The sequence below is a fragment of the Papio anubis genome, chromosome 1, assembly GCF_008728515.1.
Source record: "Papio anubis isolate 15944 chromosome 1, Panubis1.0, whole genome shotgun sequence".
NCBI classification, from domain to species: domain Eukaryota; kingdom Metazoa; phylum Chordata; class Mammalia; order Primates; family Cercopithecidae; genus Papio; species Papio anubis.
In genome coordinates, this window is record NC_044976.1 from 95,655,150 (window position 1) to 96,808,582 (window position 1,153,433).

General features: G+C 35.6%; 1 protein-coding gene, 3 long non-coding RNA genes and 3 pseudogenes across 9 annotated transcripts; 2 read left to right on the plus strand and 5 right to left on the minus strand.

The window, feature by feature from the left end:
- Positions 1 to 99,235: 99,235 nt before the first annotated feature.
- Positions 99,236 to 968,484, minus strand: DPYD (dihydropyrimidine dehydrogenase). Of its 5 annotated transcripts, XM_031654348.1 has the most exons (24): positions 968,309 to 968,483; positions 967,861 to 968,014; positions 924,502 to 924,612; positions 867,985 to 868,067; positions 770,770 to 770,857; positions 745,573 to 745,734; positions 724,524 to 724,720; positions 717,298 to 717,379; positions 704,945 to 705,032; positions 616,251 to 616,358; positions 614,363 to 614,532; positions 596,399 to 596,609; positions 572,082 to 572,266; positions 541,878 to 542,093; positions 475,877 to 476,041; positions 410,592 to 410,660; positions 401,823 to 401,906; positions 335,296 to 335,416; positions 334,377 to 334,496; positions 267,837 to 267,979; positions 226,105 to 226,284; positions 120,035 to 120,178; positions 103,853 to 103,993; positions 99,236 to 100,671 (listed from the first exon to the last, which is right to left on the minus strand). In XM_031654348.1, exons 4-24 carry the CDS (start codon positions 867,987 to 867,989, stop codon positions 100,501 to 100,503), a joined length of 2,850 nt encoding a protein of 949 aa, XP_031510208.1. In that variant the 5' UTR covers positions 867,990 to 868,067; positions 924,502 to 924,612; positions 967,861 to 968,014; positions 968,309 to 968,483; the 3' UTR covers positions 99,236 to 100,500. The 5 variants fall into 5 exon arrangements, with proteins under 5 accessions (XP_031510208.1, XP_031510241.1, XP_031510199.1 ...); XM_031654381.1 differs by lacking the exons at positions 867,985 to 868,067; positions 967,861 to 968,014 and adding an exon at positions 725,382 to 725,494 and having other exon boundaries at positions 968,309 to 968,484; XM_031654339.1 differs by lacking the exon at positions 967,861 to 968,014.
- LOC116271890 lies at positions 350,124 to 350,200 on the minus strand (annotated as a pseudogene).
- Positions 806,230 to 807,302, plus strand: LOC103887075 (annotated as a pseudogene).
- Positions 836,544 to 837,619, plus strand: LOC116270066. The gene is made up of 3 exons (XR_004177989.1): positions 836,544 to 836,630; positions 836,773 to 836,856; positions 837,044 to 837,619. It is a non-coding gene; the product is annotated as an uncharacterized LOC116270066 (long non-coding RNA).
- Positions 968,485 to 1,015,480: 46,996 nt separating the features above from the next.
- Positions 1,015,481 to 1,018,256, minus strand: LOC108580656. The gene is made up of 2 exons (XR_001892023.2): positions 1,018,214 to 1,018,256; positions 1,015,481 to 1,015,853 (listed from the first exon to the last, which is right to left on the minus strand). It is a non-coding gene; the product is annotated as an uncharacterized LOC108580656 (long non-coding RNA).
- A 63,127-nt stretch (positions 1,018,257 to 1,081,383) lies between these two features.
- Positions 1,081,384 to 1,094,781, minus strand: LOC100998656 (annotated as a pseudogene). The gene has a single exon (XR_159730.5). The product of XR_159730.5 is annotated as an uncharacterized LOC100998656 (transcript).
- Positions 1,094,782 to 1,094,826: 45 nt separating this feature from the next.
- Positions 1,094,827 to 1,097,966, minus strand: LOC103887074. The gene is made up of 3 exons (XR_002515159.2): positions 1,097,302 to 1,097,966; positions 1,095,438 to 1,095,546; positions 1,094,827 to 1,095,315 (listed from the first exon to the last, which is right to left on the minus strand). It is a non-coding gene; the product is annotated as an uncharacterized LOC103887074 (long non-coding RNA).
- Between the last annotated feature and the right edge of the window lie 55,467 nt (positions 1,097,967 to 1,153,433).

A 1,153,433-nucleotide genomic window follows, 5' to 3' on the forward strand; every position in this document is an offset into this window, starting at 1 on the left:
TGAACTAATTTACATTCCCACCAACAGTGTAAAAGCTTTCCTACTTCTCCACAGCCTCACCAGTACCCATTGTTTCTCCACTTTTTAATAACTGCCTTTCTGACTAGAGGGAGATGGTATCTCATTTTGGTTTGCATTTCTCTAATGATCAGTAAAAGTGATGCATTTTCACAAGGCCTAACTGTATTAGTCCATTTTGATGCTGCTGATAAAGACATACCTAAGACCAGGCAATTTACAAAAGAAAGAGGTTTAATGGACTTACATTTCCACATGGCTGGGGAGGTTTCACAATCATGGTGGAAGGCAAGGGGGAGCAAGTCACATCTTACAAGGATGGTAGCAGGGCAAAGAGAGAGCTTGTGCAGAGAAACTCCCATTTTTAAAACCATCAGATCTCATGAGACTCATTCAATATCATGACAACAGCACAGGAAAGACCCACCCCATAATTTAATCACCTCCCACCAGATTCATCCCATGACACATGGGAATTGTGGGAGTTACAATTCAAGATGAGATTTGGGTGGGGACACAGCCAAACCGTTACTAACAAAAGATGGGCAACCAACTCAAGCGAAAAGTTAAATTCAACTGTTCAAAGGCCCTTCTCCAGAAATCAAGCAGACATTTAAATGACAACCAGAATGACAGGTGAAATCAACAAAAGGTGATTTTAATTTTTTCCCTTTCTCTTTGCTTCTAGAATCATGCATTTTTTTCTAATGAACTGAGAGAGGTGAAGCTGCCTCTCTGATAGTAAGTTTTACAACACTCAGAAACACAAGATGGATTTGACTCCCATTTCTGATTTCATCCTGGCATTCCTTTTCTTTTACAGCCCTGTTTTTTTCTCATTGGTCTCTGAGAGTTAGGAAATGTTTCAAAGGCTATGGCATCTATTCCATATATCTTAGTTGTCCCCAAATGGGCTCTGCAGAATTATCTTCACTAATGTAGAGCCAGCAGTGAGCTCTGTGACAACTACTTATGCACCACATTTCTGGGTGCCTAACTACTCATATCACATGAAAGCCCTAGGTCGTCCACATGATGGCACATAAACAAGACTACTACCTGAACGTCACCAGCTCAGAGGCACCTCTTGCTCATTTGGGAATCCCGGTTCCCCTCCCCCTGCCAACTTGATTCTCTAATTATGTGTGCAGGCCCACCCTGGGATACAGACACATAGGATTTAGTCTTTCAAATTCTTTGCAAGGTGTTTCCCTAGCCTTGGCTGTGTCCTGAGGAGGAAGACTGCTCAGCTCAGCAGTAGTCTTGTAGTTTGGTAGCCTTTAGGGGGCTTGAGCTGCACAATAATGGGGGTGGAGTGGGGTTGGAGACTCACTAGTGGAGAAAGAAAAGGCCTTCTCCCCAAATCTCTGTTGTGCTTTGTCACCTGGGTTCCAGAGTAACTTAATTTCGGCCCCGTGATGGTTAATATTGAGTGTCAACTTGACTGGATTGAAGGATGCAAAGTGTTGTGCCTGGGTGTGTCTGTAAGGATGTTGCAAAGAAGATTAACATTTGAGTCGGTGGACTGGGAGAAGGAGACCCACCTTCAATCTGAGTGGGCATCATCTAATCAGCTGCTGGGAGGCTAGAATAAAGCAGGCAGGAGAAGATGGAAGAGCAGACTTGCTGAGTCTTCTGGCCTTCATCTTTCTCCTGTGCTGGATGCTTCCTGCCCTCGAACATCAGACTCCGATTTACTTGGCTTTTGGACTCTTAGACTTACACCAGTGATTTATCAGGGGCTCTCGGGCCTTTGGCCACAGAAGGCTGCACTGTCAGCTTCCCTATCTTTGAGGTTTTGGGACTCAGACTGATCCACCATTGGCTTCCTTGCTCCGCAGCTTGCAAGATGGCCTATTGTGGGACTTTACCTTATGATAGTGTGAGTCAGTTCTCCATAATAAACTCCCTTTCATATATACATCTAACCTACTAGTCAGGGTCCCTTTAGAGAACCCTGACTAATACAGGCCCAGAATTGCATAACATCATCTATGAATAAAGCTCTTTTTGTCCTAAAGTCTCCCTCTCTTTGTGTTCCAGACTGATGTCCACTAGACTAGTGGTGAGAGGAAAATGAGTGGGAGACCCAAAGACTACCATGCCACCACTTCTGCTTTCTCTTTTTCTATCCCAACACCCTTCAAATATACAATAACAACAGCCACACTGCCATCCCCCCAAATGCCTCTTTGAGTAAAAATTCAAGCCTCCTTGAATTAACTCATGGAAATGTATATACATGTGTTGGGGTAGGATGGAGAGGCAGATGGATGGCAACATTCTTACCTTGAAGTGCGTGAGCTGTGTAAGAGAAAGGAAGAAAATGAAATGTTGGAGACAGCTGGTTAGGCCCTTCCTATACGGGTGTTCAGCTCTCTCCATCCAATGGACCAGGCTGTTTCCCAGGTTGTCAGAGGGTAGATCCTTTTCCTCATCGGCCAGTCCACAGTGTGGCTGACTGCAATGTCTGCTTCATTGACTTCCAGAACAAATACACTGATGAACGTTTTCAGCAGCTCTTTGTTGAAGCATTCATGTAATTGCTCTCCAACCACAGAGTCAGGAGATGAGGGCAGTGAAATCGTGGCACTTCTGCACTGCACATAGGCCTTCAAGATATTCCAAGTGTACCTCTTATTGTTCACTAATTCGCCCCATTCTCTGTACCCATCCCTTTAAAGCCCTTCTCCATCTGTGTTCCCAGCATCATTCCTATCCCCTTCCATTTTCCTCCAATAGGCCTTGAAATTCAACACCCTGGCCAGAATAATGGAGCCATAGTATCCCTGATGTGTCCAGCAAATTCTGAAACGTTGGGTCTCAGGTCTCTCCTGCCTATCATGGCTTTCTCCTTCTCTCCAGTCTTTCCCAACCTACAGAATAAACTTTCATGTAGAGCCTGCTGGTTCTGCTGAAAGCACTTCCCCATCCCCTCACTGCCTGCCTTCCTTACCCTTCTCAGATGCTTTCCTTTGTAAGACACCGTGCCTAATCTTTGTGGCAGGTTTATATTTCTCTTTCTCAACATACTTTTTTTTTTTTTTTGAGACAGAGTCTTGCTCTGTTGCTCAGACTAGAGGGCAGTGGCGGGATGTTGGCTCACTACAGCCTCTCCAGGGTTTAAGCCATTCTACCGCCTCAGCCTAATGTAGCTGGGATTACAGGTGTGCACCACCATGCCCAGCTAATTTTTGTCTTTTTAGTAGAGATGGGGTTTTACCATGTTGGCAAGGCTAGTCTCAAACTCCTGACCTCAAGTGATCCTCCTGACTTGGCCTCCCAAAGTGCTGGGATTACAGGTGTGAGCCCAGCCTCAACATACCTTTGACCCTGGTATATTGTTTTGTTTTTGAGAATGTTCCTGGCCTTATTTGTTAAAGACATGCTTGATCCCTTCCTGCCTGGATTATATTCTGAAGTTCTAAATTTCCTTAGATTAATTCACATAAATAGCACCAACTCCAAATTTCTTTTTTCTAGTCCTCAAATTTCTTTCTGACACAGGACTGTGGGTGGAGGAGGGAGGAGGACTCACAGGTCAGTTTTCACCAGATAGCAGTAGAGGCCGTGCTACTGAAGGAGGGTGGGGTGGGATCTGTGACTTGAGAGTGCATGTGAAGTTTAACACATGTTCTTTCGTCTTACGAAAAAAATTACTGAAGACACTAAACCTTAGTATTAGGTTGAGTCCCTCAGAAGCAGCCCCTGAGACAAAGATCGGAGCATAACTCATTCACTTGGAAGGTGGTCTCAGGTAACACTAACAGGGGAATGAGGAAGTGAGTCTGGAAGAGGATGAAAGGAAGCCACGAAGTGTGCAGGGCTCCCTCTCCTCCCAAACCCTGGGAGACTGAGGAAATGACCACAGAGGTGTCACTCAAGTGCTGTCACCCAAGGGCTGGGAAAGGTGGCCATTTTTCTCCTCCTCTATTATTGAGTGCTGTTCCAGGAAAGATTAACTCCCCTAGCATTTCTGGCAGACCCTGCCCTCTGTTAGAAACCAGACCTTGGGGCAGAGCCCTACGTAGTTGAGGTTAGGCGCCAATAGCTTCTATTAGGACAGTCACAGCCTCAGCGGAGGGGAATGGGCAGGACACTCGCTTCCCCATCTGCTGTGCCCCTATTCAAAGACATGAATAGAAATGCACTTTTATACTTTACTGGTCAGTGACCCAGAAAGGTAGAGAACCCTCCTTCCCTTTGGTTAGAAACTACTCCACGCAGCTTGCTGGTGTGATTTTCAAAATGAAAGTGCTTCCCACACCCCCTCCACAGAGAAGGGTCCAGTGAGGAGGGAGGAAGGCTGCTGGAGTTTTGCATCACCTAGTCACTGGTCTTGATAACTCCTAAGAAAGTGGTTAGTGTCCGATTAATGAAAATAAATATTTATTAAATTGAAGAATAAATAAAGAAATTGGGATTGAAGCCAAGAACACCTGATCCCAAGAGCTATGTTCTTCTCATTTAATTCAGTCTTTACCTTGTTAGGGAGTCCCTGAGCTAGGGAGACTGGCAACAGTAGCTGCCACCAGTGGTGGCAACAAAGTGTCCCTCATTGGGAATTTGCAGCCTTGGCTGATAATGGCTTTTGTGTCTCTATGACTGGGACCTGTGAATTGACCTGCTAACCTCACCAGAATACAAAAAACTCTGCTCTATTAAGGGCTGTTGAAAAATCAACCAAAATGTCAACACACTTAATAACAGATCTATTAATAATTCAAATGTTTTAGTAACAATATAAGCATTTCCTCACATTATATCAGAAAATTTGACAATGTTTGCCCATATTTATAATTGTGATAGCTTTATTTTTCAGAAATAGTATGATTATTAAGCACAAATGCATTTGTTCCTGCACTGAATAGCCTGGCTTGATGAAAATCTTCCAAAGTCAATAGCTCTTATTTAAATAGATAAAATTTGTCTGGAAAACTTCTGAATTCATTCCAAGAAAAGGGAAGCTATGTTTAGCATAGGGCTAGTGGTGCTTATGTGTTTTTGTTTCTTGTAATTATTTTGTAATTGGTTATGGATGGTAACATTCTATTCGGGATGCATTCTATTCCACTGGCTGTAATAGGTAAGAGAGTTTCCATGGTGTAAATTTGCATACACGTTATGTAGTCCACATGCATGCACATTTACACACTTACTACATTTGTTTATTCAACAACTACTTATTTGCTTATTAATGCTTTTGTCATTAAATGTACAAACTTATTTGAGGGCCACAATAAGATTATTGCTCTGTTAAAAAGGAAAATACAGTCTTTGTCTCAAGAAAGACCTAATTCATGAGCTGCTTAACATTGAGTAAGTGACTTAAACCCTTCAACTCTCAGTTTCTACATCTGTCAGATTGTGATAGATAATCCTTACTGCATGATTGATGAAGGTTAAATTAGATAATACCTGTCAGTAAGTTAATACTTAATTCTATGAATGACTCTATAAGGTTGATATTACTATGCATATTTTTTATAGAGAAGGCAATCAAGATTCTGCCAAATATCAGTCCTCCAATGTGCACAGAATGGCACCTAGGTAGCTAACACACTGAGGGTACATTCTGATTTTGCCCTCAGTGTGTTATTTAGTGGGTTACTGAGTGAGATCTGACATCTCACTTTAAGGTTTTCAGGGTTATATAGAAGTAGCAAGAAGATTCCTCTTATCTCAGGTGACGCCATAATTGTTCTTATCAGGGAAGAGACATAGAATCTCTTTTTTATCAATTAGATACTCATTAAGGTTAGCAAACTTTTATTGATTAGTGAAGGAATGTGTGGCTGGTTAAAGGCATAGTAGCAGCTTAACTGTCAACTGCAAAGCAGGGGACACCTAACCACTTCTCTGAAAGTATTTTTATATATTTCTGCTGGGTTTTATTAAACATCCAGCAGCAAGGCCTAAGAAGGCTGTTTAAATATTTGAAAGAGGATTGATTGTATGTTTTGACATAGTTGTGCTTTTACAGGAGTAGCAATGATCGTATGGATTGGTTGTCGGTTTGATGTACTTCTTGCATGAGTGGTGTTGACAAAGTCAGAATATTCCTGAAAGTACATGTTTGGTTTCACCAGCATCATTTTGTAATATTGGGGTAAATATTTTTCTTTGTGTGTGGGAACACATTTCTAAAATCACAAAGGAAGGCAGTGAGCCGACATGATTTTTGTATACAAATATTTATCTTATAGACAACTTTTCAGGAACATTTAGTACATAAAGCCAAGTAGATCTATATATCGATCAGGCTGGCTGGTTTCCAGAGTAGGAGAACTTGATTCATCTCCCATAAATTCACTATTCTCTTTACGCTTTCAGGATTTTCACTGGCAGCATTTCTCCCAAGGCTACAAGGCCTTTGCCACCTACTTGGGCATGGGCGAAGAAGAAGAAAAAAATAATAAAGGAAGAAGGAGGCATGTATAGAATATTTACAAAGCAAAAAAAGTTTACCTTTGATATCTTTTTTATAAGAAACCTAGAAGAAATAATCTTCGTGTATTTTTCTTTGATTTTTGACCTGCTTTTGGCAAAAGAAAGAGGATAAGACAGTGATGAGGTGGGTTTGGAGCTTGTCCCACCTGCACTCTCCTCTACCCTTTACTTGTCATTGATGTGGCCTGAAGGAGTTCTTTCCAGTTCTGAGTGCAGGCTCATCCCCCCAGAACTGGGTACAATTATATGCCACGTGGGGTTGTTGTAAAGATTAAAGAAAAGTACTTCGCGAACAGTAAGTAATTAATAATTTTTGGCTATTTTTAACTTTTAACAAGAGTATGATCACCTCTGGGAAGGCAGAATATCTACTAGTTAGAATATAGTATTAGAAGTGGGCAAATTGCTACATTTTGTTTTTAACCTGACTATTGACTTACCGTATACTTGGCATTAATAATGCAGTTGTTTAAGTTACATAGAAAATTTGATGTTGCAATTTGGTGATGATAACAGGCCCTAAAGTGTTTTCAGAAAGGGATTTGGAGGTAATGAGGGAGGTAACAGATCACTCAGAGCCTTGTTGACCATTATAGGACGTTAGCTTTGATTTTTACCACTGTAAGAAGAGGTGTAAAATGATCTGAATTAATTTTTTAATGGACTGTTCTGGTTGCTGTGTTGATAGTAGCCTGTGACTGGTGGGAAGGGAAAAGTAAGGGAGAAGCAGAAAGACCTTTCAGGCAGAAAGTGTAGTAACACAGTTGAGAGTTGACGATGGCTTGCATCAGGATGGTTGCAGTGGAACGTTTGAGAAGTAATCACATTCTTGATATATATTCAAAGTAGAGATAATAGCATTGCAGATGGACTTGCTGTAGGGTGCAAGAGAAAAAAAGGAGTCAAAAGTCGCTTCAAAGTTTTTAGCCTATGCCACTGGAAGAATCCAGTTGCCCTCAGTAGGGATGGGAACTGAAGTAGAGTAGATTCAGGGCGGAAGATCAGGCATTCGTTTGGTACATACTATATTTTAAAATGTTTATTTAATTCGAGGTAGAGATGTCAAGTAGGCAGTCAGAGATGTGAAACTGCAGTTTGAAAACAAGGTCAGACTGGAGATATAAATGTGGAAATAGCTTGCATACAGATGGTATTTGAAGCTACAGACTGGATGAAATCACCAAGAAATATGTGTGGCAGGGAAGACAGCACCAAGGGCTGAGCCCTGGAAGAGTTTACTTTCATTAAATGATGTCTCCTGAAGATTAAAGGAAAAGCAGCATTATTCAAAAGAGCCCATATCTACATTTGATCACTTTCTTGCCTTGTAATTGCAAAAGGTATAAGTCCTCCTGCTTTTGCCAGGGTTCTGCTGAAAGAGAGTCTGTAATGGGACTCAGAACACAATACCCCAAAGTATGGCATTTTGATATGCTGAGTACTTTAAACTTAAGGACATTAGAAGGCCTTATGAGCAGGTCACTGTGACCTTCTCTTGCCCTTCTGTCTCCTGCCCCTCCTTCTCCCCAAAAAGGGAGACATAGAAACCAGAATTCCTTTTCCCCAATGCAGGTCATAGAAATTAGGATTCCTCTCCCTCAAAGCAAACCATAATGTCTACAAAGGTTACCCTCTCCCTCCTCCCTCGAAGATCTTTATTCCAGAGGCATCCTGCCCCACACCTGAGAGGAAGGAATGCTATGCAAGGAGGTCAAGGAGAATCTGAACAGACAGGTCTTGCTGGATTTTCCTCCTCAGTCTATTAGCACTAGATCATACCTTTTGTGCAATCACATCTCTACACAGCTGTTCATTCTTCATTGAATCTAAGCATAAGAATCGACAGCTTTCCCTTCAGAAATGAAGATCTAAAAGCCCTATCTTCATTTCTGAAACTCTAAAAGATCCTATGTCACATAACACTTTGATTAACTACATCTGTTATGTGTTTCTCTTGTTAACTTGCTTTTTGCTACAGGAGTTTTGGCTATGACCCTTACGATGGGTGAGGAAAAGTATTAAACCTTTTGGCCCTTACAACAGTAAACACCAGATATAATTTAATCTCTTTGAATGTCTCTTAACTGTCTTGGACTTGTATCTGGAATATATAAAGAACCATAACAATTTGATAATGATAAAACCAACTCTCAAGTAAAAGATGGGCCAAAGATTTGAACTGAAACTTTTCCAAAGATGATATGAAGATGGCAAATGAGCACATGAAAAGATGCACATCATTAGTCTTTATGGAAATGCAAATAAAAATCACAATGGGACATCATCAACTAAAATGGTTAAAAAGTAAACACGCCCCTCCTCTGCCAAGGAAAGCCAGCAAAAACTGATAGTACCCAATGCCATGGTGGATAAAGAACAACCAGGACTCATATATTGTTGGTTAGGAATGACAAAAGGTACAGCCATTTACACAGGCAGTTTTTTTTTTTTTTTTATAAAGTTAAACACATACCATATGTGTTTAGCTTTATAGAGTTAAACAGCAATCCATATTTAAACAGCAATCCATATTTACCCAAAGTGGGGGTAGAAACATGGTCATACAAAAACCTGTACACACATGTTAATAGTGGCTTTATTCATATTTACCAAAAACTGGAAACTACTCAATTATCCTTCAACTGGTGAATGGTTAAACTGTGATACATACTTGTGATGGAAGACTATTTAACAAGAAATAGAACAAATTACAAATACACACAGCAATGTAGATGAACTCAAATGCATTATGGTAAGTGAAAAAAATCAGACTTAAACAGCTATATAGGGTATAATTGCATAAGGATAATCTATAAAGACAGAGATGTGGCTGTTGAGGACTGAGGTTGTGGAGAGGGGTTGATTACAAAGGGCACAAGTGAATATTTGCAGGAAAGGGAACCGGTCTACACCTTGACTGCAGTAGTTATATTATTGCATACCTTTGTCAAAACTCATGCAATGATACACCAACAAGGGTGAATTTTACTATATATAAATTATATCTTGGCCAGGTATGGTGGCTCACACTTGTAATCCCAGCACTTTGGGAGGCCAAGGTGGGCAGATCACCTGAGTTCAGGAGTTTGAGACCAGCCTGGTCAACATGGTAAAACCTCGTCTCTACTAAAAATACAAAAAAATTAGCCCGGCGTGGTGGCCTGTGCCTGTAGTCCCGGCTACTTGGGAGGCTGAGGCAAGAGAATCTCTTGAACCCAGGAGGTGGAGGTTGCAGTGAGCCAAGATCACACCACTGCACTCCAGCCTGGGAGACAGAGCCAGACTCTGTCTCAAAAAAATAAAAAAAATTATATCTCCATAAAGCTGATTTTTAAAAAATCAATAGCTTTTTAAATAAAACAACAAACAGCTACAAAAATATAATAAAATATCAGAACAAACAAAAAGCCACATGGCTTTTAGTGCTGAACTTTTTGAGTTAACTACGTCAAAAAGTCAAGAGAAAGCGAGTTACCATGCTGAAGTCTTTCCCAAAGGATGGGCAAGAGGTGGAGAGTTATTGTCCTCTTTCATTTGCAGCATCCAGGAACACTTTGAACAAAGCCAGTGATACACTTGCTGTGGACCTGTTGGATAGCACATTCGCCTCAGTGAAAGATGACCCCGCCTAATGTACTATAAAGTGTCAGCATACAACAAGCTTGTTGTATTTTTAGATCCCAGACTCAGAGACTCCATGTATGGTATTTTCACACGGGGTGAGGTTGACCCAAAACACCACAGGCAGATTCTCTGGAGTAAAAGATTTTTAACTACATGTCAGCAATGATTAGTTACAAAGGGAAAGAGAACTTGCCCCACTTGACACCAAATGACAGAACAATTTGACAAAAGCTAAAAACAGGAAAAAAAAACAGTTCTTAAGACAAGAGGCTGATCCCCAGTAGTGTTAGGGACAAGTCTTTTGATTACATCTTTTGTCCCACGAATAATAAATCCCTACCCTCAAAAGGCTTTCTAGGCTGGTCTCCTAGATTTTGGCCCAGTGACCTCCAAAGTATAATTTGCAGAGTTAAAGGAATCTGACCTGCATTTAATATTTAGTTCCTATATATCTCCACAAAGTGTATTCTGGAGAGGGAGCCACAGAATTTCATTATCCCTCTACAAATCAGATACAGCACAGACAACACATTCTATAGTTTTTTAAAGACCTGGGTAACCAGTTAAAGCCACGATTGCTGAAGATGCTCTTTAAAACCTCTTGACGTAGTCTTCTAGCTTGGTTATTATTAATAATTGTGACGCTGACTTTCTGTGAAAGCTCAATCACAATATTTAGTGATAGTGTGCAGAGGACATCAGACAGGCCCCTGTCATCAGGGCTGGCATTGGGGTGGGAAGAAGAAGGACTTAAGAATAAAATGATAATCCTCATAATGATAGTAATTCAAAGTAGCATAAGCCAAATTACAAATGTGTGGTAGGAAGAGCAAACACAGCAGAGAAGCAGCACATCATAAACAGAGGTTTGAGAATCAAATGGCTCTGCCCTTGAGTCCAGGTTCCATTCCTTTTTAGCTGAAACACTGGACAACTCACATAACCTCTCTAAGCCATTGTCTCTTTATCTGTAAAAAACAGATACATAAATTTCACTGCTTAAACCTGTAAGAACTAAAGGGGATCATGCCTGTAAATGTTTAAGGACAGTGCCTGGCATGGAAAGCACTCAGGAAATGTTAACTCTTGGTGGTAGAAGAAGCAGTAATAGGATTAGAAATAAGCAGTGATTTCTGCAGTGGTACATGGTGTGCACTTCCGGGGAGGTCTTAGGTGGAGCTATACATTTGGGAGTACAAATAGTATTTAAAATGATGGGCTGGAGGGAGATTATTCAAGGAGAGAAAGTAGATGAAAAGGAGGATAAGGTCTCGTCTGCAGCCCTTCAGCATTCCAAAGTTCAGCATTTTGGAACTGGAATTTTTTCCTCCTTTTTCCTTTTCATTCATTTTAGAATATACTTCTACAACATTTTACGAATTCCCCACAAATATCACAGTCGTGGAATTAGAGCTCTCTACCTAAATCCTGACAGGCTTCTCCACTCACTTTCATTTCTGTCACTATTAGTGGAACGTGAAAAAATAAGTTACATAAACTTCCTTTGGTTTATGTCATTTTCGTCCAGGTCTCCATTGTCAGGTTAAAGGTTGAAGCAATTATCTGGATAATTCAGGCAGAACTTCCCAGGCCTTTGGGACCCCTTTCTCTTTCTGCTACTTTTGCCTGAGTAACCAGGGAATCACTTCAATCCTTTTTCTGCTCGTGTAACTCTGGTCTGACTATGTCTTTACCCACTGGACCTTGTCACTGAAATAAATATATCATATTGGAAACAAATACCAATGAGGGAAGGCACGCTCATTTCAAATGTGGGTGTATTTAATTTCCATATGGACTATGCTATGAGCCAGTGCAAAAGGCAGATCTAAAGCGTAAGGGATAAATGAAGGCAGACAATCAGGAACGGAGTCCTTGTCAGAATAAAAGGAAATCAAGCTCACAAAAGGTAAAGGAGATGAATTTTCTTGACAAGAGCCTGTATTATCATTTATTGTTATTTATGGCTCTTTGGGAGAATAGCTAGAATACTAAAATAAAGAACATTTTGACCCATGTCACAAAACAGCATGTGAATTTATAGCCTCCTCGTTAGAGATATTTTTCTAATCAAGAGGCAGCACATCACCCTCATGAAAAAGGATGTGGCGGGGAGGAGGGCAGAAAAGAGATTTTTGATGGAAAAGTCTGGAAAATGTTACTTGTTTAAATGCTTGGGTTGGGATAAATAACAGCAGAGTAAATGAAAATCGCACCAGCAAAGGATACCCTCCCGTTTGTGTGACTGAACATAAGTCCATGAAACTTACGGTGGTGCCCAAATAAAGAGAAGCCACCAGCTCTAACTCAGCATTGACCGAGCCTGTCAGATCTTATCTTAATGAGCTACAGATCCTAGGACAGGAGAGGAACAAAACGAAGCTGTGTGATAAGGTACACAGTGCCGTAATTGGATCAAGCTGAGGCAGCGGTGGTCCTCAACAGCAGCTGTGGGTACAAATGAAAGGGCTGTCACTCGCAAATAATTTGCTATGTTTCAGTTTTCACTTTTGTCCATAGAGTTGTGTGTCAGAAGAAAAGTCTAAGAGCATAGCTTTCCCTTCTCCATTTGCCTGCCAGAATATTTCTATCTACACTTCAGCAAATTTAACAACATGACAAATCTCGAGATGTTTGAAATCCTTTATTTACATGAATCCAATATACTTCCTCAGATCTTACAACCTCCCTCTGCATCCGGTAAATTCCCTGTGTTGCTAGTGCAGTGTTGCAATTTGCATTGCATTTTCCATGATTTGCCAGTGTTCCCAAGAAATACTCGGTAAATACTGATCCTGGGCGCTGTGAAATGAGCCCTTCAGAGTAAACTGAGGTTTTGTTACAAATGAACAAGCATTTAGCCTCCCATGATCCACAGCAATTTTATGACAATTCCATGGGCATTGTTTTAGTAATCTAATGTTGCGTAACAAACTACCCCCAAATACAGTGGCTTAAAACAACAATTGATTATTTCTCATCATTCTGTAATCTGGATTGGGCTTAGTGATACTGTTCTTCTGCACTCTGTGGTGTCTGCTGGGGCTGGAACCTGTAAGATGGCTTCTTTACTCACATGTCTGGCACTTCAGCTGTGCTGTTGGGAACAGGGGGTGGCTGGGCAGGCATTCTTCTCCACATGCCCTCTTCATGTGGAGAGCATGGTCTCAGAGAGTTCTGATGTGTTACATGGTGGTGGCTTACAGGAAGGAGGAGGCAGAAGCTTTCAGTACTCTTAAGGCCAGGGCTTGTCCCAGTATATCACTTCTGACATATTGTACTGATTCAAGCGAGTGATGGGGCCAGCCCCGATTCAAGGGAGGGGAGATAGGTAGCGGTAGGGATAGATCCCCACCGTTAAGGGGATGAATGAGCAGTGTGTGTGTACAGGGAAGGAAAGAACTGATGGTGGCCATTTTTAGAGGCCTCATAGATGCCTCTTGGACTGCTCGGTGGGGACTGAGGAGGACTGGAATTGGATTTGTTGCTTGTAACTGGTTTGTTTCTTGTTTTGAGCATATTATCTCAGAGGTATGAGGAACTCTAGACATTTAAACAGAGATTCTCAAACAATTTTGTGGTAATCCACATTGGAAGTTTTATGAAACAATGTTGACTCTTAATCTGTGTGTTGAATTCTGAAGTCCTTTATTCTGTTTCATTTTAAAGAAAGTTTGTCTTGACCCATGACATTGATTTCATTACCTACCAATGGCATAACACTGTGATTTGAAAAATACCAGTCTAATCCTATCTACTCATTTTACAGATGAGGTGGCTAAGGATTAATGAGGTTGGGTGACTTTTTAGAGGCAGAACTAGTATGCAGGTCTCCTGACTCAGAGGTGATTAAATGCCCTATCAGTTTTCCATACTGCATTTATAAATACAGAGTCAGCAGTCATCTAATGTGAGTTACTAATTTTGTTTAATCTATACTTACTTATTATGGTCTTCACAAAAGTATAAATGAGGGATTGTTGTTTTTTTAAAATGTATCTTTTTTCTTATTCTCCTACAACTTTACTGTGCTTAATATAATTTTTCAAGCATGAGCATTAACTCACAGCATTTCTGAGCACATGTATAATGTATAACCTATTCTCTGCCCTCAGACTGTTTTTTTTTGTTTTGTTTTGTTTTTTCCTTTTTGAGGTGGGGAGTGTAGTTTGCCTACTTCACAACCCCAGGAGATATAAAAGAAATAAAAACCTGTAAATATCATCATATTTAATATTACAGTCAAGAGGAAAAATTTTCTGACTTTCATATAATGAAAAATTGGAGTAGTTTTCTAAGGAAGATGGTGGAAAGGTCCACAGGAGATTTTGAGGAGCAGGACTGTCTTCCAGGAAAAGTTTTAGTGTATTTCTGCCTGGAATCATAGATTGACTGGAGGACCTACAAATCCAAATGTTACTCATTTTGGTTTAGTGGTGTTATGGGGCTTCATTAACTGATGGTTCCATTAGATTTCCAACAATAAAACTGCTTTGCAGGTAAACTAAACTACCTTTAAACTTGGGGCTGCAATTGATAGTGAAGAATTGGATGGATGTTACTTTGGTTCTTACTGCAGTTTGATGGTCTAGTATAGCACTATTCAATAGCAGTATAATATGAGCCACACACATGGCATTTCTAAACATTCTAGAAGACTCATTTTAAAAAGTAGAAAGAAATAAGTGGAAGTAATTTTTTTAACTTTGTATTTTGAAGTAAGTTTAGACATTAAAAAGTTGCAAAAATAGTATGGTGTTCTAGTATATCTTTCACCCAGCTTCTTTTAATGTTAGCATTTTGCATAATCACGGCAAAGTTAACAACACTAAGAAATCATCATAGATCCAATATTCTTAACTAAATTACAGACTTTATTTGGACTAGTGAAATAATTAACTCAAAAGATCCAAAATATTATCATTTCAACATGTGATCAATACAAAAAATTATTAAGATATTTTACATCCCCTGTCTTGCACCAAACATTTAAAATCTGGTGTGTGTTTTACTCTCACAGCACATCTCAGTTTAGCCAGCCACATTTCAAGCCCTCAATCACCACATGTGGTTGGTGGCTACTGTATAGGACAGTACAGTCCTACTGTCACAACTCAGAGAAGAGTAGTCATCAACAATCTACTTATTATGCATGTGAATTATCTGTAGGGAACCTGAGCACATGCAATGCGGGGCCTCTCAGATGGGGCCTGAGAGCCAGGCAGAGTGGAATTCCAGCTCTGCAATTTATCATTGGTTGTGTGACCTTGGCATGTAACTCAAATTTTCTGGACCTCCTTTTCTTCATCTGTCAAAAGAAAAAAAAAAAAAAAGGAAATAGAAAATAAAGAAGATAGCACCAACTCATGGGGTAATCAGATGGACTGAATGAGATAACACATGTTAAATGTGAATACAGCACCTTACCTGGAGTCGGTACACATCAAATGTTAGCCTTTAGTGGTCATCTATGTCACTACCAATAGATCAATTTATGTGCACTTTCTTTGGGTTAAGTGCTATGAACAGACCAATTAGGGCTCTGGTTAATATTTTAGAAAAGACTCAACAGATGCTTATTGCCAGACACTGGGCTGAGTGCTAGGAATATAAAGATGAATAAAAAGCACCTCAGGAGTTTACTATTTAGTAAAAGACAGATAGCATTTAAATAAGAATTCTGCATTTTCTGTGTATATGTGTTTGTGTTTGTGTATCTATGATGGGGTGGAGGATGGAAATTATTGTGGCAATTTAATTAATTTTTAAAATTATAAAATATACCTTTAAGAGTTATGAAAACAGTTTAAAAAATTAAATATCGGTGGGACACGGTAGGTCACACCTGTAATCCCAGCACTTTGGGAAGCCGAGGTTGTGGATCACAAGGTCAAGAGATCAAGATCATCCTGGCCAATGTGGTGAAATCCTGTCTTTACTAAAAATACAAAAATTAGCTGGACATGGTGGCACATGTGTGTAGTCCCAGCTACTTGGGGGGCTGAGGCAGGAGAATCGCTCGAACCCCAGAGGCGGAGGTTGCAAAGAGCTGAGATCACACCACTGCACTCCAGCCTGGTGACAGAGTGAGATTCTGTCTCAGTAAATAAATAAATAAATAAATAAATAAATAAATAAATAATATCAGTAATCCTGTCATCTTCACAATTGGCTTTTTCTGTCTTTTAAGATATTTATTTTAGAGTTTTTTCATTTGATTAACATTGTGTGTTTGTAATCATAGTGTAGGTATAGTCACTTAACTTCTATATTGCTAGATATTTCCTGCAGAATCTGAAAGACTATTTGTAAAGAGACAGTTACCTAAGGCATTTTTAAATAAATGATTTAAGTTGCATTCATTAGCAGGAATAACATTTATTTATTTCTTATTACAGAAGGAGGTAGTGAACTCATGGAGGTGGTTAGATGTGTTTAAGAAAGCTATCAGTGATAATGATAAGGAGAGCTAATTTTTCCTGAGCACAAGCATTGTGCAAACCCAGCAGTATGACTCCAGAGCCCTGTCTTGTCTAATAACCTATACTGTCTTCAAAAAAACTTGTGTGTTTGTTTTAATCTAAGTGTAACATATGTTGATTTCTTAAAGTCTGGATATATACAGAGAACTAGAAAATCACAATAATGACTACCAAATGTGTAATTGTCTTTGGGAAGTTACACAATGGACTATATGCACTTTCCTTCCTCCCTCCCTCCCGCCCTCCCTTCCTTCCTTCCTTTTCTATTTTCTATTCTGCATTTACTTTGTATTATGTGATCACTAATTTTAACTAAATTGTCTTTTTCTGTTATAGATACAATTTGAGGGATGAAATACCTTGAACTTTCAGAATGAGAACGAAAATCTCATTGATGTATTTTTTTTTTTTTTTTGAGACGGAGTCTCTCTCTGTCTTCCAGGCTAGAGTGCAGTGGCGGGATCTCAGCTCACTGCAAACTCTGCCTCCCAGATTCACACCATTCTCCTGCCTCAGCCGCCCAAGTAGCTGGGACTACAGGCGCTCACCACCACGCCTGGCTAAGTTTTTGTATTTTTCAGTAGAGACGGGGTTTCACTGCATTAGCCAGGATGGTCTTGATCTCCTGACCTCGTGATCCGCCTGCCTCAGCCTCCCAAAGTGCTGGGATTACAGGCGTGAGCCACCACACCCGGCCTCACCGATGTATTTTTAAATATTCTATTCATTGTGTACTGGTCACAAGACACACAGATCTAGGTCTGAATTCTGGCTCTTATATTTGCTAAATATATTCCTTTTGGGCAGCTTATCTTCTTTGAGACTCAGTTTCCTTGCTTGTGAAATGAGAACAAGAAAAATGCCTTTCTTCCAGGGTAGTTTTGAGGTTTAAAAAAGATAATGTATGTAAAGCTTGTACTATTACAAAATACACTTCACACACATTCACCACAGAAAGTGTTCAATAAATGGTTGCATAACAGTCAGTCCAAGACACCATAGTTAACTAAATGTGATCTTTATCTCACAGCAGTTATTTTGAAATCCAGGCTCTTTTTTTCTTTCTTTCTTTTTTTTCTTTTTTTTTTTTTTTTTTTTTAAGATAAAACTGCTTTGTTTTGCCTCCATTCTCTTATTTCTCATTTATCTTTTCAAGAATCAAATATAGAGGATTTTAAGCAGGATATTTCTTTTATTACTTAAAGAGGACTGCTCTTCTAACTCTAACAGTGAGGCCATGAGGCTTGCTGCCCTGGCATGGAAGGAGACCATGAGGAAATGGAAATGGAAAGCCAGAAGTTGGTCCCTTCTGTTCCAGGAGGATGTGGGGAAGAGGCAGACAGACAAAGAGTGGTGAGATCTATCTGCCCCTTGGTTTGGTCAGCATCTCATTGGCACATGGGAACTTTAGAATCATCCACATAATTTTGGGATTCTGAGAATGTGAGTGCTAGTGGTGTGGTATGTGGGGCACGGAGTGCAGGCTCTTACAATTCCGATCTTTGCTATAGCCCAAATTGGTTTAGGAGTGATAGTGCTGTGGCTCTGAGGAATAAGCTTGAGTGAGCACTCCTGGCTCTCCTTGGCCTGTGGAAGGCTTGGAGGAATTGGCCTGGTGAGGAACTACAGAGGCCACAGGATCCCAAGATGGGAATCAAGGAAATGAATTTAAATGGTTGGGATTATGAACTTTAGCAATAAACACCAGAATCTCACTTTCAGCAAAATGTGGGATAGAAACATTATACCTCTACAGCACAAGCTCACCACACCATTGTAGCAGAAAACACTGGGTGAATTTATAGACTCTGCTTCCCCAGTGCCAGCATTAGGTCACATTAGCTACGTTCTTCCACATGACAACATTTTAACAAGTAGCAGGGAAAGGATAAGATTGTTCAAAATCCTGAAAAGACACTGTTAGATCAGAAGAGGCTGTGCTATCTAAAGAGAATAAGTAAACTATTGGATCTGACTAAGTTTATCAGATTGGGTTAAAATTTATTTTTTCCCCTATCAACTGGAGGTGTGAGTGTATATGTTTGCATAGTTAAAAAGGATGGGAAGTTCCTTTTAATGAGATGGGTAAGATTCTGAGAGCCCTTTTGGTGACAGGGAGATCAAAGGTTCCATTTCGAACATACTAAATTTGAGATGCCTGTTAGATATCTAAATGGAGAGAATGGGTAGGATTTTAGGTATGTTAGCCTGATATTCAGAAAAGAAGGCTGTGGTGAAGATAAAGATGGAGTTACAGCAAATAGATGGTGCTTTTGTGCCAGGTCATAGCTGGCCCTTGGCAACTTAAGTGTTTGAAGAACGTATACCTCCCATTTGTTCCTTTTGGAAACCACTGCATGAATAGCTGGGGCTGGGAGGATCGAAGCTTAACTTATTGTCCCTTCATCTTCATCATAATCCTAAGGAAAATGGAAAAGTGGCCATGGACTGCACTGGCCTGGAGGGTGTGTAATGCTGCTGAGTATGAAATTCTTAGACATATGCAGGGTTGTCCGTACAGAGGGGACTAAGGCAGGCCTGCCGACACTCCCATGTACTTCATGAAAGGAGTAGCGAGGACACTATTTGCACATCATCCAGGTTGATATTTTTAAAGGAAAGTCCCATTCTTTCGTCACTTCATGGTTTAACATGAATGCATGAGAAGGGATGACATTACAGGTCCTTTGCCTGACTGAACACTAACAAAAGCCACTTACTTTCTACTGTTTCTTCCCAATAACTTATGATCCGGGCCTGAATATCCTTCCATCTGTCTATTGGAGTTTTCACCATCCTTGTGCCATGTTCATGCTTTATGATATGGCGACATTTAAGGCATGTAACTCTCATTTCCTTCCTTCCATTTGTACTATCCATGTTTACCTCTACTTCACATATCCATCTTCTCTAAGTGTGTTCAGATATGACAGTGTGAATACGTGCTCTATTTCACGTCACTGGAGAGGGATGCTGTCTTTCCAAGTAGATGGATTTGAACCAATCTTCTCGCCATCACTGGCATAATATACAAGTCCCACTCTGTTGAGGTGTCAACAGGTCCAGTGTCATACTTGACTTGTTTTGAATTGCTGATTCTGTAGAGTCTATCTTCTTCTTGAAACAAATGAAGTCTCCTTTTCTGAGTATCCCAAACAAAGTGTAAGACAAAGGCTAATAATTACCATGGTATTAATAACATTAATTATAATATTGATAGATAACACTTGTTAAATATTTTCTTACCTACTGGGTTACTGGGTTCATTTTTTCACAAGCGCTATCTTAGACACAGGTGAGGTAGGGTATGGGAGGCCATGTACAGAGTGGTTAGGACCCAGGATCTGAAGCCAAACTGTGTGGGTTGGGATTTTGGCAGTATCACTTACAAGTGTGTGATCTGGACCCCCTTTTGCCTTGATGTTTTAATATGGAATAATAATAGTGAGGAAAACAAGAATACCTACTGCACAGAGTTGTTTCATGGACTACATTTGGAAACACAGCCAAAAAAAATCAGAAAAAACACTTGGCACATAGGGATCCATAAATATCAGCTTTATAAGTATCAGAATGACATGTCCTCCTGTCAAAAATGAGAAAAATAAACATAAGCAATCGTAAACTGTACCATGATAGGTGGAATATTCAGACTTAAAGCCAGGTTTGTGTAAGGTGATACATCATCCAGTAATCTAGGGGCCAAGAGGCCCCCACTAAGATACTTCTGATACTTGTATATAACTAATGAACGTTGCATTCTAATGTGAGCTAGTGGTAAACCTGTCACATGCTGTATCACATGAGTACCTGTTATATCACCTTCAAGACAAGAACACGGTACTTCCATTTTACTGGACTTTCTCACCAGTTGGGATAACTCTGATCCATATGCAAACTACAAAAATAAAAATTACGAAAACAGCAGTTGTGTGGATATACCTGACTACTACCACATCCGTTCTTGGCCTATATATGTAAAAGCATTTTCTAAACTTTAAAGCTCTTATGATTATTATCCCAGGATGCCTATTGTGTGGGTACCAATACCTAGGAATATTTGTGCCATCTGGATAGAAATAAAAAGGCCCTGAAAGTTGATACTATAACTCTCAACGCATTTTTTTCCCTCTATTTTTTTTTTGTTGTTTCTAATGTTGACAGCCACCCACATGGTATTCACTGGTTCTCAGTGCAGCCCACAGAAATGCCAGCTGGCTGCATGCCAGTGTCAGGGGGATGAGATTGTTGAGCGCTTCCTCATAGCAAAACCCTGTCAACGACAAGCATTGTTTCTGAATCTGAAATATTTTTCTTTTTCTGTCCCTTTGGTTTCTCTTCCCACTGGGGAATGGGACTCAGAATGGGTAACTAATTATATCATGGTAGCTGTGATGCCTAACAACACCAGTTCTCATATTTATGCAGCATCACTCACTTGGCTGTACCAGCTAATGTGTGGAGATTGGGTGAAGCTGTCAGCATCCACGTGCAGCGTCGCCGGCAGCTCTGGTGTGCCTCCTTGTAGTTCCATGCTTGCTTTTAAAAATATGATTTGTTTTCTCCAGGCCTGTCCAATGCACCACATTTAGAGAAACACGATGAAAACACAATTATAACAATCTTTTTCTTACGTGAATAGAAATATCAAATTTTCCTGTTTGAGAACAAATGATCACCAAAATTCAATCTCAAGCATTTGTAAACCAAAGATCTTTCTTCCATCCTGATAACAACTTCTCAAGTAGCATCACAGGTTCACTCTAAGGAATATTCTTTATTTGGAATCTGGTCTTGTGCACACTGGATTGCTGATTAGAGCAATAAATGAAGGAAACTTGGAGAGCTTCACAGTACTTCCTAGACTGTATAAAAACACATTACCTTTTACTCAACAAGCATAATGCTTTAAAAATTGATCCTCACTGGCTTAAGGACTTTTGTTGGCCTCTGAAATCTCTCATGCAAAATTTAAAGGATTCAGACCGTATGTATTATGCACATAATGAAAATTGGCGAGCCTTCAACAAGTGTATGATTTGTGCATACCATTTTAATAACTTTATATGTTACCATGCTTATATTAGTCTGCCAGGAATGAGATCAGTTCACCAACTCAAGATTTCTTTAGATCATGATGAAGCTAGGATTCATAGGCTTATCATTCAAGATACTCCTGTTTTACATTAGGTACTGTGACAGTTCAGAATATTGTGTTATCTCTTATGGAAGACAATCTCCTACCAAGGCTCCTAGAGACTGCCAAACTGGATTTCAAGTAACTCTAGATTTGAGTATAACAATAGAAGAGAATGATTGATTGATGATCCTCTTCTGCCATAAACATGAGGTTTCCTTGTGTCTGCAACTTCTGACCAAGTGATGTCCAGTAATTATGTACAATGCAGCTATGGTTTGGAATATTTCAGTTGTCCTTCTACGTATGTGCATATTGTGCATTTCTTTGGTAGAACAATAGATGAATTAGGGTTTACTGAGCACTATGACTAAGCATGTTCTAAGGGCTTTACATGTGTTAGTCCATTTAATCATCACGCAGTCCTATGAAGTGACATTACTGTTTTTCTAATTTTTAGACAAGGACACTAAAACACAGCAAGGTTAAGTGATTTTCTTAGGGTCACACAGTTGGTAAGTGGTAGGAGGAAAACAGACCCAGGCACTCCTATTCCAGGCATAGTGCTTTTAACCTCTCTGTGCCCATAGACTTTGAGAGACTTTTTTTTTTTTTTTTCTTTTGTAGAAGTAGCAGGAAGGGAAATTTTCAATATTAGGTGAATCCAGAAGAGAAGCAAGGACCCTCTGATTTCAGATGCATAAACTTCCTGGCTTGTTAGGTTTCTTTGCCTGATTAGTAACAGCTTGCAGGATTCCTTAATTTGGGGAAAATTCTAAGTCTACTGTAGCTACACAATTTCCCCTTAGCAAAAATATTATTCTGAATGGGTAACATACTGAGAGCACGTGAAGGAACTGCGAATTGTAAATGGTATGAGCATAAAGATTTCCTCAACACGTGGCTGTGGTAGGATAGGCATTTCCAAAATGGGTACATCCACAGTTCCAAGATTTCCCTAAGAAAGAAATAGGGTTTCACCCAAAAGGAATGTAGTACTCCCAATAGTCAAAGTATCTGGTCACGTGCCCTCCTATCAGAGGAAGTGTGAGCATCACATTTTCAAGCTACATACAAAGTTATAAGACATTTTCTTTAAATGTGCTGCATGGTGCATTTGATTAAGGACTGTACTTTCAAGGGATTCCTTTGAGTAGAGTGTTTTGATTCACTCCTATCAGGCCTAGCCCTGCCTCATAAATAATGGAACAAGTCTTCCATGCCCCTGAATTCTGATCTGTGGCAAGCATTTGAGGAAATACTGAGTCATTGAGATTCTCAAGAGTCCTAATGAAATGAGGACCAGTTTAAATTCTACCCTTGGGGACCTTTGCACAGACTTTACTTTGGTCCGTGGCTAGGACACAAGAGGGAGGTGAGCCATTGGTTCATTTGTTTTCGATCCATACCATATTAGTCCATATAACACGAGCCACTTCACTCTGGTATAGTATCAACTGCATTCTCTCCTTCTTGGCCTTAACCAGACCATGAGTCCTTTAGTGTCCCCTCCTGATTATATTCTCTGTTGCTCCATACAAAATCATTAGCAGCACTTGTGCATGATTTGGTTGATTCTCTTGCCTGTTTGGCTGCACTTAGAATTCTAGAGCAGTTCTGCAAATGAAAAAGTGTCCAAGTAAAGGCTCTACATGTTAGGATAATTCAGTAACTAATGGTTGCACTGTTAATTTGATTTTGCTGTTGATCAGAGATAGGAAGAGAATTGTAATTGAAATGCATTGCAACCGATTTGTAAATGTTGGTACACATTATCTGTCATTGTTATGCTATTATGCTATTAACATAAATTATCACATAGAGGTAATTTGAAATTGTGAACTGACACAGGTATATCTCATTTCTGGCAATAATTACACATAAAGGAAGGAGGTCAGGCTAAATGTTGCATAGTATTATTGGGTGAACTACTGATGGACAGTAGTGATTAAGTGATGTTAGCATTGAAAAATTAATTTGTTCATAGCATTTCTATTTTTTGTCATACATAAATTTTATGTATCACATTCAAATGAGTAATAGATTTTGTTTAAGTACACACTTTTAGGGCTAACTTTACTTTTACTTTTTCTTTTTCTTTTTCTTTTGAGATGGAGTCTTGCTCTGTCACCCAGGCTGGAGTGCAGTGGCGCGATCTCAGCTCACTGCAACCTCCACCTCCCAGGTTTAAGCCATTCTCCTGCCTCAGCCTCCCGAGTAGCTGGGATTATAGGAGTGTGCCACCACACCCGGCTAATTTTCTTTGTATTTTCAGTAGAGACAGGGTTTCACCATGTTGGCCAGGCTGGTCTCCAATTCCTGACCTTGTGATCCACCCACCTCAGCCTCCCAAAGTGCTGGGATTCCACCCAGCCACCAAGCCTGGTCAGGAGTAACTTTTCTAAAGTCACTTCTGCTTCACACTGATACTGATTTTAGTGAGTTTTTGTTTCACATTTGTTTTTTAGTTTTATACATAGTGATAGGACATTTTCTTTAAAAAATTAGAGGACTCAAGAAGACACTGTTAAAAAGAGAAGTTCTTTAACAGTGAATTCTTGGTTGACTATATGAACCACCAATTCATTTGTGTATTGATCAAGTGCCTTCCCTATTCTTAAAGCAAGTTAGGACAAAAACAATAAGCATATGCTTCAGGAGACGAGTATTCATTTTGACTAAAGGAACTGTGTATGCAGGCAGGTTCCATGTTGACTCTATACTATGGAGAAATACTTTCTGTTTTCCAGTGTAGTCTATCAGATTACATACTATATTTGGTCTTTGGGATCAACTAATGAAAAGAAAACTAAGATCGATTATATGATGGGAGACAAAGCCAGATGAGAAACATTGGATTCCTCAGATTTAGGCTTTGAAAATCTTACATGCTCGAAGCCTCTCTGCCAGAGGTTAAGTTGTCAACGGATACCGCAATGAAAACAGTAGACAGGTGTCACTGTGAGATCTTGCCACAGCCAGATGTCAAGAAAAAAAAAGTAAAATGACAAATGGACCCTTCACAGAATAATGTGCTATCATCACATCCCCTCCCAAAGAGTCCCATCAGTTCTAGGACTGTTGAGTCAATGAGAGTCATACAATACAACTATTTATGAGATGGAGATGACACAACACCACCTGTGACATTCTGGAGCTGTGAAATGAGAGGACTAAACGGGTTCCTTGAGGCTCAGGTGTGGAAGTAGCTGCACATAAACTTATAGAGAACATGCCATAACAATTCTTGGTTATTCTCAAATGTGGCATGCTAAATGCAGAGTCAGGACACAGGAGGTTTTTTTCTAAGTGATAAGTTCTACAATAAACATGAAGGATGAAAGACATATGCCATCAAAATGACCCTTGAAAATCTCAAGAAGATGCCATATTGAAGACTGAGACAATCTCTCAGTGAATCCTACACTGCCAGTTTTATTCCCAGGTTTGATAAATCAGTACATATTTCTGTGCACCAGATGTAGTAGGTGCCTTTCCTTTAGGGCCATAAAGTATGAGAAATACATATTTTTAAACACTAGAATCTGAGTCAACATAACACAGATACTTAGGTGATGAGGGGCACGTGAGAACTGGGGCTGGCTTGAGGAACAAATTTTCATATTCTCACATTCCACCTTCAATTCTCTCTGGGGCATACATACCTTGAGTGAAATGGCCAAAATTGTGGTCTGTATTGCTTTTGTAAAATTTTTCCCTTTCACTCTCTTCCTGTCTTTGCACTGCCTCTTGTTCTTTTCCTCTCCCATCCCCTTCCTTCCTTCCCCTCCCCTGTGATTCACTCTCAGCAGTTAGCATTATTTATATTTCCCCCACTAACTCTTAATTTTCTGTTAGCAGGATTTCTTAACTTTTTATAGGCCAGGATTTTTGAGTAGTTGATGAAAGCAAAGGGCCCTTCCCCAGAAAAATGTAGTATTTGCATTCAAATTCAATTTTTCAAAAATCAAGGTAAACTCATGGTCCTATAATCCTTAACTAAGATTCTCTAGAGTTTCTCTTTCACCACAAGTTTCTTTTTGTAATAGCAAGTGTCCCATGTTCTTGTAATCTAATATTCTATGTTTTAGAGGGAGACTATAATGATAATAATGATGATTATACTAGGAATAAATAGGTAACATTCATTAAGAGCTTAAATCTGTATAGGCATTAGGCCAAGTTAACTCATTTACCCTTTATCAAAACCCAGTGATGAAGGTGTTGCTGTTCTCATTTACTGTTAAGAAAACTGAGGTACAGGGAAGCTAAGGAGTTTGCTCAAGATCACACAATTAGTGAGCAGCTGAGTTATAATTTGAGCCCATTTGCAGTCTGGTTTGAGAGGCCAGTCTATGAACCATTTGGCAATACTGCTTTGCTATATATTAAAAGACACTGGGTTTCTTTCCTACCTGGCTTGGTAAAAAAGAGAAGAGAAGATGAGCATGGCCATGTTGTACCATCAGATTGTGACTCTCTAACACTGGTCCTTTCTAATCAGGAGAGCATCCCTCCTTAAAGGAGAGGATGTGCCTTCCCTTAGTACTTGATGCTTGCTCTTGACCTACAACTACATCGATCCAGTCTTAACGATCAGTCCTCCTGGTAAGCACTGGAGTCATTTCAGCAGTTTGATAGCCTGATTTTGGATTCTTAAAAATATTATGCCTACTTTCCAGAATAACTTAATCTCATATTGTAATTTCAGAGAATGTTTAATTAAAAAAGATATTATTGAGGCTTCAAGGATATAATGACTTTTCATACATATCAGAAATCTAACCTGCAGTATCTTAAGGAAGAAAACAAATTTATTAGATTGTGGTGTCCAAAGAACTACTGAATAGTGAAGTCGTGGGAGGAGCAGGGAGGCCAGGAGGCCTCAGGAACAACTCAGACAAGGAAGCAAGCACTGATAGGTCCCTCTGGTTCTAATCTGCTGTTCTTTGCATTCATTTTCTCTTACTGCCAACTCACTTTCTTCAAATGGCAGGAAACATGAATGACCATAGCTTACAAGTTTTATATTCTACATCTTATCACAAGAGGGTGAGAGTTTTGTCATTGTCTTGATGTCAAGTTAAAAAATCCAAGGCAATTTATTTTATTGACCTAACTTGGGTTAATTTCCCACCCCTAGAATAAATCAAATGTGACTTGAGATGGAGAAATAGGATCATTTGTGAAAACATGTCAGTCTCATAGAAATATGTGAATGGAATAGAAATGGAGAAGTTCCCAGGAGAAGGGACAGGGTGATGAATAGACAACACTGGCTTGCAGAAAAGTAAAACTCAACTAAATTTATTTGTTTGAAGTTAACATTAAATTATAGAGGTAACTATTAGACAGGGGGCTTGAAAACATATTTCTTGCTTTATACAATTAGAATAATATACTGGGAAAATGGTGTGCAAATTGAATTTTGTTAATTTAATAAATAGGTAATTATATGGAAAAATTTCATTATGTCTTTCAGGAAAAGTAACATTATTGTGAAGTAAATAATATTATCGTTAATTTGGATTTTTAGATGAGTTCATTTAAAGTGAGATAAACTTGCAATGAGGAGCCAATGGGAATAAGAAGCACCTGTCTTAGAATAGCTAGGGCCTTCGACTGAATGACTTCTGGAAGAATCCAGGACTGTGATTAAGATAGCTTTAAGCAGAGAATGAAAGTGTACATGCAGAGTTCAGTGACTAAATTGTCAAAGTTTTTTGATGCTGTACCTGTCATCTGGTGCATTTTAACAAAAGGAGAAAAATAGAATTAGTATGCACAGGACATTGTGTAAAACAATTCTAAGATGTAGACCTGGGTCAGCTCTTAGAGGAATCTGAAATTTGCAACTGGGAAATATCACTGGTCTAGCTACAGTTGCCTTACATTGCTATAGTTGTGCTGAGTAAAAGATCGTTCTGGATAAGCATCTATTTAGGAATTATGTCATTGAAAAAGGCTTGCATTTTGTAGAGGTCACATTTTCAGCATTGAACTAGAACCAAGATGGGAAGGAGAAATTTCTTTCTCATTCTTTTTTATTTGCATTAAGTGAGAAAAATATGTTTACATTTGGGACTTCACATATTTGAAAATATGTGGAAGTCAGGTTGAAGATTTTCTTCCTGACCAGCTTCAGTGAGTGTGAGAAATAGTGTTGTGCTGGGGATGGGTACACGCGGCAACGAACCCCATTATTTGGAAAAATGAACATCAACAATTTTAGCTCAAATACTTCTTTTTAAAAGATGCTTTACATGTAGATTTATATTTGATATTAACAAATCTCTTTTCTCTAGCATGAACTCTGGGAACATGATGATAATACTAGGGCTAATTTGTAGTAATGTTTCTTGCACCTGGGAATAAATGTGCATTTGTACAGAAAGTTGAAAAAGCAATTTAATGTTGAATAAATATAATCTCTAATTTTTGGTGATAGTAGGCTGTCCTAGTAGCTTGAAAGGACAAGCTGGCATATATGGGGAAAACAAGGAGCAGAAGGATGAGACAGCGTGAGACAAATGCAAGAAGGGGGCAAAATTGACAAGACATGAAGTGTGCTTACATGGACTGTAATTGATCTAAATATATGCTCTAGCTGATAGACACCCTCCTGAAGTTTCCACCCTGAAAAAAAAAACTCTTGGTTAGTTTTATCCTTGTCCCACTTTCCTTCCAAGTCCTTCAGGAAGAACTTTCAGGCTCCTTTTCTTCTGTGCTCTAGCCACTAGGACAGGGGCAGGAAATCTAGAAGCAATGAATCATGTGTTATTTGGAACTGATTTGAACGTAGAGTCTGACCCTTTGCATCTTTTGGAAATATTTCAAGAAATACATAGCCAACTCCAAGGAAAACACATTTTTACCAAATCCCTCAGTAATAGGACAGAAAAGAACTTTAGGAAGAACTTAAGTACAGTTCTAATTTTTATTATGTCAAGAACATACGAGGTGAGGTGGAGCCTCCAGACTGTCTTTATAACGGAGATAAAAATTCCCAAAAACATACCTTTTTACCTCCTGCAAATAATGACTTAGGGTTCAGCTAGAAACTTATGTCCAAACTAAAGGTTTTCCATCCATTGTGGAATAGTTTATTTCTTTTGGAAAACTTGAAAACCATCTCTCCATATGCAAAAGAGTGGAACAATGGTAGACAGAAGGGAATAGAAAAACAAGGAACACTTTGTCTTCAAAAAACAAATGGTTATTAGAGTATTGGCAAAGGGATAAGAAGATGCAAAGGACAGGGTGTGTGAAGAGAAAGAAGAGAACCACAGAAGGGTCAGACTGCCAGCTGTCTACCCCCTACAAACCTATTAGGGCAGACAGAGATTGGGAGAGGACTCTCTTCTTCACCCTTGCCCAAACACTCCAGAGAAAAAGGCAGGTCTATTAGTCTTCTAGGGCTCCCATAACAAAATACCATAGATTGGGTAGCTTAAACACCAGAAATCAGTTTCTCACAGTTCTGGAGGCTAGAAGTCCAAAACCAAGGTGTTAGCAGGGTTGGTTTGATTCTGAGGTCTCTCTCTTTGGCTCGCAGATGGCCACCTTCCCATTGAGTCCTCAAATGGTCTTTCCTCTGTTGGCCCACACCCCTGGTATCTCTCTGGGTGTCCAAATTTCTCTTCTTATAAGGACACAACTCAGACTGGATTAGGGTCTAGTCCAATGGCCTCATTTTAACTTAATCCTCTCTTTAAATCCCCTATCTCCAAATGCGGTCACACTCTGAGGTACTGGAGGTTAAAGCTTCAATATATGAATTTAGTGTGGGTTAGGGGGACACATTTCTGCCCATAACAGCAAGATAGCTCATCAGCCTGTCAGTCTCATAAATAGGCATCATTACAGAGATGAACAGAAGATTTTTGTTGTTGTTGTTTAATTGGAGCAATATATCTGTAAGGTAGGGTAATGCAAACTGTGGTCACCATTTACTTTCAGCTATCAAGACTCTGGAGACATAAGGTAGACAGTGAGTAAACTGGCTCTTTGACCCAGGTGTGGCCTGACTTTTGCATCAGCTCTTTTCATAGGAGACTGAAGTATTTAGGGACAAAATATTATCTGTTTGCCTGAGAATGGATTTCCTAAAAGGCTACCAATCCTGCTACAAAGGCTTTGCTACCATATACCTCTCATTGCTGTGTTTACTCACCACGGTGGAGCGTTTCCAATCCTGTCAACTTGCCTTTGATTTTACATTTTTTATCGTAACTTTCTAGCCAAATATCACTGCTGCTGTCTATCTTTTATATGTTCAAAATAAAAAATTGCGCAGTGGTTATGTTTTTATTTTATTTAAAGATTATTTCTATTTTTGGCAATCTTTCACAGCTCTTTTCAGCACTGATGCTACAATAAACCTTTTGAAACTCTGGCTTTTATGAAGAACAAAACAAGCCAGAGAATTATTTCACCCCACAAAGTTGGGAGACAGATTTTATTTGCACCCTTTAGTGTTCATAAATCCTATATATCTCCATTATAGGTTTACCTTAAGAATGGAATTTTGTGTCTTGCTTGCATTTTATAAATTTTGTCTGGAGTCTTTCACATAAGGAAGTACTTTCATATCTTTTATTTAAAACCAAGACATCTTCTGGGCTAAAGAGGTGACTTTTAGAAATGGAGTTAGGACATGATAGTCTGCCCCAAATGAGAGACAAATCTAAAGTATGCTGAGCTAAGAAGCAAGACAGGTTTCAAAAACCTCTTACCATATTTATTTTTATACGTACATTTTATCTTGTGTTCATTCCCATATGATCTGCCATCAATTACCCAATAGTAATGAAAACCTCTATGTTTTTACAAGGTAGAGACACAATAAAACTAACTGGAGGCTGGCAAGGCTGCCACTTCAGCTTCTTTTCATATTACCTGTCCCTGCATACCTGTGACTCCTTTCCTGTGACCTTCTTTCAAGTTTCTCTATATATTTTTTTTTCCTTTTCATCTTTTAAAGTTTTTTTCTCTCATGTATTTTATTGGGAAAAGCATAGTGTTGTGTATCAAAGCACCCTGGACTCAGACTAACCAGAAATTGAAATCTCGGCTCTATACTTGCTGCATACACTTGGACAAGTTACTTACCCTTTCTCTGCCTTAGTTTCCTCATTTCTAAATTGGTGCAAATATGAAAAATAAATGAGACTGTACTTACAAAGCACTGAGTCTAGTGCTACATAGAATAGGTAGTCTTGGTTACATAGTGTGAATGAAAGTTATTTTAATCTTTTTTATTCCCTCTCCTTATTGTCCTCTTTAAGTCTTTTCCTTCCTTTCCTTCCCTCACCCTATCTCCTACTCTTCTTTATTTTCTTTTTGGTTCTTTATTGTCTCCAGTCTTTTCTTTCTTCCTCTAACAAAGACAGAGTATACACACTTACATATATATAGATATATATGTAATCAGATTATCATGTCCTAACTCCATTTCTAAACGTCACTTATTTGGCCCAGAAGATGTCCTGACTTTAAATAAAATGCATGAAATTATTTCCTTATTTTATGTGAAATACTCCAGAAAAATTTATAAAATGCAAGCAAGACACAAAATTCCATATATACATGTAATTTCCTGTGACCTAATCCAATGAGTTTCAAATAATTAACTATATTGGGAATCCTTATGGATTTTTAATTATTTCAAGAGCCTGAGGGAAGCCTTAAATTGATCTGCAATAGCACTTCATTGTTTCTTTTCTTTTGGTTCCAATTAGGTCAACTCAGTATAGAGAAACTGTCTGGTTCATGCTGATCAGAATCTCTGATGAGGAGTTATAAATGTCTTTGGTTTTAAAAAAGAGAGAAAGTGGGGGAAATGATCAACTTATACTTTTTCTGGTAATAACATCTTTCAACATGTGACGTTCATGGGTACCGGAGAAGCAAATGAACAAATTAAACTCCTTATAGCTCTCTTTTCTTATGTCTAAAATTAAAGAGGTGGACTAGATACTTTTATCTTTTCTGAATAATAGTGGTAGGACCATGTCAGAGTGATTCTTTAATTGAAACATGCTTTGGTGTTTCATGCCCTCGGCCCTTTCATTACGGTAAGACTATAAGAAAAGGTTTATAAATACTATCATCGTATTAGTTATTTAGGAATATTATTGAGGACATTTTCTAACCACATTATTGAATGTGGCTCTGGTGTGAAACCCATTTCACTATTTCACACTGGAATCCAGAAAGCTCAGAGTCAAATTCAAATCTTAACCACAGGCATTGAAGAGGTCTTTTTAGGCTAACTGTACTCTAATATCTCTGGTCCTGGAGTTTAAAAAACAATTCATTGATTTCCAGTTTCTGGTTTCATACATACAAAGCTTAGAGTTGCCACTCTATCCTAAAAACAAGTAAAAAACTGAACAGACTGAAAAATCAACTTTTCTTAGGTCCGTCAGAGAGGTGAGGACACAAGGCAAACTGCTAAACCCAAGACTAGAGAGACAGGAAAATGCAGGCCATCAAGGCCTGTCAGAAAAGAGACTCGGGAGAGGAAACAGACATGGGAACAAGATCTAGAGTAAGAAAACCTGAACTGTAATTTGTGAATTGCTAGAGGCTTAGTGTGGACAAATTTGAGTCAAAAACTCCAAGGCCTCCCCCCCCCGCCAACATTTTTGTGTTTTACCTCTAGGAGTTTAACTAGGTTTTCACAGTAAATATCAGAGAAAATGTCCTTGTGCTTCTCGAAGGGAAAGGGAAAAGCAGCCATTTTGAAATATGCCAGAGCACTCCATTCTTCTGAATAAGGCCCACATGGGAAACTAGTTAATCAGAGCCCAACCTGCTGGGCTATTATCAGAGCCTAACTCACCTGGGGGAAGGCACGTACTCAACTCCAGTCAGCTTTAACTTTTCACATTAGAAAGGAAAATACCCAAATTTAGCCCACTTTAGCCATCCTGTCCCACCTAAGGGAGATGGGAAATGAAGAATCACTAGTAAAGTGCCTAGACCAGAGATACAGGCTCATAAAATACTGAGACTTGATTATAAAACTATAGAATGCTTCCCCTTGCCCATACCTTATCACCACATTACTAAAGGCCTATGTACAATGGTTTCTGTTGCCTGGTTCATCATGCTTAGCTATCAATAAAAAATTACAAAAGAAGGGAAATAAAGCTTAGCACTACATACACACAAAAAAATCACCAAACCACAGATATAAATAATAACAGAGGATCTAAAGACAGATCCTTTAAAAACCAGAAAAGGATTGACAAAGTTATAACCTCAGTAATAACCTTTATTGCAAATGAATCAAGTTATTCAATTAAAAGTTAAACAGTGGCTGAATGGATTTATAAAGAAGACCCAACTATATGGTGCCTACAAAGGAATCATCTCACTGTTAAAGACAAACATAGACTGAAAGTGAAGAGATGGAAAAAGATACTGCGTGCAAATGGAAATCAGAAGCGAACAGGAGTATTCATACTTACATAAAATAGACTCTAAGGTAGAAACTATAAAAAAAAGACAAAGGAGACTATTATATAATGATAAAGGGCTCAACTCAACAAGAGAATATAATAATTATAAATATATATGCACAAATATTGGAGCACCCAGATACATAAAGTGAATATTATTAGATCTAAAAGGAAGAATAGAGTGAAATACCATAATATTAGGAAACTTCAACAATGGACAGATCATTTAATCGCCCCACTTTCAACAATGGACAGATCATTTAATCAGAAAATCAACAAAGAAACATCAGACATAATATTCAAAACAGACAAAATAGACTTAACAGACATTTATATAGCATTCTATCCAAAAGCTTCAGAATACACAATCTTCTCAACTGTATATGGAACATTCTTCAGGATAGATCACAGCAGAAATAAACAAAATAGAGACAAAAAATCATTCACAAAAATGGAAAAATCAATCCTAAAATTCAAATGGAACCACAAAAATACTGAATAGCCAAAGCAAACCTCAATAAAAAACAAAAAGTTTGAGACATCCTACAACCTGATTTCAAAATATGCTACAAAGATGTAGTAACCAAAACAACATGGTACTTGTGTAAAAACAAACATGTAACTTAATGGAATAGAATAAACGGCCCATAAATAAATGCATGCACCTACAGTCAACTGATTTTCAACACAGGTTCCAAGAACACAAATTGAGGGAAAGACAGTCCCTGAAACAAATCATGCTGAGAAAGTTAAATATCCACATGGCAGAAGAATGAGACTAGACCTCTACCTCTCGCCAAATACAAACATCAACTCAAAATAGATTGAAGACTTAAATGTAAACCCCAAATTATTAAACTACTAGATGAAAACATAGGGAAACACTTTACGACTTGGACTGGACAGGGATTTTTTTAATAAGATCTAAAGACCATCGGCAACAAAAACAAAAATAGACAAGTGGGATTAAATCAAACCGAAACATCCTTGTGCAGCAAAGGAAACGACACAGTGATGATACAGGCTACAGAATGGAAGAAAGTATTTGCAAACTATATACCTAACAAGGGGTTAATACCCAGAATTCCAAAGTATTTAGGGGACTTAACTGCAGAAAAATAAACAACCAAATTTTAAAAATGGCTAAAATATCCCAATAGATATTTATCAAAAGAAGACATTCAAATGGCCAACAGGTACATGAAAAAATGCTCACCATGACTATTCATCAGGAAAATGCAAATCCAAACCATAATGACATACAACTTCACTTCAGTGAGAATGGCTATAATAAAAATGACAATAGAAACAAGTGTTGGTGAGGATGTGAAAGACAAGGGAACACATACACATTGTTGGTGAAATTGTAAATTAGTACAGTCACTATGGAAGACTGTATGGAGATTCCTAAAAAATTAAAAACAGAAATACCATATGACCCAGCCATCCCACTACTGGGTATATATTCAAAGGAAAAGAAATTAGTATGTCAAAGAGGTATCTGCACTCCCATGTTTACTGCAGTGCTATTAACAATATCCAAGATATGGAATCAACACAAGTGTCCAGCAATCCAACAATGGATAAAGAAAATGTGGTGTATGTATACACAATGGAATACTATTCCATCATAACGTGATGGAAATTCTGTTATTTGCAACGACATGAATGAACACAGAGGATAACATGTTAATTAAAATAATCCAGACTTAGAAAGACAAATACTGCATGATCTTACTCATATGTGGAATGTAAAAAAACAAAACAAAACAAAAAACCCAAAACTAGATATCAGAGAGAGCAGAACAGTGGTTGCTGGAGAAATGATAAATACATGTGTTTAATAGATATGCTAATGCTCATGCTAATACATGAGCTTTCTGGATCTATGGGTAGATGTCTGACATTAATTTGTTAAAATCTTCAGTTATTTTTTCAATGAATGTCAGACACTTACCCATAGATCCAAGAAGCTCAAAGAATGCCAAAAGGATAAATACCAGAAAATCTATACCTAGGCATATATCTTTCAAACTACAGAACATAAAAAATAAGGAAAAATACTGAAAAAAGCCAGAGGAAGAAATATCTTACCTCTAGGGGAGGAGCAAACACAGGAATTACATTTGACTTCTCTTCAAAATCATGTGAAGAAGAAGATATAGAGCAAGCTATTTTAAATAATCTCAACCTAGAATTCTGTCTCCTGCAAAGTTGTCTTTCAAAAGTGAAGGAGAAATTAAAACTTTCTCAGACAACCAAAAATTGAGGAAAGTTGTTACCTAGTAGATCTGCCTTGAAGGAAATGTTAAAAGCTCTTTAGAGAGAAAGAAAAGTAACATAAGTCAGAAATAAGTCTACATAAAGAAAGAAATCATATCAAAGAAGGGATGAATGAGAGTAAAATGAAAACTTTCATTTTTCTTATTCTCAATTGATCTTACAGATGACTGTTCAAAATGATAATAGCAACAATGTATTTGAATATGTATGCTTACATATATATCTTGAGTGTGTATATATTAATATAATATACACACATATATATGTGCTCACATAGAAGTGAAATAAATGACAGCAATGATGCAAGGGATGGGAGGGAGGAATTAGGATTATTTTATTATTATAAAGTATTCACACTACCCTACCTGGGAAGTGGTATGTTATTTGAAGTTAGATTTAAATTAGTTGTAAATGTATAGTACAAACTTTAGGACAGCCAACAAAAAAAGTAAAATATGAAGAAGAAGAAGAAGAAGAAGAAGAAGAAGAAGAAGAAGAAGAAGAAGAGGAGGAGGAGGAGGAGGAGGAGGAGGAGGAGGAGGAGGAGGAGGAAGTAGAAGGAGGAGGAGAGAAGGAGGAGGAGAGAAGGAGGAGGAGAGAAGGAGGAGGAGAAACTAATATGCAAGAAAAAATAGAAAATGGAAAAAATGCTCAAATCACAAAAGGCAGAAAAAGAGTGGAAGATAAAACTAGGAACAAAGAATAAGATCAATAAAGAGAACATAGTAATAAATATGGTAGATATTAATCAAACTATATCAATAATAATTTATAGTGGCAATGATATAAATGCAGCAATTAAAAGACAAGGCTTGTCAGAATAGACTAAAAAACAAGACCCAGCTATATGTTGTCTATAAGAAACATACTTTCAATATAAACTCACATACTAATTAAAAAGTAAATGAATGGAGAAAAATATACCATGCTAACATGAATAAAAATGAAATAAGAGAAGACACATTAATTTCAGACAAAGCAGCTTTCAAAGCAAAAAAGTTATTAGGGATAAAGAAGGGCATTACATAATGAAAAATTGGCCAACTCTCTAAAAAACATAATTCTTAGTGTGCATGCACCTAACAACAGAGCATCAAACTAGATAAAGCAAAAATTGATAGAAATGCAAGGAGAAATAGCTGAATCCATTATCATAGTTGGATAGCTCAACACTCCTCTATCAGAAATGGACAGATCTAGCAAGCAGAAAATAGGTAAAAACTAAATTTAATTCAATAACATCATCAATCAGCTGGATATAATTTGATTTCCATAGACTATTTATTTCAACAAGTGTAGAATATATATTCTTCTCAAGCTCACATGGAAAATTCACCAAAGGAGAACATATTCTGGACTATGAAATCCACCTGAACAAATTTAAAAGCATAAAAATTAATGTCTGCTTCTGACGACAATGGAGTTAAATAATAATCAATAGCAAAAGTATAATTAAAAAATTTCAAAATATGTGGAGATTAAGCAATATGCTTCTAAATAACACATGAGTCAAAGAAGAAATCACTAGAAAAAAAAATGTTTTGAATTAAATAAAAATAAAATCACAATTTATCAAAATTTGGAATTCAATGAAAGTGCTTAGAGGGAAATGTATAGTCTTGTGTGCATATATCAGAAAAGAAAAAAGACCTAAAAATCAATTACCTAAGCTTCCACCTTAAGACACTAGGGAAAAAGGAGCATATTATGTTCAAATTAAGCAGAAGAAAGAAAGAATAAGAATTGAAGAAGAAATCAATGAAATTGAAAATGGGAAATCAATAGAGAAAATCAACAAAACCAAAACATGACACTTTCAAAAAGTCCATAAAATTTATAAGCCCATAACCAAGAAAACTAAGAAAAAAAGGAGGATACACATTAATAATATCAGAAATGAAAGAGTGGATATCACAACAGGCCCTATGACCATTAAATGGATAGTAAAGAAATGATAAGAGCAACTCTATGCCTACAAATGTGACAATTTAGATCCAACAGACCAATTTCTCAAAAGATACAATCTGCCAAAACTCACACTCACACACAAATGAACAATCTTAGTAGACTTATAGCTATTAAAGAAATTGAGTCAACAATTAATATGCTTCCAAAACAAGCAGTACCAGGACCACGTGACGCCACTGGTGCATTCTACCAAACATTCAATGAAAAAAACATGTCAATTACTACAACCTTTTTCAGAGAAGAGTGTTTTTTTCCTAATTCATTCTATGAAGCCAGCATTACCCCAATACCAAAATTAGGCGAAGACATTCCAAAAAAACAAAACTACAGAGAGAGGCAGATCAAGATGGTGAAATATAAGGTTCCACCAACTGTCTCCTCTGCAAGGACACCAATTTAACAACTTTCTGCACACAAAAATAAACACCTTCATAAGAACCAAAAAAATTGGGTGAGCACTCACAGTACCTGCTTTTAACTTCATATCACTGAAAGAGACACTGAAGAGGTTGGAAAAACAGTGTTGAATCGCCAATGCCACCCCTCCCCGCATCCTCTGGCAGTGGCAACGTGGTGCAGAGAGCATTTCTGGGAAGCAGGAGCGGGAGTGCAGAGCAATTGAGAAGCACTGAACTCAGTGCTGCCTCATTATAGCAGAAAGCAAAACCAGAACAACTCAGCTGATGCCCACTCACAAGAGGGAGAATTTAAAGCAGCTGTAATCAGAGGAATCACTGATACCAGCAGTTTTTGTTTTATGGAGCCTCACTATGTAGCCTAGGCTGGTGTACAGTGGCATGATCCTAGCTCACTGCAATCCCACCTTTGCCTTCCAGGTTCAAGCGATTTCCCATCCCACCTTTGCCTTCCAGGTTCAAGCGATTCTCCTGCATCAGCCTCCTGAGTAGCTGGAATTACAGGCACCTGCCACCATGCCCGGCTGATACTTTTATTTTTAGTAGAGATGGGGTTGCTCCATGTTGGCCAGGCTGGTCTTGAACTCCTGAACTCAGGTGATCTGCCCACCTTGGCCTCCCAAATTGCTGGGATTACAGGCATGAGCCACCATGCCCAGCCGATCCCAGTAGTCTTCACTTGAGTTCCCACAAACCTTGTCACCTTGGGCAAAAAAACTTGAAAGGCAGTCTAGGGGACAACGACTGCAACTCCTACGTGAATCCTAGTGCTGAACTGGGCCCAGAAGAAGTGAACTTGGGGGGACACATGACCTATTGAGATATCAGCTGGGGCAGCTAAGGGAGTGCAGGTATCACCCCTTCGCAACCCCCAGGCTGCACAGTTTGTGCCTCCAAAAGAGACCTCTTCCTTCTGCTTGAGGAGAGGAGAGGGGAGAACTTTGTTTTGCATCTTGGATATCAGCTCAGTCACAGCATGATAGGGCACTGGTCAGAGTCATGAGGCCCCCTTTCCAGACTCTAGCTCCCAGATGACATTTCTAGACGTGCCCTAGGCCAGAAATAAACACACTGTCTTGAATAGAAGGACTCTGTCATGGCAAGATTCATCACCTGCTAACTGAAGAGCCCTTGGGCCCTGAATAATTAGCAGTAATACTAACAGACTGCACTGAGGGCCTTGAATGAGACTCTGAGGATTGCTGGCTTCAAGTGAGATTCAGCACATTCCCAGCTGTGGTGGCTATGGGGCAAGATTCCTTCTGCTTGAGAAAAGGAGAGGGAAAAGTAAAGGGGACTTCATCTTGCACCTTAGATCCTAGCTCAGCCACTGGGGGTAGAGCACTAAGCAGGCCCTTGAGGTCCCCGATTCCAGAACTTGGCTCTTGGATGGCATTTCTGGACCTGCCCTGAGCCAGAGTGGAGCCCACTCCCCTGGGATTCCCTGAAGGGTGAATCCCAGGCCAGGCAGCACTCACTGGAAGCTGACTTAGCTCTTGGACCTTAAGGGAAGATCAGCAGTAGTCTAGCAGTGCTCCCCTGTGTTCTGGTGGTGGCAGTGGCCATGGGGTGAGGCTCCTCTGACTTTGGAAAGGGGAAGGAATAGTAGGAAGAACTGTGCCTTGTGATTTGAGTGCCAGCTCAGCCACAGTACAATAGAATCCCAGGTCAACTTCTAAGGTTTTTTACTTTAGTTCTTAGCTCCTGGATGGCACCTCTGAACATGCCTGGGCACTGAGGGAACTTGCTGCCCTGAAGGAAAAGGCACAGACATGGCTGGGTTTGCCACCTGCTACTTATAGAGCCCCAGGCCTTAAGGGAACATAGGTGGTAGCCAGGGAGTGGTTATAGTAGGCCTTGGGTGAGACCCAGTGCTGTGCTGGCTTCAAGTCTGATCCAGCACAGTCCTAGTGGTGGTGGCCCCAGAAGTACTTGTGTCACTTTATCCCCAGCTCCAGATGGCACAGAACAGAGTAAGAGATTTTGGTTCTTAAGGAGAAAATGAAAAGAGCAAAAGTCTCTGCCTAGTAATCCAGAGAATTCATCCATATCTTGTCCAAGACCACCAAGTTGGGACCTCTATTAGTCTACAAGAACCACAGTGTTACTGGCCTTGGGACACCCCCTAAAGCAGATACAGTTTAGATCACAACACCTAAGTCCTTTTGAATATCTGGAAAGTCTTCACAGGAAGGCTAGGTACAAACAAGCACAGACTGTGAAGACCAGACAGACACAGACAAACATCTACAAGTATCAAGTCCATCCAGGAAAAAATGACCTCACCAAACGAACTAAATAAGGCACCAAGGACCAATTTTGGAGAAACAGAAATATGTGTCCTTTCAGACAGAGAATTCAAAATAGCTGTTTTGAGGAAACTCAAATAAATTCAGGATAACACAGAGAAGGAATTCAGAAATCCATCAGATAAATTTAACAAAGAGACTGAAATAATTAAAAAGAATTACACAGAAATTCTGGAGCTGAAAAATACAACTGGCATAGCGAATGAATTAGAGTGTTTTAATGGCAGAATTGATCAAGCAGAAGAGAGAATTAGTGAGCTTGAGGACATGCTATTTGAAAATACACACTCAGAGAAGACAAAGGGAAAAAAAAGAAAAAACAATGAAGCATGCCTACACGATCTAGAAAATAGCATCAAAAGGGAAAATCTAAGAGTTATTAGCCTTAAAGGGGAGGTACAGAAACAGATATCAGTAGAAAGTTTAGTTGAAGGGATAATAACAGAGAACTTCTAAAACCTAGAGAAATATATTAATATCAAAGTATAAGAAAAATATAGAATACCAAGCAGATTTAACTCAAAGAAGACTACCTCAAAAGTTTCGATTCAACAAGAACAGCTCACTATCCTAAATATTTATGCACCCAATACAGGAGCACCCAGATTCATAAAGCAAACTCTTTGAGACCTACAAAGAGACTTAGACTCCCACACAATAAGAGTGGGAGGCTTTAACATTGCTCTGACAATATTAGACAGATCATCGAGACAAAAAAATTAACAGAGATATTCAGGACCTGAGCTCAGCTCTGGATCAAGGGGACCTGATAGATATTTACAGAACTCTCCACTCTAAAACAATGGAATATACATTCTTCTCATTGCCACACAACACTTTCTCTAAAATTGATCACATCATAGGAAGTAAAACACTGCTCAGCAAATGCAAAAGAGCTGAAATAATAACAAACAGTCTCTCAGACCACAGCGCAATCAAATTAGAACTCAAGATTAAGAAATCCACTCAAAACCACACAACTACATGGAAATTGAACAATTTGCTACTGAATGACTCTTGGGTAAATAATGAAATTTAGGCAGAAATCAAGAAGTTCTTTGAAACTGAAGAAAACAAAGAGACAACATACCAGGATTTCTAGGATGCAGCTAAAGCAGTGTTAAGAGGGAAATTTATAACACAAAATGCCCACATAAAAAATCTAGAAAGATCTCAAGTTAACAACCTAACATCTCAAATAAAAGAATTAGAGAATCAAAAGCAAACAAATCCCAAAGCTAGTAGAAGACAAGAAATAACAAAGATCAGAGCCAAACTGAAGGAGATAGAGACATGAAAACTCTTCAAAAATTCAACAAATCCAGGAGCTAGTATTTTGAAGAAATTAATAAAAAAGACCACTAGCTGAGCTAATAAAGAAGAAAAGAGAGAAAAATCAAATAAACAAAACACAATCAGAAATGAAAACAGAGATATCACCACTGACCCTACAGAAATACAAACAACCATCAAAGAATGTTATAAACACCTCTATGCACATAAGCTAGAAAATCTAGAAGAAATGAACAATGTCCTGGACAAATACACCCTACCAAGACTGAGGCAGGAAGAAATTGAATCCCTAAATAGACCAATAATGTGTTCTGAAATTGAGGCAATAATAGCCTACCAACCAAAAAAACCTCAGACCCAGACAAATTCACAGCTGAATTCTACCAAAGGTAGAATTCAAAGAGACGGTGGTACCATTTCTACTGAAACTATTCCAAAATACTGAAAGGGAAAGGAATAGAAGGAATCTTTTGGAACAACTCCAAAAATTTGAGGCAGAGGGACTCTTCCCTAACTCATTCTATGAGGCCAGCATCATTCTGATACCAAAACATGACGGAGATACAACAAAAAAGAAGAACCTCAGGCCAATATCCCTGATGAACATAATGCAAAAATTCTGAAGAAAATACTGGCAAACTGAATCCAGCAGCACATCAAAAAGCTTATCCACCATGATCAAGTTGGCTTGATCCCTGGGATGCAAGTTTGGTTTGACACACAAAAATCAGTAAATGTGTTTCATCTCAAAAACAGAAATAAAGACAAAAACCACATGATTATCTCAATAGATGCAGAAAAGGTCTTTGATAAAATTCAGTATCCCTTTATGTTAAAAACTCTCAATAAACTTGGTATTGAAGGAACATATCTCAAAATTATAAGAGACATATATGATAAACCCACAGCGAATGTCACACTGAATAGGCAAAAGCTGGCAGCATTCCTCTTGAAAACTGGCACAAGACAAGGATGCCCTGGCTCACCACTCCTATTCAACATAGTATTGGAAGTCTTGCCCAGGGCAATCAGGCAAGAGGAGGAAGTAAAATGTATTCAAATAGAAAAAGAAGTCAAATTGTATTTGTTTGTAGATTACATGATCCTATACCTAGAAAACCCCATAGTCTCAGCCCCAAAGCATCTTAAGCTGATAAACAACTTCAGCTGATAAACATCTTAAGCTGATAAACAACAAAATCAATGTGTAAAAATCTTTAGCATTCCTATACACCACCAACAAGCAAGCAGAGAGCCAAATCATAAATGAACTCCCATTCACAATTGCTACAGAAAGAATAAAATCCTAGGAATACATCTAACAAGGGAAGTGAAGGACCTCTTCAAGGGGAACTACAAACCACTACTCAGAGAAATCAGAGAGTATACAACAAATGGAGAAACATTCCATGCTCATGGACAGGAGGAAACAATATGATAAAAATAGCCATACTGCCCAAAGCAATGTATGGATTCAATGGTATTTCCATTAAGTTACCATTGACATTCTTCACAGAATTAGAAACAACTATTTTAAAATTCATTTGGAACTGAAGAAAAGCCAGAATAGACAAGTCAATCCTAAGCAAAAAGAACAAAGCTGGAGGCATCATGCTATCTGACTTCAAACATTACTACAAGGCTACAGTAAACAAACCAGCATGGTACAGGTACAAAAATGGACACATAGACCAATAGAACAGAATAGAAAACTAAAAAATAAGACCACATACCTACAACCATCTGATCTTCTACAAACCTGACAAAAACAAGCAATGGGGAAAGGGTTTCCTGTTTAATAAACGGTGCTAGGAGAATTGGCTAGCCATAGGCAGAAAATTGAAACTGATTTCATTTTTATATAGGGTGAGAGATGGAGGTCTAGTTTCATTCTCCTGCATACGGACACCCAGTTTTCACTGCACCATTTATTGAAGAGATTCTCTTTTCTCTAGTAATTGTTCAAGCTTTGTCAAAAAAATTAGTTGGTTGTAAATATGTAGATTAATTTCTGGGTTCTCTATTCTGTTCCACTAGTCTTTGCATCTGTTTTCATGCCAGTACCATGCTGTTTAGGTTATTACAGCTTTATAGTGTATTTTGAGGTCTGGTAGTGTGATGCCTCAAGCTTTGTTTTTTTCGCTCAGGATTGATTTGGCTCTTCAGGGTCTTTTGTGGTTCCATTTGAATTTTAGGATTTTTTTTTTCTATTACTGTGAAGAATGTCATTGGTATTTTGAAAAGGATTGCATCAAGTCTGTAGATTGCTTTGGATAGTATTGTCTTTTTAACAATATTAATTTTTCTGATCCATTAGCATGGGATGTCTTTACATTTGTTTGTATTCTCTTCAATTTCTTTCATCAGTGTTTTGTAGTTTTCCTTGTAGAGGTCTTTCACTTCTTTAGTTAAATTTGTTCCTAGGTATTGTATTTTATTTTATTTTATTTTATTTTTTGTAGCTGTTGTAAATGAGATTGCCTTTTTAATTTGTTTTTCAGCTAGTTTATTGTTAGTGAATAAAAATACTATTGATTTTTGTATATTAATTTTGTATCCTGCAACTTTACTGAATATCAGTTCTAAGAGGTTTTCTGCTACAGTCTTTTGGTTTTGCTATATATATATTTGACTTTCTTCTTTCCAGTTTGTATACTAGAAGAAAACATAGGGAAACACTTCAAGACATTGGTCTAGGAAAAGATTTTATGAATACAACCTCGAAAGCACAGGCTGAAATAAACAAATGGGATTATGTCAAACTAAAAAGCTTCCACAGAGCAAAGAAAACAATCATTAACCAAGTGAAAAGACAGCCTACTGAATGGGAGAAAAATATTTGCAAGCTACTCATTCAACAGGGGATTAATATTCAGAATATGCAAGGAACTCAAACATCTCTTTCTTTTTTCCTTGACAGAGTCTTGCTCTGTCGCCCAGGCTGGAGTGCAGCAGTGGCACAATCTCGGCTCACTGCAACCTCCGCCTTCTGTGTTCAAATGATTCCCATGCCTCAGCCTCCCAGATAGCTGGGATTACAGGCGTGCACCACCTGGCCCAGCTAATTTTGTATTTGTAGTAGAGATGGTGTTTCACCATGTTGGCCAGGCTGGTCTTGAGCTCTTGACTTCAGGTGATCCACTTGCTTCAGCCTCCCAAAGTGCTGGGTTTACAGGCTTGAGCTACTGTGTCTGGCCATGGAACTCAAACATCACAACAACAAAAAAACAAACAATCTGATTTTAAAATAGTCAAATGATCTGAAGAGACGTTTCTCAAAAGAAGACATACAAATGATCAAAATACATGAAAAAATTATCAACATTATTGATGTTTCAGGGAAATGCAAATCAAAACCATAATGAGATGTTATCTCACCACATGCAGGATGGCTATTATCAAAAAGACAAAAAAAAAAATGCTGCTGGGGATGCAGAGTAAAGGGAACTCTTATACACTGTTGATGGAAATGTAAACTAGTGTAGTTGCTATGGTGAATAATATGGAGGTGCCTCAAAGAACTACAAATATTATTACCATAGGATCCAACAATCCCACTATCGGCATTTATCTAAAGGAAATAAAAATATTGTATCAAAGAAATACCTGTGCCCACAAACTTTATTGCAGCACTACTCACAATATCCAAATAACGAATCAATCTAAGTGTCCAACAACAGACAAACGGATAACAAAAATGTGATATGTATACACAATGGAATACTATTCAACTGTAAAAAAGAATGAAATCCTATTATTCATGGCAACATGGGTGGAACTGGAGGACATTATGTTAGGTGAAACAAGCCAGGAATAGAAAGTAAACACTGCATATTCTCACTCATATGTGGAAGTGAAAAAATATTGATCTCAAAGAAATAAAAAGCAGAACAGGGGATACTAAAGGCTGGGAAGAGCAAGAAGAAGGGAGAGATAGAGATTAGTTAAAGGACATAAAATTGCAGCTAGATAGGAGGAATAAGTTCTAGTGCTCTATAACACTGCAGGATGATGATAACATACTATGTAGACTCAAATAGCTAGGAAGAGAATATCGAATGTTCCTAACACAAATAAATGATAAATGTTTGAGATGGAAGATATAATTACTTTGATCTTTTCATTATATATTATATGTGTTGAAACATCACTACATACCCCATGAATATGTACAATTGTTATTTTTCAATTAAAAATAAAAATAAAAATGACATGCAAAAAATAAATGAAAAAAGAATAGCTGAAATCCAGGACCACACCAAAAGTGGCAAATATATGGAACAAGATATATGGAACAAAATGAACTCTCATTCATTGCTTATAAGAATGCAACATTGTATAGACATTTGGAAGACACTTTGGCATTGTTTTACAAAACTAATCCTACCATACAATCCAGCAATAATACTCCTTTGTATTTTACCCAAAGGAGTTGAAAGCTTCTGTTTCACTCCTTTACACAAAAACCTGCACACAACATTTGTAGCAGGTTTATTCATAATTGCCAAAACTTGGAATCAAAAAGTGTCCTTCAATAGGTCAACAGATAGATAAACTGTGGTTAATCCAGACAATGGAATATTATTGAGCACAAAAAAGAAGTGAACAACCAAAACTTGAAATGATATAGAGGAAACTTAAAAGCACGTTATTCAGTGAAAGAAGCCAAACTGGAGAAGCTACATACAGCATGATTCTAACTATATATGAGATTCTGGAAAAGGCAACACTATGGAGACAGTAATAATATCAGTGGTTTCTAGGAGGGAGGGTAGGGCAAGGGATGAATAGATGGAGCACAGAGAATTTTTAAGGTGATAATCATTATGCCACTATAATGAAGGATACGTATCATTATACATTTGCCCAAACTCGTGGAATGTCCAATACCAACAGTGAACCCTAATGTAAACTATGGAACTTGGGCGATTATGATGTGTCAGTGTAGGTTCATCAGTTGTAACAAATATACCACCCTGTGGGGGATGTTGATCACAGGGGAGGCTATCTATGCATATGTGGGGGCAGAGGCATATGGGAAATCTCTATACCTTCCTTTCAATTTTGCTATGTACCTAAAATTGTTCTAAAAAAAATCCTATAAGGCAAAAAATAAACAAATAAAAATAGAACCAAAAAACTCCAAAACCAAATTTATTCAGTTTTCAATTTTATAATATTTACCTTAAATCCTCTGTAGAAAAACTAAGAATGTACATTAATAAATAATTCTCATCTCTTCCTCTGACTTCTCTAACTGCTTAGCACTCAGATATTTCCTTCAGATGTCATTTTATTCACATCCCTTCTTAGGCTCTGTTTATCTCTCATGGTAAAATTGTTGATTAATAATTTGTGTACATATATAGAAGGGAAGGGAGGTCTTTTCTTCTTCCTCCTATCATGACCTCTAATTTCTGCATGTAGATTTTGTTTGGCTTGTAGATGTTATTTAAGAAGAGCAAATCTACTATGATAACTCGTACCCCACATCATACATTATTTCTTTCTATTCATGGTCTTCACTTTGCTGGTGAGAACTCTATTTAATGTTTTCTGTATTTCTCTTTTCTTTTGTCTGGTTTACTCTGGAATGTGCCATATTTTACCTTGTGGACATGAGTTCCAAACAAAATTCTTCCTGGAGGACTGTGTGTGTGCCCTACCTAAAAGCAATTAGTTATTGCAACCCAAGTTACCAACACAATGTAACTGGATCATGCTAATTTTTGGTTTAGTAATTTACTGTAGGTTATTGAAATTGTTTGGCATTTTAATTTTTCAAAATGCTTCAGGAGGATTTTGATCACTTTATAATAATACTTTATTAAGCAAGATACACATATAGTATTATTTTATAGAAGAGCTGAGACACTGGCATGTGGTTTAGTATAACAGTGAAGGCCATGGACTCTGAAATCGGACTACTTGGGTTTGAGCTCTAGCTTTTTCACTTAACTACTATGTGAGTTTGAACAAATTACTTAATCCTTCTGTATTTCAGTTATTGATCTTGTTTTGTAATCTGTAAAATGGGCATTAAAATAGTATTTTTAGCTCATAGATTGATGCAGATGTATTATTGCTTTGGTGATTTTTAACTGTCAGAATAAAACAGTCAAAACTAGCCTGTAATAAACTTGTACATAATTACATGTAATTGCTGTATCTTCTTGCCTCATGGCTCTTTGTTGTTGAATTTCCATTATCCAGAGAGAGCTGTCCCTTGCTCCCCAGCTCTTTACTTGGACTTTAGAGAGCAACAACAAAAAGCTAGCATGTATAAAATGAAGCTAAAAAGAAGTTGATGATTTAAATAAATGAGCATGTTTCTTATAAAATTCAGGAAGGATAAAGAACTCCACTCAGTTCATTAACCAGTTACTAAATGGTGTTTGCATTATCCACATGAATACTAAATGAATTCATTATGATATGTGCTATTACAGTGAATAGCAAATGAACTCATAACTATGGGCTCCATAAAAATATTCCTAATGGAGAAGTTATGCATTGTCAAGCTGCTTTCTAGAGTAACTGGGGCTTATATTGAAATGGGTGAAATAAATAATACTAGGCACAACATTGGTTAGTTGGAGTTATTTTAATAGGTTCTTTAGAACTGAAAATACAGTTTATGTCTTGATAAAATGTCAGTGGCCTCAGATGACTCCATTATTTGTTCCTGTCCTTTATTACTGATGGCCGATGTCTAGCTTTGTCTTTGATTCAAAGAGAAAGATATAATTATATGCAGTTGGTCAACAGGAAAGCTTTGGTCTGTGATTAGATAGACTATGTGAAAAAGTCTTGAAGAGTCTGCAACCTTTTCTGCTCAGAGACTATCCAAAGAAATGGTTATCACACTTCATCAATCTCAGGTCAGTTGCTACACATAAAATTCAGTGAACCCCCTCATCTGCCAACTTTTTCTCAGTATAAGAATAAAATATATTTTAGAATTAACAGCATTATTGGTGTACCCTTGAAGTAATATTTGGATTTTATTGACCATCATAAATAGATTATGAAATCATGGCAGCAACAAAAGCACAGATGGTGTCTTATAAACCTGCAAACTACAAGTGATGAGCCTGAAGACCAGTCAGAGGGCACTCTTGGGCCATCAGTGGTCTAGAAACCACACTACACACTATGATAACCTCTCATTTAAATGCAGAATTAATTTCTTAGGGAAAAAAAATGACACAGCTTCTTGGTTTCATGGTAAAATTAAAATACTTCCTGTGCTGAATTTTCAAGAATCAACAGTTTTATAGGTAATACTAATCTATGGATTACATTTGAGCCTACGAGAGTAAAATTTAGCAAGAAGTATAAACAGTAGAAATAGAAAGTAAAACTTCACCAATGTAAGCAGTTTAACAATCCAGATAACATTACTTGCAGGCCTACAATGCCCAAGGCATTATGGGGAATGTACAAATAAGACACTGTATTAGTCTTCAAGAAATTTTTAATGTAGTCTATCATGTACCTATTTAACCATGATATAAATTAAACTGGAATAACACTTAGAACCAATATACACATATGCAGTGTGAATAATAGCAGCAAAATAATAGCAAACACGTACATAGCACTTTCTATGTGCTGGGAGCTGTTCTAAGTAAGCACTGTACATAAATTTACTCATTTATGATACACAATAAGCCTGTGCTGTGGGCACTATTATTATCCCCAATTTACATGAGAGGATACTGAGCCGCAGATGGTTAAGTAACTCAGAGGTAGGTAACTGACCACGGCATTGTCATGCTTTACTTCCGTGATGGAGGGTTGTTGCTGAAAAGTAGCTGCTGCATGTAAGAATGATGAGGTTGTAGAAGAGGGGAGAGCCACAAAACTCATGATACCATGAGAAAGAATTTTTGCAGATTAGAGAGATCATGGAGTCTAGAGAAGGATTTTCCAAAAAGGGTTTTTTGTTTTTGTTTTTGTTTTTTGATAATTAGAACATCATGGTGTTATTAAGTAAGTGGTAAATGGAAGTAGTAGGATATGGAAGTTATTTCCAGATTGTTTATAGTTAAGGAAATACTAGGGCATAAAAAATTAAAGATGGTCTTTGAAGCCTTTTTTTTTTTTTTTCAAAAAAAAAGAAGTTTGATCTTGAGGGCCAAGGGAGTAGGGATGAAATTAGTTTTTGGGTATTAAAAAAGTAGAATGAGAGCTTTACAAAATAAGCATGAAGTAGATTTAAGAGTGATCATCAGAGAAGAGTCAGTGGAGGGAGAGAGATTGAAGATAAAATCATCCTCTATGAAATCATATGCATACCTTCTAAGCTACTGGTAGCAGAGAAAATTGATCAAAAATACAGGTTTTTGGTTAATTACATTGGTTGGATATCACCATTTTGTGAAGGTCCATATGGTGTGTGGGTCATCTTCCCAGCTCAGAGTTGTCAGGTGGCCAAAGGATCAACTTTATTTTTTATAATGATCCACAGAGGAAAGGAAAAGAGATAATGACCAAGATAGAGAAAGAAGTGAACCCAGGGAAAATCTTCAGGGAATCTAAGAGAAGAGTTTTTTTAAGTTTTTCAATGTGTAGACCATTTTAATATCGTGTCAATGTTTCCTGAAGAAGTTGTTGGCAATCTTTAAGATTCCTGGACTTAAAAAAAAAAAAAAATTCCTGGACTTTCACCAAAGAGAGTCTTAAAATACACACACACACACACTCCTCCAATCAATATTATAAAACACAAGAGTTGTAGTTTCAAACAATTTCCTCTATTACTTAAATACATTATATGTATTATGGTTCAAATACCTTTGATTATTCTTAAGTTTGTGAAAACATGGCATTAGAGCCGTCTAACTTAATAATGACACATTTCAGGAATGAGAAAGCTTCTAACACAGCACCTAGTAAAGTGTTGAATGAATTAAACACAATTAACTAAGATTTGACATGCATTATCTCATTTAACATTCACAAGACTCCTGTGAAGCAGATGTTATTATCCTGTCTTATAGTTGAGGAAACATGTTAAGTGGCATGCCTAAAATAACAGAGGGGTAAGAGGAAAAGCATGGTCTTGAATAGATTCTACATATCCTACTAGTATTTTCTTATGCATTATATTTGTTTCATTTGTACTTAAAATTGAAAGTGTAAGGCAAGTATAAACCTCACAGTGCTATTAAAAATTATGTTTTTTAGTGTAATGACATCTAGAAATTGTTCACAAGTATTTTACTATGGCTTACACCTCAGCAGGAATAGCTCTCAGCACTTTCGAAGTGGGACTATTTTATACAGTCTAAAAATGCTCTCCAATAAGGCTTCTTAGTAGCACCTCCACTGACAACTTCCTGAATGTAATGTTAAGTAAGACAGAATCTAGTCCAGGCGCAGTGGCTCACATCTGAAATTCCAGCACTTTGGGAGGTCGAGGCGGGCAGATCATGAGGTCAGGATATCGAGACCATCCTGGCCAACATGGTGAAATCTTGTCTGTACTAAAATACATATATATACACACACACATACACACGTATATATATATATACACACACACACACACACACACACACTCACACAAAACTTAGCTAGGTGTGGTGGCAAGTGCCTGTAATCCCTGCTACTCAGGAGGCAGAGGCAGGAGAATCCTTTGAACCAGGGAGTTGGAGGTTACAGTGAGCAGAAATAGCACTACTGCACTCCAGCCTGGGGACAGAGCAAGACTCCATCCAAAAAAAAAAAAAAAAAAAAAGGACAGAATCTAAATGGAAAGAAATGTTTTCCTGGGAGAAAAATGCTATTATCATCCTTTTAGTCATCATGTACATGCCATGGTATCTGAAGAAAAAGCAATGATGTGGCTTTATTGATACTGGCCTCTACTTCCCCTCCTGGAGGTAATTGACAATCAATTGTTTAATTGTTCTCAGTATCTCTTCTATTTCTACCATAAATGTCAAAATAACAGCACAAATGTACTAATACAATCATTCATTCATTCAACAAACTCTTTTTGAGTAATTATTAGTTGCTAGGCATTGGGATTATCATTTTTGGATACAAAGAAAAATAGAGTAGAGGGGCGGAGCAAGATGGCCGAATAGGAACAGCTCCAGTCTCCAACTCCCAGCGCCAGCGACACAGAAGACCGGTGATTTCTGCATTTTCAACTGAGGTACTGGGTTCATCTCACTAGGGAGTGCCAGACAATCGGTGCTGGTCAGCTGCTGCAGCCCAACCAGTGAGAGCTGAAGCAGGGCGAGGCATCGCCTCACCTGGGAAGTGCAAGGGGGAAGGGAATCCCTTTTCCTAGCCAGGGGAACTGAGACACACAACACCTGGAAAATCGGGTAACTCCCACCCCAATACTGCGCTTTAAGCTAACGGGCACACCAGGAGATTATATCCCACACCTGGCCGGGAGGGTCCCAAGCCCATGGAGCCTCCCTCATTGCTAGCACAGCAGTCTGTGATCTACCGGCAAGGCAGCAGCGAGGCTGGGGGAGGGGTGCCCGCCATTGCTGAGGCTTAAGTAGGTAAACAAAGCCGCTGGGAATCTCGAACTGGGTGGAGCTCACAGCAGCTCAAGGAAACCTGCCTGTCTCTGTAGACTCCACCTCTGGGGACAGGGCACAGTAAACAATAACAAACGCAGCAGAAACCTCTGCAGATGCAAACGACTCTGTCTGACAGCTTTGAAGAGAGCAGTGGATCTCCCAACATGGAGGTTGAGAGCTGAGAAGGGACAGACTGCCTGCTCAAGTGGGTCCCTGACCCCTGAGTAGCCTAACTGGGAGACATCCCCCACTAGGGGCAGTCTGACACCCCACACCTCACAGGGTGGAGTACACCCCTGAGAGGAAGCTTCCAAAGCAAGAATCAGACAGGTACACTCGCTGTTCAGCAATATTCTATCTTCTGCAGCCTCTGCTGCTGATACCCAGGCAAACAGGGTCTGGAGTGGACCTCAAGGAATCTCCAACAGACCCACAGCTGAGGGTCCTGACTGTTAGAAGGAAAACTATCAAACAGGAAGGACACCTACACCAAATCCCCATCAGTACGTCACCATCATCAAAGACCAGAGGCAGATAAAACCACAAAGATGGGGAAAAAGCAGGGCAGAAAAGCTGGAAATTCAAAAAATAAGAGCACATCTCCCCCGGCAAAGGAGCGCAGCTCATTGCCAGCAACGGATCAAAGCTGGACGGAGAATGACTTTGACAAGATGAGAGAAGAAGGCTTCAGTCCATCAAATTTCTCAGAGCTAAAGGAGGAATTACGTACCCAGCGCAAAGAAACTAAAAATCTTGAAAAAAAAGTGGAAGAATTGATGGCTAGAGTAATTAATGCAGAGAAGGTCATAAACGAAATGAAAGAGATGAAAACCATGACACGAGAAATACGTGACAAATGCACAAGCTTCAGTAACCGACTCGATCAACTGGAAGAAAGAGTATCAGCGATTGAGGATCAAATGAATGAAATGAAGCGAGAAGAGAAACCAAAAGAAAAAAGAAGAAAAAGAAATGAACAAAGCCTGCAAGAAGTATGGGATTATGTAAAAAGACCAAATCTACGTCTGATTGGGGTGCCTGAAAGTGAGGGGGAAAATGGAACCAAGTTGGAAAACACTCTTCAGGATATCATCCAGGAGAACTTCCCCAACCTAGTAGGGCAGGCCAACATTCAAATCCAGGAAATACAGAGAACACCACAAAGATACTCCTCGAGAAGAGCAACTCCAAGACACAAAATTGCCAGATTCACCAAAGTTGAAATGAAGGAAAAAATCTTAAGGCAGCCAGAGAGAAAGGTCGGGTTACCCACAAAGGGAAGCCCATCAGACTAACAGCAGATCTCTCGGCAAAAACTCTACAAGCCAGAGAGTGGGGGCCAATATTCAACATTCTTAAAGAAAAGAATTTTAAACCCAGAATTTCATATCCAGCCAAACTAAGTTTCATAAGTGAAGGAGAAATAAAATCCTTTACAGATAAGCAAATGCTTAGAGATTTTGTCACCACTAGGCCTGCCTTACAAGAGACCCTGAAGGAAGCACTAAACATGGAAAGGAACAACCGGTACCAGCCTTTGCAAAAACATGCCAAAATGTAAAGACCATCGAGGCTAGGAAGAAACTGCATCAACTAACGAGCAAAATAACCAGTTAATATCATAATGGCAGGATCAAGTTCACACATAACAATCTTAACCTTAAATGTAAATGGACTAAATGCTCCAATTAAAAGGCACAGACTGGCAAACTGGATAAAGAGTCAAGACCCATCAGTCTGTTGTATTCAGGAGACCCATCTCACATGCAGAGACATACATAGGCTCAAAATAAAGGGATGGAGGAAGATTTACCAAGCAAATGGAGAACAAAAAAAAGCAGGGGTTGCAATACTACTCTCTGATAAAACAGACTTTAAACCATCAAAGATCAAAAGAGACAATGAAAGCCATTACATAATGGTAAAGGGATCAATTCAACAGGAAGAGCTAACTATCCTAAATATATATGCACCCAATACAGGAGCACCCAGATTCATAAAGCAAGTCCTTAGAGACTTACAAAGAGACTTAGACTCCCATACAATAATAATGGGAGACTTCAACACCCCACTGTCAACATTAGACAGATCAACGAGACAGAAAGTTAGCAAGGATATCCAGGAATTGAACTCATCTCTGCAGCAAGCAGACCTAATAGACATCTATAGAACTCTCCACCCCAAATCAACAGAATATACATTCTTCTCAGCACCACATCGTACTTACTCCAAAATTGACCATATAATTGGAAGTAAAGCACTCCTCAGCAAATGTACAAGAACAGAAATTATAACAAACTCTCTCTCAGACCACAGTGCAATCAAACTAGAACTCAGGACTAAGAAACTCAATCAAAACCGCTCAACTACATGGAAACTGAACAACCTGCTCCTGAATGACTACTGGGTACATAACGAAATGAAGGCAGAAATAAAGATGTTCTTTGAAACCAATGAGAACAAAGATACAACATACCAGAATCTCTGGGACACATTTAAAGCAGTGTGTAGAGGGAAATTTATAGCACTGAATGCCCACAAGAGAAAGCAGGAAAGATCTAAAATTGACACTCTAACATCACAATTAAAAGAACTAGAGAAGCAAGAGCAAACACATTCGAAAGCTAGCAGAAGGCAAGAAATAACTAAGATCAGAGCAGAACTGAAGGAGATAGAGACACAAAAAACCCTCCAAAAAATCAATGAATCCAGGAGTTGGTTTTTTGAAAAGATCAACAAAATTGACAGACCACTAGCAAGACTAATAAAGAAGAAAAGAGAGAAGAATCAAATCGACGCAATTAAAAATGATAAAGGGGATATCACCACCGACCCCACAGAAATACAAACTACCATCAGAGAATACTATAAACACCTCTATGCAAATAAACTGGAAAATCTAGAAGAAATGGATAATTTCCTGGACGCTTACACTCTTCCAAGACTAAACCAGGAAGAAGTTGAATCCCTGAATAGACCAATAGCAGGCTCTGAAATTGAGGCAATAATTAATAGCCTACCAACCAAAAAAAGTCCAGGACCAGATGGATTCACAGCTGAATTCTACCAGAGGTACAAGGAGGAGTTAGTACCATTCCTTCTGAAACTATTCCAATCAATAGAAAAAGAGGGAATCCTCCCTAACTCATTTATGAGGCCAACATCATCCTGATACCAAAGCCTGGCAGAGACACAACAAAAAAAGAGAATTTTAGACCAATATCCCTGATGAACATCGATGCAAAATCCTCAATAAAATACTGGCAAACCGGATTCAGCAACACATCAAAAAGCTTATCCACCATGATCAAGTGGGCTTCATCCCTGGGATGCAAGGCTGGTTCAACATTCGCAAATCAATAAACATAATCCAGCATATAAACAGAACCAAAGACAAGAACCACATGATTATCTCAATAGATGCAGAAAAGGCTTTTGACAAAATTCAACAGTCCTTCATGCTAAAAATGCTCAATAAATTCGATATTGATGGAACGTACCTCAAAATAATAAAAGCTATTTATGACAAACCCACAGCCAATATCATACTGAATGGGCAAAAACTGGAAAAATTCCCTTTGAAAACTGGCACAAGACAGGGATGCCCTCTCTCACCACTCCTATTCAACATAGTGTTGGAAGTTCTGGCCAGGGCAATCAGGCAAGAGAAAGAAATCAAGGGTATTCAGTTAGGAAAAGAAGAAGTCAAATTGTCCCTCTTTGCAGATGATATGATTGTATATTTAGAAAACCCCATCGTCTCAGCCCAAAATCTCCTTAAGCTGATAAGCAACTTCAGCAAAGTCTCAGGATACAAAATTAATGTGCAAAAATCACAAGCATTCTTATACACCAGTAACAGACAAACAGAGAGCCAAATCATGAATGAACTTCCATTCACAATTGCTTCAAAGAGAATAAAATACCTAGGAATCCAACTTACAAGGGATGTAAAGGACCTCTTCGAGGAGAACTACAAACCACTGCTCAGTGAAATAAAAGAGGACACAAACAAATGGAAGAACATACCATGCTCATGGATAGGAAGAATCAATATCGTGAAAATGGCCATACTGCCCAAGGTTATTTATAGATTCAATGCCATCCCCATCAAGCTACCAATGAGTTTCTTCACAGAATTAGAAAAAACTGCTTTAAAGTTCATATGGAACCAAAAAAGAGCCCGCATCTCCAAGACAATCCTAAGTCAAAAGAACAAAGCTGGAGGCATCATGCTACCTGACTTCAAACTATACTACAAGGCTACAGTAACCAAAACAGCATGGTACTGGTACCAAAACAGAGATATAGACCAATGGAACAGAACAGAGTCCTCAGAAATAATACCACACATCTACAGCCATCTGATCTTTGACAAACCTGAGAGAAACAAGAAATGGGGAAAGGATTCCCTATTTAATAAATGGTGCTGGGAAAATTGGCTAGCCATAAGTAGAAAGCTGAAACTGGATCCTTTCCTTATACCTTATATGAAAATTAATTCAAGATGGATTAGAGACTTAAATGTTAGACCTAATACCATAAAAATCCTAGAGGAAAACCTAGGTAGTACCATTCAGGACATAGGCATGGGCAAAGACTTCATGTCTAAAACACCAAAAGCAATGGCAGCAAAAGCCAAAATTGACAAATGGGATCTCATTAAACTAAAGAGCTTCTGCACAGCAAAAGAAACTACCATCAGAGTGAACAGGCAACCTACAGAATGGGAGAAAATTTTTGCAATCTACTCATCTGACAAAGGGCTAATATCCAGAACCTACAAAGAACTCAAACAAATTTACAAGAAAAAAACAAACAGCCCCATCAAAAAGTGGGCAAAGGATATGAACAGACATTTCTCAAAAGAAGACATTCATACAGCCAACAGACACATGAAAAAATGCTCATCATCACTGGCCATCAGAGAAATGCAAATCAAAACCACAATGAGATACCATCTCACACCAGTTAGAATGGCGATCATTAAAACAGTCAGGAAACAACAGGTGCTGGAGAGGATGTGGAGAAATAGAAACACTTTTACACTGTTGGTGGGATTGTAAACTAGTTCAACCATTATGGAAAACAGTATGGCGATTCCTCAAGGATCTAGAACTACATGTACCATATGACCCAGCCATCTCATTACTGGGTATATACCCAAAGGATTATAAATCATGCTGCTATAAAGACACATGCACACGTATGTTTATTGCGGCACTATTCACAATAGCAAAGACTTGGAATCAACCCAAATGTCCATCAGTGACAGACTGGATTAAGAAGATGTGGCACATATACACCATGGAATACTATGCAGCCATAAAAAAGGATGAGTTTGTGTCCTTTGTAGGGACATGGATGCAGCTGGAAACCATCATTCTTAGCAAACTATCACAAGAACAGAAAACCAAACACCGCATGTTCTCACTCATAGGTGGGAACTGAACAATGAGATCACTTGGACTCAGGAAGGGGAACATCACACACCGGGGCCTATCATGGGGAGGGGGGAGGGGGGAGGGATTGCATTGGGAGTTATACCTGATGTAAATGACGAGTTGATGGGTGCTGACGAGTTGATGGTTGCAGCACACCAACATGGCACAAGTATACATATGTAACAAACCTGCACGTTATGCACATGTACCCTAGAACTCAAAGTATAATAATAAAATTAAAAAAAAAAAAAAAGAAAAATAGAGTACAGAATTCATTACCTCAAGGCTCTTGTTCTCTAGCATGTGTGTCTTAGGTATTTAAACATATGTTCACAGGTACAAAATATTGCACATAGAACTTTAAAATGCATAACGAAAGAAATCATATTTGTGATGACTCAGTATTATGCTCCAAACTAACAGTTGCCCCAGATTATTCAAATTCTAAACCTTTCTGGGAAGAACTGCCGTATACAGCACTTCTCTTCCATCCTCACGTCTCCCTTCCCACCAATACAGTGCCTTGGGCTTAATGAGTGGCCCAAAATACTAGTTAAATTATTATCTGATTGGCCTTTTGGGAAATCTTCATTTTGTTAAGATTTATATTTGGCATTTTTCTCATGGCAATTACGAGTTTTTGATTATCAGTTAGATTGATTTATTCTTTCATCAAACTCTAATGAATGCTAGATATCTTAGGTAGTTGCCATTGAGTTCAATTTACATCTAAACAAGTCTTGATGTTCCAGGGTCACTAAAGATGATTTGACCTCATGTCAAAATTATTTCTTAAATTCAGTAAAGCAGGCAATGTGTATATGATGCTACCCACCATTAAGCAATCTAATATTTAAATTCACATGATTGCTTTATGTTTGCCAATCCAGGGGAAGAGAAAAAAATTGAGGAAACCAAAACTGTCTTGGTCATAGAAGGCAATTCATGCAGATAATGTCCTACCTCTCTAGGAAGCTGTGGCTTAAAATCAGATTGAGCGTAGCTAAGCTGATGATGTGGCTGATACTTCAAAATCGAAATGAAAGTCAGAACCTGATGAATCCCTTTATTTAAAAACAAAACCAACGAAAGTTAAGTGACTTTAAGGGAAAAACATTTGTTTAGCAACCAGGTATGTACCACATGGAGTCTTGTGGGAAATTGGGGGTGAGAACTTGCCTTGCATAATCAATCCCCGTGTTTTAATGGATGATTATGAAATCCAGGAAAATCATATTGTTGTCTCATTTTCATCAGGGTGTAAAGTAATAGAGTGGAACAAGTGTAAACAGCTCTAGGAAAACTGATGTCTACTTTTTAAAAATTATAACTAAGCTATTATCATACAGTTTAGATGATTTTTTTGTTTATTTTGATGAAAATTACTATATTTTTGTATCCATTAGGGTTTACTCATTCCTGAGAAGTCAGAATTATGTTGCCCCCAAAGTTTATGTATATTACAAAACAACAAAATTGGCCTGAAGAGTTTAAGGTCCTTTCATGATTAATTATATTTTTAATTAGCACTTCTTATGAAGGACACATTGTGATGAGTCTCACAAATAATCTTGAGTGAGTTAGAGAGACAGAGAGAGAGAAAGAGAGAGAGAGAGTCTGTGTTCTCACCTTTGCCCCATTTCTTTACTGTGACTCCTTAGGTTTCTGCCCCAGGCCCCATTTTTTATCCCTCCCCATATGTTCCCTGAGTAGGCTCCATGAAGATGTAAAAGAAAAATAGACTCACAGGACTCCAAAGTCACTATGCGAAAGGGAAAGTTAAGCTTGGGAACTAAATCATTCATAAATGCATAAACTGCCTTCCTTTTGTTTTCAAACAAATAGCTGTAATTTCACATGCTTACTTCATCTTATGTAAAGTGTAGATTTATTGAGTGCCAGACAAATGCAAAATTGACTTTTCCTCTGCTCCTTTCTTTTACATGTAAAATGTAGATTCACAAAGCTAATCAGACCCTCACAAGAATGTAAGCACTTGTCTCATTGCTTACCCACTCTCCTTTTTTTCTTCTCCTCCTGCTTGCTCTTTCCCCTTTAAATATCGAAGCTCCCAAAACCATCTTTTGAAAAAGCACTGGTCACACATCCTGCTATGACTTGCATTTCTTCTTCCCAGGAGTGTCTTCAACCTTGGCAAAATTAACTTCTAATTGATTGAAATTTGCCTCAGTCACTGTTCAGTTTCCAAAGTTACCCAGCTCTTCTGCTTAAATCTTTCTCTTAAGCTCCATTTAACTGCCTTTACTGGACTTTTCTACCTTGTTGTTTCTTAGGCATCTAAAGTTCAGCATATTAAAACCTAATGTCGTGGATTTTTTTTTTTTTTTTTTTACCTAATGATGTCCCTTTATTACTTCAAAAATAAAATACATATTTTATTAAGAAAATAAAACACAGCAAAGCAGAATTGAACATTTGAGTACTCTTTGCTTCTTCTTTTTCTCTAACCAGAAACCATCTAAAGAGATAAAGAATGGTAATAGTTTTCTAGATATGTTGAAAATATTTTTTTCTTTTCTTTCTAACTTTTATTTTAGTTTCACAGGGTACATGTGCAGGTTTGTTATGGGTATACTGCATGTCATGGGGGTTTGGTGTGCAAATGATGTTGTTATCCAGGTAATCAGCATAGTATCCAATAGGTAGGTTTTCAGTGCTCACCCTCCTCCCAACCTCCACCCTCAAGTAGACCCTGATGTCTACTGCTCCCTTCTTTGTTAAGAAACTCAAAGTTTAGCTCCCACTTGTTAGTGAGAACATGTGATATTTGATTTTCTGTTCCAGCACTAATTTGCTTAGGATAATGGCCTTCAGATCCATGCATGTTGCTGTGAAGGATATGATTTCACTATTTTTTTAAGGTTGCATAGTATTCCATGGTATATATGTATCATGCTTTCTTTATCCAGTCCACCATTGATGGACATTTAGGTTGATTCCATGTCTTTGCTATTGTGAATAATGCTGTGATGAACATATTCATCCATATGTTTTTATGGTGGAAAGATTTATATTCCTTTGGGTATATACCCAGTAATGGGATTGCTGGGTTGAATAGTAGCTTTATTTTAAGTTCTTTGAGAAATCTCTAGACTGTTTTCTACAGTCACTGAACTAATTTACATTCCCACTAGCACTATATAAGTGTTTCCTTTTCTCTGCAACCTCGCCAGCATCTGTTATTTTTTGACTTTTTAATAGTAGCCATTCTGACTGGTGCAAGATGGTATCTCATTGGGGTTTTCATTAGTGATATTGGTTTCAGTAGTGATGTTGTGGGTTTCATTAGTGAAATGTGGTTTCGTTAGTGATAGTAAACATTTTTTTCAAATGCTCAATGGCCACGTGTACGTGTTCTTTTGAAAATTATCTGTTCATGTCCTTTGCCCACTTTTTTAATGGGGTTGTTAGTTTTTTGTTTGTTAATTTCCCTATAGATTCTGGATATTAGACCTTTGTTGGATGCATAGTTTGCAAATGTTCTCTCCCTTTCTGTAGGTTTTCTGTTTAGTTTGTTGATAATTTCTTTTGGTGTGCAGAAGCTCTTCAATTTAATTAGATCCTACTTGTCAATTTTTGTTTTTGTTGCAGTTGCTTTTGGAATCTTCAGCATGAAGTCTCTGCCAGGGCCAATGTCCAGAATCCTAGGTTTTCTTCTAGAGTTTTTAGAGTTATAGGCTTTGCGTTTAAGTCTTTAATCCATTTTGAGTTGATTTTTGTGTATGATGAAAGGGAAGGGTCCAGTTTCAATCTTCTGCATATGGTTAGCCAGTTGTCCCAGCACGATTTTTGAATAATAAGTCCTTTCTCTATTGTTTGTTATTGTCTGCTTTGTTGAAAATCAGAGAGACATACTAAGTGCGTGTCTTTATTTCTGGGTTCTCTAAACTCTTCTATTGGCCTATATGTTTGTTTTTGTACCATATCATACTGTTTTTATTACTGTAGCTTTGTGATATAGTTTGGACTTGGGTGATGTGATGCCTCCTGCTCTGTTCTTTTTGCTTAGGGTTGCTTTGGCTATTTGGACTCTTTTTTTCTTCCCAAATGAATTTCAGATTTTTTTTTTCTAATTCTGAAAGAAATGCCATTCATAATTTGACAAGAATAGCACTGAATATATAAATTGCTTTAGACAAAATGGCCATTTTAACAACATTGATTCTTCCCATCCATGAACATGGGATATTTTTCCGTTTGTTTGTGTTGTCTCTGGTTTCTTTCTGCAGTGTTTTGTGATTCTTGTTGTAGACATCTTTCACCTCCCTGGTTAGCTGTATTCCTAGGTATTTTATTCTTTTTGTGGTTATTGTGAATGAGATTGCACTCTTGATTTGGCTCTCAGCTTGGGCATTGTTGGTGTATAGAAATGCTACTGATTTTTGTACATTGATTTTATATCCTAAAACTTTACTGAGGTTATTTATCAGATCTAGGAGTTTTTGGGCAGAGACTATGGGGTTTTCTACATATAGATTCATATTGTCTGCAAAGACAGATAGTTTGACTTCCTCTCTTCCTATATGGATACCTTTTATTTCTTTCTTTTGCCTGACTGCTCTGGCTAGGACTTCTAGTACTATGTTGAACAGGAGTGGTGAGAATGGGCATCCTTGTTTTGTTCTGGTTCTCAAGGTGAATACATCCAGCTTTTGCCCATTCAGTATGATGTTGTCTGTGGGTTGGCCATAGATGGCTCTTATTATTTTGAGGTATGTTTCTTTTGTGCCTAGTTTGTTGAGGGTTTTTAACATGAAAGGGTGTTGAATTATATTGAAAGCCTTCTCTGCATCTATTGAGATGACGAAGTGGTCTTTATTTTTAGTATTGTTTATGTGATGAATCGCATGTTTTGATTTGTGTATGTTGAACCAATCTTGCATATCAAGGATAAAGCCTACTTGATTGTGATGGATTAGCTTTTTGATGTGCTAGTGGATTCAGTTTACTTGTATTTTGTTGAAGATTTTTGCATCTATGTTCATCAGGGATATTGCCCTGAGGTTTTCTTTTTTGTTGTGTCTCTGCCAGGTTTTGATATCAGATGATGCTGGCCCATAGAATGAGTTTGGGAGGAGCTCCTCCTCTTTGAATTTTGGAATTGTTTCAGTAGGATTGGTACCAACTCTTCTTTATATATCTGGTAGAATTCAGCTGTGAATCTGCCTGGTCAATGGCTTTATCTTGTCAGTAGGGTTTTTAAAAATTATTCTTAATGTCCCATTTGTAATTTCTGATTGTGTTTATTTGGATCTTCTCACCTTTTTTCTTTATTAGTCTAGCTAGCAGTCTGTCAATATTATTTATTCTTTCAAAAAAAAACCCAACTTACGATTTTCTTGATTTTTTATATATTTTTTCTTACCTCCATTTCATTCACTTCAGTTCTGATATTGGTTATTCCTTTTCTTCTGCTAGCTTTGGAGTTGCTTTGTTTTCATTTTTCTAGTTCCTCTAGGTATGATATTAGGTTGTTAATTTGAGATCTTTCTAACTTTTTCATGTGGACAGTTAGCAATGTAAACCTTCCTCTTAACATTGCTTTAGTTGCGTCCCAGAGATTCTGGTATCCTGTATCTTCGTTTTTGTTAGTTTCAAAGAATTTCTTGATATGTGCCTTTGTTTCATTGTTTACCCAAAAGTTATTTGGAAGCAGATGTTTAATTTCCATATAATTGTGTAGTTTTGAGAGATCTTCTTTGAATTGATTTCTATTTTTATTGTGCTATGGTCTGAGAGTGTGGTTGGTGTGATTTCAGTTTTTCTGAATTTGTTGAGAATTGCTTTATGGCTGAAAGCATGGTCAACTTTAAAGTATGTGCCATGTTCAGATCAGAAGAATTTATGTTCTGTGTTTTTGTGGGGATGAAGAGCTCTCTAGATGTCTGTTGGGCATATTTGGTCAAAGGTTGAGTGTAAGTCCCAAATATCTTTGTTAATATTCTGCCTTGATGATCTGTTTATCACCATCAGTGGAGTGTTGAAGTCTCCCACTACTATTTGTGTGGTTATCTAAGCCTCTTTGTAAGTCTCTATGAACTTGTTTTATGAATCTGGGAGCTTCAGTGTTGGATCATATATATTTAGCATTGTTTAATCTTTTTATTGAATTGAACCCTTTATCATTATGTAATGCCCTTCTTTGTCCTTTTCAATCACTGTCGGTTTAAACTCTGTTTTGTCTGAAATAAAAACAGCAACCCCTGCTCTTTTTTTGTTTTCCATTTGCTTGAAAGATCTTTCTCCATCTCTTTACTTTGAGCCTATGGGTGTCCTTGCATGCAAGATGGGTCTCTTGAAGACAGCATAGAGTTGGGTCTTGCTTTTCTTTCCAACTTGCCACTATGCACCTTTTAGATGGGGAACTTAGCCCATTTATATTCAAGATTAATATTGATATGTGCAGATTGATCCTGTCATGTTCTTAGCTGGTCACTATGTATACTTGATTGTGTAGTTGCTTTACAGTCAATCGTCTATGTACTTAAGTGTGTTTTCGTGTGGGTGGATAATGGTCTTTTATTTCCAAGTTTAGCACTCCCTTAAGGACCTCTTCTAAGGCAGGTCTGGTGGTAACAAATTCCCTTAGTATTTGCTTGTCTGAAAATGATTTTATTTCTCCTTTGTTTGAAGCTTAGTTTGCTGGACATGAAATCCCTGATTGGAGTTTATTTTCTTTAAGGTTCCTGAGTATAGGCCCAATCTCTTTTGGCTTATAGGGCTTCTGCTGAAAGGTCCACTGTTCCATTTGCAGGTGACCTGCCTCTTTTCTGTAGCTGCTTTTAAATTTTTTTCTTTCAAGTTTACCTTGGAGAATCTGATGACTACGTGTCTTGGGGATGGTCATCTTATACAGTATCTTGCAGGGGTTCTCTAAATTTCTGAATTTGAATATCAATTTCTCTAAAGAGGTTGGGGAAATTTTCATGGATAGCCTTTTCAAATATGTTTTCCAAGTTCGCTCTCTCTCTCCTTCTCTTTTAGGAATGTCAATGAGTCATAAGTTTGGTCTCTTGACATAATTCCATATTTCTTGGAGGTTTTGTTCAATTTTAAAATTCTTTTTCCTTTACTTTAGTCTGAGTTACTTCCAAGAACCAGTATTCGAGTTCTGAGATTCTTTCCTCAGCTTGATCTATTCTGCTGTTAATACTTTCAATAATACTATGAAATTCTTGTGATGAATTTTTCAGCTCTATCAGGTCGGTTTGATTCTTTCTTAAAATGGCTATTTCATCTTTCATTTATTGAATCATCTTACTAATTCCTTACATTCCTTGTATTGGGTTTTAAATTTTTCCTGAATCTTGAGGATCTTTGTTGTCATCCAGATTCTGAGTAATTTCATTCAGGTCAAGAATCATTCTGAAGCCATTTCATTCTGGTCAAGAATCATTGCTGCAGAGCTAGTGTGATCATTTGGGATTAAGAAGACATTCTGGCTTTTAGAGTTGCCAGAGTTCTTGTACTGGTTACTTCTCATCAGAGTGGATTCATGTTCCATTAACTGTGGTGACATCTGAGCATAGTCAGTTGGTTTTGTTTCTGGATGTTTTCAGAGGGCCACAGCTTTGTGCAGGATCTTTGTGGCTGATTTCTTGTCCTTGGTTTCACAGATGCATATATTAGCAATGTATTTTTGGTGTTGAAGTTTGGACTGTGGTCCAGTGGATGGTGCTTCAGCATAAAGGCCAGTAGAAAGACTCTTACTCAGCCCCATGTCTCCTCTGTATTTTCTTGTGTTTGCATCCATGCTACCTCTAAATACTCTGAAACTGTGGGCTCCTCTCCCACTGAAGTGCTGGCCATAGATCTAGGGTTGGCACTCCCAGGCTTCCACTACATCCCTGGGGTGAGTTAAGGCTTTATGTTTCCTCCCCAACTTGGTGGCACCAGGGTCAGGGACCTTTGCAGTGGCAATAGCAGAGGACATTTCAGTTATCTCTTGGGACACCATTTCCACCCCAGAGAAATGCAAAGCCACTGCCAATTAGAATGATCAGCTGTGGGTGGGGCAGCTGTCCTATGAACCCAAGCTATGGGACCCTGCCTGGTGAAGAGCAGGATGGATGGGAGTCTCATGGGGAAGACAGTCTGGCCTCTTCTCCATATGGTGACTGCAATGTGCTGGAGGTATGAGTGAAGAACCGGCGGCTCTTTGTTCCTTCCCCAGCCCAAGGGCAGCAAGAGCCAGTACTGCTGCAGCAGCAGTGGCAGAGGAGTTATCCATTGCCTCTGGGAACTCCACTCCAGAGAGACACAGAAGGGCTGCCAATAGGAAGGTTCAGCCAGAGGTGGGCCTGCTGGAGCAGGGGGTCAGGGGCTCACAGGAAAGAGAAACTGGGCTCCTGTCTGTACGGTGGCTGCAATGTGCTGGAGTTGCAAGCAAAGCAAGCAGGTTCTTTGTTCCTCAACCCAAGGGCAGCAAGGATGGTACTACTGCAGCAACAATGGCAGAGAAAGTCTGTGGGTTTTCTCTGGGTATTCCACTCCAGAGAAATGCAGAGTTGCCACCAACTGAAGTTATCAGGTGAGGGCAGGGCAACTGGGCTGGAGGCTCAGGTGAGGAGGTCCTGCCCATTGAAGAGTAGCAGAGGCAGGAACCCTCATGGAAAACGGTCTGGCCACTTTTCCGTAAGGCAGCTGCAGTGTGCTGGAGGCCTAAAATAATAGTTTTTAGCCTTTCTGTTCCCTCCCCAGCCTGATGGTAGTAGGGGTGGGGCCTGCAGCAGCAACAGCAAAGGCTGCAGTCCTGTTGGTTACCTCTGGGAGCGCCAACCCACAGAAATGCTGAGCTGCAACTAGTTAGTGTGCTCTGAGGGGATAGAGTAGCTGTGCTGGGGTTCTAGGGCAGTGGCCTTTGCCTGGGGAGATGCAGTGGAGGCAAGGCCTGCAGTCTGTCCACTCCTCAGCACTGTGGATGTGGCCTCTGTCCTAAGGGTGTTCATGAGAGCCTGGCCTCCCTTGTTGGTAGGGCTATGGCCACGGGTGCCAGGGTGCTCAGGGATCCAAGTTCCTTGGGGCTGTACGTGGGCCTGTGCAGCAGCTCTGCCCAGACTCTATCCAACTCTTTGTTTCAGTCTGGAGATCCCAGGGAGAGTCAGTTAGGAGGTATCTCCTGTGCCCAGGGTTGCAAAGGTCCATGGCAGAAGTGTAGGTCTCTGGGTTCTCTCGCTCACTCACCCTTTCCCTACAGTGGGGAGCCTCCATTGCCTGCACACCAATCCCAGATGGGTGGCTGTACTGTCTTGTTCCTGTTTGCTCTACATGGGTCCCTTGGCTTCCCTGATGAATCCCAATGTGTCCCTAACGTTGTTATTTCCCTCCAAACTTTTCCCTTATCCTGTGCTCGTGATTATTATTGAATACTTGCTCCCCAAATATCACTAGCACAATGTGTTGATAATATAAAGTTCAGTTCATTATTTACCAAAGTAAGAGAGAACACCACCTTGATAGAACTTTGGCAGTGTCTGGGAAGTGGGAAAGCAAAATTTGAACATGTTGAGACTTTTGGTTTAAGATGGGTGTTTTAATGTGGAGACTTGATTAGGATTCGGTAAGGGTCACCATACAGCTGTTTAGGATTGGTGGAAACAGCAAGGTGAGGATTTTTGAGGGAAGGAATTTAAAGAATTCTAGGGTACAAACTGTTGATACTTTCCATTGAAGAGTTTAGTTGCTTCCAGAAAGTTTTCTCATGCAGAATCAAGTCATTTATCTGAACTAAATTCTCCTGGAATTGTAAAGTCTTAATAATGATGACAATAGAAAAGTCATGCTGATATTGAGCATAAGTTAGGTTTGGAGGTGGAAGTGGATAGTTGCCATCCACATTGATATGGCACTTCTAGTTTCCAGAACAGGCAGGCAATAAATTTCTGTTATTTTGAACAACCCAGTTTGTAATACTTTGTTACAGCAGCCATAGGAAACTACAACTAATGTTAATGAAACAGGTGTCTACACATTTTTTTAACAACAACAAAAAGATTACCTCTTATTAAGAATAACCACAAAATCATGAAACTGGATTCTTTCAACATGTATCTATTGAGCACACGCAATGTCCAGTCTGTGTGTGGAGGTACATGGTTTGTGTTCTCCTTATCTACAAACTTGCTTTAAACAACTGGGCAGCTGATGGCTATGTGAATGTACACTTGCTTCATATATTCACTGTTTAAGCCTTAATAACATTAGACCTCTCCTGCAATTTGTTAGAAGAATTCATTCACAAATAATCATTGCTAATAAAAATTCCTTTTAAGACATATTTAATTGGATGATACTTATCTTGAACACCTAACAGTGATTTATATACAACCCCATTTGTGATCTTCTCCATGCACAACTCTTTGATCCCCCATTTACTTCAGGTACCTAACTGTATAAAACTATCCATGACACTCTAGGGCACTGCTTTACCTGTATTTTACATGGGCATTTTCCGTGATTGGCTGAATAACTTTTGAAAGCAGTTTTTAGCTTACTAGCTGCAGAACAGACAATAGGAGCTTATTAAATACATGTTGAAAGAATCCAGTTTGATGACTTTGTGGTTATTCTTAATAGGAGGTAATTTTTTTTTGGTTAAAAAAATGTGTAGTGACCTCTTTCATTAACATCAATTGTAGTTTCCTATGGCTGCTGTAACAAAATATCACAAACTAGGTGGTACGAAAAAACAGAAATTTATTGTCTTCCTGTTCTGGAAGCTAGAAGTCCAAAATCAAGTTGTTCGCAGGACCATGCTACTTCTGAAACCTGTAGGTTTGCCTCCTCCTAGCTTTTGATAGATTGCTGGCAATCCTTGGCATTCATGAGCTTGCAGCTGCATAACTCCAATCTCTTCCTTTGCCACCACATGGCATTCTCCTTGTGTGTGTCTGTCTTCATGTGGCCATCTTCTATTGTCACCAATCATATTGGATTAGAGGCCCACTCTACTCCAGTTATGACCTTGTTTTAACTTGACTGATCACATCTGCAATCAGCCTAGCTCCAAATAAGGTCACGTTCTGAGGTACTAGTATTCTGAGGTACTTTCATGTATCTATTTTTGAGAACCAATTCGACCTATAACACTGACTTATAGGATTCACTTTTGAACTAGAATGACAAATTATTGGCACCTAGTGGGTGCCACAAAATGATATTCCTTTCCTTCCTTCTTCATGCTGGGTTATAATTACAGTGACTATTCATGACTGATTTCTGTCTATCCCGGTGCCTTTATGCTTGTCAGAAAGTGTGCACACAATGTGGTGAAAATTGGGTCACCCATTTACCTGTTGATCCTCATCAACTGGCAGGTGATTTCGGAGAACCTGGGCTTTTTAATGCTATTTGGTGATTTTGCTTAGAGAACCATCAGTCTGCCCCTCATGCAGTATGTAGCCACTGCTGGTTTCTTTCTTTGTCATTTTTTACAGTCTTGCTGCACTCCCTCCTACACCACACCACAATATACTTTTGTGCAAGGAGCCAGCTCACTTCAGGGAGAGGAGAGGCGTCCAGCTGCCCATGGACCCCACCAGCACCAGCTCTGACATAGGAGGGAAAACAACCCTGAGAGGTGCAAAGTATTCTAAGTTATGGATGTTCATAGAAGGGTAGTTTGTTTTATTTGTAATTCTTTACTTTTGGCTGTGCTTGCCTCCTGCCAGATTTCTAACTCCCTTAACATTTAAGATTGCCAAATCAGGCCATCTGTAAACATGAAAAGTTGTAAAACCGGGGTCTTTCACCAAAGTGATAGTTTTAATATTCTGAACAGAAGAAAAACTAGTATTTTAGGTCTGAAAGTCCCAAATAATAGAGTTTGGAGTGGGTATAGCCTCTCTGTTCTCCACCCTCTGCAATTCTCAGGGTTTTCTGAATGTGGGTGGATCTTAGTTTGATGGCCATCTTTTTCTTTCTCTCTGTCAAGAATGTGCCTTGGCAACCATTGGAGAAGCCCAGCACAGCTTTTGTGAGCCAGAAAGGTTAAAACTGAGCTGACAGGACAGCCCCAGCTCTCTGCTGTTGGTGAGTTATTCTGTTTATTCTACATATGTTTCCTTTTAATTAAAATGTCATTTTTAATTAAAAATGAAATGTCAAGAAGGAAAAAAATTGGCAAAGTCTGGATTATTGCAATGAATGCAAGCAGGAAAAGTCAGTAGAGAGAAATAACTTTAAAAGGATGAGACAGTATCTTATTCACCATTTTGGTTAAAAAGAAAAAAAACAAAACAAAACAAAAACAAGGAGAGCCTTGGAGGGTTTTGAATGCTCTCTGCTGTTCATGGCAGACACACACACACCCACACACACATCTGCTTTATAGCTTGTTCCCATAATTAAAAAATATATATTTGATGTGTGGGCACATGCTTTAAGTTAATGAAGGATGCTGATGGGTGCCACATTTTTCATGAGTGACAGAGCCACTAATGAGATGTAGCATTGACTGCAGAGGGCACCAATAAATTGTGTAAAACACCCCTGCTGGCCATTTATTTAATTTATTTTATGGAAGCATAATGCCTTATAGTTTAATATGGAGCTTTTATTTTGTTATAAAGACCAAAGTCTACAATGGAGTTTTCAAGAATTATGCGTCATTTATGCCTCCCATTTCAGCATGGCACCAATAGAGAATATTCTACATTATGATGAAATCCTCAAAGGGATGCTTCTATAGGCAAAAGCAACTGCACTAGAGTTCACATTATCTTTTCTGCAGAGTGGGAACTGACCCGTGGTTAGGAAAGTGGTGGGGTTTATAGAAATCAGTTGCAGAAGAACGACAAAAGGTCGTTTTGGGATTGAATAAAGGAAAGACCAACGGGAAGTGAGTCTCTCTCCAGCAGGTAGTGTCTTCATTGGGTCTTCCATCTTTATCTTCTTATACCTTTTTTGCTCTTTTGATCATGCTGAGAAACTTCCTCTCCGTCTCCACATTTGACAACTTTGCCTCATTTTCTTTCCTGTATGGTGCCATTCTTTTCCCTGACTTAGGTCTTTGCTTATGTTCTTTCCTCTGAAATGTCATCATCCCACTATACTCTCCATGAACTCCCCGCCTAACTTCTCCTACTAGCTCTCTGAAGCTCTGTTTATAACATCAATTCTGAATGTCAATGATTTCTATCCTGTAACGGCATTCTTTTCCCTCCCATCAGTAGGTCCTGTGAATATTCTTTCGTAACTCCCTGGACTTCTTCCTTGTATCACTTACAGCACCTCTAATGAAATGCTTATTTGGCAACTTAATTTGGTTACGTTTTCTAGAATGGAAGCTCCAGGAAGGCAGAAGCACTGCCTATCTTGTTTACAGCTACATCCCTAGCACCTGGCATGATGTCTTGTACCTAATAAATTTCAGATAAATGTTTGTTGTTGAATAAATGTTTACTCTCAGTAAAGACTGTAAGTATTTGGTTAGTATGGTTTGCTTAAAAGCAAGTGGAAAGTAGTACGGGTTCATGTCGATTGTGAAAAGGCTTTATAAACCATTATACGTATCTCCAGTTTAGCTCTCTCTCCAATCCTCCTTGCAGTCTATGAAAATGAAACTAAGACTTAGAGTTTGATTCTCATAATGGTACAGAAGAAAACTGTAATTTTATGGAAACATAATTCAATAAACCTAGACTGAAAGTCTACTATGTGCCAAACAGAGTACTTGGCACCTAATGTCCCTACAGTTAAGGAGCTTTCAGTTTAGTAAAATTTGTTGAGCATGTAAGAGTTGAAAAACATTTTTATCTACATTGGCTATCTTTTGTATTTCCCCACCAGTAAATGTTGTCTAAAGAAAGCCCAGTTCTTACAATATATATGACAAAATATACTTGTTTCTATCTACAAAACAAAAACCTGAAGGAAATTGAAATGCTATTCCTTGTTTACCCTATTAGCTTATTAGTATGAAAGTATTACTTTATTGAAAAATAAAATAAAATGGTTGAAATGATATTGTGTATGCATTATTTTCTGTCTAGTACTCGATTTTGCAAATATGAGTAATAAAAGTGAAGACATCTCTTATCCATTTCACTAGATTTTTTTACATTTATCTTTAAAAATTTATTGAAAAGATTCCCCCATTTTTCTTTATCTTCATGATAGTCAAGAAGTTCTGCTTTGTGTCCAATTGAAATCTCTCCTGCTTTATTAAACCAATTTCTGCTTGTTTGCACCTCTGTGTCCATGGAGAACAACTGATCAGCATCCTTTATATAAACCTTTTATATTCTTGGAGACAGTAATTTCCTGTGAAATGTTTTGTTGAAAGTTCTATAAACTTGAAGAGAAAAAAGGGTTGTGGTTACTTTATACTTCATGAAAATATTGTTCCAAAGCTTTGAATGTAAAGACAGTTACATTTATCTTTCTGTGTGACAAATTAACTTTAGCCCCCTTTTTAATCGCATTTTAGTTTCATCATAATACATTTAAATTATGTATTTCCTGTCAAATGTGGTTAATTGTTTTGAAAGTGTATGCATATAGGAACTCTCTTTGGCTTCTCTTAATTTCTTGGGAAATCTTTTTGACTGTATTTTACAATTTAAATTTATAATTGTACCAATATGAATTGATTTTGGCAATTTGATTCTAAAACCTTGAAATCTAATAATGGATAACCACTAAGAAAACATTCTCATGAGATACAGAAAAAAAATTTTATTTTAGGGTTGAGTGATTTAATTGCATAAATAGGTTTTTTTATTTAGAAAATGTACTATCCCCATCATTAATTTCAATAGTCCATAATTGTCCACAGTAGTTTAAGAAATTCAAACAATATTTATGTAACGTGAAAGGCAAAATATCACTGAAACTGCAAACATTTGTGTGGCGATATTGAGGTCAGACATTTTCTGGGATTGACAGCACACATGTACATGGTATTAACTATCTCATAATTTCTTCATTCTTTATGTCAAGGGAGCTCTTCGTGGAAGTTCTATGATTGGAGGGGTCTCTATATACATTAGCACATTCTGCCCAAGGTTTCCTTGGTTTTGGTGAAAGGCTGCCCTCTTGTGCAGAGATGAGAAGCAACTGTTAAAAAGCCTCATTTAGCCTATTAGCTGATGCAATTTCTGCTGGATTCTAAAATGGAAGTTAATGCTATGCTTGGAACCTACAAGTCATCATTAAGAAATATCAAGAATTTACTCTTAACCTTCCTCTGGACTCTTTGTACCTTAGCAGGGATTATGGTTCTCATGGTTCCTCTGTGTGATTTAGACAGAGATAAACTCTCACCTTCAATTCAAGGAAACAGCTCCCCATTAGGAACAGCCTATAGGGTTTTGCTCTCAACAAATAAATGATGTGTTTATTTCTAATTACAAAATATTCTGATCTATTACTGAATCATATAACTTAATGGAAAAGAAACCAGACCCACTCCTTTGCCGTCTATTGAAGTCTAGGTCTTGGCTTTGTCACCGTTGGAAGAGAAGAAACTTGAAGAATCCTTCACAATGTTAGCACTGAAAGGTCAAAAATAGAGTACCACTTGCTTCTATTGTTTTAGGTCTTATCTATCTAAGCATCTAGTTGAATTGAAGAAGTAGTATTTCAAAAATGTATATTTGATAGGTAGGTAAGATAGATTATTCTATCTGAGACTTTAATAATAAGTGTTATTTTATGTAAATGCTTTCTTGTACTTTTTAAATTTAGGGTTTTAAAGAGCTTCAATAATGAGTTGAATATCCTGTGAAAGTTGTAAGAGTGGCTAAGAACCCTGAGCAATGGTGTCTGAATTAATCACTCTGTCTCTAATGTATAACTCACAGAATATAAAAGTAAAGCTCTGATGTGATTATAGTTTAGAATTCCACAAGGTCTTTAGTCACCAGAGTATGTTTGAGCCCCACCCTTTTATTAGATAAGGATAACCTAAAACCAAACAGAGCCTCAAGGAAAATGAAAACATGTGTCCCCACAAAAGCTTGTACACAAAAGTTCATAGTGGGACTGTTCATAATAGCCATAATAGCAAAAACATGGAAAAAACCCAAATGTCTGTCAATGGACAAAATGTGATTTATACATACAATGGGTTCTTATTCAGCCATAAACAGAAATGAAGTACTGATACATGCCATGGCATGCATGAACCCTGAAAAATATTACACTAAGTGAAAAAAGCCAAACACAAATGGTGTATAATGTATGGTTCTATTTTTGTGAAATGTCCAAAATGAACAACTCTATAGAGATACGTAGATTAATGATTTCCTAGAGTTGGGGTGACGGAGGAGGGGAGGAGAGGGGAAGAGAAGAAAATGGTGACAATGAGCACGAAGGTTTTTTAGAGAGGAGGTGATAAAAAATGTTCTAAAATTGATTGTGGCAGTGGTTGTACAATTTTGTGAATATACTAAAAACCATTACCTTGTACTCTTTAGGTGAATTTTATGGTATTAGAATTATATCTCAGTTAAGCTGTTATTAAAAAAAACTAAAAAAAAGTAAATAAAGTAAAAAAAAAAACCTACCGTGTTCTGTAAAAAGTCTTTTCCTTATTTCAATGGTTGCTACAAAGTCTTTATTCAGTACTGAAAATTATTCATATGTGTGCAGTTAGCCTCACCAAACCATTCTTGGTTTAAAGATTTTATGTCTGATTCAAACCTGCATTCTTGTTTTATGAGTTTAATTATTATGAATAATCTTCTCTCAGACTTCCCCCGCTTCCCAGGACAAAATGCCTTGGAGGGAATGTAAATATTTTAAGTGTTGTTACAATATTTATATGAGCAGAAACAAAGAGTCGAGGGTGGTACTTTTCCCTAATGAATGTCAGCACTGGCTTTGGGATCAGATCTATTAAGATTCAAATCCCACTTACTCATTGTGAAATCTTGTACAAGTTCTCTTTGAATGTGAGTTTCCTTCGCTGTAAAATGAGGATAGCAGTACCTTCTTCGTAAAACTGTCGTTTTGTGTATTAAATGAAATAACATATTTTAAGTACTTTGCAAATTTGCTTAAACATGATAGGTGTTCAAAAAATATAGAAATTAATAATAATAATTTTGAAGAAAATAATTCAATTTATTTAAAGATAATCCTTTTTTAGCTAAAGTGCATGAACAGAAAACAGAGTTAACAGATTCCTCAAACCATTTCAATGTTAATTGGGGAATTTTTGCATTGGTCTTTAGAAGTATGAATATTTATAGAGTTCCTTATTAAGAATCATTTTTTTTTCCTTCAAAAGAAAAGCTAGATACAAACAAGTAGGGAACCATTGTAGCTTTTGGGGAATGGGCAAAATTATTATCTTGAGGCATTATTTTCAAAATAATGGATTTTACTTGTCGTAGGACACTTTTTTCTGCCTTTTCATCACAATTGCAATCAGCACACTACCTGCTTTCAGCAGCAACAGAAACAGCTGGATCACCCATTTTGATGAGGGATTACTCTTCAGTATTTATAGTAACACCCATTTCACCAAGTGAGGCCGAAAAGAAGGAAAAAACAAACAACTGACTTTTCTTATAACAGGTAACTGTTTTCTTTTGTACTAAATTTTCTTTCCTATTGCTTTCACTAGCTTCAGATTCTGAAGCTCATTTTGCCACTCAGGGGACACTTAAAAGCAGCCAAACCAATGCAGCCAACAGAAATTTAATTTTAAAAATATAAGGCTTTGCTTTGAAAATCCTGCAGAAACATTAAGTAAAAGATTAAGGAATAAAAACAAGTCCAAGAGCATGCCAAAGGTCTTGAAATCTGAACAGGGACTACATTCTAAGTCAGACACGAGTAAATACGTGTCTTTTCTCACTGATATTAATGAAATGGTTAATTCTGTTGTCATGGCAACAAAGAACAGCTGTGATAAAAAGCTAAAGGTCTACACATAATGCCCAATACAAGGTCTCTAATTCTAAAGCTGATTTTCTTAGCTACAATAGAAGTGATGTGTTTTCAATATCATTCTAAGCTTTCACATCAAATCCTTCTAGTTAATCCAATAAATAGACCAGTAGCATAAAAAGGAATATATGTTTGCACATTATAAACCTTATAAAAGAAGTTTACCTATGTCCAGTGTTAAGAGGGGATCTGAAAAGTAAATATATGCTCCTTCAAAAAGAAAACCTACTCTGAGTGAAACCCTAAAAAATAGAATATGTTTGAATAAGATATCAAGGTAATTATCAAATGCATTATTTTCTAGCTAGTAAGTAGAAATGTTTTATATTTGAGATAACAACATCACTGCTACTATCAACAGCAACACAACAGCAAAAATAATTCAATTTTAAAAACTCACTAGAACATAGTATTGTAAGTGGCAGAGTTTGTTCTACAGGCCTATTAATGTTGTTTATAGGTCCACTGCAATTTGCCAAATGTATTATACCAGTAATCCAACCCAGGTTGTAGATGAATTTCAGGTTCTGATACAGACTCATGTAATATTTCAGCTTCATTGATAAACCTCTTCCTTACCTTCTTTTTGGCCCTGCAAGGTGACCTAGATTTATTTGTCTTCCTCATCTCCCTTCTGCATAGGTCTCTATGAGAACTGTCCTTTTTACTCTATTCTATATTCTTAGCTCAGGTACTCACAGTTTCTCTCCCGGATTACTGTGATCAGACAGGCCTCCGATCCATTCTCCAGCCAAATGTCAAAGTAATCTTTCTAAAACATAAGTGAAATCATGTCCTTTCTCTTAAAATCTTTTAGATTTCCTCCCTTTCCTGTCTGTGAAAAATCCAAAGTTCTTAGTATGGCTTAGAAGAGGCTTCACGTGAACCTTAGCAACTTCACCCTCATCTCCTCTGATGCCCCACTTGCTCTCTAGTCAAAAAGACCTTCTGAAGTTTTCTGAACGGGCATTATGTTTACAATTTCTGTATCGTTTTATAGCTGTCTGTCCTTTACTTTGAATGTCTCTTTTTGCTTTTCCATGTAATGATTTCCAATTTGTAGTTGTAAATTTAACTCACATTTTCAAGGGTGAGCAATATATTGCTTTATATATAATAGTTTTTAAAAAGGTCAAAATTAAAATATTCCACAAAGAAATTGTAGCACAGTCATAATATCAAGTCATTATATACCACTCTAGAGATACACATGTAGTGATATAAAAAACTATTTGTTGCTCTCTTTTAAGGTTATTATTGGGTTAAAATCAGTATATTCAAGGTGATTCAATTTTTAAAAAATTAACTTTATTGACGTGTAGTTTACATACTATAAAATACTGACATTTAAAAAGTACAGTTTGATGGTTTTTTAAAAAGTGTATACTACCATGTAACCACAATCACAATCAATATATAGAATATTTTCATTACTCAAAGGTTCTGCTATTCCCTTCTGCTATTCCCTCATGTTCATCCTTGGCCCCAGGCAACCGCTGATTTGAATTCTGTCACTATAGGTTGGGTTTTTTTTTTCCTGGAGTTTCATATGAATGGAACCATAAAGCATGTTTTTTTTGTGTGTCTGAATTTTTTCTTTTAGCATAATGACTTTTAGATTCACCCATGTTGTCCTGTGTACCAGTAGTCCCTTTACTTTTATTGGTGAATAGCATTCGATTTGGACATTCAGTAATTTATTCACAGGTTGATGGATGCTTGGGTCACTTCCAGTTTTGGCCTATCATGAATAAAGCTTCTATAAACATTCAAGTACAAGTCTTTGCATAGACATTTGTTTTCATTTCTCCTGGATAAATATGTAAGAGTGGAATTGCTCAGTTGATTGGTGTCTTAGTCTATTTGGGCTGCTATAACAAAAATACTATAAACTGGATAGCTTAAAAAACGAACATTTATTTCTTACAGTCCTGGAAGCTGGGAAGTCGAGATCAAGACACCAATAGATTTGGTACCTGGTGAGAGCTCTCTTTTTAGTTTGTAGATGGCCATCTTCTTGCTGTGGCAAGGGACAAGGGGGTCTCTCTGGGGTCTCTTTTGTCAGAGCATAAATTGCATTCATGAAGGCTGATATGGTTTTGCTGTGTACCCATCCAAATTTCATCTTGAATTGTAGTTCCCATAATCCCCATGTGTTGTGGGAGGGACCTGATGTAAGGTAATTGAATCATGGGGTGTTACCTCCATGCTGTTCTCATGATAGTGAGTCACTTGTCATGAGATCTGATGGTTTTATAAGGGACTTTTCCCTTTTGCTCAGCACTTCTCCTTGTTGCTGCCTTGTGAAGAAGGGCACGTTTGCTCCCCCTTCTGCCATGATTGTAAGTTTCCTGAGGCCCCCCTAGCCCTTTGCAACTGTGGATCAATTAAACCTCTTTCCTTTTAAATTACCCTGTCTCGGGTGTTTTCTCATAGCAGCATGAGAATAAACTAATACAGTAAATTGGTACTGGGGTGTGGAGTGCTGCTGTAAACATACCCCAAAATCTGGAAACGACTTTGGAACTGGGTAATGGGCAGAGGTTGGAACAGTTTGGAGGGCTCAGAAGATGGGAAGATGTGGGAAAGTTTGGAACTTCCTAGACACTTGTTGAGTAGCTTTGACCAAAATTGTAATAGTGATATGGACAACAAAGTCCAGGCTGAGGTGCTCTCGGATGGAGATGAGGAACTTGTTGGGAATAGGAGTAAAGGTCACTCTTGCCAGGCAAAAAGACTGGCAGCATTTTGCCCCTGCCCTTCAGGTTTGTGGAACTTTGAACTTGAGAGAGATAATTTAGGGTATCTAGTGGAAGAAATTTCTAAGTGGCAAAGCATTCAAAAGCAGGCAGAATATAAAAATTTAGAAAACTTGCAGTCTGGTGATGCAGTAGGAAAGAAAAACCCATTTTCTGGAGAGAAATTCAAGCCAGCAGCAGAAATTTGCATAAGTATCAGGTAGCCAAATTGTAATCACCAAGACAACGGGGAAAATTCAGAGGCATGTCACAGGTCTTCATGGCAGCCCCTCCCATCACAGACCTGGAAGCCTAGGAGGAAAAAATGGTTTCATGGGCCAGGTCCAAGGCCCCCGTGCTGTGTGCAGCCTTAGGACTTGGTGCCCTGCATCCCAGCTGTTCCAGCCATGGCTAAGAGGGGCCAAAGTATGGCTCAGGCCATGGTTTCAGAGGATGCAAGCCCCAGACCTTGACAGCCTCCACGTGGTGTTGAACTTGCATGCACCAAAGTCAAGAATTGCGGTTTGGGAAGCTCTGCCTAGATTTCAGAGGATGCATGGAAACACCTGGATGTCCAGGCAGAAGATTTCTGTGATGGTGGAGCCCTCAAGGAGAACATTTGCTAGGGCAGGGTGGAAGGGAAATGTGGGATAGGAGCCCCTACACAGAATCCCCAATGGGGCACTGCCTAGTGGAGCTGTGAGATGAGGGTCACTTTCTTCCAGAGCCCAGAATGGTAGATCCACTGACAGCTTGCACTGTGCACTTAGAAAAGCTGCATATACTCAATGCCAGCCCATGAAGTCAGCAGGGAGGGGGATGTACCCTGCAAGGCCACAGGGGCAGAGCTGCCCAAGGCCATGGGAACCCACCTTTTGCATCAGTGTAAGCTGGATGTGAGACATGGAGTCAAAGGAGATCATTTCAGAGCTTTAAGATTTGACTGCCCCACTGGATTTTGGACTTACTTGAGTACTGCAGCCCCTTTGTTTTGGCCAATTTCTCCCATTTGTAATGGGTGTATTTACCCATTGTATCTAGGAAGTAACTAACTTGCTTTTGATTTTACAGGCTCATAGTTGGAAGGGACTTGCCTTGTCTCAGATAAGACTTAGACTTTTGGGTTAATTCTGGAAAGAGTTAAGCCTTTGGGGGACTGTTGGAAAGGCATACTCGTGTTTTGAAATATGACGACATGAGATTTGAGAGGTGCCAGGAAAGGAGTAATATGGTTTGGCTGTGTCCCCACCCAAATCTCATCTTGAATTGTAGTTCCCATAATCCCTATGTGTCATGGGAGGGACCTGATGGGAGGAAATTGAATCATGGGGGCAGCTACCTCCATGCTGTTCTCATGACAGTGAGTGAGTTTGCACAAGATCTGATGGTCTTATAAGGAGTTTTTCCCCTTTTGCTCAGCAATTCCCTTTGCTGCCACCGTGTGAAGAAGGATGTGTTTGCTTCCCCTTCCACCATAATTGTAAACTTCCTGAGGCTTCCCCAGCCATGCAGAACTGTGAGTCAATTAAATCTTTCCTTTATAAATTACTCAGTCTGAGGTATTTCTTCATAGCAGCATGAGAATGGACTAATATAAAGGCTCTACCCTCATCACCAAATCACCTCCCAAAAGCCTCATCTCCTAATACTATCTCATTGGGGGGTTATAATTTCAACATACGAATTTTGGGAAGACACAAACATTCAGCCTATAACAATTGGAAAGTATATGATTACTTTACAGGATACTGTCAAATTGTTTTTTAAAGTGATTGAGTGATTTTATATCTTCTTTTGGTGAATGTCTGTTTAAATCTTTGGCCACTGTTAATTTTCCTTTTTCTGGAGTTGTAAAGGTTTTAGAATTTTTTTTTTTTTCTGAAAATAAGTTCTCTGTTTTATGTTTGTATCACTCAATATTATGTAATATTTTCTCCCTGTCTTTGGCTTCCTCTTTACTTTCTTAATACTTTCTTTTAAAAATAAGAAGGTTTTATGTGATTGTATTTTTGTAAAAAGTAAAACATAGACATGCACACACCCCTTTGAAATACAGAAAAAACCTGGAAAGATGTACACATGGTAAATACCTCTGGGTAATGAAAGTGATTACCTTTAGGTGGTATAATTATAGTTCATTTAAAATTTTCTTTTTTTCCCCTAACTTTCCATAATATACATTAATTCATTTTATAATTGAAAAAATATTATATATGATACATGAATAACATTATAATAATTATATGTATATATATCATTAAGTGATACTCCTCCTCTTGTTGATATTCTCAATGTGTCTTTCTTTCATCTTCGTATTCCTGGTGACTCTCTCAGTATCTGATAGAGCTGGTGCACAATACAATTTGGTCAAATTCATTTAGCAAATATTAATTGAAAACCTACTATGTGCCAGGAATGTACTGGGTACTGGGAATGCAAATTATATATGAAACTCAGATCTCGCAAATAAGTAATTTATAGTTGGATAATCTCTCTATTGTCTATTCCTATTATAATGCCTTACTAGCTACTTGAAAAATGTGTCAATGAATGAAATGAAGAGATTATAATTGAGTCTTGTATTTCTTAGCATGATATTTTTTCCCAGTCATGTTATTGATTTATTTGACAATGATTTTTTGGCTTATTTATTAGGGTTCAGCATGAACAATTCAAATAAATTGTCTGTACACAGGATTTTGCCTGAAATGGCTGAATCAAGTGGGCTATTATTCTGAGGTCTCTGAAGAGCTGATGAATTTTAAAAGGAGAGGTATAGGGAGGAACCTGGAAGATGAAAAGTTTTTCATTATGTTTTTCTTGGTGAGCTCATCTTAAATAAAAGTAGAGTTTGAGTCATCTGCCTGGCATGGTAACGTTTTCCTTTTTATTAGAAGTGGTCAGATCAGATCTCAAGTCACTTAAGATTATCTTAATTATTAGCATGACTACAATCATTCTTTACATAGATGTTGCATATGTATTACTTGGTCATTAGAATCAGGACAACAATGTCATACACATAATCAAATTGAATGATTTCATTCTCTGGCTCCAATCTCATGATACCATTAAATAATTTCCTGTGAAACATAAACTCCAAAATATTGGATATATTTTTGTTGGTTTCTATGTTTGGTAACTGAGTGTGATATTTTCAGCTATGGTTACTGTGTTTGAACCTTTTTCTAATAAGGACCAATAGAAATGGTGATTGCAAGAAGTCTCAAGACCTGTGAATAAGGAAAATAATTGTTCTTTCAGCAGATACATTCTAGTTACCTAGCCATTTGTGTGTAAATAGAAGAAATGAGGGGCAGAGAAATACTCTTGGATAAATTGAACATTGTCTACCTTTTTAGTAGTGGAATGTCTTTTTTTATAAGCTAATATTTGAAGGGCAGGATTTTTGCATGTTAAGCATTTATGACTGGAGATTAAAGCACATTTACTTTAATTTTATGGTAGCATTCCACAGGGTGAGAATTTTTGCAAGTGTTAGTTTCATTCTGAATTTTACTTCTATCTTCCGTTTTGAGGATAAATCATTACCTGTAGGTGGAAATATGTATCTTAACACATTTGGTAATGACTTTGGAGCAGGAAAAAAAATTTTTTTGAGTACAAACATAAAAAGTTCTCATAATGTTTAGCTTTTCTAGACAGAAACATGTTTCTAGGAAACACAAGAGAGTTGTCTAACTATTGGTGAGTTCTGAACTGCTTGTTAACTTATGTTAAATTGAACTAGGGTAATCCTTTAATATGATCAATAAATTGCCCTATTACATTTACTAAACCTTTTTATTAGAGATTTAGAGCTAGCTTGCTGGCTAGCTCATGGTCACTGCTTTAGTCCTTTTATAGGGCAACTGATTATAAAGTTCCTTAAAGCAAGAGGACATTTCTTACACTTTCCAATTTCATCCAGTAGTTGATGGGAACAGTGATAGAAAGTCTGTGGAGCCACCAGTGAACTTTGTCTGTTTTAGATCTATATAAAAGAACTCTGAAAGGGAGACAAATGTTTTTCATATGGTTAGAAATTGCTGGAATAAGTCAATCAACCACTTGGGGAAAGGTGGCTTCTATTGTTCTGCTATAGTTTCCTCTAAAACTTAATGATTGAAGAGAGTTCTTGGAGGGAAGAAGGAGTGATGTAGATTTCTATCTTCAATAATTAAAAACCAATAAGCTGGGACCAAAGTCTAACCCAACTGTAACATTACCATCTCACCAATAAAGTCAGGATTTGTTTAAGTTTCTAAGCTTGTAAATTTGTAAATTAACCTATCACTACCTCAATATCCTTATTTATAAAATTGAGATAATCCTAGTATCTATGCCATTGACTTATTTTGCAATTCCATGAAATCATGTAAATAAAGCTGTCAGGACAATGGCTGACACATAATGACAGAATAAGTATTAATAATTATTATTACTATTAGTACCACAGTTACTGCTATTATTTCCCACTTTTATCATTATTACTATTACTGATATCTCACCAATTCACCTCCGGGTCCCCATAATGTTTGGCAGTAAAATTTGTAAAATCAACAATGCTCACTCTTCATTATTGAAGAAAATCAAAAGGTAGCATTTCCCTTCTGGGAGAAAGCATCCTCAAACATTAGACAATGTTGAATCTCACTAAATGAGTAGAGGAAAACAGTTTAAGCCTTCTGGGCCTGCGACTTGGAGGCAACAAGTGCCATGGGAACCTGTCTGTGCCTGAGCCAAGGTCCTGAGGCACAACAGTGTTTCCCACTGGGCTGAGATAGCACTAAAGATGAGCTAAAGTTGGTGATAATCAGTTTACATATTTATTTGGCAGTATAGGTCCATGATCTCTTTTCCACAATTCTGAAATCTAACGAACTCCAAAAATAAAGAGGGTTTTTGGGGGTAGGGGCAGACATTTGTCAGTAAAACTAATTTGACCAGCACTCATTTGGGGGCAAAATCTGAACTGATGTGAGTGTACTGTACAGTCTTCATTAACCTTAAAGTGAATATTATATGCAATGATTCAGAAGCATCAATGACATTGCATATGGAGTGCTCCCCTAGACCCCACCGGAGGTATATATAACATAAAGCATATGCATTTTTTTCCCTAAAGTGTGAAAAATTCTGAAGTTGGAAACCCATGTGGCCCCAAGCTTTGTGGGTAGGAATTAAGAACTATACCTATTCACAGATTTACTTTGTTTAGTAATGTGAGCAGACCCAGTGTCACCATCATTTCCTCCTCCAGCCTCCAACTCTGAATGCCTTGTCCTTGAGAGGTTGTCCCTGATAGAGGTAGAAGGCATCTGTCCCTGACAGATGCCTAGGCAGATAGGTAAGGGTCCTCGGCAAAACCCCACCTTCAAGCCTAAAACAGCCTGAAGGCTGAAAGACCAGATGAAACCTGTGACCCAGAGGAAGAACTGCCCCTGTTTGCTTGCTCTTTCCCGACTGATTCTTTCTGAATAGTCCCTTTCAACCAATTGAAAGTTACCTTTTTCTATACTACCTATGACTTCTCTGGGCGTGCCTGCATGCACACTGGGAGAATAGGGTAAAGCTACCAGGAATTCACACTTTATGCTGGGGAGGAACCTAGCCTCTTCAGCTCATATGTGAAAGTCCTAGCACTCCACTGTGAGATGGGAGGCTGCTGGCCAGACCCCTCTCTTTGTTGAGAGCTCCCCCTTTACTTAATAAATTCTACCCTCCTCACCCTTCAATGTGTCCATGTACCTAATTCTTCCTGGTCTTGAGACAAGATCCTGGATTTAACTGAGCTAAAAAGCAGAAAATCCTGCATCGTCTTTCACCTCTACACAGAGCCCTGATGGGCTCCCAGAGAAAAGGAAGGCCATTGAACCAAGGTCAACAGCCATGACAGACTGTGACTTTTTTTTTTTTCTGCACTAGAGAAAGCAGTCCCTTCCTACTTTTTCGAAGCCAGGGTCAAAATTTAGAGACTGTTTGGATGATTATAATTCAAACCGAAGGATAATCTCCCCAGTGAAATTAGACTATGAGCCCATGGACCTAGCACTTTTGGTTCCAGCAGGCCTTTGCATGTTGGAGATTTGGTTTCTTCTCTCTCTTTGGTTTTCAGTTTGGTGTTCAGTTTAGCTGTCCTAGTGTGCTGACTCTACCTTGTCCTACTTCAGTTATGCAGCTAGCTTTTGGGACAGCTCTGGGGTGACTCTCTGACATTTCTTCCTGCTCATCTTCAAAATTAAATACCTCTGAGATTTAGGTTGGAAGATCAGTATTTACTGATCAAACCAGAGATATAAGGCCATGGTAAAGAGACAGAAGTTTCCTAGGCCTAATTAAGGCATGGATGCTAACAATGACATGTTTTACAAAAGAAATATTACACTGGAAGGGCATTCATTTAGTAATGAAATCCCAGAAATAATTTCAAATGACAGAAATTGTTAAAATACCATGGAGGAAGGGAACCTTGGTCACGGGAGGTGACTTGCCAGCCTCGGTGTTCTGGACTTTTGAAACTGATGTCAGCAAACCATCTAACCAATTTCCCTTGCTTTATTGCTGTGTTTTTTCTGCCTAGAGGAAAAAAATACACTGGTCAGAAGATGTAAGAGTCCAAGCTCCTCGGTTGTTCTAGTTCTTGTTTCACGTTCTATTTATATAACCACGTTTGTGAATTCAGGTAGTCAGAGTTTGCCCCAAGGCAGGGAACTAGTCATGGTGTGTGTGTGCTAACAAGCCCTCACAACTGAGAGGCTGAGGCTGTCACCCAGAGAGGACTTTTTGCAGGCAGACATGGCTTCTCCTGAAGCAACCTGCCCTTGCTTCCAGAGGGTAGATAGGTGGTCAAGTGAAGCAGACAACAGGTGACTCCTCTTGTTGTGCATCTTCTACTAGAGTTTTTCTTTCTGAAGCAAAAACATCTATTTTAATACTCTATTTGTTTCTGAGGTTAGAGTACATCAGGTTGACAACAATAAGTCAAATAAAAAATATTTACTAAGTATCTACTATTTTATCCACATTGCACCAGCCTTAGGGGCATGCAAAAGAAGCAAAGAAATGTTCCTGCCCTGGAGAGACAAATCTAACAAATTTTGCACAGGAAGAAAACATTTCTGCAGCAAAACCAGGGCAGATAAATGTGGTTGTTTTGACTGACAGTGGGGAGAATCTGGGTCTAACTCCGTTAAAGGAGAGAGAAAGAAAAGCATGAGTTGACATGTTAAGAGATTCTAAAAACTGTAAACAGAGAGGAAACGTCCAGGTCTACAGGGGACAGGCAGGCAACTGGAGATTATGACTAAGGCTTTGTGTAGGTGGTGGGATGGTCTGTTGACCTGGAGAACTCACGTCCTACTTAAAGGGGCAGTTGCTTCAGGCCTAGCTCAGGGGTTGGCAAATATTTCCTTGTAATGTGACAGATAGCAAGTATTTATTCTTTTCAAGACTCTCCTGTCTCTGTTGCAACTCAGCTCTGCAACTCTGTTACCCACGGAAGCAGTCATTGACCACATGATTGCTGGATGGGTGTGACTGTGTTCCAGTAAAATTTTATTTACAAAAACTAGAGGCCATGGTGTGGTCACCATAGTTTTCCACCCTCTGCTCTAGAGCTGATGGCTGTTGGATCTGAGTTTTCAAAGGGATTTAGAAGTCAAGATTGTGATGTGAAATATCTTGATTTTAACATGTTGAATTAAAACATGTTTAATGTCATCTGATACAAGCAAAATCCTTTCTATGACCTCATTTGCAACTAATTTGCATACTTTGGGTAAGATTTGATAGGATTTTAAAGATAAGTAGAGTTTGATAACTGAAGAGGAGAAAGGAGGGTTTCTGAGAAGGATGAATAGCATGATATTTAAATTAGCTTAAATTCATACTGACATTGTTTGATTACCACAGCACCAATAGTTCAGCTTCTCTATCCATCTGAGCAGCCCTCACTAAAATCCAGCCCTTCTTGCAATAGCTTTAACTATGCTTTGTTATTCTTTGGATGAGGTTTTCTAAGAATCTATTGTATTAGGGAGCCCCAAATCTGTAATTTCCTTCTAATGAGGCCTGTTAATTTGATGATAGCATAATCAAATATAAACTGGTGTCCCTAACTAAGGAAGGACTTATTAATGATTTTAGTCCCAAAGGAAGAGACACACAGAAAATCTTCAGAAAAGAGAAATGGTGATGGTGAAATCAAAGCAACCCAGATGGCCTATAAACAGGCTAATTATGTGGAAGACCCAAAAGCAGCTCTGAAGTTTCTTTCCCAGCTGCCTATGGAGTCTGCCAGGTAGCCAGATGCTGGCAGGGAAAACGTCTTCCACAGGTCATCAGCAAAGTGGTGCTCCACATTAAAGCAAACGATAACCCCAGTACTTTCCTTTATGCAACAAAAGAGTATTTCAGATCTTTACGAAAAAAATTTTAGAGAACTTATAAACCTCCATATTATTCAATGAATAAGAATTATGCTGATTGTTTTTGTTGCTGGAAAAACACAATTGCAGAATACCACATATGTTTTTGTGCATGTACATATACATATTATCAGAGTAAAGAAAGAAAATGATTCTGGGGTATCTTGCTAATAAGTTGTAATTTAGAGATAAACGGCAAAATATTGACGAATAATGTCATTTCATGTCAGTATTTTCTTTATCATCTTAGAAGTACCAAGCTCAAAGCTTGGGTCAGATGCTGAAATAAGATGCTGTGATTGAAAAGCTCTGCTCGTCCTTAAGCCTTCCTTATAGCCTTTGGGACACCTTCTGCCAGACATCTGAAGTTTGGTAGTGTAGGCCTTTGTTGCTAATTGAGTATGGTGATTTCAGCAATATCTGCAGAGAAGCCAGGTACTCAGATTCAGAATGGAAAACAAGATAGAAGAGTAAAAAAGGGCAGCGTGGTGGCTTTTTATTTAAAGCTAAAAAAATTAATTTAACTATGACCAGGATAGTATCATAAAAGATAATGGGACTTGTGTTTCAAGAGAGACAGTTTCCTAGCTATTTTTTATTTTTAATAACACTTAAGATTTTCCTCTTTTTAACTGGAGGAATCTCCATCTTCCTCTGTGCTTTTATTCTTGATGTCTATTAATTATTGAGAATTGCATATGAGTGGAGACACTACAGGCAGTATGCAGGTGTCATTTTAATTATATATCATAGGAAGAGAGAATCACTGTTTGTAGTAACTCTATGTTCAATATCAGGGCTCTGTTTGGAAACTTGAAGAAGACATTCCTAGCCAGCTCTTGCACTCTTTCGGGCTCACACATTGTTATGTTGCATTGCCACTTTCTCATGTATCTGCCAGTCTCCATCACAGTACTATGCATTCCCTGAAGGCAGAGGCGGGGTAGTATGGAGTTTAATTCTAAATTTTCTTATGAGGAAAAGATTGGTCTTTTCATCAAATGGGCTGGTATATCTGGAAATCTACATGCAAATGAATGAAGTTGGATTCCTACTCACCATCTAAAAAAAATTAACTCAAACGGATCAAAAACCTAAATGTAAAGATAAAAATATAAACAGAGGAAAGCCTTGGTGTAAATTTTGTGAACTCTTATTAGCTAATAGTTATTTAGATAAATTATACCCAAAATAAAAGTAACACAATTTAAAAAAGTGGATACATTGGGCATCATCAAATTAAAAACTTTTGTGCTTCAAAGGACACTATCAAGAAAGTGAAAAGACAACCCACAGAATGTGAAACGTTTTTGCAAATCATATAGCTGATAAGGGACTCGTGTCTAGAATGTACAAAGAACTCCTGCAACTCAATAATAAGAAAATACAATTAAAAATAAGCAGTCAATATGAGTAGACATTTGTCTTAAGAATGGACAGAAAAGCCAATAAACACATGAAAAGATGTTCAGCATCATAAGCTGTCAGTAAAATGCAAAACAAAGCTACAATGAGATACCATCTCATGTCATTAGGATAGCTATGATCCAAAGTACAGATAATAATAAGTGTTGACAAGGATGTGGATAAATCAGAACACTCATTCCCTGTTGGTGGCAATGTAAGTTGGTGTAGCTGCTTTAGAAGACAGTCTGGCACTTCCATAAAAGGTTAAAAAGAGTTACCACATGACCCAGCAATTTCACTTTTAGGTATATATTCAACAGAAATGAAAACAAATGTCCATAACAAAATTTGTACATGAATGTTCACAGCAGCTTTATTCACAACAGTCAAAAAGTAAAAACGACCCAAATATCCATCAACTGATGAATGAGTAAATAAAATATGTCATATCCATCAAATGGAATATTATACAGCCACAGAAAAAATGAACTATTGATACATGCTAATATATGAATGAGCCTTGAAAATAGTATGCTACACAAAAGAAGCCAGTCACAAAGTACAGTGGTAATATACACACTATACTGCATGATTCCATTTTTGAAATGTCCAGAATAGGCAAATCCATAGAGATCAGAAGCAGATTAGTGTTTCCTTAGGGTTGGGCAGAAAGGAATGGGGAATGATTGCTAATTGACTTTCTTTTTTCGGTGTCATAAAAATGGATTCTGGTGATGGTTGCGTAACTCTAAATGCACTAAAACCTATTGAATTGTACACTTTAAATGGCTGTTACATGAATTACATCTCAATAAAGCTGTTATAAAGGATAATTTATTATGTACCTAGGCTACTACATGCCAGACTCTGCACCTGGCTCTGGGAATGCAAAGATGAATATGACAACTGCTTGTAACCTGATGCACTAATAGGCATATGCACAAGGAGTAGAGATATTACCAGGAGGAAATGATTAATTCTTGCAGTTGGGGATATCCTCAGAGAAGAGGTACCAGCTGCTTGAGGTAATATTTGAAAAAAAAAATTTCCTCCAAGTGTGGCATGATTAAGAGCAATGCATTATGAGGAAGTAGCACATGCTAAGACATGGAGGTATTTTATACATTTATTTTGATATAATTTAGTTTTGAAAAAATCTATGCTACAAAAAGGAAAAAAAAGAAGTTTTTAAAAGCACTTTGTTGGGCAATTGCTTTAGTATTGATGAAAGGTGGCAAGGACGCAAGTTGAGGTCACACATGTGGGATGGTGTGGAGAGTTGGGAATAAGCAAAGGGTGTATTTATAGAGCCCCTTCCTGTTCCTACAGGTCTTGCCTCTCTTTGTCTGCACACAACCCTATAAGATCTGCTTACTCTTCTTCATTTTATTGACAAGAGAAATGAGGCACAGAGAGGTAAGGTGACTTCCCCAAAGTCTCAAATGGCCAATTGGCAGAGTTAGTATTCAACCTGGAAAATCTGTCTCCAGAACCTGAACTCTCAGCCACTAATCTTATTTTGAAAGCATTATTCCAGTTTTATATTTCCCGTGAAGCCTGGCCCAAGGCCTGGCCCATTGCTGGACCTTGGAAAATGATTATTGTTTGAATAAATCCATGCTCTCCTGCCTGTTTATTTCAAAGATTCCATGCTAAGAAGCATGAAGCATAGGCATGAGCATAGGCAATCCCACTGCCTACAACTAGAGAAGCTGGAAATGGAGGTCCTGGCTTTCTGCTTCAGGACAGCTGCTTTTTTCCCCTCCTTCATACTCTTTATAATGTCTAACCAGCAGATCCTACCATTCAGTGACACTAATCTGAAGAGTCAATATTTATTAATATTTAATGTTACATTATGAGTGTAAAATTAAGCTAATACTTATGAAGCAAATTCTACATGCAGGCACTGTGCTAAGCACTTTACATGCATTATCTCCTTTAGATCTCATGATAATGCTGAGCAGTTGATCCTTGGGAAAGTGTCATATTGATCAACAGCATGGATTTGGGAGCTGAACTGCATGGGTTCAGATCTTAGCTCTGCCATTTACCAGCAGTGTGGTGTGTGAAATCTGTTTAATATATCAGTACCTCAGTTTCCTCATCTAATAATAGTACCTACTTCATAAGATTGTTGTGATGGCTAAATGAATTATTGGCTGTTGAGTATTTGGAATAGTACCTGACCTGGTGACTGCTAAGTGTTAGCTGTTATCAGTAATTTTCTTTCTACATCTGTTTACAACAGAGAAAAGTGAAGTTTAAATTATTAAGTACCTTCCACACAAAGACACAGCTAAGAGGCAGAGTCAGGATTCAAACACAGAGAATTTGATTCCAGAATCTGCATTCTGAACCACTTCCAGAAGATTCAGCTACCATGGTGTATAACCTCTGTGAAGCATCCTTTGTCTTCCCAGACGAATTTAAGTATGGCTTTATCTCTACCTTCATAGCAGCATGTTCAACATTTTATTAGAAGTGTAGAACACGGTATTTCTATATTTTCCCTTTACACAGTGGCTGGCATCTAGTAGGCTCTTAATAAATATACGTTGTTAGTCTAAACCCTATTGCTAAATATTTCTTCAATCCATTCCCTCCTCCCTAACCCTATTACTGCTGCCTTATTAGTCCAGGCACTCAAAATTTCTTGCTTGAGCAGATGTAACAGCATCCTAATTAGACTTTGTGCTGCCATACCCTGCACCATACCCTGTGATATGAAATAATCTTAGTGAGTCTTTTTTCTGTGCAACCAAAAGAATCTACAGTTTCCCAGCTGATAAAATTGATCCAAAAGCTAAATGTTGATACATATAGCCCAATAATTTCATGATAATTTGGGCAGCCTTGCCACCTGAAAGTCCTTAATAATTGCTATTTGTTGAGTGTAGAACTCTCTCTGCTATTTAAAGCATGGTGATGAAGAGTGTTGATTTGTAAACACCAACGTAAAAATAGCTGACCTATAGTCATATGCAAAATATGGTTTGTTTGTTTTTTACTGTTGCTGTACCAAATAAGTCATCTTAAAATTTTAACTATATGACAAGTTCCATGTGGGTCTGTTTATGATCGTGAACATCCTCCTTAAGGAAGCTGTCTTGGTCCATTCAGGCTACTATAACAAAGTGGCATAGACTGAATGGCTTATAAACAACAGAAAGGTATTTCTCACCATTCTGGAGGCCGAGAGGTCCAAGATCAAGTTGCCTGTAGATTCTGTGTCTGGTGAGGGCCTATTTCTTGGTTCGTAGATAGCAACTTCTTGCTGTGTTCTCACACCTTGTAAGGGGCGAATAAGCTCCCTAGGGCCTCTTTTATAAGGGCACTAATCCCATTCACGAGGGCTCTGCTCTTATGACCTAAGCATTTCTTAAAAGGCCCCACTTCCTAATACCATCACCTTGTTGGTTAGGATTTCACCATGCGAATTCCCCCTTGCCATGGTATTTAATATATTCACAGGTTTCAGGGATTAGGAGATAGGTAACTTTGGGGGCAGTGGGGCGGGGAGCATTATTCTGTCTACCATGCAGAACAATAAAGATAATATGAACCTTCAGCTACAGGGGTTATATGTGGCCTGAAAATAAAGCCGCATAAAGAAGAACAGAGAGATGAAGAGAAACAGTTCTGATGATGCCACTGTTTGAAATTCTGAATTCAGTTAAAACTTCAGTGAACTCTATTCCTGGGCTTTTAAGTTATGTGAGGCAATAAAATTCTTTTTTCTTTTCCTAAACCAGTTTGAGTTGGTTTTCTGTCACTTGAAATCAAACATCCTTACTGATATGGGGCAGGAAAGAAAAGGAAGAGGTAGGGGGGAAAGAGAAGAAAGAGTTCATTGCAAATTTAATGATCAATCCTAAGCAAATGCGAGAAGGCTGAAGCGGTTATACATGTAGAAGGCAGAGAAGATATGAACTTAGGAAGAGATAGAGTAAATTTTAGACATATTGAGTTTAGGGTTTGTATATGAATATACATTGTATTTGAATAAAATATGCATTTGTATTCAAATATATACATATAGGTTTGGGTTTCAGAGAAGTCAGGATGAAAGAAAGATTTGGGAACGTCTAATATTTTTCCCTTTATCTTTAATATGTATGTTTTTATCTATGGTGTTCTTGGTTTTCTGGATCCTTGGATTCCTATACTTCCATGTTCAGCAGAGGAGAACATAAAGATATCATATTCTTGTCTTTAAGAAACTTTCAAAGTTTTAAGGGTTAGCTCATATTTATACTGTGATGGAAAGCATTGTTATTGGCCATAATTGTTGGCAAGACTTTGTAGTGTGATAAAAATTACTCATGCTCGTAGTCTCAAAAGAGAAAGAGAAAATGAGGTTACTGTTTCCCCCCACTCCAACCACATATGCTGGTTGAAGTCTCATTGAAACATCCTAGCCAATAAAAAAGAAAAGCAAGATGTGGTCTCCCAAATGTTGCAAAACTGAAGTGGAGTGTAAAAATATTATGATTTGTTTTCTACAGTCCTATCCCAAATCCCTAACCCCTTTCTACCTATTTTCCTCAAAAGCTGCTCTTCTAAAATTGAGGAAATAAGCATCTTTGAGTTTCCTGCCTGAAGACATAAATCAAATTGAAAGGTTCTTATCTTCCACTCAGGTTCTTATGCTTCCAAGAAAAAATATGCAGACTTAACCTTTTCATTCATCTTAAATTTTAGCATACATGTATGTATGCACACTCATGGATGTGTATATGCATATATATTAATATATTTGGTTTTTTATTATTGACCAAATACCTAGGTTTCATAGGGATGGCTACCGTAGAAGGCAGGAAAGATGAATAAGCCAACACGATTAATAGGCAGGTAGATTTCATTTTCAGTAGAAACACATAAAGGAAAATTACTGGTGAGAGAGGAGGTCTTGACCCATATGTTGATTAATGCAAATCTTTGAAAACTGCCAGCAGTGTATAAAGTTGAATGCATCAATGGTAGTGGAATAAGGAAGGCAGGGCCACAGAAAGACAGAAACAGACAGAAACAAACACCAAGGCTCTTGGTGCTTGCAGAATACAGCATATGAAAAAGCACGATATAAATTCTGTAAACAAATAACTGCACAGATTCATAAATCAATATGACTCACTACTATAGACTATTTGCCAGTGACAAAATAACTTGGATTCTTTTATCATGTAGAAGTTTATAGTGCGTACTAGAAGAATAGTAAATGAAAGACAGTATCAAAGTTTATAAATGCTCTAGATCAGCTAATGAAAGGTTAACACACTCAACAAGACAGTCAGCCATGCTTGTTTCCAATGCAAATAGCACTATCCAATTAAAAGACGTCATCTGTAATTTTAAAAATTTAAGCAGAAAGTCCATATTAATTAATAAAAGATGTGTCATATTAATTAATGCTACCATATTAATTAATAAAGGGGAAAACTACAGACTACAGGAACTTCCCAGAACCATTAAGGGTCCAGTCCAAATTTTCACCCAGCAGGCAGTTTGCTGAATTGTGCGCATATGTGAGTAAGTGGAAAATGTTACAGCTTTGGGTAGATAATAGTGTGTCTAATGGCTTTCCTATTAATTGGATTAACTTCATAGGATAGAAGCAGACCAGATCCTGCCAGGTAACATACTCATTCCTAAGGGCAGTACCTTTCAGACAATATTATTACATGATTTTGCCAGCCCATTTGCTGGTAACCTAAGACCATGCAAAAGTGAAAAACGCATCTCCAAATATCCATGTTACAGCAAAGTATCTAATGCTCAGAAAGATTATCTGACAAAGGGCATTGCCTGAAAATCAAGTCAACTTAGCTTCATTTCCAAATACAGTTCCAATTAAACATGCCAATTTATGTAAGTCATTTATTTGCTTTGTCTTTTAATATCCTTTTCTAAAAATATAGAAAGAACCAGCTTATAGAATTATGGAGGTAAAATGAGATCATTTAATATTTATATATTTTCATATTTGTATACGAATATATAAATAAATATGTTCATTTTAATCACATTCACCTTTTCAATTATATGTATGTTATATTTTATTACTAAGCTCTTTTATTTTTGACAGAATTGGTTAACTTACTCGCTTTTTTTTTTTTTTTTGAAGCAGAGTCTCACTCTGTTGCCCAAGCTGGAGTGCAGTGGCTCAATCTTGGCTCGCTGCAATCTCCGCCTCCCAGGTTGAAGCAATTCTCTTGTCTCAGCCTCCCAGGTAGCTGGGATTACAGGCATGTGCCACCACGCCCAGCTAATTTTTGTATTTTTAGGGGTTTCACTATGTTGGGGTGAAACATAGTATGTTTCACTATGATGGGGTTTCACTATGTTGGCCAGGCTGGCCTCGAGTGCCTGACCTCGTGATCCACCCGCCTTGGCCTCCCAAAGTGCTAGGATTACAAGTGTGAGCCACCGCACCTGGCCAGTTAACTTACTCTTAGAAAAAGTCTTGATCTTTTCATTGCATGGAATGAAAATCTTTTTTTTCCAGATTGCCATTACAAATGTTACTCTAGGAAGTCATACTATCAGTTACTACTATGACCATCTGACTTTGAGTCTAGCAAATGTAGATTTTAGTTAGTGGCCTTTTATCTTTTAAAATTGTATTTGAAATTTCTATGCTCCTGAACAACAGTAATTATATCTAACTTATTAAGTGTATCGCTATTATCTTCTCCATTTTATAGATGAGGAAATTGAGCCTGAGCACTGTAGTTAATGCATCCAAGGTCAGCAAGTGACAGATATGGATTCTACTCTCCTGTGTGTAAGGTGAATAACTATTTTCATATTAGTAGGAAGTTTTAAGAGACTCCAGTGAAGACAGGGATCATGTACTGTGGACTGTATAGTGAGTGATTGGAGTAACAGGTTTAAGTATAAACTCTGCCCTTGGCAATGTGTGGTCTCGGGAAAATCACAGAAATTCCTAAGCCTTGTTTTTTCATCTGTGAAATGGGGCTAATAACCTCTACCTGACTACATTTCTGTGCAGTTAAATGAGCTGTTTCATTACATTTCAATTTCGGCATTTTTTTTTTGGTCAATGAAGTTTTAAAACAAAGCTAGAAGATTTTTTTTTCTGCATTATAAACATAGGATTTATATAAAAATTCCCAAGTATCTACAAGTAATTTATTTCTTGACATTATACAAAGTCAGCATAACATTTTAAGCCATTTCATTGTGTTGACAAAGCTCTACCATAAGTATTTTATAAGATAAACTTGTGATGGTGTCATAGGACAATATAACATCTTAGTTACTGTTTTCTTATTATTGAAACTATCTATTTGTTATAAAGTATAATTTGATTAGATGAGTTCTGATATAAACATTTTTTAACTGAATACACATTAAAAATTGTATTTAACTCATTATTAATGAAGGAACCATTAAGATTTACAAATAGTCACAGTATGAACATTTTAATCTTAAAAATACATGAGACAAAATATGAAATATATTCAAAACATTTTTTTAAAGTGTTTCACTATAGGATGTTTTTAAATAAGAAAAATAGTAACTGAATACTTATTCATTGAGAGTCACTATTTCATTTTATCTGCACAATAACCTTAACCTTAGGTGGTACAAACTATTTTAATACCAGCTTTACAGATTAGGAAGTTGAGGTTTGGATGTCTGAGGTGACAAGCAATTAAGTGGAAGCAGGGTATCAAACTCCAAGTAGATACTAATCCTCAAACTTTGGGGGTAAGAAAGGTCACATATAGTTGAAATAGTAGTGAGAGGCCTTCCTAGGAGGGTCTTGAATTCCATTTTAATTTGTTAAAACATGGAGAAATCTCGAGGGTTTTATAACATGGAGAAATATGATAGGATATGCATGTTGGCAAGAATCTAGGAGAGTGCTGGCATGAGTGGGAGTGAGATATTACTACAAGAGCTGGATAATGCATAATGGAAGAATGAATCATGGCAGTGTGTACAATGGAAAACTGGAGAAAGCCTTAGGAGATGTTTTAGAGGTAAAATTGTTAGACATGGTAACTAAATGGATGTGGGTATGGAACAGAAAAAGTAGGGAAATAACTATTTTGATATTGGAATTAAGCTAAAAATATTTAAATACAGCAAGTGCTCAGGTACTCAGAAGTCTAACTTAAAGGTATAGATGTTGGCATTAACTGTACAGAAAAGGTGATAACACCAGTCAGAGTGGGAGAGGGGGAAACATCTCAAGGAACATCTTGCAGATTGCTTCTGGTTCATGGTTCCTATAGATTTTAACTATTGTCTTTTACTATCCTACCTCAGTTTACCTTTGTAGTCATTTAAGTAACTCAGGCTCTCCAATCTCTTGACCTTTAAAATTGCTATTTCATCTCTGGAACACACTCTCTATTTTTCACGTGACTGGTTCCTTCCCATCCATCAGGACTTACCTGCCCATGCTAGGAGGAGTAAGTGCCTTCCTCAGCTCCATCTCAGGAGTTGTTGTTACTGTCAGAGCACTTACCATAGTTTGCAGTTAATTTATTTGCTTGATTTTTGTATCATCCACTAAGATGCACTCCCAGTAAGGCAGGAGACACGTTTGTCTTGTCCATAGTTGAATCACTATCAACTAGGAAGTGCTTGGCATAAGGAAGATACTTAATATTTTTGAATGAGTGAACAAAGTGCTGATTCTGATTTCCTGAGGGATTCTAGTGTGATCCAAACCTGTCTCTCTGTCTCCGCCTTACTTCCAACCACATGTTCCTTTTGTCCAAGCTAAGTCAAGCTTTTGTGGCTTTCCGAACATTCCAGACTTTTCAAATCTCTGTGCTCTCTCTTGTTTTCACTGCTTGAGGTGTCCTTCTCTTGTTACCTATTTAGGAAATTCCTTTATGATCTCAAAACTTGGCTTGTCACCTGGTTAAGAGAGTATGCCTTTGATGTCCCTGCTCTCGGGATTGCTTTCCTAGCATTCAACACATGTTACATACTATTTCCCCTGTACATTGTAAGCACCTTGAAGCTAGGGAGTGCCATGGTCTGAATGTCTGTGTCTCCTCAAAATTCATATGCTGAAATTTCAATATCCAAGGTGATAGTATTAAGAGGTGGAGCTTTTGAGAGGTGATTAAATCATGAGGGTGGAACCCTCCTTAATGAGATTAGTGCCCTCATAAATAGGCCCAAGGGAGCCTGTTCACCCCTCTACCATGTGAGGACACAGCCATAAGGTCCAATCTCTGTACCATAAAGCAGGCCCTCACCAGACCTCAAATCTACTGGCAACTTGATCTTGGAATTCCCAGCCTCTGGAACTGTGAGACATATTTGTTGTTGTTGTTGTTCGTTTGTTTTTTTGCTGTTTATAAGCTACATAATTTATGATAATTTGTTATAGCAGTCTTAACAGATTAAGACAAGGAGCATTCATCATTTGAGTTCACATCCTCAGTCCTTAGTCCAGTGCTTGGTTCATTGTATAACAGTTGCTTCATAAATATTTGTTGAATGAATAAATGGTTCGTTGAACAAAAGAATGAAGGCATGTAGCATATTAGACATAACCCAGGGCATCTACAAACATATCTAAACAGTTATATGACCTGGAACAAGTTAGACTCTTTAAGCCCCTATGTCTTCATTTTTAAATGGAAAAAAAAAATACCACTTACCTGTGATCCTTACAACATTCAAATATAATAGTATTAGTCATGTTGTATTAGTCATGATTGTCCAGAGAAACATGACTGATACATTTTATTTATTTAGTTAGTTTAAAAATTCATTTATTATTTTAAGGAATGAACACACATAAGTTTAGAAGCTTGATGAGTCCCAACTTTGATAGGGGAGGCCTGCAAGCTGGCCTCTTAGAAAAGAGCTATAGTTCAAGTCCAAAGGCAGTCTGATATACAACCAGAAAGAGCCAGTGTTGTAGATGAAGGCTGAAGGCAGTCTGCTGAAGAATTCCTTCCTGATGGAGGGAGGTCAGCCTTTGTTCTAGCCAGGCCTTCCAATGGTTGGATAAGGCCCACCCACATTATGGAGGGCAATTTACTTTACTCAGAGTTCACTAATTTACATGTAAATCTAACCCCAAAACACACACCCTCACAGAAACACGAAGAATAATGCTTGATCAAGTGTCTGGGTACTGCGGCCCAGCCAAGCTGACACATACAATTAATTATCATATATGTAGAACATTTAGTACAGCTTCTCAGACATTCGTTAGGAAGTGCTCACTAACCACACTCTCTGGTCTGGTCTTATGTCCCTAGTCATGTCTGCAGGTAAAGTGCCATGAGAATGTGTGTGCTAGGGTCAATGGCTCCTGGTGTCTTGCTGGATGGGAATAATATGGTTTTCATTCTTCCTTATTCTGAGTCTCTCTGTAAACAACACATGTAAAATTGAGTTATGTTTTCTACAAACAACATGGATAAGAAACACTTCTTGGTATGAAGTAGAAAGTGAATACAACAGAAAGAAATGTGTGTAAGGAAGAAACTTGTATAAAATCATGGATTGCCATGGCCTAACACTGGTCACTTGTAGTTCCCCAAAGTAGTTAAAGAAAACAGCTAAAGCATTTTGCCCTTTCTTTCTCAGAAAAAAATGCAAAGGTCACAATTATTTCTTTAATCTCAATCAAGAAAATTTCTGCCTGGCATTTGGCATTCAGTATCTTGAAGAGGATTCAGGTGTGTACATGCATGGGCTATCTTTCATAATATTCCCAGAAGGCTACTAAACTCCCAGAGTGAAAAACTCTCATCAGATTGAGGTAGGGGGTAAGACATTATGGCATCCACGTACCCCTGGTAAATCTCTTTTCTAGATTACTGGAACTGTTTTCTAAGTGTTGCCAACTCCAAAAGTTAAAATCCCCCACCATGACAAGAATGCAAAGAGAGTAAGTTTATATGAGTCAATAATATCACATAACTATCTAAGCAGTAATATTAAGTGAGATGTGTACTTCCTATAGTGAGACTGGCACTTTCAGGCAGGCAGACAGGCTTCCACTTTCCATTTGTCCCTGCCCATGGGCCATTGCAAGAATCCTGGCCTGTTCCCAGTAAAAGATGCCTTTTGGCAGAGTAAAATCTAATTCAGTAGGTAAAGCTGGGTAAGAAGGACAGGAAGTGAAACATTTGAGTAATTACACTGCCTTCACCCTCATTTTACTTAAACTATCATGGGTTTTATATTTGGATGGAATGCTCTACAGGACTAACCCAAAACTGCTCTATTTCAAAATCAAAATGGTTTATATGAAATTGCATTTGCAAAAGAGGCAGCAAAAGACCATGTTTAAAATGCTTTATGATATTTTATTTGATATTATTCAATCACACAGGTTTTGTGGCAAATATGCATCTCTAAAAGTGCATAATCAAACATTTATTTTTCCAGCTCTTGAATTTGTCATAGAAATAAGCCATAGATTGTTACTTTCTGATTTACTACTTATAGATTCATATTGAAGTATGCCATGAAGAGGAGATAAATGAATTTATATGACACTATTTACTGATTACGAAAATAGAGAAATACAAAAATGCTATCTAATAATAACAGAAAATATATTTCTTTTTTATTCCATTACTTTTGAAATTAAACATAAACACTGAAATAGAGAGTAGTCAAACTGATTTGGCACATTTAATATATATTACCAATATTATATTTTTCATTCTTGAATAATGAAGCACATGATTCAGCATTGCATACTTTGGGCTTTGTTCAAACATTAGTCGCTATAATCATGAAGGTGACTATTAAAACCAGTCAGGGCAGGTGTGCGCACAGCAAAAGAGTGGCTTTCACCAGGCTCTATCCTATAATCTCATTTTGTTAGGAACATAGTTTAAAGAAAAATGCCATTGAAAGAGGATGAGTTTGGACACCCATCTCACGCATGAGTAGTGAATGGTATTTAGTTAGTAAACATTCTCACCATCCTCTATCCAACACCAAAAAGAAGCAATTTCAGCAGAGATTTTACTTAATAAAGTTCTACAAACCCAATCTGAGGCTTTCTTTTCCTGTCATAGCAAATAATTTTTTGACTTTCTTCCTTTGTACTTTATGGAGCTAATAACATTTTCCTAGAAACAGCATTAAAATTAAAGGTAATTTTTAATGATAAAATGTTTCCTTGGATAGATTTTCTTGTATGCTAAAGTGTACTTTGTTTCAAAATGCTTAATTTCATTTACAATTAGAAGTCAAACATGGAGCACAGCATAGGGCAATTTGGAAATTGTCACACTAATTGCCACAAAAAAGTTAATTTTTCACATAAGACAACTGGCGGTGAACATCCAATTAACTGCCACAGTTATTTAAATACTAGCCCCAGAAAAGAATTATTCTATTTTATGACCATTAATTGAATGGTCATTGACATGAGACATTTTTTACACTTACAGATGTATTTTGAAATTACATATTTTTATTTAGAAAATATATATTTGTTTTAATTTGGAAAGAGCTGAACACAAGGATCATGATTTTAAAAGATCAGCGTATGTAGGTGACATGGAAGTTCATGGCAACTGTTTCACAAATCACCTTAACACACCGGATCCACAGATAAGGGTACGCCTCTCTTTGGTTCATAAGGTGTTGTCCTGGAAACCATTTTGATGCAGTCGACAATAGGGCAGACACTGAGACACAGAGTACAGCCTGTACAAGTGTCAGTAATGGTGGGCAGGTGGGTTTCTGGATCAAACCGTATAGCCTGCAAACAGAAGTAGAGGGTATTGATGTCACTGACCACAAAGGGCAAGAATGTCCCCATTTTAACATCAACATTTTTCTCTGCCGCAGTGGAGCTGCACTGAGACAACGACGTCCAGCTCTGTGGTGCAACTATAGCAACAGTTGAGCTGACAGAGGAGCAAAAAAAGAGCCAGAAAAGAAATCCTTTTAAATTAAAAACGCAATGTTTAAAATTCCTTAGGGGTATTTTTCTTCATTGTGTGAGGAAAATATGTCATAACATAGTCACTCTCTACTTTTCTTTGTTCTGTGCAAAGTTCGGGTCTTTCCAGTTCTACCAGGATGGGGCGTCTTCTACCTGTGGATTTTGGGGGACTTTCACACGTCCTCCTCTTCCTCTTCACACTCTTTGTTCTTGACAGCGGAAAAGTGTTACTGTCAGATTCTGAGGCAATGAATACATTTGTTTGGATTTCAAATAATGCCTGTAGTTCTTAGAAGAAAGCAGCAGAAAAAAATTAGCTTAACAGTCAGCTTTGAGTTTTGAAGATTTCCAAGCTGACTAGTCATTGTCCACCACGAAGGGGAAAAAGCACTGAATGGAGAGCCAGGAAAACTGGTGTCCAGTCCTGGCCCTGACACTGCTGAGCCCAGATTACCACAGCCAGGCCTCCAGCTCTGAAATGGCTTAGGATTTTGAGAAATTTTACAATATTCCTTCCCCCGTCTTCCTCTATCCCTCCCTCCCTTCCTCACTTCCTTCCTCTCTCTTTCTTTCTATGAAGCAATGTAGAATAAGCAATTAAAAATACCTAGTGTGAAATTCAGGATTGAGATTTTTTAAAAAAAAGATATGATGATTATTTTCCCATTAAAGAGACACATTTCAATAGTGAAAAACGACATGTAAGACCTCAGCGGAAGTTACAGAATTTCTATCTAGGACAGATTTCAGGGCAGCTATGTAAGGGTGGATCATGGTGTTGGAGGGGATTTAGGAAACTTGCCCGGCAGTCTCACTTCCAAAAAAAAAAAAAAAAACAACAAGAGTTTTACTCAGACTGTGTACTACTTTGAAGTGACTAAGTTGGGGCTGAGGAAATTATAAGGGACATTAAGTGTCTCTCCACCCCCAAGGTACCCCTTGAGGCCAGGTCTACAAATCTTACATTTTCAAGTAATTGCATTATTCTGATTTTTTTTCCTGTCTCATTCTCTAATGTTGTAATTCAATTATATATGTGTGTGTGTGTGTATATATATACAATATATATATAGTTGTTTAAAAAATTCCCTCCTCCAAATGAAGCTACATGCAACTATATTTTTTCCTCTTTTATGCACATATAAATGAAAACAATATTTTCACAGTAAATCATGATAGTTGCTTAATATTTTTTAAAAGTCTGATCTTTAAGGAAATAAACATATATTTCAATAAGAACTATAGCTATAGCAAGTCATAAGAATATTTGTCCACACAAATTGGTGTTATGTTTTGTAAAACAACATTTTAAGGTACTGTTTGGATGAGTAAAAACGATTTCTCTTTCTTATGTACTCTTTCATATAAATGGAAACTCAATGAAGTAACTGATAAAAATTAAGACTAATGCTTAGAAATACAGTTTGAAAATCTGCAAACATATAAAACTTTATGTTCAATTAAAAATTTTGGTTTTCTATTTTTATCTTCTGAGACAGAAGAATCAAAGAACTTTCTAAGTCTTTTAACATCCATAATTGTGATTTTCTTTCTTATTACTACGAAGGTTTTTACTAAAGTTGTACCAAGTCTAGAATTCCACGGTGGGAGCCATAAGTTCTAAGATTTAAGACATTAGAGAGCTGATGCTATGATAGTTATAGGACTTTCTGATTGATCTCTGATTGGTTAATTAGAAAGATGACATGAAAGTAAATGTGATATGGTTAGCACTTTCAAAACAACTGTTAAGACACCTTTTAGCTAGAAAAAAAGTGATGAATTGAGTAAAAATTTGGTGCAGAACTGGGAAACTAGGAAGAAAAATTAATAGTTTTTTAAAAATTAAAATATGTCTGTCATAAGAATATGCAAAATACCACCATGAGCAGTATGGGATCTGCCCCTCAGTTGAATAAGGTACATAAACTTCTCTTTTTTAAAATGGAGACATTTCATTATGAATTTAGAACATTCCATTGATCATTTCTTAAAAAGATCTGTTTTTACTTATAGCTTGAAAAATACAATGAAAATAATATTGTATAGTTTTTAGCAACTTTGAACAGTTTAGTAGTTTTCCAAAACTTTAAAATTGTCTTTCTCCAAAATCTTTATCGTAAGAAATTCTTTTACTTTCACAATAAGTCAGGGTTTTGAGAAGAAACTTATGTTTAAAAGCATTGTTGTGATCATTTTTTTCATCCATTTCTAAAATTCAACTAGTTAAAAGTCATAGTTGTGCCAAACTCTTTAAAAACCAGCAGGTTATAAATATATAGGAAGTAAATGAAGAAGCAAATTATAAGTCAAAGAGAAATTCACAGAATGTGTTTTCAAGAGAATAACCCACTAGAAGGAGTCAAATCCCCAATTTCTTTTCTTTTCTTGTTTTTTTCCCCTCCATGGGAGACGCTCTGCTGAGGACTGAGGAGCTGGAAAGTAGCTATGGCTCTCTTTATGAGGGAAGAATACATCTCCTTGGCTTTTCTAGCTTCACAGGAATTCCTGGGACCAACTTCTACAACTAGTTGGTGGGAACGTGCTTCTTTCTGACTGTAGTAAAAGCCTAATCAATACTGAATGGAAGAGAACTCTCTTTTGGCAAAAGGAATCATAGCCTTTCAGAGTAATGGCCATAAATGGTCGTTCTTTTCCCTTTCCTCTGTGTTAAAGCATAATGCTTTCCTAGTATTCATAATTTTGTGTGCATTTCTCTTTTCAGTTGGATTTTTCTCTCTAATGTTGTGGATGATGAAATGATATAAAAATAATTCTGTGCATTAAATGCTGGCATAGTTAGTAAAAATTACAACTTTCCTTTTAAAAAAAGACCATAGTACAAGGGTGACAGGACAGAAAGACGTACTGTTGCAGAAGAGCAATATTTGGCACCACCGGTTTAAATTTCACACTTAGCAACAGAAAATGCTTTCTGCCACAAAAACCAGAAGAAACATGTCTCATAGCATGCTAATTCCAGCAGGATTCTTACCTGGTAGCCCGAATCATTACAGGTCATGTAGCATTTACCACAGTTAATACACATTTCTTCATCGATCATAGCCACAACTTGCTCTACGTTGCTCAATTCACCAAATGTTCCAAGGTACTGCAGTGCTTTTCCTATTACATCCTAAAAATAGCCACTGAATTACTTAGCAAGCTCATTTTAAAACATTTTCATGTAATAATTAATATCACTCAGCATTTTCCTGTTTTTATACAATGTTGCATTATATTAACTTGGGAGACTTTGGATAGCATAATTCTCATAGATAAGCTTTTTACGATAATTATAGCTTAGATGTTTGTATTCTGAAAGATGGGCAATATGCATGCCTAGCTTAGAAATACGAGACCTAATTAACTGCATTCAATAGGTTTTTGACTGGATAATTGAAAACAGCATTTCTGTGGACAGAAAGAATAAATGACACCTGTTTGAGTTGCTATGGCTTACTTTTTTTCATTCTTGGACCTTGAAGGACTAAAAAGTAACGCAAAGTGACAAAGGGTAATACACTATGCTAGAAAATTAGACAGCTTATCATGAAGGGAATACGAGTGTGAATGTTATGCATTTATTTCACTGTATGTGGATTTTAGATTTTAATTTAAAAAGTGCTTTGATAGAATACTCACCTGTCATGTCTTGAAGAGTATATAACACTATTTAAAAATTCTAATTTATGTTAATTGATTAGGTTGATCCAATAGTTAAGTCAGATGCTCTTTTACTTTTAAAGAACTGGAATTTTCTTCATTCACCATTGAAGATCTTTCATGTGGTTACACATTGCTTTGTTCTTCATACTAATTGGGAGTGTGCTTAATATGTGAAGCACAGAATATGTTTCATCAACGATAAGAAACACTTTGCTTCATAAAACAAAACAAAAGAACGTAGCAATGTCAAATTAGCATGCTGTCAAGATTTTTGCTTTTGTTTTTAACTATTAACATGAGAATCTTCTTTGAATTCAAGGACCATGTTCAAGGAGGTTTGACTCTTCCTTAAAATCATCTTTCCATATTCTCTTTGGCATTGCATTTTCTGCTCTTCTTTTTATAATCTTGCTTACTCTTCTTTACTTTTTTTTTCTATTTGATCTCTAAATTACAATATACTCATTATAATGGAATTTCAAACTGAGACAAAGTTTACATTTTTATACAGTTCCTTTGTGTATCTCTCAAGTGATAAGATGCTCGAAAACTTCCAATATTGTCTTCCCTATTTTCTTCATAATGTGTTGAAGTCATAATTTCAACTACACTGCAGTCTGTTTGTAGGTGGGCACTTGATATCCAAATCAATATCTCCATTTTGAAATGCTCCCATAAACTCAAGATCTACATTTATCAGCTGCATAATGAGCATTGTCATTAGAGATTGGTACTTCAAATTCTCTACTCACTGAACTTATCATCAACAACACGAACTGGGTCTTCCTTTGTATTTCTTTAGTTTTGTGATTAGTGTTAGGATTTTTCCAATCATGGAGTCTTGGAATTTCACTACACAACTTGCTCCAGTATCTCCTATTTGTCATCAAGTCCGGGTTCTGGATGTGCAATATCTTTTGAATCCTTTCCATGTTTACTGCCATCATTAAACGTTATTAATGAATTTCTCATTATTTTTGATGCAATTGTAAGAGACTACTTGATAAGTTTCATCCTCACATTCTTCCTTTCCCATTCTACCCTGTGCAATGCCGCCACCTTAATCTAGAATGTGAGACACAGACTAAATTTCTCACTACCTTATTCAAAAATCTGTTGAATTAGGCACAGGCTTACCACACTGGCATTTAAGGCTTTCTGCAAACATGTCTTTTTCTGTATTATTTCTCAGTTTCAAACACCATGCACTTCAGCTACACTGGAGGACACACTTTTCAACTGACCCATCTGAGGTCGAACATTAGGTTAAGTCCCCTGTCTAAAATACCTTTCATTCCTAACTCCACTTTGCAAAATCCTAAGCATCCTCAAAGACATCTCAAATGCCACTACTTCATGAAGATTTCCTTAATCCTTCCTTCTTCTTTCCTAACCAAATGTGAGGATGTGATCTTTCTTCCTCTTTCTCTCTCTTCTTTCTCACCTTTTCCCCCTTTCCTCCCTTCCTTGCCCTCTCTCCTCCACATCCTCTTTCTTAAAAATTTTTTTTGATGGCCTATGGTATTATATCTATTATGTGGAACTAATGACAGCAGATAACTTTTGAGTCCTTAATATATTTCAGGCCAGTGCCATATTTTTTACACATTTTCTCACTTAAACCTCATGCATTTAATAGTTGATGATGTGACTGAGATTTAAAGTATATAATTAAGTAAATGATGAAGCAGGGATTCAGAACCAGTGTTGCCTGACTTTAAATACCATGATCATCAGCACTCTGCTATGCTGACTCATTTGTTAGTCTCTATTTAGCAAATTCTAGTGCATATTATTGATATTTTCTACATTTAGCTTCCTATGTTGTGGTCTCTTAGTAGGGTTTTATTCATCTTTGTATCTCATGTGGTGTATCGTGTTTCTGGAGATCACTGAAACACAATGGGTACTCAAATATTTGTAAAATAAATACAAATTTTATGTATCTATACATTGAACATATAATATGGTAGTAGGCACATAGTGGGATGAAGTAATAGCTACTTTACTGAACATTTTTATTGATATGAGTATTTTAAATACAAAATAATCATAGTCAAAGTATCTGGATATGTGTAATATTTCCCCGTACTATTTAAAAATAATAAATTCAAGAGGTCACTGACTGGCTGTAAAAGGCCATTTATATGTGATCGAAAATAATTTTTTAAATCTAGTAAATAAATCAACCTAAAGAATTCTTTCACTGAATCAGATCATGATGACTAAAATCATCAATAAATATTCAAAAGACGATTGTACAAGAAACTCCCTAGGCAGTCAACAAGTGTATAAGCCTTCTTCAAAAGAAACACTGTATACACTTTAGAAATTTTATGTGGAGCAAGCCCACATTCTGTGTACATTAAATATGCCTTTTCCTCTATATCGGAGATATGCTTTTGTCATTTATTAAAACATCATTGTTTAATGTCAAACCATTAAAGCCTCTAGAAGTTATTAGCACATGGTGTTAACAATTCATCCCTTATTAATTGCAATTTTTTAAGAAAATTATATTTATTTCTTCATCTGGAAGAGCACAAAATAGTGACAACTATTTTAAATCATTTTGGGAAAGAGTAGCAAAAAAAAATTATTCCATGTGGCTAAGAATGTGGACATTTGTTTTAATCCCAAAGCCTCCAGGTAGTACTACCAGCTTATGAATACCCTTGAGTAGACATCTTGGAATCTGGAGTTGGCTGAAACATGCATAAAATCAGTAAATCACATATGGCTAGTCTCCAGTCCCTCCTGGACACACATTTGTGGAGATCAGGGAACCCATATTTATCATTCCAATTCATGATTACATCCATTTGGATGTACAAAGGTTCAGCAGTATGTTGTAGCCATCCTGGATTAGTGGAAATGTTTATATGTAGATATGTATGTGGAGAAAGCAATGTTAAATCTTTTAAATTATAGATGATAACATTTAATTTTAATGTAGGTGTTCAAGGAACTGACGTTGCAAAGTACTACGGAATTCCAAGATCACATTATTATCAATTTATTACTTGTTTGAAATAATTAAAAGTTGTTGTTTTGTTTTTTTTGAGACAGAGTCTCGCTCTGTTGCCCAGACTGGAGTGCAGTGGTGTGATCTCGGCTCACTGCAAGCTCCACCTCCTGAGTTCAAGCGATTCTCCTCCCTCAGCCTCCCAAGTAGCTGGGGCTACAGGTGCAGGTCCGGCTAATTTTTATTTTTAGTAGAGCCGGGTTTCACCATATTGGCCAGGCTGGTCTCAAACTCCTGACCTTGTGTCCACCCGCCTTGGCCTCCCAAAGTGCTGGGATTACAGGCATGAGCCACAGACAGCACCCAGCCAAGTTTTCTTTTCTTTTTTTTTTTTTAATAGACTAGTCAATGTTTCTGTTTGATATAAAATTTAAGGCCAAAGAGTGAGGAAGTAGGCAGCCCTGATTCCATCCCTGATGTTTCATTCTGAATTTATTATGACTAATATTAATTTATTAGTTTTGGCCTATTTTTAAGAGCTGATGGAATTATTTTCAAATTGTGATTATCTGGCATGTCAGCTGTTCTTTCTAGCTTCAAGTCTTCATATTTGATTAGCATGTATCATATTACTTTCTATTGCACGCCTATGGCTCTCGCCCTATCTTAAAGTAAAAAAAAGTCATAAGATGAACCACCATTGTAAGTCACACTATCATAAAGTAAAAAAAAAAAAAATAAAAAAAATAGTAAGATGAACCATTGTAAGTTCATAAGATGAACCATTGTAAAGTCAAAAAAAATAAAAAGAAAAAGAAAAACCATTGTAAGTCAGGACCATCTGCACTTTGCACAATTTCTGCAAATAAGTGTCCTTCGAAAATCAGGATCCAGGACAGCATGCTGTGGGCAGTCATTATGACTTCTAAATATTGAAAACATTCAATATTTACATTATTTGGATGTAGCTATTTAATCATTTAACTATTTCCTTATCTGTACCATTACCAATGTCATATCTTTTTATGGTATATTCACTTCTTGCCTAATAAATCTTTCAAAATAGAAAAATGAGATAATTTAGTTTGCTCTTACTGAATTTATGCTGATTTTTAACTTCTTCCTTTACTAATGATCCCAAATCAAAAGCTGAATGACCTTTGTAGGATTCCTTTGCGGTTAAATCTCAATCTTTCTGGTTTGTTTCCATCTTCTCCCTACTACCCCTACCATATCCACCTTTTTCTTTGGTAAAGAACCTGGAGCAACATTTATTTTTCATCAGTGTAGTATAGTGATCTCTTACGAAAGCAATTAAAATATAGCAGGCACTTTATTCTGGATATTCTACATATGCCCTCTGAGCAGAAGGCAGAGACAGGTACTGTACAGTAAGAAAAAGACATCTTGAGTTTAAATTTGGTAGAACTCTAATAACTAAGGACTCAGCTTGAATATGCTAAGAACAGAGGGCAGAGACAAAGTATGATCCAGAAAATGAAGTAGTAGATTGGCCAGCAAGGGTGAGAGAAGCAAGTAAATCAAGAGATGGAATAGAAGCAAGTGAGACTCCTGGAACTAAAGTAGTGAGAGAGGGTTGGGTGAGAGGGAGATTATTCATGAGAGAGTCAGATGGGTAAGGATTGGCTGGGAGCAAAGTTGGTTCAGTACATATCTGTGGCCCTGATCACTGTATTTTTTCTATCTGGGATGAGCTCAGGCTTTAAAGTAGTAATGTCTTGCAAGACACTTTGGATTTAAATTCATTTAATGAAGGTAAGTGTGTTTTTACAATATCCTTAGGTATCTTAGGTTTTAACTCTCAAATATATTTACTCTTTTCAGTTCTGATAACATTGTTTACGGGATTCTAGAAAGATAATAGGAGTGAAACAGTTCTCTCTAATTATAATTTAACAGTGTACCACCTGCTCTAACTAGTATTAATAGACAAAATATATCTCTGTTTTTCCTAATATTTTCTCCAAACTCAGATCATTTGAGGCTTTAGCACTTCTGACCCATCTTTAAATTCTGATGCCACCCTTTTATTTTCATCATTGGTAATGTGATCTGTCTTTTCTCATATGAGCACCAAACACTGAGTTATCTAAATGCATAACCTTTTTTTCACTTCTTAGAAAACGTAGTGATCATGTCATCAAATCTGTACTTGTCAGCTTCTCATTTTTCCTGATCCATCTTCAGGTTACAGTTGCTGACTATAAGATAATATCTATTGTTTTCTCTGAACTTCCTGAAATTAGGTTTACTAAAGGTGGGATACTTGCATTTCTAAGCTCAGACTTCCTTTCATTGGCCTCATAAACTCTAAGTTAACGTGGAATGGTTACTTTCCTTGAAGATTACTTTAGCTGCCATTTTCCTCAAACAGACATTTTCAGCCAGAAATAAGCCAAAGCAGCAAGTCCCCTCATTGCTTCTCCCTCTTTTGTGAGATTAAATTTCCAACAAGGCAATTCAATAATTTTTCCGATGTTTTGCCTTTAGTGGAGTGGGATTTCCATCTGAAGTTTGCAAAGGCTTTCATCGCTCCTCTGTCTTGCCTGTCCCTATTAACCATCTGGTTACAAGGGCTCTGATGCAGTCCCAGGGTAACATTTCTGTTTTTCTTTCATTTCACTCTCCTGCAGCTGCTTCCTCCATACTCCACCCTCAGGTTTGTGAATTTCCATGCGTGTGTATACTTTTTTGATAGATACTGCTTCTCCCCCAACCCTTCCATCAGACCTATTTATTCCAAACAAGATACACCTTTCCATGCCATAATCTGGTCAGGAATCACATTTCTACAAATCCCCATAAGACTTAAGGGATTATTTTACCAAATTCTCTTCAGTTTTTAAAGTTCAGTTTGATAATTTTCATCTGCTATTTGTTGGTACAGGGGACAATTGAGAATATTAACGTTGTTCCCTGCCCATTTCTCTGGTACCTTTTGAAAATTGCTGGGCAAGTCCTCCACTATTTTTCTTTCTGTTCCCTCCTGTTTATGCTCCATAGTATCTAATACGGTCTTACAGTTTTATCTGAGTACTCTTCTCCTTCCTTTCACAATTCAATTGAAATAATAAAGCACTCGATCAGGCTGACTGGTGTCCTGCCAACACTGTCTTGCCAGTCTTATGAGATGCAGTCCATCTCTTACTAGAAGCAGCAGGAAGAAGACATGAAAACATCACTAGTGCCCCTAAACCATTCATTTTCCTACCCAGAAATTCAAAGATGTTAGAGATACATTCCTGGCTTCATAAAGAGAATGAGAATTCATTCTCATATATATCAACAGAAGTGGAAAGCATTCGGGGACTTTATAAGTCTTGGCAGACTCTCAAGTCTCTGTTATATGCTGCCTGGGAATAAAGCATGTTTCTCATTTAACTGGGCCAAACGTGCACACTGTCACTTCAGTTCTCTCGGTGAGGAATCGAAACTGCCTCCTGTAGGAGGCATTGTGTGTTTTCTTTTCTCTAGCACAGGTGAACCTGTAGAATATGTCAGGAGCTTCTTCAGAAGGTCCTTCTTCATCTTTTAGAAGGAAATCTTTATACTCATTGCAGGAGGCCAGGTTTCTTTTTCTTCTTTTATCTCATTCTTCCCTATCAGCCTTCCAGTACTTTTAATACCCTCTTCTTCCTCAGAATCTTTTTCTTTCTGCTTCCTTTATGGAATTGGTAGCTTCATAATATGGCAATATGCATGGTAAATGCTATGCTATCATGAATTGGAAATGAAGATATGGTGTTGATAAAAAGGAAATCATGCAGATGCCAGGCTGTCCCCGGGGTCCCAGATCATTCCCAGGGGTAGGACAGAGGGCCTCTGAGGCCATTTTTTTTTTCCTTTTTCCTTTCAAGGGGCTAGGAGAATCAGGATGTACATTGTCTAGCAAAGATTTCTGGTTCTCAAGGACCCTCTAGTCCCTGGATAACACTGGGCATAACCACGCTTGATGTTCAGATGAAATTCATAGCAGTTTAATCAGTTGACTCCATTGCTTTTTATATTATGTTATTAATACTGATTTATAAAACCCAGGTATTTTCCTCATTACTGCTTCTCAGTTCTGTGCTTTCTATGAATTCCAATTGAACAAAAGAATGAGTTTACTATTTTGATGTCACTATCTGCTTGATCCAAGGATTGTGTATTGGATTTAAGGTCCCATGGCTGTCAGTTATTACAAGTATGTTTGAATACTGTGCTTTGCAAACATACTGATTTGCTTGAAATGCCACCTTCCTTTTCTTTTTTATTTCTATTTTTCATGAGAGACAGCAGAGGACAGTGCTTAAGGGCCACGTTTTAGAGCTACCCTTTTGAATCAAATCTTGGCTTTGATATCTTCCTAGCTGTGTGACCTTAGGAAAGTTATTTAACCTCTCTGTTTATCAACTGCTTACTCCATAATAGCAGAGGGTTATTGTGAGGATTAAATGAGCTAATTCGCAAGCACGTAGCAATGCTTGAAACCTCATAAGTACTCAATAAATATTAGCTTTTATTATTAATTCTCTGCTTAATTAACACTAATTTATTAAACTCCACTTTAAATATCACCATCTCTGTGAAGCTTTCCACAATTACCCGAGGCAGAACTAATCCTTCACTCCTCTGTTTTCCCAGAGCATTTTGTACATATTTGATTGAACTGTAAATAATTTTTAACATGTGTCTTTCTCCCTTGCTAGACTATGAGCTCCATAAGGATAGACGTCTTTCTTTTTAAAATTCACGTTGTATTCCTAGTTTCTAGCACAATTTCTGGATTGCAGCAAGTGCATAATAAATATATGTTAGCACTACATCTCCATCGAAATTGCAAACATCCCTGAGCCTTGGACCATGCAGTGTCTGTTTTTTGAATCTCCTGCAGTCCTTAGCACATTGCTGGTCACATAGCAAATACTAAACACATACTTGCAATGGACTGATATTGAAACTGCCTACCTCTGAAGAAACAGAACGTTAAGTCAGAGCAGGCATTTGAAAAGAAAAAAGAACAAAAGATGAGATCTACTGAGAATAGCTTGCTTAGAAATATTATTGTTGCATTCCTAACCAGGGAAGATGGGGTAGATTAGAAACTTGAATGCACGACTGAAAACCTTGTTCAGACAAGAGGGGCTTAGCTAACTTTGTGGGACACTGGGGTTCTTTCTACAGCAGATGGGGAATAATGTACTGCAGAAGCTGAGAGGATAAACAAAGCAGTGTCATGGAGTTTAAACTATCGAACAGAGGAATCTATAAAGAGGCCAGCAGAGAGGAGGGAAGAAACAAGCTAAAATAAACAGATGGGTGGACAGAGAAAATATAAAGCATGAAAACAGATAACCCAGGTCCTCCAGGAAAAAGGGAAGTAGGAAAAATGGTATGTCAAGAAAGAAGAAACACTCTAGGGGAAACACTGAAGTAATTGTGTAGCAGCAATTACATGGCGTGCCTGGGTGTGTGCTAAAAAACACCAACAACAACCACAATAAAAGGACAAGAAGCAATGTCTGATGCATGTGCAGACAGAAAACGACTCTTAAAGGGAATGTGGCCGTTAATATCAACGTGAACTGAAAAACCACACAGCCACATCATCCAGATGGGGTCTGAAATAATGGGCAAAAGGGCAAGGACTTGTATAAAAATGACAATAACTGTGGCTCCTAGCATTTGAATAGAGCTGTGCTGTGTATAATACTTTCACACACATATTTTCATTTAAAACAATGGAGTTGAGGCCTTCTGACATTATCCAGTATATATTTTCCCTCCTGTCAGTCCCTTGCCTGGATTGTTACAATAGCTTCTAACTGGTCTGCTTGTTTCTGCCCTTGTCCCTCTAGCATACTGTATCAACACTGCAGCCAGAAAGATCCTTTGCAAAAATAAGCCAGATCATATCAGTCTTCCTTTCTAAAAGCCTTACTGGTTTCCTGCCAAGGACTTTGCTATTTCAGGGTCTTTGCACTTTCTGTTCATTCTGAATGGAATGTTTTCCCCCCGGATACCCACATCATTCATTCCCTCACTTTTTTAGGTGTTTGTCCATATGCCATTAAATAGGCAGGTGTTCCCTGGCCAGTCTCTCTAGTAATTTGTATTCTCCTAAGCTTGTTCTATTTTCTCCATTACACTTGTCACCATCTGACATATTATGTATTCATTTGTTTATTTGTCATTGTCTGTTCCTCCCTCCTAAATTGTGAGCTGCATGAGAGCTGGGATTTTCACTACTGGATTGTGCCAGTGACTGTTACAGTACTGGAACATAGTGGTTGCACATTAAAGATTATTGGATAAATAAAGAAACATACATGGATGAATTTGACAACTGTTGCCAACTAGAGGTGGAATTTCATTGATTGCATATGTGAGACAAAATGAAACAACACAAAGTATTGGTAAAACAATCGGTGCTTTCTGATCTTGTGGACCACTTTCCTATTCTTAAGACTTCCTTTTTGGATTTCTTCCACACTATCATTTTATTTTGGTTATCCTTCTCTTTCTTTGATCACTTCTTCAGATTTGTTCCTCCAGAACTCCCTACTCCTTCACAGAGTATTAGGTTAAGTAAGAAATAAGAAAATACATGTGTAGTTTCTATCTTGGGTCTGGAACACAGTGGGCGTTGGAAATGTCAGTTCTTTCTCCTTTATATCCTCCAGCATAGGCCCATCATTCCTTTGAGTTTATCAATTTCAATACACTCAAATCTAAGTTTTTCATGCTACACCCCAAAACCCCCTCAACCTAAAACACTAACATCAAACCCTAACTCATTATCTTTTATTTTTCTTATCTCAGCGGAACTATAAAAAAGCTGGACATCTTAGTCCTCTTATTATCAGCTGTTTACTATACCTATGCCTAATATAATGAGAATCGCTGACTCTTGGAGGAAGAATTAACAAGACTTTATTAATTTCATCTCTGTTTCCATTACCATGGCCAATTACCAAATCCAGGACCCCATTATGGCATATCTGAAATACTCTCAGTTCCCCATTTCCTTCTAATCTCTACCTAGTCTGTAGGGCTCCTTAAATGTCACTTCGTCAAGGAGGCTTTCATTGGCCCCTTCAATCTAAATTAGGTCTCACTATGAAAACAGATTCTATATATCTTACATCTTCTCTATGTAGCTCATATCAAAAAATAATTTTATCTTGTTAGTGTGATTCTTTAATATCTGTCTCTCTATATTCTGTATGTTTTATGAGGACAGAAGCTGTGTATGTTTTATTTATTGCCCTGCAGATGCTCAATTCCTGGTGCATTGCTTATCTCATGGCAGGTATGCAATAAAGATTTCCTAAAAAATACATAGGCTTCTTCAAAACTTCCGACTTTGTTGGCCTCCAGAGCTTTATGTATTGCTATTTTCATTCTTCAGTTCATTTTATTGGACAAAATGGAAATGAATAGTCATCTTAACGTGGATTTCTTTCAACCTATTCATTTCAAATATTATAGCTAATAGTAACATTTATTTAGGACATATTTGGTGCAGGCACCATGCTAAAAGCACTTCACACATCATCTAATTTATAACTCTATGAGGCAGATACTTTTATTATTTCCATTTCACAGATTAGTTAGCTGAGGCAAGTTCACACAGCTATGAAATGGCAATGCCATAGTTTGAACCTAGGCAGTGTGACAGAGTGGTCCCATGCCTAATTCAGGAAATTCTTTCACCATAAATATAATCTGCAAAAATTTTACAAACTTTGCTTTGTATTTCAACGAGGGCAATAGTTTCTGAAGACATTTTTATGGTCACTTTCTTTAAATATGTCTGCTTGCTAAAATGACACTGGGAAGTCCAAATTCAGCTTTATGACACGTCTCTCCTCTTCTGCAAGATATCTTAATATATTGTTTAGACTCCTTTCCCTCTCTGCTTGCCAAAGATGTAGTTTCCTTAATCATGCCCTTTCTGGCAGCTTCAGCTATTCTCTTCCAAACATATGAAAGCATATGCAAGCCTGGATCATTCTCATATAAACAAAACAGTCTTTTCCTCTATTCCATTCCTCTTCTTATCCCTTTCTTACTGACCTTTCTCAAGTTACCGAAAGTGTATTCTGCACACTTTGTTGTTACTTTCTCAGTCTTCATTCATTCCTCAAATTATCACCTCCTGGATTCTACTTTTCATCATTCCATTGAAGTTGCTTCTTGGGACAGGAAAAGCTAAAATGTGATTGGTCTGAAGGTTATGCTAAGGAGCTTACCTTAGGACTATGGTTACGATGGGAGAATTTTAAGCAAGGGCTAAAACAAACAGACCTGCATTTTTAAAAGAGTCCTTCATAATAGTTGGAGAATGGATTAGATAAGGAGGACAAAAGAAAGCAGGACAGTTAATAGAATGTTTTAGAGTTCCAGGAAAGAATACGTAAGCAACACACTGAGGCCTCAGCAGTATGTAAAGAATGTAAGAGGAGGGAGATGTAAGAGATAAGAACAATAGTCATTGCTGACTAGCTTGTGAATAGGATGAGTAATAAGATGACATCCAGGCTGAACTGCAGCTTTTTGAGTTTGGTAAGATGGGGTTCATTGAGACAGAGGACTCAGGAGGAAGAGCAGGCTTGGAAGGAATGGGAATCAGTTTAGTTCTAAATATGATGGCTACTGGGTTCTTTGTTCAGACGATGCAAGTGGAGGTGACCCTAAGATAGAGTGACACAAGTCTGAAGCACAGAAAATATGTCTGGGATGGAGAAGAGTTGAGTCATTGTGTAGGAAAAGTTTAGATTTATCATAGAGAAAGATTCTACAAAGAGAAGGAAGCAGAGAGGTGAATACAGACACTAACATCATGTTCTTTCAATCCTCTTCTACTTTCCCCAACCTGTTCCTCAGTTTCCATCATGAGGCTACACGCTGCTCTCTGAACTCAGTGATTTTCTCAAGGCCCACCTTCCCCTACCTTTTCCATGAGGTTAATATCAGAAGGAAAAAGGAATCATATTAAACATATTTCAAAGTAAAGGATCAACGCTGCAGGACAAGAAAGAATTTTGCTTTGTAGAAGTATAAAAGGGGTATCTTAGCTTTTGGTATTAATTAAATAAGGAGTTTAGAACCCAGAATTTTGAATTTAATTAGAAGTTTCCATTTATAAATATTTAAAAATTGTTTATTATTGGACAAATAATTACTTATGGCATAAAACATTTTTCTAGAGATTGACCATCTTTATTGGAACCTTATCTAATTCATTTTTGATTTGCCCTTGAAAAGTTTTAGAACATTTTGAGAGGCTGACAATTTGAATATAAAGTAAATGATGAAATTTATGGTACATTTTTATCACTGAATCATAATTTGAGAGATGAAAGGGATCCCTTTAAAATGCAGATATTGAGGTCTTGGAACAACTGTCTATTTGGAAAAAAAATAAAGTTATAACTGTACCTGATACTTTAGAGCAAAACAATTTTAGAGAAATTCAAGTAAAATACAAACATTAAAATCCTAAAACAACTAGATGGGGTAAACATTGATATAATCTTATCAAGGTAGAAAAGGCTAACCTAAGCAAATAAAGAAAGGGCAAAAATCACAAAATCAGCCTTTGCTAGAGATGATTACACAAATTAAAACTTCTGTATGTGTGTGTATATGTGTATATATATGTGTGTGCATATGTGTATATATATATACACACACATATACACAGTTTTATAATAGAATATAAATATAAATATATATACACAAAGTTTTATATTTATAATACAGTTATTTGTTATAACAAATTTAATATCTAATTTTCCAAAGAGATATCTGCATTTATAAAAACTGAAAATGCTCCCTTCCCCCAAAACCTCACCACTATCAGTCACTATTTGGTTTTTTGACAGGGCACAGCATCTACCTAGAAATGACAACAGGTGGAATGAGTGTGGACATTCTGGGGAGAAGGCCAAGGTAGTGGAAAATCCACCAGACATTGAGAAAATCTACCACAGCTGCCCATTAAGATGTTGACACTGATAAGGTCTAAGATGCTGGTAAGATGGTATCTACAATGTCTTGAGGCTTGTGTAACATGTAACACCAAGGACATTCCACTCTGGATAACCTCTAAAGTAAGGAACCTTAGGGGAGGAACATAAGCTTGCACTATTTTTAATAAGATGCCTTATCTCTCTTTGATACTTCTGAAATCTTTATCTACATCCAAGACTTCACATTTCTTTGGTTTATTTAATTCTGAGTTTGATTTTTTTTGATTAATGATCTACAAGCTTTCATTCAACCACAGTAGATTTTTTGTTTGTTCTGTTTTGTTTTTTGTCTAGGTTATCAGTATTTAAAATATAATCCCTGAAAGATTTGAGGGCTAGAAAAGGTCAAAATGCTTTCATAATCATCTTGCACTTCTTTTATTTCAAATATAAATAATATCTTCCTTCAGAAATTTTTACACCTAAGGAAAAGATGCCTAGAGATGGAGATCGTACATTTAATTCAAATTGATTAAGAAGAGAAAGCTGGGAAAATTCCTACTGAGAGGTGAAGTCAACTGGACTTCCTGGGTTGAGTGGGGACTTGGAGAACTTTTCTTACAATAGGATTGTAAAATGCACCAATCAGCACTCTGTAGCTAGGATTGTAAAATGCACCAATCAGCACTCTGTAAAAATGTACCAATCAGGGCTATGTAAAATGCACCAATCTGTGCTCTGTAAAACGCACCAATCAGCAGGATCCTAAAAGTAGCCAATCGCAGGGAGGATTGAAAAAACAGCACTCTGATAGGACAAAAACAGAACACGGGAGGGGACAATAAGGGAATAAAAGCTGGCCACTCCAGCCAGCTGTGGCAACCTGCTGGGGTCCCCTTCCATGCTGTGGAAGCTTTGTTCTTTTGCTCTTCAGAATAAATCTTGCTGTTGCTCACTCTTTGGGTCCGTGCCACCTTTAAGAGCTATAACATTCACCACGAAGGTCCGCAGCTTCATTCTCGAGGTCAGCGAGACCATGAACCCACGGGCAGGAACCAACTCCAGACACACTATATCTCCAAATCATATAGTAGTCATAGCCACAGATGGGGGAAAAAGGCTCATGAAGGGTTGTAGGTTCTGGCCTTCACATTCCATCAGTGTTCAGTTTGTTCAGTTCATACTTTCAGTAGCACAAAAATAATTTAACATGAACTCAAGAGATGATTTGGGGCTTTTGTGCTGTTAAAAGTCCCAAATGTTCATTTTATTTAGAATGATGGCATTGAAGTGTTGGTACGCTTTGTGGTCAGCCACTCCCTTTGCCCTTGCAGAACTCTGTATTGCTTGGAACACTGAGTCTAAACTCCACTGTTTTTAGCATGAGACACATTTTTTTTTTCTTCATAGGTAGAGGGAATTTTTAAGGGTTCCAATCTCCAGTTGACTGCTAAAGATGAGTATCAGTGAGGTCTACTTGCGAGCACATAAAAGCAAGCTTTTCAGCTGATGTTTCAAACAGAAAATGGCAATGTAGGAGTAGAGTGTCATCAAATACAGAAGAATGAATTTCAGTAACTGCAAAGTACATTTTAGTGATGATGATTTCAGAGAGAATGCCATCCAATAACACCTCCTTTTTTTCCTCATTATGACTGCCTGGAAACAATACTGTCTTGAAGAGGGGCAGAAAAAAAGAAGGTGTGGTTACAAAAGGGCTACCTGAGGCATCCTGGTGGTGATGGGACTGTTTTGTATCTTGACTGTGGTGGTGGATACATGAACCTACATACATGACAGAATTGTACAGAACTATATACAACACACACATAGAAGTAAAACTGGAAAAACTTGAATAGGATTAGTAAATTGTGTCTGTGTCAATATGCTGGTTGTGATATCATACTACAGTTTTGCAACATGTTGCCGTAGGTGAAACTGGATAAAGGGTACACAAGACCTCTCTGTATTATTTCTTACAACTACATGTGAATCTACATTTCTGTCAAAATGAAAAGTTTAAGGAAAAAAATCAAGAAAGGTAACATATACTCATAATCCCATCTTAATTATAATTTTTGTTATTACCAGAAAATAATCTCCTGAGAACCAAATAAATGTCCAGGCTTTCCAGAGGCCAAACCAGAGAATGTTTTCCCAAAACTTTCAAGGGATCACACTGATATTGATGTGCTTATTGATAACTGAGTTGTGCTACATACATGACTAACATAAGATTGTTGGAGTTAATTATAGATTAAAATAATTTTTAAATGACCATAAGAAAACAAAGAATTTCATCTTAATATCTCCTGACACATTTAATGTATATAAAAATTTCCAAGAAAGGCATGCTTGACAGTGTTCTAGAAAGTATAAAATATGCAAATAAAAAGGATTATTTTATAATTTAAATGCAGTTTTCACCATGGACAGATTTTAAAAAAAAACTTTCATTGTATTTCTAAAGCCAAATTAGTGATACATTTAAGCAGTAAATAAACATTTTAGCTATATTTGTATAGTAAAGTAGGCATACTTATATAGTCGGCATAATTTTTACCTTGATGGTAGGAACAGGCCATTTGGGGATAAAACAGTTTCTCTTAAGTGGTGAAAAAGCTGCATTTTGTTCTTTCAGTCTAATCTTGTTTTCTGCTATGATTTTCTTGCGCTGTTCAAGATAAGGTCCAAAACTTGGCAGCTTCTAAAAGGAAAACACACAAATAAGAAAGCATGTTAGCTCAGAGAAGAGAAAAATGAGAAGATATAAACATATAAATATTATCAACAAACAAATGTGTGTCTAGGGATTGTTTCATGTATACTGTAACTAGGTCTTCACTCATTGTTTTGGACCATTAGTCTTCTAGGTATCAGGTTCCATTAATTATTACAAAGAACACAACAGTACAATACTTTTACCAAATATGTGTGTATTACATATACAAATGTTAATTAAAATACATTTCTAAATGGAAAAAAGTTCACAATGGCAAACCAAACCCATTCACTTAAAACAATAGCTATTAGTTAAACCATTTGTTTGGTTTATATAGACAGAAGGTGAAATCTATTGATGCTTTTTTCCCCTTCATCAGGTTTTTAGCATGATACAGACACAGTTGTAGTCCCTGACAAATGCTTTTGTCAATAGCAAAGGTACTTTGCCAAAGTTCTCATCTGGATCTCTATTTTATTGTGTTCAAATTCTTACTACATCTCTTTAAAGATTGTAACTAATGTTGATTGCAATTTACTGGAATAGCTGAAAAACAAAATGGTAAAAATATTGATTTCTCTGTACAGAAAATAAATTTTATTTTGCATGGAGGCAAAAACAGAAATGAAAAGGAGAGGAAATATTACAGTGCTTAAACAAACTCCATCAGTATTCAAAATCACATCACGGAGCTTTAAATTTCAAGGTTATTCAATTGTACTTTACAAAGTTCATTTAGAAAGATACCTGGGCGTCATGGAAAAATGCTAAGTGGTTTCAAGTTAACACGAAAATGCCCTCATACCATTCATTATCCCACAATTATTTTCTCTTCACTTTGTCCTTCCCCTCTTCTAGAACCTTTGATCTTCACTTTTACTGACACATACTGCTGGTGATAGACATCACTGAATTCCAAATGTTTTGTGTCGGCCTGTAACCTGGAATTGCTAGGTCTTTTTCATAAGACTGCAAAAATACACTCTCTCTCCTACAGAATAAAGCCCATTTATCTAGCTGATGGAGGTTTGGAAAACTACAGCACTCCAAGGTCATCCTGATCTCTGACCTAGCAAGTATTTTGGTGAAAAATCACACTTGTTTCAAAACACTGGCCTCCACATTTCATCTTGCATAACGCCCGAGGAAAATGAGTTCTCTGGTCCTCTAGAGACCTCAGTAGAGTAGGTAAGCTAAACTTAAACCATGTTCCAATTAAGCTGAAGTGCAAACTGCAACTGTAATTTATATTAGTGAAGAACATATTTATGTGGAAATATCTAAGATTGTTACTTCCATTATCAATTCATTATAATGATGTCAACAAGTCAAGTAAATGGAAACAATGTTATGAATGCCAAATTAATTTATATACAATTAGACTAGAACTGAGTACTTCATCTCTATACCTTAATGCTTTCCTAAATTGTAATATTTAATGGTTGCAGTAATATGAAATGATATGGAGGGAGATAGTATTTTGTATCTATTTTGCTATAAAACAAGTGATACTGACTTGCTAAAAGCATAAAATAAATAAGAGTATAAAACAAGTCCTCCTTATCACATATATAAGCATCCTTAATACAGAAAAGACAATGCTTTTTTGAAATGTCCTTTTATGAAATGGCTTTTTCTTGGGGCATATGAGGTGTTAGGGATTACACTTGGTGCCAAAGACATGCCTTTGGGGTCTAGAAAACATCACATAAAGTGGTGAGCACATGTCCACATGATATAAATCTTCAGAATGTCATCCCCTGCGTGTTTCTCTTATACCTCAAGGCCATCCCAATCCTAATCTCATATACTCAAAGACCATCAAGAATGGTTACGTGTTGAAACATATGACCTCTGGTTCTAGCAGATGCCTCATGTTAGCAGGCTCCATGAAAATCAGAACCATTATTTTCCCTTTTGGGGTTTACATGATTCTCTGTTTGGGCTTTACCTTACTCAACATCGTCTAATGTCACCTAAGAGTTTTGTAAAGGCCATTCAAAATAAATCATTCTTGGAACTTACAAATCTATCTTCCTTTAAGTGTACATCAGAGGATAGCATTTTTTTTTTTCATTTAGATTATTCTTTATCCAAATGCAGACAATGAATGGAGTTAAATTTAAACCATAATGATTTCAAATTGTTTCAACAATGGTAATAACAACAATAAATATTTGAAAATCTTTTGATGCTGAATATAATACAGCCTGTGTAAATATCCAACAGCCTGACACTTTCTGTCATTTTTTGCAATGATTGACCACATTTGCCATACATAAATTATGTTACACAGCCTTCCCCTGGCTAACATGCTAAGTTTCTAATGTGCTAATTGGTTTTATAATTAGTCCTAAAGAGAGAATCTCAATTTAACATAAAGATTCCTACAGGATTTTCCTTGTGCATTGGTTAGAAGAATTAATGGACTAAAAGGAAAACTTGCCAATTTTTTTTAATTGAAAGCAAAAAAATACCAAATATCAGTGACTGCTCCTTCAACCTTCCACCAAGCATCTCCAAATCAAATTGGGTTCATTTTTGTTTAATTCCTCACTGCTACGTTGAGCTCTCAGAGACTATGGCACAGTACCAGCTTCCAAAACTTCAAGGCTGCCGTAGACGTTTTGCTTTCCTTATTAGTTTGAAAATTTAAGTGCTTTAAAAATACGTTGTATATATTAAAGTGGTCCTAAGGATATTTGAGTACTGAACATTTAAAAAATTAAGTTTTCTGAAAACAGAAAACATCAATTCCCTCCTGCACCAAAGGAACACCCGATCACCTTTACACATACCACATTTAGGCATATGTTTGTGTTCTGATCTTGCAAAAAAAAAAAAAGGAAAAAGCAAGCAAGCAAAACAAAGCTAAGAAAGAGTGAAGATGAATGCATAGTTGGTCACTGTGTGTGTGTGCAATCAGTGATGATTAATAAAGCATTTAGTTCAAATCTCTGCCTGAACATATAGTTAATTGATTTCCTATTGCAGGAGGAGAAGCAGCAGGACCTGACAGTGCCAGCAGCAGGAGCTTTTCCTCTTCATTCATTATTTTCTTACAGAAAAGTTGTAGCCTGCGGTAACTCAAAGTGAGAGGTTTTGAGCGTCATGCTATATTTCTTAAACAAAGGAAAAAGTTCTTTAGGACTATCAAAAGCTGCTTTGTAACTGATGAACTGAACAAAGCTCAGAAATGGTGTGATTTTTGTTTCAATAGTTTCTCCAGGGATTCATCATTGATGAATTTGTTCTCACCAGAAAGGCTAAATCCTACTCATTTAAAGATAACAGTATCTTACACTAAAACTGTCTCTATCCAGATATAAAAAGCATTACATTGCCGATAGAAAAGTGACAACATAATGAATCAACAATGATACCTTAAGCCAGCAAAGCTTTAAGGTAAAGAAGTCTATTTGGATTATAATTTATTCATGGATCAATCTAAAGGTAATTGAGCATATTATGAAGTAGAAAAGGGTTCTTGTTTGTAATAGAAGCAAGCACTTGCATCTTCCAGTTTAAATTGCATAATTTTTATGAGAATGGCAGCAAGTTGCCTAATAGCACTAGTCTGTAGTACTGTAATGGATCAACTCTATTTTCTTAATCACACTCTCTTATCTAATTGGAAACAATAACAGAAAGACAAGTAATTACTTGGATATCCAAATTGTAATATGTGAAAGATGAAAATATTTCAGGCTTATATCAGAATATATCACTCAGTATCAGATATATATGTATATATATGTATCTCATTCAGTATAAACCTGAAATCTATCTATCTATCTATCTATCTATCTATCTATCTATCTATCTATCTATCTCCTTTATACCTATTTCGTGTGTGTGTGTGTGTGTGTGTGTGTATACAACTGACAGACTAAAGGATAAGTTACATGTAAAGGATATCTAAAAGTTGACTTTTTTTCCCCAAAAGACATGTTTGCCTATGACATAGTTCTATTATTTATCAGTCTTTTGACATTTATTCAACAAATACAACATTTAATATCCACTCTGGGCCAGGAACTGTCTTGTGATACATTAAAGGCTAAACAATTTCCATACAGTGCAGTACAAAATATAATTGTTATTAATTTTATAAGTATCTTTTGCTATTCATGAAGGGCTAGTGTCAGATTGAATTATATGTTGAATATACCTGGTTATTTCAGTTATCTCAAGGAATAATATGCCAGACTCCTTGGAAAACTGTTTGAACTCAATAAAATAACCAATAATTGCAGAGAAAAATGAAGAAAAAAAATGTTCAAAGAGTTGATCTTTAAAAACTCAAAAAGCTAATTGAAGTAGTTCTTGGACACCTAAAATCAAAAATATGGGAACAGTGTGGTATAATGGTTGAGAGCATGGGTTCTCTGAGTCTGTTTCATTATCTATAAAATGGCCATTTTGAGGTTTAAATAAAGTAATCCATGTAAAGTTTCTAACTCACCCTAATTTCAGTCTCTGTGTGCTCAGCATGATTCAAGGTAGCACAGGAGATAGAGATGAGAAGTCTCTCTTTTGTTCTGTACTTTCTGAATTCAATTACTTTTCTTCTTTCCTCTTTTCAATTATGAAAGTAATCAGTTACTTACATTGGATGCTGTTTTTATTTCAAAATAAGTTTTAGCATGGTTTAGAATCAGAAGCTCAGATTTTCCCATGTGTAACTGGCATGTAATGCTTAATCACTGATATAACAGTACGCAATGTTTCATGATATTATCAAATTTGGACAGTGGAAAACAATAAAAAGACAGAGACAGAAAGTTCATCAACATATTACATGTTACCATAGTGCTATGTGGTGCCAATGATGCAAATCAGGACACTGGCATTGGACATGTAAAAGATATAAAATATGAGTGTTAGTTTAACCTGATAAATATAAGCATACAACTTTTGATCAAATGTATGATATCTAAATCGGTCAAAAGAGATAGTTCATGTTTCACAGTGAAAGTAGAAAGTCAACATTCACATAGTGATTAAGGAAATAATTTAGAAGTCAAATTTGCATTAAAATCAGTTTTGCACTCATTAGCTGTGTGACTATGAGCCAATTACTTAACTATTCTGCCACTAATTTTCCTTATCAATGAAATGAGAATGACAGTATCAAACTCACGATGTTGGTATAAGCATTAAATAGAATAATATTTGCAAAATGCATGCCTGCCAATTTATTCCCATAAGCCTTAACTGCTTCTATTGCATTGTGTACTGTGCTCCGTGTTTCCATGTTTGCTCATGCCTCCCCTCTGCCAGAATACCCCATCCTGTCTTTTTCACCTAGTACATGCCAATTAAGCTATTTAGTTTCAGCTCAGTCTTCACAACACCTAAGTAATCTCCTTTACCGATTACCCTCCCTGCCCAGTGGTTTAGAATATCCTGGGCATATTTTCATCTCTGCACCTACTACACTGCCTTATCATCATTAGCTTATGCGTCCATCTGCCCAGCTTGAGATCCTAGACAGGCAGCTTTGATCCAGCACATAATAGGTGCTGAATATAATGTTTCAGAGCTTAATGAATGAATGAATAAATGAATGAACGAATATCTTGAATATATTTACAAAACCTTTCTGGTTGTTTGAATTGTCAAACAATCCCAAACAATTACTTTCAGAAGCAAATTAAAGTATATAAATAGGTTTTTAAATATGACATGAAGTAAAAAAATCATACGTACAGAAAAGCTGTGTTTCATACATTCAGAAAACATTTATAAGGAGCCAGACACTTGAAATTTATACAGAAAGGATAGTGTGTGACCTTAAAGAGCCTATATTAATAACAATTGCAATACCCTGTGACAAGGGCTGTGGCAGAAGTGACACAAACTGTTATATGAGCAGTGACAATGTGTATCTAACCCAGGCTGAGGGGTCAGAGATTTTCTAGAAGAGGTGTCATCCAAGCTAAACTCTGAAGGATAAGGTGAAGGCAGGATGGCAAGTGGTGCAGGTGGAGGCGTGAGGTCAGGAAAGGGGAAGAGAATACTCCAGGTGGAAGAAACAGCGGAGGGAGAAGGGTGACAATTTGGAAAAGGCACCAGAGAGCCAATGGACTGCTAACCCTCTGCTCCATCGTTCATAAGCTACAAGAGGGTGAAGCACTTCCCCTGTGAAAAGCAGGCAGAGCTCATGATGTTGTGAAGTGATGAAGTCAGATCATGAATTAGGAATAATGTCAATCAAGAGAAGAAAATCTAACATTCATGGAATGCTAGCAAAGGATGATGGAAATAAGACTTGCTTCTGCTAAGTGCTGTGCAGGTGCTGGAGCCTAGGCCACAAAGAGGACCAGGAGGCTGTTCCTTCCGAAAGCAGTTCTTAGCCTTATGAAAATGATTGAGTCATATTCAAAGGAACTGAGATAAGAAAATTATTATTTTAATATTGAAACAATTTAAATAACTCACACCAGGTATCTCTTTACAAACTGTAAAGAGACTTTTTAAAGTGAGGATTTTTCAAGAAATACCTCTAGGTTGGGATTTAGGAAATGTGGTATTGATGGCATGTTTTAGGAGAAACCAGAACAAAGAGATGGTCCAACCATTATGCATGGAGAAATGTAGAATTCTGAAGGAGAGGGGGAATAGAAAAGAGAGGAGAGGGTAAAAGAAAGTGTGAAAAGAGAGGGCAAGAGAGAGGGAGCAAAGCCTATTGTTATGAGGCTGAAGGACTTTTATAAACAGGGAGAGTCACTATTGAATTTTAAGATGTTTGCATTGCTCCAATCTAAATCCTCCTCCATAGCCTCTATCTAAGAACATCTGCTACACACTTACATGCCTTGGTGAGAAATTTGGAAGAAAATCGGGGAAACAGGGTTGAGTTTCATGGTTGGGTTGGCATATAGCTGAAAAGAATAGAAACCAACAGGAGGGAGATTTGAGGGAGATTCAGAATTTAATGATAGCTGGAATTTATAGCCAGAAGTAATCTAGAGAACAGAATCTCTGGGGATTTTGTAGCAATCTCCAGAAGGACAGGACTGGATGAAGTCAGCTGACATCTGACTTACATACTTCATTGTAAGGAGAAATAAGATAAGTAGAGGACGACATGCACAATCTGATGTAACCCAGATCCAATGAGCAATTAATTCCAACTCAGAGGTTAATACAATCTTTACAGTGAAGGAGGAATTTAAACTATGCTGAAAAATTCTGAAAGGGGAAAACAGTGTCGAGTTGTAGGAGGAGAAGAGAAGTAAGGGAATGAAGTGAAGAAACTATAAGATGAGCTTACCCTTATACGGCTAAAATACACTAAGTGACAGGGAGATAGTGGGGGACTAAGCTGGAATATCTATAGATAGGGCTCTGAATTTTGGGCAAAGTGTTTGGATTTTATTCTTTAGGGTATATGGGAACACCAGATATTTGAAAATGTGTGACCAGATCCTCACAGTGGCAGAAGGAAGGGTGGACTGTGGGATGATGGTTGTAGCAGAAAGGGAGAATGATCCAGAATGTTGGAGGTGGGATTCTGGTAGTGGTAGGAAAGTGAACTAGATGAGTTCTAAGTTTATCATTATTTCCCTTTTTTTTTTTTTTTTTTTTTTTGAGACCGAGTCTCACTCTGTTACCCAGGCTGGAGTGCAGTGGCATGATCTCCGCTTACTGCAACCTCCGCCTCTCTGGGTCAAGTGATTCTCATGCCTCAGCCTCCCAAGTAGCTGGGATTACAGGTATGTGCCACCCCACCTAGCTAATTTTTGTATTTTTAGTAGAGGTGGGGTTTCACCATGTTGGCCAGGCTGGTCTCGAACTCCTGACCTCAGGTGATCCACCCACCTCAGCCTCCCAAAGTGCTGGGATTACAGGCATGAGCCACCACGCCCGGCCAGGTTATCATTATTTTCAAAGCTGTTATAGTAGAAAATTTAAAAAGGTTCTACGGTGTAATGGTTAATTTTATGACTCATCTTGACTGGGTTAAAAGATGATGCCCAGGGAGCTGGTAAAACATTATTTGTGGGTGTGTTTGTCAGGGCGTTTCCAGAAGCGATTAGCATTCAGATCAGTAGATCAAGTAAAGAAAATATGCCCCGAGTAAAGAAAATGTGGGTGGGCATCCTCCAACTGGTTGATGGCCTGCATAGAACAGAAAGGTGGAGGAAAGGCAAATTATTTCTTTCTTCTGGAGTGAGAGCTAGGACATCCATCTTCACACGCTCTTGGATATCAGAGCTCTAGGTTCTGGGGCCTTTGGACTCTAGGACTTATATCACTCGCCTAGCCATCTCCTCTACCACCTGCTGCCCCCCTCACCTCCCAGTCCTGAGGCCTGCAGATTCAGGCATAGAGTTAAGTACGCCATTGGCTCCCCCAGTTTTTAGGCCTTCAGAGTCAGACTGAATTACACTACAGGCTTTCCTTGTTCTCCAGCTTGCAGATGGCATGTCATGGGACTTCTTGGCCTCCATAACCATGTGAGCCAATTCCCATATTAAATTCCCTTTTATATACCTATATATAACCAATGGGTTACACACAGATATAACCTATAACCTGTTATATATGCTGTATTACATGCTATAATAACATAACCAATAGGCTGTATATAGATATATGAGGGAATTGAATATGGGTTATCTATATATAACCTATTGGTTATGGATATATAAGAGGGAATCTATTATGGGAATTGGCTCTGTTTCTCTGGAGAACTCTAATACATGTAGTATCCAGGAAACAGAGATCCAACACTGACTACCCGTGCCCACACCGTAGATCCAACATTGATCTTCACTCCCACACTGCCTGTTGACTGCCTCACTGTGACTCACAATGGCTTCTGCCCTGAAACTCCTGCATGCTGTCATTCTTCCTGACAGACTTCTATTTCTATCTCTTTGCAGGTCATCTTTCTGTAGATGACACCTCCTTTATCACCATCCCCTGCTCAGTCAGATTCTTAACTTTTAAAATTACATAGGAACTTTGTTAACTGGGGGCTGCATAGTCTATGGGCTGCCAAAGAGTTACTTCTTAGTCAAAAGGAACATAAAGCAGTGTTGCTGGATGACCTGAGAAGGGTAAAATGACTTAGTTTTACTTTCCTTGCACTCTAAAGAACCTTTGCTTGTATTTTGTAGAGATGACGAGGTAGGGGAGGAGACACGGGGAAAATCAAGTTCCTCAAAAATAGCTGAGAGGGGATTACAAATTTAGCAAGGGAGATGGAAGGAATTGCACCATCATCATCACCTTCATCAGCTTATTAACTGATCATGGCTCTATGCCAGACACTTTGCAAAGCACATGAGTACATTATCTCTTCCTTATTGCCAAGAAGATAAAGAATACCCATGAGGTGGGTATTCTAGCATCCATTTATACACAACAACACGGAGGGGCAGAAAGACTAAGAAACTTGCTACAATTCTGACCATTAATAAATGGCAGAGCCAGGATTCAAATCCAAATCTGCCTGATGTGAGATTCTGTGCTCTGCTGTCACTCATATTTCTTTGTAGTCCTTACAAAGTTTTGTATAAGGTAGGTGTTTAATATACTTTTTATTTACATAAAGAAGCATACTACTTACACACTCCATTCCCTGAAATCGATGCTTCCTGTTTTTCTTATTCCACAAATTGTGAAGGGAAAATGTTTCACACAGTAGAAACCATTAAAAAAATGCTGAACACATACCAAGCAACATATCTGAATTAGTTTGGTCCTGTTTATTACTGGCCTCAAGTTTAATGAGCTCAACTTAATACAGGTGAAAGGCCAGGGTGTTACATGCAGAAGTTAATGAAATACCATAGAGCTGCTGAGAAAATGATTAGCAGCCAAATGTGAATTTAATATACTTCATCTTCAAGAAGCAATGCCCCGTGGGAGGCATCTTGCTGGGGGAGGTAATGTGGCATATTGGAAACAGTCCTCACTTGGGAATGAGGAGATGGGGCTCTGATCTTAGCTTTGCTGTCAGCTGGTTTTGTGACCTGTGGCAGGCTGGCGACTCTCTCATGTGTCTCAGTTTTCTCACCGGTAACATGAGGGGGTTTGACTACATGATCTATGAGGTCCCTCCCAGTGATGCGATCTGTTTTGTTTTCAAATTCACAATTAGAAATCCTTAGGGTTTATGCCTAGGTGGCATCACATTGTCTGTGAATGAAACATCGGATTGAGTCATAAGTTATAACTCTTTCCATCCTACTTAACTATAGAACATTCTGAGTCTATTAGGCTATAACATAGGGATATCATGGATCATGTTTATCAAACTTCCAAGTTTGGAGGGGTTCCTAAACTTCATTAGTAAAAGGTAAAACTAAAGATATTATAGCTATTTTACCTCATTATTAAATAATGAAATCTGTACAGAAAATTAATAGAACTAAAAGTATTTTAATGAAAGCTATTATAAATCTGTATGAATTGGGAAATTCAAGTTCATAACTAATATTACACTGTAATTATCTTGACAAAGTTTGATGTCTAGTTACAAACTCATCTGAGACACACTCTATAGAAAATCAACCACAAATATTAGAAGTGAATATAAATGATAACAGGCATGAAATTACTAAAAAGGTAAGAATAAAATATAGATACTCATGTGGTTGCATTTGCTATATATTAGAGTTTTAGGATTTGGGAGAAAAATAGAGCCTTCTACTAAAACAATGTAATATGCAGAATGATCATGGATCTTAGGATGCAGAAACTAGCTGAATGACCTGGGGCAAGCCACTTGCCCTCTGTAAGCCTCAATTTTCATCTGTATAAAACAGAAATAACAATGATCACCAAGCCCATTTGTTCTTCACCACAACTATTTAAAATAGGAAAAGCATTAATAGATGATTAAAATACAGCTGTTACTATTTTGAAAACTCTAAAGCATTATAGAACCAAAGTATTATTATATTGTGCATAAATCTCATTTATGCACAATGTAATACATAATGTAAAGATGATGTGAGTACTCTGAATTATAAAAATGTCACAGAGTATTAACAACACATAAAGAAAGATTTTCTCAGCAACAGTCCTTCCAGTGCCTTAGGAGTACTTGGATGAAATAATTTGCTTTTGAAATCCACCTTCAAAATGCTACTGCTTTCATGGCTAAATGTTGCATAGAATGTCAAGGGCAAAAACCAATGAGGGAAAATGGAATAAAAATTGCCTTGCACAATGGAATGGAAGCAAAGGAAAACAGAAAAATGAGGTGATGAGGAAAATGGGGCTGCTATAAATACGGAGTAAAAAGTATACAGGATTCAGGCTATATTCGGAGCAAGAATAGGTTAATCAATTTTCTTCCACATTTATGCAATATGATACCTAATATCCTCCAACGCAGAAACACCTGGATGATTGTTTTAATCCCTTTTACAGCACAGGACATAAAGTATCACATTTTGATCCATCTAAAACCCTATTTAGAGTTACAGTTCAGGGCATACTGGAATAAAATGATCATTTTGAAAGTCAATTTTTAGTAGTTCTACGCTAAGCAGGAGATTTATATTGGAAAGAAAATAAAAGCAAGTGCAAATTTTTTAATGTAAAGAAAATATCTTTCTAATATAATTATCATACATGTATGAAATATTAAACTTGGGAAATGTATATTTTATACGTTTGGCAAAGTGCTCCACAAATAATACCTTCTCCATGCAACTACAGAATACAGTAACAAACATCCATAAATCAGAATTCATCTCAAATCTAGCTCTCCCAATTCCAAGCCTAGTGCCGCTCTCTCTACATTGGCCATGAACTTCCTGAAGTTTTTGGGCTACTGTTTTGCCCAACAATATCAAAGTTTTTGGTGTTTTAGGAAAATATACTGAGGGAAAGACCTAATAAACTACATTCTTGGGAAAGGCTCCTTCTTTCAGATGTATTTGTTGAGTATTTACAATTTGTGTAGCACATGCTATGGGCTGGCCATTGAAGACATAATGGAGAATAAAACAGATGTGATCTCTTTCCTCAGGGAATATGTAATAACGTTTAGTGCAACAGGATTAAACATAAATCATCCCACCCATTTGCACTTTCACCCTCTGTCTTCTCTTCCACTACTAAGAGAAGTATCCTATGCCCTTTTAAAGACTCCACTCATGGACTCCATCTCACATACCCTCTGATCATATGAAGGAATTTGTTTCTGTTCTTTTTATCTTTGACTATTCAACAATTTACCCTCATTTTTACATTATTTTCATTAGCACATAGATATACTTTAATCTCTCTCATCCTAAAAACAAATATACTAAGCATAACAAAACAATTCCTGTGACCCTACAGCCACTTTCAGGCATCATTAATTTACTTCCCTTCAAACTTCTTTTATCATTTTTAATAGTGTCTGTCCTCACACCTTCACCTCCTATTCACTCCTGAATATACCCTTTTCAGGAATTTGTCCTCCATTCCAAACAACTGAAATGCTTCCATAATGAAGTTAACAACAAGCTTTGTTGTGCAAATCCTGTGGCCACATTTTTGTTTGTGCTCATCTAACTTTATCTCTCAGCATCATTAAACTTAGTTGACCCTTCTTTCCTTCTTAAAACGCTATTCTATGGCTGGGCACAGTGACTTATTCCTGTAATCCCAGCACTTCGTAGGCCGAGGTGGGAGGATAACTTGAGCCTAAGGGTTTGAGACCAGCCTGGGCAACATAGAGATACCCCATCTCTATTTAAAAACAATAAACAAAACCCCCACTATTCAGTTTTTCATCCTACATCACTTCTAAGTGTCTCCTTTGCTGGGTAGTACATACACCTCAAATCTCTCTACTTTTCACCATTTCCACTGATATGGCTACAGTCCAAGGCTCAATTGCCTCATCTTTGGGCTGCTGCAATAGCCTCCTAACCAATCTACCTGCTTTCTCTTTTGATTTGGTATAATGCATCCTCCTTATAGTATCCTGAGAAGTTGTCTTAAATAGAAACTATGACAGATCATTCCTCTGCTTAAAATCCTTCAATGATTTCATTGCTTTTAGAATAAAATCAGAAAACATCACCATGACTGTAGGTTTATCTGGCCCCTGCTCACCTCTTCAATATATTTTAACCACTGTCCCCTTTACTCACTACACTCCAGCCATACTGTTCTTGCTATTCTTGAAAAGTCTTATAAGGTCATATGACCTTAGGGCCTTTACATTTACTGTTTTTTTTTTTTTTTTTTTTTTTTTGTCTGCATCTGGATCTTTGCATGGTTGGATCCCTCACGTGTTTTAGGACTCAGATAAAATGTCACCTCCTCACAGAGGCACTCTTTGACCACCCAATCCACAGTAGGCCTTTCAAATCACACTCTTCACATCTCCTTTTAAAAAATATTCACATCGTTTATTTGCTTATTTTAAAAAATCTCCAACCCCTCTAAAAGGTATGAGCTACGAGAATAAAATGTTCACTAATCTTATTTACTAATTTCCAGAACCGTGAGCAATGCCTGGCTCATTGTACACTCTTGAATGAATGAAGGTACTGGGTACATTTATACACAATACAGTCTTGAACTTAGCTTGGCTTCCAATTCTGGCTCCATTTTTACTAGGTTTTTGGCTTAGTCGTGTTTTGCTTAACTTTTGTAAGATCTCAGTTTCCTCACTCATAAAATGGGAAAAATATTTTATAAGGTTGTAAAGATTATATAATTTATATAAATTGTATAGAGTGAAGCCAGAGCTTAATACACAGTAGGCACTTAAGAGGCCTCTTTGCTATCATTATAGAAATTCTTATCAACATTATTTTTGTTATAGAAATTCTAGCAATGTCTCATAGCTTTCTATTATTAACTTTGTGAATTACTCATGTACACAATGACACTATTTTAATGTATTTATTTTTTAAAAAGTGCTTTTAAAATATTTTGCTGTGTGCTTAATATTATGATTTAGTAAACATTTCCCATTCCTTCAGAAAACCATTTCTCCAGCATTTATAAGGGAAGTCAATGGATTAAGCATGTTGTACGTGATGGAGAACTGCTTATTTCACATTTAGACTGCATACACTGTATAAAGTCAGGATTGCTCATACAGTTGTGTAATTTTGTGCTCCACATGTTTAAATAAGTAAAATTAAGAAAATGAAGATTTGATAGTTGACGAGTAAATGTAAACACTAGTGCTTAAAGAATGAAAGCAAGACCATTCTGTAGCCTAAACTAGATGCTGTCATCTGTGGGGGTTAGGGAAGATGCTAAGATCTGAGCCTGCTACCATGCTACTTCACGAACATCTGGCAGTCTGTCACTTCACAGGCAGCAACAACATCTTCTCTAAACAGCGGAGACTTGAATTCATCAGGGATTCCTGTAGTACAGTATATGCTTAACTTAAGTACCTGCTTTCCCGTGATTTCCATAGATTATCATATTCATGACATTGTGGAGTGAAAGCATTCTTCTCACTCTCTAACCAGAACATGAAAAAGAAATTAAAACATTGGCAGGCACTTTGTCTCCAGTTTGTTGGACAAGTAAGAAAAGGACTTTCCACCCATTAATGTAAATGAAATTCTGTCAACTTAGAGCATTTAAACAAAGATGACAGCAGCCTGTCTATTAATAAATTCCTGACAGGGTAACCATTACATTTGTAGTTGACTGTTTTTCTTTCAATAAATGTAGGTCAGTGGGTATTTTTAAAGAATCTGTTTAAAATAAATTTGCAAACCCCAATAACTTTTCTTCTCATCTCTATTAACCCAGAAAGTAACTTTAACATGCACATTCTTGCTTCTTAAGAGTGGGTTTTAGAACAGTGTGGTCAAAGCATTTTTAACACCTATAACTGTGTAATTAAATATGTGTGTGCCTACTGTGCATATACACATACATATACATATCATACATATATATAATACATATATGACATCTATATTCTACCTCAATATTTTGAATTGAATCCTATAGAAAGATTTAAAGCACAGTGGGCTCTCTGTTATCCAGGGATGGTTTTTCCATTTAGGGATAATCTGGGCCCTTCCGTTACTGCTTCTGATTATGCGCATTTCTTTCATTACTGACTATCAGAAAGGAAAGGTAAGAAAAGGTAACAAACTGATCCAGCTGGTTAGTCCTCTAGCCTTAGGAACTTAGGAATCTATTTTGTAGAGGAAGAAGTGAATTTAATGAATAAATTCAGTTTGGGGGGATTATGTGTGGAATTCACTAATCCACTGGCCCAATATCCCATTAGTTAGAGTTGAGAAAGTAGGTTTCTAAACAGAATCGGGATGAGATTTTCAATTTCCTTTTGTGGAAGGTCTTTCCAAGAGAATGTGTTTTGTCTGTCTAGGGGAGTTTTGGAGATGGTATATGTTGATACATTTGAATATCAGTTATAAGTACTATTACCTTCATTTATTACAAATTAAAAGCACAGCTCTATATTTCATCACATTTAAGATGCTATCATACATTGTTTATTCATACAATAAAGAAGAAAATATAAGGAAAATACATTGTTTAAAACATTACTAAAACTTTTTCACATTCAGCAGCTGGTAATTTGAAGATATAATCAACTGTAAGACAAAATGATTCAGAGGTATTAAAAATGAAAAAATGCATGTCTCAGATTTGGTAAAATGCATTGTGTTTTCTAAATACTTACTGGCTCAGTTCTAAGTCTCCTCATCACTGTTGGTAGCCATAATACAGTAATGGCACCTCATTACTCCTAGGGCGATGCTACATGCAAATTACATCATCATTCCTAAAACCCTATTTATAAGTGAAAGTCCAAATTTTGGATGAATAAAACTTCAAAATTTACCATCATAGAAAAGCAAAGAATAAGCCTTGTTCTATTTCCAGCATTATCCCAGAAAAACGATGTGTGACTATCGCAAAGAAAGAGAGGTGAGGGTGGACATTACTGTGTGTTATTGTTCATAATTTAACTGCGTTAAGTCCATACCTGAAAACTTCTGAGATAGGTGCCTTTATTGTTTCTTGACTCCATTTTCCTATCCATATCTCTTCTACTCTTCTAGAGGTATGTGGTGCTAAAGTTTTTTTTTAAAGTTAAAGACTATGTACATTATATATTTGTATTTGTAACTTCTAATGTGAATTCAAGGATAAAATAGCATAAGCAATATTTGTTCCTTCAAAGAAACTCAGAATGTCCTAACTATTTTATAAGAGAATGATTTCCCTCTTGTATTCCTCCATGAATGTCTTTGCATGAGTTAAATATTTGAAAGGTTGACAGACTTAGTTATTTCTAGAAGAAGTTTCTGTTGATCAGTGTGCAGGGGTTAATTCTGGCACTGCCCCTTAAAGATACTCTCTCTGTGGCAAAATGAGCCACAGAGAGAAAGATACATAGGACAGTGTCAATACAGCATCATTACATCATTTAATGGCTGACGGTGCTTATGGCAGCCAACAGTCTGAGGAAAGCAGGTTTTCCCTGAATGATGAAAAAAAACCACACACACACACATCATATTCAATAAAATCTTAAACAAATACCATATATTCCTGTTAGTCATCCAATGATGAAACTGTATGTGCGAATACACTAATGCATTCCTTAAATGCAAATTACTGCTAAATTCCTAAGTAAACTGTCTTCCACTTCAGAGCCATTGTAATCCATTTCTTATGTCAGATGAACTGTAAGACTTATCCTTCTGATCGCATAGGCTTTACTGCTTTTCGTCATTCATCTCTCACACTTGGTAATCCTTTTACCTCTCCCTTCCAAGTTTGTAATTTATTTTATTTTATTTTTTTTTTAAATTTATTTATTATTATTATACTTTAAGTTGTAGGGTACATGTGCATAACATGCAGGTTTGTTACATATGTATACTTGTGCCATGTTAGTCTGCTGCACCCATCAACTCGTCATTTACATCAGGTATAACTCCCAATGCAATCCCTCCCCCCTCCCCCCTCCCCATGATAGGCCCCGGTGTGTGATGTTCCCCTTCCTGAGTCCAAGTGATCTCGTTGTTCAGTTCCCACCTATGAGTGAGAACATGCGGTGTTTGGTTTTCTGTTCTTGTGATAGTTTGCTAAGAATGATGGTTTCCAGCTGCATCCATGTCCCTACAAAGGACGCAAACTCATCCTTTTTTATGGCTGCATAGTATTCCATGGTGTATATGTGCCACATTTTCTTAATCCAATCTGTCACTGATGGACATTTGGGTTGATTCCAAGTCTTTGCTATTGTGAATAGTGCTGCAATAAACATACGTGTGCATGTGTCTTTAGAGCAGCATAATTTATAATCCTTTGGGTATATACCCAGTAATGGGATGGCTGGGTCATATGGTACATCTAGTTCTAGATCCTTGAGGAATCGCCATACTGTTTTCCATAATGGTTGAACTAGTTTACAATCCCACCAACAGTGTAAAAGTGTTCCTATTTCTCCACATCCTCTCCAGCACCTGTTGTTTCCTGACTTTTTAATGATCGCCATTCTAACTGGTGTGAGATGGTATCTCATTGTGGTTTTGATTTGCATTTCTCTGATGGCCAGTGATGATGAGCATTTTTTCATATGTCTGTTGGCTGTATGAATGTCTTCTTTTGAGAAATGTCTGTTCATATCCTTTGCCCACTTTTTGATGGGGTTGTTTGTTTTTTTCTTGTAAATTTGTTTGAGTTCTTTGTAGGTTCTGGATATTAGCCCTTTGTCAGATGAGTAGATTGCAAAAATGTTCTCCCATTCTGTAGGTTGCCTGTTCACTCTGATGGTAGTTTCTTTTGCTGTGCAGAAGGTCTTTAGTTTAATTAGATCCCATTTGTCAATTTTAGCTTTTGCTGCCGTTGCTTTTGGTGTTTTAGACATGAAGTCTTTGCCCATGCCTATGTCCTGAATGGTACTACCTAGGCTTTCCTCTAGGATTTTTATGGTATTAGGTCTAATATTTAAGTCTCTAATCCATCTTGAATTAATTTTCGTATAAGGAGTAAGGAAAGGATCCAGTTTCAGCTTTCTACTTATGGCTAGCCAATTTTCCCAGCACCATTTATTAAATAGGGAATCCTTTCCCCATTTCTTGTTTCTCTCAGGTTTGTCAAAGATCAGATGGCTGTAGATGTGTGGTATTATTTCTGGGGACTCTGTTCTGTTCCATTGGTCTATATCTCTGTTTTGGTACCAGTACCATGCTGTTTTGGTTACTGTAGCCTTGTAGTATAGTTTGAAGTCAGGTAGGGTGATGCCTCCAGCTTTGTTCTTTTGACTTAGGATTGTCTTGGAGATGCGGGCTCTTTTTTGGTTCCATATGAACTTTAAAGCAGTTTTTTCCAATTCTGTGAAGAAACTCATTGGTAGCTTGATGGGGATGGCATTGAATCTATAAATAACCTTGGGCAGTATGGCCATTTTCACGATATTGATTCTTCCTATCCATGAGCATGGTATGTTCTTCCATTTGTTTGTGTCCTCTTTTATTTCACTGAGCAGTGGTTTGTAGTTCTCCTTGAAGAGGTCCTTTACATCCTTTGTAAGTTGGATTCCTAGGTATTTTATTCTCTTTGAAGCAATTGTGAATGGAAGTTCATTCATGATTTGGCTCTGTGTTTGTCTGTTATTGGTGTATAAGAATGCTTGTGATTTTTGCACATTAATTTTGTATCCTGAGATTTTGCTGAAGTTGCTTATCAGCTTAAGGAGATTTTGGGCTGAGACAATGGGGTTTTCTAAATATACAATCATGTCATCTGCAAACAGGGACAATTTGACTTCTTCTTTTCCTAACTGAATACCCCTGATTTCTTTCTCTTGCCTAATTGCCCTAGCCAGAACTTCCAACACTATGTTGAATAGGAGTGGTGAGAGAGGGCATCCCTGTCTTGTGCCAGTTTTCAAAGGGAATTTTTCCAGTTTTTGCCCATTCAGTATGATATTGGCTGTGGGTTTGTCATAAATAGCTCTTATTATTTTGAGGTACGTTCCATCAATACCGAATTTATTGAGCGTTTTTAGCATGAAGGGCTGTTGAATTTTGTCAAAAGCCTTTTCTGCATCTATTGAGATAATCATGTGGTTCTTGTCTTTGGTTCAGTTTATATGCTGGATTATGTTTATTGATTTGCGAATGCTGAACCAGCCTTGCATCCCAGGGATGAAGCCCACTTGAACATGGTGGATAAGCTTTTTGATGTGTTGTTGAATCCGGTTTGCCAGTATTTTATTGAGGATTTTTGCATTGATGTTCATCAGGGATATTGGTCTAAAATTCTCTTTTTTTGTTGTGTCTCTGCCAGGCTTTGGTATCAGGATGATGTTGGCCTCATAAAATGAGTTAGGGAGGATTCCCTCTTTTTCTATTGATTGGAATAGTTTCAGAAGGAATGGTACCAACTCCTCCTTATACCTCTGGTAGAATTCAGCTGTGAATCCATCTGGTCCTGGACTTTTTTTGGTTGGTAGGCTATTAATTATTGCCTCAATTTCAGAGCCTACTATTGGTCTATTCAGGGATTCAACTTCTTCCTGGTTTAGTCTTGGAAGAGTGTAAGTGTCCAGGAAATTATCCATTTCTTCTAGGTTTTCCAGTTTATTTGCGTAGAGGTGTTTATAGTATTCTCTGATGGTAGTTTGTATTTCTGTGGGGTCGGTGGTGATATCCCCTTTATCATTTTTAATTGCGTCGATTTGATTCTTCTCTCTTTTCTTCTTTATTAGTCTTGCTAGTGGTCTGTCAATTTTGTTGATCTTTTCAAAAAACCAACTCCTGGATTCATTGATTTTTTGGAGGGTTTTTTGTGTCTCTATCTTCTTCAGTTCTGCTCTGATCTTAGTTATTTCTTGCCTTCTGCTAGCTTTGGAATGTGTTTGCTCTTGCTTCTCTAGTTCTTTTAATTGCGATGTTAGAGTGTCAATTTTTGATCTTTCCTGCTTTCTCTTGTGGGCATTTAGTGCTATAAATTTCCCTCTGCACACTGCTTTAAATGTGTCCCAGAGATTCTGGTATGTTGTATCTTTGTTCTCATTGGTTTCAAAGAACATCTTTATTTCTGCCTTCATTTCGTTATGTACCCAGTAGTCATTCAGGAGCAGGTTGTTCAGTTTCCATGTAGTTGAGCGGTTTTGATTGAGTTTCTTAGTCCTGAGTTCTAGTTTGATTGCACTGTGGTCTGAGAGACAGTTTGTTATAATTTCTGTTCTTGTACATTTGCTGAGGAGTGCTTTACTTCCAATTATATGGTCAATTTTGGAGTAAGTACGATGTGGTGCTGAGAAGAATGTATATTCTGTTGATTTGGGGTGGAGAGTTCTATAGATGTCTATTAGGTCTGCTTGCTGCAGAGATGAGTTCAATTCCTGGATATCCTTGTTAACTTTCTGTCTTGTTGATCTGTCTAATGTTGACAGTGGAGTGTTGAAGTCTCCCATTATTATTGTATGGGAGTCTAAGTCTCTTTGTAAGTCTCTAAGGACTTGCTTTATGAATCTGGGTGCTCCTGTATTGGGTGCATATATATTTAGGATAGTTAGCTCTTCCTGTTGAATTGATCCCTTGACCATTATGTAATGGCCTTCTTTGTCTCTTTTGATCTTTGATGGTTTAAAGTCTGTTTTATCAGAGACTAGGATTGCAACCCCTGCTTTTTTTTGTTCTCCATTTGCTTGGTAAATCTTCCTCCATCCCTTTATTTTGAGCCTATGTATGTCTCTGCGTGTGAGATGGGTCTCCTGGATACAGCAGACTGATGGGTCTTGACTCTTTATCCAGTTTGCCAGTCTGTGTCTTTTCATTGGAGCATTTAGTCCATTTACATTTAAGGTTAAGATTGTTATGTGTGAACTTGATCCTGCCATTATGATATTAACTGGTTATTTTGCTCGTTAGTTGATGCAGTTTCTTCCTAGCCTCGATGGTCTTTACATTTTGGCATGTTTTTGCAATGGCTGGTACCGGTTGTTCCTTTCCATGTTGAGTGCTTCCTTCAGGGTCTCTTGTAAGGCAGGCCTGGTGGTGACAAAATCTCTAAGCATTTGCTTATCTGTAAAGGATTTTATTTCTCCTTCATTTATGAAACTTAGTTTGGCTGGATATGAAATTCTGGGTTTAAAATTCTTTTCTTTAAGAATGTTGAATATTGGCCCCCACTCTCTTCTGGCTTGTAGAGTTTCTGCCGAGAGATCTGCTGTGAGTCTGATGGGCTTCCCTTTGTGGGTAACCCGACCTTTCTCTTTGGCTGCCCTTAAGATTTTTTCCTTCATTTCAACTTTGGTGAATCTGGCAATTATGTGTCTTGGAGTTGCTCTTCTCGAGGAGTATCTTTGTGGCGTTCTCTGTATTTCCTGGATTTGAATGTTGGCCTGCCCTACTAGGTTGGGGAAGTTCTCCTGGATGATATCCTGAAGAGTGTTTTCCAACTTGGTTCCATTTTCCCCCTCACTTTCAGGCACCCCAATCAGACGTAGATTTGGTCTTTTTACATAATCCCATACTTCTTGCAGGCTTTGTTCATTTCTTTTTCTTCTTTTTTCTTTTGGTTTCTCTTCTCGCTTCATTTCATTCATTTGATCCTCAATCGCTGATACTCTTTCTTCCAGTTGATCGAGTCGGTTACTGAAGCTTGTGCATTTGTCACGTATTTCTCGTGTCATGGTTTTCATCTCTTTCATTTCGTTTATGACCTTCTCTGCATTAATTACTCTAGCCGTCAATTCTTCCACTTTTTTTTCGAGATTTTTAGTTTCTTTGCGCTGGGTATGTAATTCCTCCTTTAGCTCTGAGAAATTTGATGGACTGAAGCCTTCTTCTCTCATCTCGTCAAAGTCATTCTCTGTCCAGCTTTGATCCGTTGCTGGCGATGAGCTGCGCTCTTTTGCCGGGGGAGATGTGCTCTTATTTTTTGAATTTCCAGCTTTTCTGCCCTGCTTTTTCCCCATCTTTGTGGTTTTATCTGCCTCTGGTCTTTGATGATGGTGATGTACTGATGGGGTTTTGGTGTAGGTGTCCTTCCTGTTTGATAGTTTTCCTTCTAACAGTCAGGACCCTCAGCTGTAGGTCTGTTGGAGATTGCTTGAGGTCCACTCCAGACCCTGTTTGCCTGGGTATCAGCAGCAGAGGCTGCAGAAGATAGAATATTTCTGAACAGCGAGTGTACCTGTCTGATTCTTGCTTTGGAAGCTTCCTCTCAGGGGTGTACTCCACCCTGTGAGGTGTGGGGTGTCAGACTGCCCCTAGTGGGGGATGTCTCCCAGTTAGGCTACTCAGGGGTCAGGGACCCACTTGAGCAGGCAGTCTGTCCCTTCTCAGATCTCAACCTCCGTGTTGGGAGATCCACTGCTCTCTTCAAAGCTGTCAGACAGAGTTTCTTGCGTCTGCAGAGGTTTCTGCTGCTTTTTGTTGTTGTTGTTGTTGTTGTTGTTGTGGTGTAGCTGTGCCCTGTCGCCAGAGGTGGAGTCTACAGAGACAGGCAGGTTTCCTTGAGCTGCTGTGAGCCCCACCCAGTTCGAGCTTCCCAGCAGCTTTGTTTACCTACTTAAGCCTCAGCAATGGCGGGTGCCCCTCCCCCAGCCTGGCTGCTGCCTTGCCGGTAGATCACAGACTGCTGTGCTAGCAATGAGGGAGGCTCCGTGGGCGTGGGACCCTCCCGGCCAGGTGTGGGATATGATCTCCTGGTGTGCCTGTTTGCTTAAAGCGCAATATTGGGGTGGGAGTTACCCGATTTTCCAGGTGTTGTGTGTCTCAGTTCCCCTGGCTAGGAAATGGGATTCCCTTCCCCCTTGCGCTTCCCAGGTGAGGCGATGCCTGGCCCTGCTTCAGCTCTCGCTGGTCGGGCTGCAGCAGCTGACCAGCACCGATCGTCCGGCACTCCCCAGTGAGATGAACCCAGTACCTCAGTTGAAAATGCAGAAATCACCGGTCTTCTGTGTCGCTGGCGCTGGGAGTTGGAGACTGGAGCTGTTCCTATTCGGCCATCTTGCTCCGCCCCCAAGTTTGTAATTTAAATGCAATCTATTCACAACTGAAAAAAGGACCCTAGTGTAAATAGGATGTCTTTAAGTTACGACCAAAGAAACCATTACTGCTCATACAATGGTGTGGGTTCTATTACACAGAGGACAATATGGGGAGGCTCACTCTTCACTTGCTTTCATCAATATTTTGTGTCAACACACAGAATAAAGGGTGGGTGCTGAATTTGGGGTCTTCTCTTGCTTTGACTTGTTTCTTACGGTATTGCAGCATTTTGTGTTTGAGAGAAAAGTCTTTGAGTACCAGCATTGGCCCCCATGAGTTCTTCAGTTTGTCATCAACACGGATTCTGATTTGATTGTTTAAAAGTTCTAAAATAGCAAATTGACAAAACTGGTATTCACTCAAAATCCTACATGGCCATTTGAAAGAGAATCATGTTTAGAAGAATTAAAAGGTGCATGTAAAATGCTTCCATAATATATTTTTAAGTGAAAGAGAAAGCAGGATTAGAGCAGCACATACAGTATGATCCTAATACAGTTTTTATTATACTTACGTATTTTCCTAATTTTCTACAGTGAGCACATACTACTTTTATAATGAGGAAAATGTTCTTAAAAGTATTGTCTTAAACGGCACACTAGCAGAAATTGTTATAAAAACCTCTGCAGGAAGAAAATTACAATCATTATTATGGTCACAATTGTTACCTTATATGTTTTTAAAATATGAATCTCAAATCATAATTTAGAAGGGTAGATACCAAAGAAATGTATGCTGTGGGAGGATGCATATGTAATGACTACACAGACAGAAATGTGATAAGTAGACCTCAGGCCCACTTCTAAAATATGGTTAAATACATAATAAGTAAGAAATGTCCATTCAGTTCAGCAAAGCACTGCATATGTTTGAGGATATAGATTTTTTATTCCTGAGAATATGAAACTCCTACATTTTAGGTCTATATGGGGTGTTGGCAAATTAATATCCTCCAAGAATTAAACTGCAATGCTAACATCCCAAGAATTAAAACTATAATGCCAGCTTTTATTAGAGTGAGTTCTTTTCCATTTGTAGCTCTCAAATAAGAAATACATTTAGGTAGATATACATATGAAAATATTTATATACAAAAACACAGATTAAAAGTTTGTCTTTCCAAATAAATTAAGTCAAACATTTAACTTAAACCAATGTTTGCTGAGCACCTACAATTTTTTAGGTATTGATCCCTTTAGCTGGCTCCCTATTCAATGAGGACACCCAAACTGCCTGCACCACAGCTGCCTTTTAACGGGAGACTACAGTGCATCTTATCAAGACACAGACTTAGGAGGTCCAAATATAAACTATAGCTGATGTAAAATGACAAATTGGTCATGCACAGTGGCACACACCTATAGTCCCAGCACTTTGAGGAGCCAAGGAAGGCAGATTACTTGAGCCCAGGGGTTGAACACCAACCTGGGCAACATGTTGAAACCCATCTCTACAAAAAATACAAAACTTAGCTGGGTGTGGTGGCATGCACCTGTAGTTCCAGCTACTTGGAAGGCTGAGGTGGGAGGATTGCTTGAGCCCAGGAGGTCAAGGCTGCAGTGAGCCAGGATTGTGTCACTGCACCCTAGCCTGGGCAGCAGAGCAAGACCCTGTCTCAAAATAAATAAATAAAAAAAAATAAAAATATATAAATAAAATGACAAATCATGGATTTACTATGGAAATGGGTAGCTTTTCTTACAGGATTAACTTTTGTACACAATCTCCTTTATGCAGTGTTTTATAGTACAGACAGATTCGAGGTGTCTTCAGATATCTACCCCTGAAAATGCTTAAAAAGGCAATTCCAGGCTGGCGACTCACACCTGTAATTTTAGCACTTTGGGAGGCCAAGGTGCGTGGATCACCTGAGGTCAGGAGTTTGAGACCAGCCTAGCCAACATGGCGAAACCCCATCTTTACTAAAAATACAAAAAAAATTAGCCAGGCATAGTGGTGTGTATCTCTAATCCCAGCTACTCGGGAGGCTGAGGTAAGCGAATCGCTTGAATCCTGGAGGCAGAGGTTACAGTGAGCAGAGACCACACCACTGCATTCCAGCCTGAAAACAGAGCAGGACTCTGTAAAAAAAAAAAAAAAAAAAAAAAGCAACTCCACACCCCTGGAATAAAAGTATATGACAGGTTGAATGTGCTAACAGTACAAAGTTTCCAAAATAAAATCTTTATTGATTGATTGGCTGAATGCCTTGTAATTATCAAGTGTCACTCATTTATCTGCTGCTTTCAACTATATGTGAATGTATGGATGAAGAAAGACTTCCTGAACAATCTTCACTAGAGGATAATTTCAGAACCATACGCTAAAGCAAGGCTTTTTTATTGCTGTAAAACTGCAGAGGACATTCACAGGAAGCTGGGTCAAGCACTCTTCCCGTGTATCTCATATACTAATTCAAACTATTTCCTAAGGTTTACTCACATTCATTCTATGAAGTTAATACAGAGACCATTAGGAGACAGATAATCCATTGTATACATATTGCAAGAAATTTTTAGTGTCACTAGAATGTCGAAGATGCAATTTATCATACTTTGTTTAGAACTTTTACATCTTTATTCATAAGTGCAAACGGTCTATAATTTTGGTCTGCAATTTTCTGGGTTGTACTACTGTCAGGTTTTAGTATTAAAGTTGGTCAAGGTTCATAAATTTATTAGGGAGTTTTCTGTACCTTTCTATAAGCTGTAATTGTTGAAATAACATAGAAACCCTGATAAAACTACTAGCTATTCAGATGTGAAATCACTTGTGCCGACATCTTTTTAATAATAAATTTTAAAATTTGCTTCCAGTTCTATGGAGGATTGATTACATAATCAATTTGAGTAGTTTTTATTTGACAAGAAATTACTCCTCCCTCTAGATTTTCTGACCAAATAATTATATGTAACACTTTTTCACTCTTTGTCTCCTGTGTTTGAGGTAACAGTAGAGAATTAAAGAATTCTGTTTTCATTCTTATAGAATACATTTTTGCTTCCTTTTTGCTTGAGATTTTATGGTAATTGTATATATCTATTGCTCTTTTCTTTTCAAATGTCACCTTTTGTTTTATTTTACTGTTCTTTTGGTTCTTCCCAAGACTGACCTTGCCGATGCAAGGGGGAAGTGACGTCCCTTAGAGACCAGCACATCTCCTCCCAGTCCAGGCTGGTCTTCCACCTGGACTCTGGGTACCCTGAGCTCTCTTTATAATCTTTAGATTTTATTCTGATAACACCTTCTTTTTCCCGCTTTTGTTTCCCGCCCTGTTCTTAACCTTCTGCTTAAACGCTCTTTCCATTTCACTTTCTTTTTAACATATTTTTTTCTAAGCCAGAAACTTTTCCAATATACAGAGCCATTTACAAATACACAGGTAGAAAGCAAGAGATAACTGTAAAGTAGATTCCATGCTTCCTGGCTTCTGCATGGGGCAGGAACTGAGGAGGGCATCAAAAAAACAGGGTCCAACAATATAAGCTGCATTGCTGTTTAAGTGCCTGGAAACAGCAGTGTCCATTGAAGAGTACTGAACGTGGAATCAATACTTAATAAGGAGATTCGGGTTCTAGGGCTTTGTTTAAATTATTTTTTCTGCCAGATTCAAAAATTAACACTTATCTAAGGGATCAGTCACCAAATTTCCCCTTTACTGTCAACTCGGAAGTTTAGAGCACTACATAGAACCAAAAGGAAGAAAAATATTCTAAGTTTTATAATCACATTTATTTGCTTCAAAACTTTCAAAAAAACTTGTTTGTCTGTCTTTAATAACTCACATTTTGGTGGTTTGGAGCAGATCATCTGAGGATTGATGTTTAATGAGTAAATTACTGTTTCAGTTGCAAACAGGAAAGAAAAAATTAATGGAGGGGGATATGATAATATAATAATATTTAGTGATGAAGGGAGAAAATCCCTCATTTTTTTTTTTTCACAGGCTTTAGGGACAAAAGGTTCTTTCCTTCAGGTATTAGAAATTCTGAACAAAAAGTATTCATTAGAAAGCATACTAAGTGTGTGATTTATTGTGACTTCCAGTGACATTACAGAGCTTAAACAGAACAATATTTGAAAAAAAAGCCATGCGCCAGTGCGTTCTACAATCCTGGCTTATAAATGTTAAGAAGTGAATTTTTAGGCCATCTACAGTGGGTCTCAGCACTTCAGTATGTCCCCAGAAGTCAGGTAACAGCTCTCCGTGCTAGAACACCATTCTAAGCAATGACATGGAAATTAGCACATGAGTGTCCCGCTTTGCAGCCCAGTCCCTTGATTTCTGTGATTTGACAGGAAGATGATATCAAAGACTACAGGAAAGTGTTAAGGGACAGCTCAAATGCTGGTGTGTGTGTGTGTGTGGTGGAGCAGGTGAGCAGTTAGGATTGTGTGTCACGGGCTGACAGGAGCGGGAGTGTCAGGCTACCACGTGGGTGAACATGGGCCCTATCATAGGAAATATGCTTTTTGTTAGGACTCTCAATATCTAGAAGGAGGGGCAACCTTTCTGGCATGAATGTGCTACTGCTGTGAGGATCCAGTAAAAGGTCTTCTCAGGGTTTGTTTAAAAAGGTCAGCTCAGGAACTACTGACCCCTGTGACTTCATCCTGACAGTTTCAGCCCTCTCACAAAATCACTCTTGTCACTTCTAGCCTCCTGTGCTTTTCTGAAAACAAAACCCTCTACCACCTGCCGTCCATTATTCCACCAGCGAGCAACATGCGCTCTCTTCAGCTGATATTTCAATTTATTCGTGGTTAGATGTGCAGTAATCCTCCGACTGAAGCTGAGGGAGCAGTTTAAAGATTTAAAACAAAACAAAGCCAGTGCTTCAAACATCTCTTCATGCAAAGCTTACCAGATGCAGAAATGTGGCTAATTCTCATCTACACAAAAGCGAAACGAAGACCCGCAGATGGTCAGTGCCTGCCCTCTGCAGAGGGAGAGGCAGGGTTGGCTCCAAGTAACAAATAATTATCCAGGCCCTTTGTAAATCAAGTTGTACCACTTCTCCTGTGAGCATCCACAAAGACGGCTGCATATATTTGCTATTAGCTCCTTCTTTGTCTGGGGATTTCGTTAATGCCCTTTCTTCATATAAGTTTGTGTCGCCTTGTTCTCACATTTGACACCAACTGAAATAGCCTTGCAGAACCTTTGTTTCTATTTTCTTCAAAATGTGTATTCCTCAATGAGGTTTCATCTTAATCTCTTCTTTTCAAAAGGATATGAATTGAACATGCAGAGAATCAGCCTAACAGGACCGATTATCAATTTCCATTTCCTTTCAGCGCCTTTGCCACCCGTGGGCCACCTAGACAGCTTTCCTTGAAGACAAAGGGTGTCTGAAATGGACAACTTTATTTTATACATCGGTCTCTTAGTGGACGACAGAGACTCATCGCACATAATAAATCCTTCCCCTGACCCTTTTATATAATGCACAGCTGAGCTAAAAAGGAAATCAATGTTGCAATTTTAATTTAGCACTTTCATTCTGTTAATTTATCTAAAAAATCCTATGCCACGACTTTCCCTTGCCGAAACAGCCAATTTGTGTCAATAGGAAAATGTGAAAATGCTCTGAGTCTCTCCTCTGCATCCCCAACCATGTTTTTAGTAGTATGGCTGTAAAAACCATGGGTCACATACTAAGCCCTCCATGTTTTCCTGTAAGTGCAAAGCTTCTTCTGCAAACAGTGTGAGCTCAGCAAGTTGAAGAAATATGGAGGGTCTTTAGGGAGAAAAGAATCTGGGACCACATTGTTTGTTAGTTTTGCTAAAGATGTCTGTGAAACTACTAAAGTGGAATGCCAAGTGTCTACGTATGTATTAATGGTGATGCCTGAGCATATTAGTCAACTAGGGATATTAAATGGTGATTAATCTCTGGGGAGAGTTCTAAGTTATAAATAACACTGTGTTTTCTGTCAGGGCATCATAAAATAACTCTGGTTTTACTCTTTTCTCTCTGTATTTCACCACTCGAGAATAAGCCAGGGATAGAGACTTGCTTTACTCTGGGAATGATGCTGCCATACGGGAATGAGGTCAACTCCGCACCACACTGCACTAGTGCCATGGTGGAGATGCAGAGGGGTGGAGCCCCCGAGCAGGTGAGGACCTGCTACCTTTCCAGTAGGAATCTCCTGTCAAGAAATTGTTTCTTCAAGCCTTTATTCAAATATCACATCCTCAGTGGGACCTTTCCTAATCGCCCCATTGATGTTAACATTCTTCCCTGCCTCCTGCCACTCCTTGGCTCTCACCTTATCCCTTCCATGACTTTTTCCCCCCTTGGCACTTCTGACTTTCAATATCAATTTATAATTTACTTATTTTATTTATTATCTAATCTCTATTCCAATGATATGTAAGTATACTGCTGTTCACTAAATAATCCTCAGGGTATGGGACAGTTTTTAACATGCTTCAGGTGCTCAAAAACATGTTTCCCAAAGAATTATCATGAGGTCACGTCTGGCCAGTTTTTTATTGGGTGCAGGAATGGCTGCATTGTATAGGTTGATGCACGTAATGACTCTGTTGGAAAGAAAACCACCTCTTGCTCTCAGGGGTCCTTGTGAACTCTACAAGAGCTGAACTTGGTACAGGAGAACGAGCCAAACTCCAAATCCAGGGTAACGAATTAGCCCAAAGGTGGGCTTATAAACAGAGTCAGATCCTGGGTCTTGTGTGTGGATGAAATAAAAAATAAACCTAGTTGGTTTGGGCTTGAAATAAGGCTTCAGCTATTAGCCCAGCATGGTGTAAGCAAAGTAATACAATGAGGGCCATTATAGCATAGGTACCATGCTTGGCACTGTAAGAGAGACAGCATCCTGGCCTGGGTCTGCAAGCAGATTATGATCTAGGGAAGTTAACATACATGTTTCAAGTCTAGAGCAGGGCATGGAATATAATATCATGGGAAATCACAGAGGGTTTGTCCAAGATTCTTGAATCTTGAAGGATGGCAATGTTTTTGGTACCAGAGATGAGATAAATGGCATTCAAGGCAATGGGAATGCTGTTAAGGGAAGCAAAATGCATTTGAGGAGTAGCAGTTAGCCTCATGTAGCCCATTTCCTTTGTGGATGTTTGCTGGAGTACACATGAAAAGAGATAATCCTAGAACGATAGGTAACTATCATATTAGAGGCTGGGTTTTACATGTTGTATTATTTTATTGGGGAACCACGAATAGCTCTTAAAGAGGAGACAGACTTCATTCAGAATCCTGTGTTGTAGGAAGAATGCTTTATTTTGTTTTTTTGTGGCAGTGATGGGGCTAGGGATAAATATGCTTAGTAAAGTAAATAAGTATTTAGAAGTACTAGGCTATAAAGCTTAAGAACTATGAAATCTATCCAACTTATAACTGTAAAGCAGTAGATGTGGAATATTCTAGAATAAAGAGTCATACACTTATATTTCAAAGACTTACCATCAGATACTGCAATTTTGCTCCTTATTCTTTCTAGTATTCTTAATCTGAATGGTTAAGAATTCTTCAAATGAAACTGCTTTAACTTAATTATAACTAATTTTATCTTATTTCTTCATATATGTAGGCAGATAATTACCATATGGCATTGCCAAAAGTCAGCCTGTTACATGCCTGATGATACTAAGCAAGTCTACTGTTCTTTAAAGAAATGTTGCTTTAATCTTTCCTTATATCACTTACTTTATCCCTTCAGTTAAAAAAAAGACACTCCCCTCTTTACTCCTTGGTATCTTTATTTTTTTTTCCCGAATATTGACAATAAAACTGGATGTTGACCTGAGAAGAATGTGACCACTGGAGAGACTAGTGGATGATCATTCCATGACTCTTTTATGCAATTGACTTTTTAGTTCTCAATTGCACTGCTCTGATTAGTCAAATTAAATATAAGGTTGCCTATACTCTCAGATATTTTTCTTCTATACTTAGATCTCGTTAGATCAGACCATCCTCTATTATCTTTAAAGTAAAGGTTAACTGCCATGTGGCCAGGGAATAGTAAAACATGATGCTGACACATTTATTTCAATTTTAAAGGAAAAACCTCAGTTTTCAGCTGATGAAACATAGGCTAAAAATCCTAATGCTAACCATAACATTGTAGGTTTTCATTTGAATTCCAAAAATTGGGTATTTTTATATAGAAGAAACATATTTACTCTATATGTCCATCAGTACTAATATATACACACAAACAGTTTACCACACTTCCTCTAGATAAAACTTATTTTTTTCTAATAAATTCTGCTTCTAACATTAAGGTTGAATTTAACTAGTTCATTGAGACTTGGTTCTTTATTGTCCTCTGAAATTGGTATTATACTATCAAATAAATATGAGAAAAACAGTAAAAATTCATCTGAGTAGGGTTTGAAATATAGTACCTTCAATAGCCCAGAGGACTCGCTTACTTTTGAATCTGATAAACAAAGTAAATATATGAAGAAAAATATATATGCTCCCTGGCATCACATTTATATACTAGCTTATTTACAAAATTTTTCTTTATTGGTCCTTTGAATGTAAGAAAATCCACAATCGAGATTCTTAAAAAATGGATGAGAACATTTATTAAGTAAGAAAATATACATGGACACATATATATGAATGCATATCAACAGTTACTTTTGGTTTTAATTCTGTCATTTATCTTTCCCAAATTTATTTTATAGTCTATCTAATCTTTAACAGATTTTTTTTTGTTGTTGTTAGCTTCATTACAACAGCATTACATTACATCTGAAATATCCAATTTCCTCTATAGTGGCTGCTGTGTTTAGGCAGACACCTTTATTGAGTTATCAGAGGACTGTGCAGGTTCTGAGCCCTGCAGCATACAGAAGTAGCCTGGGTGATTCAGGTCAATGTGCAATAATGAATCTGGGTCCCTGCCAAATATGGTCTGCCATTGTGAAGTTCTGTCTCTCTGCATTTTAAATAGTGATGGTTTTTTGCATTTCACTTTTCCATGGATTTTGCTTCATTCAACAACTTTGGAAGGCGTATTTTGCATTCTCAATTTTTGTGTGAAAGTCACTGATTAACTGGCGAATTTATGGTTTGAAATGACGCAAGGCCTGATCTGTAGGAACCAGAGGAAAATTTCCTAATGGACTTCTTCCTGATCACTTTACCAAAGCAAATGCTCTCCACCCCTGCCCTGCTCTAAATAGCACAGATTTCTGGTATTTTAATGTGTCATTAGTTTGACCAGACAGATTTTAGTCCCTAACAAAATAATTCTCTGAACTCTTAGGTTATTTATTTCTTAATACTTTGCTATGAGATCAGGCAGAAAGACATGCTAACTGGGCTGCAATGCTTCAACATTATGACTTTAGGAACTTTTCTGAGTAATTTTAAAAAGATGGAGAGCTACAGTTACCCACAAAAACAGTTCAAGGAAACAAAAGGACTAGGTTTATTCCAAGCACAGGTTCAGTAGGTCAGTGTCCACATAACAATCTGTACTTTGTATTTTCCATTATTTGTTTTGACATGCTTTAGTGTCTACCAAGGATGAAAGAATATAGCCTCCATTGTCCACTTGGAATTTAACCTTCCTATTTGGCCAGCTATTAGGCACAAAATGTTTGGGTTCAGTGGATATAAGTCCACTAAGGAAAGTCAGATGCTACTAAAATTTTCCTGCATCTTTGCACACCCCGGATGATCTATCCCACCCCAAATATTTTTGCATCCACACAGTGAATAGTTTATCTGATCTCCTCATAGTGATTTTCTAGATTATCTTTGCTTTATGAATTTAAGAAAGTCATTGACTTCTTTTTATTTGCTAACCAAGGGTTCATAAATATTCTTTAAAAACCTGTGGGCTCTAACATGGCATGTTAGAGAGTACATACTTTTCCTAGTGGGTATGAAAGAAACACTCTAGGTTCACCCTGAATAGCATCTGCAGGGACTGAATTAAAAGACTAAAACTGCAACTTCAAAACTTTTTTTTAGAATGTTAATTTAATTTTGAAACCTTTTTAAAAGGCTTAAAGGATTCTTTTTTTAGTAAACTAACAAGTGGGGAAGAAATAAGCCACTTCTTTTGGGAAGTTATCAGTGGTTTCAGGACCTTGCAGTGGCAACTGGATTTTCAGAAAAGAGGAAATATTTTAACATAATCCCCCATTTTTGACTAAGATAAGGACTGTTTGCTTGTGAATGGAGACTCAACATGTACAACTATGTCTCCTATTTATGTGGATGAATCTTGTTTTCAAAAGACTATCTTGATCACATGAGATCATTTTTCTCAACAAGAAAAAAAAAGCATTACATCATAGATGTTCTGATGCATCTTTTGCCACTCATATCCAACACATCTCATTTGTTATAGAAAATTAAGTAGATTTTGGCCGGGTGCGGTGGCTCACACCTGTAATCCTAGCACTTTGGGAGGCAGAGGTGGGCAGATTATGAGGCCAGGAGATCGAGACCATTCTGGCTAACATGATGAAACCCCGTCTCTACTAAAACTACAAAAAATTAGCTAGGTATGGTGGCGGGCGCCTGTAGTCCCAGTTACTGGGGAGGCTGAGGCAGGAGAATGGCGTGAACCTGGGAGGCGGAGCTTGCAGTGAGCCTAAATTGCACCACTACACTCCAGCCTGGGTGAGACAGCAAGATTCTGTCTCAAAAAAAAAAAAAAAAAGAAAAGAAAATGAAGTAAGTAGATTTCAGTAAAAAGGTGTTAAAAAGAAATTCCAGTTTTATGACTTTCTAGTATGTACAGTTATTGTAACTATGCTGAATACTTGCAAAGTCCTGGAGAATGAGATTCAATTTACTGAACAGGCCAGAATAAGCCACAGAAGGAATTGCTATGGTCTGACTGTGTCTTCCCCCAATTTGTATATTGAAATCCCAACCTCCAAAGTGATGGTATTAGAAGGTGGGGCCTTTGGGAAGTGATTAGGTCATGAGGGTGAAGTCCTAAAAACAGAAATTAATGCCCTTATAAAAAAGATCTTAGAAAGACCCCTTCCTCTTTCTACCATGTGAAGTTATAGGGAAAACATGGCTGTTTAGGAACCAGATAATCAGCCCTCACCAGACACCAAACCTGCTAGCACCTATATTTTGGAATAAATTTCTGTGGTTTATAAGCCTGGTTTTTAATATTTTGACATAGCAGTCTAAACTACTAAGAAAGCAATAAATTATTTTTACATGAATAGGTACTTTTAAGGTAGTTAAAATGGTTAACTCTGTTTAGTTTAGAAATAATTTATATCATTCCTTTCTTTTGAGATGATTACTGACTAGGTACAAAAAGTAATTTCAAAAGTAAAACTTTTGAGATTAATAGTACAATGATAAACTTCAGCCATGCTCTTGTCTGATTTGTCAGAGATTCCAAATTTTTAAAAACGAATGAAATTTACTGTGCATGTGAGGCTCTTTCCGGAACTGTTCTTTTGGCCTTCATTCTTATTGATGTGGTATTAAGTGGTGAATCCAACCTCTACACATGAGTATTTGATAAATTTGCTCAAGTAGAACTTCTAGCTATATCTGACACTTGTTCCTGTCCTAATTGCTTTTTAATTACCTATAGATTATAAGGCATTTTTGTATACATGTCTTATGGAAAGCTCTGGATCTTAACAAAGCAAGCACTTGCTTGGATTTGCCTCCCTGATCCCTTTCTCCACTAGTTCACACTCAAGCTCCTACCAAATCAAATTCCTTGCAAGCCCCTAATGCTCCATTACATATCATGCCCCTCAGTCTATGCACGTGCATGCTGGGTCTCATATACCCTTCCTCCAACATAATATTGTGAATCCTTACTATGTAAGGTGAATCCTTACTATGTCCTAGGTCCCACCTTGATACGGCCTTCTCCAGGATGCACTCCCTGCTGACACTCACTTCTATCACACCTGAGATTAACCCATTCTTAGTATTTACTACACTATACTGAGTACCTGACTTTCCCTCAGGTCTAGGACAGAATCTTGTAATATTAATAGCATACTGTCTGTCAAAGAGAACTGTCCAATTACATTAGTTGAGTAAATGAATGGGTGAATGGTAGCTAAAACTTCATTTTCTCTTTAGTGTGTTTTTTGCACATGATTTCCACATTTCAGTTTTTCTTAAAATTCCCTGGGAACAGCATCTTGAAATTTTCTCAAATTTTATATTTTCTTTAGGACTTTTGAACCTTGCTCTGCCTGGACAGTCTTTTATTCATTCAACAAATATTTTTGAGTTGTGTTTATGTACAAAGTACTTTGCAAGGTTTTCCAAGGAACCCAAAGATAAATAGTACTTGGATGTTGCTCACAAAGGGCGTACAGTCTAATTGAAAAGGGAAGACAAGCATAAACGTAGAAAACGGCAAGTTTCATAGAAAGGAAGTGTCACATTCAATTGGAGGGATAAGGTAGGCCTTCTTGGACATGAACAAGGCCTGATAGCATGTGCAAAGTCTGGACGTCACAGCATAAAGAGAAAAGACATTCCAAGCCATGAGATGATGTGTGTGACAAAGAAAGAGGAAGACAGAACACGGAAACTACAGATCAAAGCCTGATTGGACCTCAGTGTTTATGAAAAAGAGTTACAATGCTGATGGTATGTTGAAAATGGAGCCTGGGTTGGTCCAGGTAGGGGAGGGTCTTGGAAGTTACATTTTTGTAGGCAAAGGGGACTAGTGAAAGCTTCTCTGCAGAGTTGTACATCTCTCATTGGCTGACTCTTGCTTCATCTTCCTACGCAGTATTTCTGTACTCAACTCTTTTTTCTATGAAGCTACAGAAACACCTTGTATCCCATTCCACCTTCTGTTCCCACTATTTTATGACATTCGAAATAATTTTAGAAATTCCAACTTGAAGGTTGCTAGAAAGGTAATCATCAACCCATTTTCCCCCATCCTCATTAAGCTCTATTACTCACATCAGGCTCAAAATCCCAACAATTAGTTTCTGCAGTAGTCCCCTACTGGCATCTTTCCAGTACTAATTTACCTGCTACAGATTAGATACTTTTTAGTTATTTTGAGACCTTTGACATCAACATTTCCATTTCTGGAGCCATTTCCATGTCTTACAACTCTGGCATTGTTTCTTTTTTGAAACACCAACTCATGGCCAAACTCCCTTGAGCATCTTCTTGGATTATGGGAAGAGTGTACTAAACAGAGGCCATTATCTTCCACACATGGTTCTATGTACTGCAATAATAAACCATGTATGTATTGCTAATCTTGCACAGACCAAGTACATAGCAGTCGACACTCAATAAATTTGTTGAGTGCTTAATAAATGTGTGAATGAGTAAGTGTTGGTTCATGCTGGAGTGCAGGCTCCTCAGTATCGAGGATGAGTATTTCTGTTCTGTATCCTTAAACACTCTCACTGAAACAGGCACTAAATAATTCTGATTAAATGAATGCATTAATCCCTTCAGAAAAAGGATGCCTGTAGAAAAATCCCAAGGAAATGCAAACAAGATGCAATGCAGTAAGTTTTCTCACCTCAAAATATATAGAGCATCATATATATTATTTAGGCTATTACAGAAACATACATATTCTTGAGTTCTCATTTACTGATGCCTGGCATATATGCTTTCAATAAAGTATAGCCATTGTTGATTTTTTTTAAAGCCTGACTCAAAGCCTTCATGTCTTTGAACTAAACAAGAGTTCTGGGTTTTTATGACTTGCACAAACAAACAGAAGCTGAGTGTGATTAGAGTTATCCGTGCCTAATATTTTAATTCCATTGTTCAATAATTCCCATTCCTTTGCATTAGTTTTGCTTTATTATACCCTTATAATACTCTCAAATATATCTATAAAACTTTACAGCCCTTTTCCAATGGCATATGGTGTGTGTTCTGAAGAGAAACATGTTTATGAGCTGAAAGATGGGAAGAAAATGTAAAGTGCTCTTATGGGACTCGGGGAGGGATTGCTGCCTGCCTGCATGGCAGGAACACTGCAGTATATCAGACTCTTGCAGACTGAACAGAAGCCCTTCCATTTCAACAATGAGCAGAAGTCTGGAATTGTGCTATGCTAACTTTGATGCTACTAGAGCATTTTTGTTTTTTGCTTTTTTCTCTCCTAAAGATTAAAGTCAACAGTTCCTGAAACAAGATTTGAATACTGTATGTTGTAGAATAACATCAACTGAGATGCAGGGAAGGACAGAAAAGTAGAGTGTGGATGGAGGAGTGACAGAAAATATCATTTTACTGTCCTCTCCCACTGAAGCCCACCCAAACCTTGTCCAAGCTGGAGTTTGCAACATTGTTCCTTACAGAGCTTATCTGTAGTTCTCAGAAACATGCAAATACTCATTCTAAAAGGTCTTGCTGTACTTTTAAAAAAAAAAATTTTTTTTTTTTTTTTATAGAGTCTTGCTCTGTTACCCAGGCTGGAGTGCAATGGCATGATTTTGGCTCACTGCAACCTCCATCTCCCGGGTTCAAGCGATTCTCCTCCCTCAGCCTTGTGAGTAGCTGGGACTACAGGCACGTGCCACCACACCCGGCTAAGTTTTTGTATTTTTTAGTAGAGATGGGGTTTCACCATGTCGGCCAGGCTGGTCTCAAACTCCTAACCTCAGTTGATCCTCCTGCCTTGGCCTCCCAAAGTGCTGGGATTACAGGTGTGAGCCACCACACCCGACCCTGCTGTATTCTTAAAATGGTCATTTGTTGAGTGCTAGATTCAAATTTTCAGTTGCCTCGTATATTCCGTCTTGGTCTTCCTTATCACGATCATTGATCTATAGTAACACAGCTGCAGAGACTAGAAATCTTCATGTGACCTCTGACTTCTTTGCTGTTGCCTCTTATTGGTCACCAAGCACAGTCATTTCCCTCCCGCATTTCTCTCACTCACTCTTCCTCTTCATTTCCATGGCTCTTCCCCAGGTTTCCGGCCTTGAACTTATCTCACTTGGCCTATTCCAATAGTTTCTTAGTCAGTATCTTTTAATGCTAGGCTTCCTCACTCAAATTACCCTCTAACATGCCACCACAAGATGGTTATTTCTTTTAGAAAGTCTACTGTCATTGCATCCTATTGCAGAATTTTTATTCTGCTTTTTATCATACTTTGCAGTTTTAACTCCTGTTTGCACCCAGTGACTGTAGACTGCATCTTCATGTCATCTTCAACATCTCCGTCACTCATTTCACAGTGTGTTTTAAATAGACTCATGAGTATCTTTACACAGAATGTTGGTTCTACTCATGAGGATTCTCCTGGCCCATATCCTGACATTTCTAAATGCCCAGCCTTTCCTATATTCTATTAAAAGGTAAAATAAAAAGGCACTGAACTATCTTTAAATAGCAATGTAGGAAAATTTCACTGCAGGTCAGGGAGGGTACTCTCATGCTGTCCGCCACCCAGTCTTGATCAAACGTACATGTGAAAATGAAATATTTAAGGAGAATACTTTGAAGGATCCACTTTTCTGAATTCTCTAAATTTTACTTTTAGGTGTTCTAAATTTAAGCTAGATCTTTAGAGATCTGGTTAGCTGGAGAGTCCTTTGCAAAATTCTTGCCAGGGTTAAGAGTGAAAAAAGAAAGTATAAAATGCTACATTATGAAACCTGTTGTTGTATGTGTATCAGAGATGTGGTTCTAGAACAAAATATCTTCCTTGTATGGACACATCAGACATTTCTTGAGGGATTCCTACCAGAAGGAGAGGCTCTTTACCTCTTCTATTGGTTTACACCTGTAGGTCCTGTGGTCTGCATGTGATCTATATGCGATTGCTCCACTTTTTGCATTAGTTGCTAGGCTGTTCAGTCTTATTTTTAACCTCCCTTTATTAGGGATATAATCTCTACTACTGATAATAGTTTATGACTTACATACACATAGATACTAACTCCATTCCATCCCCGTTTTATTTTTTTCACCCTAATTCCTACCATCTGATCTTTTTCTTTTCCTCTCCTTTCTCCTTTTCTTTTTTCTTTTCCTTCCTTCCTTCCTTCTCTCCCTCTTTCTCTTTTCTTTCTTTCTTTCTTTCTTTCTTTCTTTCTTTCTTTCTTTCTTTCTTTCTTTCTTTCTTTCTTTCTTTCTTTTTCTTTCTTTCTTTCTCTCTCTTTCTTTCTTTCTTTTTCTTTCTTTTTCTTTCCTTCCTTCCTTCTCTTTCTTCTTTCTTTCTCTTTCTTTCCTTTCTCTCTCCTTCCTTCCTTCCCTCCCTCCCTCCCTCCCTCCCTCCCTTCCTTCCTCCCTTCCTTCCTTCTTTCCTTCCTTCTTTCCTTCCTTCCCTCCCTCCCTCCCTCCCTCCTTCCCTCCCTCCCTGTTTCTCTCTCTCTGTCATCTATCTATCTAACTTCTACAGGCCCAGTTATTACTTAATTACTGAAAATCATTATGACAAGTTTTAAGTATGAACTGTATTTGGGAATAAATGAATACTCTAGTAAGTTCTATTTCCTGCAAAGTCCCTAAGGCAGCACTTTACACACAGAAGATACTCAAGAATTTCCTGATTGGATTCCCCAAATTTCAAAGCACTAAAATATACCAAAGGAAAAAAAAAAAAAGGAAGGCCACAGGTCAGATGTAATTAGTCATCTGAAATAACCTAAATTGGCTTTTGGTCAAAGTTGAGCACAATAATATGGTACTCATTCTTATTGGCGTTCATCTATTCTTAGTGAGTTATATTTCATAACTTGAGGTAAAAAGAGTGAGGTAACATGTGCGGTATGTTTCCCTGCTATGATCCTCATACAGAATATCTGAAAGAGAATGGTACTTTTCATGCATGTAATAATACCCAGGCACCACCATATCAGCTAACTTTGCTAGACAGCAGTCACAAAAAGGCCATTAATATCTCTCTTACCTCCATCTGAGAAAGGTTAGTGCTATGGGAAGTGCACAAGAAGAAGGTCAAAGAGCATGGATTGCTGGTCCCTGCTATATGTCAGAGCAAGACAACTAAAATACACTGAGAAGGTCAAGAGCAGTGGAAGCTGAAGAGACAACTATTTGTGTGTGTGTGAATGTTTATAGGATCTGAAGAAACCTGAGCACAAACGTCAGTCTTTATGACCTGATCACATATGACTCAATACAGAGGTGAAATCAAGGTGCTCCTACTGAGGAGTTCAAAGTAGAGACTCCTGAAGAATAAGACTGCAATACATCAGGCATCCAGGTCCTAACAGGAAGAAAATCCGTGAACAAAACCAGCAACGAAGAAAAGATCATTCAAAATGGAATAATTTTAGTTTCTAGGGTTACCTTTTTTTTTTTTTTTGGTATTTTTTACATAACAAAAACTTTTTGTCACTTATTTTCTTTTACTTAAATGATTTTAAAATGAAGATAAATGGTTGCCAGGGTGCCTACAATTTAAAATATGTCTGAAAAGATTTCTGTGGCAGTCCCAATTACTGAGCTATTAAAAGTAAATACAACTAAAAATGTGAAGAACATGGGGAAAGAAGCCTAAGAAAATGTTGATTTTGAAAAAACAAAAACAAACCACAGACAGATATTTTTAAAAACACACATACACAATGTAATTCCTTTATGATCCTCATCATATCTTCCTACATCTTAGCATTCTTTAGGTCAGTCAGTCAAATCATCGCTAAAGCTTTCATCAACAGGAACATCGTTCCTGGTGTTAATACTTCAGTGTAAGAACTGTTATTAACAATGAAATTTTATATACTAAAATTTTTTTCCCTTAAATGATATACAAATATCCCTATAGATAAATACAATGTTGTATCTTATCACTAATCTATTCTACCCCACATTTGTTAACATAGCCACAGTACAGTGTACAGGGTTAGGAAATGAATGAGATGGAGGAAATCTTCACAGCTCCATATTTCTAATATAAAATAAGGATTGTACATAAAAATTTTGTCTCTCTCTCTATATATATACACACACACACACATATATATATATTTTTAGTAGAGACGGGGTTTCACTGTGTTAGCCAGGATGGTCTTGATCCCCTGACCTCGTGATCTACCCGCCTCGGCCTCCCAAAGTGTTGGGATTACAGGCGTGAGCCATCGCGCCCGGCGTCTTTATATTTTTCAAATATAACAGTAATAACTATAGAACATTTGACAAATGGAGAAAAGTAAACAACAACTACTACCACATAAATTTAACACTCTAAAAATTCTGTCATAAATTATATCATTCTTATTGGTCCTTCTTCCATCTTTTTCATGTGCAAATCATCAAGATGACTTGCGTATGTTTGCTCATTTTGACTTGCGTATGTTTGCTCATTTTGCATTTTATCATTAAAACACCTGATTCAATAAATTTACTGTAATTTAATCAATTATTTTCCATATTGCTCCCAAGTTTTTATAATGACTACTATTTCATTAGTAAGCAATGATGAGGAGAACTTCTATATGCACATTAAAAATATATTTTGGATTATTTGCTTAGACTTAATTCAAATACTTTAGATTATAGAATTTCTTTTCCAAAGAGCTGAACCCTATTTCTAGTGTCATCAATATTTATGAGGTCAACAGTTTCAAACCAATACTTGATATTTCTTAATATAACATGAATATCATTTTTTTCTGCTCTGTTAGTATGTGATGAAAAACTGAGGCCTTAGTTTTCCTTTCAATTTTTTGAAAAACTAGTTAGGTTGAACATTTTCTATGTTCTTTATTAGATGCATTTCTTGTTTTGTAACTTGTCTGACTATAAAGTACTAGGATATTAAAAAAAAATTTAGCTTAGCCTTTTATGAAATAAAAGCATTAATTTTGCCACACTTATTATATTTTTCCCTAAATCTGTTGCTAGCCTTTTTGCATTTCGGTTATATATTACATACACAACTTTTAAAATTTATGCAGATAAATCTATTTGTTGGTCTTCTGTTTCTTTTTTAATTGCTTTTTGACAGTGATGACATACAATGGTATCATAGCTTTACTTTATTCTACATTTTTTTGTTTGCAAAATAACTTTTTCCTCTAACTTATGCCGGGAAATCTGCTTGTTAGTGTCTTTTTCCTTTTTGTTGCTTTTAAAAATTGATTACCTACAGAAGCTTGATAAATATTCAGTTTTATTTCTTCTACATGTACTTTGGTTTGTTTTTATATCTAACTATCTAATCCTTTGAAATTTGTTTTGGTATGTGGTATGAGACATTTTTGATCTTTTTCCTCTGTAATTGTTATACAATATCACAGAGCACATTGCAATTAAAAAAATCCTTTCCCACTGTTGTATGAAACCTTCTATGATAGACATTGATCTACTAGGTTACATTTTTTATTTAAAATTATATTCCAGGCCTGGTGTGGTGGGTCATGCTTGTAATCTCAGCACTTTGGGAAGCTGAGGCGGGCAGATCACATGAAGTCAGGAGTTCGAGACCAGCCTGGCCAACACGGTGAAATCCCATCTCTACGAAAAATACAAAAAAATTAGCCAGGCATGATGGCATGCACCTGTAGTCCCAGCTACTCTGGAGGCTGAGGTGGGGGAATCGCTGAAACCTGAGAGATGTAGGTTGCAGTGAGCTGAGATCACGCCACTGTACTACAGCCTGGGTGACAGAGCAAGACCGTCTCAAAAACAAGAACAAAACCAAAAAAACACATATATATATGTGTGTGTGTGCACGTGTATATATCTTTATATATATATGTGTAATGTTTATATATGTGTATATATGTTTATATATGTATGTACGTATATGTTTATATATATACATATTCTAACTACATTAGATAGAGACTGTTATGGTGTAAGTGTGGGCAGCAATAATAAGCTGATAATAATTTCTTTTTTCTTTTTTTTTTTTTTTAATTTATTTATTATTATTATACTTTAAGTTGTAGGGTACATGTGCATAACGTGCAGGTTTGTTACAGCATATGTATACCTGTGCCATGTTGGTCTGCTACACCCATCAACTCGTCGTTTACGCTCCGGGTATAACTCCCCAATGCAATCCCTCCCCCCCTCCCCTCCCATGATAGGCCCGGTGGTAGCTGATGTTCCCCTTCCCTGAGTCCAAGTGATCTCATTTGTTCCAGTTCCCACCTATGGTGAGAACATCGCGGTGTTTGGTTTTCTGTTCTTGTGATAGTTTGCCTTTAAGAATGATGGTTTCCAGCTGCATCCATGTCCCTACAAAGGGACACAAACTCATCCTTTTTATGGCTGCATAGTATTCCATGGTGTATATGTGCCACATCTTCTTAATCCAGTCTGTCACTGATGGACATTTGGGTTGATTCCAAAGTCTTTGCTATTGTGAATGGCGCGGCCAGGCATGGTGTCATTAACTTAACCCAGCATGATTTGCCATCCAGCACTGGGTACTTATCCCCAGTGGCCAATGGGATGGCTGGGTCCTTATGGTGCATCTAGTTCCTGATCATGGGAATCATAATACTGTTTTTTTATACGTGGTTGAACTAGTTTACAATCCACCAGCAGTGTAAAGTGTTCCTATTTCTCCCATCCCTCCAGCACCTGTTGTTTCCTGACTTTTTAATGATTGCCATTCTAACTGGTGTGAGATGGTATCTCATTGTGGTTTTGATTTGCATTTCTCTGATGGCCAGTGATGATGAGCATTTTTTCATATGTCTGTTGGCTGTATGAATGTCTTCTTTTGAAATGTCTGTTCATATCCTTTGCCCACTTTTGATGGGGTTGTTTGTTTTCTTGTAGAAATTTGTTGGAGTTCTTTGTAGGTTCTGGATATTGGCCCTTTGTCGGATGGTAATTTGAAATGTTCTCCCATTCAGTAGGTTTGCCTGTTCACTCTGATGGTAGTTTCTTTTGCTGTTGCAGAAGGGTGCTGGTTTAATTAGATCCCATTTGTCAATTTTAGCTTTTGCTGCCGTTTGCTTTTGGTGTTTTAGACATGAAGTCTTTGTACCTATGTCCTGAATGGGTACTACCTAGGCTTTCCTCTAGGATTTTATGGTGATAGGTCTAATATTTAAGTCTCTAATCCCATCTTGAATTAATTTTACATTATGGGAGTAAGGAAAGGATCAGTTTCAGCTTTTCTACTTGGCTAGCCAATTTTCCCAAGCACCATTTATTAAATAGAGAGATCCTTTCCCCATTTCTTGTTTCTCTCAGGTTTGTCAAAGATCAGATGGCTGTAGATGTGTGGTATTATTCCTGAGGACTCTGTTCTGTTCCATTGGTCCTATATCTCTGTTTTGGTACCAGTACCATGCTGTTTTGGTTACTGGCCTGGTTTGGGAATGGTGGCGTGATGCCTCCCAGCTTTGTTCTTCTTTTGACTTAGGATTGTCTTGGAGATCACGGGGCTCTTTTGGTTCCATATGAACTTTAAAGCAGTTTTTAATTCTGGCAGAAGAAATGTTGGTAGCTTGATGGGGATGGCATTGGTCTAGAATTACCTTGGGCAGTATGGCCATTTCACGATATTGATTCTTCCCTATCCATGAGCATGGTATGTTCTTCCATTTTGTTTGTGTCCTCTTTATTTCACTGAGCAGTGGTTTGTAGTTCTCCTTGAGGGTCACTTTACCATCCCTTATGAAGTTTAGTTCCTAGGTATTTTATTCTCTTTGAAGCAATTGTGAATGGAAGTTCATTCATGATTTGGCTCTGTGTTTTGTCTGTTATTGTGGTGTATAAGAATGCTTGTGATTTTTGCGCGGTAATTTTGTATCCTGAGACTTTGCTGAAGTTGCTTATCAGCTTAAAGAGATTTTGGGCCGAGAGACAATGGGGTTTTCTAAATATACAAATCGCTGTCATCTGCAAACAGGGACAATTTCAAACTGCCACCTAGCTGAATACCCCTGATTTCTTTCTCTTGCTGGTGTTGCCCTAGCCAGGAACTTCCAACACTATGTTGAATATTAGAATTGGTGAGAGGGCATCCCCTGTCTTGTACCATTTTCAAAGGAATTTTCCAGTTTTGCCCATTCAATTATGATATTGGCTGTGGGTTTGTCATAAATAGCTCTTATTATTTTGAGGGGTACGTTCCATCAATACCAAGATTTGTGGCGTTTTTGAGCATGAAGGGCTGTTGAATTTTTGTCAAAAGCCTTTTTCTGCATCTATTGAGATAATCATGTGGTTCTTGTCTTTGGTTCAGTTTATATGCTGGATTATGTTTTATTGATTTGCGAATGCTGAACCAGCCTTGCATCCCAGGGATGAAACCCACTTGAACATAGTGGATAGCTTTTGATGTGTTGTTGAATCCGGTTTGCCAGTATTTTATTGAGGATTTTGCATTAGTAAAGTTGTTGGTGCAAAATTCTCTTTTTTGTTTGTGTCTCTGCCAGGCTTTGGTATCAGGATGATGTTGGCCCTCATAATAAAATGAGTTGAGGAGGATTCCCTCTTTTTCTATTGATTGGAATAGTTTCAGAAGGAATGTACCAACTCCTCCTTATACCTCTGGTAGAATTCAGCTGTGAATCCATCTGGTCCTGGACTTTTTGGTGGTTGGTAGGCTATTAATTATTGCCTCAATTTCAGAATACCTACTGGCAGTTATTCAGGAGTTCTTTCTAGTTTAAGTCTTGGAAGGTGTATTCTCCAGGGAAGTATCCATTTCTTCTAGGTTTTCCAGTTTATTTCTAGCATTAGAGGTGTTTTATAGTATTCTCTGATGGTAGTTTTGGCCATTTCTGCTGTGGGGTCGTTGGTGATATCCCCTTTATCATTTTAATTCATGATGGATTTGATTCTTCTCTCTTTTCTTCTTTATTAGTCTTGCTTCGTGGTGTGGGGGTTTTTGTGATGCTGAAACCGCTCCCTGGATTCATTTGATTTTTGGGAGGGTTTTGTCTGTCTATCATATTCGCTCTATGATCTTAGTTATTTCTTACCTTCTGTTAGCTTTCAGAAGATGTGTTTGCTCTTTGCTTCTCCTAGTTCAACATTGCGATGTTAAGAGTGTCAATTTTTAAGATCTTTCCTGCTTTCTCTTGTGGGCATTTAGTTATATAAATTTCCCTCGCACTGCTTTTAAATGTGTCTAGAGATTCTGGTATGTTGTATCTTTGTTCTCATTGGTTTCAAAGAGCATCTTTATTTCTGCGCTCTGTTTGTTGTGGCACCCGGTAGTGGGTACAAGACAGGTTGTTCAGTTTTCCGGATTGAGCGGTTTTGATTAGGTTTCTTAGTCCCTGAGTTCCTGGTTTGATTGCACTGTGGTCTGAGGGCAGTTTGTTATAATTTCTGTTCTTGTACATTTTGCTGAGGAGTGCTTTACTTCCAATTCGTGGTCAATTTTGGAATAAGGTACGATGTGGTGCTGAAGAATGTATATTCTGTTGATTTAGGGTGGAGAGGTTATATAGATGTCTAATGGAGTCTGCTTGCTGCAGAGATGAGTTCAATTCCACCCGGATATCCTTGTTAACTTTCTGTCTTGTTGATCTGTCCAATGTTGACAGTGGGTGTTGAAGTCTCCCATTGTTGTCCTGTGATCCTAGAATCTCTTTGTAAAGTCTCTAAGGACTTGCTTTATGAATCTAGATTATATATGTTGGGGTGCATATATATTTAGGATAGTTAGCTCTTCCTGTTAGATTGATCCCTTTACCATTATCCATAATGGCCTTCTTTGTCTCTTTTGATCTTTGATGGTTTAAAGTCTGTTTTATCAGAGACTGATTGCAACCTGCTTTTTTGTTCTCCATTTTGCTTGGTAAATCTTCCTCCATCCCTTTATTTTGAGCCTATGCTTATGTACTCTGCGTGTGAGATGGGTCTCCTGGATACAGCAAGACTGATGGATCTTGACTCTTGTATCCAGTTTGCCAGTCTGTGTCTTTTCATTTGGAGCATTTAGTCCATTTACATTTAAGGTTAAAAGATTATTTTATGTGTGAACTTGATCCTGCCATTATAGTATTAACTGGTTATTTTGCTCGTTAGTTGATGCAGTTTCTTCCTAGCCTCGATGGTCTTTGCGGCTTTTGGCATGTTTTGCAATAGCTGGGTACCGGTTGTTTCCTTTCCATGTTGAGTGCTTCCTTCCAGGGTCTCTTGTAAAGGCAGGCCTGGTGGTGACAAATCTCACAAGCATTTGCTTATCTATACAAGGATTTATTTCTCCTTCATTTATGAAACTTAGTTTGGCTGGATATGAAATTCTGGGTTTAAAATTCTTTTCTTTAAGAATCTTGAATATTGGCCCCACTCTCTTTCTGGCTTGGAGTTTCTGCCGAAGTCTGCTGTGAGTCTAGAGTGGGCTTCCCTTTGGCAGGTGCCCGACCTTTCTCTCTGGCTGCCCTTAGTTTTCCTTCATTTTCAACTTTGTGGTGAATCTGGCAATTATGTGTCTTGGGTTGCTCTTCTCGGGGAGTATCTTTGTGAATTGTTCTCTGTATTTCCCTGGATTTGAATGTTGGCCTGCCCTACTAGGTTGGGGAAGTTCTCTCCTGGATGATATCCTGAAGGTGTTTTCCAACTGGTTCCATTTCCCCCCCCCCTCACTTTTAGGCACTAATCAGACGGATATTTGGTCTTTTTTGCAATCCCGCATACTTCTTACCGGGCTTTGTTCATTTCTTCTTCTTTTTCTTTTGGTTTCCTCTTCTCAGCTTCATTTCGATTCATTTGATCCTCAATGCTGATACTCACTCTTCCAGTTGGTCGAGGTTGGTTACTGAAGCTTTATTGCATTTGTCCATATTTCGATATCGGTTTCATCTACTGTTTAGGTTTATGACCTTCTCATTAGCAATTACTCTAACATCAATTCTTCCACTTTTTTTTCCGAGATTTTGGATTTCTTTCAAACAAGATTTGTAATGTAATTCCTCCTTTAGCTCTGAGAAATTTGATGGACTGACCCCTTCTTCCCTCTCATCTCGTCAAAGTCATTCTCTGTCCAGCTTTGATCGTTGCTGAGTGAGCTCGCTCTCTTTTGCGGGGAGATATTATCTTATTTTTTTGAATTTCCAGCTTTTCTGCCCTGCTTTTCCCCATCTTTGTGGTTTTATCTGCCTCACGGTCTTTATTGATGGTGATGTACTGATGGAAGGGTTTTGGTGTAGGTGTCCTTCCTGTTTGATAGTTTTCCTTCAGCAGTCAGGACCCTCAGCTGTAGGTCTGTTGGAGATTGCTTGGGGTCCTCAGACCTGTTTGCCTGGGTATCAGCAGCAGGGCTACCCAGAGATAGATATTTCTGAACAGCAGGTGTACCTGTCACAGTTCTTGCTTTGAAGCTCCTCTCAGGGGTGCCTCCACCTGTGAGGGTGTGGGGTGTCAGACTGCCCCCTAGTGGGGGATGTCTCCCAGTTGAGCTACTCAGGGGTCCAGGGACCCACTTGAGCAGGCAGTCTGACCCTTCTCAGATCTCAACCTCCGTGTTGGGAGTCCTGCTCGCTAAGCTGTCCAGACCAGAGTGTTTTTCGTCTGCAGAGGTTTCTGCTGCTTTTTGTTGTTGTTGTTGTTGTTGTTGTTTGTTGTGGTGTAGCTGTGCCCTGTCATGAGAGGTGGAGTCTACAGGGTGGGCGGTTTTCCTTGAGGCTGCTTGTGAGCCCCCACCGGATTCAGGCTTCCCAGCAGCTGTTTACCTGCCAGCCTCAACGTGGCGGGTGCCCCTCCCCAAGCCTGGCTGCTGCCTTGCGGTAGATCACAGACTGCTGTGCTTGTGAGGGAGGCTCCGTGGGCCGTGGGACCCTCCCGGCCAGGTGTGGGATATGATCTCCTGGTGTGCCTGTTTGCTTAAAGCAGCCGGGGGTGGGAGTTACCCGATTTTCCAGGTGTTGTGTGTCTCAGTTCCCCTGGCTTTGCAGAAGAGTTCCTTCCCCCTTGCAGCTTCCAGGTGGCCGATGCCTGCATGCCTGCTTCAGCTGCTGGTCAGGGCTGCAGCAGCTGACCAGCACCGATCGTCCGACCAGTGAGGATAGACCCCAGTACCTCAAGTTGAAAATGCAGAAATCACCGGTCTTCTGTGTCGCTCGCGCTGGGAGTTGGAGACTGGAGCTGTTGCTATTCGGCCATCTTGCCTTTTTTTTTTGATAATAATTTCTTTATCTTTTAGGTAATGACTTATGGCCAAGCTAGGGTTTTATACAGCTGGCTCTAGGCTGACCCTAAGTTTTCAAAACACGGGAAGAACATCACTTTCAACATTTAAATTGAGTTATTAATCTATTTCCATAGTGAAAATAACTCTATTAAACCTGAGTATAAATATTTACTTTCCTTAGAAAAATGATCAGTTTAAAATAAGCCAGAATTTTGTATCCTCACATCGTATATATGAGCATGAGTTCTGAAACAGACTGCCTGAGTCCAGCTCTCTGGTCTGCTACTGACAGGCTGGATAGTTTGGCAAATTATATAGTATCTTTGTACGCTACTTTCCTCATAGGTGACAGGATGGTAATAATAGTCATGACTTCTTGCAGTTGTGATAGGATTAAATGAATTGAATTAATATTTATGCCATTTTACCAAGCTTGGGAAGAGGAGGAAAAGTGTCAACAAAGGCTTCCTTAAAGAGGGTGACCATTTGGTTAAATCTTAAAATATCAGTAGATGTTCACTATTTGAATGTTCTATTTTGACACGACTTTCTGAAGTTGGTGGTGGCCCAGTTAGCAGATAATTTTTACTACATACTTTTAAAGGTTGAGCCCAGTTCTGCAGGGCCATGCGGGATGCTGCTTCTTATCAGTAGCCCTCGGCCTAATGATGAAGTAAGTTAACGTTGCCTTTGACACTTACTTCCTCTCAGTGAAACCAAGGTATGGATTTGAGAGTACCTCAGTGTCGAGAGTTTAAATAGAAAAAGATCTAATAAAATAATTTACACAAAGGTGAACAGTACCTAGTGGGTTACTCTTTCTAGGTGGGGTCATATATATGTATATTATTTAAAAAGTGTTTTGAACATAATTGATATTTTAAAAAATCAGCCTAAAAGACAGCTTAATCCACCATTTTTCTGACTTTCTCCAAGCATTAAATTTGGTCACCAAGAAGCAACGTTCCTAGATTTTATTAGCTTAGCTTCACTCGAGCATACTTCTTTCGAGTTGATTTAGCTAATCCTTGGCTTTCACTAAAAATTGATATGGTATAGGTATTTGAAAGACATTTTTGTATCTTTCACAAAACCCCGGTTATAGGCATTGTACAGTAAATTATTAAGTGTTCATTAAATATGGATCCATGTAACAAAATTTTCCCAATATTTACTGCCCGGAGCAAAGTGTTGTCTCTTAAGACAAACCTAGACATCCCCTTTTATCAGACCATGAGAGCTATAAAACTCATGAATTTCTTTAGTTTCTTGGCTACCAATAAGTTCACAGCTAAACATGGTGTCCTGTTTTAATAATATAGCTTATTTTTTGTTTCCCATACAAGTACTTCTTGCTTTCTAAATAATTTCTGATTTGTCTTAAATTTTAACAATTTTATTATCTTTAATGTTTTAAATTGGTAAACTACTTTAAAAGGCATGTAGGAGCATGAGTGCAATAGTTGTTGCCTGTGTTCCTCATTTGACCCTTACTAAATATTAATTTTTAAAAACATAGTGGTTTGTTTTTTCTTTCCAAGTAGCTTTCAAGGTCTTATGGTAGAACAGGATTTCTTGTTTTCTATCTTCTATACTCACCCCACATAGGTACTCAATAGCTAAACTGATTGCTTGATAGCTGTCTTTTAAAAGGGGATGTCTAGATAGGATTTTTAATGATGGACCTCATTAAAAAATGATAGACTAATAGTGGAAATACTAGGCTGAGAGAGTCCTTCTGTTATTTTTTAAATTCCTCCACAATGGACTATGGCTATTTTCTGTATGCAAGGAAGAACACAACCAGGATCACCGTTCTTTAAACCAGAAAGGACTTTGATAGAGTCCAGTTCCCTCAGTCCAAATGAGGAAACCAAGGCCCAAGGAGTTACTATCATTCCCAGAAATAGTGAGCTGAGTCATTATAAAGTTAAGACTGAAATTTAGGTCTCCCAGTTGCCAGTCTGATGTTGTTTGATGCCAATCCATTTATTCACTTTCTGCTTCCACACAAGAATGACTTGCATAATTTTAAAGGTTTGAAATCCAGCATGATCCTAAATCAGGTCTCCATTCATAAAACTCTAAGCTTTAAAAATGCTAGGAATCATGACACAAATAATATCCTGAGCACTCACTGTGCTACGTCTTGTGCTAAATGTGTTTATTTTTCCCGTATAGTCTTCACAATCACCCTATGAGGTCAGTACTATTATGATTCCTGTTTTAAAGAAGAGAAAATGAGAGGCAGGTCTCATGTTGAGCACTGGGATCCAGTGGCACTCTCTTACACTGTGTGGACTGCCTCGTGAATCCAGCCGTGTATACACATGTGTGTGTTTTTCCTTTTGGACATGTAATGAGATTTTTTTCCCACGCCAGACTGGGGTATCTTAGTATCTCTCTCATGGAATTCTCAATTCCTACCCATCTGGGTTTTTCCCTGGAAACTTCCTGCCATCAAAGCAGGAATGATATTTAGTGCTTCAGTACTAGAAGGTCACTAATTGTGCTGGAATCCAAGGGAGAATCATGTATTTGGATGAATCACGAAGGAATAGTCTGAACCTCCCCAAAAACACTGTCAGGAAAAACAAGGTGCTGCCATTAAATGACACCTTCAAAGAATGCAAGAACGCAAATTTATGACAAGAAGAAAGAACTTCTGAGCCAAAACCAGCTAGATTTTTTTTTTTTCAATGCCATCCTTGACACTGGTAAAGAGTAGCAAGCTAGGTATTTGTCGACTAGAAAGAATAGTTAAAATTGACAACTAAAACTATCATATTTACAAGTGACACAAATCAGAGAAATTGTTGGCTAACAAATCTCCTTATTCCATCACTGTGACATTTGCTAAAGCTGACCACCTATTAATTTTTCCAGTGGAGCCTAGGGATATAGCAAATGCCATGTAAATAGTTCAATCTGAACCAGGTTTATTGTTCAGCTGCTGGTGCTGTGGTAGTGTGCCGTGCTTGTGTCTTTTGTTGCCGTGGAATAGCAGGCCTTCCGGGAATGCTAAGAATACAGTGTCTTCCCAGAGCTCATTACACCAGACACGGGCCTCAAGGACGTATGGACCAGCTAACACGGTGCCACATAACCCCACAACGCTTTCAGCATATTCAGTCATCTGCCTCGGAGAGACTGAAAATATTACTATTGATTTGGCTTGGTGTTTAATGTGGTTGTTAAATTTTAAATCCCTGTACAATGACCAATACTTTGGGTAGTAATGTAATTCTTCCAGGTTTATCATCTCTCTTGAAACTTGACTATTTAGTACACTATGTAGCATTAAATTCCAGACAGGGGAATAGGTTTTAATAACAAAAACCCTTAATAAAATAACTTTCCATGAGCTTTCTCATAATGGTATTAACAGGAAAAGACAATTTCTCTCATTGTGCTTCTCTGCAGACATTCTGTCGGCTCTCTATATCCATCAGTTTTTTCATAATGTGCTCTTGGCACACTTACTTTAATATTGCTGGTTTGAGAGCACTGTCTTTTTTATCCTTGTCACCAAATGTGATATTTTGAGCACTCAAGATGCGCTGCAAGCAGGCCTAAACTATTTATATTGAAACTACAATGGCAAAGCATGTAGGATCATCTACCTCCCTGAAATGAGCCTTTAGGAAAAACTTCATCTTGGGAACATCTCTGGCTATACAGTTGTAAAAATGAGCTGATAGTTAATGTACCAGGGAACACTCCTTTCATATTCACTGCTTATAAGCAGAGTGGTCGTGGTGGGTGCACACCTTAACATAAAGGAAGTAATACTTACATCTTGCCTTTGTCACACCGAGGCTGATATCTCCACTATGTACACATCCCTAATCTAAGACGTTAGCAAACACATCTCTTATCAGCTGTATGGCTTTCACAGGCTTTTTTCAGTGTCCAACAACCACTTTCCATTCTGGATAAAGGATATTAGCTAGGTAAGAGGCTAAGCACAGTTGCAATCTGGATATTCAAGCTGACCTAATGGTAGATGCTGGATGCACACTGAACCTGGCCTGGCGGAAACCTGTTCCTATATGAGAGTGGCATGTGGAAACAGGGACAGATGGTGGGGTCAGTAATAAAGAACTTGTTTGTTGTTGCTGATTGGAGGCCATTTCTTCTGCCAGCATGACTCCACAGATTTATCCTGGCATTGGTGACCAAGGGGAGACAAACAATGTTGTTCAACAAGCATTCTGAAAGCTAGCATATGGCCAGAAGGAAATCTCTGGAGAATACCAGGATGTGCTGTGTTGTGCTACACTGTGGTAGTATTGCTCTTAAGCAGTAGGGGGCATGGTGAGTTCATCCGGTTAGAAGTATAAATAGAAGTAACTGAAAACAGCAGGAAATATAATCCGGTGAGCTTGCAAGCTGGTAAGCAGTTGCGTTGTGGGCTGCTTTTAAGATTATTTGCTTAATAAACTGCATTAGTTTCATTCTTTTGCATTTTACTCACAAAAAATTGTTCATAAAGGTTGGGTTCTAGGGTGACAAAGTGTTGGGAAATTTTGTTGATTTAAAAAACATAAATATGAACTAATAAGAGAGAAGAATTAATGTTAGTTTAGAAGCTCAGTTAATTGGGAGTCTCTGGAGGAGTCACTCAAGACAGTGTTTGCTAATTAAGGCAATGCATATTCCAGGGATTTGGAGAAGCAAGAGCTCTCCTCTGGCTTTCTGTCTGCTTGTGAGTTACTGTGCGGCACCAGCGACAAGCTTTCACTGATTCTAGTCACGTGACTGACTTGGGTAGATGGATTCCACTCTCATAACAAAGGCTTGTGGGTAGTAAATATTAACTATCAAATAAAACACCAAGGTAATTCCATGTTAACTCTTTTCAGGAATTCTAAAATTTTATCATTGAGTTTGGTCCTTTTGAAAAAGAAGTCTGCCAGAATTGGATATTTCTTTTTAAGTTTTTGGGTTAGTAAATCTTATCCAAAATGTAGATTAATTTCCTATAATAGCTCCAAATTAAGAATCCTGCATTTCTGTTGATCCTATTCTGATCGATGCCAGATTCAGTTCATTGGTGATGAACAAGTCATGGTGCCTCAGATTCCTTCCATCTCATTTCTGATGCTGTTGCTGGATTTCTCTAATTATAATTGGATCATGCCAGTGGGATTTTTAGAAAACTGCAAAGTGTTTTTTGTTCTTCTGAGAAACATGTTATAAAAATAAAAAATTATGTATTCTCAAAATGACTTCAAGAGATGAATCTTTTAAAGAAAAATCAAAATATTATGAAAAACCTAATAACACTCATAAGTTTAGATATGCAAAAGAAAATGAAACAGTATTAAACCCAAAGACTGGGTTCTATTCATGGATTTAAAAAATCTTGGACTTGTAATATTTAAAACCTCTATCTCTATAAAACTTGAGTTTAACCAACTGAAGTATCATTACATCCTTGGTTTTAAACGTTATTACCACACTACCAGATATTTCTAGACTGAAAAGATTTTTTATGTTTACGAACAACAGATTAAAGGCGAAGGCAACATTATTGTAATAGGATGTCATAGGATGTTTCTCAGTCTTAGATGAGGCCCCAACAATGAAAGGAATGTTGGCAAATCTTCTTTCTAAAGGTGGATCAGGCAGGACTTGGTGAGATGTGATTCAAATTTATTCTGTAGGTCTGGGATCTTTCCCTGTCACCCATGTCCTGCAAAGCTCTAAGGAGAGGCAGAGAAGACACTGGAGAAAAGATTATGTATTGATAGCCCAGAAAAAGTGCTGTAATATACTCTGCTCTCTCCTGTAGAATGTTCTGTTTCTGCTACCTCAAGCCAAGTGACAGAAGACACTCTAAATACAATCAAGAGTGGGCTACTTGCCTAAAGAGGCAACTGACTTTTTTTTTTTAAACTCTGGGTTACCTATTTGCTACTTGGAAAAATCTGCCTTTATGGGACACTTACTGACTGTAGTGACACCCGTCTTAGCAAACTGAACATGGACATGCCCCTGGGTGTTTGGATGAGTAGCTGCGGAGGGTTAAAGTAAGGAGGCTAGTGTCTGACCACTGCTGAGAAAGGCCTGTATGTTAGAGGTTGGTTGTCAGGGTTCCCTGATAGTAGGGTCAGTAGAGATGTCCGCATATGATGACAGAGATGGGAGTTAGTTTTGGGGACACTCTGAAAAGCTGCTGCAATATCTTGAAAGCCCTGCCAAGGAAATGTAATCCCAGTAGAAAGAGACTTGAAAGGTGAAATGCTGAAGCACAGGAAATCATAATGGGCAGAGCAGAAGGTATGACCAGGGAGAGAGAATTGGAGGCTCTGAAGATCCCACAGAGTTATCCTTTAAGAAAAAGAGTCGGCACCTGCTCTGCTTGTGTCGATATCAGTACCATGCCATAAGAGCCCTACACAATCATATTTTAGCCTCACATACTTTTTCCTTTCCCAGCACACTGGAGGAATCAGAGGTGACATGGAGAAGCAAAGAAGAAGGATGGGAGAGGGAGGCAGAAGATAATCACAGACGACCTAAGCATCCGGCCTTTTCTCTACTGCTGCCATAGGCCCTGGTGCAGGTTAAAGCAGAGACTCTGTAAATAAGAGGAGAGCTACAAGTTTCCTGGCTGGACTCTTTATTATCTGAGGGTGTTCTAATATCTGGAAGTGATCAGAAAAACTCTGGGATTTTATCCATAGCCAAGAAAAGGAGCTTAGTGGGTTTTAAGAGAATAAAGATGTTCGTGGCTTGTTTTGAAAGTGCAGCTCATTCGGTACACTATAATACTGTTTTTTTCCCCAATAATCAAGTAATTAATTTTTGTGTGATGACATGAAGCCAAATTTAAGTGTGAGCTGAGTGGGTTATACATCTAATAGATCTGTAAACATGTGGAGGTAGGGAAAGCTTACTTCTGAGTACATATTACCTCTGCAAACCTTGTCATAGTGATCCAAAATAGAATGGGCAGTACTAAAGATGTATAATGATCTCGCTTCATATAGGATTGTACTTGCATTTTCTAGCACAGTCCTTGGCACACAATGGAAGCTTAATAAGTGCATGCCAGACCAAACTAGGAAGCTGGGGAGACAAAGCGAGGCAGGAGGTGCACAGAAGGTGACTAACAGGTTCTTGAATGAGAAGGGAACTAAGAGCATGAGCGTGGCCACTATTCCTCTACTCTACCTTACATACTTCCCTGACTTTGTCTCTAATTACTCCCCCTATCTACTCTACTTCAGACATCCTACTCTTGGCTGATCCTTAAGGCTTTTTTACTGGCTATTCCTTCTGCCTGGAAATCTCTTCTCACAGACATCCACAAGGCTTATTTCTCACTTCCTTCACATCTTGCTATAAGACTTTCTCAAAAAGTTCCATACTCACTGCTCTCTAACCTTTAAACTGCAACCTGTCTCCTGACTCCCATACTTTTGAACTTCCTTGTCTTCTCCACTTTTCCTGTTTACACAGCCCTTATCACCAAATACACTATCATTTATTATCTTTATTGTTTGTTCATTTTTATCTCTCTTACTTAAATAGAAGTTCTACAAGGGTAGACCCCTTTTTTAAATGGATAAATCCCAAGTGTGTAGAACAGTGTCTGACATATGGTAGGAATTTCAGTCATCATAGCTGAATGAATGGATGGCAATAGATGCCCAGAGGCCTCTGTGTCATGTTAACTGGATTCCATTTGAGGTATCACAGAACCCTCCAAGGTCAGGGGAGGAGTTACTGACTCCTTTACCAAGTAGCCGCAGTACATATCCACAACCTTCTACCACAATCAGCATTCTGGGTATTCTAGAACCACACACGAGAACTACTTAGGAACCTAAAATCAAGTAGTAGGTCAAAGAGCTCCTTTGATTTACTCTTTGTTATGCTGTTTGGAGTGGGATGCACTAATTAGATTTGGAGGCACTCAAGGTTTATACTTTGAGCTTTATCCACATAGAATGCAGACAGAATAGAAATGTTAACCCTAGTAAAAATTTTAAAAACTTAGCAGAATCAATCTAGATAGCTTTTCAAGTCAACTTGCACTCAAAGAGTATTAGGCCTTTTTTTGGTGCAAATAATCATATTGTACAATAGGGATAAGTAAATCTATCTTCAGTTAGACTTTGGCAAGCATTTCTGCTGTTAAATGTGAAAAGTCAACCTGAAAATTCTGATAAATACATTTTATAGAAAACTTCAGGTAACATTAGAAAAGCAAAAGAAACTAGTTTCCTTCATATGGTTCTCCTAGACATATAGAATTATAAATACATGCGAATCTGTCTTTTTCTCAAGGACCAAAGAAGAGAAATGAAGAGAAAAGAAAAACAAGAAAAAAGAAACAAAAGATTCCAGAGATGTTGTCAGTCTCTTTCAAACAGCTCATTCTTTGGAAAGTATATCTCCATCAGATTTCATTCTTCATACTTGTTTCACTTTCCTTCAACAGTAGTAGACTTAAAACACTGTTACTCTCTTTATAAAACTTTACATGGTAATCTGCCTTTTTTTTTTTTTTTTTTTAACAGAAAAATAGCAATTCCTCCTCAGCCATTCTTTGTTGGCTAAACTAATTTAATTTATTCTGTATGTTAAATAATGCCAGCTCTTTATGCCCTTCCTGACTTTCCTGCTTGGCACTTGAATAGTCTTGATTCTTTTAAATTTGGCTCTTCTAAGGCTATTTTGATGAAACATTTGATCAATAATTCTTTAGAGACTTATACAAAACTTTTGAAAGCTATTGCTTTCATTTTTAGTCTTTCTCAGTATAAAATAAACGTTCCTTAAAGAAAACTGAGGAAATATTGAAAAGAAAAAGAAAGAAAAATTACCAAGAATTTCTGCTTTCAGAAATGTCTGGTAATACATGGGTATTATCATAGCTTTTTTTCCTGTCCACAAATGCATGCTTTTTTTTAATAACAAAAGAGGAATTATATTTAGATATCGCTATATTTCTTTTTTTTAACTTAATAACATGAGCATTTCTAAGGGCCATAATATACTATTATTAAAATTATTATGCTTATTTTGAAAATAAGTTGCTTTCATTCTACCAGGGATGTTTGGAACAAGGTATATTTTGGAATTCCTTCTTGCTAGAATGGCTATATTGGAATCCTGTAGGGTGTCTTGACATCTGCTTTAAGCACACTGAAATGTTCAATGGCAAGAGTATTTAGGACTGAGAACATCAGAGTGAATTATTTGAACTTCAAAGTGAATTAACCCAGAAAAATGACTTGATAACCACTAACTAATAGTGATAGAGTTATCGAAACCACTTGTCCACAGGTGGAAAGAGTCTCCAAGATAAGTGAATCTAGATTCCTGAGTAAGGAAATTTAGTATTGCCCAGTGACTATACCAATTAGATAGACCTTCCACCTAGAGACTCAGTGTCAAACTCTATAAAATAGTAAATATAATCCTCACCTCTTTTCACACAGGAGTTTCTTAGAATTTAAGTTTGGTAAACACTATAAAAAATAGCTCTAAGTCATAAGAAATTACCATATTGCCAGGCTACTTAGCTATTCATTATCTCACACTCTTAGTGTCTGAGGTGAGTCAGCTTTAAACCAAAAAGCATTTTGAAAATGGATTTTACAGCCCATCTTCGTAAGCCCATTTCTTATATCTCATCTTTCAAATTTCATTTGACCAGAATTTGGGCAAAGAGAATTATTCTTAATACATGTGTAATGGCTGCTTTTCTGTGTCATCAAGAAGAGTCATTCACCAGCCAATGGTAACTGACTCTTCTAGTGTATGCTTTATCCCCAGTTATAGACCTTGCCAACAAGGAAATTATTATTCTTGCCATGGTCCTCTGGTCATCAAACCCCACTATGCATCATCATGAAACAAATATCAAATAAAGGATAAGTCTCAGGATAACCCCAGAACCAGATTTCAGTGATCCTGTAAAAGTATTCTCTGATTTTAAGACATTTGCTGATTCAAGTGACTTTTTAAAGCAAAAGGATAATAAATGGGTGCACTTCCTTAATGCAGAGACATAGGCAAACGCCTTTCTTTCAACTTTACGCAAAAATAGAAGAATATCTTACATTCTGGGCAACCATCTGGAACTCTATTAATTGGTATATGAAGCAAGCTAAACTATAAGCTCAAATGTAACATGGAACAAACACACTCAATTAATGGAAAGTAAAATCACAGTCCCCAAATGGAAAGAACTACAAGTTCTCTGGTCATTCTACATGAAAAGTTCATTTTGACATTTCAGTTACATTAACAATCTGTTCCTGCTTTGGTGGTCTTGAAAGAATGAACAGTAATATTCGTAATCTCTACTATCAACTTCACTAATTTTTTTTCCCCAAAGACCATCTTTATTACCCTGCAACTTTCACTACTTGAAGCGTTCTGATTTCTACAATAAATAGATTAAAATCAACAGAGAAAAGCTTCAAAAAGTGACAGCGTTGTTGGAATTTTTCTTGGGAGTGTTATGACTACTTCTTTATACACAGGTCATCTGAGTCATAGTGAAACATCAACTATTCAGAGTCATACGCTGTGCTTTGTGCCTTTGGTTGATCAGAAAAGCAGAGAACTTGAGCCCATCACTATAATCTGATGTAGCAAGGAGGAGTGATAACAATTATTCTTAGCTGAGTTATCATTTTTCCCTTACAAATTCTTATGCACACAGAACTGCCAAAATGGCATTAGTTCTCTCACTAAATCTTACAAATAAAACAGTATACCTTTCAACATGGTGGCTAAGATTGTGTGATGTGGAGAAAAGGAAGATATGCAGAGATGTTAGCATGGCCACCGGGTGACGGTGGTGGTGGTGCTGGGGCAAGTGTGCACTACTAATAGGAGAAGATGTCAAAAAAAATGAAGCATAATAATAGTGCAATTTATCCTTGCTAAACGTACTGCAGTATGCTATAATTAAATATGAAAACCTAAATTTATCTCTATGTTCGGTTGTCATTAATTTAACAGGGAGTGCACATGTTCTAATCTAATGGTTGATTTTTTTTTCTCCATGTGCAGCATATTAAAATGTATATTAGCCTCAAGGTGCACAAACACAAAATAATAGACCAAAGGTTTTGGCCTGTGGAGAAAAAAAATCCATGCTCAAAGGCCGTCAAGTAGCTGTGATGCAGGGGAGACACTCACTTAGCCTCATTAAGCCAAAGCTCTCTTTTGCTTGTCTTTTGTTCTGCATGACAGCAGCCTCTTTGTTGTATAATAATTCATTCCAAGTTCGTTCCAAGCTACCGAAACTGGTGAACTGTGGCCATTTTAATGAGAAGTATTGGTGGTATGCATAATCTGGAAGCCACGTGGGCCAGACAATCACAGAGCACTGCAGCCAGCAAAATGAGATATTGTCGAAATCACAAATTTGTCAAGTTGTTTTTGGACAGGGTATTATAATAAGCACTAAAATATGCATCCTATTACTCTGCATCTGCCAGTCAAAGATCACTGTAATGAATGCATGCTGCAGGGTATAACCAGGCCGTTTTCCTAAGTAAAACAAACCACAGAGTACAGAAAAGAATTATGTTTTTTTTTTTTTTTTTTTTTTTTTTTTTGGCATTGTTTGACTTTTTTTTTCCCCTAATCCTTTTGCACCAGGAGTCAGGTTCTCCTGGCATGGTGTCCACTGCTAGCAGTGAATACACAGATCCTGCTGGTGCCAGGGAGTTAACATGAATACATTGCTTTTTTAATAGGTGTGCTTATCATCTGAGAATACAAAACCTCAAACTCAAGGCTTCAATTGAGTCTAATAAAGAATTCCTGGGAGAGAAAAGGGAAAAAGGAGGAGAAAAAAATATTTCTCTCAATGATCCTAAGCCTTATGTTTTATCCTTTTCTACTTCAAATGGCTTAGCCTTTGGGACTTGTTTTGTTGTTTGTTTTTCTGTTTGTTTATTTTTGCTTTTTTGTCTGTCTGTTGATTTATTTGCTTTTTAGATGAACCTAAAGCTTTGGGAAGAAATGGGTGAGATGCTAATCTATCCCAATTCTATAATATTAATAGTTTGTATAAGAAAAACTAATACAATGTTGACAAGGAGGGAGAGTCTTTTCACTTGCTCGTAAAAATGGTCCTTACGGAGAGTGACCATATACTTTATCATCTAAACCAGAACTCTTTTGGAAGTGAAAGACAAGGTATTATTGATAATTACAGGCACAAAAATCAGGACTGTCAGAGATAATCCTGCCTATATCCTGGCCTATATGATCATCCCAACCATAAGCTCTTGAATTGGCAAATGTAAAGGAAGTGCACCATGACCAAAGGCAGTACAATACATCCTGTTATTCTGGGCAGTCTCTTAAACATTCAGGGTTTGTTTGTTTGTTTGTTTGTTTGTCTGTTCTGTTTTCAGCCAATGGACTTTCCATAAGGTCTGGATGGAAAAACAATGATTGTTAAATCTAAGAATACAGAGAATACTCTTCCATTCTTTTCTAGCCATTTTTAAAACCTTACTGAACCTTTTTTTTTTTTAATGATCAGGAAGCATGATGTGAGTCAGAGACATATAAAAGTATGGTCCATATGGTACTTATAATTGGGGCTGCAGTAGAAAGGTAAAACCAAGTACAGTTACTCAAATAAACATGGATACGGATGGTAAATATGAATATACGTACATAATAGATGCTTTCTTAGTTTAGAGGAGATAAATACATCCAGTGGGAAAAATAAACAAAGCTTCCTGGGGTGGGTAATGACAGCACCTTGAAGAATTAGTAGAATTTCAATAGGCAAGGAAAATAAAGAGTCAGAAGAACTGCATGCCATGAGCCAATGTATTGAGGCTGTTATAGGAAGGAGGAGAGCATGTTTTAAACCACTTTACTGGAAGATGATTTACATGGAAGGAAGTAACAAAAGTAAGACTGGCAAAATAGGCCAGGCACAGTGGCTCATGCCTGTAATCCCCACACTTTGGGAGGCCGAGGCCAGCGGATCACGAGGTCAAGAGATGGAGACCATCCTGGCTAACAGTGAAACTCTGTCTCTTCTAAAAATACAAAAATTAGCTGGGCATAGGGGGTGGGGGTGCTCCTGTAGCCCCAGCTACCCAGGAGGCTGAGGCAGGAGAATCGCTTAAACCCAGGAGGCAGAGATTGCAGTGAGCTGATATCACGCCATTGCACTCCAGCCTGGTGACAGAGTGAGACTCTGTCTCAAAAAAAAAAAAAAAAAAAAAAAAAAAGAAAGAAAGAAAGACTGGCAAAATAGGTTGCAGTGAGATCACAAAGAGCATTGAATGCCAGATGAAAGCATCCCTTACGTTTGTTGGTCAAGAAATATCACTGAATGCTCTGAATCAGAAAATGAGCTTTGGAAAGAATAAACTGGCAGGTCTGGAGAAGGAGATATAAAAGGTCTGGAAAAAGGAGAAGGAGAAGCTGGGAGAAGAAAGCCTACAGTTACAGCGCAGAAGAGAAGAGAGGTCCTAAAAGCCTAAACTAGGATATTGATATTTGACATAAAGATAAGACTATCCAAAATGCTCCTTCCTTTTCCTAAATATTCCAACTGTAAGACTTACACATATTTCTCAAGTTGTATCAAATCTTCTCAGTGTCTTCTATGTCCTTAGCCCATCAGTCCATCTTATTTTCATGTTAAACTCTTCTGTGCGTCATGTCAGGCTCAGTGATTGTGGAGCGAGTGATAGCTCTCTTTTACTGTACTTTGAGAATCGGTAGAATCAAGAGGGTGAGTGCAATATTGGTTTATACAACTTGGTATAGCCTAAGTTGGTAGGCATTTTCTTTTACCCTAAGTTACAAAGTGTGTGCACTTTGGATAGATACATGACTACTTTATTGTATAGACACAGGTTTGAAAAGGAAGATAAGTGTAAGGCAATCCAGAGCCCTGAGTAGGTCTCAGGAGATATAAACTAGAAACTCTGTCCATAGCCTAAAACATGGAAGCCTGCAACTGTAACAAATGTCCTGGGATGAAATGTCTGGAGCCTTAAGCTGTCATGCATGACAAGAACAGCTCTTTACTGCCAGAGGTCTCTGTCTCTGGGGCACTGGTACATCCCTCCATTGCCCATGTGTTCTTCTGTTTGGTGTATGTGTAGGGGGTGTGTGTGCATGTGTGTGTGTGTGTGTGTGTGTTCTTTTGGGATATCTGCTTTGCAATTTCATCATCAAACTAGGCTTTTCCCTGATGAAAGTTCCATACTACAGAGAAAACATCCACATTTGCTTGCAGTTTGTGCAACTTAAACTGAAGACAGATGCGTTATGCAGCAACCAGGATATTTTCATTTATCTCTTAATAGATTTTCACCTAGGAATCAAAAGTCTGATTTTATTTTTCAACTCTGATGATGAATACTAAGAATTATTTTAATTATGGATCTATTTCATTCTGCAGGAAATAAGGAGAGGCATTTTGAAGTTTTTTTCTTTAAAAACCTCAATAATATTTATCTTCTAAATGGGATTTTCATATATACCATGACAATCTTATGGATTACTACATATTGGGAGACATCTACTATGGAATCCCTGGCAATATCTAGTTTTAATTAAAATGAAATGTCATAATAATGTCATCCACATTCTGGTGTCACGACAAACATCTTTGAACTCCTGTGATTAAATAAGCAGAAACACTTGATAAAACTTTTAATGATTCTTCTAAAGAAATGAAAAATTTTACAGTTCATATTTTGTATCTCCTTTACAAGTATATCCTTTCTCATATTATAGCTATTTAGATCTTAACTTTACACTCAATTATAAGCTCTTAATAGAAAATACCTGCACCATTCTAAGTTTACAACAGAGTCTTTTGTATGCTTTGGGCTTGATAGGTATTAATGAAATGGAAAGGTAAAGTTAAATGTTCCACGCTCTTTGGAATTCATCTCTATTATACATATATAACATGCAGATGCACTAACAGAAGATGACAAAAATTAGCAATCTTTTGAAAACTAGTATTTACTAAATGGATGTAATATGTGTTGATTATCGTAAGTTAGGACTGAATAAACAATTAAAATGCTCTACATGGACCAAATTGAAAGCCTATATTACTGGCAATCTGATACAGATTTATAGCTGTGTTTCACCTGTGAAATAGAAATAACTTTTTTTCTTTTTCTTTTTCTTTTTTTTTGAAACAGAGTCTCGCTCTGTCACCCAGGCTGGAGTGCAGTGGCATGATCTCGGCTCACTGCAAACTCCGCCTCCCAGGTTCAAGCAATTCTCCTGCTTCAACATCCCAAGTAGCTGGGAATACAGGCATGCACTGCCATGCCCAGCTAATTTTTGTATTTTTAGTAGAGACAGGGTTCGCCATGTTGGCCAGGCTGGTCTCAAACTCCTGACCTCAGGTGATCTGCCCACCTTGGCCTCTCAAAGTGCTAGGATTACAAGCCTGACTCACTGCGCCCAGCTGATAACTTTTGTCTTTCTCCAGTGTCAATATCCTAGTTTGTAACCATCTTGCAACTAGATTTCCATAGCAGACAGTATTAGCTACATAATTTGGGGACCCAATGAACAGTAAAAATCCAAGCCTCCCAGTTTAAAAATTATTATGAATTTCAAGATGGAGTTGTCAGAGCATTAAGCCAAGAGCAGGACCCTTCTGAGAGGGAAGCTTTGTACTGTGGCACAGATTACATACCCACAAAGCCAGTCCTGCTAACCACCTCATAATGATGTCTGTAACTTCATTGCATCACATCTCCTACATATTTTCACATAGTAGCAAGATGATGTATTTGTATATTTTCACCATTTCTGTGTAAAACCATTTGTCAGTTTCCTTTTGCACATTTAATAAAATCCAAATTCTTCGTCATGGTCAATAAGCCTCCACATAACGTGGCCATTGTCAACCTTTCGAATACCATGTGGTGTTACTTCCACTTTTTTTCTCTAACTTATGCCGCAAAGGCTGTCTTTCAGGTTTTTGCACACCTTCACAAATGCTATTCTCACCAGTGGAACGCTGTTTCCTGGCTCCTCATCCTTAACATCTCATTCCAAGTATCTCTTTCTCACAGAACCCTTCCCTGATACCCAGATTAAAGTAGCTCCACATTCCCTAATTTTCTTCTAAGAATGCCTTTTCAGCCTGCAAATGTTTAGTACACACTGTATCTTATAAAAAAAGAATGTAGTTTCTGTCCATCATTATTAGACTGTAATCTCCAAGAGAACAAGGACCTAGTCTCTCTTCTTCACTACAGTATGACAACGTTGTCATACTGCCTATTCCAAAGTAGGTGCTTAATAAACATTTGTTGAATGGATGAATAAATGAATGAATGAAAGCATCATTCAAATGTTCAATAACATTTTTCTCACTATTACTATTATTTTCATGTAGGTAAAATATAATCTGTTTGGTCAACAAGAACTCTAATAAGCTCACCCAGGCATTTTCTTATGGGCACTGGGCTCTCTCTGGGTTCTCTTCTGAAGAAGTCCTTTGCTCAGATATTCTATATTTATTAATATTTATTTATTTTATACAAAAGAGGACCTCAGAGCTAGATACATCACTGCATCATCTTCTTTCATGACTTCTGGATGGAGTGAGATATGCTTCTTTCTAGGTCCTTCTCTTTTCCATTTTCTATTTTACTTAAACAGAATGAGCTGTTAACATGTTGAAACTAACCACCCTGTTCTTCTTTAGTTTCAAATAGAACTAAGGCTGTTTGTTTGTTGATTTATTTATTTATTTATTTATTTATTTATTTATTTATTTTTTGAGACGGAGTCTCGCTCTGTCGCCCAGACTGGAGTGCAGTGGCGTGATCTCGGCTCACTGCAAACTCCGCTCCCGGGTTCACCCCATTCTCCTGCCTCAGCCTACAGAGTAGCTGGGACTACAGGCACCCGCCACAATGCCCGGCTAATTTTTTTGTATTTTTAGTAGAGACGGAGTTTCACCTTCTTATCCAGGATGGTCTCAATCTCCTGACCTCGTGATCCACCTGCCTGGGCCTCCCAAAGTGCTGGGATTACAGGCGTGAGCCACTGCGCCGGGCCAAGGCTGTTTATAAGAAACTACACACAAATAGAGTATATTGCATCTTCCTGGAATTCTAGCATATTATAATGACAAATGCTTTTCATTGCAATATTCATTGCATTATGTTCAATTGTTTTTGCTGTTGGTCTGGAAACACCAGAAGTATAATTACTAGCTTTGATAAAGTAATAAAGTCAATGGAATAAACTATGCTTGGATTATGGTCTCTTGTTATAAGATAAGCAAAGCTAAGTCAATACCTAATAAAAATTAATATTGATATCAAATCCAGCTATCTTATATTCAAAATGAGAAATCATTACCTTCTCATAACGTTCTTCTATGAAATGTGTTCCTTTTAAAACATTAAAACTGTAAAAACATTAAAATACTTTACACATATTTACATATACCTTACGGTATTTGAGAACATATATAGAGATTATACAGATATAATCGTATATACATATGAGCTCTTTTGATTCTTCACAACAGTGCTGTGAAGTCAACAGGGAAGATTTAATTATCTCCAGTTGCTAGAGGAGAAAACAGAGAATCAGAAAGATTATCTGGGGCTGGGTGCAGTGGGGCTGGGTGCAGTGGCTCATGCCTGTAATTCCAGCATTTTGGGAGGCCGAGGCAGGCAGATCACCTGAGGTCAGGAGTTCGAGACCAACCTGGCCAACATGGTGAAGCCCCCATCTCTACTAAAAATACAAAAAATTAGCCAGGCATGGTGGTGGGCGCCTGTAATCCCAGTTACTTGGCAGGCTGAAGCAAGACAATCGATTAAACCCGGGAGGCGGAATTTGCAGTGAGCCGAGATGTTGCCATTGCACTCCAGCCTGGGCTGCAAGAGTGGAAGTCTGTATCAAAAACAAAACAAAACAAAACAAAAAAACCCCAAAAAAGACAAAAAACAAACAAACAACAACAACAAAAAACCCCAAAAAAAGGAAAAAAGAGAAAAGAAAGATTATCTGTTACTATGCAATCAGCTATTAATACAGACAGAATCCAAATCTTCAAATCCCGTTCTTTCAATTTTACTGTTAATATGTTCCAAAATGCATTTTAAATTAAAAACATACTAATGGTCATACTCTACTATTCCATGGAAGAAATTAAAAATGGAAAGTTATTCATGTAACAATTTTGAAGTAGTATATTATCTGAATTTGTCTAGTATATTTTATTAAGCTCTCTTCAGCCTGTCCTCATCAAAAATAAGTATTACATTAACATTATAGTTATTTTAAAATTAACCTTTTCTAGGCTGGTTTAATTTTACGGATAGTGTATTAATCAACATGGCTTGAAGTTTCCTATCAAAATGCAGTCAAGGCCATTTACACTGCTATTTCCGGGAATCTCCTTCTGCTAACTTTGTAAAGCATTTACTTCATAGGAAGCATTTCAAACACTACTAGTGGAAAAATACACTAGGCAATTATAGCCAAAGTTTCTAGGGATGTGGCTAATTTATTTCCTGGTTTAAGCCATTTCTAAATGAGATTTAAGAGTTTAAGAGCTGGGAATGAATGGACAGTTGGGTTATTTCATATTGAGAAGAGTGAGATTTGCAAAGTCAATGTCAGTATTAAATCTAGGTGTAAAATGCAAAGGTAGGAAGTTTGAATGATGCCTCCACTTTGTTAGGTGATGGCTGAATCTCACACACACACACACACACACACACACTCTTACATAAACACATTGACTATATACACAAATATATGCAGATATAGTTAATATCTATATCTACTAAATGATAATATTAATGTCACATAAAAATACACAGATACCCATATTTAATAACTATTAAAATATACAATACATATAGTACTCATATTATATATAACAAATATATGCAAGGCACACATGTAGATATTGCTGCATATATTCTGTAGACTAATATATTTATATATAATTATCATATTTATACAATATTATCATCATCATCAATGTTTTCATCAAGTTGTCACTCTCTCAGGTATAGCATACCTGAGAACTGAATACTTTTCAAGTTGATGTTTAGATGGTTTTCATGGTTGTGTTTTCCCACTGATAAAGTAGAATTTTAAATATAACTTGTCTTATTTTTATCTGTCCTCAACTTGAGTGTGTCCTAGTTCATTAAATTTAGAAATCCCTTCTCATTGCCCCTCTGCCATGTAGTTAATGGTCTGTAAAACACTTAAAAACACTAGAAGAGGCCGGGCGCGGTGGCTCAAGCCTGTAATCCCAGCACTTTGGGAGGCCAAGACGAGCGGATCACGAGGTCAGGAGATCAGACCATCCTGGCTAACATGGTGAAACCCCGTCTCTACTAAAAAATACAAAAAAACAACAACAACAACAACAAAAAACTAGCCGGGCGAGGTGGCGGGTGCCTGTAGTCCCAGCTACTCGGGAGGCTGAGGCAGGAGAATGGCGTAAACCCGGGAGGCAGAGCTTGCAGTGAGCTGAGATCCGGCCACTGCACTCCAGCCTGGGTGACAGAGCTAGACTCCGCCTCAAAACAAAACAAAACAAAACAAAAAAAACACTAGAGGAGTTCATTTTTTAAAAGGAGCTCCATGGAGAAGCCTGCTGAAATGTAAGAATCTTTTGTAATCAGCTATTTATTCACTTGTACTTTAAGTTCTGATTTTCATCTAGTAGAGGCATTCTTTGGTCAAGGCAAAACTGCAGTATGCTCTGTAGCTTAACATGAGTATAGCTGATAACATCATATTTTTTTCCATTACTACTATACTAAAACTAGTCTGGAACCTAATGAACTGAATTGCTATCCAAAGGAACAGGATTTAGGTTCAGATGGGGAGAAGAGAATAACAGCTACGTCCATACTCCCTCCCACATGATCGTGTTCATGAACAATATGATGACCTGCCATTACATGCAACTTTAGGTCTGGATCTATAGCTCCAGGAGAACATGGCGAGGACAGTATTAAAAATGTGTCTATCCTATTCAACAAATGGTGCTGGGATAACTGGCAAGCCACATGTAGAAGAAGGAAACTGGATCCTCATCTCTCACCTTATACAAAAATCAACTCAAGACGGATCAAAGACTTAAATCTAAGACCTGAAGACATATAAGTTCTAGAAGGTGACATTGAAAAAACCCTTGTAGACACTGGCTTAGGCAAAGACTTTATGACCAAGCACCCAAAAGCAAATGCAACAAAAACGAAGATAATAGATGAGACTTAATTAAACTAAAAACTTCCTGTATAGCAAAAGAAATAATCAGCAGAGTTAACAGACAACCCACAGAGTGGGAGAAAATCTTCACAATCTATACATCCAACAAAGGACTAATGTCCAGAAGCTACAAAGAACTGAAACAAATCATCAAGAAAAAAACAAACAATCCCATCCAAAAGTGGGCTAAGGACATGAAAAGACAATTCTGAAAACAAATGGCCAAGACGTATATGGAAAAATGCTCAGCATCACTAATTATCAGGGAAATGCAAATCAAAACCACACTGCAAAACCACCTCACTCCTGCAAGACTGGCCATGATCAAAAAGAAAAAAAAAAAGATGTTGGCATGGATATGGTGATGTGGTGAAAGGGGAACACTTTTGCACTGTTGGTAGGAATGTAAACTAGTACAACCTCTATGGAAAACAGTGTGGAGATTCCTTAAATAACTAAAAGTTGATCTACCATTTGATCCAGCAATCCCACTAAAGGGTATCTACCCAGAAGAAAAGAAGTCATTATACGAAAAAGATACTTGCACAACCATGTTTATAGCAGCAGAATTTGCAGTTGCAAAAATACAGAGCCAGCCCAAATGCCCATTAATCAATGAGTGGATAAAGAAAATGTGGTACATATACATCATGGAATACTACTCAGCCATAAAAAGGAACGAAATAATGGCATTCATAGCAAGCCGGATGGAACTGACTATTAAATTCTAACTGAAGTAATTCAGGAATGGAAAACCAAACATCTTATGTTCTCACTGATAATTGGGGGCTAAGCTATGATGATGAAAAGGAATAAGAATGATACAGTGGGGCCAGGTGCAGTGGCTCACGACTGTAATCCCAGCACTTTGGGAGGTTGAGGTGGGGAGATCACTTGAGGCCAGGGTATAAGACCAGCCTGGTCAACATGGTGAAACCCTGTCGCTACAAAAAAACAAACACTAGCCAGGCGTGGTAGCATGCTCCTGTAGTCCCAGCTACTCAGAGATTGATGTTGCAGTGAGCCAAGATTGCACCACTGCACTACTGGGCGACAAAGTGAGACTCCAGCTCAAAACAAACAAATAAACAAAAAAATTTAATACAATGTGGTCTTAGGGCAAAGGGTGAGGGGGGTGAGGGATAAATGACTACACATTGGGTACACGTTGGGTACAGTGTACACTTCTTGGGTGATGGACACACCAACATCTCAGAAATCACCAGTAAAGAACTTATTCATCTAACCAACACCACCTGTCCTCCCAAAACCTATTGAAATTAAAAATAAAAACAAAAACATGTGTCTAGGTAGTGTACATGGTAGGTGTACTCACCCTAAGTAAGTTAATGCGTTTTACTTGTGTCATTGCAAAAATGAAGCAAGGTAGAGCTATAAAGGCCGTCTGAACTTTTCTCAAGATCTGGTAGTGGGGTAAGGAGTCAGCTACAACTGGTTATTTTCTCTTTGCGGGGAATGTATATGTGGCCTGAATAGTTGAGCAGACAGACTTGGGCTCAGTGCTATTAAATATGTGTGATGTATGTTAATATTCAGGACATATTTTTTCTGTTTGATTTCACTACTATACTTCAAATTTCATGCCTCCTAAAATCAAAGGCTTTTCACATTTCATATTTCCAAGTGTTGTCATAAGTCTGACTTTGGAATCATCATTTACACTATTCATAGTTCTTTTCATCTATCAAATGTTATAACCTGTTGTTCCCTGGATTCTGTAGGAAGCCAGAGCTCTTCTGCTTTTGTGTCCAAATATTCTCTCTGAATTTTCACCCGAGTCATTAAAAAAGAACCATTATCTGCCTCTTCCATGATTTGTCTCTGGATAGGAGGCCCCAAATTGCATTAGTTGTTTTTATTATCCTAATACCCTGAAATCCTGATTTTACTATAATTTGTTCTTCACTTTCATCCCAGCTCTAGGTCTCCTGATAATACTGCTTTCTAAATTGTGTCTATTAAATGTCTTATTTGATATTATTATTTCACAGATTCATATCATACATTTACCCAGGTTTCATTTCATTTCTTCTTTCTTCTTTGTAACCTCTTTAGATTCTTTTGTGCTAGTTATCTTTTTTCTGAGAATTGAAAGTAGTTCCCAAATTACAGCCATCTACAAATTTCCTTAGTGTTCTTTTGACCTCACTTTCCAATGGTCTCACTAAATAAGACAGACGTGATGCTTCTTACATTGAGATTTTATTTTATTGTATTATCGATTCTAGTACGTCTCAAACTTAAACCTACGTATCAATCACCTGGGGATCTTTTTAAAATGCAGATTGTGATACCATAGGTCTGGAGTTGGGCCTGAGACTCTGCATTTTCAACAAGCTCTGGTGATGCTGATGTTGCTGGTTTTGGTACCATGTTTTGAGTAGCATTGATCTAGATAATTCCAGTTGGTGCAAATAAATAACTTGATTGATTTCAAATAATGCTTTAAAGAAAATGTTTATATTTTTGGTCACAGAAATTTTTTAAATCGGTAGTTATTTGAAATGAATAATTTTTTTTGACCTTGGATTAGAGAATCGCACTTTAATATTACCTAAGAAGGAGACAGGAACTTGGTTTTCCCTTCTTCAGGCTCCAGGGTTCTATTCTTAGGTAGAAAAATACAAACTGCATTCTTTTAAAACCGCTTCTTGGTAATAAGTTATATCACCTAGTGTTTGCCCGCATTCAAACGCACATCACCTTTTCTGCCCATGCACACTGTTTTAGAGATCCCTTTTCAGTGTATTACCATCATCTTGCCTTTTTCTTATTGGGAAGACTTATCTACTTATGTGGGATTTTATTCCTCAAATAAGATGGGTTTTATTACTGACCCCTGAGGAACACAAATGCCCAGTTATCCCTATATGGAGTTTCCTATTATTAAGTCAGTTCTCTATCCAAGACAACAAAGTCCTTCTCATTTCCATGGTGACTGAATGGGGAAGCAATGATTACAAGGCATCAGCCAGAACATATGCGACAGAAAAAAGGAGGCTTGAAATTTCTCCAGACTCAGGAAATATGTATTCCATGGCACACAATAGAGTATTGCTTCTGAAATATTTCAATTTCTGTGAAATACAACTCTTGATGGATATATTTTGAAGTTGTACAGACATTCCCATACCTGTAATATGTGTATAAGCTCTCCTTTACTTTTGACACTTTTATTCACCCTTAATGGTACATGGAGCTAAAAGTGATCTATTTTCCAGACATGGCTTGATTTCAGGTGATATATATCTGCAACTAAAGAATAAGATCCTTTACAATGAGCAGTGCTGAATAGGTGCTTCTATAATAATCAGGCATCATGTATTTGGACTTGACTGCTCAGGGTAACCATATATATTCTTATTGAAGTACTGGGTGCTTAAAAATGTTTTACTTCATTCCTCAGTTAACAAAAATGACCCTGAAAAGTACACTGATAGCAAGTAGTACTGCACCAATTATACCCTTCACTGCATTTGATTGTAGGGTTTTCTCTTTATTAGCTTAAAAGTGAGCAATACCAAGTCCAATTCCCCAGGGCTTTTTGTGCTTCTACAAATCATGTCAAGTTGCTCACAACCAGTGAATTCATTACTCTGATTTAGCGATGGCAGTACACAGGATGGGAATTTAAAAACAACAACAGCAAAAAACATTTAAGTCTTCAAATGTTACAAGTTTGCAATTTGAAAAAGTTTTATATCTAGGTGAATGTTCTTTCTATAAGGATTCTTCGTACTTTTATTTATGATAGACGATTTTTGAAGATTTCAACTTCTGGTAATGGCAGAATACCTCCTTTGGGCTTCTCCTGCAGATAACTCACGACACACACACACACAGGCGCGCATACATACACACAAACACACACACACTCTCACACACACACACACACTATCCAAATGCACTGAAGAATGTCCAAAAAAGGGCAAAAACTAAAGGGGAACTGGCACCTGGGAGAAGGGAGTGACACTACACTATCCTTTTTGCCTGAGAACAGGCTAAGGGGGTGGTACCAAGCAGGGAGGTTAAAATTCAGAGAGAAATTCGCCTTCTGACTGGCTGAGAAATCAGAGTTGGGGCCATCAAAACATCTAGAAACTGGGGAGATATCCAAGAAAGAAAGATACAGAGAGGGAGCACCAGATTCTGCATATGTATTCTACCCAAATCACTGGCTGACATCTGAGCTATGCCTGTGCTTGGCAGATGCCAAGCAGCCCAGCTAAGATTGAAATAACTGTACAGATATTTCAGTCAGTTGCTAACTGCAGAAGGGGCAGAGTTTTGGGGTTTGCATTAAGATAAGTTAACTGTCTGCTAAAACAAACAAAAATCAGGACTCAGGTGTGGAGAGTCCAGAGTCTCTCTATAATGTATCATTTACACAGTCCAGTTACAATACAAAATTGTCAGCCATAGGAAAGAGCATTTTGACTGCTCTCAAAATAAAGGGCAATCAACAGGGATCAGTCCTGAGATGATCCAGATATTAGAATTAGAGGTCAAGGATTTTAAGTTAGTTATTATAACTATGCTCAGGATATAAAGAAAAATACACTGATAATGAATGATGAGATAATGAATATGGCAAAGAAATAAATGAGAAACATGAAGCAAAAAGAAATTCTAGATTTAAAAGATGTGATACTAAAATAAAAAGTTCACTAGGTGGGCTTAACAGCAAAATGGAGATGGCATGAGAGGAAAGACGCAGTGAACTTGAAGATGGATCAATAGAAATTGTCCAATCTGAAAACCAGAGAAACCATTAAAAAATATTGAAAGAACATCTGGGACTTGTGGAACAATCTTTGAAGTTCTAATATATATTCACTTGGAGACTCAGAAAAGAGGAAGAAAGAATGAAACAGAAAAACTATTTAGAGAAATAATGACTAAATATTTCCTAAACTTGTTAAAAAATAAACTCACAAACCATACATTTACTAGTTTAAGAAGCCACAGAAACTTAAGGTAGATAAATAAAGGGTTCTAACATTTTGATAATATGTAGGAAGTAAGTTGCAGAAACTACTCGGGGGCAATTTTGAGACTGAATTTGTGGTATGTTTGTAGAAAACTGTAGCTAAGGAAATATGAAAAAATGGGAAAATAAAAATTAATTAGAAACGTATTCTGTTCCTTTTAATCTTATTAGAATGTTAAATAGAAATATTAAAGGAATAAATTTCTCCATTAGCTAACTAAAGAGACATATTATTCAGTGACTATGCCGATAAATAAATCCTATGATTTTATCTTCCTTCCTTCTCTCCCTCCTTCCTTGTTTTCTTCTCTCCCTCCTTCCCTCTCTCCTGCCCTTCTTTTCTTTTCTCCTAGAGAAAGACGAAGGAATCTTCTTAGTCTTTCTTACTGATACTATTATCGTTAGGATACCATTATCATTAGGAAGATATGCTGTTTTACTGTTTGGGTCAAGAGTCATTGTAATAACCAATAGTTTTATATTTACAGTGTTAATATTCAACTAATTTACCGATGATTTCCGTATAGTGTGGTGCTAGGCTTTCCAAGATAATTTTAGAACAATTCCTATTTAAAGGGCATGGAATTAAAGCAGAAAATTATTTTACAAAAATAAGTGAAAAAGAAAAATAACAACAAAGACAACTTTTCTTTCTTATCCTTTCAGAATATTTCAGTAGAATGGTAAGCCACACTTGAAATGCAAGATGGAATATTTTCCCTAAGCTCCTCACAATAAAATGTTGGTTATATATCCTTAACCAAACTAACACTGTATCTTTTCTGTAGTACTGATAAGAAAATTGAAAATGAACAACTCTTTAATATACTACCCGATAAATGTGAGATTAGAGAGTCCAGCAGAATTTTGAAGGCCAAGTAAGGGGTTGTTTGATGCTGAGAGATAAGCTAACTCTTTGAATAGAAGGATTGTAAGAGATTTACTCTCTGCTATTAGCTCCCCTCTAGTTCCCAGGGTTTAAAATCAATTACAATTTCATTGGTACTTAAAATTTCTCTTATTGTCACATAGATTGAATATCTGAATTTCAAAGAGAACAGGACAGACTTACGCATAGAACCAGTCAGTGGGGAGCAGAAAGTGTACAACCTAAATTGTTTACTTCATCCACAGGAGACTGCACTATGACTGGGATTCCACAATGTGATATCTGAATAAAGGCCTTACTTTACTTACTGACTTATTTTTCAAAGTTCAGTTCTTAACAAATTTTGAAAACAGAAATTCAGGCCTGGTCACTATTTATTCTTGAGTTAATTTTTCAAATAGTTTCAGGATAGCCTTAGTTAACTTGGCAAAATGCCCTGAAAAGTGAATTAGCATGTTTAAAACTTGGCTAATCACTCCCTCATTCCCATCCATAGCAAAGCCTGCTTAATTTTGAGCCGGCATTTTAGCATACAGTGGTCTAACTCCATCCTGCGCACATATCTTGAATTGGCTGATTTGGAAGCAGGCAGACTTCCTTCTGGATCTCATTCAATTTAGAAACAACAGCAGATTAGCGATTAAATCAGCTGAACAACTTCTGGCTCATATCAATTAATTTCTTCAAGGATTTTCCCTTAAATAAAGCATCTTACACAGCTACAGGGAATGTCTCAAACAGCCTGACTATATACACTACTATTGTTGAATGTTTTCATTTTTAATGTTAAAAGCTCTGTCACAGAAAACAGCCTGGAAACTCTGTGGGGCAATGTAACCCATCATTCTATCATATTGATACAAGTAAAACAACAATATCAATGTTCTAATACATTAGGACCCTTTATAAAGAGTTCTCGCCTTCTAAAAGCATCAGCAATCATAACGGAGCTGTGGGTATTTATAAGCCAATCAGCAAACAGCCATAAATATACTTGGAATATACAGAGGCATTCTCCTACTTCACTTTTAATTCAACATGAAGTTTAAACCATGTGTAGTTACAGTGCTTTTCCAAATGGAAACAAAACAATCTACTACCCAAATCAACACATAGTTTTCTGTGAACCATATCAGAAACGAATAGGATGATCCTCTGTCTTAGTCCATTTGTGCTGCTATAAAAAATGCCACAGACTGGGTAATTTTTAAACAACAGAATGTTTTTGTCTCAGTTCTGGAGGCTGTGAAGTCCAACATAAAGGTGCTGGCAGGTTTGGTGTCTGGAGTTTGGTTTCTGCTTCCCAGATAGCACCTTGTTGCTGCATCCTCCAGAGAAATGAATGCTCTGTCCTCGCTTTGTGGAAGGGTCAGAAGGGCAAGAAAGCATTCCCTTTTCCCTCAAGCCCTTTCATAAGGGTGTTAATCTCATTCATGATGTTGGAGACCTCATGACTTAACCACCTTCCAAAGACCACATCTCTTACTACTGATGCACTGGGGATTAAGTTTTGACATCAATTTTATAGGGGATGTCGTCATTCAAACCACAGCACCCTCTTTTAGAAACAAGATTGAGAGACAACTTTCTAGTATTCACTTATTTTTGGTTTATAGAGTTCATTGAGAAAAAATAGCAAGTTGAAAAGTTGTGTAGTAACAAATAAAGAAATCTTCAGGCCAATATCCTTGATTAACAATAATTCTAAATTCTTCAACAAAATACTGGCAAACCAAATTCAGAAGCCCATCAATAAGTTAATCCACCATGACCAAGTAGGCTTTATCCCTGGGGTGCAAGGTTGGTTCAACACATGTAAATCAATAAATGTGATTCATCACATAAACAGAACTAAAGACAAAAACCACATGATTATCTCAATAGATGCAAAAACGGTCTTTGATAAAATTCTTTTCTTATTTATTTATTTATTTTTAATATACTTTAAGTTGTAGGGTACATGTGCACAATGTGCAGGTTTGTTACATATGTATACACGGTTTCTACATCCCTTTATGCTTAAAACTCTCAGTAAACTAGGTATTGAAGGAACACAGTTCAAAATAATAAGAGCCATATATGAAAACCCACAGCCAATATCATACTGAAAGGGCAAAAGCTGACAGCATTCCCCTTGAAAACCAGCACAAATCAAGGATGCCCTCTCTCACCACTCCTATTCAATATGGTATTGGAAGACCTGGCCAAAGCAATCAGGCAAGAGAAAGAAATAAAGAGCATCCAGATAGGAAGAGAGGAAGTGAAACTATCACTGTTTGCAGATGACATGATTCTATATCTAGAAAATCCCATAGTCTTGCCTCAAAAGTTCCTTCAGCTGATAAACATCTTCTGCAAAGTTTCGGGATACAAAATTAATGCACAAAAATCACGAGCATTCCTACACACCAACAATAGTCAAGCCGAGAGCCATATCAGGAAGGCAATCCCATTCACAATTGTCACATAAAGAATAAATTACCTAGGAATAGCTAACCAGAGAGGTGAAATATCTCTACAATGAGGATTATAAAATACTGCTCAAATAAATCAGAGATGACACAAACAAATGGGAAAACATTCCATGCTCATGGATAGGAGGACTCAATATCATTGAAATGACCACAGTGCCCAAAACAATGTACAGATTCAATGCTATTCCTATTAAATTACCAATGATATTCTTCACAGTACTAGAGAAAACTATTTTAAAGTTCATATGGAACTGAAAAAGAGTCCAATTAGCCAAGGCAATCCTAAGGAAAAAGAACAAAGCTGGAGGCATCATGTTACCTGACTCTCAACTATACTACAGGGGCTACAGTAACCAAAACAGCATGGTACTGGCACAAAAACAGACACACAGACCAATAAAATGGAATATAAGCCCAGAAATAAGGCTGCACACCTACAACCATCTAATCATCAACAAAGCTGACAAAAACAAGCAATGGGAAAAGGCTCCCGGTTTGATAAATGATGCTGAGATAAATGGCTAGCCATAAGCAGAAGATTAAAATTGGCCCCTTCCTTACCATATACAAAAATCAACATAAGATGAATTAAAAACTTAAATGTAAAACTCTAAACTATAAAAACACTGGAAGACAACCTAGGCAACACGATTCTAGACACAGGAATGGGCAAAGATTTCATGACGAAGGTTCCAAAAGCAGTTGCAACAAAAGCAAGAATTGACAAATGGGAACTAATTAAACTTAAGAGCTTCTGCACAGCAAAAGAGACTCTCAACAGAGTAAACAGAAAACCTATAGAATGGGAGAAAATATTTGCAAACTATGTATCGAACAAAGGTCTAATATCCAGAATCTATAAGGAACTTAAACAAATTACAAGAAAGAAATAACAGCCCCTTAATAAGTGGGCAAAAGACATAAACAAATGCTTTACAAAAGACATACATGTGGCCAACAAGTATACGAAAACAAAGTTCAATATTTCTGATCATTAGATAAATGCAAATAAAAACCACATTGAGATACCATCTCACACCAGTCATAATGGCTACTATTAAGAAGTTAAAAAAAAATAACAGACACTGGCAAAGTTGCAGAGAAAAGAGAACATTTACACACTGTTGGTGGGAGTGTCAATTAGTTCAACTATTGTGGAAAGCAATGTGGAAATTCTTCAAAGAGCTTAAAAAAGAACTACCATTCAACCCGGCAATCCCATTACTGGGTTTATACCCAAAAGAATGTAAATTATTCTACCTACCATACAGACACGTGTACACATAACGTATGTTCATTGCAGCACTATTTACAATAGCAAAGTCATGATATCAATCCAAATGCCCATCAATGGCAGATTAGATAAAGAAAATATGGTACATACACACCATGGAATACTATGCAGCCACAAGAAAGAATGAGATCCTGTCCTGTGCAGGAACATAGATGGAGCTGGAGGCCATTATCCTTAGCAAACTAGCGCATGAACAGAAAACTAAACACTGCATGTTCTCAGTCATAAGTGGGAGCTAAAGGATGAGAACACGTGAACACAAAGAAGGGAACAGACACACTGGGGCCTACTTGAGAGTGGAGGGTGGGAGAAAACAGATAATCAGAAAAAATAAGTATTGGGTACTAGGACTAGTACCTGGGTGACAAAATAATCTGTAAAAGGAACCTCCATGACATGAGTTTACCTAAATGACAAACCTGCACATGTACTAAAATAAAAGTTTTAAAAACATTAAGATGAAAAAAAGTAACATTGTATAGTAAAACTTAGGTGTCATTCAAATGGGAAAAATTCACTTCCCTTTTAGGATTTCCTTAAGACACTTAATGGTTTATCTTTACCTTCTCTTCAGCCCTTGGCAGCTGCCCAACACAGCTACCTATTCCTTCCAAACTTCCCCTTCTCTTAATTCAGAGGTATAAATGCTTTTATGTGCCAGAAATTATATTTTATGTTATGAATTCTCCAGACATAAGCAAGAATTGCCAAACTTTCCAGATGGCCCAATACTTGTATTTCAAAGTTTAAAAAAGCAGAATTTAATGCAGACACAGGAATATTATCAAAGTACCATATTATTTGAGCATTTTGGAAAATATTTTTATTTTATTTTCAATAGTTTGTATTACCACTAATGTTGTTAATCACTTCAGAGAGTATATTAATGCTAAATTCAGAAATAGAATTTTTTTATAGCCAAAGTTTAGATTTATAAAAAATATGAGATTCTGCTTTAGATGAGATTCTTCATGAATAGATTTGTATTTCAGTTTTCCTGGTGGGAAATCTTGTTCTTTCCCTTTCAGAAGATATCCCATAAAAAGTGTATATTTTTCAAAAGTTTTAGTGTAGTTTAAAATCATTTTGGACATAGGAAGAGCACAATATATACTTCTATGGAATATCTACCTCATATTCATATACTCTCTCGATTTTATTTAGTGTGCTAGCATTAGATTTAAAAATTAAAGCACATATCACCCCATTTCCTGAAAGTTACCACTTCTTGACACTGTACAATTCTTGGACGTAATTACTTTGAGTCTCTAGAGTAAGATCAGTAAGCAACTAATGAAAAATTACTGGTAGAAGCAGATAGAATGAGACAATGACTATATAACTGAGATCAAATTATAACCACAGGGAGTAGGATGCTTTCTATATTCTACAAAAGTCTACAGTAAAAATACACTAATTTGGATGAATTGTGTGAAGAGTCCTTTTGAATTGGTGAAAAGACTGAATTACAGATTATTGGGAAAGAAATGCGTTTTATCAGGTACATCCAATGGGAAGAATTGCTAACAAACATTTATTTAAAACAGCACATTCATTGTTGATTTTCATATGAATTTTGATAGCGTACTTGAAAGCTGTTAATTATCTTAAGTAGGTTAAACAATTTCTTGAAATGTGTTTATATTAATAATTCACTTAGTAAAGTAGAGCTTTTTGTCTGATAGCCTAAAGGTATATTATAGCCTAGAAAGAGTAAACAGCCTGCATTTTTAAGTAATTATTTCTAAAATTCACAAGTTTGTAGTTTTTTTATTACCAATCTTGGGAAAACTTCTAGACCTTTCTTTCAGAGGTCGACTGCTCTCATTTAATAATCATAAGAATATTATTTTTAATAAAATAACATATCCTGATGGAGTAACGTTTTCTAGTTTGAATGACGGATTTCTATAGTGGATGATAAACCTGAAGTTTTTATTCCAGTCATATATTCACAGATTCTAATTATAAATCTGAGGAACTCTAAGAACATAAAATCTTTTTTTAAGCGTGATATTCTCCAAACAAGTTAAGCTTTTCATAGGGAAATCAGAATATTATGAGGCTTTCTAGCTCTGTGATCCAACTAACAATCTTCTTCACAGTGTGTAACAGGCTATCGTAGTCAGCTGTCAAATGCCTTCCAGAAAGCAAGATATGCCTTGCTGGCAGCAGCTCTTCACTCTATTGAGGGGATATAGAATGGTTTGGAATTTGGGCTTTCATTTCCTGTTGTCTGGGTTCAAATCTCAGCTGAACCACTTGTTTTATCATCAGCTAAAGCACAGGTATCAGGAAGACCTACTTCACAGGTTGCTCTGAGGGTTAAATGAGGTAACTAAACTAAAGCCCACTCCAAGGTATTAATATTTAGTAAGAGTTGGGTGAAAATTGTTATCTATTCCCTAGAAACATATTAAAAGAGGACAGTATGTTCATCTGGTATGAGTTATTCTCATTGAATTTTCATTCTCCCTATCCGTATTCACATACATTGCTTTACACAAATCCTGCTTCTAAAGGTACACTGCTTACTTTTCCTTATTTGGATTTTTTTTAACCAACGATATACTCTAGATGATATACTCTAGATGACCAAACTGAACTTCAATATTCATAAATTTTCAGAATTCACATTTTCCCTTTGATAAAAATGCATTTAACGTGATTAGGCACTACACCTGACTATGCTTGCTCACATAGATATAGGGCTTCAATTTCCACTTAGTAATTTTTTTTTTTTTTTTTTATTTTGTCTTGCTCTGTCTCCCATGCTGCCCTGCGTTGGGCAGATCTCACCTCACTGCAAGCCCCGCCCCCCCCGCCTACGCCATTCTCCTGCCTCAGCCTCCCAAGTAGCTGGGACTACAGGCGCCCGCCACCTCGCCCGGCTAGTTTTTTGTATTTTTTTTTTAGTAGAGACGGGGTTTCACCGGGTTAGCCAGGATGGTCTCGATCTCCTGACCTTGTGATCCGCCCGTCTAGGCCTCCCAAAGTGCTGGGATTACAGGCTTGAGCCACCGCGCCTCTCACTCTGTCACCCAGGCTGCAGTGCACTGGCGTGATCTCAGCTCACTGCAACCTCCGCCTCACGGGTTCAAGCAATTCTCCTGCCTCAGCCTCCTGAGCAGCTGGGATTACAGGCACCCACCACCACACCCGGCTAATTTTTGTATTTTTTATAGAGATGGAGTTTCACCATGCTGGCCAGGCTAGTCTCGAACTCCTGACTTCAAGTGATCCACCCACCTCAGCCTCTCAAAGTGTTGGGATTACAGGCGTGAGACACTATACCCAGCAGTGATTTTGTTTTGCTCAAGAAGAATAATCAAACTGATGATTCTTCTTGGTGAAATATTAATAGTTCTACTTACTTTGTGTTACCTATAAACATTTTACAGTTTTACATTTACTTCTCTACGGAATGGTCTAATCATTACCATTTTCATCAGAGTGTTCTAAAATGTCAATATTTACCAATGATATCAGTCATCCATAATGTATTCTTTTCTTTCCAACTCCAAATGTTTACATATTAGCATTCTCTTTACATTTTGTCTAGAAGGAGCATTTGTTTCTTTCCAAGGCGAAATACTTGAGAGAAAATGCCCTTAGTATGAAGATGTGCTTACAAATGCCCATGATAATTGATTAGATTTTTTTTGATGTATTGGGCTAATTTTTATTTTATTTTATTTTTTAGGAATAGAGTTTTGCTCTTGTTGCCCTGGCTGGGGTGCAATGGTGCGATCTCGGCTCACCAGACACTTTCTTCTTTTAATAAACTTTAGTAGCAACCTGTCACATTTGATCACTATCGAACTAGCCATGTTGTTTTAATCTGCATGCTATACATATTTAGCATAATAAATGAAAACTTCAAAAATCCTCTGGTAACTCTTGTTGTATGCTCACTTATGCTCTGCCTTGGATTGCTGACATTCTATGCTCATGACACTGGAATCACTCAGAAACATCCGTGGAGCTTTCCATCTCCACCTGCATCCCTTCTACTGCCTCATCTCACTTCACCCCAACCCAGGTATTTATACCTTGTGACACTCAATAAATAACTAAGGAGTAGATAAATATTTAGATCATTATTCTGGGAATTCTTCTTTGGTGCAAGAGTATGAGGCCAGGTATCCTCTAGGGAACTTCCAGAGAGAAATACGCAGGCATACATACAGAAAATATATTAGCATTACAAAGGCAGGGGAAAGAATCCACATACAGATCTAGAATACTTTCAGATGCCCCTCTTAAGTTTTCTCTTGGTCCTTTGCAGAACTGCATACATTATAATGCTTGAGTAAGGACTGTGTGAATGGAAACTTCACCTGCAGTTGTGATGAAGACACTCTAAGGTCCCTGGCAGGTATATCTAGGGTTTTCCTTGCTATTAAGTGTAAATCATTCAGTCATTGCTTGGTACCCTGGATAGTAATAAGAATTATAAGCCAGTTGAAGGTTGCTTACTATAGTGGAATCTGAAGCCCATTCCAGTACTCAGTTACTGCCTAGATAGCTGATTTTATATGAAATTGAGATGACTGAAGAGAGACAGAAGGCAATGTTCACATCAACAGTTTGCTGGGCATGCAGCCAGGCAACCATACACATCTACATAGGCAATGCAGCTGATGAAGGGAAGGCCCAAAGCTAGAGAGAACAAGGCAATTCGCGGGGATCTATGCAGACCTCAGGATCAGGTTTCTCCCCATTGCCTGAAGGTCTTCTCTTCTTCATTATTCTCTGGCTCTCTTTATCTTAAATACTTTCTTCTTCTTCTTCTTCTTTTTTTTTTTTTTTTTATTTTGAGTCAGAGTCTCGCTCTGTGGCCCAGGCTGGAGTGCAGTGGCATGATCCTGGCTCACTGCAACCTCCGCCTCCCGGGTTCAAGCTATTCTCCTGCCTCAGCCTCCTGAGTAGCTGGGATTACATGCTCACGCCACCACACCCAGTTAATTTTTATATTTTTAGTAGAGATGGGGTTTCACCACGTTGGTCAGGCTGGTTTGAACTCCTGACCTCATGATCCACCCACCTCGGCCTCCCAAAGTGCTGGGATTACAGGCATGAGCCACTGTGCCTGGCCTATCTTAAATACTTTCAAAGACATAATCAACAGACCAGAAAAACTAGATTAATTGAGGCACTGGTAGGGAAAACATATGCATATAAATAAATACATGAAGTCATAACCCAAATTGGATTTGTTGTAGAAGAGCTAAAAGTCAAGTAATATAACATGTACAGGCAGAACAGAAGGAGGAAGACAGAGTTGGACCTGTGATCTCTGTCAGTAAACAGAAGGTCCATGGTAAGGATCAGCCCAGGATGGCAATGTGACTTGATGCCAATAATGAAAGGTTGAGGAAAGAAGGTGGCATACCTTCAAAAGCAGTAATTTATCCTAAGTTCACTGAATACAGGTGAGTGAGCGTTGTATTATTTCTACTACAACTGACTGCCATAGGTCACTGGGAAAGAGGTAAAATGTTCAACAATCTTGCCCACAGATTAGTAAAATCTTAATCTGCTCTCTGCCAACTCAGAATCAAATCCCAAGCCTTAAAAACAATGATTCTCTCTGGACAGGATGACAAGTAGAGGTGGTAGAATGTAGTAGTCAAGTGTGGAGGTTCTGTGAGCACACAGATCAGGACCACAATGCTGCCTCTGCTCTTTCCAGCATGGGACCTGGGACAACTTCCTAATCCCTCCAAGCCTTCCTTTTCTCAACAGCATAGAGAATAACAATTCATACCTTACATAAATCATTGTAAGATTAAAGCAGATAACATAAAATGCCCTCAAATAACAACCGTTGAAGGTTTTTAATTTGTATTATCATTATCATGATTATCAATTCTACTTTTCCTTGGACAAATAACCTTATACTCATAAACTGATTCTAACAGTTTTGTCTGTTTTATAGGATGAACACATACATCATTGCATGGAAAAAGCAGAACTTCACCTGGCTGTGCATTCTGTGGGTGCAGTTTACAGGCATCACCTGTCACTAGAATAGTAATATTAATTGTAATGCTAAGAGATGGGAAGACAAAGATGAAGGTGTAAGATAAAGCTCACTAAAACAAAGGGATCTTGATGTGGAAATGTTAGTATTTAGACAAAGTATAAGGATGCAAATAAGCAAAAAGAATTTTTGTGTTTATGATCATGATACAAAGAGTTAAGAAATCCAGGTGAAAGTGGATTTTCCCTCCCACAGAATTTGAAACGCCCTCATTGTCACAAGTGTAGGCATCGCTGAAGGTGTTATCTTTCTTCATAGGCTTTCTGGTTTCTAGCCAGTGGGGAGAAGGAGATTTTGATTTTATAAACTCCAGAACGCATATATTAATCAGTAAAAAATGCTTCACAAGCTGGTCAACAATATTTTTTGTCATCCTTCAAGTAATAAAATACTTAAAACTCCTATTAGGTTCTGACGAGTCCAAAAATGCCAAGAGGAGGGAAAGACATGATTTGATACAAAGTATAGATCTGATTTCTGTGTACGGGAATTCATATGAATTTGTTTTTATTGCACTGATTTTGATAACCTGCCATAAAACTTTTGTTAATGCTAAGAGGAAAGACATAGCTAATGCTATAAATTCACTTAGATATCTCTGCCTTACATATTTTGGTATCAAATTAAATTTATCACTTCATTATCCCTTCCTGGCAGTTGGAAGTTGTAGACTTTAATGGAAGGTGCCAGGGTTGCTAATAGAATCTTCTCGTCACAGATGAAGGAAATGTAAAAGCAAAACTCACAAAGATTTGATAGGATTTATGCTAAAAGACAACGACACCCAAAAGCACAAACTAAGAATGAAGCCTGTGCCCTATCGGGAGAAGGAATTAATTATCTAACAGATTTGTAACTCTTTCTCTACTATAAATAAAAATGTAGCAATTTTCACAAATGATCATTTAGCCAGAGCCAGACATTGCCTATAGAATGGAATTAATGAGGACATTTACATAAACCTTATAGTGTTTTCATCCCTCAAGACTCAGTTCATCTGTTGCCTCCCAAATGCTCCTGATGCCCCAGGTTGAGATGGACACTTGTTTCCTTCTAATTCCATAACTCTGATAGCATAATAGCAGTCATGTTGAGGAGCGGTAATTGAATGGTTACAGGCACAGTGTTTGCAATAAACAGAACTGGGTTTGCATCCGGCTTCCACTAATAAATAGCTAAACCTCTTTAACCTCAGTTTTTACCTTTGTAAAATGAGTATATCTATTATATATATATATATATACACACACACACACACATATATACAAAAGATATACACAATTATGTAAAGTATTTAGAGTTTATTACTATATATATATATACACCATTGATCGTCAATGATAAAAAGTTTATCTTATTCATCACTCAATCTCAGTTATCTACTGCAATGCCTGGCATGGAATACTCAATATTTGTTGAATGCATAGGTGTTTATTTAAATGATTAAAATCCAAACACTAAAGTTTCTGAGGCAGGGATATGTAAAATAAATTCTAATTAGTACCAAAAACCAAAATCTGTCCAGAATTATGTGAGTTCAGAAAAGATGTGTGATACTTGTTTCCAGTTACAGTTTTTTAGGAGTGGCATCCTAGATAATAGGAAGTACAAAGGCAGAAACCTGAATACAAAAATATAGGCAGAATGAAAATACAGTTTTTGACTCTTTACCAATTTGCAATACTAATGCCCTACAAAATGCACAAAGTGTACCCAGAGTGAATGGGAATTCAACCTCGAGTGTTTGGTCTTCAGTTCTATAAATGTTATAATTTTATTATCCATTAATAATAATGCTATTACAAGACAAAATGTCAATGCATATATTAAAGCATTAGAAATGTATTTGATTTAAAGTTTCCAGACCAATTTCCCACTGGGTTTGTTTGTATAAGGGTAGGTAGGACGTTAGGGCAAGAAAGTCCAGCCCTGCATGTAATATCCTATCAGCAATCAATTTAAGGTTCTGTTCTGGAAGCTCTGGCCTCAGGCAAGGCCAGCTTTTGTTAACGGGGGCTGCAGGCACTGGCTGATCCTACAAAGCAAAGCAAATGGGAGGCCTACCAAAAGACCTAATCAAATTTTCCATTTTTAAGAAGCAGCTTCTCCTTTGAGTTGTGACACCACATCCACTACCTACTCCGCTCCTCAAGGAGCAGATGTGCCCCTTCTCTGTTTCTACATCCTAGCCAGCCTCCCTGATGTGAAAGGCCGAAAGTCTTCCAACTCCACACCCAGCTGCTGGCAAGTTGGCAGAGTAAAATGCATTTGTTTATGCCCCTAGCCATTCATTTTCTTTTAAGCCGGTTTCCAGGCAAGATTTTTATCTAGGTACCAGCTATTCTTTTCCAGTGGTTAACTTCATAAGGTTTTTAGTTCCCAAAGGCTACCTGATTAAAAGTAATTTGGGCATAAAAAATGTCTTTAGTATTTCTTATATGATATGTCTTATTTTGTCCCTAGAAATATTACCAAATGCTTATCCTGTAGTTTCTTTCAGAGTGAGTTTGCATTTCTTGAAAAAATTAACAATGTATTTATAATATGTATGATTTATAATATGTATTTATAATATGCAGTATTTATAATATGCACACATTTTAAGTATACAGCTACATTTTAGACAAATATACACATTCACAAAACTACCACCCCAGTTGAGATATAGGATAAAAATATTACTGGAGAAAACTACTGTCTTGATTTCAAATAATGTAGACTTGCTACTCCCATTTTAAACTCCACATAAATGAAATTATTTGGTAACTGCTCTTTTGTTTCTGGTTTCTTTCCCTCACATGTTTGTGAGATTCAATTAACTCAAAGCCTTATGGATATGTGCTTTTATTTCTCTTGGAAAGATACCTAGGAGTAGAATTGTTGGGTCTTATAAGAAATTGCTGGAGAGTTTTCCAAAGTAGTTGTACCATTTTATATACTCATTAGCAATGTATGAATTTTCAAGCTGCTCAATATCTTTGCCAACATTTGATGTTTTCAGTATTTTGAACATTAGCTATTCCAGTGGGTGTGAAGTAATATCTCATTGTAGTGTTCTACCGTACTTTCTAATCTCACCTAAGCATTTTTCTCTCTTTTACCTCGGTTGTCAGTTCTTGTTCAGTGCTTTTCTTCATGTAAGAGAATACTATTCCCAATCAAAGGACAGACTACCAAAATTATGGTGATGTGCAAGGTCACCTGTGTGATGAAATATAAGCTGATTATGTCAACAGATGCATCTACCAAAACATTTCCTTGGTCTCCTCCTGTAAACTTCCTTTGGGTTTCTCAGGAGGGGCATAATGAACCACTATCAACATAGTACCACAGACAGCCTTATCACAATCTTGGTGAATTCATTCAACAGAAGTCTTCTTCATTTTGATGCCAAAGCGACAAAGGAAGAATAAAGGCAAGGGAGTGGGTCTAGAGGATGTCTGCTTCTCAATTATACTTTATTTCCCTTATTCAACTGCCACCTTCTTCTATAAGCCTTAGCTCCTACCTAAACCAACTAATCCGTACCTCTTAGCCCAAAAAAATCATCCTTGAAGCTCAATAGAATCAAGTGCATCTCTTATTAATTGATTCAAAAGTGGGAAAAATCATTTCATATAATTTAGGCTACATAAAATTTTTAAATACAGTGCAAATCAATTGAACTGTCCTTTCGTGTTGCATCTTTCAACAGCTGAATATTCTATATGGCATTTCACAGAAATATGATTTGATTTGAGAACATCTGCAGCAGTCTGGAACACATTTTCCCCTGTACTTGACTTTTAGCTCATTATAGCTCTCAGATGTTCTCTCGGCAATCCTGTGACATATTGGAGTGTTACTGAACAAACATCAGTGAAGCCTATGTCTTGAGTAGTGTCAATCTCAGTTGAAAATATTTCAGCTTTCTTAGCATCAACACTAGAAGAATTTAATTAACCCACTGAAACTTTCAAAATGATAGTTAATGCATGGAAGAAATGAGAAATCAGAAAAGTGGGGCGAGAGTGGATAAGCGCTTAACCTCCCACAAGCTGATGCCTACCACCGTCAGCCTCTGCTTAGGCAGGCCATGAGACGCCTTGCTGCTCTGTGTAGCCTCCCGCATTCTGCCATGAAACCTCTGGATTGCTCTATTGCCCCTGTGGAGATGGAGAAGGTGGAGGTGGCAACTACTGCTGTCATGCTCCCCTGGTCCCTACACAAGGTCAGCTTCCAGGCTCTAATCAGCTCTCATCCAGATGCTCTCTTGTTTTTAGTAGGTGGGGCTGGGAGACCAAGGTCAGAAAAGAGCTGTCGGCAGTGACACGGTTTTTTGCCCACTGCTGCTATTACATTAAGGAAGCAGCTGGTGAGATAATGTATGCCAAAGTGCTTTGTAAATTATAAAGTGCTTATATAATTGTCAGGGATAATCACTACTGTTGTTTTACTCTGAGGTTGCAGAAAGAGCACTGAACTGGGATGTTGGGTATTAAAATCCACCAGAAAGCTGGATATAGGAATGTGTAGGGTCCACAGGGAAGTCTTTGGTGAGAGTACAGATTTGGAAGATAACAATAAAGAGAGTCAAATTGGCTTCAGGGGTCAAATGAGCATACAGTAATATGAGAGCCACAGATGGAACAAGGGAATACCAGTATTTAAGAGACAAAAATGTGTGTGTGTGTGTGTGTGGGGGGGGTGTCCTAGAAGATTAACTCCAAGAAGTTTCTCTTCACACACAGAAATATTGTTTATCTCCAGGCCTTTGCCAAGTTTTATGCCTTATCCTAGAGTATTTTTCCCACTCCTACTAGACTTTGTTTCAGGTTATCCTGGAGAACATTCTCAAGCTCTTCCCCTGCTGTCTGTGTGTATCTCTATAATTGCAATTATCACACTATATTATAAATAACTATTTAAGTGTTCAATTTCCACACAGTCTGTGATCCTTTTAAGGGCACCATTAATTATATTATTATTATTGTTTGCATCTATAATGACCAGCATATACTAGGTATTGTTTCCTTGAAAAAAGTAATAGACACATAGGAGAAAAGTGTGTTTAAAAGTCAAAGAAGACATTTCATGTATGAAGGAGTAGTCAGTTGTTGAATGTAACACAGATTTTGCAGAATAAAGACTGGGAAGTAACTACTGGATTGGGTGATCAGTAGTAAACAACTCAACTTTAGCAGGAGCATGTTTAGTGATTTTGGGGGTTGCCAGTGGGTAGAAATCTAACCTTGATTAGCTGAAGACAGAAAAGCAAGTAAGAAATGAAGGACAGTGAGTAGAGATGACATTTTCTAGAACCTGAACTGTAAGAGGAAAAAGAAACTTGGACTATTATTTCTTCTTTTTTTTTTTTTTTCTGACATTTCTATAAGATATATTTGGATCAGGAAATATGGGCTAAGAGAAAGTATGTATATTGTCCAAAGCTTACTGCTTACAAGACAGAAACCATGAGTAAGGTGCACACTCTTCTTGGTTCCACAGTTGGAGGAGGCCAATTGCTGGATATCCTCCTAACTGATTTAAAGTCAGGCTGTCTTAGTCTGTTCAGGCTGCTACAATAAAATATCATAAACTTGGTGGCTTATAAACAACAAACATTTATTTCTCACCATTCTGGAGGCTGGAAAGTTCAAGATTGAGACCCTGGGACTTGGTATCTGGGAATGGCCTGCTTCCATACAGATGGCACCTTCTCACTGTATCTTCACATGGTGGAAGGGGCAAGGGATCTCTCTGGGGTCACTTTTATAAGGACACTAATTTTAGACCTTCCAAAGGCCCCACCTCCTAATAGCATCACCTTGGTAGTTAAGATTTTAACAAATGAATTTTGGGGGGACACAAACATTCAGACCATAGCATAGGCACAATGAGGGAATAAACATCTTAGCTATATGTTATGGAAAGAAAGGCTATGTGGTAGCCTGGAGCACTCTGACAGGAGAGGTCAGACTACTAGTGGAGTGATATAATGGGAAACTGCACTACAGCACCAGCTACTTGCAGATGGGAAGGAGTGCAGGATAGGAAGTGAAGAACACAAAAAATGAGTGTATTAGTCCATTCTCACACTGCTATAAAGACATATAACAGAGACTGGGTAATTTATAAAAGAGGTTTAGTTGACTTACAATTCTGCACAGCTGGGGAGGGCTCGGGAAACTTACAATTGTGGCAGAAGGCGAGAGGGAAGCAAAGGCACATCTTACATGGTGGCAGGCAAGAGATGAGTGAAGAGGGAAGAACCCCTTATAAAACTATCAGATAGTGAGACACACTCACTATCACAAGAACAGCATGGAGGAAACTGCCCCCATGATCCAATCACCTCTCACCAGGTTCCACCCTTGACACATGGGGATTATGGGGGTTACAATTCAAGATGAGATTTGGGTGGGGACACAAAATCTAACCATATAAATGAACTTTCACCAGGTTCCACCCTTGACACATGGGGATTATGGGAGTTACAATTCAAGATGAGATTTGGGTGGTGGCACAAAATCTAACCATACAAATGAACTTTTCCATTTCATAATTTTTCACAGGGCTAAAGAGCCAGCTACCCCTCTGGAAACAGTTACAATTTATCTGGAATTCTATATTAATCCTCATAGGCTGGTTGTACTGTGGTAATAATAGACCCTTAAATCTTAGTGGCTTAACAAAATAAAAGTTCCTTTCTTACTCAAAAAAAGTCTGCTGTGTCTCTAGCTGTGCTAATACATGGTATCTGACCATCTAGGCCATCCATTTTATGTTGCCACCATCTCAGCATGAGACTTCAGTGTTCATCGTGGCAGAGGAAGGGAGTAGGGGGAACTGAGTGCTAGTGCTTAAATGCTTCCAGCCAAAAGAGTCATACACTACACTTTGCTCACATTTCATTGACTAAAGTAAGTCACTTACTTATATGGAACACCAAGGGGCAGGGAGGTTTGCCTGTCTTATAAAACCAGAGGGGACAAAGAATAGAAAACATTAGCAAGCACTAGCAAAATCTACCACAAATGCCAAAAGCATGCAGAGTTAGATGGCCTTCCAGCCTTACTCTCTATCTCAGTGAAGATTATACACATTAGCACTGGAATCATTTTATTTTCCTAGGAGGACTGGATTACCACAAATACCATGTGTTTGCCTTTGTTTGTTTCACTTGGGACTTACATTAAGTGGAAAGAAAGACTTGGTAACATTTAGGGTTTGAAAGACACCCAGATCTATAGCCTGATCATGGGTGGGTGACATTCTTCAGCTCAGCTGGGCTGGGCTGAGCAAATGAAGAGACTAACGGCCAGCACAAGACCTAGAAAAGGCTCTATAGTTTGAGATGAAATGGGATAAAATTGATAAGTAGGGAAGACAAGCGAAATGCTTTAAAGATGTATTGCAACAAATCTTCAAAAGGCACAGTCTTGACAGTGAAACAATCCACAGCAGACTGGCCAGCATGGTGTAAGGGCTGGGAGTGAAGGCTTCAGGGCACTTCCAGTCTATGAGGCACTTCACAAACAGTGCCTGAAGCTGCAAATCAAAGGCTTCTCAGTGTAACATTAGTCACATTTTCTGTGCACGTTGTAGTCACATCTTAGACACATTTCGAGGGGTCACCTGTGACTAAGAAGCACAGAACTATTATAGGGCATGGATTTGAGCTACCAATAACATTGCTTTTTAAGATTATACAGCACAAAATAGAGTGGATATTTGATAATTAGGTGGTTAACTAGATCAATATGGGTAACCAAATAGAGTAACCAGGTTTCTAAGAAGAAAAAGAAAGGAGATGGATATTTCATCTGAATGTCTAAACTGATTTGGTTAAGTGTGAGAATGCCAATTATTCAGAGCAACTGAAGATATCCTCACCTACTCTTCCTAAGCTCCCAGGGTTTGGGTAAAGCGGTTCAATATCAGTTATGATCCATATCATCTTGAAGCTAAAAATAAATTTAATTATGGTTTGTTTTGTTTGACTTTTTTTGGTAAATTAAATCCCCCTTTTATTATTCCAAACAGCAGACATTTCAATTTTTTCCCCTGAAATCTTAGATGAGGACAAATTGGCATAAAGCTCAATATAATTATAATTTCTGTTGACTCTTTACATTATCAAAATGACTCCTTTGACTCCTATAATTACCAGAAAATTATATCTTCAAACTAATATTCCCTTTATTCAAGTGAGCAGATGGGCTTAACGGGAGATATAACAAATACATGTTTTTCTCAGGAAGAGTATCAGGGGCATAGCTCAAAATTACAGAGAGGTATTTTCTTTACTCCATAAAATGAGGATTGGGAACAAAGCTAACTGGTTTGCTATAAATGTCCACTGATTTTGTAAAGATCATAGAAGGAAAGGTATGGCATTAATTCAAAGCTAGAATTTGAATTCAAGTTTTAACTTACACGGATATAGTAATGATTTCTTTTTAAATGTTCAATCTCCACCCAAACAATAACAATCCTCATTTTTTTTTCATGGTTTAAAAGTAACATCAGAATTAATGTGGACAACTTGCGTGGAATATGAAAAGCACTTTTATACAAGTTTTAAGTATATAATTAATATTAATAAGGTGCATTCTGATTAAAGTAGTTATATTGGATGAAGTATGAGGAATTATACCTAACTACCTCCATGGATGTGACAAAAGAAGTAATTGCATTTGTATTTGGCAATTAGATATCAATTTGATGTAGTAAGGAGAAATGCGGAATCATAATTTGTATATGCATGATGGACAAAAGGAAGGAACTTATGGGAGAATGACAACACAATGAAAATGTTGTATGGCTTACATTTTATTTCAGGCATGCAATGGTGCATTGTGATAAGGCAGTTGTAGTGGCTGCAGATTCAAAAAGCACATTGCTGCCCAAATTCCTAGACCCGGTGACCTGTTGGGACTCCACACTCAGACAGGGAAGTGGAAATCCATGTTCTGTACTATCTCATCCTATATCTCAATGTCCATGCAGGCACTGACAATTGATCACACACCTCTGCTGGGTTAGGCTTTGCATCACAAGCTTCCTCTATACAGGGCTCCCAGCAGGTACTACCAAATGATTAGAGTTGTGCTGTAAAATGAACCAACTTACCCCTGGGATGAGAGAAACCAAGCTGGGGAGGCTTATAGGACTTCACAAGCTATTCTGGTTATAAGCAATGCAAAATTACCTCTTCCCATAACTTGAGGGACTCCCAACAGCCCCTCCACTAACGGTTCATGTTAAATTCAGATGTTAACTTTTGACAACAGCAGTAGACACCTCCTTTCTGCCTATTTTAGGAAGAATGATGGACTACTTATGACAGTTCACTGCCCAAACCTAAAGTTAATTAATTTATCTCCATTTTACCTGGAAAGTGAACACTTCTGAATTATTTAGAAGCTTTTCGTGATAGGAGGTGCTTCAAAAGACAAAGATGCTAACTTTTGATCAGATTAAACAAAACTAAGCTAGTAAAATCATGGTATTAATAGGTTAAGAGAACTTCTAAAAACAATTTGTAAGTACCACCTGAAAAATCTGCACAAAGGAGAGAAGAAATCAACTTATAAGTATTGCTCAAATGTTTCTATATACCCCAATATTACCAATATATTTTGTATATGAATATATCACATATTCAGAATTACCCCAAATTGCGTATCTATCTATGCATCTCCATGTTACGAATACTTATAATAGCAACTGCCATGTATTGATTGCTTACAACTACATGCTATGTACTTTAGATACAGGATTTCTCTTTTTTATCACAGAAGACTTCTGTGTACATATACGATTTCTAATCTTTACAAAGTACTGCAAAATAGCTATCATCATCTCAGTTTGCTTTTACATAAATGGAGGATTGTGGGATCCATGTAGCTGTTCCAAGCTCACCCGGTAGTAAGGCATCATGCCTGGATTTAAACTCAGACCTGCTGGGTTCCAAGCACTCTCCTTCTGTGGTAAGCTTTTGACTACAGCACATTGACTTATTTGTGGGATCACCACACACTGATGAGATGATCAGAAGCTCAGAACAAGATGGGGCTGTCAAATTTTATCCAACATTTTTTGCTTCTAAGGAGGAATAATCACCATTTATAAAACAGGTGTCTATCTTATTTTTACAGGATATTTGACACTCCAGCATCCTACTTAAGATATTACTCAAACCATCTGATGATATTGAGATGTAGATTAAGTCTCCATAACATGTATGCCATACATTCTGATCTGATAAATTTGAACGTTTGAACTTTCAGGGACTGGTGTTTTGTTTTTTATTTTCCTTCCTCCTGCCCTATGAAATGAACTAAAACAATAAAAAATATGTAGCCTCATGTGATCTGACTACAATCATAGAAAGTGACCTCAATAATATATTCTATATCAAATCATTACCCAAATAACTGATAGAAATGTAAATATCATCTGGAACTTTTCTAACAATATAATGTAACTGTCTGACAGTCCCAGGGAGAATAACTGCGGGGACAAAGCTGCAATGGGAGAAGATAACATGGACAAGAAATACACGGCCATACAATGAACTTGAAGAAAAATGGCTTTCATCCCCTTCCCTTCTCCTCTTTTCTGGGTTAGCTCCAAGAACAGTCATTACGGTAAAAAAAAAAAGTCTCCCAAAAACGTTATCATAGACACATAGGAGTAAACTGCAAGAGCCTACCAGCAGGTCTTCATCATAGATTTTCCATTTTAAGATTATATATACTCATCGATAAAATTAAATTTTCTAATGATTAAAGTTTACATTTTGAAAACATTATCATACATTTATTCTGGGTGCAAGTTGTTCATGAGATACAAGTATATGAATATTTTCTCCCAATCTGTGACTTGAGTTTTCATTTTTTAAATTGTATCTTTTGATGAACATAAGCTAATTGCGACGAAGCATAATTCATCTATTTTTTCTTGTATGGTTAGTGTTTTTTTGGTATCCTGTCCAAGACATTTTTCCTTTTCCCAAGGTTATAAAGATATTTACTTAATGTTTTCTTTTAAAAATGTACAGTTTGAAGGCATGGAGTATATGCCTTCTGTTCAATTTTGCTGTGAATCTAAAACTCTAAAAAAAAAAAAATCGTATAGTCTTACCTTATAAAAGAGTTTACTTTTTTGTATGATATATTTAAAATTACTTTTTTGTCCTGTGAGAGGTAGATACGAGGTTCATTTTTTAATATGGGTATCCATTAATTCCAGTACTAGTTATTGAAACAGCTTTCTTTTCTCCATTGGATTGCTTTTGCAACTCTGTCAAAAATCAATTCAGTGTATATGTGTGGGTTTATTTCTGGACTTTCTATCCATTCCATTGATCTATTTGTCTACCCTGACACCCAAACACACTTGCTTGATTACTGTAGAGTTATAGAAAATCTTGAAGGCAGATAGTACAAATTCTCCCACCTTCCACTTTGTTTTCCTTTTTCAAGATTGTTTTGGCTATTCTAGTTTGCCTGAATTCCAGTGTAAATTTTAGCATAACTTGTCAATTTCTAAAAAATACATGTTGGAATTTTGACTGGGATTATGATGTGTATACAGATCAATCCAGTGAGAAATAACATCTTAATATATCTTACCATTGATTTAAGTGTTCTTCAATTTTTCTTCAGCAGTTCTTAACTTTTATTTTAGATGCAAGGGTACATATGCAGGTTTGTAATAAAGGTAAACTTGTGTCATGGGGGTTCACTATACAGGTTATTTTGTCACTCAGGTATTAAGCCTAGTACCCAGTAGTTATTTTTTTCCTGATCCTCTCCCTCCTTGCACCTTCCATCCTCAAGTAGGCCCCAGTATTTGCTGTTCCCCTCTTTGTGTCCATGTATTCTCATTATTTAGCTCCCACTTATGAGTGAGAACATGCAGTGTTTAGTTTTCTGTTCCTGCATAAGTTTGCGAAGGATAATGGCCTCCAGCTCCATCCATGTTCCCACAAAAGACACAGTCTCGTTCCTTTTTATGGCTGCATAGTATTCCATAGTGTATATGTACCACATTTTCTTTATCCAGTCTGTCACTGATGGCCATTTAGGTTGATTTAATGTCTTTGCTATTGTGAATAGTGCTGCAATAAACATACGTGTTCATATGTCTTTATGGTAGAATGATTTATGTTCCTTTGGGTATATATTCCGCAGTGGAATTGCTGGGTAGAATAGCAGTTCTATTTTTAGCTCTTTGAGGAACCAACACACTGCTTTCCACAATGGTTGAACTAATTTGCACTCCCACAGACAGTGTACAAGCATTCTGTTTTCTATGCAACCTCACCAGTATCTATTATTTTTTGACTTTTTATTAATAGCCATTCTGATTGGTGAGAGATAGTATCTGAATGTGGTTTTATGTGCATTTCTCTAATGATTAGTGACACTGAGCTTCTTTTCATATGCTTGTTGGCTTCATGTATTCACATGGCTGTGAAAGCAATTCTTCTTTCAGTGCAGATACTACCTATATTTTAATTTATTCCTAAGTATTTTATAGTTTTTAGATGCCATTGTAAACGACATTTAAGAATTTTAATTTTCAGTTCATTGTTCCAATTGTTTATGTAGAACAGAACTATTTTTGTATATTGTTTTTGTATTATGAAACTTCATTAAATTCACTTATTATTTTAATAGTGTATTTGTAGGTTCTTTAGGATTTTCTATGTACACAATCTTACCATCTGCAAATAAAGAGAGTGTAAGCCCATTTTTTTTCCAATCTAGATATCATTTCTTTATTTTTATGATCTTATTGCACTGGTTAGGACTTCCAGTACAATACTGAATAGAAGTATAGATGTCGAAAGAATGGACATTCTTGCCCAGCTCTTGATCTTAAGAGAAAATAATTTATCCTTTCAACATTAAGTATGATACTAGCTATAGAACTTTTGTAGACGTTTCCTTCTATTAATGAATTGCTGAAGGCCATTATTATGTTTGGATTTTGGATTTTGTCAAATGCTTTTGCTCATCTAAGGACTTATAACCAGAATACATTAAGAACTCCTAAAAGTCAATTAAAAAATTAAAAAATGGGCAAAATATTTGAATAGACACCCCACAGAAGAAGATACACGGATGGCCAATAAGAACATAAAGAAGTGTTACATCATCTTATTAGGGAGATGAAAATTAAAATCACAGTGAGATACCAATACATACGTACTAGAATAGCTGAAACTAAAAAGACTGAGAATATCAAAAGGTGGCTGGAACATAGAAGAACCAAACACCCACCCACAGCTGGTAGGACTGTGAAATAATAAAGCCACTTTGGACACCTGTTTGGAAGCTTCTTGTAAAACTTACGCATCCACCTTATGACTGAGAAATTATACTCCTATGTACTAGCTAAGAGAAATGAAAACATGTTCACAAAAAGAGTTATGCAAGTATGTTTATAGTAAAAATATTCACTACACCAAAAAATTAAAAACAGTCTAAATATAATTTTGAGTAAATAAATTGTGGTATTTTAATAAAATATAGTATTATTTACCAACAAAAATAAACTAATACCTACAATAATATGAAAAAATATCCGCAATATTGTAGCAAATGAAAGTTGCCACACACACAAAAATACATATTCTGTAGAATTTCATTTATGTGATGCTAAAAAACATGAACCAACTAATCTACGGTGACAGGTGTTAGATGGTGTTTGCGTCTGGTGGTGGCAAAGGAAGAGGTAATGGCTGGAAAAGTGCACAAAGCATCTTCTGAGGTGTTGGCAATGTTGCATGCTTTGGCAGAGATGAGGATTTCACGGATATATGTGTTTGTCATAACTTGTCAAATGGTTCATTTAAGACCTCTGTATTTTTCCTCTACGTAATTTATATTTCAATAAGGAAAAATAAGTGGCATAGAAGATACAAAACTTTTGAAGTTGTAAATAGGAAATTATAGTATCCTCTTGTGAGACTGTCATTATGCATTTGGTAAGGATCTTGCTGTTGACATTTATCCATTTCTTTGGACACTGCTTTATTCTCTGTGTTGAATAACTTGCCAGAAAAGAAAAAAATAGATAATTAGATATCTACATATAATATTACCACAACCATATAACAATAGTTTTATGAAATTGTGTTATTTCAGTTTTTTTTTTATTAGTATAAATTTAAGAGGTACAAGTGCAGTTTTGTTACATGGATATATTGCATAGTGGTGAAGTTTGAGCTTTTAGTGTAACCATCACATGAGTAATGTACATTGTACCCATTAAGCAATTCCTCATCTCACATCCTACTTCTACCCAATTCCTCATCCTACACCCTGCTTCTACCCTCCCAGTGTTTTGAGTCTCCAATGACTATTATTCCACAATCTATGTGCATGTGTACACATTAAGTAGCTTCCACTCACAAGTGGGAACATACGGTATTTGACTCTCTTTTCTTGAGTTGTTTCACTTAAAATAATGGCCTCCAGAGGGCGCAGTGGCTCATGCTTGTAAGCTCAGAACTTTGGGAAGCTGAGGTGAGTGGATGACTTGAGGTCAGCAGCTTGAGATCAGCCTGGCCAACACGGAGAAACCCTGTCTCTACTAAAAATACAAAAATTAGTTGGGCGTGGTGACAGGCGCCTGTAATCCCAGCTACTTGGGAGGCTGAGGCAAGAGAATCAGTTGAACCTGAGAGGCAGGGTTACAGGGAGCCGAGAACGTGCCATTATTGCCCTTCAGTCTGGCTGACAGAGCAAGACTGTGTCTCAAATACATAAATAAAAAAAAATAAGTTAAAAAAGTTAAAACAAGATAATGGCTTCCAGATCCATCCATGTTGCTGTAAAAGACACTATTTCATTCTTTTTTTATGGCTGAATAGTATTCTACATTTTCTTTATTATCTGTCAACGTACATTTAGCTTTATTACATATCTTTGCTATCGTGAACAGTGCTGCCATAAACCTATGAATGGAAGTATCTTTTTGATGTAGTGATGTCTTTTCCTTTGGATATAAACCCAGTAGCGCGATTGCTGAATTGAATGGTAGTTTTATTTTTAGTCCTCTGAGAAATCTGTATATTCTTTTCCACAGGGTTTAAACTAATTTACATTCCCACCAAAAATGTATAAACATTCCCTTTTTTTCCCCCACATCCTCACCAATATCTGTTATTTTTTGACTGTTTAATAAGAGCCATTCTGACTGGTGTAAGATAATATCTCATTGTGGTTTTATTTTACATTTCTCTGATGATTAGTGATGTTGAACAGTTTTTCATATGCTTGATGGGGTTTCTCTTCTTTTGCAAAATGTCTGTTCATGTCCTTTGCCTACTTTTTAATAGGGGTTATTTCTTTGTTGTTGTTGACTTGTTCGAGTTCTTTGTAAATTCTGGGTGACAGTCCCCTGTTGGATATGTAGTTTGCATATATTTTTTTCCCATTCTGTAGGCCCTCTGTTATCCCAATTATTTCATTTGCTGTGTAGAGGCTTTTTACTTTAAGTCCCATTTGTCTATTTTCGGTTTTGTTGCATTTGCTTTGAGGTCTTTGTCATAATTATTTTTGCCTAGATTAATGCCCAGAAGAGTTTTCCTTACATTTTTTTCTAGTATTTTTATAGTTTCAGATCTTACATTTAAATCTTTGATGAATGATTTTGGGTGCATTTTTAAATATGGTTAGTGATAGGAGTACAATTCAATTTGTATGCATATGGCAATCCAATCATCCCAGCACTATTTATTGAAAAAGGTGCCCTTGTTCTAGTGTATGCTTTTCGTCAACTTTGTCAAACGTCAGTTGGCTGTAGATATGTGGCTTCATTTCTGGGTTCTCCATTCTGTTCCATTGATCCATATATCTATTTTTATACCAGTACCATGCTGTTTTTGTTACTACAGCCTAATTGTATCATTTGAGGTCAGGTAATGTGATGACTCCAGCTTTGTTCTTTTTGTCAAGTTTGCTTTGGCTATTTGGACTCTTTTTTGGTTCCATATGAATTTTAGAATTGTTTTATCAATAACTGAGAATGATGTATCTGGTCATATGGATATAATTTTGGTTTCTATTATCAAAACCAATCCTTGTTTTCAGAGTTGCTGTACAACCACCATGACAGCATTTCTGATTTTAACCTAATGAGAGCCTCTTAATGAGCACAGATTATGTTCATTTATTAATATCACCAATATGCATTTCATCATTTTTAAATACCTACTGAAAGTACAGCAATTTGGCAGGTTTATTGTTTTCTTCTAAAATGACTGCTGCTATTCTTAAAAGGATCTAGCTGGAATTTTAATTATACATTGGCTTTCTTTTTTCCTCCTAAATAAGGACACAACAGGTAATTCATGCAATTTAATTCTATAAACATGTAGCATTGTGTTAGGTGCTTCAAAACTCCAGTATGAATAAGATATTATCTTTCTTTCAAAATGCTTGTAATGACCTGCAGCAATGGACAAGAAGATATACAATTAAAAGAAAATGCAGTACTTGCAATACTAGCTATAGGAACCATGGGCTGTAAGAAAAAGAAAAGGAGTGATTTGACTTTCCTGGAGGCCAAGGAAGAGGGTCATAGACAGCCTTCCAAAAGAAGCAACATTTAAGGTAGATCCTAAAAATATATTAATGATTGATCAGTATGTTCAATTCAGCTACCATGCCATTACTCCTACATGGCAGACATTGCGTTAGGCACTGGCACACAGCCCGGGTTCTAGGCCCTCAAGAAGCTTATAATCTAGGCATATTTTGCCAAGTCAAGAAGGCATAAAGGTTGCTCACCTGTCTATCTCACTCCTTCTATTCTGACTTTTTCCATGTTATTTTTACCAAACTAGACTCACACATAAAAAGGAACTTTAAGTTCAAAGGTTGTTTCTTTACACATTCTTTTCATTTCTGATGTAACGGAAAAAGTAATGGTTTGGTAAGTCAAGTGACTACTAATTCTTAATGTTACCAATAAGCTTTTTTCTTTCAACATTCATGTAGTCATTAATTCACTTCTTCAATCAATGTTTATTAAGGCATTACCGTGTTCAGTGCATGTCTAGGGAACTGGCATACAAAGATGGATAAGAAAAGTGAGGTTATTTTCTAGTAAATGAAGAGGACTTACAAAAATACAACTGCAATGTGATACTGGTTACAACTAAGGTTCAAAAAGAGAAGGAGACATTAATTCTATTGTAAAGGTCAGGGGATAGCTCAAAGAGAAAGTGATGCTTAAGAACTGGAAGGCCATTCCAGATGTCAGGAACAGTGTGTAGAAATGCATGCAGATCCCAAGTGATCATTAGTTTTTGGCCTCTGCTGTTTTTCTTTCACAACTGGTATTTAGGAGTCCTGTTCTCATCCCAAGCACCAAACAGTGAATACATTTTCTTCCATGCTATTCCAGTTGTAAAATTTGCTGTTCAAATATTGGACTGTTCAATTTCTTTCATGTTTCTTAGCAAGAATGTCAACATAACTCTTACTTCCCATAACTAAAAGTTCCAAATACTAATATTTTATTTTCTAAAATCACTAAAATATATACATTGCCTCCAACTCTATAGATGCATTTCTGGATAAAGTTATATTTGCAATTATATTTTCATTTTAGTAATCTTCACAAGCCCATAGTTAAAACCTTTGGAGCCAGATGTATGGATTTAAAAATATCTTTTGGATTTTAGAAAAGTAAAATGGTACATATACCAAATTTTAACAAACACTCCCTCTCCAGCCCCAGCAAGGTGTGGGGTAACAATCTGGAATCAAGCACATTAATCTCTCTGTAGTAAACACTTAAATGTTCTCTAAGAGGAATAAAGATTATAGCAAGTCTCACATCAGTTCAGGCCAGGTTTTCTGCCGAATGAATTATGTAAAACCATTTGGTTTCAGCATTTTTTGAATTTCAGAATTGTTAATGAGGGATTATGGAACTGTATTGTAATTATTTTCATTGTACAGTTTTATAAAAAAGGTTTAGAGAGATTAAGTAACTTGCCCAAGTTGTCTAGCTAATAAAGAAGCTTCACATAAACCCAGCAGTCTTACTCTTTGCTAATAACTGCTGTCCTACATGCAGTTTCTCCATTGGGTATTTCCAACCTCTGGCCATTCGGAACCGAGTGTGATGCTTCTCTGGCATTCCTCTCCTGCCTCTTTTATTTCACTTCTTTTCCAACTCAAAATTATTTATTGTTTACTTTCTCCATCAAGACAAGCTTGTGTTCTGCTCATTGCTGACTTCTCAATCTCTCACTTTTCTATTGCTATTCTCTTTTTCATTCCTTCTGACAATGCAGATTTTTTGATCCCTCCATGAGAATTACGATGTTAAAATGCAGATTCTCAACACACCTCTGACCCACTGACTCAGGGTCAATGCTGGTGAGGCCTGGGAACCTACATTTCTCACGAGCATGCTGCATGGTTTTCAAGCACCAAGAGTTTGACATCAACAGCTCTGTGTTGTGCCAAAGCTGACGATGGTTCTTCTCAGGAATTTGCTCTTCTTGCAGGCACAGATTAAAATGGCTTGCATCCTAAGTCTACTAAAATCTAACTACCTGCCCTTCAACAGCCACCTGAAGAAACACTGCTCTGGTAGTTTGATCAGTTAATAAGTAAGGTAAGCATAAGGAGAGTATATTAATATGTTAATTACTTGAAAGATAACATGACATACTTGGCCAAATCCTTGTTTCCATAGCCCAAGTCTCATTTTCTCTCCATTGTCAAACACTGCACTGTAATGGGTTTCTTCTAAATATCTATTCTGGTTTATTGTAGCCTGACCTATGAGTGAATATCAGGGTAGCAATTGTACTTTCCAAACAAAATTTTCCTGTGTAAAGAAGCCAGATACTTCTAGAGTGTCTTTCCACAAAGGGTCTACATTTTCTCTCATCTCCTTATAGTATGCAGACACTGTGAGGACCACCATACTATTCTTTAGCTAATGAAAGGACAATATGAGTTATTTTCAAAGACACACACACACACACACGCACATACATACACACACACACACACACACAAGCAGCAGCAACATTAAGAGAGAACAATTAGGAAATCACCTGTATCCTAGATCCAGAGTACTTTGATTCACTATTAGGGATATTAATCTAAAGGGAATAATCATCTATTGTTCTAGTCATGTCAGCCTGCATTGGAGAATCCAGAAGCATAAATCTATTACCAGACCATCTGCTTATTCCTCAAGTTAGTGTTGAGAAATGAATCACTAATATAATCACATAGAAAAATCTTGCTTTTTTTTTTTAACAAATGATAATGCTGAAAATTACACTTACAATTCTGATGAAAGCTGAGCTTGACAAAATAAAGTCTGAATCTCGATTCAAACTATTACCAAATCAATTTCCATTTATGTCATTGACACAAGTGCCTTCATCATTACCCATCTTTTATTTGAGTATGTAAGTTTTGAAATGAGTGTGAAAATCCTTTAAAGACAAAACATGACAGTGCAATGCAGCTACTTACATTTCAGCTCACATGGCAACCACCCAAATTTGAGACAATGATTTTATAGATGGTCATAAACTATCATGTCAGAGACAATTTCCTTGAGATATTTACATTGAATGAATGTAAAGCCATTTGTGAATTTTTTTAGTTATAAACAACCTTAGGATATTGATAGTCATTGATAAAGGCAAGAACATTCACTGTCTAAATACTGCAGAGTCAGTTTATGATAATATGATTAGTTACACTAATAATGCTGCTTAGGCACTATCTTGCTAATTACAATATTATAAATATTAATGTCACAGTCTTTCTGTTTGATTGCCACTCATGGAGTCATTCATCATGACATTTTCCTGGAACCCACATTGTAAGATTTTATTTTTTTCCTCCTTTTTTTTTTTTTCATTACTGGACTTGCAATCATACACATTACTCTTGAAGAAGGTTGGTTTTTTTTTTTTTGCTATCTGTTGGGAGAGGGAAAGTGATATTTTCTGCTAAAGCTAGCCAAATATAAGTCAATTATATGATGTTTCTCTTATTCTTTCTGAGTCCCTAACCCAGTCATCCAAGGCAGAGTACCCAGGGCTTTTGTTTTCCATTCTTTTTCATGTGACCTGCTTCAAGTTAAGATTCATTTGAATTATTAAATGCTTCCTTAAAGAATCTTTTTATACTGCCTCTCTTTTTTTAAAGTTAATTATTGATGTAGTGACAAGCTGAAAAGACTAAGAATTATAATTTTTTCCTCCCTTCATTGAGGGCTCAAGAAATGTCTTCTGACAATGGTTGTCTATTTAGAATAATACAAAGGAAATACAAAGGCAAAATGCTGAATGTTGTTTTAGCAGAGTTGCTAAAATCACTGTATTATAGAAAATGTAAATGTAGTGTATATTTCTTGGAAAATAGCAGTTAGTGAGAAAGTTGGGACATAACCTTTTGAGCCCAGGTTTAACAACACAGCAGAAGGAGTTACAAAAGATACTGATTAGATTTTAATTTTAAAAACTTCCTTACATTATTCAAGACTACAGTGATTTGATTGTCTTGAAAATAGAAAGGTAATATTATAATTTCCAGAAAGCATAAAGAAATCTCCAGACTCCCACTGGAAAGAATGCCAGTCATCACCACAGTAAGCAAGAATTCGGAGGCACTTTACACTGCAAACTTCAGTCTTTTCCTTTTATATAATTCTGTGTTGTATTGGTTTTATAAAAAGGTAACTCACAGACCCATCATACGCCTGTAATCAAGTCTCCTTCAGAAAGAGTACACTGAGGAAATCACATCCACCAGGCACTGTGTTTCCTTTGTTAGTGAGAATGTGAGATGGTAAATAAGATCTGAAATAGAAACTGACCAAGGCTGAATTCTCAGGAATAACACAGGAGATTTAAGCACATACCTTGTCCATGAGTTCAGCTATACGTGGAACTGGTTTCCCTTTCTGGTGACTCACAGTAGCTGGACTCTGTCCATCCCAGTCTTGTAGTTCTTCAATGCTTTTCAGATAAAGCAGGGCTTTGAGGCCAGTGCAGTAGTCTTCGATCACAGTGAAATCCTGATTCTGAATGGCACTGCATACCTAGAAAAGACGGAGCAGTCAACCAAGTGTCAAACCAAGAGATAATTCTCCAAACAAATTCACTTTTATTTGATTCAACAAATATTTATTTTATGTCCCAGGCACTATTTGAGGCATGATGGATCAGTCGCTGTCTGGAGGTGGGGCTGGTGGGGAGGAATGAACCGAAAAGGAACACAAGGAAACATCCAGGGACAATGAACATTTTTATAAACTTGCAATGGTAATGGTGTCACAGGTATATACAAGTTCCAAAATTTATTAGGTTGTATACTTTAAATAGGTACAGTTTATTATATGTCAGGCTCAAGGAGTCAAATTTGGCACAACATAATAAAGGACAATTTCAATTCTCATTGTCCCTCCATTGGGATGTGCTGCCTGCAGGCAGTTCTCATGTCTGAAGGTGGTCAGACTGAGGCTGGACTGCTGTTCATTCATTTAACTTGACCATCACTTACCCCTGCCTCTGTCTCCCTCCTCATCTGCTATTGTTCTCCTTGTTGTCAACTATGATCCAGTCACCCAAGTCTTTCCTCTCTTCCAAAAAAAAGAAAAAAAAAAAAAAAAGCCATAGTCTTTCCTTGCCTTAGGATCTTTTCACAAGGCCTTCTCACTGGCTAGAAGGCCTTTCTTTTCCACACATGGCTAACTACCAACCATTCCTCAGGTCCATGGTAAATGTCCCTTCTTCAAGGAGGCCTCCAGGAGTCCAGAATAGACTATGGCCTTCTTTTAATCAGACCTTTTTAACTTCTAATTATTGCATGATTATTTAGTTGACAACTCACTTCCCAATTAGACCAAAGTTTCGGAAGGGAAGAACTGCATTTATTTTGGTCACTATATTATCCCCAGTGACTAGGACAGTGTTTGTCAGTTAGTCTGCTCTCCACAAATATATGATGAGAGAATAATGATGATATGGTTTGGCTGTGTTCCCACCCAAATCTCATCTTCAAGTATAGTTCCCACAATCCCCACGTGCAGTAGGAGGGACCTGGTGGGGGTAACTGAATCATGGGAGTGGTTATCTCCATGCTGTTCTCGTGATGGTGAGTGAGCTCTCACACAATCCGATGGTTTTATAAGGGGCTTTTCCCCTTTTGCTTGGCACTTCTCCTTCCTGCCACCATGTGATGAAGGATATGCCTGCTTCCCCTTCTGCTATGATTTTAAGTTTCCTGAGGCATCCCCAGAAATGTTGAACTGTGAGTCAATCAAACCTCTTTCCTTTATAAATTACCTAGTCTCAGGTGTGTGTGTGTGTGTGTGTGTGTGTGTGTGTGTATATATATATATATTTTTTTTTTTTTTTTTTTTTTTTTTTTTTTCTGGAATGCAGCGGTATGATCTTGGCTCACTGCAACCTCCACCTCCTGGGTTCAAGTGATTCTCCTGCCTCAGCCTCTCGAGTAGCTGGGATGACAGGCACACACCACCACATCCAGCTAATTTTTGTATTTTTAGTAGAGACGGGGTTTCACCATGCTGGCCAGGATGGTCTCAGTCTCTTGACTCTGTGATCCACCTGCCTCAGCCTCCCAAAGTGCTGGGATTACAGGCGTGACCCACTATGCCTGGCCTCAGGTACATCTTTATTAGCAGCATGAGAATGGACTATTACAAATGATTAAAAAGAAAAGAAAACTAAAATAAAAAATTCTGGAGTTAAGGAAGTGTGAATCAGAGAAATTAAAGTTCTTCCACTAAAAAACCCTGGGGATTCTGTGATTGTGGCTGGGATTTAAGTTAAAGCTTGAAGAAGGTGGATTTAGATAACTGCTTCTAGGTTGATTATTTCCAAAGATATCCCTCCAATTATGATATCACATGTAGACTCCAGAGATTCATTCACAACTTCTCCTGTAGAACCTCTTCATCAACATGGCCCAACATCACATCAAATTCAAAATTTACAACACGGATTCAACATCCTTCCTAATTTATATTTCAAATTCAACCAATGAAGCAACCATTAAAACAACACTGAGCAAAGAAAAACTCATTTCTATCCTATTTTCCCAGGCACTGAATATCTGGTATATACCAGGGTGTCTGGCAATGGTAGCCAACAAAGAAAAATCATGTCATGCATGAATGAAAATGAAGGAAATGCATGAAAACAGAATAATAAGATTCTGTTTCAAAGACTCTTAAAGCCTTTTGGGTCTTTGAATAAATACATTTTATTGTAAGCCTTGTGCCTAGCATGCTACCTGATACCTCATTGTTGCTAGGTTGGTTGAGTGACTTTATTGAAAACATACTAGGAGGTATGCATACTAGGAGGTATATATATATATATATATATGCGCCTGGGAGTTCTCAGCAAGGAGTGGTAAGTGATTCCATGATATGTACCTTAAAAAAAAAGGCCAAGCATGAAATTCTGGGAATGCTAGCACTTAAAAGGAAGGTTAAGGAAGATGATCATGAGGGACACCAAGCAGAAGAGATCCAAGAGAGTTAAGTCAGGTGCTGCAGATGCAGAAAGCACAGGAATATCAGAGCTTAAAGTGATGACTGGATGTAGCATTCGGCAATATACCAGATAACGTCTACCTTTATAGGAGAGATCTGCAATGGAGTAGAAGCCGGTTTTTTTGGTAGGCTGAGGAATGGATGAGGGATGATGAACTAAAGATATGCAGCCAGGTCATGTTTATAAGATGTTTGGCTCCTGTAAGAGGAAGAGGCAAGCTCGGGGTATAGGTTACAGGGTTTTGCATTTTGCTTTTTATTTTTATTTCTGAGACAGAGACTTGCTCTGTCACCCAGGCTGGAGTGCAGTGATGCAATCATAGCTCAGTGTAGCCTCAACCTCCTGAGCTCAAGCGATCCTCTCACCTCAGCTTCTCGAGTAGCTAGGACTACAGGCACACACCACCATGCTTGGGTAATTTTTTGGTATTTACTTATTTATTTAACGTTTTTTTCTTATAGAGATGAGGTTCTGCCATATGGCCCAGGCTGTTCTCAAACTCCTGAGCTCAAGCTATCCACCCACCTGGCCTCCCCCAAATGCTGGGATTACAGGCATGAACCTCCATGCTTGGCCCACATTTTATTTTTTTAAAGAATGAAAATAATTATGTTTTAAGGATATACAGTTATTTTACATTTCAGAATAGGACAGACTGATTTCTGTGTATGAGATTTCTGTCAAAATTGGCTGAATAACTATGTGATAAGAATGAAACAATGCAATATCTAACATGATGTGGGCTCTTCTTATGGGCCAGGCACTTTGTTAGCACTTTTAAATATATTATCTTCTTTAGTCCTCAAGATAACCCTAAAAGATAGGTTTAATTTTCAGCCCCATTTTACAGATGAGGAAACTGAGTCTTAGGAAAGTTAAATGACTTGCTCCAGGCCCCATGGTTAGAAAGTGGTGGCACCAGAATTCCTGACCATACAATACAATATGACCTAGATAACAGAGGAACAACTTTTAATATAACTACAAATACCTTTCTACACCTATTGCATGGACCAAACACATATGTTTTTAAAAATTTAATCAGGTTATCTTCAACTGAAATATAGCTCTGGTTTTGAAAAATCCACGCTTTTAGAAAAAAATTGTCAGTGTTTTCAATTTACCTTCTTACTTGTACAGTATGAGTAAGAATAACAGCAAGCCAAAACCAAAATGCAGAAACAAAAACCCCTTCATTTTCTATTCTCAAGTGCCGCATGTTAGTACAATGTAGAAAAGAGTATAGAATAACTACTAAATATGAACAAGAACATTTTCTAGGAAGCCCATTTACATTAGAAAAAAAGTCTGTTTCTCAGGAGGAACAATTCGAACATTAATTAGGCCTGTTATAACTTTCTTAGAGTTGGTGGTAGGTTTTTTTCTCACAACAATTATAAGGAACATCATTATCATTTCCTCCACAGGGGTATTTTTTTTCTTTTGACTATAAAAGTCAACTGATGCTTTACTTAATCCTCTTTGCTCACTCTGAGATCCTATTTTTTGTAGTATATGCTGATGGGGATACTTTACTATAGTCTTAAAATAGTTCACCATGTGAACATAAGAAATCAGATTTTGAAAATCACATAATGTCATGTACTTTATGGGATTTTCATGATTATTGTGAAATCCTGCTGCTAAAAGGAATCTAGAAATACTCTGCAAGGGATGAACAGTAAAGTATAATCTAAATCATCCCTGATGTTTCCAGGAAGAAGATACAAAAGCTATGAATTCTCTCACTCCTCAAACATGGCACAATTTGTATACAGTAGATTCAGCCAAGGAGTGGAGTGATCAAAATGTAGACTTGGTGTCTTTTAACTGTAGAAGAACATGGGAGGACCCAAGGCTAAGAAAACTCCCTCTTTCCCACCCACTTGTAGGCTCTTTATCATACAGTGTTAGTGTTCCATATAATTGGGAGTTATACTGAGAATGTGAACTGAACGCAAAACCTGAAAAGCGGGGAGAGACTACAAGATACTTACTGAGCAAGACTGGGATATTGTGCAATGCTGGAAGCCCTAGAATCCACCATGAGACACAAATGCTGGAGGGGACCACTTCAGATATACTTAATCACATGGCAAATGTCACACCATTTACATACCTTTCCGAAATGAGTAGTTTAATTTTTACTTCCAGTAAGATTAAACCTACTAATTTTCCTGATAGAATTTCTGAAAGTAGGAACTTTGCACATTGGTATTTTCTTTTAAAATTTTATTGTATATACAAATCAGGTGGGGATCTTTTTAAAATGCAGATTGTGGTTCTGTAGCTTTGGAGTGGGATCCTGGAGTGAGATCCTGCATTGGCCAAATTTTCAGGGGATGGTGCTGCTGCTGCTGCTGGACCACACTTAGAACAGTAAAGTCTTAAGCACTGGCAGGGGTGAATCTCATCTCAACTGAAATGCTGACTGCAAAAAAAAAAAAAAAAAAAAATTCTTCTAAACAAATAGGTTTCTTCTTAATTTTTACTATTAGATTATATCAACATTTTCCTAGCCTTTTAAAGAATGCACTACTTATAATAAGAAGTCATGTTTGAAGAAACAAGGATAATTTGCTGATTAAATAGTAATAAGACTAAAAATAAATCTTAAGATGCAAGTGCACCATTGAGAACAGCTTTGCCCATGGATTTGATCTCAGGAAATGGAATTACTCAGAAAGATGCCTTGTCCTTGCCTAACCTTTATACTCCATTGAGGGCCTTATCTCTATCTCAAAGGTAAACGGTTCCTGTTAAAACTCCAAACATGTAGCTGCTATGTCTAAATGGGTGTATTTTATATGACATCTCTTAATTGTTTGTTTAACAGCTCTGATTAGGACTCTTAATAGCTGTTAACATGTTTGCTTCGTATAATTTGTAAGTTCTTTATGGTGAAGGCTGGTTTATCTTTCTTCACAGCAGGGCATCAGGTGCCATTATAAGGATCGTTGCCACCATTAATTATTTCTATAAGTGTGAATATCCCTATAGTGAGTTATTTTAAAGAGAGGCCCCTAGATTCTCAGCAGGACCAGCCCTATGCAGGAGCTGAGTAGGTGGTGGCCCCCTGTGCAGTGTGATTTGACGTGTGCCATAAAGTGCCTAATAGTCTCCTCCAGGGGTCTGACACAATGCCCTGAATTTTTACTTTAGGTGCAGGCGCATTTGATCGAGGTCTGCCTGTGCATAGCAAGTGTACAAATACCTGGATGGTGACAGAGGGTTGTGGGGAGCTATTCTTTTCTCATTATTTCTCATAAAATGAGATTAGCTAGATTATCAGTAAATTACCTATTTACGGAGATTTACGTCTTCCAAATCTTCTTTACATACATTATTTCTTTCAGTATTCAAAATAAACCTGACTTAGGCAGGAGAAGGAGTAATATTCTTACTTGAAAAATGGAAAGAGCTTGGACTTGAAGTCCTGTTTCTTAAAGTCACATCTTGTGGTTTCTATGCCATATTAAGTTAAGAGGCTGAGAGAATGCACACAGAAGTCAAGCAGAATCGAGTTCCAATTACATCTTAGCTGCGTAATCATGAGCATTTTTTTTTCACTTAAAAATGGAGATTAAATACTTAGCACATAGGAAACTAAAAGGCAACATACTTAAATGCTTAAAATAGTAGCTTGTACTCAGCTAGATTGGCACCAAAATTAAATTTCATAATATGAATAAATCATTAGGGCATGAATTAGGCAGGATATAATTTTTTAAATGTAATAAGTTTTTGGTCAAATGTTGCAGAGGAAGACCACGGACCTACTTTTTTTTTGCATTAAATAATGATCTCAAAAAAAAAAAGCTTTGGTTTTGTTGTCAGAAGACTCAGGTCTGAGACCCAACTCTGTCATCTGGCAGCTGTGTAACTAGGGCTAGTCATTTAGCTTGTTGAGTTTCCTCTCCCTCCTTTAAATCTGAAAAAGGAGGATGATAACATCTTATTGTTGTGAAGATTAAATTATATCATGAAGGTGGAAGTCCTGTAGAAATTACACAGCTTAGACAGAATGGTACTAAACCTCATAGGTATTGTAGAATTTCAGGTAGTCTAGAATTTCAAGTGCCTGGCAGAGGCCAAAATGGGAAGTTTTGCCTGTTAAAAAGAAGCTAACTTCATCTGAAAAGTAAAAGAAATTTCCAAAAAGCTATCAAATAAAATCTAAATTAGATTGAAAATATTTATCCCAGGTAAATAATCTGGCAAAGAAGAGTTCTACAAAAGCAGGAACACCCTGACACTGGCACATGTTTTTGTGTAATCAAACAGCACATTTTTCAAATGCTATTTTAAAATATAACAAAGCTTAAAAATGAGATCTTGATCTATTAAACACAACTCAGATAAACCCATGACCATAATGATCCCCTTTTACTTCTTATTACACAGGTGGATAAACTACACATTCAGGACTTAGAAATATGTGCCTTCAGGTTATATGAAAGTAAAATATACGTTTACAATTTAAGTCTAAAGTTGTCTCAAAGTTACTGTAAATTCATTAGTAAAAGTTCTATTGGAGAATTACTACATTTAAGCAAAAATGGAAATTCTTCTGAAATGGTTATCACATTATAAATTGCATTAATAAATGAGTTGTATGTATCTGGAAGACATTCAAGAAGCCTCCTATGAATGTGGTTCATATATGAAACATTGAATAAGAAGGGTTGTTCATCCAATTCTTAAAGCTTCTTCAGGAAAAAGAAGGTTATATTATCTCTTCTTACTAACCTACTTTGATAAGCACATATTTTGTTTAAACATATTTTGTTTAAACTATGCAAAACATCTGCAATATTTTATATAGCACTTTATAGTTTTCAAAGCATGCTGTCAAAAAGAAATATCTATAGAATAATTTACAGTTTTCAAAGCATGGTGACAAACAAGATTAAAGGGAATTTAGCCTTTTTTTCAGACCAGCCTCCTCATTTCAGAGATTAGGAGTCCAGAATGGCTAAATGATCTGTCCATGGTACACAGCTAGTTGGAGGCAGTACTGGCAGACCTGCCTGGTTTGAAGCTCTTTCTGCTACAACACTGCCTGTCAATATCATCGTACTTATTCCATATATCAGTTCTAAGAGAAAGAGAAGGTGCTATCAATTGTTTAGTAAGTGAGGAAACTGAAACCAAACATTGAATGCAACGCCCAAAATCAAGATTAGTAACTGGGAGGGCCAACGTAAGACTCAGAACTTCTGACCTCCACAGAGCTTCTTAACTTTTCTTTGTATTATTATTTCCATAAATTTCAAAGTCTTAAATGAGATGAAAGTCTTACATATATAAACAAGCATATATTTATAATTTTCATAAAAAGAAGCAAAGTGATTTCATATTTATTATTATGACAGAAATCCACAGATTTTTTTAACATTTAAGGTTTTAATATTTGGATGACCCACTTAAAATTTCCTATGTTAAATGGAAACTAAATCTGTGCTGTCTTCAGATGGAAATGCAGTTTCTAATTCTATCTGTCCACACCCACTGGTTAAAAACATCAGATTTTCTGAAGGCACGGAATCAATAATTACTCACGGAATTGAGTTCTGACCAGTACTGACAAACAGATGTAGGAAACTACATTGTACTTTAAAAACTGGTGTACAATACATATAGATAAAGTAAGAATTCAGAATAACAATATCCCCCTATGAGCTTTTGGTACTACATAAACATGGCATGCCTCATGAATAAAACACCAAAATTATAATTTTATAAAAATATAGGTTAAAAGACAGCCCCTGGAGATACATAGTAAATAGGGAACTAGATGGAGATATACTTGTATATTCACATATAACCACAAATCTTAGTTGTTCTATCATATTAGTTTCCATTTGTTGGAGCTGTACAACATCAAAGTCATGATGTCCCTATATATTGCATTTAGCAGTAATGTAACGGACTACGTGAAGAAATCAAAGTGAGAGTTTCTAAGTAGTTTCCTGGCAATTGAGACAGCAGGCTCTTTCATCTGCTCTGTAACTGTGGCAGTGCATTGATTTAAACTCCTTCTGAGATCTCAAATGCTTTTATATTCTTAGGTCTCTCAAGCAGCTTTTTTTTTTTTTTTTTTCCCAAAGTGATAAAATTCCAGCATTCAGCAGAATACCATCTTGTTTCCCCCAAAAGGAGAGGGCTTATTTCAGCTTTGCTACGAAACTGCACAGGATCACTAAGTAAAATAGCTGTCCAAATGTCATTCTACTAAGAAATCTGGCTTTGAGTTCAGCTGTCTATGTTCTGACCACAGCAAATAGGATTGGGAAAAAAAGAACAACAAATGAATAGCCCCAGAGATGTTGTTTTTCAAAAGTTCAGTTCAGAAAAGTTGCCTAAATGGATAACTAGTTCTGCTTATTAAATATTTTCAAAGTTGTTTTTAATTGCCACTCATTGATCAGTCCAAATGGTATAGGAGCCATTTATTTTGTAAATCATATATTTCTTCTCAGTACATGACTTATCCTCGTAAATGATACATTCTCTGATAAATTTTAAGTATATGAATTTCCCCCTTTTCTTCCAATTAAGAAGGAACTTTATGGAGCTTGAAAGTCTATTTTTCAGTGTCACTCTGTGGTCATTCTTTAATTAATTTCTTAACCCAAGATCAGCTAAAGACAGACTGAAGAGAATAAAACGTTTTCAAGGTATATTATACTGAGATCCAAACCACATTTTGCCAGCCCGAATATAATCATCAATTCTCCAAGTATTTTCTCAAAGGCAGCATAGGTGATGGGCCACCCACTCGACTACTATTCAGAAGAGCATTTGTGAGACTGAGCTTCTCTGTTGCACTTTGTTGATGACACAACTTCACTGAAGATGGCCTGGGCTGATTAGTCAAAGGGCTGTGCCCTGCAGGCGAGACTGCCCCTGCCCCCTTCCTTGTATCTGTCCTTTACAAAGTGAGCTCCAACTGGACTCAGATCTCAATAATGACTGCAACCAATAATAATAAGAACCATACAGAGACACAGCACCTCTGTCTGCCTTTTATGCGACACTAGAGATAAAATGGGTGAGCCAGGTATAACATGTAGGGCCAAAGAATGGTGATTACTGTTCTGTCTCTTCAAAGATATTGCTGTTGATGGCTCTGCTTCCCAACGGGCATAAATACAAGACTCAAAAGACTGAGGTAACAACTGGAGTCTTCTATACACTAGGATCCTATGCAGTCCATTCTTTGGTTAGGAAGTGTGGCTGCAGTTTGAGGAAGCTTGGCCACTGTGCTTCAGAGGCAGTAGGATTTTTCTACTAACATGGTTTCTCACCATCAGGCTTTGGTGCTGCATGAATTACCACAGCAATTTTCAATTACGCTGCAGTAACACAGGTGGTGGTGTAAGGGTTTGCATGGAGCACTATGCATGCTCAGCACCTCTCATGATAAGAGTGGGGCAAGAAAAGGAAACTAAACATCCAAACAATAGCTGTCAGATGACTCAAATCCTTAATTTTAGGCAATCTTTCTTTTTCAACAGAGTCAACACAGCTGGGAAAACTTGATTTATCATATCATTTACTAAAATACCACATAGAGTTTGATCACAGAGGAGAAGAAGTCATAATGCCTAGAGAGAAAAAGTCTATAGGGGAAAATTAACGCATGGAATTTTTTTCTGAACCCTGAAGATAGATGAAGGTTATGTGGTCACTCAATAACTAAGCAGACATTCACATTCCAAAAAAGAACAATTCGCACACAATGAGAGACATTTGTTAACATGAAAATAACATCTCAAATAGCCCTGACTACCTCTTAAAGCATTCACAATTCAGTAGTTGGTGTGATGGTTAATCTACAATTGATAAAAACACAAATTTGTGAGAGAGTACAATTGGGCTGTTATCAGTGAGTCAACAATTTTGACTGAGTTGCCAATGTATTCTGGGATACAAAAGTTAGAGTTCAGTTGATTAAGAGTGAATAAACTATGTAAGAGTTAAGCGCTATAGGAAAAACAAAACAACCTTACCAATGTTGAAGTTAATATATGGTAAACACAGTGCGTATTTATGGGAGGGCAAGAGAAGCAAAGCAATAAGGTTTGCACTTGTTAAAAGGAACTTTTAAAAATATTAAACTCATTTTTAATTCCTTTACCGTATATATGGAAAAGTAAAAGCTCACAAAGTTTGCGGTTTTGTGGAAAGACGAGGAAAATAAATTGTATGCTAGTATTTTTTTGGCTTTTTGTTTTAATGAAGACCAAGAACCTAAAACTAAAATGCCTGGTCTTCAGCTACAAAAGATGAATCTACTGGAACATGGTTACAGACGCAAATGCAATGCCCAAAGAAGTAGTTTTATTTATGCCTTCTCACTAAAAGGGCACATATTTTATGATTTGCAACTATGACAACCTGAAGAAAGATTACAAACACCAGTAAAAGTTCTAGAATGAGAGTTTTAGAAGGATGCTTAGAGATGAGGATATAATTTACCATCCAAACTGTGACACTTTAAATGGGAAACTATTAATGAAAATACCAGGAGTAGCAGTATAAACTGGGATTGTCCTGTACCACTAGGACTTGTGATTTTCTTACTTAGAGGTTTTTTTTCTTTCTGCCTTTCTATTGGAGGGAGACTTTCACTTATCCTTCTGGAATGCATTCCAACATGCTCTGTCACTTTTGGTTTAGTTTAACATTCTGGTCTTTCAGATACTTATGCAGGCCTCAGAGCATTAACATTGGATCTAATTCACAAGGCTTTTATTACTTAGATGGGGATTTGGAATCTTGGAAACCTGACTTGATCCAATAACAGGACCCAACTTGATCCTGTTATTGATCCAGATAATCTTAGATGTAAGCGTCCCTTTTGGCCTCCAACTGAAAAAAAAAATTAATAGACTTTGCTTTTTAGTACACTTTTAGATTTACAGAATAATTGGGCAGATAGTACAGAGAGTTTCATATGCCCACGCCACCCCCACACTCAGCACCTTCCCCATTATTAATATCTTGCATTAGATGGTACATCTGTTACACTTAAAGCACCAATATTGATATGTTATTATTAAAGTTCATAGTTTATATTAAGATTCACTCTTTACATCGTACCTTTCTATGGTTTTTGACAAATGTATAATGAGATGTATCGTCATTAGAGTTTTATACAGAATAGCTTCACTGCCCTAAAAATCTACTATGCTGTACGTATTCATCCCTCTAACCCTCACCTCCCCCATCCCCTGGCAACCACTGATCTTTTTTTCTGTCTCCATAGTTTTGCCTTTTCCAATATGTCATATAATTGAAATCATATATATGTAGCCTTTTCAGATTGACTTCTTTCACTTAGCAATATGCATTTAAGGTTGCTCTAGGTTGTTCTGCAGCAACAGAATCCATTCACCCACAATTTTTCAACTTTAGTAAGAACTTCATATCTTTTAAAATATAAAATCATTTTTCTATATATAGCCAAAATAATATTTTCACAGTTAATAAAATAAATAATTCCTTAGTGTAATCTGATATTCATAGTACAATTTCCATAATATTTTTATAGCTAGTTTATCCAAGCCTGGGTTCAATCCAGGACCGAATGCTGCATCCAGTTGCTCTGTCCCTCGTTTCCTTTTATCTGGCACAGCCCCTTTTTCATTGCACCAGCCTGTTGTAGAAACCCTACTGCTGGAGTCTGGCTGCTTTGCAACAATGTTCTTTACATTTCTTTTCTCTATCGATAGCTTGCATCTCCTGTAAACTTGTACTTGTCTTGAATCTTGCTGAACTCTCACACAATGTGTTCACGGGAATTGGGTCCTCAAAGGGCATCTTGAACGCTTAATGGGAACGGGGTGGCAGGGAATGAATGGTGTATATTGCCTGTGATCGTGGGCTTGCTCCGCTGTCCCACTGGACTTCAGTTTAACTGTTTATGATAAAGGATACAACTCAGGAACAGCCAAATAGAAAAGATGCATAGGGCAAGGTATGAGGGAGGGGTACGGAGGTTCCACGTCTTCTCCAGACACTCCTCGGAGGGTCTTTCAGCCAAAAAAAAAAAAAAAAAAAAAACCTCTAAGGGGACAGGAGAGGCAAAGAGCTACTCAAAATCCATATCCTTTAAGGGTGGAAAAGTTTGGTGTATTTTAGCAAACTTAATATTCTGTCCTTTTGTAACTTATTTCTTTATGCTTTACCCAAATTACCTTATGATTACAGCATTTTGGAATTGACTTAGGTTATTTATTATATTTTAAACTCTGTTCAAAACATGTCTACATGTAGCACCACAATTAAACTCACAATAGCACCTTGGATAAGTATTATTATTTTCTTCAGTTAGCAGATGGGTAAATATGGGGTCAGAAATTAAAGGCTTTGATTAAGGTCACACAGCTACTAAATGGCAGTACAGAGATAAAAATTCTGGCTCAGTTTGCCCACAGGATCCTTCCTTGTAACCATAGTGCAATCCTGCTTTCTGTTTTGACCACTACTACAAAGGTAACTGGCTTTCATGTGAAAACAGGGAGATTATGTGTGTGTGTGTGTGTATGTATGCATGCTTACAATGCATATGTGTGTACATGTTTATATGTTTATGTTAATGTACATGTTTACATATGTGTGTATGTTTATATAGGTTTATGTATACACATACATACACACAAGCATATATACACACAATATTGTAGATATGTACATACGATATATGCACCTATATTTATATATAGGCACACTATATATACATATATATCTATGTATATGTAGCATAGATTTCTTATAAGTATTATATAAAATAAAACATAAATAATTATCTACTTCAGTGCCTAAATACATGTACAATAGGTATCATCATTTGGATCTCATTCACCAGATTTCAGAGACACAGCAAAAAGGACAGAGACTATATTTCTTTTGGTTACCATTGTACACCCAGTATTTACCACATAAAGATCTTTGCCTGGCATATGACTTATTCAATGAATGAATACATGAAGGAAAACACAAACATTGTAATAGTATCAGTCAGTGACAGACACAGTTCCCTTTCATTCCCTGTCAAGAATACATTTTTCTCTCCAATTATACAAATATATCACAATTAAGAATTCACACCAATCCACAAGAGAATACTTTTTCTCAACTTCTGCTGCATTCTATATCACTCATTGCACCATTTATATATTAATTTCTTTGCATTATTAATTACCTATTCTTTGGATATGCCAATGTATTTCAAGGATGCAAAGAAGTAGCTCTATTTCTTCAGCGTTCTTCTTGATATTAAAAGTACTATTTGTCACAGACAAAATGGACAAGGCCTGTATATAGATTTTTGCTTCTCTGGTGTTCCCAGTCTGGATACCTGAATCTTAACAGCAATTGTCATTTGATTATGTTTTCTCTTCTGATAGTTCCCTGTAACACTAACTGAAGGAATGTGTAATTAAGAATCCTATAAAGATCTCATTTAACAATGACTGAATTCATACCATCAAATCCAATATATACAGTGTTCTAATTTCACACATATATGTTAAAGCAATCTGGATCCTAACTATAATACAGGACAGATAAAACAGAGCCTGGAGAGGCTAAGGAAAAGGTCCTTCATCTTGTTTTGTGTCTGGACTCTCTTATCTAATTTTTTTGGGTTTCTGCATCACACACCAATAAGTCAGTCCAGTATTCTTGGGGCAGGACCAGTATTTTTATTTTAAAGAATTCCCTCTCTATCTTTAATTATTTCAAGTTTATATTTTAAATTTAAAGTTCAATACTTCATCAAATTACTTTGAAATAGTTCAAAGTAAATGATCAAATGTATTATTGAGAAAATTTGTACAAATATTATTGATATTGTAAATGATTTGCTCCCTCTAATATAGGTCCTGCAAAACGACTGCACATGTCGAGTAAAGGCCTTCTCTCTGTTTGCTGAGAATGGAGCCAGGAGTGTTTAATAGATTATTCTGAATTATTACTAGAAGAGAGAAATTTTGTTTATTTTCCTTTTCCTTTCTTTCTTTCTTTCTTTCTTCCTCCCTCCCTCCCTCCCTTCCTTCCTTTTTCTTTTTCCTTCTTTTTTCTTTTCTTTGATACAGGGCCTCACTCTGTTGCCTAGGCTGAGTGCAGTGTCATGATCATAGCTCACTGCAGCCTCAAAATCCTGGGCACATGCAATCCTCCTCCTTCAGCCTCCTGAGTAGCTGGGACTACAGGTGCCTGCCACCATGCTTGGCTAATTTCTTAATTTTTTTTTCTAGAGACAGTGTCTTGCTATGCTGCCCAGGCTGATCTTGAACTTCTGGGCTCAAGCGATCCTCCTACCTCAGCCTCCCAAGGACTGGGACTATAGGTGTGAGACACTGCGCCCAGCCAAGAGAGCAATATTCAAACTCATCATTTCTTCGAAAACTTTCTGTATTACTCAAAAATTACCTACTAATTAATTTATTCTTTCATTCAGCACATATTAATTTATGCACTAATCCTCTGGTTTCTTTTCACATTCTATTATCAAACAAAACTGTTGACCGCATCAGCCTGAGGTTATGCTGTTTGTTTTCCGTAGAATGAACTTTCCATGCAGAGCTATTGTGAGGACCAAATGAGGTAAGAATTATTAAGTACTATATAGCAGGAAGGTCTGCCTTGTTGGTATACGTGTGACACAATGGGTTTGATTCAGAGGTAAGAATAACTAAGTGCTGAATTTTGTATCTGAGTGTGCAACTAGTGTCTTTTGAGGGGTGTGTGTGTGTGTGTGTGTTTATACTGACTAATTTCTAAGATGAGTTGCTCCATTGAACTCCAGGACAAAAATGATCACATCTATGTTGTAAACAACTTAATCACACACAGATAAACATATAAGAGAATTTTGAGACAAGGAAATGACTGATTTTCAATTGTTATGCTTTGAGAGTATAAACCAGAATCACATTACCACTGCCTACCCGTAAATCAATATACTACGGGTTTTATATCAATTACTGAATATGAATTGGGTCAAAGAAAAGGTAAATAAGGCAAATATAGGTAAGTTGGATTTTATGTGTTTTATATTCCAGTTTTGTCTATAAAATATCACACTCTGCTTATATTCTGAATCTGCTTATAATCAACATTATCTAATTAAATAATTTTCAGACATGAAACAGAATTGGCTCTTTTTTTTTTTAACTCCCTCCAAGTTACTCACATTTATTTTGTGTGTTTTAGAGACATCAGGTCTTATAAATGTGCAACAGGATTCTTACTGTAGCTGTCTAAGACCAGGCATATGTAATGTGTGATGTATTTGGCCATACAAATTCACCAGTGATGAAACTGATTTTTTGCTTGTGTCATTGTTTTTAGGCTCAATGATGAGTCATGAAACTTTCCTCTCACCTCATATTCATTACTACATCTGGTGCCATCCAGAGTTAATATCCACAATGTACTGATTAATTTAGGAAGATGATAATGAGATTATTGTTCATGCCCTTAAAGCATGACAACTGAAATCCTATCATTTTCCACATGAGGAAATATGCTAAATATTATAATATCTGACATGTCTATCACTGTAGGATTAAGCCAGCTATCTGAAACAGAGGTTTGATATTTTGATCTTTAGACATATTATCTTCTTTTGTCTTACAAACACAGAATTATTGATCTGGAGATAATGGCAGTTTATATTTGCATGCCTACATCTTTAATTCCACAAAATGTTAAGGTCCTCCTGGTTCATATCTGTGAAAAGAAGCTAAGAGCAAGGAATGTTCTTTCCTCTGATTATGTGGGGCATGACCACAGAATAGGGGAAGAGAGGTGTTTAACTTGGAGCATTTATATTTCAGGCCAGGAGAATCCAGTTTAAAAGTTTTCAAAAGACTGATGAGTCACAAAAATATTAAATGTGTGGGAAATCTGACCAGTTAAACAAAATGAAGAGGGAATGTTTCCTGAATATTCAAAGAAGGCAAGTTATAGACTTGGATGAGCATGTTTTTAAGGCTAATAAGTGTACAGCGTTTTTTTTCCTCCCCCTTGGAGGGAAATGTTTTATAGACCATTTACTTATTTTATTTTAAAATGTACATTTGATGCGAATTTCATTTCTTTTACTCTTTTCCTCAAAGATTCATAATCTTCTAAAATTTAGCTTCAGGAACATACTTCTGAGAATGACAAGAGATTACTGAAACTGGCCTCTGAACCATTCAATACACAGGTGTTTATTGTCCATTTTTAGACATTCACTGGTTGAGACTTACAGTAAGCCATTCCTCTCTCCTGTTAGCATCTGTCCACAAGCAAGTATACATATATCTGCTTTGTACCTAATATTATTTCAATTACTATGAGGCATTCTTAAGAAGTGAAAATGCACATACATCCTAACTAGGAGATAAGACATACATTCACTTATCTGCATTGGCTTGTACATGTATTTTCAGGCTTGAGACATGTCTAGAAAGTAGGATAGAAAACAAGAGATACAAGTGCCTATCTGACATTTTCACAGAGGTGTTTTCTAGGCATCTCAACTATAGCCAGAATACCATTCCTAGTTTTTCCACTCACTGCAGCCTACCACTCCACTAGTCCAAAATCTAGAAATCTCTGTTCCTTTCTTTTCATGTCCACAGCCATTCATTCAATCTCTCAGCAAATCTCGTAGCACTACTTCAAGTATATATTGTGAATCTGTCTATTTGTTGCCATAACCACTGATTCTTGCAACTGGAATCAATCATGATATCTCACTTGCCCTACTGTAATACTTTCTTTATTCACTCTTGACCCTCCTTAATTATAGACACAACAGCTAGAATGATTATTTAAAAATATTAATTAGATCATAATTTACCACTGCATAAGACCAACAATGCCTTGCCTCACTTTGCAAAAATGGGAACACTTTCTACAAAGCACTGTGTGATCTGGTCCTGCCTCATTGGCCTTCCTTGAGTATGTTAAGCTTATTTCTGCCTTAGGTGCTTTGCTCTGTCTTTCTGCAATGCCTTTCTTGATACTTTCCCATAGCTGGATGAATCTTCTCATTCAGTTCTCAGCTTAAATATTACTGCTCTAGAGATGACTTCCCCAACCAGACAATGTATCCTCCCAGTCACTATCACACAGTCTAATTTAAATTCTAAGCTAATTTAAAGTACTTATCACTACCTGACATTTTTCTTATATATCTGTTTCTTACTAATGTGCCTGGTACCCATCAGACACTCAATAACTATTTGTTGAATGAATGGAAATTATGACTGCTACATAATACATTTTGATAACATGAACCTTATAACTGAGCTTCTCAGCAGATACTAGTTATTGACAGCTTCAAAGCTAATCTCTTCTTGATATATTTAACTTTTCTTAAATATATGCAGTTTTAAAATTTAAATAACTTGCACCATTCATAAACATTTATACAAAGTATGATTAGTGCTTATTTGTAAGGAAATACTCTAATTTTAACACTTTAATACATGGAACACACTTGAGAAATCTAGAAATGCTTCCTACCCAGGATGCCTTAATTAGGCGGACTTACTTAAACGTGCTTATTTTTAAATTTGGCAAGGTTCACAAACATTAATTTTGTTACACTGCAGATACTAATAGTATTATAAATATCTTAAGTAAAGGTATTATGTCATTTTCCCATAAGACTGAAGAAATAGAACTCCTAAACAGGAGTGAAATCCCCCTTACTTGCCTGCAGATTTTTCTCCATTATGAATTGCTCCCAATTCAGATTTCAAAATTTCAGTATTTAATAACTTCATTACACATATTATTTAAGCTATCTCTAAGTATGTGGGTTTTAAAAATCATTATTATGGTACAATTTACATACCATAAAACTCACCCCCTACAAGTGTTTAAGGCAATGATAATCTGTAAATTTATAGAGTTGTGCAGCATCACCACAACCTGGTTTTAGGATATTCCAATTACTCAAAAGTTTCCTTGCCTCCTTTAGCAGCCACTATTCGCCACCTACCCAAGCTTCAAGAAACTACTGATTTGTTGTCCTCATAATTTTGTCACATTCAATCATTTCATATAAAGGGAATTTTATAATAACAAATATTAGTATTTTGTGTCTTTTTACCTTCATTTAGTATGTTTTTATACATGCTGAAATATTCTGTGCTTTATGGTGTTAGTCTATTTTATTGCTGAATAATATCCCATTGTATGGATGTACCACCACATTTTGTTTACCATTCATCGACCTGCTAGGGATTTAGATTGTGTCCAGTTTTGGGGTATTAGAAGCAATGCTGCTATGACCATCTGCATACAAGCCTTTTTTTCTGGATATATATTTTTGTCTTAGATAGGTGATGTGGAGTAGAATTTTCAGATTGTATGGTACATTTTTGTAACATTATAAGAAACTGCCAAACTGTTTTCCAAAGCAGGTGCACCATTTTATATTCCAACAAGTAATGCATGAGGATTCCAGTTTCTCCACATTCTCATTGTCATTAATTATTGTCTATATTTTGATACTAGCCATTTTAGTGGGCAGAAATGTCAACATAGTATATTGGTTAAAATAACAGATTCTGGGCCAAACTGTGTAAATTCATATCACAACTTGCCATCCTGTAACTTAACATTCCTATCTGTAGAATGAGGACAGTAATAACACCTGCCTTAGCCTGTTTGAACTGCTATAACAAAAATGCCATAGACTAGGTAGCTTCAATAACAAACATTAATTTCTCACAGTTTTGGAGGCTAGGAAGACCAAGATCAAGGTGTCTGCTGAAGACTTGCTTCTGGGTTAATAGATAGGCATCTTTTTGCTGTCTTCAAGTGGGAGAAAGGATTAGGCTCTCTGGAGTCTCTTGAATAAAAGTAAGGGCACCACCCTCTGACCTATCAAACCTTTGACTTATCAAAGGTCTACCTCTTAATACTACCAGATTGGGGTATTATTCCAACATATACATTTTGAGGGGACACAAACATTCAATCTATAACAGTAATTATCTCACAGGATTACTGGAGGTATAAATAAATTATTATAAATTTTAGCTTACAAAAGGTGTGTCTCATAGTAAATTTTATATAAAAGTTAACCATAATAATTTTTTTATTACCATAATTTGCAAAGTTACAGCATACTTAACCTGTGTGGATTATAGTTAGGCTTTGGGACACTGTTTATGCCCTCTTAATGATCGGCTTCTTATATGATGTCAGCTTAAAATAGTTAAGATAGTTATCACAACATCCAGATACTAGAATATTAGGTACTGTGAAAATCAAACCACAGATTTTAAATGACAATTAGAATGGTTAAAACTTCTAAATTGCCAGATTGACCTGCCAGACTACTTCAGTCAAATATGGGACTTTGAATGAATGATTGAACCAGTGGTTTAGTTTACTCATAAAATGTACCTGTCCATGGGGACAAAAAAGGAAACTGCTGTAGGTAAGCTGTTTTCCTTTACAAAATTGTCAATTGTTTGACCATAAGGACCTTCGTCTTCTGTTTTCTTTACCCCATTTATTTGTTTCCTTGTCTTCTTTCTCCTTCGCTTGACTACATGGATGATTAATGGATCACTGCTGCTTTGACCAAGGAATAAATGGAGAAAGAGCAAAAGGATGATATTCCCCCTCTTGAGTTACTAAAATGTCCATTTTAGACACTTTTCTAGAAAGGCATATGTCCCATCTGCTTGTCAAATCCCTTTCTGATTAATAGCTTTAGATGTTTTGCATGCATGCTTGCCAGTTTTTAAAGCACATTACTGAAAGCATTTCAGAGCATTTCCCCAGGGTTTCGAGCAACAAGTAGGGATCACTTCTCCATGCTTAGGTCACTGCTGTACTAATTTCTCCAGGTTCCAGCAAGTCTTGGGGGTACCAAAAGAATTCCCTAACAGCAGCCAAATTTTACTGAGATCACCCAACTTAGCTTTCTGTATCGCATCCTGGGAGTGACTTGATTTAGGTTACGATATAGTAAAACTATTATAAAATTGCACACTATTTTCACTCACCTGTGTACCACTCATAGTCATATGAATATAACATTCAACTATTTATGGACTGTCAAGGTTTTCTCCATTTCTGAAAGTCTCTGTCACTATGAAAATAGCATGGATAGATTCTATCTAGTTTTAAAAAGAAGTAGACCAATGAATAAAAGATACATGAAGGCACATTCTGTCACTATGAATATTCAACCACGTTGGATAATCGCAAGTGTAGAAGAGAGTAATATAGTGGATTAAGTGTCATACTATGCCAAACTACAGGGTGTTGGAGAAGCTTTCACTAGATGATAAAATCCAGAAGGATTGGGAAGTGGACTCTTCAGAAGGAAGAACTTCAACCAATGCATGACAGAAGGCAGAAGAGGATAGAAGATATATTTCCTCTCCATTTTTTCCTGTGATGGATTACCCCAAGGCAGTGCTTTCTAGCTCGTCTATCAGGAGTTGTCCCATGTGGACAGTTGGCTATCTGTGTCTCATTGAAGTTGTGAAGCAGTGGCTAACTCAGTAATGCATTACCTTGTATTCAAGTCTCATCTTTCTCTGTCTCATTTCCATTTTCTTTTACTCTTGCTACCCTAGAATTTTATCTCCCAATGAAACATTAACACTTGACCCTTTCCTTGGGTTCTGTTTTCTACCACCCTGAGCTAAGATACATACTAGTCAAAAGCTAGAATAGAGGGCTGTACATTTTATTTTAAAACTTGGCATAAATGCATAAAACTACTAGCAGACTGGATGATGATGATGGCTGATGATAATTAATATCATGCATCTGCGGCATACATACTTTCTTCCAGATACTGTATGAGGTGTTTGCATAGGGTTGTGAATCCTCACAACCATACTATCAGGTAGGGAGTATTATTATCTCCACCTTACAGATAATAGAATTGAAGTATAAAGTGTTCATACATCTAGTAAGCCCAGGGTCATCTAGCTAATGAGCAACAGAGCTGGGATTTCAACCCAAACGATCTGATGCTTTTTCATTTGGGTTGAAGCATTCATGAATAAAGTGGAGTTCTCAGTGACCTCCTGTTCTTATGTGGTGATTCTGAGACTGATATTACTACCTGCCCAGTAGCTTCTGGAAGAGGTCATCTGAGTCCTTGCCATATTACTTATGATTACAATAGGGTCTCTAGAGAGCTGAGGTCCACTTTCTTTCAAGAATATGTGGTTGTTGAGGCATCTGATTCTCTACCTCCCAGGCTACTGAGATTGTATGTTCAAAAGGAGGCAATGAAAAAAAAAAACCACACACTTAGTTGAACAAAAATCTCTCATACCTTTCCCTGTAGAGGAGGTTTATGAAAGGTCTACGTTATTTAACATTTAATTGAGGGCACTTGTAGTTTCATCCTTGAATCACTTTTACCCACTATCACACAGTGCATACCACATTCTTCCTGCACACAAACAGGCACGCCCATGCTTAGGCCCAGGACACTCATCATGTGACTGGCACTAAAATACAAACATTCCCATTCTGTGTGGTATAAGATACTGGTGACTGAAAGTGACTATACATGCTTTTTGCCTTTCTGTTACTCTATTTAAAATAATCACTACAGACTCTCTTTCAACAAAAGGTCATTTGTGTCAATGGACAGAGCAGAGGATCAGATCACCTGCGGTAATTGCAAATTAATGCTCTCCTGGTAATGCATTAACTACACACTATTGATCTACAATTGAATCATAGAGGCTACTGATAAGTGATTTTTAGTTTCCTGCTTTTTTGTGTGTGCTTTTATTGCTTTTTCCATAATGCATTTTTCTTTCAATTGGAATTTCCTCTAATTGTCTCCATTTTTAATTTCCCACAGTGAGATGACTTCTAACTTGTAATTAGAATCTGTAAAAATTCATGTCTTTGTCTCAAAAGCCTTTCAGAAATCTACTGAACTGTAACTTTGATGCCATAAACCACATATATGATGCACAGATACATAGTTTTAGAAAGTCAAGCTTTTGAATGATTTTTTTATTAATACTCAGATAAAACAGAAATCCATTTGGTCCTCTATACAAACTAGCAATTTGTTAAGCAGTCTGCAGTAAAACATTCAAAAGTTTCCCCTAAAAGCATTTTACTTGGAGAACATTGATGACGTGTTTTTCTTTCCAAGAGCAAACTTTTAAAATATGAGTAAACAGTTTATTCCAGAGATAATTTTTTAAAAAAGTGTATGAGAGAAGTGGGGCACAGTGGCTCATGCCTGTAATCCCAGTACTTTGGAAGGCCGAGACAGGCAAATTACTTAAGGTCAGGAGTTCGAGAACAGCCTGACCAACATGGTGAAACCCATATCTATTAAAAATAGCAAAAATTATAGCCGGGTATGGTGGCGGGCACCTGTAGTCCCAGCTACTCAGGAGGCTGAGGCAGGATAATTGTTTGAACCTGGAAGGCAGAGGTCGCAGTGAGCTGAGATCCCACCACTGCACTCCAGCCTGGGTGACAAAGCAACATTTGTCTCAAAAAAAAAGTGTTTGAGAAGAGGATGCAAATTTCCAGTTGAGTAAATATTTATACACATCTTCACAGCATACTTTTGACAATGTTAACTTTTCTCATGTTTATGTCAAAACCTTAATTGAGGGCCTGGCGCAGTGGCTCACGCCTGTAATCCCAGCACTTTGGGAGGCTGAGGTGAGCTGATCACCTGAGGTCAGGAGTTCGAGACCAGCCTGACCAAGATGGTGAAACTCCATCTCTATTAAAAACTTAAAAATTAGCTGGGCATGGTGGTGGGTGCCTGTAATCCCAGGTACTTGGGAGGCTGAGGCAGGAGAATCGCTTGAACCTGGGAGGCGGGGGTTGCAGTGAGCCGAGATTACACCACTGCACTCCAGCCTGGGCAACACAGCAAGATTCTGTCTCAAAAAACAAACAAACAAACAAAAGTAAAAAACATCTTAATTGATAATAATTATTCTATCTGGTGGGAATGAACCCAAGTTTGTATTTCAGTGTTGTACTTGATCACGCTCCCTCGTCTAAACAGAGGTCATTCAGCCTAAATCTTGTTTCTGAACTGTGATCTAGAAATCACCTAAAATGGAGAGATAGTCTGACAGTAATTTCCTTCACTACTATTTGTAAACTTTAAGCTTATCATTGTTTTTCTATATTTCTAAATAAGAGACATAGTTGTGATTTCTAATAAACATATTTACAAAAGTGTTTTCAGGCCTGTAAGAACTCTGATATTTTACTGTAATATCTTTTACAATCATTATTTGCAGCTAGTCACAATTAAATATCACCAAAATAAATGTGTGCCCAAATTGTTTGCTTATTTTTTATTCCTCAGTAAATCATGATTATCTGTACCAAAAAAAAAAAAAAAAAAAAAAAAAAAGTAATAAATGTCATCTGCATGGCTAGAATTACCTAAGTCTGATACTCTTTCTTTTATCATTTTATAACTAGAAACAGATACAATTAGAGTTGATATTCATTTTACAAGCAGTCTTAGGGCTGGACCAGAGTGCTGAAGGCTCCCTGATGTGCCAATCATTGTTGGATAATGAAAAGTGGGGAAGCACCAGGGTGGTTGGAGCAGGAGGGAGATACTCGGAGGACTGAGACTCTATATTAAATATCATTTCTGTCTTATTACAATTCAATGAGATAGGTAGTATAACTTCCATTTTATAGATAAATAAACCAAGGTTTACAGAGGTTAAATAATGAGCCCAAATTTATCCACTAGTAAATGGTGAAAAAAGTATTATAAAACTTCAAAGCTCCTTCTCTTAACTACCATACTATACATGACAGTAGAACCACATCTGTATACACAATGATAGCACATAAATACTGTAAAGAATCTTCAAGCTTAGGATGAACTGAGATTTTTCAAAAATGTTAAAACTAACAACAGGGTTTCTTAATAGGTACAACATACATTAAAAGACTAGACTTCACTATGAAATAAATCCATGTAACAAAACTTTACTTGTAATCCTTAAATTTACACAAATATAAAAGTGAATGCATTAAGAATGAGGAAACTGAACATACTGATTTATGAAGAAAAAACAAAAAATGACCAAAAATACACTTGGTATTAGGTATATAGAGGTATAAGGTAGAACAATTCAGCTTTAATTTTATCTCACTAATGAAAGCTACCCCACTTGCCTTTATACAGAGGTTCTCAGAGCGTGGTTACATTTTTGGTCTAGAGCTGGAGTCATTCTCCAGTCTAGCTACTGTCTAACATTGTCTTCCTCCCTCTTCCTCTTTTCTGTTCTGCTTCAGCCTTTAAACATCCTAGATCACACCCAAAAAGCCAATAAATAAATCCTCAAATTTTCTAATCTTGGAAGGTGGTAAGGAATGGGAACTTTTCAAATCTACTCCATAAACAATAAACTCAGAATAAATCAGAAGTACACCAACACAAGGAAAAAAGGAAAAGAAGAATAAAATAATGATATGCCAAATCGAAAGTGACGAGTGGACTTTCTGAGAAGAAGATAACATCAGAGGGTCTAGTTTGTTGTGAACACATTGAAAAGATGGTGACCAAACATGAGACTAACTGTAAATAGGCCTATATAAACACGAGTGTAGGTGTTAGGAGGATAAGAGATTTTAAAGTTTGGTTTGTTAGTACTGCAAAGAGAAACTGCCTTTTGAAAAGGCAAAGGTGCATAAAAAAATTAAAGGTACCAGTCTGAAAATAGCCCAGAAAAGTCTAAATTTGTTTTGAACCCTTTAGAGGAAAGATAGTAATCATCAGGTAGAGAGAGAAGTCCCTTAAAAAGGAGAGTGGCCATAACCCATGAGCTTCATTTTTATAATAAGCTTATAATTCAGTGTCATTTAGAAAATGTAATGAAGAAAAGTTATAAAGAATTGGGACAGCACACACAAAGAAAAACAGTGGGGTACAAAACTGAATGTCATGATTGGAAACTCTTAGGGAGGTAGATGCTTATGAGGGACCAACTGTGAAATGTATTTTTGTGGTCTGTATTTTCATTTTTTGTTGCAAGAGAAATACTTAGAGTGGCACAATCTATTCTCATCTGAATCCTTGGGAAAAATTTTAAATATATTAAGCACATGATAGAACTAAATGATTCTGGAAAGGGATCTGTGTAAGTCTGAGTTTTGGATTAATATTTAATAATGTTTTCCCTTGTATAGAAAGTTAATGATGATGTCCTACCATTAACAGAACATGTGCTTTAGAGACATGTTTCCTCTACAAGTGATGAATTTGAGTTGATAAAGGCACACTTTTGGGGCCTGTCACCCTTGAGAGTAGTAAAACATATTCATAAGCAGCTAACCAAGGGTGAAGGAGGCAATGAGTAGCCCTAGACAAGAGGAGAATTAAAATTTTGGAGGATAAAAACCATTAATTAAAAATGAACACGATGCCCTGGAAGTACACAGTAGAAAGGGTCCACTGAGCATTCGCTCTGGGATCTGAGGAAAGTGACAGCGGGTGTGCTGTTGGCTTGTGAAAATGTAAAGACCTTGCCACTCTTTGGAGACACGTCACTCTCCAAGTGCAGAATAATATCTAAAATCATTATCATGACCTGAAGTACTCCACAAGATTCACCTCTGCCCATGTCTTTCACTTCATCTCCTATCATTCTCACCTCTGCTCAGTATGTCTTGCCATGCCTGAAATAGGCCGTATTTGCTCACACCCTTGTATAACTACACCTTGATATTTATGCTGTTGCTCTTTCTCTGGCCAGGGGGACACTCTTCTCTCAGTTCTCTGAATGGCTCAATTATTTTATCATTGCTATGGTTTGAATGTCCCCTCCAAAATTCATGTTCAAACTCAATCTCCAATGTGGCAATATTGAGAGGTGGGGTCTTGGAGAGATGACTGGATCATGACAGCTCTGCCCTCATGAATGGATTATTCCATTCATAGATTAATGCACCATCATAGGAGTGGGATTCATGGCTTTATAAGAAGAGAAAGACAGACCTGAGCTAGCACATTAGCAAGCACAGGTCCCTCATCACGTGATGCCCTGCTCCACCTCGGGACTCTCCAGAGAGTCTCTGCCAGCAAGAAACTCACACCAGATGCAGCTCCTTGACCTTGGACTTCTCAGCATCCACAACTGTAAGAAATAAATTCCCTTTTTAAAAAACTTGCCCAGTTTTGAGTACTGTATTATAAGTAACAGAAAATGGACGAAGACATCAATCCTTTGAGGGAGCTTCTAGCACGCAAGCTTCCTAAGGGCAGGTCTCAGATGTCTGAGAACATCCTTGTATCCTTGATGCTTGAGCCCTGCCTGGGATAGAGTAGGGCTCATTAGGTGATAAAGATGTCATTTTATGATAGTTCATTGAGGACATTATTTTCCTTTTGCTAGATACCACATTTCAAATGTTTAACTAAGATAAACTTTTTAAAGGAAGCTACACTGTTTATCTTACTGTCAATTAAATTCCTCGATGGTTTTTCCACAAAATCTTCTCTTTGCCATGGTTGTCTCTACTTCAGATGTATAGTTAAGTCTTTGTACCCAAGAATAGGACCTTACTTTTGTCAATAATTAACTGTATCTTCTCATATTAGATCAATCACACATACATCTCCTGATTTTTCTGAATCTACTTTGCTCTTTATTCCAATTTTACTCTTTATTCCAAATGTACTCCAAATTTCATGTTATTCAAAAATGTGGTCAAATAGATTTCTCTGCTTCCCCCAAGCAGAGCCCACTAGCCCCAGAGTAGTCAGTCTTCTAGAAATCTCAGCACCTGGAAAGAATGATCAGAATTCAAAATAATTTTGGAAACTGAAGAAGTCAGGCATAAACTACTTAATAAAGACAAAAGCAAATATCTCATTTAAAAATTATATGATTGGGTATAAACAAACCACTCACAGAGAGAGCTCAAGAACTGAGAATGAATCAGCGATTAATAAGTAAAAGAGCAAGCTTTCACATGTTTTTAATGTTGAATTCCTCTTTCATTTTGCTAGCACATTTCTTGAGTATAGTACAGGAAGGGTGGGGGATGTAGAGACAAATTATAGAATAGAAATCAGGTAACATGGTTTCTAGTCCTACTGGAAAGTCAACTGATAAACTCAAGGAAATTACAAACTGTGAATATGCAAATCTATAAATGGGGTTAAAAATACTTATTGATATACCCATAGCTTTGTAAGAATTAAATAAATTAACATATGGAAAAGGCTTTTTTGAAAAAATAGAAGATAATATTCATTAGATCATTAATACCCTTTATAATACATTTTGCTATGGTCTAAGAGCTCTCTAAATTCCCTATGCAGTCTAGGATTTCTAGATGTCTAACTTAGTACCAGAGTCTGTAAAACATTGACGAAATTTTAAAACAAATATCAAATTATATACATCAAAATTAAGTGGTCTTTTCAAAATAATCACCTGGGAAGATGTTGGCACTGCTCAGAACAATTTTGGAACATTTCCCTGTAAACTAGTAATTAAAATCAATTTATGAACTAACAGAAAAAAAAAGACTCATGACTTTGGATACCTAATTCACTGAACAACCAACTTTGATCATTCATCTTGGCTCTCTTTAGCTTTTTTAATGGGAAATGAAATCCATTCCCAATGTATAAAAAGTAGTTACCACATTACCTCCCCAAATAACTATTTTTAATAGTCATTTGGATGAACAAGTTAAGCCACAGTTATTAAAAAATCAGATACTTGTCTAATCACAACTAGTTTCAAGTGACACTGATAAACCAGAAATAAAGGAAAGGAACAAAGATATTCAATGTTTAGAAAATAATACGTGAAATAAGAATATCTAAACAACTGAGATTTTCTTTTAAAATGAAGAATAAAAATAGTAGTTTAAGACTTTGGTCAAGCATATGAAGACTCTTTGAAAAAGAAGTCAGACCGTTATTTAGCCACATCTCTACATACAAATTCAAATAGGAACGGACAATATAAACGATTTGTCAGGGACAATAAAAAATTTAGGCAAGCACATTTATATAAGGTCAGGAATTTTCTGTAGCTATATGCCTGCAAACATCTTAGCTAACTCATGATTATTCTCTAACTTGAAATAGTCATTGTGCAATACTATATTTTTTTCTAAAGTAAGATTGTCTTTCAAAAATATTAGCTTGAGTTTCAATTAATTTCTCTTGAATCTAGATATTAATCTTTCTATCAAGTGGAGAACGTGTAGTCAGTCACTCAAAGACGTAGTTGTTTCCATTTAATTTATTCTTTGCTTATAAACAACATTTGTTGCACTAGAATCAAGATGCTTTTTAAAAATGAAAACCTCTTGAAAATAACCTTCCATTAAAGTAATTTAAAATAATGTGATAACTGACACAGCAATTAGAACATCATTGAAAGGATAAACTAAAAGCATTTTTTTCTTATATATTATTGTGAGACTAGTGAGTTTCTATTTTTAAAAATATCTACTTACATATTGTTCTTAAAGTTGTAAGTGAAACATTCATTAAAGCCAGGACACAAGAAATCGCATAATGGAAAGAAAAAATATTTCCCTTTTAACCAGTTACGTGAAATAGTTCTGATGCCATTTCAAATAATTTTGAAAGTTGTCAACTATTTTTACTACCATTTATTGTCCTCTGGCCTGAAATTGAATGATTATGAAATAAAAAATTAGAAGTTATTGAATAAATATTTTCCATCTACCCAATGAAAATCTGTAATATAGGATGCAAAAGTTTTATCACCTAAAGACACCCGTCAGTAAAGTTGAAGCAGCGAAGTCTCTGTGTATATTATGACCAAGAGATAATATGGGTAATGCATCCATCTGCACTCATGTGGAAACAGTGTCATCGTGCTGCTTCAATTACTTCTTTTTCTCTAATTTTAATAAAATAATACATTTCCTGATCACATTAAAAAATTCCATTTAGCTTGAACTAGCTCTATCAGAGCAGCTTTGATTATTGTTAAAAATTGATTTGGTTATCTGAGTCCAGTGAGCGGCCGTCATGTGATCATGACTTTCCACAGCAAATGCCCACTATGCTTCATCTTTCTGTTATATTTCAGGATTTTCTATTAACCTTAGTGACAAACCCATAGAGAAAAAATAGAATTAAACACACACACACACACACACACACACCCCCATACAACCTCAATGAAGGCTCAGGTCATAATTGTTTGTGAATTAACTGATGGTTTCCTATAATTTTTGACGTTCTGAATCAAAGTCCTTAAGGTAATGAATTGTAATGGCAATATCATTAAATTAAATTATAGAAACCTATAGTCATTCAGTGAAAAAAGTCACATAGTACTTATATTTCTTATCTATAGAGGAAGGTGAACATTTTATAATGAAACCTATCACTGAAAGCAACTGACTCAGTCTGAGCTTTGGTTGTAATACAAATCCCTAAACAGTTTTTCAACAGAAATTGCAGTCTAGTACTTAAATACTAGAAAGAGGATACAGGACTTGTCGAGAAGATAAGATCTGGGACTAACAATAAAACCAAAACGTAAAAAAGCCAGTGTTAATTTATTAAAGTTCTCCCTTCAAACTGTTCTGAAGGTGAATTACTAGATATTTATTTATTTTTCTCTTCATGAATAAATAATTGGCAGTCAGAAGCAAACTTCTCTTTTTCAGAGTAGCCCTCAAAAAGATTTCAAGACCTCAAGAGTTTATGAATAGTTTGAGAATATAATTTAACAGGAAGGTTTTTATAAATATCAGTACCTGAAATTTACTGATAATTTTCATCTGTCCTTTTCATATTTCCAATTTGCATATTCTAACTAATGAAAGCCTGTCAAATAAGATTAAAAAGTCAGGGATTTCAAAGACACTGAAGTTCACTTAAATAAATTAGAAGTCAGTTGGGTTGTCTGAAGAACTTATAAGAGCAGTTACCCAGTAATGCAAGCCTGTAATCGGTTTTCAATCTCATTTCTAGGCCACAGTGTTACATCTGGTTCTATTGTAATAGTCATTTTCACTCCAAAGTTGTACTAGGAAAATGATCTGGAGTACCCAGATTACTTTCTAGCTAATTCCTTAGTTTTTATATTCAGCATTCATTGAACCATTTCATCTATTTTACAATTATATAGATTTAAGTGCACCGCATGATGTTTTGTTATACAAATAGACAGTCAAATGATCACTACAGTCAAGCCAATTAACACATCTCTCATTTCACACAGTAACTTTTCTTTTGGTGGTAAGAGTGTCTAAAATCTGCTCTCTTAGCAAATATCCAGTATATAATACAATATTATTAACTAGATTCCTTATGCTGTGCTTTCAATCTCCAGACTCACTCATCTGACATGACTGCAACTTTGTATCCTTGAACTGCATCTCTTTGTAACCTTCCTACTTCATGCCGCCACATATGATAACCACAGTTCTGCTCTCTAAGTATTAAACTTTTTTTTTTAGATTCCACATATAAGAGAGATCATACAACATTTTCCTTTCTGTGTTTGGCTTATTTCATTTGGTGTAGTATTCTCCAGTTTCATTTATTTTGACACAAATGGCAGGATCTTCTATTTGACAGCTGAACAAAACTTCATTGTGTATGTATACTACAATTTCTTTATCCATTCATCTACTGATAGACACTTTAGATTGCTTCCATACCTTGTCTATTGTGAATAATACTGCAAAGAATATGGGAGTACAGATATATGTGTATATATATATATACACACACACACACACACACACAGTGCTGATTTCATTTCCTTTGGGGATTTACCCAGAAGAGGGATCACTAGGTCACATCGTAGTTCTATTTTTAATTTTTTGAGGAACCTCCATATTGTTTTCCATAATGGCTGAACCAATTTACATTTCCCTCAACAATGAACAAAAGTTGCCCTTTCTTTATACCCTCATCAACACTTGTTATCTTTTATCTTGTTTGATAATAGTTATTCTAACAGGTGTAATTGTAGTTTTGATTTGCATTTTCCTGAAGATCAGTGATGTTAAGCATCTATTCAAATATCTGTGCCATTTATGTCTCCTTTGGTTCATTATTTACTCAGGTTCTTTACTCAAATATATTTACTCAAGTTCTTTACTCAAAGAATATTAACGTCTACACTCAGGAAACATAACTCTCATTCATTTTTCTTTGATTTCACATTTTTTTCTTCAAAGATCCTGAGTAAAGCATTTTAAAATCATGTTGTTTTTTTTGCTTTTGAATCGTGAGAGCTCCTTATCTATTTTAAATATTAACCCCTTAAAAGATATATGGCTTGAAAATATTTTCCCAAATCCATAGGAAGCCTTTTCATCTTATTGATTGTTTCCTTTTTGTACAGAAGTTTTCAGTTTGATGTAGTCCTACTTGTTTATTTTTGCTTTTGTTGCAAGTCCTTTTGTGTCCTATTCAAAAAATCATAGCCAAGGCCAATGTCTAAGAGCTTTTCCCCTGTATTTTCTTTAGGAGTTTTATGATTTCAGGTCTTATGTTTAAATCTTTAATTCATTTTGAGTTTGAGTTTCAGTTGAGCCCAGTATTACGCTGAAGCCAAACCCAGAAAAGGGTACTACAGGAAAAAAAAGTATAGGCAGTATCTTTGATAAACATGGGTGCAAAAATCTCCACCGAAATAATATTGAACTGGATTCAACAGCACATTAAAAGAATCATTCACCATGATCAAGTGACAGTCATCTTAGGGATGCGAGAACGATACAACCTATGTAAACCAATAAATACGATAACACCACATTAACAGAATGAAGCACAAAAACCATATGATACTTTTAATAGATGCAGAAAAAGGATCGGACACAATTGAACATCCTTTCTTAATAAAAACTCTCAAAAAACTAGATATACAGGGAATGTACCTCAGCACACTAAAGGCCATATATCACAAGCATGCAGCTAACATCATACTCAATAGTGAAAAGTTGCTTTTCTTCTAATACCAAGAACAAGACAAGGATGCCTACTCTCCTCATTTTTACTCCACATAGTACTGGAAGTCCCAGCCAGACTAATTATGAAAAAAAAAAAGAAATAAAAGCATCCAAATCAGAAAGAAAAAGTTAAATAATCTCTGTAGATATCATGATATTATATGTAGGAAACTCTAACGTCTCCACCAAAAACCAGAACAGTCAGAATAAATGTATTCAATAAAGCTGCAGGATACAAAATTCACATGCAAAAATTAGTGGCGTTTCTATAAATTAACAAAAAATTACCCAAAAATGAAATCAAAGAATGAATCTCACTTATAGTAGCATAAAAATAAACACTTAGGGATAAATTTAACCAAGGAGGTGAAAGACCTGTACACTGAAAATTATAAAACATGGATTAAGGAAATTGAAGAAAGCACAAATAAGTGATAAGATATCCCATGTTCAAGAACTGGAAGAATTAATAGTGTTAAAATACCCATACTATCAAAAGCAATCGAAATATTCAATAAAATCTCTACAAACATTCCAATGGTATTTTTCATAAAAATAAAAAAAAATCACTGAAGCATTTTTAAGGTAAGATGATTGGATGCTTTATCATGGAAATGTTAACATCTTGTCAAAGCACATTATAGAATAAGATCATAGAAATAAACAGTGCCACTGAGAAACGATACATTCTAAGAAAAGCAATAATTGGGCCAGGCATGGTGGCTTATGCCTGTAATCCCAACCCTTTGGGAGGTCGAGCGGGTGGATCACAAGGTCAGGAGATCGACACCATCCTGGCCGACATGGCGAAACCCCATCTCTACTAAAAATACAAAATTTAGCTGGGTGTGGTGGCACGCGCTTGTAATCCCAGCTGTACTCGGGAGGCTGAGGCAGGAGAATGGCTTGAACTTGGGACGCCGAGATTGCAGTGAGCAGAGATTGTGCCACTGCACTCCAGCTGGGGACAGAGCGAGATTCCATCTTTAAAAAAAAAAAAAGAAGAGCAATAATTGCCCAACAAAATGTAATCTGAAACCCTAAAAGACATTTCAGTCTATAAACTGTGAGGTGGACCCTATTTAGCTGAGGTGATTATTATTCATTGCATGCCTATATTAAAATATCTCATGTAACCTATAAATATGTACACTTACTACGTACCCACAAAAATTTTAGTTTTAAAAAAGTGTATTTCCTTTACTGATCAATTACATTATACTAAAATATATTATGAAATAATTAGCGATAAATGCAACTTGGTTTTCTCAGCACTGCTTAAACGAGTAGTGAAGAAGAACTCAAACAATGGATTTTATAAATAAATTTCAGTGCATTTATAATATGGGATAATACGTGACCACTGAAGGTAGCACTGTATACAGCAGTATGTTGACTTGCAAAATGTATTTTGGTATATCAAGTAAGAATAAGGTTCAGTTTGATTATACATATGAAAATAAATAAATGAAATTAAAAATAAACTGTGAAGTGATACACAGTATTTTGTGAACTTACATTTAATTCCTTAATTAGCAAAAATTTAAGCAAGTGATGCTGTAACCCAGGTTTTTTCTTCAATAAAAATTTTCTAGGATTCACAATTATCAATTTTTTTTTTTTTTGAGACGGAGTCTTGCTCTGTCGCCCAGGCTGGAGTGCAGTGGCGCGATCTCGGCTCACTGCAAGCTCCGCCTCCTGGGTTCATGCCATTCTCCTGCCTCAGCCTCTTGGTAGCTGGGACTACAGGCACCCGCCACCACGCCCGGCTAATTTTTTGTAATTTTAGTAGAGACGGGGTTTCACCGTGTTAGCCAGGATGGTCTCGATCTCCTGACCTCGTGATCCGCCCACGTCAGTCTCCCAAAGCGCTGGGATTACAGACAACCATCAATTTTTAATAAAAATATTACCTTTACAATGAAGTCTGTTTTATCCCACAGTACTTATCATCTTATGTTAAATACCACACGCTTATATTTACCATTTATTGTATATTTTTCTGTCTCTGCTCACAAGAGTGTAAGCCCAATAAGGTAACAGACTTTAGCTGTTTTTTTTTAATTCACAGAAATATTCCAAACTTCTACAATAATGCTAGGTATATAGTAGGGTCTCAATACATATTTATTAAAAAACGAATGCATGAATTATTCTCTGTGATGCATATAAAGCAATAAGGAAGGCATGCTCTATCACACTTATACAACTTATGAAAAAAATTAGCTTTCCATTCTTAAAATGTCATTACTCTTCTTAATGTCAGTCATATGGCTTAATTTACAAACACAGATTCATTTGGAACAGATTTTGAAATTACTAATTTGAGTATAAATCTTTATTTTAGTAGGGAACTCACTTATCCACATAAGATTTTGAAATTACTACTTTTGAGTGTAAACCTTAATTTTAGTAGTGCACTCACTTACCTACATAGTCTATATACATGATGGATAGTGTATGAGAAAAACCAGAGTCAAAATATTTATTTATATTGCTATTTCTATACTTATTACAGGACTTCTATTTCTATACTCCAGTGTATCAGCACCATAACCTAGGTATTTAAATAAATTTCATTTGTCTGGTCATATCTGTTATAAAGAATTCATTTTGTTGGTACACACTTCACTTGAGAATAGAAACCATTAGAAAGGTGGATTTAATAAATATTGTAAAACCAGAGAACAGAACTGGGTTGGGCAATGACAGCCAATGAATAGATGATATGAGAGAAATGGGAGGATGACAATCGAGAGGGTAAGGGCTTTGAGCTATATGAAAAAGATTCGAACTAACTGCAATAAAGAATTTGAGGCTGGGCGCGGTGGCTCATGCCTGTAATTCCAGCACTTTGGGAGGCCGAGGCGGGCAGATCACAAGGTCAGGAGATCAAGACCATCCTGGCTAACACGGTGAAACCCCGTCTCTACTAAAAATACAAAAACAAACAAACAAACAAACAAAACTAGCCGGGCGTGATGGTGGGCGCTTGTGGTCCCAGCTACTCGGGAGGCTGAGGCAGGAGAATGGTGTGAACCTGGGAGGCGGAGCTTGCAGTGAGCTGAGATTGTGCCACCGCACTCCAGCCTGGGTGACAGTGCCAGACTCTGTCTCAAAACAACCAACCAACCAACCAACAAACAAAAACAAAAACAAAACCCAAAGAATTTGATGGGAAGTTAAAAAAAAATAGACGAATAAAAACAAATACTGACTAGTACCTAAGCCCCAGCAGACATTAAACACTGTGTATTTGGAGTAAGCCCAACTGCAGAGTTATATTAATTTCTGTAATAATATTCAACAGCTTAAAGGTATACTGAATGAAAGGTTAGGTTAACCCAAGATTAGGGAGTAGAATGAAGTGAAATTCAGTTAGAAGGGAAGAAAGATGGAAATACATATTCTCTACCCTCCATTGTACTACCAAACTAAAACAATAAATTCAAATATTTCCCACCTTATGACCATTCTAAGTATATATATCTTAATACTGATTTTAGTTCATATTTTAGCTAATATTGGTTAAAAAACATGTTCTGGCTGAGTTAAAAATCTGACCCAAGCTAATGGTAGAGCTGATAAATAATCTTTAAATTTCTACAGATTTGATTGCCAGTTCTCCAGGCAATAAATTCTCTTAGGTGTTTTTTAGTTGAAAATGTCTTGATTTCCTCTTCATTTCTGAAGCAAAAGCCTATGTGTGAAACTTTACATTTTTAACAAAATCATTTGGGAACCAATATTTTAATAGCTGGAAAGTCTCTGGGCTATTCCCAGCTAGAGCTAAAGAGGTAATGATTTTTTTATACCATGTGAATCCTTTTATCCCCTCTTCACAATTCTGGTAAAAACAGAACAAAACAAAACAAAACACTCATAACCAAGCACATTCATTTAACCAATTCATTCAACCAAAATTTACTATGTTTCTGCTACACACCAAGCAGTCAATATATGGGGTAACCAATGGCTTATGATGGGGCCTGGCATAAAAAGATAAATTTAGGCAAACAGATATCCTCTCTTAGCAGTCTGAGCCATACCCAAAAGAATATAAACCATTCCATTATAAAGACACACGCATACGTATGTTCATTGCAGCACTATTCACAATAGCAAAGACACGGAAGCAACCTAAATGCCCATCAATGATAGACTGGATAAAGAAAATGTGGTACATGTACACCATGGAATACTATTCAGCCATAAAAAAACAATGAGATCGTGTCATTTGCAGGAGCGAGCTGGAGGCCGTTATCCTTAGCAAAGTTATACAGGAACAGACAACCAAATGCTGCATGTTCTCACTTAGAAGTGGAAGCTAAATGATGAGAACACATGAACACATAGAGGGGAATGACATACTGGGGCCTATCAGAGGGTGAAGGATGGAAAGAGGGAGAGGATGAAGAAAAATAACTAATGGGTACTAGGCTTAATACTTGGGTGATAAAATAATCTCTACAACAAATCCCATGATACAAGTTTACCTATGTAGCAAACCTGCCCACATACCCCAAACTTAAAATAAAAGTTAAAAAAAAGAAATCCAAGTCAACAGACAGTAAGCTAGTGAGACACGTCACGGAGAAATGAGAGCTAAAAGGCTACAATGTGGAGTGGGTCAAAGGGTCATGACAGCTATGTGAAAGAAGTTCAGAGGAGGCAAGAGTAAGTCATGGAGAGAACAAGAGTGGACAGAATTTAAGTTTCTTCTGAAGAAGAAATAACATGGACCACAAAAGAGAGACGGCAAAGGTCTTGCCCCAGAACTGTCCCACTGGTTCTTGCAGTTCCAGTTCCAGGGAACTTTCATGTACAGAATACAACAGGCTTCATGTGCATAGTCAGTGAGTTTCTGATTTTCCATCTAAGGGGAGCCTAAGTAGAAGCTGACATTTGAATAATTATCTCACCATTCATTTCTGTGAGGACACATGGTACTCTATTGTAAATTTACATACAAGGCTCTGCATCCTGAGTACACATCCACACGCAGGACATATAACTCTCCTTTAGTTTTCTATGATTTCACATTTCTTCTCTTCACAGAATCTTGACTCTAAGAGGTAAGCTACAGTCTGAACATGTAAGCTTTGAGTGGGCATGGAAGACTTGTGTATTACTAATATTTCCGTCTTAGAGATTCTGTGAGGGAAGACAGGCCATGTGTCCAGTTGGAAGAGTATTTGTTTTGTGGCTGTGAAACTCTAGATGGGAATTCTGGCTCCATTGCTAGTCATGTGACTATAGTCTGTTCTCATGCTGCTAAATAAAGACATACCCGAGACTGGGTAATTTATAAAGGAAAGAGGTCTAATTGACTCACAGTTCCACATGGCTGGGGAGGCCCCACAATAGCGTGGAAGACAAACGGGGAGCAAAGTCTCGTCTTACATGGTGGCAGACAAGAGAGCATGCGCAGGGAAACTCCCCTTTATAAAACCATCAGATCTTATGAGACTTATTCACTATCAGGAAAGCACATGAAAGACCTGCTCCCATGATTCAACTGCCTCCCACCAGGTCCCTCCCACAACATGTGGGGATTATTACAATTCAAGGTTAGATTTGGGTGGGGACACAGAGCCAAGCCATATCCACCACTTTTATCCACCAATCCTTAGTTGATGTCAATTAAAAAATATAGATTTAAAAATTTCACTCTCAAGTAGGTTGTGGAAATACTGTATGTAGCAGCAGTTACTAGCAGCACGTGGAAGACAGCCAATAATCTTTACTTCCATGCATGACTTGCTCATGGTCACACCTGAGCATGAGCAAGAGTCTCTTCTGAAACCCACTCATAACTCAATTGTATCCTTCAGCCCAAGCATTTCTACATGTTCATGAAAATAAATTCAGGTGATATTCAAGCCTGGATACTCTTATCCTCCAGATTCTTTTTGAAGACACTGCTCCATATTCTTCCTTCCTTCTTGATATCTTAAGGTGCCTTCTTTTATCATTTCCTTTCTTCTGAAAAAGCTTCCTTTAGCCATTCTTTCAGTTAAGGATTCCTGGCAATACATTCTGTTAGTTTTTCTTCAGCTGGGAATGTCTTGATTTCTCGTTCATTTCTGAAGGATACAGGATTTTGAGTTGACAGTTCTTGTTTTAGCATTTGAAAAATGTCCCGCTTCCTTCCAGACTCCATGGCTTGTGATGAGAAATCCACTGTCATTAGAATTGTTTGTCACCAATAAGTAAGGTGTCATCTTTTTCTTGCTGCTGTCGAGGTTTTATCTTTTTCCTCAGTTTTCAGAAATTTGACTATGATGGATTTTGGCATGGATTTCTCTGAAGCTGCCCTCTTTGGAAGTTTACCTTAACTTCTTGAATCTGCAGATTTATGTCTTTTGCAAAAATTGGAATATTTTCAGCCATTTTTTTTTTCCTTTCCTACTTTTTTCACCTCTCCTCTGGGACTCTAAGGACATAAATGTTACATCTTTTGTTATAGTCCCACAGTTCCCTGAGGGCTGTTTTCATTCTTTTCTTCAGTCTTTTTTTTCTCTGTTTTTCATATTGGTCAATTTCTATTGCTCTGTCTTCTAGTTCCCTGATTCCTGATTCTTTCTTTCTTTTTTTTTGAGACGGAGTCTCGCTCTGTCGCCCAGGCTGGAGTGCAGTGGCCGGATCTCAGCTCACTGCAAGCTCCGCTTCCCGGGTTCACGCCATTCTCCTGCCTCAGCCTCCCGAGTAGCTGGGACTATAGGTCCCCATCACCACGCCCGGCTAATTTTTTTTTTTTTGTATTTTTTTTTTAGTAGAGACGGGGTTTCACCGTGTTAGCCAGGATGGTCTCCATCTCCTGACCTCGTGATCCGCCCGCCTCCGCCTCCCAAAGTGCTGGGATTACAGGTGTGAGCCACCGCGCCCAGCCCCCTGATTCTTTCTTATGTTCTCTCATTTTACCATTGAACACATCAATTGAGTTTTGTATTTAAGTGACTGCAGTTTTAAGTCCAAAATTTCCATCTTTATATCTTCTACTACTTTGATGAGACTTTCTGTTGTTTCATTTGTTTCAGTCACACTTGTAGTTGCTTAATGCAATTTTATAATGGAGGCTTTAAGATTTCTGCCAGATAATTATAGTATCTCTGTTATGTTAATGTGGGCATCTATCAATTATTTTTTAAGATCCAGCTTGAGGTTTTCCTGGGTCTTGGTATGATGAGTAATTTTTAATTGAAATCTTGACAATTTTGGTATAATATTAAGAGACTCTTGATCTTACTTAAACTTTCTGCTTCTGCTAGCCTTCCTTGGTGTCAGTCTGGCAGGGGAAGTGGAGAACGCCACCTCCTTAATACCAGACAGAAGCCCAGGTATCTTACTTGGCTTTCTTGGACACCCGAGGGGCATGGCTTCTGGTTACTGCTGGAAGGAGGTGAGAATTCTGGCTCTCCAGTAAGCCTGCACTGATACACCCCTGGCTGAGAGGTGCAGGCACGCCTTGTTGCTGCTCCCTAGTTGGCCTTCACTGACACCGTAAGAAGGAGGAAAGGAGAGTGGCCTTATTACCACATGGTGATGATGAAGGTCCCCAGTCTCTACTACACCTCCTCTACTACTACTGCAGAAGGGAGGAGGAGGGACACCTCATTACTCTCAGGTGAGGATAGAAGTCCAGGCTTCTGACATGGGATGGGGGTGACGGCTCATTTTTTCCCCAGTGGGGATGTGAGACTGCTTGGCAAGGGTGGACATCTAAGATCCCTACTTGTCCTTTGCTTGCATGGATGGGTGTAGGGATGGAATATTTATCTGTGGTGTTGGGTGAAGTACAGGATTTATGTCTAAAAGTTTTCTCTCTTGCTAGGCTGCCCCTTTCCTGGCTCTTTGGTTAGAGAAAGCAGGCTTTTTGTCTGTGCCTCTTGTTGTTTCTGGGTTGTTGGGCTTCTTTGGCTCTAAGTGTGAGATACGTGATGAAAAAAATCCCAGGTAATCCACCACTGTGTTGTTTCTTGGGTCTTGAGATCCCTAGCCAATCTGCCTTCTCTCCACCTTTCAGTCTTCTTATATGAGTTTTATATATAAAGGTCTTTAGTTGTATAGTGTGAGAAGCATAGAGAAAAGTAAATCTATTCCATCTTCTTGGAAGCAAAAGTCTGCCTCCGTTAGCTTTCTAATACATAGTATTTCCACCTTAGATTGTAGGTATTTCATAGGACAATGTTAATTCTGATTGTCAAATTAGCAACATGAACTCTTTACACTCAACCCTTTTGCCAGAGAATATGTGATGCTAAACTTTCTGCTTTCCAATTACCATCAATGCTAAGTAGTGAGAAGTCATTATTAATGGAGTATTACCAGAGAGTTCACAGTCTAGTCATATAAAAAGTTTTGTCCGTAGGTCAATTCAGACTACAAAACCTGAATCAGAAATTCTTATGCTAAAATGTGCTGATAGTACTAAGCCCATGTTGAGCAACATTATTTTTAAAAAGAATATGAATAATTTTTAAAGTCTAATTTTCATTATTTTAGGGGTGTTATTAAGAGTACAATTCACTACATTTCACAGCATCCCTTTAAGAGGACAAGGGAAGAAATTCCCTCAGCTTTGTACTATAAGAAGCTGAACAACCAATTTATTTTATATTTTAAAAGTTATAAAGCCAATAATTTCCTTCTTTGGCAATGGTTCCTGGATCCTTCAGGAACCTTAGGATCAAATTTGGTAATGACATAGATTTTCATACCCTTGATTTCATTTTGTTTTTCAATTGAGATTTTACTTTTACCCAGATTTCCTCATGTGTTGTTTTTCCAGTAGGACAGTATGCACTTGGGTACCTGATCTCATTTATTTCAGAAACACATGGGTGAATAAATACATTAGAAAAACACAGTGGGTTCATAAGCCCTCAAAGGACAGGAAACAAACCTCAGATCTCTCCTTAACTCATCAGAGAAACTTAATACATGCTGCCATTTTGATCCCAAATGTCCTCCTTTTCAAGAGGCCCAAAAAAGAATCTTTTTTTTTTTTTGTCACATAACTTACATTGTATTTGTGAGATGGAGACTTTTAAAAGGGACAGACACACACAGTGATTACCTGGAGGACTGAAGCACCACTATGGAGAAACTGAAGACCACTTTCAGCAGAGTCAATTCCACCAGTAGCCAAAATGGGAAATCCAGGCAGAGCACGAGCAATGGAGGTCACAGCTCTCAAAGCAATAGGTCTGATTGCTGTCCCTACACAAAGTCAGAATAATCAATGGTTAGCACACTGACCACTTGAGTATACTGTCTTATATTACTTCTATTACTATCATGTGATGACGGTGTCATACCGGACAAATTTCAAATTACTTTATCTCTGTTTAAGATGTGTACATATGTGGTATATAAATGCTATGTTTTAAGGCATGTTAATTTGTCAATGGATTTTTTTTTTAATTTTAAGGACTTTGATACTAATATTGAATTTAGATATGTTATACAAGTAGGTGTAGCAAACACAGAATTCTCTATGCACGCATATTATATGCATATTACATTTTGATATACAGTAATGTGTAAAAGACTGCATAGAACATTTGAGCATCGGTGGCTCACGCCTGTAATCCCAGCACTCTGGGAGGCCAAGGTGGGTGGATCACCTGAGGTCAGGAGTTTGAGACCAGCCTGGCCAACATGGCGAAATCCCATCGCTACTAAAAATACAAAAACAAAAATTAGCCAGGTGTGGTGGCAGGCGCCTGTAACCCCAGCTAGTTGGGAGGCTGAGGCAGGAGAACTGCTTGAATCCAGGAGGCAGAGGTTGCAGTGAGCCGAGATCACACCACTGCACTCCAGCCTGGGTGACAGAGTGAGATTCTGTCTCAAAAACAAACAAACAAAAAACAACAAGGAACAGCAGATTTTGAAAAGAAAAACAATCACATATAGTGCATCAATAGACATACAGCTATGTTATGTTTCTGCAAAGTACTAAGCAGCTGTTGTGAACATAGACTCTGTTAAAAAAGGCAAGGTGCTGATGAACTTACAGATTCCATGTTGCTTTTTATATGTACTTCCCACAATTTGAAAAAAAAATTGGGAGTCTAATTCAATTTTTCACATATTAGAAAGTTTTAATCAAGTTAAAGAGAATTTACTAGAATCCAGTAGAGTGTTTGCATTTAGTATTTAAATATTTAATTAGCCAGACATTACCAGTATATTATTCCCTAATAGTAATAAAAATTGTATAGATGGAAAGAATACTTTGGGGCTATTTTTTAAATGAATATATTGTACTAAAGCTACTTTGAATTATCAAATGTTAAACATCCCAGAGTACATTGATGCTTTCATAATAAATGAATATAATTTGATATTCCTGGTGTTCCCTTATAAGTCAGGGGTCCTTTAAGCATTTTCTGAACTAAAGACAGTTCAATTTATGCAAGAATATGACATTGCCTTAAACCAGGGCTCCACAAACACCATAACCAAACAACTGGTTCAGCCTCATGTGGTGAGTTCTTTGTCATCACCTCCGCCACCACTAGTCACCAGCAATATCAATATGTATTTACTGGAGTGCTTACTCTGAGGTAGCACACACAGCTTTCCTTTAAAAACTGGCCAGAACTTAAAATTAAATTAAATTAAATTTAAAAAATAAAATAAAATAATTAAATAAGAAAAGAAACAAAAAGTTAAAAAAACAAGCTTTCAATCTGAAAGGGCTAGATACCATATGATTCCAACGATATGACATTCTGGAAAAGAAAAACTGTGGAGACAGTGAAAATATCAGTGGTTGTAAGGAGTGAACGGGAGGGATAAATAGGCAGAGCAAAGAGGATTTTTAGGACAGTGAAAATCTGTATATACTATAATGGTAGATGCATGTTGTTATACATTTACACACACAAAAAACTTACTTAGAGAATGTATCTGTTACACTCGTAGAATGCACAACACCAAATGTGAAACCTATTGTAAAGTTTGGACTTTGGGTGGTTAGGCTGAATGTGTCAATGCAAGTTCATCGATTATAACAAATGTATCACTCTAGTGGGGAATGTTGATAATGAAGGAGGTCATGCATGTGTTGGAGCGGTGTATATACTGAATATCTGTGTACCTTATTCTCAATTTTGCTGTGAACCTAAACTGGTTTAAAAAATAAAGTCTAAAAAAGAGCCTGGGAGTGGTGGCTCACACCTGTAATCCTAGCACTCTGGGAGGCCGAGGCAGATGGATCACCTGAGATCGGGAGTTTGAGACCAGCCTGGCCAAGATGGTGAAGCCCCATCTCTACTAAAAAATACAAAAATTATCTGGACGTGGTGGCACGCACCTGTAATCCTAGCTACCTGGGAGGCTGAGGCAGCAGAATCGCTGGAACCCGGGAGGCAAAGGCTGCAGTGAGCTGAGATCGCGCCACTGCACTCCAGCGTGGGCAACAAGAGCAAGATTCCGTCTCAAAAAAATAAAAATAAAATAAAATGAAAGAAAAGAAAAGAAAAGAAAAGAAAATATAGGTGGCTTTCTTTTTATCCTGTTCATATCTGTTTCAGATAAAATCGAACCTTTTCACGACTAATGCTTTTGTACTCAACACAACAATGTTTGTGGAAATGTCTACTTGTGGCTCCCACACCTAAAACATCTTCCTCCACATATTACTATAGTATTTCTTAGTTAGGAATATTGAGTACTGACACTTCAAAATTCATAACAGACATTTTGAATACAAAGTGTTAAGTTGCGCAAATTAGAAAATGGACATTAAGATTCTAATTCTATATTATCTATCAGTGATTCCTCACAGTTTTTATGTTTTAACCATAAAAAGGCTAATAGTGGACAGAATTTATAGTGAGAATACAAAAACACACATATGTATATACACATCTTTAGTTATACTAAAAAATCTACATAACAATAAAAGTTAAAGAAAGGCATTTTTAAAGAAATCTATAACAAACTTTTTGATAGACACACAGCTATCTCCGCACAATATAACTGACACAGTCAATACATATTAACCCAGTGGCTTCTTTACATACACACTACTTTGAAGTAATAAAGAAATATTGTTTTTTTTTCTCCCTTATTTAGTTGACCCAAGAGAGTAAATTTGAGCTAAGTAGATAAATAATTTATTTCTATCTCCACTGTTAGAAGACTATCATTAACAGTAAGGGGTAAAATTTCAAAGTGGTATACAGGGATTTGGCCACATATTCCAATTGATATTAATGGACATAAAATGGCAACACAGCTTTGAAAAATCAACCAGTGACACTTAAAGGGCAACATTACTACACAGGTGTTAAAAAAATCAGCAAATTCTTATTGGCATTTGAAGATGTTCAATTAGGTCAATAAGACATTTTCTAATTTATGTTTTTATTCCTTTCTAAGAATTTTTATAATGTACCTAATGAACAGAAAAACAATTCAAAAATAAAAGTATTTTTTTTTAAAATTTAAGAGTAACTATGTTCTCTGAGGAAATGAGATCCAAAAAATGAAGAAATGATCTCTCTGTTGCTGGACTATAGTAAAGTCAGTTTTTATTTCCATTATAAACCCAATTTGATTTTTTTATAGCTCAACTGATTTAATATGAAATATAATCTACCTGTTCTCAGCATTTTTATGGGGAATAGGTTTTAAGAATGACTTCACCCACTAAGAATGGTTTCTAGAAGGAAACTGAAGGTATATAAAAAGATCTTTCTAAATTGTTATACAGAATTCATTTTTAGTTTTAAAATGACAAATGAAATAATAATAGGTTCAAGATAAAAATAAAACTTTTGGTTTAAAAGAAAATACATATATCAATGCCATACAAAATTGTACATATGCCAATTAAAATCATAAAGACTTCCTGAATTACATTTATTGAGATAAAGGTCTTTTAAAATTCTGTCACTGCTACAGCGATTAATGATTTTAGACCAAAGACTAGGGAGGAAGAAGCCAGTGTGAGAAGTTCAAGGAATGTGTATACGGGCTCTATCCTTAAGGAAAAAACAAGGTTTAAATCAAGAAATTGAAATCCTATACACTTAAATGAACTAATAGGTAACATGCAATTTAAATTAAGCCCTCATCTACATGGGGTGGCCAGTTGAACCTAATGGGGAATTCAGTTACATCAAGTCATTCTGCTTCAACTGTGTGGAATCCTCCAATAAAAATCAAGCCACTCTGAGTTCCTACGTTTTGAAACAAGCTGCAGGTTCGAACAAACAAACAAAAAATAAACTGGACTATGAGTTGCAACATTGCTACCAGGAACTTTGATTTGCATTATGTGGCTCTCCTGTTGGACTAGACTGAACTGTAACTTTTGGTCTCTAATCAATCTAGGCCCTCCATGTAGTCACAATTTAAAATACAAATCAGTGTGTTGAATTCATAGATTGTCTTAGATAAACTATACAGAACATTTTTGGATTGATTCATGTTTTAGAAAAACATTTTAGTAATCCAGAGATTTTGAATTGTTAATCAATCTGATTTTGGTGAAAAGTATTTTTCTTAAGAAAATGAACTCTGTTTGTCAGATATCATTTTAAATACAATTTCAGAAACACTATCATTGGCTATAGTATTACATATTGATATGTGTGTATTAATGTATTATGACAATCAGGTTCCTTACTCAATCTTCATTTATCCATTCATCTGTCTATCCACAAAATATTTTTTAAGCACCTATGGCTTTTTCTTCCTGGTTCATCAGTTTGTGTCCTAACTATATATGTACGCTTGACTCACAAAACACCAGGTCTTACTGTTGTAGTAGGTTATTTCAAGGTAATAATTTGAATCCAGTTACTCATTCTCTACCAGTATTCCATTAGAAACAATTCACATTTGTTAGAGCATTATACATTTTATAAATACTATTAATATGAATTCTATCAAGAAGACAACTTGAGGATGAACTAGCTACCAACATCAGACAGACAACTGGGTCAACTGCTGAGGTTCAAATCTTAAGTTCCATTTATAAGCTGTGTGACTTTGTGAAACATTTTAAATCTTACTGAATCTCAATTTTGTCATCTATAAAATAATAAAAAATATAATAACATCTTCATAGAACTGTTTTGAAGAATAAATTACATAATATATAAAAGGCCATTTATTATTATTATAAAATTATTAAAAGGCCATTTTTATTATTTTACATAATAAAAATTGTAGAAGTGTTTGCTGTTATAATTTGTACTACCCTCAAGGACAATTGCTTTCAGAGGCAGCATTTATGTAGTTTACTTTGACATTACCTTCTGTGTTCTTGTGTGTTTAGTGATGCAATTAAAGCCAATTTTTAAATTGGAGACAAAAGCATGATGCCTATGATGACAGAACTTTATCCTCTGAAACCTTAAGAGGACCACACACATCCCCTCCTTTTTCTCTTTTCCTAACAGCTGCCATTTAGCAGTGTCATAATGTTGAAGAAGATTACTTTGACTCCAAAGGAAAAAAGTCTCAAAGGCTGACATCAATATATTTAAGAATTTTTTTTTTTTTGAGAAGCAAAATATACATGGATTTTAATGACAATATCTGAACTCAAGTTTATTGGTGAAAAGGAGGCAGAGATGTACTTCGCATGACTAAATCCTTGAAGAAGAAAGGATTTTTTTAATGAGCAAGAGAGTGTGGGACATATGCTAAATAACTGGAATTTTGAATAATTGAGTTTAATTCTGTTTGTTTTTTTCCCCCTAATCATTTGACTCCTAGGACAGCGACTGTTACACAATTAATTGTTAGAACTAAGTCCACAATAAACTCCCTGATAATAGTTCTAGCTGGCAATAAAACAGAAATTGGGTTATAATACTCATTCGTGCTCACTGTGTATGCAAAAAGAAAATGTAGTTTTAATTTGCTTACATTAATTAAAATATAATGAATTAAGTGGATAACAAATTCATTAGAAATTGAACCTTGACTGTCTAACTGTTAATAGTTTTAGCATCATCCAAAAGAAAAAAAATTAGTAAATCAAGAATTTCAAGGATTTAGGAGGTGAGAGATTGATTTTTATAAACTACGTATAAATGAAGCACCAACAAATTTATGCTTTACTAAAACAAGTGTAAAATGTTAATGAAGTTAATATACTAATAAATACATGAGACACAGCTATTTAAAAATAACATCTTTACACATGGATTAGAGTCCTCTGAGAATATTTGCATAATTCAACCAGAAACTGAAGTACTAAAAAGATCTAGGGTTATACGTAGAGATACATAATTTAAAGAGAAGGAAGGGAAAAAATAAAGTTGATTATTTGATTTTATTTTAGTGTTTTTAGAAAAGCTAAAAATTTTCTTCTGAAAATGTTTTAATTTTAGTTGAATTTTTCATATTTTCTCCAAGTCTTCATATCTTCATAGCTATGTTTATCTGCTTCATAATGCATTCAATATGTTCCTAGTGGATTCATATTAAATAACTCAGTACCTAGCAAGTGTCAGGCATTTATTTTTAGCAAGAGAATTAATAATATTCACCAAAGAGAGCCATTCTCCGTTCTGAAAGTGTCAGCCACTGTTAGTGGAATGAGTAGGATCACTCATTCATAGAGTGATTTCCACGTGCAGACACTGAGGCAGGGGTTTCATGTACACTGTGTACTTTCATTATAACTCTGAAGCTAGGCGCTGTCCTCTCTATTTTGTACATAAAGAAGGAGAAGCTCAAGTTGAATAAATAACTTGCCTAGTGTCACATAGCTTAAAAAGGATGTACTATGATTAAAAATCAAGTCTCTGTGACATGAAAGTTCCCATTTTCAGTTATTATTGAGAAGTAACTATGCAGCAATTACAAAAAGGACCATCTTTGGATTGTTTTTGCCTAAGAAAACTAGTATCAGTAGGGCCTGATGCTATGAGAACACAGAATAAGTCCAACCAATTAGGTATAAATCTCAGACCATTTGCTTTATATAATTGTGGCTTTGACAAAGCAAGCTCCTCAACTGCCTAAAACACCAGTTTTCCTTAATTGAAAAACAGGGACATTAATACTAATAATATTCCAGGGAGCTGGGATGTATTAGATGATACAACTCATGGGAAGGACTTGGAACAGTGCCTAGCTTATACTGTATATAAGCTAATATTAGTGTCAAAGCCAGAGAAAATGGATCAGAAAAATAAACATTCAGCTATAACCATATAAAAATAAACACTTAATTTTTAAGGGTTGTTAATATTTATTCCTAGATATAACATTTGGGGATCCTTTTGTAATCCATATGCTATTTCATTGGTTTCAAAATTATGAATATTCGTAGCTTGAGTCTATGGTAGTAAATGTGTGTATCTGTGTGAATCAATCTTTATTAGATTTTTAAGTGTGATTTGCAACGTGTGTGTGTGTGTGTGTGTGTGTATAATATATACATATTCTAAGTCTTTTTTGCAGAATCTGTTCTGTTAGTGCTTAGACAGAAAATTACATATACACTGTGTTCCTGGAAGTATTATTTTCTGTAGCAAAATCGTGAAAAACAATCTAAAGGATCATGAGTAGCTACTCTATTAAATAAATTATAGTTTATCAATGTATGATATACTAGAAAACCTTTAAAATTGAGTTGCAAATAGCTCTAATTTATAATGTTAAAAGTTAATCACAAGTAGCAGAGCAATATATATGGTATGGTACCATTGTTGGCAAAAAAGTATGTGATTACATTTATTATGTGTGCATGTAAATGCATGTAATGTTGAATTTCATATTGTTCACAGGTATCACCTCTGGAAAAGGGGGTGAATCCACTGTAAAGGGGTTGAAGACCTTTCAAGTATATATATATATATACACACACACACACACACTTTTTATTGTTGGATTCTTTTTGATAAAACGGTGTTATAATTTACTTCTGTAGTAAAAATATCTATTTTTATAATGTCCCTAAAATTCACCTTACAAGAACCATCAGAATATATGATGTGACATTTTTACATATGGAATATACAGTGATTCTATCCTCTGTACATTACAAAGAACGTGTTTGGTTCTGTGTCCAATATTTTAGATAAAAGATCTACAAACACAACAGAGTGAATAGGATGACTCTTGATCTGTCTTTCTGACACACATATCATATACATCTATATAGTGATTAAAAGAAATCCTATAAACAGTCTCCAAATATTTGAAGGATAACCATGAAAAAAAAAAAAGGGCTTATCCTATGTAGAAAATTGGAACGAACATTTCAGCATACATAATTGATTTTATTATTCTTATTTTTATAATTAATTTATTGTAAATTCAGCAATGAAAGCAGCTACAATGGGACTTCCCTGTTCCTTGAATCTTGATGGCTACTTGACAGCAAGATGCAACAGAAAGACTTCTCTGTACTATAGGAAATATTGGATTAGTTTTTCTCTTCCAATTCAAAATTTGGGGATACTATAACTTCTTCTTGGTAGTTTACGAGCAATTTTACATGCTCTATAGTTTTCCAGTAGATATCAGTGATTGACTTGGAAAAGAAGCAAGTATGAGTTACAATGAACTTTTAAGATTAAATATGTTAAATATAAATGCTCCTCTTTTGAATATTTTCTAATTGACAGGTATTTTCCTACTTATTTTTGCATACATTGTGCTGGTGACATTACTATGAAATAGGTATTTCTGTCTCTATTTTCATAGATGTGTAAACTGAGATTCAGTAGGGATAAATGCCGCATGCTCAAGATCACTCTGTTAGAAAGTATGGGTCCAGTATTTGAATCAGGCCTACCTGACTCCCAATACCATGCTCTTAACCACAATGCTATGTTGCTTCCTGATTTTAAATGTCTGGATATAAATTAAGCTTCAGAAAGAAGAGTTAATAATAATAATTGTTATAATTAATAAAGATATATTATCCAGGTATGATAAAAGCATAAAAATTAACATTATATAAAAATAGGCATGATATTAATTGTTGGATAAAAATTAAATTAGAAGTAGAGTAGTTAGTAATTGCACAACCAGAGTAATCATATAGACCAGTTTGCCCAGGAGAGCCCCAGTTTATTATACCCATATTTATTTGTAATTACATGATGGAACAATAGCTATCTACCTTTGGTCTAAAAGTATCCCAGTTCAGATGATAAATTATAAAATCATAACAGCTATAACTAAAGATAATGTCCAACAATAATAGGACAAAGACAATTACAGAAGCAAAGTGAAATTTGTTTTAGATCCAAAACCAAATTTATCAGGAGCTTAGAAACTCACTATACTGTCCAAGTCTCAAAAGATGGCATGAAGAGCTAAACGTCTTTAAATGTCACTAGAGAGAAAAATATACGGCATTTACTAGGCATAATTAGTCTATACGTATGTTCTTTCTATATTCAACCTGTAGGTGGCCACCACAAGCTACACTTATTAAACAACTCATTAGTAGCATTTTCAATACTGTCATCTTCAGATAATTAGCAATTTATTTAAATAACCAATTTCTGTAGAAATAATTGCCATGAAATGCCCTGAACCTACTTTTTATAAACTATAATAAAAGTGTTAAGATAATCCCTGACATTTGCAAATGCCATTAGTTCACCTTTCCTTTTGATAGTGCTATGGCATTATGTTTAAACAATTACCCGATAACACAGCAGTTTAATGAAACAGTACAGTAAGCACATTCTTCAATATGGCCAGAGAGGACACTCAGATTTAGAAAGAAATCCAGTGTGCAGACATGTTTACCCAGAGGAAAAACACAGCTAAAAGAAAAAGAATTACTGAATTAAGGACATTATTGCTATTTCCAAGTTGGTTTAGTTTCCATGGTAGAGGCCATAACATATGTACTCTCTTTGGAAACAAGAGAGTTTTTACAAATTGATTCATGTGATAGGCTGGTGTAAACTATAATCATATATATCTACGAATATGTATAATACCTTCAATGTATTATTTGCTCTATAACCTTGATGCAGGAACAAGTAGTAAATTTTTCTTACTATCAATCTTTTTTTTTTTTTTTGAGACGGAGTCTGGCTCTGTCGCCCAGGCTGGAGTGCAGTGGCCAGATCTCAGCTCACTGCAAGCTCCGCCTCCCGGGTTTACGCCATTCTCCTGGCTCAGCCTCCCGAGTAGCTGGGACTACAGGCGCCCGCCACCTCGCCCGGCTAGTTTTTGTATTTTTTAGTAGAGACGGGGTTTCACCGTGTTAGCCAGGATGGTCTCGATCTCCTGACCTCGTGATTCGCCCGTCTCGGCTTCCCAAAGTGCTGGGATTACAGGCTTGAGCCACCGCGCCCGGCACTATCAATCTTAAATGTGCTTTTACTTTAAAAATGGTGTGCACTTTCAAAGTAGAGTTATTGAGGAAACGCATAAATGGTTTTACATCGCGGTTAGTATTTGTCATTTAAAATAGACCAGAGTTTTAACTCAGTTTCTTCCTTGCTATTCAGTTCCTTATACTACTAAGATCCATTGATGTGGGATTATACAGTGTGTCTTGGTTGCGAGTAGTAAAACTATTTGAAACCTTTATAATTTTTAAGCTGTCGTCCACTTCATATGAAAAAAATGAAATTAGAATTCAAAGCCAGTGGCAATATTATTTTTATGGTTAGACTGAAATAACTTGAGAACCTATTAAGTACCAGTTGCTCTGCTAAATTATTCACTCGTTATTTATATCCTCACAACATCATTACAAGTCACACATACATTATCTCCATTTTACAGACAAGGAAATTCAGGCTCAAGGAATTAAATAGTATGTGCATGTAAGAAAGGCAGGGCTGCATGGTTAAATAATGCATTACAACAATAAAACAATTAGTCTGCAATATCACCATAAAATTCATTGCTGGGTTTGAATATCAGGGTTTTTCTTTATTTCCAGATTAACAAACACATGCCTCAGTATCTCCAAATAAGAGCTTCTGGCAATGCTTTTTGCTTACAAATTCAAAGGTTTACCTATAAGTATAAATAGAAGAACTATTAAAAAAGGACATATTTCCCCTGCCAAGAAATTATTCTCACCTATGACAGACTTAGTGGACTTGAAGTAACATTTCTCATGTGATTTTGCTTAAGGATGTCCAGAGCAAATGTTACACAGCATAAAAACTCACTATTCTATGTGTTTTAAAAAATGATTATTTGCGTAGAAGAAAGAGGAAGATTATAATGACAATGATAATGCCGATGACCACAGTTTCATTTTACTCTTGGGAGAATCCAGGATAACAAGTGGGCATCATTCTGAGAACATACAGAAAAATAACAAAAAAGAGGTTCCACATCCATTACGATCCTATTACTTCTTCCCTTGGAAAATCACGGTTTCTTTTCTCTTTGAAATCCTGTGCTCTGTTTACTCTGTGGGTGGTTCTATGGCCAGGGTGTCCATGGCAGCACTTGCTGTACTGTAAAACCATTCCTTTCACTCTCAGCAACGCATTCTCTTTTCACTTTACAAAGAATTACATGTGTTAATCTCTATGCCCTGTGATAAGGCTGTGTCCCTCAGAGTCTACTGAAACACAGGCTGTACAGCAGTTGATGGCGTTTGTTCTCTTCTTCAGCCTGGACAACTCTCAAAGATGTGGTGTGGACAAGGACCTGGGCCCTTATCTGAACCCTCTGAATCAATGCTCACTCTAAAACTGACCAGGCACTTTGAAAAAGAGAGGTTCTACTGTTTTGTTGCTCTCTCAGTTAGTTGACAATAACATTTCTTCCTAAATTTCAATAGGGTAAAAAATGAAAAATCATTTTCAATCAAAATTATTTCTTGTACCCAGCACCATGGCTATTGCTCAAAGGCAGCAGAAGAGACGTCTCTTCTCAGCAAGCTTATAAGGCTGGGTCAATGAGATAAAAACATGGACAATCCATATTCACATGCCCGATTTTGTGGGTCACACAACAGACACTGCTGAAACTTAGAAGACAAGGAGAGTCAGGAAATCTGAGGTGGTCTAGGAAGGCTTTGAGGAAGACGCAGGACTTACTTCAGCTGGACTCTTGAAAGCTAAGTGGGTAGGTCTGGGGCTAAAATTAGGATATTTCAAACTGTGGCAGAGGTTGGGAACAAGGTGAGAAAAATTGCAGATATAGTAATGAGCAAATCATATTTATAAAACACGTTAACAGCAAAACCGAAGTAGCCTCTCAGGTTGGGAAATGGTACACAGTGCATTACATAGTGTAGGGATGTTGCCTCTTAGGCAGGAAAACAGCCTACCCCCAGCGCTCACAGCTACCAATATCAATTTCTATGTGATATTTTACTTTTCAAAAAGCATTAAAAAATATTGACCTAGTATAAGAAAAAACAGGTTTAAATTTAAACAAAAGATCAAATGAGGGAAGTTCAAAGCTATTTACTGTTAATAAAAATATTGCTATTTTAATAGCAATTGTTAATTATTAATAAATTAATAAATATTGCTATTTACTGCCAATAAAAATATTTCTCAGGGGAGACTAAAGAGAATCTATACTCTTTATACATGTCCCTGTCTGTAGCCTTTCTAGAGATCATAAGGATCTTTCTAGTCTGATGAAAAGTAATATTAGGATTTTTATCAAACAGAAGAGATAAGAATTGCAACTAGAATAGTATGATCCACTTTTTCAGAATACAGAGAGCTTATATAATGGAAGAGAACAAGTGTTCCACTGCATTCAACCATTCAGTAACTATTGCCAGCGATGTAAATTATCATTTTCACAGATGCATCTATACTTTTAACAAACATCATAAATACTGCAGGAATCTGTAGCATGTATTAAAAAGAACATATGACCAACTAGGAAAGGAAAAAGAACTTAAGACTACATTACTGCAGACAAGATCTCTTAAAGTATTACCTAAAGGAACTGTAATAGTACCCTAGAGCATGAGGATATAGAGCAGTCTGGCAACCTCTCAACATACCACAGGTCAGCTACATGCCAAAAATGGGAAGCTAGTTTCAAGTTGTGCATATCTATGTGGCCCCTGGGACCCCTGATGTTTTAGGACTTTGGACTACCAGTTGGGGATGTGCCTCAGTCAAATGGATGATAAAAACTAGTAGTGATTTGTATAGCCACTGAGTAGGCATGAATTTCTAATGTACCTAATACAGAACCAAATAGAATAAAATAGAATAATCTACGTAAAGCAGGCAGCACAGTGACAAGCACATAGTACATGCTTTAAAAATGCCATCACTACAGCTTCTAAAAATATAAAATGATAATAATAGAACAATATGAACAATGTTATACAATAAACTCAACAGTTGAAGTGAAATGGACAAATTCCATGCAAAACACCACTAACCAAAATTGAGACAACAAAAAACAGAAAGTCAAAATTAAAAATAGATCCATAACTATTGCAGAAGTTGAATTCATAATAAAAAACATTTTCACAAAGCAAATTGCGAGCCCAGATGGCTTCGCTGGTAAATTCTATTAAACTAAAGGAAGAAATAATACCAATCTTACACAAACTCGAAAATCTTACACAAACAGGAAAAACAAGACAATCTCAACTCATTTTATAAAGCCAGCATAATCCTATATTGAAACCTGACAAATAAATTAAAGGAAAGTAAAATTATAGACCAATATCCATAAACCCAAATATTTGTATTAAACAAATTCAGCAATATATAAAAGGTGTAGAGCATCATGATCAAATAAAGTTTATCCCAGGAATACGAACGTAATTTGATATGGTTTGGCTGTGTCCCCACCCAAACCCTGTCTTGAATTGTAACTCCCACAGTTCCCACATGTTATGGGAGGAACCCAGTGGGAGGTGATTGGATTATGGGGGCGAGACTTTCCTGTGCTATTCTTGTGATAGTGAATGAGATCTGATGGTTTTAAAAATGGGAGTTGCCCTGCACAAGCTCTCTGTTTGTCTGCTGCCATCCATGTAAGATGTCACGTCACTTGCTCCTCCTTGCCTTCCACCATGATTGCAAGGCCTCCCCAGCCACATGGATCTGTGAGTCCAATTAAACCTCTTTCTTTGGAAATTGCCAAGTCTCGTGTATGTCAGTGTGAAGTGGACTAATAAATGCTTTAACATTTGAAAATCAATTAACGTAATTCACCAATGAACTGAATAAAAGAGAAAAGCCATATGAGTATCTCAAAAGGGTACAGAAAGTGCACACAGGAAAATCTGAAATCCATCCATGATGAGAACTGTAAGGAAAACAAGGGTGAGACTATCCTGAATCTGACAAAGAACATCTATTAAAAAACCTATAGCTAAAATCAGATTTAATGTTAAAAAATTCTTTCTCTATATACTGTTTATACTTTCTATTCCATATACTCACAAGAAGCAATTAGAAAGTTAAAAAATAATATTCCCAATAGCACTAAAAAGCAACAAATAGGAGTACAGTTAGAAAAGATATGTAAGATCTCTACACTAAAAATATTTTGTAAAATATTTCTGAGAAAAATTGATGATACTTAAGAAAATAGAGAGACATATCATATTCATAGACTTGTTGACTCAATACTGTTAAGATGTTAAACTTCACCAAATTGATCTTTAGATTCAACACAACCCAAAACAAAAATCCAAAAAGTTTTATTTGAAGAAACTGATAAGCTGATTCTTAATGTTATTAAAAAATACAAAGGATGTAGATTAGCCAAAACAATCAGGAAAGAAAATAACTCAAGGACACGATTTCACTTTAGGACTTGCTTTAAATTTATAATAATAAAGACAACGACATTAGAATATATGCCAAGTAAGTGAAAGAGAACGGAGTCCTGATGCAGTCCCACAGATAAGGCCAATTAATTTTTGACCAAGGGAGGAAGTCAGTTCAATGAGGGGAAATCATTCTAACAAATGGTGTGAGAAAAGCAGGATATTTTTAAGAGGAAGGGGAGAAAAAGAAAAGAAAAGAAAAGAAAGGAAAAGAAACGAAACTATGGCCTCTACCTCACTTCATACACAGTTTTTTTAAAGATTCAAGATGAATTGTAAATCTAAATGTAAAACTTGAAACCATAAAGTTCCTAGGGAGAACAAAAGGAGACTATTTCTGTAACCCTGAATTAGGCAAAAATGTCATGGAAAGGATGTTAAAAGCAATGACTAATTTTTTAAAAAATTGATAAACTGGACTTCAAAAAAAGACATCATTAAGAAAATAAAGAAGCCAAAGTCTAGAAAAAAATATATTCACACACATATATTTTAAAAAGAACTCATATCCAAAATATATAAAGAACTAGAAACCAACAGTTAAAAGATTACAATAGACAAAATACTTGAACAATACTTTAAAAAATGACATACAAATGATCAGGGAACTCAAAATTAAAATTACTATGAGATACCATTTTAGGTCCACGGGAATGGCTAAAAATCCAAAAGACTGATAACAGCAAATGTTGATGGCAATGTGGAAGAAAACAAACTCTCGTATGCTGCTGGAAGGAGTATAAAATGATAAATCACAGCCAGGCACAGTGGCTCACGCTTGTAATCCCAGCACTTCGGGAGGCCAAGGCGGGCGGATCACGAGGTCAAGAGTTTGAGACCAGTCTGTCCAATATAGTGAAACCCTGTCTCTACTAAAAATACAAAAAATAAGCCGGGTGTGGTGGCACACGCCTGTAATCCCAGCTACTCAGGAGGTTGAGGCAGGAGAATCACGTGAACAGGGAGGCGGAGGTTGCAGTGAGCTGAGATCATGCCATTGCATTCCAGCCCAGGCGACAATGCAAGACTCCGTCTCAAAATAAATAAATAAATAAATAAATAAACAATAAATTAAAAAATAAAAAAAGATAAATCACTTTGGATAATTGTTTGACAGTTTCTATAAAAAGTCACATACATCTATCCTATCACCCAGCAATTTCTTTCCTAGATATTCACTCAACAGTGAAAACAAGACTAAAAAAGTATATGTACAAACATGTTCATGACAACCTTACCCATAACAGCTCAAAACTGGAAACAACCGAAATATCCATTAACTGGAGAATGGATAAACAAATTTTAGTCAATTAATAGAATGAAAACGACTAGCAATAAAAATGAAATTTCTACTGATAAATGTGACAATATTATTTTAAAAATTATATTGAGCACATGAGGCCAGACATGTCCCCTACTCACACACACATGGAGGTAAGCAGGGAAGAAAGGTAAGAAAGAGAAAGAGAGAATCGAATGAATACTATTTATATGAAGTTTTAGTACAGATAAAAAGAATCTATGGTGGTAAAAGTCTCAGCTGGAGATGGAGAAACTGACTACCAAGCAACCCAAGAGAACTTTCTGGTGTGAAGGAAATATCCTCTATCTTGTTTCACATTGTGTCACTACAGATGTGTACCATTCTGTAAGCTAACTTAGGTGAACAGATATAATATCTGTGCAATATGTTGTACTGAACTACACTTCATTAAAAATAAAAATATATGAATACATAAATAAGAAGTAGCAAAACGCCCATCTCAAAAGTGAGCATCTCCTACATGAATCCACTTCTAAAAAATTCTTTTGGTGGTGAGAATCTTTCAAATACTTCATTTTACAAAATATGAGGACATCTTCCCATTTGCAAATAGAAAATGAATCTGTGAGGCCGGGCGCAGTGGCTCACGCCTGTAATCCCAGCACTTTGGGAGGCTGAGGCGGGAGGATCACGAGGTAAGGAGATCGAGACCATCCTGGCTAACACGGTGAAACCCCGTCTCTACTAAAAATACAAAAAATTAGCCGGGCGCCTGTAGTCCCAGTTACAACGGGAGCTGAGGCAGGAGAATGGCGCGAACCCGGGAGGCGGAACTTGCAGTGAGCAGAGATCATGCCACTGCACTCCAGACTGGGAAACAGAGCGAGACTCCATATAAAAAAAAAAAAAAAAAAAAAAAAAAAGAAAAAGAAAAAGAAAAAGAAAAAGAGAAAGAGAAAGAAAAGAAAATGAATCTGTGGCAGGGCGCTGTGGCTCATGCCTGTAATCCCAGCACTTAGGGAGGCCAAGGCAGGTGCATCACCTGAGGTCAGGAGTTCAAGACCAGCCTGGCCAACATGGTGAAAACCCGTCTCCAGTAAAAATACAAAAATCATGGTGGCGGGCGCCTTTCCAACTACTCGGAAGGCTGAGGAAGGAGAATCGCTTGAACCTGGGAGGCAGAGTAAGCCGAGATCACACCATTGCACTCCAGCCTGGCTGACAAGAGCGAAACTCTGTCCCCCGCCGCAAAAAAAAAAAAAAAAAAAGAAAGAAAAAAAAAAAAGGAAAAAGAAAAGAAATGAAGCTGTGAGCTTATATTATAAAGGTGAATAGTACATCATGGAAGGTAAATCAATGTCAACTTAGATGACCCAGTGAGAGCAATTTTTATGGTGGTGTTGCCCTTGTTAATGTTTGTAATCTCCATGAAATTTTCTAGAGAGCAATGCTTTTAAAGAAGCCACATATATCACATATAAGCACGTACACACAAACATACACACACACACACACATTGTCAGTGATAAATCACTAGTCACTGAGAATAAGGACACATGGAGTACAAAATGATGCACATGTAAAGACAGGTATTACGGCTAGACTATACCTCTAAACCATAACTCTTGAATTAGCCAGGCATGCTAAAAATCACTCTATTTAGAAAGGCACAGCTTCAGCCAGCCACAAAAGCAGTTTGGCCCTTTGCTGACTATAGTGCTAAGTAAGACCCCAGAGCCAAATTTCAAAAAATGCTATCAACTGATCACAAATATTTTTAACATATAATGAGAATGTCTGTTTCTACACTTTATGCTCAAATTGGTATTTGAGTGTATCTTTACCTCTCCAAAACAAGAGAGGAGGCACTCAGGGGTGTTATTCCTATTAAAACCTTGTAGTCATAAATTTAACTTCCCAGCTGAATCTTTAAGGAATATTTGGCTCATAGTTATGTCAAGTCTATGATGGATTTGTAATGAAATATCCTTTCTCTATTGGCTACTTTTCCAATCTTTAATGTTTTCTGATGAAATTTCAGGCTCTTGTCAAATTGAGGTCATTACTTTGTCTACTGGCATGGATATGCAGGCAAATTGGCCAGTGTGCAACCCTGGATGACTCAACTGATTGCCAAATGGTTCCATTTGCAAGAAGAGGAGTCCATTGTCAGGACCAACTTGGTAGGGAAAGGATATATAGTCTGTATCTACTGCACATATCTAAGCAAAATGTGATGCATATATTTTTCCACATTCATAGATGTTCTTCCTTGTTTTTGTTTTTTTCCAATTTATATTGTTGACATAAGTGTCTCATCGTCCAAGTGCTTAAATTGTGTATAATGATTCCAAACAGCATTCGACCATTCAGATTTGGGCATTCAGCATCACAGATATGTTAAATCTAGTTACAGAGGCAGAGCTAGAGCATGGTTTCCATGCCTCGAGGGGAGTGACATATTTTAGTAACCTTTGCCAAAATCGCTATATACTGTTTTTCTCAACAGTGCTCAGAGACTCTTTGTAATTGTGCAGAAGTCAACAGAAATCATATTAAACTATAACACTTTCAGATTTTTTCCAGTATATTTACAATCCAGTGTAAATAGGGCCAACGGTCACAATGTATTTTTTTTTGGAACACTAATATTTGTTTTACTCTAGGCAAGTGTTTTCATAGCCAGTAACTGGTATGAAAAAAGATCTGTTTTCATTCTAGAAGATTATTTATTTATAAACTTTGAAATACAAATCATAAGACTCCCAGAATTCTAATTTACTAAATGCTGAATATATTATGAAGCAGTTCTTAAAATTTAAAATTTGCAAATGGAAATGTATTGAAAAGTTTCAGAAAAAAAAGATGTATTTCCCATATCCAGCAGAAACTGAACTAGAGAAACATGTTATGATTGCCAAAAAAGGGCTATCACTCTAAAGGCTGTAGGCAAACAAAATACTAACAAGTTTAATTATTCACAATGGCACATTTATGGAGAGTATAATGTCACAATCAATGATTACAAGCCCACACAAATAGCACTGTAATAATTCTACAAGGCATGTTCAGAAGTGAAATAATTTAGAATTTGAAATCAATAGCATTTATAGACATCGGAAAATGTCAAATGGAAAACGAATGCCAGTATTTGTATTCTTTCTGGAGCATTTTTACTTCTCAGCTTTTAATTATTCTTTAAAAGATTTTTTAGTACCTGAAAGGAAAAGCAAACATTTGCCCTTTCATGTCTCAACTAAGTCTTTCAATAGACTCAGATATGTGAGGGTATTGTTTTATGTATGGAAAAATGAGAAGTCTTTGTGAGAGCTAAGGTTTTGCTAAGTGTTTCCCTTTAATTTCCCTTCTCTTGGCATCTTTTCCTTGTGCCATTCTCATCCTCCATCTCACAATGTTTTTGTTCCATTCATTTCCCAACACTATTAGCATTTAAATTCAGGTTTTGGCACAAAAACCATTCCAACACAAGGCATTACTTTGGCAAATTCTTAAAATACTCCTTGTAATTAGACAGGGTAAATTGGATGAGAAGCATATAGGGATTCTCTACACTACCTTTTCAACTTTTCTGTAAGATCATTCAAAAATAAATCTTTATTTTTAAAAGTTTCCCCTATATAACACTCGGATTCTTCTTGCTCTTACAAAAATATCAGTTTACCTATATTATCTGGGAAAAACAAGGCCACAAACTTGTGAATATTGAAAATAATTCTTAAAAATATAACATTAGTAGCTGTTTTAATTAATTGCCATTTCCTACCAACGAGTAATAGCAATAACAATAACTATCCTTTGTTGAACGACCTAAATATGCACAAAGCACTCTATTAAGCCTTTTTATTAATATTACTTATGTTATTTTATCTAAATCTCACAGAATCTCCAGGAGCGATCACTTTTTATGCTAAAACTTGTGAAATATCTTGTCCTTATAAGAGTAACTGTAAGGTCTCAGATTCTACCCCAATATGTTGACTCCCAAACTAGTGCCGTTTTTCCCAAACTTTTTGCCTTCCTTAAAGAAGTTGATATTTGTATGTACCTATTGACTGCAGGCATTGCACTGTATATATGCTTTTTATATACATACTTATTTGTATGAATGCTCAAAAATAACCCTGCAACAAGCTGCTATTAATTCTAAAAATGAAAGGAAAAATCCTGACATTTTCTAGTAAAAGCTGTTCTAGTTAAGAAAGCATTTAACTGTCAACTCTGGTCTTTGTTGACACTTTTTTAGATTTCTGAAAAAAAAACAAAACTGTTTTTAACCATTTGTCCATTAATGGAGTGATGTCCAATCACCTTATGTACCATCAAATTACCTATCAACAGAAAGAGAAAGAGAAGAAAATTTAATTTCAGGTTACTCCAGAAACTATGGCAACCAGGCTGTTTGGCAGCCAAAGGGTGTAAAATCCAGATTAGATAGATGGATGTATTTACATATTCACTTTTATATTAAACAGAGTGGATGACACATCCCTGTATAAAACCTATTATTTAAACACTTCAAGTGAAAAGTGTTAAAATAAATGGCTCATGACTTATGAAGTGTTAAAATAAACGTTTATTTCAACGCTATACATGTCATAAGCCATTTATTTCAACACTCTCTACTTCAGAAGACTTACCCAGACAAGAAGAAAAGATCTCATTTGCTAAGTGTATGTCAAGAGGCCAAGACGCAGAAGATAAAACCGAAGTTTTGATGCTAGAGCTTTGGTATGTGGAAGTTCAGATCAGAAGGTAGAAGAGGAGGTTTGATGCTTAACATCTGGTAAAAGCTCTGTGGATGTGGTAAACTGTTCGTCATCACCACGTACATTGGCTTCATTTAGACATCACATTTATCTTAAGTCATTCTGAGAGTTTAGGGCATGCCTGAGAGTCAAATTATGAATGAAATGCACTGTTTGGGGTATTTCTGCAAAGATAATATATGTTTTATTTTATGTCTCCACTTATTAGAGAAGCCTCATGTAACCAAAGTCTTCAGGGAGCAAAACTTCAGAGACAAAGGCCTAGTTTCGTAAGTGTCAGTGCATACACTTATACAGTGCTTCCTATATGACAAACTCTAGTGTAAGTGTTATACAAATATTAAGTAATTTAATCTTCACAATGTTTAGGAGGGTGATATGGTTTGGCTGTGTCCCCACGCAAATCTCATCTTGTATTCCCACATGTTGTGGGAGGGACCCAGTGGGAGGTAATTAAATAATGGGGGCAGGTCTTTCCCTGCAATTCTCATGATAGTAAGTCTCAAGAGATCTGATGGTTTTATAAAGAGGAGGTCCCCTGCACAAGTTCTCTCTCTTTGCCTGCTGCCATTCATGTAAGACGTGACTTACTCCTCTTTGCCTTCTGCCGTGATTGTGAGGCTTCCCCAGCCACGTGGAACTGTAAGTCCATTAAACCTCTTTCTTCTGTAAATTGCCCAGTCTTGGGTATGTCTTTATCAGCAGCGTGAAAACGGACTAATACAGAGGGGTAGGTATTTTTATTTCCGCCATTTTTTTTTTTTAATGGGAAAACAAATCCAGAGTGGTTGAGTAATCTAACCACGGAAAACTAGTAAGTGGTGGCACCAGGATTTTACCCCAAGTAGTTAGTGCCAGAGTCCATGTTCCTCATCCCTGTGCTAGGTTGCGACTTTCAGCAGCAGAATAGCAGACTGTCTCATACTCTAGAAGTCATGTGGGCTTGAGAAGTAGAGTTCATCATTTCATTTTCAGGCAGTGTCAGCCCAAATGGGTAACAATTTCTCTCCTTTATAAACAAGATCTCCTAGATGAAAAGAATTAATGCTATTTCTATAAGAAATGGGTATTGACTAATGACTGTTGATAGTTGATTATGACAGCTTTCAGTTTTGCCTATTTTAAGACTTCATGTTCCTACCAAAAGTTGAAGGCCTATGGTTGAAGTGGGAACGTCTGAAAGTGACTGAATTATTTCCCTCCAGGATGTCTTTTATTGCCCCCTAATAAAAGCGCTGGTAAAACATTTCCATTGTTAAGCATACCCAATAACAGCAGTCTTTATATTCTGAAACAATGGTGTATTGCTTTCAAGCTTCTCTCTCTCTCCCTTCCTCATCCTTCCTTCTCTCTTTCTTTTATAGTTCCCTCTTGATACAGTTTGGCTGCGTCCCCACTCAAATTTCATCTTGAATTGTAGCTCCCACCGTTCCCATGTGTTGTGGGAGGGACCTGGTGGGAGGTAATTGAATCATGGGGGTGCGTCTTTCTCATTCTGTTCTCATGATAATGTATAAATCTCATGAGATCTGATGGTTTCATAAGGGGGAGTTCCCCTGTATAAGCTCTCTCTTTGCCTGCTGTCATCCATGTAAGATGTGACTTGCTCCTCCTTGCCTTCCACCATGATTGTGAGGCCTCCCCAGCCATGTGGAACTGTGAGTCCATTAAACCTCATTCCTGTATAAATTATTCAGTCTCAGGTATATCTTTATTAGCAGTGTGAGAACAGACTAACATACCTCTCCTCTTATTTCTCTAACATCTCTTCTTTCCTTTATCTCCCATGTTTATCTTACCTCTCCCCTTTCCTCAGACACCTTAGCACTAAGAACAAAATTAAGTGTGGATTGCTTAAAGTCCCTCAGTCTTTATAATTTTATAAATATGTCAATAATTGGAACATATGATGTAAAATCATGTAGTCTATCTGTAATACACATCCTTGTCCACAAACCAGACTTTAAAATATCTACACCCTTCCACTGCCCACCCACTTTCCCACTTCATACCACACAATGATTACCAACCAGTTCCTTTGGAAATCACAAAGCCAAAAATCGGTAAAAGGAAATCAGAAGACTAAGTGCACTGTGACATACACAAAAAGTGCTTTTAACATACCACAATGGAAAGAAAAATTCTGAGATAATTTTTTATTAGAACATTTGGCATTTCAAAGGAGAAAACTAAATTGTTATAAAATTATGGAATGTACAGAACAAAAAAGTGACATAATTTAAAAACTAATAGGTTGGATAATATTAAAATATACTATATACTCACCTATTTATAAAATCTCTATATTTGCTATCTTGTTATTAGAATCCAAACTACTCCAACTAGTAAAACATTGATATTTATTTATACTACATAAATGAGACCTATATTTTTATAATTGACACCTGAAATGTATTTTCTGAGAGCATATTAACTACTGGTACTAAAGTGTGTGTGTGTGTGTATATATATATATATAGAGAGAGAGAGGGAGAATTATGTAAATATACATATACCATATTTCTATATAGTGTGCATATGTATATGTGTGTATATATGTATATGTGTGTATATATAGTTGTGTATGTATATGTGTATATATATGATACAGGTATATCTTCCCAGTGTTTTTGCAACTTAAGAAAAGTTTCATACTATCAATTGGAAAAAAGTCTAAATTTAAAATTAATTTTTATGCAAATTTAAACTACATATTAAAAATGAAATATTTTCATTCATTAAATAAGTAGACATTTATTGAATGCCAGCTATGAAGCTGCCATTATGTTTGGAGGTAGCGACATAAACAAGAGTTAGACATTATCCCTGTCTTTAAGAAATTTACACTGTAGCTAAATGAATATATAAATAACTTATTATAATGTATATTAATGACTCCGGTAAACCTTAGAAAATGATCATGACGAGTCAGAGAAAAGTGTATTATACTTTGTGTAGTTGGGTCATCTTTACTTGAAGATGAAATATGAACTATGTCTTAAAGGATAACTAGCATTTTAGAAGGCAGAGAAGGAATGGAGGGAATCACAGATAACTGCATGAGCAAAAGGATAAAGATCTCGTTGGAATGTTAGGTGTGTAGTAGGGCCCAGAGGATGGATTAGGAGGGAGACGAAGGAGACAAGCTAGATGGAGAGTGCGGCAGGTGTTTCTGGGACACACACCACAGCCTCCCTGACCACCTCTAATTCAACAGCAGCTGTTCTAGTCAGTTCCATGTTAGCTCTGACTGACCCCAAGGAAACAAAGCCCCACCTCATGCTTTGCTAAACTTCTTTGTACCCCCTGTCCCAGGGCCTCTGTTGCCACCACAAGAGCCTACTAAGGCTGTGTATCCAAGCCACAAAAGTACAGGCGAGTGAATACTTTCAGGGACAGCCCTTAGGCTGCTCCTGCCTTCCATCCTTCAGGGGGACCATTCTGTAAGGCCTCTGCACACTTCCTAGGAGTTCATAATTGTGATCTCAAAGTAATACCGGCTTAAGTTGCCTTTTGCTCCTTCTTTGTCTCATATTTCCTCCTCCCTGATGTTTATTTCCTGAGATCAACTCCCAAATAGGCCACTTGCATCCAAGTCCTTGTCTTCAGGCTTTGCTTTTGTAAGAACTCAAACTAAGGCAGAGATACAGTGAGGCCTGTTTGTGAAGGGTCCTATACTCTGCATTCAGCATTTTGGACACTTTCTTACAGAAGTGAGAGGGCCTCTGAGAATCTTGAGCAAGGTAGTTACCAGATAAGATTGTATTTTAGACTTTGTATATGATGGTGGTGTTGCATAAGGACCAGAAGGAGAAGAGAGTGAAAGTGATTAGCAGATGGTCATTTAAGAATTGTCTATAAACACAACAGCTTGGACTAAATCAAGCCTATATAAGATAGAAAATGACATAAAAGATTTCATTCACAGTCAGAGATGGACTATATAAAGCTTTGTGACTAATTAAAAATACAGAGTAAAAGGGTCCACGGTGTCAAGAGGACTCAGGTTAATGCCATTTATTGTGATACTTTTTAAAGAATGTAGAGGATAACAAATTTGAATTTGGGTAAATACCTGAGGTTAACCAGATGGAAAACAGCTGAGCTACTTAAAAACATGAATATAAAATTCTCTCTTTTTGTTGTATCTCTGTCAGGCTTTGGTATCAGGATAATGTTGGCCTCATAAAATGAGTTAGGGAGGATTCTCTCTTTTTTCTGTTGATTGAAATAGTTTCAGAAGGAATGGTACTAACTCCTCCTTGTACCTCTGGTAGAATTCAACTGTGAATCTGTCTGTTCCTGGACTTTTTTTGGTTGGTAGGCTATTAATTATTGCCTCAATTTCAGAGCCTGCTATTGGTCTATTCAGGCATTCAACTTCTTCCTGGTTTAGTCTTGGGAGAGTGTAAGTGTCCAGGAAATTATCCATTTCTTCTAGGTTTTCTAGTTTATTTGAGTAGAGGTGTTTATAGTATTCTCTGATGGTGGTTTGTATTTCTGTTGGGTCGGTGGTGATATCCCCTTTATCATTTTTTATTGCAGCTATTTGATTCTTTTCTCTTTTCTTCTTTATTAGTCTTCCTAGCGGTCTATGAATTTTGTTGATCTTTTCAAAAAACCAGCTCCTGGATTCATTGATTTTTTGGAGGGTTTTTTTTTGTGTCTCTATCTCCTTCAGTTTTGCTCTGATCTTAGTTATTTCTTGCCTTCTGATAGCTTTTGGATGTGTTTGCTCTTGCTTCTCTAGTTCTTTTAATTGTGATGTTAGGATGTCAATTTTAGATCTTTCCAGCTTTCTCTTGTGGGCATTTAGTGCTATAAATTTCCCTCTACACACTGCTTTAAATGTGTCCCAGAGATTCTGGTAGAGACTTAAATGTTAGACCTAAAACCATAAAAATCTTAGAAGAAAACCTAGGTAATACCATTCAGGACATAGGCATGGGCAAGGATTTCATGTCTAAAACACCAAAAGCAACGGCAACAAAAGCCAAAATTGACAAATGGGATCTAATTAAACTAAAGAGCTTCTGCACACCAAAAGAAACTACCATTAGAGTGAACAGGCAACCTACAGAATGGGAGAAAATTTTTGCAAACTACTCATCTGACAAAGGGCTAATATCCAGAACCTATAAAGAGCTCAATCAAATTTACAAGAAAAAAACAACCCCATCAAAAAGTGGGCAAAGGATATGAACAGACACTTCTCAAAAGAAGACATTCATACAGCCAACAGACACTTGAAAAAATGCTCATCATCACTGGCCATCAGAGAAATGCAAATCAAAACCACAATGAGATACCATCTTACACCAGTTAGAATGGCTATCATTAAAAAGTCGGGAAACAACAGGTGCTGGAGAAGATGTGGAGAATTAGGAACACCTTTACACTGTTGGTGGGACTGTAAACTAGTTCAACCATTGTGGAAAACAGTGTGGTGATTCCTCAAGGATCTAGAACTAGAAATACCATTTGACCCAGCCATCCCATTACTGGGGATATACCCAAAGGATTACAAGTCATGCTGCTATAAAGGCACATGCACACGTATGTTTATTGCGGCACTATTCACAATAGCAAAGACTTGGAATCAACCCAAATGTCCATCAGTGACAGACTGAATTAAGAAAATGTGGCACATATACACCATGGAATACTATGCAGCCATAAAAAAGGATGAGTTTGTGTCCTTTGTAGGGACATGGATGCAGCTGGAAACCATCATTCTGAGGAAACTATCACAAGAACAGAAAACCAAACACTGCATGTTCTCACTCATAGGTGGGAACTGAACAATGAGATCACTTGGAAACAGGAAGGGGAACATCACACACTGGGTCCTATTGTGGGGTGGGGGGAGGGGGGAGGGATAGCATTAGGTGATATACCTAATGTAAATAATGAGTTAATGGGTGCAGCACACCAACATGGCACATGTATACATACGTAACAAACCTGCATGTTGTGCACATGTACCCTAGAACTTAAAGTATAATAATAATAGAAAAACATGAAATATAACCTATTATTTGTGTTTTGGTTTGCCATGCACAGTGTCTCCATTACTGTAGAAATGGGATTCTATAAATGCCTTATTTATAAATAGGATCCTAAAGCTCAAAAGGTTGTGACAATGCTGACTACTTGAAAGAGTTTGCTAAAATGTTATTCAATTGAAAACTGTGTGTGAACTTTAGGAACATAAAAACCTTGGTATACATTCTCCTTCCCTCTCTTAATAGTAACCACAAACTGGGTTTTACTGACTAAAAATATTATTATTATTTTTGAGTCAGAGTCTCGCTCTTTCACCCAGGCTGGAGTACAGTGGTGCAATCATAGCTCATTGCAGCCTCGAAACCCTGGGCTCAAGTGCGCCTCCTGCCTCAGCCTCCTAAGTAGCCGCGACCACAGGCAGCAGTTGAAAGACCAGTGACCAAGGACCAAAGTATTCAATCAAGGTTGGGCAGTGACTTAGGATTAGTGGATGAGATCAGGTAGCATAATGGGAGGCAAAGTCAGTGTATAAGGTCAAGATGGTATAATGGAGGCAAGAACTTCAAAGAATAGTGAATGAAAACTGTACAATAATGATTTGGAAGAAGCAGTGAAATAATAAAACAATTATATTAACATCACCAATTTTGCTTAAATACAACAAGATTTTTATTTTTGCTTTCAATTTACATCCTTCTTCTATATCTGTACAAGTCAGACTAGCCAAACTGAAATTGGAAGATGATATGGACAATGGTTGACATAGACAGATAGATATGTACACATCTCTTTACATATAACATAAAGTTACCTTTCACCACTGTCATTCTTGGCAGATAAAACACTATAATCACTTTATAGTTGAATGGCATATAATGCAATGAAAGGTCTTCACAAGAAAAAAAATTTATGTTTTCACCTTTTTACTTTCTTTAGCAGTGATTAGTTCCAGAAATATAAGGTATCATCACTTCTCAAAAAGTGCTGTAGGTTATAAGATTGCTCTTCTGAAGTTGGCAACATGTAATAAATGTGCTTTATTCCTAAACATCAATCAGTTTCAAGAATGGCACTTGCTTATAAAATGGTAATAATAGAAATAGTCAGCTAATAAGTACTATAGGCATTAAAACACTGGATGACAGATGTGAAGACTTTTTGTTATAAAAGAACACTCTCTTATATAATTATGGTTTTATAACTAGTTACATCAGTTTCTAAATATTTAGTTTTTAAGATTTCTGTATTTTTTTTTAGTAATGAAATTTATATGATAGTATTCTGTACTATCATATTTATAACAAATAAAATATAGAGATGTAGCCAAAAGCGACAATGAAAGTATTCTGGAGAGGTGTGATGGCTGTAGGTCATTTAATCTGAAGAGTAACAAATTTAAATAATTACTAAAAGTGTTGCTTGGGAAGATATTAATTTATTGTATAAGTATAGAATTGAAAAATATTTGTGTAAGTCTTAAAATTACCATAAAGCTACATGGATAAACTTTATTGAATGTGTGGTTTAGTAGAAACAAACAAACAAAAACACTCAAATACAAAACAAAAGAACACATGGTGATTTTCATTTTCCAAAGCAAAACTTCACTCTGCGTCAAATAGATAGAAAAATCAGATTCCTAACCTAAATGGAGTTATATTTTGCTGGAGAGAGGATCTGCAGACTGAACATAACTATATAATGTACAAAATCTAAATGCCAGGGGAGTGTAGCAGACAGTCCAGAAGGAGTTCAGAGAGAAGGCAAGTTCCAGAAAGTACATGGAGGCAGTAAGCATTTAAAGTACAAAATCAGATAAATGGACCACAGGCATATCAAACTTCAGAAATGTTTTCAAAGAAGGCATGCAAGTGAGAACACATATATTGTTTGCACAGAACAAAAAGATAATCGTTCACCATAAGTAAACAGTTTGCAAATTATCACTGAATTGTAGATGGGGGTGCAAATAGTTGCTGGATTGTAAAGACTTAGTCTAGAATTGTGAAGAAGTATGACAAACACATGACAAACAAGTGATTGGCAAAATGTCTGGAGTTCTCTTTCCGTGTAGATTTTCGAAGTAGATTCAGAAAAAGCTTTTAATATAAATTTGAAAGGAAAGAAAGGGAAGGGGAGCTAATGAATGCCTCTACGTGCTGGGCACTGTGATGGACATCTTTGACTTTAGAATACATTATTTTTATGACAGATACTTTATTGTAAATATATGTATCTGCAATCACATCTATCCAAAATTAATTTAGAGATCCAACTGCACAAATAGGAGAAAATTAAGTATCAAGTGACACTTGCTAGTGTGGATGAAGTTATGATGACTTTCTCTGAGAAAAAGATAAAAGACTATGCATCTTTTAAAAAGACCAATTTGTGTCTCTCTCCTAACTTGCCAAGCAGAAAAATTAGGAGGGAAATTGTTCCAAATGGCTATTTTACTTAAAGAAAATAGTTTGAGAAGGCAGTTCCAAAATTACTTCTGAAGGTAGCAAAGGGTATGAATTTGCTTAAGAGATAAAACTGTGTTTTTAGAATTGAGAACTTAGGCTAGGCCGGCATTTGGCATACATTAGCTAATTTATTCCTCATAATAGCTCTATGAAGTCTGATTTTTGGCATTATCTTCCATTCACAGTGAAGTTACAGAGGTCATCAGCTGGTGAGTGTGTTTCTGACATTTAAACTCAGTAAGATTTTTTCATCATTCATGTGACTTCTACCTGATAACTCCTTAAACACTGAACTATTTACTGTTTCTTGAAAATATCACAATTATTCACACGTCTGTGTGATTTCTCCTGCTATTCCTACTGCCTGAATTTTTTTTTTTAACCTTCTTCTCTTTGTTTGTTGAGGCTAATACCAAATATTACATCCTTTGGGGAGCACTCATAGACCATCTTCAATCACCAGATTCCTTTCTTTTGTTCTCTCTAGCATGAGTGGGAACAACATCTTGAATAATAACAATACCCGCCTGCCTCATCTTTTAAAGTGTGAGCTCCGTAAGGGCAGGAGAAATGTCTAGTTACTACTTTGACTGTAGGTATATACATTGGAAAGAAAATAAAGGTAATCTCTAGGCAACACTGGAAATGACCAGATAAGCTCCTTAAGTTCTTTGAGCCTTGGTTTCCTCATATATGAAATGAGGCCAATGGAAGTATCTATCTCATATGAGTTAGATGAGTGATTGCATATAAGATGCTCCACAGAGGGTTGAACACACTGTAAGCCCTTAATACATGTTAGTTCTTATCACCATCATCACCTTTATCATTATTCCTAGTAATTAACAATTCATCCTTCAACTTCCTGGACAATAAAAATGGGTTACATTTTCCACTAAAACTTGAAGACAATTAATTTTAGCTTTTTAAAATTCTAAAGTTTTGAGAGTAGTAATGAAAAATAATCTTTATTTCTTTTATGGTCTATATTTTGTCTTAACTTCTGAACAAAGCCTCTAAAGAATTAGCAGTTTGGGATACATTTTCTTTTACCGGAAACTATATAAAGAACAATATAATTCTTCTTATTTCTTTTTCTTTATTTTAGGAGGTGAAAATTATAAGACATTTTCTGATAGAGAAGATAATATCAGACTTAGGTCTACAGCAGTTTCATTCTGGGTCCATGCTGGGAGAGAAAACAATGAATGTTACACTTCATTTATAATTTCCACTGTGAACATGATAAGGGCTAGTATATTCTCAAATCAAATTAATCCACAATTGTAGCATTTAAGATACAGTGCAAATCCCTAATTCAAGTATACAGTATCACCTATAAAGCCAAAATAAATGGGATAAGATAAGAGTTCTCAGTGTTGGGTTATAGTGTCAATGCAAGACTTGAGCTGTGTTAATTCAACAAGCTTGATCTTGATTGCCAAAGCATGCTTGTCAATATTTAGCTCCCAGGGGGCATGTCAGGGGCCTTTACAGAAACTAGCTTAAATACAAAATACTATAGCAGGATTTGTGATCCTTTTCCTAATACTCAGATTAAACTGCTGATTTTTTTTTTCTTTTAGCTTTTTAAACCAAGAACGTGTTTTCCATACTCCTATGTTAACAAGAAGAGAAGAAATTGCATAGAAGAATTGTAAATGCTATTATTAGAGTTCCTTGAAACCTAGATAAAATTCTGTCACATGAAATCACTATAAAGCTTTTATCTGAGGTCTGAAATACCATTTCCCCACTATGATTACAATATAGACAAAGGCTTGGGAAAAAAATGTTAATCTTTATTCAAAAACAAATGTAATACAGATGAGATAATGGGTAATGATTCCCATAAACTTAAAAACAAATAGTTTGCAGTTTTAATAACTCTGCACTTAGAATCTTCTGCTATAAGGATGCTGTGAGATTTTGAAGCTTACATAGCCATTTTTATGTATTGCTTAAGTGTTGAACCATTAAAACAATTACACTTAAGAAAATATAGTGGGAATCAGTAGTACACTGATGAAAACCTATACCCTCTATGGTGATTAAGTATAAAACATGATGTGAAAAATAGCATATTCCAAATTAACATATTTCTGTTTGCCTCCTAACTTTTATTCCTCATTAGATATGAATTAATTAGACACCTACATTCTCCTTTTAATTGAACCTGACAAAACATTCTATGAGATTGGGTATGGTGAGATTCTGACCAAAATATTTCCAAAACAAACAAAATAAACCCTACTACAACAAAAATCATGTTAAACACATACCTCAGATAATTGAGAAATTATCCCCTTCATTTGATGATCAAAATTTTAATGTATGTCAAGTACTTATAACATGGCTGAAAATAGCCCTTGATATTATCTGTTTTTTTTTTTTCTAAAATAATGGCTAAAGATAAAATCAGATCAATGCTGCAACAATGAGAATCACACTGAAATGGAAGAGCCAGAGCATGATCTAGATACTTTTGATACCTACAGATAGTTATGATGGCCAATTCTGAATCTTAATAGCAAAATTCTTTTTTTTTTTTTTTTTGAGACAAAGTCTTACTGTGTTGCCCAGGCTGAAGTGCAGTGCTCATTGCAGCCTCATACTCTTGGGCTCAAGTGATCTTCCTGCCCCACCCTCTCAAATAGCTGGGATTATAGGCACACGCCACCATGTCTGCCTAGTATTTTTTTGTTTTATGTTTTTTGTTTTTAACTTTTAGTAGAGATGAGGTTTTGCCATGTTGCCCAGGCTGGTCTTGAACTCCTGAGCTCAAGCAATCCTCCTTGCTCGGCCTTCCAAAGTGTTGGAATTACAGGTGTGAGCCAACCCTTCTCTTCCCACTTTATACTTCTGAATTGAAAATTCCAATGATTTGTTGAAACAATACCGTTTCCATTAATCATATTTGTTTTACTAAACTAAGACAAATGGATAAGCCACATCCCTAAATTCTATTTGAACTTTTACACAGTAATACATTTTTCCATCATTGTCCCTAACTTAAGCTTCCTAAATGTCAACTGACCTTCACAATTGTTACCATATTTTGTAGATAATAAGTTGTGCTCTGATGGATCAAAACAACACAATTCAACGCCACAAGGCAAAGCTAATTTATATTTAAAGCAGGACTCGAACCTGGGTCTGCTGATTCCAACCTTTTTGCTGTCTTTATCCACACATCAGATATTTCTTGATCAAGGCAAAGCTTAAATATAAAATCACTATGACTTTGAGACCTGAAAGTGTTTTTGTTTTCAGACAAATATTATTCCTCAGCACGTGTCAAACATATGGTTATGGGAAAGACAAAACTTTATAGTTTTCAGTTATATTTTGCCTTGTCCCTTTAATTTTACCCCAATAGATAATAATACCAAGACTGTCCCGTTCATCCGTGGACAGTGCCATTATTAGATACTGGGAATCCTAATTATAAATTACATCATACCACTTTCACCTTGTTTATTATACTCCTGCCTCACTGATACTTGTTGTTTCTTAAATTCCCAAGCTCATGGTAGTAGGTCCTTTGCATGACCTTTTCCCTCTTCCTGGTGTTCTAAATCCATATTATGGCATGATTGGCACTTTTCATACAAGTCTTAGCTCAAATGTCATTTCTCAAAGACACCTTCTCTGATCCCCAATCTGAAGTCCCATCTCTTTTTCTATCACAATTATATCACCTAGATTTGCTATTTTCATAACAGTTAGAGGTATTTGAGATTATTCTTATGTATTTTTTTATTCTCTCCTCCCCACACCAACCCCTGCTTCTTGTCTGCTCAATGCTCTATGCTCAGAATTGAGAACAGCACCTGCCATATGGTAAGCTCTTTTACAGATACATGTTTAATGGATAAATAATTGAATCAGAGTATTTTAACATCCAGATGTAATGTATCCTACAAGAACTGTTTTAAGAATACAATTTGCCTTTATCAGCCCCACCTGTGGGAGTTTGAATGTGGTAGAATTTGTGTAATTGTGATGTACAAACAATCTTATCATCTGTTTTCTATTATGTAGTGTATAGCTTTTATATCAACACTGTTTGAGATAAATGTGACCTTTTAATCTTCTTATTAAACTTTTAAATACAATTTTTTCTTTAATAATTCCAGGTCTCTGACTAACATGCTCAATTTCAAACATGTACTCTATCTACTCATAAGTTAGAACATTTTGATATTCTCCACTTAGGTGACTAAGTGCCTAAGAAAACCCCACCACTCTATTGTGGTCTAAATTTGATTCCTTTACTCAGAATTTTACAAATTAAACTTTCTTTATGAGATGCATTCTACAGTATTTTAATTGAGAAATATATTGTGCTCTAAGTAAAGGTAAAAATTACTTTTAAAGTCACATGAATTTAGACAAATAGTATTACGGAATAAAGTTACTGCTGATCACCAGATTTTTTAGCTAACAGCGACATCCAGAAATAAATAAACTTAATGTACGTTTCACAATAATTAGCTCATAATATTTTTAGTAGAATATGAATTTCAGGGATATCCTGTGTTATAAAGTCTGTGTCATTTGTTCATTTGAGTTCAGAAGGGTATTAATAATTGCCCCTAGGCAGCAATATCCAATTGGCTTTACATATTCAGGGAGAATACTAACTAGGGAATGAAAAATAGCACATTAGTGTTCAGAATGTTCAGCTATTAGGAGAAGATACCTCTGCACCATGGAGAGAGGGTACAAGGACATCAAGATAAAATCTAGGAGTGCTATCTAAAATCAATTAAATAAAGCATTGCTGTGTGCTGCCGTTCAGGGTTCTGCATCTTTGGTGTCTTAATCTGTTTTATGCTGCTATAACAGAATACTATAGACTGGGTAATTTGTAACGAACAGAGATTCATTTCTTTTATTATTATTATTATACTTTACGTTCTAGGGTACATGTGCACAACGGGCAGATTTGTTATACAGGTATACCTGTGCCATGTTGGTTTGCTGCACACATTAACTGGTCATTTACATTAAGTATTTCTCCTAATGCTATCCCTCCCCTATCTCCTCACCCCACGAAAGGCCCCGGGGTGTGATGTTCTCCACTCTGTGTCCAAGTGTTCTCATCGTTCAGTTCCCACCTATGAGTGAGAAAATGCGGTGTTTGGTTTTCTGTCCTTGTGATAGTTTGCTCAGAATGATGATTTCCAGCTTCATCCATGTCCCTGCAAAGGATATGAACTAATCCTTTTTATGGCTGCATAGTATTTCATGGTGTATATGTGCCACATTTTCTTAATCCAGCCTATCATTGATGGACATTTGGGTTGGTTCCAAGTTTTTGCTATTGTGAACAGTGCTGCAATAAACATATGTGTGCATGTGTCTTTATAGCAGCATGATTTATAATCCTTTGGGTATATACTCAATAATGGGATCACTGGGTCAAATGGTATTTCTAGCTCTAGATCCTTGAGGAATCACCACACTGTCTTCCACAATGGTTGAACTAGTTTACAGTCCCACCAACAGTGTAAAAGTGTTCCTATTTCTCCACATCCTCTCCAACACCTGTTGTTTCCTGACTTTTTAATGATAGCCATTCTAACTGGTGTAAGATGGTATCTCATTGTGGTTTTGATTGGCATTTTTAAAAGTCTTTAATGTTTTTATTGGTCAAACTGTCCCTAGTTCATTCCATCCCAATGGCTTTAACCCATTCCAGCACGAACTCATAAGTCCAAAGTCCAGAGTGTCACCAAAGTCAGATATGGGGGAAACCCAAGGCACAATTCATCTTGAGGCAAATTCCCATCAGCCTGAGAAATCGAACAAGTTATCTACTTCCAAAAACACAATGGTGAGATAGGCATAGGATAGACATTCCCATTCTAAAAGAAAGAAATAGGCAAGAAAAAAGGAGTAACTGGTTCCATGTAAGTCCAAACCACAACAAGGAAACATTAAATTTTAAAGCTAGAGAATAATATTTTTGACTCTATGTCCCACCTCCTGGATACACTAGGGCAGGGGTTGGGCCCCTAGGGATTAGGCAGCCCTGCCCTTATAGCTTTGATGGGCTCAGTCCACTCGGCAGCTCTCACAGTTTGGTGTCTTATGCCTGCAGCTCTCCTGGCTACAGTTGCATGCTGGTGGCACCACAGTTCTGGGGTCCCAGGGACTGCCTCACTCACATGGCTCTACTAGTTAATGTCAAAGTGGGGATTCCCTGCCGTAGTCTCACTCTGGCACGCTGCTGGGCATTGCCCTAGTAATAGTTCTTTGTAGTGGCTCTGTGCCTATGACAAGTTTCTTCTTAGGGACCCAGACTGAGAGATCCTTTGAAATCTAGGTGGAGGGTGCCATGGCCCCAGAGCTCTTGTATTCTATATGCCTGAATAATTAGCACTATGTGGTCACTGCAAAGGTTTACAGCTTTTACCTTCTGGAGTGATAGATCAAGGTGCACCTAGGCCTGCTTGAGCCACTGCTGGGGCAGCTGAGGGTGATGGACCAAAATTTAGAGAACGAAGTCTCAAGATAGTGCAGGACACCTAATGCTGAGGTCCGATATAAGCCCCTCTCTAGAAACCCTGCCTTCAAGGTACTAACTTGCCTTGAAGATCTCTGAAATGCCTTCATGGTCATTCTCCCATAGTCTTGATGAATAAAACCTGGATTTCTTCTATCCATATTAATCTCTTTAGCAAACAGTCGATTAGCCACACACTTAGCATTCCCTCCTGAACACATTATTTTATTCTTTACATGGCTAGGTTGAGAGTTTTTCCATTTTTTTCTGTTCTGTTTCCCTTTTAATTATAAGTTCCATCTTTAAAACATTTTTCTCTCTCATTTTACTGTAAGCTACCACCATATAGCACCTTGAATGCTTTGTTGCTTAGATATTCCTTCTGCCAGATGTTTATCATTCTTAAGTTCTGTCTTCTAAGAAATCCTAGAACATAGATACAATTCTACCACATTTTTTTTGCAACTGCACAAGGATAGCTTTTTACTCAAGTCTCCAATAGCACATTCATTATTTCCATCTGAAATCTTATCAGAATGCCCCTTACCTTTCACATTTCTGCCAATATTCTGATTATGACCACCTAAGTAATTCCTAAGAAGATTTAGGCTCTCCCTGTAGCTCTTGTCTTCTTCTGAGCCCTCACCAGGATTGTCCTGAAAGCTCATTCATGGAAACCTAGGCTTTTTCTAACCTTCTCCTCCAAACAGTTCTAGCCTCTACTCATCACCCAGTTCCAAAGTCATTTCCACATTTTCAGATATTTGTTATAGCAGCAGCCACATTTCTCAGTACCAATTTCCTGTCTTAGTCCATTTTATAGTGTTATAACAGAATGCCAAACACTGGGTAATTTATAATGAACAGAGATTTATTTCTTACAGTTTTAAAGGCTGGAAAGTCTGAGGTTGAGGTGCTGGTTGATTCAGTTCCTGGTGAGGGGTCTCTTCCTAGCTTGGAGAAGGCTGCTTTCTCACTGTGACCTCACTCACATAGCAGAGAGAGAGCTCTGGTGTCTCTTCCTCTTCTTATAAAGTCACTGGTCCTATTGCATTAGGGACCGCCCTTAGGACTTCATTTAACTTTCTGAACCTCTTCACAGGCCTTATCTCCAAATACAGTCACATTGGAGGTTAGGAGGTTAGGGCTTCAACATATGAACTTTAGAGGGAGGGACACAATTCAGTCCACAGCGCTCATTATCTTTTCAGGTAAATTACTTCATCAGCAAATTTATGATAAGATTTAATTGCCCAAATTCCGTCTGAAAAGCGTATGATATTATGTCACATCATTTGGCTCAAATGAAGAACTGTAAACTCTTCCATATTTCAGATGCTTTTCAGAGGGACATAGGTTATAAGCACCATGAAGGCCTGGGACCATGTATGTTTCCTTCATGCCATTTCAGCAGAGTGGCATATAGAAAGCACTCTATTTGTTAAAGGAAGAGAGGAAGGAAGAAAAGTAGTAAAGAAAGCAGTAGAATCACTAACAATCTCCAATTAGGAGCCTAAATTCATAAACAACGGGAGAATGGGTTTAGTCTTCCCAAAGGAAAGATATATGGTCATCTTGTGGTTGAGAGGCATCATAATATTCCAGTAGAATGTATATAGACTATAATTTTTTATTCTTCCCTTCCCCAACTCTGTGTCCTTGCAATATCTGAATCAAGTGCTGACATATTTCTCATATTCAAGCTATTCCTTTGTGTTAAATCTAGAAGAATCTAATTAAAACACACACACACACACACACACACACATTTTCTGTAAAAGATCATTAGCTACAGCATGTACACCATTCCCCATTCGTACGGACCTGTGCTCTAAAGGTTGTGAGAGGGTAAAACATGGGGCTGGTAAGTTCTGCTGCAAGTGTGGGGCCAGAAAATATTTCATATATAAACAGTTGCTACCTAAGGGTAGAAATGGGGAGAAAAATGTTTGTCTCAAATGAAGAAAGGTGCCGTGAACACCGGGAATTTGTCTGCTAAAAGAGGAAGTAAAAGTGAGAGGGACAAAGATACACTTTGTCCAGTTATGTTCTTCAAGAGCCATCCTTGCCTATTTAAACAGTTTAAGGAGAAGAAGTTAGTTATGTAAGTTATCTCACAAACCCTTACATATTTCGAGCAAATTTATTCAGGAAGATTTCTGCTCTTGATATCTGCCTCTTTTGTTCATCCCCCAAGTGTTTATTGCATGCCTACTACTATATACCAGGTACTTTGCTAATTCAAGATTTAAAAAATGACCAAGAGGACATTTCTGTGCTGAAAGAACTTTCAAACTACTAAAAGAGAAATGCAGTAACCACACGAGATGATAAGTTGTTTGACAGAAACACACTGAAAGTATGTTTCCCATCAGAGGAAGCATCAAATTCAGCTAAAGAATTCATAGAGAAGGTTTGTTTGCACGTTGAAGGAAGCTGGGATTTCCCCAGACAAGAGATAAGGCAGGGGGCGTGGGGAGCATGGTGCATTGGAGAGTAGAACAGTTCGCTCTGACTGGAGCACAGCTGAGCCTGGGGGCAGGCAGGCAGGGAAAACTAAGGATAGAAAGGTTCTTAGGAATGAGCTTATGGGCATCATTAACAAGGATTGTGAAAATAAAAGAAAATTAAATGTAGTGTAAAGAATGGACAGGAGAAGGGAGAGAAATAAAATGAAATCAGGAAGAAGTTAATTGCAGTATTCCCAGCGATAATCTTGTGGAATTAGAAAAAAAAGGATCAGCTCAGAAAAACTTTACGCAAGTAGGTTCTTTGGGCTTTAGAGATCAATCAGATATGGCGATACTTATCAAAGCCTCACCTGTCCTCTTAGAAAAGGTAATGTGCACTGGAGGAAAAATTGTAATAAAGATCAAAGAGAGATTGCTATTTTAAATTCAATCTTTTTCAAGAAATCTGCATATTCTCCATACTCTGCCAGATACTATATTTTGAAAACCTCATAAAAGCATGTTTTGTTAATGCAGATTAAAACAATAGAGAGAAGAAATTACTAGGGCATAAATATATAGATCATTTTCAATTTAGTCCCTATTCACTAATGTTGTCTACCTTACCACATCCTCAAATAGCTGCATTCTCCTTTCTCCCACTTGGTGAACTATTGAATCACAATATTCGAATGGAAGGACTTCCACACTTTGAATAATTGATCTCAAGCATGTTCCCTGATGATTTGACATTCACTCTGTTCTTCTCCCTGAAGTATATTTATATCAATAACTGCAGCTTCACTTGCCCTTATATCACAGTGTTCCTTTTTAAGAGCAAACTGATACCATAAGATAATTGCTAGCCTCTTTCTGAAAAATTTTATTCTTTCTGCAATTTGAACTTAGGGCAACAGACTTTGTCAAAGGCAAACCAGCACATTTTTCTCTTTTAAAAACTCAAGTTTTGAACACCTGTGAAAGGTCTCGATTCAATTTGACACTCAGCCAAGTCCTAGGAAAATAAAACTCACAGTCTTGTTTATTTTTTCTCTACTTTTTCTCCAACTTCCTCTATATTTTAAAAAATATTTTCAGGCCTCATGAATAAAAACAAACAAAAATATGGCAGAGATCACAAGCATGAAAATTAATTTTTAGAATCGGCTGCATTTAGCTATTCTGTTGCTTCTAGTCTGAATCTTTATTTGCACAACAATCAGCTTTGGTATATCTTTTAACTGGGTAAATGATCATCAACCTCTCCTAAACATGTTAAGAAGTTCATTTCCATCTGAATTCTCCTGACAAATACTAAAATAGATAACCTTAATAAGGCACTAATGAGATCATTATAACTAGTTTTGTCTGTATTTAAAGTACAGATTTAAGATCTTCATTAATGATTAACTACTGGAAAACTTTGTTCAATCCCTTGAGTTATTTTTAAATCTCTATATACTATAATTACATATATTCAATCATAAAACTTTCCATGGTACTGAACACAATTGAACTTTGAATAAGAACAAGTATGTTACAAATCTTGGCTGTTTAAAAAGGTTAATCTTTAAGTAGATTAATGACATAGTGATCTTCACCCATTTCAAGCTTTTTTTCTTTTTGACTGAGGAAACGATACGTTACTACAAGCCATTTCATATCTTTCTGATGGAACTTACATGAATGACTCCTTTAGAATATTTAACAACCAGAACCCTGAACTTTCTATTATAAGGTGTCTCTGAGATCAGATAAATAGGATGTGGCCTATCACTGGTCTTTATTTTCAGTTGTGCTAAAATAAACCAAGTGTGTTTTCAGTTTCAGAGGAGAGTGGCAATTAAATGTTAAATTATATTTAAGTTGAAGTCAATGTACAAAACTTTCAACCCTAAAGTTGCCTAAGGGAATCAGAAATAAGGGCATTTTACAGGTGGTACTATAAAATTAAAGAAGAGACAGAAATGTGGGATGTTTCCTTTCATTAAATGCCAAATAGTTATTTCAAACAACTTGAGATGACTGTATTTTAATGTTATGACATACAATTTTCACAATTAAATGTGTTTTAAGTCAAATTTGTTAATAGTATTCAGCAAAAAGATAAATTTTAGAAACATAATTCTCTAACTGTTCAAGCCTTTCAAAATGTAGTTTGCCATGGGCCCAACAAGGCCAAGGGTGAAACTCAGTATTTTCTGATTCTAAAATCTTTGCAAAAAAGGAATGCAGAAAATCAATACAGAATTATATAAAATATGTTAGAGGCACAGACTAGCTATTCATCTATACTCCAACTAAACTACTCCCTCTCACAAGATACCACTTTTTAATATAGTACAATTACCTCCATTCTGACTGCAAAATGGCAGTTAAACCTTTAAAGTGTAAATCTTTGCTTTTGTGTGTTTACCTGCCAAGGACTTTAAACAGTGTGGAGAGAGGACTAAGGAAGGTGGTAAGCTATTTATAAATTGGAAAGTCTTTTTGCATTTATCTAGGAATATAGATATTGTCAATATGTGATTAAATTACTGCACCAGTTTTCCTGGAGGATTTGTATGTTTATTGCTTTTTTTGTAAGACATTTATCCAGCTCTCTCAATCCCGTTCTCTTTCTTGCATGAGTTCACACATATTAAAATGCAAGTGTCTTGCTTGTCTGATATGTCATTTGCATTATTTGAAACCCTGAAGCCCCAATATTTCTTGATATCTGTACAATTCTGAAACGAAATTATTTAGTAATAATTTTCCAGGGATAAGGCAATGTTTAATGAAAGGTATATATGACAAAAAGTTCACAAGTCATCATTTCAATTTTCCTGTTGAATTTTCAGGGTAAAGTTGAAGGAAACATTTACTTTTGAAGAAAGAACAAGACTCTAAATTATTATCATCACAGCCTGTGAATTATTCTTTGATGCCTATTGTGCCAAACAGGAGATTTTATACACTATAAATTTAAGGCAATATTTCCTTTAGCAGCTTACATTTTAAATAATAAAAATGAGAAAAGTAAATATTAATTTGGATATATACATCTATATTCAAGGAACCTGGAACATGATACTGTTTGTATATTTGTTCCCTCCAAATCTCAGGTTGAAATGTAATCCCCGATGTTAGAGGCAGGGCCCAGTGGGTTATATTTGGGCCATGGGGGCAGATCTGTCATGAAGGACTTGGTGCCATCCCTGTGGTAATGCATGAATTCTAGCAATCTATTATTTCACACTTGAGCCGCTTGTTTTAAAAAGCCTGGCATCTCTCTTGTGCCCTCTCTTGCCATGTGACACATCTGCTCTCCTTTTGTTTTCCCCCATGATTGGAAGCTTCCTGAGGTCCTCACTAGAAGCAGATGCCAGCACTATGCTTCTTTTAGAGTCTATAGAACCATGAAACAATTTAACCTCTTTTCTATATAAATTACCAAGCGTTAGGTATTCCATTATAGCAAGGTGAAATGGACTAATACAAAACAATATGAAGCAAAGTATAAATACTCATTCATAATGGTAATAACAGAAACAGAAATCCATTGAGCATTTACTATTATGTTGGTGCAAAAGTAATTGCGGTTTCTGACATTACTTTCAATGGCAAAACGCGCAATTACTTTTGCACCAATATAATATGTTCTGTTACACAGGAAGTTGCTCTAGCGTGTCAAGAAGTGATCAGTGCTGGTAACCATTGTATCCTAGTGTGTGGGTCTAGGCGTCAATTATATGCCAGGCAAGTCCCTGATCCCTTGAAGTTCACAGACAAGAAATTATATATGGAATATGATGTAAACATGAGAGAGATGCACAGGATGCATAAGATGCATGGAATCAGAGGGAGAGGCTTCTAAAGTAGTTTGCAGACTGTAAGGAAAATACTGGACTGAGAGGCTGGTTCTAAAGGTAGAAATGCCTCTGTGTCTAAGGGAGCAGTATGTTTGTAGGTACCATAGGTATAGAAGCAAGAGCAAGCTTGGCATTAGGTAAAAGTGTGAGTAGCTCAGTAAGGTTGATCATGGCCTGGGGCAATGGCAGGGGATGGTAACAGATAAGGGGAGATGCAAGCTGGGACGAAATCATCCAGAGCACTGAATACTATGACTAGGTAATTTTTATCCTGGAATCATATTCCTTCTTCAAGTTTTAGTTAATTTATCTCTCCCACAAAGTCTTCCCTGATCCTTCCAGTAAGAAGTGATCACTCCCTCCATGGAGCTCCTACAGATCTTTGAATTGCTCCTTTGACAGGTACCAACTTTTCTATTGCAATAGGTGGTGGAGTGAAAAGAATAAGAATCTAGGATTCAGAAGGCCAGGGGTTCTACTCCCAATTTTGTCACTTTGCAGTGGTCTATTTGCCTTTGGGCAGATTTGTTTACCTTATTTTCCTTTACCTGTATACTCTGGGTAATAGTATTTACAAACATTTGTCACTCAGGGTTATCACGAGTATGTGAAAGTGGCTTTAGAAATTTTGAAATTTCTAAAAATTGAGTTGTTTGAGTAGATGTCATCTATTTCCTATAAGAATGCACACACCTTAAAAGGAGCAAGATTTAGATTCTAGAAGAGGTGGATAACAGTTTGCCAATTATTTATAAGCCTAAAACCTTGAAGATTAATTTATCTCAATCCTTCCTCTTTCTAGGAAACATTCCTTCAGTTCTTTTCTATGATGAGTCAGCTTCCTCTTAGCTTCCTCTCTCCTTGGGGCATAGACATGTGCATAGCTATCTCACTGCACATGCCTTATCATGCCTTCTCCTGATCTTCTTCCTCTCAGCTTATTTTGCTACATCTTCTTACTCATCCTGTTCATATAATGCTAAAATAGTCATTGGACCTCTTTTTTTCTTTATCTGTATGCATTTCTTAGTTTATCTCAACAGGTTCCATGACTTTTTATATCATGTTTATGGCATGAAGGTTCAATTTGTGTATTTAGTTCTTTCTTCTCCTTGAACTTCAGGGTTAAATATCCAACTAGTTAATCTGTATCTTCATATGGATGTCTGATAAGATGTCTCAAGTCCAACATATCCAAAAAGAACTATTCTTTCCCAAGGCTGATGTCCAGAATGGTGTTTCCCAGGTTTTCTTCTAGGACTCTCATAGTTTGAGGTCTTATATTTAAATCTTATGACTAAGTTCTCAAAAGCAATTGCAACAACAACAAAAATTGACGAGTGTGACCTAAGTAAACTAAAGAGCCTCTGCACAGCAAAAGAAATTACCAACAGTTTAAACAGACAACCTACAGAATGGGAGGAAATATTTGCAAACTATGTATCCAACAAAGGTCTAATATCTAGAATCTATAAGAAACTTAAACAAGTCAACAAGCAAAACATAAATAATTCCACTAAAAAGCTGGCCAAAGACATGAACAGACACTTCTCAAGAGAAGACGTACAAGTGGGCAACAATGAAAAAATGAAAAAATGTTCAACATCATTAATCGTCAGAGAAATGCAAATCAAAACCACAAAGAGTTACCATCTCACACTAGTCAGAATGGCTATTAAGAAGTCAACAAATGCAACAGAGCAAGACTCGGTCTCAAAAAAAAAAAAAAAAAAAAAAAAGTCAACAAACAACAGCTACTGGTGAGGTTGTGGAGAAAAGGGCATGCTTATATTTATATGCTTATACATTGTTGGTGAGAATGTAAATTAGTTCAGCCACTGTGGAAAGCAGTTTGGAGATTTCTCAAAGAACTTAAAACAGAACCAGCATTTGATGCAGCAATCCCATTACTGGGTATATATCCAAAGGGAAATACATTTTTCTACCAAAAAGACACAGGTGCTTCTATGTTCATCACAGCACTATTCACCATAGCAAAGACATGGAAACAACCCAGGTGCCCATCAAGAGTGAATTGGATAAAGAAAATCTGGCACATATACTCCATGGACTACTATGCAGCCATAAAAAAGAATAGGATCATGTCCTTTGAAGCAACCTGGTTTCACCTGCAGGCCATTATCCTAAGTGAATTAACGCAGGAACAGAAAACCAAATATTGCATATTCTTGTTTATAAGTGGAAGGTAAACACTGGATATACATGGACATATAGATGGGAACAACAGACACTTGGGACTACCAGAGGAGAAAGGGAGGAAGGAAAGGAGGTAAGGGTTGAAAAACAATTTACGCCGGGCGCGGTGGCTCAAGCCTGTAATCCCAGCACTTTGGGAGGCCGAGACGGGCGGATCATGAGGTCAGGAGATCAAAACCATCCTGGCTAACACGATGAAACCCCGTCTCTACTAAAAAAAAAAAAAAAACTAGCCGGGCGAGGTGGCGGGCGTCTGTGGTCCCAGCTAGTCGGGAGGCTGAGGCAGGAGGAGGGCGTAAACCCGGGAGGCGGAGCTTGCAGTGAGCTGAGATCCGGCCACTGCACTCCAGCCTGGGTGACAGAGCGAGACTCCGTCTCAAAAAAAAAAAAAAAAAAAAGAAAAACAATTTACTGGGTACTATGCTCACTACCTGGGTGACAGGATCATTCATATCCCAAACCCCAGCGTCACACAATTTACCCATGTAATAGACCTGCATGTGTACCCTTGAATCTAAAATGAAGGTTGAAATTAAAAAAAAGAAAAAGAGAACACAAAAAACACAAAACAAATATACAAACAAAGAAAATGCCCCTCAAATGAGAAATGAACTATTGATCCCCCTCCCTCACTCTTTTGCCATGAAGCTGTTCTCCAGAGTTTACTTAAAATGGCACTACTGTTTGTTCAAATGCTCAACCCAAAACTATTTGGAGTTATTCATAATTCCCTTTCCTCTTGTATCACACATTCAACCCATTGGTTAATCCCATTGACCTTCTCTAAAACATACTCTGAACACAATATTCTCCCTCTTCCAGTTCCTCCATTGCTACCACACTGGTCTAAACCATAACAGTCTCTTGCTTAGATTCCTGCATGAGCTTTAAAAATAATTACCCTGTCTCCATTCTTATGCTGTATAGTCTGTCTGCTACACATAGTCATGGTGCCCATTTATTTAGAAATTGAAATTAGATCATATAAGTACCTTAAAAATTACACTAAATCCCAAAATCCATGCAGGGCCTACATGATCTCTGGTTAGTCCTCCAACCTCATTGTCAATTGTTCACTCTCCTATTCAACTTACTTCACACCATGCATCCTCATTGCTGTTTCTGAGCATTCTACTATATTTAGCCCTTTTTCTTTGAGATTTCTGATCTATTTATTTAGTTTATGATTGCCTAGTTCACCTTATGTGACTAACTCTGACTAATGTGCCAATGTAAGTGTTTACTGTCAATTCATCTCATGATTCAGTCTGTTCCAGGAAATGCAAAGATTAAAAAGAATTTCCTTGATTGTGGTTTAACATTTTCATTATTCTGAAATGTTTCTTTCTGCCTTGAGCAATACCTAACTACTAGTAACTACCAGAAATGTTAAGGAAAGTTTGCCTACTCAGGGGCTTCATCTCATAAGAAAGTACCAGAAAAGCCCAAGGTAATGTGCCAATCTATAACAAATCTGTGTTTTCTGATAATCTAATTTTTAAAAGTTACATTTACTGTCTGATTGCCCCTTATCACATTAAAGTTCAGGGCAGAACAACCAGAAACTACAGAAGGTAAATGGACAGGGACAGAGATGTGCCATTGTTGTTGATAACGTGCCGGCACGTGACTACGCTGTTATAGTTCAATGTTTCTTCATGTTCTTAACTCAATGCCTAGACTTAAAAAGTCACAGATCAGAGCTGCAATTATGTCAAATTACCTGGTGGTTTTATTAAACCCCCAAACAGATTTCCTGTTGTTTCTCCCCTCTAAAAGTTTCAAAAATGTGCAGAGAAAAATGAGGACAGCCAAATGAGGATAATCTGATGTGTATAATTGAAAAGAAAGCAACATTTAGGAAGAAACAAAGTTTTCTATTATGTGGTAATGATGTAAAGGGCTAGAGAAATCTATAACCCTGAATTCTGACAGTACAGAGAATAATCTGCTTTTCTTGCACAATGAAATTTACTATCAGTGTATCAATTTGAATTGTGTGTAGATACATACGCACACACTAACACATATACAGAAATATATATTATACTCTTACTGAGACAATGGTCTTTCATAAAAATTATTTTTTTACACAGCTCTTTGTAGACACTAAACTCGAGCTTCTGAATGGCAGAAATTGACTTTTAAAATACACAACTTCTTTAAAAAAGTCAACTTTGATTCTAGATTCAGGGGATGGACATGCAGATTTCCTCCATGAGTATATTGCATGATGCTGAGGTTTGCGATATGAATGATCCTGTCACCCAGGTAGTGAGCATAGTGGTGAATCTGTAAGACATTAGATTCTGATATTACAATTTCCAAGGGATTGTTCTTTAAATTATATTAAGCATAACCCATACTTTGTTTAAGCATGGCAGATTCCCCACACGTATATGAGAAGTTTTGGAAGATGAAAAGCAGACTGTAAAATGATTACTGACTTAGCAGAAAAAAAGAACATTCAACACGTAGAACTCCCAAAAAGGCAGCTAAAGACAGGGGAACGGAGAGTACCGTACAAGCAGGGAAGCACAGTGGGCAAAATGGGAAGACGGTCTGAAGATGGTATGTAGAGCCAACTGGATCCCAGTTCCCACCACAACCCTGTGCAATCAGGTTTCTAGTGGTCCACTGGAGACAGAGATTTGTTTGTTTGTTTGTTTATTTATTTGAGATGGAGTCTAGCTCTGTCACCCAGGCTGGAGTGTAGTGGTGCGATCTTGGGTCACTGCAACTACGCCTCCCAAATTCGAGCAATTTCCCTGCCTCAGCCTCCAAGTAGCTGGGACGACAGGTGTGCATGACCATGCCTGGCTAATTTTTGTATTTTTAGCAGAGATGTGGTTTCACCATGTTGGCCAAGCTGGTCTCGAACTCCTGACCTTAGGTGATCCACCCACCTTAGCCTCCCAAGATGTCAGAAGTACAGGCGTGAACCAGAAATTAATTTTTATAGAAGTGTACTAGAGATATCAAACTAGTGGAAGGCTGTAATTGAGACAGGAAACTGAACGCAGGGAAAGGAAAGTCCACATATTGAAAGCTGGGACTACCATTCATCCCCCGAACTCTTTTTCACAGAAATGCACATTGCTTTCATGATACGAGATCTGAGGATATTTCTAAGAAAGATCTGAAGATACTCACATTGTTAGCCACAGTGAAAGAAAGAGCTTACCACTCAATCTCCTCTGCAATAAAGCTCCCTAGCTGTTAAACTTCACTCACATACTCAAGTCTTCCAATCAACTTCTTAATGTCTCACACTTAAAAACTAAATTGAGGATGTCTTGAATCTCCAGACATTTCAGAAGTTTTTTTTACATGAACTAGAGAAACCAAAACAAATAATCAAAATAAATAAATGAATAATGAGGGAGAAGATATAGAGATTTATATATGCATTGAAGAGAAACTGTAAGAAAAAAACCAAACATAGTTAACATCTTCAGAGACAGTATAGAATGCATTGCCTCCAAAAGATAAGAGTACAATCAAAAGAAACCACCAAAGAAAATGATATCAATATGCTGAAGAGATATCTGTGCTCCCATGTTTATTGTAGCACTATTCACAACAGCCAAGATATGGAATCAAACTAAATGGCCATCTATAGATAAAGAAAGAAAATGTGGTATGTACCCAATGGAATACTATTCAGCCATAACACAGAATGAAATCCTTTCATTTGTGGCAACATGGATGAACCTGGAGGGTATTATGTTAAATGAAATAAGCCAGGTAGAGAAAGACAAATACTGCATGAACTCACTCACATGTGGAATCTAAAAAAGTTGATTTCATGAGAGTAGAGAGTAGAAAAGTGGCTACTAGAGACTGGGGAGGGGTCAGGGGAGCGGGGGCCTGGATAGGTTAGTCAATGAATACGAAGTTACAGTTAGGAAGAAAAATTTCTGTTGTTTCATTACACAGTAGGGTGATTACAGCAAATAACTATATAGTGTCTATCTCAAGATAGCTAGAAGATTTTAAATCTTATCTCCACAAAGAAATGATAAATGCTTCGAGTGATGGATATGGTAATTACCCTGATTTGATCATTATACAATGTATTTGTGCACTGCAACATACCACACACCCCATAAAAATATACGATTATTGTTCGATTATAAATAAAAAAATTATTTAAAAAACGATAAAAAAGTAGAAAGAGTTGTACAAAAGTTAAAATATAACAATCAATAAAAAATAAGTTACAGGTACGATATCAAAGAAATCTCCCAAAAGAGAAAGCAAAATTCAAACAGGAGAAACAAAACAAAGGAAATTAGAGGGGAGAAAGACTAAAAGAAAGAATGGAGAAAATGGAGAAGAAAAAATGATAAAAAGATAAGACTAGAAAATTTCCAGACCTAAAAATAAAATGCTCCACATAGAAAAGAGCTGAGAGTAAAACAAGAAATTAAAAGGAAAATCCAGGTTGTGAAAACCAGATCACAAGAGATAAAGAGTAGATCCTACCAAAAGGATAAAATAATTTGAAAGGGAGAAAATATACAAATATATATATATGTGTGTAATATATATATGCATGTGTGTATATATAATTTAAATCAAAGAGCAGATAACAGATGAGATCAGCCCTCTCTATAACTGATAGAAGAAACTGGAATACTGGCTATAAATACTTAATTAAAAATTGTTTTCAATATAAAATTTTATACCCAAATTATTAAGTATGAGGATAGACTAAAAACATTTTCAAATATGCAAATTTTATCTAAAGTTTCTCAGAATGCTTCGAATATCTCAGGAAGTTATCAAACTAAGACCCAGAAAAATAAGTAAATATACTAAGGGTGAGAAATGTATGGGATCCAGAAATAGAGAGTTTAATACAGATAAGCTAAGGAACATCCCTAAATGACATCAGTTAGGCCACACAGGGAATAATTTTCATTTTTTCCCCCATGATGTGTAACAAAGTGCAACACCACGAGTAGGGTATAAAATTATCTACCCCATCATTATGTTTGAATTACACATTGCCTTTGAATATTTTACCAATTTGATACTCAAAAACAGCTCACCAATGCTTCACTTTGCATGTCTCTGCAAACTGAGTTTTAAGAGTTTTTGCACGTAAGTTATTGGCTTTTTTCCATCTATTGCTGAAATAACTTTAAAAATCTGTCTCTATTTTAAGCCAGAGCAGCTCAGAGTTGCTTTTATTGACTTACCACTTGATATTATGCTTGATATTAAACCTACACTGAGGGATGTTATAGGAGAAAACTCACTGGTGTTACTGTGTTGACTACAAAGCTTTTGTTGAGGATACAGCTATTTTATGACATGATACTCTCTGAATGAGAAGTCATAGACCTTGATTATGAAGCAATTGCATTATTGTTGTCTTATGAATACTGTTTTATATTCATCTTATAATTTTGTTTGTTTTTTTGAAATATAAAAAGTTTAAGATAATATGAAGTCAAATATTTGCAATATTTTCACTGATTTTTTTTCCATTTATTTCATCTTTACAAAGCTTTCCTTTACCACTTTCTCTTTTTTTCAGGGATGCAGAGGTTGTTTAATATTAGGAAATACATTAATACCATTTTATGACTAATAGACAAAAGCAGAAAATCATATATTTTCTAGATGCACTAGTTTATTTGACTAGACAGAAGCTAATTTGCTAGTATAAAATTTTTAAAATAAAATTCAACTTTTTTTCTTGCCCACATTTATTTTAGGTTCAAGAGGCACACGTGCAGGTTTGTTATATTGATAAATTGGATGTTGCATGGGTTTGGTGTATAGAGAATTTTGTCACCTAGGTAACCATCAGAGGTAGTTTCTATCCTCACCCTCCTCCTTACCTCCTCTCTCTGAAATAGGCCCCAGTGTCTATTGTTCCCTTCTTTGTGTCCATGTGCACTTAGTGTTTAGCTCCCATTTCTGAATGACAGCAGTACTTGGTTTTCTGCTTCTGTGTTAATTTGCTTAGGATAATGGCCTCCCGCTTCATCCATGTTGTTGCAAAGGCCATGATTTCACTTGCGTATAGCTGTGTAGTATTCCATGGTGTTTATATACCACGTTTTCTTTATTCAGTCCACTGCTGATGGGCAACTAGGCTGGTTCCATGTCCTTGCTATTGTGAATAGTACTGTGACGAACACATGTATGCATGTGTCTTTATGGTGAAATGATTTCCAATTAGGATAAACATACACTTATCTTTTTTCTCACTTTTTTAATAGTTTAATTTAGTATAATTGTTAAAATTTTAGTCTATAATTTATTTTGATATAGAGTATGAAGGAAAGTTAATACTTAGGCTTTTTTCTAAATAAATAGCTAATTTATCCATTGATTATCTGTTTAATAAAACATCTTTTTTTTCCCCTGACAATTGGTTTGAGTGTCTTGTTTTACATGTGATATTCTTGGAACTATCAAGACTATTTCAGAGTTTTCTGTTCCGTTGGTTTAATCTACTGGTTCTTGTGCCAGAAAACATTATCTTAGTTATTATAGTTTTGAAATTGGTTTAAATAATCTGCTATGTATGTCCTTTTCCACCTTTCATCTAGTTGAAAAAGTTGCTTAATAATTTTTTCCTTCCCCTCTTGCTCCTAAATTTTAAAATAATTTTATATATCTTAGAAAAAAACCTCATTTCAATTTTGTAATTGACTTAATTTGAAATAAATGCCTTATTTATTTCTTAATTTGAACTAAATGCCATATAATATAACTTAATTTGAAATAAATGCCAAATTTACTATGAATCTTTTACTATAAGAACATACCGTGTTTTGCCATATATTCAAAGCTGCTTCTCCATGCTGAAGTAGTTATGTTGTTTCTTTCAGTACCATATATTATTTAAGGATGAGTGTTTTATACTTTGTTTTTGCTAGTTTGAATGCTGGTGTATAGGAAAACAATTGTTTGTATGTGTACTGTACAGTGGAACACTGGGTCCAAGAGTATAAGCCTTGGAATCAGTCAGATCTGACCTCAAATACCAATGAACCTCAGGCCTTGGTACCTGAGGTTTTTCTCATTTATAATATTCTTTGTGCAAGCTGCCTAACTCAGAGCCTGGTACACAAAATCTCCTTAATAAAAGGCAGCTGATATAATACCTTAAGCATTACCATTATCATCTCACTGTCTTATACTTTAATTAATTCTGAGATTTAAAATACCTCTTTACATTTCCTAGGTATATGAACAGAGCATCTCTATTAACAATAATGGTATTTTCTAGAAAGATATGTCACTTCTTTCATGTTACATGTGTCAGACATAACTTTCACAATAATATTAAATAACAATATTCATGGTATATATCTTTGTCTTAACTTTTATTTTAATGGAACTATTTTTAATAGTAAACTCACTCATTAAGTGTGAGTTCGACTTTTGGTTTAAGATGTATATCCTCAAAATTAATATTTATCATAAACCACTTTTAGTTTTCTAAGATTTTAAACAGAAGCTGATACTGAAATTTTAGGATGAGTTTCCAGATAATTTCAAAGGATTAAGTTTTTTCATATTGAATACAATTATATAGTATATTATTTTAATAATGTTCATAATATTAAGCCATCTTTGCATTCCTGGAATATTCTTCTTTGGTCAAGATGGTTATATCTTTTGATGTGCTGTTGAATTTAATTTCCTAGCAATTAATATAAAATTAATTGCTAGCCAATTTTTAAAGCATCAAATAAAAGTTTTAGATCAATTTCACTTATGAATATAAATGTATATTAATTATACTGCTCCCCCACTCCCATCCTGGAACTTCATCATGAATTCATTTTGGGTTGTCTGATCGTCACCTTCTCTTTCATAATTTTGATTACTCTGTCTTATTGTTCTACATTTTCTGGAGAAATTCCTATGGCTATCCTTAACAACACATTCAATTTTCCATGATCTCAATTCTGCTCTGTCACAACAGCAATGTGTGTTTTATTTGTGCTACTATATTTTTGATTCTGTATTTTCTTTCCATTTCCCACATATTTTCCTATCTGTTCTGTATCTTCTTATTTCAACCCAGTGTGAATTGCCCTGCTTTTCTGTCTGCTTGTTTGGGCTTTTCAGGACTAGAGACACACACAACATTGATGCTAATGGGTCTGGATCAAAGCAGACTTTCATGGAACTCTAGAAGACTAAAGGTGGAGGGTTTTAACTTTTCCTCCTTGCCTTGACCTCTGACACTGTATAGAAGGGATATATGTAAACTACAAAGTTCACAGTAAATAGGAATCTTGAAGTCTCTGATTCTACTTGAAGATCACGGCTTCTGCAAATTAGACCTCTTAAACGTTAGGCATTGCTTCCAACAACTGCTTGCTCACAGAAACGAAGAGAAATGAAGCGGCTTCCTTCATAGTAGGTTCTATCCTATGGCATCAGAACAAGAGCAATTCTGCTTGCCTTAAAGTAGGTATAAAAGTGCCAAGTGCTTTATTTCTCTATTTTTATCTATTCGTAGTTTAGAAAACAAACACAAAAAACTAAACCTGAACCACTTATTATAGTATCCTTTTAATTGCTCTTTGATGCATATAAGCATCTATACATACTCTCAGAAATACCAGAAATTAGGAATAGTAAAGAAGGACTACTACTGCTGAATCCCATCACTCAAAGTTTAAATCCATATGTGAACTTCACGAAATAGAATATTTGTGAAAATTTCTTGGCCATTCTGACAACTGGCTGAAAGTCCACTTTTTGTTGTTCCTTTAATTTTTTTTTTTGAGACAGGGTGTCATTCTGTCACCCAGGCTAGAGTGCAGTGGCATAATCTCAGCTCACCACAACCTTTGCCTCCTAGGCTCAGGCAATTCTCCCATTTCATTACATTTTTGTTTATCCTCTATGTCTTCATATATTTTAGTGAGACTTTTGGAGAGTACACCTGAGTGTCCAATCACTTAAAACCTAAATTCCTGTATTTGAATTACTAGTACTAGAACGATCATTGACTAAATTTAACCTACCAAAGATACATTTTTTCATTTCATTCTCCTTAAAACAAACCTCTTAAATTTTTATTACACAAAATTATATTACCTTATAATGTGTCATACCCCAAATTAGGTTTTATTTTTTTTTTCCTTTCAGAGTGGGGACTAAAGTTGCATGTATCAGAATCCTCTGAGATGCTGATTGAAAATATATATGCCTGGCCTTAACACAGATCTACTGAATTAGATGCTCCAATTCCAAGAATCAGTGTATTTGAAAAGCTCCTCAGGTGACTTTTCACCTCTGCTGTAATCAGTACAACTGATGTACTGATTCAGTGACCTCTGCTGTATTATAAGCTGTGTTGGTCTGTTCTCACGCCACTATTAAAAGCATACCTGAGACTGGGTAATTTATAAAGGAAAGAGGCTTAACTCACTCACAATTCTGCAGGGGTGGGGAGGCCTCAGGAAACTTACAGTCATGGCAGAAGGGGAAGCAAACATGTCCTTCTTCACACGGTGGCAGCAAGGAGAAGTGCAGAGTGAAGTGGGGGAAAAGCCCCTTACAAAACCATCAGATCTGGTGAGAACTCACTCACTATCATGAGAACACCATAGAGGTAACTGCCCTCATGATTCAATTACCTCCCATTGGGTCCCTCCCATGACATGTGGGGATTATGGGAACTACAGTTCAACATGAGATTTGGGTGGGGACACAGCCAAACCATATCACAAGTCTACATAAAAATGGTGAAACTAAAGAAAGGTCTTTGGGAGTGATTTCAAATAATGTACAAGGAACAAACAATCACACACACACACACAATTTCTACAAAATATTACCGCACCTTCATCTAGCATAAACTTGCTATTAAAACAAGGGTTTGGGGAACTGGGAACACTAGGGTGAAAATATATTTCAACGACACAAGGCATTGTTGTTGGCCTAACTCATTTCTATTATGTTTTCATTTTAACTACTTAATAGAGAAATTTATAATTCCATTTTAGTATTGGAGTAAACTAAAGAAAAAGACTAAATGTTTGGAACTATTGAATAAAAATCCAACACAGAAATAATTTGATCCATTAAACCTTTGGCATCTGCCTTGAAAAGTACATATGTTTCTTTGTGTTATTTCTCAGTATATTAATATGAGAAATGCATGAAGCACAGAGGTTAATAAGAATATGGAGAGGTTTACTAGACCACTTACAGTGTAATTGTGACCTGTCATTACTGTTCATTTTTTTAAAACAGTGATTAATCTTAGTGTTATATTTATAGATTGTTTTCCATCAATTTTTTTGTTAAGTACAAAAGTGACTATATATTTTCATCCTACAATATGTTAAGACATTACAAAAGCTTAATAGAATAAATTAATACAGAATGAGCAAGGCAGAGGGGGCAGCTGAAGCACAGTGGTTAAGTGTACAGTATGAAGAGTCAGACAGTAGGGATTCCAATATACCTGGATACCAGCTGTGTGATGTTATAGAATTTACTTGACTTTTCTGTGTCTCAGTTTATCTTTCAATAAAACAGGCCCCAACTTTTGCCCACCTGATTGGTTTGTTGTACTGATTAAATAGCATAATATGTGAAAAGCTCCCAGCATCTGACACATAGTAAAATGGCCTATATTCTATTAGTTAGAATTTCTAACTAAGTTTCCAAAAGCTGAACAGCAAAATCAAGATGGCTGGCAAAGATTAAAAATCAGTCCAGGCTGGGTGTGGTGGTGCACGCCTATAATTCCAGCACTTTGGGGGGCTGAGGCAGATGGATCACCTGAGGTCAGGAGTTTGAGACCAGACTGGCCAACATCGCAAAACCCTATCTCTACTAAAAATACAAAAATCAGCAATTAGCCGGCATGGTGGTGTGAGTCTGTTATCCCAGCTACTCGGGAGGCTGAGGCATGAGAATCGCTTGAACCTGGGAGGTGGAGGTTGCAGTGAGCAGAGATCACACCACTGCACTCCAGCCTGGGCGACTGAGTGGCACTCTGTCTCAAACAAAAACACCAGTCCAGTCACTAAATCCTTCTGCTTGTATGCAGCTGAATATTAAGAATAAAATAGGGTTTCTTACATGTCTACTATGTGCCCAAAACTTTCACAAATTCTGGAGGAGTTGATATGAAAGAAACAATGGCTCTTGCTTTTAAGATGTTTATAATCCAAACAGGTCAGTCATCAACCAAATGTGCTAAATGAACTGAGACTAATTAGGAACATTTCTTGGACTTGTGGTTTCTGTTCAATACAATTCTTTTCAAATTAATACATACTAATTAACATTTCTCACACCATATCATGACAGATATGAGCTAAGACAGTTTAACCTTCTTGTTTATTTTTGTTTATTTATATTATATCATGTTTTGTTGTAAACCAGGGGAAATGAAAAAGTGTGAGCTCCTTTTTCACTTCAGAAAGGACTTAGTATAGGTTTTTTTAAATTTCAATTTCTTCCCTACCTCGCCATCTTCAAAATGTCCTTCTCTTTCTCCTCACCTAATGAAAAGGTAGCATATCTGAATTACTTACTAGGCTTTTGCAAGCTCAGTTGAAATTATAAAAGAGATGATGCTGTTTTGGGGAAAAAAGATGAATCTGTTCAAAAAGAAGGTGAGACATACGCAGGAATACAGGTATTTGTAACTTACTCAGGATTACAAAGAAGGACATCCAAAGTTGCTCTCGGCATCACAGTTAGACTGAGTGCTCAGACGGTTTATCCAAGGCAGTAAGAAATAAGATTTTTTTTATTACTATATTGATGGCAGCTTCATTTCTAGCTGCATGCTTACACTTCAAGAAAAATGCCTGAATGATGCCTCTCATTTTTGTTCCTTGAAACGAATCCAAGAATGTTTCCCTAATTTACCTATATGACTCAATTTTCCAAGATAGAGACTGAGTGAAACAGGTAATATGGGCCCATAATTTTAACAAGGGTCACAGAAGAGTACACTGGCAGCTTTTCAAAACCAGAGAGAATAAATGTTAGATTAGTAAGTGACACTTGTAGACTATTAGAATTTAATGAGTATACTATATTTAGACAGATATGACAGATGTTAATCTCTGACATTAATAAAAATGCCTAAAAGTTCATTTTGGAGAAAGATCTGAGTATGAACCCAGACTATGAAATGTGGTTATGTAAACTCTGGCAAGTTTCTTAAGTATCTAGACTTGAGTCTCTAAGTCTGCAGAATGGGCCCAATGATATCCACCTCCCAGGGTTATTTAAATAAGAATGCATATAAAGTGTTCAATAAAGCTCTGGGCACATAAAGATTGTATCATTCAAAGGCCTTGATATTCCCACACAGCTGTTATGCATTGCTTGAATAGCCAGTGCTGCTGAGGAATGCAGAAATGCTGATCAATTTTCTAGCAATACATAAGTCTATCAACATAAATTTCCAAATACCAAAAGAGCACATATTAACTTAAATACTGAGCTTTATAAATCCATAAATCACTTTTTTTTTTGGATAGGGTCTCACTCTTTTGCTCAGGCTGGAGTGCATGGGCGCAATCTTGGCTCACTGCAGCATCGACCTCCCAGACTCAAGCATCGACCTCCCAGACTCAATCGCTCCTCCCACCTCAACCTCAGGAGTAGCCAGGACTACAGGTGCATGTCACTTTGCCAGGCTAAGTTTTGTATTTTTGGTAGAGACAGGGTTTCATCATGTTGCTCAGGCTAGTCTCAAACTCCTGGGCTCAAGTAATCTGCCCGCCTCAGCCTCCAGAAGTGCTGGGATTACATGTGTGAGCCATCGCTCTCAGCCTGACAATTTTCTTAAAATTGCCAGTGTTACTGTAAGAGACATAGTTAAGTTTATATAAACAGGAAAACCAAGGTATTGCTTAGTTGTCATAAAGTTGTGTGAAGATTAAATGAAATACGTTAGTGGTTTTCTCAGACAGTATACACACTCAGAGTTACACTGTACACAGAAATTTATATATCCCACAAGTAAACTGATTTTAAGGGAATCATTTTCTAGTTCCCCAATTTCCATATGTATGATTTCTTAAGTTTTATATGCTTGAGAAACAATGCAATCAAGGCATCCCACTGGTTCTTCTGTCTCAACTCCTTTGTTTCAACAGTCCTTCCCCTACTTTCTAAAAAAAGCATATTTTTCATTGATCTCAAATATTACAATGACATATACATAGAATATAAAAATTTGGGGGTACCAAACAAAATAATCCAAAATATTGGTGTTGGTTTTGAGAAAGTGATTGATTCTAATGATTCAACGACAAAAATTCTTGCAAGTCAGGTAAATCCCAGGTTTCTGATTTCAATAAAATAGAAAAAGCAAGTCATCAAGTTGCCTAATCACTTTTGGTGAAGATTGCTAACTAATTTTAGGCTTACAATGGGGAAGGTACTCAAATATTTAGGTAAAATGACTATAATAAACTCCTTCCAGTTTATTTATTTAGATAAACAAGGATTTTCAGTGTCCACATCTAAAAAAATAAATAAATAAATAAACCTGATGATAAACTCTATTTTTTAAGAATAATATGTCTCGACAGATACACAATCAAATTATTTAAAAAGCCATACATTTCTCATTAATAAATGGATCTTCAATAAAATTCACTTTTATTTTGAATAATTATCAATAGTTATGATATATTTATGTTGTTTTGATAAAGTGTAAATTATAAATTCTAACAATACAGGAAATAATTTATCATTTAAAGACTTAATCTAGGAATTTTTAAAATGTAAATGTCCATTTATACACATATATTTTGTTAAAGAGTACTTCCAAAGAGGATTGTTAAGATGTTCAAGCATTAAAAGAAAACATAAAAATAGGATAAAATTTGATGGAGAAATTGAAAGTACGAGTTTCAGGAGAAATAAAAGATGCAAAACTCCCACTCTTTGTTAGAGCATGTTTATGAATTTTTAAATGGGTGATGATAAATATAAAAAAGCACAGTGGTGCTATTTATTCCTAGTAGGTTTATTTTAAAAAAATGCAAAACAATTTCATTTAAAGAATTCATATTTGTAAAACATGGGGGATTATGTCTTTTGCTAGCACCTGAACTTACTGCTAAAATTCTCAGGTCAACTAAAATGAGTGAGGAGTATATAGTTTATAAAGTTTTAATTGTAGGGTGTTTGTAAGCATAACAATTTGAAAACCACAGAAATAATGTACTGTATATAAAATCTACAGTACACTTTCCTATCCAACATTTCTTCACTGAATTGAGTTGACACGTCAGACTCTCCAAAAGCATAGCAAGTAAAGTTAAGCTGGCCTGACCAAATTCCTTTCTCTTTTCTATTCTGATACCAACTCTTATAATCACTCCTGTATAACCCTGGCAGTCTCCACCTTCAAGTATCAGATACCGTGTATGTGTCTCAAAGGTTTACTGTGCCCCACACTTAAGGACCTCTTGGAATTTGAGGTGTTTTCTACCAGGCATTCACATGGTACTAAATTGTTGTGAATGCACATCAGGATATTTGTCTGTCAGAAGAAGGTTTCAAGCAGCCTCCAGGATTGATGAATGATATCACGAACAGTCTATAAAGAGGACCTTGGAAGAGCTCAGTGCATAGTGTAACAGTGCTAACAGCAGGGACACTGCATTGAAATAGCGTATCTCCACAACACTGGTTATCTCCTCCCTTCCACTAATAGGATAGCATTGTTTGGGGATAGCAAGAAAGCAGTAAATTAAGAGAGAAGAGCAGTAAGCTACCAGTACTATTGTTTCCCACACTTTAAGGGTTTGAGAACATAAGTAGGTAAACTGTCCTAGAAGAGAGCTATTATTACTCAATATGCTAGTGTCTATACAAAGTTAAGAAGAAAAACATAATATTTCCCAATCGTGAGCTTAATTTTATCCTTGTCTGACTCACACCTGTTTCCTTTCCAAAGGACTAGTGATATCCATAAATTGTCTTCAGTGGCACTCATAATAAATTCTCTTCGCATAAACAATGGTTTCCACTCAACATTTAATCTTAAATAGAGTGACACGTTCTTCTCTACTCTGAGACCTCAAAGACTGTGTTCCACTTTTTCTAAGAATTCTGACTTCATTTACTATAAGGTGTTTCAGATACTTAACTGTGGGCAGAGATTCTTAAATCAAATACTAATTTTACCATTGCTTAAAGCATTTGACATTATTTTGGAAATAAGATATTCTAAGTAAAATGCTCAGTGATACTAATCTTTCTTCATCTACTGTTCTCAAAGTGTGTGGTTCCCAGACTGGTAGCAAAAGCATCATCTGGAACTTGTTAGCAGTGTACATTCTCAGGCCCTCCAAGCCTTATGTATCAGAAACTCTGGGGAAGAGGTCCAGAAATCTGTGTCGCAACAAGCCTTCCAGTTTCTGATGCATGCTAAAGTTTGAGAACCACTGATCTACTGGAATCTCACCTCACCAAGAGGATGTGGATATGTAAAAATTGGCCACAGTTTACAAGTTAAATAAAAATATTTTTCTTTACTAACATAGATGAATCCTGATCCATAAAAGACTCATAAATATAAATCTTAAATCCCACAAACTAAGAGTTAATCTAATTTCTTCTTATGTAATCAGACATTTGCTTCCAGCAGGTTTCAAGATCTTCAACTACTGAGAGGCAATGACATTTTGATAGTCCTCTAGATGTGAGGAATAAATGTGTTGGCTGTATAGTCAGAGCAATGCTAGAGGGTTTGGTCTGATGCTTAGGGGTTTAGGACGACGAATGGATAAAGATGGTGAGGAATCTCATTCCAGTCATGCCCTCCTTTCCTAATTTCCCTTTTCACTGTTTGGTCTTCTTCCCCTTTTCCTTAGGGAGTCGAGTGATTGATAGCCTAATCCAATGACTGTATTACAGCTGCCTCAACTAGGACTCTTTTCCTTATCATTAGCAGTTAGCCTATGGTTAAATTCACAGCTCACTGCTTGGTACAGCCCCTGAGATTTAAGGGTCTGGCCTTTAGAAAATATTTAACATAAAACTGAAATCTTGACATACTGAGAACTCAGTTCTCTGCAAGGCTTCCTTAATTAATCCAATGTACTGTACCATTGTTCTGTATGAGACTGTGACACGGTGAACTGTTTCTGAAGCTTACAGAGATGTGTAGTTCTAAATTAAACAGCCACTGACGTGTACCTACACTGATTTTTTAGTACAGTAGATATGCATGAATCTGTGAATATTTAAATTCAAGCTCAAACAGTGACACAATACTCTCTAGTTTTACTTTCATAATAGAACATTTTTTGATTAATTTCAAGCTTGGAATCATTCTTTATGAAAAAACACACACAGAGGAAAGAAATTTAATAATTCATTACCACTGCTGCAAAGGTAAGTTTTCTTAATATGCTTGTCAGAATTCTTTGGTTTACAAAGTCTATCAAATATTTTCTTAGGAACTGGAACAGACATTAATTTATTTTCCTAATTTTGAACCAAAGGAAAATATATATAATATCCAGGTACCCATGAATTTGTTGGCTCTTAAATACTATTTGGTTCTACCATTTATCTGTAGGACAATAGTTATTTTAAAATACCTAAGGAAAGGATGTAGACCTTGATCTATGCTTTAAACCTTTGCCCTTGCTCCAGTCTGTCGATGAGCTGTAAGCGTCTATGAATATGGCAGCTGAGTCCCAGATGAAAAATTATGCATCTCATAAACTGCTATTCTGCTGAAATGTCAAGCCAAGGCAAGGCTGTACCTCAGACTCAGCACTTGGCATTTTCCTTCTGTCTGCTTTGTTGCCATGAAGCAAACATGAACAGTGAGGATTTGTGTAGGGCACACTACAGGCGAGCTCACTGTCAAAAATCTATTATTAGGGCTCTGATCTCCTGCACAGACCAACGATGGCTAAACAGTGAGATGCTCAGGTTCCAGGAAAGCCAATATAATAAAAAAGGGGATTCTTTGTCAATCTGTACAGGAATATATTCAAATGAGCATTATTTAAATGAGAATATTTCTAATGGTGAGCCTCTCTCAACCAAAGTGATAACTTATAATAAAAATTGCAATCTAGCATCTTTATTTGAAACGCTTACTTTTGACTGTTCTGCAAATATAGTACATACATATTTGTATAACAAGGTCTTTAATAGTTTGATCAGTTAAACTTGTAATAAGCTAAGAATGTTTTTACATAGGTGAATAACAGGCCAGATTTTTTGCATTATTTTTGTACACACAAAAAAAGGAAAAAGATAAGTGAGTATAAAAAGGAAGGCTCTCCTTTTAATTATTCTTTTTAGCATGAATTACCACATTTTTATTCATTTAAATTCTATCTTTATACATCAGGTTACTTTAGATCTTCAATGTTAAAGCCTAAGCTCTTATCGATAAAGATGATTACAGTAGATAGCTTAAATTTTATGACAGATAATAGGCGTGTTTTTCTAAAAGCAATTTATGCATCAATAATCATGTGATTGACACATAAAAAATCCAGCACATTAAAAAGATTCCCAATTAAAAAAATACCAACACTGTATTTTATGATGGAATTGTAATGTGTGGTGTAAGAACTTAAAGCTATCCTGCCAAAATCTTCAGTTGCTGGCATGTGTGAAAATAGTTATTTAAAGAAAAATGTAACTAAAACTTCTGAGTTTCTAATCTGTTTTGTTTTGCCATCTCTCTGACTTTACATAAATATTCACTAATAAATACAACAAAATAAGTGTGTGATTAGAGTGGGTTACACTGGATTTGTGTTTATGTAATGCCCAGTAGCAGAGTGTATGCTGCCAAGTTATTATTGCATTCTAACAATTCACGCCTAAGTAACTATCTTAAAAACACACATAAACTATGCGATGTGAAGTCGATGCCTAAAATTCCTTCCTAAGCTACTATATTGATTCACATTTGTGCAAGTTTTCTAAATTATATGCTTTGTACTCACTTCTGGCCCTACACTGATGCAGATCTACAAATTACTAGCCAAATTTCTAACTTGTGCCTTCTTTTATTAGTATTTCCTATGTTGGTTTTACAATGAAAACACCTTTAGGAAGCTTGTAACCATACCAAGCCAGTGTCCAGTATCTCACATAGCTAGATTTCAAATCATTCATTATTTACTTGTAGACTCTAAGAACATTCATGGAATATTCCACTATAATTTATTTAGAAATACACAGTCATTTACTGGATTCTGTAATAACCTCTATGAGAGGAGTAACTTTGGGCTGAAATAGAGAGAAAATCTTAAAAGCCATCTTTTATGAATTATTCAGAAATCAATAATAAAGTTTATAAGTCTTAATACTGAACAAAATGTGTTCTCTTGTTGTAATTGTGTAAGTCAATACATAATTAATAACTTCAAACAAGCATTCAAAATTTGAAGTTAAGAACGAGAATTTCCTTTCCTTTGGTGAAAACAGAACAAATTTGGCAAATAAAATAATTTAAAACAGTAAGTTAGTTTTTCAAGCTCATGGAAAGTAAATGGTATTGAGCCTGAAGTGTCTGTCTATCATTATTTCAATTTAAGTGTCTTCTGCACTCTTTCCTGTGTGTGTGAATGTGCTTGTGTTTGTATGTGCAACACAGGAAATATATACAGGGCAATGAAATTCATTCTCCATTAATAAAAAACATTAAAAACACAAGGAACAACAACAAAAACCTCAAATGAATTTACCCCATTGAAAAATGCATGATTACTTTTTCTCCCGAAGTACCTGTAAATGAATAAAGGTTATCCTCACGAAGTCAGCTGCAAGAAAGACATCTTTCGTTTATGCCATGCAGGACTGATTCTTAACCAGCTCTGAAAGAATCTTACCCACAGGGAGGATTTCATGTGAAAATGTCACACCACAGCTGGATAACACCATTTATATAGGTGATAGTAATCACTGATTTGGGGGCTATCTTAAGATGCCCTCATTATTTGGGAATGAAGTCAGAAAAAAAGGTCAACATTTGAAACTATAACCAGACAAAAAAGAACTTAAACTAGGAAAAATAATGAATCATGCACTCAAGGATGGAGTTTATAATTGTTACTGAGATTAGGGTTTTTTCCAACCAAATAAGTCAAAGAATTTCTTCTTCCTTTCCTCTCCCCAAACCCAATAAACTATTCAACTGTGTGATGATACATGAATTAACTGCTGTTTGATACAACAGAAGTTTTCTGGGTGGATTCTAGAAAAAGGAAAGGTCATAACAACTTAGTATTAGGTCTATACTGTCCAAAGAAAGGTACAGAATTCTTTAGAATCAACAGTTGAGATGGAGTACTTACATGGTGGACAGCTGAATCAGCCATCTTTGTTTGATAAAAAATATTCCTTATGGATACCAAACAAGATTTCCTTTTATACTGTTCTCACTATGAAATCATCTGGTACATAATTCAACTTTTTAATGGAGCAATACTATGATGTATTTCTCCCATAATTGAAATTCAGGTTTATAAATCACTTTATTATGAGTTTGTTTCATATATGTAAGCACCCCCCAAGAGTCTAATTGTCTGCAGATGAATTAGAAAAATAGTTTCTAAAATAGCAAAGCTGAGGATAAGACCTTGGAGTGGGGTCCTAATTTGCTCTCTTGATGTAACTTGTAAGCTACAGCAGGTAGAAGTTATCTCTCTACAGTCTTACTGACCTCTTTTATTTAACAAAAGAGACCTCCCTCTGAAATAGTAACTCTCAAAATATTTTGAAGTTAACTAAGTAAAAAGTGCATTGTACATTATGGCATATATAAGTGTATATTATGTGTATAACTGAAAAAGAAGTTTGGTCAAACAATGCTTATCCCAATCATGTGCAAAGCATTCTGACAATTCTTATTCTATTTCATTATTTAAAATGTTGATTACAGTTAACTAAACTTGATTGCATAGTATACTCATGAATTGGGAACCAACCTTTGAAAGACATTGCTCTCAAATCCAGGATACTTATATCTGCAGTAATTCAATTCACATTCCTTAGCTGAGATCCTGTTTTCCCAGGGCAAGTCATTGTCCCTTATTAGCTAATGCATTTTCTCTAGAAGAACATTCCTGAAATGTGACCATTTTTCTACAGCAGGTATACCACTCCAGGTGCCTCACTATTTCTGTATTTAAACAAAACATAATCTTCATTTCAAAGAGCAGAAATCTTATTCTGAGAAAAAATAACAACAATTGAATAAACAGCTAAAGAATATACTGAAAGGGGAAAATATTCTTCACTGGCAATGAAAAGTATGTGCTGTGTTCAGGTGGCTATCCAAAATTAAACTCTATTTAGTTTTCACTTTTCAAAAATCTGTGATTCATGCAGTGCCTCTGAAAGAAGACATTGCCATGCTCTGAGAGAACATTTGAGCAGATAGTAGCACTGTGCTATGGCAAATATTTTAAAAATCTTATAAGAATATCTAGCTTATTTTGTGTAATTTTCAGTATTAAAGCAGCATTTGAAGTCCTGACAACCATATTTGATAAAACTCTCGAAAATTTGAAACCATTGTTATTTAACACAATTTTGCTAGGCTGTTTTGCTATAACTCATACTGAAGGTACTCTGTTATAGAACTTGCTCTGCCCTAAAATATATTATCATTGCCTATTTAAACTGCTTTTCAGATTCTATTACCTTTAAACTTAAGCAAGCATTGCTTTAAAGGAGGGAAACTATATTAATTCTGTCAATGTGGAGAAAGGCTATTTTCAAAACAGATTGTTTAATGTGAAGAAACTTAATATAGAACCTATTAGAAATGAGGTACAAGTCCTTTAAAATGTTAGGGATTTTTTGTTGTTTAAAATGAAAGTTCCACCCAGGCTTAGCTAAGCTTATAGCCCAAGTGAATATTTATATATGGATTTATAAATCTTAGAAATAGAGTTTTATGGAAATGCTAACAGACCCTGAGGTACGGCTGAACTTGTTTTCAGGTACTGCTATAATTTCCAGTGTGTGTATGCTTAAAGACTGCAACACAAAAGAGTGTTTCTAATGCTATAATTTTGTAGTTTTATTAGACTGAGTTATAGTATGGAAGAATATTCAGAAATTGCAGCTTAAATGAGAAAACGTGAATGGTGTTACTTATATAAAATACTACTGCAATAGTTCTTTTATTAATTTTTAATGTTCAGCAGCCTCTGCGACCTCCTTTATTCTTTGCTGTCAACATGGCAGGCTGGAAAAATTGAAATGGGCTGACAGAAAACATAGTGCATGTTACAGCCCAACTCTGGAGTCTCTTGACTCTCTTTCTGTGGCACTTGCTAGCGCGGTCCACGTTATTCTGCATTACAATAATATTTAAGGCCCTGTTTGATAGATCCTGATAAAAGCGAGTTGTGTCTGGAGCCTGAGCAGGTGCTCCTCGTCAGCCTTCTTCTTTCTGACATTGTGGGAATGGCATTCAATTAAAAGCAGAATATAATCGTTTTTGTTCTTCATGGCTCACAGGCATACTTCATACTCTCAAAACAGAATACCTCAGCATGGATAGAGCTTTATTTGTGTCTGTCCAGCCTCTTCCAAAAGCACATTTTGGTCTGATTCAGCAATGCTTTTCTTGAACAGTGGGGCACTGTTATGTTATGTATATTTACCACTTTCTCTATCACCAAGGAGACGAATCCCCATACCAGTACAGTCAAGAACCTTACAGCATTGTCTTTGCAAGCCCAAGTTCGTGTTGTCACAGTCACAGAATGCACAGGGCAAAGATACTGAACAGGACCTTGAGATTAAAACCTCTCTTTCTTTTTCAAATTCAAGCGTATGATGATGAGAAAGAGTGTGCAAAGGTGTGAGGTCTGCAAATGTCTTGTCAGCTGATGCTTAATTCAGTGTTTTAATGGCTTGTTTAGGACAGTTGTGAAAGCAAGATTTTTGAAGATGGTAGATGTCTAAATTCCAGGAAGAATGAAAACTAGTCCAGACTATGAAAAGGTTATTGTAATGAGGGTGCTTATATTTTTCTCTCAGAGGGCCCTCATATTAACCCTTACTAATAAGTGGCAAAAGAACTGAGAGACAATGAGAAATTCTCAGGAAAGCATGGACCACAAGAGAATAGAATTTGTGCAAGACTTTATCTTGATATTCTCTCATCTTGTGCTGTCACTTGAGCTTTCACATTCAATCTGTTCTGTCATAACTATTATGAATATTGATCAGCTATGAGTTATCAGAATTTGGGATCATAAAGGACACAAAACTCTTGCAACATGACCTCCTGATTTTTCAACAACCTCCAAGAAAGCACAATGCAAGAAGTGGGCAACACCTACCAGACACTCCTCCATAGGTAGTTCGCTTTGCAATCCCCACTGCTGGCCAAGGTGTGCCATCGGATTTTAATCCCATCAGACCTGAGACAGTGTTGGTGGCTGTAACGCCATCGGCACCACCTGTGAAAGACACATCAACATTTTCATGCAGCTCTTATAAGACATGATAGTTAAAACCCATTCAAATCCTCACAACCCAGAAAAATGCATTCTACTTTATCTTGAGAACATGCTTTCTCCTCAAAGTTCTTCACCAATTTAACTCCTACATTTATGTTTAAAATTTTAAACACTAAAAAAGTTTTAATTACCACAACTTTATTTTCTCAATTATTACACAGACTTCTTGTTACCAAATGTTTTGTACTTAGTGTCATTTTCCAGGTAATTTTCAATGTCTTTGCAAGTCAGGGTGCAGTTTTCCTGTGATGGAACACAAGCATGCATGATTTATGTATTCAACAAATATTTATTGGGCATGTGTTTAAGGAAGTTAGCTAGGCCCTATAAAATATAAAGAGAAATCATGAGAAATTTCACATTGTGGAAACTGAAATTTCTTTTTTTTTTCTATTTTACTTCATTAAAGGTTAATATATTGAATTGTTACCATATGAGGTCATTTATTTTGGGCAGGATTGCTGTGACTGTGCTCTTTGTTCTTATAATGTGTGAAATAAGTGTTTATTAGGAAAAACTATAAACCATCTTGTGTTTCCAGATCAAAGTTCATGGTCAATTTGCTAGCGTGAGACCAGGTGTAAATCTCCTGTGTTTGTGGGATTGAGTGCTCAATTGGAAACTTTCAAAATTGAGACAAAAAAATACACGTTTGTACGAAAAGACATACTTGAGTATGGCTACATAATGCGAGTGAATATTTATAATAGTGGGCAACTGATTCAAGTCAAGTTCTTACCTTCCTTTGCAGCTCTTGCGATGCTCACAATATCAGTGACATTTGGGGTCAGCTTGGCAAAAAAAGGAATCTGAACAGCTTGCCTAACCCAGCGGCAGATGTTACGCACCAGCTCTGGATCCTGTTCAAATAGGTCGGTTAAATATAGAACATAATTAAAGAATTGTGATCAAAATGTGTACTGGAACAACAGCAAAGCTGGAGATGTGCAAGATAAATCCAACTTGACAATGAGCTACATGATATATTTCTCAAATTCCTCCTCAGTATTACACCTAGACTCATTAGGGAACTAAGGTTAACACACTTCAAGTGAACTGCAAAATCATCACATAAAGGTTAAATTCCTCAAGAGAGCCTTTAGAAAATAAAATTTCAAAGAACAAAATGGAAGACAGTGTTTCCCGCTTTCAGTTAAATATTATCAGGAATGAAACACAAACTTTTGATAGTAAATACAGGAAACATTACAAAATTTCTAGTGATCTCATTGGTTTAAGCAAAATAAAAAAATATTTAAACTGCCGACTCTCAAGTGAATGATATTAAATCTAAAGCTTGTTGCTTTCATTATTAGACTTAGTCTTGATGTGTATTCAAAATAAAATCTATCTATGACTTCATCATCAATCTACATGTGATATGTAGCATTTGCAAATATGGAATCATTCAGCCTTGTATTATAAAGAGCTGATCAGTGACTTTAATTTACTTTTGTAAATGTTATCAAGATCTGTGCAGCATTTTTCAGCACTCACGTACTTGAAAGAATTGATCAAAATGACAAAAATGAAATAAAATATCAAACGCTTATTTTAAAAAGCAAGAAATAGACATTTCCCTGTGCCTATTTTCTGTGATTTTCCAGGCCTTTATTTTCTCATGGGGCAAGTATCATTTAGAGGGCAAACACCTATCCTTTCCATTGAATAACTGAGCTACAGTACAGTAATGTTCTTTGATTTCAACACATACAATAGTCCTTTTTTTCATTACTTTTAGTGCGAAATTTATTCTGACAGGTACTGATAATGTGCTTTGATAAATTACCTTAAAGTATGCAATAGCAATTCATTATTGAACTGGGTAATATTATCTTAGCAAGTTAAAATGTTTTTGAATAAAAGAAAAACCCAGACAAATACAGTCATATATTTAAACTATGAAATAGTAGGCAAGCATATCATTTGTAATTAATATTTTTATATGTAAGAAAGTTGCTCTTTGCATTTTAACCTTTCGAATTCCTTTAAGATGAGATTTGTAATGTTGTAACCTTTAGAGAGAACCTTTTCACTTAGGTTTAATGTGTCTTGATCCATCATCCTGTATTACTCAAAAAGTTATGCATTTTTGTGCTAAGATACTGCAATGAGGTAATTTCTGTTGATTGTTATCGTCTCTATTAAGCAAAACTTAATACTTTTAAAAAGAAGTCTTTGACTTGGCTTGTTCTCTTTTTAGAACAGTAATTTCTTCATTAAACATAAATATTAAAAAAGTACTGTATGGAATGCTCTACAGGGCATACTATGCATTATGAATAGTAAAATGTGGAGACTTAGCTATACAAATTCTAACTCATGAAAATGGAGATCTGCCCCTGCCCATGCAATGCTCATGAAATATTTATAACCACTGCATTGGTATTATGAAGGCAGTTGCATCTTTGTGACTTTCATTTCTAAGTTATGAATTTCCACGGGACTTAGCCTAGAAATGACAGTAACTCTAGATGATATGAATTGCATGTCCTTTGTGGAAGCTCTCTTTAAGGTAGAATTTGACAATAATTTAAAGATCACTTGAATGGCATAATACATGGAATGTATCCTGGTAAGAATTACTGAAACAAATTTGAAATATTATTTAGTTCCAATAGAGTAAACACTAATAATCTGACATAGGCTTCTAAGTGGCTTTCAATACTATTGACCCCCATGCCATAATAATTTACTTTGAACATTTGTCAGACTTTTTTTCTGATTTTCACTAGGTGACTGCTTTAAATGACTGCCTTTTACCCCATTGTTTAACAATTTGGAATTTGTTCAAAGTTTTTCAAATTCTTAGAAATATATGGGGTTTTTGGTTAGCAATGTGTACTTGAATCATCTGTCTCTATTTTGAGATAGCATAATTTGACCCTCCCATAGTTCCATGAGTAAAGTTGACGGTGTTCACATATATTTTTCTCATCTTCATACTTAGCCAAGCCAGCTGCTGACTAATCATCATAGTCAAGTGTAAGTACAGTTTGATTACCTGAAAATTTTAAAAACAACTTCTAACCAAAATTATCATAAAAATTAATGACTGTTCTGTAAATTGCAATGTTTTGTTTGACAGGTATAATAGAGAATATTCTAATACAACCAGAAAGGTGGTGAGGTCAATAACATCATGAAATGAATCTATATGCTTTGGGGAATTAAAGAATAGACTGTAACTATTTACATTTTCCTGGTTTCTTCACAATTTTGATATGAATGTTCAAAATCTAAAAGCAATTAATAGTGTTTCTACATCTTGACCTTCTCATTTTCTAGTGATAGCATCAGATGGCTTTGCCTTTTGTAACAAGACAGTTTTTAGAATCTTATTGAAATAAATAAGTTTTAGACAATTTCCAATTCTTCTCCAAATCTTCAGGATCAGAAATATACAAAAGTACTCCTATCTCTCAGAGAAGTTGAGAGTTTACCATTACCAACACATACAAAAAGAAGTAGCAGAAGGAGAAGGAGAAGAAAAAATTATTGACTGCTCCATTTCTGCGCACTAAAAAATATCTGTTGCGTCAGTGAATGAGGAATGAGTGAAAACTTGGCACTTGGCATATTTTCAGATTATTTACTTATATACCCATCAAAATATAAACCATGTCTAGATTTAAGAAAAACCCAGATATATTTTATGATAGTGTCTAAAAGCATGAAATGTAGGAAGACTATTTTACAAATCAGTTGTTAATTCTGTGAAAAAGTGATAATTAAACAAAATAGAATAGCTTAACAAATTTTTAAAAATGTCTAATACACAAAAACGTCTACCTAGATCACAAAGGCTTTATTGGTGCTTTCTAAAGGCATTAATAATGCTTCTCCCTGAACATGATTTGCAATTTCTGTCACAGTAGTTGCTTGTGTCTCTCTCTCTTTGTGTGTGTGTGTGTGTGTGTGTGTGTGCATGTTCTTCAACACCTGTTAACTCTTTTGTTATTCAGTGTGATCCCCAAAGAAAGCTCTGAAGCAACAAAATGATTTCCTGTGATGGAGGTGCATGGCATTATAAGCAGAAAGACACTTGAAGCCCCTAAGAGAATGAGCAGCAGATCTAGGGAGTAAATGGTGGTCTTGAGGATACTACGTAAAGTGAAGGTACCAGACCAGACTTGTGAAGTGCTGAAAAGAGTTTTGATAAAAGCAAGCTAGAGGCAAATTTGGCCTATTTGAAAATTTTGATGAGGTACATCCCAGTGTCTGCCTGCAACTAATCTTATCAGGAATAGATTCCTATGAAAATCAAACAACGGTGACAATACAACTAGAAAATGTAATGCTGAGGAATGCAGATTACTTGCTGCAGTAATGTCCATTATGCAGAACTGGTTGTTTTTAAAGCTTTATTTCTAATCTGGGCCACAAGATAAGAATTTTTAATTCTAGTAACTACTCTGTATTTAGTAACACATTAAGGGAGTTCTATAAATGACCCATCCTGCTGCTTTTGAGACCCTGAAGATGACCCCTTCATTGTAGAGCAGGCATTTCCACCAATTACTTAGGGCATCAAACCTCACTGGTTTCACGTCCTCTGCAAAGGAAGAAGCACTACAGAATGAGACTGAGAATTTCCTGATAAGCTAAATTACAAGTGAAATTTTGACTTGAAGAAACATTTCTCTCCCATTTACCTAGTAATTTTCACTCTACAATTCTTTTCAAAATGGCTTTCTTAGAAGGTGGTATTTCAATGAATCCACTGAAAAATTTTACCAGTTATAAAATGTTTTTCACTAAGCAACTCTTAAGTCTTAATTCATATGACATGCCAAGAGGTGGCTAGAATTTTCATTACATCCATGTTTCTGATGGAAAGAACTGGGGCCCAGAAGATCAATCTCAGTACCAATTTCACCTTCTTAATTTTCTTTCCCATTATCATGTCCTAAACCATCATCTTCTTTAGCAAAATTGCTCCCTAAAGTGAAATTCAGCCATCAATTGTAAACTAGAATTATAAAAGGCTTCTACTTCACTTATTCCTGTAAGACTAGAAGTAGCTGCAAAATAATGAGCAAAAGTGATGTATTATCCATCTGTGTCATTAAAACAGGACAGGCAGTCAACTATTCCAGGTACAATTATAATAGTAGTGAATGCAAAGATTATGTGTTGAAATGGATTTGTTTTTATTAACTTTTTTTTTTTTTTTTAGCATGTGTCCTTCTTGCATCTGTTTTCCTGACTTAAGTATTCTAATAGTGGTCCAACCACTTTGGAAATTAGTTGTGCAGTTTCTGAAAAAGGTAAACATGGACTTACTAATCAACCCAGAAATTGAACTCTTAATTATATACACAAGTGAGATGAAAACATACTTCTATATTAAAACTTGCACATGAATACTCATAGAAACTTTTTCAAAATAGGTCTAAATTTGACATAACACCAATATTCATCAATATGTGAGTGAATAAACAAAATTGTTGCATATCCACACAATGAAATATGATTCAGCAAAAAAAGAAACTAATGAATCATGCCACAACCTGGAATAAAACAAAATGATGTTGAGTTACAGAAGTATACATTATATGCATATATTTACTGAAATTCTATAAGAGGAAAAACTATGAGTATGGAAAGCAGAGCAGTGGTTGTTGAGACTGAGAATTAGGCATGGAGGAGGAATTAAGTGGAAACAAGTGTAACAAAATTGTTGAGGGTAATGGAAATGCTCCATTTTCTTTAAAGGAAAACTATTGATATATTTGAAGATATTAAAATTAAAATGTTAATATATTTAAAAACATTGTGAAAAGACAAGGCACAAAGTGAGACAAGAATCTGCAGCACAACTCATAAAGGAGTAGTATCCAAAATATATAAAGAACCACCTGCAAATTAACGAGAAAAATGGGCAAAACTTTAATATACTTCATTCAACATAACATACTTCATTGGATTTCATTCAAGATGAAATCCAAATGGCCAAAAAATACATGAAATGTGATCAGCCTCATGAACATCTTTCATATTTTTTTCATATAAGGACAATGCTCATTTAAACCATAATGTGATGCCATTATATATCTACCAGATTGGGGGGTTGGGGGAAAGTCAATACACCCTGGGGAGAATGTAAATCAGTACAAGAATCTTTGGGAAACAGTTTGGCATGATCTAGGTTCCACTCTTATGTGTATGTCCTTTTAAAGATGCAAACTCCAGAATACATGTTCAATATATCCATAATAGCACTGTTTTAAATAGCCCCAAAGTGGAAAAAATTCAAATTGTCCATCAAGAGTAAAATGAAAAATAAATGGTAATACATTCATACAATGGAATAAACACACTAAAGCTACATACAATGATAAGGATGAATCTCATAATGCTTAGCAGAAGAAACCAGTCTCAAAAGTATACAATATAATTTGATTCACATAAACTCCTTAAACAGAAAGTAAATATGGTCTTTAGAGACATATACACAGGGAATAAAACTACGAAGAAAAGCAAAGCAAAGAGTAGGGATGGTGTTAAAGTGGACAGAGAGGGTTGTGTTAGGGAGGGACATATAGGGAGCTTTTGAGGTGTTGGAGATGTTCTATTTCTTGGCCCAGTGGTCATATGGTGTGCATATTATGATTTGTTAAAAAATATATATGTATGTGTGTAGGTATCTGTTTTACATGCACACATATATGTTTCATGTACGTTGTCTATATTCCACAATAAGAAAATATACAGATGACCAGCAAATATGAGAAGACATTCAATCTCGCTAGTAATTAGAAAAATAAAAGAACAAACATGATTACCTATTGTGATTTGCTGAAAATGTAGACTGATAATATCCCTCTTTGCTGAGGTTGCAAAGAAACAGGCGTTCTCACAGGCTCTCAAAAGGAAAGTAAATTAATAATTCCTTTTTGAAGAACAATGTGGCAATATGTATAAAAATGTAAAGCTCATCTTGTAAGTTTTAAATTCCAATTCCAAATATCTATCCGAATGAAATTCACATGCATGTAAGATATGTGTACAAAGATGTCTGCCATTCACTACAGCATTGTTTGCAGTAGTGAAAAAAAGAATAAATGTCAATAAGGGAAGATTTGTGAAAAGTATTATAATCCATACAATGAAATACTATACAGCCATTAAAAATAAATCTTCATAAACTGACATGGAAAGATATCCAAAACACATTAAGTGAACAAAAGCAAGATACAGAATAACACATACATAGTATAATCCTGTTTTAAAAATATAAATATGTGCATATATTTATATAGAGGTATGAAAAACAGACTACACATTTATGCTGTAACCTGTTAGCAGTGATTACCTCTGAAATGTTCCGTATTTTGAATGTGGTATAATCGGGTATAGACATTTGCCAAATCACATCAAACTCTACACTTAAGTGTGTTCACGCTAATGCAAGTAAATTATTTCTAATATAGATACATTTCATCTATTATTCTAAAAATAATTCTAAAGGCATTCAAATATAAATAGAAAAAGTGGCATTGTAGGTAATGTGGGTTCTACCCTTTTGGCAAATCTTTATTGACCATGAGCCACACTACAATTTTTCCATGCTGAATACTAAGATGGATGAAACTAGAGTCTGCAAGGAAATGCAAACCAGGCACACAATAAAATGGACATTTGATATTTGATGTCACAAAAGACATCCTGAAAGTGTTCTATCATTTCGGATTATTTCAGAGCGTGTAGTGCAGAACCTGACACATAGTAGCCATTCAACAATATTGTTGAATTGATAGAGCCTACACCACACAAATTGACACTGACTTTCTTATTTCTATGTACTTGGAGGAAAACTGAGAGTATAGTATACTGGGTCCAGGATAACCTAATAGACCACTGTTTTAGTTACTGTATTGGATAATACAGATTTAGAGATGTGTAAAATGCTATTCCTGTTTTTTAAAAACATAAACCAAAATACTTTATAATCTAGGGGAGACAAATGTATACAACAAACACATAATGTGATTATAAAATGTTGTAAGTGTATATGCCTGGAATGTGTACATGTGTACGCGTGTGTGTGTGTTTGGCTACTTCTTTGTGCCTTAAGTAGAAGATGACATAGACCTGCTTGTGTGTCCTCTCCTCCCCAGGCACATAGCCTTCTCCATTCTGTTTCTCATTTCAAGCTTTTTATTTCTTTCTCTCTACCTGGAATGCCCTTCATTTTTTGTCCCTTGAATAACAGCCCTCAAAGCAGCCCTCCATGACAAATCCTTCCATCCCACTTCAGCACAGGATGGCTTAGTAAGTGACTGCCTCTTTAGTGCTCCTTTAATATTTCTTTATTACTGCATTTATCACAGTGTTTTATAGTCATCTTCTCTGTTTAATAATCAGTTTCTTTCTACTAGACTATTTAAAGTCTTTTAGGGGATGTATTTTACTCTTTTATCCTAGCAAAAAGTCTGGTACATGGAAGACAATAAACACCATGTTGAATGAAAGAATAAAGAAATTCTGGCTGGGCGCGGTGGCTCACGCCTGTAATCCCAGCACTTTGGGAGGCTGAGGTGGGTGGATCACGAGGTCAAGAAATCGAGACCATCCTGGCCAACATGGTGAAACCCTGTCTTTATTAAAAATATAAAAATTGGCTGGGTGTTGTGGTGGGTGCCTGTAGTCCCATCTACTCAGGAGGCTGACGTGGGAGAATTGCTTGAACCCGGGAGGTGGAGCTTGCAGTGAGCTGAGATCATGCCATTGCACTCCAGCCGGGGTGACAGAGTGAGACGCCATCTCAAAAAAAAAAAAAAAAAAAAAAAAAAAAAAAAAAGAGTTTCTAATTGCATACCAGCTTTCCATCATGAACCACAAAACATTTGCATCTCCTCTTCCATGGAGCCAAAATAAGCTGGAGATACAGGATATTAGTAGCTGTTACTCCAGGAGCCAACTGAGTTTGAAAACAGTCTTTTGATGCTCTCTACCAGTGAGCTAAAATACTTCGAGAGAACTGTCCCCTACTGTGGCCTGGGAGTCCACGAGAACCCACCTAAGGGCCGGGATGACCATTATCCTTTCTGTCTGAAGTTTTAATATATTGAGGGCTTTTCCTGAGTTTGTACCTCTGACCCTGACCCTGCCTCAACTCCCAGTCTTCAGTCCCTGGGACCTTGAGGGGAAGGGAGAGGCTGTCCATATTTTTATCAGCTAAAGGGAACTACATTCCTGTTTTGTTCCTTTAAATATGATTTCTGGTGAATATAACTTAATGATGTTTGTTTTCTTCCTTTCAGACAAAATTTCCCTAGTGTACCATTCCTCTGACATTCTTAGTGTCAATGCTCCCCATTTCACTTAGTCTCTAAAGCATTTTTTTTTTTTTTTTTACAAATGGACAAGAATTGCCATACACTACTCACTGTTTAGTTAATTCCTGACTGCCAGCATTCTTTCAGGCACCATTTTAATTCTCTGTGAGGACTCTCAGATTCTCCCCAGCAGCTCACTTCTTTACTCTCAAATGGCAGTGTTAATTGTAGAGATCAGCCCTGAAAGTTGTTCAAATTTCAAATCTCCTCTGCCACAATTTGTCCCTACAGAATCAGATTCAGATTTCATAGAATTATCTTGCTTCTGCTGGCTAATCCCAATAGGAAATCCACTGCCTCACCTGGCCATGGTAACGAAGTTTGAGAGGTACCTGCCCAAATAAACAGATCAATGAACACCTTCTGCCCACAGTTTTATGTGCTATTCTGGACACTGAGCCTCTCAGGGGCACTGTAGCACTATTGCTATCTTATTATGTAAATACCTTGTCTCTATTCCAGGAATCCCATATTGCATCAAAGAAATGGAAGCAGGGCTCAGACCCTGCATGGCAGAGGGTCTACCCTCTACATAACTTTCTGAAATGTTGAGGAGTCACATAACCTTTCACCAGAACTGGTGAGTAGATATGCTAGGGTAATTAATTTCTGAAAAGGTCTTAGAAAAATACATGCAGAAGCAGGCAACTGCAACAGCCACAGACATGAACCACTCAGATCTACCTTCAGGAACAGACTCTGGCCCAGCTGCAAGAGTGTGGTGAGATGACTGCCTCTAACTGCTTCCTCCTTTAGGTATGCCTCACTTCTAAACTGGGGTCATGCTCCTTTCAGGGAGACCCCAGTGAATGACAGCAAAACTGTAGTACAAGGGTCTAGCTATTTCTGGTGAATGTGGGACTCCTCTAATAGGCACTCTTTGTCCTGAAGCTCCCTACTGGGCTGCCAAAGATTTTTCCTGTGTCTGTATCAGGGTCCGATGGCTCCCCTTTTCCAATTCTGCTTCCTCTTTTTTCCTTTCACAAGCATTTCTCTCCAATAAACCTTTTGCCTTCCTAATTCCCTCTCTGTGTCTGATTCCTGGAGGACTCAACTGACACGACAGTTCTCTACTTGAATGAAGAATTCTCCCTGTAAAAGGATTAGGCTATATTCTAGGAAAGTCAAAGAAGAAAAAAAACTTGCCCAAGTGACCTCAGGATATCTCACTGAGAGGAATTCAGAAAGCTATGCTGAATTTCTCAAGTTTCTTCTGAATTCTAGTTCTACCTTTGGCTTGACAGAACAAGGTCTCTTAGAATGTCCTGAATACAGTTGAGCCTTGCTGGTGACCTACCCAGCAATAGCCAATATATGCTCAGGGGAAAGAAAACGCCCAATCCCCGGAAGCAGGGCTATTTTTCTTCTAGAAAAAGACTGCTTTTAGGGACATGGTAGGAGACAGTGATTGAGTGACCTCTGCCAAAAGACAACTCAGAGACATCCCTAAAGAGTTTGGACACCTACTTGCTATGTTGATTCAGAACTTGCTCAAAGTCATTATTGTGATGTGGCACTCGGCTACTGTGCAGAAGCCCATGGATAAAGGAGATGATGATACCTTTGTGTCCGCAAGACAAAATTATCCATCAAGGGAGGATGGCCAGAGAAATCAGTGTATATACTAATCCTCATTCCAATTCTTTGCCTCTTGCAGATACAATCAATGACAAACCTCTTAAAAACATCATTGAGAGGCTGGGCACATTGGCTCATGCCTGTAATCCCAGCACTTTGGAAGACTGAGGAAGGTGGATCACTTGAGGCCAGGCGTTCAAGACTACCCTGGCTCACATGGCGAATCCTTGTCTCTACTAAAAGTACAGAAAAGAAAAAAAAAAAGAAAAAATCCAGGCGTGGTAGCACATACCTGTAATCCCTCCTCCCAGGAGGCTGAGGAATGAGAATCCTTTAAACCCAGGAGGTGGAGGCTGCAGTGAGCCGAGATTGCATCACTGCACTCCAGCCTGGGCAACAGAGCAAGACTGTCTCAAAAAATAGAATAGAATAGAATAGAATAAAATAAAATGAAATAAGATAAAATTTCATTGAGAGGTCAGATGAAACTTCTTCCAGGTGTGTTGAGCCTTCAGTGCCCTCTGTTCTGAACTGTACTCCATTCTAATGTCTGATTTAGCTTTCATAATCCATTCTGCTTGTTTGAAGTCTAGTTCTCCCTTCCCACTATCTGTACTCTACATTTCTAGACTTTATCCATTGTTCACTTCTTTCTGGACTGGATCCCTCTGAGCCTCCGTGCCTGCCTGAATTGACCTGAAGTTGCCCACCTTGCTCCCATACTTGATCCATGACTTGTCTGTCACTTAGGGGCAGCCATTCCTTTTGGCTTTTTTAATGTTTTTCTTTACCTATGGTGTATATTTCCAGGTCTATTTCCCTTGTCTTAGCTTTTATCATGTTTTATTCTAAAACCAAGATTGACACAGGCTCCATAGGCTTATCTTCATAGGTAAACAAAAAACTCTTCGAGAGCCATACATTGGCCATATTTCGCAGTAATTAGGACACCTTCAAATTCTCGATATTAAAGCATTTCAGAATAGTTTATTCTTTTGTTGAATCCTTTATACTGAGTAAAAAAGGAGCTTGAACTTTCCTTATGTGTGGGATATTATTTATCTTTAAATTCAAATGCTAGTTTTATCTACCATACAAAAAGGGTGTTATCCATAGTTTGCTTATTAATGAGGGTATGCAGCATAATTTGGAAGGTCTTAATACATGGAGAAACAGGTCATGCACATATTTTCCTGATACCACCAGTAGGTGTTCAAAATTGTGGACCAGCTGAGCCAAAATGAACCCCAGCAGGTATCCTAATCATTGCTTAGAACACACTAAAAAGACCTCAGTGGGTTATGAAATACAGGCAGCTGCTTGCCCTGCTATGTATGGATTCATTTTGGATAAGGGCAAGTGTGTATTTAAGTGTATAATAAGGAGTTTTCATTCTTTGCAGACTTCAAGCAGCTTGGCATTTGTTTTCTTAATGCAAAGCATTAGTGCAAACAGTATAACAATTGATATTTTATACATCTGTTGGTCTATTCAGTTAGCTTATGTATTTCAGTGCTAGACTTATAAAACAACCACAAGCACAAAACCTCAGTATTTTTATAATCCCATGTTGAAGTGAATGATTAACCAACACAGGGAGGAAGCTAGTGTGAGGCAGCATTCTGCCCTGGAGCACCCACCATGCTGATACATTTAGGATGAAGAGAGTCTAGGGAAGTCATGCTTCTGTCCTGGGAATGTTATGAAATCCAAGCAAGAAAGAATTACTATTGAGGCAATTTTAAATAACCTAGCAGAGAAAAACTGCAATCCCTTGGCAATGAATGGTTCCGACTAAGGAGAACTCATCCATAACAAGTTGGTATAGTTCTTTAAAGAATTTCTTCCCACTGCTGCTGTAGGAGCTAGAAACAAATATCTAGGCCATTTTGTTTGTTTTTGCTAGCTCTGTGGACTGATATCCCTTTTCGAGCTAAATACTCAAAATTAAATACTAAAAGAAAGAATACTACTAAGGAAATACCAAAGTGGGTGACTTCGGTAGAAGTCTTCGGTGAAAATGTGGGATAGAGAAGGCTTTAAACATGACCTTTTATAAGTGTGGTATTCACAAATTCAAAATGAAATTCATGGATACTGGATTTTGTCTAAAATCTTCAGCAATCTTGAACCTAAAATTCCTTATCAATGTATTTATTACACTCACGTGGTGGATTATAAGCATACATATCATAAGGGGTACTTGTGTGTAAAAAGAGAGTTCTCTATTTTAATCTTTCAGGTGTCAAGGAAAGGAAACATGGCGAGGTTACCCCATTTTGGGGAGTTTATTACAACTATACCTGGAAAAATAAAAAAGTAAGTGAAATGTTTTACGTAAAGGAAGAGCTAGGCCTCTGAGGATTGGGACACCAACACTCATTTTGTAAGATGCGTAGCAGCTCTAAAGAGCAGCTCTTGTTTTCTTGTTGTTCCTTTAGGAATGGGTGTCTATTGTTTTAAGGATTAAAAACTTTGCAATATGAATATATCTGCTATTATTTCTCAGCATCTCTTATTCCATTTCTACTTCTATTCACGTTCTCCATTTTCCTATATTACCTTTTTGGCTCTCCAATTCAATTTTTTTGAAAATTGAATTGAATTTGGTTTTCCAATTCAATTTTTTCACTGTTTTATATATATATATGTATACACACACATATATATACACACACATGTATATACACATACATATACATCTATATATACACACATATGTATATATAATCTATATATACACACGTGTGTGTGTGTGTGTGTATATATATATATTTAAAAACAAATCCACAGAAAAGAAGACTCAGTACAAATAGTGTTCTTTATATTTCGGCTATTTGACATTTCACTTCCTTTCCTATTTGTAGGAAATTTAAACCATATGAAGCATTGGTAGGACACAAGAACTATCTGCATTTTGCAAGCGTTTGAAAAGAGGGTCTTACTCTTTCTACTCTCTTGCAACCAAAAAAACCAGTACATGATCTAGGCCTAGCCAACTGAAGATCTAGCCCAAAGTTTTAACCTCACAATCAGAAAAGTGGTTAAAGTGTATTTGTGGTAGTGTGTGGTGCAGCATCTCCTGACAGTATCCAATGATGGCAGTAGTGGTGGATATCAACCCTGGTAGAGGCTGTATTAGCCGATCAACTCTTGGTGTCCATTCTCTGGCCCTTTTTTGTTTTTTTGCCCATTTTCTTTTTTTTTAAAAAATTTTAAATTTTTTATTATTATTATACTTTAAGTTCTAGGGTACATGTGCATAACGTGCAGGTTTGTTACATATGTATACTTGTGCCATGTTGCTGTGTTGCACCCATCAACTCGCCAGCACCTATCAACTCGCTATTTACATCATCAGAGTGTAACTCCCAATGCAATCCCTCCCCCTCTCCCTCTCCCCCTCCCCATGATAGGCCCCAGTGTGTGCATGTTCCCTTCCCAAGTCCAAGTGATTCATTGTTCATGTTCCCACCTATGAGAGTGAGAAATACGCGGTGTTTGGTTTTCTGTTCTGTGATAGTTTGCTAAGAATGATGGTTTCCAGCTGCATCCATGTCCCACAGCGACACAAACTCATCCTTTTATGGCTGCATAGTATTCCATGGTGTATATGTGCCACATCTTCTTAATCCATTCGTCACTGATGGACACGGTTGATTCCAAGTCTTTTGCTATTAGAATAGTGCCGCGAATAAACATAATGTGGTGCACGCGCCTTTATAGCAGCATGATTTATAATCCTTGAGTATACACCCAGTAATGGGATGGCTGGGTCATATGGTACATCTACTAGATCCTTGAGGAATTCGCCGCATAATTGTTTTCATAATGGTTGAATGAGCATAATCCACCAACAGTGTAAAAAAGTGTTCTATTTCTCCACATCCCCAGCACCTGTTGTTTCCGACTTTTAATGACGCCATTCTAACTGGTGTGAGATGGTATCTCATTGGTTTTGATTTGCATTTCTGATGGCCAGGTGATGATGAGCATTTTTCAGGTGCGTCTGTTGGCTATATGAATGTCTTCTTTTGAGAAATGTCTGTTCATATCCTTTGCCCACTTTTTGATGGGGCTGTTTGTTTTTTCTTGTAAATTTGTTTTGAGTTCTTGTAGGTTCTGGATATTAGCCCTTTGTCAGATGAGTAGATTGCAAAACTTTTCTCCCATTCTGTAGGTTGCCTGTTCACTCTGATGTAGTTTCTTTGTGGTTGTGCAGAAGCTCTTTAGTTTAATGAGATCCCATTTGTCAATTTTGGCTTTTGCTGCCGTTGTTTTTGGTGTTTTAGACATGAAGTTTTGCCCATGCTCTATGTCCTGAATGGTACTACCTATCAGATTTTTATGTATTAGGTCTAACATTTAAGTCTCTAATCCATCTTGAATTAATTTTCATAAGGAGTAAAGGAAAGGATCCTTTCAGCTTTCTACTTTATGGCTAGCCAATTTTCCCAGCACTATTTATTAAATAGGGAATCCTTTTCCCCATTTCTTGTTTCCTCTCCAGGTTTGTCAAAGATCATGGCTGTAGATGTGTGGTATTATTTCCTGAGGACTTGTTCTGTTCCATTGGTCTATATCTCTGTTTTGGTACCAGTACCATGCTGTTTTGGTTACTGTAGCCTTGTAGTATAGTTTGAAGTCATTCGGTGCTCTACACGTTCAGAGAAACTTCTCTAGTAACAAACTATAGAAATGATCCCTTGAAAGTATAGTCTTTTTTTTTTGCCCATTTTCTAAGCCTGCTATTCCTATCTTCTTTGATTCCATAAGCCATCTTGTATCCTGCCAATAAATCTCCTTTCACTTCTGACAGCCAGTCAGTTTCTGTGGCTTGCAATTATGAGTGTTAATTGATATAGGCAGTGGACCACTATCCAGTGTGGAGAGACATTATTGCCTGGGTTATGGCGTCACACTTCCTGACAAGTTGCTGACCTCTTTTTATTTGGTCTCCAAGTGGTTGCTTTTTGCTCAGGATACAATATCTGATCCAATAAATTGTGGTCAAGGTAGCCAGGACACACACGTTTACGGCAGGTGTATGCCAAATACTGCTTCTGGTTACTTTTCTGTAGAAAGGAGCTATTGGCCTGCTGAGCAGGCCCTTAGTTTCATGGACTATGTGGAAATTACAAGAGTAAGGCATCAACTTCATCCTCAAAGAACTTACAATCAAGTTATAGTTTCAGTTAAACTATGTCAGGGTCAATAGAATATAAAAATGGCCTTTAGAACTACAATATATCTCTATTTTTCTATAAATCATTTAGCATTTTAATATGTCATAATGAGTAAGCCCTCATATAATTCAGGAGACCCTTGCAGAAAGTAGTGATATATATCACCCAGATCCAGGAAAGCTTTATTTGAAATCTATTAACAGTGGCTATGATATCTACAAGATGGATATGTAGACAGAGAACAGTAATATAGTCTGTAAGTGAAAATATCTTGAGGCACTGAAGTTAAATTAAAATATGATCTCCCTTTCATTCTCAATACCTGCATGATTACCAATCCGACAAGGATCTTTCATTTATCCCAACTCAACTTTACAGAACTGCCTGAAGCCTACATTGTTGATAAAACAGTTGATGAAGTTTTCATGGGGGAAAAAAACTTTAAACTGCTTGATATACAAAATCATATTAGTACCAAAACAGATGGGTATTTACTTGTGCAATATTCAACAAATGCAGAGTACCCAAAGGACTGCTAAATTTAGATAGTTTGAAACTTTGCTTTTTTTTTTCACTTAAAAAGAAGCATACTATGGTGAACTTTACTGGTTATGTAATTAACATCTAGAAGTAGTAGCACCTAATTAGATTTTTACATCATCTGGGCAAAGGTAACATCCAGCACTATAAAGAAGTCTTTATCTCATACCTTTCCAATTGCTACTATTCCTAGAACGTAACATAAAACTGCTAAAATCACAAATGCAACTCACAAATTTCCTACTGCTTTTCACTTTTTTGAAAGTGAATAATTTTGGGAATACTGAAACCTTTTGAATCTGGACCAATGTCCTTAAATGTAAGAGCACTTCCAACCATCGTGCATCTAACCGTGAAAGCTTTACAGTCTTCATGGTTTAGGCCATTCTTGGTTTGGTAAAATAGACAGACATAAAAACCATCCAAAACAATCTGTTCTACTTGAAGTGTCTACGAAGTGAATGGAAACTTAGCAGTGGAGTGATTTATTAACTTCTAGAGTGTGTGTGTATGAGACAGATGTGAGGAGACAACAGTGAAGGTGATTGTAGTTTGGAATCTTGAGGGATTCACAAAATCATTTGCTGGAGTAGAGCCTATGGAACAGTGCATGACTAAAAAATACTTAAGAAAAGGCTCAAAAGTATAGGAATTCATGGTATCACATGAAATGGGAAGGAAACTAGTGCCTATGAAGGAAGCAGTGAGGAGACATGTCTACATGATTCAGCTAGAGTTTACGGTCAGTTTCTGAAAGATTTTGTGCCTTATCCTTTCGGCAATAAGAAAAGCCATATGTTTAGATCCATGTTTTAGAAACTTAACTCTTATATATGTCTGTGGGATGAGTGTGTCAGATAAGAGTCCAAGCAGGAGACCAGTTAAAAAGAGAAGGTATGGCTAATGTAAAGCAATGTCAGTGAAAATCAATCATTTCAAGTGGACAAGGATGTTATTTTAAAGATGAATGTTAAAAACTTTCAAGATAAGGACAAATCAGGGTTGGGGAATGAAAATTTAAAATTCTGTAGATCCCAATTGTTGGAGGATAGCACTGTCATCAACCAAGTGAGGAGACAATAGGCATTTAGAAGCAGGTTTTGACAAGGGGTAGGGAAGGGTGAATGAATTTTAGATACATTGAGTTTGAGGTCTCTATGGGACATCTACCTGAAAGAATCTGGTTGAGAGTTAATAGCAATTTGGATCTCAGGAAAGGATTTTTGGAAACATAGATTTGAGAGTCATTAGCATAACTCTCAGATTAAACTGTAATTAGTAGATGGCGGTTGAAGGCTTGTGAATGGATGAGAAGATGGAAGGAAAAGGGCTTAAGCTTTGGGATCATTAATATTGAGGTGCAGAATCCTTATAATGGTCAGAGAGAGAGGAGAACAACCAGGAAAAATAATATAAATGAGAAGACCACTTCCCCTAGAAAAGATGTGGATGAAATTATTGAGGTAAAATACTGCAGAGAAATTAGGTAGAACAAAGACTGAAATGTAAGTAATAGAACATACCACTCAGAGTTATTGGCAACTTATGCGAATGTAGTTATAGACACCTAATAAGATGGAAGGCAGATTGCAAGGGGTTAAGGAGTTAATATTTGCAAACATATAGTCAAAGAAAACTAACAATAAAATTAATCTGAACTATCAGAACCTATAACTGTGCTTTACATAAAAGATGTATACAACAAATGTATCATTTAACTATCATTTTACAGTTCTCACAATTATAACTAATGACATGATGAAAGAGATCATTTGTTATATTACAAGGCAATAAATGTATGTAAAGATAAAGAGTTTATAAGATATTTTAAAATAAATCAATTGTGGTTTAAACAACATCCCTGAATTCTTACAATGTGAAATCAGCAACTGTCTGAGACACCAAAAATGAACTTTGCTAATTAAACACATAATTGAGATCACAGGCCTAAATAGGATCTGAAGAAGTTCCCAGACAATATTAAAACTAACATATATACCACAGTTAATGATTTACCAAGTCCTCTCACATATTAGCTTTATGGTGCTTAAATCATTCTAGCTTTCTTATTTTCTTTCAAATTATCCCTAGCAAGAGATACAGTAGACTCTGCTCCTCATAATATTTGTAATCATCAAATTCCAATGAATATCTTTCTTATCCTGCTACAGATTAAAATCATATCTACTTGTCTTACCTTGAATGAGAAAAGAAACAACTATTTGCCATAATTCATTCAATATTCCTACATTATATTTTTCAAGGTTAAAGAAAGTATTTTCCTGATTATAAAAAAAGTTCTCAATTATTGTGGAAGCAAATCCCAACTTGAATAAAGAAGAAAAAACTAAAATTACTAATAATGAAACAACTAAATAGAAACAAAATTAAAAAGGTCTATTTCCTTTGAGTAAGAAAATTTTACTCCTTTATTGAGTAAATACACTGTACTCAAAATTTAATGCTCACATTTTTAGTTGTATAGCCTTCATTTTTATAGAATGTGCATTCCCTGTGTCACTAAGCTTCTTTAAAAATACAATTTTAATAGGCAAATATTTCATATAATAATTTATAAATCATATAGATACATCCTGTTTTACTTATTTATTAATTTTTGGATGTTGAGATTATTTCCAGGTTTTATTATAAATAACACGGCACTAAATCTCTTCTGATGGGTGGTGCTCATAAATTGCCTTGCTTTTGATGCTAGGTGCTGTGTTTGTAGGCAAAACTTATATTATGAAAAGCAAATACATAACAATAGGCATTTAGAAGATGTAACTTCTTAGAAGACCTGGGTAATCAATAGCTTTGGGCCTGGCACAAGTAGGAATTTCGATGCTGTATGTTAACACAGGGGCAACTGATGAAGGAGATAGAAGTGGGTATTTCAGTTGATACATGACAACCAACCACAATTGGTCTTCAAATCCCCTCTGTCCTCTAAGAGAGAGTAGAGTATACAGGGCTTCTATGTCTCGCTCACATACAGATCTCCTCAGATGGCACATGCATAAATTGATTCATCCACAATGTATAAACTAAGCTTATGTTATTCATAATAGAATTCCCTAAACCTTATATACCATAGAGATGCCTCTTAAGAAATAAAACAGTAATGCTATTATATTATAGCCACGGTTATTTCTAAATAAGAAAGAGACAATAGCCTATATAATACATCTAAACCATGGCATACAGTGAAAACTAGTCACTATATAGTATGTTAGGAAAGTCATATTAGTCTACTTATGTTTAACTCCCAGGCTAGAGTTTATAAATGTTGTTTTCTCCATCCACAATATCCATCCCATTCATATCACACACACTTGCTCCTGCCCTTAAGTGAATTAACTTACTCATTTACCTTTCCTTCAGATTTTATTCAGATTTTAATTTTTCTCAATAGAAATGTATTTAACAGATGAATAAATGAATACTACTTGTTATATAACTGGATACTATAAAATTATTTGAAAAAATATCAATAGTGTTATAGGTATCCAAAGATACATTAGTTAGAAAAGATAACAGAGCTATATACTACTAGAAAAGGGAAAAATGGTCAGACTACGTAAAATATAGGTTTACTTTTACAAAGTATACTTAAGTAGTATTTTGTTAATCATTTCAGAGTTATATATTTACTTTTACGCAATTAAATGTACTTAAAGTGTGCTGAAATTTTACTGTGATTATGTTGCAATCAATTATTATAGAAAAGTTGTGAATATTCAAGTTGGTCTTATTGTATCAGCTCTTTACACCAAAGGGTTTTTTATCGTATGCTTTTGTTTTCTTTCACATTTAATTAAAGCTAATAATTTGTTTAAAGTTTGATTAGAGAAAATATTTTCCAAAGTGAGTGAGAAACAACTTCTGAATATTACTTCCTAGACTTTTGGGCAATTTGGTATGATGAACTTAAGCCTAAAGCACCTATTAAAGCAGAAGGAAAAGAAGAATAACAGTAAATCTGAATTTTGTTAAGATTTCATGAATAAAAATGAGCATTACAAAAATATATTTTAGGATGTAGAAATGCTACCAATTTGAATACTGCATAAATTCATTGTTGTGGTGATGTCACTAACTTTGAATTATCCGTATTAGAGTGGGAATAGCCATTTGTATTACAAGCATATTCAAAATCAAGTATATTTCTCTTTGGGATGTACTCAGAGTTACAAATATACACTGCTAACATTATTTCCAGTACTTAATCCTGTATTAAAGTGATGTTTGATGAGCACTCTGTGGCTACTAACGGGTAAGGGTAAGAAATAATTTTGAGCCTGGGCGCAGTGGTTCACGCCTGTAATCTCAGCACTTTGGGAGGCCCAGGCAGGCGGATCACCTGAGGTCAGGAGTTCGAGACCAGCCTGGCCAACATGGTAAAATCTGGCCTCTACTAAAAATCTAAAAAACAAAATTAGCTGGGCACGGTGGTGTGTGCTTTAATTCTAGCCACTTGGGAGGCTGAGGCAAGAGAATCGCTTGAACCCAGGAGGTGGAGGTTGCAGTGAGCCGAGATCGTGCCGCTACACTCCAGCCTGGGCAAAAGAGTGAAACTCCATCTTAAAAAACAAAAAAAGCAAGAAAGAAATAATTTCGAGTCCCCATGCATGAATGGCACACTAGATAAATGTCTTACCCTACGTTTGAACACAAATTCACAAAAGAATGACTATCAGGTCATTTTTACCATGTTTGTGACTTTTGATAAAGGTTATGATTTATAAAGAATAAAAATATTTTGATATTTTATTTCTATGATATTTCTGGTCACTTCTACAATACCAAAATATGCAACATATTTCCATCTAAAAAAAATTCAAGTCCAAACTTGACTACAACTTTTGTTATTATGTGTGTGTATATATATGTGTGTGTGTGTATATATATATTTACATATATATAAAATAGATAAAATCCTAATATACAAGAAGCATTTTACTTATATTCTTTAATTCCTAATTAGATAGTGAAGAACTGTTTGGACATTAAATTTCCTGTATTTCGCCCTGATACAATATGAAGTGAATCAATAAAAATAAATACTGAGTTTCCTGGCTTTAAAAGAAATCAGGATGAGCTCAGAAGCAGCCCTAAAAAATAGAAAATTGAAAAGATGATTAGTTCATTCTCTTTTATATCTCTCCTTGTTGTGGTTCATTGTTATAACTGCTGTTTAATGAATATCTAATCTTGCATAATAACTAAGGTATATGCATGGTAAACAGAAAGGTATCATCAGCCATAATTACCTTATTTGCCTAGTAGTGGGCTGCATGTTGTATAACCAGTCTGTAATAATCCTTATTTGGTGATACTCGTTAATTCATTCACTCCACAAATATGTATTCAACTGCTACTCTATCTGCCAGAGCTTGACAGTAATAAGACAAAGCTACTTTTCTCATGAAGTTTTCATTCTAGTGGAAAATACAATAAGAAAAAAATAAATACGTAATATAATTTCAAGTAGGTGATTTGAAAATATACAAAAGGGCAAGGGATGAGTGGGTAGAGCGTGGTTGTAAGGCTGTGGTACACTGGGGATGAATTACCTTGGATAACCCTTTGGGAAAGTCAGAGTTAACTCTGTATATATTAACTCTCTATAACCACACAAATTATCCATTTGCTTTTACAGTCACCTTAAAATTATTTTAATTTCATGAACTTAAATTTCGTCTTTGCTTAAGATTTTGAGTTGTTCAAAGTTAGAGAAGATTTATTTTTTCATCATGCAATATCATCTACAGGGACAATCATAATATTCGTACATGAAAGACACGGTAGATATTTTTGTTGACTTTGAATATTAATTATTGACTAAATATTCATTACTTAGATGAAACTTTTAAAAAATAAAATGCAACTGCAAAGCAAATGTAATGCTGAAATATTTTATATGATCATTGCCTGTCTACATGATCCAGTTCTATATATAACACAGTGAGAGGAAACTGAGATACAGGTGTGAGAAAGCTTCTAAGAGTTAGGATAACTCTTAGCCAAGTCACTGGCTCACACTAGCCTAATGATTCAAATTTTTTGCAAACCTATGTATTGAGGATGGGTGTGGTGGCTCACGCCTGTAATTCCAGTGTTTTAGGAGGTCAAGGCAGGAGGATTGCTTGAGGCCAGGAGTTCAGAGCCAGCATAAGTAACAAAGACAGACCTCCTCTCTACAGATAAAGAGGAAATAAAAAAGTTAGCCAGGCGTGGTGGTGTGTGACTGTAGTCCTAGCTACTCGTGAGGATGGGGCAAGAGGATAGCTTGAGCCCAGAAGAGTTCGAGGTTACAGTAAGCTATGGCTGTGCGACTGTACTACAGCCTGGATGACAGAGCAAGACGCTGTTTCAAACAAACAAACAAAACCCCCCAAAGACTGAGTATTGGTATATTTTATACAAGTTCATTCACCAATAGTTGAAACTGCAAATGTTTGCACTGATGTTCATATGGGTTATGGGTAGGTAGTGAGATTTTCTTCACAAAGGAGAAAAGGAAAGAAGGAGGAAAGAAAGACTAAAGAAGACTAGAGCCATTAACAAATATAGTCTTCTAAAGTATTAGTAACATTTTAGCTTTTGCTACAAATTATATGATGATGCCATTTGTGCAGGGCAGCTTAAGAATAAAGAATATTTTTTCATGTGTCTGTTGGCTGTATGAATGTCTTCTTTTGAGAAATGTCTGTTCATATCCTTTGCCCACTTTTTGATGGGGCTGTTTGTTTTTTTCTTGTAAATTTGTTTGAGTTCTTTGTAGGTTCTGGATATTAGCCCTTTGTCAGATGAGTAGATTGCAAAAAATTTTCTCCCATTCTGTAGGTTGCCTGTTCACTCTGATGGTAGTTTCTTTTATGTGCAGAGCTCTTTAGTCAATGAGATCCCATTTGTCAATTTCTGGCTTTGCTACTGCTGTTTTGGTGTTTTAGACATGAAGTCTTTGCCCATGCCTATGTCCCAATGGTACTCAATACCTAGGTTTTCCTCTAGGGTTTTTATGGTATTAGGTCTAACATTTTAAGTCTCTAATCCATCTCAGGTAGACTAATTTTCAGATAAGTGTATAAGGAAAGGATCCAGTTTCAGCTTTCTACTTATGGCTAGCCAATTTTCCCAGCACCATTTTATTAAATAGGAATCCTTTCCCATTTTGTTTCTCTCAGGTTTGTCAAAGATCAGATGGCTGTAGATGTGTGTGGTATTATTTCTGAGGACTCTGTTCCATTGGTCTATATCTCTGTTTTGGCACCAGTACCATGCTGTTTGCTACTGTAGCCTTGTAGTATAGTTTGAAGTCAGTAGCTGGATGCCTCCAGCTTTGTTCTCCTTTGACTTAGATTGTCTTGAGATGCAGGCTGTTTTGGTTCCATATGAACTTTAGCAGTTTTTTCCCAATTCTGTGAAGAAACCTATTGGTAGCTTGATGGGAGCTGTGGGATGAATCTTATAAATAACCAGCAGTATGGCCATCCTCAGCCATATTTATTCTTCCTATCCTGTTTTTGAGCATGGTATGTTCTTTCTATTTGTTTGTGTCCTCTTTTACACACTGAGCAGTGGTTTGTAGTTCTCCTTTGAAGAGGTCTTTTACATCCCTTTAAGTTGATTCCTAGGTATTTATTCCTCCTCCTCTTTAATAATTGTGAATGAAGTTCATTCATGATTTGGCTCTGTTTGTCTGTTACTGGTGTATAAGAATGCTTGGTGGATTTTTGCAATATTAATTTTGTATCCTGAGACTTTGCTGACGTTGCTGCATTTACATTAAGGAGATTTTGCATGAGACAATGGGATTTTCAACATACAATCATGTCATCTGCAAGAGGACACTTGACTTCTTCTTTTTCCCTAACTGAATACCCTCTTTGATTTCTTTCATTTCTCAAAAGAAGACATCTATACAGCCAACAGACACATGAAAAATGCTCATCATCACTGGCCATCAGAGAAATGCAAATCAAACCACAATGAGATACCATTCACACCAGTTAGAATGGCTATCATTAAAAGTCAGGAAACAACAGGTTAAAGAGGATGTGGAGAACAGGGAACACCTTTTACACTGTTGGTGGATTGTAAACTAGTTCAACCATTATGGAAAACAGTATGGCAATTCCTCAAGGATCTAGGAAGTAGATGTACCATATGACCCAGCCATCCCATTACTGGGTATGCAGCCCAAAGGATTATAAACTATGCTGCTATATAAAGACGCATGGCCGCATGTTTATATTGCAGCACTATTCACAATAGCAGACTTGAATCAACCCAAATGTCCATCATCAGTGACAGACTTGATTACAGATGTGGCATTATAGGCACCATGAAATACTATGCAGCCATAAAAAGGATGAGTTTGTGTCCTTTGTAGGACATGGATGCAGCTGAACCATCATTCTTAGCAAACTATCACAAGAACAGAAAACCAAACAATCGCATGTTCTCACCATAGGTGGAAGCTGGAACAACGAGATCACTCTGACCGGAAGGAAACATCAGCAATAACCGGGCCTACTGCGTGGAGGGGGAGCAGGAGGGGAGGGATTGCATTGGGGAGTTATAATGCGGATGTAAATGACGAGTTGATGGGTGCTGACGAAAGTTGATGGGTGCAGCACAGCAACATGGCACAAGTATACATGTAAATAAACCTGCACGTTATGCACATGTACCCTAGAACTTAAAGTATAATAATAATAATAATAAATTAAAAAAAAGAATAAAGAATAGTGTTTTTGTTCAAACATGGATACAGGATAATATAAAGAATGCCAGTGCTTTTATTAAGAAAATAACTGTTTAAAATTCCACTTGGAAGCTATATATGTTTAGTTCAGGATGAAAAGTTCAGAGAAATACAGATCTAATGAGAGTATTAATGGGATATTCTCATCACTGTTTTATCTATTATCCAGAAACTTTTACCTTAGAAGAAAGAATGCTTTATTTCTCTCATATTCAAGGTTTATATTTCCAGGTCCTATGAATTCCATCTGAGATGCTATTGAGTTGATCATTGTTATCTTCTAATTGTGTACCTAGGAACACTGACAATTCCCGTGGTATGTCTGAGCCTAGATCTACTGTCCAGAGTCATGCACCCTTCTTGCCCAGCTCTGCAAGTGGTGATCTGAAGTCTGAGCTGTTTCTCTACAACGAGGCACACATCCTGTCTATTCCTGTAGTCTCTGAGCTAGTTCTGCTTCTGTTTTACAATTTAACCACTTTAAATGGGCCAGATTGCTTTTGGAAAATTTAAAAGAGCTAAATAAAAATGTACATGTATAAAACAGAGTTATTTCAAGTTTCTCACACATGCATTCAATTTTTATTAAACACATACACATACATGTATTTTTAGCAAATATAAGGGTGGTAGTAATATCAAAGTAGAACTAGGAATAGCATTACTGTAGGCAAATTATTGAACTAGGAATTCTGTGTTTGAAGGCTTGATGATTTCATTGAGTTCTGTGTCCTAGAAGCATCTTCATCTGCTCCAAGCCAAGTACTCTGTCTTCATACTTGGGCATGAATACAATTCAAGATAGTCATCAACAAAATGATAGTGGTGCCTCGTCATGTGATAGAAACTATATTGCAATTTTTTGATTCCTGACATAGTATGAATAGTAATATAAACCACAAACTCTGGAAAAATGAACGAAATGCATAATAAGTAAGTAACTTCTTCATTATTGTTGATGGATACATTGAAAAACACAAAAGAGGCTGAAATTAAAGAATCTAAATCTCTGAGAGTCATAGACTAAACATTTGCCGTTTCAACTATTTGTGAATGGTTGTAAAGAACATATTAATATGTAATTCTGTAAGAAACTTGAATCATGCAGTGAGGGTATGTGAATGACTCACAAGGCTAAGAATGAACTGAACTTTCAAGAGCTTCTCCAGCTAGCCCCGACATTGAAATATAGTGTTAACTTTTTTTTAACTTAGTAGTTTAATTTTGTGAACTTTTATTTAAAAGACCCCCAAAGAAAGCCAACTGCTAATTCTCTTTTTTTTTTTTTTTTTTTTCTGACAGAGTCTTGCTCTGCCACCAGGCTGGAGTGCAGTGGTGTGATCTCGGCTCACTGCAACCTCCACCTCCCTGGTTCAAGCGATTACCCTGTCTCAGGCTCCCGAGTAGCTGGGAGTATAGGCGTGCACCACCATGCCTGGCTAATTTTTTGTATTTTAGTATTTGGTATTTCTGGGCCTAAATCTGCTGTCCAGAGTCATACACCCTTCTTGCCCAGCTCTGCAAGTGGTGGTCTGAAGTCTGAGCTGCTTCTTTACAATGATGTACATTTTGTCTATTCCTGTAGTTTCTGAGTTCATTCTAGAGATTGAGTTTCACCTTGTTGGCCAGGATGGTCTTGATCTCCTGACCTCATGATCCGTCCTCCTCGGCCTCCCAAAGGGCTGGGAGTACAGGCATGAGCCACTATGCCCTGCCCCAATTGCTAAGTCTTCAGATGTTTTTGTTTTTTGTTTGTTTGTTTTGAGATGGAGTCTTGCACTGTCGCCCAGGCTGGAGTGCAATGGCACGATCTCAGCTCACTGCAAGCTCTGCCTCCCAGGTTCAAGACATTCTCCTGCCTCAGTCTCCCAAGCAGCTGGGATTACAGGTGCCCACTACCATGCCCAGCTAATTTTTTTTGTATTTTTAGTAGAGATGGGGTTTCACTATGTTGGTCAGGCTGGTCTTGAACTCGTGACCCTGTGATCTGCCTGCCTTGGCCTCCCAAAGTGCTGGGATTATAGGCGTGAGCCACCGCACCCAGTTGAAATTTTTTTTAAGTGAAACAGTTTTTAAAAGTTGATGGTCTTAGCCAAAAAAGAGAAGTTCTGGATAAATTTGATGGTGACTCAGACAAAAATGAGCATACCATATGTTCTATATGGAAACAAGAAAAAGTGATGTTTGGAAATGTTTTAGCCAGTGCTCAGTTCATTATAAATGACTTTAGTTCTGTTTCTATAGACTCATTAGGGGTCTACAGGGATCATTTAAATATTTCAGTTATACTTTACTGCATTTTATGAGGAAAATTATATATTATAGTGATACTTGGGGATTTCAGAAGGTCTTGGGACATATCCCTCATGAATATCTAAGTCTCAGCACTAGCAGATTTACTTTTCCCCTATAATTTCTCGTTAATTTTTCAGTAATTGGAAAAGTTTGGCTTACTTAGCTTATTATGGAACTCTGCTTTTTTGAAGATGCAGAGTTTTCTTGCAAGTTATTTTAAATTTGACAGTAAAATGCCTAAAAACTTAAGAATTAAGATGCCAGAAGAGCTGCAACTGCTCCAGATGTACAAGTGCTAGCATGGGGTATGGCTGAAGTTATACCCCCTGCTCTTGCTAATTCCTGCTACATAGTCATTGTTCAACTAATCTGTCTACATTAAATAGCAAACAAACAAACAAACAAACAAAACAATAGCAGACATTACAGGATTTGTAACATGCATATTGTGTGGTATGTGACCAAAAGTAGCTTTCAGGCTGGGAGCAAAGACAAAGTCCAAGTAATCAAAGTATTAATAGAAGGTGGTACAGAGTAGGGGCTGCAACTTGCAAAGCATATGAAAAGAATGTTGGCTTTGGATCAACTAAGCCTCTGTTTTCCTGGCTGTTAGATAGCAGCTGTATGATAGATGCTGACCACATAGTAGGAGCTCAATAAATTACAATTACAAGATCAGTGTCACAAACTACAGTAGAACTTAGAGGACAGAACAGTCATTTTGGGTATCAGTGCTCAGTAGAACTATTTACATTTGTCCTTGGAGAAAAAATAGACTTGATAAGGCAGGCATTAGAGGGGAATTAGTGCCGCCACCTAAGTATGAACAAAGGAGACATAGGGAACAAGAGAGCCTGGTGCATATTGGGAAAAGCACAGTGTGTAAGTGTGGTACCACGGAGGTTCTGTGTGTGTCGGGGCAGTGGGGAACAGATCCAAAGAGTAGGTTTTTAAAAAACGACAGAATGCCTGTCACTGTGACAAACTTCTAGAGAAAATATTTCCTGCGTTTCTCATCATGCTTTCCTTTGCAGCCTGCATAGAAAACTTTGCTGTCAGCTTTTGTAGAGGCTGCTTCCTAAATTTAATTAGAAGATGTTTCCTAACAGGGAAGCAGAGCCTCCCCTCTTCTTTCCATGGCTGCAGTTTATCTAATCAAACTAAGCTCATCAAATTCCTGGCTTAGTTGTTCTTCACACTGGCTATGCATCACAATCATTTATGGAGTTAAGTATACACACACACACACAAACGCACAGGATGCCTGGGATCCAGAACTCCTGAAGAATCTCAGGAAAAAGGCAGTCCATGCATCTGTTTAAAAGAGCTTCACAGATTCCAATACTCAGAAATGATTGCAGGAGAACTTTGAGCTCATATCACCTTTCTTAGAAATTCTTTAAAACACGGTGTGAAGGTGGAACCCGTTTAGATACGATAATGCCCTGTTTCTCCATGATCACTGTATGTTTTTCCTTAAAACAACTGAATACATCATCATCAGGCATTAATTGTAAAGATGTCAAAACTCAAAGAGGTCCGTTTACCACAGCTCTCTCTAACTTAGTTGGGTCCCCATAGCCCTCTGCATTACCTTTTCTGCTCAACCAATTCAACAGATAGGTAAGAAAGTAACTCTAAATTTCTTGCATTTTAAAATAAAATATTGGAAAAAAATAGCATAGTTGCTGCATTACTTCAAAGAAGTCCACCCGCCTTTTGAAAGCAAAGACAACAGACTCAATTTACTCTTTCATATTTTTTGTCCTTCTGTTCTTCCCGCTCCATCCCAGTGTTCCAATGCTACCCAGACCTCCTTCTCCCTTTGACTCTTGTGGGCATTTTCCTTTGCTCAGTGTTTTGTATCCTTGTCCTTCGTGTCTTTCTCTCTCTCTTCAAGTCTCTCTTCAAGGTGACTGGTTTCATATTTTAGTCAGGAAGTTATAAACAGCTTAATAGTTTTTCCTTATAAAGAATACTCATATTTTAAAAGAAAACTCCGAAAAAGCAACAATGTGACAGAGTCTCCACCTCACAGAATGACTCAATAATAGTGCATAATTCAGACACCATGGCACAATAATAGAAAAGATACATTTGAGCAAGTAAGCCTTTATGGAGTGCCTCTTGAATTACATGTGGTAGGCTATTCAAAGCCTGACCCAGAACAGGTAAATGCAGCAACAATGAGCCCAAATCAATTTTGAAAGTTTTACAGCAGTTTTTAAAAAATAACTGCAAAGATTATTTAAAGAACTAAGTCCAGTAAAACCACCAGTCATCAAACCTGAGGTGTTGATACCTTGTAGGTACTCAGTAAGTGCTTGTAGAATGAATGGATATGCTAACATATTTAAATCATATCAAGGAAAGATGGCTGGGTGTGATGGCTCATGCCTGTGGTCCCAGCACTTTGGGAGGCCGAGGTGGGCAGATCACCCGAGGTCAGAAGTTCAAGACCAGCCTGGCCAACAAGGCGAAACTCTGTCTCTACTAAAAATACAAAAAATTGGCCTGGCACGGTTACGTGCGCATGTAGTCCCAGGTACTCAGGAGGCTGAGGCAGGAGAGTTGCTTGAACCCAGGAAGCAGAGGTTGCAGTGAGCTGAGATTGCACCACTGCACTCCAGCCTGGGCCACAAGAGCAAAATTCCATCTCAAAACAAACAAAAAAACAAACAAACAAATCATATCAAAGAAAGAGACGTGAACCAGGAGCTAGGAAAGCTGAGTTCTACTTCTGACTTAGGAACAAGATGTGAAAAGGGACCAGCATAGGGTAGAAACTGAAGTGGTCACAGAGATGAGATTGAATGGAAAAATACAATGTTAAAGAGGTTTCAAGGAGAGGCTATAAATAAGGTCAAATTCTGTGCAGTATATGTAAAGGGAGATGACTGTGAAAATGTGACTGGTGACATTTCTGATAGTGTTTTGAGCAGAGTAGGAGAAAGGACAGACAGAAAGAGTTTGGAGAGTGGAAGCAAAGAGTTTTCCGGATGATTGGAAAGGAAGGAATGATGAAAAATTGACAAGTATATTGAGAAGGTGGTAGAATCAAAACAATTTTTATCATGCATGTAGGAGAATGGGAATGGACCGTGAAGAGGGAGAAATGAAAAAATGTAAAAGCTGAAAAGAGAGTAAGATTTTTAAGAAGTTGATGAAGCTCAGAGTAAGCACATAAGTAGGGAAGTTTGTCTTGGAAAGGAGTTCTTCTGTCTGATACTGAGAGATAGATATCTGATACTGAAAGCAGAATGCTGAGTAGAAGTAAATATTCCCAGGTGAGTCGGAGCTGTGGGGAAGCAGAATTCCTCAGGACTCTATCAAACACCTCCTGTTACGCTTCCTGTCCAAACATAAGCTACTCATTTCCCACTCTCTGTCCCTCTGCCCTGACCACCACATGCTGGCTCACCTCTGTAGTGTAACACATCCCATTCACCTAGGCCTCCGGAGACAGCCCTCTGATTTCCACTGTTCTAAGGTAGAAGACCTTCAAACGAGATCTTAGCTGACGACTGACTTCCTAGGCCTTTTGCTAAGAAACTACCAAGGCTAAGTTGAAGGCTCATGACTTAACACAATTTTTTTTTTTTTTTTGAATTGGTTTCCAGTTAGGAGACTGTCTCAAATGAAATCAATACAGATCTGAGTGGAATTCTTAAAAAGCTGTATTGCCAGAGACACTTTAAGTCTGGCAGAATGGCATGGGACTGCTTAACAGTTGAGCACCATTTAACTATGTTAACAGTTATGACTGTGCCAATACTGGGCAAGGCTTATTTCCCAGCAACAGGACCTGAAGCTGTGGCAGCCAGACTGGCTACACAAAGAACTTGCTTTATTTCAAGGGAAGTGAGTTTCCACTAAATCTCCCAGGCAGAGTGGGCTCTGTACTTAGTACCATTGACAACTTATATCTTGATTCTCTCCTTCTCCTTTTCTAAATGTAGTGGTTCCTCCATTACTGTTTACTAAATGTATCTGTTATTATATAGTCTATATGTGACAGAGTTTTACATATGAAGTAGCAAGACATTATGGTGTCATTATTTTCACCTGCCACTTTAACTCCACAGATATTTTTACTGAGACACTGGGAAAATTAGATTCATTAGAAATAATCTAAGCAAAATAAAGGTGAAAATAAAAAATTGTATACGGTAAGCCTTTACTCTTGGTGGCAATATTTAAAACTGTGAAAATGGATTCTAGGAAGATGGGGAGATGCCAGGGTAAGTCAACACTTAACTAAGCCAAATAGTACCACTGCAGCATTGAGTTTCCTGGAGAAGACAGCAAGTGTGAGGATTCATTCATCTGGGGAAGGGAGAAGAACGGAGGTCCCAACAGGTCTGAAGCTAATATACAGCAGATTCCTTGGCCACCGGAGAGTGCCCAGCTACATATGCCAGTGGAGCTTCCATCGTCCGAAGAAGAGCACATCTGTCAAAGTCTCACACAGTCCTTCAGGAGGCTGCCTCATGCTGCTGGTAGGCAGTCCTGAGAGGGCAGGGGTGATGCAATAGGTGGGACAAAATGCTACAAGTATTTATATTTTAGAAGGCACTTTGTCCCACTTGGACCTAGAGAGTCTTAGGTCCTGGTCTTATACCTGTCCCAGTGAAGGGGTTCTGGTATGCTAGGGTGTAATCATTAGCTCACTAGACAAAACTGCCATTGCACCCACAAACCTCCAGCTTACCAGTGCTCGTGAAAACCTCAATCTTAGCCTGTTTCTTGTGTGACAAAATCTACATTACAAGGAAGTCAAAGAAAAATTGCTACCTATTTCCTGTACTCTTAAACTCATGGGAGGGAGGTCAAGCTTGAACAGGTAACTACTATTAAGGAAGAGCTAATGAATGAGGTAGAGGAGAATGTTAGTTTCAATGTAATGAGTATTTTCAAAGAGATACAATTAGAGAATAAAAATAATAATTACTTGAACTAACAATAATGATTTTCACAGTTCTAAAATCAAACAGAGGAGGTAAAAAGAGAGTAGCTACTGCTGAGAACTGAATTAACTGTCTGGATGACCAAAACAAAGGGACAAAGAAGGAAACCAGTGATAAAACAAGTGATTTAGAGGAAGATCTAGGTGACATAACATGCAAAGAGAAGTAGTTCCAGATGGGGAAAAATTCAGCTTCTATCAAATAGAAGTCATAATCATGGAAATAACAGAATAAAAATTCTGTCGAAGAAAGGCTTGTGCCTTTTGAGTGAATGGGCTCACTAAGACTCAGACAGGATTAATCTGACAAAAAGCCACACACCTAGACATAATCAGGGGAAATGTCTGACCTCCAATGCTAATGATAAAAATTCTTTCTTCTACTCAGAACAAAAAATAGTTTTCTTACAAAAGAAAGATTATGTGAGTATGTTATTAAAAGAAAATGACTGTGGCCCAAGAATCTTTAAACCAGCCAATATAATAATCAAATGTTAAGAAAAAAGGCACCATGGTTTTCAACAATCAAGAATTCAGAAAATATGCCACCCATGTACTGATACCTTATCTGAAGAAAATACTCAAGGAAGTACTCCCAATTTCATAAAGATTCTACCAGAAGCAAATCTCTTCTTTACAAGAGCAAAGCACAATACAGTGCTAATACAGTGAATAAACACTGTTAACTTGTTTTAGTTTATGTGATGATAATTCTATAACTAAGACTTAGAATAGAAATTATAAGACAGTGTTCTTAAAATTTATGTTTGTATGTATGTTTAATGAAAACCCGTAACAAAGAGTTTTCAGCACTCAGCAAAATCCAAAAATTGTGGAGAAAAGAAGGAAGAGGAAGTAAGGTAGAAAGGAGTTTAAAAGTTTCTAAAAAGGTACAGGGAGTAGAGGTTCAGGAGTAAAATGAGCAAGTAGGCTGCCTTAGTGTGGTCATTGTCATTATTGAACTGGATATACTAACTGAGAAATATTGCTTCACATATTATTGTGAATAGCAGAAGAATGCAATTTCCAAATTAATAGAGTTTTTAAAAAGGAAAAAGCACCCAACACAGTAAATAAACAGTAAACACAAAATATTAAGAAATAATAAGTAAATAGATCATTTACCACTATATATGTTAATGGGATGAATTATGAAAACAGAGAAAAGAAAAAAAAGAATGCAGGAATGGCAATATTAATGTTATGAAAACTCAGGTCAAAAGCACTAATGAAGATAAGGAGTGATATTATATAATGATTAGAGGCGTAATTCCCAAAGCTATCTGCATAAACTATATATCAAACAAGAAAAGACATATATGAAAAAAGTGGGAAATGATATAAAAACACAAAGATGGCCAGGCATGGTGGTTCTGCACTTTGGGAGGCCAAGGTAGGAGGACCACTTTAGCCCAGGAGTTCAAGACCAGCCTGGGCAGCATAGGGAGACTCTGTCTCCACAAAGAAAGTAAGAATAAATTAGCCAGGTGTGGTAATGTTTGCCTGTGGTTCCAGCTACTCTCGGGAGGCAGAGGTAGGAGGATCCCTTCAGCCCAGGAAGCTGAGGCTGCAGTGAGCTGTGATTAGGCCACTGCACTCCAGCTTGGGCAACATAATGAGACCCTATCTCAAAAAATAAAATAAAATAAAATAAAAACACAACAATAATAGGAAATTTTAATAGGTATCTTTTAGATTTTGACTTATCAGATTGAAAACAGCAAGTATGTAGCTAAGTGACACAATTAATTTGCTTGATTTAATAGATAATTGTGAAATTGTGTAGCAACATACGTAGCACATGTATTTTTCTCATATACTCATGTGAATTACTTACATACAGTTGACAATTTACCTTGACAATTTCCTCCAAAACAGTTGTTTTATACATTGGGTTCTTTGACCAGAATTTAATAAATCTAAATCTAAACCACCAACAGATGACCTACCTCACCCCTTTATCAATTGCTTATATTTGCAGGAAAGTGACAATAAAGGCTAGCTACCAAGAGAAATCGATGGAGGAGTACCATGATATTAGGCCCTTATCTCTGGTCTTCCCCATGTCAGGAGTACTGCCATTCCCATGGTTTGGCTCTGAGTCAACAATTTCTCTCACTGGGCTTAGGCTAGTTTGTTTTCCTTTCTGTTTCATCCCAAAATGAGCTGATTAACACAGAGTTCTTTCTTTTTCTCTCCCTCTGTCTCTGTCTCTCTCTACATATACATGCAGACACGTATACTGAATTCATACAAATACCTTAAATTATATCAACTTGAATTACAAGGACCCTAATTTACTGCAGATATGCTTAGATTGATATTTCTATGCACAAGACTTGACAAGTAAGATTTTTTCTCATGAATCCTTCTCTCTCCTAAAATAATATCATTTAAGGAACAGATCTTCTGAATACAGGCTATACATAGGAACCCATGGAATTTTCATCTCTCTAAATTCTGTTACTGAACAGAGACCACACCATTAAAGAGGAACAATTTGAGTTCTCTAGGTTAGCATTTTAAAAAGGTGAAATTTACATTAAAAATTTTTTAGTTTTACCTTACCAAGTTAAGGATCCTTATTTCCATTATATCAAAGCAGATAATCACAATGACCTGATAAGAACAGCTGGCTTTCTGGTCAGCCATTTTATCACTCTGTTTTTCTCTTTAAGGAAGATTAGCACATCCTTTTCTATTGTTAGTGTTCTAGTCATGCTAACAGTGGCTGCAGAATTGTCTTTCCTAGAGAAAGCCTAACTGTTTCACTGTTGTCCTGGAGTCAGTTCCATGTTGAGTGACAACAGGTCGGTAGCTTGAAATTGGCTATGGTAAGAGAATTCATAACATAGAAATCAGCAACAAATGCTACAAATAGATCTGTTTTCAGGAGAACTGCTTTACCAGCATAGTACTTGTTTTGTCCCAGGTAGGTGATCTGATGAAGTTTAGAATCTCATACTTTAGTGAGAAGAAATAAACTAGAGAAAAGACACATTAAAAATTATGTTCCTCTTGAGTAAATGAATTTCAGAGAAGTATTTTTTTAAGAAAAATAATGGAGTCCTTAAACCAATAATTTTGGAATATGTTAAGTGTGAAAAATTGTCTTATAAAATTGTAAGCTGAAAAAAAACAGTACTTTTGCTTAAGGCAAGTTAGAAACATGATTTTTTCTACTTTCTTCTGTTTAATCTCCTATATTCTTGTTGTATTAAATCTTTCTAGTTTCCACTTCCAAGAACAACTAATTTAATTTTCCAAAGGAAGGTTGGAATGGCATTTCAGTGAATGAGAATATTTCATATTATGCCTTAATAAAACTTGGAAACCTGTTATTTATTATAAGAAAAAAATTACTAAGGCTTTTTCTTTTTTTTAAAAAAATTATTATTATACTTAAAGTTCTAGGGTACATGTGCATAACGTGCAGGTTTGTTACATATGTATACTTGTGCCATGTTGCTGTGCTGCACCCATCAACTCATCAGCACCCATCAACTCATCATTTACATCAGGTATAACATCCAATGCAATCCCTCCCCCCTCCCCCCTCCCCATGATAGGCCCCGGTGTGTGATGTTCCCCTTCCAGAGTCCAAGTGATCTCATTGTTCAGTTCCCACCTATGAGTGAGAACATGCGGTATTTGGTTTTCTGTTCTTGTGATAGTTTGCTGAGAATGATGGTTTCCAGCTGCATCCATGTCCCTACAAAGGACATGAGCTCATCCTTTTTTATGGCTGCATAGTATTCCATGGTGTATATGTGCCACATCCTCTTAATGCAGTCTGTCACTGATGGACATTTGGGTTGATTCCAAGTCTTTGCTATTGTGAATAGTGCCACAATAAACATACGTGTGCATGTGTCTTTATAGCAGCATGATTTATAATCCTTTGGGTATATACCCAGTAATGGGATGGCTAGGTCATATGGTACTTCTAGCTCTAGATCCTTGAGGAATCGTCATACTGTTTTCCATAATGGTTGAACTAGTTTACAATCCCACCAACAGTGTAAAAGTGTTCCTATTTCTCCACATCCTCTCCAGCACCTGTTGTTTCCTGACTTCTTAATGATTGCCATTCTAACTGGTGTGAGATGGTATCTCATTGTGGTTTTGATTTGCATTTCTCTGATGGCCAGGAATGATGAGGAGCATTTTTTCATGTGTTGTTGGCTGTATGAATGTCTTCTTTTGAGAATGTCTGTTCATATCCTTCGCCCACTTTTGGATAGGGTTGTTTGTTTTTTTCTTGTAAATTTGTTTGAGTTCTTTGTAGGTTCTGGATGTTAGCCCTTTGTCAGATGAGATTGCAAAAATTTTCTCCCATTCTGTAGGTTGCCTGTTCACTCTGATGGTAGTTTCTTTTGCTGTGCAGAAGCTCTTTAGTTTAATTAGATCCCATTTGTCAATTTTGGCTTTTGTTGCCGTTGCTTTTGGTGTTTTAGACATGAAGTCCTTGTCGATGCCTATTTCCTGAAGGGTATTACCTAGGTTTTCTTCTAGGATTTTTATGGTATTAGGTCTAACATTTAAGTCTCTAATCCATCTTGAATTAATTTTCGTATAAGGAGTAAGGAAAGGATCCAGTTTCAGCTTTCTACTTATGGCTAGCCAAAGGCTTTTTCTTTCTAGTAAATCACTGAAACATTCTTATTACTTCAGACAGCTTCACAATGCTAGGCAAAGTCGACTTATGTTCTTAGTGGAATTAATCAATGTAGAGCCAATTATAACTAGTATTAGGTTTAGAGTTGACAAATATGCACATCGAAGTCATGTATGGAAACTTGAACTGAAACCCCTTAATTTGCATTCCTCAAATGTCCAGAAGAATACAAAAAGTAAAAACAAAGTCAAAACTGCACTGAAAGTTTAGTACTGATGAATGTGCAGAAGCCTAAAAGATACATTTGTGTTGGGAGTTGAACTTGTGGTAACAGTGCTGTCAGTGGCATGCAGGGACCTGGCTTCAAGGATTTTGAATTGTTTTTATTTAGTGGCCTTTGCAATTACTGGCCTTGCCAGCTCATGAAGGAGCTTATCATCACTCCCTTACCACTTACCATCACCACCACTTTGAGGAGAACAATTCAATTTATTTTTATGACAGCGTCCAATTTTTGAGCTCTGGATGAAGTTGGCTACATCTCCTGTATTTGACTTAAAATTTCAGGAGAAAAAACAAAACAACAAAACAACAAAACAAAACAAAACAACAAAAAACCACTCAAAGAAACAAACCAAAAAAAAAAAAAAAAAAAAAAAAAAAACCTTTAAAAAAATACTGTGAATCAGTACATTTCCTTAATGTTATAAAAGTCTTTTGAGATTCTTGTGTGTGTGTGTTTAATTGTCCCAGCTATCTTCTATGAACTGAGAAAGGCCTTCTTTTGTTTGAATGTGACAGATCAGTTAGAACTGTGGCAACTACCATTTACAGCTATTGATTTCAATGTGACATTAAAGGCCCCAAATTCAACCATTATTCTCTTCAATTGTCACAAACAAAGGTTAATAATAGTTGAGTTTGGACTGAAGGAATCAAGTAAAGATTGCCAACTGAAATTACATGTTGTTTATCTCTGAGGCACAAGTCAGTATGAGGGTCTCCGCTCCCCAGGTTGCGTGTGTATTATCATTATTTTAAAAATATGCCTTTTGCTAAAAGTAATATTTAAAATACTGAAAATGAAAGTGTAGTATAAGAAAGCATGCTATTTAAAATAAATAATTTCAAAAATATACTTCTCCTTGCACAGAGTAAAAACATTTTGTTTTCTTGCTTCTATAGCAGCAAAATAATGTTTCTCATAACTGTAAAAAGTGGTATGTAGCATGATTAAACAATATTTCAACTCTTTAGTTCATGCAGAGGTTACCAGCTAGAGGGCAGAAAGGTTTGATTAGGTTTATGTCTTCCATGAGAAATTTTTTTAAAAAGCATACAACTCCCTTAATGTATGAGTGCTAAAGCTACAAATGGCTTTCTTTTGCGGTCAGGTATGAAAAAACAAAGTCCCTTTACTACAATAAATACGTAGAAAAATAGCTAGTGAGATATTATAAATCTTCACAAAAGCAATGCCAAGTTAAAAAAGTCTGTAAGTCTTTAAAATTTTAACTCGTTTATATTTATATCATCATTTACTACCTATTTACTCCAATGGCAAATGGTAAATAGTTTCATGTGCTGTTTCCATGGTAAAACTTCTTAAACAAGCATTTTATTTTTAAAAAATTATACCAATAATTGTAATTATATTAATTAATACATCATCATTCAATATTTACATAGAACTGCAGAATTATAGTCATTAGTGGAAAATAGCTATTTTAAACTATTTTATGAAAAGGAACCGTAGATTAAGTAAATGAATTGATGATAATTTATTCTTGGTCATTATTTCTTAAAAATAAAAAAAAAGAGAGAGAGATAGAGAGAATCTTGCCGAAAGTACTCGTTAGTAGCCATTCTAAGGAATTCTAGAAGTAGGGCAGTATGATTCCAAATAAATATGGTTTATTCTTTGAATAGGCAGACCAACATTCACGCCTGAGTTAATTCTATGCAGTACCATTTCATAACTCAGAAGATAACAATAAAACACAGCAGTGTTGAGAATTGTTCCTATATAGACAATTGTACAAAGAAATGAAATTTCTGCTTTCCCAGTACCAGAGGTTCTAAACACTAGTAGTGCTGGTGTCTATTCTTTTCATTCTTTTAACCCCATGTTTATATATGTACATCTTTATATGATATAATACATGTATTATTGTTATTTTAACATTCGATTGTTTTCTCTTTACATTATATATAATCTATATATATCAGACACCACACACACACACACCACATTGATACATGTGAAAATGTCTTTTTTACTTTTTCCCTTTCATTAAAACATAGAGATCCACCTCATTGTTTTTTATAGTGACAGAGTATCCCATTGTTTACATGCCATAAGTTACTCAACGTTCTTTAAGGATGGACATTTGTCTCCAGCTGTGTTATTAAAAACAGTGCTAACCTGAACTACATTAAACATGTTTATGTATGTACTATAGTTTTTATAATTTTAGAATTGGCCTGCTGGGACTAAAAGTATATGCCATGAAATTTACTTAGATGCTGCAAAATGCTTTCCCAAAGGGTGGTACTGTTTCACTTTCCACTAATAAAATATGAAAGTGACTGCTTCCCCACACTCTCTATAGCACTAATGGTAATCACTCTTTGCCAAATTAGTTGGTGAAAAATGTAATATCTGTGTTGGTTTAATTTGTATTTCCATTCTGACCAGCTGGGTTGGATATCTTTTCATGTCTACTGGCCATTGGTAATTTTGCTTCTTTGAATTGTTTATCCATTTAAAAAAATCTGGATTGTTTGTCATTTTCTTAGTAACTCGCTAAAAATATTTTTTCCTAATGTCCCATTTTCCTCTGCTTACATGAAGAGTGCATGATCATTTTAGAACATACATATGGACAAAAAGAAGATGAAAACTGTCCATAATATTTTTGGTGTATACTCTGACATTAGTGTTAATGATGAGATGGAATCATGCTGCCCATTCTATTTGTCTCTGTTTTTCTTCACTCAACAAATTAGGCTCTACATTTTTCGTATACCCTTAAATGTTCATTCACAACTATGTTTTTCAAACTTTGTCATCAAAACAAAAGTAAGAAAACGTTGAAATCCTTTCACCAAGCAAAATTTCATTTTGAAAACACAAAAATGGAATCAAAGTGGAATGGCTCAATCACCTTTCCCTCATAACTCATATCCTAGGCTGGATAACGGTAACTGTCGGGATGCAAGAAAATGCTTTTTAATTGACAGGTAGAAAACAGCAGCAAGAAAAGTGATGGGTACCTCACTTGCAACTATGTGTGTAAAAAGGCTTCTAGTCTTCATTACAACTCCATGAGGTGAATGCTGTTATTAACCCATTTTACAGAAGACAAAATGAGTGCAAAGTCACTTGCTTTATATGATAACACATAGTATGCACAGCATTTGAATTCAGCAATCCAGTTCTGAAATATGTGCTCTTAATCACTATGAAACTTGCCTGATAGAAGTACAAAAACAACATTTACACTTGGGTCATATTATTTTAATGATTTTTTTAGAAGACTTTCCCAACACGTTGCAAGAATTGTAAAAATAGGTTTAAAATTTTGTTTAATGCAGTAAATGCAAAAGAATATTTATAATACATATGTTATGTGAAATAAGTTTTTATTTCTCATTCCTTTGCTTTTAAAAAAGTTTTACCATATACATTTATATCTCCAAAGAACATATAATTTAGTATTAAATGTTTTTATCTTCCATATATATGAAATACTCTTCCTTATTCTTCAGCAACTTCCTTTGTCAATTTGACATTGTATCACAGAGATTTATTATGTTTTCCATATAACCATATATCATTCATTTTTTATTGCTACAAAGTATTCCACTGTATAATTACAAGTCTTTTTATCTCTTCTACCACAAATGGGCATTTGGTTTTTTCTAGTTTTTATATTATTACTATATCTTCTCTTAAGTGGCTGCTTGATCCTTTGTTTTAATTTTTATATCGAGTTGTCTTTCGCTTCTGAATTTGAAGAAATGCACATATTCTAAATATCACTCCTCTGTCACTTGTTCGTAGAACAAATGTTTATTCCTAATTTATATCTTGTCTTTTCATTTTTCTCATGGTATGTTTTGATTAAGAAATTTTTACAAACTTTTATGATCTGTGTATTTTCTGCTTTGTTTAAGGAATCTTTATAGATTATAAGGTCCATAAGGCATTTTTCAATATTGTTTTTGAAACATTTACAGTACTGCCTATCACATAAAAGTCTATTTACTTAAACTTGATTTTTATGTATAGATAATGATCGTCTTACTACTGTTTAGTTAATAGTCAAAATTTTCTCATTGGTTTGTAACGATAGCTCAGACAAAAATCAAGTTTCCATATCTGTCTGGGTATCTTTATGAGTTCTGTGTTCTGTGAGTTTGCTCAATCTATCTAACTCTGCGTCAAAACCCCTATCTTAAGAGCTATAGCTTTATAAGAATTGTTGAAGTTGTTATGGCCAAGTTAATATATGTTAAGTCCTTAGAACAATGTCTAGCATAAATGCTATGTAAAATATTTTCTTTTATTATTATTATTGAATGCCTTGGTGATTTGGGGCCTTTTAAACATCCATATAAATATATAAATCAGTGGATTCTTTTGGATATTTTTTATAGATTATCAGAAGATATGGGAATAATGTCATTTTTCCCAATCTTGATATTTTCATTTTTTATCTCTTTATTTTACATTCATTTTTCAAGCCTTACTGTATTGGCATTTTATATCTAGTACAATGCAGAATGAATATGCTAACAGCAGGTACCCTTGTTTTATTTCTGATTTTAAAGACACGCTTACCACATTTCACTATTAAGTTTGATGTTTGCAGCAAATATTTTGAAAACATCTTTGATCACTTTAAGGAAGTTCCTTCCTATTCATAATTTTGTAAGATGTTTTTAAAACTATGAATGAATCTTGACTTCTACCAAACATATTTTCGGTACCTAGTGAGATGATCATATAATTTTTCTGCTTTAACTTGTTAATATGATGAGTTACATGACATGATTTTTTTTTTCAGTTAAGCCAACCTGGATTTACTGCGATAAGCTCCATGTTGTCATGCCATATTCATCTTTTTAATCTTTTAATATGTTGCTGGATTCAGCATGTTAACATTTTGTTTCGTATCTTGCATTGATGCTCGTGAGTGAGACTGACCTATAATTTCTTTCCTTACACTAATCTTTCAATATCAAGGTTGTGCCGGGCTCATAAATTGAGGGTGTATTGTGGTTTTTTATTGACTGATTGTTTTTTTCAATTGACAGACAAAATTGTATGTATTTATCATGTACAACGTGATGTTCTGAAATACATATACATTGTGGAATGGTTAAATTGAGGTACTTATATGCATTATCTCACATAGTCTTCATATTTTGTAGTGAGACCACAATAGACATTCTCAGTATTCTCAAGAATACAATATATCCTTTTCTTTTTTTTTTTTTTTTTTTTTTTTTGCTTTTTTGCTATAATCTGTAACAGCTTAAAACCTTTCCTCTTGCATTTCTGACTTTTTAAAGCCTGTTTGGAAGCCCAGCTTTCTCTTGTGTACTGAAAAGCAATCTCACTGGAATGCTGGTCAGCCTTTCTGCAGTTAAAATGGAAATTAGGAATCTTTTTGACTAATTAGGTTTCAAACAGCTTTTGCTTGTACAGTATATTCATGGATGTTAAGAAGGCATTGTCACAATTAAGGTTTTTGAGAAAATCCTTTCCAAGAGGATGTTTTCCATCAACAAACAGAAGAAAAATTAAATGCCCGATTAACAAACATAATGTCCTCTTTAATAATTTTCAGCACTCTGGTAATTCTGTTAATATTACTGTGCTATCTTCAGTTCTTTCCTTTTGTTTCATGTTCTGAATAATTCAATTAAAAGTCTGACAAAGCAATAACAAGGGATTGAATGTTGTCGAATTGTAATTTGAAATAAAAACATAAGCTCTTTGGGAACATTTATTTAAAATTCTGTAAAACCTTTTCAAGTATCTGAGATTGTTGCATTCTACAAAAGAAACAGTTAACTACTTAGCCAAGTTATCCTGCTTCCTTTTTTGTACCCAATTTCAGTAAATAAGGAAAACACAGTTGTGTAAAACAATGAAGTTCTTGCAAAACAGACCACTTTGTCTGCACCTGGCTTACAGGGAAGGAAGAACTATTCCTTCTTCCTGAATTTTGAGGAAAAACAGTGGCACAGCTTGAGTACTGAACAGTAGAATTGCCTGGAAGGCTCATTCACAAGGGCCTACAATTTCTGTTTTTTTATCTGGAAAAAATTATTAATATACAAGATAATGTGAGGGAAATGAAAAAGAATGTGACAAAGACCTTGCCCTTAGAAAGTGGCCACTCTAGTAACAGAGATAAGAGTTGTCATGTGTGACACAATCTCATGCAGTTGGTAGACAGAAGGGAGCCAGAAGGTATGGCAAGGAGAATACTGATCCAGATGTTAATGCCATAGGCTTCAACTTCCCCTCCCCCAGTGTAGACACTATTCTGCTTCAGTTCTCTGAACTGTCATCGGAATTCATGATAAGGAAAGACACAGTGAGGAAATCACTTACCCTGACATCAAGATGAAAAGCAAGTAATATAACCTGGTGTCATTTTACAGAAAAGCTATGGAGTAGTGATTAAGTGTACAGTCCTGTAGTACAGAAACCTGTGGCCAATTTCCGGCTGCAGAATTTTGGCCAAGTTGCTTAACTTTTCTATCCCGCAGTTTCCTCATCTAGAAAGTAGGAATAATAGCAGTACTATCTCAGAGGGTTGTTTGAGGATTAAATAATATAATCTTCTTAAAATGTTAACAATTTCCTGTCATATAATAAACTCTCAAAAATTAGAATCATTTTATCTTATCAATGTGAGCCAATCCCACAAGTTCTTATTGAAGAAAGTGGCAATGATTCTAAGAGAATAAAAAAAAAAAAAAAAAAAATCATGGTGCAGACTCAAACAAGAAAAATGCTAAGTAAGCAAAAAGAGAAGAAATATGTAATTAAATAAATAGAAAGACAAAGTTAATTTTAAAGCAATATTCAGTGAGAGAAACCAGTCTCAGAGCTGAAGACCACTCCTCTTGTGGACTGGGAAACAGCTAGAGATAGGAGTGACAAAGAAGGAGACCAAAGAAAAAGAAAGGAAGCTATGGGAAAATTGAAATCTCCTTTTTAACTAAAAAGAATTAAACTTTATTGTAACATTGGCTGGGATATAGCTGTTAAGGAGGAAGATATTAAATAGTCAAACCATAGGCTTTTGTCCAAAATGCCTTATTTAAACAGTTTTCTAAAATGAAGTTTAGTACTATATACAACTGATACCTAAAAATAATCTAGTCATTCAAATGTACTTACATTCTTTCTATGCTTACAATTTAAAATGGAACGTGGGCTGCTCATAACATTTTTATATTTACTCCTCCATATATAAGACTGAATTTTTGTAGGCAGCCATCCCATTTGACAAATCCAAGGTGATCTAAAAGTTTAGGTTACAAGGGTCAGCAAAATAAATTAACTGATATATTAATGGCTTATTATTGGAGCAGTTGTGTTTAAATATGACAGGTTTTGTTTTAAAACTGTCACTAGTTAAGCACAGCCAGAATAGAGCTTCAATTATTAATAATGCTATGAGTCACAAAATCAGAACAAAATTAAAAACATTCTGACATAGTTGTTCAGGGTTGTTTTACATACTGACTTTAAAATGTAATCATTTACTCAAGTATTTATGTTACAACTGGAATCTGGTCAATAGAAATGCAATATGAGATTCAACAGCAACCGACGCTGTGTGCTTTTAAAAATGAATGTGCCATGTCAAAGACTTGTAAAATGGGAGCAGTGTCTTACCGAGGCTGAGTCTTTTAGTAATGAAATGAATGAAACTCTATATGGTGAACTTATAGAAAAGCCACTATGTTTGATGGAATTGGTTACAGGAAGTCGTGGCCTTCAGGAAAGAATCTGTGGGAGGTTTTCTGAATTTTGTATCTCTATTCATTCACCATAAATAATCTCCCTGTGACATTCTCTAAGGATGCATGTGTCCCCATTATCACATTTGCTTATTTATTTTCAGTTTATTGTCTCTCCTTCATATCTTCACAGCTCTTTATATCTGTTCCTCCCTCTTCACCAAACCAAGAAGAGAGTAATTAAAAATTGGAAGCTTGAAATATGTAAGATCTAACACGAACATTCCACTGCATCTGGAAGCTGACAGAGCAACTGACTTATTCTTGCAGGTGCTTAAAATGAACTATATGACAAGTTGGAGAGTTTACTCTGAAAGCCCGATTAGTAAAAATAAAATAAGAGAAGATGTTCCCACGGCGTTTGAAAAATGATATTAAAAGAATCAATGTTCCTTTTAAAACTAAGCCTGATATAGGAAAAAGGTAAGGGGCAGAATTCAAAGCAGTAAGAAAAGAAAAAATAAATCATGGAATGAAAGAAACACTGAACTGGAAATTTAGAGACATGAGGTCAAGGGGAAAGGTTAAAATTATAAAGGACATGAATACGGAGATAGAAGAAATCATGTCCGTGGTAGAAGACAGTACACTAACTTTTTTGAGCTACTATACCCAATCTTATTTAAAATAATAACAACAAAAATAAAAACAGCATTAACCTTAGAATACAATAAGGCAAAAAATGGAGAATTAGCAAACACAATAGGGAAAGAAACAAAATCAAACGTGTTTCAGGAGAAACAGGATTAGAAAAGAGAATGTTTATAAAAGAGGAAATCAGTCAGGCAAATAAAAGCAAATGGAGAAAAACATTTAAAAGTAAGAAGGAACTCAATACTGTAAAAGAAGAATTGAATTGCAGATTTTGATGTGACTCACTTATATTTCATAACTATACACATCAATTCAATTTAATTCAGCTACTGCAAGTATTACAAAAATTTGTAGCCATACCAGAGGTAGCGGTTACTGTTTTTATTTAAGTGTGACACAAAAATGAGGTTAAATAATCTGGCACATTCTTTGGTATTCACGGCCAAGGAGGTATGAACTTTCTAATATGATGCAGTGAGATTTTCAAGAAGAAAAATTGGAAGTCCTTCTCAAATAACTCTAAATAAAAAGAAGGAGCTCTAGATCCAAAGGAATCAAGGAAGTGAAAGTGGAGGAGTTCAGACAGCAAGTGCCAATGTGACGTGTCCACACAAAGAGGAAAGAAAAATTGGGAATGAGGGACATGGCCAACTAACGAATGTAAAAGATTGAAGGAAACCTAAACTGATGATACTCAGTGTCCCTAACATCTGCATGAGGCTTGCTACATAATAGTTGCTCAATTAATAACTAGTGAATTAAATGAATCAGTGAATTAATTGAATTCCACTTAGTGGAACTAAGCTTTCAGGCTGTACTCATCAGTGGGAAACAATGAAAGAATGAGCAGATAGCTGGATTTACAACAAATAGTGTCAAAAAATTGTCACTTTGGAAAAGACTTGCTCTTGGAGAAAAGATGAAAATGCTGAATTATCTGAAATAGTAAAAAAACAAAAGTACAGATTCTATATGAACTGATCTACAGGGGAGAAATAGCTCTGCACTGTTTTCAAAAAAAAAAAAAAATTTTCTGGTTGTTTGATTTTTTTTTTCCCTTCCCTACTTTGTGGGATGATGTTTGATTGTTTTTTATTGCCATCAGTATTGGCACTCCTCCGGACATGTGTTTGGGATTCTTGGAACCAAAATGAATAGTACATAGAGTAAAGTGCACCTTTCGTGAAGGGAAAATGACAACTACATAACACCATGTAAAAGACTGCAGACAAAAAGAGAATTTGTTTTTCTGTATTATATGAGACAATAAGGCGGAAAGAGAAAGAAAAGTAAGGCAAACGACGCATGACAGAAAGGAGAACAAGGCTCAGAACACACAAGATCAAGCAAGGGGGGTGGGGGAGCCCATGAAGGCAGAAACAAGGTAACAAAAAGGACAAAACCAGCCGTAGAAAAGAACTGTCAGACACAAAACCCTCAAAACAATAGATACGAAAAAAAGGAATAAGATGACAGGAAAAGAGCAGCATGGAATCTAGTAAGAAAAAGAAACAAAAAATTCAAATAATGGATTTTCTAACACCCCCGCTGTTCCTCCAGTGCATTGTGTCACAGTCTCACAGAGCAGTGCATAATTTATTATGGTCACTCGCTGCCAGGCTGCTATAAAGGGCAATAGCTATATGAAAATACTCCCCACCGCCTGGATGGCTTAATGATCTACCCTTTGTAGAGGGGCAGGGCTGCGGAATGGCAGGCAAGGGCAGGAGGAGCACTTATGGGGCTGGATGGTGCTCTGCATATTTAGTGCTTCCCACCATTTTAAGAAAGGGTGTATTAACTCTCAAGACACCTCGGTGGGGGTTTTTACCCCTCTTAAAGCTTTTCTTAAATAATCACCTTCTGTCCAGAGCAGTTTCTCAATCTGATACTACATATACCCTCCTTTAAGGAAGGGGTCATGTCAAAGTAAACAACCACCAAGAGATGGATTTTAAACATAAAATCTGACTTGGACAATTAACATTAATAACTGGAAAACTGCATTCTGTTTTCATCATGTCTGGAGATTTTTCTATGCTAGAGTTTCTCTTTAGAAATGAATTTTGGATGCAGAAAAACTTAAAAGTCTCAAAAAATAGAGGCCATACAAATCATTTTCAGCAATCATTTTCCAGAAACTGGACTTTTCAGTAGTGTTTATATAGAAGAACTTTCATAACGTCCATAAATAGCACTATCTTCAAACAGAAATGCATCATTAAGATATGTATCAATAACTTCTGTGATTGATAAAGTCAGGGATTACATCTTTAAAATCCTTCTTTGAGAGGCAGTCATGTCTGAGGGTCAGGAGCACAGGCTCTTGAGCCAGATGGCCAAGATTTGGGTCCAGATGAGGCCACTGACTTGCTGTGTGACCCTACCATGTTACTTACACTTTCTGAGTTCCTTCATCTGTAAAATGGGAACAATAAGAGTAAATATATCACAGAGTTGCTGTGAGGATTAAATGAATTAGCCCTTGGGTGACAGCCTGGTAAACAAAAAGCATGGCAGGTGTCAGCTGTTGTACCTGCTCTCAACAAAGCATCACAGGATATTAGGGCATTTGTAATCCAGAGCCATTCGCCGTTTGGTAATAAGCGTAGAGACAGGTGAAAAGTGCATCCCTTAATTCCACAGAAGGCCAGGCTAGGCAGTGTACTTTCTCTCTCTCTTCTCTCATCTTTGGATACAACCCTTGCTTATATAGGATAATAGATGTGTAAAAGGAAGTCACAGTCAACTGTTTTGAAATCTTTCATCCTCCAGACTCCTATAGTAAAATGCAAAATGCAAAAAATGCTCATTCTTAAACAAAATGATTTCTGAGTTCCAAAGATAAAATATTTCGAAAAAGATCACAGAAAATTGTTAATAATATGCATATATAAGTTGTATGTAATTCTGGACAAACATATTTAGGTTGGAGAAATCAGACATGTGAAGCTTAAAATAGTAGAAGGTGGAAGGATAGCAAAAAATCAGAACAAGTTATGGAGAGTGGTCACAGAAAGAAGAAAATTATTTTGAAATGTAAGTTCTCAATTTAAAAAAATCAAGAGCTACTTTCCTGGGTCATACTCAAGAACAGTCCTGCTCAGGATCTTCTCACTGCCAATGACACGAAAAGACATTTTGTGTCAAAGGTGAATTCAATCAATTATCCACTCATTCATTCATTCATTCATTCATTCATTCATTCATTCGTCCCCAAATTATTTACTGAATACCTGCCATGTTCCAGAATCGCATTAATCCCTGGAGAGTCAATGGGGAACAAGTCACTCTAGCCTCAGTTTCTTTATTTGTCATGTGGAGAATATTCTATCTTCCCCCTCAAAGTTGATAGAGGAATGAATGTGATCCCATGTGTAGAAATAGGCACTATGCCTAAAATACAGTGGGAACTGACTGAATAAAATCAGTTTCTAATCACTATAAAAATCATTTATGAATTTATTATTTTGGGATACATTTACATCATGATAGCTATACTTTTTTTGCAATCACGTTAAAATACACTTATTTACTACCTAAAGGGAAACTGTATTTCACTTTATGTATTCTAAATCTGTCATCTCTATAGGAATAATAGATATATGTTTAATAATCAAAATCTTTCATCTTTTTAATTTTTATTTTTAATGATGATTGAAAAATTACAGCTGTATATGTTTATGAGTTACCAAGCGATGTTACAATTTATGAATACAATGTATTCATTAAAATTAAATCAAGTTAATTAACATATCCGTCACCTAAAATACTTACTTTTTGTAGTGAGAACACTTGAAATTTACTCTCTTAGCAATTTTGAAATGTACAATAAATGATTATTTACTATCTTCATCATGTTTTACAATATATCTCATAGTAAAAATAACTCTTATTATTCCTGTCTAATTGAGGCTTCACATCCTTTCACCATCTCCTCTCTATTCTTTGTCCATTTTCTCCCTATTCTTCCTACTCCGAGCCTCTGGTGACCACCATTCTACTTTCTATTTATTTAATTTTAGATTGTTTCATCGTTTTAGAGTCCACATATAAGTGAGAATATGTAATATTTGTCTCTCTAGGCCTGCCTTCCTTCACGTAACGTAATGTTCTCTAGTTCCACTCATATTGTTGCTAGTGACACAATTTCTTTCTTTTTTAAGGCTGAATAGTAGTCCATTGTGTATATACACCATATTTGCTTTATCCACTCATCTGTTGATAGATATTTAGGTTGATTGTGTAAGTCGCCTATTGTGAACAGTACTGCAAGGAACATAGATAAGCATGCAGACATTTCTTTGACAAACTGATTTCAAATCTATTGCATAAATACCCAGAAGCAGGATTGTTGGATTATACAGTAATTCTACTTTTAGTTTTTTGGGGAACTTTTATGGTGTTTCCATAACAAGTATACTAATTTACATTTCCACCAACAGTGTGCCAGGGTTCTCTTTTCTCCGTATCTTCTCCAACACTTATTATCTGCTGTCTTTTTGATAACAGCCATTCTGACAGGTATGAGTGATATCTCCCTGTGGTTTTAATTTGCATTTCCCTAGTGATTACCAATGTTGAGCATTTTTTCGTATGCCTATTGGTCATTTGTGTTATTTCTTTTAAGAAATGTCTATTCAGTTCCCTTGCTCATTTTTGATTCAAATTATTTGTTTTCTTTCCAAAGAGTTGTGAAATCTCCTTATATGTATTTTATATTAATCCCTTATCAGATTTATGGACCAAAAATATTTTCTTCCAATCCATGGGTTGCTTCTTCACTCTGTTAATTGTTTCCTTTGCTGTGCAGAAGCTTTTTATTTTGATGTAATCCAATTTGTCATTTTTGGACTTGTTGCCTGTGATTCTGGGGTCAAATCTAAAAAATCATTATCTAGACCAATATTGTGAACTTTTTCTCCTACATTTTCTTCTAGTAGGTTTACAGTTTAAGATCTTACGTTTAAGTCTTTAATCCATTTGATAAGATTTTCATAGATATTTCACTGATTGTGTAGATTGCTTTGGGAGATAATATGGTCATTTTAAGAAACCAATTCTTCTAATCCAGGAACACAAGATATATTTGTTTTTGTATCTTACTTAATTTCTTTCATTAATGTTTTACAATTTTTAGTGCATGGGTAAGTTTCTCACCTCCTTGGTTAAATGGATTCCTTTCGATTTCTTTTTTATATAGTTCATTGTTAATGTACAGAAACATCACTTATTTTTGTTTATTGATTTTGTATGCTGCAACTGTACTGTGGTAATTTATTAGTTCTAACAGTGGTTTTTTTTGGTGGAATCTTTAGAATTTTCTACATATAAGATCATGTTAGTAAACAGCAACAATTTAACTTATTTTCTTATTTGCATGCATTTAATTTCTTTCTCTTGCTTGATTAGTCTGGTAAGGCTCTTGCTTGTTGGTCTGGTAAAGACTTCCAGTACTATCTTTTAAAAATAGATTTAGGGGATACTAATGCAGTTTTGTTACATGGATATATTGCATAATGGTGAAATCTCGGTTTTTTGTATAGCCATCACCCAAATACTGCATATTGTACCCATTAAGTAGTTTCTAATAACTTAACCCTTTTCTACCCTTTCACTCTTCTGAGTCTCCAATGACTATTTTTCCACCGTCTATGTCCACGTGTACAAATTATTTAGCTAGTGCTTATGAGTGAGAATATGTAATATTTGACTTTCTGTTTCTGAGTTATTTCAATTAAGATAATGACCTCTAGGATTCCATTCCAAGATGGCCAAATAGGAACAGCTCCGATCTGCGGCTCCCAGCATGATCAATGCAGACGACGGGTGATTTCTGCATTTCCAACTGAGGTACTCGGTTCATCTCATTGGTACTGGTTGGACAGTGGATGCAGCCCATGGAGGGCGAGCCGAAGCAGAGCGGGGTGTCACCTCACCCGGGAAGCACAAGGGGTCGGGTGATTTCCCTTTCCTAGCCAAGGGAAGCCGTGAGAGATGGTACTGGAAAAACAGGACACTCCCACCCAAATACTGTGCTTTTCCAATGGTATTAGCAAATGGCACACCAGGAGATTATATCTTGCACCTGGCTCAGTGGATCCCAAGCCCAAGGAGCCTTGTTTACTGCTAGCACAGCAGTCTGAGATCAACCTATGAGGCAGCAGCCCGGCAGGTGGAGGGGCATCTGCCATTGCTGAGGCTTGAATAGGTAAACACAGCAGCTGGGGAAGCTTGAACTGGGTGGAACTCACCGCAGCTCAGCAAGGCCGGCTGCCTCTGTAATCTCCACCTCCAGGGGCCAGGCATAGCTGAACAAAAAGCAGCAGAAACTTCTGCAGACTTAAATGTCCCTGTCTGACAGCTCTGAAGAGAATAGTGGTTCTCCCAGCACAGTGTTTGAGCTCAGAGAATGGACAGACTGCATCCTCAAGTGGGTCCCTGATGCCTGTGTAGCCTAACTGGAAGACACCTCCCACTAGGGGCTGACAGACACCACATATAGGCAACTGCCCCTCTGGGATGAAGCTTCTAAAGGAAGGATCAGGTAGCAATATTTGCTGTTCTGTAATATTTGCTGTGCTGCAGCCTCTGCTAGTGATACCCAGGCAAACAGGGTCTGGAGTGGACCTCCAGCAAACTCCAACAGATCTGCAGCTGAGGGACCTGACTGTTAGAAGGAAAACTAACTGACACAAAGGAATAACATCAACTCAACAAAAAGAACATCTACACCAAAACCCCAACATCAAAGACCAAAGGTAGATAAAACCACAAAGATGGGGCAAAATCAGAGCAGAAAAGCTGAAAATTCTAAAAACCAGAGCACCTCTTCTCCTTCAAAGGATCACAGCTCCTTGCCAGCAGTGGAAAAAAGCCAGATGGAGAATGACTTTGACAAGTTGACAGAAGTAGGCTTCAGAAGGTTGGTAATAACAAACTTCTCTGAGCTAAAGGAAGATGTTCGAACCCATCACAAGGAAGCTAAAAACCTTGAAAAAAGATTAGATGAATGGCTAACTAGAATAAACAGTGTAGAGAAAAACTTAAATGACCTGATGGAGTTGAAAACCATGACACGAGAACTACATGCCGCATGCACAAGCTTCAATAGCTGATTTGATCAAGTGGAAGAAAGGGTATCAGTGAGTGAAGATCAAATGAATGAAATGAAGTGAGAAGTTTAGAGGAAAAAAAGTGAAAAGAAATGAATAAAGCCTCCAAGAAATATGGGACTATGTGAAAATACTAAATCTATGTTTGATTGGTGTACCTGAAAGTGACAGGGAGAATGGAACCAAGTTGGAAAACACTCTTCAGGATATTTTCTAGGATAACTTCCCCAACCTAGCAAGGCAGGCCAACATTCAAATTCAGGAAATACAGAGAACACCACAAAGATGCTCCTTGAGAAGAGCAATCCCAAGACACATAATTGTCAGATTTACCAAGGTTGAAGTGAAGGAAACAAAGTTAAGGGCAGCTAGAGAGAAAGGCCAGGTCACCCACAAAGGGAAGTCCATCAGACTAACAGCAGATCTCTCAGTAGAAACTCTACAAGCTGGAAGAGAGTGGGGGCCAAAATTCGACACTCTTGAAGAAAAGAATTTTCAACCCAGAATTTCATATCCAGCCAAACTAAGCTTCGTAAGTGAAAGAGAAATAAAATCCTTCACAGACAAGCAAATGCTGAGAGATTTTGTCACCAGCAGGCCTGTCTTACAAGAGCTCCTGAAGGAAGCACTAAACATGGAAAGGAACAACTGGTACCAGCCACTGCAAAAACATGCCAAATTGTAAAGACCATCAATGCTTGGAAGAAACTGCAACTAATGGGCAAAATAACCAGCTAACACCATAACGACAAGATCACATTCACACATAACAATACTAACTTTAAATGTAAATAGGCTAAATGTCCCAATTAAAAGACACAGACTGGCAAATTGAACAAAAATTCAAGACCCATTAGTGTGCTGTATTAAGGAGATCCATCTCACGTGCAAAGAAACACATAGGCTCAAAATAAAGGAATGGAGGAAGATCTACCAAGCAAATGGAAAGCAAAAACGAAAGCAGGGGTTGCAATCCTAGTCTCTGACAAAACAGACTTTAAATCAACAAAGATCAAAAGAGACAAAAAAGACCATTACATGATGGTAAAGGGGTCAATTCAACAAGAAGAGCTAACTATCCTAAATATATATGCACCCAATACAGGAGCACCCAGATTCATAAAGCAAGTCTTTAGAATCCTACAGAGACTTAGACTCCCACACAATAATAATGGGAGATTTTAGCACCCCATTGTCAATATTAGACAGATCAATGAAACAGAAAATTAACAAGGATATCCAGGACTTGAACTCAGCTCTCCACCAAGTAGACCTAATAGAATCTACAGAAATCTCCACCCCAAATCAACAGAATATACATTCTTCTCAGTACCACATCACACTTATTCCAAAATTGACTACATAGTTGGAAGTAAAGCACTCCTCAGCAAATGTACAAGAACAGAAATCACAACAAACTGTCTCTCAGACCAGAGAGAAATTAAATTAGAACTCAGGATTAAGAAACTCACTCAAAATTGCACAACTACATGGAAACTGAACAACCTGCTCCTGAATGACTACTGGGTACATAATGAAATTAAGGCAGAAATAAAGGTGTTTTTGAAACCAATGAGAACAAAGACACAATGTACCAGAATGTCTGGGACACATTTAAAGCAGTGTGTTGAGGGAAATTTATAGCACTAAATGCCCACAAGAGAAAGCAGGAAAGATCTAAAATCGACACCCTAACATCACAATTAAAAGAACTAGAGGAACAAGAGCAAACAAATTCAAAAGCTATCAGAAGGCAAGAAATAACTAAGATCAGAGCAGAACTGAAGGAGATAGAGACATAAAAAAACCTTCAAAAAATCAATGAATCCAGGATCTGGGTTTTTGAAAAGATCAACAAAATGGATAGACTGCTAGCAAGACTAACAAAGAAGAAAAGAGAGAAGAATCAAATAGACGCAATAAAAAATGATAAAGGGAATATCACCACCGATCCCAGAGAAATACAAACTACCATCCGAGAATACTATAAACATCTCTATGCAAATAAACTAGAAAATCTAGAAGAAATGGATAAGTTTCTGGACACATACACCCTCCCAAGATTAAACCAGGAAGAAGTTCAATCTCTGACTAGACCAATAACATGCTCTGAAATTCAGGCAATAATTAATAGCCTACTACCAAAAAAAGTCCAGGATCAGATGGATTCTACCAGAGGTACAAAGAGGAGTGGTACTTCTGAAACTATTCCAATCAATAGAAAATGAGGGAAACCTCCCTAACTCATCTTATGAGGCCAGCATTATCCTGATACCAAAGCCTGGCAGAGACACAACAAAAAAAGAGAATTTTAGACCAATAACCCTGATGAACATCGATGTGAAAATCCTCAATAAAATACTGGGAAAGCAAATCCAGCATCACATCAAAAAGGTTATCCACCACAATCAAGTCAGCTTCATCCCTGGGATGCAAGGCTGGTTCAACATACACAAATCAATAAGCATAATCCATCACATAAACAGAACCAATGACAAAAACCACATGATTACCTCAATAGATGCAGAAAAGGCTTTTGACAAACCTTCATGCTAAAAACTCTCAATAAATTAGGTATTGATGGAACGTATCTCAAAATAATAAAAGCTATTTATGATAAACCCACAGCCAATATCATACTGAATGGGCAAAAACCGGAAGCATTTCCTTTGAAAACTGGCACAAGACAGGGATGCCCTCTCTCACCACTCCTATTCAATATAGTGTTGGAAGTTCTGGCCAGGGCAATCAGGCAAAAGAAAGAAATAAATGGTATTCAATTAGGAAAAGAGGAAGTCAAATTGTCCCTGTTTGCAGATGACATGATTGTATATTTAGAAAACCCCATCGTCTCAGCCCAAAATCTCCTTAAGCTGATAAGCAACTTCAGTAAAGTCTCAGGATACAAAATTAATGTGCAAAAATCACAAGCATTCCTATACACCAATAACAGACAGAGAGCCAAATCATGAGTGAACTCCCATTCACAACTGCTACAAAGACAATAAAATACCTAGGAATCCAACTTCCAAGGGATGTGAAGGACCTCTTCAAGGAGAACTACAAACCACTGCTCAACGAAATAAAAGAGGAAACAAACAAATGGAAAAACATTCCATGCTCATGGATAGAAAGAATCAATATTGTGAAAATGGACATACTGCCCAAGGTAATTTATAGATTCAATGCCATCCCCATCAAGCTACCAATGACTTTCTTCACAGAATTGGAAAATCTACTTTAAATTTCTTTTGGAACCAAAAAAGAGCCCACATAGCCAAGACAATCCTAAGCAAAAAGAACAAAGCTGGAGGCATCATGCTACCTGACTTCAAACTATATTATAAGGCTACAGTAACCAAAACAGCATGATACTGGTACCATAAAAGATATATAAATGGTGCTGGGAAAACTGGCTAGCCATATGTGGAAAGCTGAAACTGTATCCCTTCCTTACACCTTATACAAAAATTAATTCAAGATGGATTAAAGACGTAAATGTTAGATCTAAAATCATAAAAACCCTAGAAGAAAACCTACACATTACCATTCAGGACATAGGGATGATCAAGGACTTCATGACTAAAACAGCAAAAGCAATGGCAACAAAAGGCAAAATAGACAAATGGGATCTAATTAAACTAAAGAGCTTCTGCACAGCAAAAGAAACAGGCAGTCTACAGAATGGGAGAAAATTTTTGCAATCTACCCATCTGACAAAGGGTTAATTCCAGAATCTACAAAACTTAAACAAATTTACAATATAAAAACAACCACATCAATAAGCTGGCAAAGGATATGAACAGACACTTCTCAAAAGAAGACATTTATGCAGCCACAGACACATGGAAAAATGCTCATCATCACTGGTCATCAGAGAAATGTAAATCAAAACCACAATGAGATACCATCTCACGCCAGTTAGAATGGTCATCATTAAAAAGTCAGGAAACAACAGATGCTGGAGAGGATGTGGAGGAATAGAAATGCTTTTACACTGTTGGTGGGAGTGTAAACTAGTTCAATCATTGTGGAAGACAGTGTGGCAATTTGTCAAGAATCTAGAACCAGAAATATCATTTGACCCAGCGATCCCATTACTGGGTATATACCCAAAGGATTATAAATCATGCTGCTATAAAGACACATGCATATGTATGTTTATTGTGGCACTACTCACAATAGCAAAAACTTGCAACCAATCCAAAGGTCCATCAATTATAGACTGGATTAAGAAAATGTGGCACATATACACTGTGGAATACTATGCAGCCATAAAAAATGATGTGTTCATGTCCTTTGAGGGACATGGATGAAACTGGAAACCATAATACTGAGCAAACTATCACAAGGAAAGAAAATCAAACACCGCATGTTCTCACTCATAGGTGGGAAGTGAACAACCAGAATACTTGAACACAGGGCGGGGAACATCACGCCCCAGGGCCTGTTGTGGGGTGGGGGGCAGGAGGAGGGATAGCATTAGAGAAATACCTAATGTAAATGACGAGTTAATGGGTGCAGCACACCAACATGGCACATGTATACCTATGTAACAAACCTGCCCACTGTGCACATGTACCCTAGAACTTAAATTATAAAAAAAAAAAGATAATGACCACTAGTTCCATCCATGTTGCTACAAAAGACATGATTTCATTCTTTTTATGGCTGAGTAGTATTCCATGATAGCTTTATCTATATCTATATAGATATTAAAAGAGAAGAGATACTATTATCCCTTCATATATCAATTTCTTCCATGTTACCCAAAACACAATTACAGGAAAAACAGGAGTGGCAAGTCTGCCATGTTGTTTATGGTTTTGGTGTGGTCAAGGAAAGAAAAAAAGTTGCCAAAGGAAAATTGCAACAAAGTTTTCCATTCACTTAATAGAGTGTTAGACATTTTACAAATAAGAGAAGAAAGCTGCATGTTCTTTTCTGATGAATCATGAACACATACTAAGGTTAATGGAATTTGCAACTTATCTATGAGGACTTTCAAATCTGAATAGACCCAGTAGCAACAAACAGGGAGAAACGGGCAAAAACTCAGGCAATCAACCCTAGAAAAAATAAATAACAAATAACATGAGGAAAGAGTCAAAGATGTTTAAGACATCTCAAAGGGAGTAAAATTGTAATTCATGCTTTAAATTGATTTCTCCTTAAAGATAACTTTTTTTGTAGCGTACGTATATTCACTAAGTATAATGATACTTAAAGTGGTTTTTGGTGAGAGAACAAAAACAAAGTTAGCTATAAAACAAATTTGGCAATAAGATCTCTGCGATATAAATAATGTCAAGAGAGACATCACGTTTGTATGAAATCTGTGATTATCAATAAGCATCACCTCATGTTTGTCTGGGGGGTTGTAATAGTTCTCAGAGAATAGGGCTTCCCCAACGATCATGACAAAAGCCACAGAACCTTCAGTGCTCAGCCAATACTCTTAAGTTGTAAAATGCCATCATTTTAATACATTTATTTTCCTTGACTTACCTTATCTCCTTCTCTAGTCAGGCAAATCCACACGCCTCCTTCCTGACAGCTCACCCATCCCAGTTGGAAACCTTAAACTGATTGCACCATAAAAGACTGACTCTACCTCAGCAGGAAGTGTGTACAAATTTCTCTCTGAGGTAGAAGTACCTTAATTTTAAGGTCGTTGTGAAGGTGGTGCCTCTGATGACTTCGTTTAATTTGTCTTATTCCTTATCTTCTCTCTTGTCTTATCTTGAACTCTGTTGCCTCTACTCTCAGCTGCTGAGTGCTTACCAGTTTTCTGGTCCAATATTGCTTTTTAGCCTGATACGCTGCAGCCTCCTTTACTCTCGAGTCTTTTGTGGCTTCTAATACATGATTCGGTCTTGTCTACCAGTTCTTCCAATATTCTAGGCTCGTTGGATCACATAACTAGACCCTCCCTTTTGCTGCCAATATTCATTTCTTTTGACTCTGCCCTGACAATCTCTATTATTATTCTGTGACATTACATTACTTGAACTCTTTATGAAATCATGAACTAAGACCATAGCCTCTCCTCCATCTCACCTCTGTCTCTGTCTCTCTTTATGACATTTTTAGTTCATCCTTATGCTATAGTTAACAAATATGTAGAGAATTCTGCTATATTTCTGAAGCTCACTGTGATATGAACAAATATTTGAGGGTGATTTTTTAAAAACTTAAAAAAATACTTTTGCTGCTTATTTCTGGAATAAAACAAATGATGAGAACAATAAAAACCAAAATAAGTTAAAAAATACATAGTTAGCTGTTTTTCCTGTAACATTCACCAGGTTGGAGTGCAACTGTGTGATCTCAGTTCACCACAACCTCCGCCTCCCAGGCTCAAGTGATCCTCCCGCCTCAGCCCCCCAAGTAGCTGGAACCACAAGTGTACACCACCACATCCAGCTATTTTTTGGGTGTGTGTGTTCAGCAGACACAGGGTTTCGCCGTGTTGCCCAGGCTGGTCTCAAACTCCTTAGCTCAAGCAATCTTCCTGCCTCAGCCTCCCAAAGTGCTGGAATACAGGCATGAGCTACCATGCCTGGCCTATATATAATGTTTTTTTACTGCCACATAATGGTTGGGCTACACAGAAACAACAATATTTCCTGATCTAGAACTGATAATTCAGTTAGATTTAAACAGTGTTGCTTTTGACTACAAAAATTATAATTTCTTAAAAGAAGCAAACATTTTTATATCATTACAAACATTAATAGCTATAATTGAAAAACGCATAGAAAACCAGCTGTAGGCAAAATATTGACAGTTATATAAATGTCTCTTACAGATCTCCTGTAGTTTATCTACTTATGTAAGCACCCACGTCTATTCAAATGGCTGAAAATTAAAATCAAATAAAAAGTTGGGCAACATAATATAGTACAAAGCAAATATTTCTTTTTTATTAGAGATAGTTTTTCTCATAAAAAAATTGATAATTTATTTTAAAGAACTTCAAAAATTATAATGGTATGAGGAAAATAAAATAGGATGAATCCACTATATATGGCTAATATCAGATTTTAGTCACTTTTGCAAAAGCTTATATCACGCAGTCATTTCTCATGTTTCTTCACAGAACTATGTTATTTCATGGTGCAATGATTTTCAAACCTATAAAAGTGATGTCTCAGGGGATCATCCCACTGAGGCCAACCTAGTCTATCCCATACTTATCCAGCCAAATCATAGACCTAGAATTCCAACTCTCTAGCCCAAACCTACATGTGTCCATGCTGATTACGGCATAAACTAAACATCACATTCAGGATAATTCTCCACATACATAGCTCATAGAGGCTGAAGTCACAAGGAATGAGAGGAATCAAGAACCTGCAGAGGATGTCTCAGGAGCACATACCTAAGCAGTATGAAAAAGCGAACGGAACTCAGCAGTGATCCTCATCTTAGATTCCCCATGAGAAGCCAGGGAAGTTACTGTGGCTTCAGTTTGTTGTATTTTACAAGTGCTGGGGCTCCCACATTCTTTTCTCTAACCTTTGGGATTTCTTATACTCCCGAACTCCTGAGTTTCAACTCTGGGAAATATGGAAAATACTATGACTTCTCAGCTGTTTGGCTTTAAAAGAGTGTCTTCATATGGTCCCCTCCACAGACATCTATAGGGGTCTGATCCAAGCAGGGCTGTGGTCATTGCTCCCTGGACACTGCATTGCATATGAGCTAGAGGGTCTGTTAACCCAGCTGCTGAAGGAAGACTTTATTTCCCAGGGGACATTCTAGCACATCTGGGGCACTGTGGTCCTCACACTTGGTTTGGATTCTCTTCCTGATGACAGACGTCTGCTTTCTGGCAAGGGTAAGGGTAATAATCTGCAGTTAATGTCTAATGAAAAAATGTTGGCATGTTGAAACAGAAACAAAGCCTCTCTCTCTTTTTTAAAAAATAAACATACAGTTTTGTGCAAATTAAGTTTGAACACAGAACAGATCATGAAGGAATTATTAAAGTATTGTTCTGGGTGGTATTTGGAGCAATAATCTTTAAAACTCAATTTTAAGGTTTATCACTCTTAAACCTTTTATTCTGGCTTAGCTAAATCATCATGAAAGCAGGACTTCATATGTCTCTCTGATGACAAAACTAATGTTTGGACTGTTTGAGTTGAACATTCTAATATTTAAAAATTCTATGCATAGAACTGAACAATATGATTAAATGCAGGAAGGGGAATGTGAGTTGGCAAGATATAACAGATGATAACAGTGTTATTGCCATCTTTGATCAGGTCTTTACTCTGCCTGTAAAGCTACAGCAGTCTTCTCTCTGATTATACTATCATTTTTGAACTTTCTATCCAAAGAAATCATTACTAAATTAGTGTACACTAAATAGTTGTGCACTCTTTAGCAATTATACCTGCAATGAAGGCATTCAAACCACTGAACAATTGGGATCCATCGAGGGCTAGGGAAATAACATCTTTGTAGCCTCTTGGAACTGCTGGGTAAAGAAATCAAATTCTTTGACAGTGATTCAAACTCTAGGTCACTACAGATTCAGATGTGAGTATGCACTGGGTTTCTACCTTTAAACCCTTTCATATATATTATTCTTCCTTCCTCATGGAAAGTTTGGTTGACTGATAATATACAACCAGCCCATGAATTAGAATGTCATTTGAAATAGAATTAGAGAGGTGATTTCCATTTGGATAATTTCAGCTGAGAAGGTATAAACTCCAAGCAGAAGGAATAATAATTGTATGCAAAAAGTTATAGTAGGGAGTAGCCAGGGTAGTGCACTGACTTTTCCTTGCTTGACCAGAAACTTTGATACACCAAAATAACACAGTTGGGAATACTAGACAGAGCACCAGACAGGGGTCAGTAACAAAGGCACTAAAGCTGTGGGACTTGCTAGTTGGTTACCTTAGGCTAAGGCAGATTAGGCACTTTTCTGGTCCTTCATTCCTATCCTGTATATAAGGGAGATGAATTGGAAAATGTTTAAGGTTCTTCTCAGTCACAAAATTCTGTGCTTTACTACGCCCCATCATCAACTCAAGGAAAAGAAGTAGGCAGCTTTAGGTTTTCTGATGGTAGCAAAAAGAAAATCATTCCAAGAGGATTATATGATTTGTATCGAGAAGTCCTGTGGAGCATGCTGCGTCTTGCTCTTCTTTATTGCCACATGGAAGATAAAACAGGAAGGCAACGCCTCTTACCACATATCTCACTCCACTTACAACTCCTGGGCAACTATTTTTCTTTTGATAGCTGAAGGTAGGTCTAAGAATTAAAGGTACTGCTGGCCAAAGAAGGCAGCCCAAAAAGACAACAATGTCAGGAACTCAGAGGTTCAGTAAAACTCCTGGGGAAGGTTGGTCTTGATATGTAAAGGTGAATCAGAAAGAAATATACTGGTCAAATTCACATTTGAGAATGAACACATATTCTTAGCAAATGTTTGCTACTATTTACATGTACCAGAAACAGTGTCAGAGGAGCCTAATTAAGGTCTACCTTCTTATTGTTGCATGACAATGCAGGCCAGGGAAGACCATATCTTGTCATTATTTTAACAGAAATAATAGGATTTTTTTGTGCCACCTATTGTTGGCAATAATTTTAAAAACACAACAACACAAAGGCCTACTCGAGGGCTATTCAGTACTAGCCTGAACTGGGTAAGAAGGTTCTGTAGGATGGAAGTAAAAAATCTAATGTAATTTTTGTAGGCTAAAAGGGGGTTAGTACTCAATGTGATAAGAACATGTAGGAAAAGGGGAAGACCTCAAAAAGGTGTCATTTTGGCTGAATTTTATAGAATTGGTTATAATACAATTACATCTATTAAGTAATATGCTGTTACAGAAAATGGATTTATATAAATTGCATGTAGACAACTTTAAATCTGAATGCTAAGACACCAGAGAAGCACCTTTAGTCGCAGGAGACAGAACCTAAACAGTGGATTCACGTTTGCTTGTAGTTTCATATATTTAGAGAAATGAAATTGAATTATAAACAAACTTTAGAGCTTATGTAATCCTGCACTTAATTTTCAGTTAATAATACTGATACTTAACATTGATATTGGAATACCTACTTATTAGGAACAACTGCCCTTTATTCAGGCTACTATCAAATCAAAGTACGGGTCTGGAAGCCACTGACCAGATCTTTGACTTGGGAAACTCGAGGGCCTCTGCTTTGGGGAAAATGGAATAAAAACTCATCCGGCTTCAGAGGGTTGTTGGGAGGGAATGGAAGAAGAGTTGTATTTTATTTTTCATGCTGTAATACAACTTTGACTCTTTGGAATGAACACAACCAAAACTGAATGATATTTTCACCTTTGCTTGAGCCTCAGGGTTATTGACACCATTAACTAAAATGGAAGTGCAGCCTCTAGTATAAAAGACCAAGGGTTCTATCATAGCCACTTTAAGTACAAGATGTGTACTTAACCAATCATAGCCTTTTTGAGCAACTGCTGCTTAGATTCTCATTCATCAAAGTAAAATATACCAAAAAGCGGGGAGCATTAGTTAGGGTAAGCATTAGTAAAAACAAGAATCACAAGTAAAATACTGCCTTAATGCAGGCTAAGGCAATGTTAGTGTTTTTAAAAACAGCAACATATTTTCTTAATCCAGTCTATCATTGATTGGCATTTGGGTTGGTTCCAAGTCTTTGCTATTGTAAATAGTGCTGAAATAAACTTATGTGTGCATGTGTCTTTACAGTAAAATGATTTATAATCCTTTGGGTATATACCCAGTAATGAGATTGTTGGGTCAAATGGTATTTCTGGTTCTAGATCCTTGAGGAATCGCCACACTGTCTTCCACAATATACACCATGGCATACTGTGCAGCCATTAAAAAATCAAGTTTATGTGCTTTGCAGGGACATGGATGAAGCTGGAAGCCATCATTCTCAGCAAACTAACACAGGAACAGAAAACCAAACACCACATGTTCTCACTCATAAATGGGAGTTGAACAATGAGAAGACATGGACACAGGGAGGGAAACATCACACACCAGGGCCTGTTGGGGGGTGGGGGGCCAGCGGGGTGAGAGCATTAGAACAAATACCTAAGGCATGAGGGGCTTAAAACCTAGATGATGGGTTGATAGGAGCAGCAAACCACCATGGCACATGTATACCTATGTAACAAACCTGCACGTTCAGCTCATGTATCCCAGAACTTATTTTTTTAAAAAAAGAGCAACATAATAGGCATTTGTTTATTTCTTTAGTTGTTTTTGTTTTAATAATGCTCTTTAAAGGTAGTTTAAAAATAACAGTAGCCTACTATTTTTAATGTTAACATTATCAGAATATTAAAGCTTAAAGGGGATTTCAAGATCATTTAGTTCAAATCCCGTATTTTAGAGATGGATACTTATCCTTCAGGAGAGCAAGTGGCTTGATCAAGGTGACACATGGCTGATGGAATGAATACATGAGACTACTTTTAAACACTCAGCCATGCTGAAGTGTTTTAAGATTTGATATGAAGCTTTGACTTGAAGGAATATACAATGCAATTTCCCAAGGTCAGCTTGAGATTCTGTTTCTATAAATTTCATAAACAAACATGGAACCTATAATGTTGTAGAGTATGGATTATGGCCTTCCCTCTTCATAAATTTCATGATTTTTAGTCACTTATTTTACATATATAGGTATATATATGAGCCTATATATATGTGTATATATATCAGTGTTAGATCTATATAATGTTGATTACACACAGGCAAATTAGGTGCAAAGGCAGCATTTTTCACTCATTAAATATTTGTGAGAAAATATTTGAGATAATGGAGAACAAAATCAGGTATTTAGAGAGGAATGTGTACTGAACAAGAAGGTGTCTCTGGCAGATAAATATTTTAGCCATGGAACCAATAGCATGTCTAATTCTTGAAGCAAATATTGATTAGGCTCTGACCATGCATGCAGCTCTGTGCTTAGCACATAGTAAGTTTTCAACAGATGAAATGCAAGACCACATAGCAATGGGGAAGAGGGACTAGAATGACTCTTCAGTCCCCCACCACTGAGTATAAATTCTCCATCCCACCAATTGGCAAGTGTTCAAGACTTTGGAACTTAGGGAGGTAAAAGGAGAAGCAATGGGAACAGGAGGCAGAGAAGGGGTAAAAGGAACTAGAGGAAAAGGCGAATAAGCCCGAGTGTGTTAGTGCTCACTTCGGGAAGTCAGAGGCACAGGAAAGCATTTTTTAAAAAATGCACTAATATTCTAAGTTCTCTTTATTTAAAATATGGAACATTCATGTGTCCTCAGGCAGAGAAATCATTTAAAATATGTTGGAACAAAAATGATTAAATTAGCTTTATTCTTCAATTATATAATGTACAAGAGAATATCATTCAAAAGAAAATTTCTAAACTTGGCTGATAGGAAGAATTGGTTTCAGTTTTAGAGATTATAACTAATAAGTGAAATGGAAACGTTCCTAAATTTTCTTCAGCCAAGGTATCATGGTTTTTGGAACATGTGTTTTCCAAGAGTTTTCAGAAAGCTTAATGATATCTCTGACTGCAAAGTTTTAGCATTTGGCATTCTCATTCAGCCAAAGGCTGTGCAAAACTTTATGTGGCTAAATAACTCTCTAGAAAGGATACACCTAAGACACTTAAAGGCTGAGTAAATTCAGATGTGCTCATATAGCAAAAGTCTACTCCAAAAAATAAACTCAGGTGGGACTAGGGTAACATTTTCAAAATAATTGTCATATCTGTGGCAAGAGAGAAATATTGAATTGCATTCTCCCCTAACAAAGCAATCAATAGATTTAAAACCTCCATAGCTGTTTCTATCCATGTAACTAAAAAATATTTCTGTTCTGAGATTCAGAGACTGTGAAACGAGTGGAGGGACAATCTTGACTTGAGATGGGAAAAGAATACTAACTCAGCCCCCATTCCAGGTGTCCTTTAAGGAATCCTTCTCATTGTAATCACATTACCCATCTTAATATGCTAATATCTAACCCATGTGACTCATAAAAGTCATGATTCGATGTCATGATATTTTCCCCATACTGGGTAGTTCTGAGTCTTGGTTCTGTTACCATATATCATAGTTACTGATCTTCTGGGCAACCTGTTGTGAGCGGAACAGAGAATATACTTGAAAAATATTTGACTAGACCCTCCTTTCCTGTTGTTACGTAACAATGGTTTCTCCTTAAGTCACAAATCTATTCTGCATGTTAAATATTTACGAAGTACTTTAAAATTCTTCCTGACTGCTAATACAAAGATAGCAATCTATGTTCATTTGAATAAGCAGAAATGTTTGTCCTCCCAAATTAAGGGCCTCTGAGTTTAATTCAAATCAATTTGATGACTAGAGAGAGAAAAAAAAAAAAAAGCTGGGCATCTACTAAGTACAAGGCCCTGTGCCAGACATGGAGATAAAAGTAAACTTTCCAAGACTAGACAATCTGTCAGAAATTACTACATTTCATACTATTTAATTCACACCATTTCCTTCTGGGCTTGAAAGCTAAATTATGAGATGCAAAATACTCACCTTTTTAGCATTAAGTTTTTACAGTGCTCCTTAACATCCAACATTGTAACTAGTTACATAAAGATGCAGTGTTTTCTATATATTAACATATTATTTCATATTGTGTTCATTAGGCTTTTGAAAGTATTTTAGTATGAAGGTTCCATTTATTGTATCCAAAATAAAAATAGCATCAAAGTCTTTTTGCAACTCCCCAAACACAGTTAGTGAATAATGATCATATGCTAAAAAATGTAAAATGCAATTTGTGCTGTGCCCCATTTACTACAAAATCACTACGAACAATGCATTTTGTACAGTATATTGCTCCAGGGAAACTGGATCAGCATCAGGAATGAATAAAGAACACTGCATTTGAAATCAGCTAATTCTGCTTCAGCGCTTTTAAAAACTATTTGTTATGATATTACTTCCTGTCAAGCACATAATGTGATATTTTCCTCAATAAAACTAAACAGTTGCTATAATTTCAGCTTCCCTCATTTTCCACTTTTTAAGCACTAAATATTTAAACAATGCAGACCTGGAAGTCTCTAGCCAGTCATCTGATCCATGCATCTCCTTGCCTAAGGTATAGTAACTATCCATACAGGGGCCTATTATGTCACACTGACATACTTAGTGGCAGCTGTCAAGGTCCTTACCTGCCCACAGGCCAAGCCCATTCCTCTTTCTCCCATGCCATGTGGACACGATAAATTTAACTCCAGGGCATCTGCTCCAGAATCCTTTAAACAAGAAAGGAAAATGAAAGAAAAGGCAAAGCTTTATTTATATACCAATAAGCTTTCACCATTGATAACAAAAGTCACATTTGTCAAGTGTTAACTATTCTGTTTTCTGTATCACAGCTATCTTGTGAGGTATATTCTAACTCTCTCAAATTAAGGTCTATATAACAACCACCACCACAACAACAATCACACACCAAATATTTACTGAGTGCTTATAAGGGGCTACTCACTGCTCTATATGCTTTATGTTTGTTACCTCTAATTCTCATAATCTTTGTATTATTATGATACCAATTTTACAGGCAACTGAACTGAAGCATAGGGAGGTTAAATGACAAGCTTGGTTATTAGGTGACACAGTAGAGATTGTAACTCAGATCTGTTTGATATCACATTTATTCTTTCCTAAACAGCTTCTATTTTTATAGACATAAATCTTACTAATTTTGAATAATTGACGCTCGGAGTAGGCATACAAAGAAAAATGTAGTGGGCTAGCTAGAATGAATAAACAAAATGTAAAATGTTTTTAACTGAAAATCAACATTATCATATTTTAAAATAGTTTATCTAAGAAATAGGAAGTATTGATAGTTTTGTCTTAGTAGTAATAGGAATCCTTCTTGTTTAAATCATTAATTCCTTAGTATACAAATAGATCTTATATAAATGAACAACATAATTCATTCTAAGTATTCTTAGAATATTTTGAGAATCTTAGAATGTGTGGGAAGTCTTCTGTAAAGAACTTGAAGAATAAACAAAACACTTTTAAAAGTTATTACAGGCTGGGCATGGTGGTTCACGCCTGTAATCCCCAGCACTTTGGGAGGCCGAGGCAGGCGGATCATGAGGTCAGGAGATCGAGACCATCCTGGCTAATATGGTGAAACCCCGTCTCTACTAAAAATACAAAAATTAGCTGGGTGTGGTGGCGGGCACCTGTAGTCCCAGCTACTTGGGAGGCTGAGGCAGGAGAATGGCGTGAACCTGGGGGGCGGAGCTTGCAGTGAGCCGAGATCGTGCCACTGCACTCCAGCCTGGGGCACAGAGCAAGACTCCGTCTCAAAAAAAAAAAAAAAAAGGTTATTATAGTGGCCGGGTGCAGTAGGTCACATCTGTAATCTTAGCACTTTGGGAGTCCCAGGTGGGAGGACTGCCTGAGCTTAGAATTTTAAGACCAGCGGGGCAACACAGTGAAACCCCATCTCTACCAAAATACAAAAGATTAGCCGGGTGTGGCGGTCTGCCTGTAATCCCAGCTACTCGGGAGGTTGAGGCAGGAGAATCGCTTGAACCTGGGAGGCAGAGGTAGCGGTGAGCTGAGATCAGGCACTGCACTCCAGCCTGGGCAATGGAGCAAGACTCCATTTCCAAACCCCCCCCCCAAAAAAAAAACTAGCTGATTCAAATTTTATATTCTTTTAGCTAACTTCTATAATTTTTCCAGTGCCATGGTTTATTTTTCAGTAAGGCCAACTAGAAGCTTGAACTGGTTACAACAGTATTTTAACAGGTTTATCACATGCAAAGGCTTAAAAAATAGTTCACTACTTTCTACGTACACTAGACCTTTCTTTAGGGCAACAGTTGTTTCTTCTTTCTCTTTCCTTCCTAACTGTTTAAGATTTTAACCTATTTTTTCCTGCTCTATGAATGTTAAGTAGGACCTCAACAAACTTAGGAACTCCAGCTAGTCATTTCTCAGTTTATTTTCTTGCCTATCTTTATTCATTAGTGAGTCTGCTTTTTCTTCTGCACATTTGTTAAAGTCCATTTGATCATTGAGCCTGTTTTTTAACATGGTTTCATTATGGTTTTGCTTTCCTAATCCGATTTTAAAAGTCTTCATGTTATTTGAGAATTGCTGAAAACCATGCTACTCTTTCCTCGATGGTTTGGTAGTGAGCATGGATGAGCACAGCCTGCTGAACCCTAAGTTCAAATCTTATGCCTGTAGCTAAGGAATTGGGGATGATGTGTACAAGTCAGTCAACCTTCTTTGTCTCCAGCTGCTCAAGTGTCAACTGTGGATAATATGACCTGTCTCAAAACCATGCCATGCAGTAATTACCAGCTTAGCGAAAAGACTGTATAGTGCAAATATATGCATATAACATGTTTCTTATTATTTCCTGGTTACTTCAAATATTTCCTTTAGACTTCTCTATTTAACCGAAATGCAGCAATTAATAGCAAATCAATTCAACATCATTTTGGATTAAATAAGGCTTTGCAAGGTAATTGTATACATATTTACATTATGCATATTTCATTTCAAACTTACACCTAGCTACCATATTACATAATAATAGCTAACATTAATTCAGCATTTACAACATGCCAGACACTTTACTATGTCCTTTGTATGTTTTATCTTACCTTATCCTCACAGCAACTCTAAGAGGTAGGATATATCATTATTTCTACTTTATAATTGATAAAAGTAAGACTTAAATAGTTCAAGTGATTTATCCAACATCCCACAGCTTATAGCTGATAGTAGGGTCTTTAACCCAAGCATTTTGAGTCCAGGACCTGCATTTATGCCCACTATTATAAATTTACTACAAATCACTTATTTTATGGCTGGAGTTGTCATAGCGTGTTACGAAAAACATAACAGCTCGATATCCTTATAGCTTCCAAGTTTGAAGCAAAAATTAAAACATTTTAAAATCATCTGTCCAATATAAAATTTTTTCAATGACTAATTATTATAATTTCCCCAACATTATACACATATACAAATGCCCACTCACCAAACACACCTGGAAAGGCCTTTGAAATGTGCATCCAAGTCTCAAAAACAGACAATGCTGTTCAAGGTGACACCATGAGAACAGGAACATTCATGTGGCCTCTGCTTGAAAATTCCTGTCTCATGATGCACACCACCTTAAAAGGCAGTTAATTCCATTTCCAAGCAACTCTAACCATTCAAAAAGCCTTAATTGCTGAATTAGCATGAAATGTTAAATTAACTGAAATTGGGCATGCATTCTGATTCTTGTTAGTCACAAGCTTTTTAGTTTAGTCACTTACCCAGAGTTGATTCTACCTCACCTAAATGGTTATAAAATGAAATAGCCTAGTGATGGCAGTGACATAGGAAATACACTGTTACTAATTTCCTACATTATCTATTTATCATCCACCTACATGCAGTAGAGTGTGTGTGTGTGTGTGTGTGTGTGTGTGTGTATAGATAGTGTGGACTCTGAGCCAAACTATGGGTTTGAATCCCACTTTTACTCCATCCTATCTGTGTGAACTTGAATACATTATTTCACTACTTTTGGCCTTAGTTTCCTCAAAAAAAAAAAAAAAAAAAAAAAAAGAGGAAAACATCAAGTCAGTGATACATTAGAACTCCAAAAAAAAAAAAAAATTAAAAATAAAAATATATTAAAAAAGTGGAACGAAGTCACAGAGTTGTTGTTATAAGGTATAAATAAATTTGATATTTGCACAGAAAAATTCTAGGGAGATGTATTTTTAAATGTTTCCAAGGCTAATACAGGAAATGAGAAGTGCCAAAAGAGAAAGTTTATTTTTTACAGTTTTAAGTCAACTGAAAAGAAAAATAAGAGCTTTAACATATATAAAAGTTTAAAGAGGAGTGATAAAAACTAAGTAAGTAAATGACTTCTGGAATATAGTAAATACTATAAAGGTGTACTCTATCTATCTAAATACTTTATCTGTCGATCTACCTACCTATCAATCATCTATCTATCTAAATACTTATTTATCCATCCAACAAGACCTCTGACTTGTCCTTCCTCTGCCTTGATATTAAAATGATTTAAGATAACTCATCTGGTCCTACATTGTCTATACCTCAGGAGGGAAAGGAAAACTATCCTGAGAAATTCTTGGAATATGGCAGTGGTATAATTTTTAAAATTCTCTGAACTACTTTATAAAAACACCCAGAGAAACTAAGGTGGCAAAACTACAAACTCTTGTGCAACATATACAACAAAATCAGGCACAAAGCACTTCTCCTCTCTTCTCCTTCTTTCCTTACCTTCCTGATCACTACAGCTCTGAAGTCATTGGTCAGGGCAAGGTAAGGCAGGTGAGCATGAGCATTTGAGGAGCAGCCATGAGGGCCCAGTGTGGGATGTCACAGCTTACGCAGAGCAGAGCCAGAAGGACGTCTACACGGCCAGTGGCATGGTGTGGTGTATCACAGCCCAGGTGGGAAGGGAAGACTTCCATGGGTGATAGGGGCTGGCAAAGGACATCAGAGCTCAAGTAGGGTGAGAACAGTGTACTGTAGTGGGGCATGAAAGGCACAATTATTGGATCCCTCTTAATTTCTTCCGTTAAATGAATACATGGGGTTAGATGTTGACTTTCTAAGTAGCAATGCTATCCTCTAGTCTCAACTATCCAAAACTGGAGTTAAAGTTCTCTGGGATCTTAAAACTCTCCGAGATAGACCTGGGACAGGTAAAGTACTCTTAGCTTGGGCCTCACTGGACATAAAGTCAGTTACTATCTCTCATCTCCAGCTGTGTGTCTATCTCCTGTGATTCCTTTCTGTCCTGTTTACTGTCCCTGTTCAGAAACTTATATCCAACTGGTCCTACATATTTCTGTAATGTGCCTCTGTCTGATTTTTACCTCAAACTATTTGAGATTTCTAACTCTCACAGCTATTAAATTCATGACGTATTGCTGCCCAGATTCAGCTAAAAAAACTGATAGGAACCTGGCTTGTTAGTGTTTTATTTTGGCTCTGCTAGGAATAGTATGGGAACTTGGTTTTAGTGCCTGTGCCTTTCTGCTGGATCTTCCTTGTCTCTTCCTACCAAAGGTGGTCAGAACCTTGGCAATCCCTCATCAGGTACCTGACTTAAAATCATCATCATTGGATTTTAAACCCTTCAAGTTCATGGGTGCCAAATAAAATACCACTCTTCCCATTTATTCTGTAATGGCTTCCTTTTTGTTTGCCACATGGCAATACTCAAATTGTATACTTCTTTTTTACTTCATTCAACAAATATCTGCTGGTAGAGAAAGCCTTGTGCTTGGAATTGAGGATTAAGCAGTGAACCACACAGGGGTCTCGATCCCCTGGACATTATTTCACTATTTACATTACACAAATACATTATTTGTGTAATGCTTTCTAACAAGTAGGACAGAGGAACTATTAGTAATGACTAATGACACAACTGTTAATCACCATTTTATTATATGCTACAGAGGAAAAGCACAGACAGAGGTAGATCCAGATTTTGGGGAGCCTAATGCTTAAGTAATTTGGAAAACCCTCTTTAAGGAAAAAACGATAACCAAACATTGTAAACACAGAGTTAGGTACAGGGACTTGGAAATGGTCCATGCAAGTAAATGCCCTGAAGCTTAAGCTTCATTAACTATCTGGTCAACTGGCCTCTGAAGACAGGGGCTTAGAATATAGGACAGGGAGGTTTAACCTATGTGGTTGGAGGCTCAGGGTTGAGGAAGAGAGAATATTGCAGGCCAAGGGAACAGCAAACTTTCTGAGTTGGGAACATGTTGGAGGAGGAAAAGAAGGCAGCAGGATCTGGAATGCAGAAAACAGATCCACAGTGACACTAGAGAGAGGCAGGGGAAGGGCCAAGTAGCACTTAATGGTCAAGTCAAGGGTTCTGAAATTAGGAAAGATGGAAAGAATTTGGATTGGTTGAGAGCAAGATGATTAGTGGAGCTATTGCTGATAAACTTGGTAATGATGCATTTTGGACCACAGCCAATTATATGCTTCCTCAAATTTGATGGCACCACTTGTCACCCAGGAATTTTGCCGCTACTTCAAAGGGAAACCCGAGTCCCTGTTGCTATCTTCACATCTCCTACAGTAACTGTCCACTCTCACAGACTCCCTCCAGATGAGACTGGGTTGTGTCACAACCTCCACTGAGCCTGTCAAAGTGAGAGCTCCAGGAGCACCAGTGCCCACGCCCGATCAGGAGGCTCTGGCCTTTCCCTTCAATTCTGGGTTTAGATGAAGCATCACACCCCATGCCAGGAAATCTAGCTTCCCTATGGAGTGAAATGGGACCGGTGAGAGACAGGAGACTGAAGGAGCCAGTAGACTCATTCCTTCCACTTCCTTTCCTAGAAAGTGATGAGACAATGGGTGATTCTATCATATTGTGAGATGATGTGCTATTCCTTGTCCCATATAACTGAGCAATTGGCTGCATTTCCTTGTGAAGTTGTGTCCAGCTCTGGAACACACCATATTGTGCTTGTTTTCCCTTCTCCCCATCTCATTTTTCTTTTCTCCTCAGTCTTACTGCTCTGAGATTATATACTTCAATAAAGCTTTTTTCACATTAACTTTGACTCAGGCTCTATTTTCAAGGCTAATTACAAATTAAGAAAGAAATTGATTCAAGATGGACTATACTGGATTAAAGATCCATTGACAAGTGAATACTGTGAACCTTCAGCAATGGCTCAATTTGGCATATATCTGATTGCTCCCTATTGTTCATCTTTGCTTTGGCTGGTCAGGGACTTTATACATAGTAGGTGTTTCATAAATCTTCTTTTGCATAAATTTGGAGTATACTACCAAGGTTCCAGAAAAGCAAGAGAGCCTGTGGTCAGGTACGTGGACCAAGAAAGCTAACCAGATTCTAACAATGTTACTGATTTGACACAAGCAGTAGAAACTTCTTTATGGTGCTCAAAAACATGACAAAGTCAAGCCAGGTTGAAGAATATAGAAGACAACACGAAACGGGTATGCATTCTAAGGTTCTACTGCTCCATATGTGTCATTTCTGTTTCAGATAAAGTAGCAAAAAGCTGATAGCAGGTTTCCTCAGCTCTCTATTGTGTAATTCAAGAATTAATCAGCCATAAAGAGGGTTTTATAAACTTAAGATTTAGTATACATCATCACATCACATCATTAACTAAACTTAAAACAGTTGGCATGCAAGAGTGCTGGTGTGGTGTCTCTGATTTCTTACATCCCTATGCCACCACACCCAAAAGAAATGTACATGTTAGGTAGTACAGTAACTTTGACTTGAATATGTTTTTGTTGGTTTTGAAGATTTTAATGTCGATTTTTCCATTGCAAGGAAATCTGTTTTAACCTGTTTTGAAGCATATTCATAAAATCAAAACCAAATACTGATTCTATAAAATGTTATTGGGTGCCTACCGTATGAACTGTGATGAAGTCATGCTGCTTAATATTACCCTCCTAGAAGCTGTGAAGGCCTGGGGGATACTTCCTTCATGTGATATCTCCTGGGCTAGTCCAGATTTAGGATTATAGTGAAGATTTTTATTTTTTAATTGATATTATCATACCTTCTTGTTATGCAGACTGCTCTCCTATGGGGAGATTTTGCAGACCGTTTTGACTGAACAAAAGGCATACCTTTTCCTCCCTTCTTTCTTTTTCCTTTTTTCCTTTCTTTTTATTTATGTTTTTGCTATAGAGTAATTAGAAGGTGATATTAAATAAAACTGAAATTAAAGAAACATATGAAATGTGAAAGATATCTTTAGGTTAGCCAGTTTGTTTATAATTAAAGGCTTTTGACTTAAAAAAAGTAATCTTGCCTATTTAAAAATTAATGTCTAATATTGAAAAAAAAATTTTGAAAAGTATTTTGTTCTTACAGAAAGGCAGAGAAGCAAGCGGCATGATAAAGCCATTCATCATAGTCAGCTTAAAATTGGCACAGCTCAGGCCAAGCACGGGTTCTGTGGAAGATTTCATGGTCAATTAGGTAAATACATGTATCAAATGAACCCAGCACGGAAGATCACGAGGCCAATTACTGATCATGTTTAATTTCACCCCTCTAAGTCCCAGAAGTAATTTTTTCCTTTCTCATTTTTAAAATACCCAAATAAAAGGTATAATCAACATTTTTGAACACTATAGATAGCTTTGCAGTATTTTATAATGTAGCCTCAATTAGTTCATCGGTATCGTTAGATTTAGTCTTCTATATTACTGAGAGGTTTTCAAGAAACCCCAGCTAAGACTCTCCAGACTATTTTCCATGACAGCATGATGGACATAAGTGTATAATTTTAAGTATGTATTTTTCTATTTGAAATACAAATTTGAGGCACATGGTTACTTGTTTGCATTTGTGCAGGATTCAATTTATATTATGGAAAACCTGCTGACTAGTGTTCCATTCAGGAGCATTCTGTCCCACGCTTTTATGCATGTCTGTATTCAAACTAGAATAGTATTAAATGAACCTTTTATACTTTAAATATTCAAGAGTTTTATATTCAAAATTTCTTCTCTTACTGTCAAACTAGTTTGCCTAAAGGCAAGGTAAGATCAAGTTAGACTCTCAAAGGTAGAATTAAATTTTATCATGGCATCCATCATAATATACAGTTTGCTTAACATGCAAATAAAGAGTGTATGGATTCAGAGAATAAAGGATTTTTAGGTAGTGAGTGAAATCCAAGGGACTGCTTTTATAGAATAAATTCCTTTTAAATTTACATTTCCATCATTTTAATGAAAACACAGGGTAAACAAATTATAATAAAAATGTTTTAAGTTACATTTTCAATTCAATTTTACTTCTACTGCATTATTTTTCATGGCAGCTCTTTATTTAAAACTAATAAAAATAGGAGAGAAGAAACGAAATAAATATATACGAAAGTAACCATTACCTCAGACTTTTTGGCAAGTTCCATCCAGTCATTTTTATTGTAACTGCACATGATGCTAGCAATCACAATCTTTAAAAAGAAAAAGAGTATAAGTTCAAGTAGTTATGCAGTTGTACACAAAGATACATTAATATTTATATAAATTTATAATGGTACACTATATTATAAAATTAGTTTTCAAACTGTTAAAAAAATAAATCATTAGAAAACAGCAGGGTATGATAGCAAAACACAGGGTGACATTTGGGGCTTTGGAATTACTTTAGGAGACTTTCTCATTTAGTATCTGTGAACACGAGGGCAAGTTACTTAACTTTTCTGATCCTCAGCATTCTCTTTTTCAAAATAGAAATGATATTGCTGACTTTGCCATCCTCTGAAAGTAGCAATGTAAATACATGCATGTATCTGAAGGGATTGTCTAATTATACAACGCCGTTAAAATGCTGTTTGTAATTACTGGTCTAGTGAAAAGGTTTTAAGTGATGGAAAAGAAAAAAAATTAGTGTTTCTTTCAAACATAACTCATTATAGTATACATAATACCTTAAATATTCATAGTGCATTATAGTTTTAAATTTTATTACATATTATTTAACTACATTATTACCAAAATCCCATAATGGAGACTGTATAGAGTAGTAATTACTAGTGCCTCCTCTGAAACTAGGATGCCCAGGTTAGAACCCTGACTCTGTCACTTACACGTGGCTCTGGTCAAAGTATTTAGTTTCCTGATTGGTAAAATATGAATAGTAGTGCCACTTATTAAGAAAAGTAATAACAGAAATTGGCCAGGCGTGGTGGCTCACACTTGTAATCCCAACCCTTTGGGAGGCAGAGGCGGGTGGATCACTTGAGGTCAGGAGTTCGAGATCTGGCCAACATTGTGAAACCCCATCTCTACTAAAAATACAAAAATTATCCAGGCATGGTGGCATGTGCCTGTATCCAGCTACTCAAGAGGCAGAGACAGGAGAATTGCTTGAACCAGGAGGTGGAGGTTGCAGTGAGCCAAGATCGCGCTGCCGCTACACTCCAGCCTGGGCAACAGAGCGAGACTCCATCTCAAAAAAGAAAAGAAAAGAGAAGTAATAACAGAAATTTAACAGAAATGGCTAAGACTTATATAGCTCTTACAGTGTGCTTGGCACTGTTTCAATGGTTTTTACTTTATTAACTTATTTAATCATTCCCAGTGTTATTCTCCCCACTTTACAGATGAAGATGCTGAGGCAATGAGACCTGACAGTCATATAGCTGATAAGGAGCAGAGCTAGGACCCAGAGCCAGGCAGTGTGACTGACTGAGAGTCTGTGCTTTTAACCACTAGGTTTTGCTAGCCCAAAGCAAATACTTACATGTAAGTAATTATTTCCTATCATTATCATTTAAAGACTATGAAATTGAGGCTGGGTGCGGTGGCTCATGCCTATAATCCCAGCACTTTGGGAAGCAGAAGCAGGAAGATCGCTTGAGCCCAGGAATTCATTACCAGCCTGAGAAACATAGCAATACCTTGTCTCCACAAAAAAATAGAAAAATTAGCTGGGTGTGGTGACCTGACCCTGTAGTCCCAGCCACTCAGGAAGCTGAGATGGGAAGACCACTTGACTCCAGGTGTTCAAGGTTACAGGGAGCTATGATCGCGTTACTGCACTCCGGCCTGGGCAACAGAGCAAGATTCTATCTCTATAAAGTAAGAGATTGAGACACAAAGAGTTTGTGCCAAGCTTAAAGTTGCAGAGTCTAGTGTTAAGAATCCTCTAAAAGCCATTATGCTCTCACTTCATAGAGCTTTTTTATTTACGTTGAGAAAAATCCAAAGATATGCTGTAAAAGTCAGATAAATGTTTTCATCAGGAGGATACAAAATTGTGACCATATTGGAGAGAGTTCTAAAAACCAGGGAGAGAAGTCTGTCTTTAAAGTTTTCCTTTTTTTTCTTTCCGGATAGACTACAAACACCATGAAAGCTGGGGCTGCTCTGCATTAGTCATCATTTATCTACAGTAACTAGCATGGTATTTGGCACGTATCAAAGACTGAAAGAAAAAATGAATGAGGTCACCAGAGGTTTAGGAGCAAGGGGTTGCATTGTCAGCTTACCCTTTTAAGAAGATTAAGTAGAAATGGATATCATAAGTTAGAGAAGGGAAAAATAAACAATTGAAAACTGCTGGCGATGATATGAGTAAGAGTGAAGAGTGATTAGGGCTGATGAAGGTATCTGTCTTGGTGATGAAAAAATAATCAGATATTAAAATACACAGGACTAATCAACTAGAGAAGCAATTAAAAAGAAGGAAGCAAAAGATCTGAGAGTCTGAATCAAAGCCACTGAGAAATTCGCAGAACATTAGTCACATAAAGGTTAAACAACTTTCCGAAATATGGAAGCCAGGAGAAACAGCAATTTTGAATAGATTCCTTGGAGAGAGGAACAAAGAGAAGAAAGTAAAAGTAGATGATGGATAGAGAAAATTAAGCATGCCAAATTATTATTCATTGAGTTTAGGATTCAACTTTTTTCATCTAGTGAAACTACAGCTTTTCAGAATTGGGGAGAAAAATGTAAGAATGCTTGTTCCATGGCCTTTTCTCTAGGGGCTAAAAGAAGTGAAAAGTCATACTCCAAGTTTCATTTGCAACCATAAAAGAGTCACCATGTAATTATGCAGTTTTAGTTAGAGATGCTTTCCACCCTTTCCAAGTGATCTAAGATCTTGCTCAGGGATGCTATACCCTATTCTCCAGTTAGAAAAAAGATCAAGGAGAAATATCAAAGAGGGCACCAGATCTTCCAGGACTAGACCTAACACCTCTTGGTGTAGGCATCCCTTGCAACACAAAGCAAAGCAAAGCAAAACAAAACAAAACAAAACAGAAAGAGAGAGAGAGATTAAGGACCTTATTTGAAACGAAAAATCAACTGGGATGATGCCTGGGGGCAGGTGACAGCATTCTATTGTCTTCAGTGGCCACAAGGCAGAGGTCAAGTAAAAAACAGTCTGTTAATCTAAGGATTTAGGGAATGAGCAGAGCCCTGAGGCTTGTTGCTAGAACTTCAAGGGCAGAGACAGTACAAAGATACAGACTGAAGAAAAACAAAAAAATTAGCTATTAGATACTAGTTACCCTGTGGTGAAACTGATAAGCAATAAGCATACATTTTTAGGAAATTTTTTTTCTTAAAACAAAATAAAACAACCACCGCCACAAAACCCCCCACCTCCTAGCATAACAAAATAATCCCCTAATTCACATTCCCATGCAACTATGAAGTGGCTGCTCAATCAGCACAGTCACAGCATGTGCACCCCTCTCTCCAGCTCCCCTCTCAGGGTTCCATGGAGGACAAGAAAAACCTTTCAGGTGGGCTGAATCTAGCCAGGCAGATGGGTTGACCAAAGAAATCCACACAAGGGAAGCAAGGTTTACCAGCCTTGACAGTAGGATATGATATGTGCTCTCAACTAGGGGCTAACACTGTTTCTCTCTTTTACATGGCAATTTTAATTTTAACAGAGCTATTTTTCACTTCAAATTTATATTGACTGTGCCAGGGTTAGTTAAGATAATTGTTCGCCCTGTAGGTTGCTGAGAATCATGAGGCACTACAATTGGGCTTGATGAAGAAAAATAAATATCATCCAGAGAGTTGTTCAGGATATTGAGAGAATCATGCCATCGAATGCTGGTGGGCAGCCTCTGACTGAGGAAGGGTGGCCACCGATGGGAGAGACATATTATGGTAAGCGGAGGTTTCCATTGTATGCTCTGAGCAGCCAAGCACTATCCTGTTCTCCTTTCCCTATCCATTGAAAGCAGACTCTACCTTCTTGCCCCCCCAAAAGAGAAAGTATCCCCACTTGCACTAATCACAGGAATTGGGTACTCTGCTCCTATCAAAATCCTTCAGTGGAACTGGGAAAGCTAAAGTTTTTTTTTTTTTTTTTTTTTTGTGAAGTTTGATTTTTTTTTTTGTGAAGTTCGATTTTTGTGTGTGTGTGTGTGTGAAGTTTGTTCACAGCTGCTGGTGATCACTGACTCCTCAACCACTTTCCCACCCCAAAGCTTACTACACTGGGAAAAAAAGCAGAGACAGTGGAAAGTACACAAATACACGAGATGGAAAGAGATCCCCTTGGCACCACTTTTAAGGCCAGATGGCTCACTAACATATCTGTGTATTTAAATTAATAAGTACCACATTTTAGCTTAAGGAAATTCTATTTTTACATTCTTGCTTTATGATTTAAAAGTCTTGACAATTACTACATGCTAAGCTACAATTGTCATGTTTCAAAGCAATTTTTTAAATCAATTAAATTTCAGGAAAAAATAACTTCATATTTATTTTAGAAATGTGAAATGGTCTAAGGATTTTAAATATCCTTATCTAAAACCAGAGGATGGTTTGTGAAAATATGTGGTAGCATTCTATTTCTGAGAAATAAAGATGACCAAAAAGTAATTTTACTTTTTATTAAAAGAGATAGCAATTTTTCAGAGTCAGGCTGAAAGACATTAACGCTAAAAGGACACTGGACACAATTTAATATCTATTTGATGATTACAAGGCCCTTCAGTGTTTTGCTGTATTTTATTTTTAATCAAGCAGGAGGGAACAGATTTTTTTTTCCTATGAAAAAAACAGAATGATGGATATTTTATATCATGAGACATCATGCAATGTTATTAGAAATAAATACCCAATGAAATATATTCTTAAATCAAAGCAACCTTTTTCTATATCAATATTTCACTTAATTTATGCCATTTCCAGTGCTCAATTTTTACGGCTCATGTTTTAAAACATTATTTGAATGAGCAGATAGTGAAACCCAGATGCTACATAATATTTGAACTTTGTCTCCCCCCATCCTACATTTTATGTTACACAGTCTGGTGGGAGATTCAATGTCACCTAATTGATTAATAAGCAAATTGAGCATCTACTATAAGAGGAATTAAATGGCACACAAAATGGAGCTTAAGAAATTGACTTAGCATCTTCGTGCATTCAACTTCCAACCAATATTTCTTGAGCCCCACTATATGCCAATAGCTGTTCTAACTCAGAAGTGATGAACAAGACAGAAAAAGTCCCTGCCCTCCTGAAGCTTACATTTTAGGGAGGAAAATGTCATAATGATTACAAAAGAAAAGATACATTAATTGGACCATTTCCAGTTCCAATTGTTAGACCTATTTACAATATTATTGTTAGGAAGACAGTAATAGAGGAGGAGAGCATGACAGAGAATCACCAGAATACATATATGCATATCAGGTACATAGTCAGTAAAAAGCTCCCTAAGTTGAAAACTGAGAAATGAGATGGCACCTCATATTAAATAAAATGCAGAAGTGAGTAAAAGCAGCCAGGTATGTAGAAGTAACTACAGGTGCAAAGACTGAGTTGGGAATGAGCATGGTATGTTCAAGGGGAAAAAAGAAGGCTTTTGTGGTTGTAGATTCATGAGAGGACAGGAATAGTATGAAAGAAAATGAGAGAAGCAGGCAATAGCCAGATCTCTGGGAGCTCTGAACCCTGTGGGAGATTGGGTTTTATTGTAGGTGTAATGGCAGGCCACAGAAAGGTTTAAAGGAGGGTGATAAAATAATCTGATGTACATTTTCAAAAGATGCTTCTTACTATATGGAATGGGATAAGGGGGTTAAGGGTGAAAGCAAGGAGTCTGATTATGTAGAAATAATGTGGCTTTCATGATATCCATGGAGATATAGAGAAGTGGATAGCTCTGAGGTTCTAGTTGGCGAATGCTCAGATTTAGAAAGACAGAGAAAAGTAGAAATTAAGAATGATCTGAGATATTTGGCTTGAACTACTGAACTGTGAATGTAAATAATTTACTGAGATAGAATAAAGTCTAATGAAGAAAGTAGTAGCGGAATATTGAAGAGGTCCAATTACAATATTTTACATTTAATACATCTAAGTAAGCAGAACATTAGTGAAGACATCAATTGTGCCACTGGATACATGAGTGGAGAATTCACTAAAGAGGTCAAGGATAAAGGTGCAAGTTTTAGAGACTTCAAAATATAATGGTATTTGAAGTCACCAGGCTAGATGACTTCACAAAAGGAAGAAAATAATACAGGGAACAAGAAAGTCCCTAGGACTGACCTGGGGGCGCAAGAGAGTGTGATGTCGTGCCAAGAGAAGGAAGTGTTCCAAAAAGTAAGGAACAATCAACCGTGATGAATGCTTCTGAAAGTCTGCGTCAAAGAGCAGAAAAGTGTCCACTGGATTTGAAGAGAGAAAAATCATTCATAACCTTTATAAGAGGGGTTTCAGGGAAGTGACAGGGACAAAAGTCAGGCTGGAATGAGTTGAGTGAATAGAATATGAAGAAGTAGAGGCAATACACAAATCTCTCTAAACGTTTTCTTGGGCTAGCTGAAAGACAAATGAGGGCAGCCTGTACAAGGTCATGGGAGGACTAATGATTTTTTCTTAATGGACTATATTTGAGTATGTTTTTACACTGGTGAAAATGATTTGAGAAAGAGAAAGAAGCTCTTGAAAAAGGAAGAGGGGATGATGAATCAAGAGTACAAGTGGAGAAAGTGGCCTTTAAAAGAGGCAGAGGCATTGTTTCTATTTAACAGGATAAAAAACGAGTAGAGAGAGAAAAATAACTATGGATACATTTAGGTTTCTAAATTCGATGTGGAAAAAGTAAAATCATTCTTCCTGGTGTCTACATTTTCATTATGAACTAGGATGTAAGGTCTCTTGCTGAGGGTAAAGAGAACTAATTACGGGTTTGTGACTATGAGGAAGAGATGAAAGTATGAAATAGTCTCTAAAAATGGGCCAAGCATAGTGGCTCATATGCCTGTAATCCCAGCTACTCAGGAGGCTGAGGCAGGAGGATGGCTTGAGCCTAGGAATTTGGAGACTTCAGTGAGCTATGATTGTACCTCTGCACTACAGCCTGGGTGACAGAATGAGATTTTGTCTTTGAAAAAAAAGGAAGAAAGAAAAGAAAGGGAAAACAAATTTACTAAGAATATGGTATGATTACTAGGTCAAAAAGGCAGATATATTTAATCAGTGTTGACAATATTTATGAAAATATGACTAGTAAAAATAAAAAGACAAGATGATTTACGAAATTGGAACATAGATTACAGTCCTCTTTATATTACTGAAAACATAAAATTGGGTTTTATAGATTGTCTTAGAGTTGAGGTCCATTTTATCAAGATGCTTTTAAGTGCTTCAGTCATTAAAATTTGATGTGCTCCTGAAAAGTCATTCTTTTAGTGAATTCTGCTTTGTAGAAAACACTTTTAAATTGGAGTATTTAATAGTTTTGACTTTCATTTTGACCAATTAATACAATTTAAGAAAATGTACATATTTTTTTGTAAACATCTAATTTCTATGAGACATTAACATTTCCAAGCATATAAAATGCAAAGTATAATAATTTACTAATCAAATTTTGCATATTTCTTTCTCTCTGAAAGGTATCTCAAAGGTGAAAAACAATGGGTAGATGCCTACTTGGTAAAAAAAAAAAAAAAAAAAAAAAAAATGTAGTACTATATGGCTTCCACTGTCATCCTTTGAATTTTTAAATAAAGGAATCAAATTTAATGGTCACCTTTTTTTTGTTTTGACAATTCCATTTCCTTAGGGAATAAATAAAATTATTTTATTAAGTAGCTTTTAAAAACTGAATGTCATTAAAGCTTACACATTAAAAATTAAGGTGGAGAACAACATAAAACTTGCAATGGCTTACAATAACAAGCAGGCTGTCTTGTCAAATTCCCATTGACTTCAAGCCCATGCTTTTTAAAACACATTGACAACGCTGTTTTGGTATTCTGTAACCATACTGTAAACTACATAGGAAATCCAGTCAACAATTCAGCTTCAAGACAATCTAAATTTTTTAGTAGGGAAAAAGTGCAAAGTGACAGGGGTGAAAAACTATAAATTACAATTAGCCAAGTCAGGTTTTGTCAAACACTTTAACAAAATCATTGCTAAGACTACTGGGATTATATTGATGAGGAAAAACAGCATGAGACATTTGATTTTCAAAGACATTTAAACAAAGAAAATAAGTTTATTAAATGTTAATTAACCATACAACATTCAAATTTTAGATGTCCTTTATGTCTTAGTTCAAATATAGTGAAAGTGAGATTGGTGCAATATTCCTGAAATAGACACATTAACCATAAGACATTTAAGGTGAAATTAATAAACTTTTCAAATTTTATTTGCTCATTGCTTATTTAATGGTCATAAATGAGACTAGTATGCTTACAAGCTGTCTTTTAAAATTATTTAAAAATTCAATTTTTGGTTTATTTGGGGGCTGACAAATGTCTTATTTACGAAACTATTTCAAATCTAAAAAAGTCATATTTAAAGTTAAACAATATACAAGATTTTCTATAAAAAATCAGAGATGTTTTCCAACACAACAGGAAACAACCACTGTACCAGTCCAGGAGCTACAGTAACTTGCTTTTTCCTCCCCTTTTGATCACTCCATATGTTTTTATTTAGTTCCTGTCCCCAATATGCTTAGGAATTTATCTCCCCAAGGTTAACAGTGACCTCACCAAATATATTAGATACTTTTCAGCCCAGATCTGTACTAAACTCTCTTCAGCATTTAAGACTACTAACCACCTCCAGCTTCTTGAATCCCTCTTCTAACTGAGGTTCAGAGATACCACTTACTTTTCCTTTTTTTTTTTTTTTTTGGTGTTTCTTTTTCTACCTCTGCCAATTTCTCACATGTTGATGCTCTCAGGGTCCACTCACGGTCCTCTTTTAGTCTCATTTCACATGCATTCATTAAACATCATATTCGCAATGATTATGAATAATATCTATTAATACATGCAGAAAATCCCAAAAGTGTATACCGCTAAACTGTACATTTTTCCTAAGTGCAAGAATTGCACATATGACTACCTGTTAGCACCAAATTTCCATTTGTTCAAAACCAAACTTAAATTTCTCCACTCTAAATTTGCTTATTTATCCACACTAAATATATTTATGTTTCACTCTTTTGTCCCAGATTAGAAAACCAGGAATATCCTATCTTTGTCACCCACATCCAGTGATTTACCAAGTACCGGTTTTCAAACTTGACTGAGCATTGAAATTATCTAGTGAGTTAAAAAATGATAACAATCCCAAGGATTCTGAGTTAACTTGTATGGAGTGAGGTGCAGGCATCAGGGTTTTTCAAGGCTCTCTAGGTGGTTCTAAAGTACAGGGAAGTTTGAGAAGTACTGCTCTAGTTTATTTCTCAAATATCTGCATGTTCCTCATTGTGACTGTATTAAGATCCTCACCATTTCTTCCCTGGATTACTGCAGAAGTTTCCTTATTAGTTGCCCCATATCTGATTTCAGCCTATGCTATGTGCCAAATTATTCTAAAGAGACAAACCTCCTCATATCACACTTTGGCTTCAAATCCAATTTCAGGATAAAATAATAGGCTATACAAGACCACAGTGCAACTTTTGCTTTGACCACACTGAATTACTTTGCTTCCTGAGTGTAATTTGCATGCCGAATTATCTTGATCATATTTCTGTTCCTTTTGTTTAAATGTATAAGGAATGGTCAAAGCATATGACATAATAAAGGAAACATGAAAATTGATACAAAAAATAACACTAACCAAGATAAAATAAGAGCAAAAGAAAGGGTAATCATTTGTAGCTGTGTGAATCAGGGAAGGCACCATACAACAGGAACAATTGACCAATTATGAAATCACCCATGGACACTTAGAAGTATACCTCGAAGACATTGCAGGTTTGATCCCAGATCACAGGTGTAACAATAATGAAGAAATTTGAAATATTGCAAAAATTACCAAAATATGAACACAGAAACATGAAGTGAGTGTATGTGGTTGAAAAGTGGCACCAATAGACTTGTTAGAAGCAGGATTGCCACAACCTTCAATTTGTAAAAAAACACAATATTGCAATAAAATGAGGTATGTCTGTATTGGAAATTGATTTAAAAATCCAAGGAGGTAGAGTACTCCAGGTAGAGTAAGCAGCAGGAGCAAAAGCAAAGGATGATGTATTTAAGGAATATGCTGTGTTTAAGAAATCTCAGGTAGTTCAATTTGGCTGACTTAGGGAGAAACAAATGGTTATATTTCACAGAAAATGAAGCAAGATACCTAAATAGGAACCTGGTTTATGCAGGCAAGGGACTAAACAATGGTTTCTAATCAGCTAAGCATTTGGATTTGAATTTTCAACCATTTTCTCTAGTAAATTCGTGCTTCTCATGTAGACGTTGCCTTCTGGGATACCTCTCCTGTGCCCCATTGCTCCCCTGACTTCTTTTGGCACTCCTCTTCTGAGATTCCTCAGTATCCTTTGCATTTTTCTGCTATGACATTTGTTATGTTGTATTTGTTTATACATTTTATGTATTTTTAAAAATATATATTTTCATATACACTGTACTTTCTACCTTCTAGAGACAGAATAAGAAGGACACATAGATGGTAAAAGGTAAGGGGTTCTAGATTCTTTTATAATTTATAAAGTACATTTTATATCAAAAATAATTATCCATTATATTTGTTTCTATATTTACAGTTTAGTACAGATTTTCACATACATTATCTCATTTATTCCCCACAATCTTGAATTTAAGGAATCTTATACTGATAATAACGAGGCACGGATAATTTAAATTACTTTACCAGGGTCAAGTTAATCAATAGCGAAGGCAGGGATTAAGCTCAGGTCTTTTGATTCCAAGTTCCTCTCTACTACATTAAGACTATACCTTATTGATTTCCTATCCTTTCAATTTACATTAGAGATTCTAGTTGATTTTAGGCTTCAACCCTCTCATGGTAGATTGTTTGAAAACACTGTTACCTCCCTGTTTCCATGCCCCTTCAGAAGGACTCCCATCATGTGGGGGCATTTATCTACCCAACCTTTGGGTGAGGACTGATTTTCTGACTTGTTTTAATCAACAGAACATGGTAGAGGTGATGTTGTGCCAGAGTTAAACCAAAGCTTGAAGGGGCCTGGTGCTTTTCTGCTTCCTCTCTTGAAATCCTACCAAGCCAAGTCGACAAGCCAGTGTAGGCTGCCAAAGGATGACAGACCACATGACACAGAGACAAGCCATCCAGCTGAGGCTGACCTAGATTAGCCAGCCCCTAGCCTACTTGGAACTTGACCACAGATGGAGTAAGACCAGGTAAGACCAGAAGAACCATGCAGCATAGCCCAGTTAAGCAAATTGCTAACATCCACAATCATGAACTAAATTAATAGTCATTTTCAATCCTAAATTTGAGATGTTTTGTTATGCAGGAAAAGTTAACTGATGCCACTTTTACTAAGTACCACAGTAAGAACCATTACATGCTGTGTATTTGCATATGCTGAGCACTATGTTTAGAATTTCACATGACTTATCTCTAATCCTTAGAACAACGCAGCATAGAAATTATTAGCCCCACTTTACAGACAGAAAAAGAATCCTTCAAGAAGTTAAATAACTACTCACAGTGGCACGGCCAGTAAGAGTAGATACAAAGCTTGATCTGTTTGACTATAATATTTATACTTTGAATGATTTTTCTGTGCTCCTTATACAACCTTTATAGAAAATGTGTTGGTTTACTTTTATAGATGGTGAATTTTATTCAATGTGTGTCAGTTTTTATTATATTCATTCTCAGAGGCTAACTTTATTTCTAAGATCTTGGCCAATGAATTAGTTTACTATAGCTCTGTACACCATCTAAGCTAGACCACCAGATGAAACTGCCTAAGAAATCATAAAATTAGAGGAAAGAACAAGTGAGCAGGAACCAATGGGATGATACACAGCCACCTGACCATTAATGCATGTTAAGGGCTGATGATGGGGTAGTATTGGCTCTTTATAATCTGGCTCCAAATCACCTTGCTGCCCCTTATCTTGACATACCAAACTGAACCTCTTTTAATTTTTTTTGAGACGGAGTCTTGCTCTGTCACCCAGGCTGGAGTGCAGTGGCACGATCTTGGCTCACTGTGAGCTCTGGTTCCTGGGTTCACACCATTCTCCTGCCTCAGCCTCCCAAGTAGCTGGGACTACAGGCGCCCAGCACCACGCCAGGCTAATTTTTTGTATTTTTTAGTAGAGATGGGGTTTCACCGTGTTAGCCAGGATGGTCTTGAGCTCCTGACCTCGTGATCCGCCTGCCTCGGCCTCCCAAAGTTCTGGGATTACAGGCATGAGCCACTGCGCCCGGCCTGAAGCTCTTATATATACCGGCTACCACATACTACATGCACTTTTAGATTTCCATTCTTTTCCTGATGTTGGTCCTTCTTGTGGTGCCATCCTAGATGTCTGACTGTACGTCTCCTATCTACTTCTCAAGGTTTAACTCAGAGCTAACCTCAACCATATCATCCTCAATGATCTCAGAGACAGAATCACTGTTTTCTCTTGGTATTCAAGTGTGCTACACCAACCACTACTCAGTTCCTGTTGGACTGTGTCAGATAGATGTTCATTTATATCATTCTCTTCTCTTGTCCCACTTCTCTTACCTCACTCAATGGGAGAACATGCTAATTATTATTCACCTTTAGTTTCTTATCATTAGGTGCAGCATTGCCTAGCACCTAATGTAATTTAGTAAATGTTGGTGGAAAGAAAGATGGCCTATTATTAATAGATGTTTTGAAACTTCTGTTTCATCCCTATGAAGACTGTAGTACTTGCTGCAAGTAAAAGTGCATGCATGAAACTACCATGACTAATATATATGTATGTATAAAAGACCATGACTACTACTGTGTATACTATAGTAGTCATGTAGTCATGTATACCATATATGGTATATCTTATGAACTTACATTGACACAGCATCATCAGACAAAGTCCACAGAGTTACATCAGAGTTCGCTCTTGCTGTTACACATTCTATGGGTTTGGACAATGTATAATGACATGTTTGCATTGTTATAGTATCATACAGAGTATTTTCACTCTCCTAAAAATTTTCTGTGCTCCACCTATTCATTCTCTCTCATCTCACCCAATCCTCCTGGCTATCACTGATTTCTTTACTGTCTCCATAGTTTTGTCTTTTCCAGAATATCAGACAGTTGGAATCACACAGTACATAGCTTTTTCATTATGGCTTCCTTCAGTTAGTAATATGCATTCAAGGTTCCCCCATGTATTTTCATGGCTTGGTATTTATATCTTTTTAGTACTAAATAATATATCACTGTCTATATGTACCAAAGTTTATAATTCACCTACTGAAGGATATTTTGGTTACTTCCCAGTTTGGGTAATTATGAATAAAGCTGCTGTAAACATCCATGTGCAGGTTTTTGTGGAAATACAAGTTTTCAACTCCTTTGGGTTAATACCAAGGAGTGGAGTTGTTGGATCATATGGTAAGAGTATTTGTAGTTTTATAAGAAACTGCCACATACTGTCTTCTAAAGTGATCAAATCATTTTGTATTCCCACCAGCAATAAATGAGAGCACCTTTGCTGCAGACCCTCATCAGAATTTGATGTTGTCAGTGTTATGAATTTTGGCTATTCTAATAGATGTGTAGTGGTACCTCATTGTTGTTTTAATTTGCATTTCCTTCCTGACACAGAGTATTTTTTCATATGCTCATCTGCCATCTGTTTATCTTCTTTGATGAGGTGGCTGTTGAAGTCTTTGGCTCATTTTTAAAAATCTGGTTCGTTGTTTTCTTATTGTTGAATTTTAAGTGTTCTTTGTATATTTTGGATAACCGTACTTTCTCAAATGTGTCTTTTACAAATATTTTCTCCCAGTCTGTGGCTTGACTTCTCATTCTCTTGATATTATCTTTCACTGAGCAGAAGTTTGTTTGTTTTGTTTTGTTTCGTTTGTTTGTTAGTTTGAGACAGAGTCTTGCTCTGTCTCCCAGGCTGCAGTGCAGTGGCACAATCTCTGCTCACTGCAACCTCCCCCTCCTAGGTTCAAGCGATTCTCCTGCTTCAGCCTCCTGAGCAGCTAGGATTCCAGGCACCTACCACCATGTCCAGCTAATTTTTGTATTTTTAGTCAAGACGGGGTTTTGTCATGTTGGCCAGGCTGGTTTCAAACTCCTGACCTCAGGTGATCTGTCTGCTGTGGTCTCCCAAAGTGCTGGGATTACAAGTGTGAGCCACCGTGCCTGGTCAGAAGATTTTTATTTTAATGAAACCCAGCATATAAATAATTTATTTCATGAATATTGTCTTTGGAGTTATGTTTAAAAACACATATGTCATCAACATATTCAAGATCATCTAGGTTTTCTTCTATGTTATCTTGTAGGAGTTCTATATTTTTGTGCTTTACATTTAGATCTATGATCCATTTAGAGTTAATTTTGGTGAAGGGTGTGTCTAGATTAATTTTTTGTTGCATGTGAACATGCAGTTGTTCCAGTAACATTTGGTAAATGACTATGTATTCTCCATTGAATTGTCTCATTGCTTTGTCAAAGATCAGTTGATTTAATTATGTGGGTCTATTTCTGGGCTGTCTTTTTTGGTTGATTGATCTATTTGTCTGTTCTTTCACCAATATTACACTGCCAGATTACTGTAGCTTTATAGTAAATCTTGAGGTTAGGTAGTGTCAATCCTCTAACTTTGTTCTTCTCCTTCAATATTGTGTTAGCTATTCTGTGTCTTCTGGCATGCCTTTAAACTTCAGAATCAGTTTGTCAATGCCCACAAAACAACTTGTGGGGATTTAAACTATGATTACATTGCATCTATAGATCAAACTGGGAAGAACTCACATCTTGACAGTACTGTCTTCCTATACATGAACATGGAATCTCTCTCCATTTATTTAGTTCTTGTTTGATTTAGTCCATCAGAGTTTTGTAGTTCTCCTCATATAGATCTTGTCATATTTTGATAGACTTACACCTATTTCATTCGTTTTGATTCTAATATAAATATTACGTTTCTTTTAACTTCAACTTTTTCATTGTTAGTACAGAAGAAACCAAATGACTTTTGTATATTAACCTTTAATCTTGCCACATTGCTATAATCACTTGTTAGTTACAGGATATTTTTTTGGTCAATTCTTTCTGATTTTCTATGTACACAATAATGTCATCTGCAAAAACAGTTTTATTTTTTCCTTGCTAACTTGTATACCTTTTTCCCACCTTTATCTTGTCTTATTGCATTAGCTAGAAGTTCCAGTATAATTGTGAAAAGAAATGGTGAGAGGGGAAATCCTTGCCTTGTTCTTGGTCTCAGTGTGAAAACTTCTAATTTCTCACCATTAAATGTGATCTTAGCTGAAGGTATTTTAGAGATATTCTTTATCAAATTCAGGAAGCTTCTCTGTATTGTTAGTTTACTGAGAGATTTTGATCATGAATGGGTGTTGAATTTTGTTAAATGCTTTATTTACATCTGTTGATAAGATCATGTGATTTTTTCTTCTTTAGTCTGTTGAGGTGATTACATTAATTGATTTTTGAATATTGAACCAGCCATGCATGTCTGAGATAAATCCCACTTCACTGTGGTGTGTAATTCTTTTTAAACATTGTTGCATTCAATTTGCTAATATTTTTTTGATAATTTTTGCATCTTAAGAGATATTCGTCTATAGTTTCCAGCATGTCTTTGTCTGGTTTGCCGTCAGTGCAATTATTAGGTATTAGGGCCTCATACAATCATTGACGATGGGGTTAAGTCCCGATAAGCCTGTAATAAACTGGAAATATTGTAAGTCAAAAGTGTGTGCTTTAACTTCTGAGATTTTCAACTTACAATGAGTGGAGTTATTTGGACATACCCCACTGTAAGCTGAGGAGTGTACTGAATGTGTATTGCTTTTGTACCATCTTGAAGTTGAAAATTTCTAAGTTCAAACCTGATAAATTTGAGACTACATGTATTCCCTCTGTTCCTGAAAGATATTGAGAGAATTGGTAGAAATTTTTCTTAAATGTTCAGTAGAATTAATTAGTGAACCCATCTGGGTCTTTTGCTCTGTTTTGGAAGGTCGTTAATTATTGATTTGATTTCTGTAATAGATATAAGCTGATTAAGATTGTCTATTTATCCTGTGTGAGTTTTGACAGTTTCAAGGAACTGGTTTATTTAATCTAGGTCATCAAATCTGTGGGCATAGAGTTGTTCACAATGTTCTTTATTTTCCTTTTAGTGTCCTGGGGACCTGTAGTGATGTCCACCCTTTCATTTCTGATATTAACTTATGTCCTCTCTTTCTATTCATTAGCCTGGCTAGAGGCTTATCAGTTTTGTTGACTTTTTTTCAAATAATCAGATTTTGTTCATTTTCTATACTAATTTTCTTTTTTCGATTTCATTGATTTCTGCTAACTCTTATTATTCATTTTCTTCTGCTTACTTTAGATTTAATTTGCTCTTCATTTTCTATTTCCTAAGGTAGAAACTTAGATTATTAATTTTAAATCTTTCTTCTTTTTAAATATATGTATTCAATGATATAAACTGCCCTTTAAGTACTACTTTTGTAGCACTTCACAGATTTTGATGTTTTCTTTTAATTTTCATTTAGTTCAAAATATTTTTAATGTTTTTTGACATTTTGGTTTTGGCCCATGTGTTATTTAGAGGTGTGTTGTTTAATCTCTGTGTATTTTGGGATTTTTCAGATACATTTTGTTATCGGTGTCTAATTTAATTCCATTGTGTTCTCAGATCAGAGACTGTATGATTTCTGTTCTTTTAAATTTTAAGGTGTGTTTTATGGTCCACAGTGTGGTCTACCTTGGTGAATGTTCCATGTAAACTTGAGAAAAATGTGTATTCTGTTATTGAATGGTGTTGTCTATAGATGTCAAATTATGTCCAGTTGACTAATAGTGTTGTTGAGTTTAACTACGCGCTTACTGATTTTCTGCCTGCTGGATCTGTACATTTCTGATAGAGAAGTGTTGAAGTCTCCAATTATGCTAATAGATGCACTACTTCTCTTTGCTGTTCTATTGGTTTTTGCTTCACATAGTTTGATGCTCTGTTATTAGATGGATACACGTTAAAGATTCTTATGTCTTCCTGGAAAATTGACCATTTTATCATTATGTAATACCCTTCTTTTGTCCCTGATAACTTTCCTTGCTTTGAAGTCTGTTTTGCCTGAAATTAATATGGCTACTCCTGCTATCTTTAGATCAGTGTTAGCATGATACATTTTCTTCATCCATTTACTTATAATCTATGTGTTTTTGTATTGAAAGTGCATTTCTTACATGCAATACATAGGTGGGTTTTTAAATTCACTTAGACAATCTTTGTTTTTTAATTGGTGTATTTAGATCATTGATATTCAAAATGAGTATTGATATAGCTGGGTTAATATCTACTATATTTATTGTTTTCTATTTTTCTCTCTGTTCCTATTTTTGTCTTCTATACTGTTTCTGCCTTTTGTGGTTTTATTTCATTATTTTATATGATTCAATTTTTTTTCTACTTTTTTTTAGCATATCACTTGTTTTTTTTTTAAATTTATTTTTTATTTTTTTATTTTTTTACTTTTTGTAGTGGTTGCCCTAGAGTTTACAATATACATCTATAGCTAATCGAAGTCCATCAAGTAACCCTGTACCACTTCACAGATGATATGAGCATCTTATAATAAAGAAAATCGTATTCTCCCTCCTGTCCATTGTGTCACTGCTGTCATTCATTGGACTTATATATAGGTATATATAAGCACATATATTATATGTAAGTATACACAATCATATTGTTGCTATGATTATTTTGAACAAATTGTTATTAGATCGATTAGGGGTAAGAAAAATAAACATTTTTATTTTACCTTAAATTATTCCTTCTTTGATGTTCTTCCTTTCTTTGTGTAGGTCCAAGTTTCTGGCCTTTATAGTTTTCCTTCTCTCAAAAAACTTCCATTAACATTTCTTGCAAGGAGGTTTACTCTGAACACATTCTTTCAACGTTTTTTGTCTGAGAAAGTGTTTATTTCTCCTTCACTTTTGAAGAATAATTTTGCAGAGTATATAATTCTACATTGATGGGTTATTTTTCTCTGAATACTTTATTAATTTGTTCGTTTATTTATTTATTTATTTTTTGTGTTTTTGAGACAGAGTCTCACTCTGTTACCCAGGCTGGAGTGCAGTTCCGTGATCTTGGCTCATGGCAACCTCTGCCTCCCAGGTTCAAACAATTCTCCTGCCTCAGCCTCCCAAGTAACTGGGATTACAGGCATGTACCACCATGCCCAGCTAATTTTTGAATTTTTAGTAGAGACAAGGTTTCACCATTTTGGCCAGGCTGGTCTCTTAAACTCTTGACCTCAAGTGATCCACCCATCTCGGCCTCCCAAAGCTTTGAGATAAAAGGGGTGAGCCACTGTGCTTGGCCCTCTTAATACTTTAAATATTTCACGCCAGTCTATTCTTGCTCTTTAGGTCTTGTTAAGAAAAACAGAATGCTCTGCCGTATTTCGAAATGGTTCTTCTTCTCTTCTCCCTACCAGAAGCAGTAGGGGAATTTTCTCTAATACTCACTTTGAGAAGTTTGTGAAGCTTCTGTAGATAAATCTCACAATATCCTTGGTGTTCCCTATGCCTGGGCCCTTCTGGAGTTTTTAACTCTGAGACTTGTTTGCACTGATCCTCCAGAAATTCATCAATTATAGTTCAGGTTTTCCTACGGTGGTCATGGTTCCTGATGTGGTTTCCGCTAGTGAGTCTCGGCTTCCGTAAGCCATAGTTCCCTATGTTTGCTTGTCTGTCTCTCTAACCTTGCGGTAGCAGTTTTTCCCTGAGTCCTCCCATCTCTTACAATCTAAGAAAAGCTATTGGTTTTTAGTCTCTTTAGTTTTCTTTTTTTTTAAAATTATTTATTTTTTATTCTTAAGTATATCTTATTTATTTTATTATAGAATAAATAAAACCTATTTTAAAATATTCTTTTTTTCAGACATCAGGTTTATTTATTTATTTATTTATTTTTATTATACTTTAAGTTCTGGGGTACATGTGTAGAACGTGCAGGTTTGTTACATAGGTATACACGTGCCATGGTGGTTTGATGCACCCATCAATCCTTCACTACATTAGGTATTTCTCCTAACGCTATCTCTCCCCTAAACCCCCACCCCCCGACAGGCCCCAGTGTGTGATGTTCCCCTCCCTGTGTCCATGGGTTCTCAATAGGAATGCTTTTACACTGTTGGTGGGGGTGTAAATTAGCTCTTTCACTTTTTACTTGTTAGGATGGAGTGGCAACTTCCAAGCACCTTACATGTGTAACAGGAAACAACCTATCATATATTTTCATGCCTATAAGCCATTCACTGTTTTCACAGCATGTGGTACTGACATTAATCTACAACAGCATGTTTGGTATTGACATTAATCTACAATGTCCAACTGGATTTGAGTTGTTCTATCACTTTTGAGCTCTCATTGAGACTGTTAATAAGTCAACTAAAGTCGTGAGATTTGAATGCACTATACACAAACAAAAAGGTGTATTTTCCACATAAAATTTGGCATGATATTTTCTTTGCTTTTATTTAAAAGGTCATGATATAGTACCTGCATGGATATGGTTCATTTAGGAATAGAGCTTTTCAATGGCACATAAAGAGGTTGATTTAAAATGTGTTATTATGTGTTTATATTCCAATTATAAACTTCCTTTCAGAGGCTATAACAAATATTCACTTAATAAACTACCTTTCTAAGTTAAAAACGTTAATAATTAATGTAGTATTAAAATGTAACATAGGAATAAAAAAAGAGGTTAACAATAAAATAATGAAAACTCCTAAAATAATTATATGGAATGATGCACAACATCAAATAGTCTGGGTACACTTTCCAAAACCATACATTTAAGCACATGGGTATTGTAAAGATTACTAAAACATTTTCTTTAAAGATTTCAAATTCCCAAAATAAAATTTTATGTAAATACTGTTATTGTAATTATTTTATGAGATTTAGCTCTTTGCTCTCATTAACTACGATTGCATGTTTAATGCATGTTCAATTAGATCATCCTGGTGGGTACATTAGTGGAACTGTGTCTTAGGCAATGGGTAGCAAGCTCGTAGAGGACATGGGCTATGTCTTCTAGTTCATCATGTCCCTGTGGCCAGGAACTCATCAGCCTGAAGCAGCTGGATTAACAGAATGGTGGAATGGCCTTTTGAAGTCACAATTACAATGCCAACTGGGTGACAATGCTTTACAGGGCTGGGGCAAAGTTCTCCAGAAGGCCGTGCATGCTCTGAATCAGCATCCAATACACAGTACTGTTCCTCCCATAGCCAAGATACATGGGTGCAGGAATCAAGGGGTGTAAGTAGAAATGGCACCACTCACCATCACCCCTAGTGACCCACTAGCAAAAGTTTTCCTTCCTGTTCCCACAACATTAAGTTCTGCTGGTCTAGAGGTCTTACTTCCAGAGGATATAATGCTGCAACCAGGAGACACAACGATTCCATTAAATTGGAAGTTAAGATTGTCACCTGACCATTTTGGGCTACCTCTAAGTCAACAGTCTAAGAAGGGAGTTACAGTGTTGGCTGGGATGATTGACCCAGACTATCAAGATGAAATGAGTCTACTACTCCACAACGGAGGTAAGGAAGAACATGCATGGAATACAGGAGATCCTGCATCTCTCAATATTACCATGCCCTTTAATTAAGGTCAATGAGAAACTACAACAACCCAATCCAGGCTGGACTACAAATGGCCCAGACTCTTCAGGAATGAAGGTTTGGTTCACTCAACCAGGTAAAAAACCACGACATGCTGAGATGCTTGGTGAAGGCAAAGGGAATAAAGAATGGGTAGTAGAAGAAGGTAGTCATCAATACCACCTACGACCACGTGACTAGTTGCAGAAACGAGGACTGTAATTGTCATGAGTATTTCCTCCTTAATTTAAAAACATGTTTGTGCATGTACACACATGTACTAGAAAAATATCTTCATTATATTTCCTTTTTTTCCTTTATCATGTGACATAAGATTTATTGACTTCACATAAGCATTTAATTGTTGTTAACTTTATGTAATAGCATTTAGAGTAAGGATTAGTGTGCTTCTGGTTGTGTGAAGAACAGCTGTATTATGTTAGGTGTAATTATGACCTTCTTATTGCCTTTTTTTGGAGATTATGTATGATTTCGGGAGATGTGTATGGGTTCATGTTGACAAGGGGTGGACTTGTGATGGTGAATATTGAGTGTCAACTGGATTAGATTGCAACATATTGTTCCTAATTGTGTCTGTGAGGGTGTTGGCAAAGGAGATTAACATTTGATTCAGTGGACTGGTACAGGTAGAGCCACCCTCAGTCTGGGTAGGCACCATCTAATTGGCTTCCAGCACGACTAGAATAAATCAGGCAGAAGAAGGTGGAAAGAGCAGACTTACTGAGTCTTCCGGCCTTCATCTTACTCCCGTGCTAAATGCTTCCTGCCCTCCAACATCAGACTCCACGTTCTTCAGCTTTTGGACTCTTGGACTTACACTAGTGGTTTGCCAGGGGCTCTTGGGCCTTTGGCCACAGACCGAAGGCTGCACTGTCAGCTTTCCTACTTTTAAGGTTTTGGGACTTGGACTGGCTCCTTTGCTCCTCAGCTTGCAGAGAGCCTATCGTGGGACTTCACCTTATGATCGTGTGAGTCAATACTCCTTTATAAACTCCCCTTCATATTTACATCAGATATACATCTATCCTATTAGTTCTGTCCCTTTAGGGAATCCTGGTTAATACAATACATATAATCACATCGGTGTTGTAAACATTATTAAAACATTTTCTGTAAAGATTTTAAATTCCCCAAATAAGACTTTATGTAAATATTATTATTATAATTATTTTATGAGATGTAGCTCTTCGCTCTAATTAACTATGATTGAAAGTTTAATGCATGTTCAATTAAATAATCCTGGTGGGTATGAGAGTGGTAGTGTGTCTTAGGCAAAGGATGGTAAGCTTCTAGAGAACATAGGCTATGTCTTCTATCTCATCGTGCGCCTGTGGGCGAGAATCTGCTGGTCCTTTTTATCAAGGTACTTGATACATAGTAGGAACTGAGATAATATTTGTTGAATCCAGAACAAATGAAAGAATCATTGAGATGCAATTAATGTTTGTTAAATGCAGTGCTTTAAAAAGTCAAGGACTTGTACAAACACACAACTTGCTCTTTTCCAACTATGTCTACCCTATTACCTCACAGAAATTTGCAGTGAAAGCTTAGATTCATTCACTGTGAAACATGTTGCACACCCTCCCACTTGAGAGACTCTACCTTGGCTGTCTCCTCAACCTTAAATATTATTCCCCAGACATAGACATGGTGCTCTTCCATGTTTCCTTCAAGTCTCTGCTCAAATGCACTGTCACAGTGGCACTCTTTAAAACTATAGGGCCAGGAGCAGTGGCTCACACCTGTAATCCTAGCACTTTGGGAGGCCGCCAGCACTCTGGGATGCCGAGGCAGGTGGATCACCTGAGGTCAACAGTTTGAGACCAGCCTGGCCAAAATGGTGAAACCCCATCTCTACTAAAAATACAAAAATAAGCTGGGTATGGTGGTGCTCACCTGTAATCCCAGCTAAGGCAGGAGAATTGCTTGAACCTGGGAGGCAAAGGTTGCAGTGAGCTGAGATAGTACCACTGCACTCCAGCCTGGGCAGTAGAGCAACACTCTGTCTTAAAAAAGAAAAAGAAAAAGAAAGAAAGAAAAGTAAAACTACAAACCACCTCCTCCCAGCTCTTTTATTTTCCATAGAACTTTCTATTATATTATTTTCTTATTTAATATATTTATTGTCTTTCTCTCTGCAGCTGGAATGTAAGCTCCAATAAAGTGAGAATCTTTGTTTTGGATACAGAATACTGCTGGCATAGAGTAGATGCCCTGTAAATACTTGTGGAATGAATAGACACTAACATATCATTTGAATGTCTTTTGTATCAGCTACCCGATATATAAAATGAAAATAATTTGGTTACCATATTTATTTCATAGGGACTGTTCTGAGAGTTATATTGTATTATATATTTGACATTAAATAGTTTTCAATAAATTCAATGATTATTTTTATAACTGAAAGAATAATGTCATATTCAGATTTGCCTTTTTTCCCACAATTTAGTTAGAGTGCAAACAATGACATTTTGAAATAGCAGAATACTTTGGTTTTAAACATCCAGAGATAAGACTTTTAAAAATATGTCACTGGAAAGGGTAAAAAGCATCATCTTTATATGCTCCTTTGATCTTTCTGTAGTGTCATATTGTGGGCATATGATATTTGTAAATTAATACAGTTTTAAAAAGAGGTAGAGCTATAGAACCAAAGTTTAGAGATAGATTTACATTTTATAAATATTTTAAAATTATTTTTAGATTTAGCCAAAATGCTAGAAAATTCACTAATATCTACCACCACTTTTTAGTAAATTATGTTTCCTAGTTGACATTGCTTGAGCAGAATTAATATTAAAATTTTTTCTCACCATCCAGGCTAACACAGCGAAAACCCGTCTCTACTAAAAAATACAAAAAATTAGCCAGGTGTGGTGGCGGGTGCCTGTAGTCCCAGCTACTTGGGAGGGTGAGGCAGGAGAATGGCATGAACCTGGGAGGTGGAGCTTGCAGTGAGCTGAGACTGCGCCACTGCACTCCAGCCTGGGTGACAGAGTGAGACTCCATCTCAAAAAAAAAAAAAAAAAAAAAAAAAAATTATCCTACTAACACAGAAAAAGTTCTTAGAACTATGAGTCCCAGACATGTGGGGAACCCATAGAGGGCCACTACTGCAAACAGATGCCATGCCAAACACAGAATAGTGAGCTGAGACTGGCTGCAATGTTGGGTGAGGAAAGAATGGACAGTGGGGTTGAAACTAGGAATCATGCTCTTTACCTGAATGGTCTAAAGGGCATGCATTCTGATCACACAGCTGGATGATTCTTTTGCAATCCAGGCTCTAGATGAGACATAAAGATTTTCGTTGTCCTTATCTGTCTCCTATGCTTCAACAATACTCATCCTCTTTTTCCCCATGAGATCATCTCCTTCAGTACTGCATCTTCAATGCTCATCTCTGAGCTGGCGCAAAAATGAAGCTCAGTATAAATATTCAATGAATAAACTAATGATCCTGTGTACTATTCCTGCACAAATCAAGTCATCTTCACTGTTTTTTCTGCTCTCCTTCCTCCCACTTTATCATATTCCATCCTCACTACAATCTCCCTCATCTCTATAAGATCTTTTTGTACAAGAAGGTATTTCCACGGTGAATTCACATGCTTCCACCTCCATTTTGAGCTGCCAATTCTGCTAACAATGGGCACCTTGGTAAACAGTAATAGAAAAAACAAAACAAAAACAAACAAACAAACAAACCCCCCCCCCAAAAAAAACCCTCTAACACATCTCACTACTTTGGATAATGATTAATGATGCTAAAATAATAAAACATTCATTTATCATTGAATACTGATAAATCATTCCTTTGCCTTAATATGCTGTTGATGCTTAGGGATCAACCAAAAATGTTTCCCACATTTTTAAAACATCACAGGGTTTAATCTTCATTACAAATTTCAGTTCAAAATGTTTCTTCTCAGAAGCATGACAAAGTGATTTACAGGAGAAGTAGTGAAAGGACCTTTTTCAAAGTGATTGGAACCTTTCCGGTATAGACATTAAACAGCATAATGAATGTGTTGGCATTTGTTTCTTATTTGCATACTATAAAAATAAAACAGAGTGTACAACAAGTTCCTGTTAAATTCACATTACCTGTTTAAATAAGGATATTCAAAAGGCAATGCGATCTAATTAAAATCAAGAAATGGTATTCGAGCCATATTTATATACTTCTATGATAATACATATACACTAATATTTACCATGCATGCAAAGGGTATACACCTCATTAAGCATACCGGGAGGAAAATTCCCCAATTCCTTCAATTTAACTAGTCATTTCATAATTTTTTCTAATGTGAATGTTAGCTATTTCAAGTGCTGAACTAAAGTCACATTTAACTATAATCATCAATGCATTAGCAGTTGTAGTCCAAAGCAAACTCTGAAGGACCTTCTCAGAGTCTAAAACTTGATGCATTTTCATGATAATACACTGAAAGCTTGAAAACAAACTATTTATTCTCTAAATGTGCCTTTTTCTCATTGTTCATACTTTCCAGCTTGCTCACAAATGCCCAAATGTTGATATCAATGCTGTTTCTAAGAAACTACAATAAGGTGTTTGTTTTGCAATCTTTTTTCTCCCCTTCTCCCACACATAATTACATGATCTTTGAAACTTACAAAACAAACAGGAGAAACCTACCCTTTCAAAATGAAGTAATTGTATGGGTTTATAGTCCTCTAATTTAAGAGTAGATTATGCATTTTTTCTACCATAAAAATTTGCCAATTTGAAAGTTTGTTTAAAATATAAATGTATAAGCATACATTTGTCTTGGAAATTATTATATGAAAGTATGGACAATTAAGTTTTAAGAAAAAAGTGTACGACTGCAGTTTTGGGTCATTAAATGCATCCTGTTTTGAGAGTTGCTATGCATTTTCAAAGAGCATTATAAAACCTATAGCACTGATTGTTTTCATTAATTAGAATACAGCAAGAACAGCCTCTAGAATCATTTGATTTAAAAGACAAATTCTGGTTCAGAACCTTTGGATTTATTTACTACCAATTCCACGTGGTCTATCATTTAATGAAAGAAGAGAAAGGTGTCCTTCTCCCATGCCATTCTAAACAAGTCATCATAGTAGAATGCCATAAAAGCCTGTGATGAGGATTTTAGTCTCAGATGTAGCCTATGTCCCCACATGTCTCATAAATTCTTCTAATGCATTTTCACATGCATGATCGTGAATGCCTATTCAATGAAAGGGTTTACCATATGCTACACTTTTCAACTACCAAGAACAAAGGGTAAATGGTCCCTGGCCCTGTATTTGGAACAAAAAGTATGAAAGCAAAACAAAAAACCTCTTACATTTTTACTAAATAAAAGAATGAATGCAGACCGTAAAGGCTTAGTGGAAACTTCTTTTGGCACCATGCTGTTCTTTCTTGAGACCATGCTGCTTTTTCTCTGCTCAGTGAGGGACAGATAGAAAAAAAAGGAGATACAAATGTAGTTGACCTCATGTGTCACCCAATCCATCTTCTCTCTAGTAAAAAACTATTCACTACAGGATAGCATTAAATGTTTCCTTTAGTATGCTTTAAGAGTAATGAGGATTTTTGCTATTTATTTAGGAAGAATTCACAACATAGTAGAGGTAGTTACTGTCAAGAGTTTTTTGTTGTTTTTTTGTTTGTGGACTGGGTCTGGCTCTGTCACCCAGGCTGTAGTGCAGTGGCTCGATCTCGGCTCACTGAAACTTCTGCCTCCACGGTGCAAGGGATTCTCCCACTTCACCCTCCAAAGTAGCTGGGATTACAGTCACTACAGGCCCATGCCATCATGCCCGCCTAATTTTTTGTATTGTTTTTGTAGAGACGAGGTTTCCCCAAGTTGCCCAGGCTGGTCTTGAACTTGAGCTCAAGCAATCCTCCCGCCTCAGCCTCCCAAAGTGCTGGGATTACAAGCTAGTTTTTGTCTTTCAATTTCTCCCTCAAGCTACACGTAATTAGGCCCCAGTATCAGGCTAAACAATTTCTTGTTCTCTTTTTTTTCAACATATTTTCATGACTTGGAGTATTACTTCTCATCAGATAACCAGTCAGCCAAGCCAGAGAGATTTATGGATTTGTTAAGTGCACAACATACTCGCACCAAATTATATGTAAATAATACATACATATGTATATATAGAAGTTATATGTAGATTATAATATATACAAGTACATATGCACTTTTCCTTCAGCCAACTGCCCCAGTGACTCCACTCAGAAATAGCCACCTATGAGACAAAATTACCCAACAAAAAGAAATAAAACAAAACAAGAAAACTAAAAGAACAGTAAAACAAAACAAAACAAAACCCCACATTAAAATTTCTACAAGTTGGAAGGAGATATGCCAACATAGAAATTTGATGGTAAATTTTTGTCTAGTCTAGGAAAATGCCTTCTTTTCAAATTATAATTTATTACAATTAGTCTTTCTATCAGTTGGTTATCAGCCTTGGTCGAGTAGACAATTTCCATTCAAGGACTCACTGAATCAAAATACCATTAAAGGCAAATATACTGTAGATGCTGTGAAGCTCAGCAATATGGGATATTATCCCTATCTTATGGTCTTGAAGAAATCTCATAAAAATTATCGTTCAAAATAAATGAGTGGCTATATTTCATGTATTATAGGACTTGTACAGTTTTGGTCGAGCAGTGGTTTCATGGTGCCATTTTTTTGATGCTCATCAAAGGGGACTCAGAATAGAAAATTCATTTGGGTTTTTAACTATAAATGTAGGATGCTCACCTTCTAAAAATACTCTTGCCTTAACAATGTTTACTCTTCTCATATAGAATTACTCTGTCCCACTTCATTTCTCACTGGACTCTTACTTATCTGTAGAAGAGATTTTATTCTTCATTGAATGTGCTGTAGTTAGAAAATGTTTTAGTTAAGTCTTTCTAGGTGAAACATAGGATCACAGCCTATATCTTACTAGTCATCCTAGCAGTATGCAGTATTGAAGCAATAATATTGCCTGGCTTTGTTTTGGCTTTTAGTTTGGCTTGCAGGGCCAGCTTCCTCTGATCTATTCATCCTAAAGAACATTGTCAGCAACTCTTTTTTTTTTTAAGGCAACTGCAAATAATTTTTATTAGACTATCTCATTCTTTTTTTAAAAAAAGTCATTAACTTATTTCACTTTTAGCTAATTTTTTCTTTATCAAATGAGTTTCTGTGTAAGTAGCATGGCTGTTTTTACTTCCTATGAAGCTACCCTTCCTAAAGCTATAAAAGAAGAAGGAAAAAAACTTTCCTTATGGGAAAAACAAACAAACTAAACCGAACAAAAGCAAACAAAACTCTATAAAACCAGAATAAAGGCAAATAAAACTCTAAGACACTGGTAGAATGAAAAGCTGGGAAAATTACTATCAACGTACATGGTTTTCAGAGACTGTCTTAATTTAAGCAAGTGTTGTAGGATAGTCATTGATCCTATCTAAATGAATCAGGATGATCTTTCTCACAATCTCCAGCCTCAATGAAATAACACTTCATTTACAACTCTTACTATTATTATTATTATTAGACACTCACAGTGTCACCCAGGCTGGAGTGCAATGGTGTAGTCTCGGCTCACTGCAGCCTCTGCCTCTGGGGCTCAAGTGATTTTCCTGCCTCTGCCTCCCGAGTAGCTGGGATTACAGGCACCCACCACCACGCCCAGCTAATTTTTGTATTTTTGGGTAGCGATGGGGTTTCACATGTTGTCCAGGTTGGTCTCAAACTCCTGACCACAAGTGATCTGCTCACCTTGGTCTCCCAAAGTGCTGGGATTACAGGCATTAAGCCACTGTGCGTGCCTTTCATTTACAATAATTAAAAAATACCATGCTTCCTGAGTTGTCCATATCTGAATGAGGTACTTAAGAGGAAGGTAGCATTTTCCATGCTCTATTACTGATAAAATTGTTTGGACATTTCTGCTGCATCATCCATTCTCTGTGATATAGATTGTGGTACATTAACAGGTGTGTTTACTCCTGTAGCATGTGCAGCTTGTATAGGGTATGGCTTTTACGAAGTAATATCATTTTAAAATTAATTGTTAATTTCTATGTGTTTGTCCTGCCTTCCCAACATGTTTATACTCCTTTGATGGTGGGGTCTCTTTCTTATAAGTTCTATTTTCTCATGTAAAATTTCTTATACGTTTATGAGTTGTACTGATTAGTAGATATGGTAACTATTCAATAATACCTGTCTTACAATAAAAAAAGATGAAGGAGATGACATGTCTAGCAAGATAAATCCAATAACATTAATGCTTAAGAACCATTGATGTTTCGGTTCTCATTTGTCAGAATTTGATATTAAATCACTTTTTGTCAAGAATCTGAAAAAACATGTCATAATATAGAATCCTTTAAAAACAGGGCAATCTAATTCCCTATAGCTCGGAAAGGACTTCAAACTGTGTCATTCCATTTGCCAACAAGGAATAAATTCACATAAATTAATCTCTCATTCATGTAATGTAGTACAGAAACTTAGAGTCTTGTCAATAGTTCATGAGGAGCTGTACTTTGGGATAGGTAAAGGAAATGTATCCAGTGGCTGTGTATGGTGCTATATCCCTCCAGAATCAATGACTGAGAAAATGTTTTACTCTCTGATTTTCTTTATCTATTAGATATCAAATGTTTGGACTTCTCTCATTTTTAACTTTGAAAATGCTATTCTGTTTTAGCTCCAAGGTATACAGTGACATGTTTCCATCAGAAATGGATCCTAGAATACTTTGAAGCTACTGATATATCACTTCTCTTGAAGTATTTCTGTGGTAGTCAGCAGTTGGCATTGCCTGTGGTAGAAAGCTTCACATTATTCTTGGTGAAACAGAAAAGAATTCTATCTGGAAATCATTAGGGATCCATGACCTATAAAGCTCTTTGCAAACACCACACAATTTTAAACAAATGCAGAAGTCTTGCTCCACTCATCATTGAAATGACAGGATTAATTAACATCCTCCTGAGATATCCTTAACCCAGAGGTGCTCATCGAATCCCCTTTTAGGTAGACCCTGGCTTCATGTGCAGCCTTAAGGATTGGTTGTCAGCATTTACCCTTAAATAAAATATAGCCACACAAATATTAATTACGCAATTTTAATTTTCTGAAGAGCATCTGGAAAGATCTGGAGCCAGATATAGGGAAGTCTGACTACTAGTTCCCCTGCTTGCTAGCTGGAGAAATATGTTCCTTTTAAAAATTATTACTAATGGAGGCACTTTATTAGTTATTTAAAGACGAACATATTTCCCTAAACCCTACAAGGGAGACCATATAATCTAGTAAAAGAGCGTGTGTGGGCTTTCACATTTACTAGCTGTGGACCTTGGGTAAGCTTCACAACGTCTTGGATAAGTTAACTAACCTCTGTGAGCCTCAGTCTCTTCAGCTGTAACATGAGGTTAATAAGAGTGGTCTCAGTGAACTGTTGAGTTGGTTTTTAAAGCATTTCTATTTGTTTATTTGTCTATTTATATCTCTGCCTCTATTGATATCTCTAACTCTATCTCCATTCCTTCTTTTATATCTGCATTTTAAAGTGAAAACTTAAAAACACTCAACACATATTAGCTACGTCCTCTGCCTCTGTAATTATTTAAAATTATTATATATGTCTTGTATTCAAATAATCAACCAAATATGTAAATTTCAATTTCAACAAATAACATACCCTAATACACGCTTTTTACTGTTTAGTAAAATTGACCTGAAAGATGGAAGGAAATGTACATTTCTTTTCAACAAAGCTACACACAATAAGAAAAATATTCTTCAAATGGCCACACTGTGTTGCCTGATATATTTGATTTTGAATTTATTTTACAATGTTGTTTTCACTTTAATTTTTTTCAATATTGAAATACAAAAAAGCTTCTTATTAAAAACTACCTAGAACATCGAGCCCCATACAGTAAGAGTGTTAACCATTGTAAACCCTGTCATGTCTCTGAGAAGCAGAGGAATTATCTTGTTATCAATTTAATAATGGAACATTGAAGTAAATGATGCCATCCACTGACACCAGTAACACTGTCTCTCTGGGGAAATTTATGTCTGTGAGAACTGTCAATCTAGATAGATACAGACATATTAAACATACTCCCTTCAATCCGTAAATCTACACTTTCTGGGTTGCCTTAATAAATGATTCCTTATTTTGATAAAGACAAGCTATGCAGAATATCTTGACATTACTGATCTATAATCCCTTTATTTTAAAAAAGTATTTTGTGGAAGGATTTAGTAAATAATTTAACAAATTTTCATCTACTTCCTTTTTGTGCTTTAGCATAAGTTACGTGTAAACATGTAGGTTTTAAATTAATAAAGTATTAACAACTACATAGAGATGTGGGAAATAGATATAATGTATTTATTTCCACTATTTGCTTTGGCAAGTTTTCTTCAAAACACAGCTTACCTTTTTGTTTTGCATTAAAATTGCCTCTAGTTCTAACTGAGGTAGATATAAGATTTTTTTTTTTTTTTTTTGAGATGGAGTCTCACTCTGTCACCCAGGCTGGAGTGCAATGGTGTGATCTCGGCTCACTGCAACCTCTGCCTCCCAGGTTCAAGCGATTCTCCTGCCCCAGCCTCCCAAGTAACTGGGATTACAGGTGTCTACCACCATGCCCAGCTAATTTTTGTATTTTAGTAGAGATGGGGTTTCAGCATGTTAGTCAGGCTGGTCTTGAACTCCTGACCTCAGTGATCCGCCCTCCTTGGCCTACCAAACTGCTGGGATTAAAGGCGTGAGCCACTGCACCCAACCTAAGATGATTTCTTATATTAAAAGTATCACACATTTTCCCATGAGAAAATATGACAAGAAAAAGTAAAAATTATCGACATAAATATATCAATGAAATATACAACAGTAGAACATAATGAAAATCTTCTCAGTGCAAAAATACACTGTATTATAGAACAAGCAAGAACCAAGAAACAAGTTGAGCTGCATTGTTAGTTACCAAAAGGTGTTGGTATATCTTAGTTTGCTAGAGCAGACTAAATTCCATTAATGGACACAGGTTTCAGCCAAAGCCTAGAAGCAGTGACACCATAAAGACTGAAAAAGGAAAAATAAGTATATTGAAAAAAGGAAAAGAAATCCAAGGTGGCAGCAGGGATTCTAAAAATGGCTTTTATAATCTCTAACTGATTTTGAACTCTTACTCCCAGACAATGATGTTTCAGGGTAGAGAGGGCCTACTTGCCATGAGATCATTTGACTTTTTCTTATCTAAGTGCTTCCTGGACAACCCAATGGATACCCCACAGGCACCAGAAACTCCATTAGGCAAAACCAAACTCTTCATCTCCCTTCGCAAATCTCTATCTCCTGGTGCACTTCACCTTTAGTGAATGGAGCCATCCAACACACAGTTGCTTAAATGATAACTGAAAATCACTGTATAATACTTTCTTCTTCATATGCAATACATGCCCTACTCTTGCTACTTGAATAATCACCATCTCTGGTAATTCCAACTCCTATACCACTCAAAAACTCATCCCCTCTTCCACTTCCATTACTCTGCTGTAGTTCTGGTTATCCCCACTTATTACCCTACAGGTCCTCCTATAGACCTGGTACGTAATCACTATTATAATACATTATGATTTTTGTTATTCATAACAACCCTGTGGAATAGGCACCGATACTCCAATTTTAATAGTATCTTTGAAAATTAAAAATAATTTTTGTTAAAAGTTAATTGAAACAGTTTAGAAGAATTCAATATGATGAGACAAAATCTACCTGTAACCCCACCCTCTGCCTCCAGGCCGTTTCCACTTATGTGAACACTATTAATGTTGTTTATCTTTATAAAATATATATTTTATGCTAAAAAGATAATATGCATACAGTTCTGCAACTTGCACTACATTAAAAAAAGTAAACATTGGTTTACACCTATGTTGGCAATTTTATCCACTGAGTGATATTTTAGTTGAGAGATTTCCAGGTCAAAGAGTGCATGTATTCAAAAATTTTACTGCTATGTTCAAATTGTTCTGTGGAAAGAATGTACAAATTTATAACCCTACTAACAGATTCTGACAATGCCTATTTTCCTTTATGCTCGCATATTCTTCAGAATCCTAGCAGGAAAGAGAAAGGACAGTCAATAGTGGATAAAATGAATAAATGTTATGGAACTACTTACAAAGATATAGCCTTGTGCAGGAAAACCACAAGGAACAGGAGAGGACACTGGGAGTGGCAGTAAGGACCCAGGACCATCTTAAGACCAGAGGATGGCAAAAAGGGCCACCAGACATGAGCTGTGATTTCAGTGACATCCACAGCCACTACTTCACAGTGACCCTGCAGTAGGCCTCCCCCTCCTCAGTCTCTCTGATCTGTCCTGACTGAGTCCAGCTGGAACCTAGAGGGCAAAGTGACCAACTGAAGTAGATCTGTCTTCCAGATGCAGATACTACATGGAAGAGAGGAGAGTGGATCTGAGCAGCAAATTGAAAACATTAAGAACACTTTGTAATTTTCTGGGGTTGAAGATGAAAGAGTTCTGTGGGACTTTGGGAGGCCGAGACGGGCGGATCACGAGGTCAGGAGATCGAGACCATCCTGGCTAACACGGTGAAACCCCGTCTCTACTAAAAAAATACAAAAAACTAGCCGGGCGAGGTGGCGGGCGCCTGTAGTCCCAGCTACTTGGGAGGCTGAGGCAGGAGAATGGCGTGAACCCAGGAGGCGGAGCTTGCAGTGAGCTGAGATCCGGCCACTGCACTCCAGTCTGGGCGACAGAGCGAGACTCCGTCTCAAAAAAAAAAAAAAAAAGAAAACCTGTAGATTTTTTTACTTTGCCATATTCATTTCTGAACTCTTACATGTTCCCTGGCTAACTGGTTTTGTCGTCTCCATCCTTACTTTCCCGTCCATCAAGTTTCTGCAGAGCCACTCAGAGATCTTTCCAAAATGCAAGCAGGATCATATAATTTCTCTGCATAAAATCTCTCATTAGTTCTCCATCTCTCCAGGGTAAAGCTGAAACTCCTAGGCAAGCATAAATGGCCCTTTGTAATTGGGCTCCTGCAGTCTAGGGATCTCTTTCCAACCATCATGTCTGCTAATCTCCCATCTGTATTCGGCACTCAGGCAGTAAGGAGCCATTTGTAGTTCCCGGTTGTGAAACATTTTCTCAAACTTGCAAGGGACTGCATCACTCTGCTGGTAATGCCAGTGCCTCCTCTGCCCACAGGTTGAACTTCTAGTCATTCTTCAAGATGTCAATCAAGAGTCACTACCTCTGGAAGGTCCTAATCAACTTGCTCTTGTGGTAGAGTTAGGTATTTAATACTCTTAACTACTGTGTGACATTGTGTGTTTCTCATCTGCACATAGTTTTCTGAACCTATTTAGTTGCTGCCTTCCCCCTTGAGATTGCGAGCACTGTGACAGCAGGGGTTTGTTCCTCGTTCACTTTATTCATTTCTCTCTTCAGTATTCAGCACAGACTCTGATATCTTATGGACTATATATTATCTTAGTATCTCCACTAACTTGCCATGTGTACTTGGTAAAGTCCCTTAATTTCTCCAAGTTTCCTAGCTATAAAATGGATGCAATATTAGTGCTAAGGGTTTGGCAAATATTAACTCTTTTAACTTTCACAACAACCTTAAGAGTTAATTTTAGTTAAGCTCTTAGCAGTATGTCTGGCACATAAGTGCTCAAGAAATGTTAAACCTTCATGTATTGTATCAAACCGCCAAGGATCTTACTTCCAGAGATTAACTATTTGCATGAAAAGCCATTAGATTCCCCTAGAGAAATGTGAAAAGTTTTGGGGCCTCACACACTAAGACTCCTGAAGTTATCAAGCTTACAATTTCTGAGAAAAAAAAAAAAAGTGATTGCCCAGAAACTTTGGGTGTTTGAGAAATATAAGGATGGGTTCTTGGTCAGCTTCTGTTCATTGCCTAATCTAGAGTACACAAGAGTGCCTATCCCATAACAGATGACAATACATAAGTGTTGGAAGAATGTATTGTGTGTGCTTTAGTTTGGGACACAGCTGCTTATCAATATGGACCAGTACTGTGGCCCAATGAGATACAGGCACCCTGTCTCCATGCCAGGGGATATTACTGCAACTCCTCAGGGAGGTGGAAACACACCATTCAAAGAGCAAGGCAACACTCTGAGCATCTTAAAGACTATTATCTCTGGTAGAACATTCTCAGCTTCCAAGACCCCATGGCAAGAGCATTAGGAAGAATGTTTCCAAAAACTGATGCAGGGGGAATTTCTGGCAGAGGTGAGTTTCTGAAATGGCATGAGTGAAACAGTCAGGCATATAAAACACCAGCCCCTGAGGATGGGAGCAGAGAAATACAGAAGAAGGGCAGTGGGGATTGGAGTTCTGTATTACAATACCCCTGAAATTGTTGTTTATTCCTATACCTTGTGTTTTCCCTCAGGAAAGCAAGAGATATGGAACTGTTCTCACCAATAGTTGAAAGTGATATTAGGAATTAAGTTTTTTTAAAAAAGCAAAGACCTAACCAATCTATCAGTATTGGTTTTGGGAAGTATTTTTAACATTATTATATTAAAATATTAATATAGGTAGCAATATTTGAATATGGAATTGTTTACAGTTTAGAAAATGTGCATTTCACATAAAATAATGCACTTATTAGAGAGAGTTTTACAATTAAAGGGAAGACAGCTTTCACAATTTAATTGTTTAGTCCTTAACAAGGGACCATGGAAATGACTGGAGAAGCCTTCAGAGGACAAATGACTTTGAATTAGAGAGCTAAGGTCACATATACAGACTTACTCTGATAACATGTTTGCTGCTGACTAGAGATTGTGGTAGACTGACCTAGGACAAGACCATGAATGTATGAAACAAAGGAGAGGTAAAGTACAGTAACCTTTATTAGAATGTATTTTTCTGGTCTGGATTTCAGATGTCTCATTTTATACCTCCATGGGCTATGGGGTCACTGGTATTACTTCATACTGTACAGGTCACAGCAGGGACCTTGAGCACATGACAAGGTGGGGGATTCTGGGAGTTCATTCCCTGAGCACCTACTATGGACCAGGAATTGGACTAGATTCTGAGAATATAGTATTCAAGAAAACATGTGTGACACCTGCATACTTCAAGCTTGTGATTTAGTGGAGAAGAGAAACATTCAAGGAACATAACACAATGGTGTACATTACCAAATGTGGTAAGTGCTACAAACAAGATGCTATCCAAAATAAATGAATGAGTAAATAAATAAGTGGTCTGTAATACAGTTCGCCCTTTCAGGCAATGACTCCATGTAGAAGTGACATGCAAGTGGAAATTTCACAGATGAGCTGGAATCTGTTTTGGGTGAACAATGACTCAATTGGAGTAAGGGGAATATCATACATCAAGGTCCACATGCAGTGAGAACTAGCCATGTTTAAACACACAGAAAAAGCCAGTATTGCTGGATGTTAATGACTGAGCAGGGAATGGAGTGAAGTGCTGTCATGGAAGCAGACAGTAGCCACATGAAAATGTTGGTCCTAGCAAGAGAAATCATATTGTAACGATTTTACTAGAAACAAGGTAGAAAACGCTCCAGTCTCCTATGCTGCCCATATGCCCATTTTCTTTGACTTGAAGATGGAGTTGAATAGCACTGAATTCTTGATTTTATTCAAGTCTTTGAGTAACCACATAACCTCTGAGCTCATTTTCTGTCTGGTTCACAGTCTGGCCAAGTGGAAAGAGGGGCATGATTATGGCTAAGTAGGGTAGGTGGAAGGAAAGCAGCAACTTCCTTTGTTCCTTCCCTTTCAGATCTGATATTATCCTAAAGAAGAGACTACAAAATGACATTGCATCCCTCCTGCTGGGGAGAGCGCAGAATTGGTCATGGGCAATTGCGAGCACTGAGCTGACATAGTACCCTGGTGACCCGAATGAGTTAATGCATTGTCCTAAAGCTCTAATTTACAACCAGGAAGAATTTGGGGCATTGAGAGGCAGATTGAATAGGTCCATTTTTACCCATTGTGATTTCAGTGACAGGACCAGTTTGCTCTCCTCTAAACTGGCCTACCAAATCATGCATTCAGACAATTGAATCACCAACCCCCTGACATACTGCAGAATCTCTGCAATGTAACACAGCACTGTCACTTCTGGTTCCAGCTTAACGTACCCTTTCCTTTCTAGTCCTCTTCTCTCTTTGGACATCTTGCACTGAAATGCTTCTTTGACACTGATTATAAAATAAGAAATTAATATTGTCATTCATCTTTCCACTAGCCTGTGAGTGCAAAATCTTGCCAAGAAGCCCACTATAAAACCAAATATGCAACCAAAAATACAACTAGTCCTCCTGATTCTCAGATTTGCACCTCTTAACACACCAACACCATGACACATCTGTTTGTCTTTTTATGTAGAACTTTCTTAGTATATAATGATTATATTTATTTTTATCTACTAATGATAACAAGAGACAATTTCAACAAAATCTAAAGCCAGACAATTAAACAAAACTACATTAAAAGCTGTTCATAAGTTTAATAAAAATGACATCTTGAAAGCTCTGAATATTCTTCAGATCAAAGGATATGTGGAAAGGATATGTGAAAACCCATTACACCTATAGTAATGGGTGTTCCATGGTTACATGGTAAGGCTCTAGAACTTTTGATAGGATAGTTTATGCAGAAGTAACCATAATTCTACATGATGGAAATAGGGTAGAAATGTCTCTTTCACCTCCTGAGTAGAAAAGACAACTGAGAGTGGTGGTCAGAATACTATTGGGAAAGAAAACATAGACACACTGTTCAGGCAAGACACAGTAACATAGTGTGAAAACAAGACCTGCTAGAATATGTAAGAAGCATCCTTTACTTCCATAGGTTACAGTAAGGAGAAAATGAACACTGATTATAGTTGCTATGTGTCTTTATCATTTCTTATGCAAATATTTACAGTGATTTTCTCTATAACACTCATTATATAGTTTGGGCACAGTAATTCTTATAGGATACCTTTTGTCACCTTTGTAAGACTGATGTTTCTCCAGACACTGATACTAGCATCTGAGCTAGTATGAATCCTTTGAATATTATATTTTGGATTCTTCCGCCCACAGTCAACTGAAAACAATCCTTTTCAGAATGCTGTTTTATTGAAGGTTAAATTTTTCTCAGCGTTTTCCACAACATATAAACCCAAGCAATTAAAAGTTTCTAACCTGGTCATTGTCAGCTTCTCACATTACCTTTATTTTAGTATGTTCTGAATTAGTTAAGCACAGGCTTAATCAATTCAGTTTTTCAGATCTGAAAACTTTTTTGTGTTAAAAATATATGAAGTTATAACAATAATATCACATCGATTTCATACAAATTGCACAGACTCTGCCCTAGAAAACCTAGGGTATATGATGACTATGCTTAGGGTATCGCATTATAAAATATTGATAAACATTTTTTTAGAAAGGATTAATTAATTTGAAATCCCCAGGTGATAAATATGTGTGCTTCTGGCATCGATATTAATTTTTAAGTCTATAAGAAAATCAGCAGTATAAATAGATGTTACCACATTTCAACTCAAGAAAAACAAAAAAATATCTGCCATAGGTCTCCTTCTTACAACAATATAATATAACAGATTATGAAAGTGATCTCTGGTGATTTGCCTATTTAGAATCTTTTGGTAGAACACAGTTAAGCAAATCGAGATATTTCAGCATAACATTACAAAGACAAAAACCATCAAAGTAGACCGAACAATTATTATTCTATTAAATATTAACCAAGAATATTGTTACTAAAACTGTAAAAATGAAGAAAGAAGTGAAACTTAGAGATTTCTGCTTTCCTTTTATGACTACAACTTTTCAAAATTTTAGTCTCCTTTACTGACCCAGCACTTCATTACTCCAGAGGGAAATTTAGAAAAGGTCTTTTATAGAAACCGATGTCTATGAAGGCATCTATAACGATTCATATAGGGTTAGGATCCTACACCTATAGTTGATCTTCAGAGTGAGAAAAGTACATCTGACATTTTGCAAATAGACTTTATCCAATTATGCTATGGCTTCACCTAAATCCCCCAACTCTGGTCAATTTCCCTGCACAGGATTATAAACAAGTTCTCATTTGAACCCTGACAACATTCTTTTCATTAATGCCTTTTTCACAAATTTCACTTATTTGCATTTTAGCTGCACAATTTCATGCATATTATATATTTCAGCTTCGGTTTACCAAAAAAAAAAAAAAAAAGTCTGCATCTTAACTCTTTAAAACTATAATCAAAGAAGAAAGTAAAGCAAACATTTAAAAAAAAACTTAACATTTGTCAGTTCCGCATGGTTCTATGCAAAGGTGTTATTACATTATTATTTTATGAAAATAATTTCCTTTATTTTTCATTTTTTCAAAATTTAAAGAAAGACATTAGTTGTCATTAGTGTTCATTAAATATGGGCTGGAAAAGGAGGGTAGTTGAATCAGAAATTGGCTGAGAATTAGAGCAGAAAGGAGGTACCAGGCAAGAGGTCATGAAATTGTCAAAAGTCCACGTGGTGGGAGATACAAAGATAAGGACTTTGGTTCAGATGACAGAAACACAACTTTCAAGACTGCAGAGGTGGCAAAATTCTTTGGGAAAAGAAGGGCAGGAGCTGTCTATGGACGAAAATGACATGATGGCAAAAGTAACTAGAGGATGATGCGTGGTAACAAAGACCATAAATGCTGACAGCAGACAAAGATTAAAAGTAATATACCAAAGGTCTCATGAATACTTGGGGGTAAGGAAGAAGAAGAGAAAGAAATGCAGAATAATGACCCACGAAGCTGAAGGACAGAAAGAGTGTGGCTTAGTCTCAGAGAATATGGTTTGGTGACAGAATGCTGACTCAACCTCTCTCCAAGTGGCACTGGGAAGCAGGAAGAGTACTGGATGCAACTATTGGCTTAAAAAAACAGAGGAGTGGCTCTATAGTAGGGTGGGATGAAGGGTAGGAAGGGAGAATGGAAAATAGTGACTTCTATTTGAGAGATTTTTAAGGAATGCTACTCCTTTTCAGGGCTAATAGATATTTTAGTAAAGGCAAAAAGGTAGATACTAGGATCTAGAGAAAAAATTTAGGTTATCAAGAGATGTTAAGAGGATATGTTTCAGAGAGCAGAATCAAAAGGGAGGTGCTCTAGCAAAGAGGAAAGTTAAGCAATGATGCATGATTTTTATGATGTCACTAACTTTTTAGACCAAACTAGAATTTTATTTTATCTAGTGTCTCTGCAAATTTCTATGGCATAAGAGATTTCAAGATTCAGAATTGGTAGAAAAAGGACTTTATTTTTATGCAGCGTATGTTAATTAAGTGGTTTTGAACCTATAGTATTTCTTAGTTAATCTTCAAATAAGTCCTTTAAGAAAATTCCTATCTGGCCGGGCGCGGTGGCTCATACTTGTAATCCCAGCACTTTGGGAGGCCAAGACAGGTGGATCGCGAGGTCAGGAGATTGAGGCAATCCTGGCTAACACGGTGAAATTCCGTCTCTACTAAAAATACAAAAAATTAGCCGGGCGTGGTGGCGGGCGCCTGTAGTCCCAGCTACTTGGGAGGCTGAGGCGGGAGAATGACATGAACCCAGGAGGCAGAGCTTGCAGGGAGGCAGAGCTTGCAGTGAGCCAAGATTGTGCCACTGCACTCCAGCCTGGGCAACAGAGCAAGACTCCATCTCAAAAAAAAAAAAAAAAAAAGAAAATTCCTATCTACAACTACTAACTCGGGATACTATGACCCAAAAGGAGGGCTATATATCCAAAGATTTATCTTTTATTGTTTGTTTTTGAGATTAATTATCTGTTTATGAAGTTAATTATTTGTTGGTACTATCCATCAAAAGGTAAGTTTTCTGATACTGGAAGTCTTAAAGATCAGACAAAAATGACCTTCACTTTTTTTTTTTTTCCTAATTATTATCTCAAGAGCCAACATAAACCTACTCTTATTTCTGTCTGGCCAAATGACTGACATTTTTGTTTACCTAAAGATCTACACCTTCAGCACATACTGGCGATAATACAAAACTCCTGTTTGTCTATTCTAGGAAATTACTAAAAAAATGTAACCCCAATCCTTCACTCTATACTAGGTACCAAAATAATTTCACAGCTGATTTAAAACTCTTACCCTAATCTTCATGCCCCAAGTGCAATGTGACCTGTCTAGCCAGGAAACTAACAGAGCATTCTCTCCCTTCCTCTTTCGGCCTTATGTTCCCCAGCTCCCAGCAGTGGTCTGTTCCCATAGTTAACCTCACAGAACAAGATAAAGCTTTCTTGCCCAATGAAGCAAAAAAAAAAAAAAAAAAAAAATCTCTCCCTGAAAATGCACCTCCGTCTCAAACATTTTTTCCAGAAATAGATATTAATCCTGCCCCTTTGCCCACTCAGCCAACAAAGAACCTCAGAATATAAAAATTCTCAGTAATTTTCTATGTTGCTCCCATCAAACCATTTCATTACATATGACTAAAATGGAGTAGGGAATAGAAAATAGTATGTATTCACCTCTGGAATGATCTCATATATTTTCCAAGCATGAGATCCCACTGGTTTCTCTTATGTGCAATTCAAAGATGCCTAAAAAATGGCTAAGTATTTATGGTTCAGTTAAAATATAAAAGCTTTTTCTTCTACTATTCAATACACACTGTAACAATACAATAAAAGTTATACATTATGAAAGTGATTTCTGAGCCTCAGTGAGAGGTCCATTTAATCAAATCACTGTCAGAAGTGTAGTATCTTTAGGAGAGTGACCTTGCCCAACCTCTTTGTTTATAGATGAGATTATGACTTGCCCAAGTTCACATAGTTGGTGACACAGCCATGAAAGGCTCTAGTTCTTCAAGATCATGGTACAGTATTTAATAATTTATTTTAATATGCTCCATGATTTTCCCCCATAACATCAACAATCCCACAAATTACAGACTTCCTAATACATAAGTCAGTTTTTTGAATCTATTTCTGGAAAGACAGGCAGTTCTTCAAATTCTAAATACGAAAAAGAATTTTTTAAAAATTTAGTACCCAGTGAGTACGTATGTAAATGAATATAATGAATCAGATACTATAGGACAAATTAGTAAGATGGAAGCAATAGAGGCAGGAAAGTAGTAGGTTTTGTTCTTGGGAAGTTTCAGAGTTTAAGCTCATTATTTAGAAGTAACAGGGAGATCCTATGCTAGTAGGCAGCTAATACTAAGAAATCCAATCATCCAGCCAAGAAACAACCACCACTAAAAGCAAAACAATAACAACAAAACTTATTTGAGACTTTTAAAAATTAAACTTCATAACATCTCTTACAGACACAAATTATTCAGGTAAATTGAAAATGAACATGTTCAAAATTCAGCAAGTCTTTAAATTTTCCTTTTTTTTTTTTTTTTTTTTGAGCATGTGTAGGTGTTTTTGTTTGCTCATGTGAGTAACAGTAAGAAAGATTTCAAAATGTGAATATGATTATGATTAAACTGTAGTGTTAATTTAGCCTGAGAAAGTGGCCTTTTTGTTAACAGATTATTTGGTAAATAGGGTATTAAATTTTTTAAATCATTTAAAAAGTTTTACAAGGATTCAAATAAAATCAAAATATCTGTTCAGGAAGATTTAAGAGCTTAAGTAGTAAAATAGTGTGAGCATTTTTAGAAATGAACATTAGACATGAATTTGGACTTGAGGAGTATTATAAATTACAACACAAATTATTATGTAGTCTTAATAATTGCGTGGAGATAATGTTAAATATTTATCTCAAACTATTAACCAGGGTAACCTGATATACATCTTAGTAAATCCAAGTTAATGAAGAATTATTATTTGTTTTACTAAATAGGATAATATAATTGAACCATATGTAGGAGTAGAAATAATTTTATGCTTTCTAAGTTCTTTTATTTTGCATAATTTGATTTTCTATTTTACTTAAGTGGTATGCTTCTTAAATTTAAATCAATAGTGTATCTGTAAATAAATTTTTACTTAAGAAATAACTTTAGCATACATTTGTCTGCCTTAATCATAAACAGAAAGAAGTATCTTATTTTCTTTGTATTTTTTTTTGGAGGTCAAGAAATATGATCAGGTAGATATTACATTTAACTGTATTGTATATATTAGAGACTGAAAACTTTGAGGTCCAATTCTTGGGTTTGCCACTTTTAGTCTTTTAATCTTGAGTAAGATACTTCTTATTTCTTAGGATTAGTTTCCACATTTGTAAAGTAAGGATAATAATACCTGCTGTCTAAAATTGTTCTGCGAATTAGTGATAAAGTATGTCTATTACTCAGTCTAGTAACTGGCACAAAAACAAGTAGCTTCTACTAATGAATGTAATCATCATTAATTATGATACTCTGGCTAATTGATATTGGCAACATATAATTCTAAAAGATGTGCATCTGAAATTTAATGCTATACTTTTGTGTTTTCTCTGGATTTAACAGGAACAGAGATGTGGAGAAGGGGGTTGTGGAGAAGGAGGGGTAATCAATAATCAAAAACATATTTAAGACAAGTAGTATGATGTGCTTAATAAATGTGGACAAACTGAACACTAGTTTGTACAAGTTTGCTACCAATATCTTTAACCCTTAGTTTTCCCCTTGGTAAACAAACAGACTAAGACATATCATGCTTGATAATTAATTATTCAAAGTTTCTCTGGTATTCAGTGTCTCTATGATTAACAATTCAGTTACGTTTATTGAGAATATTAAATAATGGCAACTCACATTTGTCCTACTATCATTAAGACTGTCATGTTCCAGTGATGGCTGGGAGTAAATCTGAACATAAATCAGAAAATCGCAGATGTGTAGTAGTTCCTTAGAACTATGAGAATGAAGTCATACCCTTGGAGAATTCTAGTGTGTGACTTGAAATATACTTAGTAATCAGTCACTGAAAGACTGACAGATTTGGTCACTGGTTTTTCAGATTCTGCCTAACAAGGCCTACGGGACATAGATTCTAAATGAGAAGAATAATTTTTAAAAAGTATTTTGACAGTTACCTTTAAAAAAACAGAAACATTTTATGGCATGTGTCCTTTATTTATAAGACTGATTTTTATAGATTATTTAGCATGCTTGAACCCAGGAGGTGGAGGTTGCAGTGAGCCGAAATCGTGCCACTGCACTCCAGCCTGGGAGACAGAGTGAAACTCAGTCTGAGGAAAAAAAAAAAGATGTCCTCTTTCATGTGAAATTTAATAAAATATTATGATGCACATAAAAGAGAAGCAGTTGAACTGTGCTAAGCATGGGGCTTGGCCCTAGGAACACTGTGAGACTGCTCTCTGGTAAGGAAGCACAGTCTTACATGCACATAATTACAAGAGGCATTGATTCATGCATTAATAGAAGTATGATTATCCTTCCCCAACATCTGACTCCTCTTACTGAAATACTAGTTTACATCTACATACTTTTTATATCTATCTATATACCAATCTGTAAGCATTGCCTATATGTGAACCAATCCTACTGAGAATTTAGTAGAAGTGGAGCCTGAGTTTAGATGGGGAAACAAAAACAAAAACAATAACAAAAACAAAACAAAACAAAAAAACAGATAGCAGAAGCAGAACAGGCTTAGCAGTTTTTTCCAGACAATCCTGGGGGAGGAAATTAAAAAATGGGGTTTTAGAATTGACCTGCAGGACAATTAATTAATTTATTTTTTCTTAAGAAATATTTATTGTGCTCCCCCTATGCACCAACCATTCTTCAAGGAGGTAAAGATTTAGGGGTAAATGAGAAAACAAGGCAAAAAGATTCTTACACATAGAGAAAAAATAAGTTTTGTGAGAAAAGAGACTCCATCTGTCTTGTTCAATACTAGGTTCCAAAATAATGTCTGGCATTTAGCATGCATTCAATAAATATTAGTAGAATAACAAGAAAAAATAAAGGAAGAATTTATACAGTAATGAGTATTATTGAGGGACTAAAACCTAGCCATGTGATAGAGAATGACTGGAGTCTGACATAGGGGCCTGCTTTTAAAATGATGGCCAAGGAAGGCCACTGGGAGATGGTACCAAGTGAATTGACGATTTCTGCTCCAATCTCTTTCTTATCTCTTTGTAACATTCAATTATATGAATGTTAGAACTTCTGATATTGTTCCACAGGTATTGGACACTGTGGCATATTTTTTTGTCTTTGATTCGTCAGTTTGGCTAATTTGTTTTAATAATTTTTATGGTTATATAATAATTGTACATTTTTATGGAGTACCTATGACATTTTGATACAAGCATACAATGTGAGTACATATTTACGGAGTATCTATGATATTTTGATGCAAGCATACAACGTGTAATGATCAAATCAGGGTAATTAGGATATCCATCACCGCAAACATCTGTCATTCCAATTCCACTCCTCCAGTTATTTTGAAATAAGCAATTATTATTAACTATAGTAGCCCTATTATGTTACTGAACACTAGTTCTTATTCCTTCTATGTGACTATATTTTTGTAACCATTAACCAGTCTCTCTTTATCCTTCCCTTCCCCTCCCCACTACGCTTCCCAGCCTCTGGTAATCTCCATTCTACTTTCTATCTCCATGAGATCAGTTGTTTTATCTCTCATATGTAAGTGAGACCATGCAATGTTTGTCTTTCTGTGCCTGGCTTATTTCACTTAACACAATGTTCTCCAGTCCATCCATGTTGTTGCAAATGATAGAATTTCATTCTTTTTATGGCTGAAAAATATTCCATTATGTATCTATACCACTTTTTTTAGTCCATTCATCCATTGATGGACACTTAGGTTGAATCCATATATTGGCTATTGTGAATAGTGCTGCAAAAAACATGAGGGTGCAGATATCAATCTGATAAAGTGATTTCCTTTCTTTTGCATATATACCCAGCATCAGGACTGCTGGGTCATACGGTAGTTCTATTTTTAGCTTTTTTAGCGCACCCCCCTCCACCCATACTGCTTTCCATAGTGCCTATACTAATTTACATTACTATGTCTTCAACTTCACTGATTCCTTCCTCCATCTTGTCTAGTCTCCCTTAAGCCTGGCCAATGAATTCTTCATTTCTCATAAAGTTATCATTCACTTCTTTTATTTCTCTTTGGATCTGTTAAAATATTTATTTTACAACCCTCTGATAAAATTCCACATCTTTTCATGACTGTTTTTCCACTTCTTCCACTAGATCTTTTTTTCCCCACATTTATCATGGTTATTTTACGTCTCTATCTGATAATTCCAATTCTATCTGTGGATCTACTTCTATGGACCACTCTCAAGAATATTCTGTTGATCTTGGGCCACATTTTTGTTTTTCTCATGTCTTATAATTTTTTATTGAGTGCCAGATGCTTTCTGTAAAAGAGCAATAGAAATTTACAGAAATAATAGCCATCCCCAGAAAAGGGTACACCACTTCTCTTACCAGGCTGCTAATTATGAGACTGAGTGGATTAAGTCTATAGTTAAGCCAAGTCTGGGTTGTGCCGTGGCTTTAGTTAGATTCGGTTCTTCATTGCCTTCAAATGTGTTGAAAGCAGAACCTTCTCTTCAGCAGGACTTGGGACCTGAGTCCCAGAAAGACTCTAGAATCTCTTAATTTATTGTTAGTCCAGTAAGCAACTTTCTGAACCAAGGGGTATCTCTTGCTGCTTTACAGGTCAGCTCCTAGGTTTTTGGGTTGCTCGGGAGTTCTCTCTGCTCTCTAGTTTCACCATGGCTTTTTGTGCTTCAGGGTATCTTTCTACTGATCTTCCCTTCCTCTAGCCTTCCAAAGAGTCACTGTAGTACAACTGGTGAAGGCCTGGAATGCACTGGGGGGATTTCTCTCAAGGCTTTTTCCCTGCCTTAGCCTTCAGCAGACCCCTTTTAACTGGAGGAGGTCCTGCTTGCCTTAGGGGGGATCTCTCTCAGCTTGGCTGCCTTGGCTTTACATTTGGTTGACAATTCAGTGAAGTCCCATGAGACAGTTGGTTGGTGAGTGAGAGATGGTCTGTGCCTGGGTTTCTTGGAGTTCTCACACATCATGCAACTCCAAACACATTCATTAAAAGTTCTTTACAATTTTAACTGGTGTCTCTATGGTGACATCTTCCTTTCACCATTTCTCTGGGGAGCAAAGCAGTCATGAGTTTCTGCTCTCCTTGTCACTTTCTGAAATTTAGTTCATTTAGGTTTATTTGCATTTTCAGATTTCAGGTAAGTTTTTTAAAAGTCTAATTTTGTGGCTTATCTCTTTTGTTATGGTTATTAGGGTAGGAGTAATAATCTCTCATAGCTTTCCACATCCTTACTAGAAGCAGAAGTCCTGCCTGAATTTCACAGCCGTAACCTAACCATATGGCATCTATTATCCTAGTAGTCTGCGTTTGAGTTGGAAAGGCCTTGGAAGGTTTTAAGCAAGAGATTAGGCAACAACTGTGAGTCATAAAACATTTCATACAACTGTGCAGTTGAATAGTATGTATGAAAATATATGAAATGTAAAGCATTTGAGGAATAATTATAGTCGAGGTAACAATAATAATTACTGTTATATGGTTATATGTCATTTCTCATATTGATTGCTACAGTTTCCAGTAATTTATTTAAAAACTTATTGTACACATAGCCATTCCAGCCTATAATTGTGTTCATGTCCTATATTAAGACATCGCCCCACCCATACTTTGTAACCCAAGAGCCATAAGTAAATTTACAATTTAAACTAAATCAGGCACAAAACAGTCACTGATCATTTTAATATTGAAGGTTTTAAAGGACACATTATGAAAAAATTAAAATGCAAAAAGCAGCACAAAGTTAAATTAAATTATTTATTATGGAAAGATTAGTCAATCTGGTTACTTCCCTAAATTTTGCATGAATAAAATATTACAGAAAATTTCCTTTTGGCTGATCAGTATATAGATCAGAAACTCCCCAAAGAAGATGTATTAATAAAATTAACTCATTCCTTATTAAAGCTCTAGGCATTTTAACAACATGCAAAGTGAAATATCTACCTCAAAAATGACTTTAATGATAAGTTATTTTTTTGCTTCATGTACATAATGGATAATTAGTTCAGGAAAAGAATCTCAGAGGGAGAAAAAATAGCCAACTGTGAAATTCACAAATCCTTCCCTTGGATTGGGTACAAATGCTATTCAGGCTAATACCAGGGATGCATAAAAAATTCTTTCTATCCTATTTACAATCCAGTCTTGATTAGTTAGGAGCTCATTTTCCAGTTTGTGAATTATCTAGGTCTTTGATTCTTCTCTTCCCTCTGGCTGATTACCTTTCCCATTTCTCTGCTCATTAGCACCTCCACCGAAGGAAATGAAAATCCAGGTGAAAAAGAAAAGTAAATCATTCATAGATAATTCTAAATAATCTCATGTTTGGCTTTAAAAAACAATCTTTTTATTGTGAGTAAGTATATATGCATAGTTTTATTTAAGATAATATAGTTTCTTAGTAGAACAGTGGGGACTGTGTGGTCAGATGTTCTGTTATCAATTTGAAATTCTACCGCTTACTATTTAAAAACTATCCTCAGGAAATTCCTTACCTTCATCCAGATATCAGTCTTATGCGATCGAGATGATATTCATATCTTTTTTGTGAGGTTATTGTGAGATCAATTCAGAGAAATACACATCTGTATTCTATAAATGACTATACAAAATTAAGAAATTGTTATGTTTTCAATTTGTAAAACCCCTTTGTCAATTCTTGTTTCTTCTATTTTCCTTAAGAATCAGTTTGCTTTGGAGAAAAGGCTCATTGTCAAAGTATATTCCTTTTTTTCTTCTTCTTCCTTGCTCCTTTTTAAAAAATCGTACCTTTTCTCTCTAACATGGTCATGAAATACACTGGTAGAAAGGTTGAAGAGATTGGTAAAAATATGGTTACATCTTTACCAACAAATTTCATTCACTGATTCTTCCCTGCCTCCTATTCAAATGGATGACTATTAGTTACCTGTATTAGTCTATATTCTTACCAAAATGGCCCTCATTCTAATTTGTACTTTTATAAATTTTGGTTATTAAAATGAAGACATATCCCACAGAGTAAAATTTTCAGTAAATTAGAGAGTTCATTATACACATTTAACTGCTATATCAAAGTATTCTTCATTTATCTTATTTTAAGGATGTCTGGTTTGCCTGGTGATTAAGCTAGTAGTCCAATGTCTCCCATGAACAGTCTCTTCTTAATTGATTTACAATTAATTGGATCATATTTGTGGATCACAGATATAGTTTAAACTGAATCAATTACTTAACCAGAAATAACGATTAAAAAAGAAAAGCAGTCATTAAAATACAGTACATGAACCTTTAAAACAATAATGTGTTAAGTATTTGTTTTTTAAAAGCTATTTTAAACAATAAAGAGGATGCTTTCAAGTAAATATCTTAGAAGACCTCAGGGGGAAATGTGAAATTAGTTCTTTGTGAAAAATAAATATCTAAAGAGTATTCCCTGTAGGGTACAATGTAAAAGTATAAACTAGCTACTGGCAAAAAAGGAAGCTGGGGTAGAAAAAAAATATAGTTATCAATAAGCCCCCAAAAGAGTAAAATGAAACGAATAGTTTGTAACAAAGCTAATGCAGCACGTATACTTGTAGCATATTCTGCAAAATAAAAACTTTATATTGCCTCCTATATTTAAACCTCTCATAAAACAGTTATGCATTTTTCTAAAATTGCTTACAAATTAGCAGATTAAATGGGCCCTCTGAGACAAAAAAAAGGTACATTTTAAAGACTTGAGGGTATAAGTAGGAGGAAAATAATTGTTACAGGTTTCACATTATCCTTTCTTTCTCCTTCTTTCCCCGGTCCTTTAAGAAAAGATTGCATTAGAGTTGAGTTCTCAACACTGATTTTTATGAAATAGTACCAAATTGATACTAAGTAAGATGACATTAGAGTTGAGATCTCAACACCAATTGTTATGAAATATTACTAAACTGGTATTAAGTAAGCGAGCCTACTGAACGAAGCTCTTCAGCTCTTTGAATATGAATTTTATTTTCATTTTTTGACATGAACTGGGTATGTGACAAACATATGTGATTTATAAATTGTTTCCATTGCCTCTCTCATGAGCTAGTTTATACCAAGAAGGAATCTACATTCACTGCATCATTGCCATCCCTAGGGTCTCTTTCACACGGTTCAGTGTGTTAGATGCTATACTTCCAACCTGGAAAGACAATATTCTCACCCAAAAGGCAGCCTGACAAATTACAAAATGAAGGGGAATTTGAGAAAGAGTATGTTGTAGCCAGTAATGCTGTATAATGACTCTTTTAAAAGGTTTGATGGATTTTCTCAAGATTCTTCTTTTACTGACTGACATGAACCACCAGCATTTTAATCTTCAGCAAAGCCAAAGCTTAAAAATCCAACCAATATTTCTTTTATTTCTTAATACTATATAAGGTCATTTTTAACTTCATGTTAATTCCCATGACTCAGTATCAAAGTGAGGATGATCAAAATGCTAGAGGGTGTTAATTGACTGGTGTCTTGAAGAGTCGGGTAGGGACTGAAGAGCTAGGTAGCCAGGCTTTAGCGATTCAACCCAACCTAAAAGTAATTCCCAAGATGCATTCCAGGAAAAGAGCTATAATAATTTTAAGTTAAACTAATTTTTAAGCAGATTTATGGAAGCATAATTCTATATATGTTATATAAAGTATAAAATAATAAATCATTATATAAGGTATACAATAAATTATACATACTTGAAAGTATACAATTTTATAAATTTTGACATATGTAATACTTTGAGACCATTATCACAATCAAGATAATGAACATATCTATTTTACCCAAAAGTTTCCATGTGACTCTTTATAACTCCTTTCTCCCACTCGTAACCCCTCTGTCCATGAGGCAACCATTAATTTACTTTGTGTCACTACAGATCAGTTCACGTTTTCCAAAGTTTTAGGATGACATAATAATACACGTATTTTTGTGAGATTTTTTTTTGAATCTGGATTCCTTCACTCAAAATAATTATATTGAGATTAATCCATTTTGTTGTATGTATAATAGTTCATTCTTTTTATTGCTAAGTGATATTTCATAGTATGAAATATCATAATTTGTTTACCTTTTCAGTTGATGAAAATACGAGTTGGTCCCAGGTTTTTGTTGTTGTTGTTACAAATAAAACTTCTATGAACATTCTCATACAAGTCTTTGTATAGATACATGTTTTGTTTTCTCTTGGGTATATATCTAAAAGTGAAATATCTGGGTCATATGATGGGTATATGTTTAACTTTCTAAAATAAACCTGCCAAAGTACTGTATCAGATATATGATTTGCAACTATTTTCTTTCAGTTTGTCATCTGTATTTTCATATTTCTTTATAATGAGTTTGAAGAGGAAATGTTTTTAATTTGTATCAAATCACGTTTCATTTTTTTTTTTTTCTCTTTCAAAGGCAGTAATTTTGGTAGGTTTCTGAAAAATATTTACCTAGCAAAGGTCAAAAGTTTTCCTCTTTTTTTTCTTCAAAATGTTTTATAGCTTTAGATTTCTCATTTAGGTCTATGGGTATTTTAAGTTAACTTTTATATATCATGTGAGATCTGAATCAAGGCTTACTTTCTTGTTGCGTAAGAATACCCAATTTTTCCACCATATTTGCTGAAAAGACTATATTTTGTCCACTGAATTGCCTTTTTGCATCTTTATCAAAAATCAGTTGTTCATATAAATAATTTGTGGGTTGTTTGTAGGACTCTCTATTCTGCCACATTAATCTATTTGCCTAGCTTTATGCCAACACCAGACTATCTGATTACTGTAATTTTAACATATCTTGATACAGAAAGTTTTAGACTTCCAACTTTGTTCTTTATGAGTTGTTTTGTAAGTCCTTGGCACTTCCATATGAATTTCATGATCAGCTTGTCAAACTCCACGAAAAAGGTTTGCTAATATTTTGATTGGGATTGCACTTTATCCATAGATAGAAATGGGAAGACTTGGCATCTTAACAATAGCGGCCCCTCTGATCTATGAATACAGTATATTCTTCCATTTATTAGGTTGTCTTTAATTTCTCTCAGAAATGTATTGCTGTTTTCAGTGTTCTTGTCTTTCACATCTTTTGTCAGATTTATCTGTAGGTATTTCATGATTTGCTGCTACTGTAAATGATATATTTATTTCAATTTCCAGTTGTTTATTGCTTGCATATAAAAATACAATTAATTTTTACAAGGTAATCTTATATCCTGCAACCTTGCCAAACTCACTGATTATGTAAAGTATTTTGACAGGGCCAAATCTAGGATAGGCAAGTTAGGTATTTATCTCAGGTGCAAAAATTAAGGGAATGACAAACGTTGCAGGAATGATGGTGTTTTACTATAATAATAATAATAAAAAAAATCTAAAACAACAGCTTGTGGGCTATCTGCCTGTTCCTGTAAATTAAGTGATGTTTTTTGGTTGTTTATTTCTTTGGTATATTCCATGGATTTTCTACAGTTTTACTTCTTCCTTTGCAGTCTTATTTTTTTCTTCTAATTGGACAAGGCAGAATCTCTAGCACAATGTGGAATAGAAGTTGGTGAAAGCAGATATCCTTATTTCACTTAGGAGCAAAGCATACAGCCTTTCACTATTTAGTATGATATTAGTTATAGGCTTTGTTGTACATGCCCTTCATCAAGTTAAGGGATTTTCCTACTATTAGTTTGCTGAGATGTTTTCCATTTTAACTAGAAATAGATTTTTAATTTTTTCAAACTTTTTTTCTATTGGGCTTATTGAGATAATATATTTTCTGATGATTATCACTATTTAGTTTATAACATATGAACTATGTTACTTTCAAATACTAACCCTACCTGGAGTTCCTAGGACATGCCTCATTTGGTGATGATGCATTTTTAATATATATTGTTGACTTTGATTTGTTAACATTTCTTTAGAATTCTTGCATCTGTGTTCATGAGGTCCTCAGTTTTCTTTTCTTGTACTGTCTTTCTCTAGTTGTGGTATCAGGGTGTTGCCCATAGAATGTGTTGAGAAGTATTCCATCTATTTTACATTTCTGAAAGGTATGTATAGAACTGGCACTATTCTTTTCTAAATAGTTTAGCGAATCTACTTGTGAAGCAATCAGGGCCTGAAGTTTTATTTTCTCTAATGTTATCTATTGTCTCTTGAATAAGCTTTTATAGTTTGTGTCCTTCAAGGAAATTGTCCAGTTCACTTAATTTGATTCATTTCCATAATGTTACTCATAATATGATGTTATTTTCCTTTTAGTATCTGTAGAATATGCAGTGATGTTATATCTCTCATTTTCTATATTGTTAATCTGTGTTTCTTCTTTTTGTTTCCTGATCAGTCTGGCTAAAGTTTGGTCAATATTTTTGGTCCTCTCAAGGAATCAGCTTTACCTTCATTGATTTTCTCTATTATTTTTCTTTTTCCAATTTCACTGCTTTCCCACTCTGATATTTATTATATCATTTATTTTATTTACTTTGGGTTTAAACTGCTCTTTTTCTAGTTTTTAAAGTAAAAATGTAGGTCATTAACTTGAGACTTTTTTCATTTTGATATATGCATTTGGTACTATAAATTTCCCAATGAATAATGCTTTTATGGCACACAAATTTTGACATGTGTATTTTAATTTCCATTTAGTTCAAGGTAATTTCTAATTTCTTTATGATTTTTTCTTTGATCCAAGGGTTATTTAGAAGTCTATTTTCTAAGTATTTGAGACTTTTCCAAATAAGTTCCTGTCATTGATTACTAATCTAATTCTACTGTGGTCAGAGTATATACTTTGTATGATTTGAAATGATTTAAAATTATTGAGACTTATTTTATGGCCAATAATATGGTCTAGCTATCTTACTAAATATTGTTTATGTATTTGGAAAGACTGTATTCTATTGCCATTCAATAGTATGTTCTATACATGCCAATTAGATAAGTTGGTTGACAGCATTTTTCAAATATTTGATAGCCTGACTATTATCTTATTCCTTTTTTTTTTTTTTTTTAATGGAGAAGGAATCTCACTACATTGCCCAGGTTGGTCTCAAAGTCCTGGGCTCAGCAATCCTCCTATCTTGGCCTCCTAAAGTGTTGGGATTACAGGTGTGAGACACTGTGCCTGGCAGTTTTATTGCTTATTGACAGTAAGGTATGGAAATCCCCAACTGTAATTGTGGCTTTTTCCATTTTTCCTTACAGTTCTATCGGTTTTGCTTCATGTATTTTGATGTTCTGTTATTAAATGCATAAATACCTAGGATTGTTATCGGAAGAAATGACTCTTTCGTCATCATAAAATAATCTATTTTTTTTGCCCCTGGAAGTATTCCTTGCTTTTATATCTACTTTGCCTGCTTAATAGCAGACAAATATAAATACAAATATAGCATGTTTTATTGGATGACAGTTAGCAGGGAATATGTATTTTTTGATTGCTTCAATTTTCTTCTATTTATGTCTTTATACTTAAACTCATTTATTATAAGCAGCATACAATTGACCTTACCTTTTAAAGATCCAATCGGAAGGCCAGGAGCAGTGGCTCACGCCTGTAATCGCAGCACTTTGGGAGGCCGAGGCAGGGGGATCACCTGAGGTCAGGAGTTCAAGACCAGCCTGACCAACATGGAGAAACCCTGTCTCTACTAAAAATACAAAATTAGCCGGGCGAGGAGACGCATGCCTGTAATCCCAGCTACTCGGGAGGCTGAGGCCTTGAACTCAGGTGGCGAAGGTTGTGGTGAGCTGATATCACACTATTGCACTCCAGCCTGGGCAAAAAAAGTGAAACTCCCTCTTAAAAAAAAAAAAAAAAAGAAAAAAAAAAATCCAATCTGAAAATCTCTGCCCTTTAATAGGAGTGCTTAGACTATTTACATTTTTCATGAGATTTTTGAATGGTTAGGTTTAACTCTCTCATCTATATACTATATGGTTTCTATTTGTCTCATCTCTTTTTTATTCATCTTTCCTCTTCTTCTGCTTGCTTTTGGATTAAGTAGTTTTTATTATTCCATTATATATTTATTGTTGGTTTTTTGGCCATAACTCTTTGCAGCATTATTTTAGTGATTGTTTTAGAGTATCTTTAAGATACTCTTAGAGCATCTTTGAATGATCACAGCCTACGTCCAAGTAATAGAAAACTTTAAAAAAGCTGTTAGAACCATAAAGTAGTATACTTCCATCTCTTCCCTCACAACTTTTCTACTATACTCATACATTTAGCTTTATATATGCTATAACCCCCACGTTATCTTATTTTTTTGTTTAAACAACCTATTTTCTTCTAAACTGAGTTAGTTAATGGGAAAACATCATATATTTACTCATGTAGTTACAAATTCTGGTGGTCTTTATTCCTTTGTATAGAACCACAGTCTGACCTAACATCATATTCCATCTGCCTAAAATAGTTTAACATTATGTAGTGTAGACCTCCTTTTATTGTGCTTGAAAAATTATTTATTTCACTTATATTTTTAAAAGGTATGTGGCTGGATTTTGAAATTTAGGTTGATATTTGTCCTTTTCTTCTTTCAATACTTCAAAGATGTTGCCCCTCTGTCTTGTAGCTTAGATTGTTTCTGACAATTAATCACATTAGTAACTGTTATATGTGTTTCTCTGTACAGAGCATGTCTTTATTCTATGGCTGCTTTTAAGATTTTCTCTTTATCACTGGTTTAATTAATATGATTACATTATACTGCCTGGTATAGTTTTCTTAATGTTTCTTATGCTTGGAGTTGATAGTTTCTTGTTTTTGTTTTGTTTTTTTTTTTTTTGTGGAGGGGTGTTTTGGGGGGTTTGTAGTTTTAGGCAAAAGTGGAAGCTTTGCACTATTATTTCTTGAAATTGTTTTCTGTATTTCCACAACTTCCTTTGGGAACTCTAATTACACATATATTAGGCCACTTATTGGCACCAGCTCCCTGATGGTATGTTTATTTCTCTGTGTGTGTATATGCGTGTGCGCGTGTGCGTGTGTGTGTGTGTGCGCGTGTGATTTTGGATAGCTTTTCTTATTATATTTTTAAGGTTACTAATCATTTCTTATGAAATGCTTTATGTGCTGTTCATAGCTGCCAGTGTACCTTTCATCTTATTCATTGTAGTTTTCATTTCTGGAAGTTTTATTTAGATCTTTTATCTATCTTCCATGTCTTAGCTTTTTGAATGTAAGGAATATAATTAAAATAACAACTTTATTGTACTTGTCTGCTAATTCTAACATCTTATCAGTTCTAGGATGGTTTTAATCTATTAATTTTCCTCCTATAATGGCTTATGTTTTTCTACTTATTTACATAACAGGTAATTTTTTTATTGAATGCTGGATATTGTGAATCCTATCTTGTTTGGTACTAGATATTTCTGCATTCTTATAAATATTCTTCAGCTTTGTTTTGAGTTGCAGTTAAGTTATATGGAAACACGCTGATCCTTTCAGATCTCACCTTTAACATTTGCTGGGCATGACCAAAGCAGTGCTCAGCCTAGGGCTAATTATTTCCCAATAATATATAAATAAGAGTCTTATTTATATTCTACTTCAATGCTTGTGGTCATAGGGTTTTCCAGTCGGGCTGGCAAGAACAGTCACTATTCCCAGATATATATAAGAACCAAGGAGTAGTCCATGTCATTCATCCTTTTTTCCAGTCTCTCTGTTTACTCACATGCATGAGCTGATCTGTACTCTGCTGCATACTCAAGAGAAAACCTGCAGATCTCTGGAATTCTCTTCATGCAGCTCTCTGCTTTCTGGTACTTTATCTTGTGAATTCTAGCCACTTGCTCCATCTCCTCAACTCAGGGTCTGGGGCAAGTCCTTTGTTTTCTGTCTATCAGTGACCACTCTCCTTTATTGCCTGATGTTCCAGGTCTTAAAAGCTGTTGTTTCATGTATTTTCTAAGATTTCTGTTGTTGTTGTTTCCATTGGGAGGGTAAATCCAGTCTCCATTTCCATCTAGGATGCACTAACATTTTATTTTAAAGAACTACAAATGTCCTATGTCAAGAAAATACTTGGCTACGTGGAGTCGTAAACTAATCAGAGAACTGTGAGCCATATTACATATTCTGATTCATTTTTTGCTACCTTTGTTTTGTGAAATCACATATATTTTATTTTTTTCTCTGTTTCTATGCTGATACCAAGAAAATAGTTGTCACTATTTAAGTGCTTTAATGAGAAACTGTTAAGTGAAATGAATGAATGATATTAAAGCATGAGAGTATAGTAAATAAAACATTAGACAAATAGTCCAAAAAATTACATGATACCAGGACATACAATGAGCTCAAATTGAAGGAATCACTGAAAAATGTATTTAGTCAGTTAATGTTTAATTTTTAAATTGGTAACTATTTCTGAAATGAAGTTTTTTGTATAAAACCACTAGTTCACCAAGTTTTTGAAAATCAATTGCTGTTACCTTTGACTTGCCAAATCTCCCTTTCACAACATATAAAAAATATTATTTTAAAAGTAGGGATAAAAACCAAATGCACAAATATTCTATGCAATCTAATTTATGGTAGTGAATAATTACCATGTATTGAAATGTTATACACAATCTTTCACAATGTTTACAACCACCTCTGAGGGTCACACAGATGAGGAATTGAGGCTGAGGGTGTCATAAAAAGCAACTCAGAGGAGATGTTGAGATTCAAATCTGTTCTGACTCTAAGCCCTCTGCCTTTAGTTCCTAGACTACAATAACTCTAGAAAAACAGAGTTTTGTTAGGATAAGTGGTCATGGATATTTTCACTCCTAACCACTCATTTTAAATTTCCACTACTATTATGATATATTCTTATTTTTTTTGTAAATTAGAAGAATATTTTTAAAGGTCCACAAAATAATGTCACTAGATAATCTGAGTTAAAATTTGCCCTGAAGTTTGGCAATTTCTTTCTGGAGGATGGGATGCAAGTATATATTGACTCTAGAATTCATGAATATCAGAAAATCACTACAAGCTCTAGTACAAAAAAGTGAACTGTTTCCTGGGGGTTTACTAGTCTTCCCTTCAATAGCTGCTTCAGCAGTTTCCTAATTTATTTAAAATAAATCAGCATGGGACTGTGTAGAAATCAACAGAAACAAGGACTTGACAAGCTCAAAAAATTCCAGAGGGAGAAAAGGAGGAGTCCCTTCAATACAGAGACTCTTAAATTTCTCTTTGTGACTATTCTCTTTGGGGTACAAGGCAAAAGAACTAAGGTGACGTTCATGCTCTCTAAGTTCTTTGACAAGAAACAAAAGTATATGTGCCACATTTTCTTAATCCAGTCTGTCACTGATGGACATTTTGGTTGATTCCAAGTCTTTGCTATTGTGAATAGTGCTGCAATAAACATACATGTGCATGTGTCTTTATAGCAGCATGATTTATAATCCTTTGGGTATATACCCAGTAATGGGAGGGCTGGGTCATATGGTACTTCTAGTTCTAGATCCTTGAGGAATCGCCATACTGTTTTCCATAATGGTTGAACTAGTTTACAATCCCACCAACAGTGGAAAAGTGTTCCTACCAACATGGCACAAGTATACATATGTAACAAACCCGCAGGTTATGCACATGTACCCTAGAACTTAAAGTATAATTAAAAAAAAAAAAAAAAAGAAACAAAAGTAATTATCTTGTACTGGCCATTGCTGGCCTGACAACAGATATAGTTTCAACTGTTATTAAATTTTATTTTTTTAAACAAGTTGTGTGAGTAACAAAAATCCCCCTATTTCTAATAAGTGAAACTTTAAAAACTTCAAAGAAATGGAAGTCTACTTTTGCTGAGGTAGTCTTCATGGAGATGGCAGGAAGACTGTACAGGGACTCTGGGCCAACATACACCCATCAAATAAGCAATAAGCATCCTCCTCGCTTGCAGGACACCTAAATTTGACTCAGTTCCCTGACTTCCCCTATTTTGGAATATAGAATTTCAGATGAGGCCAGGTAACAGCTCAAATCCAAGTCCAAATTGAGTCCCACTGACCCTATTTTCTATAGACAGCTACATCCTAGAAAGCATTAAGAGCTGGGCATAGAATGTCTTTAGTTGGGAGTCAGAGCAAGACAATGCTTGGCTGATAACATAACTTCTTTCTTTGTCAAATTATTTGGTTTCTTTTGTGAAAGTTTATATTTAAGAATGCCCATTTAAGAGGGTGGGAAAGGAAGGATTGGAATAACATATATTCTTAATTTCTCAGGCTACTTAGGGCCAAATGAAATATTTCTTCAAGGTGTATGGAAAGCCTTCCTGATCTAGTGCTTTCACTCACTAGCTGTGTGACCCAAGATAGTCAATGCAATATGTCTAAATGTCAGTTTTATCATGTGTTAAAATGGGGAAAAAAATCTCTGTTTCACAGATACATAAAGCCCTTAGCACAGTGCCTGAAACATATAAAATGCTCTTTTTTTTTTTTTTTGAGACAGAGTCTCGCTCTGTCGCCCAGGCTGGAGTGCAGTGGCCAGATCTCAGCTCACTGCAAGCTCCGCCTCCCGGGTTCACGCCATTCTCCTGCCTCAGCCTCCCGAGTAGCTGGGACTACAGGCGCCCGCCACCTCGCCCGGCTAGTTTTTGTATTTTTTTAGTAGAGAAGGGGTTTCACCGTGTTAGCCAGGATGGTCTCGATCTCCTGACCTCGTGATCCACCCGTCTCGGCCTCCCAAAGTGCTGGGATTACAGGCTTGAGCCACCGCGCCCGGCCATAAAATGCTCTTAATAAATTGTTCTGATACAGGAGTTTTAAGAATGTTTAATAATACAGGGCAAGGGCCATAAATAATGCTAGCTGTGTAGGCAGTAGGATCAATTGATTAACTTTATAAAAAATACACACACGTATATACACACACATACACACACATACATACATATGTGTATATATATACACACACACACACACATATATTCATTGTATCCATGGAGATTTCTGAAATGATTGAACAGAATAGGGCCTAACCATAAATACCTTTTTTAAAGCTTCTCAGGAGATTCCAATATCCAAACAGAATAGAGAGCTACTGGACACAGGTTCTTAACCTGCGGTCCAGAGACTATAGAATACAGAAATCCATAAACTTGGGTGAGAAAACATGTAGACCTTTATTTTTACCAATCTTCTAAACTTTGGCATTTTTCAATCATGAATGTATAAATTAAAAACAAAGCCCCTCAGGCCCCCGGTGAGACAGAATGGACTCTGTGTCAATAAGATACCAAATTATAAAGGAGACCTGAGGCCATGCCAGGCAAAGGTAAAGTCAAGCACCTTTGCACTTAAAGAATAAACTATTCTCAGTGCCACAAGGACTTTTTTTTCCTTTTCTCTGGCAGTTAAACAAGCGCTGGCCTCAAGATAACCAACATAAAAACAATTACAGCTCACTGATCACCAGACACCGACAGACTTCCCCTGTTCCACAAGTCATAACTACAGGTTTGATTGGACAAGAATTGGATTTTAGCAACTTTCTCCTGATAAGGGATTACCAACCATGGACTGGCTCTGGCCAGTTTATAGAGGCTGTGCACTGAGTGCCTTCATGTCTCTGCTTCACCTTTTGATGAATAGAGAACAACTGTAATACATTCAAATGTTAAATCTCCACTGCAAAGTGAACATTACATGTATATAACACGGATGTTTGTTCAGTACACATGCATTAAGACCCCTTCATGAATATTCATAGCTTCTCCTATAACCTAATATGTAACTTAGATGTTAATGCCCCTTCATGAATATTCATAGCTTTTCATATAACCTAATATATAACTTAGATGTTAAGGCCCCTTCATGAATATTCATAGCTTCTCTTATAACCTAGTGTGTATACTTAGCCAACCCCTTCACCTTAAATTCCTGTCTCACCTTTCTTCTCTTGAAGTTTCTGTCTCTGGCTTTGGCCAGCGGCCTGCTTCTTAGCCGATAGGTAGTAATACTTTCTAAGACATAAAGCTCTCCTTTCTAAATGTATAAATTGCCTGATTTTTTTTTTCTTTTGGAGATTTGAGTTTCACTCCTGTGGCCCAGGCTGGAGTGCAGTGGTGTAATCTTGGCTCACTGCAACCTCCACCTCCCGGGTTCAAGCAATTCTCCTGCCTCAGGCTCCTGAGTAGCTGGGATTACAGGCACCTGCCACCAGCCCGACTAAGTTTTTGTATTTTCAGTAGAGACGGGGTTTCACCATGTTGGTCAGGCTGGTCACAAACTCCTGACCTCAAGTGATCTGCCTGCCTTGGCCTCCCAAAGTGCTGGGATTACAGGTGTGAGCCACCACACCCAGCCAATTGTCTGATGTTTTTAAGATAACAAATGCAATAAACCATAGTGGCACTATTGATATCTGTCACTTTGCACCAAAAGAAGTCACAGAAAATCACAGTAGAGTTGCTGCAGAAATCTCAAGTACTTATACTCACCAGGACATCAAAATTTTAATAGTTATTAGACCCACCACTAGATTGTTACTTAGTGCCTTAAAAAAAATATATATATATAAATATATTTCACATCATTCACATATATATATATATATATATATATATATATATATATATATATATATATATTGTATATTTTAAGGGAGATAGTGAGAATCCTTTGTAAGCCTATGAATTTTGTTTTATGCCTTCAAAAATATTCTGGAAAGAGGCTCCTAAGCTTCACCAGAGTGCCTAAGGAGTCCATGGTACACATAAAAGGTTAAGTACTCAATATTTAGAGGCTATTTGTCAGTAAAGCACCTTCAGGAGTGCTGATGTAGATCAACTTCTTTGGAGTCTCTTTGAACCTAATATGTACAATGCTGATCTCTCAGTAATTAACTGAGAAAGTGTTTTCTACAGAAATGAGGTGTATTGTAATAGATGTATATTTACATATCAATTGTTCTTCCTTATTAATTTCTCTAACAAAGCCATCATTTCCTTTTCTATCTTCACTAGCTGATTCACTGCTGAAGCCCTACCTTTTGCTTCCTACTTTAGCTGCCACAAATGATAAAAAAAAAAATTCAGTCTTTGCTTCCTAATTCGGTGCATTCAAAGTGTAGCATGTATTTTTTGTTAAAAAAATTTTTCCTCAGCCTGAAATATATGATTCATAAAGGTTTTGCATTGAGAATAAAAGGATTCACTTAAAATTGACTTCTGCAAGCCCTAGTTATTCTGTACATTTAATAACAAGCATTACAAAATCTCAACTTAGGAACAAAAAGCTCTTAGTCAGTAATAAATTGTCACTACAATGATCAATGTGCCAAATTTAATTCACAGATAAATAAAAGGAAACCTTGAAAGCCAAGCAGAAGTCTAGTGTGAATGTAGGCTTTGGTATAACTGTGACAATTCAGAGATGAGCCCTCACAATATATTTCAGAGGTCTCTCTGCCTTTACATTCAAGAAGTTCATCAGCTGTCTCCTCTGGTTTATGGTCAACTGGTGCTCACCCTCTCTGGAAACAGAGACATTAGCTAGTGATATTAGCTGACCTACATCCACACCCAGCACAATTCTTTTTATCAGAAAAGTTAGCTTTTGCATAGAAGCTGCCACAGTGGGTTGAATTGTCCAGTCCCTGTCATTAAAGGTGGCAGCCACGCAGTCGAGAATGATGTGAAAAAACTCCAGCAAGAGTGATAATTAAACTTGGAAAATGAAGGGTCACCTTCTTTCATTCAGCTCATTGGGCAAACGCATCAGAATAATTCCAAAACAGCGGGGGACTGTCTACTCTCAGCATGACAATATCTAGGTACACACACATATTTCTATGGGTTCAAATGGGAATGCCATTTTAATTGTATTTAAAATGTTATCTTCCATATGAGGAGTAAAAATGCTAGAAATTAGTTCTAGGAATACAGAAAAAGAAAAATGTGTATAATCTAAATAGGGAAAGAATCAGAAACAAGAAAACTATGCATTGTTTTCTCAAGAATAAGCATTATAAGAGAAGAAAATAATCACCAGGGAAATTGAAAAGAATATTAACTACATCTCTTCTTTCTACTTGACTGTAGAATCACAAAACAAGGGTTTCATCTCAGCTTTCTTGTCCAGTTACTATCATTTCTTGGTGGTCATTATTACAACTCACTCCTACCCAAAAAAGAGAAAAAGTATCACATGAAGTTAAGAAAATCCATTGGTAGGAGTTATTTTCCAGGAAAATATTGTTTTTCAGACACATTAGCTTATCTAGATACTATTGAATCAGTATTTGGGAAATTATATTTCATACCATTCTCATGAGGCATTAAAATGTAATACTAGACTGGGAACAGTGGCTTACACCTGTAATCCCAGCACTTTGGGAGGCTGAGGTAGGAGGACTGCTTGAGTTCAGGAGTTCAAGACCAGCCTGGGCAACATAGCGAGACTTCATCTCTACAAAAAAATAAACAATTAGCCGGGCACGGTGGCAGGCACCTGTAGGCCCTGGGAGGCTGAGGCGGGAGGATCACTTGAACCTAGGAGCTGAAGGCTGCAGTGAGCCATGATGGCGCCAATGTAGTCTGGCCTGGACTACAGAGCTGGGGGTGTACCCAATCTCTAGTTAAAAAAAGAAAAGTAATACTCAATATTTAAGGATAACATAGGCAAATGCACTGGACCAGAGAACATTGTTATCAGACAGAAGCATGGATGGTAAAAACAAATTTCAAGTTCAAATTCTAGCTTCACCATATATTAGGTGTGTAATGATTGACATGGTACTTAATCTCTGTGGTCCTCAGTTTCCTCATCAGTGAAATAGAGACAATAATACTACCTATCTCATAAGGTTGTTCAAAAAGATCAAATGAGTTTAAAATAAATAAAACTTTTATAACAGTGCCTAGCACAGAGTGAGTGCTATATGAGTGCTCATAATATATTATTACCATTACTATTATGTTGCATGTTCAGTACCTGGCAGAGTATTTAATACTGTACATCAGGTTTACAAACATATTATTTCTTTTTATAGTTGACCTTTTTTGTTGTCCTTATCATTCTGAGAAACGCTTCCCAAAAGACGTAGGTCCTTTAACAAACAAATAGCTCAGCATACCTCTTATATAGAGTGTTATATAATGTGAAAACAGGGATAATTTTCACAACAAGTTCAGGAAGGGAAAGATTCCTAATAAGCAGAAACTAGAGATTTTAGATGGGTCTTGATAGTTCCCTTCACATCTAAACGACTGTCTTGAGGAAGATAAATTATATTTGTTCTATGTGCATGTATTTTATTTCAAATTAAGAGATAATTTTGAAATAATTAGAGCTGTGTAAAACAGAAAAAAAAAAAACTTGATGGGCAAGGCAGTCGTGTGATTTCTATATTCCTTTGTAAGAATTTGCAATTTATCAGTTTGTAGACAAACATTCACCAGTTTCAATAGATTTCAAAATATATCATTAGTATACTTGAGTGTTGTTTTTGCCTTTGAAAGACATATGTAGGTAGAAAAATATTTTTGATAACATAAACACACGTATTGCCTCAAATCTCAACCTCCATTCACTACCAGTTCATTGAAAGAAAGAATGAAAGAAAGAGATATAAGTTGTGTGTATTTGAAAGAGACAGAGAATTGAGGAAGAAGGAGGGGAAAAGGGAGGAAGGAAGAGAGAGAGAGAAAGAGGGAGAGGGAGTAGGAAAAAAATAGGAAGTGGGAGAGGCAGGTGGGAGGGAGAGGGACTATACATGAATGACATTAAGGATAACTCTAACCAGTCTATTGAAGAGAAAATATTATCTATTATATTTAAGCCTGATTTTACTGCAATATTTATGCATGGTTCTTTAAAAGAAAAAAAAAATATTTTATAAAAGATAGTTGACTCATTTAGTATAGGAGTGCTAAAATTATTTGGTGAATTATTTCCCACTGAAAAAATATAAACTTCATAGGAAGATATGCTGCTTCTGCCTCAGGTTCATATTTAAAATGATTTATAGTCTGCAATTTCTTCCTAAGGTCATCACCTTCATAAATACCAGCCACATACAGTGAAAACCAACTCAATAAAATGAGTATTTCATTTCTCTTCCTTCTGCTTATGTAGATACTTCTTCCATCTTACATGGCACCCATTTATAACAAAGCTTCACATTGTGTGGATTTTTATGAGTTCTTGAGCTTTTCTTTCTTTTTTATCTTTCTATGCATCAGCAAAGCAACTGGCAGATTCTTTAATAAAATATACACATTAATATTTATAAGCCTATGAATTGGATGTTTAAATAAACATTCACCAACTTATGCCAATTCTCTTGTTTTAGATGTTAAATCACACTTACGTTGTCTGGAAAGTCAGCCTTTAGTTCAGTGACACTTTGACACCAATATGCAGCCGTTTTCTCACTGATGAGCTCAATATTCAGAAAGGAGCTTTGTCCAGGGCCATACATGGGGCCAGAGGTGGTTCCCCGGATGATTCTGGGGGAAACATTTGTCACAATATCCTGATGAAAGAGTAAAGATATTGAGTCTCCTTTTGACAAAGAAAAGCTATAATCTTTATTATCTGCTCATTTCCATAAGACAATATTTTATGAAGTCTCTTCTCCCATTTTTGCAGAGGAATTTTTAATATACATTAAATTAGAATTGAACATAAACTACTTGCAAATGAAAAAGGTAAAATAAAGTATTTGTTAGCTTTAGCTAAATTACTTATTGTAATTCTAGGTTTAGAATAGTGCAAAAATAAAAATATTTATATTCATTAACACTGATTTAGGGCATACACGTGTTAACTTGTTTGTGATTAAATAATAAAAACATGATAGGTAAAATGCAAAAGTTTATCATTTCTGTCTATTTAATCTAGGTATCTCCAATCACAGTTTAACTCCAATAAGAATTATTATTTTTTTCCTAAAAAAAGTGATTCCAATATAAATAAGTGAAGGAATACATATTAGTATTACTGGCTCATCAACCATTAACACATATTTTAACAAACTGGCTAGGTCAAATTACTTATAGGATTATAACTATATATTCACATTCAATGAGAAGAAAGTCACTTTCTCCAAGACTGAAATGAGTATATCAATAACTTCCTGATACCTATAAACAGTAAACAGTAAAATTAACTTGCTTGTTAAGTGTAATTAACAATCCACAACTGCTTTTAAAGCTGTATTAACAAAGAAGAATAACATTCTTCCATTACTTAAAACTAAAAAGAAACAAAGAAGGAAAATGTTTCTTTTGCCAACTTCCAATTAAAATTAATTTTGAGTAAAGGTCATTTAGTTAAGGATTTATCAGAATTAGTCATTTAAGTACCCCTCCTCACCATCTTGTCACTTTTAGTAAGATAACATGAACCCCCATTAGTATATAGCAATTAAGGTCAATTTACATATTTTAATTAAGAACCACCCCATATAAAACAATTAGCGTAATAGGCATACTAACTGGATTTCATAACATTTGGACGTTTTTCCAACTAGATAGACAGGAAACCTTAATTAGCATTAATTAGTGCTGATCTGCATATGTTTGATAAGGCATACCCTTGCCACAAAAGATTATTTATTCCTGAATCTGCCAAATGCTACAGTTGCAGAGGATAAAAGGACTTTTCTTCACATTGCATGTTAATTTCTGGTAATTTACATTCACTTTTACATTCGAATTAGTATATTGTAAAATAAATGGTATAAATGTTACAATAAGCCTCCTTAAATATGTACATTTTAACTTATAGGAATCATGCCAGTTAATTTTTTACTAATTAAGTCATTCCATTTCTATTGTAATTGTGTGCAACATCTCCAGTTTGCTTTGATTTGCTATTGTGAAACCATGTTTCACAATCTTAATGGGTAAAATGACAAATAGAGTTACTTCAGGAAGCTCAAGCCTAGTGTATCAATTTCCATCTTGGCAAATGCTTAATGTTCTGCCTCCCTACAGGTGGCTCTGTGAAGCTCATCCAGTGGGTACTCCGGTGTTTTCATGGTCTGAGAAGACAATTCTTGAAATGTTTCACTCAGATGAGGCTGGTTTTCTTCTATGTTCCAATTTTCAAGAGCCATACCCTTTAAGCCTTGAGATCCTCCTTTCCTCCTCTGCTTTACTCCCTACTCTAAATACTCTTCACCTAAGTAAGTCCAACCTAGGCCACAAGTTGTTCTCTACACAGGATTTCTTAGCCAAGGAGGAGTGAAATCTGTATTTAGTTCACCAAGTCAAGTGCCCTGGTACTGTGTTGGTGGGCAAATAATGGGGCATCTGGTTTTGATGACCATTTTTTAATTTATTGGTCTGGAAGCAGGTGCTTCCTGCTTATTCAACAAAACTGACTCATGTTAGCAGCATCCCTACTCCTGCCCCTTCTCCACGTCTTCACTTAGACTTCAGTTCCTTTGAGAAGTTTTTCTTTTCTGTCCAACTCCATTGAGTCTTAGTAACACGCTCTGACTCATGCCACCATAACAATATATACCTTCCCCAACTGGCACTCTTACTACCGTTTATTGTGATTGTCTATATTCCTGACTGTACCTTCCACTACAGCATAAGACTTGTAAAGAAAGAAACTATATTTTGTTTACTATTATATGCCCAGCTTCCAGCCTGGCCTTTAGTGGTGCTAAAGTATTGTATCTTGAATGAGTCTAGACTAAAACCATAGGCACTAGAATCAGTCTTGTCCTGAGGTATGAGAACCAAAGATACTTATTGCTGGCTGCATTCTGCTGCTGAACAGACCAGGGTTTGGACTTTGATATATTTTGGATGTGTACCCCACCGAAATCTCATGTTGAAATGTAATCCTCAGTGTTGGAGGAGGGGCTTGGTGGAGGTGATTGATTGCATCATGGGGGAGAATTTCTCATAAATAGTTTAGAGTCATCCTCTTGGTACTGTCCTCATGAAAATGAGTGAGTTCTTGTAAGACCTGGCCCTTTAAAAGTGTGTAGCACCTCTCCCCTCTTTCTCTTGCTCCTGATTTATCATATGATCTGACTGCTCCCCCTTCACCTTCACCTTCTGCCTTGATTGGAAGCTTCCTGAGGCCTCCACATTAGCAGATGCTGCTGTGCTTCCTTTAGAGCCTGCAGAACCATATGCCAATTAAACTTATTTTTCTTCATGAATTTCCCAGGCTCAGCTATGTCTTTATAGCAAAAATAGGCTTTTATTCAAAGTTCAGGATTTATTACTATGCTTAGATCTTTTCCTGCTAGTCCATTTCTCTAGAATTGGGGTTCTTGCTTCTTCTGATCCTTCAGGGACCCCTTTTTCTACAACTCAGAACACCCCCTCCCACGGCTAGATCCCTGAACCAAGTGCTGTGATACAAACCACCCACTGCTATAGGCCTTCTTACACAGCCTACTGTGACGACTGGCTGACAGAAAGCATGCTTGAATTTCACCACACTGCAGCTTCTAAGACCTTCCTGATTGCTAGTCCTTAACTGCTGGGTATCGCTGATCTCTAGGATTTAAATAGAATGCCCCCATTCAGATACAATCCAACTCCCAGGCTTTTTTGGTTCATGTGGATGTGAATTCTTAACCTGATCCATGACCACCTAGGGTATTTCCTAGCTAATGAGCCTGTCCAACTACAGTTGTCTTTTATGTTTGTCCTGTATGCTAAGAACACATCTTAACAGTATACGTAGGAATTTTTAAAATATCATAGAATATAAAAGACACAGAATGGAAATTTCACCTATAACTAATAAGGAAAAAAACCTTATGGTTCAGAAATTCTAAGATATATGCTATATGCTATTTACAGTAACCCTACTAATAACCACAAGGCCAACATCTCACATTAGCCAAAAGGATCTATAAGCTGACAATATTTAATTGTAGGACTGTCAAGAAAATGCTTCTTTCTTAAGCATTTCCCCCCTCAGTAATAACTCAAAACCTACAATTCTACCTTTAAGAAATTTTTCTTTGTGTATTATGAGCAAGTTTCTTATTAATGTTAGAGCTGGTTTATTTTTCTCTTCTATGATGTGGTGTTAAACTGTAAATATAGCATAGGAGAGTTATCAATGATCTCCTTAATCAAGATAATGAATAGGAAGTACAAACCAAATCAAAGGAAAATTTATCTACTTTATAATAGAGAATGCTTAATCATTTGTGTTGATTTATAATAGAGAATGTTTATTTAAACAGGTCAATTTTCTCATTCCTTAATTCAACCAAATGTAAAAGGCCCTTTATAACTTCTCAAATTACAGATGCCTACTGTTGTAGAACGTGTTAACTATCTGTAAGGCATTTGTTAACATGATAGAAATTCAACATTTTCCAAATTCAACTAAAGTGGCAAAATTCCAGTGTATTCATCCAGTAATAAATGGGTAATATAAATTTTATTCTAGGTTTTCTTTCCCAAATTCAGTCATGTTTGCCATTGTTTTGCCAAAAACCTTCTCCACTGACTTGAGACTTTTAGAATTTTTAAATTAAGTGAAAGATGAATGAAAACACAGATATAACCAACTATCTTTGGTTATATAACTAGAGTTAGAGTTTCAATAATTGGACAATAACTTACTAAAGCTTTTGACCTGGGAAGACTAGAATTTGAGTGTGATTTCATAAGAGAATATTTTGCTTAAATATTTAATGGCTAAGTCTTATTAGCATTGCTTAAGGGAGTTAATACAACAACATAAACATATTCAAGAATAGTTAGAGTAGATAAGAGTTCATTCTCTATAATAAAAAAGACAAACTGCTATAGCTCTAATCTTCAGTGCATTAACAATATTCAGATATTTTAAAAAACAGATGTTTATAGAAAAGGAAGTGTTAGGTAATATCTTAGCTTTATGTAATATTATAACTACCATTATAACATCAAGTATTAGTGACCTTTTAACATTTGAAGTGATGATAGTGATTTTTTCTCTATCAGAAAAGAGATTTAAATGGTAAACTGACTAATCATATTTGTTTAGGTTCATTTACTTGACCTCTCTTATGTAAAAACTTACGATGTTTCCATGGTTACTACTGAATTAAAACAGTCACAATTGCCACAACGAACAGAAAAAGAAAACTTTGCAGAAATATCTGAATAAGAGGCTAGAAGAAGAATGGGGTCAAGCAAAGTTGGATGAAAACAGGAAATAAAATTTGCAAAGTGAATCATAGCTACATATACCACAGTGGATTAATTTTATAAACATCTTATTGAATGAAAAGGGCACGTTCTAGAAAAATATGTAGAATATGACACACAATACAAAGCAATATATTGTTTAGTGAAACATACTGATAGGATAAAACTATAAATATAAGTAAGGTAACAACTAAAAATAATTCATGATAGAAGTTACTTCTTGGTGTAGGTAGATGCTGGAGGAGAAATAGGAAATGGTAGAGCAAGGAGGCCTTTCTGAAACTACTAGTGATATATAATTATAAAGAAACTTTACTCTTGAACTGCAGAAAGTGTGGTAGAATGAGAAATCTGTTCAATGAGTTATGTGGCAGTATAGTGTATACTGCTATGAGTTGTTGATAAAGTTTTATCAGTTTACCTGAAAACCTGTAACTGAAATCGAAGAAACATTTGTTTTGTTTCCTTAACTTCCAAGATTCTGCTGCAAATATTTTGTCAAAAATATTTTAATTATTTGGTTTTATAAATTAGGAGTTAAAAAATTAAATGTACTTCCTGACAAACTGTTTTCTAAAATATATCACTTTCCTCATAAAATCCTACTGAGATAAGTACAACATAACCATACACTATTCCACAAAAGAGGAAAACCACTCTGCAAACAAGTCTAACAACAAATATATTGTTACAGAGTCAGATTCCATCATTATAAATCTAACATACTGCTACCCTGGGAATAGCAAAAAGTGAAATAAAATTCAAGAGTGGCCCAGTTTCTAGAACAATTGCGCTACTATGAAAGAACTCGCTAACATTTTATTTTCTTCATGAACTACGTATATTAATATTTGATTCCTCCCCAAAATAAACTTTATAATGGTCAGAATAATCTCTACTTGGTTTTCTCGGAGGGACAAAGTGAGCAAGATGAGTATTTGTTCTCAATAAGTCATTTTTTTTCTCTTGTAATATCTTATATAAAGATAGTACTCAATATCTGAATTAGTGACAGAATTTGCCCTTTTGTTATCAGGAACTTCAGACCTATCTACATGGAAAACACAATAAGCAAAAATAGCACTATTATCCTAGAAATAAAAGATAAATTATCAGAGAAGTTGTAGCACTGACATTGTAGAAATAATAGTATTTTAGACATGTATAGCACAAATCTTTCACATATATCACTCTTCTGAAATTATCACGACCTATCCATGGTTGTATATCTAGTAAGCATTAGAGATGAGACTAGAACTCAGGTGTGCTTATGTGATACGGATAATAATAATGTTGTTAGTGACTTAACATTTAATATACATAATAATAATTAGAACCTATTTCAGTTGCAAGAAAAACAACTTGAATAAGTTAAATTTTTAAAAAGTGGGGTGTGGTCTATTTATTTTAAGGAAAAGGAGAATTTCACATAACATACACAAATATGCAACTATACTTCAGCTAGGAATGATTCTTTGTCTCCTCTCTGCTTCTGTTGGCTTATTTCTTCACTTTTCTTTCTGTCTCTCTACAGAGAGCTTCCTCTGTCTCAGTTCATAGGATAGAATATAACTCTCTGACAAGTCCCAAGTTCACAAGTTGTAGGGAAAGACACTCCTCCAAACTTGTAATCTCTTAGGCCAGATTTTAACCCCTGGTGACAGGGCCCTAATGGGCTTAAGTTGCATTAGTTAGTCATCCCTTGTTTAATGAACTATGTCTGGCAGGATAAATTTAATCAGGATTCACACAGATGCTCAGGTAAACAATGATGGGGTAACTGAGAGCTGGGCAACTAGTATTACAGGAATCCGTGACACCAGGACCAGTAGATTTAAATTCACCTTAGAAAGTTTAGAAGAAAATATACAGACACTGACAAAGGATAATTATCTAGGAAAATGGTGGTCAGACAGGCAAAATAATTATCATTTAGTGAAATAAAAACTCTCCATAGTCTTGAATCAAACATGATGATCCATTTCCTATTCCTGTGGCCCAAAACCTTGCAAGATCAAAATTCTAAGAATGCTTTGACATTGTCCAATGTTTTAGACTACACTGGGAATCTCTCATTATCATGTGCTAGTGTGTTGAAGACGGCAACACAAAATAGCATGGTGTGGTGTACTTAATCTCAGCCTTGGCCTAGGCTGAACCGACGGAATGAATAGATGTTCTATGTAAGAGGGGAGGACAGTGGAAGAAGTAGGAAAAGAGGAACAAAGAAGAGCACATTGTTCTAAAATGAATAAGAAAACATGTATGACCTTATTAGGCTTAAAAGAGGGCAATAATAAATGAAAACTGACTAGACTGAATGTCTGCTATATGTCAAGGAAGGAGTTTTACTCACATTTTCTCCAGTGCTCACCCAACACCAAATGTTCCTCACTCTTGGATAGTGTGTCACATATATAAAGCATGTGGTGTCTTATACTGTAGAAATATGGAGATTAATTTTCTGAATTTTATTCATGTCTGACTGATAAAAATACTGGCTCATACAATCATGTAGCCTTTTGTTTTTCCTCTTGCCCTTTTTCAAAGAACTTATGATTTTGTAAACTAGACACTAAAAGCGGTTTGTTTTGTTTTTTGACCTTCTCATCTGCCGATCCGGATAACCATCACTCTGTCACAGAGAAGATGTAGGATATTAAATGAAGCAATACAGCACATGACTGGCATGTGGTATTTGATAAATAAATGTTTATTCATTCACCAACTCACTAGCTTCAGAAACAGTCAAAACAAAAGTTGTGAGAGTTCAGGTGACTGATTTTAACTAGTTCACGGCTAAAGCTGGGAAATAAACCGGAAATGAGGATGGGAGGATTAAACAGAGTTGGGTCAGATTGCAGAGTCTTGAATGACTGTTTTAAGGAGTTCAAACTTTTTCTGCAGGCTTTGAGAATCCATTGTGTTCTGTCTCCTATTCAAGTTATTAATACCAATAGCTCACAGCAGCTGTGCATTCACAGAGATAAGTTTTACAAGAAACAGATGAAGGGCTTTTTTAGTGCTGATATCAGATGGATTAGAACGTGATTAATCAACAGACAGACTGATTAAATTATTGGGTTCACTGTTCAGATAAGAGGTTTTGGATACACTCTGCCAAACTGTAATTAACTTAGAAATTTCTGCTGGCCTGCTTATAAGGTGATCATGTGATATGCTTTGAAGAAATCTTTTAAGGCCCAGAATAGCAGCTGTGAAGGTGTAAGCATGAGTCAGTTTTAACAATTATTAATTATCTTCAAGTATTAGAACAGAATTTTCACTGGAAGTGATAAATACTTTTAAAAATCTTTACTTTTAAAAAAACTTGTGTAAATCTCTGGCTCTATTCTACCATCGACTGCAAATGAAATGACTACTATTGAAAGCAGTGTCTAAAAGAGTCGAGAGAGGAGTTTTCCATTTCTACAACATGGCTAACAAGATACTGAGAGAAATCCCTTGCAATATAACACATATAAACCTACTGGATAGGATTTTTTTTTTTTTTTTTTCTAAAAGATGCACAGCTGTACTGGTATCAAAACAAGGAAATTTCTGAGAGATCAGAAATAAGCATAAAGCAGAGATTCACAAGGGCTAACTAACTATTGGGTGGTGTTTACCCTCAAGGTTTTTGCCCATCCCTGGTGGCCTAGAAACTGAGTTACAAACACCTGAGATAGCAGACAAAGTCTGGGACTGAGCACGTTGTGAGGTAGAATAGAAATCTCCACATAAATATAGGACCAAGAAAGAATGATGTTCTCACTAGAAAATAACTAGAGAGCAATGGCGGGGCATGTGCTAGCTTCAGCTTTAGTAATCAAGGAAATAAATAAGTCTCTTCTAAGAATCTAAACCTGTGTGAGTGCCAAAATTTAAACTGCGAGGTTAAAAATTTGGTTTAAAAGTGGTTCCTAGTCATGGTGTCCTTAGATAACTAGTAAAAGCAATCTCAGACCCTCTCTGGAAGAATTTACTTTACCTCAAATATTTCTAAATTCCCATAAATACATTTTCAAGGAATGTGAGCCCACAAGAGAATGAAGCCACTAATGACATGAGAAAAAAGATATCATAGATGGGAGCCAGTGCAAAGAGAAAGCTACAAAATCAGATCTACCAAAAAATGTATATAATGGGATTATCAGATATAGAATATAAAAATTTTAATATGCTTAAAAATACAAGAGAGACTTGAATGTATAAATAATGAGAAACTCAAAGTTTATCATGAAGATGTAACATATGACCAAATAGAATTTCTAGAAATAAAAAAATAGGGAAAATTAAAACCTAATAGTTTGGGGATGACATGATGATATATCTGGGCAAGTTTACCTGAAAGCACAAACAAATATGATGTAAAACATGATCAAGAGATTAAGAGACATGGAGAACAGATTAACAAGGTAAAGGAAAAATCAAATTGTAGTTCACAAGAAGCAAATGGAGAGAACTGGGAGAGGCACTATTTCCAAAGATATTGTCAGAGGTTTAATAGAATTGATGAAGGCCACCAATTCTCAGATTCCAGACACCAACAAACTAAAGAAAGTAAGTTTTTAAAAGAATTGATATCTAGATACTTTGTAGTATATAAAGCAACAATAAGAAAGGGAAGAATTAAAAAATAACCAGAGGTAAAAAAGACTACTCCAAAAATAAAAAGCAGATTGAAAGCTCACTTCTTGGCAGTACCAATGAAAGCCAGAAGAGAGTAGAATATTTCATATGAATAAGAAATGCTAACTGAGAATTGTATACCTAGTAGACTTATAACTCAGCGATAAAGATAAAATAAAGACACTTCCGACAAAAGGAATGGTGAGCAAATAGTATATGGTAGAGAAAATTAATGACTGATGCTAATTCTGCAACTAGGATTGATATGAAAAAACAAAATAATGAATAATAACAAGAAAAAAGCAAGCTGTGTAAAAATATAAATATGTGATTATGTTTATATGAAGCAAAAAAATAAACAAAACTAAACAGTACACTGTTTAGAAATACATTATGTGTAAAACATATGCAAAAGCAAGATGATTATCATAAAATCTAAAATAGTCACCTTTGGAGGGAAGCGAAAGGAATATAATTGAGGAGGTACACATAGAATCAAAGGCACAGGAATATCTTATGTTCTCTTATTCTGTGAAATGAGAGAAAGGTATTCATTTTTATTATATTTTAAACTATATAGTTTTTGTAGGTATGCAATTTTGATAGTAAAAAATGAAAACAAAGTTATTAGCTGAAAAAAAAAAAACAGGTACAAATCTGAAGCTAACAGTATTTGCTGACTCTAAGATTGTATGTTTTGCCTCAATATGACTGCCTCTGTTGACATATGGTTCTGAATGATGTTTTAGAAAGAATATTGATTCCAGGCATTCCTCTAACAAAATGATGAGCTTGTATGACATGATCCTTTGGGATTACAGATCCCTTGGTGGATCCCTAATCTACCACCGATGAGGATTTCAAAGTCGTTTATCTATACAAATACAAAACATACAACCTGGAAACATCTCAGATTGGAGATACTGCTATCTGAAACCCTTGGCACAAATTTATGATTTAGAGGCATTGGGGCTCAAAAACGATACCCCAAAGTATGGTGCATTGATATGCTGAGTACTTTGAACTAAAGTAACAGCCTCAGAACCAAGGTCTCCCTGGCCTTCTCCCAAGCCCTCATCTCTTGATCCTTTCTCTCCTGAAGTGCAGGGGAGGCTTTCTCAGAAGTTTCTTTTATCTGACTAAAGGAAATCCTCCTGAAGAAATATCATTGTCATGAAGTCCTTGCCTGGAATCTACATAACCAGTGAAGACTAACTCTTTGCAAAAGAAGAGACACGGTGGCTCATGCCTGTAATCCCAGCACTTTGGGAGGCCAAGGCAAGCAGATCACCGGAGTTCGGGAGTTGGAGACCAGCCTGACCAACATGGAGAAACCTCATCTCTACTAAAATACAAAATCAGCTGGGTAATCCCGGCTACTCGGGAGGTTGAGGCAGGAGAATCGCCTCTCCTGAACCCAGGAGGTGGAGGTTGTGGTGAGCTGAGATCACACCATTGCACTCCAGGCTAGGCAACAAAAATGAAACTCCATCTCAAAAAAAAAAGATCACACTTAGGCTTTTCACCTATTCTTGAGGCTACTACCCAGGAGAATTTATCTGCATAAAGACAACCTTTGTTTGCAGTTCGTTTTCTCCTTTCACCCTTCTATTGCTTGTGCTGCCACCTCCCCTCAGAAGCCCCAATCCCCTACTTCATTCTGTAGCTCAAAATGTTATTCAGGCTTCCACAATTTGGCCTTCCTTAGAGTCTCATATTTTGTGGGACTTCCGTGTATATGAAGGTGATAAATTTGTATGCCCTTTCTCCTGTTAAATCTGTCTACTTTCAACTTTATTCTAGAGATTCCAATCATAGAAATTTTGGAAAACAGGGAAAGCTTAAAACTTCCCTATAGAGGTAATTTCAAATTCCTATTAAAGTCAATTCAGGCAACACACACCTCTGTTTTGGCTACCTTAGGGAACCTTCCTCACCAATATCCTACTGTCTAAAATGGAAAGAAAAAAATGAGGAGAATAAAAAGTTTGTTTCTGCCAAGAATCTATGAAACTATTCAGCTAACGAAAAATCATTCATTTGAGCATATATACAAAGTCAAACTACCCTAAATATAAGTTAAGCAGCTATGAGATATAATAATTAAAATAATAAAATTTGAACTCTGTTTTCTCATCATTCTACTCAATAGCATTCTTTCATATATTAGGCCATAAAGATGCTTGTATTATAATTACAAAACACCATTAAAAAATGTATTATGTCCTACAGCACTTAGCCTTGACAAACAATTACTGGATCTCACATTCAACTGAATACAAAAAGCAATCTTTATCACAAGGTTAAAATTAGCCTTGGAACAATAAATGCTTTCAAAGCTATTCTAAACTCCAAACTGCTTTGCATCAGTCTCTTTTGAGGAACTGAAAACAAGTAAACTGAAGGACATTTGAAAAACTTCCTGTCTGTGTCCTCTCAATTTTTTTTGAGTTTTCTTTTTTTTTTTTTTCTTTTTAGTTTTATAGGAGACAATCATGTTATACCTGAAAGGTGATCCATATGGCCCTCACAGGGAAAGGTTTCATAAGTTAAAATCAAAACCAAACAAAAATAATTAACCAAGCAAACAAAGAAACCCTGAGAATTCTGAATTTCACAATGTGTTATTCACAATAGTACTCTAATTATCAGCATTACTTTTCAGGCATTACTATAGAAAAAAAAAATGAATAAATTTGATTCATGGAGGAGGGACCTGAGCAAATAGATTTGTTAGTTAGTTCAAACCCAGAATTCTAAGATAACACACTTCTCAGTTCATCCTTCAGAAGACAATATGATATGTAGAATTTCATCATTTAAATTACTTAGCAAATTATTTTAATCAGAGTAGCTTCTCTTTCTGTAAAAGGTGTTGTAAACTAAAAATAAAATTCTAAGCCTCCCAATCATATGAATAGAACCCCTCCTCTCAGTCAAGGGCATTACAAAGTTAACCTGAAAAACTAGTTCAGGCCATGATGGGAAGGTGGGGCTGGACATGCCTCATTCTACTCTTTTCCTTTTGAAACTCAGGCATAACTGTCCACTATTAACATTAAAACAGAGATCTTAAGACTGATGAAACAAACTTTTTGTGCAATAAGACACCAAATTCCAGCCTCACTCTAGTATAGCATCACATGACAGGCTCTGAGAGAAATTGAAGTATTTTACCCTAAACTATATTTCTTTAACACATTTTGAAATGGTCCTGCAAAGCTGTCTCTTGTGGGGAAAATCTACTTTCTGTGGAGAACCCCCTTCCTTTTCCATGTTTTTTCCCTGATCTAGGAGAGAATTAACTAAGAGTCTGGCACATTTTTAAGTCTGATAAGAAACATTTACAATCTATTCTCTCTGTAGCCTGCTACCTGGAGGTTTCATCTGCATAATAAGAATCTTGGTCTCCATAACCCCTTATCTTAGCCAAGAAACTCCCTTCTATTGATTCCAAGTCTTCAGCTAAACTCTTTCAACCAACTTCCAATTGGAAAATCTCTGAATCTATGACTTGGAACCCTCCCCCACTTCAAGTTGTCCTGCCTTTCTGGACCAAATCAATATACATCTTATGTGTATTGATTGATGTCTTATGTCTCCCTAAAATGTGTTGATGTAATTTGGCTGTGTCCCCACCCAAATCTCATCTTGAATTCTCACATGTTGTGGGAGGGACTTGGTGGGAGATAACTGAATCATAGAGCAAGTTTTCCCGTGATGCTCTCGTGATACTGAATAAGTCTCAGGAGATCTGATGGTTTTATAAAGAGGAGTTCCCCTACACAAGCTCTCTCTCTTTGCCTGCTGCCATCTATGTAAGATGTGACTTTGTTCTCCTTGCCTTCTCCTATGATTGTGAAGCCTCCCCAGCCACGTGTAACTTTAAAGTCCATTAAACTTCTTTATTTTGTAAATTGCCAAGTCTTGGGTGTGTCTTTATTAGCAGCATGAAACGGACTAATATAGTAAATTGGTACCAGTAGAGTGGGGTGCACATGAAAAGACACCCAAAAATGTGGAAGTGACTATGGAACTGGATAGCAGGCAGAGGCTGGAACAGTTTGGAGGGCTCAGAAAAAGGAAAATATTGGAAAGTTTGGAACTCCCTAGTGACTTGTTGAATAGCTTTGACAAAAATGTTGATAATGATATGGGCAATGAAATTCAGGCTGAGATGGTCTCAGATGGAGATGAGGAAGTTGTTGGAAACTAGAGGAAAGGTAACTTTTGTTGTTTTAGCAAAGAAACTGGCAGGATTTTGCCCCTGCCCTAGAGATCTGTGGAACTATGAACTTGGGAGAGATGATTTAGGGTATCTGGCAGAAGAAATTTCTAAGCAGCAAAGCATTCAAGAGGTAACTTGGGAGTCGTTAAAGGCATTCAATTTTAAAAGAAAAACAGAGCTTAAAAGCTTAGAAAATTTGCAACCTAGCTGAGCATGGTGGCTCATGCCTGTAACACCAGCACTTTGGGAGGCTGTGGTGAGCAGATCACTTGAGATCAGGAGTTCAAGACCAGTCTGGCCAACATGGTGACACCCTGTGTCTACTAAAAATATAAAAATCAGCTGGGTGGGGTGACAGGTACCTGTAATACCAGCTATTCAGGAGGCTGAGGCAGGAGAATCACTTGGACTTGGCAGGCGGAGGTTGCAGTGAGCTGAGATTGCATCACTGCACTCCAGCCTGGGCACCAGAGCAAGACCCTGCCTCAAAGCCTCCTGAATAGCTGGAATAACAGAAAAGAAAATAAAAAGAAAAGAAAAGAAAAGAAAATTTTCAACCTGACAATGAGATAAAAAAGAAAATCCCATTTTGTGAGGAGAAATTCAAGCGGACTGCAGAAAGTTGCATAAGTAACGAGGAGTCAAAAGCTAATCCCCAAGACAATTGAAAAAATGTCTCCAGGGCATGTCAGAGACCTTTGTGGCAGCCTCTCCTATCACAGGCCCAGAGGTTTAGGAGGAAAAAATGGTTTCATGGGCCAGGCCCAGGGTCCCTCTGCTGTGTGCAGTCTAGGGACTTGGTGCCCTGTGTCCCAGCAACTCCAGCCATGACTGAAAGGGGCCGAGGTACAGCTCAGGCTGTTGCTTCAGAGGGTGGAAGCCTCAGGCCTTGGCAGCTTCCACATAATATTGAGCCTACAGGTGCACAGAAATCACACATAGAGGTTTGGGAAACTTTACCTAGATTTCAGAGGATATGTGGAAATGCTTCGATGCCTAGGGCAGCAAAAGTTTGCTGCAGGGGTGGGATCCTCATGGAGAACCTCTACTGGGGCAGTGCAGAAGGGAAATGTGGCATCAGAGCCCCAGCACAGAGTCCCTACTAGGGCACTGCCTAGTGGAGCTGTGAGAAGAGGGCCACCGTCCTCCAGACCCCAGAATGGTAGATCCTCTGACAGCTTGCACCATGCACTTGGAAAAGCTGCAGACACTCAACACCAGACCGTGAAAGCAGCCAGAAGGAGGGCTCTAACCCTGCAAAGCCACAGGGTGGCACTGGCAAAGGCCGTGAAAGCCCACCTCTTGCATCAGCATGACCTGGATGTGAGACGTGGAGTCAAAGGAGATCATTTTGGAACTTTTTAAGATTTGACTGCCCTGCTGGATTTCAGACTTGCTTGGGGTCTGTAGTTCCTTTGCTTTGGCCAATTTCTTCCATTTGGAATGGCTGTATTTACCCAATGCCTCTACCCCCATTGTATCTAGGAAGTAACTAAGTTTCTTTTGATTTTACAGGCTCATAGGTGGAAGTGACTTGCCTGGTCTTGGATGAGACTTTGGACTTTTGAGTTAATGCTGAAATGAGTTAAGACTCTGGGGGACTGTTGGGAAGGTATGATTGGTTTTGAAATGTGAGGACATGAAATTTGGGAGGGGCCAGGGGTGGAATGATATGGTTTGGCTCTATCTCCACCCAAATCTCGTCTTGAATTCCCATGTGTTGTGGGAGGGACCCTGTGGGAGGTAATTGAATCATGAGGGTAAGGCTTTCCTGTGGCGTTCTCATGACAGTGAATAAATCTCATGAGATCTGACGGTTTTATAAAAGGAGTTCTCCTGCACAAGCTCTCTCTTTCTTTGCCTGCTGTCATCCATGTAAGTAAGACATGACTTGCTCCTCCTTGCCTTCTGCTATGATTGTGAGGCCTCTCCAGACATGTGGAACTGTAAGTCCATTAAACTTCTTTCTTTTGTAAATTGCCCAGTCCCAGGTATGTCTTTATTAGCAGCATAAAAATGGACTAATACATGTGTAAAACCAAGCTGTAGCTTGATTATCTTGGGCACAAGTCGTCAAGTGCTACTGAGGCTGTGTCATGGGCATGCTCTTAACCTCACCAAAATAAATTTTTAAATTTACTGAGCTCAGGAGTTCAAGACCAACCTGGGCAACGTGGGAAGACATGTCTCTACAAAAATTAGCTGAGCGTGGTGATACATGCCTGCAGTCCCAGCTACTTGGGAGGCTGAGGTGGCAGGATGGCTTGAGCCTGGGAGGAAGAAGCTGCAGTAAGCTACGATGGCACCACTGCATGCCAGCCTGGGTGACACGGAGAGACTCTGTTTTTAAATAAATACATAAATTGATTGAGACATGTCTCACATACACTCTGGTTTACAGTGTAATCAAAATTATAACAAAAAAAAAAGTTGGCAAATAGAAAATCTGGACACATCCATAAAATATTCTTACTGGTTGACCTAAAAATAAATTGATTCCTGTGGAAGGTTCTACAGTCAAAATCTTCCTATCACTTTGGTTAAAATACTGATTGAGGCCCTATCACTAGCTTGCTGAAGTAGCTTTGCAAATCATTAGGTGGTTATAAGGAACATTATCATGGTGGCAGTTTTCTTTTGGGCTGTAATCACAGTCTGACTTCAAGAATATATTCAAAATTAATTAAGTAGCAACAGTAACAATGACAACAAATACATTTTAAGTAACAATGGAGTCAGTCACTTAGATGCCTGTCTGGGTGCCAAGGTTGATAAAAGCATCTCCAAATGATAACTGATAGTTTTATAGTGCTCTATAATTATCATTTGTGCTTTTACACATGCAATACAATTTAACATTCTGAAACATCCTATGAAATGAGAGAACCTTTTTCAAAAATGTTCTTTGAGATATTGGGGGCTAAATGGGAAGTTATGTGACCACGTTATTTTTGGGAAACACCAAAGAGACCTCCTTCTGGTGATTCACAAGGTACCTAAGCATATTAAAGGCCTTCAGACATCCAGTACTAAACCTACCTGCATAATTTTCTATAATACATTATCCTTCAAACCTTTCGGATTCTAAAAGTTTTTTTTTTTCATATTTTACCCATAAATATCCCAAAGAACACTAACATTTTATAGAAAACAGGTTATTGAGATAGAGAAAGAACTCCCTTTAGGGGCCGTTGGTGGGGCGAAGGGTGGCAGCCCAAGCCTGGAAATAAAGGAAAATCTTGAGATCCTTCAAGAAAAATTCCAGGTACTTAGCTAGCCTTGAGAAGTAAATAAGCAAACTGAAAAGCAAGAAGGTAATAGTAGCTTAAAACAATAGCCAAGGAAGCTGTAATCACAGGATGTTTGGTTCTGTCATAGAAACCAAAGATAAAATACGTCTCTAAGTTGTTTTTCAGAAATCTGTACCTCCACCAAACAGATCTGCCTCAGATAAGGGAGAACTGAGGGCTGAACTTTGACCAAAGTTCTTTGTTCTACATTTCTTTCTGAGGTACCTAGAGAAAATCAAACCCAAGAGCCAGAGCTAACATTCTTTTTGCTGACCACAAATTTTAAAACAAAGTTCATCTTCCTTAACTGATTGCAAATCAGAAAATATCTGAATCTACCTATGAACTGTAAGCCCCCTGCTTCATGATATCCTGCCCTTTTGGGCCAAAACCAATGTGAAACCTCCATGTATTGAATTATTATTTTGCCTGTAACTTCTGCTTTCCTGAAATTTACCCTACTTTAAAAAATCCTCATCTGTAAGCCATCGGGGAGGTCAACATTTAAGTGTGAGTTGCCTGATGTTCCTTGCTTGGCGCCCTGCAATAAATGCTTCACTTTCTCTCGCTGCTATCAGGTTGTCAGTGTTTGTCCTTGCTGAGCCAGGTAAGCAGGCTTCTGATGTATTTACGCAGGTCAATGGTCTCTAAAATTATTTGATCATGTACTCCATCAACAAAGCAAACTTTTGACCTGCATCTCCAATGGAATATTTACAAAATAGAAATCAGAACAAAAGAGAAAAATAACATAAAGATTTTCATACTTTCTTGCCATATCCCAATGCTTTAGGGATATCTGATCCACAATGGGCATTGAACAAGATTTTTCTGGAGTGCAAAAGAACAGAACAGATCTAGAAAAGAAGCTATTTAGTTTAGTGCAACCTCATAAAAATCTGCCCTGACAAGGGAAGACTGTCCAGAATAGCGATTGACAAACTCCTATGGTAAAGAGTCAGATAATAAATATTTTAGAGTTTACAGGCACTATAATCTCTGTCACAACTATTCAGCTCTGCTACTGTCACAGGAAGGTAGTCATAGACAAGATTAACGAGCGAGTGTGTCTGTGTTCCAATAAAAAATTATTTATGGACACTAAAATTTGACTTCCATATATATGTATATATTAATCAGCTGTTGTTTTCTTACTGCTACTTATATTAATTTCACATTATTTTCAAATGTAACAAATCTTCTAATTTATTTCCAGCCATTTATATTATGGTCTGAATGTTTTTGTCCCTTCAAAATTCATATTTTAAAACTGAATTACCAATGTGATAGTTTTAGAAGGTGGGTATTTTAGAGGTAAGTAGGTCATGAGGGTGGGGTCCTTATGCATGGAATTAGTGCCCTTATAGAAGAGATCCCCAGAGAGACTCGTTGTCCTTTCCATCATGTGAGGACACAGGTAGAGGGCATCATCTATGAAACGAAAAGTGTGCTCTCACCAGACACCAAATCTGCCAGTGCCTTAAACTTAGACATTTCAACCTCCAGAACGGTGAGAAATAAATCTGTTGTTACTAGCTAACCCATCTATGACATTTTGTTATAGCAGCCCAAATGGACTAAGGCAATTTACAAATGTAAAAATCATTCTTAACTCATAGGCTGTACAGAAACAGGCAGGAGTCGGTCGGGCGCGGTGGCTCAAGCCTGTAATCCCAGCACCTTAGGAGGCTGAGGTGGGCGGATCACGAGGTCAGGAGATTGAGACCATCCTGGCTAACACGGTGAAACCCCGTCTCTACTAAAAATACAAAAAATTAGCCGGGCGTGGTGGCGGGCGCCTGTAGTCCCAGCTACTCAGGAGGCTGAGGCAGGATAACGGCGTGAACCTAGGAGGCGGAGCTTGCAGTGAGCCGAGATAGCACTACTGCACTCCAGCCTGGACGACAGAGAGAGACTCCAGAGAGAGAGAGAGAGAGAGAGAGAGAGAGAGAGAGAGAGAGAGAGAGAGAGACTCCATCGAGAGAGAGAGAGAAGAAACAGGCAGGAGGCTGGATTTGACCCATGGGACTATCATTTGCAGACTCCGTGTCCTAAGAATGAAGGAGCAGATTAAAGAGGAAGACCAAAGATGACTACAGAGGGTGAGCTGAAACACCGTTTTGATTTTCCTGCTAAGTTTTAAGGATGAAGGTGATTCAGTTTCTTAAGGTTAGGAGGGCATAAGTCTTGAACTTATTTATAATAAGTAGCAGTAAGAAATTAGCAGCTAGCTAATGCATAACTGATTTAAAAAAATAGTTTCTTGAAAGAGTTCAAAACATTATTTAAAACATGATAGCACTTTTGACAAGTTTTTAGGAAACTCCAAAATTATCAGAGCTGGCTCTGTGATCCTAATGGCCTTCTGTAGATAGTCACCACTAATGTTTATCAGCAGGAATTGTTTCTGCAAAAATGGTATAAAGGAACAGCCTTTTAATATATCAAGCTCATTAGTAACAAAATGTAGTACTAATAGCTGTAATGTTTGATAGCACTATATAAAATTATTTTCGAATTTAGGTGAGGGTTACACAAACATCATAGATCTCCAGAAGCCTTTTATCTGATAAATCTAAATGTAATAAAACCTCATGGTTCTGATAACCAAAGGCTAGAGAATGAGTGATTTATATACACTGCAGCCTTCCAGAATTCCAACTTGTTAGCTAAAGTAGCCCTAAGGGAAGCTAAAATTGAAAAAAAAAAAAAGACAGATAAATAAAATGCCAGTATTTCCTGAGAAACCTTTTTGGTTGTAGTTGGTTTTTTAAAAAACAATTATAATATTACCGATTTTTCTGGTAGTGAAAATAAAACAATAGGTATAAGCATCATTGTTTCATATTAGCTATACAGAAGAGTATGTTGAAATTCACTTGTTAGCATATTGATACGTTTCTGTTTCTCTGATAAAATTAAACTATACTAAAGGTTCCCAACTTAGAATGTAGATACTAACCATAACACCATATTATGATCTTATAATTGGGTTACGATGTCTTGGATCAATTTTGTAATGGAAGTAATTTCAAAGTAATCTTATTTTTTTTTAAATTGCTACAAATCTAATATACAGAGAAATGTGAAAGATTCCAGGTATCTGAACAATTGCAAGCAAGGTATCTGATTATTTACTTAGATAACATGGAGGATACGGGCTAGAGAAAAATACTTAAATGATTGTGTATTCACATGGAAAAGTGCTCCTACTATGTAAAAGCCCTCAGTCAGGTCATTTTCATCGTTCTTGCAAATAACAAATGGATAGCTAAATAGACTTGAATACAGACATAAGGAGATCATATTTACTAAATGTGTTGATGTTATTGAGAGGAATCAGGAGGTGCTCCAATGAACTGAGGGGCCAGATTAAGAGATACAGGTAGATATTGATTCTCATAAACTTCATCCGCTCCCCCTGCATTTTTGGATTTTTTTTTTTTTTTTTTTTTTTTAGATGGAGTCTCTCTCTGTCGCCCAGGCTGGAGTGCAGTGGCCGGATCTCAGCTCACTGCAAGCTCCGCCTCCCGGGTTCACGCCATTCTCCTGCCTCAGCCTCCCGAGTAGCTGGGACTACAGGCGCCCGCCACCTCGCCCGGCTAGTTTTTTGTATTTTTTAGTAGAGACGGGGTTTCACGGTGTTAGCCAGGATGGTCTCGATCTCCTGACCTTGTGATCCGCCCATCTCAGCCTCCCAAAGTGCTGGGATTACAGACTTGAGCCACCGCGCCCGGCTCTTTTTTTTTTTTTTTTTTATGATGGGGCAGTATGGTGTATTGTTTAAAAAAGAATGAAGTCAAATTAGCTGTTTCACATACTGGTTCTTTTCCTATCTATCCCACCCAGACAAGTAATCAGCCTCTTTCTATTTCACTTTCCTCATTAGTAAAATGAAGATAGTCAGAGATAACATCTCAAAAGTTAATTGACACAGCCATTAAATAAGGTAAAAGAAATAACTGCATTTAGTTTGGCTAAGGTAAAATAAGGGATATTTAAAGTGCTTAAAATAATGTGTGGCACAATACAAATGATTATTATGATTTCATGGTCTTCCATGCATTAACATTTTTACTCTCTCTATGGATGTAATATGTGCAATATAATACTGATGTATACTTTATCTTTGGTGAATGGATGCTGGGTGTTTCAGAGGTGTATATAGCTGTACGCAGTATTAACTGTATGAGGATACCGGGAGAACTTTGATCTTTAGGAGGGCTTCCAAATGCTCTTGCTGAAGCTGCCCATGTTAGTGACACAGTTAGACCTACAAAAGAATTATAAGGTTTCTAAATTAGGGTCAGGGGCAGTGGCTCACGCTTATAATCCCAACACTTTGGGAGGCCCAGGTAGTCAGATCATCTGAGGTCAGGAGTTTGAGACCAGCCTGGCCAACATGGAGAAACCCCATCAAGTGCAAAAATTAGCTGGGCGTGGTGCTGGGCACCTGTATTCTCAGCAACTCAGGGGGCGAGGCAGGAGAATAGCTTGAACCTGGGAGGCGGAGATTGCAGTGAGCTGAGATCGCACCACTGCACTCTAGCCTGGGCGACAAGAGTGAGACTTCATCTCAAAAAAAAATATATTAAAAAAAAAAAAAGTTTCTGAATTAGTTCTCCAGACTGCTTGATCTGGTAAAGGGAAAGGATTTGAGCTGAAGATTGTGAGTGCAGAATGCAGAACAGCAATGCAGAATAGGTCTAGGCCATATATCTTTTCTGAAAATGTAATGTAAGACCAGAGCCTTATATGCCTACTTCACTGATGCCAGTATGTATAATGACATCAAAGAAGTTTCCCTCCAAGTTGCATATTGCATTGTCTGTATTTTCAATGTGTTTTAAAGGGGTCAATAGGGAAATTATAAAAATAAAGATGGGAGTCCTAGGACAGGGAATAAAGAAAACCCTGAAAAACAAAAACAAAGAGGGAGGGAGACCAAATATCTTGGATAGAGAATTAAGATCCAAAGATATGCTGTGAGGGACCAGAGCAATGGACTTACTTTAACAAATTAACATGTAACTTGGGGTCTAAAACTGCAACCACACAACTACAAGATAGAGACAGTACTGTTTATCAGCTGAAAACATTAATAAAACACTATAGAGCTTATATTTCAATACAGTCAAGAGAGAAATGAGTATTTTGGTGGCAAATTAGTATGGGATGTGATTGTCCCACTTTCTTTCTTTCTTTTTTTTTTTTTTTTTTTTCTTTTCTTTTTTGAGACAGTTTTTCTCTGTCGCCCAGGCTGGAGTGCAGAGGCACAATCTTGGCTCACTGCAACTTCAGCGTGCCAGGTTCAAGAGATTCTCCTGCCACAGCCTCCCGAGTAGCTGGAATTACAGGTGCCCACCACCATGCCCAGCTAATTTTTGTATTTTTAATAGGGATAGGGTTTCACCATGTTGACCACCCTGGTCTCAAACTCCTGGGCTCAGGTGATCTGCCCACCTCGGCCTCCCAAAGTGCTGGGATTATAGGCATGAGCCACCATACCCATCCCATCCCACTCTTTTTCAGAGATGCTCAAAGTAGTGCCTCCAGTTTTTGGCAAACTAGAACACTTTAAGTGGAAAGTGTAAAAGAAGAGACAGGTTTAGAGACTTAAAGTCAGGTCATATGAGAAACAGTTAAAAGAAACAAGCATATTTAGCTTGGATAAGGAAAAGAAGAGACATACAAAAAACTATTATTACTTATCTGAAGAACAGTCATAGAGAGGGAGTTTAAATGTATCTGAATCACCTTAAGATGGGATAATGGGCACAATAATTAGAAACTACTCAAAAGCATTTCAATTGTACTTTCGAACATCCAAAGCTATTTAAAGAGGCAATTGCCAGTCTCTGAAGAGTTCCTCTTAACTAAAGTGTTTGAGGATAGTGTAGTAGACACCTACTAGATTAACTACCCAGCACTCCTTTTCCGAGAATTGCCTTTTCTCTCCTTCATCCACCTGGTTGCAGCCTCTGCCACACCTTCATCTCCCTCATACACATCACTTTTGATAGGTTCAGGGGCAACAACCTGAGAAAGAGTCCATATACGGTTCCAATTTTTAGTACGCTTCCTTCCTTACGCAAGTTGCTTTACTGTCATTGGGATGTGAGGGACATCCCCTTATATTTTTTTCAGTTGGATTTCTGTTGTGCAACCAAAATAAAACTTACATGTATATTAATTAACCAGGGCAATAATTGACAGCAAGTTGGGGAATACAGTAAGCAGATGGTGGCCAGCAAGCGTGTAAGTTCACTTCCAACTGATAAGTTTGCATTTGTGTGACTACTCATTTTTAGTAAACATCTATCTTTAAGGGTAAGATTTGGGAATTTGATTATAAAACCATAAACTTTTCTCAAATTATATTAGCCTAAATAACCATAATGAGAGAAAAATATAGGACCAAATGTTCCCCTAATTATTTACTGAATGTTTCAAATAGATTTTTCAGCTTTATTGAGGAATAATCGGCAAAACTTGTATATATTTAATATATGCAATGTGATGATTTCATATATCAAACATTGTGAAATGATTACTATAATCAACCTAATTGACACAGCCTCCACCTCACATAGTTGCCTTTGTTTTTTTGTGGTGAGAATGTTTATGACCTATTCCCTTAACAAATTTCAAAAATACAATATATGCCATTATTAAGTATTGTCACCATCCTGTATATTAGATCCCTGGAACATATTCATCTTAAAATTGTAAGTGTGTACCCTTTAATCAACATTTTCCAATTTCCAACCCACTTCCCCCATCTCCTGGCAACTACCATTTTACTCTCTGCTTCTACAAGTTCAACTCTTTTAAATTCCACAAGTAAGTGAGATCACACAATACAGTACTTGTCTTCCTATGTCTGGCTTATTTCACTTAGCATAATGTCTTCTAGGTTCATCCATATTGCCCCAAATGTCACGATTTCCTTCTTTTATGGCAGAATAATATTCCATATGTACGTATATATAACACATTTTCTTTTTTTATTCATTCATCAATGGACACTTAGGTTGTTTTCCTATCTTGGCTATTGTGAATAGTGCTGCAGTCAACATGGGAGTGCAGGTATCTCTTTAAAAATGGTCAAATGACACGAATAGAGATTCTTCTAAAGAAGATGCATGAAAAGCCAAAAAGTATATGAAGAGGTGCTCAATAGTTCCAGTCACCAGGGGAATGCAATCAAAACCACAATGAGATATCACCCCACACCTATTTGGATGGCTAGTATCAAAAAGTCAAGAGACAACAAGTATTGGTGAAGGTGTGGAGAAAAGGGAATCCTCATACACTTTTGGCAGTAATATAAACTGGAATAGCTATTATTGAAAACAGTATGAGCCAGGCACAGTGGCTCACACTTGTAATCCTAACACTTTGAGAGGCTGAGGTGGGCAGATTGCTTGAGCTCAATAGTTTGAGACCAGCCTGGGCAACATGGAAAAACCCCAGCTCTACAAAAAATACATATAACAAAAAAAACTTAGCTGGGCATGGTGGAACATGCCTGTAGTCCCAGCTACTCAGGAGGCTGAGGTGGGAGGATCTCTTGAGCCCAGGAAGTTGAGGCTGCAGTGAGCCATGATCATGCCACTGCACTCCTGCCTGGGCAACACAGTGAGAACCTGTCTTTAAAAAAAAAAAAAAAAAAAAAAAAAAAGGAAAGAAAAGAAAATAAAAAAAGAAAATACTGTATAAAAGTTTCTCAAAAAATTAAAAATAGGTTACCATATGATCCAGCAATTGTATTTCTGGGTATATATCAAAGTACAATGAAACCATTTACTGAATTTAAAAAAGATGTTAAATACTTATGCAAGGTAATCAAAATGATACAAAGTCTACAATAAAATGTTCTAATGATAAACAATGTTGTTTACCCAGAAATGCAATTAATTTGCATTCTAAATGTAAATATAAATATTAACACAATGAAACGTAAATGCCAATATAGCCCATTATACATACTCTAACTAAACATATGAAAACATACCAAAGATATATTTATAATTAGATACAGATCAAGTGTTCTGTCAGACATATTTCACATTTAAAATTTCTGGGGACTGTCTCTAATAATGTTTAAATATTTAAAATCCTTTGAAAAGAGAGTTTAGGTATTAAATCAACTTAATACAGACTTGCAGATTAATATTACTCCTAGTAATTGTATATTTGATATTCTGAATATACTTATTTATTAATTCATTCATTTAATAACAACTTAAAGTTTAGTTTTTCTGTACCAGTTTAAGATTAATAAAGAAACAAAAAATAAATGATAAACACAGGAGCTATGTGTTACTCCTATCTACGAACAAACTTGTGGTGGCATATAATGTAGAAAATGCATGTAGACATTTAATTTTGGCATTTTGAATATTCTTCCGAATTTTATTTAATCTGAATGAGATATATGTTAGAATTATAACAAATGTTTTATCTAACTTTTATATAGAATTCTATAATTAATAAAATGCAATTCCAACATAAATTCCTATCATTGACTTTTGGAATTACAAAAATATAATTACAACTTTTATCTATAACAATTATATCTTATATCTATAAAAGTTGCTAGAAAAGTTAAGAAAATATAAAAAGAAGAATACAGGTCAATAATATATATGAAAATGTAATAAAAGTTAATAATATATATTAGCACATATAATAAAAATCAGTAATTTAAACAGTATGGTTATGTTACAAGAAGAAACTGGAAGACCAATGGAGCAAAACAGAAGGACAATGACTGCGGGCATCATTTTTGTGGACATTCATTCATGTTTGAATCTGATATATAGTTAGGCTATAATATGCAATTAATGGGTAAATACGAGTTATTCATCTATTGACATAGGATAATTGATAAAAAATTTAGTGAAAAACAAGGTTAAATCATGATGGTTTGCTATATATCAAAATAAACTCTAGATATATTAAAAACATAAAGATAAACAAAACAGAAGAAGTAGAGGAAAACATATGTTAACACATGCCTCAACTTTAAATGTTGGAAAACTTTTAAATATAAAAACAGTAACAATAAATGAATAAATAAATGACTTAATAAATAAGTAAAGGAACAAATTGATGAGTAAAAGACGAATAGACTAAATAAAAATTCAAAATAGAGCTAGCATGGATTAATATTCTTGATATATTGGGAGAAAAGGATTAACAGCTGAGTTGTGGCCTTTCCTCAGCCCTGGGGTAGGCAAATTTTATTTGTAAAGAGCCATTTAGCAAATACTTACTCTTTGTGTATCTGTCTGTCACATCTACTCTGCAATTGTAACACGAAATCCACCACAGACAACATAAACCAATGGGTATGGCTAAGCAGCATAAGGAAATAAGAATCTTTGTGAACTGTTAGTGGAGTTCACACTGGAAAACTTGAAAGTAATTAGGCAATAGGAAGTACCACAAAATGTACCTTTTGAACTACAATCCCAGTTCTAGGATTATTTCATAAATGAGTCATAGAACATATACATATATATGCACATAGATACTATGTGTAGCATTATTGCAACAAAAAATATTTTTTAAAAAAACTGCTTAAAAGTCGACTACACCTAGTCGATACACCTAGGAGATATTGCAAAAAAGTGAATCACACAATTATTTGTTGTTTCCCAGTATATACAATATATACACTGTGCTGTAGTCTATTAAGTATGTAATAGCATTAGGTCTAAACAATGTACATTCCTTAATTTAAACATTCTTTATTGCTAAAAACTACTAATGATCATCTGAGCCTTCTGAGAATCAAAACCTTTCTGCTGGGGGAAGGTCTGGCCTTGATGTTGCTGGCTGCTTACTGATCAGGATGGTGGTTGCTGAAGGTTAGGGTGTCTGGCAATTTCTGAAAACAAGACAACAATGAAATTTGCTGTATCACTTGGCTCTTTATTTCACAAAAGATTTCTGTGTAGCATGCAATGCTATTTGGATAGCATTTTACCCACAGTAGAACTGCAGTCAATATTGGAGTCAACATTTCAACAATGTTCACAGCATCTTCACCAGGAGTTGATTGTATCTCAATAAACCACTTTCTTTGCTCATCCATAAGAAGTGATTCCTCATCCACCCACGTTTTATCATGAGATTGCAGGAATTAAGTCACATCTTTAGGCTTCACTTCTAATTCTAGTTATCTTGCTATTTCTAAAATATCTGCAGTTACTCCCTCCACCAAAGTCTTGAACTTCACTTGAATTCAGTGAGAGATATGCAACTCTTCCTTTCACTTGAACACTTAGAGGCCACTGTCGGGTTATTATTTGGCCTAACTTCAAAGTCATCACTGATTATTGGAATCAACTTCTTTGAAACTCCTGTTAATATGAAGATTTTGACCTCCTTCCATGAATGTTCTTAATGAAATCTAGAATGGTAAATACTTCCCATTATCCACTAAATGTTTTCAATTGACTATGCTCAGATTCATTAGAGGTATCACTATAGCAGTTATAGCATTAATGTATTTCTTAAATAATAAGACTTGAAAGTCAAAATTACTCCATGATCCATTGGGTACAGAATGGATATGTGTTAGAAGGCCTCAACGCATTAATCTCCTTGTACATCTCCTTCAGAGCTCTTGAATAACCAGGTTCATTGACAATAAGGAGCTAGTAGGTCTCAACCTTGGGCTTAAAATATTCAGTAAACCATGCTGTAAATAGATGTGCTGTCATCCAAACTGCATTGTTCCAGTTAAATAGTACAGGTAGAGTAGATTTAGCATACTTCTTTTTTTTTTTTTCCTTTGAGATGGAGTCTTACTCTGTTGCCAGGTTGGAGTGCAGTGGTGTGATCTTAGCTCACTGCAACCTCCGCCTCCTGGGTTCAAGCAATTTTCCTGCCTCAGTCTCCCAAGGAGCTGGGACTACAGCCACGCATCACCACGCCCAGCTAATTTTTGTATTTTTAGTAGAGACGGGGTTTCACCATGTTGGCCAGGATGGTCTCGCTCTCTTGACCTCATGATCCACCTGCCTTGGTCTCCCAAACTGATGCGATTACAAGCGTGAGTCACCACGCTCAGCCAATTTAGCATAATTCTTAAGGGCCCTAGGACTTTCTGAATGGTACATGAGCATTGGCTTCAACCTACAGTCATCGGCTGCAATTAGCCCGTAACACGAGAATTAGCATGTCTTTTGAAGTCATTCATTCGCTATTCTACTTTAGCTGTAAAAGTCCTAGATGGCATCTTCTTCCAATATATGGCTGTTTTGTCTACATCGAAAATCTGTTATCCAATGTAGTCACCTTCATCAATTCTCTTAGCTGGATCGGGATAGCCTGCTGCAGCTTCTACATCAGCACTTGCTGCTTCACCTTGTACTTTTATGTTATGGAGATATCTTCTTTCCTTAAATTTGATGAGCCAACTTCTGCTGGCTTCAAACTTTTCTTCTGCAGCTTCCTTACTTCTCAGCCCTTACAGAATTGGAGCACATTAAAGCCTTGTTCTGGATCGGGCTTTGACTTAAGAGAGTGTTGTGCTGATTTGATCTATCCAGACAATTAAAACTTTCTGTAGAGCAGCAATCAGGCTGTTTTGATGCCTTGTCATTTATGTGTTCAGAGGAGTAGCACTTTTAATTTCCTTCAAGAACATTTCCTTTGTATTCACAACTTGGCTAACTGTTTGGTGCAAGAGGCCTCGATTTCAGCCTACATCAGTTTTCAAAATGCCATCTCCACTAAGCTTAATCATTTACAGCTTTTGATTTAAAGTGAGATGAGTTACTCTTCCTCTCACTTGAAGACTTAAGAGAACACTGTTGGATTATTAATTGGTCTAATTTCTATATTGCTATGTAAGAGGGAATAGGGAGGCCCTTGGAGAGGGAGACAGACAGAAGAACAGTCGGTTGCTGGAGCAGCCAGAAGACACACAACATGTATTGGTTAAGTCTGCTGTCTTCTATGGGAATGGCTTGTGGTGCTCCAAAGCAATTACAATAACATCAAAGATCACTGGTGTAACAGATGACCATAACAGACACAATAATAATAAAAAAGTTTGAAACATTGCAAGAATTATCAAAATGTGGCACAGAGACAGAAAGTGAGAACAAGCTATTAAAAAGAATGACATCAACAGACTTGATCGAAGCAAGGTTGCCACAAACCTTCAATTTGTAAAAGAAAAAAAAAAAAAAAACACATGTGAAGAGCAACAAAGTAAAGCACAATGAAACAAGGCATGTTTGTAAGCTATGTTTGGAATAAGGTATTAGTCATATAAATTATGGTGAAACCCAACTCAACAGTTATTTTTCATTGCCTGTCCAATATCCGGTCCTATATTTGTTCTTACTAATGGGATCATGATATTATTTAGGGGGCAATGTGTCCAATTTAAAACTTGCCTTTCTAAATTCCCTTGCAGCTGGGAGAGACCATTTGACTTACATCTGGCTAGTGAGAAATAATCTGAGAATTTCTGGGGAACTTTTTTCCCTAATATAGAACTTGCACCTTCCTGCTTTTCTTCCATTTCTTTCTGCCTGAAAAATATATTTCTCAGTAGCAGCACTAAATGCTAGAAAGTAAGGTGTAATGTGTTCAAACTTTTTAAGAAAAATAACGTTTTTTTTTACTCTAGAAATTTTAAATCTATAAGGATACTAAAAATACACCTACTATACACGCTTTTTGAAAAACCTCTGGATGACTGGTTTTAGGAAAATAAAATATCAAACTGAGAAAAAAAGAAATATGCCACATGGAGAGTGGCATAAAAGTAATTTGAGTACTCAGAAATGAAGCACACTTCTAGAATACGAACGACTTGTCTCCAGATGACAGATGGAAACTGACAGAATCTTTGGAATTATGTGTAAAAATACATATACACTTGTAACAAATCAGGTAAAATGAAGAAAAAACTAATGATAGTTATGTATAAGAGGAAGTCAATAGAAAAGTTTAAATTGGAAAAAAATGAAGTGTAGTTATATTCTTCGGAAGCATGAATTTACAAATCTAAACACAGTAAGAATTGCAAGTATAGTTTAACAAGACCAAGGGAGAAGAATGTGAAAAGATGAGGCAGGGAATTGTTGAATTTCATCAAAATATTTTTGGTATTATTTAATGTTTAACCTCATGTACCTTTTACTTTTCTGGAAGTGAACTTTTTAGTTTTAAAATATTATAAAAAGGCTGGGCACCGTGGCTCACACCTGTAATCCCAGCACTTTGGGAGGCCGAGGCAGGCGGATCACCTGAGGTCAGGAGTTGGAGACCAGCCTGGCCAAGATGGTGGAACCCCATCTCTAATTAATAATACAAAATTAGCTGAGCATGGTGGCATGCGCCTGCAATTCCAGCTACTCGAGAGGCTGAGGTAGGAGAATTGCTTGAACCCGAGAGGCAGAGGTTGCAGTGAGTCGAGATCACGCCCCTGCACTCCAGCCTGGGGCGACAAGAGTAAAACTCCATCTCAAAGAAGAAAAAGAAAAAAATTATAAAAAGCTGAAAGAGAATGTAATATGAAAAACTGATTTGTTAAAGATCACTATCTTCTATGTATAAAAGTACTCCTTAAAATGATAGAGGCAAATAATTCAATAGAAATGTAGTCAAAGGATTTGCACAGTTTCATAGAAGAAAAATATAAGTAATGATTTGAGAGGGTGCTCAACTTTACTAATAGAAAAATGCGCATGTGAAACAACCATGGGATGCCATTTTTTTTGCACATATTATTTGGCCAATATGACAAAGATTTTTAAAAGGTTGATAACATCCAGTGCTGGAGGTTGGAGGTACAGGCAGGGAGGGATGCTATCTTATATTATTTAGTGTGTGAACTGTTAAGACACTATAGGAAATTTATCTTCCGTTTCTCTCAAAATTGAAAACATATATATTTTTAAATGAATAATTCCACTTATAGGAGTCTATTCTAGAGAAATTACAGTATAGGAAATAAAATATGAACATTTCATAGTGACAAAAATTGTACATCAAGAAAGTAATGGTTAAGTAAATAATACTGAATCTAATCCATACTATGAGAATTATACAGCTATTGAAAAAGTGAGTTAATAATACCAAAGGGCTTTTCTTTATCCTTTTACATTATATTATGAGAGAGAGAAAATAAACAGAAAAATAAAACCAAATATACTAACACAACTTTTAAATTGGAATATTAAAAATGACAAAATTCAAACTATTCCTTAAAAGTCATGATTCCTTTGGTTATAATGTTTCATAACTGATAGCTGCATTGGCATAGATTTTTACCTAACATATATATTTTAAATTACCAGTTCTTCAGAAAATTATAATCTCTACTATCTCTCTCTCTGTATATGTGTGTTCATTCACACACACATATATTTAGACACACATATACAAACATTTCTAGAGAAAAATATAATGCACTGATAGTAGATTATAAACCATCATTGCATTGAAAGTATCTTTTTTTTTAGATTGCTTTTACTAAAGTACACGCATTATCTTCTCCTATGGGAGTGAAGAAGAAAGGTCTATCACATTAAAAGTTATAAAAAAGCATATTACATGTCAACTTGACAACAATTGAACAAGTGTAGTGCTGGTATTTAAAGAGGAGTCTAAGGGGTATATATAACAAATCCTAGATATAAAGACTTACTGTCAATCAGTGAACTATACAGTTATTTAATATGTGGATGTATCCAGTTCTTCCCATTGCATTAAACCGTCTTATTCCTCCTTTAAAGTGGTGTTATCCATCTGAACACATATTCAATTACATTTTCCACTAAGGATGAACTGCTAAAATCAATGTCACATCATAAACACCTGCATTTTTCTTTCTCCACTAGAGTTTAAGATTGCTACAATTCTATAAGCATTGACTGACATCATTAGATTATTTAGGATGAAGAACTTGAAGGAAAGATACCGTTTCCATGTGAGTGCTAATGTAGAAAATATATACTTAAATTCTACCTTTTTTCTTCAAGTAAGGGCTGAATCAGGTTCAGGTACACATGGCTAAAGAACTTGTTTGGATAAAATGATACATCCAGGCCAGTTTCATTAGTGATAATAAGGAAGCACTTTTATTATTATATTGGGAATCAAAGACAGCAAATTTAGTTTTTATAATATGAGTAGCCATTAAAGAGAACAGTCAGCATTTCTGTGTTGATTGTGGATACTGAGAATAGACCAGTTACTTTTGTACAGAGAAAGCACTCCCACCCCACCTCACCCCACCTCTGCCTTTGCCCCTAACTCCCTATGATGGAAGCTAAGATTTCAGCTCTTTCATACAACCTCTCAAGCACATTTATTCTCCTCAAACTTCCTAAAATATTTAACACATTTTCAGTTAAATCTAAGCTCATTATATTTTATGTTTGTAGCTATATAAATATTGGTCACAACAGAACCAAATAGCAGTCTGTAATCTCATTTCTTGTACTGCTCTCTCATTTCACTCTCACCCCAACTTAAATGTTCTTTCATTTACTTGGCTTTTCCTAAATCACAGGCTGTCTTCCCACAGACCATGGTAACTTCATAAAATGGCTCGTAATCTGACTTTCCACAAAGTCAAAGCTATCAGATAACTGAGCAGTTTCCTCTGTTTCCTGAGAAATTCCTTCTAGCTCTTGGTTACCTGATCCCAGACTGCTCTCAAGGTATACTGCGTAATTCTTAGCCTCGAATTTCTTTTGCAATCCTATCAGAATTTCTTTTTGTTGCAGTCCAGTGTTGGCTTTCTTCATTTATTTGCTCGTTTCAGATGAGCATACTCTCCAGTTGCTTCCTGAGAAAGGGCTCATGGAAAGTAAATGCATTTATCTACACTTTCTATGGTTTGAATCGGTCCTTTCCAAAATTCAGGCGTTGCCAATGTCATAGTATTTCTTATAACTGGAAGTTGAACAATGAGAACACATGGACACAGGGAGGGGAAGACACTGACTGGGTCCTGTCGGGGGAGGGTCAGGGTTGGTGGGGAGAACATTAGGGAAGATAGCTAAAGCATTCTGGGCTTAATACCTAAGTGATGGGTTGTTACGTGCAACAAACCACCATGGCACAAGTTTACCTACGTAACAAACCTGCACATCCTGCACATATATTCTGGACCTAAAAAAAAAGAAAAAAAAGAAAAAGGAAATGTGGCTTTTAAGAAGTGATTAGGCCAGCAGGTCCCCCTTACCCGTGAATGGGATTAAGGCTCTTATAAAAGAGACTGAAAGAGGCTTCAAGCAGCATTGGGCTAGCTAGCTTGCCTGCCCTTCTCTCTTCTGCCATGTAAGGACACAGCAAAGAGGCCCTCACCAGAGCAGATGGTGATTTCTTGATTCTGGAATTCCTAGCCACCAGAACTGTGAAAAAAAAAAATTATCTTCTTTATACATTACCAAGTCTCAGATATTCTGCTGCAGAAGCACAAAGTGAATGAACTAAGACATGACATCTGACTGATATTTTGGTTGATACAGAATTTGATATTAAAAATAAATTCCAATCGAGCCCCGTGGCTCACGCCTGTAATCACAGCACTTGGGGAGGACGAGGTGGGCAGATCACCTGAGGTCAGGAGTTTCAGACCAGCCTGGCCAACATGGCAAAACCCCGTCTCTACTAAAAATACAAACAGTAGCTGGGTGTGGCGGCTTGCACAAGTAATCCCAGCTACTTAGGAGGCTGAGGTAGGAGAATCGTTTGAAGCTGGGGGAGGTGGAGGTTGCAGTGAGCCAAGATAGCGCCACTGCACTCCAGCCTGGGTGACAGAGTGAGACTCTGTCTCAAAAAAATAATAAATAAATAAATAAATTCCCTTAGATTTTCAGAGGTATTGATTGTGTTCTAACTTCCAGTGTTGCTTTTTTTGGTTTTTCCTTTCTTTATCAACCGCTTGCTTATTTTCACTCTAGAATTTTCTAGGATCTTCTGAAATCCATGTTTAGAAATCTGAAGATGATAAATATTGGTGTGGGTCTTTCTTGTATCATTGTGCTCTTGTGGCCACCATGCTCTTCATTTCTAGGGACATCTTCTCATTTTATATTGTTGGAAATTCCCTCCTCTATTGGCTCTGACTTCTCCATGTAGCACAACTGTTTTAAAGATATGGAGCTATTATTCACAGTCTCTACTTTTCCTGTCTTTTCTTTCTTTCCTATTTTCAGTTCTGTCATTTTTTTCTTCTTTCTGAAAGATGTTCACAACTTTCCCTTTCAACTCTTAAAATACATATTTACTTTGTACTGTCACAGTTGTAATATTTCTTCTTTGATTTGTCATTTTTAATAGAATTATATTTTTATTCATGGAGTTAGTATATTGTACTATTTCTCTGTACTGATTATTATTTTTTTTGCTCACTGTATTCACTCAGGTAACTATGAATTCATTTCTTGTGTCAGACTATTATGGTCTCTGTCTTTATGTCAAGGAATTTCCTTAAGCCATCTCTTTTCTCTCTGGCTACTTTTAAGGTCTTTTCTTTGTCTCTGATTTTCTAGTATTTCACTATGATGAGTGTAATGAGGAGTTTCTGTTCATTTATAATGTTTGAGATTAATTGAGCTTCTTCAATGTATACATTAGGTCTTTCAACATTTCTAGACAGTCTCAGCTAATTTCTTTGTATTGGATCTTCCCTATTTTGTTTATTTACTAGAACTCTCATATACTCTAGTTTATTTATTTACTTATTTAGACAGAGTCTAGCTCTGTTACTCAGGCTGGAGTGCAGTGGAGCAATCAATCTTGGCTCATCGCAACCTCCACTTCCCGGGTTCAAGCAATTTTCATGCCTCCGCCTCCAGAGTAGCTGGGACCACAAGAGTGCACCATCATGCCTGGTTAATTTTTCTACTTTTACTAGAGGCGAGGTTTTGCCATGTTGGCCAGACTGGTCTTGAACTCCTGAGCTCAGGTGATCCACTCACCTTAGCCTCCCAAAGTGCTAGGATTACAGGTGTGACCCACTGTGCCCAGTCTGACATACTCTTCTTTAGAACTTCTCATTGTATTTTCCATGTCATTTCATATTTTATTCATATTTTATGTCTCCTTTCTTCAGATCACTACTTTTCTCTTTAGCTATTTAATCAGTTCATTGTATTTTTAAATTAATTTTGATTTCTAGTTTTATTTTGTTCATTTGCAAATACATGTGGTCATTTTTCAGTTTCATTTTCAGGAATATAATTGCTGATCCTCTGCAAAATTCTTCAGCTAATATTGACTTGAAGCAACTACAAGGCTGCCCCCAGATAGTTTCAGATATCCTCAGTCGGCTAAGTAACTTATAATTAGTACACTCATTTTCTGTCTTCTAATATTTTGTTGGCATCCTTTACTATGTTCAGTCTCCTGGTATGTCTGTCATTGTTAGTTTGCATATATACTATAGTTTTAAAAAAATTTATTTAAATGAATGATATTGCAATATTGAAATGGAATAGAGATTAGGAGAATAAGTGTGAAATATGATAAAACTACTATGTTTAAAAGGAAGTTAATACAATGTATTAGTTAAAAGATATTACTAGTTATGTACAACCCCAAATATCCAGATTATGTAACAATTCATAATTTTAAAGAGGCACATCATAACGTTGTTATTGTCTATCCAGTGACTAATTAATGTATAATTTTTTTTAATGCTTGTTTTTGAAATTAAGTTCATGGATAATATAACAGTGCAGTTGTGATTGACTTGTAAAATAGGTAAGGACAGAATCTATTTGAGTACATTAATAAATTACATTGGCTTCCCATTTTGCAGTTTTTAAGGGCTGAAGAGAATACTCAATTTTTATTTGTACTATACTCCATTATGTATAAAATAATAGACACACATTTTTGTTGTTGAAAATTAGGACCTCCAGGTCGGGTGCGGTGGCTCACGCCTGTAATCCCAGCACCTTGGGAGGCTGAGACGGGTGGATCACGAGGTCAGGAGATCAAGACCATCCTGGCTAACATGGTGAAACCCTGTCTCTACTAAAATACAAAAAAAATTAGCCGGGCGTGGTGGCAGGCGCCTGTAGTCCCAGCTACTCGGGAGGCTGAGGTAGGAGAATGGCGTGAACCCGGGAGGCAGAGTTTGCAGTGAGCCGAGATCGCGCCACTGCACTCCATCCAGCCTGGGCGACAGCGCGAGACTCCGTCTCAACTAAAAAAAAAAAAAAAAAAAAAAAAAGAAAAGAAAAGAAAAGAAAATTGGGGCCTCCAAAACTTTATGACAAATCGTTCATAAGTTTCATGGTTCTAATGATTGGAAAAATAATATAGAACTTAAGCCATGGAGATTATGGTTAGAGAGTATAGAATTTATATCACATAAATCAGTATAAGATGTTGGTGTTTTAAGAGACTTTTACTCATTCCATATCCATTACCCAGATACATCACTTTAATTTAGAATTCTTTAAATTTAACTTTTCTGTAAAGAATGGGAAGGTATATCTCTGTTAGTGCTATCCAATTCAAATTTTATATGAATTTATAATTAATTCAGAATTTCTAAAGCTCCAAAGGCACTGGGATATTTTCATTAATACATTTACTTTTGTTCTTATTTATTACATGTATTTATAACTCAGTATTTAAAACACTAGGCTACTGAAAATTCCTAGAATTGAGTAAAGTTTTCTCCTTTATATAAGCTATTTCTAAACATAAATACAGAATTTCTCTCCCTAAGTTATCAACTTGATTATTTTTCAAAGTTACTAAATAGCATTATTAAAATAGCAAGCATTAATTAATGAGTAAACAAAAGATAAAACAGAAATAGCCATGCAAATATTAAAAATAAGGTGTTTTGGAGATTAGTCATCTTTGAATCATTTTATCTGTATGCTTAGGTCTTATTTCACATACTTTCTAAGAAATAAAAAGCTAAAACTTGATTAATTTTCTTAAACAAGGATATTTATTTATTGAACCACCTGAAATTAAAGATGACCAATTTGATACATAATTGATTATAGTATTTTGGTATATCCACACAATGGAAAATTATACATCAGTGGAAACAAAGACAAAGAAATATCTTCATATTCTATTAATGAGTGACCTCTAGGATATTTACTTAAACAAACAAAAAAAGCATATGGAGAAAGATGAATTTTACTAAGGAGGATATACAAATGGCAAATAAGCATGTGAAAAGATGTTCAATGCCATTACACACTAGAGAAATTCATATTAAAACCATAATGAGGCTGGGTGCGGTGGCTCACGGCTGTAATTCCAGCACTTTAGGAGGCCAAGGCGGGTGGATCACGAGGTCAGGAGATCGAGACTATCTTGGCTAACACGGTGAAACCCCATCTCTACTAAAAATACAAAAAATTAGCCGGGCGTGGTGGCGGGGGCCTGTAGTCCCAGCTACTCGGTAGACTGAGGCGGGAGAATGTCATGAACCCGGGAGGTGGAGCTTGCAGTGAGCCAAGATCTTGCCACTGCACTCCAGCCTGGGCACAGTGTGAGACTCCATCTCAAAAACAAACAAACAAACAAACAAACACAAGGAGATATCATAACATGCATATGAGAACAGCTAAAATAATTTTTTAAAATACTGACAAGTGACAACATTAAATACTGGCAAGAATGTGGAAAAACTAGATCACTTATACATTGCTTGTGGGAATATAAAATGTCACAGCCATTCTGAAAAACAGTTTGGCACTTTTTAATCAAACTAAACATATACTTACCATATGACCTATTAATTGTACTCCCTTGTATTTATCATAGACAAATGACAACTTATGTCCAAACAAAAGGAGTACACAAATTTTCATAGCAATTTATTATCTGTAGTAACAAAAATCTGAAAATAACCCAGATATCCTTCAACAGGTGAATGGCTAAGCAATCTGTGGTATATACATACCATGGAATACAAATCAGCAAAAAAAAGGAACTAGCTATTGACATATGCAAAAACTTGGATGCATCTCAAGGGTATGATGCTGATTTTTTTTTAAAAGCCAATTTCAAAAGTTTACACAGATATAAATCCATTTATATAATATTTTTGAAACTAGAAAATTTCAGAGATAGAGGACAGGTTATGGTTTCCAGGCGTTAGGAATGCAGAGAGTGAGGGGACAGAAGTAAGTGTGACTACAAAAGGTGATGTGAGGGTTGCTTGTGATGAGAGAATTGTTCTTTATCTTGGCTGCGTGGTAAATACATGAACCTACACGTGTGATAAAACTGCATATAATTATATATACACACACACATACACAAAGCAATAAAAGCAAAACAAGGAAATCTTCATGAGATTGGCAAATCATATCAATCCAATCCAATATTTGTGCTCTTCTAAATTTAATCTGTACTTCATAGGCTAACCTCAAAGTACCATGAACCTACAAGTGCAAAGTCAGAAAAATCATGGCTATAACTAGGTAACACTGAGGTAGGAGGCAGGACTCAACTCTGGAGGCAGGGTTCAGACACCAGACCAAATTGAGACCTAGCTAAAACAGGGCCAGGGCAGAAGCAGCTTTCCATAAGACAAGACATGTCGGCCAGTGTGCCATGTCAGTTTACCATTTCCATAGTAACAGCCAAATGTTACCGCCCCTTTCCATGGCAACAACCCGACAATCCAGGAGTTACCACCCTTTTCTCGGAAATTTCTGCATCATCTGCCACTTAATTTGCATGTAGTCAAAAGTGGGTATAAACATGACTGCAGAACTGCCTCTCAGCTGCTGCTGCGGGCACTGCCTATGGGGTAGCCCTGCTCCACAACGAGCTGTACCTCTGCTGCTGCTGTACACTGCTGCTTCAGGAAAAGTTGCTAACACCTCTGGCTTGCTCTTGAATTCTTCCCCAGGCAAAGCCAAGAACCCTCCCAGGCTGAGCCCCAATTTGGGGTCTTGCCTGACCTGCATCCTCACCACTGTTTGAGTACAAAAAATGTAGCTGAAGAGACAACCCATAGCTTTGTTAAACTATTTACACTCACTGATATCAGGAATCCTGCTTTTAAGAGTAATCGTTGTGAGGAAAAATATATTTTCAGGGAACCACAGAATTTTTGGTATGTGCTACACTAAGCAAGCACACCAGGTTTAAAACCTGAGCTTATGTTCCTACCTTGAACCTAAGGCAAAAAGCTCAAATCTAAAGAATAGATGAATTTAGCACAGCAAAGGTAGGAAAATGTTGACCAGTCATGCTCACCTATATACAATACTCCTAGAGGGTTCCATCTTCATTATCACTACATGTGATAAAACTGTCTAGACCTAAATATACACTGTCTAGATCTAAATACACAAAGGAATAAAAGTAATACTGGAAAATTTTCATAAGATTGGCAAATTTTATCAACATCAATATTTGTGGTAGACAATACACATGGTACACTTACAGCAGAACACACCACAGCCTTAACCTGTGGTTATTGTCCTGGTTACTCCTGTCCTATTAAAATGAGAATGAAAAGCTACATTAACAATAATAGTCTTTGTTGAGTACTTACTATGCCCTGAGTACTTGCCAAAGTTTTACTTTTGTTACATGCTACAAGAGTACTTGACACATGCATGAACTCAGTAAATTACAATATTCCTATATGATTATAGTAATTTTACAAATAAGAAAATAAACTTAGCATTTTAAATAAAACTGGCACAAAGTCCCATAGCTAGTAAATTGCAGAGGTGGGCTTTATTCATTAGTTATTCATTCAACGAATATTAATACTTGATTATTGCTCTTTAACATTAATACCTATAATATTTTTTGAGTACTCACTAGAGGTTAAGAAATGTATTTAGTATTTTCATCATTACACCAAATAAACAACTATGTGTTACTGGTTGCACAAGTCACTAACACTTTTGTGACTCAGCTTCCTTCCTGTAAAGTGTTAATAATTACACTACCTCTACTCCATAGTGCTACTGTGAAAACTTACATGAAATGGTATATGAAAGATGCTTAGAATACTGCCTGCCACATAATAAGTGCCCCATAAGCTGTCACTGTCATCATGAAATCACTGAATATTGACAATTCCTTATAGTAGAAATCTCATCTGCTATACCACTAACAGTTTTATCAAGAACAATCATTCTGTCTCATGCCTTCATCCTTTATTATTATACTACTAATAATATAATATAGAATAATTATACAATAATATAATACAGAATATATTTATTTATAATATAATATATATAATTAATTATAATATATAATATAAATATATTATATATAATATAAATATATATAATGTATTAATATAAATTAATATATAATATATATAATTATATATTATATTATATATATTCTATATTATATTATTGTATAATTATTCTACACTGTACTATATATTACACAGTATATTATATTATCATATATTAATATATATTATATATCACAATTATGTACATTAGCATAATGCACTAATAATTGTATAAGTATTATATAACATACTAATTTTATACTATAATAGTACATTGTATTATAATATACTAATAATTAGTAATTATAATAATTAGCATATTAGTAGTATATTATAATATACTATTAATAATATAGTATATATTATTTATATTTAGAGGCTGCAGAGAGAAGGCAAAATGAGGATGCATCTCAGGGAATGTTGGATGTTTAATCTCTGGAATAAAAAAGAAAGAAAAGAAAAAATAGAAAAGCAAATTGCTACATCTGGGCCCCCACCAGAAGGTGAACTTAGGTGTACAGTTTCAAGAAGCATAACATGAGTGGAAAAGTCTACTGCCAACAACTGTTTAATATCTGCAATCAAGTGGAATTCCTCAATTTAATTTCTTCTCTGAATAAATTCAGATTCAGATTCAGACTTTGTAATACTATTGCCTTGAAATGTAATGCTAAAAAAAAAAAAAAAAACTTGATTTTCAAGCTTAGAAGATGGCTAGACCTTTCACTAAACACTTATTTTCCTATATTTGCTCTTCTTCAGTAAGCAGGTGATTTGCTATTTTTCTTAGTATTTAAAAGATGTAACTAAATAGTGAATATATACATTGCATATAAAATTCTGCATATACCTCTAAGATTAAAATTTGCAATTGTATTTCCATCTCTCATAAAATGATCTAACGACTTAAAAATATATATATAATATATAAATATGTAAAAATTTGTTAATACATAATGTATTAACCTAATGATATATTATTTAATAATATAGATACTATATACTAAAATATATATTATTTGTAGTATATTATATATAATTATTATATTATTACTATTAGCATATTTTATACCACTAATAATATAATAAGATATGATAATAATACGAATAGAATATATATTGCATAGATTTGTTGCAGAGGTTTGGTGAGTTAATTCCTGCATGGTGCCTGGGACATAAGTACACAGAAATAGTTTTAAATCAGGGAAGCACCTGATGGATGGAGGAAGGAAGCAGATAGGAGTGGCTTCACCCTTGAAACTGAAAAATAACTAAATTTTGTATACACTGTGTAACCGTGAGGGCTCACTGCTTTTCCATGTCTTCACTTTCTTTTATAAGCTGCTTTTGAGGCCAATTTTAAGTGACATCTTTAATGTATAAGAGAAGACAGAGTTGTGTAGTAGAAAAGCATTGGCTCTGGAATTACAAAAACCAAGGAAGAATTATATTATTAATAGTACATTATAATATACTACTAGTATGCTTATTATTACTAATTATTAGTATATTTAATAGCTGAATGATGCTGAATAGTTTACTTAATTCTCTGGGCCTCCGTTATATTAACTATAATTTCAACAAATAACAATATAAACAATATGAAAATATTTAAAACTTCCATCTCTAAAGGCCGTTAAAACTATTTTAGTCATGTTGTCTATTAAAGTTTTTAGATGAAAAGGGGGTTGCTTTACAAAAAGATTTGATCTTACGGTTTTACAAAATCATATTAAACATGTTTTTCCCCAATTGTAGCAAATTCAGTCAATTCTCCAACCAACTTTCATGGTAGCACTGCCATTGGAAAGGCATTTACAAGTTGGTTTAAATGTTACAGGGTTTATTATGGATACATCTCATGTATTCTGTGGCAGGTTTCCCTTTTATGTTTCAATGCCTCAAAAAGATCTCTTCTGATACTGCATTTTTAATTCATTTCCACTTGTCCAAGGGGGATATCAGGTTTTATTTCAAATTTGTGTCATCCCATTGCTATGTGATATTTGACATTACAAAATATAATGCAACTCTCCACATATTAAGCTCGATACACTCATAAATTTGCACTCCAAACCCTCATTGACTTCAATAGGGCTTGGACTTGTGGAATGATTGCAGATCAAGGCATTTTGATATAATGTAATTTTTTTAAGTAGCTTTTTTCCATAAGGAGAAACATGCTGCGAATAGCAAACTACCTGCACAGCACACACACAGCAGTCAGTACTCCTGCTCCTTGTCAAAACATTTTCTGTTCATATGTAAGTATTGACTGTGGCGAGAGACTTAAAATGACTTCAAGGAAAATCTCTGTGGCCACACTCTACTCCCTATTAGCATAACACAATTTGAGGAGCTTCATTAAAATCCATTTTTATAGAACCACGCCTTGCATGCTTTATTACATTAAACTAGCTATCAATTGGACTACTGACCTTCTATGTATGCAAATCATAGTATCTTTTCCATTATTTTAAAATGCTTTTGTTTCTAAATGAAGATTTATTTTGCCAGTTGATCACCGAATGAGCATGCCCGATAAATCATGAAGAGCACAGTCTGCAAATATGTTTCAAGTTCAAGCAGCAATGATCTGCTACTTACAATCCTGAAGATAATAAACATTTTTATCCAATCATCCAGAGTCTAAAGAAATTCAAAAAAATGGAAACTCTTTGAAATATACAGGCTTTTGGGTATCAAATTACCTCTGAAACCCCCCACCCAGAAGTATCTCTAACAAAATCCATTTGAAATACTGCTTCAATATTCTAAAAAATCAATAATTTAAACCACAGGTTGAACATTTTTACTGCTTCCACTGCAGACTGTCATTTTTCGAAATGAAAATGCTAATGATACCGAAGGGGAAAGCACTAAGCCGAAGAGATGCATGAATGAAACGTTGGATTGGCTAGACTTGCTGTTTTGATCTCTTTCTCCCTCACTCATCTGTGACAAGATGTCTTTTAAAATCAACAACTTTCATTTCAGTGTTTCTAAAAAATGCACTTCTCTGTTGTACATTACATCCTTCTCTATAGGAAGTTAAGGAATATGCTGTAGCAAGACATTTTATAGTAAATATGAATACAGAATGTAATACCAAGTAGGCTGTATTATTTCAGTGCAATCTATAATGTTGGGACACCTTTAAAATATTGCAGAGAGCACTGGAGAGAGGATAATCCCCTAGTACTAACGGTTTTCATATTCATACCACTGTACTAAAACATAAGCCATGGAGGAAGCCATGGAAATCCAGAGCCCAGAGGAGTTCAACTCAGAAAAAACTTTTTCATTGCCTTTGAAATTTATTTGTAGTCTTTAAAGATTTAAGAAGTAAAGGTCTGAGATCAGGGTCATTGCCTTCTCTGTAGGGTTCCTGGCTTTGAATTTGCTCTGCCTAATATAGGATCTTGCTAGTAAACTTGGTTAATGTCAGGGGGAGTAATTTTCATCCAAGAACTGGGAATTATGATTCATGGGATGTAAAACATCTTACTGGAGGGAAGACTAGGGAGGTGGAGAAAACAAAACAATGATTGCCAATAAATAGCCAAACATGGTCCCATGAGCTATGGGACTTATAAGGGAGAAAGCTGGTCCCCTAAAATAATGTAATTAAAAAGAGGCCCATAGCAAACCTTTTAACAAGTTTCTCATTTCTTTCCTAAAAACCTACAGAAAACTAAATTCTACCTGCAGCAAAATGATAGCACCAAAATATTATTGATCAATTTCTATCATGTGATAAATCACATCATGTTTCCCTCTGGAAGCAAAATACTCTAACAAGACAGAAGAGGGCAATTCAGTCTTTGTTGAGCATCTGCTGTGTTCAAGGAACTGAGATATGACTGTAGGGACAGATAGAACAGAGGAATTAGAAATTATTAAAGCTCAGTTTATCCATGCAGTGGAGATTATGACATCTACCACAGTGAGTTGCTAACAGTAAAAGAGAAAATGTAAATTATATGGCTTTCAGAATGCTTGACATATAATATATACACAATAAATACCCAATGTTAGTTTCACAGAGGAAAATTGATCTGGTATACAGATAACTCTAAAAAAAATTAAAATGGTTTAAATTTTTTTGTTTTAAAGATAGGGTCTTGCTGTTGCCCAGGTTGGAGTGCAGTGGTGCGATCATAGCTCACTGCATTCTCGAACTTCTGGGCTCAAGTGATCTTTCTATCTTAGCCTTCCAATTAGCTGGGACTACAGGCATGTGCCACCATGCTCAGCTTAAAAACATGAATTAAAATTCAGCATGACAGAATTGAAAAGAGCTGACTGATAGCTGATTCACCTATCTCATTTTAAAAGGCTTCAGAGTGTGTTAGTGGCAGTTTTGGAATTTCATTGCAATTTCTGTCTTTTTCCTCTTAACACAGGTGGTTCTAGGACTCCAACAGTTTATAAGAATAGAACTTTAAGCCTGGGCAACATGGCAAGACCCCAACTCTATGAAAAATACAAAAATTAGCCAGGCATAGTGTCACACTCCTGTAGTTTCAGCTACTCAGGAGGCTGAGGCGGGTGGATCTCTTGAGCCCAGGAGATAAGGCTGCAGTGACCTGTAGTCATGCAACTGCACTCCAGCCTGGACGACAGAGTGGAAGTTTGTCTCAAAAAAGAAAACACACACACACACACACTTTTAAGATAAAAGAAAGCTTCCAGGGTGGGTCACGTCTAAGCTGGCTCCTGAGGATGAACTGTATTCTCAAAAGGCAAGATACTGGGCAGAGCTCTTTAGATACGAGCACATTGCATGCGCAAGTGCTGGGGCAGAAAAGCACAAGCCATCTTCAGAGACTGTGCATGGCACCCACAGGCAGCTTTACCTTCAGTAGTGAGTGGTCTGCACATCCATGTGCACAAGCATAGTTTGTGGACTGAATAATAAAAACATCATGTGAAGTCTGCGAAACTTTATCAGGTTCCAAAGGGACACATATTTTAAACACGTTAAGGCTTCTGTTATTGTATCTCCTTTATGGGAAGAGGTTGGTGGGAGGAATTAAGACTAAGAGAAAGTTAAGATGGGAGAGGGCATTGTAGGCACGCTAAGATTTATGGCCTTTCTCCTACAGATAGGCAAGAGAGAGATGTCAAAACATACTTTGGGGAGATAAAGTTGGATGAAAGTAAGTACATTAATGTCTGTAATGTCCAGAAAGACTACAGAAATCAGACTTTTAAGAGTTTCAGGCAGGGTCCTTTCTCTGTGCTCCCTCTTCCCTTCATTGAAAGTCAAAAGTCAAAATGTAAATACAGACATAAAAGGGTAAATCATTGTTTTTCAACTTTATTCATGTGAACTCAATGTTTTAATAAATTTCTCTTTCCAAGCCACATCAAAATGATTTGTTACAGTGTTGATTTTATTGTTATTGATTATATTATTATTACATTAGCATTTGAATCTGTGAAGTGCTGTAAGACAGTTCGTTAACAATTTGCGATGACACCTCTGCTGGGTAGGAGGATGACACACATCATTATCATTATGATTCAGATTTTCTTTTACAGCTGGTACCATGATAAATGATTTACAGATAAACATAGCAATACTCAAGTTATTTATATCAAGTTAATTAATCACATTGATTTAACATCCCATTCTGTTATTTAACTTTTCCCCTTTCTATGTTAGTTTTAGATCTAATTTTAGAATAATTAAATTGAATTTTAAATTTAGAACTCTGCATTAGTACCTATATCACATCTGAAAAATTATTAACATTTTCAGATCAATTTTAATAACTGCAGTTCCTTTATTAGGATGACCTTTTCTTTCCAAATATTTGACATCATTATAGTTGCAGAATAAAAGTACTTATTGGCAGTTTTCTTTTGATATTGAAAAGTCCTGCTTCAGTGACTGCACAGAATATAGTGACCACGTTTTTCTCATCTTATGTTCACTTCCTTTGCAAAACAACAATAAACAGCTGGCAAGTCAGAGATACCAGAGTTTTTCCTAACTTCTCTCTTCTCATATCTGGCCTCACGCAGTCAGTCACCAGGACTACTACTTTACTCTCTTTTATACATGTCAAATAGGTTCACTTTGCTCTAGATACAACTTTGAACCAATATGTTTTCTTCCCTACTGTATTTCACTGCAATCTCCATGAATACAGGGCCTTATATTCCTCTCCACTCTATCCTCCACACCCAAGCACACTGCCTAGAAATACAGTAGTTGGCTATCAGTTACTTGTGCAATGAACACGTTCATCTGTTGTCACTCTTGTGACTATTTTCTACACTATTATCAGAGAATCCTCTCTAAAATGCACATCCAAACCTGTCTTATCCTTCTTTGCATGTAGTTCTTTATCCTTTAAAATAAAGTTCAAACTCTCTTTGGTGAACAAACAAGAGCGTTTATTATGTGGTTCCATTCTAACTCTTATTCTCACTGCATCATCCTTCCAGTGAAAGTAAACACTCATTTTTACTGGGCTTTCTTTCTCTCCCTGACTTCGGTCATGTTATTCATCCATAATGTATTCTCTATCCCTTGGACAGGCACTATGCATGCAGGGCAGCTGTTTGGTATTATCTTTTTTCCGATGGCATCCCTTGCTCTAGTTTGGTTTGGTGCTTCCTCTGTAATTTTATAGCTCTTCGTTTCTAATTCTCTCATAGCATGTTTTCTCATGCATATCACATCTAGATTTTAGGTTCTCTGAGAACCAGGATTGTATCTTATCGTTATACAATGTATGATCCATAAAAACAAACAAACAAACTACATGGAGTATAAAATACTATAAAAAATACAATGCTAAGAGGGCCAAGTATGTTAAGAGCACCTTATTGCCATCCAAATGAATTTGAACAAATCTTTTAATTAAAGACTAGTTTTCATTATCTGTAAATGAAAGCTCTTAGACTCAAGCTAGATCTGAGGCAAGTCTTTTTTTAACACTCACAGTCTGTGCTATTATATCTAGAATGATAAAATTACCAAGCAGGGCAGAAGTGAGCAGGGAACAACAATTGATTTGGACTCCTAGAATAATAATCTTTCTCCTTGCCAGCTACAGTATATTAAATGCTTTCCTTTTGGCTTCTAATTCTGTATGTTTTGCTCAAAATTTAGCTGGGAATATTTATTTATTCCTTTGAAACATATATAAACAGTAAGAGACTACTCATTGAATATAGATGATCCTGTAACACTTTCCTCCAAAGGCAAAGAACCTATATAACTAGCTATTCTTCGGAAGTTGTCTGTACCTCCAAAACTCTATTTTTAGATTTGCTATTACACCATGCTTCCAATAGAACTGGGTCAAACTGCCCCTGATGACCACACTTTCTGAACAAGGGAAAAGAAGATGGAAAGTGGCAACTACTTTAACTGTCAATTACATTAACCAGTTGTCACAATGATTGTTAATAAGAATATTAAGGAAATTATTAGGGCTTCATATTTTTACTTTTTCTAGTTCTCAATAACACTAGGAGTCAATATCATAAGGGGAAACAACTTCATACCCACTATGAAGGTTATGATAAAAAAGATGAACAACAATGCTGGCAAGTATGTGAAAAAACTGGAAATATCATACATTGCTGGTGAGAATGTAAATTGGGGCAGCTGCTTTGGAAAACAGTTTAGCAATTCCCAAAAAGTTAAAAATAGAGTTACCACATTACCCAGAAACTCCACTCCTAAGTATGTTCCAAAGATAGATATATATATATAGATATATCTCCACTCAAAAACTTACATATGAAGAAATATTTATAATAGGTAAAAGTAGAAAAATACCCCACAAAGAGTTAGTAACTAATGAATGGATAAACAAAAGTGGTATATCCACAGAAAGAAATGAAGCATTACATTGATAAATGCTACAACACAGGTATACCCTGAAATATTATACTAAATACATAGAAGAAACCAGACACTAAAGTCATATATTGTATGATTTTGTTTATATCAATTGTACACAATAGGTAAATCCATAGAGATAGAAAATACATTAGGCTGCGGGATGTGGGGAATGGGGAGTAACTGCTAAAGGATATGGAGTTTCTTTTTTTTTTTTTTTTTGGGAGTAAGTCTCCCTCTGTCGCCCAGGCTGGAGTGCAGTGGCGCATCTCCGCTCACTGCAAGCTCTGCCTCCTGAGTTCACGCCATTCTCCTGCCTCAGCCTCCCGAGGAGCAGCTGGGACTACAGGCCTCCACCACCACGACCGACTAATTTTTTTTTTTTTTGTATTTTTAGTAGAGACGGGGTTTCACCGTGTTAGCCAGGATGGTCTTGATTTCCTGACCTTGTGATCCACCCGTCTCGGCCCCCCAGAATGCTGGGATTACAGGCGTGAGCCACTGCGCCCGGCCTGGAGTTTCTTTCTTAGGGTGATAGAAATGTTTTGAAGTTAGATAGTGTTGATGGTTACACATTTGTGAATATACTAAAAACCATGAAAGGGTACACTTTAAAGAATGGATTTTATACGTAAATTATAAAAACAAACAATTCTGGACTTTAAAGAATGGCTTTTATACATAAACTATAAAAACAAATAATTCTGGAGATGAAGTTGATGGTTAAGAACACTAAATATTATATTTTCTTATTCTGAATTTTTTAAATTATATGGATAAAGTTTTCCAAGGGATTAAAAGAGAAACTATCTTTACACTAAATATACACACGCAGTACTTTGCCTCTCTATTTCTCTCTCTCTCTCTCTCTCTCTCTGTGTGTGTGCTTATTTAAAAGACAAAGTAAAGTATTACATGAAGTTCTCAACAGATGATTGCATAAAATCATGATATACAGAATTCACTCTTGTGGTGGCTATATATTAATGGAAGCCAGCTACATTTAAAAAATTATTTTACATTTTTTATATATTGACAAATTATAGTTGCATATATTTATGGTACACAAAGTGGTGTTATGACTTTTGAATACAATACACAGAAAGATTAAATTAAACTATTTAACATATCCATCACCTCAAACATATCCATCACCTCAAATATTTAACATTTTATGTGATTAGAACATTAGAAGTTTATTCTTAGTGATATTGAATGTACAATGTATTGAAATAGATTAAAATTTAATAGAAAATAACACTGAAATTTATTTGTAAACATAAAGAAATAACTTTTCTTGCAAGTTATGATTTATAAAAGTTATTCTCTAAGACCTTAATTTCAGTGATAGATCTACTTGATATTTCTTTTATGTAGACCTTTATTACTTATAATAAATAACTTTAAAAATTATTTTCAAGAGGCCTAAGATGGAAAGTTGAGTGGATCAAAATATAGATGGGTTGGAATTACAGCACTGACCTCTATCTGATTTTTCTTCCCCAGGAGATATATCTTTAAATAAACAATTTCAGTGTTTAGCCTTGTATTCCTTTGGTAAATTTAGTAAATTCATTTTTCTGCTATCTTGAACACTTTTTTTATAAAGTCTTCCAAGACTTTGTAACCTATACATCAAATGGAATGAATATAATTTTTCTACATTCTTGAAATAAATATTTTTATTTTACATCCATTTTTATGTCTGAGAACTAGTATTTTAAAACATTGAAAAACACCTTTTGTGTTAAAACAGTAAATATTTTCATTTAATATGCATATATCTCCAAGATTAAAGCTAAGGCAAAGACATTTTAGAGACTGCATAATGTGTATTTCTCTCTATCTAAAAACATATATAGTATATATACAACTTCAAATTCTCCTCGGAGAACAGGGGGAACAAAAAAAATCCATATCTATCTAATCACATACAGACATACATTTTATTTAATAAGAAAGTCACAACAATTTTTGATACTATAATTTAATTTAGGCCTTCTTATCTCATTACAAATACAATTTTTATTTAGTAATCTAGTTTGGAAATGCTGAAAAGTTTTTCATGTTTTATTTACACAAAAGTGTAAATCAATCCAAGGGTCATCGTGAACTTGTGGTCCTTTGTTACAACTGCAACCTAATGTTCTATTCAAAATCTTATTTCAAAATACTCAAAATATGATAGAATCTGACTGGCAAATGGTAATAGAGGCAATCATTTACATTCAGGTCTCTTATGAAGAGGCAACGTGATGTACCTAACATCATCTATAAAGGACCTATATTCTCCAATGGATTTGTTCAATTTATTTGTCAGTATTTCAGCCATAGGTGATTTATTGAAATGAAAAGTTAAACTTCTTCAGCTACAGAGAACAACCAAAACAACAAAACAAACTTCTAGGCTTTTTATTTTTAAAGGCACTCAAGTTTTACAGGTAATTCATCAAACACCACTCACATCCACAAAGAAATCAAATACATTTAATTATGTATTGAAATATTTTGTTCTTACATCTTAAACTATAAGCAAAATCCACTTGCATGACAAAACTGCATAAAATGCTCTCATTACAATTTTATTTAGTCAAAATATCATCCAAACTTATATTTGTATCATGTCTAATATTTTTATGATTCACAGTGATATATAAATTAATAATTAAATAATGAACTCAAAGCTCTTATTGCAAATGTCTTCTAATCAGTCATGTTGTTATCTTATATTTTCACAAGAGAGGCATTGTTTTAGATGCATGGGATTATCCTTTTTAAATTTTTTGCCAAATATATATGTTAAAAGGAGGAACTGTAGAAGTACACAATGTGTAGATTAATATAATGTGAGATAGTGTATCAGAGGTGATACATGCCATGCAAGCAGCATATTTTACATTCTGACGCACATTTTAAGCCTTCTTTTACTCACGTAATTCAGGCTTCAGATGTATTTCTCAATTGCTCACTGCAGAATAGCTGCAGAACTGAAACAAAACCTTCAGTACAAAAATGACAACCCTTTTGTTTCCACTAAATCCGTATTCTGTCATCCACTGGCAGGGAGTTTTCCAGTTATGTTCTCTGCCAGTCCTTACCAGTTTGCCAATTATACAAGCTGCTTCCCAGACATCAGACACAAATTCCACAAGACTGCTGTGCAAGCGTACCCTAATTAACCATCAGCTTAATTAGACAATTTACTGTGTAATTAGCAGGCAATTAGTCAACACCTCTCAGATCTTATTGACTGCTGTGACAGCCTTTCAGTCTTTGCACATTCCAACATTCCAATACACAACAGCGACCACGTTTCTAGCACTCTCAAACCCTGTACAACATAGTTCTGGACGGAGAAGTGGGTAATATTATATAACAAAGGAAAAAAATCAATATGGACCCTGTCCAATTATTGAGCTGTTTATAAACTTGTCTTTAATACCAGAAGTCCAACATTAAAAATACTTTAATATCTGCTCCAAAATGGTTATAGAGCCAACTTCTTAATATGTTCTATTTCATGTTTTAATGTAAAACACTTTAAATTTACTATGAATTATACCCCATGATTGGCTATGCCTATAGTAACTTGAGTAAATTTTCAATCAGTGTGTCAGAGATCTACTCAATTAAATATCATTAATGCAGCTTGGTGCAATGACTCACACTTATAATCCCAGAACTCTGGAAGGTCGACACAGGAGGATCACTTGAGCCCAGAAGTTTGAGACCAGCCTGGGCAACATAACAACACCTTGTCTTTAAAAACAAAACCAAACAAAAACACATTAGCCAGGTGTCGTAGCACACACCTATAGTCCTAGCTACTGGGGAGGCTGAGACAGGAGGATCGCTTGAGCTCAAGAGTTCAAGGACACGGTGAATCTACACTCCAGTCTAGATGACAGTATGAGAACCTGTCTCAAAAAAAGAAATCTTATTCATGTTAATAGCAGTTGTAGACACAAATCCTACAAATACTGATAAAAAGTGCTCTGGGGTAGGGAAGCATTTTTTAGTTTTCTTTGTCTCAGCTACGAAGAAATCACACTTCAGCATTTTAACGATTACGTTAACATTTTATGTGCGTTACATGATTTTAACATTTAAATTAACACATTAATTTTACATGGAAAAGCATGTTTACAAATGTATTCCTCTAAGGTTATGTATATGTCATATAATACCCACTGCTCTTTGTAATGCAATTTCTGACCCATATAAAATACTTTCCATTATCTCCAGATTTCATGACTTGTAACTAATGAGATCCCAGCAACTGTAACAAAGAATGATCCGGTATCACTTTTCTTTTCAGAAATATTACAGAAGAGGATAAATTTTATTGAATAATTTAAAAGTCATAAGATCTTCTGTTAACCAAAAAGAACAGGAAGGAAGAATTTGTGACCACTCCTTCATAGTTTAATTGGATAACTGCCATGTACATTTTCTAACACCTGATAAACTTCCATAAGTATAAAACCACTATGACAACAGAATTATTTCTGCATTACCTAAACTTTGTCATTAGCAGCAATTGTCTTTTTCTTCTTTTTGAATGTAAGGGCCTGAATATTACCAGCAAGAACAGTTATCGAAAGGCCAGGGGTTGGGGGAATGTAGAGAAGTCCACTGTGGCCTTATTGGTACAAGGTAAAGTAGAATGAGATGATGACTGAGAGACAGGCGGGAGCTGTTTGATGACATGATTTGTACAAAGATTCTGGATTTTATTTCAAGGGTTAAGAGAAGTCATTGAAATGTTTTAAGCAAAGAACCATGATCTGATTTAAGATGTCAAAGACCACGCTGGCTGTGGTGCAGAGGCTGGAATTTAGGATAAGAGTAGAAGCAGAAAGACTCTTTTAGGAAGCTGGTATAGTATTCTGTGAGAAATGATGGGTGCCGTGATGTGGGTGGTACCAGTGGAGATGGGAAGCGACTTTTTACCCTTTAATAACTGATTATATAACCATTAATGCTTTAGTCTGGCATACAGATTATGGTAATAAGAATTGTAAGTTTTATTGACAGGGTGTTTTATATGTTATGAATCATTTTAATATCTTTACTTTTTTAAAAAAAATTCAATCTAAGCCTCCCTAGAATATTGTAAAAAGGCAGAGCAGGTATTATGGTCTATTTTGTAGTTGAACATGTGGAAGTTTAGGTAAGTTTACTAATTTATTAACAGTCAAATTACTTACAAAAGAGGTTACCCTCAACACTTTTCTCAAAACAAAGGGAGACAACTATAACATTTCAATAATAACTAGTATGATTCACTGTGAAAACCATAATTTAAAACTTAAGAGCATATTGTGCCTCCCCAGCTTTCTGCATGCAAGCTTGTTTTTCTCTTTTCATATTATAATACTTAATAAGATAATATTTGTATACATTTTATTTACCTGTGGATCTCTGTTGTCTATACAATAATATTTCTCTTTATATTGATCAACAGGAGATGTCCAAAAATCACGCCAATGTTTGTTTATTCTCCCCATTTAAAAACCATATACTAAGTGGCTGCCTACCTTATGCTGAGTATTGTAAAAGATCCAAATATCCTTGTGGCAATCTCACATAACTAACTCCAACTACCAGGAGTATAACTGAGCAAGGACCCCAGCTGCTGTGCTGCGAATGAATCCACACCTGCATTTTTATTGCAGCTATGCTTCCTGTGGCTTAGCCAATGACTGAGCAGGGCAGAGATACTAAGCAGGCCCCTTCCTGAGAGACAGGAAGACTCCAGATGGGTTTGTGGAAGCTTTCTTAGTCTGCAAGGCACTCTATGATGCTCCTACTCAACCCTTCTTTCTTCTCTCCCCAATTTATGGCTTGACTTCTATTGCTGTCTTATGGCTCTGCAGTCCTCTTCAATCCCCTCCATACTATCTCCCACAATTATTTCACCTAATCAAATCCATGCATGTTTAATCACATCTTGGCAACTGTTTCTTGGAAGATCTGGACTAAAACCTGCTGCTATATTAAAAAATTACATGTTACTGACAAAATCCAGAAAAAAAAACAGTTGTATGAAATTTAAGGGTTTTTAAATAATGCATTTTCACATACTAACTGTCCATAATTAAAATTCAATATAGATATTATTAATGCAACAGAATATTAAAATATACATTTTGGGTGAGACCTTAAGGGGCATTGAGATAAATCACAAAAATAAATTTTCCCCTTACAGAAATGTTCAAGTAGATGACAAAAATCTGCTTAGGGAACTCTTACACCCTTCACTCCAATATGGAAACAAAATGTTAACAAAAAGTTAGGGGTACTGGAGATTATGACGTAGTTTCTTTGGAGCATGCTTCTGGGATTATATGAGTCCCACTGTCATCCCAGATCCCAAGAGACAGCTTTTAAAAGGGACCCCTCAGAGCACTTTATATGTGTTCCTTGCAATCTTATTTTCTCTTTTGGAGGTTGGTGCACCATATACAGCGTCCCACTCTGCTTGATATATCGAAAAGGTCTGAGTTGTATCTTGCTAAAAGATGAGCTAAAAGAGATGCAACTGTACAACAACTAGCCTGTATTCCTAGAATTTGTCAGGGGAAAGGGAATGTAAGATTTTCCTGTGGACCAATTAAGGGACACATATTTAAATAAGGAATGTGAAGTCACCTTAAACTCTGTTCAATATGGTCCCTTGGAAGGGCAAATGTGTTGCAGCAGAGAAAACCTAAGTAACTCAAGAGCTTCCTAGGCGTTTCCTAGAGAGTAAGCTATGACCAAAGATTCAAAAGCACCACAGGGAAGAGTTCCCAAGTGATGGGAAGTATTTTTGAAGAATGATGGGAGGTACAGATGAGATAAAAGTTAGTCTAAACAAAAGTATATCTCCTAAAGAGGAATATTATAGCTGTACAAAATTATATTTATCCATGAAAGTGAAAATACTCTTCAGGAGGTAATAATATTTATCAATTTAAAATTCATGATATTGCTGAACAATGTATTACATTCCAAAATAAAACTGTCTGGTTGATAAGAGGAGGGAGGTAGTCAGCAGGTTCCATTTGCAGGGCCTAGTGGTCACAAGATCTGATTTCCAAAGGCTTCCATTCAGGAAAGGGGCCAGGGGGTGGGGTGGAGTTTAAAAAGAATCCATTCCCTCTTGTGTCCGTTGAGTAAAATTCTATAAGAGCTCAGACAATGGAGAGAAGATAACCACTGGTTAATGTAGCTCCAGGGGACGTGGGTGGTCATTGGCCTTTTAATATTTGAATAACAATAAATGTCTTCTTATGGATAAAGAATGGCAAAATTAAGGTATATATGATGCAAACATAAACCTGGTGATAAAACCAGTTTTGTCAGAAAAGGGAGTTTGTATGAGGAGAGAAGTGAAAGTTACTGTTGAAATGATGAACAGCAGTTGTATTATGATTAATAGTTTCTCCCAAATTGAATTATGTAATTTCTTTGCTTAAATCTCTTAACAACAGGTTCCCTGTTTATACAATAATATTTAAATTCCTAACCCCACAGGCCTTTCTCACTGTCTCTACAGCTACTTACAGCATTTCATGAGACATTATGCTGCATCTTAAATATGCTTGTCTCTCTCATGACCACGAATATCCATGTGCTATCCCTTCTCCCTAGAATAAAGACAGTTCAAATGGGAAGAAAACAAACAAACAAAAAATATTGAAAATAAAAAAAAATCATAAAACAATTAAAATGATAAAGTAACATAAAAAATAAAATATTGCATATTAAGTAACATTTTAGTATAAGTAACATTTTAGTCTAAGAATTCCTGTGGCCTTAAGTCATCTTATATCTTTTGGTGTATATATTTTCTGAACTACCGTTCAAATTTTCTAAAGTAAATACCATACATACACACACACACACACACACACTCGAAAAATAGTATATATAAAAGGACATTAGTAAGAGCTCTCAAAATATATCAAGTCTTGCCCGGATACCTAAAAATGGTACTCTCTTTAATGACATTTTAAGCTAATTTTTCACAAAAATAGAGGGTACATTTGGCAGCATAAAAGTGAGAAACTGTTTCAGACACATGAGATATCATAGAAAAACATGCAAATGAAGAAAGCAGGGCAGGATGAAAAGGGCAATGGGCTTAGCTGAAGTGAAAGAAGCAGATGCGGCAGTGGGGGTAAGAAAAGGTAATTGGTGTGTGATAGGGCAGTCTGAGTGAATATTTCCCTAACAGACCAGTAACTTCCTTGAGTTAGTGACATTTTATTTCTTACGACACCTCATTTCAGAAATAGTGGTACTTGAACATTAAGCACATTGCTAGTCCTTTAAGAAAAAGGAGCATACAGAGAACTGTAATTTTACTAAAACAGAATCAGTCTTGTAACAAAATAGCCAATGTATGTATGCCTTTAATAAAACTTTGACAGCAAGGTAATCATGGTATAAAGTATTTAAAACGAGTTTAAAGAACATCATTACATAGTAATGACTAGAATCTTTTTAAAAAGCAATAAAGAAAATATAAAGGAAGGAGAATATTATGGAATTCAATCCTACTAATTTCAGTCAAAGATTGTATCATCTAAACATACCCAGAATATGGAGATTTTTAACTGGTTAAATTTACAATTCACAAAAGAATTACGTGAGACAGAATAAGGGTAAAATCAGTTTCTCAAACAGCAGGACTGTACTTTAAGGAAATTTCCATTAGCCATAATTATAAGAATTTTCCATTAACCTTGACACCAGTTGCTTTTTTCAAAAAAGGAAACTGAATAAGAGGTACTTTCCATTACAAGTTAGATTCATCTACCAGCTAACCCAGATCAAAATTGTACACGTCAATTTATATTGTTAAAAAGTCTATTTGAGTTTCACTTTGACCACTCTACCAAAATGATTAACTAATTAACAGGTGTGAAATCACAGCCTGAAATGGGAAAGTGGTGAAGATGTAATTATATTGGAAAATTGATTAGTCTGCTTCATGGTTAAAAATATTACTTTGGCTATAATTAAAAGATTTTTACTTAATATTAGAAATACATGCATTAAATTGTGTTCGAAAGCATCTTAATCTATATTTTCTAATTAACAGACTAAGTTTGGCAAACATGGTATGATTGTGAACAGAGACTGATTCAGAACTTGAAGGAGAAACAGTGGTGTATTCATTAGATTCTAACTTGCAAGATTTAGCTTCAATATTGAATGTGTACACATGAGTGTGCAAGCATACATACACATTCTTTTGTTGATGAAGAAATGAAGTTTATGTCATAGAAGAGCTTGCTAAATAGTCTTGAGGTGAACACTTGGATGAAATCTCCCATAGGACTACTATATGTGAACTGTAGCAATTTAATAGACAAATTCTTTATAATTTGAGGATGAGTCGATTTTATGAATTTCAATAAAATAAATCTAAGTTATAAGAACCTAGCCAGGTGACAATCAAACTATTAGTACACAGAAGTCATCTCAGTTTTTAGCATGTTAAAAGTCTCCCAGATAAAAAGCTTATATTGAATTTGTTTAAATAATAATAACTCCTACTTAATGTATAAGTATATATCAGGAAAACAATATTATGCAATAATCATATAAAAATGGGAAACTAGAACTATAGCAGCAAAAATAATGCACTGGACTACTGTTAATTTATTGTTTCATAGACTTTCATGTTGAGGTAATATAGAAACCCTTAATAATAATTAAGTAAATCAGTTTTATTTAATCTTTTTAAAAAAGCCAGATCTTGGCTTTCCAAAATGAGTTACAAAAATAAATTGTGATGTTCTGTATCGTAATCCATCGAGAATTACCGAGGCTCTAAAATATTATTACATGACATGTTTGTGAAATTTTCAACTTTAAATATTATCTTTAGCATTTATAGTCCTGACAATGTTATTCCTCAATTCTCATCTCGTTGATAGGTGCTAGCAATTTGTGCAATTTGTGCAAATGCAGGCGCAACTTCCTCTCAATTAAGATAATGTGGATTGAAACAAGTTTCTTGGAATCCACATGGGAGAACAGACAACCTATATGGTAAAAAGTCTGCAAACCTTATTATGAGAAGAAAAACAGAACTATTTAGAAAGGAAAAAGAAAAGGCTTATATGGATAGGACATGAGAGCTGTCTCCAAGTAACTGAAGAGCTGTCATGTGGAATTGTGGTTCAAATTAGAATACTATAATTATTCATTCATCTAACAAGTATGTATTGCATCCTTTCTATCTGCCAGACATTGTTTTTGGCACTGGGCATGCTGTGGTGAGCAAGAAAGACGGTATCTCTCTACTTACAGAGCTTACTTCGAGTGGCTAAAACAGAACATAAATAAGCAAACAAATAGATGACTAAGAGCATGGTAATTTCATATGGTGATAAGTGCAGTGAAGAAAAAAACAACCAGGGTAATGTGGGATGGAAAGCCTGAGTTTTGAATGGTTAATAAGAACTTCTCTGAGGAGGTAACTTTTGATCTGTGAACTGATTAAGAAGAAAGAGCCAGTCATATAATTATCTGAGAGAAGAGAATTCCAGGCAGATCAAACACCAAGCAAAATGGTCCTAAGACAGGGAGGAAGTTGCCATATTGGAGAATTAGAAAGGGGGCCAGTGTGGCTGGCAAAAAAATTGGCATCTGATGACAGCAGATTCACAGAAGCTTTAAATCAAAATGCTCTCTTGTGTTCACTCTGAAATTGCACATAGAAATATAAAATTTCTGTGCAATTTATATTTCTCAATAGAAAGATAAGCATAGGTGCCACTCTATTTGAAGCACTGGGTAGAAAGTCCTCAGCGTAAATGCTCAGGCTGAACTGTAAGTCTCTGAAGAACATGAATACAGTCAAAATTCCTTCATTTTAGACATAAAGTAATGTGGTCCAGAGAGGATAAATTATGTAAAAGCATGATATAGTGGAAATTGCACGGATTTGTATCAAATAGGCCTTGGTTCAAATCCTGACGTGGTGGATTTCAGTGTTTTGATGGCAGGAGCCACTTCCATGCTGCTACAACCTGATCTGGTCTTGTGATGTGCCCTAACAAATGGAACACAATGATAATTATGTTGTGCAACTTCCAAGCCTTGGCGTCAAGAGGATTTGCAACTTCTCCTCCTGCCTTTTTTGTAGCACTGACAACCTGTGAACACGTCCAGTGTAGTCTTGAAGATGAGACCATATGGAGATACAGGCCTAGTCATGTCAGCTGAGGACCCAGGCATGTGAATGAAATCATCCAGGACCAGCCATCAGCCAGCCACCAAACAATCTGTCAACTGATTGCGAATCCATGAGTGAAAACAACTAATATCATGTGGAGCAAAGGCAAGTCAACCCAGCTAAGCCTTGGCCATATTGCCAAACTGTAGAAACAAGAGCAGAAAATGTGTTGCTGCTTTTGGTAAGGTGGTCTGATATGCAGCAATAGGTACATGATGCTGAAATAGGTTACGTTTGCTAGTATAACAAAATATAAAACATGTGGCCCTGGCTTCGGCATTGTGAGGCAGGAAGAGCCTTGAAAAACCAAGAGTAAGTTCTTAATAAACGCTGGAAGAATGGTGAACAAACTGTTAGCAGAGGCCTAAAATATGGTATGAAAATTGCTGTTGGAGGGTTGGAAAAGTGGCCTGTATTATGTGGTGACAGAACAATTGGCAAGAATGTCAGCAGTGATAATTTGAAAAACAGAAAGTGAACATAATACGTCTCTAGAGAGAACACTGAACGTGTTCAGTTGAGTGTTTCTACCCAAGTATGATAAGGTACTATAAGAGAGAAAAGAGCTAAAGAAGGCTATATTTAAATTTGCCATGCAAAACAGACGGAATCCAAGGGACCTACGACACCCTCGGTCGGAAAATAAACTATTCTTTATATTTGGTCTCTCCTAGATGGAAAAAAGCTTCTCAAAATAAAGTACCTTAAAGATCCCCTCAAGAGTGTTGCAGTAAGAGAGTCTGTTAAGAATTTAGAAAGACTTAAGGCAGGTCCTAGTAGATTCTCTCAGGGCTTCTAATATTCCTAAAGACATTGTACCACAACAGCAAGGCATATCCAAAAATAAAAGAAATCTGTTTAAAAAGAATTATGGATGTGACTTTGGGCATCAGTTTAGTCCTAAATAGAGTCAAAATTATGTTAAGAGAGTTTTATAATGGTATCACCATGAGTTAGGATTAAAAGAAACAATTCAAAGAAAAGAGAGGAATAGGGTGCTATAACTTTATTTGGGCAGGACCAGGCTGAGAAAGCTAATGAGCTGTCATCAAGGAACATCAATAGCCATTTACAAAACAATCAAACAAAGAACAAAACAAAACAGAAAAACTTAGAGGAGAAAATCAGTAGCCCAGAGAGAATCAGTGGCTCAGAGGGCAGAGCCAATAGTAGATAGGAACAATGGATTAGAGCATCCTTACCAAGGAGCATAAATGGACCCTGATTCTCCATCCCTGGAGCAAGAGGCCCTGAAAACACGTGTCAAACTGAATTTCAAAATTGCTATGGACAAGTGATTGCTATGTGCTTTCCATTTCTCCTGCTTCTAAAGGAGATTTTATCTACTGTGGTTCTCTTGCTGTATCGTTTTGTGTTGGGTGTATGGAAGATAGAAAACATGTCTTTCTATATCACAGAATCCTCAATAAAAACAAGCTAAACCCAAATAATCTCATAGGCATTTGGACTTGATGTAGATCATAAGACAATGAATCTTGAGCCTAATGCCATGATTAGATGATATTTTGGGTGTCTTGGAAAGGAGAGGATGCAATTTACATTTGGGAGGGATGTGAATTGCTCTAACCGGATGGCAAGTTAGAACCGTTTGCAAAGATGGCTGCAATAATCCTTCCCTAGTCATATGCATGTCCCTTTGTGATGTGGTTTTGCAGTTCTTCTCATCAATAAGTGGATGGTATTTACCTACTTCATGAACATACGTTGACTTTGTAACGTGCTTTGAAGAAACTATGGAAGTAACACTGTGTAGAGTTTGGAGTCTTTGTGCCAAGAGATCTTTCAGCTTCCACTCCTGTCCTCTTGGAACACTGCTAGCCTTATGAAGTACCCTTATCAAACCTAAACCAGCTGCCTTGATAAGACACCGTGAGGCAAGAGAGATTATGAAGAGACAGAGAGAAGGGCTTGGCCATCTACGCAATTATAGCAATCCCACGTGAGGCTCCAGACACATTAGTGAGAATATCTTGATCCCCCGGGATCCCAACAACCAACTGTAAATGCACGATTGAGGCCAGCAGATACCCTGTGAAGTAGAAGAACTGATCATATGTGCTGAACCCAAATTGCCAACCCACATGACTATAGTCAAATAGATAATTGTTGTCTTAAGTCCTGGACAATTTATTTAACTTTTTCAGACTATTATTTTATCTGAAAAATTATTTCATCTATCTTATAAGCAGATTGTGAGGATTAAATGAAATAACGTATAAAAACATTTAGTCTATACATCCTAAGCACTGAATATAGGGTAGCTAATAATATGAATAATGATAACAACTATACCAATGACCTATAATATTACACACGTCCAAAACTGTGATTTAGGAGCAGCTTTGGATTAAGACCAGGGCCTCCCAGGCCAAGGCACTTTCCCCCACACTATACTGTTTCTCCATATTTGTTGGACTTTCTCTAAGGTATTTATTTACTTGTGGAAAACAACGACGACAATATTTTAAATAAACAATTCATTTCTATTAATGTTACTCTTATTTATTCCATGATGTATCAGAGGGCAGGACTATACATAAAACATGGATGCAACTTATGAAAAGGCTGATGTAGCGTCAATAAAAGGAACATATTTCTAAAACAGATCTTTCTACAGTCACACAGGTTGCATTGCCTTAAAGTTGTAGTATATTCCTTGTCACTAAAAGCATTCAAGAACAGGTTACATTTCTTCTCTCAGGACTACCAACACATGCAGTTAGAAAGTTACGCCAGCCGATTTTTATGTCTCTTCTTAATATTGTGGGATACTTGTCCTGTTTTCTCAAAAATCTTCTGCATTTAAAGGCTTATACAACAACCTAAGTCTTAAGCCACAATCCATACATTTAGAAATTTCACTGACATTTTCATTTTTAGACATGTATAGATGCACTATAGAAAGCAACATAGAATGTGAACATTTTTAATTGGCATTTTCTCCTTTAATTGAGATCAATACTCAAAACAGTCAATTGTTTTATGTGTTAACTGTCTGTTCATATACTGGGAAAAAATAAACTCAATATGCTCTTGCCAAAAAATTCTATGTATTCATTTATCCAGTGAATATTTATGAAACATTTATCAAATCTCTCTTATACATTAAGCTTTGTGCTATGTGGTATAAGGTTGTATTTTACAGAAAGAGCTACAAGAAATACTTTGATGCCAAAAAAAGAGCCTTAAATATTTTCAGATTTTACTTCTTATCATTTTATAAGAGAGACCTATTATATGAATACTTATTTACCTAATTTGATACTTATTAAAACAAAATCTATTCATTTGAGACATTTTCATAATAAAAGTTAATCACAAGTTAATCTATGTGTAGAGACGGCTTACAAGTGAAGTGAACTGTTGCTTGGGTTTAGATTTGATTTAGGATAGAAATAAATACTTCTTAGTTTATTTATCTGTGTAGTAATAAAGCTATGCAACTTGCAGTTTCATGTTATAGATTTGCAGTATATAATATGTAGTTCTCCAAGAGAAAAAAATTTATGGACAAGATTAATGAAAATAAAATGTTTTTATCTATTTCCTATCAATATAATATGAACACAGGTCAAAGGGTTATTTTATGTGAAGTCCAAACCATTTCTAATATTCCCTCTTAAACAGATCACTTCTCTGTTTTGTCATGATAATTTAGCTTTAATCAAGCTTGACAGATCGATTTCTCTCTCACCTTTCAAAATTTAAACTTGGAGCCCATACACATTTATATAGAAAAATAATTTCATAACTATATTTTAAATATGACTTTACTATCTTTATAAAACATAAATAGAATCTCAAGAAAAGCAATCTTGTTATTTTGAAATATTCTTGAAAAGACTGATTTGAGGGGGAAGAATATAGTTAATAAAAGCCATTTTTGATGTTATTTAACACAAAAGCAAACAGATCTTTTTATATTTGACATTAAAAATCTGATCATTTGCCTTTTTAAAGAAAGCACATACAGCTTTTATATAGACTGCACAGTAAAGAATAATAATATTTCTGTTTACGGAGATATCAACTGGCATTTCACTGTAAGTCAATGGTCTATCGGTGCTGCAGCGTATTAGACCTCAATCTGGCATCTACAAATGTCAAGAGTATAAAAAATATATATGTAGGATGAAAATCAAAAGCATGTTCCGAACTCCCAAAAAAATAAAAATAGGGAAACAAAGTTCACGTAAACATATTTGCTGCAGAAATCAGTGCAATACTCAGCTGTCAATCCAGAAAAACAACGAGGGAGCCACACTGTCAGTAGGACAGGATAATAAAATTTCTAGCAGATGTTCAGTCAGGGCTCTAATTTTTATTGAACTCCCTTGGTAAGCATTTAATTTCTTTATCATATGCAAGCTTGGCAAATTGTATTTCATCAAAACTGTATTGTGAAATATTAATATTTCATATGATAACAAAACCCCATAGAATAACCTTTGTCATATTAAGAGCATCCAAATTTCACATGTCAAGATTCTGAATTTTAATACATTTTAAACAGATTCTTCAATTGCCATAATAAATTATAATACAGCTAATCTAAATTGGTATACTATAATGTCACAGAATGTATAGTACATGTAACACTTTAATAGACGTCTTTAGTAAAAGGCTATGGGGAAAAACGTATGTTCATACTACTGAGTTGTATATTACCAACATTTCATCAATAGGAAAGCACAGAAATAAGCACATAAGATGTAATTACAAATTCACAAATTTAATCACTAATTAGGAACCAGATAAGGAAACAAAAAAAGTAGACCTCTATGAGGCAAACGCACTACTCGGCAAAATCACATATGGAAAATAATCTTTTTTAAAAATGGCATTACATAAGCCCAAGGTGGCTTCATTATTTTTGTCATTGCAATTTGCACAAATATGTTTAAAATAGTCTGCACAATATTTTGTTGTACCCACCATCAAAGTAAGTGAAATAGGGTTTCCAAAAAGCCCCGCATGGTTACATTTCATGTGCCAAATTTAATTTCCATTTGTTCATAACTCCCCTTTTGAACCAGCATCACAGACTTCTAAATTGATAGATTAAATTCAAATTGGAGGTTTAGAAGGAAGTTAGCTTCCACGTTTATTTCTGCTGGTGATCCTAATAAAGGCAAGTGCTACTAGGTTACTGAAAGACACAGCATCACAAATCAATGCATGTCACCAACAGCGTAAAGACTGATGTCTCTGATTAATCAGAATTCAATTATTGCAAGCAAAGAAAACATCAAATTCAAAGCAACAAACGCCTTTTTTTCAGCTATAATTCTTCACTTGTGCCCAATTAGCCAGCTATTTCGGTTTACATAGATATATTTTTTAATAGCATAACTAATATAGTCAGTAAATGGTATCTGAGACTCAGTTTTCTCCAACAGATTAAACATTTGACTATAGCTTCTCAGTAATTTTTAAACAATCAATTGAAACAAAGACAAATATACTATCAATATTCTACAAGGTTATAAACAATGGATTCATGATATTCTAAAGCTGAATCTAGTATATTCTGTTAATTTTTGCACTTTGTTTAATAAAATATTCAGTTGATTTATTTGAAAAAATAACTTCTCTTTAGATATCTAAATATAAAAAATCTTCATGAAGCATTTTTTTCCTGCACTGTTTTTTTCCTAACTTTTGAGAATTCTCTAGATTTTCCTGACCACACTTACACATTGCATCTTGTAAAGCTGTCAGAATCAGACAGCCTTAATGTTTTAGCCATAATAATGCCAGCTATTGATCCTAGTAAGAGGAAAAAGAAAGAGAGAATGTGCTTAATGGGGCATGTTTTTTCTCTATTATTTTCTTTGCCTAAGGATAAAGCTGATTCAAATAATGATACTCTTTTCTTAGTCACTAAATTCACACATTCATATACATTAATTATTACTAACTACCAGTTAGTATTAAATACATTGAGAGGTTTAGTATTTATAATTTATCAACAAACAGTCTAAAAATGTTAAAGTGTGTTGCTCTTTTCTAATTCAAAACCATATAAGGATGCAACCCTTTTGTTGTATAAAGCATCCTACTTTAAAAACATGCATTTATATACTTTGTGTACTTTAAAGACTCAAATCTCAATTTTAATACGTAGTTTATTTCCTACTAAGTATAAGATGTCCACTTCCGGGTAAGTAGAAAGTCATACTGTTAAATGAAACTCAGGGTATTTGTTTTTGAGAAAGGTTTCTGTATTCCAAATTTGGGAAGAATCTATCCTATTACCAGTACCAATAAATTACACCGGGATTCTTTTTGACATAAATTGAATCCCAGAATTTTGTGCAAACCAAATCAATTGTGTCCCTATCTTTGAGCTGAGTCATCCAAAATAATGAAACAATTAATAATACAAAAATAAGAGTTTGTGATTATTAAATGAAAAACTCACTTTTGTAATATTTATATCTTTGTTGCTTCCTAGACAATACAAATGAGAAATGTATGCCTCCCCGTCCTTCCATGGGACAGAAAGGAAGGAAAGAAGCTAAAGACTAATGTGTAATGATAGGTCTTGTCAAATAGTTTAGTAAGTTTCTTAGTAAAAAAAAAATTCATTATAATATTTATACCTTAATTAAAATATATGATAGACATTTCTATATGATTTCAATAATATTTTCTTACCTTATCAAGAGAGAAAGTTTTGGTCAGGGCAAAACCCCATCCAGCTTCAAAAGCTCTTCGAATCATTGATGTGCTGGTAGCTGGAGTTGCACTAGCAAGACCAAAAGGATTTATAAACTTCAATCCGGCCATTTCTACACTAATGTCCACCAGATCAATAGGAGTGTAAAAGAGGGGTAGTTCAGGCTTGGCAGAAATGGAAGCTCCATATTGTGACTGCAAAATACAAACCAATAATTGGTTTCATATTACATCTAAATTGTCCATAATAATATTTTACAAAAATCACTTCAACACAGCATCCGAATTAACATAGATTACAACAGTCTGTTTACAATGAAAAAAACTGGCAAAAAGTCAGTTAGCAGGGAACTGAATTCATATAATATCCTATTTTAATTTCAAAGGCAGTATGAAGAGTATTAGCAGAAATAAAATCAATTAAATAAACAAACAACTGTATTTAAAACATACTGAGATTCAAATACAGAAGGGAATAATTTTAGAATTTTTCTCCCTGGTCCAACCCAGTCTATTTGTACTTAATTTATGAAAATACCTTTAGTGCTCAGAGATATGAGCAACGGCAAGTCAGGGGGCCTAAATTCAATTTCCAGTAATCTCACTATTGTTTAGGTGATTGTAGGAAAGCCAACTAATACGTCCCTGTCTTTTCTTCTCTATCGTTTTCTGTATAGCAGCAGGAATGCTGCTTGCCTAATTTCTACCTCACAGGAAGATTGGAAAATTCAGAAAATCATAAGCTGCAGAGAGATATGTAATTTGGAAAGTGGGTAGTGTACTCATGTGCATTATGGGGGTTTGTTCTTTTTCCTGAAACCAAATAGGTCCCAAACAGTTTATGTCAAAATGTTTGACTGGCACTCAAAACTGTAAATTTACCTTTGTTAAATGATCAGTGTAATAATGCTTCTTTGCAGGATTATTGGAATGTTTTAATAAAAACACTTATTCTTAGCACATGGCACACTGAAACATCCTACATAGGTGCTTGCTAAATGTTGTCTCCTTTTCTGACTGGGGAGGTTATTAACGATTGCATCAGGCCTTTTGTTTGTAAAGTCTCTCTCTCTCTCTCCATTCCTCCCTCCCCTTCTCTCTCTCTGTTTATCTCCAAAAGACAAATAACACTGGAAAATATAAAAAGGATGAATTTTCTCAGCCAAAGCGGTTACTGAATGGACAGGGCTAGTTAATTCAAAAGTAGAAATCCTTTCTCTTGTGAATCATCACTCAAAAGAAAAGTTATTTGAGCAGAACTTTAATTTTATAGGAGTGTGTCTTGTGTAGATAAAGATTGCCATGACTTGCATAGAAATTATTTCTGGCCCTCCACCACTTATAATGCAAAGCAAAGTTCACTTAATATGTAAAAAGGCATCAAACTTATCAACTGAAACACTAATGTGTCTCGGGTACATGCAAAGAGATGCCTGATGGGATCCAGGCTTCAGTTATGGCAGGCGCCTTCTCCCAGGGATGTTCTGGGCTTCAAGGCCTATTTCTGAATATTGGTTAGTCTGGGTGTGACATAATTTTTCTGTCCTCACCTAGGATTGCTATACTATTAAAAGGATTATTAGCAAAGACAAAAACTACAACGTAAAATATAGGAAACTGGGGGTTAATTTGAGGTGTGTGTATGTATGTGTGTCCACACATGGATGTTTACAATGACAACAACCGGCAAAAAGTCAGTTAGCAGTAAACCGAATACATACAATATCATTCTTTTTAAATTTCAAAGGCAGTATGGAAAGTATTATCAATTAAATAAACAAACAAACAACTTTATTTAAAAGATACTGAAATTCAAACACAAAAGGGAATAATTTTAGAATTTTTCTCCTGGCCCCACTAACCAGCCTCTTTGTGCTTAATTTATGAAAACTTGCTTGATGGTATTTTCTTAGCTTTGTGTAATCATAATATAAATTAAATCAAGCAAGTTTTAAGGATAGACTAAGGAAGAATTTCCTTACATTACAGGTTGATTCATATCGGTAAAAGTATAGAAACACCTTCCCTGCTTTAGAAACAACGTTGAGCCAACTTCCTTTGATTCCAATAGCAGAACTACACGTAGTCCTACATACCTGTACTTTACAAGGTGAAATAAATGACCTTATAAGTATTCTTCTCTTGTTATGGCTGTGTGTTGAAATATCTATTTTTCTCAGTCTTACAGACGAATTTTGGTTTGTTCATAATTGTAGCTATATATGGCATTAGGCAACAGCCCAAGGAGGCAGATATGTATGCATAGTTCAACTTGCATTGCTTAATTTATGTAGTTTTAAATAAATAAGTAATTGCTTTGAAATTCTTACAAAGGTTGCTGCCTTAATACTAAGAAAGAAAATGATTTGGACAAATTTTGCAAGATTTTCTTTAAGCTTCAAAACAAAACCAAACACATCAAAGCAAACAATAAAATACACACACACACACACACACACACACAATTCTTTCAAATGAGAAATACAGCTTCTTATATATTTTTTCTTTTATTCACAAAAGTGCTACTATGTATATGTGTTTGTAATATAATCTAAAATCTTCACATGCCATAGGCAGTCTTTTTTCATACTGTGCAACACAGGGCTATTTTTAGCTTTGTCTTTGTCGTGCTATAACAACTCAGTCTGTTCAACTTCATCATACATCCATGCCCTAATGTACATCTCCTTTTCTGAATTTTAAAAGCCTGTTCCCCCTTTGTACCCTTGCTCAGCAAACTCAAGCTTATCTACTTTCAGTTCTCATCACAAGGTTAATTCCTCCCAAATCTCAATTGCAATCTCCAAACTCAGATTTCCAAAAGACTTCAAGGTCTTTGGATGTAGATGCTTTGCTCTTACACTTTAATATCAACTCTTCTATCTCATCATATTCCCTCCTAACGAATATGTTATCTAGATTTTCAATTTTAGACAATACTATTTTCCCATTCATCCAGTAGTGTAGTAAATAACAGATATAAGGAAACAACCTAGGTGTTGAACAATGGGGATTGGTTCCATAATGGTTCTATTGTAAAAAGGAACGCTATGCTAGCATCAGAAATGATACAGAAGAAAATAATTTATTGACATGAAAGAGGGTTTATTATGTACAAAGTAAAACAGTGAGTTAATATTATAATATGATATGTAAATTCCAAGTTTTTGATGGAAAAACATGTATATCTATTTTGCTGTATGTTTCCATTTACCCATCAATCACAAAAGATAAACACCAACATGCTAGGAGAATTATATCTCAGAATCAGGGTTTTAGATGACCTTTAATTTTTAAATTTTTGCTTACTATAATTTTCATATTTTCAATGATAAATACAAGTTAATTGATGAAATAAATAGATTTGAAGGTATACTAAAACAATTTTTAAAAGAAGCCATGTGTGTTATTTCATTTTCACACTGCTGTTAAAGACATGCTTGAAACTGGGCAATTTACAAAGGAAAGAGGTTTAACTGAACTTAAAGTTCCACGTGGCTGGGGAAGCCTCACAATCATGGAGGAAGGCAAGGAGGAGCAAGTCACATCTTACATGGATGAAATCAGGCAAAGAGGGAGAGTTTATGCAGGGGTACTCCTCTTTTTAAAACCATCAGATCTTGTGAGACGTATTCACTATCATGAGAACAGCATGGGAAAGACCTGCCCCCATGATTCAATTTCCTCCCAACAGGTTCCTCTCCTAACACATGGGAATACAAGATGAGATTTGGGTGGGGACACAGCCAAACCATATCCCCATGATACTCTAAAATCCATTAAGTGAAACTCAAAGTAAAGAGTTTGCCCTTTACTTTACTCCATAGACTGTCCTGAATCAACTTTTTCAGTTCTACTTATTACTATGTAGAGCTAGAACAATCAAAGAGACTACTTTAAAAGCTTTATTTTACAAACAGAAAACTAAAGCCAAAAGAGGCTAAATGAGTATCTGTAAGTTGCTCCGTTACTGGTAAAGCCACAATAAAATATACAGTTTGCTGCCTTGTTGGCTTATGTTCTTAATCCACCCTCAGAAATAAAATGTTTCAAACATTCCTTCTCAAAAATACTTTGTGCCTTCCTATCTCTGCACTTTTCACATTCCATCTTTCTTCTCCACATGCTGAAAATTACCCATTCTAAAGTCCTTCCCTTTTCATTATAGAGAAATTATTTTATCTGAGACACTCATAGGTCACAAAAAGTATAAGTATTTTAATTTATTGATTATATTGAAAATATTTGGTTATACGTTTAAGTACTAAAATGCATTAACTTCCCTGTATTTTTCAGGAAACCAACTTAACATTTCTTTGCATGGCATAGTCTGATTTTTTTTATAATGTACTGCCAATATACCTGTTAGACTCAGTTACTAATGTTCATATAGAACTATTTTCCTATTTTCGTTCATTTATTTATTCAGCAGGTATTTGTTAAGAACTTGGGGTTAAAAAGATGAACAAAACAGACAAGGTCCCTGACATTTATATGCAAAACGATACAAATAAATTTACCACCTACCACCAAACAAACACAAAATTTACTACCGATAGTTCATCACACTGTTATGTCTCCATACATTATTTTATGCATTTTTTTAGCTGCTTAAAATACAAATAAATTTAAGACTTTCCTCATGCATTAAACTCTTCATAATCCTTCCAAACTCAACTGATTCATTCAAGCATATACTTATTAGGACATTTACTTACTACCATCTATACACTTTTGTGAAGTAGCTACCTCTTTTTTATTTACTATTCCACAATTTTACTTTATTATTATTCTTTAAGTTCTGGGATACATGTGCAGAATGTGCAGGTTTGTAACATAGGTATACTGATGCTATGGTGGTTTGCTGCACGCATCAACCCATCATCTACATTAGGTATTTCTCCTAATGCTATCCATCCCCTAACCCCCCACTCCCCAACTGGCCCCAGTGTGTGACATTCCCCTCTCTGAGTCCATGTGTTCAACTCCCACTTATAAGTGAGAACATGCAGTGTTTAGTTTTCTGTCCCTGTGTTAGTTTGCCGAGAATGATGGTTTCCAGCTTCATCCATGTCCCTACAAAGGATGTGAACTCATCCTTTTTGGAGACTGCATAGTATGCCATGGTATATATGTACCACATTTTCATTACCTAGTCTATCATCGATGGAAATTTGGTTTGGTTCCAAGTCTTTACAATTGTGAATAGTGCTGCAGTAAACATGCGTGTGCATGTGTCTTTATAGCAGAATGATTTATCATCCTTTGGGTATATACCCGGTAATGGGATTGCTGGGTCAAATGGTATTTCTGGATCTAGATTCTTGAGGAATCGCCACACTGTCTTCTGCAATGGTTGAACTAATTTACACTCCCACCAACAGTGTAAGTGTTATTTCTCCACATCCTCTCTAGCATCTGTTGTTTCCTGACATTTTAATGATCGCCATTCTAACTGGCATAAGATGGGATCTCATTGTAGTTTTGATTTGCATTTCTCTAATGACCTGTAATGATGACCTTTTTATCATATGTTTGTTGGCTGCACAAATGTCTTCAGACAAACAGAGAGCCAAATCATGAGTGAACTCCTATTCACAACTGCTACAAAGAGAATAAAATCCCTCCAAATACAACTTACAAGGAATGTGAAGGACCTTTTCAAGGAGAACTACAAACCACTGCTCAAGGAAATAAGAGAGGATACAAACAAATGGAAAAACGTTTCCAAGGACAGAAAGAATCAATATCATGAAAACAGCCACACGGCCCAAAGTAATTTACAGATTCAGTGCTATACCCATCAAGCTACCATCGAATTTCTTCAGAGAAGTAGAAAAAACTACTTAAATTTCATATGGAACCAAAAAAGAGCCTGTACAGCCAACACAACCCTAATCAAAAAGAACAAAGCTGGAGGCATCACGCTATCTGACTTCAAATTATACTACAAGGCTACAGTAACCAAAACAGCAAGGTGCTGGTACCAAAACAGATACATAGACCAATGAAACAGAATGGAGGCCTCAGAAATAAAGCCACACATCTACAAACATCTGATCTCTTTGACAAACCTGACAAAAACAAGCAATGGGGAAGTAAGTCCCTATTTAATAACTGGTGTTGGTAAAACTGGCTAGCCATATGCAAAAAACTGAAACTGGACCCCTTCCTTACACCTTACACAAAAAATAACTCAAGATGGATTGGAGACTTAAATGTAAGACCAAAAACCATAAAAACCCTAGAAGAAAACCTAGGCAAATACTATTCAGGATACAGGCATGGGCAAAGACTTCATGATTAAAACACCAAGAGCAATGGCAACAAAAGCCAAATGTGACAGATGGGATCTAATTAAACTAAAGAGCTTCTACACATCAAAAGAAACTATCACCAGAGTGAACAGGCAACCTACAGAACAGGAGAAGATTTCTGTAATCTATCCATCTGACAAAGGGCTAATATCCAGAATCTACAAAGAACTTAAACAAACTTACAAGGAAAAAAAAAAAAAAAAAAAAGCAACCCTATCAAAAAGTGGGTGAAGGATATGAACAGATACTTCTCAAAAGAAGACAATTATGTGGCTATCCCACAGTTTAAGATATGCTGCTACTCAGCTGTCATCACAGTTGGCCATACATGTTAATTTTCTCTTCAAATATAACATAAGCTCCTTGAGGACAGTGACCAAACATATCTTAACCAAATTATTATCTCCACAATTAAAAATATGCACCTATGCCAGGCGTGGTGGCTCATGCCTGTAATCCCAGCACTTTGGGAGGCTGAGGTGGGCAGATTATGAGGTCAGGAGATGGAGACCATCCTGGCTATGGTGAAACCCCATCTCTACTAAAAATATAAAAAATTAGCCAGGCATGGTGGCAGGCACCTGTAGTCCCAGCTACTGGGGAGGCTGAGGCAGGAGAATGGCATGAACCTGGGAGATGGGTCTTGCAGTGAGCCGAGATCATGCCACTGGACTCCAGCCTGGGTAACGGAGCGAGACTCCATCTCAAAAAAAAAAAAAAAAAAAAAAAAAAAAAAAAAGCATTTGTATAAAATATTTACCCTTGAAGGCAATTCTTTCCTCTGTGGAGAAACAGATAAATAAAATCACCTTTTCACTTGGCATTCCTCAAGTATTTTTTACAGAACTAACGTATACTTCCTACATCTCCATTTTTTCTCTATACTAAACATTTTTATCTTTAATAATTACTTTTAATACAAAATGTTCTTAGCATTCTAGTTATCCTTTGTTAGGTATCTCATTTACCTATATGCTATGAAATTGAGGAATCCGCTAACATGGTTGAAAAGGTTAAAAATGAAAACTTGAATTTTTGTCATTTCCCTCCTTGCCTTCCCATTGTAAAGCAAGAATCATTTTATAACCTGGACATCACCATGACCTCTTTGATTGTTCAAAATACACTCAATGAAAACTAAAGAAAACTACAAAAGCAAAAGAAGCTGAAGTCCTAAAGAACCGAGATGAGAATGGTAAAAATGGAGATTAAGGAAAAGCTAAATGTCTAAGTTTTAGAGTGTAAAGATAAAGAGTAACCTTTCCTTTTTAAAGTCCTTCCTAGACATAAGAGAAATTGAAAATAACAAGGATGTCTAAAGACTATTTTTTTAAAGTTTGCTTTTTTCACCCTTAGAATTTTTGGGAAGAGACTGAGTAAAGGTTTTATTCACTTACAATAAAATTTCTAAAAATTAACTCCATGACAAGCATAGGCCATGAGGAGTCCAAAATATACATGTGTTACACTTAATTTTTCTCACTTCATTGTCATCTGCAAATTCCTTCAAGGTTCTTTACTGCATACAGAACAAACCATAACCTCAGCATTATATAATCCCAACTGTGATCTGGGCCTTTCTCCCTCCCCAACCTTTCTAATCTCATCTCCTACCTCTCCTTCAAAATATTTTATGCTTCCACTTATTGAACTAGTTATAATTTCTCAAATAAAACAATATCATTAATGCATCTTTGCATTTTGCCTTTTGTTTTTGCTCAGAATGTTCTTTCCTGCCGGTGATAATGCTTTGAAAATTCCAACGAAGCCTTCAAAAGTCAGTCCTGTTGTCATCTCTACTAAAAAACCTCCTTGTGTGTAAAAAAGGGAGACAGAGGGGGAAATGATAAACTACCATTTAATGAGCATAGTGTTTTAGTTTTGCAAGGTAAAAAAGTTCTGGAGAAACACGATACATGTGCTTAATGCCACTGGAACTGTACACTTAAAGATGTCTAACATGGTAAATTTTATATTATGTATGTTTTATCACAATTTAATCATGAATAATTATTTTAAGCTAAAAAAAAAAAAAAAAAAAGTCTAGGAAGCCTCTTGACAGAAGATATTGTGAAGGTATAGTGAAGGCCAAGGGTTTAACTTTTAAAACCTAAACTGTGTAACAGGCCCTGTAAAGGGGATGAAAGCCAAGAAACTTATGGTCAAGTTGAAACTCTCAAACTGCAGGAGTATAGTCTGGGGTCCCTTAGATGCAGAAAAGAAAATTAATTACAGTGAAGTATGTTTGTGTTCCACATGAGAAATAATTTTGAAATAGAGTTGTCCATTAGGGAAAGGGTCTGTCCTGGGAGATGTGAGATCATTTCCATTGGATATGACTCAAATTACCTATTAGTCAAGCCATGGGTGTGAAGTTGGAGCTAGATAACCTTTAAGATATTTTCCAAGCCCTAATTCCATGGCTTCGTGATCATTATCATGATAAACTCTGAAGTCTTGACTGGGCACATTTTCCACAAGGGGCTTGTTGGTAAAGTGTAGAACAATGAACTCAGAAAGGGCTTATTCAAAAATCAGAATTGGTCGTGTTCTAAGATATAGTCCCACAAAGCTCTCAGGCCAAGATAACTTACCAATATATACCCTAGAAATACTTCTAGATGTTTCAGTTACTGAGCATCCAGGAAGCCTCACCTCTGGACATTGTGTGCTAATTAGCTCTTCTTTTTCCCTTTTTTGAAAATAGTCTGTATCCATCATCAAACACCCCTAGGATGCTATCCCTTCTTGATGGACACATTACAGTTTATTTGGGATATAGTTTACACTCCCACATTTCTATCTCTAACTCAGACCTCTCCTCTGATTAGATTGTTGCAATCAGTTGGATATTTCTGACTTGTATTTTAAACTTCTCACACTTGAATATCTATTAGGCTTTTTAAACTGAAAACCCCTGACGCGAATTTTCTGCCACCAAACCTGCTCCTTCTATAGCCTTGCCCATTTCAAAGAATGACAACTGTATCCTTCCGATACCTTTGGCCAAAAACCTTACAATCATTTGTGCCTTTCCTTTTACACTTTATAGCCAGTCTGTCAGAAAAATCTATTGTCTCTTTTTTCAAAATATATTCCATTTCTCACCTCCACTACTACCTCCTGGTCCAAGCATGGTTATTTCTCACTGAATTTACCACACTAACCTTTTAACTTGTCCCACTGCTTCATGTCTCAGTCCTTCCCAGCAAAGGAACCACAGTAGGCTGATGGTTCCTACTCAACATTTATGATGAGTGATTGTGGTGATGGTTACATGACTCCATACACCTGTCAAAACTCATCAAATGGTACAATGGAAATTGGCAAATTTTATTATATACAAATTATATTGCAGTAAAACTGATGAAAATGAAAAAAAAAAAAAACCCAAAAAAACAAAAAACACAACCTCCTCAGGTTCCCACAAGCAAAGCTGCTTCCTAATCATACTTTGTACTTGTTTGCTTACATATATGTTATCTCTCGCTTGATGTAATTTCAGCACCTAGTATAAGACTTGGCACAGAGATACTCAACATATTTACTGAATGTATTAGACTAGTGACCTTGGGTACTCAGTGTCTTTTTCAAATTAGTTCCCAGTAAAGTGATAATCAGTTTAGATGAAATAATCATTAACTTTATTCCAAATCTATAAAAGTCCATTATTCTATGATTCTAATGTAGAGTGGCATTCAAGCCCTGGAAGATTGCTGATTTTAGGCCAATCTCTCCAAGAACCATCTAGTGGGAATAGTAATTGCCCTGGGTAATTAAGTATCTATGTGTGTATGTGTGTATATATATATTCTATAATTAAGTCACATTAAATGACATTAAGATTCACCAACATCACACTTTTGCCAAGGTCTTGCCTAAAATAGAGCATTTTTCTTCCTACTGGAATTTTGACTTCCAGTTTAGAATGAACTTTGGTGGCAAGTAACAAACTGGCCTTACCATGAGGTACAGGAGGATCTCATGAAAATCATGCAGAAATGCAGCCAGGCCTCCAGGAAGAGCTGGGAATTCTCGAGGAAAGTAAGAAGATTCTTCATGCTTTGTCCTTTTTCTTTCTATGTACAGCCACTTTATTCTTCTCCCTCTTCCAATTGGCTTCCCCTACTTCTTTATCCAGAATGATTTATATTGTATAGGTCTAGCCCAGTCATTTTTTTACTCTACTTATCAGAAACACGTAGAGAGTTTTAAAAACTACGATGTCCAGGCCAGGTATCTTCCTACTAATTATATCAGAATCCCTTGGAGGAGGACTCATTAATAGTATTTTTAAAAATCCCTCCAAAACATTACACAGAGCATTCAAGGATGAGATCACCTCTCTGGTAATACGAGTTCTCCTCCTAATTCCTAATTCTCAAGTAAGAGATTCAGGCTTGGCCAATACTGTGTTAGGTGTCTACTTTATTCAACTATGTGGCTACTGGGGGTCTGTTCAAGAGAACAAAGACTCTTTAAGTTCGGAAGATAGTCTAAAAGGTGCTCATGTGGGCCTCCCATCTGCTAATAAAGTGTCAGCTCTGACAAACATCAACACATTGTCCAAATGTTAAGGTCTACTGTAAAAATAGGTCACTTTTATATTTTTTTTCTTTTATTCTTAAGATCAACAAGATAGTTGTTCATTTGCAAGTAATATTTATACCAGACCCAGTGATAGGTATTTTTTAATCACAATTTTTAAGGTATGCATTATTCTCCTATTGAAGATGAGGAAAATGAGGCTCAAAGAAAGTAAACTGCTTGTGTAAAGATTAATAAGTGGTAGAGCAAGATTTGAATTGAAAGCTTACATTAACTATATTATATCAAGCTGCCCCCATCTTACATACATTTTCTAAATTATTAATGTCCTCAAAACAAGAAACTAACCTGAAAGTTATTCATGATGGTTTGATTGATCACAGAGAGTACATATACACACACACTGAGACATCGTATCAAAAATAAAAACCATATACTGTTCAAATATCATTAAGACAATCAATCATAATGCCATTAATTCAAGAATAGAAATAAAAATACAGTCTTAAGCTACAATAACTCATTATTTTATTATTAAATTATTACTCATTACCACTGGTTTCTTCTGTTATACCTGGTTGGATCATGGAATTACAGCAGAGACATTTGGATGTATAATGATTATGTTGCTGGGGAAAAGCAACTTACATGATAAGTATGTATCCCAGTTGTATTTTCTCCTAATTTGTTTTGCTAGAATGAAATTTGAAAAAAAAAAAAAAGGAAGAGAAAAGCACTACTAAAAGCAATACTAGTGGTAGTGTTTGTTATATTTGATTGAAGAAGAAATCACCATCACTATGTTCCACCCAATTCAAAATAATCAAACAGCTTTCACTTACTCATTTTGTTTATATTTCATTGTGATATGCTACAATGGATCCTATCTTGGAGTACAGTTGCTATAGAAATATCCATTCTGAAATTATTTTAAGGAAAAGAATAAATAACATTGCATAGCTGCTTGTGGCTAGATTAATTCACAGAATGGATTAATGCATTAATTAACTCAAGCTTAGTTACTTTGCTCTTTGAAGAAATATCTATTGAGGGAAAAATCTTACAGAGTAGAAATTAATTTGGATTAGCTGTTTCCATGATGGAAAGGCCTAGCTCCAGTGATTACAATTATAACATAAAAACAGATTTCACTTCTCCATTTTGAGAAATTATTATTCACAATAAAATTTCTTTCTGATATAAAATCTTTTCTGATTTGAGGCTTCAGAAGTTTCTACAAAATAATGATTCCATTTTACTCATTTCTTCAAAACACTATATTCACATTCCTCTATACTTATAAACTGAGCATAAAATAAGACTACAAAATTAAATAACATTAATTGGCTCCATGGCATAATGGTCAGCATATCTGGACTCTGAAAATTAAATGATATTAATTCAAATCCATGTGCCATCCTTCTCCATCTCAACTCTACCTCTACCCCCAATTATCAGCTCTTTAACAACTTAAAACTTAATGTAGTATCATGCAAAAACTCCTCCTCCTTCAACCAAAAATAACTATTCCTCCCTGGTTTTCCTCCGTTTACTTTTTAACACTACCATCCATCAAGTTTAAGTTAAAACTTGTTAATTGTATTGTTTTTGATATTTCTTCTCTCTCAACTCCCATTTCTATTCTACAGCAAATCTAATTATTTTTGACTCTATCCTCTTTGTCACTATTATCTCTTACTGAGACTTTTTCTTATTGATTTCTGCATTCTCCTTACCTCCTACTCAAATTTGTTCTTTACTCTATACCAGAGTAGGGTCTTTAAAACAGAAATTTGATTGTGTTATGCACCTGCTTAAACTTTTCCTTAGTTTTCCATTGGATTTTGTTGATATTCAACTTTTCATGATAGCCTACAGCTCTTTCATGATATGGTCCTGTCTACCTACCCAAACTTACCTTATGCCAATCTCTGTAAATATACATATCATAGTCACATGTGCCTTCTACCAAACTCTGCGTTTAACTGTACGTTTACACTTGCTATTTTCTCTTTCTGACATATTATTTTTTCATGGTTCTATTTCAATGTAAACTCTTCTCCCACTGCCACATACCAGCTCTTTTAGCAACCTGAGGTTGTATCACCAATGAGCTAAGTAAACTTGTAAAATATGCTTCCTAAACCCCATTTGTCCCATGATCTAAAATATTTCCTTAGCATATAAAATATACCTATAAAATCTATCAAGTGTATTCTACATGGCAGGCATTCTGTTCAGGAGCTAGGAGCACAACAGTTAACAGAGTACTTTGTCTTTTTCTTTTTTTTTTTTTTTTTTAGTAGTCTATTTTACTTATTAATGGTTAAAAAACTGCTTCACTAAACATTGTTTTGTTATTATTTATATATTAATATGCTGAGAGCACTATTATTGCACATCTTTTTTTTTTTTTTTTTTTTTTTTGAGACAGAGTCTCGCTCTGTCGCCCAGGCTGGAGTGCAGTGGCCGGATCTCAGCTCACTGCAAGCTCCGCCTCCCAGGTTTATGCCATTCTCCTGCCTCAGCCTCCCGAGTAGCTGGGACTCCAGGCGCCCGCCACCTCGCCCGGCTAGGTTTTTTTTTTTTTTTTTTTTTTTGTATTTTTTAGTAGAGACGGGGTTTCACCGTGCTAGCCAGGATGGTCTCGATCTCCTGACCTCGTGATCCGCCCGTCTCGGCCTCCCAAAGTGCTGGGATTACAGGCTTGAGCCACCGCGCCTGGCCTATTGCACATCTTTTTTCCACAGCTTTATTGAGTTATAATCAGTCTACAATAAACATAATTAATGTATAAAATTCAGTGCTTTGGATATATGCATACACTCATGTTACTATCACTACAATCCATGTCATAAACATATCCATCACGTTCAAAAGTTTCCTTGTGTCTCTTTGTTATTGTTGCTTGCTTTATCTCTTATTTCCTTCCTTCCTTCCTTTCTTTTTCTTTCTCTTTCATTTTCTTTCTTTTCTTTTTTCTTTCTTTCCCTCCCTCCCTTTTTTCTTTCTCTTTCTTTTTCTTTCTTTCTTCCTTTCTTTTTCTTTTTTCTTTCTCTTTCTTTCCTTTTCTTTTTTCTTTTTCTCTTTCTTTCTCTTTTATTTCTCTTTCTTCTCTGTCTTCCCTCCTGTCCTCCCTTTCTTTCCTCTTTCCTTCTCCTTCCTTCCTTCCTCTTTACTTTTTGTGTCCTTCCTTCTTTTCTTTTCTTTATTTCCTTCTTTCTTTCCAATATACCCAACATCCCTCTCACCCATCTCCTGGAAACCATCATTCTATTGTCTACTTCTACACATTTGACTACTTTAGATGCCTCGTATAGAGGGAATCACGCAGTATGTGTCCTTCTGTGATGGCCACTTCATTTAGCATAATGTCTTCCAGTTCTATCCATTCTTTCACAAACAATACAGTTTCCTTCTTTTGTAAGTCTGACTAATATTCTCTTGGATGTATAAATCAGAATGTCTTTATCCATTCATCTATCAGTGGACATTTAGGTTATATCTTGGCTATTGTGAATAATGTTGCAGTGAACATGGGGATGCAGATGTCTCTTTGAAACAATGATTTCAGTTATTTTAGATATATACCCAGAAGTGGGATTGTTGGATCATACGATAGTTCTATTTTAAATTTTTTGAGAAACATCTATGCTGTTTTCTCCAGCAGTTCCACCATTTTACATTGCATCAACAGCTGAACAAGGGTTTCAACTTCTCCAAAAACTTGTCAAACTTTTGTTTTTCTGATAATAGTCATTGTTATCAAGTGTGAGATGATATCTCAATGTGGTTTTGATTTTCATTTTCCTGATGATCTGTGATAAGAATTTTTTCATATACCTGTTGGCCATTTGTATGGCTTCCTTGAAAAAATATCCATTCAAGTCCTTTGCTAATTTTTTAAATTGGACTATTTCAATATTTTGCTATTGAATTTTAAAAGTTTCTTATAGTTTTTGGAAATTAACTGCTGGTTAATTAATGGTAAATATTTCTTCCCATTCTAAAGGCTGCTTTTTCACTTGGTTGATTGTTTCCTTTGCTATGCAGAAGCTCTTTTAGTTCAGCTAATATAATAGTGTGTAATCCCACTTATCTCGTTTTGCTTTTGTTGACCACACTTTTGCTGTCATATCCATGAAATCATTGTCAAAACCAATGTCATGAAGCTTTTCCCATATGCTTCCTTCTAAGGAGTTTTACAGTTGAAGGTTGTACATTTTAGTCTTTAATTAATTTTGAGTTAATTTTTGTCTGTGGTGAAAGATAACGTTCCAATTTAATTATTCTGCATGTGGATAGCCACTTTTCCCAATGTAACATTTATTGAAGAGACAATCCTTTCCCCACTATGCATTCTTGACTTTTTATTGAAAGTCATTGTATATGTTGTATAGTTGACTGTACATGGCATGGCTGTAGCATATAAGTTCTTTATTGTTCCAATGCTCTACATGTTTGTTTTTATGCCAGTACCATACTGTTCTGATTATTATTGCTTTGTAATTGTTTTGAAATCAGGAAGTATAATGCTTCTAACTTTGTTCTTATTCAAAATTGTTTTTGTTATTTGGGTATTTTGTGCATTCATATATATTTTAGGATTATGTTTTCAATTTCTGTAAAAAATGTATTTGGAATTTTGATAAGGATTTCATTGAGTCTGTACATCGCTTTAGGTGAAATGGATACTTTAACATTAGTTTTTCCAATCTATATTCTAAGAATATAAGATGTCTTTCCATTTAGGTTTGTCTGCTTTACTTTCTTTCAGTATTTTAGAGTTTTTATTTTAAAAGTATTTCGTGTCCTTGATTCAGTGTATTCTTAAGTACTTTATTCTTTCTAGTCTTATTGTAAATTGATTTTTTTCTTAATTTTTTGGATAGTTTATTGTTGGCATACAGAAATACAACTGCTTTTTGTATGTGGATTTGAATCCTGCAACTTTACTGAATTTGTTTATTAGTTCTTCCGTTATTGGGGGCAGTCTTCAGGGTTTTGTATGTATGAGATCATGTCCTCTGCAAACAGTTAATTTTTCTTCTTGTTTTCTGATATGGATGCCTCTTATTTCTTTGGTTTGACATATGGTTTTTGCCCATCATTCTGTTAATGTGGTGTTATCACATTTATTGATTTGTGTATGTTGAACCATCTTTTCATCCTAGGAATAAGTCTTGCTTTATGGAGATTTATAGGTGATAGAATACAATCTTTTTAATGTGCTGTTGAATTTGGTTTGCTAATATTTCATTGAAAGTTTTTGTATCCATATTCATCAGGAATACTGGCCTGTAGTTTTCTTTGTTTGTGGTATCTTTAGTAACAGTGTGATGCTGACCTCATAAAATGAGTATGGAAGTATTTAATCTTCTATTTATTTTCACAAGAGTTTAGGAAAAAAGGATATTAATTCTTCTTTAAATGTACAGTAAAATTAACCAACGAAGCCACCTGGTCCCAGGCTTTCCTGTTTGGATTGGGTTTTGATTACTGACTCAACCTCCTTATTTGTTATTGGTCTCTTCAGGTTTTCCATTTCTTCTTAATTCTGTCTTTATAGGTTGTATGTTTTTAGGAATTTATCCAGTTCATCTAGGTTGTCAAATTTGTTCACAATAGTCCCCTATGGTCTTCTTTTTTATTTCTCTGGCATTAGTTGTAATGTCTCCTGTTTCATTTCCAATTTTATGTTTGAATCCTCTCTTTTTTTCTTGGTTCAGATAACAAATTGTCAATTTTATCTTTTGAAAAACAATTTTTAATTTTATTGACTTTTTTCTATTGTATTTTTATTCTTCATTTGTTCCTGCTCTAATCTTTTATTACTTCCGTCATTCTGCTAACTTTGAGCTTAGTTGTTTTGTTGTTGTTGTTGTTTTGCTGTTGTTCATCGATGTTTAAAGTTATGATATTTATTTCAGATCTTCTTTCTTTTTTAATGTAGACATTTACTGCTATAAAACATCTCTTAGTACTGTTCTTGCATAAGTTTTTTCTTTTTATTAGTCTTTTGGTATTTTGTGTTTTTGTTTTAGTTTGTCCTGAGAGATACTCTAATTCTGCCCCCAAGATCCAGTCACCACCCACCATGCCCCACCTCCAACACTGGGGATTAGAATTCAAAATGAGATTTGGTGGAGACACAGATCCAACCCATATCACTTAATTATAGTAATACATTGGTTTCTTTTACATTCTACTAGTTATAATATTATCTGTTAATGTAAGAGCATATAGACTATTATAGCCTCTACTGCATACAAACCAAAGAGTCTGTTCAAAGAATAAAACAGTAAATGAACTTAAAGAAATGATTTTAAGTTAGGGATCCCCCTAAAATAATAAATAACATGTTGACAAATTTTCAAAAGTGTCAATCAAAAGGGTAACAATTGCCATATTGACAGGCCCAGGGGCAAAGGTGGTGATACTGCTGACAAGATGTCAATGACTCAAGTAATAAAAGCATGGTGACCAGCTCAGGGTGGTGCCTGACAGCAAATCCATGTAACATAAAGGAGTCAGTATGATCAAGGTGAGAGTGACGAAGGTAAATAAAAGAAGCTGACATTTAAGAAAGGTGACAGCAGTAATGTTAAATATTAAGCCTTGGAATAAGAAGCTCAAAATTGTAAGTCAACATATCAGCCAATACTTGCTCTTGTGTTAACCTATTACCCCTCATATTTCTAGAAGGAGAATTCTCTGAAATAGACTAAGGTGAGGATAGAGTGTGAAGAGAAAACCAGTGTAGTTGCCCAGAGGTCACTTCAAAATAGAAATAACAATGTCTATAGGGAAGGATGGTTGTGAAGATCAAATGAGAAAAACTACAAAGCCCAAGCATGCTCATCTGTATCCTTCTGTTTCCATGGTAACTCCACCCCACCATCAAGCATCAGATCTTTTAGTAATCTAAGGTAGTATTTATCACCAATGAGCCATGTGAACTTACGAAATCCATTTCCTAAACTCAATGTCCTCATAATCTAAAACATTTCCATAACCTACGCATTGTTTCAACTGTATTTATTAAGTGCCTACACATGGCAGGCATTTCATTGGCCAACCACCAACGATAAGGTAACCACTGTTCTAGGGATACAACAGAGAATAAAACTGACTAAAAATCTATTTGAAGGCTACATTCTCACAGGATGTTGTCTGCTATATAGTGACTGTTCAGTACATGGGAAGTGATCTAAAATGAAATAAGGTAAATTTTGAGTACTGGTTCTAAGAATCACAAAAAGTCCAATACTTGTCCCCATTCCGGAACAGAGTTCTCTGATAACTGCTAGGAACTCACTTATGTGTTTTGACTTCCACATGCTCAGCTGGAGCTCAGAAAAAGAGAAAAGAACATCATGAGGAAAAAGCAAGCTGGTTATTGAAAAGAACAGTAGAACTGAGAACAGAAAAACTTGGGTTCTAGCCCCAGCATTGCTATTAACTAGTTTTAACACCTTAAGAAAGGCATTACATTTTTTCTGTTATTTTTTATGGATGTTATTCTTGTCTTTATCTCTTCGAGGATAGTTAAGATTTTTTACAGCCTTTTCAGATAATTCTATTATTGTTGTATTCTTCTGAGTAAATTATCTTACTATGTGAATTTACTCTTTTAAATCCTGTTCCTCAGCTTCCTAACTCATGGCCAACTACATCTCAACCAAATCCAGCACAGTTCTCCATTTTTTTAAAATGGGGAAATGGTTAATCCAGAGGTAATTTTGAGTATAAAGTGAATGCTAAACCTCTAAAAACAATCAACCATAATGGGTATTCAAAAAATTAGATTTTTAAATTTTTATATATATTATTTGGGTTTTAGAACCGTATAAAATTACAATTCTGCCCCTCCCATGAATGAAAATAATGAGGTTCCAGATAACGTATCGGAGATTTTAAAAGTTGTTAAGTCCTTGAGCTGGGAATTCCACCTCTATGATGACAATGTTCTGTCTCAGAGACATAAGTGAGAAAACCAAAAAGGCAACATGATATTCCCAAAAGTCTGAAGGCAGAATTAATGAGCAATTGGTTCGGGACTTGAACCCAGACTGCTTGACTTTCAGGTTGCCATTACACCATCCTGGATATTTTTTGATCTGATCCTTTACAACTTGTTTGAGATTCTACTTTACTAAATCACTGAATTCAGAAGAACACAATTCTGGTCAAAATTTACAATGAGGTTAGTCTGTATTTAAATTTCCCACAGCAAACCAAAGGTTTTGGGTGTTTTGTTTTATTGTGCTACATTGTCATTAGACCCAGAGGGCCCCATGCATTAGAGCGCTGAAAATTTGGCATGGGATGCATAACAGTTCTAGTCCATCTGGACCAGTTGACACTGCAGTGGTTAATTTCTTTCATACTCCATCAACATGAACTAAGGTTAGATTCCCTATGTATTGGATCAGATTTTTCAGTTTTTTTTTTTTTTTTTCCTGCCCATTCTAATCTTCGGTTATCTCTGCCAGAAGTAGCAATCTACTGTATACTGGCAAGGAAATATTCTGTCTTTACAGAGACAATTTCATTTTAAATTACTTTTCAGGTCAAACACTGCCATTTAATAAAAGTTTGGAACCTATACAAAGTCAATAAAAGGCATTAAAATTACTTATTAGTCATGGTATTTCCTTCCTCTATCACCAACTAGATAGTTTTGTTTTGATAGCTCCATTAGGTATAGCCTCATTGCTCATTTTTTCCTTGACTTCCTTTTAGAACATATGGACGTTACAAAAAATAAATTCTCGTTTATACACAAAAAGCTTCACATTACTAGAATTTTTAATAGAAAACGTGTCAAGTCTCTGATGCATAATAATTATTTTTAAATATTAGCTAAAGAACACATCACAATTTAACCTGAATGTACTATCAAAGAGGAAAATTATGTGGAGAGTACTACAGGGTTTAATGTATGTTTATTTATAAGCAACTGAAGACGACTTCATTTTTCAATAACTGTAAGCAAATTTGACTTTACTACTTGCCATTGCAAGAAATAAAGATGAGGTCACATACATTTCTGGTACTAGTTAAGCTAAAGGCTCAGTTTCCCAATGAGACTGACCTGAAGTCATCTCAACACGATGATCCTGACCCAGTGGAAAAACTTAGCATGGAAACAGCATTTAGCCATGACATACTTCAATATTATTTTTTGGAGGCTATCACTATCTCAAACTGAATCCATTATGATTTAAAACTGTCTTTTTATTGATATTCATTGTTTTTCAACCTGACAGTGCCCAATGATTTATATCAATCTTCTCTTAACACAGGAATTAAAGAGACTGCAATATATCTTAAACTGAAGGACACTTTTTCAATAAGTCTCAAGATTTTAATACAGTTGTCATTTCAAAAGCCTACCTCTTCTCAGTTGGAAAGGGGTTTAGAGAAGAAGAAGGCAGCTCTGTTGATAAGATTGTTTTTATCTGCAGCAGTAGAGGATTCGAAAATTAGTATGACATATCGATGATGCCATTTTTTCAGCCATTTTTATTCTTTAAGTGCAAGAACACTGCAGCTGGCTGTCAATCATCAAACCACAAAATGAAATCCTTTGCCTGGCTAGGAGATTTGCAACTATACCAATGCTGGTAAACTAAACACCAAATTATAGCCTTTTCTCCCGCTTCACCCAGATTTCACAGGGGCTGCACACCCAAATAAATGCCTCTTGGCTACCCATTCATCTAACAGCTGGAAAGATGACACTTGACATTTGGAAACTTTCCTGTGAAGATTGCTGCAAGGCTTTCCCATTAGCTTCCTGGTGAGACTGTAAGGTCGAATAAGCTGCCTCAAAACCTGCAAAGGGTAACGGAAATACTCTAATATTAAGCCTGTGCAATTTAAATTTCTAATTCTCAAATCATAGTTCTTCAGATATTGTAGAAATCACTGGTATATTTCAGGGCAAAAAAATGCCTTTGAAGATGTGGAATTAAAGTGATATTTTAAGCAATGATAATGATAACAAGTGTCTTTTATTTAAAGTTGGGACTAAAGGTCTTCTAAGTAACAGGGGCTTCAACACAGAGAAGTTCTTGTAAGTTTGTTTTCTAAAATCCCTGACTGTCATATTTTCAACAACTGTTCATTTTTGTCCAGAGCAGAAATCTTTAACATGAGGCAGAGTTATTATCATTCTTTACGTTTTTTTCCCACATCATAAGCATTATTCAAGGTAGCTTTAAAATTCTTACAATCCAGCATTGTGGATTCATTTTGAAAATCACTGACCCCAGCATAAAATAAAATAGTAAATATGCCATTATTAAAATGCTCTCATCTTATAAATTTTCAGGTATAAACATGTCTTTTTTCCTCTTCAGAAAGATAATTCCTTTCAAATGTCCCCAAATCAGAAATTGTTAATAAAATGACAGTTTATTAAAGATACCAGAAAGAAAAATTTCTCATATAATATCAACCCAAAAAATAACAGAAGGTAAAAAATTTCATTTATTGATATGAATGCACACAATTCAATTAGATTTTATCACAATGATCTTTTTGCATGGTACTCAATTTGGAATTCCATATCTTTAATTGTCTTTATAATTGTCTGTTCTTGTTTGTTAACTATTTTTCAAGTAAAAGATTAACAAGAATGAACAGGCTTCCCTAAATGTTCAGTCATATGTCCAAATTAGATGAAATTAATGTTATGATTAAAAAAGGAAAATGAAACCTTTAAAAAATATACATGGAGGGCATTGAAGAAATGGGAGACATGAATGATGTAACTTTCAATCTTGAATTCAATATCATCTGAGTCTAAAATCACTTTTTAAAAGTTCAAGACCAGCCTGATCAACAAAACTAGCTGGGCATGGTGGCACATGCCTGTAATCCCAGCTACTCAGGAGGCTGAGGCAGGAGAATCGCTTGAACCCGGGACGCGGAGGTTGCAGTAAGCGAAGATCGCACCATTACACTCCAGCCTGGGCAACAAGAGCGAAACTACGTCTCAAAAAAAAAAAAAAAAAAAAGTCAATTTAGTGATGCTGAATTGTACCTCATTAGCAACAATGACAGACAAAGATTCCTATGGATGTGCACCTCTTGGTCCCAAATCACCGCATAAAGCTAGGTTTCTCATGCCATTCCATTAACAAATCCACCAAAGGAAGCTCAGCTCACAGAAAGAAGATGGAATATCTAGCAATGACTGGACTTCTCATTTCTCTTCAAACTAAAATCACAGCTACCATTTGTACTCACTCTACTGCAGGTCTATGGCATGAATTTGTCTCCACTAGGTCTTGAAATCACAAATTCGTTTCACAGAGCCTATTGAACTGCCATCAGATGGTAATGACTTTCTGTCACTCTTGACCTGGGGCAGATTTGAACTAGTGACCAAGAGGTTAAAGGCTCTGTATCTCATTACCAATCCCCTGAGATACTTAATTCCCTCAACCACTAGTGATTTTTTTGTGCCTCAGTCGAGCCACAAGAAAATACCCACAGAAAAAAATCATAAGCAGTAGAAAAGTAGGTCACCAACGCAAGATATCTATGATAGTTTTGATGAGCCTAATAAACACCTATTTCAAAATATACCCATATACTACATGCACCTGAGTAGAATCACAGTAACTGTTAGAGAACTTCAATATAACTTTCAATACTGTATCACATAAGCTACCATTAAGCTGAAAAAACCCTGCAGAGAAAGAAACTGAAGATACTTGTGCTTCATGAGCTTACAGGGTTAAGGAATGTATTTTAGATTCAGTATCATTCCAGAATATTTGTGTGTGTCTTGTGTATCTATTCTAAAATAATTCTGCCTCACAAGTTAGTTTCAGAAGGGGGTTGACAAATTGGAAGACATAATATAGATTCCTAAATGAAACAGTCAAAACATTTTCAAACACCTTAACATGGATACTTACTACAGGAATACAGCATATTTTAATAAGGATAAAGTTTGCTGAAGAAAACAGAAGAATAGTATTTAGGAACATGTATTTAGGCAAAATCATGTATATACAGTAGTAGAAATACTGAAGCTAAGCCAACAATGAAAAAATTAACTTTTTTTTTTTTTTTAATTGTTGTTGAAAGTTGACTTCAAATGCTGGCTGCCAATAAACAATATTCTGTAACTATCCAGCTGCAATTATTCTGTATGTAACTAAGTAGGTAGTGACTCCTGAAGGCACTTAGAAATGCGTACTCAAAATTTTTAAAAATTTAATGCCCCGATGCCTCCTTCCTTACACTTTGCATTTTTTCCCTTAAATGTTTGATTTTCATGGAATGAATCCTACCTGAAAGAAAATAGATCTTTTCCTTTTCATTTCTTACCTATATTTAAAATGATGCTCTATACAAATTATTTTATTTGGATTTCTCCCTCAACCTGTTGATTCGTATTTATCCTTCTATTAATAACCCTTATTTTTTGTCTCTGAATATACATATTTCTACTACAACTGCTTTTGTAGCAGCAACATGTACATTTAGTTATTCCCTTCCACTACTGGTAATAAATACTGTGGTTTTTAAAATGTTGCATCTAAAATATAGTGAATTGAAAACAATTCTTAACAAAAGAATAATGACATGGCAAAAATAACTCTAATGATACATCAAATCAGTGAGTTTCGTGATTATAATTTCTATATAGATCAACTTTATTTGACAAAATGTTCCATGTTTATAAGAGCTCCTTCTCAGGACTACCATGACTACTGCAGGGACAATGAGCTTCTGATCTGGGATTATAATTTAGAATAATTTAGTTTGTGTTCTATCTCTAAATTTTCTCTCAGTGGCAGGACATAACATGATGAGATATCCATATAGCCTTTTTCTCTCCACTTTTTGCAACCAAATCTGTTTATATGCTAATACTAGAACAAAGTAAGTGCTCCACCTTCTGAACGCTGTGTGAGTGGATAAAACAAACTCAGTTTCTCTACTAAACTCTCACAACACGCTTCTGACACAAGGTGTGTGGGAATTTCTCCCTACCAGCAAGCAAGCAATCAATTCTGTAGCGGACACAAGCTGAATGTCTTCTAATTCGGCTCAATTCTGACACTATCTACCTGATGATAGCACCAGTTCCTACAGGTTGAGAGCTCAGTCTCCAAAACTGCCCCCTACTACTTCAAATGCCAATCGCAAGCCCCAGGTTATTTCACCTGTGATGCTGACCAACCAGTTATAAACTGGGATTCTCAAAACCCCCTCTTTGGGTTAGATTAACTGGTTAGAGCAGCTTACAGAACTCAGGGGAAAAAACAAACACATAAACAAAACAAAACAAAAACCAAACTTTTACTAGTTGATTACAAAGGGTATTTTAAAGGATACAAACACAACAGTTAGATGAAGAGATACATAGGACAAGGTCTGAAAGTGCCCCCAGCGCAGACTCTTCTGTACCCGTGGAGCTGGGGTGTGCCACCTTCTTGGCACATGGAAGCGTTCTAGTTAACTATCCTGGAAGTACCCCTGCCACCCATATTTGCCTATTGGCAAGTTCTCAGAACCTAGTCCTTTTGGATTTTTAAGGAAAGTTCATTACATAGGCATGATTGATTAGATCATTAGCCACTGCCGATTAACTTAACCTTCAGCCCCTCTCCTCTCCCTGGAGGTTGGGGAGCACGGCTGAAAGTCCCAATCCTAATCCTGCCTCAGTCCTTCTGGTGACCAGCCCCTATCCTGTAGCTACCTATGGGCTGTCAGCCATCAGTCAACTCATTAGCATACATACACACACACACACACACACACACACACACACACACACACACACACTCATCACTTTGGAGATTCCAAAGATTTTAGGAGTTGTATGCCAGGAAACAGGGTAAAGACCAAAATTTCACAATATCACCATGTGTTTTTATAAATTGATAACATTGGATATTAAATCAGTCTTCTATTTGGTGCTTTTGTAATGAAAGAACTGAGGTCCTCTACATGCTCTCTTAACCAAGTTGGTTGCATCTGACAGATTTACTGGACTATTTCCTTCCCTTGTTTTCCTCCCTATGAGACACAAACTATGTAAAGATGATTCTTTACAACCAGTAGGACACCCCTGTATACTACGAACGTTCTGCTTTTACTAGTTGAGTTGTCTACATACCAAGAGTCAGTTGTATGTTTTTCACCCTGTTTCTGTTGGTTATAAATGTAAATAAACAACCATTAATTAGTTATATGGCTGCAAAATGAAAGAAGGTTGATTCTATGAAAACTAAGTTGAAAGTTCTTAAAGGATATAATAAAAATGAGTTACTTAAAAAATACTGCTGTCAAATTAGGTGATGGTCAAATAACTGAAATGACTGCAGGACAAACATAAAAATCTGGAAAACTGCATTGTATGATTCTTGAAGGTCTTGTACAACTTTTAAAAATGAAAATGGTAGACAATATGTTATAGATAGATTTAGGCAAGATACATATTAAACCTCTGGCTATTTTATTTAAAAACATCTTGGCCCTGGGTTTTGTTAAAAGAAAAAGGCAAATGAGAAAATATCTATATGCTTTAATTAAAATTATAAGCTTTGGTCATGTGCTTCTTATGTAATAAAAAATAAAATAAAATGATGAGGTTAATGTATGTGTATACCCTTTTTACAGTTTCACATTTTAACTTTTTCTGATTAACCAACAAATTATTAATTTTGGTTTCACAGGAAAAGAGAAATTAAGGAATTAAACTAATTAAGGAATTCATTTAGCTATAGTCATTCTTTCAGTTATAAATTCTTTCTTTAGGTACACTGTCAAAATTATCCTTCATATTCAGTAATTCTTATTCATTTGGTAGAAGAAAATAAATATGTCTGGACTCCACTAATATCACATTATGAACAATTAAGGTGAAGTCATATTGAATTATTTATTAGTACAAGTGATTTAAAAAGAGTAAATTTAATATTATAACATAATGACACTTAAAAAGGGAAATTCTGACAAACTGGAAAATACTTTTCTTCACATTAATACCAGATCTTACACTACCACTTCTATAGGTAAACAATTCCTACCACACTGCCTACTCCAAATTAAAATCCTAGCTAGGCAGTCTAGCCCTGGTATAATTACTGATCTTTATCTCATTTTTCCTATATAATCTCTATATTCAGATCTTCCATTAGTCCCCCCTATGCTTTTTGATGAAATAAAAAGGAGCGCCTGCCCAGTGCAGAATTTATGGAGCAAGCGAAGAACATCTTTGTGAAAATTCGAGGAAGGAACTCCTTCCTCTGCATAGAAGCAGCACAACAAAAGGTTTTATTGTTTGGTGAGTGGAGCTTGGTCTGGATTTCAGCCAGCTTGTACCCTGGTCTGGGTACCCCTTGTGGAGTGGGCAACATATAAAAACTTATCCAGCAGCCTTCTTTAAATCTCAGCAAGTCTAATTACTCAGTATTATTCTAATTTTTCTTATTCTTTTTAAAATTTGTACCTTGTTGTTTGTGATGTCCTTGCTGATTCCACATCCTAATATTCACATCCAGATGGAATCAGTCATTTTCTTTTCCAGGTTACCTCTGTAACTTTATGTTCTTTATTATTGTGTTAAATATGCTGTATTAGGCTTACATTACACAACTCACTTCTTTACTAGACAATAGGATTCTTAATTGCAAATTTAAATCTAATATTTGGGGCCATCTACTATATCCACTACTTTTCAAAATGTATTTTTTGAATGAATGAATGAATGAATTCATGCATGGATGACTTGGATTGACGGGTGTATGTGGATGAATAAATTAATGGATAAATAAAATGCTTTTGTAATTATCTAAAGTATCCTATTTCAATATTCATCTGTTAAGACTCTATGCATCAGATTTCTATTCAAATTTCCTATTTGCCATTTTTTTTTCTGATCTCATTTTAACAATCCAAGGTGAATGATTTCTAATAACCCACAACAATGGTATACACAGCAAATAGTCACAAAGCTTGGTCTATACCAAGAGCTTTCCATACTTTCTCTCATAATCTTCTCCAAGACCCAAGAGGACAGCAGCTCTAATTATTATTATAAGTAATAATAATAGTTTATAATTGCTTATTCACCCCATACCCTGCAGTGCTGAAGTAACCTGTCCAAGGTAACATGATTTGAAAGTGTTAGAACTGCATCTGGTGTCTTCTCTGTAGTTCAGAGCCCAAATTTATAACCACTATATTATACTGCTCTTATTTATGCAGTTTGGTACTCTACCAAAGTCAAGTGTTGGGCCCAACAGCTATTACTTAATAAGTGGTAATTGAGCAAATTAACTAATGAAATTTAAGTGAAGCTCTCCTCAGAGAAATTGCCTTCACTTTCTCCCAACATGGATGTCTTCAGATAATCACATTTATCTGAAAAAGCATATTACAAAGAATTTCTAAACACCCAATTGCAAAGATTAATACTATAATCTGTTTATAAAATCATATTTTAAAACAAGCTATCCAGTGTTACATTTTCCCCCAAAACAAACTAATGTAAAATATAAGACAAAATGTCATAAGCCTGAGCTGTGAAACATACTGCAGACATTACAGAAATTTTTCTTAACAAATGCTACATTTGTGAGAAAACAATATTATAGTGCTAATGAACTTATCATATAACAAACTCATTAGTTTTCTTAACTCCTCCTTAAATGTACTGAAGATAAATGATTTCTGTATATTTTTCCTATTTAATAGATAAATATTTTGAGAATACAGCAATACATAAACATGGTTCCTGGCTTGCGAAGAGACAGACTAGTAAGTAGGCTTCAAACAAGCAGCACACAGGAAGTTCATGTCACAAACTCTCTGGACGAGGAGGAGGGAGCCAACCCTGAAGGACAAGTGGGACTCAACCAGAGGGAAATGGGTGGAGTTGGGGAAAGGCCCTGATTCAGGAGAAATCTCCGGTATGCTCGGGGACATTCAAATCAGTATCACAAAGCTAAGAAGTTTGGCCTTTACCTTGAGTGTGAGGAAAAGTCATTGCCATTTTTTTTTCTGATCTCATTTAAAGGGTTTATAACCCCCATGATCGTGCCACTTGCATTTAAAACCCTCATGAAGGTTTTAAATGAGCAAATTAGGATTCAACTGATACATCTAGAAAGATGACTCTGGCTGCAGTGTAGGGGTATTGGATTTGACAGGAGAGAAAGTGGAGGCAATTTCAAGAGAGGTGATAGAGACCAGAACTAACTCAATGACAATGTGGAGAGAGAAAAATCCCACTTTGTCTATATGTACCTTGTTAGCCTTATCGCTGCTTAGCACTTTGCATCCAACACCCTAGCAGGAAGGTGGAAATGCTGATTTTACTTGACAGAGATTTTTACCTACCTTCCATCTCTACTCCATTTTAAAATGTAATTCAACACTTAAGTTTGACAAGTCTGAATCCTTCAGCCAAATCCAAAACTCTTACATGGCACAACTTTTATTTTATATTTCAAACACTATCATTCCTATCAATATGTGTTTTTAAAGCACATGCATGTTTTCTTCATTATACCTAAAGGTCTGTTTCTCTCCTTTCTCTACACATCAGATTTCCATTCAAATTTCCTATTTGTCATTACATGGAAGTAAAATAATTGTTCTTTTTTTTTTTTTTTTTCATCCAAGCCCCACACTACTCAAAGATGCCAAGGAGGAGGTGGGAGTAGGCAGGTGAATCAAACTTTTAAAAGATGATGTAATCAGTGTCAAGTCCAGGCCCTACCTAGCAAATAAGTACGTCCTGCATTAGTTACACAAACATGAGAAGGACAACTAGAATAGACAAAATGGTCACGGAAAAGAGGAATAAATTAAAGCAAACATTAAAGATAAAATGAATTTTGTTAGCATGTGGGAAACAAACAAGAGAACCAAAACAAGAGTGGTAAAAAGGCATAGTGTGAGCAGTCTTCCCTGAATAGGAAAGAAAGAATAAAAATTTTATTAAAAAGAGCAAATTTTTCAGGAACATTTTACATAAATGAGGTAACTGTGTCTACATTTAATGAAATCATAGAACGAAAAGAACACAAAGCATTTAGTCAGAAAGTAAGTTACTGAGATCTGACAGTTACACCTTTCTTCCTCAAGACCACAGTCACTGTGGCAAAGTATGCTCAACTTCATATCTCATCATTTCACATTCTGTATTTCATCATAAAGCTAAGTTGTTTTTAAAAATTACAACTGAAGGGTGGGCATGGTGGCTCATGTCTGTAATCCCAGCACTTGAGGAGGCTGAGGTGGCGGATCACCTGAGGCCAGGAGTTTGAGACCAGCTTGGCCAATGTAGTGAAACCCCATCTCTACTAAAAATACAAAAACTAGCCAGGTGTGGTGGCATGCACCTTTGGTCCAAGCTACTCGGGAGCTGAGGCATGAGAATTGCTTGAACCCAGGAGGCAGAGGCTGCAGTGAGCCAAGATCATGCCACTGCACTCCAGCCTGGGCATTAGAGTGAGACTCTGTCTCAAAAAAGAAAAAATAAATAAATAAAATTAAAAAAAAATAAGAATTGCAACTGAAATTCATCAAACGTCTGTCTTCTTTCCATTTAGGTGCATAGAGTTTGGAAAATAGATAGGACCTTATTGGGTCCAAATGAACAGATCAAACCATTTTTGGACTATGTAAGACTACAATTAATGTAGATTCTAGTATATGTCCTATAATATTGTATACCATCAGATTTGATAAGTGTATGATCTATGTATTTAAGGCAATAATAAATATTTTGAACACAACAGGACTAATGACTTCACAGTACTCAAATGGTAGGAATGCATAATACATTTTCTTTCTTTCTATTTTTTTTTTGGGACAAGGTCTATCTCTGTTGTCCAGGTTGAAGTGCAAGTGGCATCATCATGGCTTACTGAAACCTTGACCTCCTGGGCTCAAGTGATCCTCCCACCTCAGCTTCCCAAGAAGCTGGGACCACAGGCATGTGCCACCATGCCCATCTAATTTTTTATTTTTTGTAGAGATGGGATCTTACTGTGTTGCCCAGGCTGATCTTGAACTCCTGGGCTCAAGCATTCTCCTGCCTCAGCCTCCTAAATTGCTGGGATTATAGGCGTTAGGTGGCACACCTGGCCCGATTTTTAATCAACTAAACAGTTCTACTACCTAGTCTACATTTTAAAATTCTTATCCAAGTAAGTATGTATGTGACATATTTTATATATGCCGTATAGAAATGCTCTTATAGATAAGTATCAAAAATAAATGAAGTATTTATCCATTGGAAAAGAATTAAGTGGAAATGATGAAAAATGCCTACCTGTATATATTTGTGAATGTACCAAGAAGCTTGCTTTCCATCATTCACTGATTCCACTGTAGTGTTAGCCAAACCAATGACATCGCCACCTGCAAATACCCATGGTTCACTAGTTTGCATAGTTTCTGGATCTACTTCTGGGAGACCCCATCTGTTAAATTTTATAGGGCTCAAGGCTTCTTTTACTGGAAAAAAAGTGAAAAACAATAGACAATGACTAATCAACAGACAATTCCATAATAATAATTTTAAAATTAAGAAAAATTATGGTTTAATTATTATTCCAGGGATTCAAACAACAGTTTTTAGTTAACTGTAAAAATGAAAAGCTAACAAAACATTGGCGTTAACAATACATCTGAAGTGCACTGACTTAACTTTACACCTCACATACAGGAATTAAAGACCACAGATTTGGTCAATGTTTCAGAGCAGACATTTATGTCTACGAAGTATGGATCTATAAAGAAGGAAAGTACAACCTTTCAAATACATACAAAATACGTTTTCTAAAACTTCATTCATAGCCATCATTTTTACAGATCTCTTACTACTCATATCATCCCAAACTTGTTCATGTGTGTCACTTTTGAAAGTTACATCATGAATTCAGGTCAATGGCTAATCTCCTTTTTACAACAAAACATTTTATAAAGCAAAATGAGACAAAATATTTAACATTTTCGTTACATTATTTGCACTTACTATTAAGCAATTTAATGGATCTAGTATATAGTTACATTTAGCCAGCAATTTCTGCTTTGTTTTGTTAAAAGCAACAAATGCAAACATTACCATTAATTCCTTGTGGAAATTGCTCTGTAAAGTAGTTTTGCAATTATTTGCTAAATATGCTGCATTCCAATGAATTTAAAAGAGTCATGGAAGAGGAATGAGGTTGTGCTTCTTTAAGAAAAATATCTAACGAATATTTTGAAAGCATAATACTGACATTTGGAAGAGATCAATGGATGCAATTTAGAGAAAGGGTTGAACAAGAGAAGAAATGAAGAAAGGTGGACAACACCCCATTTGGTGGCATAAACTGAGTAAGTCAGTGTTTAGGATAAAATGTTCTCTCCAGGTAAAAATGTTCTCTCCAGGTAATAATTTTTAAGCAAAGCATCTCAGACTAAGGGCCTTATTCTTTACTCCAACTCAAAAGAGAAAAAATTAATCACAACTTAAAGTAAAGGAGGAGAGCTTGGTAGATTTTGGAACAGAAAAGTTAGTTGTTGAAATGATTTATGAATCAGATATAAGGCAAAATAGCCAAATATAAAAAATGTTATTTTGACACCTAAAACCAGTTTCTTCTGAGTAAAATAGAGAAAAAAAAAGAAATAAAATAAACATTGGTATATATTTGTAGCTTTCTATTTAAAGAATGTTAGAGTTGTAGAAAATTATTGAGGGATTACTGTTGATTGTGTTTTTCCCACAAGACCACAGGTTCCATGAGAACAGGAACGTGTCCACACTGCTTGCCTCTGTTTTACAGAGCACACTACAGTTCTTGAAGCAGAGGACACTCAATTGGATTGATGGATGAATGAATGAATGAGTAGACGGGTCAATGATATCATACTCAGGTTTTTATTTTAAAATCTTCTACTGTTTCTCTTTGTTTTTCCATCTTTCACTGAGAGAAAAATTAAATATTCATGCAATTACTTTCAAAGCAGAATGGCATTTTGAGGAAATTTTTCTAATGTTTTTAAAGGTCACATGAAAACAGACCTTTATCATTTGTTCCCCATTGCATAACAGATCATCACTATCATCTGTGGACAGTTACTTGAGTTGTAAGAAAGTCAATAGTGAGTATGGCTCATCAATTCAACCTATTTTAATAATGGCAACTGTAACACACCATCATTGAATGATGTATGTAATGAGCTTTATAAATAGCAGCAAGGGGTAAAAATAAATTCTGTTCTATCAGAAATGACCTTATGTTTCCAAAACTTTGGCCTACAAGAGATATGAAATAAAGATAATTATTAAAAAGATTAGAAATTCAAAATTTTATCACTAGGAGATCAAAGCTTTTTTTTTTTTTTTTTAAGTACAGATTTCACTCTAAGCTTGAGCAGGATAGGAATAATTCCTTAGTTATCTCTGAGTCCCACGACATCAATTACAGTCAAAGATATGTTTACAGTTGGCTCTCTGTATCTATGGGTTCATATCTGTGGATTCAATCCACTGTGCATTGAAAATATTTGGGAAAAAAACAGAATGTTTATGTCTGTACTGAACATGTACATACATTTTTCTTTCTATTATTCCCTAAACAATATAGTATATCAACTATATATACAGCATTTACATTGTATTAGATATACCATAAGTAATCCAAAGATGATTTAAAGTATATGGGAGGATATATGTAGATTATATGCAAATAATACACCATTTTCTGTAACAGACTTGAGAGCATAGATGGATTTTGGTATCCACGGGGGATCCTGGAACCAAGCCCCCATAGATGTGAAGGGATAACTTTATCGTGAAGTTACTGAAGCTTAAGTAGGGTCCCTCACTTGCATGGGACTCTTTCAAAGCCCTGTGCCTAATTTCAAATCTCTAAATTTTCCTTTTCTTAACGAGGAGCTCTCAAATTGTATAAGCTTCAGGCCTCATAACATTTGAATCTTCACTTGAGCACAGTGAATTGTACACAGGAGGTGCTGAATAAATGCTTCACAAATTGAAGTTCTTGAAGAATGTGCTTTACCAGATTTTAGGATGCAAAAAAATGTACATAGAACAATTCACTTTAACACTCCACCTGTCACAAACTCGGTTAATAAGTAGTCAGGAAATGTTACTCTGAGTTTAATAAGTAACTTTGCATTTCTTAAAATATTTAGCACCAACATCATAAGCCACCCTAGGGGCATTTATTTGTGAATTTAAAAGCACTCTTCTGTTCACGGGCATTTCTATTGTATATGCATTGTGTTATTATGTGTCCCTAAACATTCGTAATACTCATGTATACTTCTAAAAATAAGCTTTCTTTCCTCAATATATATTTACCCTTTGAAGTCTTAAACCTGAATATCAACTGTTTTAATTATTTTATCATTTGTAATATCCAGCTAACCTCATTAAAAATCAAACAATTCTTTGATACTCTATTCTAAAATAGAAAAAGGATCTTCTTTCATATTAAAAATCATCTCGGCCTCCTTTTGAAAATTAACTACCAAATTTCCTCCTGCTTATTTTGGAGACCTTCAAGTTTAACATGTTCCTAATTTCATTCCAGAAATAAAAAGAAAAACCAAGAGATCACACAGCTGGTTATGAGGTTACTAACATCAATCAAAATAGAGATCATCTGTATATATTTTAATGCCCAATATTTGGCTCATCAAATATCTACAAAAAGATCACTAAGAAAGTAGAACATGGACAACTTTTATAAATATAAGCAATGCTACAGCAGGTCAGAAATGTTTTCTTTCAGTAGCACTAAGCACCAAGAATGACTGTATCACAATCACCAAGAATGACTGTATGACCAAGAATGACTGAACATCAAATGGTTAGGATCATTTCCTTGTACATACAGTGGACTCTATTTAAGCAAACATAATCTTCATATATGATTCATACTATATATGAATTTACTGAAACTTTGTTAAATCTGATTATGGAGCTAAATTCTTTTCCTAATTTCAACAATTCTTTTAAAATGTAGCCATTATTTTAATTATTTAATTGTTTTTTAAGCTTAGAACTAAAATCAAGGATTCAGTGAAAAAATCCACGTGCATGTTATTCATAATTTCTCAGAAAGGAATTCATTTATTTAGTTGCTCCTTATGAAGAAGACGCTCATCCTCATCGTAACTGTTCTTCTATGAACTCCCCACAGCTCTTTTACATCTCTGCTGATACATTTAACTTGGAATACAATAAAAAGAAATCTCAGAAGCAAATCTTCTGTTCTGTCTTTACCCAGTTTGGAAGGAGTGAAAGCATAAGTGGATGAAAAATGTATATTTACATTTGCAAACCAAATAACTGCTTGCCATTTTCTCTGAAGTGTTAAATGAATATTAATAGAAGGATTGTATTATTCCTTTCTTGTTTATAAAATGGGGAGGGGGATTTTCTGTTATGTTCATGCACAGTTTTCTCACAGATTTCCATGAGATTGCTTCTTGATGGAGACTGTGGCATATGTCCCAGGAGCTCCATAGTTGAACAGAAAAAGAACTTGAAAAAGAATCCCAAAACATGCTTATTCACAGTCTATATTATTCTTCAATTGGGAGAGAAATTTGTTAAATGATATGGTGCCTGGAATTTTATGCAGTCTTTATAAAGAATGAAAACGTCCTTAATTCATACCAAACATTCAAGATTTATGTTAATTTCTGCTTTAATTACTACTATGTTCAAATGAGCTTATTTAAAAAACAAAGACACTCTGAGGTAGCTTTATAACAAGAAATGGTTTTGAAATTGGAACTTTTAGTCAATTTAATGTTATGCATGAAATGATTTTTTATACAGACTTAATGGTATTGTGACACACAAGTTCTTCAATAAGCCACAGCTTAAAATTGCAGAAACCGTCCCTCAGGGACACATCACTGGCAGATGCAGATTGCCAAGGTCAATTAAACTGATGTAGCTGTGCTGTCATATATGTAAAAGAGAAACCCACAAGCATATGACAAGTATATTTCTCAGTGTTTATAAAAAGATGTCAAGAATGTTATATTTTAGTACACAAATATAAATTAATTCTCCATACACAATAAAACAATACAACAGATATCATAATGAAAAAGGATTATTAGTATTCTTTGGAGAGTTTGGTGTGTTATAAAATAATGGGGAGAATAAAAACTTTCAACATTTACAATAAAATGATACCTTGAAAACACAGATGAATTCATCTATGTCCTTGTTGTTTAATTTTTACATAATCTATTACTGAGTAGGACCAAAGCACAATGAAACTAAAAGGCGAGCTGAGGCAGTAATCTCAGTAAGGCAGTGCTAAAAGCAAAATCTCAGCAAGATCAAATAAATTCTAATTACAAGGCCAGGACATCAGAGTTCTGTTTAAATAGAATAACCTGGGGTAAGGAAGGGCCAGAACCAGAGGATGCCTCCAACTAAGAATATCAAGTCTGGATGGCTTGAGCTTTGTCTTCACATCTCCCTTCCACCTCTCAGTACTTTAATCAGTATGCTCTCCACAATGAAGATTCATCGTTTTCCTTCTGCCAGTCTCTCAAAAGGTAACCTTGATTCTGCACCTTCCTGCTCCTGCAGGTCCTCAAATACTGTCTCTTACTCTTTTTAGTAGATTGTATTTGTCATTTTCTCCTCTCCTATTTAAAAAAACTTCGTTTTTGACATGGTTATCTTTTCTCACTGACATCCTTATATCTTCCTTTACCCAATTTCTCAGAGTCATATACTTGGACTGCTTACTTGTCTAACCACCAAATTATTCCTCAAATGAAAGTATGGTCTCCACGGTCACCAAATTCTGTGACCATAGTCTTCGGCCCTTTTGCCTTTCTGTAGCATCCAACAGCTGAATGACATTAATTTGATCTCCTTCTCTGATTCGCAGAATGCTCTTCTACCCTGGCTCTGCTTATCTTTAAACGGTTCTTCTTGGGCTCTAGCCCTTCCTCACCTCTTCATTTTCCTCTTCTCAGCTCTCAAATATTCAGTCCACTGCACTTTCTCTGTCAGAAATAATAGTCATTTAGGGCCTTCAATTTCATCTCTATAAAGATAGCCTCGAACTCTCCCTTGAGCTCTTCCTTTTATTCTGGAACTTCTGGATGCCTGTTTAAGATTATAACTTGTATGCTCTAATGTCCCTTCCAAATCATCGCATCCAAAACTCAGTTCACATGCTTCCTCTGGACTTTCCCATCTCATGATTTATTATTGGTGACCTTACTTTTTCACCTCCTCTACTCATTGTGAGCACCAGTCTTACCTCTGCTTCACTCCTCAAACCTTCTACAGACCCGACTCCTTTCTCTTGCCCCACTGTCAGGAGAAGACCTTGTTCCACATTTCACAGAGAATATAAAAGCTATCACATAGGGACTCTCTTGTCTTCCCATCAGCAAAACTACAAACCTACTGGATCTATACATTCACTCTCTCTCTTCCTTTTTAATACCACTAAGGAACTCTCCCTCCTATCAGAAACCAGTCTCTCCACATGGGCCTAAGAATCCTCTCCTCGCCGGGCGCGGTGGCTCACGCCTGTAATCCCAGCACTTTGGGAGGCCGAGGCGGGCGGATCACAAGGTCAGGAGATCGAGACCACAGTGAAACCCCGTCTCTACTAAAAATACAAAAAATTAGCCGGGCGCGGTGGTGGGCGCCTGTAGTCCCAGCTACTCAGGAGGCTGAGGCAGGAGAATGGCGTGAACCCGGGAGGCGGAGCTTGCAGTGAGCCGAGATCGCGCCACTGCACTCCAGCCTGGGCGACAGCGCGAGACTCCGTCTCAAAAAAAAAAAAAAAAAAGAATCCTCTCCTCTTACCTGGTAGGAATTTTGCCCACTCTATCCACTCTCTTCTCCATTACCAGTCACTCTCTGCAAATTAGAGGTTTCCCATATGTAGGTACATACATGTACAGTAGTACCTCCCAATTTAAAACCATTCCAGATCTGCATTTGCCTCCAAAGCTTCACTAAAACTTTTTTCACTGAGATGATTAATTGGTTCCAGGTTGCCAAGTTCAGTGATTCTTCTCAGTGATCATCTCGCTTCAGTGCCTGAAATAGGGTGAGGTGAGTGAGGCAGCCAAAGAACAAAATTTAAGGAGGTCCTTACTCTCAGGGTCATGCAAAGGCAAAGTTGGACAGGCACCTAATGTTCCTCCCCCTTGTGTTCCTTGATTTCTCAGCAAAATTCAACAGATAACCACTTCTTCCTCATGAAAGTCTTTTAACTTTGCTTCCATGACAGCATACTTTCTGCTTTTCCACCTGTCCTCATGATGAGTTTTTAATCATCATGACTGCTTTTTCCTATTCCCTTTTTTTTTCTTTTCTTTCTTCCTTCCTTCCTTCTTTCCTTCCTTCCTTCTTTCTTTCTATCTTTTTTTTTTTTTTTTGAAGGAGTCTCGCTCTGTCGCCCAGTCTAGAGTGCAGTGGCATGACCTCTGCTCATTGTAACCTCCACCTCCCAGGTTCAAGTGATTCTTGTGCCTCAGTCTCCCAAGTAGCTGGGATTACAGGTGCTTGCCACCACGCTCAGCTAATTTTTGTATTTTCAGTAGAGACGGGGTTTTACCAGGTTGGCCAGTACCACTCCTGACCTCAAGTGATATGCCACCCTCGGCCTCCAGAGGTGCTGGAATTACAGGCATGAGCCATCGCATCAGGCCCCAATTCCCTTCTTCAAAACTAAAAATAGAACTTACAAATCTTAGTATAATCCTTGAATCTTGTTTTCAAATATCTCAACATTCAGTCAGTTAACATGTTGTGCCAATCCATCCAATGAAAATTTTATCATACTTACTTCTTACATTCCATTAACGTCACTGTCAACTAAAGAAGAATGTTAGAAAAAATAATCAATCAGCACTTATAGATCTCTAGTACATGGCAGGCATACTGCTGCATATTTCCATAGAATATCTTATTAGATCACAAAAGAACCCTTGAAGGTGGATATTATCATCCTCAATAAAGCCAAGAGGTAGCAGAGGCAGTATCTGAATCCAATTATTTCTGTCTCCAAAGTCCTGCTGCTTCTGACTTTGGGTGCGGGGGCAAAAGAAAGTCAGAATAAATAGACTCACTACAGTCTCTTAAAATTCAGCATTGGGGATCATGGGAGTAACTAAAATGAAGATAGGAATAGCAAAGAATTCTAGTCTTGGCTAGCTTCACAGATTCAGCCTTGAGAGCATCCTTTCCAATGAAACCTTTTTCCTCCCGCTTTCTGGTGAATTAACCACTAACGACTTTCTGTTACACTAGGCACTATGTGACTTTATTTTAATTATTTGTTTTACCTCTACTACTCCTAAGTTCAGATGATATATTTAAGTCAGCTACTTCCCCAGCATCTAACATATAATTGGTACATAAGCGGAATCTAATATATGTCTTTTGGTCTAAAAATGTAGTATTTGTCTGTTCTATTTATTTAGCACTCATATTATTCTGTGTTAGTTATTTTTCTTGTAGGTCTTATTTTCACAATTAGAGAGTCAGTTCATTGTGTGGAGAAAAAGTGTTTCTACAGTGACAAAGAATGGGCACACACTGAATTTCTTCTGATCAATTTAACGATTTGGTTTCCTGACTGCTATGGTTAGATAATTTTCAGTTCGAATATGCTGGTAGAATTCAGGCAGGGTAAAGTACAGATCTAATATTCTCCCTCACCCTGTTCAGGATAAACTTAGGCTCCCTGAGTTGAATGGAAAAGATAGATGTCAATAATAGCCTATGGCAACTCCTTTTGTGTTATTTGTATTCTACTGGGAATTTCATTTCCATTTCCTAAACTGACCAACAAACCGATTCAGAATTAAAACAGTCTAAGCACTTCACTTTGATTTGCTTATTTCTCTGAAATAATTCTAAGACACTGAAGTCCTTCAACATTGGATTTCATTTTACCTGGAAGAGATCACCTCCTTGAAGTTAAGTATATAGGAATTGTTTTCAAATTCTCTGTTGGATCCCCAAATGCTGTAGTTTGATTTGCTTATTTATATTCAATGATACCATCTATTTAAGACTGCAAACTCCTTGAAGGAATAGATCATCCTTTAATCCGGTTTGGACCATAATCATTATAGTTCTATGCACATTTGGGTGCTTAATATTTCTTGATAATTATGATACAGTGAAAAAATAGAAAGGGTATTGAAAATTTTATGTATACTTCTCAGTGAACAAAATTTTTAAATGATGAATTATGTCATCAAATGATATAAACAATTACTGAAAGGGGTTAAGAAAAATGTTTCATATAAAATCCCCATTTGCTGCATTTAATGGAAAAATAAAAACAAATAGGAAATCAGCAGTAAATTATACTTGTGAAAATAATATTATTAAAATATAAGTGAACACTGAAAAATATTTTAATTAACAAAATAAATCAAATGGAAAAGATTCCCTAAATAGAGCTTTAAAAGTAAGTCTATGTGTGTCTGACTGCCATGACTAATTATGTATCCATGTAATGTGTGTTCAATTTGGGCTTATTTAAATAGCAGAAATGCTCATTAGCTGCAGTATATCTGTGAAGCTTCAGTAAACAGTTTAATGGTTTTTATGTTTAACCAATTTCATAAGTTCCTGTAATTTTAGCTTTAGCAGCTCATTAATGTTATTTTTTGATATCCATCTTACAGCTTTTTTTTTCCTTGTCAATCGTCAGTAGGCACACTCAATGCAAACTTAAAACACACAGTAGAATTTTGTTTAAACAATTTTAGTACATAAGTAAATGTGCAATTCAAAAGTATAGTTTATATAGAGAACTAGCTGTATTATCATGTACTCAAGAAATATCAACATTGGCAAAGGCTGTATCTAATAGGGATAAAACTGATAATAATGGAAAACATTTATTGAGTGCTTTCATCGGCATGTAGCTGGTTCTGGGCTACGCATTGTATATACTATCTCTTTGGATCCTCACAAAATAGGTATATCTCAATTTTATAGTTAAGTAATGTGAGATTGAGATAAGTTACCAAGGTCACACCCTTAGGATTTAAACCTCACTAGAAATCAACTACATATGTAGTTGGAAAATGCCTGAAAAATCCACAGAAGCATTTGGAGATACACACCTAGACCTCAGATGAGGGCACTGCACCTTGGGATTAAATAAATCACAAGGCTGGGTAAAGTTGCCAAAGAAAGAATACAAAAACAGGTGAAAACAGAATCATCCACTTATTTTTAAAGTGTCAGCAAGCATAACCTGAGCTAAAGCTAGAGAATGATTCCTCGGAGTTACATGAGAATTAAAATATATCTGAGCCACACAAGCCAAGTAAAGAGGTAATTTCAACAAGTATCAAATACAAAAGAAATATAATGTAGGTAAATAGATTGATGACCTGGAGGTCAATGAACCATAAAAAGGTGACACTTTGAGTTAAATGGTAAAGGCAAAAAACAGAATTCTGAAAGGGGTTAAGGATAAAGTATCTGGTAAAGACATAAGACTGTGTATACAGGCTATTCTTCCTAGGGGTTTGATAATTTTTAACAGGAAAAAAAGCAAGTCATTACCTTGCCTTCATTCATTCAATTAGCAAAAAAAAAAAAAAATTTTTTTTTGATCCCTCATGTATTAAATCCTGGTGGAGGCACTGTAGTAAACCACAGATAAGAGACCTGTCCTTGTGTGTGTAAATTTCATCTGGCAGAAGACAAAAAATGAAAAGTAAACAAGTAAGTGAACTATATGACAGTGAAAATGGTTATGAATAGGGTTCCATGAAAGAGACTAGTATAAGATAAGGGAGGTGAGAAGCAGAAGGGGTGCTTTAGATCATGGCAATTATGGAGGGTCAGAGAGTGCCTCTTTGATGAGATGGCATCAGAGCTAAAACATAAAGGATAAGAATAAACCAGTCACGTTATGATGCAGAGGCAGATTATTCCAAGAAACGGGAAAGGTGGCAAGGGTATTAAGGATGAGATGCAGTTATAGCACGTGAGGAGTTGAAGGAAGGTTTTATGTGGGTTAAGGAAAGCAAGGAAGACAAGAGAGGAAGTCTGAGAAATAGGCAGGGGCCAAACCAATGAGCGCGTTATAAACTGTGGTAAGAAGTCTATTACAATAAAATAGGACAGCATTGGTGGGTTTATTTTTTTTATTTTTTTATTTTTTTGAGAGGGAGTCTCGCTCTGTCGCCCAGGCTGGGGTGCAGTGGCCAGATCTCAGCTCACTGCAAGCTCCGCCTCCTAGGTTTACGCCATTCTCCTACCTCAGCCTCCCGAGTAGCTGGGACTACAGGCGCCCGCCACCTCGCCCGGCTAGTTTTTTTTTTTGTATTTTTTAGTAGAGACGGGGTTTCACCGTGTTAGCCAGGATGGTCTCGATCTCCTGACCTCGTGATCCACCCGTCTCGGCCTCCCAAAGTGCTGGGATTACAGGCTTGAACCACCGCGCCCAGCCACTGATTGGTGGGTTTAGAACAAAAACATGAAATTAAATAATATCTGTTTAGAAGCTCATTCTGGTAAGATTATATGGAAGTGAGAGTAGAAGCAGGATGACCAGTCTTAGGAAACCATTTTCAATGCAAAGTGAAAGCATCCAGCATCTGACCATTCCCTCAACAGAAGGAGGGTTGGCTGGCCTTCATGACACCTCACAAACACAACACTTTCATATGCTTTTGACCTTACTGTTAATTTTCAGTACATACATTTAGAATAAGTCACTTCATTCTTTTCATTCAACCATTTATTCATCTCTTCACTCATTCATCCATTTGGTGAATATTTATTGAGTTAAGGACTGCACTGGATCTTTGGGTTAAAATATAAATAAAGTACCCTGCAGTGGTACTGTCAATATACTTTAGAATATATAAGATATACAGAGTGAAATAGAAGAGCAAGAATCAAAAAGGAGAAGCATATTTAACTACATGGTCCCTATGTGTGTGTAGGAAACATATTTAATCTACATGCTTCTTTATATTTCCAGGACCACAATTCTGGAATAAAATTCACATAGCTAAACACTAAAAACATTTCATGAATTAGCAATGATACGTTTTTCCACCCTTACTCTATTATTTCTTATATACTTTATAATCTAGACAAAAAAACTCCCCCATGTCCTTATCCAGCCTGTTTAACTATAACTGGAATGTGCTTTCAATCCCTGTCACTGTTCTCCTAATTCCTACCCAATCCTCAACTATTACAAATGTCACTGCCTCCATAAAACCTTTTAATTCTTGCTGCTGGAAGTCATCTCTCTACCCTGTATGTTACACCAGCAATTTATCTGTTTCTCCTGAGTCACTTTCTAACGAAAGGTAACTTCATTTGCATGCATCGTTCCTCCTTTATTAGACTGCAAGCTCCTGCAGATGGGGACAATGTACTTATTTTTGTGAACTTTAGAGAACCTAAAAGAATCTTGTATAATTAATACAAAACACATATAATAAATACAGAATGAAAGAATGGGAAGTAACATCCCACAAGTATGTAGGAGGGCAGATTAGAAGGATGTCAAAATTAAATTGAAGCATTTGGTTTTAATCCCACCATCAGGGAAGAACAGTTTTAGATTCCAAAGTATGAGAGTAATGTGATGAGACGGGTGATGTAAAGTTCATTTGGCAACAGTATGCAAATATAGGGAGAAACGCTGGGTCACGTTAAACCAAACGAATTGTAAATACACTTTGAGGAGGGCTTGGAAGATCACTGGATGTTTTGCAAACACATACTATATAATATGCTTGTCATTCTTTCACATACTTGTATGGAAAAAATGGTTAGGTAAGTCTTGAAAACACTTTAAAGAGCTTCAGAATTACAAAATATAACAAGTATGGTTGTTAAAGGGGAAAGAAAGGTTAGCACCAGATAGCATTAATCCACATACTGTTGGGCAGGATCCCCAAATGGATGTTAACATGAATACCAGTTTCCTCCTCCAACAATGGCAGTATATTACATTTGAATTGAGTAGCTTCCGTATTTTGGGAGTACATATTAAATAAGATTTAATGTAATTTTCCAATTTATACAATAGCATACATGCAGGTTAATGTCTTCTTGTTTTGAGACAGAGTCACTCCGTTGCCCAGGCCAGAGCGCAATGGCATGATCTTGGCTCACTGCAACCTCCGCCTCCTGGGTTCAAGTGATTCTCCTGCCTCAGTCCCCCAAGTAGCTGGGATTGCAGGCACACGCCACTACACTGGGCTAATTTTTGTTTTTATCAGTAGAGATGGGGTTTCACCATGTTGATTGACCAGGCTGGTCTCAAACACCTGACCCCAAGTGATCCACCCACCTCGGCCTCCCAAAGTTCTGGGATTACAGGTGTGAGCCACTACGCCCGGCCAAATGTCTAATTTAACCAGTGTATTTTAGATAGGGATGTTGTCCTATTTATATTGTGCTTTGAGCCAAGAACACAAATGCAAAGTAATTAACAATAATAATCTCATTCTGCAATACAAAATACATATCATTAAGAACCTTAGTATAATTTATATTATCATTTTATACTTTAATTAAATCTTACATCTTGATTTTACATCTCAGAGCGGCTTAGTTTAGTTTAACATTTCACCAGCATATTAGGTTTCAGAATAACCTTTTACTATACTATAAGCTAACTAGTATTTAAAAGAAAAATATTATAGACTGTGGTCAATAAAGCTCAGTTTATCTATTACACTGTCTGTATCTATTACATTAAATACATCTATTACACTCACTGTATGTTCAAAACTATTGGCTATGTTTTATGATTTCTGTTCTCTGAGACAATTACGTGATTTTTGTTTCCATTTTCTACCTTCTTTCCCTAACAAAACTTGTTACATGCCACTGCTCTACTTCTTGTATGTAATCTTTGATTTGAGGGAAAACCACTGATTTATCCACTGTCTCCCTGTAAGAATGCATATGATATCAACCACTAGTGAAACCTGGAAAATAAAGATAAGGAAAGGCTCTGAACAGAGCTATTCACTGGGGAAACAAACCTATTCCTATGCAGTTATTAGAGGGAAGTAAAATAATTACAGAAATATCATGTTGTGCTTCAAATGGATATCTAAGGCAGTTGTAAGTGATGTGATGTTGATTCCAAATCACTTTCAACACTGTTATCAGTTTGACCTCCCTCCTCATCACCTCCACTCTTTTAAAATAATCCCAAAGAAAAAGTGTGCAAGGATTCCATTACTTTGGATAGTTATTCTGCAGAAATGCTAGTACTTACATTAGATTCCACTACTTCATCCTCACCCTGCACAGTATATTTCACAACAGAAAGATGAATAATCTTTCAACCAAGGAAAAATATTTCTGATAATAAGAACAATTTTTGAAACATGTACAGTGTTCTAATTAGGTTCCTGAAAATTCTTCTTGCCCAAAATATAATTAAAAGCAAGGCAATGTACAAAGAAGACCAAAATAGTTCATTTTCATCATTTGGCAATCGCTACAAAGGATCTATCCATGTTATTATTCAGGCATTTTAAAATAACACGGCAGCACATGAGGAACTATGTGTATTAGTAAAAAGTGGATGGGAGGTAGAAAGAGTAACATGGAATAAAAGTGTCCCTTGATGTCATAACCTCCTTAAAATATTTACTATCAGAAAATCAAGAGTAACAAAAGCTGACTTTTTTCTCTTCATATTATGGAATATGAGAGGCTTCTGGATTTCCAGAATCAATGCCTCATATACTCTTTTATCACACTTTTAAGAAGCTGTTATTTAAATGATAGGCTATAACACCTTTCATTAATTAATTAAATCAATGAATAGCTCCTGTTGTAGGCATTAAGATATAGCAGTGAAAAGACAGGAAGATGATGTATAATAAATTCCAATGTACGTTTTCAGTCATTCTCTATTTCCTTAGCTCTAGTCCCCTGCTTCAGTTGTTCAACAGCAAATCCAAATTCAACACACCACCCTTTCACTCATATCTCTTCTATCTGCTACATTTGTGAGTTCTGTCAGCACTATAAACACCTGTTTACCTCCCAGCTACCTACCCCACATCCAATCCCTTTATCAAGCAGATAACCAAATCCTGACTATTCTACTTAAGAAATATATCTTGATTCCGACCGGCCGGGCGCAGTGGCTCAAGCCTGTAATCCCAGCACTTTGGGAGGCCGAGATGGGCGGATCACGAGGTCAGGAGATCGAGACCATCCTGGCTAACACGGTGAAACCCCGTCTCTACTAAGAAATACAAAAAATAGCCGGGCGAGGTGGCGGGCGCCTGTAGTCCCAGCTCCTCGGGAGGCTGAGGCCGGAGAATGGCGTGAACCCGGGAGGTGGAGCTTGCAGTGAGCTGAGATCCGGCCACTGCACTCCAGCCTGGGCTACAGAGCGAGACTCCGTCTCAAAAAAAAAAAAAAAAAAAAAGAAATATATCTTGATTCCGAATTTTCTCCTGTATTTCCACTTCCTCTAACTTAGTCATGGTAGCTACTGAAAACAATTATTTTAATCATTTAACTAGTCTTTCTTAATTCCAGGCCATCTTTCCCAAAATTACTGACACTGTGTAGTTCCACATTCCTGATGCTGCCTTCCATGTAAAGAGACAATCATTTGTATAACATTCAGGGTGTTGCATTGCACATTTCTCGCCTCTCTCCAAAACGCTAAAATAGAATTCAAATTAGTGAATCTGGAAGAAGAAATGAGGCGTATATAATCCACTCTGGTCAAACCTATAACTTGAGAGCTGCCCATCTGAACATAGGTTCTCTTTCTCCCCTTATACTGAAAATGTTGCTGGGCCAGCTTCTCATAACGGCATTTACTGTGTGGGATCATACCCTGTGACTGAATAACTCTACCTAATTCAGGAACCAAATTTAGAAAATGCATCTGCCGACTAATATGAACCATCTCAAAATGTGGTTGCTTATTTTCTAACCCCCAACTATTTGAAGATTATTACAAATGGTGCAAAATCCAAGCAGAGAGAGAGAAGCTCTAACACCTGCTAGAATTACCTCATTCAAGACAAAGAGCTCTTCCTTATTTAAACCTCCTTTGTCACCTGCACATCTACAGCATAAAATTCAAAATCTCTACTTTAGCATATAATCCTTTGACTCCACATATATTTTAGCCATATTTCCTGCCATCTTATCCCTACCTGCTCCCTACCCTTATGTAACCACACACCATCTGGTTCAGCAAAACAGAATGCCTCTCCATTGTCTGGGCATATGAGGTCATTTTGTCAGCCCATACTTCTGTATATGATGTTCTCTGTAACAGGGAAACTCCTACTCAAGCTCTAAAACCCATTCCAAATGTGATCTCAAATTAGCACACTGTGTTGCTATATATGTATTTACATGTCTGTTTCTCTCATTAGCCTATAGGTCCCTGAAGGGCAATGACTCTTTTACTTATGTCTGTATTCCTAGTGCCTGAGCAGTGCCTGGAACACAGCCGTCCATCAAGAAATCTTCATTGCACGGTGAATAATGACAGAATGAATAGTAGAAATCATAAAACAAAAAGTTCTATTTTAGAAATACAAATGAAAAATTCAGACCTTCATTTATGAAGATGAGAACATGCATGAAGTAAGTAGGCTGATGACAACTTTGTAAAGACATATTTTTTTTACAGCTTTTTAAAATGACTGTAAAATGACTATTTAATCTAACAGTGTGGTGTTGAGCAAATTGCATAATCTCCCTGTGGCTTCCCTCCCTTCCACCCCCGTTCCACCTGGAAACTCCTACACATCACTCAGACTTCAATTTACAACCCACTTCCTCTAGGAAGCTTCCCTGAATGCTTAGACTCTGTTCTGTGCTTCCTTGGGAATCTAAACTTCTCAAAGTACAATTTATTGTAATTATGAGTCTCCCCCATTAAAATGTGCATTCTTGGAGGCAAAGTTTGCATTTCTCTTTTCACTACTTTATCCCTGAAACCTACCTTAAAAGAGAGCCTGCACTAGCTATCATATGTTATTTAAAAACCTGTGAAGTGAGGGGATTAGAATATATGATCTCTTAGGTCCCTTCTAGCACACTTAGAAATATAAATAAGGAAAATCCTAATGCAAGTTATTGTATTGTATCCAGTGTACTATACCAGACTGATTACTTTAGTTCTTAATGTTAAGTAAGAATGTCATTCATTCTTACTTAATCCCTAATAAGTCCCTTCCTCTAATGTTTTGCCATTAGTCAAAAAGATATCCTAACTAGCAATATAGTGCAGTGTTCTTTAATCTGTTCTTTGAAACTTCATTGTAAATATTTGTTTATTAAAATGCATGCAACAGTGAAAATTTGACCAATTATGATAGCTTCTCAAATTAGTATTCCATTTCCCTCTTCCCCTTTATTTTTGATATGAGAAATTTTGTAAGCTGAAGGCCATAAAAAGTGGATAGTTGTTCAAAGAAAATTTTGTCACCAGTAGCTTCTACAAGAGATGTTTTGTTGTTTGAAAAATAGAACATGATGGTAACCAAAAACTGGGGTTTCTTAAAATGTCCTAGCTTTCTCAATTTCATTATAAATTACCAAATAAGTTACATTTTAATAAGGAGTATATCAAATCAAACATACTGATTCCCAGTCTTTTAAAGCATAGGTAACTACCATTTCTGAATACCTAACTCATCTAGTGCTAACATTAAAACATTTTTCGTAGGTTTTTCCCAATACCTAAACAATTGAGAAAAGAAAAATGGACACATTTGAAAAATTCTTGACTTTTTGCATCATCAGAATCTTAGCAGGCCATTCCTTAACTAACTGGCAATTTCTAGTTCCGAGTTAGGCCAGAACAAGGCAAATTAACCCATGGCCTGCACCTTTTCTCAGTATGGGGGCAAGTGAATCAAAGCTACACTCAAAGCTGCTATTGACAGAATGTTTGATTTACCCCATGAGGCTTTCAAAAACTTTTCTGAGGACCTTCTAATAAGAGGAACTGATGAGTGATTTAAAAACCTTTTTTTTTTTTCCTGAAAACACTCCCTTATGGAACTAATTGCAATCAATGTTATCAAGGGAGTTGATTTCTGAGAGTTGCATTAAAGATTCAGAATTATCTAGGTTTTGTGTTTCCTTGTTATCTCTAGTTCCCAGTGAGTGAGCAGAAAGAAAATGAAGGCAGTGGGTGAAGTATATAAATTCCTTTCCTAAGAGAAGGGTCATATCTTCCCTGGCTGTGCCCTGAGCTCAGTTACCTTGTCTCCGCTCTGCTGAGCAATATGGTGCAACATGATGCTGAGTCCATCACTATTCATCCTAACGTCTTCCTTCTGAAAACATGGGTTTTTAATCTTAGTTACGTAATCCCATAATTTTCAAGCATTTAAAATCTCAAACTTAGCTGAAAATTCAAAACTGCCTTTCTTTCCTTAAAATACAAATGGACAATCCTTATACTAAACAAATAAAAAAAAATTGGTCCAATTTCACCATTTCTAAGAGGAAGAACCAAAGTCATTTAAAAATATGTGCTTTTTACATATCGTATTTTTAGAAATTCAAAATGGAGATTTCTAACAACTAAAAATAGTTGAAAAATTGTTTTCAATGGCATGAAAAACATTAGAATTGATAATAGTTTAAAAATATACAATACAGTTACAGACTGTTCAATCTTTTTTTCAGGAAAACAAAACTAACCAAATATATTGAACATTTTCTCATTAAAAAAATCATGAATGTATGAGCATCTGCTTCACTTATTTACAAAGTCATGTTGATAGAGCCTCCAAGATTCCTGATGAAGTCTTGATATTCAAATGATTTTATTCCTAAACAACATGAATAGCTACATAAGAGTTAATATAAATCAATTTAATTACTAAAATGTGGTTTTGTTACAGATTAATAATAACATCTGTAACTTAAGCTTACTATATGCTAGGCCTATATGTAAATGCTTTACATATATTTTTAATTCATTTCTTCTAAATAACTCTAGCATGTTGATACTATGGTCATCCCCCTTACACCATGAGGACCATGAAGAACAGGGAGACTAAGTAATTCTTTAAGATGATGAAGTTAGAAGGAGGAGAGCCAGGTTTCCAGCTAGGCAGCCAGGCTCCAGAGACCCTACTCTCAGCCAATATACCAGGTAGACTCTAATTAGTGTAATATTTATTGTATTATGAAGAATGCAACAAGTTATGCCACAATAAAGGAAAAAATTTATAGCAATAGAATAATAGAATTATTTTTCTAACTTTTACATTTTCTAAGAAAAATAAACCAAGCAGACCCCATCATAGGAAAAAATAGTAACTCATAATAAAATTAATACCCTAACATGAATCAAGTCAAGTCAAATGCACTAATATTTCTGTGGATCTATTATGGGCACACTAATACGTCAGTTGCTATTGTGACTACAGTTTAGTATAAAGGTACACTCCTTGCCCTCCTTGGAGTTTATATGATAATTTGAAAATAAAATAGATTCTGGAAGATCACAGAAAATAAAACTTTACAAAGTCAAAATTTCAAATAATGAAAGAGTGGTTGTGGTACAATGTATGGAAGAGGCACAGAATCACAGAATGAACTAAAGTACATTCGTTCAGTTGTCTGAAAGCATATTCAACAAACTGTACAATTGTGTCATCCAGATCTCCTAGGAATGTGAGGACGAGGTCAACCTTATTGCCTCGGTTGTAAAAATGAAGCCATGAGATTAGTGAAAGAGGGAAAGAATTCTTACTAATTCAAAACTAGCAGAAATTTGGGCCCACTTAACAACTGGCAGTTTGGTTCCAACAAGAAAGAGAAGGAGAGATATACTGTAAAACAAACAATAAATCAATTAAACCTGACATTGTACCAACAAACAAAAAGAAACATAATTCAATTCAATAAGTACTGACAATAGTGTTTAGCAGAAGAGGAAACATCCTATATTAGGAATTATATCTATTTATATCTTATATATAAATATGTATTCATATATTTATATTATATTTATATTATATATAAGTATAAATAAAATATACATATACATATTTTAAATAAATGTTTAGAACTTTCCAGTGAATGGAGAATATTTGTAAAGGAGAAACGCAGTTACAGAAAGTTTGTGTTTAATCTCCTGATGACCTTTATAGTCTATCTAGAAAAATAAAATCCTAAGTTAATGTGATAAGATCTGGAATTGTACATTCCTAGAGGGAATAGAGGGGACTATTTTTTTTTTTTTTTTTGAGACGGAGTCTCGCTCTGTAGCCCAGGCTGGAGTGCAGTGGCCGAATCTCAGCTCACTGCAAGCTCCGCCTCCCGGGTTCACGCCATTCTCCGGCCTCAGCCTCCCGAGTAGCTGGGACTACAGGCGCCCGCCACCTCGCCCGGCTATTTTTTGTATTTCTTAGTAGAGACGGGGTTTCACCGTGTTAGCCAGGATGGTCTCGATCTCCTGACCTCGTGATCCGCCCATCTCGGCCTCCCAAAGTGCTGGGATTACAGGCTTGAGCCACCGCACCCGGCCGAGGGGACTTTTTTTAAGTGGAACCGTTTTGAGTTTTTCACAAGAAAGATATGTAAGGCTGAGGTTACATCAATTGAGTCAGAAATTGGACACCATTGCTTTTAAAATTTGAGCTAGTGTTTAATGAAGTATTCACTTAAATTATGCTGATCAGCACATATATATTCCATGCACACGGATTTGGAATATGTAGTCTTTTGTTCCTACTTCCCACTCCCTGGTACTATCCAAAAAGTGATGGATGAAATATAATTATGTAAAGTAATGATGATTATTTATCACTCTTATTATCCTTAGTGACAATGAAATAATTAGCAACTATAATCCCAAAATCTTACCCAAGTTTATTTTATAAATTTGATATACTTATCTCTTCCATAAGCTCTTGAGGCACTTATCATTTTATGACAGGAAATGTTTATTACAGATATATTAGGTGCATAACACTAAAAAAGTTATTTTACATTCTCCATTGTGAAACAAATTTAGAAGCTTACAAAGATTGTATAATATCTCAGAAAATACTGACATTAAAAATGTAATCTCCTTTCAGTTTTCCAATTAGCTTACCTTTTCAGGTTCTTATTATTGATCTATTTGAGATTTTTAAAGTATTTTCCTTTAAAATATTATTGTAATCAGACTGCTGAGTGCAATTTATCACTGTACTTTACATGTACTCTGTCAAGTTTACTTCATTACTTGAATTTTTCAGCACGCCTTTATGTAATGCATTTACCAAAGATTTTCTGTTTTACCACTATGGAATGTGCCCTGTGTTGGATGCTGGGAGGAATAATTCAACAGGGAATGGAAGAAAACATAGCTGGATACACAGAATGTATATAAGGCCAAGTACTGATGTTCTCAAGTGTTGAGAAGTGGAAGCTTTATACTATAGTGTAAGATAACATTGGTACATTTAATAAATACTGTAATTAGAAATTTGAACTGGGGTAAAATTTTAAACTTTGGCTATGGGGAGTACTAATGGTACCATTTGCAACAATAGTAAAGTTGAGAAAAGAACTGTTTTAGGTAAATCTGCTAAGGTGAACTTTCTTTTACTTTGTGCAAATCTCTCTTAATGTACACATTCCTCATGTTATAATAAAATTAATTGATTACAGATCTGCCTCCACACCTAGTCTATGGAATTTTAAATTCCATGCAATGACTCGCTCATTTTCGTACTCTCTAGAATACATTTTGGTACTTGGCATTCATTAGGTACTCAGCAAATGTTTGTCACATGCAGGAATAAAAATTTAGTATGAAAAGAGAAGTGGGGAGTGGAAAACTAGATTTCAGAGTCATTTTTACACAAACAGGAAATAGTGCCTACTGTAAGTCTAGCCACTGTCTGGCACACAGAAGTTCATTTATATATCTTGAGGAATGAATGCACATATGAATGGACAAATGAAAGAATGAACAAGACATTCAGTTCACTGAAGAAATAAATATGTTAAGGAGAGAAAATGAACAAATTCTGAACTTAGGAAAGTAAAAAGCTAGAGGAAGAAAAGCAATCAGTGATAGGGTTGGAAAGGAATAGTTAAAAGACAAAACAAGGAAATAAAGTGTCACAAACAAGAATGTGTTCTAGTTTTATTTCCAAGTCTTTTACATTATTTCGTTTTAATTCTGACAATAGTTCTGAGAGGTTGAAAGATAAGGTATTATTATGCTTGTTTTTTCAGTAGATAAAGAAATTGAGCCTCAGGAAGTTTAAGTGACTTGGAGGAGAGCATTTTAAACAGAATTTTTAACATTATCAATTATAAAATGTAGAAAATATAATAAGGACTGAAAAACTGTCACTGCATTTGACATGCAGTTCATTGAAGTCTGTGCAAAGTGAGGTTGAAAAGGAGAAAAGTAGAGGGGTGGAAAGAGAAGTAAACATTTTAAGAGATGAATGCATTAAAACAGATATCACATATGTGATAATCACTAGGTACCACGCAGAAATGACATCACATAGTGCTAGGATGGGGCAGAATTTATGGTTGAAGACAGTTAACATGAATATCTTTTCTTCTTACCCAAATGGACAGCTTGCTTCCAATAAAATGCTTTTCATTGTATTTTACATATATGCGTGCACATGACAGTTTTCTGACTTTGAAACTTTAAGATTTTAAATTTATTGAGTAAGACCTTCTTGATCAAATTCTAACAAATACTGCTTCTGTGACTCCTTTCTTTAATGTTTTCCATCCAAAAGAACAGTATCGAAAACATTTGGATGGGAGTCCAGGAATGAATGCTATCTCACACTGCAGCTCTGCCAGCTCCCCTCTCACTTGGAGAATAACGTCTTATTAATGTAAACATGGAAGGCTCCTGGTAAAGTTAGTAATTCTACTTAAGGATAATTTCTACGGGCAGTTTATAATTTCAAATCAGAAGTGGAAAAAAAAAAACATAGCGAAGAAACATTTTTTTCCTTGACTTCTCTAAATGTGTAAGAGGTGGCATATGTGAAGTACTAGAAGAAATATACACAGTAAATTCTGTAATAAAATGCATAAATTGTGAAATGACCTAGTCAAACTTGAATAGATGAAATTTTCTCCTTCATATTTTATATGCTAACTTAAATCTTTTATTCTTCATACATGCATACACAAATACACATGCCCACGCACACACATACAAGCACAAGCTTATAAAATTGTATCTGAGATTGCAAAAGCTGTTTTCTGAGTCAAATCTGTTTAGGTTTGTTTAGGAAAAGATAATTTTTATTAATATTAGGATTGCCAATTATGGAACATAAGTTTAAATAGTTAAGCTAACCTTTTTGGATAGGCAAATAATCAACAGAATTGCTAAACATGATTCAACATTTTACTCAACTTTTGGTGATGTACATAGTATTTAATAGAAGAATGGGATTTTTAAGATAATATAAGCACTTTACATATTGTTCTTTTTTCCTTCCTGAATTCAGTTAAATAAATAAACCATACTCTGACTGTGTCTACATACCACATAAATGTCTACATAAAAAGTGACAAATTTAGGCCATCATCCAGCTATTTGAAAACATTTATCTTGATGATATTAAACATCTGGATGTTTCCAAATACCAAGATGTTTGATGTCCTGCAGATAAAATATCTGATGACTAGTTGAATCCTTTACTTATCTGTGGCATAAAAATATACATTTTCATGTATATATCTCTTCCAACTTCAGACAAAAAATGTAATTTTAGCATGGATATAGTAGGAAGTCATAGACAGGAATCATCAGGTTTAGAGAGATTTTTGGTATGGTTGTTCTCAATGAATCTCTGACCTAGAAAAACATATTTTATTTTCCCTTCACAGAACGACAGAGTTAACTGTCATTTCAATAATATGAATTAAAAGGTAAAAGGATTTGTAAAATGAAGGTACCTAGATACATAAGCTTTCATCTATAATGACCTACAAAAACACTGTATGTGGGAAAAGTATAATATAAAGTAGTCTAACTTGACTGAATCATTATTCAATTGAAATGTTATATAAAACATTTCTTTCTCTCATTATCTTTTAAAAAAACATTTTGTTTTTTCTTAGCATGTTCACTCATGCCATCCAGGTGAAAACGACAGACATTCAAACTTTCTAATTGATAATTCTGACGTCTGAAGTGATGATCTGGCACAAGGATGGTAATAAACACAAATTCTATTTTTGGCCATTCATTAGATTTTAATTTGTCTGAATCATTGAAGACTGGCTGTTCCAACTACTCTGCCTCATTTTCTTACTCTAGTCTAATTGAAGAAAAAGCAATTCTTCTATAAGAAACAAGGCAAATACTGTTATAGAGTAGAGTATGTGTTTTAGTTATAAAAGAAAGATTAATGTTCTTTTCAATTCTTGCCACTTTAAAAATAATTCTGTATAAGCATTAAATATCATTTCTAAGCCTTTTAAATCAAGATTGCTTTTACTTCTTAACTAGAAAGAAAAATAAATGTTAAAGTGAAAAACAATTCCCTGAAAGCTAGAAACTATTATAGCACTAAAATAACAGACAATTGCATCACACATTTCAGCTCCCAGCACTGTACCTTTAGGATCACTCAGAACTGAACCAAAGGCACTGATGACCACGTCGGCTTTCAGATGGACCATCTGATCTTCATCTTCGTTCCATTTTCCAGTTTCATCTTGCTCTGTCCGAACAAATTGCATAGCAGCAATTCTCCCACCTTTTACTATAACCTTCCGTGGGGACAGGAATGGCAGAAATTCACACTTTTCTTCCTTAGCAAGTTCCATCTAAAACAAAACAGAACAGAAAAGAAACTTGAAATGTTTCTTATTCCATACAGTATTTGATTTCTAATTGAATTATACATGCTAAAGCTTATGATATTAAGTCAATATGCAGCTTTTTCTTTCACCAAATCTGAGTTTCAGTTACCAGTTATTTGCATTTTGTAAATCACTGACTCAGGGGAGTCTTGAATTGGAGTAGTAATGTGGATGTTTATAGATCACGGCATCATAAGGTATTTCTCAAGTTTTAAGTACTGCATGCTCTACACTTGGTAGTTTGTGAGGTTTCTGACCATAGTAGCCTATTATTTTTACGTTTTCAATTCAGTAGATAAAGCTCTCTTTTTAAATCATGCTGCATATTAAAATAAATACTTCTGTTTATTACCAGGCTGCATACATCCAAGCTGGAAAAAAGTCAATAAAGTGGGTGAGCCAATCTGTGCAAGTACATGATTAGAATGGTAGGTAGGAGAAAAAGACTAGAGAAACTCTGCAGAACTAAGAAATTAAAAAAAAAAAAAATTTCTTCCTTTTATAAAACCACAGAAGCAAATACTATAAATGAAACATTGAAGACAGTGAAACAAGTATGTCCTCCTGATGAATCCCTAGTTCTTCCCCATTTCCAAAATAATTCATTCTGCCATAAAATCTGGATACCCGGTTTCTGTTTGTTTTCATATGCATAATGGAATGTTCATTGAGACAGAATATTAATATTGACTCATTTGCTTATTTTTCCATTAATTGCTTTTGGAGCAATCCAGACCTTTGTCAACGTAATCAGAAGTACTATGTTCAATGTTCTTTTTTTAAAAAATGCAAACATGTCCTACTGAAGTCTTTTGGGATGTTCAGTCTTATTATTTTCCTTCACTCTGAAAGCCAGGCGGATTCTCAATAGGATCCCTGAGTAATGTTTCCACTGAGGTTGTGTGTATGAGGCTTCAAACGAAGAGTTATCTGGGCTTTGTCAAGATGGAAAAACTGAGACATAAAGTAATTAACTCAATGCTGTAATCAGGCCATGGGCCCATTTTTCAACAACCTGTCCAGAACTAGTGCCATGAATCACTATCACCTGGAAGGTTCCTTAAACCAGACTGTACAAGCCCGTTTTCAGAGTTTCTAACGAGGTTTAGGTGAGGCCTGAGGATCTGCATGTCTAAAAAATTCTTCAGGTGATGCTATGCTTCTAGGGCACAGAATATACTTTGTTAACCACTGTCTTTATTAGATTATAGCTGACTGGCTCAGAACTTGGTCTCTGTGACGCATTTTCAAAGACAGTAATATTGCCCCTAGGGAGCAAAAATTAATTCTTAGGGAAAAGAAAAAAATCCTTAGATATCATAATGGTCTCGTCCCTTCAAAGAGCTGAAGTATATAAACAGTTATACAGTATATCTATGGTACTAAAATTATAGCAGGGAGGATTAAGAAAAATCTAAAGATACTCCCAAAAGGGGTAAAAATAAAATGGTTGGGAAATACTGATCTATACTATACATTATTATGAAGCTATTCAATCTATGTCTTATTTAGGATTTTGAAAAATATTGTCATTAAAGGCTTAAAAATTGGACCCACATACAAGTTATTACACAGTCTTTCCCTTGTAATTATGAAAATCAAGAAATTAGCAATATAAAAAAATAACATGTGGGATGTTATGGTGGTAAATATACAAAACAGTTGATATAAAACTGCTCACTCCTCAGAAAGGAAGATTACAGGTAAGTGGAATCGAAAAAAATTTGAAATCTGCTCTGCTGTTTATTTGGGATAGTTTTCTTATATATAAAATGGGGAGAACACCATCTCATTAATTGGTATGTGCGGTGTTACTGAAAACAACTCCAAAATGTAAAATGCCTAAAGCAGAACTTAGTATCTAGAAGGCTATGTATTCATAGTTACTATTTTCTGAATTCACTTTTTTCTCGGAATCATTCTTCAGCTATTCAATATCACTTAGAAATGAGATTGTGATTTCAAGAGAGAGATGGCCCAATAACAAAGGTTAGTACCTTAGACTCCTCTTTCATTTTCTACAAAATAAAAATGTATGATTTCTGAAAGGCAAACTATTCCTTGAATAATTCAAATTACAAAATAAAGATGATTCCAATATGTAAAATATGTTTTCTGTATCACTTTTGTCACATTTATGCCACATATCACCTTGTAACTCATCAATATAAACCAGTTTATTGTGTTTCAAAATGGCAAGTGGTGCTACGTGTTAATGATAATGCCACACTTGATTGAATAACAACTCCAAATGTTTGTGGTTTGAATAAATCAATATACAATGTGTATCTCTAACAGTACTATTTTCTGCGGAGGGCAGAAAGGAAACACTGCGCTACGCCGTACCCATTGGGAATATGTCTCACTGATTGACTTAGGATCTGTTTGGCCCCACTCTATCTTTGCTATCTATGAATACTTCTATAGTATCTACTATGACATAGAGATAATCTCTCATATATTTTGGCAAATTTGGCATTAAATTTGGAAACAAAAATTGGATATGACTTACAAATCAAAAACTTCTATGAATTTAAAATAAATATTATCCATCACTGAATGCCTTAGCATGTTTTAGTAATGTTCGCACCATGGTTTTGTTTTTTGAGGACTTTGTATAACCATACATAGATATAAACATTAAAAAAATGGCTTTAGTATATGCTCATCTCACATCGTAATTTTCTATGTGTACCAGGTTTGATTATATGTATTCAAATATCTAGTATTCTTACCAATTACCCGACAGTGCGCTGGGGATGGCATGAACACTGGACCCCACAGAGATTCATCTGCATTTTTTTGCTTTTCAAACTTTAGAGATTTTCTTCACTCACTAATATATGTAGAATTAGACTATTAAGCAGCAGACATAAATCACACCACTTTCTGCTATTTTGCTACTTGATAGCTAGATTTTCCATTTTACATAAGAAAGAGAAAACCGTTTAAAGAAAAAATAGTTGTATCATTTGCATATATATATATTTGTTTGGAAAGTATTAATATTGGGAGAGTGAGATAATGTTAAGATTTATCTTGGGAAATAGTGAAATATTAGGACAATGAAAATACAGGGTAAACTTGTATAGTGAATGCTTATAATTTTATGCTGCCTTGACATCTATTTTAAATATAAGTTGGACTTCGTTATATCAGAAGAAAGATTCAGTCACCTTTGACACACACAGTTTCCAATTCTATACTCTACCTCCCTGCAGGACCCCCGTTTCTCAGTGTAGTGCATCAAGATATTGGCCTTATACACCTGCTCCCTGATCACCACTTCCCTATGAAATGAGTAGATGCAGCCTGCTGGACTGGTCCTGCTGACCCTCCACCCTGCATGGACTGTGCAGACACACCACAATGACTGCCTCTCAGTCACCGCTTGATGTCCTGGAACTTGTGCTTTGAACCAGTCAGTTAAAATTTCCCACGAGAAACCTGTTTGTATAACGCCCTGGATCCACAAATAAAGGCACTGGCCTGCAAGTCCCATTTTCTCTCTTTCTTTCTCTCTCTCTCTCTCCATGCACCCCTGACCTCCGTGTGTGTGACTTCTGTGCATAATGTGTTCCCCTTCAGGAACTGTAAGTAATAAAATCTTTATTTCTATTTTGAACCTATCCCAATCACTGAAGGAGTGCTCTCATCTTAAAGAATCCTAAATTAAAATTGTGACATTATATGTGAAGTGAAATATACTTTGAAATATTATTGGACATCATAAAGATTTACTTTCACTATTTAACAAATCTATTATTTGTCTTGTTATAAATCTTGTTTTATTATTTTATTTTATTTTATTTATTTGAGATGGAGTTTCGTTCTGTTGCCAGTTGCCCAGGCTGGAGTGCAGTGACACGATTTATTTATTTATTTGAGATGGAGTTTCAATCTGTTGCCAGTTGCACAGGTTGGAGGGTAGTGGCAAGATCTCAGCTCACTGCAGCTTCTGCCTCCCTGGTTCAAGTGATTCTCCTGCCTCAGCCTTCCAAGTAGCTGAGATCACAGGCACCCACCACCACGCCTGGCTAATTTTTGTATTTTTAGCAGAGATGGGGTTTCATCCTGTTGGCCAGGTTGGTCTCAATCTCCTGACCTCAAGTGATCCAACCACCTCAGCCTCCCAAAGTGCTAGGAATACAGGTGTAAGATACCGCACCCAGCCATAAATCTTGTTTTATAACAAGATAAATAATAATAATAATAGGTATTTATAACACTTAAAAGTATTCTTTTAAGTGCTTTACATGTAATTCACTTAATCTTCATACAGAAAATACATATAATGGTTTACATGTAACTCAATCTTCAAACAGAAAAATGTTATGACACCCGTATATTTGTTAAAATAAAAGTACTTAGTTTCAAACCAACTTTGTCTCCCTGCTGTGGTGCAAAAAGCCAAAAACCACACTGGGCATCAGCATGATTTTACACACTTAGCATACAGCCTTAGGCACACTGCTGCTTGTTGGCCTCACAAAGAAAAAAAATAAATAAAATCTGTGGACAAGCATTATTTTCTTTCTACAGAGGAGAAACTGAGGCTCATAGAAGCCAAAAATACACTAAGGGATGAAAAAATTTATCTGAAATTAGGATCCAGCTGAAACTACATCCTACTTGGTCTTCATTATGTTCAAGAATAGCAACTGTAGTATATTTGAAATAATGAGACTGTATGATTCTAGTTGCTGAACCTCAAACAAAGCAAAGTGGAAAAGGAAAAGCTAAAGTCAAAGATGAAGGGCTAGGCTAAATAAAGGTCCCTTTGTGGGAAAAGGAGACTCAAGCTTCCCAGTCTAAGCACATTTATAAGTAATATAAAATCATGAAATACAGGAACCACATGATGGACTTATGAACCCAATATTGTAAACGAGTTAATAGAGACACCTTGAATCCAGATAAAGAGAAAATTTAGAACACAAAAAAGTACTACTTCACAAAGTGGATATTAGATACACAAAACAGACTATCTTAAGATACAAAATTGAAAAACTAACATAGAATTTAAATAAGTTTGTTCAATAGTAAACTCATTCTCAACACTCTTTAAGTAGAGGAAGAATATCTTATTGAACATTCTATCCTTTATATCCAAGAGTGATATTAAAAAAGTCAACAATTGATAAGTATAAGCCCATGAACATTAAGATAAGACACCCAGCAAATCAGAATGCATGCCAGTCAATAAGTCAATGAAGGAGTATCAAGTGAATGTCACATGGAAGGACAGGGCATCAAGACTGGTCACAGCCCGATCTGTGTCTATCAAAATGATTGGCACACAATGGACCCTGAATAAAGTTTTGTTTACTAGAATGAATGACGAATTATTGTGAAAATCTGAAGGACATTCAAATTAAGGAAGGTACAACCAACTAGTAGTATACTGAGTGAATGGCTATTAAACACCCATCTCAATGTAAGTAACAGGACACAGCAGAAGACATGCTACCTGACCAGATCATCCTATGTTGCAAGGTTGAAATAAAAAAGCAAATGGTGTTCCTCCTCAGTTGTCATTTATGCTGCTATCAGAAAACATGGACCAAACTGACTGGTGGTCTAACCATATGCAGCGTTACTGTTCAAAGTAACCAGCCTTCTGTGACAAGTAATTCACAGATCTGAGTGTTAGTGCCTTTTAACACCTAACGTTTGTCAATAATCATTAATAATCAGTAACTCTGAATCTGGATATGAATGTTTCTCCTCATGGCACCCGTATATATTTATTTGATGGAGCATGTCCTTATGAGGGACAATTGGTATATCAAGCAAACATGCCAACCTCTCTTTTCCTAATCTCCACCAATAAAGTAGTAAGCAGCTATAAGGGTCCATTTCTTACATTTGACAAATCAGGCTGTCACTTTCTTTTTACACAGTAGAGGGAAAGTTAAAAAAAATTTTCAACTTTGATTTTCACCTCCATATTCAGGAAAGATATGTGGCTGATGCTGAGTGAAATAAAAATAGCATGCTATACGCATGCAATAATGATCATCATTTTAATGATTAACTTTATGTAATGCGATGATTTGGTCTGATTAATATTACAGGCATCATACTCTAGAAATTACGAAACAACTTAATTTTCTATAATTAAAAGCATGATGTCAACTCACTTTTAGATTGCACATAGGCAAAGCAAGAATAGGTTATAAACTATAATGAGTGGAGCTCAAAACCAGCATACATTAAATTCTGGAATAACTTCTAATAAACTGACGTTTGAGAAGCAATATGAAGAAACAACATTCTTTGTAAAGATTACCCTCTAATACTAATTGACGATTTATCCATTCTACATGAACACAAAAACCTAAAAATATTATTTAGAAGGAAAATTATTTAGTAGTCTACTTTGGCCAGTGATAAACCTAGAAAATATCATCTAATTTCATCACTGTTAAATTATCGGATGTACAAGAAACATTCAGAGCCATGTGGTAAGAGCACCAGCCATCTAACCAAACATTTGTTAAATATTATGTACAAAAACAGTGCTGTGATCTACAGGTAAAATAAACTCTGCCTTAAAAATCTCATAGAAGCAGAAAACTAGCATCTATAGGTAATAATGTACAACAAACATAATTTGCTTGACCCAAATTTAGTCAGGTTCTGAACCTTTTCCTAGGACCACTTCTGTGCTTTTCTGTAAAATCCAGATTTAGCAAGAACCCTGCTAAGTCAGTTTAGCAAAATCCTTCACTCTTGATATTTAATCATCTTCAATATCTCATCATGTACCTCATCCTCCACTATGACCCAGGTGATGTCTGATTCTGGCCTGTCTTCTACAAGAATCCTGTTAGATTGATTTAGCCAACAGGATAAAGCCTTACCCTGATGTTTCCTTTCAGTAATATTTTATCTACTGACTCACAACCTACTCCTTGGCTATTAATTCCTACCTTTCCATTCTGTTTTTGGAGTTTAACTCTCATTTGGGGGATAAAAAGTGTCATCAGATATTGAGAATGGGGGGTTCTTGCTAAAACCGGACTTTACAGGGAAGTACACAGGTGGGCCTTGGAGAAGGTTCAGGAGCCTGATTAAAGTTTGGCCTTTGGGAGGCCAAGGAGGGTGGATCACGAGGTCTGGAGATTGAGACCGTGCTGGCTAACAGGGTGAAACCTCATCTCTACTAAAAATACAAAAAAAAAAAAAAAAAAAAAAAAAATTAGCTGGGCGTGGTGGCAGGCACCTGTAGTACCAGCTACTCAGGAGGCTGAGGCAGGAGAATGGCATGAACCCAGGATGCGGAGCTTGCAGTGAGCCGAGAGCACCACTGCAATCCAGCCTGGGCAACAGAGCGAGACTCAGTCACAAAAATTGAAGGAGTTAGGAATCTTTGTCATGTGTAAAGGCAGTATACTCGAATGGCACATAAATGGGCATTTTGCCTAGCAGTAGTGCAGATCAAGGAAGGGCACCATTGCTGGGCACGGTAGCTCAGGCTTATAATCTCAGTGTTTTGAAAGGTCAAGGTGGGAGAACTGTTTAAGGCTAGGAGTTCAAGACTAGCCTGGGTAAAATAGAGAAACCTCATCTCTACTAAAACATTTTTTAAAAATTAGCCAGGTGTGGTGGCATCTGCCTGTAGTCCCAGCTACTTGGGAGACTGAGGTGGGAGGATCTGTAGAGCCCAGGTGTTAGAGATTGCAATGAGCTATGATCACGCCACTGCAATCCAGCCTTGGTGACAGAGCAAGATCCTGTCTCAAAAAAAAAGGGGGGGGGGGAAAAGAAAAAAATAATAAAGGGCAGCATGGAAAAGGTGCTATATAAGCTAATCTTGAAGGAAACGTAAGAATTAATCACTGGAAAGGAATTAGTTACTGGGAAGTTCTTGTATGGAATCCATTCTCTCTCTTTGAAGAAGTGAGTGTGGAAGGGTAAAGGAGTTTATCTCAAGAAGAAAAGAAGGAAAGCAGCTTGGTTAAAGCTCTATGTAATATGTAAGCATCCTACTGGGAAACAAACTACTGTCATTTATAAGCGGAAGAGTCCTTAGCAATGGAATGCTTTTGGCATGGCCTATCTGTTAGTTTAGGATTGCTATAGTAAACAAACCCGGAAAGGTGAATTTAAGGGACATAGATCACTATAAAGAGTAATGCAAGTTACATAACTAACTGAGTAAAAATTAGATGTCTCATAAGTGAAACAACTTTCTTTGATCTAAGTGATGGAGCTACTTACATGACCACATGTTAATCCGGTTTAGAGCAAATCCTAATGCAGCAAGACAGAACCTCAGGAATTCTGTTGGTGGCAGCCCTGCACTTCTTGTTTACCTGACAGTTTGTTTTTAACTGTATCCTCGAAGTTAATAATCAAGTTTGATACAGAGTGTTATTTAATTTATATGAGTTTGATTTCACAATCCAATCTTCTATTTATCTTGGTTATCAAGGACTTGAAGGAGGGTAAAAGAAGAGGCATCAAACTTGGCCCATTCACACTTGATCTCATATTCTTTAATTTACTAAACAGTTTTTAAAATATTTATTAATTTTTGACTTATACATATTTATGATGAGTAGTGAAATGTAGAACAATTTTTATATGTTAATTAATCTCTGGCCTGTACAAGCAAATTCTGCAATTTTTCTTTTAATTAGGCAAAAAAAGTTTGCTGAGACCACAAATTGACATTCCTTCTTTTAGTACCTGTTCTTCATTTTAGGCTTCATTCACACATAGAATGTTTTCATTTTAAGTTTTTTAAAGTTGAAGAATCTTGAACATAAAGAAACATTTCTCCAAATGAGAGTTGTACTACACATTGGATAAATATAGTCGTCCCTTAACTGAGTCCTTACTAATTTTATTGTGTCACTATTGTGCTGCAAAACCCAGATATGCAATGTAAGGAATAATTTAGAGGCTTTAGAGGCTTAAAATGCCTTGGCACAACTATCATTAAATACATCTCTTTTAACAAGTAAAGAGTGTTTTCGTTGTTGTTGTCGTTTGTTTTTTTGAGATGCAGTCTCACTCTGTCACCCAGGCTGGAGTACAGTGGCGGGATCCCCACTCACTGCAAGCTCCGCCTCCCAGGTTCATGCCATTCTCCTGCCTCGGCCTCCCGAGTAGCTGGGACTAGAGGCGCCCGCCACCACACTCGGCTAAATTTTTTTGTATTTTTAGTAGAGACAGGGTTTCACTGTGTTAGCCAGGATAGTCTCGAGCTCCTGACCTTGTGATCTGCCTGCCCCAGCCTCCCAAAGTGCTGGGATTACAGGCATGAGCCACTGCACCTGGCCAAAAAGAGCATTTTTAAACACTATTCAATTATTATTGATGACATTTTCTTAAACTTGACTAACACTTATTTTCTTCATCTTAGATTTTGATGGATTCAAGCCTTCCTGGCAGCCGTTGGAATATCTCACAAAACTCCATTCTGTGTAACTTGGTGCCTTTGTAGTTCCTCCTTTAATCTTAAAATGCCTCCATGTACAAATTCTTTACAGATCAGGATCATCTGCTTTCTGCCACTTGCTAATACTCTCGGATTCTAGTAATCTTTATTATTTTTTGCTTTTTATATATTACTTGCTTGTATTTCCTTCTTTTTTTAGTTTTCAGCTATCTTTTAAGAGACTGAAAACTAGGGATAATTTATTTTTTTCAGTCTACTTTTAATGTTAGATTCACGTAAAAATGTGATGCAATAATATTTTTTAACAGTTTAAAATAAAATGTGTACTTATTTAAAAGCTATCACAAATAATTTTGAAGTTATGTGTATGTATGTAAAATTATATATTTTGAAAATTTCATATGAACTTAAAGTTTTCCTAAGAAGTTTTCAATGCCTTTAATATATTGGTTAATCCAACATGCCTCACTGGTCTGCCACCTTGAATCAAAGAATGCACTATACGTTGAGTCAGATAGCAAGTTGAATTCATCGATCCAATAAAGAAGCTTCTATTTCAGTTTGTGGAATAAGTATAAAGTAATAAGTACCCTATGTGATAAATTCTGTTAACATCAGGAAGCATAAAGGGCTATAAAAGCCCACAGAGAAGAGAAGTTAAATTGGTAGGGAACTAAGGAAGCCTTCAAGAAAAAAATGACATTTGGAGCAGACCTTGAAGGATAGTAGTTAGGGGCTCCCCTGCTACTAAGATATTAAGTACACCTCTAAGACTTTTATGATGACAGGGGGATGACATATTCCAAGGACCTGTATATGTTTATCTTTTTGAAACTTGTGAAAATTCAGTATAGTATGAAAAGGTAGAATGGAATTTTAGAATTTAGAAGTTTAGACAAAAATGTTTAAAATTTTTAACAAATCACTTTTTAAAAGAATGACAATTCTGTTTTTATGTTAATTCATGTGTATTTTCCATTTATTTTTGTCTTTCAAATAGCATATACAATAACTAATGTGTGTTTAATAGATTATACAAATTACTTTTTAATATTTTCATGTTATAGGACAAGAAAAGATATTGAAAAGCTGAAGTGAATATTTTTAAATGAAGAGGGGCTTCTAATGTTCACCTAAAAATGAATGAAGTAGAGCATATAGATCTCCTCCTACTTTCAGCTATTGCCAGGCAGTGGCCAAAGGGAAGTTCAACTCCTTTGTGACTTCTGATAGCAAGAAAGAGCCATAAAAGGTATTTCAATACACTTTCCCATGTTCACACAACAATTATGTCTTCCCCTCTTTCCAAAGAGCTGAGAAAGAAGCACAATGTTTGACCTATGCCCATCTGAAAGGATGATGAAGTTCAGGTTGTGTGAGGACACTAAAAAGTTCAGCAAATTGGCAAAGTGGTCCAAGTTATAGGAAGATTTAGGTCATTTACACTGAACGGGTGCAGCAGAAAAAGACTGGACTAATAGGACAGCTATTGGTATGGGCATTGCCTCAGCAAGGTGGCTATATTAGGCTGGAAGTGAACAAAACTCACAAAAGATCCTTGAATGGAAAGCCAAATCTCACCAAGTGGGAAAGGAAAAGGACAAACATAAGGAAGAAACCATAGAGATGGTGCAAGAATAAAGTAATCTTATACACAACTTTCATTATAAGCTACTAAAAGGAAAAAAAAATACAGTAATAACAATGTATTGTTACTAAATATGGCCTGACAGTGACACACCAGGTAAAAATGTTCACTTTTAATGAATCTGTGCGCATATCTGTAAATACACACACACACACACACACATATATGAAAGAAGATTAGTAAAGATTTTTTAAAAGCATATAATTTTCAGTTCTACAGATATTCCTGGTCAACATAACACATCAACCTCCCTCAGAATTTTGAAAATAGTTATGCTTTTAAAATATGTAATCTTAAATGGGCACAAGCTTTTGTTGGCTCTTGGCCTATTTGCAGTCTTCTTTTTTTTCCACTCACCATCTGAATAATCACATGTACTATAGAATTTTGACAATTTCACCTGTCAGTTCTTTATACTCATGTCTTGAATATTGTAGATTTTACCTCACCAATTGGCTGGGGATACATTAATTGCAATTTGTTTTAAGTGTAATGTTTATACATATTGCTAAAATTTTCAATATGGAGTTGTCACTCTGTGAAGAAATAGAGCCTTCCCGTCCAGATTCTACATCATTCATATATATTTCTCTGAATGTTAAAAATATAAAACAAGGAATGGAAAAAAAAAACTTTAAGAAGCATATAATTACAACACTAATTTTATAGATGGGCATACTCAGACTAGGATGTAAATCAAGAATGAAGTGCTCCAAATGTAATTCCTTTTTGACTATTCCACTCTACCTTTTCATACTACACTGAAGTTTCACAACTTTCAAAAGGATACACGTATACAGATCCTCGGAATGTGTCATCCTCCTGTCATCATAAAGTGTTAAAGGTGTACTTTAATATTTTAGTACCAGGGGAGCCCCTAACTACTATTAATTAGCTTTTTGTGCCTAGAGAAGATTTTGTGTGGCTGTTTGTTTTCAGCTACCTTCAGATAGCAAACCATGTCAATATGTCTCTGATTACTTTCTATGAAGAACAGGAAATCAAATGATGTACAGGTGCCAAACATTGAAGAGCTGCTGTAAGCACCACCCTTAGTAAATCAAATTAAATTTGTCAGCTTCTGGGGGCTATTTTCTAAAAATAGTCCCAGATTCATATTTCTTGTAATTAAATTAAAACTAGAAAGCATCAGTTACTTGTAGAAAATGCAAGTTTACACTGGGCACGGTGGCTCACGCCTGTAATCCCAGCACTTTGGGAGGCTGAGGCGGGCAGATCACAAGGTCAGGAGCTCGAGACCATCCTGGCTAACATGGTGAAATCCCGTCTCTACTAAAAATACAAAAAATTAGCCAGGCATGGTGGCAGGCGCCTGTAGTCCCAGCTATTTGGGAGGCTGAGGTGGGAGAATGGCATGAACCCAGGAGGCAGAGCTTGCAGGGAGGCAGAGCTCTTGCAGTGAGCCAAGATTGCCAGGTGTGGGGGCGGGCGCTTGTAGTCCCAGCTACATGGGAGGCTGAGGCAGGAGAATGGCGTGAACCCAGGAGGCGGAGCTTGCAGTGAGCTGAGATCACACCACTGCACTCCCGCCTGGGAGACAGAGCGAGACTCCGTCTCAAAGAAAAAAAAAAAAAGAAAATGCATTTTTAGCCACAAGACATAGATGACAAAACTATCTATAGACATAGCTTTAACATGGTCATTTGATATTAAAAATATCTGAGAAGAGGCCTATAGGTCATGACACAAAAATGATCTATTATGGGGTATGCTGTGTGATGATGCAAAAAATCAGTTAAAAGGCTCATTCTTTTAAACGATGTGCTATTTCAAAGTTGTAGTACCAGATGAAGAAAATTTTGACAAGCAGACTGAGAAATCTGGTATTGTTATTTTTCTAATTAAAATAATAAAGTAGCATTAATTATCAAAACAGTTAACCCTCTCAATAGCTAAAATATGTAAAAACTGACATATCAAAGTTAAATCAGTTGCCATCTTGACAAACAAATAAAGGGAAGCCAAGGCACCCCAGGGAGTAGCACGCAGACCCCATAAAAATGTAGCAGAATTAATGATCAATCATGTTTTGCTGCTATTGGAAAACTGAATATGTGAACAACAGATTTTTGAAATATACTTTGTGTGTGGGATTGTGTTATTAAAAGTAATTTTGAAACCATACTCTTCTCAGTAATAATTAATAAGAACTATAAAGTCCTTCCCTAACCTTATCCTTTAAATTTATCAACTCAAGCAGGTCTGTTGAGTCCTAACCTTCATGCCTCCTTTTAGGGATTCCCAACTGCCTAAAGCATTCTTGCAGTTCTATCTGATCTGTCAACAGCTTTTAATACCAGCATTTTGGGGGATTCTGTTATCCTGTGAAATTTAATCTCACCTATTTAAGCTTGCAGAAAGCACTGGAGGGAATTATTAACAGATTTTTCCTCATCTTCTTAGAGGATAGTGCCGAGTGATTGGCTGGTTTCCCTAAGGACCCATGGCTGAGAAGCACTAGTTTGTCAGTAGCATCCTATTTAGCATGTGTGTGAGGCCACAAGGGAGCTGGAAAGACATTTGGAATCAGAATTACATCAATATGCTGATGATGCCTGCATATCTTCATTTCATCAAACCTATGTCCTTTAGTATTAATGCTTTCTTAGCCAAGATGGAAAGTACCTCCACACAGCACACTGTCTGTGACTCTAATTAGACAGCTGGAAAGCACGTTGGTGATATATCAGAATAGTGGACCAGCAACCTCAGCATCACAAGGAAACTTGTTAAAAATGCAAATTCTCAGGCCCACCCCAGACCTATTGAATCAGCAACTCTAGGGACAGGGCCCAGCAATCTGTGTTTAACAAGCCCTCTAGGTGACTTAATGCACCCTAACGTTTAAAAACCTCTACAATGGGATGTGTTTGTCACTACAAGAGTCTGTTAGATGATGTCTCCTACTTTTGTGGATTAAAACATTCCTGAGTCTAATTATATAGTTCTTGGTTACTAACCACATAATATACATGATCTCAAACAATTCCATGTGATATGGTTAAGCTTTGTGTCCCCACTCAACTCTCATTTTGAATTGTAATCTCCATAATCCCCACCTGTCAACGGAGAATCATGGGGGTGGTTCCCCATGCTATTCTCATGATGGTGAGTGAGTTCTTACAGATCTGACGATTGTGTAAGTGGCTCTTCTCTTTTTGCTCAGCACTTCTCCTTCCTGCAACCTTGTGAAGAAAGTACCCTGCTTTCCGTCATGATTATAAGTTTCCTGAGGCCTCCCCAGCCATGCTGAACTGTGAGTCAATTAAATCTCTTTCCTTTATAAATTACCCAGTCTCAGGCAGTTCTTCACAGCAGTATGAAAATGGACTAATACACCATGTTAAATGTAACTGGCTTCTGTCATAATTCATATTTGTCACTCAAGGATAAGAAAACTTTGTATTTTTCTGTATTTCCCTCACTCAAAGAGTGAGAATTAGACTGCACCATTAGACATATACATGCTGACATGCCTAATGGTGAGGCATTTTATTGACAAACCATGTTATTTCCAAATTACACTGAAGAGTCCATGACCATTAAACAACACACATATTTGAGGAAACCTCTAAATGTCCCTGTTCCTCAATCTTCACTGACTCTCAAGTAACCAAATGTGACTGAAGTTTGTACTAGGGGAGACAGCATAGGAGAAAGAAAACAATTACCCAAGAAATTAGGTCCAATATTAAATTCTTCATGTTGGCTAAAAAATATGTCCGAGACCTAACCTTTCAAACCCTGTATCTTGAAGTAGATACATGATATTGGACCTCTACTCTCTTGATTTTCCAGTTTCATGAGTGTCAGCACTGCAATATTGTGGCTCCTCTTTTGATGCATACAAAACCAAGCAACGGCCATAAAGGATTAACACTGAAACTTCTATGAATGCCAACGTTCCCAATCCTTACATGGTATTAGCCCTTGTAAGTGAATCAATCCTGAAAACTTTGCATAATCTAATCGTATATTACTTATTATTCCATCTCTTTGATAAATTTTGCCTAAACTCATGAGATAAACCTTCAAAGGCCTACGATTATAATATTTATCTAACTTGGAAGGTATTAGCCCCTGTAATGCTAGAAAGCCTTGGATGCTGATTCCCTCTAGTAAATGTTCATTCCAAAATTATTTGTTGAATCTTTTATAGGTAGTATCCAATGTGCTAAACAGGGGGAAGGTAAATGTGACCCAGAGAGATGATCATGGCCCTTTCTCTCATGAAGCTCCAAGTCAATTAGTTTTAATATCATATAAAATTTTGGTTAATTGTAAGCTAATAATAAAATAATTCAAACATTCAAACATTTGTTCTTCTAGTTTTAAATAAGACCAGACCCATTTGAGTTCTACTAAGCTCTACTGCAGGCAGGTTACTTATTATCTCAAGGATCTGTTGCTTCTTAACACTTTGGTAATCAAGATTCAGGCAGCTGAGCTCTGGCCTTCTAAGGTGCTATGTCTCTACTCTGATCCTGTGCTTCCTGTAATCTACTCACATTAACCAATAGCTCACTGTTTTACTTAGCCCCTGACTAGCCTCTCTGCTTCTGACGCCACTCGACTACAGTCAATTTTCAGCAGAGTAGCCATTTTAAAATTTAAATCAGAGCTTGGCACATCTCTGTTCAAAGCAGTCCAGTGATTTTTCTCTTTCAATAAGAGCAAAAGCTAAAGGTCTTGTGAATGCCTACAATACATCATCTGGTCTGTCACATTTTCTGTTCTCTCTTACTTTATTCTGATGATATTGACATTTTTTTTCTATTCCACAAATCCAGAAGGCTTCCTCAATAAAGTGTGAAGGCATTTAGCTTGGCCTGCAATGTTTATCTCCTGGATGCCTACTTTCCCTCAATTTCTTCATCTCTTTGTTCAAAAATCATCTTATCAGAGAGGTCTTCCAGGGCCACCCTGTTTAAAATTGCAAACCCTGCCTTCTCTTCCACCATACTCCACTCTCACACACTCACTATAGTCCTATATTAATTTTTCTCCACAGTTCTAACTACATTTCAATATACTATTTATGTGACAGTTCATTTGTTTTATTATTGGGTATCCTCTCTCACTAGGTACAAAAGCCACGAGGGCATGAAATTCTAACTGGTTTGCTGGCTGTTGTATCTAAATTGCCCAGAATAATACCTGGTACATAACAGATGCTCAATAAATGTAGTTTGAATGAATGAATGAACGAGTAAATAAATTCATACCACTACCCTCTTCTTATCAGGTCTCAGCTTGTTTGCGTCTTAGTTCTACCTAAGACAGAAGAAATAGCCACTATTCATTTCCAGTGACCTTTGCAAATGGAAGATGACTACGATATAAAACATGAAGTAAATTGATATTGCCAATCAGGATCATCTTCCCCTTCCAACCCTCAAGAAGTCACCTTTGGTAATGAAAACTTTTCTAACACTGGAATTAGAAGGATAAGAATTAATATTTAAAATGTTTAGCTCAAAACCTATTTCTGAAGTACAAATTATGTGCCAGGTCCTGTGCTATGCACTGGAATACAAAGACTTAAATGTTTCTTTCTATGTGTAAAAAAAAACATGATTATACTAATTATTGCCTAAGACAGAATTCCAGAAAAAAAAAAAAAAAAACCCTATGATCATAAGACTACCTTGGATTTTATATATTTAAAAAAAAGTCTAAAAAGGGTAGATTGGATGGAGAAAAGTCCAGAGAATAAACATGGCATTTGAAACTCAGCCATGAACCAGTGGTGACCCTGATATTTTGGTAAGATTAATTTGTAATGTGGGTAATCTACATATGACAAATTACCTATTGACTACAGCTATAGTTCTTGCCTAGTACAGAGATTCCAAACATGTTCAGGCATTCCGAAGTAAGTCAAGTTCATAATACTGATTTGATTAAAATGAGTAATTTATCTTTCTATAAATACATTTGGTTCTTGTTCTCAGAACTAACATTCTTTATAAGGTATTATATTTCTCTAATAGCATTAAAATTTGAGAAGTCTGTACTACATGTAAATAGCTGATAACTCACCCAAGACTAGTCACCAGTCACTGGTAAGAATGAAATTATTTTAAACAAGTTATTTTTAGTGTGTTAACCAATTACTAATTTTGAGTAATGCTTATCTTAGAGCTCTTTAAAAATATACATGACACCCTTTTCTTTCTGTTTGCTTCACAAATAATGAACTGACTGAAAGTATGACCAAGGTATACATCTTAGAATGCAGCTTGTAAATTGGCTTACGGAAAATCCCGAATATGTCTTATTACCACATTCTTCTAATATGCATATATTTTGTGAAGAGTACCTACTATTCAGGATATAGAAGACTTAGCACTTTCCATTGTTACTAGCTAAATAGAATACATTTCAAACACATTAATACTAACAAGAAGCACTTGAATATTGACAAAGATTAAATTTCTCATTTTATCCAAATTACTATTACAAATTTTCTTTTACTTGGATGTCTGAATTAGAAAAGAAACAATTATGTGTAGCCCCGAAATTTTTAAACATGAATTTGACAATTTCAAGATTCTAGCGATTTAAGCAGTAACAGTTTAATCTCCTAAAATCTGTTGGAGTACAACTCCATATTTTCTGAAGGTTCCATTTTACCTCCTCAGGGACAGCTCTTATATTAACAAAGCCTTTTCTGAAGACGATGAACACACGGCGAGCTCCACAACGTAGAGCGGATGTTGCACAGTCAAAGGCAGTGTCTCCAGCTCCAAGTACAATCACGACTCCCCGTATCGATGGCAATGGAGAGTGACAAGCGCACATTCCTGAATGATGAAAGGAAAACCCCATTTTCAAGTAGAGAAACCATTTCTGCAAGACAGCTCAAAAGATACTTGTACTCAAAGCAGTGTAAAATTGCATCTTGCAGTTTTCCAGGATGAAGTGTCACTATCAAATTATTCTGCTTCATTGAAAGACAGTTTTATTCCCATTTTAAAAATACGCTCATATATGTAATTTCATAGTCAGTACCTTTAGTTTCTTTTTTCTTCTAGAATTCCTACAACACATTTCAGGAGTTTAGGTCATAACAGACTGGAATCAATCAATTAAAACTCTCTTTGTCAAAATTGTGACATCTATCTTTAACTTAGCATAATTAAGTTTCTTTTTGCTAGAAGTAAAAAGTGATCCTTATGATCTGTGTTAACAGTTTGCAATATTTCATTATAATACATTTTTAATATATTACCTTATATGATTTCTAACACATATCTCTGTTATATATTTTGTTAACTTTGAATATTAACATGCTGAATAAGTGTCCTTTATGTAACTGAAGAATTTCTGAGAACTATTTTCTTGAAATAGTTCAAATAAACCTTTCTCCCTTTCACTGCTTTCCTCGGGTTTTGTTTGTGAAATTGGGCAGTAAAAGAAATATGACTTTCTAAGCATCCATTTCTCAAAGTCATCTCTATTAAGATTTGGTGTCCATATGAAGATCCTTGTAAAAAAAGTAAAATACAAATATTCTTTATGTGTTAGGTAGCACTGTATAATCAGATTAAATAAAACTGTTCAAAAGATAAATTACTATAATTTTTGAAAGGTACCAAGAATAGAATAAACCTATAATTTCAATAAATGTAATCATTTTGCTCGGAAGATTTTGTATTTGGGACACTCTGTAATTTTCGAATATAAGCTAGGTGCACTATGACCTCCCTCAGAAAGAGTTTCAGACATACAAACATCCATTTCTACTGGGAGGAAGAAGGTGGAGAGGGCATGCATCTTTAGCTTTAGCTGTAAACTTCTGAAAAATAATTTAACATAGAATGTTTCTTACTGTTTTAAGTTCTGGGAGAAGCCTAAAAGTTTGTATCATTTCTACATGTAATTACTGTAGGAATAGCTGTGGCTCAGAACTCTTTAAAAACATATGTTTGAAGGATTTAGATTACCTAGCTTTGGATAAAATATTACAATTTTCCCCTAAGACAATGACTCCGGTCAAGCCAAAGCAAGGTACAGCCTTCATTCAGGTGGTTCTTCTTGGGGTGTATAAAGTGATAGGGTGTCTCTCAAAGTATGTTATTTTAACTTCATAAAATAACTGTTTAAGACAAGACAGTGAAACTTTCTGCCTGTGTAGGTACAAATCATGTAAGATATGTGAGGATTCATCGTATTTTAAAATAGTTCCCAAACTGAAGGTAATGCCATTTCTTTGAAAAACATCTTCCAATGTTTGTTAAGGACTTGCTTACCTCGAAGCAATTTTTCATGATGTAGTTTAGACATATATATATTACAGTGAAAACTCCTTATGATGATGCTTTATTGGAAGAATGAACAAACAGACGATTCTGGCAAACTGTTATAACTGGACTTTTTTAAAAAAAAACTCTACATTGAGGTATTAGGCAAGGATGAGTGTGAGATCTGAACAATGTGCTGCTGAGCTTGATCTTGATATTAATTTATAATACATAAAATAGCATACTCACTATTAAGCATAAAAGACAATATGTTATACCTGCTTTACTGCCTTTGGCTACAAGTGGCAAAAAGTCTTTGGATGTGTAAAACCCCTGGTCCGGCGTCAGGCCTTGGAAGATGGCATCTTTATTGGGTTCTGGCAAACCTAATTAATCAAATTTATAAAATATCATTAACAGGAGGAGGAGCTTTTCCTACTAGATTTTAAAACAAAAAAGAAAACTTTGATCTTTGAAACAATGTTGTTCTTACAGGAAAACATCTGTAAGCAAATCTAAAATGTACATAACACAGTCTAACAGATCTCAGAGTATATCTTGTATATCTTTAATATATAATCAAGTACACATCATAAATCACACATTAACGTATACCTGTAAATTTATGGAAACATACCATGTATATATACACATAAATATATATAACATTATAGGGAAAATCAGGTTATATTCTTTCCTCATGTCATAAATAAGTCAGTTTCAGTTATATTAAAGTACTAAATATAAAAGAAACTTTAAAAATGGGTACATATTTATCTAATTCCTGAATAAGTAAAATCATTTCTTTTTTAATGAAGGAAAAAGTTAAAGGAAAAAATAATGTGTTTTGCCACAATAATTCAACCACTGCTAAATTTCAAAAATATAAATGAATTAAAATGAAAATTATTAACCAGGAAAATGTTTTAATAATTAAATGTCTTTACTGTATAAAAAGTTTCTCAAAATCAGTAAGGAACATATTAGCTTTTCAATGGAAACATAAAGAATAATAAAAATTGGGAGAAGAAAAAATATAAATCACTTATTAGCACTAAAAATATTAACTCCATTAAGTCAGTAAACTGCAAATTAAAAGAATAAAATTATAACTTCCCTATAAAAAGAAAAATATTTAAGAAAATTAAACTATACAGCAAGGGTAGACATGGAACTTGTCATACTCTTTTGGTGGAAATATACATTGGTATTCAATATCTAGAAAACAGTTTTAAATCTATTTTTAGAAAATACTGACATATGCAAATAAAGGTTTAATGCACAAAAATGATTAATACAGAAAGAGTAAAATAAGATGAGAGAGTACCAGAATGTCAGGTGAATGAAGAAATTAGTTTTACCATATAAAAGAAAAAGACAACAGAACAGCGAATATTCGAGAAACATGGTATAAGATTGTAATCAAAATACAGTCTTAAACAAATCTGCAGGATTCAAAACTCTGTACAATTCAAATTTTGTAAAAAGAGTATTAATATAAACCATGTAATCGAAACAGAGATCATTTCTGCTGGTGGTATTAAGGATATTCCAATTTTTATTATTTCCTTATTTTCCAAATTTTCTACATTGTGCATATATCAACTATAAATTAGTAAATTCTTACCAAAACCTCGAAAGGAAAATGAGTAGCAGAGTAAATTTTTTCCAAAGTGTAAATGAAGCACATCTTATAGCAGTCACCCCATCCAAGGCAAGTAGAGAAATAATTCATCTCAATTCCATAAAAGCAGGGGGAAATACGTAGTTTTATTTTATTACTAAGACTCATTCTACCAATGGGTCATTCTAGAGAGGTAGGAGTTTATTTTACAATGAAATGAACGGCCATGGACATTTGCTGGTAGATACAGAGTAATAAGCATAGCTCAAGGATGACTTTTGTCATATGAGATAAGGCGGATGCCATATCTGATCTGAAAGCTAAAGGTTTTTGTGGATTGTATGTAATCAGCAACAAACTACCATTGTCTCTTCAGATTAAACCAAACATTTTTCTTCCCCATTGAGCACCCCCTGAACCTCCTTTTCCAGAACATTTGCTTATAAATTATTATAAAAGACCTTTTGCTTTCAAAATGATTTCCATTATGTAGTAGGATAGTTAGGGGAGCCACCTCACCTGCCTTTGCCTCAGCTTCTCTGTGAAGGAAATAGGGATAAGAACGTTTCTTCCTTTTATGATATAAAAAGGTATATTAGTAACAGAAATGAGTATATAAATGGGTGGCTGTTTATGTGATTCTTTTAGAAAACCTGGGGTGGAGAGATGGGGTTGGTAAAAATAGCTGAATATGTTCTTGAAGGCTCTCCAATGACAAAATGATTTCTTCTCAAATCTATTAAAAGAAGACTGAAGTAAGGGCAACATTTGACTATTCAAACCAACATATACATATGCTACATATGATTAGTTTTTCTTTGCACGTTATTTAGCCACACCCCAGGTCACACATAGAGCCTCAAGGTCCACAGAGCCCTCCTCTTCTACCTGGATGACAGGTCATCCCTTTTGGCCAAGGACAGTGCATCTGAAGGTCTCCTTGTGGATACTTTGATAGCCTATGCTAATCATAATGCTGTGGGATAATGAGAAGCAGGGATTTTGTCAGCAGACAGACTTTAGTATGAATCCTTCCCCTCTCATTTACCAGTTGTGTGATCTTGTATAAGTTCCTGTGAAGGTTAGGTTTAGGTGTCAACTTGGCTAAGCTATAATACCCGTTAATCAAACACTAAGGTAGGTGTTGCTGGGAAAGCCTTTTGTTGATGTGATTAATATCTACAACCACTTGACTTTAAGGAGATTGCCTCAATAATGTGGGTGGGCCCTATCCAATCAGTTAATCAAAAGGCCTTAAGAACAAAATTGTGGTTTCCCTGAGAAAGAAGAAACTCTGTCTTAAGTCTGCACAATCAGCTCCTACTTGGGAGCTCCAGTCTCCTGTCCTGCCCTAAGGAGTTGGACTTACCAGCTCCCATAAATAAATAGCCCAATTCTCTAAAATAAGTCATCCCTATCAATCCATCTGTCCATCCTACTAATTATGTTTTTCTGGAGAACCCTGAAATTGAGTTTCTTAATGTGACCTGATTTTCCACCACTTCATTTATAAAAAGAGAGATAATAATTATACTTCTCTCATGGATGTGAGATTTTCTTAAAAAAATACTAAAAATATTATAAAATTATAAAAATATTAAAAATATATCTATATGGATAAATCATATTATATATAATTGAGACCTGGCACATCGCGAATACTCATTAAACATTAGCTATTAATATTAAGATAGGTTTATTCTGTAATTTATCAATTATTTCATACCTCATATTGCATGGCAAGGAAGGAATAAAAGCTTATATCAAAATAAAGTATTAAACCTTAGCAAATGTAAATAAAGTTCTACAAGGAAAGAAAAATGAGGCAACCTTAAGTGAAATATGAAAGAAAATGAAACTTGCAAATACTCATCTATCAAAGGAAGACTTCTCTGAGAGTAGGTGGCATATTAATAAATAAGGTATGTGTCTATACCAGGATGATTTCAAAATGACACTGAAATGACTTTTTAATTCGCCTTTCAGTGTGAAAAAGAGAGTTTATGAATAAAGATGAATTGACAAAGATTTGACAAACAAAACAGGTCAGCGTAGTAGATACTCATAGTTTTTGTCTTTCAAGGAGGCCAAATACTTTGTTTCTTTAGAATAGTTATTTAAGTTGTTGGTGTTTTAGCATGCATTTATACAAAGGAACACCTCCTTAAGAACTATTTTTAAATGGTGATTTTCAAGTTCTCTGAAAAAGAACGGAGGGAGGGTGTGAGGGAGGGAGGGAGGGAGGGAGGAAGGAAAGAAGGAAGGAAGGAAGGAAGGAAGGAAAGAAGGAAGGAAGGAAGGAAAGAAGGAAAGAAGGAAGGAAGGAAGGAAGGAAGGAAGGAAGGAAGGAAGGAAGGAAGGGAGGGATGAAGGGAGGGAGGAAGGATCCTGCTTATGTTACAGAAAATTTAAATTAACTTTTATCGACTACAGACACTACTCTAAATGCCTGGCCCTCAGGTGATTATTATATAACCCATTTTAATTCTCAAAATAATTGTATGAGACAACTGATGTTATTATCCACATTTTAAATATCAGGAAATTGAGGCATACAGGGATTAAATAACGCTGCTGAAGGATCACAGAACATGTAAGCAGCAGTGCCAATTTCTAACACGGACACTGGTTGTAGAGCCTATGTTATGAGTTCAAAATGGCTGCTTTTTTCATGTGTAAGGTTATAACTAGGCCAGGTTATAAAGTGAAGCTACATAACCAGTCGTATCTAAAGTAATCATTCAACATGTATGTATTAAGTTTCTCTACAAGGCTGCAGATATGCACACCTCACAGGATGTGCCTGCAGCCAGGTTCCAATCTAGTGACAGAGAAAGACCGGCTGCTTCTCTTGTGGGCATTTTTGTTTGGTGATTATTTTCTCCAGTACAATTCCTTTCTGAAATGTTTTCCTTCTTAAGTGAACTCCTCTTGGGTATATGCTGGTTATTTTTCACTATTTGATATTCTTTGAAATGTGTATCCTTGCTTTGTTGCCAAAGCACCTCCCTCTGGAACAACTACAGAATAAATAACAGCAGTATATATAGTAAATTCTTTCCTTGTGCTCACATAAAGTTTTGCACAACTTCGGTTAATATGAACAAGATATTAGATGTTCTGTCACATATTAAAATCTAGTAAGTAATAAAGGAGAAAAAAAGTTTTTAAGGCTTGCTTTCATAGCTATGGTAGGGCATGTTTAAGAATTACTCAGATTCTATAATGTTTGCTTGTGTTACTTCACCAAGCCACTTGTTTAGTGTTAACTGAATGATGCAAGCACTTGTGCAATGCTTCTTGTTCTTGAAAGGATTCACTTGAATGACAGCTAAGCCATCATGAGAAAGACAGTCATCTTTTTTTTTTTTTTTAATTTTTTGACTTTTATTTTTTTTTTTTAATTTTTATTTATTTATTTTTTTTTAATTAATTTATTATTATTATACTTTAAGTTGTAGGGTACATGTGCATAACATGCAGGTTTGTTACATATGTATACTTGTGCCATGTTAGTCTGCTGCACCCATCAACTCGTCATTTACATCAGGTATAACTCCCAATGCAATCCCTCCCCCCTCCCCCCTCCCCATGATAGGCCCCGGTGTGTGATGTTCCCCTTCCTGAGTCCAAGTGATCTCATTGTTCAGTTCCCACCTATGAGTGAGAACATGCGGTGTTTGGTTTTCTGTTCTTGTGATAGTTTGCTAAGAATGATGGTTTCCAGCTTCATCCATGTCCCTACAAAGGATGCAAACTCATCCTTTTTTATGGCTACAGTCATCTTTGGAGACAGCCTCACAAATCCCAGGAGTGAAGAAGATAGCACAGACCACTGAGAAACTACCTCAGGTCCCTGGCCAAAGGTTGTGGATCACAGAAATGAGTGGTGCTGGCCGGTCACGGTGGCTCACACCTGTAATCCCAGCACTTTGGGAGGCCAAGGTGGGTGGATCACTTGAGGTCAGGAATTCGAGATCAGCCTGACCCATGGCGAAAACCCATCTCTACTAAAAACACAAAAATTAGCTGGGCGTGGTGGCTCATGCCTGTGATCCCAGCTATTCCAGAGGCTTAGGCACAAGAGTCGCTGCACCTGGAAGGCGGAGGTTGCAGTGAGCTGAGATTGCACCACTGCACTCCAGCCTGGGTGACAGAGTGAGACTTTGTCTCAAAAAAACAAAAACAAAAAGAAATGGACAATGTTCTAGTATACTGAACTCTAAAGGAAGACCAATTCTTATTATTTCACACAGGGGCTTTTTCAGTGAAACTTTGGTAGACAAAACAACACTGATTATGTCACTACTCTCAAGTTCTCTGGATGAAATCAGTAAAATGTAGCAGATGGCAAATATCATAAGTTTTTCACCTTCCAAAGTACTTTTGTATGTGAGATCTCACATGTTATGTTACTCAGTCCTTATTTTCTAATGCTGGCTTGGGAATGGTGCTGCATTAGGGACAGTATTAAAATATACAGATTACACATGTATTTATAGAATAAACTAGGCTAACTTCCCCCTCTGTCTTAGTAAAAGAAAAATCCATGTAACAATTTTTGTCTTTATTTTTGTTTATTAAATCTTATAAAATATCTTACGGCCAACTGACCTATTTCTACAATTATTTGTAAACAGTATACTGGATAGGACTAAAATTTCTGAAGTCGGACTTCCTGCATTAAAATTCTAATTCCAGCACTTACTAGCTATTATGACCTTGGCCAAATAAAGTACTCTTTCTGGGCAACAGCAGCCTCATCATAGAACTGTTGGGAGAATTAACACAAAAAACAGGTATATAAAGCTCTTTTCATAGATGTTAAATAAATGTTTCCTTTTATTTTCATTTGCTTCCTTAAAGCCTTTGCTTGATTTAATGAAATGATACATTTGAGTAGATATAAGTTAAATGATCATCTAATCCATGATATACACAGTTAATATTATTACACATTTAAGTGGTCAGTATTAGATAGGCAGTATCACAGTCCATGAAACTTAGCATCTTTGGCTAAAATGAAAGGCTATAACCACATAAGAGTATTATTCTAACTTCATTCATTCTATAGACTACAATGAACTCTAACTACAAGAGCATCAAAACAAGGAAAGCATTAATAGCAAGATAAAGCCCACTCCTGTTCAAAGTGTTATTCAAATTGGAGCATTAAGAACAAAACCATGTCTCAGACAGCACTGACCTAAGAGTCTAAAGAACTGGGTTCTAATCTCATTATTTCCATTTTCTAACTGTACTTGAATAAAATTGCTTAATCCTGTGGCTCTCAAATTCCTTGATTTTAGAATGCAGACAACCCTGCTTACTAAATAGGGTTCTTCTGAAAATTAAGTAGAAAAGTGCATATAAAGCATTCTGGTAAATCTAAGATAACATTAAAATGTAAGTCATTATTACTGTCTTGGGTAAAATATAAGAACTATGGGGGAAAAAGGCTTATATGATAAAGAGATTCATACTAAACACTTTCAAATAAAGAAGATATTGCAATTAATCATAAGAAGCCATTTGGGTGGCTAGATACAGGATGTGTAAAAGTAGGTAGAAAATCATAAATATATGTTATCTATGTATGTATGCATTTATATATGTATTAGAGAAGATAAGCTATTCCTGATTCAAGCGCTAGCAGTTGAGATGACAATATGGAAGTAAAATATTCCTTTCAAGGGCCTAACTAAGCATGTTGCAATTCCACAATGGATTATAAAATGTTTCATCTGTCACTTAAAGATCACTCAAAGGATTTATGTCTTACTTCTAAGGGACAATAGTGCCATATGGGTTATCATACTAGGATCTATATATTGATAAGAAAGAGAATAGATCAATGATGGCCTGTTGTGGTTCTTTTATCAATAAAATTCCCCATCTTCTTCCCTATGTGCCACTCACTGTAAATACGTTTAGTACTGAGTGTTCAGACTGAATTTAGGAAAAAAAAATGGAGTGATTCAATATAATACATATGAAATTAGACCACCATGCATCACAATAATATTCATTTCATTGATTTCTGAAATCCCCATTAAACATCTGTTTCATATAACTGATGTCTATATTTTCTCTAAATGTGACCACACACATTAACTGTGCATATCACACAATTGGTTAGAGAATAACAAGAAGATTTTTTAAAATGTTATGAATGGAGACACCATTTCAAATAATTTTTCCCATTACACAAGATTTTTTTTGTACAGCAGTTTATAACAATAAGTCCAGAACAAAGTGGATTATGGAGTATTATTATATAATATTGAAAATCTGATGCATGTTGAACTTCTATTTGTATTTAATGTATAAAACAGTACAATTTTAAAAAGCACTAGAAAAGAGAAAATAACCAAAGAATTTTTATGAAGTTATAAAGTATTTCAATTGGCTTCTATACTTCATATAGAAAACACACAAATTCTATCATGCCAATGTAATTACTTCATATAACTTCATATTAGAATTTACTATCAGATTCCAATGTAGAATATCTACAGCTGAGAAAGGATATGAACATATTCTTTACAACAAAGCAATGCATGTATTAAGAAGTGTAAGTACACATGAAATGAATTGAATTTGAACGGTTGAAATTCTTATAGAGGATTTTTTTTTATCTGTAATAAATGTCCAGTGATCTAATATAAACAAAATGAGAGTATGGGTTCACCATGCATTTTCGGTCTCATTCTTTTTACTTCCTTTATACATCTGGAAAAAATATATACAGAGATTTTATTTTGTTTAAGGAAATAATGGTTTTCTTTACAGAGATGGATAACATATCCTTGAGTATACTGTAGTTTCATAACAAATCACGTGTATACTTAGGATCTGTTGCAACTTTTCTTCTATCTATAGGACGTTTTGACACAATCAGAACAACAAACCCTTTGAACAAAAAAAAAGTACATTTTGTTTCATTATTATTTTATAATATTCCAATTTGCTTATAATTAGTAGAAGTTATTGTAATAATTGAAATTACACTTTAATGTAAGCATTTGGTTTAGTTAAAACATTTCTAGAAAAGATGTTAATGTAATTTCATATTTCAGCCATACATTTATCCTCATTACTCTGCTTTATGTTATTATTTATTAAAGTATACTTTGTCTCTTGAGCCTTTTCTCTTTTCTTTTTCTTTATTTCTCTCCCTTCTATTTTCTCTGTTTCTTTTTCTCATTTGGCTTTTGTTATAGAACAATTTCCTTAAATTTTAATCTCCACATTGTGAAGTAAGGGTAAGCAAAAATCTCAAACAATATGCCTCAGGCAAATATTTTTTTCCTTAATGATTGGAGTTCTTAGATAGTGTTAAGAAATTACTGTTTAGGACTGTGTAAGTATACTATATCCCAAAGTAAAGAAATCATTAATAATAAAATACTAAAAAGGAAAAGTTATATTACAAAATAAATCTACCAGGCTTACAAAGAAAACAAATTTGCAACAGCCACCTGCTGTGTAGATGAGGCAGTAATCTCAACAGCAGGAAATAAAAGGGAAGAGAGGAGAAAAATACAAAAGCACAGACATTAAAAAAGTAATTAAAACACTTATCTCCATCGACATACATAACGGAAAAAAAACCCTCAACCAACCACCTAAAAACATACTCTATTGAACTGCACAGTAGGAAACAGCATTAAAGCTGCCACCATAAACACACATTCTGTAGAAGGAAGAAGACCCCTTTAAAAATGTAATTTCAAAAGTATTACTAATGTGTTAATCACCAGTAAATGTACCTCACATTCATTGTATTAGTTACTTTCTGGAAGGTGTTTTTAAAAATTGTACTTTCACATTTTTTACTCAAGTAAGTTCTTAAATACAGGCACTGAAAACCCCTTTATCAGTAATTGTTCTAGCAAATAATATAATCACATTGTGAGACTGAAATATTCTCTATTTGAAAAACTTTATGTAATAATTGTTAATATACCATGCATTTTGATAATGCATTTAAACAGTTTCCTTTGAAATAAACTGGCCTTTGCTATAGTACTGGAATAAAATAAGGTGAAACACAATGTATGAGTTAGGGTCATGGATTAAAATGGAAATGAAAGCTAAAAATCGTTCTGAATTACTCATGTATGCTCTGGCCTTCAGAGCTCTGCAAAGTGAAACAATGCAAGACTAAGGAAGCAAGTGGCAGGCTTTAAAATAAAGAACATGTAGCCAGTGCGCTTGTGACTCTCTTAGCTGCTGGAACTTGTTTTCTACATCTATGCGATTTTCTCCAAGCATATATGTGAAACAATGGAGAGCTGCTCAGTTCAGAATGATATGATCTCTCTAGTGAGCTCTTGACTCTGTTACTTATATAGCTATACATAAGCATAAATAATTAAACTTAAAGCCTCAGTTTCCTCGTCTTTAAAATGAGAAGTTACAAAACCATATTTCCATACTGAACTGTTATGTGGACAAGTAAACATAAAATAGCTCTGCACTATTGAAAGAACTTAATTCTATAGGTAGAAAATTTAATTCACAAACATAGATACTTGTCATGCTACCATATAATTATTTTATCTGGTGATAATATTTAAAGATCAGCGTCATTTCAATTCTCCATTTCCCTCTTTAAATGATAAACTTCTGTGCAAATTTATTTTATTTTACTCCAATTCATTACTGTAATTTTATGTTTTCCAAAAAATTACTGTTCTCAATAGATTTTTACAAGAAATATGTTAGATATTAGAAAATGTTAAATTATTTTCACGCATAAATATACTTGGAATATATTTAGTATTACTGTCACATTGCTGAGACTTAAAATCACACTACTTTTCTAGGAATTCAGAAACTTCCACAAGAAAATCATTTTCTAAAGGGCATTCTTGATGGATGCACTTGGTCAACAATTCCAGAAATGTGTTTGACCTTTTTGCACCTCAGTTTCTTCATCCATAAAATAGGTGGATCATCTAGAAATGGAGTTCTGGGCCTTGTCTACGTTTTGTAGAGACTTCAAGACTATATAAAAATAGAGTACTTTTTATAAGTATGCATTTTACTGTGTACAGAGGGCTCACACATTTCATGACATCTTCCTAGGATCCTGTGACTCAAAAATAATTAAACAATCACATTTCCCCACTCTAATATTAAATCAATTACACTATACCATATCCAAATGCCTTTTCAAGTGTACAGACTATGGTTGTAAATGCCAGAGGCACTGCAATTTTCCATATCTAACAATCACTACATACCTGTTTATAAAAGAAAGAATACCTGTTTATAAAAGAATTTGTTAGAATATTGGGTCCAGTATAAGGGTAAGCAATAGTTTTTAACATCAGACATCCTTATGTTCATATGGATATGTGATATGGTTTGGCTGTGTCCCCACCCAAATCTCATCTTGAATTATAATCTCTGTGATCCCCATAATTCTCATGTATTGTGGGAGGGACATGGTTGGAGGTAATTGAATCATGGGGGTGATTTCCTCCATGCTGTTCTTATGATAGTGAGTGAGTTCTCATGATCTGATTGTTTTATAAGCATCTGTGATTTCCCCTGCTGTCACTCACTCCATCCTGCCACCTATGAGTTAGGTGCTTGCTTCTCCTTTAGCTTCTGCTATGCTGTAAGTTTCCTGAGGTCTCCCCAGCAATGTGGAACTGTGAGTCAATTAAACCTCTTTCCTTTATAAATTATCCAGTCTTGGGTATTTCTTCAAAGCAGTGTGAGAACCAATATACTACTTCACTATAAATACTAGCTGTGTAACCTTGAATAATCACAGTTATTTAAATTTTAAGTCTCAGTCTCCTTAACTATAAAACCTGCTTTGCTGGAATATTAAATGAGATAATATATCTCAATAATATGATAATGGTTTAGCATACTGACTGTCATATGGAAAATGGTAATAGATGAATAGATTTTTATGTACTTAAACTTAAAAACCTATTATTTTCATATGTATACCTTTCTTGATATTTTTTCTTCCTTGATATTTAACACAATTATTATATAAAACACCATAACAACAACTTTAACAACAATGAAAACTATGGACATTTTTAAAAATTTAGTCCCAACTGAGATTTCCTTGAGTATTGGTGATTAAGCATACAAAACTTGGCAGTTTCAATGTATAATCATTATGTATCTAGTTCTGAAATTTGTGTTACATAAAATTATTTTAAAATAATCTATCATATTCAACTTTTGGATTGGAAACCAGCTTGATTTTTTTAAAATTATGAGTATGATTAGTCAGAAATACAAATCCTAGGTATTTAATTTATTTAACCACTTATTAATATTTACTGAATGCCTACTATGTGCTAAACACCATATTAGGTGCTGGGAATATGTAGATAAATAGCTTCTGGGGTAGTAGGAAGAAGAAAATGTAATAAAAAAATTTAGAATAGAGCAAGACACCTGCTATGAGAAAAGGATGTATAGGTTACCACAGGAGTAGTTACAAAGGCACTTCACCTGGACTGGAGACAACATTATAAAGTTTAGTCTTAAAAGATTAATGTTTCCAGTCATAGAAAAAGGGGGAGTATGAGTTTCATATACAAGGGCATGATGGGGTATAAGTTCAATCTGACAAGAACTGGGGTATGACGAGGGGAGCAGACAAGAGGAGAGAGGAAGAAGCAAAATGCGAAATTTGACAAATAGGCAGGGTCCAAACTATGAGGGGTCATTCAAGTCACACCAAGATGTTTGGATTTTACACTGAGGAAACATTTTAGGAAATGATATAATCAGTTTTGTATATTAGCAAGGACAAATTGGTAGCAGTATACAGAAATAATTTGCACAAAATAAGAATGGAAGAAGATGGATATAAGGGGATACTGCATAAATCCAGATAAGAAAGGAAAACTTTTCTTCTTCTTAACCAGGATTACTAGTAACCTCCACTAAAATGGCATTGCAGGGGGTATCCCCAGCTTAGTATAAACACAGCTTACCCTCCTGGGGTAACAATTTCACTAAAGATGAGTAATTTAAATTATAGTGTTTATATTAAGACAAATGTGGAGAGACTGAGAAATGAAATGCAAATTTTGAATGAAATTTTAATACTTCAAAGAAATTCTATATATGGCATTCAAAACTGTGCCTCCAGATTCCCTAGAGGTATGTTTTCATTCTCTTCTCCTATTACAGTAACTTAAATGGGAAAAAATGGCACTTATACTAAGATACTGACAGTAGGGATGCAGAAGAATAAAAATATAATCTCAATATATTTAGGAATTAACTTTATAGGATTTGGTCCCTAGTGGTTATAAATGGCAAGGTCAAAGTTGAGTCTCAGCTTCCTGTTGCATCTCAATAACCTATACATCCTTCTCTCATAGTACATGTCTTGCTCCATTCTAATTTTTTTTATTACATGTCCTTCTTCCTACTACACTGTGATTCAGTATAGTGGAAGAGGGGCAGATTCTAAGGGAAGAGTGTTGTTCCTTTTTGGACATATTTAATAGAGTGTGGAACAAATGTCTGAAGCTCATGAGGGAAATTTAGTCTAGATAAACAGATTTGAAAATTATTAGCAAAAAAAGAATGGTGCTGGGAGTCAGAGATGCTAATGAGCTAATCCAGGAAGAGTGTATACAGTAATCAGAAGAGAAGGCCAAGAGGGGAGCACAAGATAACACACATACCTTAAGGAAGGAAAGAGGAAAGAAGCTAAAGTAGATATTGAGGAAGGACCAATCAGTTAGGAGGAGGAGTACAAAAAAGTGGTATGCTGGAAGCCAAAAAAAGAGAGGTATCAGTTCAAACTTTCTTGTTATCACAGAAGAAAAAAATTTAAAACATTATACAATGTACAACACTATGTACACTGTAAAGCACAAAGAAACAGTGTTCAAAATAATACTTTTGATATTAGGAGTCATCTTTCTTGATTTTTCAGTACAATACAAGGCCACCAGCCTACAATTAATTTTAGAAATAATATAAACAAAAAAGATTGAAAGAGAATATTGAACAGAACAAAAGCAACAAAACAAAAATACATATATTGTAACTATTAGAATCTATTTAAATGAGCAAAATCAGAAGAGGAAAGGGGAAAACTCTCTAACAGAATACACATGGTGAAGTATTCTAGTAGTAATGTCAGACAAAGTATGAAAAGAATGAATCAGCCAGAGGGAGAATACATCACATGCCTTCCCAGGAATCAGGATAATGGAGAATATATTCGCACTGGAGTGCTTTCTCAAGAAGTAAAAATTAAGTCAGTAATGGCAACTGCACATCAATTATATTTTGAGTAAATAATATAAAAGGGACATAACTTAATTTGTATAATATTTGTCTGATTAAAAACCACATTTAGAAAATCTGATCTTACAATCTTAAAGAAATACATCAAAACTAAAGCCCTGAACAATGGAGATGTTGTTTTTCTACTAGTGGGTTTGGAAATCCCACAGAAGGGTACATTGATGCCTGGTTCACCCTACCACAAATTTTCTGACCTCCGAAACCAAAACCACATTAAGACTCCTAGGCAGTAGAAATATATGGCTAAGGTAGTGACACCTAGATTTGCTCTCAGTTTCCCCAACTATCTTTGTGATGTATGGCAAATTAGCTTACTTCCCTGTGCCTTATTCTCCTCACCTGTAAAATGAAATGTTTAGTACTTCCTCATCTGACGTGTTTTAAATGCTCTTGAATTATGAAGCACTTAGATATGAGAAATTTAATAATAATGAAAATTATTTTCATTTTAATTGGAGCACATTAAAATGTATATTAATGTGCATTTAATAAAAATTTAATAATACACATATAAATGTGTATTAATGTGCAATAGGCAAACAGTCATGTTTTCATTTATCCCACTACTAGGTGAAGAATCTATAGTAATTATGGTGGTTTAATTAGGGAGATCAAATAGAAATTCTCGGTTGCTGTTTAGAAACTATTTAAATTCACTGTAAACTATATAATATATACCAATTCACAAATTATACTAACATCTGAACCACTCCAATGATAGTATAGAGAGCATATATTTTGATAGAATCAATAAAAATCTCACATTTTTTAAGTCAATGTAAGATATCGAATTACATTCCAAATGCCTTTGGTTTAAACTGAGCAGTCTGCTTTGATACTTTCTTTTCAGTTTCTGAATAGGTAATTTCTGTGATGACATATGGTTTTAGGGCCATTTTTAATCATTTGTAACTACGTTTATATTTTTTAAAGAAGGCATATTCTAATGCTAAGCTATGTGATTCATCCTCTTAGACCATGCTGTATAAAGGGCCACTATCGACAGTGGAGTCTAGTCCAATCGGTTTATACTCCAGTCACAATCTAGACGCTTTTGAAACCCTAATTTGCTGTTTTGCCAATGTATTCTACAGAAGATAAAGAAAAAGGGAGAGAATCTAGTTCAGAAGGTCTTTCACCACTGTCTTAAATATAGGATCAACATTATACAAGCTCAGTAATAATAAATATTTTAAAACTCTGCATTTGTAAAGTGATTTATTACTTAAAAATATTTCCTATATATTTGAGTCCCACAAAAACACTATGGGCTAGGTATCCTTATGCTCATTTATAGATGACAAACTGAAGTTCAAGGCAGTAAAAAAAGCTTTCTATAATCTCACAGACAATAAGTGGCAAAGACAGATTTAAAATAGCAAAAACTCCTAAATACATTGTTTCTTCCATCATTTCATAAAATATACTTTAGGGCAGCATTTAATCTTTATTGTTAGGGAGAAAAAAAAGGAGGCTTAACCTAGTCTGAAAATTTGGCATACAATGCTATGTGGTGCCTGAATGTTAATATAGCTATTTTATTCATAAGAAAGAAAAAAACATGCTTTAAAGATTGCTGGATAATTACTCACCTATCATCCCACCTACACCACATTTTGGAATGATTTTAGGTAAACCACACCCACTTAAATTTAAATGACGTCTGGTAAAAGTATCTTCTAAGCCCTATTCATTTGCTTAAAGCACAGATCTACAATGACAAACATCATCAATTCATTTTGAGAAAGAGGTAATAATTAAAGGGTTATTTTTCTTCTTTCATTGCAAGTCATTTGACCTATGTTAAATCAACTATCAAATTCTCCTTCATTATTTCTACATGAAGGATTTTGCCAGCTCAAAAAAGTATAAATCTTCATTTGTCAAATTTAAACTATAACTGTCCCAGATGCTATCAGGCCTCATAGTTCTTATCCCTTAAAAACAGCAAAATATTGTCAAGCCACACCACCTCCCCATACCCTCAGATGACCCCTGGAATCAATAATATTTGTAATTTGTAAGTGCACGGTTAAGGAGAACAGAAGGCAAGTGTTGTCCTCGTTAACCACATTGAGCTGTGATACTACAGCCGACTCCCTTGTGTGGCCTGTGATCAATTTTAATCTCCTGACCAAGAATAAAAGAATTCAGACTCCTGATTCTGGATTCATCTTGAAAGGAAATTATAGATTTGTATGTCTGTAGTGGGAATGAAAGATTTAATTCAACTGGAATTTCAGGGAAGAATACATCTAAACTATCATTCCTCCTCATTACCCTCACTGCTTCCAGGTCCTCTACTGACAGAACTAAATACTGAAAAATGTGTATGCAATGGGTTAAAAAGCAAAGCTGTCTTCGTGGACATATGATCAACTAACTACAGAAACAGACTCGATAGTGGTTTCACTACATGGTTTCAGATGGAATCAGATTTTTGTATCTCAGATTTCTCTATAAAGATTACAATATTTTGCCCAACTTCTTTATGTGAAAATCCTATTTCTTAAGCAATTTAAGAATTCATTTTTTACTCAAATCATGATTAGCTGCTTACAAAATACATATATCCAAGTACATTGGTACATTTGGGGAGCTTTACAATGCAAAGCAACTTTGATGTCAGAAAGAGAAAAGACATTACCAGTTTAAGTATTAGTTTCATATCTCTGTAACTATATATCCGTGTGTATGTGTGTGTGTGTGTGTGTCTGTGTATGTATGCACAGACATACATATAATAGCTATATTCATCCATTTTCACACTGCTGATAAAAACATACCAGAGACAGGGTAATTTACAAAGAAAAGAGATTTATTGGACTTACAGTTCCATGTGGCTGGGAAGGCCTCACAATCATGCCAGAAGGCAAGGAGGAGCAAGTCACATCTTACATGGATGGCAGCAGGCAAAAAGAGAGCTTGTGTAGAGAAATCTTGCTTTTAAAACCATCAGATTTGGTGAGACCCATTTACTATCAGGAGAACTACAGAGAAAAGACCTACCCCTGTGATTCAATCATTTCCCACCGGGTTCCTCTCACAACACATGGGAATTATGGGAGCTATAAGATGAGAGTTGGGTGGGGACACAAAATTTCATTTGGGTGATAAACCATATCAATGAGTTTATACAAAAATGCACAAATCTTATTTTTCTATAGAAATGAAAAATAAAGTATCTTATTGTTGACAGTCAAGTAAATATAAGGTGTTCTAGGAGGTTACAGGGGCAATCCATGCAACTGTAATTTGAAAATTCTATAAGTAATATTAAATAACTTTTTCAATACATCAGATAACATTTCCAATTCCACATCATCACCACCATCATCACAGCAGTTTTCGAACATTCACAATGCATCATGTACTGTGCTAGACAAATCTGAGCCAGAACCTAAGTATGAGTACTGACTCTGCTACTTTCCAGCAAGCTAGTTTTACCAGCTTTTACTACAGTTTTTTTCATCTGCAAAACAAGAATAAGATCCTTAATAGCACTGAGCTTATTAGGATTCTTTTTAATGATTAAATGAGATAATATAAGCAAACCTAGAAGTAGTGCTTGTGGTAATTAATAGTTACTACACAGGTGTTAGTTGTAGTAAAATGTATTCTGATTCATTCATTCATTCTTTCATAAACATTCATCACTCCCCACGTTGCAAGGACTGCGTTAGGAAACAAAGAAGAGCCCAACACTCAACAATCTGACCTTGGCAAGTTGTTTTAATTTCTTCTAGGAAACAGCCTTCTCATTTGCAAAATTAAGATACTAAAATTTATCTTGGTGCACTGTTGTGCAGATGAAATAAATGAATTACGTAAAGTGCCTACACCTACCATAGCACCAGTTACATATAGAAATGATCAATCAATGCTTACTGAATAAAGGAATACAAAACAGAATGAATGGATAAGTGGATGGATGGAAGGATGGGTATATGCTGTGCCTTAAATCAAATAAAAATAAGAGTGAATAAATCAGGTATCAGCTCAGGGCACAAATTTACAGGTAAAATTAAAATATCATTATACATTAAAAATGAAATATAACAGGTAAGGAGTTTTTACATGAACCCCTGGTAAAATGTAAATGTATCCTGTTTCCTCCAACACAGAAATCAGTGTCCAGTGGAAATGTCAAGGACATGAATATAAAAACACACATTTATATGAATATATTTCGTTTACAGAAGCTAACTTATTTCTCTTTATTAATTGTCAGATAGATTTGAGGCTCAAAAAGCCCAAATTTGGCAGTAGTAATGAACTAATATTATAAAATGAATATGACAATTTATGGTGCTGTTTACCCATCAGGGGTTATTATTTTACCACTTGATTTTAAAACCCTTAATGTAGCCCTCAAAAAAAATTGATTGGTTTGAAATGTCCCTGAAAAGAAAACAAGAAAATATAGAAGTGGGAATCCTTTAGACATTTTGATTTTAAGAGCAATAACTCTACCTTAGACAACAGAAGTAAATTAGTAATGGAATCTGTTTCTTTATGCAAATGTTAGTAAATGAAAATTAGATTTATTCTGTTTCAAACTGAATATAATCAGATAGTTTAAAAATACGAATTCGAAAGAATAGTAACAGTTTAACCTGTCCATTTTAACTAATCTGATAAGTTTTAAGGAGTTGCCAGTGATGAAGATAATACTATTAGCCATTCATTTTTTTCCATAGATAATGTCATGCTAAATTTAGTGGTAACATGGGAAACCAGGATTCTGCCAGCATCTTAAATGGTAAAGATATTTTTGAACGTCAAACTTAGTCAAGTGAAAAGTAGAAAGATAAATCTAATTGCACTGTGTTCAAGTACAAGATACCAAGGGTCAAGTGAAGCCGCATGAAATTAAGAGTCCAGAGCTGGCACAGATTGACAAGGGAGCAGAACAGAGGGAAAGAGACTGGACTCCAGAATAAAACAAAGCAGCTCTTCTTTTGCACTGAGTGGCTCAGGGAAGCTTTTATAAAACTAAAAACAATTATTTTAGATATCTTTGTCACTATCTAACAAAAAGAATTGCTAGAGAGTTGCTAATATAAATTCCATATTATGGGTGAACCCTGGGAGAGTGAACTCATGAGTTAATTGATGACAAACTTTGCATATTTGTGTATGTATCATATATATAATATATGCATGCACACATTCACAACAGTAGGCCCACAGGTAAGATCTACATCTATCTGTGTATGTATATGTGTGTGTTTTAGAAGCACTTACTAATATAAAATTAGTGTAACTTTATCAAAACATTAGCCAATTAATTGACTTTTATGGATCTCACTAACAGCTCAAAAATCACTCAGAAGAATCAGTAGGCATAACTACTTCAGACAGAATGACCTCTCTCCTCTCCAATTTTTCTTAACTCCTACTCTCTCTTAACCTTCCTTAGGATAGAAATCTCTAAGAATCTTTGACTATCATTATCCAAGGTGGTTCAAGTACCCATAAAAATTAGGGATAAACCAGCTACAATGTCAGGCTAAGTTTTGGCCAAAAAAGTAACTGGTTCATTACCAAGTTGTTTATAGCTAATGCACTACCTTATTGGTCTGTGCCCATGCTCTGCTTGTTATTCAGTATTTGAATGTCACTCCCAGGATCCATTCAAATTAAGAACATGCAAATGAGAGGCCAAGAAATAGTTCCTATGCTAACATGGAAATAAGGTGAGGTGAGATGGGGTAGGGGAAGGAGTCACAGAGAAATGAAAAGACACAGAATTATTATGCCTTTCCAAAATATTTAACAAAATCTTACAGTGCATCTATTTTTCACTGACTCCTGGAATCCTCTTCTAACAAATAAAATCAAATATTGTCATAACTTTATTGTTAACATAACCTTCAAGCATTAGTTTATGACTAGAAGATGCATAAATGGCTCATGTGTAATCTGGACCATAATGACAAATATTTAGGATGTGTCCTATTTCCACAGATCCTCTTATGCCCCATATTGATAGTAAGTGGTATTAAAAGTAGAAAGGGCGAAATAGACCAACTTAATATGGGTTTGCATTTTTAAATTCAGCATATAATGCAATACACTATTGTCTCTGTGGAGTTTTGTTTCACATGATAAAAGAGCCAGGAGGGATCTGATCAATAAATAGAAAATCAAATTGCATGTTCCCGTTAGGTTGCTCTAACAAGGATTAATCTCAGAAATGTTGGTGAATGCCTAATGCTGTGGCTTTTAATCTTCTCACACCAGTGGGTCTAAAATACTTGCTATTAGCACTAATGTAAAAAAAAAATTAATACTTTACATATGGCAATCCACTGTACTCAAATGAAGGGGTTAATGGTAAAATAAGCCTTTAAAGATGTAAATGATTCCTCCCATGTGGCTGCAAAATAGCTCAAGTATTTGCCATCTAAAATTATTAACATATAGAAACATTATTATCTCTGCAGTTAATATGCACCTCACTGAAAATCTCATGGATGCAACAATTAAGGAAGGTACCATCCTTAATGAAGTTATAAAACATATATCATTTATTAAGCAGCAAATAATATCTTTAATTTTGACTTTAATATATCTTTAATTTTAGCTTTAATGATTACATGCAAAATGTCTTCCAAAACCCCAGGACAAATTATACCATAGCAGTTGGGCTTGTTTCTTCAATCCCTCATCCTCTATGCTGCCCCCAGTGCTGAGCAAGAGTTGTCATTTACCTGAGGCTTCCTTTCTATGAGCATGCGCTTCTCTGAAGTACTGAGATAATCAAGGTCAGGGCAACACTACATAGATGTTTTTCCAGTAAGAGTTTGTATCTAATTTTGACATTTTCTTATTATTACAGAGTTTTGAATAATCTAGAATGAATGTAACCCATCAGATTTTTATTACTACCCTAAAATGCTAAATAGTAGCATAAAAATATTGAAACCAAGTTGGGCAGACATGTTTTCTCCCTCTCTCTCCCTTTCTCCCTTTCTTTTCTTCTGCCCTTCCCTTGATTCCTTACTTCCTTCAATAAACATTTATTGAGCAGCCTTTCTTTAACAGGCATTGTTCTGTAGACAAGTTATCTAAATTTGTTTAAATCATATACTAATTGAATGTAAAGTCTATTTGTACAGTCAAAACATAATTTTAGTTGTTAATAGTCAATTGAGTTTAAGTCTGGGCACCCTCTTTCCTAAGGAAAATATTTCCTTTAGCACACTCTTTGTTCAGTGTGCTCATAAAAATCAACCAAACCTCTCTGAAAATGATTAGAAAAAAACAGTGGACATGTCACTAAAATTTTTAATACATTTTTTACTCATCTGCATCCTCATATTTATCATCTGTTTTACATAAACTGCTGGGTGGCTTCACTCACAAAAAGCCCTTAAATGCTCACATCTAGAAATCTGGGGCATACCGAGTATGCTGATGAGACTTTCCAAAACACCTCTTTTCAGTGCATGATCTGCCAACATGTGTTTAAATTTATTCAATTGTTTAATATATATTTACTAATTATAATTATAAATGGAAAGAGCTAGAGTATGAATATAGCATATATGTAATAAAATGAATCCTAATGTATAGATTTTTAGGCGCAAAGGACATGACAGAAATAAGATAAACAGACAACAATGAGTATGATTATGTAGCAACAAACATCGACAACTAGTACATGCACAAGTAGAAAGGATAATGTCATAGTGGCAGTAGCTACAGAGACCGTAAAAGTGGCAGTTCTACCATGTTATTTTCCTTTGTGCATATATACAATATTACAACGGTCTTTAAATTTCCTTTACTAGCTCATCCTTTTATCTAATTATCTGGCTCATGAAGAGCCAGGGGGAGGAATGGATCTAGGAATGGATCTTCCTTGTAATCTCAGCAATCTATCTCATTGAGTTGATATTCAAATAACTGAAAAATGGAAATTTTATATAGCAGCTACTGCAGTTCCACACATGGTATTGGGATACAGTGACTTAAAACTTAATATTTTTAAATAAAGCAAATCTTTAAAGTTTATTGAATTCTTTTTAAAAGTTTTATGACAGGGTGTGTCAAACAGAATTCCTACAAAACTAGATGTCACACTTAAATTAGGATAACTCCAGATTTTATTTACAAAAGAATAATTACATAGGTAAGGTGTTAAGGTACTACAAGAGTTAGAGACTTGAACTAGAAGAATTAGTTTAACATCAATGTTTCTCATGAATAATTTAAATAATTTTAGTCTGTGTTTTCAGTAGATAAAGTGTTGCCTTAATAGATATTACAGCATGTGATATTTACAAAACTCAGATGATTTATCCCATAAGTTTGACAGGATAAAATCAAACATAAATACTTTTAATAAAACCATAGTAGACTAGAGATAAAAGGTATGTCAAAGATGACTGGCCCCTAGAAGGAGATTAACAAGCCCAAAATTTTATAGCTAATTATTGACAAAGATGAGGTCTAACTAAATCCAGTTAGTTAATTCTAAGTCCCACTTCATTTTCATTAGCAATGGAAGGAAGCATCACGACTACTCACTAATGTAAATCAACTATACATCCTTCCCACCCATCAAGATGCACACTTTTCAATATGTATTTTAAAATCAGGTTTAAGTATGAATATACAGGATTATTTAATGTTACAGGTTGAAGAGACATTGGATACCATGAAATATCATTGTCTCATTTTAGTATTGAGGAAACTGCAGTCTAGAAAAATTTACAATTCTTAGTGACTAAAATCTAGTTAACAGCAAAGTTAAGGCTTACAGATATTCTAATTCAAAAATCAATGCTCTTTCCACAATCAAAGCTGCCTCTTTTCTCTGCCTTATTTCTTCCTTAAGACTGCAGGCTTTTAAAATCCAGGGCAATACCTAGTTGTTCATACACGCCTAAAAGATCTAGCTTACTGTTAAACTATGCAACACTATTTGAATACTAGTGCTAACTATGATTAAAGTTAGCACGCATTTGGAGACTTACATAACACTGATAAGGTCTCTAATCATGAAGAAGACATAATTTTTGTTTACCAAAATAAAAATTCATAAATCCATATATCCATATGTCCAATTGCTTACTGAACATCTCCCACTGGTTGGGCTAGTAACACAACAAATTCAAGATGTCCAAAATGCAATTCTTCATTTTCTTCTCCAAGTGTTCTGTTATTCCCACTTTCTGTCTTATTGAACTATGAGATGATCATTGATTCAAAATATATTCATAGAGCACTTACTATGAGCTAGACACTATGCTGGGTGTTGGGAATCTATGCTGACCAATGGTGGGGTGATTCTGACCTTCATGTAAAACATGACAAAATAATTGCTTAGTACAAACTACATACCAGCTATGCAGATTACCAAGTAACAAACGGAACCATCCTACACATCTCCCTCTCCATCAAACTTCATTCCTATAAAATGACTAAATCCTAGTCTTTTCACTTAATAATCTTTCAAATTAATCTCCTCAATCTCACTAATATTGCTCAGGCCCTTATCATTTCTATCCTGGCTGACAAAAAAAAAAAAAAAAACCTCCCAAACTGATCTTCCTGCTTCTTTTCTCTCTGTTGATATCACTTCCCCATCATGCTGGTAGGTAAGTTTTTCTAAAATGAAAAATTCGAGGGACTCCCCAGTGTTTCACTCCTTAGCATGGAATATAAGGCCCTTCATTATTTGAACCTCAGTCTCATCTCCCGCACCCCTCCAGCAATTACACTTTATTTCTGATAAATCAATTTGAATTCCATCCTATAGTGCACTGAATATAACATTCGCTCTCATTACCCCTGAGGTAAGATTCCCTCTGATTAGCATGCCCCTCCTTCCCTCCTTTGCCTGGCTTCCTTTTACCTTGATCCTTATGAAGCACATGATACGTTAACTCCTCTGAGAAGATTTACAGACCACTGTCACTCCCTACCCCAAACAGAAATAGCAGATTCCTACCCTGTGTTCCTCCTCTTCATTATCCTTACACCCAAGATTTGAGTCTATTTTATTGGTATTTACACTGCACTCTAATAAATGATTTCTTATTTTTTTGTCTGGGAACTCTTTATGGAGTTTCTGCTTTGTTCTTCTCTGTATTTTTTCTGCCTAGGACATACTAGGTATTCAATTAATGTTAGTCTAATGAAGGAATGGTAAATTCAATTTTCATTTGTTCATTTTTTATTTACTGTCACACTTTTCTCAGCATCATAAAAGAAAGGTTCCACACATATGTGAATAAATCATCCTTTCCTTTTTAAATATCCAAGGATCCAAATGTAATTTTAGGATAATGAGATTGAAAATTATTCTAAGTCAAGAAGAAAATTCTTATTCAAAATATTATCTTTTTGAGACAGATAGGATTACATTCAAAGACCAGAGGGACCATACAGAGATGCTGGATACTTACCTATTGTTCACTTAATTATTCATGCAAACTACTTGGACGTTTTACTAAAACCAAGATTTGCAAGCATATTAATATTATAAACCCAAGAATCACATATTAAAAACCGCCTCTAACCATGTAGCTCAAATTACTTAAGTGCTTAGATAACTGTGATAACACAAAAAAATAGAGACCTAGTTCATACAAAAAAAGAAGAAATATAAATCCCAGGTGAATGACTTGTACAATATGAAACACAGCAATTACAATTTTTAATTTCAATTGTTTATGTTACGTACAAAAAGAAAACCTGAAGAATGAATATTCCACTATTGCATTAAAATTCCTAAGATTATTAGAGTAGTGATTTGTCCTAAAATTAAGGCTATGAAAACTTTCTTTGAGAAGAAGTCTCACTCTGTCGCTGGGCTGGAGTGCAGTGGTGTGATCTCGGCTCACTGCAACCTTCGCCTACAGGGTTCAAGTGATTCTACTGCGAGACCGTCCTGACCAACATGGTGAAAACCCATCTCTACTAAAAATACAAAAATTAGCTGGGCATCGTGGTGTGCGTCTGTAGTCCAACCTACTAGGAAAATTTTCTTTCTTTCTTTTGTAAATGATCCAAGGTCCTAATTCCCACACATTCAGATGGGGCATAAGTATGAAGAAAACACATACACAAACAACTACACATACACACACACAAACACCCAGTTCATGTTTACAACCTCCAAATATTCTTCATCAGAACCACAAGACTGTTCTAAAATGTCTATACAAAAACACTCATCTATCCATGCCCAAATAAAGGTAATTGGCTAGGGACTACTGATTTCAGGCAAATATACTTTTATAAGAGTTACAAAACACTAAGCAACAGTGGCTGTGTCAGACCAGTCAGCCTGTCCTACTCATATTTGTAAGTTAGTAATTTAAAAAGCTATTTGGCTTAAATAAAATTATATGTACATTGCAGTTCTTAGAACTTTAGCTTTGCTGGATCTTTGGCTTCTGGTGGTCTCTAGGTCCAGTGAAAAACACCAACATTGAGAGTAAGTCCAGGGTGAGGATAAATCATCTCCTATGAACTAGGGAGGGAGAGCTACAAAATATTTGCAGGGAGATTCTATCTCTGAGAGAGGTGCTGTGCAGGGCATGGGGGTGTCTGCTGATAAGCACCAGGTGGAGTGCATACCTGGGAAACAAGACTTGTCAAATCATCACTACCAAGCAAGGTCTGCAAATCCGCAGCATCAGCAACATGTGAAAAATGCAGAAACTCAGACTCCACCCCTCTTAGTCAGAGATGGATGCCCATCTCCAGGTGATTCCGATACACATTGAAGTTTAAGAAATATTAAACCATGAGTTATCACCTTGAAATACGCAGAAACTTTTATGAAAAGAAGGAAAAAGTCTCAAGCTGCGTTCTCTTTTAAAACTCTCCTAGTTTCTCTCAGTTTGCCACTTGGCTCCCCAAAATGTAAGTCATACCAGGGTCAGATCTGCTGTAGGTCTGATAACTACATAAGAAACCAAATGGGCAACTATGTAGAGAAATAATTTTTATATGGTACAGTAGACCCCTTTAAGTGTTGTCACCTAAAAGGTATAAAAATAATTGCCCTCCCTTGCTTTCTGTCCAATTTTAATGATAAGGACATTAAAGTTTTGCCTTAGTACTGTTCTAGATCAGTATTTTTCAGACTCTCCATGGCAAGGGACTGGTCTTCATTCATTCCAATCCTTTTCAATTATTTTTTAAGAAAACACAAATAGATTACTAGAAACATAAATTGACAAAAAAAAAAAAATCACAGGCATAGCATGCCCTGATATTTTATAACTTGATTCATTAGACATGTAATTACTCTGTGAAAGGTATTTTTTTTTTTTTTTTTTGGATGGAGTCTGGCTCTGTCACACAGGCTGGAGTGCAGTGGCATGATCTCGGCTCACTGCAACCTCCACCTCCCGAGTTCAAGCAAGTCTCCTGCCTCAGCCTCTCAAGTAACTGGGATTACAGGCATGTGCCACCATGCCTGGCTAATTTTTTTGTATACTCTGTCGAGTTTCTATAAAAGTTTCTAAATACAGTGTGTGAGCTTATCTCATTACAGACCAGTAACAACCAGTTCATAGGCTGGCACCAGTCTACGGATACACAACCAGCAGCATTGCTATAGATGACACAGAATTTGAATTTAGGGAGATGATACAGAATTTGAATTCAGGTAGTCACACTTCAGAAATAAACATAGAATTTTAATCCAGGCAATCAGGCTTCAAAACCAACAGTTTCAGCCAAGGTACCATCACAGATTAATGAGACTAATGAAGGGCACAGGGCTCCTTGCTCATAGCTTAATATGGAGTTTTGGTGAGCTCACCAGATAAAATCGAAAGCAGTGTAGATAGAAGAAATAATAACACACCAGAAACATCCAGGATGCAGTCTTGTGTCTCATTTCTGCAATAACAGTAAGTAAGCTTGGTGAAGATGTTTTTATTTATCTTCATTCTTTTTTTATGACTTTTTTTGTTTCTATTTGACGTGCATATCCATCAGACTGTAACTGGGGATAATATACCACATAACCAGGTTGTTATGAGGATTATATACTTTGATAAAATTTTGTTGTTTAATTATATACAGATTGGTAAAATTTACAAAATCTTATGTTCTAGAAAACTGTAATCGATTGTTTGGTTTCAAATCAATTAGGTAATCATAAAATATTTTCCTTTCTTTTGGGATTGCTAGAGATTCCTAATAACATTATTTCTACTTTAAACAATTTGTACCACATTATATTTAAGCATCTTATTTATATCAACCTGACAACTACTAGCTTATGATCAAAATAGAAATGCTGGTTGACAGGATAAAATACCATGTTCTGTTTCACTCACTTGTCTTTAGCATGTGGTAACATATAGAGACAACAAGTTAGCAACTTTCCATGAAATTGGACTTAAGCATATGTTTGTACTTAATTGTTCAGAATGTCACATGAGAATCCTGAAGGAATAATCTGCTTTTCTTTCAAATGTATTGCATATATTAAATTCGCATCCACGCTTTTATCAACGCAAGGGAAACACTGGTTACTATGTTAATGTTAACAACTATTGCTTCTATTTTCATAATACTGACTAGAACCAAAAATCAAGCAATCATGTTTCTTATAACTTTAAAAACGTTAGTTTTTTTCCTTGCTCTTGGTATCTTTTGTGATTTTTACCATTATACAAACTATCCAATTTCACTTAGTTTCTAGGAAATTTGAAGGTAACTTTTAAAAATGGATACATTTAATAAGAAAACATTATTTTCTGGGCTTAAGGCCTTAAAGTATTGCCAGTGGCATTTGTGCCTATACTGTTTGACAGCTTTTTCTCATGTTGAAAAATAGATTTGAGGAAGTTAAATCAAATTCAAACATCTGTGATTTCCATGACTGATTCTAAATACAAAAAAGCTGAAAGCTGTAAGAACCGTTTTTAGCCATTCTTTTTTATTTAATTTTAAAGTTCGGCAAAATCTCCTAGTATAAGCGAACAAAAAAAAAAAAAAAAAAAAACACAAACATAGGCACTTTGGAATTATTAGCCTGGGTTACACTCAGATTCCAGTGAGATTTGGTTTCAATCACTATTCCTATTGATACACAGGGCATTCATCTTAATGTTCTGCCATTTACTGGTGTTTCCATACCCATTTTGAAGGCATTTATATTTTCTTTTTTGTCCTTTTAAAAAAATTTTTTGAGACAGTGTCACTTTGTTGCCCAGGCTGGAGTGCAGTGGCATGATCGTAGCACACTATAACCTCAAATTCCTGAGCTTAAGCAATCCTCCAGCCTCAGCCTCCCTCCTAACTGGGACTATCGGCACATGCCACCACACTCCGCTATATATTTATTTACTTGTAGAGATAAAGGTCTCCATATGTTTCTCAGGTTAGTCTCAAACTCCTGGCCTCAAGTGATCCTCCCCGCTTGGCTTCCCAAAGTGTTAGGATTACAAGCATGAGCCAAGGCACCCACTCTCACATTTAGATTTCCTACTGGCAACATCTCATGGGTTATTAACCACTTGCCCTTTTAAAATTAACTTTTTAAACATAGTTGGCCAAAACTTATTTCAGCGAAGTTTCAGATAGCTTAAAATTTCTGATATCTGGCCAGGAATCCACATTTACCTTTTATATTGTTCATAATTTTATAAATTCTATTAGTATATGCTCTTTCATTCTTCACTGTCCCAACATGTGAAAGTCCAACCTTCTTAGCCTTCCTTCATACACCTGCCCCCATCTAATCATTCCTTTGGCTACTTCTGGTTCCATTTTGATGATCATTTTTTAATTTAAAAAATCAGCTTCCTACTTGTAAATGGATTACAGCTTTATTTAACAATTCGACAATTAGATAATACTTTCATCCTCTTAAGAGATTTATCATGAAATAAAAAACAGTTTAGCATTTCATTCAAACTCAGCTGTCTAACAATCAGCGTATTTGTACATATACTGTACAAGTCTGTCTAATTTCATAATGATGGCCATGTCAGCACTGCAAGAGGCCATGATGTCTTTAGAATATCAAAAGAAATTTAGATTTGACTGAGTATAATATTAACTATTTTGGAGACCCATCAATAGCATATAGGACCTACTATAAATTCATCATTATTCTAGGTCCTTTCAGTAGTACAAAAACATGCTAAGTATTTGGCACTTTTATATCATTTTAAACAAAATGAATTGGAATGGTGGTATGAATTAATAATTTTAATACATGTAAATAAGAACTGAATAATTAAGTAAACTGATGGTAGATTATGGGAGTCAGGTGTTTTCACTGTTGTATTGGGATGTTAAATGTAAATAAGAAGAAAAGGATAGAAAGAGGCTACAATGGTCTATGTGGTGGTGAATTAGAGTGGAAGACATCAGTATATATGCATGTTTAGTTTAACATAGATACATATGCTTAAAGAAATATGTATGCATAGCATTTTATTCAAAATCAGCTATCTAAAAACGAACATATTTGTACATAAATAGTATAAGTCTAATTTCACAATGATGTCCACATATATGTATATGCACAGTTTAGTATACACATATATACTCCCTTACTCATCAGTTAGGAGGGCCTAACAAGCAATAACATCACAGTAGCAATGAGCACACTTAGCTCCCAGATCTTGATTTCTAACACCATTATCCAATTAAAGAAATCAGGGCCCCTTGCACATATACACCATGGGATACTACGCAGCCATAAAAAAGGATGAGTTCATGTCCTTTGTAGGGACATGGATGAAACTGGAAACCATCATTCTCAGCAAACTATCACAAGAACAGAAAACCAAACACCGCATGTTCTCACTCATAGGTGGGAACTGAACAATGAGAATGCTTCGACACAGGAAGGAGAGTATCACACACCGGGGCCTATTGCAGGGTGGGGGAAGTGGGGAGGGACAGCATTAGGAGATATACCTAGTGTAAATGACGAGTTAATGGGTGCAGCACACCAACAGGGTACATGAATACATATGTAACAAACCTGCACGTTGTGCACATGTACCCTAGAATTTAAAGTATAATAAAAAATAAAAAAATAAAAAGCAATCAGGGCCCCTTGGAGAAACATCTGATTCTAGGACTTAGGAAGGAAACACACAAGATAAACCTAGAGCATCTTGCAGGGCCAGAAATTAAGTACTAAAAAACACACACACACTAATGCATACGTGTGCATGCACACACACACATAGATATATTAAAGGGACACAGGGGTAAACTAAAAGAACTCACAATGGACACAGCCAGAACAATTTGAGCAACAAAACAAAGTAATATTAGTTTAGAGCAAAAAGTAAAAAATAGATATCCATGAGTCCATCATACTTATATAAATAAATGACTGAATAAATAAATGGGCAGAATAGACAAATTCCCATGCAGATGAATCCCAAATGATTTATGTAGATATGCTATTCTCAAGGAAGTGGAGCATAATTCCCAACTCATTAAGTGTGGCCTGCTCATAGTAGCTTTCTTCCAAAGAACATGATATGCAAAGAGTCATAAAAGAGTAATTTTTTAAGTGGAGAAACCTGACATACACTATGTTAGTCATGAAATCAAGGTCAACATTAATCATGACAAAGCATAATGATAGTATATAATACAAGGTGATTTAAATAACCCTTTACCTCTGTGGTCTTCTGACCCAAAACCCATAACCCCAGTTTAATCATGAGAAAAAACACATATAAATGTCATTTGAGGAACATTCTAAAAAATACTTGACTAGTAACCCTCACAACTGTCAAGGTCATCAAAAATAAGGAAAGTGAAAAAATCACTGCAACCAAAACAAGCATAAGAAGACATGGCCACTAAATATAACTTGGGATCTTGGACACATTTTAGGTAAAATCGACCCTAGGTAAAAACTAAGGTAATCTAACAAACTTATGGACTTTAGTTAATAATAACGTATTAATTTTGGTTCATTAATTGTAACGAAAACATACTATATTAACGTAAGCTTCTAACAATAGAGGAAACTGAATGTGGACTCCAGCGATTCTGTAATGTCTCTAAAGTAACTCTGTAAATCTAAAACTGTTATAAGATAAAAAAGTTTATTTAAAAAGACACTGAGGAATAAAAGACTAAGTTGCATGAAGTATGAGTTTCTATACAAGACTGTATATAATTAGATGTTATTTTATGCAGTTTCCAGTGTGGTGAAAGTGAAGAAGAAAGGCAGGCAAACAAGATCTGAAGGAATCAGGAAATAGTTTCATGAAAAGAATGGCGTTTATAACAGAATAAGGAGAGCTAAGATTTGCATATGTGAAGTTGAGAAGGGAATATGATACTGAAGGGCAAAACAGATGCAAAGACGTCAGGCAAAAATTATTTAAAACCACTTCTCAAGAAAGTGGGTATGAGATAGAACTCTGGTCATTCTAGTTTCCATCAAGCTGGGCTATGTTGAACATGAATGGAGTTAGTCCAAGTATGATATTGGCAATGACCAGTGACTCAAGAAGCAAAGGAATGCTCTCAAGAATCATGACCAAAGACTGTGAAGCAGAGAGGTAAGAATTAGGTGCAAACTGAGGGATGTCCCCCACAAAAAAAGCAATATGAAGAAAGCAGTCTGAATAACAAAGGCAAGCCAGTAAAGATTCCTCAAGAATTTGCCCCACAAAGGAGAAAACACATAATCTTACTCATAAAGCTAGAGCTGGCTGTTAAATGTTGTCTTTTATGGAAAGTAAAAATGATGCTCAATCTTCAGCAAAGATAATTCACTGCAGAATACCAGGAAATAAATTTGGGAACCCAGTGTTCAATTCTTAACAAGGTCTCCAGGGAGTCAGGCATAGGTGATAGAAACATTTTAATGAGGGGGTTTTGATCAAAGTCATAATATAATGAAAATAACTACTGACCAAAGGAATCTACAGATTCAATGCAATCCCCATGAAAATTCCAACTTTAATTTTCATAGAAATAGAGAAAACATTACCAAAACACATATGGAACCATTAAAAAATCCTGAATAGACAATGCAAGCATGAGCAAAAAGAACAAAACTGGAGGTATCACATTACCTGATTTCAAACTATACAACAAAGCTAGAGTAATTAAAACAGAATGGTATTGGCCAAAAAAAGTAGACACATCAACCAAGGGAACAGAGTAATAAACCCATGTATATATGGTCAATTGATTTTTGACAAAGGTGCCAAGAATAAGTAATGGGTAAAGGATAGTCTCATTAATAAATGCTATTGGGAAAACTGGATTTCCACATGCAGAAGAGCAAAATTTGACTTCACACCATATAAAAAACCAACCCAAAATGGACTAAATACTTAAACATAAAACCAGAAACTCTAAAAATGTCAGAAGAAGGAATAGGAGAAATGCTACATGACATTTGTCTGGGCAATGATTTATTGGATTTGATCCCAAAAGCACAGGCAACAAAAGAAAAATAGAGAAATAGGATTACAATAAAATTAAAAGGCTTCTGCATTACCAAGGAAGCAATTAACAGTCTGTAGAGACAACTTACAGATCAAGAGAAAATATTTGAAAGTTGTACCTCAGATAAGGAGTTAGTATCCAAATACTTAAGAAACTCAACTCAATAGCAGTAAAACAAAAATCCCAATTAAAAATAGGAAAGGGATCTAAATAGACATTTCTAAAAAATGACATACAAATGGCCTAGAATATATGAAAATTATGCTCAACATCACTAATCATTAGCTAAATACAAATTAAAACAATGAGATATCATCTCACACCTGTCAGAATAACTTTTATCAAAAAGATGAAAGACAGCAAGTGTTAGCAAGGATGTGGGGAAAAGAAAACACTCTTGTTGGTGAGACTGTACATCAGTAGAGCCACTATAGAAAGCAGAAAGGCAGTTCCTCAAAAAACTAAAAATAGAATTACCATGTGATCTGGAAATCCCACTTGTGGGTATTTATCCAAAAGATATGAAATCAGTTTGTTGAAGACATGTCAGCATCCCCAAGTTTATTACAGCACTATTCACAATAGCTAAGCTTTGGAATCAAACTAAGTATCTCTCAACAGATACATGGATAAAGAAAATGTGGTATATATACAGTATGAAATACTATTTGGGCTTAAATAAGGGAAATTTTATTGTTTGTAACAACATGGGTGGAACTGGAGAACCTTACACTAAATGAAACAAGCCAAGCATAGAAATACAAGTACTGCATATTCTCATTTGTATGTGGAATCTGAAAAAATTAAACTCGTAGTTGCGAAGAGTAGAATGGTGGTTACAGAACTTGTGTGTTGGGGAATGGGGTGATGATGTTCAAAGGGTATAAAATCTCAGGCCAAAAGTATATCCTTTTTACTTTTTTTGAGTTATGCTGCACAGCACGGTGAATATAGTTAGTAACAGAATACTGCACATTTCAAAATTCCTAAGATATTAAGTTCTTAGGCTCTTACCACAAAAAATTAAGTATTTGAGGCTATGGGGATGTTAACTAGCTTGATTTAATTGTACCACATACTATTCGTAAAATTACAACATCATCTTATGCCCCATAAATGTATACAATTATAAACTGTCAATTTATAATAAAATTTTATAAATCAAGAAAAGAACTATTGAGAAATAATGCTAATTGGAAGGATTAAATGTAAGAAGAAATTCTGAACAAGAGGCTGTCTTTAAAAGAAAACACTGTTGTTTATAAGCGTCTGGATTAGAGTAGTATCAGCAGCAATAGAATAAATGGATGTAAAATGATGACAGAATGATGATAGATGACATATCAGTCGGTAACTGTTGTGAACTGAGTAGTATCCCCCTGAAATTGATATGTTGAAGTCCTAACTCCGAATACCTGACAACGCATTTGTATTTGGAGATAAGATCTTCAAAGAAGTAGTTAAAATTAGGGTCATTAGTCAGAGTGGGCCCTAAAAACAGGAGGAAATTAGGACATAGGCATATACAGACGTGACAGTATGTAAACAAACAGGGAGGAAATGGTCATCTACAATGCCAAGGACAGACACCTCAGAGGAAAAGCCAACTCTGCTGCCCCTGTGAACTCAGACTTCCTGCCACCAGAACTGTGAGAAAATAAATTTCTGTTGTAAGCCACCCTGTCTGTGATACTTTGTTATGGCAGCCCTGGCAATCTAATAGGATGATAAAGCACTCAGTTTTATTTTTTGAAGCTTTGCAACCTTATACAGCAACTGTGACATCACTGACAGAGACTGGACAAAAGAAAGAAAAGGTCAGGTGGGTTTTGGCAGATGATGAAGCTGTCAGTACAAATAAATCATTGCTCCTTTTGGGTCATGTCAAGTATCAAGGGTAGGGAAGCTTGTCCTCTTGACTCTGGTACCTACTAGGCTATGGGCAAAGTGAGGTCAGAGACCACTTCTTTCTTAATTGTTCACTCTATCTGTGATGCTTGAAATACAGCATTAAATACTTAACTATTTGTTAAATAAATAAACTCATATTTCCCACAGTGCCAAGTCCAGAGTCTCTTGCATTTTGTCAGTGTTTCATTAATGTTTGTTAAAACAAATCAATGGGAAAAATATCTTAAGCTCTAATCTAAGTTGTAATTACTCTGAAATGTCAATGATACTAACAAAAATGAGAAAACCATTAATATAAACAGAAAATTCATATAAATATTCAGTTACTTCAAGTATTTTGTCTTAAGAAGATTTTATTCTCAATTTAAATTGGAAGTAAATATTTCCAATGACTACAACTGGTTACTCCAAAGACAAGAAAAAAACGAACAAACAACAACAACAACAAAAAAACCACACACACAATGACTTCCCATTTCCTCCAAAAGGGGGCAAGTTCCTCTGCCTAGCTGAAAATTGGTTCACATTTTGCCTCAAATTTCTACTCCCATCTATAGTTTCTGAATGTGATGAATACATTTCACAAAATAAACACTGGTCTTCTAAAACAATGTAAAAAAATATCAGTTATTATTTGCCTGATTATCATAGGTGGGAAATATAAAGTCTCAGCATGTCTTCCTTCTGTATTAGCCGACCATTATAAAAATAAAAGACATAGTAAGGAAAGAGAATGGAGGGAAACTTTAATTTCTGAAATACATATTACATGTGAAGTATTTTCTCAGTGACTTAAACTACAATCCCAAAGCATCTCAATAAAATATATTAGTAGTTTTCTTTCTTTCTTTCTTTCTCTCTTTCTTCCTTCTTTCTCTTTCTGTTTCTTTCTTTCCTTCCTTCCTTCCTTTCTTTTCTTTCTTTCTTTCTTTCTCTCTCTCTTTCTTTTTTCCCTCCCTCCCTTCCTCCTCCCCCTTCCCTTCCCTTTCCTTCCCTCCCTTCCCCTCCCTTTCCCTCCCCTCCTCTCCCCTCCCCTCCCCTCCCCTCCCCTTTCCTTCCCTTCCTTTCCCTTCCCTCCCTCTTTTTAACGAGGGAACTAACTAGAGCTTGAATAGACTGAAGTACCTTTCCATGGTGTCTTAGTCAGTTCCGGCTTCTATGTCAAAGTGCCATAAACTGGGTGACTCATAAACAGCAGAAACTCATGTCTCACAGTTCTGGAAGCTGGAAATCTGAGATCAGGGTGTCAGCATGTCTGGATCTGGTGCAGGGCCTCTTCAGGCCCAGCTCTTTGAGGCCCCTTTTATGAGGGCACTAATTCAGTTCATGAGGGCTCCATTCTCAGGTCCTCATCACCTCCCCAAGACCCCACCTCCTAATACCATTACATGAAGGGTTGGGATTTCGACATATATAGGGAGACATTAACAGTCCATAACACAAGGTAAATCACCTGCTGAGATGCAGATCCAGGATTTGGATTCATATCCTACATAATTTAACTTATAACATATTGCCTCCAGGATTAATGACATTTTATATGTAAATATTACCAACAATAATTTCAGAAACATTATTTCTAGAAACAGAGAAGTTTTCAAATATCTCTTCCAAGTAAGAGAACTGATGCTACCGCTTAATCTCCAGTGTTCCATTGTGCACTAAGAGCACGAGGAAGCCAGTCTGTGGCAACTCACTGTGTTTTAGGTATTTTCCCTATGGCAACCTCCTGCTCTGCAATTCCCCAGGTTTTCTAAGAACCAAAAAATGTATGCTTCTTTTTCATTTCTTGTTAACAAAGAACAAGACACTGTATTAGGATGCCTCTATCATACTCACTTATGCTATCATCTGCCATAGGGCCAGCAACTTGTAAAATTCCTCAATTTTCACCTTGCTTTTAATGGAAAATACTGCTCTAAATAATACCAACTCTCTTCTCTCCAAGTATTCTATCTTGAAACATTTCTCCAGCCTAGATGACCTAGAGGAGTTGAACATTATTAGCAGATTATCATCTGATATAACATTACTAATAGTATTGTATATTAATGTTATACAAAACACATATATTATACATGTACAAAAAATAACATTATAATACTATTAGGTTCAGGAAGGCAAAATTATAAAGGGCCTTTTGAGCCATGCTAAAGACTTTAGATGCTATCCTCAAAAAGACCAGTTTGCAAGCTGAGTTGTAACTATCTGCTAGCAAAAAGACAATTGCTTGGACAAAGATAATGACAGTAGGAATGAAAAGGCAGGTTCCTATTTCAGAGATATTGAGGCACAGACTCTTCATGATATGAAAACTGGTTGGATGTTGGGGGAAAGGGAAAGGGTCTTCCAAATCTTGATCACTTTCATGGACCAAATCCTCCTCTGATAAGTACTTGTTTCCTAGCTCTATTCATTCTATTGCCCGGGCTCTCCAACACCCTCCATGTATATTCTAGGGACCAGGTGGACTCTTTGCTGTAAGGACCTATTTCTAAATTCTTCCGACGTGTCCTCATCATTCCTCCCTATACCTTGATTTCAAGGCAACTCAAACTTTGAATAATACATACCACATTCCTACCTACCACTCAGTGTACACAGTGATTTTTTTTTGTTGTGTGTGGGAAACAGAAAATATTCTCAGACATTAACAGTTAAATTATCATTTGTAAATCAGCTAGTGAAAAGAGAGATGTCTTTGGCATCATATATGTTTTGTCTGTTTTAGGTCCTACAATCAAGCATGTAGTAATATTTTCCAATAATTATATCAAATAACAGTTAATTATAGAAAATTCAGTACAACTTAGAAATCTTGCCAATAATAATAATAACAGTAATATTACCTCTTAATTTTTATGAGAAGGATCATGATTTTTGAAATGATAGCCAAGTCCTACTTAGACTTACAAAATACTTATACACGCATACATGCAAAAAAAAAAAAAAAGTGGCTAGAAGAAGAAACATTCAGCACTACCTCTTCATCATATGCAAATAGAACTAGTAAATAGGAATGTAATATGTACTAGTAATATGTCTGGATGTATGTAAATATGAATGTATGACCACACTGTTTTATAGCCTTTGTACTATCTGTGCAAAGGAGGACAGTGGTTATGTGCTCAGACTTTACAACTAGATACCCTGAGTTCAAATTCCAGCCTCTACATGCTAAATAAAAGAACCCAGACTCATAATGATGGAGCTTTAGGGATAACTCATATGATTTAACATGTGCAACGGGAGTAGATGAGTGCCTGGCAATTAGTAAACAATCACACAAGTTGGATGTTATTACGGCTCCTTTTAATAGTTATCATTTTTTTAAAAAGTCATTTATCTTTTGATTTTCTGTTTTCCTCCTACCCCATATCTAATCTATCAGTAAATCCTATTGGTCTCTCTTCTACACGGCATGCTGATTCTGATGAATTCTTACCACTTACATTGCTACCACTCTCTTAGCTTGGGTTCTTCCAGAAGCAGAGTCTGAGTTCTGATCTTTGACAAACCTGAGAGAAACAAGAAATGGGGAAAGGATTCCCTATTTAACAAATGGTGCTGGGAAAATTGGCTAGCCATAAGTAGAAAGCTGAAACTGGATCCTTTCCTTACTCCTTACATGAAAATTAATTCAAGATGGATTAGAGACTTAAATGTTAGACCTAATACCATAAAAATCCTAGAGGAAAACCTAGGTAGTACCATTCAGGACATAGGCATGGGCAAAGACTTCATGTCTAAAACACCAAAAGCAACGGCAGCAAAAGCCAAAATTGACAAATGGGATCTCATTAAACTGAAGAGCTTCTGCACAGCAAAAGAAACTACCATCAGAGTGAACAGGCAACCTACAGAATGGGAGAAAATTTTTGCAATCTACTCATCTGACAAAGGGCTAATATCCAGAACCTACAAAGAACTCAAACAAATGTACAAGAAAAAAACAAACAACCCCATCAAAAACTGGGCAAAGGATATGAACAGACATTTCTCAAAAGAAGACATTCATACAGCCAACAGACACATGAAAAAATGCTCATCATCACTGGCCATCAGAGAAAGGCAAATCAAAACCACAATGAGATACCATCTCACACCAGTTAGAATGGCGATTATTAAAAAGTCAGGAAACAACAGGTGCTGGAGAGGATGTGGAGAAATAGGAACACTTTTACACTGTTGGTGGGATTGTAAACTCGTTCAACCATTATGGAAAACAGTATGGCGATTCCTCAAGGATCTAGAACTACATGTACCATATGATCCAGCCATCCCATTACTGGGTATATACCCAAAGGATTATAAATCATGCTGCTATCAAGACACATGCACACGTATGTTTATTGCGGCACTATTCACAATAGCAAAGACTTGGAATCAACCCAAATGTCCATTAGTGACAGACTGAATTAAGAAAATGTGGCACATATACACCATGGAATACTATGCAGCCATAAAAAAGGATGAGTTTGTGTCCTTTGTAGGGACATGGATGCAGCTGGAAACCATCATTCTTAGCAAACTATCACAAGAACAGAAAACCAAACACCGCATGTTCTCACTCATAGGTGGGAACTGAACAATGAGATCACTTGGACTCAGGAAGGGGAACATCACACACCGGGGCCTATCATGGGGAGGGGGGAGGGGGGAGGAGGGAGGGATTGCATTGGGAGTTATACCTGATGTAAATGAGGAGTTGATGGGTGCTGACGAGTTGATGGGTGCAGCACACCAACATGGCACAAGTATACATATGTAACAAACCTGCACGTTATGCACATGTACCCTAGAACTTAAAGTATAATAATAAAAAAAAAAAAAAGAAAAGTGAAAAAAAGAAATCAAATGCAAGTATTTATTTGGGAGATAATCCCAGGAAACACCAATAGGAGAGTGTGCAAGTGAGACAGGAAAGGAAACAAAATAAAGCATGTGTTAAAAAGTCATTCTAAAAATTCTAGGAGCCAAAGTAGGACACACAACTCAAAGCTATCCTACCCCAGTGGTCAGGCAGTTGGTACATGAAGGCGGCATCATTCATTGTTTGAAGGCTGCTCACAGAGGCACTAGTTCTTTCAATACACCCTCCTCGAATGCTGTCATCTCTTTTGTCCCCTTACTTAGTTTGATATAGCCATATTTTATCAGAATACAGCCAACAAAACTGACACCCTCACTTCTTTCAGTTACTCAAATGTCCCCCCAGAGAGGCCATTTCTGATAATCCTATTTAAAATAGTGTCTCTCCAAAAACCAAAAAAAAAAAAAAAAAAATGCACAAAATGCTAGAAATTTTTGCCCTATATCAATATATTCAGCAAATTCTATGAGTGTGTTTTAGAAATTAGGATTTAGACAATGCCATGATCTATGCAATCATTTTAATTTTATTCACCTATGTAATGGGGGTAATAAAATTTATACTGGGGGCTGTGAGAATTGAATTAAATAATACAAATATAAAGCCCTATATAAATAAAATAAAATACAAATGTATTATTCTTATATTGGACATTTTTTATATTTTGCCCTGAAGTTTTCTGTGCAATTTGTTTTCTTTCATTTCCAATTTTCCTTCCTAACCAGTTACTTTTGTTTTTTTACCTCCAAAACTCCTTGAAGTAATTTATGTGCCTCATCATCTCTCAGTGTTTAATTTGGTGTTGCTCTATTTCTCCATGCCTTCTCTCTAACGCTCTTTCTAGCTCCCTCCACATCCCCCACTTGGGGGGCCCACGCCTTCCTCTGAGCACTCTGCCAGTGTTGTCTTTCCTGCAGCTTGAAGCTAACAAGACCCTGAACTGCTGCTTCTCTAGGACCTCAGAGCTTAGTGTTTTGTCAGCTTCAAGCTGTTTTGGAGAAAGTGTTGGCTTATTTCTCAGCTGTAGCATTGACTTAGCAAGTCTTTCTTCTAAACTTGTAAATAATTCATTTCAGGTCAAGTTTTGCTACCAGAAACTTTTCCCGGTAAATAACAAGTTTCTTTATCTCCAGTAAGAAAGTATGGTTTTGTGGTAATAGTGGTGAGCAACTTATTAATAAAAGATAAGTTCTATAATAGGAAGGGATAAGCCTTCCACTTTGGTACAACTCTTATTTTGCTACTATTTTTTGATAGAGAGCAAAGTAAAGAATTATAGTGGTAATACAACTTCCTGCCCTTTACAAAGCCCATCAATAGGAAGTATTATCAAAAGCTTCAAGAGATAAGCCGAACCTCAAAAGGACACTAATACTCCTGTTGTCTTGATTTGTTTCATTCCAGGTCCTCTAATAACTTAAATAATTGAAGAAATGGAAGTAGTTGAAACAACAAAAACATAAGCACATAACAGGCTTCTGAGAGGAAGCTTACTGATTTTCATTTGCTGATACTACGCCAAATGTGGGCTATGGCATCTCAACAGGATTTCCCAGTCACTTCAAACTGTCATTGTCTGAGCTGCCCCAGTGACTGGATTGAGATCAGGAGTTTCAGGCATTCTGTTTGGGGAGTGATGGCTGCAAGGCATAAAAGGGTACAGACTCTCTGTGACTAGCAAAATTGAAAGCCCAGCCAGCCACAATCAAGCTGGCTTAAAGCATAGTTTATTTTCTCTTGTCAATCTCAGCAAACCCTATTTGTTGTTGGCATTTCAACAAGCAAGACTTATTAAGGGTGAAATGTCAATCTTGAGCCTTGCTCCACCTTGTCCCAGGTCAGTAGGCAACCAAAGTGGTCATTCTAGCAAGTGGCATTTTGCAATCATAAGTGCTTATGTGAACCCAATCTGAGAAATGATTTATGTTGACAAAAGAGTACGAGAGCAAATGCATAAAGCAAAAAAGAGATGGACAAAGACAAAAGTGCTTCAAAGGAATATTCCATTCAGAACTAAGCCAGAGGAATTTCATATATAAAAATATATATGAATTAATTTTTATATGCTTTATTCAGGAAAAGACACATATACATACCACAAAAATGTAAGAATAATTGAAGATAGAGTCTTCTTGAAACATATTTAGGAATTTGAACAAAGGTCTGTTCTTTAAAGTTACAGGAGTGGGTAGAGCTTTATAACACTGTGCAGGGATATGGGGGATACAGGAGTCATAGAAACCATAACATTAAACGGATGCATAAAAATAATATTAGAGTATTTTATGGATGACACAGTTATAGTTTTTAAAAATGATTTTTAAAGACCCCTTTGAAATTGAGATTTGAATTATACATAAATATAGCCACAGGGCTGGACTTCTAAAATTCTACACCACCGTTCGATTGTAATCTAAAAGTGATGCCAAGAGTGCATAAGCAGAAGCCCATGTAACTTCTTCCACAGTAAAAATTACTAATATAACAGGGACTGAAATGAAAAGAGCTGGCAATGCATTTCCCCCCCAGCATATCAAGCAGGTTTTCATAAGGAAGCTGTGGTCATCAATCACTACCTCATTACCAGCCCGTCATCTGGGCTTAGGCTAAATGTATTCTGGCTGGCTGCCATACTAAATGTTCAATGAAACATCCTTAAGGCTCTCTACAAGTTCAGCTGAAGTCGCACATGCTATACATCAAAGAGGAACATTAGCGTTATCATAGCTTAATAAATAGTGCCATTCCAGCGATGTAATCCCGTGTTCTAGAGCTATCTACCATCCTCAGTATTCTACTGCTTAAGTAAACAATCTTTCTGTCTCCTGTGAGGTTTATTTCATGATAAATACATGTAGAGATAATTAGTCATACTACTATATACAAACATACTTCTAAACTTGCTAAAACCTGGACATGAATGGGAGTAACAAAATATTTTAAGACACATAATACATTTACAAAATCTGTCTCGGAAGATTAATATACACGTATATTGCTATTCATCATTGATATTTTGACTCTCACTGGAAAAGTTTTAAGCCAAATAATGACCCCAATCTTACTTGTGACTTCCCCAAGTTCAACTGTTTGAGAAGTTGTTATGCAATAAGCAACCATTTCCTTACTGAAATGGTCAATAAGGACCTCAGTTAAAACAATGGTCTCAGGATTTTTAATATATTTACAGGTGTCACTACCTTCATTTGTATAAACTGTATCCTCAGATAAAAAGGCTAAAAGATGGGTTTTTTAAAAGATGAAAACATAGACAAAGCTGTTTTAGATCACTCAACATTTTTACAATTGCTGGTCTATCTTAGATTGGTCCTTACAGCCTAAAGATAGAGCCAACATTCACATTACTAAATAAAATGTCCCTGGCTTCTCTCCAAGTTTCAAAAACACATCTAATCTAACACAAAATAGTGGGGCATACTTTTTAGACTGTATCAGATTTGCTCAGGCCACATGGCTTTCTTTAGTTTTCCTGCTAATTACATGCTATTGATTAAGAGTCTCCAAAAAATAATATTTGAGAGACCTGAAAGGTGAACCTAAAATGTGAAGTAAACCATGTTTACAAGAATTTTGGGTCAAGATAGGATATGACAACAATAAGTTACATTCAATAAGAAAGAAAAATATAGAATTAGGGTCAACTATGAGATAAAGATTATTTTGGGCCATGAAATGAGACAGAAATGTAAAGTAGCAAGCAATCTTAACGCCCCTATAATGTAAAGGGTGCTAAAAATGACACGGGGATCTGGAACCAGGTTTTCCCTGAAATCCTGGGCCTACGGTAGTATTAACCTGCCAAAGATAAGTGGCCAAAACTGTTGCCAACACACTGACTGGAACTTTGACTTTATTTTAAAATGGGAACCTAGAGATAGTGGGAGGGCATAGACACAGTCTCTTCACTATTAATCAGACCAAATCATCAACCATTTTAGACACCACTGTGGGAAGAAGCCCCCCAACACATTATTAAGATGTCGAGGAAAAAAAAAAAAAAAAACTTTTCTTGTATCTTCATAGGTTCTGTCAAGGGGGACTGCAAATTAAACTAACAAAAGATAGGTAAGATAAAAGGTCTAAAATTTTTACTAATGTTTACAGGGATAGGAATTCAAAGAAAAGAAGTAAAATTCAAGTAGTTAGATTGAGGGGTTTGTATACTTTTTAAAAGGGGGCATTAGGCTTCAAGGGATGATAACTCATGGGGAAGTGGCTAGACAATATATGGGGGAATTAATGGAATATAAGGGTTATATTAGTAAGGTTTGTTCATGCAAACTCGTTTCAACATTGACTCCCCATTCTCAGTGATAAGAGTTGTTCTTCCCTTCTTGCTGCCAGGCTAGAGAGGGAGAGCCTTCACAAAGGAAAATTTATGCCCTGCTTTTAGACAGATAAGGGGAAAGCAGGTAACTCTTCCTGCATCTTCTGCTTCTCAACTGGCCTTCAGCTCAAAATCATCCTTATGCCAAAGTGGGATATTTTGCAGTAGGTTCTTCTTGAAGACCTGATAAGAACTAGAATCCTAAAGGAACAGGTGAAGAAACTGCTAACCCACTAGATAAGAAGGAGTGTTTATAGATGAGGAGAGAGAAGAAAGTAAAGCCAACATGAATTTACAAATTCCTATTAAAAATAAGCCTGAGGAGCCAAACTCAAATCCTGTGGAAGATTCTAATGCTAAGAACAAAAACCAAGTAAGTGAATAAGTGAATCATGAATTCACAGAATTTAAATTAACTTTAAGGAACACCAACAAAAACTTTGAAACAAGTATGTCAATGCTTAACATGGAAACTGACATACTGGCTTTTCTCAAAATGAAACATCAATTTATGACACAAAAAGAAAAATAATTAAATATAAAACAACAGATTTGAAGAAAATAATATATAACAATAGAAAAATATATAATCATCAAAATAAAAATAACTAAAAAGGTAACTCTTGTGCTGAAGATGTCAAAGCAGTAACTAGTGATGATACTGAGAAATTCATACACAAGGTAGAGGCAAAAGGCATGAACAAGTAGGCAGAAGATACAAAATATATCAACAGCTGTCTTATAAGCCCCAAAGAATAAAATAGAAAGAGGAGCACCATTTGAAAAAATTGTAGGTGAGCATTTTGCAGTATTTGACACTGGTGGCCATAGTAGGCACACAAGTTCCTGCAAAGCTTATAGAATAGCATCAGAACAAAGCCTATTCATGTCTGGATATAGTAAAGCTGACAATACCAGGAGTTTTAGGGACAAAGAGAAGCCCCTCAGGACCAAATCTAATCTTATCCATCTAGTTGCAATTGCTTGAAATTCCTTTAACTGGAGACAAAGCCTTTCAATCTATAGCTAAAGGGCTTAAAATGCAAATAACCAGGGAGAAAAAAATGTGTTTAGTCCATGTTCTGTTTACTTCAATGGAGTGTTCAAAACAGTGAGGAGGCACAGAACTGCCATTGAGAGTGATGCCTCTGAAGAGAAAGGCTAGCCCAGGCTAGCTTGATCCTTGGCTCCAGAGTTTAAAAAGCACTGGCCATAGAGGATATTGCTCTTCTTTCGCTGTACCTCAGGATGAGGAATTCTGTAGGGACTGATACATATGCCCACCTCAAGCCCACACCTTCTTTCCTCCCATTTAATGGTAGGAATTCCATTCCCAAAAGGCTGAACGTGTTTCCAGGGCCTTTGTGAGGCACAGCCTACTCCTTAGTGTTCCATCCCTAGAGTCACATGTCTGCATATCAAGAGCTAGGGGTGGCCAGGGTGCAGCTCTTGGGATGGGAGTTGGATGTACTGCCTACTTCTCCTTCAGTGCCTCCACCATGGGATTATGTGTTAACAATGTAATTGGCATCCACAGTTTAAGACCACCAGTGTGGTTTTTGCCTAAATAATGAATTTACTTACAAAATGCACTGAAATTATTATCTAGCTATTAAACACATGGATGTGTTTCTTAATCAACTAGCATGGAATTCTTCAAGGGCAAGGAATATGTCTCTAAAATCATTCAACTATCCTCAGTGTCTATATTGTACACATAGAATGTATTCAAAAATTAATGTCAAACAATTTAAAAGGAAAGATACTGACATTACCATTGACTCAACTCATCGTGTCTAAAGTTGAAGAAATTGTCATCCTTCCCAAAAACTCGATATTATTCTGTCCCTCATAATTTTGTTTGTTTGTTTGTTTGTTTTTGAGACAGGATCTTACCCTGTTACCATGGCTGAGTGCAGTGGTATGATCATGGCTCACTGCAGCCTTGAGTTCCTGGGTCCAAGCAATCTTCCCACCTCAGCCTCCCCAGTAGCTGGGACTATAGACATGCACCACCATGCCCAGCTAAGTTTTGTATTTTTTTGTAAAGATGGGGTTTCACCATATTGCCCACGCTGGACTCGAACTGCTGGACTCAAGTGATCCACCCACCTTGGCCTCCCAAAGGGCTGGGATCACAGGCATGAGTCACTGCACCCAGCCATAGTCCCTCATAATTTCTATTAAAAAAAAATCATTAAGCCAGGCTCACTTAGCATCATTTTTGGCTTCATTCCCATCTCTCACTCCAAGCATATAGTAGTTACTAAGCCAATCATCAAAGTAATAATATCAAAGTAATAATACCAATTAATCAAGTCATACTGTTGATCCCATTTCATCCCTTTTTTCCACTTTAATTTCTATTTCAACTGGCCCCACTTTTCTCCAGGTCTCTATTTCTTATGCCTAGCACAGATTAGAGTCATCATATCTGGGTCCTACTGCTTACAGCTGTGTGACCTTGGGCAAGTCACCTGACCTTTCTAATTTCATGATCTTTATAAATAAAATATAGATAAAAATCCACCAAATAGAATTGTGTAAGAATTAAGTATGATTTATTTACATTTCTTAGTGCCTGACAAGAACACTTTTAGGATTGATTGCATTCATCATTTCTATATGAAACAGGACATGAGCAAATGAAGACATAATATGTGAATTATCATTTTTATCATTATTAAAAATCATCATTAATAACAAACTTTTGCTTCCCCACTTCTCTGAGATCAACACTGCTTTACAATGTTATTTTCTACTGAGGAGTCTTGAATGCCTTCCCAGTAATGTCTGAATTCTTTAATTTCTGTAACAAGTGAAAAGTTCGTATTCATATTATCCTAACACTAGAAATGAGAAGTCCAGTCAGTGAATGAGGGCATTGTCTCTCCCATGAAATGCCTTGACAAACCTACCCAGGGACAGTAAGAAATCCTGTGAGCATGGATGGTAGGCATACCATGTTGCAAAATGCCAGGGACCTTGATTCACTGTGTGGGAACCCACTCAGGTCCCCAGAGTTGGTATAAGAATTGAAATTGAAGGCATCTGAGATTCAACCAATGCAGGAAAAAAAAAAAAAAAAACACATTATTAGAGCTTCCCCAATTTGACTAAAAGCAGAAACTTCTGGGAAATGAGGCTGCCATAAATTCCCTCTTCTGGGTGGCTTCTACTCCCAGGAAGAAGACTAAGAGTAAAGCTATCATAAATCCTCTCTTCAGGAGAGTTTCATTGCCATGAAGAAGAAGGAAAGACCACATACACCTCATAAATGAACATTATCACAAACTTTATCTCCCCTCTGTTCTCCTCAAAACCAATTTGTCTTTCCTAAAGAAACCTACTTGTTATTCCCATAGAAGACTTCCCCCATTCCCCTACTCAGTTGGGTATATTAGGCTTTAACTTTAACCATTTATCCAGCTACCTACTTCTTTTGTTAGCTCCTTTATGCATATGAATAAACCTTTTTTCCTCCTGATAATATGTTTTGGCGGTTGATTTTATAGACTCCCCAGACACTGAACATAAGAGAATAAAGGAAAAGTTTTCCCACCACAACAACATAAAATGCCCTAAGGTTGGGAAGTGCCCAGAAAACCAGTCAAAGGACTAAAGAGCTTTGCCTGAGACCAGGAGACATATATATATTTTCAAAACAAAAATAACTTAAAGTTAATCAGACATCAGAAAATCTATCTATCTAGTCTTCATATATAACTGACAACTCATTAAAATGTTTAAATACATACGAGTGAAATCAAGTTACTTAGTGACTTACAGATTTAAAGGGCACAAATTCTTCTATCTGTTTTTAAGAAGAAAATTCTATCTAAGAAAATGGCATTTTCCAAATCCAATTGTTGCATTTCAATGTTTTTTTTTTTTTTTTTAGTATTGCTTCCAGCTTCTTGTAGAAGCATTTTTACTTACATATTTATTTTATTTTATTTTATTTTTATTTATTTTTTATTTTTTGACGGAGTCTCTCTCTCAGGCTGGAGTGCAATGGCGCCATCTGGGCTCACTGCAACCTCTGCCTCCCAGGTTCAAGCAGTTCTCCTGCCTCAGCCACCCAAGTAGCTGGGATTAGAAGCGCCTGCCACCATGACAAGCTAATTTTTGTATTTTTAGGAGAGGCAGGGTTTCACCATGTTGGTCAGGCTGGTCTCAAACTCCTGACTTGAGGTGATCCTTCCACCTAAGCCTCCCAAAGTGCTGGGATTACAGGTTTGAGCCACCGTGGCCAGCAATTTATTTACTTTCTGTTAGATTATTAGAGTCTGCAGTTTTAACAGTTACATAACCACACCATGGATTTACCAGCTTGAGGGCTTTCCCTGAAAGATGGGCAAAGGGTGGGACAGAGCCTGAGTTTCCTACAACTGCTACTGCCATGAAGTTCCTGCCCCTTTACACAAGCAGTCCATCATAAAAATTTCCCCTGGGTGAAAAAAAAATGGTCACTTCAATAGAAAAGTCACAGAGGCCAAAACAGTGATAGAAGAAAAGCATGACTCATACTTGGCCCTGTTGCTTGAGGCACCAAGATATGACACTTAGTATAAATAATTTGTTTATTCTTGGCTGCTATGACTTTAATGGGTGGGCCTTCTAGCATGAAATGCTTCTAGCATAAACTTTTTCTCTTCAATTTGAAAATGGAGCCATAGGCTCCCAGTTTTTCTTAGATGAAGGATATGACTACCTGTCTGGCACATGGATGGAGTGTAAAAGCTCTACTGCACCGCTGAGACTGTCCTCAGGCTTGCATGGGGGAACATACCAAATGATCATTTCTTACAGCTGATTAGATGGGAGATGAATGCCTAATATAGTTCCTGATTTCTGACAAATCCCCCCAGATACTGTACACAGTGAGTAGTGGGGAATTTGGTTGAAATCTCATGCAAAGTACAGCACTGAGAACTTCTTTAGGAGACCTATATAATGAGCACATGTAAGGTGCAGAGGAAAGCAAGGGGATGGAGACAGAAGAAACAAAAAGTGACGCATCAGATATAAAAGACTTTTTGACCACCAAATAATGAAGGATTTTACTTCTACTCCTGATATTTTCCAGTTCCTTTTTCATTTCCTACGTAATCCATCACATAAACAGAACCAATGACAAAAACCACATGATTATCATAATAGATGCAGAAAGGGCCTTCAATAAAATTCAACACCCCTTCATGCTAAAAACCATCAATAAACTAGGTATTGATGGAACATATCTCAAAATAATAAGAGCAACTTAAGACAAATCTATAGTCAATATCATACTGAATGGGCAAAAGCTGGAAGCATTCCCTTTGAAAACCAGCAGAAGACAAGGATGTCCTCTCTCAGCACTCCTATTCAACACAGTATTGGAAGTTCTGGCCAGGGCAATCAGGCAAGAGAAAGAAATAAAGGGTATTTGATTAGGAAACGAGGAAGTCAAATTTTCCCTGTCTGCAGATGACATGATTGTATATTTAGAAAACCCTATCGTCTCAGCCCAAAATCTCCTTAAGCTGATAAGTAACTTCAGCAAAGTCTCAGGATACAAAATCAATGTGCAAAAATCAGAAGCATTCTTATACACCCATAACAGACAAACTGAGAGCCAAACCATGAGTGAACTCCCATTCACAACTGCTACAAAGAGAATAAAATATCTAGGAATACAACTTACAAGGGATGTGAAGGACCTCCTCAAGAACTATAAACCACTGCTCAAGGAAATAAGAGAGGATATAAACAAATGGAAAAACATTCCATGCTCACAGAGAGGAATAATCAGTATCGTGAAAATGGCCACACGGCACAAAGTAATTTACATATTCAATGCAATCCGCATCAAGTTACCACTGACTTTCTTCACAGAATTAGAAAAAACTAGTTAAATTTCATATGGAACCAAAAAAGAGTCCATATAGCCGCACAAAGAACAAAGCTGGAGGCATCATGCTACCTGACTTCAAACAATACTACAGGGCTACAGTAACCAAAACAGCATGGTACTGGTACCAAAACAGATATATAGAAAAATGGAACAGAACAGAGGCCTCAGAAATAATGCCACACATCTACAACCATCTGATCGTTGACAAACCTGACATGAAGAAGCAATGGGAAAAGGATTCCCTATTTAATAAATGGTGCTGGGAAAACTGGCTAGCCATATGCAGCCTGTATTCCTTCCTTACACCTTTGACAAAAATTAGCTCAAGATGGATTAAAGACGGAAATGTAAGATCTAAAACCATAAAAACCCTAGAAGAAAACCTAGGCAATACCATTCAGGACATAGGCATGAACAAAGACTTCATGACTAAAACACCAAAAGCAATGGCAACAAAAGCCAAAATTGACAAACGGGATCTAATTAAACTAAAGAGCTTCTGCACAGCAAAAGAAATTATCACCAGAATGGACAGGCAACCTACAGAATGGGAGAACATTTTTGTAATCTATCCATCTGACAAAGGGCTAATATCCAGAATCTACAAAGAACTTAAACAAAGTTACAAGAAATATGCAAACAACCCCATCAAAAAGTGGGCAAAGGATATGAAGAGATAGTTCGCAAAAGAAGACATTTATGTGGCCAACAAACATGAAAAAATTGAACATCATCGCTGGTCATTAGAGAAAAATAAATCAAAACCACAATGAGATACCATCTCATGCCAGTTAGAATGGCAATCATTAAAAAGTCAGGAAACAACAGATGCTGGAGAGGATGTGGAGAAAGGAATGCTTTTACACTGTTGGTGGGAGTGTAAATTAGTTCAACCACTGTGGAAGACAATGTGGTGATTCCTCAAGTATCAAGAACCAGAAAATACCATTTGACCCAGCAATTCCATCACTGGGTATATACCCAAAGGATGATAAATCATTCTACTATAAAGACACATGCACATGTATGTTTCTTGCAGCACTGTTTACAATAACAAATATTGATCTCTGTACAATAATTTTGAACCCCAATCTTACTAAAGTTTTTCTCTAACAGTTTCACTAAGAACAGTCCCGAAAAACAATCTTATCTGAGTTCTGAGAAATTACCTGTAGATTCTGTATTTGAAGAAAATCTAAGCTGAATATCAAATACTTGACTCACACTTTATTTCTCTAAATATCTTGAAGGTTTTGTTTCAGTGTTTTCCGTTACAGAATGATGCTGTGAGGAGTGTAAAGCCAGTCTAATATTTTCTCTTCAATATGACTTGCTCATTTTCCCTGTATGTCCAAGGAAGTTTTATTTTTTTAAATCCAATAGTTTTCCTAGAATATTTCTGTCCTAAGCATCCCAGGGCAAGTCTTTTCAAAGTATAATTTCAAACATTTCATTTCACACAAAAAGATTTTTTGAATTATAGTTTCAAATATTTATTCTGTTCCAGCACAGAGAGAGGTAATCCTCCTGAAGTACTTCAATTATGCATATGTTGAATCTGCTTTGTTTCCTTTGGTTATTATTTTCTCTCCCTATTCTTTACTTTTATTTGTATCTATTTTTTTTCATTTTTCTCCTTTCCATATCAAATATCCTCTACAGGGCTTTATTATCTTTATCCATTCTTATGCTTTTCCCATTTTGTCTTTATTTTAGTGATTATGTTGTTTTAACCCACATCTTCTTATATTTTGTCAACTCACTTTCTATCTCCTATTTTTTCTTATTTTGTTCTGAGTCTTATGCTTTATGGTTTTCAAAAACACTCATGGTAATACAACATTAAGTTTTCTTATTTTAAATAAAGATCAAAATGTTTTGTTATTTTCTTTATTTTTCATTGCATTTTTTTTTTTTTGGAAAGTATGCTTATCTATTGGTAAATTAATTGCCTCTTTTCCATAAATTTTCAATAGTAGTTTTCTTTTAATGCCATGAGAATATCTTATTACTCATCATGTAATGAGTTAACTTTGCTTAATTGGTTATTTGCAGGATGTTCCTGCAGAGGTGTCTATGATGAGGGGCAGAGTTCTCTCCTTTTTTGCTGCCACAGGGATAGGATGCTACTTGCAAATATGGCTTATTTGTACTGGATTACTTGAGTAGTTTCACCTACTCTGTTTTTCTGAACAAAATCAAGTTCAGAAAGCTCTTGGTTGTTCTTGCTTCTTCCCCCAACCAGCATTACTCATCTCAGTTCCCACACCCATCCATTTAAAGAAGAGCAAAGTGCCCTTCTATCTGAGATATACCATTCCTGGGTTTCCCAAGAATCTAAAATACTTATTTTCACTTTCTCCCCTGTAGTTATTGCCTGATATCATCACCTGTGGAAGCTCCTAAATTACATTAGAATATACCCACTTGTATTTGTTTCCCGATTTCCTTAAAAAAATGCATTTTTTAAAATATGGCTGTTGACTTTAAGGAGAAATGAGAACTAGCTTACTAGAAAATATAAGTTTCAATATTTTGATGTCCTTTCCACAAATAAAAATTTAAATACCCATATATTCTTAAATTTTAACATTTATAAATTTTATTATAAGTAATCTCATATTTGGTGGCCCAAAGTGATGGGGAGATGAGTACAGAGCCAAATGTCTATCTGACTAGAAATGAAAGATAAACTTTCTTGGGTTGAAATAACATGTAGGAGATCATGAAGAAAACAACAATAAGAACAATAACAGAACCAGTATAATATATAGTTTTTATTCCAATGTAATAAATACCTATCCAGCATGAATGTTTCACTAAAAGCGGACAACTTTAAATCCAAAATCACATATGCTTTTGAAGGGAAATATATATACAACGTATAATAAAATAATATTGAGCATAATTTCATTCAAAAATACTCCATCTTTATAATGTCTCTGAATGAGCTAAGAAGATTATCTCTAACTACTGACTTGTTATCAAACAATATTATATCTGCAGAGTATCTTTGTATAATTATATAACTTCTGAGAAAACAGATATATAAAATACTTCATATTTGAAGTTTTCCTAATAAAATATTAAGATCACTAAATGTCAAGACTATGATAACCAAAATTATGTCCAAAAAGGAGGTACTAAAATAAAAAGTTACTAACTGCAGAATCTCCTCTAGTTTTTCCCAACTCATACATCTGATATTTTGCCAATTACTGATGACTCAACTCTGCCCTTTCTCTCTCATCCATCTTCTCATATTCATTTCTGCTGCTACTACCAAATCAGATTTTCATTAACTTTCACCTTGGCTACAGCCTTACAGAAACGCAGAAAGTTATTATTGAAAGAAACCTTGTAGTCATAATAAGCCTACTGAATGTCAAGTCTGGATTTAAGTGCAAGTATTATTAGGTGGTAGTTTGAGACAACCGTTATAGTTTTGGTCTGGCAATCAGAAAAGTATACTGATAGCCTCACTATAACCATGGTAAGGAATCTAGATAGTGAGATTAAATATGGATTCAATCAAGCAGTCATTATCTAGAACATCAAACCTTAGAAAGTATGACTGTGGAAATCACTCTGGGGCTAAGAGTAAACATCTAAGGAATTATAGGCAAACTGACTTAAAACTAAAGTAAAAGTGAACCCAGTCATGTAGCCCATGTTAACGTAATAGGAAAAGGAATTACAGAGCTGAAACCTAAAGGCAATTTGGTGTTTGTGGATCATCTCAATAGATACTATGTCATGTGTTTAATAGGAAGCTAAACACTTGGGGAATAAACTTTGATTTCCTCTTGTATGATTACAGTTAAAATTAGTATTTTGACAATGAGGTTTAGAAATAGTTACTAAAAGAAAACACTTTATAAAAAAACAGGATAAATCAAGTAAAAGTGTAATCAGAATTAGGAAAGACACTGATTTCTGCTATAAAGACACATAGTTTTAGTCACTATTGAAAGGTGTGAATACATTATAATAATAGCTAACACACGTTAAGCATTTGTTTTATGCCAGGCATTATTCTAAGCATTTTCGCTGCGTGAAATCATTTAATCCTCTCAATGATCCTGTGAGGCAAATTATATGATTATTCATAACTTTAAAAATATAGAACAAAGAGTCGTTAAGTAACTTTTTAATCATAATCACTTGGAATGTAAGACTCTTTGAAACTATATATAAGCATACGACTACTGTTACTTCATTTCAGTCAGAGAAGATTCCCCTTAGAAGATCCTCTACAGACCCTCAGTGTCCTATATTGAATCTAAATTCGTATTATATTTGTAGTAAGTACACCCAGATCTTAATTTTGTTTTACATATATTATATCTACATAATTAGTAGGAAGAACAAATCTCTGTATGTCCTTTGATGTTAAGCATGTTAGGCTATATTAATATTTAACATCTAAGCAAGGAGCTGTAAAAAACTCCTAAATCAAGAAGGTTTATATTTTCCTATGTTTGCCTACATATTGCAGTATAATTAAGGAAGCAATTTTTAGTCTTTAATTAATTGGAACTGTAATTATTCAGCCTAGAGAAGTAAATACTAAAAATCAATTTAATAAAGATTTTCAGCTACATAAGGAGCTCTCAAGATGATCATGACTATTTCCACTTAAAAACTGGATTTATATGATAGCACAAAAGATGAGTGAAATATTCCTGACAGTGAGAGTTAGCAAAGTTTAGAAAATAGAAAGGCTGTAGAAATTCTTTCTATAAATGTGTTTTTAAATCTTGTTCATATTTATCGTCCTACTTATGATTCTATCTGCACATGAACAGGTTAGTTAAAATACGTTTCTTTTTCTATTTTGAATGATTTTGAGGTTGGAAATAACAATCAATGTGCTTAAATCTGCTCATACTACAATTAGTCATGTATTTCTCTTTGATAATGAAAATATTATTATTTTACATTTTAGTGAAGTCAAAATTTGGAAAACATAAAATCTTATTAGAACTGTGTTACTGCCAGAAGAATACCACTGTGTTTAACTTAAATGATAATTAAGACTCGCATACGGGCGGATCACGAGGTCAGGGGATCGAGACCATCCTGGCTAACATGGTGAAACCCCGTCTCTACTAAAAATACAAAAAAAATTAGCCGGGCGTGGTGGCGGGCGCCTGTAGTCCCAGCTACTCGGGAGGCTGAGGCAGGAGAATGGCGTGAACCCGGGAGGCTGAACTTGCAGTGAGCTGAGATCGCGCCACTGCACTCCAGCCTGGGCGACAGAACGAGACTCCATCTCGGGGAAAAAATAAAAATAAAAAGACTCGCATACTTGTAAGTTTAATACAAGAAAGGAAAGTAGGAAGTTCCAAAAAGTAATGATGAAAGACACTCTTATTTTTAAGCCATGACCATTCCTGGAAGAAAACAGAAACTGGGACACAGGCGAAACACTGAGGTACCATAGCTGGCAAAGATTTGTGTGCCTGGATAGATTAGAATCAATGCATTACCTCCTGTTCTTATTGACAGCCCCCTTGCTAAAGCCTCTTAAAAGGTTTCTCACCTCTACTCTGCCATCCACCGAGGCCGACAGAGCAACCTTTTTTCCAAATGCAAATCTGATCATTTCACTTCCCAACCTAGCTATCTACCATCTCCTGCCACAGCCTCCTTTCTTTGTTCTCTCCAAACTCAGCTTGCAGGATCCCTCCTCCCTCCACTCAGGAGAGGTTCCCTTAGAATGCACCCTCATAGGCCCTTACACTTCTGCTTTTCAAAAGGTTTCATTATGTGATGTGGTATACTGAATGTCTGTCTCCCACAGGCTAGGAGCTCCTCTAGAACAGGGACTATATCTGTCCTCTTTACCGTTATATTTCAAGTGCAGCCCATTGCCTGGCATAGAACAGGTTCTCCATTACTCCAGTAGAAAAAGAAGCAAAACTGCTAAGAATAATGTTTCCTCTTCTAATCTTGTAATGTATTCAATCATTCAACAAAATATTTAGTGAAGATTTAGTTTTACGCTAAGACCTAAGGCTACAATGGTCAAAAGAGATACATAAACCTTGCCCCAATTCAGTTTCTAAGTTATTAACAAATACACATGCAGTGTGAAAGTTTCATAATTTTAAAAAAGACACGTTTTTCCCATAGATTTTAGTTTATGACGGTGATTATATTTTCCTAAATTCTGTTGATCTGGAGTGGAGCTGCTCATAATTAAAACACCCAACTTCACAAAAGTGCCTTTTAGGGGCAACTTAAACAAACCAGATAGATACATCTCATAAATCACAAAAGAAGGAATTAGTAGTCCCTAGGGCGTAACTCTAATATAGATTATTCCAAGTTTATTTTTATATTGTTTATCATTCCTAGTATGAATATTATCAGTTTACTTGTTTCTTGAAAAAATTTAAATCTTATCTGTTTCCACAGTGAATAATTCAAGATGTGTATACACACACACACACGCACACACATACACAGGAGAGCTTAAATAGTAGTACTTAAGATAGTACCTTTCCCTTCATTATATTCTATTATTTGTCATATAACATGTCACCTAACTAAAAATTGTTCAATCATAAAATGATAGATTATTCAAATGTCTAGCCACAATAGTTGCAGTGAAAAGCCTTAGCTCTAAGTATTTGATGAGTGTTCAATTAAGACCTCAAACCTTGTTTCTCTTTGGGCACTGTTATTTTAAGTAGCTACAATTTATTCATCTTTATACATAAAACATGTACAATTTTAATAGTTGTATATGATACAAAATTTGAACATTTAAGGAATGTTACACCACATTAAGTTTAACCCTCATTTATGTCTTGGATGATAGATGCAAGAATTCCAACTGAGGCGATTTTATGAACCAGTTAAATGATTTGTATTCAGAACAGCATTAAAAATCCCCATGACAAAGTGTACTTGAACAAAAATACTCTGCTTGTGACACATCCTTTACAAGTAATGTGTTTTCATTTTTCACATGTTGCATCTCATTTATTTTATTCAGGCACACATACTTAAATCGGCAAGATACCGCAAGCTTCCAATACCTCTGAAATAATAAATCACTTCTTGCAGATGTTTTCACCCGCTGCAAGGCTGCCGTTCATTAATCAAACATTATCATTTTCTATCAGTGCCCAGTGTTAAACAGAAAAGGCACTTCATTTTGAGTTCTGACTTTCATTCACTGGTTATACCCTGACCCCACAATACTTACTGCTTGCATTTTGGAAATGTGAAACCTCCTACAGCGTAATAGATTTTGCAGCAAAAAATCCTAAATGGTATTATATTTTCTGAATTCAATATGCTTTATCAGGAGCTAAATCAAATCAGCTTTTAAAAACGCCAAATAAAAGCAGTCATAATAAGCATTTAAAATTAGGTCCACAATAATAATAAATTTATAACGTAAGCTCTTTTTCTATTAATATATTTAATATCTAACACATCAAATTGCTAGAACAAAGATTCAGAGATATATTTTTTTAATTTAGCTTAAGCTATTAAAATCATTTCAGAAGCCAAAGAAAGGCAATTTATCTATCCACTATAATTTTTAAGCCCACAAAAAGAAAATGGAACAAAGTGAGAGACAACTGTAAAATCCTTCTCAATTTGTTTTTATTGTCTAAGTAAATAAATATTAGAAAATGATCAATTTATAATACAAGAAATCACAGATGATCTTACGGATCATGAGTCACTATATTCATTCTACAAATAGTCATACAACCTAAAGAAAGGATAACTGATTTAATCTAGATTGCTTTACTGCCTTAAAAACAGCTCAAGAGTACAGATGCTGCAAAAGAGCATTTTAGAAATCACTTTCATTTTCTCTTAAAAAATTCTCATGTTATTCATCCTCTTTGACTAACATCTCCTAACCTATAAGAACATAAAGCCAACATTCACTTCAAAATCTGACCTGATAATGAATTCATAAACTAGAAATGGCCATGCAATTGAATAAAAAGGAAATAATTTATAAGTATTTTGTTTCATCATTATGAATTAGTATCATTACTGATTATTCACAAAGTGCCTCCTATTAAGGTGTAGTGCTAATAACTTTACACATGGATATGGCCCCCTTCCCAGTAAATTTATAATAAACATTATGTGAATTTGTGCAGGAGAATTTTCCAGAAAAAGATCTGAAGAATTCAGAGTAAATAACAAAAGCTAAAAGCAAAGCATATTATCATGATTTCATTCAGGTTTCAACAAAACCCACAGAATTTTAATTTGAGGGCAGAAGGGTGAGGCACATTGCTATTGCAATATTTTATATGGTGAAAATCCTGAGCATGGTAGGCCTAAGGCAGTTTCCTATGATATCAATCACGAAACTCAGATGTTTTTCCACTGTCTCTAGGATAAATCTAAACTCCGTAAACTTCTTAACCTCAGACATATGACCCATAATTGTTTATTTGTTTCCTATCCCCATGTCCTATCTACTGTTATTTACTCTGTCCCTCCCTCAGCATGCTTCCTAGGCATATGTCATCCCATAAGTATCACAGTTTTCAAAATTACCCTCTTCTTTCAAGTCTCCGTGTTATGGTGGACACCACTTTATATGCCAGTGATGATCTTGCTTCAATTTTTCTATCTAACATACTTCCACCCCTCCAGATTAAAGACTCAACCCTCTAGATGGTCATTTATCTATCTTCTCTGTCCTCCCTTTGTACTTCGCTACAATAATATTTTTCCCCTTAAACACCAATGAGCATCTCTGGGAAGAGAGTATGCCTAAAATCATAGGACAAGTATAGTGCATGGACAAATACCACCTTTCTTTTTTTTTTTTTTTTTTTTTTTTTTTTTTTTTTTTTGAGACGGAGTCTTGCTCTGTCGCCCAGGCTGGAGTGCAGTGGCCGGATCTCAGCTCACTGCAAGCTCCACCTCCCGGGTTCACGCCATTCTCCTGCCTCAGCCTCCCAAGTAGCTGGGACTACAGGCGCCGCCACCTCACCCGGCTAGTTTTTTGTATTTTTTTAGTAGAGACGGGGTTTCACTGTGTTAGCCAGGATGGTCTTGATCTCCTGACCTCGTGATCCGCCCGTCTCGGCCTCCCAAAGTGCTGGGATTACAGGCTTGAGCCACCGCGCCCGGCCCCACCACCTTTCAAAAATATGACAAATCATTAAATAAAAGAATGGAATCAGGTAAAACTGGCTTTTTGTAGTCAGAATTTCAATTTCTTTCTTTTTTTTTTTTTTTTTTTTTTGACACAGTCTTCTTGTCGCCAGGCTGGAATGCAGTGGTGCCATCTCGGCTCACTGCAATCTCCAATTCCAGGGTTCAAGCAATTCTCCTGCCTCAGCCTCCTGAGTATCTGGGATTACAGGCATGTGCCAACATGTCCAGCTAATTTTTGTACTTTTAGTAGAGATGAGGTTTCACCATGTTGGCCAGGATGGTCTCTGTCTCCTGACTTTGTGATCCGCCCGCCTTGGCCTCCCAAAGTGCTGGGATTACAGTCGTGAGACACCACGCTCAGCCAAAATTTCAATTTCTTAGTTGTCTTATATTGTTGTCTTTGTATTCTCATAATTTTCTTGTCTTTTTATATTTTAATGAGACCAGTGTCCCCCTTTTCCTTCTCTTCTATTCTCCCCATCTTCTCTTCTCATCTCTTTATAGGAAAGGGTCTGCAATATTTTTGTACTAATGTTAAATGAGTAATAATGCTAAAATTCTATCCTTCCAGACACACACAAACACACACACACACACATTTAACAAATAATAAACATAAGGTATTATCCTTATACTAAATAGTAAGCCTTTAATTGTGAAACTGTGGGTACAGACTGAAGAGTGATGGAGAAAAATCAGAATCAGATCTCTATTGAAGTCTGAACTTTGTATCTAGCAGTGATCAATATTGTGTGTGTGCTCACCATACACGTGCACAATAACTTATCAAGGTGTCATCTACAGTTTACAACCCCCATCATATCTTAGTTAACCCAACAATCTCAAAAATTAATGAGCTAAGTAAAGATGCCATTCACAGAATTGCACAGGATCAAATAGATCACAGAATATGTAGCTATAATATATGCTTTCCTCCTTCCATAACACATTTGAGATAATCTGATACGATGGATAGATAATTACAATGATTGAGCACTGAAATTAACCCTGAGATTTTTGCACCGAAGCAAAATGAAAGTATTAGAAATTACATAGATATCAATATCTGATGAAAGAAAGCTTACTGACTCATTAGGAGCCAAACTATTTTCCTATCACGAAATTCTTTAAGGAATTCTATGGTATCAGCCAATATATAAAGATTTACTGACCAACATAATTTTTATAGTGATTTCACAAAAGATAGAAGATTTCATTATGTGACTCTTTAATATTAATAAAAGTTCAGAGAGTTATAATAAAGTAATATATATTTTCATATATTTTCACGATTATGTGAGGTATTTTATTGTTTATACTCTTTCTGTATAGAATCTCCAATATGTATTACTTGACATGAGCAGCAAAAGCATACCATTAGAAAGAATAATTTGATCACTACATTGATCTATTCATCAGAAATGTCCTTTATAAAAATAAAGACATACTATTAAATGGTAAATAATAATAAAAATAACGTGAAAATAGTCAATAAAAATCAAATATGGGCTAGGTATTAGTCTGCTATCATGCTGCTGATAAACATATACCCGAGCCTGGGTAATTTATAAAGAAAAATGGACTTGCAGTTCCATGTGGACTGGGTTCGCAGTTCCATGTGGCTGGGGAGGCCTCACAATCAGCAGAAGATGAAATGTATGTCTTACATGGCGGTGGTAAGAGAGAATGAGAGCCAAGAGAAAAGGGTTTTCCTTATAAAACCATCAGACCTTGTGAGACTTATTCAGAACCACAGGAACAGTATGGGGGAAATTGCGTCCATGATTCAATTATCTCCCACCCCATCCCTCTCAAAACACATGGGAATTATGGGAACTACAATTCAAAATGAGGTTTGTGTGGGGAGATACCCAAACCATATCAGCTACCATAACAGAAATAGTTTTCTAACTGTAGTGACCTACTTGAATATACACAAGCATACTTGACACTTGCATTTCCTAAGAAAAAAACTTTGGCAATTAATTTAGTGATGAGGAATTTTGAAAATGAACAAAATCCTCTGTGATCCCACAAAGAAGTGTCACAGACCTGATTTTAAAATTACTGCACAGCTCACACAAAAGTATGTACATCTTTTTCCTTAGAGGCTAAGACATGGCCTCTTGAAGCTTAGCTCTCCTACTCTGTTAAGCCTCAAATAGAGCGAGACACATTTGTGACTGCTGTTTCGGCTCTCAGAAGATGCTTTTTTCAAGTTCCTTCCACTGCTGCCTGCTGAAATACATCCAGCTTCCCAGATCCAAAGTAATAGAAGTAATTTCTTATGGAGTTAAATTTGTTTTGTTTTGCTTTGCTTTTTCTTAAACAAGTTGATTTCTAAAATTCAGCTGGGACAAGGAAAATAAAATTTTGGTGACAACAATAAAAGTTAAAATACTTAAAAACAGTCTTTTTATAGCAGAAGCAATCAAATTAGAATAACAAGCATAGGAATCCACAAAACACGGGTGCAGAAGACTCTGCCTCCACCCCGCCCCAACCAAGGGAAACAAAAACTTTAAAAACTGTACACATTTGATATAAATTTGAATGAACTCATGTTAGCTTGTGTTGTGAGCCAGTTAACAGAAATATTGACTTTAAAGGTTCCTTTTGAGTCATTTAGCTTTCACTGTTTTGGGGGAAATCAGGATGAAAAGGGGTTAGCATGCCTAGGAAACTAAAAAGAAGGACACATTTTACTTTTTAATTTTTAATAAAAATAACTGCTAAAGAACATCACTATTTATTATGTAAACATAAGGGCTTAGAAGACAGGGACTTTTCAAAATACCTACATTTCCTGAGCTCTAATGTTGTCATATTTCCATTTTTATTTGTAAATCTAAATGTACCATTTTCCAGTAACTAGCAATCTTATAATTCACAACAACACATCTTATGCAACAAATAACCAAGCCAAACTGTCATATTCTACCTACGGAGCAGTTGTTCTGGCAGCCCAGCAAGAAGGAGGAGAATAATGTTCTCCACTTGTAGCATGCAGAAATTCATTAATCCCCTTCTTTTCTTGGAAGATCTTTCTCTCTTGTGTCCTCTGGTCTACACATTGGGTTTATCCTCTTTACTGAACAACAGACATCTCAAGCTACTCAAGATGAAGGAGGGAATCAAAGGGTCTAGCTACTTTTTTAATAGACTCTTCACAAATCCCCCAGTTTTTGGCCTTGTCTTCACTCTTATTTCCACAGCTACCTGGTATTACCAATCTTGAAACTTCAAGTAGGTTCAGTAGTACACATGATGATACTTCTCCAGTCTGGTTAAGGATTCAGCTTTCTTCGGTCTGCTGAGTCCAACTTCATGCAGCCATCTGTTTTTCAACTTCCAAAACGTTGTCATTTCCGCTCCTTTCTATTCTTTTTTCCTTCTGGGCTTATGATTTTTGACACATCCTGTGCTTTCATTTTTTTGTGACAATCCAGGAGAGGATAGAGAGATACACTTGCATTTGGTCTTCCATTTTAAAATGAAATCCTCATTTAACTAATTTTATAAAGAAGAATTTCCATTGGTAAATTGTATTTTACTTTGTCTTAATACTTAGGAATTTTTAATTGCTTTTTTTTTCAAAAGACTGATTGGATCGATAAGATTTATTTCCAGGTGTGACTTTGCTTACTATGAATGGTCAGTATTTCAAGAATGAACTTGAGCTTGATTCAAAACTCAACTACAATTTCTTAAGTCTGCTGCACAATTGTATTTATTTATTTATTTATTTTTCTTTTAGATGAAGTTTCGCCCTGTAGCACAGGGTGGCATGCAGTGGCGTGATTTCCACTCACCACAACCTCCACCTACCAGGCTCAAGCGATTCTCCTGCCTCAGCCTCCACAGTAGCTGGGATTACAGGTGCAAGCCACTGCACTCAGCTAATTTTTTGTATTTTTAGTAGAGACAGGGTTTCACCATGTTGGCCAGGCTGGTCTTGAACTCTCAACCTCAGATAATCCACCCGCCTCGGCCTCCTAAAGTACTAGGATTACAGGCATGAGCCACCATGCCCAGCCTGTATTCTTCAGGACCTTCACTGTTCAATTAGCCTGCCAGTAAGCAAGGCTTAGGGAAAACAAAATGAGTTATAACTTTCTGTAGATATTTATTTACTAAAAATTCTAAAGAATATTAAAATTTTTATCTTTAAATTAAATTTCCAAATTCTAAAACAGGCAGTCTTGCTCATCAGTTGCCTCACTCTTATGACTTATAAAGTTGTCAATATTTTTTATGGGCAAATGTAATATAAAGCAAATTATTTTTTGACAGTGTTGAATGATCTCCTCTCAATCAGTGAAAACACATTCTCTTGCCATTACTGACTAAGCAACTGGTTTTATTTTTAATACATTGTGTGTAAATGAACAACCATCCATCTTCTTGTAGTCACAAATATATCTGATAAAACATGATTCCCTAACAAAGGAACCATGGGAATCTAGAAATAACAGTTTATGCTGCAATTTTTATCTTAATAACGGTATCAGAAAACTGATAATTCAACATCAATAATATGTTCCAATTAGAAATATATTTATTATATAACTAGCAGAAAATGTTGAAGACTGGTAGTTTCTGAAATTCTTCTCAGAGATCATGCGCTAGAAACAATCGAACCACAGATTTGCTAATCAGAATTGTTCCTGAATAATCATTAAAACAGAGAGCAGCTTTTGTTTTTGAATTTCACATGAATATTCAAACACTTTTGAGGCCAACAGATAGTTGAAACAGACCTATAGGAACACACCTACAGAAATTAAAAGGTATTCAGTTGCTTGTTTCTATTCATGAGTACTAGTTATATTCTATATATAGTACTTACAGTTTGCAGCAAATAAGCCAAAAGAACAAGAAAACATCTTGTTTGGTTATACCGGAATTCAATGGTTGTTAATGCTCGATTACACACTTCAATTAGTTTTATGTTTTAGTTTTATAAATTAGTCTTCTCTACATATCTAAATATATATTTCCTAATGAGGTTTAACATTCAAGGAGATAAATATGAGAAAATGCTTTGAAACCAATTGTAGGAATAATCTTATATAATCTGCAAATGCTGATCAAAATACATCATTTCTACAATATCAATACTGGGAAAATATAGTTTTATTAGGTTGAAAATAATTATTTTGACTTTTATGATAATGGTTAGATTTTATTACATGTACACAGAGATAAATTCAACATTGAAAACACTAAGCCACATAAATTTAAAACACTGTGTAATTCGAACAGCTACTTACTAGTGGTTAATTTTTAATGTTCTCATTAAAGTTTCTGATATTAAATTATAAGGAAAAAAGATCTAAGAATTTAGACTTAAATATTAATTAATTACTTCAGCATTTGCCCAAGTTCAATCTCTAATCATCTCTCTCCTGCACTGTGTAACCTCTGCCCAGCCCATCTCCACATGTCCAGTCTCATCACTTTTAAATTGTCTACCCAGAAAGCCTACACTGCATAAAACCTTTTCATCACTTTTCATATTCAGGAGAATAAATGCCCAACTTCTCTAACCTACTAACAATCCCTCTATGACTGTATGACTTGCTTTTTGCCTAATATTTCAGCCTAAAGACTCAAAAATGGGAGTGTCACAGACTCCAGAAACACTAGAGGTTTATAATGCTAGTTCACTGAACACCTGACTCTCTGGAACTGTCTTTCAGAAAAAAAAAAAAACCTTCTCCCTCTAACTTCTCTTTTCCTGCTAACTCCTAATCATCTTTGCAACTCAGTAAAGACACCACTTCTTCTAGGAAGTTTTCTATGGCTCTCTCCCTGACCCCAATACACATCCTCACACTTAAAAGCCATCCAAGGAATGTTGGACCTACCCATTGTGCACCCAAAAATCTCTGGGAATCTCTCTATCACTACTTACGTTATTATCATATTTTGTTGTAATTATGTTACTTTACACCCAATGAATCTTTGATCTTTATGAAGTCAAGGAAAATGTTTTCCCCTTCATCGAATGCTTAATAACAGGTACCTATGGCAGACCATGGTAAATGTTGTTAGAATTAATATATAAATTTGATATAATTACATATGTCCAACCAGACTGCTTATAAATTGGCTGTCTGGAAATGCAAGGGAAAGCTTTCAATGATAATTATTAGATTACAAATACAGTCTGCACATTTGTATAAGAGTGGTATCAGCTCAACATATTCAGTGATGGATGTTATTTGGTTATCTGTATTGCTCTGAACAGTATAATTTAAAAATATCAATCCATAACGGGAAGTATTTTCCATGCCACCTATATTGAACTATTGTTCTTTAATATATGGCTAATTAAGTCTTTGATAGAAATCAGTACTCACTTTTTCCTTCAACTAAAGTTGAAAGCTTAGCTTAAAATGAATTACTTCATTCCTCATGTAACAAACCTGCATGTTATGCACATGTACCCTAGAACTTAAAGTGTAATAATAATAATAATAAAAAAAACAGCAAGTTAAATATTTCAACTTGCTATTTTTTTCATGTAATGCTATGAAGTTTACCTGAAATTTTTAGAAGTGCACATAGTATAAGAACTCAAAAGTTTTTGAATGAATGCTAAATTACACTTCCCTTCATTGAATCTCATATACATTTTCTTGCTCTCTTTTGTTTCTCCCCATTCACCCTCATTTCTTCAATTTCCACCTCACTATATATGAGTATTGTATATTCATATGGTCATCTGATTCTGAAATAAACCCAGTGTACATAGCATAATATGCTTACGGGTGAATTCAACTTCAACTTTCAACTTAGAAAATGCCCTATATTCTTTCCAATAGTAATACTCTGTACTGGCACGGTGGTTGGTTCTATCACTATAGTTAAGCAAAATAAAAGTAGCTGCTAAGGACTAACAATTTGCTAAAATGCCACTGTCCCTGTATTTTAACAACTAATATGCTTGTCACAATAATTTACTAAATGAGGCTATTTAATAACCTGATAGGATTAACTTCTTTTCAAAGCAATTAATTACAACCTGAGTATTATTATAGCTCAATAAAACTGGCTCAAGCCAGCTTTGTGTGTTTGTTGATCTTATTTTTGTATGCTTGAAGGGATGATAATTTTGTAGGTTTCCCAGAATATCCATTTGACAATCACTAATTTCACTGTAAAAAGTACAAAATATATTACTTTTATCTTAATTATAAACAATAAAACTAATGTTCAATAAAGGTATCATCCCTAGTTGTTCCCTCTGTTATAATAAAATGCTTTATTTATTCTTTGCTTCCTTCCACCCCATAAATGTAAACTAGTATTAAGACCCATCATAAATGTAAAATTAATTAAGAAACAATGTAATGTTCCTTGTCTATACTTCTCTACTATGTTGTACAGTTTATTCACCCCACTTATCACTTTCTGTTCTGTGTGTTCCTGGAGATGACTCAAGGTTCTTTTTCTCTCTCTCTTCATTTCTCCCCACCAACCTTTGGCTTCTAGTAAAGCCTTCCTACTCAAAGGAGTAAATAAAATCTTACTACTTCACTAAGAGGCTAAAGCAAAGTGAACTCACTTGGCTGACATGTTCCACCTTAGAACTTTTTCTGTCTTCACCAAATGAGTTATGTGTCAATGGGGAAAAAACATCCTTTCACTTTTCAAAAGGGAACATTTCTGTCTATGTTCTTCTTTTCTGGTCTCTTTCTGTTTTGCTCAATCCCTGCTTAAATTTAATTATCATCTCAAACATCTGTTTCCTACTCACTTCTTTATCTTGCCATAAAATGTGTTCATATTTCTCTATTAGAAAAACAAAACCCAGACAACAAACTCTCACCTCTTCTTCTCCCTTAAGCCACTGTATCATGATTTACCTCTCCATGATTATTGCATGAGGTACAACGGAAGGTTGAGAAAACCACAGGTTTGGGTTTCTGGTTCTTTCCTATTACATATTAGGGGAGGGATAATTTAGCACAATGCCAGTTATGTTTAAAAATATCTGCTCATTTAACATATACCATATATGTAGGTATAAATATTAGAGTTGTAATGAACTCATTATTACAAATTCATTTGAAGAAGGTAAACATAAATCCAAAGATCAAAGACTTGCCTACAATGTTCTCTCCACCTCCTTCCCCCTCATTTTCTTGTGTGTATACCAATTAGCCTACAATGGTAGAGACCATATGTTCAATTATTCTGCATTATGGAAACATATAGAATTGAGGAGGACTGATGTTATGTTTCCATAATGCATAATGCATATTTTCTTCTCCTACTTTAGGAGAATACAATATTTAACTGTGACTATGGGAAAAAGTTAATTTTAGAGACCCGTCTAGTTGATACTCGCCAAAATAAGATAATTTTTAAATGTGTTAAGACATATACTATGCTTTGATACAATAAAAAAATATAGAAATCCAGGAACAAAGTTCTATGGAAGAAGCAAACTTAAAGTCAATCAAATTGTAATAAATATTGAAATTTCTCTTGCAGAATAACTTTATTGGTTCGTAAGAAAAAAGGAATGAATTTACATCTCACTTTTATGATGAACATGTCTCTGTGAAATAAATCATCAACTTTTATAAAACATGCTATATGTTAATTATTATTAAAGAAATTTGGTTTTTAAAAGGCCCCAATCTAATATTTCTAAGTAAAAGATTTTCTTCCCCCATTTGTCTCCTTTTAAATATGTATATACATATATACATATATATACATACCTGTGTATATATACATATACACACACACAATACCTTTTCTTTTAGAAGCTATATTTTTACACAAAGGAAATATTTACTATTTCCAAGTCAATTCTTTTTTTTTTTTTTTTTTTTTTTTTTTGACAGGGTCTCATTCTGTTGCCCAGGCTGGAGTGCAGTGGCACGATCTTGGGTCCAGCTCACTGCAACCTCCACCTCCCAGGTTCACACCATTCTTCTGTCTCAGCCTCCCCAGTAGCTGGGACTACAGGCGCCCACCACCACACCTGACTAATTTTTTTGTATTTTTAGTAGAGATGGGGTTTCACCATGTTAGCCAGGATGGTCTCGATCTCCTGACCTTGTGATCTGCCTGCCTCGGCCTCCCAAATTGCTGGGATTACAGGCGTGAGCCACCACACCCGGCCCCAAGTCAATTCTTTAGCAGGCTCAATGGTATTCATGAATACTGGCTGTGTACATCAAACAGCTGATATTTAAACATAGTGCTCACTTTGGGAGGCTGAGGCGGGCGAATGATGAGGTCTGGAGATACAGACCATCCTGGCCAACATGGTGAAACCCCATCTCTACTAAAAACATAAAAAAATTAGCCGGGAGTGGTGGCACGCGCCTGTAATCCCAGCTACGCGGGAGAGTGAGGCAGGAGAATCACTTGAATCTGGGAGGCAGAGGTTGCAATGAGCCGAGATTGTACCACTGCACTCGAACCTGGGTGACAGAGCGAGACTCTGTCTCAAAACAAAAACAAAAATACAAAACTGTGCTAACAAAAGTTAGTCATCATGTGGACTAACCTTTTTTGCCATATTATCATGAAAATTGCTCTAGCCACCCAGAGTTATCTAATATATGATCTGGTGAAAATAAAGATGGGGCCAATGGCAACACCAAAGCACACTATGAATAAATCATGTTGAGATAATATTCTTAGATACGGAATTAGAGCATATTCATTTCAGTGTGTGAATATCACACTCTGTGGAATTGGTAGTCATACAGTTTCACTGGGCTGTAATTTTTTCTTATTCAGAAAAGGGTGGTTATGAAAACCAAATATGTAATCTCATCAATGCCATGGCATCTTACTGTGTGCCAATTTCAGTGAAAACATAGTTTATATTATTTCTATTACTCCCAACAACCATGAACTATAATATACTGATAGAATTTAACTAGCTTCAAGATTCATACTATCAAATACAGAGGAGATACTGCCACTAGCATCATTTGCTACAGCCAAGGATACCAAATCTACCTCTCCTGCCCACACTTCTCGTATGATTTCCCCAGAACCAGTCAGGTACACCTAAGAGCTTCCTGGATATTTCCACCAGGTTGTCAAAGGAATCTCAAACATAAGACATCAGAAAATATCTCATAATCTCCCCTTATTTTATTTTATTGGGTAATTGTCACCACCATCCATTTATCTGGTCAAAAGAAGTGTTGAAAACATCCCCTGACTTGTACCTATTTCTTAGATCTTTACCCTGCCTTCTCCTTCTGACTCCTGTCCTTCACTAACAGTATCTAATCAGTAACCAAGATTCATTCATTGTATTTCCTTATGTTTGTTTCCTGCTCTCAGCTCTTGCAGCCCTACTTTAGGTACTCAATTTTTTCTTGCTTGAATTAGTCCAATAGCCACAACGTAAAAATCACCCAGTGCTGGTCTTGCTCTTCTGCAATCCATTTTCACAGTGCAACCAAATCAATCTCTCTAATCTCTTACCTCTCACATCAAAATCCTTCATTTTCCACAGCACAAAGTAAACATTCAATAACTACAGATAACTAAACACATTTGCATTACCATGTGAAGTCTCCTGATCTGGCCCTGGTTTATCTGTTTGTCCCTATTTGTCAGCACATGTCTCTGGAAGTGAAAACTCTAGCAAGAACACAGAGCTGTTACATATGACATTCCCTGTATCTGGGTACACTCCTAATCCCTGCCCCAGCATGTCTCCTGAATTACCCTTTTCCTACAGAGGTTATAGTCTAGGATGAATGAATAGAATTATATACATGTAAGTAAACAAATATTTCTGGATGCTTTCATATTGTCTTATATATTGTGGGAAAAAAGGAATAAAGTCACCAATCAGAAAATATTTACATGTCTGTCTCCCCCCAAAACTATATGCCTCTTGATAACAAGGGCATATCAATCACAGAGCAGGAACTTGGTATTTACTGAATGAATAAATGAAGTTATATAAGCAATAATGTGAGTGAAATCCTTAGCATTATTAAAATTATGAGAATGAAGATGATTTATTACTATTTTAAGCACACGGCTGTTGATATTTTATCAATGATAAAGTTGGATTCTAAGGATAACTTATAAATATTAGATTTTTCAAATAGGATTTTAAGGTCATGAGGGCATATATATGTGTGTGTATGTGCATATATATGTGTGCGTGTGTTTATATATATAACTATAGGTATAAAACTATTCAAAACGTGTGTGTGTGTGTATATATATATATAGCTATCAGTTTACTATTTTAAACTATAGCTTAAAGTACTATTTCAAATAGTATTTTAAGGTTGTGAGGGCATAATTAAGTAAAACACACATACAAATATACATGTACATATCATCTATCTACATAATATGTATATAACTATACATTAGTTTTATACCTTGGGTATAAAACTATTCAAAACTAATGTTTTTAATATATGTTAAATCAAAAGTTTTCTCAATCATTAGAGGTCTTAGTAGTCAAAAACTTTTAACCTCTTTAGGGAATTTTGCTTCTCATATAACTTGTTGATTTCAGGCTGCTTTCTGATCCTACAGAAACAAACGTCTTTGAGTGAAAATAACTTTAAGCTTATGGTGCCTTTATGAATTTTAGTTTTTCCTTACTCTGCCACCTCAAGTTTCCAGTTTTCAGAAAAATGACTATAAGTTGTAAAAGGCTGGAAGCTAGAACACAAGCACGCACACACACATACACAGGGGAAAAAAGAGCATACTTAAATATAGTGGAAAGCAGTTGTAGAAAAACATAAGACTGCTTTACCACTAAAAGTCTAACACATTTCAGTCTCTACCACTGTAACAGAAAACCTCACAGATAGACCAATCACTAGAGACTCATACTCAGTCTTTCCTAAGCCCCATATGATCTCATATTATCGCCCAGAATGTTTCTGTCAGAAATTCTGGTAATATAGCTACCAAAACCACATTAGAATGGGAAAGAAAGGCACAAACATAACATTGATTCAACTTGCCCTAGAGTACTCCATTAACCAAATATTTCTACAGTCAACAGGAGAGGAAAACAAACATACACACAAAATCCCAATAATGTATTTACTTGACTGTGCCAGAGTGGTTTGCTTTAGAAAAAAATTTGAGTCCATATACTTAAAACGTTTATATTTTAGTAGTTACAAATAGACATTAATATAATAAGTGATTGTGCCTCCCATAAAATAAAAATAGTATTCTTCATTATCAATCTTTTTTCACATTGTTTTTATTTTTGCTTTTTCTATTTGCATTTTTCTAAGTAGCACAGAGGCCAACTTGCATCCAGTTTAAGGCAAAAGGAATAAAAGACTGAATTAGTCAGTCTTGAATTTAATATATTTTTACAACAGATCAAAAAGATTTTGAATTAACATGTTTTGATCCACCATAAAAGAATGCATTTATACCTAATCACATTATCTTCTAAATGAAGGAAAATCACAAATTCTATTCAAATATCCAGGTATTTTTCTTATTCAGTATTCAGATGAGTCTATCTTTAATTAATTTATCAGTAATACTTTTCCTATGGTTTTTAACAAATTTTGCTACATAACAAATGTGCATTTATTTGTCATTTATAGCAAGATGATGAATATGCTTGCATAAAAAGTTAAGGACATCTTCTAAAATAATTCCAGCGTACTGCCCTGAGCACCTTGAATAAAAGGAACTGTGGTCTGGATGGCTTTTTGTTATTTTCTGGCTGAAGTCAACAGCTGCTAATTGTTAGAATTCATCATGACGAATCCAGAGACAGAACAACAAAGTGAAAAGGAAAAGTTAAAGAGGTTTTATAGAAGAAGTCCTAGCCTAGAGGCAAAGATAAATTTTTTTGTATATGTATATTTTCTTTTTTCTTAAGTTATCAAAAATTGGTAAGAAAAATAAAACCATTCATTAATAGTGTCTAAGATATACTTTTAGAACCACCATCACTTCATAGAAACTGACTAATTTCAGTTCTCATTTATTCCTTCTGTGATTTATTTTATTTTATTTTTAGAACCAGAGTCTCGCTCTGTCACCCAGGCTGGAGTGCAGTGGCACAATCATGGCTCATTGCAGCCTTGACCTCCGGGGCTCAAGTGATTCTCCCACCTCAGCCTACTGAATAGGTACATGGCACTGTGCATGGCAATTTTTTTCTTTTTGTAGAGAAAAGGTCTCGCTATGTTGCCCAGGCTGGTCTGGAACTCTTGATCTCAGGCGATCGCCCTGCCAAACCCTCCCAAAATGGTGGGATTATAGGCATGACCTACCCTACCTGGCCCCTTCTGTGTTTTCATTCTTGGTCATGTGTGTGTGTGTGTTTTCTTTGATTACAAAATCAAGTATGAACCTATTTATTGAAGATGTACTTTAAAAGGATAAAACATTACACTTTAGAAATAAAAACAGCAGCTTTACTCATGTTAGTAATATTTTTAAAAAAATTAACACAAGCATGGTATCAGGAAAATATATTTTTGGATAATTTTTGGATACACCTTTCAAAATAAGCTATTTGCTAAAATATTAAGCTGTGAGAAACACGGTTGGTTTCATGAACACCAAAATGTGGGGATTCACAAAAATTCAGCTATTTTAAAGGCTAGTACACAATAATCAGTGATAGATATCTCTTCTGCTACCTATGTTGGCATTCTTTTTTTTGTTTGTTTGTTTTTTTTTTAATTTATTTATTATTATTATACTGTAAGTTGTAGGGTACATGTGCATAACGTGCAGGTTTGTTACATATGTATACTTGTGCCTTGTTGGTGTTCTGCACCCATCAACTCGTCATTTATATCAGGTATAACTCCCAATGCAATCCTTCTACACTCATGATAGGCCCCGTGTGTGATGTTCCTTCCAGTCCAAGTGATCTCATTGTTCAGTTCCCACCTGCGAGTGAGAACATGCTGTGTTTGGTTTTCTGTTCTGCGATAGTTTGCTAAGAATGATGGATTCCAGCTGCATCCATGTCCCTACAGCGACACAAACTCATCCTTTTTGATGGCTGCATAGTATTCCATGGTGTATATGTGCCACATTTTCTTAATCCAATCTGTCACTGATGGACATTTGGGTTGATTCCAAGTCTTTGCTATTAAATAGTGCTGCAATAAACATACGTGTGCATGTGTCTCTTTATAGCAGCATAATTTATAATCCTTGGGTATATAAATTCAGTAATGGGATGCTGGGTCATATGGTACATCTAGTTCTAGATCCTTGAGGAATCGCCATACTAGTTTACAATCCCACCAACAGTGTAAAAGTGTTCCATTTCACATCCTCTCCAGCAACTGTTTCCTGACTTTTAATGATCGCCATTCTAACTGGTGTGAGATGGTATTCCCATTGTGGTTTTAATTTGCATTTCTCTCTGATGGCCAGTGACATGAGCATTTTTTTCATGTGTCTGTTGGCTATATGAATGTCTTCTTTGAGAAATGTCTGTTCATATCCTTTGCCCAATTTTTGATGGGGCTGTTTGTTTTTTCGTAAATTTGTTTCTGAGTTCCTTTGTAGTTCTGGATATTAGCCTCCTTTGTCAGATGAGTAGATTGCAAAAATTCTTCTCCCATTCTGTAGGTTGCCTGCTCACCATAGCAGCTTTGCTGTGCAGAAGCTCTTTAGTTTAATGAGATCCCATTTGTCAATTTTGGCTTTTGCTGCTTTTTGCTTTTGGTGTTTTAGGACATGAAGTTCTTTGCCCATGCCTATGTCCTGAAATGGTACTACAATTTAGAAGCCTTCTAGATTTTTATGGTATTAGGGTCTAACATTTAAGTCTCTAATCCATCTTGAATTAATTTTCTTCGTGATAAGGAGTAAGGAAAGGATCCAGTTTCAGCTTTTACTTATGGCTGTATTTCTAATTTTCCCAGCACCATTTATTAAATAGGGAACCCTTTCCCCATTTCTTGCTTCTCTCAGGTTTGTCAGCATGAGATGGCTGTAGATGTGTGGTATTATTTCTGAGGACTCCTGTTCTGTTCCATTGGTCTATATCTCTGTTTTGCACCAGTACCATGCTGTTTTGGTTACTGTAGCCTTGTAGTATAGTTTGAAGTCAGGGTATGATGCCTCCAGCTTGTTCTTTTGACTTAGGATTGTCTTGGAGATGTGGCTCTTTTGTCTCCATATGAACTTTAAAGCAGTTTTTCCAATTCTATGAAGAAACTCATTGGTAGCTTGATGGGATGGCATTGAATCTATAAATTACCTTTGGGCAGTATGGCCATTTTCACGAGCATTGATTCTTCCTATCCATGAGCATGGTATGTTCTTTCTATTTGTTTGTGTCCTCTTTTATTTTACACTGGAGTTGTGGTTTGTAGTTCTCCTTTGAAGAGGTCCTTTACATCCCTTGTAAGCTGGATTCCTAGGCATTTGATTCTTTGAAGCAATTGTGAATGGAAGTTCATTCCTGATTTGGCTCTCTCGTTTAGTCTGTTACTGGTGTATAAGAATGCTTGTGATTTTTTGCACATTGATTTTGTATCCTGGAGATTCTTTGCTGAAATTGGTTATCAGCTTAAGGAGATTTTATTGAGACAGGGGTTTTCTTTAAATATACACAATCATGTCGCCTGCAACAGGGACAATTGACTTCTTCTTTCCTAACTGAATTTTTGATTTCTCTTCCTAATTGCCCTAGCCAGAACTTCCAACACCATGTTGAATAGAGTGGTGAGAGAGGGCATCCCTGTCTTGTGCCAGTTTTCAAAGGGAATTTTTCCAGTTTTGCCCATTCAGTATGATATTGGCTAGGGTTTGTCATAAATAGCTCTTTATTATTTTGAGGTAATGCTCCATCAATACCTAATTTATTGAGCGCTTTTAGCATGAAGGGCTGTTGAATTTTGTCAAAAGCCTTTTTGCATCTATTGAGATAATCATGTGGTTCTTGTCTTTGGTTCTGCCAGAGTATGCTGGATTATGTTTATTGATTTGCTAATGTTGAACCAGCCTGCATCCCAGGGATGAAGCCCACTTGATCATGGTGGATAAGCTTTTGATGTGTTGCTGAACTGCTTCTGCCAGTATTTTTATTGGAGGATTTTGCATCGATGTTCATCAGGGATATTAATCTGCAAATTCTCTTTTTGTTGTATCTCTGCCAGGCTTTGCAAAATAACCAGTTAATATCATAATGGCAGGATCAAGTTCACACATAACAATCTTAACTCTTAAAATGTAAATGGACTAAATGCTCCAATTAAAAGACACAGACTGGCAAACTGATAAAGAGTCAAGACCCATCAGTTCATGTATTCAGGAGAATTCCATCTCTACACGCTAGAGACATACATAGGCTCAAAATAAAGGGATGGAGGAAGATTTACTAAGCAAATGGAGAACAAAAAAAAGCGGGGTTGCAATACTAGTCTCTGGATAAACAGACTTTAAAACCATCAAAGATCGAAGAGACAAAGAAGGCCATTACATAATGGTAAAGGGATCTAACTACAGGAAGAGCTAACTATCCTAAATATATATGCACCCAATACAGGAGCAATCTAGATTCACAGGTAAAGCAAGTCCTTAGAGACTACAAAGAGACTTAGACTCCCATACAATAATAATGGGAGACTTCAACACTCCACCCCCTCGTCAACATTAGACAGATCAACGAGACAGAAAGTTAACAAGGATATCCAGGAATTGAACTCATTCTGCAGCAAGCAGAGACCTAATAGACATCTATAGAACTTCCACCTAAATCAACAGAATATACATTCTTTCAGCACCACATCGCATTCTTACTCCAAAATTGACCACGAATTAAATTTTAAAGTTCCTCAGCAAATGTACAAGAACAGAAATGAGGCAAACTGTCTCGTGGACCACAGTGCAAATCAAACTAGAACTCAGGACTAAGAAACTCAATCAAACCAAATAACCACATGGAAACTGAACAACCCGTTCCTGAATGACTACTGGGTACATCAGGAAATGAAGGCAGAAATAAAGATGTTCTTTGAAACCAATGAGAACAAAGATACAACATACCAGAATCTCTGGGACACATTTTAAAGCAGTGTGTAGAGGGAAATTTATAGCACTAAATGCCCACAAGAGAAAGCAGGAAAAGATCTAAAATTGACACTCTAACATCGCAATTAAAAGAACTAGAGAAGCAAGAGCAAAACACATCTCAAAGCTAGCAGAAGGCAAGAAATAACTAAGATCAGAGCAGAACTGAAGGAGATAGAGACACAAAACCCTCCAAAAATCAATGAATCCAGGAGTTGGTTTTTGAAAGATCAACAAAATTGACAGACCACTAGCAAGACTAATAAAGAAGAAAAAGAGAGAAGAATCAAATCATGCAATTAAAATGATAAAAGGGATATCACCACCGCACCCCACAGAAATACAAACTACCATCAGAGAATACTATAAACACCTCTACGCAAATAAACTGGAAAATCTAGAAGAAATGGATACTCTGACACTTACACTCTTCCAAGACTAAACCAGGAAGAAGTTGAACTCTGAATAGACCAATAGCAGGCTCTGAAATTGAGGCAACAATTAATAGCCTACCAACCAAAAAAAAGTCCAGGACCAGGATGGATTCACAGCTGAATTCCTACCAGAGGTACAAGGGAGGAGTTGGTAACCACTCCCTTCTGAAACTATTCCAATCAATAGAAAAAGAGGGAATCCTCCCTAACTCATTTTATGAGGCCAATATGTTGGCATTCTTAAGTGATTTCCACAAACAGATGCATGCACGCAAAACAAGTTACATTCTATTAGATAAAAGTTCACTTGATTTATATTTTAACTGGACTTCCACTTAAAATGTTTTTTCTTAAAACGAAAACAAATATAAGCAATTAATGTTCTTATGTAATTTTTTGGTGCATCATCTGCTGAGTAAATCTGCTCCTCTACTCATTTTTTTAAATAAAGCTTTATTGGCACATAGCCATATTCATTTTTTTACATATACTCTAAGGCTGCTTTCACATTACAAATGTAGAGAGCTGAATATCTACAAAAGAGACCATACAGCCCACAACATATAAAATATTTGATATCTGTTCATTTATAGACAAATTTTGTAGACAAATCACTTGTTTTATTAGTCAGAAATTTAAATATAAGATATTCTGCTATCTCTTAATAGTCCTCTCTACAATTTGCCACTTCAAAACTGATCTTCCTACTGAATTTGTCCCTCTCTCTTCATCCCTTTGGCATATAATCTAATTGAGGCCCTCAAAATACCAAAAAATATGAATGCCATTTAATTTTTATATGAGAGGTTCTTATTTTCTAGTTCATCTTGCTGATTAATCATATATTTGCACACCTTTTAAAATTTTTTTGTCCATATATTATCACTGCAAGTTTCTGTTGGTAACAAGCAGGCTGCAAATGAAAAGTAAATGAACAATCATTATATACTACTTACAGCCATTAGGAGAGCTACTATCAAAAAACACACAAAAACAAACTAGCAAATGTTGGTGATGATGTGAAGAAACTGGAACTTTTTTTCACTGTTGGTGAAATATAAAATGGTGTAGCTACTTTGGAAACAGTATGTTGGCTCCTCAAAAAATTAAACAGAGTTGCCAAATTATCTAGCAATTCCACATATGGATGTGTGGCCAAAAGAGATGAAATCAAGGACTCAAAGAAATATTTCTATAACCTATGTTCGTGGGAGCATTATTTCCAATATCCAAAAGTCAGAAACCATCCAATGTCCATTGATTGATGAATGTTAAACAAAATGTGATATATACATAAAAGAATATTATTTAATCTTAAAAAGGAATAAAATTGTGACACATGTCACAACATGAAGGTTGAGACATTATGCTATGTGAAATAAGCCATTCACACACAAAATATATAATGTATGATTCCACCCACACCCATAGGACCATATGAATAGATTCATAGATTCGTTGCTTAAAAGGTACAGTTTCAGTTTTGCAAGATGAAAAGAGTTCTGTGGATGAATAGTGCTGATGGTTGCACAACAATGTGAATGTACTTAATCCCACCATTCACTTAAAAATGATGAAGATGGTATATTTTATGCAATGTGTACTTTACCACAAATTTTAAAAAAATTAATTTAAAATATTTTTAAGAAAACAAAATAAATTTTAAAAAATGATTATTTAAATTCTGCCAACTTAATGTATTAGCCAAGAGTAGGGCTTTGGTTTCAGAGGGGCCTCAGTTAAATCCAGGTTCTAGTACTTGAGAAGGTTACTTAATATCTGTTAGACACCATTTACATAAATGTGAAATAGAGATATGAATAATACCAATCCAAAATTACTTTGTGAGAATTAAACATGACTTTGCACAGAACTTCAATAAATGCAGCTACTCTATTTATTTATTACATTTATATGCACAAAGTTTGTATTTTTAAAATGCATTAGTTTAATTACTTTTCTAAATATATCATAACTTCTTTAATTTTTCTGTAATATATAATTGCTAGCACACTGCTAGGTATATTGCAGAAGCTTAAAAATACACTTTAAAATGTGATCAACCAAGAGTGGCATTAAAAGAGTAAGAGAAGTGGAAAAATACCTGTCTGTGATACAATCTCCATAAAAGACAAAAGAAAGGCTACTTTTTTTCCTGTAAAATGGAAACTTAACCAGAGAAAAATTAAATAGCAACCAGTTTTAAACTACAATATTCTAGGAATGATAAATTTATCAGTAAAATATAGATAAGGCTCAACAGACAAAACTACCAAGTAATTTTTTTTTTAAAAAAAGAAAAAATAAAAACACAAAATAAGACCTGAAAGATCCAAAGAAGCAATTTTCCAATTAAATATTACTTTATTCTCATAATGGATATGTTAATATAATCTTTGATTAACCCAAATATCAATATCTTATTCTCTAAATTTAACTTATGAATTAAGAGTTGGATGCACAATTTATCTCAGTAACACAAGCAAAATGAACATCTGTTAACTTTCTGCCATGTAAGTTTGTGTATGGTGGGGGTGGGTGTGAACAGAGCCTCTGATGTGTAATGTTCTTTCCATCTGCACACCAGGTGGCACTGCATGGTTAATCAGAAGATGATAACACACATCAAGATTCCTTACATATTTGGAGATAGGAAATCAAATAAATCAAAACGTTGTTTCAAAAATAAAACTTTCTTAGATGTCCACAGTATTAATGCTTAATAATGCATTTAAGAGTTTATGTTTCCTGGCCGGGCGCGGTGGCTCACGCCTGTAATCCCAGTACTTTGGGAGGCTGAGGCGGGCGAATCACGAGGTCAGGAGATCAAGACTATCCTGGCGAACACGGTGAAACCCCGTCTCTACTAAAAATACAAAAAAATTAGCCGGGCGTGGTGGCGGGCGCCTGTAGTCCCAGCTTCTAGAGAGGCTGAGGCAGGAGAATGGCGTGAACCCGGGAGGCGGCGGAGCTTGCAGTGAGCCGAGATCATGCCACTGCACTCCAGCCTGGGCGACAGAGCGAGACTCCATCTCAAAAAAAAAACAAAAAAAAAAACAAAAACAAAAAAAAAGGGTTTATGTTTCCACTTCATATTGTAATCATTCTTGCAGTATTGTTTTCCCTATATATTAATTCCTGGCATAACTTATAATAGTGCTACGTAATATGAGTTTAAGAAACAGAAAAAGTAATATAACCAAACTAGACTGTATTTGGGAAGTTGGGAACAATATGACTGTTTTGGACACCCCTTAAACCATTCAAAGGCAAGATCTGAAGGAAAACTGATTTGATATAAATTTCAATTGCATTGCTTCTAAAATAGATTTGTTGTTTAAAATATCTAATGCAGTCCCTTAAAAGCTTTGGTCTTGCTTTAGAGTATATAGGTATTAAGCATTTAGAGTCAAAAAAAGCTGTTTAAATGACAAAGAAAGAGATTATTAGATCACTTTATCTGATCCCGCTAATGAAAGATGGCATAGCTTAACTTGTATGAACAGGAAATAAGGAATGGATAAAACACAAATTATCCTCCAAAATTTCACATTTCTGTACTTTGGTAAGATTTTTCTAGAAAGAAATATATATCATATATGGAAATATGCCTAGTTTCCTCCAACTTGTATCAATTCCTACCATTTCCACACCATTTTCCTTTTCTCTTACTAACCCCTCTTTCCTTCTGTGTATGTATTCTTCAGTTCACCAAACTTTACATAGCAGCAATTTGTAAGATAAGAGCTATGTGGTTTGTAGTGTGAAAATAGCTATCCAATAGTACATCTCCTAGCTCTATTTGAAAACCACTGTGTACTATGCACATGAATACAATGTAGTCTTGAATTCTCCACATTTAGCTTCATTGAATTGTGGGAGGTGGAGGGGAAGGGTTGTGTACTGTGATGTTCCAAAGGTCTTCTTGACGATATCCACTATCTCAGTAACTTCTAATTTTGTTAAGTATTCTAAAATTTATCCTTCAACATCAATATTCTACCCCTAGAGGACAATGCAGACCTATAGTATGATTATCAAATGGAAAACAAAACAAAACATCATGATGCTCCTAAGGACAAATGTCACATGCTGAAGCCCTAATCTCAAACGTGATGGTATTTGGAGATGGGACCTTTGGGGTGTAATTAGTTTTAGTTACATTCATGAAGGTGGGGCCCCTATCATGGTATTAGTGCCCTTATAGAAAGAAGAAACGTCAGAGGTCTTTCTCTTTCCATGTGGATAAACTAAGGAAAGGCCACATGAGAACACACAGGGAGAAGGGAGAGATCTTCAAGCCAGGAAGAGGGCCTTCACCAGAACCCAGCCATGTTGGCATTCTGATCTCAGACTTCTAGACTCCAGAATTGTGAGAAAATAAATGTTTGTTATTAAAGACACCCAGTCTATGCTATTTCGGCATAGCAGCCCAACAAGACTAAGATAATACCCATAGTATATGTTCAATAATAACCCCTTCCAGGTTCAAATGACAATTAGCTCCCACAAAAAAAAATGTAACTGGCAGCCACAAACAGCAGTTGAAAGACAACATTTTGCTTAGTTCAGTAATTTTCCAGTTCTCTTATCAACTTCTCTTTAAGAGTTAATTAAGCCATTGGAAACTACTAAAATTAATGCTTAAACAATGAAAACACCAAAAAGAATTGTTTTACTTCTTTAATTTAGGTAACTACCATAAGTATGTCTTTATTCCACGAAACATATATAGAAAAATATAATAAAAATTCCTCCATGTCTCCATCCAAAGAAATACAAAGAAGATAAATGCAAAGAAGGTAAATGCAAAGAAGATAAAATATGTTAAAATATAATTTGTGCTTTTTAATAAAAGGTCCTTTAAAATAAAAATATAAGCTACGGAAAGTTAAAATAACTTTATTGATTAATAAATTATCTCCTTTTTACAATAATATGGAAGACATAATGAGTTAATAGGGTTAAAGTTAATCATTAATTAATTAATCAATACTTCAACAGATATTTATTGATCATCTACAATATGTAAAGACTTCTACAAGTAGAAAAAGCCATGATTTTAAAAATGTTTCCTTATATTATCATCTTCATCACAAAACGTTCATTAAACCCTAGCGAGTACTATCATTAAAAATTAACAGGCCGGGCGCGGTGGCTCACGCCTGTAATCCCAGCACTTTGGGAGGCCGAGGCGGGCGGATCACAAGGTCAGGAGATCGAGACCATGGTGAAACCCCGTCTCTACTAAAAATAGAAAAAATGAGCCGGGCGCAGTGGCGGGCGCCTGTAGTCCCAGCTACTCGGGAGGCTGAGGCAGGAGAATGGCGTGAACCCGGGAGGCGGAGCTTGCAGTGAGCCGAGATTGCGCCACTGCACTCCAGCCTGGGCGACAGAGCAAGACTCCATCTCAAAAAAAAAAAAAAAAAAAAAAAAAAAAAAAATTAACAAAAATACTTAAAGAAAATCTCTGATATTCAGCACAGTAATGTAATACTTGACATAATTATAAGGCATCAAAGTAAGAATGACTTAAGAGTGCCTTTGAGTCGTTAATCAGAACTAATGAATATGTCTTTGTATTTTGTCAAAAACAAAAAAAGATAAAAGAGGATGCTTGGAAAGATCCATGAATTTTAAGCAGTGAAGTAATCATGTATAATCTCAAAATTTCTCAACAAGTTATTACATTGCTTTTCATTTCTTCAATTGTTTCTTTTTTTTAATTTTCCAATGATTTAACTTCAAAAAACTTTATTGATGTTCTATTATATGTTCAGAAATGTGCTGAAATATGGAATTCAAGGATAAAAACCAACACCAACTCTCATAAATGTTTAATATACTGTGTTTGTGTGGGTGACAGGAGAGGGATATATGCACACAACCAAAAATAACAAAAGGAAAACTATATTCTTTACTATAAATGACATATATTTCATTATATATGAACACAGAATAAACTTTTCCTTTCTTTTGTCTTCCTTTCTTTTCTTTCTTTCTTATTTATTTATTTATTTTGAAACAGTGCCTCACTCTGTCATCCAGGCTGGAGTTCAGTGGAACCATCTCACCTCACTGCAACCTCCCCTTCCCACACTCATCTCCCATAATCAAACTATTTAGGAATCAGTGGCAGTTTGGTGAGCTTGGAATCAGAACAAGGAGATTCAGAGGTCTTTAAAATGGACTTCTCTGTTTATGTTATGACCTGGGCTCAAAGAACTCCTGGTCCATTGATTCAGGTGCCTTAAAAGAGACACTGTCAATATTTCTGATATTTCTGCAGGTTCCTTTTCTTCCTCAACACTTCTAAAGATGACCAGCCCCCACTGCCTGCTTCTGCAGACTAATATGTGCTTTCTATAGATATGTTAATATGATCAAAGAATAATTGCCCTACATCTATTTTATCTCCTTCTGGGGCTTTGCATGAACTCATTAAGTAATGATTTAATGAACTCTCAGCTGGAATTCTATTTCCCTCATTTCCAAATTCTTGGGAGCCATTTTACAATTATACCCAAGTACTTACAAGTGACACTAGATTAAAAAATATTACAAATAAAAAAGTAGATTGGCAAAATACTCAAGACTTGCTTTTTGCTTACAATTAAGTCAGGTTTATTTTTAAAAATAATCTATTCATAGTTGCGGATAGTGACTAAACAATCTACATTTTTATCTGGGGATAGAAGTAATGTGAATGGTCTAAAAACTTTATTGCATTTTCCTCTAAATAAATAGAAAGTATACACAACTATGTACAATTTAGAAATTCCTGATTAAGAAGCCAATTAAATTGGCTTTAAATATAAAGACTAATTCTTCTTGAGTATGAGCTTACCCTCTTTAGAATCTTAAGTGAGATGCTGAAATGTAGACAGAGTCATATTGGCTTAGGGTCACAATTGAAGTATGGATATTTGCACTTGTTTTTTTTTTTTCTTTCTTTATAAAACTCATTTTCCATGCTTTAGTTGCCATTAACTTCTTTTCTGTTACCTTTGATAGTCTTAATTTTCTTATCCATAAAAGAGTGTTAAGAATATCGACCTCAAGGACCATTTTAAGAGTTAAAAGGATAGATCATGTTAAGAATTGAGCCTGGAATAATATTCACTATTACCGCTGTTATTACCAATATCACCACTTCTAATATCACTATTCCTATTTGTTTATTTCATTAATAGTGTAATACCAAAATTATAATAATGTAAAATGCATTCCCCCTGGGTTTGGGCAATGTTATAATCCTCCAAAAATTGCCAACTGTGTTAAACCACCTATAAATTTACTTTACAGTCAAAAGAGTTGCATTTTAAAATCAATAATTGAAAATACTTATAAAGTTCCTACTATGTACCAGCCACTTTGCTAGGCACCAAACATTTGTCAATGAAAAAGTCAGAGAGAATCTACAGTCTTTAAGAAGCTTAACTTCTAGTGGTGGAAACAAACATGTAACTAGTCAATTATAATAAAGGGGGTGAAGAAGTGCAATACTACAGTAAAAGTCCAGTCTGAACATGTAGAAAGAGAGCAGGAACATAGGGTTTGTGTGGGGGAGGGGGTGAGGAAGATGATTCATTAATCCAGGCTAAAGTATGAAGGTAGAGAGTAGATCATTACAAGTAAAATAATTGTATCAAATAGAAAAAAGGCATCTAAGTCAAGAATATAAATATGAAAATAAAGATAGCTCTAGACCCATGTCCAAAAATGGAGGTTAAAAAAAATTCAGATAAGGTAAAACTAAAAACAGTTCAGAATGGCTGAATCGCATAATTTAATAGGAAAAGTGACTAGAGACATAGCTGTGACCAAATCAAGAAGAGCCTTGAAAACCTTTGTGAGGACTTTTCTTTATCTGGAAGGAAATACAGAGTTATGGAAGAGTTTTAGTGAGGAATAATGATCAGATCCTATTTCAGCATGATTACTACTTTTGTTGTGTGAATAGTGGTGGCCAAAGAGACTGATTGAGGCCACAGCAGTATTCCAGTGGCATTAAGGGAGGGGAGTGGTGGTAGCAAGAAGTAAGTTCAAGGGAAATCTTTTGGGTAGACACAAGTAAAGCACTTGGTGTTGAAAAAGTGACTATTCTCTATAACATCTTCCTGTAGTTCCTGCTTCATAGTGACTATCATAATGGATTTTACTGCATTTTCCCTTTAACCCCTTCTTTCTCATGCACTCTAAAAACAAAAATTCAAAGAAAGAAAAACTTGTCAGAACAATATATAAAGTTTGATCAGTTACCTAAACGGGTCTTACTGGATGTTCTTTCCCTTGCATGCTTGTTTAACCTTTTTGGTACTATCATGTTTTATGAGGCTATGAGAGGAAATCTATCAGAAGATGGACAATCAGAAAGAGAAAAAGAAATGGGCTCCTTTAAAACAAAGATCAAAGGTCCGTCTCTTCAGTTATCTGTAACAGTGATTCTTAAACTTGGCTCTAGAGTAAAATTACCCACAGAACTTCAAAAATAAAAAAAAAAACAAGGAATTATACCCATGTCCAGTCCGTCTACCTGAGTACGTCCCACTCCTGAAATTGTGCACTATGGTTGTTCTTTTTGAATGTCTTATGATATTTCTGACTCAATTTAATACAAACCTAAACACTTAATTCAGATTTCTTTATTGTTTTTTAAATTCTTAGCACAGTGTTTGGGACACTGATTGTAGTCATTCAATACTTATTTAACTCACTAATAGCTACTTACTGATAGGTGTTGAGTATACTATGGGAAAAAGGTGTTTAGTCCATCAGGGTCCTCACATTGCATAGCATTGACTATCAAACTTTAGAGCCACATTTAAAAAATACATTCTATTTTATTGCAGTGTGTATGTGCAAGCACACACATCAAACACACACACACACAGCTGAAAAACATTTTTCACAAAATAACACTTGCCCTAACCATAGCCAACACACTTTGATATTTTCTATTCTATTATTTTCTGGTTATTTTTATAAAATAAAAAGGAAGAAACAATGGTTGTAACCTATTATGTCAATTTCAATACCAAACAAAGAAAGCCATCCAATATTTTTAAAAAGCCTTGTATAGTAGATGTTCCAATTCTACTTCTCAATACTGTCAGTAACATGCTGTCCAGGTGCTTTGATTTCAGTAAAACTACCAAAATTTTAGAGTCTTTAAAAAAGACTCCATTATTGTGAAGATAACAGACTGATTTTGAGTAAGACATAGGGCTTTATCTTAGTACTTAGAAGAAACTAAACTTCTCATGGCTCAAGAGACATAAATCTTTAGAAGTAACAATGATGTACATTCAATGAGATAATTTCCTTAATGAACTCTGGTAGTATTAGTTAGAGAAAACTCTAAAAGTGAGAGACTTTTCATGAGCAATGTCACACACAATAGTTAAAATCAGGAAACATGCAAACAGACTTATCTTAATACAGTGGGCTTAATGAACTATCTTCATTAAGTCATAGTTAATTAAAAATATTTTTTATTTTACACAATGTAACATAGAACAAGATGGTAGTTATAAATACACAAGATCAATAACTATGGCATTTCCAACTCCAGAAAGAGAAAGCATCTCCTTTTTTTTTTCTTTATTTTTTAGACGGAGCATCACTCTGTTGCGAGGCTAGAGTGCAGTGGCAAGATCTCAGCTCACTGCAACCTCCGCCTCCTGGATTCAAGCGATTCTCCTGCCTCAGCCTCTCGAGTAGCCGGGACTACAAACACATGCCACCACGCCTGGCTAATTTTTGTATTTTTAGTAGAGACGAGGTTTCACCATGTTGGCCAGAATGGTCTTGATCTCTTGACCTCATGATCCGCCCACCTCAGCCTCCCAAAGTGCTGGGATTACAGGCGTGAGCCACCATGCTCGGTCTGGCATTTCCATTTTTAAAAACTACCTATGTAACCAACATGTATGCACCAGGTACTAAGAGTGTTTTCTTTGCTACTAAGTGCTTTACTGATCTCATGTGTCAAACACTAATGATGATGCACACCTGTAACAGAGACGTTTATTTCTACCCTCTCTCAATATCTGTCATCCCCTTTCCCTATGATTCTAGACATTTGATGGAGATTATGTCCACCAGCAAAAGGCAATACTTCCCGGCACCCTCTGCTGTTGCCATGCTTATATGATCAGTTTACAGACAATGAGATAAAAGAAGAATTGATTTGTGTCACTTCTGGCTCATAAATATAATAGTAAAGGAGCTGCTTCCCTCTTTCCCACTTCTATTAGCATGAATGTGAACATGGTAACTACCCATAGACCAAAGATGGAATTCAGGTTTGAAAATGGCTTACACTGTTACATGAGAAAGAACTAAATGTTTATATTGTTTTACCCTCTATTGCTTTCTGAAAGTGCCCAAACCTATATCCTAAATAATATGGAATTCCTATTCTACATTTCTTCCTACAAAATCAGTGAGGAAGGGTAAATAAAATAAGTGAGTAAAGTTTAATTACAATATGGAAGCAAGTTTAATGAACAAAAGCATGTAAGGTTGTGTGGCTGTCCAAGTAACCGACAGTTATATGGTAATACAAAGGTCATAAATTCCCAAATCGACACACATGAGTGTCAAATAAACATTTCCTAGAGAATACGGCTACTTGTCTTCCACAGACTGAAGCTTTTCTTTTTTGACATGATGAATTTTTTTGTGTATGTTTCATACAAAATACTGAAATAGAGCATAACTGCATTCCTCACATCACTACACCAAAATGTCAAAGATTCACTTCTCAGCATGAAAATGCACAGCACATAAATATGAAAGGACTCTACATTCTAAATGCTGTATTCACACCTCAGTGCAGAATCAAATGGAGACAACTGTATTGTGAACCAGTATAGCATTATCAAATAATATATTTATGGGGACATAATAGAATAAAATAAAAAAGTTGAAACTATTGATTGTTTCAGTTAGAAGGTGTTTCATGGTTATAACTACTCAGAGTGATGAACAATTTAATTATTCCAAGTTTTTGGAATAATTTGCTTCTTATGTAATTAATTTGGATATTTCAATGTATTGGTTACTTTATTGGTCCACATTTCTTCAGTACAGAGATCCTTTGTAGATGAAGTTCTTACAGATACATGTATTAATAATTGTATTAGTATATACTCAAGTAATGGAAAACATATCTCTCAGTATAATGGTGAATTTCAAATAGTTATTTGATAACATTATCAGTATTGCAGACCTAAAGCCTGATGAAATTTTTCACTTATTACTGACCAAGCATTTTTGATCATGTGTTTATTGACAGTAATTGGAACTTATAGACACCTGCCCAATTTCTTTACATTAAATTCTCAATACAAACGTAATGTTGAAAAGTAAAGCTAAAGTCAAATATAATATGCCTAAAAATAGAACCTAGGGAAAATATCAGATCTTGCCTCTTCCTACTTTTGATATACACAATAATTATAATATTGTAATTAAGATGATATAGACAGATACTAACAGCAATAGCACCCAAAATTTTTTGAAAGGAAGGAGGTTCAGTTGAGACATTTAGGAGCTAGATGACAGTGCAAATTTATATTGCTTTCCATAATTTTTCACCTAAAAAACGGGGCTGACAGACATGGTCTCAGATACGACATTCTGATAAGAAAAGTTTAGTGGACAAAGAAGCATTAATAATGACTGCACTCTAGAAAGGCAATAAAAAAGGACAGCTGCCAAACGAACATTACTCAGTGTGTGATCACTTAAAGTGGTGATATTTAGAACTTCACATTCTGGGTGTGAACTGCCAAAGAGACAGACAAAGTAAAACACATGACGAAGGGTTTATATTAAAAATGAGTAACAGTTTAACACATTGCTCCCAACCATTTTAGTACCAAGGACCAGTCTCATGGAAGAAAAATTTACCATGGACCAGGTTGGAGAAGAAGGATGGTATCGGGATGAAACTGTTCCACCTCAGATCATCAGGCATTAGTTTTAGATTCTCATAAGGAACATGCAACTTAGATCCTTCACATGCCCAGTTCACAATAGAGTTTGCACTCCTATGAGAGTCTAATGCCATTAGATTCTAATCTAATCTAATGCTGATCTGACAGGATGCAGAGCTCAGGCAGTAAGGCTCACTTGCCCACTACTCACCTCCTGCTGTGTGGCCAGGTTCCTAACAGTACAGTACGACTTCATGGCCCTGAGTTTGGGGATCCCTGATTTAACATACTCAATTTATATGCCATAATTTCCCATAGTACAAATCATATCAGAGAATGAATATGACATGCATGAGGCAAAGACTAAGTCAAGTCAACTCACTTGTTCTCTTTGGTCTCTCAGTAAACACTAAGTGGAAGAAAAATGTTAGAAAACTCATTCCCTGTAACAAATTTAGGCAAAATATGAGAAAACAGTATACATTGAGTGCTTCAGGAGTAATACACTGTCTATGGGACTTTCAGAACACTGATGGAACATTTAAACAATTCAACCAAATAAGAAAAGTCTTTAGAAAATTTTGAAAAACGAGTAGCAAAAGGGAACCAGCCAACTCTGTCCTTCATTATCACTTTAGACAATTGTTGTATCATAAAAAGAAAGCTACAGCCTCTAGACAGATTCTGAGTTTCCGGTGACATGACTTGAAAATATTTTCTTCCTAGAGATTCTCACTGGTGACGATGGTGTGGTGAAAGAATGGGAAGATTAAAAAAAAAAAAAATCTTGCCAAAATCTCTCCATAATTAAGGTGAAACAACACAAGTACTTATAAAATAGAAATTTAGTTACTTGGCCAAACATTTCTATCTGTTATTCCCTGAATAAATATAACTTCCATCATGAAAATGTCTGAAGGCAGTCATTCTTCTGGATATTGCTAGGAAATAAAAAATACATTATAAATAAATATATTTAAGAGTAAACTACTCACCTATTCCAATGAAAGCAGCTTTGTAGCCTTTTTCTTTCAAAGTGCTAAGAGTCATTTCATTCACTGAAAGGCTTTTACCGCAAATTATCTATAAGAAACAACATTTTGCATAAGAAAATTTGGCAGTTGATTAATTAAAATCTTAACATCTAATATCAAAAAGAATGAAAAGTCTGGCAAAAATTCTATGAGACTCTATATAAAATGTGACAACATTTTTGTCTTTTAGTATACAGGTTTACATACACAAAATAGCATATAAATAGAACAGGAATATGTTCTATTAAGGGCTAAATGCAGAAGAAAAGCCAGTGTCATTAAAATCATCAGTAAGCTTCCATAGCTTGCATAATATGTTCAAAGCATGACGTGGGGCATTTAAATAATAAGATGATAAGATAACATTTCCAGCATCAATGTACAGTCAAGTAGGGGCAAATACATACACAAAAAAATATAACAGAAAACAGGCTATAATCACCACATGTGTATGAGAGTTCAGAGGCTGGGGACATTCATTTTACCTAAGCTTAGAAGATCAAGAATACAGAGAAGTGGGATTTCAAATAAGGCCTTTAAAAGGAAAATACAGGATTCTGATAGGTGACATTGTCAAGGGAAAATGAACAAAGTCTGGAAGCAGAGGGTAGTCACCCCTATTAAAAGTCACAATACTTGGGTCAGTTCTCAGACGAGACAATTTTCACTTCTGGAACCTGCTAACCAAAGAGGTGTCAGGGTCCCTAGGAATAAAGACCCTGAAACATCCCAGCAAGTCAATACTGTGATTCCCCTAGTCCTTTCCCAAAGGAAACTATGGTCATTTATCCAGGCAACTAAGCCCTGAAAAAAGGGGAATAATCGGACATTTCAAGGACTACCAAGTATTGGTTGTTCAGTAACATTGATACTTGGAGACATAAGAGAGGGTACCTATGGGGCAAGGCAAAAAATGGAGCCTGACTGAAGTCTAGTTCACAGTGGACCCCCTGAAACCACAACCCAGTCAGTGATCATTCTCCTAGTCTCTAAGAGTATAATTGAAATTGTTACGCTTGTCAATTGAAGTAATCCCTACACCGGGTCTCTGGTCTGTGAAGTAAGAGCTATAAAAGCTATCGTAGTTGGGAAGGTCACATTAAAATATCTGAAAATCCAGCCAAGAGATTAAATCAAAGATAATATCCTATCCTGGGTGCAATGGGATGAGGAGAGATGGTAGTGGTCCCTGTCATATCCCCATTTAATCCACCAGCCTGTCCCCGGCCAACACCAGAGAATTTCTGGAAGATGACTATAAACGTCTGCAGGCTTAACTAAAGAGTAGTCCTGATTGCAGTTTCTGTTACAGATGTGGTATTATTGCTAGAGAAGTTTTATAAGGCCACACATACACTGCATATGGCCATTGATTTGGCAAATGCATACTCCTTCCACTCCAATTAGAGAAGGAGATCAGAAATAGTTCAGAGTCAGAGTATAGATAAGAATATTCATTTACAGTTTTGCCCTCAGGGATAAATCAACTCTTTTCAGTAATAATATATGTAATCTGAAGCGATCTGGACATCCCACAGAACGTCACAGTGATTCATTACATTGACGACATCGTGCAGATCAGACAGCATGAACAAGAGGTGGTGAGTATGCTGGAAACTGTTAAGATATCTGCCCTCCAGAGGGTGAAAGATGAACTCTATGATGAGGGACTGGCCTCTCGAGTGAAGTTTAGAGATCCAGTTATTAAGTATGTGCCAATAAGTCCCCTTGAAAGTAAAAGACGAATAGCTGCATCTCACATTTCCTGCCATATAAAAGGAAGCACAATGCCTGGTAGGTTTGTGTTCTGAAGGCAAAACGTTCCTAAAAACAAAGTCTCTAAGCTGAGTCATAGAAGAAGAGCAATGTATACCCATGAAATGATAATTACAGCTACACTGAATAGTGCACCTAAGTGTACAGCTCTCTTCTAAGTACTGCATATACTGACTCATTTAATCCCCACAGCAGCCCCATGAAGTGTTATCAGTATTTTCATTTTACAGATAATGATACTAAAGGACAAGAGAGCTTACATAACCTTTATTGCAGTCACATATATAGTCTAATTTCAGAGCCAACATGCATAATTGCTGTGCTCTTGTGCCTCTTGAGGTTAGAGGGCAGAGCTGGCACCATCCTCAAGGGCAAAGAACAGCATATTGTATGTGAAGACGTACTAAAAAGGTTGTGTTTCAGGAGTATAAAGTGCAAAGCAAGCAATGGAGCAAGAAGCTGGAGAGGAGAAGATGACTGGAACTGGATCATAGAGGGTCATGTTTTGTCTTCCTAAAATAGTAATTCTGTTTTTATATTGGCAGATATGGTAACTGGCAGAAAGTTTATAATAAGGGGACAACCAAGGTGAGATTAATACCTAATATTGAGAACTCTGGAAGGTATCAAACAACATTAAACTGGAACATTAATTAAATATGTATTATTCAAAGCATTTTATAGTAATTAATAGTATTACTATTAGAATTAGTAGACTTTGATGCCATTAAAATTATCTAATAGTGAGGCTTTAGAACTTTAATGTGTTCTAACTTTTAAATAATACATATTTTATTGGAAAAGGAAAAGAATTTCACTGTTTGTTTTATGAATCAAATGCCCTTCACACCAATATATAATACAGGTTAGACATAAAAGAAAACACCAGGTCCAGACTTGCTAATAGAATATTAGCAAACTGAATAAGAATGCCATTTTCAAAGTTGAGCAATGAGTTAATTGGTGGAGGTGATTCTCAAAATACTTAATCTTAGGTTTACTTTATTCAGTGCCTCTGCAGGAAGATTCAAGAAGACCTCCCAACCTTTTTGAGATGGGTATTTGTGGGAGAAGGCACAGTAGTTTCGTTTAATAGTGACTTTTTGTGATTTATCAAAGAGGAATGAAGACATCCCAAACCTTCCACCACAGCAGAGTGAGCATGTCTTTGATTTTGTAACATATAAGAAAGATGCTCAGACATTTTCTATTTCTACAGTCTGATTCTACTGTAATACATAATAGTGTGCAAATGAGAATGGAAAACAGTTGAGTTTTCCTTTCGTGTATGGAAAGCTGCAAAGACAAGTATCTTGACTCTTGATATGAATCTACTGGGAAGGAGACCAGCAAGATGACTTTACAATGGACAGACATTGTGGGAAAGATGGAGGATGGTCATCATTGGGCAGCAGATCCCTGGTAGAAATGACGACAAAGCAATAACAAGAACATTCCATGGAGTGACAGGCACCAGACTTCTTTCCTTTCTGTGAATGAGAAACTATTCAAATTTCCCTTTCCTAAAAGCCGGAGGCCCCAAATATTTGCCATGCAAGAAATGATCTATTCTTAAAAAGAATTAGAAGAAAGATTCCTTGACAACAAAGGTAAAGCTCTGCTTACATTATGCCTTGGGAAATTGAGATGAAATGTGTGTTAACTAAAACTAGAATTGCAAGACAACTACAGCTATCAGGAACATCACGTTGGCTGATAAGCTATGAAATCTCAATGCCATTTGTTAAATAGATATGATGCCAGAAAAATAACATTATGGGCATTTGTTTGGTGTTTTTGTTTCTTTATTCCTGGTACTTTTATATATGTAATACTTTCCGTCTTGATTTTCTTAGATACGGATAACAGTACATATTCTACCTTCCTCTAATAACTTTAGTAATGTATTATTAGATATTTCCTACCTAAATTCAGAATACAAATTCAATCTATTTCAAGTTCAGTGTAACAGTCACTACTTTAGTCCAACAGTTCTCAATGTCATGTACCCTGAGCCAAAGTTCCATCTAATAGTCTTTTAGGGATTTGATGAAAACTTTCTTTTAATACTATAATATGTATATATACACATAATAACATTTATTATGCAGTATAAAGGCTTACAACTTTTTTGTGCAGTATAAATCTTCAGATAAAATAGGTGATGCCCATTATTTTTAAAAATCAAATAAAAACACACAGACTCTTAATGGTTTTCTAATAGAAAATTTGGTTAAATAGACCAAATACTTCCAGATGCTCTAAGATAGAAAATAAAATGAAGAACTTTTGAAAGTATTTTGCTTTCTTTAGAAATGAAAATTTAGTGTACATGTTTCCTTGTAGGAGAGAAATAATATGATTTTATATTTATTTTCTAATACTACCTCACAATCACAGATATTCTTGGTTCAAATAACCATAGTGAAAAACAAGATGTTATTAGAGGTTATCAAGAAAAAGATAATACATGTATTAGATATTTCATCTCAAACTATGAAGCAGAAGAAATGTATAGAAATTACAAATTAAGTTAATCAATTAGAATTATATCAGAATACTTTGGGAAATGACAAATATACATATTTTAAATATGCAAAAATACAGTATCTTCATTCATATTTTATACTTTTAACTTTGAAAAATTAGAATATAAAGACCATGAAACAAAAATATGTATTTCTACTTAAATTCTGAGTTGCATTACAAAAAAAAAGAGTATTTAATCTAAGTGATTTGTAACACTGACACAAACATCACAAGAGATTCTACTGAAGTGCATCTTAGCTTAAAAATAATTTGTAGGGGTCTATATTAGAATTTTTATTACAAAATTAAGAAGTTTTCTAAAAATAAACATCAGCTAAGAAGCCATTTCTCCTAAAGGGAATACACAATTTTATTACACTATAAATGATCCTTTGGTGTGAAATCAATTGAGAGTATACTTGGTAAATTAAAAAAATGCAAATATGGCTAATAAAGTGAAAAAAAACTGAATTCTACACAAGAATACAGAAGCAAATGAATATACTATTCTACATAACTGTTGTCTATACAGGGAAAAATATACTACTTTCTGAAGAAAAATAAAAATAATAAAATAATGAAAACACATAGATGCTGACAAAGATTTTACTGAAACTAATAACTTTAAATGTTTTCATTATTCAATCTATAAAATGAAAATGAAATAAGTATACAACTCAAGATTTTAAAAGAAATAACAAGTTCCACTCTGATCTTGGTTATTTCTTCCCTTCTGCTAGCTTTGTGAATATTTTGCTCTTGGTTCTCTAGTTCTTTTAGTTGTTATGCTAGGGTGTCGATTTGAGACCTTTCTAGCTTTCTGAAGTGGCATTTAGCGCTGTAAATTTCCCTCTTAACACTGCTTTAGCAGCATCCCAGAGATTCTGGTACATTGTCTCTTTGTTCTCACCGGTTTCAAAGAACTTCTTGAGTTCTGCCTTAATTTCATTGTTTACTCAGGAGTCATTCGAGAGCAAGTAGTTCAATTTCCAATTGTGTGGTTCTGAGTGAGTTTCTTAATCTTGAATTCTAATTTGATTGTGCTGTGGCCTAAGAGACTGTTAGTTATTATTTCAGTTATTTTGCATTTACTGAGGAGTGTTTTACTTCCAATTATATGATCAATTTGAGAGTAAGTGCCATGTAACTCCAAGAGCGGAACTGAAGGAGATAGAGACATGAAAAACCCTTCAAAAAAAAAAAAAAAAATGAATGAATCCAGGAACTGCTTTTCTGGAAAAAAAAAATATATATACACACACACACACGTGTGTGTGTGTATATATACCAATAGGTAGACTAATGAAGAAAAGAGAGAAGAATCAAATAAACACAATAAAAAATGATAAAGGGGATATGACCACTGACCCCATAGAAATACAAATAAGCATCAGAGAATAGTATAAACATTTCTATGCAAATAGACTAGAAAGTCTAGAAGAAATGGATAAATTCCTGGACACATATACCCTTCCAAGGCTGAACAAGGAAGAAGTTGAATCCCTGAATAGACCAATAACAAGTTCTGAAATTGAGGCAGTAATAAATAGCCTACCAACCAAAAAAAGCTCAGGGCCAGATGGATTTACAGCTGAATTCTAGCGGAATTACAAATAGAAGCTGGTACCATTTCTTCTGAAACTATTTGAAACAATTGAAAACAAGGGACTTCTCATTTTATGAGGCCAGCATCATCCTGATACCAAAACCTGGCAGAGATACAACAAAAAGAGAAAACTTCAGGCCAATATCCCTGATGAACATTGATGCAAAAATCCTCAATAAAATACTGGCAAATGAAATTCAGCAGCATATAAAAAGCTTATCCATCACAATCAAGTTGGCTTCATTCCCTAGGTGCAAGACTGGTTCAACATATGCAAATCAATAAGTGTAATTCATCACATAAAAAGAAATAAAGGAAAAAAAAAAAAACACATGATTATCTCAATAGATGCAGAAGTCCTTTGATAAAATTCAATGTCTTTTCCTGTTAAAAAATTCTCAATAAACTAGGTATTGATGAATATACCTCAAAATAATAAAAGCCATTTATGATAAACCCACAGTCAATATCATACCGAATGGGCAAAAGCTGGAAACATTCCCCTTGAAAACTGGCACAAGACAAGGATGCCCTCTCTCACCACTCCTATTCAACACAGTATTGGAAGTTCTGGTCAGGGCAATCAGGTAAGAGACAGAAATAAAGAGTATTCAAATAGGAAGAGAGGAAGTCAAACTGCCTCTGTTTGCAGATGACATGATCCCATATCTAGAAAGCCCCATTAATCAGCCCAATAGCTTAAGTTGATAAGCAACTTCAGCAAAGTCTCAGGATACAAAGTCAGTGTGCAAAAACTGCTAGCATTCCTATATACCAACAATAAGCAGACAGCCAAATCATGAATGAACTCCCATTCACAACTGCTACAAAGAGAATAAAATACCTAGGAATATAACTAACAAGGAAAGTGAAAAACCTCTTCAAGGAGAACTACAAACCACTGCTCAAAGAAATCAGAAAGGGCACAAACAAATGGAAAAACATTCCATGTTCATGAATAAGAATAATTAATAGGAAAATAGGCATCCTGCCCAAAGCAATCTATAGATTCAATGCTACTCCCATTAAACTACCATTGACATTCTTCACAGAGTTAGAAAAAACTACTTTAAAATTCATATGGAACCAAAAAATAGCCGAAATAGCCAAGACAATCCTAAGCCCAAAGAACAAAGCTGGAGGCATCATGCTATCTGACTTCAAACTATACTATAAGGCTACAGTAACCAAAACAGCATGGTACTGGAACAAAAATAAACACACAGACCAATGTAACAGAATAGAGATCTCAGAAATAAGACCACACAAACAACCTCCTTACACCTTATACAAAAATTAAATCAAGTTGGATTAAAGGCTTACATGTAAAACCCAAAACTATAAAACTCTAGAAGAAAATCTAGGCAATACCATTCAGGATATAGGCACAGAAAAAGATTTCATAATGAAAACGTCAAAAGCACCTGCACGAAAGCAAAAATTGACAGATGAGATTTAATTAAACTAAAGAGCTTCTGCATAGCAAAAGAAACTATCATCAGAGTGAATAGGCAATCTACAGAATAGGAGAAAATTTTTGCAGTCTATCCATCTGACAAAGGTCTAATATGAGAATCTACAAGGAACTTAAACGACTTTACAAGAAAAAAACCAACCCCATTAAAGTGGACAAAGGAGGTCAGGCACGGTGGCTCATGTCTGTAATCCCAACACTTTGGGAGGCTAAGGCAGGCAGATCACTTGAGATCAGGAGTTCAAAACCAGCCTGGCCAACATGATAAAATCCCATCTCTAATACAAACACAAAAAATTAGCCATGTGTGGTGGCGGTCACTTGTAATCTCAGCTACTTGGGAGGCTCCGGCAGGAGAACAGCTTGAACCCAGGAGGTGGAGGTTGCAGTGAGCCAAGATAGTGTCATTGCACTCCAGCCTGGGTAATAGTGAGACTCCATCTTCCATCTCAAAAACACAAACAAAAAACAAAAACAAACAAACAAACAAAAACTTAGGCAAAGGACATGAACAGATATAAGAAATAACAGATAAGAGAAACAAGACATTTATGTGGCCAAAAAAACTTATGAAAAATGCTCAAATTCATTCAATCATTGGAAAAAATGCAAATCAAACCCACAATGAGATACCATCTCACACCAGTCAATATGGTGATTATTAAAAAGTCAAGAAACAACAGACGTTGGTGAGGCTGTGGAGAAATAGAAATGTTTTTACATTGTTAGTGGAATGTACATTAGTTCAACCATGTGGAAGACAGTGTGGCGATTCCTCAAAGACCTAGAACCAGAAATACTATTTGACCCAGCAATCTCATTATTGGGTATATGCCCAAAGGAATATAAACCATTCTGTTATAAAGATACATGCATGTATATGTTCACTGCAACACTATGCATAATAGCAAAGACGCGGAATCAACTCAAATGCCCATCAATAATATACTAAAGAAAATGTGGTACATATATATACCATGTAATACTATGCAGCCATTAAAAAAATTAGATCATGTCCTTTGCAGGGACCTGGATGGATTTGGAAGCCATTATCCTCAGAAAACTAACACAGAAACGGAAAACCAAACCCTGTATGTTCTCACTTACAAGTGGAAGCTGAACAATGGGAATACATGGACACAGGGAGGGGAATAACACACACTGGGGTCAGTTGAGTGGGGCAGGGAGAGGGAGAGCATCAGGATAATTAGCTAGTGTATGTGAGGCTTAATACCTAGGTGATGGATTGACAGGTGCAGCAAACCACCATGGCACATGTCTACCTATGTAACAAACCTACACGTCCTGCACATGCATCCCAGAATGTAAAATAAAATAAAAATAAATTTTAAAAAAGAGAATAACAAATAAGAATAGCAGGGGAAAGCATTATAAAGATATAGTCAGCAATTAAAGAATAAGAAAACAAAACTTTGATAACTGCTTATTTTAAAGAAAATATTAACTAGATAAGAAAACACAAAGTAAATTTAGAGATGCAAGAGCAAATATAATCATAGGCACAGATGAGATATTTTTATAGTATACTGAAATAATAGTCTTAAATTTCTGGTAATAAATTCAAAAACCTCAATGAAGCAGAAATTTTTCTAGAAAAAATATATTGGCAAAACTGACAGAATAAAATCAGTGGAAAAAACTTATAGAAGATATGGAGAAAAATGGTCATAGTTCTATTTCACAAGAGGGCTTGGAGAAGATGACAACTTCCAAATTTAGTAAAAAAGATGTGTCAGGATAATATTCTTACCAATGAGAAAATAATAAAATGCTTAGAAGTTTAATTTTATAAGGCTAATATAACTCTATCATGAAAAACTCACAAAATAACAAATAAAAATGAAGCAAAACAAAAATAGTCTTTGTACATTCAAAACTTGTAATGAACAATAATATTTGACTGTTCCCTGCTATATTTCCAGTTTTAATATCCATTACATAAATAAATGAATGCAAAAGAAAAAATTTTAAAAATACTAACAAATTGAATCTGAATTACATGTACAGAAATAAACATGATGCCAAAATTGATATATTCTAGAAATTCAATGATTTGTATAATTCAACACACAAACTGAACATAAGTATTTATAAAGGGGAATTAAAAAAATTAACACACTTTTTATTAACTTTTTTAATTAATAAAATTTATTAATGTAAGACTAGAAAAATATTTATTCAATATGATTAAAAATTCTATTTCAGAGAGAAGAAAAAGTATTCCATTAATTATACCTCTTTTGTTAACATGTTAGTTATTGAAATCATGGAAGAAAAAAATACATACAAATAGCAAATAAAATTATCTTCATTTTCTTGTAACATGATATTTGACTTGAAAAAAATAATCTTAGAAGTAACAAGGACTGATTGGTTAATAAGACAAACTGAAATTAAAATATTCAATAGGAAATGCAGCTAAAAAAGATAGTTGGGAGTGAAGATAATGTAATGAAACTGAACTGGGTTCTGGATATAATCAGTTTATGTTATTAATAATATGCTTATTAAACTACGAAGCATACAGGACTGGATTTCAAAAAAAGGATGGATCTACATGGTTCTAGTCCTGGCATATTACTTGGCAAAAATAAGTTCTGAACAATTATTTGTTGAGTAAATGAAAAAACCTATTTGGGAAGTAGAGAATAAGTAGAAGAAAGAAAAAGTAGAAGAATAAACAAGATAATGCTAGGCCCATGAAAAGTCAAAATACATACATATGTATATAAGAGAACTTATATATCACATGCTACATGGGAGTCAAACAGTATGAACCCACAAATATAGTTCACTTCATTGCCAGGAAATCATTGTTGACTTTAAAATATATAATACTAGTTGAGAGGGACAAAGAGAAGGCAAATTATAAAAAGAACCTCGGTGATGACTTTTCAAAAGGAGGTAACAAGCATAGACCACTTTTTCAAAATGTACCCCCTTATGGCTAAAGTTCATAAGCCATAAAAGCTGCAAGAGTATCTCATCAACGGATACAAATCCTCAAAGTGAAAAAGAATCTCACTGCTATCTTTCCTCAGAATTGTATATACAGTTTATTGTTTACAAAGCAAATTTGAAAACACCATTTCCTTCACATCTTAAAACAGCTTGAGCGATGGACAAGACAGTACTATTAGCTTTCTAATTTAGGTTCCATTTTTTCCCTCAATAATGTAACAGATTCAGCGTTTAAAATTCAAGTGCATAAAATGTTGAAAAAATTTTCCCACACCTTCTCAAAGGCGATCTGTGCTATCAGATTCTTATAACTTTCCAGAGATATTCTTTGCATACATAAACAAGTATTTCTCTATTTTGTAGAAATATTAGTAGCATACTTTTTATTTGAGCAGATTTTGACCAACATTCAAGATATTAATAGACTTTGCCAAAGATATCTGACAAGAAAATAAAAAGTGGCATGACTATAGCTAGGATACTTCTTGGCACTCAGTATATTGCCTACTACTGCGCCTTGATGAGTTTTCAAAGAGCAATGGGTATGGTCTAATTCATGCAATATATCTGGTCCTGTGAAAACTGAATGCAATTTTGCAATTTCATATAAGATAAATGTAGAAATAAAGCCTAATTTCTTTTTTTTATTTTTTATTAACACATAATAATTGTACATATTTATGGGGTATGTGTGATATTTTGATACATGCATACAATGTGTAATGATCAAATGAGGATAATTAGGATATTCATCACCTCAAACATTCCCCATGTCTTTGTGTTGGGAACATTCATCTTCAATTCAGTCATAAATACCAACTCTAATAGTTGGAAATTTCAATCATCATTTCCTTATTTAATGAGATTTAGAGAAGAACTTGTATTCAAAATGAAAGACATTTTAAAACTTTTCAGAATATACTTCTGTAAAATAATCACCCCTCAATTATCTATTTTGAACACTGCAATTTTGAACATTAAGATTTTATAAAGTTGCCCAAATCTACACTGTGTGTTTTTATTCCCAGACATCTTGTTTAGTCATTATGTGTGAATGTTTCATCACCCGACCACTGTCAAATAAAATGTAATTATAAATATAAACCACAAAATATTGTTTTGAGTGTCTTCTCTTTCATTGATTCATTTTAAGTTTTACTGGTAAATGCAAAAGGTATGAGTAGTTTGTTAATCACTTTTCAAAATATCTTCTGCATATACTTACAGCATGTATTACGTAAATCACAGTACATTACTAATCTATTTTGTTATATCTATTATGAAAAATTAACATTTTTGAAACAAAAATAGCAGTATGTTCAAGTGGAGAGCTAGAGTATAATGCTCTTAACAGAAAAGAAGAGAAATATTTAAAGCTATATGCTGAAAATAACAATGTGTCAAATTTTCAACCATCTCGAAAAGAACACCACAATATTTATTTCACAAAATAATAAAAAATACGAAGCTGTTGCTTTTTATCCCACTGATTTACTCCTTGTGTTGAGAAAGGATTATCACATTCACACTACTGACATGATGAATATAATAAATAAAATAAATCTCCGTAAGAAATTATGTTCCAAATTGTGAAATACTAATGTTTCAGAGTGCACACAACTTGCATGAAAAAATGTGATTAAAGAAACCAAATCCTTCTATTAGCTGCACTGAACCCCTAAAGCAATTTAGGAATTTGTTTCTTACAGACAATTAATCACATGCAGGCATGCCAGATGAGAACTATTGATTGCCCTTTTCCAGGCTAGTGGCATTCAGACAGTAGACAGACAAATGCCCTAAGCAAGGGGAAGCATCTTTCTGCTTCTGCCTGGTGTAGCTTTTAATTGTTCTTTCCTAAAATGCGTGACATTTGCTGTTAATCTTTGCATAGAGCTTACTCCTCTCTTTTTGCGCAGTACACAGATAGGTGTTTTTCTCATTTACCTTTACACCAAGGTCCTTCATTAACTCAATCTCAAAATTCACTACATCATATGGCAGCCGGAACTGAGGGATTTCAGAAGTACTGGAAAAAAAAAAAAAAAAAAAAGGAAAAGAAAAACAGGCATCAGTAGAAAAATGACCAACCTTAAAAAAATGTAACATGTCTTCACGGACTAGTATTAAATAAATATCTCCTCTAAGGATATTTATATATCACATAAGATATGCATGAGGACATCTACATTTTTATTGACATAAAAACATTACATGGAGTGAAGATACAGTAGAAATTGATATGAAAATAACTAAGTTACAGCAATAGAAAATGATAAACATAAAACTGGCCAAAAGAAATTTCAATACTTTTAAGTTCAATAAAGTGTTTGGTTGATTTATTTAATAATAATTCTATAAATACCTAAGATAAAAAAAATCTTAAAATCTATTAATAAAGCTAGTTGGAGATACAGATTTTAATATATGTGTACACATATATACTAATATTCATACACATATTCTATAAATATACTTCTAGCTTGCTCAAATGTAAATGTGTAACTGTATTATCATACTGTTTAGAATATTACAAAATCAGTTCCATGTGATCTACAGAATATTTTTACAATAAATTAGTCTTCTGTGAAAGCAAAGAGTATCCCAAAAGGTTCAGTCATGAAAAAACAATCCTATTGTATATTAATGCCTATTGCCTTCATTTAAAAAAACAATCATGAGGTCTACAGCACTATTATTCTAGTAGTATAACAGAGTATTAAAAGTAAGCTCAAGACACTTTCCAATGTTTTGTTAACAATTATAAAGCTATATATGTGCATGAATATACAGCAATCCATTCATTCATTTGCTGATTCATTCATTCACCTACTCATTAAAAGTGAATAGTGCCAGGCACAGTGTTTACAAAGTGCCAGGTAAGTGTAAGCTGCAATGATTTGATGGTGAATTGTACCAAATTCTCACTGTTAATAAGTTATTTTTTCTGATCAGGGAAGGATACATAAAAGATAATTACATTTAGAATGTGGTATGCACAATGAGAGAAGTATAGCCATTATATCTTTAATGTGTGTGTGTGTGTGTATATATATATATAAAATAGCAATTATATTTTAAATATTACAAAGATTAATTCGTTAAATAAATAATTGTTGAAGATGAATCTTCTGGATCAATTGAAAAGTCTTCCAAAAGTACAGCCTTTTCATTCTTTGATGACTTAAGAACTTGATTATTCAATTAATTTTTATATATCAATCAGCAAGACATCATGCTCAATGCTATAGAAAATGCAAGGTATCAAACACTATAAAATCAAAGCTGTACACTAAAGGAGCTTCCCTCTAGTTAGAAATATAAGATTATGTTTAAGAATGAATTCAAGCATAGGGAAAAGATAAAAATCTCTTAAGACGACTTGTGAAATACCTCAAGGTAACGTGAATGTGCCAGAATGCTCTGGGCACCAAGAAGGCTTCCCCTTCAAAGTCTAAGTAGAAAGGTTCTTAACAACTATGGATGTATGTGGACACAAACAGATACCCAGACTTGATAGACATGCGGCTCCATGAGAGAGAGATTAAATATGGACTAAAATCGGGCACTGATGCAGATCCTCAAAAGGTCGAACAGGAAAGCAAAAGCAATGGACTATGAACAAAGAATTACAGCCAAATAAACCAACTACAACAAGATGAGAATCTTAAATACATCCAAATATATCGTGAAGCCAAGAACCTTCCAATGAGTCAGGTCAACTCTTGGATTTTTATGGGATATAAGTAGAAGCACATAGAATAAAAGGGGAAAAAAAATGGTGTGAGTGCAAGCCAGTGGTTCTGACTTAAGAAAAAACTCTGAAAGAGCATGTTAGAGAAAATAGGGACAACTTTTCTGTTGGCCAGAGAAAAAGAAAGGAAGGAACACCTAACCTAGCAGTAAGAAACCTGAGAAAGGAGGAAGGAGCAGGCACCACCCATGGCAGTATAACTTTGAACAGATATAGGCACCAGAGAAAATGGAAACCAGGCTGCTGGGCTTCAGCAGCTCTGCTTAAAAACCCCACGCTGCTCTGAAACCATTGTCACCAACACTTAGCACAGTGTTAAATGAATAAGTGTGAGAGAATCCATTTCCCAGCATCTCCTAAAGTAGATCAGATAAATGTGAAACACTGAGAAATGTGAGTTAGATTTGGTTACACTTAGGTAGGTAGGGGTGGGTGGAAATTACTGATTGTGAAAAATGTGATGTATTTATATTCATTAATAGATGAAGTCAGCATATAGATGAAACACATAAGCACATACATAAGCAGAACAAAATGACAAATGTAAAACACCAAATCTGAACAAGTGTTTCAAAGGAGGGAAGGCTTATTGTGGGATGATACAAGTGGGTAGGAGAAATGTCTTAGGACTTTAAAATATCATCAGTGTGTGATGGCTTCCACATTTTTATTCTTAAATTCCAGACCTTTACGTTCACTTGGGTGTCTAACAGGTATCTCATATTTGTCATGCCTAACAGTAAGCTTTGGTTCTTGCATCCCAACACTGGTCCTCAGACAACCCCATTTTATGAGTTGCTCAGGCCCCAGACTCAATATATCACACACTATTCCCTTTCCAGCACCATACCAAGCCCAGATGCAGGCAGTAAGAGAATGTGTTCTTCTTAGACAATTTAAAAACCATTATAAAACTTACTAAAATGGGCCTGTTTTATATTATTTTCATCAGCTAGTAATTCTAAATAATATCACTGATATCCTAAACAATGTCTCTGCCAAAAAAAAAAAATCTCTGGTGGGTCTAAATTCTAAATAATAGCCATAGTTGTTTTTGAGTTTTAGTAATATATATGTAAGCTTTCAATGATCCCGTTTTTATTACCAACTCTTTAATAAACATTGTGTTCTACAGGAAAGTTAACTTGCAGAACTACAGTTAAATAGAGGCCATCAGCACCTGCTGATTCAGCTACAGGCATTCCTCATTCCAACTCCCCGCAGGCGACATATGCCTCCACTCTGTGATACTACAGATTCCAATATGTAAAAAGTTGATTTGGAATAGATAAAATGATAGGACATGAAGCAATATGAATTACTTCAATTCTGTCATTTTGTATGATCACATGGAATTTTTGTGTTTAAAATTGAAAATAGCTATATCCTTAATATTAAAATAATTTGTTTTAATCATTAATTTTTTGTTTTACAGGAATAAATTAAAAATAATTATTACTGGTTATTGTATGATTCTTATGGAATTTTATTGTATAGACCAGAGGATAGCATTTTAAAAAAATCTATTCTGAGTATCTAGTATACTAGGTATACCACTAATCCATCATTTTTTTAAAAACTTCCTCCTTTATCATCACCTAATATACTCTATATTTGGTTTATTGTTGGTTTATTGTCTGTCTCCCCATGACTAAAATATAGGCCCCATGAGAAGGCACTTTGCCTTGTTTACTTTTATGCTCTAAATAGAGCCAGAAATCATGACCAGCTCATAGTTAAGTGATTGATATATATACTGAAGGAAGGAATGGAGGGAAGGAGAAAGGGGAAAATACAGGTAGATATCAGGTCTTGGAAGGGTTTTTATGCCAGGCCAGATCCGTTATCTCTGAGGTTAGGAGGAGTTGTTGAAAGGTTTCAAGTGGAAGAGTAATAAAATCAGATTTGGAAACTAAAGGAAGAATGAATCTGAAAAGACAAATCAGGAAGGAGGTTACTGCAGTGGTAAAGAAAGTGAGAGGTGGCCCGGCGCAGTGGCTCACGCCTGTAATCCCAGCATTTTGGGAGGCCAAGGAGGATAGATTGCTTGAGGTAAGGAGTTCAAGACCAACCTGGCCAACATAGTGAAACCCCATCTTTATTAAAAATACAAAAATCAGCCAGGCGTGGTAGTGCATGCCTATAGTTCCAGCTATTTGGGAGGCGGAGTCAGGAGAATCTCTTGAACCCAGAAGGTAGAAGTTGCAGTGAGCCTAGATCTCACCACTGCACTCCAGCCAGGGTGAAAGTGCCAGATCCAAAAAAAAAAAAAGGAAATTGAGAGGTAAAGGATATCAGAGGACATTTTTTTACAGTGTTTGTAAAACGGAATTGCCAGGATACTAAAGAGTAGCCCAGATAATCCTCATTTTGGTGATGCCATCCCCTGAGATGGCAAACTCAGGAAGAGAAGCAACATTGATCATTGATAAGAAGTTTATGAAGAGATATCTAGGATTTGAATGTATAAATATGTTGCTCAGAATGGAGAAAGAGGTCAGAGCAGATAAGGATTTTTAAGAAATTTGCATGTAGGTGGTAATTGAAACTATGAGAGTAAATGAGATTACTCTGAAGACTGCATGGTGAGAAAGGAGATAAAAGGACAGAAGACAGAATTTAATAGGAATGATTATTTTCCAAGTTTGTTGTGCTTAGGAAAACAAACTTTTCTTCTATCTCTGATCCTGTAACAATCTAAGGTTTTGAAAAAAATTTTTCTTGTAATCATAAATCCTTTAGTATAGTCAGTGGAATGTCAAGACAACATGAAAAAAAATCTTTCTTCTATTTTCATGTTTCTTTCATGTAATGAAATGTATCTATAACAACTTTCCATTCTTTTTAAAGCACAATTCTCATACTCTGACAGAGGCATGCTTCAGTTCATTACCATATGGATAATAGACTTTAAATTTGTATTACATCACACATTCTCAAAATATTTCCTATTGCTATAACTATTTCACCTAGACTCCATTTCTCTTTACTGTCAATCAACAAGAAAAGTAATAGGCCTAATAAAAACGATATAAAATTTGAAAGAGGTAAAGCAAAGGGCAGCATTGGCCTCACTATCCTTCCTAACAATAACATCAAAATTCTTATATATTAATTTATAAGCAAAAAAACAGAAAGTATATATGTGCATACATTCTTAAAAATCTCTTAACACTATTTTGTTTATCTTTGTTATAATATCAAACTCTTTTAACCTTGTTAAACTCGTGCCCTGATAAAAGAAGCCACTGTTAGAGGAAAGTAAAACTACTGATTATTTTATAAATTTGTTGCAACATTAAAAATAATTGATGTGCTCAATGCAATAGATATTAATCCTAGATATTTTTCACTGACTCTAGCGATTTCTTAAAAAGTTGTTGTGATACTATTTCACCAGGGATAAAAGAATCTGTTTGGATGCAAAGCAGAAGGAAAGATAAAACTTGACATTACTTCCTTAAGCAATTGATTTCAAATACAAAGCTAATTTAATCATTTTTAGCCACTTTGAAGACACAAGAGAATAAGAGGCAATCATAAGTAGAAAATAAATTAACAGGAAAGTTTTGTGATTGTAATTCTGGCTAAATTCCAGCGTCAGTTTTTATAATCCTGTAACAGTGACACAGAATGCCTTTACCATGGGACAGTACAAATGAGATTGATTAAATATTTCATATTGTCTCTACACACTGAAAAGATTCAAAGCCAAAAGAAAAAATTTAACAACTTTAAAAGAAAAACCACCATGTTTGGTCACGAATCCAAAGAAGTCTGTCCTCACTAAAACACGTACAGCAAATAAATTTTAAAAAACCAACTTTAGTACTAATTTATATTAATTACAAATATCTATCCTGCATTTGAGTTAAAAAAGAGATAGGCTAACAACAGTAATCTTCTACCAAAATTGGCAATACAGAGTAATTGATAAACAGGGTGGGTTCCATTTTAGCCCTTTTGTGAAAATGCAATCAAGTGGCAAAGAGATTTTTCCCAGCTTACTAGGGTGCAAAATTAAGTTCATATTTTAAAAGTTAACTCAGATATTCACTGATGTGTATAACTGAAAAAAAAACATACAATGCTTATACATATATTGTTAATAGACTATGTCTTTTTCTAATGAATAAAGCTGTGGTAAATGCCATTAACATGATAGTCTAAATCTTTCCAGTGAAACAATATATAGGACATTTTACTTTCCAGAAAAATAAATTCATAAAATACATGTAATCTTTTGAAATTCAGAGTAGTGGAACATCAATACAGAAGAATAATTATTTCTTAACAATCAGGTAGTTTATGTTTCATATCCACACTAAAGGGTCTTCCTAGTATGTGATATTTTTGCTTGATGATTCAGTCAAGTAAGATTATATTAATGATAGCTTATACATCAATATTTATGTCAATAAACATCTCAACATATTTCTATCAATGATACAAATAATTGATAATTTTGTATTATCTTGGGCTTAGTATATTGTTGTTTGAGTAATATTGAAATTTATACATTTATTAACATATATTCAGAGGTGCCAAAAAACGTAAGAAACTTCACAAATTTTAGTAACGACTTGATTAAATTTATCCTCTGTGATTATTGGGTATGATTAATTTATTGGTTACACATAGGGCAGTAGCCATAACAAATTTAAATGTTAAGCATAGAAACAGATTTTTATAATCCACGATTTTTTAATAGTATATGCAGGGAAAATAAAAATCAATTGAGTAATATTATTCAGTTACCATCCAAATTCTTTACTTTGTATCAAATGTTTTAAGGAGTATCTACTCCCTAATCATAATAAATTTTATTTCTTTATGATAATGAAATATATGTCTAGTATAGAGTTCTGTTTATTTTCAATATATATTCCCATTCCCATGTATAAATCTTCATGGGAATGGTATGATTGCATGATTTTAAAAATGTTATATTTAAATACATTTCTAGTAGTCAAAAGTAAGACTTAAGAAATTTTAAACTGAAAATATGTAAGACAACATATCTAATTAGACAACACAATGAATAGTCCAATATTCCATGGAGCTAGGTTTTCCCCATCACTAATATCCATGATTTTCAGGTATATCTCCATTAAAAGAAATATTCACAGGGCTAAAACCATCTTTCATATGGTTGGTTCTCATAATCAAAAAATAATTTGCAGAGATTTCTCTTAAATTCACAGAACTAGAGAGAAAATTTCTTAAATAAATATTGCTTCAAGCCAACTGCAAATTTTAAAGTGAATAATGTAATCAAAATGTGAACATTTGGAAAAAGAACATTTAAAATACCATCTGTGAGCCTGAAGTTTCTATATGATCATGAACCAACAATATTCATAATTGTTTTGCTCCCTCATTTCTGACACTATAAACATGAAATAAATGTAGGCATTACCTTAAACCACCAACATATTCTTGTTTTTCAAATATAGTGATGTCAGAGTACCCCAGTCGAGCCAAAAAGGAAGCACAACTTATACTTGCAGGCCCAGCACCAAAAAGAGCAATCTTTGCAGAATAGGCTTCAGACATTTTTTCTGGGGGAGGCAGGGACGGATTTCTGATCTGTGGGATACTCATTGCCTTGAATACCTATGGAGAAATCAATTGCCATCGTTAAAATTTTGAAACTAGCTTACATCCTCAAACATATTTTTAATGTTTCAAATTAATTCTTGTTTTAAATAGCAACGAGCAATACATTTTCAGTATTAATATGGTATACTTACAACTTTTATTGTGTCAACTAGATGAGGATTTATGGTTAACTCTCAATCTTTCCTTTCTAGAGTCATGCCTCCTCTAGGAAACACTTCTGGGGCACATTCCCTACTCCCACCTAGAGGGTAAGTTAAGTGCATCTCCTCTAAGCTCCTACAGCATAATCCATATGTCTCTACCATAACCACTTACCAACCTATCTGTGGCATGTATTATGTTTCCACGTCAGTCAGTAGAATGTTAGTTCCTTGAATCAGAAAACATGTCACATCACATGTAAACACATTACCCTTGCATTAGAGGAGTTAGCATTACCATGGCACACAGTAGACATTTAACAAATAATTTCTTGAATTCTGCTTTTGATGATGATAGATTAACTTTGGGAGAATAATGATTTAAAAAAATAGTTGAAGCATTCAATAACTACTGATGCAGGCATCTTGGACGGGCTAACATCTCAGAGAGAAAGTAAGAACGAAGTTAGGTGACCAGAAGTCACTTTTCCCCTGAGGGATTTGACACTTCTTACCAAAGGGAGGAAGGCTAAGAATCTTGAAGAGAACCACAGCTCAGAAAAGAGATGTTGGCAGTCTTTTGAAACCAGAGAGACACAGAGTTTTGGAAATGTAGGAGGCCATTAACCTGGAGCAAAATAAAGTGCAGAAAAGTGAGCTTAAATCTTAAAGTGCATACAACAAAAACCTAAGGAAATAAAGAGAAAACCAGATGATCCAGGAAAAACAAAAACTGGAGTGACTAAGTAAGAAAGAGCCCTAGTAAATACCCCAGCGTACAGCTGAAGCTTCTGGAGTGCTACACTCTGTAAGTAGGGCAAATGAGGGGTAAATAGCCAATCCAGCCTTGTCAACTCGGCCCTGGATTTAAATGACAGTGATCAGTCCTCACTCTTATCTATCTACCAAATGATAGAATACACTTTCTGTGAATAATAAGTCGACCACAGTTTCTACAAATTTTTTATAAGATGTTTGGGTTTTTATTTTAAAATGTCCAAGCCTGCAAGAAAAATAAACCTAAAAAAATTGAAAGGGATACATACATAATCTAGTAAGTGTGGTTATCAAATGTAAATTTTAGAATAACTATGATTTATATGTTCAAAAATATATAAGAAGAATGTAAACTTCAACACAAAACTGGAATTTGTTAAAAATAAAAAAAATTAAATTTACTAAGTACATTTAGTAAAATATATTTAGCAAAAATCATTAACTAGCTACTGTGGAAGGAAGGAGTGGGATTTAAAAATATATTATCAAAATGTATTAATTAAAATTATTATAAATAGGTGGTAGAGGGTGGGAAACAAAAAAAATGGTAAGATGGTAAATATAAACATAAACATGAGAAATTATATTAAATGTAAATGGACTAAAATTCCAATTGAAAGACAAAAGTTATGGAAGACAAACACCTTAAATGTAAGAGCACAGATAGGTAAGTGTAAAGTTAAAGACTAGACAAAGTTATACAATGCAAACACTAACCAAAAGAAAGCTGGTACATATATAACAATATTAGAAATATTAGACTTTAAGGCAAGATGCACTACTAAATTTGAAGAACATTTCATAGCAAGGAAATGGTCAATCTTTCAACAAGATTTTATAATTCTAAATCTATAGGCTCTAAATTACAATTTTAAATATATGAAGGGAAATTGATAGAACTAAAAGCAGAAGAAATAAATCACAATGGTCTCATTATTCTACTCTCATCAAAACTTGACTACCAATAGAAGTGGCCAATGAATAAATCCATATTATAGGTAAGTTATTTATGCTATCTAACGGATTGGCTCACAGAGTTGTTTGCATTTAATAGGTCAAAGCAGTAACTTTCTCTCCTGGAAACCCAGAGAGAGATCGATAGATATAAATATAAGTTTTCTTAAGAGTGAGGAATAAAGGTGACAGGACTTTACATTTTCTTAACCTCATCCCACATGTACCACCAACTACTGTAAATAAAGTCAAAACACATAAGGCACATCCAAATGGTCTTATTTAAAAAAAAATTAAAGAGGGTATTATCAACAAGTATTATAGGGTCAATTTCTCAGCATGAGATGAACGGTGCTGATAAATGGTCTCATAATATTTTGTCATTTTCATTCTAATAATTTGTAACATTTTACTGGTTTACTTATCTGTTTCCTCTCTTAGACCATAAATTATTTAAGGGAAGACAACATCTTTGAATTCATATTTTAGTATTCAGTGTTTTTACATATAAGGGGGAATATATGTTAATTAATGAGCTTAAATTGATAATATAATAATTTATTCCCAGCTACAATTTGCATTATTTACAAATTATTAATATGTGTTCCTTCTCTTCCCTGTGCTATCCAAACAGCACAGATTTTCTTACATATTATTTTTTAATCAACACATATTGTTATCTTTTATTCCTTTCTAAGCAACATGAACAGGGAACTAAATTCCAGTTCTAAATTAATAAATAATTTTATATGACCATTAATTAAAATGTAGTTAAAATATATTTTACATTTCCCCAAAGAAAGGTTTCACATACTTTTCATAAATATTTATTTTATTAGATCATTAATTAAAATGTAGTTAAAATATATTTTTTATATTTCCCCAAAGAAAGATTTCACATACTTTTCATAAGTATTTAAAACATACATTTAACGTGATCAAAGATCTCTGATCAGGAAACAGAGATACAGCTAATTTCATTTAGGGATTAAATAAATACTAATTTCTTTCATATTTAGTTGAATAATTTTAGCTTTGTGAACTAATAATTAAATATTTAACTTTCCCATGTTAAAATCTGTTAACATTTACAAATAACACTGCATTTTAACAAATCTTAAATGAAGACGTTCATGATTTAAGTATCATTTATATATGACATCTTTTACAATGGAAGCAGATTTAATATGACTACTAAGAATTGTTTTAGGCTACAGCATTCATTATAATGTGAATAACCCTAGTGTGATAACCAAATGGAATAGAATTTGTGCTCAGCATTCACTCAGAAGCAAGAAATAGGTAAGTTCTGAAACACCTAACATATCTGACACAAATTCTAGGTAATGGCATGCAAATAATAAAGTAGAAATTACCAAATAATAAACAATATGTATGTATCTTCACCTAAAATAGTTTAATTTTTTGAATAAAACTTTTAAGCCTTCTTTTAAAAAAAATATCAAATGCAAACATTGAATTATTTTAAAAAATGTTTACTGAATCCCAACTAAGTACCCAAAACAGAGTTAAAGACTCTTAAAGTGTTTTAAGAAATGAAAGCAAGCACACTCTTCAGTACACTCAGTATTATGAGCACATACTAGAATGTAAATTGTTAGCCCCTGATTTGCTCAACCCCAGGCACCGCAGCTTAAGAGTTGTTCAATACATGCTCATTACATTGCTTGGCTCAATAAACTAATCTATCAATTGGTATCCCTTTACCTGCTCTGTTCTGGGATTTTTTCTTTACAACCTTTTATTGCACTGGGATTTCCCCCTGAGTTTTACAGGAGTTTGGATTAACCTTGATGCAATTTTTAAGGTAGTAAATAATTGAATCACACTTTTGTGAATTTCAGCACAACAGGTGGTATATTTTTAAAAGTATGGCATTGAAACTAGACTCTTGGGGTTGAGTCTTGACTTCCATCATTCTCATGATGTATGGAATTGAACAAGTCCTTTAACATTTCTACACCTCAATCTCCTTAATAAGGTGGGATTAATAAAATATATTTCATAGAGAGGCTTTGAGGATTTAATGAGCTAATTATATCTTGAAAGTGCTTTAGGAAACTGCCTGCCCATACAGCAAATGTTATTCTCATTTCACCTAGCATTCAAATTCCATGAGACAGAACGTATCTAAACTCATAGTGTCCAAGACGGAATCCACTAGCCACATTTGACTAACTTCAAATTAAAATTAAAATTAAATAAAATTAAAAATGCAAAGACCTCAGTAGCACTAATCATATTGCAAGTGCTCAATAACTACATGTGGCTAGTGGATATTACATTGAACACATCCATTACTGCAAAAATTAAAATTTCAAACATATGATGCAATAGATATAAATAATCTCATGAGCATAATTAATGGGAAATAAATAATTTAGAGGCAGTGAGTTTGTAGTCTTTGTTATAGTTATTTTAATATGATTTTCATGACTACATGTTTATATACTTTAATTTTTCACAATTACTGTGTTTCACAACCCATTTACAAAATTCCTAAAAATTTAATCAGTACTAGAGCTGGTCCAAGCTGGCTTCAGCACACTATTGCACCTAGGTAATACGTCAGCACTCATTCAATGTTTTTTTAGCCACTAATATTCTTCTATCATCAACCCTAAATTCTGAAATATATGTTACATTTTCCAACTTAATACAGATCTGAAGGCATAAGTGGCCCTCTACCCCTTTAAAACATCAGCAACTAATTCTTTTTTAACTGAAATACAAATAATGGATTACTTCATGTATACACAGTATACGTCCATGAATGTAGCCTAATTCTGACAAAATGAGAGCAAATGGACAAAAAGCCAAATAAATCACTCCAAAAATATTTTGTGGGTGAATGGGGGGTAGTGATTTGTATTTAAGTATATTATGAAACTATGAAAAGTGAAATCAATTATAAATCTAGAGTTGGCATTTTATGAAAAATATAAATTAAAGTAACTAATAATGTAACACTTTAAACTGCCAATGAATAGATTGTGTAAGTTAAAAAAAAACCAGAGAATTAACTTAATTTTGTTAAAATTAAAAATAAAAGTTTGGAAAAGTTAGTCAATTAAAACAAGTTATACAACTCAAAATGTCCATAAATATGAATAATATTTTTCAGAAATAATATTTTTCATTCCGTTTATTAAACTACATGAGTCTTCAGAGAAGTGTAACATAAAATTACAAATAAATTATGCATAAAAGATACATTAGGTCCAGTTATTTACAGTATCAAATTCCTAAGAGATATATCTTAGAATATAGTTCCCTGTTGTTTCATAATGTAACAAAAATATTCTAAAATAATTTGGCTCTTTGGTGAGAAAGACCCCTCTCTTTTTCTTTTAAGCAAATGTCAGTTGTCCATCAACTGACTAATATTCTACGATTTAATTTTTAAGTTGAAGGGTCAACTGCCGAAACAATATAATAAATGAAATAAACTTGTTAATATCAGAAGAGAGTAACTGAAGTATTTAAAGATGAATGAAAAGTATACCTAATATGTATTTTCCCCACAATAATAAGAAGGCCAATATTTTTTGAAATATATCCTCTGTTCCAGGCTTTATGTTAAATCTCTATCATTTAGTCTTCAACCCTCCTTTTATGGAGGTACAATTATTAGATCCATTTCCTAGATGAAAAAACTGTGGTCAGGTTCATATGCAAAAGATTTTATCCTAAGGCTACTTGACTCCAAAGCCTGAACTCTTAAACTCTGTTATTATCACATTTTCACAGTAATTGTTAAAAAGTTCATTATATATCTCTAATTTTCCAATAAGAAATGTATAACTGAAATAAATATATGAATTTGTCATTCCTAACCCACTTAGAATGTGTTATATTTTAGTATATTAAATTCATATGTTCCGATAAAATATATTTTGATATAATATATTCTAGTCAATCTACTAACAAAAATAGCTAGTTATTATAATTAATAAATTAACTTTACAAATCAACAATTGTTCATGAAGTGTTTAAAAAACACTGAACTACCTCATCTTGTTTCCCACCATGCTACCCTGACACCAGAGAACTAAGGTAGTTGGTACATTAAGAGAATTGACTCCCTATTATCAACGTCCTCTCCAGAGTGCTACATTTGAGTACATTTATTACAACTGGTGAACCTTCAATGGGTTTGCAAAAATTTTATTATGAAAATAGCATCATAGGACTACAGCATCATACATAATAGTTTCTTTCACTGTCCTAAAAATCTTCTTAATCTCCATATGCATCCCTCTCTCACCTTCTCCCCAGCAACCACTGGTCTTTAGTGTCTCCATAGTTTTGCCTTTTCTAGAATGCCATACAGTTGAAATCATACAATTTACAGCCTTTTCAGATTGGCTTCTTTCATTTAGTAACATACATTTAAGTTTCCTGCATGTCTCTCCATGGCTTGATAGCTCCTTTCTTTTTAATCCTGAATAATATTGCAATATCTGTATGTACCGTAGTGTATTTATGCATTCACTTACTGAAGGATATCTCAGAAATTCTGGTGATTATGAATAAAGCTGCTATAAATACCCAAGTGCAGGTTTGCACGTTAATGTAAGTTTTCAACCCTTTGGGGTAAATTGCTAGATCATATAAGAGTATGTTTAATTTTGCAAGATACTGTCAAACTGTCTTCCAAATTGTCTGTACCATTTTTCATTTCCACCAGGAAAGAATAAAGTTCCTATTTCTCCTCATCCTCTCAGCATTTGGTGTTGTCAGTTTTCTGCATTTTGGCTGTTTGGTCTCCTCTGAATGTTTGTGTCCATGCCCCCCCACTGCAATTCAATTCATATGTTGAAAACTAACCACAAATGTTAGAAAGGTGGGGTTTTAAAAAAGTGATTAGGTCATGAGAGCCTTAGGAGGTGACTAGGTCATGAGGAGCCCTCCTCAATTAGATTAGTTCCCTTAAAAACAGCCCCAGGGGAACTACCTTGCCCCTGCCACATGTGAGACAGGCACAATAAAAAGCCTTTACCTATGACCAGAAGGCAGGTTATGAGCACATTATAAATCTACAAACACTTTGATTTGGAATTCCCAGCATCTAGAACTGAGAGAAATAATTTTTGTTGTTTATAAGCTATTCAGTTTATGGTATTTTGTTATAGCAAACTGAGCAGACTAAACATTGTAATAGTATAGTGGTATCTCACTGTTGTTTTATGTTGCATTTCCCTAATGACATATGTGAAGCATCTATTCAGATACTTATTTTCCATCTGTATATCTTTCTTGGTGAGATATTGCTAAGGTCTTTGTATCATTTTTTAAATGGGTTGTTTTCATATTTTGGGGTTGTAAGAGACTTTTGGACATTTTGGATAATAGTTCTTTATCAGATATGTCTTTGGCAAATATTTTCTCCTAGTCTGTGGCTGGTCTTTTCATTTTCTTTCAAGAAAGTTTCCTGCAGAATAGAAGTTTTAATTTTGTTTCTGTGTTTGTTTTGAGATGAGAGTCTCACTATGTTCCCCAGGCTGGTCTCAAACTCCTGCACTCAAGCAATCCTCCCTCAGCCTCCTGAGTAGACAGGACTACAGGTACATGCTACCACACCAAGCTCAGAATTTTTTATATTTGATGAAGTCCATCTTATCAATAATTTATTTTATAAATCTAGCCTTTGATGTTGTACCTAAAAAGTCATTGCCTAACCCAAGGTCATCTAGATTTCCTCCCATGTTATTTTCTAAGAGTTCTGTAGTTTTGCATTTTACATTGAGGTTTATGATCCATCTTTAATTATTTTTTTAATGGGTGTACGTACGGTCTGTTTCCAGATTCACTTTTTTACATATGGAAGTAGGGTGGTACAAACATCATTTGTTGAAAACACTATTCTTTTTCCATTGTATTGCCTTTGCTTTTTTGTCAAAGATAAGTTGGCCATATTTATGTGTGTCTATTTCTGGGCTCTCTATTCTGTTTTAGTGATCTATTGTCTATTACTTTAACAATACCACACTATCTTGATTACTGCAGCTTTACAGTAAGTCTTAAAGTCAGTTAGTCTGAGTCCTCCAAATTTGTTGTTCAATATTATGCTCTTTTGCCTCTCTATGTAAACTTTAAAATCCATTTGTCAATATCTATAAAATAGTTTCCTGATATTTTGATTTGGGATTGCACTGACTCTATAGATCAAACTGGGAAGACCTGACATCTTGAAAATACTAAGTCTTCTATTTGGAAACCTGGAATATGTCTATATGTCTCCATTTACTTAGTATTTTTTATTTATTTCATCACAGTTTCATAGTCTTTCTCATATACATCTTATACATATTTTATTAGACTGATATCTAAGCATTTCGTTTTTAAGGATGCAAATGTAAATGGTATATTTTTAATGTCAAATTCTAATCATTTATTGCTATCGGAAAGAAAAATGGCTGACTTTTGTATATTAATCTTATATCCCTTTTTGCCATAATTGTGTATTAGTTTCAGGGGTTTTTCTGTGGATTCTTTGGAATATTCTACATAGACAATTCTGTCATCCACTAACAAAGACAGTTTTATTTTTTCCTTCTCTGTGTATATTTCATTTCCTTTTCTTGTCTTATAACATTGTATTTGTGTTCTTTTTAAGGTGTTCCCTTCCCCACAAATATTGTATCATGTGGACTATTTTAAGATTATTTTAATAGGCACTCAACAAGATTTTGATTAATTTCAAAATTCCTGGACTCCAGTGATATGCTTAAACAAAGTAGTAAAAGTCACCAAGGAAAACAGTTCTACCTTAGTGATAAAGAAGAATAATTATTTAAAAGTGAATATCCTTTTTTAAATTTTACTTTCCATTATTTTTACTTTGTAAGTACGTGATATATATTTTTTTTAATTTTACTTTTACATTTTTTAATATTGTGGGTACTCAGTACACCCTTGAGGAACATTTATAATATTCATTTTCTTGCATATTCATTCTGTGATTTCTCACCTTTCATTCATCTAGAAAGTGCATTTATTTCATCAGTCCAAATTGACTTTACCAGTATTTTCTCCATAATTTTCACATTACTTTGAAGTAAGGGAGAGATTAAACTGATACTTAAAATGGAAAGATTGCAATGCAGAGAGGAGCCCTAAGTCTCCTCACCTTCTGGAGACAGAAACAGTACAATTTTCTATAGTGCTCTATAAATGAAAAAGGAGAAAGCATTGTAAATAAAAGTATATTTACCAATTCAAATTTGAGGGTATCTCTTGCTCGTTTTAACCTTTCTTGTTTTCTAAAACAGTACATAATGAAAATAAACATAAATGTTTGATAGCTGTAATTATTCCTGAATTACTCTGTTTGTTCTAATTAAACAAACAATAGCAAATACATGCTATAGGGAAGTCATGAGAAGTAAAATATTCTTGGAAATTTTAGAATATCTCTACTAGTTGAAGGATGAATTGTAACAGTATGGTAGTATTCTGCATACCTCATAAGAGGATTATACTCTTGCAAGTGTTTAGCTTGATTTCATTATAAAACAAAAATAATTTCTGGTAATTTCTAAAGGAATGTTATTTCATCAGTGTAGGTCTAAGATAAATCTTAATAAAAATATTACATCAGTTTTTCTTTTGCTGGTTTCAGTTTCTTGAGTTACTTAATTAGTGGGATGAATGTCTCATTACCTTTTGAATGCCTGAATGGGGAAAGATTGCTATTTGTGCATCCAAAAGTAAGTTACCTGAAATTACATACCTTCTAGGAGATGCTTCTATGTAATTTTCTTTGTTATTTGTTTCCTTTTGTAAAACAAGTCAAAGGAAATACTGAGTACATACAAATCACTGCATTCATCCTTTGAAAAGAAATATACTTGGGCTCCTTGACAAATAGTTTTCTTCACAACAATTAGACCAGGAGCACCAAAAGTGAGAACTCTGTTTCAAATGTATTAGAAATGATAAAAACTTCATGTCATGTCAAATTTTTAGTTATCAAAATTATTACTGTATTAGTAATTCTCAAAAAATTTTTCCATAATTTTCATATTATTAAAATAGACATTGAGAGGTACAACTGACAGGTTAAAAATACCGTGTTAGCTGAAATCAGAATATTCTTTCATTCAATTTCCTTTTCAATTTGGTAGGTATTGTTTATGTACCTTCTATGTCCTAGACACCAGTATGAATAAAAACATAGACTCTCCAGTAAGTAGCTCCCTGGATAATAGAGCACTAATATGTCTTATTTTTAATAAAATATATTACTGTGCAGCCTGTCTGGTACAGGGTTAATTTTCACAAATGGTGCTCTCAGAATATTCGAGAAGGTAAAACCTACCCGGAAGAGAAATTGACACATAAGTCAAATCTTAAAAACAACAACAAAAAATATATATTATATTAGAGAGTACTTTGCCTTTCTAAATACCAACTCTGAAAATTAAAAGAGCAATGATTATTTCAGCAATTTATTGTGAGGGTCAGAGTCAATGGTGATAGCTTCTTGTGATGAATGTCTTCTCTTTACAAGGCACTCTCTGGGGAACTTAACATTTATATTTCCAATCCTAAAAATCTTTGACTTTAGGTATCATTGTTCATTTTCTATGCAAAGGAACTGACTCACAAGATTATTCGAACATTAAGTCCATGTTATTATGACTATACAAAGGTTATATTGGGGATTTGATAAACAAATTGAATAAAATGATTTAAACTGACCAAATATAGTTGAAAACGTAAGTGTTTATGGTTTGGTTATGACAAACTTTACTCATCCAAAATCATATGTTCAGGACACTTACATTAGCCCACAGATAGGCAAAATCATCTACCACAAAGCCTGTTATAGAATAAAGTGCTGAATATTTCATGTAATTTATCAAATATACAGTACTGAAAGTTAAAAATAATGTAGTTGAATGAGTATTTGAAGTTAGTTTTCTACTAAATGTGTATCACTTTTACACTATTTTAAAGTCAAAAAATCTTAAGTTGAATCACTAAGCTGGGGACTATCTGCACACTTATAAGTCACTGTTTTTTAGTACATGGTAAGTTTTGATAAATGTTCTGCAAGTGCATGGAAAAGATGCACTTCTTCTATGTTAGTCAGGCTCAGAAAACTACAGATTTCTTAAATCAATCTAATAAACTTTATACAAATAAACCTTACAAATTTTGAGTAAGGTTATGTTGTCATGTGTATAAATGTTTATGAATATTACACCTTTTGATTTTTTCTTTTTATTATTTTTATCTTCCAAAACACTTCCTTGTCAATATTATAAAACTTTTTTCATATCTTTATTTTTAAAATCTCAAAATAAGTTATTATTATTCTGGGATCAATATTTAATTATATTCACAACCATATTTTTACACATTGTTTCTTTTCTTCTTTTTTCCACATTTGTTTCCTTCCTTCTAAAGAATAACTCTTAGTAGATGCTGATGAGAAATCTAAGGTCAGAGTAATTGTCATTTGGTTTTTCAAGTAATCTGCTTTCCCTTTATCTTGAAGTTCTGATTCTCATTATCTTTAGTATTGCACAGTATTACCACAACCCTGTGTCTAGGTGAAGACCTTTCATCTTTCCTTTCTTCTGGAAAATTTTCCACCATAACTGCTTTAAGGCTCCTCCTGTGTCAGTCTCTCTCTCTCTACTTTAAGACCTCCCCTTACATGTGTATTGGAGTCTTAGAAGCTTCTGAACTTCTCTATTAAACTTTTCATTTATTCGTATCTCTTTATTGTATTCTGGTTGAACACTCAGATAATATTTTTATTTTTTATTTCTTTAGTTCTGCAATTTGTGCCTCTATCCAGCCCAAAACTGACCTTTTCTATTGAGATTGTCATTACAGTGTAAATCAAGTCAACTATTTTTTATATTAAACTCACTGCTGATTTTATTTTATCTCATTTTAGGATATTAATTTATACATATTAATTTTAAGGGCCTGATTATAATACTATTTGTGTTTCATTAGAATAAAGGCAGGTACCATCAGGTAAGTCTTTAAATTATCACCAATAAATTATCTTTCCTAATGTAGTTTCCACCTTTTTGTTTCTCATTTACACTGAGTGAATTTTTTCTCTTTCATTGCACTCCCCCTATGGCTTCATATCAGGTGTGTGGTGGCCTTCAATCAACAATACTCCTATCCCTCTCTCCCACTGCAGAACCAAGTTTCGTAAAGTCCAGGGTTCCAGTTCAAGGTATTAGAGGTATCACAGAACCAAATCACTGTGCCATAGACACATGCCCACAACACCTGTTGTACAGCTGTCTCTGCTTCTTTCTGCAGCTTTCTATAAGCCCCAGCTCTGTACAGCAGTTGCACCTATTTTTTTTAAACTTTCTATGAGGTGGAGTTGAGTCCCATCCTCTACCATGCAAGATGTTTTGGGCACTTATTACCCTAGACCACTCCCCAGCAGAAGTTAGCAGAGAATAACTAAGTCTCCATGTTTTTATAACATTTCTGGCCCAAAAGGTATTTATATTTCCTTTTCAGTTCACCTCTTTTTTTTTTTTTTCCTACTTTCATTAAATTTTATTTATCATTGTTATTTGGAGATACATGAGTGGCTTTAAATATTAACTTAAAGCATCATGTCTTTTACAAGTGATTCATGTTGATACAATAATAATGCTTTATACTACTCTATATTATCATTCATCAAATATTTTTATGAAAGTATATGTTTTTAAGTTGTTGAAGCTTAAACCAATGAATCTTTTAAAACTGTAAATTGCCCATGAAATTGTATATATTTACATTTATTTTTAAAAACTAACCTAGAAAAAACTAACAGCAAATAATTTTAACCATGCAATTTTGGTAAAATTTAAAGTTATTGTCCCCAAATCACTGTAGCTTATTTTTAAGCTCTGAATATCAAGATACAGTTTTAAAGCAAACTAAAATATTGTGATGAAAATCATCTAGCAATTCATCTGGCCCCATAGTTTTATTATAAGTCATTGTGCCAGTAAGGACTATTTTAACAGATTTCTAAAGATTTCTGGAGAAGAATGTCAGATATTTAGTGAATTCTATCAAGACATTATTCTTTTCTATTAATCACTTCATTAAGAGAAAAAGGAGAGACACAAATCAAGTCTTGAAAGTTGTTACTTGTATTTGCATTCCAGACAGACACATTTTACCCAGGTAAAAAATACTTATTTTATTAGTGCTTAATGCATATTTTTCATCTATATCTTACTTCCCTCAGAAATAATTCACCTTTGTGTTTGAGGGTTGGGTGTGGGTGAAAAACATTCATAAATAATTGATAGAAGTAGTATAGAGAAATCTATATTAAAGCTATTTTAAATAGAAGTAGTATAGAGAAATCTCATTTAAAGTGATAAAACTTTGGGATAACAGGGCAAGTGTGACATACAATCAATCTAACAAACTATAGTCTAATCTATATCCTATTTATAAATGACCTGCAAAAAGTTATTAGCTATATATATTAGTAATTTTTCATTAGCATGATAATTTATCTTGGTTTTAGATTACAAACATGAACGGATAGATTTTATTGATCAGTTTGTCAAACTGTATCATAAATGTGCCAGGTTTATTCCTAAATTTACTTGTATACCACCTTTCACAAAATCACACTTAGGCATTCCAAAATAAAATAAAACTGCAGATAAACACTTTACGCTTCAAAGTCCCTCATCACACAGACCTCCCTATTCATTTATTTATTTATTTATTTATTTATTGAGATGGAGTCTCACTCTCTCGCCAGGCTGGTGTGTAGGGTGGGATCTCGGCTCACTACAACCTCTGCCTTCTGGGTTCAAGTGATTCTCCTGCCTCAGTCTCATGAGTAGCTGAGACTACAGGTGCACACCACCATGGCTGGCTAATTTTTTATTTTTTTATTTTTATTTTTTTTAGTAGAGACAGGGTTTCACCATGTTGGCCAGGATGGTCTTGATCTGACCTTGTGATCTCCCTGCCTCGGCCTCCCAAAGTGTTGGGATTACAGGCATGACCCACCACGCCTGGCCTGCATAGATCCCTTTTAAGGCCTTGTATTTACATTTTTCAGTAGTGCTATAATGTAATTTCTAAAGAAGGAACCCAACATTTTGTTATCTGAAGCACCATAAAACTTAGATTCACTCCTGGCTACAGAAGTTAAAAAAATAAAGAACAACAACAACAAAAAACACTACTAGACCATATGTGTTGGTCTTACCCAACGTATATCAATGTAGTTGCTTCATATCTAACAGAAAAACAAGGACTTGTGAGGTATGGTGACTAAGTATATTTGGCTAGCCTAGGAGATGCAACCATCGCCTTACAGCTAGAAAACCAGGGTTTACAGTGAGGCTCTGCCTTTGACTAGTAACATTATCTGGGGCAAGTTAGAGTTTGCGAAATAATGAAAATTAAACCACTAGCCTTGTATTCTAGATTTGCCTCTCACTAGATGTGAGGTTGTGGAAGTTAATTAATTTCATGGAGCTTTCTGTTACTCATATGTAAAATGGAAATAACAACATTACTTTGGAGAGTTATTTTGAGGATTAGTCAAGCTCCAAATAAAGTACTTAACATTGTGCAGGACACTGGGAGTTTATTTAACATTAGCTGTGATTTTGTAATCACTTCGATTCTTAAGTTTCCTTATGTCCAAAATGGAAAAAACATTACCTGGTTTGCATGCCCTCAAGCACTGTTTATCAGCATTTTAGAGTGAGATATTACAAAAATGTACCGAAGCACTATGCAAATACAGTATAACTGCATTTTCTCCCTGCCTGATACTTTCATTTGCACTAAGGTCTAATCACCTCCTAAACCATGTGACAAAAATTAATGAAAATTGGACTATAATGTAAACCAATGTAAACATATATGTCTTATTGCATTTACCACATTATTTCAATTGTTGGCTTTATTTCCTGAGAAACTACAATGTTTCCTAGGACTTGTAGTAAAGAAGCAGTCTACAACAACACATAGTGCTGATCGATGCCCAATCAATGTTAGTTTGATTAACTGAATCCTTACCTAGTGGGCTCTTATTACACTGGATATTCACATAAGCCAGTTTGCCTGGGGTGGCTTTAGTATACTCCTTCTGTACTGGACTGATTATTAATAATGTCCTGATCATTCTCTAACCTATCTCGGTCATTTGATCATCTTACTTATAAAGCAACCAACATAATACACAGCTAGAGTATTTCCAAACTCACTTTTCAGTTTATGTACAAATGCTCATCTTTTTAGTGACTGTTTTAATATGGGGCTTGCACTTAATATTTCCGTCTTCACTCTTCTATTTGATAGATGAAATTTATCACAGAAATACATTATTTCAGAGCAGACCTGCAATACTCTATTGTTCATTAGAATACATATTTCTATATTCTCCTCAAATACAGTTGTAGAACACAAAAGTTTAAGAATTTCAGTGACTTCCATATCCAAGGTGAAGATACGGTAGAAGTAATATTTGCTGTACTAAAACAATCATATACTAATTTGAGTGAACAAGTTCCTTCTCCATTCCCAATTCTTCAAAACTATTATCGGGTTTAAACAAAACATAAATGTTGATGTAATTTAAATAATTGTTAAACGTTCTTTAATATAGCCTCATAACACTTGACATTTTTATTGTATTAGTGTATATTTACTGGACTAATTTAACTTGAACTGTATCTACCCTTGATAAAATATAGAAATAAATGTTTACAGTCCCTTAGAATATATAGTATATTATTTCTTTAACCCTTAAGAAATATCCCATCTTCATGTTATTAAAGCATAAGAATAGTTCGCAAAATTATAAAAATGGTAAATCAAGAATAAAACACCCCATCATATATAAAAATATAAAACTGTAGCAATTAATACATTTTGCATCAGTGAATGGATGCATAAATAGATCAACGTAAAAAAAAAACCAAAGAGCTCAGAACCCTGTCAAAAAAAAACAAAAGCAGACAAATTCACACATATTATCTTACCATGTAAAATAAGAGTTATTACAAATCAGTCTGGAAACAATAAACTACACAATAAATGGAACCGAGTTAACTGGCTTTCTGTAGAGAATCTAGGATGAGTGTGTTATATCAATAGATCCCTCCATCACCACATATACCACACAATGTTCAAAGAATAATTTTTTTTAAAAAAAAGATGAGGACGATGAATTGTCAATAAACAGACGAGAAAGTTTCTAAACTTCAACATTCATTTGAGAATTCCACATTATTTGTGGAACTATAATTTCTTAGGAAACATAAAACATAGAGCAGATTCATCAATTAATCAGAGTACTTGACTTGGGAAGAGAATATCATGGCCTTTAGTATTTTATCTATAATATATGTTCAATCCAAAGCAAATAAAACAAAGTACATTTTATCAATTACATGAAAAAAATTCTTCAATTTTTTATTTTTTATTTTTAGTTATTATGAATACATTCTAGTTGCAAACGTGTATGGTGTACATGTGAAATTTTGATAGATGCATACAATGTGTAATGATCAAGTCAGGGTAACTGGGATAGCCAATACTTCAAGCATTTGTCATTTCTTTGTGTTAATGAAAAATCCAATTTAATTCCAGATAGTTAATGGGTACAAAAATACACTTAGATAGAATAAGATCTACTGTTCAGTAGCACAATAGTGTAACTGTAATCATTTATTGTATATTTCAAAGTAATTATTGCATTACTGCAAATAGTATATGCTGATACGACAAGTATTGAGTAAAGTCAAATGAGAGGTGATAGTTTAGAAACCTGTTGAGAGACAAAAGGTAAAAAAAAAAAAAAATTTTAATGTAAAAAAGGAAAATCTAAAGATAACTCTTTTCTGAATGAGTCACCTGATTTCATCTAGAATTGCATGTCAGTTCCATTCTCTTTTTTGGCTTAAAAAAGCAGAAATTTCTTACATTTAAAAATATTTCAATAGTTCTGGGGGAACAGGTGATTTTTTGTTACATTGATAAGCTCTTTAGTAGTGATTTCTGAGAATTTGGTGCACCCATCACCCAAGTAGTGTACACTGTACCCAATGTGTAGTCTCATCCCTCATCCTGCCACCCACCATTTCTCTTCCCCCTAAGTCCACAAAGTCTATTGTATCATTCTTATGCTTTTGTGTCCTCACAAGTTAGCTTCCACTTATGAGTGAGAACATATGATGTTTGGCTTCCATTCCTGAGTTAATTCACTTAGAAAAATGGTCTCCAACTCCATCTAGGTTGCAGCAAATGCCATTATTTTGTTCCTTTTTATGGCTGAGTAGTATTCCATGGTGTGTGTGTGTGTGTGTGTATGTGTGTGTGTGTATAACATTTTCATTATCCAGTCATTGACTGATGTGTATTTGGGCTGGTTTCACATTTTTGCAATTGTGAATTGTGCTGCTATAAATGTGTGATCAAGTATTGTTTTCATATAATGACCCAGTAGTATGACTGCTGGATCAAATGGTAGATCAACTTTTAGTTCTTTAAGAAATTTCCACACTGTTTTCCATAGTGGTTGTACTAGTTTGCATTCCCACCAGCAGTGTGAAAGTGTTCCCTTTTCAACACATCCATGCCAACATCTATTATTTTTTTTATTTTTAAATTATGACCGTTCTTACAGGAGGTGGTATTGCATTCTGGTTTTAATTTGTATTTCCCTGATGATTGGTGATGCTGAGTATTTTTTCACATTTTTGGTGGCCATTTGGATATCTTCTTCTGAAAATTCTCTATTCATGTCCTTAGCCTACTTTTTGATGGGATTTTTTTTTTCTTCTGATTTGTTTGAGTTTCTTGTAGATTCTGGATATTAGTACAATAAAAGTATAAAAGCTAAATAAAAGTGCTAAGAGGTATATACCATAAAAAGGTATATTTCATAGATATTAGAAAAATCTTAAAAAATGTTTTTGTGAAATAAATTATATATTTAGATGCCAATATCATAATCCAGTATATTCCTAAAAATTCAGTATTGAGGTGGTAATTTTAAGTATAAATTTTCCAGCTCTCATTCATTTTGACACAGAAATTCTGGAAAATTAGAATTTTTTAATTTTAGTATTTCTAAATTGCCTCCATAACTTTTTAATCAGCAGAAGAGAACTGACTGACATGCAGCTAAATTTCTATGTAAAATTTTTTTTTCAAACTTTAGACAATGGGTAGAAAGATGCATTCTGATTTCCTTCTGCTTTTCCAACAATTCATTAATTACGCTTCAGAGGCAATGAGAGTCTAGGTGGTCTATTCAATGTAAATAATACATGATTCTTTCAAAATTCCAATAAATACACACATTTCAAAATAAAATTGTCAAGGGTTATATTTGTACAGAGAAGTTTAAAAACCATCATGAGATTGATAAAATCTATACCAAACTATTATTTCCAAGTTATTTTATTGAAACAATGTTATGATAGGATTAAAATATTACTAGGGAAAAAAAGTGCCTCCTAGAGTGAGTCACAATCACCCCAGTCGCCTGTTTATTGCATGAACACACCAGTGTGTGAAGGAAGGTCGCTTTTTCACACTGCAAATGTGGAAACAGCAAAAAGTTGAATAGTAATGACAAAACAGGATCCACAAAAAAACCCGCAAAGAAAAAGAAAAAAAAAAAAGCAGCTGGCCTCCTGATTCTATGGCAGGCTACATGCATCATGTGATATATTCTTTTCCTCCAAATCACGTGCTCATGTTCAGCTGGAGAAGAATAAGGTAGGTACCTAACCAATAATGACAGACTACTGAGTTGGTATTTTAACAATCATTTATAAAGTCACAGGAAAAACAATTTTGAAAAATACCATACTGTTTTAATCTGCTTTCCTAACCTTTGTTTAATTTGGTTGAAAAAACAGATTTGTATTTCTTTAAAGGTCAAAAATCAATCATTGTTTTATCAAACAATCAAAACATAAAATTATTTGCATCATGTTGTACTTCAACTTAAATACTCATGTCAATAGTTTAGTAGTTTGAAATAACATTGTGCACTTTGTACTTTTTTCCATGAATATTAGTGAAAAAGGAGTTACTTGTGTTGTTATTTTTTTACCTTCCTAACAACTTTGAGAGTTGGGTAAATTTAAGTAAACCACACACTGACCTAGGGAATACAGGACTTTCTAAAACCAGGCACCCTAATCAGCCAACCCCAAAAGAAGGACAAAAAGCTTTTCTCAGTAGTTTCCACAAGGACATTTTTTATTTATAATTTGATACTGAAATCACAGTTATACAAAGTATAACTGGAATTAAATAGGCAGACACATTCCTATTCTAAATTCCTTGATGCACTTAAAATGCATCTATCACAGTCCTAATCTGTGCATAACTCTTCATTAGATGATACTTATGGCAAGACCTAAGTAGGACCACTCTCAAATTTAATGAGTTTCTAATAAATTCTGTACTGAGGGCACATATTTCTGTCTTAAATAGACTCCGCTCTGGGAATGAGTGGTAGAACCAAGCAAGGGTTCCCAGAGGGATAGTGTTCCCAGAGAAAAGAATTAAAACCATGTGGGAGTTTCCAGAGGAATGGAATAATGTTTCTCTCTCTCTCCCTCTCACTCTCTCTCTCTCACACACACACACATACACATCCTTCTCGTGACCAGATCAATGACAAACTAATGATATCATTTTAATTCATTTTGTTTTAAAAGGCTGTGATAGTTGATGACCGTTCACTTACTGCATCCTGTGAAAGCTTGCCCCTGCCCTGGTTTAATGAAGAGGGAATGGGTCCCCAAAGAAAGATCAGGAGGAATTCAAGTGAATCTTCTCCATCAACTAAGGATTTTCACAGGTTGTAAAGATTATACTTCGTACAGGTCAGGTAAGCCTAATGCAATTGTGAATTTGGTAAGAAAAAAAATTAAATCCCAGAATTTATTGCAACAATTCACAACCTCGAATTGTTTCTATTTTCTTATTCCCAGGAGCTCTTCTTTAGAATTAACCTGCCAGAAAGCACGAAGGGAACAACCCTGATTTATTACTAAAAGCAAAGTGAGACTTAAGCTTGAGGAATATTATGGGAAGGGTCCTAAAATAAAAGAACACATTGTGTTTACGTTGACAAAACCAGATCGGTAAGTCATTAATTAAAAATCTAGTGTTGACAGGCATTTAATTTGACTTTCTAGCCAACTACTCCCCAAAGATTATAAAGTCTTACAATATCCTTCATATAAGCTGATCATTTAAATGATACATGGGAATTAACCTGCTTGTTGACTCCAAATAGGAGACCTCAGAGAGCCCAAGAGTGTCTGGAGAATCAAAGCCCTTTACAAATGATTCATTAAAGAGAAAGCCAGGATCAAAGTCTATGGGATAAATAGAAAAAAGTGCTTTCATTTTATTTCATTATACATTTTTTGTCCAAATAAAAGACCTGCTTCCAATCTATAAGTTCACAAAATCTAATGACATTATTAACGTTGCTTAATAACATTACTCAGTTTCAGGGTTTCTGAAAATTCTCTAACCTTTATTTCCCAAAGAATGCAACAAAATATGCTGTATTTCAAGCTTTAAGGAGATTAAGGTGAGTTTTGGGGAAAATAATCCATTAAGGAAGATAGCCTTTTCATAAGAGGGTCTCCTTGCCATACTTCCATATAAAGTTAATGAATAAGTTCTATTTTTGGATCATTTAATTTATATAATTTCACTGAAAGTATTTTAATAACCTGCTGGGATTGCAACTAATTTGACATATAGTTTTATAAACTTCATTTTTGTAGCCAAGCTGCTAACAAAAATAAAGTTCATTGTACAAAACATACTTGAGCTGTGTGTCACACTAAAAATGTTGGGTATCAACAGAGCACCAAGGATTAAAGTTATTTTAAGATACTTGTGCATGATGATGGTAGTGGGGGGATGTCATGTCTATATCATACATACCTCAGTAGCAAACTGCTGCAATCCACCAATATTAATGGGTCCCTCTTCAGTGGCATATAAATTGCATCCACCTACACAAAGATCAGAGGTTGGACATACCATTCCACAAGTCAGACCAAGTGGGTTGTCAGAAAAAATCATCTTAGCAGCTCCATAATAGTTCTGCAAAATTGATACAAAATAAAATTTTACTACTTAAAAATATACTTTAAACAGCCAAATTATGACAAACATTATTTCTTTTACTAGGTAATCAGATCAAAGAGAATGATGTGTATAAGATGCATAGGTTTCACTACCACTATCAGGAACCATCAGTTAAAACTTAGCAGAGTATTTGACACATAGGAATATTCAAAGCACAGTACGTTGATAAATGAATAATCAATTTTGGAAAACTGAAGTTTAAAATACAAATGTTCTGTAAATAGTTTACATTTATAAGTCATCTAACTGTATTTTGTCACAAATTATTCATTTCATTTTTTAACAAATGTAAATTAGATAAGATTGTTTGAAGAAATTCAAAACCTAAACTTTAAAACAACAACAAAAATAGTTGTACTCAGGTTATCCTCCATTTAACTAAATTAAAAGTAGCCAGAGCTTTCATTATTTTTGGAACATATTATTGCCTGAAAAAAGAATGAATAATAAGCTGAATATCTGGGAGAATGTTTTCCTGTAATCAAAAGGAAGAATTGCATCTGACCAGTACTCTTGAAAACTATCAAGTACATCAAAAACAAGAAAAGTCTGGCAAATTTTAACAGACAAGAGAAGCCTAAGGACATATGACAAATAAATGTATAGCGGTGATTTTTATGATATCCTGGAACAGAAAAAAATGTAAAAATTAAGAAAATCTGAATAAACTAAGAACTTTAGCTAATAATCATGGATCAATATTATTTCATTAATTGCAACAAATGTACCACACTAATGTAGGGTGTTAATAATAGGGGTAATTATGAGTGCATATGGAAACTCTCTGTACTACTGTCACAATTTTTCCATAAATCTAAAACTGTTGTAAAATATATTTTAAGAATAGAGTTGATAGAATACACTGAAAAATATACACATAATGCATTTATTTCTCCTTTGGCTTTTATTTATAATAATTTTGAAGGTCTTTCAAAGCATAGACATTGCTTCCATGAAAAGCCTCAGACATACGTACAAATTCCTTGTGATTACAGAATACTGATGATAACAAAAAGCAACAATGACATTTACTATTTAATGACTCTTTAATATATCCCCAGCACTTTTTTAAAAGACTTTTATTTACTCTTATCTCCAATTATTTTATTTACTGTTATCATCTCTCACTATATAGGATGACCATTGCTTGATCAAAAATTCCTAGATGCAAGAAGAGACAGGACCAAATGCCTGATAATAATAAGAAACAATAAATAAAAGAAGCAAACTCCTAGGTAACCCAGAAATTTAAGTCAGAAAAAAAAAGACTTTTAAAAATAACCTTGATGAAAATTCAGGAAAAGGAAAGACCAAAAAAAAAAAAAATGAAACAATTAAAAATAGCACCAGAATACTGGAATCTGTTTGAAAAGAATCAAACTGATATTTTAGAACTAAATAAACTTTTTTTTTTTAATTATTATTATTATTATACTTTAAGTTTAGCAGAGATGCATGTACTTGTGCGGGTTTTATTTACATATGTATACTTATTGCCATGTTGGTCCTTTGCCCATCATTTCTTCATTTTACATCAATTATAACTCCCCAATGCAATCCCTCCCCCTCCCTCCCATGACCAGGCCCCGCTGTGTGATGTTCCTGTTACAGGTCAGAGTGATCTCATTGTTCAGGTTTCCCACCTATGAGTGAGAGAACATCTTGATTGTTTGGTTTCTGTTCTTGTGATAGTTTGCTAAGGTGATGGTTTCCAGCTGCATCCATTGTGTGTCCCTAAAGGGATAGCAAACTCATCCTTTTTAGCTCCATAGTATTCCATGGTGTATATGTGCCATTTTCTTAATCCAATCTGTCACTTTGATGGACATTTGGGTTGATTCAAAGTCTTTGCTATTAGCCAGATAGTGCTGCAATAAACATCGTGTGCATGTGTCTTTTATAGCAGCATAATTTGCATAATCGCTTTGGGTATATCCCAGTAATGGGATGGCTGGGTCATATGGGTACATCAGTTCCTAGATCCTTGAGGAATCGCCATACTGTTTTTCCACAATGGTTTGGTTGGTTTTACGATCCCGGAAAAAAACAGTGGAAAGAAGTGTTCCTATTTCTCCACATCTCCTCCAGCACCTGTTGTTTCTCCTGACTTTTGGATGATGCGCCGTTTCAACGGTGCAGTGATGCTCCTCGGCAAATGGTTTTGATTTGCATTTCTCCTGATGGCCGAAATTGGTGGTGAGCATTTTTTTCATACATGTCCTTGTTGGCTGTATGAATGCTCCTTCTTTTTTACCCAGAGAAATCTACGTTCATATCCTTTGCCCACTTTTGATGAGTTGTTTGTTTTCTTACATGAAATTTGTCAGGTTCTTTGTAGGTTCTGGATATTAGCCCTTTGTCAGATGAGTAGATTGCAAAAATTTTCTCCCATTCTGGCAGGTTGCCTGTTCACTCACAGTGGTAGTTTCAGCAACGTGCGGAAGCTCTTTAGTTTAATTAGATCCCATTTGTCGAATTTTAGCTTTGCTGCCATTGCTTTTTTGGTGTTTTTTAGACGCTGATGCTGCCCATTACCTATGTCCTGAATGGTACTGTTTCCTAGGTTTTCCTCTGGGATTTTTATGAGGTATTAGGAGTCCTAACATTTTAAGTCTCTAAATCCATCTTGAATTAATTTTCATGTAAGGGGTAAAGAGGAAAGGATCCATTTCAGCTTTTCTGCATGGCTAGCCAATTTTCCCAGCACCATTTATTAAATGGGAATCCTTTCCCCATTTCTTGTTATTTTTTTTCTCAGGTTTGTCAAGATCAGATGGCTGTAGATGTGGTATTATTTCTGGGGACTCTGTTCTGTTCCATTGGTCTATATCTCTGTTTTGGTACCCAGTACACCATGCTGTTTTACAGTTACTGTGGCATGGTATAGTTTGAAATCGAGCAAGCGTGATTTTTCGGCTTTGTTCTTTGACTTAGGATTGTCTTGGGAGATGCGGGCTCTTTTTGGTTCCATATGAACTTCAAAGCAGTTTTCCAATTCTGTGAAGAAACTCATTGTGGTAGCTTGATAGGATGGCATTGAATCCGCCTAAATTACCTTGGGCGAGTATGGCCATTTTCACGTCAGTGATTTCCTATCCATGAGCATGGTATGTTCTTCCATTTGTTTGTATACTCTTTTATTTCACTGAGCAGTGGTTTGTAGTTCTCCTTGAAGGGTCTTTACATCCCATACGCTAAGGATTTAGTTCTAAATTGTTGATTTCTCCTCTTTAGGCAATTGTAGGTGGAAGTTCATTTCTGATTTGGCTCTCTGTTTGTCTGTTACTGGTGTATAAAGAGATGCTTGTGATTTTGCATTAATTTTTGTATCCTGAGACTTTGCTGAGTTGTAGCATCAGCTTAAGGAGATTTGGGGCTGAGACAATGAGGTTTCAAATATACAATCATGTCATCTGCAAACAGGGACAATTTGACACCTTTCTTTTCTAACTGAATACCCTGGCAGGTTTCCTTTCTCTTGCCTAATTACTAGCGGAGAACAGCACTATATTTGAATAGGAGTGGTGAGAGAGGGCATCCCTATCTTAATGCCAGATTTCAGGAATTTTCAGTTTTGCATTCAGTATGATATTGACTATTAGGGTTTGTCATGACCAGCTCTGCTATTGCGTTCCATCCAATACCGAATTTATTGAGGGTTTTTAGCATGAAGGGATGTTAATTTTGTCAAAGAAAGCCTTTTCTGCATCATTGAGATAACCATGTAGTTCTTGTCTTTGGTTCCTGAAATTTTATATGCTGGTTATGTTTTATTATTGATTTGAATGTTGAATAGCCTTGCATCAGGGATGAAGCCCACTTGATCATGGTGGATAGCTTTTGATGTGTTATTGAATCAGTTTTGCCAGTATTTTATTGAGGATTTTGCATCGATGTTCATCAGGGATATTGGTCAAATTCTACTGTTATGTCTCTATGAAGGCTTTGGTATCAGGATGATGTTGGCCTCATAAAATGGAGTTAGGAGGATTCCTCTTTTTCATGATTGGAATAGTTTCAGAAGGAATGGTACCAACTCCTCCTTATACTCTAGGTAGAATTCTGGCCTAATAGATCCATCCTGGGGTCCTGGACTTTTTGGTTGGTAGGCTATTAATTATTGCCTCGAATTTCAAGAACTGTGATTATTCAGGGATTCCAACTTCTTCCTGGTTTAGTCTTGGGAAGGTATTGTAAGTGTCAGGAAATTATCCATTTCTTCTAGGAACGTTTATTTGCATGAGGGTGTTTATAGTATTTACTCTGATGGTAGTTTGTATTTCTGTGGGGTCATTGGTGATATCCCTTTATCATTTTAATTCGCGTCGTTGATTCTTCTCTTTTTCTTCTTTATTAGTCTTCATTGGTCTGTATCAATTTTGTTGATCTTTTCAAAGCCATGTTTCCAGTTGGTGATGATGATGATTTTTTTGGAGGTTTTTGTGTCTCTATAAACACAAGTTCCTGCCTTCTACAGTCTTAGTTATTTCTTGCCTTCTGCTAACTTTTCGAATGGAGTTTTGCTCTTGCTCGATTATTTTAATTGCGATGTTAGAGTGTCAATTTTGATCTTTCCTGCTTTCTGTTGTGGCGGGCATTTAGTGCTATAAATTTCCCTCTACCGCTGCTTTCAAAATGTGTCCCCAGGGAATTCCTGGTATGTATGCTGGCTCTCGGTTTCAAAAGAACATCTTTATTTCTGCCTTCATTTCATTATGTACCCAGTAGTCATTCAGGGAGCAGGTTGTTCAGTTTCCATGGTTGAAGGCGGGTTTTGATTGAGTTTCTTTAGTCCTGGTTCTGGTTTGATTGCACTGTGGTCTGAGAGACCAGTTTGTTACTAATTTCTGTTCTTGTATACACATTTTGCTGAGGGAGTGCTTTTAATTATATGAAGGTCAATTTGGAATTAAGTACGATGTGGTGCTGGGGAGAATGTATATTCTATTATTTGATTTGGGGTGGGAAGTTCCCGCTATAGATGTCCTGTAATGGGTCTGCTTGCTGCAGAGATGGGAGTTCAATTCCTGGATATCCTTATTTAACTTTCTGTCTTGTTGATCTGTCTAATGTTGACAGTGGAGCATTGAAGTCTCCCATTATTATTGTATGGGAATTCTAAGTCTCTTTGTAGCCAGTCTCTAAGGACTTGCTTTATGAATCTAAGGTGCTCCTGTATTGGGGTATATATATTTAGGATAGTTAGCTCTTCCTGTTAAGATTAGTCCCTTTACCATTATGCTTGATAATACTTTGCTTTTGTCTCTTTTGATGTTCTTTGATGGTTTAAAGTCTGTTTTATCAGAGACTGGGATTGCAACTGCTTTTTTGTTCTCCTTTGTATTAAATCTTCCTCCATCCCTTTATTTGACCTATGTATGTCTCTGCGTGTGAGATGGGATACCTGAATGCAACGGACTGATGGGTCTTGACTCTTTATCCAGTTTGCCAGTCTGTGTCTTTTCATTTGGAGCATTTAGTCCATTTACATTTAAAGGTTAAGATTGTTATGTGTAGAGACTTGATCCTGCCATTATGATATTAACTGGATTTATTTTTGCTCGTTAGTTGATGCGGTTTCTTCCTAGCCTCGATGGTCTTTGTTTTGGCATGTTTTGCAGAAATGGCTGAGGTACCGAGTTTGTTCCCTTTTCCATGTTGAGTGCTTCCTTCAGGGTCTCTTGCTTGGAGCGGGCCTAGTGGTGACAAAATCTCTCTAAGCATTTGCTTATCTGTAAAAGGATTTTATTTCTCCTTCATACATGAAACTTAGTTTGGCTGGATATGAAATTCTAGGTTTTAAAAATTCTTTTCTTCTTTAAGAATGTTGAATGTTATTTACTCTCTTCTGGCAGAGTTTCTGCGAGAGAGAGATCACATGTAGCCGAGTCCTGATGGGCTTCCCGCTGTATTGCGGTGGCCCGGCCTTTCTCTCTGGCTGCCCTTAAGATTTTTCCTTCATTTCAACTTTGTTGAATCTGGCAATTACATATTGTCTTGGAGTTGCTCTTCTCGAGGTATCTTTGTGGGCGTTCTCTGTATTTCCTGGATTTGAATGTTGGCTGGCCTGCCCTACTAGGTTGGGAAGTTCTCCTGGATGATATCCCACCGAAGAGTGTTTTCCAACTTGGTTCATTTCTCCCTCACTTTCAGGCTTTTAATCAGACGTAGATTTGGTCTTTTTACATAATCCATACTTCTTGCAGGCTTTGTTCATTTCTTTTCTTCTCTTTTTTCTTTTAGTTTCTCTTCTGTGTTCCATTCATTTGATCCTCTCAATGGCTGATACTCTCTTCCAGTTGATCCGAAATTAGTTCCCACTTCAAAGGCTTGTGGCGGCTTGTGCGTTTGTCCGCGTATTTCACCAAGTGTCATGGTTTTCATCTTTCATTTCGTTTATGACCTTCTGCATTAGTACTTCTAGCCGTCAGATTCTTCCACTTTTTTCAAGTTTTTAGTTTCTTTAACGTGGGTCGCATGTGAATTCCTCGCGTGAAATTTGATGGACTGGGCATACCTCTCATCTCGTCAAAATTAATTTCTCCGTCCAGCTTTGATCCGTTGCTGGCGATGAGCGCAAGCTCCTTTGCGGGGAGATCGCTCTTATTTTTGAATTTCCAGCTTTTTCTGCCCTGCTTTTTCCCCATCTTTGTGGTTTATCTGCCTCTGGTCTTTGATGATGGTGATGTACTTTGGCAGTGGGGTTTTGGTGGCGTAAGGTGTCCTTCCTGTTCGATAGTTTTTCCTTCGCAGGTGGGACCCTTGGCTGCACTACTTAGAGTCTGTTGGAGTTGGCGGGTCCACTCCAGACCCTGTTTGCCTGGGTAGCTATCAGTAGCAGAGGCTGCAGAGGGCCAGAATATTTCTGAACAGCGAGTGTACACCTGTCTGATTCTTGCTTTGGAAGCTTCCTCTGAGGAATTAGCCTCCGCACCGAGGGTGTGGGGTATCAGACTGCTTTGGTGAGGGGGGATGTCTCCCAGTTAGGCTACTCGGGGTCAGGGACCCACGCCAGGCAGGCAGTCTGTCCGCTGTCAGATCTCAGCCTCCCGTGTGTTGGGAGATCCACTGCTCTCTTCAAAGCTGTCAGACGAGTGTCGTTTTGCGTCTGCAGAGGTTTCTGCTGCTTTTGTTGTTGTTGTTGTTATTTGTTGTTGTTGTGTGGCTGTGCGCTGTCCCACAGAGGTGGAGTCTACACAGAGACAGGGAGGTTCCTTGAGCTGCTGTAGGCTCTGCCACCCAGTTCAGCTTCCAGCAGCTTTGTTTACCTACTTAAGCCTCTCCAGCAATGGTGAGCCCTCCCCAGCCCCACCAAAGCTGCTGCCTTGCCGGTAGATCACAGACTGCTGTGCTGAGGGAGGCTCCGTCAGGCGATGGGACCACTCCCGGCCAGGTGTGGGACTATGATCTCCTGGTGGTATACCTGTTTGGCCTGCAATGTGGGGTGGGAGTTACCCGATTTTTCCAGGTGTTGTGTGTCTCTCAGTTCCCTGGCTAGGAAGGGATTCCCTTCCCCTTAGCTTCCCAGGGTGGGGCGATGCCTCAGCCCTGCTTCAGCTCTCGCTGGTGGGGCTGCAGCAGCTGACCAGCACCCGAATGTCTGGCACTCCCCAGTGAGAGATGAACCCAGTACCTCAGTTGAAATGCAGAAATCACCGGTCTTCTGTGGCCAAGCAAGCTGGGAGTTGGAGACTGGAGCTGTTCCTATTCGGCCATCTTGCTCCGCCCTCCTAAATAAACTTTTTAAAATAACAGCTAATGCACAGCTTTCACAGCATTTGTGGTGGTTTAACAGTATTTGTGTTGTTCAGTGTACCTTCAGCAATGAACAGTTACGTCTGCCATGTAAGAATGGTTCTTCTACATATATTTTCTGAATATATAGTAAGAATGTGGTATGAAATTAAATTCATGAGTAATAAAACTGAAATATAAAGGGTAAATAATTAGCAAGCAAAGGATCATAAAACAGATAAGTGGCAGAGGCAGGATTTATACTAAAGCATACTGTTCATGGTGCAATAGATTACAGAATCTAGTTACAGTGATCTTATTCAGCTATGGTCCATATCTTGATGTAAACACACACACACACACACACACACACATTCATACACATACAAAAGTTCTTTTCAATATAAGTTGGAGGACACATAGCTAGTCCATTAGATTCATTGCACTTTATATTAAGTAGTTTTTATTACATAGTTCTTTTAGTTGTGGTCTTTCCATCAGTTCAATGAAAAGTTTAATAAGTTAAAAGTCTATTTCTTTTAATCAGGAGATTAGGATCTGTTTCTTCCCCCAGATTAGATCAGATTTATCACTGTGTTTGTCAGTCTTTGGTAGTGTCTCTAAAAGAAGTTAATAATAAATCATTAAGCTGTCAAAGTATAATATCCAAAAGTCAACACAGAAATATCTTATACACACAGAAGAAAAATGTGTGAAAGATTATATTTACCTCATCAACAAATAAAGAATAAAGATAGTAAAATCTGAGTCAAGGGCATTTGAGGCTGCCATGGCTTAACTGGTGAATTCTATAAAACACATAATAACAATTTATGCTAATTTCTCACAAATACTTCTAGAACATACAAGAGGGATTTACTCAGGAATGCAAGGTTGGTTTACATCAAAATATACCATATCAGTAGAATAAAAGACCAAAAAAAATCACACAATCATATTAAAAGATGCAGAAAGGGCATTTGACAAATTCAACATCCCTCATGACAAAAGCTCTCAACCAACTACAAATAGAAAGAAACTTCTTCATCTTAATAAAAGGCCTCTACAAAAACCCACAGTTAACATCTCACTTTACAGTGAAAACTGAATGCTTTCCTCCAAGATCAAGACAAGAACGTTTACTGCATTGGTCAAGGAGTCAAAGTTCCCCAGAGACCCAGAACGAATAAGATGTATGTGGGATGTGTGTGTGTGTGTGTATACATATATGTGTGTGTGTGTGTGTGTGTGTATGTGTATAAAATATGAGATTTATTATAGGAAACTGGTACACAATTAGGAACCTGCAAATTTCCAAGATCTGCAATTTGAGTCTGCCAGCTGGAGACACAGAAGAGTGAATGTTTTAGTTCAAGTCTCAGTTGGAAGGTCTGAGAGCCAGTTAAGTTTTAATTTTAGTTCTAGTCCAAGAGTAGGGGAGAAAGCCAATGTTTCACTTCAAAGGTAGTCAGACAGGAAGAATTCTGTATTTTTCAGGACACAGCTAGCCTTTTTGTTTTATTCAGTCCTTTAACTGATTAGATAAGGCTCACCCACACTTGGGAGGGCTATCTGCTTTACTAACCTGATTTAAATGTCAATCTAATTCAAAAACACTCTCACAGAAACATCCAGGATAAAATTTCACCAAAATACTTGGGCACACAAAGGTTCAATCAATCAGACACCTAAAATCAGCCATCACACTAACTTTTACAACTTCTATTCACCATAGCACTTGAAATGTTTACTACATAATTAGGCATAAAAGGAAGGAGGAAGTGACAGAGTGGGGAGGGATGGAGACTGAGAAGAAGAGAGAGGGAGGGAGGGAAGAAGGAAGGGAAGAAGGGAGGGAGGGAAAGAGAGAGAAAGAGAAAGACTGATTGAGAGAGAGAGAGAGAAGTTATCCAGATTGGAAAGGGAAAAACTATTTCTATTTCCATGTAAAATGATCTTATATATACAAAACCCTAACTAATCCACTAGAATACTATGAGAAGTAATAAAAGTACAGCAAACTTACAGGATACAAGATTAAGATGCAAATTAATTGTATTTCAATATGTTAGTAAGGAACAAATGAAAAATAAATTAAGACAATTCCATTTACAACAGCAACAAACAAAATAAATTATTCAGAACTATATGTATTAAAAACTGTAAGAAGTATCAAATTTATACGCTAAAAATTACAGAAAATTGTTGAAAGGAACTAAATAATATCTAAATAAATGAAAATACATCCCATGATCATGAGCCAAAAGATTAATTACTGGGATGGCTATACTATCCAAATTTATCTAAAATTTCAATACAATCCCTACTAAAATCCCTGCTGATTTTGCAAAAATTGACAAGCTGATCTTAAAATTCGTATGAAAACCCAAAGGATCCAGACTAGCTAAACTGAAAAATAAGAATGAAGCTAGAGGACTAACACTTCCTGATTTCAAAAATTACTGCAAAGCTAACATAACCAAGATAGTATGGTACTGACATGAGGATAAACATGTAGATCAATGTGATATAAGTATGAGTCCAGACAAAAGCCTTCACATTTATGTTCAATTAATTTTTGAAAAGGGATATAAGACAATTCATGGGAAAGAATATTCATTTCAAGAAATGGTGCTGGAATATCTGAATATCCACATGCAAAAGAATGAAGCTTGACCCTATCTCACACCAAATACAAAAATGAACTAAAAGTAAATAATAGATCTGGGAGTCTGAGAGGGAATGGACAATAACTGCTAATAAGTATGGAGGGTTTTTTTAGGGGTGATAAAATTGTTCTCAAATTGACTGTGGTGATGGTTGAAACTGCAAACGTACTAGACATCAGTGAATTATTAATTTCACTTACATGAACATGTATATGGGAAGTGAATATATCTCCTAAAAGCTGTTATGCTTTAAATCATGCATTTAAAGGAGGGAAATTATGTACTCAATTTAATAAAGGAATAATTGCATAAAATAGCTAGATTATATACAAAACTGGGCAATGACCTGTAGGGCAATAAAATATAACTTTTGGAGTCATTTTTCTTCTGAACAGAAATTGCATCTCTACTTGACACAAATCTACTAGTTAACATGTATATTCATAGGTTGAATTTTTAACAAAGAATAGAGAAGTGAGCCAATGGTTCTTTCTGCTAGAAAACTAAATAGTACTTAGTTGTTCCCTTGTATTTAAACAATACGTTAGTATGATAATAAAAAGACACAGTCATCTCCTTGACGTTACTTTCTGGTTTTGGATAATTTTACTTAATAATAATGAAAATGAGCAATTACTAACTTAGAATTAATCAGTCTATTCCTAAGCAAACATACTTAGTTCCTGCTGAAGCCCACTGATCTCTTCACTTAGTAAAAGCAACTGAGCAGGTCATCACTGTTAGAAATAATCTCAAAGTCACTTTCAGTATTCTTTCCTCCTCTTACATGACGCAGAAACACTTAATGTGATTCATTAATAAATATTTGTTGACTGCCTCCATGACTCAAAATTTCCATTGTATAATTAGAAGAGTCTTTGTAATATAAAAACAGTATAATGCCAAAAAAAAAAAAAAAAAACCGTGATCTGCAATTGGTAGACCACTTTTAAGGATACTTAGGGTAAAGAAGCACAGAAAAAAAACATAATCCAATTAAACACCTAAGTATCTTTCCACAAGAATATTGTTTCATGAGCCCCAAATTGGTTTCAAGATTGCACACAAAACGATATCACAAGATGAAAAAGAGACACATTTGAAAAATTGCAACAAATAAAATATTTAAAATTATACTTATGGCTCATGATTTTTCTATATCTGTCAAACTACGAGTGCCAGATCTACTACTGCCATGAAATTGTCTAATAATTCTTAACACTCTCATGACTCTTAAGTGTAACCTTTTCACCAAAATAAAATTTGTAGGAGGTTAAAAAATTGTTTTAAGTTAGTAAGGATTTATTGAATGTCTTCTAAATATAAAGCATTATGTATATGTTTATTTTTTTTTGAAAAAACAAGTATATGCTTCCTGATATCAAGATGCTTTAGCATCAGAGTAAGAAGTCATTTCAGCTAAGATGTCCAGCATCAGCTTTAAGTGGGTGACAGTCACAATGATTCTGCATGTGACTTGTCTGAGATAAGAGAGAATCATAGCCACATCATTCTTGATTGATATGAGTAAATATTCAAGAAAGTTCACAATAGGGCTTGGTGTAATGACTTGGCAATTTGGTTGAGGTAATTCATTCACTTGGGAAAGATTATTAGAAGATGTATTTGAAAAATATGCACGAACTAAATTATGGAGGATTCTGACTGGCAAGCTGAGGGATTAGTATTTAATTAAAGCTTTTTAATAGAAGGGTTCCAGTATTAAGAAACTAACTAGGAAAAATATTGAATAGATGATGTGGAAATTCTCAGAAAGGAAGGGGAAAGGTAGGGAGCCTGAGAGAGGTTACACAACGATGCCCAGAAAGAGGAAAGCATAGGCATGTATCATAGAACAAAGAAGCATGATTTTGAAAATGGGTTGAACCAACATTAAGCAACGATTCAGAAGTCACCTTTGCAATCTTTCTATTACAAATAACTTTGAAGAAATGGTAGATCACTCCATTGTTTAGGGATCTTAGTACTGAGAGCCAAAGACACTTAGAAACCTATTAGAAGGGGAACACCTCCTCAACTCTTCCCACAGAGAATGTCAAGATCAATATCAATTTTTTTCTCTCATAGCAAGTGGGAAGATTTCTTGAGCCCTCCTTCTACATGAGAGGTTTGATTTCTATTCTGTGAGCTCTTCATTCTTTTTAAAAGTAAAGGCTAGAAAATTTAAATTTAGAAGGGTACTTTATAGACACCCCAGCAGTCTCCTTCTAGAAAATATACACTACTTCAACTGGTTCATGTTATTCAATCAGTTACAAGCATTTCAGTGTTCCATCATGTGAAGAAAAATGTACAGGGCTATGTCAGGAGGGATACAAAATACATACCTGATTTTTTTGTGCATAGAGATATTTTATGTACAAAACATTAGGACTTTCAATCCTTCTAACAAACATCTAAAGACAAAAATAATATTTGAAATGTTTGTTGTTTTCAAATAAACACATTAGGCATTGATTGTTCTTTGGCCCACTAATTTACCCACAATTTGCAGGTGTTGAATTTTCTATTAGTCCTTGAGGTTTTTAAAGCATGTTCATAAGCACAACACGTGCCATTTAGGTGAGTTAATTTTAAAATAATTTAACTTCTATACTTTGCTTTTTATTTTAAAATTACAGCATGAAACTGCATTAGTGTCATTCCTCCACAATTTAATGATTTCTAAAGTCATTATCAAGAAATGGAAAACTCACAAGCCGCTACCCTGTCATATGGTATAACTAATTTAACAAATAGTCCTATCATATTCAAGTCTTCATATCACTACAAGATTATCAATACAGCTGGTGGATTTATTTTAAAGTGTTCTTCCTTCTTCCAATGACAGTTTTCACAGATGGAAGCACCCTTCCAAGATAAACTCCAATCTGCTGCATTTAAAAAAATACTTGGGCTAAACTTCAAGAAGTTTGCATATGTGAGAAGGGTGAATTAACATTACTTTTATTTCTGGCTCAAGCTGTAATGGTGAATGTACTGATGTACATTAATTGAATAGAAAATGTCTCTAGCACCACACACAGAAAGTACATGCACACAGAACACTCTTTCTGTCAAGCTATCACCTTCCCTCAATGAACAACCTGTGGGTCCTCAAATATTTGGCAAAGGAGAATGTAAACGTATCATGAACAGAACACATGAAAATTCCTGCCCTCATCATACTCATACTCTTATAGAAAAAAAAAATGGAGATAGACGAATAGGTTTGACTAGCTTTATTCTGAAAAATTCTTTTCATATCTTAGATATACTACATTTTAGATCAGTTTTATACAATATGATTCATTTTTAGAACTATACATTTAGTTCAGCGAGCCTCGTTTAAGCCTATACATGTAAGGAAATTAACAATCATTCTTATAGAAGATAAAGTTTTTATTGATCCTGAGACATTTAACTGGAACAAAAACACAGGCACATACAAGCGAGCAGGCGCGCGCACACACACACGAACTTTGCAATCATCAACTGAATTTGAATTCTGCTTATACTATGCACAAGCAATACAACTGGGGAAATGTCATATCTCTAAGTCTCAGTTTCATCACTTGAGACATGAAGATCAAAATTCTTTGTCAGGCATATTTATATTATGCATATATTTTTTTTAACTTTGCATGGATAAGATGCCTATTCCATTACTACTATAGAATAGATTCAATGAACTTACGTCCCCACTCTATCCCTTTAGGCTTTCTGTTCCTAAAAAGATTTTGTTAAATGTTAATACTGTGAGTTTAAGATTTTAGTATTTATTAAATAAAACTCATGTTCGGAAGTAGAATAAGAAATATAGAAAGAAAGAAGCAACAAAGTATGTAGAGAAAATCACCAATCTACCAAACCATAAAAAATCAATGACATAGGGGCATATAAATGGTGATGTAATTTTTTATATAGAACCTATATAAATTTTAAGTCACTTCTATTACTCCTATTTTCTGCAACCTATCCTCCCTGCTTTATTTAATGAACTTGCGAACTTACAATTTTCCCCATGAGTTAGTAAAAATAACTGAGTCTATGTATGCACATGTATTCAATTCATTATTCATCAAATATGTGAAAGCGGTTTTGGTAAGCACTAGATAGGAATGAAGAATCAATATTGTTGCCTCTATATTGTTCCAGCTAAATGAAATAAAACTTTCATCTGTATCAAAACCCATTCTTTTCATACTTTATATCAGGTAACATTTCTTTTAAAGACCTTTACCAATACTTCAGCTTTTTTCCAATTGGAAGCATAATGCCAGAAAGCACTTTGTACAACAGAATATTGATGATTGTGTTTGTTAATATATATTCGTGATAGTCTTATATTTTTTATGACATGTCTTATTTTTTGTTTTATTAAGGTCAGAGATCATATCTAATCAATCCCTTTTGGCTGTAAGCATGTAGTCAACTACATATATAATACTAGAAACTGAACTACTGATTACTACTTATCGTCGTCTTTTTAGACAGAGTCTGGCTCTGTCACCCAGGCTGGAGTGCAGTGGCAAGATCTTGGCTCACTGCAACCTCCACCTCCCAGGTCTAAGTGATTCTACTGCCTCAACCTCCCGAGTAGCTGGGACTACAGGCATGCACCATCACGTCTGGCTAATTTTTGTATTTTTTTAAGTAAAGATGGGATTTTGCCATGCTGGCCAGGCTGATCTTGAACTGCTGACCACAGGCAATCCAGCCACTTCAGCCTCCCAAAGTGATGGGATTACACGCATTAGTCACTGTGCCTGGCCTACTTATCTTTTAATATTGAAAATGAACATCTCTATAAAAGGCAAAAATAAGAAAGTGCTTTATAGTTTTTCAATTACCAATTAAAATTAAGTAACATGAATATATGTTCTAAAATTATAAAAGTCCCACTTTATCCAGGGAAAATAATTATAAATGCAATAAATTTTATAAGAAATTTAGAGACTTAAGATTTTCATTTCCAGTAAGTTATTAAGAAATTTGAAGAGAGAAATAAAAAGATGAAATATTGTTTTATTTAGTGTAGCAGAGTTTGTATAATTTGCTTCAAAGCGATAGGATACTTTTCTACATCTAAACACTAATACAAATACAAAAACAAAGATGTCAAAGCTAGTCATCATTAGAGTTGAAAAAAAGCACTGGGCATTGAAAGAATTCTACAATTTCATTTACGAATATTACACAGCTTGCAAGCAAATGAGAATGTTTACGTTTGAGAAATTATTGAATGGTAAAGATTATTATTCAAAGAATCTCCCATGTTAATGTAAAATATATATATATTCAAACATATATAACTTACATATAAAATGCCAAAAACTTTTTATTTAATGATTATTTATGCCATGCCAAAAGACACATGATTATTTATGCCATTAAATCTAGACTGTAATATCACACCATTTGTTCGATACAAAAAATGTTAGACTATAAAGTGAGAGTTTGTTCTTTATTGATAAGAATATGAGTAATTCCTTAATTGACAGACTGCTGTGATGCATAGTACAGTGTGTTAATTATATTCTACAGTGGACATAAAAAGGTTTTTCAAAAAAGTCTCCATTCTAAGTACATTAATTTAAACCCATTAATAGCTTCAAAATATAATTAATATCGATTCTAATAATTTACTTTAAAAATTTTAATTTTTCAAAGTAGTTTTCAAAAATACTAAACCCAAATTTCTTTAACACGAAGTCTATTACATTATACTTTTTACCCAAGATTCAAGATGTTAATAGCACTTATACAATTCAGTCATGATAGCAGATGTTCCAGCCTTTTATATTTTAATAATAGCTCATAATCTGCATATTTGTTAATATCGATAGTATAGCATAATACAAAGGCACACTGAACAAGAAATCTAGAAAATTCAGTTATACTATCAAGCAGCTGTGTGATTAGCTTTGCTGGGTTTCAAATTTCTATACAATGAGATGCCTAGTTCAATTACATTTTCTTTTGGTCAATATTCTGTTACACTGATTTTTGCTTACTAATATTAAAAAATACCCAAACTAGTATCCTATGTGTTTCTTTATACAGAATTTTCCCTGTCTTAATATTGTAAAAGAAACCAGTTGTGATTCCAATTTAATTTACATATATTTATTTAGTTTTTATGTCATTAGTGTGTTTAAAAATAATTTAAATTTTATCAAATATTTACAAAAGCATATGTTTAAATTTGTCTATACTACACACAACTACAAACAATATGTTACTTGTTTCATATAAAATTGGCTTAAGATGTATAATGAAAATCCTTTCCCATTTATACTAACATAACTCTTGGATCTTAAGTTGTTTACATTTTGTAACTTACAATTGACTAACATTTGCTTTGAGCTACAGGCTTTTCAAATCTGAATTTCCTCTATTAAAGCAAAAGTGAATAAAATCAGTGACCATTATACATTGTATCAGCTGTGGTTAAAAGTAAAACTGAACCAGGAGCCATAATCCCAGCACTTTGGTAGGCCGCGGCAGATGGATCATGAGGTCTGGAGATCGAGACTATCCTAGCTAACACGGTGAAACCTCATCGCTACTAAAATACAAAAAATTAGCCAGGTGTGGTGGCACACACCTGTAGTCCCAGCTACTCGGGAGGCTGAAGCAGGAGAATCGCTTGAACCCAGGAGGAGGAGGTTGCAGTGAGCCAAGATTGAGCTACTGCACTCCAGAGCAAGACTCTGTCACAAAAAAAAAAAAAAAAAAAGGAAAAATGTAACCTTGTGAAGTTTATATATATATATATATATATATAAACAGAAACAAGATAGATTTTATATAAGCATTAATAATTCAATAGATAATGTTATATCCATCTATCCTCTTCACACCATGTATTAATTAAGATGTGCTATTTTAAAAATAATACTCCAGTCCTTTGTCTTTAACTCTAGTAAATTTAGTATTCCACAATTTGCCAGATTCAAGACTAGGAAGTTATTTATTAAAATTAAAGTCTGGATTCTGGAAAATTTCGTTAATCGTTACATTAACTACAGTAACATTAGTGATAAATGAATGAGTCAAAGTGTGCATACATTTACATTAATAATTAGAAATTAATATTTCATTATAGTCTGAATATTATGCTCAATATTTATTCTGTAGAACTCTTTTTCAGCTTACAAAGCTAGTTTTACATGCAGGAAAAAGCTAGGATACTTTGAAAATAAATGTAATATCAAGGAGATACTTCTAGTTAGTAACAAAATATACTACACAGCATAGGAATTAAAAAAGCTTGGTCCTATTACATATAGATAGGTAGTACAAAGAAGATTTGAAAACAGATCTAAATAAATATGGAATTAAATAGGCAATAAAGGTGGCATTAGTATACTAGAACATTATTCAAAAATCATATTTGGAACTATTTTAGCCATTTGGGGGAAAAATCTTGATCTTTCACTCACTCTTTATACCACAATGAAAACTCAGAATAGGGTCTGTCATGTGCTATTGTAAAACCTCTCAGTTTTATTTTATTTAATTTTACTACTGAATTTTAATATATTATTTTTATTATAAAATATATGTTCATTATAAGAAGCAAAGTAATTTAGAAATTTATAAGGAAAATGTTAGAAACCTAGCTTCACCCTACACTAACCTCAATCAAATGAAGAAACTAAAGTTAAATTACATCCTCTCCTTTTTTGTTTATATACAGATGAACTTTTTTTCTAAAAATACTGTCATGCTGTTCACATTACTATGCATTTTGTCCTTTTTCACTTACTACAAATATACTTTTAGACCAATAAATACAAAATGCACTTTTAAGAATTGCTTCTTAACCTTCCATAATATAAATATAACTTAATAGATTGAGCTGATACTGAAGTCTTTACCAATTTTTTATTACTTCAAACGATGCTATAATTGCTTTAAACAAAACCCTTGTATATGTGTCCCTTTACGTTGTAATTACTTTATTTCTCTAGGTAGAACGAATTAATAAAGCATGCTGGTGAAACAGTACATATATTTTTAATTCTCAAATATATACCCACCACATAAAAGTTCTTTCCTTCCACCTGAGTAATATAGGTGTTTACTTTCCAACTTCAACAATTTGATGAGAGAAAACTGGTATCTCATCTTTTCCCTTACATCTTGCTGACTAATATGCAAGTAGGCTAACTTCAATATGATTAATAGTCACTTCTATGACTTCTATAATAGTAAAATCTTTGCCCATGCCTGCACTGAGTTATCCAAATTTTCAGGAGCTCTTTGATTAACGAAGACGTTAACACATGGACTGAAATATGTATGGCAAACAATTTTTCACTTGGTTTCAAGTGTGGTTAGTTTTTTGTTTTAAAATACATTTTTAAAATGCAGGTAGTCAAATTTGCTCTCCTATACTTTATAGCTGAATGTAATTTAAATTATACTTAAATACGTATTTTTAATATGTAGAAGGTTAGTCCACCTGAAAAGTATTCTAGGAGATAACCTATGAACGATTGTAAAAGTAAAGTCAAAATTATTCCAGAACTACTTATTGAGGAAGTCATTCATTTTCCACTGAATTGAAATATCTTCCTTATTATATATTACATACTCATATTTACTTGGTTATATTTATAGATTCTCATCTGTTTGAGAAATGTATATTCCTGCACCAATACTACATTGTTTTGATTACAGTAGCTTTATAGTATCAGTATCTGATATAATACATATTTTTGTCTTATTTTTTAAAGTTTCTTTCTTCCATATATCTCCCCAATTACTATTCCTATATTTTCCTACAAAACCTCTGGATTTTTATCGATCTAGACTATCCACTCATTCTTAAATATCTATTGCTCCTTTCCAGGGCATATTCAGAACTAGTTATCTGCTATGACTCTTCTAATTAGAAATTAAAATTATAGGAAAAGAGCTTTTAAGTCATCTTAAATGTACCCATGAATAGGCATGTCCAAGGACTGAAAATAACAAGGCAGTAAGTAGACCAGAGAAATCAATGGGAATCATCTTAAAGGCATTTGCCAAACCATGTAAACAAACGCTTCTGTTTTAAGGGTCTCTGAGAACATACGTTTTTTAAAAAAAAATCCAAGGTCCACCTAAAGTCTGAGTCTAACATAAGACTCAATAATAAAGCTAGGATTGCATAAGTCCACATCACCAGAAAGAGAAATTAAAATTAATCCTACCTAGGTCCCACCAGGAATTGCACAGAAACTTTTCAGTCTTAAACTTGGGTACACAAGAAAAAGAGGGAAAATAATGTCCTCAGCAAATTAAATTTATAATTTTTATTTTTGGCCTTATTCACACAATCTTGGTGACTTGAAAAAAAAACATCAAGTGTGGAATTTAGTTTAAGGTGGTCCCAGAGGACTGGCGGTAAAGCCACTGCCTGAGGGAAGCAAATATAAATCCCTTGTAAAGAAACATGTATTCTTCACGGTTCTCAGAGAATTTCCTCCAATAAGGCATCAACACAAATGAGCAGAGTAAGAAATAATAATAATAATAATTCAATGAACTTTAGGCAACACAAAGCACTCAGTGGAGGCAACAGATAGCATAGACAGTATCATCAGACTCACAGAGACTTTGAATAGTAAAACTGACAATATGAAAATGAGTATTTTAAGTTTTAAGAAATAAAAGGCGGCCAGGCACGGTGGCTCAGGCATGTAATCCCAGCACTTTGGGAGGCCAAGGCGGGAGGATCACGAGGTGAGGAGATCGAGACCATCCTGGCTAACACAGTGAAACCCCGTCTCTAATAAAAATACAAAAAAAAAAAAAAAAAATTAGCCAGGCATGGCGTGGTGGTGGGCGCCAGTGGTCCCAGCTACTTGGGAGGCTGAGGCAGAAGAATGGAGTGAACCCGGGAGGCAGAGTTTGCAGTGAGCGGAGATCGCACCACTGCACTCCATCCAGTCTGGGCGAGAGAGCAAGACTCTGTCTCCAAAAAAAAATTAAAATAAAAAAATAATAAAAGGCTCAAAAAGATTAATAAAAAGCTGGCAGATTAGAAAAAAAAAAAAAAAGCACCAAAAAACTCTCAGAAATGAAAGATATAATTGTAGCTCAAAACTCAATGGACCATTTTAACAGCACATTTGAAACTGGTGAAGAAATTATTAGTAAACTTCCAAGTAGAATTGAAGGAAATTATCTATAATGAAACCCCCACATTATAAATAAAAAGACAAATGTATGAAACATAAGAGTCCTTGAGAACAAAGTAAAAAGATTTAACAAGTATCTAATAAGAGCTTCATAAAGAAAGAGAGACAGTGAGTTATTTCCCAAAATGATGAAAGAAATCAATCCAGTTTCAATAATTCCAAAGAAAAATAAGTCGGACAAGTAAAAAGAAATATGGACTTAGATAAATCATGATAAAATTGTTGAACATCAAAAACTAAAAGATCTTTAAAACAGCACATCAAAGGCATATTAACCTCAAATGAACAGTAATTAGACTTCCATTCATTTTTCAATAGTAGCATTGTTTGATAAAAGGCCCCAAAATGGTAAGTTCTATGAGGTGAAAAAATAATAATAATCATTGCCAAGCCTGAATTCTACAGTTAGTGAAAAAACTTTTCAAAAGTAAAAAAATGGAAATAAAAATAGTTCAGAAACAAAAATTAAGATAGTCTGGCAATAACAACAAAAAACCCTTTCTGAATAAAATTTTATTTATTCCAAGTAGAACTGCTTCCACATGGAAATTGCGACATTGAAAAAATGGACAAAAATGTGATTTATTCACATTTAGAATTATTTAGAATTAAATTATTCACATTTAGAATTATTCTATGACACAAAACCCACTCACACTGATATTCTAAATGACACAAACCAACCCATAATACATACGCCAAAATTGGCAGGTCATCTGTAATGAAAACTGGCACATGAGTTCAGAATTACTTATTTAAATCACATGGCACACTCAACTCTGCAACTCTGAAGGATTATAGCCTGTGTACCTTCTAAGAATGTAACAGAGATAGAGGTGGGTGGGTGTGTGTGCATGTGTGTGCATGTAGAGCTTCATTAAGATATAATTCACATATCATATGTATACCAATTAATTTAGAACACTGATTTTTGATCACTCAAAACAGATACTCCATCACCACTGGTAGTCATTATCCACTTTTATAAATACTCCTCACCTATTTTTGCCCAAATCTCCAAACCAAGTCCCAGGAAATCACTTATCTATTTTCTGTTTCTATATATTTGTCTATTATGGACATTTTCTAAAATATTCCTCCTAAGTGTAATTCTGTAACTTTGGAGACATGCTGGTCAAAGGAGATAGAGGTTTTCTTTTGTTTTGTTTTAAAGCTTTGTTCTCTTGAGCACCATCTTATGGCAGATAGATAAGTCAATACTCTTGAAATGGATAGAGGGGTAAATACTTATTATCCAACAATAAAGATGAAGGAACTGACCTCGTGTACCAAGGGAAACCAGAAATCTTATCACCACTTTTTGTTGCATATAACTAAATCTTTACATTTTTAAAAATTACTGGGTGATAAATTATGAACTTTCTAACATTTTTTTTCTTCTACTTACTTCTTTAATATAATAGGAGAAAACTCAATCAACTTACATAGTAGATTATGTATTTGGACATTAGCTTCTAGGCACTGGGGAGCAACTACAGTTACTGAGCAAGGAAGTCACAATTTCAGCAAAGCTTTAGAAAATTATTCTGGTAATGATAAATACTTTGTTTGATAAGAGTATAAACCATTCAGCCATTGAAACTAAAAGGCAAGCTGGAAAGCAGAAGCACCAAATCTATGGGTTACATTTCTGCTTACATTTCTGCTTTTCTGCTTTGTAATAGCTGTAATATATGTGTGTGTATGTGTGTGTGTGTGTACAATATATATACAATATAGAGCCCTCTCGAGCATACATACATACATACATACACACATACAAACACAAACATATCAAGGTAACTTTCTTATAAATGCAAACATTATTATCAATAATTTCTGCTACTTCGATTTTGTTATTCCTTTAACTTCCAGTTACTTTTAATAAGGATCTATCACAAATAAAAAACTTTTCTTTTACATCGTGTCATTTAGTCAGCTTTTCTGTAACATATATTATACATTTATTTATCTATACACAAAAGCCACACGAATCTGAGTATACAGATTTTATAAACACATGCAAAATCATGGAAAATCGATGGCTTACAATTTGATGTAAAAGTTTTAAAGAGAACATATCGCTATTGTTTTAAATAAAGGATCCCGAAATCAAGGAATACTGTTTAAAACAGCCATTTATTTCACTATATTATAGACTGATCGCATGCATTCTCATATAAAGTAGTGTTTTTTAAAAGAAAATCTATCAAGAAATATAACCCAGTATTCACAGTTTGATGAATCTGAAATGTGTACTTCCAATTGAGAGATACAATTGCAAACAACAGCCTGCACAAACCAAACAGAGAAAAACTGACTGAGGGGGGACAATAGCATTGAGTGTACCTTTCAAAACTAGAGCTGTAATCCAGTTTGCAAGAAAATGAAGAATGGAAGTATTGGCCTAAACTCCACTGAATCTCAGAAGCCTAACACAATACAAAACAAGTGACATCCTTTTCTCAAAGAGGCGCAAGGCTCATTGAGTCTGGTGATTCAATTACTCTCTCAACCTGGAAAGAACCCCCTCCTGTGTTGAGGTCCACTGGCAAAGCAATGTGGGACAGACTACATTGTACACAGCTGGTAAATATCTAAAAAGCTACAGGCTTTAAAGAACAACAATTTTTGACCTTTTATAATTGCTACAGTGATTCTCCAACAAAAAATTACGAGAGTTTTTTTTCTAATGTTTAACAACATATTATCTTCTCAATTAATCATCTTCAAATATCTCATATTCATATAAAAATATTTTAAATAGATATCTAAGCACAATGTACCATTAGGTAAAGAATATGAACAAATTAATGAAACAGAAAGTGGATTTCCAAAAATAGAGATGACTGTGATCTTGCTTAGACATTTTATAAACTTCTCTAAGAATCCCTTTTGTCTTTTTTTCTACATATTGTGTAGACCCTGAATAAATGAAGTGTGTACTCAAAATAACTACTGATTCTGAAATATCTACGAAAAACCTCGGGAAGCATGGATCTTCTAAGATAGGCCGTCATAATTCTCATATTTCCTCATGCTTGATATGAAGAGTGGGAACTTAGATATATGTTTAGCGAAAATACTTTAGACTTCAAACTTTGGACACTCCTTTTCTGATGAGATCTTTATTAAAAATATGATTTTATAAGTAGCAATTTATTTCAAAAACAGCAATCACTTCTATAGTATTTACCATATTGAATGACTAGGGAAACTAATAATTCCACATAAAAATTGTTGAGTAACCACTATATTAGACATTTTCATATGAAAATATTATTCAGTTTATACTGCAACTCTGTAAGTTAGATGCTACCTTTCCCTTCATAAGTGAAAGTAAGGAGGTAATTTTCCCCAGTTTCACAATAAGTGGTTTATCTAAAAGCTCAAACCAGACTTCAAATCCTAACAAATCTGACAATTCAGATTTAAATCTGACCATGCAGGAATAATTTTTAAATTCTTTCAAAACCCTAAATTGATATAAAAGTATTTATCACTTTTCTCCTAAATTAACTATTTTAAGTACTTGAAATATTAAGAACAAATCTTTATATGTAAAAAGGTACCTGGCTGTTGAAGGAGTAAGGAGTTAAGGTATCTTTACAGCATTTTAGAAAATTAGTGTTAAACGTTGTGAAAGGTTTCTCTGTATCTTTATCGGAGACTTTCTTCAGCCTTTGTTCATCCTTAAAGGATTAGACACTTGGGCAAGAGCGCACAATGCCCTCTTCACAAAAACAATAGGTACTATTAATTATTCAATCAATCAACCATTCACTTCGTGAATGAAAACTGGACTTAGACTTACATTGAGTTTTTAAAAAATTAAAGATCAAAATTCCTTTTGTTCTTCTCAAACCCATATAAGCCATTTTTTTTTCTAATTTTTGTTGTATTTTTTTTTTTTGCTACAACTCTACGAGTCATTATGAATTATTTCAAATCTTAAACAAATTAACTGAATTTTATAGATAAAGTCTATTCCCTTGATATATCTGTGTGCTAGACTTACTATCAAAGCATACTTTCATAGATGTTTCACAAATCATGTGTTTTGATGATCAATGACAGTTCCTGTCTATGAGTATTTAGCAAGCATAAACTAAAGTGAATCTATTCAGGGTCCTGAATTTTAAAAATCAATTCATTTTAACACAAACTAATTTTCAAAACAGAAAACAATGAACATGGATTTTCATGATAAATCACAACTTGGAAGTGCTTAATTAATAAATGTGCCACATTTTTAAATGCCTATAGAAGTCATATTTAATGCTTTAACTGGATTTGCTAAGACAAGCTGTATGTTGTACCCACAGATAATAATAGAGAACAAGATCAAATACTGTTATTATTTTCATTTGCGGAGTTAAATCTGAATTTACCTTGTTTGCAATACTTGTGATGAATGATTTAATATCAAGATTAGTTGGACAGCTCTTCTGACAGGGGGCATCTGCACATTTCAGGCATCTAGGAAATAAAATAACTATGTTAAGAAACTACAAGTGAGATAATCTATATATTTTCTACCTTATACTCATTCAGAGTGTGTGTCTAGTAAGTATAAATAAAATTGTATCATTTTTAGGTACAAACATTTTTAAGCAATAAATACAAAGTTTCTGTGTTTCACCCTTGGCACCCCTCCTGGGATGCATAAATGAGAATCATGCTGGCTAGTAACTGCCCCTCCTCTCAGAGTTCCTTCTTGATTTTAAGAGAATCATACTTATTTAGGACATACTATTCCCTCACTCTATCAGTTTTGTTTGATCCTTCACTATGCTGACAATACTTGCACGCAGTTTTTTATGATAAGGTTTGTAATTCTTTTAGACCAAAATTATTATACAAATGCAAAGATCAAAGGTAAAGTCTTATTTTACCACTTGAAATATCCTTTCTTCCACACTTCCCTCCTTCCAGATTCCCTCTCTACCTCTCTCTCTTTCCAATCTTCTGAAGTCTTTCAGCCTCCATCCCATTCACATGACAAGTGAGTTCTGAAATAGATGCTTCAAAGCATAGCCCAGATCCACCCCCTTCAGGACCAAAGCTCTATTCCCACAACTGCCTTCCCTCTGCTGCTGAAGAGAATGGGCTCCAACAAGGTCAGCCTCCTTTCCAGTAGCAGCACACATCCAATTCAAGGCCAGTGAGTGGGGTTACAGGATCGCTACCCATTCCCATATTTGGGGAACTAGTCTGCAAGGAGCCACTGAAGCATTTATTGTGACTATTTGCTCAACCCCACTTCCTTCACTCTTCTACAGATGTTAACCTGCATATAAACTTCCTGCATATTAATCTCATCTCAGACTGTCCTTCCTGGGGAACTGGTCAGAGATTACATTTCAACTTTGTTGCACCTAAGAACCACCTGGGAAGCTTGATAAATGGCACAGACTTCACAGAGGAGCCCCTCCTGAGTCCAAGTGACTGGCCTGGGAATCTGCATTTTGAAAAGGGCCTCTGAAGTGATTCTAGTGTTCACAGTTGGAACCACATTGTTAGAACCACATTCTATAATTATTCATTCAGGACAACTAAAGCCAATGGCCAGACTCATCCTTTATTTGCACATTAACTTGTATGTGTTTTTCTTCATTTATTCATTCATTTAATACATATTTAATAAGCCTCCATTACATAGCAGAACCTGGGACATGAGAATATAAAAGTGTTGGGAAAAGATCACCATGGTCCTGATATCACAGAACATTCAGTTTGAATGAAGTACAGACACAGAAAAAGTCACACATTGTTCAATGTGGTCAATGAGAATTTGGGTGAAATACAGCATGCTAAGGGAACACAGATGAAAGACAGTAGTCCTGGAGGGAGATAGGACACGCTTCTTGGGAGGAATAATACTGAAATAGAAGCTTGAAGAATGAGTGGACATTAGGAAAGCAAACGACAGTGGGATTCTGAGTGCAGGGTCATTCAGGATAATTAACCAAGAATAGAAAAAGTATGCACCAGTGCCTGGAAAGAAAAGAACGTGACAGGGTAGGTAAACTAATGAATTTGGTTTAGTATAAAGTGAGAGTGGGAGTAGAAAGAAATGAGTGTGGAGATAGACAACTAAGGAAAATATACTACTGCCACATGTGTCCGAAAAACAACATTCTCCAAGAATTTCACTAAGAATGAATCCTACATTGCTCAGTGACAAAGGTGACTAGGTAGCTCATTTTCTATACACTTCCATGTGTAAAGACCTTGGTTCATTTCCTTCATGAAAACAATACCAGTCTCCTTGTCATTCTTTTGTGAGCAAGAGAGCCCTCTTCATTGTCTGAACCAATTTCTCAGTACCTAATTAATATCTTGTTTTTAAATCTGATCTCTTTTCTCTGGTTTGTGCCCTTAGCCTTCTCTCTAAATTAAATTTTACACAATGAGTACCAAAGGCTTTTCATAATCAATTGTCCTCTCTGAAATGTAGTCATTAAACCTCTCCCCTATCATTTCTGTAAATGCCATTGTTAGATTCACATCTATCATTTAGTTGAATTCCTGTCTGCTCATACTTAACGTTTTTTCCCTGAAACACTATGGTTGAGTTCAAAATAATTTCTTCAAAGTATAATCTGCAGCATACATTGCAAACAATATAAAAATCTCCATAATGTATGGCCTATTTGGTCCTTGATGTTAAAATGAGGTGATATTTATATGTGTAACTGTCATGTGGATAAATATACTGAGCATTAATAGTGGTTTGAAAGGATTTTCTTTTACGCTGCAATATAAAATAGCTAAAAAGAAATAATAAGCCAACTTAAATATCTTATTGAAAAAATGTCTTTTCAACAGTTGTAAAAATATCTGCCATTACACAGGAGTACGCGCGCGCACACACACACACACATATATATATATATATATGGCACATCATATGAATTCTGGTTATCCCTATGAAGTCACAAGTTTCCTGCTTTTCTTTTTTCTAACACCCAGCTTGAAAAATAACACAATTAAAAAATAAAGTTACAATGTCAGCAGGTACAAGTGAACGAAATTAATGTGCAGTGTATTTTTCTGTTCTTCCAGAGAAATCTTATATTCAACATAAACAGATTCACTTAACAGCATTGACAATGTAAGGATTTTTAGTTGTGGTTATTAAGCCTCTTTACCAAATAATTCTCCTTTTATTATTGAGCTAGTTCACAAATAACAGCTGTTGAAAATGTCAGATGTTAATGAGGCAGGGCCACGCAAACCTGAATTGTAGCATTCTTTTTTCCTTTGGTGTCATGAATATGCCAGAATGGGCAGACTCTGATAATAATACCATCTTGCAATTCTCTAAGCGCTCTGCAGACTAAAGTGCATCAGGCTGCCATTAATCCCACTTATCACTCTGACAGCTCAGTAATTACACTACTGCTATAGCCAGGTAGTCCTAATAAAATATCAACCACTGCACTGGAATGCATACTGGTGAGATGTTTTATTAAACTTTGAGGGGTGGGGGTTGATCATCAAGTGACATTAGTGTTGACCTATTTTTCTATTTGACAATAAATTATCCTTTGACCATGCCATAATAGATATTACAGAGTGCATTTACTGTACCAAATCAGAAAGGTACTGCATTACAATGATATAGGCAAATGGTGTAAATAAAATACCAGAAATGCATGTCAGAATGTTATTACCTAAATTGCTTTAAATAATTGATACCATGAAAAATCACAGACACAGTACTTAGGGGAATATGTCAACAATTATTGTAAACCACAGTTCCACATAAATTTCTCCTTAAAAGTAAAATTCAAATTACACTTGTTTTCATCTTTAGTCATTTAATTCCCCTTTTACCTTTCAAAGTTACTCTCTTATAGTGCTGTTTATTTTTAAATGCATAAGCAGCAAAAATTAATTCAGATAAACAATTATGTCATACTTTTTCCCCAAATAGTTGTTATAAAGTTAAAGAAGTGTATTCGATTTTTTTAAACTACAAGGAAACAACTTAGAGTTTTCACTAGTCATACATTTTTTAAATTTTCGTATTTAATACAAAGCGTAACAATGAATTTCACTAAGAGCAAAATATAGAATACTTTATCAATGTTAATCTTTCATGATTCGACATGACCATAAAAAATGTACGAAAACTTAAGTACTGTTACTTAAAGGCCAAAAACTATTAAAGATATATTTATCCATGATATTTCTCTAGAGAAAGAGAAATATGATTCCTCTTTCCAAATATCAGTGAGGCTAGACAGTTTGACTCCATAGTATGACACCAAAAATATTATAGTGAGTAATGAAACAAGCGGCATTTCATTCTTCACACATCTGAGAACAGATGCCTGCTTCTTTTATTGGTAACCATCCACAGCATTTGGGATTGTAACCTATGCTTGTTAAAGAGTTTTCTACTCATGAGTTTAAATATCTGAATTAATTTCTTTCTCAGTTAAAAAATAATAGTAATGATAAAGCACATACACACAAATCTATCTGAAACCCTTAAAACTCCCACTGCATTGTCTTAGCTTTGCTAGAGTTTGGTTTAATTGAATCAGCACTGTTTCATCAGGCTATGTAAATATACATTAATCTATATATAATGGCATTAAGCAAGAAAGTATTTACATTAAAAATTAAAATATTTTCCTAATATTAATATTGCATTTCCTTAGATATTTAATGTTCAATATAATCATTTGGAAAGTCTACCTAATTTAGATGTATCAGATGGATTTAAAACTTTGTTTCCCTACCCTATAAGCACCAGTGTAGGAAAATATATAGTTTAGTATCTTCCCCAATGGTGCAGTATGTCTACTGAAAACCGGGCAGAATCAACTATCAAGTTGAAAAGAAATGTGAATAAAGAAATCGAAGTTGGAAGTGTCATACATGTATGAGTTCCACAACTTCTATCCTTTGCTTCCAGACCCTACCATAATAAAAAGAGACAAGAAAGATGGCTGATATCTTTAAAACATGATGGGACTAACTCCACGTTCTGATCCATTAAGCAGTCAAAACAGCCAAAAGCCATCCTCAGCTTCCAATAATTATCTGTCTATTTATACCTCTGTGCTTCTCTTAATAATCCATTAACAGCCCTTCCTATGTACTTCTGACTCTGCTTCTCTGATTACACCACAGGTTCTTAATAGCTTAAGGCTATCTGGAACTAACTTTGAATATTCTTAAATATGCATCTTGCCCCAGCCTTTATTATACTGAGCTGGAATCTATGATAACATCAATAAAAATAACTGAATTTTTAATGCTGTGCAGCATTCCGCCTTTTAACCACACCTATGATGTTCGTGTTTTGAGGCTTTTAATATTTATTTACGTGTATAAGTTAATACCAAACATAATTTTAAATAGCTATTTATCTACTAGAAATTTCCTTCTGCACATGGGTGCTTCAAAACGATTCAAGAGAAGCAAATTTAGAACAGAACACAATTCACACAACTGATGCTCAAAATTATTTACTGGATGATAATAATCAGGAAGCTGGAAATAAAACATAGTTGAGAACTTTCCTACAAGTATTTTCTGAAGTCTATGTCAGGGGATTATTGGTTTTACCATATAAAAGCTTTAAAATGTATAGTTTATACTTTTTTGCATATTTTGAATTAAATGAAGGTACTTACATTAAATTCTATACTCTTTATTTATCTTCATCCATAACAGATTCCTAAAAATTTATAAGATACTTCTATCTCTACCTCATAGATGAGGCTCCAGTCATCTCCCACAAGCACAAAAGACCAGTGGCCAAGGCAGTGGAGGAAACGACTAAAACACATTTAGTATCTTACACCCAGGACTATCCCATCTATGTATAAAAACAGGTTAGAATTTTAAAAGGTGGTATTCTACTGACCCCATCTCTTGATGACATCAGTGCTTCCTTGCCAGAGTAATTTGAAGACTGAGAAAAAAGCAGTTAAGAAGTCACAGCTAGAAAAAGACTACAGTATTATCTCTCCTGGAGTCCAATTTTAGTTTAGGGAAAAAAAAGTAAAAGGTAGTCTTGACTGTCTCCTCAAGAGGTTTCTCAAGTCCAGATGAAAAGGTTGGGTTTTACAGTATCACGCAGTTTTGAAGGCTTACCCAACCTTAGTAGTCATTGAGGCACTATGACTCAGAGAAGGAAAGTGACTTATCCTAAATCTTCCTCAGAGTTTATGGCAAGCTTTTCTAACTCAATCCATTGTCTGTTCTAGTCTGTAACATTTATTTTCTTCTAATTCATGTGCGATTATTAGGAAGCTAGTTTTATTGCAATTTTAAGCAACTGTGATTTAGCCATTTGTGCTGAAAATATACTTTGATTAGCATATCCTTATTAAAAACTTAAATATGCCACAAAAATCCTCAATAGCATAAGAAACCACAACCTCAATCAAGTCCTTCATGCTGTCTTACAAGCAAATAAAATATCTTCATAAAAACTTAGTACATATCACCTTTTATAAAATTTTAAACAAAGATTGCCCTGTTTTACTATACAGGAAAAAGATATCTTTATGATTGTTAAAGACTGTTGCTCTTAAACGTATTTGTTTTGCTTTCTTACCTTGAAAGAGATCTGGACAAAGAAGAAAAAGATTCAAAAATAGGCTTTTGGCATACAGTGGTGGAACAAGAAAGATGTGATGGAAATGGTATACATTAATAACCGCAAAGGAGTCACTGGGAGAAAATACACACATCATGAATACAGGTACAGACAGTTATAACCAGGAATGAAAACAGAACAGAGCCCATATAAAGAAAGTAGCATCAGTACTTAACACTTTCTGAATCTACTGGGGCTCTCACTTATTGGAAATATAAACGCTATATAAATGAAAAGATTTAAATAGTAACACTGAACAACAATGACCAAAAGGCCAAAAGAAAACTTTTTTGTTTCTTTGTTTTGGGTTTTCTTGTTCCTAAATGAATGTACTGACAATTATGCTGAAAATTATGGGATTGAATGAAATTACTGTAGGTTGCAACATGAAGGAAAAGTGTCCCAATTCTGACTACTCCCTGGTAGAAAGTTATTTATGGAGCATAAGATCGTGGTTTATAAACTGAATTGTTAAAATTGAACAAAAATAAGTTATTAAACTATTAGAAGTAATTAAATATTAGCTATTCACCAGTTTTTATATATCAATAATACAGAAACAGTAACAGTAAAGTCAATGAATACAGGAAAAAATATGTAAAAGCATTCATTAAATGTTTTTCTGCCCAGTAGATATCTGAGCACTAAAATAGCTGATATAATTTGATCCCTGTCACCTGCAGCTACAAGTGAGGTACACTTTAATCAAGAAAACCAGAGAATACCATAGATAAAAGCTTTGCTTTATGTCCTGGAGGGACGGGCTTGTTGGCAACCCTCTCCTAGGAAGCCATTCTTTATTCACCTTAAAGATGGTGGGTACTGAGAGTATGTACTTAAAGGGATTGAGGAAGATGGCATGATTCAAGATCAAAGTTTCCTCTGTCTTGTAGTAATGAGTAAAATAGCGATAAGCCATGTACCTAGGATAGGATGCTTTATAGAATCTGTCTATATTTAAAATAAGTCAGTCAGATAATGCATAGCATATATGTATTTAGCGTGTGCATTCACCCAGACTTTCATGTATGCTAATATTAAGTGCTCAAATGTGCTTGCTCATCCAAAGCCTTTAAGTGTATTAACTCAGAAAACGTAACATTGAGGTTAAGAGTACAAGCTCTGGTGCTTGATTGCTCATATTTAATTGTTGACTTCACTTTACTGGTTTTAAGATGTTAGGGCAAAGGACTTAAACTCTCTGAGCATGAGTTTTCTCACTTGCAAATGGGGATAACTTGTACATCAAATTGTTGCAATAATTTTTAAAGATTATACCCTTATATGCATTTCTTTAGTAACAGGTATTCTCTATAATCTTCAACATATTCTGAAAGTTATATATTGCTTTATCTTCCTTAATGTGGAAGGAGGTAGTGAAGAGTCAAGGTATAATGTTTTATAATTATTTATGTACATTTAACATAGCAGACATCTGACAAACATATACATATGCTTTAAGTCTTCATTTTCTCCATACAGGATTTCAGAAGAAGGAAAAGTTATTTTCCTCTCAGGAGAACCACAGAAGACTTCTTAGACAGAGAAACTTATGCTGACAGTTGAGGAACAGGTAGGATTTGACCATGTAGAGATTAGTATAATAGAAATGAAAACTGAGACCAAGTTATCAATGCTATACGGTTCTTTTTATTCTACACAGCAGCTGCCATCACACCATGTACATTTTAACTGCTCAAAAATGTGAAATGAATGAACAAATGAATGAAAAAAATACAGGGAAAAGAAACTATTGCCTAATGCAATCCATTAAAATAGATCATGCCGCTGCCAGCACACCATGTACATTTAACTGCTCAATAATGTGGAATGAATGAATGAATGAATGAATGAATGAATGAAAAAACATAGGGAAAATAAACTATTGCCTAAGGCAATCCATTAAAATAGATTATGCCGCTGCCACCACATCATGCACATTTCACTACTCAATAATGTGAAATGAATGAATGAATGAAAAAAATAGAGGGAAAAGAAACTATTGCCTAATACAATCCATGAAGATAGATTATGGCTTCATCCAGGACGAAGACTATAATTCAGCCAGGCATGGTGGCTCATGCCTACAATCCCAGCACTTTGGGAAAGGTCATGGTGGACCTTTCCAAAGATTACGAGGTCAGGAGATTGATACCATCCTGGCTAACACGGTGAAACCCCGTCTCTACTAAAAATACAAAAAAAATTAGCCAGGCATGGTGTCACACACCTGTAATCTCAGCTACTCAGGAGGCTGAGGCAAGAGAACCGCTTGAACCCGGGAGGCGGCGGTTGCAATGAGCCGAGATCACGTCACTGCACTCCACCCTGGGTGACAGAGCGAGACTCTATCTTAAATAAATAAATACATAAATAAATAAAACGAAAGACTATAATTCATCTTTGGTTCTCAGTGTATATCCTAGATGGCACATGTATAGGTGCTCATGTGTGTTTAGGAAACATTTCTCAGTCACTGTACTTCAGGAAATCAAACAACAAAAATACATGTCAATCTCATCAGTGGTCCAATATTATTTACATTGTACTGTATATGGAATCCTTTCCTGTTGAGGCTTTTGTTTCCCTATGGTAATGGTATGATGTAAAAAATATTCTCCTAAAATAATTAAATTAAAAATGATAGGTTGAACAACACAATGTACTGTGAAACTTGTACTGTTGAAAATGGCTACATTCTAGCTAAAAATGTGGCTGATCTTTATTATGGGTTTGAAAAGTATCTGAAGGATGCAACTGGTAAGTATGAGGATATATGTGACAAAAGATGCTTTCCTTTACTCCTGCTCCACACATTATCTCCTAGCTATTCTGTACAGCCTATCTCCCTTCCTTTTTTAATTGTTGTCATCTTATGATATGGCAACAAAATATTTATGTTCCAGGGTAGGGTAGCAAATTTCCCTGACAAAGTAGGCTATCCATGTACAAATATGGTCTGTCTTTCTGTAAGTTCTGAAAGTTATATAGTGCTTTCTCTTCTTTAATGTGGAAGGAATTAGTGAAGAGTCAAAGAAAAATGTTTTACAATTATTTATGTACAATAAGCAGAGTACACATCTGACAAACATATACATATGCTTTAAGTGTTCAGTCCAACAATTTTTACACTTTGCACTGGTCATATGAATTAACTAGGCAAAAGCAAACCAATGATACTCCCATATATGCATTTCGTTTCTCAAAATCCTTCCAGAGTCTTACAAAGAATTCAGTTAAGAGTTTTAATAGAGAAGAGTTTTAATAGAAGAGTTTTAAAGAGTTCAGTTCACAGTTTTAATAGAGAAATACCTATATCTTATATACCACATTAATTTGAATATGTTTACATAAATGCAACCACATATATCCATAATAGATAATAGTTACACATTTAGTTAACATGTAGCCATATTCAGAAGCCCAAGGTTCAGAGTAATTTTTATAATCCCATCATTTTATAGTTACTATTTTTAATTTAACTAAAACAAGCCATATGTAATTATTTTTTGGAAACTAAGATATTGTTGCTTGCTCACCACCACTACGGTTCCCTTCATATTCTAGACAGCTATTACATGATGCTTAATATACTTTTGATCCTTCACAGACCTTGATGACAGTACTAACAGTTTTTATTACAGCTTTCCTACTGCACTGTAATCTTATTTCACCTGGACCATTTCCCCACTAGTGTTATAAATGCTTTGCTTTATATCAAATAATTACCCAGACTTCATAGAAAAAAAAAATTTTGTGTTGCATATTCACATGCTATGCAAATTATCTTCTTAATTTTTGAAACACCTGTTGTATGTTTATCTTAATTTCAATGAAGCCCCTTTAGAAAAGTTTAAAAAACTAATATATATTTTTCATAGATGCCCTAGAAGTAAACTTTTCATCAAACTTCAAAACTGAGAAAATTCTATATTTTATGACATATTTGCAGACAATTTCAGAAATAATATATTAGTAATAGTAATCTGACATATAGATTTACAGTGCATGTACCCCAGAACTCAACGAAAAATAAAAATTTTAAAAAAGATGTGAAAGTCTTTTTAAAAAAGATGTGAAAGTCACATTGTTAAATCCATAAATAAAATAGGTTATTGGTTCCTATACAATTCCTAGATGTATGGAATATGTTTGTTATGAAAAAAACAGCATGTAGACAAATACATAAACCTACCTTAGGGCATGTGGACTAAGATTTGGGATAGATTTTACTTTTCACAATGCTGTATTGTTTGCATTTTTTGCAGTAAGTAAGTATAACTTACACTATTAAAAAACAAGACACAGATGTTGACGAAAATCACATTATCTTAAGTAATTTTTACTCTTTGCACTGGTCATATGAATTAACCAGGCAAAAGCAAACCAATGATACTCTCATATATGAAATTCCTTTCTCAAAATCCCTCCAAAGCCTTACAAAGAATTCACTTAAGAGTTTTAATAGGGTGACCATAATTGATATACAACTGACCACAGGTTTGAACTACATGAGCTCACTTACACATTGGCTTTTTTTTTCAACCAAACAAGGATTGAAAATGCAGTATTTGTGGAATACAAAATTTGCCTATATGGAGGGCCAACTGAGGAACTTGAGTATGTGCAAATTTTGGTATATGCAAGGGTCCTGGAAATTCTCTAGCATATACCAAAGGATAACTATATTTCTGAGTATTTGGTGGCTCATACATCTACCATAAAAAAGGGCTGAGGTGGATGTAAAGAATACTGAGTGCAAATGCAAGTTCTGGAGGCACTCATTAATTAAGCTGAAACAATAGTAAAAAAAATTTGGTCTTAAAATTAAAAGATAGTATTCATCAATAATAGAATCTTGAAGTAAATAAATGTTTCCACATATTAGTCATCTAGGTATAACTGAATAACAAATAATTCAACTCAAAATTATTAAAAGGTTCTGTGTTCTAAGTCTGTGATGGCAAAAGGGAGGAGTTACTAGAACTTACTTAGAAGATGATAACTTAATATATTGGACACATACTTCATGGAGAGGGCTTTCAATATATATATATACACACATATATATACACATACAAACATATATGCATACACAGACACACATACACACACACATATATATAGAAGGGGACAGTGGCTCACGCCTGTAACCTCAATGCTTTGGGAGAGTTACTTCAGGTCAGGGTTCCATATCAGCCTGGGCAACACAGAAAGACCCTGCCTGTACAAAAAAAAAAAAAAAATATGAAAGAAATTAGCCAGGTATGGTGTCTCTACTTTAGGCACAGCTACTCTATAGACTGAGGCAGGAAGATTGCTTGAGCCCAGAAGGTCAAGGCTGCAGTGAGCTATGATTGCACCACTGCACTCCAGCCTCGGTGACAGAACACTGTCTCTAAAAATGATTTTTTTTAGATAGAGTCTCTCTCTGTTGCCCTGACTGGAGCGCAGTCGTGCCACCTCAGCTCACTGCAACCTCTGCCTCCTGGGTTCAAGCGATTATCATGCCTCAGACTCCCAAGTAGCTGAGATCACAGGCCTGTGCCATCACACCCGGCTAATTTTTGTATTTTTAGTAGAGACTTTCACCATGTTGGCCAGGCTGGTGTCGAACTCCTGACCTCAGGCAGTCCACCCACCTCAGCTTCCCAAAGTGCTGGGATTACAGCTGCGAGCCACTGTGCCTGACCTAAAAAAGATTTTTGTGTGTGTGTAGTTTTTTTCTTTAAAAGTGCAACAGTGATTGCCATTATTATAGAGGCTGAAATAGCACATTTGGAAAGCAATGGCCGTATATGAATTGTATTCCTCTTAGAACTGTTGAGTTTCACGTGTGGCGTCCATACAAGTTTATTTGGTAGTTTTATTGCATAAAAATGGTGCCACTCTCCCATTTACAAAAATAAAAAGCAAACCTTCACAGACACACATGCGCGCGCACGCGCGCACACACACACACACTAAATTTAAATTAAATTTAAATTTAAATATTCATTCATTTTACTTAGCTAAATCTATGTTGATTATGCCAAATGAAAGGATAATTTATTCAGCACAATTTTTTTTCTAAAGTTTTAATGCAATCCTGGTGATCTTTTTAAAATCCCTATCTGATCATGATATTCTCCTTAAGTGGAGAATCTTGGTACAATATCATCTCTGAGCCTCGGCTTCTATTGAATTTCCACAGCTAGAGCTGCAACACCTGCCCGATGCTAGAACTCTGCTCATAGTTCCATGTGTAGGTCATTTTCAAACTGTGCATTCCACATGCTCTTCCCTTTCCTGAAGAGCCATACTTCAAGTTTCCATCAGAATTCAGCTCAGATGTCTCCTGTGGAAACCCCTGGCTATCATGCTTGGAGCCATTCTGATCTCTCATAGCACCCCGTGGGTTCCTTTATCAAAGCAATTATCACATTGGACTGTAACAGCTGATTCACTTTTCTAGTCTATCTTCTATTTCCTCCTCCAGTGAGAAAATGGTTGGGTTCCTTTGTCTTTGAGGTTAGTCTACTTGGAAATAGATTAATTTGAATTCAGATGAAAAAGTCAGAATTTTGGCAATAATCCAGTTTTTGTACAGTTAATGTTTGGTAAAAATTATTTATAAATAATTGTTCTTCAAATTTATGCAAATAACAAACCTTTATAATTTAAACATTATATTTAATTTATTTAGTAGGTATTTATGCAAGGGGTTACTATATACTAGCATTGTTCTATGTGTTTTATGTTAACTCACTTAATTTTCATAATCACTCAATGAGGTAGATATAAATATTAACTCCTATCTTTATAAAAACCCGATGAGGTAGATACTGTTGTTATTCTCATTCTAAAGAAAAAGATATTAAGGCACAAAATTTGCTCCTCTGATTTAGGTTTGAAATATGTTATTGCCTATTTGTATGATCCTGGTAATCATCAAGTAGTTAAGAAAGATCTCCTAAAAATCTATAATTCTGGTTAGTTCTGCCACTTCCTCAGAACAGAGTATGGTGACATCAGGGTTTGTCTCATAGTTTGTGAAAGGTAGATTCAGGACTCCTATCCAGGTTTGACTTGCTCTACAGACCAGCCTGTGAGGATCATCATTTCATTTCTGCAATAGTTCTCATAATGATAACCACTAATCCCAGAGAACTTGAGAAAGTTTCCTGAAATAACACATTAAAACCATGTATATCATAGTCATTACTATGTATTTTATAGATGACTGATTTTAGAAACAAGCAAACAAAAACTCCTCATTTATTTACTAGGAATCCAGCAATAATACTTGCAGATCATGTAATTATTTACAAACCATTTTCTCGTATGTAAATTACCTGTAGAAATCAGTAAGACCAATCATTCCAGTAGAAATAATAGACAAAATAAAAGCAATTAGAAACAACATGTATAGGCCGGGCGCGGTGGCTCAAGCCTGTAATCCCAGCACTTTGGGAGGCCGAGACGGGTGGATCACGAGGTCAGGAGATCGAGACCATCCTGGCTAACCTGGTGAAACCCCGTCTCTACTAAAAAATACAAAAAACTAGCCGGGCGAGGTGGCGGGTGCCTGTAGTCCCAGCTATTCGGGAGGCTGAGGCAGGAGAATGGTGTAAACCCGGGAGGCGGAGCTTGCAGTGAGCTGAGATCTGGCCACTGCACTCCAGCCTGAGCGACAGAGTGAGACTCCGTCTCAAAAAAAAAAGAAACAACATGTATAACTATCAGAAATATGAGGCACAATAGATACAATAAAAATACATATATAATAGATAAAATAAAAATATATATCCAACCTGTATAACCATGACTCTAAACTAATTATGTCCCTATCCAGCATCTGGAATATTATATAACATGACAAAAAAGTAGCTCAGAACAAAACTGTCCCCATTAAAACTATTGTGTGGACCACTATAACCTCATGCAAGCTTTTGTATGAAATGGCTTAAGACATGATTTTTGTTCTTAGGCATTTAATGCCTAAGGATTAATGCTGATGTTGCACATAAAGAATATGTGGAAATTTCTGGAAAGTAATGAATATGGGTGAAAAACAGATAAGAATATAAATGTTTAATTTTCTCAATTTAATTCATATCTTAAGGTAGACCACGTTTTCGGGCAATGGCACTGCTTGGAAAGTGAACTAATATGAAGATCTATTCATTAAGAGAATATTTTTTTGAGAAAATTAGCCTAGAAGCTAAAGGACACAATGTTCAGAAATAATATCTTGAATAACATCATTAAAATTAGCTGCCTACAGCTTAATATGATTTAAACTCGAAAAACAGGAAAACAAAAAAGCTAAGGGTAAATAATATATAGTTTTGTATAAATGGAAAATTCCCTCCACTATGCTCCTAATGAAATGCATAAAAGCACTGACAATGCTGTCACAGTATGTCACATGCTCCATTAATTTAAGAAAGCTGAATGAAGAATTTGAGCGAAGGTAATAGTACTTAAATGTGTTTGCGTTCTGCGGAATCTTAACATGTTATTTGCATTGTTCCTTCATTCTTTGTTTTCTTCTTTCCTTCAATCAACAAATATCTATAGAGCACTTAACTAATTTCTTGAGATTTTGCTAGGTGCTGGAGATAACAGGATGAATAAGTTATAGGTTCCGCTCTCAAGAATCTCACAGTGGTGAGTCAGATCAATAAATGCTCATCCTCAGATTATATAGAGGTGGGGTAATAGAAAGATAAGAGATACAGGGTGTCTTTTTCTTCAATACAAACCCAAGTTTAGAGGTACACTCATTTGTTCACTCCTCTATCTTCAAAGCCTAGCATCATGCTAAAGACACAATGACCGTTCAATTTTCATTTGTTGACTAACAGAATGGGGTATTTATTTGTTTCTTCAGGAAGAATGAGAGAGAGAGAGAGTGTATGTGTGTCTTGTGGACAGGCCAAATAACACATGGCTTTAAGAAGACACAGAATGTGAGGAATTGAAAGCATTTGTTACTATCCTACTGAAAGTGGCACAGAGGTTGCAGGACAGTTCTCTGAATGGCCTTGCACCAACCCGGTTCTCCCCTCTTTCCTGCCTGTAGGTCTCAAGAATAACTATAGCATGTGCTGTAAATGCAGCATCCTGAGCAAACTAGAACAGATCAAGCTCTGTTCTAGTCTCCTCTAGAAACAGAGTCCTTCAACACATTAGCCCAATATGTCCTATGACCCTGGGGTATAAAATCCAGGGCAGGCTGCTTCCCTGAGTCCCTCAGCTGTGATGCCAGTGGGATGCCCCCATTAGTGATATCATCCACACCTAGGCACCTTTCCTAAACCTTGGAGGACTGGCTCATAATGAGTCTTAGGCTCCTGTTTTCTCCACTGTATATCTGTAAGTAATAAACCTGCTTCATGCAACTTGTTGCATGTAAGCATGTTTTGTCTCACCAGACTCAGACAAGCTGGTAACAGTGCATGACGAATCTGCTTCACAGAGCTTTCTACCCAACTACATTTAATTCACTCTCACTGTAAACAAATCATCCCTTCTTTCAAGTGATCTCTCTTCTTTTATCCACACACCATACATTTGGTACCCACCACAACACAATATCATAAAAGGCAGTATGGTTTAATGGATTCTGGATTTAAATCCAGCTCTATTATTAGCTTTGTGATCTTGAGAAAGTTATTTAAATCCTTTGTGCCCCAGTTTCCTCATCTAAATTGCTAATTATAGTCTAGACATTATACCATTATAGGGAGGATTAAATAAATAATACATGTGGAACATTTGGAACAGTTCCTGCCATTAATGAGTGCTCAATAATGTAAATCACTGTTGTAAATCATTTGTATTATAATCTAGGCACAATGGAGAATACAATGTAGGAAATGAGCGCTGTTTTTTAATAGCTACTGTGAAGTATAGAGCTATGGTGAAAACTATAAAACAGTGACTGCCACATCAGTTACTGTGAAAATAAATGAGATAATTATGACAAGCACCAACATCATATTTATAGTAGCTGCTCAATAAATGTTAACTAGAAAACATGATGAAAAATATCTCAATCTTCCAAGCCAATCACGGAGGAACACAGAAGGGAAGTAGTATCATGTTGAATAAAAATAAACTGTGTAACCAAAGAGATTATAAGAATAAAATTGTAAATGCCACGTGCATCCATTAGGATTATAATGAAAGCAGCAGCCATACCACAAAGCCAAACACAAACTGATCTCCATAGATACTACACTTGCACGATGAGTTACATTACACAATGACTTGAAAATCATTATTATCTTATATCTTCAAGTGACCTCTTCCTTAGTTCATTAAAGGTTTTGATGGGACTGCTTCAGTAACAAATTCTGTATTTCGGTAGTGTAGATAAATTTTTATGTCAACAGTAGAAAGTAGTACTGAAGCCCAGGGTTGTGGGAGCAGGCAGGGAGGCCAATGAATTTCCCTTTGTCAAAGGAAGATCTCTGATGGAAGTTTGAGTTTTGCCTCTTTTATTCCTCACATCTAAAATGGTATTTTTCCAAAACATGAATGCCTTCCATATGATGAGACAACACTAAAATTTCTGCTTTAATTAAACAGAAAGAAGAAGAGAAACATTTTAAAATAATATTACAGAAATTTTTCTTATGTGCCACCTTTTCATTAAGCTGTGAAATTTCTCACCTGCTCCCTACTTGGCATTTTTTTAAGGTGAACTTTTCAGAACAACCCCACAGAGAGGAAATTGCTTTGCAAGCTAGGAAGATATTAATCTGTTCTCCCAGCATCATGGGTGCATAAATCCTTTTTTATTGAAGAGGTGTTGTTAAAGTTCTATATATAAGACGACAGTACAGTATTGATTTTGGTAATGCTAATACAAAAGCAGTATTTTCAGTAAAATATGCTATATTCTTTCAATTTTCCTGCCTTTCCTCTTGCTTTTCCTGCAATACAAAATACGTGACTGCTCATTCCCACTCCCTATCTGGCAGGTTTCTGGGCATCCTTCAAGATACAGCATTAGGTGTCATCTCCTGTTGAGAAGCTTTCCTCAACTACCACACCCCCACTCCTCCTAAAGGTTATTTTTTCCTTATTCATATCCCCACATTTTTCAAACTATAATATAATTAATTTGTAAGCTAACTGTATCCCCAAATATCCTGATAGGTCTCAGGAGGACATTCATTCATTCAATAAATATTGTTTGAGTACCTGTTAGGTCCAAGGTCAATGGAAAATGATGGCAAGTAAAACAGAGACAGATTCTTTCTGTAACTTAGAATTAAACAAGTGAACAAACAAACACCGCATTGTAGACTAAGTTTAAATCATGAGAGCACAGCACAGTGAGATCAGGGTATCAGGGAGGTCTTCCTGCTAAGTCAAGAAGAAGCAGGAGTTAGCCAGGGTGAGGAGACACGTGGAAGAAGCAGAAGAGATGTGCAAATACCATGAGATGGCAGGAGGCCCAGCATTTGGAGGATTTGAAAGAAGGCCCTGGTGACTGAAGCAGGAGGTGAGTCCAGGGAGGCTGATGAGGGCAAGGAAAATGCCAGGTTAGTCTTTCATTTTCAGCAGCAGCTACACCAGGTGTTCATCAAACGCTTTTTGAATAAATAAATAATAACACTAACAAAGATAACTATGCCATTGCTTCGTTTTTGAGGGTATGAGTTCCTATCTTGAAAAAAACTGAAATTTTTAGAAGGTAATTTACCTCCCATTACTATACATAGGAATATTTTTGCCTTGTTAAGACTTTCCCCTTTTCATACACTTAAAAATAATGTCAAGAGCTATAATTCAGTATTAAATACAGAATATAAAGTATTTACAATGCAAGTAACTAGAAAAACACACATCTTACATACATCAGCTTCCAGGGCAAGTACTCATATTTAAGAAGTTTCACTTTGGATCCAAGGGGATGTAAATCATACAATCTCTTTAGGAAAAAAATGATCATCATTTTCCACATAGTGTTACCAAATGAATACCCAATAAAGAAGCTTGGCACTAACCATTTCTTTTGTCTGCACTACTGAATTCCCATAATATGCATTGCCTGAGAAATGGAGCTCCAGCCCCTTTTTGATTATCTCATTTATAGACATCTCCCATCACAAAATACTTCAGTCATGGGGCAATCAAACATACCTAAAAATAAACTCTTAAGGGAAGACAAATTAGAGAATCTAACCCATAATTGTCCTTCTACATTGAAAAAAACACTGGACAAATAGTGCTGTCTGGCTGCCATTCTGTTAATCAACAAATTACATAACCCTGAACAAACTACCTAACCTTTGCTAAGTGAAATCTCAGTTGTTTTAGCTACGAGCAATGGGTGTATGATTAGCTGGTCTTTAAAGTGCCTTCCAACACACAAGGGCCATGACTCCATGTCCTCTTCACATGTGTCACAAGTGCTATCAGATTATGAGAGCAAAAACTTTAAACAAACAAACAAAAATACATAGTTTCATTTTAGGGGGAAATTGATAATCACCAAAATTTTAAACTCTGAATGTTTCTTTACATGAGAGACATTAATCTTTCAGTAAGAACGTAGTTGAGGCCTCTCCTAAAATTTCATTAGCAGTGAAACCCTTATTTTAAAAAGAATGTGAATAACTTGAATGAAATCCAATCCACAGCAGTAAAAATGGTAAAATATTTGACAACCCTAATCTGGTCCAAAATATTTGGCTACATTAAGTGATTAGGATACAGAATGTTTCCAGTTTCTCCACCCTGTATTTCTTGGCAACCCGACTAGCAAAATTTTGGAGTAAGTCCTTAAGAGAGTTATATAAGTTCATTTTTGAGAATCAGGCACTGACCTTCACTATAGTCAGCAATTTCTCATTTATTTCTATACCTATCATGTCTTTTTAGTCTCCTGCATAGGAAACATCAAGCTTCTTTCTAGAAAGTATCACAGAATAACCAAAAGATCTGGTCTGGAGCCAGAAAATAAGAGTTTATATCCTGTCACTGCTACTTGGAGGCTGCAGGGCTTGGCTAAGCCACTTAATCTTTCTAACATCCTCCATTTGGGAAATGAGATAATATTTACCTTAGAATCATGAGAACCCAGTAAAGTACACAAAGTGTTGGGGCAAGCAGCTATTCAAGACACAGTTATTTACTCACTTATACATGGTTTGCTGTGTTCATGCCCATTCCACCAACACCTTAACTGCAGTGTACTTTTGTGGGACTAAATTTTTTGGCCTGTGTTTTGCTTACTTGCTTCCCAGTCTGTACACCAGTATGACTGCATCCTACCAAAACAAATCTTTGCTGCATTGGTGTTCAGAAATATTTCACTAAATATCTTAAAGTTCTAAAAGCCCAAGGCATTTGTTGACTAATCATTAGGTCAGATTTCTTATTCCTCTTGCTACTTCCCTTCCTGTTTCTGGTTAATGCTTCTTAAAATTGCTAAAATCTTGGCTTTTGAGTCTTTACTGCCCATTTAGCTTTTAACATTATGCTCACCTACTCTTAGGTAATCCAACACATTTATCCATACAGCTGCTTCTAACCTCACAACTATCTTTAATATTTCTTTTTCCTGCTAGCCATGAAGTTACTCATAACGGTGGAAAACAGCACTTATCCAAACTAACATTGAAATACTTCTCTTAGAAGACAAGTATATTTTTGTTTATTATTGTGTAGAAACCACTCAATACTGGTATGTTTTAAACTGTGCTTTGTTTTAGATGAATATTTGTAAGACAAATAAATATTACATTCTACTGCCACCTTCTACAATCTTTTGTATATTTTTTTATTTTCCTAAATTGATATACTATTAAAGACATGATTCTGATTTAATTCACTTGACAATTACGTATTTATTTATTGAACGTTTCCTAGATACTTACAATGGTGCAAACACTATACTATGCACCAAAGTTTCAAAGATGAACAGAATGTGATTCATAACTTACATAATAACCATATTATAGGACAGCAAATATTTAAATATCCAATTATGGATATATGGGATGTGATAAACTAAAAGCATGTGCAAAAGACTCTACAAACACGAAAATAGGAATGGGAAGAAACAAGAGAAATGTCCCATGGAAAGTGGCTTTTGAGATGAATCTTAAAGAACAAGAACAATGTCTTCGACAGAGAAAGGAAGGAGGCATTTTGGTGGAAGCAGCAGAATGGGCAGAGTCATAGAATATAGAAGTACATAAAGCACTCAGGGAAAATCTCTGTTTCTCAGAAGAGTTAGGATAACAGATATGTGAGAGAGGGTAGCTGGAATGAAATTCTAGTCTGCATTGGAACTCAGTTTTACTAGTCCTCTAAGAATTTTATTGTAAAATTTGTATTGGAAGCCCATCTTCATTCCAAATATACAGCCATATTTGAATCTCTCTCTCTGTCATACATACACAAACACACCCCACATATATACAGTTGATCCTCCCGTATCAGTGGGTTTCACATCTGCAGATCCAACAAACTATAAAGCAAACATTTAAAAATAAACTTCAAAAAATAAAAAACAGCAATACAACAATAAAAATAACATGAATTTTAAGATATAGTATAGCAGCTATCTATATTTGTATTTACATTTTTTAGGTATATGAGTAATCTAGAAATGATTTAAAGTATACAGGAGGACGTGGGAGGATGTGTGTAAGTTACACGCAACTATTAAACCATTTTATATCAGGGACTTGAACATCAACTGATTTCAGTATCACTGGGGGTCACAGAACCTTAGTGGATGACTGTAATGTCAAAGTACAGAGGGCACCTAAAGAACAACTGAGATACTTCAGGGATCAGAGAAGAAACAAAGACACAGGGTAGCAAGCATAACTGAAGCTACAGGTCTGAAGTGCTCCAGGTTCTGAAGCAAGCAGAGGTAGCCTAGAATCAACTCAGCTAGTGTAATTGAGAAAAAACATCCCCTGCCTTGGGTAAGGGACTGTAGTTATACTCCTTGCTTAAAATCATGGGCCAAGTGGATAGGACTGATCTTCCCATGCAAGCTATTAGAACAACACTGGAAGTCATACTAATTAGGATACTATAAAACTGTATGCCAAAGAGAAAGGAGGAACCCAACACAAATGCAGCTTGAATCTAAGATGTAGGTCCAGCCACCCCTCGTGCGGTTTCCACAGATAAAACATTAACACAATATCAATATGGGACCACTCCCAGAGCCACCAGTTTAAGACATGATTCTACATCAGGTGCCTTGATGTCCATGTTGAGGCAATCACAGACTTGTTAGATAGGAAGGAGAAAGTTCGTCAAGATAAACACAAATAAACACAACAATCATCCTAAATGCACAAATTCACAAAATTTCTAAAATGATACAAGGAAAAACTAACATCATAAAAAAGACTGACAATTATAAGAAACAAATTTATTACAAAGTGAAAAAGGAGCAATCTGAAAATGTCTAAAATTACTGTTTAAAATTCTCATAAGGAAAGAAAATAAAGGAGGTACTACTATCCCTTAATGACAAAATAAGAATATATGAAACAAAATGAGCAGAAATTAAAGAGAAATGGAGGGTACTTAAAAAAGCCAAGCAAATATTCTAAAGATAGAAAATTCTGACATTACAGCTATTACTAAAAAGCCAAAAAGTAACAGATGCTGGCAAGGTTGCTGAGAAAAGGGAACTCTTACACAGTGGTGATGGGAGTGCAAATTGTTCCAATCATTGTGGAAAGCAGTGTGGCAATTCCTTAAAGAACTGAAAACTGAACTATCATTCAATCAGGCAATCTTATTACTGGGTATATAAATCATTCACCATAAAGGCACATGCATGCGTATGTTCACTGCAGCAGTATTCACAATAGCAAAGACGTGTCTTCAACCTAACCATCAACAGTAGACTAGATTTTTAAAAAATCATTATATATACACCATTGAATACTATGCAGCCATGAAAAAGAATGAAATCGTGTCCTTTGCAGAAATATGGATGGAGCCGAAGGCCATTATCCTAGGCAAACTAACACAGGAAAAGAAAACCAAATACTACATGCTCTCACTTATAAGTGTGAGTTAAACATTGAGTACATATGGGCACAAGGAAGGAAAACAAGGACACTAGGGCCTACTTGAGGGTGGACAGTGGGAGGAGGGTGAGGATCAAAAAACTACCTATTGGGTACTATGCTTATTACTTGGGTGACAAAATAATCTGTAAACTAAAGGCCAGTTTCACACAATTTACCTAAACAACAAACTTGCACATGGACTCCTGAACCTAAAATAAAAGTTAAAGAAAATTCTGTGATTGAAATGAAAAATAAAAGATGAGGTACATTCCAGAGAGGACATAGTCAGAGAAAAATTTAGGGAATTGTAATATGTTACTGGAGAACTCATATAAAATGTACCACAGAGTGACAAGATTAACACCTTTATATCTGAGGATAAGAATTTTAGATATTATTGTACAGAAAAAGGAAAGCCATTAAGGTTATTATTCAGAAGACGCTGTAGAAACTCAATTCTGGTGTCAGTATAAGGAATGAGTAGCAGGTTATTGTCATAGTTCTGCCAAGGAATGAGAAAGTCATGAACAAGTAGCTGATAGAAGGAATGGAAAGAGACCCATTATTTCCCCCTGCTTTTCTCTGTAACTTCATTAAGTCAGCCTTTATATTTTAAAACTGCTTAGATTTTGTTAAAACTTGATCAGTCATTCTCTAAATCCTCTCCTCTTAGTCTTAGATTCTCTCTCCACATGTATTCCTATCTTCATCCTTTCTTTCCAATCTGCTTACCAGAGAACTTCAGTATTTCTTGACTAGAATATAATTGTCTTTTTTTTTTTCCCAAAAAGATGTACACCTCCAATTAGTTTTAAGCATAGCAGCCATAACATTTTCAAAGAACTGTCAAATCAAGCTCACACTCCCGAAATAGGGTAGTAGAAATAGCAATATCTTAAAAGTAAAATGGACTTAGATTCAAATCCTGATTATTCTACATACTAAATATGCGTCAAGTCGCAACTGCTGTGAGCCTCACTTTCTTAATCTGTATTAAGTGGCATAAAAAACTCCTATTTCTTAGAGTTATTATGAGGAACAAAGGAGATTAAGTCTCTACAGAGTCTAGCAAAGTGTTTATAAAGTAGTAAATGCCCAATAAATATTTTGCTATCCTCATTAACACTCAGCATGAAAGGCATTTCCTAACATTCTTAACTGAGAAAGAAAAGACCAATGCCTCCATTGTGCATTACCTTTCTCTGTTTATATATTTGATTAAACTAATTTATGTACACATCTATCTCCCCCTACTAGATTATAAAATCATTTCAGAGCAGTGCCCATATGGTATTCATTTTGTATCATTCTATTTCTAGCACAGTGCCCAGTTAATAGGAGGGGCTTAATAAATGTTAGATTAACAAATTATTGTAGATAAAGTCTAATTTATCTTCCACTCAGTGCCTATACATGCAACCACTTTTTTTTATTTGCACAATACAAACTTCTTAAATTACTGTTACCTTCTCTTCCTCTTTTGTTCTGTTTCTCTTATTCCCTTTAACTTTCTTCTTCTGGCAAAAGCATACCCAATCTACCTTCATTGTGTCCATCAAAACTGACATACCCCTTCTCTGAACTCCTCCATCAAGAAAGGAAAACAAAAGAACTTTAACTATTATATCCAACAACATAGTCTTGTTCTCTAGTCTAGTTTGTCATACACAGTAGGAACTCAGATTTGTCGAACTCACCTGAATAATCTTGCCTATTGATTAAAATAGTTCTTGCATAGCAGCAAAATGCATCATATAAAAAGGTAATGTATCTTTTAAATTATGGTGATTTATTAATTTATTTTTGATTTATGTTAGGATATTTGAAAAGAATATTTTAAAATCCAAAAAAGCATCAAAATTCTCAATATTCATCCAAACATTTGTTATGAATCTTCTTTTTCTCTGAAAGTAAATCTTCATACTAGCTTAGTTAGCATGCATTTATTGTGTGTGAAAACATCCTCAAGGATTTTCGTTTTCTTCCAGTCAGGTCACAATTGTTTGCACGAATAGCTACTACACATTTTATTAATTCAGAATGAACATAAAGTAGGATATCATCACTGTATTCAGAAAATAATAACAACACTGCTGACAGAATCTTTTGTGGTAAGAAGATGGCATGAGACAGAGGAGGAAAGACAAGGTTGAGAAAAAGGAAACAAGGGTCAAAGCAAACTGGATAGGAAAGAATCAAAACTGATGAAGGGGTGAATATAAAACAAAAAGTGAAAAAAGGAGGGAAGATTACATGAAGAGAAAAGAGAAAATTAGAGAATAAAGAAGGAAACAATTTTAAATGCATAGTTAGATCCATAAAATTCTAGCACTAGGAAATTAAAATGTAGTATAAGGTAAAATGACTCATTCTTCCCAACATAGAGCTTTTTAATATTTTCCCATTCCCTACTCAGAAATTCTTGTATAATTCCAAAACACTTAAAAGGAGATCCGTATTTAGATTATAACTATCTATTTTGATTTAGTACAAAGGTGACATTACATCTGTACTACATGTTCAAGTTAATAATAATGAATACGTTTTAGCAGTTGTCATTCAGTTCTAAGCAAAAAAATAAACTTTTAACTTGATCACTTTACACAAAGTTAACTGGCAATTTTCAGTTTCCACATTTTATGTGAAAATAAGTAAACTAGTTCTATTCATAATTAACTTACACTTTAAAGAATTTTTAAACTCTAGGGAAAACATTTTTTTCGTAAGAATAAACTTTTGTGATACTTTATAATGATTTGCAATGCTGAATTATAAATAGCTTCACCATATTTTATGTACCGTATTTGTTTTAGAGATTTATTATGTACTTCTCCTTGTAGACTGAAAATTATTTGAAAGCAATATTAATTTTAATTTATATCTCCCATCCTACGAACAGTGCCCAACAATTTACACATTCAATGAATATTTGTTGAATGAATTAAGGAATAAATCAATGAGATGTTATAGTTTAAGTATACTTTAAGTTCTATGTGAACTAATCTTCTCATATGTTTGACATATTTGTATGTATTTCTTCCATTCGAATCTACCTATTACTACCAGACCAATCTTCTTTAAATATTTATTTCATAATGGTATTGCCCCTTTCCTAAACATTAAGAGGACCAATTCTTTCTACAGCTTAAAAATCTAAATGCCTTGACCTTTTCCAGTCACAGATTTTCACGTTCTATATAACACCGTCACTCTTGAGTTTTACTTTTAGTTTCAAGCATTGTCATAAACTCATTGTGGGAACTGTTTATAGAGTTTTGGGGAAGGAAATGCTTTTCCATTTCATTGCTTGGATATCTAATCCATTTATCAACAAAGTGTTTTCAGAAATTTGCTGTTAATACATTTCTTTGGTCTAAGGCTATAGAGAGGCTACTAGAGCACTGTGCCCATCAGCCATTACTCTGAGGCAGATCACTGGAGCTATTTGGGTATAAGCTCACAGGACACAGAACCAGCTGAGTAGGACAGCAGCTAGGAGAATCAACACAGTGAATCTACACCAGGAATTCCTGTTTTTACTCAACAGCTCACACTTCCCAGGTGGGTTTAGAAAATGAACAGAATAGTTTGACAGCCTTACTCCTGAGGAGGTACTGGCAACTCATTAGAAAACTGGCTGAGATCAGTTGAGCCCAGTGTAGACCTGCAGGACTGTTCACCTCACCCTTAGACTTGTGAACAGTAATACATGCACGTTGTTCTAGGCCACTGGGTTGGGAGTTGTTTGATCCACAACAGTAGCTAGTTGATGAAAGACTGTGCCTACAAGTACAATAATACGTAACAGAAACATAAAATATGTGGCACTGGCTCTAGGATCAGGTAGTAAGCAGAGGCTGATAATTGATGCAAAAGCCACAAAGATGATAAGTGAACTATTATCAAAGGTTGAGTAGTGAACTGATTATGTGTGCTGGAAGAATGGTGACCTGTGTTATGCAGCAGCAAATGTAAAACTGTTGCAGCCAGGCTCGGTGGCTCACGCCTATAATCCCAGCACTTTGGGAGTCCAGGGCGGGCAGATCACCTGAGGTCAGGAGTTCAAGACCAGCCTGACCAACATGAAGGAACCCCATCTCTACTAAAAAACACAAAACATTAGCCATGCGTGGTGATGCATGCTTGTAATTCCAGCTACTCGGGAGACTGAGGCAGGAGAATCACTTGAACCCAGGAGGCAGAGGTTACAGTGAGCCGAGATTGCGCCACTGTACTCCAGTCTAGGCAACAAGAGAGAAACTCCGTCTCAAAAAGACAAAAAAACAAACAAACAAAAACAAAACAAAAAACTGTTGCCTGTGGTAAATTTAAGTAAGATAATATACCTAAAGGATTTATGAAGTATGGTAAGATAATTTTTTAGGTATTATATTTAGAATGTCAGTTGATTTGATTACATGTGATAAGGTATATTGATAAGGAGAGAGTCAAAAAAGCACTCATCCATTTGCAAGCAGATTTTAAAGGGAATATAGAGAGGCCAAGGATTGCTGAGTTGGAAAATAAATTGTTTTTCCTTATAGTCTTCCCATTTGGCAAAAGATCATCCATGTAAAATGAGGCTTAAAGACTATGATCAAAGTAAGGCTGTGACCGTAAAACCCTTTGTTAACACCTCTGAAAGAATTAAGTGGTGCCCAATAGGGGAAAGGAAAGGGAAAGAGTGCTCCTAGAAATCTTGAAGAGAGGTCCCACAAATGTCAAATCCCTAAATTGCAGTAGGTTAAGTGTGTACAGACTGGATTAAGAAAATGTGGCACATATACACCATGGAATACTATGCAGCCATCAAAAAGGATGAGTTTGTGTCCTTTGTAGGGACATGGATGCAGCTGGAAACCATCATTCTTAGCAAACTATCACAAGAACAGAAAACCAAACACCGCATGTTCTCACTCATAGGTGGGAACTGAACAATGAGATCACTTGGACTCGGGAAGGGGAACATCACACACCGGCGCCTATCATGGGGAGGGGGGAGGGGGGAGGGGGGAGGGATTGCATTGGGAGTTATACATGATGTAAATGAGGAGTTGATGGGTACTGACGAGTTGATGGGTGCAGCACAGCAACATGGCACAAGTATACATATGTAACAAACCTGCACGTTATGCACATGTACCCTAGAACTTAAAGTATAATAATAAAAAAAAAGTAGTATTCTTGAAAACAATTGTAGTATGGCTTTTGCAGCAGAGAGTAGAGTATAACCAGACTTAGAGAAAACTCACAAAGTTTTACAGTAAGTTTCATAGGTAAAATAGCCATCAACTAAATTGTCTACAACTTTCTATAGGAAAGAGTAAGTCTAAGAAAACTAATCAGGTGCCAAATAGACCATTTCTTCAGAAGTAGCTCAGGAGAGTGATAGACTACGAAGGTCATCAGGGAGGGTAGAGCAAAAGGGTGCCATGTGAAAAAATAAACAGGGAAGTTACTCCCAGGGAGCAAAGGCAGGACTTAAGAAACATTTCCTGTTGTGGAGATGAGGGACTTGGTAACATTTTTCTAGCATGATTTCAGAATTACTACTGATCGGTGATTGCTAGGTAGCTCCTGTTTTTCCCCTTTTTGGAGTTACATCTGAGAAGCCACATCAGAACTTCATGTAGTATAGGAGACCCTGGAACTAACATGATGTTAGAACTAGATTCAATTTCTGGGTTTGGACTGAGCATATTTTTCCTTTAGGAGAGACATGTATAACTGAGACCAGGGGCGGTAGTCTTTGATAGACTTGAGACAAAATGAGTCCATTTCTTTACCCTTCCCCGTATCCATAACCTTTGCAATGGGACTTTGCAACTCTTCTTATCAAAGGATAGGCTTTTTCCCTACTCTGTGAATTTAAATTGACATGAATTTCTTTGACCAAGAGAATGTGGCAGAAATAATGGTATGCTCATTCTAAACCTCAGCCTCAAGAAACTCTGCATGTTCGGTTTCCTCTCTGGAACCCTGCCATTCCTATGTGAGAGACTCCTAATTTGTCGGATGGAGGATGAGAGACAACAGGGAGAAGAGACCACTTGATGAAGCCAAATCTACCACAGACTACTCTACAGGCAGCAAATCCCAAATGTGTGAAAGAGTTCAGTCAAGATAAGCAGAACTACCTACACAATTCAGCCCTGACAAAATGCATAAGTATACTCAAGTAATAATACATGTTTATTATTTGAAGCCACTGAGTTTGGGGCTGGCCTTTTTTTTTTTTTTTTTTTTTTTTTTTTTTTGCAGCAGTTGATACATGCAATGATCCCCTGCAAATATCAACTGCAGACTAACAAACATTCAAATTTTTAAAATATCTAGAATTAATTTCAGCAATCCTCCCTTTAAGTAGGGCCAGAACTAGATAATCATTTTAGGCTCTTTCAACTTAAGACTGTGTTTTTCCTGCCAACACACCAAGGAAACGATGAGATTTGTCAAAGTTAATACAAAATCCACTACTGCAATAGAAGAGTATCTGATTTTTACTTAAATGTTTCCATGAATAAGTTTACAATGCTCAAGTTAAGAAGGACATAACCCAGAGAGACAACAATCAGGTCCTCAAAACTTTTGGGAATCTGAGTAGTATTCTCATAAATATGTACATGTACCTCTTCCTATTTATGAAATATCTTGAGCAAGCAGCCTCTCATATTCAAATAAATTCTGATTTTTTCAAATACTTGGAGTCATATAATATACAGATTTCTGAAAGTTGCTGTATGTCTGTATGTATATTTTTGTGTGTATTAAACAAAAATAAAAATAAAAAAATTTTCCTTATAATGAGGCCATAATCCTGGGACCCAGGAAACACGAACTCGTGTCCTGAATGTGCCCTTGCCAGAATTTATCTCAATGTTAATTGATTCTAAATACACTTTTTTGCAAGCATTGTCCAACATCATTATATAGGCAAGAATTTGACATAAATCACTGATTGACAGAAAAAGAAATTCACTTATCTCTTTTATTGTCATTTTAGAAGATACATTAACATCTGTAATGATAATGTAAGGACTTTAAGTATTCTTTCACATTCCAAACTTAGTCATTTTCTTTGTAATTTAGATAGTTGAACAGTTATTGTGATGTGAAACCTGGAATAATTCATTTATAAAAGCTAAATTCCTGCTGCAAGACAGATAACTGCTCCACATTCTTTGCTGTGGCTAAAAACTGATTTCATGCATGTAGGGCTTCTAAACCCAAAAATATTATTTCAAAATGCATCTTTTTCAAATAAGAAAAAACCCACATTAGTCTACCAGGTTAAATAAAAAGGCTAAATGAGAGAGCTCTTAAATATAGCAAAACAAATTTCACAAAATACAATTTTAAGATACAATAAATATTTGTCATATTTTGGCAATAAAAGAAGTGGGAAATAAAATTATAATGTTAACCATGATATAATCACAAAATCTCCACAAAGTAAAGAAAAAAACACACAAAAAACTTAAGAGTATTAAATTTTAAGAGTGAAAATTTCATTTGGTTTTTCATATGAGATTACAAAAAGAAAAGCATTTGCTAAGATATAGCTTATAAGAGGCCTTCCTATAACTCTTGGGGATATTCCTATAACTGTCTGGGATATTGACAGAATATCCCAGATTCTTACAAACTATTTAGAAATTGCTGGTTTTGCCTAGATTTCCATTAAGTAGCAGTTTTCTGCAGAAAGGAATAGGACATTTTGGAAGGAATAAAGTATTATTTGGCATAATGATTTTCATTCCCAAAGAATACAAGAGCTGGATACAATTATACAAATTTTTCTAAGGCAATGGAAAAGCAATAGTCAACAAGGTGGTAACAGGCTCCTTTACCTTGAAAAGATACTATTTTTAACATTTTTCAAACAGAGAATAATCTCTATCACGTATTTGAGTTATAAAAAACCATTTAACATATCATGCTGGAAAACATTTGTCATTATATAATGATTTCATTTTAAATATTTATAAGAATATTTGTGGTGGTTAAAACACTTCATTTTTTAGATTAGAAAAACAGTTTTGTTTTGCTCTAAACATTTTCAAAGAGTAGGACAAGATTTCAAATCTAGTCCTCAAAATATTTCGTGGAAAATATTTCAAAGTCAAATGTGAAGTTGATTTAGAAATATTTCTGTTAAAATATAAATACATGTATTATCAACCTTGAACATATTAGCTGTTTATTCTACCTGTACAACAGCTTAAACATTTGCAAACATTATCTCCATAAATTATTTTAAAAATCACTATCCAAAGAAATAAAACAGAAAATTATAGGAAGCACGTAAAAGAAGTTATCCTTCCACTTCGGAACTACCATTTAGGGTGGGAATACAAGGTGTGAGGACATGGGAACAAATTAGTGAACAAATGAATAATCGAGATGATTTCGCCTCTGATTGTGCTGTGAAATGAACAAAAAACTTGGTGATTGATTTATAGAAGCAGAGATCGTTTAGATTAGGTAGTGAGGTTTTTGCATAGGATGCCACTATTTACACTAAGCCTGAATGATATTAAAAAGTCATTCAATGAAAGATCTGAGAGGAAGGACATTTTGGCAGAAGGAACTGCAAATGCAAAGGGCCAGTGCTTATTAATACGTTCATGCTGTGCATCCACAACTAAACTGCGACTTACCTAAGTTCGAAGCTCACAAGTCCTAGTTGTTTGCTGTAAAGATTATTATCAGTAGGACTTTACCTTCTCAACAATTAATTCATAAAAGTCTGTTATTTAATTAAAACACAAATTTGGCCACTTTATAGGGATATGATATATGACAGCACATACTGATTTTAGCTGTTAGAAATAAATAAGATGTTTTGACTTAGGTTATGTAAACAAAGAAATGTCCAATGTTTTTCAATAAATTAATTCAATAACAAAACTCAAAGCCTTTTAAAAAACTTTTCCATATTTTTTTTCTTCTATGAGTGCCAAGATTTTCCAAATAAGAAAAGGGAAAAAACATTTGAATAGTGAATGCTCTGCACGTAAATGAGAAAAACTGTTTGGAATATAAAGATATTAATAATTGTAGTGATTAACACTGTACAGGAGAACAAACTGTTTTGAGTAACTAGAAAACATACTAAGTTTGCATAAGTGCTTTCTGATATAGATTCCATATAGGCTGACTAGATAATACAACAATTACTTTAATTTCATTAAACTGGGAAACTTCATAATCCTCTTGCAAATAAAACATTTCATTGTAACAATTTATTTGCTGCACAAGTCTCTTCCAAATATTTTATTTTTTAACATTCACTAGCTCCTTAATATATCTTATTATAATCTCAAAATGATATGCATGTGCACACACATACACAGGATGTTTGTATGCAGCTAAAATAGACAATATCATAAGTATTATAAACTGATCATTGTGAAAAAATTCAAATGTTCATCCAACATATGAAAAAATGTGTAATCTAGTATTTAAGGAAATTAAATCAAAATGTACGTTTTCTCACATGAAATTTGCTAACATTAAGAAGAAAAATAGGCTGGGCACAGTGGCTCATACCTGTATTCCCAGCACTTTGGGGGGCTGAGGCGGGCAGATCACCTGAGGTCAGGAGTTCGAGGCCAGCTGGTGAAACTCCGCCTCTACTAAAAATACACAAAAAAATTCCCCCGGCGTGGTAGCACGCACCTGTACTCCCAGCTACTCAGGAGGCTGAGGCACGAGAATCACTTGAACCCAGGGGTAGAGGTTGCAGTGAGCTGCACGCCAGTCAAAGTGATAGAACGAGACTCCGTCTCAATTAAAAATAAAAAAGAAAAATATTAGTGTTGGAAAGTAAATGAGAAATAAGTATTTTAATATACTGTTAGTGGCTGCATCAACTTTAAAGAGCTATTTCACATTTCTAGTAAAAAATACGTCTGCCTTTTTAACCAGGAATTGATCTCTAGTAATATATCCTATAGAGACATGCATATGTGTGCACAAAAAGACATGCATACACATTTATTTCAAATAAATGAAGGAGATGCAATTAACAAAAAAGTATATTGTCACTGTAAAGCAGTATATCTTATTTAAAAGCACACATTCTAAAGAAAGAAAATTAAATCATGGTATGATTCTGAATAATTGTATATGGCATCATATTCTCTTACATCTGTTTGATTCAAAACAGTTAGATGAATGCATTAATCTTTTTTAAAACTAATCATATAACCCATATTTGGGGATTAGGAATGTTTCTGACTTCATCTGTCAATACGTAGACAGTACATTAGCTCCACAGATTTTCTAAATAATTACAAAAACATCCATATTTAATGAATAAGGAAAAAAGCCATTGCTGTTTTAAAATGAATAACTTGTGTGCTTGATTACATAGTCTAATAATTTTAAGCACCTTTTGTTTTATCTTACAAAACATTTTATATTATAAAATATTATCTGCTATAAGGTCTTTTCTTGTGCTCAACTTATTTCCATTTCTTAATAAAACGAAAAGACTATAAAATCTAGTAAGTAGAAAAATAAGTGAAAGGTAATTATTTTTAGTATTCTTTCTTGTATTCTTTATTGTATTATACAAAAATAAAAATCTTTATTTATCAAAGTCCTCTCACTTTTTCCAATGATATTGATTTAAATGTTTTTCTCTCTTTAAACTACTCTCTTGCTTCCTCATTCTCATCAGGGAATACAAGGGAAATGGAGAAAATAAGACAAGATTTTCTCAATTTTGCCACTCAGCATGCTCTGTATTCAGTAACTACTTCTTGAGTGTCCTCCATAGTCTTAGGCACTGCACAAGGTCATAAGGATGCAGCGGGGGACAAGTCAAATCCACGTTTGACCTTAAAGAACTCAGAAATTGTACTTCTTTCTTTCTTTTATTAAAGGAAAAGTTAGCTATCCAGACTGCTCAGTTAAGAACAGCAGTATTCCACCTCTCATCCTATCTTGTCTCCACAGAGAACTGTAGAGAAGCTACTTGAATTTGGAGAACTCCATGATCATCTATAAAAGTATAATTTCAATAGATTACATTGAAGGCAGAAGTGTAATTTCATGGGTTAGAAGGAAGCATTTGATGAGGAAACAGATGCATTGTTTTCACGTGCAAATTTGTTCAAAATAGGCTGACTTGTGAAAGAAAGAAGATAAGTAGAATGATAACTAGGGAGAACAGCAAAGTTGAGCCAAAGCATATTCAGTATAGAAGAATCCCACACATGCTTATGAATGGAGGAAAACTGGTAAGTAGAGAATGGAGACTCTAGAATAACAACAACAACAACAACATACAAATATATATGTGAGGGAACAAGGTGCTGAAGGAGGTAAAATAGTTTGATTGAAGGCAGAGCTTAAAAGTAAACTTACAAAGAATAGAAATATTTCTTCTAAAAGAGATAAAGTTGAAAAGTTGAGAGGTCAGATTTCTGAAGATGATGGATGGTCTCTGACAGAGCTCTGTGCAGATGATTTTCCATGGCCTCTATGATTTTTGATGGCCTCTGTAGGAGATTCACTTGGAGACTAGAAAATCAGGAGTCTAAGTAATTAACTAGCTAAGAAATTTAAAATTTGTTTTGAACTTTTTTAGAGCCCTAAGGAAGAAATGTGAGAAGTTCTATTCTATCTCTAACAATGGCTCTGAAATAAACATTGAGTTCTTACAATGCCTACACCCTGCTAATTTTCAATAGGGTAACTTATGTATTCTTACATCAATCCTGGGAGGCTAATGCCACTTATCAACTGATTGCACAAATGAGACAACTGAGTCAGAAAGTGGTTCAAGTAAAATTTCAATCTGAGAAGCTTAATTCCAACACTCTTAATCATGAATATATATTTCCTCTGAGCTTATTTCCACAAGACATATTAGGATACTAGTAAATAAGTTTAATTCATATTTACTAATGATACAGGAAAAGGGCAGGGAAGTGCTGGTTACAGAATGGCATTGTCCCTGGTGAGGGTCCACCCTCGGGCCTGTGCCCACAGACCTAAGTGAGAACAGCACTTCTGTTTTCGCTCCCAAATGTTCCATTTTCCAAGACTACTCTGGCCCACCAGGCCCCCCATCCTGTGCCTATAAAAACTCTGAGACACTAGCAGGCACCCAGACACAGGCAGCTGGACATTAAGAGGAACACACCAGCAGAAAAGCACACCAACAGATGCTATGTTTGCCACTGATGGCAGAACGATGCAGATGACATGGAATTTGGCCGAGGGTGGTCAGAGAAGAGCCTAGCCACTGAGCCCACTGAACTGCCTGACTCCAGGGGAAGACCACCTTCCTACTCCATCCCCCTTCCGGCTCCCCATCCATCTGCTGACAGCTACTTCCACCACTCAATTAAAAACTTTGCACCCATCTTCCAAACCCACGTATGATCTGATTTTTTCAGTACACTAAGGCAAGAACCCAGGATACAGAAAGAAAGCCCTCTGTCCTGATAAGGCAGAAAGTCTAAGTGGGCTGATTAACACAAGCCCCCTGTGGACACATAAGCTGAAAGAGCACACTAACACGTTCACTGGGGCTTCGGGAGCTGTAAACACTCAACCCTAGATGCTGCCGTGGAGTCCACATTCCCCACTACCTGCCCAAATGCATGCTTCCCCTAGGGGTTTGAGCTTTGGGACAACAAAAAAGTGAGCCACATCACCACTGCACACCCTGTAAGGGGGGATAAGAGAACTTTTCTTGTTTCAACTGAGGGCTCATCCAGGATCCTGGAAGGTGAGTGTGAAAGCACAACTGCAGGATCTGCCTCTTTTCCAAAACACTGCCACCTCTCTCTCTTTCCTGTGAGTAAAAGGCTCTGTTTCCCATCATGGAGTTTTAACCACTCTAACGAGGCTGGTTAAACACCCCAGACTTCATTTTTTGTCTCTCTCTCACTGTTTGAAATGGCTCTTATCTCTTCCTTTATGATATTGAGAGTTTTGTTAAAGGCTGCGGCAATGTTATTAACTAAAATGGGCATTTGATTCAGCCGCCAAAAGTGCAAATCAGACCAACTGTAGAGGTACACTGACAGCTTCTACCCAAAAAGCCACAGGCAAGCGTGGCTCCGGGTATCTACACCTTACTCCTTCTCCTCCCAGGTCAGGTGCCTGGGCATGTCCACAGCATGTAAAGGCCATGCTCAACAGCCACATTTAAATTGCTTTGCCATTTTAAGGAACACATGAAATCACATTCTACTGAGAGTTTCAAGTGCGAAATAAGCAATAAAAAGTATCTTCGGGAGAGCACATGGAAACAGCACCTAAATTGTACCACCTTGAAGAAGTTAGTAACTGGGAAAGAACTAGGAAAAAAATTCATGTATATCAGTACTGTGGGAAACAGTTTGACCATTTTGAAAATTTTAAAGAACATTTTTGAAAACACACAAGTGAAAAACCTTTTGACTGTCTAAATCATCAATAATGATTTGCTAGAAATACCATCCTCAAAGGTCACCTCATTGCATGCCAAACTGGAGTAGGGGCAAAAAAAAGGAAGAAGTTCTATGAATGTCAGGTCTGTGACAGTGTATTTAACAGCTAGGACCAGTTCAAAGATCACTTGATAATACACACTAGACATACACCCAACCATTGTACTTTATGTGACTTGTGATTTATGCAACGAAATGAATTAAGGAGACATCTTAGTGATACTCAAATATTTCAGAGCATCTAGTAACAGAAGAAGTTCTTTCAGAAGAAACAGGTGTGCAAACTGAACCTGTAACATCAGTGACTATTATGGAACAAGTTGGGAAGGTGCATGTGCTACCATTGCTTCAGGTCCAGATGGATTCAGCACAAGTGACTGTGGAACAAGTCCATCCAGATCTGCTTCAGGACAGCTAGGTACATCATTCACACATGAGTGAGCTTTCAGAGCAGGTCCAAGTGAGTTATTTAGAAGTGGGTCGAATTCAGACTGCAGAAGGTCTGAACTGAACTGAAGAAGACTGAAGAAGGTACATGTAGAGGAGCTACATGGTGAACAGGTAAATCAGATGCCAGTGGAAGTACAAACTGCTCTTCTAGAAGCAGATTTGGACCATGTGACCCCAGAAATCATGAACCAAGAGGAGAGCAAGCCTAGCAAAACAGATGCTGCTGAGGCTGCCAGAGAAGATCACGAAGATACTGAGGATTTACAGACCAAGCCAATAGTGGATTCTGAAGTGAAAAGGCAGAGAATGAGGACAGAACAGCTATGCTGCTTTTAGAATGAAGTAACACATGAATATATTTTTTTCATTTACCTGTTGGAGTTTTGAACGGATTATGAGCACTATGACTGTCCTTAAGCTAACAGGCAAATGGAGCAATGTTAAGCTGTTTCCTGGTGTGCTAAAACAAATTGATTCCCCTCCACCTAATTAATGCCACAGAGGAGGAGATTTTTCCATAACTGAAGGGGAATTTTGAGAAGTATATTACTAGAAACCTAAAGAGATTATATTCTTATTATATAGATGGGTACGAATGTATCTACTTTCACTGTGGTCAAAGTTCTCTCTTTTCTCTTCCCCAGATCATGTCCATTCTCAAATTTTCCCATACTATAAAGTCAAACTTAAATCATTAGAATGCAGCTTTATGTATTCAAATGCATGTTAGAAAATTGAATATATAGGAAACACAAGGCTGCATCATAAAAACTGCATTGTTAATGCACGGTTAAATTTTGGCTTCTGGCTTTCTTTAGTTTGAAAAAAATGTTCTTGTCTATCCCAGTAGTCAGAGATAACATCTCTGCAACAGAAAGAGTGGTGGAGGCAAAATTTCTAGAATGTTAAAAAAAAATACACACCCCTGCGCCTTTTCAAAACCAAATAAGTTCTATAAAGCATCTCTGGTTCTTTAAAAGTTTATGTTGTAGAATAAACATTCTTCTCAGCACCACATCACACTTACTCCAAAATTGACCACATAGTTGAAAGTAAAGCACTCCTCAGCAAATGTACAAGAACAGAAATTATAACAAACTGTCTCTCAGACTACAGTGCAATCAAACTAGAACTCAGGATTAAGAAACTCATTCAAAACCGCTCTACTACATGGAAACTGAACAACCTGCTCCTGAATGACTACTGGGTACATAACGAAATGAAGGCAGAAATAAACATGTTCTTTGAAACCAATGAGAACAAAGATACAACATACCAGAATCTCTGGGACGCATTTAAAGCAGTATGTGAGGGAAATTTATAGCACTAAATGCCCACAAGAGAAAGCAGGAAAGATCTAAAATTGACAACCTAACATGACAATTAAAAGAACTGGAGAGCAAGAGCAAACACATTCAAAAGCTAGCAGAAGGCAAGAAATAACTAAGATCAGAGCAGAACTGAAGGAGATAGAGACACAAAAAAAACCTTCAAAAAAATCATTGAATCCAGGAGCTGGTTTTTTGAAAAGACCAACAAAATTGATAGACTGCTAGTCAGACTAATAAAGAAGAAAAGAGAGAAGAATCAAATAGACACAATAAAAAAGGATAAAAGGGATATCACCACCGACCCCACAGAAATACAAACTACCATCAGAGAATACTATAAACACCTCTATGCAAATAAACTAGAAAAACATAAAATAAATGGATAAATTCCTGGACACATACACTCTCCCAAGACTAAACCAGGAAGAAGTTGAATTCCTGAATAGACCAATAACAGGCTATGAAATTCAGACAATAATTAATAGCCTACCAACCAAAAAAAGTCCAGGACCAAACGGATTCACAGCCGAATTCTACCAGAGGTACAAGGAGGAGCTGGTACCATTCCTTCTGAAACTATTCCAATCAATAGAAAGAGGGAATCCTCCCTAACTCACTTTATGAGGCCAACATCATCCTGATACCAAAGCCTGACAGAGACACAACAAAAAAGAGAATTTTAGACTAATATCCCTGATGAACATCGATGCAAAAATCCTCAATAAAATACTGGCAAACCAAATCCAGCAGCACATCAAAAAGCTTATCCAACATGATCAAGTAGGTTTCATCCCTGGGATGCAAGGCTGGTTCAACATACGCAGATCAATAAACGTAATCCAGCATATAAACAGAATCAAAGACAAAAAACACATGATTATCTCAATAGATGCAGAAAAGGCCTATGACAAAATTCAACAGCCCTTCATGCTAAAAACTCTCAATAAATTCAGTACTGATGGAACGTATCTCAAAATAATAAGAGGTATTTATGACAAACCCACAGCCAATATCATACTGAATGGGCAAAAACTGGAAGCATTCCCTTTGAAAACTGGCATAAGACAGGGATGACCTCTCTCACCACTCCTATTCAACAGAGTGTTGGAAGTGCTTGCCAGGGCAATCAGGCAGGAGAAAGAAATAAAGGGTATTCAATTAGGAAAAGAGGAAGTCAAACTGTCCTTGTTTGCAGATGACATGATTGTATTAGAAAACCCCATGATCTCAGCCCGAAATCTCCTTAAGCTGATAAGTAACTTCAGCAAAGTCTCAGGATACAAAATCAATGTGCAAAAATCACAAGGAGAACTATAAACCACTGCTCAGTGAAATAAAAGAGGATGCAAACAAATGGAAGAACGATGCTCATGGATAGGAAGAATCAATATTGTGAAAATGGCCATACTGCCCAAGGTAATTTATAGATTCAATGCCATCCCCATTAAGCTACCAATGACTGTCCTCACCGAATTGGGAAAAACTACCTTAAAGTTCATATGGAACCAAAAAAGAGCCCACATAGTCAAGTCAATCCTAAGTCAAAAGAACAAAGCTGGAAGCATTACGCTACCTGACTTCAAACTATACTACAAGGCTACAGTAACCAAAACAGTATGGTACTGGTACCAAAACAGAGATACAGACCAATGGAACAGAACAGAGCCCTCAGAAATAATACCACACATCTACAGCCATCTGATCTTTGACAAACCTGACAAAAACAAGAAATGGGGAAAGGATTCCCTATTTAATAAACGGTGCTAGGAAAACTGTCTAGCCATATGTAGAAAGCTGAAACTGGATCGCTTCCTTACATCTTATACAAAAATTAATTCAAGATGGATTAGAGACTTAAATGTTAGGCCTAAAACCATAAAAACCCTAGAAAAAAACCTGGGTAATACCATTCAGGACTAGGCATGGGCAAGGACTTCATGATTAAAACAGCAAAAGCAATGGCAACAAAAGCTAAAATAGACAAACGGGATCTAATTAAACTAAAGAGCTTCTGCACAGCAAAAGAAACTACCATCAGAGTGAATAGGCAACCTACAGAATGGGAGAAAATTTTTGCAATCTACTCATCTGACAAAGGGCTAATATCCAGAACCTACAAAGAATTCAAACAAATTTACAAGAAAAACACAAACAATCCCATCAAAAAGTGGGCAAAGGATATAAACAGACACTTCTCAAAAGAAGACATTCATACAGCCAACAGACACATGAAAAAATGCTCATCATCACTGGCCATCAGAGAAATGCAAATCAAAACCACAATGAGATACCATCTCACACCAGTTAGAATGGCGTTCATTAAAAAATCAGGAAACTACAGGTGCTGGAGAGGAAGTGGAGAAATAGGAACACTTTTACATTGTTGGTGGGACTCTAAACTAGTTCAACCATTGTGTAAGACAGTGTGGTGATTCCTCAAGGATCTAGAACTAGAAATACCATTTGACCCAGTCATCCCACTACTGAGTATATACCCAAAGGATTATAAATCATGCTGCTATAAAGACACATACACATACATATGTGTGCATATGTCCTTATAGCAGCATGATTTATAAACCTTTGGGTATATTCCCAAATGATTATATATGTGTGTGTATTGTGCACACATATGTATTACTACAGCACTATTCACAATAGCAAAGACTTGGAATCAACCCAAATGTCCATCGGTGACAGACTGGATTAAGAAAATGTGGCACATATACACCATGGAATACTATGCAGTCATAAAAAAGGATAACTTCGTGTCCTTTGTAGGGACATGGATGCAGCTGGAAACCATCATTCTCAACTATTGCAAGAACAGAAAACCAAACACTGCATGTTCTCATTCATAGGTGGGAATTAAACAAGGAGATCACTTGGACACAGGAAGGGGAACAACACACACCGGGGCCTATTTTGGGGAGAGGGGAGGGGAGGGATAGCATTAGCAGATATACCTAATGTAAATGACGAGTTAATGGGTGCAGCACACCAACATGGCACATGTATACATATGTAACAAACCTGCACGTTGTGCTCATGTACCCTAGAACTTAAAGTATAATAAAAAAATTTTATGTAGACAATGCTATAATACTTTATATTTTTGCTTATAATGGCAACCATCAGTTCTTTTTCACCTAAGATAGGTTGAGAAATTTTATTTAACGGCAGCTGAAGAGTCATTTTCAATCGGGAAAATTCATTTACATCTGTGGTAAACTTTATTTTGATTAAAAGTTGCACTGGTATTTTACCACTAGATGAAAAAAAACATGAGTATCATTTAAAACTTTATGTATTTAAAATAAAGTACAGAGAAAAACATTTATATAATTATCAGGCTTTGTTTTGAATGAAATCTTTTCCTCTGATCCTTAATGCAATAATTTTGTGCTATAACTTTTAAAGCCATACAAATAAGAGTGCTAAACTGTGAACTTAAAAGGAGGTGTGTAAATATTTTTAATCAGTATTACTTGGAAAATAAAATATAACAAACACATAAACTAATACACTATTTTCTTTACCTATTAAATATTGGGAGTTATTTACATTTTTAAAGTAAAGTTTAAAATTATGAAAAAAATTACATAATATTGTTATCCTGAAAATAATATATTTTATGGGATATTCTAAGACAGAAAAACACATAGAAAAAGATGATCAGTTAATAACAAAAATCACTTTTAATTGCCACACAGATAATTTGGGTGTACACTTTTTCTAATTTTTGATGCCTATAAGCACATACACAAACATATATATTACAAAAAACTCAACTTACACTTCTTTAAACCTTGTTTTGCATTTAAGAAATTTTTCTATGTTGATAAAAATAAATGTTATGTCACAATTTTTAATGGCTACTTATTATTACATTTTATAGCATTATGAAAATTAAACAGACTCCTACGTTGGACACATGAATTGTCACTTTCTATTTTGCTATTATCAACAATTATGTAAGAAACAATCTTTATAATCATCACTATGTATCTGTCAGATTATGTCCCTTATAGTTTCCCTTTATAATTTTATAATACATAAAATAATATAGGTTTTTGGTTCTGCTCCATTAAACTTTATTTTTAGAACTCTGTTAAATTTGTAGCTTTCTAAAATGTTTTATCTTAAAGACTAATATCTTAATGACTCACTCATTAGCTTTATTTTTCAAATATTTAATTAAAATTAAATTTTATAATTGTGATTTTTTTGCACTTCCTTAACCTGTATGTATTTTACTTTTAGATTATTAAAATGTGGCCAATAATAACACTTACTAGTTTGGTTTTTGAGAAGATTAAGTGGGTTAATATATTCAGGGGGCTTAGAACAGCTCCTGGCACATAGTCAGCAATGAAATACATATTTATAGTTATACTATATATAGTTATATAAGTATGGCATATATATACACACATGTACATATACATGTATTAATATATGTAAGTATATAACCATATAACTATACAAAAAGTTATAACATATATATATATATCTATGCACATGAACTAATGAATACTTATACTTGACCTGCTTCTAAACATTTTGAATATCATCTCTGACTACTATTATTCTTTTAATATACTGCTGGATATGATTTGCTAATTTGATTTAAACTTTTTATTAATGTAAGTAAGCTCAATTTTAATGTTCCTTTTGTGCTATTTTATTCAAGTGTTGTTATTGAGTGTTTTCAGAATAAATTATAAATCTCATGTTTTCCCATATTGTAGAAATATTTAAATAACAAAGGAATTATTAATTATAACCGATAACTGTTACTCTTTAGGACTGGCAAAGATCACCTATGAAACAGTATATTAGTATAGCAACTCTTCTGTAGTTAGACTTTTTTTCATTTTCTCTTTTTTTTTCTCCTTCCTATTTCCTCCATGGTTATACGTTTGGTTATGCTTTCCAAATTCACTGAATTCATCTAATCTAAGTATAATTTAGAATTCACTTATATTTTCCTAACAGACTTACAGATATTTCAAAATTTTAGTAGCCTAGATTTCTAAAAGGCTATAACCTTTTTTTTTTTTTTTTTTTTTTTGCCATCTCTGGATAGATCTGCTCCTCATTCCTAATGCTTTGAATTTGTATTTCATATCATTTATTTTTATTCATTTGGCTTGTCCTATGTGAATAATTGGATAATTGATTTGCACTTTCAAAAAACTAAATCAAAAACCCAATTCAAAAAAACAGTTTTCAAAAAGTCAATACTTGACTAAATTATCGGTTTTTCATTTTTTTATTTTTTATTTGATAAACTTTTGTTTTTTTATTTTGTATTTGATAACCATAATTTTTGCTGACTTGCCTACTGCTATATCTCTCACTATCACCGGTTTTCTAGCAAGCATTCTTTCCAGTAGTTTTCACATTATAAGTGCTATGTCAATTGGTGTGTAACATTTTTCTTTATCTGTCTCCCCAATGTCTTACAAGGCACATACCTTGCTTTTAAATTTTCTAGGTGTTCTTTTTGTCTTTTAATTAGAGGAATAAATTAGCATCTTTTTCTCATGGTCAGATAAGATTAGAATTGTAGATGTTAACTTTGATGCAAGGTATTTAGCACATATTTACTGTCTTTCATTTCCCTAATCCACAGTTACTCAGTCTTCATTTTGATAGTCTGGGGTTTACATGCAGATTATCATCATTATATTGCCATACTCATATTATTATCTACTATTTTAAAAATATTTGTCTTTTATATTCACTTGTACAAAAGAATTTTAAACCATACTCTTGATTTCTAAATTGTTTTCCATTCAAGTGTAAAATATTTTTCAGGTTTTTTTTTCCTAATAGGTTAGATAAATGGTATATTTTCTGAACCCCTGAATGTCTAAGAATATATTTATACACCAGCATACATTAACTACCTTGCCTCTACATAAAACTGTCAGCCCACAACATAATTTCTTTTAAAATTCCGCAGACAAAATTTCTATATTATCTTCTGATATATGGAAGTGAACAGGTGAAGCCACCTAAATTTCCTCCCCCTGCTCTTGGTAACCTATTTGTCCCTTTAGCCTACATATTTATTGGCAAGACTTTTCTTAATTGTTGTAGTATAATAACTTGACTAGATAATAGTAAACTCGGAAAATAAATCATTTGGAGTTATACATGCAGGTAAAGAAAAAACTCTCCTATGACATCACTGATTATTGGTTATACTTATTTAACTTTCTCTGTGGGGTATACGTATTTCTGTCGCCCTACTCTCGATTCTTTGCTCTGCTCTGTTTTTACTCAACATGTTATCATCTCCCAACATATTATATATATTCTTGTGTCCTAATGTTTATAATCTGTCTCCCTCCTCAGGATGTCATCTTTGTGAGAGCAGGTGTAATGTTTGCTTTGTTTATTGCTGTGTTTCCAGAACATTGAATGATACCATAGCTAGAATGCAAACAGTTTTTGACTGAATTCAAGAAATCCCACATTGGGTCATCATTTATCCTGAATATTACTGAGTTTTTTTTCACATTATAGTATCTTACTTAACATTCAGAATTTTTAAAATATTTTTCTATGATTTGTTTCATATTCTGTTAATTTTTTCATTTGTATTTATGGTGGGTGCATATTAGGTGTATGTATTTATAGGCTACATGTGATGTTTGATAAGGTTGGGAAGGAAAGCAGGTGGGGAAAGGTGGGGATGGTTAATAGTTACAAAAATAACCATTAGAATGAATAACCATTAGAATAAATAAGATGTAGCATTTGATAGCACAACAGAGTGTCTCACATAATTTTAAGCTTTATGATTTTCATCTGCATTGTCAAGAGTTGATCAAATTTATTCTTTTTCGTTTTACCACTGATTGTATTTTTCTTTAGCTATAATTCTATTCATGAATGCCTGCAAAGTGGAGTTTAATGTTTTTAGATTCTTATTTCTGTCTTATCTTTTTCCTTTGTTTTATCTCAGTCTGTATTTTGCTCCTTTTTCAAAGAAGTCATGCTTTCATGAACTGTGCTGAAGTCCTAAAATTATGCCAAGATGTGTCCACATCTCTGAAGTTATCACAAAGGTTAATATTTTTCGGTATGCTCCAGGATGTTAGAAGATAGTGGGCAGTAGTTGCAGGCACTGCTACTACTGCATCTGCATCACACAACCTGCAAGTCTTTATTTTTTGAGGTGATCCTCCTAAAAAGGTTTTATGATTGGATTATTTTCCCATCTCTCTAGTTTTTCTACGCTTTTCAATATCTGCCTGCATGTAGAAGAAGAAGTAGTGGAGACTCAGGAAAAAGTCCTCTGTTTTGCCCAGACAATCTAGAAAAAGATAGAGAAACTGATACTCAGTTTCCTCATGAACAAAAGTGTAAGTTCTCCAGGCAGAGGCAGAGTATTGAAGCATTTTCCTTCCTTTGTGTTAGGCAGTCTGTGTGTGATGTAAATCTGGAGTACAACAGAAATAGGAAACGTGCTTAAAATTTTCTTATGGAAATTATTTTTGATGTGTACTTACTATATTTTCTTTAGGATTTTATTGTCAAAATTAGTTGCTATTGTTATTACAAGGTTAGACATTTTCAAGTGTATCTGAGAATTCATAAAGGCTCAAAGCTACAAATGTAAGTTTTAATTAAAGTAGTATTCAAACTTTTTGACAAAATTTATGTACTCTAAGTGAAATTATCTAAAAATACTATAGGAAGTGTGGATATCATTTACCATGATGGAACTACTAATAACTGCAATAACTGTTTATCTATATGTCTTTTTTTCTCTGAGTATTCATTATTTACTACCTAACATCTACCTGTAAAAATTTTAAACGTTTCACTTTTTCACCCAGATCATTTATAACATTAAAATTTTAAAAATTAATGCACTCCAGGCTTTTAAATATTATGTGTGTATATTTTTTCACTTACCTTAGAGACAAGATTATTTAGTCATGAAAATGACTATCGATTCACTTATGAACAACTACAAATCTGTTCCTTGCAAATAAAGCCAAAGAGACTGCAAAATACTCAAGGCCACACTAATTTCTCTTCTCTTTGAAAATCTACTGTATGGTGTTTACTTATTAGAAAATTCATAACACAAAATATTCTGTGGATAAAACTGCCAGAAGGGACCTTACAGATGATCAAGTCCAATGTACAAATGAGAGACCAGAACCACAGAGACCTATTCAAGATTTCAAAGCCAGCTAACCCTAGAACACAGGTCTTCCCATTTCGTATCTAGTTTTGCTTTTTCAGCCAAACAGAAAGGTATTTAAGGACAGATATCATGTCCTCTGGGTCCTAGTAACCTCCTCCACACATATAATATTGATAGGAAATTTAAAACTGCTTTAATGTTGATACATGATGGATGATGAACAAGACATGCTTTTCGGTTTTTTGTTCTAGCTTGACTGTGTGGTGAAGTAGCCATTATGTACTAATCTCTGGTGTGGCAAATAAAAGCAACAACCCTCAAGTTTTTCTCTTAAGATTACATCAGAAAATAGATATAGGAGACAGGTATGGTGGCTCACGCCTATAATCCAAGCACTTTGGGAGGCCTAGGCAGGCAGATCACCTGAGGTCAGGAGTTCGAAACCAGCCTGGCCAACATGGTGCAACCCTGTCTCTACTGAAAATACAAAAATTACCCACCAGGCATGGTGGCATATGTCTGTAGTCCCAGCTACTAGGGAAGCTCAGGCAGCAGGACAGCTTGAACTTGGGAGACAGAGATTGTAGTGAGCCAAGACTGCACCACTGAACTCCAGTCTGGGCAACAGAGTGAGACTCTGTCTCAAATTAAAAAGAAAAAGAAAAAGGAAGGAAGGAAGGGAGGGAGGGAGGGAATATATTATTGGGTTATAATAATAATTAGAAAACATCTCAAAATTTAGAAAGCATACCCATAAACATCATCTCATTAAATTCTTCAACAGCCTTGCGTGGTAAACATTATATTCTCTCTAAATCATTAATAAGAAAAAAATCCACAGCCCAAGTAACTAGCTCAAGTTTGCAAAGCTAATGAGTGTGAAGGCAAGAAATTAAACTTACTCTATTTCATTAAAAAGTTTAAATCATATTACTTCTCCATAGACTAATGCTGTTTATTAAATCCTGTCAAAATACTTCTGCATTCAATGCTACCAAAGTCAAAGTTATAACTATTACACAACATTCAACAGGACTATAACCTAAAATGTTACATCTTAAAACATGTAAACTCACTTACCACTTAAATGTATCAATGACCATAACAAAGACATTTATTTTCACTGTTATATCACTATATATAGGCATAGATAGGGTGAAGGAAAAGGTTTTATTTTATGCAGCAGTAAGTAATAATGAAAATCAAAAGAGTAGTATCTTTGATAATTTCACACATTATCACCTAAGAAATAGCTGCTCAATTTTCCTCAAAAAAATCTACAGGGAGTTTTCATACAGAGCTCAAACTAGCTAAGGAACCGCTTGATTCAACAAGCTCTCTTTCTATACTGATGGTTAGCATTGAAACATACTGCCACCTTATGACAATTCTTTTTATATCTTAATTTTCAGAATATTCTGTTTTAAAAATAAATTCACCAGGAATATGGCCATAATGTCTAGAAATTATCTGGAATTTATTTGAGATTTTTAAGTTATTAGCGCTATTGAAAGCAACCTGAGAGAAAAACACTACATTTAAAAGAGTATTTTTAGATTTTGAACAAAACAATAATTTTGACATGGTTTCACAATGATTTTTAAATCCAAGAATCAGGCATATAACTGATTACACGCTGGCAATTGATCTAAAATTTAGAATCTATTTTTCCAATAACAGTTTAAGAAGTTATATTCAAGTATTTGCTCTTATTCTCTCTATAATTTTGCAAACACACACACACACACACACACACACACACACACACAGACTTACAAGCTGCAATAGTTTAGATTTGAAGAAAGTACAGGGAAAATAAAGACTAAACTTTAAAAAGGACTGTAAACATAAATAAATACATTAGTGTGGGAAATTTACAAGAAGACAAAATAAAACTACTACAAAATTACTACTACCACAAAATAAAGTATCTGCCTATATATAAACCTCTTTTTGAGTATCCACAGTAGAAATTTCCATTGTACCATGACACATGAAGCTTTTATACAGGGGCAGGTTTATTTTTCTCTATGGATCCAGTGATTCATGTTTGTAATGGGTTCTCTGTTTCCCTTTTTGCGTTAGTTGCTAATGTACTTATAGAATAATTTATTTTTCATCTTTATCAAGTATATAAGAAATCATTGCATGCATTTTGTACAGTATTATCACTCCCGGTCGCATCTTTTTTTTCTGCCTTATTTTCACTTTGGCCTGGTAGTACCATTTACTTTATGTAATAACGTGGTTCTATGGAAAAATAAGAATTTAGAAGTTGAACAACTAGAATCAACTCTAACTTTGACTAGCTGTAGGGCCATGATCAGTTACTTCGTCTCTAGGATAAACTATAGATTGTATATTCATAAGTTGTGACTAAAAATACCTTTAGAGATATCATATTTATTGGGTGCCTAATATATAACGGATACTTACGTAACTTAATTTCTACATTGTTTGATTTCAGTGAAGCTTCTAAAATCAACTTATGTTTTCTAATTACATTTAATGCAGTTGTGTTCTCCCACAAAAGCAGTTTTTAAATCAATGATGTCTTGGAATTGAGGAAAAAGACTATTAACTTATTGTACCGTACTTTTGTAATCACCTTTGTGTTCTTTTCAAACTAAGCAGAATTACTAACAAAAACATTTCAATAAAATGCTCAGCTGCAGTTAAATCATAAATGGGGAAAAATTAGAAACTGCTGAACAAATAAAGGCTATGATTAAGACATCGACATTCTTGTTTTGAGAAAAAAGTTGACAATTCACTAAACTTTTCCATATGTCATGAACATTGAAAATTCACTAAAACTTGTTTAAACTTCATGCACAAAGGGACAATAAATTTTTTAAAAGTCGTGCACAATAACATAATGCTTAGTTTAATTACTGATTTGCTGTCTGCCCAAAGTTTTAATCAAGAGAGTTCTTACATGTGGGTAACAATGATGACATCTGTAAAAGTTAGTGCCACGTTTAACTCCTCCAGGCACTAGAGCACCTGGTGACGCCACAGGGAAGAAATCATGGATACTTCTTGAACATACTGCAACAGCTGTCAACTCAGAAGGAGGTATATTCTAAGTTCTACCAAGCAAGTAGTACTCTACAAAACCTCATTCTGTCCCTTCTTTTAACTGAACAGAAGCCAGATGGAAACATGCAACTTGTCAAATTGCAAATGAAGAATTACTATAAATTGTATTGCATGGATCTCTGGGTGTTCACCATTAAAAATTTGGTCGCTCAATTTGCACAGTAATTTCACTGACATTTAAAGAAAACTAAAGATGCTTGATGCTATTTCAGGTAAAGACACTATCATATTTTTAAGAGAATACACCAAGATAAAGACTATGAAAATATGAGTATAACTTTAACATAATAGCAGGACAAATAACTAACAAGCATCATTCTGGAAGCTTCATAATGTCCAGAATGACTACAACTGCAGCTCTCATGAGAGTTAATTGGACAATCTGCTTGGAGCACACAGCCACGGAAAACCAAGAAGACAAGCTGTATTACTCATGATACAGCAGTCTTAGCTATACTGTTATGGCTGGCTAAACCTCCACCTGTATCTCCATTACAGACTTCTATTTCCATCCATTGTATGTGATTACCATAAATGTTTAAACATTTTGAGGAAATATTCATTGTAAGTGTATACAAAAGTCAAAACTAATAATTTTGCTTTATACTTTCAGTACAAAAATTACCTATGATTTTAAGACTACCATTTGTTTGATAAAATTAGACATATGTAGTTATTTCATTTAGAGTGTAAGCATTACTATTTCTGAGATGCCCCAGGGAATGTTTTTATTTGCTCATCCATTCTTGTATGTCTACATATAAATATCCATTGAGCATCTACTGTATGACATGTTCCATGCATGTTTAGTTACATAAAGACATCCTTTCAACATCATTAAACCCTTCTTTAACAACTAGAGTCTTGTTTAGGGTAGAAAAAATGACCTGCAAGTTCTGAAACAAAATGATTTATATCAACCTGAATCACATCCTAAATGTATATGTGATCCTAATGATGTGATAAAGATCACTGAGCCCCTGAGAGTATCCATTAACACATCTCCCAAAACTGTGGAACAAGTATTTCTTAGCAGCTTTAAATGATACACATTATTTACTTATCTTCTAAATAAACCCTAAAAATTATATAAATGATTTTATCAAGTCAACTCACATTTTTTTCTATACCAATAATGCATTTTAATATGGTTAATCAGCACTAAATAATATTTCAAATGCTTATAAATTTAGATACACCTTAGCTCAATAACCACACCATGCATGTCCACAGAGGAGAAGACTGAGTCTTAGCAAAGGTTGAAAAAGCTGCTTAAGATCACACAGTAACAGGATACGTGGTTCTGACTGATTCGCTTTAGCATCAGGCCTGTGTCTCATTCCAATCCTTTATTCTTTGACAAATCTCTTAGACCAAAAAGTGCAACACTGAAAAGTATTAGTCCAAGGTAACCATGTAGGTACAGAAAGATAAATTTTAAGTTGTTGAGGAAGTAAACTCAGACACCTTTTACTGCTCTCTCTCTTCCTCATCCTCTCACACTAATAGACATGATTAAACCACTGCAAACAAAGGTCTATGGAGAATGCTTCTCCATACCGCCTGGTTCCCTGTGCATTACATAAATCATGGTGGCAGAACTACCGGCCTATACTACCTCTGTTATCTTCATTTCTCTACAGATTTGCCTTTCTTTCAAACCTACTATCCCATTTTATTCTGTAGCCTCAGACAGCTATCTTTGCAGCACAACAGACAGCAGTCACTGAGACCTTGCTTGTGGCATGTTCTATGGAAGTCCTTGCAGCTGCCTGTCCTGGATCATGGGACCTCATCACAGTGAGATCTTCCCTATCTGCAGGTAGAGGACTGGGAATTATACGTTTGCTGGGGGCATTGCCGTGCATATTCACTTTAATTCCCATCTTACCAAATTGTATTCTAATTTTATTCATTTCCCTGTTTAGATTTAAAACGTTCAGTAAAAGCACAGAAAGTAAAAGTAGTATAAAGGCAAGATCAGTGAATGAAAAACAACTCAGAAATTGACCACAAATTCAGTGCTACTTTATATGCCAATCCCTTCTATCTTTAATAGTATTCATCAAATGCCTCAGTCATTTATAAAGAGTAAATTATTTTCCTTTGATACGTTTGACAGAATAAATGGTCAAAGTCCTTTGTTACTTTTGTCTGTAGGAGTCAGGGCTGAGAAAGTTCCCTGGATATCAGGTGGCAGTATCATCAGGGTGATACCATGGTTCACCCTGATGTGAGCCATGTGAGCCAATATAGTAAAGGCACAGTCCTAGGGGAATGTGCAATACTGTGGTGGGCACTGGATAATTCTGAAAGCATGGGGTAGGAGTGTGTTGGAGAGAACCACCAAATGCTAGCTGTTATAATCCCTGTGTTACTCATCTCTCAAATGTCCCCTTTCTATTTCTTACAGAGCCAAAGCTGTTGAACAGAAAAAGATAGAAAGCTGATTTTTAACAAAAGTATTATTCGAATGATCATGACTATAAATAATTGGCCTCTTCCAAAATGAAAAAGAACTCCATGCCCTAGTTGTACAGGAATAGGTATTGATCATTCTACTTAAAAGTAATACTTTTATACAAGATGACTTACACCACAGAAAATCAGATGTGCTTTATCGGGTTTGGCAAGTAGGGACTGCTACCCCAGGGGAGATGTTTCCAAATAAGGAAAGAATACAGCTTTGTTATTTTATTTTATTATTTATTTATTTATTTATTTTTGAGACAGAGTCTTGCGCTATTGCTCACGCTGGAGTGCAGTGGCATGATCTCGGCTCACTGCAACCTCCACCTCCTGGATTCAAGCGATTCTCTCACCTCAGCCTCCTGAGTAGCTGGGATTATAGGCACCCGCCACCACATCTGGCTAATTATTGTGTTTTAGAGATGGGGTTTCACCATGTTAGCCAGGCTTCTGACTTCAGGTGATCCACCTGCCTTGGCCTCCCAAAGTGCTGAGATTACAGGAGTGAGCCACCACACCCGGTCTTATTTTATTTTTAATCAAAGACAAGGAGGCATCATTTATTAGAGGTAATTTCCAACAAAAAAGTTGCAGATTTGGAAGACAACTCATTCAAAGAAAGGCCACACCTTTCTTATGGTCAGTAATTTATTCTAGATCCCAAGTCTAACCCAATATCATGGTAACAGAAAGCATCAGCTTTTCCCTGCAATCTCTCATTCTTCTAGTAAAACAATGGTTCCCATGACAATAGATGTTACCTCAGCAGAAGCAAGTTCAGAGTAGAGGCAGTAAACATATCTTGGCTTAATAACCAGGGAGGAAACTACACTGGCAGTATTATCCTCTCACTTTATTTTTGCTGTTAGTAATAGAAGTAATAGGTTATAACAGATATTAGTCACATTATCAGTCATCTAATATGCAATACTTGACTTCATTTGATTTTCTATTCCAAAGAGACTATGAGTGTTCAACATACGAGGAATACTAAAAAGCAAAATGGAGGACATGACAATTCCTGCTAATTGCCATTCATTACCTCTCCAAACAACTGTATTTCCTTAGATATAAGCCATGCTTTTCTTTCTTTTTTTTTTTTTTAATTACTCTTACAGTGTAAATAAAACCAATTTCTCAGCTCTTTATACCAACAGTTGAGAGTGTAGATATCTATTTAGTAACCGAGCTTCCCTGGAAAGAAGCTCTAGGGGATATATGAAATAGATCTCTAGATGAAGAGGACATAAAGAACAAGAGAACACACTTAAGTCTCAAGTGTTTTAAACAAATGTAAATATATGAAGTTTTACAAGGCTAAACTATCTTTCTCAAGAAGTGTAGGACAAAATGTTCTGGGTGGTTCCCATTTAACAAAATAGGCCATTACTTTACCGAAAAAGTAAATCCAGTTTATATTTCCTATTACTCACATGGGCACTATGGAAGCACTCTCTTTCATAAATGATCTGTGTTCAAATCTACCTACCTTACTCTTACTTCCTTTTCAGAAGGTCTCTTCTAACTACTGTGAAAAACATGTGAGGGATGCGTATTACCAGATTAACCCGAGCTATCCAATGTGACATTGTAATGAGACTGTGATTTTGACTGTCATCTATATCACCTTCTTTAGAGCTGATTTTTTACAGAGTTAAATAGACACTAACAAAGGTAGCCAATACATAAAATTGTACGTCCAGAATTTTAATGACAAACAGAAGCTAGGAAAACAATTCCTGCACTGGTTACTTTTGTGTCAGGATATAATATGCTTAAAAGTAAGAAAGACAATAAGCTATTTGTAAAATATAATTTTTTTATAATTTCATGGTATTCTGTTTTTAATAAATGCAAATACATTTATTCATTTTTTGCTGTCTAATGAGAACTATTCACATCCTATTGTTTAGTAAAGTCATTAGATTATAGCTAATACAAACTTTAATTTGTAGAAAGAAAAAACATAGCAGCATAGCAAAATATACTTGCATTTTGCATAAGCTTCAAACACCACAAAGTCCATTGAACATTTAATTGAGTAATCATGCATATTTAATTTGTTGTTTTGATAATGTATAACATATAAAAGTAATTTACTGAATATGAGAAAGGTAAAAATCTATCTCCCTGAGATACAGTATGCACCACACAGATTTCCTCTATCTGTGTCTTCTTCATACTGTCATATGAATCAGTTTGGATCACTGTTTTATGTTATGCATATTATTCAATTTGAATATATATTTAAAGTGGTATTTTACAAATGGAAGAAAATAATTACTTACACACATATTTGTGATTCGAAGCTTTCAACAGGCAATGACACTCATCCATCAACAGTCTTCAGTGCCATATGTTTTTATAGCAGTTCTCCAAACATGAATAGAACCTAAATATGCAGTGAGTTTCAAGCACATCACACACCCCGTGTTCATTAATAGATCTTTATACTGGCCACAAGAGAGATTATCTTTTCTTTTGGGTCACTGACTCTTCACTGCAAAGATATCTTCCCAATTTGGCCTTTAAATCTTAGGTCGACAATATACCTCACCCAAATAAAAAAAAAAAAAAAAAGAAAAGGGATTCAACTTCTCTCCCAAAATACTCAATTTAAGACAATCAGAGAAGATGAATGGCAATTAAATCCTATTACTCTAAAAAGAACAAGGGCAAATTTTAGAAAAACATTCCTCTCTATTTTACATGTTTATCAGTAAACAACACTTTACCAATTCTAACAAGCTTGATGACTGGTGCCTTAGAAAATTCACATTTCTAATGAAATTCATGGATTCTTTTAACGTACAGATGAAAAAAGTGTGATATGTAAAAATGTGGACATTTTGGCCGGGCGCGGTGGCTCAAGCCTGTAATCCCAGCACTTTGGGAGGCCGAGACGGGCGGATCACGAGGTCAGGAGATCGAGACCATCCTGGCTAACACAGTGAAACCCCGTCTCTATTAAGAAATACAAAAAACTAGCCGGGCGAGGTGGCGGGCGCCTGTAGTCCCAGCTACTCGGGAGGCTGAGGCCGGAGAATGGCGTGAACCCGGGAGGCGGAGCTTGCAGTGAGCTGAGATCCCGCCACTGCACTCTAGCCTGGGCGGCAGAGCGAGACTCCGTCTCAAAAAACTAGAGAAATAACGTTAGATCTGTGGACATTTGTGACTTGTAATTGGCCTTCACTTTTACGCAAAAGACATCACCCTTATAAATGATTTTTTTTTTTTTTTTGAGATGGAGTCTCGCTCTGTTGCCCATGCTGGATGGAATGCAGTGCCACGATCTCGGCTGACTGCAAGCTCCGCCTCCCAGGTTCACGCCATTTTCCTGCCTCAGCCTCCCAAGTAGCTGGGACTACAGGAGCCTGCCACCACGCCCGGCTAATTTTTTGTATTCTTAGTAGAGACGGGGTTACACTGTGTTAACTAGGATGGTCTTGATCTCCTGACCTCATGATCTGCCCGCCTCAGCCTCCCAAAGTGCTGGGATTACAGGCGTGAGCCACCGTGCCTGGCCATAAATGATTTTTTTTTTAAAGCACAAAGATAAAATGTGCTTAATCCATTCTGAATTATTGTAATGTTCTCATTTAAAAGCCACCATCTATCAAAGATTATCTTACTTTATATCAAAGGAACATCCATTAAATATTTATCCTTCTCATCCTGGAAATGTGCTCACACACAAGATGAGGGCCCTACCTGAGGAGACATTTCTATAAGTCATTTTATTAGCTCATCTCTGAATAAAATAGAACAGACACCGGAAGTTTACACCTAAAGAGCAGCACTCTTTTTAGGCTGAAGAGTGTGATTTCTGAAGGCCAATATTAAATTACACATTCTGAAGCCAATGAGTTAACTTATATTATCTTGGAAACAAGGAGTTACTACTTATTTTGTTTGACCTAAAATTAGCAAACATTTGCAAAAGGAAAGCTTGTTAAAATATAGCATATACCTGAAAGAATTTGGGTGGAAATAAAAAGCTTAGTACATAACTAGTGAGGGATAAAATTGTGTAAACTGTTCTCTTTTTGCATGGAAGTTCCTAACTTCTAGACTAGTTAACCATTGCTTCATATTTTATGCTTTATTTCTCTGGGTTTGAGGAAAAAAAAAAAAAAACCACACAAACAAACAACAACAAAAAAAAGGTCACTATGAACTAAGAACAGTCCTTAGAATATTCATGCATTCTCCTATTTTCTATACAATAGTAATAAAAAAAAGTGAACATTTGGTCAATTACAGAAAATACTACTACAAATTTCAAGTTATATATGCACACAAATAATACCTAAATTCAGAAAGAAAATAAAGCCTCTCATCTTGTTTTACAGATTTCCCAGTAGGATACTTCATATTGGCAGTGAAAATATTTGAAAGCATAACTTAATAAGCCATAATTGCATCAACATCTAAAGTAAAATGAAATAAGTGAGACTTTTATCCTAAACAGTGAAATAGATCATAATGAAAACACTTTGGAAATAAAGAAGTTTCAAGATGCTATATCACAACTGCTGGCTTAAATTGTCAACCTGCATTTCTAGCCTGCATTTAGAATAATGGCAGTCATCCATGGCAAAGTTCCCCTGCTAGTCTGTAATACATGAAGAAGAAGAAAGAGGTCTATTTACAAGATTCAACTTACCCTTAGGCAGAGAAGTAGCAAACACTTTAAAGAACAATTCTTGGCAAAGACTGCAAGTCGAAGGCAAACCATTTAAAATAACGATCCTTCTGCAATTTTTATGATGTCCTCCATTTGTTCAAAAAAAAGAAAAAAGCTGAATCTTAAGGGAAATTCTGAACAAACAGAAGTTCCGTTGAACAAGGCTATGACAATAATAGAGCACTTTTAAAAACCAAGTTAATCTCAAAATTTTCTTTTCTGAAAAGAGGTGAAGATATTTAAACGTAAGTGCTAAAATATAAGCATATATAAACATTGATACTATCGTAATCAACAGCTTTGACATAAAGATCACTCTACCATTGACCTTTATTGGTCACCTGCTGCATTCATACAAGAGACAAGATTTAGTAATAAAACTTCCTCTAGAAAAATCACACTGTAGTAGAGAGGTAGGTAGGTTAAATTATCATTGCAACACAATGTGAAAACTACTTTATTCATACTAAGTGGTAGCTTTTCTTCAAAGATGGTGCCAATAATCCCTCCCATCTCTGTCTATGTCCGTGATGTTTATCCCATGAAGAGATACATAGAACCACAACAGCAGCCCATGAGGTGTGTGCAGGAGGTGGGGCAGCTTTGGGGAAGAAACAAGGCTAAGGAGGAGCCACACTGACAGAGACTTGGGACCTACATTCCCTTCCCTTGAATCTGGACTACTTTGTGAGTTTCAATGACCAATAAAATGATGGCAGAAGTGATGCTGTATCAGTTTTGAACCTGGTTTTAAAGAAGCTTGGTAACTTCCACTTTTGCTCCTTTAGAATCCAGACCTCTAGGTTGTAAGATACTATTTAGCCTACCAAAGGAGGAGAAGCCATATGAGAAAGAAGAAAGATGCCTCAGCTGACAACCAGTACCAACTGTCAACTACATGAGAGACCGTCTTGGTCCTGCCAGCATCAGCGGCGCTCCCACATCACTGAAATAGTTTGAATGAGCTCAAGGAAGACCAACGGAACTACCCACTGAGTCCAGCCAACTGACACACTTGCAAAAAATTGTAAGTTGTTATTGCATTAGGCCACTGAGGTCTGGAACGTTGATTATGTAAAAATTGATAACTATCATGAAGTGAGGAAAAAGTGATCAAGGAGTACATAGGCCTATAGAATCTAACCTGATTTTCCCAACGCTAATCAGCTAATAAAGGACAGAAAGGCAATTCCCCTGAATTCTCATCCAGGATTGAATAATATTGCAAAGGCAAAAACACAAGCTGTATTCTTTTTGTTGTTGTTATCATTGTTGTTGTTTGTTTGTTTGTTTCCAAGCAAACTCTGGCTGTATGGCCCAGGCTGGAGTGCAGTGGCGCCATCTCAGCTCACTGCAACCTCTGCCGCCCAGGTTCAAGTCATCCTCCTACCTCAGCCTCCTGAGTAGCTAGGACTACAGGCATGCACCACCATGCCTGGCTAATTTTTGTATTTTTTGTAGAGATGGGGTTTCGCCATGTTACCCAGGCTGGTCTTGAACTGGTGAGCTCATGAGATCCACCGCCCACCTAGGCTTCCCAAAGTGCTGGAAACAAGTTGTTTAATGCAAACACCTGTGGCTGAATAAAACCTTAACCCAAGAAATAACCTGCACTGGGGTACACATTAGTACCTTCATTCAAGAATAAATTCATAGTGACCCAAAATCTGGCTAATGTCCACATAACAGCCCTAATTTGAGTATAAAATTAATATACTAATTACCCAGTATTAAAAATTTGAAAGCACTATCCATATATTACATATTTCAGAAGGAAATATAACTGATCACATGAGCTGACCCTCCCTCAGAAATGCTTTATATGAGACACAGTTTAATGATATGGCTTCTGACTATACTGGGAGCATCAATTATTTAACAGCATTTCTTTCTTTTGCAAAATTGAATCAAAAGCTATTATTTGCATGCTTACTATTGATCAGTAAGATACAAAACCCTGCATTGTAAATTCTAGTAGTTTGAATTCTGGGAAATAGTTTATGAATATGAATTTTAGGCTTTAGCCCTCAGAAAATAAATCACATTATTTATTATAGATGATAAGGAAAATTTTAAATAGCCTTGTTTTTTCTGTGCTTTTTTTCTCACCTCCCACACTTCCCGCCAAGCCCATATGACCTCATGCTGGCCTAAGTTCCTTTGCTATTTCATAATTTTCTCAAAAGCAGTATTTGAATAACAAAATTAAGAATAACATAAATATGTCTTCTTATATATACCTCGTGAAAGACTCCGTGTCCACAAATCACTCAGCTCCCTTCCTCGAATAAACATGCCCAACCTCCAAGTACAGCTGATCTCAGCTAGTTATTAGCATGCAGCTTTAACACAATATGATTATTTTATTACTGCTTTAAGTCTTTGATAGACTTAGAGAACGATGGTTTTGAAAAACAAAAAAGGAAGCCCTTCAAGATTGCAATGGAGAAATATCAAGTTAAGCAACAGAGAAAAACCACAATAGCATCACTTGAGGTATCTGTGGGAGGTGGGGCAGCTTTGGGGAAGGAACAAGTCTAATGAGGAGTCACATTAACAGAAACCTGGGACCTACATAGTAAACTTTTCATCTACCTCCCTCAAGAAATCATCTGGAATCCCCACACTGCTTACCATTTTCTAAGAGTGAACTCTTTCTGGTATTGGAGAAAAATGATCAATTCTGTCTCAAAGTTGGCCTAGATTCAAAACGAATATTCTTCATGGACCCAGCTGACTTCAGGATCACATGTTTTTTACACAGAAAAGTTGCTGCTGAAAGAGATCACTTTTCTTGCATAAGAAGGAGAGCAATGATACTATGTGAGTCTCTAATAGTTCTTTCTTAAACATACTGAAAAGGATGATACAAAGCCCAGAAGGATTCTACACCAGAGGACCCTAGAGAGAACTGATTTTCTACAGAATTTACGCATTTCAAACAAAAATACAATGTTTTCATGGAGGGTACAGAATAGTCTGCAACAATGTGATTTATATGGCTCTCTTACTTTTCTGACATTTGTTTCAGAAAACTTGCTTGAATACATTCTATTTTTCTGCAAAATGTGGATAATACCATATGTTGAAAAAGTAAAAACAGTGTGGTTATTTTCTGTGTTCTCACCATTTGGATATTATTTCTTACTCTCTTCACATCTCTTTTTTACTCATCTTTAGAATTCTTCAAAAGACTAGGCTCATGTTAGGTCACATATTGGAAAAAGTAGAATTACTAGAAAGACATTCTGTTGAGTTCAAAAGATTCAATTAGGAAAAAAAAAATCAACAGGTAATTTTAATCAAATTTGTAGGCATGATTAAAGATTATCTACAATTTTCACATGTCCTTATTTGCTCTAGTATAAGCTGCTATCGAAAATAAATTTCCAGTTATCTATTAAACTATTGAAAGACATTTTATGAATAGGTAAGTTATTCTGTTGAGCTTACAGCCTATTTATTAATTTTTATATACTCAGTAAGAAAAAAAGGCAGTTGGTTCATTCAAAGTTACGTCTAAGTAAGAGTTTAACACACAAGGTACATAAACACAGATTTTTCTCATAAGACATCAGGATTACCCACAGTTCTCAAGTGGCATGATTCACATTTTTAAGGAATATTTAATGCTTCCCTTTTATTAAATGTTTTCCACAACATTGTGGGATGTATTGTATTTCTGACCCCTTCCTACCAAATGTCAGAGAACCTACCAATCATTGTGACAATCAAAAATGTCTCCATACATTTCTAAATGTCCCCCAAAAGACAGGAACACCCAGTCACCCAGTTAAGAACTACTAGACTCACAATATGATTCAGGAAGGAAAACATCATCACAAAATTAAAACCACTGAAACCTCTGCTTAATTTGGAAACCGTGATTTGCTTTTGCAACTGTAGCATTAGAGTAGTGGAACAAGTTTTGTGGTCTAGTGTATATTCATACTACAGGTGTGCTAAATTTGAATTATGTGTAAATTTTTTGAAGGAGTCAGTAACTTGCATTTTTGATAACGCAGAATGTCTCCAAGGAAGCCATGTTTAAGTCTAGTAACTAAATGTGATGGTCTGGTTGTGAATCAGTTGACCTCAGATACAGTTTCTACTACTTTGAAAACTCCTTTCTTCTGAGGAAAAGAATAATTAAATGACAGTGTATCGACTAACCTAACTTATCCTATTCAGTTTCCCACACTGAGGACAGAGAACAAAACAAGCATTTTATACACCTGTCTAAAGCTATTCTGATCACTAAAATTTGTACACTCAAATATTTAGCTACACCAATATTGTAATGGATCTTTTTTGTGTTACATTGTAGGAAAAGACAAAGAAGTAGAAATATAGAAAAAAGTTAGCAATGGGAAAAAAAGAAAAAAACCAAAATACTGTCAATATCCTATTGCTCTATGAAGCACAGTGCTCATAATATTTTGAGTCTGAGAAACCAATTACAAAAAAACTATATTTTTAAATGCTTTCGCTGATGGAATGGATTCATGCTTCTTAATTGTTCTAGGTCTAAGAGAACCTTTCACCTGCTAACTTCTATTATGCACAGTCATAATGCAGTACAGAGTGAAGATATTTCCATTAACAACTATTTTTGGTATGCCCATTAGACACGAGGAAGGATAGTGCAGTAAAAAGACCTTAACCATAGATACTCCCGACACCAAACTAGTCATATGGCCTTGCCCATCTCCCAAAGAGAAAAAGAAAAATACTGGTACTGAGCTCTGTTTTTTTTTTCTTTTTTTTTTTTGAGATGGAGTCTTGCTCTGTTGCCCAGGCTGGAGTGCAGTGCTGCGAGCTTGGTTCACTGCAACCTCTGCCCCCCAGGTTCAAGCGTTTCTCCCTGCTTCAGCCTCCCAAGTAGCTGGGACTACAGGAGGCCGCCACCACACCCAACTAATTTGTATATTTTTTAGTAGAGAAAGGGTTTCACCATGTTGGCCAGGCTGATCTTGAAATTGTGACCTCAGGTGATCTGTCCACCTTGGCCTCCCAAAGTGCTGGGATTACAGGCAGGAGCCACCATGCCTGGCCACTACTGAGCTCTTTAGTCTGCATCAGATCTTCTTAATGCTAAATACTTTACATGCATAGTTTTCTCACTTAATGTTTACTGCATGCCATTATCATTATCTCCATTTTACAGATGATGAAACTAAGCCTCAATCATATCAAAATGCCCATAAAATTTCATGAAAATAAGAGAATGACACTTCATCTCAGTGCTTGTCCTCTCAGAACCAGTAATCCCAGTCTAATCATGAGGAAAACATGAGACAAATCCTAAGTGAGGCACACTCTACAAAATACTTGACCAATACTCCTCAAAAACTGTCAAGGTCATCAAAAATGGGTAAGTTGGACAAACTGCCACAGCCAAGAGGAGCCTCAGGAGACATAATACATAAATATAATTTGGTATCCTGGATGGAATTCCAAATCAGAAAAAGAACATTATGTAAAAACTAAGGAAATATGAATAAACTATGAACTTCCATTAATAATAATGTATCAATACTGGTTCATTAATTGTGACAAAGCACATTTATATAAGATGTTAAAGATAAAGGAAACTGACTTGGTATAGGTGGGAAATCTCTATATAGTGTACTATCTCTGCTTCTTTTCTGTAACCCTAAAACTATTCCTAAGTTTTAAAATACATTTTAAAAAACTACCATGCTGAGAAAAAAAAATTAAAGTCCTTACAAGATGGAAAGATATACTATGTTCATGGGTCAGAAGACTCAATTTTGTTAAGATGTTGATTCCCGGCCGGGCGCGGTGGCTCAAGCCTGTAATCCCAGCACTTTGGGAGGCCGAGATGGGCAGATCACGAGGCCAGGAGATCGAGACCATCCTGGCTAACACGGTGAAACCCCGTCTCTACTAAAAAATACAAACAAAAAAAAAAACTAGCCGGGCGACGTGGCCAGCGCCTGTAGTCCCAGCTACTCGGAAGGCTGAGGCAGGAGTATGGCGTGAACCCGGGAGGTGGAGCTTGCAGTGAGCTGAGATCCGGTCACTGCACTCCAGCCTGGGTGACAGAGCAAGACTCTGTCTCAAAAAAAAAAAAAAAAAAAAAAAAAAGATGTTGATTCCCCTCAAATTGATGTATCAAGTCAACACAGTTCCAATCAAAATCCTAGCAGATGCTTTTAGTAAAAATAGACAAACTTATTCTAAAATTCGTATGGAATTTCAGGTGACCTAGAATAGCCAAACCTTATAAAAAGGAAAACTAACCTTGAGAACTATAACTAACTGCTTTCAAGACTCACTGTGAAGACAATATGATACCAGTGTTAACACAGAAAACAGATGAATGCCACAGAATACAAAGTCCAGAAAGAGACCCACAAATATATTGACAACTGGTTTTCATAAAAGTGCAAAGGCAATTCAGTGGAGAATAGAGTCTTTTCTACAACAGTGTTAAAACAATTGGATGCCCATACAAAAAAACAAACAAAAAACAAACAAACAAAAAAACTTTGATCAATAACTCATACCATATATAAAATTTAATGTAAAATGTAACCTAGAGCCAAATGTATAACACAAAACTATAAAACTTCTAGAGGAAAACATGGCAGAAAATCTTTGCAACCCTAGGGAAGACAAATATCTTTTTAGATATGATACCAAAATACACATCATAGCACAAGAAATTGATAAATTTAACTTCATCAACAATAACAATTTCTGTTCTTTAAAACATCTGGTTGTTGTATTTTGTTAGTTAGTTAGTTTGTTTGTTGTTTGAGACAGGGTTTCACTCCAGTCGCCCAAGCTAGAGTGCTGTGGTGCAATCATGGCTCACTGCAGCCTCAACTTCCCGGGCTCAGGTGATTTTCCTACCTCAGCCTCCCAAGTAGCTGGGAATACAGGCATGCACCACTATGCCCGGCTAATTTTTGTATATTTAGTAAGGAGAGAGTTTCACCATGTTACCCAGGCTGGCCTCAAACTGGGTTCAAGCAATCCACCCACCTCAGCCTCCCCAAATTTTGGGATTACAGGCATAAGCCACCAGGCAGGGCCAAAAGACATTCTTAAGAGAATGAAAAGACAACCCACATACTAGGAGGAAATATTTTCAAGGCACATATCTGATAACAACGTGAATCCATAATATTTTTTAAATTCTCAAAAATCAATAATAACAGAAACAAGCTGACCAAAAAAATAAACAAATGTCCTAAACAGACACATTACCAAAGAAGACATACAGATGGCATAAAACACCTGAAAAGATACTCAACATCATTCACCATTATAGAAAAACAAATTAAAAATGTTAAAGACTGATCATACATGTTTACAGTTAACATGTTATTTTTGTTTTGTTTTTACATCTCTATTTTAAAAAGCTTGTTTGACCTATATTCCATTCACCTAAGAGTACATACTATCAACATGACTTACTACCATTGATGTTAATCTTGATTCCCTGGCTGAGGCAGTATTTTTCAGGTTTCTCTTCTGAAAAGTTACTATTTTCCAACTCTTTACATACTATACTTTTCGGAAAAAAGTCACTACACCTATTTCACACTTAAAAAGTGAGAAGCCATGCTTCACTTATTTCAGGGCAGGGTACATAGGTTTGTAGTACACATGTCTTTCACATCTTTCACAAGTCAGATTTATCCCTAGTATTCTATAATTTTTATGCTATTTTGAATGGCATTGTTTTTAAGTTTTAATTTTCAATTATTTGTTGTGATTAGAATATATTTGATTTTTGTATATCAATCCTGCAATATGTCCAATCTTATTTGTTCTAGTACCTTTTTGTAGATCACATTAGAATTTCTTTGTAGAGAACAAATAAGAGTAGCAAATAAAATAATTTTACTTATTTATTTACAAAATAATAATAATAATGTGAGAAAGCAGTCTTAACTAATGGGATGTGCAGAGAGCCCAGTTAAAGTCATACTTCTTTATGTAAAGTTACCAGCGTTGGGTAACTTCAAAAATGGGTGGCAGAAAAATTTATGTAAGAAAATGATTATTTTTAATTTCCTACCCTCTCTAAAAAGACATTTAGCAATGGGAGGCAGTTTACTACATATTCACCATATTTCATTCATTCATTCAACAAATATGCATACCTAAAAGTTTCATCTAATTATTTTATTCTATCATGTATCAATTTTCTAACTGCTAAAAGTATATGATTTATAGTGTTGGAATGATAAATACCCAATCCACTACTCAACATTTAGTGACAGATATTAACTGTTAGCTATATGCTGATCTTACTAACAGAATACATAAAATACATTTAAAAAGCAAAATAACATAGAATGGAGACTAAAGATCATCATGTACATTGACACAACTAAAAACAAACATTCCTACATAAATTCAACTCATTTCTATAATTTTACCTTTGTCTTAGCAACTCCACTTTTTGACATAGTGAACAATTCATATTTCACATGCATTCACCACTGTAGCTTTTTAAAAACTAATGACATACTATACACACTCCTATAATATTATTTTCTTTTTCACTGCTGAAATTTTAATTAACATATACACATACTCAATAAAAACAGTAAAAAATATGAGTTTCATTCTCTGGAAATTTCATTATTAAAATTACTGTCATTTTACAATGGTAACATCTCATTTTGCTGTGCCCTAGGTATACTGAAACACTATTTTTATTACAATAAAATGCAATAAAAACAGTTCTTCCCTGTGTTACTGTTATTTTGAAATCTCCTTATAAATTTTCTCCTAATGAGGGTAGGCTGTCATCAATAGATGCCCCCATTAAAATATGACAATGATGTTAATAGCTTAAAACTTGTACTGTACAGTTCAAAATTCACTTTTACACATATCTCTTTTCATCTACATACCAATTCTGTTAGGTGAATATACTTATCCCCATTTTACAGATGTATCCCCATTTATATGACAATGATCATAATAGCTTAAAACTTTTATTGTACAGTTTAAAATTCACTTTCACACATATCTCTTTTAATTCACATACCAATTGTGTTAGGTGGGCATTATTATTATCCCAGTTTTATAGATGTAAGTACTAAAGCTTAAGTTGTTTTCCTTGTCCTAAGCTACACAGCTAATTAGGGAAGTTCATTTTTCTCCACTGCTTTTAATCACATTAAATTGATGATCCTTCTATTCAACATATGGAGTTAATGTTCTATGAAAATAAAACTGGAATCTCTCAGTCTACATTGATCACAAATTGAATGTATCCTCTCAACACACTGTTTTAGTCTTTTATATCTTTGATAGAAGTGAACATCCTAATTATGCCCATGAGTTACATATATGAAATGCCTTCACCCCACTTTAATAAAACTCTTTCTTAATGCCAATATAAAAAATACTCTATATTAATTGGTAATTGTGAAAAGAGAGTCAGGGAGAGAGTCTGAACCAACAAAAGAGGAAAACATAGGAAGGAAAGGGAAAGACAAAGAAGGAGGGTGAGACAGAGAAGAGAGAACAAACATCCAGGAGTAGTGATGCGAATTATTTGCTTAGTTACCACAAAAGTAATAATTACACTGTAACTCTGTGGGAACAATGGAAATTTCACAGTAGCTCACGTTACTGTTATCACCTTATATCCTGATAACTGTGAAATTAATTTGTGGCACTACTGTATGTGTCGGCCATAAGCTGTTCCCTTGGTAACAGTATTATGCTACCATAGAGAAGGAATGTTTGGCAGTAAAATGGGCAGCAGCAAGCTGATTACACAGGGAAAAGCTTCTATCTAAATACACATAGCATAACAATCACCCCTGGAAAAAGTACATGGCTTACCGAAAGAGTTCTCTCTGTTCACTGTCCATTATCTGTTGGCTGAACTAGTTCAAATGAATAACAAGTAATGATCAAATTACCGGTTTATATTTTACAACAGAGTCTTATCTTTTTAAAAAAAATGCAAGAAGGAAATACAAAAATGTAATACATTTCTCTTGCTTTCTTTTCTATTTCCTCCCCTGAAATTATTACTATGCTATTAGAAGCCATGCAAACGCATATATACACAAATACACATATGTTTCAATGAAAAGCAGGCATGCAGCTGATAGCTCGGCAACCCTGAGGTATAAACAAAGATACCAGACATATTTTTTAAAATAATTTTGCTTAAGGAAATTCATTTCAGTAGGAAGATCAGTTACTCTGCTGTCTCCTACCTACAAAGTTACAGAAGGAAAAGTTCAACATTTGGCCAAAAGGATAGTAGCTTACATTTCTTCTTCTTTTTTTTTTTTTCTTTTTTCAGAACAGAATTTTGAAGACAGAATACACTAAAATGGAAGAACATGACTACATGACATCATAAGAAATCCTGAATTAGAAGTGTATATTTGAAAGGTCATGCATCCTGAGCTGCCAACGGCTTAACAACCAGAGGCAGAGGCCAGCTTTGCCAGCTCACTGCTTCTACTCATCTTTCATGATACTAGCCAGGCTGAACATAGTTCCAGGATGATAATGAATTGGCTGGGCATGCTGTTTATATTAGTTAGTATGTACTGCCTGTACTAAACCAAGTATCATGAGGCCAGCACTATTTTGCCATTTTTCAGAAAGAAAATATGAACCCTTCAAAACACAGTAAGCCTTTTTAAAAGTATATATTTGATTTTGAGATAATCAGTATGTATGCAGGGATATGATTGCATCTTAAGATTTATGATAAGTTCTGATGAGTAATATTTTCTTTCTACATGCAAGGCAAAGTTAATAGTAACTAGAAAGTCTTTATTTGGCATATCATAGATTTCTGTCGACCAAAACAACTAACTCTGGGAAACATAAGGTTCTGACAACTTTAGAAGAGTTAAGTCACAGACAAAAGTTTATTGGATCTTAGTTGGCTCCTAACCACCAATTCTTTCTTTTCCAAATAGAACATAATAGATTTTCAATATGTGTTAAATAACTGAAAAAATATCCTCAAAAGTCTTTTTTGGCCATCTTCCCAACAAGAACATGGTCCTAATCTATATGTAGAGTCCTTTGCTCTGACATCTATTCCTCCAGAATTATTCTCCTAACTCATATGTCTGGATGGTCTCACTGAATTGTTATAGAAAACTAAGAATGTGAACTATGAAATGTATTTTTAAATTTTTATAACCATCTAGTCATACACAGAATAACCACAAACTGAGCTAATAAACCATGGTTTCACAGAATTCCTTGTGACAATCAAGTAAATAGTGAAATAGTTTCTGCTATTACGAATTTTATCACTTATTCAGTGTATGACCATGGGCAAACATCTTCACCTCAATCCTGTGAGGTGGGTACTATTATTATACCCATTTTAAGTATAGATTTCCAATATTTGTTAAATATTCAATATTTGTTATTATAAAATGGGTGTAACAATAGTACCTACCTCACAGGATTGAGGTGAAGATATTTGTCCGTGGTCATACAAAATGAGCATAATAATAGTACCTACCTCACAGGATTGTTATTAAGAATAAACAAGATAATCTATACAAAGTAACACATTATTGAAAAATTAAATGATCAAAATAAAGCTTGATGTTATTGTTATACTTTATTTAAGAAATACATCTAAAGTATTTTAAAATGTATTCACTTCAGTTATTTGAAGTTTCATCTGCCATATCACAGAGCACATATATGTTCAGAAACATCTGTTAAGTATCTCTGTGTACCAGATAATAAAGGTGGTATCGAAGACAGAAAAGGCATTGTATCAGGCAGACAGGAGTATAAAGTCCAGCCTTGCCACTTATGAGAGTTCCATCTTCAAATTATGGAACCTTTCTGAATCTCCATTTTCTGTCTATAAAAAGGGGTAGACATTATGTCTCTACCTGCTTATCATTAAATTAAAATTCCTATTCCTTTCTATGGCAAGGAAACAAGTCCTATATAGTCTTGTAACTCATCTCCCTCCACCAAGCTTCATCCACACTGCCTTCTTTAGGTCAAGCTTGTTCCTATATCAAGGTGTGCCTGGAAGTCTTTACACTGTGCTACAGTGCTACACCTCCTCTAGCCCTATAGAATGGAAAATGGAAGCACAGAGACATTATAAAATGGTTAGCCAGTCACATTGCATCAAGTAAAAACAACAAGTTCCCATGAAGTTTATTATTATTGGAGTGGCTTTAGTACTTCTTGGGAAGCACTAATGATGACCCTGCTTTGTATGATCAATCAGCAAATTTTCAAAAAGTTTACTGAGTATATGACAGTAATTTCTAGAGGCAAAGATATACCTGCATGAATAAGCTTTCATCCTGAAAAAAAAAATCACCTTCTGAAACTCCATGCTAGTTATCTGAAACAACAAAGGTGAAGTACAAATTATGTGATATATCATAACCTGAAATAAACATATGTTGCTACTCTGTGATTTTGGTCTTTATCTCAGTCTGACCCATTTATTGAGACTGTTACCTCAAGATGCTCTCCCATGGAGCTTTCACTGAGAATACTTTAATCCATTTTCTTAAAAATCCATAACAAAATTACTAGAATCTCAATGTCTTATCAAAACTTTTTTTGTCTCAAAAATGATACATGAAAAAGATAATCTTCAATAAATGTAGGTAAAGTATTTTATACCTGCAGCGTTGAATTGTTCCACTGGAGGGTAGCAGGGGGAAAAAAAGTTCACGTTGCCTAGAACAGAACCTTGTTGTTACCTTAAAGTATGTTCTTTCTGGATTTTCTAATTCAATCATCCTCCTCTTCCAATGCACATCTCCAAACCTCCCATTTCACTTGTTCAATTCCCCCATTAGTAGTGATATTTACGCTCCTCAGGATCTCTGTGTAGCAAAGTCATTTAGTGGAGGCACCAGAACTAGACTATGGAAACATTCAAATCCCATATTTGCCATTTATTTTTTGTATAAATTTAGATGTCTTCATGATATTAACTGTAAAATTAAAGTAAGAATAATACTTTAAATTTAAGTAATAATACCTACTTCATAGGAGTGTCACAAGAATTGAGTAAATACACGTAAAGTATTTAGAAAAGTTGTTTGCACACAGTAGGTGAGCAACAAATTATAGCTATAATTATTATTGATTTCTCTTATTTTTTCTTATCTATTTACTTCATCCAAGTTTTTACCATTGAAATTCTATTTTTCATCACCTCAAATAACTTTTTATAAAGAGCCCACTTGCAGTTCTTCCATCATGCCTTTTTTTTTTTAGAATATCCTAATTCTAGATGAAAATATCCATGTCCACAGTGAAAACCTGTGCAGAAAACTAGCCTCATAGTCTAAACTCTTTCATTGATTGAGCTCTCAACACTGCACAGCAATGGAACTTAACTTCTTTGGTCAAACTCCCACTCTCCCATTCCCCAGAATAACTCTTTAAAACTTTCTTCTTTCTCTTCCAATTTCCAAGCCAGTCCTATTCCATTCCTTCATCCTCACCAGATAACCTTTCTTTCTACTTCTGTGTCAAAATCAAAGTTTTCCAGTGGCACTCCCAAATAGTGCTGCCACCATCTCTGTGAACCTATTTGTAACTGCCACTGTCTTTTTTTCTGCCTGTTACCATGCTGGTGTTTCTGACCCTCCTCCTAGTAAAGAGAAATCCCTACAAGTGTAATTAGATTCCATCTCCTTCCACCTTCTGTAGAGTCACATGCTTTTAACTTTCATCTCTTCTGTTGTTTCTTGGAGCCTCCTTAATATCATTTAATTATGTTTGATTGCTCCAATCTGGTAACATTTCTCCCTGAGTCTTAACATCTCCTTCCTCCTCTGCATAGACAAAAAGTAGGAAAAAAGTTTGTCATCTATAGTGACAATCTCCATTTCCTTTCTTTGCATTCATCCAGCCATTCATTCTACAACCTATTCCAATTGCTATGGACTGAATGTCTGTGCCCATCAAAATTCACACGTTGAAGCCCCAATCCCATTGTGAAGCCTTTGGGAGGTAATGAGGTCATGATGATGGTGCCTACATGGATAGGATTAGCATCCTTCTAAAAAGAGGGCAGAAAGCTAGTTAGATCTCATTCCACCATATGAGGACACAGCAAGAAGACAAAACTCTCTGTAAGTCAGAAAGAGGGCCTTCACCAAGAACCTCTACTGGCTCCTTGATCTGAAACTCCTAACCTCCAGAACTGTGAGAAGCAAATGTTGGTTGTTTAAGCTACCCCACTGATGGCGTTTTGCTATAGCAGCCAAAACTGACCAAAGCACCAATTTAGTTTCTGCTTCTACTCTTCAAATGGATACAGCTTATGTCACTAATTATGGCCCTGCCACGACTTATATTTTACTGGGAGAGATGCATTAAAGATTTTTAAAACGTAAGATAATATAGCATATTAGATAGTTTTAAGTTCTCAGAAGAAAAATAAATTAGGAAAACAGATCAGAAGTGTTAATGCTATAGGTTGAGTTCCAATTTTATATGGTAGCCAAAAAAGGTGAACCTGAGAAGGTTAACATTTGAGGAAAGAACTGAAGGATGAGAGGAAACATCTGAGGGCATAGAAATATCTAGGGGCATGCAAATATCTGGGGACAGAGGGAACAGCAAATGGAAAGGCCCATTTTTTTCTCTCTCATGTTTCTTTTTTCCTGTATTCTGTGAAACTGTTTTATGGTTTGCCTCCTCTCTCCCTTATTGAAATTTCAACCATGTAAAGTAACTATTCACTGCTCAGCATGGTTTTTTTTTTCCAATTTCTGTAGTTCTTGTCTCAATTGTTTAATTTAAAATATGTGATAAAGATTATTTATTTTATTATTTGAGTAGTAGTGTCTAATTTTCATACAAACTTAAAATATCTCCTTTTAATATTTTAGAAGTGGGATATAAAATATAAATAACAAATTAAAATTAAAATACATCAGTGTGTCAATTGAGCTTTTACTTTGTAAAGGGCACTATGTCTAACAGAAAAAATGATGCAAAGAAGCCAGATTGTAGTGGGTTGAGGTATGACTGGGAGGTAAAGACGTGGAGTCACGCTGTTCAGATTACATATTCAAAAAGCTTGGCAGTGAAATGCCTTCCAGATAAATTTGTAGTTGGATACAGCACAATTCTGACAGTTGGCTCTAGCAAATTCTTTCAGGTTTTTAAAACTATTTAATTATGAACATATGAACATAAGCCTTAATTAAGACAAATCTTTCTTCTGCCTGAATAAGAACTGCCAAGATGTCAGAGGGCAAGACTAAAAGTTCCTGTCTGAACTCATTTTACAGTCTCCACATTTGCAGACTGTATAATGCTCCATTCTACCAGCAATCACTCAGCACATTCTCACACTGTTTTAGGGTCACCTCTTCTGCAGTAGGAACTTTGGACTCGTACAATAAGAAATATACAAGGAACCACAGAGTCAGAAGCAGTTTGTACTACTCAAAGCATAATTTTCCTTCTGGAGCCTCAGATCTATCCCTCAGATATTTCTTTTATCAAGACTCCCAACTATATCTTTTCAAGATTCACTATCAAGAGACATCTGACTTGTGAGGTCTTATCCTCCCTTAGTATAGAAGTCCCAGTTCTCCCACTTATCCTTCTTGCCTTGGTTGACTTTTCTGAAACCTAGATCTCTTGCCATTAAAAAAAAAGTGTCAAATTTCCACAAATCCACAAAATCAACCCTTTTTCTCCTGTGCTATAGTCCAAGATGTTGGTCCTGAAGTAATTTCTGATTATTTTTCAAAAGTTCTATTGGATCGTATGTCAGTTTTTTTTGTAATGTTGTTGTTTGTTTAATTCATAATATCTTTTCCTCAAACTAAACTGAACTGGCAAGAAACAGATACCTGCAAAAAACTGAGACAGGCAAACCAGCCTTTTAATGATTCAAAGTTTAGTTAGTTCTTACATGCCTTCAACATAAAATTTTATTAATCTTTCAAAATGAATATATTTTCTCAAACTGAAGGTATGAAATTATTACAACAAAAGCAAACTAAATATATTAAATGCTGTATAATTATCTCATTTATATGGCTAAGGTTATTAGCTTATATATGGTGTCTTTAAAGTAATTCCCATTTGCAGTTACATTTCAAACTGCCGATTTGACGCACCAGTCAGGAGGAATGCCACAACTCCTGCTGTGCTAAACTTACTGAAACAAATAGAAAAAACACTTTATTGTGTTTTGTTCCTGTTTTACTATTTTGTAATTGGACTACCCTACAGGAAATACTCTTCTTTATAATATATCACTAAGTTACTATAATAATCTTGTTTCATGTTCTTCCTTTATATATATTTCTGAATTATCATTTGTCATTGGTAAAAATACTACGAGAGAAAAAAATTGAGACATTAATCAAAAAGATGTTTTAAAACTACTGATAATGGTGATTGCTCCTAATTACATGATTGAATGTATATTCGGAGAATGAAAATATGGACACATATACTTCTATCCAAGTATCTATGAAATGGGACTATACAGACAGATGAGAAATATTTTGAAAAATGTGACTTATCCAATTTTTTAAGAAAAAGATTAACAGCATATATCTCACTACTAAAAGACTATGAAGTTCCCTTCTAATTATTAAATGAAACATGGCTGAAAAATCAAAATTTCCTTGTATATAAAGGAGTCTTGAAATTCACTCCTGTAAACTATGACTTAGGGTTATATTCCATTATGCTTATTTATTACCATGCGTTACACGGTTGGTTTTGCCAAAGCAAATAACTTTTATGAAAAGTGCTGATATCTTTCTTGATGAATTGAAAGTGTTAATTCAGAAAATACTAGGCAACTCCACTTCATATCTACCTGGACTTAAAATATCAAGATCATTTTTAAAGTGAAAATAACTTTGAAAATATTTTGTCACTGAAGCAGTACAATTCATTTAAATGGTTTTAAATCGAAGTAGTTTTATGAACAATTGTACTGAATAGCAATGAAATTTCATTTCTAGTGAATAATGAAAAATATCATCACAGTCTATTAAAAAAACAAAATTTGTCATTATATTAAATGTTATTTTTCTTGTCCCGAATTCTCATTTGTTATGAATATCTCTGAGGGAAAAACAAGAGCCTATGTAGTGGGATATAACATCCGATTTAGAATTTTATATAAATAATGCCTGTTCTTTATGTATTATCACCACTTACTAAGGATCAAACCACAAGAATACTAAAATATTCTATTTTACATAAAGATACATATAGAATTTTCTCAGAAATAGACACATTTGTGAGTAGTAAAAAAATTGAAAGGAATTAAATATAATCATGCAAATTACTTCCTATAATATAATGTCCTAAAACTATTTGTGAGATCTCAAGATGTTAAGATGCTATACAAATTCATTAAGAAAAATAAATGAAAGTATTTATTTCATAAAACATTAATTAAATTCTACAATGTATTTTATCTATCCCTACAGTATCTCACTGATATTTATCTTCCTACACCAAAGTCAAAGTCATTTGATTGTGTTCACCCAGGTACAGCATACTCAATGATACAAAACTCTCTCCAGAGAAAAGAGGGAATTAAAGAAATTAGAAGATAACAGGTTGCATATTCTAGCTGTAAAAACAGACACTTTAGGATAGGTAAGTGTTTAAGTGGTCATATAAAAAGCTCAATTAAAACTAATTTAACTTCATCTCTTAGGATTTGTAAACCTATACTTTTGAGCATTGAACTGAGTTGACAGGACAAAGTTATCCTTAATTATTCTTTATTTAACTAGATCAATAACTAATTCTTACCAAAATAATAAATTATTTCATTTATATATGAGGTAGTTGCAATATTCTATTATGGTTTTATAAAAAAGATAAATACTAATTTGGCACTTGATAAAATATTTTGTTTAAACAAGCAATAATCTAGCTACATTTTGATTCACTTAAATGAAATATAAATTGAAAAGCAAGGATCACAGAAATTAAGGAGCTTACTAAAAATTACAGTCAGTCCCACTGACAGAGCCAGAAGTAGAACTGTGAGAATGTAGGAAACCAACTGAAAGGCAAAGCAAATGAATTTGGGGATGTAAATGTTGAGTCTGAAGTTCTTAAAGAATAATAAAATATCAAACAAACATTTAAAACTGTAAGTTTGAGATTCAAGAGGGTGACTAGGGCACAGAATACATACCCGAGAGACACTAATATACAGAGTGGATAAGAGCCAAAGAATAGAACATGAACACAGAGTGAGAACAGGTCCAGGCATGAAACTTTCTTACACGTCCAGATTTTAAAGAAAATATAGGGGAAAAAGACAGTGGGTTAAATATTTTGCTTGAAATAAACAAAACGGAAAGTAACTTATTTTTAAAAAACACAGTTCTGTCTTCCTTTAAACATGGTATGTAGTTGCTTATATTCAATCAATCCATGACTTTGATTACCAAAACAATGTGCTGAGTTAGGCACAGAAAGGAACTTCACTTTCTAGGCAGAATGTAGTAAGTCACAGGAGGCCAGTCAATGTTCTCTCTGCTAAAATCTAGAAAAAGCTGGATAAACCGCAACATCGTATTTTTTAGAGGCACAAGAGATCTGAGAAAGCAAGAAGTAGACAAACGAAAGTTCCTAAGACAGGAGAACTTTCTCAAGATGGGCTAAGGAGAAATCAGCAAAACGTTTAGTGGTCACTGGCACAGGGGGAGGGGTGTTATAATTGGAAAATTAAGAGAACAACACATCTGTTTCCCCACTGGACACATACTGCATTCAAGAAGTTTGTAGGAGGCTAAAAAGAGAGGCTAGAAGCTTCCAAAATACAGAAATAAACAAAATGAATGAGGGTTCAGGAGAAGCATAAAATGTAAATTGCCAGGACCCGAAAGAAAAAAATTGACCAACCTCAAATCATAGTTGGAGATTTTAGCAACCCTCTATCAGAATCATAAATAAATAACAGTAATGATACTGAAGAGCTAGATAAATCTATTGCCTGAATTTAATTGATATTTATAGAACACTAAATCCAACAATTGCAAAATAAACATTCTTGTCAAGTTCCCACAAAACATTCACCAAGAATAGACTACATGCAGGGACAAAAATCAAGTTTCAAAAGATTATAATCTTATAGATTTTATTTTCTGGCCATAATGGAAGAAAATTAGAAGTCAATAACAGTAAAATCTAGAAGAAGATGTTTCACATCTTCACCAAAATTTGAGTTTTGCCAGTGTTCTTAATATTCATCATACAAGTGGGTATAAAATAGTATGTTACTGTTGTTTTAATTTGTGTTTTCCTGATGGCTAATGATGTTGAGCACACTCTCATGTACCTACTGGATGTGTATATATCATCTTTTGGGACATTTTTCTACTCAAATATTTTGACTATTTTAAAAAATTGTGTACACTTCCTTTTTTAGAATAGTTTTAGGTTCACAGTAAAATTCAAAGGAATGCATAGAGTTCCCATATTTTTCCTACCCCCACACAAGGAAAACTTCCCTCACCATCAACATTCTGAATCACAGTACTACACTTATTACAATGATGAACTAACACTGACACATCATTATCACACAAATTTCACAGTTTACATTAGAAATCATTCTTAGTGTTGTATATCCTAAAGCCTTTGACAAATATACAATAATATGGATCTCTCAGGATAGTATCATACAAAGTATTCTCACTGTCCTAAAAATCCTCTGTGCCTCACCTATTCATCTCTTCTTCCTAAACCCCTTCCAACCCCTCATATTTTCACTGCCTTTTTAGTTTTGCCTTTTCCAGGATGTCATACACTTGGAATAATACAGTGTGTAATCATGTCAGATCAATTTATTTCATTTAGTAATATGCATTTAACTGTCCTCCATGTCTTCTGTGACCTGATAGCTCATTTATTTTTAACTCTAAATAATATTCCTTTGTCTGGATGTACCACAATTTATTTAGGCCTTCATCTTTTAAAGAACATATTGGTTAGCTCAAAGTCTAACAATTATGAATAAAACTGCAGTAAACATCCGTGTGCAGGTTTTTGTGTGGACGTGAGTTTTCAACTACTTTGGGTAAATGCCAAAAATGCAATTGCTGGACTGGATAGTAAGAGTATGTTTAATTGTGTAAGAAAGTGCCAAACTGCCTTCCAAAGTGGCTTTACTATTTTTGCATTCCCAGCAAAAAATGAATGACAGTCCCTTTTGCTCCACATTCTCATCAACATTTGGTGGTGTCAGTGTTCTGGATTTTGGCCATTCTAATTGTGTAGCGGTATCTGTTGTTTTAATTTGCAATTCCCTAATGACATATTTTCACATGGTTATTTGCCATCTGTATATCTTTCTTGATGAGGTGTATGTTCAGATCTCTTGCCCATTTTAAAATCAGGTTATTTTCTTATTGTTGAATTTTAGTGGTTCTTTTTATATTTTTATGTCATTTATTTATCTGATATGTTTCTTTCATAAAATTTTTTAACCAGTCTGTAGCTTATCTTTTCATTCCCTTGATAGTGCCTTTTGCAGAGCAGAAATATTTAATTGTAATAAAGTCTAACTTATCAATTCTTTAGTTCATGGATTATGCCTTTGGAGTTGTATCTAAAATGTTATCACCAAATCCAATAACATCTATATTTTCTCTGTTATCTTCTCAGAATATTGTAGGCATGTGTTTTCTATTTAGTTCTATACTTCATTTTGAGTTAATGTTTGTGAAAGGTGTTAGGTCTGTGTCTAGTGTGTCTAGATTTCTTTTTAGCATGTTTATGTCCAGTGGTTCCAGTATCATTTATCCATTGAAATGCCTTTGCTCCTTTGTCAAAGGCCAGTTGATTATGTAGGCCTATTTCTGGGCTCTGTATTCTGGCTCACTGATCTTGTCTATCCTTTCAATAACACCACATTGTCTTGACTAGGGCAGCTTTATAGTAAGTCTTAAATTTGGGTATTGTCAATTCTCAGATTTTGTTCTCCTTCAATATTATGTCAGTTATTCTGAGTCTTCTGCTTTTCTGTATAAGGTCTGGAATCAGTTTGTCTATAAGCAAGATATAATCTCCTGAGATTTTGAATGTAATTACATTGAATCTTCAGAACAAGTGGGAAAGAACCAACATCTTGAGAATTATGAGTATTCCTTTCCAGAAACATAAAAGATGTTTCCATTTATTTTGTTTTTCTTCAATTTCTTTCACCAGAATCTTATAGATTTCCTCATATAGATCTTGTACCTATGTTATGAGATTTATTAAGTATTTCCTTTTTTGGTACTAATTTAAATGATATTATCTTTTAAATTTCAAATTCTAATTGTGCATTGCTGATATATATGAAAACAATTAACTTTTGTATATTAATCTTGTATCTGGCAACCTTGTTTATTAGTAAGGAACTAATAATTGCTGATTAGTTCTATGAACATTTTTGGTCAACTTTTAGGATTTTCTACATGGACAATCATATCGTCTGTGGACAAATGTAGTTTCATTTATTTCTTCTCAAACTGTATATCTTTATTTTCTTTTCTTTCCCATCACATTAGCTAGTGCTGCCAGTATGATGCCAAAAAGCAGTTGTCAGAATGAACATCTCTGCCTTGTTCCCAGTCCTACCAGGTCTTAAATTGGGGTTTATATTGTTTTATTATTTAAAATAATTATATATCCATAATCTTTTAAAACTATAATAAATATATGGAGTAATTTTATTTTGTAAAAAACTGCCAAACTGTCTTCCAAAGAGGCCATAAACTTTCTTTTAAGTGATTTCTTCACTGCATTTGAAAAGTTTTCATGTTTAACTTCATTGTTCAGTTCAAAATATTTTTTTTAATTTCCCGTTATTTATTTTCTGACCTATGGTTATTTTGAAAAGTGTTAATTTCTCAATGTTTAGATCAGTATGGCTAAATATGAGAGATAAATTGAGTTCTAAAATATAAAGTCACAGAGGCAGTAGAGGGGATCAGAAACACATAGAGCATTGTCAGAATTTTGACTTTTACTCTAAGTGCAGTTTGAAATCACTAGCGGGTTTTGAGCAGAAGAGAAATATGATTTGACCAAATTAAAAGATCACTCAAGCTTCTGTGTGAAGAACAGTCTTTATGGATACCAGTTACAAGAGTAATCTTCAATCTTGACTGCATTCTGAAATTATCTGCAATGGGATGCTTCAAAAATACTGATGCTAACTGCTACGTCTCCAACACATACACATACACATGCACATACACACACAGACACGTGATTCATGCATGTAATTCTCATTTAATTGATCTGAAGTTTGGGTTAGATATTGGGATTTTTTTAACCACCCTCACCACACCTCCAGCCCAAGATGTCAGCTGTTACGATAGCCAGCAATTATGGTGGCTTGGACTGAAGTGGTAGTCTTAGAAGACGTCAGTCTCTTAATATTTTGAATATATTTTTAAAGGAGAGTCAACAATAGTTTCTGATTGACTGACTGTAGAATGCGAGAGATAATTTTAAGAAGACTAGAAGAGCCGGGCGCGGTGGCTCAAGCCTGTAATCCCAGCACTTTGGGAGGCCGAGACGGGTGGATCACGAGGTCAGGAGATCGAGACCATCCTGGCGAACACGGTGAAACCCCGTCTCTACTAAAAAATACAAAAAACTAGCCGGGCAAGGTGGCGGGCGCCTGTGGTCCCAGCTACTCGGGAGGCTGAGGCAGGAGAATGGCGTAAGCCCGGGAGGCGGAGCTTGCAGTGAGCCGAGATCGCGCCACTGCACTCCAGCCTGGGCGACAGAGCGAGACTCCGTCTCAAAAAAAAAAAAAAAAAAAAAAAAGAAGACTAGAAGAGTCAAGGACTACCTAAAATTTGGGGCAAGCTAACTTCTGTAGAACTACAAGATAAATCAGTGGTCGTGAGGAGATGTAGGGTGGCAGAGGTAAGATGTAGTATACACAATAGCACAGAATTAAGTGTCTGAGGTAATTGTGAGAGTAGGTGATGGATTAAGGTGGAGAACCAAAAATACTGGGGGAGAAAAATTCAAGGAATAGAGGTCAGGTGCTGAACGCCTCACCTATGTAGGATATTGAACTAACAAAGAATCAGGACAAAAGTTGGACAAAGTGAGCAAAGAGATAAATTTTAAAGAATAAGGAATGTGACCAAAGAATCCACAGGAGGCTATAGGAAAGATGGGTAACAGGCAATATGATGTAATGGGAATCACATTTGATAGATTTCCAGAAGAGAAAGGTAAAATAAAGAAGCATCAATGGCAAATAAAAAGGGCACTTACCCACCTCACTTAGTACAACAGATATGAAGAGAAAACAGCATCATGTATTAAATAATTATATAGGATATCATCCTATTATCCCTTTAATTACAGATTAAGGGGAATGAACATTTAAATTTGATATTGTCAAATAACCCTGCAAAGAAACAGTCTACCAATGTACACTCTTACCAATAGTGTTCCCTATCCATCCAGTTACACCAGAGACCTGACAGTTAATACTCTTCTCCCATCCTTCACATTTTACATCCTAAACATCTATCCAATCCCTGCACACTACGAGAGCTCTAATATGCATATTATCTCTTACCAAAACAAACATGAGAGCCTCCCATGCGGACACTTTGTATTCATTGTAGATCCTTCTAAACCTTTTTATTTCAGCCAGTGATATTTTTTAAAATTCTACAATTATAGTTACGTATCTCAAAAGCTTAATTATTTTAAATACTAGGATACGAAATTCTCCTAGTATAAAGACAAAATTTCTCAGTGGGGTTTCCCAAGGTTGGCCCCTATCTACAGCTTCAACCTCATCTCCCACAATGTACTTCCATGCCCTCCGTGCTTAGTCATATTGGTCTTCAGTTACCTTCATCTACCACAGGCCTACAAAAACTTTGCGTCAGAAATCTCTCATTTAGGTATTGGCCTATTTTCTTAACCTATATCCACTTACCCTTCTTTCAGACTTCAGCTTGATTTACTCTTTGTTAAAGACTTCCCTGTCAAATCTTCCTATAATTTACACTCTTAGCAACATTTCTTCGTCTTTGTAGAATTATCTCAGTAATAATTTTATATACATTTGTGTGGTTATTTGATCAATGCCCACCTGCCTGCCCATTATCAAATTTTCATGAGGATAAAGCTCATGAAAATTTGTTCATAACTGTATCCCCAGTTTCTACTTGTACTTTGCATATGTAAGAACTCAATAAATATTTGAAAGACTAAACCAGATGTAAGAGTACCTCCACAAATTTTCAATGCCACTGTGTCGTCAATGGCCTTACACTATAATTCTTAAACTAGAGTCATCCATTAGATATAAATGCTAGTAGTATTCACAAATACAAACATTTCTCAAAACAATAAATATTTCAATGTAATAACCCGTCTTTCTTAAAGAAATTCTCTAAATGTTGTAATAACCCGTCTTTCTTAAAGAAATTCTCTAAATGTCATAGATTAGATCTCAACCCCTTGCATATAAAAATTACTTCATTTCGGCCGGGCGCGGTGGCTCAAGCCTGTAATCCCAGCACTTTGGGAGGCCGAGGCGGGTGGATCACGAGGTCAGGAGATCGAGACCATCCTGGCTAACATGGTGAAACCCCGTCTCTACTAAAAATACAAAAAACTAGCCGGGCGTGGTGGCGGGCGCCTGTAGTCCCAGCTACTCGGAGGCTGAGGCAGGAGAATGGCGTGAACCTGGGAGGCGGAGCTTGCAGTGAGCCGAGATCGCGCCACTGCACTCCAGCCTGGGTGACACAGCGCGAGACTCCGTCTCAAAAAAAAAAAAAAAAAAAAAAATTACTTCATTTCTAAACTTCAATTAATTTTACAATCAACCAGTATTCTTAATTCCGTCTTAATACACATACTAAAATTTAAAATCATATTAAAATACATTATCATGTTGCAAATATATAACTTTTCCTCTATTATAATCTCCAAGTTGTAGGTTGAAATTCAAAGTGTATGTGATGGTGCACTGTAACTGTTAGCTACAGATAGTTCTTATAAAGGTTAATACCCTTTAATTACTAATCACAGATAAAGAGTCTGAGGTCATTAAATAAATTAATTTAAAACTATAAATAAAAATGTGACACATACACATTTGAAGGTATCATTAACATTAGAAAATCACTATAAGTGAAAATTTTAGAAAACAATACAACAGTCATCCCTTTCCGGTGGTAACTTCTTTCTTTCCTTATCAGTTATTAAATAGCTGTGGCTATTTTCAGATTTTCCTTTACCCACTGCTTCTTCCCCACTGGTTTTGCTTTAATCTTCTCTCATGATTTTAGAATTAATAAATGCATGCTGATGACTTAAAACATTTTATGCACATCACTGGCTTCCATCTAAATACTTTCAAAAAACCACCTCTTTTGACGGTAAATCTACCCCTAGGCACTAAGCTTTGAAAGCAGGAATTGAGGGCTGTTCTCTCTTATACTCTAGCACCCAGCCTTGTGCCTGGTATTTGACAGGCCTCATAACCAAACTGAATTTAACGATCAAGAACAGAAAAAGATTTGCCTTATATTGTTTTTAGTAAACATATATGGTAACTACAATCACTTTCTGTATAATTAGAGATAAACCTGAAATGTGATAAGCCATTCAAAAATACTCAATTTGAATCATGGTAGAAGGAATGTGTATGTATAATATTTATATATGTCTTCAAACACTAAGGATTTTTTTCCAAAGTGCATTTTTAAGACTGAGTACCCTAACAGTAACACAATCATCTAGATTTAGTCAAGTCAAATTAATCTACTATGTTATATATTTATGAAGATATAAAATATAAAACTTGGCTTATGGAGAGATATTCATGGTCCTAAACTATTTTGCAATTTAAAAAATACTCTATTTCTATGCATCATCATATTTAAAAAGTATTTGTTTTTATAAACAAGCAGAAAAATCATAATCACAGGCATACAATGATTTAGATATGTCTAGAAATTATTAGTTTGCTCATATAATTAGAGGTTTCAAAGAGTGTACGTTAGTATTGATATAGTCAAGAAACCCTTCTTCAATAACTATGTTGTCTATAGAAATATATGTGACAAAAATATCATGCTCTTTAAAAACAGACAGGTACTTTGGTGGAAGTACTGAAAGGAAAATCAATTCTCAAAAAATTTCAGAAGAACAGAATATAATCCTGGGTAAATATGAAATGCAGGACAAGTCTTATATTAATGCCAAAGAACAACAGACTGTCATTTTGGTGGAATGCCCCATACAGGGAACAACTTTCAGACTGCAGTTAATGGTAGTGGCTGGATCAAACTGGCTACCCAATGTCTATAAATTATTTAATATAGTTTCCTCATATGCAATCATTTACCTTTAATTATGTGTCAAAAATAGTAATTATTTTCATTCACAGGAAGAAAATTCTTATCATTTTCTCACTATTAAAAAGGAAAAAAATCTGATTCCCCAAACAGCTTTTTCATCCAAGCTGTTTAAATTTCAACCCAATTCTTACCTCTGGGTGAGAAATGTCTCAAGCAATATTCCCTCCCAGAATATGAAATTATAAACATCATCTAAGGGGATGAAAGAAGCAATGAAATATGAAGAAAAAATATGACAATGACAAATATAATGCCAGTAAGTAATTTAACCTTATTGTAAATCATTTTTCTTTCCCCATCTAAAAGAAAAAAAGGAATTACTCTAAACTCTCCTGAAAGATAGAGAAAGATGCTAGCAAGATAATTGGTTTGTAAACATAGCACAGATACCGACTAAAAGTATTACTTCTGTGGTCCAATGACAAACACCCATTTCCACTAAAAGTTGATGTTATGGAAGATCTCTAAATAAAATTACTACTATTACTTCTTCTATTCCCAAGCCAAAGTAATGGCCCTTAAAATGGGACAGAGCTATAAGCCTTACGTGAGAAAATGTACTAAATCAAACTAAATTTCCTAGACCCCTTAGGAAATATTAGGAAGACTGATCTTTAAATATCTGCATATAATTCCATGATATCTACCATTTTATTCCTTTATTCCTTTAATGAAGCTTTAATATGTGTGTAAAGTGTACTGACAAAGTACTTATATCCCATGGCCTAGATAGGAAACATACACACACACACACACACACACACACACACACACACACACACACTCCTAAAAATTTCTGAGAGGTAATGAGTTCTGCAAGAGGAATGAGTCTGGGTTCAAATTCTGGCTCCTTCAATTTTGTGCCATATGCCCAAATTACTTTACCTCTTTCATTCAATTTTATTCACCCAACATTTACTGATCCCTTCTAGAAAAGATGACACTGAAGCTGAGGGCTGAAGAGCAAGGAACAGCAAGATATGGAAGAGCCCATGTAAGAAGGAGCCCAGATAAGCATCAGGTCCAAGCCCGGAAAGTTTTAGGGATGGAAAGACGGTTGGTCAGAAACTTTGCAAGCAAGGATGAAAGAGGTTAGACATATGGTTAATGAGTCAGAGGAAGATCACAAAGGTATTTGCAAGAGAAGTTAGGAGTAAGGAATTTGTCATTTATTCTAAGTAAAATAGCAAGCCTTTGGAGAGAAAGGTCACAACTTGGTTCATCTTGGTGATCTGTGGAAAATGGATTTTTAAAGAAAGTGAAAAAAAGGAAATCAGTAGTTCAGATGAGAGGTAAGGAGGGTATCAGGGGAGAAACAAAATTGGACAGATTCCAAGGATATAGCTGTAATAGGAATTTTTTTTTTTATGAGGACTTAATATATTTGTGTTTTGGTGCCTCTTTTTTTTTAAATTTATTTCTTTTTGATTAGATGCAAGTGTGAGAGAGAAAATTTTTCCATGAATTCCAGATTTGTAGTTCAAATAACTAAAGATGATGCTACTGTTCTTTACTCAGATAGAAAGACTAGTGGACGAATTAGTTCAGTGGAGGATTGTGGTGAGAAATCCAGGAATCTCCAGCCTGGCCAACATGGTGAAATCCCATATCCATTAAAAATACAAAAACTAGCCAGCTGTGGTGGTGCGTGCCTGTAGTCCCAGCTACTCGGTAGGCTGAGGCATGAGAATCGCTTGAACCTGGGACGGGGAGGATGCAGTGAGCTGAGATCGTGCCACTGCACTCCAGTCTATGAGACAGAGTGAGACCCTGTCTCAAAAAAAAAAAAAAAAAAAAAGGAAGGAAGGAAGATCAAGATCCAGATATCACCTTTGGATATGTTAAATTTGAGTTATTATTTACATATTGAAGTGGCTAAGTCAAGTGTTTGACTGAAGTATAAAGCTGAAGTTTAGGGGAGACATCAAAACCAGAGACGAAAGTATGACAGTTATCAAATAGATGGTTATTTAAGGAAAGAGATGATAACTACCTAGGAACAGAGGGGAAAATAGTAGAAACAAGGCATTCCAATACTATGTCCTATAATATGTCAATATGTAGACATTGAAAAGAAGAAGACATAGCTGCCTAGGAGAGTTAAAAGGAGTGGCCAATGAAGCAGGGGGGGGAATAAAATGATGTTGAGTAACTTAAGCCTAGGAGGAAAAACTTTTCAAGAAAGGATAGTCAATTGAAGCAAATGCTGCAGACGAGTCAAGTACAAATTACAGATGTGGCAACACAGAGCAGTCTCATTGAACTGACAGCAAGCGATGTCCAGGTGGAGTGGATTAAGGGGAGATCAGAAAATGAAAAACCTTTATTGACAACTCTTTCATTAGGCGTTGAGGGTGAGGAGCAAAATGGAGTGGCACCTGGAGAGGAAAACGTAGACAGGTTTCGTTTATTTGTTTGTCTTTAAGATGCACTATATGCAAGTATGCAGATGGAAATAATCACATAAAAGCAAAAATTAGTGTTTCAGGAGAGAGAAGGTTATTACACAAGGGAAACTTTTGAAAAGACTAGAGGAAATGGGATCCAGATCACAAGTGAAGGTGTTGGCCTTTGACAGGAGCAAGGCCTTTCCAGCCATCATAAGAAGCCATTGAAATTAGGGTTTATTCCCAGTTCACTGCATATCTGAACACATCAGAACAGCTGTCACCAAATAACATCTTGCACATCAAGAAAACACCAAGAACACTTACATTTTTAATTTTTAATTTAATTTTTTAAGAGATGTATTCTCACTGCATTGCCTAGGCTAGAGCGCAATGGCTATTCACAGGTGTGGACACTGCACACTGTAGCCTCAAACTCCTTGCGCCTCAAGTGGTACTCACACCTTAGCCTCCTGAGTAGCGGGGACTACAGGTGCCAGACACATTTTTTAAATGGAGTTTAGAATATCCTATATGGCATCTCCTTTTACCCAAAAAAAGAGAGAAAAAAGAAAAAGAAAATACAAAAACAAAAAACCCTCTCTGTAGACTATAAGAAAAGTATTTATTCAAAATTCACCAATTTATTAAATATGCATTGACTAAATTTTTAATAAAAGTAATTCTTTTTTTTTTTTTTTTTTTTTTTGAGACAGAGTCTCGCTTAGTCGCCCAGGCTGGAGTGCAATGGCTCGATCTGGGCTCACTGCAAGCTCCGCCTCCCGGGTTCACGCCATTCTCCTGCCTCAGTCTCCCGAGTAGCTGGGACTACAGGCACCCACCGCCTCGCCCGGCTAATTTTTTGCATTTTTAGTAGAGACGGGATTTCACCGTGTTAGCCAGGATGGTCTCGATCTCCTGACCTCGTGATCCGCCCGCCTCGGCCTCCCAAAGTACTGGGATTACAGGCGTGAGCCACCGCGCCCGGCCATAAAAGTAATTCTTTAGATAATTCCATGGGTACAAAACCTACAAAGGCATTAAAATAATAGACCACAATCAATATTTCTTCAATCAGTATCAGATATCATAGATGTGCCTGAGTAGGTACCATGATTCATTTACTTAAAAGAATCATAAATAAACTAAAACATCACAATGTTGTCTTTTTATAGGTACCGCACTATAGAAAGCTAATTGTCCAACTAAGAGCAACATTATACTATTTCATAATGTAAATAGTTCATTGGTGCTTATTCCACATTGTAACTATAAAACGTAAACATGAATAATCAAAGCTAATTAATTCAGTGGCACTGGACCTATGTCTGATGTTTGTTGCATATTGGTGATTTCACAAGCTAGATTGTCTGTTTAATTCTTAATCGCACTTAATTATTTGAATGAGTAATCTAGGAAATGTAACTTATTCAATTTCAAACAACAGCCTAGAAATTAGAAGATAGGGCCCCTCAGTAAAGTTACAGTCATGTTCATTGATGAAACTGGAAGAACTTCATAGTATTTGTATTAATCTATCAGAAACAATAATAAATTCTTAAAATATTTCTCCAAAAATTGTTTGAAATTTATTCTAATGGACTTAAGTCATGTTTGCTCTCAACCAAGGGTCTGCAAACCACAACACGAGGGTTAAATCCAGATGGCTGCCGGTCTTTGTAAATAAAATTTTACTGGAACACAGCCACATCAACACAGCCACACCCATGCATTCACATGTGGTCTACAGATGCCTTTGTATGACATCAGCAAAACTGAGTAGTTGTGACAAAAATTATGTAGCCCAGAAAGCTAAAAATATATGCTATCTGGCCTTTTACAACAAAATGTTTCCTTACTTCTACTTGATTTTCAAAAGAGGCAACACATTTTTTAGAAAGAACTTGTCAGAATGGGAGACTTTTTTCCCCAAAATAAAATAAACACAAATACCTTCAATGGAACGTATTTAGTACACATCACAGCAACCCGTAGAAATGCTAGATAAGAAATGGTATTAATTTTCTTCTAAATGTAACAAGCTGATATATGAGAAATCAGAAATACTATAACTAAATGTCAATGTATATCTTCCAGAAGAGATGACTTACCAAAAAAAAAAAATCAAAAAACCTAGGGACAGCTATTTTATTATAGTACATTGTGACATATATCCCAAATAATTAGAATGAGCAATAACAAAAAAAAAGCCAATGTGCTTATAAACAATAATCTATTATCTGTAAATCTATTAGTCTTCTTAAGTTGTAGAAAACAAATATAATTACAAAATACGTATTCAAAACATGTAAACTACTAATTTTCCACTTGTAAAAGCCTGATTCAAAAAGCAATTTACTTTATGGTTTACTTAAGCTTTGCAACTACATTAAAATATGATAGTATATACACAACAGCTTGTTAACAAGATTATCATAACATTAAAATCATAATGTGGCACTTCAATTATGGATACTTAAAATTAAAGCTAATCCTCACAGTACCAATTTTTATCTCCTAAATAATTTTAGCTATTAGCTGCTCATTCAAAGTCTGTATCTAAAATGATAAGCATTCTAGAGTAACAACTTAGCTCTGCACTTTTCTTTGGTAGCAAAACAAAAGCTGCATCCCTTCTTTCCTAGTCTTTAATACACAATCTTTTGATACTAAGGGGAAGATGCAATATTTTCCTAACCTTGCTTGGTTCGGTGCTTCTTACTCACGTTGCTGTTGTCAATGCTCTTGTTTCAAATAGATACATTCTGCATATCAAGGGTACATATTTTCTTTTTTGGTCTTATCATCCCAAATATATCAAACTGTTACTTGCAATATTAATTTGATTTTTTTCTGCAAATACTGTGTTTGAACAAATGTCACCTAGTACATAGTAGGCATCAGGTGGAACAAACCAATGCTTAGATTAATGAGTATTATAATGCATTTCATAAATAAATAATTAATAACTTAATTAATCGTGTTAAGCTATTAACTGATTTCATTTGTTCTACTGTTTCACCAGATTTGTACTTGATAATTATGTAATCAATATTTCTCACATTCGAATTCTAATTCAAGTTTAAAGTGAAGAAAAAGATTCTAAAGTGACAGAATTCTGTTATTTATAAATGCCAGTTAATAACAAATCCATAAATAATCCAGAAGCATTGTTGCCGACTATATGGTTGATTTTACTAAACACTGGCAACAGCTAATATAATAGTTTTCTTCTATTTCCCCTATTAAATTATATTTGGACCATCTAAAACGGAGTGTCAAATCTTGCTTTCACTCACTCCTGAAGTGGGTGAATGGAAGTAATAGTCCTAATTTACATGGCAAACAGATAATACCAAATGTATGTATCCATGTGTGTCCATGTGTATATATGTGTATCAAGACATATACATACATTCATATTACAAAATGCACATGAAATTAATTATATAAATTACCAAATGTGTGTATCCATGTGTGTGAATGTGTATATATGTATATAAAGACATACATTCATATTACTCAATGTACATGAAATTAATTACATAAATTACAAAATTACGTAAATTCACTACATATATTTTCTGACCTGTATTTCAATGATATTTATTAGGACAGGTGCATGATTATCTAAAGTAATGTTGCACTTTTGTCTTTTGATTTCAAAATATCTGAAAGTACTCATCCTGATTGACTTATTCATGTGTTAGGTGGCATAAACCAAATCAAGGAACCTGCTCTGGGCATGGTAAAATATGTGTTTTTCTATAATAGAAATGATAAAGATAACGGATTCTCTGTGCATAGAAGACAAGAGTATACTCTTCTCTGCTGATTTGGGGAGTGAGGCTTTCAGGAGGTTCCTGCTGATCTATTTAGTGATAAAAAAAACTTGGAAAAACATAATTAAGATAGAATTTTACAAACGATGACAATAGAAAAGAGCTGAAACATTGCTTCTGAATCCAATCTCACTGCTCAAAACTTTTCACATAGTTAAAATATGCCCTTCTACATGGGCATTTCTGATTATAAAGGAATTTGTTTTTGAACACTTTGAAAACAAAAAAAAGTTACAAATGTTAAATCATCTATTATTACTTGCATCATTACATAACATTTTCAGAATGTTTAAAAAATTATTTACTTTCCATACTATTAAACAACCTGCTAATTTCACTTGAAGTATTTTGTTAATACTTTCTCATTTTATTTTATTTGATATTCTTCTTCAATGCCACTTCGATTTTTCCCTAAGAGCTTTATATTTCCTTTGTAAACTAATCAATTCGCTAATCTCAAATACTTAGGGTGCCTTCTCCTTCCCCTCTTCCATTTTTAACTATTTTAAAAGAATTTCATAGAACTTCCTTGTATCTTTGTAATCCTAATGAATACACCTTAAGGGCAAGGGAACTCCAAACTCCAAATGCTGTCATGGTGCAAGTTTTCCTTGACTGTAAAGGGGAGATTTTATAGAGAAATATATACATACATGTAGTATCTATATAATACATACCACATACAGAAATATGCATATACATGCACACACACAAATCTCTAAGAATAAGATAAAGTAGAATAATTATCATATTCTTATCTTTAAATCTTATTCAGGCGAACAAAATTACTCGGTTCATCGTTTACTAATCACGGCTTACTTGGAGTCATGGTTTGTGTAGAAGTATCAGTTAAAGTATCAGTGTAATTCAACCATTATATTTAGCAACAGATGCAATATTAACATAACCCAAATCATAAACAGTTAAAATAATACCTAGGTTCCAGTAGGAACACAACCCTTAGGTCAGATGGTAGTCAGCACCAGTACTACTGAACACTAACAGAGGAGTGAAATTAAAGACATACATTAGACTATTACACACAGATAGGACATACCTGAAAAGCTGAAAAATTACTTCTTTTAAATGTCTTGGAATCTCTTTTCAGACCTCAGCCTTTCAATAAAAAGTTAGATTGCTATTTATATTGCTTCTACCTCTAAAAGTCCTTGAGTTGAAGGTAAAGAAACAACGACATTAAAGCAATTTTAACCTTTTGACTCAAACAATATTTAGCAATATTAGACCTCTTAAAAGCTACTTTCCAAGTTTACATGGTTATACTTTCATATTTAACTCTGTATAAATGGCTGTTTATGATGCACCCACAAATAGTATTACACACACCAGTAAAAAAGCCAGCACAGATAAACTGTGCAACTCAACATCACCATCTAGTGACAAAATTCTTAACACGTGATGAAGCCAAACGAAAAAGAATACATTTCAGAGACATTATGTACTGGTAGTTCATCTTTATGGTACTAATGCAAATACACGGATCTCACTAAATAAACTTGGCTCTGCAAATAAAATCATGCCTAACTGGCAATGTTAGCACTCCAAAAACAATTTGTATTCTTGCCATAGAGGTACACTCATATATCTATGAACAATCTATATTTTATGCATATTAATTAAGACACTGTAAAAAACTCCCAAAAGCATTTTTACTTTTTTTATTGAGTATATTCTATATGTACCTCTTCTTTTCCAGAATCTGACGTCGCCTTTTCTCAAGTTATTCAATTCAAACACCTTTCAATTGCATGTATCCATTACCCATAGCCCTCTACTGCCTGTGAGACTGAAAAGGGACAAAAAGGCAACACATGGGAGGCCAAGGAGGGCAGATCACCTGAGGTCAGGAGTTCAAGACCAGCCTTACCAACATGGTGAAACCCCGTCTCTAATAAAAATACACAAATTAGCCAGGCATGGTGGCGCATGCCTATAATCCCAGCTTCTTGGGAGGCTGAGGCAGGAGAACCGCTTCAACCTGGGAGGCGGAGGTTGCGGTGAGCCAAGACTGCAACAATGCACTCCAGCCTGGACAACAAGACTGAAACTCCATCTCAAAACAAACAAAAAAGAAAAACTACAACACAATGTTAAAAGTGGCCCCATCTTTCCTCTTGTTGTTCAGGATTTACCACAGGAGCTAAAACAGGTACGAAAAATGATAGTATAGAAATCAAGTCACCTTGGCATGATTACAGAGTTGAATCAGCCAAGATAAACAAAAAATATGATGAAAAGAAGTTGAGAATTTTACCTCTAAATTCATTATCATAATATAAACCAGAGATTTGACCTAGAGATGATGCACTTTTTTTCCTGTCCTTAAAATGTCTTTTCTTTGATTATCATTTCCAGAAATCCTGTATAAGATTTCCACACTCACGGCACTACAATGGACTATGAAGAAGTTGGAGAAGATATACTGCTTCTAGTGTTCTATATGCTAAGACTGCAGTGAACTTTTCCATTGAATTCCATTATTTATGTATTACACATGTAATTCTTGTAAGCACATACATCATTAAAAGGAAATAATGTATACAAACATATTTTATACCTTATTTTTATTATTTTTCATAAATTACAAAGCATTCTCTCCTATATATCCTAGTTCCTCATATAAATCTTAAGAGATTTTAAATCCTATTTCACAAAAAAGTAAGAGTAAAATAATTAATTTGCCTAAAATTACAGTTGGAGTCTCAAATTTGATTCTTACTGTTGATTCTAGTATTCATTTCATAGTTTTAGTTTTCTCCATTTTTCCTTCTCTATTTTTCTAATTATTCATAATATATTCCCATTACAGAAAATATAGAATGGAAAAGCATAAGCCTCAAAAAATTATCTGTACGCCAACCAGCCAGATGTAACAGCCACATTTCATTCCTATTTTTTTCTCTGAATTTTTTATATTCAGTTGAGATAATATTCCACAAGCAATTTTGTTTCTCTCTCCATATATATACACACACAGATTTATTTTAAATATATGTAAATCTGTGTATATATCTGTAAATATAAATATATTATATATCTGTATATATACAGTTTATATAATTTATAAATTTATAAATATTTTAATATTATAAAGATGAATATATAAATAATAAATATACATTTATATGTAATATATAAATTTGTATATACTTCTGTTATATATGTATATAATTTCCTTGTCTATTGCCTCAATGGTAGACAACTAGTTTCTGTTAAATTTGTTCATGGTTATATTTGATAATATGAGTATCACATTCATATTATTCATAATTTCTATGGCTTCTGTATACTATATTCCTAGAAGGTAAATTAATACAAAAAGGTATGTTTGTTTTAAGGTTCTTAGTACTTAGTGACACAATCCTTTCCTTAAATGCAGCAGTAATTTTCAGTCCTCTGAGAATGTGAGAATGGCTCTCTCACCATTCCATCTCTAGCCATCTGTGAGAATGGCTGTCTCACTATTCCATCTCTAGCACTCAAAAACTTCCTTCCCACCAAACTGCATTAGCAGCAATAAGCAAGAGATTGGTGTATTTTTTATGAAATTTACACTTTTTGTTTGCCATTAGAGTTGAATATTTTCAAGGGTTTCTTAATCATACTTTGCCAATTATCTATTGAGCTCCCAATTTTTAAAATCTGTCATACATATGGCAATACAGTACATTGACGTCTTTTAATTTTGTGATTTTCCCCATTTGCATAAGCTTTATAAGTTTGTTTTTAATTGGCACATAATAGTTGCACATATTTATTGGATACAGTGTGATGTTTCAATACATATTAGATTGCGTAATGATCAAATCAAGGTAATTAGCATATCTATCACCTCAAACACTTATCTTTTTTTTTTTTTGGAGTCTTGCTCTGTCACCCAGGCTGGAGTGCAGTGACGCGATCTCGGCTCACTGCAAGCTCCACCTCCCCGGTACGCGTCATTCTCCTGCCTCAGCCTCCCCGAATAGCTGGGACTATAGATGCCCGCCACCATACCCAGCTAATTTTTTGTATATTTGGTAGAGACGGAGTTTCACCGTGTTAGCCAGGATAGTCTCCATCTCCTGTGACAACACTCCAAATTCTCTCCCGTTATTTTAAAGTATACAATATATTACCATTGACTATAGTCACCCTACTGTACTACAGAACACCAACTTCTCATTTCCACTCCACACCACTCTCCCAAGCCTCTGGTAACCACTATTCTACCCTCTACTTCTACGAGACGACCGTCTTTAAATTCCACATATGAATGAGATCATGCAGTGCTTGCCCGTCTGTGATTAGCTTATATTCACTTAACGTAACATCTTCTAGGTTGGTCCACGTTGTTGCAAATGACGGAAGCTTTTTTTTTTTCTTCTTTTCTTTTTTTTCTTTTTTTTTTATTTTTTATTATTATTATACTTTAAGTTCTAGGGTACATGTGCATAACATGCAGGTTTGTTACATATGTATTTTTTTTAATGGAATCAAAGCTTAGTGATTTCTTAACCTACTTGTTAGTGTATCATCTGTTCCCCAATCTCAATCTCAAAGAGTCACTTCTATATTCCACTGGACTTTGGCTGTTTCATTTATTTCCTTTTAGCTCTTTAAAAACGCATGAAATTTCCTTTGGGCCATGTGAACTGAGACTATAAAGTCTTTTTTTTTTTTTTTTTTGGTCCAAACAGCAAAAACAAACAAACAAGCAAACAAAAAACCCAAAAAATCTTTATACCATCTACTGGGGGATTAAACATGTCCTGAATTACTTGCGGTACTTTATCATACAATAACTTCATCAGACCTTTATAGTGTCTATTATCAATTACAGACACTATTTGTTTTAAGTAACACTTAGAGTAACTTAAGAATTTCCACCTTCATTTTGAATATGATCACATTAAAAGATGTCAAATTCTTAGGGAAGTTTTGTTGTTGATTCTGTTGGACTTTCTATGTATAAATCATGTCTTTAGAAAATAAGAGCTACCTTGTCCCCTCTATTACCAAATCATATATTTTAGTTTTGGTTTTACATCTATTACCAGGTTATGGATCTACCTTTTACTGTTGGTTTTCTAAGAAAGTAAGTGTGTCTCTGTGTGATGTGTGTGAACATGGTTTAGCTTCACTCTGGCCTCTCCATTGTTGAGAACTCTGTTAAGTGAGAGGCAGTCAAGTATCACATTAGCAACACAAAAACATCCCTTTAGGGCACCACAGACCAAACCACAGCCACTAACCACATATAAGTGTTTAAATTTAAATTAATAAAAATTAAGTGAAATTAAACGTTCAGTTCTTCAGTTACACTCATCGCATTTCAGGTACTCAGTGGCCATATGTGGCTGATGACTCTCCCACTAAATGGAGCAGATGGAGAACATTTCTCTCATCACAGAAAGGTCTTCTGGGCAGCACTGGTCTAGCTGTCTCTAAGAGCCACAGAACAATGGCCAGGAATTCCATTCCTCTATCCTTTTCTTTTTAGGCACATTATATTTCAGTATAGTCTTACTGTGTTAGAAAAGGTTATTCAGAATTTTAAATCCCAAAATATGTTTTTTCTGGCACATATTTTCCTAAGCCCTGTATTTTCTTAGACATCTGGCTGGACTCTCCTTCTTTCTTATCCCAATGCACTATTCTTGGAAATCATATGCCTTCCCTTGGCTACAACAAGCATCAAAATACTAACAAGTCTTAAATGTGCACATCAACTCTCAGTCTTTTCCTTGAGTTTTTGTATTATATTTTCCCTCTGCCTATTGCACATTTACACGAGTTAACCTTAGCTATCTTGCAGTCACTTGAAAACCCAAATCTTCACTAATCCTCTTTTTTTTTCTCTCCCTACCTCAGTTAATGTATTTATTTAATGTTTTATTTAGCTAGTATATTCCAGAGAAGGTTGTAACCCCTCGTCCTTTTTACACACCAGGGCTACAGGCTCAGGGCATCCTTAAGACTGGGATCAGGAGGAAGCATGGGAGGGATCTAAAGTGATTTGTAAACTTGGATACTGACAACAGACCAGATTCAAGACTGCAGAGCAAAGACTGACCAAAAAGACAGACTGGATGAGGTGGCTAAGAATCCTCTCTTTTCTCTTCTAAGCTCATAGAAATAGTAAAACCCTGATAAATAAGGAGGTACCCAAGATGGTGAAAGGCCCCCCAACACTGCTGCCACAATAGGACAATCTTCAGATGTGGGTCCAGTTCTGTTCCAGTTCCTCCTGGCTAGACACACTCAGGACAAGAACACCACTGTGGGCACCTGGAGCCACTTAAGGGCTGCTAAAGAGATCAAGCTAATAAGAAAAAGGGATGCTCCCATAGCCAAGCTATGCCAGTCCAATGGACTAATAGAGAAGCTACCATGAAATGTTCTGGACCAGGGAAAAGACTGAAACACTCAGTCTCTGGGTCTTCACCTCAAGCATATTCCAAACACATTTTAAAAAGCACCTGACCCACCATATACTAAATTGTTGTATGCTATTAATTACTAAATTATTCCACTGTGTTTAATGAATCCAGACATTACCAACAATGTGTGTGTGTAAAATATATAACTTATGCAAACAAGTACATTTCATAACCATAAAATTAAATCCTCATTTAAATAATCCAAACTACTGCTTTGTCTCATAGTATGGGTGGTTGGGAGGTTATTCCAGTCAGGTAATACTTGTTTTTCTCATCACTTCATCTCTAGTTTTTTTAAAAAACAGGACATCCTGGTATGTTCTAAAATGGTATGTATTACAAAACTTGGCAGAATTTAATAATCTCTTCATATGAAGTTAATTCTTATAATTCAATTTGTTTTTTTCTTGAGGACAAATTTCCTACCCTGATTACATATCCTTTCCTTGTTCGTTGTATTTTCCTCTTTCACATCATTTTTCATTCACATTGCCTCTTTTCAGTTCTTTCTGTCTCTCTGGTCTTCAGTTCTTTTATTCAAAACATAAGAGGTGGCACCCTCTTTGTCTTCCTGTTTGTCTATGTATTTACTTCAAAATAAATAGATATAAAAATACAGAGTATAACTGCAGTTTTCCAAGTAAATATTGACATGCATGTTCACTGCATTTAAACTTATCATAATAAGCATTTACAAAAATATGTTAAATTTATAGCAGTGGTAACTTTAGGATAAACCACTATATATGGTGAAAATCAGAAATTCATTCATAATTTCTGCATTAGCCTTTTCCAAAACAAATATTTTACATCTTATTTTTAATTTACTAAAATTTTCAATAACTTCAACTTTCTGAGAATATCTGATTGCATTTTACATAGATACAAATTCTCTATTGTGTACTCAGTTTTATTTTTCCCTCTTTTTTTATTAGTAAAGACATTAACAATAAAATAGGCTCACTTGCTCCAGCTGGTAATTTCTCATACTAGTAATATATTATTCCTCTTTTTGTGACATCATAATCATCTATACAGAAGTACCATGTATCTTTGTGTAGAAGCTACTGTTTCCATTAAATTTAATTACCTCCCCCTGTGGTTTTAAATAGAAGTGGCTTCAAAATGAGGGCAGCTTCTATTAAATTTAATTACTTTCTCCTGCTGCTTGCATGGTAAAAGGAAGGTTACTAAATGAGAGCAGCTTCTAAACTAAAGTATATGGTAACTGTGTGCTGGCAATAACAAAATTGTATCTAAACTACCTTTCTAGGAAGCCTCTTAGGTTTATCCTTTTTCTCATTTTAATCTTTTTAGCCTTAACATCCTTGAAAAATGAGCATTAAGACAGAAGAAGGCATATTTTTAAAATCTATTTTAATTTTATAGGCTAAATAAATATAAATATACTGTTTCTTTACAAAGATATTGGAAATTATGCTACTCAAATATCCAAGCTCAGAACTTTTAAGACTACTATCATTTGTTGTTTTCTCACTCTAAGGATGATGAGTTTTATTTCCCACACATTTTTAATGTCTAGTAAAAAGCCTTTCTGGATTCTGATCAAATAGATTTGAAAAATGCTTCACTAAAAGTTATTTAAAAGGCATCAAATTTGGGACAATTTCATATAAATATTCAGAATTACTGATGTTAAGAAATGAAAAAAGAAACAAGTCAGGGTCATTATAGACCACTGTAGTTGAAAGGAAGTTAATTATATGCTTTGTAATAGTGCAAAAATGTAAATCACTAAAAATACTATAATATAATATAATCCTATAAAATGTTATAGAAGATGAAAATGTAAGTACCTCTCTTTAAATTAAATATGAATTAGGAGGAAATACTACTCAGTTAAAGCACCATTGTACAATTTTTTTTTATATATACAGGCAGAATTTAGATGAACAATATTTTCATTCAATCACACAGTTTAGTATAAATATAAAACAAGACACCCCTTAAGCATTTTAAGTAACAAATTAAACATTTACATTTTTTACTGTGCACTGAGGCTTAACATTTATGCAGCTTCAAAACCAAAGTACAGCCTCAAGGGAAGTCTCTCCACTGACAAATTAATACCTTAGAGAACAGAGCTGAATGGTGGCAATGAACTCATTTGTTCCCCAAATAATGAAGAATGACTTTTTCTTTACCACATCTGTGACTGTTGCTATGGTGACCCAGACTTACCTCATTGCTTCTCGGAGAGCTCCTCGCTCACCAAGAGTCGTGTGCTTGATGTCATCAAAATTATTCTCTAGCTTCTCACAATTCTGCAACATATTTAAAAATTGCATTAATTCTCTAAGATCCTGAGAAAAATTATATCTATGCAGTTATGCAAAAATGTAATTGATTATATTGATCATGGACTCATGAAAAATATGCATACCACTTTAATTGGGTAGGATTCATTAAAATTGACAGTTAAATCCAACAGAAACAAAATAAAAACATTTTATGATACAGCTGTCACAGAAGTCTCGTTATCAATTTTTCAAAGTGGAGTCTCATTACCAATTTTTCAAAGTGGATAAACACAAGAAATGAATTTATAAAAGAAGGAAAACTTCTTAAGTTTGGAGGAATAAAAATTAGTTCTCTAAAATAATTTTAAGTATAGAAAATCCAATTTAAACTCAAAAGAGAAAACCATTAGAGTAAGTTTTAAATCACCATAAACAGTATAAAATACTAAGTTCTAAACAAGTTAGCACTGACTAAGATGAAGGTATAGAGCACAGATATAAAAGTATCAAAATTTTTGAATCAAAATTTTATAATCAGATCTTTAAATAACAATGTTAGGTGTAATATTTACAACTGTGCATATATATATATATATAGACACACACACACACACACACATATTTGAAACTAAATAAGTCCAATGCTTAAAATTAAGTGAAAATTAGATCAGGTTCTTAGAAGAATTTTAAGATTGAGTAAATATGACATAAGCAGTTTACATTTCATAAGTGTTTCTACTTTTTGGTATAATACTATAGCAATACTAGACAGAATTTTCCAAAAGTACTTTAAAAAATTTTTACTACAATTCTCAATATAATTATGTAAACTTAAAACTCACTTAATCTGACAGTACTCAAATTTTGAGGGCATAAATTGTAGAAATTTTATATTTATTATAATATATATTACATATTATAATATATTATATTATAATATATAATATATTTAATATATTATATATTAAATATATAATATATAATATATTATATATTAAATATATAATATATAATATATTTACTATATTCTATATATTAAATATATATTTAATTTATTATATATAATATTATATATATTTAATATATTAATATATATTATTAATTTATTATATTATATATAATATATTAAATATATATTATATATAATATTATATATTATATATATTATATATAATATATTATTATATATATTATATATTTTATATATATGAATCTTTTGGCACCCTAGATTTCTTATGGAATTTACTGGTATTTAGGTAACAAAATAACTGGATTTAGTGTATTAGTTAATTTTACAAAAAGAAAAACTAAATAACAAACTTTTAGTATTAATATGTTCTTTCTATTCTTGCATAAGTATGCTGAATTCTACAAAATTACAAAAATTATATTAATAATTCCCAATGTATAAGAATTGATTTGAAATATATTGGTATATAAACCACTATTTTTAACTTTGACATTTTTTAAAACTAGATCAAATTAAGGCAAAGATCCTTTTAACAAACACATACAGTTGTATACTGTTATAATTAAAATCTTTGAAATTACCAAAATTAATCTAAAATATTTAAAATTATATAGTTTTCAAGAATCCTTTTTGGGTGTATACATTAAAAATATCCTCTTTTGTTTCTTGTGTTCTCACATTTTTAGAAGTGTCTTTTCATGAAGAGAATTGCTTAGCTGAGATCAAATTTGTTATTTTTCTAATTTAAGTAGAGTGTATTTGTGTCCTGTTAAAGAAATTTAAAAACTTTCTCAAAGTTATAAATGTTGTTGCTTGAGACCATTAAGAAAAAATATATACAATTTTTTGTTTCTTTTTGCCCCTGAAATTCCCCATCAGCTTCCCCCTCTTTGCCAATCCTACAGCAATTTTTTTACTTTTTATTTTTTTAAATTATACTTTAAGTTGTATGGCACATGTGCACAACATGCAGTTTTGTTACATAGGAATACATGTGCCATGTTGGCTTGCTGCAGCCATCAACTTGTCATTTACATTAAGTATTTCTCCTAACGCTATCCCTCTCCCAGCCCCCCACCCCCAGACAGACCCCAGTGTGTGATGTTCCCCATCCTGTGTCCTCATGTTCTCATTATTCAATTCCCACCTATGAGTGAGAACATGTGGTGTTTGGTTTTCTGTTCTTGTGATAGTTTGCTGAGAATGATGGTTTCCAGCTTCATCCATGTCCCTACAAAGGACATGAACTCATCCTTTTTTATGGCTGCATAGTATTCCATGGTGCATATGTGCCTCATTTTCTTTATGCAGTCTATCAACAATGGACATTTGAGTTGGTTCCAAGTCTTTGCTATTGTGAATAGTGACACAATAAACCTATGTGTGTATCCTACTGTAATTTTTAACTTGGGCCTCCGCCACTGTAGAGGAACAAATTCATAAAATAATTAAAGAAATAACAAAATTAGTGGACATACATTTTTTAAGATCCATTCCTAGCATAAACAGCAGGGTTGGAAGATTACTTGACTATCTAGTTTTTCTAGCCACAGAGACAGGAGATAAACGCATTCTTGGATTAAAATAAGAGCAAGAAGGCTGGGCGCGGTGGCTCATGCCTGTAATCCCAGCACTTTGGGAGGCCGAGGTGGGCAGATCACGAGGTCAAGAGACAGAGACCATCCTGGCCAACATGGTGAAACTCCGTCTCTACTAAAAATACAAAAATTAGCTGAGCGTGGTGCACGCGCCTGTAGTCCCAGCTACTCAGGAGGCTGAGGCAGGAGAATCCCTTGAACCCAGGAGGTAGAGGTTGCAGTAAGCCAAGGTCGCGCCACTGCACTCCAGCCTGGCGACAGAGTTAGACTCCATCTCAAAAAAAAAAAAAAAAAAAGAGAGAGAGAGAGAAAGTGGACACGTGGACACACAGAGCCTGTAGTAGCCACACTGAGTAGCCACACTGAGCTCTCAGTGATGCCAGGAATGGAGGACAGCCAAATTTCTGATTCAGCTGAAATATCGTGTTCCAGAGTACCTTCACTATAATGAGAAGCAGCCTCAACATTAATAATAACTTTATCAGGAAGTGGTTAAAATGGCATATTCTGCCTTGATGTGGAATGGGAAACCCAAAATGAGTATTAAGCTAACTAACAGAAGAACGAAAGCTCCATGTTTCACACTTTGTGTCTGCATAAAGTTTATTATGCCCAACAGAACAATAAAGGAAATAAGTAAGCACTGCAGCATTTAAACAGTTAACTATTACCTTGAATAAAAATACTTCTGTATACAAAAATTGAAATCAAATCTATTTTTTATGCTTCAAAGAACCATATATAGAAGCACTAAGTATCAGACACATGATTTGAATTATATTTCAGACAATATTAGACTCTTGCCATATAGAATAAGTATTTCAAGCAACTAACATCTTTATCTGCTCAAACTTCTCCATAAATAAAAGTAATCATCAAATATCCACTGAGTAAAGGGCAAACAGATTCACTGTCATGTTCACCACCAATAACACTTATCTAACATTAGGGACAACTGTAGTTTGTAACATTGAGCCAGCGGCCTCCCATCAAAATCTGTTCTCAGCCCAGTTTATGTGAGCATGGATCTGAGAAAAACTGTAAATTATTTATAATCAACAAGTATTAATGTTATTCATTCTTGGAGATTCTATAGGTTAGTATAGGACTGTCCCAGAATATGATTTCAGTGATAAGTATGACATAGGGGACTTACTTTACAGGATAGGAAAGTTCACAAAAATTCAAAAAAGTTATCTTATTTGGGGTAGTTGCTTGTGATTTCCCCCCTTCAAGTGCCTCCTAATTTCCTTTGACCAATATAATCGCATGAGAAACCTACAACCATCAAAGCAGAAAAAAGGAAAAGGCAACGGGTAAAAAGAGAAAAGGGGATAGAGAATGAACGAATAAACTACTCCTGAGAACAGCAAGCAGAAGAACAAAAATAATCAGTGATTAGTAATAAAATACTGGAACAAAAAGCAGGCCTGCTAGCCTAGACAACATGGAGCAAGAAAGTAGGAATACACAGGAAAAATGGAAGGTCACAAAGGTATTAAATTTAATGCCGACCAGACATGCCATATAATATAATAGGCACAGGTTAGCTCTAATTAATTAGTAGAAAACTGAAAATTCAAAAAAAATTGTAGCAGCAACCATGGTACGCATTATACCTTTAATATATAATGTATTTTTTTTGTGTGTGTGTGTATTAATTATAGCAAACCAGTTAATATTGAGTAGTTACTCTGGGTTAGGTACTTTTTCTAGGAAATCTAACCATTTAATCTGCATGACAACCATATGTATTCCTATTTTACAAATGAGAAAACAACCACAGGGGAGATTAAGATAACTTGCCCAGGGTCATATAGCTAGTAAGGGATAAAGCAGGGATTTGAACCCAAGTAGTCTAGCCTCAGAGCCAGACTCAAACTCCTCACGAGACTGCTTCTAAAGAGTAAACTGCATAAGCGAATATAATAAAGTTCTGAATAGGCTTTCCTTTAGGTGTCGTCAAATTTAAATACTGAGCTGGATGCATAATAGTTTACTAGTAGAGTCAAACGGAGCAGAAGCTCTTGCAGGATTCTGTCTCACATCTGTCTGAAAGTGCTATACTTTATAATGTAGAAAAATATGGAATCCAATATACACATTTAGGCCAAATTAATACCCATAAATATTTTGCATGCAACAGTCTTTATTTGGGTCTGTGACACCACCGTGACAAATATAATGAGCAATTAAATTCCTATGTGTTCAGATTTTGGCAGCAATTAAAGTAGAAACTGGAAACTAAGCATCAAAAAGAACTGGTTTTGGTGGCCTCCTGCCAAATGAATCCCCATGGGTTGAGGGAAGGTCTAGAGTTTCAACTGTGATAGATTTCATAGTATTTTATATCTCATCTGTGTTAAGGATTCTATAAAAGTATAATGAAACAAATAAGTAGAACACGAACAGTCACATGAAAGAAAATAATATACAAGGAAATTTATGAACGCTGATAAATTTAAATAAAATTCACTGTTATCTTTGCTCAAATTATACCAAAAAAAAAAATCACAAAATTCAAACAAATATCTACTGATTCTGGAGGTAGAAACAGGTGCAAAAAAAAAAAAAAAAATAGCTAGCAAATTAGATTATTAAATAAAACAAATCACTGATAATTCCAAAGGACTTTATTTCCATGGGACTGCATTTTTTATGTTTTAATTATGATAACTAAAACTAAGTCAGATCTAAAATTTATATACTATCTAAATTAAATAAATTAGGAAATCAATTTTAATAAATGAAAAGTCACAAAGAGTTAATGGCATAGCTATTGGAGTTTAAGTCTCAGAATTACTAAGTAACAAAGGCTCAAGTTAATGAATTAAATTTCAGTTCAGAAAAAAAAAGTCTTGAAAATCTACTACATGTCAGGGATAATACTACGCACAGGGATATGCAGGTAAGTAAGACAAGACCTCAACTTGCTCACATGTAGTAAGAATACAGAGGAGCGAAAGGAAGTAATTCTCTTGGAACAAGAGATGACTATGAGTTTGTTACTTCCAAATGTGTCTCTGAAATGATTTAAAATTTTCCAGATTAAGAGAAAAAAAAGGGCGGGAGGGCTAAGGTAATAAAATTGGCTCTAGCCTCAGACCTTACCATCACTGTCTAGCAGCCAAGTCCTGGGGCAAGTTAATTAACTCAGTTTCCTCATCGTGAAATATACTTACCTTCTAGAGCTGTCAGCAAGATTAAATGAGGTAATATATGTAAATCCATTAGGACCTGAGCAATGACATTTTCAATAAAGGTGGAAAAAGAGGAAAGAATAAACAGAAGAAGAGTATCCATGAACCCCAACTCAATCCTAATGGATCAGATTTTATATGGTGAAATAGAAAAAAATGGGCATTTTTCATGTTTACCAGGTGATTTTCATGAATAATAAAGTAAAAGAAAAAGAGTCGTTATGGAATTTTTTAAACCTTTTGGTCATAAGACTCCTATGAGAGCATAATGAAAACCATGACACTTTCCCTTAAAAAAATACATTTTCACAAAAGTACATATGCACAAGTACACAATATGCTATGCTACATACAATTTCAGTGGGCCAATACAGCCCCTGAAGCCCATCTATGGTCCAATGTCTATGTGCACCAAATTTTAGTATCAGAGAGGATGATTTCACAATGGACCTAGACAGTTTAGATACGGAAGTTACAAATATAATCAGTAGTCCAAGAACCTCGTGAAACAAGGGGTCCAAAAATTGGCAAATTTTCTATTGCTGTTTGACAATAAATCATCTTAAGTTCAAATATTAAATTGCTAATTAAAAAAAGAAATAAAAGTCAATCCTGTTGCCAAGCTAGAAATGAAAACCAGTCATTCACTCATTCATTCATTCAATATTTACTTAGAACATAATGGGAGCTAGATAGTATGCTAATCACTGAGACACCAAGGTTTAAAAACTTTTTTTAACTCCTTATTTTTAAAAAAAATAGCCAATAGAGTAATTGCTGTAAAGTAAACATGCCTCACATCCATTGCCATGTATTGTGATATATTAGTAATAATTACAAATCTGAGTGGTTGAAAACCCGCAGGATACTAAATTTTGAAGGAACCTCAGAGAATTATCACAAAGGAAACCACCATGGAGGCAATGATACATTTCATATGTTAACATATGAGGAATATTTAAGTAAAATGGCACACTCCAACATGTACTGCTACAATTCTAAGGCAGTTCAATGTTGGTTAATATAAAGCTTTTCTTTAGGACATAAAGTAAATTGGGAAAACGTAATACAAGTACATGCATTTCTCATGTAGTTAGAATTTCCTAAGGTCCAGGTTCCTCTAAAAAAAAAAAATTGAGTCAATTAGGTGAACTTACTCTTCCTGGAAAATGTTGTATCTTAATTTTTGCACTCAACAAGAAGTCTCAAAATTAGTCCTGCCGAAGTTCTTTACAAGTACAAGTAAGAAATAATTACTATATTCATATTTTTTAAAATTCTAGATGAACATTCTACTATCAATATATGATTTCCAGTTCTAATCAAGAGATTCATATTTCAATAGATAATTGCTTTTCCCTTTGGTGTGTCTTAACTAGTCTAATCCTTTCAGGGAACATTAAGAGGTAATCATATTTAGCTAATGTCATTTCACTAATTGTGGGCAGCTTACAATCAGGCCCTGTCTAGAAGAATCTTACATGAGTCACAGTGAAATACAATATAATGCAATAGGAGAGGTAGGAGCTATGCAGAGAGAAAATTTGTTTTTGAGTTTCATCTCTGCAACTAAACAGCTTATGTTCTTAGGAAAATGCTTAACCTCTCAGTCTGCAAATAGTCCTTCATAAAATGAAGGTTTCACTGAAGATGATGAGAGTATTACCCACTCAAAGTGTTATTATAAAGGTTAAAGTAAATGAAAACATGTATGTGAAAATATACACATGGTTCAAATATTATTACATATTTTTTAAAAGATAGAATGAATCTCATTTCTGCCTTCATAGTCTGAGAGCATGTTAATTTTATTTGAAATATTTTAAGATTTCATCTCTCATACACAGTAAGAATTAAGTAATATTTTAGTACTTCTTTGAGATAAACTAAAATAAAAAGTTTAGCTACAGTATCCTACCTGCTAATAATTCATTCCTGTATCTATGAGGGGTCAAGAAAATTCAGGATAAAGTATTGGCTTTTTAATCATAATTTCATATTTAAAATTACAATGCATTTGATTGCATAATGTATGGTTATGTTTTGACTGAGTCTCATATGGTTTACATGATAATCAAACGAAACACAGTGTCATTATTTCAACATATATTGTGGAGTTCTATGTCCCAGGTACTGCCAACCACAAACTATTATACAAATATTGATATTTACTATTTTGGAAGCCATTATAATTTACTTATTCACTTAATCTTGACAAGAGGAAAGGCTTTCCAAGAGTAATTTAAAAATGAAAATCTACTATTTCAACCAGGGAAGCCTGTTCACCTTCAAGCTCTGAACAATCTGACCAATCTCCACTAAATTAATTAGCACCACAGGGAAACCACAGCTACACGATTGCTCTCTAGGATATTATCCCTATCAGGATAAAAAATATTATGTAATCTAGATGCTTTAAACTTAAAACAATCCCTTGTCCTTGATGGAGTTTTCGCTGAAGCATCTGGCAATCCCTGCTAGACTAAGTGGTGTCTAAGCAAACGAGGAAAATTTTGGTATCAGGGATAGGGTGGGGGTGGCAAAGTCAAATAAATCCACTGTTACTACTTGAGCATCAGTGGTGTTCCTCTATGTCTCAATTTTGGATGGTTAAGTTTTTCATCTATGTTTATAGGACTATCACTCACTTAAGAATATTAAACAAATGTCTCATTTACTCGATCCAATGAGTTTGTTCATGCATTTATTAATAACACAGAAAATATGTTATTCTTAGTCTTTGGAAATCAATTTTTAATGCTTGCTTAATTTAGTTAAAATATACAAAAGTCTATTTGGATGGTAAATGCAACGTGTGACGTACTGTAATAACACCACACAGTGTGTGTAAGATGTAAAGTTAGACACCAGGTAAACTCCCAGATGTAAACAGTCTTTTCTCTAGGACATACTTAGAAGGACCACTTATTTTAAAAATCTGTTGTTTAAAAAATAATTAACATTTGAATATGTATTACCTTAAGCTACCTCAATTCTCTGTTTGGAAAAAAACCTTGAGATCATAATGGAGTGGGTCAGTTCAAACAGAAACAAGGAATTTACTAGATTAGGACTCTAAAAATTAACCATCTTTATGTATCACGAATTTTAAACGTACATTACAAAGAAAAATATGCAAGCCAATTTAACATAAGTCTCAATAAATAGTGCCTAAATTGATGAACTGATTTTTGTTTACAAAGAAAAAATATGCCTAAGATTTCCATATACTGTACACAGTTACAGAATGGTTGGTACTAGACAGATATCAAATAAAAAACCTAAAATAGTTATTTCTGATCATTTATCTTTAAAAGCACATGTGTGCATTTTAATACATGAAGAAAGATTAATAGAACCATTTAAGTTTTTGTATTAAGTCAAAATTCAGAGAAGTAATCATTTTTAAGTCACAAAAGATAAAGCCTTCTAATATCCTTCTGGTTTTGGAGGAATAAAGGCTTTTACTTGACAGTTACTTACATGAATTTGTATCAAAAAGAGAATTTGGCAGAGACTTCTAAATTCATAACAATTGTCTATTAGTCTGTTTTTAATAATTTTTCTTTGGCATGTAATCCTCTTTAATTAGATTCCACTCTCTGTTGTTTCAAGACTCCATAAACGGGTGTCTTATGTACCAGCTGCTAAAGCAGGAGTTACTGTCTAAATGATATTCACAATGAGTATTTAGAAGGTTTACAATTATACCCTTGCTAATAAATTGTGCTATTTTCCCCAACAATTTTAAGTGCTAATCTTCAGAAGGCATTTTAAAATTAGCTAAAATTCTGTCAAGAGATTTACAAAAATTGTTAGCATGAAGATAATTATGTCACAGTCCTTGGACTCCATCTCTGATTGTGTGCATAAATCAGAAAATGTCAGCTGTGTTTTCCCTTAATAATTATCCTTGCAGCAATATATTATAGTCTAAACTCCTATTATAATTTTTGTTTCTGGTTTCTAAAACACCAGACAGTTATTTCAAAAGTTTGTAACTGAATAAATAATTCATATTTCCCAGAATAATAAGTGATTATCAGTTCTAAAATTGTAAGTATTAGCAATAAATAGATCAATACAGAAAAGATAAACTCTGTTTCCATAAACTCTCCATCCGAAAAAATCAAATGCTTGAATGTGATAATGACTTTTTAAAAATATTAATTAGGTAAAAATCTAACATAGCAGATAGTAGGCAAATAGAAGCAGAGATCTGAATAGAATTCTAAGGCACCCACTTTTTTTTATTTCAACAGCACAGACACTTGAAACACAGGTGTCTGAAATACATATCAAGTTGCTTATCATCTGTTACTATCCAATTTTCTATATTTCTTATTAAATATATAAAATTTTGACCCTCATTTTAGAAGATACAAAATAAAAAAGAATTTTCTCACTTTCATCCAAATATCAAAAATTATAAGTATGTTTTGATTTTCTCTGGTTAAACAGATTAGACCAGAAATATAATTTTTATATAAGCTCAGTAATCATATTAAAAACAAGTCTCAGAGAGTAGTCTTTATAATAAATTAAGCATTTTGTTTAGTATGTTTCTAATACTATCAAGCATTTCAGAATTTGCAAACATAAAAAAATCCAGTTCTCTAAATACTTTAATGTTGTAACATATCAAACTCAGGTTTATTATATAAACCATATAAATCCAGATATAATAGTAATTGTATGTGGCTCAGAGTTGTGGGCATTCAAAGACAAATGAAAAACACAATATATTTTCCTAGAACATTAGGTTCACAAAAACTATTTTGGAAAAAGGTTTTAAAATTTTGCTCTTCAACTATAATCAACAGAGTCAGATTTTTCAAGTTACTCAGTATTATGTTATTTCCAATTGTATGTTTCCTTGGAGTAGAAACAATTATGTAACCCGAAAATGATAGAACTTGAGTTTTACTACTAAAGTTAACATTATAAACTTTTCAATCACATCAAATGAAGAGGACCAATGATAGAACAATAGGGACTACAGGAACCAGAATCAGTGATTTCTGCAGATCCTCATGAATCAATTTTCTGAAAAATAAGTTTATAGTCTTGAATCAGACTTCTTTTACACCTTGGTTAAACCAACCGGCAAACAAAACTTTCTCCTACAAAATACATCCACTTCTTTCCAAAACCACTTCCTTTAAAAAATGTTTTAGTAACAAACACACTATTAACCTGCCTTCCTTTCACAGTATACTCCCCAATACATAAAGCATGTTGAAAATTATGCATATTGTAAATGGTTTAAATTTTAGCTTCAAATCTTAATATACTCAATTACAAAAGTAATATATGCCCTTTTATAAAAACTGAATACAAAGTTATGTAACAATAATTTTCTGTCTCCAACCTAACATCTAATTCTACTCCACTGAGCTAGATTACTACCTTTCTATAGTTTTCCATGCTCACACAACACGTTTTATGTTGTGTGTGTACTTGCTGTTTTTCAATGGGGTCCACTTACTTCAAAAAAAATTAGTCAGCAATTCTTTTTTTTTTTTTTTTTTTTGTTTGCATACCACAAATAGGTGGATCTACCACCAGGTCAATAAATACGTCTATAAAATTCCAAAAACTTCTTAATATTACATATTTTACTCAACAATTTTCTTAATGAGAGAAATGTAGCTTTCATCCCCTAGAATTTTGCTGTTATGAATAATGCCATAATACCTTCCACACGTGTGATGGTGACTTCTCTTATTAGGGGATAAATTCTCTCTAGTGAAAATGACAGGATCTTTTTTTAACAATTTTGATACACATTGCTAGACAATTCACCACAAGTTTGTAGTAATTCACAATCCAGTAGCAATGTATGAAAGTGCTTAGTTGCCTGAAACTTTGCCAGTGCTAGATATTATTAATCTCCTACATATGCCAATTGAAGACTGAAAATCATTTTATAATTCCCTGGATACTAATGAGGTGGAGCATCTTTTCATGTGTTTATCAGCTATTTACATTTTATTTTTAGATATTGCCTATTCGTATCCCTTGCCATTTTTGTCATTTATATTATAAATATATTCACAATAATTTTCCTTTCACTTGTGTAGGGTAACTTTGGCCACACAATAGTTTGATGCTTCTCTTTAAAGGATATTAAGAATAACCAAAAAATGACATAATGTTGGCGATAAAGCTATAGTGGATTTTTAGAGGAAAATGTATAGCGTCAAAAATATAAATTAGGAGACAACAATAAAGTATTGAATATTACAAAGTGCTTTTTCAAATGCATGACAGAAAAACCCAGAACGCCCTCTCCCTTGATCAATGAAATAGGAGTAATTTTTTAAGCCCAATGCTGTAATATTTTAGTTGAATCTGCTTTGGGCCAAAGTGAAGCATCCAAGTGGAAAATGGGGTTGTTATTCATCTAAGACTAAACCATAAAATTTAATACACAGAAATAATTTCTGAATAACTGGTTGAAAATGGAGGTTAACCAGATACCGTATTTTTCTGCGATTAAAGCATGAATATCAATAGTTTTCCTTATTCTTTGCCACATTCACCATTTCATCCCATTATTTTTTATGATGTCTTCATTTCCCAAATATTTAAAGTTAAAATATGTGAAGAAAATTTCAGTAGGGTAAGTTTTTCTCTTATTTTTTTTTTAATTATTAAACAAATATATTAATTGCAAAAATGAATGGCGTTATGTGCACAAATGATGTGAAATCCATGAAAGGCAGAAACAGAAGGGGATTTCACTTCATCGAGGCCTGGCCACTTTCCAAATTCCAAGGAGCAACAGCCTCATTCTCAAATTATACTTTGTCTGCAAGACTTTATTTTTTCTCAATATGTTTATTTCAGTGATAAAACAGTTGAATTACATATATTTTAATGTTTGAAGTTTCCATAATTATATCTTTTAGTTCATTTTAATCAAATGGGCATGAATGTGGATAGTTTGCTCTTCTGACCTTCACTGGACGCAGTGTAGGTATAAGAATTTTTCTCCATGAAGAAAAAATGATGCTCTATCAGAGGTTAAAAACTACAAGTAAAACAACTTAAGTTCATTGTTCACCCTAACACAGACGTTTGCACATTTGGTCCATTTAAGTATTCTTACAACTTTGGGCATGATTCATTTTTTTAAAAATGTAAAGAAACAGTATATTTATGGTACATGACCGAAATGCTGCAATGAAAATGAAATTTGAAAATTGAATGAAGAGAGTTGATTATGTAGATTGCAAGGCTCAGATAATTTACATGTGATGAAAATTACAGTATCAGTGTTAAAATTAATGGCATTATCACTCATCATTATTCCCTGAACTGATCCTTTTATGAGATTATCACAGAGACAAGAGAAGATTGACCAAAAGATTAGTGACCCTTTCATCTCATCATAATCCACAAGTGGCTTAACTTGTCATCAAAAAATATACTTATCAAAATTTCTATCAACACAGCCTGGAAATATTCCACTGTACTGCTTCTTTGACTCAATTCTGAGTATCTCTTACTAGTGATTATGTTGATATATTTTACAAGCAGTGAAAAAGGAAACTGATGGCATCTCTCCCCCCATGACTGTATGCAATCTTCAATGCTATGACAGCTCGGGAATGATAATCGCCTCATTGCTGAAATGAGTATCTGACATAAGTATTTAATTTAAACCAGTTTCCTGAACCTGATAGGATCATAGAAAGAGTATCCCACCAATTTATCCAAACAGAGTAGCAGGGGGAAAAAAATGTTTGATCCCAGATATAGAAAATTCAAATATCATTTTAATGTCAAAATGAAGAAAGCTTATAGGAATCTAACATGCTGAACATTATGCTTATTTTTTGTTTGTTTGTTTTCATCATTAATTTTATCAAAATAGAATGTAATATCTAGGAGACAAGAAATTTTCCTGTATTTTGTTCACTTCTGTATCTGAAGAGCTTAAACAGAGTCTGACCCATACTAGAAGTTCAAGGAATAAATAAAATATATATGTGGAATACAAAATTTGCATTATTATTAAAATTAAAGACTTCATAGATATTGCCTTTTGTGGGCTAAGGGCGTGGATCTTCTCTAGTAGTCAGAGGCTTGTTTTTTTTACCATTAGTGGAATTTCACTGGAAAATTTGATATATAGTCTCTTGTTGATAAAATTCTTAAAAACTGACTTGCTACACAGGGAAAGATGTTAAGTATATTTTAATTTTGTTTTTAACCAACACTGGCAACATATAAAGTAATATTTTTATTAAACATATTAAATATTTCAACTTGAACTGAATAGCTATATTGCTATCCTTGTTAGAATAAATACTGGCTACAATCATTAATAGAATAACAAGTATAATAAAATTAAATTGTCAGTGCGTATGTTAATTGTAAAGAGGAAAATATTCTTCTAGAGCTTAGTTTCCAAATGGCCTTTCAAAGGAAGATCATAGTAGGTGGCAATTCAAGTTGATTTCCTCTCTCACTAGTACATATTTATTTCTATCAGAAGATATTTTAATACAATTGAATAATCCAAATATTTTAATGCTTTCTACAATTCATACAGGAACTTATATTGCACAACAATTCTACTAAATGCAACTATTAATACTTTTTACTCTTCTACTGATTTCATTAATTATTATAACATCATGATTATTATTTTAAATAGCTTAAATGGTGACTAGTTCTACAAAGCTATCAGCCCTCTATTCACTGACACATTGCTGAAATCATTAAACTGGAAGGGGCTTTAAGAATGCAATAACGTTTGTTAAAGGCAATTGACACTAGTGCCTATTTATAAAGTTATGAAGAGAAAATCTATATTGTTTAAAAGATCTCTAAAAAACAAAATTCACAACCTCTCAAGGAATTAAAATCTTCATCTTAGTATATTCTTTAGTTCTCATCTAAAGCACTTATACTTCCCATCCTCTTGTTCTGCACTTGGTGGAGATGTTCAATAAATATTTGTTAAATCCCATCTTCTTGTTCTGTCCTCACTGGAGATGGAAAACAGCTAGTCCTCTTTCTCTTATAAGAACCCTTCATCCTTAAAGACTGTTATTAACTCCCCACTCTTCTAGTCTCAAGCCTGAACAATCCAATCCTTTAGCCTTACTTCATCATTCTGACTTGTCTTAAGTCTCAATTTATTCAGACACCTATCTCAGAAAACCTATTCAGGGTCTCAATTTCCCTCCTTATTAATTGAGCTTAAAATTGGAAAAGTTACCCTATGCATTTAACCAATTTTTACCATAGTCAACAAAATATTGCTTTACAGCTTCTCACTATAGCAATAACTCCCCCCATACCTCCCTATATATATGTTCTTTTGTATATAAATAACACTTCAACTCACTAAAACATTCAGATTTATTAGGAGAGGCTATTTTACCTCACAGCAAATAATATGTTTCTCTTCAGTACAGTCAACAGGATTTTATCTTAATTTCCCTCAGCATAATCTGATTGTCTGGCCCAAAGCCATCATCTATGGAGCCTTCTGAACAATCCCCAGTGGACATTACAATATCGACTGTATGAGAACTTTTATTTCCCTAGACAAGTTAGAAATGTGAACTTGGTTTTCTTTAACACTTATTTAGAGCATACAGTCAGACTGAGCTTGTTTAGTGGAATACCTAGATTAAAGGATAGTCATGTTTCTTTCCATAAGAAGTCAAATGTTCATTAATTTAGTGAACAATACTCTAAACACTCCATAATTATTTTCATATGTACAGCATTTGTATGAATTTGATCCGTCTGAATTTCCTAGAAAAAAATTTAAAATGCTTTTAGAGTTTATTCTAAATATTCTAGTCATCTGCCCTCATAAGCTTACATTTTAATGAACAGGGAGAGATGATTTTAAATATATATTTAAAATACCTTTTTTAAAATATGAAAAATATATATACTTCAAATGTCTATTTTTAACACTATGTGATAACCTCAGATACTATCAGAGTTTATCAGATAGTGTTAAACACTACAGGGAAAGAAAGGAGAATAAAGTGATAGGGAAATAAAGATCTAGTATAAACAGAATGGTCAGGGAAGGCATTTTCAAGATGTTAGCAAAGGGAAAGGAACTGCAAAGACCCTAAAATGCCTATGAACTTGGAAAGTAAGAGAATCAGTATGCCTAAAATATGATAATTAGGTACATAATAGTACAAGGAAAAATAGAAGACAGGTTTCAGATCACAGAGAATCTTGCCAAACCACTGTGATACTGCAATATAATAAAAAATACATATTTTGGTTTTCATCCCTGTTTTCTGGCTCCTATACGCTTTGGAATCTCAGAAGTCATAAGTGTCTTTTTGTATGCTGATGAGATGACTGATGCCTGGAGGCTCCTGTACAGCTTCAGAATGGGGGATGGTTGCCAGTCAATCAACCATGTAATAAGAGAGTTGGAACTTTTAGCTCCATCCCCTATCCTAGGAGAAGGGAGAGGGGCTGAAGTTTGAGTTAAAAATGACCAATAATTTGATTAATCATGCCTACATAATGAAACCCTTATATAAACAAAATAAAGGGGCTCACAGAGCTTTGGGTCAGTGAACATGTGGAGGTGCTGGTGATAATAGCCGTGGACCATCTGAAGTGGCCACTGTGAAGACACCAGCTGCAGCTGGGGAGGTATGGCTGGAGGAAGCATGGCCAGCGCTACATGCTCCATAGGGCCAGCAGGAGTCGTGTACAGGTGGTAGCCCCACTCCCTTCTGAGTTGGCAGGGTGGGAGCCTTGCCCTCTTGGGTGCAGCTGCAACCACCCAGCTGTGGCTCCAGACCTGGGCAATCCTGCCTTCTCAGGGGCCTGGGAAACCCCCCACTGCCCCTACAGGCTCAGAAGTACCTGCTCCCACTACCTGGCCTCTCCCCACCCCCGGCACTTGCTCTGAATTTGGAGCAAACTTGTGGCTGAGCCCAGGGACTGTCGCAACCTGGCTGGATGTGCACACATTTGCAGCAGTGCTAACAGGCCAGCTGCCTCTCACCTTGTCCCCCTCTGGACTTTGGGCACCGATGAGCAAGAGGGTAAAGCAGGGCCTGCTGAGGGCGGCTCAGCACGGGCCTGCAGGCACTTTTGGCATAAATAGCCTGGGCACTGTGGATGACATCATCAATGGCAGCAGAACGCAGACAGCCTCAAAAGTGGAAAAGGATGGGTCCCCAGTGAAGCCCCACCTTCAAGCCAGGGACTTCCTGAAGCATGGGGACTGGACTGTCAGTTCCAGGTGGAGTCCCTGGAGTTAGAACTTACAGTGCTTTTTCCGGACCTGCCCACAGCCACCTATTTACCAATCAGCACACACTCCCTTCTGAAGCCCATAAAAACTCTGGACTCAGTCAGACTCAGAGACATCAGGACAACCAGTTGTGGAAAGGAGCTCCCCAATTTGGGTCTCCACCACTAATTGGGACAATCTGCCTGCAGAAAGAAGCTACCCACTCCAGGTCCCCTCTCTGCTGAGAGCTGGACACTCATTAGGACGACCTGCCTGTGGAAAGGAGCTACCCACTGTGGGTCTCTTGAAAGCTGTTCTGTCACTCAGTGAAGCTCCTCTCTGCCTTGCTGTCCCTCCAGTAGTCTGCATACTTCATTCTTCCTGGACGTGGGACAAGAACTCAGGACCTGCCAAATGGTGGGACTGAAAGAGCAGTAACACAAACAGGGCTGAAACAGAACCCTCCTACTGCTTGCCATGTTGTGGGAGACAAGAAGGAGAGAAGACCTGTGGCCCTTCAGGGAGGTCAGACCTAGGAGTTACCTGAGCCAGGGCTGTCACATCTTCTTTGGGGCTCTGTGGTTCCTGACGTCTCCATGCCTCTGGGAACCATCACATTCCCCTCATCCACATATGGGTGCATATACAGCAAAAGCTGTGTGTGGTACATCTGGTCCAGCTACAGCCTCACATGGAGCCAGGACCTGTGCCAGTGCCTGGAGCTGCCCACCCTGCCACAGCAGCCAGCATCCCTGGCTGTGTGCAAGGGGTGGACCCCACACTCACTCACTCACACACCTCTTGTCACTCCACAACTGGCTTGCCCTTGGCAGGTATGGGATCCAGACCAGTGATGCCAGCCGAGAATAGTGGGCTGGGCCAAGTGGGCAGAATGAGCCCAGCAGGCATGGGCAATACTCAGGCAGAAAGCTCTGTTGAACACAGAGGTTTCTGGCTGGTGAAGTGACACCTCAAGGATCACATGACACTGGGATGGTGGCACAACCAAGAGAGGACATGGAAGCTCCATGTCTTTTATCCCCATACCTTGCTCTGTGCATCTCCTCCAATTGGTTGTTCCTATGTTGCATTCCTTTATTTTAAAAAACTGGGAATCTAACAAACTGTTTTCCTGAGTTCTCTGAGCCATTCTAACAAATGATTGAACCCAAGGAGGGTGCTATTGCAACATCAGATTTATAGATAGTTGTTCAGAGACACAAGAGATAGCCTGGACTTGTGTTTGGCATCTGACTCGGGAAATCTTGTGGGACTGAGCCCGTAACCCACAGGATCTGATGCTAAATCCAGGTAGATAGTGTCAGAATTAAGTTGCAGAACACCTCGTTGGTGTTCTCAGAGAACTGGAGAATTACTTGGGGTGGGAAAACCCCACACATCTGGTGTTAGAAGTGAAGTACTGAGATTGGTATGAATATAAAGAAGAAACAATATTTGTTTATTCTGTTCAACCATGATAACATTTGCATTTATTCAAATTAAAATATGAAGTCTTTACAGGGAAATAGCTATGTAGCCTCATTGTCTTAAAATCACAGGAAAAAAATCACATCATACTTTCTATTTTTTAATGACTATTCTTTGTTCGCCTATTTTTAACTTCTCAAAATATAGAATTAGTAAAACATTAGTTCATCATATGCTTTGGTAACAGACATATTCAGTAAGAAATACAGATTTTTCAAAAAAACAGCGCTTTTCGGTTGTGAAATTCAAAACCATAAAGTAGAGGGAGGGATGGCTGCCCCAGGTATCACTTTTTGCCATTCACACTCACATACCACTTACACTTTGGAACTCTTACCTAAGATTCAGTCTTATGTTTCCAGCGGACTGCCATGAATTTAGAACCGGACTACGTGAATTTAGATCTGGATGTGGAGTTTTATATTTCTCCTCAAAATAAACGTCTTTCCTCCCAGGAACCACAAAATACATTTGGAATACAGTGACTGCTAAAAAATAAGACTATAATCTCTACAAAAACACGTCAAATAATTATTCAGACAAAAACTCTCTCCATTTACATAATTTCTCAAATGGAAGGAATATGTAATATACAAAAAAAATATGAAAAATAAAAGTGTTACAAACTTAAGCAAATGGCATTATGTCTTCAACATACCTATGAAGCTTAATAAAAATATTTAAAATCATTCTTTGAAAAAGGATTCCTAGTGCCAAAAAATAAAAAGTAGGACAGATTTCAAACACAGGCATATCCTAACAAAATAGCAGAAGGTATTGCTAGGCAGGGAATAAAGGCAAGCTAAATCTATCTGCTTAAATGAAGGGACTCAATGGAGCCTATTTATTGACTCTGGTACTTACTGACAATTATAAAAAAAAATTCAATTATGTTTAAACTGTAATATTAAGTACTTACAGAATCAAAATATAGTGTGTGACATTAATCAGGAGAAAAACTTAAAATTTCGGCAAAAATAACAGAAGAAATAAATACTATAGACGTGGTAGGGGTGGGCTGGCAGCTAATACAGCATTTGAATGCAAGTCCAAATATGTAAATTAAAAATAAGGATAAATTTTTCTATTAAAGGAAAAGATTCTCAGAATCAAAAATAACCAAACAAGGCTTATTCTGTCATATACAAGCTATATCTCTATATCAAATGCCAGAATTCAAAAATAAAAGGATGGACTAGGTGAATGCAAAGCACACGATTGTTTTATATTCATAAATGGTGAAACCCACAAAGAACATACAATAATAGGAAACTGAGGTGAAAATACAGCATTTAAAATATTAAAATATTCAACGTCAATGAAAATTGTTATACCTCTCTAATCAACAAGAGAAAATATTACTTTTTTTGTTTGTTTGTTTTTGACAGGGAGTCTCGCTCGCTCTGTCACCCAGGTTGGAGTGCAGGGGCGCGATCTTGGCTCACTGTAAGCTCCGCCTCCCGGGTTCACGCCATTCTCCTGCCTCAGCCTCCAGAGTAGCTGGGACCATAGGTGCCCAACACCACACCCAGCTAATTTTTTGTATTTTTAGTAGAGACGGAGTTTCACCGTGTTAGCCAGGATGGTCTCGATCTCCTGACCTCGTGATCCACCCATCTCGGCCTCCCAAAGTGCTGGGATTACAGGCGTGAGCCACCGAGCCTGGGTGAGAAAATACCACTTCTATTTAGAAAACATTTAAGAGACTTTTAGTGGCTATTTTCCAAAAATGTCATATTGAGTAAAGTAAATTAAATTCAGTTCATCTTTCAAGAGGATGTGAAAGTGTTACTTTAGAGAAGTCAGGAAGTTGGACTGTGAAATGCAATTATATTTTATGTTATTAGGGCAACGGATGTATTAGGAGTTTTCTTTTATGTGTATCTAGAATGTAAATATCAAGCACAATTCTTATATACAATATTGCTTAATTTGATACGAATCAGTATTGTGTCCCACTTACAAAGGAAAAACTATGTTGTATAATTAAGTATAAGCAGAACCTCCCTCTGCATGGCACCACTAACCAGTATCTTGAGTATTATACTTATTTTGGAGAAGCTCAAATAAAGAACAAAGGTTTTCATAGGAAAACAATGAAGAAAGGTTTCGAGATTTTTTTCTGTGTATTATAAGGAGATTAGGAATCCTGTCTCCAAACATTTGAAATTGGATCAATTTCAGCTTGAGCTGTAAGTAATAACTGAAGTTTAAATATTAGAAAGAAAATCTGTATATATCTTAAGGAAATACTCTTAAATACGTGAAATAATAGTGATTACAATTACACCAATTGAGGCATTGCTTATGATAGCAAAAAACAAAACAAACAAAAAAGCCCTGTATAAAAATTTAATGATCAGCTCTAGAGCATTAGATAATCAAATTACCATACTATTGTGATACTGAAGTCCCTTAAATAATGTGTAGTATAATACAAGATTATGCAAAACATTTGCATATTATTTTAAATGAACAAAGTTACAAACTAGGAATATAAACTACAATCTCATTTTTTAATAAAAATACAGACGCATAGAATAAGACTGAACACACTTCAAAATGTTATTGACTCATTTCTGGGTGGTAGGATTTCAAGTGATTCTATTTGCCTTTGTTCTAGGTATATGTATTTCCTAAATTCTCGACGCTAAAAATCCTTTAGCAGTTAATTCTTACTGAGTTCTTACTCTATATTGGGCATTGTTCTAAGCAAGTGCTTTATATGTCTTAATTTGTAAACACTTCAACAACCCTGTGAGAGAGCCATTTCTACATTCATTTTTTTTTTTTTTCTTGCCAGCTGAGAAAACTGAAGCCCAGAGTTTAAATGACTTACCTAGGTTTCCTGCATAGAAACTGACAGAGCCTAGATGTGAATCTTAGAAGTTTGGTATCAGAACCAGCATACTCCAAGCACTCCACAAATAAGAACTGAATTATCTTTCATAATTTTCAAAGAATCTTAATAATAATGATAAAAGGAATATATTTGATTAAAGTCTGCAACACTTGCCATTCATCACAAAGATCAGTTCTATCGTTATTTCTACAAATTTACAAATTTTATTTCTACAAAATTACAGGAAACAATACTGGCCAATATTCCTCAGCAGTGTTTGAATAGAGCTTTTCCTAAATACATGAGTGTCTTCTAAACTTTTAATTTTGTGACTTTAACAAAAACAAAATATCACATGTTGTTGTTGTCCTCAGGAGCACTAAGAAATTTCCTGCCTGAGAAGTAAATGACTGAGGGGAAAAAAATTATAGACCATTATGGCATGCTAATAATCCAAATTAGATAAACAAACACAAGCAATGGAAAGGAAGAAAGAGCAAATGCATTCAGCAGAGAATGGTGATAAAAAGTAATGGACAGCTCGTTCTCCACAGCTAAAATTGCACAAGCTGAGCTGTCTAAGGGAAATGAGTCATCTGTTTCTCAAGTTATAAGGGAATCTTACAGAATATTTTGAGTTTGAATAGCTAACACTGCAGGCAATTGAAATAGGTCTCCAAATATCTGATTAAAGTCATGCATGATTACAGCTGGTATAGAATATTTTTGTACCTTTCTTGCAAATGGTAAAACGTAGGTTAAATCTCCAATTTGCTCTGTTACTTAACTTCTAAAGTAGGTATTAATTAAAGAAGTAAATTAAGATATGCTTAACTAAATTCTTAGATATGATAATGAAGTATAAAACTTTTTATTAGGATATTATTCACTTTTACAATGCTTCTTAATGAAATATTTGGTCCTTTGATTCAACAGTCCTTTTATATCATATGAATTCTTTAACACAAATGGATTTTCTGGAGCAGAATCTGGTTTTAAACATCTAAAATATCAGCCTCAGAATATCAGAGTGACTGAACAGAAAGAAAAAATGAGAAGAAGAAGGGTGCTGTGCAATCATGACAGATAAAAACACAGGAGATCAAAGTAAAAATAAAACTACCAATGGTGTCATCTATAGAATTCGGTCACCTATATTTTCCAACTTAATTTGCTCAAGTTAATTGCCTACAAAAAACCATCCAGCAAGGTGATTTTTGTATTTTATTTTATATATCTTAATTTGTAAACACCTTATAACTATAAACTCCACCATCTGTTCTATAAACGATATATTAAAAATCAAATCAATGGTTATTTTTAAAACACAAGTCCTTTTTAAGAATATGATATATTACCTTCCATGATTCCTTACCAATTTTCTACTTCACAGAAAAAAATGAATTGTCCTCTGGTTTCTTACATTGTCTATGTAATAAAACACAGTAACGCATACTATGAAAAGCTGAGGGTAAAACAGAACTTTAGCGTCTTTCATAAGTTAAATGTCATAATATTTTATCATTTCACAAAGCAATGATGCTCAAGGAGATACTCTTTGAAAAAGGGATAGCCATAATCTCTATTAATACAAAAATATATATGGAAGGATATTTTCATTTAGACTTTTATATACGATGATAAGTCTCTAACAATTTATAATTTTGGAACCTACATTATCATTGTCTAATTCCCATATATGTCACTTATGTTGTCCTTTATTTAATATTCTTATTCAAATAAGTAAGTGGAAAGTATTGCTTATGATGAGGTCAGATTAGGATTCTCCTTATATTTATGCTAGTGTAATATATCACTGCATTCTTTATTCCTTTCACCAACTATACGTATTAAATCTCCTAGATGCACATATGGCATATAAGGTCAAGGTCAAATAAAGGTAAAACACATGAATGGCATACAGCATCACGGAAATTCACGAAAATATAGTTATAATTTAAATATGCAGGAGCATTCGGACTTCCCCTATGTAGTCTTTTCAAATCTCTACATAATCATAACATTTTACAGAGAGTTTCTGTCCCGAAGTCCAAATATGATATTTAATCCTAGTCCTCCAAATTCAGCAAGTAGCAGGCCAACTTTTGAAATTTCTACCTTGGCTAATGGTGACAGTAGCAAAGAAAAAAAAAAAAAGAAACTGGGCTCTAGGCTCTAAACAAATATATGTGAAAGTTTTCTATCAATAATGCACTATACCTGAGGATTTTCTGTCTACATATGGCTACATGTTTATGTTTGTGTTTAATTCAGGAAAACCAGGACTGTAAAAAAGAAAAAGCTTAAAGCTTGCATCTTTGAACTAGACAGAAGGTGTAGCGAACCAACACACATGTATACCTATGTATCAAACCTGCACGTTGTGCACATGTACCCTAGAGTTTAAAGTATAGAGAAAAAAAAAAAAAAAAAAAAAACATACCAGGGACTGGGCAATTTCCAAAAAAAAAAAAAAAAAAAGGAAAGTGCAACTACATGATGCCTGAAGGAAACCAAATGAAAGAATGTGGAAATTAAGCCAGTTTTCACAAGCATTTAAGGACCAGCACTAGGAAATTTCAAGTAGTTATTTCCTAGATTTTAAAAATCAGAAATCCTTACATTAAAATCTAATCATCTGAATTCTGTTTTAATTTACTTTCTATTTTCTCTTAGGTGGAATAATCATACCTGATAAGTGCTATTATAACTTAATAGTGCTTATCATGTGCCAGACATAAGGAGTCACATTGTAATTATTATTTATTGTTATTACTAATATTAGTGTATATTACTTTCATCCTCATTTTATAATTGAGGAAATTGAGGACTAGACAGTTAAAGTAACCTCCCCAATATCACAGAGCTGGTAATTTTCCAAAACTCAGTTTTCCCATCTTTAAACTGGAGAATAAAACACAATAACATGGAATTTATTACAATAATTCTTATTGTATTAATGATGATGTCATCCAAATTGTACAAGTGGAGTGTAGCCATTGAGCAATGAACACTGCATTTTTAACAGTAATTTCCACTGCTAAACTGCTTTGTATAATGCCAACTATTTTTCATCTTACTCAAATTCAACTGATCTGATGCTCGTATAGCAACTTTCTGAATACAATTTGACTCTCAATGGATTTTCTTTTTCAGGGATGATGATTTCTCAGGTTAAATCAACAACATATTTATAATGATGATGTGTTACCCCATGAAGCTGAAACACAGGCAGAAAATGATGTTCATTGCAATTCAAATAGTCATACATATTTTCCTCATTATAAATTAGTAAGCTGGCACACTGGAAGCTATTTTAGCAAGACGTATTCAGATATATTTCCCTTAGAGATACTTCACCAATTTATTATTGAAAATCAATTGGCTGTCAATATCCAAACCCCTTTGTATCATGACATCACTTCTAGGCAGAAGCCTCCCCTGATACCCAGAGAGTCCATTCTGAGAAATAATTGCACAGAAGGGCACCCTAGCACTTGGGCATCTGTCAAGTTGTTTCTCTTGTTTTACTGTAGCATTCTGTAGGTCTCCCTCCTGCACTAAACATTATGAGGGCAGGAACTGTCTTCTATGTATAAATGTCTGGTGCATAACCCAGTGCTTGTTCTATTGTAGTTTATTATATGATAATACAGTTTCCTGAATTAATGCTCAATATCAATGTACTGAATTAATGATTGATTTATAGTTAAATCAATCCTTCAGAAACTTATATGCTGTTAGTTTAGTTATGCACAGTCTTAAGCATATAAATTCAATAAACTCTCTGGGTATTGTCATACTAAGTTTCTGAAGCAGGTGAACTGCTCTGATAAAAACAATTAAGATTGTGTTGCCAAATGTGGGCTTATTTGATGAGCATCAGTGTTTATGGTATTGCTGAGCACAACCTCAAAGCTGATTTTGTTCCTAACCAAGTGTGATGCATATTACACTACATGTGGCCTAGAGTCTATAACTAGAATATTACCCAAATGAAGATTGTTAGTAAATCTATTAAACCGTATGAATAAATTAACAGCTATGGTTTATTTAACATTTAATGTTTTCCAAAATGTTTTACACATCATCTTCAATTATCTTCAGACTAACACTTTTACTAGGAAGTAGACAGAAGGACATGATCAGATAACAAGAGATGATCAGATAACGCACAGAAGTCAAGTGACTTGTCTAAGATTGAGTAGTTAACATAAATAGTGTTCTCCCACTTTCCAGTATTGTTTTGCTTTACAAAACTATACTCAGACAATTAAAAGAAAATGTTATAATAAACCAGTCCATGTGGAGGCAAATCTGTCTCATCCTTGCAAAAAATACTTATGGCCAAAAAAGAATCTCATATAAGAAAAAAAATGAAAAGACATTTCTTATAGCAACAGAATTAAAATATTGCTTTGTCTCATCTTCCTGTCTGTTGCTCACACATTTGACTACTGATTATATTGTTAACTCTTGAGAATAAAAAGGAAATACCAATTCACCATTTCTATTATTCAGAAAATATGTACATAAAAAGAAAACATTCATGTTATTTAATTGTTTGCCTTTTTTTCTTGATTTTTCAAGCCTCTATGCAAATACGTTTTGGAGAAAAGAGAGAGATGTACAAGATTCTCTGATAAATTTAGAAACACAAGAGATTTCTGCAAAGGAATTCATGAAAATATCTGTATTTGCAGTTTTTTTTACAGATGTTGAGACTTTAATAAGCAGCATCTTTAATATCATACATCAATTTTCCAAAGTTTATTTAGCTTACTGCATATTCTCTAATCTGTCTGATAATCAATAGTAGCTAAAAATAACATATAACACATTTATGCAATATGTGGTTATAGTTTGAAGGGCCATCTGCTACACTGAGAAGCAGCTCAGGTGCCCCAACACTCCTACCAAGGGAGCAGAGAGAGTTCTATTCAGTATCAAATGTCCCAAGTTTAAGATTCTGAACACTAGCATGCAGAAAGGTTTTTGTGTCAGAAAACATTGTATCACATTCAGGAAGAGTTTGAAAATCAACTTAGATAGCACATTGTTGATAATGTGAAAAGTTTGAAAATTCTACTGAATACTTCTCTTCTGTAGTTTTGAAAGCTGGTATTAATGAAGTAAGTTGAAACTCTTGGTTCAGTCTTCCAGACCACTCCCATACCCGCTGCTTATGTACATTCAAGGTCAGCCAAATACAGACAAAAGAGGGTACAGAGTCAGGAGATTCTTGTGTCTATCATGAGCAGGGTGAGATATCTATGGCCACAGAATGAAATGTTTATTAAGAGAAGGAGGAGCACTGGCCAAGCCTAGGAGTTGCAAATCCAACACAGTTTAAGCTTCCCAACAGAGAACCCATGAATGCTTTATGGGTACGACAAGACCTTGATCCCATCAGCTAAGCCCATCACCTCAGCCTCCTGCATATCTCAGGGGCCAGGTGATTCTATTATAGTCTCTGAGTGCCAGGATGTGAAGGAGGTGGGAAAGCTGTGTTCTACTGCTTGCTTCCCCTTCCCCACCCCCACTGAGTTCTGTCCTCATTGCCAGGCACTTGTTTGGTTCAGGGAAGAATAGTATATGTGTGTTCTCAAAAGTTCATAGTGGTATGCAGGCTTCTGGTCACCTGAGATAGCTCAGCAGTGGCCTCAGGGGTCACAGAGAATGTGCTGTTGGCCATGGTGCTGTGTGTCAAGCTGGTCCTAGAACTGCTGTGACAGGTGATGGTAGTGCTGCTAGGGGCCCTAAGCCCAGGCACAGGTCACTGCAGATTGCTGGATGCAAGTAGGGACAAAGAACAGACTACTGGAGTTTTTGTCACTTTGAAGGAAAAGACCTATTTATGAGAAGATATGTCTCATTCAGAAAAAAAAAAAAAAAAATGGAGGCCTTAAATAAACTTTAGTAGAAGACAAACTCAATAACAAATTATTAGAAATTCACAAACTGGAAATCTTTAATAAAGCACTAGAAAGCCCCAACTCTTTACTTGAGTTTATATTAGAGACTCTCAGAAAAGGACCAAAAAAAATCTAAATGTTTAAAACAACTTATGTTGATAGTTTAAGGACAGAATGTTTCAGTTTTTAGGAGATTCATCCAAACGCAATTCATATAGCTGCAACCAAAACAGCCTTTGAAATACATCGGAACAATGAAGCACAACTTCAGACAGCATTGAAAGGCACTTCAGATAAAAATTCCCATCTTCAGGGAAACACAGAGCTGCTTTCACAAAAAGCTGAAGAGAGGAAAAGGGAAGATGGAGCAAACATACTAAGCAGAATAAAATGCTAGAAAATTCTAAAATGTGTAGGAAACAAGTTCTAAAACATGACAAATGTCTGATCAAGCTCCTGTGTGAACACTAGTTAAAGGTGAGAGATTGGGCTACTGTTCCTGGAGAAGACAACATGGATGGTAGGAACTTGGATATAAAAATGCAACAGAAAATGGAGACATCTTAGAAGATGAATCAAAATTTTGAAGAATCTTATTAATGCAGCTGAGTTACGTATTTAGAAAATCTTGATTCAAAAAACACGAATGCTCACTAAATTAATTGAAAGAGGGAAGGTCATATTAAAAATCTGCAAACTGGGAAAGCTTCACTGTACTCAGAAACAAACTAACAAGAAAATGCACACAGAAAGGAGAGGCAAAACTGCTGGTGGAAATTTCAAGTCCTTCTTGAACTGAATCAAAGAAATGAAATGTATTTTCATAAAATATCCTATTTAGACTGTGTTTACCCCATAAAGATAGAGGAGAATCTTCCCAAGGGAGGTGAAAAGATCAGTCAGGCATGTGAAGAGATGGATATCTATAAAATATAAGCCTAAAAGTTTTTAGAGAAAAAAGTCATTGGCTAATTATCAAAGCCAGATTATTTCCAATGAGCAAAATACTCAAATAACAGGTTGAGAGTTCTGTTGTCTAAGTGAAACCTTAATCACGTAAGAAAACAAAATGCCTGCATGTAAGACAAATTATCAACAATTTACATATTTCAAAAAAATCCTAATATCCTTGATATTCCAAGTGAAACATTTAGCAGAGACTTCTGAGGACCACCAGGGCATGCTTTGGCTGACCAGATCTCTGAGGAAGGAGGAGTATCAAGTTGTGAAGGTGTGCAAATGCAACGCCTCATGCGTGATACAGACCGGATGCCACCCACTACCCAGCACAGGCTCAGGACCGCATAAGCAGGGTCCTTCCAAAAGACCACTCCCACTAACATGGGAGGTCCTCCATAAGCGCAAAACTTAGTTTCTCCTGGTATCCCTGGCATTGGCAGATGCTGCAGACCTCCTTTGGGCCCAACTCTCCCACTGATGTGGAGTTTCTGGTTCAGGTTCTGGTACTCTGAATCTACGTTCATTCTGTTAGAAGTCAGCTATTACAAAGGGATCCCAAGTGGCAGGTACTGAGAAGAGGATCCTCTCCCCAGCCTCCTATTCTATAAAGACGAACCCCTCCAAGAACCCTATTTCCCAGAAACTTGCCTCGCCCAGTACATCCTCCCCTGACAACAAGAAAGGTCTCAATACCAGCACTGGATTTTGTCTTCAGACCCCCATAGCCTGAAAAATAGAAGTGAGTCAATTTCCTAGCTATCATGGAGTATATGTCTTCCTCCATGTTTCCTGGCATACAACTCCTAAAAGCCTTAGAATCTCCAAAGTGTTGTCTTTTTGTATACTAATGTTGACTGATAGCATCAGGATAAGGCTGGTTACCAAAAAGACCAAGCCATGATTAAAGGATTGGAACTTCCAGCTCCACCCCCCAACTTCCAAGGATGGGAAAAGGAGCTGAAGGACAAGCTGATTACCAATGGCCATGGTGTAATCAGTCACGCCTATGTAATGAAGCCTCCATAAAAACCCAAAACGAGAGGATTCAGAGAGCTTCTACACAGCTGACCACATGAAGTTTCATGGAGGGTGTTCCCAGGGAGGGCATGGAAGCTGCACATCCCTTCTTCTGTAGCTTACCCTATGCATCTCTTCATCTGTATCCCTTGTAATATCATTTACAAGAAACAGGCAAATGTAAACAAGTATTTCTCTGAGTCCTGTGAGCTGCTTCAATAAATTAGTCAAACCCAAAGAGGTGGTCATGGGAATTCCAATTTGAAGCTAGCTGGTCTGAAGTTCTGGAGACCCAACTTGATACTAGTGTCTGAAAGGGGTGCAGTCTCGAGGCCTGAACCTTCAGCTTGTGGAATCTAACACTATCTCCAGGTAAATAATGTCAGTCTGACTAGGAAGAGACTCAGCTGATGTCAACTGCTGGGTGTATGGGGCTTCTTGGTCAAACAAGTCTTCTGTGTGGATGATTGCTGTGTTGTATGAGAGCAGAAGAAAAACAAACATTGGTTTGGGAGTTTTTCTGAAACATAAGTTGTTCCTCTTCCAATGAGTCTGTTTCTAAAGATGCAGAATTAGAGCAAAATGCTTTTCTCCTCTGTTTACTAAAGGAATTTTAACTTCTTCCCTTTTATTTCTTCCACTATTAAGTGATTATACAATGGCTCAAATGGAAGCTTGATAGGACTGGAATCTGTAAGATAATATTTTGCAACTTTAGATGATTATTTATATATGAATTGTATAACGAACTTGCTTCAATCTTATTTGATTTGTAGACCATGAATTCCAGTGTTTTTGTTAAGTCTGCTAAAATAATCCAGAAACACAGCAAGCATCTTCAAAAATAATTATGATTTTTTTGTTTTTTTGTGTTATGGCTATTTAAGTGATTATGAAAACTTGATAGGATTACAATTCTAGGATGCTGTTTTAATATATTCAGCTTATTTAAAAGTGAATTTTATGAATCAATTGCTTCCTTTCTTCTACTTCCAGATATTATAAAGATAGTACATCTGTTTTTGCTGTTTGACTAGTCCCATTAACACTGGCTGTAATAAGAATTTTGTCAGAGAAATCTTCAGTTAAGATGCTTGAAACTCAAACCTTATATCTATATACCGAAGACTAAATTTAATCAAGTTATGAGACTAATATATTTACCAAAATAAACTGGTTTTTAAAAATTGAAACTACATAAACATACAAGCCTTTGGGGAAAAAATAGATATTACTATCTAGTACTTCATTCAATTAAGTATTATCAAATCTTTGCTACTGTCAAAACAATTTTAATAGTAGTCATAATATATGCTTAATGAATATATACATGAAATCTTTAATCCCAAATGCAGAATGTGTTTGACAAATATTATGTAGCAGTAGTACTTAATTTTGATTCAACATAACATGTTACGTTACAGTTCTATGAATTTACGTTTTACATCTACTATCTAATTTTACTTGGTTTTCAAATTTTTCCTCAATTTTTTCTCCTCTGTTATTTCTAGTGGTGATTTTTGATAATTTCCCTCCTTTTTGAATCATTTCCTTCTTTGTTCTTGAAAGGAAATGATTTTTTGTTATGTTTTATTCTTCAGATTTAAGATTTCTATCTGTTTGCCTATTACACAAATAACTCTAAGCAATACTCTTTTTAAATATAAAATATGTAAGCTTAAATAAAGAATCTCTATGGTGGGATTGTGTTGTCTAGCAACACCATTCACCACCCTTTTCAATAAAGAGCAGTGTATGGCAGATGCATCTGACAGCAATAACTAATGTTTATTTGGAGTTCCAAGCTAAGGAATCCAGCAGTGATCAACCTGGAGATTCATTCCTTATCTATAAAGAACATCTGAACCTGGCCCCTCATGGGGAACATGGGCTGTAGAGGGGATCAAGGCCCTTTGTTTCAGGTTAAAGATTGTCAGATGGAGGATGCTAGGGGGAGAATGCTAAGTGAAAATGCTATATAAACTTCATGTTTTTTACAAGCAGTAGCAGTTCTCCTGTCCTGCCCGCCACCACTGGATCACCCTATATGTAAGTTCTCTTGGTAAATCCTATGTGTCCTTCACTGGCTCCAGTTCTCTTCTTTGGTCTCTTGAAAATGGTGCTATCACTACTGAAGTCAACAGGCTCCAGCAAGACAAGCAACAATAAGGATTCCTTTCTTTAAGTTTCTTCAGTATACTGGTATGCAAAACCTTTCTTTTACTGTGTATATTTACTCATTATAAACGTAAACAAATATATAAATGACAAAGATAGTTTCCACTATGAATATATATATATCTGTAACAATTTAATAATTTTTCCATATTTTTCTCTGATGTGTCAAATGAGATACCTTAGATTTTCATAAGTATGGGAGATAGAAATTCTAGGCTGGGTGCGGTGGTACATTATGAATATAAATATTTGTAACAATTTAATATTTTTCCGTATTTTTCTCTGATAGATCAAATGAGCTACCTCAGATTTTCATAAGTATGGGAGATAAAAATTCTAAATATTAGGCTGGGTGCGGTGGCTCACGGCTATAATCCCAGCACTTTGGGAGGTCAAGGCAGGTGGATCACTTGAGTCCAAGAGTTTGAGACCAGTCTAGGCAACACAACGAAACCCTGTTTCTACTAAAAATACAAAAATTAGCTGGGTGTGGTGATGCATTCCTGTAGTCCCAGCTACTCCAGAGGCTGAGATGGGAGGATCACTTGAGCCCAAGAACAAGACCCTGTCTCTACACAGATAAATAAAATCCTAAACATTTTTTGAGATCACATTTAAAAATATCTTATTTACTACTGGAAAACAATTACAAAGAGATATAAACCATATTTGTACTTAAAAGTATAAAAGAGAAAAACATAACAAAATTAGCTTACTGTGGGACGTAAGGTATTATGAAATTTTCTAAAACAAATGAAATAAAACATATCTATAGTGGAAACCAACACATAGCAGAGAATTATGCACAAAGTAAAAAATTAAATACATAAATTCCAGTAAATATGAGGCACCTAAGTACTGGACAAATCTTTACGTAAAAAATAAAATATAACCAGTGACATTCTCAATGCACAATGACATTCCATACAAATGACAAACCAGAAACTGAAATTTGCAACTGAAATAATAGATACAAAGTCAGTTAACAAAAAATGGGTGAAACTATTTCTAACCTGAAATACTGAAAAAAAAAGCCATATGAAAACAACTGTAGTAATAAAAATAAATCTCATTATATGAATCATTGGAAAGCATTACTCTAAAGATAATTAATACACAAAGAAAATGTTTTATCTTCTCAAATGACAAAAAGCTACAGGTTATAAAAAAGGAAGGACTTAAAAAAGAGATAAGGATAAAATTTTTTAAGGTTTATATATCTTTTCAGATAAAATCTAGCTAAATAAGATGCAGATGGCATGAGAGAAAGGCACTTATAGAAAACTAAAATGCAATAATAGTAACACAAATCCATTGTAAGCATTAGAAAATAGAACTGACGTTACAGACAGAAAGACAATTTACTAGTATCACAGATCAATTTGAGATCATTTTTCAAAATACACTGCAAAAAACAGACAAAATAAATTAAGGGAAAATGATAACTATTTTGTACTAGTAAAAGAAATTCAATATATGGATAGAGGATATCGTAAAAGCATAAAACATAACAAATGATGCAGAAACAGTAAGCTGAGTATAGCAAAAGAAGATGCTCCTTAACTCAGGAGGAAAAAACGACTTTGTATCATTGTAAAGACTTACCAAGTTTTACACAAAATTAGTGGGAAAACATCATTTTGAGATATAACTTCAATGAATTTTAAACAAGAAATGAAACAATAACTGTAAAATAAAAGGGTGATAAATTCAACCAAATTAAAAATAAGAACATTTATTCATCAAAATATAAAAAGTGAAAAGATATGCCATAAACTGAGTGAAGATATTTGCAACACATAAAGGTAAAAATTATATAATTTATGTTATATAAAGTGCTCTTCAATATCAATAATAAAAAAATAACAAAAAAAAATGCACAAAAGACAGGAGTTATGGCACACAAGATAAACATGCAAAGCCCTAAGCGTAAAACGATGTTCAAACTCATTAGATCCATCCCTTACTAGTAATTAGGGAAAAGCCAAATTAGGAATGTATTGAGATGAATTTTACACATCAATGTGAACCAAAATTTAGAGGCTGACAATACTAATTGTCGGAGACAATGTGGAAAGGGATTAGGATTATTTCTAAAATGTTGCTGCGGAAGTATAAATAGCATAAACAATTTGACATTCTGCTACAATGTTCTACATTTGCAGCCTCTATGAGCCCCGTATACTCTAAAGAACTCTTTTCCACATATGTACCAGGAGAAATGTATGAACATAAATAAAACAAAGATGTCATAAAGAAATGCAAAACGATGCAAATATTCATGAATAGAAGTGTAGATACTAAAATCCTTACTATTATTTACTGCCTTAGAAAATTAGAACAATCTCAGTTTAAACATAGTTAATAAGGTCTTAAAGATAACCACTATTATTTTTTAAAGGGGAATTTTCCTCCCAAATCACTACAGAAGACAATAAAATATACCACAGTATATGTACAAGAATATAGAAAACAGTGAAAATATTTTTTAAAAACTCATAAAAGCACTTAACACTTGATAGAAAACACATTTATCATTTATTACTATGAGTTTAACTGGTTTACAGTCATCAATAATAGACAACATTTTTCACCTTGAATTATATTTAAATTCAAACATACACTAAGGAGAAACAAGTCAGACACATGCTGAGAAATCAAATTACAGATAAAAGCATGGAGAAAAAATATATTAAATAAGCAAACAAAAACAAAAGTCACAATACTATACACCTAAGTAAAATACAATACACAAAACTTGAAAGAGTTTTAACTATGACATAGATACCTCTTTGGAGACCATCCAACCTAAATTCCCTGACCAGTCAACAACTCTTACTTCTCCCTACTTTATATTCACCAGTATCTAAAATTTTGTCTATTTGTTTATTTCTTTATTGTTCATCTTCCTTATCTAGACTGTGCATACTATATGATCTGACTTGTTCAAACAGAGACCTGACAGTATTGTTTAAACAATATAACTCAAAAATTCAAATTAATTGGCATATGTCAAACATAATATCCCACAATTAGGGGATATACTTTACTCTCAATAAACATTAGAACATTAAAAAATAATTACCTAATATTATATCAAATTAAAAACATTTTATAGTCAATTCAAAAAAGGCAATTATTCTATACTTTCTCACTACCATGTAAGTGAATGAGAAAATAACAAATATAACAACAGGAAAAATATGCTCATTTGGACAAAATCATCACATCAGTCTTGAATATCTACTAGGCAAATCTGTAATAATAAAAATACTCTTCAAAAAAATAAAATGAGAAAATGTTTATACCAAAGACCTATCCAAGCTGTAATTATTGTTTTTTCAATCTTAGTGGTGTATTTTACTCGAGAAGTTAAGATTGCTAAAGCAAGAAATGATAATAGTGAAATATAATAATGACATTAATAATTCGGATAAAATTATATGTGATACGGTATGCAAGGAAGGCATCCAGCAGAGGAACATGACCTAGGCCACAGATTCAGAGGTTAACGTCCCCTTCCTTTGATAAAGAAATGCCATATGATCATCAGAATATGATTACACACACATAACAACATTTATATCTATAAAGGAAAGGTCTGAAAAAGGGAAGGGAAACAGCCGTTACTATTTGGGAGATTATAAATTGGTAATGCCTTTCTAGAGAATACTTTGTCAGCATTCACTGTTTAAACCAACAATTCCACTTTTAGGAAGCTATATTAGAGAACCATGCAGATATATACATAAGAAGATATATACAAAGAGGTTACAGTCACATGGTTTGCAATGGTAAAGACTCGGAAGTATTAAATGTCCTTATAAAAAGATGATTAAATATATAATTACATATGTATATTATAGAATATTATGCAGTCATTAAAATTAATGGACTAGATCAATATGTACTGCCCACAAATCAGTTAAATTCTGTCTTGTATGTAGCAACTAACAGAAGACTTTTCTAGAAGTCTTAATATGATGAACAATTCATTATAATACTGTTATAATGTGACATAAAATTATATATAATATTGGAAGGCAACCAATTAAAAAACCCTGAAAACTATAATAAAAATAAAATAATTAATGCATGTAACACAGTAATATAGATCTGTCCAGAGGCAACTTATCTTTAGAGTCTTAATAAAGCAAGAAGGTGACATTGGACTAAAGCTAATTTATATAAAACCCTGGAATACAGACCAGCCTAATTTGGCAAGAGCACTCACTGATTAGTGTGAAAGGCAGATTCCAGAGTCAATAAATATTTTTAAGCATACAATAAAATGCCAGGCACTTAGTAGGTAAAGGAACTAATATCCTTGGGAAGAAAGACAAGTAAATGAGCAATATTAATACTATGTAAATAAGTTTTAAAACTGTATAATGTAATTATTTATAAGTGTCTGTTGTCTGTCTTTCCATGACTAGAACGAGTCTCATTAAGCAAAACTTGTGGTCTATTTTGTTGTTTTCCAAATGGTAAGGCAGTGCTGGGCACTTAATAAGCCCTCAACAGAGATCACTTAATTGAAAGAAAAAAGGAGAAAGAAAAGCAGAAGGGGGCAGAGCAGGCTATATTAGAGGGAGTTTCAGGGGGCTGGGGACCTGGGAAAGATTCATTTTCCAGAAGGTATGAAATCTTAGTTGAAGCCTGAAGGTCAAGATTGGATTCAGTAAACATATTTGAATGGTGATTGTTTTCAGGCCTGAGTCACAGAGATGACTCTAGGCATTAAGGAATGGAATTGATTTGGAATAAATGAAGTTACATCTGAAATAAGTCCAGTAGGCATCTCTCTCTTTTCTTTCTTTCTCTGTCTCTCCCCACCGCCCCCTCCCCCCAACCTCTGGAGATAAATCTTGATAAGAGAAAGCCCTTAAGAGAGATGTTAGACAAAAACTGAGGCCAAGGAAGAGATGGGCAGAAGGAATACTAAATGGTGAGGATGGTGACTCGAGAAGCTGTTCTAAGAAGAAAAATACTTCAAGAAGGAGGGTATCCACAGTGCCAAATTATACAAAGTTCTGGTAAGTAAACACCTGGAAATATTTTCACTGGATTTATTAATAGTAACAAAGAGGTCATTTGTAACCTTCCTAAGGGCAGTTTCACTAGAGCAGAGGAGGGGAAAGCCATATTATGGTGGGTTTAAGAGTAAGACATGAGAGCCTGTCATTTTCTAGAGAATGGAGAGTGTTTTTGAAGCCTGATTCCAGGTGAGGGCAAGAGATTTATTTAGCTGCTTATATATCTGTGAATGCTTCTAGTTGTAATAACATAATTTCACCAATTTTTTTTTGAAGTAACAAACCTAGGCTATGTGTTTGTTTGTGAAGGAGGAAATATTGTTGCAGAAGTAGAGGGAAAAAATGTCTACTGCATTGTACATGTCTGCTTCTTCCATAGGCTTTGGGACATTTTCACCAGGGGGTTTGAGAATCAAACAGTATACGACAACTTACACAACAAGTTGGTCAGGTAAGGACTTGTCTGCCTATTATTTGGATTTTACAAGAAATTTAAAATAAACAGTTCTAACAAGCAGAGTAAGCTTGTTGACTGAGCCACATGAAATGCATTTAATTTTTCTCACCACAGGTGTTCTCAAGTTTCTATATACTCTGTGCTTTTGGTTGTTCTAAGACAGTATTTCTGAAAATAGGGAAAGATCTCTAGAGATATTTGAAAATAATTTATTTCAAAGAATATGGAATGTTAAGACCTAAAAATCCATGATTTATTCAATACTGGGTATTCATTCATTTATGTGATGGAAAATTACCATAGACTTTCCATCTACATTTACTTATTCCATCTTGTTCTGTTCCTTCAAGTCATCCTCCTTTACCCTCTGATTAACCACATGGTTCCATTCTTCTCACAATATAAACGCAGTAAATTTTTTTCTAAAAATAACAGTGTGTGTCTGTTTAACAGTATAAGAGGTAGATCTCAAATGAGCATAAAGATCAATAACAATTATGTGCCAATTATACTATGAATATGTAATTGGCAGAACTGTATGGGCAGACCAAGAAGACTGTGAGCAACCACGATTCTGATCAAACCATACCCTAAATGTCTCTACCTAAAACCCCAGGTTTTGAAAAGAAGCCTAATACAAACAGATACCTAAAATAATTGAAAATATCAACACTGGAATACATTTGAAATTAATATATACAAGACAACTTCTTTTTTTCATTATTCATTAAACTATTGAGCTACAAGTGGTTATACACACATAATTGAAGCAAAGAAGACTAAGACACAATTCTTACTCTCTAGTAACTCAAATTATCTTTGAATCAAGAAGAGTTTACTACATTGTGAAGTTTTCTCTAATCAGATAATAGAAGAGATGGAAATGCATGCAGTTACATGGCCACAGATAGAAAACTTCCTTACTTAGCATTGGGATAAATCCTCAAAAACTAATTCCAAAAGTATATCTAAAATAAACCTTTATTTTCCATTCATTCTCCTAACCACCTTGCTACAGACTTTGAAGTGGAAGACTTTTGGTTCAGGTGAGAAATGCCACAGGAGGGCTTGTGCAGAGCAATTATACGTGGTGGCTAAGTATGGCTTCCACAATAGAGTTTCTTTACTGGCCTTCTGTTAATGAGTAGAGGTATGACAACAGATACTGATGGATGTGTTTAAAGAAGCAAATGAATTTGAAAAACCAAACTTTAAATGTGAACTTCAATTATTATATTGTGTGACTGTATTTTTTATATCATTGATTAGATTTGAGATAGTTGCATAATTTAGTCTCTAGAATCTTCGTTTCATTCATTTAAGTAGCCACAAGGTACCAGGTATTGTTCTACGCCCTGAAGTTAGAGTTGTAAACAAAACTGATTGAGCCACTGCTCTCAGGAAACTTGAACCCTAGAGATGGAAAGAAGCATTAGGCAAAACAGTAAAGACAGAGATGATAAGAAATTCTGTAGAGAAAATAAAATGTAGTCAGGAGTAATAAATAAAATGTGATTAGGAGCAAAAAGGAATGCTGGATGGGGCATGTTACATATGATGTTGCGTGTTAGGAAAATTCCCATTGATTACCTAGCATATGATGAAAGTAAGGAAGTGCAGTATGTATATAACATGAAGCATAAAGAAAAGGTAGTGCGCAAATGCCTTGAGGCAGAAGGCTGGGGGAAGTGTTCCTAAAAAATCAAGGAAGCCAGAAGACAGTGACTAGGAGACTGGGAAAACAAGCAGCAGGAGATAAGGATAGGGGCTTGTAGGCTATATAAGGACCAGGTTTTACTCTGAGTGACATAGGAAGACAATGGAAAACATAATCTATTTTGGGTTTCAAAATAACAATACAGTTGGGTGTTTTTTAATGTCTGAGGACAAGGGGAGAGGCAGAGACACCAGATAGGAGAATATTAGCGTTCAATACTGTCATTAGACATGAGCAACAGAGGGTGACTTTGGAGAACCTCCATATCTCAAACATAAACACAATAAATTTATTAAACAAGTGCCTGCTTCTTCAGTCTGATATTGGTATTAAGAGCTCACATAGCTCTAAACTCTGTCCTAACTCTGGACCTCAGTTCTCACAACCAACCGTTCAGTCTGCAGTGAACACTCCTCTACATCTTCTGTCTTATGTACTCAAAAAAGGAAGAACCATATGAATAATTATGGATTATGCCGCTGTTGACATGAGAAGAAAACTGCTTTGAAATGAAGGAAAGATTTGAGTTGTAGAAGACTTTAGGTAAGTGCAAAAGCAAAAATTAACTACTCAACAAAACACTAACAAACCAAACTCATCAGCACATTAAAAGGATCATTCACCATAGTCAAGTGGTATTTACCCCCAGGATGCAAGGATGATTCAACATACACAAATCAGTAAGTGTGATATACCACATTAACAGAATAAAGGACAAAAACCATAGGATCATCCAAATTGACACAGAAAAAAACACTGGACAAAACTGAATATCCTTTAATTACAAAAGCACTTTAAAAATTAGGTGAGAAAAAATGCACGTCAACACAATAAAAGCCATGTATCACAAGCTCACAACTAATATCATATTCAATGGTAAAGAGCTGAAAGCTTTTCCTCTAAGATCAGGAACAAGACAAGGATACCCACTTTTACCATTTCTATTTAACATAGTACTGAAAGTCTTAGCCAGAGCAATTAGGCAAGAGAAAGAAATAAAAGGCATCCAGAACGTAAAGGAAAAGGTTAAATTGTCTGTTTGCAGATGACATGGTCTCATGTATAGAAAACCCAAAAGCCTACACCAGAAATTAATTCAAACTAATACATTCTGTAAATTTAAAAGATACAAAATGAACATACAAAATTCAGTAACATATCTATACATTAACAATAAACCATCCAAAAAAAGAAATCAAGAAAACAATCCCATTTATAAGTAGCTAAAACATATATAATTAAGAATAAATGTATCCAAGGAGTTAAACTATTTATATCATGAAAACTGTAAATCTTTTAAGAAAACAATTGAAGAAGAGAAACAAAAAGTGTAAAAGTTGCCAGAATCTAAATGGAGTCACCTGCATTAAATACCTCGACAAATGGGCGCCAGAGTAGGCCATAAAGGAAGGGTTCTCACACACACTCTTGATAACAAGATACTATCTTGATAACAAGAACTATTATGAAAGACTTCAAATAATATCTGTAATTTATGACTAAAAGATAAAATATTATTCAAAGAAATCCAAGCTAAATGCTTAATCATCTGAACCAGAAGTCATTTCCAATATTTAGGCAAAACTAAAATATTAATAATGAAAAGTACTACTTAGTGAGCATTTACCATGTGCTAAACTTTGTATTATACCCTTTTTAAATTCCTTAGTTCTCAAAATAATGTAGTTAGATTTCCATAATTATCAATATTTCTATTTAACAGTGAAAGAAACTAGAGCTAGCTAGTTAAGATGAAGAATCATACCCAAGTTCAAGTTAGTAAATGTAGAGACGATTTCAGTTTGGGCATGTGTGTCTGAGCCAGAGCTGATTATATTATACCCTACTGCCTCACACAACTTAATCGTAATTTCAACGTATTCCATAAAAATAAAACACCTCTAGCTAGGTCATTAAAACTTGACATATAGCGCTGTGCTCCTTAGGATTTTTTGGTTGTCTGTATCTCAAACTTGTTTACATAGTTTAAGCCAATAAAAAGAGTCTATCCAAGAGTATCTCACAAAACATGAAGTTGTAAAACTCTCCCTACGCAAAGCTATGAGAAACCTGTGTAGCTTCTTTCCCTACAACTGCCTCTGTCTTCTCTCTCCTCAGCGTGGCCTTTTCTGATTTTTAGTATATGTCGCAAGTGGAAAATGGCCACCCTGCAGCACCAAGCTTTCATTTTTTTCCTGCTCAAACAGTCCAGAATGAAAAAGGATCTCTTGTCATAGATATCTAGGAGAGAACCTGATTTACCCAGCCTGGGTCAGTTCTCTCCATCAGATTCAAGTGGTCAGAATCAGGGCCAGTTAGGTGGTACAAAGAAAGCTTCAAGGGTGTATACCAATAAACTTGTGGATTTCTCAGGCAGGTACCTTCAGAACTATATATCACAGTCAAATTTATCCAGAATTTTTGATAAATATTCATATCTTGTAGGAAAGAATCCTATAAATAAGAAACATAATAAAGGAAACAATCCAAAGAGGCTGTACATGAGGGGGTCAGAATAGGTCACCCCAAAATATGCCACCTTGGCATAAGGACCATTTTGAGCTGGAGGCACTTAAGAAATAACAAACTGCAAAAAGAGCTCTTTGCTCTTTGCTCTCTCCCTATCTGCCTAAAAGCAGACATAAATTTCCTTTTGTGAAGGTGTTCCCCTCCCTTCTCCCATACCAGGAGGAGAACAACCCTTATCACTCGATACAGAAAGTTGGCACCAAGATGGATTTGCACAAACAACCCTTACTAAAATAGCCCTTATCTTCCATTAGTATCCCTCATATATTTATCTTCCCACAATTTATCACCCCTAGAATCCCAAACCCCTTTTCCTTTGTGTTATCACTTCTGTACAATTTATCTCTCTTTATTAAAATGGTATTGCAAGCCCCTGGGTTTAACTGCTTCTTTCTGTCTTCATTTCTTTCATGTGAAGGCTTTGTGCACATATCAATTAAAATATGAACATCAAATAAAATGTGTATGCATATTCTCCTGTTAATCTGTCTTTTGTCAGTTTAATTCACATGCCCCAGCCACTGAACATAAGAGGTTAAAGGAAAAAATTTTTCTTCCCCTACATACGTTACACATATATGTAGTATATACAGTTATTGATATTTGGAGCTCCATATTCAAATATTGACGTAGGAATTTTAACTACTGATTCAATTTGCAAATGTTGGATAGATACTAACATTTTTAGGGTAAATCAGATGACATATTCTGGGGAACAGGTTAGCAAAATCTAAATAGATATTAGAAATTTGAAAGAAAAGAGAAAATAAAATAATCCATTCTGTCTCACTAACGACTACTGAATCAAAGCATGACCATGCAAATAGGGTATAACACATTTTTTTTTTTTTTTTTGTAATTAAAGCAACTTCAAGAAAGGTAACATTAAAAATATCCTGGCTTAATGAAAACAAAAATATGAAATGCAGTTAGGATGTGTGGATCTTTATCATGTTATATAAAAATACAAATATTTCAAAATTCATAAACTTCAATAATGGAGAGCTATGACAGCAGAGTTCCACATTTTTGTTCATATTCATTTTAAGTGCATGACTGCAGGAAGGTGTTTCTCATGTTATTTCTCTATGGTCCTTGATATTCAAAGTAGTACATGCAATATTAATGATCTCACTTTTGTGAGTATACAGCATACACCACATTCCCACCTAAAGAAAAGCTCCTCAATTCCTAATCATTTCAATAGGCTCTAATGTAATATTTCCTACACTGGAAATCACAGCACTTTATTTAAGGAAATCAGTTTGGCCAAGTGAGCTCTGTGGAGTGCAGCCTGCACAGACGTCAGTTCAAAGGATCAGATGTCAAAGTGCTCCCTCTAATGTCCCTTAATCATCACTCCGATTAGTGCATGAATGGGACTGTGATTAAAAACGCTGCTGCCATTGTCTACCTATTCAGGCGTCTAGCGTTCTACGTGGGTTCCAGCGATTAGTGTTTGAATAGAGGAACGATTAGAAAGACAGCTGCCATTGTATGCCCATTCGGGAAAACAGCAAAACTCACATATTTATTTGCTATGAGCACCAAATAAATGTTTTGCAAAGGTAAAATATACCATTAGACTCTAAAGACAATTTTGCTGATTTCTTTTGTTCAGAGCACTGTATTTTCCCATATGCAAAGACATTTCTTATTTGCAAATACTGTAATATGCTTCATTAATATCTTTTAAAATATACATATTTTGTTTTTATAGAAAGTCTTAACACACATCTGCTTTATTATATACTACTTATTGACCTATAATACATCATAAAATTCCAGCTTAATATTTATGATTATGCAAAGAATTTCTGTGTAAACAAATTCAATCTATTTGGTTCCAGATCTTTTGGATCCCTTCTCAATATTCTTGGACTAATATGTAGTCTATAAGAACAACTTCTTCTCCCAAGAGAAATTTCCTTGTCAGACACGGAGAATAAATATTTCACTCTTGGGCCATTATAAGAGAGGGAACACATTTCAGGTTAGCAGTTAGTAGCCCCGCAGGAGCTCACACAAGAGAGCTTCGGCCAGAGTGGAATTCCCCATGACAATACACACCTCTAGCCTATGATAAAAACTCTCCAAGACCAAGGCATCATGTTGAGGCTTTTTGGAGAAGGGAGAAATACAGCCAAAAAAAAAAAAAAAAAATCACAGAAAAAGAATCCATCCATATGCACATATAAGACACTGCTCAAAAAAATTTTGTGGCTGTTTCTCTCTCTCTTCTTTCTGTTTCTGCCTGTCTCTGTAGAAATATGCTACTAGGAAATTTCTGGGCAATAGAGGAAATACTCTGTCTTCCATTACCATCCTCAGTATCTTGCTGCTCAGTACTTTTCCATGGTTTTTCCATACACATTGCTCTTCTCTATCCACTATCATGATAGGCTTCCATATGTAGTAACAGAAACCTCAGAGCATCCCCCTTATAAATGCTGATAATGATAAGCAATAATACTTATAGAAGGTTATATATATATGCCAACCAGGATTTTAAGAATACTATGCACATTCACTCATTTACTCTATCAGGTAGATATTATTATCTTCACTTAGAGATGAGGAAATGGAGACAGTAATGGAATTAGAAATTTACTCAAGGTCATACTCTACTAAATGGCAAAACCAATAATTTGAGCTAAGCAGTTTATCTCTAGAGCTAACTCTCTTAACCAACCTCTCTACTGACAACTGAGCTCTTTAGGTTCCACTGCTTTCCTTCATAAAAACTCAACCTCAAAGATAAGGAAGCTGTGAAGGAAAAATTTTCCCTCTTTTGCAAATAAAGCTAATTGAAATACACCTTACTTAGGGGAAAGTTTTTTCCAGTTCAATTTAAACCCTGAGTAGATAACTATACTCCATTAAACATAAAGTTGTTTAAAAAAAATAAAGAGCACTCTGCTTAACCATTATTAAAATTTCAAACAAGTGAAGAACAAAATAAAAGTAACAAGGCTGATGGCTGACAATTACAAACGAGTTTAATTTGTGTGTCACATGGATGTAGAGAAAGTAGTAATCAGTCTGAAATAAATAATTAAAGCAAAGCATTTTTGTAACAGCCTCAGGAAATTAAGAGTTAACACTTTTATTCTTTTTAGTCAATTACCATCTTATTACATATTTCTGCCTGGAGAATAAATCTCTGACAATACTAGTCCATGTGTGGAATGAAGCACTAGGAAAACACATACTTTTAAAGAGGGATACTAATATATATAAAAACTCTAAATTACAGCATATCACAAACAAAGAATGTGCCTTTTAAACATATAGCATGCACTTATCAATGAAATAACCAGACTATAGAACTTCTCTAGAAAAAAATATTTATCATCATCATCATTGTCACTACTCTGTGGAGAGGTCCTCAGCATCATCTCTTGATACCTTCCTTCATGCTCCAGTCTATGACTTCAGCCATGCAGTACTGATACTGTTTTAGTACCTTAACTTCAATCAGTATGCTCCGCTCCCCCATCTTCAGACTTTCAGATACAAGTTTTCTACTCTCGTGAAATTTCTCTTTTTCCCTCCTTTCTTCCTTCCTTCATCTTTATTTTCAATTTAAATTCTGGTTTCTCAGGAAGGCCAACCTTGAATCCTGAGACCAGGCTATGGTACTTCAGCGATAACTCCCATGGAAGGCTGCACTGACAAAACCTGATTGTGGGATTGCGAGGTGACAATGTGCTAGCAGCCCTCACTCTCAGCACCTCCTTGGCCTCAACATCCACTCCGGGGGTTCTTGAGGAGCCCTTCAGCCCACCACTGCACCGTGGGAGCCCCTCTCTGGGCGGGCTGAGGCCCGAGCCGCCTCACTCTGCTTGCGGGGAGACGTGGAGGGAGAGGCCCAGGCCAGAACTGGGGCTGCAAGTGATGCTGGCAGGCTAGTGCGGTTCTGGCGGTCGTGAGCGTGGGTTCGGCGGGCGTTGGCGTGGGCTCGCCGGCCCGGGGCAGTGAGGGGCTTAGCACCCGGGCCACCAGCTGCAGAGGGTGCACCGGGTCCCCCAGCAGTACGGCCTGCTGACGCTGTGCTCAAGTTCTCGCGGGCCTCAGCTGTCTCCCCACGGGGCAGGGGTCCAGACCGGCAGCCCATCATGCCCGAACCTCCCTTAGCCCCTACCCTCCCCCAGCAGTGGGCTCGGTGGGGCCCAAGCTTCCCCGATGAGCGATGAGCACAGCCCCCTGCTCCCTGACACCCGGTCCTATCCAGAGCCCAAGGGCTGAGGAGTGCAGGGGCAGCTGGGGACTGCTGGGCAGCTCTGCCTACAGCCCCGGTGCAGGATCCACTGGGTGAGGCCAGCTGGGCTCCTGAGTCTAGTGGGGACCTGGGGAACTTTTATGTCTAGCTAACAGATGGTAAAGCACCAATCAGCACTTTGTGCCTAGCTCAGGGTTTGTAAATACACCAATCAGTACTCTGGGTCTAGCTCAAGGTTTGTAAATACACCAATCAGTACTCTGGGTCTAGCTCAAGGTTTGTAAATACACCAATTAGTACTCTGTATCTAGCTAAGGTTGTATCTAGCTAACCTAGTGGGGACTTGGAGAACTTTTCTGTCTAGCACTCCGTGTCTAGCTCAAGGATTGTAAACTCACCAATCAGCACTCTGTGTCTAGCTCAAGGATTGTAAACGCACCAATCAGCACTCTGTCAAAACAGACCAATCAGCTCTCTGTAAAATAGACCAATCAGCTCTCTGTAAAATGCACTGATCAGCAGGATGTGGGTGGGGTCAGATAAGGGAATAAAAGCAGGCTGTCCCAACCAGCCAGCAGCAACCCACTTGGGTCCCCTTCCACACTGTGAAAGCTTTGTTCTTTTGTTCTTTGCAATATATCTTGCTGCTGCTCACTCTTTGGGTCCATGCTGCCTTTATGAGCTGTAACACCGCAAAGGTCTACAGCTTCACTCCTGAAGCCAGCAAGACCACGAACCCACTGGGAAGAATGAACAACTCCAGATGTGCTGCCTTTAAGAGCTGTAACACTCATCGCGAGGGCCCGCGGCTTTATTCTTAAAGTCAGCGAGACCATGAACCCACCAATTACAGACACAAAATTAGGTTAACACCTGTGCAAATGCCCAGTTAGTTGTCTGGGCAAAAACCGTTTTGTCCCTTTCCCATGACTTATCACAGCGGCTGGCACATGTTAGATCTTCCATTAATATTTAGTAATTAATATATATGTACAATTTAGATTCAAATATTTATACTGTATAAGTCTTAAAGTGAAATAATTTATATGTAGTGGTGTTATAGAAATGAAAAGTGTGATGCAAAAAATTAATTCTTTAAGTGGGTTCATTACTCTGGAAGGTAACATTTCCAGCAATTGAATTATTGCCCAAAATGTTCAGGAGATGATACTCAGAGTTCATACTTCATACATACATGTATATATATAAACAATGGAAACCAATCAATAGCTTCATATTTTACTTGCTATTTCAGGGTACACTTTTTTTTTTTTTTGAGGTGGAGGCTCACTCTGTCGCCCAGGCTGGAGTGCAGTGGCGCGATCTCGGCTCACTGAAAGCTCCGCCTCCCGGGTTCACGCCATTCTGCCTCAGCCTCCTGAGTAGCTGGGACTACAGGCACCCGCCATCACGCCCAGCTAATTTTTTGTATTTTCAGTAGAGATGGGGTTTCACCATGTTAGGATGGTCTCGATCGCCTGACCTCGTGATCTGCCCACCTCGGTCTCCCAAAGTGCTGGGATTACAAGCATGAGTCACCGCGCCCGGCTACACTTTGTACTCTTATAGAAATCTAGGTGTATGTTAGTAGAAAAAACTACATAAAAGTTCTTCAAAATAATATCAAAATACATTTTTATATATGTGTAGATTGAGCAATTCACTTATCTCCTCCAAGTTTCATATTTCCCATTAATAAAAAGAGGATAATAATTATAATAATTAACAAAATAACAGTAATAATTCTCATCCACCAGAATATAAGTTCTGGCAGAGTAAAGTACACGGTTGTATTCTCAGCACCAAAAGCAGTATTTAACATACACTGAGAACTCAGTAAATATTCAATTAATTGTTATTTATTGCATACTTACTATATGTCTGGCACCATTTCAGGAGCTGACGATACAGCTGTGAACAAAACAGGTCTTCATAGACCTTACATTCTCATGGGGAGAAAATAACTAAACAACCAAACAAGTAAAATATGAAAAATAGTATGTTACATGGCAATATGTTCTATGAAGAAAATTAAAGCAGGAAAGGGAATATAAGGAGTAAATGCATGAAGTAATACTTGCTTCATAGAGTTGTTCATCAACTAATTTAGTTATTATAAAGAGCCTGGTTCATTATCCACCATCCTCATTGTCTTCATCATCACCATTATCATCATTATTACTTGAGATACTGTTACAGAGTATAGCACTGTGTCACACAGCTTAATCCTTTGTTAGATGCACTCCCTAAATTATAGAACTTCAGAAAAAAATAAGTGAAATGTATTTGCTTCTCAGCACAGAGATGGAAACAATATATGAGAAACTGAATCATGTAATCTAAATTAGGCATTTATATCAGATACTCAAAAATGCTTTGTGTACAATAAATATATCATAAATTCATAAGGAAGGGGAACTACAAATATTTTACAGATCATGAACATTTATGCCACTTATGTTTACATAATTTACTTGCAGAACTAGGTGCATACAGGGTTTTTCTCAAATCAAGATGCCATAAGCAAACAGATCTTTCTACACAAATGTCTACCAATTTTCAGTTAAATTAATTTGGGACATGGAAATAATATATTTGAGAATCCTTAAAAATGATGTGATTCAGATCTCACAGGAATTGCTTTTTATTCTGTAATTTATTATTACAAGAGAAAATTATCCTAAACTAAGTTGAACTGCATTCTTGCAGTTACTAGGACCATTGTCCATATACCTATGTTTTTATTTTCAATGAGTTTCCTTTTCATGAATTTCCAGCGCTATGAAAAGCTATCAGATCTACCAACAACATTAATAAAAACTGGAGAACATTTGCTTTAGTCAAAATATTTTCTGCCTTCTCTCCATACATGCTTTATTTTATAGCGCTAAGACAACACAGACTGTTAAGTATGTCATTTTTATATACTAACAACAAAAAATACTGCTAAATAAACTGATACAAACTTTCTTATCAGATTAACTATAAAATGAATCTTAATTCCAGAGATGTGAAACTGTGATAAAATACGCATCAGAGAATTGATCAAACATGGTAAATATGGCAAGTTCCAAAATGCCATACTGATTCATTGTTCCATGCAGAAATGAAATCCAAATGGCATAAAAACATTAAATGAATGCATGTTATACATTTAATTGTCTTCTTTTATTTTATGTTAGTTATAATACAGTGTTGTTGATAATAGCATTTTTAGTGTCAAGAATTGCCCTGAGTTTTCTTGCCTAGATGACAAAGTGATTATTTTTGCTACCAACATAACAAAAGAAAATCTGGGCAGCAACAGGCATGAATAATTTAGTTTTTGACATAGTAATAATGAGAAACCAATACAATATCCAGGTGGAACTATCTTAAGAAGCATCTGGATACAGACGGGATCTTGGATGGAGATATTCATTCAGCTGTTAATAAACACATAAATGGGCATTAAAACTATGGAGTGAATGCAGTTATCAAGAGAGGCATAATTGAGATTTTCCACTGTTGCCATCTTGAAATCTACAACTAGACTCTAAACTTTCTACCCAAAATGCCTTTGTAGAAGCAGCCAGTTATTATTTTAAAATAAATATTTGTTATATGTCAGAATTCATACAACGAAAGACTCCACCTCAACTTCAAAATTACAAGGTCTACAATCTGTGTAAACGACCACAAGGTAAGGTTTTAACCGCAGTATCCCTGTTCTACTTAAAGCTTTATACTTTGAAGGGATTTCTAGGTAGTCACTTTTCACAGTATATTTTTCCCTAATTTTTTTCCCTCTGCTGAAATTTTAAGCTTGCATTTTCTTTAAAGTGTTATTTTCTTCAATTTTCCATATGCAAAATTAATTACTAAATTTCACATTAATAACATCTAACATTTGTTAGAAATAAGAAAGCTGTTGCTCGGTAATGATCACTTAAAATATATTTACTTCAAAATAAACTTTTATTTTTCTAATTCATTGCAATGTTCTCAACAAATGCCACAGGACAATTGTTTTCAAAATGTATGTATGCCATTTATGCTTACATAATTTACTTGTAGAACTAGTTGAATACAGGGTTTTTCTCAAATCAAGAGGCTATAGGCAAACTGATCTCTTTATTCAAATGTCTACCAATTTTGAGTTAATTTGAGGACAGGAAAATAATAATATATTTAGTAATATATTATTAACAGTAAAATCATACCATATCAAGCGTTCCAGAACACCCAATAATGCGTCATGACTAGTAGTGCAATTCAGAAGTTAATGTAATGACCAGGAAATCCCACACAGTGAGCCAGCAAGTACTTCTGACTCAACCTGGACATCCAAATCCATCCGGGTCCCTACTGTGGTTTTGCAGTTGCTACTGAAGTTTAAAACCTGCAGAGACATTACTGGGTCCTGAGGCTGGCTGGTATCTCAAGAACAGTGGAAGAAGCCCTTTGGGCTAGTAACAGGGTGAGGTAAGTGCGGCACCGTGTTACTAAATTTAAGTTGGCCCTCAGTTTTAGGATCATGCAAGCAAGTACTGTCCCAGCTTCCCAACATGGGGTTCCTCGGGCATTGCCTGCCTTCGCCTACCTTTCCATAATCTTTCCCATCCCAAATAGGAACTTACTCTGCCATCTCTCCCTACTCCATCAGCCTTCATTTGAGAACTTACTGGATGGAGGGCAGGAGATGATCATCATTCCTGATAAACTCAAATTCAAAATCAGTCTTTATGGGGTGGTTGTAGTTTTGCTACCATCCCTTCCCATTCCTCCTATAAATTTATACCTATTAGGCAGAGAGGCCGCTGGGTTTTCATTTCTTGTAAGAAAGAATACAACTACAGAAAGCAGAGAAACAAAGGGTGTTTTGGGCTTAGAATTTTAGAAGTCACGTTTTCAGAAAAATTGAAAGGACTTCAGTGATTGACAGTGGATTTAGGAGGAAATGGGTGATAAGTTAAAAGTAACTTTTTCTTCCACTCCCATCCTTCCCAGTCAGCCTATATAAATATTTAACAGACAGAGAGACAAAATGAGGTCCAAAAGTAAGGGAAGGGCCCAGAGATATTGGCAGATCTTGGAAAAAGAGCATCAATGCCCAGCTCCTTAGGCTACTCTCAGAGGGCTGACAAATACCAGGTGTGGGAAAATCAAAGATGGAGAATCTGTGACTCATCGACAAACGAAGCCCTAGGAGAGCAGATTGAACCATGAACTTCCCTAAGCCCCAGTGTTGAGTGGAACATCAGAATGACTGTCATCTTATCAAGAACGGCTTCAAAGTAGTAGAGATGCGAGGGATAGAAAGGGATCTAATGAATGAAAATGAAGGATGACTCCAAAGTCCCCATGATGGTGACCAGTGGGAAGATGGCATGAAAAATCAGCTGGGCTTACCTCACAGCCCACACTTGCCAGCAACCCTCGTAAAACTTAAATATCCGCCCAGAGAAATAAGGGGTGAGGGGGACAAGTAGGGAAAAATGAATCCTACAAGTGACACACAGGTTTCCACTCTCACAAATACTCACAGTAGAATTAAGTTCAGTTACAAGAAAATAAAAGAGGTCATGTTACTTGCACGCGTGAGTTTCTAGGTGGATATCTGTATTCTCTACACAAACCCTGCATTTTTCACATACTGAAAGAGATATTTAGCTGCAAATAATCTGTTTTTATTTTTTTATTTCCGAAACTCTTTCAATTATTGTCTTTTTTGGAAGATAATAATTGTCAACAATTAAAAAACCAAGCTCATGCTTGAGAAAGTATTTTCAAACATACAACAAGAGGCAAGGGTAGAAGAGGTATTCCTTTCTTACTGGGTATCTGGTGAAAAGTTTATTTACTTTGGAGCTTAAAAATAAAAATTCACATTGTGAATATGATATGTCAATGGAGGAACATATATTCTCCATCAACTTTAACAGATCCCAGTAGCTGGCTATCCATCAAAGAGTGAATGAGATTGAGTGCTAAGTGGATTTCATCTCTTAATAGCCATGTAAACTTGAGAAGGAAAAATGGTGCCAGCAGACAAGGCAAACCTTAAGTATAATTTCCAAAAGTATAAAAATCAACCATATTTGGAACATAAGAAATAATATATTATTAGAAAAACATATTAACTTATCCTTCCTCCATGGAAGTCCCCCACTATGCTCTTGCGGTTCTCATCTCACCTCTCAAAGTGCTTATTAGCTAAATTTTCATCTCTGCCTGCCTTTTCCATGCTATGTTCAGTGCCATGCTGAGCCACACTGGAGCCTGAGGCAAAAGGAAAAAGGTGTGTACCTATATATATTTATTATTATTTTTATTTTTCTTGATTACTGAGTCTTTTGTTAGTCCCTTATATTTTACACCTCAGGCCAGTGCCTCACTTGCCTCACCCTAATTTCTGCCCTAATCCCAAAGGTCTAACCTGCACCCTCTTTCCACTTTACACACTCTTCCTGGGTAGCTCTCCCCCTAGGCTTTTAGTTATTTATGTATATCCTGATGATTCAAAAATTATTTATCTCCATCCCAGACCCTTTACTAATCTACAACTTTTGCAGTGATCCACAGGCACAAGGATCTCAAATAATCCAAAAGTGAGTGTAGTATTTACCCTCAATTTATGCTATAAACAAGTAAACATACACATAAAGTCAACTCCCAAGTCGTATGTGTTTTATCTCCTAAATAAATTCAAGCTCATCCACCCTCCTGGTCTTCATCATCTGTCTTCCAACTTTTTAAATCCAGTCCCAGAGACCTTGCCTCCCATCTTTTCATTAAATCCATCATCCACACTGAAAGCTAGACTGATTCACCTAAAGGCAAATATGATAAACTCACAACGATCATTAAAATTCCTTAACTGTTCTTCCTTCGAAAGAGTATTATTACTATTTATTGGTATTTCAGCCTTCTTCAAAACAACATGAGAACTTCTTGGCAAGGCCTGTGTCACATGAATTCCAATGTGGCAAGTGGCACAGATAATAAATGTGAAACAAACGAGTGACTGAGATTGTGAAGCTCACGCAAGAAAAAAATATTTATCAAAACCCATATATCATTTAGTTATTTTCATTGTCTACAAGGAAAATAAGTCAATGATTTTCATTTATTTCCTTATTCAAAAAACTTCTACTAAAAGAGCTCTCTGGCAATTGCATGGGTTCAGTCTCTAGTTCCACCATTCAGTTGTGGAACTGTGAATAGGTTTCTTAGGCTTCCATGTGCTTCAGTTCTCTCATCTATGAATGGATGATAAAATATAATATCTACCTGACAGGGTGCTTCTGAAGCTTAAATGAATTACTTCACAAGCATTGAAAATGTTTAATGTATATTATAGCTTATTCTCACTTTTTTTTTTTATGGTGAGCACCTTGTATGTGTCATGCATTTAGAACAAATTTGCTAAAATTCTTTAAAAAACATGTCTAATACTTGGCTAATTGGCTGTCGTTAACTGCCTTTCCTTTTAATTTTCACCCAGCATAAGTTTTCTGATTTGTAATATTTTCTGGTCTTCAAAAATTGCTGAGGGAAAATGAGTGCAAAATATTTATATAATTAGGATAGTTCAACATTTTCAAAAATGGCAAAAATAAACAGCAGTTACGGAACACCTGCTTAAACTATACTGGAAATGACTGCTTCATGCTTCATTAACCAGTATAAACATGTTTGCCAGTTTAAATCCCCTACTGAAGTCAGAATTTCCAATTAGTACTATAAGAGTATTAAACTACCAAGTGAAGATATTCCTGGGCAATAATTTCAGAACTGCCATTCTTAAGGCACTTTTACAGGTCAAACAGATGCTTATTTTCTAAGAAGCCTATAATTTACTTATTAAGTCAAATTTTTGTCTATTTTAATAAACGATCTTAGACTACTTATTTTTCTGGATTTTATTCGCCTCTGAGAAGCATTCAATACAGTGCCTGAAATACAGATGCTTCAAGCACCAAATAAATAGAAAAAAGGAAGGAAGAAGGCAGATAGTAAGAGAGGACTATATAATGCCTGAAGAAAAACTTTTCCAATTGTTGGGTCCAATTATAACTCTGTTTTTGGTAAGTAAACATAAGAAAAATATAGCAGATATAGATATAGATGATATAGATAGATATAGATTGAGAGACAGTAATGCAGGCTAGAAATATAAAGGAATCTTCAATCTAAAGATAGTATTACAAGTAAGGAGATAATAAGATAACCAATGTAGTGACTATTTTAAAAGAAAGAAAGAGTTTGAGCTCTGGGCACTGAAATATCTAAGGGGTGAGAGGAGAAATAATCAACAAAGAAGTGAAGAAAAACAAGATAGGAGATGTCAGTGAGGTAAGAAGAAAACTTTTTCATATCTCATCAGTTACTGGTTACTGGCTAGCTAGTGGGGATAAAAGTTCCGGCATCCTATTTGGGTCTTTATGAATTGAAAAACAAACCATATGTTTTGGTGACACTTTCATTCAATTCTTCATGCCACCATGAAGAGGATAATAACAAATGGGAAAGGAACAGTATTATTTAACCACACTGAGAATAACTTTCAACCCTACCTTCATATTTCACTTTTGGGAATAAACCTCACTGCTCTGAGAAATTCATGAATGTCACAGAGAGTCTTCAAACTAATAGATATCAGTGCAATAAATCTGACCTTATAAATTGAGATTATCATTTTAACACAGATCTAAAGTTTCCATTTTATTTTTATACTAATACTCATAGAAGACGTGAAATATACAAAAGTACCAAAAAATATATAATCAATATTAACATTTCAGTATTTTTTTTGTTCTTTGTGGATATATATAAAGGTATGGTTATGTGTAAGTGTACACAATCACTATTGAATAGTGATGTTAAATCCTTTTACCATGTAATGCAGACAGAATTTATCCAGATTATTTCAAAAACATTTTAATGATTGCACAATATACCACTGAATTAATTTACTCTAATTTGCTTAACCATGACCCACTGGTTGGAATTCAGTGGAATTTCCCCTACATTTGTCTCCACTGAATAAATAACGCCTAAGATAATCCTCTTTGTACTTAATTCTTTACCTACATTCCTAATTCTTTCCTTCAGATATGTTATTAGAAAATAAATTACTGGTATAAGTGATAATTTAAAATTATCGTTATGAACTGAACTATATCTCCCCAAAAATCTTATGTTGAAGTCCTAACTAACCCCCACTGTCTCAAAATGTAGCTATATTTGGAGAGTCTTTAAAGAGGTAATTAATTTAAAATGAGGTTATTAGCGTATGTCCTAATACAACATAGCTGATGTTCTTATTTGCACACAAGCACACCCCAAGTGAAAACTCAGGGAGAAGACACCATCTACAAGCCAAGGAGAGAGGTCTTGGAAGAAATCACCTTGATCCAGGACTCCTAACTTCCAGAACTGTGAGAAAATAAGTCTCTGTTGTTTAATCCACCTAGTCTGTGGTATCCTGTTATAGCATCCCTAGGTATAAATAGCATCCCTATGTAAACTGCTTTTATAAATATTTGTGTCAATATATATTTGACAGAGAAAACTGACCTCACTGCGCCTTGGTCATTATTTTTAAAACGATAAAATTACCTCAATTTATAGGATCACATTATGAGATACAAATGCTAATTTCCATAAAATAACAACAACAGCAATCATAATAAAGAAAGTCTCCATTTCAAAATAAAATCCTGACCATAAATAGTTTGAAAACTTATAAATATGAGACATTAGGGAAGTCACATAGTGTCTCTTGATCATAGTTCTCAGACCTTTAAAAATTAGAGATTTAGGCTTGATAGTCTTTAAGAGCTTTCAAGTTTAAAAATTAGGAGATTCTTTTTTCAGTGTTCTTCAATTGTTCTTATCATTATACTGGGTCATGCCTTGTAAGCGGCCTATTCCTTGAACAACCTGAATCACACTGTTTTCCTTTTAGAGACCTCTACTAGAAGTATCATGGTAGAAAGCAAAGCTCCCAAAACTGGACCAAGAAAAACTGAATTCAAAATTGAGGTCTGTAATTAAGTGTCTATGGGATCTTTTCACGTAATATTGTTTCTCTGTTTCTATTTCTTTTTTCATTCAAAAAATTTGCCCTGTGGCTGGTGATAGAAAAACTAAAAATTAGATAAATACAAGTACACATGAGCACACACCCTCAATTCCCATCCTCAAAGAGTTCATGATATAAGAAGAAGGAAAGAAGTACATAAACTAAAATCATACATTCTATAAGAAAGTATATACAAAGTTCCAATAGAGCTAATGTTAAGCTAATACTACTGTCTCACTCATTAATTTGGGAATATTAATTTGGGGTAAATTAACTTGGGGAAATCAGGTAAAAAGGCATTTCTTTCAAAATTTAAAAATGTATATAACCTTAAGATGGAATTTCTAACATCGCCTTTAAGGTTGTACTTATATCCTATCTATGGTCTCACAGTTCCAGCTCTATAATCACCTTCTAGATACAGTTAAACAAAGTTCTAGCAGTAATCTCAGAGAAATGCTGTTTTGCTCCTGTACCTCACCTAGAAATATTAGGTGTTCATATTATTAGATCTTCATAGAACATCTAATGTTCATATATTCTGTAAGAGTGTATTTTTAAAGTCCACAGATACCAGTGTATCTATAACTTCCTTCATTTAGCCTATATCATTAATATGAAAACCTTCTGTATCATTGTGTCAACAGGCAAAACAATTTTGAGACTAATTTTAAAGATTTTGAGAAAAGAAATTTTGGCACCAAACTAAATTTACAGGTTGCATATCTCTTATTGAAAATGCTTAACACCAGAATTGTTTTAGATTTGGGTATTTTGAATTTTCATATTTCGGTTACTCAACCTGCATATAATTTGTTTTCAGGAGATTTTTTTAAAGCAATGTAATTAAAAATACACTTTCAAACTTGTTCCAATATTAAATATTTAAAATATTTTTTAAATCACAGCTGTACTTTAATACCTAATTGTATTTCTAAGTGCATGTAAAATCTTGTCTTACAATGTGTGGAGTGAGATAATTTTCAGCATGAAATAGTGTATCTGTGGTACTTACAAAGCAGTTCTTATCAGGATTTCTTTTCCAATGTTTCTTGTCTAATTTCTTGGCCGAAGTGGAACGCAGAGTTGCATGAGTTTGTGTTCGAGGATTTAAAGCCAGGATGCTCTAAAGATAGCATAAACAATGTGTAAATACACAGAAATATGCTGGCATTCATTTAAACTTATTTTTATTTTATTTTATTTTTTATTTTGAGACAGGGTCTCTCTCACTTTGTCACCCAGGCTGGAGTGCAGTGGTACAATCTCAGCTCACTGCAACCTCTGCCTTCCAGGCTCAGGCGATCCTCCCACCTTATCCTCCCGAGTAGCTCGGACTACAGGTGCATGCTACCACCCCTGGCTAATTTTTGTATTATTAGTAGACATGAGATTTTGCCATGTTGCCCAGGCTGGTCTTGAACTCCTGGACTCAAGTGATCCACCGGCCTCAGCCTCCCAAAGTGCTGGGATTACAGGCATGAGCCACCTTGTCTGGTGGCATTTTTAGAAATCAAACTTTATCTAGGATTTCCTCCTACAGGCCCCTAAAGAAAGGGTGAGCTAGGAAAGAAAACTTAGGAATCACACACACACACACAAAGATTATATGTAAATCAGAAGAATCACCCCAAATTTGCAAGATCGTGCTTAATAAAATCAAGTGAGAAATCCTATATTTGGTTTTAAAAAAAAAAGTTCAGTATGGGAAAATCCTAATACAATGAAAATTTATATGGAAAAAGTGAGAAGATATACTTTTCTTAGGAAAAAATCTAATAATGTTGTCATTGATATAATGATATCATTATATCAATGTATATCATTATACATTGATAAAAAGCTAAAATATATGTTCAAAATGTTGCATGGATCTCAAATAGCTTACATTAATAGACTAATACTGGGCAAAATATGAATGAAGTAATGTCTATTATATTTTCTACTAATTAGACAGAAGCAATTCTTGACCAGAAAAAAAATTCTTCACGAAAAACAAATAAATATCAACAACAACAATGAACAACATACTGTTGTTTCACCAGAGAGGAGAAACCATGGTAGCAGCAAATGCTTCTGTTTAACCAAATTAACATTATTACCTACCATCTTTCAATAATGGTTACGTGTTGAAAAGTTAGATGCAACAGCTGAAGAAAAGCCTGGAGAAAAGATCTGGGAGAGACACAGTGTATTTCAGTAGGTGAAGAGTTTTCACACGGAAGAGAGATTTAATTTGTTTTGTATTAATACAGAACCAACGCTGTGAAAATTAATGGAGGAAGATTTGGATTCAGATATAAATTAAAAAGTGACAGTTGAGATTGCATTAGAAATCATTCTAGCTGACATTCCTGCAGTCATTTTAAATGATGTTCGTTTCAAAAGTCGTCTTCTTCCATGAAGTTACCCCTAAATAATCTAGATCCATTTTCTGTTCAGATCACTGAAACATCTCTACCACAGTATTCCAATCTAAACAGTAACTGCTGCTTTAAGAATTTTTCTTCCCTTCTGAACTGTGCATGTTTTGAGCTGAGGGATTCCTGACTTTTTAAAAATCTTTCAGTTTATGATATACAGCACCAGGTAGGTAGCATATGCTTATTCCTGTAAAATAGTGATTCAAAAATCATGAATCTAATTTTTAATTCCTAGTAGTCTTATAACTTTGAGTAAACCATTGATCTTTTTGATCTTTGATTTCCTCACATGCAAAATACAGCAACACCTGAATCGGAAGTAAAGAATAAATGAAAAGCATGATACAACATGTTTTCTAAACTACCAACACCCTAAAAATTGAAGTGTAGTGAAAATGGAATCCAGCGGCTATGTGCAACAATAATCCTCTGTCCATGATTTGTTCATGTAGGGGATAGGTAAGAATTTGACAGGGGACCTGAGAATGCAATTCCTACTAGATTTGACCAAATCCAAGATCACCTTCCAAATCTAGATTCCATGATTCTTTAAAAATTATTGGATCATGTTCATCATTTTCACATATAAAAATGAACTCTTATTGAGATCCACAGAGAACTATCAAAAAGACCAAAATAAATGGACAGATAAAATAATTATACTATTAATACCAGACACAAGCTAAAAATGTTATTTTCCCCCTCTACTATTGAAATTCCACAATCAACATATCTAGAGTAATCATTTTCTAGGTGATATCTTAGCCGATTTTATAAGAATATCACATGCTAATATGAAGAATTTAAAAATCATAAATGACTTTCTAAAATAAATGTTATACTTAGTATTCGTAGACAAGAATAAAATCAGAAAAAGTCATTCATTTCATTCTGCATTTGATTTAAAGTGGTAATAACAATCCTCTGTGTTTTAAGTTTTTAGAGTTTAAGAGTTCAAAAGCTTTCACATCCATTATGTAATTTAACTTACAAACAGCTACTAATATCTCAATACTTAGGATGAGCAAATAAATTGAGGGTGGTTAAGTAACCTGCTTAAGATCTCACAGTTTATATGCAAAAAGAATTGAATTGGAATTCTGTTCATCTGAGTATGGGACTTATATTGAACCTGATCCAAAGATGAGGCCTATATTTAAAAGTCACTCTTTGAGATATAAGGTAGGAAACATTTTTAACCACATGTTTAAATAATATCAATTTGTACCTGAGTAGCTCAATGAAAAATTAATTTCAAACCCTGTTTTGAGCAAGCCAGTAAATATGACCATTAAGAAGTCACCTCTGGAATGTTAGAGTAAGGACCTCTGCAGACTGACACCCATAAAAATAAACATAACTGCAAAAATAGTAAAAATAAAAACCCTTTAAAGTCTCTGGAAATTTGCCTTAAGGCAAACAGCAAATGAAGAAATAATAATACATGAAAACCGACTAAAACTGGTAAGAGGAGTGAAGGTCTATGGCATCTGAAGTATAACCCACACCATTTCAGTCCAGTGTGACAGTCATTCTACCTCAGATGGGTATAGCTCAAAACACAGAGCTCGCTCCACCCCAGCCACCAGTTGAGGGCTACGGTATCTCCCAGGCAGGGGTAAGATGCCAGCATTTCTCATTTTCTCTCTCCCCCATTCTACACAGAGACAAAACTGCAACTGAGTGCAGCTGAGACTAAAGTGCAGCTGACAGGTCCGGAGTTCTGTTACTCCATCCAGCCTCCACTCAAAGAGCCAAGGTTTTACCTCAGGAATATCAAGCCAATAACACCAGGGCCCTGATTATCCTTGTCTCACCTCACTTACTGGGTAGAGTTTGCACACGAGGCACAGCAGGCTGAGAGAACTAGAGGCTATTGCCTATACCTAGCACCTTGCTCACAAAAGCAGAAATGTAACTCTGAGAGAAGTGGGCCATTGTCACTACCCTCAGCTCTGGAGCGGTGGCCCAGAGAATTTTTCCCAGAAGACACAAGTCATAAGAACAGAAAGGTCCCCCCAAAGGAACTGACTTTATTTGAACCTGTATGCAGGGAAGTTCAAACCTAAGAGTACTCTTACACAAAATAAAAACCTTCATGTCAAACAATTAAGAAGAGGGAGGTAGCTGCCTGAAAACAATAAACTAAACCATAAGGCAGAGAGTTCATAAGGGAAAACCAGGGAAGGAAACATAAGATGAGTTCTCCCAGAGTTACAAAAAACCTCAAGGACTCGCTTCAAAAACTACCACTGAAAAAGGGCCCAAATTTAACTGAATCACACTGTGGAACAATTCATATTCCACAGCAAAAGTAATAAAGAAATCAACCAGAAGCCATTGGAACTAAGATCTGGGTGTGACATTAATACAGGCAGACAACTTAAGAGAGAGATCACAGAAAAAGGCAAAGAGACACCCGATAAAACCATGGACACCCAAGAATGACTACACATATCCAAGGCTGCACCCTGTGAGAATGATATCAGTGTTTCATACTAGAGGAAAATGTACATCCCTAAATAGCATAATCAGGCCAGGCATAGTGGGTCATGCCTGTAATGCCAGCACTTTGGGAGGATGAGGCAAGTGGATGGCTTGAGGAGTTCAAGACCAGCCTGGGCAACACGGTGAATCCCCATGTCTACCAAAAATACAAAAATTACCCAGGCATGGTGGCATATTGCCTGTGGTCTCAGCTACTCAGAAGGCTGAATCAGGAGGATCACCTGAGCCTGGGAGGTCAAAGATGCAGTGAGCTCTGACCATACCACTTTACTCCAGCCTGGGTAGCAAAGTGAGACTCTGCACAAAAAAAAAAAAAAAAAAAAAAAAAAAAGGTATATCCAGTCACCAATAACAAGTCACCCTCCTCTAGAAGGGAGTTAATGTCCAGCAAGAATAGCTACATTATGTAAGATGTTCTGTCTTCAACTTATAAAAGTATGAGTCATGCAGAGAAACAGAATTGTGTTATCCATATAGACACACAAAAAAAGCAGACAACAGTAACACCCATTAATAGGGCCCACGTGTCAAATTTAACACTTTGATACGGTTTAGCTGTGTCCCCACCCAAATCTCATGTTGAATTGTAGTTCCCATAATCCCCATGTGGTCATGGGAGGGACCCAGTGGGAGGTGATTGAATCATGGGGCCAGTTACCCCCAAACTGCTGTTCTCATGGTAGTGAGTGAGTTCTCACTACATGTGATGGTTTTATAAGCGGCTTTTCCGTCTTTGCTAAGCACTTCTTCCTGCTGTCATGTGAAGAAGGACGTGTTTGCTTCCCCTTCTACCATGATTGTAAGTTTCCTGAGGCCTCCCCAGACATGCAGAACTGTGAGGCAGTTAAACTACTTTGCTTTATAAACTACGCAGTCTCAGGCAGTTCCTTATAGCAGCATGAAAACTGATGCACACTTCAAACCAGCCATTACAAGGAAAGTATGTTGACAATGTCTTAGAGAGTACAGAATATCCATACAGAGATATAAATTATTTAAATCATTTTAACAAAAACAACAAGCAGGCATTCTGGACTTGAAAAATACAATAGCTAATATGAAACATTCACTAGAGTTCAATAGTAGATTTGAACTAGCAGAAGAAAGAATCAGCAAACTTAAAGACAGATCAAGAAAGAATCTTGAAGACAATCTGAAGATCAAAGAGAAAAAGAATAAAGAAAAATTAACAGAGCCTCAATGATATGTGACACACCACTGAGCAAACCAAAATACTGTAATGGGACTGCCTGAAGAAGACAAGACAAAGGAGGAGAAAATACAGAAGTTATACCAGCTTAAAATTTGCCCAATTTAATTTTTTTATAAAGCAGAACAAAATATTAAACTATACCTTCAGGAAGCTCAATGAATGTGAAGTATGCTAAATGTAAAGAGATCCACACTAAGAACATTAGTAAAAGTGCTGAAAGTCAATGCCAAAAAGAAAATCTTGAGTATAGCAAAAGAAAAAATAATTCATCATGTACAAAAGAATTTCAATAAGTTTAACAGTGAATTTCTCATTATCAACCACAGAGACCAGGAAGTGGGATAAGACATACACAGTACTAAAAGATAAAAAATGTAAACCACGACTCCTATACCCAACAAAACTATCTTTCAAAAAATAAAGGTAAAATAAAGCCATTCCCAGAAAAACAAACAATGCAATAATTTGCTATTAGCAGATGCGACTTATACGAATTACTAAAGGAAGTTCTTGGCCAGGCATGATGGCTCATGCCTGTAATCCCAACACTTTGGGAGTCCAAGGCAGATGGATCACTGAGGTCAGGAGTTCAAGACCAGCCTGGCCAACATGGTGAAACCCTGTCTCTACTACAAATACAAAAATTAGCCAGGCATGGTGGCAGGTGCTTGTAATCCCAGCTACTTAGGAGGCTGAGGCAGGAGAATCACTTGAACTCCAGAGGTGGAGGTAACAATGAGCCGAGACCGCACCACTGCACTCCAGCCTAGGCAACAAGAGTGAAACTCCATCTATAAATAAATAAATAAATAAATAGTGAAAAAAATAAAATTAAAGAAGTTCTTCAGGCAGAAAGTAACCATAACTTCCTCTTCACATGAAAAAAATAAAGGTCAACAGTAAAGTACAGGTAATTATGAAATTATAATAGACAGTATAAATGTATACTGTCAGACTAGATAAAAAGCAAGATGCAACTATGTGCTGTCTTTAGGAGACACACTTTAAATTCAATGACACAAATATGTTGAAAGTAAAAGATGGAAAATGACATATCATGCAAATAGCAGCAGCATGAAAGCTACAGTGCCCATACTAACATCACAACAACAAAGTTTTAAGGAAACAAAAAAATTTACTAGAAATAAAGAGGAACATTTTATCACAATAAAGGCTCAATCTACCAGGAAAATATAACAATTATAAACATATATGTGCCTAACAACAAGGCCCAAAATACAAACAAATTTGAGGGAAACAAACCTTTAAACAATACTAATTAAAGACTTCAATACTCTACATTAAATAATGGATAGAACAACTAGGCAGGAGACCAAAAAGGAAACAGAAGACTTGAACAACAACTATAAATCAACAAGACCTAACAGACATCCACATAACACTTTAAAAGAGCAAAATACACATTCTTCTCAACACTATATGGAATCTTCTCTAGGATATATTGTATGCTAAATGAAAACAATGTCTCCACTAACTTAAAAATATTAAATCATACAAAATAGTTCTCCTTCTTCATTGGAATGGAATTAGATATCAATAACAGAAAGAAATTTGGGAAATTCAAAAACAATATGATGAATATTATAAACATTATGCTAAGTGAAAGATGTTAGCTACAAAATATGACATATTGTATGATACCATTTATATAAAATGCCCAGAATAAGCAAATCTATAGAGATAAAAAGTCTATTAGTGATTGCTCAGGCTGGTAGATCAGGGAGAAATGAGACAGCTACTATAAAAAGGATATGATTTCTTCTTGGAGTGAAGAAACCTGATTATGGTTATATTGGCATAACTCTGAATACACCAAAAAATACTTTGAATTCTATATTTTACATTGGTGAATTATTGATTTGTGAACTTCATATATCAATAAAGCTGTTACCAAAAATAAAATCCTATTAAAATTCTACATTCAGTCGATTTAGCCACATACTTTATCCACTCTAATAAACAGCACTAAAACTTCCTTTATTAGCTCAATATAAATGTAACAAGATTATTTTTAGTAACTCCTAAATATTACAGAAATCATATTTCTTCAGTCTCTCAAGTTAGATATCTGTGTCTTTTTGAAGAAAAATATACAATAAAGCTGTAATTTTAAATGGTATATTCCTTATGATGAAATAATACTAAAACAACCTATTTTACAAAGCCAATATTAGAAGATTCAAGTAATCTCATGCTTATAGAAAAAAGTGAAAACATTTTCTTATTCCAGAATATAATGTTTGCTTATCTATTCAGCTTTCAACCATTGCTAACTGCATCTATTAATTCAAATTGAGAAATACAAAGATACATTTTTTTAAAGTAGTTATTGTAACATTTAAAGCAAGCCAACCAGGTAACACGCAAGAAAGATGGCTGCATTTATTTTAGTTTTCATTTCCATAATCCATATTGTGATAAATGATCATGTTTATCTATGTCAGCATAGTAATATAACTTTTGAGAATAAACATTCTGAATGTAATTTATTGGCTACTTATCACAGCTACTTTTCTTTCACATAGCATAAGTAGAAAGCATAACATAACATGAAATATTGGGTTAACCTTTTGCAAAAAGGCAGTGAGTTGAATTCAATGGATCTTGGGTAAAAATAAATTGGATTGTGGAAAACGGTTACCAAAGATTTGGCTTAATAATATCCCAAATGAAATGTGATATAAAATAAAAATACAAGACATGAGTGGTTCAGAGCTGTTAAAAATAATTTTCCAAAGCAAGACTTTCAAAAACTAAAAGTCAATATCATCAATAACTAAGCAGCTGGCAGATAATACAGGAGAGTTCTAAATTGCATTTTTCCTAAGAAATGGCCAAAGCCAGATTCCAACAGGTCACAGGGTCCCCTCTCTGGATAAATTGAGCACTTTAAGCAGCCCATTAACCCTTTCAGATACAGGGTATATTACTTATACAGGGAGATTTTTCTCTCATCAAAGAATGTGACCTTTAACTTTACCAAACATTTTCAGTAACACAATAAAGAAATAGTGGTTATTCTAAAGGCAGAAAAACAAAATTAGAAAAAAATTTAACTGTACTAATTTTACTTAGTTTAAGAAATGATAGAATATTATCCAGGGCCAAGTATAAATTAAATCAAGTGAGAGTTATATACTGTCACTGTTTGGTCTGTTAACACTATTCTATGAAGCAGTGGAATGCTGAAACATACAAACTAGAATTACACATCTAAAGAGAGTTTTTCTGTATTACCACTGAGGGCAAAAAAGAGAAGCCTGTATTGATTACAATCACAGGCCTTCATGTCACAAATAAAATCACCAAATCTTAGGCCTAAAACATTGGAGCTTCGGTATTATTCAAGAGTTTGAATTCCAATTGCAAGAAGCCACTTGACCAACATGTCTTCTTTCTTAACATGTGGTTTTGTTTTACATCACAATAGTAATTATCCAAACATAGTATACCATTAAGCTTCCTTTATCCTTTGCGTTTGAAGTTATAAACAAATTTTTCCTATTCAATACTGGTAATTACTTACTATAATTCTGAGCTATTAAAACGATACGCATGTTGCTGACATTTTGTACTTACATGCTTAAGATGATAAATTAAGTTTTGTCTTATTTAAATTATGCTTAAATTTTTCTTTAATGGCTTATTCTGAGTTCTCTATAAGTTATTTCCTACTTTCCAATGCATCCAGTAAACAATAATAATAAACATGTTTTCCCATTTCTTTCATAATTGGGCATAAATACTTTGATTTCAATATAACATTGTACTGTGCCGCCAATTTTTTATCAATAAATATTCTCAGCTAACAGAAAAACAGAAATATCTATCGATTAATGTTTTTGATGAGTATTCATTGCCTTATCCAGATAACAATCTAACAAAGGCTGGTCAGTGGAGAACTAAATTTTTCAGTTTATTTGCTTAACAGTCTCTTGTGTAAAAGCCCCAGTCTCAGCCAATTATCCAACCCTTCTCCATGTCTCTCATTAGTCATAGTAGTGTAGAGTGATTTAATTAATATCTTAGAAATTCACAGAGGTACCTTTGGTTCTTGAATAAGCTCAGAACTGATATGGCCCATCTCCTGCTAGGTAGAGAACAGAAGAGAGAGAATGTGGCTTTATTTTGCAGATTCACATTTGAGATACAATTAACCTTAGAGTCTACAAATTTTAGAAATGCATGGTAATCAGTCCTGGTCAAAGACTTACATTTACCTAATAATTTTTTTAATGTACTTCCATTCTTCACCCAGACACAGGTTTCTAAGCCCCTAGGTTGTTCTACTTTTCCAAGTAACTTATCTTACTTTTTTTCCCATTTTACTAGCTGTGTACAAAGGCTAATTTTCCCTTTATGCACAGTGGGTAACTCCCTGCTGTTTATTAAAAATGTATGAAGAAAAGAATCTCTGATAGTCCCAAATCTTACAACTTTCATTTTGTTAAGCATTCACTAAGCAATATGCATAGTGTTTGAGATTAAATTTGGGTTTCTATCTTAGCACTACTATTCTTGTTGGTTATTTAAACTCTCAAGCTCTCTACTCCTTCAACTGTAAAATGGTGATTAGTAATATAGGGTTGTTTTGATGATTGAATAAGATAATGTAAAAGATGTTTAGAGTGGTCAGGCAGTAAGTGCTTACCATATGTTAGCTATGTATGAAATAGAACTAGGTTTTAGCCACTATTAACCCAATGTATATTCATATTCCTATATTGTCAATTCTGAATGTATGCATGGGAATCATTTTTAAAAGCAGAGGAATATAAAAAAGGGATGAAGACAATAGGTGAGAAAGTATCTATAAATAAGGTAGTACAAAAAATAGAGATGTATCTCAGAGGAAACCAAATCACCAACTGAGTCATGGGTCTCAGAACTTATCATTGCCCTAAGCCCTGCAATTTCAAAGGCAGACTGCCTGAAAATACAATATGCTTTTCACAAATTAATATGGCAGTGTGGAAGGGTCATGAAATTCAAAAAACAGATTTTAATACCCATTGCATATATACAGCAATGTAGGTATCATTCTATAATCCATAGAACTGTATATAACTCATGGGTCTTTGGTCCCAACATGTTTAGGTAAATTTACATTACATTTCCTTCCCAGGAAGGGCATGTCAGATGAAAAATGACGAATTTGTAAAACATCAAAAAATGTTATCAACTGAAAACAAATGAATTCCTTCAGAATGCTCATCATATTGCCTGCAATATTTGATTCACTTCTACTAGGCATATAGTTAAATAGTTTACACATTTTAAAATATCATATCTATTATGTCACTCTCACACTCAACAAGGTAAGGTCGGCCAGACAGAGGAAGCTCTTTGTCTGTCTTTGCAAGGCCCAGTGTGTGACTATCCTTCACTTCTAAAATACACACCACACAACAGGTGCCTAAATGATCTCTAAATGAAAAAAAAAAAAAAAAAAAAAAAAGTCTTTTTATTGTCTTTCCGAAAAAACTGACAACTCAAACATAAGAATAACTACATCTGATATTAACTTCACAATTCTTAATACAGAATAGAGCATGCCAAAGGTAGTAAGTAATTCTGTAGATGATTTAGTCTGTTCAGGCTTTTATAATGGAATACCATAAGTTGGGTGGCTTAAACAACAGATCTTTATTTCTCACAGTTTGAGGCTGGAAAGTCTAAGGTCAAGATGCCTGACAATTTGGTTCCAGGTAAGAATCCTTTTCCCTTTTCTGACTCACTGACAGCCACCTTTTTTGCAGTGTGATCATGTTGCAGAGACAGACAGCGAGAATGAGAGAAAGCTCTCTGTAGTCTCTTCTTATAAGAAGCACTAATCCCATTATGAGGGTCCCACCCTCATGACCTCATCTACCCCTAGTTACCTTCTAAAGGCTCCATCTTCAAATACCACACACTGGAAGTTAAGTCTTCAACATATGAATTTTGAGGGAACATAAACAGTTCATAACAGACAAGGAAAGGATTCTACCACCTGAGGAAGTATGCAAATACTATTAATATTGGGCATCAACTTAAAGACACCTTTAGCCTAAGAGTTCAAATGGTATCACGTTGACTGTATCATTTTATTTTATCAAGAAGAAACGTCAGAATAACCAAAGGAGATATTTTAAAGTATTGTTTAATTTAAGAAAAGAAAAACAATATTACCAAATAATTTAACACTAGCTATTAATTATATATCTTTAGTCTTTAAGCAATTTAAATAGCAAAACATTAATAACATATATACTTTATATATATACAGTTTGCATATTTTTATTATAGGATTTGAGAAATACAGTGTCAAATGAAAACACTTATAAGGAGATATCAAAAATATATAAAATGTGATAACGCATACTGTATTTTTTTTTTCATTATACCTTAAGTTCTAGGGTGCATGTGCACAACGTGCAGGTTACATATGGATACATGTGCCATGTTGGTGTGCTGCACCCATTAACTCGTCATTTACATTAGGTATATCTCCTAATGCTATCCCTCCCCTCTCCTCCCACAATAGGACCAAGTGTGTGATAATCCCCTTCCTGTGTCCAAGTGATCTCATTGTTCAATTCCCACCTATGAGTGAGAACATGGGGTATTTGGTTTTCTGTTCTTGCAATAGTTTGCTGAGAATGATGGTTTCCAGCTGCATCCATGTCCCTACAAAGGATATGAACTCATCCTTTTTTATGGCTGCATAGTATTCCATGGTGTATATGTGCCACATTTTCTTAATCCGGTCTGTAACTGATGGACATGTGGGTTGATTCCAAGTCTTTGCTATTGTGAATAGTGCCGCCACAAACATACGTGTGCATGTGTCTTTATAGCAGCATGATTTATAATCCTTTGGGTATATCTCCAGTAATGGGATGGCTGGGTCAAATGGTGTTTCCAGTTCTAGATCCTTGAGGAATCGCCACACTGTCTTCCACAATGGCTGAACTAGCTTACAGTCCCACCAACAGTGTAAAAGTGTTCCTACTTCTCCACATCCTCTCCAGCACCTGTTGTTTCCTGATTTTTTAATGATGGCCATTCTAACTGGTGTGAGATGGTATCTCATTGTGGTTTTGATTTGCATTTATCTGATGGCAAGTGATGATGAGCATTTTTTCATGTGTCTGTTGGCTGTATGAATGTCTTCTTTTGAGAAGTGTCTGTTCATATCCTTTGCCCACTTTTTGATGGGGTTGTTTTTTTCTTGTAAATTTGTTTGAGTTCTTTGTAGGTTCTGGATATTAGCCCTTTGTCAGATGAGTAGATTGCAAAAATGTTCTCCCATTCTGTAGGCTGCCTGTTCACTCTGATGGTAGTTTCCTTTGGTGTGCAGAAGCTCTTTAATTAGATCCCATTTGTCTATTTTAGCTTTTGTTGCCATTGCTTTTGCTGTTTTAGTCATGAAGTCCTTGCCCATACCTATGCCCTGAATGGTATTACCTAGGTTTTCTTCTAGGGTTTTTATGGTATTAGGTCTAACATTTAAGTCTCTAATCCATCTTGAATTAATTTTTGTATAAGATGTAAGGAAGGAATCTAGTTTTAGCTTTCTACATATGGCTAGACAGTTTTCCCAGCACCATTTATTAAATAGGGAATCCTTTCCCCATTTCTTGTTTTTGTCAGGTTTCTCAAAGATCAGATGGCTTTAGATGTGTGGTATTACTTCTGAGGGCTCTGTTCTGTTCCATTGGTCTGTATCTCTGTGTTGGTACCAGTACCATCCTGTTTTGGTTACTGTAGCCTTGTAGTACAGTTTGAAGTCAGGTAGTGTAATGCCTCCAGCTTTGTTCTTTTGACTTAGGATTGACTTGGCTATGTGGGCTCTTTTTTAGTTCCATATGAACTTTAAAGTAGTTTTTTTCCAATTCTGATTCTTCCTATCCATGAGCATGGTATGTTCTTCCATTTGTTTGTGTCTTCTTTTATTTCACTGAGCAGTGGTTTGTAGTTCTCCTTGAAGAGGTTCTTTATATCCCTTGTAAGTTGGATTCCCAGGTATTTTATTCTCTTTGAAGCTATTGCGAATGGAAGTTCCTTCATGATTTGGCTCTCTGTTTGTCTGTTACTGGTGTATAAGAATGTTTGTGATTTTTGCACATTGATTTTGTATCCTGAGACTTTGCTGAAGTTGCTTATCAGCTTAAGGAGAATTTGGGCTGAGACAATGGGGTTTTCTAAACATACAATCATGTCATCTGCAAATAGGGACAATTTGACTTCTTTTCCTAACTAAATACCCTTTATTTCTTTCTTTTGCCTGATTGCCCTAGCCAGAACTTCCAACACTATGTTGAATAGGAGTGGTGAGAGAGGGCATCCCTTTCTTATGCCAGTTTTCGAAGGGAATGCTTCCAGTTTTTGCCCATTCAGTATATTGGCTGTGGGTTTGTCATAAATAGCTCTTATTATTTTGAGATACGATCCATTAATACCAGATTTATTGAGAGTTTTTAGCATGAAGGGCTGTTGAATTTTGTCAAAGGCTTTTCTGCATCCATTGAAACAATCATGTGGTTTTTGTCTTTGGTTCTGTTTATACGCTGGATTACATTTATTGATTTGCATATGTTGAACCAGCCTTGCATCCCAGGGATGAAGACCACTTGATCATGGTGGATAAGCTTTTTGATGTGCTGCTGGATTCTGTTTGCCAATATTTTATTGAGGATTTTTGCATCGATGTTCATCAGGGATATTGGTCTAAAATTCCTTTTTTTGTTGTATCTCTGTCAGGCTTTGGTATCCGGATGATGTTGGCCCCATAAAATGAGTTAGGGAGGAGTCCCTCTTTTTCTATTGATTGGAATAGTTTCAGAAGGAATGGTACCAATTCCTCCTCATACCTCTGGTAGAATTCAGCTGTGAATCTGTCTGGTCCTGGACTTTTTTTCGTTGGTAGGCTATTAATTACTGCCTCAATTTCAGAGCCTGCTATTGGTCTATTCGGGGATTCAACTTCTTCCTGGTTTAGTCTTGGGAGAGTGTAAGTGTCCAGGAAATTATCCATTTCTTCTAGGTTTTCTAGTTTATTTGCATAGAGGTGTTTATAGTATTCTCTGATGGTAGTTTGTATTTCTGTGGGGTCAGTGGTGATATTCCCTTTATCATTTTTTTTACTGTGTCTATTTGATTTTTCTCTCTTTTCTTCTTTATTAGTCTCGCTAGCTGTCTATCAATTTTGTTGATCTTTTCAAAAAATCAGCTCCTGGATTCACTGATTTTTCTAGGGTTTTTTATGTCTCTATCTCCTTCAGTTCTGCTCTGATCTTACTTATTTCTTGCCTTCGCTAGCTTTTGAATGTGTTTGCTCTTGCTTCTCTAGTTCTTTTAATTGTGATGTTAGGGTGTTAATTTTAGATCTTTCCTGCTTTCTCTTGTGGGCATTTAGTGCTATAAATTTCCCTCTACACACTGCTTTAAATGTGTCCCAGAGATTCTGGTATTTGTATCTTTGTTCTCATTGGTTTCAAAGAACATCTTTACTTCTGCCTTCATTTCGTTATGTACCCAGTAGTCATTCAGGAGCAGGTTGTTCAGTTTCCATGTAGCTGAGTGGTTTTGATTGAGTTTCTTAGTCCTGAGTTCTAGTTTGATTGCACTGTGGTCTAAGAGACAGTTTGTTATAATTTCTGTTCTTGTACATTTGCTGAGGAGTGCTTTACTTCCAACTATGTGGTCAATTTTGGAATAAGTGTGATGTGGTACTGAGAAGAATGTATATTCTGTCGATTTAGGGTGGAGAGTTCTGTAGATGTCTATTAGGTCCGCTTGGTGCACAGTTGAGTTCAATTCCTGGATATCCTTGTTAACTTTCTGTCTCGTTGATCTGTCTAATGTTGACAGTGGGGTGTTGAAGTCTCCCATTATTATTGTATGGGAGTCTAAGTCTCTTTGTAAGTCTCTAAGGACTTGTTTTATGAATCTGGGTGCTCCTGTATTGGGTGCATATATATTTAGGATAGTTAGCTCTTCCTGATGAATTGATCCCTTTACCACTATGTAATGGCCCTCTTTGTCTCTTTAGATCTTTGATGGTTTAAAGTCTGTTTTATCAGAGACTAGGATTGCAATCCCTGCTTTTTTTTGTTTTCCATTTGCTTGGTAGATCTTCCTCCATCCCTTTATTTTGAGCCTATGTGTGTCTCTGCATGTGAGATGGGTCTCCTGAATACAGCAAACTGATGAGTCTTGACTCTTTATCCAATTTGCCAGTCTGTGTCTTTTAATTGGATCACTTAGTCCATTTACATTTAAGGTTAATATTGTTATGTGTGAACTTGATCCTCTCATTATGATATTAGCTGGTTATTTTGCTCACTAGTTGATGCAGTTTCTTCCTAGCATCCATGGACTTTACATTTTGACATGTCTTTGCAATGGCTGGTACCTGGTGTTCCTTTCCATGGTTAGTGCTTCCTTCAGGATCTCTTGCAGGGCAGGCCTGGTGATGACAAAATCTCTAAGCATTTGCTTGTCTAAAGGATTTTATTTCTCCTTCACTTATGAAACTTAGTTTGGCTGGCTATGAAATTCTGGGTTGAAAATTCTTTTCTTTAAGAATGTTGAATATTGGCCCTCACTCTCTTCTGGCTTGGAGAGTTTCTGCCGAGAGATCTGCTGTTAGTCTGATGGGCTTCCCTTTGTGGGTAACCCGACCTTTCTCTCTGGCTGCCCTTAACATTTTTTCCTTCATTTCAACTTTGGTGAATCTGACAATTACGTGTCTTGGAGTTGCTCTTCTCGAGGAGTATCTTTGTGGCATTCTCTGTATTTCCTGAATTTGAACGTTGGCCTGTCTTACTAGGTTGGGGAAGTTCTCCTGGATGATATCCTGCAGAGTGTTTTCCAACTTGGTTCCGTTTTCCCCATCACTTTCAGGCACACCAATCAGACGTAGATTTGGTCTTTTCACATAATCCCATACTTCTTGGAGGCCTTGTTCATTTCTTTTTACTCTTTTTTCTCTACACTTCTCTTCTCGCTTCATTTCATTCATTTGATCTTCAATCGCTGACACTCTTTCTTCTAGTTGATCGAGTCGGTTACTGAAGCTTTTGCATTTGTCACGTTCTCGTGTTATGGTTTTCATCTCTATCAGTTCTTTTAAGGTCTTCTCTGCATTGATTATTCTAGTTATCCATTCATCCATTCTTTTTTCAAGGTTTTTAGTTTCTTTGCGCTGGGCACATAGTTCCTCCTTTAGCTCTGAGAAGTTTGATCGACTGAAGCCGCCTTCTCTCAACTCGTCAAAATCATTTTCCGTACAGCTTTGTTCTGTTGCTGGCGATGTGCCACGTTCCTTTGGAGGGGGAGATGCACTCTGATTTTTTGAATTTCCAGCTTTTCTGCACTGCTTTTTCCCCATCTTTGTGATTTTATCTGCCTTTGGTCTTTGATGATGACGACGTACTGATGGGGTTTTGGTGTGGGTGTCCTTTCTGTTTGTTAGTTTTCCTTCCAACACTCGTAGGTCTGTTGGAGTTTGCTTGAGGTCCACTGCAGACACTGTTTGCCTGGGTATCAGCAGCTGAGGCTGCAGAAGATAGAATATTGCTGAACAGCAAGTGTTGCTGTCTGATTCTTGCACTGGAAGCTTTGTCTCAGGGGTGTACCCTGCCATGTGAGGTGTGAGGTGTCGGTCTGCACCTAATGGGGGATGTCTCCCAGTTAGGCTACTCAGGGGTCAGGGACCCACTTGAGCAGGCAGTCTGTCCATTCTCAGATCTCAACCTCCGTGCTGGGAGATCCACTGCTCTCTTCAAAGCTGTCAGACAGGGGTATTTACCTCTGCCGAATTTCATTACTTTAATTATAAACTATTTTCAATTTAATATAATGTGGCATAGCATCCGTGTATTACATATTTAAATTAAAACCAATATGTAGAAAATGTGTATCTATGAAAATACATGTTGGAATATCTTGTATTTGCAAAAGTTGAACATATGTATAAATATATACAAAATCTCAAGACAAAATTCTGTGAAATAGTTGATAGGGATTATATATTTTAAAAAATTCACCAGTTCACTGGGTAAAAAAATCTGTATTTTAGCATTTAGACTTTTTTTCATTCAAAACAAATTAGTCAATTTACCTCAAAACTTGCTTTATAGAAATTGCCTGGTTCCTATGTAAAATTGGCCTTAGAGGGCCTTTTCAAATAGTATGAAAGGTATTATGATTTACCTTTAATCTAATAACTTTTGTGTATAAAATACACTCATTTACAAAAGACACTGCTCACTAGACCAAGAGTTATTTAGTTCAAAAGAGGATAAGTGTACACCAGCATGCTAAAATTAAATAATACCAGTCAACAAATAGAGAAGCTGGAAAAGAAGACTTCAATGGAAAGATGAAAGCAGAACCTGGGCTAATTGAGTTTAAATTTTTTACAAATTAAGTAAATAGAGCAAGTAGCATGATTTTCAGGTTCACAAAACTGTAATAAATCATAGCTTGACTAGTTGCCCTTCATCTATATGGCTAACAGCTAAAAGGAAATATATATATGGGCTGGCAAGTAACTTATGTTAAAAATCAGGATGGATATGATAAAAATGAGTTTTAATTTCTGGATTTTATTAATTGAAGGATTATCATAAGACATCTATTTTTTGAGAAGGATCAGAGTAGAGCAAGGAGCTGAGGAGTTGAGGAATTGGGTGAGTTGCGGCATTGGACTATTTAAAATCATGAAAATGCCATATTTTAAAACATGTGCTATTATTATGCTATTAAATCTTAGTTTAATTTACAACTCTCCATGATTTTTATGCAGTATTCAATACTGTTGATTCTTCCTTCTATCCAAAAAATCTCATCAGCTTTGGTTTCCCTATCATCGTGGCATTAAGACTCCTCTTTCTCTTCACTGTCTTTACTGTTGTGACTTGCACTATCCCTCTCAATCACAATTCTGGGTTCTTGAATCTTTACTGCATGCCCTTCTGCTCTTCTTCCTTGGAAACAGTCGGTGCTTGGCATTAATGATTACCTTTCTGCAGTTAACTTTTACATATACATCCCAAACCTCAAGACACTTTCCTTGATCTACTGTCATCCACACCATTGAAGGCCAAATATATAACCTACTTCAGTGTGTTCTGTCATGACCTCAATGTCTTCACATCAAAAAACAACATTCCCCTTCCCCATGTCCCAAACTTTTAACTCTTGTTGATTTCTGTCAATGATATCACCACTTCTCTGACAAATTAGGTCTCATATTGTGGTCAATCTATAGCTATTACTTCTCCTTTGTTCCTTGAACCCACATAAAAATCCATGTTAGTCACATCTGGCCAGTCCTTGTATTCCCTACTTCTCTAACCTATGGAGCATCCTTCTTGCACTATGCCAGGATCATAATACAATAGTACTCTCCTAATTAGACTACTCACTTTCTCTCTCTTATTTGACAGATATCCTTCATAAATGCACACATGTGCACACACATGCACACATACACAGAGTTGAAATGGCTCCCCATTAAATACATCATACTAATAAAAACTATTATCTTGCAGGGAAATCTGCTACCCACTTGCCACTCCAACCTACCTCCACCCTAACCTATTTGTTGTTTGTTAAATCTATGTACACTTCTATTTCTACACCTTTGTTTGCATCATGCCCTATGTCCAGGATCCAATCACTCTATGTTAGTCTAAATGCTAGTTTTCCTTAGGCTGTAAATAAAAACCATTTCATTCAGAAGTTAAGAGGTGGCTCTTCCTCTATGTTAGACTGTACCCAGGAACTTCTAGAGAAGTTCTTGCCATTGTCACTCATTTGACATATAGGATAAGATATCAAATAATTATTAATATATATGTCCTTTCCCATCAAACTGGTCAGTAAAACTCTCAAAAGCAAGGACATATTTTATATATGCTCCTGTCCAGAAAACCAAGCAAAATACTTTCCTAGAGAAAATATATTTTTTTAAGTTGTTAATGAGAAAAATTCCTTACCAAGATAGTCAAAAAAACAGCAAGAAACTTCTGTTGGAGAGTAAAAGGACTGTAAAGGACTATCATGGCAGCAATACAAATAGAATTCTGTTTTCTTCTTGGTGGTCTTTCTATTTCAGAGGACAAAGGGAACACCATGCAGTACTTGTCAGTAGTTACAAAGATTTCAAGCCATATAATCATTAACTGCTCAAAGATGTGAGGTCAGTGTTCTCCTCACTTTCATTTGGAGGTTTAATCATGCAACTGACTTGCTGAAGCAGCAATGAAACACTTCAAACAGAACATTAGCAACAAGTTCTGTCAAGAACACAAATGAATCACTTATTATTCACTCTTAAAGTGTTACAGGATCAAAATTTCAAACTTTAGGCCAGGCGCAGTGGCTCACGTCTGTAATCCCAGCATTTTGGGAGGCTGAGGCAGGCGGGTCATTTGAGGCTAGGAGTTTGAAACCAGCCTGGCCAACACAGCGAAACCCCGTCTCTACTAAAAATACAAAAATTAGCTGAGTGTGGTGGTACGTGGCTGTAATCCTAGCTACTTGGGATTCTGAGACACGAGAATCATTCCAACACAGGAGGCAGCGAAGGCTGCAGTGAACTTAGATCACGCCACTGTACTCCAGCCTAGGTGTCAGAGTAAGACTGTCTCAAACAAACAAACAACAACAACAAAAAATGGACTTTATTGTACAACACACATACCTCAACTTATGAAAGACATGGTCCCTGCAACAAAAGAAGGCTGCAGTGAACCTAGATCACGCCACTGTACTCCAGCCTAGGTGTCAGAGTAAGACTGTCTCAAACAAACAAACAACAACAAAAAAAAATGGACTTTATTGTACAACACACATACCTCAACTTATGAAAGACAAAGTGGCTAAAATATGTTCATAAAGTAATACACAGGTGCTACGTGAGCCCAGAAGGGAAGTTTGAAAAGGATAGATTTAAAGGATGTGTTATTTTACAAGGACTTCTATTGTAATCTTTAGAACAAGGAGAAATCAAATTTATATCTAAAATAAGATCAGTTCTATTAGAAACATAATTTAATGTATTAAATAAATATTTTAAATAATTTAAAATTCATGCATACAATTACAGTTTAAGCTACTTTTATTTTCTTAATAAGTAATATTTTGTATTCTTAATTAATACACTTTGTTTGAATGCCTAGAGAGAATGCTCTCCATTTAAGCACAGTATTAGCTAGTATATGCAGTATGGAGTCACATCAAGATATCCCAATTTTTTACCAAAAACAACCTAGGAATTCCAATTTAAGAGCACAAATATCTCACTTAAAAAAATTTAAGTTTATACCTACAGGAAGATATAAAAATACAATGCCCAATCTTACACTGTAATTACATACTAGTTGACCTAATCTAGCTTCTTTCCAGGGATTAATAACTTTAAATCTGCATCTTTTTTGGGTCCCTAGGATTTAGTATATTACAGTTGGAATAGACTCTTAGAGATTAATATTAGATTTCACATCCTATTTAGGAATCCTGTTCCAAACACTCATTGAACTGTATCAATCAAATTCATCAAAAATGACATAGTGTTAGTCTCTAATATATACAAAGCTCACACAAATTGATAAGGAAACAGAAAAATGTTATCAGATAAGCAGGAAAAGGGCATGAACAGATCACAGAAGAATGCATACATATCTCCAATTTAAGAGTGAAAAAGAGAAACATTCAGCTACCCACTGAGTCTTCACTTTCCTACCACTACTGAAAATGCTCTTGTCAAGTCTCGCTGATGATGTGCATGTTACCCAACACTCTTCGTGCATTGTGATATTTTACTTCTCCCCGCTCCATATTTAAGTGACTTTAATTTTTTCTTCATAGGTAAATTATTACTTTTTTACAATAGCTTTATTGAGATATAATTCACTTACCACCTGATTCACCTATTTTAAGTATATAATTCATGAATTTTAGTATATCTATAGAGCTGTGCAACCACCACCACAGTCAATTTTAAAACATTCCATCAAACATATTCCTGCCAAAAACATGTACCCATTAGCAGTCACTTCCCGTTTTCCCCAAACCCCCAGATTTAAGCACCATTAATCTACTTTCTAACTCTTTGGATTTGTCTGTTTTGGACATGTCATATAAATGGAATCATACAATATGTGGTTTTCTGTAAATGCTTTCTTTCACTTAGCATAATATCTTCAAAGATTATCCATATAGCATTTTACTCGTATATGTGTTATAAATCCCATACTTTACTGTTTAATTTAAATGACCAATTCTCTTAAAGAGATTTAAATAGTAAGTAAAAATCATATATCTACCTATGTAGTTACTATTGTTGCAGTTATGGAATCCTTGGTGCAAACCCCTATTTTTACCTACTATCGTTTCCTTTTGCCTGAAGGATATGATTTCCTTTAACAGTTCTTGTAATGCGGGTCTGCTGCTTATAAATATTTGCAACTTTTGTATGCCTGAAAAAGTCTCTACTTTGCCTTGGTTTTTGAACGCTAATTTCACTGGGTAATAGAATTCTACATTGAAAGTTTTTGTTCCCTGATACTTTAAATGTCTTCTCACTTGCATTATTTCCAACAAGAAATCTGCTATTGCTTTGTCTTTGTTCTTCTGTATCCAGTACACCTGTTTTTTTCTTCTGGCTGCTCTGAAGATAAACTCTTTCACTAGTTTTGACCAATTTGATTATGATGTGCCTTGGTGTCGTTTTCTTCATATTCCTTCCGCTTAGGTTTCATTGGGCTTCTTGGATTTACGAATTCATTTTTACAAATACTTTCTTCTTCCGTCCTCCCACTGCTTCACTCTTACCTCTTTGGGGAAATTCCATTTACATGTATATGAGGCCACTCGAAGTTGTTCCACAGCTCACTGATAGTCTTTTCATTTTTCTTCACTCTGTGTGTGTCATTTTAGAGTTTTTATTGCTGTGTCCTCAAGTTAACTATCTTTTCTTCTGCAATGTCTAATCTGTCTTTAATATTATCCATATTTTTCATCTCCTTACAGCTGCCATCTTTAGAAGTTCAATTTGGGTCTCCTATCTATCTTGCACACCTCTACTTCATTTTTTGAACATAGAGAATACAGTTTTAATGACAGTTTTAATGTTCTTCTCTGCTAATTTAACATCTGTGTCAGCTTTGGATTTGTTTTGATACATTAATTATTATCCTCATTATGGGTGGTATTTTCCTACATCCTTTCATGCCTGGTTATTTTTAACTGGTCGATAGACATTGTGAATTTTACCATATTGGGTATATGATAGTTTTGTATTCCTATAAATATTTCTGAGTTTTGTTCTAGGACATAGTTGAATTATTTGAAAATGATTTGATCCTCTCAGGTCTTGGTTGTAAGCTTTGCGAGGTGGGAATCAAGCAGCATTTGCTCTGGGGCTAATTATTTCTCACTACTGAGGCAAAAAAACACTTCTGATTACCCAATGTCCTATGAATCATGAAGTTTTCCAGTCTGGCTGGTGGGAGGAGGCATTATTCCCAGACCCATGTGAGTGCTAGTTCTGTCAGACTGTTCTTTACACAGCCATGGGTCATTTTCCCACATGCGTATGCTAATCATTACTCAGTGGAGTACTCAAGGGGAACCCTCTGCAGATCTCCAGGTTCCTCTCTGAGCAGCTCTCGCCTCTCTGTTGTTCTGTTCTACAAACTCTAGCTTTCTAGGTCTCCCTAGATTTTCAGCTCTCTCTCTCCAATTGAGGGATTCCACCAGGCTTTGTGTAGTTTCCCTGTCCTAAGTTTCAACCTATAAACTCTCTCAAGAGGGTAAACTAGAAAAATATTAGGGTTCCCTTTATTTGTTTATATTTCTCAGGGAACACTCTATTTCATTGCCTGATAGCCAGTATCTTAAAAATAATTGTTTCATATATTTTGGGTTTTTTTATAGCTTCAGGTGGAAACATGTACAGGAAAGAATTAACCTGATAGGCCAGAGTTGCTCCAATCCTGAGTGGGAGTCTCATTAAAGAGAGAGGTATACCTTGTTTTTTCTGTTTTTCTCTGCTTTTGGAGCTCTAGTTTCTAACTTCAACAAAGAGGTGAACTTGATCTCAGAATGGAAAGACAGAAACTTGTTGACAACAAAAAGGTGCTACACGCACTCTAGTATGTATATCTGGACTTCTTTTACATGAAGAATAAATAAAGTTTTGTCTTGTTTAAGCCACTTTTAGCAATTTTTTCCATGTTACACCCCAACACCTGGTTTTTACAGTGCCCAAGGTGATTCTGGTGGCCAACTAGGTATGGGAAGCACTGACAGTCCAATCAACAAGGCAAAATATTCAGAACCAGGGTGCATAGAAACTTCAAAATAAAAGTATTTGGCTTATGTATTTAAAAGACAAGTGGGAAATCACATCAGTTTAAGTATTTTTCTTGAAATCCATCAAAATGTCAAAAATCCTAAACCAAAAATTACTCATTTCAAAGAATGATCAATGGAAATTTTATCGTGCCAGCACAAAAAAAAAAGTAATTCATCTTCATCTCCACTCATTGACTGCTAATAGGTTTCTCCATTTTAACTGACATAAATTTTTTACAATATAGCATAATGATGTGAATAAAATATATCCAATGCTCCTCCGTAAACTGTTTTTTGAAAATCTCCCATGCACACAACTCCCTCCCCAAAACCCACACTTCCAACCTATTGATAAATCCCTCCTATCAAGCCATAACAGATAACACATTTCTGTGCTCCCAAGATATACCATGCAGAACACCCTATCTCTATCAATATTCTAACTTAATTTCTGGATGTGTTCTCAGTCTAATATATACTTCAACAATAAGACAGTTTAGCTACTTTCTCAAAATTTTATAATGTCTTTAATTTGAAAAAAATAAAGTTAGACACATTGTTTTAATGTTCCTGTATCAGACAACTGTTTGGTAATACCTGGTGTTGAATGAGAGTTTATAGCATGCCAGGCACCCCGTCAAGTGTTTTTCAAGTCGATCTTCGCAATATGACATTAGTATTATTATTGCCAGTTTACAGATGAGAAAAAATCACAAGGAGATTGAGTAACTTCCCCAGGAAGTAAAAGATATTCTTAACCCACATATTTTGGCTTCAGATTATGGACTGTTATTCACTACTCTGTACTTCTTCTATGGGCAGCTAATGTTAGTTTAATTTTACTTTTAATGTAGTAACTCAAGGATTGCTGGATACTCACTGTAAATACTGAAATCAGTTTTGCGCTGGTGCAGATAACTACAGAAACAAGACCTGAAATAAGTCAAGACTTGAAGAAATGTCTATTATCTGCTGATTAAGCCACAATATATACCAAAATTCCTGGTACACATTGGTTATATAGTGTTACTTGAAATGAAAGAAACAGACAAACCACAGAAATATCGTTAAGGAAGCTCTAGCAGGACTTGATGACAATGCGTATAGGTTGTAAAGAGACAGAAAAGTAAATACACCCTCCATATCAACAATTTGTGATTATAAGGGGAATAGTATCCACAGAAAATAAAAGCTGGGATAGAAAATTGGCTTAGGAAAAAAATATTTAGTACTGTTTGGCTCATCACTTGAATATTGGTGTCATCTTACAAATGACATATAAGCAGCAACAACAACAAAAAACTGACAGTGAAATACAGCATGTCTCCAGTGCCTTTCAATTAATTGCTGGATTTTAATTAAGTTCAGACATCTTGTCTAAAAAGCTAAGATTTTTCTTTAATTGTAAGAGGCTCTGGTATCAAAAATACATTTACTATTCAGAAATGTCAGGCAATTCTACTTCCATTAAAATAGAAATTCTGGGTTTAATATTTATCAATTTATAAAATAGTTTACATATATTATTAAACCCTCAAATTCTTGTATTCCAATTGAAATCCACACAGTCTAAAATTCTCTGCTTATATGCCTGTCTGCCCCACTAGCCTTTCAGCTTACTGAGTATGATGACTAGCTATTACCCTTCTCAGAATCTCCAGGAACTTACATAAGACATAAATACAGAGACTTGCAATAAAATGAATTGTATCTCCTTAGAGTGTAAGAGCCACAAGGGACCTCTATTCACAGATGCACCTAGTGAAGTAAAAGAACAACCCACATTAAAGACTGAGTCAAGATTAGAACCAAGTCTCCTAACTCTATTACATCAGCACACTCACACAAAAATATCACTACAACAAGGCTCCCGAATATTTTGAATTATCCATGACTTTACATTGCCTATGAGCCTACTTCTGATAAGAAACCATATAGGAAAGTAGCGTAAGAGCAAGAATTAGAATATGTATAAATAATATAGGCCAGTGAGAGGCATAAGAGGTCAGAAGTTCAGTGTTTCAGATTTACTGGGTAAAATGGATTACTTTTATTTCCGTAGGAAATATTACATGATCCCTATATGTCAAGTAATTCTTTAATCATTAAGTTTGCTGCTTCCACTGAAATATTCTTCATCTCAAAGATAAGTAAATTATCATCATCACTTTAATACAATGCTTCCTACACTTTCTCTGTCATTTTACCAATTCAGACTGAAAAAAATTTAAAGCATGGGTATGTTGCTACATAATAAGTGGTAATTTCATTAAATTAGTAACATTCAGATTCTAATGATATTTCTTTATTATTTTATTCATAGAATATTTTGTAAAAGGAGCATGCTAAACACAACAATCTACCTTTTAAGACTTTTCTTAAATGGAGCATACCACTAGGAAACAATCAGCTATTATTTCCCATTTCAATCTAAATAACTGCAATAACTTCCAGGTGTTTAAAAAGAGGCACCTCCCATCACTGCACAGTTTCATGCTTTCTTTAAACCTTCCTAACACTTAAAACTTACTCAAAGATACAAACATTATTCCAAAGAGTGATCAATATTACATCGTAATTAAGGTTATTGGGCTGGCATGGAAGAGAATTTGACTTAATAGAAGACTTCTGTGATGGAAATTAACAAGTTTGCCAATTAATTACAAACAGTATGAGTTGTGAGCAACATTCATAATATTTACACACTTGTTAAGATTTAAGAAAAGACTTGATAATATATCGCTTATAGTATTTACTATGAAGCAAAATTAAAACTTAAAGAACTAGAAACAATCTATGTTTAACAATATCACAAAGAATGAAATAGCTTCGATTTCTTTTGCTTTAAAATGTGTTTTACTGAACATAATGCATTTTTATTTTTAAAAGTTTTAATGCAAATGAATGATAACCCCCTAAAATGCAGGTTATAGAGCTGGATGAAGCATGTGAGAATTTTAGAAATATATGTAAATGGTGTTTCTCACAATTTATGGATCAGTTCTGAGTATCAATTCCAAATTCGAGTTTTTGCCATAACCAGAATCTTGCAATGAGTAAAACATGTTGGTCTAGCAAAGTAATATCTAAAATGGACAAGGATGAGGAAATGTCCTTGGTTATTAATTATGTATTAACATATAAATATGTTTAGTATCAACAGTATCTTTTTAAAACTATTCCTTGGAAAATTTTTCTTGATACTATCTTACAATTCATCTTTTTTCACATTCAGGCCCACTATTTGGTAATTTTAAATTACTTCAAACTATACTAGAGGAACTAGGAAATCCAAATATCTAGAGTTTTAAAATGTTAATTCAAACTTTAGGCAGCCTTTTAAAAAGCTGCCTTTCCAAGACTGCTAGGCAAATGGCCAACAACAACAGTTTAACTGTCCAAAAATCTGACGGCTGAATAAAAATTTGAATTTTACTAGCAAATGAATTAAAAGAGAAATAGCTAAAGTGTTGTTTCTAGAAAGGGAAACAGGAGAAGATGGAGAGGGGTGAGGAGAAAGCTAGACCCAGTGGGCACTGGAGAGAGGATTGCTAACATCTATTTCCAACTCCATATTCTTAGGGAGGGCTTAAAATCAGCAACAGAGGCTGCAGTTACCCCAGAATGATCAGGAAGGGCTACAAATCAGGATGTCCCTTCTCTGCACCATCCCTCCCCCAACTCTCATTTACTAGTTTACCATCATGTCACTGGGAGGAATAGAACTACTATTCCTTAAAGTTGTTTGTTTATTTTTAAATGTTTAAGATATGCATGTACTATCATGATGGAAATTAAACACGCTTAAAGATGTCATTATTAAAACAATGGAATAATTCAGAAATGATTACACAGGATCCACCGAGTGGCAAGGTAATCATAACATTTCAGTGACAATATCTTAATCACAACGGAAGTGTGGGAGACCAGAATATACCTTCCCAAAATATGAAGGGTTATTGCACTGAAGGCAGTTAAGAAGAAACACAGGAGAGCTCTCTGTCCTCCCTTTATGTGCCTAAAAGCAGGAGATAGATTTACAAAGAAAATGGTATCCTGCGCCCCTCTCTACCAAGAAGAAAAAAGATTAACCACCAAAGACAGCTTTAGACCATTATCAGCCTAGCAATAGTACCAGAGGAATTTATATTAACAAGTTTTACTAACTTTTGTCTGCCATGTATTTGCCTTCTCCTCAAATTGCCATCCTTTGTCTTTTCAGTTCTCTAAAAATGTACTGTTCTTTGTCGAAGGTGCTATTTCAAAACCACTTCTGGGAAAACTATTCATTCTCTGGGTATCTCCCATGTAGTTGTGAAATACACATTAATCAACTTGTTTATTTTTCTCTTGTTAATCCATCTTTCATAATAGGGGTATTTTCCAACTAAGAACCTATTGAAAGTTGTTATTACTCCTTTACAGTTTGTATTCAAAATTCCATTAATATTAATCCAAATCAGTTGCCATGGGTATTAAAAGGCACTACTGATCTTGAGTAGTAGCATGGGCACTTGCAAAGTCAATGTAATTTAATTTCTCCAGGAAAGTTGAAACAATTAAAGCTACCAAACCTAAATTTATATTTATTTGTAAGTCCAACATATGTTTTATGGAAGTACACTATTTTAGAATTGATAAAGAATGTCACAGATCCTGGATTTATTTCACTTTCAGATTAACTGAGAACTAGACCAGAAATGCTTTGTTTCAAACACTGTAGTGCAAATTATAATTACCCAATATGCACCTCTAACTATTTGTTCCTGTAGTATAATTAATTCAAAATTATACAGGACTAAAGATAAAAAGGGGCCAAGGGTTAGGCTAATATAAAATTAACCTTAGATCATTACCTTCTCATTATATTTTTTTAGTCCTCAATATGAACTGGTTGTCTTGACAGTGACATCATTATCGTTATAAAGTAGAAAGAAAAATGTCCTTCAGTCAAGGGCTCCAGTGAATCAGTTTTATAACACATCTAAATGTATACGGACTTAAGAAAAGAAAACACGATATACAATCCCAAAACCAATTCCAGTCCAGTAATTAATTTTGCCTATTTCTTTTTCCAAATTTCCCCAACAAATAAAGATTCTGTCCCGTCAGCCGCCAAAGTAGCCTGGCAAAGGACAAAACTGGTCATTTGACATGATGTAGAGAAGTGATTGATGATATCTCATCAGCTCCCTCCATTGCAACCATCTGGCCTGTGGATTAGACGCCATTCATACCTTGCTTCATTTACACATGTGAAGGACTCCTTGAAGAACCGAATATTAAACATCTTACTGAGAAACTCAGTGAATGCATACGGTCAGGAAAAATGAGGTAACTTTTGAAGGACTTCCCACTACTATACCTCTATGATTCCTCATTTTCATGTCATGTATTTTAATGTCTGAATAAACAGCAATGTAAAACTGAGCTCATATTCATAGATTTTAGTTTTCAGTTCACTACTGACTTTAATCAAACCATTTAACCTTTCTTTGTCCTTGGTTTCACCACTTCTGAAACTGATACATCTTCCTAAGATTGGAACCATATTCTTAAGGAACAAGAGAAAAAAAAATGCTCTGTACAAGAAAAAAAAAAAAATGCTCTGAGTGCATAGATCCACAATGATCCCCATTAACTCTAACTCGGCCAGCTCCTGTACTTACACCTGCCTCTCACCTGACCCATTTCAGCCAGGACAGCCTTCCTCCACCTGTCCTTGGAAAGTGATAACCTAATTAATTTTCTGGCCCCTAAATTACTGGATATTGAGGTAAAGGGAAACTGTAACAAAACTTATATGAATTTCTTTACCATTTATTAAATATAATCTAAATAATGGTGTAAAACTAAATTATTAAGTTGCATGAATGTGAATTTATAACACGCATATTTTAACTCTTACACCATAATTCCGAATTATCATCCCCAAGTACTCAGGACTTTCTGTCTTGATATACAATTCTTGGTGAATTTGCCTCATCTTCTGTTCTGTATCAAAAGCACATTTAGAGGAGATGCATTTATCTTTCTAACCAGACTCTAAACGGTACTTAATATAGTTCCCAAAATACAGCAAGTACTTAAAAATTACTTATAAAATTGAGTGATTGAATAATATGTTTTGTTGGTAACTTAAACTTTGGAAAAATATATACAAGAGTCCACCCTAATCCACAGGGATATGTTCCAAGACTCCCCGAGTGGATATCTGAAACTGCAGATAGGACTGAACCCTACATATATATATTTGTTTTCAATGCTTTTTCCATCGTAACTGAGCACTTCTCACGAACTGTAGCTGTAACTTTTACAGCCTGTGGTATAACTGCAGAACTAGCAAGAATTTCTTTTTCCCTCTTCACAACTTCAGGGACAGAAGATTCATTCTTACCAAAGATCTTGGCAATCTCTGTATCTTTCCTTAAGTCAAGAACTTTCACCTTTTCACTTAAGGAAGCACTTTACTGCTTCTCTTTGGCATATATGAATTGCCTCCATCACTACTCTTGCACTCTAGAGCCATTATTAAGTAAAATACGAGTTTCTTGAACACAAAGGACTCCAATATTGCCACAGTCATCTGAGAACTAGGATGGTGACTAAGTGACTAGCAGGCAGGGAGCTTGCACAGTGTGGAGACCCTGGCTGGACAAAGTAATGAGTCATGGTCTGGGCGGGAAGGAGCAGGACAATGCAAGATTTCATCACAATACCTAAAATCATGCAATTTAAAACTTATGAATTATTTATTTCTGGAATTTTATGTTTAATACTTTCAGACCTAAAACTACAAAAAGCAAAAAATTGGATGAAGGGGAACTGCTGTGTTTAATTTTCAATGTGGGTTTTTAAAAATTATCTACTTGGTTCTTCTCCATGTTTAATAACAAACATCTTTTCCCTTCATATAAGGACTGTGCATATCTGTAAATTAAGCAACTTCATGATAATAACAGCTTACATTTGCATTTGTTCTTAATGTATTTCTACCAAACAACAACACTGTAAGATAAACAGAACAAGGATCATTATTTCCAATTTATAGTTGGGGAAATAAGCTTAAGTTCACAAAGCTCAAAAGTGCCAGAACTAGGGAACTAGGATTTTAATAGCATATTTAGGAGTCTTCATATTTAGGAATAGTCAACCTCAATTACTTCCTTAAACTACGAATTTGAATTTAATAAATACTGTCTCTTACAAATGTTAGTTATCCCTAGTCTCATTTGTTCCTACTATCAAAGTATCTGAGGTCCTCCCTTGCTTCTTCCTCCCTCCCTTCCTTACACTCTTTGTCCTTCCTCTTTCGTTCTTTCCTTCCTTTCTTCCTTCCACAAATACCCCAGCTCCTTTGCAGTTCACATCAAAATTTGCATTCATTTTCTTAGGCTGCCATTAAAAAAAAAATTACACAAACTTAGTGGCTTAAAACAGAAATGTATTGCCTCACCCATTCTCAAGTCTAGAAGTCTAAAGTAAAGGTGTCAACCTTGCCATATTTCCTCTGAAATCTGTAGGGGAGAATTCTTTTGTTGACTCTTCTAGGTCCTGGAAATCCTTGTTATCCTCTGGCTGGTTGATCCATCACTCCAATTACTGTCTCCATAGTCATATGGCTATCGTTGCATATTTTTCCCTTCTTTCTTTATGGAGACAAGGCTTCACTCTGTTGCCCAAGCTGGAGTGCAGTGGTGCAATCATGGCTCACTGCAGCTTCCATCTCCCAGGCTCAAGCAACCCTCCCACCCCAGCCTCCCAAGTAGGTAGAATTACAGGCATGCACCACAATACCAAGCTAATTTGTGTGTGTGTGTTGTAGAGATGGGGTTTTGCCCTATTGCCCGGGCTGGTCTTGAACTCCTGAGCTCAAACAATCCACCCCACTTGGCCTCCCAAAGTGCTGGGATTCCAGGCGGTGAGTCACCATACCTGGCCTGGCTGTCCTTTCTTATGTATCTTCCCATCGTATTTCCTCTGTGTTCTACTTCCTATAACTCAGTGCTTCTGTCATCTACCAACCCAAGGTGGTTGCCGCCATACCCTCTACCCAAATTCAGTGAGAATTTAACATCTAATTCTCTATGTCTTCAACTCCATTCTATTTTGTACACCGGTCTTAGTGACTTCAACAGACTCTTGGCTCACTTAGCACCTGCCTCTTTTTACTCACCATTTCACCACGAATAATTCTTGTTTTTCCACCCCATTGCAGCCACCATCACCCTTGGTTATAGTCTTGACTTTACCATGATTATCGCACTACCTCTAAAAGCTTTCTTTCAAACATATCACTCCAATCTTTATCTCCAACAACATTCCACTTTCCAAGAATTATCTGACCTTACTGAAACCATCAATCCATGGAGCATGTCACTGGTGTTTTCAGTAGTCCTCTCATTCTCCTATGCTGACTTCCCTCAGATCAGCTTCCAGGATACAATGTTATGACTTCTTCACAACATCCTTAATTCCCTATTCTTCTCTCACTCCAACTTTGTTGCTCAAGCAAAACTAATCCACTTAAACCTATCTCTTTACATCTTCTTTGCCTGAACCCAAGCAGTGAACAGTGGATGGAGAACAATCAACAATTATGTTCACTGCTCTCATGTTCAATTCTTGACTGCAAGTACCAAGTGGAAAACAAATACTGCCTAACAATCCTACTATACTTCTATATTTCCTCATTATTTTCATTATCCTACTTTCCAGAAAATCTATTCATACTTTCACCTGTTCTTCAAAATTTTACAGCCTGTTCTCCTCTCACCCTCAGTTGGAAATTCTGCCTCATACTCTTACTGAGAAAATTAAAACCATCCATCAGAAGAGGGAACTTATTTATTGTTCCACCACCCAATGTGTCACCTCTCTGTCTCACCACCTATTCTAAAACTTATATTATCAATCCTGTTCCCTCTCACCAAAAGAATCCCTTTATACAAGTAATTATCCCCTCTATGTCCTTCAACTCTAGTTTCCCTACGGCAACTCTCCCCTTAACATATATACGTGCTCTGTTATCCCTCTCCAGCTACTTCCCTATTTTCTGTTCCCCTTTACAGGAAAACTTTTCTTTAGCATTTCCAATGCCATTGTCTTACTTCCTCATATTCAATTTTCTCCTCAAACCATTATTATTAGGCTTCTTTCCCCAGTAGCTATTGTCAAGCTCACACTTTTTCAATGTTAACAAGTTAAGAGAAATCTTTCTGCCCTCAACTTATCCTCCCAACAGCAGATAAGAAAGTTGACTACATACACATCCTTCCTCCTTCCTTGGTTTCTTGACTATCTTCTCCTCTTCTCAATGCCCAAAGTCCTCAGTCCCTTGTCGAGCTACGCTGTCTTTAAGTATTAAAGACTTTAAATACATCTTTATGTCAATAATTCCTCAATTTCTATCCCCAGCTATGGCTTCTTTACAGACCTCTAAAAGCTTACTCCCAGCTGCCTATGTGATATCTTGACTGTGCTATCCAATAGTGATTTCAAACTGAATGCCATTACATACTACATTTGTGTCCCCCACACCTGTTACTTCTTTTTGTTTACCAGACTAAGTTCAATCCCACCTCTTTGATTTACTTTCATTTTTCATCAAAAGCCCCCAGCACACTTCTATTGATCTTCTAGATTTCAGTTCAAATGTCACCTCTACAGGGAGGCCTTCTCTGACTACCATGTAAAAAAAGACCCTACTAGCCATTCTGCATCACATTTTCTTTGTTTATTTTTACAAAAGCTCATGAATTATCTGAAATTACTGTAAATTAAAGAATTTTTTCTTACTATTGTTCCTCCATTAGTATGCAATTTTATTGACTGCAGAATTCTTTTCCGTCTTGTTTGAAAATGTGTTTCCAACATCTAGACCAGTGCCTAGCACATTAGGAAAAAATTAATATTTTAGATTTAAAAAAAAAAAAAGAGTAAGGTTTCTGTGTTTTAAAGAAGACTAAAATAACATATTGTCAAAGAGATAAAAAAGTCACTGAAGTCAAAATAATAGGTGGTAGTCATTATTAATAATTTAATACTTAATATTAATTGCATACTTGTCACATGCTAGAACTATTAAAAAGGACGAATCTGTAGTATTTTCTTCAACCACACAACAATCCTGTAATGTAGGTATGATTTCTATCCCCACTTTTACAATGAGGAAACTGAAACATAAAATGTTTAAGTTGCTTGCCAAGGTCAAAACTAGTAAATGGCAGAGCTAGGATGTGAACGTTAGCACTCTAATTCCAGAGCCTATACTCTTAACCACAAATCTATGCTGTCCTTTCACTATAATCAGAATAAATATTAATTATCTATTACTCATTATCAATAAATATTATAAGGTACTGAGGTTATCAGTGTACTGCTGTTTCTGAATTTATCTGAGGTTAGTTTGGGTAGATTTTATGTTTCCAACATAACATTTATTTTGTTGTGATTTTATGACACATTAGCATCTAGTTTTCTTAAAATTTGTTATACTTCTACTTTTCTTATTTGTATTCTTATTTACTTTTTTTCTTATTTTACTCTTACATTAAAATATTGTTAAAAAATAATTTGTTTAAAAGAAAACCCAAAATATTTTAAAATGTGGAAAAAATGTTTAAAATTTACCAATATTCAAACAAATGCAAATTAAACCAATCAGACAAAATTTTCACCTAATTGTTTATTTTAAAAAAAAATAATTCTTATTAACACTTGAAAGGGTATCATTTTATACATACTCATACAGCTACTAGCAGTTCTATGAATTAGTAGTACCATGTAGACATCAACTTGAAAATATTTCAAATCCTTAAAGCAGTCATACCTACCATTGATGATTCCCTTCTAGGATCCTGTAATATTGTGATCTTAAGTATAAAGGATGTTTTAGTTTTGTTTCTTACTGTCCAGTCTTGGAATAGAAGGGGTGATGGGCAGTCCTTTTCATGAGCCACATACCAATTTTTCTCTGCAAATGTTTTTATCTCTTTCGGAAAAGACGGAGCCTTGAGCATACCAATGTCTGGAGTTTGGGCTGCAAGTAAACTTTAGCTTTAAAATGTAGCAAAAATCAAGAGTCATTTTGGATAACACAGCAGAGGAAGAAGTATGTTTTACTTCATTTAATTTGTATGTGGGAGAAAAATGTGTTGAGTCAAAAGTAGTTACACTCATGGACCCTTTCTTCTCTGAGTACCAGGAAGGAAAAAAAGGAAAATGTACACACACATGCTTGTGCATATGCACATGCACACACATGACAACCCATACTTCTAAAATAAAGGCAGGCTAGGATAAAATAATTCTTTGAGAATCTGGTCTGCCAGAGTGGTCTGTTCTTGGGGTGAGGGTGGGAAGGCTGAGATAATATAAAAGTTTCCATCACATGATGAGACAGCTGTAGTTAGTATTACATTTACTCATTCTAGATAACAACCTGAGATTTATCCATTCATGACCACAATCTGAGATTTACGAATGTTTCATCCAAGATAACAACCTGAGGCTCAACCTTACTCTTCCTTTTCTCCAGGGCGGAAAAAATAAGGAAACATGCAGGCTGTCAAGCCATTCTCTAGAAAGAAACGCTTTTATCAGCCCTGAGTTAAAAGGAAATCACATCCCTATCAAAGGGAACTATATCCAGACGCCTGCCTGTTCTATTTCCTAGAATCAGTGTTAGGAAGATGAGGCAAATGAGTAAATTGGTTCCGTTTCTATTTTGCCCTTTCTGTCTTTGCACCCCAAAGTGGCCCCCTTTCCTTTTTTAAAACATATTTTCAAAGACACTTAATTCAGTTGAAGCACACAGGTGAGAAGGGCAGAACCGAAATGCACTATATATCATTGAGCCAACACTCTCAAGTGTATTTCCAGCACAATGCTTTAAGCAAATAAAAAAAATTGTGCTGAAACATTGTTCTTAATAACTGACTACTAAAAAACAAGGTAAATGCCTGATAGTAAGAGGGAGACTTGAATAATACATTTTGATATCTCCACCCACAAGGAATGTTATGCTGCGACTTAAAACTGAAGTGACAGAGCGAGACTCCGTCTCAAAAAAAAAAAAAAAAAAAAAAAAAGAATGCGAAGAAATGCTTTTGATAGGACAAGAAAACAAATATCAAATTATGTATGACTAAAAGTATTTAGGGAAAAATTACCTGGTGCACAGGAAAGAAATGTACTACAACAATATTACACGGATGACTTGAGTGGGATGACTGTGTACTTTTGGGGACAACTTTTGATTTTAGTTTTCTGCATTTTTTTAAATCTTCTGTAATAATCATGAAAAATAATTTAAAAATCAAATCGGGGAAATAAAGCATAATAAAAGTTAACACCTTTATTACACTAAGGTTACACTAAAAGTTAACGGGAATGAACATTTTGTGGTGAACGGTAACACGCGTTAGCCCTAGGGATCTGTGAGGGGAACTGAATGCCTTTCTTCTTTGAACTGTGAAGAAGTTTAAATTTTTACCCCAGCACTCTTCAATGTTTGGCATAGAGAGACATCTGAAAGAAGGCCCCACAAAGCTCTCAGGTCCACTGTGGCACAAGGAGTCAGATTAGTATAGCTTGAATTCTGGGGACCCCATTGCTTATGCCACGGTTTTCATCTACAATCATCAATCAACAAATACACTGAAGAAATTGGCATAAAGTCCCATCTCCTTTTTTTGAATCTCTGGTATTAATTTCTAGTTAAAGACAGCATAATCCAAAACATACAAAATGTAAATTTATTAATTCCAGATCACCCTTACACAGAACTCCAGCCATATAAAGTAGGATTGAACTTTTTTTGTATTCTCAGGTGAAATTTAGATTTAGCTTGTTCATTAGATTAAAAAAGAAAAGGCAGCAAGCAGACATTTAAAAAGTTTTAAATCAGGTGAATAAGTATATCAAATTCACATAGCTGGTATAAATAGTACACTCAGACCTACCAAGTTTGTAAATTGAGGAGCTAAGATCTCTGCATTTCCTTAATATGATCACACATCAGGTCACATTTCCAAACAATTTCACCATTGCCATGTTTTATTTCAAACCATCCTTAAAAGACTCATCAATACGAAATTCACTGAAGAATCAGCAAACTTCACAGTGGCTGAATGATTCCCACAAGGTCAGAGAGCAAGGCATCTATGGCATGAAGAAAAATTATCCCCAGGCTTATCCTGTATCTTGGGAAATGTACTCATTTTAATTGACAAATAGTAAATATATATTCTACTATTTTGCTGGCAATTTTCACATGACCTTTTCATTAGGCATGGTAACATTTTTATAAATTTTATCATACTACAATTTTTCATGTCAGTCTTAAAGAATTTCATAAAAATTAAGATCTACCTGGTGAGTCAATCTTGGGTAGGTACACTGAGTTGTAAGTTGGAGGATAAAGTTTTTGGAGAGCAGTAAAAGTGCTGGGGGTTTTGAGGAGTGGAGGTGGAGGAGAACCAGCAGAGAGAGGTGAGGGATAAAACATGGAGGGAGGAGGAAGTGCACTCAGAGCTTCATCCATGATCACCTCCTATATAAATCAGGCCAGGAGTTGACATGTAATTTTGTGTGGGTCCCCTGAGAAGTGGCCCTCAGGGATTAATTATTGATGAAGAGATTTTTCTTCAAAGTGGCCCAGTCAAGAGTGCCTCAAGGGGACATTCATAAGTGCTTATAATATCAATTTCCAAGCACCTGGGAGGTAGGGATACAGATTATCTCTTTAATTATTATGATGGAGGTAAAGTCTAGCAAAAATGTTGTTATGTAGCCAAGGTAAAATTCTCAAAGAAATGCAATTATTATAACTAGTATAAAAAGTTTAATATATGAGCCATCTCTCGGTAAGATCACACTTTACCTTTTCCTGGTGCAAAATAGGTTATCTCCAACCAACTCTTTCCTTTCCTAGGAGCTAAAAGAGTTATTCATAAGCAAATGCAGTATGTTTAGGGATGCTTAAAAGTTTAGAAAAAAATTGTCTTTGAAGCTAGTATGTTTGCTTAGAGAGAAGATAAGTTTACTCCAGTTAGCACACGGAAATATAGGGGTTTGTTTTAATTATGTAGGAATTTCTTTTCAGAAAAAATTAATGTCAACTGCCTTCTACATTTCTATGAGAATGCCAAAAAAAAAAAAAAAAAAAAAATTCACCTATGCACTAGCCCTGACCTAGTCTCAAAAACACTCAGAAAAACGCAGAAGAATCAATCCATATTTATGTTACAGTAAAAAAAGTAAGGATAGGGGCCAGCCTGGATTTGAATCTCACTAACCTATGTAATAGATGTGAATAGTCTTGTATAAACAAAACCTAGGCCATATAGTTCCTTTGTATCACCTGAAAATTACACCAGTGGGCTGGCAGTACAACCGGTACTAAAAACATATTTTTAAACAGAAATGAAATGGGTCTCTTTAAATTGATCTGAATTTCAGAAACTCCCCAATCTCCCTCATAATATTGACAAATGTTAATTCAGTAACTTTTTCATAATAGATATATGCAACATTTATGAATCTACAATGCACCTCTTTCATAATTCTTTTAACTTCATTAACTCTTCCCTTTCTCATAGATTCTAACAGACTTCAATACCACTAGTTGATTACTGGAGTAAAAATAAATTCTTGCCAATTGATGTTCATATAGTATACATGATAGATGCAGTAATAACATTTAAAATAAGTGTAACCAATTTAAAAAGCATATATTTGCGTGACAAATGCTGTCTGAAGCATTTTGTGTATGTGACTCCAATTAATCGTTACAGCTACTGCATGAAATACATAGGATTAAATTCAATTCACAGAAGAAAAAATGACAGTCCAAGAAAGAAGTTGACCACAGTCATACAAATAAAATAAAAGAGTGACAGGATTTTAACCCAGGTCTGTTTAAATACAATGTTTTCTTTTTGTACTAACCATGAAATGAAGCTTGATTTGGGGAAATACAAAATAAATAACTTCATACAAAAGTACTCAATTCCTGACATCAATACATATAAATACATATGTATTCATGGTGAACTGGCTAAAAGTTATATGTTGAGTTTAAATGCAGATGTTTCATATCTACTAGTGTAACATTTTAATTAAAAGCAATGGAAGCAGTAATAATTATAAACCACAGGAAAGACATAATCCTATTAAGAGTTATCTCAGTAGTATAATTGGCTCCAGGATATCAGTGAACACCCACACGATTGATATTTGAGGCCAAAAACACCTTCTGTCTTGATATGGAGGATTATGAGCAAATGAAGTCCAGAAGGTAAACATGTCACATTTTAAAATCAAAGTCTCAATTATAGATAAAGGTATAATCTTACAACGCTTTATTAAATATTTTTAATTCAGGTAGAATATAAACAAAATAAAATTTTCTTTACAATTTTAAGGACTGAAGGGCTCTGCAACATATTTGTCATGCATCCATACAGCAGAGAGGCAGAAAAATAAATTAGCCAATCCTGCTTTTTGATCTCCTCTTTAGCTGTATTGAAGCCTGGATTATATCAAATCTCTCATCAGATTTTCTTTGTCATGATTTTCTATGACAATCTTTTTTCAGTCTCACTGTCTTTTAGTTTTAGTGTTCCAAACCATCACTTATATTTATGCTAATTATTAGAATTCTCCCACAGTGATCAGACATCTTTATTTTACTAGGAGTTCCAGCTTTCAGCCCTTGTGTTGTTGCTAGTTTATACAGAGTTCAGTAAGATACTGTATTCAAATAGTTAAAGAAAAGTATGATAGCTTAAAGATCTTCCATAACTGAATCAGTATTTTGACTCTAGATCTTCTTAGTGTCCTTATCAATTCCTTACTGTTAATATTCATCTTTTTTAAAGTGAATTTTTCTTCTAGAATGTAACAAAGGAGGCTACTGAATTCCAGCACTTTACAATTAAGCAATCAGTCAACATCATTTGCTATCATTAAGACTAAGCAGATCCAATCTAAAAATCACCCTCCATCAAGATCCATCATTAGTCATTAATCTCACAGATTTTAATTGAACTACCAAAACTGTTCATCTGAATTCATGTTCAAGGGATAGAATTTTTCGCTAAACTGCCCAGAACTTTGGTGGGCCAAGCTGAAAGGTTCGCTTGAGCCCAAGAGTACATGGCCAGCCTGGGCAATATACTGAGACCCCCCCATCTCTATTTTAAAGAACTGCACTGAAATACATATCAACATGCTCAACTATAGAAATATGCAGTACCTTAAAACTACAGGAAGCTACCATTAGAATCAGTGACTCCTCAAATCAGATAATCAGAAACATTTCTACCGTCCAGCTAAACTCCTTAGAAAGGAGAAACACTTCAAAGTAAAACTATGTCCCACAAAACAGCTTAAAGTAGGAAGTACAAGGATGTTTTCAACAACTCTAACTCACAAAATAGGTTTAAAAAGTTAAAGCTTTAAAAGTCTTAATTATTTAAGAATACATTTCCATAAGATCTGCAGTGCCCAATCAATAAAAGGAAGGAGAAAAGAAATGACTGTTACTTAGACATTCAGTAAAAACATAGCCATTTAAATAAATAAACAACTCATGGCTTTCTGTAAAGTGGAATCTTTATTATCTTTTTTGGATCCATTCTTCTTCTTCCTCCCCAGCAGCAAAGGCAATTATGATAAAGGGTGTTCTGAAAATTTTTTTGCCATCTCTGCCAATTCATAACCCATGACTCTTCTTGTTGCAAAATTTGTAAAGTCCACTTTCTCCAAGTCTTTCCCATAATGCTTCCATTTTCCAAATTCGCTATTTTTAATCTCATTTTCCTAGTTAATCATACAGAAAATTCCCAATTACCTTTTCAGTGAATAGAAGTCATAGTATCAGCAATTCAGAAACCATTTCTGTTTGACTCAAAATGCATTTGATTTTGTGGACAATGGACTAAAATCCCCTTTTCATTCAGGGTAAATGTGAATTGAGTTTATAACCCTCTAACATTCACTAACTGATAATTCAAGGGATGGACCTTGTGATTGTGACTGTGGGAGCAGTAGAGTAACAGATAGCAACTTGGTTTGGCTATAAATATTTATAAAAATTACTAGTATTCAAATAGTTAAAAGTTTGCTGCAGCTGCATACATTTTCGTTTAGATATATGCTTTCAAAGTCTATTCTCATTATCCTTGCCAGTAGAGGGGAACAAGGTCTTGAACAAAAGAGAACTCTTTCAAAATAATTCTCATTTCCTTTCAAATGTGCAGATATTCACAATACACTGGTTGTCAATTCAATCTGAATGAAGTACTGTGAAGTTACTGCTGAGGCCTGGGAAAGTGACCAATGTCCAACTCCAACCTTCTTTGAAACAATCCCAGGACAGTCTGTATTAAAGTCATTGTTGACAAAATTCAGACTGTATCCAAACAGCATGCTCACAAAGCAAAATATCTTCTAAAAGCATATAAGTACTATTAATGGACTTTAAATGCTAATCATTTCATTGGAAGTGATTTTCCTGAGAATAAGATATATTTTTCTGTTATCTTTATTTTTTAACATGTTGCCCTTTTTTTCCAACAAGATGTTGTCAACTTATGACATTTGTTGATTATCCTTACTATTATTATTTTCCTTAGCAGATTTTCCACGTGCAATTCAGAGAGGGTAGGTAACTTGCCCAAACACACAGCTTAAAGTTAGACCTCAATCAGAGGCAGTTGGTTTCAGAAGCCAGACTCTGAACCACATTAATATATCTGAAAAAAACTTGATTTTTCATTCAACTTCTATGATTACAACAACAACAACAATTCTGAGTAGATGAGCTAGGTCCTATCACCAAGTAACACATCCTATCCTTGCCTATCTCCCAGTCCATGGATATTCCAGCTATGGAGTTTGGTGATCTGATTGTTTTCCATGTTCCTAACCCTCAAATCCTGATGGAATATTGGATTCAGACTAGAAATTATGAAATAGGCACACAAAGCACCTTTATATATACCTCAATAACTTTTCCCCCAGAAACAAAGATATTTCTTGGCTGTTTCACTGAAACATGAGGTTCTGTAGTTAGCTCATAGAGAAAAGTCAGTTACTATTAGAGTAGGTTGTTATCACCTTCTGTTCTTTTAACAATTGTCAAGTACTTTTCACATTTATCAATGTGTTCTTATCACATTCACTAACCGCTTCATACCAATATTTTTAAAATATTACTTGCTTATCCATGTATGTGAAGCTAAAACAATGATCACAATCAGATCAATCTCTAGACAATGGTTGTAATGAATTTGTTCAAGAAAAGCATTCAAATTTGATGGAAAACTGAGCTTTGATAATTCATTCTACTTCTTCAACATAAAAATGAACTTTGGTGAGTCAAGAGGATCAACTGAGGCATTTATGCTTGAATGTGCTCCCCTAGGCTTAATGTATTTTTCCTCACTGCATTATATTTTAATGATTAATTTCATGCTCTTTCATGGTGTTTCAGCTCATGAATCACGGGTATTACTTTGAGGCAAAAGTAAGGTGCTGTGAGTGATGAAAGATGTTACTGATTAAAGTGTTGCATATATGAACTACATAAGAGCTGAAGGTGTTTGAACACCAGGAATCTAGACTAAAAGTAGTATTAGGCAAACTGGCCGTGTGGACTAAAGTTGAATTCAGTGGAGGGAGTAGAAAGGATGTGATTCTTAAATGTTCTTAGTTGAAACAATATATGAAATCAAGCTGGGCATTCAATGTTTCACTGGCATCTTTCTCCTCAGTAGAATGTAAGAACTGATTTCAAAGACAACTGCAGAGAAAGAAATCAGTTAAGCAGATAACACACTATTCTGAAATTAAACAGCCAAAAGCCACCCATCCTAAGACAACTCTGATATCTGAAATCAATACTGCTGTAATACTGCCAAAAGTTTGTTTTTCAGCTTATTTAAAAAAAAGAAAAGAAAAAAGTTAAGTCAAAGTCACAAGGACCAAAAAGGAATAGACTACCCTAAATGAAATACAGAAAAACACAAGTATCTCTTATCCTGCACACAGATGAACAAATATCTGCTAAATATATCATATTGCTCAATATCAAAAAGTCAACTCTCCATAACAGAAACCAAAAGTAAACTAACTAGAGATGTCTACATAATACACTTTGGCTCTTGTTACTAAAATGATTTTTCAAACCAAGTTAGGGAGCCTGGAGAAAACAGGACTACCTCCTCCCAGAATATAAAGTTTCTTCAATCAATTACAGAGGCAAAATGTGGCCAAAGCAGCTATTTTGCAAACAGGTGGTTTACAAAACTTTTACTTAAGCCGCCAAAAGGACTGACGAAAGGAAAATTTTGTTATTTCTAAAGAAAACACACACACACACACACACACACACACACACACACATAATTTTCTACCAGAGTAGAAGACTCAAATAAAGAAAAGCCCCAAACAAAACGGAAAACTAAAAAGCAGTTTGTCTTAGCTCAAAAGTGCTGACTTTGGTTTAGTATGTGTAAAATCACTGTTTATAATTAAATCCTTTTCATCGCATGTATTAAGGTACTAGAGAGAAAGGCAATGCCATGTCGTTTCAGGTAGGACCTTATTTACAGAAAAAAAAAAAAAAAGATGATTTTTTTTCTTTTTAACAGAAACGGAGTGCAAGAGGGAATCAAAAACCGTTGAGAGGAGAGAAAAATAAAATTTGTTTTTCTGAGGGCACTGCATTTTTCATGTTCTGAATACTTTGTTCCACTCTCTCCATGTTAAATTATTTCATAAATAATACTATGGCTAGAGGCGACTGCTACAGCTGACACACAGATGTTTTATTTCTATACTTCACCTTTGCAAATAGCAGGATTCAGCTACTGGAGATGGGGGCAGTGGAGAGGTGTCCAGAAACGACATACAGGAGGTGAAGGGGTAGAACGTGTGGGAAACGGGAGCTCCTACCCCCTAGAGTCCACCTCTCTGGAATTCCGGTGCTTCTTCAGTCACTGACATTCGGGGCAGGACAAGACATGATTCCTGAAATCTCTTCCGAAGTAAACAGGTCCCGACGCAAAGGGCACCCCCTCCAGTTGCGGAAAGTCCTCCCCTTCGCTCCCCGCCTGCCCACGCGGGTCTCTGGCTCCGCGCTCTTCCGCCTCCCCCGCAGATCTCCCACGGGGGAAACTTTCCCGCGTCTCTCACTCTCCAGGGCGCGGCGGCCGCGGGGACCTCCCCGGCACCGACCAGCAGGGCACCCCCCACCATCCCGCCACCACCGACGAACCAGGCGAAGTCCGTACCTCGATGTCCGCCGAGTCCTTACTGAGCACAGGGGCCATGGCAGTGCCTACAGTCTCGAGTCTGCCAGTGACAGACCCTCCTTGCGTCCTCAAGCTCCAGCCAGAGAGCCAAGTGACAGCAGCCGGAGCGCGAGTGGAAAATAGGCAGACTAGGGCCGGCGGCGCGGGGGCGGAGCGGGCGCGGAGCGGGCGCGGGGCGGCAACGCCCCCGGGGCGGGGCTGCGCGCTCGGTCCTGCGGCTCCCGCGCCAGGCACAGCAGCCGCAGTCCGGCCTTCCCAGTTCAGCGCGCTCCGCGCCCCAGCCTGGAAGCTTGTTTTCCTTCTGCAAGCGGAAGGGAGGGAGGGATTACAGCACCCGCCCCGGGGACTGGCCTTTACTCTCTAAACTGCTAAAAACTGAGGTAGGCAGGCGGGGCCAGATACGAGGGATCCCCGGGATTAAAGGTAAAAGCAGTCCGCGCTCCAAGCAACAGCTTTCACTTTTTCTTTTCTTCCGCACAAACCCCGCGAGATGTAGATACATTGTCTGAGGGGCAACTGCATCTTCAGGAACTCCCCAGGGATGAAGTAATAGATGGTCCTCCATCCATCCACCAAGTAGGCGGGCGGGGTTTGAACTGCAGTGGAGGATAACAGAGCATGGGTCTTCAGAGAGTTCACAGTCCCTGCGGGGAGGGGAGGAAGGCGAGCAAAAACATCCACAGCACACAGCAGCATACAGGAAGTGCCGCAGGTGGTACATAATCAAGGTTGTCTTTTTGCAGGAAAATCCCATTTTAATGGTCATTTTTAAAAATATATTTTTATTCCAAAATGTGAAACTCTTTTGAAAAGTTGCTCTTCATTTTTGCTCTAGAGCTTGCTGAGGAAAAGGGAGAGATTTCCTGTAGAGTTGGTCCCAATCCAGAAAACATTCACCTCACCTCGTTTTTGAGGATCTCTGTACTCCAGACCTCTCTCCTTTTCTTCCCGTCCCACCCCCGTTAGATGCATCCCACATCTCTTCTACCATAACACTTTCTGTTAGGACATTTGCGGCACTCCTTCATGCTTTTGGCTAGACAGTGACACCTTGGAGTCAGGTATTTTTCCCTTATCATTATTTTTTCATTAGGTCATTCATCGCTTTATTCAACAAATATGTTTATTGAGCATTTTCAATATGCCAGTCACAGACACTGTGCTAGGTTCTCCGGATATAATCTTCAGGAATACACATCACTCTCATGGAGATTATACTCAGAATAAGCAAGTAAGCAAAATGTGATGCCTGCTTGTAAGATGAAAGAATAATAGGACAGAATAGCTAGGGCATGGGTACCTTGAGTGGTTGAGAAGGCTTCTCTGAACCATCAGATTGCCTTCCAGACCTGGAACTTACTAAGAGATGGATACATTTTTCTTGAATCAAATATTAAGAGACACTAGAAAGTTAAATGGAAACCTTAGAATCATCTTTGACTCCTTTATCCTCATTGCCTCATTTAGTCTATGCCCAAACTCTGAGGAGTCAACCTCCCAAATAGATTTTGAATCATTAATTTCTCCATTTCACTGCATCCACCGTGGTCCAAGCTACTGGTATTCCAGTTTCTATTATTACCTCATCTCCACACCAGATTGAGCTTTAAAAAGTATTAACTGGCTCATGCCATATAAAGATACATCCACACACCCAGGTACCCATGGTATAAATCCTTCAATGGTTCATTGCAGTCAGAATATAATACAAACTCCCTAGTGACCTCTGAATGACCTGCTCTACCTCTCTTCTCTGCCATTCTTGCCCTGACTCATTATGTTCCAACCACAAGGTAATCTTTTCATCCTCCATCCACTTCTCTACCTTTGCACATTGCCCTCCACTTGGAGCTCTTCTTCCCCTTCTACTTATCATTTAGATCTCTCTGGAGTCTTTCCGATCTATCCCCATCACCAACAAAATTACACCCACTCTGTCTTTTTCATTCTATTTCGTCTTCATAGATGTCTCAAATGTTGTTTAAATATTTATTTGAATGTCACTTGTTTATTGTATGTCTTCTGCTTAGAGAGGAAACTCCAGAAAGAGGGGGCCTATGTCTACTTTTGTTGTTTACTGGATACTCAGTTCCTAGCTCAGGACTGAAACATAAGACACCAAGAACACTTGGTGATTGAATGAACAGAGTACATTCGTGTATACACTGAGCAGCTCATTTTAGAAACTTTAGTTTCACTGCATCACTTATTCTCTTTGTCCTGCTTATTGCTAAGAAATAGGTCACAATACCTATCAATGAACTTGTAGTTAAAATGGGTCAAAATAACTATTTACCTTTTCATGGAGTAACGTTCCAAAGTCAGATGTTCCTGCATCTCCCTACAACCACACCTTACCCACTTACTCTAGATCCTCCTGGAGAGAGAGAGAGAGAGAGAGAGAGAGATCCATATCTATTTCCCTATCAGTCTAACTATATAAACACACATATAAACACCCAAATACATACATACATATACACACATATGTATATATTGAGAAAAGATTTGCACATATAAACATATATAAATTTACAAATATGTATAATTATAATACACATGATTTCTTCTCCAATTTAATCAGTCAGGTTCAATGTCCAATTTCCTAACCTACAGGGAGGGATTATTGCTTATTGTTTATTGCTCTTTCAGGTTACACTTTAACATAAATCTTATCAGTTAGCAGTTGATCATTTATGTGTACAAGAATCCAATTTATCTTTAAGAGTTGTACAGTGTATTTTCATATTCGTTTTCTGTTATTATAATTCTCCTAAGCAACCATGGAGGATAAGTCCAAAATATACTGGTTTTCCAAAGATAAGAGTTTCATCGGTGATAGTCAATAATCAAATATAAAATTCAAATGCTATTTACCATCCCCCCAACTTCATCAAACAGATGTATCCTGTTCTGACATATTAATTAAGGCATCTAATCACATTGCTCATGTGCCACACCTATGCTCTGTGATCAGTGATTGAATCTAATAATATTTTAAATTCATTGAAATTGCACATTAAACACAGTTGTACCTGTAAATAATCCAAGCTGTTTAAAGTTTACTGCAAATGCGTTTGCACCACACTTTTTAAAAGTTGTAAATTATGATGGCATTTGTCAAGCTGTCCCTCCATCTGGAAGCACAGTGAAATATCAGGTGTTCCACATTAATTTTTTGTAGGCTTTGGAGAGACAGCTTATCTTTCGACCTAATAGTTTACAGTACATAAATGAATATTATTACTACCAAAGTCAGAAGTAGGGCTTATGAGTCATCTTTAATGTCACATCTAAAAAGTTATTCAATATTACAAATTTAGAAACACAATAATAATTCAGATTTCCATATGCCTTTATTTTCCCTTTGCAGTCTAGCATTAAAAGATTTTTTTGGGGGGGACACTTCTTTGAAAATGATTTCCTCTCAAAAAGTCAGAGGCCGAATGATCATGAGATGCATATTTTCCACTATCTGATTTTCAAGGGCCAAATTAATTCCTACCCATATTGACAGTAGGATAATGACTAAAGATCAGTTAGGCCCAGATATTTCCAGCATTCCTGTTAAAAAGACCATAAGGAATACGTTGGTTCATATTTCATGGAACAAACAGTATAATGTGCTCAACAACATGTGTATCATATTGTATATATAGCTATGCAATATATCAGGATGTATTATGTAAATGCCATAAAAAGCACAGGTAACATGGAGAAACTTCAAACCTCTCCCATAAATTTATTTAGCAATTATTTATTGAGTGCAATTGTTTCAGACACTGTGATAAGCATCAATGACATCTCAGTGGACAATAAAGACATTGTGTCTATTACCACAAACCTTTAGCCACTAAGTGAAAAACAAAAATTGCCGCTTAGTGATTTTGAATGAGTGGTTTAGCTGAATGGATTTTTATCAGAGTCAGATGTCAGCATGTATGCAATAGTGTTTTGTAAATTGCACAGTGTCATATAAATCAAATATTACAAATTTAAAAATATAATCTTTCAATGCCCACGTTCTAGAAAAATGCTATTAATGCATGATTGCCTATGAAAAATTTTGGGTAAAAACGAGTGTCAGTGGGAGGTTTATAGACTTACCTAACTTAAATTGGTGGGGAAACCATCCTTTAGAATGAATGTCCCCTGAAATAATTTGCCTCACTACTTAGAGGTCTTTTCCTTGGCCTTGTTGGTTTCCTCTCACCATCAAAAATTGACATAAATCCAAGAGCTGGCATTTAAAGTGGTTTCTTGTTTTATTGCTGGAATTTTATTGTTTTTTAATTTCTAGTTCATTTACATCTGAGCAAGTTCTTCATATCCTTGCCTTAAAGTATGTATTGTCCCTTTTGGTTATCTGTAGCAGATGTTATGATGTGCTTCACAGATCACCACCCATCCCCCAACCCATTCAAAACTGAGGCACTCATTCTCTCAGCTCCTGGGATTGTTAGTGGTTGACAGCTGTTGGCTGAGTCCCTCTCTGGAAATTGCCCCTGGCTAAGAGAGCCATCTCACTCAAAGTTCAAGCCCTTTCCTAGGGTAGCAGATATCCAATTGCAGCTGATGTGGGAATTTAAAGGCTGGGCCCTTACCTCAATTCAAGACACCCTGTAGGGGCCATCCCACCTTCAGAGGTCCCTCAGGGGATTAGCTGGGACATATGTTGGGACTTCAGTAGAGTTCAGCTTCTCCCTTTGTCCATCCTGCTTTATTTCCTTGCTCTCACTGGGCCTTATCCAGACAGCACTACACAATGAACATACTTCCTGCACACACATTTCTATTGCAAAGTCTGCTTCCTAGTGAACCTAAGCTTCATTGTTACCGTTGTATGTTGATTAATGAATAGACTATACTGCATGTAAAATGTACATGCTTATTTATCATCATGCCTCGACATAAAAATTAACTTATATTTTAAAATCTCATCATTTATTTCATTGTTCTGAGATATTTCTGAATTTGTTCATTCATTCTTATCACTGATAATTATGTGCCGAACACATGCTAGGTTCAGTGAAAAACACTAAAGGTACCGTGATGAGCAAAATAAAAGTGAACTCTATTCTCCTGCGCTTTGCAGATGAGTTGGGGAGATGGACATTTGCAAAATAATCACACAAAAATATATTTACTGCAAATAGCAACATCAATGAAAAAAGGCTGTTATAGTAGAGGGTCCTGGGAAATCAATGGAGTCCTTGAGGGAATGGCCTTACTGCTGAGACCTAAAGGACAATGTAAGAGTTAAAAGGGCAAAAGGAGGTTATTAAAAGACTTCCAGGAAAGGAGAGCAAAGCCTAAAAGCTCCAGGGTCAGAGATATCCTGATAACACGGAAAGAAGGCCCTGATGGCTGGAGTTTAAGCAACTAGTGCAAGAGTGACCCAGGGTGAAGCTGCAGAGATAAGCATGCCATGTTTTCTTTAGTCTTTGTTTAGGGCTTTAAACTTTATTCACTAAGAAATGGGAAGCCATGGAAGTTTTTTAAAGCAGAAGAATAGTATGATCAAATGTGTATTTCGCAGTATTACTCTGATTGCAATGTACGTGTAATTGTATATTCATATACTCACTTGGTTGAATGTGTGAAAATCAACCAAGGCAAGTGATTTCTGGAGATGGGCTCAGTCATTTCCTGGGCATGCTAGCCTGGGTGGTAATCATAAGTGCCATTAGAAACCAAAATAGTGCATTTCTACCATATATTAACACCATTGCTATTTAGCATGTTGTGGCACTTAAAAGGCAGATCTCTGTTTTTAATCAGAGGCCAGAAAGAAAACCTTACACTCCAGAAGGATTTCCGTCTCTCAGTCAATGGGTGTCTTTCCGTTTTCCTATATAAAATTATAATCATCAATTTTTAATCACCTGAATAATGAATCATGTGCTGTTCTTGTTCTGCAGTTTGTTTTCATAATTTCCACTACCCCTACCCCTACACTACCCCTACACTGTAAGATCCTTGATAATTTTTAGTGGGTCTTTTCTTTTTATCCTCTGTGCCTAACATAGTACCTAGTACATGGCAGGTAAATAAATATTAGGAATAATTATCATATTTTTATCTTAAAACTTCAATGCAGATCATTATTTAGCATTGCTATTTTTCAACATGACAGAGAGTATAGAAAGCCTGAGGGGAAAAGCTTTCTAGTGATATACAAATAAATAAAGGGCATCAATGGCCAACTCACAAAAAAGGGAATAGAAGCAGTTAATGAAAATGTGAAAATTGAGTCAACTCAACCAGTAATCAAAGCATTGTCAAAAAATTATAATGACATAGGGTTTTTCACACATCAAACTGGTAAAGATTTTTTAAGGAAATGAGGGTGTAATAATATTAACAGGTTCATAAGATTCTATAATGAGTAAAAACTTAGTACAGTATGCAGGTAGGGCAGTTGAGCAATACATAGCTTTCTTAGTCCATTTGACTACTATAACAAAATGCCATAAAGTGGGTGGCTTATAAGCAGCAGCCATTTACTGCTCCCAATTCTGGTGGTTGGGAAGTCCAAGATTAAAACGTGCAAATTTGGTGTCTGGTGAGCATCCACCCTCCAGTCCATGGATGATGCCTTCTCGATGTGTCCTCAGATGGCAGAAGGGACAATGCAGCCCTCCAGATCGCTTTAATAAGGGCACTAATCCCATTTATGAAGGTTCTGCCCTCATGATCTAATCACCCATCAAAGGGCCCACCTCATAATATCCTCACATTGGTGATTAGGTTTTAACATGTAAATTTTGGGAGGACACAAACATTCAAACCATAGCAATAGCCAAATGGTAAATATGTGCATTCTCTGAGTCATCAACTTTATTTCTGATTTTTTTAAAAAAACAATATTTTTGTTTGCAAATGTATCCAAAAATATGTTCATTCTGTAAGTTGTTCATACAAAAATAAAACAACATATATGCCCTATAACAGGTGATTGATTGATAACTGATGATTAATAACTGACATTGGCCAAGCATGGTGGCTCACACCTGTAATCTCAGCACTTTGGGAGGCCAAGGCAGGTAGATCATGAGGTCAAGAGATCAAGACCATCCTGGCCAACATGGTGAAACCCCATCTCTACTAAAAATACAAAAATTATCTGTAGTCTAATTTTTAGTGTGATGCCACATGCCTGTAGTCTCAACTACTCAGGAGACTGAGGCAGGAGAATCTCTTGAACCCAGGAGGCGGAGGTCATAGTGAGCTGAGATCATGCCACTGCACTCCAGCCTGACAACAGAGCAAGACTCCGTCTCAGTAAAAAATAAATAACTGACATTAATCTGGTGAATTCATAATTCAACTTTATGCAGGCATTAGAAATGATATTGTAGAAGAATACTAACAACAGAAAAAAAACATGGGTATTTATATATATATATATATATTATATAAAAGAATATATCTCAATAAATCAAATAACATGATATAAGATCTAAATATTCATGGACAAGTAACAAACACATATTAGTTAATTATACAAAAAAGTAAAAGTTATTTTACAAGCTCAATTGCACTATGACCAGGTAGACCAATACACATACCTTTTATAAATGTATATGTGTGTACATGCAGGGTAAAAACCTCATTACTCCCACCCTTGGCACATATTAGGTCCTCTGTAATTTTTTATATCTAGTATTTTATATGAAAACCTGAATACCAAATTTGTCTATATTCTATAGTCCATTCTTTGCAAAATTATCATCAGTCTGGGGCAAATTATTTTTAAGAGTTATAGAAACGGGCAAGTAGCACAAACTCCTTAAGCTTTATCTAACTAGGCAAAATAATCTGAATATGTGGAGAATGTCCTATTATAAGATAGTTGTTTGAATGTTTTGATGTATTTAATCTATGAAACAGCAACCCTGTCATTCTCTCGCTCCAAACCCATCATGTCTTCCCATTTCACTCAGTAGGAAAATGTATGTACAATGGCCTGCAAGGCATGTATGTATATATCTAGCTTTTTGTTTCTTCTCTCCTCCTTATTCCTGATATTCTTGTTTACTCCAACTCCATCCACAGAGGTTTTTCCACTTGCTGTTCCCTCTGTCTGCATTGATATTCCATAGTAGGTATTTCAACAGATAGCCGTTCATCAGCTTCAAGAATTTGCATAATGACCACCTTCTCTGTAAGGTCTTCTCGAATACCATATTTAAAATTGCAGCTCACATTTCTCACATACACTGTCCCCCTTTTACTATTTTATTTTTCTCCCTAGCAATTGAATACAAATGATATTCTATTTATTTTAATGATGTATGCGCTCATTGCCTGCCTTCTCCTAACAGAATGTAAGTTCCCTGAGGCTGTTTTGTTCACTGCTATATCATCAGTGTCTGAACTAGTGCCTAGCATATTGTAGATGCTCAATAAATGTTTTTGAATAAATTAATGAAACATTGTAGGTTATGGTCTCTTTTCATACTTACATATTAACATTCAATATTCTACATTTATGTGTCTGTCTCATCCACCGGAGAGAACTGTTCAAGGGCAAGGACTACATCTTATTAATCTTTGAATCCCTCAGCTTAGACAGTGTCTGGATTTAAGTAGATGTGCTCTAAATATATGTTGATTGAACAAGCAAATGGAATAAAAATCAACATGTTTGTATACTTTCCCAAAAGCACCCACCTCAGTGCCTCTTTAGATATTCAAAAATTGAAATTTATCATGTATGTCAATCAGAGAAACTCTAAGCTAAGAGCTTGCTCTGAAACACATTTCTCATTCTTATTCTTGTCTTAACAACTCACTTGACAATATTTGATAAATACAGTCATTCATGCAAAGGACTTTGGTATTTCCAATAAATTTGAAAATATTTCCAATTTCCTTGTATCTTTTCTTGAACACATTCAAAGAGTTTCATTTGTTTTGTTGTTTCAAATATTCTGAGCAGTTTCTTCTCCATTTATTAAAAATTGTATTAAAGTTTAAAGAGTAGTCACATCTTATTTGCAGAATTTAAGGGAAAGATTATTTGGTACTTTGTATCTTAGACAGAATAACCATTCTGAAAGTATTTTGACAATCATTTAGAAGAACCAATATATTACATGTTTATGCCATTGTATGTGTTGTGTATATATAGATATATACATGCATGGGTGTATGTATATTTTAAGTCATTCATCATACTTTTTCCAATTGTTGCTTTAAATGAGTCATCACTGGATTCATTAATTCAACTATCTTGTTTTAGGCTTCAATTAAAAGAGCTTATAGATTTTTCCTTTTTTTATTTATTTTTCTTTTCTGGGGGTTGGTGTTGCGAGGTGCTGATTAGTATCACTCTTCCAAGTAACACAAATACATTTCACAATGTGAACTTTGATAAATGTCCAAATGGATTTTAAAACTAAGCAAATTGAACTGCTTTTTGAGTCCCATAATTTATTCCAGCCATCTGTGTCACACACACACGTTTGTTTCTTAAAGCCTTTATTTTATTTTTTATTTTTATTTTTTTTTATTTTTTGCCTGTCTTCCAAACCAGCACCACCTTAGGATATAACAGCATTAACATATTTCAGGATTGACTTTGGCCCCCTGAAGAATATAATATATCTTTCCATTGAGAAACATTTTTCATCTTAACTATTTTCAATTTGGAGATTAAAAAGTATAGAACCAAAAACATTCTTTTGGCATGATACTTTCTATTTAAAGGCCACCAAATGTTTCTTTCTGAGAGATTGTATTGAGCGGTTAGGATCTTGGCATCCACTATTGTTCTAGGGAAAGATTTTCCTGGCCCACACTTGTTGTTCCTGGATAATGAATGACTAAAGTATATGGACAGAGCCACCTTCCCATCTGTACTAGCTTTAACTACCATCGATTGCTTGTTGCATCCTCTGTTGAACCATGCATGCTTAATCATTAATTTTACTTAGAGCTAATAAAAATAGCTGACTTTATTGATCATCTACTGTATGCCCAAGATATTACACATAATCTTTGATTTAATTATCGCAATAATCTGAATTTAAAATATAGAAACTGACACTTATGTATTTTATTGGCATTTCTGATACCTAATTTCTTTCTTGGAGGGGGTAGGTAGGAGTTATTGAAACACCACCACAATATTGTGAATTTTATTTATTTATTTTAAATGCAGTGTGCTTTATAAAGAGCATTTTTTGGTTTTATAGATGTCCAAATAGATTTTATTTGGTTTTATTCATGGAACTAACTTTTAGAGTTCCTATTTTGCTAAGCAATTTATTAGACTTTGTATATTAATTATCATATAGTTAAGAAAATTGAGGCTTCACGACGTTAACGCTGTATCTTCACAAGACTAATGGGTGGCAGATATTGGATTCTTGCCCAGGACTCCTTCACTCAATACCTTCTATTTTGCATTTCTGCATTGAAATAGAGTAATATGTTCCCTTACAGAATTTTTCTATTTTGCTGTTCTATTCTAGTCTAATCTGTGACCTATGAGAATCCTGATTAAAGAATGAAAATATCTATTTCATGGTTTTTCCGTGTTACAATAAGAAACAAACATATGTATATACATATTACATATGACTAAATATATTACATTTATCACCCACATCCTAAATAAATATGTATTGTTGTAGTTGATACGTGTAGTAAATCCATGCCTAGGCGATGAGTTGTATCACAGCTCACAAATATAATGTGTTAAATACTTTGTCATCTTCCTCCCATCATTTTAACTAAGCTAAATTGCTAAACATAGAACATAAATTTCTGATCAACTCATATGTGCTTTGATACAAGAAGCAATTCATACTTTAAAGTAGATAATTCTGGGCATAAGAAAAATTTGACTAAAGTGATAAAAATAGGGAATGATTAAAGAGTTTCAGATCCTTTAGCTTAGAGAAGACAAAGCTGGCTACGTTTGAATAAATTGTTGTATTTAAATAGTTTTTATCAGATTTGTGAGCAATTGTTTTCTATTTTGACATCAGGTCATGAAATAGGTTTAATAAATTGAGATAATTTAACTGGATATAAAAAATAGCTTCTTTATGTCAAAGATAAAATATTAGCAGGGAGCACCAGGGATGATACGAAGTCTTTATCCTGGAAATCTGAACCAAGAACGTAAACAGCCATTTATCCCAGCCGCAAAAAGCAAGCTGATGGACAATGTGATCCTTAATAGTCTTTTCTAATATTTTGTTTTTATAGACATCATAACTTTTTCTTTGCTTTCCTTTCACATATCCCTGCGTTTTATTATAATAGTACCTTAAAGCAGGAGCGATTTCTGATTTTTTAGTTTTAAACGTATCTGACTATAAGATATTAACTGCAGTTTCTCTTTTACATTAAATTTTCAATAAGTGAAAATGGTAATATATTAGCCAGTTCTTCTGGAAAAATGCAGATTTCAAGGTAGGTCACATTTCTATTATCTCCCATAACATACATACAGCAACTAGATTGATGGTTGAAAAACATATTTACATCATAACTTTCCCCTGTTAACCTATCAATGGATTCTCATTAAAATTAAAGTAAAGCACACATTACTTAGATTGGTCTACAATGACTATACCTCTGTGTATCTGTGATCTCATGTCATCTCCATTTTACTCCAGCTTATACCACATCAGCCACTGTGGCTTTACTATTTATCCAGCATATTAATTCTAAGCTCTTTCTATTCTTTGTACTGGGATGAATATGAAAATGGTATAGAGCAGGCAACTGTTCAATGATGTTGGATCAGGATATTACATAAGTAGGAAAAAGCAAGTGCAAAGTCATTGACTTCCCTTTCCATCATTTTCCCCTGAATATGCATAGGTACATGTACACATCAATGCCCATCAGTTTCTCCCAATCATTTTATTTATTTTATATACACTGTATCTATATCTGTATACTTGTTTATTGTCAACTTCTTGTTCTCTACCATGAGTATTGTGTGTTCTTTCCTGTATTGCCTACACCTAGAATGGTGCCTGGCACATGATAGGCACTTAATAAATAAACCTTTCACTTCACTTTCAATTTAAAAGTAGATATTATTTCTGCAATGTCAAAATATGATGAAAAATATTGTTTATAGTTGTGACTATAGCCGAAGTCTATATATTTGTGAGTGCATATTATACTTTCCATCCATATGGTTTGTCATCCTGGAAAGAGAGTTGTAGTCTAAAGGTGAAGTGGGAAGTACAATTTGCAGAAACCATTACCATTCCTTTCTAAATCTAAATCAAGGCTTGTTGTCTTTGGGTAAGGACGTATTATTTTAAAAACTTGTACTGAAGTTCTTATCTCCATATAAGAAAACATTTCTGTTAAAAAGATGTGATTCTCACTCTGATGTGAGGAGAATGTATTCCATTCCTTCTTTGAGAATTTCATTGCCATTTGCATGTTGCCTGGAATACAAATTGTACTGAGTAATCAATCATTGTTTAATTGCCGCTCAAGTAAACCCTTGTAATCAGACTTGCTATAAAAATGTTAAGGTGTGCAAAAAGCATAAGGTGGCATTTTCCCCTCCTTCTTATTATGCCTGTGTAACTTCCATTAATACTAATAGGAGGCACAGCTGGTCGTCAACAGGAGATTACAGGTTGCTGTTTAAATCGTATTTTATTTTTATACCTTGGCAAGATTTATGTATTGAAATCAGGTGGCCAGATTTTTGCTGTTGTTAAGAAATCTTTTACTCTGAAAGAATGAGATTGGGGGGTGGGAATTGGGTCTCACATTTTTTATTTTAGGAATATAAAGACTCGAAATCCAAGCAGCAGCTTGTCCTTATACAGCAAGTCTGTCTTATTCTTTAGCACCAGCTGGAGTCCCGTTTCTAATTTGCTGTGAAGAATTAAGTGATTTGAGACCCATACCCTGGAGTATTTGACCTCCAGTGTCAACCAGCTAGCTTGCAATTCCCTTGGCTGGAAAGTTTCTCCAGAATTGATTGGAACTAGCATCAGTTAAAATACTCTGAAATATGGTAGTAAATATCATTGCAAATCTGAGTATGACTTTATACAGCCATGAAAATAAACACACTGTAGAATATTAAAGAAAAGAGTTTAGGAACATGGAGAGCCTTGAGGATCAGAAATGTTGTGACAATAGAACGTTTCACCTCAGGGTCATCAGTTTAAGTCTGGCACAGTTGGTTGGCTACACTGTCTGAAGATGGTTGTTTGTAGCAGATGTGAACTGTGCCAGTGCTCTCAAATTCATTTTGTAGGGTTCAGGTCCATTTGTCATAAAACAGTTATTCCTGTTATTTTCAATTGCCACAGTGTTGACAATCCTAGAGGAGAATAGAAAGACTAATAAGAACAAAGTTAGTGCAGTATCTTCATTACCCCAAGCACAGGCCGTCTCCTTTCTCCCAATCTTCATTTTCTCATCCTGTTGCCCTCATCCAGATTGTCTCCATTTTTTTTCTCTATACCTAATCTAGTCCTTTAAATTGTCTAATGCATTCCTTCTCCCTCTCCATGAAACTACTCCCAGTTATTCCTGTTACTGGTAGATTTCTCTCATTCCTGAACTTGGTTGGTACCAACAACTTGAAATTGGATCTAATACCACTGCAAGTAAGTGATAAGGTCAATAGTGCTAGAAGGAATGGTAGGTAGAAGGACACTATGGTAGCCAGAAGAATAAATATCAATGTCCCCATAACTCTTCTGAAACTCCTCAGTCCGTATTCTCTCTTCATTTTTTCTTTTTCCACTTTCACTTCATTTAATTAACCACATCATATGAAACCGTATCCTGCTCCTCACCCTGAAATCTCTGGCTTCGCACCCTAGAAACACCACCTGCTAACAACCTGCAGTGCTGTTGTCCATCTTTGGCCACCACCTATCCTAACTCGCTGGACTAGCACCCTAAGTCAAGAAGGGTACAACAAACTTATGGGGAAGTAAGTCCTACCCACATGAGACAATAAAATGGATGGATGAGAAAGTGCATAGAAAGTGCCAGGCATGAGTTGAGATCAAAACGTGTTAAGTGCAGCTGGGCACGGTAGCTCACATCTGTAATCCCAGCACTTTGAGAGGCTGAGATGGGAGGATTGTCCAGGAATTCAAGACCAGCTGGGGCAACATAGTGAGACCTGTCTCTACTAAAAATTTTAAAAAGTAAATAAATAAGCCAGGTGTGGTGGTGCATGCCTGTATTCCTAGCTTCTGGAGAGACTGAGCCAGAAGAATTGTTTAACCTCAGGAGTTCCAGGCTTCAGTGAGCTATGATCGCCACTGCACTTCAGCCTGGGTGACAGAGAAAGACCCTGTCTCAAAACAAAACAAAACACCCAGGTGTTAAGTGTGCATTCTGGTTGGAAAATTAAATAGCAATTACCTTTCACAACCAATTGCCCACATATATTACTTTCATATGTTTATTGGGGTACTTGGTACATCTGATACTATTTTTCAAGTACACTGTGAGCTCATTTAGCCTTATGACTTTGTGTAATTTCCAACCTTGAACTTGCATGTTTTTTTTTCCCATGAGCAAAACTATGTGATGGGACTGAGTAATAAAAATAGCCACCTAGCCACCATTTATTGAGAGATTATGTTATGCCACACACTGCTTTAAGTGCATGATGTACATTATGCATACATTATACATACTCATACAATACTTAATTGTCAATCCAGAAGATATTATTATGCTTATTTTACAGTTCAGGAGAATGGGCCTCTAGGAGTTTAAGTTCCTTGACCCAAGACACTACGTAGTTAGGCACATAAAGACCTAGCCTGAGACTCTGCCACAATGTATCAAATTTGCTGCAAGAAAGTATTATGTTTGTGCATTTAACTCAGTACTTTATCATATATAGTGGAAGAAAGGAGGGCTGTTTATATGCTATTGTACACCAATTCTTGCTTGTTTAAGTCTTTTGTTACTAGGTCAGATTTTGAGTGTAATATTCCAGTAATTGATATATGCACTTCCTGTTTGTCCTTGACATTGCATGACACCTCATTATGCACTGAATAAATATTCAACGAATAAATACATGTAGCTTTGATTTGATGTTCTGATAAAATTGTGGGATCCTGTTATTCCTTCTATTTTCAGTTGCCACAGTGTTGCAGCCCTAAAGAATCGAAGGACTAATAAGGACATAATGCAGTAGCTTTCAGGGAGGTGAGGTTTGAACCCCTTGGTTTAAAATTGAAAGAAAAATTTTTCCTACCCCTATTGCAGTACCGAAGACTGTATACAGTACACATCCTGGTTTTCTAGTAATGAAGTTTTAAGAGATATGTGATCACTTTCATTCACATGTTTTTTTTTCTGAATATGTGATAAGAAAATCATAAAACACAAAACATTAAAAGGGAAAAATACAAAATACTCATAATTGTACTATCAACATTTTAATTTATATCAATTTACAGAAATTTTGACTTGTTGTCTTTTTTACTTAATGTGAAATGTGATTTTTAGTAGATTCATATTATTCTAAATGTAGGATGTTCCCTAACATGTTAGTATGTATAGGCTAGGTTATGCTACAATAACAAATTACTCCAGAAATTTCAGAGGCTTAATGCCACAAAGATGTATGTCTTGCTCATGTTACACATCCCATGTGGGTTGGTAAAAAGCTTCTGCTCTATACAGATACACAGGGATTGAGCTGCCAGAGGTTGCAATTTCTTTTGATTACACCTTCAGGAATATATGGCCTCCTCAGTCCAAAAGATGCAGAAATTTCTCACCTCAAAGTAAAATACTTAAATAAGAAATGACATTTGTCACTTGTGGCCAGAACAAGTTACATTACTGTGCCTAATTGTAAGGGGTCTGCAGACTGTAAAGGAACACATGGGATATTTTATGTAATTAGCCCTCCTCAATTTCTTTCTTAAATAGATGTCCCTCCATTTTATATTTAGCAGTGTTTTCTCAAAGTTCAGGGTATAAAGAAAGGCATCCTTCCTTTTTTCAGCTATTGATAAATCTGTAATAGTTACTAGCCTTTAGACTTCAGACTTAGTTTCACTCAAAAAATAACTTACCTGTTATAATAAAAGTTAATATCTATTTTGAATTCTTAATCAGCCAAGCGGCAAAACAAAATCTCAGCCAATCTAATACTTCTTCTCCCATTCACCTAGAGTTTCTTCTAAATTTAGGCACCTGGGCCCAGTCCTTTGCATGTTCCTGTGTGGTGACTGATGAGATGAACATCACCCATTCTATTTGCTGGTCCATTTGCATGAGTACAAGAAGCTTCTATTTCCTGAAGACAAGACTCTCAAAGCATTATGTTCTCTCTCAGTTACTGCTGTGCCAGTGTGGGCCTCATATTCTGCTCTGAATATGTCAAATATGGGGTGCAGGCAAGGGGATGTAAAACATTAGGGCTGATTCTTTTCTCAGAGTCCCAATAGTGACTAGTTTTTCTCCCTTGATAGGGAGGATAGGAAGTGTAGAAATTGGCTGATTGCATACTCTCCCAAATCTTACGATGTACCCCAACTTCAGGTTTTGAAATCAAGAGGCTAGAATTTGACTTTATTAAAACTTGTCTTCTGTTTTAATAACTGCCAGCTGAAGCTATAATCCCACTGACTGAGTAGAGGCAAAATGAGGAAAAAAGTTGAAAAATACATACCTTTCATCAAAATATCATTCTGTGAAAGAGATACATATATATGTGTGTGTATGTAAATATGTGTTTGTGTGTGCATGTGTATTTGTTATTGTTGTTTACACTGAAAGAGATAATTCTACCTACCAAACTAATAAGCCCCTTCTTGGAGAAATTGCCAAACCTACAGACCAACTACTCAGGTTTCCTGTGTGTATGGTGGTCATATTCTGCACTATGCAACTATATTATCTAATAAAACCTGACTATCTAGTGTTTATTTGCAATCCCAGAGCCAAAATTCTTCTTTAATAATATGCATCCCAATCATATTCTTAACTTAGTATTTTACCTGGAGACTTAGGTGTTCCCAGAAATACATTTTTAAAATGTATTTTAGAGGTAGTGGTGATGGGATAGGGGATTATTATTTATATGGTCATTTGTTGGTTAGCTGTGGCTTTAGAAGAGCCATTTTGTCTGCCACTGGAGGAAGGTGACTCACTGGTTGTGACTGTAATTCCCTCCCTTTCTATATCCAGTTTCCAAGAAGGAAGCCTTGCCAGTGTGTGTCTAATGAGTTATTTTTTAATCATGCTACCCATCAAGCAAAGATAGATGAATAGATTATTTTTTCATTTTTGTGGATAGTTTTTCAACCCAATAAGCACTTCTTCTTGAGACATTAATCCACTTTATGAGAGAGAACAGGAGCAGCATAGTGGAGGGCTTATGTTTTGGAAGGCGGTTGCAGTGGGTGGGGGATAATGAGAGAGTTTCCTGATTCGGAAATGGGAAGGAGTGGAAAGGAGAAAAGAAGTACAGGTTCCACAGAGTAGAGGCCCCCTGAATATGTAGATTCGTGGAAAGAAAAGACTCAGTGGGTCCCTGTAAAGACTTAGCACTCAGTTTCACTGTTTTGAGGATCTTGGCGAGTGTCTCCCACACAACTAAGCCAGGCAGAGAGGATGTTCATCTTCCACAGGAGCCACAGCCATCATAAAATGTTAGAGTGGAATGAGCATTGAAAGAGTGGAAAATGCAGTGGATGAGTAAAGTTTAATAGTGACAGTGTATAATCCCTAGATGATCTCTTTATTTTTAATAGACTTTTATTTTTAGAATAGTTTTACATATAGAGAAAAGTTTCGAAGATAGTACAGAGAGGTCCTATTCATCTCGTACCCAGTTTCCATTATTATATCTTCTTACACTAGTACGGCACAAACGTTACATTCATGAACCAATGTTAGTCCATTATCATTAACTAAGTTCCTACTTTACTCAGGTTTCCTTAGTTTTTACCCTTGCAGGATCCCACCAGCGTACCACACTACATTTACCGGACATGTCTCTTTAGGTTCCTTTTCGCTGGGGCAGTTTCTCAGATTGTCTTTGTTTTTGATGACCTTTGAGTAGTACTGGTCAGGTATTTTGTAGAATCCCTTAATTAGATTTGTCTGGTGTTTCTTAATGATTAGATTGGCTAAAGATTTTTAGGAGGAAGATTTCAGAAGGAAAGTTCCATTTTTATACCATCATAATTCAAGTGTGTGCTAGCAATATGACTTATCACTGTTGATATTAAATTTGTTCACCTGGCTGAGATATTGTTTGTCAGGTTTCTCCACTGTAAAATTACTCTTTTCTTCTCTTTCTTTTCATAGTGTATTTTTTAGAATGAAGTCCCTTATGAGAAGACCACATATAATTATCATAAATAAGAAAGATCGTCAGGGCGCAGTGGCTCACGCCTGTAATCCTAGCACTTAGAGAAGCCGAAACGGGTGGATTGCCTGAACTCAGGAGTTCGAGACCAGCCTGGGCAACATGGCGAAACCGCGTCTTCACTAAAAATACATTAGCCGGGCGTGGTGGTGTATGCCTGTAATCCCAGCTACTCTGGAGGCTGAGGCAGGAGAATCACTTGAACCCAGTAGGTGGAGGTTGCAGTGAGCCAAGATCGTGCCATTGCAGTCCAACTTGGGCGACAGAGCGAGACTGTCTCAAAAAAAGAAAAAAATAAAATAAGAAAGATCAGTGGTGGTAGGGAAGAGTGACCAGATTGGAGAATAATATAAAATAGAGTTTGATTTATGCTTTGAAAAAAAGGTAGGGTTTGGATAGATAGAAGGGACAGAGGAGGGGGAGTTATGCTCCCCCTCCTTATAGACAAGTACCCACATAGATTATTTGGAATTCCGCATGAAAGCTCTGTTTATTCTCCCCTATTTATTTACTTATTCAGTGATTTATTTACATTAATATGGACTGATGGATATTTATTTTATACTTTGAGTTATAATCCACACTACTTTTTTTTAGTTGTTGCTCAAATTTTTCCAGCATTTGACATTGAGCTTTTTCATTTGGCTCCAGTGTTCCTGTGATATGCCCCCTTCACCCATCATTATGTGTCTGTGTTTGTGTCTCTGTGCGTGTATGTGTGTTTTAACACTTCCTTACTTTTTGACACTACAATATGCCCCAAGCTTATCTGGTATATTCCCAGCCTCAGTTTTGGAATCAACCATTTTCCCAGAGTCACTTGTTTCCTTCAATTGGGGAGAGTACATTAGAAACCAAGATCTGGGCACTAGGTGTGCTTATTGCTACTGGAGTGTCATTTTTCTAGGTCTTCTCACCTGACAGAGCAAAAAAAATCTGTGTATACTAACCCTTGTGTGTACACCTATCTGTAAATATTTCCATAATCCACCTGTAATGTATAAATGAAATTAAATAATATGCTAAATTAAACATGAGTTCATACTAATGTCTCCAACTTTAACCCATTGCCACATCGATCATTCTAATCACCCCTAGTGTGTTTGTAACTTTCCACTCCAACAGTGAGAAACCTGACTCCCACCATCCATTTACTTAATTCTTCAGTTCCAGTGTACATGTATGATAGTATCAGAATTGTTAACTCATAACCCTGTGGGAAGCAACTTTGTCAACTACACTACATTGCTTAGGTACAGTGTCTTTTGTCTCTAGTTTTGTGGACTCCACGAACTTCTGAAGTTGCTTCCGTCAGTACCTTTTTCCCTACTTTCTTCAGTGAGGTTGTTTTATCCACTTGTAGTAAGAGTTAGATTCTTTTGTCACACGTTACCTTCCATCATGGGATTTCTTGATCTCCTAAATGATTTTGTTTTAATTTACATGTGTTGAGCTTTACTGTTGGTACTATAAAGTTCTATGGGTCTTGACAATTTAATTGTCAGGTATCCACCATTATAATAGCATACAGAAAAATTTCTTGCCCAAAATATCCCCTGTATTTTATCTATTTAAACCTGCCCTCTCCTGGAACCCTTTGCAACCACTGGTCTGATCACTGAATCTATAGTTTTGCCCTTTCCAAATGTCATATATATTGAACTATAAGTTATGTAGCCTTTCAAACTAACTTCTTTCACTTACTAACATGCATGTAAGGTTCAAGCATATTTTTGCATAACTTGATAGTTCCTTCCTTCTTATCACTAAATAGTATTCTATTGTTTGGATAAACAACAGTTTGTTTAACCTTTCACCTACCGAGAGATGTCTTGGTTGCTTTCAGTTTTTGGCTATTATATATAAGACTTCTAAAAACTCATGCACAGATTTGATTTGCAGCTTTATCATTTAATTTTTAAAAATTTAGGTATAATATACATACCATAAGATTCATCTTTTTAAAACGTATATTTCAGTGTTTCTTAGTACGTTCACAATATTGTGCAGCCATCACCACCATCTAATTCAAGAATATTTTCAGCACCCCAAAACCGTGAACCCAACAATTATCTCCCATTCTCCCTTGCATCTGACCCACTAATCTACTTTCTGTCTCTATAGCTTTGCCTATCTGAACATTTCCTACAAATGGAATCATATGATACATTACCTTTTGTGTCTGGCTTCTTTAACTTAACATAGTATTGTCAAGGTTCATCCATGTTGTAAATATGTGTCAGCCACTCCACTTTATATCTGCATATTATTCCATTACATGGATATACCACACTTCATCTTTTCATCAGTTGTTGGACATTTGAATTGTTTCCACTTTTGGCTATTAAGAATAATGCTGCTATAATCATTTGTGTACACATTTTTGCATAAACACATGTTTTCATTTCTCATGGATATATATCTATGACTGTAATTGCTGGGTCATATGGTAACTTTATGATTAACTCTTTGAGGAGTTTCCAAACTATTTTTGAAAGCAGCAGTAATATTTTACATTCCCTCCAGCAATGTTTGAGAGTTTCAATTTTGCCACCTCCTCACTAACACTTGTTATTGTCCATCTTTTTTATGATAGCCATGTAATGGGTGTGATTTGATATCTCATTAAGATTTTGATTTGTATTTTTCTAATGACTAATGATCGTGTGCTTCACATGCAGGTTTCTGTATGTTCATAAGTTTTAAAATCGGTTTGGTAAGTACCTAGAAGCACTATTGTTGGATTATGTGAAGATGATGTTCTCTTCATTTTTAGTCAATGGAATACATGTAATCATCTAAAACAACCAATATTCATGAACTCTTATCTGTTACAATGATAGCTAGCTGGTTGTTAGCCAGAGAGGAGATAGAAAACTCATCTTGCTCTGTTATTCTTCCCTGAGTGTGGGTAGGAGAGACACCACCTTCTAGGGGAGATGACAACATGCTGGGGTACTCTCAGGAGTCACAATGAGCATGTGTGCCACAAGCATTTAGTGTCTGAGGATGGATCAATATTGTGCAGTGTGTGAAAGAGTCTTGCACAATTAAGAAATGTTCTATTCCTAATGTCACTGAACATCCCAGGTGACATTAGTAGACAAATGTAGGAGTCAACAGAAACTGAAAGACAGAAAACATAAAGGGTAGAGTTCAAAATTTGTAAGTGAAAAAACAAGTATGGAAAGGAAATAGTGGTTAACTGACAACTTTCTGGGACTGATAAGATCTCCTTCCTGAAATATTTTGAAACTTAAGTCATCTCTAGGACCTATATATATCACAGTCTTTGAAGTTGATGTTTTTCTTACTTACATTTTGCATCTTCATCCTATGTAACATTATTTAGATTACCTTACTGAGTGGCCTTTGCAATCAAAGGATGCTAACCAGCACACGTTTTTTTTTCTTTTCTAAAAAGATATGGACAGGGTGGAATTTGAAGGAGGTGTTAAAGTTCCCACTTTACTCTGAAGTTATTCATTATAGGCTGTTAAGACTAATATTTGCATTGTGGTTAAAAAATGACAAGTAATTGTGGTATCTTTAAACATTAACCTGGCAAGCTCATTATTTGGGATGCTTTGATTAATTACTTTTCTTTGTGATGCTAATGAATTGCTTTCTGAGGGCACATGAAATTATGAAATTGAAGCTAACATAAAATCAAACATTTGGGTAGGAGAAAGAAGCAAATGCTTTGCATGCTTATTCCAAGTATGTGGAATATTATTCTAAAGTGTTATTCAGCATTATAAACCAGGAATTAACACAGAAAATCTTAATTTAATTCCCATTGGTAGGATATTGTGGTGAAGTGGAACTTTGTCAAAATAAATAAATAAATAAATAAAATTAAAAAAAAAAAAAAAAACAAGTCACACTCTGTACATACCAAAGTGTTTAATTTCCATTTAGTTGATTTTTGCATGTTTCCAAAATGCTAAATTCATTTTCCCCCAACAATTAAAGAATAGAATACATTGTTCTATATTTCTCACAGCCAAGTCAATAAGCAGTGATTAAGCCTTCTGGCAGTCTGTTCCATTCATGGACCCCAGTGAACAAGTTTCCTGGTATTCATCCCCTTGTATAATTCTTTCCCATCGAATCTGGGCTGGACCAATGACGTGCTTAATCAAAAGGACATGTCAGAGTGCCAGTTCCAGGCCCAAGCTTTAAAAAGTCTGGAAGTTTTCACTTTTGCACTCATAGGAGCCCTGAGCCTCCAGGCAGAAATATAGCTATGCTTCTGGAAAGGGCATGTGAGAAGCACCAAGGAGAATGAGAGGAACTGTGACTACATGGAAAAAGAAAGATGCCTAGCTCTCTCAACTTCCTGACCTGCCCACAGCAGAGTTGCCAGTTGAATTCACCCACAAAAGTGACCAGCAGCAAGACAAGCAGAAGAATCAGTTGCTGAGTCTAGCACAGACTGCAAAATTGTAAACAAATTAAATAGTTGTTGTTTCAAGCCAGTAAGTTTGAGAATTTCATTTTGAGGCAATGAAAAAACCAAGGCACCTACTGTATATCCAGCACTACATAATTTGCCAAGGAAGTAAAAAAAATAGAAAATGAAGGAGTGATGCACATTTGACTTCCAGTTGTTGAGCTGAATTGTGGTTTGTGGTATACATCTTTTCTTTTTTACTTTCCTTTTTTTTTTTTTTTTTTTTTTTTCTTGATGAAGTCTCTCTCTGTCGCCAAGCTGCAGTGCAGTGGCATGATCTCAGCTCACTGCAACCTCTGCCTCCTGGGTTCAAGCAATTCTCCTGCCTCAGCCTCCCAAGTAACTGGGACTACAGATGCGCGCCACCACACCCAGCTAATTTTTGTGGGTTTTTTTTTTTTTAGTAGAGACGGTGGGTGGTTCACCATGTTGGCTAGGATGTTCTTTATCTCTTGACATGATGATCTGCCTGCCTCAGCCTCCCAAAGTGCTGGGATTACAGGTATACATCTTTTCATAAGAGTTTTGGAAATTATGTTTTTATCGGTAATATGTTTCAGCTACATTTCAGATTATCCAAAATATGGCTTGAATATTAATTATATTTAGCATTTTTTAGGCAAATGAATTCTTCAACTTCCAACAAGTAACTTATCAATGAACTTTGGGAACATGTTAATTTACTGGGTGTTACTGGTATCATGACATGCAATCTTTCAAGGAACAATTTACAATTAGTACAATAATTCAAGCAAGGGAGAAATTCGGACTTACCTGTGAATATAAAAAAGATGCAACACACTCAGTTTCAGGAAATGATAGGAAGGAAAGGGTCGGAATGAGCCAGGCACGAAAGAACAACACAAACGTTCTAGTGGAGGAAGCCGCCATGTTAGAAGGGTAGATAGGATTTGGTTTATAATCACACTGGATGGTGAAAAGGATTTTTTGAAAATACTCAAAGATAACAAGGAAATTGCATGGTTAGGTCATGTTTTAGAATTATGAATTTGGCAGCAATTCATAGTAGAAGAGGGAAAGATTTGACAAACTCTTTAAAAGACTTACTGACGTCCAGTATTTTCAGTAGCTTTCTCCAGTATTCAAAAGATACTATTTTAGTTCACATTTTATATTTTCAAATGTAAAATAATTAAATAAATGGCAGTAAGTACACTTATTTTGCAGTTTAGTCAAATACTTTCATATGATGTCATAATATTGAATTTTCTTGACTAAAAATCAAATTATTTCATCAAATAACTTTGATGATCCCCTGAGCTTATCCATGATGTATTAAATAAAGAGATGTATAGTTTTTTTACATGCATGACCTTTGATATCCTGAGAAACATTTTATAATGACTTTCCTTAGCAATGTTTTTGTGAATATATATGTATATATTTTTCTCTTTTCAATTTTTTATTCTGAACATTATTTTTAATATTTTGCCAAGACAGTAAATAGCAGAGCACTATCTTATGTATTTAGGTATATTTCCTTGTGAGGAGAAAAGATTTTTAAGAAAAAAATCAGTTGGATACTAAAGAAGCAATTGAGTCAGGATGAAAAAGAAATGAAAAAATCCTCTCCAATTCTTATTTTAGCCCTAAATTTCTTTTAGAGTATCTTATGTCAATGTACTTCACATTGTTATTTGCAGTTGCATAGACTGTATCACAAGAACTAAGAGAAAAATATCTTGTTGGGCTTTACTGCCACTGTAGTCTTTGTAAACAAATAATTTGTTTATACACAAATATATTATCCAATGACCTGACACTGTGCCTAGTAAACTGTTACGGCCAGAGTTAATGCGAGAAAAACAGATCCATAAGGTCTGTTCAATTTATATTTCTAGGAGGATGAGCTGGGTTTGGATTCCTTCTAACGTGTAACTTGGGTATATTGTTCTATAAAACTTTACTGAAATTGGGGGAACTCTTTCCAAATTAGGTAAAGTGTTTTAGAGGGCTTAGTGCTTAAATTTCATGAAGTGGTCTCAGTGCAGATCTGGGCTTTAGTAGCATTTGATAACTACTTCAGGCATTTTCTATGGCCAGAATTGATGTTATATGTGCTTCTGTGATTTGTACTGTTATGTCATATCACTGAATTACAGGCAATTGATTTCCCATTGAAATATGTAGCCATGACGGGCCTCAGTGGCTCATGCGTGTAATGCCAGCTCTTTGGAAGGCTGAAGACAGCAGATTGCTTGAGCTCAGGAGTATGAAACCAGCCTGGCCAACATGGCGAAACCATATCTCTACTAAAAAGTCAAAAAAAAAAAATTAGCCGGGCATGGTGGCACATGCCTGTGGTCCCGGCTACACCGGAGGCTGAGGCGCAAGAATCACTTGATCCTGGGAGGCACGACTGCAATGAGCCTAGATCGTGCCACTTGCACTCCAGCCTAGGTGACAGCGTAAGACTCTGTTTGAAAAAAAAAAAGAAAGAAAACGAAAAAAAGAAAATACGTAGCCACAAACTTCAACTGAGTAAAGAATGAGTCAAATAAGAAGCATGGTGAATGTTTCTAAAATGTGAAGTCTGTATTTATTTTTAGGTTTGTGTACATTAGAATCTATATTATAAAATATGTAAATTCTTTTAAAATCCAGAAATGCTGCATGTTTTTGAAAAGCATTACTCGAAATGGTATAATTTAGGTTTAAAGTATTGTTTGTGATAAAATATTAAAGGTAGTTTTTGATTTGAAATATTTAAATTAGAGATGTCTGTAGATTAATTTCAAAATTAAAACTAATAATCAGATATTAATTCTAATTATTTTTAGTGTCATATAAGTGTAAAATTGTATTTTTATCTCTAAGGTAGCATAATGAACTGTGAATCTAAGATTTGAAAAACAGTGTGCTAATGAACTTATAATTCCTTGGTGCATATGTTGGAGGGGACCTTTTTCGAAGCATATCTGAAAGTATAAAGAATCTCTTTTTAGTGTTTGATTAGCAGCAAAATTAGTGGGGTAGAAACATTATTCATAATATAATAGAGATGTAGGAGAGTTGGAAACTCTCCAATTGGATATTTGGAAACAGGGACAACTTAATTGTTCTGAGGTTGAGAGACAAATTGCTGATTACATTTTCTCAGTAAAGGGTTCTTTTTAAAATGAAAACTAAATTTGCTTATATCTTTTACTAAGAAAATGTTCATCTCCTCCTTCATAATGGTTGTCACATAGTAGGTGCTCAATAAATATTTTTAAATTAATTCTAAGTGCAATATGTCCATTAATTTTAAGTCTATTGGGAATGCTGCTTATTGGAACTTGGTGAAAATTATGGATTCTATTTTTTCTATTTTATGGATTAGACACAGTCAGAAGGTATGAATGTTGATGCCATTTTTGGTGATTTTGTATTGAAATAAAAATAGATGATAATGAAATTTAAAATTTAAATTCTAAATTTGTGATTTATGATATTTTGACTCAACATTTCTATTTCTAGTGTACAAATTATGTCTGATTCCTGGGAAGTATTAAGGGTAATTTGTTGTATATCAAATGTTTTATCTTTTTTATAATACCTCTTAAACATGCAGTTTTTGAATATAAACCTTAACAATAGAAGAAAGAATGAAAGTGCCTACTTATTAAATTAAATATTTAGAAGAGTATTTCTTAAGCTATATCCTCTCAAATTGAAGGTAAGAATGTTCTAGGCAGCATAAGAAATTATGCTAAAATGAGTTCCCTCTGTGCATGTGAGCAGGTATATATTTACATTAGTGATATATATCTTTTATAATAAATGGGAAAACTAAATATTTCTTGTAATTGAGTGGAAACTTCATTGTCCCAAGTTGTGTATGTATTAGACAAAAGAATATTTTAAATATTCAAACTCAGTATTATATGTATTAAGGACATTCTTCCAATGTGTGGAAGAAGCATGCTTATGCAAGCCTGGAGTCGGGAAGGGAAAAATAGGATCAAGGATGACTAAGGATATAAGTAAGGGTAGCCATGAACTAACTAACCACAAGTATGAAAATACTTTTATTATTCATTGGATAAGAAAATTACAGAACCAGGCATTTGGAAAATCTTCACATACTGACGTGTAGTTTCAGTTTAAAAGGTGCTGCTAAATAGAGACAGAAACAAGCTCAAATATTCCCAAATGATGCTTGCATCTGGAAGAAGAGGCAGATATGTCAAGCTTTATTCTAATCTACCACTATATCTGTCTGATCTCATCATCAAAAAGTATTTATTAATAATGTAACATTTATGTGCGCACAATACTATGTTAAATGACAAGAAGACAGAGAATCATTAAGTATACTGTACAACAATCTTAAGTTGTATAATATTATTACAAAGCCAGGCATCACCCATAGACAGTAAACTCTGGTATCATCTGCTATGTTCCAAATATGTGTAAACAACAACAAAAATGCTATGTTCAGCTACTATATAAGTTGAAATATGATAATTGTTCAAACCAAATAGCTTTGGAACCTAAAGGTGGAGAAATTAAAATTGGGGAAGAAGTCAGATTTTAACAGTCTGAGATTTGATGTAAAGGATATAATGAAGTAAAGGCACTAATATTAGAAAGATGAAGTAAGATGAAGGAGTTGCCCTGACTGAGCATACAACAGTATAGTGATACAGTTTCAAATATTGGACTGAAGGATACTAATTCTATTAAATAATCCTATAAAACTATCAAAAGAGATCTTGAGTTTTAGGAAAGAAACTCTGATAGAGGGCAGTGAAAAGAATGGAGTGAAGGTGTGGGAGACAAGTTGGAAAGTTTTAATAATCCAGATGATCATTGTAAGACTGTGAAATACAACAAGAACAGAATGAATGGAAAGCAAGAAGTAGACGATGTTGCAGAGATTGAAACAATACTGCACACACAAATAGAAGTTTGGACAGATAAAATTGACAAAGATCTTAGTAACTAGTATTTGTTACAGGTTTTTACATCTATATTCATGAGTAATATTGTCTGAAATTTTATTTATTTTAATGTCTCGTCTGGTATGGGTGCGGGATAATGCCAGCCTTATACCGAGTCTAAATGTCTTTCTGTCTCATCTGTTTCCTGCAAGGGTTTGTGAGAATTGTTACTATTTCTTCCCTGAATATTCAGTAGAATTCAGTAATAGAATTCAATTATTTAATAGATATAGAACTGCTTCTTCCTGAGTGAGCTTTGAAGGTTTCTGTCTTTCAAGGAATTTGCCCATTTCATTGATTTATCAAAATTATTGGCAACAGTGGTTCATAATATTTTTTCTTCTTCCTTTATTTTCATGGCATTGGTGATTTGTGTGTTTGCTCTATTTTTTCTTGAACAGTTTGGCAAGAAGTTTATTAATTTTGTGGATCTCTTCAAATAATTAGCTTTCGATTTCACTGATTTTCCTCTATTGGTTTTCTGTTTCCCATTTCAATGATTTCTGATTTTATCTATATTATTTCCTTTCTCTTGCTTTCTTTGAATTCAAATTATACTTCTTTTTATATATTGTTAAGGTGGAAATTTATAACAGTAATTTGAGACCATTCTTTTTTAATAAAAACATCTGATGCTTTAATTTCCTTTTAACCACTGTGTTAGCTGCACCCTGAAATGTTTGATAAATTTTTTTCTAAAGTTTGTAATTTCAAAATAGTGTAGGTTCCCATTTGATCACTATGAAAATTATTTGGCCTTGGTAGGGAAGATATAATTATTATATAGATTACAACATTCTAGAAATGAAGATTCAGGCAAATCAAATACTCAGATCTGGGTTTTCAAACCAGATAATCTGCTTCAGAGCATCTTGCTCTTCACACTATACCACATGGCTTCGTGGGCTACTTTACAAGTTCTCAAGTTTGGAAGACTTGAAGAAAGTTGAGTATGTCAGCCAAAGTTTTGAATACAGAAAGAGAAACAATTCTTTTTTTTTTTTTTTTTTTTTTTGGAGAGGAAGTTAGTTGTTTTATCCTATGGTGAGCTGGAGCTATTGATGTGAGAAATAAATGGGCTGTCTTGTTAAATGCTCATACCTTGAAACATCATGAAATCTGCCCCTAGAGACTATTTCATCCAGAAGAAAGTCACTTGCCATTTTCTATTTCTTAGCTACCGTTAATTGAATTGGACTAAATATTGTTTCATTTACCTCCCACCTACAGCTTTCCATATTCAGGTAGAGACTTCAGTTCTAAAGAAGCAAAAAATTGGAAATAGGATCCTGGAGATGGCACAGTGGTTCTCAGATGTATAAAATCTATGAGTATGTCCTAGCAGAAAGTTGTAGAACCCAGAAAAACTCTGGTCATTATACATCCTAGTCAATTACATGTTATACAAAGATATTTACATTATTATGGAGTATCAAATTATCAATCAAGGGTATAAAAAGATGTCCTCTCAAAGGAGGAAGCGAATAGGCAAAACCTGATAGAAACTGAAATGTATGGGAAATATACATGTATTATCCTCCCCATCAAATTTACATCTGAAAAGGTTTTTCAAAATCACTGTTGGAAAATATGCTGGGACAAAATGGTTTGCTCCCCATCTTAACTGACACACTTTAAATGTAATTAGTTATTGTCTTCTTTAAGAATTAGGAAAATAAATAAAATAAAGGCCAAACTTGAATAAGTGAAATAACAATACAAAATAATAGAAAAGAAACAGCTTCTGGATAACCCAGTAGAAGAATTTTGTTTCTCAAATGATTTGCTGCAGGAACCAGAAAAAAAAAAAATTCTATTAGAAAACAATTCGCACTCACAAAAGTACACAAGAAAGCATTATTTTTTTAAAAAGCAGGAGAAAGCTATGTTAAGAGACAATGTTCCTATGAAATGGCAAGAGAGTAACTTGAAATATTAAAGGATAGTGATGAAATTTTAAATTATATTAAAAGGATAAAAATCCAAAAAGCTTAATAATGTACAGACCGAACTTGGAGATCAACCAGAAACAGAAGAAAATGATATTAAAACAGTAGAAGATTTACACTATTTTTTGTCTCTGATATTTCAGTTAAGTATAAAAACACGTATGTAGAAATATGAGAGTCAGATATAGTCCATGGGTCTTCAGAAAATATGTACAGATACACAAGCGTATACACATAGAATTCATCAATTTCCAGAGATATAAAGCACTTCTAAATGGCATTCTTATATCCATGTTAGGTGAAAAATTCCCAATATGCAGCGGAGCTGAATAATCTAGTTTAACATTTCCAAAACCAATATTCCCGTGAACACATCATTTTCCCCCGACTGGTTATGACCACTCAGATAAGTTTTGGAAATGCTAGGGTAAGTAATATTAAGCAGATTCCATTACTTCATTACTTTTCAGAACCTCTTATAGGCAAAGTCTCAATATATAGCTGTTTCAAAATGTGCTTACTCTCTGCCAGGTGTTCTAAGTGTTTCACTAACAATCCTATCAGATAAGTACTATTATATTCTGTATTATGCATGGAAACTGAGGAAAAGTGAGATTAAATAACTTGTCTGGTCCATGCAGCCTGTACATTGAGGAAGCTAGGATTTGACAGTATGGTCCAGAGTCTGTCATTTACCACTACAATAAAAACAGGAAGCAGAGCACACAGGGACCATTAAACTTTTTATTTTGAGGTGACCCTATCAATATTCCATAGAAGCAGTGCTTTATAGAGCATAGTATGGAAAGTAGTAAGTTGATTGATTAGATAGATTGAACCACATATAAATACTTACGAAACTTACAGGTACACACACAGTTAAATAACTTTTAAAATTAACTAACAATACAGAAACTATTTACAAAACTTGATCATCTATGAGGTAACCTAAGATATCTCAATATATTCCAGGCAGATTTCTTACATTATATATTATTTGATAACTGCAATGAAACTAAAAATTACTAACTGTATTAGTTATAATTACAGTTGCTGATGTAGGGGTTCCAAATAAAGGGTTTTAAACGAGATAGAAATTTATTTCTTTCTCACGAACAATTATTTTATAAACATAGAGCAGCTCCTTGGTGTCAATCACCCAGGCTTCTTCTATTAATACTTGCTTACTCCACACACTTCGACCAGCCATCTCCACCCTGGGGTCCAAAGTAGCTGCTCCAGCTCCTGTCTCCTTCACGTCTACATTTCAGGCATTAAGGTGAGGAAGACACACTTTTCCTTTCAGAGTAAGAGTTTGCACCATTTTATCATTCCATCACTTTCACTCATATCTCCTCATGGAATTTAGTTACATGGCAAACCCAGCTACAAGAGAACCTGGGAAGTAGTACTCTTAAGGCTGGTGGTGGTGGTCTCAGCTAAAAAATATGTCATCATATAAGAAGAGATTAACTGATACTGAGGTGCTGGAACAACTAGTAGCTTCTGCTGAACAGAAAGGTTCTCTTAACTCAGATAAAAGATGAAATCAAAAGTATAATTACAGAAGGATTAAAACTAGTAAAATATTGCCAAACCTATACTCCAAAGAAAATTGAATACTTTAATGAAGGTATATTAAACATGAAAGAATGAAAATGAATGAGTTTATCATTCAAGTTAGAAGCTAGAAATAATTCTTCTGAGTATAAGAAAAGCAAGGAAGAATTAATAAAGTTACAAATGTAGTTTAATAATTTATAAATGAAAAACAAGTTGAATGATTAAACTTGAAACACGGGCTCTTCAAAAGGCCATTAAAAGAGACAAACTGCAGAAAATACAAATCAATAAACAAGAAGATGCATATCTTTAACATTATGTATTAAAAATAGAATATAACCACAGCTATAAAAGAAAATTAATAACCATAAGATCAATAATTATGCCAGCACCTAGTACACTGCCTGGCAGAGTACCTGACATAAGTCCTAGGACCTTAATTATTACTTAATTACTGAATAAACTCTGGCCTACAAAATTCTTGCCTATAAGGGAACTAATATAGAAGTCTATTACAATGACAAAATCAGCTTAAGAAAATCTTGAGATACGAATCACCAAAGCAGAGAATAAGAAAGGAAATCAATCTTTTTCTGGAACATTATATGTACCAGGTGTTTTACATAATTTTTGTCTTTTATTTAAGCTTTGTAACCCTGTAAAGAAGGAATACTACATTTCAAAGCTTAGAAAGCTATGATTTTAAAAAGTTCAGTCTCAGACAGTAAATGATTGAATTGGTGTCTGTACTAGTCTGGATGTTGGTGTTCTTTCCTCTGCATTTTTTCATTATTTTTTAGACTTTTCTTTCCCAAGAAAATCCTACCAAGTTGCTTATATATGAGCAGGTCCCTTTTATCTATTTTACTGGTTTAAATAATGGGAATTTGTGTGAGACTTTTTTTGAAAAAGGAGTTTGATTCTTACAAAATATTTTTTAAAATGATTGCATCTGTGTGGAAGGGACCTTATCTATGCAGAAATTTCTCTCATGATTCAGGACAAACCATATTGTTTCTAATCATCTGGTCTGTTTTATCTTTCAGACATTTGTGGGCATTATAACTAACTGTGCTTTTCTCTCCTCTTGGCTGGTGGGAAGATAAAAAATGCAGAGGCCAGTTTATCTCTAAAACCCTGTAACACAATATCCCATGTGTGTTTTTTGTGCTAATATTATCTCTGATTTTATTTTCCCCCTACATTTTTTATTTGACTTTTTGCATCTTTATTTTATCCATGATATTTTGAATAATTTTGTAAGTCATTTAAAAGTGAATGTGTACTAGGGGTTGTGTGTATAAAAATATATAAAACTGATAAACAATTTTCCTAATCACTCTCTTATTTTTGAATATTTAGTTGCTTTCATTATACTTTTCTGCTTTTCTAACATAGTTTACTAGTTTGCTTTGGCACTAGCAATGTTTGAAATTGCCAGTTTTACCACTGACACATTTGGTGGAAATTATCATAACCCATATTTACTTTAATATTAGTAATAATATGATTTTATTATAGAAAGAGAAGAAAGTCAGGAATGGGAAGGCAAAGGATAAATAATTCATTTGATCACAGAGTGAACACTAAGAATGGTGGTGAGCAAATCAAATCATGATCGAAAGCGATATGGCAAACTCAGACTTGATTTGTTCTGGGAGTATCAAAGTATAAGCTAGTACACTGGAACAGAGTCAGCAGCAATTTCAAGATGATAGTAATTCCTGTGGTAAGGTAGGTGGTACCATCAAGATTTCAAGGCACTGTTTTTCAGTTTAAAGCAAAATTCAGCTAATTGCTAGCAGTACAGATCAGACTCCGGTGCCTAGTCCAGAGTCTAGCAGTCATCAGAGCTGATTTGATGGGAAAAATATACTTATTTTAATTCTCATTTTTGATAAGCTCATCAGCCTAGCAGGTTCTTAAACATTTAGTTATTACACTTACCTCCTCATTAAAACTTTTAATAAACTATCCAGCTAGCTATTGAGATATTAATATTTTAATTATTAGCTTCTATGACCTCTTTGTATAGATATATACAATATCTATCTATAGATATTCACCTTTTTTATTTTTGCTGAAAATATTTTCCTGGTTTTTTGTTTAAATATATGTGTATATTTACAACTTGGAGAACTTGTGGTCAGATTTTAAGTGTTTCCTTTTGAATATATTGATCACCTTGAGAGATACTGCTTCAGATGTAATTCCAGTTATTGGCATGGTGGAATGCCTTGCAATCGACCAACATTCCTATTGAGAACAATAAATGGTGATTTTTTTAAGTGCATATGAACTCCGCATTTTCTGCTCAATTTTTTTAAAAAATCTAAAATTGCTCTAAAATACAGTTTATTAATTAAAAATATACAAGTGTTCTATAGTCTGAATGTTTGTTTCCTCCTCAAAATTTATATGTTGAGATCCTCACCCAAAAGATGATGGTGTTAGGAGGTGAGGTCTTTTGTGAGGTGATAGGGTCATGAGGGCAGAGCTCTCATGAATGAGATTAGTACCTTTATCAAATAGAGCCACGGGAGCTCCATCTTTCTTTCTACCATGTGAAGACATAGTGAAAAGACAGTGTCTATAAGCCAGACACCTTTTTCCTTGGTCATGGACTTCCCAGACTCCAGGATTGTGAAAACTAAGGTTTTGTTGTTTATAAACTACTCAGTCTATGGTATTTTGTTATAGCAGCCTCGAGGCACTGGTGAACTGCAAGCATTAACAGGACTAGGGAGACTCAAGATTTTGGATGGAGTCAAAGTTAAGAGTGGTAAGCTCTTAGACTGATCATAGTTTTTTCCTGAGGATATTTGCCAATTCTGGTTTTGGGAGAAGCATCTGATAATCCAGGCTTTCCTCCTGCAGCAGGACAAACTCCAGGGACAGAGGAAAGAGCAGAGCTTTGGTAGACTCCAAGGCTTAAAGATGAAATTTGAGACCTATGAGGATAAGATCCTGGCAAGAAGGGAGGGGTAGAATGACCCTGACACTTGACAAATTTTCCTCACTGGATATTTGCCATTTTCTGAAGCTACACAGGTGAGAGCCAAGAAACTGAACAGCTTCTGAAAAACAGATGGGAGATTTCTGCACTCTTGCCAAATTGAGTAAACAACAACAACAAATCATTTCACAGCCTACCAGAGAGAATAATGTAAGCAAATAAACTAAGTTCTACTACAAAAGTTGTAGATGGATACACTGAATGAGAACAAGCCAGAAATAGAAAAAAAAAAATCATGTCAAAGCTGTAACTGATTTTGACTTAGCTCACCCCTGATTAAATCAAGCCCTCACTTTACTCACTCTGTCTTCCTGGCCAAAAAATAAGGTAAAGTTGAACCCTCTCTGCAAGAAGATAATATTAATATCATACGGAGATGCTAGAGTGACAAAAATTTATGAATGACAAACATTCAATTATAAATTACCAGACAGGTAAAAACAAGAATATATGAATTTTTCAAATAAGATTAAATACTGAAAAAAAGAATAATATATGATAAATACATTAGAAATTAACAAACAAGCACATCTAAGTAAATATAATTAATATATTAAAAGAATTAGAGAAAAAGAGAAAACAGATGAAAAAAATTGAGAATTTCACTGGCAAATTAGAATATGTAAACATAAATGAATAATAATTTTAGAACTGAGAAATATAATAATTGAAATGAAAAACTTCAAAGATGTGTCTAAAAGAAAGCTAAACAGTAGAACAGAGGATAATGAACTGGAAAGTGAGTTAATGAAATCAGGCAAACAGGTACAGAAAAAATGAAAATACAGAAAAGCAGAAGAGAATGTAGGACAGTGTAAAGATCTAATAAGCATATAATTGGATCTCATAAGAAAAACACTGAGAGAATGGGATAAGAGCAGTATTTGAATACACAATGGCCACAAATGTTTAAAAAATGATGGAACACATCAACCATTGAGTTCAGAAGTTCTGGTAGACCTGAGAAGGATAGATGCAATAGTAAAGCTGCTTCACATAAAAACAAAAATACAATCATATAAATAGTCACAATAATAGAAACATTGCCTTAAAAGAGCATCAATACATTCATAAAAGAAACAATAAAACCAAAAGACAATGAAACAATATCCACCTGATCAAAGAGAATCCTATTCCCAGAGAAAATATCCTTTGAAAATTAAGATGAAATAAAAATTTTCACATAAACAAATGCTGAGATAATTTGTTCCTAGCTGTACTAAACTAAAAAAAATCTGATAGAAGAAAAATTATCTCAAAGGAAAAAAATGAAGAAGAAAATGAATAAAAGAAGGATAAGTATACAAGTAAATATAAATGAATATTGATGTTAGATAGCAATCATACTTATGGCTTGGGGGCTTTACAATGTATACAGAATTAAAATGTATCATATAACACAAAAGGCAGAAGTGGAATAAATTGAGTCAAACCATTCCAAGACCCTTACATCGTCTGGGCATTGAGAAAGTAATAACTTACGTTCAAATATGCATGTTTTAATGGTTACCCACAATAAGACAAAAAAAGAAACGAATAACTAATAAAGTAGTAGAGGGAAAATCGAATTGTGAAAAATAATTGTTTAATTCTAATGAAGGTAAGAAAAAACACAAAAAATATAAAACAGATTATATAGAAAACAAATAGTATGCTAATACCTATCAAACCCCCATCAGTAATTAAATTAAAAAGGATAAAGTATTGAGTAAAAGATTAAAACATAAAACCTAACTATGCTGTTTATTGGAAACATATTTTAAATATAAGAAAACAGATTTATAATCCTTTGAGTATATACCCAGTAATGGGATGGCTGGGTCGTATGGTACATCTAGTTCTAGATCCTTGAGGAATCGCCATACTGTTTTCCATAATGGTTGAACTAGTTTACAATCCCACCAACAGTGTAAAAGTGTTCCTATTTCTCCACATCCTCTCCAGCACCTGTTGTTTCCTGACTTTTTAATGATTGCCATTCTAACTGGTGTGAGATGGTATCTCATTGTGGTTTCGATTTGCATTTCTCTGATGGCCAGTGATGATGAGCATTTTTTCATGTGTCTGTTGGCTGTATGAATGTCTTCTTTTGAAAAATGTCTGTTCATATCCTTTGCCCACTTTTTGATGGGGTTGTTTTTTTCTTGTAAATTTGTTTGAGTTCTTTGTAGGTTCTGGATATAAGCCCTTTGTCAGATGAGTAGATTGCAAAAATGTTCTCCCATTCTGTAGGCTGCCTGTTCACTCTGATGGTAGTTTCCTTTGCTGTGCAGAAGCTCTTTAGTTTAATGAGATCCCATTTGTCAATTTTGGCTTTTGCTGCTGTTGCTTTTGGTGTTTTAGACATGAAGTCTTTGCCCATGCCTATGTCCTGAATGGTACTACCTAGGTTTTCCTATAGGGTTTTTATGGTATTAGGTCTAACATTTAAGTCTCTAATCCATCTTGAATTAATTTTCATATAAGGAGTAAGGAAATGATCCAGTTTCAGCTTTCTACTTACGGCTAGCCAATTTTCCCAGCACCATTTATGCACACGTATGTTTATTGCGGCACTATTCACAATAGCAAAGACTTGGAATCAACCCAAATGTCCATCAGTGACAGACTGGATTAAGAAAATGTGGCACATATACACCATGGAATACTATGCAGCCATAAAAAACGATGAGTTTGTGTCCTTTGTAGGGACATGGATGCAGCTGGAAACCATCATTCTTAGCAAACTATCACAAGAACAGAAAACCAAACACCACATGTTCTCACTCATAGGTGGGAACTGAACAATGAGATCACTTGGACTCGGGAAGGGGAACATCACACACCGGGGCCTATCATGGGGAGGGGGGGAGGGGGGGAGGGATTGCACTGGGAGTTATACCTGATGTAAATGACGAGTTGATGGGTGCTGACGAGTTGATGGGTGCAGCACAGCAACATGGCACAAGCATACATATGTAGCAAACCTGTACGTTATGCACATGTACCCTAGAACTTAAAGTATAATAATAATAAATTTAAAAGTATATATATAAGAAAACAGAAAGCCAAATAGTAAAAAGATGTGAAAAAGATATACTATAAAAACACTACTCAAAAAGAAGCTAGGTGTTACATTAATGTGAGGCAAACTAGATTTTTAAGACTAGTTAAATTTCTAGAGAAATGCTGATAAAAGGTCTAACAGAAGCATATAAAATTATAAATTTGTATATACCCAGTATTTTAACATGTTACTATAGATGGATGATAGAATAGATAGGTAGGTAGATAGATAGATAGATAGATAGATAGATAGATAGATAGATAGATAGATAGATAGATAGATAGATGATAGACAGATTGACACACAGATAGAGAAAAGTTGGCAGAAGAAAAAAGAGAAATAAAGAATTCCAAAATCATTGTAAAGAATTTAACTCACCAATCTTCCTAGCCGATTAAAAAAAACAAACATGTAAGAATAAAGAATATCTAAACAACACAACAAATAACTTATTGGCATAAATTGACCAGTGCATACAAATATCATAAAATGTATATTATCTTTAAATGCATACTCAATATATACTAAAAACTATTATTAGCAAATGTTAACTGAATAATACAGAGAATATGCTCCTGGCCACTACTGAATTAAATTGTAAAATAATAGCATAAATAACTATAAAATCTGTAACTTTTGGAAATTAAGCATTATACTTTTCAATAATGCATGGGTGAAATAAGTCACAATGGATATAGAAAACCTTATGTGCTAAATAGAGTGTGATACAGTATTCAAAACTTTTGAAATACCAAATATTGTTTCTTAGAGACTTGTTTACAGTCTTAAATTCTTGCATTAAAAAACAAAAAGAGCTGATAATCAATATCAAGATTCTATCTCAAGAAGCAAAAGAAATAAACAGCACATTAAACCCAAAAAGTAGACTGAATGAAGTAATAAAGATAAGAGCAGAAACCAATGAATTACAGTAGAAAGCAAACACACTACAGAGAAATTGAACAAAATACAAAATTGCTTTCTGCTTTTGAAGATTAAAAATTTTAATCACTTACAAGGCTGATCAAGTAAAATAAGAGAAAAGCCACTTGCCAATATCAGGAACAAAATAGGTCTATAGGTCCTGTCTGTTGCACAAAGAAACATTCTTTCAAGTTGACTTCACCAGTGAATTCTTCCAAATATTTAAGAAGAAATAATGCCAATCCAGCATAAACCCATCCAGAGGGTTAAAAAACAGGGGAAACACTTTCCATTCTTTTTATGAGGCCAATATAACCTTGGTATCAAAATCTGGCAAAATATTACAAAAAAAATATATCACACATTAAATCAACCTGTTTCAGGAATACAGGTGAAAAAAGTTTCTGAACAAAATATTAGCAAATCAAATAGAACAATACATTAAAAAGATGGTTTTATTACATGAATTGTAATGGTGTTTTACCAATAAAAAATAGATAAATATAATCGACACGAACAGAAAAGATGAATAATACATAAAATTACATCAATATATTACAAAGTTAAATATCATTTATTTAAAAAATCCTATTAGTAACGTAGGAACAGATGAGATCTTCTGTTCTACATAAGAGCTTCAGATAAAGTGTCTACAAATACCATACATAGTTAAGTGTAAATTGTTGAAAGCATTTTCAGAAATTGAAAATGAGACAAAAGTGTCTGGAGGTCTCAACTAGTGCAAAAAGGCATGATAAAAGAAATGAAAGAGAAGGATGTTATAGGCAGACATAAAACCATCATTTATGAAATGTATGATTACATATGTAGCAAATCCAGAAGAATATCTGGACAAATTATTGAGATTCATAAGTGACTAAAACAAGATCACAAAATACAAGGCCAATACACCAAAATCAATTGCATATCTATATCCTAGCAAGATAAAAGATAACATAAAAATTTAAAATGTAACTTTTATAACAGAGTAAAACAGAAGCTATTCAGAAATAATTCAACAAAATATGTACAAACTCTGTGTCCTGGAAACTACAAAACTTTGTTGACAGAAATTATAGAAGGGGTAAATAAATAATAGAATAAAGCATGCTCAAGAGTTGTAAGGAATAAGTATATAAGAAGGTCATTCTCAACAAAATGATCTAGGGATTCAATGCATTCCCAATCAAAATCCCAGACAAGTTTTTATTCCGGTGGAAATTGATCATCTGATTCTAAAATTTTTATAGAAATGCCAAGATCTAACAATAGCCAAAGCGGTCTTGTAGGAGAATAAAACGGAAGGACTTTCATTACCAGTTATCATGTCTTATTGTCAAACTGCAGTAAATATGACAGTGTGATATTGGCAAAAAAAAAAAAAAAAAGACAAATAGAAAAAGAAACAAATGAGAGTCCAAAAAGAGACCCACATTCGTGTGGCCACATGACAAAGATGACATTGCAGGGCCAGGGGAAATAAATGTAATAAATATTACTGATTCCATTAAATATTCATATTGAAAAATTGCAATTTTTGAAAACCACCTCATGCCATACAGAAAAGTAAATCTCAGAAGAATTGTAGGTCAAAATTTTAAAATTAAAACAAAGAGATTAAGAAGATACATAATGGATTTTTGTTGGAAGAATAAATGATTTATTAATCAGTACACAGACCACATTAATTTTACATAAAGAAAAAAATGATAAAATTGATAATAGAGTTAAGTGTATAAGTGTTATTACAATAGGCTTAAGGATGTTCAATAATCAAAAACATAGAATCAAAACCAAGACACGATGGTAAAAAATATTTACACACACACACACAAAACAAAAGACTTATATAGAATAAACTAAGAACATCTTCAAATCAATTTTTTTAAAGCATATAATCCAGTAGAAAGATTAGCAAAGGACTTGAATAGACAATTCACAAAATATTATATCCAAATGACCAATGGATGTGATACAAGATGCTCTTTTCAGTGATCATCAAGTTAGTGAAAATTAAAACCCAATTGACATGCCTACTAACCCACTAACCCACCGATATAAAATGAAAAATACAGATAATTCTAGCGTTGGTGAGGATGTGGTGCAACCAAAACCTCATGTAGTGCTAGTGAGAATATGAACTGGTACAAGTACTATAGACAATTGTTAAACAGTATCTTCTGAAGCTGCATATATGCATTACCAACAATTCCACTCCTTGGTATATCCAACAGAAATGAGTAATATATTCACCCTTCCCCAAAAACAAACATTCTAATGATCACAACATATACTTATGACTATTCATTTTAGCAAAAACCTGGGAACAACCCAAATATTCATCACCAGTAAAATGAGTCAATCAACTGTGGTATATTCACATAATTTAATACCATAAAGTTATGAAAATAAACAAACTATTGCTACTTACACCAACCTGGGTAATACCCAAAGATACAATGTTGAGTAAAAGAAACCAGACTAATAAAGACTGCATGACTATATTATATAAAAACCAAAAGCAGGCCAAACTTATCTATGATTTTAGAATGTGAGATAGTACCCTTGGGGTTATTAAATCCTTGAAGAGAACATGAAGAGTAATTCTGGGGTGCTGGTAATGTTCTAGTTGTTGGCCTGGAAGCTGGGTACACAAGCATGTTTAGTTTGTAGAAATTCATCAAGAAGGATACTTATGACTACACTTTTGTTTTATGTGTTACATACATCAAAAGATTACTAAATAATTGAAAAAAAAAGAATTCCTCAGAAACATATCCCACCAAAGTCTTGATAACGTACTGCATTCAACTTCAATTGTTACATAATTTTCTTTGTGTAGTATGTGAATTTAAACTGATGTTATATAACTGCTAAGTAACTATCCGTACAGCACTTACCATAAATCTTTTCTACTGTTTAAACATATACTTTACATATTTTAATCATTTTTTATAAAAGGGCTTTCTATTATGTTCTGTATTTGCATATTTCCAGTTTTTTTCAATATCTTGTTGTTTTATTTTTGGTTGATTTTAAAATAGACTTAATTTTCAGAGTACTCCTTCATCAGTCTTCATGATTTGCTTATATTCTCATGTGTTTATTTTTCCACATGAGTTTTATCCATACTATTGAAATAATTATTTTCCTTCAGTTATATAAATAAAAGGATAAATCATCAAAACTTTTCATGCAGGATTTGACCCAATCGTATTAGTGCCATAAAATGAATACATTGATATGAATAAGAACTGGAGGTAGAAAGACTAAGTACGGAAGCAAATTTTAACACTGAAGACAATATGTGACTAGCACATGAGAGGAACCCAAGAGTGGCAGGAAGAAAGAGTGGTAAAACACCCGAGAGAAGTTCATGAAGTATAATCGGTGATCAAATAAATATGAAGAACATGAGAGAAGGAGGAATTAAGGATAATTCCACCTTGAAGTATTTGGCAGATGTTGATATTAAAAGTTCTAGATTTTCAATGGAAGGAGAGAGATTTGGGCTAAAAGATAATGACCCTAACCTTGTAGCATTTACCTCTGAATTGCTTGTCAGATGCCCAAATGAAAATATGACCTGGTCGGGCATGGTGTCTCACACCTGTAATCCCACACTTTGGGAGGCCAAGGTGGGCTGATCACCTGAGGTCGGGAGTTCAAGACCAGCCTAGCAAACATGGTGAAACCCCGCTTCTACTAAAAAAGACAAAAATTAGCCAGGCATGGTGGCACACACCTGTAGCCCCAGCTACTTGGGAGGCTGAGGCAGGAGAATCACTTGAACCTGGGAGGCAGAGGTTTCAGTGAGCCAAGATCGCGCCACTGCACTCCAGCCTGGGTGACAGAGTGAGACTCTATCTCGAAAAAAAAAAAAAAAAGCAAAGCATCATCTCCTCCAGGTCATTTTTTTTTTTTTTTTTTTTTTTTTTTTTTTTAAGTGTCTTGCTTTGTCACCCAGGCTGGAGCAGTAGCATGAACTCAGCTCACTGCAGCCTGAAACTCCCTGGGCTCAGGTGATCCTCTCACCTCAGCCTTGCAAGTTGCTGGGACCACAGACACGCACCACCACACCCAGCTAATTTTTTGTACTTTTTGTAGAGACGGGGTTTTGCCATGTTGTCCAGGATGGTCTTGAACTCCTGGGCTCAAGCAATCCACCCACCTCAGCTTCTCACTGTGCTGGGATTTCAGGCGTGTGCCACCAAGCCCTGCCTAAATTCTTCTCGTATTTTAGATTTGAGAGCTATCAGCATGTATGGATAAGAAAAACCAATAAAATTACTTTTTTGCAATAAGGGAAGAAAAAAAGACACATACAAAAAATCAAATTTAAGAGCTGGTTAGTATCTTAACTGGCTGCTACTTGTAGCATTAAGGGGAACTTCCTCCAAGGCGAAGTGGGCAGGAATGCTCTCAAAAACCTCTGCAGCTAGGGTCCAGGTTCCTGGTCTGTTGCCTTGGTCCCAGTTTCAGCATCTTAGCTGTCAAATGGATGTGTTGATATTGTTTTTACTTGATTCCAAGCTTACCTTTGCATTCTTGACTTTCCAATCTTTCTCTACTCTATATTCTAACATCTCTGAGTAACTTTCACTCTATCCCTATAACTAGGGCTTTCTTCAGAACACCAGCCCAGAAATTGCCCTCAGAGCCCCTCCTTTGCTTGGAAGAAAAGAAAAACTAAGGTGCCCGTGAAGCAGGCAGAAAATCTGCAATCAGAGAAGAACCCCACTGGTTAAATGGCCACTGCTTTTCTTTTTTTTTTTTTTTTTTTTTTAGAAGGCGGGGTTTCACCTTTGTCTCCCAGGCTGGAGTGCAGTGGCGCGATCTCGGCTCACTGCAAGCTCCGCCCCCCGGGTTCACGCCATTCTCCCGCCTCAGCCTCCCAAGTAGCTGGGACTACAGGCGCCCGCTACCGCGCCCGGCTAGTTTTTTGTATTTTTAGTAGAGACGGGGTTTCACCATGTTAGCCAGGATAGTCTCGATCTCCTGACCTTGTGATCCACCCGCCTCGGCCTCCCAAAGTGCTGGGATTACAGGCTTGAGCCACCGCGCCCGGCCTGGCCACTGCTTTTCTAATTGTCCTAATTGTCCTGTCACTTTTGTATCACCAATCATTTATCCCACATTGGTAAAAACTGATCCTAGATATACTCTCCTGGCATCCTAGATATTGCTCTCCTGGCATTCTTCTGGGCATACATCTATTATCAAAATAATTAACATATTTTCAGATACTCTGCCAAGGAAGAAAGTTCTGATTGTTAAAGTTCCTGTTTAACACTATGCCTTGTCTTTGTGGTAGTCTTGTAATGTTTATCAGAATAGTGTCATCTGAACTCTTCACAAAGTCCTCCAATGGTTTCACTTCCTTTGTCCCTTTCCCTTGCTTCTCTATTCCCTTTGTTCCTTCCCAAAGTTCAAGAATTTCCACTTATGCCCATAACTTTATAACATACAATACTATTCTCAACCCCCTTCCACTAAGCTTGTTTTTAAATATATTTAAAACGCTTCTATTCTCTCTTCTACTAGTGAATTCCATTTCATCAAGCTGTGTCCATAAAACTTTTTTTTGATTAACATTTCAAAGTGATTCTTGTATTAAATATGAAATCTGGAACAATTAGCTTTCTGGTTGTTTTTCTTTTTCCTTTCCTTTATTTTTTACATTTTTTTACAGTAGCTTCACTTCACACCCTCTTCAGAGTAGAACTGTGAGAAACTTCATTACCTAATTGGCATTTTGCTGCATGATGTACCGCCCATAAGAGAATCAGTTTTAGAAATTACACAACAAATCCATTCTCACTGCATTTAGGCGAGGTTAAAAAATATATTTTTCATTCTAAAAGTATTCATGAAGGGATAAATGTTAAAAAGATCAATTCCATAATAAGTAGAAAATGTTTGACATCTGGTTAGTGGGAGGGGGGATGAAAATAAGAAAAAAACTAGAGATGATATAACTTCTGAATCCTTACAAGTTTTAAATATTCGAAACCTAACATAATGCCATCTTCTCTTCTCTCTGAATTTCTCTCTCTCTCTCTGCACTTTTTCTTCCTTAAATCCTTTAATTATAGCCCTAGACCAGCTGCAGTAGTGCGGACTGTAACTATGATTTGCTAACACTCTTAAGTTTCTTGGTTTGCTGCAACTGGCTACCTCCTAAAAAAGATGGGACTTGCACCTCAGCTCTCAGATAAAAAGTGAGAGCACTTGTACTCAGTTGAAAGTGAGTGCAAGCAGAGATGGATTGTACTAGGCTCAGTTTACGTGCTACCTGAGTTCTGCCTGAAACCACCTACATCATGAGACCTCAGCCACTTTCCTCTCTGGTACAGCTAGAGAGGCACTAGCGGAGGCTCACACCTTCCACAATTGCGATGTCCTGGATACTGCCACTGGTACTGCCACCTTCATCACCACACATTTAGGAGCCTCCACACACTGCATCTACTGACATAGGGACATAGAATCTACCCGTTAGCTGTATTGGTCACATGGAGGCTTTGACTTCTCCAAAATGTATCTGAAGGGGCGAGCTAATACAACCCAGAATATGGTGACATTAATGCTAAATGAATAGACTTTAACCAATAAAAGGGAGAAAATGGAGGGGACCAGCAAATAAATGTTTGCCATCCCTTCCTGTGATTATTATTTTTATAATAGTTTCATATAACCTCTCTGGAGACTTCCTGCAACAATTAACAATCAACTGTGATGCAAGGCTGTGGAAAAAAAAATCAGGAACATACTCCTTAGACTTAGTCTTTCCTTTCCTCTTGCTTTTCTAAAATTCTATCCTCAAGACAGTTGTAACACATGAACTTTTGCCTCAAGGTCTGTTTTCCAGGGAAGCTTATGCAAGATAGGCTAACTATCAGGGAAAAGATATTTTACATTGGCTAGTCTAAATGACGACAACTAAAACCTAAGGTTATGGAAAATTTGAAAGAAGTACGAAAATATATATAGCAGGCAAATAGTAATTTTTTTAAAACTACTGTAGTTCTATTACATAGAGATAAAATACATTTTAATGAATAAAAATCTGTAAGTAATAAGATGGATAAATACCCAATTATATAAAACAAATTTACCAGAAAGAGTTAATAATTATTTTGTGTGCAACTGATAAAATACCATCAAAATGTATACAGCAAAAATGACTGAAACAGCAGTAACAAAGTAACGAATTCTCAATTACGGGAAGAGACTTCAATTTACTTCTTTTAATTGTTGATATGTTAACCAGAAAGGAATTGGGAAATATAGATAATTTAAACGCATTGTCGACATATTTCTAATAGCAATTTTCGAAAACCTAGAATGAACCAAAATATCATTTGACTGATGACCTGAAAAGAAGTTGTATAGTCACTCAGAGAAATATTATGTAGCCATGTAAATGAACACATTACAGCTGTGTGCAACAACATAATGAACCTAAGAAACACAACTTTGAGTGAGAAAAGCATGTTGCAGAACACGTTGACTATGATACCAAACTAAGAAGTGCAAAATCTAGAGATAAATACATTTGTAATAGTAACTATTTCCAAAAGCAAAGGAACAATAAACCTAACATCTAGGATACTAATTTTGTTTTGGGGTTGGCAGAGGGATGGGATTGGGAGAAAAGTATAGATTCAGCCTCAGTGATATTGGTAATATCTACCTCATAAGCTGGTTGGAGGGTTAGTGACTATTTTATTTTCATGCTTCTTTACTTTTATGTAAGTTGCATATATTATTTTTATGTATCAAACATTATAAAATAAAATAATATGTAAAATTTAAAAATTGATTTTAAAGTATATGTCTAGTAAGTAGAGCAAGGCATACCATTAACTACTGAAAAAGTTATTCACAAAAAAATGAGTTTTACCAATTTTGCTACCAAGCTTTACTTACTACAGATCTTGAATTTGGTCTAGAGATCATACTACACTGAGTCTCTTAGATTCTCCATCAAAAGAACCATAATTTTAAAGAGCATAAACATTGATTCAATTTAATGAGCTGCTTTCCAATTTTACTACATGATTTTTTTCAATATGGAAGGGCTGTATGGTAATGTCCAGAGAAATTCGGCATGTTTTATTTAATTGTGTTCAGAAATGTAACTATAATTTTGAAACTACCAGTGAAAATGTGCTAAAAATGTATCAGTGTAGAGGAATGCCAGCATTACTTGATGTCATTTAAATATTCTTCCTTGAATTACCATATGCTATGTATATATACTGTATACTGTTACATACCCCAGTCCCCAACCTGCAAACCATTAGTATAGTCAGCACACAGAGTGACAATATAAGTGATAACCCTAGAGAACATGAATTGCTACTCTGTTCATTTTAATGCTACATACAGCGAAATGTCCGTATATAGTCTATAGGTCAATTATCCACTATAGAGACCTATAGTGATTACTAGTTTGTTCCCAACAGACTTGAATTTATTCACTTACTATCTGTGGGACCATGGCAGTTTTATTATTGCTCTGACATATTTTCTGCATTTTAACAACAGTGGTATTGTGACTCCCCAATTTAGAGGTCTGTAGTGAAGATCAAATAAAGTAATATATGTAAAATTCATAGCACGATGTCCTCTCCATTCATTGTGAGCACTCAATAATAGTAAGCTGTTGTCATCATCATTACAAGCTTGGGTTAGTGCTCACATCCGTGACTAGCTTCTAGCTCAAAAGAAACAGTGTTGGTATGTTATTTTTCCTACGACTTTGGACTAGCCAGACTCTACAAGAATATAGAGTTCATACACAGAGAGATTATAAATAAAAGAATGATGAGTATATGAGTTTCAGCTACAAGAAACAGAAGACCCAACTAAAAGTGCCTTAAATAATAAAGAAATTTTATTATTTCACATATTAAGAATTCTTTTATAGAGGTAGGGTGGTACGGGGTTCATTATTCAGAAGCTCATGAATTTCACCAAAAGCCTAGGCTGTTTCTATCTTTATTTTCTGCTACCCTCAATGTGTTTGTTAGTCTCCCCAGACTTGCCAAATGGCTACAGCAACTTCAGGTAAGCTTCATATAAGATTGTTCAAAGATTGGCTGAAAAGATATCTCTTCCTTATGTCTGAAGACTATGGGAATGTCTTCCTAGAAGATGTTGCCTCATGTTCAGTGATCACAACTGCATCTCTTGTCCATTCACAGAAGTTGGGAGTGGAAAGGCTGTTAAGAGTAGGTAACTGACAGTATCTGTTACACGGAGGATGAGAAGTAGGTGTTGGAAGTAGCATTGGAAAGGTTAATCGATTAACAAATAATTACTGTACAGCATCTACTACAGAAAACAGTTCTATGAATATTTGAGAAAATTAAAAAATGAAGATGGCAATATGCAGTTAAGAAAAATAAATGATAATTTTTATGAAAAAAGCAAAAATACCAGCAGGGACATAGAATTAAGTAAAATAAGAAAAATTTACAGAATTTTAAAACAATATTATCTTATTAGTTAGGTATAGTGAATGTCATTATTCTATGCATATCTCCCCTTTATCTTTAATTACATTTCCCTCAAGGGAAACAACACTCATTTTATTTTCAGTATTAGCATACCACATGGCTTAGAGGCTTTTGTTTGTTTGTTTGTTTGTTTTTTCTGGTTGCTACCTGGACACTAACATTTTAAAAATAAATGGGAACCCTAGAAAAGTTAAATTATCTGCATTACACAATTTGAAATTCAAGAGGAAAATCATAATGATAAACTAAGCACTTAGCATGCATATATAATATTGTGCTTGCATTCTTAGGCTTACTGACAAATGATAAGTATACAAACACTTACGCAAACAAGGAGGCAAATTACACTTTAGTTCAAAGCCATCACAGAAGCCATAAAATTCCTGCCTATGCATTTTTGAACTTGAAAATATTGATGATTTATATATACCATGTATTAAATCAAAATAGTCATCAAGAGAGTGACCGGTAAATATTTAATGGATTTGTGAACATTAGACCTATTATTTTTAACTTGTTTCCATTATAGTTAAAAGGAATATTGAAAAAAAATTCACAGTGGTGTTTTCTGCTGAAGACACCATGTTTTTTAAAGGCTCTGAACTCATAAAAATTTTAAAGCTAATAGCAACCTTATAAATTATTTCATCCTGCCTCCTAATTTTACTAATGAGATCCAGGTAGATAGAGGTTGAGAGACTTTTTTTCAGGTCATTTAGCTGGTTAGCTGCTTGCTAGGACTGGCTTCCTCTCTTTGCAGCCTGCATTTGGACCTTTTTCACAGGATTTTTCTATTTTCTTCTCTAATGTGTTATTCTTGATTTTTTTTTCTCTTTCTATGTTAGACAAATAGCATATATTAATATTTTACTTAAATTTAAACAACTTCTTGTGGAAACATAACCATGGAGAGATGAATTTTGTTTTAGTTATTATGTTTCACTTGTGCTCTAATACCTGTGAAGAGTATTTCCCCCATAGCTGGGAAATCTAAACAACAGTGCTGTTTCTCACAAGCACCCCTTCCTCAGTGTTATCCAAAGGAATATTTAACATCATAAAAGAATGAGTACCGTAATTATATTACTGAAAAGAAAATCAAAGTGTTTCAAAGTCCCTTTCCCAAAAGCTGTGTATAGTCCCTGCAGGAAGATTGGTCTGAATAAAGACCTTACCTTCCAATCCTTGTCCCTGCACTAAAATCTACCACTTCTCTTTCCTTCAAAGTAAAATGCCCACAAGGGGACATGGCCCAACATTATCTTCTGAATACACCTCTGGGGCTACATTGCTTAAGTCATCTGCTTGATATGAGCACATCCTTTAGGCAGTTTCCACTTTGTCTCATTACTGTTCATGTCCATTTCCTATGCTGGTAAAATCAACTAGCTATTTCCCATTCAGTGATTCATTCCTTCAACAAATATTTGTTGAACACCTGGTGTATTCCTGGCAACCTAATAAGCTCTGGGGATATTTTGGTGAGCAAGAAAGACATATTTTCTTTCCTTACAGAGTATTTAGTTCAACAGGGAAGGCAGGCAATTAGATAACTAAGCTCAACGTGCTATTTGCTCTGAACCAGAAATTATGGAATATGATGAGAGCACATAACAGTGACACCTAATACAACTTCCAGAGGAAGTTACTTTTAAATTGGATACTGAAGGCTGAGCAGGGAGTTCACAGGCAAAACGGGCCAATTTCATTTTCACAATTTTGTTTTGAACTTCTTTATTTTTCAATAAAATCATTCCTAAACTAATATTTTAAAATCTAGAAGCTTTTCATTTGGAAACTCTGTTAAGTCTTTTGCACCAGGATTTTGCTGCCACATCTTGATTTCTGCATTTCCTAGAACTGAATCTGAATATCTGAATTCAATTTCTGCTGTGGCTGTGGTTTCTCAAAGAAGGATCACTAAGAATCACTTAGGCCAGGCACGGTGGCTCAGGCCTGTAATCCCAACACTTTGGGAGGCCGAGGCGGGCGGATCACGAGGTCAGGAGATCAACACCATTCTGACTAACACAGTGAAACCCTGCCTCTACTGAAAATACAAAAAATTGGCCTGGCCTGGTGGCACGCACCTGTAGTCCCAGCTACTCAGGAGGTTGAGGCAGGAGAATCGCTTGAACCCGGGAGGCGGAGATTGCAGTGAGCTGAGATCGCGCCGCTGCACTCCGGCCTGGGCGACAGACACTCCGTCTCAAAGAAAAAGAAAAAGAATCACTTAAAGTAGTATTTAACTTTGAGATTATAGGGTCCACTCTAGTTCCACTGAAGTATAATCTCTGGGGGACGTGGGAGAGCCCTCAAATTTGCATGATTAACAAATTCCATTCATACACACTGAAGTTTAAGACTTATTGGCTGCCATCATTGAATGTATATACAGAATGTAACTAAACTCTTCTTCCCCAATTTTCTTCTAATTGTCTCAAAATGGAGTGTATTTGCCCTTTCATGGGAAAGCTATGTCTGGCTGTCCAAATGCCAAAAAACTCACCTTGATTATTTTCCCATTGCATTACCCTAAGGCACTATGTTGGTATATAAGCATTTCTTGGGACTAAAATGACACATGCCTAGGGCAATCACCGGTTATTGCAGCCCTCCTACTTGGGAGAAGTAGCAACTAGAAAGATCAGTGTTCGAAATTCCTGTTTCGCCTACCTGGAGTTGTATATTTTTATCTAGGAAAATAAAATCACAGTTACACTAAGTAACAAGCCTCCGGCCAACTCAGAAAACTGGGGCAAAGTTTATCAAAGTACCCTAGAGTTTTTGATCCAAGATCCAATAGTTTACCAACTAAATCATTATGATGCCAAAGTATATTGTATAAAACCATTACTTTAGTTAGGATAAGAGTAGCCTGCTATGAAAATGGCATCCATTGATAATTCAGTGACTGAAGGAAGATTCAACATTACAGTGTTTTAAGTTGGGGAGAGTCCCTGCTCTACATAGTTTTTAAGTGATCAAGCTTCCTCTCGTTGGTGCTCCTCCTTTCTCTGGGACATTTTAATTCTCTGAATTGTAAGTCAGGTTGCTATAGATTCCAGTTAGTGGGGAGGAGAAGAAGAGCATGGAGAAAGCCCAATAAATCCATGCATGATTTCCATTCATAATCTAGAAGTGAAAACCTAGTCTTGTGGTCATACATAATTGACACAGAAGCTCAGAAATGTAATCCCTGACTGGTTGGGTGGATGACCAGCTCCAATTGTGGAAAAAGGGAAGAAACAGATAGTGGTATAAAACTAGCAATCTCCATAACTGTGCTTTAGGGATGCAAACTGAATCGTTATGCTTTCGCCATAGAGGGGATTACTGGCCCTGCGAGGGGTAGAGGGGGTGCGGCTTGTATTTTTTTATAAGCATAGAAATTAATTCATTTAATAAAAAATGGGACATATTCCCTTCTGTAAAATAGTTCTGTGCCATTTATCTATTGCTGCTTAACAAATCACCTCAAATCTTAGTGACTTAAAACAGAGATCAGCAAACATTTTCTGTAAAGGGGAAGAAAGTAAATATTTTAGTCTTTCCAGGCCATATGGTCTCTGTTGTAACTAGTCAACTCTGCCACTGTAGTGTGAAAGCAATCTTAGACAATACGCAAGATCATTTAGTGGACTGGATTTTGTCCATAGGCGGCCAATCCGCAGTTCCAAACAAAATTTTTATTTTATTTTTGCTCATGAGTCTGTGGGTGATAAATTGGTACTCCAGTTAGCAGACAGGTCATCTAGGGCTGAATGGTCTACAGTGACCTCGCTCATATGTCTGGTGTTTGGTCCAGGGAGCCTCAGCTGGTATGGTTCATCTACACCCAATGTGGTCACTCCTCCCAGCAGCTAGCTCAAGCTTTTTCACATGGCGGTCTCAGGGCAGCAAGGACAGCAAGCCCTAATGTGCACGTGTTTGTCAAACCTCTGCTCTCATCGGGTTTGCTAGTGTCATATTGGCCAAAGCAAGTCAGCTGGCAAAGCCAGATTGAAGGGGGAGGGAAATAAAGTTTAGCTCTTGATGAGAGGAACAGCAAAGTCATATTGCAAAGATGTGTTCATATAGGGATAGAAGAAATTGTTTCAATTATCTTTGTAAACAACCTACCATAAAGTCTTTGAAGTAATGAAGGACTTACATTTCAATTCAGCTTCAGTAGTTCTTTTTCTCTACTAGAAAATTACTTAGATTCCTAAAATATTTTTAACAATAACATGATCTTTACAATTTATAAGCTGTATCAGAAAATGCATATGTATGACATTTTAAAATATTACAAATAATTAAATTCCAAGGCCAGAAATGAAAAAACAATCTTAAGAATAATTCAGATTGAAGACTACCTAGATGAGAGTTTTTAAGTAGGCAACTAAGCAGGGTTATCTCTAGACTGTTTAATCTTTCCTTAAATTTATTTCCTGCAGTGCCTATCTTTAAAGTTTCAAGTTACACATACTGTCTGTCATCATGATAGACACAGTGGCCTCTGGCTCAGAATTTTCTGTGAGAGCTTTCTGAACAGTGGGGCGTACAGCTAGCATCAGTCCTCATATTAACTTATCAAGAAATTTTGAAGAACTGAAGCCATGAATTTAATCTAATTCAGGGGAGTGGGTTAAAACTTCAAGAAGTGCCCTTAAGCTTCTCTCTCTATAAATATGTGTGTGTGTGTGTGTGTGTGTGTGTATATATAGAGAGAGAGAGAGAGAGACAGAGAGAGCGCTTCTCTATATATATAATATATATATTATATTATACATATATATATAGAGAGAGAGAGAGACAGAGAGAGAAGCTTATATATATCACTGTAGGAAACGGAGTTTTTTCTAAACTAATCATACAGAAGAAATTTACTATTCAAGTATTAGTAACTGTTTATCTTCTATACAAAAATCTAACAATATTTAGGAGAAACCATTTCATCTATAAAGTCAGTAAACTAATTTTTACAAGTCCTCTCCTGGAATTTTGATGAACTATTTGAATTGCTTTCTAGGATGTTAGAAATGTGAAACTGTTCTATGTTCTATATACAATAGATTGAGTTATAATACTACAGTGCTACCATTATTGATGTTTACTATGTACCAGGAATCATATGAAATATATCATCCAATGAAAGGTTTTCAGAATCTTAAGTGAACTTGTCATATTTAATTTTCCGTTTCAGATGAAAAAATAAAAAAAAAAAAACCCTTTAGATTCATAAAGGTTAGGAAACTTGTCCAAGGTCCAGCGGTGTTCTGGTAAGCTGGCACATAGGGAATAAAACTATGATTGTCTGATTTAGGGTGCCAATTTTAGAGGTGTAAATAATCTCATCTTGGCTGATTTCAAACTACCAATTATGTCACTGAGCACAATGCTGGGAAGAGATGCACACAATCAGCTATCATAAACCAGTAGGAGGTGGCTCTAACACACGACTGCCAAGATCACAGATATAATAGGAAATAGGAGAGCCAGGATTTGAGCTACCAGTAGTCTACAAAGCCCATCCTCTAAATCATCATACAGTGATGCCTTCCCAACATAATAAACTACTCACCTGACAAATCATAAAAATTATGAATATCAATAGCATTTTTAATTTCAGAAACACAGATATCTTTTTACACTATTTTGGAAATTAATACAGGAAATGGTTTTTCAGAATTATACAAGTTAGATGATAGAGGTCAAGGAAAAGTTTTATGCTTCCTTCATTCCATTATCCTCTTTTTTCCTTAAGCTTTCACAATTTATTTGTGTTATTTCTTATTTGCATTTTATTGCCACATTTCATCTTAAAATTCTTATGTTTGGCCCCCAACAAATTTCTTTGCTGTTTTAGACTGTTGGCTGCTGCTGTTTCTTTCCTTTTTCATTTTCATCACATATTTATTTATTTTTTTCTTACCTTATGGCACAACTTTCACACTTTGACTTGTTGATTCTTCAACATTCTGGTTTGAGCAAGTAAGAAGATGGATAGGAAGTCCTCTTACTAAAATAAGGTGGGCTTACATTTTAAAAATTGTTTACCCACTCTGTATCAGAGATTTTTCATCTGCAAATGGGGATGACATAATACTTACCTTGTACTGTATGAGTGGTTGATCAACTAAAATAAAACAAAACAATAGACTATACAAGAAACAAATATGGAAACCCTGAGATAGGGATGATGCCTTGAGAATGAATGAGATCCAAAATTATTTGATCCAGATACAAAAAAATTATTTGATGATTGATAGGGACTCATTTTAACAATTTGGAAATAATTGAACTTTTCAAATTGATAGCATTTTTTCACAACATAAATAAAATTGTACTTGGATACTTTCTTCATTTAACCGATTTTACACCAAAAATTTTTATCCTTTGTTAGAGTAATAAAGGTACTCAAAAATACTATTTGACATTATCATGGATTGAAAGAATGATAAATGAGAAAATCTATTTTTCCCAAATTATCTTATATGTGTTAAGCTTTAAAAAGTAAGAAAAACAATTTTGCAAATTGGAATGAATTTCTATCTGATTGGTTGAGGGGAAATTGATGAAAGCATACCTGTGATGATAGATCAATGCATGGTTACACTACACCAGAGCAAGCCAAGAGTTTTAAAACTCATCGGAATTTTCATAATTTCTTCAAATGTTTGAACTGAAGTGAGTAGATACCGAGCAAATTTTTCTCATATGCTTCTGTGAAAATATAAAGGTATGAATTAAGTGGGTTCTTTTTTTATAAAATGAGTTTCATTGTATGTTTTTTTCCAGTGTAAAGACAGAATATATCCTGTGAAATAGCTAGTTGATAACGGATTATTATCACGGTAAATAAGTTAAAAAAAAAACTTACCTGTTGTCTGATGTGTTATTTTTATAAATCCATGGCAAAATCGAGTGGCATCTTGATTTTCTGTTGAAATTACTACTTTTATTATGTAGATTATGTAGCGTATCCTAGAGTTTTGAAGAGTTTTACAAAATGGTGAGTAAGAATTTTTTTTGCCTGATGCATTTGCAAGTACCTCTAGGCAAATGAAAAAAAAAATGGATAAAAAATAGAGACAATTTAGAAGATTGAGGTTCGAATATATTAAAACCAGCAATAGAAGCAATATGGAACTCTGAATCAGGAAATACAGCCAGGAGTGAATTCGATTTAAATAGTGGTTAATTATAATTAAACTTCAAACAAAATTTGTGAATCATGTATAAGGCCACCGAATGGAATATATAACAAAGTTTGGATTTTGTGTCTTTTTATTTTCTTTTTCTTCCTCAGCTCCCATCCTGACATTGGTGTTGTCCTATGAGAGGCCCTTTCGTATGACAAACAGAAGATAGTTTAAGACTATAGTAATGTTAGGGGCTAGAAAGGAATCTTGGGGAGAAAAAAAATCATTAACTCAAAATTTAACCAGTATCCTTCTAAAAGATGGAAAGTGATGATGATGGCATAATTGCTGCCTCAACCTAAAGAAAATAAAGCTATTGAACAAAATATCTCTGTTCTTTCCAAAGCTAAGTGATTTTATTTACTATTCAAATGGCTTTACTTGTTAATTTCATCGCTCAGCAGACAGAAAGTGCACCTTGGCAATAACATCATCATATTGGCTTTTTTCCTTTACAATTAAAGAATTTAAATGTTTCTTCTGCATATCACATTACACTAGACATACATGTTATTTCTCTTAAAATTTTGTTGTTACTATAAGGTGTGAGCCTCACTTATTAATACATGGTAATCGACAGCTTTTTTTTCTTTATTCAAGGAAAGTATGGGAATGATCAGTTTTTGCATAAAACTTTAGGCTGTAGTAAATCCTGTTTCTCTCATAATTCTGGGTTAGATTTTATTGACCTGTAAAACACATGACATTTTAGGAGCTTGTAGTAATTTATTTTATCTGTAGGAAAATGTATCACCGATGAGTATTAAATCTAAACATATTCTAGTTTAAACAGATGGTAAAACAGAAGTAGTGAGAAAGCTAAATAAATAATAAATAAATTAAAGAGAAGTCAGGATTAGTCACAAAGTGAAAATGAAAGCTCTAATAATGACAAGGTTGTGAACAAAACATTTAAAGAAAATGCAAGACACATAGCTTGGATATCTAAATTCTATTTCTTCATAATTTTCTTGGCTTCATTTTATTATGAAATTATCAAATTTAGTTCAATGAATATAAAACATACTGAACTTATGAGGAGTGATACCAAGATGATCTTGCAACATAAACATCGGTTTTGTAGGTCCTTAATATAACCTCTATATTGTCAAGATGTTATATTTGATAGTTTTAATCCTTCAATGAAGACTACTATAATTCCCCAAAGTTAACTTTATTTGTTTATATGAACAACCCATTTTAATATTAGACCATGCTTTTTATTTTAAGCATTTTATTTTTATATTAATTTCAATTTCCAGAAAACAGTTGATAATGTTTAAATTGATCATTTTTAGGGAATGCATGGTTTGTCATAAGCAACATAAATAAACACATTAATTGCCTTATCATACTTTTATCTGACAGATGGGTCCCCAGGCATAGAGCCTAACCTTTTATTTTGACACCTGCCACATTTTGCCAGCCCTGACCCTTTTTTCTTTGCCAGAATGTCACTGTGTTCACCATGGTTGCACTAATCTCCAGCTTTTAAAAGGCATAATATTGGAACCCTTCTGAGAATCACTGCTATCCATCAGCTGATACTACAACATAAAGATTTCACAGATCTATCCAACACCCCTTCTCTCCTGTGATTCAAGCACATTTTCTTTTATTTCTATGACCTACTGGCTCAGTAAGATTACATGGAGCTTGTTTTAATCTAAAGCCACATATTGTTAACATCTGACACAAACCATTTAATTTAGCAGTAATTTAAAATTTAGAATTTACTGAAGAATAAAAAAAGAAGCTATGATTTCATTTTTGTACTAAAAGAAACTTTTTGACTGTGAAGCAAATATGCTATTTTAATATAGCTAAGGAGTTAAAATCTATCTGAACATTTTCCTTTTAAATAAAAAGCATCAAGGCAATAAAACATGTTTTGAAAATCACTGTGCACTCAATCTCATACCTACACCTTTGATTTCTGGTGTGATTCCAGAAGCCATTAATATATGATATGTGTCTGGGTTAGTACAACTAAAAGCACATGTCTGGCCCATTAAAGAGTGGGGTTTGGTTCTAAAAAGCTCTGCAAATCAGAGAACATACAGAGGGCAGATGAATTGTGGGAGCTCATCCATTATTGAGATAATTTGGTATAAATTTCAAGATATTTCCTACTTGAGCAAAATCAGACTATAATTAACTATGAAAAATGTTGTAATTATTATTTTTTGTGACTAAGTTAGAAACAAAGAAATAGAAAAGTAGGTATGTAGGGGATAGATTCTAGTAGTAAACAGATAGTTCCACCAGATCAACACAGTTTGGTTTACAATCTCATTGCAGAGATGTGGATGCCAATAACTTGTCTTTCAAATACGGCTTCTATTGGTTCTGAAATAAGCTTGTTTGGTATAACAGGAAAAGCCTGGGACTAATGTCCTGGTTAAGTTAAGCTTCTTGAATAATTCAGAGACATATTTGTGCCACCTAGGATATAGATGTACGTTGTAAGAAGTGTGGGATCTGTATCTTAGGACATTCAAAGAAAATGATGTTTCATGTCTTGGGCTAAAGGGTACTGGGGATAATTCTAGAATTCTAGCAACTTTATGTATTTCAGCCTTAGCACAGTTCTTTAATCTTTTTGTTGTTGTCATTTTAGATGGAGTCTCTCCCTGTTGCCCAGGCTGGAGTGCAATGGCATGATCTCAGCTCACTGCAAACTCCGCCTCCGGGATTCAAATGATTCTCCTGCCTCAGCCCTCCGAGTAGCCGGGATTACAGGCATGCGCCTCCAGGCCCAGTTAATCTTTGTATTTTTAGTAGATATGGGGTTTCACCATGTTGGCCAGGTTGGTCTCGAACTCCTGACCTCGTGACCTACCCGCCTTGGCCTCCCAAAGTGCTGAGATTACAGGCGTGAGCCAGGGCGCCTGGCCCAGCAGTTCTTTAATCTTAAGTGATCTACTATTAATATGACTTAGCTGCATTGCACATATTCCTCTTTCTGCCCTGCCCCAATCCAGCTTTCATGGATTACTCAAAGCTTCTGCTCGTTCCCATTTTAACTATGTCCAAACCTTGGAATTTCATACAAATTTTTTTCTTCACATATTATATCTAAGTCCAGAGACAAAAATATTGATGAACCCAGCTCATCTTTTGCAGCCTGACCACACAGGTCATAAATTGCTGGCCAATCTATTTTTTGGCCCCACTCCATTCAGCTGTAAATTTAAAGAGTTAGTGTTTGGGTTGGGTTAGCGTTAGGGTTAGATCCTGTGTGAGTAAACATAGCAATTTAGATGGCAGATGTTCTGGATAAGGATGATTCTTTTAGAAGGGATATGTCATGATTGACACAAATAATACTCAAAGTGTGATCCAGAGACTGGAGCTGTTCCATGTGCTATTTGTTATCCATCCAAAACAATAAGCACATTGAGATTAACAATTTAGGAACTCTTAGAGCTATTTGTTAAAGTAATTAAATAGAGGTTTAATCTAGTAACAAAATATTTGGACTTGTGTTTTGTTTCACTTATTTTTTATTTTTCTAGTAATTCAATTATATTACAAAAAAATAATGGTTGGCAGCATATTGGGGGTGGGTGGGAAGCTGGTCTTTCACTGCAGGTATTTTGAGAGAAACTGGATTAGAAGACTCCTAGACTCTAATTATGGCGCCTTCTTAACCAATTAATAATGATCAAATCTTTATTATCAAATTATAATTCTCTGAACACCAGTTTCCTCCTAAATAAACAAGGACTATAATGGCAGTCACTCACCTTTCCAAGTTATCAGTCATGAGAAGACACAGTAGAATGAATTTTGAAAAGCTGTAAGAGGCTAATCAGAATTAAGTTATCATAAAGTTTCTTTATAAATACAAGCATACATATACATCCATATACATGTCACATGGGAGAATTAACATCCATACTCAACATTATCGTAATAAATATATTTACTTTAAATCTTATCGCTTTCCCATATAAAATGTAAGATATGCGCAGTGTGGATTTTATTGCTTGTTTCTGTTGTATTTACTAGTTTTTACAGAAGGCAATTAGAGAGCAAATTGATAAAGATGAACTTAGCACTCTGTTCTCAAAAAGTTTACAGTTTAGATGATTGCATATAAAAGTTAAATAAAAAATATTAAGCAACATAACTCTAATAGCTATTAAGAGAATTAACATATTTAATAAATTAATGATACAAATATTAAAGACCAAAGATACTCAGAGGAAGGAGAGAGGATTTAATGCTACTGTGGCCAGAGAAGCTCAGGCAGGATTTATACAGTGTTTTGAAGAATGGATAAGGTTTAGAAGGATGGAAAGGAGGAATGGGGTTATTCTGGGTAGAACAAAACTTTCAAGCAAAAGTCAGAACATCTATGTAAACATATGTGTGAATATGTCAGTGTGTGTTCTGACAGAGAAATGTCAGAAAATATATGAAATTAGAAATATAAATAAATTTTAAAATCCTAAAAATCAAATTGTAAAATGCAAATTTATTTTTTTTAATTTTTTGCCACCAATGGTGTGATAGTAAGTTATTAAAACTGGGCTCCTTGAAATAAAATTCCCTTTGCATATATGTATAATTTGCTGTCATATATGTGAAATGTAAATGTTACAAATGAAAAGTAATGTAGCAAAGAATTTTCTCCAAATAAAACACAGTACATTATGCTAAATGATTTTTTTAAATCTCATAAACAATGCAAAGAATAAAAACACAATTTAAAAAATATTAGCAAACTTTCCAGTGACCTTCCGACATTGCAGTCTAATGCAAAAACACTAACTAAATAACAGGAATTGCTTCTTCTGATGGGCAACTATATAACCTTAGCAATTTTATTACTTTACAATAGAGTCACAATAATTAAATTATAGAATATTTCAGAAGTTTATGTAAATTTGGACCACTGTACCTACAGTGCCTCACTTAGAAAAGTCCACCTAGTAAAAATACCATTATTTTAAGAAGTACTGTGATATTAATAATGCAATCTAGTGATTTCAATACAGGCTCTCAGTATTTCAGCATTCAATCATGTCATATTAATTTGAAGTACCAAAGTACTGGTAATTTTGTTAGTATATTGTTTTATTATTCTGACATTTATTACAACATACAAGTAAAATCAATGATTTAATTGTTCAATTTATACAAAAAAGACAAGCAGACAAATGGTCCACACATAATAAGCAAACATACTGTGGTGCTGCAAACTTGTTTTGCAGGAATAATCCTACTCTGATGACACATGTGTAAGGCAGTGTTGGTAGGGAAAGCGGTAACTCTGCATAGGTATCTCTAAGTATACATAACAAAAGATGTTAAGTACAAACTGGAAATGTTAAAAAAAAATAGAAATAAAAATTATAGGTCTAACTGAATTTAAAATATTGCACTTCTTGAAAAGAAAAAAGGTAGTAACAAAGATCTTGCATTTATGAAAAATGTAGGATTATCTGAAGACGAAGGAATCAAAGGAAAACATGCAGAAATAGTTTACAGTGTGCTCTACATCATTTCTCTGAGCAGTGTAGATGTGAAAAGAATTTTTGGAGCAGTTAGAAAAATTACAACAAAATGGATCAAATGAAGCTTTGCTTCTTTACATCACAAATCTATAAAACCAAAGAACATTATTTTGCTTTCAATTATCTTGTTTTTTCCACTTAATCTAGTATTTGGTTTGCTATTTTAATAATACTTTAATTGAATCTATGAATAATTTACACTGGAATGACATTTAATATTCCCATACTATGTACTATAAATTTACATTTTTGCTTTTTGCATTCCTCCTTGTAATGTATTCGTAAACGTTTGCATTTGACATGCATGAAGTATTTATTTATTTTTATTTTTTATTATACTTTAAGTTCTGGGATACCTGTGCAGAAGGTGCAGGTTTGTTACATAGGTACACACACGCCATGGTGGTTTGCTGTACCCTCCAACCCATCATCTACGTTAGGTATTTCTCCTAATGCTATCCCTCCCCTAGCCCCTCACCCTCCAACAGGCCCCTGTGTGTGATGTTCCCCTCCCTGTGTTCATGTGTTCTCCTTGTTCAACTCCCACTTGTAAGTGAGAACATGCAGTGTTTGGTTTTCTGTTCCCGTGAAATATTTAGTTAGCTTTTTTTCATTGCTTCTTAATAATACTCATATAAACTACAAGAATAAATACTTACATGGTTTGGACAAATAATGTAGGTTATTAGAATTTGAAAAATCAGTAATTTAAAATTCTTATAAATAAAAAAGTCACTGGAGGCTTTTGGACATGACCAGAGTTATGTTTTGCAAGAAGGAAGTATGTATAGAGAGTCAAGTTATATCACTGTATTTATATTCTAGACCAACATTAAATAAGAGACTATAGGCACAAAGTGAGAATCCAGAGGAGGATGAGGATGTAAGGAATACTGTTGAGGGAAAACCCACACAATTTGTCAACTCAAGACATGTGGGAAGGAGTCAGAGCCAGGCTAATATCCAAGCCTGGTTTTCTAGGATTGTGGTCCTAATATCCAAGGACTAGGAAAAAGTGTGCAGAGAAGACAGAAGCTTTTGGATGTGTTGCTTTTGAGGTGATGGTGGGATATCAGGTTGGTCTTATTTTTTTCTTGTATATCTTTTAAGATAGCATTTCACCTGTCTTTTCCCCCTTATACTAGACTCTTAGTCACTGGAGAACTAGGACTTTGTGTTATTGGTTGGTGTTCCCGAGATCTTCATATAGCACTTCATTCTATCATCTCAATATATATGTTGTCAGGGTGAATGAACAAATGACTAAGGTAGCTTTTACTGACATCTCTTTATCCCTGAAATTCTGACATCCCAGAGTAGGGGATCTTAAGATCAATGCTAATAAAGCTAATAAAAAGACTAGAATGTTGGTTCTCAGCCCTGGATGCACACTGGAATCACTGGGAGGATTTTGAGAAACACTAATGCTCCACCTACAGAGATTCTGATTTAATTGCCCTGGGTGGGATTCACTAAACGGTATTTTTAAACGTTCCCCCAGACAATTTGAAGTACACCCAAAGTTAAAAACTTTTGAGCTACAGAGTAAGTGTAGGCTGGGGAAACTTGAATTTTTAATTTAGTTTAAGATTAATTTTCATATACTATATTTACCCCAACAATCAAATCCACCCAAATTAATCTTCTCACTGTCGCTGTGCAATGGAATTTAATACCTAATAGATAATGTACATAGAAGAAAGAACTGATCTTAATAGAAAACTTGACTTTTAAAATCTGTATGTAATTATCTGAGATTAGAATATTCAAAAAGAATATGTTACAGGACCACAAAGCAAACCATCACAATATATGCTTGGATTTTTTATTCTATTCATGCAGTTATCTATTCATTTAACCAACATTTATATCAATTATGTTTTTGTTGGTTAAAATTGGAATTTTAATTAGTACCAACATGATTCCAAATCAGGCTATTTTAAATTTTAGAATGTATTGGTCCTTAATACACATTATGTGATTATTAACAGTATTGATTATCTGGAACCCTGGTAAGACCTTCAAAGTCATTATGGATTTTGAATCCTCGAACTATGCTTTAAAGACCATTACACTGCACTTACTGAGGGAGCGGATCCAATTGAAGTAGACGTTTCTAACTTTTTAACGTTCTTAGTATTTTGTCTTGCTCTCTCTTTAAACACAGATATAACACGTATTTCGAACCACTTTTTACATTTTACATCTCACCAAGCAGTCAATGAATATTAACTAATCCTTCTTGTTTTAGAAAACAATTGAATGTTTTTAATAACACATTGCTGACTCAGCAATCCATTAATTCATTTTGAAATATTAACTGATTTTTTTCCTTCATAGGTTCCTGAAGTGAAACAAGAAAATATTTAAGTTTTTTTTCCTAAAATCTGTCTAAAAAAATCTGAAGCCTTTTGGGAATGGAGAGGACTCAGACTATACTTAAACATTTGAGAGGGCAATTCCTTAAAATCTAACCGTGTACCACTCCCCAACCACCGCCCAGGCTTGCTGAGTGTGTAGTAGGTAAATGGAAAATGTTATAAACAAGTTCTCTCTCTTTAAAAACATACAAGGGATGGAGTAAAGTGAGCCACGACAAAGAGGAAATCAGCCAGGAATAAGAACTATGCAATAGATGGTTGCAAGCATGGGCGTAGAAGCCAGGCAGCCTGGCAGTGGTTGGCTAGAAGGAAATCTAGTATGGAGACTGTGTGATCATCTCAAGGGGAAAAGTGAGGCTTCCAGACCTGGGGCCTGGGCAGAATCTGGGATGCCTGGTCCAGTGCAGAAGACTTGGGCATGGGAGCCAGGCAGCCTGGGTTAAAATCCCAGCTCTGACACTCGCCAGATGCGTAACCCAAAGTCAGTTATTATTGTCTTTGTAGCCTAAACTATAAAAATGGCAATAAATGGACTGCCCACCTCATTAAACTGTTGTATGGATTAACTAAGTTGTGGGTGCTGGAAAGAAATGGAATCTTACCAAATCTCCCGTCTCCCTACATCCTTCACATTTTTTTCCTACCTGGGCTTCTAGGATGCTGCCTCATCCTTATTCCCTACTACCACTTTGATCATTCTTCAAACTCCGCTTGTGCAAGACCACTGTTTTTAAGAGCTGTCTTTTGGACAACTCTCAATGTCATGGCATCCTATGAAGTCCCTACCACCTGCTTAAGAAACTTCAAGCTTTGTCTCCTACTGTCTATGCTGATTTTTTTTTAATGTTTCTTTGCGCAGTCCCTTTAGATGAACCTTAGACTTGGATGGCCCACCAGGCTTTTGATTCGGCATATTTCTTCTCAGTTTATCATTCTAGCACTGCAGTGCTTGCTGTGGATGGCTGCTACTCAACCCTCTGCACTAGACCAGGCATCTCAGATTCTGCCCAGGCCCCAGGTCTGGAAGCCTCACTTTCCTCTTGGGATGATCAACCAGCCTCCATACTAGATTTCTTTCTAGTCGAGCACTGCTTAAAGGATCAAAGACCCTCTGGTTCTCTTATTCCCCATATTCACCCAATCTCCTTTTTCTCCATGATTTCAACATTTATAGATAGGCTAATGGAAATAATGATTTAAGGTTGATTGAGTGCTACCATATACCAAGCACTGTTTTGAGACAGACAATATTATTTTCCTTACAGAAGTGGCGGGTAACATAATCAAGTCACAAAGCAAAGGAAAGACTGACAGTCCCAGTCCCTATGCTGGGTGTATACTGAGTACGAATTTTAGAAGCAGAGTCACTGTCTGGATGGGAATCCTGCTTGGTTTGGGATGTGCATGACCTAAGGTAAACTATTCAGCAGGTCTGTGACTTGGTTTCTAGTTTGTAAAATGGGGACAATTATGCATCTCCAAAAGTTTGTTTAAGTGAGTATTAAGGGTACTAGCATGTGCTAAGCAATTAGTACCCAGCACTTAGAAAGTGCTCTAATAGCTAGTTATTATTATTATTATTATTATTTTCTTTTCTTTTCTTTTCTTTTCTTTTTTGAGACAGGATCTCCCTCTGTCACCCAGGCTAGAGTGCAGTGGCATGATCTGAGCTCACCGAAGCCTCAACTTCCCAGGCTCAAGCAATCCTTCCACCTCAGCCTCCCAAGTAGCTGGGACCACAGGCAAGTGCCACCATGCCCGGCTAATTTTTTGTATTTTTTGTAGAGAAGGGGTTTTGCAATGTTGCCCAGGCTTGTCTTGAACTCCTGAGCTCAGGCAATCAGCCTGCCTTGGCCTCTCAAAGTGCTGGTATTACAGGCGTGAGCCACCACGTCCAGCCTAGTTATTAGTATTATTACTACTGTGTACTGCCTCTCATGATGTCCAAATCACTATCTTTGTTCCAAATTTCTCAAATTCCAGGCCTATTTATCCAACTCTACTAGATGCCTGCATATTTTACAAATGTCTCAACTTACTATTATCTCCCTAACTTATTATTCTAGTATAACTTACCTTGGTGAATATCACCATCACGCCAAGCACTGAAGTCACTCAAAGCTCCTCCTTTTTAATCAATTAACCTCAAAGATGGATTTTCCCCATATTTTCCCAGCCTTATACCTTATCCATCTTCCTTCCTCTCACCCTTACCTAAAGCACACTCATTTCCAGTAATTTTGAAATACTTAATGTTAGTTCATTTCATTTAAAAAAAAAAAAAAAAAGGAACCCTAAGGGAACCCTACTATATGCTAGGCAAGACACTGATGGTGCAAAGATGAACAGGACCTAATCTCCGCCTTCAAGAATTTCACAGTCTAATTAGGAAGACAAAAACATTAACAAACAATTGAATACAATGTGGCGAGGGCTTACAAAACATAGGCGAATGTGTTAAGGGAAGGTAGAAGAGATTATAGAGGTGAAGAAGGCAATATCAGAGCTCAGTCTAATTTGACAAACAACACGGTACCCGGCTCGTGGTAGGTGCTGGGGATATTGTTTATGACTTGGAGACTCTATGGGAAAGGAAAGCATCAAAATACATTTTAATATAAAGTAATGAATGCTAAGATAGAGGGAGGCACAGCGTGTTCTCAGAATGCCATCAAGATATTTGTAGTTTAGGAATAAGAAACTTGGAGAATAAGTCAGGAAGTTTAGTGATTGTTCATACAACTTCCTCTGCTTGATCTAACTTCTCTCATTTTGTTTTTCTGGAGAAACCCATGTGTAAGATTCCAGTTATTACCTTCAGTTTGAAGCTGATTCCAAGTGCTTTTGATCCTCAGTGTCCTGTTCACCCCACCCCACCCTCAACATTTTGTCTCTCTTTGACCACTGATCTGTGACAGCAAATGTAACTTATTTTTTCAGCTTAATGATTTACACAGCCATTTCCCTCTCAATCTATTATCAAGTGTGTTGTGGAGAGTTTGCCATAAAAGAACTCGTATTTCTTAGAGTAATCCAATGAATTATTACATTATTGTTAAATCACTTGTCATGCATATTTTCTTCATTGAACATAAGAGCCTTTGCCCAGTGTTTCCTACATGCTGAACACTGAAAAATCATACCTACCAGAGCTGGTGAGCTCTCATTCATGTGTCATCTTTGTATACTCTGGAAAGGAGCTGTGTTAGTCAGCTCAGCACAAAATATCATAGACTAGGTAGCATAAACAACAGAAATTTATTTTCTCACAGTTTTGGAGGGTGGAAGTTTGGGATCAGGGTGCCAGCTTGATTGGGTTCTGGCGAGCCCTCTTCCTGGCTTGCAGAGGCTGCCTTTATGCTGTGTTTCCACATCACGCACACATACACACAGACACACACACACGCACACACACGGAGAGAGAGAGAGAAAGAAAAAGAAAGAAAGAGAGAGAAAGAGAGAACTTGCAAACTTTCTGAGGTTTCTTATAAGGGCACTAATCCTGAGGGCCTCGCTCTCATGATCTCATCTAAACCCAGTTATCTTACAGAGGCCCCATCTCCAAATACCATAACACTGGAGGGAAGGGCTTCAACACAGAATCTGAGCAGGGGATGCGAGGACAGTTCAGTACAGAGCATTCCACCCAAACCATCACCCACATGGATTTGCAGGATAGCCTCACCCTTTCCACCCTGTGGGGTTACCGGCCCCACCCCCTAGCTCTGACAGGCTTGAGTCCTCTGAGTGGTTCTGCCTCCAAAGAGCTGAGTGGAGACTGTCCAACCTGTTGAAACTGAGGCTGTGGCTCTGGCTATCTCTGAATTGCCTTAGGGACCATTTTTTCCTCTCCTTGAAAAATAGTGCAGGTTCTCAGTCAAATAAGCAAACCAGCCCATCATGTCTAACCCAAGAAGTCTCGAAGCCTTCATTCTTTTTGTCCCATCTTCATCCCCTTCAGTTCAAACTGGCAGAATTTCTGCTCACATAATCTCATAAATTCTTATCAAATGGTTGTCCAGTCACACTCTTAGTGTTCTCTTCAGAACAAGATTTTTTCATTTTTTAATAATATAGATAAGCTGAGAATTTCCCAAATCTTCAAGTTCTGGTTCCCTTTTGCTGAACAATTTCTTCTTCAACTTATCTTTTTTTTTTTTTTATTTTTTTTTTCATTTCAGCAGAAAAGGTCAGGACCAAACCAGCTGCTCCTTAGTCAGATTGCTTAGAAATGTCAAACATTTAATTTCATCACTCACAAGTTCTACCCTCCCCAAAACACTAGAATACAGTTCAGCTAAGTTCTTTGCCATTTTGTAACAAGGATCACCTTTCTTCCAGTTTCCAGTAACATATTCCTCAATTCCATCTACGCCCTCACCAGAATCACCTTTACTGTTTATATGTTTAGGATGCACCTGAAAATTCTTCCAGCCTCTACTCACTACCCAATTCCAAAGCCATTTCCCCATGTTTAGGTATTAGTTACAGTAGCACTCCCATTTCTTGGTACCAAAATTTGTCTTAGTTCAGGGTGCCATAACAAAATACCTTAGACTGGGTGGCTTAAATAAGATAAATTTCATTATCTCACAGTTCTAGAGGATAATGTCCAAGACTACAGTACCAGCAAAGTAGATTTCATTCTGAAGCCTCTTCTGTTTTCTCACAGATGGTTGTTATCTCACTGCATATGCACATGAACTCTGTGTGTGCCTGTGGGGTAAGAGAGAGAGAGGGCCAGCTCTCTGGTGTCTTCTCCTTTCAGGGTACTAATCAGGAAGTCCCCACAGTCACGACCTCATCTAAACCTAGTTATCTCCCAAAGGCCCCATCCCCAAATACCATCATATTGGAGATTAGGCTTCAACACATGATTTTTGGGGGACATAATTCAGTTCAAAGCAGGTGCCTTCCTTAAGACACTTTATGTCCATCTGTAGGCAATTTGTCATAATAAACTAATTTTAATAGAACAAGGTGTTCCACTGCTATCTGCCAGAAAATTGTTGTAGTAATCCCTAAACCTGCAAAGTCTACCATGTGCAAAGTCTCCAGGAGCAAAGTCTCCAGCTCCTCTGGAGTTACACAGTAAGCAACCTACACAATTATTTGCCGTAGTCCAGGTTATTCCTTCCTTGTCCTCAACTGACAATTTTTATGTATTATAAAGAAAATAGATGCTTCAAAAATCTATTAAATCAGAAATCAGATGTTTAGATAAGTAAACTATTTACTCCAAAATTAGTACAAAGAAAAGACCATCTTAATAAATAAAGAGTGTAGTATATGATTTCAATTTGACAAGACACAATACTGTGTGACTAAAAAACTGGGCTATAAAAAGTGATAACTTTTTGCTGAGTTTGAGTACTATAATTATTAAGAAAATCTGTTATTTAATAAAAGCAGCTGAGAACCTGTCAGAGTCAAAATCACAAGGTTGAAATTGACCTAAATAGGTCCACATGTTGGTAATCCTGTTTCCAGAATGGACCATCCTTAAGTCACCCAAAATAAATGAATATCTTGTTAAATACAGATTAACAATTGATCCTATAAAATATCCTCCTTGTATTTAACTTAAATCCATGGTACTTAAAATTTAACTTCTTTTCTCTTGTTCTGTCAGTGTCAGAATAAATGTTGCAGCAAATATGAAGTGCCTAGAATGCAGCAGGAACTCTGTAGATGGTAAAACAAAAATTAATTCATGTAGAACCCTTCTTATTAATGTATTTAAAATACTTTTCAGGCTTCCTTCTTTTCTGACAAGTTACACTATTAACTTTGTACAAGCAAATATTAATAATCAACTAGTTGATTATACAGTCTGAAATTTTCTTTTTAAAATATGAATATGGCAGACCATGATCTTAGGTTTCTATTACAACACAACCTGCAGACATGCAAGATTTAGCAAGAAGGTATTAACATTGTAAATAGTATTACTTTCAAATCTACAGAAAATGGCCTTCTAAGATTTGTGCCAATCATTCATTTTTAAAAATTGGGAATGCCGGCTGGATGCGGTGGCTCATGCCTGTAATCCCAGCATTTTGGGAGGCGGAGGCAGGGGAATAGCTTGAACCCTGGACGCGGATGCTGTGGTGAACTAAGATCATGTCATTACACTCCAGCGTGGGCAATAAGAGTGAAACACCATCTCAAAAAAAAAGTTGGGAATGCCTAGATTTAATAATTTGAGGAAATTTTTTAAAAAGAAAATGAGCAGTACCTTTTCACCACCATGGGCTCCTTTTACCTATTTTCTTTTTCTTAATTATGTCATATTTTCTAATCTTTTCTCAATATTTTACAATAAGTCTTTTTCCATTCAGCTTATCTCCACATAAAAATAGAACACATAAGAATTTCCCACAATTATCTTTTCTTTCTTTCCTTCAGATTATTTCCTTCGTCATAGATTATTTTAGATATATTAGAGTACTTAATGTGTTTGGATTACTACAAGAATAATTGTGCATAGGCCCAATTCTGTATTGACTGGTTATCTTCAGTTTTATGTAGTCCTATTAAAAGCAGATTTTTTTTGTTTTAGTTCTTAACATTTCATGTGCAGAATATTTGTGCTATTTCATGGTAGTTTTACCTTTAATTATGTTGGCGCATTTTGTGTATTTCCAGTTTTAAAATTGTATAAAAATAAAAGGATCCTTAACCACTGCAGTATAAGAGTAGGAGGGGTGGCAGGGCGCGGTGGCTCAAGCCTGTAATCCCAGCACTTTGGGAGGCCGAGATGGGCGGATCACAAGGTCAGGAGATCGAGACCATCCTGGCTAGCACGGTGAAACCCCGTCCCTACTAAAAAATACAAAAAGCTAGCCGGGCGAGGTGGCGGGCGCCTGTACTCCCAGCTACTCCGGAGGCTGAGGCAGGAGAATGGCGTAAACCCGGGAGGTGGAGCTTGCAGTGAGCTGAGATCCGGCCACTGCACTCCAGCCTGGGCGACAGAGACTCCGTCTCAAAAAAAAAAAAAAAAAAGTAGGAGGGGTGCTCCTATTTTCCTGGTTCTTCGTCACAGCCTCTTCGTCACAGCCTCCCCTCAGGAATGGAAATCATGGTGGCATAACTGGAGAGCAGCTTATCAGGCACACAAGCTTAGGGAATCCAAGGGAAGAATGCTCTGGTTAATCGTGGGTCAGCATAGAAAAGAACATGATCATGTCCTTTGCAGGGACATGGATGGAGCTGGAGGCCATTATCCTTAGCAAACAAATTCAGGAACAGAAAACCGAAAGCCACATGTTCTCTCTTATAAGTGGGAGCTAAATGCTGAGAACACATGGACACATAGAGGGGAACACACACTGGGGCCTTTAAGAGGGTGGAGGGTGGGAGGAGGCTGAGGATCAGAAAAAATAACTAATGGGTACTAGACTTAATACCTGGGTGATGAAATAATCTGTACAACAATCCCTCATGTAACAAGTTTACCTATGCAACAAACCTGTACTTGTACCCTTAAACTTAAAATAAAAGTTTAAAAAAAAGAAATAATAAGATCATTTTCTTAATTGCATGGAAATGTAGTAAGAAAAAAAAATTTAAAAAATGACTAAGATTTATATTTCTGTAACACTTAACATGACAGTTTTTAAACCATTCATCAGTTTATTTTCACACATCCCCAAAAGATTCAAAAAGCATTATCTACACTTAAATGATTTCATTTTTTCTTTTAGTGAATCAAACAGCTTTTCTTTTTTCCTGATTGCATAAACTGACCAGGTGTTTGATCACTTTTGCAGATGTTGGCAATGTATTGATATTACTAATGCCAACACTTTTGATAAAACGTTGAACTGATATTATTATGAACTCACCTTTCAATTTTTCATTAAATATGAAAGTGCATACTTATTTCCTTGTTGTTTCTTGAAAATATTCTTACAAACTACGCCAACTCTCTCTTGAAGAGGAAGAAAAAACAAATTTACTTCGACTTTACCAGATGCTGTGTTATTCAAAAGTTGTTTTTGTTTTTGTTTTGTTTTGTTTTCAGGGAAAAACCCACCAATCTAAACAGTGAAAAAATTAAAAGACTGCATGATGTTTTTTAAGTATTGCTACAATATAAATGAGAGTTATTAATCTGCAGCACACCAATCCAAATCCTAAATTACATAACAAAGAGATTGCTCGTTTTCTGTCACATATAGCCTCCTCTCTTTGTTAAAACCATTGTAATACTACTAATATCTATAACTTGAGAAACGAGGCATACAAGGTTAGGATGTCTCTGAAAAACAAAAAAGTTTTTAAGGTGGGACCTTCATTGTTTGTGAAGAGCTAATCATTCAACAATTAAATGTTTGACAAGTTTGACAAGCTAAAACTAGACAACGAAATTGACTGTTGCTTAAAACAACACAAAACATCCTTTTAGGGGAAATTGGTAAACCTCTTCTAGGGGAAATAAGATCCATTTTCATGTTAACTAAGTTTAAGTTGCCATTAACGTGATAATAATAGAGGGAAAATAAACTGATTTTGATTACATATTTAGTGTTAATTCAAGTGCCTCTTGATATCTCCCCAAATTAGTTTGTTAAAAATAAAATTGCCTGTTGACAATCTATTTTTATAAACATTTAGGTTATCTATAATTTAACTGTAGTTTTTACTTAAGCCATAACAAATAGTGTTTGTAGTATAAATGTCATTTATATCCAAAACTTACTTAGATTTAAAAATATTCTTTACTGATTTATTTGCTCACTGTTTCTTCCTGAATCATATTCCTTCTTTCTGGATTTATTTATTTCTTAATGAAATATGTCCTTTAGTGTTTTTTTCAAGTGAAGGTAGGAAATTCTGTGTCATTGTGTATCTTTAAACTTCTTTATTCAACCTTCTCTCTTAAATGTTTAACTTTTCACTGACATTTATCTTGTCAGCACATTGAAGTTACTCTTTCATTCTCTTTTGGTCTTTCCTAGTGCTGATGAGGACTTCTATCAGCCTGATTGTTCCTTTGTAAATTACCTTTTATCTCTGTTTAATTTCAAAATTCTCTCTTTGTCCTTCATGTTCTGCCATTCCACTACAAAGTGACTACTAGGTATAATTTTTTTTTGTCTATTTAAATTTTCAATATTATTACTCATTGCTTTCCTCAGTTTTCAATAAATGTTTCAGCCATCATTTCAAAGATTTCCTCTTCCCTATCAATACTATTATTATTTTTATTATTTTATTATACTTTAAGTTCTAGGGTACATGTGCACAACGTTCAGGTTTGTTACATATGTATTCATGTGCCATGTTGGTGTGCTGCACCCACTAACTCATTAACTCATTATTTACATGAGGTATGTCTCCTAATGCTATCCCTCCCCACTCCCACTCCCCCAACCCCACGACAGGCCCCGGTGTATGATGTTCCCCTTCCTGTGTCCAAATGTTCTCATTATTCAATTCCCACCTATGAGTGACAACATGCGGTGTTTGGTTTTTTGTCCTTGCAGTAGTTTGCTGAGAAGGATGGTTTCCAGCTTCATCAATGTCCCTACAAAGGACATGAACTCATCCTTTTTTAAGGCTGCATAGTATTCCATGGTGTATATGTGCCACATTTTCTTAATCCAGTCTATCATTGATGGACATTTGTGTTGGTTCCAAGTCTTTGCTATTGTGAATAGTGCCACAATAAACATATGTGTGCATGTGTCTTTATAGCAGCATGATTAATAATTCTTTGGGTATATACCCAGTAATGGGATGGCTGGGTCAAATGATATTTCTTCTCTAGATCTTTGAGGAATCACCACATTTGTTACTGGAATTCTTATTAGACATATGCCAGGGCTTCTTGATATTTTTTTCCTTGCCTTTTCAATTTCCTTTAATATTTTTCTTTTCTTTCTCTCTCTCTCTGTTGTATTTTTGTATGCTTCGATCTACCTATTCACTTATTTTTCTCTTCATCTACATCTAGTCTACATACTCTCTATTATTGTTTTATTTCAATTATTTATGATTTTATTTGATTGAAATCTCCTTTTGGCTTACACTAGTGGGAGCAGGGAACACAGTATTCTATAGTGTTCTGAAGAGATAATGCTGTAAGTGATTCAAAAGAGCAAAAGCCTCTGATAAGACTGTAAGATGCATGAGAGAAAGGATGTTTCATTATCTAGGTAGCCCTACTACCCGGTAAACAGTCTGGCAAATAGTATGTTCTCAATAAATGTTTTCAGTAATAGATTAAACATAAACCACGTAAATGTTAAACTTCACAACAATATACCTTAATATTAATATGTTGCCTTTAATAATTGCCAGTTGTTCAAGTACAGTAATTCTCAAACCAGGGATATTAAAAATCACCTCTGGAGAACATTGAAGTGTAGATCCATAGGTCCCACCATAGAGTTTCTGATTAATCAGGCCTGAGATCTAAAAATCTGTATTTTCACAACATGTGAAGTCACATAAACTATAAATTTTGATTCTGAGAACTAAAGAAGTACCTTGAAAGAAATACTGTCTGAGTGCAACCAGATTTGGAAATGGCAATGATAGAAAGGTAAAGCAAAGATTCTTCTACATGAGTTGGTCAGCAGATGGGACAGGAAGAGACTGCCAGGAAGGAAAAGCTTTGGAATGAAGGAGCAAAAGTTAAATATTAGGAGGAAGTTTGAGAAGTTCTGATGCTGTCTTGGAATCCTGCTGTTCTAAAACAAAGCTACCTTGTTTTAAAAATACACAAGTAATAAATATTTAGTCATTTGCTCTAGTAAATTGTATGCATTTTGCAACATATACTTTTTTTAACTTCTTCACATGGGTTCTTTTACTAATTAAAGCTAATTGGAAATAGGTAGAAAAGGTTAATATTGGGTCTGTTTCCTTGTGGATCTATTTTTTAAGATTTGCATTTAATTCTGTGGGATAATAGAATGATAATGTAATGTAATTTAGCTTAATATCTATTTTGTGTTAGATGACAGTTTTATTAAGCAGAACCAATAATCATCGTTATTCAGAGTCATAATGGCCCATTATAAATGGTCTCATTTTCCCTAATTTTAATTTTACCTCTTAGAGTATGCCTAGAATTGTTAAAATGGTTACGCTTGGTTTCTTTCATAAATATCATTTTAACAATCAGTATGGAAACATAAGTCATCTAGTAGTTAAGTCCCACCATTCTACATATTTGACATATTTGATGCAAAACTATTTTAGTGTCTTGGTTTCTCTTAATTATACTTTCAGACTAACAAATTTCAGGAAGCTAAATTACCATCCTTTATGTATCAGAGCCTTAACATTGAGATGAATAGGCTTTTGTTTCTGGGATGCCACCTTTCTGACTCTTGTGTTTCTTAGGGTAGAGATGAACAGATTAGACAAAAGAAGGACTTGTCCCCAACTAAGGTGGTTTTATGTTTATAAGGCATTTTCTTTTCTTTTCTTTCTTTCTTTTTTTTTTTTTTTTTTTTTTGAGATGAGGTCTCTCTCTGTTGCCTGAGCTGGAGAACAATGGCTTGATCTCCATTCACTGCAACCTCTGCCTCCCAGGCTCAAGCGATCCTCCCACCTCAGCATCCCAAGTAGCAAGTAGCTGGGACTACGGGCGTGCAACACCATGCCCTGCTAATTTTTGTAGTTTTTTGTAGAGTCAGGGTTTCACCACATTGCCCAGGCTGGACTCAAACTCCTGAGCTCAGGCCATCAGCCCACCTTTGCTGGGATTACAGTCATGAGCCAATGCACCTGGCCTTATCAGGCATTTTTTCTTAAGGTGAATAAATTTAGGGAACAGTCAGATTATTTTCTGTCCCAACAATTGCAACAAGAGATGGGAATTTATAGAAGGGAGAAAATGGAGTTATTTGGGTCATAAATACATCAGCGGAGAGAGGGCCTTAGAAGTTCCCTCATTTTAGGGCTCTTTTGAGTGACATCAAATATCTGTTTAAAGTTGCACAGTTTATTGAGTATTCTGACTTGCAACCTTTCATATAGGCCTACACCATTCCTTTCAGAGGAAGATCACTATTATTCTAAACTTACACCGAGAGGACTAAGTGTAGAGAAATTAACTCACATCCAAGCCAGTTACCTGGTTTGAGTGGAGGCAAAGCGTCAGCTTTTTTCACAACATCAGAGTTTTTACAGTCAGAACATATCCCAGAGGCTTTGGATGCCTGGGAACAGAGGCAAAAGGTCAAGCAAGTTCAAAAAATGGAGGTGGAAGGTCATCTCAAATACAAACTTTACCAGCTTTTTATTATTGTCCGGGGACCAGCATGCAACAATTGCTTAGAATTCAAGGAAAGTCAACTCCTTTCAGCTTCTGTCATGGGCACTATAGGTGGCTCCTGTTGCTTTTGAGTAATAATTCTATTTCATCTATACATGATTAAATAGAACTCTCTTCTATAAAATTTGTGCCTGGATGAACCAAAGATGCATTTTCAAGCATTCAAGAGTATGCAGGAAGAAATCAGATCCACTCATGGATACAAACGTGGATTGTAACCTATGATGCCATTATGTAATTTGATATTTTACTTTACCTCATTCAATTATTTCTTCAATAAGTAATCTGTGAGTGCCAGAACTGTGTTATGCACTGACGTCATTGAGAAAAAAATATAGTCTTTGCTCATACTCTGGTTGGGCAAGAAAGCATTGACAATACAACATGGTCAATAAAACAGAATTTTTAGTAGGCCATGGGAATGTGGAAGAAGATACTTTAAGGCAACCTTTCAGTTATCTTTTGAAATCATTGTTTCACCGTGATTCATTTACATGCATGCATATTAGTGATTGAAAGTATCTATGTATGTATGCAGCTGTAATCTTTCTTGGTTGCCACACACTTTTTAAAATAACATTCCCAATTTGTTTAAACAGAGAATCCCCATAAAGAATGGTAAATTAGAAGTGCTTTGATTGGTCTTGGAGTATGTAGTTTAACTTAATAGATATTGGACTATCTTTAATATAGGGCTCATGATAAGCCATGCTGAGAATCGCGTTTAAAAATTCTTAGATAAATTAATGAAAGAAACACTTTAATTTTTAACCCAACAGATGTTTACTTTCTGGGTTATAACCATCTCTTAAAACATTAGCATAACTGGAAGGCTGTAACTACCCATGAATTTTGCCAGTTTAGTAAAGTCTTTAAGATAAGGCTAAAATAACTGAGAAAACAGAGTATTTCTGACAATATGTTCTGAAGGTATAAAGCTCTTGGTCAAAAACCATGGTCATATAAAAATCCATGTTCTGCCCCTTGAGTTTTTAGGTCAAGTATTTATACCCATTGATTAACATACATAATACAAATTATATAAATTCTAGCCAAGCTGTTTGGTTATATTTTTGTTATCTTTATTTTAAATAAAAAAGATTGTGGACTTCAGAGTAAGTCTTTGTAACTAAATTCAATCTTTGTCATCTTTGACCCTGGACAAATTTTTACTCCAAGATTTAATTTGTTGTCTAGAAAATAAAGATAATACTTCCACATAGTTCTACTGTTAGAATTGAGTCCAACATGAGGAGCTGGTATAGTACCTAACACAGCATAACTTCAACATCAATGATAGTTCCTCTTCATGATTGACTACAAACCCTATGCTAGATCATGCTTTCATAAAAGCATTAAACATTAAAAAAAATCTTTTCACGACATTCCACCAGAGGCATTGAGTCAAAAAGCTTAATGATTCCTATTCGGTTTACTTAATTTGTGGAGATATCAAAGTCACCTGCCAGCCATTGGGCTGGTCCATGTGAAGAGACCACTCAAAATATTACATGGATTGGGTTTTTCCATGAAAAGTTGAGACTGACCACGCATTTTTGCATATTTTCTCATAGTTATAGAATTGAGTGATGTCTCACATTCTATTTGTAATGCACACGCTGGAGTCAGTACATTAAGCAGGAATTGGGGACGTTTTCTCAAATTCATTAAAATATGAAAGTATCTGATGTTAAAAAAATGGATTAAATATAGATTCATTGTTTGATATCACATGGATAGCTTAGCTTAGTTGGTCAGAGATTGGTGTTGATATATCAGGTCTGAGATTCACTTTCCCCCATTCACCAATTACAATCTAATTGATTTTTCACTCACTGGGTTTTTTGTTTTGTTTTGTTTTAGGCTCACTGACTGACTGCAGCTGTAACTTCAACTTGCCAATGTACACCATTGCTCACAAGAGGACCAGCTGAGAGTGTGAATGAATTTATTGCCAGCCCTTTCCTACTCCTAAAACAAAGCAATTCTGTAGATTTGTTACTGATGAGTCATAGCACCATCTTCATATACAAATAACAACATTTCGTATGGCACTATTTTCAGCGTAAATGATAGCAGAGATCATGAGGAGACAGTACAAATTATCTTGGGCCATTGTCTTATTTATAGATTAAAGTACAATTATGTTTTTCACTGATTTACCTTCTGACACCTTAGTTAATTAAGTTACTTGTTTCTTTTATGTTCATTCTCCCCTTAGATCTGGCACGTCTATTCTTTTCTTTAATATTCTTTCCCTTGTTAAATTGTTAATTTTTTCTGAGGGGCAGAATACCTTTTTATCATTATTTTGAGAATGCTAAGTATTTACCTAATTATCCTTCAGAGAACACTGGAAGACAATACCGTTGAACAAATGGATAAATACTAGAAAGGGATTACTGGATAATTCTGTCTTTCTGGAAGCCTCAGTGATTGATTTATTCTCTTTTTACCTTCACATATTTTTCCTCTAGGTTACTATTTTTTTCCTGACAGGTTTTCAAGGTTATAGTTGGTCATTTTCTCTGTATAAAAAAATATTCTGGGAGTGTGCAAGTGCTCAGAAAAATATTATCTATTAGCAAACTCATTAATTTAAAAACCTATTAATAAATTTGCTCATTCATTTAAAATGAAAAATATCTAATACAGTATTTATTTTTATATTTATAGCTTTTAGTTAATATACAGCTTCAAAAGAGAATTTCAAATCAAATCTTATGCCAGTCCAAAAAATGAATAACTGATATAAACAAAAGATTATAGGCCCAACACAAAACAGTAAGACAGAGATAATTTGTTAATTTAGTTAGGCAGTCGATTAGTCATCTATCATACAATTATTGAAAGCCTACTTTGTGCCAGGAATTTCTTTAGATACAAAGATGAATAAGTCATAGTACATCCCCTCCAAAAACACTTATTATAGCAAGAAAGGTGCTATGTAAATGTGGAAAAGAATATCAACAATACAATGTGGTCAGATCTATTATAGAGGTATATAGAGTCACTGAGAGACCATCTAGCCTAATGAATAATACAATCTGGCAGACAATGTATGTTATTTCTGTTTTGATTTGGAATGCATTCTGATTGTTGACAAGTAATTTTGTTTTATTAACTTTTGTGTTAAATTGGCTAATATTTAAATTACTTTAATTCTTCATATACATACAATTAAGAGGTAGAATGAATGATACACTTTGATGAATGAAAGGGTCACATAAGATTAACATTTGTAAAAAATTAATTTGAAAAATAGAATTCAATCCTAAAATGGAAAAGTGACTGCAAAGTTAGAACCATGTTCCTGGAAACTTAGTAACATAAGCCTGGCATTGACAATCTGATTCATGGTTCTCTTACTATCTACTCACACTTCTCCTTTAGGGGAAATTTGACAATGATGTCTGGAAAATGTGTTGCCACTTTCAAAGATTCTTGCTAACATTTGAGCAAAGTGGAAAGCAGTTCTGGCATTTTGGATAAATGTTCCCCAAATCTTCCTTGCCAGATATTTCATTAAGTAGGAAGTCTCACCAGGGTAATATGGAAAAGCAATTTAAATAGAAGTTTGGTTCACAACATGATGATTTTTATAAATAATATTCTGGGAGGTCTTCTGTGTTTTTTATGAATTTAATTTTAATCTTACTGTTGAAGTTGCATCCCTTGTCCTGTCTTTTGTGACCAATAATATCTCCCTGCCACCCGTAACTCCTTTCCAAAAAGAAACTATAAATCAGTATATGAAAACATCCCATAATTTGCATGAGACTTCAATAAATCACTGTTATTTCTAAAAGATTACTTACTCATTATGTCCCTACATAAATGTTCTCTAAAACATTAAGTGCACCCCCTCTCTAATTTGATGGTGCATTTTAATAGCAATATTACAGCCTTTCTTTTAAATACTATATTATAATAATTGTCCCTGCATAATTCTAATTCTCTTGCTAAAAGTGGACCCTTAACAAGCAGGAATTGTATCTTATTCATTGTGTACATTTTTGTATCTCTAACTCAGCACCAAACAAATACATGTGCTTGATTAATATTTTTGAAGGAGTGAATGGGATGACTGACCAATGTTTCATACTCGCTGACATCTACTTATTTTCTGGTAAATATATTTTTCAATCTAATTGTCTTAGTTAAATATCCTCATTTGTTGAAACCAGATGAAAAGGATCTTGAGTAATTCTTCTCTCTATCTCACTTGCCTTTGTCCTGGTGCATGTTTTCATTCTTTCTTGGTTGGACAACAGAAATAGCCTTCGTACTAGCTACTTGACATAAAAATCACCACCTCACTATGCCGACATCACTCCTCAGTGATCTTTCCAGACTAAAATCTGCTTATGTCACACTCATTCTCAGAATTCTCCCATGCCTGCCCTGCATTCCACCGTGAATCTATATTCCAATGTCATTTTGCATAGACATAGTACCATATGTATGACAGGTCTCCCCATCTTTTCATTTCTGTCCCCCAAGTATCTTGGATAGTGTTCATTAAATAAGCTGAATAAATGCTGTTTGATTGAACAAAGGAAGGTGGCTCCAGTAGCCCACTTGTACCAAAGTATATGCAGGGGAATTTGTTCATAGAAATTTCTATTGGAGCTCTCTGAAAATGGAGATGGGTAGTGTAGAAAAGCATTTCTCACAGATGCCTGTGCATAAAAATTACCTGAGATGCGTTTTTAAAATAAAAGATTTTTGGAGTCAGAATTTCCAAAGGAAGACCTGAGAATCTTTCTTTTCTAAAATAATTGCTATAATTTGTTCAGGGAGATTTGGGAAAGAGCTCTTAGAGTAGTAGTTAATATTTGGGGGCTAGATGGCTACTCAATGTGGGAGGCTGGACTATGTGACCCTAAATTCCCGTCCATGAAGTTTTGGGTGCTATGATTCCAGTGGAGGTCATAGTTTATAAATGTGTAGAAGCAGGTGAGTGATTTGAGATTTAACTAGTGCAGATAGGAGGGATTTGGGGGTAAATGACTGAGTCCAAGTGTCATCAGATCTAGAGAGTTATGACCAATTTTTAAGGATTCTAATGAAAATCTTGCTCTAATCCCCGAGTTTAATCTTTTAACAACTATTTATTAAATACCTACTATGTGCCAGGTACAGTTCTAGGTGTTGGGGATATAGCAATGGCTAAACACACATAGTCTCTGCTTTTGTTCAATTGGTTTGTCTATACTCACCACACTTGTCTCTAGGACTCACCGGTGGTTAAGAGTTATTTTCATAGCCACTTGACTCTTATGCAAACTAAAAATGATCATCCTCAAAGTCCCATCATTATCCTTGTTAAAAAATAAGTGTCAACCTGGGCAACTTAGGAAGACCTCATCTCTACAAAAAAATAAAAATTTTAGCTGGACATGTGCTGGCACACGCCTGTAGTCCCTGCTACTCAGGGGGCTGAGGCAGGAAGATCACTTGAGCCCAGGAGTTGGAGGTTACAGTGAGCTATGATTGTGCCACTGCACTTCAGCCTGGGAAACAGAGCAAGACCCTGTCTCAAAAAAAAAAAAAAAGTGTCTGAGTTTTTCAGTCTGGCTGGAAACTCCAAAAGTATCCTATGTCCTCTGAAGGTATAACAGGTGAGTTCAGATTATCAGACACTACTTCTCACCTTGTGAGATCCATATATGTCATTGGCCAAGGTTCATTCTAGATCTAGCCTTGAGCCTCTGACGTAAATGTCCGCATCGTTTTAAGTACAATGACATTGCATTTCTTATATTTATCTTTTGAACTGGGCATTTTTGTGCTTATTTTGAGAAACCCACACATATTTCAAGCTCTGGAGGTAAGATGGTCAAGTGGGGATAATTGTGGGCTTTGGAAATCAGAGTAACTAAATTTTAGCTCCACTTATTAACTATTGAACCATGAATAAATTACTTAACCTACCTGAGACTCAATTTTATCAGCTGTAAAATTGGGATAATAGTCCCTATCCCACAGGTTGTGAAAAAATGACATATAAGACAGTGTTATATATTATAGTGCCTGGCATTTAATACTTACACATTAAAATTACTGTGCAATTTATCTGCATCAAACAGCACACTAAGAGAGAGAGTTCTGAGATAACTAAGATAACTTATAAATATGCACTTATGGTAACAGAGAATTTTTTTAAACTTTGTCAACTTTTTAGAACACCTAATATTTTTATGAAATGTGGTGAGTGATAATGATGACCCCGAGAAAGGCAACGTTTTCTACTACTACTTTTTATAAAAAATCCTTCATCATAAGGTCAAGAATTAGATTTCTTGACATTTCATTTCTCTATAAAACTATTCCCATTTTAAAGAACAGATTTTGTGCATACATACAGTAAAATTGCTACATTTTCATAAGAAAATTCATTCAAAGACAAAGTCTACTAAATTAAATCCAAGGACAGGACAAGACCATATTGAAATAAGCTACATTTAAAAATAGAACTTTGCACATGCAAACTGAAAACAAAATAATAAGCATGTGTGTGAGGTTTTTTATTTGTTTTGTTTTTTATTCTGTTTTTTTTCTTTTCAGGAAAAAAGTTTTATAAGTGTGTATGCGTTAGAAAACTGAAGAATTTTCAAGAGCCAAGAATGCCATGGTGATTTCTGTGAGATTGTTTCCAAGGACTACAAGAAACGCACTGGTCGCTAAATGTAAATTAGGAAACATGAACTCTTACATACACAACAGCCCTAAAGAAAAGCAAAAGAAAAAACTATCTTAATTTTGGGTCCAAAATTTCACCCATACCTATAGTTGCAAAATAAAACAGAGAAAAATGGTCTTTATTAACAGTGGTTTAAATGTCCCTGGGGTGGTGCAATTGACTTTTAAAAATAGAAAGCTGGGATATCAAAATAAATATCCTTTGTCTCTTATTTATTGGAGAGAGGGATATTTTCACTAATCACCATGCTATAAATTTAAGAGACTTAGAGCATCTTACAGTTTCTTTTATTGGTCACATTTCCCTGATATCCTTGGAAAATGACTTCATCAAACACAAACATATTTTTTAAACTGGTAGATTAAAAAGAGAAGTTATCTCTTTTGCTTCCAGGGGTTTTATAAGCCCCACATTTATGTATTTATCACTGTAATTTGGATAATTTCCAACACTACCATCAACACTACCATCCAACATGTATATTGTACAGTAGGTTTTCTTAAATATTTCTATATTATGGCAGTCATTGAAAATAGTATTTGTGTACACACTGGGGTAAAAGAGAAGGGTTTGCCCAGCAGACATTGAAAGCAAAAGGCAGGGCCCCACGCCTAAGCTCTGAGGACTGCAGGAATCACTGTTGTTGGCAAACCTGCAGCCTGTTTGGAAACATTGGGGTATATTAGCATGCCAATTGGAAAGCTCTGTGTTTGATTTCAAATAACGCATATTAGTAATAAAGAGAGAATAATACCCTTCCTCCCATCCCAAAAAGAAGGCTGACAATAGCAAGTGTTAGAGACAATGTGGATAAATCATTCTACTACAAATTGTTAGTGGTAGTGTAAATTGACACAAGTGTTTTCAAAAATAATTCAATATTGTCTTGTAAAGCCAAATTTTCACACATTCTACAATCCAGAAATTCCTCCTCAAGATATGTGCATATCTATGTGTATGCATGTGCATGTATAAGAAGACATGCACCAGAAGATATGTACAATAATATTTTTAGCAGTACTACTTGTAATAGCAAAATAATGCCAACCCTAATGCTCATTGACAGGAAAATGGACAAATAAATTGTGATATATTTGCACACACATGCACACACACACACACACACACAATGCTGTGTGTTTGTTTTTTTTTTTTTCGAAGTTTTCTTGAGCCTAAAGTTTAGCAGAAAGTATTTCCGTAGTTTGTATTGTATCTTAGCTTTCTATTGAAATAGATTGTTTTCAATGTCTATGTTGATGTCAGGCAAGTATTTGAGCTTTAAGTCTCAAGTAAAAGCAATTAGCAAATGTGAACCTGTTTGTACTGAGTTGGGTTTTTCCTTTTACCTGAAATTGTCGATGAAAAATTTGGGGTTGCAAGTAGTAAATTAAATTCCTGAGCAATTTTACCTATGTAAGCTAATTATTCATGGTTTAAGGGAAAGGAATAAGATTGTATACCTATGTAACTGATAAATTTTGTCTTAAGCATGTTTTCTTTTAGAGTTTAAAATACAATGCTTAATGTTTCTCATCTAACTCGGGCATAATAATGACAATCACTAAAACAGAATGCAGCATGTCAAGCAATTTAACTTTAGAAAGGAATGTCTTTAAAGGAATTAGAAAGGCAAGAAGGAGAAAAAGAGATTGATTTCTTAGTCTCCCTTAGTGTGTTCAAAATTTAACAATTCTTCCTGTCTAGAAATTGTTATATGTAGCTTTAATCTTTCTACTACAATGAGACTTCATTTTCTCTTTTTATGTCTTGGAAGGCAGAGGGCCCCAAGAGTGTAAGAGAAGTTAAAGAATAACCAGCTCTACAACCACGATTGGGTAGTGTTGACACGACTATAAAATGAAAGCTATTCCACTTGTTCTATCACCCTTAAACTTTGGAAATAGTGTCCAATAGTGGAAAATTTTAAAAAAGGGGAAAAAAAAGCCTGCCTTGTTTTCCAGAGGAAAAGGATCATGAGTCTGTCTCGCCATGATAGATTAGATCAATTGTATTTCTTTCAAAATATTTTAGAAACAAAAATGAAGCCTAAAAGAAGTTTTATGTCATCATTGTGATGTCAGTAACCTGTGACACTTAAGCAATTGATTCCTATTTTCATTTTGCTTTATTAATAATCCTTTGTATATTTTCTGACACATTATCCTGTTCATACTTTCACAATCACTTCAATTTTGAAGATAGTCTCATTACAGTATGTACTCATGAGGGCCAGTCTCATCTGTTGGAGATTGAGATCATGTATCAGGAATACGCTTTGAGTTTTTGTGGCCTTAAAAGCAATGTGAAATTGGATCACAATTACAGAAAAATAACCAGTGTGTAACTATTTGTCTCAGATTTCTTAATGGTAGCTCTTGTACTTGAAATGAGTTAGAGAAGACTGTTCAACATCAAATCTTTTCTGAGGAACTTACTGAAGTACATTTGAAGTTTATCATTCTCTTAAAAGTCCTAGGAAGTTTTAGAGAAACTGCTGGTTCCAAGAATGTGTTGTCTCTCACATGACATTTCTAACGATCCTCAATAATTGTACAGAGAATATTTTAAATATATCAACGTATTCACTATTTATGAGACTTTTATTGCAAACATTGAATTGATTCAAGCATAGTAAAATGTCTAGAAATTATTAAAAACATAGGAAATATACACTATTATTATTCCAAGTTTTGGGGAAAATAAATAAGGCACATTGTTGCTATGTCACTTATTAACTGGAAATTATTCTCAGATTTTTATGTTTTAGTTGTTGTTGTTGTTTAATTTTAGAGACAGGGTCTGGCTCTGTCACCTAGGCTGGAGAACAAAGATACGATCATAGCTCACTGTAGCCTTGAACTCCTGGCCTCAAGCAATCCTCTGACCTCAGCCTCCCAGAGAGCTGGAAATACAGGTGTAAGCCACCAGGACCCACAGATCTGTCCAAATTAATCATTAAATAAATCCTGAGCAGTAGAAGATTTGGGAGAAAAGCCTTTCTGTTTATGTGCAGTCCCTGAAAGTCTTTCTAGAGAATAAATTTCCAGATGCCACACATGCACAAAAAATTTTACCTATGAATAAATTTATAAAATAGTTTTTATATAACATTTGCAAATAATGTTTATTACCAAGCCATTTTATAATTTTGAGTTGAAATAAATTACATTATTTACATTGTTTGTGATTTATGATTCTTTATGCAACAGTCTCTTACCAAGTAGTAATTACATACATTTTCTGAATTACAGTCTATTTATTTTTTCAATTAGAACTTGCTAATTTTTTCTAGATTCTTGATTTCAGATATCAGCTAATTACAACACTACATTTCCCATGAACTTTGTAGGTCCAAGGTTTTCTCTGTAACTTGATAACCAATTTGAATTAATTTATTTTGGCATCATATGGAATTAGTGTAAATGATCTTTCATTAAGGTGATATCCGTTTAAATCACAAAATTTAATGTCAGGAATGTAGATCCATTCATCAATTAGCTTCTGCTAATACCTCAACATATGGAATAATAACCAAATTATTGTTCAATAAAAAGTAGAAAAGTCAAAATAATTTTCTGATCTAATGGTTAGTAATATTGCTATAAGCGTTTACTAGTTTCTACACAGAAAGTGACATAAAGCAAAGTCATATTAAGATAAGGCTTTTTCTTTTAAACTATTGCCTGAAATTCCTTCCAAATAATTCAGCAATTACTCAGAAAACTACTAGTTTGATTGAATGTCATGTTGCAAAGATAATTATCACTATTACATCTAAAAATGATTTCTACAATATGAATAGATTACTTTATGTCTCTAGTTGTCTACTGAGGAATCTTCTTCGTCTATAAATTTATGAGTATATTTTAATATGATGTCTATATTTTAAAGATGTGGACAGAAAGGAATTCTGTCCTGGTCTATGCACGTGGGAAGCTCTTTTTTCTATCCCGAGAGTTCATGGGTTTTGGAGGTCAAGTCCAAAGCATGTGCTCTGTAAAATTCCCAGAGTTGCCCTGAGCTCCCTCTGGAAGTCTAGTTATACATTTATAAGTGACAAATTATAGCCAGGCCAGGTCACCTGCAAGACCCCACCATCTGCTATGAGTCCCTATCTTTAATGCAGCTCTGATTTCCTCCCTAGCTGATAGGCGTTGCACATTTAAACAACACGTGATGCCATTTCCCAGCTATCAAGTTAGCAATATTTTGCTGAAATTGGAACACACAGTTGATATAAATACCATACAATCAACATTTTAAAATATGAATAGTGGCAATTAATTGATAAACTCTCTAAAAAGCATCTTGGCAAGATGCACTGAAAAGCTTAAAATGTTTGTATCATCTGAGACAATACATTTCATTTCTGGGAATATATCATAACGAAAAACTAGAATACTGACTAAAAGTGTATTGCAAGGTGTTGATGACAGTGACATCTGTAATATTAAAATATGGGAATAACTAACAAAATGGAATTGGGTAAATAATTTGTAGTATACCCATATGAGGAAAAGATATTACAAATAATTAAAAATTATAAGATTATTCATAACATGGGAAATCATGGGAAATTCATAATGTGGGAAATTAAATCAATGAAAACTGAACATTGAAAATAATCTTTAAAAAAGAATCACATAATTTTAGGAAGAATTGTATCTCTGTATGTGTGCATATCTGTATTTGTAGCTATTTCTATTTTTCTATCTAACTGTATTTAAAATGTATAACAGCTATCAAGGAGAGACTATGACCAGTCTGTTCTTGTAAATTTCTTTACACTTCTAAAATTTTTCAAAATTGCATAAAATTATATTATATTATATTTATAATTACAAGAATCTTATTATGAAAAAATAAACTCAGCCCTTGGTAGTGGAAAAAGAGTATCCTTCATTAACAAATGTATCCCATCTGAAATGCACAAAAAAAACACTATCAAACTGCTCCCATATACTAGAACATGCCATCTCTTACTCCTGGGTGACAAATTTTGATACATTTGATAACTTGATTCATATAAGTATTATCAATAATTGAGGCACTTAGATTAATGTATAATAACATTTCCAATATTTCATTTTTATCAAATGTAAAATGATGTGGGTAAGTTGAGAGTTTAAAAAAATCTCAAAGAAGGTATGAAAATTATAATTAACAAATAATTATAAAATCATGCAGAAGTAGACCTTTATAATTCATCAAATATAGTAAAAACAATTTTTTTCTGTGAATTTTTTTCAATGTACATTTTACGTGCCTTCTTACAAACAATATTGACTTTGGAGAACTTGAATCTGTAATGTTTGGAAACTAAATAGGAGTTTATTAGTTTCGCTTAGAGTCTTTCAAACAAAGTCTTGGAGTTGTTAAAAGATCTTTGCTTTCATCCTACCAATTACTATGTTTTTTTAATATTGTCACCAAGCTGGTAACTATGAAAATGGAAGAACGGTCTTAGGATAAGCATAACTTGGAAGCAGGCCTAACTGCTCAATTTTGTCCAAATAACTAAGGTTTGTGGAAGGTAAATGGTTTCTATGGGGTGATTATGTTCATGATGGTAAACACCACATCTAAGATACTCATTTCAATGCTTTTTAACTGAGTAAATATAGGTATGGAAAATGTTTATTAATTAATTGTATTGACTTAATATGTATGAAGTTTGCTCAACACCAGACACAAGGTAGTACAGTGTTCTGCACATAATATGAACAAGTTGAAAAGAATGTGGAATGAATGAGTAAATGAAAGGCCTTTAATGAACTCCAGTTTCCTTGCTTTTCATCTCTGTTGATTCCTTAATTGATAGCTAAGTCAAAAATTCAAATCTGCACTGTGACCTGGAAGATTTCATGTTTAAAATATTACAAAACAAACAAAATATATTTATTTTGTTTAACATAATTTTAAAACTTTCAGAGTAAAACAAATTCAGTTAGTAGGCACAATGCTGGTTTGTTGAATTCAAGTTTCAGGGGAAGTGGAAATTCTTATGTGTGCCTAGATAATAACCCTATAATATATATTTTCATGATTACAATAAAATTACTTACAGGCCCCTACAGTTACACTACTGAGAGCTGCAATCACGATGAATTTGCACAAAGAATACAAATTTCATTTTTGCCAGAGTGATATGACTTTCATCACACGTGGTTGTTATAGTTTTAATAGATGCTTAGTAACTGAATCTATAGCGTTTGTTTGGTAATGTCTATTTAGGAAAAGAAGCATATTCAACCGGAACTAAGAAAAATGCTTGTTTTTATATTGATTGATGCACATTAATTGTTTACCAAGATATTTAAACATTTCCCAAGACCATCTTTTGAATAAATAATTTGCTAAATCATAGGGATACAAAGCATAACTGAAGGGACTGAAGTTCAACAAATGCTTATAATTTGAGTTTTATGTGCATTTGAGTCATGTGGTTTTATGGGTAACAGAAACTGAATAATATATTTATCTTGGGGTAGAACAGTCATCAGTACGCTAAGAAACTAGAAATTGTTATCTCTGCTTGGGCTAATTTGAAGATGATGTTGTGTTTGTTTGAAAATAATTTTTAAAGTAATGAAGTACCCACTAATACTACAGATAGGCTTTATTGAAAACTAAAAATGTAAAACAAGTGAGATAATGATCATTTTTTTAAAAAGAGGAAGGAAATGAGAAATGATTTTACTTTTCAATCAGTATGCCATTGCTGATTAAAGAAAAATGTGATTTCATTGTATGCTACAAAGGAGGATGACATCAAAGTGTCCTCTTGGTAGCAAGCTAGCTATATAAACCACAAAAAGAGAGCTGCATTAAAAATACAATACATTGAAAGAGTAATTTTTCAATGCTATGTAAATACTGTGGACATTTTAAATTCAAAGATAAGCAGAATCAGCGGATAGTGACAGTTTTAAATTTGCTAAAAATCAATAGAAGAGCAGTAAAATGCAATTTTCCTAAACCAGGCTGTAACTTCAAGTGAGCTGAACTATTCTTGATGCAACTGAGATATTTTTTTTTAAATAGGACTTAAGAAAATTGATTTAACATTGTTTCATTTTATTAGTGGTTGAGCAACATAAACGTGAAATGCTTTGAAGTAATCTGCATTATATTTTTATTAGCTTCAGAGCTTCTATATACATATTTTATATTCTTTTCAGAAGCTTAAATAGTATTACATTCTAATTACTATTTGCAGATGGTATTTGTTTTTCTTGTAATGACCAGTCAGAAATCAGTTGTCTGAACTGCACGAAAAAGAATAATTTCCTGTTGAGAAGCAGTTACTCGGTATGCATTCTAGCTCTTGCTATCTCAGAGGGAAAGATTTAAATAATGTATGGTGGGTTCCTTTGTAATGAGGTGCTCTTTTCTTATGTTTTGTTGTGATTTTGTCACGTTAGAGGAAATGTCATTAGTTAAAGGGACACAAATCATATCAAGGATTTTATCAATGCCATATAATTGACCTATATATCTTTTAATGGGAGGGTGAATGTCATTCAAGGCTCTTGAGCATTTACTTCAAATACTAAATTTAAGAACCACAAGCATATTGATGAGTTAGGAAAAGACAGAATTGTGTGGATAAAGCAAGACCTGGGTGTACAATCTTTCTTTCTTTCTTTCTTTCTTTCTTTCTTTCTTTCTTTCTTTCTCATTAAAGATTGATCTGAAGATTTTCTTGAGGTAGACTTATTTGATAGCCATAGTCACTTTTGGGTTCCCAGAGTGGTAATAAAGAAATCGCTCAATAAAACACAATTTCCCTTTTCTCTGTTTCCGGTATTCCATTTCTCTTCAAATGCAGCTGTTTTCTTAAAGCTTCTTTCAAATATGAAGACCATGAGAAAAACGAAACAAAGCAAAACAAAACAGTTTCTGAAGACCCCAGTAGCTTTTTAAGCCTTGAACTGAAGTCTTGCTTTTAAGCATTATTTCTAAAATAGGCAATCCTGCAATAATAAAAATAAAAAATAAAAAGTCTAATCAAAATTTAACAAAAAAGTGGTCTCCCTAAAGGTATCCTTCATTGTCTGTCACCTCTTTTCTTAAATGTTTCCTAAATGTGAAATATCTTGTATCCTCTGGCATGCTTGATTTCTTCAGTTATCGATATTTATTTTGTGCATTTCTTTTTATTGCCTACACATTTTGCTATTATGCCATGTCAGGCACTTTGTCAATTGACAGTATATGTAGCCTTGTATTTGGATACATATCCAGGAGGCATAATAAGTAGTAGAAATCCATAGAATACAAATCAGAACCTCCTATGCCAGAGAAAAATGATTTCTTTTACCAAAGTTCTATGGTATTCTCTTAAGGTAAAACATTAGCATCTTAATTTTACCTGTTTTCCAAAGAGCATGCCATTATTATTGACATGCTACTGGCTTTATGGTCCCAGGATGCATGAATTATTAGTGTTGCCTGACATTTTTAAATTCCTAACTCTATAGCCTATAGCAGTACTTCCTGTTAGCTATTATGAGCTTTAAGAGTGCATGCTAGATGCTGATCAATGATTGTTCGGTAATTCAGAGGTGTCACATTCTTTTGTGGGTTAAAAAAAAATGTTGGCTCTTTCTGGATTTTATAAGACAATATCTAAATAAAATTTTAACACACTGAATCTGATATCTAGAGGACAACCATCTTGATTTTTTAAAAGAAACTACACTTTTCTATCATTATTTATCTAAGAAATAAAACTATACTATTCAAATACATTTGTTTATTGGATTGTAGTGCTTTTTCTCAAAACATTACAATGAAATATTATAACAGCACTGTATCACACAAAATTGAATTTATCTGAATATTTTTTATCCAAAAAGTTCACCTAAGTAGGAAAAATAATGAGGATATTTAATTTATAGAAAGTTATAGTATATTTATGAGTTTTTAATTTTTCAAGAACAATACTCAGATTTTTGATTAGACTGAGTTTTTAAATGGTTATTTGCTTGTCATAGAAAAATACAAGCATTTGAAGCAATCAAATATTGAAACAGAAATATCAAAGACACATGCTTTTATCTGAAACAATTTTTATCTTTTTTATATTAACATTTTCAGTGAGAGAAGATGTCAATCTTTAAGTGAATCAATGCATTCTCAAATGCATCTGTGTCTGGAATTTTTAATTGGTAAAGAATCACAATGGAAATACCTTATTTTCATTTTTTCCCTTTAATATGTATTAAGCCTGCCCTATCAGCAGGAAGCACTTTCAGTTAGGAAACCTGTAATGAAACTCAGCACAATTAATTGCCTGTTAGTCTCTCATGCTAGATTTATACTTCCAGATATGTTGCTAAGTTTTGGGTTTGGGCACTTGCCTTATATAGACTGACTCCCAGCTCATCAAAGGACATATTATAAAATCCCAGTGATTTGTTCCAGTGATTAGTTGAGAATCACATTTTCTAGCACTTTCCTATGGACAAACCCAATGGCTGATTTTAAGCTCTTGTCCCAACTTATCTCTCTGAAGCATTTCAATCTATAGGACCATTTCCTACATCTTGAAATACTCTTCTCCTTTGGCTTCCATTCTTCTTGTTCTCATCTCATGCCATCTGTTAAACAATCCTTCTGAACTTCCTTTTTGGGCCCCTTCCCATTTCCCATTTCTTAGGTTCTATTTTTGGTACTCTTCTCATTTATCCACCCATAGAACATTTATGAAGCATTTACTATACAGAAAATTGGCTGAGCATGGTGACTCATGCCTGTAATCCCAGCACGTTCGGAGGCAGAGGCAGGCGGATCATGAGGTCAGTAGTTCGAGACCAGCCCGACCAACATGGCGCAACCCTGTCTCTACTAAAAATAGAAAAATTAGCTGGGTGTGGTGGCGCATGGCTGTAGTCCCAGCTACTCGGGAGGCTGAGGCAGGAGAATGGCGTGAATCCGGGAGGCGGAGCTTGCAGTGATCCAAGATCATGCCACTGCACTCCAGTCTGGGCGACAGAGCGAGACTCCGTCTCAAAAAAAAAAACAAAAAACAAAACAAAACAAAAAACAAACAAAAAAAAAAACCACAGAAAGAAAGAAAGAAAGTTAGTTGTATAAAAAACTCTGAGGGATTCAAAACTGTATACAACAAGGATAATGTCCTGAGGATTTTGACATTTAACGTGTAAATCATTCCAACTAGATATCAATGCTTGTCTTCTCTATACTTCAGTTCTGTCTGGGGAATCTCACTATCCTCAAGACTTCAACCACAGTATATAGTGACCATCCCTAACACTTCTATCTAGAGCTGTGCTTTCAGCTCCTTAGTGGACATCTCTTCCTCCTTGTCTTCTAGGCACTTAAAACTCATTGTGTTACACATTAAATTTTCCCTCTACCAGTGCTCCTTCACCACTCCCCCCCCAAATCCTGGTTCATCTACTGAATTCTCAGTCTTCAACACTGCCACATGTTTTCACACTTTCCCAACCTCATACCCTCGAATTTATCCTTGATTAGTGCCTCCTATTTCCTCTTTTATATTGAATTCGTTACCCCACTTTGCTGATTTTCCTCAAAAATAGTTTCTGAATATCAATCCTCATCACCACCTTTTATCTCGGTCCTACATCACCTCTCACCTGGATAAATGGCAAAAGTTTCATATCTTATTTTCCTACCATGTTTAGTAGTGGAAGTATAAGGGGCTTTGGAACCTTTCAAAAATGATTAAATGTACATGATTTGGTCATGTGATTTTGGATGGCTGATCGTTCTAAGCTTCAGTTTTCTCACCCATTAAATGAAGTAATAATCTGTGCATTTCAAATTCGTTGAGAAAATTAGGTAATATCTTGCTAGAAAGTGATTAGCACAATTCATGGCACATATTATACACACACACACACACACACACATTTGTTACTTTTTCAGTGCAATTTACCCTGGACAACATTGCAAAAATTATCTTCCCGTAAAAACTTATTTTTCTATTTAAAACCTTCAATGATTTCACATTGCCTACAAATCACAATTCACCTGGATATTCTAACGCCAATTTACTTCTCTGACTTAACTTTCTACCCCTCCACTCCACGCATGATTTGATTCAGTTGCACCAAACTTCTCATCACTCAAAGCTCTCTAATCCCTGTGAACACTCTACACCTTACTCACACTGTTCCTACTCACTTCCTGGAAAGGTCTTCTCCCACTTCTCTCGGTAAAACTCCTACTCATCTCCTAGAACCAGCTCAAATGGCACATCGTTTGGAAGTCTTCCCTGAATCATACAAGAAGGAATAGTTATCCTTCCACTTGTGTTTCTGTGTCACTTTCTTTGCAAACATAATAGTATACTACTTTCTTGTGACTTTCCCTATATGAATTTCAGTTTGCTAAACAACAATAGTAATAATTAGCATTTATAGAATGCTTACTATATGTATGACCTTAAGGAATAAATTTATCTTGCTCATCTCATTTGGTCTTCACTACAACACAGTGAAGTAGATGCTATTTTATTCCTATTTTAAAGATAAGTAAAATGAAACTTAAAAGTTTGCAATCAATACAAATTACATCTATTATGTATCATCAAAAAATTTTAAGTTTGTAATTAGTCTCGGATGAATAACTTACACAGATCTCACTTCACAGTTCACATATAATCACATATAATCATAAACATATATAATCATAGATTCCAATATTGTGTGTTGGTGCACAAACCCCTTTGAGAATTTAATAAAAGTAAAAGAAAATGCAATTTTCAGATCCATACAGAATTTAGTATATATCAGGTATATACTTGGTATATATTATGGATCCAGTATATCCAGTATATATCATGGATCCTCTAAAACACTTTTATAGACACTTAGAATTCCATTGATCTAAAGATAGGACACTCTTCTTTACAGACAAAATTTTTAATTCTGTATTCTGATGAAAAAGTATGCTCAAGCTTTTCTATTTGAAAATAACATTTATGGTTAATAACTAATTGCATATTTTCAAAAAGCTAGAAGAGAAAACTCTGAATGTTCACAACAGAAAGAAATGGTACATGTTTGAGGTGATGGATGGACTAATTGCTCTGATTTGATCATTATATATTGCATACATGTATCAAAATATCACTCTGTATTCCACAAATATGTACAATTATTACATGTCAACTAAAACATCCACATTTCAAATGCCAACCTTCAGTTATCCCCATAAAGTGGCCCATAAGGAACTTCTAACTCTTCAGGTTCTATGGAGCAAAGCTTGAAAACCACCAGGCTAAGGTAGTGACATGTTCAGTCCCCCAGAAATGTTTACTTCTCTCCAGGTTGGACAGCATCATGAACCATGCCTGACTTATCACCGTATTCCATAAACTCCTTTTTAAAGGATGATTTACACAATCAAGCTGTTATCTGAATATTCAAATGAGGTTGGGATATAAAAGTGGAGTAAGATATATCTCCACAACTGAGGTAGGCAGGGCAAATTACTTTTTGTAATGAAAACTGAGAAACTTTGGCAAATAGCTGACACGAATGAAGATATGCTGATCTAGATTATTAAGACCACCCCTGGACATATTTGCATCAGTGCTCAAGCATGTGAATTACGAGTTAATCAGTAAATAAAATGAACAAAGTTGTGATTATATGTGGGTAGCAGAGGTTGCAAATTGCCTGCCAGCAGACTCAATTTGGCCTACAAATGTGTTGCTTGGCCAGCATAATATTTTTTAAAAATTTAAGCCAGTATTTAAACGTCAGGATATTTGTTTTTTACAATCCCTGAGTTTCCAGCTTTCTCTTGAAAATTTGGAAACTCTGACAATACTGGGCCCACATTCTCACATGGTGACAATTGGCTAGAACTGAAAGCAGCTGTTCTCTCTACACAAGACATGTACTTTCTAGTATAGTACAGCTCCCAGTAGACCCACGTCACACATATACTGTACCTGCCTGTCCCCTGTTGGGCAGTTGTAGCCCTAGAAGACTGGCCTAAAAATTTGAAGAGTTTATAGGAAACTGCTATTTTAAATAATGCATCATGTGCTGCAATGCCAAAAAAGAAAAAAAAAAAAAGAAAAACTATAAACAAACAAAAAACACCTCTTCTGGAGTGTAGGCTGGAAAAATATACTTCTAGGTAGCCACTGAGACTGTTATGATCCCAAGAAATGAGAAAATAGAAAATTTTCTCCTCTATTTATTTGGATTCATACCCGTTTTACTATGGAGAAACAAAAGGCTTGCATTTTAGCCTATCAGTCAAACGCAAATCAGTTCTGCAGGCAGTAGTGAAACAGCATGGAAGTCAGGTACTCTATGATGTGTGTGAAATCAAATCCAGAAGCACAGTATTCTTTTGGTGAATTAAATTACAATTAGTTGTAACGTTTAGTATTACACTACAAGAAAGACAGAGGATGAGGTTGAGGTGGGGTTAAAATTTCTTCCTCTTCTCTTCATATTGGTATTATTTCATTTGTGTTACCACTGTGTAATAGGAAACTATAATATAAGCAAGCAAAGCAAATGGGAAAACATTTTATAATTCTATCTTTTCTGGTTTCTATCTGGTGATGATGAACATGGCGTCATTAAAAAGGTCTAGTGGTTACAGTATTTCCAGTTATTCTAATTCTTATAATTCTACAAGGTTTTGAAGGAATTCACTTGAGAAAAAAATAACTATATCACAGTTTAATTGTTTATAGTGACTAATCAACATAACACAAAATTTTTATTCATGGTGCTTGCTTGAATCTTAAACTAAACTCTATATTGGAGAACTGATCTGATTTAGGAGGACTCTGAGTCCTTAAATTATTATGGAAAAACCGCTCACATTTCTTTGATGTGTCACTCATCTTTCAGTAGCCCTGCTAATATTACAGCACTTCATTTTTTTCCAAAGTACTTTCACATACTGGAAAGTTGCCTTTAGGTATTGCAATTAAGTCAATTTTAGGATATTTAGCCTAATGGAAGTATGAACAAGGGTAGCTCAGATAGAAGGGCGACTGATTCAAGACTTTTCTTTGTGGTTTGGCAGTCCTTAAGGACTGCTGAGAGATTTAATAACTCTGGTAAGCAGTGACAGGAGAAATACTATCTAGGAAGACTCCAGAAATATGAGAGTTGTCATTTATATTAGATCTTTGCCGTTTTTGGATTTACCATTTGAAATCTGACTATTCATGAGCTTTCCGAAAAGTTTATGATATTTTAAAACTATGGTCATTTTTTTCAAAACTCCAAATCTGAATTATTTTCTTTTAACTCTGGTAGTGTGAAGAAGTCACTTAGCTAGTGAGTATTGTGAGTTACTGAGCATCATGCTCAATGCTGCTTGTTGTTCTCCAACCATCTCTGCCCATACAAAACGTTTCTCTTAGAACTGTTTAAAAGAAACGAAAAAACTCAGTTTCTTTGCGGAAAGAAAATATCTTCAAAAGAGAGAGGCAAAAGCGATTAAATTTCAGTGAAAGAATTTCTTGATTCAAACAAACCAATGTTGCACTAGCATTTCTATGTTTGTAAAGTTGGAAATTGAAAATTTCAAAAACTGAAAATTTTAAGAGTCTACTATCCTTTAGAGGTAGTAGATTTAATACTTGTTCTCTTATATTTCAACAATGGAAATCACTGAGCTTGCTAAAAGGCAAATTTAATCTTCACTTAGTCAAACAAAAAGTATTCATTGAGTGCTTATTTATGCATGTCATGGGATTACAGAGATTAAAACAAAGCATTATTACAAATAAGTTTCCTTCCAGAGATACTCTGCTCCCTCTTGATTTAAAGATCTCTGTATCTGATCATATATATGATTGTCTGACTAGAGTCTTTTCACCCCACACTTTTTAGGGTTACTATTATTTTTTTTGAAAAAACAAGGCTGGCACCATTGGAGCATCCCTGTAATCCCAGCACTTTGGGGAGGCCAAGGCAGGAGGATCACTTGAGCTCAGGAGCTTGAGACCAGCCTGGGCAACATGGTGAAACTTTGTCTCTACCGAAAATACAAAAATTAGCTGGGCATAGTCGTGCATGCCTGTAGTTCCAACTACTTGGGGGCAAGAGACAGAAGGATAGCTTGGGTCAGGGAGGTGGAGGCTGCAGTGAGCCGTGACCATACCACTGCACTTCAGCCTAGGTGACAAAGGGAGACCCTGTCTCAAAAATAAAATCAAACAAGCAAAACAACAACAACAATAACAAATGTTTGCAAAAGTGTGGAGAAACTGGAACTCTTGTATACTGTTGGTGGGAATGAAAAATGGTGCAGCTGCCATGGAAAACAGTATGAAGGTGTTCCTCGAAAAAAATTAAAAATAGAACTAACATATGAGCCAGCAATTCCACTTCTGGAAATTTATCAAAAACAGTTGAAATCGGGTTCTTGAAGAGATATGAGCACTTCCATGTTCATCACAGCTTTATTCAAAAATCCAAGATATGGAAACAACTCAAGTGTCCATCAATAGATGAATAGATAAAGAATATGTAGTATATAGGTTCAAGGAGAATATTAGCCTTAAAAAGAAGGAAATCATGACATATGTGACATCATGGATGAACTTCGAGGATATAAAGTGAATAACAATATAAAGTGGATAAAGTTGCTACTCAATAGGCTAAAGTTTCAGTTATGCAAGATGAATCCATTCTGGAGACCTATTGCACAACATTGTGCCTATAGCTAACAATGCTGTATTATACACTGAAAAATTTGCTAAGAGTTATATCTTATATTGTGTTTGTACCATAACAAAATAAAAGATAATAGATATATATGTGTGTATTTATGTATGTATACATAATAGATATATATGTATGTATTTATGTATGTATACAATGTGGCTTGTTTTTTAAAAATACCCCAAAGCTATTTTCTTTTGGTTTTGAAAAAAAAATTTCATTATTAGAAGTAATTGGTCATTTAGTTTAAGTTAACACTATAGCAAAAGGGGGGAAAATTTTTTTATACTAGAAATATGAAAGAGTTATTGAACTTGAATTATTCTGGCCAAATATGTGATTGTAACAATTTGGGAAATGTTTCAAAATTTGAATATATATTTCACAGTTTTGCAAACTATATCTACATAACACCAGCAGATGTTGGCTGTGTGTGTTTGTGTTTATATACTTTACAAATAAATACTTCGCATTTAAATAGCACCTTACAGAGCAGTCAAGCACCATAAAGTCATTCATTCAATTATTAAAGGAATTAGATATCAAGGATAACTTAGAGTATATTATTTATGTCACCAAAAGCCTAGTTCTATAAAACCTTGCAATAGAGAAGTGGGAGGGAAAAGGCTGCTCGGAGAAGCAGTCTTTAGGCTTTCCTAAGTTAGGGAAATTTGACTGTTACTTACAATTAACATAGAACATATAAGAATTTTCTCCCCTATGTGATCTTGGAAAATATTGTTTCCATGAATAATAGAAGCTTAGAAAAAGAAAGAGAAAAGTCCCTAAACACACCTGTTATCTAGCTTTACATGCTAAGAACAAACTGACTGTGGGTTTGTTTATGAGGCAAGAATCAGACCTAAGATCTCTGCCCTAACTGCATTGAGGAATGACAATTGTCAACATACACACAGTCACAAGTTGAGAAGTGGAGTACCCCAGACCTCAGCATCTGCCTGAAAAATAGTTAGATATGACACAAAAGTGGTTTCTTTCTCAGTTTTTCAGCTAGTAAAGGTAGATTTTGTAAATTAAAAAGCACATCCCTTCATGGTTATAGTAGATTTCTTTTTGTTCATCAGTGTAATAATATCTCCCTATCATAAAATACTAATTTTATTCAATCTAATTCATACATGCTTTTCTCATTCATAGCTGGAATTCAGCTCTCCAGGTGGAAAGGAAGAGTTAATATTTGAATAAGTGATTCCACCCATTTAAATATGAAGAAGTTGTCTTAATCTCTACATTTTCATGGTTGCCAATATTTTGACTAATTTTTATGGCTTCTATTGACTCTGATGCTTGATAGATTCTCCAGATCTGTAATATAAGTCATTCATGTAGACCTAGAAACTATCAGTATATCTCCGATGAAGAAATACTTCATGTGGATGTTAAAATACCTTATGAATGTGACTGGGTGCGGTGGCTCATGCCCGTAATCCCAGCACTTTGGGAGGCCAAGACAGGCAGATCACCTGAGGTCAGGAGTTTGAGACCATCCTGGCCAACATGATGAAATCCCATCTCTACTAAAAATACAAAAAATTGGCTGGGCATCGTGGTGGGAGCCTGTGGTCCCAGCTACTCGGGAGGCTGAGGCAGGAGAATTGCTTGAACACAGGAGAGGGAGGTTGCAGTGAACCGAGATCACGCCACTGCCCTTCAGCCTGGTCGACAGAGCGAGACTGTCTCAAAAAAAAAAAAAAAAAAAAAAAGAATCAAAAAACAAATAAACAAAAACAAAAACAAAACAAAACAATAATAAAACACCTTAGGAATGTATCAATCAATTTATGAGTTAAAGTAACACTAAAGCTAACTTTCTTGAAAGAGCAATATGATTTACATATGCCAGGAACTCTAGGCGCATTAATTTTTTACCAAACTCTTAGGAGAAATCAGTTGCACAAATTTTCATACAGTAGTAACTAAATCTTAATGTTAGTTACCAAAAAACAGACATGACTCCTTTTAAATGTGCTTTCTTCATTTTGAAAAATAATTAGCACTAGAATATTTTAGGTGGATTATTCCAAAGGAAGCAGTATAGCATGGTGATAAAGTTCAAAAAGTGCTCTTCAGTCAGATTGCTTTTTGCAAAGCCATACTCTGACAATTCTAATGTTTTCTCTTGAGACTGAGACTGTTTTCTATATATCAAATGGAAAAAAATAATAATGCCAATCTCACAGAGTGGATTGAGAATTAAACATTCCATTTAAGCTAAGCATTGTGCCTGGCACATGGAAAATGCTCCATACATTTTTGATATTAGAATAATAACACCATTAAAATCTAGGCAGTCTCAATATAAAAATAAATTAGATTTTATGACTGTAGGGTTTCAAATTTTTACTTACAATTGGTTTCGGGTGTTTGCTTTAAGAAATGTTAACGGTATGTGTGTGGAAGAGCATATTTCTGACTTCTTTCTTTCCTGTAAAGTTAAATGTGGGATTTCAGTTGTTTGCATAGCATTTGAACTATACATGTTTCTGAGATACTATCTCTGAAAATTATCTCTAAGAGCTTCCTGTTTCCTGTAGCTTGTAGTCTACAGCAGTGTACATGAGAAAAGTGTAGTATTGCATGATAACATATTCTGCAAAAGACAGCATGGGTTTAAAAAGTTTCATTGACTCAATTATTATTGGAGTTATCTCCACATATCATTTATAGTAAGCATTCCAAGCAGCTTCATCATAAAATTCTTAGTAGGAAGAAGTAACTAACATAGATAAGGAAAAATCAATCAAATGCTTTTTTTTTTTTTTTTTTTGAGATAGAGTCCTGCTCTGTTGCCCAGGCTGGAGCGTAGTGGCACCATCTCAGCTCACTGCAACCTCCGCCTCCCGGATTCAAGCGATTCTCCTGCCTCAGCCTCCTGAGTAACTGGAACCACAGGTGCCCATCACCATGCCTGGCTAATTTTTAGTATTTTTAGTGGAGACAGAAGTTTCACCATGTTGGCCGGGCTGGTCTCAAACTCATGACCTCAGGTGATCTGCCTGCCTTGGCCTCCCAAAGTGCTGGGATTAAAGGCTTGAGCCATTGCACCCTGCCTGTATCTTCTCTTTATGCATACATTTATTTCATATCTACTTCAGAGGTCTGTTGTCTTAGCTGAGCTTTCTAATATTTGCATGGGGTGCACAATTAGTAAAGTTGTTACTGATACATGCTTCAGAGGTTAAAACCATGCAAGAATATATCTTTATAGAGTTCCCTGCTTTGCTGGAGCCTGCCCAAGACTTTCTGTAATAAGTAGCAAATAAATAATTTGCTATATTTTACAGAGACCCCATTCTGCCAAAAAAACCCCATGAAAAACAAAACAAAACAAAATCTTGCCTATAAACTTCTATGAGATTAGAATGTTTCTTAGTGATAGAAATAAGTGAGTGTTACATAATATTATAGTCCAAATAATTCTAAATACTAGGCCTTTCAACAAATTTTGTGTTTTAGTTTGCTTTATTCCATTGAAAAATTTAAAAGTAACCATGATTTCAAATATTCTAATGTGAGATTGACATTACAATTTAGAGTGTTTGCATTTTTATTAACTTTGACTTAAGAAAAATAAATTCAGTTGAAATTTACTCAGTATGTTTCAAATATTCTCTAAATTACTCTTATTTTACTATTTCATGAATTATACTTTTTGAAGTTTTAGGACATTGTGATGATTATAATATTCCAAAGTAAATTATTTTAGAAAACCGAGAACTTAACAAAATTTAAGTCAGCTACCTCCTGTCAGTTAACATAGTAGCTCTTAGTACCCTAAGATATCCCCTCTTTTGTTCTCTTAAGAAATAGGTGTCCCTCAAATATCTGCATTTATCTGTGTCCATATGGTTTTGAACAAGTGGTGAAAGTATTCACTATTTGCTGTGTACCCACACTTGTATAGTTCAGCTGGAATACCATCTGGTGTGGTACTCTTCCCATTTTCCTCATTTTGATTGCTTTCTCAATCTGGAAAATGGTAGCTTGATCGTCCAACGGGTCTCCAGATGGCTGCTGGATCATTCTATGTAGTATCCATCAACAACATTTGATGGGTTATTTAAAGTTCATCCAAGGTATTTGCAAGTTCATTATTTGGTCATAAAATATCAGAAATTTCAATTGGGGAAATAACATAATCTCAGATTTCAGGAATGAAATCTTTTGGATTAGTTTGAGGAAAGAAATAAGAAAACACATTTATATCTTTCTAACAAGCAGATGGCTACTCTTACAGTGTTAGTTATCCAAAATTGTTTCTATTTTTACCCTTCTATATTGGCTAAGATGACATTTTAGCGGAAACAGCATCCTTACATACAGACCATCTTTGTTCCTTGAAGGACAACTGTTGAAATTAAAAAGCATATGAGACTAAATATCTGCAGAAAAATGAGGCAGACCAACATGGCTATAAGGATCAATTAGTATAAATTGAATAAGATCATAATGACACCACAAGATAGATGTGATCTGAGGCAACAGTGTATAGATGTGAGACAATGGTGATGTATAACCTTATGTGAATATATAAAACATGCCTAAAGGAAATCATGGTTTATCACTCTCTTTTTTTTTGCCTCCCTACCAAAGCATGCCAAACTTTAATGAATTTTGGAGCACCAAAAATTTATAGCTTCCTAATGTATCATTTAACAGCCTCCATTTCTCCATGTTTTGGTAAATAGGATGAAAGAAAATGCTTACTTTTCCCTCTCTACCCAGTTCCTGTTTTATGTGTAGCTGACTTTAATTTTATCTTAGTTACATTTCCTCATTTTCTCTTCTCATTGACTCATTTATCCTTTGATTTCACAGTTACTGAGTATCTACCAGAGATTTAGAAGAGACCCTTTACAGCGTTAGTTATTCAAAATTATGTATGCACGGAATTCTTCATGAAGAAGCCATAGGTCTTGGAATCAATAATTACATTTAATGTCATAGGTACCATAAGGTATTCATAAGGAAATATGAAATCATGGAAAGACCCCTACTCTGCCAGGTGGGATCCATGTCAATGATACCTTCATATTTTCCTCAATTACTATCTGCATATAAAAATCTGCTTCATTTGGTCTTTCACACAAGAATTACTAAGGTATGTTCGATGACATCATTTATTGTATAAGTAGAAATACTTCTAGCTGGCTCAAAACCTTCACAGTAAACCTTAACTGAAACTGAAACATAATTGTCAACTTACCTTATTTGTGTAATGCCTGTATAAAGTGTATCTGAATGAATTGTTCCCTCTTTCTAAATACTATGTAAAAATGGAAGAGATATTCATGACTGTAATCTGGCATCTATTCATTCTTTGGGCAAAGCTTTATTTTACAACCTCTAGCATATGATGAGACTTTAGCTATGTCTTTCAAGCTTTAGTCTTTAAGTTAAATTATTATTGTATGTCTTATTTCACAAGCTTCCTGAGAAATTCTTTATATCTCCAACTTTTACAAAATCTATGCTCTAGAATGTATCTTCTTCAAAGTGGATTTGGATTGTGTTACATCTGTCTCAGAAGACACAGTTTGGCTTCCTGTTAAGCTTTAAATTTATTTCAAAACTGATTGAAAATGATATTTAACTGATATTTGTGCTGTAGAGTAGTATTTGAATGAGAATTAAAGGCCAGGCATGATGGCTCACGCCTGAAAACCTAGTGTTGTTAGAGGCCAAGTCAGGAGGATTACTCATTCTCAAGAGTTGGAGGCTGCAGTGAACTATGATCACACCACTGCACTCCAGCGTGGATGACAGAGTGAGACCCTGTCTCAATAAATAAATGAGAATTTTACCTGTAAGAGTTATTCTGAAGATTGAGTGGTACTGCCTCCAAGTACTAAGCTAAAGATTCATAGAATATACCAATTTTAGTTTGAATCTGGTAGCATTCTCGTTTAATAGGGAAATGCAAAGTTATTAAACTAATTCAATTTTTATTTAATTCTTGTCACTCAGTACTAGTCAATTAAGAATATTTGAATCAAATGAAATTTCAGAATGTTCAAAAAAGACAAATCCTTACATTATGTACACAAAATCACATAAAATTTCTTTTATTTTTTATTTATTTGTTATGGAGCTATGTAGATATATGATGCTATTATCATGAATTTTTGTGTCAATTGATCAAAATGTATTTTCATAAAAACAGCTATAATAGCTTTAGAAAATATTATTTAATTTATTTTTGCAATGTAAATATTTCAAGACAAAATATAGCACTGTCTACCTAGCACCTATGTATAACCCAAAAATAGGACACTTCTTGTCTTTGAGTTGGTCCATGTATTTTTTTTCTAAAACGATGAGTTCACATAAAAATACTTTTAGATGTTTTTGACAAATAACTTCTATTTTTTCTGACTTCCTCAAATATAGTATATATTTTGGAAATCCAACACATTTATTGAGAATAAGAAGAAATAAATAAGAAACAGTTACGATGCTAAGGACACAAAATTATCAGAATAAGATTCACATTGTATGAAAACACCTTGATCTTTCTCACATACTCCTACAAACACAGGAAATCCAGAGATCATTGCTGTAAGAGATTGAAGTTTCTTAAAAACATTGTATCCAGTGAAGAATAATATTTTAAGTATTAAGTATTTTCCCACTCTGAAAGCTATTTTTACAGAGTAATTTCTTTATTTTTCCAAATTACTACAGCTTTTCAAAAATGCCTGATATCTCTTTGGCAAATCTTTGCGCAAAGAGTTTGAATTTTCCTGAGAATCATGCTAATTAATGAAACTGAAGGACAAAGTAGAGAATGTATTCATAAAATATTTTGATATGTTTCAATGTCTCTGTACTTGGAATTGCCTTGGCTTAGAACACTCTTCATCAAGCATTAGTTTTATTTTTATCTTTTAGTATCTCAGAAAGATCCTCATTCCACCTTATCTAAATTGGCCTCCCTAATTTATCTCTATCTCCTTGGGTGTTAACTTCCTCTATGAAAGCTTTCACTATTTGTAATCACTGATTCTCTTTATTGGTTTTTTTTTTTTTTTTCATCTCTCTCATCATCCTGTAAGCTTCATGTAGGTATCAACTTTGTCTTTATTTTTTAGCAATGCCATTCAGTGCCTTGCATAGTGCCTGGCAAATAGTAGAGCTCAGTAAATACACATTAAATAAATAAATGAGTGAAATAAAACTTAATCATACTTTTTATTGCTTACTTGCTCACTATGGGGAAAGGACGTATTTGTATATGTGTGTGAAAAACATCCTATTTTCCAAGTGGGAGTAATTATTTATTATTATTTCAGATACAACAATTGTGAGATTTTGTCAATATTTACACAATAGCAGTACGAGAGCACCGAGTAGTAACTTTGGAAAGAAGTGATAATTCTTTCCACTTTGCCATCATTTACATTTTTGTCAACTTTAGAAAAGGAGGAAATGGTGAGAAAAATCTGTAAAGAGTTTACACACAAAAGAATATTTCAATGAAGGAAAATATGTCAGCTTACTATACCATATTTTGTTCTTTCAAAATATTACAAAATTGACATGGGACATAATGGTGTTTGATGTTCTAAGAAAAATACAATATGTTTAGGAGACTGTATATGTGATGTGGATGCATCACTATGAGAACTATATAAGGAACTGCTAACATTGCAAAAGCACAGATTTTCAAAATGGTACATATATGTGCTTAAAATTGCTGGTGTGCTATAATTAATTTTTATTCTATTTTAAAGGGTCATTCACTTATCTTTTATAGACAATTTTCACAGCTTATCATGAATCCCTAGAGCTGCTATGATTAAGTCAATACATTTACATAAATAGTATGTAAATGTACTTAAGTATTTAAGTATAGTGTTCTTGATATAGCCTAAGGTGTTTTATATGAATATATCCAACATTTTGCTTTTTGAAGGAGAAAAATGTATTTTTATGCTTCATCACACATACTGTAAATATTCTTTATGCTTGTACTAGATTTCCACCTTGCTTCACAGCATCCATTTAATTTTTTATATTCGCAGCATAATAAATGCATGTTGCTAAATTCAAACTTTGTAAGAGTCTGACCTGTTGTAAGTGAATTTCATATCTTTCTCTGTGCTTCACTGATCTGGTCAGAATATGGACTTCCTTTTATATTAATGAGGATTTTGTTCTGTGTTTGAAGCCATGAAATCAGATGAGAATGTGGGAAATACCAGAGAAATACTGTTCAGTGATACTGTTACTATGAATGCTTTAAAATTTTTTTCTTTCTCAAAAAAAAATAAAGTGCTTTGAACTTTTTAAAAATCACAGAAAGTTAAAGCTAGTTCTATGACCTAATTCTGCAGAGAAGGGAAATGAGGCACTAAGTGTTGAACCTCTAGTCACATTTCAGCTAGTGGTAAAAGCAGGAAGAGAACTCAGGTCTACTACTTCGCAAATTGATGTTTTTCTCAGACTCATCTCTGGAAACTCAGTTTTTAAACAAAATTTAGAAAATAATAATAATAATACCTCACATAAGACTGTTTTCAGGAGGAAATGAAACGAGATAATAGATACTATATACCATGTCTGCCCCATGGTAGGCATTCAATAAACTATAGCTGCTGCTATTATGATCATTTGCAATTGGCATTATTTTTATAGTTAATCATTACTACAAGCATGAATAATCTTATAGCACTTCAGGATGAGAAAATCTCAGGATGGGTAGAGCTCGCCTAACATTGAAAGAATTCAGCACTGTTTTGGCAGACCCTGGCTGCACCCAGTTTAAAAGTAATTAGTCCTACTCAATCAAAGTAATCTGGAAATCGGCTCTCAAACCATATTTGCAATTTTATATGAAAAGACATGATTCAATATACAGTAATGGTTAGGTACTTTCAGTGTACAACCCTAAGGTCCTTGTGTAAAGAGGATTGTTGTCAAAATGGAACGGAAGTTTTGCATGTAAAATAATGGCAGAAGTCCCTTAATCAGATTTACACAGAAAAGAAGGGGATTGTAACATCATCTGAATGCCAACAAGTAGATGCACTGAATGTGAAAATCAGTTATTTTTAATGTTAGTGTACATATTAGCATTAATAACTGGACATAGAGTTGTTCCTCTAGCCTCTGTGTTTCATAAAGGGAAAAAGAATTCAATATTTGTCATGTTACATTTGAACAATATATTTACTTCAAATAAAGACATTAAAATACCTTATAAATTAAATAAATTCCATAAGATATCCAGTGATCAAGTAAATAATACGAAAATTAGTGATCAACTATCGGTGAGGAAGAAATATTTTCATAATAATATCACTTTTGTAGTAACAATCATGATGGTAGTGACAAATGCTTGATAAATCAAACCACATGTGTACTCAACTGACCCATGAGTTTAGAGTTACTACTATCAGCAGGACTTTTACTAGAAAAAGAAAACTGTAATATCTCTAAGCTCAGTTTGTCATCTTTAAAATAAGTTGGATTTTACCAAACGATCACTTAAGTCTCTTCCAGAACTAAACTCTCAAAACAATTCTATCGCTGATTCAAAGATATCCATTTAAAGATAGAGCCTTCATACATATGGACCCAGAATCCATCAGAACTGAGGATTCACGGGAGATGTTCCACCCTGTGAAGTTCTATTATAATAGGTCAAATCAACACCCAGGAGTATTGGAGGATTTGGCAGTGAGCCTAGAGATACTGCTTCCATAATCACAACCTATTTTGTTCCTGACCCCCCAGGACAGCATAGACCTAGTTTTGACTTCAACAGGAAATCCCAAATTCATAGCCTGAAGCAGAACTGCACTGTTTTGCAGAAATGGGAAATCAGTTGCAGTGTGCTGACCTATTCCTTTAGCAGAGGTGATATAAGTGGCATCACAAAATCAGCTTCCTTTTTTAATGCTCACATATCTTGACACTTATAGCTTATTACATCACAAAGTATCCTCCATCCAGATATTATCTGGAAGGTGGTCGAAGGTATTCAGTAGTCTTCCAGCCTCAGGATTCCAGTTTTTCAAAATTTTGAAGAGACACCCATTCCAAATTTCCTTTGTTTAACCTATTCCAGAAACTGAAGTGCCTCTAAGTATAAATGACAGGATAATAGAACTTTAAGTCTTCTTTGCAGTGACTATTATGCTTTCATTTTGCACAGTTGAGCTCAAAATGCCTCACTTTATGCTGATGGTGAGCACTTTTAGAGTTTTTCATCTTCCTACAGTTAAAACATATGACAAAGTGGCCATTTGCAAAAAATAAAGGGGAAAAGTGAGCATGAAATTCCTGGAAATTGAGACCATAATAAATACTAAGTAAGTACACTTCCATTTACATCTATTTGTAGATAAAATTTCAAATATGCTACACCAAGAGATTTGCATTGACAGATTACTTTTTGTTTAAAACTAGACACTCTGGGAAAAAAAAATATTCATAGTAAAGAACGATTGAAAGGCCGGGCGCGGTGGCTCAAGCCTGTAATCCCAGCACTTTGGGAGGCCGAGATGGGCGGATCACGAGGTCAGGAGATCGAGACCATCCTGGCTAACACGGTGAAACCCCGTCTCTACTAAGAAATACAAAAAATAGCCGGGCGAGGTGGCGGGCGCCTGTAGTCCCAGCTACTCGGGAGGCTGAGGCCGGAGAATGGCGTGAACCCGGGAGGCGGAGCTTGTAGTGAGCTGAGATCCGGCCACTGCACTCCAGCCTGGGCTACAGAGCGAGACTCCGTCTCAAAAAAAAAAAAAAAAAAAGAACGATTGAAAATATAATAATCATCATAAATCAATGTAAATCAAATACATATATGTATGTATAGCATTTAATAATGCATAAATTCTGTAAAATATATAACTAAAGGAATTTAAATATTAAAAATTAATGTTTTTATTTCAAAATAATTTCTATATCCATTGGGTCTGGACACAGAAAGCAAATTATTATGTATACAGCAAAATAAATATAAAATAAAATAAATGCCCTTTATATGAACTTTAATCCTTAAATTAGTGTAATTTTTTATTATAATAAAGGTAAAATAAAACATTCATATAAATGTCCCTCCTATTAAAAAATGGAGGGAAATCAAAATGAAGCTAATTCTTTTAGAAAAATTTTATATAAACAAAATAATAGATTTTTTTTTTTTTACCATAAGTGTACTTTCTACTGATAAACATATAAAGTTAAACAGAGAAAAATGAAAACAGTAATCATTATGTACCAAATATCATTTTGGGAAATCATATTAGAATTAAGTCAAACTAAATTTTTAACTCTTGATTAAAAATAAATAGTGGCATCCTTGACATAATTGGCCTAGTTTTTCAAATAAATTATTTCATATAATTAACAAGTGAAAGATTTTAAAAGCATTACTTTACATTTTTAAATGTATCTAAATACATATAACTAAAGAAATGGCATGGGTGTGACAGATGAGGGATTCCATTTTAAAGGTTAAGAAACCCAGACCAACAAGGGTAAAAGCTAATGAATCAGTACAGAATTTAAAACTTGATTCAAAGTTTCTTTTAAGAAATGTATCACATAACTTCAAAATGACATAAATGATAATTCTTTATATTTTGTAATTGTTTCTACATCAGGCTAAGATGCTAAATCATCCTAAAGATTGGATATTTTGTAAGTGGTTATGTTATACCAAGAGATGTAAAAGCAAAAGCTTAATTATCATGTGATGATCTTTTATCAGAGCTCAGTTTTGATTTGTAGCATTTAATTTCCATTCATTTAGCTATAAAAATATTTTGTATTGTATTTTGATATTTTTAAAGCATTACAAATAGCATTAGTAGTGGAAAGAGATTAAAGTTATTTGAATACCTGGCTTTATCATGATCTAGAAGTGCTTTGCGATTCGTTTTCCTGCTTTATTAAGATTTATGGAATTCTTTGCACTAAAATGTCAGCCCCATAGTTTCATGAATCATTACAAAAACATCAGGGAGTATCATTTATAATGTACAGCAATCCATTTTGATACATGAAAGTAGACCTGGTTGCAGTATGCCATTTTTGGATTCGATTTTCATGTAATTTGAGGTAAGTGCTAAATTATGATCTTGCCTGATACTTACTAGTGAGCCAGTCGTGGCATTAAAGTCGATATGGATCAAAATGAAAGAACAGAAAAGAAAGGCATTAGAAATACTTTGATTTAATAAACAGATTATAAATTTTCTATTTTAGTATGCTAATTTTAATACCTGGACTTAATACCTGACCAAAGTGTACTTTCACTTTTATTTCCTTAGTAAGTCTTTTTTCAATTATCTTTTCCTGTATGGTCAAACATTCTAAGTTTTTTTTTTAATGAAAATTTATATCGTATAAATCCTATTTGAGAGTTTTAGAAGATGAAATATAATTCAGAATTCAGGAGAACTATGAATTCCTATGTCAAGTATCTAAAAATTAAAATAATTTTAAATTTAAACTTAATTATTTTATAAATATATAGATTTAGCATATAATTATAATTGCAACAGTTTTCTATTATAAATAGGAATTCTGGTAATACTTCTTAACCTAATGCAATCCATCATGCATTTTTAATGGTAATTTATTAAAAATAGACTAAATATTATCTTTTATAAGTGTAAGATTTCACATACTACAAACTGCAAAACTTTATGTAAAAGTTAGAGTTTAATAAGTATAAAAGAATATATTTTTAACTGAGCAATTTAGAATTCTTTTCTATCATAAATCTACTTTTATAGGCATATTAAAAAATCTAAATAGCATAAGGTAGCACTCTGCAAATAAAATGGTTAAGAAATATGAATAAATCAATTTTGTAAAACGAGCTTTCTAGAAATGTTAAACTGTTAATGTTTTATTGTGAATAATTAATAAGCTCACATCTGATAAGTTTTCTACCTCTTAATATAATGACTTATATTATAGGATTATCAGTGATATAGACCCACAACTAGACAAAAGAAGATGTAGCCAAAAAAGCAAATCTATAAACTCATTTGAGAAAGATCACAATGGGTTTTGTGATATTAAACAACTCTTTTCAAACTTTCCTTTATAAAATGTTTAAAATAACACTTGTTACTATAAAAAAGAAATGTAAACCATTAACAGCAAAACAATGATTGAGCACAATTAATCCATCATACAACTTAAGATAAACTAAAGATAAACAAACTGAAACGTTTAATTAAAATGCAAGAGAAGAATAAGCTATTTTTGACATTTCTGAATTTTAAGTATCTTCTCTGCCCAAATATAAGCTACTTGGTGCTTTATTTGCATCTTTTTATACAGTTAAAACTCTCTTTGTTTAAGGATTGAAGTAGTAACCTTTAAATTAGTGTCTATTTAATAACTAAATCCATCAAACTATAGGCCTACTAAAACGATTTCATTTTCCTTTCTGGTTAATCTAAAGTGCTTAATCTTAAAATGTTAACTGTCAAAATAATAGACCTTTTTTCCCTCCATAAGAATAACTTGAATTTCTTACATATTTCCTGTCAATCATTCTATCTAAACTGGGTGTGCATAAATTGTTCCACCACTGTGACTCTCTCTTAACTTAAGTTTGTATGTTTGGACAATGTTACTCACTTCTACCATGAAAAGGAAATAAGATCACATTCTGAAATGGATTTACATTTCTATGCTTATAGTCAGAATATATTTTTAGTGAGGGGAAGATCTGTTACACAGTCAAATAATGAACAACTGTAAAGATAACTGTTTGAGAAAACAGAATATTATGGAATACATCTATGTGTTAGGGATACAAGTAAAATACCACAGAATTATGAATCAGTGTTACACATACTTCTTCCTTAGGTGATTTTTTTGCTACTCAGGCCATTACCTTTTGTGTTCACATATTGGTAAAAGCTGCACTTTTTTTTTTTTTTTTTTTTTTTGAGCAAAAAGTTTAATAGGCAAGAAAGAAGAAAGGAAGAAGAAAACAGCTCCCTCATACAGAGACAGAGGGAGGGGGAATTCGAACAAAGAGAAAACCCCCCAAAGCTGCACTTTTACTAAAAAATATTATCATTAACTCTTTGTCATGTATCCTGGCATCCTATAATGTGTATGACTAAATTCATGCATTGACATAAGCAAACGCAATGTTTCATTAATGAAAAGAAGACTTTGGACTGAGAAAAAGCCCACTGACATTGTCAGCCAGTTACTTCAGTGTTAAATTCAAGGTGGTTTGATATATGTTTTGTGTGTTTAACACAAAAGCCAATATGTAAAAGTCACAGGACTAGTCTAGGTCTTACAATCCAGAGTTATATGGTCTCAACAGTTGTTTTTTTCTATTTTAATTTAAAGCATTAAACAAGAAATTATTCACTAAGGTTTAGAGCTGCATTTTAAACAATCCAGCCTTTGAATTTCTAATGTTTTTATGAAAGCTTCAATAAAAAGCTGTGGTTTGAAGTAAGAACATATTATAGTTTTGTAAAACAATTTCAAGTTGGCGTAATGAGAACCCATATAATCTAATTGCTTAACCAATAACATTCACTTTTACTATTATATAATCACCTATGTTCTAAGTAAATTTTTATTAAATACAGTTCCAATAAAGATATTAGGAAACTTACTTTATACTACTGTAATGCTAGAACATTTTGTAAGTGCTCAAATAATTTTGTCAGGGCAATTCCCTTCCATGGGAATTTAAAAATTATTTGTGTCATAAATGAATGAGAAAATTTTAATAATAATCCATGAGACAATAACACACACAGACACACACGAGATCTAAAGGTCTTATTCAACATTGCACACCTTTTATAAAATTAGGCTGATTCTCCTAGATTGTAAATTGGGATATAATTAAATACCAGAGTGAAAAATCTGAGCAGCTACTGGAATTACAAAAATAATAATAAATTAAATAAAAGCATGGTTTAAGTAAGTCCTGGAAAAATTCAATCTAATGTTACAATTATAAAGATAGCAATGTGAGCATTATATAACACTAATAAGAGTACTATGTAAGTTTTACATAAATAGAACTCAAAATGGGGGCTTAAAATATTCCCCAAATGTAGAATTTACCAGGAAAGTAAAGTGATAATTTTTAATTTAAAATATCTGGTTTAATTAATAATAACAACTTGTAACTTTAAATCTAAAAGAGAGCCTAAGTTGGGTCAGCATTGGGTCAGTGTTGCATAGAACCTGAATTTAATTGTGATTTTAAAAAAATCAACAGAAAGCAGTGGTTCTCAAATTCTAGCAAGCATCAGAATTGGGCTTGTTAAAACTCAGATTAGGGTTCAGAGTTTTTATACAATGGGCCTGTTATGTGTTCTGAGAACAGGCATTTTTAACAAGTTCCCAGGTGACACTCAGGCTACTGCTAAGAAGGCCCCATTTTGAGAACCACTTTCTGAAGTACAGCATGGTGTGTTCAGCATTTTCTTTTATAAAGCCTGTCATCACAGTCTCAAAAGACATTTATTGACTCTGGAATCAAATATTAATGAATTTGGGAATTATATATAAGCACTATCATTTTATAATCACTAAAACATATTGTCTGATAACTATGGATACACAAATAACTTGTCCTGGGATAATATAATTATGTGTCATTATAAATGGTGTTATATAACTTATAATTGGTTATACAGTAACTATTGCTTTGATGTGAAAAAGTATGTATGTTTTCCTTTTCCTAACTGGTGCTTCCTTAGTCTACTCAGTTCTGAAAGACTTTCCATACTTTAAAGGAAAAAAGAGAAGGTAAATCCACTTCTAGAAAGAACTTACTACTACATCTGTGACATGTAAGTATTTTCTGGTGAAGAGACAACAGCAAGGGCTTGTAGAAATAACCACTTTCATACAGTTTAATATTTAATATTAACCACATCCTAGTCCGCTCCTTGAAAGGATGCTGCTGCTTTACATTCCTTTGACTTCCCCACCAAATCTCCAACAGCCTGAATTGTAAGAGGTCCCGTACATCATGGATGCTTCAAGGGAAAGGTCTGTTCATTATTCCTCAGTAGCCTCAACAGTTAGAAGAATACCAGTTGCATAGTAGGTACTTAAGAAATGTTGACAGACCTGGACACAAACCTCATGAATAGTACATGCCTAATGGATATTTAATGATTTATTCTGAAAGACATCCTAGTTCTTTTGAATATACAAGTTGCTTTTTCTCAGCAAGTTCATCCCTTGCTGTAAAATAAAAGATGGGCCTAGTATAGGTGTTTGTATATTAAGGTAGATAACTCGGCAAGTGTCCAATTGGCCTTAGGCTACTAAGTTTACCCACGTCTATGATACAGGAATTTTAGTAAAAAGGTTTTAATACTAAAGCAAGTTTTATTGTGTACTTTTTAATAATTTAAATATGACTTTGTTCACATAAAATATATGTTTAAAATATGCACATCATCATTGTTACTTGTAATATAAGCTATAGGTTTAGTGAGAATAGGATGGTGGGAGACAAATTTTACTCTGTTATGGCCGCAGGAAGGAGCTTTATAACCCAGTACTAGGACTTCCGAGGCTTAAATCGACTTGTGTATTTCCCCTAAAAATGTTTTTACTAATTTCTACTCCTGAAGTATATTAATTTAGATATTATCATTGTTTTTCATCAGCTCTGAGAATTGTACCCCAAAATATACAAGGGAATTAACTGCATCCATTCAGTGACGACTGCACCATTACAAAGAAAGGATGGGCATAAAACTCAGTGACCAAAAAGTTACGAAGAAGTTCCCTCCTTCTCTCACTGATCGGTAACCCAAACACCCAGGAAAAAACAATTGCAGAATATAGGATATGTGACGGGGTGAAATTGCAATAGCATCATAAGCCCAAATGTCTTGATAAAACTAATTTTTTTTCAATATAATATGAAAGACCACTAATGACAAAACACTTGAGTAATAGAAGTCACTTAGAGACAAAAGAAAGATAGATGAAAGAAAGAAAGAAAGAAAGAAAGAAAGAAAGAAAGAAAGAAAGAAAGAGAAAGAGAAAGAAGAGAGAGACGAAGGGAGAAAGGGAGACAAAAAACGGGGAAATAGTAAGAGAAAAAAAATAATGAGAAAAGAAAAAGTCCTACTGCCCTGCCTCTGTTTTAAATACTGACACCCCATAAACAAATCTGTCCCTAGGATATGATACAGAGGCCTGGAGCCTGTGACCTCCTTTCTGAATCTATCAGGAGACACAGCCCACACCAAAACACCAGGAGTGTTGCTTCTGCCAAATATCCTTTACTAACTTCAAAGAAAGAACGGGGAAAGAGCTGTAATGATGCTTAACACGAAAGACTGCCTTTCTGCTTCCTTCCCTTTCCCCATAAACTGAATGAACTGTCGTTATAAGACAACATACTGCTGAGTTAATGTAACTTAAAAATTTACAGCAGGTTGTATGCCTGGAGGCACATTATGGGACCACCTGTAGGCATCTAATTCCAGTGAAAATAATAAATAATTGTGGAGCATTCCTCAGAGTCTAGAGAGAGTGGATAAGAATCGTGTTGCTTGTTCACTCCAACATGGATTCTGTTGTGGAGGAGGATTAGAGAACTGAACTCTCTCCAACAAATGAGTAATCCTTCTCCCCACAAAAGAGTCCGCTAAATGCTACACCAGACACCTGGGTGCCAGATCTACACAGCCATTTTTGTGCACTTCTGATAATCCACCTGCAGAAATTACCATGTGGCAATTGCTTAATATAGCACGTTGATCCATTTGAGGACTTCTTAAAGAGTAAAGAAAGCTATTTGGTTTGTCTCTCTGTATACTGTTTGTCTTTTTGAAACTCCTCCTCACATTTTGGCAAAGATAGAGAGTGACAGTAAGAATATCTGTGATATGACTCCAACCACTTATTTGGGAGAAATTAATATGTGTATTTTAGCAATGCCCAGCAACCTTGACCTTTTTTTGACTGGAAAGAAAAAATAATGTACTACAGAGCTGCTTTTTTTTTTTTTTTTTTTTTTTTTTTTAAAAAAAAAAAAAAAAGAAAGAAAGAAAAGGCCAAAGGATTTGTTATCGTGCTTTTGCCACAAGGTAGGTGGGTTAGTATTTATCCTGTGACTACTCAGAGTATACATGTTGTTTATTTTAGATAAGATAAAATATTCTAAGAGAGTGAAATTTTACATATGTGTGTGTCTATACATATATAACATGAACTTTTATTAAGTAGGTTTCAAAAGATAGTCTAATTTTTGTTCAGTTGGGTTATAAATTACCTATAAACTGTACTAATGTAGTCCTCATCTTATAGTCACTGCAATAAGGTTTGGATTTAAAATCTATGACAACCTTTGTTCATAACAATCACATGGTTTGGAATTAAGAAAACTAGATTGAAACCATCATTTAAGTAAGTAGTGAAGATTGGATGCTGGGTGGTATTCAGGTTGACATTTCCTTTCTATTTGCACTACACGAAGGGTTAATAAGGTTTGCATAACCTTATTCTTTGAAGGCTTTTTGGCAGAGGCAGACTTTTGAAGGATTGCTGCCAAAACAGATTTTAACCCTTTTAATCATACTGTTAATAACCACATTGTACACGGTACACAGCATACTGCACATAAGGCAATATCACTCTGAACACAGTTTGACCTGATACCCAATCAAGGAAAGGTTCCAAGAGACGCTTGCCATTTTGGTTGCTATGGTGAGTTTCATATTTTATGGAAACCACGGCTAGATGTCTTAAAATAGACCTTTGCCAAGAAAAACATTGGTCCAGTGGCATATGCTGGCAGAGCCTACCAAGGTTGCTCAAATTCCCTTCCTTTGTTTTTCACTCTCCCCACTGGGGCAACTGCTCCAAGCATCAACCCACTAGTCTGGCAGGCAGAGAATCCAGAAACTTGCTGCTAATTACAATGTTGACAATTCCCAACCTGTTTACTGGCGCCAGCAATCAAACCGCATCCTCTCGAGTGAACCAAAAAGCACTTGCTGGCTTTAGCTTCCTGAGGTTCCAAGCTGGCTATATTAATTACTGTTAACTTAAAACTGTATGTTGTACAGAAGAAGCTTAATTAGCTGGTATGAGGATTAAAATCTATCCTTTACACAATTTAAAACATTTTGTTCTTGGCCAAATTATGTGAATCCATAAAACATTTTTCTTTGGACAAAATATTGATTATTTTAGGTGCGACTTCTCAGTGCCAATTTTTCCACTGGATTATTTTCATTTGAGCACCAAAATAGATTTTAAAGAGCCAATCTGTCTGTCTGTCTATCTACCTACATATCTCGGGATTATATCTACAACCTTTTTAAAAAGCTTGAGAAAAAGAATGAACATAGTCATTTACAGTTACTGTTTATAATTAATAAAATAGGAAAACCTATTAAACGGGATTAAATGGTCAAACGGATATCCACTTTCTATCTTTATGAAATATCCACTTTCTATCTTGATGAATTTGAAACAAAGATAGTTACACCACTTTTTCTAGTGAACCCTCACTGCTATGATAGAGGAATGATTTGGTAGTCATATGGCACATAATGATGTATCTATCAGCGACAGGTTGGATATACAATGGTGGTCCCATAAACTTGTAATACTGTATTCCTACTATGCCTTTTCTATATTTAGTTGTGTTTAGATACACAAATACTTACCATTGTGTTACAATGGGCTACATTATTCAGTATAGTAACATGTGGCTGTACAGGTTTCTAGTCTAGAAGCAGTAGGCTGCCATACAGCCTAGGTGTATAGTAGGCTATACCATGTAAGTTTCTGTAAGTACATTCTATGTTGTTCCTACAATGACAAAATTGCCTAAGGATGTGTTTCTCAGAATGTATCCTTGTCATTAAGCAACATATGTATAAGGAGCATGCTTCATGATTGATAAGTTGGTTGAACCCACAGTGAAAAATCACCTTCTCACACCCCTAAATGATTAGCATTACAAGTCACCCAGATGTGGCAGTGGCAGACCACCATGCAATTTTCATAAATAGCACAACAGAAGTGAACAGGGTTTTGCAAAACTGAGAATTTTACTTTGATTCTGCCCTAATCCAATAGCCGATCTGTTCTTCTTTATTCAACAAGATAGCTTTGAACATTTAAAAAGTGAAGTAAAAGTAAATATAATTTTAAATTGTATATTAAAATGTGATTTTATTTCTGTTATTTGATATGAGAACATCGTGGGGTCACTGTTATTTAACAATGTTACTTTAAATTTTTCATTGAATACACTGCATGACAAATATTTTTGTATCCAATCTTTTAGTTGACATTTGCATTTGGAAGCTTATTAAACTGAGTTGATATACTTGTGATTAACATTTCCCTTGTTTTACCGCAATATTTCCAACTAGGGTAAAAGATCAAGTTATTCCTTTAATTATGATTCATTTTCTGTTTCTACATTAAGATAGCCTATACAATTTTCCAAGATTTAAAAAATCATTAGTATAAGCACACTAGAGACCTTTGGAATATGTTGATACATTCACATCTACTTATACAATATAAGAATTTTTGAAAAGTTTAGATTAATTGGGTAAAATATCACTGAATAGTATGAAAAATATAAGAATTATTCTCAGACAATAGGAAGAGCAACGTTGTGAGAAAAACTTCAACATTTAGTGAAGTTTTAGTGTGGTGTATTAGAAAGAAAACACCAAACAAGGACTTAGAAAATGGGTTACTAATATTATCTGAGTGTCCATGGAGAAGTTATTTGGATTCTCTGTGTTGTGAGGACTTCATGTGGGAAACATGGGAATTGTATTACATACCAAAGAACTAGATCTGAGATAGAAATTTATAATGACAACTAAATATCATATGAATTTACTCTGAGCTTATCAAAGACTATTGAAATTTTGTATTCCATGTGGATATAGGAATGGAAAATAATCATATTAAAAGCAAACAAATGATCAGGGGGAAATGTTATGTATTTGGAAATAAGGGCCAAGTTAGACAAAGACAAACATATCAATCTTCTCTGTCTTTATTATGGTTAACTAACAAATAGATTTCCTCTCTAAAATCTAAATCAATTAAGTGAATGGGAAAGACTAAACTCTTGGTATCAATATTTTATATCAGGAAATACTGTCTTAACAAATCCTCCCAGGTTATTTTACTTCTAGAGCACAAATTCAAGTATCATACATGTATTTTCTAATAGAAAAACTGTTAAAAAGGCTGTCTCTTTTAAGCCATGTCCCCCTAGGCTCAATTTTCAGAAGTCTTTGTCTTTTCAGACTGATATTCTTTCTTTTACTTGAGAAACATCCAGATTTCTTGCCTTTCTCAATTTTCTACAGATAAGCTAGGCTTATTTTATTCAGAGATTATTTCTATTTTAATTGATTCAAAGTTCTATATCAGAGCATGACTTTGAAAGCAAGAACTTTTGGATACACTTGTCACTCATACTATGAAAGAATCCTTCTACGATGAAAGAATCCTTCTACACAGATAAACTATATAAAATCAATATTGAACACTACGCATCACAACAGGGCAAAGGGTACCATATAACAAACAAGACCTCTTCTAACGTTTTCTAAAATTGATATTTTTTCAAGGTGTACTGGTCCCAGACACCAGGAATTTCATTATTATTACTTAATACATCACCAAAATCTGTACATTCTTCACTCCAGTCCACATCATTAATACTGTTACTTGCTATAATTGTCCCTTTTCTCTTGTCAAATCCAATTGTTAACTACACAAATCACCAAATGTAAATGTGAAACCGCCTCAAAAGTTTAACATCACTCACTATTTTTAATAAACATAGCATTCACAACTAACAGAAACCTGCTTGTTTGTGGTAAAGAATCTCCTTATTTTGACTCTGTTCTAATATATAATATTAAAACAATCTCAAAGCTGTTTTATGGACAACCACATCCAACAACAAAAAGGAACATGAGATATTTTAATAAAAGTGTGAATAAATGACTTCCAAACCGCATACTCCTACCCCCAGATACATATTTGAAGGCAATTACTTTTGAAAACTTTGTAGAACTTTTATTGAACTTATTCTCAGTTTGTATTTTTTAATTAATTTTTTCTCTTTAAATCTCTATTCTTTTTGTGTTTGATTCCATGTAGCACACAAATCAGTCAAAGTTTTCAATGGACATAATATTTTATACCCATAATTAAACTGAGAATGGATAGCATGTAAACTATCTGATTAAAGCAATAGCTGATAAAGCATATTATTTTAATTTTTAGACAATGAGTGTATTATTTTGTGATTAAAAAGTCAACTTATATTTACTATACATTGACCATCCCAGAGAGTCACACCTTTCAAATAAAATTGTAACTTAGTCTGTTTTCCTAGTAAATAATTTTTTAAAATTAAGAAAAAAGTTATACAGATCTTTAGCTTTGAAAACATACCTATCACAGTAATTATTATATTGCATAAAGTACGTTTCTATTGATTACTTCTTAAAACTTTATAAATTCTTACAAATATGTATACATTTAATATTAAATAAAATACATTAGGTAACATTCACATGGACTAAAATTTTCTATTTCAGTAGTAGATTAAACAGCTACTTGGAGTTTCAAAAAGAATACCAGCTTGAAAGCAATGTTCTCATGGATTTTTCCATTATTTAAAAGTTATATCAAATAACTAGAGACAATGTATTTTCCTTCCTGGCAAAGAAGAACTGCACTATTAGTACACAAATCTGAGAATTAAAATTTATGTCTAACATTAAATTAAACTTAAATATATGCAGTACAACAATCATTTTATATAATAGTGACTTTAAATAATTATGAAAAAATGTAAAATTTATATTAACATATGCCCCAAAAGGATATCATTGCTTTCACAAAATTCATAAATATTTTGAGCACCTACTATGTGCCAAACACTGGACTAGGTATTTTAAAAGATTAACCATTTTAGAAGAATTAAATATCCTAGACAATTATTGGTCCTTTTAACAGAATGGAAACAAACACAGTAATTTTCACGCTCTTCCAAATATTGTAATTGAATTTAATAGTATAAACATTTACACAAGGAGTAAACATTTTTAGAGGCCAACTCTTCATGTTCATTCTTTATCCACTACAATCATATAAATCAACTTTGAATAGAGTTGTTTGTGATTTGGCCTCATTAGGCTAAAATGCTTATGAAGATAGATCTACGGTTTGAGTAGCTTCAAATTTATTATACAGATATACATATGCATGTACTCCCATGCTAACACATTAGAATGAATCTGTAAAGCATTCTTTGGGGGCTTTTTTTCCCTACTAAAACTTCAAATAAAAAATGAAGTATGAAAAAGCAACAAATATTTCCATGTGTTTCATGCTTTAAGAATTTAAGTAAAAATCTTAAAGACCATTTTATTATTTAATACCAAGATGAAATGTTGGTGAATACTTTTTAAAAGCTTCTTAGTTGTGATATCAATTGGCACGCCATCTTTACATGAAATGAAGAATAGATTCAGACCACAAAAAAAAAAAAAAAAAAAAAAAGACTTTCTTTGAAATGGAACTCTAAAGAGGTAAAAATGCTTTAAGCAAATCTAAATCTAGCCCTTCTTATGGATGAGACAACTGAAGACAAGGCAAGCTGTGTGACAGGTCCATTGTCATAGTTCACAACAGAATCTGTACTCGAAATCAGATTTTCTAGTCTTATTCCAAAGTTCTTTCTACCACAGGAGAGATTCTCTCTCCTTAAGTATCATGTCATTGAGGGACAAAATGAAATTTGAGATTTCTCGGTGTAACGGCCTCAATTCTCCAATTTGCTTTGTTTCAGTAAACACCAAATCCTATATAAATAACAGTTATGGAAAAAAAACTACATGAAACTGGATCCATAAAGTAATCATTCTACAACTTTAATTCCTGTGTAGTTATCTGTAAAACAATCCAGGATATTTGGAAGTCTTATCATGATATATTTCTATTACAAAGGAAAAGATCTTTTTCTCATATCTGCTTCTGACAGAATAGCAGGCATGACATTCATTCATTCATTCATTCATTCATTCATTCATTCTTCTTGGAGTACAAAAGCTAGTGGACTGTTTGGCAGATATATAAAAAACTATTTTAAATGAGTAATTTTTAGTTTATCTTGAGACTTGTTTGAACCAGTTCTTGAAATTGACTACACTAGCTTAGAGAGACAAAAATAGGCTTCAAACAATTAATACTCACTCATGTATTGAATACAAATTTTAAAAACAAAATTGCAAGAAATACCAATTTTCCAATTAAAATGTATCATTTTTATAAAAATAATCTTTTCAGAAAAAGTGTTTCCAAAAAGCACACATTTCATTCAAGTTTACAAATAGACACTACTTTCAAATTATGCAATTATGTCACTATTGTAATATAGTTTGTCAACTTTTTAAAAAGCATATTATGATATAAATTGCATTTGAACTGAAAACATAATATTAACAGATTCCAGCAATATGTCTTCTTTAGTTTGTAATTTAACTGAACGAGATTCAGTATTGGTTTAAAATTAATAAAGGCAATAACCCTTATTTAATATCTTTGAACTGCATGCTTTAGGACTCAGGTTTTTAACATTTGGTTCTAGCTTGATCTACTATATATGTATATATTTTCAAATACTAGGAGTCTCAAAGGCCTTTTCCACAAACAAAGCAAATGAAGTGTTGTCTTTACCTTTGCATATGCATTATAATATTTTAATTGTGGTGAAGATCAGACTGCCTTGCTTAGCTCACATTATTATTAGCCAGGATAACAGAACTCAGAACTCACAAGATATAGCTGGCAATACATTTTTGAGCTGGTCAATGATAAAAATATACAGATATACTGATTTTATTGTTAGGCTGCACTCCACAAACTCGACTAATTACTGGGTAATAAACACATTTCAAGAAATTTTAAATTTTATAATATATCTTTTCTGGCTTATGTTTTTTTTGGATGAACTGCATTGTTTCCTCAACTAAAATGTTTATTTTATACACTCACGCAAAATGTTTTCTAGACTAAACATAAGACTTGTAAGTCATGATTTAAAGTATAAGCACTAAGATAAAAATCTGAAAACATTTAAAAAACAAATTGTACTACAAAGCTATTTGCTTAAAATCTATTTAGCATTTGTGTTTATAGTTGTACAGCTATCTATAACTAAATTCAATAGCTAAATGATTTAAAAGTCCTTAAATATTCTGATGTCATTATTACATTTTTTCTTCTTACTGAAAATACATCCAAAAGAAATTTACTTTTAAATAGTAAGTCTCCTATGCAGAATACACTACTTTCCAACACTGTAAGAACATCATTCTGTCATTTCTGTAATACAATGGTAGCTGCACCTGTATATATTGACAAGATGGTGAACAACTGTGATGGCCTTATACTGTCTTTCCTTCTATGTCCTTAGTACTTCTCCTCTGCCCTACATAAAACACAAAAATGTTTCCCAATATACCCATCATCTCTACCTTTGTTGTATATTTTTATATTTGAGTATTTCTCATGACTAATGTGGAATATAAGGCAAAAATTGATAATAGGGTTTATGGAATATTCCTTCCATCAAAATGCTACTTCATCGTTTCTTGCCTTTGCTTGGACTTTCACTGGGACCTCTGTTCTGGTTCTAGATTGCCATTGCTCTGACACCAACAGCCACATCATTCTAGGGCTCACAATGGCCTCGGGGAAAGTTCACGGGGTTGTCATGATGCTCTATGGATCTTTAACCATGAATACCATCACCACTCCCCACAATTCTATTCAAGCAACAACATCAGAACAGGATTCACAAATACAAAGAATAAAATAAGCAAATTTTCTGAAAAACGCAGTTTCTATCAATCTGCTTACTTGGGACCCGGTAGCAAACGACCAATCAAGCTGATGCTTCTTCTTACACTTATTAATGAATATTATAGTATAAAATTGATCATTTATAGACATTATATAAATTTAAATGGGCAACCTAAAATCTCCCACCTATACATCACAAATTGTGTTCATAAATTCTGAGTATTTAGGCAGGCTTTATTAAAGTAAAACTAGTGGACAAAAGTAATTTTCACAATTTGTCTCCCTTCTCCTTTACTGTGCCCTCAGTATTGTCAAATGAACAGCTTAAGCTGAATCTATGTTCCTTTTTTCAGGAAAAATTTCTATCACCTTTGTAAAGCAAAACAAATATTAGAAAAGGCTGCTTACCCTTCTAGTATTAGGACATCAATTGAAAGGCCATCCAAAAATTATGACTACTTAATACTACTTGCATCTAGCATGAAAAGCACAAACAAGCATTTTGTACTTCCTTAATCTTGGCTATGGACAGTGACAGGGCAAAATCAGTAATTGACTCGTGGTGATAGACTTTTACATTATTTTTCTGGAAAGAAAAAAGCTGCCTTGTAACAATAAAAATTACCTCCAGTAATTTCAACTTAATAAAGTTTTAATTTTTCCCACTTTCTTATCTTAAAAGGTCTGATGATGGAACATTTTCACCCCAAACTTAAATAAGAACCAGTTCAGTCAGACTGACACCTAATGGAAGCTTTTATAGGAAAATGATTCTGCAAAGGAAAGAAAGCAATGAGATAAGTATTTAAACAACAACAACAAAATACTTTGTTAACTATGAGTAGAGGTTTCCTTTAGATTTCATCACTAGCATCTGCAATTATTCCACTCTAAACATTACTCTTCTTCGATGAAGCAACTGCAATAAATCTGCACGAAACTGAATAGAATAGCTTATTTTTCAAAAGTTCTTCCACATCCCCTCAACAAATGCCAGAGTGTTACATCTTTGGTTTCTCACAAACTCTGTCACCAGGCCTTCAACTCTCTTTCTTTCTTTCAAATCCTAAACACTTATTATTTAGCCAACCAGCATGAGGCCAACTTTCTAGAGACCACCTAGGAGCTAAAGTATGTAGCTTCTACTTTTCTAATTTCCCAATGAAACAATGCCACCAGTAGACATATTGCATTTTGTTAAATACATAACAAGCACAATATTTAAAAGCCCTAAATCACCAACTGGTGGATCCCTAGAGAAAGAAGGTAATTCATGGAATAATGAAGGAAAGAACAGGAGTTACATATTCTCTTGCTGGTGATAGAATGTCGAATGCAAAGACAGCATCTGTGTTTTCTTTCCTACTTCAACTCATTCTTAAAATGGACTCGCCCCCGGGAGCTTCTGAGAAGGGCTCCACCCGTTCCCTGCAGACAGCAATGTTTTTTGAGCGCAAAAACTGTGAGTATAGATACCCTGGGAGTAATTGTGGGATCAGACACAATGGGGTGGGATTAGGGGTAGGGAGAGGGTGTGTGTGGAGTACCCTTCACTGGGAATCCTACATATTAGAAGAAAGGCGAAACCCTAGGTGGGGAAGCATGAGAGTGTGCCTGCCTCCTTCAAGACACCTCGGTGTCAGCCTCTCCAGGATTCAGACCACTCTTGTGGGCAAAAGCCCAGTGGGGCACACGCACTTCGTGCCTGGGAAAGGCCCATCCTCCAGGGGGAGAAGGTGTATGAGTTGCAGGTCAGCTTAGAGGGATCCCAGAGCGACGAGAGGGAGAGCTTCGCAGGCCTCTAAGTTTATTTGATTTTTCTCCTGCAGTTTCCATTTCTCAGAAATTCAGTCTTCGTGCGCAGCCCGTGCACAACCAACGACCACTACGCAGGGAGGAAACCTGGTCTTAGTGTTTGGCCGCGCTAGTGAATTCTTCTGGGCCCCTGGTACGTTCTTGTCCCCAGCACTCTGTCCTTACACTTTTGAAGCGCCTTGATAGGACGGTCCCAGATGCCTCACAATAGGGAAAGGCAAAGTGCAAAGCTGGCAAAGTTGTGTGGTTCGACGCCGGCGAAAGCTGTGACCTGGAGCACCGGCCCACGCCTTCCACTCTGGGTCATCCTTCCCAGCTCCATCTTGGGCATGCCAACTCCTGCCACGTCCGATTGTCCCCAGAAGTGCCCGGGCATGCTTGAGGGGGTTGGTGGCGGTAGCTTCCTCTTCGCTAGGAGGTGACAAATCCGTGTTGTTTTATCGTCCATTAATATTTTGAAACAAACAAACAAAAACTCGAAGTAGAAGGAGGGAGAGGCTCTCTCTTGCTCCCGTCCCTTCGCAGCTGACCTGAGAGAGGGGACGTGCCTTGAGTTTGTTGGTGTTTGAGACTCGTCCTAAAGGCAGAGGCAGGGAAGACAGCGCTGAAGAGGTGTCCCAAAGAGATTGGACGTCTGAACAGTCACTGCCTGCCCCAACCTCTTTCAGGAAGGTTCCAGGTCTGTGCCACACTGCAACCAATCCGGTTCCCATCCTGTTTCTCCACCCCTTCTCGGAGAATCCGAAAAGAAAATACGCGTTCCTGAGAGACCCGCCACACTTCCGATCTGGAAGTTCCGCGGGGACCCAGCCCCCGGACCCCCGCCCCCTTCCCAGCTCGACCGCCTAGTCTGGTTGCGGAGCGGCGCGGCCGGCCGGGGGTGGGGCTCCGGCACCGCCCCGGGCCCGGGATTCGCGAAGTCACGCGCTTCCGCAGGCTTGCGGGGGCACCTTCGCCCACGGACACGCCCTTTCTGCGGAGGCAGCCCCCAGTGACCCTCTGCCCAGCTTCAGCACCTCACTCGCGACGCTCCCAAACTGCTCAAGGCCTTTCAGTCGTTCCCAACTTTAGAAAATTGCCCAGAACGCGTCTCTCCCCCGAGCCGCACCCCACCGTGGAGAGGAGAGGAGCGGGCAGGGGACGCAGAACCGCCCCACAGGCTCGGGGGAACGGACCCCCTTCCTCTCCCCGCCCATCCCCTTCACCTCGCCCCCCGCCCCCTGCGCGAACCCATTTTCCAGTCCTGGTCACCAGAGGCGCAGCGCACAGCCTTTCCGGTGGAACCAGTGCGAAAACACCCGAGGAAATGAAAAGAACAAGAAAGTGCTACCTTGGCAACCATGGGCGTTTAGTGGCCAGCTGGTGGGCTGGGGAGGGCGGCCGCTGCCCCCCTGCCGCTGGTACTCTCCTCGACTACGCGTATTCTTAAGCAATAACAACGTAATCCGTATTATCCACCCAAGAATACCCGTCACCGAAGAGAGTCAGAGGACCAAGCTGCCGCTGCCGCTGCTACCGCTGCCGCTGCTACTGCCGCCGCTGCCGCCACCAGAACTCTTGCTGCTCGCTGAGCCCGCCCCTGGCTGGGGATGGGCTGAGCTTGACCGGGACCATAAATCCATAACTCGATTTCCCTAAAGAAGGATCCAAAGCTGTGCTTGGCTGCTTCCTGCCCAAATCCAAATGGCCGCTCTATTTCCAATTCTGAAAGACAAATCACAAAACCAAATACTTAACACAGAAGAGTGCTGTCTTTCCAGTGAGGAGGAAAGATGTGGCAAGGATCTTTGGGCACAAGTGGGAGTGACAAGTAACCTTCAGTTTACCTGGTGCTCTCCCAGTGCCTTCCTCTGCACTTCTCTGCTTGGTACCCAGTCTGGTCTCGGCCAGTCCACTCTAGGTGGTTTGATTGAGTGCCATGGCAGCCAGAGAACCCTGTAAGAGACATGAATAGTTACCCACACAAACATTACAAATATATTTGCCTAGACGGCTTTGGGAAGAAGTGAGGCTTAAATAAAGATAGGGTCATGCATGGGTGAAATTTTCAATAGTATGTTTTGGAAATGCATTTTTCTCAAGTCCAAGATCATAGAAAATAAACAGTCATTCAATTTACTACTTGAAATCAAATACTTATAGATTTACAAAAATAGGCATCTTTCCTTTGAAGGCCTTAGAGCTATACAACATAATGATTTTTAAAGAAAAAAAAAAGCTCCAAGGCTTACAATAATTAAATCCATTTTCCATAGTATCAAAACTAACTGAGTTGAGAAGCTGGTAGAGCTTCTATGATTTAAGCATCATTTTATATCACCACAATATTTAATTTCATAGCACACCTTTAAAATATATACTATAAATGCATTGCTGTACAGCTGTTGTGGACACCTCTACAGAAAAACCTTTGAAGCTCTGTGTTCATAAAAATTATTTTAAGAAGAGAAAGCCAATAAAAACTCATTTGCAAAGTGAGTGTAATTTTGGCATTTAGAGAGAGAATCTCTGTGATTCTTTGATGATCAATATGGCTCTTACTGGAAAAGCTTTGTCTTAAGATCCTGCAGTGGATATTCTGATAATGGGGGTTTATTGTTCACTAAATAAAATGGACAAGTGCAACGTCACTACCCAAGACATGGTGTAGCTTCATTAGAAAGTTCTCAATTTGCTTTCCCCTTTACTCTCAAATACATGAAAGTACATCCATGTAAGGGGAATGGGGGGGAATATGGAAACATGGCAATAGACATTATGATTTCCCAAATTATGTAAGTGCAAATAGCTCTTCATCAAGGAGTAATTATATAACAGAATCTCTCCCACTACCACAACTCATCTTTAACTGACCTGGTTGCAATTTAAGGCACTTAGGTTGTGCTCGTTCTTATTTTTTTTTAAAAAAATATAATATTTATCCAGGCACACCAACTCATCATTTTCTTGACATGTTACTTACAGATGGAAAAATCAACTTGAATTCTAGGTTTTATGAATAGATGTTTAATATATAATGTCTGAACCTAAAATAACTAGAAAGAAAACCAGTATAGCCCAACTACCAGCCTGTTTTACATTATTTTCAGATAACTCTTAAGTACACCACTTACAAAAAGACAGATATCAATAAAACAAATAAATAAGCACTGTTTTATGCTGTTACCTAACATAGGTATAAAGTGGAGCTTTTCTCTGGGGCTAGAACCAAAAGAAAAAAAAAATTCAGAAAGCTGACAGGTTCTCTTCAGCTTGAACTCCTAGAAACAAAAGCCCTTAGGGAAAGTAATGCAATAGTCTATGAGCAAAGTGTACATTTGCTTCTGCACTCTTCTATTTAAATCTCAACTAATATTAAAAGGAAAACAAGAAACACATTATACAGATAGGCTTGGATTTACTAAATGGAACGTTTTAAATTCAAAAGGATGGTCAAGGGAGGCACACACACACACAGACACACACACACAGACACACACCAATACACAGGGCATCAGAATCACAGCATAAATACCCACACAGCTTTTCAATGCTTTCCAAGTAGTCTCCTTCAGTTTTGCTTCCTCACAATTAAAATGAAATATATACACACAGTGACCCACAGACTCACAAGCTTTAAGAAACTAGAACAACGCAGTTGATATGCTTTCTTTCTACCCAAGTAGCAGTGCCAGCCTTTTCCCTACCTACCCAATGTTCCACCAGCTTCAGCACCTGGACGAGTGGACAGCTCAACCCGGGCCGACTGCCGGCAGCACTCGCAGCAGAACTGACGCTCTGAGCTCTAACCAAAGCTCTCTCGTGCTTGAGCGGGGCAGCCTGACTTACGAGAACACCATTTCCTACGAGACCACTGCCGCTGGGTGCATATTCAATTCAAGCCTCCTTAAGCTGTCGGATTTCCCCCACCCATCCACCCTCCCCCTCTTCTCCACCCTCCACACAAAAACAGAAAAGGGAAAAAGCCCAATACCATTAGGGCGTTTGTTGATCAACTTACACTTCGCTTTTGAATATTTAGATACTGCTAGCGGAACAATATCAGCGGAGGCTTAGGTCCGCATTAAGTACCTTTGTTCATCGACTCCTGCAAGCCATGTTTATTAGAATCTACATTTCTCTCGCGCCCCAATAACTAGAGGTGTGTTTTGCGGGCAGGGGGCTTTCAGCACCTTTTGATCTCTCAAGGCCACCGCGACTCACTGACGGTTCCCAGTACTTTCGTATGCTATCCCCCACACTCCAACACCCATTCCAGTTAATCGCTTCGCAATTTGCAACCAAAAATACATAAAGAAACGCGACAAAGCAATCGGTTTGAGGAAATAAGCCAATTAAGCTAAAGCTGAAATGCCTCTCTCTCTCTCTCTCCCCCCCCCTCTCCCCCTCCTCTCCCTCTCTCTCTCTCTTCCCCCTTGACTCCCTCCCTCTCCCTCTCTCCTTCCCTCTCAAGTAGAAAGGGGGAAACACCAAGGAGAGAGAAAAAATCGGGAGGAGGGTGGTAGTCGACTCTTACAATCAATGGAAAAAGAGTATACTCATCTTTACTGAATAATACTCTCGTTCTCAGACAAAAAGAAACACATTTTTCGATGTAAACATAGTCTCCCTCTCCCATACATCCTACATCCTTTACGTTTGCTGAGATTTGTCTTGCTGTATGGCAAAGTAACTGTCACAAATCCATCTCGATTGAAGTGCTTACCCTCTAAATCCAGGTTTCAAGCGGAACTCCAACTGTGTGTAGAAGCCAGGGAGTCATCTGATGTGCGGTGAGGTAGGCTCTGGGCAGTGGGAGCTGCTTCTTCTCTCCGAGTGCCGGGTTACAGTGTTAACAAGCCCTAGGAAGGGACCTCGGCGCCTAGCGCTGGCTGTGCCCCAGTGCCTTCGCGTGGTGGCGGCTTGCTCATGCTTCCGAGGAGTCCCAGGCGATAGCCTTCAGCTGATGCGAGCTTCCAGAAAGGAGTGGGGAAGGGAAAAAATCATCTAATGCAATCAAATCGATCTGATCTACACCATCTGTCGCCTGCCACTATACACAAACGTTAAAATAGGAAAACGGAAAACACTGACAGCCGAGAGGGTTGGTCTGCAAAGAGTTCATTTTTAGCAGAGCATAATTGGATATGGTCGGCGTACAGTTACAAAAGCTGCTGTTAACCATCCAGTAGTGGATCCCAAACATGCTAATGGTGGATTAATTGAGGAAGATCTGACGTGCAAGCTTCATAGTCTCTTATTCATGACTTCCCAATGGGAAAGGACCAATGCCTTGTGGGACTATGGTAACATACAGTCAAAAAGCTGCTAAGAAAATGGCTGTGTGTTCACAGCACCTCTCTCTGATAACAAACATATGTCGACTAAAATGGTTTAGTAGAATGGGAGGGGGTGTTGGAGAATAAAATTTTCTTTCCCCGTGTAAGCAATCCCCATTTTCTTTTCTTAAAGAAAAGCAAAAATAGATATGATCTCTTTACCATAGTGGGGGGAAAAGGATGTTTTAAAAGGTTTTTATCAAGATCAAACTCTGACATATAAAAGAAACGGAACACTCCTGTGCAGCAATTCTTTTAAAAAAAATCTATTATCATTTTTTTCCTTACTGTGATCAAAGTAGATCCATAGCATGTGCAGTATACAGAAACTCAGTCCAGTTAATCCCACCAGGATTGACTCAAGGCTGTTTAATGCCAGGTACACTTTTGACTTCTTGAAATCAGGATGCCTTTTGGGGAAGGCATTTTGTATCATTTAAAATTGACATAATGAACATTAAATATGATTGCAGTGAGGAGATGAGAAGAGTTTTCCCTTCTAATTCTGTAATTACTCTCTCTAGCCAAAACCCCTTTTGGTTTGTTTCCAGTCTTCGCAGATCAGTTGATGGGGAAATATAGGGATGGGGGAGGGAGTGGAAATACCAAGAGGGAGGGAAAGAGAGTGTGGATTATCAATAGCCAATAAATTCTATTCCACTTGTAATAGAAAAATATATAGCAATAAAAGAGATAACTCACTAATTATTGATCATGATTTTAAGTTTAAACCAGTTTTAAAAATTAAGGTTTGATATATGGAAAGAAGACCTATTGCAAACAATGAGATGACTTCCCCCACCCATTTATAGTTATAGGTTTTAAAAAATATTGAAACAGAGTTTATTATCTAGATATGTGAAAATCTTTTATTAACTATATCTGAAAATTCCATGTTTCCTCTGATTTTGTCATTCATTTGAACACTGAAAACTATGGTCATTTTGATTTTGCTGCCTTTTCTTTGGTAAAATACATTACACAAATTCCATAGTAAACAATTAGTGTTCGTTCAGGAAAATTCTAAAGATGAATGTGTCTCCTAAAACTTTGATAATCTCTTTAAGAAAGAAAAAAAAAACCTAATAGTTATGAATTAGTCTAAAAATATAGCTTGAAGACAAATCAAACAATTTTCCTTTCTTTTGTTTCAATATACATTAATTAAGCACTCTTTCCAACCTACACAACATTCCAGGGTCATAGTCAGATATTCAAGTCTAATAGTTCAGCAGCCTTTGTTGTCATTCGTGTCAAGCTATTGCCCCCTGCAGGTTAGGCTGAAAGTGCAGGCAGAATTTGGCCAAGTCCTCAGGAAATTGATGGTAGTCAAGTTACTTAGTCTCTTCCAATATTTAACTAGAGTCAACTTTTTAAGTTTGCTTTCATTATGGTTTAAACTTTTTATTTACAGATAGGTAGTGCATTAAGAAAAAATGCTCTTTAAAGACGTGATTTCAGTTTTTCTTCTGAGAATTTAGCTGCATGGAGTAAACCATCCACTTTGTTGTGATACAAGGAGCATTTTGATGCACTTAGTATGGTTTTCTTCATCTTCCCTTATCCTTATTCCACAAGAGCCAGCAAAATTAAAAAAAAAAAACCAAACATAACAGAACTGGAATTATGAATTCTCAGTAATAAATATATAGCCCTGGGCAATTTGATGTCGGCATGCTCTTGGTAGACTCAATGAAGTGCGTGCAAATCAAACCGTTTCAGATTCTCCCTGCTCCTGATATGATGAGGTCAATTACACCGTTTCTCTTGGTTATAAAATGAAACATTATTTCAGCCTCCATACTCCTGCTATACCATCATCCTTTCCCACAATCAACTTTTCCAAATAGGGCACCTTGCCCAGATGAAATAAATTTATAATTGACAGAATAGAAATTAAATTACATCAACTCTTTCACAATATTACAAAGTGGAGCAAGTTTATAGAAATGACTTCAGAAGGTTTATGGAAAGATCCTTTTATTCTTTGGAAGTCAATGATGTGGCTATTCACACTGAGTTGTAAAGAAACCAGCAATGGTATTTCCCTGTTATATAAATATTCATCTCATTGAGCAGTGGGATATCATTATGTGAAATATAATCAATTCTAACACCAAATTAGCCATCAATAAGAATCTTACTTAGTCAAATTATAGAAGTATTATTTCAACATTGTATTAAAGTAGCTAGAAACATGAACTGCACTTTGCTATTTTAAAGCTGTTATGAAACGCTCAAAAAAGACTTTAAGTTTAGTGGCAAAACTTGAGTCATTTTTGGAGGATTTTTTGTTACCCTAACCACTGATATGTTTTCTGGGTCCTCCAGAATGGACATATGGGATAGGAACTGGGGATAACTGTGTCATATTTTAAACAATATTAAAAACACAAGTCAACACAAAACAAAAATAACCTGAATACTTATCTCTGTTTTATTACATTTTCAAAGCTTGTTAAATTTCAAGAGGACACTACATCTATACATTAAGAGCTTTGCATCTACAGTTCATTAACACTCCTGCTCCGTGTAAAGAGGGCATTTGGACTAGGCTGTGAGACTATTAATTGCACAAATATGTTGTAGCCAGAACAGTGACTGGTTGCCTGCAGCAGCCATTTCTAGTTGTCTTGGAGTAGGTGTTTTTTTTTTTTTTTTTTAAGTAATCTCCCCTTCAAAGTCATATCTCACATATATATGATTATACCTGATTGTGTGTACTGAAGCACATTGCTATTGAGTCAGAAATTTTCAGGTATCTTGATTCAAATGACTGTCAAATACCTAATAACAGAGTTGCTTTTAATTAGCCTCCAGAAAAGAGATATATTTGACCTGTGAGTCTTAATCAAGGGGAATATTTTTAAGTTCTCCCATAAAAGATGTAGCAGATTGCTTGCAAGTGTCTTGAAAAACATAATCCTACTTCTCCTCCTACTATCATTACTATTGTTCTAATAGTTTCTAACGGATCAGAACAGAGTTCTAGAAACCCTGTAATGCTGTTATTGCTGGAATCCTGGGTTATTAAACAGGATTATCAGCAGAAGCAAAGGACCATCCAATCCTATTCTTATGCATCCTATGACTCAACTCAGTTTCCACTTGGCGGGCTGTGTGTGTGTCTGTGTGTGTGTGTGTGTGAGAGAGAGAGAGAGAGAGAGAGAGAAACTGAGAGAGAGAGAGAGAGAAACTGAGAGAGAGAGAGAGTTCATCCTGAAAGCGCTTATGTTTCCAGAGGTTTTCAAATGCAAATGGAGTGGGAGTGGTGGTGGCCGTGATGGAGTGTACTGTGTGGGTATGGGGAATTTGGGGAGAAGGTGTCGTGGGCAGTAAGTTTAAACAAATTCAAGGCCATCACTACCACTGCAGACCAACATAACTTAGGTCTGAGAGACCCCCTTAGAAAGATACAATGTCTTCCTCATCTAAAGGGAGGCAAGCTAATACCAGAGCGATCTCAGTGCTCGCGCAGTTTTGAGAGAGGGTCTCGAAAACCGCCGGAGGCCAGGTGCCGCGGGCGGGCCCCGGGCTAAACTTGTCTGGCGAAGTGAAGAGCGCAAAGTCTCCAGGCCCACAGCGCCTTCGCGGGGCAGACCGGCCACTCTGGCCCCGGGCCGGGCTCGCTCTCCTCTGAAGCCCTGGAGCGGGCAAGGGGCACCATGCTGGCCACAGGAACTCTAGTTTCAGCAGCCGCAGCCCGCCAACGCTGGCTCGGACGGGGGCCTCCTCTGGGAGAGTGGGAGAGCGAAAAAAATCAACCACCACCTTGGATTTCAGATCGAGGAAAGGAAGCCAAAGCAAAGGTGTGGTTTACACAGGACGTCCATAGACAAACCGTTGTCTCTCCTAAGTGGGCCTGCGCTTTGCGGCTCCAGAAGCGCGAGGCGAGGTTGGTGCGGGCGCGGGGGCGTGGGAGTCACCGCTCTCCCCTCAGCCCTGGCCGCACTCTCTGCCGTCCTCCAGAGTTTGGGCCAGGGACAACGGCTCGCCCCCTAACGCCCTCGCGAGGACGGCTGCCCGTCGGGCCAAGGGCGCCCTGGGCTAGAGGCCGGAACGAGACGGCCCCGCGGGACTCTGGAGCCGTGGCAAGGGGGAGGCTCGGACCCCGTTCACGAAAACGCCTGGCGCCTCCAGGATTTGTCATGTCTTAAGCAGCTCCGAGAAGGCTCCGCTGGCTCTTGGGAAACCCCGCTGTGCGGCTCAACCCGTCTGTCTCTCTCAAGTTCTCGTCTTCCTCCCCTGGTCCTCCCTTCTCCAGCTCCCCTGCCCTGCCCGAGTCTCGGGCCGCGCCGGCTGAGCCCCACGCGCCCGGAGAAGAGCGCCGGAGCCCCCTGCTGGCCGGACGCGGCAGGCGCGGCGGCCCGCTCGGTCCCCTCCGCCCCGCGGGCGCTGCCCATCCCGGACCCGCCTCCACCCTCCAGCGCCCTGGCGCTGGGGGCGTGCTAAAAGCAACAGAAAACAAAACAAAAACAAACAAAGCGCCAAAACCCACTCTCACCTCGTCTACTGGTCAAAGGTAAGTGTGAGTTCAGCCTCTCCCTCGTGCGTCTCTGACCCTTTTCTGGTTCTCTGGGCTGAGGTCTGAAGGAGCCAAAAGGGGCCCCCCGAAAAAGAAATTATGGCCGCTTTGTAAAACATGTTTTCCAAGCATCAAAATCTCTCTCTCTCTCTCTCTCTCTCATACACACACACTCTCTCTCTCTTCAAACCCACACTTGCCAGTCTGGAAGAGTATACCGATGTACATGTTTCTGGAAGCATTTCCTCAGCTATTGGAGGAAATGTTTACTAATATTTCAGGTCGTAGACACCAAGAATTATTCTGTGAATTGGGGAGGGGGAGGGTAAAGGAAGACAGATTACTCTTAATTTAACACTTCCTCCCGTATCTGAGTGTGAATCCTACTTTCAGTCCTAAGTCCTAGCATGGGCCGAAAAGTTTTCATTCTTATACTGAGAGGGAGAGAGAGAGAGTCATCCATTTCTGGGAGGTTTCCTGTGCTCCCACCCCTCACTGTGGAACTGGGGAAGTGATTGTTTTGTTTATCTAGACAATTCATGACTTAGTTTTGTATGGCGTTTTGAAATTAGTTTAACCTTGAAATAGGCTATATGCTTTGAGTGGTACAGTGAAATAGGCTGTATGCTTTTCTGTTCTCAGGAAAAGGTTGTTAGAAATCACAATGTTTCTTTCTATTCAGGCAGCCTTGAGTTAGAGATGAGCATAGTAGGCTATGATTATTGTGACTTTTAGTAAAGTCTGTTGCCTCTGGATGTTTACTGTCTTTGGAGAAAGATAGTTTAAAAACATCATAAGCTTAGGCAAAAAATAAGTATAGATAGGTCCAGTAAGGGATCAGCACTATTAATATTGGCTTCTACTTTCTTCACACATTCTTCTGGGGAAATAAACCAAATGACTTTTTTTTTTTTTTTTTTTTTTTTTTTTTTTTTTTTTTTTTTACTGTCCCTGGAATTAGTTTGTTCTATCTAGGAAAGATCCACGAGACAATCTATTAAAATGGCGTCTGTTTTCTTATTTGGTATTTTCAGGTGGATGACAGAATCTTTGACCTGCTAATAAGGAAGGGGATGGGGCTGAAGTAAAGAGGGATCTGGTATCTTTCCTCTATATTCATCAGTCCAGGAGATCTGAACAGGCCAGAAAGAGTTGCAGCTCCCCCTGAGGATAAAATCGCAATTATAACAATAAAAACTGACATGTGTTGAGTGCTTACTCGTTGCCAGGTGCTGCGTTGCAACCTTTACCGTCATTTTCTCATTTAATTTCCACTGCAATCCTATGGATTAGCTACTATGATAGTTTCACATTTTACAGAGAAGGAAAGTAAGGATTGGGAAGATTTATTTACTTGACCAAGGTTATAACAGTTGGTAAGCAGAAGAGCAAGGATCTGAAAGCAGGCAGTAAAAGAGATATCTTGAGAACTCAGGTTTATTGTATTGAATTCAGACTGGTAGTTACTAAGCTAATATTTCAGGTCTGTCTTGTTTTTCGTAAAGAAAAGAAGAAAATATTTTCTTTTCCTGGAATGAAAGCATTTGATCAAAGGGAGATATTTGCTCTTTAAAATGTTTGTTATGAACTCTCTATCCCCATTTCACAGATGAGAAAACTGAGAGAATGAATCCATTTAGCTACCATAGCAAAGTGCATAGCCAGGCCTTAAAACCAGAGTTGCAGGTCCAGGTTCTATATCCATTTCAGTTCACCATACTGCTGAAACACAAAAAGATCCTTGGTTTTTCTGAAAATGCTAAGCAGTAGATCATTAACAACCCAAATCCCATATTTCTCAGTGAGGAAGCTTTCTTTCACCTTAATTGTGAATACCTTTTTATACTGAAAAGATGCAAATGTGGAAATAGGGCTATTCTCAGTGGTGAATTAAATGACAAAAATGGCAAAAGACTAAAATAACTACATCAGCTTAGCTTGAAAAGCAGTTAAAGCAGTTAAAAAGATATCTGAAAGGCTGGTCTCAGTACCAATTTAGTCTTCTCCAACCCCCAAGACCCATCCTACCCTACTCCAGGAAAGCCATTCCACATTACATTTATTTCTGCTAGCTTTTGTTCACAAAGGAGTTTAACACTAACAAGATTTTGGTGCCTTTCGTCTCCATTCATATATTTCTTCTTTGCAACTGTGAATGGTTACAGTAAAAATGTCAAAACAAACCTCTGGAATGAACACTTTAACAGAAAAAATATATACACTATATTAATTGGCCAAAGATTTTTGACTGGCATCCACATTTTAAGACACACTTATGATGTACTGAAGTAAATTGTGGAAACTGATTTACCCTTTACGTTAAAGGTAGTTCAGGTCCAGAATATGTTTCAAAAAATGATCTTAGGGTTCCTCCATTTTCAGTAAGGCTCAAAGTATCAGAGAAAACCAGATGAACTGCCTTAAGTCACTGATTGGGCTGCAGCCCATGTCTTAGGTTTCTCAGGCATTTTTGTGCAGATTATTTGGCCACATGGCCTCCTGTCATGTTGGGGATCTGTGATTTTTCCAAAGGTTTAATTTAGTTTAATATGATTGTCATTGTCAAGTTGGGATTTTTTTCCCTCTCACCTCTCGTTAAAACCCTTAGTATCAATATCAGTTTTGAACTATTATGTTATATAATGAAGCTTGCTTGTCTGTGTGAATTTATACCATAAATTGTTCACAGATTTTTAGACCTGAAAGGCTTTTTGGAATGATCTAGTTTAACCCTTTTATTTTACTGATGAATAAATTGATGTCCTGAGAGGTAACACAGAATTCTCAAGGTCACCCATCTAGTCAGAGGGAGAATGGGAACTGGAACCCAGATTTTCTGTATTCAAGCTCCAAGACCCGTGCATTCTCACAGCATCACATCCCTACTTCTTTCATTGTCAGAGATTCAGTCACTCTTTCAACAACTAGTTATTGTCATGAACTTGGCAACTGTTCTAGGCATTAGGAATTCAACAGAGGGAAAAATAAAACAGTCCTGAAAAAAGGCCTTCATTTGTTGAAACATATTCTGGTGGTGGAGTGGGACAGAATCAAATGGCAGTCTTAACAATGGCTATAAAGACATTTCATAAAGACATTTTTCTTAAAAATTACCTCTAATAGATTATAAAATTCAAGGCAGACAAAAATATGCTGATATTCTTCTGCTTTTCCTGTTAAAGAAATTTGAGGAACTTATGATGAAACCAAGTAATGAACAACTAAATAATGAAATCACCAAATAATGAAATCACCAACTGGAAATTAGTAGTAAATGGTCATAGCAAGCCCTAACTGGGTAAGTAGGGCCCTCTCAGATGATCCATCCATGGACCAAGGAGGACTGTTTCCCAGAGTCATCACAGGGTCTTTCTGTGAATCGGGAATTAAATGCCTGTGAGAAAAGATAGACTTGTACAGGTGCTGGGATAAAGAAATAAAAAAGAGATCAAAGAGGAAATTATTCAACAAGATGTTTGACACATTTTCAAATGTATATTAGACTATCCTAGCAGATGAACCAAAGGGCAAGAGAGCACTATCTTGAGTTTAAGGCAGAAGCTTCAGGGATTATTGTAATTGGTTTTTGTGATTAACTCAACTTTTCCCTTTTAGAATATGGTGTATGGTAGTCTTCCCTCATCAATGGAATAATTGGGGAGGGAAAGGTATTAATAATTCAATCTTGTAAAATCTTGGGTTTTGTGATTGTGAGATTCATTAAAAATGGTGTTTTTTTTAGAAAACAACTGGTCATTACAAAGGGAACATATACTGGACATTGAAATGAAAAATTATCAAATGACTAGGATACAGTAACTTCCTTAAATCCCTTCCCTGCTACTTCCCTTACAAGAATTTTTGCCTGTCAAGGTTTGGACCAATGGCCAATTGTCTTATATCCGTATTTACCACTTGAGGGGAGCACTTTTTTCCCCCTAGCATTTTACTGTATTTGACTTGGCAATGAAAGGAAGCTCCCTCTTGGCAAATATACAGCATGAAACTTTTAGTTAATTTGGGACAGGGGAGAGGAGGGTTTTGTCTGATATTACAAGGGGAAAAAGTGCATTTACTCCATTGAAGTTTCTTTTGTACTGTTTTCTGCCAGTTTAGTTTTTATTTTCTTCGGAGTTCTGATGATATAGTAATATAACAGATATAATTTATAATATAATATGTTAATAATATAATAGTTTGACTATTTCATATTTTAGTCTTTTACATGTTAGTCACGTAACACAAAACATGTAAGCAGGACTGGTTGAAAGAAACTATTAGATGTTTGTTCCATAGTGGGGGCCACCCAAGTCCAATTCACTGCATGTGAACTGTTGAAGAAATTTTGCAGAATTTCACTTTCATGTTGTCAGATGTCATGTGGTGGTGTCAACCAGGGAAATGATTAAGTTGGATTCTCTGGAGAGTCACTGGTATATTTCCTGCCTCCAAGCATATCCGAAACCAAGCTACAACTACACGAAGTGTTGAATTGCAGAAATGTGGTCGAATTGTTATCTCTACTACCTGTATTACGGAGATTAGAAGTTGTAAGTAAGGAAGTCTGGGTCTTTTTCAACTTTTTGTGCCCCGAAGCCAGAAGAAGTAATAGCATGCTCTCCCACCGTGGTCACAAGTAGCAAATCTTAAGTCAAGGAAAACTTGAGATCTGAGATCTTTTTTATCTGCCTTAAGATTGGACAGAGTTTATGGAATAATTATGTTGAAGCTCCCAAATAATGTGATTGAGGTTATCTTTCTGGAGGGGTGAAAGGGTCTTCGTGACCCACATTCCTTTTGGAGCTAACCTACCAAAAAAAGAAAAGCAGAAAGGCAGAAAGGGGAAAACAAATCCTATTTGAGATGGAGATTGAGTGACAAGAGAAGCTTTTAGCCTTCAGATATATTTGCTGTGTACCAGGTACATAATAATATAGTTTTTGGATCTTTAAATCCATACTTAGCTAGGCATTAAATTCTAGGAATAATCTGTTTATAGAAAATAAAGCCATTTCTATTTGAAAACAAATGGAAAAAATAATTATTTTTCCCCAAATGTGTACCCTTTTAATTGATCAAATGCATCCAAGAAATTCTGCTGGCAATTTGAACACTCTGTAGGTGTTGTTGCTGCTCTAAATTTGTCTGCAAGAGGAATTGTAAATGGTATTTACCTTTTAATTAAACAAAGCATCTTGCAAATTAAACACATGTTCTTGCACATCAAAATTTAGTTAACATCCTTTTCATTGTTCATCCTGCTGACACTCTGACAGCATCATGAGTCCACACACAATATAGAGTCATGCTGCTCCCCCCTCCCCTGCACTTTGCATTCCTCAGAGTAGATGATATCACATGCTAGAGTACCCTCCGTAACTGACTTCTAATAACCGAGCAGCTTTTCCCATTTAATATACTTAATATTGTGTAAAATACGGGACTGCCTTGGTGTGTCCAGCACCTGGAAAGCTTTGGACACTGATCTGACATACGTCTTATAATCTTACACTGAAAATTTGACAGTGAATGACAGAACACCTTAGAGGAATATAAGAAGCTGATAAAGGCAGAAGCACTGCACGTGAATGTGGAGTATGGTTTCTAATAGCTACATACTTTTTTACATGCATACCAGTAATTTGACATTTATAATTCACGGTGGAGCTGAATTTCTGTCATTTTCTTACTGTCAAGTCCTCCACATTTTGAAATAAATGTCCCTTCTAATTATTATATGAATTTGAACTCCAACATTCAATTTTTTCCCCTGTCCCTTATAATGGAGTACTACATTTAGCTCAAGTCTGATTTGCAAGACCATTTAGGAAGTGTGATCATTTCAAACGTATTCCCACAAACTATACATGGGAACCCCTTTCTTGATTGTACTCTGTCTTACTTGTGAAAGTACAGTTTAAAACCCATCTATCAGTACTAATTCTAAGAAAATAAGGTTATTAATGGCAGAATGAAACTGAGATAATTAGGATATGGTCTTAATGGAACGAAAGTCAGAGAGAGGTTTTTCAATAAAGCAAAATTGTCGTTAACGATTGTCATTCAGTTGCACCGGTGCTCATTAATCTCTTTTATTTCTGTTTATTTATGGTTTATATAATTGAAATAAAGTCATTTGCTTAGAACATTGCCAAAGGAGAAATGTTTCCTGCTTTGAAAAGAGACAACTCAGAATAATAGTTAAATAAAATCCAGGGTGAAATGAAGTCTTCCCTTAGCATTATGGTACCTCTGAGATTTTCCTTTTAAAAGTTGAGGGATTATTTTCACTGTTAGTGTTTACTTTTAAGGTTCAGGCAGCTAGCATGTTGAAGAGATGCTACTCATGTCAGAAATTGCTTTGAGGCGCAGAAATGATTGGTATCAACATGCGTGGACGAGAGGGAGGGCAGCCCTTCAGTGTCATCTGAAAAAAGCTTTTGCTCAAAAAAATAAAAATAAATAAAAATAAAAAACCTCATCCTAACCAAGCTTTAAAAAATGGAAGTAACTGATAAAAGTACACTGTTCGAAAATACTGAGTTTTATGTTTTAAATAGGTGTTTAATTATTTTCGGTGGGATGATGGTTGTTTGTTGATTAAAATAAGCCTTTGTGCAAAAAAATAGGATGTCCCTTTTTGATTTCAAAGAAGTGAACAGAATGTGGATGATGAATACACAAATAGGACTTAGCATCATCAAACTAGTTTCCCTAGATTTAGATAAGACCAAAGATTAGGGACTTTGGTTAGTCACTAAATTTTAAAATATTATTTGCATTTATACCAGCATAACTTCTGTTGCCTTGTTTAAACATTTCACAATTTAACTGGATACAATTTCCCAACCATATAGAAAATCTATGCCAGCCAACAAGTTTCAGAAATATTGATTGGAATTTTCACTGATGTGTAAAATGTGCCTGAACTCTAGATGTAAGATTTTCCTTCTGAAAAAAAAATTTGAAGTTTGATATTGATCCTTGTGCCACTTGGTTTTCTCTAGGCTTAAACAAGATAAAGCAATGATTAAACTCTTTGTAGAACCATCCAATGTGTATAATTTTTACAACTGATATGTAAGACTTCTTTTAGAGTAATTTTTATGATACATTTAATAATGTGCTCCTAAGATATTTTATATATCAATTTCCAAAAGATAAATGAGAATATTTTAAAAAATAAGCAGAACTTTCATCATTGCTGACAAAATGGCCGATGCCTCTTTAGTTCTTGCTAAGTGCCAGTCACTGTGCTGAATATGGGACACATCTTATCCCATTGCATCTTGCCGCCTGAAATTACTCTGAGGGAACTAAGTCTATGGAGACTGAAATCCCTTGTTCAAAGTCTCCCGTCTAGTAAAAAGTAGAGCCTGGTTTCAAATCAAGTTCTGATTTATGAGACAAGGCTCTCATATACAATGCGGTGTGTCTTTTTCACAATTCTCATTTATGGAACACTTACCATGTGTCAGATACTGTACTTAATACTTCACAGGTTGAAAATCTATCTTGTTTAGCACCAAATCTAAATCATAGATCTGAAACAAAGACTTTGACTAAAAGGCACTTCTGAGCTTAAGCTAAGTGTAGAAGTGGAAGGGTGTATAGGTAGGTTCAACCTAAAATGAAACAACAAAGTGGGCCAATGTGCCATCAGCTTCTTTTCCTATCTACTTCTATGCTTTTCCCCAAGTTTGCTTCTCATTTCTATAGAACTAACTCATGGAAGAAGTGATTCCTGACCAAATTTGTATTTGACTAGACATTTCTGAAAAACTAAACAGAAGTCAAGCTCTAAAGAACAAGATTCATTTGTGCATTCTTTCATTATTTTATTTTATTTTATTTTATTTTTTGAGACGGAGACTTGCTCTGTCACCAGGCTGGAGTGCAGTGGCATGATCTTGGCTCACTGCAACCTTCGCTTCCTGGGTTCAAGCAATTCTCCTGCCTCAGCCTCCCGAGTAACTGGGACTACAGGTGTGCACCACCATGCCCAGCTAATTTTTTTATTTTTAGTGGAGACGGGGTTTCATTATGTTGACCAGAATGGTCTCCATCTCTTGACCTTGTGATCCACCCGCCTCAGCCTCCCGAAGTGCTGGGGTTACAGGCGTGAGCCACTGGACCCGGCCTCATTCCTTCATTTTAAAGTATGAAAGTGATGTGAGGAACAGAGAATGTCCTATAAATTACATAGTTCAAGGATGGGAAATTGGAATCCATCCAAATTGAGCTCACATATGTGGTTCCCCACCATCAATATATTATATTTCAAAAACTTGAATTTGAATGCCTTTAGCTGGGGCATACATTACCCAGTACAGCATGATCCCTCACCACCCTTACCAATTCTCATCCTCGTTTCACACACTCTCCGCTTGGTTATTAAAATCATCCTGAGTTCATGACTATGTTGGAGATAGCCCAATATTGAAAGTTTTTGAAAAAGTTGATTCTGAATAAGATTATTTCACTAAGTCAATGCCAGCTTTTTCTTTTCAATGCCTAGTTCAGTGCTTGGTGCATGAGAAGCTCAATAATTAGTTGTTGAATGAATGCATGAATGAATGAATGAATGAATGAATGAATGTGACAGATTGAGTCCTAGCATCCAAGTGTCCTCTATCCCAGTCCAGCGTTTGTTGTATCTTGTTACCTAATCCTCAGGAGGAGTGGGGCAACATCTCTACTTTCTCGTGCAGGAAATTTGGCTCTATCTTTCAGCACATGATTGTACTCTTTTTGCCTAAATCAAATGAGGCCGAAACTAACAGCAGTTGAGCCAAAGGAGATTTATTCAAAGGTTGACTTCAAACTGAAACCATGTAAACACAACAACCAAGAAGACCTAGAAAATCACACTTACTTCCAATCAAGTCATAATTCTTGATGTAGTACATTATCTTCATCCCTGTGATTGAAAGGGACAAAGAAGCATCAGACAAAGTAGATATCTCTGCCAGGCATATGGAGAATGTTTCTGGAGTTTGTAGAAACCTTTAGACTGAACCTATTTTATGTCCAAATATTCAGAAGAAAAAAGTGAATAATTGGGCCATTTAGCTTTCTCTATGAATAATTCATGCTATACCCATATCTGGCTATTTAGAAGAAAAATTATTTCTTTATTCAGCATTCATGTGTATATATAGTATGATATAGCTTAGGAATGATTCTTCTGTTATTTTTATAGTGTGTCAGCCATATGACTTCTCTAGAGAACCGTGGGTTGCTCATTAGGATAATTGTGTGAAGTAATAGAAAAGTTGGTAATTTTGATCAGGAAATAAAGTGTTTTTAAGGCAGAAACCGTGTTGCCACAGGAGTGATAGATAAACTTATTGGGCACGTCAGTTGCACAAAGTCAAGGCAGACTATGATGTCTAGTGTTGGACCATGACAGGCCCTCATATGCCACTAACCATTTGCATGATCACCACATTCTACACTGCTTCAAAGCCTTCAAAACTTTGTATTTTCTGAGGACCAATTTCAAAATCCTGAGCATGTCAGTCAGGTCTCCTCATGGTAGTGCTCAGTAAGTATTATTATTATTATTATTATTATTATTATTTTTGAGACAGAGTCTCGCTCTGCTGCCCAGGCTAGAGTGCAGTGGCACGATCTCAACTCACTACAACTTCTGCCTCCCAGGTTCAAGCGATTCTCCTGCCTCAGCCTCCTGAGAAGCTGGGATTACGTGCACGTGCCACCGTGCCCAGCTAATTTTTGTATATATATATTTTTTATTAGAGATGGGGTTTCTCTATGTTGACCAGACTGGTCTTGAATTCCTAACCTCGAGTGATCCACCGGACTCGGCCTCCCAAAGTGCTGGGATGACAGGTGTGAGCCACTCTGCGTGGCCTCAATAAGTATCTTTTGAATGAGCTCATGGATATTTGCTGTCATACATTGTGTCCTGCATTTACCGAAGAATTCTGAAAGATCTCTAAATCTTGTTATTTTTTTTCTGACTATACGAGTTCTCCCATAATTCTCTGGGAAAGCCTTTTCTCACTTGAGTCATGGCCTATGCATCTGTGAAACTTTCTGTTACTATTCTTGGGCATCCTGTGAAAAATGCGAACCAAGCACCATCTCCTTTCTATCATGGTGCCCTGCACTTTCTCTGCCTCTGCTATGGCACATATCAAATTACTCTTTACCTGTTTTATAACTGTTATTTGTATGCCTGTATTACCTATATTATGTGTACTAGGTGTATGCTTGTGTTACCATATTATAGCACTTAGGTACATATCTGTACCCTAAAAACATGTGAGCGGTACGAGAAAAAGGATCACATATTTATGCTTTCCATGGTACATTTTCAATGAATGTTGGATCAGTCAACCAATTAATCACACTAGACTGCTTGGGTAAGAAAAGAAGAAAAAAAAAAGGGAAAAGAAAAGAAGGGAAAGGAAAAGAAAGGAAAGAAAGAAAGAGAAAGAAAGAAAGAAAGAAAGAAAAGAAAAGAAAGAGAAAGAAAGATCAAGGGAAAGTGGTGCTATCTTTTGAGGTATATCCATAGCCCTACCATTTTTTTCTTATTTTTTTTTTTTTTTTTTTTGAGCCAGTCATCTGTGCCAGGCCGAAGTGCAGTGGCGGGATCTCAGCTGCTCTGGCTCCGCCTCCGGGTTCCGCATGTTCTCCTGCCTCAGCCTCCGGAGTAGCTGGGGCTACAGGCGCCCTTATCTCGCTTGACTAGTTTTTTTTGTATTTTTTTTGTATTTTTTTTTTAGTAGAGACGGGGTTTCACCGTGTTAGCCAGGATGGTCTCGATCTCCTGACCTCGTGATCCGCCCGTCTCGGCCTCCCAAAGTGCTGGGATTACAGGCTTGAGCCACCGCGCCCGGCCTCTTATTTTTTTTTAGTGTGACTATAAAGTAATATATTTTCTCTTTTTTCATCTACTTTTTAATTTTACTTATCTTCAAGGTTCTTTTTTGAAACAAACTATGAAATTTACACAGCAAATGTCATTTCACCTTTCAAAATGATTATATTTATTCTGTTCATGTTGACACTGCTAAGACTTTTTTTAAGATTGTCTTCTGGAATCATTTCAAAAGTCAGTCTCATTATTTTGTTGCCAGTTTGCTTTTTCTTCTGATTTTGGTTCATTAAAAAAAAAATTAACCCATGTTGAAAATTTGAAGGTTTCTAATAATTAAAGCAAATCCTAAATGCCAAAGAAGTGTTTATTGGTTTAAAAAATGGCACAAAATTTTTACAAAGAACATTATGCAGCCAAAAATATTATGACATTATGATAGGAAATTAGGAAATAATTTACACAAACATTGCTCGTTATCTTTTTTGTGTGTGTTGCTTGTGATAATTTTTCTGTTTTTATTTTAAAAATTAAGCCTACAAAGAAGTTGAAAGAACAATTCAGTGGACACTCAGATACCATTCACCTTAATTTATCAATGTTACATTTTATAGACATTTTCTTTATCTGCTTGTCTGTTTCTCTTTCTGTTTAGATTGATAGAACTGGGGTCTGTGTGTGTGTGTGTGTGTGTGTGTGTGTGTGTTCTGAGTAAACCAACAGGATTTTTCTTCACCTTTACAGTCTAATGGCTAAAAAAAAAAATACTAGTTTTGTTAGAGTTTGTCTAGGTGATTTCTCCGGTACATATGGGCCTTTTAAAATATGGGAGTCATGTCTTTTTCTATTCCCAGGATGTTCTTCTCTGATTGTAATTGTATATATTAATTCTATTTCATTGTTTTGCTTTTTTATTTTTCAGGGGATTATATTATTTCTATAGTAGCTGTTCTATATTTACTTTCTATGTCAACTACATTTCTATGATTTTTTCTCTTTGTTTATATTGGCATAATGCTACACTTGCATTTTCTCAGTATTTCTTATAATCTATTTTTGTTGCTGTTGAATTTATTCTTACTTGAGCGTTTTGTAAGTTAGTTTTTATTTCCAAGATGATTTTTGTCTTTTTAAGAAAGCCTTTTGTTTCTGACTGTCAATTCTTATTTCATATCTTCATGCTTTTTTGTCTGTTTCTGTTTTGAAGTTTATAAACTTATGATTTAAGTTTTTCTTAAAGAAATTCTGTAAGTTATTGTTTAAGGATATTTAATTCAGTTTCCTTATGCTTTATTGTAGTTTTATTAAGGAGAATATATGCTGAACTATTTTGATTTGCATTTTCCATTTTTCTTGTAAAATAATTTTGTATGAATGTTGATGTTATCTTTCTAAAAAGTTTTAAACATGTTTAATTTTCTTAGACTAGAAATATGTTTTATATAGACAAAGGAGACATGTTTGCATGGCTCATTAAGTGTCTTAGGTCAAGAGTCTTTCTTGTAATATGGTTAAATTGATTTTCTTTGATTGCGTTTATTTTTCTCTTGGGTAAGGGGATAGTGGGGGCCTGCGTGTTTTGATTTTGTGACTCTTTTTTTGTTTGTGCAGGTTCCTTAAGTTTCATCTCTTGCTTCCATATTTTCCTGCATTCTCAAGCTTCCAAGAGCACCTTCTGCAAGTTGGTATTTTCCTTCCAGAAGTGGTGCTTTCCCAGGGACCTACTCCTGGTTTCACGCACTTTATCCCTTTCCTGTTAATTTCCCAGTCGATGGTGCTTTGATCTATCCAATCTCAGACTTGTTTTTGTATTTTCTCATCTCAAGGTTGGACTTTCTTTTTCTGGGTCAGGGGATGGGGGTATGGGCATTTTAACTGTGTTCCACACTGGTCAGCTAATGCTCCTTCTGTGTCTTCATGTGTAGAATCTCTGCTTGATGTGGGCTCAGGAGCTTCCTCTGCTAGATTTGGGTATTTATTTTCATGTTTACACAGAATTGGAAACTTGTAGTGGTCCTTCTGTCCTAGTTATTCTGCAGGCAGGGAGATGAATGGTTTTACTTACTCTGTTATACTATATGGAAATACTGTGGAGAAACGAAGATTTAACTACTTTATACTACAGGAACTGAGAATGCCTCTTGTGACACATTTGTTCTTTTTTGTTTGTTTGTTTTGGAATCTATCAGTGGTTGTTATTGGAAATTTTCTTGAAAAGGAGATGAAGAGATAATATTGGATACATAGAGCAAAACTTGACACAGATCCTCATGACTCATCTCTCTCACCTGAATAACGTGTGTTTTTTGTTTTGTTTTGTTTTGTTTTGTTTTGTTTTGTTTTTTAGACGGAGTCTTGCTCTGTGGCCCAGGCAGGAGTGCAGTGGTGTGATCTCGATTCACTGCAAGCTCCACCTCCCAGGTTCAAGCGATTCTCCTGCCTCAGCTTCCTGAGTAGCTGGGATAACAGGTTCCCCACCACCGTGCCTGGCTAATTTTTGTATTTTTAGTAGAGACGGGGTTTCACCATCTTGGCCAGGCTGGTCTAGAACTCCTGACCTCGTGATGCACCCGCCTCTGCCTCCCAAAGTGCTGAGATTACAGGCATTAACCACCCTGCCAGGCCAATATTTTTAAGTTGTAAAAGAAAGCAACAGAATGGTATAAATAGAAACAGTCTTTTTTATTAAAAATGTGTATATTTACATCAAAAATTGTCGAGAAACCTGAGTACATTAATTTATTCACCCTAGTTATAACTGGATGGGGGATTATATGTGATTTTTTTAATCTTTTGTATGATAAACCTTAGATTACTTAATCACAAAAAACAGAGAAAAACATTTCTACTTTAGAATATTAAAAAATAGTTGTCACAATTCAGTTAAATCCAACAGAGGTTTTACATTTCTACCATAACAGAAAGCACACTAGATGCTGCATTATGTTCTAAATGAATTTAGAATATGTTAATTAAGTGAAATATAATTATAATTAAATGAACTCTTCATGCATACATACACATACCTTTATGTACACATTCAGGAATATTTGTGTAAAAAATTAGTCACATTACACTTGAGGAGGGAGACAAAAAGCAGTGGTAGGAGGCACAGAGGGTGAGTCCCCAGCTAGGAGTAGCTGGCCTGGGAACAGCCTGTGGGACAGCACTCCCTAGCAGAATATGGTCACCAGGTCTGGGTATGACCAGGTCCCGATTCAGCAATAATGGGTGTACTCAAACATTCCTAAGTAATCTGCAGCCTTTTTCTTTTCTTCAGTAGTTCTGATCAAGGTAAAGACATGGAATTGGGAAGGAAGAAAATAAAAACTGGGCTGAAGGTAGATAGTGATATATTGTGAAATACTGGTGCAACGCGATGTTTAAAATATTTGGATAATCAATTACTACATCTGTGTCACAAGCATTATAACATTGTTTTCTGGCAAGAGCACAATGGAAGTGCATTGAAAACAAATGAAAAAGGCAACATAATCCAAGTGATATCAACCTTTATTTGCTGGTCTTGGAAGTTGTGGTTGAAAGTACGGAAATAGGGGTAGTGCAGAGGTTTTGTTTTTTAATCCAAAAGGCATTGATACCAATTATTATTATTATTTTACTTTATTGAGGGCCTATCAATTTCCAACAAGATGTGGTCATGTATTTTCCGTTTTATAATACCAATGGAGCGTACTATTATAATTACGCAAAATTCATTAAGAGGTCTGCATATGATTATGCTAGAAATGCCAGTACATTTTCAATTCAGAGTGACACCATACATCTGGGCAAAACAAATGTCTGTTTAATAATAATAAATATTATTACAAAAGCTCTATGCATTTATAATATCTAAATATATGGTTTGAAAAGTTTCTGGATTATTTTGCTTTTACAAAAAGTGTCTATAAAATTGTTTAGAATGTTCAACTGATTTGACTCCATTGGGGCTAATGCCAGTCCCAATCTTCAGAGCTTACAATTTGCACTATTGTTTTTTGTTAAGGACCATAAATGCTTTTAGTCACATGGTTTTGGAGTATAGTTAATGCTATGACTATAAATGCCTTATGTAACATCACTTTTAGAGAAGTTACAGTTTCTATGATTCCATATTATCACAATAGAGACATAAGAAAAGAATATGGTTAAAGAGTAATTTCAGAAGCAACTAGAACATTAAATTTGGAGTTAAAGTACTTACGGAGAATAAGCCTTTTATATGCAATTAAAATAATAATAATTGCCAATGATTTATGGGTTAGATTCAGTTAATTTAAGAAATCTTTATTCCAATAATTCAGATATAACAATGTACCCCCCCCACACACACACACACCGTTTCAGCTAGTTTAAGCACAGAATACTTTACTAGAGAATATGGATAGATCACAGAATTGTTTGCAGGGCTGAAAAATCAGCATCTATTCTCAGCTTTCAGAAATGACTCCAAAGCACAGCAGAAGCAAGAGGACTACTGTGTCTGCCACTCACAGGAATCAGCAAAATTAAGAAGCCTCTCCTTATGACTGCTGGCTCTAGCACCTCACTGTTACTGCCTTGATCCACACAAACAACCTGGATAGGTGCCTTGCATCCTGCTTCTCTCCCTGTTTCCCCGCATAAGTCCCACCCAAATCAAAGGGGAATCCAAATCACATCTGGAGCCCTAGCTACAAGGGGATATACAATAAGCCATTTTTAGTTTCAGAGCCTCTGACGCTGCAGGGGAGTGGAATGGGGTGTGAAAAAGCCTATGCAACTCTTACAACGTCAAACAAAGTTAGAATTATACTATATAGATGGTGTTATGTTTGGCATTTTTCAGTTTAAATATCACACTCATTTCTCACATCGTTAAATATGTTATGAAATCACGTATTTGAATGGCATGATTGAATTTATTGAAATAACATTTAAATGATTTTGATAAAATAAGTCCAGTTTTGTAAATTATTAGAACCATATGGTACCTAGTGCCTAGCAATGTGTGATGCACTCAATATATATTTGTTGAATAAATGAATATAATTTGAGGACCTGGGTTGACAAGAACTATACCATCTTAAACACATCATTGTTACTCATATTAAGGAGGGAAGAACCTGAAGGAATGCTTAGGGAGCTTTATGGGCCAACCTGGGAAGTAACAGAGCTTATGCATAACAATAGCTTCTGCTCTCATTCTGTTGGAGAGAAAATCATGAAGCCACATTGAAAGGCAAGGAAAGGGAGGTTACAAAATGGAGTGTTGCTGGGCCTTGTTACAATTCTGTTTCTGGGATGCAAATTTTGTAGAACAGTCTTCACCACAGCATGAGAAGGAATAAAAATCAGTTTTTCTCCTTGTCTTTAACGCCATTTGCAATTGGATTTTCATTGGTTAATATTATTTTTGAACCTTCTAATTATTTACAATGTATACTATTATTTTTAAATTTAACTTTAACAACTTTTTTTTCTAGAATGAATGAATAAACATCAAGTGGGGACATGATGTATTTGAAATATTTTCATTAGCACAGCTGATCATACAGTTTAACTAAATAAGATCCTTTTCGGCCATCATGATATGTGCTTTTTAACTGACGCACAATTTTGTTGAGACGGCTGAAATAAGACTAGTTATGTGAGCGTCCAGATAGTCCCTGTTCTGTTTGATATATAGAACTGGAGTAAAAATATTCTTTCTAAATTTCCTATAAGGAGTCCCCTAAAATGCAGCTGACTGGTTTATGGTCCTCTCATTTCACTTATCTTGCAATCTGATCCAGATTGTCTCACCAACTGCTAGTAGCACACCTGACCAACCCATTACTTTTCCAGTTCTTCCTAAGACAAAGGCAACACTCCTTCCCTGTTGTTTTTACTGTTTGTATCTCCTATCATTAGAAAGCTCGTAAGTCCTGTTTAGTGTATCACTAACAACGTTATTGCTCAGAAAATGGCTCCTATTTCTATGCTTCTGAAATGCACACACAAAATAAGACAAGGTACGTCAGCTTAACAAATGTTGACTTTGACTAGAGAGAATTTATATCTACTGCATTGGTTGAGATAAATTAGACCTAATCACACCATCATTGTTATTTTTCTTCTTAAAATTTTAAATGATAACAAATCAGTTAAAATATGTACCTACTCTAAAGTAAGCAACTCAGTCTTGGGGCTATTATACTGTCAAAGGGATAGACTTTTCAAATTATTTATTTTTATGAATAAAGAATAGATCTTACAGAGATAAAGATGTATATGGATCACATGGCAAAATTAGATTCATCTTAGCAAATTATCACTTAATTGATAATTATTTGTTTGATTTAGCAACTAAACTGGTTCACCAAATAATCTATTGGATTAATTTGTATTCAGTTGGCCACAGATTATAGTCACTTGGAAGATTAGATGTTTAGATCTCTTTCTAGTGGTCGATATAGGCAAAATTAGTTTCTTTTCCCCAAAGACAATGAGGCAGATCATTATTTCCATTATCAGCAGCTTCAGGAAGACCTTAATTTTAAATTCTCTGAGAAAAAAGTAAAAAGAATATTAATAACAAATATTCTTCACTGTGTACTTACTAGAAGCCAAACATCACGCAGAATCTTTATTGTTTCAACATAAAAAGTAGCTGCTGAGGAAAAAGCAGTGAAGATAGAAATGCAGGTCTTTGGAGTTTACATCTTAGCAGGTAGAGGCAGACACAAAATAACACAAGTGAATTATGTATCAAATTTCAATGTAATAAGTGCTGTGAATAAAACAAAGTAAGGGGAAATAGATGTGTCTTGAATGGGGCTGAAATCTTATCATTGAATGGTCAAGATAATATTAAATCTATTGGTAGAGGAGGACAATTAAAGATTCACAGACTCTCTCCATCTTTTTTGGGTTCTCCTTTACCTTGCCAGCTCCAAAATTTGGTATCACTGGGTTTGCTTTTACTGTTTACCATCTGGTTTGATTAGAGTCCCTTCCTCTGTCTCAGGATGAGCATGTCCTTTCCATCTGGCATACAGCTTTACCCTTTAAGCTCAGATTGAAGCCACTCTTCTCAAAGCCCACTGAGTCTTGACTCAAACACCATCTCCTATGGTCTGTCCAGAGAAATTTCCTTCCAGCCTATCTTTGGTTCGGAGCATACAGCTAAAAGACCAATTTCATCTGAACATCTCACTTTCTCTTTAGCCCTCTCAAGTCAATAAAGTTTTAAAATGAAGGATGGGAATTAAGTAAACTACTTTTATTGGCAAATCTTCTGTATCATAGGATATGTTGACTACTTTATATTTACTCATGGAAAAATACAAAGAAGTAGGTAGTATTATTTCCATATGGAGTTGAGGAAAATGAGGCTCAGTGAGAGATTGATTCAAGGACTTAAACCCAGGCCAGACTTGTTTTTTTTTTAACTGAAAAAAGTTGTTTTTACAAAATCCTTTTTTCCAAGCTCATCATCCCAATTCCTAGACACACATTTTACCTCTGCAGCTTTTTGAGAAGATACAGAAATCAGATATGTGTAGGACCTGTATTATTTGTAACTTTTCATTTCAGGGTTAGATTTGATATTTTTAGCAAAACACATCTGAATGTAGAATTGTAATTTTTAAAAGATTGTGAAAGTTTTTATCAAACTGGCATTTTCTGATTTTATATTCCCAAAAATATTTTAATAATGGTGTTATTACAATCTCCAGTTTACAGTGAAGGGAAGTCAGGTTTTCAAAGGTTACAGATAATGCCCAGGTGACATGTCTGAAAGTGGTGCTGCTAAGATGACGAATAAGTAAAAATTTATTTTAACAAAGTGTTAACCAAAACATAGCCTCCCCAAATTGACCACGCAGAGAAATGTTATTGTTTAGATTTGATAAAACATAATGGTTACAACTAAAGAAGAATTTTAAATGAAAACCTAATGAGAAATCACATTTGACTTTCATTTTTATTATAAAAATTTAGAAAAGTAGTATGTTTGTATTGTTGCAAGTGAAATGGAATTTTAAAAAAATTAACAATCTCATAATCACAGGTGTCAACTAACATACCCCTGATATTCCATGGTTTTTTCCCCTTTACACTTAAATATTATTTTTGGCAAGCACAAGCACACAGACACGGATACAACACACATCAAAAAAGAAACAGCTTTTAATATAAATTAAACTCAAATGTAAAATGTGCCCTTATCTAATGAAAAATGAAATGACCCATTTTAAAAACTCTTCTTTTAATACTTTAAAAATGTGAGGTTTGAGCATGAATGTTGCTTTAAGAAAAGTACTCATGTTATTACAAAAATAGAACTTGTGCCTGTGATGTTGCGGTTGCCATGGTTACTACAAATTTGTTACTTAATAGCAGAGCAAATAGATTCATAAACATGCTAATTATATCTGATACATTTTTCAAACTGTTTTATATGAATATGCATATAGTTTGCATAAAAATGAATGTCCCCATCCAATAATTTTGCATGTTTGGGAACGTTTTGCTGTGTTCTCGATAATATGATATATGACCATCTTGATATAGGAAAAAAAAAGAAAATACAATTTTCAGGCAAATGATTTTATGATTCACAGGGTGAGTGACTGTTATTGTTCATATAAATAATGTAACAATTTATAAATGCTAAATACTTTAATATTCACTCAGTCCTTGGAAAGGTTAAAGTTTGAGATTTATAATAAAGCTCTTTTTAATCTGTAATTCCTTTTAAAAATATCAAAAAAGATGCAGGTATGACAAAGGGATGAATATAGTGCTGAGTTTTTGACATGAATCAGCATGCTGTAAAATTTGCATATGAAGATGAACAAATGATTTTCCAACTAAAATGTTTTCTTCTCTATAGCTTCAGTATTTGAGAGAGCTGGATGCACATTGAACACTGCAAAAACTCAAAGACGCTGCTCTCTTTATCTAAAAAGCAAAGCCACCACCATAATGAGAAGGGAGGGAAAGTCCTATGCAGTTACATGACCATGAGGGGGGAAAAACTTGGCCTAGATTACCCATTGGGTGAGCCTAGGATATAACTCAAAATAGATGCACGAAAGAGGCTGTGACCCTTCCTGAGAAAGAAGATTTGCTTGGGAGATTTGTGACTTCAGTCAGGGCCTTATATAGCTCTCTGATGAAAGAGAGGGAATATATATTTCTCTAGAGAGTTACATTAGGAGGGGGCTTTGCCCTAATCTTGTGATTGAGGATGTTACCACCATCCATTTAAAACAATGTTCCACTTTTCCTTTTATTGACACCTGTCTTTTCTCTCTTTTAATGAGGCTCTTGGTAAGAATACTATCACTTGGTTTCACTCAGAAGCCTAGTGATATTTAGCAACATGTATGATATTAGCAATCAGCCACTTATTTGTTTATACTACATTTTTCACTTTCACAACCAATGCACATAGAAGTTGGTTGCTATATTTCAGATGTCTGAGCATGTCAGGGATACTGACTGAAAAATCTGCTCTGCAGCTCACTGTTGCCTAGTGATTGATATCAGCTGTAACAAGATAAAATGTTATGGCATCATAATTCTGTTTGATGCAAGGTAATCTTTGATCTTTTACTATCAACAGAAGATTATAATATATACTTAGTATGATAAATAATACCCTTTCACTGATGTCAAAGAAAGTGCAAGTTAAATTGTTAATGCTTCCAATAGCTAGCATTTTAGTTGCAATTTTTTAAAAGATTGAACACCTTGTAAACAGAAAGACTAGAGTCCTGAATGTATTATTGTTAAGCTATTACAACTTCTACTTGTTAATCATTAATTATTCTCTCTTCAAAACTGAACCATAGGGTGCATTTTAAAAACTACTAAATGCATAGCCTTGAGGTAAATTTTCACTGGAGGGCATCATGTCACTGAGGCGCCAATTAGATACATTAATTCACTAAAATATTATGTAAATTTAAAAAATCAGGAATTGAATATTTGCTATGTGAAATACTCTAAGAAGTATGAAAAATCTCTTCCTTCTACTTTAAAATATAGTCTAAACTCATTTCTTACCACATAGCAAATGCATGCTAGATGTTAACTCTTAATATTATTGTTATCATTATTTATTGAAGGGCTTTGCATATGCTGTGATCTTATGATTTACTTCAGATGCCCCTTGTTTACCTAGAAAAAGTCTCATGTTTCAAGATGAGATGCCACCACTTCCTTTGGAGAGGCCACTCAGTGTATATTTTTCTGCCTTTCAGAAAAGAGAGTTGTTCCTCCTTTGTGTTTCCTTGGCACCTTGGCTGTGATTTCATTATTACTGTTTCTCCTTGCCGTGGAATGACTTGTTGCTTTATGACTTTGGGACCTCAGGCCAGGGAGTAGGTCTCGATCATCTGTGTCTTCCACGTTCTCTAGGAACTCAGTGAATGTTTGTTTGAGTTACTGAACACGTGAATGAGAAAGGCATGTGGTACAAAAAGTAAAAAGGCTGAAAAAAGAAAAAGAAATGGAAAAGTTTTCAACTGACAAAAGTAAATGATCCTAAAACAAACAAACAAAAAACCCCACAAAGTCTAGTTCTGGTGTTAATCTTACAGCTTTATGGACACACAGCCAACTTTCAGGTGTTGCATTAGTTTGAGAATTATGTAGGCCCCTCACTTTTCCTTTCCTCTGGATATTACCAGTTGAGCATTTGTAAAAACCTTTCAATTGATTCCTCCAGTTTGATCCTCACAGTATCATTTTGAGATAGTCAGGACAGGGATCCTCATCCCTTTTTTTTTTAGAGTGGGAAACGACAGCTCAGAGAGGTCAGTGGTTTGCCCAGGGTCACATGGCTAAGAAGCCGACTGCAAATGCTCTGGATATCAGACTCTAGATAGAGGGTGCTTTCTCAGAGCCCACAAACATGTCCTGAGGCTAATTACAAATATTTTGATTGTTCAGGAAATGTTTATATTCAAAATCCTTGGTTAACATTTAGATAGCTACAAAATAAGTAGATTCAATGATGTCTATGGTAGAATGGAATATTAGACAACATGCGTCATTTTTAGCTCTTGCTACTTAAAATGATATGAAGACATTAGGAAATGGAAATTCTGAAAACTTGGTGCAAAACTTTCCATCTGCATTTCTGCAGATTTCTCTATTTGGATTTATTGTCATGGCTAGGGATTTTTTACAAATAATATTCTCTCAAATAGGGAAAGTTTAAAAATACTCTAAGTTAATCTTTTGTGTTAGGTTTATGCATACAAGCCAGTACTACTCACCTGATCATATTGTATTAATTCAACTTGTAAAAGAAAAGTATCTTTCAAGCTAGCAGCTTCCCTTAGATGTTTTCCGGAATCATTGTTCTGAGAAAGATAAGAGGTGTCATTGTTTTTAGCAGGTGAGAATCTGGGCTTTCTAGACAGTTATGACCTGTATTCTAAAACTAAAACTCAATTAATTTGGATCTACAATTGCTGTCAGCTATAGCCAGTTAGAAGCATAAACTTTATGGCTGAGGTAACTTAAAAGATTGTCCAATGAAACTTTCTCTGTTTGCACAAGTAGAAATTTGTGGACTAGACAGTTTAAGAGGTTCATCCAATTTCACATGGTTAATCTATTGGTGTAATTAGGATTTGAATCCAGATTAACATCTGCCTTTTCAGTATTCTTTTACCAAAACATATTGCCGTTTTTGGTGGATATATTAGTTTTCTACTGCTGGATGACAAATCACCTCATGTGATAGTGGCTGGGGAAACTGTAGCCATTGTTATAGAGCCGTGCTAGTGATTCTGTTACATATGATAAATTTGCATATCTCTAAGAAACAGCCTCTTTATCAATATGTATTAAGACCACTTTTCCAACTGCCTGCCTGGTCACTGTGTCACAAACTGATACATGTGTAGGACAATGATGTAGTAAAACGTATGGTTATTTAGTTTCAATTTCTGTTTCACCAAGGATTATCACTTAGTTGTAACTGCATATAAAATAAGTTTAGTCAAACATAACATACCCCAAATCCCAACAGTTTGAAGTTTATTAGAGGAAAACCAATTTTAGAGACAAGGACCATAGATTTTCCCACACCAGCTGCAGCATTTTACTCCCTTCTGGCAAAGCAGTTATTTAGGATGGAAGGAGTCAAAAATGTCTTCTTTAGCCCAGATTTCATTGCTTTCACAAGTGAAAGTGAAGATGTAGACTGACATTTAATGAAGCCAGATATTTATGCAACAATTTTGGACTTCTTTGCACCTGGTTTATCCTTATTTTCTGAAGAAGCATCTTCAGGAGAAGAAGGATCTGGAAAAAAAGTTATGGTAAAAATAAGAAATTGTTAGAAACTAGAATATGGCCAACTCTAGAGAAGATAAAGGAGAAATGGCCTGTAGAGGATTTGAGAATGGTGTTGTACAGCTGAAATGCCAGGGTTCTTTACTAGCTGTCCTGGTCCAATCATTGCTTTGAAACATGAAATTCAAAACATGCTCCAGTAGAGGTAGGAGGTGTAGAGCATGAATGAATCAGAAGAAACGAAGTGAACTCATGTTGGTTTAACCAGTGCTTTCTTTGGGCCCAACAGTTGCAATTTCTAATAATATGTTTCAAACTGTTATTGTTAATCTTCTAATCTTCTGAAAAACTTTGTTGAGCACTAATAAAATATGCCACTTTTTTCAGAAAAAAATACCTAAGTGGCTTAAAATAAAATAATAATTTTATTTTCTCCTAATTCTCTTGAATTCTCTTGAATAGTAGAATTTCTCATAATTCTGCTTCAGCTGGAATTAGCTGGATATATTTTCTGCGAGTCTCACATGAGGTCACTTATGTGACTACAGCAACTTGGAGGCTTAATGGATGAAAGCTAAGATGACCTCACTCACGTGTTTGGCTCTTGGCAAAACCCACACCCCTCACCAATTGTCAAGATGAGATACTATCTCAACCAGTTAGAATGGCAATCATTAAAAAATCAGGAAACAGGTGCTGGAGAGGATGTGGAGAAATAGGAACACTTTTACACTGTTGGTGGGACTGTAAACTAGTTCAACTATTGTGGAAAACAGTGTGACGATTTCTCAAGGATCTAGAACTAGAAATACCATTTGACCCAGCCATCCCATTACTGGGGATATACCCAAAGGATTATAAGTCGTGCTGCTATAAAGACGCATGCACACGTATGTTTATTGCAGCACTATTCACAATAGCAAAGACTTGGAATCAACCCGAATGTCCACAGTGACAGATTGGATTAAGAAAATGTGGCACATATACACCATGGAATACTATGCAGCCATAAAAAAGGATGAGTTTGCGTCCTTCGTAGGGACATGGATACAGCTGGAAACCATCATTCTCAGCAAACTATCACAAGAACAGAAAACCAAATACCGCATGTTCTCACTCATAGGTGGGAATTGAACTATGAGATCACTTGGACACAGGAAGGGGAGCATCACACACCGGGTCCTATTGCGGGGAGGGGGTAGCGGGGAGGGATAGCATTAGGAGATATACCTAATGTAAATGATGAGTTAATGGGTGCAGCACACCAACATGGCACATGTATATATATATGTAACAAACCTGCATGTTGTGCACATGTACCCTAGAACTTAAAGTATAATAATAAAAAAAATAATAATAATAGAAAGAAGGCTAGCTCATGCTTCTTTAATGTAAATGATGAGTTAATGGGTGCAGCACACCAACATGGCACATGTATATGTATGTAACAAACCTGCACGTTGTGCACATGTACCCTAGAACATAAAATATAATAATAATAATAAAAGAAAGTGTTACTTGGTTTCCAAGAGGTTGACAATAGAAGCTGCAAGGCCTCTGAGGCATAGACTTGGAACTCTGATAAAATAACACCCATCACATTCCATTGATCAGAGGGAGTTACAAGGCAGACCCAAACATGAGCAGGTAAAGAAATTGCCTCTACCTCTTGATGAAAGGAACATTAATGTCACACTGCAAAGAAGTGTGCACACAGACATGAGAGCATTTATGCCTCTTCCCGCCTTTTTTGGAATCAATGTTAGTGGCTATGCTAAAAGTTCTTGCCATTCTTTTGCATCGGTGTTTACACAAAACAATACTTTGTTAAGATGCAGAGAATCTAATTTCTGTTTTACTGCAGGTAACTCGCTCCTACGGTTACATACTATAGAGACAATCCTTTTCTGATCCAAATGAATGGCAATATTGGTATTTTAAATAGTTTTTCTTTTATTAAAAGTCAATGGAGAAAGCTGACAATTACATGTGTGTATATATATGTATATGTGTGTGTGTGTGTGTGTGTGTGTGTGTATGTATATATTCTCTCAGAAAGAGGTTGAGGACAAAATTGGTCCTGTAGTGAGCATGTGTTTTGGTTTCTGTTAAATGATGATCTATAATTGATTTGTGTGCCAACTAGAACTGCCTCAGACTGTTTTCAGCTATTTTGTTCTCAATTCAATATGTAGCATTATTCACAAAGAGGATTACCGCCCTTTCCCAGGGAATCAATCATAAACTAAAGAGAAAAAGACTGTTTTTAATGGGATATTGAAAAGAGAGGAAGTGACTAAATGACTTGGGTGAGGGGGACTGATCTTAGTAAGTATGAACTGTTTTGTAATAGGTCCTGCTTTCTTAGCATTCCCTTGTTATTTAATCTTATACTGTTAGAGATGTCAGGGCAGAAATCAATGTAGGGTGTTAGGGACAAGCATTCAAACCTCATGTATCTAGGTACTTTATAGACAGTACGTTATTTAAACTTCCCAACAATTCTATTACATGGTATGTATTTTTACTTATTAGAATGTACCCAGTTTTCAAATTAGAAAACAGGTTTGGGAAGGTTAGTAATTTATCCAAATTCATACAGACAGAAAGTAACAGAGGTGGGAGAAGGCTACACATGAGCTTGAATCTACATCAATATTCTTTCTCCTATTATACATAGTCTTTTGATTTGGGGATATTAATAGTATTAATTTAATTAATTAATAAATATTAATATTTATGATATCATTAATGATGTTATTAATATTAATATTATTAATAATATTATTTATAATTGACATCTTTATCCCTAATTTTTCTGCATTCATAAAGGGTCATAAATAAACAGGTACAATAACCTGTAATTATTTAATAAACACAAAGAATATAGGGCACGTTGTATCTGATAACTGTTCTACTAGAAACATTTATCAATAAGCATTGTCTAAAGAAGCCACAAAAATATCTTACTTCCCTTTTCAGGAGAATTACAATTTGGGCTGGTTTATTTCACTATTTTAGAGGAACCACCGGGAGAAATGTGGGTTGATAATGAACATTAATGGGCTGTAACTTTGTTATATTAAATCTTTAATCTGGCCTTTAAAATATTAATTTAGAAGGCCTAGGTTCTGTGGTGAAGGAGCAAACTAATTCAATAAGAATCAAATTCAAGGTGAGTATTTGTTTTTACATTATAACATCTCTGAAATCAGAATTTGTCCTACAGCCAGTAATAAGAAAGCATTTGTCATATTTTAATTGTTTGATGGTGTCCTCAACTCAAAATGACAAGCTAAGGCAGGTGGCATCACTCTTTTCTCTCTTTTATAGATGTGGTAACTGAAGCACATAAATTTAAGTAGCTTGTCCAATGCCACACAGGTAGTAAGCGGTAGAACCAAGATTTGAAGCAAGGAAGTCTGAGTAGCAAGAAAGTCTGAGATAACAAAAATAGTCTGACTTTGGGGTACAAAATTCAAAATCTGGAGAAATTTGGAGAATGGAAAACTCACTATGAATGGCACGTCATTGGGAAAATTTCTGCACCCTAGTCTTTATCCTAATCTTTATCTTTGCGGCTCATTCATTCACTGACGTCATTGGCCCATTGCTTTCTCCTTCTCTGAAACTCCTTCTGCTGATCTTCACTCTCCACTCCCCACCATTAATCTGATATTCTCTGGTCCAAAGCCTCAGCCAGTCTCTAATCAAATCCTATATTCTCTTTCCTATAACAGTTCCTTTTTCTTTCAATAGTAAGCTCAACAATGAATGAACCCATCTATGGGTTGAAACATAGATGAAACAAACACAGAGACAAATCATACAACTGGGTAGATTCTTGATCACCTCCCGCAGTTGGACCCTCAAAACTTTAGCAAAATCTACTTTTTCCCTTTAACTCTCTCCCCCATTGTTCACACCGACTCTTCCAAATATCCTCCACCTGCTTCAAGTCTTCCTTCTCATTTTTTCTCCAATTCCAATTTACTCTAAAACATCTAATTTTATCTTGAATTATAATTTAACTAAAATGTTAAAATGTCATTATAATAACCATGCTGAAAGATATTCATTCATTTTTATGGAACAAGAGTAAAAATTAGAGGCAATGTAATAGCCTAATTTTAGAAGAGTCAGACTTAGAACTAGTCTTTTGATTACCAGCAATGATCTCCATTTCCCATTATCTCAAAAAGTGGTGCATGCACATACACAAACATGCAAAAACACAAACAAGCACATATATATTTAACCTTATGTTCTCTTTTTGTTAATTGGTAGTTCATTCATATGGTTCAAAATCAAAAGCACAACACTTTCCTCCTTATCCACCCCATTTCCTTCTAGCCACTCTAGGTAGATACCCTTCTAGTGCTTCTTTGTGCAAATATATATGAATAAAAAAGAAGTATTTTATATATCTACTTTTCTTATTAAAAACAGCATTATATGTATATATGTATTTATTTGTCACTAAAATGTTTTCATCATTTTTTGTTTATTTGCTATTTTAGTACAGTTGACCCTTGAACAACATGGGCATTAAGGGTACTGACTTCTGCACAGTCAAAAATCCATGTATAACTTTTGACTCCCCAAAACTTAGCTACTGATAGCCCACTACTGACTGAAAGCCTTACTGATAACATAACATTGATTCCCATGTATTTTATATGTTATGTTTATTATACACTGTATTCTTACGATAAAATATGCTAGAGCAAAGAAAATGTAATTAGAAATCATAAGGAAGATAAAATATATTTACTATTCATTAAGTAGAAGGGGATCCTCATAAAGGCCATCATTTTTGTCATATTCATGTTGAGTAGGCTGAGGAGAAGGAAGAAGAGAAAGGGTTGGTCTTGATTATCTCAGAGAGGGCAGTGGTGGAAAAGATGGAGAGGTGGAAGGGGAAGCAGAAGAGGTGGATACGTGTGGTGTAACTTTTATTGAAAAAAAAATCTGTGTATAAAGTCTTCGCAGTTAAAACCTGTATTGCTCAAGGGTGAACCATAGTTGTATAGCATGCTAATGTATGTCTGTACTATAGTTTATGTTCACCAGTTCTATTGTAGGCCTCTTGTCTGTGTCCAACTTTTTGCCTTTATGAGCAGTACCACAATGAAACTCTGGTATACTAGTCATTTTGTTCATGTGAAAGTATATCTAAGTCAGTTCCTAAAAATGGGTTAAAGAAGAAAGAAAATTAATAATTTTGACGCCTATTTTCCCATAGGTTTGACAACAGAATATATCACATCATTTTGCATTTTTTGTCAATATGATAGGTGAGAAATGATTGCTGAGAAATTTTTCGTATGTTTAAAAACAGTTTGTATTTTTATTCCTGAGAATTACTCACATCCTTTTCTAATTGCTTATTGTGTTGCTGGTCTTTTTCTTCTCCGTATCTTAAAGCTTGTTATTTATGTAGGGGTTTAGTTCTAAGCTTCTGACATCAGTTGACAGTTTTTTCCGCTTCGCCCTTTTTATGTGTGTGCATTTTATTTTGATGCATTTTGCTTTGTGGACTTCTTTAAAAACTGTAATGCCACTTCTTAGTCTTTTTCCCTCATAGTTTCTGGGTTTTTGAGTTACAAATAGAATTTGCTCTTCCAAGGCTGTGAAGAAATGTATCTATTTTTTTCTAATACTTTTATGGTTTCCCTTTTACATTTATGTCTTTGGTCCACTTAGCATTTACTGATAAGGATCAACATTTGTCTTTTGATGCTTATGCGTTTGTTACAGTATCATTACTAAAAACTTTATCCTTGTCTCACTAATTTAAAATACTACCTTATAATATAATAAATTGATGTTCCTATTTGGATCTATTGTTTATTTGGTTTCATTCACCTGTCTGCTTATTCCTGTGCCAATAATTTACTGTTTTAGTTGTTAGAGCTAGGCTGTCTAACACATAGGTTATTGAGCACTTGAAATGTGACTAGTATGAGATGAGATGTGCTGTAACTGAAAACCTCACACTGGATTTTAAAGATGTAGTTTAAATAAAGAATTTTAAATATATTAATAATAAATTTTATGTTAATTACATGTTGAAATAATGTTTTGGATATACTGGCTTAAATAAAATATATTTTTAAATTAATTCTACCTTTAAAAACATTTTATATTGTAGCTACTAAATGTTTTAAAATTATATAGGTGGCTCTCATTATATTTTTATTAGATAGCACTGCTTTTGAGTATGTTTAATACTTAGTAGAATTATTCCTACATCAGTGTTCTTTTTTTAAAAAAAGCTTTCATGGTAATTTATTCTTGTTTATTTTTTCCATGTAAACAGAATTAGCGTGTATATTTCTACAATGAATCTATTGATATTTTTATTGGAATTGTGTACAATTTATAAATTAACTTATAGTTTATATTTTCATTATGTTGAGACTTCCTATCCAACAACATGATATGTCTTTCTACTTCTTCAGTCATGCTTAGGTGTATTTTAGGAGTATTTTTAGGTTTTGCTTATATAGGTTTGGCACATTTTTGCAAAGTTTATTTTGTAATATTTTATCTTTCTGTGGCTGTTGTAAATGTATATTCTTTTCCATTTATCTTCTCACTTGCTGTGTCTACATATGAATGGTACTAATTTTTATGAATTGATTATTTTCCTTACTATCTTAATTCGTTCTCAATTATCTTGCTTTTGTAGTGTTTTTCTCCATTTTATTCTTTTGTGTTTTTCAATAACAAAATTGTCTACAAACAGGAAGAGTTTTGCCACTGTCTTTTAAGTGTTATATCTCTAATTATTTTCTCTTGTCAGTACAAAATTAAATAGCAGTGGTGAGTGTAACTATCCTTTCCTTGTTTAAACTTCAGCAGAAATGTCTCCATTAGGTTGAATGCCAGTTTGCGGTTTGATATTTCTCTCTTGTTTCTCTGAGACATACACACAATGCACACACACACACGTGCGTGCACACACACACACACTTACACACGTGCACTGTTAAGAAAGTATTCATATATTCTTATTTTGATGAATGTTTAAAAAAATCTAGAATGGACATTTAATGTTGTCATATGTCTTTTCTGATCCAAGGAATGACTATATAATTTTCTTCTGTCAATTAAATGAATTGGATTAATAGATTTGATTGTTTTACTTGTAAGGTACTGTAATTTTAAAGTACTTCTTTTTTAGCTTTAAATTTTTTACAGCAGCATCAATTTATACTTTGATTTGCAAATGTAAATTAAGATATAGTAAAGAGTAAAACACGAAGAAATGAATGCATGCTGTGCATAGATTATTGATGAGTATCTCAAGCCACTCTCAATCCCAAGCTCCCTTGCTGCTTCTACACTGAGTTTGGAGGTAACTGCTCACCACACACCCTCATTTTTAGTTATGAGAGTCCAAGTGACTCAATTATGGCCCATATGACAAATAGCAGACTTCCAGGGAAACTTAGAAGAATGTTTGCTTTCCTAATAAGAAGAGGGATACCTGGCATAGATTTCCTCCCTCTTCCTTCTTCCACCTTCTTCCTATTAAATGCCAACAGTGACTGGCATTCAACTCCCATCTTGGCAGTCCTGAAGATGTTCAGCTACTACACCTCTTTTCTTCTTGTTATGTTAAACCATTTCTTGATTCTGCTTTTCAACATCTCACTTAGGATATTTGCACTGATATTCACAAGTGAGATTTGTCTGTAGATGCTTTTGAATTTTTTTCAGGTTTTAGTATGAATACTTTTATTGCTTTTTAATTTTTTTTTTAAAAATTATTGTCCTTACTGTTTTCTGGAACAGTTAAAATTGCATTGGAATAAGCTATTATTTGCCAGTCATTTCCATCCTAAGATTGAGAAGGAACTTCTCTTACTTAAAGGTATTTAAAGGCTCCAATTCAGTTCTGGATCTCACCCGTTCTTAATGTCTCACAGACTTTGGGCCATGGTTATACATACTGTCTCCTCATGATTTTCAGTGTTTCTCTTTATGCTGGCCCTTTCCTTCAGCATGTAAACATATGCCTACTTATCAAATTTAAAACTAAACAAAACTCCTACCAAACTCATTGATGCAAGGAAAACAAACCCTCATAAAGTGGAGCACTTCCTCTAATTATTTCAATATCTTTCTTTTCTTCCCTCATCAGATTTTTGGGAGAGTTTTCAACACTGACTGTCCATTTTCTCCCTTCATAATCACTCATCAGCGTGCTCTAATCTGCCTTCCCCCTTAGATTACCAATAACTGGTGGGTCTGCAAATCTAAAAAACCCCTTCCTGCAGCATTCATTACCTTTCCTCCTTTCCTTTGGCATCTGTGGCCACTCCTTATTGTTATCCCACCACTCTGATATCCATTCACTCAGAGCCAACTTGTTTTTAAAGAACTTCAAACTTAAAATCCCAAAAATGAGTTAATTATATTTCTCCACCCAACAACACAGAAAATACTGTTTTGCTTGCATATTCTCTGCTTTAGTAAATCATGCTTCCATCCACCAACTTTTCCAAACCAGCAATATGGGAGTCATCCCTAGTATCACTCTGTTCCTTATATTCGCTGCCACCAAGTACTGTTGACTCTGAATCTGAACTCCTTCCCAATCCATCTCCTTTTCTTTAATCCAAACCATCCATTCCCTATCTCTTTATTACTGCAAGTCTCTCAGATGTCCTCTCCAACTCTAATTTTGCTTCCCCTTCATCTGTTCCTTACATTGCTGCCGGAGTGATCTTTCCAAAAACACAAATCTGCAAATGACTCCCTGCATAAAAGTCCTCAATGATTTTCCATTTCCTTCGGGATAAAGTCCAGACTCCTTAGCATGCGTTATAAGGGCCTGTGTGGTCTGGCCTCACTCATATCTAACAGTTCTCCTTAAAAATTACCCTCCTTAGAAATGAAACTATTTCCACATTTCAAAAATGACGAGGTATCTCTCGCTTAGCCACCATATGCTGCTTATGCTGGCCTATCTTTTGGAAATCTTCCCTTTCCCTCTCCATTTTACCTGAGAAATTTTTGATGATACTTCAATTTAAAGTGTAGCAGATCATCTTTGACAACTAAGCTGACTTCTTCTGTTACAGGTTTCTTTAGAGTCTAGTATTTCCTTGTCTTAAGATTGATCACACTTAATTGTATGTGGTCATATAGTGTCTGTCTGTTTTGCTGGAATGAAGACTGTGAGGAGTTGAGGACTATCAGTTCCCTGAGCCTAACATTTAGGTATTGAATAACTGCTGATTACATGAATGAATGAAGGATATTTGTTAGAAGACAAATTTTTTTTTAGAATTTTAAATTGCAGCGATCAAGTGAGAAAGTTCCAGTTGTATTAGATCTGAGAAATTTGATTAAAGCAGTGTTTTTGAAAGATTAATATGACATTTTTCTGTTGAAACAGATTAGGGACAGATTAGATGGAGGTTCGTAGTGATGAGAACATAGACAAGTGGCTTCACATTAGAAGTCACCTGGTGATATTAAAAACAAATACCTAGGCCGGGCGCGGTGGCTCAAGCCTGTAATCCTAGCACTTTGGGAGGCCGAGACGGGCGGATCACGAGGTCAGGAGATCGAGACCATCCTGGCTAACACGGTGAAACCCCGTCTCTACTAAAAAGTACGAAAAACTAGCCGGGCGAGGTGGCGAGCGCCTGTAGTCCCAGCTACTCGGGAGGCTGAGCCAGGAGAATGGCGTAAACCCGGGAGGCGGAGCTTGCAGTGAGCAGAGATCCGGCCACTGCACTCCAGCCTGGGTGACAGAGCGAGACTCCGTCTCAAAAAAAAAAAAAAAAACAAATACCTGTTTCCCAAGCTGCCCCAGACTGATTAAATTCACTGATTGCAAGAAAACCTAGGATCTATACTTGTTTTTAAATCAAACTCTCACACTCATCCAGGATTTTCAGAAGTTAAAATGGTAACAGTATAATTGGTATGGGCAGAATATATTTTTCCTAAGAATGATAGAATGTGAATATGGGTTTTTCAAGTCTAGTGGACCAGAGAGCCCCATTTCAGTGTTAAGGAAATGGCGAAGTAGAAGAGGGAGTTGTTTTAAAGAAAGAGAGAGTGGCGAGGCCAAAAGTGGCTCAGTACTTTGGGAGGCCAAGGGGACAGATCACCTGAGCCCAGGAGTTTCAGACCAGCCTAGGCAATATGGCAAAACCCTGTCTCTACCAAAAATTCAAAAAATTAGTCAGGCATGGTGGCATGCATCTGTGGCCCCAGCTACTCAGGAGTTTGAGGTGTGAGAATCTCTTGAGGTGGAGGTTGCAGTGAGCCAGGATCATGCCACAGCACTCCAGACTGGGTGACAGAGGGAAACCCCATCTCACTATCTCAAAACAAAAGAGAGAAGGAGTAAGTTTTAGGCATGTGGGACACATATGTGTATATATAATATTACATAAACATATTTCACATATTAAATATGCATATAGGTATATATGTGTATATATATTTAAACACCTGACCATCTCCTGCTAAGTTATAATTCAAATGTTCCCTTATCTAGGAGGCTTCCTCTCCTCTGCTGGGCCCATTGTCCTAGCTATACCTCAATAACTGCTTTTTTTTTTTTTTTGTCTTTTCCTCAACTCAATTCTAAGCTCTCTAAGGACAAGTATGTTGCCTTACTCATACTTGTGAACTCAGTGCTCAGGACACTGGCATGCATAGAATAAACACCCTCTGAATGTTTGCAAAATGAGTCAGTGATTAGATATGAGACTGGATGAATTCCCCAGAAGAGTAAATGCTAAGGAGAAAAGAGTGTCTTGTAGGAGGCATTTGCAGGCAGATGAAGCCATAGAGAGGGACAATGCAAGTAACCTCAAATGAGAGTATGGAAAGGCCAGAAGCAGCCAGAGCTTCAGTGTTATGAAAAGAGAATGAAATGTGCTCTGTTGAAGAGTTGAAGAATGAACAAAGGATATTTAGTTTGAATGGAAGCTCAGTGATGAGAAGTGAGAATGGTTGAGTCCTTAAAAGAAGCAAGTAAAGAAGAGGTCTTGTGGGCTACTAAACTCATTCAGTGAATCTCATGCCACCCTTGCCTAGTGTTAAATATGTTAATGAATTCATGTCATGCTGCTCATTCTTACTAGCCTTCATCATCCAGAATAAAATGCAAATGATTCCTATGAAAATTTGTGGAAAGGAATATATTAATAGGTTAGAAGAATTAGAAAAATGAAAAGAAATAATATTTTGCTTTTTAAATGGAGAATCATGCATATTTGTAGACGCAAGGGAAGAAGCTCATGGAGAAGGAGAGATGAAGCTGTAAAAGAAAGAGGCTATGAATGTACTCTCCAGATCACTCGACAGGTGAGGAGAGAGTATCATGAGCCCAAGTAGAGGGGATGGCTTTGAGATGTAGAAAAATATCTCTTTCTCAAGACCCCATTTATTTGGGATGATTCACGGGGCAGTGGTGCTCAATCAGTCTTTACTATAGTTATTACATAAACACTTTCTACATTTCATCATTAATATTCTTTTCCACTATGGTTTGAGGTGCAGAATAAGGAAGATAAACATATTTGTCAGTATTTGACCATAATCAAAATCAATTTTTATCTGGAGTCTTTATGTTTGTTGCATGTGTATATGTGTTTAAAAACTATGTTCTGGGAAGATAGGATTACACTCAATTCCGTTGGATTACTTTTGGATCACGTAAGCATACTGATTTTTAACTTGTTTAAATATTTGAATTATTTGATTCTCTACCAGAGATTAATAACTGTAAAAAAATTTAATGGTTGGATTAAAAGTGCCTGTAGTTTATCCCTATATTTTGTAGAGTACAGAGCGAGATAGCACATTTGTCTGACAAATTTATATTTATGTCAGATAATATCAGTTTTGTTATCACCATCTGCATTCTGCTATATTTTAACAACAATATGAACAGTATACATATAAAATTGTGGATTTACATGAGATATCATCATTAATTTTCAAATAACTAAATGTTATTTTGTTAGTTTAAAAACTTCAGAGTATTAAGTTAAATAGCAACTGCAGTTCTATTTTGTGTTCTTGGAAATATTACACTTTATCGAGGATTCTATTAAGGGAAGAAGAAAACCATGTCAAATTAAAGATAGTTTAAATGATAATATAAGTGATTTAAAAAACTGTTTTGATATGAAAGGAAGTTATTACATGGTATTGTGATTATTTACTGAAGATTTATATAGTATATGTATAGTACATGACCTACTTTTTTTAAGGTTGCTAATTGTCAGGTATCGCAAGCCAATATCTACTGCATATTTTTGGTAACAATATATGCAATGAAATTGTGTGTTATGTTTACATTATGATTTCAACATTTATTCTTTTCTTTAAAAATTACAGGATATCATAGAGACTGCTAGTCAGCAGAATATGTTATCATAATATAAGTATATTTATACAAGATTTAAAATAAAGATTTTTCTATTGTCTTAATATATGTCTAGAAGTTAAATAAGCAACATTATAATCACAGAAGTCAGATAAAAAGAAATTCATTGCCCTCTAGACAAAAAATGTAAATCTTTTAATTAATCATTTGTAATCATAATCTAGATAAAATTTTAATATCAGAAGAATTTCCCATGTAACCACATAGTCTCTATAGTGTTCATTTTAATGGACTCATAATAATAAAGTTAATATTTATTTATTTAAACACTCCTTACTGTAGGACAATTATGTTGTTCACAGTTTTCCAAGTGTAGATAATATTGAACTACATTTCTTTGCAACTCTCATTTTTTCTTACTCCTAGCTTTGGATTCACCAGACCTAGGTTTAATCTTAGCCTCTACCACTTACTAGCAGTGATTTTGGAAAATTATGTAACTTTACTAAATTTTAGTGCCCTTATCTACAAAATGTGATTACTATTTATTTACTTTTAAGGTTTTGTGGGAGTTAAATTCTGCAAATATTACATTCATTTCATGCATATTTATTGAACACATATCCTGTGACAGGTGCTATTCTGGATTCTAGGGATATTACACTGGAGAAAACAAAGGCTGAGCTGTGAGGGCATGCCACATTTAGAGGTTGGGCCATAGAAAGAAGTCAGAAAAAGAGAGAATCATTAGCCCAAGGAGAGGATCAAGAGAGAAATTGTCTTCTGGAAGCCTAGTGAAAACAGTATATTTGACAAGCATGGAGTGATTTCGAATAAGAGCAATGCAAAATAAAACTACTATTTCTCATGTATTATATTGGACAGCAACTTGATAATATCTATAAAAAATTGTAAGTGAATTTACCTTATAATTCAGTAATCCCACTGCCAGGAACTTCTACTACATACACAATGCATATAAAATGCACTAATATGAAGTTGTGACTGAATATCACTATCGTTGAAACATTTTATATAGCAGTAAAAAATTGGATATAACTTGATGTTCATCTATAGGAAGCTGATTGTTCAAACTAAAGTGCATCCACATGATGAAATATTATACAGTTTTAGAAAAGGGTGAGGAATCTCTTTACAGAACTAATATGAAAAAATCTCCATGTTGTATTACTAAGTAAAAAATGTATAGTATGCTACCTTATCTATAATAAAGGGAGGGACTAATGATACACATCCATAGTTGTGTGTGTGCGTTTGTGTATGTACACTTTAAAAATCATTTTGAGGCCAGGCGTGGTGGCTCATACCTGCAATATCAGCACTTTGGGAGGCTGAGGCGAGTGGATCACAAGGTCAGGAGTTCAAGATCAGCTTTGCCAAAATGGTGAAACTCTGAGTCTACTAAACACACACACACACACACACACACACACACACACAAAATAGCCTGGTGTGGTGGTGGGCGCCTGTAATCCCAGCCACTTGGGAAGCTGAGGCAGAGAATTGCTTGAACCTGGGAGGCAGAGGTTGCAGTGAGCCGAGATCGCACCACTGCACTCCAGCCTGGGCGACAGAGTGAAACTCCGTCTAAAACAAACAAACAAACAAACAAACAAAAAACAATTATTTCGATATTTAGTTAACTTTTTTTTTTTGATAAAGGGTTCAAGAAGGAGAGACAGATCAACTCTCTCAAATGCTGCAAATAGGTTTCCAGATGAGCTCTGAAATTGCCCATTAGGTTTGGCAAAGGAGATATTTTAAAAAATACAACATCTTCTAGAAGTTGTGTTGAAAGGGGAGGAGATATATGGAATGGTAGCTAGAAGATGATGTGAGGCCAATGGAAAAAATATTGTTAGGTTGTATAATGATATGAATAATTCACCATGCACTGATGTTAATAATTCACTCACAGATTAGAGAGGGGAATATTGATGATGCAAAGACAAGGAGATAATTACTCGTGTGGGTAAAAGACCTAACAGTGATGATGCATCTGGTCCTCAATTCCTTTTGGATTCCCATTTTCATACTTCAGAGTAATGTCAAGCAACACTCAACAGAAATATTTAACCACCTTCTTCATTCCCTTACATATCTTCCCTTTTAAACTATTTCTCTACTGCGTGGAAGTACTGATAGATTAGAACAGATAGACTAGATCAGAATTCTTACAGTTCTAAGTAAGACCCTATATGTAGCTATCTAATTTAATCTTAAAACCATCCTGTGAACTTTATGTTATGATTTCCACTCCCTGTTAAGGAAACAGGTCTTTAGGTTATCTTGTCCATGCTTTAAAAATGGCTAATGGCACATTCCAGATTCAAATGTCATTCACCAGATGTTTATTGAGCACCTATCTTGCATTAGACATTGATCTAGATGTAGAAATAAAAGGATGAATAAGATTGATATGACCTCTGGCCTCATAATGGCTGTAGTCTTTTGAGGGAAAGAGATTCAATAAATCATTATGATTACAAGAGATGTTACAACAGGCAAATGCTATCTACAAGTAGAAACAAAATTCTAAACTGAGAAAATAAGCTATAATCAAATGTGCTATGGGCTATTCTGTGGTTTGAATGTGTCACTCAAAACTCATGCATTGGAAACTTAATCTACAATCCCACAATGTTGGGAGGTGGGACTTAATAAAAGGAGATTAGGTCATGAGGTTTCTGCCCTCATCAGTGGGTTAATGTCGTTAGCTAGGGAGTGGGTTCATTATCATGAGCTTGAGCTTTTTTTTAAATATGAGGTCATTCCCCTCTTGCTCTCTTGCTCCCATGGCCTCTCTTGCACTTCCTCCTTCCATCATGGAATTATGCAGCATGAAGATCCTCACCAGATGCTGGCACCATGCTTTTTGACTTTCCAGCTTACAGGACTGTAAGAAATAAATTTCTGTTCTTTATGAATTACTCGATCTCATGTATAGTGACAAAAATTGGGACTATGAAAGGCTATAAGTAGAATAGAATAAACTATTTACTTTTGATTCACATAAATTATTCAGTTAAAATAATTATAAATACTATTAATAATAATAATAATATTTACAATTATATAATGTCAAGGACTACAGAATAAAATATCTTTTAAATATAATAGGACTAAAATTCCCACAATATTTTGTGATACTAGTTATGTAATAAAACAGTTTACCTTATTCTTCATTTAAATCTTAACATTCTTAAACTCAATCATAGTTTTACAAAACTTGAAAATAAAACCCAAACATCTAAGTTTCTTGTTGTCTTTTTGATGCTCACCTCTCAAGAGTTTCATGAAGAAATGGTAAATATTATCTTCATTTATTTATTTATTTTTGAGACAGGGTCTTGTTCTATTGCCCCATGCTAGAGTGCAGTGGCACAATCTTGGCTCACTGCAACCTCTACCTTCTGGGTTAAGGTGATTCTCCAGTCTCAGCCTCCCAACTAGCTGGGACTACAGGTACTTGCCACCGTACCTGGCTAATTTTTTTTTCTTTTGTAGTAGAGACGAAGTTTTGCCATGTTGGCCAGGCTGGTCTTGAACCCACCTTCGCCTCCCAAACTTCTGGGATTGCAGGCATGAGCCACTGCGTTTGGCCTCATCTTTAATTTTTAAAACCATGTTCTTTGGTTCTCTGGAGAAAATAGTGTTGGAATATATAACTTTGTAAATCCAGAGTAGAATCTAATCTTGACTTCATTCACAATAATTGACATTAAAAACAGCAAAGTATAACTCATAGTACCAAAATGCAAGAGGTGTGGGGAGAGACACAAACTAAAGGAAACACAATAAAAAAGAAAAGCACATATTACAACTCACTTAAATTTTTGAACAGATTATTATCACATACAGAAAGTTGTCAACAATTTTATATATCTGATTCAATACCTTGTCTCAGTGTCATGAAAACGCTAAGGGGTAACACAGGGTTACCTTTTTAAAAGACTATTCTTTTAGCAGTATGATGCATCTATCTTCTTTTGCATTTAATTCAGAAACTGGAAGAATTTTCTGTGAGTTAAATTTGAGGTGGATGCCACTGCGCAGTTTCACTAAAATACCCAGACAGTTTGATATCATGTGCACAATCTGTTAGCTCAGGAAGAACAAGAGAAAGATATGGTTCTTGTGTATGTACGGAAACTCATCATAACTTCCTTCTTTCAGTTTCTGTCTTCTTCCAGTCAGGCATCTAGTAGCTTGAATATTCTTCATTGGTTCCCTTTCATTTACAGGTCACCCAACAAGACAAACCACACAGATAATCTCTTCTGATCCCCGCCATCACCAAGAGTCATTTTCTGCCCTCATCACTTTCTAAATTCTATCCAATTCCCATAATATCCATGCTCCTTCTCACTGTCCCTCATTCACGTAATGCCTGAAATGCTATTTTGCCTGCTCTTTGCCTGATGAGCCCTTACTCACTTGTCAAGACTCAGATCAAATTGTCACCTCTTCTGGGAGGGCTTCCTTGACTTCTCTAAGTGGAGTTTATCATCTCTGCTTCTCTGCTCCAACAGTGTATTTTTTTTGTTCTCTATTAGTGATTTTCTTATTTAACTGTCTAGCTCTACTTCTATATTGGTAGTCCTGGGATGGCAGATTCTAGTCATCTTAGTATCACTACCTGGAGCCTGGTCTATACTTGATGTTTAAGAAATGTAAGTGTGGGTGCAGTGGCTCATTCCTGTAATCCCAGAACTTTGGGAGGTAGAGGTGGGAGGACCACTTGGGGTTAGGAATTCAAGAACAGCCTGACCAACATGGTGAAACCCTATCTCTACTAAAAATACAAAAAAATTAGCCAGGTGTGTTGGCATGCACCTGCAATCCCAGCTACCTGGGAGGCTGAGGCATGAGAATCAGTTGAACTTAGGAGGTGGAAGCTACAGTAAGCCTAGACCACACCACTGTACTCCAGTCTGGGTGACAGAGTGAGACTCCATCTCAAAAAAATAAAAAAAAGAAAGAAAGAAGGAAGGAAGGAAGAAAGAAGGAAGGAAGGAAGGAAGGAAGGAAGGAAAGAAAGAAGAAAGAAGAAAGAAGAAAAGAAATATAAGCTGGATATGGTGGTTCATGCCTGTAGTCCCAGGTACTCAGGAGGCAGAGGTGGAGGATCCTTACAGCCCAAGAGTTTGAGTCTAACCTGAGCCAAAACAGCAAGACCCTATCTTAAAAAAAAAAAAAAAATGTGCTTAATAAGTCATTTTGGGTAAAGAATGGTGGAGATGAACATCAGAGAATGTTTAGTGGCCCTAAATTTGATCATGAAGACTTCTTGCTACTGGTGAGGGGGAAAGAGGCAGATCATGCACACGCACTGGGAAAACAAAGGGCAACCAGAGTTGGACAAATTTTCAAAGAACTGCATTTCATCTATTTCAAGCAATCATTTCTAAAGGGCACTGCTTCAAGAGTGTTTCATTGGAGTGTGGTTTTAATAAAGTCTAGAGCCATTTGCTTGTCCTCAAGATGTTCCTTGTAACTCTAAGGCTATATCTAAATTAAAGCTAATGACCAAACAGAGATTTTTTTTTTATCTGTTAATGTCTAGCAGGAAAGAGCCGTTAGCAAATTTATGAATTAGACTCTGTTTATAAGTTGCTGAGAAGAATCATCGTGTATTCCCTTAAGCAATTCCCTCTATCTTAAGAAGTTTAACTGATATGCTCAATGAGCAAGACTCATGGGATGTAATCAAAGGCAACTTTATTTTTTTCTCCCATATTCTAATGAAATTTATTCAGTGGGGAGAAGTTCCTCCTCTGACCCTGGGTAAAAACTCACACAGTCTAAAATTTTGTTTATTCTTGGGTAATAAAAAGGCCTATAGCCATTTTAAGTCAAAAACATAGTCTTCACTGAATAATTAGAAATGTGTAGGGTCCTATGTAATAACCCAAACTTGTAATTTCATTCACAGTTGGAGGAATTCTTTGTCCTCACAGTGGGCTGGATGCACAGCAGCACTTTCTGTTGTCTGTCTTCCTTCCTTCTCTCTAGCAAGTTGTTCTATTTGATACTGCCAGGGTTGAAATTCCAGAAGGGAGCGTGGGGAAGAGGCCGAGAAGGTTTTACTTGGCTGACACTGCTGTGCAGTGGCATTGGAGGTTTAAATCTGTTCTTTCCCTCATGAGCTTTCTGTCATTTCTTCAGAGACCCTCACTGGGAGCCTCTCTGACCCCACTTCCCTAGAGGTGGGTAATTTGGAACTCATATGATGCATTTTCCTCTGCTTGGCTGTTCCCTTATCAGCCCCACATGGATCTACCCCAGTTGGGCTTACCTTGCCTACCAGATCATCCTCTTTATCCAGTTTTTGCACAGATCCCAGGCTGGCTCTCGCTTCCCTGGGCCACACTTTTGAATCCCGGTAGCCACACTGGCGCAGCCCATGTCAATCTATTTCACTGCCTGCTACCTCAGATTGATAGCAGAGCCTTTTTCCTTTAGATTTCTCAGGCATGTGCCAGACACCAGTCCACCATGCCCCCCGAAATCCAGGTAGCACATATCAGGGCATACATTTAGCCCTATTGTCTAAGCTTGAGCTGAGAGGAAGGTATCTCCTCTGCTGTCTACTCATAGCACACTGAAGGCTGTCTCTAAAGAATGGCTTTCCTCATGAATCCTCTTTCAGTTTTCAAAATCTTGGCCATTTTATATCCTTGGTGGGGGTGGCGGCTTTTAAGAGTCCAATAACCACTTTTCACCTATTCATTTTTAAATTCTGGGCATGGAATTCACCCTTCGTGGTATCTTAGTATCTGACTTGGTGAAACTTCCGATTTAAATTCTTGTTACCAAAGTAAATATTCACAAAATGGTTATATTAAGAGACTTGAATGTGTTATCTTTCACTGATAGACATTATTGACTTTTACATATGAATTTAGCATTAATGATCTGTGTAGAGGGCCCTAAGTAACAAATAAATTAATTGTTCTTTATGCTTATAATGTAGATCTTATCTTGAACCACTCACAGGCCTAGTGAGTGAAGAAGTGAACGTGTGGATTTTAATTATTCTTCAAAAATCCTCTAGATAGTAAGTGGATTGGATTCTAACATATACATGTATGTATTTATTTGGAACCCGGAAGGCGTTTACTTATAGAGTGCTATAAATAGTTGCTTTGTCCATATTGTGCTGCAGTAACAGAGTAAATGAGACTGGGTAGCTTACAAAGAACAGAGATTTATTTCTCATTGTTCCAGAGTCTGGGAAGTCCAAGATTGACGGGCTTGCATCTGGTGAGGGCTTTCATAAAGCATCATCATGTGATGGAAGGCAGAAAGGCAAGAGATAGGGTGAGAGCAAGAGGGGGGCAAACTAGCTTTTATAACAAGTTCCCTCTTGCGATAACTAACCCACTCCTGTATTAATCTGTTTATGAGAGGAGAGCCCTCATCAGCTAATCACCTCTTATTAGGCCCCACTTTCCGCACTATTGTATTGGGAATCAGGTTTCCAATACATGAACTCTGGCAGACACAGTCAAACCATAGCAGTAGTTCACAATAGATTTATAGTTGAATTAAACCATGATTAGATATCTAGGCTAGCTCCAGAGGAACTCAATAATGTCCCTCAAAGCATTAGCCTATGATCTGAATCCCAAGAGCACAAAGGGGACATATGGCCTTGGTGGCAAAAGTGAGGATTTGTTTTTTGGTTTTGGTTTTTTTGAGATGAAGTTTCACTCTTGTTTCCCAGGCTGGAGTGTAGTGGCATGATCTCGGCTCACTGCAACCTCTGCCTCCCAGGTTCAAGTGATCCTCCTGCCTCAGCCTCCCGAGTAACTGGGATTACAGGCACCTGCCTCTACGCCTGGCTATTTTTTTGTATTTTTAGTAGATACAAGGTTTCATCATATTGGCCAGGCTGGCCTCAAACTCCTGACCTTAGGTGATCCACCCACCTCAGCCTCCCAAAGTGCTGGAATTACAGGCATGAGTCACCACGCCCAGCTTTGTTTTTTTAATGAGACAGAGTCTCACTCTGCTGTCAGGGTGGAGTGTGGTGGGGCAATCTCAGCTCACTGCAACCTCTGCCTCTGGGGTTCAAGTGATCCTTGTGCCTCATCTTCCCTAGTAGCTGAGATTACAGGGTATGTCACCACGCCCAGCTAATTTTTGTATTCTTAGTAAAAACAGGGTTTCACCATGTTGGCCAGGCTGGTCTTGAATTCTCGGCCTCAAGTGGTCTGCCAGCCTCCCCTTCCCAAAGTGCTGAAATTACAGCTATGATCCTGGCAGAAGTGACGGATTTTTAAATCTCTATCTTATACTGAATTGGACAAAATGTTTAAATAGCTATTATAGGTTAGAGGATACAAAGTAGCAGACATGTGGGCTGAAGAGTCTAGCGATCTAATGACAAACAGAACTATAGGGTAATACAATTGTATTATATTTGGGATTCATGCTAAATGTGTAGATTAGATTTTAGCCATTCTTGCAACAAAAATTAAAAAAGAATGTATAACTATATGAGATGATGGATATATTTGCTTCATATAGTAACCGTTTTACTGTTTTTACTTTACAACAGACATTTGTTGACCCTGTGTTCTAATTTTTCTCTCTGTCCAAAGCCAAGCTTTCTGTTCTGAGTTTCCTACATTCCCAATTCACCTTCCCTTTTCATAACCGCAATTCACATCAATACCACGGATCTAAGCTGTTGATAGTAGAAAGTGTACTGATTGAATTAATTCACACCAGTGTTTAAATGACTGGAAAATAGTTCATCCCTGCCAGGGATCCAATATTTTCATCCTTAAAAAGAAGGTTTATTATTTCAAATTAATTTTTCATGTGTAAAGGTATAAGAGGACCTCACATAGGGCTTGGCATATGTTAAGCTTTCAATATTATTTGTTGAATGAATGAATGAATGTTGGGCTTTCAGGCAGTATGAAGAATGAAGTAAACTTTTTTTTTTGTGATTTAGAGAAGATATTTTTAAATAGAGGTGGCACTTCCTGAGGTAGATAGCTTTAGCTTTAGAGTTAGCTCCTTAGACTATTTTAACTTCAAAGTTGTAAAGATGAAACCCATAGAGTATTTACAAATTTTTAAATTTTCACAGCTCTATACCTAGAAGTAGAAAAGATAGGCAGTGGAAGCTTGGGAAGTTTGGGGATTAGGATAGGGAATATGATGGCAAAAGTCAAGATTTGTAAATTGAGGTGATCTGAACTGAAATACAATATGGATAGAGTATAAAAACTGGGTTTTGCCTCAGGTTTACTTAGCTTTCTGGTCTAAATTATCTAGATCCTTCTATGAAGTCCATATAACTTGTGCTCCCTGATTTATTCCACAATTATTTTGCTTCTGTAAACAAACTGTACCAAAGGCTGGGTCCAATATGGAAAGAAAAGAAAAGAAAAGAAAACTGCATTGTTTTCTTTGCAGTGATGATCAATATCTAAAGAGTAGGCTGATGAACTTGCTGGAGCCACATCCTAAATTGAGTCAGGGCTGGTGCTTTTGAACTGTTTTTTCCAGCCTAGGCAATGGGTAATTTGGTCTGCAAAACAATGAGAAAGGCAATATTGAATTATGCATGCTCATAAAGTTCCTGAGATAACATATAATTAATGCTAGATAAAACAACCCTTTACTATTATAAGGAGCAAGTGGGCACAGGTAAACTGGGGCATTTTCCAAATAAATACTGGTATAAAGCATCAGGAGGAAAAGTGGTTTGACAAACTCAATATATGTTTCACACTAGCAGAATAAGGATGTACGGTTAAAAATAAAAGGGGGGTGGGGAAAGAAATGATCAATATGAAAATAATCTGAGGCTAATTGAACCTCCTAAGGGAGTCAAGTTTGGGAACCTGCTGGTTGTTTAAGATCAATGAATTCCGAACCTGTACAACTGCACATTGAAGAAGATTATTCATGTACTTAAAGAGGTCATGGTACCTTTTAATGCAGCTGCAGGAATACTGCTATAAACACTGCACAGATAGTAATCTTTGAGCCTCAAATAGGAGCCAGAGTTAGCTTTGCAATGCTGCCTGCAGAAAGAAAGATCTCATTTGTGAAAATAACCACTATGTTTTCATATTGCCAGACATCTGCTCTTGGCTAAGAACAACATGAAAGGGGATTTGTTTTCTGGTAGGGTTCTGTCTTTCTGCAAAGGAAGATCTTCTTTTGAATTAATTGACCATCTCAACAGAATGGCCTACATTCATATCTACAAATTAATCTAATTTGGGCCTCCTCCTTGGGTTAAAATTGCTATTTAACTCTTGTGGATGCCTAATAGCATTCTTGTTCCTTTGCTTTACATCAAGGTCAGCAATTACAAATGCAGGGTGCAAGGTATCTTGGGATACAAAAATATATGATGTAAGAAAGTAGGAAGATTAACATTCTGTGGCACCTCTAGTTGTGTATATCCAGCGTGGCACTCTCCTGTCTACACCTTTGAAGATGAAGTACCTGAGCACAGAGAGGTTAAATAAATTGCTTAAGATTCCTCAGCATATAAAGTGGAAACCAGGTTTCAAATCTAGAGCTGTCCAACCCTATAACAGAGGATCTTCCCCGCTGGATTATACTGGTTCCCTTAAGGAATTTCCTGGCTGCAGGAAAACTAAGAATTATTAACAAAATGTTCCTTAAAGTAGGAAGCACCTTTGCTGGGGAGAGGGGGTGGGACATTTCTACAAATTTCATCAAATGGCTACTAACTTGACAACATCTTCTGAGTGCACTTATTGTTTTGATGTTTTCTTCCCGGTGACACTGCAGTTTCTTTCAGGTCAAGACTTTTAACCTTAATCTTATTTCCCCCTATTGTGCCTAGCAAAGTATTGGTAACAAAGGGAAGAGTGCTGTTAACAAGTGCTGTCTTACTTTGAAAGGAACAAAAGCGTCCAAATAGAAACCCCTGCTTTGTCATAAAGGTGAGCTACTTACATGTTTCACAGCCATGCATTCTGATGTTTAAAATTCAGAAGCCTATCATGTCTTTCTGACTACGAAATGTAGATATTTAGGCAAAGTACACATTTGTCTAAGAAGCCCTTTTCTGATTTAAGTAGCAAAGGGCCAGAAAACTGTTTTCTTCAGAAGGATTTTTTATGATGTGGTCAAAATGCCATGGTTGCCTAATAAATAGCAGGTCATGCTAATCGGTCCCTTATGTGTTCACTGTGATTTCACAGCAGACCCCACACACCGGCAACTTGAGTAATGTTGACATTCTAGCTCTGAACAAGGTAAATACAGTTAAGACTGCGCTATGAAATAAGTGGAAGTACCCTTTTGGGGATGCTAATCAGATTTGGATACCGGTCCTTAAGTATTCTCATTATTGTGTTTTGTTTTCAGTTTTTAAACAAAATCTATGGGATTTTATTGAAAGTGAGAAAAATGGAATCTCCCAAATAAACATGGGAAGGATATTAAGTGGCCTGTGTACTGATAGAAACTGAAATTTACTGCAGGGAAAAAAAAAAAAAAAAAAAAAAAAAGGGCTAATGCAAAAGCTGCATTGTGTCAGTTTCCTTGCTCTTTGATGAATACCAGACTTTGACATATCTGAAATGGCTTGGAATTAAGTCAGAATGTCAGTGGAGCTCCCAAACATATTTGTATATTCGCTAAAGAAGGAGCATTGGACTTCAAGTCAGGGATGAGCTCTAGTCCTGAGTCAGTCATAGTCTGTGTGATGGCACAGAAATCTCTCAGCTTTTGATCTGTTTCAATGACCTCATGTGGAAAATGGGGGAAATAAGTCTTTCCTTGGCCAACCTGAGCATACTGTAACTATCAAAGATAATTGATGTATACTAGCAGTGAGAAGAATTTTGAAACGCTACAAAATGTGTATTATTATTATTACTATCTAGAGATAAAGGTGTTAAAATGAATATCAAATTTGATGAATCTAAAAAGAGTTAAGCAATAAAATACTGCCTCAGCCAGATCTAGGCGATGTCTTTTGTTGATGACAGCAAAATATATGAGCATAAATTGGCTTTACTACCAACTGTTCCCTACTGTTTCCCAAGGAACATTCCCTTTCACCCCCCAAACAACAATTAAGCTGTAGAAATCTGTTATTGTGACATTTAACCATCAGACACTTACTGTACCATTTCACTACTTTCTTTTTTATTGTCCCTGGTGGTAAATTCACTGGAGATGGAAGTACTGGTAGCATGCAGGTTGGGCCTTTGGATTTCCAGCAGCAATAATTGCCTAACTGCTTGAATGCCAGTGGTTGGTGTTCAAAAGGACTCCACTAACTGAGATTTACAAGTAGCCCCCTTTGATATTCCATTAAAAATATTGTAGAGGGAAAGTGTGCTCTGAAAAATTGTTATGAAAACGTGTGAGTCAGGTTTCTAGAGCTCTGCCACATGCAGCTCTAGGTTCAACAAGGCAGTGAGTGCACGGAAATGAGCGTGAGCTCGGATAGTGAAAACCAGTTTCCACATCTTAGCTCCTCCATTTGCTAGTTGGGCTGACTTTGATTTTAAGCAATTTCCTTAAATATTCAGGGCCTCACTTTCCTTATCTGTAAATGAAGCACAATGATGCGCTCATTTATTTAACTGCGTGTGTTGAGCACTTGCCACATGACAGATAAGTGCTAGATTTGGAGGAGCCAGTGAGGATCAAGACATACCCACGCAGGGTTTACATATAGTGGGGAAAGCAAAGAATAAAAAAAATCAACCAGTTTAGAAATAAGATCATAAGCCCCTCATTACAAAGTTTAGTGAGCAATCAATGAGGAAGGGGTATAGATTATGAGAAGTGTGATGTAATTATGGGATTAAAATAATAAAAAGGGGGACTAGAAAGAAATAAAACTGAAGGAATATACGTAGAGGACTGTATCTGATAACAACTATAGCTATCAGTGCATTCAGTAATAAAATAGCTATCATTATTGAGCAATTACTATGTGTTTCATGCCATAAAATTATTTATACATCTCATTTTGTTCACTATACACCAGTGAGTTAATTAGTATTGTCTCCTTTTACAGAGCAGGAAATTTAAGCACAGTGAGGTGAAGTGATTTTCTTAGGTCACACAGATAGTGAGTGATGGAATTGGAACCTGATCCCAGGTGTTTTAATACTAAACATTCATGCACTTAACCACTATGCTATGCCACCATAGCAAAACCTATCTCTAAATTTTATGGAAATATTTACTAAGTATCTGCTTCTGTCTCCACTCACCACCACCACCAATTGTAAAGAAGCCTCTACAATTCAGGAATGTGACCCATGAAAAAATTTCATATTGTAATTTAAATGTCTGCTTCTCTTGTGGGGTTTCCAACTTCCACAGTAGAAAGTTCCTACTAATATATTTACTTGACAAATAAAATAAAGCAAGTGTATTGTTCTACCTGGAAATCTTTAAATTATCTCTTTAGACTTTCAGCACACAATTTACAAGTGACAGGCAACATATTTCATTATCTTTATGTTTGAAATAACTTTCAAAGAGAGTGGAGAGGGGCGTTTGACATTATTGTAATCAATTCTGTCAGAAATATTATTGGATTTACTTGATTTTGTGAACACAATCATTTTTTATTGTTATTCTGAATTTTCTCAGATGTTTTACAGGAGGCTAACATAAATAGTAAAATATGCTTCACCAAGACATCTGTTGAAAAAATAATGAGGAGGTGTTCTTCTGAGCAGAAGCACTGTGTAACCTGTGATGGCCTCTTTTTACAGCAAAAAGGCATATCCTCAGTGTCCTTGGGGTAGCGCAGACTCCATTCTCCTCCATCAAGAAAGGCAATACAGTTTTCCACAGCCTGAATGTCAGCTGGACATTGTGAGGTTCAGGAGGAGGGAATAGCATAGAGAGGCACTAAAAAGGTTTAACTTGCACAGCTGGGAGAAGGCCCAAGCCCTGACAAATTTATGAATTAGTCTATGTTGGCACCTATCCAAGAAGGCTTGCCCAGATTTGGTGCTTTATTGGCTGAAAATCTTTGTGCGAAGGTTCACTCTTCTGCCTGGTTACCGTTTAAATATTGGGGCCTTCTAACTGGAACTTAAGGTTGAGGAAGGCACAGGGCAGACATCCCTGTTGCTGGTAACTCTATATGTCTCATGTCCAACAATCTTTTGGAATATTATGAGGAAAACTCTACCTGTGTTTCCTTTTATGTAGTTAAGGGGAATCTGATTGCATTCCTGGGCACAATTTAAGACTGGAGTAGAATTATGCATTTTAAGTGAAAAATCTAAAGGCTTAAAATTATTACTATATGTTCTAGTTTACTCTTAACTGCTTTATAACTCTCGTTATCTAAGTTTCCTAAACAAGAGATTCACTGGTTTTATATGTAGACTCAGAGAGAGTATTTGGCGGAGGCCTTTGACATAAATCAAGGAAGGCATTGTTATCCTCATTTTCTATATAAGGGAT

What these genes read in the sequence shown, in the direction of transcription:
- DPYD (XM_031654339.1), bottom strand. Translation starts at nt 968,347, where the DNA reads ATGGCCCCTGTGCTCAGTAAGGACTCGGCGGACATCGAG. An exon ending in AGGACTCGGCGGACATCGAG is followed by an intron (nt 924,613 to 968,308) that starts GTACGGACTTCG and finishes TGCTATCTTTAG; the next exon opens with AGCATCCTGGCTTTAAATCC. An exon ending in AGCCAAAGGCAGTAAAGCAG is followed by an intron (nt 614,533 to 616,250) that starts GTATAACATATT and finishes TTCATCATTCAG; the next exon opens with GAATGTGCGCTTGTCACTCT.